General features: G+C 38.1%; 16 protein-coding genes, 2 long non-coding RNA genes and 2 other non-coding genes across 37 annotated transcripts; 10 read left to right on the top strand and 10 right to left on the bottom strand.

Moving 5' to 3' along the window:
* The first annotated feature begins 109,685 nt into the window (after window positions 1-109,685).
* LOC134531752 (ribosomal protein S6 kinase alpha-5-like) lies at window positions 109,686-127,651 on the top strand. Of its 2 annotated transcripts, none has more exons than XM_063367628.1 (3): window positions 109,686-109,976; window positions 125,051-125,380; window positions 127,046-127,651. In XM_063367628.1, exons 1-3 carry the CDS (start codon window positions 109,776-109,778, stop codon window positions 127,547-127,549), a joined length of 1,035 nt encoding a protein of 344 aa, XP_063223698.1. In that variant the 5' UTR covers window positions 109,686-109,775; the 3' UTR covers window positions 127,550-127,651. The 2 variants fall into 2 exon arrangements, with proteins under 2 accessions (XP_063223698.1, XP_063223699.1); XM_063367629.1 differs by having other exon boundaries at window positions 109,724-109,976; window positions 125,096-125,380.
* A 3,749-nt stretch (window positions 127,652-131,400) lies between these two features.
* LOC134531753 (carboxylic ester hydrolase-like) lies at window positions 131,401-175,489 on the bottom strand. The gene is made up of 10 exons (XM_063367630.1): window positions 175,057-175,489; window positions 163,090-163,233; window positions 161,774-161,936; window positions 159,837-160,022; window positions 157,360-157,556; window positions 152,714-152,888; window positions 139,695-139,873; window positions 136,520-136,673; window positions 134,356-134,488; window positions 131,401-132,101 (listed from the first exon to the last, which is right to left on the bottom strand). Exons 1-10 carry the CDS (start codon window positions 175,261-175,263, stop codon window positions 131,912-131,914), a joined length of 1,728 nt encoding a protein of 575 aa, XP_063223700.1. The 5' UTR covers window positions 175,264-175,489; the 3' UTR covers window positions 131,401-131,911.
* A 21,906-nt stretch (window positions 175,490-197,395) lies between these two features.
* On the top strand, window positions 197,396-199,356 carry LOC134531757 (uncharacterized). Its single transcript, XM_063367632.1, has 2 exons — window positions 197,396-197,897; window positions 198,282-199,356. Exons 1-2 carry the CDS (start codon window positions 197,715-197,717, stop codon window positions 198,969-198,971), a joined length of 873 nt encoding a protein of 290 aa, XP_063223702.1. The 5' UTR covers window positions 197,396-197,714; the 3' UTR covers window positions 198,972-199,356.
* A 1,719-nt stretch (window positions 199,357-201,075) lies between these two features.
* On the bottom strand, window positions 201,076-204,555 carry LOC134531755 (putative nuclease HARBI1). The gene is made up of 4 exons (XM_063367631.1): window positions 203,779-204,555; window positions 203,423-203,479; window positions 202,659-202,874; window positions 201,076-202,511 (listed from the first exon to the last, which is right to left on the bottom strand). The coding sequence occupies exons 1-4, from the start codon at window positions 204,061-204,063 to the stop codon at window positions 202,008-202,010; spliced, it is 1,062 nt and encodes a 353-aa protein (XP_063223701.1). The 5' UTR covers window positions 204,064-204,555; the 3' UTR covers window positions 201,076-202,007.
* A 24,379-nt stretch (window positions 204,556-228,934) lies between these two features.
* LOC134531754 (uncharacterized) lies at window positions 228,935-231,192 on the top strand. The gene is made up of 2 exons (XR_010075082.1): window positions 228,935-229,262; window positions 230,334-231,192. It is a non-coding gene; the product is annotated as an uncharacterized LOC134531754 (long non-coding RNA).
* A 6,142-nt stretch (window positions 231,193-237,334) lies between these two features.
* LOC134531759 (uncharacterized) lies at window positions 237,335-242,960 on the top strand. The gene is made up of 2 exons (XR_010075084.1): window positions 237,335-240,610; window positions 241,213-242,960. It is a non-coding gene; the product is annotated as an uncharacterized LOC134531759 (long non-coding RNA).
* On the bottom strand, window positions 242,958-276,465 carry LOC134531758 (uncharacterized). Of its 2 annotated transcripts, none has more exons than XR_010075083.1 (8): window positions 276,359-276,465; window positions 272,964-273,116; window positions 266,739-266,806; window positions 260,857-261,034; window positions 257,415-257,521; window positions 255,262-255,457; window positions 248,201-248,521; window positions 242,958-244,072 (listed from the first exon to the last, which is right to left on the bottom strand). XR_010075083.1 is itself a non-coding variant. In XM_063367633.1 (8 exons), the coding sequence occupies exons 1-8, from the start codon at window positions 276,363-276,365 to the stop codon at window positions 243,929-243,931; spliced, it is 1,170 nt and encodes a 389-aa protein (XP_063223703.1). In that variant the 5' UTR covers window positions 276,366-276,465; the 3' UTR covers window positions 242,958-243,928. The 2 variants fall into 2 exon arrangements, 1 of the variants encoding a protein (XP_063223703.1); XM_063367633.1 differs by having other exon boundaries at window positions 255,266-255,457.
* A 37,230-nt stretch (window positions 276,466-313,695) lies between these two features.
* On the top strand, window positions 313,696-366,780 carry LOC134532250 (uncharacterized). The gene is made up of 19 exons (XM_063368672.1): window positions 313,696-313,774; window positions 315,318-315,485; window positions 318,191-318,408; window positions 323,747-323,955; window positions 327,547-327,821; window positions 329,440-329,637; window positions 341,779-341,920; window positions 346,165-346,473; window positions 355,323-355,378; window positions 355,414-355,629; window positions 355,676-355,726; window positions 356,040-356,090; window positions 356,222-356,272; window positions 356,404-356,454; window positions 356,586-356,753; window positions 362,043-362,266; window positions 364,189-364,397; window positions 364,797-365,071; window positions 366,531-366,780. The coding sequence occupies exons 1-19, from the start codon at window positions 313,761-313,763 to the stop codon at window positions 366,778-366,780; spliced, it is 3,135 nt and encodes a 1,044-aa protein (XP_063224742.1). The 5' UTR covers window positions 313,696-313,760.
* On the bottom strand, window positions 324,279-324,360 carry Trnas-cga (transfer RNA serine (anticodon CGA)). The gene has a single exon. It is a non-coding gene; the product is annotated as a tRNA-Ser (tRNA).
* Trnas-cga (transfer RNA serine (anticodon CGA)) lies at window positions 330,713-330,794 on the bottom strand. The gene has a single exon. It is a non-coding gene; the product is annotated as a tRNA-Ser (tRNA).
* Window positions 366,781-384,983: 18,203 nt separating the features above from the next.
* Window positions 384,984-406,009, top strand: LOC134532251 (putative ankyrin repeat protein PA3287). Its single transcript, XM_063368673.1, has 5 exons — window positions 384,984-385,026; window positions 389,984-390,074; window positions 396,049-396,108; window positions 398,587-398,922; window positions 405,734-406,009. The coding sequence occupies exons 2-5, from the start codon at window positions 390,006-390,008 to the stop codon at window positions 406,007-406,009; spliced, it is 741 nt and encodes a 246-aa protein (XP_063224743.1). The 5' UTR covers window positions 384,984-385,026; window positions 389,984-390,005.
* Window positions 406,010-429,763: 23,754 nt separating this feature from the next.
* LOC134531761 (macrophage mannose receptor 1) lies at window positions 429,764-501,796 on the top strand. 2 transcript variants are annotated; one of them, XM_063367643.1, is made up of 14 exons: window positions 429,764-429,853; window positions 432,570-432,728; window positions 443,049-443,127; window positions 448,916-449,158; window positions 453,136-453,320; window positions 457,549-457,627; window positions 463,408-463,650; window positions 467,626-467,810; window positions 473,724-473,817; window positions 478,375-478,617; window positions 480,755-480,939; window positions 495,421-495,514; window positions 499,600-499,842; window positions 501,452-501,796. In XM_063367643.1, exons 2-14 carry the CDS (start codon window positions 432,594-432,596, stop codon window positions 501,646-501,648), a joined length of 2,205 nt encoding a protein of 734 aa, XP_063223713.1. In that variant the 5' UTR covers window positions 429,764-429,853; window positions 432,570-432,593; the 3' UTR covers window positions 501,649-501,796. The 2 variants fall into 2 exon arrangements, with proteins under 2 accessions (XP_063223713.1, XP_063223715.1); XM_063367645.1 differs by having other exon boundaries at window positions 480,755-480,912.
* LOC134531760 (uncharacterized) lies at window positions 467,171-631,958 on the bottom strand. Of its 8 annotated transcripts, none has more exons than XM_063367640.1 (5): window positions 631,102-631,958; window positions 629,709-629,828; window positions 628,917-629,343; window positions 627,957-628,130; window positions 467,171-467,451 (listed from the first exon to the last, which is right to left on the bottom strand). In XM_063367640.1, the coding sequence occupies exons 1-5, from the start codon at window positions 631,188-631,190 to the stop codon at window positions 467,344-467,346; spliced, it is 918 nt and encodes a 305-aa protein (XP_063223710.1). In that variant the 5' UTR covers window positions 631,191-631,958; the 3' UTR covers window positions 467,171-467,343. The 8 variants fall into 8 exon arrangements, with proteins under 8 accessions (XP_063223710.1, XP_063223707.1, XP_063223711.1 ...); XM_063367637.1 differs by lacking the exon at window positions 467,171-467,451 and adding exons at window positions 579,541-591,765; window positions 593,726-593,831; window positions 596,160-596,261 and having other exon boundaries at window positions 628,917-631,925; XM_063367635.1 differs by lacking the exon at window positions 467,171-467,451 and adding an exon at window positions 615,865-625,203 and having other exon boundaries at window positions 631,102-631,804.
* Window positions 548,587-616,726, top strand: LOC134531762 (Y-box-binding protein 1). 4 transcript variants are annotated; one of them, XM_063367646.1, is made up of 9 exons: window positions 548,587-548,759; window positions 559,399-559,462; window positions 577,293-577,326; window positions 579,377-579,638; window positions 597,146-597,309; window positions 601,178-601,321; window positions 611,413-611,553; window positions 613,947-613,979; window positions 615,143-616,726. In XM_063367646.1, exons 1-9 carry the CDS (start codon window positions 548,699-548,701, stop codon window positions 615,188-615,190), a joined length of 951 nt encoding a protein of 316 aa, XP_063223716.1. In that variant the 5' UTR covers window positions 548,587-548,698; the 3' UTR covers window positions 615,191-616,726. The 4 variants fall into 4 exon arrangements, with proteins under 4 accessions (XP_063223716.1, XP_063223720.1, XP_063223718.1 ...); XM_063367647.1 differs by having other exon boundaries at window positions 548,597-548,759; window positions 597,155-597,309; XM_063367650.1 differs by lacking the exon at window positions 611,413-611,553 and having other exon boundaries at window positions 548,595-548,759; window positions 597,155-597,309.
* A 487-nt stretch (window positions 631,959-632,445) lies between the features above and the next one.
* On the bottom strand, window positions 632,446-966,971 carry LOC134531766 (SET and MYND domain-containing protein 4-like). Of its 2 annotated transcripts, XM_063367658.1 has the most exons (12): window positions 966,957-966,971; window positions 679,674-679,946; window positions 676,876-677,105; window positions 674,445-674,616; window positions 669,622-669,766; window positions 664,907-665,127; window positions 658,357-658,534; window positions 653,053-653,276; window positions 650,688-650,849; window positions 644,061-644,268; window positions 633,731-633,946; window positions 632,446-633,481 (listed from the first exon to the last, which is right to left on the bottom strand). In XM_063367658.1, exons 2-12 carry the CDS (start codon window positions 679,816-679,818, stop codon window positions 633,160-633,162), a joined length of 2,223 nt encoding a protein of 740 aa, XP_063223728.1. In that variant the 5' UTR covers window positions 679,819-679,946; window positions 966,957-966,971; the 3' UTR covers window positions 632,446-633,159. The 2 variants fall into 2 exon arrangements, with proteins under 2 accessions (XP_063223728.1, XP_063223729.1); XM_063367659.1 differs by lacking the exon at window positions 966,957-966,971 and having other exon boundaries at window positions 676,945-677,105; window positions 679,674-679,834.
* LOC134531764 (mucin-2-like) lies at window positions 689,352-705,110 on the bottom strand. Of its 2 annotated transcripts, XM_063367652.1 has the most exons (3): window positions 703,097-705,110; window positions 700,705-700,855; window positions 689,352-694,876 (listed from the first exon to the last, which is right to left on the bottom strand). In XM_063367652.1, exons 2-3 carry the CDS (start codon window positions 700,729-700,731, stop codon window positions 689,447-689,449), a joined length of 5,457 nt encoding a protein of 1,818 aa, XP_063223722.1. In that variant the 5' UTR covers window positions 700,732-700,855; window positions 703,097-705,110; the 3' UTR covers window positions 689,352-689,446. The 2 variants fall into 2 exon arrangements, with proteins under 2 accessions (XP_063223722.1, XP_063223723.1); XM_063367653.1 differs by lacking the exon at window positions 703,097-705,110 and having other exon boundaries at window positions 700,705-700,895.
* LOC134531767 (mucin-2-like) lies at window positions 716,794-726,922 on the bottom strand. Its single transcript, XM_063367660.1, has 2 exons — window positions 726,805-726,922; window positions 716,794-718,793 (listed from the first exon to the last, which is right to left on the bottom strand). The coding sequence occupies exons 1-2, from the start codon at window positions 726,841-726,843 to the stop codon at window positions 717,177-717,179; spliced, it is 1,656 nt and encodes a 551-aa protein (XP_063223730.1). The 5' UTR covers window positions 726,844-726,922; the 3' UTR covers window positions 716,794-717,176.
* On the bottom strand, window positions 734,721-744,557 carry LOC134531768 (uncharacterized). The gene is made up of 2 exons (XM_063367661.1): window positions 744,443-744,557; window positions 734,721-735,469 (listed from the first exon to the last, which is right to left on the bottom strand). The coding sequence occupies exons 1-2, from the start codon at window positions 744,479-744,481 to the stop codon at window positions 734,822-734,824; spliced, it is 687 nt and encodes a 228-aa protein (XP_063223731.1). The 5' UTR covers window positions 744,482-744,557; the 3' UTR covers window positions 734,721-734,821.
* LOC134531765 (chaoptin-like) lies at window positions 751,167-782,434 on the top strand. 3 transcript variants are annotated; one of them, XM_063367655.1, is made up of 2 exons: window positions 751,167-751,294; window positions 776,729-782,434. In XM_063367655.1, the coding sequence occupies exon 2, from the start codon at window positions 776,737-776,739 to the stop codon at window positions 780,367-780,369; it is 3,633 nt and encodes a 1,210-aa protein (XP_063223725.1). In that variant the 5' UTR covers window positions 751,167-751,294; window positions 776,729-776,736; the 3' UTR covers window positions 780,370-782,434. The 3 variants fall into 3 exon arrangements, with proteins under 3 accessions (XP_063223725.1, XP_063223726.1, XP_063223727.1); XM_063367656.1 differs by having other exon boundaries at window positions 751,172-751,213; XM_063367657.1 differs by lacking the exon at window positions 751,167-751,294 and adding an exon at window positions 774,493-774,772.
* LOC134531763 (protein grindelwald) lies at window positions 810,982-904,314 on the top strand. The gene is made up of 4 exons (XM_063367651.1): window positions 810,982-811,316; window positions 883,437-883,469; window positions 888,775-888,920; window positions 892,758-904,314. The coding sequence occupies exons 1-4, from the start codon at window positions 811,073-811,075 to the stop codon at window positions 893,055-893,057; spliced, it is 723 nt and encodes a 240-aa protein (XP_063223721.1). The 5' UTR covers window positions 810,982-811,072; the 3' UTR covers window positions 893,058-904,314.
* Window positions 966,972-975,175: the final 8,204 nt, after the last annotated feature.

Here is a 975,175-nt window from a genome sequence, read left to right on the forward strand (position 1 = left end):
ATTCCAGGTGCATGTCTACTCTCTGCACACCAGTCATAGCCGCCATCCAGTGCGGAAGCAAACGCTTCCTGAATGGCCTGGTCAAATAGGCAAACGGATTCTCTCACATACGATCACCACTACCAGGGGCATACATCATTGCAGTCTAATGAGCTATCTGAATATTTCGCAAAAAAAAAAAAAAAAAAAACACACACACACGCCTGTCAATTGATATTGGCTAGTTCTCCGGGTGTCCAAGCTCTGCATTCGTGTCTGTTGTCCGTTATTGAAGTGTTTTGCGTGGCAACCAGTGTAAGCCAGTAATGCCGCACGTCACTAACATAATTAAGAACGAGATGTTATTATTATTAATGATTTCGTTTTTTTTTTCTTTTTTAGCGGGGCAGCCCTCGGGTCTGTGTAGGGTTTTCTTGGTGAGCGCTGTACGCGCGCCTGTGTGCCAGTGGCTCGCGGCCAGCACTGTACGGGCGCAGCCTCTGGTCCTAGCACCTATCACCGGGAGATGAGCCAAACTAATGTCCGGCGCAGTCCACAGCAGGTGTTGTCCCTAGACAGGGCCCACGATGCGCTTATTGCACACTAACGATTCGTCTCTGCCAACGTCAGAATGTCATTCATATTCAGAACTAAATTATAAATACCCTATATATAGTTACGTTCATCACTGACTCACTGAATCTGTAACGCCAAAGATGAGTGTGTGTGTGTGTGTACCTTGGAGACTAAGCGTATCATGAAGCACAAATATGAGCCTACTTCATAGAGATGTGCATAAAATAGAGTAAACATTTGAAATAGAGCTAAATACGTACGTAGAACACACTTTCATTATTAAAATAAAGTGTTTTTTGCATTCATAATTTTTCAACGCGCGCCTCGGGCGCATTACAGCCTGCTAGTTATTTTCTAATAATGTTATTTGTGGAAAAACTGAAAATGTTATGTTCTTAATATGATTTTTTGACTCGTACAACATTTTAGTGCTCAGGAAAACGTTTTAAAAATTATTATTTTTTAAAATATAGGCGCGAATAAACAAAGGTTACATCTTCAGATTGAAGTTTTTTTTTTTAATCGTGCTCGTAAAAAGATCGTGGTGTTTTTCACATGCTTGTCTGACGTATAAAAATAATATAAAGAAACGTACGTATTGGTAATGTGTAACGCCTCAAATGTAAAAGACGCGGGAGACCTTGGCAAACGTTTATGTTTAAATAGCAACATTTAGGTTATTTTATGTGTGCCCATCTGTTTTTTCTAATTTAATGGTAGATTCTTTGACGGCACTGACTGTATATTCCTATTTTCGTATTTGTGTTATTCATAGCTACCACTTAAAATAAAGCCAATTTGTATGTATTGCATTAGATGAGCATTTATGTAAATTAACATACCGATTTTAGGAGCCAAAAGATGGTTATGAATTGTGAAACAACTAGGTTAACCTAACATTCTTTAAGACCATCAACGAACACAACCTTTAGTCTGTAATAAAAATCTTATGAATACTTTCAAATTTTTGTTATGAATATCAAGAAACGGAATGACAAATTAAACTGCGTTTTATTAAAATGTATATTTATTAAAATGTTTCAACATATTGATAATACCTAGTTCCTGAACCCGCCTTTCGGGAAAAAAATTAAATTTATTTGGTTTTATGCAGTTGTGGTTGTGTAGTGACAGAATCGTTAGCAACCGATTTCAGGGAGAAAAAAAAGGGAATAATGTTCAACATGAAGTGAAATCTCTGTTTACTTGTGTGCTCCTTCGTTCGTAGTGGCCTAGATCCTGATGTATTTCGGGATAAAAATTAAATTTCTTTGGTTTTATGCTGTTGTGGTTGTGTATTGCCAGAATCGTTAGCAACCTATTTCAGAGAAAAAAAGGGAGGGGGTTGTCTGTAAAGTCGGTTTACGGACGATAATTTTACGCGATAACGTCATAAGAAAACATTGATGAAAAATTGCATACTTTTTTTAATTTTCAAATATTATTTACAGTTTTTGCAAATTTAATTGAAATAATTTGTTTAAATATAATCACGAGCAATTAGTTAAAAAGCCCGCCTTAACCTGTTTGATATTATAGAAGATTTTCTCGCACGGTGGTTGGCCGGTACTTGCACGCTCGGCTCAGGTGGAACGTGACAATTTTTCTCGCGTGCAGCCGGCGTTCATCGATTTATAAGACGTTATCATGTCAAAAATAGGGAATAATGTTTAACATGGGAGTTGTTTTCTTGTGTGCTCCTTGGTCCGCAGCGCAGAGGACAGTGTCTCCAGCGAGCCAGAGAGGCAGTGCTTTCTTGTCCAGGGGTTGTGGAGGGGGGGGGGGGGGGGGGCATTCCGCAGGACACAGCACGAATACAGGCCGGCTTTGTGGGGCTGCTTCACTTGTTTCACTGACAGACAGTGTGCCTGGTCAGTGACTCTATGCAACCAAGCCACGTACATTCATATAAATTGGTATCGAGATCAATACTGCTGTTCGTATTTTCTAAATTATGCTTGCAACTTGTTTATTTATTAATTTATTTATTTAACAGTTGTAACATGTCTACCTACAGCAGAGAAACTAAGTGGTGTACACCATACAGAAACAAACCAGGAATAAAGTGAAAAAAAAATTATAAAATAGAAAACACATAGACAAAACCATAAAAACAAAGACAAAAATTGGATACAACACAAAGTAAATGATTAAGACAATATGAAATACTATCCAATGCAATATAAAATATCTAATTTTACAACAGTAAACAACTACGAAGAATAAATACTGGACAGTAAACAATGAATTACAGATACCATGGAGTTTAAAAGAAAAAAAACTTACTATTTTGCAATATGTAAAATATTAAATTAATTGAAATTTAATTATTTGTTTAAAATAAATCATTTTTATTTACATTCAATTTTTATATTTAAATATATATTTACGTAGTTTAATATCTAAAGAAGATTAATATAAATATGTTGACTTCTTTTTATAGATAAAATAAAAAATTCTATCAGGTTTGTTAAAATGATTTACTAATATTTAAAACATATAGTTAGTTTTTGAGATTTATTGAAGAAAGATACCTAGATTTGGGGTATTTTATTTGAAAATAAGAATAGGTATCGTTACATCGTTGTGCAACATATTTACACCGTACAATACCTACATCGAACAAGTTGGATATGACTACAGAGAGAGAGAGAGAGAGAGAGAGAGAGAGAGAGAGAGCTGCAAGGATAGTTATATATAGAGACCGGAAAATTTCGCGGATTCATTTCGCGATAGGTTAAAACCAATATAAGAATATCTTTATACCACTTCTGAGATTGGCTCACATCTTATCCAGAGAACTACGAGCCGATGATAACCCCTAAAGCCAGAGTTACGGATAACCCGGTTAATTCGTCTCACAAGACAGCAGCCAATAAACAGGGGACATTTGCCCGAGTAAGCAAAGGATTGTGGGGTTTATCCAAGAGGTCAACGAACCCGCAAAATATTTTGGTCCCTAGTTTGTAAAGAATTCATGTTTGAACCGCGTTGAGTTGACGTCCCGCCCGCACCCCCGTGAGTGCCTGCCGGCGGAGCTGAAGTGTCGGAGCGAGCGGCCAGGGTTCGATGCTCGGCAGCCATCTTGCTCGGCAGCCATCTTTCTCGGCAGCCATCTTGCTCGGCAGCCATCATGCTCGGCAGCCATCTTGCTCGGCAGCCATCATGCTCGGCAGCCATCTTGCTCGGCAGCCATCATGCTCGGCAGCCATCTTGCTCGGCAGCCATCATGCTCGGCAGCCATCTTGCTCGGCAGCCCTCATGCTCGACAGCCATCTTTCTCGGCAGCCATCTTGCTCTGCAGCCATCATGCTCGGCAGCCATCTTGCTCGGCAGCCATCTTGCGACCCGGGCGATGGCGGCGGGCGGACGTCCAGGAGTGGAGGCCGCTGTCTCCTGGTTCCTCTTGTTGCAACCTCGAGGAGAGAGTGGCTTACTGCCCGGCTGCTCTGGCGACACACTCCGCCGAGTGGCACAGTCTCCCTGCAAGTGGCCCGCACCTCGGCTGCTCACTGCGGCGTAAGCCACTCGCAACTCTCCGGAACGGACTGTCGGCCTGCCGGGCGACAAGCCAATCGGAAAACTGAGCTGCCTCCATGCACCCGGCTTACCCGCTGCACGGATAAACGAGTGAATGAGTGTGGCTGGTCTGGATCTAGTGCCAGTTCTTTTTTAATTAGTTTTGGTATTGGATTAGGTAATGTATAGACAGGCTTAACTCTTGTTTTTTTATATATTATTTAACGAGTGCTTAAGTTTTTTTATTGTCAGTTCCAACTTGTTCATATAATTGTTTTTATTTTCAATACCAATGTAGTTAATAAAAAATGTTGTTTAGTGTAATAAAAGACATATTACCTTAAATTTTCTACATACTAACACGTAAAATAAATAAATAAATAAATAAATGAGTGTGCCGCACTAGATTTGTTTCGAATTAGTTGTTTTTTTTTTGCTTTCACTCCGGACCTCCCAATCAAAATTACTCCTGAGATTGCTGCCAGAATGTCACAAGGTTTGTAAATCTTGCACACTTTTGCTTAATCGCTCACAGATAAGTCCTCTGTGTTTTATATTTACCATGTCAAATAAATATTTCTGTTTTAATTGTGAAGTCATATAATTTGGAGATGTTCAGTATAAATAATTTGTAAGTTTAAATGTGAAAAATAGTAAAAATAAGTCCAATATGTCATTTAAAAAAATTGGTGAAAACAAAAAGGGTTCAAAATTCTTTAAAAACAAGTAAGTATAGAATGTTTTATCTGTCAGTGTTATTTATGTGGGATGAGAAAACGAATCTACTTGCATTAAGTAAATAAAACGAAATCCAAAGTAAAATACATTTTTATTATTGTTCTACGTTTTATGTTTCATGCTTATTTAAAACAAACGCATAAAAAAACTTAGTGAAAGGTTTTTCCAATAATTATTCAATTTTTCGTAACAAATTATCACATTACATTATTGTATCAAACTTAGTTGCTAATGATAATTAATTAATTTTCGATATTTGTTTTTAGAACGTTATTTTGAGTAATTTTTTTTATGACTCGAGGAGTCAATATACGATAAACAATTTTAGCGTACACCCATTTCTAAGCCTCCAATTTATTTCGAACTCGACGAGACCAAGTGTCTAAATAAGATTACTTTTTAATGACTTTACTAGGTAGGATATACATGCTTCAGGACTATTGTTTTTGGTGAACGGATTTGCTTGCACATTACGATAAATAACATTTATGTATCTAAGAATATTTGAAGATTCAAGCGATTTTTATGCTTGGTAGTTCCACACAATCGATGAGCGAAAATATAATGTGCGGTCAGCTCTGGTGAAATTCTCTTCATCACTTACGAAATCATCGGATTACTAGAACATAACACAAAAATAATGAAAATTAATTAATTATTGTTCCTAAAATTAGACTAATTTTTTCAATTAATTTTAAAAAATAGATGGCACGTAGAGGTGACGGTAAATGTGCCATATTGAGAAGTTTAGGTTAACGTGAATTTGTTGCGAACTCTTACTTATATGTGGTTAAAATTGTTAGCACGTTACTTAGTCGTTAAAAATTTAACGCATTGCGAAATAAAAATTTTTTACCTGAAATTTAGATATTTTTTCTTTCAATTTAAAATATTTCTGTCAACTCGCAGCTTACATCTATATATATAAAAATTTAGCTTCCGTATGTATTTGGCCGCAAAACTCGGAAAGTATACGATGGTTTGGATTGAAATTTTTACAGAACATTGCATCTTAACAGAAGAGTGTTTATATGAAATAAAAGTTTGGGAAAATCCACCGGAAAAGTCGGAAAAAAAAGTTTCTATAACTAAATATCATGGTCACCCAACTTAGTTGTGACCACGCTCGACGAAGCTGTACCATATTGTCGAAATTCAAGCACATCAGGCTACTCGACCATTGTGCCTTGACGACTATTATTAACACAAATATGTATATATATATATATATATATATATATATATTTCAAGAAAGAATAAAAAACTTTATTTAATTTGAAAGTATATTCTTTCGACTCTATTGATAAAAATACGTTTAAATTAAAAAATATTCAAATTTTTGGAGCACAGTAAAAAAAAATGCATTTAACCACGAATATGCGAGTTAAACTTCAGAACGATCCAACAGCAGTCATATTTTCAAGACAATTAATTGAAGTTGGTAACGGCACTGTACCTACAAATCCAGAAACAGGAAAAATCAGCTTATCATCTGATTTATGCAACATCGTAGATTCAAAAGAGGAATTAGTAGACAAGGTATTCCAAAACATCGAAACAAAATTCAAAAATCATGCATGGTTGAGCGAAAGAGCCATTCTAGCGGCTAAAAATGTTGACGTACACGATATGAACAATAGTATTATAAACAGAATCGAAGGTGAAACAATGACATACAAATCTATTGATTCAGTAGTGCACCAAAATGAAGCAGTGAACTTTCCAACGGAATTTCTCAATTCACTCGATGTTCCAGGATTACCACCACATATTTTGAATTTGAAAATTGGTGTGCCAATTATATTGCTTCGAAATATCTGTCAGCCTAAATTATGTAATGGTACACGATTAGTAGTTAAAAAATTAATGGATAATCTTATTGAAGCAACAATTTTGATTGGACTTCATAAAGGTGAAGACGTATTACTTCCACGAATGCCACTTATTCCGACAGATATGGCGTTCGAGTTCAAACGACTTCAATTTCCAATACGCCTTGCGTTCGCTATGACCATCAATAAAGCACAAGGACAATCTTTGCAAGTGTGCGGTTTGAATTTAGAAAATGAATGCTTCTCTCATGGACAGTTATATGTCGGGTGCTCCAGAGTCGGTAAATCATCTGATCTATATGTTTATGCAAAAAATGGGAAAACAAGGAATGTAGTCCTTCCATTAGCTTTACAATAAAAATATTTAAGCTAAACACATTTTTATTTCTTCTATTACATTCCACAGCCATGCACAGTAAAATATTAAATTAAACAATGAATTAATATTAAACTGTGCCACAGCAAAGCGTGGCCGGGTTTAGCTAGTACATTATAAAACGGGCTGAAAAAGACTTTTTGGAGCACCTGCTTATCATGATCACTGCGCGGTGTATCTACTGCATGAATATGTGTGTGAATGGTATTAATTCAATGCCATTACTTTTATTTTTTGCATTGATCACAAGTGATGTTTTGCCCTTAACTTAATTGCAGCAGGTTTATTCCCCTAATTCATTTAGAGAAACATGTAAATTAAATCTTGGTTGGATTTTGTAAAGTTTAACTCTTGCTTTTGTGCAATTAACAAGTTCTTAAGTCTGTTTTCCAGGATATTATCCTTCTTACTGTCAAATCTATTTTGATTAATTTATTTTAATTTTATTTTCAATAGCTAATGCAAGTTTAAGGTAATTACCTACAAATAATGTGATTAAGTGTAAGTACTTTTTAAACAATGACGAAAAATAAATAGATAAATATTAAAGAACCTGATTTAGCTTTAGAAGATTAAAGGAGACAGAAAGACCGCCTTTAGTAATAAGCTAGATAATTTCGCGAGCCGCACCGTCCCAGAGGAGACTGAGATTCACACAACTTCAGCTACGCGCTCCAGTAATTCACGTTCGTGCAACTTTGTAATTTTGCTTTTGGCAAGCGTAAAGATTATTTAAAAGGTATCTCTGTTAGTTACCAAACATAACCAAACCTTCACCAGAGTTCAGATCACCAGGATTCGCGAGAAAGAACAAATATAAGCCATTCCAAAATTTCAAAATTCTGGCGTGTAACTGAGAATGTGTGGATCTTAGGCTGGCTGCCACGTCGTCCCACCACCGCCCAAGGTCGCCTTGTCCGCGGGCGACTGTAGTTCGGCGAGCCGCCGCTGCCGGCGTTCGGCGCCACCGGTCAGCCGCGCGCTCTCCGACACCATAGAACAATGCTGGATATAGAACAGCGCACGCAAGCTGCGCAGTGGAAACAGTTTGCGGCCCGAAACACTTTCGGCCCGTTCTGCGGAAGTGGAGAAGGATCACGTAAAGGAAGAAGGATCTCACAGAATGGAGTATCTAAAATGGCACGCATGAGGATACAGACCTGTACGGATTAGCTTGACAATGCTAGGCTCTTCCGTAGCCATATTTGATTACGTTTTAAATGCATTAATAAGTTCAATAATATCTAGTGTTATATAATTGATTTCGGGTATATTTTTATTAAACCATGCTTAAATGTAAATCCTGAGTTAACGTGATATGTTTCCGTACCTCAAGTTATTTTATTTTAAATAATTTTTGTAACCCTTGAATACAATCTCATTGGTTATCATTTTACGTTTCCACGCCATTGTGGAACGAGCCTTTACGGCTTGTTTGCTAACAGAATGGTCGGAAACGCGTGTCACAGAGAACGCAGCTAATGATTGGTTTGGGTTGTGACATCTCATAGAATTTCGTAGATATAAGTTATGCGAATTTAAAAGCAATAAGTGTTTCAAATCTCTATATTAGTGCACTTAATTATGATCCGCGTCAAATTACCACTGATTGAGTACCATTTGTAAACAAATACAGATTACAAAGTTTACATCAGCCGAATTGTTATCTTAATTTATCGTCCTTATTGGTGGCGAAGTTAAGGCGATATGCCTTTTCTTTCCCTTAAAAATATTCTTTACACTAACATTGAAGATTAAATAATAATAAAACATAACGAATAATATGTTATTGATGATAAATTACTGCCTACTTATGACAGAAAACCAAATGTTCAAAGATAAAATCAAAACAGAAAACTAATTCAAACGTTTCGTAAATCGAGAGACAATATTGGCCACGTGGGTATAGAACAAGTATCAGTCTAAATCTATCATTACTCTATGAAGCAGACACCAAAAAACCAATAAGCTTGCTTCTTTGCCTGTTTCCAAAACTACTCCGCAAAATTATCACTGCTTAGGTTTAAAACATTTACATTTGATTTGTTTGAAAATATTTCTGTACAATTCAATTACCGCAGAATAAGCTGCAGAGTCTTAAGAAAAAATATTAATTATTGCTAGTAATACATTTATTGCAATTATACTTCTCTAGGCGTATTAAGGAAAAAAGATGATAGTGAATTTTTACGATGCGCGTGCACCATGAAACGAAATCTTCACAGGAAGATGGCGGACCCACGTGTATGAACATAAACCCATATAGTTATGGTAACTTTCATAAAAATTAGAGGGCATACCAAACGTATTGGTGTGCAAAATGAAACATTATGATAGTGAAAAAACTACCCTGCAATAGATTTGGTAAACTAAAATAGTCATACTAAAAAGTAATTTCGAGTTTCAAAAAAAACCTAAGAATACTGGTATTAAACTATTATAAAACATAATTACCTTACAATCTTCTGTCAGGCTTCGCAGCGCAATAGTTTTAGTTTGCGGTTAATAAGCTAAAAAAACGTGGTTTACCTCAGTAGAGGATTTTTTTTTAAACTTTTTTTAAATAACGGATTACTGGATTATACAAATTGTGCTTTAAGTACATGTGTATATATATATATATATATATATATATATATATACACACTTACACACATTTTATTTGTTCATCGTATTGCTATAATATTGTTAAATATTTAGATCAGTCCATTGGATTGATTATTTCATGCTAGGTAGGCCTATATCCTCTAATTTTACTGAAATTAATTACGTTTGTTAGGAAATGAATTTCCATCAATTCTCACGAGTAATAAAAATTAAAATTCGTAATAGAGTAAATATCATTTTATAGGTACTTAATAATTTATAGTCATCTAACATGTGGGGAAATTATATAGTACTAGATGCGCCCCGAGGTATCAACCGCGGCTTAACAGTTAAATTTAACTAAAAAAACAAAAAAAAACAGTCAAGTGCAGTTGGACTCGCACCAAGGGTTCCGCACCACACAATATGCAACGCTTAGCTCGAGTCCGACCCGCAACTAGCCAAATTTTGTTATTTGTTGTTATACTTTAGAGTTTGGACTATAATCTCACCAAATTTTACTATTGCATTTATTAACTTTTTTACGATAAAACTAAAAACAAAGATGTTGAAAAAATTTCCGTTGTCAAAACCGCTTTATTGGAAGACATTTCTCACACATTATCAAGATATACTAATGTTACTGTATGAGAAGGATGGGAAGTTGCCAGAACCTTACTATGTGTATGACCGTGTGGCGGACATACAGCAATGACACACACTCACTCACTGTTTGTATGTCTATGTTCTATGATTTATCTGTTATAAAAATGAATTCACCCCTTTTTCACTCCATTAGAGATTAATTTGCGTAGTAATGTGTGGCCTATGTGTTAATCCCGGTTATGAGCTAGATGTATGCCAAATCTCATCCAAATCAGTTTAGCGGTTCGGGCATCAAAGAGTATAAACACAAACTTTCACAATTTATTATAATATTAGTGTGATTAACTTTTTAATGAATTTTAACAAGGTAAGCAGTATTTTAATAAAATTACTTGTCAAAAATCAGGTTCAAGCCAGGGTTTAGTATATTTTCAAGTAGTTTTCGTTGTTATCGGAGACGTTTCATTCATTATATCGTTTAACCTTTCGCTCTGCAACCTTTCAGCCGCTTCGGTAGCGAATTATAGTGGCGGTGGAACTACGTGTGAGTCACGTTCAGAAATTTAGTGATTGATATTGATTAGTGGTCCATATAATTAAAAAACATTTAGTAATTGTAAATATTAGTAATTGAAATCGTGTTTATAAACTATTTCAAGTCTTTTTTCAAGTGTATTTATATAAGTGAGGTTTGTTCCCGTATGGATTTAATTTATTTCTATTATGAATTTGTCATTATTATTTAATAAATAATTAAAGTTAATAAATTTAAATAAATTTTAGAATATTTATTGATTTTCATTACTAATTAAAATATATACTATTATTTTACTAAATTAAATAATTAATATTATAGACATGTTTATATTAATATTGAATACTGAGTATTTAATTAATAGATTTTTGTTACCATAAAAATCCAAATAGTTTAATGTATTAAATTAAAATGAAGCATAACTTCTAACGTGCGTATATAAGTACAGACTCCTTTTTTTTCTGTGGGAGGCGTCAGAGAAGTTAATACATATCTAATTATATTCTTACCAACAATTTGACAAATATATATGTACGTGCATAGGATTGTTCCAGGTTAAATAAATTGCTAACAATATTCTATGACTACACATATAGACATTAATTTATCATTAATTTATTTATTTACCAATAAACATCATAATGCAAATTATCTTTCACTTTAAGTTAGTATTCAAACATTAATTTGTCTAATTAGTGCATAGTACAAATAAATTGATTTGAACAACAATTTAATAGGTTTCCTAGGTAGTTACTAATTAGACATGAATATTTTTCAAAATCGGATGTTCAGCTACGGCAATGGCGCTTATTTTCAATATGTCAAACTCTGTTTCAAAACCTCTGCTGTTATAAATATTGCTTGATAATTTGAACAATAATTGTCAGTTTTTGCATGTGATACTTAAGATAATTAATTCATACACTTTTGTAAACAATATAATCATGAAGTGTTGATAAGTTACTGTACATAGGTAGTTTATTTACCTCTACAAAAATTACTACCCAACAAGTTTCTTTACGTCTATTTGGGTTATCAAGTTCATACTTAAGGACTTATTTAACTAGTGATTTGAGACAAGGCCTACAGTTAGAAAGCTTGCAAATAAATTTTCATACAGACTGAATGAAAATTTAGAATGACAAACACGGCCCATTTTAAAAAATTATAAAAATATTAAAACTTTCTGTTGAATCGCCGTCAAAATCTAGGAAGATCATAGTTAACTATATCAATTTTTTATAAAATTTAGATCAAAGAAATTTTATAAATTAATTGTACCGAAATATAAGAAGTATTAGCTTTGCTTTTACATCATTACATAAATATCAAATTGTCCACACGTTTTGCTGCATCTTAAAACCTTCAGATACAAAAATACAATATATTAACTCATAGAAAATCAAAAATACAATTAACACACTTATTGAAATAAATTTTTTTTATTATTTTTTTAGTTTATGAGTATTAAGGGCTAACGTAACTACTGGCGTTAACATTAATTTCGTCTTTTATCCCGAGAGCCTGTACCTGAAAGTTAAAATGTGAGGTAGAAAATGAAAATCAGTAGCATTAGGAAGATAATTTGATGTTGAAAAGTTAGTTTTAACTTATTTTAACCAGATAGTTATTTTTTCTAAATTAGCCATATATCATAACTCACGCAACATTTTAATTAAGTGTTTATGTAATATTATTTTGTATGTTAAGTTAGATATCAAAATATGTTTTATCTTCATTCCTAAATTTATGCCCTAACAATGACTGCAAGCTATTTATTTTCTCGATGTCCTTTTAGTGTTATCAAGTTTAGAAGAATATTTTCTTAGACGTTAGTATTTTTGTGTTTCAATTAAATTTATAGCATCACATAAAAAAGCAGTTGGAACGTTCCTTTTTACCTTTTCTTTTCAGTATAAGTACCTACACCTGCCCTGTATTCTCCCTCTCTCTCTCTCTGTCATTTTCTCTTTCGCTCTTCTTCGCCAGTTCCCCGCCTGCAGGAAGTAACCGGTTCATGAACAGTATCGAATGACCAGGCTACTCATAAAACCCCCAGAGAAAAGGGGAATAATAAATAAACGTGCATTGTGACAGTTTGGCAAGGTGTTACAAACAGATAATGTTTAATCCACTTCAAACATTTCCCGTCACTTATTACACATTCAAGCTTATTTGAAACATAAGTTTGCAAACTGTATTTATGTGTATATTAACAGAGTAAATTACTCCACTTGCAAACCACTAAGGAAAAACAGCCATTTTATAGCGTTATTCGCTCAGAAAGTTTAGACTAAAGAGAACTGATCCGATACAAAAGTTCGTTGATTTTGTTTTAAAATTCTCAGTGTCTTGGGTGATTCTCGTGTAGTTGTTATTATTATTTGTCAGATCACCTATTACTACACCTAAGTTAAAAAAAAAAAAAAAAAAATACTGAGTAGCCAATTTATGATAAATGGCAAGCGTAATCACCAATTAATTTTCGTTGAACTGATTCTACATTTGTATATAAATATATTTAGAATTAAATATTTATTTATTTTATTTAAACAGATTAATATAGTTGTCTTCGGTACAAAACTTATTTTTATTATTTGGTTTAAATACTTATGCACAATTTATAGCTGTCTATTTTCACTTTGTTATAAATATTTTGATTTTTATTAATTATTATAATTTGCAGCTGCTGGAAATTTATTTTTTTATTAACGCAATCTTTAGCTGATTTTACACTAAATATAAAAATAAAATACAATATGATAAATAAAAGTTTACTTACCAAATTATTTATATTGCTACTGTGATTTTTAAACAAAAGAATGACGTAGATAACGTTTAACGAGCAGTTCTAAAAAAATTCTAAACACATTGAACAAAACTATAAATAATTTAAATATAAAGAAAACCACAGATGTCACATCAAAAATTATTTTCTCATTATTCTACGTTTATTAGCCTATATACAGCTAAAATTTATTTATGGCATTTTTTATAATGAATGTATTCGTGTCATCAAATTAGGATATAATTTACCGTACTTATAATTATTTTAGTCGTAATGTCAAAATGATTGTTGCAGGAAAAAAAACCATGACATAAGTCCTCCAGTTGTCTTGAAAATAAGATTTCAATTGAACAAGTTAAGTTTCTTCGCTGTAAATCAATGTTTTATGTGTGTACATCATGTTTTTATGGTATTAAATACGCTTAAATTGGCGAAACTGTTTATTACAGGGTAAATTACGTAAGACACAGTTACATTATAATTTTTTTCTAAAATATTTAAATTATATATACCGATATATGTTGCTGGAATTAAAATTGCCTGGGTAAAAAAAAATTACCGTTCAATAATTATATTTTCAACTATAGTGTTTCCCTGTTCAGTTATCATTATACCTTTAGTATTGAAGAAGTGGTCCGATGGAAAAAAAAAGGTAACAAATCTAGATACCAATTCGTCGCGTGGAACTTCCCGCGTGTGTACTTTGCATGCGTCCCGGGCAAGCGACGGGTCTGTCTTCCGAGGCAGCCTGTACTTTCATCAACATTCCTCCCTGCGCCAGGGAGCGTCCATGTTGGATCCCCGGAGCCGGGGGTTCAGAAAAGACTTATGACACCCTTAACTCCCCCTCCCGCCTGTTCACCCCCTGCGCAACACCGCTGCCCCTTTTCATTTCACCCCCGGAGCCCGGCCCGAGCTGATTGGTCGAGTCGCAGGGCAGCCATCGCTGCGAGGGGCGGGAATGAGGGTTGCTCGCTCGCCCGCCCTTTTTTTTCTCTCCCTTTTCTTCCCTTCGTTTATTTTTTTTTTCTGCTGGCGAGGGTTGGGGGAGGGAAAAAAAATTCCCCTCGCTCCGCTATGCCGCGCGTCCGGCCTCACTAGCGCTAGATAGCTCAGCGGCACGAAGTGGTAGCAGCGACGCGCGGGTAAATGCACTCGGAATGCGCAATGAGTTAAGTTGGCAGCCCGCATGATACCACCCCTTCCCGAAAAAAATACCTAAATTATTTATTTATTTCTAGATTTTTTTTTCCTTGTGTAAAATTTGGCGACGGATAGTCCAAGATTTCCTCCACCCCTCCCCCCCTTTTTTTTAACTCACTATAAATGTTAAACTGTAAATAATACCACTGAACAATACAAATTTGCATGCTAAAACAAAACTTCCTATATGAATCAATTTGGAAAAGTCGTAACATATTTTCATGTGGAGTTATCCACTGATTTGGAGTTATTCTCAGTTCGTTATACAAGAGAGCACTAAATCAGGATATAAATCAACGCATTCACACAGAAGCTCAAAACAAAGAATTTAAAAAAAAAAAAATGAAGGTTCATGTGCACATCTACGTTTACATACACGTTTATAACTGCCATTAAAAATACGGCTAGATCCCTAGTTCGAAGAGTATTGGACGTTCACAGTGACTTAATGCAATGTAGACCCGTGAGCCGGTGAGCGCATCGTCTTCCATGGTCAGAGATAAAACACGTGATCCTCTGCAGGTTGAGAACTCAGTTTTCTATACGTTTCAAGAAGGCGGATATTCCCAGAGTGATGAAGAAGAAAAAGTAACTTCAAATCGTAATTCATGAACGGGCAAACTGTTACAGACTAAAAGAAGCAGTTTTCTCTCATGCCTATGCTCATTACTTTTTTGTCATATAAAGTCCGGCTATAAATTCATTCTGTGAAATTATCGACCTTAAATTATTTTTGTAGCCTATTGAGTAGTTAAATTTCTCAAAACTTTAATATTTTAAAACCCATACAACAGCTTATAAAATTGAAAGACATGTTATAAATGTGAATGTATGAGATAATTTTTTACATAATATGTGCGGTAACCAAAAACTAAATATTTTAGTCAGCGACTTAACGTTAGAAAGTGAACACTATTAGAAATACAAACTTTAAATAATTTAAATTTAAGTATAATATTATTTTGTTTTAAAAATATATAGCTACAGGCCTACCTAACTTCCGTAACTTCAGTAGTAAAGATAAGTCATTGTTTGCTTATGAGCGACATTTTCAACTTGTTATCTAAGTGTTTTACAATAGGTAAACAGCTACATACTGGGAGAAGTTTCGTCAAGTAGTGACAAGGTATGACTACAAAATAAAAATTGCAGCCACCATAAAAAAAATTATTCGTTTTTATGGCTGAGGAATTAAATTGGTGAACATAACATGAGGTTAGATAAATACCATACTCACAAAATAACTGCTGCAAACAAAATATTTGATTTAGTTGTTAAGAAAGATTGCGTTATCATTAAAATAGTGCAACTGTCTTTTTCCTATGAAGATAAGTTCGTCTTACAAGCTTAGTTATTGTAACCAAGAATAAATATTATTGTTCAAATAAAATAAATAACTGTATCAAAGATACTAAATACTATAGCAAAAGCCATATAAAGATTTAATATTATCGTCAATAAATGTTACATTATTTTTATATATGTCTCCTTTGTCAATTAAAAAAGAAGGTATTTTACAGTGTACACACGGTGAAGGATCAAGACAGGGGCGCCCAGACATTGAAGGTGTTCCTTTGAGTGACGAGCTTGAAAGATAAGTAAGTACATAAACTAACTGTCTGCAACACTGTACATGCAAAATTCGCGTTATTTTCTGGTTCAGTGTGTGTGTGTGTGTGTTTGTGTAGTTTATCCTGAACTTCACACACACGTAAAAATGTCGATGTCTTCCGTTCATTGGTGGCTGTCTTCTGTCCGGATTGCTTATGATTTATTCGTATGATACTTGACCCTTAAAAATTTCCTGTGGTTGACACCCTAGTTATATGCACGAGGAATAAATACAAAATAATAATACATGGATATTATTTAGTAGTAATCGACGATTTTATTAACCCTATCATTCTGATTGTCCTCTGCAAAAGTGTACGTATGTACGTATGTATGTGTGTGTATTTGTGTGTAGAGAGAGAGAGAGAGTTTATACAATCTTTGAATTTGTGTACAATTTTGTGATGGACAGCGTCCTTTATGGTACATTGAAGCATGCATATTTCGCGATAAGATTCCGAGACTAGTTGAAATTCAAAACACTGTAGCATCGTCAGTGTTTCGTGACTGGATGAGTTTCTTTCAGGTACATGTCGATTGTTACAACACCAATCACAGTGAGATTCACTGAGGAAGCGAACGCGTCCTGAGTGGCTCGATCAAATAAGGACAAACGACTTCTCTCGCAGACGGCCGCCAATCACAAGGCGAGATACCGCTGGTGTGGGGTAAACCTTGTTGCAGTCTAATAAGCTTTCATATTTTAGAATCTTTATAATTAGTATCATTTAAAAAATTGTTTGAAAGAGCTGTATTTAAACTAAGATTTCTGGAATTCTCAGAACAAAATCATCGTGGCTAAACTTTACCCGGAAACACAGCGTCATTCACGACGACGACCCCTTATCCTGCAGCGAAGCGCGCTTCGAATTCCACGGTGCGACTTTTCGCTCGTTCGCACAAGGCCGCGTCGGTGGCGCTAGTGCTTCGGTGCTTCGCCGCTGTCACCGTCGTCACCGCGGCGTTGACGTGCGCGTGAAATTTAATTTTTCATCTTTGCTCTCTTCCCTCTTCTGTTAAAGCCTTGTCCTGTTACACCCAATCTACGTGACACTTTCCTTCTAAAAAAAATAAAAAATAAAAAAATATATAAGAAAGTGATTAAAAGTCTGTGTCACGTAACTTGTCTCAAATTTGACAGTTTTCAAAAATTAATACTAGTGGTACCTACCCATTTCCCAAGAAGATTTTTTTTACAAAACAAGAACAACAGTGGTGGAAGGATACATTGACCATTGGTACTTAATTCCAAAACTGTCAAATTCGAAAGTTATACGTCACAGTCGTAGATCCAAATAGTTAATCTCTTTAGAAAAATCACCATCGACACCAATTTTCAATCGGTGTTTACTTATAAGAATATTGATCACGGGCTTGTGGCAAATGGTGTTCACGAAATTGTACGTAGTTAGTTTTCCACGCGACCCATTGGCTGGCATAAGCTCAGCGACGGAATGGCAGCCCGAAATACAGTCGTTTCAAGTTACCATTCAGCGTAGATTGTGAGCTAGATATCTGCGGGCCTTGACGCCACAACGCATGCTTTGTCACCGCATTGCCACGGCTTCCTGTTCTTATATAGTCACATATAGAGTGGAAAAACCAATTTGTGGTCGCTTGAATACTAACTGTGACAACATATAGGGACGAGATGATCTTTCCTTACACACTTAGAAACTAGAGATCTTTAAACTAACGATTAATATTCAATTTAAAGATACTAACAATTTGTTTTGATGTGTAACACCTTAGCTCTCGGTATACGGCATTTGGTGGGAGTAATTTCGTGAATGCGACAGAAGTCAAGGAACGGAAATATGTAACAAACACGATGCTGGCATCTGTGGTGGATGACGCAAACCAAAGTTCACAATAACAAAGGGAAACATTATAGTAAATAACGGTTTAATGAATTTTTACAAGATGTATAGTATTTTAATAATAAATTTCCTTGTTGAAAATCATGTCCAAAGCCGGGGTTTAATATTTTTTCAAGTCTTTTTCGCTTTTATTGGAGCCGTTTCATTATATAGTTTAAAAATTATTTCTGCTAATCCTAAGATTAGTTAGTCAACGTAGTTGCTCTGACAGATAATTTTATCAGCGGTTGCGGAAACTACGAAATTTTCGCGTCCAGAAATGTAGTTGCAAACACATAATTTCTTCTATTTATCATGCTAGGCATTATGTTAACGAAATACTGTATTAAATATCGTTTCGGAGTTTCGTATTATAAGTGTATTTGCAACAAGCGAACACATGAATTTGCTCGTTTCAGAGTTATTTTTTAAATGACAAAAACATTTTAACATGCACATTTATGTGCATTATTTTTTGTTAAATTGGACATCCTTTTTTTATGTGAAACCTTAGCAGAAATATTGTTTATAAATAAAACCACGTAAAAATCTGGTACAGTAACAGCATTGAAGTTTGTTAAATTCACATAAAAGTATTGATAAGTTTCGCGCGAAAACCCGCCCAGCCGAAACTTCATTCAGGACACTCCGTGGTCAAATCAGCTTGACCTTGAACACTAAAACAATGTTAAGGGTCCCACCTACCCGGGTACACAACAGCGGTGTGCAGAGCATCAGAATAATACCATGCGACTTGAAAACTTATCGAGATATCCGTGTGATGTTGGTTTACGAAAAACATTTAAGAATGCGCTAAGGGCGAATAGCTAGTTTTTTTTTTCGTATTTATTTTTTAAACTGTATTTTTAAGATACTGAAAAATAATCTTCAGAATAATCTTTAGGCATGAAATTCCTGGTATTTGAAAGCACCCAAGGAACTTACATTACACCTTTATCTTCAAATCTCCGTCATATGCTCTTATGGTTACCAGTACAATCTCCTAGTTGTCCTATGAATGACGAGATGACTGCGCGCCAGTCCACAGCCTAGCGCTTAGAGGCGATACCGCGCAATTAACACCAGCAAGCGTCGCACTTATCATCCCACCTCACTATCACAGATACCCATGAAACACACATGCAATTTTATTTTATTTTTCCTTTTCTCGTCATTACTATTATTTAAGGGCTCGTTCTGAAAATATGACAAAAGGAATTTTTTGTCATTGATATTTTTAAATACGTATACCTAATGATATACGTAGATGTAAAATGTCTCGTAAGTGATTATAATTACGAACACTAGTGCAACTGTTTACACCTATTATGTTACAGTTACACTTAGTTAATATCAGTGGGAGATATTTGTGACCGGACAAGAAATGCAAGGGCAGCTTTTAAATAATAGTAAAAACGGTGGGAGGGGGGTACAAAACCAATTGGTGTGTAAGACCAAGCCTTCAGAGGGAGGGATAGCAATAGAGAGATAACATTCTGTTTTCGTCAGTTTTTTACGTAAAAAGTGTTTTTTTTTCATTTGAATTTCATATTTTCCTTTTCTTTAAAGCACAGCATTCAATTTTATATGGACTGGCTGTTGCAAATAGTTTGCCCTCTGAAGTCATCAGCGTACAGTTTTAAATTCATCCATGGTAATTACTAAAAAATGTTATACTTAGATATGTAATACTGTCAATTAGACATCATGTCGCAGTCTTTCAGTATCATTAGAACTCTGCCTCAAAGAAGGAAAATTGCCATTTTAAAAGAAAAATATCTTTTGAAATAATAAAAAAATGTTACACAAATATGGCATAATTTGGTTCCTAACTCTCCCCGTAAACATGCAGTTTTAGTATTTAAACGGCTTGGTTACTCTCTAACTCTCTCACACAATATTTTTCACTTTCTCTCTCTACACCGGCTCAATCACCCGACTCCACCGCTACGCAAAGGAAGGGGCCAGAGCTTCATGTCTCTTCAACATGCAAGGAGTCAGATTTGTGTGAGGGGTGCGACGCGTTGACGATCGATAATAATTGAAGATGACTGATGATAATTAATGATGATTGATGATGATTTATGATCATTTATGATGATTGATAGTGATTTTTGATGATGACCGATAATGAATTAATGATAATTGATGATGATTGATAATGACTAATGATAGCTGATGATGATTTATATTTTTTGATAATAATTGATGTGGTTTATGATGCATGATAATTATTCAATATTGACGATGATTGATGATGACTCGCTTCTCTCAATTGCAAGTGTTTTGTAATCATTTGTCAGTGACGAAACAGGAGCAACTGGAGGACTGAACCACTCCCGCGCGCGGGACAGTGTTCCCGCCGGGTATCGAGACCGTGTCTCCTCGTCGGACGACGCTACCCGCGCACCCACAAGTGCTCTGCTACAGCGACTTCAACTGTCTTGTCACACGCCCGCGCCTGGTGCTGCGCACGACCACCCGAGAGGCGTGCAGGCAGCAAAGAAAATATCTTTCTGTACTTTTACAAAATATTTCTTTGGAAACCAGTTACCAAGAAATAGTTTGTTGTACCTACTACAAGAAAGATATTGTAACTTTGTACAACACAAGACTACGATTATTTTCGCATAATTGAATTACGTTTTCCGAGATAACACTGAGATTTCTTACGAACATTGACCCATCATTTTATATCATAATTTTACTAACCCACGGAAAAGATAAAGGATATTGACCATTTTCACTTTATTTTGTTTTACCGTGCATATTAATGTGCGCAGTTAATACTGGTAAGCTCATTGGAGGTAGGCTATACTGGGCCAACACAAATCATAAATTCCCGGCTAAGAATCCGCACAAGTTATTACAGCAAACGCTAATTTTGTAGTGATAAAGTTGTTTTCACGTGAATGTAAAAATTTAAAATATCTGTAATTTTAAAATTAATATTTCTGTTCAATTTGCAAAAAAAAAAAATGTTATGAGTGTCCCACGGACCCTTGTGCACACGTGGGAATGGTTCAGGGCTATCGTTAGTCCAGTTCGTACAGCAGCTGAAGCGTCCAGTCTCCCAGGACTCGTCTCTGCATTCGAAAAGGCACCTTGATCACTCTCAGGACCTCCCCCGACCCACGGACCCAGGCTTAACATTCCGGGATCCTATTAGGGCGGTGTTCCTGGACGTTCGGGTAAGGTTATCGAATAAGCACTTTCTTGTTGGGATACAACCGAAACTCAACTCACGGACCGCGTATTCCAGAACGTGTCCAAACCGAATCCCTAGTCCAAAACGAATCGGCGATCGCTTTAATAAACGACGCCCTGCGCGATGCTAGAAAATTGTTCCAACGCACTCTAGCGGACGTTTCGCATACATCGAAACAATATTTTTTACGGCAAAAATCCATATATATTGCAGCACCATCGCAAAAAAAAAAATGAAAACGCTTTTTCTAATTTTCTCAAGTACTTTAAGGGTTGCGATTATTTCTTGTTATGTCTATTAAAGTTTACAAAACGTATTCCAGGATAGTTCCACTACCATGGCACACCGATACGCTTGGTACGTCCCGCGATGTCCACGGAAGTGACTACATACGAGTTCATGGCACCAGATGCGGATCCGCCATTTGGACGAAATCGACGAAAGCGTGAGTTATGCTCATGCGCAGAAGTTTGGATCAACAGGTAGGCCATGAAATAGTATACCAAAATCTGTTCCTTAAAAATTAGGGACTGGCCGTCTCCTATCTACGGGTTATATATATATAGCGGTGTTGTGCACTTGGCATACGGTTAGGGTACAGGCGTAGCATAGTCAACACCATAACCCTTATTTTTGTGTCTTGGAATACCGATTTTTTCTCGCGGCCCTTACAGACGGTATATCGGTATGTACTGGAAAAATTCGCGGTTTCAATACGTTTTAGGATGGACTCCATAGTCCTGTGCACGCTTGAGGAAAAGTTTCCCGCGCTTTAGATGCTTACTTTAGAGTTTTATAACCTAGTTTGCCGGTGATTCGATACCTACTTTTTATGAGAGTGTCCCATTGGCTCAGAGTTCTTCACATAAACTGCGAGCCAATCATAGAAGCAGGTCAAATGTAAAGCTGTTTTAATTATAAACTTACCGCTGAATGAATCCGCGAAATGTTTCTGGTTCATAGACATAAGTAGGGGCAGGCATTTTTCGCGAATAAATTTTAACGGCTATTAGACTGCAACAAGGTATACCCGCACCAGTGGTTTCTCCCTTGTGATTGGCGGCCGTCTGCGAGAGAAGTCGTTGCCTTTTTTGACCGAGCCACTCAGGACGTGTTTGCTTTCGCACCTGAATTACTGTGATTGGTGTTAAAACAATCGACATGTACCTGAAAGAAATTCACCCAATCACGAAACACAGACGATACTACAGTGTTTTAACTTCTAAATAATCTCGGAATCTTTTCGCGAAATATGCATGGCCCTAGCTAAACATAAGGCGTGTTCTGCGCTCCGACCCACCGTCACGGAACAGCGCGCGATGAACAGGCTGGAGACCCGGCACCGAGTAGGGAGGGGGGTAGCCCAACCAGCATGCGTGCCAACACATGGGCACTCGTCGACGGAGCCCAGAACCCCGGACAGCCTCAGCTAGCCAGCCTTTGCTCCAGCCGAGGGCATGGACTCCTTAGTAATTTTCGTGCGCGGGAAAAGGCCTCCTTTCCTTTATAGCTATTAGTAGAGACATGTAAAATTCGCGGATTCATTTCGCGATAGGATAGAGTCCAAATACTTTTGACATTATTTTGCTTCAGTGATTGGGCCACAGTTTATCTGAAGGACTCTGGGCTAATGAAAAATCTTTAACAAGCGAATCACGATCATCCCAGTCAACAGGTGTTAAGAGTCGGTAACCAATCAGCAGATGTAATTTGCACGAGTGCATAGAGGATCATGGAGTCTATCCTTTAGGGATTTGAAATCGCGAATTTTACATGTCTCTAGCAATTGGTTTACGATGCGTCTCAACCGGCTGGTCTGTGATACGACACTTTCCTGGTCGAGGGTTTCTCTTTGGCCGAAAGTGACCCCCCCCCCCCCTCAACCCCAACTAACGGCTAGCCAATAGTAGAAGCAGCAGTACGGTATAAGTATTTAAAATTTAACGTATCGCGAAAAGAATCCGCGTAATTTTTCGGTTTCCATCCACGGGTTAGTGGTCATCTTTGAGACATGATGTCCAGAGGGCATATGACTCCAAACACCTCCAAGAGACTAGGTAGGGACAGGAAAAATTCGCGGGTTCAATGACCTCTAGGATGAACTTTATAGTTCTACGTACACTCGGTCAAATGTCACCCTCTCTAATTTTGCTGCTGTCTTGTGAAGGTGTCCCGATGTAGCGGCCTGTGATTTGACACAGCTTCGGTTGAGTGTTTCTTACTGGCCCAGAGTCATCCGGGTGACTTGTGAGCCAATATAAGAGGCAGCACTGGGGTATGTATGACTATATGAATTTTAGGCTGTCGTGAAATGAATCCGCGAATTTCTCCGGTCTCTAAGACTAGGCATGTATTTAATATATATATATATATAATTTAACAACAAACCAAATCCGAACCCAATATAGGATATACATGGGATTATTGTTAGAGACTGAATAATTTCGCGATTTCTATGACCTATAGATTAAGTATACTCCATGATACTTTCCGCACTCGGGCATATTACATCTGCTCATTGGCTACTGACTCGTGACACCTGTTAACTGGGATGCTCGTGATTCAATACTTCTTTTGTTTGAAGGTTTTTCATTGTCCCAGAGGCCTTCAGGTATGCTTTGGCCCAATCACAAAAACCAGCAAAAAGTCAAACGTATTTGGCATCCAGCCTATCGTGGAATGAATCTTCGAATTTTTCAGGTCTCTCGTTATTAGCTTCCCGTTTAATCTTGTTTAAATCATATATCCTTGAGCTTTCGTGTTTTAAATTCTAGTTTTACGGGTTTTATTTATTTCTGATGTATTGGCAGCTTTGTGTCCTGTGTTACTTTAATTAATTTTACATTCCGTAATTAAATTTGTTCTTGAACAGGCAACAACCAGGCATCTGAGCAGCTGATCACCGTAGCGCAGCTTGAATCACTCTAGCTCTCTGCGCGAGGGCGTCCTGGGTTCGAGTCCCGGGTACAGCTTGTTCTCACGATAGTGTTTAATGAATTTTACATGTGGTTTATTATGATAATTTTATGTGAGATCACTTTGTAGAAAACTCAGAGTTCTTTGGATGCTAAGGTCGGGAGGTGTGCGAAAAACTCGGTCGACACGACAATTTTTATTGGTTTTCTATTCCGACTTCAGTCACAAATTGTTTATTTTTCCTGACTTAACTAAAACTAAGTGTATCTAGGTTAGGGAAGACTCAAAGTTCGTATCAGGCCGAAGCCTATATATGCCTTATCATGCTGGGTTTCAGCCAGGCTGAAAAGGGTAGCATACATCATGAGTTGTGTTTGGGAATTGGTCAGCCATGGCAACAACTGATGCTACCGCTACCTTAACTCTAGACTGTAACTTGTTAAGTTGGGCCCAGGTAACTTGTTAAGTTGGGCCCAGGTAAAACCTACATAGCCAAAGGGAAAACCCTGGGCTCGTTCGTGTGGGGTTAAATATTTGCCAGCACTAAGCAGGCAGGTTCAATACAGGACAAGAAGAATGATCCAGGAAGAAGAGTTGGTCAAGGGCAGAAAGATTCAACCATGTTGGGCTAGAGAGTTTGAGTCTAGCGGTCCGCATTGGTGTTTGTGCGCGTCTGGGTTGGTACCAGTGGCGCATGCGCCCCTGGCGGCGGGCGACAGTACTCATCGTCCTCCAGGCTGCCAGTCAGCGCGTGTGCTTATGACTATGGAAAGACTTCAGTCACACTCAACTCTCGGAAAAGAACTTAAGGTCCTGTCACACTGTCAAATATTTGTCTCCAATGTATTTGACTATAGAGTTGAAGGGGAATTACTGGACTTGAAATGGCTTCCAATTCTCTCCATAAAATAAATTTGGACAGATCACCTCAAATATGTTTTAAATCATGTCACAATATATTGTTTTGAGCTATCCCAAACTATTCAATTTTAATTTTATTTTATTTAAATAAGGAATCACACTGCCGAATGGAATTTTTTAGCTTTTTATAATATTTTGGAATTTAAAATTTTTAAAAACATGTATAAATTTAACCCAAAATAATATCCGTTACATAATAAAATTAATGATCAATGATTTTTGAAAGTTATAGACACATAAGTTTTTATTTAACATAAAATTATTTCGTATACGACTTTCACGTGAATAAATAATAGTGACTTCGCTTTTATAACCTATAGATTCGCCCATGTGTTCTTCGCCATTTTGAAGATTTGTTGTGACGTAAACGGACATTTGCCCGTTTTCGTTTATATGATTTTAATTGACTGATTGATGATTGCAACTTATATCCAAAATATTTTTGAACCCATCCTATGTGTAAAATATTTGATGGAAACTTAGTTGTCAAACAAACATGGCTGCGCTAGTGACGTTTTTGGTGACGTCATTCATAACCCTCCAACATTATTCGACACAACATATCAAAGGTGATTTAATACAATTTTTTGGACATAGGCCTACGCCATTGCAGTTTTGCACTGTTTGACATGGAAAAAAAATTCATTATGCAAAATAAAAAAAAATTTAATTCATCTGTGATGAATTCTTATGCCGTCTGATATTTAAAGTTTGAATGTGTTCGTCTGTGCTATTGTCGTTGTGCTGTTTTCCATAATACATGCTAGGTTTCTTCGTTGGGTCCATCTATTTGACATCAGTTGATTGACGCTTGTTCTCTGTGGTTTTATGTTTTTATTTTTATTTCTTATTTTACATTCTTAATTTTTTTTTCATTGCAAACAGTGCAAAACTACAATGGCGTTTATCCGAAAAATTGTATTAAATCAAAATTCCCAAATTTCATGAATCATTTATAGAACCTATATTGGAAGGTATTGGAAGCGAATCTTTGACAGTGTGACAGAGCTTTTAAGGCCCAGCTACAAAAGTCCGAACCTGTGGGTGGTCCGTGTCATCCGAATGCGAATGAAGTCCCATTGTCGCACGGAAAACTGCCTTGTCTACAATTGCGATGTTCGATGTTTGTATCCACTGATTTCTAAAGTAAGCCATAGAGCCGAGTAAATATAAAGCGGAATAATAGGCGTTTTTTTTATTTTTGCTTATTTTTATGCATTGTAAATGCATGCCTAGTTAAGAACATTGAGTTAACTTGCGAGAGTAGTAAGAGTTCAATAATATTTGGTTATTCGGTAAGGCAAAAGTGAATGCTAATAAATAAATTCTAACCGCACAGCCCTGTCTTTGATAAACGCCGGTCGCAAACGGACAATACTAATCAATGTTTCGTCTCGGTCTTCTTGGCTTCCTGTTCCTACCACATCATCCGTTATTTTCTGTTTACCATTTTTTGAAACGGGAACCGGAAACAACAGGTACCATGAATGTTCTTCTTCTATGTTACCAAAGGATACAGATTGGTATACCTGAAGTTCAAGTTGACCAATTGTTTTCGGACCATCGCCCCAAGCAACCCATGACGTCAGAGGATCACGCGGGCCGATCAGCGATCAGTAGAGACCTGCAAAATTCGCGGTTTCGATGGCCTTCAGGATAGACTGCACATATCTACCCCTGTACACTCGGGCAAATAACGCAAGTTCATTGGCTGCCGACTTGTTTGTTTGTTTGTTTGTTTATCGTCTTTATTGGTGGCGAAGTTAAGGCGGCACGCCTTCTCTTACACTTAACCACTTTTCTGCAATTACATCAAAGATTTGAATATTAAAAACTAAGCATGATATAGACTAAATATTAAGAGAACAAATTAACATTTTAACTTAATGTTCAAATATTAACTATTACAAAAGATTCAACCATAACTAATTATAAAGTAATTAAAAACTAAGCATAGACATACATAAAAAGGAAAGTAATTAAACATACAGCAAAAAGTATCAAAACCGAAAAAAAAAGAAAAAAAACATTAGGTGCTACTACATTAAAACCAGTCACTCGCACATTCACACACAGAATCAAGCAGTAGGGTAGCAGTGAAGTGGTCATGGTAAGCAGTTGTTACAAAGATGTTTTTTCAGCCTGTACTTAAAGGATGCTAGATTTTTTGTTTGCCTTGTCGCTTGGTCTAATTTATTCCAGAGCCTGCTACTCACGGTTGCAAAAGATCCCGACAGACATTTGGATGAGTGCACTGGGATAGATAGCATTGGGTTGCGTGTGGATCGCGTGTCATGGCTATGGTAACTATGTAGGTAATTAATACCGGCTGACATATAATGAGGTGATACCTGCTGCAGCACCTTATAAGCAAGGATAAGTATGTGCATTTTGCGTCTTTGTGCGAGAGTGAGCCATTTTAACTGCTGGTAGTATTGGGTTAGATGATCACGTAATTTAAGGTTAAAATGTATCTTACGCAGCAGTTTTGGAGCTTCTGTAGTCGCTTAGCTAGTTTATCTGTTAGATCAGGAAAGAGGACATCGCAGTAATCAAAGTGGGGCATTATTAATGTTTGAACAAGCATGGTTTTAATACTAAGTGGAAGCAAATTTTTTAACCGTCGTAAGCAGTGAAGGGAAAAATGTACCTTCTTACAAATTTGCATTATCTGCTCCCTCCAGGTTAAGGTTGTGTTTATCAGGACTCCCAGATTTCTTACGACGTTAGAGAACTGAATATCAACTCCTTGGAGCGTTAAGTTACAGTATTTGTTAGGAATTAATTCAGTGAGCTTTTGAGGGGAACCAATTAATATTGCTTGGGTTTTATTTGCATTCAGCCTGAGTTTATTAACTTTTGCCCACTTAGAGACAGAATCGAGATCATCATTGACAGAACAAATTGACTGATTAATATTGGTTGCTTTTGCGTGAATATATATTTGCACATCATCGGCATACATGTGGTATTGGCAATGTTTTAAGCATTTAGGTAGATCATTTATGAATATAGTAAATAAAAGTGGCCCAAGAATTGAACCCTGAGGGACACCTGCTACTATTGGGAGCCACGTGGATACTTCGGTATTGAGAATGACACGTTGGTAACGACCACCTAGGTAGGAATTGAACCATGTACAAACACTATGAGAAAAATTATATTGAATTGACATTTTTCGTACAATAAGATTGTGATCTACTGAATCAAATGCTTTACTAAAGTCAAGCAACGTTAGGATCGTTATTTCACGCCTATCAATAGCATGACGTATGCTATCAGTAACATTAATGAGGGCAGTAGTGGTACTGTGGCCGGGTCTAAATCCTGATTGGAAGGTATCTAAAAAATTTCTCTGTAACAGGTAAGCATAGGTTTGTTTGTGCACCAGATGTTCAAAGGCTTTGGAGACAGTTGGCAAGATGCTTATAGGGCGAAAATCTTTAGCTGTCTCAGGAGACTTAATTTTTGGTATGGGCTTTATGTGTGAATACTTCCACTCTGTCGGGTATTTACCTATTGTAAGGGATACGTTAAAAATATGTTCTAATGCAGGGACTACAAATGGTAAAATAATTTCCAGCATTTTAATTGATATTTGGTCGTTACCAATTGCATTACTTTTGATGCGACGCAAGGCTTTCGCGACATCTAGACATGACACAGGAGAGAAGAAAAACTTATCTTCAGAATACTCAAAGTTGTTAGGTACGAATGTGTCAGACGATTTGGTTGTGGACGGGATTGACGTATCTGTATGCTGGCTAACGAAAAATGAATTTAACTGGTTTGCTGTTAAATTATGATTTTTAAGATCAGAATCTTTCTGTGATGAGTTAATACCCGCTGTTCTAAGACTAGCCCACAATTTCTTAGGCTCAGAACGAAACTCGTAGAGACCGTACAAATGTTTTCGTTTGGCTGTTCTGACAGCTTGAGTACACTGGTTCCTGAGTTTTCTGTAAATTTCAAACATTTCACCTTTAAGAGACGAGTTGTAAGTCGTCTCAGCTGGTTTGTCTGTGATTCGATCCTTCTTTGGTTGAGGGTTTATAACTGGTTGAGATTCGTCCAGATGAACAGTAAGAAAATAGCAAAATTATCTAAGAGGTATATGTGTTTGAATTCTAGCCTATCACCGAATGAATCCGTGAATTTTGCAGGTCTCTAGCGATCAGTGTCCGTCGTACACAATTTAGGACACTGCAAATGAAGACGGGCCTTTCTGAACGTCACTAGTTACATGTTTCGCCGCCTCGACTTCCAGCAGCACATCCGCTCTGGGCGCTGTCTTCCCTGGACAAGGGCCCGTGGGATTCTCCCCCATTGTTACGGGTGAAGAGGGGAGGGGGCGCCTCTTGGACAAAGGAAAGTCTGCTACAAAGCCTCGGAACATCGGCCCACGCACAGCACTGACCAAAACTACACGTTCACGCTAAATGTTTAGGCTCTACATTGAGCGAGAGATGAAATACAAAACAAACAAAATTTTTTAGAGAATAAGTCAGGATTCGACCACGAAATTTCGGCTGCGGGTTCATCACGAAAAAAAAAAAACTTCAAAACATATGATTTCTGTTTGAAAGTGCTTCCCAAGGCTGGAGCTAAGATAATTACATTTTTTTTTGTTGTTGCAAATATTAGAAAAAGGCGGTACCTAAGATTGAACACCGAGCGTATGGATAATGTTTAATTGAAAACATGTCTGAAACCAAACAAAAAAAAATGTTGCTGCCGTAAAATGATAACTGTGAATTAATTTTTAATAACATTACGCCAGAAAACAAAATATGCGGTAAATTATGTGTGTTACCCCTATTATTAAAATGAAAATCTGTTTACGACAGCGACAAATTTTTGGCTGTTGTAGAACTTAGTTAAACTAATCGTATCCAGACGTTCCACGTACCATATATAAAACTTTATCGTTTGCAATAAAAGTGTGTTAAGCTCCAAACAAAAATATGTACGCCCGCGTTGGGAAGGACATCAGGTAAAGATGTTATTTTTTTTTTTGCGATGGACCTGCAGTCGAATAAATTTATAATTTTTACTAAACATATTGCTCTCAAACATATCGATAAGAATAACTGTAAACATTCATGACTGCCGTATTTTAAGAGCATATGCAATTCGATCAGACGCGCGTGTGAAAAGCCACACGTTCACAATAACGCCGTGTTTTCCCGTAAAATTGCGTCCTTTGTGAAAATAATGTGAGCTAGTAATTCAGTACTCGCCTTGGTAACGAGCCAATTCAGGTATTCTCATGTTGTAAATAAACTTATAACACGAAATTCGGGTACGAAAGTTAACGTAGAATTCTTTAAAATAATGCCGAACGAGATAAATATATCCAAATTGTGTTTTAAAACTACATTTCTGGACGCGAATAGGTAGTTTCTGACTAGCCGCTAGAATTCGCTGCCGGAGAAACTACGTCGACTATTGAATTATTCATTTGCAGAGCAAAATTTTAAAATATACAAAAGCGGAAAAGACTTGAAAAAATAACAAACCCTGGCTTTATTAAAATGTTTCCCATCCTGTTAAAATTAATTACAAAGTTAATACTATAAAAAATGTCACTGTCTTTGTGAATTTTGGTTTGCGCCATCCGCCACAGATGGACGCACCGTGGAGGTTACAGATTTATGTTCCTTGACTTACATAGCATTTACGAAATTATTCCCACAAAATATCCGTATACCAAAAGCTGTAAGATGTTACACATAAAAAATAAAATATGCGTGTAGTAACGGAACGGTTTGTGCAGGTAAGCGCGCCCGTGACTTCGAATCAGTCACGGAACACAATCCATAAAGCGGACTTCATGCCACAGCACCTGACTGGCCACCTCTAATCTCTCGACTTCTTGCAATGATTAAATCCTGATCGAATTGTTTCCAGAGTGTCACTTGCTGCTTCGCGACACAACATGCATGGTGACACAGCATGCATGGTGACACAGCATGCATGGTGGCGCCCCGGTGCGCTTTTAACTCGTGAGCGAACATCTCCACAAGAATTTCCTGGATGATGCCCGGCGCAGAGGCCCCTAAAGAAAAAAAAAGATGGATTAAAGTGAAAAAAAGTGGGAAGCAAAATTGCCCGGACCTCGGACACCTCTGGACACCCCCCCCCCCCCCCGCCTCTCCTCTACGGTTAGAATTTAGGGTTTTTGATGTTTTACCATCTTAGGTCTCGGTACACGGCATTTGGTAAGAGTAATTTCGTGCCTCCATGAATCACATGTTCTGTTCCCCGGCTACTGCAGTGTCTGATGCAGAGTTCAAACACCTGTACAGACTTGATCTTGTTCTTTCCCTCATTCCCCCTCCGTCGAACAATGACATGGGATAGGGACTTGGATTTTTTGCAACGTGAAACTATAATTTACCTTTATTAATAGCAGAACTAAGTCAATGGCCTTGCCCCTCTGGGAACACGTAGAAAGCCTTGTTTATGTCACACCTGTCATGAGAGAAAGAACTTAAAGTTTGCATATTTTGACCTGTCTTAAATTTTACCGTTTTCTAAATAAGTAGGTACTTACCAATGGGCTAGGTATCCTTCTGCCATTGTAATTCTGCCAACAGTGTTTGTTAATGACTTCCATGCGATTGTCACTGCTCGTACAAACATCATGTGATTCTGTGAAAGTGATAGTTAAGCAATGGGTACCACTGGTACTACTACTGTTTAAATGGTTTGGTGGAGAGACGAGAAGAATGGAACAGAGTGAAGGAGGTCGCAATGTCGGGGGGACGAATGTAGGGGAGGCATTTTATCTTTATATTTTAATTTATGTTTCATTCAAGCATCATTTTTAAACCATGGGAAAGGTAATCAAATATCCAAAACTTTGGCTCTACTTTGTTGTATCAAGGTTATAATGTGAGCAGTTAATACTGGAAAGCTATTCAGGGAACGGTTTACAAATAACTTTACCTTATTGAAGGTACTGGGACCACACAAAGCATAAATGCCCGAGTAAGAATCTGAACCTAGTATTACTGCGAATACTATTTAGTAGTGATGCAGTTGTTTTCATGTTAATTTATAAATATACAAATATCTGTAAATTTGAAGTAAATATTTCTGTTCTATTAACGAAAAATTAACACAATGGGGAAAAAGAACATTACGCCCATTTATTGGCACGAAATAATTTCATGACAGTGACAAGTACTGCGTTGGTTATAAACATCTGTTCAATTTATCTTGATCAATACCCGTGATTTTTTCATCTTGAAAACTTTTTCTATTATTTGTAAGACACCAGTTGCTCAGCTGCGATTCCAAAAGCATATACCAGCCCTGGGGAAACTTTAGACAATAAGTCGTATAAATATGTTTTTTAACTATTTTTTTCTCTCGAGTAAACCTGCTAGCCGATATTTGTCTGTTTAATTTAGACTCTACTTGTATAAGCTTTGCATATTATTTTTTTGCTGCAAATTTCTTCTATCCTTTTTTTGTAACACTAATTACGTTACCGCCATTCTATTGGATATTTTTTTCTTACTACAGTTAAAAAAACGCATACAATTTAACCTTTTATGGGTTAGTAACATATTTAAAATAATTCTTCGTGAAAATCTGAATTCTCCAAGCTTTAGCGTCATTTATTCTTCTTCTCCTACACACTCATTCATTCTCTTTTTCGTTCTCTCTTCTACACCATTCGTAACTGATTTCATGCATTTCAGCATTTCATTTGTCGTCTTTCTCTAGGAATCGCGATTCCCTTCTTTGTGAGTTTGACTACCTATTATTATTCGCTGACAGGATATACTATTGCTCTCTTCTTTTAGAACCCCTTTCCTTTTTTTCTTCATTTATTCGTTTTCTCATGACCTATCCTCCACGAATATTTCGTTTGGTTTTTTAAAGGAGGGAAAATCCACACCTTCTTTCATTCTGCACATATTTATTCTTAGCTAGAATTAATGTTTCCATGTTACATATTATTGTATTGGTCAACAAGTACAGGTATTATGATAGTTGAAAAAATCGTGGCATGGTGTAGTTATCATACGGGTAGAGATGCTAGTTTTCCATAAAATTTAATAACACAAATTTCCAACGAGTTATACTCTCACAGAAATACACAAATATTTTTTTGGTGGTTTTATATAAACAGAATCAACTAAATAAAATTGAACATACTTTTTTTTGTTCATTATCACCTAATGGCTAACTTAATATCTGAGATTTGGGTAGGACTTATGCTACCCTGAACATCTGATAGGAACAAAAAAATTTGGTTGAAACAGTACCTACCAATCTGCAGAAAAGGTATTATTGTATGGCGTATATTAACCTATATTAAATTATGTAACTCTATTTTGGTAATAGAAAAAAAATTAATTATTCCAGAAAATTTTTCGAGCCGAAGTTTTTTCCACCCACATCCAACCATTCAGGTGTAGTTTCTCCCGTGAAGTCATCAGTTATTGCCTCCCCGTGGTCATTGCCTGGACCCTGTTAATAAACGTTGGACTTCAAGTACGTATGGAAGCTTGGAAAATGAAATTTTTACCATATCATGCCAAATATTTAGATTAAATAACTCAAAATTGATATTATAGCAACGAAATGTGTTACTTAAATTAAATTTTCATTTTGGTTAATAGATTACTCAACTAAATGTCGAATTTTGGTGTGTGTTTTGTAACACACAAAACACTATTTCACACGGATTGCACATTTGTTTCACCGCATATACGAATAAATTATTGTTTACGTTGAAAAAATTTGTTTTTGAATTGTAACATCTTAGCTATAGGTATATGGGATTTGATAGGAGTAACTTCTTGAATGGAAAGGACGTCGCATGGAACGGAAATGTGTAACCACGGTGCTGCCTCTGTGGCGGATGACGCAAACCAAAGTTCACGAAAACATAGGGAAACGTTTTAGTATTAACTGTGTAATGGATTTCAACAAAATGGGCAGTACCTATTTTAATAAAAATTTCTTCTCGGAAATCACGCCTAAATCCGGGGTTTAGTATTTTCAAGTATTTTTGCTTTTATACTAGCCGTTTAATTCTATAATATAAAATTTCGCTCTGCAAATCGAATGATTTGAAGTCAACGTAACTGCTCCGGTGACGAATTTTAGCGGCGGGTCCAGAAACTACGTGTGATTCGAGTCCAGAAATTTAGTTGGAAAAACAGTTTTCTTGTATTTATCACGCTCGGCATTATGTTAAAGAAATACTATGTTAACTTACGTGACCGAGTTTCGTATTATAGTGTATTTGCAACATTAGAACACATGAATTTGCTCGTTACCAATGTTGGTTGTTTATGTACTGAAAGACTCTCTCACTGCTTTTTTTCTCGGCGTAGTAATGATTGGGAAAGCCTGAGAATCGCTAACGCTGTTAGAAATTACAGTAAATTTACGGGTGTTACAGGAAGAGTGCTCCTCAAATATACTGAGAGTTGTTTGTAGTTATAAATAACGGATCTTCCTAGACAACACTCCGTATTCCGACTTCCTAGTGTTCTGTGTAAATTTTTTAACATGGCAAACATGTACGTGGAAGCGAGAGATTTTTTATTTTGCTTGCACTTCACAATTCAAGGAGTGAGTGTCTGTGCTTAAGTTGAAGTCAACTGGTTATCAATTGGATAGATAAACAAATCGTAGCAGTATAAAGACTAATATATATATATATAATTGGATGTTGGTATGTATGACATTGATAAACTCCGACACCGTTTACCGATCGCCATGAAAGTTGACAACACTGAATGTTTTTTCATGGATAAGGATTTTAGGCTATCATTTTTTTTTTGTAGCTCGCCACTCAATGGCGCAGCAGAGCATCAACTTCTTAACAGTTCAACTGATCGCCATAAAAAATTGACGTTCAGTCTACAGTTGATTTCGAAAAAAAAAAAGATTAGCAACTGAACAGCCTGTGTTAAGCCTGGACAACGCCGGATACTGCAGCTAGTAAACTATAAATTAGTTTAATAGCTTGAAAAGAAGTCTCTATGGGAAGAATTGTACAGATGCCATCTGTAGTGAATATTGTTAAAAAATAATAATAAAATACCTATACATCTGCAAGAAATTAGCGTTAACCGTCATTGTCACTTCAATGGCAAAGATTGTGCTCACCAACACCCCTTACTTCTTACCTCCATGGTAGATGCAGTGATTTTTTACAAAAAAATCTCTCTGCTTACAATTTTGCAATATGGTGTGTCTGCGCCAGCAATTTCTGCTTTGTGATTGGTAGATATCCGGAAATTTCGCGGATTCATTTGGTGGCAAGCTAAAATTCACAGTCAAATACATACGCTACCCAGTTATAGGCTACTTCCATTTCGGCTCATTTCTTACTGCAGGAACTTTCCTTTTTTTAAGTGGGTTGGAGTGATTCTGCCACACTGCTGATAGTCGATTTACACACAGTCGTAAAGAAGAGGTTCAAGTGAATTGTGATCCAATCAACAAGTAATTCAAAAGTGTAAATGTTTTCAGTCTACCTTGCGTCCAAAACAATCGGTGAAATTTTCATGTCTCAAGTGATAGGCGGCCGTCTGCATTAGAGGCTCTTTACCTTATTCGGCCGGGCCATTCAGAAAGCGTTTTCCTTCCTCACGTAATGACCGTGGCTCGTGTGCCGACAGCGAGAGTCTACCTTAAAGAAAGCAATCACATCACGAAACACAGACGATGCTACAGTGTTTAAATGAACAGTTAGCGTGAAAGTTTTATCATCAAAATCACTGGTCCCATAAATAGGCTACTACTAATTAGTCTCTTGAGTTAATGTACAATGTTAGTTAATCAAACAAACGTTCGTAAGTTTACGAAGAAACCTGGATGTTTCTTAAGGCTACTTACTTGGGCACAAATATACTAAGGTACAATCTGCAGAGCTTCAAAAGAACCCATGCGAACTGAAAACGGTTGAAGACATCCAAGTGGCTTCTGTTTACGAAAAGTATTTATGGATACGTTGAGGGCATATATTTCCGAATTTTGTTAAATTGTAATTTAAGAATGATGAAAATGACTCGAATTTTCGTTTTTAGAATAATGTTTTAGGCCTGAAACACCCGGAACATATTCTTGAAAGCACTCAAGGGACTTGCATTACACATTTAGGTACCTATATCTATTTCTCCGCTGTAATGCTGTGGTTACCGTTCATGTCTCACAGTTGTCGTATGCACGACGAGAAAACTACGCTCCAGTTCAGAGGCGACACCGCGCTAGAAGCACCAACGAAATTACCTCGCCTCACGAACACAAACACACCTCGTGGTTGTGCGGGACCCCCTAACCTATGTTCTTTCTAAATTTAAGGTGAAAATGTTTAACAGTGTACTTATTTCGTGCTCGGGTTTTGGTTGCGGGAGGAGAGAGAGAGGTGTGGTGTTTCTTCCTAAAACCTTCCGCGCCGATGAGTTAGTGCCCCTGGGAACGAGGCGTAGGTCCCTGCCTGCGGCCAATGGCCTTGTTTACTGGAGCCGGGCGCTAGGAGCAGGATGATGCGTGACCTTGGAGCGGCGGGGTTTCCGGGAAGAACATAGGGCGGAGGAGGAGAAGAGGGTAATTGACTCTGGGATGAACCTCCACGACCTGTTCCCGGTGACGCAGGTAATTACGTTTCATTGAGCATTTTTCACAGTTGGTATGAACACCCGTTCGCTCATTCCCTAACCACTCATTTTTCCGCGAACTGAATTCCAGGAGGTTTGGTCACGCGCGCATTACCGCACGGATACCGCGCGAATTCGCTTCGGACGCGAAAGCGTCTATTCGCCAGTTACAGTGCTACACTGTTAGAAATTACAGTAAATTTTCGGATATTTCGAGGAAGAATTGAACCCAAATAAACGAAGATTTCTTCGTAATCTCAAATAACTGAACCTTCTTGAAACTTCACCGTATTTCGACTTCTGAGTTGTGTGTTTCGATTTAAACAAAGGTGAACACACACTTGGATAAAAAATGTTCTTTCTGTAGACTTATCCAGTTTTTTAATGTTTTGCTAATATAAAAAGAATATTCTTTTGGTTTAATGTTCAAAGTAATTTAACTCAGTGTCAGTAAATTTACAAAGATAACTGCAAATTTACGAAGATCCCTGCATATTTTGTAACCAGCGTTCTTCGTAAATTTAAGGTGAAAATTGTTGACAGTGTAGTCGTTCGAATTTTCTTGTGTGACAAAATACCGTCAGATTTGAATCGCTAATAACTACGAGACTAACAATGCGTAGAGACCGGAAAAATTCGCGGGTTCAATGACCTTCAGGATAGACTCCAATATCCACTACACACTCGGGAAAATGCCAACTGTTCATTACCTGCTGACTTGTGAGTCGTCTCGACTGGGTGGCCTGTGATTCGACACTTCTATGAGTGAGGGTCTCTAATTGGCCCTCAGTCCTCCAGATTAACAGTGAACCAATGGCAGAAGCAGCTCTAAGGTATAATTATTTGAATTTTAGCATAACACGAAATGAATCCGCGAATTTTTCAGGTCTCTAACAATGCGTCAATATTGGTTGAGCTCACAACAGATAAATCATGTCTGTGCGTGTTTGTCGCGTGCAGTAATGTTTTGCCTGTGACGTCATCGTACCAGTATAGGCGAATGCGCGTGACAGTTGCAAGATAATATAATATGGCGTCTCATATGACTCGTAAATATGCTCGTAATTAAAAAAAAACAATCAAGTTGTATTAAAAAGAGATTGATAATTAAATTACATATTAATATGAAACACTTGATTTGATTTTATCCCAGAGTTTTCACGGAAATTCTACGGAGCGCAACCGAACTGCGCCTTTATCGGTTTTTTTTTTTGACTAGCTGTCTGTCTGCGCCATTTTGGCTTAATAGCCAAGCAATCTTTGAAGCGCGGTGTTTGCATTGTGGAAACACGTTTAAAGCACTGTGATTTGTGGAAGTGACTGTATTTAACTAATGGAATCTAGATCACATCTATCAACCATCAAGCACCATTTCCGCAGTGTGTGAGTTTTGTTATGTTCCAATGATGAGGTAAAAAAGTGACCTCAACTACGTCACAGCATGCCAATTTCTGACTATTCCTAACTCGACGCTCCAGTGGAATCAGCGAAATCCTACTGCACTGTAATTTTTTTTTTGTAAATGGAACAGATATATTAATTATTTTACACTGTTTGTAATTGTATACATTTTCATGAAAATAACTGTATCAGTACAAAATAGTGTTCACGTAATATTGATTTCGGATTCTTTACCGGGTCATTTACGCTTTGTGTTGTTCCAGTACCTCCAATAGTCAAAGTTATTGTTAACCGTTTCCTGAAAGCTTTCCATCAACTGCACAAATTAATACGTACAATAAAACAAAATAAAGTCCAATATTTGAATATTCGATTACCTCTTACACGGGTCAGACAAATTATGGTTAAAAAAAACCACCAATTAAAATATTAAATGATGCACCAATTTTTGTAAGAAATACTTGGTATTATCAACAAAAAAAAACATATTTCATATTTGTGAAAATAACCATAGTCATGTGTTGTTCAAAAGTTACAGTACCTTTCTTGTAGTATTATAAACTATTTCTTGGCAAATCGTTTCCAAAGGAATCTTTTGTAAAAGTAAGTACAAGAATTTTCTGTGTACATAAAACAGTAAAGAATTTCTCGTTAAACATAAAGGCCTACCAAACTTGAACGTTCTTTGAATGATTCTTGTCGTTTTTCGCGCCAAGAGATAGGGTCAAACACATATAAATGCCTGTTCTTTTTTTTTTCGGTGTCCGCTATCAGTCTGTTCGTGCCTGACGACGGGAAAATATATCAGTTCCCGAAACGCTGCAACTGTTTTGTCTTATGAAGCCTGCTGTGTTCGTCTTGCTGTCGTCATTGTGTTGTCCAGATTATCTGTTTTGTATCATCGTTTAGTACGTCTGTTTGTCGCCATTTTGTCCAAGGTTATATTTTACTTGTATCTTCTGTTATTGTCAAAATGTCCCGACATTGTCAGTTCACTGTGCTCGTCTGTGCCGTGACAATATTTCCCGCCTAATTTCTTCCACGGAATCCTTTATGCTGTCTGTGCATCTAAAATTTGACATCGGCTGATTTTGACGTGTTTTTCTGTGCGTTTGTGCATTTACATTGCTTGTCCATTCTCTATGACTAGAGACCAGAAAAATTCGCATATTCATTCGGCGATAGGCTAGAAATCTAACACATATACCTTTTAGATGATTTTGCTATTGGCTTACTGTTCATCTGGACGAATCTCATCCAGTTATAAACTCTCGACCAAAGAAGCATCGAATCACGGACAAACCAGATTGGACGACTTACAATTCGGCAGCCAATGAACTTGCGTTGTTTGCCCAAGTGTACAGGGGAATGCGCAGTCTATCCTGAAGGCCATCGAAACCGCGAATTTTTCCTGTCCCTATCTATGACAAATAGTGAAAACCAGCAATGGCATATGTCCATAAAATGTTTTTAAATAACTAACTTCTTATCAAGTGTCGTGAACAGTACGCTGCTCTCTAGGAATGTTGATGGAGTGACAAACGAATAAAACACACGTCGCGGGTGTTTATCCCCGCGGGGGGGGGGGAGGGGGTGGATTTAAGAAGCTCCTCACTGAGGGGGTCTTGCACTTGCACAATCGTGTCTGTGAAACGGGGTTGATAAACTTTAACGTCAGAACCATGTTTTATGGATAACATCCCTGTACATTTTAAAGTTTTCTGCTTATTACATGCATATATGCCAAAATACGAGTGTACAACATACGAGCACCCTACCCAGAGATTACATTTGACGGTTAAAACCCGGGCCACGCTTCACCCCCTCCCCCCCTTTTTCCTTCCTCAGGATTCCAACATATTTGTGCCCCTGCATGAAAGTGTTGTTATTCTTCTACAAATATTATTTACAGATATTCACTAATTGTAATATCATGGGTGTAAAAAGTTGCAGAAGTGATAATAATTTCGGAGACATTCACGACTTGACATGATATTACACTAAGTGAATAAGTATCTGTTGAAAATATTTGTAGCAGAGCAACAGTTGTAAGGGAGGTATGGAGTTAACATTTTAGAAATATCTCTTAAATAAAAGAAATGAAAAAAAAATTACCATCGATGTGAGATCGAGCCTTAAAGAGCCATTGAAACGCTAGCGCCGTGTACGAGGGCATAGCGAATGTCATCAAATCTAAATACATAGAAACAGATGACTTCAAAAGCAGCAAATACCTACTCATTGCTCTCAAACCATGGCCACCTGCTAGCCAAAGAAAAAAAAAACAAGAGCTGAAACAAACTTTATTTTGTTAAAATAAATTCCATTAATATTTCGCAACCAGAATACGGGGAACTGAAAGTTTTTTTCTGAGCATGTGGCATATAACTGCATTCTAAGCGCGGTATTCCAAGACGTTCGGGTAAAGTAGGGAATAAGCACTGCCTTGTTTGGGATACGACCGTAACCTAACTCGCGGGCAGTATTCCAGGACGTGTCCAAACCGAATACCCGAATCGGCAACCGTTTTAATAAACTGTGCCCTGCGCGATGCTATAAACTGGTTTCAACGCATTTTAGCGGACGTTTCGCAACCAGTGATGGAGTTGTTGCTCGAAACATACTAGAGATAGCAGCAAAATCGCATTAAAAAATAGAAATGGCTTTCTAATATTTTCAAATACGTTTGAAGTGGCAATTATTTCTTATTAGAAAGTACTATTTCTTGTTATGTCTATTAAAGTTTACAAAACGTATTCCAAGATAGTTTCACTACCATGGCACACCGATACTTTTGGTGCGTCCCCCGATGTCCACGGAAGTGACTACATACGAGTTCATGGCGCCAGACAGGGATCCGCCATCTGGACGAAATCAACTAAAGAGTGAGCTCTGCGCATGCGCGGAATTTGGGCAACAGATATGTCATGGATAGGACACAAAAAATCCGTGCCCTAAAAACAAGGAACTGGGCGTGTCCTATCGCGCACCAGGAATACAGTTAGGATACAGGTTTTGTGTTTTGGAATACTGGCCTAAATCACATATGTCACTAGGGGTAAAGGAATAACTTCAAAGCAAAAACGGAAACAAATAAAAAACTAAAATCAAGACCACCTGTTTACCCGATATTCTTAACTTTCCATTAGAATAAATTCACGAAATTTCTACGTATTTACTTCCGACGCAGTTTTTATCATAGTATGGCGAAGAGAAGAGGACATAATTAACAGAGAGAAATAAGTTTGAACAAATATTTTACGATCATAAATTAAAATTCTTTGTTATCCAGGGTTGTGTGTCAGAAATTTCTTTGAGATGCCAACAATCCACCCAAACACAAAAAAAAATTACTCGATAAAAATATTTATTATGCCCTCTTAAAGTTTGGCTTCACCTGTGGTGTTACGTTGGGTTGTCCATTTGTCACTGTGTTGTATAAGTTTATTGTTTGTCTGTATTTAATGATCTTGTTTCAAATTTCTCGTCGCTGTCAGACCACTATATTAATCTGTGGTATAATGTATTTATGTTTACGACTAAATTCATTTTACTAAATTCTCGATGTTCTGTCCAGGAATTCAGAATTTGGCATTTTGGCGCTTGTTCTCAGCGTGTTTTCGTATGGGTAAAAGTATTTTTACGAATGTGGGAGTATAGGTAAGAAGGATAGCCAATTAATAAGATAGTTTTATTTGTTTGTAATTATACTATTTATTAAATTATAAAAATCTAAATGTCTGTCTACCGGTTGATCACTATTGACTCTCCGCACTGCAGCTACGCTCGACAGTGGCTCTCTCTACTGAGTTTCTTACCACGCTCCTCGGTCTCCACACTACGCCGTCTCCGATGCTCTGAGCCTCGATGATCCGATCTTCGCGCAGGAAGCCAGTCGCTCGTCGCCCGCTATTGCTCGCCAAGGGGTCACTGACAGGCCACTCCCAGGATCCACCGGTGTCACTACCAGCCTCTGTCGCTCGGTCGGAGGTCGGTTTCGTTATATCCTATCTGTGGACTCCCACCCTGGTAAGTTCCTGTAGCCTTCCAAGTGTCACGTCATCAGAATCCCCGACTTAACATTCGAATCTTCGAGAACAGTGACGTACTAGTTACGCCAGACGGGGCTCTGGAAATGTGCCAATCCCTCGAGGAAATTAGCGAGAGAAAGAGGCGCCGCTGCTAATTGGATTAGAAGAAGGGCGGTATTTGGTGTCTGGCTAGCCTCGTACGTAGCCGCGTCGTAACAGTACCGACTATAAGTATCGACCACAAAAATCATCAGTATCGATACTGTTACGAACTGAGAGAGAAATGTTCGAAAGGTTACACTGTTAGAAATTACAGTAAATTTTTTTTTTTTTAACGAAGTATTTAAACTCAAATGAACGAAGAGTTCATCATTTCAAATAACTGGATCTTCGGAAAAACTTTGCCGTATTTCTATTTCCAAGTTGCATGTTTCGTTCCAAACAAAGATAAACTAAATTTTGGGCAAGAGAAGAAGAGTGTTCTTAACATATTTTTGAAAGGTTTTTTAATACACCAAAAATATTATTTTGGATTCATGTTCAAAGTAAGAGAACTCAGTGCCCGTAAATTCACGAAGATAGAAGCAAATTTACGAATATCCCTGGATAGTTTGTAACTAGCGTTCTTGGTACCTACATTTGAAGGTAAAAATTTTTAACAGTGAAGTCCTATTATTTGATTAGTGTGTCTTTATTAATTATGCTAAAATTTACAACAATTTCCGCCTGCGAAATCGTAACACCTAAGTTACTTAATGCAGAAGCATATTGTTCTCCACGTCCGCCCATCACCGCACCCCCCCCCCCCCCTCCCAGTCCGCCGATGCCACCTCGGGTCTCTGCACCCCGGAGAACCCGCCTGCTGCCGCCGCCACAAGTCGCTGGTAGCGCCACCCCGACGGTGACGCACCACAACGCCGAAATACCACAACGCCGAATTACCACAACGCCGAAATACACTAACGCCGAAAAATGTCACTGCAGGACTGCCACAAAGGTTAGGTTAGGTTAGACTAGGTTAGGTTAGACTAGGTTAGGTTAGGTTAGGTTAGGTTAGGCTAGGTTAGGTTAGGCTAGACTAGGATAGGCTAGGTTAAGTTAGGTTAGGTTATATTACGCTAGGTTAGGTTAGGTTAGATAAGGTTAGATTTGATTGTGGTATTTCGGCGTTAAGGTACATTTAACAAACACACACAAATTCATTCAGTTGTTATTTCGGCGTTGTGGTACACCGCAGTTTTCTGGCTGTCGGCGTTGTGGTAAATTTTGACATTCGGCGTCATGGTATTTCGGCGATGTGGTAACGACCCGCCACCGACTCTCTCCAAGTCCCTCTCGCCCGGACGCCTCGCATACCCTGCCGCGGAACCCCGCCGAGTCATCTGCCAGCCTGCCGACTGCACGACGCGAGAACCGCATACCACAGGTCCGGCGTGGTGGCGCATGAAGTAGGTATCTTCTGACGCTCCCGCCTGGAGTGGTTGACTGACAGGCCGCGGGCGGTGACGCATGCCGTAGAGTCTGCCTGCGCCGTTGTTGCAGTATCTACTCCCCCCCCCCCCCCCCCCCCACACACAGTCTCGAGCTGAAGGCAAGCGAGACGCCGTCATCGCCACTTGTCGGCGGGAACACGTGTACGTCGTCGCGGCCAGGGAAACCGGATCCCGCCCGCCGCTCCGGGTTTATGGTCCGGTGTTGGTTTAGGGTCAGCCCCGCGCTGCCGCTGTTTGTAGTGAGGATGCCCGCACGGGAAGTCTTTGATGAAGGAAGGAGGTGGGGGGGGGGGAGAGGGGAAACCTTTCTGTCGTGTTTCTTTGCCGCAAACTCGAGGCGCATTGCGGTGATCACTACCAATATGTGCGCAGCCCTCCGCGGGAATAACAAACACGTCGCGCACGGGCAAAACAACCGAATTACGTGGTTCGTGGAAACTCGAGAAAGGCACAGGCAGACATAGGCAGTCGAAAAAAAAAAAAAAAATAAACTCAGCTGCCTTCAAACACATATGCTGAAAAAGCATCTTCGGAACACATGCTCTGTATGATTACATCGCAGCTTACCTCCTGCATGAATCTGCGTGTGAAGGTGTGAGTGATTGGTAGTAGTTAATAATACCATTTTTTTTCTCTTAAATTGGCAATATGTGATTTTTTTTTCCTCTAATTTAATTTCAGTATATGTATGACTTTAATAAATTTAGAATAATATGTGTGATTTTATAATGTTTAACGTAGCATATTACAATGGCAAATGATTTGAAAAAGTGGTTTAGTGTACCTAATTTAGAAGGTGTTGCTTACAATGACAAAGAATAAATATTAAGAAAATACATAATACGACAGCTCGATTACACTATACTTAGAGATTCGAGGGTGACCTCTCTGTGACATTATCTGACGAGTGAAATATCACTCATTTATGCCAGCTATCCCCACATTAACAGTGAAAATTCTAACTTATTTTGAAGCTATCGGAATTTAAAAGCTATTCGTGACTTCAATGTTTCGTGTGAAAAAGTGATCCTTGTATGTTCCGAGCCTAACACATTGGAATTATCTTGAATTCAGTGTTACTGATATCTGTCGGTATTTAAAGCTTCTGGGTCCTGTATTGTCATGAATAAACCACAGCATTAACTTTTTTTAAATTTTGGCTGTTGACGTTCATGTCACTGTATCAACTATAACCTGTATGAAACGACCAGTTTCTGTATACGAAATAAATCGAGAATTTGCGCTTGGATTTCACCACAAACCTAACATTAAAAATATTTTACTAATCCTCTGTGTTTGTTTAGGCGTGTGTTTTTATGTTTTCTAGCAAAGTTTTCAGACCTATCCTCACACAATTATTTCCATTATATATATATGTGTGTGTGTGTGTGTGCGTGTGTGTGTGTGTGCGTGTGTATGTATACTGTGGTTTAGAGTTGGAAACAGATAATATACTTTAAAAGTTTTTTTTAACCATCCGAGGCTCCGAAAGAAGCTAACGTAACGGAAAGCGTCATGTTGGATCTGCAATACTTTTGAAACTCCCGCCAAGTTGCAATCACCATCTGCGCGGAGCCTTTTTGTCAGTGAACTCCAACATGGCGTCTCGAGACTGGGTCGGAAAGTGCGTCATCTGCCTCGCTTCGGGTCTGTATGCTGATCGTACTGCTAAAAATTATCACCTTAATTTTACGAAGAACGCTGGTTACAAATTATCCAGGGATCTTCGTTAATTAAACGGGCAACGGTTTCACTTACGTTGAGCACGAATTTACAAGAATAATCTTAGAGAACCACAAAAAAAATCAAAAAACTTGTTCGGCAAGAACGCCCTTCTTGTTGGAATACGAGGTAGTAGTAGTTTTTTTTTTTTTTTTTTTTTTTTTTTTTTTACGAATATTCGGTTATCTGAAATCCAGAAGAACTCGTCGTTTATTTCAGGAAGGTTCTTCGTAAACAAAATACGGCATTGATTCGTAGAAGATTCAGTTAACGAAATAAAGAAAAATTCTACGCTTTTTTCTTGGTTAAAACTCTTCGTTGGAAAGTCCGTAAATTTACTGTAAATTATAACACTGATGAAGACGCGCTTGATAATCGACACGTGGGTACTGGAGAGTAGCATTTCTCGAAAGAATTTAATATTAATTATCATGTGGTAATTGGCATACATAACAAACACGGTACTGTTACAAGCTAAAACTGAATAAGTTATGATATTCCTAAACTGAAACTTCAGCCAACAAGGTAGTGGACTTCAATAAGTAAATCAGTGGCAAGGTTTGAGAAAATCACTGCCAATTCATTAAAAAAAAGAACACGTAGGTATAGGGGCAGCCTTTTTTCGCGAATAAAGCTGAACGCCTACTAGACTGCAACAAGGTATACGCGCAACATCGGTTTCTTCCTTGTGATTGGCGGCCGTATGCAAGAGAAGTAGTTGCCTTGTTTGGCTGAGCCACTCAGGACAGCGTTCGCTTCCAACGAATTACTGTGATTGGTGTTTTAACAATCGTCATGTACCTGAAAGAAACTCGTCCAATCACGAAACACAGACGATGTTACGCTGTTTTAACTTTTAGCTAGTCTGAAAATCTTTTCGCGAAATATGCATGGCCCTACGTAGGTACAATAATAGTTGACTCCCCAGATTAGGTACAAATAGCTGGTCGCAGGAAGATCATTACGATATCAGTGAAATTCACTGTAAAAATCAGTGGGGGAAACAAAATTCTGGTAGATGAGTGATCATCACTCACTGAAATGACAGTCAGCAATGACTACGCGTGGCGCAGTCCCGACAGGATTGCTACGTGACTGTTTAGGACGCGGCATGCTAGCGCCCGGGGCCGCGCGAGGGACTGGCTGCGCGCGCATCGTTACGAATGTGCATATCAACGGCCACCCGTCTGCATGGATTTGAATGTAAAACACCGGAGGGCCTTGCGCGCGGCGTCGCCGCGTGCACTGGAGGAGAAAATTCCTTCGGAAACCAGTTGCCGAGAAACAGTTTGTAGTACATACCTGAAGAAAGATATTGTAACTTCGTACATCACATGGCTAAGGTTGTATTTAACGCAGTACATATTATATTTTAATTAAAATGTATCCAAGCATGATAATCTTAAACCGTGGTAAAGACAACCGAATATTCAATAATTTGAATTTATTTTGTTTTACTGTGCTTATTATTGAGCGCCGTTAATACTGGAAAGCTGTTCAGGGAACGATTTATAAATAAGTTTAACTTTTGGAGGTACTGGGACAACACAAAACATAAATTCGCGGGTAAAGAATCCGAACCCAGTATAACGGCGAACACTATTTTGCAGTTTTACGGTTGTTTCATGTAAATGTACAAATTTACAAATGTCTGTAAATGGAGTGGAACACTGCCAGGAAACGGCCCACTGTGACGTAGTAGAAGTCACCTTATACTGCGCCATCGGCTCATTGAAAAACCCACAACATTGTGGGAATGGTGCATGACCACATAGTGTTGTGGTCAATAGGTGTGGGTTACCATTTACGTCGTTAAACGCAGTCACAGTCAAACACAGTCAAAAACTATGTCCGCGATGCAAACACCATATTTCAACCAATGCTTTTGGCGTGCCGCAAACATGGTGCGGGCCGTCGGCTGGACAAAAAACCGACTTCATGCACAGTGTTCGTGCAGTAGTTCATGCATGGCTAGTGTCCGTGAAGTATTTCATGCACAGTGTTCATGTAGTATTTCATGCGCAGTGCCCGTGAAGTAGTTCATGCATGGCTAGTTTCCGTGCAGTAGTTCATGCAGTGTCCGTGAAGTAGTTCATGCATTGCTAGGGACATGAAAAATTGATTGGTTCATTGGCCTCTAAGATAGATTCCACAGGAGCAAGGAGGTTTAGTTAAAAAATAATTTTAACTAAGCTTCATAAAATTTTGTTTAAAATATTTTTTAGAGTAAATTGTGTTCTTGATTTTGTATTTTCTCATTTTATGATTGAATGGCAGCATGGACAGTTTCCTACTCCATGAAAGAGGTCGAATTCCGTAAAACACCCCTAGCACCCTTCTGCCGAATTCCGAAAAAAAATGCCCCCTCTATCCCCCCCCCCACCCCCCCAAGCCTCACACAATTCCTTTTTCTGATTTCAGCTGGATACGCTCTTTCGCTCCAATGCATGGGGGTTCATTTTCCCGCCAACAGGTGTCGTGCTGCAAGAATGTGGTTTTCCTCAAAAGTCGTCATCGACCATCCACTCGGTCGAGCGCAGAGCGAGCAACAGGTCGCCAGCCGGCCTGGCAGTCCGTCGCCACGCTGAACAATTTTTCTTGTAAACGGATGAGATATATTCATGTAAAATTACTTATAGCTATTTGTAAATTTGTACATTTACATTAAAACAAATGTATCACTGAAAAAAAAAACTGTGTTCAAGTAATACCGAGTTCGGATTCTTACCAGGGCATTTGTGCCCTACTATGTTGTCCCAGTAAGTACATCCAATAGTTCAATTTGTTCGTAAACCGTTCCTTGAATAGCTTCCCAGTATTAACTGCGCACATAATAAAGTCAAAATGTTCAATATTCCATCATCTTCTCCGTAGTTAAAAAAAAAAATGCTTGAATGAAACACCAATCAAAATATAAAATTATGCGCACATTTTTCGTAAGAAATACTCAGTAATATCTCTAGAAACGTATTTAGTTCATGCAAAATTAACCATAGCCATGTGTTGTACAAATGTTACAATATTTTTCTGGTGGTAGGTGTTACAAGATATCGCTTGGCGACTGGTTCCCAAAGGATTCCTTTCTGTAAGTACAGAATATTTATGATCTTTTTTTCTTTCCCCAGTGCAGACAGGTCCTGGCGTGCCCGAGCGCCGGCGGGAGCGGGCAGGACGACGCCAGCGCCGACGAGTCCTGCGGCGGGCGTCGTCGAGAAGAGGACGAGCGAGGACTCCGTCCGGACCTTTGAATATATATATATATATATATATATATATATATATATACTGTATAGAAGTCGCCAGCCCAGGTTGAAATTTCTAACACGGTTTTGAGGTAGTTGGTTAATTCACCTGCCGCAATCGCCAACATCTCTAGGGCATCGACTTGTGGTGGTCCCTGGCGGACAAGTGTCGAACTCTTCAAACACCCCTTCCCCCCTCCCGTTGAACGACCTTGAGCTGCAGTGAATGATAGGTGGGGGGGGGGGGGGGTGCGGGGAATGACAGCGGGCGACAGTGCTGCGCTCTAACGTGTAAATAACAACTAAGACGATACAGGGCGTTACGGCAGCGCACTGCAGCGGTGAAGTTCCCAAGCTGCTCATCATACGCGTCTGAAAAACGTAGAGTAAATCCTATCCACTCGCGACTTCTATAGAGTATATATTATATTCAAAGGTCCGGACGGAGCGCAACGCGAAGCAAGGAAGACAAAGAGTCGCAACTCAGTGCTACAACTAACGATCTCAGTTCCTTTGGGAATCAGCGAACTGTGCGGTTTTCATAAGCAATCTAACAACCTAAACGTAGTTAAATATCCGAAAAAAATTGTCGGCAACCTTGGTTTTTTTTCTCGTAGTAGTTCGTAGCTGGGAATATTCGCCATAAATGTTTAAGATTATAATTTGTTTTTTGCATTACGGAACAATAAAAAAAACTATTTTAAAAAGATATATCTTTTGTTGCAAAAATTAATACTGCATAGCCGCAAAGTTTAAGTGTTGAAAATCATATATTAAGTTTTTTATTGCAAATAAAATAACACAAGTGCACACTTATGCACATGCGCACAAATCAGCCATACTGATTTCATTGCTGCCAAGATAATTCAACATTGTCAAAAATTATTAAAAAGTATGATATTTCGGAATTGTAATTAATGCGCCATTCCATAAATTCTGAGCTAAGTGTGTGTGTGTGAAGTTACTTTCCTATTAAAGTTATTATGTTTAAGAAATGTCTATGTTTGATTAATATTAAAAACTTAATTTTTAATGTTGGTATTTCTCGGGAGCACGGTTTTTTTTAGTGGCCATGTTCCGCCTGTAGTAATGCGCCCCCTGGAGCTCGCCGAGTGACGCACCTCCGAGCGGGCAGAGGCGGCCGTCAAGCTAGCCAGCGAGTGCACCCTGTCGCCTGCCTGGCACCGGGGGGCGAGTTGACCGCCTGCCTGGCACCGGGGGGCGAGTTGACCGCCTGCCTGGCACCGGGGGGCGAGTTGACCGCCTGCCTGGCACCGGGGGGCGAGTTGACCGCCTGCCTGGCACCGGGGGGCGAGTTGACCGCCTGCCTGGCACCGGGGGGCGAGTTGACCGCCTGCCTGCCACACACACACAGCGCAGAGCTTCAGAAGAAACCACGCCATTTGACGAAAAGCTTCTAAGAATGCGATTAGGGCGGATCAGTGGTTCTGTTTTCGTGTTTCGTTTCAAACTTAATTTTTAATAGACAAATACGACAGTGATTTCTCTTGCAGACGGCCGCCAATTACAAGATAACAATCACTACCGCAGGCATACCTTATCGCAGTCTAATGAGCGATTAGATATTTTTTTTTTCCGCGAAAAATTACTTGTCCCTAATCATGGGCAACTCGACTCGGCCGGAAGTCTAGAAGTTAATAACGAACTTACGAAAAACACGGGACCAAAGCTTGGGAGAAGGCAAACTGTGGAATCAACCAATGAACCAATGATTTGGACTTGATGGGTAGAGATTGTGGAGTTATACCCTGGTGAGAAAAAATAGCGCGATTTTCGCAATTCCTTAATGATGGTTTATAGAGAAAGTGTGTTCTGCTAAGATAGTTCAATCTTAAAAATACAGATTTTTTTTATCGCTCTCGGTTTATAGAATTTTTCATCATCAGGCTACCCTACAAGCCTCTGTGCGTTTCATCGTCTTGTGTGATTGCACCATCAGTGTCTTTGAACGCGCTAGACGATTCCCGACACTATAAGTAGAGACCGGTTTCATTTCTCAACAGGCTAGAATTCAAATGCGTATAACTTTGGGCTGATTTCGTGATTGACGAACGGTTGATTAGTAGGACTCTGAATAAATGTATACCTACCCCTCGACAAAAGAAGCATTGAATCACAAGCATCCCAATTAACAGGTGTCACTAGTCAACAGCCAGTGAGCAGGTGTAATTTTCCTTAATACATAGGGTAAAGTAAGGTAATTTCGTGATAAAATTAATTTTTCGCTAATAAATATTGTTTTATTCAACAATTACTGTCGTATTTGGGCAAAATTGTTTAACATTTGTGTAATACTAACATTATAAGTAATATACTTACCATTATATACATCTTTTCAACACAAAATTTAATTTCAAATTTTAAATGGTTTGACAGGTAATTTCGTGATATGGGTATCTAATTTCGTGATAGGGGTTAGGCAATTTCGTGATACAATAACAATACAAATATTTTCAAACAATTACCAACTATAATAACAAATAATATAATTTTAACTTGTAACATGCATTCTAATTGCTTTTTTCTTCATTTCATCATAAAAAAAAATTCAAATAACCTTCGAAAAATTAGGTTTAGTCTAGTTTATTTAGATGCTTACATCGCTCAACTCACTTTCAGCATTAGCACAATTATCATACATGAAAACTAGTTCCCCAGAATCAGCAGGTTGGCACTCTTCGTGATAAGGCATCAAGCAATAACAGCATTGTAGCCATTTAGCGCCATTTCTTATTTGAACGTCTCTGAAATAACTGTTCCCGCACATACCACAGATCCAATCTTCATCAAGAATTTGGACTTCCTTTGATTTTGTCTTGCATTCGCGAAGTTCTGGACCAGATATGGACGGTTCTAATGTTGGTGTCGAAGCTTTTGAAGTTGATGGGACAATCTTGGAAGTTGATGGAACAGCCTTGGAAGTTGATGGGACAATCTTGGAAGTTGATGGGACAGCCTTGGAAGTTGATGGGATATTCTTGGAAATTGATGGAACATTCTTGGAAGTTCATGGAACAGCCTTGGAAGTTGATGGGACAATCTTGGAAGTTGATGGGACAGCCTTGGAAGTTGATGGGACAATCTTGGAAGTTGATGGGACAATCTTGGAATTTGATGGAACAGCCTTGGAAGTTGATGGGACAATCTTGGAAGTTGATGGGTCAGCCTTGGAAGTTGATGGTGTAGCCTTAGTAGTTGATGGGACAGCCTTGGAAGTTGATGGGGTAGCCTTGGACGTTGATGGGGTAGCCTTTGTGGTTGATAAGATATCCTTCGATGATGACATTACAGGATTCGATGTTAGTAGGGCAGCATCTAAAGTTGAAGTGGCAGGTCTACTGGAGTAAGGCATCTTGCACTTGAGTCTCGCTTTCTCTTTCCTTTGTTAATGAGTGTGTCTCTTGACATTGATGGCAGGACCAAGATCTTGTCAGCTACCAATATCTGATCCTTTTCCAGCTGTTCTTGAGGTAGAGGCTTGTTTGTTAGTTTGGAGGGTTCAAAAGCTTCCTTAGGAATAGCACACTTGTTGAATGGATAAATTCCCATTTTCTTGAAAGAATTTGTAATGTTCTTAGTGCAGAAGCTCCCAATAAAGGCAGTATTCATAATCGTATGAAAATTTGTTCTATTTGGTTTTTCCATTGGATTTTCCTTCATGTAGGAGTTAAGACGTTGACCCAATGTGATTTTAAGGATTTGTAAACTCCTACATCTAACGGTTGCAAAAAATGAGTTGTATGGGCTGGGAAAGTAAATAAAAAAAATCTGATTTTCTTTCGCAAACGAAATAACTTCAGGGTTAATATGCGATGCGTGTGAATCCATGAAGAGGATGACTGGTCGAGCAGGAGGAATGGAGGCTACAAAGAACTGGAACCATTCAAAGAACAGATCACTGTTAATCCACCCTTTTGGAGAGAACTTCACTATTGCATTAGGCAAACAATCTCTCTTATAGGTTACCTATCGTTCCACCTGACACCTTTGAAAATAATCATAGGCGGAATCCATGTCCCATTTGCGCACACACATCCCAAAAGTGTATGTGATTCTCCCCTGTATGCATAAACTCTCTTATAAACATATCGCTTTCCCACTGCTGTTACAACTTTGTTTGCTTTCACGACATACGAAAGACCTGTTTCGTCACAGTTCCATAGCCTATCAGGTGCTTCTTTGATAACCAATCGGTCCAGTAATTCCTCTAATTTAATATAAAAATCCCAAATGATTTCTTCATTTGCCATAGAAGCCTTGTATGCTGCAAGGTTTTCTGGAGCTCTTAATGAGAGGTTGTACCTACTCTTGAAATTTGTCCACCACCATTTGCTAGCACTTTCACAGTCAGAATTTAATAAATTTTCACGGCCGGCACTTTTTGCGAGTTCATGTGCTACTTTCCTTACTGTAGAAACAGTTAAACCAAATCCTAACTCTTGCATCTCTATGATGTAATTATACAGACTAATTTCTAGGTTTGAAGTGAGAGCGAATGGTCTTCCTAGTTTTGGCAGAGGTTCATTTCTGTTTTCACAGGGGATATTTTTTAAATAGTCTCTTAGTGTACTCCATGGCACACCCATTTCCTCGGAGGCTTTATAAAGTGAACAATTTTGTTGTTTAACTAATTCAGCAGCTGCAATTAACTGTCTGGAGTCATATTTGCTGTATTTACTTCTTGCTTTATTCATCATTCAACTTTAAAATAAAAAAATAGCCAATGTATTTTTGTGATAGCATATAGGTAATTTCGTGATATAGGTAATTTCGTGATATAGGTAATTTCGTGACACACTATAATTAGCTTTCTAAGTGAAACTAAGTTATTGTAAACTTAATTTACAACACAAACTCTCATAATAATTTTGTTCTAACAAGCTTAGAAAACTTACAAGATCAATTCATATTAAAGGCTTTGAAAATTTATCTTTAGCAAGGACAAAAATGCTAAGAAACGCCATGAACAACATAAGCAATAACAACTGTATGCAGAAGCACAAAATCATACAATTATTCACACTTTAAGAGGTTTATATTCTCTACAAAACTGTGTATTAAATGCTAACATACCATGTACATGGATCCTTTTATGAATATTCGAAGTTAAACCTGCAAAAGAGTACTCATATTTAACGAAACTTTGCTCACTTTTACGAAAACTTTTGTTTTGTGACGTTGACGCATTCCAAGACACGAACGATACATACCACACTATTTAGCAGAGAACGCTGAAACTACCAGACCAAAATTCAGCTCCAAAAAACCGCTGGTATTTTCGTTACAAACGTCATAAAAAATGTCACGAAATTACCTGTGTCACGAAATTACCTTACTTTACCCTATGTCTTCATGGAGTCTATCCTAGAGATAATTGAAACCACGAATTTTTCCAGTTCTTTACTGTAAGTAATCATCTGGTGTTATCGGTAGAGACCCGGAAATTTCGCGGATTCATCTGGCCTCAGGTAACACTGTTAGAAATTGCAGTTTTACTGAATTTTAAACTAAGTATTTAACTCAAATAAACGAAGAGTTCGTAATTTCAATTAACAGAACCTTTGTAGAAACTACCCGGTTTTTTCGATTTCAGAGTTGTGATCCTGGATAATTTGTAACTCGTGTTCTTCATATTGTTACGAACGTGAGCAAGGCCGGGACACGTGCAAGTGCAGAGCTGGCTGGCGGCTGCTGTAACATGATAAGATGCACCGCGCGCGCCTGGAAGATAACAAGGATTGTCGCTTTCCCCCCTCCTTCACAATACTCCCCGCGCGGTGCCCTGCCTTTGACACATAACTGACACCGGACAGCTGCGGAGTTACGCGAGCTGCCGACACGTGTTTCAAGAGATTTCTGCCGTCGGGTCGGCGCGTAATGACGCGACTGGCCCCGGCCGCGCTCGCGAGTTCTGAAAATTGCGGCTGATAGATAAAGCGAGGACGACGGCCTCGAGTGAGCAGTGAGAGTTCAGTGGGAAGTTCTCCCGCGGCGGAGTCTCCGGGGTGATAGTGCCGCGGGTGCAACAGAGTGGCGAAGTCCTTGGACGAAGGTTCCAGGGCGAAGAGTTCAGTTCCGGGCGATAGTGTCGCGGGCGCAGCGAAGTTCCGAGCGAGGCGTCGAGTGGATCCTCGGCGAAGGCGAGTGCGTCGGCGGCGGCGGAGTGCGGCGACGGAGTCCCACGGCGGAGATCCACAAGGGGCGCTGCGACGAGAGTTGCGCCAGAGGTGGGCCCAGCGAGGTGTGCGGTGTGTAAGAACGAGTGACTGGGGAAGCAACATTATTTTTAAGTGCAATTGATTATTTGTTAATTTTATAAGATTAATTTTAAGTGTAGTGGCCATCAATAAAACTGTTTAGTGTAATAAAATCTTTAATTGGGATATCCTTTTACGAACCCCGCGAATCGCAACAATATAGTGAGGGAGAAATTTTTTAACAGTGTATAATTCAAAGTAATATTGTGCTTCCCCGATGGTTGATTTTGTAGCGAGATAATTTTTATCCTTGTCAATTGGCACTACCTGATTCCCTTACATCTCTCTCAGCTGGGTATCGTTGGCTCACGGTCGTAGAAGGGCATGTCCAAATAACTGCTTTCCAGTATCATGAACACAGTGCGAGAGTGTGAAGATTTGCATTCTAACTTGCGACTAAATGAAATGCGTGAGATTTCTGTATCTCTACTTATTGGTCGTGCAACATCCTTGCGTGGATTGGTAAAAGACGAAGATGGTGTTTAGGACTAGAGGCGGTCATTGAACAGTTCGCCATCTCCCGAGTATGAGTGGGGCTGTATATTCCAGCGTGGTGGTCAAATATACCACGAAATGATTGGGTCTTGTTTTAACTATTTACTGGATCAGTGTAACCACTCAGCGAGAGTGTCAGGAGCATAGCTGTGGTTGCTACTTGAACTTGTTGACACGAGCCGAACCTCGTTCATATTATATCCACCTCCACCTCGTTACCGACAATTCGCAGTGATAAAGTTCCAACACATATGTAGTGGGCTCAAGACCCTAGTGCTACCCGTTTTAGTTCAACTTAAATCAATAATATCTCATAAAATCCCTGCGTTAATACCGCAATATCTCATTAATGATAGAGGCAGTGATACTTCGTGACACAATCTGTTCGCTTACTTTACTGCGTGCAGTGCGGTGCGTCTACGCCAGAAATTTCTGCTTCGTGATTGGCGGCCGTCTGCAAAAGGCCATGCCTTTCGGAAACGCGTTTGCTTCTGCGCAGGGATTGGCCGTGATTCGTGCGCCGACGACGGGAGCGCACCTCAAGGAACCTCGACCAATCATGAAACGCAGACGATGCTACAGTGTTTCAATGCACCGCGGTTCGATTCCCGGCAAGGCGCCCGACCCATGTGACAATCTGCGGCTATTCTGGCACGGCGCTGTGTGGATATCCAGGGTGCTGTCATAACTCACAGACACACAGCTTAGAAATACACAAGACTATGTTATGCCTGTTCTTATTTGTGTCGTTTCATCAACTTGTTATGGTTTTTAAGTTATGTGGTTTCGAATTGTATTTGTTTCTAGTTCAAAGCGTGTCTTAGTTACTAGCTGAATTATTCTTGCGTTTTCCGGAATAAATGCTCGCGGAAAACCTCATTTTCAGTTTATGGCTATGAAATGCAAGGAACATCACTGCCAAGTTTCATATCTGTAGGACATATACTTGAAAGACGGGAATTTTGTTTATCTTTAACGCCCACGCAACTCGGGTTAGCAGATTATTACGATATGACAGTGAGTATATAATATAAATGTAAAAGACTTCGCCAGGAGACGCAATAAGGCATAAACAATGCAATACCCGTTGCCATGGAGACGAAGAAAGCACTAACAATGCATAACTATTGAAAAATAAAGAAATTTTGACCCTTGACGCCCCTGCAATCATCCCTGGGAGCTGATTTTCCTAAAATATTTTCTTAGCGGATATGTACGTAGCAAAATTAATACACATGCCAAATTCCAAGCCTGTAGGTCTTACAGTTCTTGAGAATTCGTGAGGAGTGTGTCTTTGCGTGGTATTTCGCTTTATACAAACTTTACCACCCCTTTGGGATGAAATTTCAAAAAATTCTTACTTAGTGCACCCCTATTTATTTATTTAGTTATTTATCGACTTTATTGGCGGTGAAGTTAAGGCGATACACCTTTTCTTACTCAAAGGAATATTCCTACAAATTTCAAGTCGGTATGTCCACCGGTTTAGGCTGTGCATTGTCTGTTTATTAAGTAGAATAAAACAGTTATACGTTGTGTTTCTAAATTTTGATAGTTCTAAGTTATGATTTTTTAAGTTACAACCTTTCTCAGTTGTGGGTTTCTAATTTATAATAGTTCTAAGTTGTGTGTTCCTAAGTTATGATATTACAAAGTGGCATGTTTCTAAGTTGCGACGTTTCTGAGTTGTGTGGTTCGGTGTTGTGTGTTTCTAAGTTACTTTTTTATAAGTTATGGCAGTTATAATTAGTGTGATTTTAAGAAATGATAGTTTATAATTTGTGTGTATCTAAGTTGACGTTTCTAAGATGTGTGGCTTCGTGTTGTGTGTTTCTAAGTTATATGTATTTTTTTTCGATAATTCTAATTATGATTGATCTAAGTTGTGTGTCTCTAAGTTATATGTGGCAACTAGTCCGAGCAGCTGGAATGCTATGCCAAGAAGGTTGATGCACATGAATGTGATGGAAATTCATTTTTTTTTATCTTATCTTCTCCAGACCTTCGCGTTCTGGGACGGGTAAATTCCCCCCCCCCCCCCCCCCCCCGCCACTCCCGCCGCGCCAGGCCATCGCAAAAACACGCTTCCCAGTACGAACATCTATCATAGTTCCTGACAAGAATCTGCAGGGCAGGAAGGTCCCTTCTTGTCCAGTCTGCGGGGCCTCATGTCGTCGCCCTGCTGAAGAAGGGACCGCTTCGCGATATTGGCGGGTAACGCGCTCCCTTTGTGCGGCCAGCCAACCAGAAACCCCCGAGTCGTAGGCTTGTTTACCTGGCGAGCCCCATCTCGCCCGAGCTGGGACGACCCCGCAGGTAAGTTGGGGGGGTTCCCTTCACAATCCGCGTCCCTGGCCGCCTTTAGATCCTATCCAACCATTCCCCTTTTTCAATGAGAAAAAGGTCCGTTTCTGGAACCCCTCGAGGTACCAACACCACGACCTCTTCCTCCACCCCCCCCCCCCCCCCCATCAACTCCACCACTTTCCCAAGACAATTCTAAAAGAGAACTGCCATCATTTACAGACCGTCAAGGCAGCCGCACCCCCTCTCGGGCTCTCGCCTGACGCCGCTCGAAGGTGTAGGCCGACGTTTCTAAATGGAAATTCTTAGAATTCCTCGCAAGCCGGCGGTCGATGTTTTGTGAGCTTGGTTGTGGGAATGGGGGAGGGGGGCGGGCGGAAGCGAACTTCTTATCTGGTGAGCCATTTTTTTTTTAAATATAACTCGGGCGTCTAACGGTCTCCTCGTTAAGGTTCGTTAGCGAAACATTTCCGTGATAAGGTTTTCCTCTTAAACGTTTTGTTTTAGTAGACTATAAATACCCGTATGTCGGGGAGGGGGTGGTAACTATGTCTTAATATAGGGGGGTGGAGGTTTCCAAGTTATTTTCAAGCGAATCGTAGACGTTCATCATGTCCTGCATTTCAGACATCTCTCACACGTGATTTTGGAATTTTTTTCTTTTTACAGATATTTATGCAGTATATATAGAGACTGGAAAAATTCGCGCATTGGATGACCTCTAGGTTAGACTCCACAATCCCCTACACACTCGGGCAAATGCCACCTGCTCATTGGCTACTGACTCGTGACACCTGTCAACTGGGACGCTTGCGATTCGATACCTGTTTGGCTGAAGGTTTTTCATTGGCTCAAAGTCCTTCAGATAAACTGTGAGCCAATCAGAGAAGCAATATAAAGGTACAGTTGTTTGGATTCTATCATATCGTGAAATTAATCCGTGAATTTTTCCGGTCTCTAAGTATATATTGTATAAATATAATATATAATTAAAGTTATATAAAGAGGGTACAAATTTTAATGGATGACAGAGTATGCCAAAACAGGTAACGTTTGTTAAGGAACATGTGTCCGGAAGAGCAACCTTGCATGAATACAGGCGCCGACAGCAGAGCGGAAATTTGTATTCCGCGCGCATCAGGGCATCACTCCACTGGCTGAGAGAACGCGCGATCGCAGCGCGGTGGCGTTCAGACGCTCCGCAGGAGACGAGTCGCCTCTGACGTGTAGAGTTAGCCACATGCACCAGTAACCAGCAGTCTGGTGTGCAGGACAGTGGATGGTTGGCTGCGGTACGTTCACACGTTTGACTTTGGGCGATTAGCGCAGTGTCCACTGTTAGTGAGTACACAGAAAAAAACATTCTGTACTTTTCAAAAGATTAATTTGGAAACCAGTTGCCAAGAAATAGTTTTTGATACTGTAACTTCGTACAACACATGACTACGGTTATTTTTGCAAATATCAAATTCGTTTTTCGAGATAATTCTGAGTATTTTTTTAAAATGAAATTGGCGTTAGTTTTATATTTTAATTGATGTTTCATTCAAGCATATTGTTTTTAAACCATGGAAAAGATAATCGGATATTCAAAACTTTGACCTTAATTTGTTGTATTAAGCTTATTATGTGCAATTAAGACTGGACAACTGTTAAACTATTGGAGGACTGGGACAAAATAAAGCACAAATACCGGGTTAAGAATGCGAACCCAGTATTACTGCGAACGCTGTTTTGAAATGACACAGGTGTTTTCATGTAAACGTACAAATTTACAAACTTCTGTAATTTTACAAGAACACTTCTGTTCCATTTACAAAAAATACAGTGTACGACGCGACGCTGCGATTACAGATTTGACAGACAGCAATAACACGGCAGACTTAACTTTCACAGGGATGGCTGATATGATCATGTTTTAGAGGGGAAGACGAGAGGAGCTGCACCAGGATCCGTGCGTATTTACCAATGACGCTTTCACAGCAGACGCGTGCCTTCACAGCGACTGCTAGGAACCAAGAGTTTCAAACCACGGAGGGTTGCCAAGCGTCAGAGCCCGGCTCGTGGCGGAGAGTTTGAACGCCACTGCGCTGCGATTGCGTGCCCTCTCAGCCAATGGAGTATAGTGCCCTGATGCGCGCGGAATTCAAATATGCGCGCTACAGTTCGCGCCTGTATCTTTGCAGGGTTGCAAAAGACAAAATGGTTACTTTTTGCATTCATTACCACTCAGGAGTGCCAATCTGTAGGATTCGCAAGGGCGGCCCGAGAGTTTTGCGTGTGTGTTTTAACCGAGACAAGTCATCTCTTGATAGGCTGCTCGTATGTTGTACATACTCAGCCACATTTCTGCCTACATGCATGTCATAAGCAGAAAACTTTAAAATATACAGAAAGTTTTCCATAAAACATAGTTTGGCCGTTTACGTTTATCAACCAGTCTCGTTGTTACAGGAACAAGTGGGCCCCCTCAGTGGAGGGCTGCTTAGTTCCAGGGGGGGGGGGGGGAAGCTCGCCCCCCCCCCCCCGCACCCTTCCAGCCAGATATACGCCTATGCTACCACCAATTAAATATTTTCCCCCATGATTTCCAAACAGTCTGCATAGGCCTATTGCCCAGTTTAAAAACATATAACGAATGTCTAGATAATTACCATGACGCAATCAAATTATAAAATACAATTTGTTTATGTTCCATAACATGAAGGGTGGTCACCTACTCACGTATAGCATGAGATATTTACACAGATAAAAACGGATGATTTTATACCTAGGTTATTTAATTCGTTTCCAAACCAAATGAATGAGAGACAACATTGATTTAATGGGTAGTATTATTGTTTTCACAATTGTTCTGATGGATCGCGGTGGAACAGATGTAAGGTACTGGACTCGCATTCCAGAGGGCGCTGGGCTGGAATTCCGGTCCAGCTATCCTCGTTTCGGTTCTCATAATGGGTTCACAGAAACCACTCCAGGCAACTCCTGGGATCACGGCACAACTCTGGAGGATTCGCAAGGAGGACCCGCGGAAATTCGCGCGGCTTTAGAGTTTTCCGCTTGGGTTTGAACCGACACTCCATCTCTGGATAATGTGCTTGTATGTTGTCTAATACCCATGTTTTGACTTCTATGCGAATAATAAGCTCAGAAAATTAAAAATATAAAGAAAAGTTTCCATAAGTAGGGACCTAAAAAATTCGCACCAGGATAGACTCCAGAGTCCTCTGCACACTCGGGCGAATGTCACGTGTTCATTTGCTACTGATTTCTGAGACGTCTCAAATGGGTTTTCCGTAATATGTAAATTTCTTGGTTTAGGGTTTCTCATTGGCCCAAAGTTCTCCGTATATAATGTGGGCGAGTCGCAGACGTGGTACGAAGGTATACTATATTGGATTTTAGCCGAATTAAATCAGCAATTTTTTTTGTCTCTATCCATAATATATAGTTTTGACATTATTATGTTTATTGTCCCTTTTTATAGTCACAATTATACAAGCACAATCGGGCTAGTGGACCTCTTCAGAGAAGCCAAGCCCACCCTACTCCCCCCCCCCCCTCTTCTTCTGAGATCTACACCAATGGCTAAGATGGTTCCTACATACAACCCATGGCTGATTCCTTCCTTAAGAATCAGGGCCCTTCAAAATCCGTGTTATTTCCAAGCACCACGCTAGTCTACACATAGCCTAATTAGTTGTAAATAATTAAGATGGTAGCATATGTTCATTAACTAAATTAAATTTGACATTCGTCTTTTTTTTTAATTTTCAGGGCGTGTCAAGTCTGCCTTAAGGATTAATACGCAAGTGTGCTATAGGCTAAATGTACCTTATACCTACAAATAGAAATGCCAACAGAAGCCCCATTACCGGTCCTTACAATTAGCGTTGCTTTCCAAGCGTTACATTTAACGTTATGTTCCGATGACGTCACCACCTCGTCATAACCCTACCGTATGTAAATATGTTACAATTCAATGAAAACAACAAAGAAAAGAAATGTGAGTGAATCTTTCAGTACTCGCCAGTGATGTGTAACATCTAACCTCGGTAACGAGCAAATTAATATGTTCTCATGTTGCAAATACGCTTATAATACGAAACTCAGACACGACATTTAACGTAGACTTTTTTAAATAATGTCGAGCGTGGTAAATGTATACGCCAATTGTGTTTTTAACTACATTTCTTGACGCAAAACACACGTAGTTTCCGCACACGCCGCTAGAATTCGCTGCCGGAGCAGCTACGTCGACTATCGAATCATTCGGCTCCGATAAAAACGGAAAAGACTTTAAAAAAATATACTAAACTCCGAGCTTTGGAGCCGTTTTTAGACGAAGAATTTTATTAAAACACTTCCCATTAAAAAAAATATTTTAATCAGTTAATACTATGAAGTTTCCCTTTGTCTTTGCGAACTTTGGTTCGCGCCATCTGCCACAGATGGCAGCGCCGCGGTTGTTAGACATTTTCGTTCATTGACCTCCGTTCCATTCACGAAATTACTCCCCCCCGAATGCCGCAACTTATACCGAGAGCCGAATTGTTACGACAAGAAGGGAAAAAGAAATGAAATGTCCTAACAATATCTGGACAGTGTGCATTCCACCGGCGCGCGCAGACGATGCAGACGATGCAGACGATCCTCGTGACGGCCGCGCAGCTCGAGACAATGGACAATGGCGTCGCGGAGACTGCAGCCGGAAGACGGCGGCGACTCCGGGGTCGCAGCATCCCTGCAGGGGTCGTCCTCCTGGCGCGGGGGTGCTGTCATAACTTAGAAACACACAACTTAGAAACACATAACTTTGAATTTTCTAAGTTATGACGGTACTAAGTTATGACTTTCTAAGTTATGACGTTTCTAAGTTGTGTGGTTCTGATTTGCGTGTTTCTAAGTTACGTGTTTCTAAGTTATGATCGTTCTAAGTTGTGTGTTTCTAAGTTGTGATAGTTCTAAGTTGTTACTTTCTACGTTACGACCTTTGTAAGTTGTGTGGTTCTGCGTTGCGTTTTTCTAAGTTATGACAGTTCAAAGTTGTGTGTTTCTAAGTTGTGACTTTCTACGTTATGACGTTTCTAAGTTGTGTGGTTCTGCGTTGCGTGTTTCTAAGTTATGACAGTTCAAAGTTGTGTGTTTCTAAGTTGTGACTTTCTACGTTATGACGTTTCTAAGTTGTGTGGTTCTGCGTTGCGTGTTTCTAAGTTACGTGTTTCTAAGTTATGATCGTCCTAAGTTGTGTGTTTCTAAGTTGTGATAGTTCTAAGTTGTGACTTTCTACGTTATGACGTTTCCAAGTTGCGTGGTTCTGCGTTGCGTGTTTCTAAGTTATGTGTTTCTAAGTTATGACAGTTCTAAGTTGTGTGTTTCTAAGTTATGATAGTTCTAAGTTGTGACTTTCTACGTTATGACGTTTCTAAGTTGTGTGGTTTTGCGTTGTGTGTTTCTAAGTTATGATCTTTCTAAGTTGTGTATTTCTCAGTTATGTGGATTTTTCCAAGTTTTCTAAGTTATGAAAGTTCTAAGTTGTGACTTTCTAAGTTATGTGTGGTTCCCCCTGGCGCGAGGAGGGGCGAGCGGCGCGAGGCGACACGCGTGCACGTGTGAGTGCGTGCGTGCGCGTCGGAATCTCGGCCCAACCGGAAACTCGCGCGACCTCGTGTCCCGGACGCTTTTAAAAAAAGAATTCCAATTGAAATTTATCAACTTTACTGGTTACAGATGCACCCACGGGTATATACCTACCTATCCGGCGGTTTGGGAAAGGAAAAAAAAAAGAGGGATTAAGCTTCCCCTCACTGAGGAGGCCCTCTTTCGCTTGCAAAATCTTGCAAAATCGGGGCAAAACGTAAACGAGAAAAAAAAAAAACAAAGCTGTACGAAAAATTTCTCTATATTTAAATTTCCCAGCTTACTGCATGCATATAGGCCAAAATATGAGCAGTGTACAACATACGAGCACCCTATCCTGAAATGACTTGTGTTGGTTGAAATCCACGCGCAAAACTCTCAGGTCGCGTGTGTTCCCCCCCCCCCCCCCCCCCCCCCCTCAACAGCGAATTTCCGCGGGCACTCCCTTGCAAATCCTACAGATTTGCGCCACTGAATGCACCCATCCTTAAGTTGGCCGATTCATTGGGTAGAAGATCAGAATTGAAGCAAATGGACGTTTATGACTGAACTGCTGGGGTCTAGACACGCCCTGGGTGAGCGACAGTCAGTTATTCAAGCACAGGTGGTTCCTCGAAAACCAGGCAAAGCATACATTTTTCAATAGGCTGGGAATTATTAACTTTTACACCTCTACCCTGCTAATTTACCTATTTGTCAACAGTTTATCTGGATAACTCTGGAGGACTCTGGGCCAATGAAAGACCCTGAACCAAAACAAAACGTATTGGATCACAGGTTACTAAGTTCAGACGTTTCACAAGTCAGCAGCCAATAAAAAGGTCACATTTTCTCGAGTATGCAGATGGCAATGGCGTCTATCCTGGAGGTCACTAAACCTTTGTCTCTATGTATCGACCAATGAGCACTCTAAAGAATGCTTGATTATATAGCTGAATGCAAGTTTTCTCTAGCCTGGAGTGAAGTGAGTCCGCGAAATGAGCGTGTTTCATCTATCCACATACGTAAATTTACAGGTACCGAGTTAACTGACTAAGTATAATCTCACAAGAAACTTTCTAAATTCTAAGAATTGTTAATTCCACGACTTAAACAATTTTCCTCCTCCAATATTTATTTCATTTTCAAAAGAACACAGCACTAATGATTCGGAATCTGAAAATGAGTTCTACAAAGATCCTGAAACAGGGATGTCGAATTCCACCGGTGACATAGTGTATAGGTAGGCAATTTATTTATATATTAGACTGTTTATTACCCCCTTTACGGAGAAGTTAACGTGCTCAACCTCTCATTACACTCATCCAATGGGCGTTTATCCCGTAGGGGAAAGACAAACCCGCCCTGGAATTAAGAACCCCTCACTAAGGGGGTCTGCCTGCACTTGCAAAAGCGTGACTGTGAAACGAGTTTGATGTCAAAAGTATGTTTTATGGAAAACTTTCTGTACATTTTAAAGATTTCTGGTTATTGCATGCATGTAGTCCAAAATATGGACTGTGTACAACATGCAAGAACCGTATCCAGAGATTATGTGTCGGTTAACCTCGCGTGCAAACTCTCGACCCCATCCCCCTTCCTACCCAGTAATGTCAGCGCCAATGAGCCCTTTGCGAAATCAACAGATTTGCACCCCTGCACTCAAATATTTGGCTTTCTCCCAAAATATAATTTCATCGACGGGCTTATTACTGCCCTCCCACCAAGATAATACGGGTTCGATTACGAATGGGGTCGAATCATATAATTTTTTTTTTCGCAAGTGGGAATACTCGGGAAACGTGACGTTGAACCGTTGTGTTTCTCCCGAAATTCTTTTTTTTTTTTCCTCCCCGCCTGTTCTTTCCGTCAGCGCTCCATTCCAATCTCACAACTCCTCTTCGTTTCTTATGACGAGAGACCGGAAAAATTCGCCGATTAATTTACCTACTTCTTTGATTGACCCGCAGTTTATGTGAAGAACTCTGAGCCAATGAGAAACTTTCATAAAAATAAGGTATCGTATCACCGGCAAACTAGGTTAGAAAACTCTGAAGTAAGCGACCAATGAGCGAGGAGCTTGTTCTCAGGTGTGCACAGGACTATGGAGTCTATCCTAAAACAAAAATTGAAATAGCGAATTTTCCCAGTTCCTACTAATGACCTCTACGTTGGCAGACGTTACAACCAATCATTCAAAGAAAGGTTCGTGATATCTACGTCGGTAGAGGCCAGGAAATTTAACTGATGCATTTGGGTCACCAGTTTGACTGCAAACATCAGTACATTAGAATTGCATTTCCGAAAGGAAGGAGCATGCATTTTTCGCGATATAGTCAGCTAAGTCGTTAGACTGCAATAATGTATGCTCGCGCTAGCGACTGTTTCCTTGTGATTGGCTGCCGTCTGCAAGAGAAGCCATTGCCCTATTCGGCCGGGCCATTCAGGGCGCGTTTGCTTCCGCGCTGGATGGCTGCGATTGGTGTGCTGGACAGTAGACATGAACCAATCATGAAAGTGTTATAAAACACAGCTTGTCTCGAAATCCTTTCGTGCAAAATCACTGGCCCTAGGAATTATTCGTCCACAATAAATTTATCTGGAGAGCTCTCGGCCAATGAAAGTCAATGCATAAAAATAAATGAAACACGGGCTTCGAAGTTAAGACGTCTCAAGAGCCAGCAGACAATGATGAGGGGCAATTTTATTTTGAGTATGCAGATGAAATTGGAGTCCATCCTGAAGGAGGTACCGGGAGAAAATTTGTAGGATTCTTATAAGGGTGGGATGGGGTGAATAACTTTTGTCATTCTCGTTTCACAGTTACTATATTTTGCAAGCGCAAACGGGCCTTCACATTTGAGGTCATTTAAACTGCGAAATTTTCCAGTCTCTAGTTATTTTAACTTGACCTGAATGGATATAAATCACCGGAAAAAAAATCTAATAGGAAAAAAAAACCGACCAAATCACGTGCGATCCGTAGAGAAGGGAAAATATGGCAGCAGCCAATGAACACATGACATCGACTGTGGGGTTTAGCTTGGCGCCATAAAACACGAATTTTGCAGGTTTTTAATGATAGGTAGGGGCAGGCAAATTTGCGGAAAAAATTCTGTGCACCTAATAAACTGCAAAAAGGTGTACCGCACCAGCGGTTTCTTACTTGTGATTGGCGGCCGTCTACGAGAGAAGTCGCCATATTTGATAGAGCCACTCAGGACGCGTTTGCTTCCGCACTGATGGCTATGAAACGATCGAGATAAATCGGAAAGAAACTCACCCAATCACTAAACACAGACGATGCTACAGTGTTTGAACTTTCAATTGGTGTCGGAATCTTTTCGCGAAATATGCATGCCCCTAATGATAGACTAAGTGTGTAGAGACCGGAAAAATTCGCGTATTCATTTCGCGATAGGCTAGAATCCGAATATGTTTACCTACATACTGCTACAGTGATTGGACTCACAGTTGACAGGAAGGTCGCTTGAGCCAATGGACATACCTCAACAAAAGAAGTATCGTATCACAAGCATCACATTTAACAAATCTCACGAGTCAGTAGCCAATGAGCAGGTGTAATTTGCCTGAGTGTATAGAGGATCATGGCGTTTATCCTATAGGTAAATGAAATCACGAATTTTTCCGGTCCCTGATAATACAAGATAAGATTTTATTTAATTTTTTCTGTATGAATAGGATAAAATGAAAATTGTCAAAATGTGCTTTGTTACATTTTACTCTTAAATTAGAGAAATTTTGGTGCTGTAGAATGTGCTGTTTGTGGATTGATAAAAAGTATTTGAAAGTTCTAGGCGTGCATGGAGATTCTGGAGCGTAGGCAGAATTTAAATTCCGGGGGGGGGGGGGGGGGGGGGGGGGATAATAGAACCACTTTTCCAGCTGTTTGTTTTCAAATTCTTTTCTTTTGTTGGTGAGAATGATAGAATTGTATGGATCGCTTATGCCCCTGTGTTAGTTTCGTCGATCTTGTCCAAGGGTTGATGACTTGAACACACAAAAGCACTGTAACGTATTGTTATTATTTATCTTGATCATTGCAGGTGAAGCACTGCCAACTTATCACCTTAGTTGCTTTTCGCGCACGCCTGGCGTATTTTCAATGCTTTTAAGCTAAATATACGAAGATCGCTGGTTACAAATTATCCAGGGATCTTCGAAAAATTACAGCTTTCTTCGTAAATACACGGACACCGAGTTCACTTAACTTTTGAAATGAATCCCAAAAAATATTCTTGGAATATTAACAAAACATTCAAAAACTGGTTAAGTCCACACCAAAAACCATTCTTATTTTCTGCATGCATGTGTTTTGCCTTCGTTTAGGGCGAAACACGCAACTCAGAAGTCGAAATAAGGAGCAGTTTCTACGAAGATTCAGTAATTTTAAATTACGAAGAGCTGTTCGTTTGAGTTGAATACTTCGTTGGAAAGTCCGTTGAGTTTCCAACAGTGCGAGGACCCGGCGCGTGAACAGTAGGAAAGCCTTTCCTTCCGTCTTCCGCCGCCGTCAAGGTCATCGGCGCGGGTCATCGACCTCCGGGAGTAAGGCCGGGTTCATAAACCACGCAAGGGACGCAACTCCGCATCAACGCAACACGCAACCGACGCAGGATCACCACGGTCGTTTATACAGCACAGAAGTTGCAAGAAATCACCAACCTGAAATTTTACAACTGTAGAAAAGCAAATTTATCTCCCTGGACTTCTTGTTATAATTTTTATTTATTTATCATTAAAAAGTATGAAATTGCTAATAATTTGATTTTAAAGGGGCTTTTTGAAGTGAAACGTCTTTGGACGCGATGAGAGTCCTATACCTAATTTCAAGGCCTAATTTTAATGCGACGTTTTTGTGAAACATCGTTGTGAAACGTTTCTGACGCTAAAAGGGCAGAGAGAGAAAAGGTACTTGGCCAAAGAGATATAAAGAGAGCATTATGCTATATACGTTATTGGGCTAGTTTTCGTTCTCCTCTTTGTGCGATGATTCATTCTCCGCCCCCCCAAAAAAATAGAACCGAGAGAGATAGATTATTAAGACAGAAAGTGTACTCATGCGTAGATACCCGGAAAATTCGCGGGTTCATTTCGTGTTATGCTAAAATTCAAATAATTATACCTTAGTGCTGCTTCTGTCATTGGTTCACTGTTAATCTGGAGGACTGAAGGCCAATTAGAGACCCTCACTCATAGAAGTGTCGAATCACAGGCCACCCAGTCGAGACGACTCACAAGTCAGCAGCCAATGAACAGTTGGCATTTGCCCGAGTGTGTAGAGGACATTGAACCCGCGAATTTTCCGGGTCTCTACTCATGCGTTTGTTTCAGAAAATAGATAGCTATAGGTATGTATCCTGTAGAGTCAACTGTAACTACCTTGAATATTATATTTGCTACCAGCGCGCTCGCGTTCCTCCTTGTTCAACCAGCAGCGTAGAGAGCGCTGATGAGACAGTACCTACATTTACCGCACATAAAGCGCTACCGTTATGGATTTCATATTTATTTCAGAGTTTTGGCGTGTTACAAATGGTAGAATAGGTAATTGTTTTACCCATTTCGATACACTTACGAGTCGAAGATTCATGTCTACAACGTGTTGGCCCACTGAGTTACAAGCGTTTTTTTATATTATTTCACTGTGCGAAAGTTTATCAAGTGAAAACGTAATTTGGGCCTTTTTAATGGAAAATAAAACCATCGTTGCCTTCTACGCACATTTCGAATGCGTCTTTAAAAGTTTTTTTCGAAACACTTTATACACTAACATGAAAGGCGAAAAACGAAAAGCCTAAACGCACTAAGTTAAAAGTTTGGACGATTCGTGCGTGGCGGTATAGCGCCGTGCGTATTTTACAAATTGGTATATTTTATAAACGCTCTTAGTTGACCTTTTTGCGTCTTGCGTTTCTTGCGTTTCTTGCGTTTCTTGCGCAGCTTGTAAACTGCGGCTAAGGCGCGCGGGCCTCTTCCTCCAGCTCAGAGAGCTACGACCTTACGCTGTAATGTCCACATTCCAAGCGGAGTCACGTGGTTAAGGTTAGACACGTAAAAACAATCGTAATCAACATACTAAAAATATTATATCACAAATACAACGGTTGTATGCTGTGCAATCAATCACGTATGCACGATAGTCAAGAAGTAACGAATAGGGATGGGCCAGCTAAATCCTCAAATCCTTAGTAGGTATTTGATATTCGAAGAAAAATATTCAAAGAAAAATATAAGAGGAAATAAAGTTAATTAATAATTTAAACACTTGAAGTTTTCTAAGTCTTTTTTTTCTTCATCCTGTTACTTTTCCCCAAGTTATTTTAATTTGAAGAACTAATATATAAATAAAAAAAAACAATATACATTTCTTCTGAAAACTTAGTTCGTAAAATAAACATTCGAATGGTTGAAGGTTTCTGCACCGTAGTTGATATTTTTAATTTCTAGCATGTTTTTTAAATTTTTTTTTTACCCTTGATAGCCTACCTAGATTTGAATTTGAGGGGAATATTTTATTTACTGTTTGTGATTCGAATTCGAGATTTGAATTCGAGAAAATGGGATCTGGCTCATCACTAGTAAAGACGTTAGTTTAATAGGTACAAGTTTTTGTATAGTGATAATTTAGTGATAAAAATTTAACTAGCTTCAAGGGCACAACCTACCTTCAACAGTCCTATTTTCGGAATAATTCATAGTAAGAAAGGGAATGAGCAAAAATAAATAAATACATAAATAAAAATGATCATAAAACAAACATGGTGGTAAAGGTTGAGACTATGGTTTATGTTTATGTGGCGTTTGGATTCCATTTTCTTACTGTTCCCTGCTAAAGCAACATTAGAAAATAATTATACTTTGAAAAATTTTGTGCAATTATGTAAATAATTATTGCCTTTATTTTTGGCGTCTCTACGGTGTAAGTTAGGGTGTTGCATCCTCAATGGGCTTCCAGCTACGCGGCAATGTTTGAAACTTTTTATATATATATTGGGCCTACATATATATAAATACCTATATTTTTTCAAGATAAATGCTGATAACTAGGCTAAGCTTAAGATAAAGCACTTTCTCAATTTTTAAATCCCACAAAATAGAGTTTAACCTGTCGTTTGTATCGAATCCTCACGTTTAAGAAAACTAAAGTAAATTTAAATTAACGTTTAATATACATAATATATTAATAAACTTTTATTATATAATTTTCATGCCATTTAGAATTCAGTTCAGATTATTTTATTTAGATTTCATAAGAATTCAAGGAAAATATATTTCAGTCTGGTAATTTCAAATTATAAGTTAGGTAATAATGACTTGTTAAAGTAAAAGAAACCATTTTTGTAGTCACTTGCTACTCATTAATCTATGTTAGTTAATATATATTTTTTACTAGCTATAATAAATGATTTTATTACAAATTCGAGACAGAAAAGTTAGTCCTGTTCTCTTCCCACCCTCCGCCCTGCAGAAAGGCTACGCCCCTGTATGTGGCTGACGTGTCATCGAGATCTATTTTCTTGGCGCGCACGAATCTCCCGCGACCGTGTGAAGCGGTCGACACGGCGTCGCCACGTCGCCACATCAGCCGCCTCGTTCGGCCGCAGCGCTGCCATCTACCGGCGCGCGCGCGAACCCGCGCCGTTCAAACCCCGGCCGAGTCTGCGAATCTTTCCCCCCTCCTCTCCTCCTCAGCACAACGCAATTCGCCCTGTCCCCTCGCACGCCGCGGTCAGCCAATGGACGCGTTTTCGCGAGTGTGCGAATACCGCGGCGCGTTTGCGAACTAGGCCCCGCCCCGCGCGCACGCTCATTGGCTTCGCGCGCGAGCCGCACTGCGAATTGCGTAGCCTCGCCTCGCCCCTCTCCTTTCGCCAGCTTTCGCACGGGGCCGGCTGCGGAAAACCGCCGTTGCCAAACGTACGAGAATTCTCGCACGCACGTTGGTTTTGGGACTGTGTACGATGAACAAATGAAAAACTAGCAAACTGAAGGTTTTTTCGAAAGAAAATTTCCATATAAAGTAGATAAGTATTGAACATAATCATTTTGAAGCTACTATTTAACACCAGTTAAATTATAACTATGCCATTTTAATGTAATTATTTGCCTTGCTATTTTTATTACTTGAATTAAAACTTGTTTTTGTCGTATAATTTTGGCTTAATGCATTTATTGTATGCTGGGTTTATAAAAAAAAAAAAAAAAAGAAGTAGGTTATGGGCACACGTGAAACGGAATATTTCCTAGTTAGTTCATCATCATGCCATTTTTTGAGATTTTATAACTACAGGCCACGTATTTAATTCGCGGTTTTATTACAGCCAATAAAACGATTATGATGTGGAACTCGCTGTTCTAATGAGTTCCCAACTACAAGCGGTTTATGGGTGGCTATTTTGAAGTAAAATATTTTGCGTTTTTGGGCACGAATGTTTTCCGAAATTTGATTTTGTGTTTTCTCATTGGTGGGATTGGCATATAGGAAGAATACTCTTTTGGAACAAGAACCATTCTACAGACAGGCATGCCTGTAGCCTACTTAGCTAGGTACCTACACATTAGTGGTTGGCATCTACGTCAATACAAGCTTTGATTTGTATCTTTATAGCTAGGTACCTACTTTAGAATGTGATAGTTTATTAATTTAACATTTATTTTTTTTTCGGTGTTCATCAGTAATAATGATCTGAATAAAACGACAAGAATCTTAAAAGTGGAGCTACTCAAAACAAATAGGCGTTTAATGTCCTAGGTAGGTCTATATGCTTCTCAACAAAGGAATGCAAAATTAACAAGTTGGTGGTTCTGGTACCTGAGCCAACATGCTATCTGGAAAAAACACAATTCAAAATGAAGAGCTTAATCTGTAGGCCTATTCCAAGTCGGGTGCTGCCATATGTGGCACAAAGACAAAGGGAATCTTTATACCATTAACGGTTTCATAAATTTTAATCAGATGGGCAATATTTTCATTTAAAAAATGGTGGAAAATCAGGTCCAAAGCCGGGGTTTAGTATTTTTTCAAGTTTTTATTTTTTATTTTAGCGGAGCCGTTTCATTATATAAATTTAAATCTTCCTCTGCAAATAGAGTGAGTCGATAGTTAACGTAGCTGCCCCAGCAACGAATTCTAGCGGCGGGTGTGCAAACTACGTGTGATTCGCGTCCAGAAATGTAGTTGAAAACACAATTTGCGTACTTATATTTATCACGCTCGGCATTATTTAAAAAAAAAATTCTAAGTTAAATTTCGTGTCCGAGTATGACATTACAATTGTATTTGCAACATGAGAACACATGAATTTGCTGATTACCGAGTTTGGATGCTACACATCGCTGACGAACACTGAGACACTTGCTCACTTTTGTTATATATTTTATTTAGGTCTTCGTCGTTGTCTTCTTGTCCTTTAGGGCGTGTTTAATATCCCGTGAGCCAATGAAAAGGATCACCTTGCCATCTGGACTGTATCTGAATAATAACACGAATTTTGCAAGTCTCCACTAATTAGGAGCAACTATTATTCGCCCAAAAATGTTGGGTCATAGTATAGGTAACTACTAAGCGGTGTGTTAAAACACTGAATAGCATGTGATTCGTGATCGGTCGGGCTTCTTTCGGATGCATGTTTGCTGTCGTCGCACGCTAAACACAGCCGTTCAGAGCGGAAGGAAATGAGTTCTGATTGGCCCAGGAAAATAAGGTAATTGCTTTCCTCGCAGACAGACGCAAGTTAACAGGGAGAAACTGTTGGAGCGCGTATTGGTACCTTTCTGCGGTCTAGTGAGTGTCCAGAATGTTTCACTAACAAATACCTGCCCCTACTAACAGATACTTGCCCCTACTAAAAAGTTCTGTGTTTCGAAACGTAGATCCCATGTTCAGCAATCGTTTGCAGTTTTTTTTGGGAAGAGATTAGATCCGAACGACACCATCTTGGTTTCAACAGTTTTTTTGGGCCATAACAGTATTCTATAGTTTAATTTTCTAAAATTTTTAACTTCGTTAAATCAAAGTAATTATACGGTAGACTTATAATTTTATAGAATGCCTGAAGTAAATGGTGACTGATTACACAAATAGTTGAAAAAGTGATTCTCTGTTCCAAAGCATTATAGGTAGAGACCGGAAAAAAATCGCGATTTCAATTACCTACAGGATGGACTCCATGATCCTCTAGGCACTCGGGCAAATTACATCTGCTTATTGGCTACTGAATCGTGACGCTTGTTAACTGGGATGCTCATGATTCGATAGTTATTTTGTTGAAGGTTTTTCATTTGGCCCAGAGTCCTTCCAATAAGTACTGTATTTTTAGAAGAGTTAAAATGGCTAAAATGGGTATTTTTGGAGTAATTTTTAGGCATAAAACAACCGGTACAGATTCTTGAAAGCACTTAAGGGACTTGCATTACACCTTGATCTTAATTTCTTTGTCATATAATGTTACGGTCACCGCACAAATTTCATAGTTGTCCTATGACGACGAGAAGACTGCGCGCCAGTTCAGAACCTTGCGCATAGAGGCGATACGGTGCTAGAAATACCAGCGAGCATCGCGCTTATCATCCTGCCCAACTAACACATATGCACCCCTGACGAGACTGACCCCTTAAGTAGTGCCATGCTCTATTTTTTTGCGAAAAGATTTTGAGACAAGCTATACGTTAAAACACTGTAGCATCATCCGTGCTTCGTGATTGGCTGAGTTTCTCTCAGACACACGTCTGCTGTCAGCAAACCAATCACTGCCATCCCGTGCGGAAGCGAACAGGTTCTGAGTGGCACATCCAAACAGGCGATGGCTTCTCTCGCAGACGGCTGGCCAATCACACGGAAGGAACCTCTAGCACGGGCATACCTTGTTGCAGTCTAATTTGTGTTCAAACGGTTTCACGAAATTTTCCTGCCCCTGCCCTCAAGGACTTGAAACCAATTATAAACACCTTTTTTTAAAAAAAAAAAAAAAAAAAAGGAAAGGTGAAACGTTACAGCAACCACTGAACACATGGCATCGACTTGATTTTGCACGAGTCTGTGACGTGTAGTCTGGAGCCAAATAAATAAATTAATGCGTATTTCGCAGTTTTATACTGATCTTTAGTGGGGTTGTATTTTTCGCGAAGTAGTCAGATCACTCACTAAACTGCAATAAGGTATACCTACCCGCGCTAGCGATTGTTCCCTTGTGATTGGCGGCCGTCTGCAAGAGAAGCCATTGCCCTGTTTGACCGGGCCATTCAGGACCAGTTTGCTTCCGCACTGGATGGCTATTAGGTATTGGTGGACTGACATTAGACATACCTATATTTTAAATATCGCCAGCTAACTACGAAACAAGACAATGCTACAAATTTTTAACACACAGCTGGTCTGAAAATCTATTCGCGAATAGTACTTGGCCCTACTGATATTGCGTGAGGAAATGTGAGAAGCTGTCGTGAGGGCTTGCACGTGAGTCTGGCCTCAGGGGCTCTATGTCAGTTCCCCGACCTCGTCATAACCCCGACCGTTTCCCCTGCACTGCTTCGACCTCCCTCCACGATACCTCCTGGCAGCCCTTGGTCCGCCCCGCAGAAACATCACTGTTCCCATTGGCAGTGGCCAAATACTCTCCCATTGGCTGAGGGGTGGTGGTGGACCCGAAGGGGGGGGGGGGGGGGTCCCAAGGGGTGGGTGGGACCCGCACGGTGGTTGGGACTCGAATGCGGAGTGCTCGGGCGAACTGGGTATTAGGCGCTTATAACTGTGTGGGAGGTGAAGGAAACTTCCTGCGGCATTACAAATGCATTCATATGGTCTTTGATCATTGGTCTTTTATTTGAAATATTTACTGCATTCCACTTAAATTATAATGCAGTATGAAACATAATATCTGCGTAATTCGCATTTTTTTGTATCAAATACTAGTGTTCTCTCACCATTCAATTATATATGTGCTTACGTGCTTGATTTTTCATGAAAATTATTATTTTTTAAGTGCCGCAACTATTGGTGAAAACTAACGGGTAAATAAGTTACGAGATAATACAGTAACATACATACTTAAAAGTGTTCAGGTTATTTATTCCCCGCAATTTTTTTTGCGTGAAATTGTTTTGGTTATATTTTGTAACAATTAAATACAAATCATTCTTTTACTTGTCAACAAGCTCTATTTTTATCATATCAATATCTTCTAAATCCAAATAAACATCTCTAATATGATCAAAAATTCTAATGAAGGCAACTATTTTGTTTACTGCATGAATTAGTTTCATAAAAATTGTAAATCTACTCTGTGGTTGATCATTCTATTTAGGAAAAGAGCTTAACACGTTTTGGAAATGTATTAGCTAAAATAATTAAACTTTGTATTAGTGTTTATGAAATATTTTTTTTCAAATTTATCAGTTTTCAAATTTATTTCGTGTATGATCACGACGATAAAAATTATTTAAAGTAAAGCGCTAAGATTTAAATACATGATTCCTTTTTAAAGTTTTCTCTGTTTGCTCTACTATTAAGAAATTTTTAACAAATTCCCCTAAAGATTTGAAACCACAAATTTAGAAGTATTACACAACACTCAGAACTGGACAATTAATAAGCTGCTGTATTGACAATGAAAATTATGTTTGTGACATCGATTCTTTCCAACTGAACAAAACTGAACCATTAAAATATCAAGTCATAGTTACAAAAAGAAAAAAAACTGTTTGCATTATTTTAACATTTAATGAAATATATGTTTATTTTAAGTAATGATTAGCGTCTTTTTGTGGTAGGCCTACGTGTTTTTTTTTGTTGCCTTGTTAGGTAGATCTCAAAGAAATACTACCTATTGTAGCCGTTAGCATGGTGCGACTTCCGGAAAATTTTTGTAATGCTTTTCGTTTTAGGGTCCATAGACCCCAAAACAATAGTCATCTCAAAAGTTTATATAGCCTTTATATTTATATATATATATCTACTATATATATATACAATTCAAACTTTTATAGTCACGATAGACTAACTGTCGTAATTTTGCACAAATAACTTTCAAACTGATAAATGAAATCTCGGTCGAGTTCGTTAATGGGCGATATCCGACCAAATGGGCAGAGATGGCTAAGGTTTTAAGAAATACAGAAAAATCGAAATAACTCCCAAAATATGATTAGTATCACATCCGTTTGAACGTTTAATAAATGTTATGAGTAATACCAAAAAATTTTATCTTAGATAACATTTTGTACAACCAATCATAACTGCAAGAAGTGAAAAAATCTGGGTTGTCAAAATAAATCATAACTCCCACAGTAGGAATAATATCAATTCCATTCAAATTGTGTATAAATCCTTTAATTTTTATCTAAAACTTTTGTCAAAAACAATTATTGATGAGACGAACCATTGGTAAAAGGTGTGGAAAAAACAGGGTTTGAATATTTAAAGATAATAATAATTTCCGTACTATGTACGTTATTGATTCCTAATCTTTTTTATTGAAAGAGTATTAATTTTATTTACAATTTTTGTCTGAAATAATTTTTTATACGACGAACCATTATTGCAAGGGGTGGAAAAAATTGGGGGGTTGAAAAACCAAAAATTCCATATCTTCCTCAGTAGGCACACTATCAATTCCGTTAGAATTGTGTATAAATCCTTATATTTTATCTAAAACCTTTGGTCGAAAATAATTTTTTTATAAGATGAACTCGGTGCAATGGGATAAAAAATGTTGTGCGATTAAAAACAAATTAATAATTTCTGTACTATAATCACTATTCAAACTGTTCTTATTCATTTAAATATAGTAAATATTAGATACAAGATACCTCTAAAAAAATTTTAATTAATAAACCATTGTTAAAATTTAAAATGTCTCTAAGCGGATATTGATGATTTTTCTGGTAATGTTGTTTAAATGAATATAAGTCACTTTTCTTCCAGCATAAAGAAATATAAACGTCGAAATCTACCTGCTCTTGTAGGCTGCGCCGAAAGGGATTTTTTTCATGTGTTATGTGTCAACCTTGTTCAAACAACTAGGCTTATATATATATATATATATATATATATATATATATATATATAGGTATATAAATCACAGCCAATGAAGCAAATTGTCACAGTTTAAAAAATCTGGATAGTTTTATAAGTCACTATAGGCAAAACAAATGGTTGTTTTCACTTGCAGGTCATGACATATCTTTTAACCCACCTGATTGTTATTGATGAGTTTTTCCGTCTCGTATGACCTCATTTTGACGAAACGTTACCCACCCAGATTAAACATTTAGTTGGCCTATATAAAAATAGAAGTTCAACGAAATTTGTTTTTTAGTAATTGGAATATTGATTTTATTAAAACTGTAATCGGTAAGTCACAATATTCGCATTTTAAATCATATATAAAGAGGATATGGACATTAAAAGGGATTAAAAATAGAAACGGTAAAAAACCCAATGAAATGTGATGGGTGTGAAAGAGGTCTGAAAGGATAATCCAATTAATTGAATACAGTTTTATGTAGATATTGAATAAAGACTAGCTATTGTAGCCGTTATCACTGTACTTCTTTCGAAAAATGTTTATGTAGTTTTTCTTTTATTTGTCCGTCGACTGTTGTTGCCACCATATAAATTAATTGTTTACCCAAGTCATTGCTTATAATTTACTCAAATACAATAAAATATTTAAAACCCCATATACTTTCACAACGAGCCTTCGGCAAAATTTTCATGGAAAGTATTAATGAATATAAAATTTTTTTTCGAAACGACGGCACTTTTATTAGCGAAATGTACTGCAAACTTAGTTTATTTTTTTGGTTCTTCAAACGTCATACTTCTACGCCAAAAAGAAAATAAAATCACTACCTACAGTATTATTACTAAATAATGTGGAGAGAATCTTCTGGATCTCAGAGAAAAAAATTAAGAATGAAAACCAGCAATTTGAGTTACAAATTTTATTATTTAATTTTTTTCTTATTTCGTCTTTTAAGCGTGGGGAAAAGGGTTCGGTTATGTTTAATCATAAAACGTTATCTATATATATAAAAATGAAACCCGTTTTCCTTGGTCACGGCATCACGCGTGAACGGCTGGACCGATTTCACTAATTTTTTTTTTGTTGTGTTTGCTATGGTCAGGAGAAGGTTCTTATGAAAGAAAAAATTAAGAAAATTGTGCGGAAAATTAGAAAATTTAAGAATAATGAATTCCTATTTCCCTTGGCCACGCCATCACGCGTAAATGACTGAACCGATTTCACTAATTCTTTTTTTTGTTGTGTTTGTTATTGTCACGAGAAGGTTCTTATGAAAGAAAAAATTTAACGGAAAATTAGAAAATTTAAGAATACTAAACCACCATACATAAAATTATTTCCAAACTAACCCTACACTTTGTACAATATAAATATTTTTAAAGTAACCTTATGACGTTTGACATAGAATTGACAGAATGTTTGCTGCAAATATCTTCAAAGAGGATGTAAAGAAACTGTATCGTTTAGGAAATATTTATCAGCATTAGTGTTTTACTACATATTGTACCGGTACATTCGGTACAGAGCTGCTGGCGCAGGCTATTCTGGCTGTGTACATTCTGCCTAGGCCATTGTCATGCCATAATTCGTTATTACTGTGTTGCAGTTTAAAAATAGAAAAACAAATCAATACATTATGTAAACATTTTCTATGTTTGTTTTTGTGTGATATACTTACTTATAAAGAAGAATACAACCGTTTTCTTTAATTTACAGTTGAATTTTCATTTTTGAACTTTTTTAATGTAAATTTATGTCGTTTGACATATAATTGTTTTAAAGACTAAGAAGATTTTTGTTTGCTAATAAGTGTTTGTTAATCATGGTAAGTTCACAGCTTCATATTGATTTTTAGAACTTTTTGGTGACTACACAATACTATAATTTGGTATACATGGTTATACAGAAAATGTATGAGAGCTTTTTATTTTCAGTTGGATTTTCGTTTTTAACAATCCCACCAACCAGACGTACAAGCTTAGGCCGCAGAACTCGAAATACGGCAAGTCAAAGAAATATACGAGCAAATCAAAGTGATGAGCAACGCGAAGCGCGAAATGAACTTGAACGGAATCGATATCAAGATAGGAATGTTGTGTTTAATCCCCACAGAGCTGCATTCAGTTATAATGTGGCAATTGATTACAGTTCAGAGCAAATTGTTGCTATTGGACTAATGAATATTGTGTGCCCACATTGCAAGGCATTGAAATTTAAAAATGAAGCCCCTGGATTGTGTTGCGCCAGCGGCCAAGTCAAATTCACGCCATTTGTACCGCCTCCAGAGCCACTACATTCATTGGTTTCTGGAATTTGCCAAGATTCTTATCATTTTTTGTCTCATATCCAGCAGTACAATAATTGCTTTCAAATGACATCATTTGGAGCAACAAAAGTTATTCGAGACAATTTTATGCCTACTTTCAAAGTAAGTAAGTATAATGGTAAACAATTTTTTTAGTTTTACAACCATGTAGCTGGTGCAAAATATGTTGAGCCAGTGATGTGTTTATTTTGTAAGCAATAAGTCAAATACTTAATAATAGTCTATAATCAAATGACTTAATCAGCAACATTTTATAACATGTTGTATTTCATAGTGGCATGAGCAAGGTGTTCCAATACTTGGTAAAGACTATTACCTAAAGCTGCCATTGAAGGCTGCTCAATGTCGAGGTTTAAAGTAGTTTTAATTTGAAAAAATGATGTAAAGTATTGTGGCAATATTTTTCCAGCCACATGGTGTTACAATTTGCTATACAATAACCTATATACATATTTATATTTTTGCAGATTCAGGGTCAAATATATCATCGAACAGGTTCCTTATTGCCAATGCCTGATGAAGACTATAAATTTTTGCAAATATATTTTATGGGCAATTCAGCTAGAGAAGTCGATCAGCGTTGCGCACACAACAACTCAGTGAAAAGATCCATTGTGGAACAACTTCAAACATTTTTCCATCAACACAATGAATTAGTTGCATTATTCACAACTGCATTAGACCGCATGCCATCAGATAATCACAAAATTGTCATCAGAGCCGATAAGGTGCCTGCAGGACAACATGCTGGACGTTTTAATGCGCCAACAATTGATGAAGTGGCTATTGTTGTCGTGGGTGAAAATTTAGAAAACCGAGACATTGTTTTACATCGGCGGAACAATCAGCTTCAGCGTGTGTCTGAAACACATCGATCATATGATGCCTTACAATATCCTATCTTATTTTGGCAAGGTGAAGACGGCTATCATATTTCAATGAAGATGATAAATCCAGTTACAGGTAAATTGTTAACAATATGTTTACTACATTAAAATATATGTTTACTAACTTAAAATTTATATAATTAACACAAAAAATTGTTTACAGGTGCTGACACGAACAAAAAAGTTAGTTCAATGAATTATTATTCATACAGAATGATGGTTCGGGAAAATGAGGACAATCACATCTTAAAATGTCGGCGTCTATTTCACCAATACGCTGTGGATATGTATGTGAAAGTTGAAACTGAACGATTGACATTTATCAGGTTGAACCAGGCAAAACTCCGTTCCGAGGAATACATTCATCTTCGGGATGCCATTAATGCTGATGGAAATGCACAGAATGTTGGCAGAACAACTATTCTCCCAGCAACATACGTCGGAAGTCCGCGTCATATGCATGAATATGCTCAAGATGCTATGTGCTATGTACGACATTATGGCACACCAGATTTGTTTATCACATTCACATGCAATCCAAAGTGGACAGAAATTCAACAAGAATTATTTACTAGCCAATCACCCATTGATCGCCACGATATCACTGCAAGGGTGTTCAAAATGAAATTAAAATCACTCATGGATTTTATTGTTAAGCATCGCGTGTTCGGCGAGACGCGCTGTTGGATGTACTCAGTTGAGTGGCAAAAACGCGGATTACCACATGCACATATCCTCATTTGGTTGGTTGAGAGGATAAGACCGAATGAAATTGATCATGTTATATCAGCAGAAATTCCCGATTATAATGAAGACCCACTGTTACATGAGGTTATTACAAAAAATATGATACATGGTCCATGTGGAATATTAAATCCCAACTCTCCATGTATGGTTGAAGGAAAATGTTCAAAACGCTACCCAAGACAATTAGTAGCAGAAACTATTACTGGAAATGATGGATATCCACTTTATCGCCGCCGATCCATTGATGACAATGGAAAGTCAACAATAGTCAAATTAAATCGACAGGACATTGAAGTTGATAATCGTTGGGTTGTTCCGTTTTCGCCATTACTCTGCAAGGCATATAAAGCACACATAAACGTCGAATTTTGCCATTCCGTAAAATCTATTAAATACATTTGCAAGTATGTGAACAAAGGTAGTGATATGGCTGTCTTCGGAGTTGCTGCCGAAAATTCAAATGATGAAGTCACTCAATATCAAATGGGTCGCTATGTTAGTAGTAACGAAGGCATGTGGCGTATATTTTCGTTTCCTATACATGAACGACACCCTACTGTTGTTCACTTGGCCGTACATTTGGAAAATGGTCAACGGGTGTATTTTACAGATGCAAACGTATTACAACGAGTTGACAGGCCACCATCGACAACATTAACCAGCTTCATTGAAATGTGCCAGAATGATGATTTTGCCTGAACGCTACTTTACTCCGAAATGCCAAGATATTATACCTGGAATCAATCATCAAAAAAATTTCAACGACGTAAACGAGGACAGCCAGTTCCAGGTTATCCACAAGTATTTTCCACCGATGCACTAGGCCGTCTTTATGCTGTCCATCCCAGTCAAGACGAGTGTTTTTATTTGCGTTTACTGTTAGTAAATGTTCGTGGTCCAACATCATTCCAACATCTGCGAACTGTTAATGGTCTATTGTGTGGCACATACAGAGAAGCCTGTCAACATTTGGGATTGTTAGAAAATGACACTCATTGGGACCACACTCTCGAAGATGCTGTGATTTTGTCAAATGCTAAACAAATACGAACATTATTTTCTATAATTTTGTCTACATGCTTCCCATCAACACCGACTGATTTATGGCATAAATACAAAGATCATATGGCGGAAGATATATTGCATCAGATGCGTCTTAGAACATCGAATGCAGATTTACAAATGAACGAAGAAATTCACAATGAAGCATTAATTTTAATTGAGGACATGTGCTTGATGCTTACCAACAAAGTATTAACACAAATAGGAATGATAGCACCCAATCGCCCAATGCACGACACATTTGATCAAAAATTGAGACGCGAAGCTCAATACGATTCTGAAACATTACGAGAAATGGTTGATATAACAGTTCCCCTTTTAACAACAAAAATATGCCTACGATACGCTCATGAAAGTAGTGAACGATGGAACTGGTGGATTTTATTTTTTAGATGCTCCTGGTGGAACTGGAAAAACGTTTTTGTTATCATTGATTTTGGCCACGATTCGATCGCAAAATGGAATTGCACTAGCCCTAGCTTCATCAGGTATTGCAGCTACGTTGTTGGAAGGCGGTCGAACAGTTCATTCAGCTCTCAAGTTGCCGTTAAACCTTCAAATAAATGAAACTCCAACTTGCAACCTTTCGAGGAATTCTGCCATGGCCAAAGTGCTGCAGCAAACCAGATTGATCATTTGGGATGAATGCACGATGGCACACAAAAAATCTTTGGAGGCATTAGATCGCTCAATGCAAGATTTACGAAATAACAAAAACCGGTTTGGTGGTGCAATGATACTATTGGCAGGTGATTTTCGACAAATATTGCCAGTTGTTCCACGCTCAACGCCAGCTGATGAACTAAATGCATGTTTGAAGTCGTCCATTTTATGGAAATACATTAAAACACTTAAATTGAGTATAAACATGAGAGTCGAATTGCAAGGAGACCAGCCTGGAGAACTTTTTTCCAAACAACTGCTCGATATTGGTAATGGTAATATTGCTGTTGATACATCATCTGGATACATTACATTCCCTACCAATTTTTGTAACTTTTGTGAATCAAAGACCGAACTCATGGAGATGGTTTTCCCAAACATTGCTCAAAATTACGTAAATCACGTTTGGTTAAGCGAACGTGTTATATTGGCTGCAAAAAATGTTGATGTGAACGAAATGAATTTTCTGATTCAAGAGAAAATAGCTGGCGAATTGAAGAATTACAAATCAGTTGATTCCGTTACTAATGAAGATGAAGTTGTGAATTATCCAACAGAATTTTTAAATTCGCTTGAATTACCTGGCTTACCACCTCATAATCTGCAATTAAAAATCGGATCAGTAATTATTATGTTACGGAACATAAACCAGCCACGTCTGTGTAATGGCACCCAGCTTGCGGTGAAGAAATTATTGAACAATGTCATCGAAGCCACAATTTTGAAAGGGAAGTACAAAGGCGAAGATGTTTTAATCCCACGCATCCCTATGATACCGAACGACATGCCATTCAGCTTTAAGCGTTTACAGTTTCCAGTGCGGCTAGCATTTGCAATGTCAATAAATAAATCGCAAGGGCAGTCGCTAAGTGTATGTGGCATCAACCTAGAAAATCCATGTTTTTCACATGGCCAATTATATGTCGCCTGTTCCCGTGTCGGAAAACCATCAACATTATTTATTTACGCGCCAGAACATAAAACTAAAAATATAGTTTATCAAAAAGCATTAGAGTAGAGAGAAGCAGTGAGGGGTACAGAGACTATTAGTTGATTTATAGAGCGCGCGTGGTATTGAGCTCATTGTTTACTTAAAAATGCCAAGTTGTTCAATAGCAATTTGTAAAAACATTAGTGGAATTATTGAATCCTATGGAATAAACACTATTTTGACAATATATATTTTGTTTTTTATTTAATTAAATTAGTAAGGTCCTTTTCAGTTATAGTGATACCAGGGAATTATGGATTCATTTTTATATGGAGGATATTATAGATTTCAGTTCAAATTAAATAGGTACTCATACCTAAGATAGGTCAGCTATACAAAATAAAGTAGTGCATCATTGCTACGCTAAGGCGGTACGAAGTTCGCCGGGTCAGCTAGTATCTCTATAAAAATAATGCTGGATGTAAGCTTTTTAATAGTATGATTTTATTAATACTCAGAAAATGTGCTATCGAAGACGCGGGTTATTAGCTAGTCCCTGAATAATACCAAAAATAATAATGAGTCTCGCAATGTCGCGCTGGCCGTGAGAGCTTAGAACCGTTGCAGTGTAAACCCTCTGCGAAACTCGGTCCACTCTAGTGAACCAACCTGTTTAGATAGACTCTCAATCAATACACTGTCTTAGAGCTTAAAGAATACGCAAAAATATTTATACCGAAATTTTTCACATTGGGCTCTTCAGTTCGATGCAAATCTTATTTTTAGCTGTTCGGGTGGTAGAGATTAAATATAAAACTTACTTTATAAATAATTTGAATTAAATCCTATCCTTAATCTTAACACACGAAATATTTTTAACATAAATATGTTAAATAGCGTTTTTACATTATTCCGATTGGTTATTGGAAAAATTCTTTTAAAACTGCATAATTGGGAAGCATTTTAAGGGACTGCTTTAAGTCGCTGTTATATAGAACTTAATTGCATGTTTTCGGTGATACGCACAAGGTCTATAACAGTAACTAACGGTATGTTATTAAGCATAGTCAACTGTACCAATGTATAAAATTTCGTATTTGCACAAATTTTTCACAGATATGTCCTTTTTATTTCTTTGTTTCCTGGGCTAATAGCTGTTTTGAGCGGCAGGAAATAGGCGCAGCGCTGGATGGTTTATTTCTTGGATTCCCTGTAAATCTAAACATGACATTAGTGACCATGACCTGTCCGTGTATTTTTGTTCAGATATTCGTTCCCTTGCCGAGAGTTAGGCTAATCCCATCCTTGCCTTCATTGTTCGGCTACTTGGGGCTGCCACTGTCGATTTCTACCTCACCTCGCAGAGCAATTTTTTTTCTCTCTTCAATGACTCATTTGCATTAATTGATGTTGGATGTTCTGATGTGTAACATGTTAGCTCTCAGTATAAGTTACGGCTGTGTTGGCCTGTGGAATGTTTAGAGGCAGGTCATTAATATAGACCAAAATGTTAATAACTTTACTAGTGAAATTATGTATAGCATTTAATGTTGATTTATGTTATTGAAAACCATATTGATTATTGTTCAAAATATTGCAGTCTCTGAAGAAAAGTGATAGTCTATTGTAAAGTACTTTTTAAAAGATTTTGGCAAAAATTGGTAGTAAACTAATAGGCCTATAGTTTGCTGCATCTGTTGTAATTCCTTTTTTATAGACAGGGAGTATTATTTGTTTTTTTCTAACAGTATGGTACAATACCTTCCAGAAAAACTTCATTCATTAGTTTTGATAGTTGCTTAGAAATGTGATGTCCAGAAACTTTTATCATTTTGTTTGATATGCCATAGATATCTGAAGAATTTGAGTTTTTTAATTGTTTTATAAATTTTATTATTTCTTTTGCTGATGTTGGGTATAAGTAAATGGTCTTATTGTTAAAGGGACAATGATGTTTCAGACTTTGAATAGATTCTGTTATTTGTCTGTTTTGTGTTGAATTTAGTGTACAGCAATATTAGTGAAAAACATATTGAATTCTGAAGCAATCTGCTCACTGTCCTGTATTACTTTGCCATTTATTTCTAGTTTATTGATTTATTTTGCCAGTTTAGTGTCCCTACCTAGTTCAGAATTGATTATTTTCCATGTTGTGGTCATTTTATTTTCACTTAGATTTATCCTGTTCTGTAAATACATCCTCTTACCCTGTCGTATTACACTCCTATAATTTTTTTTTTTGTAGTTCTTGTAATACTGCTGAAAATGTGTGGTCTGACTATAGGTTTTACTTAATAAATATAAGCTCTTTAGCTTTTTACTGGATGAAATTATTCCCTTGGTTAGCCATTGTTTGGGTTTTTGGTCAGTTGTAACGTGTTTTAACGGAAATGTGGCATTTATGATGATTGTTAATTTTTCTGTTATGCATTTAAATTTTTGTTCAATGGCTGTCATTTCATCGATATCCATCGAGTTTCCTTATCCAAAATATTTAAGAAAATTGTTTTATTGTGCCTATAAATGCGCCTATATTTTATTTTATTTTTCCTATCAGGTACATGTCATTGATGCACTTTAACTATCTGAGCCATATGATCTGAGAGTCCATAGTCCATTACATTATTTGTAAGGTATTTTGGGTCAAGGTTGGTAATGAAATAGTCTATTACAGAACTGGATTGTTTAGTGATTCTGGTGTGCTTATTAATTATGTTATTTAAGTTATATGAATTAAGGATGTGCACTATTTTCTTTTTGCATTAGTCTCTTTTAAGAAGTCAATGTTTAGGTCACCACAGAGTATTAATGTGTTTTCCATGCTTTGTTTATTATTTTATCGAGTTGTTTAAAAAATGAATCAATGTCTCTGTCAGGTGGCCTATAAATACATAATATAATTCATCTGTCAAATACAAGTTTGATTTGAATATAGATACAACTACCTCCATTTATAGGTTCAGTTCGACAATAATTGGAAATCATAGTGTAATTTGGTATTGAGTAAAACGCAATTTCTTCATTATTTAACCAATGTTTAGTAAAGCATGTAATATTTGGAGTAGTTGCTTCACTTTTTAACAGTGTAGTGTTAAATAACAAATCGAGATCAGTGAGTTTGTTTCTCAGTGACTGCATATTCTGGTGCAATATGAGACGCATAGGTTTGTTAGAAGCATTGTGTTTGTCTTGTTTATTGAGAATATTATCTTTAGTTTGTGTACCATATGTATTGCTATTCCTAGATATTAAATTCCGGGACTTTACATTAATACTTCTGTTGACTTGATGTAGGCTACATCAAGCCTACATAAAGTCATGCACTCCAATTGCACAAATCTTTCAAATATATAGTACTTCTGTTATTCGGAAAAAAAAATTACCATTGTCAGTACTTATAGGTAGTGTGAATACATTCTCACCAAAATCAACTTTAAAAGTACTTGTGTTTGAGTTTGAGAACCGAGCTTTACTGTATTTATTATTTATTAGTTCAGTTCCATTCTCTAGTTCCCCTGTACAGTAAAGCTTAAAGGAATAATCTCGGATATGCACTCCCCACCTGACATTGTTTTGGTAGAGCTATGGATTAGAGTAGTCAGTTTCTGTTTACCTTCGCGGCTCAAGTGCAATCCATGCCTGGTAAATAATTTCCTAGCTAATGTACTAGTTTCTATAACTTGAACATTTTTAAACAAATTACAAACATTGTTGATACTCCTATTTATGTCCTTTACTACTACATTAACACACGACCAAGTTGGTTGATCGGGACGGGACGGGAGGGGGGGGGGGTCGTTCTGTAACAATATCACATTTGTTTCACTAAAAAGTTTCTGTTTTTGTTTCAGCACATTAATCACTTTATCACCTTCATTTTTGAAACATCATTGGATCCACCAATGATTACAGCTGAATCGTTGTGACCAAGTTTTTCACTTTTTACCAGGACGGTTTGTATACTTGCACCTGGTTTAATCATACCAAATACACATTTTTCAGGCATTACATTACTCAACACGCCAGCTATGCCTCTGCCATGACTGGCAGCAAGGATAACTATGTTACCTGACTTTTTGTGTTTCACTGAATCGCGTTTGATTGTGTGGTCTTGTTTGGTAGCCTCTTCTGCCCTGTTTTTCAGAGCATCAAACTTATTTGATACACGAATGGAAAAATCACACGGTAAAGTTGTCTTGCTGAACTTCCGCTTACGCACCACTTGCGACCGCAATCACGGAGAAGGAAGACTCACTGCAGTTTCTTTACCTTTGTCAGACAGATTTAAGCTCAATTTTCAGTACATTTATGACTTCTCGTAGTGAACTCACCTCTTCCAGAAGTTGGATGACAAGGACCACCTGCGTTTTCGTAGCACTATCGTCTGAGACAGTTGCACAAATGTTATGCGTTGTGTTGTACTCCCTCTACAGTGATGCCGTGTAGTTTTCTTCATCATCCATTAATTTGTATTACACAAGTGGCACACGTGGCACAGGCCCACTCATTTTCTGGAATATTTCTTTCCTCTATATTGCTACACTTATTGAAGTGATACCATTTGTCACAGTTTTCACATAGAATACCATTTCTTACTACTTTAGTACATTTCCCGAGTTTGTTATCTCTTAAAACACAGTTTTTTGGCGGTATTAACGAACAACACTTCCGAGTCGGATGCAGTGACATCATGTTTGGATTGACCCCTAAGGGTACCTTTGTGATAAAAAATATGGACTAAAAATGCCCCCATCTTGGGCAGAAAAAGAAACAGCAGGAGTGGACTGGTTGTGTGGATTTTTGAAAAGACATCCAGAGCTATCAATAAGACAACCGGAAGAAACTAGCTAAGCCAGGATGACAAGTTTTAAAAAGCATAATATGAATGAATTTTACAAGAAACTCTCTGATGTTTACTCACGTCACCCATCAGGGCTACTTCCTTCAAAAATTTGGAACTGTTATGAAACTGGAGCAACTACTGTGCTGAAACCAAATAAAATTGTCGCAGGAAAAGGAGTCAAACAAGTGGGAACAGTCACATCAGCAGAACGTGGTGAACTCGTAACTGTTTCTGCAGCGGTGATTGCACAGGGAACCTTTATTCCTCCTATGATTATCTTGCCAAGAAATAAATTCAAAGACCACTTCATACTAGATGGACCAGCTGGTTGCATTGGTGCTGCTACAGGATCTGGATGGATGGCAGAGGACAGTTTTGTGCAATTTATGAAACATTTTATTGCCTAAACCAAACCGAACAAAGACGATCCACTTCTATTGTTGTTACTAGACAACCATTCCTCTCACCTTAGTGTTACAGTTTTGGATTTGTGTAAAGACAATGGTGTAGTACTCTTGTCATTTCCACCACACTGTTCACACCGGCTCCAGCCCCTTGACATTCGTGTTTACAGACCATTCGAGAAACTATAGCAGGGGAGTCGATTCCTGGATAAAAATAAATCCAGGAAAAACTCTTAATATCTACGACTTGCCAAGTATGATTAAAGAAGAATTCATGACATCATTCACACCTTGTAATATTACTTCAGGATTTTCAGCTGCAGGCATTTTCCTACTGAATGTTGATAAGTTTCAAGACAGTGATTTTGCAGCTTCTTTTGTAACAGATCGTACTCTGCCCGAGGAAGGCATACAAAAAATATATAAGTCAAATAAAGGAAGTGAATGAAGTGTTTTCGGGCAGTGATAACCAACTAGATATCGTCCCTGGGCCCAGCGGTGTCCAAATATCAGACTATGGAGATTTAACGCAAACATTTTCACCTCAAGCTGTTTGCCCGTATCCTAAAGCAGGGCCACGGCAAGTATGCAGTCGAAATAGGAAAAAAATGAAATGTGCAATTCTCACAGATAGCTACACCAGAGAAAACATTGCTGGAAATGGAAAAAGCCGCAAGAGAGAGTAAGAAGAAAAACAAACAAAAAAGTAAAACCTGCCCATCAAAATATCTAAGAAGAAAACAAGAATCAAAAGGAAACTTGAATTCAGTGATGATTCTTCGGAGAATCATCACAACACACTCACTGTCTGAACTGTGGAGAAATATATAAGAATAATGAAGAATGAGTACAATGTAAGGTGAAAAATGTGGTCACATTGGTCCTGTGCTAAAAACAATCCTTTTTTTTGTGTGTATTGACTGTGCAGATAATGACACAGAAGATTTAGAATCTGGAAATTCCGAATTAGATAATGTTTCAATGTGGCCCTTCCAATGGTGCAATATGCCCCGCATGTCGGGCAAAGTGCAACATGTGCAAGTGCTTTTTAAATAGATTATGTCAATGATAAATATTTTTATGCAATCATTATATTATATTGAATACTGTGGATAAAAAATCATAGTATTCATAGGATGTTAAATATTTTAAATATTCATAATACAAAACAAGAAAAAAAAATTATAACTAATTCCTCTATGTATTCAGCTATAGTTTTTGTTCTGAACTCTTTCCAAATGAAAAAATATTCATGATGGAAATTTGTTTTTTTTTTACTTATTATATAGTTATAGTAATTTGGTTTCTAGTAGAACTATTACTTGGTACCTAAAACCACAGTTTCACTCCGCAACGCCCCACCGACACTTTATTTTCAGTGTTGTGCAAGTCTTCCGCTGCTGTTCTTTCTTAGGATAATACTTTATGGTTATTGCTGAACATTAAACTGAAACTTAGTTTAAAAAACGCACGATCGCAACAGATTTTATTTTGTACAAATACGTTAATTTCAGCTATGTTTCTTTCAAATATTAGATTCTTAGCCAGCGTAGCAAAATGCAGTGCAGCTTCACTGGCAACACCGGCCGGTGTATGTATACTAGCATGTTCGAATGAAATGTGTAGCTTGGCTTAGATTCAGTGCAAAATTATTGATGAGATCCACAAACAACTGTTTTGTATTAAGATTGTGTACCATGGAAACGTACAAAGCATGTCATACATCGAATTAATACGGCATGACTACAATGTTTACACTTATAAAAAATACCTCTAAATTACTGTAGATTACTGTCGTTATATAAAAACAATATTCTTGATAACCGTAGGATATTTAAAAAAATTAGATATTTTTTGTAAAAATGCCTTCTCTACATTTTCACTATCAAAAATACATACTAGTTTATTTATTATTTTCACCTAAAATTGTAAATTTAAGTAACAAATTAGTAAACAGTTTTTATTTAGAAGATTACGATTAATTGTATATTTAGGTCATACAACACACAAAAAAGATGGTGAATTAGCTTTTCAAAATAACATTTTCTCTACATTATATTAAACGCAACTTGTTGGAATAGAAGCTGCATGTTATATTAAAAATGTTTTTCTATTTAAATAAATATTATTTCGATGTTTCTCTGGTGCTCAGCCACACTTAAATTGTTGTGTTTTTAAATATTTTGGTAGAGAGCTGCGTGAGTTACCCTATAACCGTGTTTGTAATTAGTGTTCATTTCTGTATACAATTAAAATAATAATAAATAATATAGGTTTAAGTAAAACCACTTTATATTGCGATTTTACCACGAACAGCGAATACCATACCATATCACAACTTAAAACATATAAAGTCCCGTTTTTCTCTTACAAAATATTATAGTTATTAGTCATTTAATGTGCTTTGTAATCGCCTTCAATCCTCTTGGAAGATTTTGGGCGACGTTATAAAAGCGACTAGGCTATAAGGTTATACTTTACTATAAAATTACAACTATGAGAAGGAACCGTTCACTTCAACTTTTGGCATACAGTACTATTTTTTGTGGGCGTTTTGCATCGATATGTATATGCGCTATCAAAATATTGGCTACATACAAACTAGAAAAACATCAATCCAAGCCCAAATTCATGTTGAATTATTGTTATATTGTTCGTCTGCTGTTATATGAACACTTTTCAAATTTACAAGAAATTCATTTATTTTATGAAAAAAAATTTTTTTGTACTCATAGTGATCTTTGCAGATATTCAGTTAAAATTGGTCATTATTAAAAGTAGGTAATTATATTTTCAGCCAGTTCCATGTCTTATTAGGAGAGAAGTAAGAATAAATTGATCATATTTATAGTTCTAACAGTTCTACGTGACTTTATTCAATCGTTCATATTAGAAAGTATTATTTACATACGCCAGTGAAAGAAGGCACTGTAATGTGGCCATCTATGTAAATTGATATCGCGATTTTACGAGCTAATATAGTTTTATACCACCAACGAACGCCACCTCCCGTCTCTAAAATAATCTTTAAAAAATACTTCATATTTATGTCATGTTTATCAAGATACGGAAATACAAAGTAGATGATATTTTATTGAAAAGTATGAAATTTACTAACGAGCCATAAAAACTGGACCCGAATAATTCTAAATACTTTAGATCCTGATATCGTTCCAGACAAAACTACATTTCTTTGTGCTCATTGGTGCCCTATTTCAGGAAAAGAGAAGAAATTATATTTAGCCTGGGAGTGAAATCTCTGATAACTTCTATACTCCAGACAGCATTGTTGTAGCTTCCAGTCAGACAGGATTATTTGCTGCCACTATGTCTTGTGTGTAAGAAGTTGAGTCGGAAGCAGCTTGTCGCAGAAGACAAAAACCTCAGCCAGATGCAGGTGCGCCTTCAATCCGTTATCGCTGCTAAGTACCCTGCCGGGACAAGACGATGCCTTTCACCCCATCCCCATTCCTTACATATTTTGACCAGCTTTGTTGGGAATGGGAAAGATACCTGGTTGTTCCAACATTACTGAGAATGCAAAGCTCCTCCAACCCCAAACCCCGACTAAATGCACGTGTCTGGCAAACCTATCTGACGTTCCTAAACAACCAAATGTATGTTGCTGGCCACTGATTCTACATTGCTTCTTAATCGACTGTCATATAGAACTGCCTTGAAAATACATGTCAGTGCATGCAAAGAATCCGATCCACCTTCCAAGAAGACTGAAGAGTTCGAGAAATGCTAGTAATCCTTGTTTGTACTGGTGGAAATAATATAATAAATTTTCTCATTTGTAATTTTGTTGCATTTTCCCTTGGACATTGTAATTCAATATTAAGTTTAAATAGAGAAATATATTTTAACCTAAAATTATCTGCGCCTTACTGGTGGTTGGTGTATGATGAATATATACCTTAGGATTTTTTTTTTTTTTGTAATTTATTAGATCTTTTTTCCCCTGATATTACCATTTGCGAATAAGGCAAGGATCGAATAGTGCAGGAATCACTCGAATTAATCAGTAAAATAACAAGCGAATTTTTTGATTATTTTTGGTCTTTTCCCCGAAGTTTTTGGTCAAAATTAAAGAATTTCAATCTTACAGTCCATGTCGAGGCAGCTCAGAGTGGCTTGCTTTCAGGAGTTTTAAGCCATGTTTAGGACATAAGGTTCTTTCAAATAGAAAAACCTTTTTGGTTTTTAGATTTTAGAATTTTTAGTTTTTTTTATTTATTAATAAACAGGAAATTTTCTCTTGAAACGGAAATTTTTCCCTCGAAATATGAAAATTGTTAGGAATTTTGAGTCATTTATAAAGAATTCAGATAGCGCACACGCCCAAACATAGCTGAACTCGTACTATCGCTGAAATGGTTTTACTTGTGATGAAAGTTTATTCAAGCAATGATATGGGTAAAATTTTAATTTATATGGTGGCTGCAACCTCTTACAGACGAAAACAAGTTGGTAGATTCAAGATGGCTGCCATAAAATCATACTGGCTGACCAGACTGTTCTGGCATTAGAAGTAGAATGTCTATCTGCTGGATAAAATGATTTTAACTTAAAACTTAATCAAGCACAATAAAAAAATTGGGAACGAATAATAATAATACAAAAACCACCAAACTCAACATTACCATTTTGCGCAATTCAAACCCTAGGTTTGATAAAAGGATAGGGTTGTTTTTAAATAAAAAACAAAAGCTTCCAAATGAATAAGTAATAGACGTAAGATACTAAAAAAAATTGCATCTGAAGTTACGTATTACTTTTTGTCGTTTATTAAAATACATCTTGTAATGACGTGGAAAATGAGGTAGTATGTTTTTAAACATCAAATTTCGGTAACTAAGTAAGATGTAAATAAAATGGTAAGGTAATAAATTAAAAATTGTTATTTTACTTATTTGTATGATTCCGTCCTTACGTGGAAGGGGCGACGTTTCATGTAAAGACAAAAATTAATACTTATGAAATTAATAAATAAAAGAATTAGAAATTAAGAATCAACAACAAGCACATAAAGGTAAGCACTAAGCATATGATTTTTTCTTTAGTTTTTTTTTTTGCCTTCATTTTTAATGGTGCGAATAGGGAGTAAGTTATGTTTATTATATAGAAAAATTCATATATCCTTAGCAAATACAGCTGGCTGTAAGCAACTTCACATGAATTACTTTATTAAATTATTATCTGGAATACTTTAAACATATTTAGATATTCGACCTCAAAGGCAGTGCGTGAAACGGGGCACGTTAGTTTTAATAGTAGTCTACTAAATCATATATTCAAGCAAATTAAGATGTTAAAATTTGAGCAAGAATAACATTCAAATGAGTTATTATGATTTTATATCGGTTTAAACGTTTATCATTTTCCCACATTCTACCACTAAAGGGGTGAAAAACCATTTGAATTTGTTTTTATTATAAAAGTCGTATCCCTAAAGATAATGAAGCGGAATGTAAGTTATGTGGTAGGATTTACAAGCATGCAAAAACTATCAACCCTTTTCTACAAATTACAGAAGTTAACTTTTTAAGAGGTTAAATATTTCAATTACTGTTTTAATATTAAAAATATATATTATGAACAAATCCCACAAATTTGTGCCTAAGGAAATGATAAATGAACATACCTACGCTACCTTAGTTATTCAACATTCTCCGAATTATCACTTGTCAGTCTTAACAGAGGTTAATATTATTTTTAAAAAGTAATAAATTTATTTAATCTAATAAATAAGCTGGGTTTGGTTTTTTTTTCTGGTTAACCAATATTGCTACATTTACTTAATTCTTAATATTTACATCAGTATCCTAGTGGGAAAGAAGAGATTGGTAAAAATTTGGATATAGGCCTACTGCTTAGTTAATAACAAAAAAAAAAACCAAGATTCAACTAATAAGTTCGATAATAAACTTTATACATGTACTCTACATTTAAAAGAAAAATGCGATTGCATCAAATATTCTTAAAAACGGGATGTATTTGTCTAAATGTCAGATCCTTTGATTATTCTGAGCTTAGGTCCAACCATAGAAAATGAATGTGACATTGAAAAAGATTCGTAAACGTAATTGAAAAAGTATAGATGTAAGTTTAATAAATATATGTTTTAATTAACTACCGCATAAAATGGCAGGAAGTGTAATATCATCAAGGTAAACTATATCCTCGATCAGTCTAAAAAATAAGTTTTCAAATTCGATACCTAATCTTTACTAAAAATTAAAAATAGCATACCCATAACTACTTCGAAAACGGTTATTTTACAAAATATATTTTTATGCACCTGACGATTTATTGTGTCTGTTTATTTAGTCCAAATATTGGGAATTAATCATATATACACTTTTTTAAATTGTAAGATTTTAGCAACCCTCTTAAAATTGCAAGAGCGAAGACGCGAGTTATTAGCTATTCATTTAATAAGATTCTTCTGAGCGAAGCTTGGTCATCCAGATATTGTAAGGAAAATTTAGGTCTCGCTTGACACCTCGAATGTTACAAATTTATTTACTTCCAGTTGTTATAACATTTTGAAGTCTTGTTCATGTAATTTTTAGACGAAATAAGTTATGCTTAAATTTACTGTCCATGCCAAACATTTCAAGTGGATATTATTGTAACAAACAATAGTCAGCTGAGTCGTCACTAATCTCAGCTCCAATGATATTGTCAAACTTAAGTTATTATGAACATAAATAATTGCACATAATAAAACGTAAGTTTACAAAATTAAAATAATCTAGTTTTGTTCTGAACTATAAAATTTTATTTGCAAATTAAAGCTTTTTATGAACTCAATACAAACAAAAAAGAATGGCCACTACTTTGTAATTGAGTTTCTAACGAACCTTAATAACGATAAACCATTTTATCTACCTGAGGAAAGTTAAACACAAGAAAAGTGTGGTGAAATGAAAAAGATTAATCGTTGTTTAAAACGGAGAGGTAACATTTAACAGTCGTTAATAAAACATTGTTTAACGACTGTGGTTCAATTGGTCCTTAGCCTTTTTTCATACACAACCGTTATATATATTTATAAACTGCTAGTGTGGTTAATTTATATTTTAATTTTAAAATATATCAAACGTAAATTGTTTCACCAATGAAGTCTCGTAGGCACGATCAAGCAGTATACGTCCATGCAATTTCTAAGCGCCGGATACTTCTGTTGGTTCGGCTCCTCTGCTGGAAAAAAAAAAGGTCTTGCGGGAACGATCATGGCAAGCAAACGTTCCTGCTACCTCCATCTGCCTTGTGGTTCCCGGATACTTTAATTAAGAAAATTAGCATTATTTCCATTATTTACAGTTAAGAAAACATAAAAGTTTCATTAAGTTTTTCTATTGGCTTAAACATTTCGCTACCCGCCATTTTACGAGTCTTTGCCGCCGCGCGGGGGGTCCCACCCCATAAGCTGGGCAGACAAAGGGCTGGCAGGATGTCTCTTGGAGGGGGTGCGGGGGGGTCCCACCCCTTCTGCGGGGCGGACCAAGGGCTGGCAGGATGTCTCGTGGAGGGAGGTCAAAGCAGTGCAGGGGAAACGGTCGGGGTTATGACGAGGTCGGGGAACTGTCCACTGGCCGCCTCAGGCGTGGTTCGTGTTAGAATATTACATCGCATGGTTCCAGCTTTACACATTTAGTTAGGCCATGTTTCATGTGCCTTTTAATCTGGTTTTACTTTAAATTAAAGGCCTTACAGAAGCGGTCGCAAACCCAAGTTATGAAAAAAAAAAATAGTGAGATTTCGAAAAAGGCGATTTTTTTTTATTTTGAGTGGTTGATGAGAGGTAAGCTGTTATATCACCTGGAAATGAACATTGCATACTTAGGAAATGATGCGTGTTGAGAATGCTAACGTAACAGTCCAAACTCATTGCTGTTGAAGCAAGTTTTTGAAGTGAAACGTCTTTGTTGAGGGGGCTACAATTTTCGAGCGTTAAGAAAATTCCGATTGCGTGAGGGCAATAATGAAGTACGTGGTGTGGGAACCAGGTGAGGAGGAGTCTGCAGGGATGATGGAGAAATGACGCAGCATATTTGCACACTTGCATACTTGCGCAATAGCATAATTTAGCGCTTACATACTTACATATAGATACTATATTTTATTAGAGACATGCAAAATTCGCGGATTTATTTCGCGATAGGCTAGCATCAAAACAACTTTACCGTCGTACCGCTTCTGCGATTGGCCCACATTTTATCCGGGGAACTGTGAGTCAATGGGAAACACTAAACCAAGAAAGTGCCAAATTACGGACAGCCTAGTTGAGACGTCTCACGCGTCAGTAGCCAATGAACAGGTGTCATTTCCGCGAGTATTTAAAGGACTGTGGAGTCTATCCTAGAGGTCAATGAATCCGCGAATTTTGTAGGTCTCTACTAATTATATATATTTGACCTGCAACCTCAGTCAAAGAGAATTATGTTTCCTACACCAAATATTATAAATAAGCAAGAAGTTTCACTTCTGTCGCGCGTGGAATTCACGCACACTATATTTTTAATTAAAAAATTCTAATTTAATACTCCTCTCTGAAAATTAATTCCTGCATCCGCAATCAATGCCCTGCCCCGACAATTTGCAGACTTTATTTTTGCTGCCCAGTAGATCCTGCTACAGAAAGCCTACTTCACAGTCTTAGAGGTCTTCTGTGACAAGGTTCGTTGGTTCGATTGCAACCCCCCGTTAAAGCAGTAAAACTCATGAGCCCCGATTCCGTGGTCAACTGACGCGGAGATGATAGTGAGTTCCGCTGTACCGAAGTCTTTCTGCGTGGCCTACATACGTGATATCACGGCGTGAAATCAATTTCTTTTTCCTTAATACTCTTTTCTCGAAGTTATCCAACCTTTTTTATATCTGTTTTATCCACAACTTTTTTTGCTACTTTTATTTTCATTCACAATATCGTTTGATTTTAAATGTCGCTCTACAGCGGAAAATATGATTGTTTGAAATTCACTAAATTTTCCCATATTTTCAAGTAGTTTTTTTTAATCATTGGCTCCTATCGACTAAAGAAACTCGCTCCGCATTTAACTCAGCCAATAAGAAGCCACATACCACAACCAAAAACACCGCGATCCAACCAAAAGTAAATACGTTGCGTAAAACATATTCCTGCCAGTCACAAGATTAAGAAGTTTGCAGACTATCTTGAAGCAAAACATTTTTGCAATTAACCATCATAATCGCTCATTTATCACATAGTTACTAAATCAATTTTTTTTGCATACATTTACAATTTTGAACAAAATTCGTGGTGTGTAACACGGTATACGGCATATGGTAGAAGTGATTTCGTGAATGAAATGGAAGTCGCTAGAACGGAATATTTTTAACCACGGTGTTGCCATCCGCAGTGGATGGCGCGAACCAAAATTAACAAAGCCAAAGGGAAACTTTGAAATATTAACTGTTTAATGAATTTTAACAAAACAAGATGGACAGTATGTTAACAAAATTTCTTGTCCAAAATCAGGTCCAAATCGGCTTTTAGTATTTATCGCTTTTATCGGAGATGGTTGTTATATAGTTTAAAATTTCGGTCTGATAATCAAATTATTCAAGCTAATAAAAGTGCGCGTCAATAAATGTAGTTGAGAACACAATTTTCGTATAACTATCAAGTTCGGCATTATTTTAAAGAATTCTACATTAATTAGCGTGTCCGAGTTTCGTATCATAAGTGTTTTTGAAAACACGATGACGCATTAATTTGCTAGTTACCAAGGTTAGATGTTGCACATTTCTGGCGAGTAATGGAACTCGCTCACATTTTTTTTTTTAAATTTTAATTTTTTTAAACAATATTTTTGTAGTTATTCAGTTTTCCTTCAGTCCCGCATTCCGATATTCTTCCGACATTCCCAAATTAAACCAGCGTACGAGTATTACGGCGTCACGCGCTAGGATTTCGGGGTCGCGCACGATAGTGGACGGGTTCCCGGGCGGCCGGCACGAGAAGCGGAGCTCTGGCAACACCGCCCAGACCGCCAACCCCCCCCCCCCCCTCCCCTCCCTCGGGTGAAACCGACTGAGCGCTCAGGTCTGCTCTATTCCTGCGGCGGCCGGCGCAGAACAAACACTCCTCGCTTCTGCCCCCGGAAGGACGCTATTCATAGCGCCGCCCGGTCGGCGCACGGGCGAAAATACAGAACTGCATCGGCGCCCAGAATGTGCCCTCTCTCCCCTCTCCCCCTCCCACATCCGTGCGGCACCCGTTGGAGCGCGCGCGATCAGTGTTGCCAACTGTTCAGCAGATAACCGCAACGTTGTAATGACTGTACTTTCGCAAAAAAAAAAAAAAATCAAATACTGCAATTAGAACATAAATATTCATGTAAAATTACAGATATTTGTAAATTTGTACATTTTCATGAAAACAACTTTATCGCTAAAAAAAATAGTGTTCGTACCTCCAACAGTAAAAGTTATCCGTTCTCTGAACATCTGTCCAGTTTTAACAGCATACATTAACAAGCATAATAAAACAAAATTTAGTCAAACTATTCGATGGTTTTAAAAAAAATATATGTTTGAATGAACCATCAATTAAAATATTAAAATATGCGCCAATTTTCGTAAATAATACTTGGTATTATCTCAAAAAAAGGAATTTCATATAAGTAAAATAGCCATGTGTTGTATAAAGTTACGATATATTTCTTGTAGTAGGTATTACAAATTATTTTCTTGGCAACTGGTTTCCAAAGGAATCTTTTGTAAAAATACAGAAAATATTTTTTTTGCGTAGGGACAGGAACAATTCGCAAGTTAATTTCGCGATAGCTTCGAATCCAAACAAGCATGCCTTTGCACCGCTTCTGCCATTGGCCCGCATTTTATTTGGAGAACTGTGAGCCAATGAAGTCAACCAAGCAAGTGCCGAATAATATGCAACCCTGATTTAATACCTACAATTTCTTAGACATACGCCATTGAGGTTTTGCACTATTAACTATGGAAAAAAATTCATCAATGCAAAATAAGAATTAAAAATTACAACATAAAGCCACAGAAAACAAGCCTAAATCAGCTGATGTCAAACAGATAGACCCAACGATGTACCTAAACAGGAGAACAACAATATGACGACAGCACAGACGAACACATTTAAACTTTAATATTAGACAGCACAATAATTCCGAGGAAAATAATATTAATGACAACACATACGAACACAGTGGGCTAACAACGGTGGGACAGCTTCAACAATGACAGTAAATGCAGACAGTCAACAAAACCTGGACAACGCAGCAATTATACGAACACAGCGATGAACAGGGCAGCAACTAGAGTCTCTGGCACCCGGGGCATGAATGGATTCATGCGCCCCCCCCCCCCCCCCTCTTTTTTATCACATACCACACCAATAAAGCGGGGGGTCCGGGGGCCCTCCCACGGAAAAATGGTGCTATTTAAGCATTTTCCATACCTACATGTAACAGTTTCTGTGCTACTGTAACTTCCATGCATGAACCCACTATGTCCGTAAAGTAGTCCGTATATTCACTAGACTTGTTCATTAAATATGTTGAGACTTTATATTGAAAATCAGATTAGACATTCCTGGCATGCAAGTTAAAAAAACCTTTTTACCAGTTACCAGTTGTCGTAGGAATTACAATGCAAGCCGGCGATTTCGGCGCCCCCACAGCTTTGCGCCCGGGGCGTATGTCCCGCTTGCCCCCCCCCCCCCCCTTAGTTGCGGCCCTGGCGATGGAGATAAACGCATATTATGGACAATACAACGACGACAAACACCGACGAACACAGAAGGTTCCCCGTGGCGATGTTTCGGGAACTGGCGTCTGTTCCCGTCACCGGGCACAGACAACCCCGTTAAGTATCCTCACGGTTCAGCAGCCAATGACGAGGTAACGCTTGCCCGAGCGCGCAGAGACTGTGGCAGTCATCGCAGAGATCAATGAACTCGTGAATGTTCCCGGTCTCTATCTATCGCACAAAAAAAAAAAAAACAAAAAAAAACACCTACTTTGGGATAGCGACATATGAAAATTTTAATTTGCATTTGTAAGTAATTAAATTTTTTTTAACAATAAAATAATCTCCACAATGTAACGCAGCCACAAATAAAAACGTGGCATGTGTTTTAAAATAGGCTGATACACATTGCAAAGTGCCTCACCAAAAGGATGTGACATGTTGTGAAACATTAACCATGTAAAACTGACACATTTATACGTGGCAGTCTTGTATCAATGGGTAACCGTACCATTGCCGACAGTCTGTTCAGTAGAACCATAATACACAATGCGACACTATTGCTACCCAACTACTTACTTCGAAAATATGCCTAAGTGACACATTTAAAAAAACAATTGATTTTATATGTAGGCCTAATTCTTCTAAAAACTTTTGTTTGCAAGGTAACAGATCACTTTGAAACGTTACAAATTTGTTTATCTAAAATACCTTTACAATTTTTTGGATTTGTAGTGGTATTGTTTTGAGTAGTCTATGCGTTATATGACTACTAAAAATAGCTAACTGAAAACAAGCAGTACCTTCCTAGCATATGCCTCACTATGTGAAAAATGTGAAACAAATAAATATAAAAGGAAAAACAAATTTCCTTGAAAACTTAAACGTTACTTCCGCTAGGAAAAAAATTTATTTTAATATTTTATGCTGTAGTTTAAACATATTTTGATGTCCACCAACAATGTCACATTAATTTTATTACAGAATACGAAATACACATTATTATTTCATAAATCATAACTAAAGATGATAAGAGACCCTGTGATTAGAGGCAGTGATTTTTCGCGAAAGACATGTTCGCTTACTAGACTGCAATACGGTATTTCTGCGTCGGTAGTTTCTGCTTTGCGATTGGCGGCCGTTTGCAAGAGAAGCAATTGCCTTATTTTTGGCCAGGTCATTTAAGACGCTTTTTCTTCTGCACGGACTTGCTGTGATTCGAGTGCCGACGGTGGAGATGCACCTGAAAGCATTACTGGCCCTACCTATGATTCAGCGGGATATTTTACCGCCAGGTTCGGATTCACAATCTTATATCTACATTTAAAAGTTAAAAGCTTTACCTAAACGCTGGAATCTTAACTGCAATACCTCATCAACAGCCTTCTGCCAACATAAATACTATTAATTTAGTATATTTTTCAACGAAAATTCAATTTCGGTTGGCCTACTTATATTGCGTGCAGTCACGTGACGTCATTCGCCTATTTATTGACGTGATATCAAGGGTGGGATCAGGAATACTTTCCGGAGGGGCTACCGTATAAAGAAATGATTTAGTAGCAAAAAATGACATCAAATAAGTCAGATATTGGCCTTATAATATTTACAAATTCATAGTCTCAAGTATTGAACTTTAATTGTTTATAATATGAATTTAAGTAGGATATTTGAGTAGGTACCTAATTTACCGAGTTTGTATCGTGTTTTTCTATTTTCAAAAGTAATAGTAGCTCTAGACTACATTGCGTGTTAAAAAATTATGCACCAATTAAACTGAATGTGCTGTAGCACAGAAACCATAAAATCAAGTAGTGGGTATTATTTAACTACAGCTGGTGTAATTTTGCCGCAGTTGGCAACACGTCCCGGCCCGTACAGGAGCAGGCCCGATGACGTCGGCAACGACGCCATCAGCTTTAATTCCGTCCGCCCCGCGTCACGAACGAACTTCCTACCCCCTCCTCTTTCCCAAAACAACCCGCATGGCCCTCCCCCCTGCGCGCGGGGACCAGCAGCGTCCACGAGTCCAGTCCGCGGTCGAGTCTCGACCTGTTTCCGTCGGCCCGCTTGGATTCGGAGAACTGCCGGGTCGGAGAGATGGTAGCTCTCCCCACCACACCACTCCATTTGCCGCCCGACTGGGCTGAAGTCACGTAGCGGCATGTCGCCCAGTTGGTGGTTGGCATTTTGCGTTTCGTTTTTTTGCAAAGCTTACAAACTTTGGTGTACTTCAGTCTTGCACAAAATGGTCAGAAATACGGCACCTACCTGTCGACAAACACGAGAGCAATACACTGCAAAATAACCAATGTTAAAAGACAACACTGTAACTTCTTTCGTAAATAGGACCGTGCATTTTCGCGAAAAGATTTGGATACCAGCTGTTTTGCGTTTGATTGAATTTCTTTCCACTGTCTACACACGAAACACAATATTCTGTGCAGAAGCAATATCATCATGAATGGCCCGGCTAAATAAGGAAATGACTTCTCTTGCAGACTGCCGGCAATTAAAGGGAAGACACCGCTGGTGCGGTTAGGCCTGTACTTCTTTTACAGTCCAGATTTGTTTTGCTAAAAACACCTGCCCGTATTCATTAATCATTATTTTTTATTGAACCATTGAAAATTTTTATGTTTAATTTACGATGAACGCTGGTTAAAAATTTTACAAGCGTCTTCGTGAACATACGGATATCTTCGTTAGTTTACGGAAACTATAAGTCTAGAGCAAAAACACACTCTCCTCCTTCCCTCGTGTTTTTTTTACCCTGTTTATGGAATATAGAACCAGACAGTAGGACAGAGATGAATATTGTTGGGAACTAGGAAGACCGCTTTCGTTTATTTGAGGTTTGTTATCGTTTCAAAAGCATATGAGTTTATTTACTGTATTATCTCACAGCCACAACTAATTCATATTGTTTCGAGGCTGCTAGAGACGAGGCAGGCCAGCCAGCCCGGTATGCCTGCCTGGGAAACTCCTCGCGGACACAGATAACGCCCGTCCCCTTTCCCATTTAGACTAAAACGACCTTACATTATTGGTGGCCTCTCACTGAGTTCTGGCGTATCTCTGGCTCTCTTTCGAGGACTCGCCAGGTTCCTAGAGCCCCGTCGCGGGAAGTGGCGTAACTATGACGCCATTGTTCTCGCAGCTTCAAGGTTTGATGCCGCGACATTTCTGAGGACTAAAAGGTATAAAAGGAGGAAGCCAACCTGCAAGCTGCAGTGAAGTGAAGAGGATGAGTGACCCCTTGGCGAGCGATAGCGGGCGACGAGAGGCGGTTTTCGTGTATGAAGATCGGGACTTTGCGGGGCAATGTGTTGGGACCGAGGTGTGTGGTAATAGGCAAACAGTAGAGAAAGAGAGAGAGAGAGAGAGAGAGAGAGAGAGCTACTGTCGCGTCAAGCTCTAGTGGGGGAAGTAAATAATGGACTTATGAAAGTTTAATTGATTCGTGGATAGTAATTTATATTGTAATTTAAAAAGTGTAGGTAATTATTAGTTAATAAATATAACTCTAGTTAATTATTTGAGCCATTCTTTCAGATCTGTATTTCCCAATCGTAACAATATTAGCTACCTACCTATCATATTGTTACAAGTCGGGAAAATGTGTTCGTAAGAATAGCCCAATTAATTTTTATACATTTTTATTTACTACGAATATTTAAATTACTAATTAAATCAACACACTTAATGTATGTTCACAAATCACACGCACTTAAAAATGTATGTTCATAAATAACTTAATATTGTTAAGTCCATAGTTCACACTCCTCACTGGAGCTAGGCTGAACAGTGTTTCGCCCCTTACCCCGCACCTGTCCGCACGCACAGTCTATAGCGCCACTCGGTCACACACGCAAGGTCCCACCGCTCCGCGTCGCGCCGCTCGCAAAATATGCGGTCTCCCGTCCTCGCCGAATTAGCACTTCACTCCACTCGACTGTTGGAACTCTCGGAACTCCCGCGAAGGGGCCAGCGTCGCCATTTTTATACCCTTGGCAGTCTTTCTGGAACCGACTGGAGTGGTTGCGACATGCCACGTCATACCGGGCCGATCCGACGCTCGAAGCATCCAGAATAACAACGCTTATTCATGTCACTCCATTCGGTTTTCCCAGGCCGCCAGGAGATGTAAAACAGAGCCGAGGAAGGTGGAGAGGCCGGGCAGCTCTATTCCCCGAAGGAATGCATGCGTGACGTCAGTGGCCATGCGGGTCCGCCAGGCACCCGGTTATCTGGCGCGCACCGTGTCCTTGTCTGCCGCGTTCGTAACAATATCAACAACAATGATCAACGTGTCAATATAATTAATTAATAAGAACTTTATTTAAAGAAAAAATATAGCTATCTATTTTTATTAATTATGAAATAATCTTAATGTCTGTACCATAAATTTTTTTAATTTAGGCCTATACTAATAAATTTGTATGGTACACATGCTATGCATTTTACTTTTACCTAAACAAATTTATAATAAATACAATAAAGTAGTGGTAAATTCTCCAGACGATTGTAGTATAGGTTTGTAACTACAACTTATTAGCCTACGCCTATATAATCATGTAGTAAATGTCCTAGTATGTCTTACACTGTGACTTTATGTAAAATTTTCATGGAACCGTAGCTATACTTTTTATTTAATCGAGGCTTTGTCTTTCCTAGCATAGTAACACTTCTTAAATTTTATTATACAGAATAAGATGAGCCTAACAGGTAACTACATTGTTTGGTTTTAAGAAAAAAAAAACATACTTCCAAATTTTGTTAGTCTAAGGATAAGAAATTAAGAATGAACAACAAACATAACTTATAGAGTTACGAATTTTTTTTTTCAGTTTTCTGGAATTCACCTTTTAAGGACTGGTAGTCTTTTCCCCCTAAAGTAACTAAAACTAAGTGTATTTGTAGAAGTAGTCCGGGTTAGGGAAGGGAAGGGTTGCAAGCATCGTGTGCTTTGTTCGGTTATTGGCCAGCCGTGGCAGCGATTGAAGCCGTGACTTACTCACCTCACTCTTAACTCTACACTAAACTACTAGATAAGTTGGGCCCAGGTAAAACCTGCATATACACAGGGAAAACCCTGGGCACTGCCATGCGGGGTGCAAGTTTGCATGCATTCAGTGTAGGGGCATACAGGATACAGAGAATGATATACATATATGCAGAGTTAGACAGAGTAGAAGAGAGTCTACCATGAGTGGGGAAGGGGGTGTTGGGAGCTTGGACGCGTAATCCGCTTTCATATTTTTATCCACTGCTGGACATGCATGAAAGTTGGGGGAAAACATATTTTTCACCGACCCCCGACTTGTCCCGACAATATATTACGTTAGAAGCTCGCTCGGGAATCAATGAGGTCGTAATTAAAAGAATATTGCAGGCTTTTCATGCATGTTCAATATTTTATAGTGTTTTAAACGTCGCTTACCTAACCTAATAAGATTTTATTTTAGTTAAGGTCACCTAGAGGAGCGAAACCCTACACCAAAAAAAAAATTATGAATAAAGAATTTTGCTAGAATTTTAACCAACGTAATTTTAGGCATTATTTATTTCACTCATCTGAACTTACTAACATCTTACCCAGGTGCAAGAAAAATCGACCATCACAAAGAAAATATTATTAAGAACGAATTTTTTGTGAGATGTTATTTTCGCAAAACACTTAGACTACCCTAACATACATTTTACCATAGGAAAAAAAAATCGAAGACGCATGAAGAGATGTATGAGTCGGGTGTTTAGCTCGGATTAAGGAAAAAAGTAATTTTCCGGAAGTTAGGTAACTAATACCGTGCCTATGGACATATTTTATGTTGTCTTTTCTCTGCCGATTTTCCCCGGTGAAATCGTATGCGGGTAGCCTAATTTTCACAGGGATGAGAGCCACACCCGAACAGTTCCGAAGTTCTTCGAAAATTGTCGATCGCTCGTAAAAAAATTTTTTTTGCAGTGATTTATAAATTTCAAGGTCAAAGAGTATTTTAAATAACGATAACTTAACCTAACCAACCTTTCATTTTAATTACGATAACATATCCTAAAATACAGTTCCAAAAAAAACTATTATCTATTAAGATCCTGTCACATGGTCAAATTTTAGCATCCAACACCTTCCAGTATACTGTGTCAAATAAAGTTGGAGGGTTATGACGTTACCGAAAACGTCACTACCGCAGCCTTGTATGATTATATGTATGATGGTTTGAGTTTCCATAAAACATTTTGCATAAAGAACGGGTTCTAAAATAGCTGGGATGTTCTATGTATCTGGTCAAACAAAATCGTGTGCAGCGAAAACGGAAATTACATTTATTTCCGCCACGACGTATACTTTAAATGGCGAAGAACACATGGACGATTAAAGATGTTATGAAAGTGAAATAACAAAAATTTATGTTGTGAATATTATTGTGAAATAAAAATTAAGGTACTTACATTAAAAAAAAATAAAACCACACAAATGGCATAAAAAGGGTTTTAAAAAGATTTTATCCAGGACTACAAGTGATGCATTATTTAATTTCAAAATTGAAATTAAAACTGTAATTTTAGAGATACCTCTGACCAAAAATAAAACTTTGATAGTGTGGCATGATTAAAACCATAATTTGAGGTTATCTGTACGACTATAACTTGATAGAGAAAATTGGAAGCCATTTCCCGTCCAGTGCTATCCCTCCAACTCTGTTGTCAGATATCACCATGGAGGTAATAGTCTATGGAGTGGAAGCAGGCGTACTTTTCAAGGGTAATCAATGAAGTCTGTACCCGAAATAAAATCTTCGGACTGCGCATGCGCACGACGATTGTTTACATGTACCACCATACAACGGGTGGCAAAAGAATAGCAGACAGCAATGTAATTTGTATGACGCTTTAGGTAATGTGCGTGCAAAAAATTTAAATATGAAACTATTATTTTTATAAGTGCTTAATTAGGAACGATTTAATTACAGTATAAGAGTGAAGGAACTGCCAATACCACATTGAAGTATTTACGATTCTGCATGTTTGTTTAATATAATGAGCACCTATAATACTTGGTTTTTAACATTGTCTTGATATGTTTTTTACTGTGAATATTATTATTGATGTACTGCGACGACTGATGCGAAGTGTTATGAAATCGACACTTTATACTTTGGATTACAATTAACGAATGTTAAATTCAAACGAGTTTTTGGATTCCACGAAATGCTATGCTGCAAACAGTAGTCGAATAAAACATTTTTTTAAAAACAGTTAATGAGAAAATTGTACAAAGGTTGCGAAAGTGTAGAGTAAGTCACAGTGTGTGTTGCTGTTTACATGTAGATACTTCTCAAGATTCTTGCATCGTGAATAAAAAAAAACATGCTGTTTTAATATTCCTTAAAATTTAATTTAAATCAACAGTTGAAAGGGCCTAGGGTAGGCCAAAATGATTTTATGCATAATTAACATTGTTCATGCGCACATTTTTTTGCTAATCAACTTACCTAGTCCAAATGTTTTATTTATGAAGCCACTGAATTCAATTCAATTCTTTGTTTTCCTGGATACTACACTTTTACACAAATATGGTACAAGTAGTATAGGACTCGTCAGCAAAGTTATATTTCAAAATATAAGTTACCTATTTGATTATATATAAACACTTGACAAGTGACAATAAACAAAGGGTAAAATTCTTGGGTCGCAGCTTTTCCGTAAATAAAATAAAATTCTGATAATACATTTTTAAACACTATATGACGTTCCTCTACTTACCCTGAAAACGGCGTTTCTAAATTTCCACTGGTTTCCGAGATATTGTAGTTATATATTACAGGATAATGCCATCAGGACCAAGATATTAACTTGGATACGTGATTATGGAAATTTTACTACATTATCAATTGGTGGACAAAACAATGACAAGCTTGTAGTCAACAGAATAAAATTTATGTGAAATATTAAGTTTAGGTGCATCTGCCTTGCATCGTACGTGTGTGCTCCGTTTACTCGCTATATTTCAAGTAACGGCCGTTCAAAGCACATTAAATTAACATGTTCATGAATATAATATCTAACATATAGGTACATTTACTATTTACAACACTATTTACGTCGTCCATCAGAACTTAAAATTGAAAAGCCAAATTTTTCTCTCGCTGTATGAATGCACATTAAACATTTACAAAAAGAAAATAACAGATTCTTACTTGTGGAAACTTAATCCATCACAATTGCTGAATCTATTAGTGCAACCAAAAGCTACACAAGCTTTCACCATCACGTGTATTCAGCGAAAAATTAAAACGGCGACATTCAAAACACTGTAAGCATTGGCGTTTTTGCCACCTCTAGCTCGATCCTTGTCTTTCGGCATCGTCTGCTTGGTTACTTCATGTTTGCTTCCACGCTTCCACTCCATAGACTATTACCTCCATGGATATCACTGATCGAACCTAACCTAACTTTTCTCTTCGGTGAACTTCGGAACTGTCCGGGTTGTGGTTGTGCCTGTGAAATGTAGGCTGTGCGTCGAGTGCAGTGTTTGAGCTCACGTCTCCGGGCAACAAGGGGCGCTCCGCCACGGCGGGCCACCGCAGTAAATCCAAATAAATAAATAAACAAAAATGTGATCGGAAGCCGCCATGTCGCGCGCGCGCGCCGTGGGCAAGGGCAGCTTCGAGCGCGTCAGGCTGGCGGGCGTGGGCGCCTTCGGGCTGGTGCTGGAGGTGCGCAAGAAGGACGGGGCGGACGCCGGCGCCGTGTACGCGATGAAGAGGATGAGGAAGAAGGATTTCCGCGGTGCCAGGGAGGACCTGGTGCGCGAGCGGGACATCCTGTGTCAGGTAGGCGCCAAGGACCTCGCCTGCCCCCCCCCCCCCCCCCCCCCCGTGCAGAGCCTCAAGGGTAAACAACGCGATTTAAAACCTAATATATCCGATTGGGGCATGTTTAGGAAAAGCATTTAAGAATTCCCTGACGGCCGATAAGTATAGTTTGTTTTCCGGAATAAGTTTTTAAACCGTATTTTTAGAAGAGTTAAAATGGACAAAAGCGTGTGGCATGACAAAACCGGTACAGATTCTTGAAAGCACTTAAGGGACTTGCATTACACCTTTATCTTCATTTCTCCGCCATATGATGTTAACGGTCACCGCTCAAATTTAAGTGTTGTCCTATGTGCGCATATACACCCACAGCCTTGTGCTTACAGGCGATACCGCGCTAGAAGCACCAGCGAGCGTCGCGCTTATCATCCCGCTTCACTGACACAGATCCACCCCTGACGAGGCGGGCCCATTAAGCTGGACTCTCAATGATCCGTCAAAGTCCGTCCGTCACCCGTCCGTCCGCCGTCCATCCGTCAACAGGCCGAGATCTTCGCAACGATCCACACGTCCATCAAATACTTTTTATTTTTATTTTGGTGCTGCCAAATGACTGGAAGGTTTAAATACTGTTGAAAATTAATCTTGTGTATCTATGTTAAAAAACATTAAGTTAGGCACTTTTAAATCATTAAAAAAATATTTTTTTTCGCATCATTATTTATTAATATATTTTAAGATTTACATACGTACCTAATTTTTTGCAATTCCATGCCTCGGGAAATTTTTGTATGAAACATAAAACTTAAAAATGTGCTCAAACGTAAGTAAATAACATTTAATGGAAGCAGCTAAAAAAAAAAAAAAACAAAATTAAAACCTTATAATATAACCAAGGTTGCCGGTAATAGTTATTATCTTGCTAACATTTTTGACGTTATTTCATCCGTACGTCCGTCTAAAGTTGAAGCTGGGTAAGGTTTTGACGGACGGACAGATGGAATTCTCCGATCCATTTGATTGGCTGCTGGTTACGTGATTGACGGATGGAGGGGTGATCATTGTGAGTCCATATTTACTGTAGGCCATGAAAAAAATGCAATTAAAACATTAATTTTGTGAGGTATCTACGTTTTAACTTTGCCTCCGTCATCTATGGACAAGTTCCATGATAAAAGCAATGAAGGAAGCTCTGCTGTTGTTGTTGTTGTCGTTGACTCAAGAGAAGGAGTAAGGCTAGGGCCATGCATATTTCACGAAAAGATTCAGAGACTAGTTATACCTAAGTTAAAACACTGTAACATCGTCTGTGTTTCGTGATTGGGCGAGTTTCTTTTAGGTACGCGTCGATTGTTACAACACCAATAACAGTAATTCAGCGCGGAAGTAAACGTATCCTGAGTGGCTCGGTCAAACAAGGCAACGACTTCTCTCGCAGACGGTCGCCAATCACAAGGAAGAAGCCGCTGTTGTGGGTATACCGTGTTGCAGTCTAATAGGAGTTCAGATTTATTCGCGAAAAATGCCTGCCCCTAAGTAAGGCAATAACACGATGGTCATTAGAATGGCTTTTCAAACTAGTGCATGGCCACATCTTCGTGTGAAGCCTTTTTAAGCTTTTTTTTTTCCTTCAGCTAAAAATTCCGCCATAGAGGTTAGATCTTAGATGCTCAAAACATTGGCTGCACTCTGGAAACAGTTTTAAATGACATTTAAAAAATCAAAGTTGTGGTTTTTAACAACAGTGATGCTGATTCCTACTTATTGATCACTATCAGACATTATCAAGCATCATTGACGCAATGTTTTTGGCGGGACAATAAATGACATGGCGAGGTTAAAAAGTGACTTCAACTACGTCACTGAAGCCCGTATCCTGGCAATTCATAACTACATGTTTCAAACGAAAACTATTTTTGCACATAGATTTATTAAAATAACTGTGGAGCCAACCCGACGACTGACGCAATTTTCTACTGATGAATTGCAGTGTGGATAGCCAATTATAAGAGCTGGAAATGCCATATATAAAAATGAAGACAGGCGCATTTGTCCTACCAGTTCTCGGAAAATAATGCGTCGTTGTTCAGTCATTCGATTTGTCTGTGATTTTAGTTCCGTTTCTGTAAGACGTCCACATGCTCCTTCTTACCTGATATGATTTATCCAATACGGTAAAACGTAAAATAATTCATTGTATGTAAACCACCCTTTAGATTCTTGGAGAGTTGTACCCAAAGTCTGTTAGGTCACTTACCCACGGGCGACTTTCTGTCGCAGCGACTGAGCGCCAGAATATCGCGGCTTCGGGAGACAGTCACTTGCCCTTGCAAACCAGCGACATTCTGTCGCAGTATCAGAATGTAGCCTATTTAGCTTGTTCGGAACGCACGTGCTAAAAGAAAAAAAAAATGAAGACCGCAATGGGTGCTAAAGCTAGTAAGTCAGCGAATTATTAAAATCTTTTGGCAAATAAATTTTTCCGCCTTTCTCTTTCTTATCTTCTACATCCAGGTCATCCCAGTTTGTGATAACACTCTTTACATACATCTAGCCACAACTTCGTTTTCAAATTTCTATCGCTTTAATTTAATTTTTTAACGAGCAATTATAAAGTTCAGGTCATTTTTCTACCTCTGAAGTTAACAGTTCCGATGCTATATTCAGTGCTGAATGCCGTGTCGATGCTCTAGGAGGCGATCACGGCTCGAGGCAGTCGCTGCGACAGTTGTGTCGCCCGTGTGAAGAGACACGTGTTTCATTGTCCTTAGCGATCGCTCAGCGACTGTCTGGACGCGGCGACTAGCAACAGAAATGGAACCAGTTGTGTCTTTTTAAGTCACGGCGACAAAAAAGTCGCTTCGTGTGCATGGATCAATTACAAAGCTCTGGTTCCATCAAGAGTGGCTATTAAGTCGCTGCGACAGAGCGACAGAAAGTCGTCCGTGTGTGAGGGCCCTTACACTCGCCATATTGTAACACCCAAAACATTGCGAAAATGGTGTTTGAACATGCTTGATGAAGGTTAATACGAAGTACCTATATGTTATAATTTCCTTCGTTAAACGCATTGATTTCCATAAAACACAGTGCTTTAAAACTGTGAAAACAACGCAAAACACCGCACTTCAGCCAATGTTCTGGTTGTCTCGAAATATGGCGCATAATATGCATGATTAACCCATGATTACAAACATTTTACCTTCAAATAAATCATAATCTGGTTAAAATCTAGGATGTAAGGGGGATTTGGCCTCGCCATCTTGCTATTTGCAAAAAATTTATACAGCTTGCAATAAAGCTTCTGTACTTTTTTTTATATAGCGTTGGACTTAGCTTTGGCTACTTGAAGTCAACACTTGTGAACTGGTGTGATTATCATGACAGTTGTAGTCGCCCGCGTGAAGTAATAAGTTATTTCCTCGCGGCACTTACACACTAGAGTTTGTAAGAAAATACGTGGTTGCAACAAGATATAGAAGACCTTGACTTGCCAAAAATTGGGGTAAATAGTTTCAAATTAGAATTATAAACTAATAGTGAGTCCAATGTCTAGGAATAACGAGGACTTAAGTAACTTTTTTGTGAAAATTGCCTCGTTGAGGATTTTTAAGTCCATTAATTTTAAGAAACAAAATTATGGGTTTCGAGGGAATAAATATCACAGCTATCAAAAATGTTTTTTCCTCTCCCACGATAGTCGTGCATTAAAAATTGGAACTTTTATTCTCGTAACAGGTGGTATATTAAACTTTAATTAATTAATTAAATCCTATGGAGGGGCTCGGGCCTCCTCTGCAACCTTCTCGTCAGTTAGAATTACTCGGCGTGACCCGTGAGCCCGAACAGTGGCGGATTTACAAATTTTCAAGGTATAGGCTGTAAAGTTTTGGCCGCCCTTGCCACTACAATTTGCATGTCCTATATTATTTTTACAATTCAACAATTTCGTTGAAATTGCACGTAAAATAATTTTCGGGTATATTTTTGAGCTAATCAAAGCTCAATCATGTACGATTAATAAGGCGGGGTAATGCATGCTACTTAAACAATAATGTACATTTGGTAAACGTGAATAAATAATCTTTATTGCGCTTACAAACAATTAAAAATAATCAACTCAGTCAAGTTATAAAAGTTCATTACAATACCTTTTTTGCGCGATTTTTTGTTGGCAAAATCATCGATGATATCGTCGTTAGTAATCTTGTTCATTATATAAGTTACAAACCATCCAGTTTGCAGACTCCAACCAGTAGTAGGACTGGCATGTATGGGTTGATAGTGGGAAGAGAGAAATACATTTTCTTTAATTTCGCTCTTTTCACTCATTCAAAGTGTGGGCAGAGGGCGCAGAGGCCGATTAATGTTGTTTTTTTTTTTTGGGGGGGGGGGGGGAGGGAGGCGGCAAACTAGCTGTTTTACACTAGAATATGGAAGTTTGCTACACGGATTCACGGAATGTACAATGACAAAGGAGAGGGGAAAGTCATCGGCAAAATTTGTTGCAGACTTCTATCTGTAAAACATCAGAAAACAGAAAACCGTCATGCAGAAACCTTTTTGATTTCAGAGGTAGAAAAAAAAATCGTTCCCCAAAAATCTGCCGCCCTAGGCTTAAGCCTACTCAGCCTGCTGGTAAATCCGCCACTGAGCCCGAACGATACATGTTATTCAACAATACATTTTTTTGAAACAAACAAAAAATATTGTTTATTTATTGTTTGACTTCTTTATTCTCAGTAAAAAGCAGACTGGCGTTATAATGTCGTTTTTGAACGAAATTAGCTTAGTTATACTTATATCAAGGAAAGTTTTTATTAGTAGCCAAACAATTAGTATAACCTCAAAGTAATTAATATGAATGTCGACATAAACCAAATACAGCAAAGAAAAATTATGCTAGGACTTATCATACATTTCTTTATTACTAATCGTTGATTTAGTGTTTGTTTCATTTTAATGTAATTTTTTATTTGCCATAAAGAAAATTGTTTTACATTGTGGACTGAAAGGCGATTCACGTAGTGGCATAGGTAATCATATTATGACCCATTAAAGTGAAGGGCATACAATTATTTACTGTGACCATTTATTCCTTGATATTTATTGTGCTATTACAAAGTCAATCAATAAAATTTACTGTCCTTTCCTCATAGTTACATTACAATTATCCTGTGGGTTGCTTCTATATTTACCTTATTGGGTGTTCGTCTAGTTTCGTTAATAATTTAAAACTTCAAACCTTTCAGCAGATAAAATTTCTACACTACATTTTATGCTTGCATATACTTGATGTGGAATTTTTAGAGTTTGTAAAAATATTTTGATAAATATTTCAAAGTGCATCTTGTAAATACGAACACTTATAACATAGAGAGGCCTACATAACTTCAAAATACACGAGCTCTTAATATATGCATACATTTCACTTACACTACACAAAATTTTGTGCTTTTACATATCTCTAATTAAAGTTCCTTTTACAATTCTTATACACCTATTTTTATTGTTTATCATAAAAATATTCACAGAAAACAAAAGCATGCTCTGATTTGATTGGCTGTTGTGGCGTTATGTTTAAGTTAAATCTACTTTCACGTTACAATAACCAATGTGTGTCCTTTTTTTGATGAATGTGCCTCTACATATGCATTTTTTCTTGTGTAAACATCTTAGCTCTCTGTGTACGTCATTTGGTGGTAGTCATTTCGTAAAGGGAACGGAATTCGCATGGAACGGGAATTGGAACCACGGCACTCTTTTTTTATATTATTTCCGCGCTCCCCACCCCTTCAACTCTTCCACACCGTCCTCGCTTCACCTTTCCCTCCGACACTAGGCCTGTCGCGCATGCGCAGAAAGATTCTGGCGCATAGTACGAGCCTGTATTTAGGTGATAGTCATCAAATAAGTTAGCGATCTAATTGGTGGGGAGCTTCCTTCACGGCTGTACACCAAAACATATTTTGTAAATCATTATTCAACATACACCATTGTTAGGCACACTAAAGGACCGTGTACCAACTCATCCAACAAGACACGCACCCCACCCATTGATCCAAACGATATGAATAAATATGTGGGGTGCACCTGATTTACAAGCACCAGCTAGTTATAGAAACTTCTGTAATTGGTTTCGCACACACGTAAATGCCCCGGATGTCAATATGATGAATTGGCGGTGACAGTTGTCCTTAGTTCGCCTGTGGCTTTAATAGGGTTAAGTATCCTAAGATTTTCTTTCTTTCTTTTTCAATGTCTTCATTGGAAGGTGTACCATCGTGAGCAGGGATCCAGATGGTAGCGACGTCAACGACTACCGCGGGGATACCGATGGAATACGTACCCTAGTCAACTGAGATCTTGATGGCAGTGACACCAATGGCTGCAGAGATCACGACCTAAGGTGTACTGTCGTCACTGACAAAGCTAAAGGAGACTTTAACACTTTGCAGTGATGTCTGCAAAGGTAACTTCTATGAATGTCATTTCATCAGCGGAGGAGACTTCGATGCTTGTAGCACCACTAACATCAATGATGGTCACTGAGATGCAGCGACGGCTTCTGAGCATCAATGTCATCATTGTGGAAATATATTTACAAACAATAATGTTTGTTGACATGAGATGAGAGAATGTTCAATGAATCCATCGTTCAAGAAATTTAGCTGTGAAAAATGCCATAAGCATTTTGCTAGAAAAGATTACATGAAAATACACTTGAAGACATGCCCGGCGACAGAAACTAAAGATTTTATTGCAACAGCGTTGCATCAATACGCATTAGAGCGCATGCATTAGAGTACTAGCAGCAACACCATCATCATCTGGCTTGGGCCAGAAAGGTTAATTGACAATGACTAGGCATCGTTGCAACTACTGTGATATGTCGTTCACATTTTATTATGATGCATGAAACACGTGAAGAGAAAATGTGCGAAGAATCATTTTTGTATAAAGTTTTGTTGTGCTAAATGCCAAATGTGGTTTACTTAACGAGGAATTAACTGCATACATTTCGACTTCTCAGCTTAAGTTGAAGACTTCCATGCGTACAAGCTCTAGTAGTAAAGTAGATGCACAGCAACCGAATGCGATGACGCCTGGACACGGATTTTTTTTAAATACCTTTGGTGCAAAAAAGGCATTTTTACTTACTGACAATATTGAGCCAGATTTAATAAATTGCTTACGGATGATGTAGCAACACAATGACCTTTAAAATATAATTTATACTTAGTTGAACTGCATATATGGTAAACCAGAGCACTTGAGGACCAATCGAAGAAGTGTGCTTTCAAGACTATGAGTACTGCCATCACAATTCTTACAATACAGAGCAGTATGTGATGCAAAGTATCAATAAACTCTGCAAAAAAGAAAAAATTACATAGGAAAGTGTATTGAAATTTGGGAAGTATGTTTTTTTTATTTATATATTTTGTATAAGTATTTTATATTTTTAAAATTTTATTTTTATTTTTATGTAAAAAAGGAATTAAGTTGTCGAATTTCTCTCGAGGTATTATATTTCAGTCATCATGAGGGCCAATACTTCAGGATTAAGAATCAGCGGCTTGAATTTATATTTTGAAGAAATCTTTTGTCACTTTTAGGACTTTTGAAACCTCCAACATTTTTTGGAATCAAACGGAAAATTTTCATTTAAAAAGTACTATAGGAACATTTGTAGTCATTTTGTTGATTTTTGATTCGTTTTTGTGGACTTTTATGGGAAATTTTGCCACTGTGACTTCTTAAGTCCAAGATGGCAACACCGGTTACTACCCGCACCTTGCACCTCACCCTGAATCCTGTGCCCGACTTCATTTTCTACTACATGACTATATATTATTGAGAGTCCAGCTTTAGTCTCATGCACAGAAGACAATAATTGTTCTATATCATACATTTAGTCTGATGACGGATGGAATTGATGGACTATGTGAAAATCAGCTTTCGTGGAATTCATGTTCCTGTCTCGAGATGTTGCTTCAGATGAGCTTGACCATTGCCATCTTATTTCTCAAATTAGCATTTTGCAACTATATGTTTCATAGCTAGCGATGAAGACAAGCTTTGTGAAAGCAGCAAGCTTTGAGATCAGCTTGTTTCTTTCCTACTTCTGCAAAGCTGATGTTCTAGACGGAGAAACTGAAGATTCGTTGACCCCGAGTCAGAAACATTACTAATCCACATGTTGCACCTTAGCATTTATTTTTCAGCAGTAAAAGTAAAATTTTGGTTATTTTTAAGTTTGTCACCTAACTAGATTAAAAATTAGTCAAATATAACCTAACCTACTTAACATAATGTAACATAATGTAATATAATGTAACCTAATCCAACTAGATTCTCCAGAAGAATAGGTATTTTTACTTCTATCTTATTGCAACTGCATGAAAGGTTGGTTGTGATAGGTCAGCAACATTTAAAATACTACTAAAGAAGGGCAGAACACTCTCAAAAATGTAAACGGGAATGGGGATTGTTTTAACTGGAACTCAACTTTTTTCAGGGTTCACAAGGCCATACAATAATAAAAAATAACAAAATAAAAATATGTATTAAAAATCTTTTTTGATTGTGAGGATTAGTTACAAATGTTCTCTATCTACTAGTACAGGGACTCGATCCTTGTTTTATGTATTTTTTACTCTTCAGTTAGGAAGAAGGGGGTGGGGGTAGCTGGCTACGGCCATACTCTGAAATAATCAGTGTTATACATCTGCCTTGCTGGTGATGGTTGGCATCACTGATAACAGGTGAATGTCAGTTCCGGTTATGGCGCCTGTATATGTAACACGGTCAGGGGCGTAGCCAGGGGGGGGTTTTAGGGGTTCAAACCCCCCCCTTAGCACCAAATATTTAATTAATTTCTTATTCATCACTCAAACAAATTTCATATTAAAATTAATAACATTTTTACCATTACAATATTTAAATTTAAGTACCAAAAACTGCTAAAATAGCACTATTTTACACCTTAAAATCCAAATTTTCCCGGGGGAGGACCCCCGGACCACCCGCTTTAATACGGGGGGGGGGGCATGCTTTTTAACACCCCCCATATACAAATCCTGGCTACGCCACTGAACACGGTGAACGGACAATAAAGAATATTAAGTGCTAACTACATGTACTTGCTTATCTACAACTTTATACCTATGAATGCAAGTAAAACATGGCGCAGTCGTGTGGAATTGTGTTTATATTTCAGTTCGTCCATGTTCGTTTGATTTGTCAGCTATGGTTGATATAACCTGTAGGTGTGCGTTTGTTTGTCGACACGTGTTTGTCGGACGTCGGTGGTAGATAGTGGCTATCGAACAATGTTGTGGACAGACTGCATCGTATAGTTGTTTTTCTGTTTGTGCCATGGCAGGCCTCAATCTTGTAAAGCTCCCCGACTCTGTCGACTTGGAGAGTCCCACGGCCCGAAAAGACTGGGAAGTGTTTGAAGGAGATTTTGAAAATTATTTAATCGCAACGGGCCAGGATGAGGGCCCAGATAAGGAAAAGATCGTCCTACTCAAAAACATGTTAGGCTCCCAAGGACGAGCCCTTTTCGAAACATTCGACATCCCACCGGAGAACAAGCTAGTGTATTTTAAAGTAAAGGAAGCGTATCGCGTGTTCGTGGCACCAAAAACAAATCCTTTGTATGAACGGTTTGTTTTTAACCAGCGTGTGCAACTTGAGGGTGAGACTTTTGATAATTTCTTGACTGATTGCCGCCGCCTGATTAAAACATGTGGCTATGAGCGCCCAGTTTCGCAGGAAGAGAATATGCTGGTTGACCGCATCGTCCAGGGCATCGGAGATTCGTCCATTCGGGAGAGTCTGCTGAGATTAGACAATGCTACTCTTACTAAAGTTGCTGCACACTGCCGTCTGATGGAACAAAGTCAACAACAAGAAAAGGAGATTCAAGCTCGGAGTTCTACTTACGATAGTGTAAGTTGTGACTTTGTGTCCACTAAGGATAGGAAGTCGTCACGCCCAAGGCAAAACAGCAAGTTTGGTGATAACGGTGAGTACAACTGCTCAAGGTGCCAGACACAGCACAAGGCCAGACAATGCCCAGCATATGGGAACAAATGTGCCAAATGTGGCATTATGAATCACTTTGCTGCCTCATGCAGAGTTCGGAAAGTTCGGGAGGTACAAGCAAAGCATTCTTCTAGTGAGAGTCTATACTGTGATGCGGTGACAGTCAATTCTGTGTATCCTAGAGGGACTAGAACAACCCACATCAATGAGTGGAGGGAGCGTATACTGATTGAGGATAAAGTAGTAAACATAACATTGGATCCCGGTTCTGAAATAAATATTTTGCCAATCAGTTTGTTCAGGACTGTTGACAAACAGTTAAAGGTCAGGCCAACATCCCTAAAAATTGAGGTTTGGGGTGGGACCATTCTTGCAGCAAAAGGAGTACCTAGTTAATTTGTGTTGTTCTGTCAAAGGCTTATGTTGAATTTGTTATAGTTGACTCTGACAGCACTCCTTTGTTAGGGCTACAGTCTTGTGTTGACTTCAATCTTGTGAAAAGGGTTCACTCAGCTTGCCACGAGGCAAAGGACAGATTCATTAAAGAACACAATGAAGTATTCACGGGTTTTGGCTGTTTCCCCCAAGTATGTAGAATTAACATTCGCGACCATAGCAACCCTGTTTGTAAGCCTCCAAGAAGGGTCACTAGAGCAATCAGACCTGCATTAAAACAAGAACTGGACAGACTCGAACAGAAAGGCATTATATGTAAAGTTGACAAGCTCAGTGCTAGCGCTTGGGTGAGCAACCTAGTTGTTGTGGACAAGTCAAGTGGGAAGTTGAGGTTATGTCTTGATCCGACTGACCTCAATAAGGTGGTGATTCGAGACTACCATGAAATACCGACATTGGAAGAAATGCCCGAGAAGCTCACAGGAAAAATTTTTTATTCAGTGTTTGATCTTAAGGAAGGGTTCCACCAAGTGCAACTAGATGAATACTCGTCTCACAAGTGCTGCTTCTCGACACCATTTGGGTGCTATCGCTATCTACGCATGACATATGGCATTGCCAATGCCCCAGAAAATTTCCAGAAGTTTATCGAGGAGAACTTTGCCTGTATTCCTGGAGTGGTGACGTTCTTCGATGACATCCTCTGCACAGGCGAAACAGAAGGTGACCATGATATGTGTGCTCAGCAAGTGGTGGAGCGTGCAGCCAGCCTTGGCATCAAGTTCAACCCAGATAAGCTTCAATATAAGGTTTCCGAAGTGAGGTATTTGGGCCAGATCTTCTCCGCCGCAGGCATGTCACCTGATCCTGAGCGAATCCGAGCTCTGACTAGTCTACAGGCTCCCAGAAATCGCAAAGAACTTCAATGTACGTTGGGGATGTTCAATTTTGTTCGCTGTTATATTCCAGGTATGTCTAGTGTGTGTTCCCCATTGTATGAACTTCGTAAAGCGGATGTAGACTGGTTGTGGCTCCCATGTCATGAAGAGGCTTTTTGTAAACTCAAGTCACTCATCACAAGTGCCCCTGTCCTGGCAACTTTTGATCCCACAAACCCACTTGTTATACAGTGTGATGCGTCACAGAGTGGGCTTGGTGCTACTTTGTTTCAGGAGGGTCCAAAGGGTCTCCACCCCGTGCACATTGCCTCCAGGTCCCTTACAGCAGCAGAAAAGAGCTACTCCCAGATTGAGAAGGAGCTCTTAGCAGTTTCTTTTGCCTCAGCTAAATTTCACTACTATATTTATGGTAAGCAGGTCCTGGTGCAATCTGATCATAAGCCACTTGTGAATGTTATGGTCAAACCAGTTCATCATATAGGCTCAGCACGCCTTCAGAGGTTACGTCTTAAATTGTTGAAGTATGACCTAAACGTTACTTACCTACCTGGTAAACTCATGTATTTCGCAGACCACCTGTCGCGGTCATATCTTACAGACAAGGTAATCCACGATCCTGCAATGGTTGAGGTAGTACATTCCGTCAGTAAGCACTTGGCTATGTCAAACAAACGCTTGCTTCAGTTCCAGTTGGAAACAGCTAAGGATGCAGCTCTCTGTCAAGTGTCCCAATTTTGTCAGTCAGATTGGCCCCCCTACAGTAGAGTTCCTCAAGTATGCAAACCTTATTACAAAATGCGGGACGACTTGTTTGCTGAAAGTGGTTTAGTCTTCCTCGGCGATAAGGTCGTTGTTCCTGAGGCTCTAAGACCATATGTTCTACAGCTGCTTCATGAAGGCCACTGTGGAGAATCGAAGACCAAGTCCAAGGGCCGTCAGTTGTTTTACTGGCCATCTATCGATATTGTGCAGTTCATATAAAATGCTCTGTGTGTTGAGAAGTTTCGCCCAGCCAACTACAGACAGCCCCTCTGCCCACATCCCATTCCAAAGCTGCCATATGACACAGTAGGTGCAGAAATTTTTGACTTCTCTGGGAAAGATTATTTGGTTCTTGTGGACAAATATTCCAAATGGATAGATGTGTGTGAACTTCCCAAAAAGACTTCCTCTGCCGTCATCAGTGCCATGCAACAAGTATTCAGCACTCATGGTCTCCCACGAGTGCTGATGGCTGATAACATGCCATTCAATTCTCATGAATGCCGTCAGTATTATGCCCTGAGTGAAATTGAGCTACGAACTAGTAGTCCTCATTATCCACACAGTAATGGGTTGGCAGAAATGGCAGTAAAGATTAGCAAAATGCTGCTACGCAAAAGTCAGGGCACTGATTTTAGAAACTTACTTCGTGAATATAGAAACACCCCTCTTCCTGGCTTAGACTGGTCCCCCTCTCAGTTACTATTTAATAGGAGACTTCGGAGTAAACTGCCTGTCTCATATAACACCCTCAGACCTAGGGTCATCTCCCCAGAACACGTGGTTAGAGCATTAATGTCAAAGGAGAAGCAGATGAAAGACGTATACAACAAAACGGCCAGGCGACAGGAGATAACATTCGTTAAGGGGGAAACTGTGGTTGTCAAAACTCACAAACATGACAAGTGGGAGCCGGGAGTCATTGTGGGCAAACACTCATCACCTCGCTCCTATTGGGTGCGAGGATCAGGTGATAGGATAGTGCGTCGCAATGTGATCCATCTGAAAAAAAAAACCACGACCTCGCAGAAGCCCCACCAGTCAGCTCCACGCCTGCTCGAGGTTCCCAACACCAAGACTGATGGCGAGGAGGGTAACCGTCTGAAGCAGACTCCACGCACCTCATCATTGGAGCCTGACTTCCGGGGGTTTGAGCCTGAAACTTCTACGAATGCAGTGACTGATGTGTCTACTGTGCAGGGTGATGAATCTCAGGAAGCAACAGACAGCAGTGGCCATACCTTGGCTACCAAAAGTGGAAGGGAGGTGAAACCTGTGAAGCGCTTAAATTTGTAATGTTGTCTGCTTGTCAATTAGTATGTTGATAGTGAGTTGTGAATTGCACATGTGTGTTTCATGCAGTATACTTGTTTTCTGAATTATAGTGTGTACTGTTAAAAAGCAATTGCACAACTTTGTATGTAAGTTTGGTCTCAACAAGTAAACCTTAGAACCCTAGCAAGTGGTCACATGTCTCGCAGTATAAAGGGGAAGGTGTTGTACATCTGCCTTGCTGGTGATAGTTGGCATCACTGATAACAGGTGAATGTCAGTTCCAGTTATGGCGCCTGCATATGTAACACGGTGAACGGACAATAAAGAATATTAAGTGCTAACTACATGTACTTGCTTATCTACAACTTTATACCTATGAACGCAAGTAAAACAATCAGCATGAATGTATTATCGCTAAACGTTGTTGGGTATAGGCTATACAAGGGCGTACGCAGGGAGGGATGATATTTCCACTCCCTCTCCCCACTAGCTAGCAAACTGCTATAATTATAAAGCAACCAAAAAGCAAAGTGTTTCACCCCCCCCCCCCCCCCAAGAAATTAATAATATTTACACTCCTCTGTGTCTGTGTGTGTGTGTATTTGGCCGTGAAAATGCCCGAGGACTGATTGGGTATGAATGAATGTTGATCTACCCGCTGCTGGAGGCTGGTATAGCGCATCTCATCCTTAGATTGCAGTGTGTGTTTTAAATACAATGCTGTAATGTAACAAAAATTTATCAAAATGTATTTGAACCATTGTATTTTGCAAAGTAAAATTTGGAATGAGTTTTTCTGAAATACATATTTTTGTTGTATTTCAAGAGCATCATTTATAATAAGTTGTACTCAAAAGACACCATCTTATTTTCAATTGTTTTCGTCAACAATTTTTTTATAACTATTAATATAATTTTTTTTGCTCTTTTGAGCATAGCACGTAATTTTATGGTATGCCTTATTATTAATAGTGACTGACTAATATAAATAATTTTTTTTATGAAATAATAATTGGTGTTTAGCTTTGAATTGTTATTACTATTTTTTGTCAGAATTATTAAAAGGTTGAGAATATAAGAATACTGTCATTAGACACTAGTTTATGGTATTAAAATAATCAACAAACAGTAATATAAAATAAATATTAAAACTTATTATAATTAAATATTGTAAACAAAAAAGTCTGCTGTTTTTTCAGTACTCACTGTTATTGTGTAAACACCACCTCAGTAACGAGCAAATTCATGTCTTCTAATGTTGCACATAAACTTATAATTCAAAAGTTTAAACATAATTATTAAAAATAACGCAGAGCATAGTAAATATACGAAAATAAGTGATTTCAACTACATTTCTTGAAACGAATCATACGTAGTTTCTGCACCCACTGCTAGAATTCGTTGCCGGAGCAGCTACGTCAACTATTGAATCATTAAATTTGCAGAGCTACAGGTTAAACTACATATATAATGAAACGGATCCGTTAAAAAGCGAAAAGGTAACAAGAATATTGTTAATAGAGTGTCAGTCTTGTTAAAATTCATAAACCATTAACGTTAATACTTACTATAAATTATGAATATTGTACGTGTCACCTGCCACAGATGGCAGCACCGTGGTTTTGATGAAATGACTCCCACCAAATGCAGTACACGGAGAGCTAAGATGTTGCAGTGGAAAAGGGCACCCGGGTGCCGCGGCAGGTGGTGGGCAAGCCGTACCTCGCGCAGCTCCACTACGCCTTCCAGTCGCGGCGCCACCTGTACCTGGTGATGGAGCTGGCGGCGGGAGGCGAGCTGCGCGCACACGCCGGGGCGGGAATGGGTGCGACGAGCGTGCAGCTGTGCGTCGCGCAGCTCGTGGTGGCCGTGGACGCGCTGCACGCACTCGGCTACGTGCACCGCGACATCAAGCCCGACAACATCCTGGTGGACGCGCGCGGCCACCTCGTGCTGGTCGACTTTGGCCTGTGTGGTGACGCGCGGCGGCCCATGGTCACCCAGTGCGGCACGCTCGACTACACGGCGCCCGAGGTACGGGTCCATATATTCACATATCGATATTTTTGTAACATCGATACCTAATATTGAACTGAATAAAAAAATAAATTTTTACTTCCACCCCCATCCCCCCCACACACATTTAGTAAAACTACAGAGCTTCTGATACATGGTAAGTGTGTGGAGCCGTGTTTTTCCTTCAGTTAATTGTTTCGCCATGTTGGTTGAAGTGTTGTTTCTGCATTGTAAATCAATTTTAAATTACCTTTTTTTTTAATAATAGTATTGTTTATTAACTTAATAACCATCATCTACGTCATCACACACCAACGGAACAATGTAGCAACGAAGAGGGTAAAAAGTGATTTCAACTACATCACAGCATGTCGTCTCCTGTCATTTCCTAATTCCACACCTATAACTCAATGTCAAGCCGAGTACAGTTGATAGGCCAATTAATCACCATTATTTATCAAACAACGAAAATGACAAAAGAAATTTCATTTTTGAGTTATGTAATAACAATTTTTAATTGGGTAGGAAAAGATTACTTAGCTAACTTAGCAATTTATTTGCTTTAATTAGCCATATTTGTTCAGAACCAAGATTTATTGGTCTGTCAGCTGTTCTCGGCTTGACATTGAATTATGGGACAACCTGTATATAATTGCATGTCGATTCTACACACAATATAAATACTCTGTAATACGCAATGAAATGGAAATTGACTGTGTCTGAAGCACTTCTTAAAAAAATTATATATATTTTTTGTGATGATTAACCAACTTACGTTTCACTTTTATTAGTTTGTAAACATTTGAAAGTAAAATCCAATTTGGCCTTTGTAAAAGCTAAACTTTTTTTCAAGAAATTTATTTTAGAGCCAAAACATATCAAGAACACTATATTATACTTACTTATATATTAGTTTAATGATAAGCAACTTAAGGGTAACAGTTTCGATATTTCAACAGTCTGACATACCATCTATATTATCAGTGGTGGATGCAAGGGGAGGGGTGATAAGGGTAAATATCCACCCTGAAGTTATGAAAAATTACGAGAAATGTTGATGAAGACATTGTTATTTTGGGTGATGTAAGGTGGGCTGTTGCAACTCTCGAACCACAAACTACACAGTACACGATGCATATTGAAAATGATACTGTAACTGTGTTCAAAGCCCTTATTTTCATATAACTTTTTCTTATTACAAAAATTCTTATATTAATTTTATTTCAAAACCCCCCTGCGAGATAAATTCCTGTATCGAGGGGTGTAGGTCTGTGGGATTCTCAAGCAGGGCCTGAAGAAATTCCCCGGGGGGAAGGGGAAAAAAAAGGGGAGGGGGCATGGCCCAAGTGTTATGCGTGGTTATTAACTGAAACAAGAGTCACCTCTGGATAGCGTGCTTGTTTGTTGTATACTGCCCATATGTTGGCCTACATGTATGCAATACTAAACATTAAAATATACAAAAATTATTCCATAGAACATAGTTTTGAGGTTTAAGTTTATCAACACTGTTTCACAGTCACGATTTTGAAAGCGCAAGTGGGGCCCCTCAGCGAGAGATCTATGCCCATGCCTGTATCTACCACTGGATATCATCACGTCAATGTTTATTACCATCGATATCCTTCAAGCAATATATCGATAGAGCGGTATGTGAGGGAATGTTGGAAATGGTGACGGGAGGTGCTGGACTCGAGCCTGTGGGAGGATGCCACTGGATACAGCCCCGCCGCCGACTGGTGGAGCGTCGGCGTGGTGGCCTTTGAGCTGCTGACGGGCGCGCTGCCGTTCACGCCCTCCTCCAGCTGGCGCGCCACGAGCCTCGTGCAGCGCCGCATCCTCCATGCAGACCCGCGCATCCCGACGGGCGCCGCCGTTTCTCCCTGCGCCGGGGACTTCCTCGCGAGCATGCTCGCCAAGGACCCGGAGCAGCGCCTGGGCGGTCGCGAGGGCCGTGCCGACCCCATCAAGGCACACCCCTTCTTCCGCGGCCTCAGCTGGACGGCGGTGGCCAGCAAGAGCACGGCGGCGCCCTTCGAGCCCGGCGAGCACCGCGCGAGGCTGCCCTTCACCAGGTGGCTGCTCCGGGTCGCCCTCAGGTCGCTGGGCGCCTGCTGCGATTGCCTGTGCCAGCCCGGGGACTGCACCGGCTTCAGCTACTGCCGCCCGGCGCTGGGGACGGCGTGAAGGTTGCCGTAGTGTCTTCACTGCTTCAGCCTTACAACTATACTGATCCTTTATTTTACTTAAATCAAAGATGAAGACATTTAATACAGGATGACCATAAAAGAATGACTCACTTTCAATGGTATATTATAACAGTTTCATTTACACTATCTACAACACATATTTACAACTAACCTACTTTTTCTCACAAATGTTCAATATGTGCACCTTTAGTTATACAGAACACAGCCAACCTAAGTCCAATTCTTCCCACACTTTCGTTAACAAGTCCGGAGTAATGGAAGCAATAGCCTCTTCAATTCTGTGTCTCAACTCTGGCAAATCATTAGGTAGCGGCGGAACATAGGCACAATCTTCTATAAAGCCCCAAAGTAAAAATAAATTGCATGGCGTTATGTCAGGTGAACGTGGAGGCCAGAGAAAAAGAGCTCTGTCGTCTCGTCTCTTTCTGCTCAAACACTTGAAGTGCAAAGTTACAATGTAAACCATAGTCATCTGGCTTTAAAGCATGTAGCCACTGTAGCCGGTATGGGCGCATGTGTAAACGTGTTCTTAAAACCTTCCACATGATCAGGAGTCGCGTAGGTGGTGCTGCAAGCGAGAAAACAACTAAGCGGTACTCGTGCATGCGCTCATCTAAAACTGTTTGAGTTACTCTTTGTGACATTGAACCAACACTCTACATTTCAGTTGATACTACATATTAAAATTTTTAATTGGGGTATTCTTTTATGGACATTGACACATTGTATTACCACATTAGTAGTTCATGAACTTAAAAGCAGAGATAAATCACCTACAGTCTTTGACTACATCTACCCATAAAAATGCAACAGCCACCTTAACGTGCAAATGCCAAGGTATCAGCATCACTCACTCCTTATACGGCACTGAGGTTGTGGTGAATTGTTGGATTTGTGGAGGGGGGGGGATGAGAGTGTAGTGAATAGGAAGGAATCAGGCTCAGGAACGCCCCCTGACAGGAAATGACGTCATCGGGAATGGCCGACAGTAGGGGCTGGCGTACAATTTCCTTTACCATTCTTTAAATGAATTCTGAATGATGTTCAAAGTGCCTCCTCGACACCTAACAGAAGGGAAGCCTCTGATAGGTTTAAGCCTGTAAAGTAACAACTAAGATACCTCAGAGAGTTGTCGAACTTTCCAGGATAGGCCACCCAGAACTAATTGAACTACAATCTTTATGTGGCCAAACAGTTCTATTTCAGGCCAGAGAGAGAGAAGTTCCATTCAAAATGTGCAGAGTTGCAGGATAATGTGTAGGCCCTACATTCAGGAAGAGAAATTGAACTGGTGTGACGACACGGTGAGTAATTTTGGAGAAGTTCGTAACACCCGAATAGTGTAGACCCGTGTTAGTTAATTCAATGAAAACAGTAGTATATTAAGAAAGGCGAGAAGAATTTTAGTTGAAAAATTATTACACACAAGTTGATAGTAAACGTTTATGGTGACAATTTTATATAGTAAATTATGTTTTATTAATAAATGTGTAGAAACACAAATAAAAAAATATTTTTATACGTTTTTATAATGCTTATTTTTAATCAATTAAACAATTTAATTCCCACCAGGAATGTCCTTTAGAGATCAGAATCTGTTTCCCATGATAATTGTGTTCAAGTATTTTAAATCTTCTCACTTGAGTATTGAGTGCTTGAATGATAATAATTGTTGAATCTTTGTGAGCTTAGTTAATGTTCCTCCAAATAATATTTTTGAGTTGGTAATTTATGAGTCCCAAAATAAGACACTCATACTTCTAGACACTTTTAATTTTTCTCTGTAATGATTTGGATGGAGTCGCAGAATAAGTTATAAGTTTATTTATCCAGCCAGCCTGTTTCTTTATTCTACACACACTTTCAGTAATTTTATGTTGGGAATAATATTACATTAATTAAATTATGCCTCATCTGGACAAGTTTGGCTGCCCTTCAGGAGTGCTTGTGTCCATAATTGCTATACGTGCAAAGTTACAAAGTTTCATTAAATGTCTTCTGAAAGAAAACATGACTTTTGGGAAAACAAGACTTTCGGGAAAACAAATAAATTACACGATTATGATTAATAAGGTTCAAAGAACCATCTTGCTGGCTCTACTTCCTATCTCTGGGTTGCTGACACATTGTTCAAACAACACACATGTAGTTCCAGCAAAAGAACAGAGGGGTGGGCTGGGGAGATGGGGTGTCACATAGAGATCCACGAAGGGCACAACCCCTGGATGACGTCGAATAAGGAAGGTGGAAACAGTAAACAATCCTTGAATCACTTTCTCCTGTGGCACAAAAAGTAACACACACCTCAATGTTTATATTTAAGTTTATTTCTGTCAGTATTGGGAACTGAATATTTCCCCACATGAGTGGGATGCATTAGCATTATCGGCCATCAAGAACTCTGCGTATTAAAATAAATATATTCATGAACATGTAATTCTGATGACAAATTATGTTAAGTAATACATCTGGTCTGCAACACAGTAGCAGGTACACCGGGTGGGCCCAGGCCTACCCAACATTTAAAAAATTGAAAATTGGGAATAAGACTTTGTACAAATTTACACAATTCATATTAAATGTTAGGTTTATTTAGAAAATTATAAGAAAAGTAAATCTTATTTTCATTACAAACTGTAATCATTTACCCTTCTGAGAAGGGAAGTTTGCAATGGAATGAAACTATGTATACGTTCGCCTTCAAATTTGTAACATTTTACATTAACGTACGAGTGGTGTTCTAATATTCACTTTATATTAACACAGGTTTAATCCTAACAATTAATTTCGTGACCTTTTTAGGTATTAAAGTGTATTTTGTTGACGTACAATTATACATTTATAATAATTCTTATAATTAATATATTACACGTACTGGACTCCAGAAAGAAATAAATTACCCTCAAAAAGCCACAAAACTTACAATTTTGCAACTGAATTTTAAAAATTTCACGGTCCACCCTCTGATATGCAGGGGGGGGGGGGCAAACCCCTGGTACGGCCCGGACTACCAAAACTTTGCATACACCCATGCGGTACAGTCTTGGCTTCACAAAAATAAATCCTGGAGCCGCCCTGCTGCAACACTATATGTGTTCATACCTTTGAAAAAGAATGTGACTGCAAGTAGTTGTAGTCAAGTCACATATATTCCCACATGAAAAACTTTATAAAGGAAAGAAAGAATACCATAAAGTGTCAAAAATTTCACTAAAAAAGCCTTTGAAAGCACAATATGTATTTATACGTTAATTGGTAGTTTACCAGAGTAAACAGCATAATGTGAAAACAATATTTTTAGTTGCATTTTATCTATTCAAAAGACTTTTACTTCCAGATTGCTTGCAAGGTTCAGGTCACATTTTAGCTTACTTAGTGTAGTATGTTAGCATCTATATTTCTTCCAGCCCATTCATAAATCCAGTGTCCTGCCAACCCCTAGCACAGTTGCTACTAAGCACGGAATGTTGCCAGACGTCAGCAAACCGCTTACCGCTTGGCCATTACGAAAGCTTCCCAGCGCTCAGTGCTGAACAATCAAAAGTCAGACTTTTAATACAAAGAAAATAACTAAGCTTTTTGTATATCAGGATGAATATTATTTGACAGAAATAAAAAGGTAAAGTGATGCTTTCAGTGCTTCCATATACTCTTCACCCCCCGTATCATCATCTTATAATAAAGTCATAAGAGATAAAAAAAGGCTGAAAATATTTCATATACTTTCTCCATCAATGTTTATATTTTACAAATGGTAAGTAAGCAACATTTTCAATTATAAAAGCACATGGTCTGTGTTCAAAGTCAAATAACTTAAGAAAACACGAGTTTTAATGCATTAGTAAATTTATTTTGACAATTCGGTAGCAATGATGTTTCAATCATGCTGGAAAAAAAGAAGTTATCAACAATTATGCTTAGCATGGTTTGATCAATCACAGTTGAGTATTACAGAATTCTAATGACCTCACAGTACATTAGTCATTAATCATTCTGCATGAGACTCATTTTCAGGGACATGCAGTACACTTCTATCAGGTAAATACATAGTTTAGTGTAGTTTTGTCTACATTTTATTATATGCAGCTAAGAATGCACAAAAGCATTTTTATAAAAAATGAAAAAAAAAAAAAAGTTTGAATGTTTTTGAGGCACTTATGCCATGAAATAACTTCGATCCCTAAGGAATCAATCATATTTGTTGACACGACCTGCTTGCTGCAAGGTTTTCTTCGTGGTGAACAGATTAATCAATTCATAAAATCCAAAGCTTGTTTGATTCCTACTCCCCAAGTCTCGTTACATGATATGTTTTACCCTCCCACCCTGCGAGATGCTGTCACAGCTCATCCTTGACTGCAGTGAGGTACTTGTCCCTGATGGGGAGAGAGGCCCAGAACTCTGCCCGCTCTCTGAGCAGGTCGGTGCTCGCGAACACTTCGGAGCTGATGTGGAAGTAGTTCTGCTCCCCGGTCGTAGCCGGCTGCCACTGCTCGGGTATCAGGTCCGTGGCTTCGGGTGTCGGGTTCCTTGAGAAGAAAACAGATGAAACATTACTTTTACCTTTCTTCTATACCAGTGATGACCAATCACTTACTCTTTTAGAGGGACATATATCATTTTTGAAACTAACCCGAGGGCCAGACAATGTGAATCAATATTGCATTAGCTATATAAAAAATTTTGGGTATTATATTTTTTTCTACAGTGACTAATAAAAAAAATATATAGCATGTGACGAAGAAACTAACAATAAATGCTTTGAATATAGTATTTACAAAAAAAAAAAAAAAACAACTAAAAATTTATATATATATATATAATTGAACAAAATTATAGGTTTCATGAATATAAACAATATTTTTGAGTATATTTTCAAGGATACTGAGGCTTCAAAACATTTTATTCTACATGTATTAAACAAAGATGACTAATACTGTGGAGAAATATCTACACAGAAATATTACAAATTTTGATCTTTTATTTAACTACAACCATAATAATGTAAATACTTTACTCGTAAGGCATTTTGTCTTTGCAAAATGATTATTTTTGGTAGTGTAATGTATTGCTCTATGAGCATTGTTATGTTAGGAATATATTAGCATGGAAAAAAAGACAATGTACTGAAAGATTTTAGTTTGGAACAGAGGGTCTTGCTTTAGCTTTTGACATAAGTGGAAGCGTTTGGTCTTGAATGAGCTTCACTACTACAATATATTCAATTGAACTACTAAGAAGCTGTCTATGAAACGACAGAAATTATAATTAAGCATTGTGTGTTGTTGGAAAATAAATTTATTTTGTGTATGTGCAAGAATATATGTGGGGAAATGAACTTTGAGTCACAATAAATGAACTATTTTAACTGACCTCGATCAGAACCGTTGTGAGTGTTCACCTTTAAGTGCACTTGAAGTGGAAACCAGTTACAAGAACTATATTTGCACAAACATATGACTTCACTGGTTCGTTTAGTATTTGACTTATCAAGATCAATACGGACAATGTCGAAACCCAGCTGTTATGGGTTTGCTATAAGATTTAAGGATTGACTTCGACTAGTCAACAATTGGAGGACGGTGTTACTTTGGTGAATCATCGACAGCCTCAGAACAGAGTTCCGGAGCCGAAGTGATCTACCGCTACTGTAGAAGGATTTCGGCGCTCCGACAGTCATCGTGTCCTGTTGGTAGTTTTTTTTCATTAATATAAATCCTTGAAAAGGAGGGGGGAGGGGGTGGCAGCAGTGGCAAGTGGCCCCCGTGCTGTTATGTATGGGGGGGCGAGAGTAGCATTTCACCCCCCTCCTTTTCCCAGAATAAAAGTTTGGTCTTAGTAGTATTTTTCTCAACCAGTAGTTACAAACATTGCATTGGTAATCACATTGATTAGAAAATCAATTTTATGATTGTCAATATACTGTAAAATGATTGCAAATTCCTAGATGGTATTTTATTTAAATTGTACTACATCTACTGTCAGAGTAGTATTTAATACATACTATGTCATCAAATTCTTGGAATGGTATATTTAATATTTTGGTTCGGAAACTCATTAAAAAGCACAATTTTGCATCTAAAATTCCAAATTTTTCCGGGGGAGGACCCCCGGATCCCCCGCTTTAGGACTGAGGTAAGTGTGATACATCTTTTCGCCCCCCCACTCATGAAAACGTTCCGACGTCCCTGGGGTGCGGAACCCTCGGACTTCCCCTTGGCTATATACCTGGCATGGATATGGATGAAGGACCTTATTTACCAAAAAGCAGCACAAACACGTGAGGAACTACTTGTTTGTATGATGCTTGAAGCAGTGTGCAGTCACGTATAGCAACACGTGCGGTACATGAGCGAGCAGCCAAGTGTGAGGAAGTAAACAGAAACAATTTCTAATATTTTTTGTAAGCTTGTTATACATAATTGTGATGTTCAACTGTAAACAACACTCTGATCAAACATCGCTGTATTTACTTTTGAAGGGGTTACTATCATGTTTCTAACTTTATTAATGATTAAAATTACTGTGTAAATATTGGGTAAAGGCCCCACAATTAGCAGGCATATTTTGCTCCAAGTGATATAAGGGATGATCTCTATGAGTGGTGTTTATCTGCTTGTGAATTATCCTGTATTCTAGCACTTTCTCTCCAGCACTTATTTCACAAAGACTTTATCAAATACTATTTGAACAAGTACCAATTTACTTACTTTAAATGTATGTGATTTATTTTTTTAAATTTCACAAATGAAGTAATTATGTACAATGCTTTCTTTAACTTACCCAGATCTGGCAAAGTTTGACCACAAAGTTGTCAGAATATCAACCACTTTTTCATCATCTTCAGTTGGTATTATTCCAGGGAAAAAGTGACCAAATGGAAACAGATATAAAAGATCATCACCATGGCACACACCTACAACAAATAAAAACATACATACAACATAAAAACTTCCTATAAACCTAGATTAAATTAAGATATATTTTGCATATCTAAGTAACCTTCTGTTTAACTGAAAACAATGTTACTTTACAAATGTTAAAAAACTAAAAGCAAATATGTTCTTGAAGATATTGCAACGACCCTTGATTCGTTGCCGCCTAGTTCTATGTATCTGCTACTATTGGACATTCTTCCCCCTCCCTTTCCTGAACCTCCCCTCCTTTTTCCACTTTTACCACCCTTCCCTTTACAGGGAACTATTTCATGTTCGTGAAGTAATTATTGTAAAGCCTTTTTAAGCTTGCGCCCCGCACGCCTCTTTCTTATTTTCTGCTGGTCCTGGAACGAGTGATACACTAATGGATGACAGTGCTGCAGGACCAATCATGGGTGTAAGTAAATGTTTACTTTGTAACTTTGCTGTAACGTATGATTTCTACTGGCATTAAAGACATTTCTTAATCTTTTAGTTCCTATGTTGTTAAATTACCTTGTAATCGCCAACAGTCCAAATTTTGTTTTTTCCTAAATTTTTATAGTCTATCTTTGTTAAACTGTTAGTTCTGCTTTGTGTTGCTTTTACACCCATGATCAGTACCCTGTTAGGCACGTGTAGATTCCTTATCGTTGCCTTATAAGACTCTATATTTTCCTATGGAAACTTACAATTTGCATAGGTTTTGCGAGCTGTAAGATGCCATTTTAATATTATTACTTTTCCCATGTTTGACTCATTCACCTGACGCAAAGAAAAAAATAACTCATGTGGATCATAGATTGTATATGATTGATGTTCCTTATTTTATTATTTCTTGTACTACTACATTATTAAGTAGATTTTGAAGAAAGACTACCTATTGTAGCTGTTACCATTTTGCACTTCTGGAAAATTTTTATATAGTTTTTCTTTTCAAGGTCCAAAGACCCCAAAACCATCATCAACTTAAAAGTTCACACACACACACACCTACACCCCTGCACACACAAATGCACGCACACACTTCACATTTTTATGGACATGATAACTTCCTTAAATCACTTCCAAACTAAAACATAAAATCTAGTAATAGAAAATCTCGTTTGAGTTCATCAGTGGGCAAAATCTGACATAGGGGTAGAAATGGGGGAAAATTTTTGAAAAACAGAATCGTTATAACTCCCATAATATGACGAATGTACTTCCGTTTGAACATAATTAACTCAGAGTAATGCCAAAAACTTTTGACTAAATACATTTTTGAAACAACCAATCATAGCTACTAGGGGTGAAAAAATCAAGGGTTGTAGGACATAAAAATTCATAACTCCGTTAGTTGGTACACAATTGAATCCGTTTGAACTGTTCGTAAATCTCATAATTTTTATCTAAAACTTTTGTCTGAAAAAATTTTGATAAGATGAATCACTGCTGCAAAGGGTTAAAAAGAAAAAGAGGGGGGAGGGTTATAAATATAAAAAAATCATAAAATCCGTACCATGTACACTATTAAATTTGTTATTGTTTATTGTAAAACCTTAAAATATAATTTACAACTTTTGTCTAAAATAATTTTTTATACAACCAACCATTACTGTAAAGGGTAGAAAAAAACAGGGGTTGAAAGATAAAAAAATTAATAACTCTCTTAGTGAGTAAACTATCAAATTCGTTCAAACTGTTTGTAAACCTTATAAATATTATCTAAAAATTTTACAAGAGAATTTTTCTCCAAAATTCAAGACTTCTCATCAGTTGGCTGCAACAAAATGCAAATCATGACGGGCATGCAGAGTGTTATGAATCGCTCAGCAGGTTATGAATCACTCGGCAGGTTGAAGGATGAAATGATGGTGGTTGGAGGGGTAATGGACAGATTCTTCAGAGTCCACCTTAACTTGTATGCAGACAAGTTTCTGGATTCAAAATTAACTTTTTCTGCATTTACTCCAAGCCTCTTTTTTTTTCTTTTTTTTTTTCTTGGATAGTAAGTACATAGACACTGATAACTCCAAAAGGCTACATACCATAGTCATTAAGGGTAGCATCACCAACAAAAGATGCGTACGTATGCGTGCCACGGTAGTCAAAGACATAGTAATACACAGGAGCCACATTAGCTGTAGCATGTGCCTTCACCGCCTCGTCCAAGCCAGCCGTAAAGAAGCCATCGGTGAACATCTACGCAAGATAAGGGAAAAATGTACTCGGATTAACAGCAGAACAGTATCCTAAATGTAGGTAGGTACCAGTTTCCACAAAGTTTTTCAACATCTAGCATAAAAAAGGCAATCATAAGGGATCAACATGTTGAACTGATAGCATGTAAAGACAAAAATAGTTTCACCGAAAATATAAAAATTGTTTAACATTCACAACAACAGAACAGAGTTCCAAAATGTTCGCATGTTCACATGGGTTGCATTGTTTGCAACTTCTGTACCCAATGGTGTTAGTGGATGTAGAGGGGAAAACGTGGGTGTTTCAAGTACAAAGGGTATAATTTAAACTCGCATACATAACGACAACTAAAAGCAATTATTATTGTTAAAAATGTTTAAAGTAACAATAATTTATAATCCTTCATTTAATTTTATACATAAACCAACAATTATAAGGCATTATTATTTTTTTTTTTAATATTTATTATAAAATTATGTACATAAACCTAAAAATTTGCTTTAAGGTGTAACAATGTTTTCCTACTTTGTTTTCCCATTGTTTTGGTATGCATAACCTAAGTTCAGGTAGAACAACTTGGTTGCAGTAAATTGAGTACTAATTCCAGTAATAAGAACACCAAGTCACTGTTAGGTTGCAGTTAGGGTGCAGAAGTTGCAAAACGTACTGCCCACACAATCAGCCTGTGTACATAACCCTTTACTGCAGTCTCTTAACATTGACCATGCTGGGATTACAATAGCCCGACGCATCCATCCGTTGCCCGTCCATTGTCAGTCAGTTCACCGAGCTATTTACACTTCAAACGCCTGTGTTAATGTTTTTAAATTTCAACGTTAATAACCGATGAGAAAAATAAAATTTCAAAAAAATTATTTTGAGTTAGTAAATTAATTTGATGATCACGTAAGCTATCAAAGTATAATTCATTCCGTCATCAGGCTCCAATTTTTTTTTTCTCTGGTATTTATTTTAACATTTACTGAGTTACCACATTTTGTTAATAACATTCTGTTACTCGTACAGCTTTTTGTTTAAAAAATAAAATTGTAATAAATTTTTCAAATGTAAGTTAAGAAAAGTAACACACCACAACCTTGCAGACATTGGGAGGTTATAATTTCATCTATCCATCCAACAAAAGTATGAGATTGCCATGCTTTTGGCAGGCGGTCTAAATTTTTCTGGCCATCTTATTGGCTGCAGATCACGTGATTAAGGGACGAATAATAAACGGGCAGAGGAAATGGACTATTGTAATTTTGGTATAAAGTTTTCAAAGATTGATTACACACAAGTCTGTTAGAAAATTTCTGTGAAACAATTTATGATAACAAGAAAAATGTTTTTTTACACAACCTATTTTATTTAGCTTTACTTAGCATAGTTATTTACTAAAAAATTACTATATTTGATTGTATTGTTACGTGCAGACAACACCATGACACACGCCAAGTTCGGAGCTGGCTGGCGGCCCTGCACGGCCATTGAAGTCACGCACCATCCACTGGTGTAAGGCATGCCACGCATGCCTGGTTGGAATACAAGGGTCCTGCTACCCCCTTGCCCCCTTTCGCTCCCCTCGTACCGTCCCGCTTCAGGCCACTGTCAATAACCCTATTAGTGGCCTAAGAATTCTGCTGATTTCCCGAGGCCGCAGTGCGGAGTGGCGCTAATAAACACAGCATTTCTCGATGTTTCGGGCGTCGGGTTGGCCCAGGATGACGCGACTCATCACAGCCGCTCTCGTCGGTCCGAGAAGAGCACCTTGGATATATAAGCAGCGACGCTGGCCTCCGCGGGAATTCCGAGAGTTCGGAGGGTTCCACGAGTGAAGGGAAGTGAGACATCGGCGAAGAGGGTGAGAGACCCCCCCCCCCCCCCCCCCCTCAAGGGCGACGCGATGTGGAGTGACGGAATTGAGAGAGTGCGACTGAGTGGCGTGAGACTGTGCGCGGACAGGCGCGAGGTAAGGGGTGAACCATTGTTGAGCATAGCTCCAGCGAAGAGTGCGAACTGAGGATCTTGAAATTGAGTGACTTGCGAATAAAAATTTTTAAGTTCGAGTGATTGGTGATTATTAGACATTTTTAAGTACAATTGTTTATTAGTAATGTAAATATTAGTAATTAGTAAAACTGTAATAGAATTTAATAGGGCTATCCCTTACGAACCCATTTCTCTTCATATTAGTTGGTAACAGTATTAATTACCAAATATTCGTTTATTTACTTGGAACATACTCAGCTTGAAACGTACCATATATGCTCAGGAGATTGGCTGCATCACTAGACCAGGCTTCTTTCCTAGTGTGCATTTCCAAGCTGCAAGCACCTCAAATGGCAACTGCCAACAATGACCTACCTGATTACGTAAATACAACCTCATAACTATTCAGTAAGAAATAATGCTTTATTTAGGTAAAACTTTAAAAGAAAGTAAACACAAACATAAATAATTCTTTAAAATTCAGCATTTCTGAACCCTGGTCACATAGATAGGTTTGGCAACTTATCACATTCTCAGTCGACTCAGTGAAGCTCGCAGCAGCCTGCGAACTAACGGCGCTAAGAGTAGTTGAACCCATCATTAACATTGTGTTAAATGAGAGTTTCGTATAAAATATAACAGTATTCCTAATTTTGTCTCAATTTTTTAATTTTTTTTCCCCAGATTACTGTTTTTTTTTCATTTGTTTGGGTGCTTGGTAAATGCCTAATCTGTACCAATGCCTTAAATTTTTTCTGAATTTGTTAGTTAAGTTGAAGTGATGTTTCAGGAAAATATTTTTTTTAAGTATTGTCAAGTCAGGGGTGTAGCACAGTGGTCAAGCACATGGCTTGGCAATCTGCTGGCTCAAGTTCGATACCTACTGATACTATATGTATATGTGTAAGTATATATATATATACACACATATACATATACATACATACATACATATTATTTATATATATATATATAGAGAGAGAGAGAGCGCAAAAAAATACTTTATAGACACACGTAATAAACAACACTTACATCAACTACTTCGTAAACAGCATTGCTGTCAATAGGCTGTTCTCCCAAATAGAATTCCCGCACTTTCTTGGTGATCTCATCAACACTGTTAGAAGTGTTTCTGTAAAATAGGATGATTGGTGCAATACGATCAAAGTCATCGTTCAATTCTTTAAGAAGCTTCTCATCTTGGAAAATTCCTTACAAAAGAAAAAAAAGATCTAATTAATATTAACACCGTAACATGAAAACAAAGTTTGAATTCAATCATTAAAACACTGAAGTGACAACAAATTAATCCAAATGTTAAAAAGGTTCAATAACAACCCCAGTCATGATTTTTCTTTAAAGTTTGTAACTTACAGAGTGAACTACAATAGGTAGTTTATTGAATAGATTTATTACAATTGCACTACATAATAATTTATAAGATGACTGTATTTTACTTAGTCTAGGACATTTGTTATCTAATAAATTATTGCTCTTAGTATAATAATCATGAACATTTTAATTAAGACTCAACTGATTTAATTTTTAACATACAATGTGAGATTATTGATCGAAAAATATAGTTTTATGAAGAATACAAAAGAAAAATTATTATACAGTATGGACAATGGTAGGGATTTAAAACAAGTTGTAATAAGCTATTACAGAAAGAAAAAAGAAAAACAAACGAGTGTTGTGCTATCTAATAACTGTTTATAAAGTCTGTCTATATATATATAAAAATCAAATTCCCGTGAAAATATCCACATATTCTCAAATATGAGTATTGCATTTACGTAGCAAGAAAGGGGGAAATTTTTAAAAACATTATTATGGTACTTCATTAGTCATATTTTCACAAATACTTGTACATGGCTTCCTGCAATGGCAATGAATATTTCACTTAATGGTTATAAATACAAAAAAAAAAATTATTGTTTCCAATTTTTAGGGATCTTTCTGCAGTAGTTGTAAACTGTGTAACGTTTGCTTATTGCAACTTATAAAAATAATCCCAGATTGAGATTGTTCAGCTATCTGAACTTATGCCATTCTGCTTTCAAATTTGCACATGTTTAAATATTTTATGGCTACTTATATAATACCACTTAATATATTTTAATTCAGTATATACACATTCATAATGTACAATGACTCAATCTCAATGTCGATAGTTACACGATGTGATATGTAACAATTTCACTACAATTAAAATACAATCAAAAATTCGTTATTTTAATGTGTAAGTATTTGAAATAAAAAATGAATAATAAATCATTTGCTTTAATATTTGAAATTTCAAATATTTCCACAGGCCTAGGCCCTACACACTTCACTCAAAACTCAATACGTCTAGCTAAGGTTGAAATAACTTATTGTTACCCATGCTGGACTAGAATAGAAAATAAAAGAAGGAAAAAAATTGTACATATAAAATTTAAAATAAGAAAGGTCTGATTTAAAAAAAAAAAAAAAACTATATATTTTGGTACTAAAAATTCTTTTGGTTAGTAAAAATAGTAGCTTGGCTTCTGGGTTGTAGCCGTGTCCTTGGCGAATAATTCGCCGACGTTTCGGGCGACTGCAATGTCGACCGAAATGTTGGTGAATTATTCGCCAAGGATGCGGCTAAAACCCAGAAGCCAAGCTACTTCAGACAATGGCCGTGAAAGCCTGCAAACATTATTAGTAAAAATAGTGTTAAATTTCTAACAGTTATTTTCAATTGTTTTTACTAGGTACATCTTGAAAGCAGTGCCAAACAACTAAAAGTGTTAGAATGTAATGCACATTTTCTTATAAAGCATATACCACCCACTAATGCAAAAAAAAATTTTCAAAATGTGAGTGAGACTTTCAGTACTTGCCAGCGATGTGTAAACATCTAATCAAATTCATGTTTTCATATTGCAAATAAATTTATAATATGAAACTCAGACACCAAAATTTAATGCAAAGTTCTTTAAAATAAAGTAGAGCAGAATAAATATACGGAAAGTATTTAGTGTAGGGAAAAATTATTATGACTTGATGTAAGTTTTTGGATATACGCCATTGCTAAAAACTTTTTCTGTTGAAGGAAAACTAAAAAATAAACATAAAGAAATATATAAATAAAACCCAAAAAAAGGCAAAAAAACACAAAATTAAGCAAAAAATTGCTGTTGTCAACAAGAATATAAACACCACAAAATATCCTTGTTGACAACAGCAATTTTTTGCTTAATTTTGTGTTTTTTTGCCTTTTTTTTGGGTTTTATTTATATATTTCTTTATTTTTATTTTTTAGTTTTCCTTCAACAGAAAAAGTTTTTAGCAATGGCGTATGTCCAAAAACTTACATCAAGTCATGCACTCCCATTGCACAAATCTTTCAAAGATAATAAAAATTATTATTATTTTTTTTTAGCTCTTTTGAAACCTAACTATAATTCTTTAACAAGAATGGTACTACATATTGATTTCTCCTCAGGGCTAGCTAAATTACAGGAGTACTGAATGTGTCGCATGCAAATGCCTCAATGCAGAAATTTTGACATTTTACACTAGACCGTAATTATCATCGCCTGCACTTTTGATGTTATTCATTCTTTAGGCGCATTGACAGTGAAATTTATAATGCACCAGAAATGTGATGAAATAAACACCCATTTAACAACTGAAAATTTACGGGGTGAAAGTCCAATGCACATGCCTGCAGAAACTGCTACAGCCATGAGCCGAAGTCGTCAAGGTGAAAATATCCTGGAATACATTTTGTAAACTTGAAAAGTTATAAAACCTTGACGTCCCTCGGCTTCAGGTCCCCGTTTTCCCGTTGAAATAAATGTCCTGTTATGCCCGTACTGCCCTCGTCGGAGAGGTGTGGGTCCAGGCCAACGTGGCCGGGACCGGGAAAGGCGGGACCTGGAGGGAGAGTGAAGTGATTGCGAGGAATGTTGGAAGGTTGTCGCAAGCAGAACACGGCATTAACGAATTTCACGAGCCGTCTTTTATTAACGCTTATAAGGTCCTGCCGCAGCCTGGCGGAACCGTCGCGGAACAAGTGCCCTACCACGGCGACACGGACTCCCTGATGACGGGGCGGTTCTCAAATACGTTTCGGCGCGAATCGTAAAGTTTATCAATGCTAGGCTGACCCAGTGAGAAAGGGCCCGAAGACGGAACGCTGTACATACGCGGCCCGTTACGTAATGTGCCGTGGACGGCGAAAAGTTCAGAGACTCGTAGCACCACGTTCGCGTTGTAGAAACTGCCCGCTAGACACGTCTCCCGATGACTCGTAAGTTAACAATGCTAAGCTGATTCGCGGTGGCAGCTCAGCTGCCGTGACCGACTGCGGACTGAGCGAACGTTCAATCCCGAGCGCAACGTGCGCGGCTCGCGGAGCAACGAACACGTCTGTCTCCGCTCGAGACCAGGACGCGACTGCCTCTCCCCGCTCGCCCGCGGGCCGGCGCCCGCGGGTGGCGGGGAGGGAGGGGAAAATCGGCCGGCGTGGGAGAGAGCTCCGTCCCGCGGCGCGCCAGGCTGCAATTACATACTACGGCGAAACACTTCAGAAAAAGTTATTGAATTATTTACAAAGACATACACGAGACATTAATTACACAGCGAACTTGCACAATGAATAATAAATAAAATAAGTTAATTACACACATTCAAATCCCTTAATCGTTTACAAATATATACACACTGAAATAAAAGATAAAGTCACATAGAAAAAACACTCGTTGGCATGCTAGGGCGCACGCGGGTGCGTCCCTGGCCGTCGCACACACTGGGGTTCACTGGGGGGGAAAATAGGCCCCCTCAGGCCCGCGTCGGTGGCCAGGTACGGCCTCTGTATCTGGGAGGGTACGACGACTGTCGTCATATGCCCCCCCTCTCCCGAGGCCGTCCTGGCCCCCGACGCCGACCTAGACCGGCAGCTGCGTCCGCGTCCGGCCACTTGTCTGGTCGTCGGAGCTCGTCACGTCATCCCGTCCGGGTCGGGCAAACTGGGGCAGGAGCTGCATCACGCTGCAGCGTAACCCCCCGTCGGTCGTTTGTCTTACGTCGCGGGGTTTGCGCTGACTCCCCCACTCGTAGTCCCGGAGGTAGTGGGGGGCCGTCTTCTCACGCGTGGACCGGCGCAACGCCGGTCCCCTCCCCGCGTGAGCGGTCATCCTCGGCTCCCCGGAAGGCAAGTCCAGGACCACCTGCTGGGCCCTGTCGACATCGCCCTCCCCACTGAGGAGCCGGACCGTTACCCCGTCTGTCACGTCCTTGCTCACGTCCGTCCCCGTCACCCGCCGTTCCCAGGAGTGGACGTACCTCCGTCCACGTCTCTGGGTAGGCTCCGGCAACGTCACCACTGGTTCACTCAGGTCGACCAGGTCGCCCTGAGCAGTGTTGTCATGTGTTACGTCCTCGATGAGCGGTCCATCAGTGTCGTTGGCGTAGGCGCTGACGTCATCAGGCGGGAGCACCCGGTCCACGAAGCGCTCCAGCTCTGCCATGCTTGCGCCACGCGGACCCCTTCCGCCCCTTCTGACGGGCGTCCGTTCCCCGCCCCCTCTTGCCAGTTGCCAACCACCGTTCCCCTTTTGCTGTCCCCCCGTAGGAGGCTGAGTCGGTGTCGTCGTGGGGGCCCGTCCATGTGTCGTGCCCCAGGTGTCGTCGTCCCTGTCAACGTTCCTGCCAACCCCCCGCAGTGACTTGGGGTGGGCGTGTCCTCGTCGACGTCCCTGATCCGGCTCCGGTGGCGTCACCACGGGGTCACCGAGGTCGACCAGGACTCCTACTGCGACGTTGTCATCGGTCCTGTCCCGTGTGTCACCGTCCCCGTCAGCGTTCTCGCCTGCCCCTCGCCGTGACCCGGGGTAGGCGTGTCCCCGTCGACGTCCCTGATCCGGTTCCGGTGGCGTCACCACGGGGTCATCGAGGTCGACCAGGACTCCTACTGCGACGTTGTCATCGGTCCCGTCCCGTGTGTCGTCGTCCCTGTCAACGTCCCTGCCAACCCCCCGCAGTGACCTGGGGTGGGCGTGTCCCCGTCGACGTCCCAGGTCCGGCTCCGGCGGTACCACCACAGGGGCGCCGAGGTCGGCCAGTACACCTTCGGTGACGTCATCCTCGGCCTCGTCACCGTCCACTGGTCCGCTGTCGTCGTGGTCGTACTCGTCGTGCGGGTCGCCTATCAGTCGAATGTCGTCCCTGTGCACCTTAGTTGTCCGTCCGTCGGCGCGACGCACGAGGTACGAGGTGGTGCCCAGTCTGTCTACGATCTCCTGTGGCCCCGCCCACTTAGGAGCCAGACTGGCGCAAAAGCCCCGCTCGCCAGCCGACAGGTGATGACACTTAACAAACACCTGCTGGCCAGGCTCTAGTCGTGCTGGGGGCTGGTGCGTCTGCGGCGTACGTCTAGTCAGGTAGTCAGCTTGGCGACGTCGGGCGTCTTCGCGCAGATCGTCCGTGGTCATGTTGTGCAAGTCGGGGGTTGCGCGCGCTTCCCCGGGCAGGGCGAGGTTCCGGCCCTGCACCAGTTCAGCGGGGGAATGGCCCGTGACCGCGTTCGTCCGACGGCGCAGGCAAAACAGCAGCGTCGGCAGGTGCAGGTCCCACTTGGTGTGGTCCTCGTCCAACCGGATGCGCAGCTGAGTTTTAATGTCCTGATTCCGCCTTTCGGTCGGATTCGCGCGCGGATGGTAGGTGGGCGTCGTGTGATGCTCCACCCCCCAACCCGCGCAGGACACTCGCCAGCTTCTCCCCGTGAACTGCACCCCGTTGTCCGTCAGCAGGACCGCGGGGTACCCGTATCGCGGGAAGAACTCGCGCTCGAGCAGGGCAATCACGGTGCCGGCCTTCACGTTTGGTACTGCGAACGCCTCCGCCCAGCGGGTGAAGACATCCGTGACCACAACAATGAATCGCCGACCACGGGACGTGCGAGGATACGGCCCCATAATATCCACCGCCACAGTGTGGAAGGGATTCCGGGGCCGTCGTGGGACCTGCTGCTCCTTGCCGTCGGGTCGCCTGGACTTCCGCTCCTGGCAACGCAGGCAGGCCCGCACGTAGCGTCTTACTTCTGCCGCGTCGCCAGGCCAGCGGAACGTCCGTCTGACCTCACGCAGCGTCTGCTCCGCGCCCGGGTGTCCCGCCAGGGGGTGGTCATGCAGGTAGCTCAGGACCCAGCGCCTGGCCTCGGGCGGCACGTGGGTCCGCCACCCGCTCGACCTGTGAGCCCCCCTGGTCTGGAGCACCCCGTTCAGGCTCCGGCAGCCCGGTATCACCCCCTCCCCACACTCTGTCAGTCGGGTCCGGGTGTCGGGGTCCCGGAGTTGCGCCGCGTGGACCCACGCCAGCAGGTCAGTCATAGTCTCGGGTCGCGCGTCAGGTGCAGGAGCAGTGGGGCTTGTCAGCGCGTACAACGCGCACGGTCGCGGCACCGAGTCCTCTACCCCGCGCTCACGCTCAGGGAGGAGCACTTCCTCCCAGCCCTGGTCGTCGTGGAACTCATTCTCAGGGTCCGGATTCCGGGACAACTCGTCGGCCAACTGATTTTCACGTCCAGGAATGTGCTCGACCGTGAACGAGAATTCCTGGATCAGCATGGCCCACCGAGTGAACTTAGACTTCCGGCCCTGAGCGGAGTCCAACCAGCGGAGGCATTGGCTGTCGGTTCTCAGCGTGAATGAGCGGCCCTCGACGTGGTGACGGTACCTCTGTAGGGCCCAGACCACCGCAAGGCACTCTTGCTCATTCACGTGATACTTCCGCTCAGCCTGCCCAAACTTGGCGCTGGCGTACTCGATCACGCGCCTCTCGCCCCGGTCATCCATCTGGTACAACACCGCCCCCATCCCCTCCTGACTCGCATCCGTCTGGATGAAGATGGGGCGGCTGGGCACCAGGCGTGAGAGCGTGTGACAGTTCCTGAACCGGCGCTTCACCTGTCGCAAGGCCTCGTCCGCGGCGGGGGTCCACCGGAACTTAGTCTTCGGCGACAGTAGGTCCGTCATCGGGGCCGTCACCGTGGCGAAGTCGGGGACGAAGGACCGCAGCCAGTTGAGCAGCCCCAGCAGCTTCTGGAGCTGCTTCCTGGTCTTCGGTGCCCCCTTTCCCTCTATTAGCTCCAACTGCTCAGGTCGGGGGCGGCACCCCTCCGCCGTCACTATGTGTCCTAGGAACTCTATTTCCGTGGCCCCAATGTGGCATTTCTTTGGGGCGCACGTCAGTCCGTGTCTGGCCATACGTTCTAGCACCAATGCCAGATGGTGCGCGTGTTCCTCCCACGTCCTGGACCAGATGATAACGTCGTCCAGATAGGCACTGGCGAACTCACCAATGTACCCATCCAGAACACGTACCATCAGGGCCTGGAACGTGGCAGGGGCGTCCATGAGACCAAACGGCATGGCGCAGAACTGGTAACGTCGACCGTCTGGTGCCGTAAATGCCGTCTTAGGGCGGTCCTCCAGACATACCGGCACCTGCCAGTAGCCTGATTTTAAGTCTAGTGTCGTGAAAATAGTGGCGTCCCCCAGTCCTGCCAGTGCGTCTGTGATATTGATCTGCGGGGGCGGGGCGGGAATGGTCAGTTTGTTTATCGCCTTGAAGTTTACGCAAAAGCGTAGACTTCCGTCTTTCTTGGTGGCCAGCACCACCCGTGAGTTATACGGGGAGGTGCTGGGTTCCACTACCCCGTCACGTAACATCTCGTCAATTTGAGTCTGTATGGCCTCCCGTTCCCGGATGCCAAATCCGTATACCTTCTCAAAGGGAGGGCGGTGCGGTACCATCGGTATCCGGTGCTCCGTCACGTTTGTCCGTCGTAGCCGGTCCGCGGCCGCAAATACCTGTGCCTGAGAGGTGAGGACATGGTTGATGACATCGACGTACTCCTCTGGAACACCGTGCTGAAGGTCTTCTAGGCGAATGACTGACTGAGGGGGACTGGGGGGAACCTGGTGCACGCCGTACACCGTCCAGCGCCCCTGGGTGCCGAAGTGCATCCGGCCAGCTCGTACTTCCACGGTGGCGTCGACCTCGTGCAGCCATGGGACCCCCAGAATCAGCCCCTCGCGGAGCTCGGGGACCACCCAGGCCTCGACGTGGCTAACGTGACCAACGATACTCATTGTTACCTGAGTGATGCCCCCTGCTGCAACGACGGCATCCCTGGTGGCCAGCTGCACCAGCTCCCTCCACGGTGTCACTGCCTCCGCTCCCACCAGGTGGGCCGCGATGTAGGTTCGGCTGGCGGCGGTGTCCACCAGGGCCAGCATCTCCCGCCCGTTAGCGCGGACAGGAATTCGCAGCAGCTCCGGCTCCTCGGGGCCGACCTGCCCCAGCTGTGCAGTCGTCTGTCCCCCCCCGCCCCCGGCCACCTGGCCGTCCGGGCGTGGGGAACTCGCGGCGAGGTCCGCGGCTCGCTCCGGCGCCGACGTGTTGACGTTCCGGTGGTCCACCTCGTCGACGACAGGTCGACGAGGCGGCTGGTCCGGCCCTGGTATAACCGGCCTCAGGGCCGCGGCGGTGGCGCCGGCAGTCAGCTGTCCCTGCACGGAGATGGCCGGCGGGATGCCTGCGCTGATGCTCTGGTTGTCCGCCCCGTCGACGGCGTATCGACGAGGCGGCTGGTCCGGCCCTGGTATACCCGGCCTCAGGGCCGCGGTGGTGGCGCCGGCAGTCAGCTGTCCCTGCCCGGAGATGGTCGGCGGGATGCCTGCGCTGATGCTCTGATTGTCCACCCCGTCGACGGCGTGTCGACGAGGCGGCTGGTCCGGCCCTGGTACACCCGGCCTCAGGGCCGCGGTGGTGGCGCCGGCAGTCAGCTGTCCCTGCCCGGAGATGGCCGGCGGGACGCCTGCGCTGATGCTCTGATTGTCCACCCCGTCGACGGCGTGTCGACGAGGCGGCTGGTCCGGCCCTGGTATAACCGGCCTCAGGGCCGCGGTGGTGGCGCCGGCAGTCAGCTGTCCCTGCACGGAGATGGCCGGCGGGATGCCTGCGCTGACGCTCTGGTTGTCCACCCCGTCGACGGCGTGTCGACGAGGCGGCTGGTCCGGCCCTGGTATACCCGGCCTCAGGGCCGCGGTGGTGGCGCCGGCAGTCAGCTGTCCCCGCAGTTGCCTCGGCATGGGGACAGCTGATGAGGAGTAGTCCCGTTGTCCCCTGCTTCCCGGCGGCATACAGGACGTTAGTGCGGTAGGCGCCGGTGGTGGTCGACGTGTTCTGTCAGTTACTGGGACTGCCGGTGGCTGGCGGGCCGGGGAGCGGCACCCAGTTGTCCCTCCGCCCCCGGTCCTGCGTTTCCCGCCTGCGACGTGTTGCCTTCGCGCGCCTCCTCCCACGCGGCTCTGGTGGGGCAGAGGCGATGCCAATGGTACGCGTCCGGGCAAAAACGGCATCGCGGCGGACGTTCGTCCCTCTCTCTCGTATCTGTCCGCTCGTGACGTCCTCCTCCTGTCGCAGCTGGTTCCGGGCGTTCCCTGGTGCCACCGCGGTCTGTTGTCCTGCGCGGTCCCGCGCCGCCGGCGTAGCTCACCACGGTCAAGTCACTGTCCGTGACCTCTGTGACGGTGACCCCTCGCGGCCCCGAGCGAGCACGGGGAGCTCTCGCGCCCCTGAGTGCCGTCCTCCACTGCGACATGTCACGTTCGATCACGCGGGCGAGGGCCACGAACTCCTCCGTGTCACGACCAGCAGCCGTCCTCATGAAGGGGCGAAACTCTGGCAGCAATTGTTCGACAATGGTTGGCAACGCCGCACTCACGTCCCCACTTGTCCCCAATCGGCGGAACATGCGTAACTTCTCGTAAATGAACTGCTCTGCACTCTCGTCCTCCTCCTGGTTTCGGCAATAAAATGTCCGCAAACACATTGCCCGCGCCTGATCGTTATCAAACCTAGTTTTGACTTGGCGCACAAAATGTCCCCACTCGGTATCAAAACTCCCGGCCATTGACCACCAGTTCCTTGCCTCGCCGCGGAGCTGTCCCGCCACTCGCGGCGTCCACTCCGCCCGTCGCACTTCGTACAGTTTTAGGAGGTGTTCACACTCCCGCAAAAACTCCCGCGGGTCCTCGTTGTCTTTCCCCGCAAACTCTGGCAACTCAAACTGCGTGCTCACGTACCGCACTACCGGCCCATCTGCGTCCGCGTGCCTGTCCCCCTGTTCCCGTTTACTGTCCTCAACTGTGCTGTCCGTGCTGTTTGCGCCCTCGGCCGCGCCGCCGGGCCCGCAAACCTCGTTTTTTACGTCCATTTTCGCGGAGTCTCCCTCCTCACACAAGTCCGTTTCGAAACTGATTAGATCGTATCTTTCTTGTCCCGCCTGTTTCCACGCCATCCTGTCCTCCTGTGCTACTGATCCGCGGATCGTGAACACAATCTCCCCCAGTAATACAATACGATCCTCCCCAGCGCGTTATCTTCAGTCCGGGATACCGCTGCACCGCCGTCTTGTATTTCTGTCCCCCACGACGCGCTATCTCTCGCCGAAACGTCTCGTGTTCGCGCCGTTCCCGCGCTGCGTTATCTCCCGCCGGCGCGCCGGCGCGACGTCTCGAATTCGAGCCGCTCCCACGCCGCGCAGCCGCACCTGCTTCCGTTCTGTCCTGCACCTGCGCGCTTGCGTGCGCTTGCGTGCGCTTGCGTGCGCTTGCGTATGCTTACGGCCCCACGTTGGGCGCCAAATGACGTCCCTCGGCTTCAGGTCCCCGTTTTCCCGTTGAAATAAATGTCCTGTTATGCCCGTACTGCCCTCGTCGGAGAGGTGTGGGTCCAGGCCAACGTGGCCGGGACCGGGAAAGGCGGGACCTGGAGGGAGAGTGAAGTGATTGCGAGGAATGTTGGAAGGTTGTCGCAAGCAGAACACGGCATTAACGAATTTCACGAGCCGTCTTTTATTAACGCTTATAAGGTCCTGCCGCAGCCTGGCGGAACCGTCGCGGAACAAGTGCCCTACCACGGCGACACGGACTCCCTGATGACGGGGCGGTTCTCAAATACGTTTCGGCGCGAATCGTAAAGTTTATCAATGCTAGGCTGACCCAGTGAGAAAGGGCCCGAAGACGGAACGCTGTACATACGCGGCCCGTTACGTAATGTGCCGTGGACGGCGAAAAGTTCAGAGACTCGTAGCACCACGTTCGCGTTGTAGAAACTGCCCGCTAGACACGTCTCCCGATGACTCGTAAGTTAACAATGCTAAGCTGATTCGCGGTGGCAGCTCAGCTGCCGTGACCGACTGCGGACTGAGCGAACGTTCAATCCCGAGCGCAACGTGCGCGGCTCGCGGAGCAACGAACACGTCTGTCTCCGCTCGAGACCAGGACGCGACTGCCTCTCCCCGCTCGCCCGCGGGCCGGCGCCCGCGGGTGGCGGGGAGGGAGGGGAAAATCGGCCGGCGTGGGAGAGAGCTCCGTCCCGCGGCGCGCCAGGCTGCAATTACATACTACGGCGAAACACTTCAGAAAAAGTTATTGAATTATTTACAAAGACATACACGAGACATTAATTACACAGCGAACTTGCACAATGAATAATAAATAAAATAAGTTAATTACACACATTCAAATCCCTTAATCGTTTACAAATATATACACACTGAAATAAAAGATAAAGTCACATAGAAAAAACACTCGTTGGCATGCTAGGGCGCACGCGGGTGCGTCCCTGGCCGTCGCACACACTGGGGTTCACTGGGGGGGAAAATAGGCCCCCTCAGGCCCGCGTCGGTGGCCAGGTACGGCCTCTGTATCTGGGAGGGTACGACGACTGTCGTCAACCTTATAATCGCAACTTAAAAAATATCTACCGATAATTTATTAACCAGGAAAATTATGCTCTAACAAATATAGCTTTACATATATTTAAAAAAATTTTGGTTCTCTAAAGCATTACAAACGTGGCACTATAGTTTAGGTATTTTTCAAACTAAAAGTTTCAGTCCAATAGATGCATTGAAAAAAATTAACCTGAAAATTTTTAAAAAACACATTATAAAACAAAATATATGTATGTATATTTGTTTTTGCTTAAATGACAGAAATTGGTCTGTAAATATTTCCTACAAACAAACCTTAACCCATTTGCATCCACTCACTTTAATGTTAGACATATCATGGAATCCATAAACATTTTTTTATACATCATCATTATTAAAGTTATTTTCTATTTTCATTATATTTTTATTCTTTAAAAAAATTTTTAAAAATAGTTCAAGTTTCACGATAATATACCTTTGCCATAGCTACTCTGAGGGTTTATTTTCATTCTAAAGGGATTTTTTTCAAGTTTTTCGGGCAGATTAGCCATTTTGCGTACCAGTACGCCTATGGTGTTATCAGCCAGAAAAACAGCTGCGTACTAGTACGCTTGTAGATGCAAATGGGTTAACCTTACTGAGCTTATTCAAAATTCAAGACTTAACAGTAAACATTTTTTCACAAAGTTTCTTATTCAACATGGCGTTGAATATATGTAGGCTAATGAATTTTTGTGTCTATACCTATACAGTATGACGAACACTGCCCTATCTCTACATTTTAAATTTAAATATGGATTGTCAAAATTTAGATGCATATTTTTTAATTTATTAATTTTTTTATAACTACTATAATATATAAAAATTATTGAAGGTTAATATTACTATTATAACATTTTAGTTTTTAATGCCTTTGTGAGGTGTAAATTCTGCGATGTTCATGAAAGCATTAAAGATTTATGAGACTTTCATAAATGGCAGCACTGTGTTCCAATCGACTTCCTTTTCATGTGAAATTACTCTTACCAAATACAGTCTACCAAGAGCTAAGATGTTTACACATAAAAAAAAAACAGAAACAAGGAAATAAATTATTAAAGATTTACCCTATTAGAATATCCAGATCATGAGACATGATATCTATTAACAGTTATCATTTAACATGTTCAGCAACTAAATAAACCTGCCATATTCATTCAAAGCTCATTTCTTGCTTCCACAAAAAAGTAACTGCAGAAGGTCTGCATCGCAAACGTAATATTTGCTCACGACCGTAAACGATGACCAGACGTACCGACAGCCAAGAGCGCCCCGTCTGCGGACGTGAGTCCTGTCATCCAAGGCACGGGTGCTATGTCCTTCTGTGCCACTGCAACTCTGGGGTCCTTGGCTAGGAACGCTTCCTCTCCGTCAGGCACCTCTGACTCTATGACTGGCCGGAACGGAACATGCGGGTGCCAGTCCCATTCCTACAGAACACAACTGAATGATAATCGGGTCATCATAGGTTGTTGCTATTATTTCAAACAAGATTCTCAACACTTCCACTATAGTATGTCTGTTCATTGAAGAATTCAGAGGATAATACTTTCAACCTATTGCCACGGGCATGATTACTTAATACAAACATACACACAGAAAACCTCCAAGAGGGTGAACACGGGACAGGTGGTTAAAATGGAGAAGAAAATGCAAGGAAAGAGGTGAAGACTGAAAGAAAAGTGAAGACCAAGAGAGAGGGGAAGACAGGCGGCTGGGAACTGCAAAAAGATGATAATGATGGTAATTATAAGTTAAGACAAAATGGGATGGTAAAATTATTACAAATATAATAACCTAACTGAAAATACCGGATGTCTACAAATGAATGGAGCAATAATAAACATTATTTCCATGTAGGGGAAAGGCGTACAAAATGACATAGGCGGGTAAAATGGCACACTCCCTTTTCTTTGAAACCAAAGACAAATTATTTCAGAAAATAATGTTTAGATGGCCGTTTAGTTATTTGTCGCGACCTGTCGCATCGCCAGTAGTGGCCGTTCGGCCGCGTGAGGTGGACACTTGTTTGTTTGATTTTTGCAATCACGAGTTTTACTCAGATGGATTTTGTTTCTCCATAAAAGTTAGTATTTTTCCACTTTAATTTGTTTTTATTGTCTTCAGTTCATTTTAAACTTACTAAATAACTGAAAATGTGTTGAAATCTCAAAATTCATATAATATTTTTAGTTATTATTTTCTAATTTTAAAGGTTACAAGTCGGACAAAATGGCATACCTCTTGTTCGGGTAAAATGGCATACCATGTTGTTTGACCCACCTATTTATTTCTTTTTTCAGATAATTGAACAACATGCCTCACAACTATTGAAAGACAGACCGACAGGGTTAGGATAAATCTTCCATGGAAAAGGCTATTGAAGCTGTGAAAAAAAAATGATATGGGCTGGTTGATGGCTTCCAAAATGTTGAAAGTCCCACAATCGACTCTTAGAAGACATTCACTGGAACAAAATAAAGTCTTAGTAAAAAAAATGTATGGGTATCTACCTACTTAATATTTTCTAGACTTTCGTGGCTTGTTAGCATGATAAAAGCACATTTAATCGTGTACCTTATTGTTTTAGGCATGGGTAGGTACAAGAGTGTTTTCACATATAAGATGGAACGAGAGCTGGTTGATCATATTAAGCTACTGGAAACGAGGTTGTTTGGATCTACACGGAAGGAAGTTCTGGAATTAGCCAACCAATTTGCAGATGTGAATAATATTCCTAATAATTTTAATGAAGAAAAGAAAATGGCAGGCAAAGAATGGTTAGCTGGATTTCGACGCAGACACCCGGACATAACTTTAAGAAAACCAGAAGCTACTTCAGCTGCGAGAGCCCAAGCCTTCAACAAGCCGCAAGTAGCACTGTATTTTAACACCTACCAAGACATAATTCAGAACAATAACATTTCTCCGCATAGGTTCTACAACGTCGATGAGTCAGCTTTATCAACAGTTCAGAGACCTCAAAACGTGTTTGCTACTACTGGGCATAAGCAAGTTGAGGCTTTAACTAGTGCTGAAAAGGGATCTAATGTGACTGTTGCATGAGTGTAAATGGCCATTTTATCCTGCCGTGCTTTATTCATCCAAGAAAAATCATGAAACGGGAGTTGATAGATGAAGCTCCAACCGGTAGTTTCGACATTGCAAAGGAATCAGGTTGGATGACAACAGCTGTATTAAATAAATGGTTGGTGCACTTTCAGTCGCATGTGCAGATGTGCCAAAACAGAACGAAAAGATTAATTTGTGAACTCTGCATAGCGAAATAATTCCTGACTGATTTCTCGTACAAATATGGTATGCCATTTTGTCCGCACCACGTATGTCATTTTACACGCCTAGGGTGGACAAAATGGTTTCTATCCAAGTTTCTAAAAATTATTCATTATTCTTTTGCTATTGATATAAGTTGATTGATATATACATATATAATTTTAATTAAGCATGAACCAAATAATATAAAGCCGTATAAAGTGTTCAAAATTAATAGTAAATAAATATTTTATGACTGATTTTACAACTAACTAGTACTATGTCATTTTGTACGCCCTTCCCCTATAAGTATATAGTTTTAACATGTCAGATATGATGTAAGACAAGCCAAAGTTTTGTTTTTTGTTGTAGGTGTTGCACGTTTCCACCCCTTGCCGCTGGAGTGCAGCAGTAATCAGGGGGCAACCAGGACCGTCAAGAAGGCGGCCGGAGGAGCACAGAGGCCAAACTCCTGGGGCACAAGCACTAAGTGGGGGAGGGGGGTGAATTGATTTTTGAGATGTTTTAATGCATGACATACAAGTCTATTGCTAATATAATTCAATAGCTATCTTACAAGTTATGCTATATGTGCAGGTTATATTTACATTTATAGCTGAGAATGTTTACAGTCTTTAGAATGTTTTTAAATTCTAGCATTTGAAACTTTGTACATTAAGTACTGGGGACAGAGCCCAACAAGATTATTTGCACCCGATCCCTTAATTTCTCTCACTGGACCTGGTGGCGAAGAACAAAAAAATACACATTCACTGACATTGTATGCAATCCCAATTTGTACAGTAATGTATGGGAAATTCAAATGAGAAAGACAGAGAAACCATCACTTTGCCTCATCGGTTGAGCATAGGGCGTTTAGCTGCCTCTGATGTGTGGTTGTTAACTAATAGAACAACACAGTTAGTCATTAGTTAGAGTAAAAGATCTTGCATGTAGATATAAGCTGTTACACACGAGCCCAAATTCAAGGGAGAGGCACAAACTGCCTGAATGAAAAAAAAGTATTTACAGTAGGTGCAGTATATCTGAAAGCTTGTAGAAATATGAAACCACTTTCAAATAAGGCCAAATTTTAATTTTTCATTTACAAAGAATTATTTATCAAATGCTCAAAGTTCCATAGCTATTATGCAGAAAATACTAACCTGGAATAGTGTTTGTCCTTGTTCGAGAGTAAATTTAACCGTCACCAGTCTGTCAGAAGATAACCTGCTTCTATCAAATGTGCTGGTACACATTTTTTTTTCTTAACTCACCAACTACCTATATGTATGTGTACACCCCACTCTCTGTCTGATTTGTGCCATATCACAGGTTATGAAAACCTCTTTCTCTTTTCTTGCTGCCAAAACACTATATTTGAGTGTGTATGGGCTAGAAGGGTGAAGGAAAAAATGCTTCCAATTCCATCATTCCTCCTTTTCTTGGTTACATTCTGTGCTATAAGTGGAGTAACCAGTTACAGTGCTAAGACACTAAAAAGCGGTACTAATATGAAAACTCTAGGATTATAGTGTGCTACGAGTCACTTAAATACCAAATCAGTGCTCATAAATTGAACAGTGCTGAGGGTCTGGATACATTAAATTTATACAAACTCTTCTAGATGTCATGCATCATACGTATCTGTAAAGCAAGAATAATAAGGAAGAAGATAGAGTGAAGCAAGGTCCACAAGTTGTATTATCAGCACAAAAAAATTGTCAAAAAAAATACAGATATAAATAATGTGAGCCAAAACTTGCTGGCAAAAATTAGCAGTATTATCTAATGATAGGCAAATTCCCTATTTTCTCGAATTTGAATCTCGAATTGGAATCCCAAAGAGTACCTTGATTATACTTCTTGAATCCAAATCTAGGTCTCACGAGTGAAAAATAAAATAATGCACAAGAAATAAAAATGTTAGCTATGGTGTTGAAATATTCAACCCTTCAAATGCTTGTTTCACAAACTAAGTTTCCAGAATGAATATGCACTGTTATTTAATTTATATAACTATATTTCATAATACTCATACGTAATACAATATCTTGGTGAATGCTAACAGGATAGGTATGAAGAAAAAAATTGATCCAGTAAACTTCAGAGGTTATCACTGTTGAATTCTTTAATTTAATTTATTTCCTCTGATATTTTTCTTTAAATATTTTCCTTAATTATGGAAGCTTAAAAATGCTAAGGATTTGATGTTTTTTTTTAGGATTTGAGGATTAGATTGGCCCAACCATAGTATTATTTACAGCTGAACTTGTGGTGATAATGGCATATTAAATATTCTGATTTCACAATCCTTCCTCCACAGCACTTCCACTTCTCAGTCAATAACAAAGAGGACTATCACATGATTTAAAAAACCAAGTCAAACATACATATCTAATAGGATTGTGAAACCATTTTTCCTGCTTTACAAATAACTTGACAGGACATTTCTGTATCTCAGAATGGTATATATCACCGGCCGTCAATGATACTTCATCGCTCTACGTATTGCCAAACCACAAAAGAATTTGCAGTAGACCACTGGAACTGGAAATGATGCATCACTTTGCATTATTGTGAAACACACTTTAGGATAATTAAAAAGTACAGGTGGTGCCTATTTACCGTAAATGCTAAATCTGTCCCTATGATGTCATAGGCATCTTTCTTCTCCAAGCAGGCCATAAGGCTCTCGCTGGAGTCGGTGGGGCAGCTCAGTAAGGCAGCCAGTTTCTCTGTCTGATGCTTCGAGGTGCCACCGGGCGCAAACGACCACGGGCAGAAAGCCGAACCACTCATGGAAATGGCTCGATGGAACAAGCCTTAACAAAAAAAAAAAAAAAAGGCACTCCCACATTACCAAAGAGAATGTACAACATAGTAACAAAATAACTAGGAGCCTTCTAACTTCTACAGAATTACGATACTCAAAGATTTACAAAAATTTAAACATATCTAATTCTCATGAAGTAACCTTGAGATTTAATGCATATATAACACTTCTTGGTTCCTGACAAAATTAGACATTATGTTTGGCATATTATGAGGAGAAAAAAAAACATAGGTAATTTACAAATAAATAATACGAAGTACTTTAGCTATGGCCCCCACAAGGGTGGGGCTGAGAAGCCCCTGGGTCAAGGGCCCTGTTTATTGTTAAATGTTTAACTATTATAATTTTTACAAACTAGAAGAACATATTGAATATTTTATAAATAAAGCTTAATTTGGACTCATTAAATAGTACCCATAATTATACTCTATATTTTTCAGATTAAATAACAATCTAAAAAGAGTGAAGGTAAGAAATTTCCATGCAATTACAATGTAGCACGTGACTGTAAAATTGGAAAGGGTGGAGGGGGGGGGGAGGAGGTGGGGGTGTTTGTCACCGATCCTGGGTCCAGGGTCTGTAATCGAATGTGGGGGGCCATGTCTTTAGCCATTTGTTTATCAGCTGCGAGTGAACAAATAGATTAACTAAATGACTGTGAAAAAGTCCCTTTCCTGAAGAAGCAATGGTGGTTGAGTGGATAGATCATTCACCTTCCACCAAACCCACCAAGACAATTCGTCATAAAATACATTGACAAATTTTTTTTTTCATAAAGCAGCACAACCGTCAACAATTGTACAAAACATCAGCAAACATAACCTCACCAGACCACACCCACACAAACTCATCCCTCACTACCACCCCAGCCGGTCACCCTGACTGGGCAGAAATAAAGTGCAACAAAAGAGAAACAAAATCAATAAATAGTTCAAATAATTCATAAAAGTGAAAAATTTAACCAATGTACTTAACTGTTTTGTATGCAAATATGTACAATGTAATATAAGAGAATATAATCATGTCAGTAGTGTACACATAGCATAAGGTAAACACTGACGTCGTCCAGGGCTATGCCTTCAAACATGATGTGCCTCGCCACTTCAGACCCCTTCTCCACCCACCATCACCCTCTATTCAAACCTCCCGCCAACTATATTTGTGTGTGCATGCGTGTGTTTGTCCAACCCGCAAGAGGCGAGTGGAGTATGTGCCATGCACCCCTAATATAATATTTTAATTAATATAAATTGTAATTGTACTTGTATTTTTTAACCCCCCCCCCCGTGTCTTTGTTTCTTTCAGTTTCAAAAACAACAGGGCAGCGTAATCCTCAAACACTTTCTGAATGCACCCTTACATGGGCAGTTTATTTTTTAACTTAAAAATAATTACTAATACAAGTAAATGTTAATAATTAATTGTAATTTATCATTCAGTGCTTGAGAGGTTGTTTGTGTTATTTGCTCCTTCACGTAACAGCCTAACGGCAGTTCAACTGCTTCCTGGCACCATGAAACTTTGACTGCAGCCCAGTCTCTTTGATCAGATGCCCGAGATTGGACGCAACTTTCACACCTCATCGACTTCACTGTTTTGTTCCAACTGATCCCTTAAACTCTGCCGTCATAAATATTGTTTTAAAACTTCTTCTTTATCTTCGAGGCATATCCGAGGTGGTACTGTTTAATTATTAATTTAAGTCCTGGAAGACATTACAAATCAAACGGCATGACTTACTTCTAGCCAGGCCACGCTTTGTCTTAGTCCGCCCCCAAACCAGTTCAATTGCTGTCGGCAACTTTTGCAGCATTAATACATAAAGTTCTTTTCAATAATAATTGCGTACACTCGCGTACGACTTGACCAGAATAAAACCCTTCAACCAGACCTGTGAGTACTTGATTAGTGTGACCACGTGTGCTTCCTGCATAGGGACCGGGGTGTGTAGGATGCCACCGACAACCATCACTCGGAAGTGCAATAGTGTGCCTGTCACTCAGAGGGGCTGGTAGGGTAGACTTCAACACGGTATATGGGGAGTCGAGCCTAGCACCCACACAGGCCACGTCAAAACCCAGAGACAGAGTCAAGCCAGGTTCACGTACCCAACTAGGTGCAAATTCCCCATGATGTCAACACTAACGTTTAAACAAACTGCCACAAGGACATTGAGCAAATCACCGCACCACAAGAGATTCATCATACACTTATGAGGGTAGTAACTCTGGTCAGGAAATGTCAGAATATAATATTAATTACATTTTACCTCGACTCATTGGCGATATAACGTGGTAATGGACACTTGCCCCTCCGGCGCTCTGGCCGAATATAGTAACGCTGTTAGGGTCGCCTCCGAATGCTGCTATATTGTCACGCACCCACCGAAGGGCCGTCACTTGGTCCTTCATGCCGTTGTTTCCAGGACAAACTTTGTCTCCAGTGCTGATGAAGCCTGGACACACAAGCGAAACAGCAGATATGCACATATGCTTGGAATATTTACAATATGTTGAATAATACATACATGACCACCAACTACAAAAACCTACCTCAAGATAGCATGCATAATTTTGATTAATAATTCAAATCACAAAATTTGTCATGTTAGCCATATATTTATGGCTAAATAGCAGAACTCAAGCCAGGAAAATGGCGGAAAGGCTTCTAGGATGAATAAGCAATAGTCTTCATGGCTATCAGCATAGTGTATCTTACAAGTGACCATTATGATGAAAGTGAATTAAAAAAAGAGAAGGTGTGTAACTCCGTGCATGTGATAGAAGTGAAACTTCTTTGGTAATCAAAACTTCAACTCGTAAGTACATCGTAACGGGTAAAACGGTAGAGGGTGAGAAAGAGAGAAATGAAACAGTTTTCTAAATAAATAAGAATTACTAACAAAATTATTACTCACTTCAAAATAAGCTCATAATAACCGTGTCATCTCTAAGGATTCACCAGGCATTACTGAACCCTCTCAATCCTAAGAGGCAATTGTCTAACCTGACATTTCTGTATATTTTTAAGGAGAGTAATCTAATTTTTTCCACTACGCCATGAGAAAAAGTGATTCATTAAGTAGCCTTTGAATAAGACACATACTCTGATTTCCACTGGATTTATAATTCACACATGATGACTTCTTTCCTGTTCTCTCAACATGAACAAGACTAGGACTCTACAGTGTTAATTGAACTACGGACACTAGGCTACAGACAGCAAGTTCCTGAATTTCTTGCGCATAGTAACATTTTTTCCAAAGTACATTAAGTGAATAATTTCACTTAGTTCATGGTCCCACTTAATAAACAGCTTAAGATTTGTAGTTAAAATCCTAAGGTGAGAAACCCCAAGAAATGGAAAAAAATAAATCATGTGTGATGAACTCCAGCACCTTACTTCTTGAGGTCAAATAGTAATAACTCAATAAATTAGAGAAAATCACAGACAAAAAGATGAAATTATCCAACCAGCATGTGCAAATTGTATTGCCTGTCTTCCTCCCTCCTCACTAGTAGCAAGGACTACTTTAACATATATACCTATGCAATTCTTTAGAATGAGGCCTCGTTCAAATCCAATTAAAATGAGGCGACATGTGAATAAAAAAAGAAAGAATTTAATGGAGCATAATTATAGAAGTAAGCACTTTTTTAATGGTGCATTCCAAATACTAAAGTGTTTTTTTTGCCAGTGAGTAGCTTATTTTGAACGGTTTTAATATAATTGCACTGCGTATTTAATTCTTCTTTGGTAAACCATTTAAATTTATACTGATGTTCGATAATTCGGCAAAATAGCTAATTCAGCAAAGCCGCAGTTAAAGACCTTTAACTGATTATACATGGAAATTTCGGGTAGTCAAAATTAAATAAAAATCTAATAACAACTGAGAAAGTATATTAATTTAAGATATATAGATAGTCATTTTGTAGATTTTTATGAGTGCTCGTACACTAAGAACTACCCTTTTCTAAGTGATTCCTGTACATAATTTGTACCACACAACTGGCCTCCAAAGCCACTTCAATGCATTAGTATAAACAAAATTGTAATGGTGCAATTCAGTTTAATCCCTAATCTTCAATAGTATGCCACACATCTAATTTCAACTCATACTTTATCTAGGGTGGGACTCCAACCTCCTCACAAGTGACATCCCGCTACATGAATACAAACCAGGATGTCGGACAGATGACGTACCTAAAAAGCCAAGCCGATAGTTGAAAGTGACGAGAACCACGTCTCTGTCCATGAGGTGGGCCGGGCTGTAGAAGCCCAAGATCCCTCCTCCGCTCAGCCAACCACCTCCGTGGATCCACACCATCACCGGCCGCGGTCGCGCCTCGCCTCCCCCGCCCGGCAACTGTTAACAACATTACCTGTTGCCGTAACTGCTACAAGCACAAACAACACACTGTCCCTCAGCCTCGAATGTGTGTGCACATCACCATCATGAAATTTTACTAATATAAAGTATTGAAGACACTCTCCTGTACGTACTTAGTCCATTACAAACACATTGGTGGTTCACCAGGTATTAGTTATGGCACCAAATTAAGGCTAGGTAACTATCTTTAATGTTCACTACTGCGAATGAGTTTATAATATTTATGTAACTATTGCAATGAGAATCATACTGTTGATGCAACTACTGAAACTAAGGTTATATTACAGGTTATCTATTGCAACCCAGGCATAGGCGTGCCCAGACATTTCCATTATGGGGGGCCCTGCTAAATTTTTAAATCAGAAGCTGAATTTATAATGTTAAATAGCCTAAATACATTCACTCATTGCCCTGTTTATATTTTTGTGCAGTATCAAGGAGATATGTTTACTAGTTAATATTTATATCCGTATAATTTTAACAATCTTGAAAATATGTTTTTTTTTTCATAGACAATGTTTAAAGGGTACTATTTACACATTTCCCCCCCCTCGAATTTTCCAATAGCTTGGTCCAGATCTACCTTGAAAAGTACTTCTTTTTAGTGAATGCAAACACAGCAATTCAAACAACAGAACTTTAACAAACCTCTTAATTTTTTTTTTGCTTGGCCATTTTAAGGGACGTCGTGTTTTAAATAAACTAAGGCGGCTGTATTTCAAGAACGATAAAATGTTTAAAAATATTGTTAATTAGCACGCTGCAACACTGAAACACAGTTTGAGTGTCACAGTGCCAGGAATATACGAATATTAAAGAACACATTAGAGAAAATGCTGATCTGAGTGATTACATTAGGGGGGGCCATGGCCCACCTGGCCCCCCCTGTAGGCATGCCTATGAACCCAGGTTATAATACTGGTTTATCTAATGCAATCAAGGTTCTAATATTAATGTACCTTTTGCAAACCAAGTTTATAATTAATATTACTTAATGTAACTATTGCAGCAAAATTATATTGCGGAGGTTACTATTGCAACCAAGGTTATAATATAATTGTAAGTATTGTATCACCATCACCTTCACATTCACTTCATATCATCACCTTTAAACAAGCCTGTACATTACCTCCGGAGTGTAAACATTCAGGTAGAGGCAGTCCTCTTGACCTTCAACGTCAGTTCCCCCCATGTAGATGTTCCTTTGCACGCATATGCTGGAATCCTGGGTGGCGTTCAAGACGCCCTCCCATGGCTCCGCAGGCTGCGGTGGCTGCAACACACGGACACACTCAGTTGTTTTCTGTTCGTACGAAGAAAGAACTTCACCACTGGAATAAACCTTAGTAGAGTTAGTAGCTACTCTAATCTGGCATTCTTCGGTTCGATACATTCTGTAACACTGTACCAATTGAACCGCTCGCGTTAGAATTTTTTTCCCGGAAGATTTCTGTGTTTAGGTGGTTGCACCTTGTAGGGTCTTGGACACTCCCCCCCAGCTATCAGGGAAAGGAAAAAAAAAACATAGTGTAGTCAGAAGTTTTTCTTTCAAGAAAATGATTTAAAAGTCGGTATTATGTAGAAGTGGTTCAACACTAAAATATTTTTATTACATAATGTTTAACATTTATAATATACTTCATTTTCTATGGCTATTTACAAGTCTTCATTCGTCTTCCAAAAATTAAAAATATTCCATTCCCCGGGTCTAGCACCCCCCCCCCCCCCCCCCCCCCCCCCCCCACCTCAAACCACACACACAAAAATTATCATATGGTCGCCCTTGGCCTTGGGCGATGTACTTTTGCGGGGCCCTAATATTTTCTAGAGGGGCCTTACCAAGGTGTAGCCTGCAGAAAAACATAGTTTTTAAGCCAAACGGGATTAAATCTCTGCCCATTTATCTCAAGGAATGTTGAAGCTTTTGGTGCGTCAGTAATAAAAGTGCCAGCACGGAGCAATGGGGTGGTCGCCTGGCTTGCTGGCCCTGTAGCCACACCTGAGTTCGCACATCCCAACTGTGTACATACTGTTGACAGCTATAGAGCAGCTTACTAAAACTTGTTTTAAATACTTTACTGTCTATTAATTTTTTGTACCTATTCCTGTTAAAATTATAGGTACCTACTGAAGTTAGATTAAACCTACAAAATCAATTACCTGGCACAGCCATGTCCTGGAATGTGTCGGAATATAGAGCTTTTAGTATGATAACTGACACTGCTGATAAAGAACAAAAAGCTTAAAATAATCTAATATGCACAAAACATTTTTTAAGGCATTACAGGCTTTGATGATAAAGTTAACTTTTTTTTTGCTATGATCAGTCTAGATATTGTTCAACAATGTGAAAAATGTTAAATTATAATTAAAAAGACAGTCATAAGTGCATAAAGTGATCTGCAGTAATAATTAAATAGTTTGCAGAAAATCAACACCTACTGTGGAACAATTGAAGAAGTTAATTGTTCACAGGGGAATACTTAGAAAGGGGGATGGAGATTATATTTCTTCGCACCCCTTTCCACAATCCTAAAAAAATTATAACTATCATTCTTGCCAATAAAAGTAAAGAGCTTAAAAGCAAAATACTATGCAAGCGGTTCGTTCTAACCCCCCTTCCCTCCAAAAAAAAATAATAAATCCTGCATACACTCCTGACATTACATTTTGTACTTTAAGAGTAACAGGGAAGAAATGAAGAGTAGCCAGGAGAAAATGGAAAATAGGCTGGACGAGATGAAGAGTGGCCAGGAAGAAATGAAGAATAAAATTGATAACTGCCGAGAGGAGATGAAGAATGCTATGAAGACCGAGATCAAAGACATCAAGAAAAACCAAGAAGAGATGCGAAACGAAATAGATGTTGCACAAGAAGAAATGAAAAAGAAGATCGATGAAACCAGCATTCATTTGGAAGGCCAAGTGCAGTGTTTGGAGCAGCATCTTGCAGAACAAGAGCAACAGCTAGCTGAACATGAAGAAATTATGGCACAACAGCTAGTTCAGCTCAAGAAGACTACTGGTACCGAACAGCAAGTAGCAGCTGTAACTGAAGAGTGCCATCGGATGATCAAGGAAGCTGCATCGGCTACGAAAAGGAGCAGTTATTCTGGAGATTTGAAGGTGGAAGGCACAACCGGTCACCCAAAATTCAAGCCACCCACCTTTGATAGGCTATCGTCGAGGGCTGTCTACAGGCGACAGTTTGAGGCAGCAGCTGAAGTGAATGGCTGGGACGATGAAGAAAAGGCTACGGCACTCGTCTTGACCCTGCGAGGAACTCCACTAGAGCTGCTGCAGACCATACCAGTTACAAACCAGAAATAATATGGGGTATTAGTGGAGGCCCTTGAGCTGAGGTATGGCGACCAACACATGGGCGAGGTGTACGGAACAGCCCTGAAGACACTTCAGCAGAGATCTTCGGAAACCCTCCAAGAGTTCGAAGCCGACATCGAGCGACTCGTGCACCTCGCCTACCCAGAAGCACCAACGGAGTTCAGCCAGCAGCTAGCCACTAGTGCTTTTATAGACGGGCTCAGAGATGCGGAGGTTCAACAAACTCTTCGTTTAGCCCGCCATAAAAACATTCGCGATGCTCTTGTTCACGCCCTAGAAATCGAAGGTGCCTGCATTGCCTCAAGAAACATAAGTATCAGAGCGAGATGGGTCGTGATAGAACCTTACCACTAAAGCGAATAGCCGCTCAGATACTAACGAAGAGATTATACTTGGAACACTGAGGAATCTGTTGATTGGATCGCAGTTTCGGAAAACAAGGGGAAAACAGCAGTGCTTCGTCTGCAATGAACTAGGAGACATCCGACGCGAGTGTCCGAATCGTGGTAGGAAGCCCAAGGGAGAAGTACAATGTTGTGAAACAACGATCGAACAGGAGAAGAGTCTACCGGTACGACAGACAAGAGGTCGCCCACGATGTTACGTGTGTCGAGAAAGAGGGCACGGGCACGTCAAACATGACTGCCCGAATTGTGTGAAGAAACCAAAGGAGGAAGGACATCGATGTGACAGCGGGATTAGGGAGGGTGGTAACTCACTGGTTAAAGGAATGGGAAGTCACCTACGGTGTTTTGTTTCTGCGTGCCGACAAGGGCATTCTTAAGGGAGGTGCCCGGGATGGGAACGTGTTCAACGGGGTTGTCTGATGGAAAGGGAAGCGCCACAGCAGCAGGGGCGGAAGAACGAAACCCATAGTCACCGCAAAGCTGGTCTATGGACCCGAAAAGTCGGAGGATGGCCGCGATGTTACATCTGTCAGGAAGTGGCCATATTCAGTACACCTGCCCGCTGCGTAGGGTGGCTTCGCCGCATGGCTCACAACAGCGCAGTGTTACCTGTTTGGGACCCACAGGTTTAAGGAGGGGGCAATTTTACGAACGTGAGCTAGGCCGGGACACGTGCAGGTGCAGAGCTGACTGGCGACCGCCGCAACATGAGATGCGCCGCGCGCGCCTGGAAGATTACAAGGATTGTCTCTTTCCCCCCTCCTTCCCGCCACTTCCGGCGCGGCGCCCTGCCTTTGACACGTAACTGATACCTGACAGCTGCGGAGTTACGCGAGCCGCCGACACGTGTTTCGATAGATTTCTGTCGTCGGGTCGGCGCGGAATGAAGCGACTGGCCCCAGCCGCACTCGAGAATTCGAGAAGGCTATATATATGCCTGGGACGCCGGCCTTCACGAGAGTTCAGAGAGAGATAGAGAGTTCAGTGGAGAGACAGTGAGAGTTCAGTCAGGAGCTTTCCCGCGGAGGAGTTTCCGGGGCGATAGTGCCGCGGGTGCGGCGGAGTCCCGAGCGAAGTTCCGAGTGAGGCGTCGAGTGGGTCCTCGGCGAAGAGTAGTACGACGGCGGCGGCGGCGGCGGCGAAGTGCGGCGACGGAGTCCCGCGAGGGGTGCTGCGGCGAGAGTTGCGCCAGAGGTGCGGCCCAGCGAGGTGTGTGGTGTGTGGAAACGGAGTGACTGGGGAAGCAACATTTTTAAGTGCGATTCATTATTTGCTATTTTAGAAGATTATTTGTGACATAAGTAGTGACCATCAATAAAACTGTGTCGTGATAAAATCTTTAATTGGGCTATCCTTTACGAACCCGCAGTAAATCGTAACAATATTAAGCGGACCTATAACATCGTCTATGGACATCTAGGGTAAATGTTATGTGTATCAAGGAGTATAATGATGTATGATGAATTTGTCAAGATGGACAAGACCCAAAACCATTTATGTGAACATGAAATGTAAACAATAAGTAAAGTTTTAAGTTAATGTTAATATATATACTTATGACTAACTGCTTAGCAAAAGTGAATTTTTAATGTGAGAAATACACTTAGTGCTGCTTTGTAATAAAAAAATCATGTTATAAATAAATGAGTAGGAGATGCAAATATTTCTGGTATGCAACATCACAAAATAAGTGGCTACCAAATTATAATGATTAATTTTTACTGGTTTGTTTCCCTAACAATAGCTTATGCATTACTTCTCATAATCAATGTAGATATGTTAGTAATACATTATGAAAGATATTATCTAGTGGGTGGGCCCAAACCTACTTCAAAAAACTAGGTCTTAGTCTTGGCAAAGCGAGTTTGTCCCCCATGGGGGCTTGTATTCTTACTGTGTTTCAGTTAAAGCTATTGCAGTTCTTAGAAAATTGTTATAGTGTTTGTGTAACTTTACGGACAGTGACTTGCCTTGTTGGATCCAAACCTGTCTCAGTGAGAGGAGGGCCTGGCTGAAGTCTGGGGCAAGTGTTGCACATTCATCCTTCGGTCGCTAGGCGAGCGAACCACTTGCCACTCGCCAACGTACCATCGCCACCGGGACTCGCTGGGCGAGTTACTTTGCTACAATGAGTTCAGACGCCAACTCGTCAAAGCAACGACAGCCGTTCAGCTGCGGCGCGCAAGACAGCCCGCCATCCGCTATCCGCGAGTGCTGCCGATCTGTGGGTGTTCCGAAGAGCGGTTGCCCGAGGATGGCGAATCAACCAGGAAGATGATATATGGATAATTCAAATGCGGGTAAAAAAACTCCTTACGAGCCACTTGAGTAGGTGGCGAATATTTTCAATAGTCAAGAAAAGTAAAGACTCGTTCCGAAGTGCCAGATGCGCCCCAGTTAGAGTAACTGTATATAAACAGGGCGAGTTCAAGTTAGTTACACTTATAAATTTAATATTTTTAAGTGCCAGTGATTGGTGATCGGACATTTTTAAGTACAATTATTTATTAGTAATGTAAATATTAGTAATTAATAAAAATAATAAAACTTAATTGTGCTATCCCTTACGAACCCAGTTCTCCCCACATAAGTTCGTAACAGGTTTTAATATTATTCCATGGGAGTGAATTTGTTTTGTTTCCTGAGACCGAAAAATTATTTGTTTGACAGCTGTAGTACCTACTGTAGAGACAAGTCATTATTTTTGAAGTTGGGTAACGAAGTTGAAATGCTGTTATTGCAGAAATAAATGTCTAATGTTTGGTCTGATTCACAACTCATTGGTCATGATAAACCTCCTTAAATGCTAAAGGAATCGGAAGATGATTTTTACAGTCTGATTTCTGATTATTTTTTTTGTAAAGAGCTGTGTTTGGTTGAGTAATAATAATTCACGGTAAAACTAAACTGTGTTGTCGATGGTTACTGTTCCCTGGCAAACCTTATGTTTTCATAAGGAATCACCTTCCGAGCTTGACTGAAAAATTCAGACATTTTCCTTTTTCGCGATATATTATTTTTAATCAAATCACGAAACTGAGCTGGGCACACACACGGTGTGCAGAGCTTCAGAGAAAACCAAGCAATTTGTAAACTGCTCAAGAAACCTGAGTGGGGTCTGCTAACGAAAAGTATTCAAGAACGTGCTGAGGGAAGATAAGTAAGGTAAGTAGTTGTTTCCGTATTTAGTTTTGATCCTTTTTTATTTATTTTTATTTAGGTTTTATGAAAATATTTTTAGGCATGGAACTCCCGGTACAGATACTCAAAAGCACTCAATAGCCTTCCATTATAGATTTCTCTGCCATATAATGTTATGGTTACCACTCAAAACCTTGTAGTTTCCCTATGAAAGATGATACGACTGCGAGCTAGTCCACAGCCTTGCGCTTGGAGGCGACACCGCGCTAGTAGCGTCGGGTTCCGTATCCTTCACCTCACCAACACACATCCATCCCCGACTAGGCGGCCCCTCAAGGAAGGGTGGGTCCAGAATGTAGAACAGGGGAGGGCCAAATTAAATTTTTTGACACAATTGTAGTACATTTAGAATTGAAATATTTAGTAAATTTGTTTGTGATTCAAAAAGTCCTATTATGTATATCCCCGCAGTATAATAATACTTAAGTTTGATAAAGAATTAGAAGAAAAATATAAATTACTAGCTGCCCGACCCGGCTTCGCACGGCTATACTAATGGAAAAAGAATTATGCCACATCTCCCATTTACAGTAATGGTAAATAATAAAAAATTCCGTGAAAATTTATTACAATGCTGTATAATGTACCGATGGTTTCCCGACTCGTGCACGCAACGTACAACTGATGTACCCGTACTTCGCTACGGCAGTCTACAGGCAGATCACTCTTGCGCCGCTCATAATACATGCCCCTCGTTGTGGGTACGCCACTGCCGCGCGATGCCTGTTGCCATGGAGACGCAGAAGGCATGAACAATGCAAAATACTGTTCTCATGCAGACAAAGTACCCACTGTTGCCTGGTTTTAACCACCTATGCTATGGGATCTAATTTTCGGAAAATGTCATCCTGCGTAACATAAGGAACATTACTGTGAAGTTTCAAGTCTGTAAAATATATATACTTGAAAAAAAAGGGCAATTTTTGATATTTAAAGTACTTGCAAAATTTCAACGGTGATGAGGACTGCACTAACAATGAAATAGCCGTTGCCATAGAGACGAATGAAGCATCAACAAAGCAACAGCCGTTGCCATGGTGATTTCCTACCAAAAACTGGAAATAAAAAAAAATTTAGGGGTGGACTACCCCTAACATTTAGGGGGATGAAAAATAGATGTTGGCCGATTCTCATAGATACCGGATAAGCACAAAAAATTTCATCAAAATCGGTCAAGCCGTTTCGGAGGAGTATGGCAACGAAAACTGCGACACGAGAATTTTATATATTAGACTAGCTGACCCGGCAAACGTTGTTTTGCCATATAAATTATTTCTAGGGAATTTCTAGCTGCAGTTCCCGGAGTTGCCCGGGCTAAACACAGGGCGAAGGGTACCTTTTTCGAAATCAGATGTATTTAGTAAATTGTCTTCTTAATTTGAATGTCAAGTGTGCAAAATAATTTATATCACTTTCAGATCCCGACAGACGTTATTCTTCCAGTGTATAGTTATTTACCTGTATATATCTAAAAATTGGTGGTCTGTATGTAGTCTAGACTCTATAAAGCACTATAGAAAAAAGCTGAAAAATAAGAGATTACTAATATTGAAAAGATTCCATTATCTAGCTAATGCTCGGCATGCATTGCAATGCCTCATTCAGTTTTGTTTTGTAATATGTTTGAAGTAGTTAGACATATACAAATCATATATCCATCTCTCTAAACATATATTTATCTCTATCTACATATTTATATATCTATGTATCTCTCTATCACTATTTATCTCTTTATATCTACATATTTACATATATACCTCACACTATCTCTATCTCTTCTATATATAAATCTCTATATAGCTCTATACATCTATGTATCTCTTTATCTAACCCATTTCATTCTCTATACCTCGCTCTATCTCAACTTATCTCTGTCTCTTTCTCTATCTCACTATATATATCACTCTATCTCTGTCTCTCTTTTATATTTAAATAAATTGTCTCGTGCGTGCGTACTTAAACAACAAAAACAGACGAAGTGCCGCTATATAATATGAAAAAAAAAAATACATTTTTTGAAACGATTTGTGCTCCAACTATTGCAAAATAGTTATAGCATCTCAGAAACCTTCACGGGCATGCGCATAACAACTCACCAAAATTTCATAGCAATCGGATGCATGGTATAGGAATGCATACGGCACAAACAAACGAAAATTAAAGACATGACAAACGCATCAAACGATGATGCGTTTAAAATTCAAGGCAACTAACTCTATCTATTGACGAAGTTAAGAACTAAACTGTTATGAGCACCTTTATTTTGCTAGCCGCTGCGAGCTCCACTAAGCGGGCTGGTCTCACCAAGGAGAAAAATATGAATTTGCCAGACCTACTTATGTGTATGATTGTGTGGCAGACAGAGAAATGACACTCACTCACTATTTGTATATCTATGACCTATGATTTTTTCTGTTATAAAATGAAATTATCACTTTTTCACTCCCTTAGGGATGGAATTTCATATTAATATGTGGTCTATGTGTTAATCCAGGTAATGAGCTCGCTGTAGGCGGGGAAAGTTGATCAAGTGTTAATTGATCAGCTATCGAACGGGGTTGAAAAATATAAAATTCTATTAAAAATTAGGGGTTGGTGATAGAAGGGTGAAAATTTAGGGTTGTATGCATATTTTTATGCCACATTATAAAATAATAAAATAATAAAATTTTGTCCAAAAAATAAAACAAAAAATGTTAGGGGTGGACAACCCTTATCACTTAGGGGTATGAAAAATAGATAGTAGCCGATTCTCAGACCTACTGAATATGCATACAAAATTTCATAAAAATAGGTCAAGCCGTTTCGGAGGAGTATGGCAACGAAAACTGTGACACGAGAATTTTATATATAAGATTCATTGTTGTGGAGGGGGGGGGGGGGGGTTGGTGTTTCCTGCTTTGCCCCCCTCCCCTCTTCTAGATCCACCAAGGCCATCAAGAATTCATTTTCATTGCAGCGGAACATAGAAATGTTGTGAAACTGAATATGATTAATAATAAATGTTTCTACACGACTCTTTTAAAACGTAAATAATAATAATAATAATAAAAGCACCGTCGATTAAAAAAAAAAGTTATGAAAATAAACTGGAAAGTAAAACTCATTTGGTGACATGGCATTCCTCTTTCTCCTAAAAAATAGGAAAAATATATCTCGATAAATTTTTATTTGATTTTAAAAATTCTAAAGGCCTCTGGCGAAAAAACTTACCTTTAAAAAAAATACCACTCAAGTGCAGAAAAGTATACACACCAGCAATAAAAAAAATCACATTTTATTGTTTGTCTTTGGTGGTGTATTATAATGATGTTCTTGAATTTTTAGGGTTCTGTATTACTAATTTATTGTCAAATAACATTTCCCAAATATCTCAAAAAAATTAACATTATTTAGGTTTGTTGCTTGGTTTCAGATATGGCGTGTTATTATTTATTATGACGTTTTCTGGATGATGATTGATACGACCTTGGGAATAAGAACTTGTTAGGTACGTACGCAGATTAAGCTGATGACCTTAAGCGCAAAGGCAATCGTTATAGATGCAGGCTGCCACAGTCACGTGGCGTAGTAAGTGTAGATATCGATGCCAACACTACAAAAGACTCGGTACTCTAGTCATAAACCGAGACGGTAGCGCAGTGGTTAGGAATCAACTATCCTAAGCAGGGCAAGCCGGGCAACTGCCAAGGGCCCCGCGTCGACCTCTTTTCTCTTCATTTTAATTTTTTTGTCAAGTTTTCTGTGAAAAATAACAGAAATTAATGAGGAAACGAACAATTAAATTGTAACCAGCATGTGATTTAAAGTGCTGGTCAATACCTTTCGATTTCAATCGGGTTTTCATGATTGTGTGTTAGAAAAATAAATGTGTGCCTGCAGTCCACGCTACAGAAGTGAAACTTCTTGTTTGTTACATTATTAGATATAGGAAACATAATTCTCTTTGGCTGAGGTCGAAGATAAAATAGACATAATATATATTATAAGAATGCGAGCGCTAAATTATGCTATTGCGCAAGTATGCGAGTGTGCAAGTATGCACGTGTGCAAGTATGGTGCGTCATTTCTGCATCTCCCCTGCCATCTCCTCCTCTCGCGGTTCCCCCACCACGTACCTAACTATTCGCCTCACGCAATTGGAATTTTAGTAACGCTCGAAAACTCGAAACCTTAGCAAAGAAGTTTCACTTCAAGAAACTTTCAAATATTTTATTGCTTCATTTAATGAAGCAATTTGAACAGTTTGATCAGTAGCATTTTGAATAACTAATCTGAGTTAATTTATCAAATATTATTATTTTTTAAATTTCTTAAGACAAATCCGCAAATCCATAAACGAAATTCAAGTTACAGCTTGGCTTAAAAATGTTGTTACAACGAGTTTAATTTTAAAATTTTTTAGGGTGTAGACACCAAACGTCCCTTTTCTCTGGGGACTATTCCTTTCCCCCTCCCAGGCCAATGATAAGGCCACGACTGGTAAATATTAGGGCTCCTCAAACGTGAATGTCCCAGGGCCCCACAAAGTTTAGTACACCACTAACAGCTATCCTGGAAGTCTCATTGTTTTTAGCGTCTGTGTGTAACCATGAGACGCAGAAATCCATCTGTTACCTTCTTTTAGATAGTTTGGTGCTTGAGTAATGCCTAAGTGAAAACAGCGGGAAACCACCATAAAATAAAAATAGGAGATCTACTCTTCATATCGTTCATTTAAATTCCCAAAATTGGCTCTTGAAATGCCAGATGAATATCTAAATAAAGAAACGTAAACAATGACGAATGCGTTGGTTTACACTTGGCAACTTAATTCACCTTCCATTTTATACACTCTTTTTTTTAGAGTATCACAGATTTAAAGCCCATAAACGATATTAAATTTAAAAATTTGGTAACTTCTACTGAATAAGTTTCTGTCTCAAGTATGAAAAACAACTTATAAAGAGTTTTTGGATGAATTTCTACGAAGTGAGAATTAGAATTAAGACAAGACATAAATACGTATATATTAATGTTAATAAATACATGACACACTTCTTTAAGTTTGTATGAAAGACATTCTTACAGCAACACATGTGCAAACTGGCTTCAGATACACACTGTACTTGGAAAAACAGTTCCTGCCGCTTCTGTGTATGAGGGCTGTATTATGGAGGAAATACACTATTGCTGTCCACTATGGATTACAATATTATTTACAAAGTGATGTATTTTTAACCTTATGTAGCTAAACAGCTGTTATTTTTTAATTCTGTAAATCCTTTTAAATTCCGGAAGGGATGAGTCCGGACTCCAGGAACCTCCCCCCTGGTTTGGTTCATTACTGGAGTGAAGTACTTGTTTATTTTGCCCCGCTTCGTTGAATAAAATCGTAGGGTTATCACAATTATTTACGTTATTTAATGATAGTATAAAGCATGAAATTTGTAACAAATGTTTCAACTCAGTTAATAAGTGACAAAGAATTGCAAAAATGTTACGTAGCTAAATTTGACCGATTTCTTATGTATTAAAATTAGCTTTGTTATATCTCGTTTTAGTTGGTTGCATTAAATTTCAAAGTTCGTTGAAAAGTAAAGTTTGATTAAATAAAAAAAAGAAGTAAAAGAAAAACCTCCCTAGTGTCCGTAAGGAGAAACCGAACTATAATTGCGTCCTATCTAATTGATAAGTCAGTCTTCCAAGAATTGTATTTAAGGGGATACGAAAGTGTGTCCATCCCAATTACTCCCTTACAAAATCCCTAAAAAAAATTATCAAACTATAATTTATTTTTGTTTTGAATGATTATTGCCATTTCATATTTCAAAAGGTTAAAACATTTTTATGAATCTAAAGAAAAAATACTTGATTGTTAAGATGGAACTGAAAAGTTAAATGTTTAAGTGTTATCCGAAGTGGCAATACCATTTATCAGAAAGTTTGAGTTAGAAAAAATCAGCAATTTAATGAAATGTTCTTATTTGGCACGGAAGAGTTGAAATAATGTCAAGTAATAGATAAATTAAATTGAAAGTATACATTTTTGTGCCTCACATCCTTAACAGATCCTATTTTTTCACGATGTTCACCATTACTTGTTCTTTCCCTACAACTGGTATTTGGTTTTTCTGTCTAACAAAACCTTAAAAACTATTACTTACCTTAAATCGTAATTTCCCTAAAGGCGGTTTGGCGTACGGAATTCCTTGGAATGCGACGAATTCCTTCCCGCCTCTTGAATTCAAATAATGACCCTGCACCACGCCTTTGCCGGTTGCAACTTGTAGTTTTTCATTTTCGGCGTTGCACAGGTGACTGGCCGCGAAAACCAACAGAGCTCCTAAAAAAAACTGGCTTCTCACGTCCATGACGGAGGCAGCGCGTCGCCTCGTTCACGCAGCGAGTGTTATTAGAATTCTGCACTGTTTACTTGGAATCCCGCGTTCGGAAAAAATTACAAGGCCACTGTTATCTGCGCGTGCGTGTTACTCGCTCGTTGCTATGCACCGCGCTCTGTCGGCTCGGCATCCGCAGAGATCTTTCTGAGTCGCGAAAGCGATTACCGGTTCTCGAGAGATGACGTAGACCAGGGGCGAACAAAATCGCAGATGCGGGATATTTATCGGACGCGCGTACCATAGGTACCATTTTTTGGACGTCACGGTCAAGGACGTATCGTGATGGAGACGGGTCGTGGGGAGAGGTCAGCTGCTCCCTTCCGAAGTGAATACACACACACACACACACACATAAATACATAGACACACACATAAATACATACACGCACACACAAACTCAAATTTACAGGTTCAAAATTTAACTTTTTATCAAACAAATGGCATTCTTCCGTGTTTGTTGTGTACTGTGTATTAAAACCTGGCTTGGATGCACTATTGGTTGAAAACATGTTAAATTTACCGTTAATAGATTTTCAAACAAGGTGCAAGGGGATGTAGATAGAAAATTGTAACTAGTCCTCACAAACTGTTGTTCAAAACATATTTTATAATAAACTATGTTTTTTGTTGTTGTTGTGGAAAGGTTATTATTAAAAAAAAAGCCTTCCCTTACGTCGCCAACCGAGGCCGATAAATACAGTGCTGCCTTCTGTCATAATGAATGGCATTTGTTTCCCTTGATTTCTAAACACACCATTTATTTGTATCATAATTTAATCTGTACTTTCGAAAATGCCATATCACCTCAAATAAAATCTGCTAGGGGATTAAAATAACACAGTTCATTTCTCCGAAAATGTGGCCATTTCAAATAAACCGTGATCTGGCTGCTGCGTATGGGAGCGATAAACATAGAAGCTTTGTATACAAGAAGAGTCTAGCGACAGCAACTACCTTCCTGCAACTGCCGCACCGCTTACGCTCGTTCCGGGGCCGGCTGCCGCATCGCTCACGCTCGTTCCGGGGCCGGCGGCACGATCATATATGTCATCTGAAACTTCTATTCGTCAAAAATGGCCTCGTGGCTGAGCGCTTAGCGGCGCTATTATTTAATCGTAAGGTTGCCGGCTCGAATCCCGGCAGGTGCGAATTTTTTTTGTACTTGTAAAAATAAATACGAGCACGTATAATTTCAAAAGTAATAAATATATTTGAATAATGAATGCAAATAAAAGTAAATTTATTAATTAAATTGTAATTTTCAGATAAGGACATAACTAATGGTCAATTAGGTTAGGTTAGCTACATTATAAATACTTTAAAACTTTGTGGACGGTTGATTTGGTTAGGATAGTTACATTAAAGATACTTGGAAATCAAACATCCAGGGGGTAGGCGCTCCCGATCGGCCAACTTCGGAGAGGATCGGCATTTGCTGCCAGTTGCAGGACGGTAGCATTGCTGTCGCTAGACTCTTGTGTATATACATTGTATTTTCACAAGGAACATGATTTGGCGTCACTAGAGTACATCCATACCTGTGTAGTACCTAAAAGGAGTTAGTAAAAAAATAGAATACAGATCTGGCTTTTTCCAACAAATCGATTCAATTGAAGTATTAATGTTACGCGTTTTATCAACCAGAGTGCTGAGGACAGTTTGGCGTTAAAATAAGACTTCATTTACAGAAAGGTATGTACGACTTAGTGCTCAGCTCAACTGAAGCTACATGTAAAATCTGTTGTTACACAACTGTGTGAAGAAGTGAACACACATCAGTTAACCAGGAGGGAACGCAGAATTTATTTTCAAGGGGTTAAAGAAGAGGGGGGGGGGGGGGATGATGAGGAGAAGGAGAAGGGAAAGAACCACTTTCACCGATATTAGATTTCAATAATGTTTAAGGATGTTTATAGATTTTTATGATTTCAGGTGGGGGAGATCTCCCTCTCTACTTATGCCCTTGACACGGACTGAAGTACCATTTCGTTGAGGGGGGGGGGGGGGGAGGAGGAATTGCTGAATAAGAGTTTCAGAACAAACGTTCGAACGAAATTCGCCAAAGGAAAAAGTAAACACAGCAATATATTTTTAATACTTACGGGGAAATAAACCGATTAAAAAAACAACTTTAAACTCAAAAATGTTTGCTAGAAAATTTTTTCTAATTTTATTTTGAAAACTTTTCAAATATTAAAAATATTAAATAACACTTTAATAAATGTAAATAAACGCATAGTTTGGTAATCTCTTTTTTTTCTGTTCACTACATTAATATAATTTTTTACCTTAAATTTACTCTTGTTGAAAATTATCCAAGGATCTTCTCAAATTTACTGCTATATTCATAAATATACAGGTGTATAGTTCACTTACTTTGAACATGAACCAACACTCATAATCTTATTATATTAACAAAACATTAACAAATTTTCCGAGTCTACAGCAAATTTTTTTTCCTTCCACCTGCATGACTCCTTGTTTTCAACATAAAACAGAAACTCGGGAGTTGGAATACGGCGTATTTTCTACGATGATTCCGTTATATGACATGAAGAAAAAACTCTTCGTGAATTCTTTTGTGGAAAAAAAAAAAATTGTAAATTGACTGTAATTTGTAACAGTGTAGAAGCAGTATCAGCCGTAGTAGCATTTTTTTTATATTGTTACGAACGTGAGCAAGGCCGCGACACGTGCAGGTGCAGAGCTGGCTGGCGACCGCCGCAACATGAGACGCGCCGCGCGCGCCTGGAAGATAACAAGGATTGTCGCTTTCCACCCTCCTCCCATCCGCTCCCCGCGCGGCACTGTTAGCTAGACACCTGACACCTCGCAGCTGGAGAGTCCCACGCGCTACCTGGCAGCTGCCGACGTTTTACGAGAGATTTCTGCTGTCGGGTCGGCGCGAAATGACGCGACTGGCCCCAGCCGCGCTCGTGAATTCTAGAAGGCGCCTGGGCTGATATATAAGCCAAGGACGCCGGCCTCAGGGGAGAGTTCAGTCGGGAGTTTTCCCGCGGCGGAGTTTCCGGGCGATAGAGCTGCGAAGTCCCTGGACGAAGGTTCCAGCGGGCTGATTACGAGCACACACTTTGCGTTATAAGTTGCGATAAATAACGAAGGTTTGCGAAGAATATCGCAGGAACCAGCAACGTGATTACGAACACATCGTGTTTCGTTAAACTTCGAATATTGATGACGTTGTGGCGGTATATATCGCAAACTTTGATTACGAGCACACTTTTCAAGTGATATTTATCGCACCGGAGCTACGTTATATATCACGGGCATTTCAAGTGGTGATACGAAGCGATTGTGAGGTAAGTGATATAATTACTGGTAAGTGATATAATTACTCTTAAAAATAATGTCCTCCCGTCCTAAAAACGGCATTATAATCGCACATTATTGTTTTAAATATAGTCGAGTACGATGTAAAGCGATGAAGTTAAACGAAAACAATTGTTTTAGGTTAGCGTGTGTATATTTAACACGCGAACATTATTTTTAACATGCTATTTATGTTTATTAATTGTACCATGAAATCATTGTTTTCAATGCATAGTTTGTGTGGAATAATTATGAAGTGGTTTAAATACGATCAAAGTAGGTAAGAAGAATAAATAAATGCCGTGTCATAGCTTATCAAATTAATCCTAACCTAAAGAGCGATATTATTTACACGCACATTATGAACATAACATAGCTATAAATAGTTCAAATAGGCTGCTTATGCATATTTTGTGTTTGAGTATTTGCTCAACCGTTGCCTACGAACGGCTCAACATGCATTTTTGTTTAATCTGTGCGCTTGTAGACTTCAGACAGTAAATGGTATATTTCTCTATTTAGTTTCAGAAAGCTATTTCCGGCCTCCTTGTGTGTTCAATTGTGCAAGAAATTTTTAATTTGTGCTCATTCATTTACATATTGGCTCTATTACCTAAGTGTGTTAACATAGGTAATTGTTAACAAGTGGGGCTGATCATAAAACAAATAACTTGATGAATAATTTATTTAGGAATTCCCCTCCTTAAGCAGGATGATTCTATTAAATAACATTTCGAGCTTTTATGTAGGGGAGGCGAGGCTTTATTATAAAAATAAGTTTATGAAAACGGTAATTTTGAGTTCCTATTATTAACCTTGATACTTATTTCTGTTGAGATATTTCAAGTTGTTTACTGTTTAAATTGTTGGTTATGTGTGGTTAGCTACACTTCAAATACTGCAAATCTATTCATGTCTACATTTGGTTAGGTTAGCTGCATTTTAAATATTGTATAATGAGGTAAATCTGGTGAAAAGCTACTTTTCCATATGTTTTTTTTTAAATTTATTTATTAGTTTTCAGACATTGATTCCAATAATTAACATAGGCTATCAATACTGTAACATTGTTTTACTAATAGAAAATTAAGCTTACCTCACCTAACCAACCATCCACACATATTTTGTAGTACAATTAATGTAACTAACCTATCTTAACTAACCATTCACACAGATCCACACTATTTTTTTGTTATTTTTAATTCATCTAACTTAATGGTGGGAATGGCTGGTTTGATTAGGTTAACTACAAATACAGTACTTGAAAGTAGTGTAGACAGTTTATTAGGTTATGGTAGTTATATTAAATATACTGACGCCGTCCCCGCTACCTCTGAGTATTTAGACGTGATTTTGTTCAGTTCGTGATCTCAGGGAAGGTTCGGCCTTGTGGCTAGAGGTAGGGGTCAACGCAGTAGGGCCCCCCGAGCTGTTGAGGCCACTCGGGACGCCTGAATAATAACACAAAACCTCTTCAGATAGTTGGTGAATTTAATACAGCACAGCCCAATACATGGTGCTGCCCGTTCTGGCCGTAACGGTTTGCCCGACGCGACTAGTCACACGCGCAGCTCACTTCCTCAGTGGCGGCTCACGATTCTTATGCGCGTGAGGGGCAGACTCGTATACGTGACGCGAAAGTTACAAAAGACACTCTGACATGGCACACGATATTTTGAACCACAATACACTACACTAATACCTAGCTCTGGATAAACTGGGCTAGCAACACGTAGGCCCGTGTCTCCGGCGACTCTACGTGGTGACTAGGTGTGTCCCAGGGACTGAATCGTTATTAAGTTGGATGGCACGTGTCGCCTGCTGGCTGCCCCGTGCGGGCCAAAACTAAGTAGCCTGTAGGCTAGGTTGGGCGTGAAGCGCCGACGTAAAAACACATACTCTCCCCACAGTACTTACGTATGACGTAAACACTCATCTCGGAGCACTGATTGAATTAAGTTAAGTACCTCATGGTAAATTTAGGCCGACCGCGGAACTGTACAAAAGGTTGAAAAGAAATTACACTATGGAAAACTACATGTCGGTGAATGCAAAGGTTGAAGGTTCCGCGTTGCGCGCAGGCTGCCGGCCTGGTTGAGCTCTCGAAGGACACTAGCGGTGTCGCCGCGCGCGACCCCCCTCCCCCGCCAGCCCTCCCGCGGAAACGTGTGAATTTCGCGGGAAACTGAACCGGCCAGGTTCGGGACAAATCGCACATTGAAACATGATTTTGCAAAGACTTTATTATTAATTAATAAAAAATAATGTTTAATAAAATCCTGTGGAAAAACATAATTATAACAATTTGTTGTAGTGCGGCGGAAGGATATGCCACACCCGGCCGGATCCTTGCGCCGGTGTAGCACTCGTTGTATGGCGTTCGCCTCGTCGCACGAACTGCACTTTGCTGCGCGCACGGGCGCGTTCGGTGCACACGCTTTTGCGAGACGTTGATGAGGCATAGCGGTCTATGCGACAGAGGAGCATTGGCGGTCGGCGTCAAATGCCCCCCCTTCTCTGAGACCGCCATGTGCATCAACGCCTCGCTTCACACGCTGAGCACTTCACTGACGTTCGCCGCACTGCGAGCCCTACACTACGCGGCGGAGTGGTGGTGTGTTGTGATGTAAACATTCTGCCCTGAATACCTCTCCCACTCAATGAATGATAAGGGGTTACGCCCTGACCCGTGTCCTTTCCCCCCCTGGGACTGGGCAGCGACGTGCGCCTCTTCTAGCTCAATATGGTGACAAGTGGGTGGGGGGGTCAGTGTGGTCGGGGTGTGGCAGGGTGGTGGAATGGATGACGTGGGCGGGGGGAATGATAGGGGTCCGGCCACGAGTGTTGGCACACCTGGATCGCCCCTTACGGGCCGCGCCCGGGTGGAGTAGCTCGACGGGGACCTGGACCACTCGTAATCCGCCAGGTAGGCCGGGGGTCGGCGGGCCCTCTGTGGTCGTGTGGTGGGGACTGTGCTGGTAGGGGTCTCCACTGTGCAGAGTGTGGTAGGTCCCCTCGTGTCCGGTTGGGTGGTCGGGCAGCTCGCCTCCACGGCGGGGACAGGAGCGAACTCTACCGGCTCGCTGTCGTCCGCGCAGTACGTCCTGACCGGGGCCCGACGTCTGCGGGTGGGGCGCCTATCCCTACTGTCCGGCTCCTCCTCCCCCTCCTCGGGCTCGTCCACGGATACCCGGAACGTGGCGTCCGCCAGGCTGAGGTCCAGTGGCCACAGTGGCTCGACGTCCTCCTCCTCACAGACCTCCTCCCCCTCCTCGTCAGGAAACCAGACCAACGGATTCCCCACCTCCTCGGGGACGTGCGGAACTGTGGCCAGCGGCACCGGGGACCTGCTCGGGGTGTCCCGGAGGTCGGGTTGGTTGCACTCATGTGCCTGATCAGGGCTACCCACGTCTGTGTCGCCCGTGTGCATGTCCCCCCGGGTGGTGGGTTCAGGTGCTGCTCCTTCCCGCGGCGTATCTGTGGTTTCCTGGAGTGTGGGGGATGGTGAAGAGGGGGTCGTTGGGCCAACTCTGACCCCGTGCGCGACTACGCGCAGGTCGTCCCGGTGCACTTTAGCGGGCCGTCCCCTTGGCGTCCGGACCGCATAGGATGAGGGGCCCGTCCTCCACAGGACCTCCCGCGGCTCCGACCATCGAGGCGCCAACCCCGCACAAAAGTTACGCGCCCCGGACGACAAGTGGTGCTGCCTGACATATACCAGCTGACCTGGCTGGATGGGGGGTGGGGGGTGACTAGTCATGGGCGTGTGGGCCGCCAGGAATTGGGCCTGCCGTTGTCTGGCGTGCTCCCTCCCCTCCTCATGATTGGGGCGCGCCACCGTGCCCATGGCAACATCGGCCACCCTGCTTTCCCCGGGCAAAGCCAAGTTCTTCCCGTACAGAAGCTCGGCAGGGGAATGACCGGTGACAGCGTTGGTGCGGCGCCGGAGGCAATACAACAGCTTCGGCAGGTGGACGTCCCATTTGGAGTGGTCGTCCCCCAACCTCAGCCGCAGCTGCGCCTTGACCTCCTGGTTCCGCCTCTCAGTGGGGTTGGCCTGGGGATGGTAAATGGGGGTTGTGTGGTGGTCGAGACCCCAACGGCGACAGTCAGCTCTCCAGCGCCTCCCGCTGAACTGACAGCCGTTGTCCGTCAACAGCACGCGCGCGAAACCATACCGCGGGAATATCTCGTGGTCCAGCAGGGCGGCTATGGTTCCGGCGCGCACGTTGGACACCGGGAAGGCCTCGACCCACCGGGTGAAAATGTCTGTGATGACGACCAAGAACCTCCTTCCCCGGGTGGTCCGCGGGTAGGGCCCCATTATGTCCAGGGCCAGCGTGTGAAACGGGTCGCGGGGCCGTCGGGGGCGCTGCTGCTCCACCCCGTCAGACCGCCTCGTCTTCCTCTGCTGGCACTGCTGGCAGCGCCGCACCAGGTCCCGTACGTCCCGCGTCACCCCCGGCCAATGGAAGGTCTTACGGATGTCTAACTGGGTTTGGTGCGCACCTGGGTGTCCCGCCAGCTCGTGCGTGTGGTGGAAGCCCATGACCTGCTCGCGGGCACCGAGCGGCACATGAAGGCGCCAGGCGTCCATGTCCCCTGGTACCCGGGTCTCCAACACCCCGTCCACGCACCTGTGGTAGGGGTGAACCTGCTCCCCACATGACCGCACCTCGGCCTGTGTGGGGTCGTCTGTCCGCTGGGCCTGTTTCACGAATTCCACTAATCCGCTCAGGGTCTCCACAGGCAAGACGGCGGGATAATCGGGGGCCCTTGGGATGTGGAATAAAGTTGCGGGCGCCTCCCCTGGAGTGACCGGCGGCGCGACTCCCCCTGGCGGCAACAGCCCCTCCCAGTCCTGGTCATCCTGAAACGTGTTGTGTGGGTCGGGATGGCGCGACAACTCGTCGGCGAACAGGTTGTCCCGTCCAGGGACGTGCTCGACCGCGAAGTCGAAGTTCTGGAGCATCAACGCCCACCTCGTGAACTTCGACTTGCGGCCCTGGGCGGAGTCCAGCCAGCGGAGACACTGGCTGTCCGTCCGCAGCGTGAACCGGCGGCCCTCCAGGTGGTGGCGGTAGCGGCGCATAGCCCAAACGACGGCCATGCACTCCTGCTCGTTCACATGGTACCGCCGTTCGGGCTGGCCGAACTTGGCGCTGGCGTACTCCACCACCCGGCGCACGCCTTTGTCCCCCACCTGGTATAGGACGGCCCCCATCCCCTCCTGACTGGCGTCTGTCTGAAGGAACAGGGGAAGGTCAGGCTGCAGACGGGCGAGCTGGTGGCACTCGCGGAACTGCCGTTTCACCGCATCCAGGGCGGCGTCCGCTTCGCTGGTCCACTGAAACCGGAGCTTGGGTGACAGCAAGTCCGTCATCGGGGCGGTGACGCTGGCAAAATGCGGAATGAACGAGCGCAGCCAGTTGAGAAGGCCCATCAACTTCTGCAGCTGCTTGAGGGTTCGAGGGGCGGGTTTGGACTCAATAAGGTTCAGGTGCTTTGGCAGAGGGCGGCAACCCTCCGCGTCCACCATGTGCCCTAGGTACTCCAGTTCAGCCGCGCCCACGTGGCATTTCTGGGGGGCACACGTGAGGCCGTGTCTGGCCAGCCGCTCAAGGACCAGGCCGAGGTGCCGGGCGTGGTCCTCCCACGACCGTGACCAGATGATGACGTCATCCAGGTACGCGGCGGCGAACTCGCCCGCGTACCCGTCTAACACACGCACCATCATGGCCTGGAAGGTCGCGGGGGCGTCCATCAGCCCGAACGGCATGGCACAGAACTGGAAACGCCGGCCGTCAGGGGCAGTGAACGCGGTCTTCGGGCGGTCCTCTGGACGTACCGGCACCTGCCAGTACCCGGACTTGAGGTCCAGGGACGTGAAGATGCGGGCGTCGCCCAGCCCCGCCAAAGCGTCTGTTATGTTGATGAGCGGTGGTGGGGCGGGTATGGTTACTGAATTGACTGGTTTGAAATTCACACAAAAACGCATGGAGCCATCTTTCTTGTTCGCCATGACAATCTGGCAGTTGTATGGCGACTCACTGGGTTCGATGACTCCATCGCGTAACATTTCCGTGATCTGGGTCTGGATGACGTGCCTTTCAGTGGGTCCGAACCCGTATGGTTTTACGAACTGGGGTTGGTGAGGTCGGGTGGGGATGGTGTGTTCCGTGGTTGTGGTACGGCGGAGCATATCTGTGGCCGCAAACACCTGTGGCTGTTGAGACAAGACATTGTTTATGAGCTCTACATGGGCAGCGGGCACACCGTTCCTCAAGTCCGCGAGCGTGATGGGTGTCCCCTGCTCGGCGGGTGGCCGATAGCCCAGGCTGTAAACTGTGCGCCGCTCGTGGTGGCCAATGTGCAACCTCCCCTCCCTGACTTCCACAGTGGCGTCCTCCTGCGCCAGCCAAGGCAGACCTAGGATCAGCATCTCCCGTAGTCCCTCTACTACTAGTGCTGTTGTGTGACTAACATGGTCCCTGATGGAGAGGGTGATGTTCGAGCGGCCAACAATACGCGCTGTCGCCCCCTGCGTCGCTAACTGTACCTCCTCCACATCTGAGACAATGTCCCGTACGCTCGAGCATTGAGCCGACACATACGTGTGGCTGGCGGCCGTGTCGACAAGAGCATGCACCGGCTGTCCATCCATCCTGACGGGAATCCGGAGTAAATGCCCCGCCCCAGGTCCCAACTGCCCTAATTGGAACGACTCACCACACTGCTCCCGGGGCGCTGCCGCTGCCGTCAGGCGGTCCGCAGGTGCTGCCGGTGTCGCCAGGGTCACCTGGTGTCCGGTACTGCTCGCCGACGACCCGGTGCAGGCCGCTGACGAGTCGGGTGCGCCGCGCCCGTCCGTCCTGACGGGGCGTGCCGGTGTATCAGCGGACACCGCAGGTGCTTCCGGTGTCGCCGGGGCCACCTGGTGTCCGGTGCGGCTCGCCGACGACCCGGTGCAGGCCGCTGACGAGTCGGGTGCGCCGCGCCCGTCCGTCCTGACGGGGCGTGCCGGTGTGTCAGCGGACACCGCAGGTGCTGCCGGTGTCGCCGGGGCCACCTGGTGTCCGGTGCGGCTCGCCGACGACCCGGTGCAGGCCGCTGACGAGTCGGGTGCGCCGCGCCCGTCCGTCCTGACGGGGCGTGCCGGTGTGTCAGCGGACACCGCAGGTGCTGCCGGTGTCGCCGGGGCCACCTGGTGTCCGGTGCGGCTCGCCGACGACCCGGTGCAGGCCGCTGACGAGTCGGATGCGCCGCGCCCGTCCGTCCTGACGGGGCGTGCCGGTGTGTCAGCGGACACCGCAGGTGCTGCCGGTGTCGCCGGGGCCACCTGGTGTCCGGTGCGGCTCGCCGACGACCAGGTGCAGGCCGCTGACGAGTCGGGTGCGCCGCGCCTGTCCGTCCTGACGGGGCGTGCCGGTGTGTCAGCGGACACCGCAGGTGCTGCCGGTGTCGCCGGGGCCACCTGGTGTACGGTGCGGCTCGCCGACGACCCGGTGCAGGCCGCTGACGAGTCGGGTGCGCCGCGCCCGTCCGTCCTGACGGGGCGTGCCGGTGTGTCAGCGGACACCGCAGGTGCTGCCGGTGTCGCTGGGGCCACCTGGTGTCCGGTGCGGCTCGCCGACGACCTGGTGCAGGCCGTTGACGAGTCGGGTGCGCCGCGCCCATCCGTCCTGACGGGGCGTGCCGGTGTGTCAGCGGACACCGCAGGTGCTGCCGGTGTCGCCGGGGCCACCTGGTGTCCGGTGCGGCTCGCCGACGACCCGGTGCAGGCCGCTGACGAGTCGGGTGCACCGCGCCCGTCCGTCCTGACGGGGCGTGCCGGTGTGTCAGCGGACACCGCAGGTGCTGCCGGTGTCGCCGGGGCCACCTGGTGTCCGGTGCGGCTCGCCGACGACCCGGTGCAGGCCGCTGACGAGTCGGGTGCGCCGCGCCCGTCCGTCCTGACGGGGCGTGCCGGTGTGTCCGCGGACACCGCAGGTGCTGCCGGTGTCGCCGGGGCCACCTGGTGTCCGGTGCGGCTCGCCGACGACCCGGTGCAGGCCGCTGACGAGTCGAGTGCGCCGCGCCCGTCCGTCCTGACGGGGCGCTTGGGTGACAGTGGAGGCCGGGCTAGGGTTCCAGGGACAGTGGCCAGCCATGGCACTACCCCATAGCGGGCGTTTCCCGACGTAAGGCCGCCCGCCCCACGGGCTTGCCAGACAGCTGCCCGCGTGGGACAGACGTCGTGCCAGTGGTACCGCTCCTCACGGCAGTACTTGCAGCGCGGAGCCCCCTGGTTTGGTGCCCCGGTGTTCTCCCTGGGTGCGGTACGTCGGGACGGCTGCTCCCCCTGTTGCCTCGGCACTGGCTCCACGTACGGTACCAGAGCCCTGGAGACCTCGGGGGCCGCCAACATCGGTGGCGACGCACCTGGCCGTCGGGTGGGCGGCTCGCGGCTGCGACGGACAGCTTGCACGTCGCGCTCCACCTCGTTCGCCAACCGCACGAACGTCTCCAGTCCCTTGTCGGTGGCGGCCCTAAGGAATGGCCGCAGTTCGGGCAGCATCAGCTGGACGACTACCCCTAGCATGCTGCTGTCGTCCTCCCCTTCCGCCAGCCGTCGGTGGAGCCGCGCCTTAGACCTGATGAAGGCCTCCGCGCTCTCCCCCGCCTCCTGAGGCCGGCAGAACAGTGACTGTTGACACCGGGCCCGGGCACGGGCGTCGTTGAAACGCTCCTCCAGTCCGTTGGCGAAGTCACCCCACTCCATGCCGTATTCTCCGGCTGTGGTCCACCAGTCAAGGGCACACCCCCTCAGCTGATCGCACGCCTTCTCCGTCCACTCATCTGTAGGCACCGCGTATCGTGCCAGCCTGTCTCGGCATGTCCGCAGGAACTTTGCGGGGTCCTCGTGCTCCTGCCCTCCGAATTCCGGCAGCTTGAGGGTGCCGCCGGGGCGCGGTGCGACAGGGGCCGCCGGCGTCGCTGACGGTCTGTCCAGCGCGAGCTCGCACGCGCGGCACATGAATAGCCCATTCCGGAAGTTAAGGAACTCCCGGGCCTCGGTGCACGAGCGGTGCCTCACGGTGCCGCACTGGTGGCAGAACGCCACCTCATCGGGCCGCCGATGACATCCCCTCGCGCCGCACTGAATTGTAGACGTCGGCCCTGATTTTCTGTCGTCAAAGTCTGTTTTGTGCTTCCTATCTGTGTCGCAGGTACAGGTGGCGAAAACCCCTGCCGCGGCATGATTTATTGGCAACCCTGGCAGAAGGCATGCGTGGCATACCCCTTCCATGTCTATCTTTACCGCTCCGTCACGGCTCATGTTCGTGCTCCTGTTCGGCGCGTAGCAGCTGCGCAGCTGCGCCACCTGATCCGTGTGCGAGGCGCGCGGACTTCCGCTCCCACAGCCGTTATCTCGCCTGACGCGTAACTTGATGCGCGTCTGGCGTGTAACTTGACGCGCGCCTATCGCCAGGTGCCCGCTCCTTTGGCTGTCTGCGCGTCGCGTCCGTTTCCGCGCGATTCCCGACTTCCTACGCGAGCCCTTACTGGTACACTAATTTGAAGTATAAAATTTGAAAAATTTGAGAAAAAATTTGAAAAATTTGAAACAAAATTTGGAAATTAATTTTTAGAAAATTAAAGCCACACTAGTCGGGCGCCAATTTGACGCCGTCCCCGCTACCTCTGAGTATTTAGACGTGATTTTGTTCAGTTCGTGATCTCAGGGAAGGTTCGGCCTTGTGGCTAGAGGTAGGGGTCAACGCAGTAGGGCCCCCCGAGCTGTTGAGGCCACTCGGGACGCCTGAATAATAACACAAAACCTCTTCAGATAGTTGGTGAATTTAATACAGCACAGCCCAATACATGGTGCTGCCCGTTCTGGCCGTAACGGTTTGCCCGACGCGACTAGTCACACGCGCAGCTCACTTCCTCAGTGGCGGCTCACGATTCTTATGCGCGTGAGGGGCAGACTCGTATACGTGACGCGAAAGTTACAAAAGACACTCTGACATGGCACACGATATTTTGAAGCACAATACACTACACTAATACCTAGCTCTGGATAAACTGGGCTAGCAACACGTAGGCCCGTGTCTCCGGCGACTCTACGTGGTGACTAGGTGTGTCCCAGGGACTGAATCGTTATTAAGTTGGATGGCACGTGTCGCCTGCTGGCTGCCCCGTGCGGGCCAAAACTAAGTAGCCTGTAGGCTAGGTTGGGCGTGAAGCGCCGACGTAAAAACACATACTCTCCCCACAGTACTTACGTATGACGTAAACACTCATCTCGGAGCACTGATTGAATTAAGTTAAGTACCTCATGGTAAATTTAGGCCGACCGCGGAACTGTACAAAAGGTTGAAAAGAAATTACACTATGGAAAACTACATGTCGGTGAATGCAAAGGTTGAAGGTTCCGCGTTGCGCGCAGGCTGCCGGCCTGGTTGAGCTCTCGAAGGACACTAGCGGTGTCGCCGCGCGCGACCCCCCTCCCCCGCCAGCCCTCCCGCGGAAACGTGTGAATTTCGCGGGAAACTGAACCGGCCAGGTTCGGGACAAATCGCACATTGAAACATGATTTTGCAAAGACTTTATTATTAATTAATAAAAAATAATGTTTAATAAAATCCTGTGGAAAAACATAATTATAACAATTTGTTGTAGTGCGGCGGAAGGATATGCCACACCCGGCCGGATCCTTGCGCCGGTGTAGCACTCGTTGTATGGCGTTCGCCTCGTCGCACGAACTGCACTTTGCTGCGCGCACGGGCGCGTTCGGTGCACACGCTTTTGCGAGACGTTGATGAGGCATAGCGGTCTATGCGACAGAGGAGCATTGGCGGTCGGCGTCAATACTGTGAACTCATTTTAACAGTTTTTAAGAATTATATATTGTAACACAGCTAACTCTAACCTAACCAACCACACTACAGTTTATACCTATTATTTTTGTTGGTAACATAACTTAAGAAACAGTTCACAAAATCACACAGTATTTTTAATGTAGCTTACTTAAGCCAACCAATCATTCTCATGTATTAAATTTTTTGATTTACCTAACCTAACAAGCTATTAAAATGGCATATTTCTAGTTTAACTGCTTGAAGAATTACAACACACTCATGGAGAATTGTTGGAAAAGAAGTAAAAAAGTTAAAATTGTTTTTAGAAATTAAAGAAAAATGAATGCAGTTATGCATTACATCGAGGAATATTAGCTCAATAATACCATATTAAAAATTATTTCTATTAATCAGGCCCTCTTGTTAACAATTAGTAGCCTACCAAACTATATTACACTAATTTAGTTAATGTTTGAAAATATTTCAGGTTCTACACAATGGCCTTTGCTGCCTTTCTGCTAAATATCGAACTGGAGGAGAAGGCAGAGAAGATTGTTAAGAAACCATCAAAATCCCTTCGAATTGCCAGATTGCACCCTCATAGCAGTTGGAAAACCTTAGAAACATGAAGAAACAAGCTATGCAATTTAATAAATACTTTGTTATCAAGTTTGTTGCATTTATTAAAGAAATTGTGAAATGAAAATAGTGTTCACTCATTTCCATGTTACTTTTGAGTATAACTTGGATATTATATTAAACACATGTTAAATTTTTGTTTTCTGGTTTCAGCAGATCTCATTGTCCTGAGAGAGTTGGCAGTGGCTTTTTTGAACCATTGTTTTTTTTTTGTGTGTAAAAAATAGATACTATGAATCATTTAATGATAGGTTGTTATTTAAAGTAAATCTCATACATACATGTGCTGCTTCATGTTTACAGGTTTTTTATTTAAAAATTTTGCAATTTCAGACTTTGTTTTGGTTTTAAACGAAAAATATTTACAAAGAGTGTATTATTTAATAGCTCAATTATTTCCATGGATGGTTATAATTAAACAATTATTAATATTAACTATTAATAGCCTGTCCAATAAAAAAAATCAATGCACATGTCTGTAAGGATACAAAAAATGATTTCTTAACACAATATTTTCTCATAATTGGCAATTTTAGCACATGCTTCCAGCATGCCTTTTAACTTTTCTTTAACCCTTATCCGGAGACGTGGGGTCTCCGTGACCCCAGCAAAACTTTAACTTGCTGCCATCTATGTGCTGTTCAAGGCACTTGCTTGTGGTACCATCTACCTATCGCTTGGATATCACATAGGCCCGAATGCACAGATTCCACTAGAAATTTAGTAGTAACTTGTACTGCATTTAGTGAAGGATTCGAACGACACTAAATTTCGTATGTTAAGAATAATTTAGTAATAGCCTCGCTAGGCTTAAACAAGTATAGTGTTGAGGCTTACTAACTCACGAAGATAGTCGAGTTTAATCGAATATGGCCTGATTTTAATGACGTCAAGTCTGACGTCACGAACTCGGCCAATAGGGAAAGGGTGTTTTTGTTTATATTTAATTTACTGTGTTCAAATAACAAGCATTGAGTTTTTGGGTTATCCACGTTGTTGTCATGTAATGCATCGTGCTCCCAGACAGTTTTCAGAGAGATTCTATTAGTAGATCCTAAGCAACCATTCAGATTATTAAGGAAAACGTTTTTTATGGCTGACTTAATTACCTGCAAATAATCCATTTTATTTTGAAGTATGTTGTATTTAGTTCATAACACCATTTTTAATTAGCTAACCTTACTGTACCTTTATAGTCTCGTTTTAAAAGATAAACCTACCTAAATGCTTATTAAAAAAAGGTAAACTACTGGCAAACTATATTTTTCTGTTAAGATTATGTTTGGTTATGTGACTGAAAATATAAACTTTTAAGAGATGGTGTATACTTCCTTAATAATGTTATGAGTAATTTTTCAGATGTTAAGCAAAGAATCAGAAAATGTTAACAAATGGTGATTTTTAGATGATTGACTATGTTTAGGTAAAAATCATTGAATTTTGTGTTGTAACATGTTCTTAACAAATGTTTTACTAGTGATCTGAAAATATTGAAATAAAATTCTTAAAATTGTATTAAGAGTTTCTCTGTATCAATTCAATGAATATATTCTCTAACATTGAGATATTTATAAAACAAATACTGGCTTAACTATTTCGAACAGTTGTTTTAAAATACTTTACTGTATCTGTTGGGACAAAGAATACCAATTTGTTGTTGTTCCCTAAGTTTACTACTTTTAAAAATTACTGAATCTATTAGCTGTATTTTTTTTCACATCTTAAAGTAGTTTGAGAACCCTTTAGACTAGCTGATTCTGAGAAATACAGTTATAACATATGAGAAAAGACTGTTTAGGTTAGGTAGGAAATATAAATTACCATTTTAACAAAATTATACATTAATATAGCTGACTAAGAAGATGCACGAAGATGATAGTCTCCAGAATTACTAGTTCAGTCTTCATGACACAAAGCTTTATTTGGTTTAGTTTAACCAAGGTGAAGAACCAGAAGAATTTTCACAAACTGCTATAAAAGGTTTATTTGTGTCTAAAAATATAATATAGAGGTATAAGTAAGTTACTAAAATATCTCTTAGAAGAAGGGGTTGAGTAGAGAGCACTTTTTAAAACAAAATCATAAATTTTGTACATAGTGGCAGCTGGGGTAAAAAAAACATGTACATAACAACATAAGTAGAAGGTCTTAAAGGGGATTAAGAATATACATTTTTACAAATATATAAACAGTCTAGCACAGATTTCACGTATTATTAAAACCAACTTTTCACTTGAGTTATTATAGCCTATACATTCCAAACAGTTTTAAATTATATGATATTTGTTTATTACAGTAAATAACTATTCACAAGGTTGTGCAGTTTGAAATGTTAATATAATTAAAACATGCATACAATTTTAAGAATAAAAAATACGCCAAGCTAAAAAAAAAAATATTTCATCTTCCTTTATCCATATGTTTAGGTATTACCAACACTGGTTAGTTTTGCACTGGTCCAATGTGATTTTCTGTTGAAACCCAACCTGGCAATATGTTTGTTATCTTGCTACGTAATTCAGATTCCCCAGCTAAGAGCTATTATATAGCGTAGTCTCAAAATTGCAATGAATCTGTAATGTAAACGGCCAAATGTACAACTAAACAATCATAACACCTTAAAGCTTGGCTAATTTTTAATCGCATAAAGAGCATACTTAAACATTACACGATAATGGAACTGAATTTAACATTATTCACAAAAACACAGCTATTATGCCTTTGTTTTGTCCACCAATCTCTCTGTCTGTCTCCCTCCCTCACATTGCATTTTCTGTTTGCCTTCTAAAGCAGTAAATGGTGCTGAAAGCAGGGTTGATAATATTCAGTTTTTTTTTTCAAACCATGATATTCACTACGTTCACTTTTTCTTTCATTATTTTGGAAATAAGGTTTCAAGGACACTAAAAATGTTGAACTTTCTACCAAAGGACTGGAAACCGGGCAGTTATACTGTCATACACTCTTACCATAGTGATCATATAGATATTACCCTTCTCTGTGTTCCTCTTGTCCCTATGGACCTTGTAGCAGTGATCCATCTATAGCTTGTCTTAACATAACACCCTACCCCACACATCACACCTACTTGGCAGAAGGAAAGAGGAGAAAAGGGGGGGGGGGAAAGAAAAGAAACACAGACTTTTGTATTAAAATCTTGAAGCCTTTATTCATTCCATTTATAATTTTATGTTGTGGTATCTACTGTGCAACTATTTGCCATTAAGCTTATTAATGATTTATAAATGTCAGCAATTCTCTAAAATTAGGTTTGATAGATTTTATATTTAAAACTGGCAATAATTAAGCTTGAGAAATGAAGGTTCTTAAATGTGGGTGTGTTCTGCCAAGGCTTGAACATAATGGACAATAACAAATGAAAAAATTCTATGCATCAACTATTTTTATACCACTATTTCTCTGATTCGCACAAGCCTCAATCCTACTTTATAAAATGCTACAATTCTATAACATCCTTAATTTAACAATAAAAAGTAAATTTAATAAAAAAGACTGCTGACTGCCACCTTAAAAATCTATATTTTTATGTGTGTAAAAGAAACAAACATGATTATATAAACATTGCACAAAACTTACCCATTTACTTACATGTTGACTTATTGCACCAGTTTCCACATCACCTTAGAGGAAGCCCTCTGGAGGTATAGTGCTCAATGCGTTATCTCCTATTTTTTTATACATGGCGAGATTCCCCAAGAGGCCTATTGCATTCCATGTTCTGGACTGCACCTGGAAAAGAAAAAAAGTTGTGAATTCACCAGTCAAACTGTTATTAATTATACAATGATAATTTGAAACTGTTATATACATTCACAGAAAACCACAAAATCTAACCTATTCAGGTGAAATGACGTTCAATGAACATTGCCCTCATTGCAGCTCCTCTGTTGTTGCGTGGATGCAAATTTGCAATGGGAACTACAGGTAAGACACGAAGCTCATCAACTGGAGGTGGTAATGGCTCTTCATGCTGAACCGCAATGTTGTGCAGCACAGCACATGCAAGAATCACCTTGTTTGAAGTTGCCAGTTTTGTTCGCAGCTTTTGTCCAAGGCATGCGAACCGTCTCTTCCACACGCCAAATAATCGTTCCACAACGTTTCTCGTCCTTCTGTGAGCAACATTGTAACGAATATCCGCTGCTGTTGTTGGAACCAGTACTGGGGTGTACAGGAATGTCAACTGTGGATACCCATTATCTCCTAGAAGTATTCCTGGTAGTCCTTGATTTTCAAACCTAACCATTACCCTACTGTTACTAAATATCCGGGCATCATGGGCCATCGTGTTACAATGTCCATGATCTCAAGGTTCGGACCTGCAACAACCTGATGTGCATACATTTTTTAAATCATCCAAACACTTCCATCTAGTAATTTTTCATCTAGTATGAGTGTCACTTTTAGATAATGTTTTTCCGTCAGAAAAAATAAAATACTAAAGAATCAATGATAACTGTTTAATTTTATTTAAAATTTGTTTTACGTTGTTAATACAGAAGTAGAATATTAAAAATTAATTCTTAATTTAGATAGTGTGTGTGTGTGTGTGTGTGTATATATATATATATATATCAACACACCAATGAATTATTTTGATGACACAAAAATAAGTACCAACACAAACCTGAACATTCAAAGACATGTACTGTTTCCTGTTACGGTACAACTCTGCAAACTGGCCACCAGGATTACTAATGCATATGTGTGTGCAGTCAATGCAACCAGTTACTCCAGGAAATTCACCCAAATCGTAGAACTTCCTCTGGTTACTGCGAATACCTTCTGCTCCTGGGAAGTGTGCATACTGCAGCAAATGTCCTGCCAGCTCATTTGAGGTTACCTGTACAAATGTTTCACATTTAATTCAAATATAAATTACTAACTCACTCCAAACTTCTAAGTGTAGGTAAATGCTTCATAATTTAAATGATTTAAACTGCTCTATTTATAACTTTCTATTTATTGCAGTCATTACAAACATCGTAAGGGCAGCACCATGCATTGTCAGTTGTGTTGACCACTAATTTACCAGTTACCTTTGCATGTAAACAAACATCCACCTACAATTTTTCCAGAAAACTTAATACCAAACTGTTATCAGACAGACAATTTGGCAACTGCAGATATTAAAAACTCTGTAATTATGCTCTTATCATTTATCCAAGTTTATAACTTGGTCCTGATGAATATTGAAAAATTTTGCTCATAACAAAGAATTTTGGAGGTAAATGTAACACAATGCTGCTTTTCCATAAAGTAAAAAGAAAATGTCATAAATACCATCTTCCAAAACAAAAAACATTCCTGTATTTACCCTGAATACAGCATTTCTTAATTCCTACTGTTACTGAGAAATTTCAGTTTATAGCTCACATTTAAATCATGTGCATTAACGCTGTCACAGACATTAATTGTTTACCAGTGTTGGTTTGTGTTTGTTTTGAAGAACTTTATCCCAATATAGTAAATGGTTGATTAGGCAAGATTGGCAAAATACAGTAGGTACTTCCAAAAATTGTGGATGGTCATTTTGATATAGCTTCATTAAAAATACTATAAAATATTTCATACGACTGATAAGGAATAACCAATTTAAGAGGTAGCTACTCTGATCTAATCAACTGTTCACATGATTACACTGTAATTTTAATGTAGCTATATACCAATCCAACAAACTGTCCACAATATTTTTTAAGTATTTTCAACATCACTAACATTACATAACATAATTCCACAGTATTTAAATTTTTAATGTCGCTACTTATTCTCCCCAACTAACTGTCCAGAGTATTTTCAAGCATTGTTTATGTTGATAATGTAACCATAACCCAAATTTTTTAAAGTAACACATAACGTATTACATAACTCTGATAATAAAACAATTACATCCATTGACTGAAGTTCTCTAAAACAAACAAATTGATGCTAGTAAAATAATTTCGGTGGCAGCAACAATGCACAGGTACTGTAATATACGTTAAAGGCGGCTATGGCAGCAGCAAAATACAAGTATTATAAACTTAAGTTTTGACGTGTTATTTCTCATAAACTATTACGTATTTATGGACGCTGTTTTCAGGGTAAGTACAGAAATGGTATTTTTGAAATTTTACTTTGTGGAGGTAAAAGTTCTGTATTGCTTATCCAAGTTAACCATGTAATCCTGATGATATGATCCTGATGGCATGATCTTGTACACCTGATGCGCGAAACCTGACGTAAGTTAACTTATACGTAGGTAATTTATTTTTTACATCAGGTTTCACACTGTAGCGCAAAACGCATCGGCGCTACGCGCCTTCCCCCTGCATAACAAAATAAGCATCATGTACACAGGATCAGGTGTACAGGATCATGCCATCAGGATCAAAAGTATATCTGGATACACCTGGATACACAATAGTAATACGGAACCTGTACCATTTTCCCCCCTCAAATATGACCTGCTTCCGTTTTTTTATTAAAATTAATATGTCAAATAAAGGGCACAAAACTACTGATGATGTACAGAACCTAAACTTAAAGCAACTCTAACCTTGATAATCTTGCTTACTGTTGCTTGATTCAAGTGAATAAGGTCACTACAAACAATCTGAAAAATAAAAAACACAGGACACAGGTTAACGGACAATAAATAAATATAATAAAGGGATGTTCATGACAGTGTTACGAAGAAAACCGACAGTAAATAAATTTTATTTCTAACAGTTGTTTACAACTACAACCAACATAGGTATCGTCAAACTTAGTTCACACTTTAAATTTTATTCTCACATACCTGAAAACTGTTACTGCCATAAAAGCGTAATGCAGTGGTAACTTTAACAATTGCTGGCACCGGCAAACCACGTTTATCTCCTTTATCAGCCGCAACAAGCGGAACGATGGTGCCAATTACAGTTTCTTTAGTAAAACGAAAACGTTTCACAAACTCCTCATCACTAAAAAATTCCAACGGATTATCCCCATCTCGAAGATATTTTCTAGGCGGCGGATTGTAGGGATCATCCCTAGCATATCGCATAAATTCCACAAACTCGTCACCCACAATGCGTCGTACAGCTTCCATGATGCGAAAAGTAGCACTAAATAGCAATTTAGTGAGGTCAACCGGCGACTAAATATTCGCTGCACGAAAACACTTAAAAAATAAGCACCACTAATACTTCACAACCTGTGCATACCGAAATTGCAATTTAGTACAACTTAATACTCAAATTTAGTAATAGTATGGTCTGTGCATTCGGCCCATACAGCCATATGCAGAGGTCATCCTTTACTTTAACTTTAAGGGATACTTCATGAAGGGAGGCGCCGTCCTTATAGTTTAAGTATCGTGCAGAGTCGCTTGAAGTACAGCCCGTTCCTTTACTTTATAAAGTGAAGGTTCGCCTCTTACTAAATTGCGAGTGAGGCCGATCGTGTCCGAAGTTAACCGAACTTCCGTGACGTCACGAATACGTCATGGTTAACAGCCAATAGGAACTGACCCACGATTGACTTGTTTACTTTTTTGATAACACGTTGATTGTAGTTGGTTTGTATTTGTTAGATTTATATTCAAATCTACCTTGAGAATACATCATGACGTCCTCTCAAAAATCCGAGCGATTTTCATCTATCGAACGAAGCATTTTGTTAGGGCTTGTTCGTTCCTGGGCACATGTCATCGAATGTAAGAAGACAGACTTCAGCAACTTGGCTGCCAAGAAAGATGCCTGGGCGCGAATTGAATGCGAGTTCAATTCCCAACCTGATGTCATCAAGGTACGTTATTTGCATTATCATATTGAAGTAAATCCATGTGATAGTTATTCTTATATATATATTACAATATAATTTGGTTTAGATATATATTAGGAAAAAAAAGATCGCTAAATGATTGTTCTTAACCATCAGTGACAGGTTATTTGTTATACAAAATAAGTAGTTTTCTCTATTGGTGTGCAGAACAAACTATGGACTCAACAGCTGGCTGAGCACCTAAATAAATACAAGTTGTTTTAATTTTGATTATTTTCTTACCACCAAACATTGATTTATACTTTATAGACAGAACTATCTTTTTAACTTAATGTGTGTACATTTAGCACTACATTTGTAATTCGCATATAATAATTATATCACAGCTAAATTAATTTTAACTTGCAGCGCTCCAGTGCCCAGCTGAAGAAATGCTGGGAAAATGTCAAGACCAAGCAGAAGAAAGCCCTTGCTCTTGCCACAAGACAGCGAATGGCAACTGGTGGAGGACCTTTTGTTAAAGATCCTCCCACAGATCCTGAGCTGGAAATAGCATTGGGCGGTGTGTTGCATTGTGTGGATGATGCTGTAGACTGTGACATGACTTTTCCTTCAGAAGCTTCAGCTTCTGTAGAAATTGTGATGCCACAGTCTAACAATACTGGCTCTGGTGCACTCAGTACTGGCAGCTTACTTGTGAATGCATCACAAGAAGAACCTCATAGTATTGTTCTACCAACACCTGTTTCTGGTTTTCGTGCTAGAAATAAACCAGCAATTGATGTGGAGGTGGAGCGCAGGTTTTTAAACCTTGAGCGAGCCGACAAGCGTGCACGGAGAGTTCTCGCAATGCAACAGGCTGAGCACAGGCTTAAGTTGAGAGCAAGTAAGGCAATGGCAGAGGCAGAAGAGCAGCGCCTTGCAAACGAGCAGGCAGAAGCGGCTCGAGCAGTGGAAGCTGAGAAACGAGCTATTAAATTTGAGCTCATGGCAGAACAGCGTAGGGCTGAGCTGCACGCACAGCAAATGCGACACGCTGACGAGCTACATAAGCTGCGCATCAAGATCCTCACGGAAGCAAATGATGTAGTGTTTTAAAAACAATTTTTTTTTTTTGTTTTTAAGATACTGCATTGTTTGCTTCGCATTAACATGGTAATAGGCCTCCTGGGGAACTCGCCATTTAAAATAAAGAGTAACGAGTTGAGTGTTATACCTCCAGATGTTTACCACACGTGGTAGACATCTAAGGTGATTTGGAAACTGGCACAGTCAGGTAAGTATCGTCTTGTTCCAATTATGCTAAATGTGCATGCCAATATTTTTTAATGGTAAAAAAGTGTCCTTTAGCTTCTCTTACTGATCTATTTCAATTAAAGTTATCTGTGACACTACTTGCAATGTGTGGTTGCAAATGTCTCCTGTACACCTTATAAATTGGGTATTGTTCTTATTTATTACAAAGTGAAATTTTTGGTGTCTATATAATTCATTTTATTTACCAAATTAGGTCAATTTGTAGCATCATTGCTACTAAATATTAATCTGGGGTAAATCTGGGTCATATTCTTTATTCCAGAAATGATTTCCAATTATATTCTAAGCACACTACTTATTTTTAATAAAGATAATCAAATATAACTAACCATCAATACAAATTGTTTATGCATAAATAAACTTAGTTTTTACTTTCTCTCCAATTACGTAGCATTTAGTGTGTAGTCAAAATCACCCTTGCAACAATTTACCTAAGTGATGACTGCATAATATCCAAAAACATCCTTACAATTGTTTTTCTACAGTAAAACAAGGTTGCTGGTAAAACAATAAGCTATTCACAATAACTGGTTATACAGTTAAGACATATCCTATTAAAATTCATAACACAGTTTACAAGGAATAGTAAACCTAGCCATACAGAAAATGTAGTACTCATAGGTGAACTTATGGGCATTGAATTAGGATTCATAAATGGTTCACAAGGAGTATGAAGCTAAATTGGATGACATAATTTAGGACTGGTTCACAATATGGTAATTTTTGTAGAGAAGCAGCTTCTGGGAAATAAGGGTAATACCTACTTATGTAAAAGGTTTATAAAGTTAAGTCAGAAACATTAATAATAAGTATTTAATATGTAAGTAATACTTTAATATGTAATAATATGAGTAACCTAATCAACCTTTCACTTATTACTTGTCTTACTTCCCAGAAGCCACTTTTCTGTAAATTTCATTTAAAACATTGTGATGTGGCATATGGAATGTTTTGAAAAATGTTAATTTTAAATGCATACTAGTGAGAACTTATTAGACATTATAAATACACAACAAAATACTCTACTCTGGGTTAAGAACTCATCTGATGTGTAGAAGGAATTAAATTATTATTTTTTTTATAATTTATCATCAGCTGAATTACTTGATGGTACTGTATGCATTAATGTCAGTAAATATTCTGCATGTTCAGTTTCATAACTAAACAAAGGCTTTAGCTCATTCCAATTTTATTAAAAGTTTAAACACAAAAAACAACAAAATACATAATAGTTCCAAATTTTATTTAAGAATTTTACTTTCTACACATTACTCTTTGTAAAAGTGAATGATTTAAAATGAAATTTTAATTCCTGAATATATCTTGTGAGACAATAAGCTAATACAGAGAAGTATCGAAAGATAATCATGTAACTTCCATATTCAGGTATTATTGTGTAAATGTAGGAATTAACAAGACTGATCATGTTTTAAAGCATCTTTGAATGTATAATGCAGCAAGGTTAAAATTCCTTGTGCTACAAACACATTCATTCTAGGAATACCTTTAAGAAGCATAGATACACAATAAGTAGCAAAAATGAAACAAAAAAGGCACTACTTACCTGTCTGTGCCAGTTTCCAAATCACCTTGGATATCTACCACAAGTGTTAGACCCTAGAGGTCTACCATGGGTGGTAAACATCCGGAGGTACAGCACTCAACTCGTTACTCTTTATTTTACATGGCGAGTTCCCCAGGAGGCCTATTACCATGTCACTACAAAGCAAACAACGCATTATATTAAAAATAACTTAAGGAATTATGTTTAAAACTAGCTGCCCGACCCGGCTTCGCACGGCTATACTAATGGAAAAAAATTAAGCCACAGCTCCCATTTACAGTAATTGTAAAAAAAATTCAGTGAAAATTTATTACAATGCTGTATAATGTACCGGAGAGAAAATGAATAGCACCGATGGTTTCCCGACTCGTGCACGCAACGTACAACTGATGTACCCGTACTTCGCTACGGCAGTCTACAGGCAGATCACTCTTGCGCCACTCATTATACATGCCCCTCCTTGTGGGTACACCACTGCCGCGCGATGCCCGTTGCCATGGAGATGCAGAAGGCATCAACAATGCAAAATCTTGTTCTCATGCAGACAAAGTACCCACTGTTTCCTGGTTTTAACCACCCATGGGATCTAATTTTCGGAAAATGTCATCCTGCGTAACATAAGGAACATTACTGTGAAGTTTCAAGTCTGTAAAATGTATATACTTGAAAAAAAAATGTTAATAAAAAAATCAAATTAAACACAGAGAGAGGAAAAAAAACAATAGTTTAGGTTTGTGATTTAAAGTGATAAAAAGTATTTAAATACTAAAAAACTCTTATGACGGTACTGATTGCTTCGTTGTTAATATCACACGGGTGTTTTTTACTTGTATGGGAAAATTAAGAATGATAAGGCATCTAGTGCGTGGCAACAATGTTAATATGCAATAGGAAATAAACTTCTAGCGCCTGCGGCATTGTCAACACACACTTCGTACGTGTACTGCATGTTGTATCTAACCCCCTCCAACACATTTGATTCTAAATTGGACTTTTAGTAAGAATCCCTAATGTTATTGATAATATAATATAGCCTATAGCCTTCCTCAATAAATGTACTATCCAACACTGAAATAATTTTTCAATTCGGACCAGTGGTTCCTGAGATTAGCGCGTCCAAACAAACAAACTCTTCAGTTTTATAATATTAGTATAGATTCTACGCCGTTTGCTTTTGTGATTACATGTTGATTAAAAAATAACATTGGTGGTAAGACAGGGTTTTCAATCTACTCAAAATAAATCAACGAAATTCAGAAAAAGTTTCGCTGAATAAAATCTGCACGCACTTCAACTCCACGATTATTTCGTGGTGCCGCATTTGCAACAGGAACAGCAGGCATGAAGTGCTCCTCGTCAGCTGGAGGAGGTGGCAGTGGCTCACCACGTGCAACAGCTATATTATGCAAAACAGCACATGCAGCGATGACCCTGCTGGTAGTATGGAGACTTGAGCGTAGCTTGTGTCCCAAGCATGAGAACCTCCGCTTCCATACTCCAAACAGTCTTTCTACTGTATTCCGGGTCCGCTTGTGGGCTACATTGTAGCGAGTTTCCTCAACTGTATTTGGCACCAGTATTGGAGTAAAAAGAAAATGCAGTTGAGGATAGCCATTGTCTCCCAGCAGTACTCCTGGCAGAACTCTATTTTCAAAACGAGTCATCACCCGGCTGTTGCTGAAAATCCTTGAGTCATGTGTACTGCCAGGCCACCTTGTCACAATATCAAGAATCTCAAGGTTAGGACCTGAGACAACCTATAAAAAAAATGGACAAACACCATATTTGCATACTGTTAAAATTGCAAGTAAATACCAGTTTCAAAAAACTGTCATAGATATTTATTATCATCGTTCCATCTTTTTTCAATAACAGTACTATAATAAATATCTCAGAAAACATACCTGAACATTGAGAGACATGTAACCCTTCCTATTACGGTAGAGTTCTGCAAACTGGCCACCAGGGCTTCTAATGCCAATGTGAGTGCAGTCTATGCACCCAGTTACACCAGGAAAGCCACCATTTACATAGAACTGCCTATGGTATTCTTGAAGTTGCTGCCGTCCAGGAAAATAAACATACTCCAAAAGGTGCTCGGCCAATTGTGCAGAAACAACCTATTACAAAGTTACCAGATTAGTCAGTTTTTTTTCAAAAAGTAGGTATATATATTCCACTACTTAAATATAGGTAAAACTTAAGTCCCTGCAAAAATAAAATAATAAAATAAAGGCTGAGTAAGAAACTAACTTAGGTTAGGTACGATATGTTACAAATGCTTTGAAATTGAAATAAGAGATAATGGCAGTCTAGGCTAGGTAGGCTTTATTATAAATACAATTAGTAGGTTAGGTTAGCTAATTTAAATATACTATAAACTACTGAGGATGGTTATTTAAGTCTAGCAAGATATTGTTTAAATCAGTAATCAACTAGGCTTTCTAATGTAAACAATTAACGGTAATTTCTCTGAAACTATTAGGTATTTCTTATGTCAGGATTTTGAAAAATATAGAGGAGTTTTAATAGCACTAAATTACATTTGTTTGACATTTTAATCTTTTTTTTTTTTTTTTTTAAAGAAAACGGGGTTAAACTAGAATTTTACCAAAATTCATTAAACTACTCACATAAAATTATCTTACATGTGTTAACATTGCATTACCTTTACAATCCTTGACACTGTTGCTTGATTGACATGGCATAGGTCACCACATACATTCTGCAAGGGAAACACATGAGATTACTCATACTGTACATAAAAAAAAAGTAATTGTACAAAGTAGTGGCTTCAGGAAAACTAGATGAACAATAAGGTTTTTTGGAATTAATAAATCACATCGATTAAATTAATATATCTTTCACTACTTTTTAAAAATATTATTACAATAGCTGACACAACCTACCTTTTATTAATATACATAATTATTATCCAGCAAATCTACTCCGCCAAATTACCCATTGAGTTAAAATTTAATTGGGCAATTAAACACACACTAAAATAATGTTGTATGTACATACCTGAAAACTATTGCTGCCATAAAATCGCAAGGCTATTACAACTTTAAGAACTGGTGGCAATGGCAATCCTCTCCTATCATTGTTGTCGGCAGCAACAAGAGGCACAATAGTGTCCATCACAATCTGTTTAGAAAATCGAAAACGTTTGACGAATTCGATGTCGGAGAAGAATTCGCAAGGATTTTGACCATCACGTAAATACCGTCGGGGATGATGGTTTTCTCTATTTTCGACCCGTTGAATAAAATCTAAATATTCTTCGTCAAACAATCTCGGGTCATCCATCAGAGCAAATATAAACTCACACAGTACTTTATTTACTCTAAGAACACACAATAATGTTTAGAAATCACTTACGAAACGGCTATTTTCTAGTAAATAAAGTAAGCACTTCAAAATGTAAACAAAGATGGTCTGGGTGGATATGGGATAAGTTGTTTTAACACTAGAATATTTAAAAGAGTCGCATATGCAACAAAACTCTTCCTACACATTCATTTTAAATAATTATCATTATTTACAAGCAGCGCAAGCCCAATTCCTCTTTATATTACAGTAGAAGTTTAATTAAATGAGTTATTTTTTTCAAATAATGACCGCCATCTTAATTTAGGGTCCCTTAAGGCTCGGATCGGGCGGCCTAAAGTATGACAGCTTCCTTCACTTGAAATCTAGGGTGCCGTGATGAAGTGAAGTAGAAGGGAGGTTCTTGCACGGTACTTAGGGCCACTTTTTGCGTTTGAGGGACCCTTAAAGATAAAGTGAGATCTCTGCATATGGCTGATAGTCTCCTCCTGCAGTGTCAGATTTGTTTACGCTGTCTGGCGCTAGATATCAGGTCGCAAAGATAACTTGGGGTCGTAGTGGCACCACGTCACCAGTTATGTTTCTATCTCAGAAGTGATAAAAAGGCTTCTAAACGAACATGTGTACGTGTGGGCGATCCAGATTATGACGAAACTATTACTAAGTGGTTGAAAGATATTTTTAGTGACTTAAGTGTTCAAAGTGTGTGTGGAAAAGCAATGTGTGATGATTGCAGAGCAAACAAATACTCTACTACAGAGTGACTTTTCGTACAAATTTAATTTTTTCAAACAATGTTCGGCTAATATATTTTATGTAAAAATGCCATTTTCAAAATATATAAGTATGCATGTGCTTTCTAGTTAGCGAGATTATATATTTTGTTGTGGTTTAAGCATTGGTTATGCAAGGAAAATATTTGGAGGGGAAAAAAGTAATTTCTTTTTTTGGGAAAATTTATCTGTTGTAGATTTTATGAAAAAGTCTTATTATTCATATAAGTTTTCTAGATTTTGTTTTGTCACATATCTATATTGAATAGCAAATAAAACTTTTAGGCTACCATCTGCTTATTTTTTTAAAAAAAAGCAATTATTACAAATAGGCATTTTTAGATTTATTTGAGCAAGCACCAATAGAAAAAATTGTATTTTATAATTGGTAAATAATTATTTACTAATTTATTTTTTAATTTAATTAATAAGTATAAAAATGCATTAAATAATTTTACATGGAACAAAAATAATTTCTAATCAGTTAACTTCTACAAAACATTTTGGGGTCTGAGGGGCACCACGTCACCAGATATGTCAAATATTTTCACGTCTCCGGCTAAGGGTTAAGTTCTTTGATGCATTTTTAATCAAATTGCTTGTTACCATTTCAGAAGCACATATTCCCAATGCTTCTCATCAGCTGCCAGCTGTCTTTCTTGAATGTTGTTTATCAGCTGCCAGCTATCTTTCTTGAATGCTGCTCTTTTTTTTTATTATTTTTAAATTGTACTATTAATCATTACCAGTATGAATTGTATAGGTTACACTAGGTATTATAGAGGCAGAGTTATAATAAAGGAGGTGCTAATAACAAAGCACACATTCTATAAAGTATGCTGACTAAAAGTATTATCAAGGTTTTTCCAGTCAAAGATTTCACAATGCTTGTATATAACCATTCTTTACTTTTTTTTTTGTGTAAACAAGATATAACATGGAAGAATTTCATTAGGCTAGCTGACTATCAATGCAAGTTCCAGCAGGTACAACTGCTAGTTGTTGCCAGTGAGCCCATTTGTATACAGTATAGACATTGTTTCATGTGGATGAATATAAAAAAAATATTTTGAACTAATTTTTATTATTGTAAGTTTAGAATCAATGTAGGTATGTTTATTGAGACCGAGACAAGTACAAACAAATTAAATGGCACACATTGCATTTAGTTAGATAATTCAGGAACAAATATTGACTTAGTATGATTCATCTTGCGATAAAGTTTGGTACAGCTCCATTCCTTGCACCTCCCCAGTCAACACTCTGCATCTTATGAATTATTATCATCACTCACTGTTCTTATCTTTCTATTTATCATCAGAATAACCAATAACCATTAAATCTGTGCTTAGATGTGTGTGAATATTAAAATAAGCAATTTTTGAGCTAGTATTTAGAGATCAAATCAAATGTTTCTTAAAATATGTGATGAAGCCTTTGAACAGCTTATTTAACTATATTAAGTAAAATTTAACTTAAATAAAAGACTAATACAGTAAATTAATATGTAACTGATTGTGACTGATGGCTATTATAACAAATATGCATAAAAAAACTCTTAGGTTTCTTGGCTATCTTATGAAAACACAAGGATTGTAAGAGGTCTTGTTTTAATAATGAACCTACCAGGGGTATATGTAGGGGCAAGAGGAATATATGCCTCTCCCAAAATCCTAAAAGAAAAATCTATATTCCCCCCCCCCCCCCCAAAAAAAAAATAAAGCCAACAGCAGGCTAAGTGCTTCTATACCACTTTCCTCCTCCCCATCCCCCTTCCTCCCTCATAATAAATTCTGCATACACTTCTGAGTAGAACAACTTCAATTTTAATTTTTTTTAATATGAACTATTAACACTTCCATGTTCATGCAAGTCATTTTTTTGTGTTTCATTTTAAATGTAGCACACCTCCAATTTCTCTCTGTCAACTTTCAGGTATCTTAACTACTTAATTTTCACCACTCTTATTTTAAACCCACTACACCAATCTCAAACCAAATTGGAAGCATACCAGTATTGAAAAAAATATATATTTAATTTTCAAATAAATATTTGGAAAAGTATAGGATAAACAAAATGCATGACTACCACAATATAATGTCTACCAGAGGTTGAGGGACAAAACCACCTTCTAGAATCTACATCATTCCAAATGATGATGCTGTACCGAAGATTTGGATAATTCTCTGGTCAAGGCTGCTCAGAAATATAACTTGGATAATATTGCCAGCTGTTATCTTAGCAGCTATTGCTTAAGCTGCTCTTTTTATTACAGCATATATCATGTTGATCCATTACTGAATTTAAAAAAAAATGGATTAAATAATTGGTATGCATGTACATCAGAAATTGTTCAAACTGAATATTATTTTACATATTAAACCATCAATTTCTAAACTTGCTGAGAAAAAGTAATCTATTAATTTATCTTAATGGGAAAAAGGGGGGGCGGAGAATTAAAATTATTGAATATTTCAATACAGTTTTTAAAATAATTGCAGCATATTAATAATTTACATACATGTTGGATCATTAACCAACTTGAATGCCATCTTGAAAACAAAGTTGTTTACTCAGTACTTATTCAGTACTTACTCTAATTACTCAGTACTTATTCAGTACTTACTCTAATTACTCAGTACTTAGTTTCACTTTTTTAAGTCATTGGTGAGATTAAATTAAACAGCAATTAAAAAAACATAGCAATGAACTTTCATATCCTCAGATTATAAAAAAAATACTGTTCTTACACTGAAAATTTTCAAGAACTGTTCCATAATAACTGTTTAAAATGTCAATCTTTTTAAATTGAAACATTATGGGCCTAATTTTATCCTTAGAATATGCAACCTAACACACTGAAGAGTTTAAAACAGACTTCAAAAAATGAAAATACAAAAAGTAGCCCATATCTTCTCCATTGTAATTGAAGGCTGCTGCTTACATAAAAATTGTAACGCTATATTCACTAAAGAAAAAAATAATAAGAAAACTAATATTTTGCCAATGGTAATGGTTTTTAATGTCCCTAAACGTTTGTTAAGCCTCTTTGCCAGTTAAATCCACAGATACATGCAAGCTTCACATTCATTATTTGAAGAAAAATTGGCTGCAAACTCTCTGTGGCTCTTAATAAACCACACCATGATTTCTGTTGGGCAGCAGTAACTTTACCAGTGCCACTCTAAGGCTTATTTTAACTGAGAACACAAATATTCAACACAGTGTCCTCTTTAATAGCGGCATGTGCACTCTAATCAAGAAAACCACAAATTTAAATAATTTACTGTAATTAAACTTTACCAAGTGTACGAAGGGAGTAAAAAATGTTTGAGTGACCTATGATATAAATATTAGCAAAATTATTTTTATTTACGAATGGTACTATCATCTTGGAAACATTGTTTCAAAACACTTGTATATAAAATCCACGAAAGCACATGAGTATTAAAATATATTTATAAAATTTTAACTGATTAGATTACATAAACTAGAAAGCTCACCTCTGGAAATATGTTAAAAAGTGTTGTTTTTATTAGGTATGCTAATAACCACATATATGTATAACTTTGAAGTATAAGGTTATGATTTTACACAAGCACACCAAACTTGACTAAATATTTGTTAAATTCCATTCTTCATATCATATCAATAATAGGTAAAATAAAAACAGACACGGGTTCGTGGTAATTAGTTGTTCCTTTAATTTTGTAACCTGTAGAGTGGCCTCATTTTCATTCTATTGAAGTTTAAACATGCTTCTCGTTCGATGTTTATGTTTACATGGCAAGACGCAGTTAGCCACAATGACGATGCGAAATCTTTAACTGCATTTTTAATTTAAACTTCTACGAAAAAGGCAGCAAGAAAGCTTTAAATACTTTATTTAAGAAATTAGTGCATTAAAAAAGATTATTTTGTTCTCAGTAACACTAAGTATTCATGATTCACTTACAAAATAGTCTGTTCGACGAACATATTAATTGTTCAATTGTTGCTTGTCCTCTGACGTCATGGATTCGTATCGCAGGTTAGCGTTACCGTGGAAAATAACGAAACGCATATCGCAAGGTGGGTCGTAATCACCAAATGCGATACACCGTGGTCAAGTAAATGCGCTGGACAGCAACAGCAAAACATGGCGCCATACTGTATGGGAGGGAATTCTACTACACACGCTGAAAACATCACTTTTTTAACATAATTTAACGAAAATAAAAGCATATAAAAAAAAGAAAAATGTATTAAATATACAACATAACAACATATATGTACCATAATATTAACAAAAAAAGTTTTAAACAATAAAAAAATTAAATTGTTGAAATATCAAGATAAACACAGCCCATATATTTTACAAATTTCTTTATATATAAACGTCTCCAGGACTCACACCATGTATTGGCCGAACATCAGCCATGTACCAAATGAAAGCTGTCACCTTACTTAACAAAATATACTCATCAGAATTTTAGTCTGGGCCGACACTTTTAATGCCGACGGACAGCAACAAGATCGCGCGCCCAGTTTTACTTGCAGGCAATAGCTTCACCCGCCCATTACAGGCCTTGAAAAAACCATTTTACTTCTCCGTTAAAAAGTGAAATATGAAAATTCAACAACGAGGTCCTAAGCACAAGATATAAGGCTTTTTATTTAAACTAAAAAATTTGTAATTTAAAAACATTTTTTAAAATTATTTAAGGTCAAACAAAGTTCATATTTCAGAAAATGGCATTATATTATAACGACTCCAGGACTCATACCATGTATTGGCCGAACATCAGCCATATACCAACTGAAAGCTGTCACCTTACTTAACAAAATATACTGTTCAGAATTTTTGTCTGGGCCGACACTTTTAATGCCGACGGACAGCAACAAGATCGCGCGCCCAGTTTTACTTGCAGGCAATAGCTTCACCCGCCCATTACAGGCCTTGAAAAAACCATTTTACTTCTCTGTTAAAATGTGAAAAATGAAAATCCAACAACGAGGTCCTAAACACAAGATGTGAGGCTTTTTATTTAAACTAAAAAATTTGTATTTTTAAAAACATTATTTAAAGTTATTTAAGGTAAAACAAAGTACATATTTCAAAAACTTGCATTATATTAAAACGACTCCAGGACTCATACCAAGTATTGGCCGAACATCAGCCATATACCAAATGAAAGCTGTCACCTTACTTAACAAAATATACTGTTCAGAATTTTTGTCTGGGCCGACACTTTTAATGCCGACGGACAGCAACAAGATCGCGCGCCCAGTTTCACTTGCAGGCAATAGCTTCACCCGCCCATTACAGGCCTTGAAAAAACCATTTTACTTCTCCGTTAAAAAGTGAAATATGAAAATTCAACAACGAGGTCCTAAACACAAGATATAAGGCTTTTTATTTTACCTAAAAAATTTGTAATTTAAAAACATTTTTTAAAATTATTTAAGGTCAAACAAAGTTCATATTTCAGAAAATGGCATTATATTATAACGACTCCAGGACTCATTCCATGTATTGGCCGAACATCAGCCATATACCAACTGAAAGCTGTCACCCTACTTAACATAATATACTGTTCAGAATTTTTGTCTGGGCCGACACTTTTAATGCAGACGGACAGCAACAAGATCGCGCGCCCAGTTTTACTTGCAGGCAATAGCTTCACGCGCCCATTGCAGGACCTGAAAAAACCATTTTATTTCTCTGTTTTAAATTGATATATAAAAATCCACCTACAAACCCTAAACGCAAGATATGGCGCTTTGTATTTAATTTAAAAACTAAGTATTTGTTAATAGTATTATTAAAATTATTTAAGGTAAAAAAAGGTACATATTTCAAAAACTTGCATTATATTAAAACTACTCCAGTACTCATACCAAGTATTGGCCGAACATCAGCCATATACCAAATGAAAGCTGTCACCTTACTTAACAAAATATACTGTTCAGAATTTTTGTCTGGGCCGACAGTTTTAATGCCGACGGACAGCAACAAGATCGCGCGCCCAGTTTTACTTGCAGGCAATAGCTTCACTCGCCCATTACAGGACCTGAAAAAACCATTTTATTTCTCCGTTCAGAAACTGAAATAAAAAATTCCAACTACGGGATCCTAAACTAAATGTGTAAGGCTTGTTATTTAATTAATTAAATTAGTATTCTTAAAAGTATTTTTATATATATTTAAGGTCTAACAAGGTACATATTTCAAAAACTGGCATTATATGTTAACGAGTCTAGGACTGATAGCAAGTATTGGTCGAACATCAGCCATGTATCAAATGAATGCTGAAATCTTTCTTAACAAAATATTCATATCATAATTTTTTACTGGGCCGACACTTTTAATGCCGACGGTCCTCAACAAGTTCTTACGCCCTGTTTTCCTTGCAGGCAATAGCTTCACCCGACAAATATGTTGATATTTTTATTTATTTCATTATATTTGAACCACTATTATAGATTTTATTATTTATTGCATACTTAATTATTGTATATAAGTTTTTGATATGTCTTACTAATACTGCAAGGGGTGGAAAATTTTCAATCTGCGCTGCCATCGGAAGAGGACGTGTTGTGGAGCTGCTCCAAGGGTTTATGACGAGCGCAAGGACCCGACCTTTCAAAGTATAAAGAAAGGTTTCCTTTCTGCTAAGACGCTCAGGCTATAAAAGTGTCAACTCATCTATAAACTTATAGTCACCCGACTTGGCTACACCCGGGAAGCTAACATCCCTATAGCCTTCTTGTCGTCGGGCGTACATTCGCTAGCTCCGCTCGCGCGTGCTGTCGGCCGGGAGTGCCCTGCGTCCTTTGGGAATCACCTGAGGCGGGCAGTTCACCGAAGGGGAGTTGATGCGGGAACCGTAGCGTTTACTCACGGCATGCGCGGGGTGTGTCGCCCTGCCCAGGCCCTTGTCTAGGAAATACAAAAAGAATCACAAATCTGTGAAAAATTTGTCCATAGCTGAATTTCTGCCAATTGTTAGAGTTGACTATGCTTAATAACATACCTGAAGTTTACCGTTGTAGACCTTATGCGTATCACCGAAAACGTGCAGTTAAGTCCTAGAAGTTAGAGTCTTACAGCAGTCCATTAAAATGATTCCCGTTTACGCAGTTAATAACGTAGACTCTCTGTAAGTGCATAAAAATAATCCAGAAACACTATTCAACACGATCACGTTAAAAAAAAATTCAATGTTGAATAAAAAGTTGAAACAAAGTCGATAACGTTATTGATTATGTTTTTTTTTTAAACATTCATTGAAATAAAAGTATGATTTACATACAAAACAAGGGTCGGCGTGTGTGCCGTCCTGCGGCGGTGCTTTGGTCGCAGCAAGCCGGCGCGACGAGCGTTGCACGCGACCTTCATGGCCATGTTTCAAAGTTCCGAAGATTTAGTTTAGGGATTGCTGCAGATATGTTACGTTTATTCGATTTAACAAAAAATCAGTTAAATTATCGCAAATAAGACAATAATCTAATATTTTTTCTTAAGTTATGATGGCTCCATAAAGTTGCAATAAACAATTTTGTTAGAACTTGTCAACAGGAACACCCAAAAATACCAAGTTTAACAATTATGTATACAAATATCTAAAAAAAATTGGGAAAGCTTTCCTTCTCATAAAGAACGATTTAAGCTTTTATTTTTTATTTGACTAAATCTGTTTGAAATGGGAAAATCGAAACACTAATGAACTTTAAAGTAATAACTCTAGGCATCGGACGCATGACGTCACATTGGAGATGAGGCACAATATCAATATTTGAGAGCATGTTTTCAGTTCGTAAACTTAAAAAAAAAATGCTTTAGTAAAGACTGAAAAACCAGATTAGAAAAACTAAGTAAAGAATTTAAAATTAATACCAATACTAATCAACAAATAAATATATTGACGTCCCTCGGCTTCAGGTCCCCGTTTTCCCGTTGAAATAAATGTCCTGTTATGCCCGTACTGCCCTCGTCGGAGAGGTGTGGGTCCAGGCCAACGTGGCCGGGACCGGGAAAGGCGGGACCTGGAGGGAGAGTGAAGTGATTGCGAGGAATGTTGGTAGGTTGTCGCAAGCAGAACACGGCATTAACGAATTTCACGAGCCGTCTTTTATTAACGCTTATAAAGTCCTGCCGCAGCCTGGCGGAACCGTCGCGGAACAAGTGTCCTACCACGGCGACACGGACTCCCTGATGACGGGGCGGTTCTCAAATACGTTTCGGCGCGAATCGTAAAGTTTATTAATGCTAGGCTGACCCAGTGAGAAAGGGCCCGAAGACGGAACGCTGTACATACGCGGCCCGTTACGTAATGTTCCGTGGACGGCGAAAAGTTCAGAGACTCGTAGCACCACGTTCGCGTTGTAGAAACTGCCCGCTAGACACGTCTCCCGATGACTCGTAAGTTAACAATGCTAAGCTGATTCGCGGTGGCAGCTCAGCTGCCGTGACCGACTGCGGACTGAGCGAACGTTCAATCCCGAGCGCAACGTGCGCGGCTCGCGGAGCAACGAACACGTCTGTCTCCGCTCGAGACCAGGACGCGACTGCCTCTCCCCGCTCGCCCGCGGGCCGGCGCCCGCGGGTGGCGGGGAGGGAGGGGAAAATCGGCCGGCGTGGGAGAGAGCTCCGTCCCGCGGCGCGCCAGGCTGCAATTACATACTACGGCGAAACACTTCAGAAAAAGTTATTGAATTATTTACAAAGACATACACGAGACATTAATTACACAGCGAACTTGCACAATGAATAATAAATAAAATAAGTTAATTACACACATTCAAATCCCTTAATCGTTTACAAATATATACACACTGAAATAAAAGATAAAGTCACATAGAAAAACACTCGTTGGCATGCTAGGGCGCACGCGGGTGCGTCCCTGGCCGTCGCACACACTGGGGTTCACTGGGGGGGAAAATAGGCCCCCTCAGGCCCGCGTCGGTGGCCAGGTACGGCCTCTGTATCTGGGAGGGTACGACGACTGTCGTCATATGCCCCCCCTCTCCCGAGGCCGTCCTGGCCCCCGACGCCGACCTAGACCGGCAGCTGCGTCCGCGTCCGGCCACTTGTCTGGTCGTCGGAGCTCGTCACGTCATTCCGTCCGGGTCGGGCAAACTGGGGCAGGAGCTGCATCACGCTGCAGCGTAACCCCCCGTCGGTCGTTTGTCTTACGTCGCGGGGTTTGCGCTGACTCCCCCACTCGTAGTCCCGGAGGTAGTGGGGGGCCGTCTTCTCACGCGTGGACCGGCGCAACGCCGGTCCCCTCCCCGCGTGAGCGGTCATCCTCGGCTCCCCGGAAGGCAAGTCCAGGACCACCTGCTGGGCCCTGTCGACATCGCCCTCCCCACTGAGGAGCCGGACCGTTACCCCGTCTGTCACGTCCTTGCTCACGTCCGTCCCCGTCACCCGCCGTTCCCAGGAGTGGACGTACCTCCGTCCACGTCTCTGGGTAGGCTCCGGCAACGTCACCACTGGTTCACTCAGGTCGACCAGGTCGCCCTGAGCAGTATTGTCATGTGTTACGTCCTCGATGAGCGGTCCATCAGTGTCGTTGGCGTAGGCGCTGACGTCATCAGGCGGGAGCACCCGGTCCACAAAGCGCTCCAGCTCTGCCATGCTTGCGCCACGCGGACCCCTTCCGCCCCTTCTGACGGGCGTCCGTTCCCCGCCCCCTCTTGCCAGTTGCCAACCACCGTTCCCCTTTTGCTGTCCCCCCGTAGGAGGCTGAGTCGGTGTCGTCGTGGGGGCCCGTCCATGTGTCGTGCCCCAGGTGTCGTCGTCCCTGTCAACGTTCCTGCCAACCCCCCGCAGTGACTTGGGGTGGGCGTGTCCTCGTCGACGTCCCTGATCCGGCTCCGGTGGCGTCACCACGGGGTCACCGAGGTCGACCAGGACTCCTACTGCGACGTTGTCATCGGTCCTGTCCCGTGTGTCACCGTCCCCGTCAGCGTTCTCGCCTGCCACTCGCCGTGACCCGGGGTAGGCGTGTCCCCGTCGACGTCCCTGATCCGGTTCCGGTGGCGTCACCACGGGGTCATCGAGGTCGACCAGGACTCCTACTGCGACGTTGTCATCGGTCCCGTCCCGTGTGTCGTCGTCCCTGTCAACGTCCCTGCCAACCCCCCGCAGTGACCTGGGGTGGGCGTGTCCCCGTCGACGTCCCTGATCCGGCTCCGGTGGCGTCACCACGGGGTCACCGAGGTCGACCAGGACTCCTACTGCGACGTTGTCATCGGTCCCGTCCCGTGTGTCGTCGTCCCTGTCAACGTCCCTGCCAACCCCCCGCAGTGACCTGGGGTGGGCGTGTCCCCGTCGACGTCCCAGGTCCGGCTCCGGCGGTACCACCACAGGGGCGCCGAGGTCGGCCAGTACACCTTCGGTGACGTCATCCTCGGCCTCGTCACCGTCCACTGGTCCGCTGTCGTCGTGGTCGTACTCGTCGTGCGGGTCGCCTATCAGTCGAATGTCGTCCCTGTGCACCTTAGTTGTCCGTCCGTCGGCGCGACGCACGAGGTACGAGGTGGTGCCCAGTCTGTCTACGATCTCCTGTGGCCCCGCCCACTTAGGAGCCAGACTGGCGCAAAAGCCCCGCTCGCCAGCCGACAGGTGATGACACTTAACAAACACCTGCTGGCCAGGCTCTAGTCGTGCTGGGGGCTGGTGCGTCTGCGGCGTACGTCTAGTCAGGTAGTCAGCTTGGCGACGTCGGGCGTCTTCGCGCAGATCGTCCGTGGTCATGTTGTGCAAGTCGGGGGTTGCGCGCGCTTCCCCGGGCAGGGCGAGGTTCCGGCCCTGCACCAGTTCAGCGGGGGAATGGCCCGTGACCGCGTTCGTCCGACGGCGCAGGCAAAACAGCAGCGTCGGCAGGTGCAGGTCCCACTTGGTGTGGTCCTCGTCCAACCGGATGCGCAGCTGAGTTTTAATGTCCTGATTCCGCCTTTCGGTCGGATTCGCGCGCGGATGGTAGGTGGGCGTCGTGTGATGCTCCACCCCCCAACCCGCGCAGGACACTCGCCAGCTTCTCCCCGTGAACTGCACCCCGTTGTCCGTCAGCAGGACCGCGGGGTACCCGTATCGCGGGAAGAACTCGCGCTCGAGCAGGGCAATCACGGTGCCGGCCTTCACGTTTGGTACTGCGAACGCCTCCGCCCAGCGGGTGAAGACATCCGTGACCACAACAATGAATCGCCGACCACGGGACGTGCGAGGATACGGCCCCATAATATCCACCGCCACAGTGTGGAAGGGATTCCGGGGCCGTCGTGGGACCTGCTGCTCCTTGCCGTCGGGTCGCCTGGACTTCCGCTCCTGGCAACGCAGGCAGGCCCGCACGTAGCGTCTTACTTCTGCCGCGTCGCCAGGCCAGCGGAACGTCCGTCTGACCTCACGCAGCGTCTGCTCCGCGCCCGGGTGTCCCGCCAGGGGGTGGTCATGCAGGTAGCTCAGGACCCAGCGCCTGGCCTCGGGCGGCACGTGGGTCCGCCACCCGCTCGACCTGTGAGCCCCCCCGGTCTGGAGCACCCCGTTCAGGCTCCGGCAGCCCGGTATCACCCCCTCCCCACACTCTGTCAGTCGGGTCCGGGTGTCGGGGTCCCGGAGTTGCGCCGCGTGGACCCACGCCAGCAGGTCAGTCATAGTCTCGGGTCGCGCGTCAGGTGCAGGAGCAGTGGGGCTTGTCAGCGCGTACAACGCGCACGGTCGCGGCACCGAGTCCTCTACCCCGCGCTCACGCTCAGGGAGGAGCACTTCCTCCCAGCCCTGGTCGTCGTGGAACTCATTCTCAGGGTCCGGATTCCGGGACAACTCGTCGGCCAACTGATTTTCACGTCCAGGAATGTGCTCGACCGTGAACGAGAATTCCTGGATCAGCATGGCCCACCGAGTGAACTTAGACTTCCGGCCCTGAGCGGAGTCCAACCAGCGGAGGCATTGGCTGTCGGTTCTCAGCGTGAATGAGCGGCCCTCGACGTGGTGACGGTACCTCTGTAGGGCCCAGACCACCGCAAGGCACTCTTGCTCATTCACGTGATACTTCCGCTCAGCCTGCCCAAACTTGGCGCTGGCGTACTCGATCACGCGCCTCTCGCCCCGGTCATCCATCTGGTACAACACCGCCCCCATCCCCTCCTGACTCGCATCCGTCTGGATGAAGATGGGGCGGCTGGGCACCAGGCGTGAGAGCGTGTGACAGTTCCTGAACCGGCGCTTCACCTGTCGCAAGGCCTCGTCCGCGGCGGGGGTCCACCGGAACTTAGTCTTCGGCGACAGTAGGTCCGTCATCGGGGCCGTCACCGTGGCGAAGTCGGGGACGAAGGACCGCAGCCAGTTGAGCAGCCCCAGCAGCTTCTGGAGCTGCTTCCTGGTCTTCGGTGCCCCCTTTCCCTCTATTAGCTCCAACTGCTCAGGTCGGGGGCGGCACCCCTCCGCCGTCACTATGTGTCCTAGGAACTCTATTTCCGTGGCCCCAATGTGGCATTTCTTTGGGGCGCACGTCAGTCCGTGTCTGGCCATACGTTCTAGCACCAATGCCAGATGGTGCGCGTGTTCCTCCCACGTCCTGGACCAGATGATAACGTCGTCCAGATAGGCACTGGCGAACTCACCAATGTACCCATCCAGAACACGTACCATCAGGGCCTGGAACGTGGCAGGGGCGTCCATGAGACCAAACGGCATGGCGCAGAACTGGTAACGTCGACCGTCTGGTGCCGTAAATGCCGTCTTAGGGCGGTCCTCCAGACATACCGGCACCTGCCAGTAGCCTGATTTTAAGTCTAGTGTCGTGAAAATAGTGGCGTCCCCCAGTCCTGCCAGTGCGTCTGTGATATTGATCTGCGGGGGCGGGGCGGGAATGGTCAGTTTGTTTATCGCCTTGAAATTTACGCAAAAGCGTAGACTTCCGTCTTTCTTGGTGGCCAGCACCACCCGTGAGTTATACGGGGAGGTGCTGGGTTCCACTACCCCGTCACGTAACATCTCGTCAATTTGAGTCTGTATGGCCTCCCGTTCCCGGATGCCAAATCCGTATACCTTCTCAAAGGGAGGGCGGTGCGGTACCATCGGTATCCGGTGTTCCGTCACGTTTGTCCGTCGTAGCCGGTCCGCGGCCGCAAATACCTGTGCCTGAGAGGTGAGGACATGGTTGATGACATCGACGTACTCCTCTGGAACACCGTGCTGAAGGTCTTCTAGGCGAATGACTGACTGAGGGGGACTGGGGGGAACCTGGTGCACGCCGTACACCGTCCAGCGCCCCTGGGTGCCGAAGTGCATCCGGCCAGCTCGTACTTCCACGGTGGCGTCGACCTCGTGCAGCCATGGGACCCCCAGAATCAGCCCCTCGCGGAGCTCGGGGACCACCCAGGCCTCGACGTGGCTAACGTGACCAACGATGCTCATTGTTACCTGAGTGATGCCCCCTGCTGCAACGACGGCATCCCTGGTGGCCAGCTGCACCAGCTCCCTCCGCGGTGTCACTGCCTCCGCTCCCACCAGGTGGGCCGCGATGTAGGTTCGGCTGGCGGCGGTGTCCACCAGGGCCAGCATCTCCCGCCCGTTAGCGCGGACAGGAATTCGCAGCAGCTCCGGCTCCTCGGGGCCGACCTGCCCCAGCTGTGCAGTCGTCTGTCCCCCACCGCCCCCGGCCACCTGGCCGTCCGGGCGTGGGGAACTCGCGGCGAGGTCCGCGGCTCGCTCCGGCGCCGACGTGTTGACGTTCCGGTGGTCCACCTCGTCGACGACAGGTCGACGAGGCGGCTGGTCCGGCCCTGGTATAACCGGCCTCAGGGCCGCGGCGGTGGCGCCGGCAGTCAGCTGTCCCTGCACGGAGATGGCCGGCGGGATGCCTGCGCTGATGCTCTGGTTGTCCGCCCCGTCGACGGCGTATCGACGAGGCGGCTGGTCCGGCCCTGGTATACCCGGCCTCAGGGCCGCGGTGGTGGCGCCGGCAGTCAGCTGTCCTTGCCCGGAGATGGTCGGCGGGATGCCTGCGCTGATGCTCTGATTGTCCACCCCGTCGACGGCGTGTCGACGAGGCGGCTGGTCCGGCCCTGGTACACCCGGCCTCAGGGCCGCGGTGGTGGCGCCGGCAGTCAGCTGTCCCTGCACGGAGATGGCCGGCGGGATGCCTGCGCTGACGCTCTGGTTGTCCACCCCGTCGACGGCGTGTCGACGAGGCGGCTGGTCCGGCCCTGGTATAACCGGCCTCAGGGCCGCGGTGGTGGCGCCGGCAGTCAGCTGTCCCTGCACGGAGATGGCCGGCGGGATGCCTGCGCTGACGCTCTGGTTGTCCACCCCGTCGACGGCGTGTCGACGAGGCGGCTGGTCCGGCCCTGGTATACCCGGCCTCAGGGCCGCGGTGGTGGCGCCGGCAGTCAGCTGTCCCCGCAGTTGCCTCGGCATGGGGACAGCTGATGAGGAGTAGTCCCGTTGTCCCCTGCTTCCCGGCGGCATACAGGACGTTAGTGCGGTAGGCGCCGGTGGTGGTCGACGTGTTCTGTCAGTTACTGGGACTGCCGGTGGCTGGCGGGCCGGGGAGCGGCACCCAGTTGTCCCTCCGCCCCCGGTCCTGCGTTTCCCGCCTGCGACGTGTTGCCTTCGCGCGCCTCCTCCCACGCGGCTCTGGTGGGGCAGAGGCGATGCCAATGGTACGCGTCCGGGCAAAACGGCATCGCGGCGGACGTTCGTCCCTCTCTCTCGTATCTGTCCGCTCGTGACGTCCTCCTCCTGTCGCAGCTGGTTCCGGGCGTTCCCTGGTGCCACCGCGGTCTGTTGTCCTGCGCGGTCCCGCGCCGCCGGCGTAGCTCACCACGGTCAAGTCACTGTCCGTGACCTCTGTGACGGTGACCCCTCGCGGCCCCGAGCGAGCACGGGGAGCTCTCGCGCCCCTGAGTGCCGTCCTCCACTGCGACATGTCACGTTCGATCACGCGGGCGAGGGCCACGAACTCCTCCGCGTCACGACCAGCAGCCGTCCTCATGAAGGGGCGAAACTCTGGCAGCAATTGTTCGACAATGGTTGGCAACGCCGCACTCACGTCCCCACTTGTCCCCAATCGGCGGAACATGCGTAACTTCTCGTAAATGAACTGCTCTGCACTCTCGTCCTCCTCCTGGTTTCGGCAATAAAATGTCCGCAAACACATTGCCCGCGCCTGATCGTTATCAAACCTAGTTTTGACTTGGCGCACAAAATGTCCCCACTCGGTATCAAAACTCCCGGCCATTGACCACCAGTTCCTTGCCTCGCCGCGGAGCTGTCCCGCCACTCGCGGCGTCCACTCCGCCCGTCGCACTTCGTACAGTTTTAGGAGGTGTTCACACTCCCGCAAAAACTCCCGCGGGTCCTCGTTGTCTTTCCCCGCAAACTCTGGCAACTCAAACTGCGTGCTCACGTACCGCACTACCGGCCCATCTGCGTCCGCGTGCCTGTCCCCCTGTTCCCGTTTACTGTCCTCAACTGTGCTGTCCGTGCTGTTTGCGCCCTCGGCCGCGCCGCCGGACCCGCAAACCTCGTTTTTTACGTCCATTTTCGCGGAGTCTCCCTCCTCACACAAGTCCGTTTCGAAACTGATTAGATCGTATCTTTCTTGTCCCGCCTGTTTCCACGCCATCCTGTCCTCCTGTGCTACTGATCCGCGGATCGTGAACACAATCTCCCCCAGTAATACAATACGATCCTCCCCAGCGCGTTATCTTCCGTCCGGGATACCGCTGCACCGCCGTCTTGTATTTCTGTCCCCCACGACGCGCTATCTCTCGCCGAAACGTCTCGTGTTCGCGCCGTTCCCGCGCTGCGTTATCTCCCGCCGGCGCGCCGGCGCGACGTCTCGAATTCGAGCCGCTCCCACGCCGCGCAGCCGCACCTGCTTCCGTTCTGTCCTGCACCTGCGCGCTTGCGTGCGCTTGCGTGCGCTTGCGTGCGCTTGCGTATGCTTACGGCCACACTAGTTGGGCGCCAAATGACGTCCCTCGGCTTCAGGTCCCCGTTTTCCCGTTGAAATAAATGTCCTGTTATGCCCGTACTGCCCTCGTCGGAGAGGTGTGGGTCCAGGCCAACGTGGCCGGGACCGGGAAAGGCGGGACCTGGAGGGAGAGTGAAGTGATTGCGAGGAATGTTGGTAGGTTGTCGCAAGCAGAACACGGCATTAACGAATTTCACGAGCCGTCTTTTATTAACGCTTATAAAGTCCTGCCGCAGCCTGGCGGAACCGTCGCGGAACAAGTGTCCTACCACGGCGACACGGACTCCCTGATGACGGGGCGGTTCTCAAATACGTTTCGGCGCGAATCGTAAAGTTTATTAATGCTAGGCTGACCCAGTGAGAAAGGGCCCGAAGACGGAACGCTGTACATACGCGGCCCGTTACGTAATGTTCCGTGGACGGCGAAAAGTTCAGAGACTCGTAGCACCACGTTCGCGTTGTAGAAACTGCCCGCTAGACACGTCTCCCGATGACTCGTAAGTTAACAATGCTAAGCTGATTCGCGGTGGCAGCTCAGCTGCCGTGACCGACTGCGGACTGAGCGAACGTTCAATCCCGAGCGCAACGTGCGCGGCTCGCGGAGCAACGAACACGTCTGTCTCCGCTCGAGACCAGGACGCGACTGCCTCTCCCCGCTCGCCCGCGGGCCGGCGCCCGCGGGTGGCGGGGAGGGAGGGGAAAATCGGCCGGCGTGGGAGAGAGCTCCGTCCCGCGGCGCGCCAGGCTGCAATTACATACTACGGCGAAACACTTCAGAAAAAGTTATTGAATTATTTACAAAGACATACACGAGACATTAATTACACAGCGAACTTGCACAATGAATAATAAATAAAATAAGTTAATTACACACATTCAAATCCCTTAATCGTTTACAAATATATACACACTGAAATAAAAGATAAAGTCACATAGAAAAACACTCGTTGGCATGCTAGGGCGCACGCGGGTGCGTCCCTGGCCGTCGCACACACTGGGGTTCACTGGGGGGGAAAATAGGCCCCCTCAGGCCCGCGTCGGTGGCCAGGTACGGCCTCTGTATCTGGGAGGGTACGACGACTGTCGTCAATATGATAGTTATTGTCTTATTCTATTACTTCAGTAACGTAATCTATTTTTTATCCAGGCTTCATGGTCTATTAGAAACAAAACATTTACAGTTTTCATAGCGCCCATAAAGGTTTGTGGTTTTTATCTTAGGTAAATATTTTCATTCTGATGTATTGTAATAAAATCAAATAAACTTTTGCATCTACTTACATTAGTTAATTGGAGGAATTTACTAGCGATTTTTATCTTTATTTTTAATATCTTTGTTGCCTGTGACTAAAACACTCCAACACAAACGACTTTAGCATGAAGCCTAGAGCAGTACACATTGCGACGCTCTAACGGCTCTAGCGACCCAATAGGTTATTGTAGACAACTAAATATATACCATTTAAAAACTAATAAATATCAAGAAACTTAATTTAAAAGACTTTCAAGTTCCTGTAGTTTATATATATACCTATATATTAATTCCTGCGATTTTGTAAAAAAAAAACATTTCGCAAAATTTTGTTGATACAACTTTCTTATTTTGCATTATATATATATTAATTCCTGCGATTTTGTAAAAAATATAATGCAAAATAAGAAAGTTGTATCAACAAAATTTTGCGAAATGTTTTTTTTTACAAAATCGCAGGAATATATATATATATATATATATATATATATATATATATATATATATATATATATATATATATATATATACACACACACACACTTCTAAACTTTCAAAAGTATAAAAGATTTTGAAAACTAATTTTATTTGATAACTGAGAAGATACAATAATAAAAACGTTTGTAGAATTCATATTTGTAGAGCGCAACAAGGAGCTAAGATTTAGGACATAACCGCTAGTTTTCTGAGTGATGCACAAGGTATGGGGCGATAAACTGTTGATATGTTACTACAGAACGTTGATTCTAACTCTACTAAATAAATTCAGCGTTTATGTTTTTTTTATATTAAAAGTGTTAGTTTCCTAAGAGCTAAATTCACCGCAGCCCAAGTGACTTCAGCACCTCCCGCAGTAGAATAGGCCTACACATTACGCCGCTCGGAACGCTTCAGCGCCAGCGGGCAGATCAATGGAGTCACACTCTTAAGCAATATACCATTTGTTAAAGCTTAAAAAATATGCAACTTCGTTGGTTTAAATGAATTTTACGTGGGGCCTTTCATGTTTATGTAATTGTATTTTTATTTTCTTAAATTAAAAAAAAAAAATTGGTTGTCTGTAAAGTCGGTTTATGGACGATAGTTTAACGTGACGTCATAACAAAATATTGATGAAATGATTGCATACTTTTATGAATAAAATTGAATCAATTTTATTGAATTATCACTATTTTGTATTGATACAAAGAAGGAGTGAAATGAAATCTACTACCTATTTAATGAAAATATATTTAATCTTTATAAATGTGTTTGTTTTTAACAATTGAAGTTAAGTTCCTAGAACATTTTGGGCTTCATTATGAGATTATACTATAGAAATTGCATTTACAAAATTTATTTTTGTGGGTCAATGCAAGAAATTGTAACTTAGGCCTCAACTGCACGATTTTGGTACAACGCACAGGGTTTGCAGCGGTAAACTTTTGATATGTTACTAAGAAATATTGATACTGCTGCTGTACAAAATTTCAGGTTTTATGTAATTTTCCATATGTTAAAAAACTTTGTTTCCTAAGACCAAAATTTGTTCCAACCCGAGCGACTTAAGTACCCACACGGTAGGATACACACTACGACGCTCGGAACCTTTCAGAGGCCCGGTCAATTGAGTCAGAGAATTAACCAATATACCATTTTAAAGCTTTAAAAATATGCAACAACGTTTGTAAAAGTGATTATTACGGCGGACCATATATCTTTATGTTAATCGTGTTTTTAATTCTTTCGTTGTGAATAAAAGACACTTCTTATTACTTCATCGATTAATATCGTACCTTTAGTATTAACATTTTGAAAATGTTTTAACATAAATGTGTAAAATGGTGTTTCTAGATTATTTGGATGCATTTACGGAGAGTCTACGTTAATAACTGCGTATACGCGAATCATTTTAATGAACTGCTGTAAGTCGCTGCCATCTAGGACTTAACTGCACGTTTTCGGTGATACGTACAAGGTCTACAGCAGTAAACTTTCGGTATGTTATTAAGCATAGTAGGCTCTACCACTGTGCAAAAATTCAGCTTTGGGCAAATTTTTCACAGATTGAAAGCTTTGTTTCGTGGACGACTCGGGGTGCTCGCCTCGCAACAAGAACCGGGGGCGACAGCTGCAGGCACTCTGGAGCCGGGGCGCCCGCCCGGGCTGTGTGCCTGCGGGGAGGGCGTAGAGGCAGTCAGTCACGCCCTGGAGGTTTCCAATACAGGAGCTCTTTGTTGGGAATATAGTGAATACCAACTCGCGGACAATTCGGCGGAAGTCGCTGTTGTATCGTCGGCCCTGAGAAGATCAGTGGAAGCCGATTTTTCAAGTCGATAATGGGAAAGGAACGAGAATATTATAATAATACAAATTTGACAAAAAGTTGCGTGTAAAACGTTACACTACCAAAGCGTTGTGCTCTTATTTATGACAACTTGGTATTGTTCCACGTGGTGAGAACAAAACATGCAACACGCTTTGTTGCTGGTAAGACGAGAGTCGTAGCGCAAGGTGCCATCCTTAAGGACGCGGTTCAGGTGTATAAAACATTTTCTGCCATTGCAATACTTCACTGTTATTCTATTTGAAAACGGGAAAACTTCTATTTCTGCCTATTCGAAGACTTAACTTTGCTATTGCAATTAAAGCTAACGATAATTAGATAAAATAACTTTTAACTCTAAAAATAGGAGCTAGAGTATGAGTCAAAATGCTGTCAATCAGTGTTGTTATGTAACAGATACCTAACATTTTATTCATACATGATAATCAAAATATGTAGTTTCATTGTTTTTTCTAAAGTATTATCCCTAAAGTCTCCTACAGATACAATTGGATCATAGTGCTCCATTAATGAGGAAATAATTATTTTCTTTATTTTGGTGAATACATGTGATGGCAAAATTAAAATTTTTAAGTGAAATAAGTATAAATACTGCTAAGAGTAAAAGAAGTTTTATGGATTACTTAGATGCTTTGTGCGTTTCCTTTTTTTTCTTAACCTAACTAAAACCAAATGTATTTGGGAGGGTCTGGGTTAGGGAGAGACCTAGGTCCGTCTCAGGCCGAAGCCTATACGCTCTAATCATGCAGGGGTTAGCCATGCAGGAGAGGTCGCATGCATCATGTGCTAGGAGGGAATTGGTCAGCCATGGCCACCATTAGTGCCATGACAAACTCCCCTCACTGACTACTCTAGACTAACACTAGATAAGGTGGGCCCAGGTGAAGCCTCTATTGACAGAGGGAAAACCCTGGGCTCATTCATGCTGGATGCAAAATTAATGTATTAATTAACAAGCAGGTTGGTTACGGGAACAGAAGGGTTGTTCTGGAAGAAGAGTTGGACAGAGTAAAAAAGCACTACTAAGCGAAGGTGGTGAGCTTGGACTGTTTGGTCCGTGTTCCCGCCATGATGCCAGCCAGCACACATTCTTAAACTAGAAATATCAGTATGAATGTGTACATGTGTATGGGATTATTCTTGGGCGCTTCGCCATTCAAGGTCTCAGGAGACCAAAAAAGTGGAAAATCAGACGATAATTCGAGCCCTGCTGGGCCGAAACACGACAGTATTTTTCGCCTACACGGAAGGACCTACAGGGAGGGCTGCGTCGGTGTTGGGCGTTGTATGTCAATTAGAACCATATTATACTTAATAATACTTAATACTATGAGCTGCCAGCTTAGGATTGCAAGAACTGTGCTTTTTCGCTCCGCGCGCATTGGCCGGCAGTCTGCGCGGCCAATCACGCGCGACTATGGCGGCCGGTGGGCAAGGAGCGATTTCGGCCGCTTATATTTTTGTCTTACGTCCGGATCAAAATTTCCGAGCGATAAAACATGTGGGTTTTAACTATTTACGCATTTATCGTAAAATGTTTCTGGGGTTCGAATGTAAAAGTCTTGCAAAGTTTCCGTGTCCGTTTCACAATGCAAGGCTTCTGTAGGGTAATACATTGGAGCGTCTGTAGCTATTCGAATACATTTATTCTGAATTCGCTGCAGCTTTAATAAATGTGTTTTCGCAGTGGTTGCCCAGACTGGGGCTGCGTACGTAATAATAGGGTGAATCAGTGTTTTGTAGAGCACAGTAAACCGTTCGTTACTGTGCCTCCACATCGCCTGCTCATTACTGGATATAGTGAGCTTAGTCTAACCTCAGTTTGAATTCTCTAGGCATCTATATGATGGTGCCAGAGAAGCTTCCTGTCCATGTGGATGCCTAGATATTTTACGACGTCCTTGTGTGGGATTTGTTCGCCAAACAAACGTATTTATGGCCTGTGTTCTACAGGTGGAAGATTTCCGCGAGTAAACACAATAGCTTCGGACATCGTTGTGTTCACTTTGCTAAGCCAGGTCGTACACCATTGCTAGCACACAGCTAATGCATCCGTTTTTTTCCTAGCCTAATTTAATCTAAGCTAATGCAGTCTGGTAGTGGCTAGGTGAAGTGTGTATGATCTGCTATACAGAAACGTGTCGTTTGCATAGCACATAGCAGCCTAACTTCACTAGGCGGTGTTCGGGGCGTGGCAAATCTCTAGAAGGCTATATATGTTAAATAGAACAGGGCCTAGAATACTGCCCTGTGGTACGCCTGCTCTTATTTGTTTGATGTCAGACATAGTTCTTTAAGTTGATACTGTAAACGTTCTGTCTTCTAGGTAGGACGCGACTAGCTTGGTATAGCAGACCAGGAAATTAGTTTGATATAGTTTGTATAGATTAGCCCCGCGTGATAAACTCTGTCGAAGGCTTTTTCTACGTCTAAAAACGTCGCAACTACATAATCTTTTACGTTGAAGGCGCTTGTTATCTCTTCAGTGAGGCGTATGAGTTGGTGCACTGTCGAGTGATTACTGCGAAAAATCGAATGGCCTAAGTGTACAGGCCTGCCCGATCCGCGGACGAATATTTTCACGTTCTGCGCGCATACTTTTCGTTGGTGATACTGCCGACGAGCGCGGGTTTGAATGGTAGTTTGATGATATGAATTGACAAACTGCTAGACTGTGTGTAATATAGTTACCCAAATAACACTAAAACAACAAAAATGAATTAAATAATAAATAACCATCTCTTTTAAAACTATAACGTGTCAGAACTGAGTGTTATTGTGCAAACAAAGACTAATTTTAGCAAAGATTATTGCACGAAGTAAGGGAGGTAGGGTTATATGAATGGTCAAAATAAGTTTTTATAGCAACTGATCTTGAGAAAATGATTTTTTTTGTTTGTGTAGGCCTCAACTTTGACAGCTGAGTAAAGATTATTTAAACAAAGGCACAGCATTTCAATAAGTGTTTTATTTTTTAATGAATTTCTGAATTATAACCTTGTCACAAATTTTTATGTAGGATACATACAGATGCAAGTTTATTATAAACTGAACTATTAGTATTAATGTTTATACGTTTCATTTAGAAAATAAATTTAGCTCATATTGTTACATGAATTAATATATCTGATACGCTTACTTGCGTTATTAAAATAACTTGCATTAACTTCGGAACAATTGTAACGTGTCCCAAATTTTCGGTTGTAAACGCAAACCAAATATTTTCATTTAATTATATTATTAATTGATGTCATGTTATGTTGATAGAACTAACAAAAAACGGCGAAATATAAATTCAAATTTTTGATATTCGTGCTTTATTGTTTGGCTATTTATTTTGGCAATTTTTCATAGTTTAAGCACTTATGAAAATATTTACATAAAATTCTTATAAATGTTTTTTGAGATTCTTTAATTATGTGTGATGATTATGCTAATAGTTGTTGAGATAATTGAGGTAGATTACCGGTATTTTACCATTGGTTTTGTATTTTGTATTACGTTAGCTACTTTTAAAATACTTTTAAGTCATTTGGATGGTTGGTTAAGTTTTGTTAGCTTAATTTAAAACATTGTTTAATCGTGTGAATGGCTGGAGGGATAAGGTAATTTAATTTCGAACACTGTTCAATTATTTGAATGATTGGTTGTATACAATATTCATTTAAAATACTGTATATTGGTGTAAATGTTTGGGTAAGTTACGTTAGCCACATTAAAAATACTTAACGGCGTTCTTCGGGATAGGTGTTATTCAAAAAACCATTAAATGTTCTTAATGGAGAACCTTCTCTAGAAAATTAGCATTACTTGAAATAGGGATAACAATCTGCAGGTAGAGAAGTAAAGATTGTGTTAGGTAAGTTCCGGGAAGAGGAGTGGCAGATTTTGCATTTAAAACTGCAGAATAAAAAGTACGAATTTTTGAAAAATTTAAATATTTAAGCTTTGTGAAACGATTAATAACCATGCAACATTTTTAAATAATCAATATTAATATTACAAGAGTGACATATTTTTAATTATATAATCTTGATTTTTGAAATAAATGCTTTTTTTTTCGGATGAGGTTGTACTAACCAGCGAAATGATTTTATTTCCGTATCTAAACTACCGCGTTATTATTTTCCTGCCTAGTATTTTGTTAGTACAATATATAGTACACAATATATAGTGCACAAAATAATTTATTACGGTTGTGGCAAACAACAGTTAACTGGTGTCACTGCTACAAAAGTTTAACATTATTTAGCCAAACTTGTGTTGTGAATGTATTACACTGAAATAAATAATAAAATCACTTCAGGCTATATAAAAAAAGATTGTCAAAATTAAATGATATCGTAGCTTTCGTCCATTCGAAACCTAAATTGGGCGGAGACAAAACAAAATACAGAAAAAAACTTATTTTGTAATAAATGAGGCAATAAAATTAGTTATAGGTATCTAATTTCTTAATTTATTTACTTGAATGGAAATAAATTTGCCATTAGAATCATCATTTGTTGATAACCGCAGTTCTAACAAAATGTAAAACTCAGATTAACGTATATTTCCGTATGCATAGCCTACTTTAGCAAAATATCTCCAGAGTGACGTCACAAATTGCTAGCCAGTGAAAGAGAAAGGTGCGCAAAAGGATACATATATAACTTCACGATGATTCACCCGTTATGTTCACAGTTGACAGAACAGAAGAACGAATGAATATCAAGCAATGATTTGTGTAACATTTTCTTAAGTGTTATGAGTACGTAATAAATATTCTCGCAGAAACTGTATGGTGTTATGTAGGCTGAAGTATCTATTTATTCGATTTTTTATTTATTAGAAAACAATTTGATCCGATTTCCGCATAGGTAGTTGAGAAGTGTAATTAGGATAAGAAATTTTAAGCTCAATATTGTGCTAAAACAGATTAAGATAAATTGTAATTGGAACCGAATTAGGGGTTCATATGTAAAAATACAAATGTTTGTTAAGTGACACAATATTTCTGTAAACCTTTGTGTTCTGTACCATTACAAGAAGGAACAACCATATTTCTATACATCTGAGAATAATAACAGTAGTATTACAGAATTATTTTTATTTGGTTTCATATAGAACTTCTATAAGCACTCGAACTATGGTCAATGGACTGGGAATGTTGCGTTTAATGCCGATTATAATTTGTTGTGTTTGTTGCCAGCCAAACTTGTTTAACTATATGATAGAACCTTACACTTAGTACGTGTGGTTTCCAAGTGATGTTATGTTCTCTGGATTATGTAATTACAGTTTCCCTTATACGAATGTACCGAACAAATATAAAGTGTTGTGGTGTATACCACCATTGAAATATAAGAAACCTCTTAGTTAACACTAGGAAAATAACAAATGCAAGTGACAAGTAGCTCATTTGACATTGAACAAGAGGATCGTTCCAAAGAGAGGTTGCACCCTCCTTCCTGAGCGAGCCTTTTGTGACGTTGCAAGTTGTTTCTTGTTTCATTACAAAGAAAAATTGAAAAAGTAAGCCATAAATTGCACCATTTTAAAACATATTTGCAACATTGCAAATAATTGCTTGAATATCTTTCACACTTGGGGTTGGCTAATGACTAAATTTCGAATAAAATTTTCTATTTACTCATTGATATAACGTTGCGTTAACCATGCAAGCACATTTGTTGAAATGCAGCATGTACTTTGTATGGTGTACAATTAACAGTATCTTTCATGTACTTTATTTTAATAATTCTTGGGAATTTTTTTTCCAGAACTAATTGATATGTTCTCGCCCCTTAAATACAGGTAACGAGATGCTGGCCCGTTACCATCACATGCAAGGTCTCAATAGTATATAAACAACATTATTCTAATGTATTGTTATTGTGGTGACTAGCGAATGAATGCAGCAGATTCCAACTCTTCAGAATTGTTTCCAGTAGACGCAGCGTCGCACTGCGTGGCTGCGACTGGTTGATAATCGCTGGCTCCTCTGTGACATTGTGGGCATTGGTGAATCAAGCTTGTCGTGAATGTCAGTGCGCTTGCAAACTGACTCCCCTGCTGCAGCTCATACACCGGTCGTCACTGGATTCTGATGTACTTTGTAATAATTAAGATAGTTTCTGAACCAGAACAGTTGATAAGCTACGGTCCTGAATCAAAAAAGGTAAATTTAAAATGTGTCGTAACTTTATCTTTGAGCCTCATTTAGAAAATGTTAACATACTCACCTTTCATTGTTAGGTACATATTTTTTTACACAATCCCGCATAACCCTGCAAGTTATAAAAATTCTTCCAATGTATGAATTTCCCAATTACATACATATTGATAATGCCGAATGTGGACTTTATATATATACACACATGCATACTTACACATATATGTATAATAATTGAAAGAAAATGTTTGCTTCAATGTCTCCCCCATAAATAATAAATGAATTACCTATATGATTAAATATCCGTGTTCTTAGTGGATATAACTAGGAAAATCTGCATAATTTGTATGTATTTTGGTAGTTATTAAAAAAGTACAATTAAACTTACAATATTATGAATTGTCATACCTCTAATGTTAAATTTTACTCTTGTACAGATAGCACACTGTATCTAAGTAACATAATTAAGATGTCACAGATATAATAATTAATACTTACTAATTTTATTCGACAATGTGTTTCCGATTCATTTGACTTCTTGCAAATGGGTTATAAATTAAGTATAACTCCAGAGACGTACCAAATTAGGTTACCTTGAGAAACTCATGACGTCAGCGTGTATGGTTTATGTGTTACGGAAAATTTATTCAAATACTGTGTATTAAAAAAGTGCATGACATGGTATATTATTGTTTTATTTTGAAATAATTAACCCCAATTATTGCGAACACCATGGTAATATGCTTAAAAAATGTGTGAACTCTGGAGTGTATGAGAAGTTATTTCCAGGCCGGCCGTCGAATCGTCCGGTTTTAGGATCGAGTATAAATGACAGAACTTCGACTATCATCCCTTTTCTACGTGTGTCTAAAGCCAGCCAGAAGCGTGGAGAAATCCCCCTGAAAAGCCTGACTCGAATGACAATTGAAATGTTTTCCTAACTTAAATTAAACTAAGCTAAAGTGTGTGGGAAAGGGGCCAGTTTAAGGTAGGACCTAGGCGTGTCTCAGGGCAAACCCTATACACTAGAATAAATACCAATTATTTAAGTTAAATACAAATCGTCATATCTTGCGTTTAGGACCTTGTAGTTGGATTTTTATATTTCAGTTTTAAACGGAGAAATAAAATGGTTTTTTCAGGTCCTGAAATGGGCGGGTGAAGCTATTGCCTGCAAGGAAAACAGGGCACGCGATCTTGTTGCTGTCCGTCGGCATTAAAAGTGTCGGCCCAGACAAAAATTCTGAAAAGTATATTTTGTTAGGAAAAATTACAGCTTTCATTTGGTACATGGCTGATATTCGGCCAATACTTGGTATGAGTCCTGGAGTCGTTTTTATAAAATGCAAGTTTTTGAAATATGTACCTTCTTTGACCTTATATATTTTAAAGAATACTATTAATAAATACTATTTTTTTAGTTAAATACAAAGCGTCATATCTTGCGTTTAGGACCTTGTAGTTGGATTTTTATATTTCAGTTTTAAACGGAGAAATAAAATGGTTTTTTTAGGTCCTGTAATGGGCGGGTAAAGCTATTGCCTGCAAGGAAAACAGGGCACGCGATCTTGTTGCTGTCCGTCGGCATTAAAAGTGTCGGCCCAGACAAAAATTCTGAAACGTATATTTAGTTAAGAAACGTTACAGCTTTCATTTGGTACATGGTTGATATTCGGCCAATACTTGGTATGAGTCCTGGAGTCGTTTTAATATAATGCACGTTTTTGAAATATGTATATTTTTTGACCTTATTTAATTTAAAGAATACTATTAATAAATAATATTTATTTAGTTAAATACAAAGCGTCATATCTTGCGTTTAGGACCTTGTAGTTGGATTTTTATACTTCAGGTTTAATCGAAGAAATAAAATGGTTTTTTCAGGGCCTGTAATGGGCGGGTAAATCTATTGCCTACAAGGAAAACTGGGCGCGCGATCTTGTTGCTGTCCGTCGGCATTAAAAGTGTCGGCCCAGACAAAAATTATGATTAGTATATTTTGTTAAGAAATGTTACAGTTTTCATTTGGTACATGGCTTATGTTCGGCCAATACTTGGTATGAGTCCTGGAGTCGTTTTTATAAAATGCAAGTTTTTTAAATATGTACCTTTTTTGACCTTATATAATTTTTAGAATACTATTAATAAATATTCTTTTTTTAGTTTAATACAAAGCGTCATGTCTTGCGTTTAGGACCTTGTAGTTGTATTTTTATATTTCAGTTTTAAACGGAGAAATAAAATGGTTTTTTCAGGGCCTGTAATGGGCGGGTAAATCTATTGCCTGCAAAGAAAACTGGGCGCGCGATCTTGTTGCTGTCCGTCGGCATTAAAAGTGTCGGCCCAGACAAAAATTATGATTAGTATATTTTGTTAAGAAATGTTACAGCTTTCATTTGGTACATGGCTGATGTTCGGCCAATACTTGGTATGAGTCCTGGAGTCGTTTTTATAAAATGCAAGATTTTGAAATATGTACCTTCTTGACCTTATATAATTTAAGGAATACTATTAAAAAATACAATTTTTTTAGTTAATTACAAAGCATCATATCTTGCGTTTAGGACCTTGTAGTTGGATTTTCATATTTCAGTTTTAAACTGAGAAATAAAATGGTTTTTTCAGGTCCTGTAATGGGCGGGTGAAGCTATTGCCTGCAAGTAAAACAGGGCGCGAGATCTTGTTGCTGTCCGTCGGCATTAAAAGTGTCGGCCCAGACAAAAATTCTGAAAAGTATATTTTGTTAAGAAATGTTACAGCTTTCATTTGGTACATGGCTGATGTTCGGCCAATACTTGGTATGAGTCCTGGAGTCGTTTAAATATAATGCATGTTTTTGAAATATGTACTTTTTTTGAATTTAAATAATTTAAAAAATACTATTAATAAATACTATTTTTTTTGTTAAATACAAAGCGTCATATCTTGCGTTTAGGACCTTGCAGTTGGATTTTTATATTAACTGAGAAATAAAATTGTTTTTTTAGGTCCTGTAATGGCCGGGTGAAGCTATTGCCTGCAAGGAAAACAGGGCGCGCGATCTTGTTGCTGTCCGTCGGCATTAAAAGTGTCGGCCCAGACATAAATTCTGAAAAGTATATTTTGTTAAGAAATGTTACAGGTTTCATGTGGTACATGGCTGATGTTCGGCCAGTACTTGGTATGAGTCCTGGAGTCGTTTTTATAAAATGCAAGTTTTTGAAATATGTACCTTTTTTGACCTTATATAATTTATAGAATACTATTAATAAATATTCTTGGTTTTAGTTTAGTACAAAGCGTCATATCTTGCGTTTAGGACCTTGTAGTTGGATTTAAGTTTTAAACGGAGAAATAAAATGTTTTTCAGGTCCTGTAATGGGCGGGTGAAGCTATTGCTAGCAAGGAAAACAGGGCGCGCGATCTTGTTGCTGTCCGTCGGCATTAAAAGTGTCGGCCCAGACAAAAATTCTGAACAGTATATTTTGTTAAGAAACGTTACAGCTTTCATTTGGTACATGGCTGATATTCGGCCAATACTTGGTATGAGTCCTGGAGTCGTTTTAATATAATGCACGTTTTTGAAATATGTATATTTTTTGACCTTATTTAATTTAAAGAATACTATTAATAAATAATATTTATTTAGTTAAATACAAAGCGTCATATCTTGCGTTTAGGACCTTGTAGTTGGATTTTTATATTTCAGTTTTAATCGAAGAAATAAAATGGTTTTTTCAGGGCCTGTAATGGGCGGGTAAATCTATTGCCTACAAGGAAAACTGGGCGCGCGATCTTGTTGCTGTCCGTCGGCATTAAACGTGTCGGCCCAGACAAAAATTATGATTAGTATATTTTGTTAAGAAATGTTACAGGTTTTATTTGGTACATGGCTGATATTCGGCCAATACTTGGTATGAGTCCTGGAGTCGTTTTTATAAAATGCAAGTTTTTGAAATATGTACCTTTTTTGACCTTATATAATTTAAAGAATACTATTAAATAATACAATTTTTTTAGTTAAATACAAACCGTCATAACTTGCGTTTAAGACCTTGTAGTTGTATTTTTATATTTCAGTTTTTAACGGAGAAATAAAATGGTTTTTTCAGGTCCTGTAATGGGCGGGTGAAGCTATTGCCTGCAAGGAAAACAGGGCGCGCGATCTTGTTGCTGTCCGTCGGCATTAAAAGTGTCGGCCCAGAATAAAATTCTGAAAAGTATAATGTGTTAAGAAATGTTACAGCTTTCATTTGGTACATGCCTGATGTTCGGCCAATACTTGGTATGAGTCCTGGAGTCGTTTTTATAAAATGCAAGTTTTTGAAATATGTACCTTCTTTGACCTTAAATAATTTAAAGAATACTATTAATAAATAATATTTATTTAGTTAAATACAAAGCGTCATATCTTGCGTTTAGGACCTTTTAGTTGGATTTTTATATTTCAGTTTTAAACGGAGAAATAAAATGGTTTTTTCAGGGCCTGTAATGGGCGGGTAAATCTATTGGCTGCAAGGAAAACTGGGCGCGCGATCTTGTTGCTGTCCGTCGGCATTAAATGTGTTGGCCCAGAAAAAAATTCTGAAATGTATATTTTGTTAAGAAATGTTATAGCTTTCATTTGGTTCATGGCTGATGTTCGGCCAATACTTGGTATGAGTCCTGGAGTCGTTTTTATAAAATGCAAGTTTTTGAAATATGTACCTTTTTTGACCTTATATAATTTAAAGAATACTATTAAATAATACAATTTTTTTAGTTAAATACAAACCGTCATATCTTGCGTTTAAGACCTTGTAGTTGTATTTTTATATTTCAGTTTTAAACGGAGAAATAAAATGGTTTTTTCAGGGCCTGTAATGGGCGGGTAAATCTATTGGCTGCAAGGAAAACTGGGCGCGCGATCTTGTTGCTGACCGTCGGCATTAAATGTGTCGGCCCAGAATAAAATTCTGAAAAGTCTACTTTGTTAAGAAATGTTACAGCTTTCATTTGGTACATGACTGATGTTCGGCCAATACTTGGTATGAGTCCTGGAGTCGTTTTAATATAATGCACGTTTTTGAAATATGTATATTTTTTGACCTTATTTAATTTAAAGAAGACTATTAATAAATACTATTTTTTTTAGTTAAATACAAAGCGTCATATCTTGCGTTTAGGACCTTGTAGTTGGATTTTTATACTTCAGGTTTAATCGAAGAAATAAAATGGTTTTTTCAGGGCCTGTAATGGGCGGGTAAATCTATTGCCTACAAGGAAAACTGGGCGCGCGATCTTGTTGCTGTCCGTCGGCATTAAAAGTGTCGGCCCAGACAAAAATTATGATTAGTATATTTTGTTAAGAAATGTTACAGTTTTCATTTGGTACATGGCTTATGTTCGGCCAATACTTGGTATGAGTCCTGGAGTCGTTTTTATAAAATGCAAGTTTTTTAAATATGTACCTTTTTTGACCTTATATAATTTTTAGAATACTATTAATAAATATTCTTTTTTTAGTTTAATACAAAGCGTCATGTCTTGCGTTTAGGACCTTGTAGTTGTATTTTTATATTTCAGTTTTAAACGGAGAAATAAAATGGTTTTTTCAGGGCCTGTAATGGGCGGGTAAATCTATTGCCTGCAAAGAAAACTGGGCGCGCGATCTTGTTGCTGTCCGTCGGCATTAAAAGTGTCGGCCCAGACAAAAATTATGATTAGTATATTTTGTTAAGAAATGTTACAGCTTTCATTTGGTACATGGCTGATGTTCGGCCAATACTTGGTATGAGTCCTGGAGTCGTTTTAATATAATGCAAGTTTTTGAAATATGTACTTTATTTGAATTTAAATAATTTAAAGAATACTATTAATAAATACTATTTTTTTTGTTAAATACAAAGCGTCATATCTTGCGTTTAGGACCTTGTAGTTGGATTTTTATATTTCAGTTTTAAACTGAGAAATAAAATGGTTTTTTCAGGTCCTTTAATGGGCGGGTGAAGCTATTGCCTGCAAGTAAAACAGGGCGCGAGATCTTGTTGCTGTCCGTCGGCATTAAAAGTGTCGGCCCAGACAAAAATTCTGAAAAGTATATTTTGTTAAGAAATGTTACAGCTTTCATTTGGTACATGGCTGATGTTCGGCCAATACTTAGTATGAGTCCTGGAGTCGTTCTAATATAATGCAAGTTTTTGAAATATGTACTTTTTTTGAATTTAAATAATTTTAAGAATACTATTAATAAATACTATTTTTTTGTTAAACACAAAGCGTCATATCTTGGGTTTATGACTTTGTAGTTAGATTTATATATTTCAGTTTTAAATGGAGAAATAAAATGGTTTTTTTCAGGGCCTGTATTGGGCGGGTAAATCTATTGCCTGCAAGGAAAACTGGGCGCGCGATCCTGTTGCTGTCCGTCGGCATTAAAAGTGTCGGCCCAGACAAAAATTCTGAAAACTATTATTTGTTAAGAAATGTTACAGCTTTCATTTGGTACATGGCTGATATTCGGCCAATACTTGGTATGAGTCCTGGAGTTGTTATAATATAATACCATATTTTGAAATATATATCATATTTGACTTTTAAATAATTTTAACATTACGTATAAAAATTCACTTTTTTTTAATATTATTAACTAGCCTTAAGTTTTGCCTTTATGACTTCGTAGTTGTATTTTGGCTTACATTTTGTCTATTTTATGTTTGGGTAAATGTTTTTGAAACGCGAAAACTGTCATGGCCGCAATGTATGTGTGCGTCTGTTGCTGTTGCTGTTCAAATGCATAATTTTGACTCCGGTATGCGATACGTGTTTCGTTACCGCGTGAAGAATAACGCTAGTCGTCGATGGTGTTCGTAATCAGCCCGCAGGGCGGAGAGTTCAGTTCCGAGCGATAGTATCGCGGGCGCGGTGGAGTTCCAAGCGAAGCATCGAGTGGGTCCTTGGCGAAGGGAAGTGTGCGGCGGCGGAGTCCCGCGACGGAGGTCCACGAGGGGTGCTGCGGCGAGAGTTGCGCCAGAGGTGCGGCCCCGCGAGTTGTGCGGTGTGTAAAAACGAGTGATTGGGGAAGCAACATTTTAAACTGCAATTGATAATTTGGCATTTTTAGATTATTTGTTAGTGAAGTAAATAGTGGCAATAAATAAAACTGTGTGGTAGTAAAATCTTTAATTGGCCTATCCTTTACGAACCCGCGATCGTAACAATGTTTCATTTCAAATTTTCTCAACAGATCATATTGTTACGATTGGGAAGAAACTGGGTTCGTAAGGATAGCCCAATTGATTTAACGCAGGTTTATTTGTTACTAATATTTATATTACTAATTAAATCAACACTCTTAATGTTTGTTCACAAATTACTAAATATCTACTGAGTCCACTGTTCGCCCTCCTCACTGGAGCTAGGCTCGACAGTGGTTCGCCCCTTACTTCGCACCTGTCCACACACAGTCTCGCGCCACTCGGTCACACTAGCACGGTCCTGTCGCTCCGCGCCTGCGCCGCTCGCAAAGGTTGGTCTCTCACCCTCTTCGCTGAACTCGCACTTCACTTCCCCCTGCCGTAAGCCGGCTTCGCCGCTTTTATACCCTCTTACCGTCTTTCTGAAACTGACTGTAGTGGTTGTAACGTGTCGCGTCACTCCGGGCCGACCCGACACTCGAAGCCTCGAGAACGGCGGCTCGTTATTCTCGCCACTCCACGCGGCTGCCTCAGTAAGCCCGCGGAATTCTCAGCGTCGAGGAAGGAAGGCGCTGGGACAGGCGGGTGCTGAGGCCGGGCCGCTTTAAAACCCCAAAGATATGCGCGCGTGACGTCAGTGGCCGTGCGGGGCCTAGCCTTCCACGTTTGTTAGAATATCTTTGATATTATCCAATAGCGCTGATACATCACGCAAGTATTCATAGTTATAATCATTTGGGTGACTTCCAAAGATCAAAATTAACCTTTGGTAAATATATATTGGTAAGAAAACATGACCCAACAACAACTGCAATAAGTTATCGGAATAAACTTACTCCCTTCAGAAATAGCAATGACAAGACGAATATAATCTGCTAAGCGTGTAGGACCGAACCTTAAAATCTAATATTTAATGTATGCGAAACTCTCCACGGTTAGAAAATACAGTAAATTTATGGGCATTTTTAAAAAAGAAACTCCCTGAAAACGACGAGTACCTACTTAGTAATTTAAGATAAGTGGTACTTCGTAAAAGCATGCAGCATGTTGATTCGTGTTCAATGCAAGTGAAATCATTACCCGTTAATTTATGAAGATAAACGTATATTAACAAAGTTCCCTGAATAATTTGTAACAAGTGGACTTCGTAAAATTAAGGTGAAAATTTTTAACAGTGTTGAAGCAACTAGGGTGCCGCGAAAATAAGTTTCAGCCCTAAGGTATTGTGATTCACAACACTTGATAAAACTGTTGGACGAGTGCTATGGCTGCAACGTCGAGGAAATTCTAGAAAACCGGAAGACTGGTAGAGAAATGTAGGGTTCATGACTCACCTCCTGTAGTGAACTCTGAACAACTCGGGACCGGACTTTATGCTCACGAGTCGTCACGTTGGAGGTGGACTAGAACCCATGGCCCTACCCCAATAAGAACGGAGTCTCAGGAAGCATGGTGACAGGGTTTTGTGAAGGGCGAAGGATTACAATGAAACGTATGCTAATGCTGCACACAGCGCGAGTTTTCTTTCAGGGGGGAAAACACCCTGAAATTTATAAACAGTCTATGAAAGAATGTCCCAGTTTCAATGGTATATTATAACAATTTAATTTAGATTATTTACAACAAATCATAGGTACCTACATTGAATTGAAAGTAAATTAACTTAGTTTTTATTACAAATGTTCAACATGTACACCTTTATAATAGTTATAGGGCACACAACCAACCTGAAGTCCAATTTTTGGAAGATAGATGTTCGGAGTAATGGAAGAAATAGCCTCTACAATTCTTAGTCTCAACTCTGACAAATCATTAGGTAGCGGCGGAACGAAAACACGATCTATTATAAACCCCCAAAGGGGGAAAAAAAAAAATCGCATGGCAGGTAAACGTAAGAGGCCCGCGAAAAATAGCTCTGTCGTCTCGACCATTATGACCAATTCGATGGTCTGGGACTTCAACAGTTAAACTTTAAACGAAACGCACGTTGAACTGGAATACAGATTCACTCTTAGCAAATTGCAGAACCAAAAACGCTTTACGTTCAGGAGTCACCATTTTGCATAAGTTGCGCTGCAAGCTAGAAAAAAAAACAGAGCAGTACTCACACAAGTGCTGAACTAAAACTGTTTTAGTTACTCTGTAATTGTGACCTTGATCCAAAAATCTACAACGCTTAAAGTTGATGCTATTAGAATTTATAACTGGGACATTCTTTTCCAGACATACTATATTTTACATATGTGTGGGGGGAAGGTTTAGATACTCCAAAATATTGTTATATGAATGCTAGGAGGCAAGGCTTGGATGCATGCCAGGTACCTGAGCGGGCCTATCAGCGAGTCTGGCTGCGGCCCCGCACGGGCGCTGACTTCACGCATGCCAGGCGTGTCCGGCCGGATTACAAGGGTCTGGCTAATCATCCTCCTCCGCTTCCCGCTCCACACTGACCTGCCTCCGACTACTGTCACTGACACTTTAATTGACCTGGGAATTCCGCTGGTTTTTCGTGACAGCTACTCGGAGTGGCGCGAATAAACGCCGCCTTTCTGGACTTTTAGGGCGTCGGGTCGGCCCGGAATGACGCGACTCGTCACAGCCGCTCTCGTCCCTTCGAGGACACAGTGGGGACATAAGCGACGACGCCAGCCTCCGCGGGAGTTCCGCCCGCGAGTTGAAGGGAAGTGCGACATGGGCGAAGAGGGTGAGAGACCGCCTCGAGGGCGGCGCGACGAGGAGCGACGGGACCGTGAGTGCGACTGAGTGGCGCGAGACTGTGTGTGTGTGGACAGGCCGTGGTAAGGAGTGCATCACTGTCGAGCCTAGCTAGCTCCAGTGAGGAGTGCGAACTGTGGAACTTGACAGACATCGAGGGACTTGCGAATAAACAATTTTAAGTGTAAGTGAATGGTGATCAGAAATATTTAAGTAAAATTATTTATTAGTAATGTAAATATTAGTAATTAATAAAACTGTAATATAACTTAATTGTGCTATCCCTTACGAACCCAGCTTATCCCACTTTATTTGTAATATTTTGACATCAGAAGTGGGATAGCCTCTAATTAAAGGATTTAGGATTAATTTATAGTTAATTAAATAAATAGAATTTAGATTTTCGAGATTGCAATTAGTTTTAGGAACTGTAATTAGTTTTTAGTGTAGTTTTAGTGAAGTTAGTTGAAGGTTATATTAGGATGTAGGTCACATTATAGCATAGTTCATAGAACAGTAGTTATAGTGACAGGCAAGAAAGATGGCTGCCGACGAACTTAATGAGGTGTTTTATTGCAGTGTTATTGTTGAGTGGTTACGTTGATCTTCCTCGGAAGAGTATGTAATGAGAAACAAGTATGGACACTCACAATGAACTAGTGACAAATGTATTTACAAGAGACCGATTATAATTTATAATGGCAAATCTTCATTTATGTGACAATGACAACATTGATAAAAAAGACAAGTTTGCAAAAGTTAATTCTTTTTTTTTTTCATTTTCAGAACTCAACAACAATTTCACACAGAATGCACCACATTCTGAAAATCACAATGTTGATGAAACAGTGGTGCCATATTTTGGGAAGAATGGATGCAAGCAGTTTATAAAAGGCAAACTTAGACAATATGGGGTATAAGCTTTGGTCAGGGGCTACCATGACAGGTTACACTGTGTGGATGGATCCTTACCAAGGTGCTAAATCTAGTACATCTACAGAATACAAACATATGGGCTTGGGAGCTAGTGTTGTCCTTAAGTATGTTGATGTGTTGAGAACCACAGGACAGTACAAGTTTCACATATTCAGTGATGTTTTTACCTCAGTTCCATTACTTTCAGAACTACGTAAGATAAATATTTGTGCTACTGGCACAATAAGAGAAAATAGAGTCAGAAACAGCCCTCTTACACATTCTAACATCCTGAAGAAAACACCCCTAGCCGAAACAAAAATGGAACGAAGTGAAGATATCGTAACTAAATGTATGACAATAGAGTTGTAACAGTTGCCTCAAATTCTCTTTCAGCCAACCCTATTCACACAGTAAGCAGGTATTCCCAAAGAGAGAAGAGTCAGAATCATTAACCCCACACACACATTTACAATAAAAATATGGGTGGTGTTGACAGAGTTGATCAGAATATCAGTCGGTACAGAATACAGAATTCGAACACGAGGGAAAAAAAAAAAGGCATTTGTAGCCTGATCTCTCACTGCATTGATGCAGATGAGAAAAATGCCTGGCAACTCCATCGACATGCCAAGAGTGAACTTGATCATTTGGCATTCCGGAGGAGGTTAGCTGTTTCCATTATTGAGAAGAATGCCAAACCAACAAAGTAAGAGGGAGGCCTTCCAGGACTGAACATGAAGATTCATGATTGGATAGGAAAAATCATCACTGGGTAGTCCCTCAAGAGAAGCAAACACGCTGTAGACTGTGCCAGATGAGAGCAACTACACAATGTGTGAAATGTGTTGTTTGTATTTACGTTAAATAGTTTTCAAAACTATCATACTGTAAAATAATTTTCAGAATTTATCACCTTTTTTTTTTATAGAAACATGATAACATTGTTTATCTTTGATATGGATTGTTAAAAAAATTCATTTGTTTACAACACCTATTGGACTAGTGTACTAAATATAGTACAGCATGTGTATGTGTGAGACTGGTTTACTAAATTTAGTACAGCTAAGAACACCTAAATAGGTGCTATTTTATTATTTCAACAACAAATATAACATTGCCATTGCATAAACATTCATTCAATAGATATGATTTGTTTGAATAAACATAAAATATTTTATAGTCCAATCTGGGTTAATTTTCTTTTCTAAATATTAGTTTAAACTTAAGATCTCGTCTGCAGTGTGGTATTTAGAGGTAAACACACAACATAAATCAGGGAAATCGGGGAACCAATCTACAAAGAATGTAAGCTTGTAGCAAACCTGTAAAAATACTTGAATTAGGCTTGCAGTGTAAGCTTGACACACCAAGCTTAATTCAAGCCTGCTTTGAACCATGAACCATTACTGCAAGCTTGATGCAAACTTGTCGTGGCCCAGGGCCAGGCATGTACGCCAATTCGAAACCCCCCATCCACGACAATATTATAAACAAGTCTTAAGCATGAAAATAATTGTAGTTACTATGTTTTGTACTTCTTATTATGCAGTAATTTGTTTGCAGTGTGCTGGTTTTTATAGTACTCTAACAAATATTTCATTAAATGGTTTCAATTTTATGGATCAGTCATGTTATTACCATAAATAAGTTGTACAAATTAAGTAAATGAATTAACATGTAAAAGGAACACAGCATTACACTAAAAAATCATTGTTGCAGACTTCATAATAAAAGAAGCTTTTACAAAAGTTTTATTTTTGTAGCTATAAAATAATACTTTAATGCAAATGGTACAGCTTTTATTGGTACATATATGTAAATATTCTTGTTAAACAACAGAAAAGAAAATGTATTTCTGACAAAATTTCAAGCAAAATATGTTTAAACATAAAAATCTGCTTGTAGGCAGAGAGTATGGTAAGAAACTATTGAAATTTATTTAGTCATAATTGAATTTACAATTTTTAAATTTTATAACATTTAAAATTACAGCCACCTTTGTTAGTTCAGACATCAGTTGGATAGATGTTGCATTCTAATATGAACGTTTAAATAAATTTGGTGGAAATATTAGCTTGTTTTCCTTATTCAAGGAATTTGCTTCATCATTGTTATGTGAAAGTTTTATTGCTTATGCAATATACCCAACTGGCCATGGTGGTCTTCCATTTATTTTATTTTATGACAAGAGTTAATCAGTTGTAAAATTGAAGGCAGGTATATGAACTGATAGTAGTATTTTTAAAAAAAGCTTAAACTTATTAATGGTTAACATTTTGTTTCTTGCTAATACAATATGTAAGCAGCATACAAGAGGATCTCAAAGATGGACTAAAAAATTGGTACACTGAACATTGATATTCAATTCTTATTTTTTTTTACCTTACAAAAAGTCAACCTTAATTATTTTCTAAATTGCCTAATATATAAAATTAGTTTGAATTCGACCATTATCATATCAAAATTTTAGCAACATACTACCTGTAAAATGATTCACTTACAGCATGTAAATAAAGAATAATAAAACAAACAATAAGTTAACAGACAAAGCCACACAAAAAAAACTGAAAAGAACTGATAGGCATTATTTATCATTTTTATATAATTTCAATAAATTACGAAAACGTAGTATCTTCTGACGGACAGTTGTTACATCTTCCGACTTGTAATTTTCACGTATAGAAACTAACATGTATTCCAAGTATTTTACTATATTCTCTTGAACATCCTGGAAAAAAAAATTAAAGGCTGACAAACAATTCTTGCACATTATACATAGCACAGTGAAAGATTCCTTTGGGTGGATAACTGGCCACCAGGTCATATTACTGCGCTGCCAGTAATTTCAGTTTGCTCATAACTTACTGTTACTGTTGGTTTTCATTTCAGATAGTGCTTATCCTATTTTATAGCGGGTTATCATTTCACACTTCGCGGGCGCATTACTGTGATCGAGATTATGAATTTGTGCAATTTTTTTTTATTTGTATTTATTATGGATGGGCTAATTATATCCTCAAAGCCTCAAATATCATCAAACCCTTAGTATTCAAATAAAAATAATAAAAGAAATAAAATAAATTAAAGCATTCAACACTCATAACTCTGAAGGTTACAAGGTCAGTATATTTCATCATACCTGTTACCATTCCCCAAGTATTGTACTTTCAGAATGTAATTATATAAATAAAATTTACAATATTGATTCTGGAAACTTTTTTCATGAATATACAGTAAAAGGGTTAAATGTTTCAACACCAAAGTTAATATTTTTAATTTATTATACATTATTTTATTTTGAACTCTTGAGACTTAGATTCGGATTCAAGGGGTATATTCAAAGAACTCTTTGGGATTAAAATTCAAGAAAATTGGGATTCGACCCAACATTAATATCCATATAGAGAAGCTTATTAAATTTTTAAAAATATCACTGGGCCGTATGTTATTCTACTTTGGCATTCCTGATAAAACGAAACTGACATTAGATAGTCCGGTAAAATTGCTGATTCGGCATAGCAGTGGTCCTGAATACGCCACAATAAAGAATTTGCACTGTAATACTGTTCAAAACTGGAAATAATACACAACAGTGCACCGTGTGCAGGATATCTGAAAGCTTGGTGACTTGAGAATGAATGTGTTAGAGATGTAAAGTCTCGTCAACCATGAGGGGTGAAGGGGTGTGGATGGAGCACTGATGGACTGCATGGGTGGGGTAAATTGGAGTACCCTGAGAAAACCAATTGGTTCACGATATGTATAATTTACCACACGCGAAAAACCATCCGTTTGATCCCGCCGGGAATTGAACCCAGATCACCTTAGAGGGAGGCAAAAGATCTAACCACTCATCAAAGTAACGAGCATATGCATAATTTCATTTTTTTTGTGGCGGGAGATGGAATAAAACTACATTCTTGCTTTTCTTTAGCTTGTATGTCGAAAATGTGAAGCCAAAGTGGTATTAGCTGCCCTTGTTTAAGGACATATCCAACAGTCACAAAAAGTACAGATACCCTACATGGAGAGAAATTGCAGTATGACCCCTTCCCTTACTCACACCACTCTCATCCCCTCCTTATCACACTCTTGAGATAACTGACAGTGTCCATATGTCCAGATCTTTAAACTTTTAATTATTAGCAGAGTGCAAGGTCAGTTTGTTTTGTTTCGGAGTGCACACTCCATTGAAGTAAAATACTATGTAGTATGTTACGAACATTCTTTGAAATCTCAAACTCGAATACACATTAAACTCGCCTAATGTAAAACGATTTATCTGGGACTTCAATATTGACAGAATACCCAGATTTTCGAAGTTTTATCATATGTTGTTCAAGATTCAAAATACTGACAGTTCCTTACACATATTAAAAACCCAGTCAGTCCTTTCCTTTAGAACAATAATAGAAAAAAAAGGCCATTGATAAAGAAGGAGCATAGGAGGAGAGAAAGCAGTACTTTCCAAGTACCTGAGTAAAATTACGACATGTGTTGTGAACTCTGATCTTAATAGTATTCCTTTGATCAAACTCAACTCAACTCAACTTGGACAAATAGGCACGTCTACTCTTGGCCCACAAGTGCTCCCATTTGGGCAGCACTACATTTCCAGTTACTGGACTATTCCTTCGTCACACTGGCTATCTAGACACTGTTGGTGCTATTGATGGTGATAGATGAAACAAGAACAACTTCCAGATATTCCTGGCTCATGTAAATGCTTTTATGATTTAAACTTACTAAAAACTGGGGCATTGAAATATAAGGAAATACATACAGAGCCAAACAAAGCTACCGCTTAAAACAGGACTGAATTAAAAAAAAAAAGTGAGAGAGTATTTCAGTACTCCCCACGATGTGTAACATTTAAACTCAGCATCTATCAATTTAATGTGTTCTCAGGTTGCAAATAAATATAAAATACAAAACTCGGACATGAAATTTAACGTAGAATTGTTCAAAATGATGCAGTGTGTGATAAATATATGAAAATTGTGTTTTCAATTACCGTGTTTTATAGCATAATCGTCGCACATTTTATACTAAAAACTAATTTGAAAAGTAGGGGTGCGACGTTTATGTGAGAAAAAAAATTTTTGTTAGGGAAAGTTATTCATAAAAACAAAACCCATTCATGGAAAGTACGTTTATTTCAAAAGTAAAATATAAAAGAGCACGCCAAACAATTTAAATTAATAAGTCATGCAACAAAAACCTTTCTTCAACTTTAAATAGAAAAACAAAAACCTTGACCCAAATGCGAGCCCGAACGAATGCATAACTATCGTCGTAGTAGACAAATACCACGAAAGAGTGCGGGCCATCAGATGTAGTTAACTCGGCACTCGAGAGAGAGTGCGCGTTGCATGCAATCGGCGAGAGATCGATATTGGACTACGTGTGCGCGCTCTATACGGGAAGCAACATAACCAAACATGAATGATGCCATCTAGCGCTGGCTACATTTTTATAAGTGGTACACCGTGGCGAAGCAGACGAACAGATAGAGGTTAAAACGTTTAAAAAGTCTTAAAAAAAATTTACACATCAGACAACTTCGTATTTCCATTAATTAAATAAGTAAGTGGTAATGTCCGAATAAATATTAGATTTCTACTGTAAAATACATTGTTTTATACAGAAAAAAAAACACCCACACAAAGCGCTCGGAATTTAATAGCGGGACCAAAAACATCATGCGACATTTACGCGAGAGGTTTTTTAATCCAAATTTTGACGCCCTAAAATATAGGTGTGACAATTATGCGCAAGCGACGATTATGCGATAAAAGAGGGTATATTTTTTGACGCAATTCACTTGTAGTTTCCACACCTGTCACTAGAATTCGCTGCTTGTGCAGCTACGTCGACTATCAAATCATTCAATTTGCAGAGTGAAAGGTCAAATTAGGTAATGAAACGGCTCTGATAAAAGTGAAAGAAAAGAAAAAAAAAAAAAAAACCAACTAAACCCCTGTTTTGGACCCTGATTTTATTAAAATACTGCTCAAGTTGTTAAAATTAATTAGATAATATGTACTATACAGTTTCCCTATCTATAAACTTTGGTTCATGCCATCCACCAAAGATGGCAGCACTGTGGTTACACATTTCCGTTCCATGCAACTTCCATTCCATTCATGAAATTACTACTGCCAAATGCCGTACACAGAGAGCTAAGATGTTTACACATCATAAAATATAAAATTAAAAAGTAGCGGATGAATCAGCTCAAAGTAAGTGATAAATCATTGGAATGTGCGTTTATTAATGGCAGAATTAAATTATTCATTTGGTTAATAATACTAAAAATCTAATAAAGCCTTGAGAAAAACATTAATATAGCATTATATTCAAACAAACAAAACATTAATCAAGTAAAAAATAACAATGAAAAAAAAAAGAAGGAAAAAAGATGGATAAATCTCTCAGATGTTAACTTTTGGTCATTTCTGAGGTCAATTTATTAAAGATAGATGAGGGGTTAATCTGTGAGATAAAGATGCAAGAAAATATATTTTGTGGAGGAAATGGGAATACACAGAATAAATTCCTTGGCACCTGCAACTTCTGCCACATGCAAAATATGGGTTTGACACCACTGGGGATCAAACATGAGTAACATCACAAGAGGGGGGAACAACCAACATGGTCTCAAACAAAAATTTTTTAAAGAAATAATTAAATAAGGTTTGGCAATGATGACAAACTACTTCTTAAATGCCTAATACAAGCATTAAGCTTAAAAATATGAGCATTACATTCTTTAAATACATTACCATTAAGAAATAAGTATTTGTCAATCAGAACTCAGTTTTGTGTAACAACCTAACAACTGCTGTACATTTACCTGCGTGACAGAATTCTTCACGATAACGGTGTACATCATATCCACCATAACATTAAAACTGAACAAACACATCTCCTGGGTGCGGTGACTGTTGGCAAGAATCAGTTGCACAATGTCCGAAACAGTGACGGGTAGTTCAGGCGCATCAACTTCCTGCCTGTGCTCTAACGTCCGGAAGCACTGGCAGACAATTCGGTACGCAAGGTGAAGGCCAACCTGACAACACCTGTCGCACAGAGTGAACAGCTTCTTGCAGAGGACCGCGAGGTCCTGAATTTGATCTTCTAATCCTTCAAAGGCAAGCTCACTCACGTGCCACGCCTGTGAACAATACATCAATTACTATTTCAGATGTTTTTGTGGACACACACCATTGCTGATTACACCGTACGTCATACAAAATCTAAAGAACAGACAAAAAAAAAAGAATAAACACACAGAAAAAAGAATAAACACACACAAAAAAAAGTCAAAATCAGCTAATGTCAAAAAATTAAAAGACATAGACAGATCAGAAAATTCAGTGGAAGGAATTAGACAAAAATAATAAAACACAGATGGTGACATTGGGCCAGAGCTTGTACTACACAGTGACCAACAGACGAACCCAACCATGATACTTAACAGAATGTGGCCAACACAACGACAGGTTGGGAACAGATCTCAGTTCCTGAAATTTAACAACTGTTATCTTAGGAAGCCAACTGTGTTTGTTTGTGCAGTCATAGTTGTAGTGTCTAGAATACCGTATTTACTCGCATATAGGTCGCGGCAATTTTACCAGATTTGATGGGAGAAAAATGAAGTGTAACCTATATGTGAAGAAATTTTTTTTTAAATTTTTGAGGAATTTTTTTTGCAATACAGTAGAATCCCGCCGATGCGACCCCCCTCTGATGCGTCCATTCCGTTTATACAACCGTTTTTTGAGAAACAGTGAAAAATTTGAGCAGAGAAAGTCGAAAATTTGAGTAAAATCGGTTGAAAAATAAGTCTGTTACACTTTGTTGGGCGCTATGTGTTCACGTTTATCTTGGTGAGAGCTGTACTGTAAGCAGGCAAGCATACAAAAGACGGCTAAAAATATACACCACCCCTCTAGACTGTCCACGCGGCAGTGTCTAGCCGAGCTCGGCGTGTCCACTATCGCACGAAAAGCCGTCTCAGCTGTCATGTTATCTTACCCGCCCGCACGAAAAGCCGCTGTGGTAACTTCTGCGAGAGCGTAAGAAACTCGTCACGCCAGGCGTCATACGTGACGTGACGCTTACCTCTCCCATCCCCTGCTAATTCTTCAAGAGCCACAAGCCATTTAAAAACACCCCCCCCCCTTTTACAACTAACATTTCAACACATTCCCTCCCTTATTTCAACCTTCTGCGTGAGAAACTGTCAGCATCCTCCTCCCCTACCACACCGCGTGCGGCAAAAGCCAGGTTGTATAGTCCATTCTCGGTAAAATAAATATTTTTATGGGCTTATACGACTGTCCTTCGCCGTTAATAAGTGTTTTTTTCTTTTTTTTTTTACGCTGTGAAGGGTCGTGGAAAAGATAATTGCTTGAGCTATCAAAATAAACATCGCTGATGGCAAGGGCGGAAGCGCATCCTGTCGGTCTGTCGCTGTGATTATCTACTCCAAAAACTAACTTGACTTCAATTTTCTATATTCGGTTATTACGAGTACTTGTTACAACAATTTATCACGCCATTATCAGCTCTCGTAGTAGCGGAGTTTTACAAGACCCGTTAACTCTTTCGTGCACTGCGCGCCGGCCGTTCGCATCATTAAATTACTGGTGCGACCTATATGGGGGGAATCTTAAATACCAAATTCAAGACCTCAAATTATGGGTGCGACCTATATGCGAGTAAATACGGTTTCTGTTTTGTTACATTGCTGGATTCACCTGTGCTTCTGTGTGTTGTGTGTGTGACATATAAGCTGTAAGGTTAATTGAAATCTGTGTCGCAGATGTTAAAAGTATAAGACACAAACCCTTTACAAAAGTCAAGACATATTATTAAATTATATTAACTTTTTACATTAGTTGTATCAGTAGTTTGTGGGACTAGTGGCATGCTTTTTAAATACACATCACTCACAAGTAAGTAAAGTACGGTGTAAGGTAAAAATATGCCATGGTAGGAGGAAGGGATAGGGTTACAATGGAGTAGCATCGCATAGCCCCCGGACGTCAGTTTTATAAAGTAAATGGACATCGGGTAAACTTGATAAGGACACCTAGTGGTGCAGTGTTAAAAGTGATTCCAAAACTGAACAAACTAAAGTGATCCTATACTCAAAAAAATATAGCTAGGAGATACAACTAGCAAGTTAATTAAATGCAACAGAAAGAGTTCCTAGAAAATTTAATTAATTACCTATAGCAAGTGTTATCAAAATAATCACATTGTACTTACAGACATGAAAAATGTTATTTCCACGAAGACTTTAGTTTTTGTTATATTAAGCATTAAAAAATGTAAAAATTTTGAACTGCTGTAAACAATGAATATAAGTGTTTATTGCCGGAAAGTTTGTGATGACATAGAACTTCTACCATTGTTTTATCATAAGCAACAGAAGTGTGAATATGTATTGCTCAGAATAAAGTGAAAGTAAGCTGTAAAAACTGATTGTTTGTGAATCTTAAACTAAAAGCATGCTTTGGTAATATACTTTTCGTATACAAGATCTTCACACAAATCTGCAAAAACATTACCCTGACTCAATATACCATAACCAAAATTACAAATTTACCGACAAATCTTTAAACTGTATGCACTAAAACACTATCTGGAAAAAAAATGTGTTGAAAGTCTGGGTGATGACATACTGGAGCATGACATTTACTATCATTGAGGAATTTTCATGACTTTTCCAGGTTTAAAAGTAAGTTTCTTAACCATTTTCAATTTCCCTGACTTTCCAGTATGTGGACATCCTGTGTAAACACATGTAGTTATTACTTCAAAAATACCCACACCAGTTTTAAACTGAAAGTAGAGTTAGGTCAAAAGTGAAATCAAGCATTTTTGTATATACTCCTTAAGAGTGCCATTGTAATTAGTGTTGTAATTAAGATTCAGTTCCTCAGTTGTCTTTTACAACTGGAGGGTCTACATATTTTTAATCTTTGCAAATTATTTTATTGCATAGTAAAAGATAAGTGAAACATAGAATAATGTAAGTTAAAATTGTAAAGAACATGTAATTTGTTCAAATAGATGCTTAAATTTGAAAACCAACATATAACTAGCATTATGCTGCTACCTAGAATGAAATATAGAAACTATCAGCTCTTGTGCTGCTGCCAAGACTAAAGCTAATTTGCTGCATTGCTGTTTCTGTGATAAAATTATTTTTATGTTGTACATATTTTATACATATTTTAGGCTTTTTTTTTTTTTTTTAAGTGACTGAACATATAATGAAGTGCTAAAACATAGCGCAAGTCTTTAAAATATTATTTTCAGCTTAACACAAAAATAGTTTTTTTGTATATCCTTCACTATTTGTGTCCATCTAAGTTATTTCCACCGCTAATTGTCGCAGCATGGTGCAAGTCTCATTATAATATTTACGTACTCACTTTCTAGTATTATTTTGAAAAATTTTGCAGACTGGTATAAAATTATGTGTATATGTATATTATTTGTGTACTTGAATATAATACAATTTTTTTTATACCAAAACTGCAATATAATTGCAAACTTGTCTCTTGCTCGCTGGGAAATGTGAATTTATAGCAATGTGAACAGCTTTGTTGAAAAACCATACACTATGCCTCATAACTGCGTCACTTTAGACCGTTGTTCATTACTGCCTCCTGAACCTCCACTTAGTTGAAAAACTACATGATCTGCCGGTGAATTGCGTCACTAATACCACATTAGTCCGCTCTTATTTAGGGCTTTTTGAACCTCTTTCTTGGAAATGGGGCGTCAACAGGCACGGGACATGAGACAGGATAACACTTTGGAGTGCCTTGAAGGAAAGGAGTGTTTCACGTTGGCTACTAGCTAAGGCATCCCTCCACTTCCTGCCTCTCCCACATAACCCTCATTTATCTTTTAATTGCCCCGTGCTGTTTCAAAAAAGGCCATGTAAATCACTCTACTGACAGAAAGTGGCGCCAGAAAAGCTGTTAGTAAATATGATATAAATTTACTAATATTTGTGTGTATGAATTGTGATTTATTGAACTCATAATCAAAATGTTTGGGGTCTCATTATATTCAGTCATATTAATTTAGGGTAAATAAGGTACACCATTTAGGGCAATACCATAAATTACAGAAACAAATGGCTTTTGTTACACTCCTCAGTTACAACAGAGTAAACCTAAGTTATGTTATAACTTTGTTACAATGACTGGGGTAACTAGCGGATCTTTTGGTTTCAGAAGGCAAAATAATGATTTCGTTTAGATATTAGTACCTCTTGTTTTTTATTTTACTTTTGATAATTTCACATGATAATTTATAAGTTGATTAACAAAAATATATATATAACATGGATTTATAATCACATTATCAAAAGAATGGGCCGGCCCTTATTAGACAATTATATAGATCATTAACACAATTTAAATAAAACGTGTAACAATAAACTGAGTCGTAGTCCCAGAAATTAGTTCATCTTTTAAGTCCTAAAGGAAAATTTCTGGCTGTGTGATCTGTTCAACATCGTGAAACATCAGTCCAAAAAGGTTAAAAGACTCTGAAGGGCTGGCGGTTTGAAGATTGCTGGAAGAAGTGAAACAGCTGAATGGTCGTCAGAGGGGCTTAGTCATCCGGCCCTTGGAAACTGATCTGGTCCTTGGAATGTGTCCGGTTCTTGTACCCTGTCTGTGAACAGATCTGAAATACATATGTTCAGGACTGATTACAGACAGTTGGCAAAATAGGCAGAAAAATGCCTTCTAATCACGATGATGGTCGGGGAGTAAAAGTTGTCAAAATTCACCAAACGGAGATGGCTTCCAGGATCAGCCCGGATGTGCGGTTGTTGTAGACGTTTCCATGATTAAAAAAAATAAATTAATAAATTATGCTGAATAAAACATGACTACTCCTTCGAGGTAGAGCTACATGGACTAACTAAAGTCTAATCACTACAGTTGTGGGAATCATATCCCTTGTCTAGCTGATTACATCTTAAAAGAAAAACGGAGAGGCGTGCTGATGACAGAGATACGAAGTGATCAGTCCAGAGCCGCGGCGCGCAGTAAATTTGGGACGGCAGCGACTCGTAATTAAAAGGCGAAGTTAAAGAAAATAAAGGGGGGAGGCTTCAGCTTCCGGATCGAAAGGTTCCGAAGGTTACCGAGGGGCTTGTTGAGAAATCCTGAATTCAATATCCTGAAGTTGTTGGTACTGGCCGATGTCAGCGCGACCTATAGAGGTGTGTCTGAACCAAGTAGAGGCCGACTCACACGAGGCGACTGCTAGCAGCATGGGGCTTATGGGGCGGACTAGGCCAGCGCTCTGGTTGCCTGGGAAGGAATGACGGGGTACTGGTCACTGCGGGACACGCCAGAGGGCAGGCGTTTAGCAGGCGTTCAAACACACAGGGGAAGTGATTCGCAAAACTACCGCTAGGTGGCATAAGCATGTACTTTTTTGAGGTTGGAGTCGTGGCCTTGGGACAGGCCGACCCTGGCCGGGGTTAGTGGCCGGTCAATGCTCTGGGCCGTGTTCCCAGAAAAACTTGAAGGGGGGGGGGGGGGGTGGAGACTGTTGTGGCAGTGGGAAAGAGGCTCTACAGAGGGGAGGGGGGGGGGGTGGAGACTGCTGTGGCAGTGGGAAAGAGGCTCTACTGAGCTCGGAGGCATGACTGTACGTTGGTGAAAATGATTCGAGAACATGTCCAGAAGTGCTCGCGTCAGGAGAGGTCTTAGAAGTAGCCTGCCCTAAGAGCTTGCAGGACACAGGAGTTCTTGTCAGGGCTCGGAGGCGAATTACAGGCGACGTTCGTGCGCCAAGGCGGGAATAAACGGATACACAGTCTGACTCGCAAAAGACCCTGCAAAAATCGGATATAGGGCTGGGAAAACTTGGGGAGACAGGCCTGGCAAAGATTAAACTGGAGTGTACAGTAGGAGGAACAAGTTTAAGTTCTTGCAGCAAAAGAATGACTGGTGACATTATTTTTTAAAAATACAAATTTAAAATAGTGCCAAAAATACTAGTTGGTGGCACACTTCAATTAGACAAACTACTTAATATTCCTGCTAAAACTACATGTGTGCAAGTTTTCTATCACTGCCAAAAATCACACGGGCGTCCATTTTTTCGGTACAAAATAACTTTCTTTCTTTAGATGTTTTTTTTCTCATGTTCTATTCACAACTATTTTGCATGTGACGTTTCGTCTCAAAATATATGTATTAAATATTATCTAATAGTGGCAAAAATATATATATGCTTTCATAGTAAATTATGATCATTAGAGTCACCTTTTAAAGTTCAAAAATAAAATTTAGTAACATCAAATGGATGGGAGATATTGGAATAAATTGATAGGAAAACCAAATAATAAATATAAATTTGGGATGGGCCAATCAAATCCTCAAATATCACCAATCCTTGGTATTCAAAGGATTTGATATTCGAGAAAAAAAAAATTAAGTAAATTACAAAATTGATCATTAATAACCTCTGAAGTTTACTAGGTTATTTTTTATCCATCATAGCTATCCTGTTACCATTCCCCAAGATATTGTACTTTTAAGCATGTAATTATATAAATAAAATTACAAAATGTATTAATTCTGGAAGTTAAGTTCATGGATAAACCGTTTAAAAGGTTAAATGTTTGAAAAGCATGGTTTATATTTTTAATTTATTGTACATTATTTTATTTTGGATCATTGAGAAATAAATTTGGATTCAAGGAGTATTTTCTAAGTACTTTTTGGGATTCGAATTTCAGATTTGGAGTCGAGAAAATTGGGATTAGACCCACCACTAATACGAATGACGAGAAAATGAAACAAACAACTCAGCTATGTGAGCCCGAGTCTTAATTATCACTAAATAAGTGTTAACACATACATGCCTTCTCCTGGTTCCAACATCTGTCGGGAATCTGATCGACCAATGTAGACAGACAATGTAGTAGATAACGTCTAGTGAATGTGGTGACAAAAATTTTTTCCATGAATAGCAAGAAAAATGTCCTGATGAGTACATCAACAGTGGCATCTTCTTTCAATGTGTGTGGTAGTGCCGACTCCATGTGGTGCAACACCTGTAAATATTAACATTGTTTGAGTTTGTTGTTTGCATGCCACTGCAAAAATAATTTTGGTCAATAAAAATACTGTAGTTTTGAATAAACAATTTTATTATTAACTTTAATATCATGCTGTTTCATATCTACATTTCATTAGAACCATTATTATAAATAATATATGTTACTTTTGAATGTAAAAAAAATGCAGCTCAGTGTAGCAGTATAACAAATAGCTGATAGTAATAATGATACTAAACTTATTTTAAAAACTTTAGTACTTGCTCTAGTATGTTAAATTTTTAATTCAATAATGAATTTAAAAAAAAATACAACCTGCCATCTATTTCTTTAAAGAACCAGTACAGTGACATTCTGTCTTGCTTAAGGTTTCTGAGTGGTGTTTGACTAAGAAACCCTTTCACATGGGCAACTGAGTTGCCAGCGATCGGTCACTCACAAGTTGCCAAGACCTGGCAACTGCAGTTGCCGCGCCGGAAACTTTTCAACAATAGTTGCCTGATTGCTCAGGAGATCAAAGACAATATTACCCAGTGTTCATCTGTTCGCTGAAGTGAGTGCTGCGCTCTTGTGCTATGGGTGTTAAATCCATTTTAAATGCATTGATAATGGGAGAATGTGCCCATAGGAAGAAAACAAAATGTGAGCGAGTCTTTCGGCATTGCCAGAGATGTGCAACGTCTAACCTCTGTAAGAAGCAAATTCATATGTTCTCATGTGGTATATACACTTATAAAACGAAACTCGGGCACAAAATTTAACGTAGAATTCTTTAAAATTATGCCGAGGATGATAAATAAACAAAAATTGTTTTAAAATACATTTCTGGATGCGAATCACACGTAGTTTCCGCACCTGTTGCTAGAATTTGTTGCTTGAGCAGCTACGTTGACTACAGAATCAATTGATTTGCAGAGTGAAATGTTAAACTAAATAATGAAACTGCTCTGGTTAAAGCGAAAAAGACCTGGAAAAATACTAAACTCAATTTTGTACCTGATTTTAGACAAGGAATTTTATAATATACTGCTCATCTTGTTCAAATGCACTAAACAGTTGATTCTATAAAGTTTCCCTTTGTTTCTATGAACTCGAGTTGCAGTCATAATCAGGTAATTAATTGAATGAATGACATGACACAATAAAATGACTACACAAATTAAAAAAAACTCAATGAACAATAGTTCTTTAAAAATATATATTATCATGAGCTAAATATATCAAGAATAATTATTTCTGATTATTATTGCTTTATAATAACCAATTAATAATAAGTTGATAGCTTGATAGTATAGTACTAAGTTCGTAAATTTCGTGCCACATATTTTTTTCCCACTAGTTTATTAGTGTAATCAACATTAGAAATTTCTCACAGGGCTGACCACTCATGGTCATGGCCAACTCAATGAATGTCTCGGTATCAAATGTAGAGCACATTTTTTGTAGTAAAAAAGAGGGAAATTTGATGTGACACAGTTGCCCGTGTGAAAGCTCTCACTTAACTGAACGGAACAGTAGTTGACGTCGGTGGCGGGCGATTTCTGGGCGACTGATAGGGAGAGCAACTGCGAGCAACCATTGCTGGAGAGTTGCCTGACCTTGACCAGACAGTTGCTCGTGTGAACGCTCGCTGGAAATTCCTATCAAGACAATGATTCTGCAGTTGATAGAGACTCGCCCGCCACTCAGTTGCCAGCATGAAAGGGCTCTAAGAATAAAATGTAAGAACCTTTGCCCAAGTTCCATTTACTTATTAATTTTTCGACAGTGTAAATGCCTAAACCGTGCATTTTCCCAACCATATTTAGGAATGCAAATTCAGGATACTATCTTAAAAATTTTAAGAAATACTGGCTCACAAAAAAGGAATGTAATATCCATCTTATTCTTAAATTTTTATTACTACTATCAATAATGTGATAGCTGTATGACTCTACAACCTACAGAGACTCACCAATTTTATGTTGTGTGAAGTGATTCTGGGATTGCCATCTTGGTGAATGGAACTGGGCTGCCATGACAGTTTACATGTCTTGTCACACAGCAAACAGATTGGTGCACCTACGAGCAACGTTATGTAACATAACATAATACTGGGTTTAATCGCTTACTTGATACGTTTGAAATTCATACTGGGCATATTCTGCAAATTGGATTTTTAAGTAAGACTAATGTTGCTTAATTATCCTGCACAACACTTTAAAATTCCTACTGGAATCTCAAAGTATAACAGTGGAAAGGTTGATAAGAGAAACTGTGAGGTACGTAATTAAAAACCAGAAATTATAATTTTGAAATTATAAGAATAAAATAAAATAATTTTAATACTCAACTAAAAATATTTACATGTTTTTAACTTATGAAACCACACAATTTCAGCTTATTTTAAAGATCTTCACAACTAGTGAATTGTACAGAATTAAGTAGGAATAAAAACACTTTTTTTTTTGTGGATAATATATACATTATTAATATAATTATATATGTATATGATTGATGTACTTGGCTAACCTTTTACTTTAATTGTGATCATCTAGGCATTAAAAAAATTTAGCCTCCACGAAAAACCACACCAATAACATAGTTTACCAAAAAAACAATACAGCCAACATCAAAAACCAAAATTTCACAAAACCACACATAATCACTCGACCATCGTGAGATACATAGACATATTACATAGATTGGCAACTGCCCCGATGACAAATGAGGTTGTGTTTAGTGCTCCAAGTGGGAGCGCACACAACTTCAGTCAGCATGTCACAAATCGACAGTTGAAAATAACAGATATTTACAACCATTCATACTTCACTTGCAAAGAAATAATACAAATTCGCCAAACTCTAAAAATATATGTTTGTTATAAAACAAAGTAAACATTTAACTAGGTCAATATCGCTCACAAAGCTAGATGTGAGAGCGGGTAGCATAACAGAGCCTTGAAATGCTAGCTTAAAAATCCTACCCCAGGTGAAACTGACAATATACATAAAAATTAGGAAGCCTCACCAGATGAAGAGCCAGAACGTAGTACCATACTTAAATTTCTACACTGGCAATCAAGCACTGAAAAAAAGACTTTATGTACCTCAAACTTTATGAAAACAAAGATTGACGTCCAGGCATGGTCATAAACATGGTGGAAATAGAAGGAGGAGACAAAAAAAAAAGAAAATAAAATAAATTACATCAATCCCTCACTCACTTAGCATGTCTTCAAATTGTGTGAATTCATTTAGCACTATGTTAATATTACTGCCCCAGTCTTGAATAGCACGTCTCTAAATTTCAGCTAGCACAAAATTGCCACAGGAAAAAAAAAAAAAGGGGGGGGGGCATGATACCACGAAGTCTTCTTCAACTCGGTAAACAACATATGTACCATGGCACACAGTTAGCTACACAAGAATGGATGCTATGCGCACATAGGTCTGACAAAGCTATCGGTTGTTGTACAAACATCAGCTATGGCAAGTTCAATTGCGACTATGGAGTGTAAAGTACCAAATAATTTTATGTATGCGCGTATACCGCCGAGCCATGGTGAACTTCAGTCTAGTCAGTGGCACGGAACTCGCATGCACGAACACAAAGCGTCTGCCCATTGGTCTGCGAGTAACTGACAACTGTACATGTGCAAGCACCTGCAGTTTGAATCATATTGAAATCATGGCTTCCAAGTGAGAATGTAATGCATTATGTTCAAGTATTTGAGACAAAACTAGAAGTATTACAACGTGCAGAATGTCATGAAGACCACATTTATGTTGGTCACACTTTAGTTTTAAGCAAGTCAACTGTGCATACAATTGTACGAAATAAGGACTCTAGCAAAAGTTTATATAAGTCTGTTGCTGTTGGTTGTACTAGCGGGAATATATTTAACATTAGATACCAGAACAAAAATGAATAGATGATTCACATGGTAAAGGTTGTTAAATGAATCGTGCAATGAAAAAAAATCACGGGCCTGACAGGTTTGGTATGAACCAAGTGGTGATACACGAATAAACACTTGAATTTTTGAAAAATTAAAATGTAAATATTCAGACAGTAATATTGGTTTCACTGCCAGTAAAGAATGGTTTAGAAAGTTTGTGGAAAGGTACGTGATGTGAGTTGGTGATGCCCAGTGGACAAGCCAACCAGCCGACTGACGATAAGTACATAACCACCTGTCTCCCGATATGCGGTGTTGTATTTGTCATACGAAGAATTCAATGGTAGGCTCATAAAGATAAATGGTGTGAAGTATTTATCGTTGTGTGTTATTCTACGCATTTTATGTAAAGAATATTGCCCTATAGATTTTGTAACACATTAAGTTAGTTAGCCTTGCTATTTATGGAGACTAATGCTTCAGAATACGAGATTTCGAATAACACTAAAATTTTTAGGAAAGCATTAATCATGCTAAGTGAGGGTTTGGTGTACAGGTAATGAAATTGTAGATGCTGAAAAAATTTACTTTGTTGGTTGAGTCATCTTATTTCAACTTTTATCAAAATAAGTAACACACATTACAATAAGTCTTTGATGAAACTTACCACCTAATGGTTGGTTAAACAGTTAAAAAAAAATGTAATACATAAATTGAGTAACAGTAACATGCACAATTTTACCAAACTATCCTATACTTCAAATTATCCTAGCAAACAAATTTTATTTAACACAGAATTGTATATGGTTTTCCTGACTACAAACATAATATCAAGAGATATTGTTCATAAAATTTGTTATTATAATGCTTCATTTTCAAATTTCTCAACATTTCTGACAGTGGTGTTTGTTAAAGATAATGTTTATAAATATTTTGAATAAAATAAAAACATCTTGTTACTATACCATATAAAGGCAATAACAGAAAAGAAAAAAAATAGCCTTATCCACACTACATGCAAATAAAAATAGTTACACTACAAGTACTAAACATAACTTGAAACTGGAAGTGCAATTACAGCAAGTCAGGTTAAAATTTATTTAGCCACAACCAGGGCTCTTTGATTCAGAATTCTTTGGTTTGGTACACACTGCAATCCGGCACCAATCAAGTTGCACACATTTTGACTTTTTTTTTTGTGGATTTAGATATTTGTTTATCGTGGAAGTAATGTGACATCAGAATTTTTCTTTGGTATTCCCATTAAAACTATATTGACGTTTGTGGCAAAATTGTTAATCTAGTACAACCATGGTCCCAAACGTGCCCAATTAAAAACTTACAGTACCTATTTAAAAAAAATTTTGTTTAACCTGGCTTTCGTAGAACTTAATATCACAGGAACCAAAACCATTCAAAAAAAGTTATCTACATCTCCACAGATAAAAGTATAGCTAGTTACAGGGGTAAAATAATAATAAAATGGGGCAAATATAATTCATTAATGTAAACATACCCCAATTGAAAAAGACTGTCAGTAAATCTTTGATACTTGGTCGCCAGCCCAAGTCGTATAGAGGCGTGCACTTCGTCAGTGCAAAGAGAAGTTCCTCGTCATGAGTTAGAGACATCAGGATAAAAAGATACTGACACAACTTGTGCCTCTCGGTTGCTTGTTGACGTAGAATGAAGAGCTAAAACCCACATAATGCAAAACAATAATGATTGCTTGGCACACAGTTTCTGACTAATAACATACCTACTAAGGTTTAAGGCTCTGCTTCATCCATCATGATGGAATTTTTGACGTGAAAATGTCTATTCACTTGTTACAGTGATAGTCGGTCGAACTTCCTTGTGTGACAAAATATAGTCAGATTTGAATTGGTAAGAACTAAGAGACTAATAAAGCGTCAACAATGGTTGAGCCCACAAAGGATAGATCATATCTGAACATTGTAACTTTGCAAGAGCCTGCCCTCCCCGGCTTTTACAAGCATTTGTTGAATAAAGATTTAGTTTTACTCATTCCGAGGAATCAGCTGATTATAGTAGTTTCAAGGCCATAATGAACTATTTTTTATACTTGTCTGTTATCATTTTTATAATTATTAATATTATTGTAAATAAATTCTGTATTACGATGTTTCATTTAGAAAAGCCATTCAACTATATTTTTACTGGTTCTCATTTTTCTTGGATAGACAAAACAATTCCTGTTAAACCACCTAAGGTAAATAAGAATACAAATCCTATAGCTCATATTATATGTGTAAATGTATTTTTTCAGTATGTTAATTACTTTAAATTTTGTTTTAATGCCTGTATTTTACATTCAAAGTTATTTAGAAGCTTTACTAATGATTCTAGAATGTTTGAGTAAATGAAAGGACAAGAGACAGGTTGCGTGACTTGGCAGCTCCATGGTTTTGTCAGACTTTTTTCAGCTGCCAAGGCTTTCTGGAAATTTCTGTAGGTATGTATTCTTATGATGGGAAAGTTGACTTTGTGTGTTTCTCATGGAGCTTATCATTTGATTAGAATAAAAACATAGTAAAGCAGGCATGGACTTCTGGAATTGTTTCTGTAGTGAAATGTGTTGTGATTGGTTGTTTTGTGAAAACTGTGTGGTGATTGGGCAGTGAGGTCACGTTACTCCCTCCTCCCTGTTGGCTCGAGGTAGTGGCGTCATCCCGCCAGTTCTCTGCTTGATGTCGTCGTAATAAGTCGCGTTTGGCAGGTGCTCACGCCATTAATTAAAATGTATTACGTAACGTATTTCACAGTTGTGGTCGAGGCTGTGCCGGTAACCAAACTAGTTTCGGACATTTATTTTGAATTTTCACCGACCAAAGTCGTTGGCACTCAGCCCACGATGGACTTATTGTAAAATGGAATGTGTATGTGGTTATTACTTACGGCATCATAAAAATTAAAAAAAAAAAAAATTTTTGAGCAGTGATATATATAAACATATATAAAAATATATACATAAAAATACATATAAAAATAAAACTACGTAAAAATTCTTTTCTTCAGTAAAGACTGCCAAATTCATACTTAACCTCCAAATTAAAAACATCAACAGACACATTATCGGCGAACATCATTATTTATTATTTCTGAAGTGTTTACGAATGTTGCAAGTCAGGACATCTTTTAGCCGGGCCGATATGAGTTGTTAAAACATGTTTATCACGCAGTAATTGTTTTGCCTGTGATGTCATCGGACCAATGTAGGCGCATGCGTGATTGTTATTTATAATTAAATTACCTTATAATACCAAAGACTTGTTATGATTTTATCCTGATGTTTTCAAAAAAATCTATGATACGGACTAGAACTGCGCCTATTTTCATTCCAGGCAATTTATGAGGAAAATTTTTTGAGAATGGAATTACAAAAGTAATTACCAAAAAAACATAAAAAATAAATTAAATGGGAGGCCTTGATGCTATCAGTCCGGCAAAAGTTTTAATCATAAACGGTGGAGCAGAGTCTTAAGTATGAATACTTCATGAGCAAGTAACATGGTTTCTGTTCCTGCAGTACACATGATGTTTATACACAAGTTACTTTACAAATAGAAGGTAACCAAACTTACTCTCCAACGCAGTGTATGACTTAGCTTCCCTTTCGTTACACATGCAAAAGCAGAGACATCATACGAAATGACCAACTGAGCTAAAGTACTTTGCTGGAGTAAGTGAGTGATATTGCCTAATAGCATGTGGCTTGCTCAGGGTCTTCCATTTTTCCTGTCCAAAAGAAAAACTTTAGATGCAAAGTTTGTGAGTGACTGCTTGAAACACACTTTACATTGAATTTATTTGATTACAAATTTTGGCTTCTAAGTTCTTATTTTCAATAGATGCTTTCATCTTTTATTATGTACAATTAGTAAAAATAATGGTATTTGACATAAATAAGTAATTTTAACAGAATCAACAGCATTATTCCAATAGTAGAAAAAGAAGATAGGGTTCGTACCTTACAAGCTTATATTAATCTACATTAGTTATTATTTTTTTTTTTAAATTATAAATGCCAACACAACCCCAATGTATCTGCTTGTTATATAATGTGATTTGTCCAGTAATCTTAGTTATTAACTTTGTAAAGGTAGCTATAGTATATTGTATTATGTATTTTTTTTATGTTATACATATATAAATTTTTTACTTTATGTTTTTTTCTCCTTTTTTTCTTTTTTTCCTGTTCCGTTTAAGTTGTTTATTGTATATTGTTTAAAATGAGAACTTTTAAATAAAAATCCCCCCCCCCTTCCCGTTTCATCATTGTTCCTGGCAAAGATAATAGTTTATATATATATATATATATATATATACACACACACACACACACACACACACACACATATATACACACACACATATATATATAAACACATTTCAATATATGTACTGAAGAGGCCCAGAGAACCTCTTCGTTTATTAGGCCTAAACGTCACGCCTCGCGCATAAACCCCCCCCCCCCCCCCCTCTGCACCTCTTCCCCTCCCTCCTTTCCACTCCTGGGTCTGTGACGCAGCGTTTCTTTTCCCCTTCTCCCCGCGCTGCGATGGTGGCACCTCCAGTGGCAAGTCGATGTGCGACCGAGGCTCATCGCCTCTGGGCCTTTTTCACCTCTAGCTTTCGTTGGGGTCGGTTGTGCGTTCGGTGGTGGTCGTCCACTCTCTCGTCTGGTCGGTAATGTATTTGGATGCTTTGATTGTCCGCGAGGTGACCGTGGAACTAGCGTAAAGTAAATTGTGTGTTTCCATAATCTAACTATAACGTTCTTTTGGCTGTCACCTTCTGAAATTGTCTTTCGCTCCTTTCATGGAAACACACATCGCTTGCCGACCTGGGTGTTGGAGGATGGTTTTGCATTGCTATTCTTTCTGCCTTTTTTTCCCGTGCCCTTTGTAAAGTGTGGTTTTCATAAGCCTCCTGGCTGGCCACCCCTTCCCCTATTTGAATACCCGGTATGGGGTTTTGATTGCAGACTCTACTGGTTGTCGCACGTGTACGAGACGTCTGTGTGCACGTCTTAAAACCCGGGTTTTCTTGTTTTCGTGCAGCGTGCTTAATTTCTGGATACGTTTCCTTCCCTGACAGTCTCAAATTACGTTGGGCCATGCCATGCTGATTCCAACATTCTAGAGGAGGAATTGGTCCGAGCGTAGGTGCTCACTTTAACTTAGTTCATTTATGCTCGCATTTAACTCGCTCAGTAGTACCGCTTGTGGCGCACAATGTACCTTCATAATCAGTAACTTGTTTTTTTTTGTACTTGTGCACTTTAACCTGTACTTATTATTCAAAAGAATATATATATATAATATATATATATAATATATATAATATATATAATATATATAATATATATATATAATATATAAATAATATATATAATATATATATAATATATAAATAATATATATAATATATATATAATATATATACATTTGTGTGTATAAGGATACTTAATAATACACTAGTCTCATGTTCCTTATGATCCCGTCTATTTGTATACTCTTTTATGTACACCTATAAACTAGCTGCAACAGGTTCTACTAGAAGAACCCCCCCTATCATATATTGATTAGCAGGTTGAAGTATCCTTCAGTACAAACAAAACATGCAGAATTCACCAAAGAACGAACATTTTCCTACACAATACACAGTCTGGTCTGTACTGTTATTATTTTCATTAATACTATTTAATCATCAATGCCCATCTGAACAAGAAAATGAATATAATTGTTTCAAACGATACAATGTTCATGATCAGGCTTCAAATGATTACACAGTGGCTTGTAGGCCTATAACTTATGTTTAAATAATGTGATACAGATTATTAACATAAAATAATTGTGATAAGTCATATTAGTCATAATGCGAGAGAAGTTTTTCTATTCTGCACGTAGCCAAATGACTGTACTAGAGGCACACAGTTCATAACCCTTAAGACGAGGACTACAGATTGTGTGTGTGCCCATACTGCCGACCAGTGTAATTTAAACACACAAACAAGGTAGCGTCCTTAATCTTCAATTACTCTGTGGCATGGTTAGTTATATAACAGGCTGTCCACATAAATCTGAAATAAAATTTCCCTGACTGTTCATAAAAAATTATGAATTTCCCTGACTAACTAAAAACAAAATGATTTACAGATTTTTCAATTTTATGAAATAAAAAAAGAAAATCCAGCTTTAACCTTCCCCATAGCTGATCTAGCTCAAACAGTATTTGCATACACCATTTTATAGTGAGTAAGACAATGCATTAAAACACCATTATAAAAAAGAAATGTTTTCACAGTCTTGAGTGATGGCATACCTAAGCATGACATTTTCCCCTCAATGAGGGAATTTCCATTACTTTTCCAGGATTTGCAGTGGATTTTCTGACCCATTTTGACTTCCCCCACTTTTAGGTCTGTGCGAAGTTTCGACTAAGCGAATCAATTGAAGCTCTTTTTAATATTCCATTTGACTTCACCAGGAAATTTGCTGCAAGTTTAATTTTAAGCTTCAGTTTTTATGCAAAGATTTGCATCTGATGTGCATCTTCTCGCTTCTTGCAAAGCTTTAAAAATTGGACGTCTAAAATTCACTTATGAAATTTAGTTTTTTTGTGTTGAATATGTTTTGGATAAATAAAGTTGGTTACCTACTTAAAAAAAAAAACCAAAGGTTCCAATCGGGTTGATTTTGTGAATGTTCTATATTAATTGTATGCAGTGTTATTTAAGACTTTTTATTAAATGGTGTTATAATTAGGGCCCAATTGGTTAATCACTTAAGCAGATCAAACATTGCAAACATTTAATCATTATTATTATTTTATTTTACTTCAATCCTGTATTTTATATCATAACTGCAATACAGCTTTGCGAAGAACAATATCCAAAATTTGATTCAACTTCGCAAACATTCTGAACATATTTAATTTGATATTCCCTTCACATCAAAAAACTAGTGTATGCACAGGCCTACTAACTTTTCCCTGATTTTTCCCCGACTTTCCAGAATGGAATAACCCTGTAATAACATTTAATTTAGTCTGGCCATTTGGTTTTTCCAAGTTGTCAGGATTCCTTGAATGGAGGGTCAATATTCCTGGGTTAGATTCCCAGGCTGATAAGAGGATTTTCACTTGTGGAATATTTCCTCATAGGGTTCAGGATTGGTCATTGGAAGTATCACCTCCACACAGTAAATGAAAGGAAATGGTGTCACCCCACGGTGAAGGCTGGGAAATCAAACCACTCTTCGAGCTCCATTATGATCAATTAATTTACATACATTATGAAGAAATTTATTTACAATCAAGTTTTAAAACAATTATGAAAACACTACAAACGTAAAAGAACTTCTAAGTTCATACCTCTAATAACGGAATGTCATGTACATCTGATACGCCAACCATGGATTCAATAGACGAAACCACCAAATCTAAACAACAAACATAAAATAAACATGTAATGTTAACAAATCCAGCAGTTAAAGAGTCAGGCACAACAAACCAATCAGCATTAGGGCTAATTTAAAGATACAATAGAGACCCACTAATCCACACTACATGGGATTTACCACCTTCCTAAACATCTTGTGACCAGTGCTGCTCACTGCCACAAGTTTAATACACTCTTTATTTTTCCCGACATTTATTTCTTGACCTACTTTGTGACACAAGCAGCCAGTTACTGGCATTTCACCTTGCTGTCGCAAAGGATGTTCATATTTTCGGATATATGTACTTGGCTTTATACCTAGGGCGCCACCACATGTGTTACGGGCATGTGGACCCGGCGACTCTATTCTCAGGGCCGTGATGTTTCCCGTGTGTAGCGAGGCCCGTTTCCCCCGGCATAAATAAAAAACACGTATTACATCCCTTCTCCACAGGGTTACGCTATTAACTAAAACACACAATAAGGCAGGCTCTTGAAGGCGGCCCACACGCCTCAGTATTCTCCCCGTGTGGCCACGCGCATAAAAGACACTGTAAAGTTAATTAAATAAAACATAAATAAAACAGTCTACTGCCCAAGGTAATTCCCAAAGCTAAAGAAAATGATTTATATAAATTATATAGACAGATGGATGCGGATCAGTAATAGTCGAGAGTTGCAGACGACGGGTGCGAGAAGCTCCTTCCCTCAGGCAGCGACGGCGACAGACTCCCTTCCAGCGTGCCTTCGAGGCGGGTCCACCAATCACATCCGGCCAACGGCTGTTAACATGTATTTAAATAAAACGTGCCATCGGAAAAGGAATGAACATACATGAACCCTTAATTAAATTAGCCTACTGGCTGAAAACAATAAAATTACATAACTAATTTGATATTAAAAAAAAGTCTGCCTCTGGAATGTTCGTCCTCGCTTGGCATCGTTCGGGAGCGAAGCACTGACGTCACACTGGTGGGCGCGGGCCGAGACACGCACACAAACACACACTACGGTGAGTGGTTTGAAACACCAGGGTCATAGAGGGTGGTGGTGCAAGGGTGAGACGTGAGGCACATTGGGCTTAGGGAGGGCGTAGCCCCGGTCGACGTCAACCTACATTAAAGATGGTCTGAATGGCTTGCCATCTCTCGCACGTCAGTCAGTTTCAATAATACTGACCGCTGATTCTACTGCCTTCCGAAAGGTGTTTAGTTTCTCAAAGCGTGTGACATTGTCTGCTGCTAAGACACAGTTATTTTTAGAGATTTCAAATTATAAGCTTCTTTGCATGCAGTATCAGACAAAATAAATTCCAAAGGCTTTCCAGAAATATACAGTTTTGCGACAGCTTAAGTTTCTTAATCAGTCCAGTTACAAATTTCTGATGCTTGCTCGAGTTTAGTGAGAAATGCAAAAATATTATCAACACGGCCATGAAATATAGAAATGCTTGAAATCAAAGAAAATTTCTGAATACTAACAGGCGGTGGATGTGTCAAAGAATCATCTTGATCACGTTTTGAATTAACTAACTGCATTTTTGACTGTTCTAGCAAAACAATCCTCACATCCTGCACTGGTGCCAAAAAGTATTCAAAGCAGTTTGAAGGTCCATTACTTCCCCTGCTGACGTAACTGATGTCTAAATAATTACCTTATATTACCATAGCTGGTGCACATATACTAGCTGGTGGGTTGCTCATCACTTGAAAATCACATATGGTTATTCTTTCAGAAAGAGTAACATTCACTCTTAATTTTGCGGCTCCTCAGAAACATATGCACGCGGCACCTTGCGAACTCAGTGTAACATTTGTAATCAAACTGCTCAGCTGGCTTTGTGTGCAGTGCTCGTCATAGACTTTTCCCGCCAGGCTGTACAAACATTCGGTCACATATCTTCGTCAGACTCTTGCAAAAATCACACTCCCAACTTTTCGCCTATCCTTACTTCTGATACCAAATTATGAGATCCCTTGCATGAAATGCATGGATCTTTCATAAGGGCAAAAAACACAGTCAACAGGACATAAAGGTTTTAAATTAGTTTATTTATTTTGATTTCAGTAACAAACAAGCTCTTGGAAAGCACTTACAAAAGCCACCAGATACATGCTTTGCAAATCCGACTCACAACACAACTGCTCTTATCGGTCGTCAGACACTTTCTCTTCTAGCCTGGGCCAGTGGGGTCCACTGGTCAGTCATTGGGTCCCCCCCCCCCCCCCCCATGGCACAAGGGTGCTTGGACATAAGGCTATGCTACTTACTGGCCACTGACCTGGCCTAAATTCCTGTCACACGGACCCACATACAGCACTCACAACTGGACGCTGGCACCAAACATTTAGGTTTTACTAAGCAACAAATAATAATGTAACTCTTTAAATGTGTACTATAGGTTTTTGGCTGAACAAATTAGAGTAAAAGTACTGTATCACGTATACATTGACACTGTAGTATATGATTCTTGCCGTTTCAATTTAGTACATTGAAAGATCCCGGACGTAACAAAAATGTGTGATAACGTTCCTACAAACTATTATTTTATAATTTTTCAAAAATTTATAGATCAAAAATGAAAGATAAAAAAAATTTAAACTTTTTTTTTTGGTCATACTGATAAGTAGAACACAATCACCAAATTTTATATATTTTGAAAACCTCAAGGTTTAAAATAATTATTTTATTGGTTGATTTTATATGGAATGCCCCTGATAACCATGAATTCTGATTATAAGTTGAATATGTATGAAACAATTTCCACCTGACATAACTTTTTGTATTTGATCAAGGAATTAAATTGTAAATGTGATACGGAACAAACACCCAAATTACCTCCAGAATATTTTTGCCCATGCAAGGTAAGCTAATATGAAAAATTGCCCCTATACCGCATGATTTTGATATCCCTGTTTTATGACCACAACAGAATCCTGTCTTGAAAATGTAATTACTAATTGTCATCAAACTTTAATAATGTTAACAAATTCACAATAAATAATGTGAGGCAATGTTTGTAAAAATTAAATTAAAATTATCTGTGTGAAGAACCTGAAAAACAAAGATTAATGCATTTTACAAGCAGAACAGATATACTGAAAATTTAGTTCCTGCTTGTTTGTTTGTTTGTGTGTGTGTGTGTGTGTGTGTGTGTGTGTGTGTGTGTGAGAGAGAGAGAGAGAGAGAGAGAGAGAGAGAGAGAGAGAGAGAGAGAGAGAGAGAGAGAGAGAGAGAGAGAGAGAGAGAGAGAGAGAGAGAGAGAGAGAGAGAGAGAGAGAGAGAGAGAGAGAGAGAGAGACGGGGGGTGATATGGCAGAGGGGAAGGGAATATATGTAGTATTTTTTTAAAATTCAATCCTACTTTTAACCATTTTTAAAATGAAAAAGTTAGTTAGTACTCACTTGTTTTCAGATTTCAATTTTCTTTTGAGTTTTTGATATATGTACAGTATATACTAAATTTTACTCTTGCTTATGAAAGTAAAACATAAATAAAAAAAACAACTCAATCACTCAAATAACACATGTTAAAATAAGTAAAAAAAAATAGGTACTGAAAATCAATTTTTTTAAAATATATCTTCACATATATACATTCCTTACATGCATTCTATGTATGTATGTATGAATAAATGCATGCAAACATACATGCACATGTTATAGCTCTTAAGTCCCTATTTAATAAACATAAAAAAATTAACATAAAAAATTATACAATACTTACCACCCATTTACCCCCACATTACATAATATTACATAAAAGTAATATTTTTTTTGCCACCAAAAATGTGCAAATATGTAGTGAAAATAAGAGGTTGATATCATGGGGGTTATATGTGTGTGTTTTAAATAGTTACGGATGTTTGTAGTTAAATCTTGGGCGCCACCATACGAATAGGCATGTGGACACAGCTGATACTCTGAATCACAGGACTGTGATGTGATCTTTGTGGATGCTAGGTCCATTCCCCCCCCCCCCCCCCCCCCCCCCCCCCCGCCGGGTATCAGGCCACGGAAACTACCCGTTCTCAGCGGCAGGTATGCTACTTACAGTAATTGTAGATGGTAATTACACGAGTTCTTTATAAGACCCAGACGCCTTAGTTTCTCAGTGATACACACATGGTTGCTCGAAAGTAGATGGCAGATATTCTGGTAAGATTAGATTTATTTGTTACAGTCACTATACAGAAGTATTAAAACTTGAGTATAAAAATTACTACGAACAACAAGCCAAAGGCACGTAATTGATTGAAGTGCGGTCCAGGAAACCACGTGATCTGGACAAGAAAAACCAAGATAGTCGATGGTTTAAAAAATTTGCATGAAAAATTATAAATACATCAATCCCTCACTTAGCACGTCTTCAAATTGCACAAATTCAATTAGCACGATGTTAATTTTACTGCCCGTCTTGAATAGCACATCAGTAAAAATCAGTTAACACGAAATCGCCACAGGCAAAAAAAAAGTTGGGTATGTCACCAAAAAGTCCGCTTCAACTTAATAAACAACAGATGTACTATGGCATACAGTTAGCTATACGAGGGGAAAGAGATGCACTCGCAAGTGACTATGCTATCGGATGTTGTATAAATATCAACTATGGCAAATTCAGTTGCAGCTACTGGGTGTAAAGGACCAAATGTTTTTACATCCGCGCGTATGCCATGGGCTGTACCGTTGTTGCCCAGCCACAGACTGGGCCGTGATGAACTTCGGTCTAGCCAGTGGCAGGGAACTTAAGAGCGTAATGCATCATGTTCAACAATTTTAAGACAAAACTAGAAGTATTACGATATGCAGAATGTCACGAAAGCCACAGTTATGTTGGACGCACTTTAGTTTTAAGCAAGTTAACGGTGCACACAACTGTACATATCGTAAATAAGGACTCTATAAAATAATTATATAGTCTAATGCTGTTGGTTGTATTAGTGGAAAATATATGACATTAGATACCAGAACAGAAATAAATAGATGATTCACATGGAAAAGGTTGTTAAATGAATGGTGTAATGAAAAAAAATTATGGCCTTACAGAATTGGTGTGAACCAAGCGGTGATACGTGAATAAGAATTTTAATTTTGAAGTACATAACCACATATCTCCCATTACGTGGTGGTGTATTTGTCATACAAAGTATTCAATGGTAAGCTTACAAAGATAAATGATGTGACATATTTATCGTTGAGTGTTATTCTACGCATTTTATGTAAAGAATATTGCCCTATAGATTTTGGAACACATTAAGTAAATTAACCTTGCTATTTATGGAGACTAATGATTCAGAATATGCAATTTTGAATAACACGAACTTTATTAGGAACATGTTAGTCATGCTAAGTGAGGGATTGGTGTATTATGGTGATAAGGTCTACCACCTGTAGTAAGCCTCAAGAAAAAAGAGAAAGGTTTAAAAATACTTAAGCAGACGGCAGATGTTACTTGATCAGTTCAGCAAACCGTGAAGTACTCAAGAGGCAAACATTCATGCATTTTACTCTGGATGACAATCTAGTGAGACTGGGCAGTGGTCATGATGTCATGGTCACAAGCCAAGTGTACCAAATGACCGTTAGGTCTTGTTCGATAAAGTGCCGATGGTTAACAATGTAATACTTTAAACACTTTGCTAATTGTATCACAAATAAATGGAGTTAATATTATTACATAATTACATACATATGCATGTGTTTAGTTTTAAAGATCAAAATTAAACTGCTCAAACAAGGGTGCATTTCAAAATGTTTTCGTGTAGCACCGCTCCACTCTAGATTACTATACCAACTTGAAAAACATGGGACACTTGGGGCGTGAAATAAAAAGCGAAATTGATAATTATAATATCAAAGAGTCAATTAAATATTATTGGGGAAAGTGGCACAGGGTCTACATATGTCTCATGCTGTTGTGGAGAGATACACGTGTGCACACACTTCACGCGGGAGGTTTAAAAATGTGTGGCAAACCAAAGAGGGTGTTGGCGGACCACCATGAGGAGGCGAAGGGGGGGGGGGGGAAGCGAGGTAAGGTACATCGGGCTTAAGGGAGGACATAGCCCTGGTTGACATCAAGGTCACGGGCACAATCAAAGATTTTAATTTCTGATATAATTCAAGGCAAACATATCAAAACCCTGCGAACCACATACCTTCATCAAACATACAGCCATACAAGTATGCATCGAAAATAACTTTCCCATCTGGATCACGCCGTATTTTTGGCTCTTCTGGTTTTGCAGCTTTCCACGATGAGCATGAATCATCATCATCCTCTAACCACTCCAGACTTTCATCATCTAAATCTGACAAAAACAATAACCACCGGCTCAATTTCCTCACATGTTCATACAACTATGCAGCTTCAGGTAAGTGTCTAGAATAATGATAGGATAGTAAAAGCATGACACCATTCTATAAGCATGTAGACACTTTTCTAAATGTGTTTAACAAACTAAATATTTATTTTCTAGCATCAACAAGTAATTAACATTGTGTTATTCTCTGTTAAATGATGTGACAATGCTTTTTTTCCCCCTAACATTACATAATTCTGAAAGATGTATCAAATAATATTTAAACAAAAAATTACAACAATTATTGTTTTCTTCATTAGTAACTTTAATAATAAATTCTAATTTATAAAAACTACAGATACAATTTTGATATGAAACTATAGAAAAAACTATGTAAACCTAAAGATAGCAAAAATCTTTTACTGTGATTAAAAATTTTGCTGCCATCAGTCAGTATTCCAGACAATTAATCAATCCCACATAAGACATAGGCTAAATATGTAAAAAGAATATTTTTGCCCTAAGGAGGGCAGGTATTTAAGAACATTATATATATATATATATATATATATATATATATATATATATATATATATATATATATATATATATTTACAAATTATACATAATTCAGTTTTGTAATTTTCTAACAAATATTGGTTTCAAAACTTAAGGAGAAGTAGTTCAAATATTATATATATATTATATATATATTATATATTATATATACACATATATTATATATTATGTATATATATAATATATGTATTATATTATATATAATATATTGACGTCAATCAGGTCTGCGCCCCAGAAGCCTGGTCAGCCTCCGCCACCTTTCCCCTCGCCCCCCGTCCCACTTTCCATACTGGCAGCCGCTCCGTCACGAGTACGTAGTCGTGTGTGTGTGTTTGAATAGCGCGCCACGAACTACCTCAAGAGGGCGCTGTAGCGGCAGTGCGACGTCCCCCTAAAATTGTAATAATTATATTGTATAGTTTTTTATTTTTTCCCTATTATTTGTGTCACCACTGACGGGCAGGAGGGTTTTTGTTTTGTTTAGAATATAAGTTTTAGTGTGTAAGTTAAAGACGTTGCCAGTCGGACCCGAGCAAACCTGAACACGAAATGAATTGCATTAAAATTTAATTAATAACTCTATGTTAAATAGTAATAGAGCCATGGGAGAACGTGTCTTAATTTTAGGAGTGTTTTTTGTATTTCTTTATGTAAGATTACAAGATTTAATCAGAATGGTGTAACGGTAATCTGGCAAGGTGGGAAGGCGCCATGCTGCTTCGAGGGAGCTCTACGCTCGGTCAGTTCTACACCGCCGACAGAGGTAAGACACTGCCTTCCGCACCCGGGGACTTCACTCTTTATTGGCTGACTATTAATTCTGTTTTTATTTAATTACTTAATCTCTTTCACGTATCACCGGGGCTTGCCTCGGTCGGGGGACTGTTTAAAGTAATCATTGTTTAACTCTTAACGAGACTTTTAAAGTTCCAAGTAATCGCTCGTGCAGGCCACGTGCGTGGGTCTTATTCCTGTGTTCTGATTAGGTGCCTGGGATCTTGGAGACGCACCTTCGTGAGGCCATGTATGGTAGTACGCGCATGTATTAAGCATCTTAATTATTATTGTCTTGTATTTTATTTGCACCGACCACGTGGCGACCTATACCTCGTGAGCAGGCATGTGGGACGCCTGGAGAGCTCACTATTACTTGTTATAACATAAACGTGTCTGACGCTTAGAGCGGGCCAGGTCTGAGCGTACTACGGGAGTTAAGCAAGGGTCCAGTCTTGCCTCACACGGGTGACGTCACGCCCTGAGACGGATCTTAGCCGGGTCCACGCGCGCTTTCACGTGGTGGTGCACTTTACTAATCAACACCGTAGCGACCCTCTTGAAACCCAAACCACGACACTTGTAACCTATTTTAGTACCTTTAATGCCAAGTTGAAGGTCAATTGTCATTACTTTTATCAAACATCTTAATTCCATTTTTTACTTAAGGTTACATGCTATCGCACATAACAAGCCAGTGCTTCTTCGCCCATCCATACTGATAAAAAAAAATCTGTGTCAAGGGATTGGATTTGGAAGCAGAGTAAAGGACTCAAGTATTTTTATTAAAATTATTATTTACGTTCCACTGAGTCACAATATCCCAAAAAAAATATACACATTCTTATATACAGAAAACCAAAGTATTGGCAAGGTAATTAACGCACAACATGGCGACGGCCACTTCACCACATAATTTATCTAATTGACCTATAAAGGGTAATTTTTCAGAAACCAATGGGAAATTCTGTTTTCAGGGTATATGAGGAAAACCTTTCGGATGCAAAAAAAAATTATTTCCAAATGTTATTTTATTATGGAAAAGCCACCACTAAGAATATTATCCATTAGATATACCTACTTTTAAATTATGTGAATGGTTAGTTAGCTAAATTAAAAATACTACTATAAAATAGTAATTACGGTTGGTTAGGTTAAATTAGCTACATTTAATATTGGTAATTCCTAATCAATAGTTTAAACAATTTTACTGTATTTTTAATGTGGCTAACCTAACCAAACCAACCATTCTCAAAATATCACAGCCAACCTCTGTAGCATAGTCGGATGAACACCGGCTTACGATGTGAGGGGTTCTGAGTTTCAGTCCCGGGTAAGGCATGGGTGTTAATCTATATACGGATATTTGATTGACGGTATGATAGTAAAAGGCTTCCACTACGAAAAGGCATATATTGCTGATTGTGGGGGGAAAGCATTAACTATTCATCAAATTACATTTTTTTTCACAATATCACAGTATTTGAAATGTGTACCTAACCTTACCACTAATTAAAAAGGAAAATTATTGATGTATTACTTAAAGTATCACAATGCTCTCTTAGGAAATAGTTCCAAATATTGTAAGGATTACAAAAAAAATTGGAGAAATTTAAAATTATATATTTCCAGAAAAGAGGTTATTCGTTAAAATAACACTTTTTTTTTTTAATTTTAACTTGTTTTCCAATTAATCTCTACAAGGGCGTTGTGATAACTTCACGTAGTTTACCAAGTGTTTATCATTTTAAATGGTGGTGAGGTTAGGTTACGCATTACACATACTATGTGACACTGTTAGAATAGTAAGTTTATTGGATTAGATTAGCGATATACTTAATAGTTCAACACGATGCCAAGATACTACAACTTAAATTCTAAAAAAATATTTATACTACCTTTCATTATGCTTTGAATAATTCCCGCCAGCCAGATTAAATGAAATTGATATAACAACACCTAGAGTATATAACAATGTAAAAAAAGAAGCACGCCGAATAATAAAACATAGAAAAATATCAATACTCTCCATAGACAAAGTATAAATTAAAGCTATCAAATAGGCAAAAGCTAGACGCCGTATTGGTTTCAACGTATTTAGGTTATTACTTTGTTTTATCATTCAGTATTGAAAATTTGCCTTCGTTAAGGCAGAGATTTTCAAAAACCTCATGGATCTAATAGGCGATATTTTTTATTACAGTTTTAGAGACCCATATAATTATTTGCCATCACCCGCGGTCTCGTGGCTGAGACTCGGAATGAACTAACGGGATTTTAGGCGTTGAACAGTTGAAATATATCAGAGAGGGTGTCAGGCTAGCTTGGAACTAACTGAAGTCGGTTGCATGAGTCGTTTGCCCCAGCGTGGTCCACTAGACCCTCAGGCTGTTGGTGTTGAATGAAAAGATCTAACTATGAAAATTATGTGAAGTCCCTACACAGCATAGGTTAATCATTACTGTTTGAATTGCCAACTACCAAATAAATGCAAGCGATTGGAGAATGCGGTTTTAATTCACACTTGGTATTGGCACTTACTAATTACACTTACCCTGAAACCATGATCACATTATGTTAGTTATGATGTAAATCTGTTAGGCCTAACAGCAGTCCTGCTGGATGGGTGCTTTGAGATTGGAGGCAGTAAATTCATAAGTTTATTGGTTAAAATGAAACCCGAAAGTGACTACATGAGTCGTAAATCTACAATATAGAATCAACTAAAACATTTGAAGTCAGCTAGTTTCATACAAAGATGACCCTACGGTGTGGTCCCATGGCAGGGTGGAGATTAAGGTAGGCTGAATAGTCCCAGAAACATCAAATGATCCGGGGACATGTGGGGAGCAACTAGAGAAAATATTTTGCTTGTAGAATTATATTAACTCAGAATTATGAATCAATGCTGCAAAGTTGAAGGCTCCCCACAGAATGGTGAATCTGTCACAGACAGCGAGATAATCAAGACTGCTGGAAGGGGGTGGTGCGAGAGAAGGAGAGAGCATCACCTAGCCCCTAAACCACAAAAAAAAAGTATATAGAATAGGAAAAAATTACTTAATATACAGTGCACATTTGCCTTAGTAAAACATTAAAATTTATCATTTCGAATTAAGTTCTTATAATAACTCAAGTTTACATTTGTATTTTACACAACGGTTCAAGATGGCGACTGTAGGAAGGGTTGTTTATATGGACCATGGCTGCTGGCCGGTGGGTGCATTCTGCTAGCAGGGGCGACTACTGTTAGCAGGTTGGGACCGAGCTTCAGGCCTCGTGAGAGGTACGGCATCAGATTTGAATCCTGAATGCCAATAGATTCACAAAAAATAATTACTCATAGGAGTCAATTACATCACACATTATGCAAAATTATGAAATAAACTTTAATAGAGCAAAATAATAAAAATAAAATTTGTTATAGCCTAAAAGCTGTAAATCCAAATGATGCATTGGGCACCTACATTGCCCCTTAACTTTAATAATATGACATCATACCTCCTGTAAGAGTGACATCTGATCCCCACCCATCAGTAGCAGCCCCTGCTAGTGGAATTTACCTGCTCATTGAGCTCATGCAAGTAAAGTGTAAGCCCCAGAACAAATATGCAAATAGCATAACCTTGTGATTTTGTGACCACCCTTAAGTTTTTTCGATCAAATAATTCAGTGAACATAAAATCAAATTAATCTAAACCAAATCTTGGACACTAGGTAATGTGCGACATAAGATGTATGTGTTTGCCCCTTAAAGCTGACAAAGTCTGTCGGTGCTTCTTCAATCCGCACAGACCACTATGGTAGATCGGCATCTCGCTTCACCAGGTGCATTGTGGTGCGCGAATGGAATTCACAATCAACGTAACATAGTTAAGGGAGTGCAATGCTACGAACGACTGCCACAGCCAGGTTATCGATTGTCGCCGTAGCACCAATCGACCAGTGTTTTTCTCTTTTCATAAAGTTGTTCAATTAATTAATAAATAATTAGAAGACAATGTTTTTAAGGGGACAAACTATAATTAACAAATAACTAATTATGACATAGCATGACTAGGCTCAAAACATAGCTTTACTTTTTCCCTTTGCACACAGCATGTTTCCATGGGAACCGAGCCTGTGGTGGCACGTGGAAACACGGCCTTGGTCAGTTCACCATCACCGCTTGTCAGGGATAGTCGCGTCCGCACTAAGGAGTCCTTAAACCTTTGTTTCATCACTGACCACACTTGTTTAATAGTGTAAGTTATTCAAATCATTTTTCATCGGCTCCGTGGCTAGCCCTCCATGGCTGGCTAGAATGCACCAGCTGCATAACTTAATAACTGTACCCACATGAGGGAGGTATTTTTCCCTGTCATTTTGTGATTCTAGTGTTGCCCCTGGGTAGGGGAAACAAGGGAGTTAGTGAGAGCGACACAAGAAAACAGTGTTGTGAGAGTATCAAATTTTATTAACTTGAAGCAATAATGCAATAGAAAAATAAACATGTTAATAAGATGCACTCGGCTTGTCTGGTAATGGGATTATTCTTTCTTGGACTTGTCACAGTTGAATATGACTTCTAGCGGTTAACACAAAAAATAAGACCTATGTTATTGATTAATATCATACATAACATGACAGCATATTTAACTGTTACAAAGAATAGAAAATCTGTGAATTTCTTTAGCTCGCTTTCCTCTAAGCACCAATAGTGAGTCACAAAGTACATTATATAAAAAAAATTACAAAAGAGTATTAAGTCTTGGTTTTCTCAAAATATTATTATGTTTAAACAGTCTTTAGTTCAATGCTACCTTGTGACTTACAACATATTTTACGTGCAAATGACCCCTCGTTTTGTCGGGTCCAATACGGCCGGACACTCGCCTCAACACTCGTTGGGTCGTCCTTCCCCAGGCGTCGCTCGCCGAGTCGCCACTGTAGGTTGCGCACCGGCCATCCAGCGCCCTGCTTCCTTTACGACACCGTGGGTGGACTTCGCTGGCGTGCCACTGTTCCTGAACCGGAAGCTCCCTTGATGACTGCGAAGAGAGTTGCGAAGGACAGGCCACGAATCCCCTGAGCTGGGTTGTCGTGTTATCCGCCCCTGGCAGAAACCTTCCAGTGGTTCGTAAATTCAAAGTGCACACACCTATATGATGTGTGTGTGATTACTGATGCACTCCAGACAAAATCTGCAGTTGTCTCTCACTGCCCTTGCCCTCTGTCCATGGGCGTCGCAAGGATATATTTAGGGAGGGGGGGGGGAAACTGCAATTGATTTAGTTGTTGAGGAATATGCATCCCCTGGGGAAAAAGCGGGGGGTCGGGGGGTCCTCCCCCGGGAAAATTTGGGGTTTGAAGGTGCAAAACGGTGGTTTTTAGGCATTTTCTTTCCTAAATATTCTAATTATAGTTTATTGCAATATATAATTTATTTTTTATAAAAAATATTTTCAGAGAACAAATTTGTAAAAACACACTGCTCACATTACCACGATTAGACTAAATGCACTATGCGCAACATATGGGTTATATCACAGAAATCATATTTTTAATATAACTACGAAACTAAATATATTATTGGAGGGGACGAAATTGAAAACTTCTATTATTGGGGGGGGGGGGGGGGACGTGTCCCCCCCGTCCCCCCCGGTTGCGACGCCCATGCTCTGTCTGACCACACTGTCATCTACATGCACTTGCGCTTATCCTTCCCCAATACTATTGTCCGACTCTGTCTCGGACACGCGAATACAAAGTCCCCTCCTCAACAATTTTTCCGAGTCTCTTCATTGCAATACAGGCGACACTGTACTCGTTGTTGTGGTACATCTCCATTTAGTCGCCGACTGTCTCGTTGCTCCTCCCGAACTGGGCTAAGTCCGACTGAAGACGAAAAATGACTAAGTCCAGCTTATCCTTCGTGGAGGCTAAGTCCCATACCGGACTTCGGTGTTCGTTCGGGCAGAGTGACGGTCTTCTAGGTGATCCAGGCAGGGCGGCAGTAGTTCTTCTTGCGGAGGTGCAGCGCTTCCGCTGGTCGCTGTTGTAGTCAGCTGATGATCTGTGCCTTAAGCGCCGAGGTCGGGGGTTTATATACCCCTCAAGTCGCCTTCCGCTATGTTCTCCGACCATTCAGAACCTCGTGGTCACTCCTACTTCACTCTGGACGGTCGGAGCGTAGATAGTTCATGTGATCAGTCACGTGACTGTTTCTCAGACACGTGGTTACCCCCTCCACTGTGCGGCTATGGCTGGGACGCGAGCGCCTAGGATACAACTTGGAGCGCCTGTTGGGTTGTACACCTGCTACACAAGAGTGTAGCGCCGGTGGCAGTCACTCCAGGTGCAAGCGTTACTTAATGTGTGACCATTTCTTAGCTACAACACTAGTCAGGTGTGGGTCACGACCCAAACCTCACCTAACAGACGCTAGTTATAAAGGTTTTCTCAACTTCACCCTCACAGGGCTGCCGGTTGGACGAAATGTGTAACTAACTCTTTTCGGTTAATAAGAAACCGAGGACTTTCGGGGCCCACCATTAATCCAGCCCGTTCTGCATCCTAATTAAACGAAAAACAATATGAAATTTTTCCGGAAGTCGCACTATGGTAACGGCTACACTAGGTAGTACTTCTTTGAAATCTCTGTAATAAAGCTATATGTCCTTTGGCATGATAAAACAATGTAAGCAAAATGTTCAAATTTCACATGAAATTGGACTGTGTATTATTGCCCGGGATCAACACGAAAAGGAAATTATTAGCACCTACAAACATTTAAATGTTACCGCGTACGAAAACACGAACTAGATCCTCCAACTGTAACTGCCTCAAGGAGGCGAGAGACATGAACCATGCCTAGCGTCAAACCAGTGGAAATGAGCCTTAATGAAATTGCAATAAGTGCCTCTTTAAGCGTCGCGTGGAGGATTATCATTGCAAATTCGAAAACGTAACACAAAACAAGTTGACTAACCATTAAAACAGACAAAATTTAGAAGGTGACTGGCCAAAACACACAATTTATAAGAAAAGCAATTTAAACAAGTTAAGCTTACATGACAGGGTATGGTCGGGCTTCAATTTACAAATGGGCAAACTGCGTATTTTCCCAGATCGCCAGTTGTTGAGGGGCGGGAGAATTTGAGGTTTGAAAAAATAGGACGGAAAAATTGAGGAATGGAAAAAAATAAGTTTTTTAACTTACGACAATAATTTGATTTTCAAAAATACGTGTCAAGAGGAAATGTTAGTTTATACTAACTATTGCAGTGTGCTTAAAAATATTAGGCCTTAAACCAAATACTTAAGAAATATATTTAAAACTCATTTAGCAATATGCAGTATACTATAACTCATGTTATAACAGCCGTATAAAACTGCAACAACCATTTATTAAATTTAAATAAAACAAGAAAAACGCATTATGTTCTTGAGAAACTTTAGGGCGGTATTCCAAGACGTTTGAGTAAGGTAGCGAATATGCACTGCCTTGTTGGGCAACTGCCGTACCCTAACTCTCGGGTCATAGTCCAAAACGTGCCCTAACTGAATCCCTGTAAGGTATCAGATCGGCAGCCGTTTTAATAAACCAGGACTTCTGCGAGGCTATAAACAGTTGTACTTCGTGGAATCCATCGTAATTTTAGCTTATTTTTTAAAACTATGGAATTATAATGTGAAATAAAATAATTAATTTTGGTTGTACAAGAATAAACGATGCATTTTTGGCCGTATTTATGTTTGCTGTTTTTTAAGATATTAGGGGGAAATTGTAATCGTAAAAGTTCCGTTAAAGTTCATTAAAAAGGAAAAAAAATATATATATATACAGTTATAGATCAAATCGGCAACAGATAGGACACCAAAAATCAGTGCCCTAAAAATAAGGGACTGGCCGTGTCCTATCGTGCACTTGGAATATGGTTAGGGTACAGGTATTGCATATTCAACACCTAAACCCTTATTTTTGTGCTGTTTTAAAAATGGTAATAAAAAAGCTTGAATTTGTAAAATAGGTACTGCAAAAGAAGATGAAGGGGGGGATGCTAAAGATTACCTTCCCAGAGCACTAGCTACCTGAAATCGGGGATTGGGTATGGCCACCGCATACCACATTGAACCACAAGCTAAAGACAACTTTGCCATGACCATCTTAACTCACGCACATTTCCACACCGATATTTGATAACACCACTAAAAACGACACAATAATGAGGCAGAGGCCAGCACGGGGGAGAAACTCTAAGGGCCGTATTCCAAGACTCTCGGAACTCCAGCGGAGGCCAGTTTCGTTGCTTTTATACCATTGGCAGACTTTCTGGAACTGACTGGAGTGGTTGTGACGTTTTGTATCATCCCGGGCTGACCTAATGCTCGAAGCATCCAGAATAACGAAACTTATTTACGCCACTCTAGGCGGAATTACCAGGCCACCAGGGGATAGATAACAGCGCCGAGAAAGGAGGGTGCGGGAGCAGGAAAAAAAGGGGGGGAATTTGGCGAGGCTGGGCCGCTATAATACCCTAAGGTATGCGTATAATATCAGTGGCCGTGCGGGGTGCCAAGCCCTGGTACCTGGCGCGTGTCGCAGAATTGTGCCCCGCGTTCGTAACAATATTGTTGAGAAAGTTTTATTTTTTTTAGTTATTTAATAAACAATTTAACTAACTTTTATTGAATTATTTATTAAGATCAACATGGATGTGTTTGGAATTTTCTAAGCTCCAAGATAGCAACCATAATGTCATACAATACGATGGTTTCTTGAATTTACTAGAATCAATATTACAAAATCATTTATATGTTTGATGTGTAAACATATTAGCTCTCTGTATACAGCATTTGGTAGGAGTAATTTTGTGACTGAAACGAAGTCGTATGAACGGAAATGTGTAACCACGGAGCCGAAGTCGTCAAGATGGTGGACGCACGTGTAGCAACATAAACCCATATATATATATTATATATATTCACTTTCGTAAACTTATTGGTGTGGCAAATAAAACTTATGATAGTGACACTACCATGATATATATTTGGTAAATTAAATATTCAAAGCGAAAAAGGCGAAAAAGTAGGTAATCACAAGTTTTAAAATACTTAAGAAAATTGGTTGTACCCTGATTATAATATATATTATTCAGTTTAAGTCCCATTAGGCTCGAAAGAACAGCGGTAGAGCGTACTCTTGTTAAGCTCAGGGGCGAGATTTTAATATGTTCGAACCCTGTTACTGGGAATAAAAATATTTTATGCTTTTTCATAACATCATAATATAATAATATTGTATATGAATAATGTTGAATCTGCTCAAGAAGATTAAGGTTTGTTTTAGGTAGTATTTACAGACTGATTTAATTCGTTTAAGCAACAACAAATATACAAACATATACTTAGTGTTATAATGCGTGTTTTAAAATTTTTAATGTTAGTATTTTAGTAATACCATAGAAGTATAACTTACAATGTGTGTGGAAAATTTAAATTATTGACTGTTTAATGAATTTTAACAAGATGGGCTGTATTGTAATAAAATTCCTTGTCAAAAATCATGTCCAAACCCAGAGTTTAGGATTTTCTTTTTCAATTTTTTTTTTTATCGGAGCCGTTTCGAATAATTTAACATTTCCGTCGGTTTCGTGCTACTATCTGCACGTGATGGTGACAAGCAACGTTTAGGTTTCAGGCAGCGAATTTCAGTGGTGGATGCAGAAAATGTGAGATTCGCGTCTAGATATGTTTGGTATGTACTTTAAAAGCGAATATTTTACTCATCAGTATATTTATCAAAATCCGCATTATTTAAAAAATTCTACTTAAAATTTACAGTCACAGTTCCGTATTATAAGTTTATTTGTAGCGTGAACAATATTAAAACACACGAATTTACTCGTTACCGAGGTTAGATGTTCACACATCACTGGTGAGCAGGGGCGCAACAACAGGGGGGGCAAGGGTATTTTGCCCCCCCTCTGAAACCTTGAAGTGGGGGCAAACGGGGGCAAAGAAAGTGCTGTGTAATCAATTTTTAGATAATAAAACTGCTTAAATAGCACCATTTTCCACCTTGAAATACAAATTTTCCCGGGGGAGGACCCCCGGACCCCCCGCTTCAATAGGGGGGATCGATGATTCTTTATAAAAAGGTATATTGCCCCCCCCCTCCTTTGGAAATTTATTTGTTGCGCCCCTGCTGGTGAGTACTGAAAGACTAGTTCATTATTATTTTTTTAATTTAACGGTGGCGTTAAATTTGACTCTAGGTCAGGGTCATATTTCAGCTATTATATCACAAATCCCAGAAAAACAACTTAATAGTTGTAAGGTGAGTTAACTTAAAAAAGAATTAAATAAAATTAATTATAAGACATTAAAACAGCGCTGAATGTAACTTGGGAATATTGCGATTGTGGACGTGGCATTATGGTTAAGGTCCCAAACTTTACAGTCATAATTGTGGTTTCAAGAGTATTTTGGAAAACATTTTCGAACTCACCACATGCCTGGAAATGTACACATTTATAGTAGGTATATAGTGGCAAGGAATTAGAAGCAAAAAAAAAAAAAAACCTCTTCATATTTGAGGACTATATCAACACTTTTATCACCACGAGATTTTGGAGTTTTTTTTAAATAAAGTCGTGTATTCTTTAATCCTGATTATTACTTTAATCCTAAATATTATTATTGGCCTGATATTTTGATATCAATTTAAATAAATATCTAATATTCTGTTCACACACTATCTCCCAATACTTAAAATCCATTGGAGTATAAAGTTCACGATAATCCATTGTTATTTTCTTAAAACTAAAAATTTCTTCTCATGTAATTAGCTCAGCATCTGGAAATGCAGATAATATACAAGTGCTAGACTATTTATATATATTTTATATTTCTTAGTATCTTTCTAACATAATACAATTAATGAATTTGTCACACAATAAATAATTTTTCTTTATGCTATAACTGGAGGGAGCTGCCTTTATTTTGCATACAGTTTTTTTTACGGATGGGAATATTAAAAGCTTCTTAGAAGCAATATATTAACCGGGAACCAAAATACAAAAGACGTACTGCACCTGACCGAAACTCACTTGTGATTTACCCTTTTTTCTTTCATCTCTCTTCTCGTTGATGATAGGGCACTGAGAACCGTATACGGTGTGTAAATAAGTTATGTCTCGTTTCCTTCTCTTTAAAGAGCCTGGAGGAAAAAAAAACTACTCGAATGCCTTCCAGTCATAATACATGAAACATTTCTTGAGATTCTTTCCAGATATCCCTGCCTTAGAACTCCATATCTTAAATCAGACTTGAATATAGTATAAAGTGTTACAGGCGCGTTAAGATTTTTTTTTTGTTGGCGGAAGGGAAAAAAGAATGGAGGTAAAGTTGAGAGCAAGCGCTTTGCCCCCATTATTTTCCGAGAACTCCCTTTAATTATTACATCGGCGTAATTATCTCATTCGGCAAGTGCTGTTAAATGTGGGTAGTTCATGAACAATTCAGTTTATCACTGCAGGTCAAACAATGAGTTGATAAGTGCATGTTAATATCTATTTTATGCCAATTAAATGAATGAAAGAGAAAACTGAACATCTATTTATCAATGAAAGTTTTCGCAAGAGGGGTGGTCGTATAATGAAGGGCGCAGTTGCAAAAGTTTTTATTTTTAAATGTTCTATGATTCATTATATACATTTATACTCCCAGCAGGTGCAGGAGAATTTCATGACCTACTCTAGTTTTTCTTGATTAGTATAAAAGGGTGTATAAATATACATACATGAAGGTGTGCTTGATTGCTAAAGACACCGACATAATTTGCTTGAGGTAGGATTCGTTGTCAATCTAAGCATGCTAACTCCTTCAATCTTCAACCACCCTCCCCCCCCCCCCTCAAAAAAAACCTTTTACTAATTGGTTACATACTCTCTCACGCTAATAAATTAAAATAACCTCATACACAGAACTAAAATTTCTGTACTTTTACAAAAGATTCCTTTGGGAACTAGTTGTCAAAAAATAGTTTGTAATAAATATGTTGTAATTTTGTACAACACACAACTATGGTTATTTCTGCATGTAATGAAATACGTTTTTCAAGATAAAACTGAGTATCTCTTACAAATATTGGTGCATAATTTATATTTTAATTGATGTTTCATTCAAGCATAATTTTTTCCTGAACCATGAAAAATAATAATCGAATTTTAAACAATTTCACTTCATCTTGTTGTATCATGCTTATTATGTGCGCAGTTAATACTGTAAATATATTGAGGGAACGGTTTACAAATAACTTTAACTATTGGAGGTACTGGGCTAACACAAAGCATAAATGCCCGGGTAAGAATCCGAACGCAATATTACCGCGAACACTAATTTGTAGTGATACAGTTTTTTCGCATGCAAATGTACAAATTTAATTAACTGGAACAAACATAACAAAGTTGCGGAAGCATTAAGTTATTTAATTACAGTAAAGTGCCACTAATCAGGGGCCAGAAACGCTTACCTAGACATCCCGTTAATCCGAAAGGGATTTAAAAATGCAGGATTAGTTAATTTTTGTAAGTTAAAAACTTAGAATTACGTTAACGGCGATGTTAAAACTAAAATTAAGTTGAAGTAAAAGTTGTATTTATAAAAAAAAAAAATCTTTTTTTTTTATAGTTTTACCCATCTAAACTGCATTAAGCGCATCTTAATTCAAAATCCTTTTAAATCCTGTAATTCAGACAAGTCCGGTGACATCTAGTACATATCAGCGGACTATGCAGCGTGTAAAAAATTTGAGTTGATAATGACTGTCTACTCAGTTTTCAATGATTATGACGTTGAACAACATATAAACGCTCATGCTTTGAGTCGGGATTCGCACCTATGAACCACGATTCACTTTCCTATGTTTTAAAAGCATGCATACTCCCACATCGCCTAAAATTTTCTTTGGTCATACACAGAAAAACATGAAAATACTAGTAACGAATTTTTAATTTTAACTAACGCGACATTAAGAAGTTATCTACATGGATGGAGTTAGTCGGAATAAACTTAAGAATAATGTTTGTAAAATAAATTTGAAGTGAGTGAGAGAGAAATTCATTCTCTTTACATTTCCTTGTTTAAGGACATTTCTTGTTGGCATCATTGTATTTTGCAAGTATTTATGAATTATTTTATTGGTATTGTCTTTTGAGGTTTTAAGAGTTCCAAAGTTTTGAATTTCTGAGAAATAAAACGGAAAATTATCCCTCAAAAAGGGATATTTTCCCTCGAAGTAAAATTAAAAAAAAAAAAAATATTTTTCAAATTTTTTGAGAACGTTTTTTCCAAAAAGGAGCGACTGAATTGTGGCCCATTGGAAGGGCAGCCCTTCAGGATTTTTCTGACAGTGGTTTATTTGTACAGAGACTGGAAGGGCAGCCCATCCAATTTCTGAAAAAACTTGCCCCTCGGATGGGCAGCCCATCAGGATTTTTCTAACAGTAGTGTTTTTGAAAGGTTGTCTGAATGGTTGCCCCTTGGAAGGGCAGCCCATCAGGATTTTTCTGACAGTAGTGTTTTTGAAAGATTGTCTGAATTGTTGCCCCTTGGATGGGCAGCCCTTCAGGATTTTTCTGACAGTGGTGTTTTTGAAAGCTTGTCTGAATTGTTGCCCCTTGGATGGGCAGCCCTTCAGGATTTTTCTGACAGTGGTTAGTTTGTAAAGTGACCTAACCTAACCTAACATAATCTAAACTAATCTAACCTAAACTAACCTAACCTAACCTAACCTAACCTAACCTAAACTAACCACTGTCAGAAAAATCCTGAAGGGCTGCCCATCCAAGGGGCAACAATTCAGACAAGCTTTCAAAAACACCACTGTCAGAAAAATCCTGATGGGCTGCCCATCCAATGGGCAACAATTCAGACAACTTTTCAAAAACACTACTGTAAGAAAAATCCTGAAGGGCTGCCCATCCAACGGGCAACAATTCAGACAACCTTTCAAAAACACCACTGTCAGAAAAATCCTGATGGGCTGCCCATCCAATGGGCAACAATTCAGACAACTTTTCAAAAACACTACGGTAAGAAAAATCCTGATGGGCTGCCCTTCCAAGGGGCAAGTTTTCAGGATTATTAAAACACTTAAAGAAACATGTTTTCAGAAATTGGATGGGCTGCCCTTCTAGTCGCTGTAGAAACAAACCATTGCCAGAAAAATCCTGAAGGGCTGCCCATCCAACGGGCAACAATTCAGCTCCCCCTCCAAAAACCTGGACATTTTGGCGGATTTTGGGCAAAATTTTGATTAATTTTTGGCAAATTTTGAAGGTGAAGTTCAAGTTCAAGGTTAAAGGTCAAGGTTATCCAAGTTGACCACCGTAACGTCACAATCCAATATGGTGGTCGGCACCTCGGCCGCTCAGCCTTGAAGCCTGGGCCCGTTAATACTTTTATATTCTACTTCGATGCAAGAAAATATAATTTTAACTTATAATACTTATTTTATTAAATATCACCTCTCTTTATGTAAAATAAATGTTTTGCCATTAAAGTATAGGTGACATAAGCAAGAAAATAAACAACGCGTTTTTACAAATGAATATGTATGACGTAAATTCTTCTCTACTACATGTACAACACGTATTTAACATTTCCTCGATTCCCGCATTTGCTATCCAAAATTAAAGCGAAGTGAGAAACCCCCTTTATATGACGTAGTGACATTAATTGCTTCGTTTTAGAGATGCATCGTAGATTTAATCTCTTCGTCATAGAAGTTGCCACGAATAGGCGTTTGGTACAAATTTTCGACGTAGTTGGTCCTGGATTCTGATTCGCGAACGTGGGTTACACTGATCAGTTCGGGGCTCCAATTCGTTGTGAAACATTTCTTGAAGACTCCTTTATGCTTAAGGATCCACGCGATGTAACCGACTTTAACTTTCTGCTTTCGTCAACATTTTATCTTCGTGCTGGGAAACGCTGTCCGAAGCTGACGATCATGCTTTAAATATTTGATCTTAATTTTCATAGTAGAATGCACCGGGGAATTGTTCACAGGTTCTCCAACTAACTCCAATTGCATTTGGCGCCAACTGGTTTCAACAGCTCCAGTTAATTAGATTGCCTCAACTGCTCCAACTGGTTTCAATCACATTCGGTTCCAACTAGCTTAAAATGCTCCATTCTAATTTGGCTCCAACTGGTTACAATGGCTCGAATGGGTTTTTCAGTCCTCTTTATTGGGTAAGTATTTGACGACGGTTTTGGTGTTATTTCTTTTTCATCGCAAATCATAATATAATATCGTCCCTACCTATTGTAATGGGCCAATGACCAGTAGTAAGGGACCAGTTACCTGTAGAAAGGGGCCAGTGTCCCGTAGTAAGGGGCCAATGATCCGTAGAAAGGGACCAGTGACCTATAGTAAGGGGCCAATGACTCGTAGCAAGGGGCCAGACACCTGAAGTAAGGGGCCAATGATCTGCAGTAAGGGGCCAATGACCTGTAGTAAGGGGCCATCCCACCTTGCTGTGGTCTCCAGAAACCACGGGACTTCAGCATGGTCCTCTTGTATGTCTCACCAGGACGTCGCCGCGCTGCTAGGGGTGCATATGATAAGTTTCTGGCTGACAATGAGCGACTAGAGAAGCTGTCTGTGGTTTGTTGAACTACAGCGTGAGTACTACGGTAGTCACAGAAATAAAATATTTACTAATATTGTATCATTGCCCACCCTTAACCACACTAAATCACTCAAGAAAAACTTACTGGTAATTTACACGTTAATTAAAACCGGTAGAAGCCATATTAAAAAAGAATTCAAGTTTGCAATGTGTCATGAAAGAGTTTAAAGACAAGAGGAAATGGGAATAGCTGATGCGCAATATTAAAGACATCGGCCTTTTTGCCAATAAGATAGCATTGGGTAGTGGGCTAATTATGGCCGCCATATTGGAAAGAGAAATGGCCCTGTCATTGCCTGACAACAATCCGGGTTGTTTGGCTTTACTTTCGCTAACATCTGCTCCATCTAGACTCTACCAATATATTTAAATTTATTGTACAAACATAACAGTGAACAAACTTTTACACTTCAAAGAGAGCAATAACATGGAAGTGCTAAATTAATAACGAGAATTTTTATATCGTGTTATTATTGCAGACGGAAACAAAGCTACATTCCTAACAATTATAAGTTGTAGGGTTGACGATGTCTTGCACCAGCATGGTTTATAAACTACCCTAATTTTATTGCGTTTTATTTTTGAGTGTAGTGACCTGGCACCCTTGCAAAGTTTATAAATCTAGCTTAATTCCGATCGTAACTACCAGGAGATGTGTCTTAAATGTGAAATCTGTGTAACATAGTTTTTTCTCCGTCAATTTATTGTTAGTAAGGGGCCAATTAAATGTAGTCAAGGTAAAGGTTTAGAAAAAAATAAGTAAATTGTGCTCATTATTTATAAACAAATATCACGAAAGTAACTCACGGTATTGGCTTTGTTTCAGAAAGTGTTATCTAGTGTCTTCTTACACGCGTATTCTGAACGTGAGCGTAATTCGTACCATGAAATATGCAAAATCGACGAACAACTTACAACTTCAATAATTATTTTAGGCGTATGGTGGCCTGATAAAATATTTTAATTTAATTTACATGATTTAAGTTTATCATCATAATTAATCACATATTTTATTAACTAATTCTTAAGTACAGATGTGTGTAAATTTTAAATGTCTTACGCCACTTATGATTCTTCAGATACGAAAACACGGTAACGTGCTTTTTTTGTTGGTGCGGTGAGATTTGCGAGTAACGCCCATAATTTGGCAGTGATTTGCTATTCCTTGTGAGTAGCCTATAATTTTATTTTTGCTTTTATATCTTACGGAACTGATGTTCTCTCACACACTTTCTCCCTCTACGCTTTGATTTGAATTCGTCACTTATTCACAAACAGAAAAGAAAATGACCAAGTTTATTACCCTGCAGAAACGAATAACATTTTTCGTACACCAAGAACAATAGGACAATATCGTGCAAAACTAGTTCGAACATGTTCGTCAGAGATTGCAAAGTTTCTGAGCTTGAACTGGAATACTTGTCCAGTTAAACTTTGGCATTATAACTGCGTCATGTTTAAGTAAGAATGATTCTAAAACTTAAAGTATGCTTAAATTGTGCTCATAGCCGAGTGTAAGCCGATATAATTTTAATAATTTCTTTACCTTCTCAAAACACTATCTGAAATAAAATGTATCTTAGGAGTGTACGCCTATTTCTTCTCGCGGCTGTACTAAATCTGCAAGTTGGACTTCGAACAGCTATGGAGCACGATCAATCGATTGCTTTCATAACCGATTTCTGGAAGTTCAGCAGAAAGGCCACGCCGTCTCCAAAAGTTACAGCTTACCTTTGTTGGCCTGATGGTGAGTTTACAAAATTTTTACATGATTTATTTGCTGCTTGCATCTACACAAAGTTCGATATCAAATAAATAAATTATATGTTTTACGTCTAGTTTGAACGGATGTTAACCATATAAGCGTTGCTGTAATCTTTTGTTGAAATTTGTTCAGGTATATACCCTTCTTACTTCTTGTAAAAAAGCAGTGCAACTATTCGTGACTAAAACTTTTCTATTACTTTGTGCGTTAATTTTTTTTTAACAGCTGGGTAACGCAAACAACGAAACTTATAAGTCGCATTTAAAAATAATTTCTTGAAAAATTCTTCAAATTGCACACACACACACACACGACTAGTTATCCAATGAGCTAAAATGCAATCATCAAACAGTTGTGTCCTTAAAATGCGTTTCTTCTCAAATTCAAGGGTGCGGAATAGGAACTGAAATACACCTTCTTGGTCTCTACAGTAATTTTTTTTGCCATAATGATTATCCATCGTTTGATATCCAAAATTTGTCTTCGTTAAAGCATACTAATTTTTCATGATGAACCTGCAGACGAAGTTCTTCAGTCAAATTCAGACAAACTGTATATTGGATTATTGCTTTTTAACGGCTCTCATACCTGTTGTTCCAGTCAATCCGTCCAAAAAAAACAACATAATTTTAAAAAGAAAAAAAATGTGATCGAGTCTTTTAGAACTCGTCAGAGATGTGCAATTTAACCGCGGCAACGAACAGTTCATGTTTTCTCATGTTTCAATCATACTTATAATATGAAACTCGATCACCAAATTTAACGTACAATTATTAAAAATAATACCGATCGTGATAAACATATACGCAAATTGTGTTTTCGACTACATTTCTTGACGCGAATCACACTTAGTTTCCGCATCCACCGCTAGAATTCTTTGTCGGAGCAGCTACGTTGACTATTGAATCATTTGATTAGCAGACAAAAAATTTAAACAATAGAAAGAAACGACTCCGATAAAAGCAAAAAAGACTTGAAAAATAATAAACCCCTGGTTTAGACCTGATTTTAGACTAGGAATTTTATTAAAATACTGCTAATCTCGTTAAAATTCTCTAAACAGTAAATACTACAAAGTTTCCCTTTGACTTTGTGAACTTTGGTTCGCAACATCCGCCACAGATGGTAACACCGTTCCTTGGGACTTACGTTCCATTCACGAAATTACTCCTACCAAATACAGTACACCAAGAGCTAAGAAGTTACGCATAATAGAAACCCCCTTCGGCTACAGGCGGAGGTAGATTTCGAAGTATCTATTTCTTCTGGAAATGTTCTGGAAACTTCTATATACTTGTGGTGCATTTTGAGAACTTAAAGTACGTTCTCCAATGTTCTAAAAGGATCGATAAAACATTTCCTCATATTCCATGAAGCTTATTTTGTTTCGAATGTTTTTGACTCAATGCATCCAGCATTGAATAGCTTAGAACGAATATCATATTATGCCTACCAAGGTGGTTATACATTTTTGATCTTCAAACACTACTATTCATTCCTTGCACTAATACGTGGTCGTATATTTAGCGTAGGACCAAGTTTTAAGAGAACATTCAGATGGTTCATAATAAATTCAATTTTTGTAGTGAGGATATTTGATTTTCTTAAAATTTCAACCCCTGTTTTTAAAGTAATAGTTCGTATCGTCAAAACAAATGACAGTTAGTAAACTCTCGCGCGCATGTTTGCAGTGTACGCAGTGCGCCTGCACACGTCTCTGTCCGCCGCCGGGGCGCTGACGTCAGTCCACACAGCGTGCCGGTGGCCGAGCATGAGGACACCGCTTCCAGAGGAGACTGTGCTCTTCGTGCTGGACACCGAGTGCAGCTGTGCTCTGTCGCTCTTGCGCCAGGTACCGCATATATACTGAGCCAGGGTACCGTATCCTTAGGGCCATTAAAAAATTTCGCGAAAAGATCCCGAGAGTAGCTGGAAGTTAAAACAATGTAGCATCGTCTGTGTTTCGTGATTGGGTGAGTTACTTTGAGGTGCATGTCGATTGTCACAACAACCAATCTCAGTAATTCAGTGTGGAAGCAAACTCGTCCTTAGTGGCTCGTGCAAACAAGGCAACGACTTCTCTCGCAGACGGCCGCCAATCACAAGGAAGAAACCGCTGGTGCGGGTAAACCTTGTTGCAGTCTAGTAGGCGTTCAGATTTTTGCGCGAGAAATGCCTGCCCCTACGTATCCTGCATCAGATATAATTAATCCTGACAGGTATCGTACATCCTAGCCAGGCACCGTGCATCCTGCGTCAGGTAACATACATACTTTACCAGGTTACTGTATTCTGTACCAGATACCATTATTCTTGTGCCAGGTACCGTACATCCTGCGCTAGGTACCATTCATCCTGCACCAGGTAGCTACCATAAATCCTGCTCCAGGTACAGTACATTATGCGCCAGGCACTCTTCATCCTGCGCCAGGTACTGTATATCTTGTTTAAGGTACCATAAATCTTTCACCAGGTACCATATATCCTGCACCAAGTACCACAAATCCTATGCCAGGTTCCGTACATCCTGCGTAACATACATCCTGTATCAGGTTCCATATATCTTGCGCTAGGTACCGTACATCCTGAACCAGGTACCGTACCTCCTGCACCAAGTACCATAAATCCTGTGCCAGATACCGTAAATTTACGCCAGGTACCATAAATTCTGTGCCAGGTACCGTAATCTTGCACCAGGTACCGTGCATTATGCATAATGTACTATAGATCCTGCGCCAGGTATCATATATCCTACACCAGGTACCTGAAATCATGTTCCAAGTACGATAAATGCGGTACGATAAATGCTGCACCAGGTACCGTACATCTTGCATCAGGTACTATATAAACTGATTTATACCCTTCCTTAAAAAAACTCGCATGTTCCAGTAAATTGCAATAATCCAGATCAGACGAAAGGGCATTAGTCCACCTCTATCTATGGTGCAGTACGGATCAGCAAGTTTGTCTAGACTGGTGCATAAACAGCATAATTGCCTAGTCCTGTGAACTCGATGGCATTAATACCATCATTATCATCGACCTGAATGGAAGGCCTGCCATCAGCAATGACGTCGAAAGCCACAGAGATACCAACGTCATCGGTGCCGCTAACTGCAGAGGTCCTGTTGGCGGCTGTGATACCGGCTGCAGAGGAGACATCGGCAGGTGCTGTTCCATCAGTTGAAGGATCACCAGCAACCTCGGAGACTTAAACGGACGACGACGAGTGGTTATCACGTCAGTGAAATCTCTGTGATACATTATTCACGAAACCATCCAATGTTTCAGGCATGAAAGAATCGGATGTACAAATAATGTACTGCAAAGAATACTGTTTCAGTAAAAGTGTAACTGACAAATTTCACAAATATATAATCGGCATTACGAAAACTGCACTGTGTCAGATAAGCGCAAGCAACAACCTGTTTGCAAATTCTGTTGTTAAACCTTTATGCTAGCTCAGCTTGCTAGACGTCATGAAAATTGGAACTAATAACTAAACACGTCATTACGTTCGTCACACTGCGATAAGTGTGGTGTGATATACCGACACCCTGACTCTTTGGTGGTCCATTTGAAATACTGTGAAGGTAGTGACTATTTTTTTTCTTGTAGTAGTGTAGAAATTATTAATTAAATAATTTTTTATTTGTACTTGTGTTGTTTAATTTCTCTAAACTTTATTTTTTTGTGTAATTATAATTAAATTACCTTTTTCGTATTGATTAAGAATCGAACTAAGCACTGGTTGTGATCGAATCAAACACTAAATGTACAAGTAATTTTTTTTATGAATGTTCCAATTTTTTCGAATTTATGACTTAAAAATTACAAAAACTAGAGATGGCGGACGATAAATGAATCCTGAACCTTAGCGGACAAAAATTAAACTAATATGGCGGTAACGCACTCTGGCAAATGTTGTGTAAGCTAGTGCTCCTGGTATAGATTACTGAAAACAAGATGGCGGTGAAGCCCTCTAGCAGGCGATGTGTGTTAAACAGCGCATTGAAAAAAATAAATATGGCTGCTTGGTCTCGAACCAGTGATGCTATTATTCCTTCAAATTAAAAAATTACATGTTCGAATGTGTGTTATTTTTTACATACTTTAATTAATTCTCAATCTGGCAAATTTATCGATGATTGTGCTGCCAAAGGCGTGTCTTTTCCAGCCCAGAGTGCAAGCTATCATGGTTCGAATCACAGCACTTCCAATAAATTTTGTAAATAAATATATATATAGTGTACATAAGGACCACCACTACATTAGAAGGTAATGGAACATCGACCTTATGTGCATGAGACAGAGCGATGCTGGTGCTCTCTAGGAACAAACTCAAGAAACAAATATGACGGTATCCAATATGGTGGCATCAGCAGAACAATCAAAACTAAGATGTTGGTCGGTCATCATCCAAGATGGCGGCCTACAGCAGACGAAAACAAGATGGCGGACACGCCATCAGCAAAGAGAAAAAAGTGGATGTGACATTATATCTAAGATAGTAGGCAAGCTCTTAGAATTAAAAATGGCGACCGTAACGAAAATTGAAACATTTAGGGATTGGGGTGCTCGATATCAAGATGGCGACTGAGGTAAAATATCAAGGTCAAGTTCAAAGGTGTAGGTCAAGGTCATCCAATGTGGCCGCCGTGATGTCAGAGTGGTCGGTCATTGACCCACTCCTTGGGCTCCTGACCCTAGAACCTGCACAAGGACATATTTTTATGTACTTCTTTTTAATAATTCGTCAGCGAGTGTTAATGTATCTTATACAAGAAATTTATTGCAAGTAGTTCCTAATCCTGCCAACAGAAGACGCCACGTGTTGTGTTAAGGTGAATATTATTTATATTTTATGTGGAATGTGGGATGTTCTCTCACGGTCGCAAGAGGAGGGCTGCGCTAGACATCAATGACAAGGAAGTTCGTCTTGCATGATAGTGTTTCTCAGACGTATCAAGGAATAATAATCTACTCAGTAAACCGACAGACGTCATGAAAATCCAGCTCAGCGAATACATTTAGATCTATGCTTGCATATTTAATATAATAATATGCCTAGCATACTTATATATTTTTTACACATATGCGTATTTTAAACATATATATGCTAAGCATATTATATTAAAGGCATACTATATTTAATATACAGGATGTCCGTGAAGACCGCCGCTTTTTTTTATCAGATAGAGAATAAATTTCTGAGACAGGAAGTCTTTGCCGATTTTTGATCTGACCCATAGGTAATTAGTAATTAATTAAAATAGTTAACCAATGATGAGCGCGCTCTAAGAGAAAGAAGAAGAGTGGGGGGACTGTGCTTACCGGAGAGAGAGAGAGAGAGAGAGAGAGAGAGAGAGAGAGAGAGAGAGAGAGAGAGATGGGGCCTTACTTAAGGCGCTCGAGTTTGAAGTCGGAGATCGCAGAAGGGAGTACCAACTAAATGCAGTGAGAAGTACGGTCCCTAGGCAAAAGAAAATGAACTGAATAATAATTGAAAGCATCACCGCCTGTTTACTATTTAATTTTCCCGCTTGGCATTGCCTTGGTACATTGAATACAGAACCATTTACACACATCTGCAGATCTAGATCTCGCATTAAAAAACAATACATCTAATGTAATCCCTCATTACAACCACCATATTACGGGTAATTTTACAAACATTAAGAAAGTATTAGTTTTCCCTAACAGGTCCGTTGATTACAATCTTGGATGACGTAATTGTCTATAAGAGTTGTTTAGGCACACTCCCAATATTTTGGTCAAACCGGTCTCTAGTTATGACGTTATTATGCGAGTCTGACATCCCGCACCACAGCAACGTGTTAAGTCTGGCTTGCAGTTTACGTAATTTCTCACGTAGCGTAAAAGAAAAAGTAGTAGAGTTTAATTCGCCACATTACGATTCAAGATGCTAGTAAGATATGAATTTAAGTTTATGATCACTCAAGTCTCTCTGCTTATTGTTTCCTTGAAAAACCAACCCGGTCTCTGGTTGTTAATAACGGTTGCGTCGAGGCTTACTTGTAGTCGCGCAGCATGTTGGACGATAACCCGGGCTGGCCACTGGTCGATGCGTAGGTGAATGGAACAGCCTTTCCATTTTAGCAGCGGCGCAACCCGCCTGCACCCGTGAGCCGAAGTCGACTCCACCAGCCGCCACCACCGTCTCCCCGCTCTCCAGCCGCAGACCGTCGCAGGTTAACGCCTCACCATGACGTCATAAGGCTCAGCGCGCCGCGCGGTGTTGGCTCGCGGAAACACACACAAGCGCAGCGCCACGAATGTCCGTAATGCTTTTGTTTTAATCAAGCTTCAGGGCGAGATATGTTTCCTTGAAAAACCAACCCGGTCTCTGGTTGTTAATAACGGTTGCGTCGAGGCTTACTTGTAGTCGCGCAGCATGTTGGACGATAACCCGGGCTGGCCACTGGTCGATGCGTAGGTGAATGGAACAGCCTTTCCATTTTAGCAGCGGCGCAACCCGCCTGCACCCGTGAGCCGAAGTCGACTCCACCAGCCGCCACCACCGTCTCCCCGCTCTCCAGCCGCAGACCGTCGCAGGTTAACGCCTCACCATGACGTCATAAGGCTCAGCGCGCCGCACGGTGTTGGCTCGCGGAAACACACACACGCGCAGCGCCGCGAATGTCCGTAATGCTTTTGTTTTAATCAAGCTTCAGGGCGAGAATGAACCAAGTGCCAAACAATCTATCATAATTAATACCAAATCAATTTAAAACGACGTTACTGTTACAAAAGGAGGTTAAAACAAACAAATAATAAAAGTGAAGTTAATGGAGGCGTGGCAAACGCCTCAATATCCTCCCCTTAAAAAAAACTAATTTAACACCAAAAACCAAAAAAAATTTAGGTAGCTTCGAACCACTATAAGGCGAGAAAATGGGGAAGCACTCAAAACACGCCATTCAAACAACTAACCTCAAGGAAAAGCAAGAAGAAAAAGCACACAGTGGGAAAAAACACGCGAAGAAAAACACTTGAGAGAGACAAAGAAAAACAAAAATTAAGACCAAACAATGCTTTGTGCCACTTTCCCGTTTACTCGTTAACAAACAGCAACATACTTCTTAATAGGGGGTAGTAACAGTAATCCACCTCTGAGACACGTAAGGCGCAATAAGAAACCTACTCAGCAGCATTAGACCTATACTTAAGACGAGCAGCCACCCAAAAACAAAACAAAAAATTTAAACCCCAAAAAAAAACTAACCAATACAACGATAAAAAAACTTCTAGACCTCAAGTCAAACCCGACAGTCACGAGCGAAGTGCCCTAAACGCCCACACCTAAAACACGTACCTCCCTTCTTAACTTTATTTGGCCCTCGCGAACTTTCACTGCTTTTGCCCACCGCGCCTTGCCTTAATTGCTTTTTGAACTGAAAGCTGGTAAAACAAACGTTTTCCACCGCCACTGCCCACTCTAATAAATCTGACAACTTATGTGGCTTGTTCACGTAACACGACTCATGACGCACCTGTGGACAAACATTTTCAAGAACAAGACTAACCCATTCCTCCTCAGTCTTACTCACTCCTAGTGCCTTTGCATAATCCAAAATCTCCTGCACAAAATGCAAGACGGTTTCATTTAGCTCCTGAAATCTATAAACTTTACTCATAATTAATTGCTCACGAATCCGCCGAGGACAAAGCTTATTTCAAAGCGCCTCCTTACAATCAACCCATGACATATGACTCTTATAACCCGCAATGAGTATATCGTAAGCTAAACCTGTACAACGCGAAGCAACAGCCAAAATTAAATCACTCTCAATGGAAAAATAATTTGCGTTAGCTAGCTTGTCCACGGCCATGCAAAACTCTAATATATCCTCTACATTTGCTGACTGCAGTTTCGGAACATTTTCTAGTGATCGCAAAGCAAACTTATCTTTTAGGAAATTTGTACTAAACGAGCCAGACCCACTCGCTTCTGCCTGTTCCGTTTGCCACGAAACTCTTTCTCCTTTCAAATGCGCCACAAACTTCTGTCTTAAAGCTCGACTGACGCAGCCCTTAAATTAGTCATTATCTCCTCTTTATGTAATTTATATATCCAAGCCAATGCCATACTGGTGATATAAAAAATCAATAAGTATCTTAAACACCGAAAACTACCGCGTCTGCGACTCTGACTAGCAGAGTAGCGCAGTTGTGGGGCCTTACTTAAGGCGCTCGAGTTTGAAGTCGGAGATCGCAGAAGGGAGTACCAACTAAATGCAGTGAGAAGTACGGTCCCTAGGCAAAAGAAAATGAACTGAATAATAATTGAAAGCATCACCGCCTGTTTACTATTTAATTTTCCCGCTTGGCATTGCCTTGGTACATTGAATACAGAACCATTTACACACATCTGCAGATCTAGATCTCGCATTAAAAAACAATACATCTAATGTAATCCCTCATTACAACCACCATATTACGGGTAATTTTACAAACATTAAGAAAGTATTAGTTTTCCCTAACAGGTCCGTTGATTACAATCTTGGATGACGTAATTGTCTATAAGAGTTGTTTAGGCACACTCCCAATATTTTGGTCAAACCGGTCTCTAGTTATGACGTTATTATGCGAGTCTGACATCCCGCACCACAGCAACGTGTTAAGTCTGGCTTGCAGTTTACGTAATTTCTCACGTAGCGTAAAAGAAAAAGTAGTAGAGTTTAATTCGCCACATTACGATTCAAGATGCTAGCAAGATATGAATTTAAGTTTATGATCACTCAAGTCTCTCTGCTTATTGTTTCCTTGAAAAACCAACCCGGTCTCTGGTTGTTAATAACGGTTGCGTCGAGGCTTACTTGTAGTCGCGCAGCATGTTGGACGATAACCCGGGCTGGCCACTGGTCGATGCGTAGGTGAATGGAACAGCCTTTCCATTTTAGCAGCGGCGCAACCCGCCTGCACCCATGAGCCGAAGTCGACTCCACCAGCCGCCACCACCGTCTCCCCGCTCTCCAGCCGCAGACCGTCGCAGGTTAACGCCTCACCATGACGTCATAAGGCTCAGCGCGCCGCGCGGTGTTGGCTCGCGGAAACACACACACACACGCGCAGCGCCGCGAATGTCCGTAATGCTTTTGTTTTAATCAAGCTTCAGGGCGAGAATGAACCAAGTGCCAAACAATCTATCATAATTAATACCAAATCAATTTAAAACGACGTTACTGTTACAAAACGAGGTTAAAACAAACAAATAATAAAAGTGAAGTTAATGGAGGCGTGGCAAACGCCTCAGAGAGAGAGAGAGAGAGAGAGAGAGAGAGAAGCGCGAGGTACTACATACTGCTTACTGTCTCTCACGGCGCGCCAAGAGTATAAAGGGGGCAAACAGCAGTAAGCGAGCATGTGCGCGCTCATCATTGGTTAACTATTTTAATTAATTACTGATTACCTATGGGTCAGATCAAAAATCGGCAAAGACTTCCTGTCTCAGAAATTTATTATCTATCTGATCCCAAAAAAAAAGTGCGGTCTTTCACGGACACCATATATATATATATTTATTAATATTAATAGTGTTTAAACGTGCGTCTTTCATTTGGGGTTAGTTATCTATGTAAAAAAAAGGTTGAATAAAAGGATGTTTCATGTGGTGTTGGTCATTCCTTAAAAGATACAGATATATATATTTGAATCCAAGATGGCGAGTGCTGGCGGTGCCCGCAGGCGAACCGGTCGGGGCTGCTGGAGCCGCCGACCAGCTGGCTGCTGCTGCACCCGCAGCGAGGGGCGGAGTCCCCGTGGCAGGGCGCTCGCGGCCTGGACGGCTGGCTGGCCTCGCTGGAGGGGCTGCGCGCGCACGTCAGCAGCCAGGTGTCCGTGGCCACCCCGGCGAGCTTACAAGTAAACTGATTTGTTTTTCCTAATATAACTAAAACTAAAGGTGGGTTTACGATTGAAAATTAAGAATTAAGACTTAAGACTTAGTCGTGTACTTACCATATGACTCTATGTAAACTAGTGGAATGGTTTATGATTGTCGTGTGTGAATTTTGACGGGTCGTGTGCGAACCATATGATGACTTAAGACTTAACATAAATGGTTACATTTTATATTTTTCGTTAAGACTTAAGGGAAGCGACCAATCACAACAAACCGGAACCTTTCAACCGGAAGTTTATGTCTTATTATTGGACCGAGCGAGGCAGTATTTTGGGTTAGAATTCGTATATTTGACATTTGTAATCATCATCCATTTAGGAAAATAGATATCCTATTTAACAATAACCTATTTCAAACCTGCTTCTCCGTTTCGAAAAATGGCCGACCATGTGTTTTGTGCTGTGATTGGTTAGAATTAACGACTTCTGTCAATCATAAACTGGAAAATGTAGTTTTGACTTAATCGTGTGCTCGATGTTAAGTATAATTCTTAAGGAAATCAATCGTAAACCCAGCTTAAGTGTGTTAGGGAGGGTTCCGTGGTTAGGGAGGGAGACAGAGTGTGTCTCAGGCCGAAGCCCATACGCTCTAATCATGCAGGGTGTTAGCCATGCAGGAGAGGGTAGCATGCATCGTGTGCTAGGAGGGGGATTGGCCAGCCATGGCAGCGATTGGTGCCATGAATAACTCCCCTCACTGACTATTCTAGACTAAAACTAGATAAGTTGAGCCCAGGTAAAACCTGCATAGGCACAAGGAAAACCCTGGGCTCTGACAGGCGGAATACAAAAAATGCATGCATTTATATCAAGCAGGATGCTTACGGGAAACAGAAGGATGGATCTGGAAGAAGAGATGGACAGAGTAGAAAAGAATCTACCATGCGGGAGGTTGAGGGCTTGGACATTGCTGTCCGCATTTATTTGGGTGGCACTGGTTGTTCCGGGGGGAGATTTCACTCCTAGCTTATTGTTCTTCATTTCCTCCCATCCACCTTCTGAAATCGGTCAGTAAAGGTGGGTTTACGATTGAAAATTAAGAATTAAGACTTAAGACTTAGTCGTGTACTTACCATATGACTCTATGTAAACTAGTGGTTTGGTTTATGATTGTCGTGTGTGAATTTTGACGGGTCGTGTGCGAACCATATTATGAATTAAGACTTAACATAAATGGTTACATTTTATATTTTTCGTTAAGACTTAAGGGGACCGGGAATGCCCTATCCTGACAGTGTTAAAATTAGCATCTTAATGTCCCATTTTCTCAGGATCCATTTGTCACAGCATGTTGAAATTTTTTTTACGTATTCATGAAGCCTTATTTATGGAACAGACATAAGGAAATTGTATTGTGTTGTGGTATACTTGGGGGAGGGGGGGGGGGGAAATATTTAGCATTTTAAAATTTTTTTACAAAATTTTATCAAAATTTTTTGCTTAACATTTTTTCTAATTAATTTAGAAAAATAATCTTGTGTTAAAAGTCGCATAATCATACTAGCAATTTATGTTCCAAGTTTCATTATTCTATCTCGAATAGTTCCTGAGAAAAAGGGGCATTTGCAGAGAAAATTTTTATTTTGAGCAAAATGCATTTAAAGTAAATACTGTATACAATACAATCTCACTTAACATTCGAATACATTCCAGCTCAATATGATGTCTCATCCGGGTCTTCTTGCTGCTCATACAGATCCTCCAACTTCCGTTTTGCTGCATTCCTCTTCTGCCTGGCTTTCATTTGAATATTTTTCACCACACGCTTTGCTTCGTCTATTCTGTAGCTGTCTAGTCTCTTCATTGCTTCCACACAATTTTTACCAGGAGGGAAACCCAATCTTTCATACACATGACAAACCACCAAATTTCCATCATTGAATGATGCAACAGCATCCCACACTCCAAAATGCAAGGTACGGAAACCAACAAATGTAGTTTTGGGACTGTTCCAGATAACACTGTTTACACTCTCATTTGGATTTTGTGTCCTTCCATGTAAACATTTCTTCAGCAACTCGGGCTCACTTAGGTCTCTAAATATGGGTTTCATTTCTTCAACCACGACACAAGGAAGGTGAAAGTGATCAGCATGTTTATAACATTCTCCTTAACTCTTTGCACGCTGATATTTACACCAACTTTCTGAACCCTTAGGACAGAGTCCATGCTGGGGGTCTTCATCCGATGATAGTAAATGGAAATACTCTGCCCATACACTCTCTCTCATTCCTTGAAGATTATTTGAATTTCTTCTTATTGCCAAACCATAATATTTTTGAATGTCCGCTATGGCTGAATCAGTAACTCGTCCTCGGCCACCAAAAACTTTGCCATCTTCTAGTTTCTTTCATTGTAATTTGATTTTCAAATTTTTCAACCTAGTACCCATCCTCTTTTGTACATGCCCTAAGCATTCTAATTTTGATACTGTTTTATCGCCATAAGGGGCAGCCTGAAGAACAGCTTTGTGTCCCTTGCAATCACCATCACCTAAATAGTTTGTATATCGTACATTGTACTGTGATATGGATCGATTGAAAATGTTTACAACACCAGAAACCTCCATGCCACCACTAGTGCCTTTGTAGTTTGCAGTGCATGCTTCTTCATGCTGACCTTTTAGTTTATCCTTGCATGTACAGTGCTTTGATAAAATGTCTACATCTATAACTTTACCAGTATCAACACTCGTACATGTTACAACACCATGCAGTGAAACATGCCCTCTACGAGCTGGAAAAATACCAACATCGAAAGAGGGAAAAAATATCTTTCTCACTATAAAAGTCCCAATATAATAGCATTTTAAAATAATAAGTTATTGAACATTGCATTTTGTAATTGTTTTCGTACTTTGATGGTTTTTCCTGAAAATCACAACTTTTAAATTATTATTTTTAACTAAATTATTTTAGTATTTACCCTTAGTGTAAAATGTCAATTTAAAGCTAACATTCTGAAGAAAAATAATCTGCAAAAACATAAAAAATGTTTTTTTTTTTAAACAATTTCATAATTCCCAGTCCCCTTAAGGGAAGCGACCAATCACAACAAACCGGAACCTTTCAACCGGAAGTTTATGTCTTATTATTGGACCGAGCGAGGCAGTATTTTGGGTTAGAATTCGTACCTATATTTGTCATTTGTAATCATCATCCATTTAGAAAAATAGATATCCCATTTATCAACAACCTATTTCAAACCTGATTCTCCGTTTCGAACAATGGCCGACCATGTGTTTTGTGCTGTGATTGGTTAGAATTAACTACTTCTATGTCAATCATAAACTGGAAAATGTAGTTTTCACTTAATCGTGTGCTCGATGTTAAGTATAATTCTTAAGGAAATCAATCGTAAACCCAGCTTAAGTGTGTTAGGGAGGGTTCCGTGGTTAGGGAGGGAGACTGAGTGCGTCTCAGGCCGAAGCCCATACGCTCTAATCATGCAGGGTGTTAGCCATGCAGGAGAGGGTAGCATGCATCATGCGCTAGGAGGGGGATTGGCCAGCCATGGCAGCGATTGGCGCCATGAATAACTCCCCTCACTGACTATTCTAGACTATAAACTAGATAAGTTGAGCCCAGGTAAAACCTGCACAGTTACAAGGAAAACCCTGGGCTCTGACAAGTGGGATACAAAAATTACATGCATTTATATCAAGCAGGATGCTTACGGGAAACAGAAGGATGGATCTGGAAGAAGAGATGGACAGAGTAGAAAAGAATCTACCATGCGGGAGGTTGAGGGCTTGGACATTGCTGTCCGCATTTATTTGGGTGGCACTGGTTGTTCCGGGGGGAGATTTCACTCCTAGCTTATTGTTCTTCATTTCCCCCCATCCACCTTCTGAAATCGGTCAGTAACCATTCCGACACTACCAACATCAGAATATCATTCACATTAAGAGCTAAATTATAAGAAATTTTTAATAGTGCGACTTTGAAAAAAAAAGTAATTTTATTTTCTGAATGTGTTTATTTTGACTATTACATTTTCATGTTTAGAAAATCATTTGACACTTAAAAAAAAAAATAATGGGGCGAATCAACAAATGTTAAACTGTCAAGTTGGAGACCTTGAATTTTTAAATCACGCTCGTCGAAAGAATGTTTTTTTTATGCATATGCCTGTCGGAAGTACTTAAAATAACACATGGGGTGTGTAACTTTTAAATAATGTGTAGCGCTTCAAGTGTAAAGATATCGGGAGACCTCGGTAGATCTTTATGTTTAAATACCGACATAAAACAAAATAAATTTTCTTTTGTCCCGGATCATATCATTTAGATTATTTACCGAATTCCTCAAGTTCAGGATCTTGGCCTTAATAATAATCTATTTTCGTGTTTTGATATTCATGACATAAATTAAGAGATGAACGGTGGTGTTCGGTGGTGATATAAAATAATTTTAGATTAACCTAGATGTTTCAAAATACATTCTCTCTTTGACTTATAAAATGGCAATATTAATTTACGTAAATGCCCATCTAATGCAAAACACACAGATTGACTTCATTGAAAGTGGTAGCTAAAAAAACCGCAAACACGCAAACAAGGAAAGTACCATTAACTAGTGTCATAAAGAACGAGCTGATAAAATCAAAAATAAATGGCCAAATAAATCAACATAAATGTTTCGTGGTTATGTGCTGGGGATCTTAAAGGTTTCACTGGTTTATTAGAAATGAACAGAATTAAGGTGTGATTCCGTCTGAAATATAATTACTCCATACTGAGGAAACTTATAACAGATACAAGAAAATATTAACGTACAATATTAATTACATTCTTAAACAGCTCTCAGGTATATTCAGAAGAAAAAAATTATGGGCCGGCCGTACATGAAATTATTAAAAGGTTTCATTAAAAAAATACATAAACCAATAACAAGAATACAAATATGTTTAAACTATCCCAGTATATATATTATTAACGTCCAGAAATTATGTTTATTTGATGCACTGCGTCTGACGGCGTAATTAAGGGAAGTTCAGAAAAGTTTAAAAGATACAGTAGCACCAGAGATCGGGGCTTCGTTTCCCGGAGATCACCCTAGAACATGATGCCAGGGCGCCTGTGTGTTGTTGAGGAAGGGTGGTGAAAATGCCAATTCGGCGTCCGGCTCTCGGACCCTGTCTGGAACAGTCCGAATCAAAACTGATCAGAACATGTACACAGACAGTATAAACTGGGCAGAGAATGCCCGCGAAAGTTAAGGGGAGGTTGGGGGATGTCGCGGATCGTAACTCACCAGACAGGGAAGTCGGCTTCTATTTTCCGATGTGTCGCCAGCCAGGAATTGGAATCCGCGAATACTCGGCTGGCGCGGACGTTGCTACCATTTCAAAAAAAAAAAATTAAAAGAAATAACTACTATGTTTATTACTGTGCAGACGGACTAAACTACACAAAGAAGATTACAGGGATAGCATCCCTTATTTAAGAGACTACATCTTCGGTTGCGGCCGAATGGAAGTCTTGCAGTGCGATGATCCGCCGATAATCACAAACGATCCGTCTGCAGTCACGACACGAAGTGTGTCGCGAAGAATCGCGTCTCGTAATTAAAAGTAAATGTTCAACCAAAAGTGGAGGGGGAGGCTGGGGCGTCCGGACCGAAAGGTTCCGAAGTTCCCCGAGTGGGCATCATTAAAACTCTGACTTGGATGTCTCGAAGTTGGTAGCACTGGCCAACTTTAGCGCTACCTGTTGAGGGGTGTCTGAAATAAGAAAGAATCGACTCGCTCAAGACGTCTGCTATACACAGTGGCTAAAGGGGCAGTCTGGTGCAGCACTCTGGCGGCCAAGATAATAAGTTACTGTTTCTGCCGCTAGATGTCGTGGGGTGGTCCATTTTTGCACACACATTTTTTATGCAAGTCGTCCTTGACGCCAGCAAACGCTTGGCGGGGTTAACGGCAGGGCAATGCTCCGGAGCGAGATTCTTAAAATCCAGGTGGGGTGTAGGTGGAGTAAGGGGGGGGGGGGGGCAGAAAACACAACCGGGCTGGGAACGGGCCTCCTAGCCGAGACTTTCAGGGAGTGAAGCTAAGACATATTCGTGACAGGAAAGGCTATGGTAAGCTCGTCTCTGAGAAGTGGTAACGACTCGTCCAGAAATGCTGTATGCAGTTTAAGTCATGAAGGGAAGTAACGTTACAGGCCTGGGACGTGCCTGCAGGCGAGAGAAATATCAAACGGGTGGCCAACAAAGTCTTAGATCTGCAAAAGTTCCGATAGGTCTCTGGGAAAAGTGCTTCAGACTCCTGGTACAAAGTTTAACTAAGGAGAGTACACCAGCCTAACAAAGTGTAAATCACCCTATAGTAACCATATTATAAAGCAAATAAAATTTCCAAAAATAATTTAAAATTATAATAACAAGTTTAAAAAAAACTTGTCGAAATACCAAATTTCCAGCACAGTTAAAATGGGCAACTAAAATTTGTGTATAACCCATATTTATTTATTGAAATCTGAGCTCACAATTTGCTGGTCAGATGTCACGGGATAATAATTTGGTAGTTAATACAGTTACTTACACTGCCAACACACGTGGGATGCATCGAGAAATTCCATTGGCTGAAATTAACAGCAATATATCAATCATTAACCAACTTCACACAGGTCGTGTGCATATACATGCATATGGTATACTATGCACTCGCATGTTTTTTTTTTTTTTTAAATTGTGAAGCCAGTCTTCAGGTGGGATTCCTATGCAGCGGCTGACGCAAGAGTCTAACAGCTGCAAGGGAGTGTCAAGGACGTTTTTCCCATGATGCGTCAGATGCACGCAGCAGCCGCTGGGGCATTGGAGCCGCGCGGTCACGCCGCTAGAGAGTAGTGTACTCGCAGTCACGCTCCGACACGGCCTGAGGAAAGACACTATCCACAGCTGGGCAACGTGATAAACCATCAGTAGTCTACTTGCAACTCTACGAGACAATGGTTTTCAGCATTGTTTCAGCATCCCCCTCTCTCGTAGTCGCAGTGAATTTCTTGAACGCGATGTAAAACAGCAGTTCAGCACCAGAGCCGGGCGGCTACGGGTACGAGGTGTGTTGGGCGGTCCCCAGGGGCTGGTGGTCTCCGAGGTGTACGTGCGGGGGCGGGGCCAGCGCGCCGTGCGCCGCGTGACTGCCACCTGGCGTCCCGACGGCGCCGGCCTGCGCGCGACGCTGGACCTGGCGGTGGCGCGGCGCCGCGCCGACCTGCACGGCGCCCCCATCAGGGTCGTCGTCGTGGTGAGCGCGCCCTCGCGGACGGAGCATTAGCCGTCACACGTGAACCGCCATTTCCCACCCCCCCCCCCCCCTGATTGTTCACATGGCGGACGTTTGTTCATATTTTGTATCAGCTGATCCTTCTACTGATATTACCTTGCATGACACTTATTATGTAGTAGCCCATTTACACTATGTACTATCTATTTGCTATTATAGCAGGATTCATTCAATGATTCCCTTTTATTTACAGGACTATCTATGAATCCATTATGATTAAAAATCCTATTTATTACAATATTTTTTGGAGTAAATTTAACATTTTTTTTTCCTGTTGGGAAGAAAATTAGATCATAATTTTATTGGTTAGTATGTTTATATAAATATTAAAAGTCCAAAACGAACCTTCATGACAGAGTTGACATTTGTGCTAAAACGGTGTATCACATATGGTGTTTATTGACTTTTGTTTCCAGTATCTTACGTTTTTTTCCTTTTGGCATAATAAACATTATTGTGTATTTGAATCCAAACCGTACCTACGACACTCCGGATTCTATGCATATTGTTGTTCCAACGCTAACACAAATCCAAAAACCCTCATGACAGTTTACAACTATATTATTGTTATTTTATGAAATATGACACTTCAGTGCGATTTTATTATTTTAACTGTGAATTTCCTTACTAAACTCCTTTTTTTGACAGTTTCAGTTGTGTGATTACTATCTGGACGGCCTTCAAGCCAATCAGGAACCTGTATTATAAATTGAAGTAATTTTTAAAATTAACTGAAAAAGAACTTTAAGGCATCTAAAATGTTGTAGCAGGACTTAGTGACGCGGTGTTAAGACCATTGAATTTTAAGTGTGACCAAGTGAATTAACTGTTTACAACAATACCAAATGTTTAATAATTGGTTTTAAGTGTGTTTGAATAAAATACAGCGCAATTTTCATCGAGATATTCACGTGAGAAGTGTTTGAGTAAATTTTTCGACTGACTTATTTGTCACTTACACATAGGCTTAAAACCATTTTGGTAAACATAATAACATGTTATTATTTCCATGAAAGGATAAAAACACTGATTTTATGTGATCAAGGAACGGGCGTAATTACCACACACGATAACAAGTTAAATAACAAACATTCATTGCACTAATTTTCAATTAGTTGATTCTCATACTCAGTGGTACTGATTAAACATTTCTTATTGCCTACCAAATAGTTAAGCTAGCCGCAGCGAACCCCATTTTTAAATACATCGATAAAGAGATAAGTGTTGTGCTATAAGTATAAGACTTTTGAACTACGAATACGGAAATAACTTTTGTTTCTATACGTGTCCAATGTTATCTCCTGAATTTTACTTAAACAAACAGTAGTTAAACCATAAAAGTTCCTTATTTTTTTTGGTGTATTAATTATTATAAATTTATTACATTGGTAGTATATTTAAGCTAGTTAAAGAGAGAAATAAAGTAACATACTTGTATAATTAATGGTATTGAAATTTATTCTTACACAAACTGTGGATTTTATTTTGTGTTCACATTGAAAGCAATTCATAAAACCTATTTTTCTATATGTATGTTTTCATTTTTTCTTTTAATAAGCGTATTATTTCCCTGATACAAGATAGTTATAATTGCACTACATTTGCCTTCATAGCACAAACCACCATTCTATTTATCTGTGTTGAATTGTGTGTACTCCAAGGAAGCTTAGCTCTCTCAATAGTAACAAGTCAAGTACTAAGACTAGAAGTAACACAGTATAGGCACAGGTAGACATTTTTCTCCAAATTAACCTCCAATACAGGTACAGCTGATACATTTGTAAACAAACGATCGCCATATTGGTACGTGCAGTACACTGAAATCCCGTTCCCCTTCGACTTAACCCCCCTCGTCCAGAATTGGACATTATGCTCCATCTGTATATTTCCCTAATCTCTGTCCTATATATAATTACGCTCATCACTGACACACTGACTCTGTAACGCCAACGAGATGTGTATATGTTGAAGACAAGCGTATCATGAATCACAAATATGATGCTACTACATAGAGATGTGTATAAAATAGACAATGGAAGTTTAAGAATAGAGTAACATTTAAAATACAGCTACATAAGTGGAACATGCCTTAAATTAAAGTTTATTTTATATTTTTTATTCATAATTTTTCAATGGACACCTTAAGCACCTTACAACTTCCCAGTTCCAATTATTGTAATTCCGCTTCTAGTAAAGCTTCCGTGCTATTTTTTGACGTGGCATTGGATTCAGCTTTGGCTACGTGTTGAAGTCAACACTTGTGAACTGGTGTGATTATCAATACAGTTGTAGTCGCCCGCGTGAAATAATAAGTAGATTGCTCGCGGTGCTCACTGACTAGAGCCTGTTAGTAAATATGTGGTTGCAACAATGTACATAAAGTCTGGGAGAGATTATTAATGCCTTGACATGCCAAACATTGGGATAAATTGTTCAAAATAAGAGTTAAAGCAAAAAATGGAAAAAAAAAACTCAATCTCCCCTTTATTGACTAAGTTTTAGAATACCCGTATTTAAAACACGCAAGACGCGAAAGGACGACGCAAGCATTGGCTAGCTTTCAACGTCTTGCGTTTCAACTCAGGGATGGATCCAGACTTTCCTTCACCCGGGGAAGAAGTTTTGATCAGCACCCCTCTCCTCCCACCCCTTTCCACAACCAACAGCCATTAACGTACCATGTATATTTTGTTTTGCATTTGAGTAAATTATATGTAAAATTTTTAGTTAAATGCTTTTAAAATCCCGCGTACTTAGTTATCAGTGTTTAATTTTACGTAATTCATTAATAGAAATAAGTTTTCAAGGTTCAATGGATAAAACACACATTAATTTAATAGAGTTATGTTGTTAAATTACAATATTGAACAATTATTTGACAAACCACAGAAACTAAACTTCCTTTTAATATGCTATACATATCCAAGTCCCAATAAAAAAAAGTTATGATAAGAATGTATAACATATAAAAATAGGTAACTCGGACATTTATACATGATTTAAAGTATCGTTTTCTGTCACATAGTATAGGTAATTTTTACTGATAACTTTTTATTTCACACTTTTGGCAGTCTACAAAAAATGTCGACACATCCTTTGCCCCTCTCACCCGGCAAACTGCTCCCCCTCCCCATTTTTTCCCTCCACTATATCCGACACTTTTTCAACTTGCGTTACCATCCTCTATATTTGAAGTAAAATTTTCCAAAACATATTTTTGTTAATTGTAGACGTAATGTGTATAGAAGGTAGGTACGATTTTATTTTTTATCGCATGCATCATGGTTTTACCGAATAAAACATCGCAAAATAAATCCAAAAAGTTCTTTTAAATCAAACATTTTTGGAATGTAACATGTTTTGACGTGACAACGTCTAATAAATCGATGAACGCTGGCTGCACACACGAAAAAGTGTCCCACTACGGATGTCCCACTACGGATGTGTAATGTTTGCTCATTGTACGCATGCGTGGCATCTCTCTTGCACTCGATTGGAACAACCATCGATTTGACTTTTCAATCATATTTTCGTCGTTTGAATTATTAATATTATGTAATTTAACGATTGTCCACCGATTTTCAGCACAATCGGTACGGTTATTTAAAAGTAATGTTGAATATTCAAATACGTTTTGAACCAACAATGGTGTTTTACAGTTACACATAATAATTCAAATTACAACCGGGCGGGATATTTTGCACAATGTTTTAAAAAATATTGTAACACATTATAAAATAGGTTGGTGTATTTGGGATGCGTATTTGTTATAAAATCGAGTTATAAAAACGAAATAATATTATTCCCCTACCGTGAACAAATTTTTTATAAATGTATATATAACATCTGAAACTATTAATTATCGAATATGGCCTCGTGCCTAAATGGTTTGGTTGCAAAAACCTATTACGGCTCAGTCTCAGGCCGAATATGATATTTCCTTTTCTTCTGGATCAATCATTTCATCAATGTTTTGTTATGACGTTGTCACGTTAAACTATCGTCCGTAAACCGTCTTTACAGACAACCAATTTTTTGTAGAAAAGAAAAGAAACATTGTTTGTGACAAAAGTCCGCAAAGGACATTTTTTCTACATTTTTACAGTTTCATGTTTAGTGTTGGTGATATCTTGCGACTTGTGTGTTTTAAACTCGGTAGTTTTCCTGCATTAATTGATTGTTCTTGAGTTTCTGGCGAAGTTTAGTCTTTGCGCTAAAGAAAAAGTCTAAAATGTGTTAAATTTACGTGAATATTTCCAAAACACTTAGCATTTGAAAAATTAAAATTTTCAAGGAGGATTAAATTCAGTATAATTTTTTGAAAGTAAACTCACCTATAAAACCTAAAATAAAAATAAAATAAAATTAATATTTTAATTTTGTAAGTAGAATCATATTTTAAGTAATACCTGGAATGTTGATTACCGTTTGCTATAATTATTATCTCGAAAACAAAATACAAACAATAAAATTGCCACTCTTATGTAATTTCTTCTATCACTTGAAACGCACGTCATTTAAAAATTTTTGTTCCAGATAACAAACAACGTCACCATCAACCATCTGACCGACCTGGAAAACAAGCACATCGACACCATTAGTAAACTTGGATACGCGTTGGCTGTCCATGCTGTCGAAATGATGAACGCCACGTAAGCTATGTTGTGAAAAAACAAAATAAATACAATCATAACCTATTTTATCCTCCATGATTGTATCTATGTAATCACCACCAGTACAGAAATAAATAAACTAATGATTATTGACAGTTCCCTACTAGGAAAGTGGAATAACTACGAAAATAATTAAAATATTAAAAAAAAGTGCTGAAATGTAACAGTTGACAATTTCCCACAGAAAAAAAAAAAGATCTTCAGCTATAGAGTAACGCATATTCTTCAATAGTCTAAAACAGTGTTGGGTCTGGGGAAAAGTATGGTGGTTATGGGCTTGGTAGTCAGGTCCGGGTCAAATCCGGTTTCACAAGTGGGAAACTTGGCGGACGTTGCCACAAGACTGTGGGTTTCCTCAGAACTCTACCTTCACCCCACTAATGCATTTCATCGGTTATCCGTATCATGAACTCAAAGTTAAACATTACATTCAAACATTTTGTGTGTCAAGATTGTCAGTTTGTGATTATTTCAGTCTTATGATAAAATGTTGAAAACTATTGCATTAATACTGTTTGTGTGCAACGTAATACATTTGAAACTGGGTGGAATTCCAGTGAATTCCTGATCTAGACCCAGTGGTATAGGTTTAAGTAGTTTTATTTTACCCAAAGAAGTCTTGGACTCAATGGACAAGTAACAAGTAGATAGGTAACTTAATGTGTCCGCGTCTTGTCTTGTGTTTTGCACTGTGTTTTATTAGATGTTCAGTTGTGGTCTCCTATTGTTTTTTTTTTTTTTGCTTATCATGCTGGAATCAACAAAAACGCGATGGACGCGATGCGATAGCAAAATATCCCATGATTGTAAACATTTGGTTTTTACCCACACGACCAACCAAAATGAACGATTATAGAAATAATATTTCTGACATACATGTACAACATACATACAAAAACCACCAATGGTAATATATTTTAAAAAAAATCATAATAGTTGACGAAAAATGTTTAGTCAAAATTTAACTTTCATTAGGAAAATCAAGTGTGCTTAAAAATTTCAAAAATTTCATAGATAAATTAAGAAAAAAGATTTAATAATAATAATAATAATAATAATAATAATAATACCAAAACTCCAGTCAAACCATCTTCCGAAAACAAAATTTTGACTCACATTTCAACAACGACATGCCAGCGATGCGATGGAGTTATAAATTCCTTCTAATCGTGATGTCTTATTATGCCCCAGAATTTGGTCGTGCTGATGTAACGGATGTATCGAACGTGTTTGGCAAAGAAATTATTTTATTCGCAGCAGGTCCACTGCATCGTCTTGACCACGTCGCGTCCATCGCATTGTGTCCATCGCGTCGTCACCACCGCACCGCCTTTGTCGCGTCGCGTCCATAGATTCACCTCCATCGCGTCGCCTCCTCTGCGACGTCTCCATCGTGTCGCATCCATCGCATCGTCAGCACCGCGACGCCTTCGTGTCGCGTCCATCGCGATCCCAGCGTGACGCTGGGCAGTGGGAAGTGTCCCTGTGAATCCTACACGGCAGTCTCGACCTCTGTGCGCAGCATGCTGCTGAGACACGACCCTTCGTGGGGGTACCTGGTGAACGGCTCGTGGGACGGCATCGTCGGCTACCTGGAGAGGGACGAGGCCGACATGGGCAGCACCGCGGTGCTCTACACGGAGGAGCGAGCCAAGGTGGTGCACTACCTCATCATGACGACGCCGACCAAGTAAGGGACAGCGGCCGACTTCTTTCCCGAGCATTTTCACTCCTTTAGTATACTCCTTGATGCCAGGTAACTGTACATTATGTTCGTTGATTGAATTTGGTAGGTATTTTATTTTCTAATAGAAATTTAAAAATATCAGTAACAAAGTATACATGGAAATTGATTCCCTCCATGATGGTTTTTTTAATACCAACCATAACTTGCACTAATCTCGGTGTTTAGCTTCGGACACTGGTTGAAGCCAATATTTTTGTGTCTAGTGTTACCATTGCCTATTTTATGATTCATTTTATTCAAGATGTTTTGTGCTGTGTCATATTATTTTTTATAGACTATAAACACAAACCAAACACTTAAATATGAATACTTGGATTAACATGTTCATGTCCACCATTTGCGAGGTAAACATTCTTTGAATTTTCAACAATCTGCCTTTAAGTTCTATCGATAGATACACGATTATTCCGCGCATTATTTTGGCTCCAGGCTAGACTCAGGTATATAGCATACCTACTCAAGACTTTTAGTATGAGTATTAGCCGATACCAAGGTTAGAGGGTTTTCATCATTTAGACTGGAGCCGATTTGATTACGCCTCACTGCATCTTCAACCAGGGTCTCCAAGGTATATCAAGAACAATACATGACTTACATATAAGTAAAGCAGATGTTTCCTACAAGTAAAATTTTCTTCTGCAAAATACTCGGGAAATGTGCTGCGCAGGCTTGCTGTGGGCCCTGGTTATAAGTGTTGCTGTCACCCGACCTCTGATTAAGGCCCGGAAAGTACCTGACTAGCGCTACGGGCGTCGTGCTGCTGCTGATGTCTGGGGGGCGCCAGGCTAGTGCGATACTAGGCCATTGATGGTGGGTCGTGGGTACTCTGCCCCCGCGTGCCCCGCCAGATACGCAGCTTGAAACCTATCCTGAGTTGCGGCGCTCGGCCGTGTGGAGGACTGAACGGTGCAGAATGACGGTAGACGACACAGTTTGTATCAAACGGTGTTTAATTCACGGTCTTTCCGGTGGTACGCGTGGGTACCTTGTACGCCCTACACGTACAATACGCGGTACAAAGTCGCTACAAAAACTATATGCTGATGTGCTGTGCGGCATCTACACCGTATTACATTTACACTTTAAAACAAAACACGACACTAAAACAACCCGGCAGTCTCGCGGTAACATGATTAATGTTTGCTAGAGACGGCCAGTGCCGAAGGTTAACGATTCTGGGAGGGCTCGAAGAGCGTGAATCTGAATTAGCTGTAACATTCATGTGACGTTGGAGCCGGCAGGCGTATGTGCGGCGAATTAACTAAAAACACTGTGGCTGGAGTCGGCCAGTACCGTAAGTGGCGTGATCCGCGACGCGGTGCGGAATCACTAAAAAGATGGTCGGGATAGGCCCGGCTCCGAGGAATACACGCCGAGTCGACGTGAGCAGCAGCGAATTAGAAGGTTACGTGATTACATTACTTACAGAAGGAGTGGTCGGTGAGCACAATGGTGAAGGCTGCTCACGGACGAACACTTCTTGACCCGGCGCGGAGTGGTTGGAGACTGCCGAACATGGCCGCCTCGCAAGGGGGGGGGGGAACTTTCCCTTCCCTTGTGAGACGGCGCCAAAAACTTATATTATATTAATTGGTTGAATTATAACAAAAAACACATTTCAGGAGCTTAAATAAAATCTATCACCTGGTAATTGGGTGCTTAAGGCTTAACAGCTGTTTTGTATTATTTAATGATTTGAAATGTCGCACCAAGTTGGCGACTGTCAATATAGAGACAAATTGTCTCCGTGTAAATTGTTTAAGTTGGATTTCTCCTAACCTGACTTGATCAGGTTCACGGGCACTGTAATTAAGGCTAGTGGCCGTGGCGACTGGGAATGAGGTTCGTTGCCCACTCCGTGCATGCGGTGCTCGCACGGATTACCTATGATGCACTTGCTTAATGCTTATGAATAATAATTATTGCTCTAGTGTCTCATTTATTGATAGTTTTATGAAATCGAGTCCCCGGGGTTTCATGTCCTGAAGTTTATTCGAGTTTATTGAGGCCATGCCTGGGGCGCTCGTTTGACTCATTATGGCTGTGCTAGGGGTGTGCTCCGAAAACGGGATCCGGTACTGGCGGTGCGGAGCACGGGATTAGACGTCAGTGTCTCAAAGAGGTAAAGCACGTATCAAAAAATTTCAATAATGCACATTTTCAATTGTGCCTGCATTATAAGAAACTTTTTTTAACATATGGCAGGAATGGCAGGGAGAGATCTCAGACCAAGTTTGCCCACCTATTGCGTAGACTCTTCTGCCGTCCATTTACCTGGATGCACTATCTTGGGGGGGTGTCCTCACTTCGCACCGGTGAAGATGAGAGTGGTTTAAGTTACAGACACTGGTAGTTTATGAAACTGGGAAACTTGGGGAATAGGGAGAAAAGAACAACCAATAAGTGTTTTATTCTTTAATGCAAGGCGTTAATAAATTGGAGTACTTGTCAGATGGAAGAAGTGTAAGACAGGCTAGGACGATTGGTTTAAATTTTGTGAAGTTTTCGACGGAAAAGATCATCAGAAGTCACATGAAATATTTTCGGATGACCTGGAAGGCGCCGTTTACATTTAAACAAAAATGACGTTAACTCACCGACCCTTGTGTGGGAAGGTTTACGAACTTGAGCGGCGCTCGTGCCCGCAGGCTGGGGTTCGTGTTCCGGCAGCCGCCGCTGTCGTCGGTGCGCAACGTGTTCGTGATGCCGTTCACGAGGGGTGTGTGGCTGGGCGGCGCGGCGCTGCTGGTGCTGTGCGGCGCGCTGCTGCTGGCCGCGCTGCGCTGGGAGCGGCGCCGGCGGCCCGGCGAGCAGGTCGCCTGGAGCGACGTGGTGCTGCTGTCTCTGGGGGCGCTCTGCCAGCAAGGTGCGTGCGGCAGCCTGCTACTTCCTTTTATAGAGCGCTAACACTTAAGAGTTCAGTAATCACTGAAATGTGTATGACAGTATTTAATACATGAGCTAAAGTATTCAAAAACATTCATTATCATTCAATATTTTGCTTTTGTCAAATGTGGTGATGTGTTACAAGCTGATCGCTTCTATAATAACTGAAGAAATTTAAATTAGCATGCCGTCACCCGACCTCTGTGAAAGGCCCGGGGGGTACCTGATGGGCGCTACGGGCGTCGCGGTGCTCTTGTTGTCCGGAGGGGCGCCAGGCTAGCGTGCTGCTAGGCCGTTGGTGTTGGGTCGTGGGTACTCTGCTCCCACGTGCCCCGCCAGGTACACGGCTTGAATCTACCCTGAATGGCTCTCCCTTGACTGTGAAGGCCGCTCGGCCGTGTGGAGGACGGGAGACTCCGGAAAATTACTGTACACGAGTTGGTGAGAATTACCTTTAATCTAGTCCCGCTACAAAACACTCTCACCAACACTTGGCGACGTCTAGCCGTTACACAATTAACACAGAAAAAACATAACACTACGCGACAGTCTCGCGGGACGCGGGTCGATGCTCGCTGGAGACGGCCAGCGCCGAAAGTTAACGGGTGCAGGGGGGGGGGGGGGTCGATGAGCGGGCTCCGAAGTTCGGTGAAACACTTACGTGAGTGATACGATCTGCAGCGCGGTATCACGATGAAGACGGTCGGGATAGGCCCGGTTCCGTAAAATACGCGCCGAGTCGACGTGGGCAGCTATGAATTAATAAGAGGTTTAAATTTAAAGATTTAGTTCAGAATAAAATAATCAAAAAAAGAAAACTTGGATGCTGCCCACGGACACACGTCTGTTCCCGGCGCGGAGTGGTTCGAGACTGCCGAACATGGCCGCCTCGCAAGGAAGAGAAACTTTCTCTTCTTTGTGAGTCGGCGTCAAAAAACTTATATTAATTGAATTTGCTATATTACCAGTTAAAACATGTTCCATGTGCCCAATTAAAATGTAGCACCTGGTAATTGGGTGCTTAAGGCTTAGCAATAGTTTTAATGTATTTAATTATTTAAATTGTGACATCAAGTTGGCGACTGTAAATTTACTAACATGTTGTCCCACTGTGAATTGTTTTAGAGGGACTTCTCCTATTCCGACTTGATCATAGTCACGGGCATTTTAATTAAGGCCAGTGGCCGTGGTGACTGTTAATGAGGTTTGTTGTCTATTGGGGTCACGCCCGAGGCGCTCGCCTGACTCAATCCGGCTGGGCAAGGGGCGCGCTCCGAAAACGGGATACGGTACTGGCGGTGCGGAGCACGGGCTTAAAGGCCATGGTCGGTACGACGTCAAGCAGGTATAACATAGTTCATAAAGTAAAGAATTACTTTTTTTATGACGAATAAAAACCCTTTTCGGCTTTCTGAAAATTTATCGAGCATCCTGACAATAAATAACACTTGAGGTGTTTATTACTGTTAATACGCCATTCGAGTTTAAAAAACTCGTTGTCATTAGATTTTTCAATAATTTTTAATAATTGTCACGCTCTTTCGATCACGTTACTTTATTTGTAAATTCATAGATGGCATTGCAGTCGATGATTGTATGCGGGTACAGATAACGTTGAGTTTCCAGTCTTCCAGGTATATAGTCGTTGCACTACAGTGTCCATGGGGGAAGCCTACAACGCACGTAGTTTCGGTTCCCTGCAAGAATTTCCGAAGATTTCCGAAGTTTTGCGTTTTGGTATTAACGCCACTTCAGCCGCAAAATCAGAAGTTTCCAATGAAAACAAGCATGTTGTGACTGACCTAACCTAACCTAACCCTTCGATTTTTTTAATTTCAATTTTTGAGAGAAATCCGAAGTTGCACGAACGTGGTAGGGAACCGAAACTACGTGAGTTGTAGGCTTCCCGTCCATGGAGCAAATAAGGCCTGGGGGTCCGGACCAGAGATTGGAAAAGGATTCATATGAAGCATTAGACATCAGACGTGAAGCCGTTTTTCTCCCAATTTTTTTCTGATTTCACATACCAATATGGCGGATGTTTGTTTTTATTTGTGTCAGCTTTTCTAGACTGCTTTTATTATCGACTGTGGTTAAGCTGTTCAGAAGAAAATGAGATCAAAATAATACTGGTTAATATGTTTATATACATAAAAAGTCAAAAATAATAATCTTCTTAATACAAATGTAATGATATGAGTTGACATTTACCCCCAATTTAACCTCCAATACAGTTAAAGCTGAAACATTCTTAAACAAACGGCCACCATATAGGTAGGTGTAGTACACTCAAATCCCCCTCTCCTTTTGGCTTCACCCTCCTCGTCCAGAATTGGACGTTAGGCTGCATTACAGAATAAGAAAATCAAAACAATTTACAATTATTGCAATCCTTAGTAGGCTGCAATTTTTTATTCGTGAACGTTGGAGTTTTAAAAGTCTACTATTCCCTGAGATTTTTGTGTGGCAATCAATACTTATTTTAAAATTCAACTGTAAGGAACTCTTGCTCGTAAAAATGATATAATGGTTATACTCCACCCCCGCCTTCACAAAATCTTGGCTACAGGATTTGTCCGCACACCAAAAACTTTTAAGACACGTTTCTATGACGTTGTACTAATATTACAACGCTCCAGTAATCGTGAGATGTAGCTGAAACATTGAGAAGCAGCTGCAACCATTCAATAATGCGATACAGCGAAATAATTTAAACTGTGATGATGTACAAACAATACAATGTTTCAATTTAGAGTTACCAGACGCTAATTTTACACAGGCATATCTTCGTTGATAATACGGACGGGTTTTCTAAAAAAATAAAAGAATTACAAAGTAAATATTTTTATTATATGCCCGAAAACCTTTTTTCTGAAAGCAATTTTCTATGAAAGAATTGTGTCAGATTTTTATACGTATTAAGATTTTAACTACAGTTTGGTATTTGCCGGTCAGTTGGTTTAATTAGGTACCTTATAGCTGTGTCCTCTCTATATATACAGCAAATGTATTTTTAAAAGAAATTTACCAAATGTTTTACGTATAACAAATGATAGTCAATTACTAAGTATATTTTCGCTAATACGATAAACGTTATGCATAGCGTAAGTCACTTAAACTAACATAAAACTAACAAAAATTGCCTTTCATCTTTGTTAATATCAGTTGCTTTATGGATGTGTGCTATTCACATGGTAATCCTAACTCATTGAGGTTCTGTAAAATTCCTGAAATGTATCGGTTGCATCATGTACTGTATGGGTATGCTGTATGGGCATCCAAGCTACGCAGCGGAACCTTTGTTGCTCCAACAACGGAATCTTATTTGCCTGAGGGTCTGTCCAAACTTGAAATAATGTGTCACGGTGAACGTAAATGGCACATTGTTGCGATGGTTAACTCTCACGGCGCGTTGTACCTCCCGGTCTCAATGCAACAAGTGTCTGACATCTGCAAATTATAATTAAATATTGGTACTGTGACAATTACGATTTTATAGAATAGCATCCTCAACCAGGAAATGATTTTGAATCGAAATTTGTAAAAAAACAAAATTTACGTAGATGTACTTAGGAGGCAGAAGACACTATGTCACATAAGTCATAATTTCATGGTAGCAGTTTAAAGAATTTTAAATAGTACCTCACTAATTTACTCAATTATTTTATACCCAAAATATATGAAATTTTAACATATCGTAGATCTTAGGTTTGTTTACCACTAGTAAAAAAGTTAAACGGTGGCCCAGTTTATGGCTAAAAGAGCATTTCCCCCAAAAGTGGACATAGTGTCTTATGCTTCCGAGGTACAGGCGTAATGTTTACATTAGCTGATTTTGACAGTTCTCTTGACAAATCGTGATTCAAAAGTAGACGTGAGAAGTACCCTGACAAAACCCATTGGCCATCTTCAACGACTGCCACGTTTACCCCACGATGTGATTTTTAGTTTGACGTTGCTGGGTATCGACCCCAGATAAATTTTAATGGGAAGCGATTAGGTAACTTGATAACCTCACCGTCAGCGAAAAACAATTAACCAATAAATGTATTTTCTAACTGAACTAAATTTAGTGTATTTATAGGAGGGGTCTGGGTTATGGAGGGACCTAGGTGAGTATCATGCTGAAGCCTATACGCCTAGTCATGCTGGGATTAGCCATACAGGGAAGGGTCGCATGCACTGTGTGCTTTGTGCGGGGATTGGCCAGCCATGGCAGCGGTTGAAGCCGTGGCTAACTATACTATCTTAACTCTAGACTATAACCATATTAATTTGTTCCCAGGTTAATAAAACCTGCATGACGCAGCGAAAACTCTGGGCATGGACATGCATTATCCATTACATATTATATTTCTTGAGAGTATAACTTTTTAACATTTGATTTTGAATTTCTTTTGTTCTTAATGTCATTAGATAATAATATATTACGATAAATCTAATTATTATAATACCGCTTTGGTGTGCTGCTCTGCAGCTCCTCAGCCAGTGACCTCTTGAAGACCATTTAGTTTGTGTTTTTTTTTTTTTTGCGTTTGCGAGCACACACTGTTGGATGGAAATTTTCTATTTTAAGCACATTACTTAACTATAGGGTAGAGCACTCATTTTTTGAATCAAAGGAGAATGGAGACTTAAATGCATTCGTATCATAATATTATTGGTTTTTAGTTGCAGTTCCAAATCATACCATGCCTCCAGAAACACCTCTTTTCCGAGAACACACATCACTGTACTTCACGGCTGCACACAAGTCCATTTTCCTCTGCACCTGCAGCTAATATGTAGAACCAAGGGGGGGGGGGGGGTTTACGCTGTTCGTCTGATGGATAGCGCCAGATATCTTCGACCGGCGCTGGGATCGCAAGCCAGGCACTGTAAGTATGCTGACAGGTGTGGTCCGAACTTGGGGAGACCAATCCTCCAACCGACCACAGACATATTAATAACAACAGGAATCGAGAGCTCGCAAATAATAAAAATACTACCTGTGGTACCTCCTAGTAACTTAATACACCTCAAAGTACACGTGTCTGTATGATTTACGACATATCATCTTCATGACGACAATATATAGTTTCGTCACATGATGATGGCCATTGTCTGGAGATGCTCGGTTTCTGGGTTTTTAGCCGCGCTGCAAGGCGAAAACGTCACCGACGTTTCGGCCGGCGTTGTGATCTCCGTCATCAGGATAGTAGTCACCTAAGTAGGTTACTGTGTCGAGACGCGGCCGCGACCCGGAAGCCCGAGCAAGTGTGTGGCTGTGTGGCGTCGCGCGAAGTGAGACGCGGCACATGGTATTGTTCTCGTCGCAGGCTCACCGCTGGAGTCTCGCGGCACGCCGGGCAGGATCGTCAGCCTGCAGATGTTCATATTCGTGATATTCGTGTACACGTCGTACTCGGCGTGCATCGTGGCTCTGCTGCAGTCGTCCACCAACACCATCAATACCCTGAGGGACCTGCTGGACAGCCGCCTGAAGCTGGCCGTGCACGACATCGTCTACAACAGATACTTCTTCGAGGTACTGGCCTCTCCGCAGAGAGAGAGAGAGAGAGAGAGAGAGAGAGAGAGAGAGAGAGAGAGAGAGAGAGAGAGAGAGCACGACTGCAAATGTTTAGTGTAAATGGAAATGAAATACTCATGTAAAATTACAAAATAGTGTTATCAGTAACGCTGGGTTTGGATTCTTACCCTGAAATTATTTTCGTTTTGTGTTGTCCCAGTACATCCAATAACTAAAATGTTGTTAGTAAATCGATTGCATTGATAATTTTATAAATAATTTGCAATTAAAAATTTAATTTTAGTTCAGTAGAATCAGTTAAATAATAGATAAAAAGAAATCGCTGCGGACAGGATTCGAACCTGTGCGGGTAGAACCCATTGGATTTCGAGTCCAACTCCTTAACCACTCGGACACCGCAGCTCTGTACAATAATTGTATTAGTGATTTTGTTAATGAATCATATTTAAAAGTTCTAACAGTTAATATGAAAATGAGAGAAAAATAAGTTTCGCTATAAAGAATGTGTAAAAATATTTCGCCTACTTCTTCAGGCATTATACTATCTTGTTTTGACGTTCTTTACATTAAATATATCCCTTCTCTCACCCCCAAAATTAAGAAATTTACATAATGAATATTAACCAGCAACGCTATTCAGAATGTTACTATGTAGGTCTTCCTAAGCTATACTATGCATTACGGATCACTAAAAGACCAAATTAATCAATCACTACCATGAAGTCCTGAAGTCATTGTTTTAAAGTTAAAGAACATTTTGGACGCATCGATGAGTTGATCACATGTTTATCTCGACGTCACTTTTCTGGGTGCGAAATGCTTGGTTATGAAATGTCGAGGCTTATATTTATCGAGGCCGTTGTCTTAGACCGTGTCCGAACTCAGAGAACTCTATTTACTAAACTAAATGTAACGGACGCTAATATGCAAGGTGCGCATGAAACACAACACAAGAGATTAATATATATATACATATATAATAGTCACAACCTCTACAAGGGGACAGTTAGATACAGTTCATTCAAAACACAAATGACTATTCGAGTAGTGTGGATTATAAATGCCGAATTCACTATGTCAGGGTTCTTTAAGTGGTTTGCTGTGAACATTAATGCAATATGGGATTAAAATAAAGTTTATAAAGAAACTTTGCAATTAAAACAGATTATAAGTAATAAAATAAACAGTGCTCATCAACAAGGGGCGCTGGGTACTTAATCCAATGTATGTAACACAGCAAATTTACTTATTACAAAATGTCTCCGCTAGAACTGATATTACTACTAATCAGCCAAAAGGAAAAAGAAATCTCTGCATTACAGTTTGTAAGTGAATATGTACCTGCATTCATTTCAAACTGAGCTTAGCAAAATATCAAAATAAATAGTCAAACAGTTATAGAATATGTGACCAGCGTCCGTAACTTTTAGTTTAAGAATTTAAATAACCACCGCCGACCACATGTGTGCTGGCGACACAAATACTCGCATCATTCTTGTCGAGGCGTCTGGTGTTCCCCATCTGACGACTTCTCCAGCGAGGAGAGTTCTTACAACCTCGAGATATAATCATACGTATAATCTACCTCGAGAGATAGCACATTTCATAGTTCTTGCATCGTGAGATTCAAATCTCTCGTATTTGAGATGATCCATTTTTTCAAAGCACGGGCGAGCCATTATGAGTTGGATATTCCCCCATAAGTGACCCAAATTTCTCCAAGAAAATGCCAGAGTGGTTCCTGGGAGTGAGCAGGGTCAATCATTGAAACCCAATCCTACGAAACTCACTCCAGATGATGCAAAACCCTCAGACCTTGGTATTGACCATCGAACAAGCTATAGGTTCATGGACGATTCCTTACTAAACTAACCTAATTCATTCCGAAATGTATCTGCATCGTGTTGGTTTTTTGTGTTCATCTGTGGACGAATTACATTTTCTAAAGCCAGCAGCGAGGTTGCTGGCCAGTAGGAAATCATTTGTAAATGTCAATACTCAGTAACACAGAACTCTTTTTCTATCGCCATTATCACTGTGTCCAAAAACCACCTTCTGCCGAGACTGACTGATCCCGCTCACTTCAGATGCCAAACACACTTCAGCAGTTCTCGGAGATACAAAGGGAACGCTCGTCGTGGACCACAGCTGCTGACAACAACAACAACAACAAAAATCCCTTTCGGCACAGCCTACAGGCGTAGGTAGATTTAGAAGAACCTATTTATTCTGGAAATATTTTGCAAACATCTATAAACTCCTGGAACATTTTAAGAACTTAATGTAGCCTACATTATATCCTATATGTTCGCCACTATCCAACATAGGAAGATTCAACATTTATCATATTCCATGCGGCGAAAATATTTGGAATGTTTTAAACTCAATGCATGCAGCATTAAATCTTAACGAATTTCATATGATGCCTACTAAGAAAGTTATGCAATAATTTTTGACCTCCAAATATTGTTTTTCATCCCTTGCAATAATATGTGTTCGTTTATTTTTTTTTTGAAAAAAAAAGTTAAAAATAATATTAAGATGGTTATTAATAAATTCCAACGAATCTAGTAGTAAGTTTTTTTTAATTCAACCCCTGTTTTTACGGTAACAATTCGTTTCATTAAAATATGTTTCAGCCAAAGGTTTTAGATAAAATTTATTATATTTACAAACAATTCTTATGAATTTGAAGATGTGCCTACGAAGGGAGTAATGATTTTATTTTGTCCTCCAACACTTGTTTATTCCACCCCTTGGAGAAATAGTTGGTCATAGAAATATGAGTTTCAGACGATGGTGTACATAATAAAATTAAATTTTTACAATAAAAAAACCTGTACAATAGTCTGATGTGCCACAGAGACCCGAGGAGCATACATGGAAGGCCATCTACCAAAGGAAGAAGCCAGATGAGTGTTTGTGATGTGCCACAGTGAGCCAAAAAGCCGACGTGGAGGGCCATCTACCAGAGGAAGAAGTCAGATGAGTGTTTGTGATGTGCCACAGTGAGCCGAGGAGCCGACGTGGAGGGCCATCTACCAGAGGAAGAAGTCAGATGAGTGTTTGTGATGTGCCACAGTGAGCCGAGGAGCCGACGTGGAGGGCAATCTACCAGAGGAAGAAGCCAGATGAGTGTTTGTGATGTGCCACAGTGAGCCGAGGAGCTGACGTGGAGGGCCATCTACCAGAGGAAGAAGTCAGATGAGTGTTTGTGATGTGCTACAGAGAGCCGAGAAGCCGACGTGGAGGGCCATCTACCAGAGGAATAAGCCAGATGAGTGTTTTTGATGTGCCACAGTGAGCCAAAAAGCCGATGTGGGGGGCCATCTACCAGAGGAAGAAGTCAGATGAGTGTTTGTGAAGTGCCACAGTGAGCCGAGGAGCCGACGTGGAGGGCCATCTACAAGAAAGCCAAATGAGTGTTTGTGATGTGCCACAGAGAGCCGAGAAGCTAGTGCGGAGGGCCATCTACCAGAGGAAGAAGCCAGATGAGTGTTTGTGATGTGCCACAGTGAGCCGAAAAGCCGACGTGGGGGGTCATCTACCAGAGGAAGAAGTCAGATGAGTGTTTGTGATGTGCCACAGAGAGCCGAGGAGCCAGTGCGGAAGGCCATCTACCAGAGGAAGATCGCGCCGCCGGGGGTACCCCCTCGCTTCATCGGGCTGGCGGACGGCGTGGAGCGCATGCGCAAGGGCATGTTCGCCTTCCACTTCGAGGTCGGCACGGGCTACAAGCTGGTGCTCGACTCCTTCGACGAGGACGAGAAGTGCGGTCTCACGCGCATCCCATACATCCAGGTGGTGGACGCCTACCAGGTCATCCAGAAGAACTCTGTCTACAAGGAGATCATGGCCGTGGCGTGAGTTCCATCTCACCTTCCCGAGTCGGGGCACATCCCAAAGTCCGAGCGATGGTCCCTGGTGGCCGAGGGCGAATGTAGTTGCTTCGATTTCTGACTGACTCTAGTTCACTTATTTTGGAACCTACTATGATCTTGGCGGCCTTTTAACTACAGGATTAAAATCCAACCAAACCAAAACAATAATGATACATTATAAGGAAATAGTCATGGCTCCTCTAAAGAGACTCATAAATCATCTTAATTTAACTAATTGATGGCCAACTTAAGGCAACTTAATACCAAAATTATATCCCTTTGAACGCACATTAAGGTCTCAACCATAACCAGTAGTACATATTTTGTAAGTGTCTAGTTTTATTTAAAAATATCATGTTTTGAAATATAAATAACATCAAATAGTCAAAAATGTGTTTAAAGTGTCATCTTTTGAAAACTTTTCTGGGAGAGGAGAACCGAACCAGCTGCCTTTTTCTGAATAGTGGAAGGGGAGGAGATTATTATTTTCATACCACCCAAAAAAAATCAGGTCTATAAAAATATATATAATTGTTTTATCTTATTTTGGCCCCCTCTCCCACTAACCATAGCTACACCCATGATACATTCGGTACAGGCGCTGAGTGGCCCAGCCAAATAGGGAAATGGCTTCTCTTACTTCATGGCCTCTAATTACTGGACGCGGCCATAAATTATTGCGTTTCTATGAGTCTTCAGATATTTTTCTTGAAAAATACCCGCTGCTTGTAATAAGTTGTGAAGAATTAAAATGTTCGGTAATATTATGATAAACTGTGTGATAAATATGTTAGAGGTGTGTGTTGCTGTCAGATCTTTATTGATAACACAGCAACACAGTATAAAATGTTTGAAGTTTTTAAGCCCACAAATACTATGATATGTGAAATTATTACATTCAAAAATGGAGAGATGAGGACATACAAGCCCCAACATAATGATATAATAGGTACATGTAGATAAAAAATTCTTAGATCTCAATAAATCCATTTAACAATTTTCTAATGATTTTTTTTATTTATGTTGATTTATTTTTGATGTTAAATTGTTTCTGTGCAGTTCAGATACTGAGAAATTTTTGAAAAGAGTCACTTGAAAAGTTTCCCACGCATTTTTATACACTTAAGACACGGTTGCACGGAACGCCGAACAACTTCAAGTGAGCAAGTCTAAGTAAACATGTTTACAAACGGGAAAGTGCACGGTTACACTGCAGTTGGTATATAGGATGTTCAACTCCAAGACCGACTGTTTAACGTAGGAATGAATGTGTTGAATTCAATGAATGAATGTGTTGGGGATACTATTTATTTGAGCAATTACCATCAGAATTAATTTTAAAACAATAAATTATTTACTAGTTAATAGTTTTTGGGATCGTTTAAGGGATAGTTCATACTCTCAACACTCAACAGCCAATCATAATCTTATGTAGAAGAGATGTCGTTTTGAACTACCTTAGTTTAGGTTAAATTAGAAATGGCCTCGAACTGTGTGTAACCGCTCTCAAAAGTTGAACATGTCTACCAGAGTCCCGTGTGACCAGACAGTCGGGGTTTCGGGGAATGGGTTCGACGCGAGCGCTGGTGTCGGCCGGCAGGTACAACAAGCTGCTGGAGCGAGGCTTCCAGAAACGCAACTGGAACCGCTACTACACGAGCAAGCCCGAGTGCAACTCGCGCGGCTCCAGCTTCATGAGCGTCGGCCTCATCGACTGCTACCCGGTGCTGGTGGTGCTGCTGGCGGGGCTGGTCGCCGCCGTCGCCGTGCTGCTGCTGGAGGTGCTGGCGCACAGGAGGTGCGCATCTCGGCAGCTGGATCCTTGTTTCTTCAAATGTTTTAAGCACCTTCCACTAGATGGCAGCAGCTTCTTTGATCGTGTCACGCAAGACTGTTAATGTAGCAGCGCATACTTCTGTAGTGCATGCGTATATAAGGTGGATGTTGACGCTATGAACCATCCCGACAGCTGAAACCTTGTTTCCTCAAACACTTTAAGCACCTCCTGCAAGATGGTATCAGCTTCTTTCATGGTGTCACGCAAGACTCTGAATGTAGCAGCGCATACTTCTGTAGTGCATGCATATATAAGGTGGATGTTGACGCTATGAACCATCCCGACAGCTGAAACCTTGTTTCCTCAAACACTTTAAGCATCTCCTGCTAGATGGTATCAGCTTCTTTCATCGTGTCAAGCAAAACTCTGAATGTAGCAGCGCATACTTCTGTAGTGCATGCATGTTTAAGGTGGATGTTGATGCTCCAGACCATCCCGACAACTGAATCCTTGTTTCTTCAAAAGTTTTAAGCACCTTCCGCTAGATGGTAGCAGCACATACTTCTATAGTGCAGGTGGATGTCGATGCGCCATATCATTGCGACAACTGAAAATCATGTTACACAAGACTTTAAGTACCTTCTGGTAGATGGCAGCCATTTATTTCATAGTGTCACGCAAGACTGTAAATGCAGTTGCAGATACTTTTGTAGTTCATACATATACAAGGTGAATGTCTACGCTCTGGACCATCCCAATAGCTAGAACCTTGTTTCTTCAAACGTTTCAAGTACCTGCGGCTAGATGGCAGAAGCTTCTTTCATAGTGTCACACAATACTGTGAATACATGCCTCTGTAGTGCATTTATATATACGGTAGATGTCGACGCTTTGTACCATCCTGACAGTTGAAAGCTTGTTTCTTTAAACTATTATGTAGGTACCTTCCACTAGATGGTAGTAGCTTCTTTCATGGCAGCATCGTGGTTACATATTTACGTTCCATGTGACTTCCGTGCCATTCACCAAATCACTCCTACTAATGCCGCATACAGAGAGCTAAGATGTTACACATAAAAAATTGTAAAAAACACAACGCTGCGGACAGGATTAGAACCTGTGCGGGCCAAGCCCATTGGATTTCGAATCCAACTCCTTAACCGCTCGGACACCGCAGCTTTGAATAGGAGTAACCATTAGTATGTAGAAGAACCGTAAATGTTTTTATGTGACAACATGTTTGATTGAAAATTTAAAGTAGAAAAGGATTTGTTACACAAAATTGCGTAAAAATTTGACTGCCCTCTGTGATCTATCCATTATCATTTTCACATGATTTATCTAAAAAGTGATACTATATTTCTAATTTTTTTAAACGTTTTAGTAAATATAGTGAAAAATTTAAGAACATAATACAAGTTAAACTAAAAATTCCCGGCCTGGACCTTGAACTTTGACCTTTAAATACGACACATATAATTAAATTTATTTTTTCAGATTTCTTAAAATTTATAAATAATATTTAAAACATGTATTTCTTACGTCATGGACTTTAAAGTCCCCCTTTTGAACTCGCCGAGGTCAATTTAATAAAATATAAGTAAAATTTGGAAATTTTTTATAACACATAAAATTTATATGATAAAAAAGTACTTAAGCCATGGACTTCTAAGTCACTCGCTCGGTTTGATTCCACACGGATGCACTTGATACAACTCATACTACCTTCGCAATATTATCCAACAAACTAACCCTTTACTACTACTTCTAAGACATATATTAATTCTGACAATGAGATGTCAAAGCAGTCATATTGGTCATCATATTAGCTGCAATTCTGGATTTTATTTTCGTCGGGTAGATTGTACTATCATCTCGCTTACTAGTGTCCGTTACCAGATCGTTGGGCATCATTGCGTCCACCGTCTTGTCAGCCATGCTGGCCGCCATTTGAAAATCCTTCAAAATCGCCCAAGTAATTCCAAAAATCTAAAACAAATGGACTTGTATGTTTATATTTATTAATTTGATCGACTGAGATCCACGTTTCATTTTCAAGTAAAAGCAAAAAAATAATTATTTAGGCCTAAATTATCATTAGCCTCCATTTTCTATTACATTTTCGACAAGCATACTAATCATCATTACGAATAAGTAGCTACTGTATAAAAGTAAACTGCCGGCTGAGTAAATATATAATTAATTCTCATTTATTTCACAACTATACAGGACAACCTCCTCCAAACCACGAGCATACTCTCTATCCATATATATTCTGCATGAGTAGAGCTATATTATACGGCGCGCTTTGCGCCTGCAGGTACAGTAGTCCATGGACATTAGGACATTGACTGTCCACAAAGGTAGGCATCATGCTTACTAAAGGGCCAATTAAAAGTATTTTAGATGAGGTCTCTAAATCACAAGGACTGCTGTAGTTTTATGAAAAGCATGTTTTCAAACCTTATATAGGACCTATTAAAACACGATAAAAGGTCTCTGAGCCACGAAAGACACATAACTTATTATACCTTTGATTTTATCATTGTATCTCAGTGATAGAAGGATTGTGTTATCTTATCACACCAACCCTCCTAAATTAGAATCCCACCACCAATACTTATACTGTTATACCATCGTATCCCATTGGTCCTTCTATCATCGTTTTTCCGCCAATAATTCTATCATTGTATATCACTAAATATTTTATAATCATGTCCCCCCTAATTATTATATCATCATGTCCAAACAATAATCATATCATCATATTAGTCTACTACCAATAATTTTATCATAGTATCCCACAAACACTTATACTATACTATTGTATCCCATAAATATCTACCAAGAAATAAACCACACTGATTTTCTATCATTGTATTCCATCGATCCTTCTATAGTAATCATCGATGTACAACTCAACATACATTTACTATCATGACACACAATTCAGTGCACATTAATAATCGTGCACATCGACATGCATATTTGCACTCAAACAAATACACATTGGCACCCTAAACTCTAATAAGGTAAAAAAAAAGGGAGTCATTAAAGTAAGTCATAGTTATTTCATTTTTAAATGCTTTTATATTATTTTTTGATAATACAAAAATACTTTATACGATTCATTCATAGTATGCGATTCCTTTAATTCTCTGAGTATTTTCATGTTTGTTTGGTGGCAGATAATTTTTCAGCATTTTACGAAGCAAGTAGAAGTCTCAGCCTGTCCACTAATATGTTTAGATCGTTCCCCTATGTGTAATGAATATCTTCTACTAGTACCACATTATTTAAACATTAACTGTAAATGTTATGAAAATCGCTATAATCTTCATCTTCATCACCAACCTCATAGTCTTTAATTGCGTCATCACCAACATACACACTATACTATAAAAATGTTTTTGTACCTTTACAAGGATAGTATTTAGAGACTCAGTTGCCAACGATATCACCTGTAAAACAAGGCAGAGCTTTGTACCATTTGCTATTATACAGAGCTCTACCTAACAGTTTTGTTTTACAATTAATATCGTTTGAAGCTCAGTTTCCAAGGATTTTATTTTTTAGAAAGTATAAACAATTTTTACAGTTAAACATTTGATCTAGATTATTGCACGATTTTGACGTCTTTGACGTAGAGCACTCCATAATTATTTTCGAGCATTCCTGTTAGATGTCTATTATTTTTATGGATTTCAGGGAGTCTACTGGAAATCATATATTCTCACTTTTAATGCAGATGTACTTCCATAATCTTCTGTCTTTATAAAACATTTGACATTATTCGATTCAAGTTCCTTGCCAAGATCAAGATAGCTGTTGATGGTCATGTGTTTTTCGCGAAAGTATCAGATTGTTCATTATAATGCAACAACGTATGCATGCACAGAAAAAAATCTCTACTTTTAGAAAAGATTCCTTTGGAAACCAGTTGCCAAGTTATAGTTTGTAATACTACAGGAAATATATTGTATCTTTGTACAACACTTCGCTATGGTTATTTTTGCATATATGAAATACATTTTCAAGATAATACTGAGTATTTATTACGAAAATTGGCGCATAGTTTTATATTTTGATTGATGTTTCATTACAGTTTAATTTTTTTAACCATTGAAAAGTTAATCGAATATTCAATAATTTGATTTTGTCTTGTTTTTCAGCGATTATTTATGTGCGCAGTTAATACTGGAAAGCTATTCAGGGAACGGTTTACACATAACTTTAACTATTGGAGGTACTGGGACAAAACAAAACATAAATGCCACGGTAATAATAATCCGAACCCAGTATTATTGCGAACACTATTTTGTAGTGATACAGTTGTTTTCATGTAAATGAACAAATGTAAAAATATATAATTTTACATTAATATTTTTGTTCTATTTACCAAAACCAATTACAGTCTGAGCTAGCTATTGTTTCCCTGTGAATGGCAAATGAAGCCGGCCCTCCAGGATAAATCTGCTTCAGTTGGATGGACATGATTGGTGTGTTGACAGGAGATCACATCCGACACTCTTGCTCAGAGGGGATGGTGTTTCGCAGTCTCAGATTTCTTAATGTTTTTCGCTCTTGCAGGCAAAAATTTCATCAACGTATGTTGCGCGCTGTCTCCAAGACTACATAGAATGTCCGGTGAACGAGACAAGAGAAGCTGCTAGTATGCTTAGACTGCACTTGCAAACAGCTAGGTGTTTGGCACAGACTACTTCAAGCACTTGGCACAAGAGAATCATTTTTCAATTTTATTTTATTTTTTTCTTATATTAGATAAAGATGTAAAATTAATACAAAGCTATAAGATAAATACTAAACTGTACTGTTGTTTATACATGGTTATATTAAAACATACCCTGTACAAATTTACTGTAATTCATGGAATAAAGGTATGAAAAATCGTGAATTTTATGGATATATTTTTTGATTCCATACCTGTTCGTCAAGACGTAAAAGAGTTTTTTACAGTACATTTTTAAAATGAAGCCTGTGATACTACTGAAATATACATAATGTCTATAAGAGTATATTAAGATTTGATGATAACCGTGTAAAAATTATAGTTTAATATTTAAGGATCATTACGCGCTTTTTTCCCCAATAAATACTTAAACTTATTCATGTTTAAGTAAAATAAAGTTGGTACATATTTCTTATGAAAACCAGAAAGGGATCACGCAGTTGTGCGTTAACTATGTTACTTAAAAATTCCAAGCAACATCATTTTAAAATGAGAATATATTTTGATTCGTGGGTGTGTTTATTTGACTACACGAATGTTTTTCAGTAGTATTACTATTAGAAAAATAAATTTAAAAGTTTTGTTCTCTCTTTGCTTAAATCCACACTAATTTTTTTTTTTTTTTAAGTGGGCTGGTTTTGAGTAAGCTAAAGAACATCCTTGTATTTTGGGTTACAAAGTGAGTCAAAGTTACGCAATTTGAGTTCTTATCCGGTTGTTTTGCTGGGAGCTCTTTCATCGGGAGATCCTACCAGTTAGTAATCGCGGCCCCTCCTTTGTGATCATGGCTTCTTTATTGAAGGACTTCCTCGAGTATCCCGCCGCGTCTCGGCCAGTCTAACTCGCATGCATTTTCTGAGAAGAAATTTAAGTTATAAAAGCGATTCTTTTCCAAAATTTCCCCCATTTCACGCTGTTCCGGGACTTACTATCATTGAATTTAAAAAATATATATTTTTTTACTCTCATATATTTTCTGGGTAAAAAAAGTGTTTTATTTTCTTTCGGAGGTTATGACAAAAAACTAAATTAAGAATAGTTGAAAAATAAATTAGTTCTTTTATATTTACGTAAAGAAATGTACACACCATCCGCATTCGCAATACTATTTTTTATTAATATTTTAAATGGAGCATACACATACGAAGCGAAAACGGTGCATTATCATCAGACCCGGCGGCTAATAAAAGACTTTGTGAACTACATCAAGAGAATATTACCAACACCAATGGTGACCGCATTTCTTTGCTGGCCGGAAGGTTGGTTATCGCTTCTTTTTAATATATTTTTATTATGTCATGCATGTGTGTATGCAATAAAAGTAACTATTTACCTACTTGTTGCTCACTCATGATCGAAAGATATCAAAGTGAAGGAAGTTCGTTAAGTGTTTCTCAGCCATCTTAAGGCATTTTATTTGCCTAAGTTATGATTTTTTTTAAATTTCACTCGTTGGTCCGTCAATCACGTGACATACAACCAATCAGATGACCCAAAAATTTCCATCCGCCCGTCCGTCAAAACCTTGACAAAGCTTAAACTTTCAACGGACGGATGGATGAAATCATAACAAAAAAAATGTATGTAAGGTATTGTCTTTATTTTAAAGTGTTTTTTAGTTTGTTTATTTGCTAAGCTGCTTCCGTATAATGTTTTTATCTTGCCTATGAACACGTTTTAAGTTTTATATTTGAAAAAATATGCCTGAAACACTAAAGTAATTAATAATGTACGGTTATTCGAAAAATAAACATTTAAATAAATATTTTGAAGTCATTTTCATTATTTAAAGTGCTTAGCGTACATGATAATCAAAACGGTAAACCTTTACAAAATAAATTTCCTCAAAAATATAAGCTTTAATAGCTAGTTGGAAGCATCCAAGTGGAAGAATACAGAATCGGACGGGTGGATCTTTGTGTGTCCACTTAATGCTAAAATTAATTACGTGTTGTCAGTGTCGTAAAGTCTGAAATATTACAGGCTTGTAAGTGTGCTGGTAATCAAGTGACGTATTAAATTCGGGTGCGGTGTGTAGTGTGAAGCTACATGACCGCACGCGATAGCCTAGTGACCCAACAAACAGGTACGAGCCTGGCCGGTGGCACTCGGAGACGTATCATCTTGTAGAGTAAAATCGTTCTCCTATACGGGAGGTGAATTGTAGGAGGAAGGCGCGCTACACTCGGCCTTGCTGGTTCACAGCCAGAGCAAGACCCTGTGTGGCTTCGTTCCTCTTGCCCTTGCTGGAGATCCATGGTGCAATGCAGAGCGAAACGTCGAAAACCGATATAGTTAATGAAGTGAGAAGCTAAACCTTAAGGGGGCCGTCTAGTCAGGGCGTACATGTGTTGCTGAGGCCAGGTGATAAGCGCGACGTCTGTTGGCGTTTCTAGTGCGATATCGCCTCTGAGCACAATGCTCTGAACTGGCGCGCAGTCTTCTCGTCACGCATAGGACAACTATGATATTTGAGCGTTCACCGTAATATTATACGTTGGAGAAATAAAAGTAAAGGTGTAATGCAAGTCCATTAAGTGCTTTCAAAAATATGTATAGGTTGTTTTATGCCTAAACAATTACTCTAAAAACACACCTTTTAGCCATTTTCACTCTTCCAAAAACACAGTTTAAAAACTTAATCGGGGAAAAAAAACTATTTCGGTCCTCGGTGAACTCTTACATGCTTTTCGTAAACAGGCCCCACTCGGATATTTTGAGTAGTTTTCAAATCGCGTGGTTTTTCCGGCAGCTCTGCGCACCGTATGTATATCCAGGTAGACGGGGCCTTTAAGTAAGCAAATCATACGGGTTACATTTAAGTATGCCTCGCACTAGCACCCACGGTCAAATGAAGGAAGACCTAGCTGGGAACGGCTTACAAACAAACTGGTACCGAACACGCGCATGTCCAAAGTGGGACTTGAACTCACGAACTGGCAAACACTCATTAAGGCCACACTGATCGTTGAACTCGGTCCCCTTAGAACAGAAGAAAGCGAACCAGGGAAAAAAAAGACCAACTTCATTTGGAACTCAACGACGTATGTGTTTTTTTTTCGAGGTTATCTGACCGTTGTAAGGACCTACGAGGCAAGAATAGGCAAATGCAATGAGGAAGATAGAAAGCTGTCTGTCAAGTGAAATAGAAAAGAATTGTTTTTAATACCTTTAGGAATATGTATGTAAGTATGCAAATGTTCAAGAAATTTGAATACCCGGGATAGTGCTAGAATTAAACCAGCTTACTTAACCGGGGAATACAGACATAATTAACAATCAATAAATAGTTTAAATTCACCCAAATCATGAATAGTGAACCCTTATACAGTTTATGCTATTATTCTAGAACAGTTTAATATATTTTATTAATTAATGACATAATTTTATGGATGGAAAAGAAAACCACGTATTAGACGTGGTGATTTCAAAGTCGTTCATGTAACTGCTCGTGGGTTTATGTTATAATTTTTTTTTGAGTAGCGATAAAGTACTTCATTCTGGCCAAAAACTTTTAACTGGACAATGATTAACTCTGCTGTTGACTTGCACTGATATGTACAGACGATCAATAAGACGAAGTCTCCATGATTATATGAGCTCACAACCCATTTAGTACCAAATAAGTGCACACATATGAAGTACCCTTAGGTTGGAATATAACGCCAGTTTCTCGTAACACATAAGGTAAAGGCACCTATTATGGGACTCCTTTTAAATAAAATTCATATGTTTTTATTAAATGAACATAAATTAACATTTGACGTCTAATAAATCACTTGATATGTTTAACTATAAAATGCAATATATACATATTGTTTTAAACTAATAAATTTATGTCCTATGCAAAAAAAGGAAGACACTGCACTTTTCCAAAGGAAAAAAAAGGTTTCCTAGTATGGGACACATTATTTCTTTATCCTCTTTTGGCACTGAGGACACACAAAGTGACTGTCAGTGGCACCACAATGTTCATGAGCCCAACGACAGCAGACACTACACTGTATCCACTGTTCGCCATGTTTGTCATCTGAAAATATGCATCCACAGAAGAGGCACTCAGCATCGTTGTCTTCTTCACCAGAGTTATCTGATAAGATGTCGAAATCATCATCCGACTCGTCGCTGCTGGATTGTTCCATTAATCTTCTTGTACAACTTCGTGATCTTGTCTTTTGTGTGTTGGCAGAAGGTTTTTTCGTCAGGGTTTTATGACATTTCCATGCAGCTTCTTTTTTTAATTTTTGCTGTTGTAGCTCTTTCCAAACTCTTCAGGAGATCAGATTTGTAAGGCGATGAGGTTATTACAGATGCTTTGCCACATCTTCGGCTTTGTAAATTTGCTGAAAGACTAGGAAGTGGCTTAATGTCTTTAGGAGAGATAGGTGTGATGTCCATAGTTTGAGCAGGACTAGCATCAGAAGGCCCTGTGCCAGAAAAATGTGGGCGATCCATAGGCAGAACAGGGTGAGAATTAGATGGTCCTGCACCAGTTGATGTGTCATTCGAAGTGGCGATGATAGTTGCACTGGTATGAACATCTCTATCAAGAATTTCTTGACAACTGTGAATTACAAAGTCACATTCACGAAACACATCACTGTTGAATGGGTACAATCCTGTTTTGCGGAATGCATTGACAGCTATTTCCATTGTTGCAGCTCGTTGATATGCTGCACTGAACAACTTTGAAACCAAGAGTGGTGTTACAATACGGTTAGGGTTGTTTCTTAAAAAAGACTGTATTTCTGAGGCATAATAGGTTTTCAGTGGCTTCATGAAGCCTACATCCAGTGGCTGCATTTTGTGTGAACTGTGAGGAGGGATACAAATGATTGATACGTGGTTCTCTCTAGCCAATCGTATCACATCAACATTTCTGGTGTGTGAGTAGTGGCCATCGAGAACAAGAAGAACAGGGTCTTAAAGTGATGGCTTTGTATATTCAATAAAATGATCAAACCACTTTGTGAACAAATCCCCCTGAATCCATCCAGAAGGGTGGCATCCCCAAATAGAACCAGCTGGTGCCCCATCCATGAGTTCTATTTTCATATTCTTCCTTGGCCACACTATCAATGGAGGGACAAAAGAACCAACTGCATTCATGCAAGTAACGACTGTTATGAGGGACCCTCTCTCAGATGATGTCAGTGCAGCTACTTCTCGTTTTACTTTCAGGGATATTACCTTCTCAGCTCTGTGCTGTACCACAGTTACCCCAGTCTCGTCAACATTGTACAACCTGTGAGGACGGCCTTTAATTTTGTCAAATTCAGTTACATAGAGCTCAAAATTTTTTTTTACATTTTCAGGACTGAAACCTTTTACTCTGGCGTGAGAAATGCCTTGGGGAACTCTTAATGACAACTGTGGATGACGCTTTAAGAAAGAACCCATCCACTTCTTACCAGCTGATTTATTTTTTTCTGAGAATGGATGTTTGATACCATTAGCAATGGCGAGTTGGAAGGCCATCCTTTTAATATCACATTTCCTCAACCCATAAAACCTTTTATCCATCTCAATGCAGTACGTTACAAGTTCATTTTCTAGTTTACAGCTTAATGTAGGCCTTCTTCCTAATGGCACATTTACCAAATCATCAGAACGCAATTCAGTATTTTTCACATACCTTTCCACTGTGCTTTTTGGTACCCCAAAATGTTTCGCTTCTGACTTGTAACCCATAGTACCTGTTTGTACAGCTTTGACAGCTAGGATCATCTGCTCCTTGTCCCATTTCTTCCTTTTCGAATTTCGGCTAGGATCCATCTAAAAGAAAAACATTAATATGAAAGGTAATAATAAAGTTCAAATCAATGTCATTTTAGGCAAAGAAAACTGTTAATTTATGACTATGAATTTATATTCTAAGACCAGCATTACTTATGATATATGTCATTACAGTTTGTTAATAACGAGAACTATATTACTATATACTAGATATGAAGCAATTTAATTACATTATAACATAATAAATAATCATTGTATTGTAACAAGGTGATAGTTAAATGATATTCTGATGTTTAAATGCATAACACTTTATTTAGCAGGAAGCTCTTAATATGAGACCCGGTTCCTAATATGAGATAGTATCCCATAAAAGGGTACTCTGTAGGTCTCATAATAGGAGCCATCAATATGCAACAAAAGACATTGTGTTGCGGATACAAAAAGTGCACAAAACACAATCTCACTAGCATGCACATAACCACTCATATATATAGCAATCATCGTGTATGAATGTTATAACAAGTAACCATAGGTTGTCAATATCACGGATAGAACACCATGTTACAGTCGATATTGTCTGAAAATCGTTTGGCTCAAAACTGGAAATCAAATTACAAGCTAGGTAAATCCAAATTACACGCGTCGTAATCAACTACAAAATGTTTTTTAAATTTAACTTCATAATTACACCACAATGATTATCTTTAACTGGAAGGAATGCAATTATTTAATTACTAGCTGAGCCAGCAAGTTCGTTTATTTTCATATAGAAAATATGGACAGTACATATAGCTTAAGATAGCTTAAGATGTAGTGAAGTTATTAATCTCCATTGTAATAGTTTACGGAAATAAAATTTAATGTATTATTATATCTTTTAAATAGTTTGAGATATCAAATAATTACAGAGTGAATTTATCCTGTGGCTATTATCTAAAAATTATTTGAATTTTTATAATAGCATCAGTAGTTTTAGAATAAATTATTTCTTACAGCTAGACAAATAAAACATCTTTAACGATATATTTAGTTTGAGTATCTAACTAGCTGACAGGAAAACGTATATTATACGCAATAATTTGAAAATCACAGACACTTCGATTTTGTTTGTTTATATTGATTAGGTTACTAGTGTTAGTGTTTAGAGCTCTGGACTACAAGGTCAAAGGTTAGGGAACTAAGGCTTACCTCGAGCACTGGAGATGCATACGCAAGCATTGCGCCAATTCAGGTTACAAGCCGCCTCCTTCTTATAATTTCAAACTCCAATGGGAAATATTATCATGCATATACAATTCACGTAATATCATTTGCTTGGACGTCATTCCTTTAAACTGCTTAGCTAGGTCATGTTACAATAAACTAAACAAATACTGTCGATAAACGTAAATCTATTTAGTCGTAAGATATTTTAATTATCTAAGTTTTACAAGGTTTGTATATGTAAATCATTTTAATTTTATTGCAACTGTTAACACACATCTGAACCTACTAAAGCTATTATTTGTAAGATACTTTAATTTTTTTAATGAAAAAACATGAATTTATAAACTATTCCAGGAAATAATATTTCTTGCTGTGGAGAAAAGTGCTGCAGAGGTAAAATATTTCCGCACACGAGCCATTTGTCACTTAGTTTTTCCTTCCAATCCAGTTGAAGCAGTTAAGCTCTCCAGAGAGATGTCGTCGCACGGCATCCCGACAACCACGCACAACGGATGCGAGAACTTCCCATCCCTCACGACCATACCAAGCCAAGCATGCACTCTGAATGTACTGGACGCAGAGTGTGGCTGCGCCTTCTCCGTTTTGAAGCAGGTAACGGAATGTTATTGAGAGAATTCTGAAAGTTTAAAAAGGGATAGTTTACGATTGAGTACTTAAGGCTGAAAGTTTTTTTTTCATCGTTACTTTTACTAAGGGTTATTTCTAAAATCATAACTCGATACTTCCATTGAATTTGTTGTTATGCCAAAAATATTTCCAGCACATATTCACTTTATGTAATATAATGGGTGTAAAAAAAGTCGCGCTAAGTCATAGTAATTTATTAAAATCACTTATTACATCGATGATACGTATTACACTAAGTGAATGATTGTTGAAAACATTTGTGGCAGAACATCGAATGCAAGAGAGGCATTGAGTTAAAAATTTTTGAAATAGCTTTGACAAAAAGAGACGAAAAAGAAAAATAACATGGCGGTGACACATAGCCTTAAGAATTAATAGTAACAATAAGTTCTGTACTTATGACTCTATGTATTCAAACATAACGGGTTGTGATTGTTAATTAACGACTATCTTATAGTCGTGTGCACAGAGTAATTTTTAAATTACAGGACTAATTCTAACTAATAATTCTAAATGGTTGTTGATTAAAACTAACACGAAACTAATAACCTTTAAGGCTTATTCCTATATTATATTTCCCGTGGCAGTTTGTGTACGGAAAGTGATGCGATCTCGAATTTAACGTAATTACTTAATTTTAAGGTGATTGTGGAAGCTGGATAATTTGAAAAATTATAAATATAAAATTCTGAATATCTAGTTTCTGTATCTACTTTATCATCCCACAAAATCATGTTTGTAAATTCTTAGTATTTCTGTCTTCTCCCGTTCCCCATTCAAACCGAAACCAATTAAAATCATTAATCAGCGTCAATTATCTAAATTATACATTTTATTCGTCTTTTATTTCAAAAGGATAAAACACTCCAGGTAGGAATTAATTAAAGAGTTCAAAGTTGTTAAACTGAAATTTTTAATACAACATAGACAGAGGTGCTATTAATTTTAACCTATAATACAAAATGTAGCAAAACAACAGTAATACCTTACGATATATGATAAAATTATATATTGGCGCCTACTCTTTGCTTTAAAATGTAAGCTTAATAGTAAAGTAGTATATAAATTATTTTTTTTGTGATGACGTGTTCCTTATATACTTAATAAATGTAGCTATAACTAAAATATTAAAATATAACGTAGAACTTCCCCTAATAATATTGTACTTAAGAAAAATACTGTCACCATGCTGTTATCGTAAAAATTATTTTCAAATGATTCACCGCACTAAACTTAGATAAGCAACAAACATTTAAGTAAACAGTGATGTGTGGTCTGTCCAATTTCTATGTTTGTTATTGAAATATTGATAAATATGTAGAGTAGCGGTATATGCGGGAAAAAATGCTAAAAATCCGAAAATACTTTTATTATATGTTCTTTCACTTCCTCTTTTCAAATCAACCGGCGGAGATAAGAAATTACCAATACTTTAAGAGATATCGAATTTTTTTAATTTGGAACATGTAGAGTAGCGGTATTTGCGAAAAGAAAATTCTAAAAATCTGAAATTACTTTTATTATATGCTCTTTCACTTCCTCTTTTCATTAAAACCGGCGGAGATAAGAAATTCTAAATACTTTAGGAGATATAGAATTTTTTAATTTTGCAATACAACACCTGTACAACCATTCGAACGTCGCCATGTTTGTTATTTTGCCGTGTGTTCGTGAATGCGTAATAAATTAAATGGTCGATTAGGTCAGGTCAGTTACATTATGAATACTTTCAAACTAAGCGGACATAAAAAATAATGTGAATTAATTTTAATGGCTGTTTAGTTTTAAAATATTTATAATGTAACTGACCTGACCGAACAAACCGGGACAAAGGATGAACAGTAGGAAATAAAATGGTCGATTAGGTCAGGTCAGTTACATTATGAATACTTTCAAACTAAGTGTACATTAAAAATAATATGATTTAATTTCAGCGATTCTTTAGTTTTAAAGTATTTATAATGTAACTTACCTGACCTAACAAACCCCGACAAATGATGAACATTAACAACTCACGTAAAATTTTTTTGTTACTTATTACTTGCGCAACAATATCCAAATAAAAAATAAGACTTTAAAATTAGAAACGTTAATAACCCACCTAAGTTGGAGGCGGGTACATTTCCTTTGCCATTAGAAGGAAATGATGTAGTCGTTCACCTACGTCGCGATACCTCCGACGGAACATAAATAAATAAATAAATAATCACGTATTGGTTCATTTGAATACTGGCCAATCATGGAACTGTCACGTGACAAAATTGTCCAATAAGAAACATAATAGATACTCGTAAACCAGAAACAATGGTGATCGCCGCATGAATACCCAGGTATTGTGATGAAAATTAAAAAATTCGATATCTCCAAAAGTATTTGGAATTTCTTATCTCCGCCGGTTGATTTGAAAAGAGGAAGCGAAACAGCATAGAATGAAAGTATTTTCGGATTTTTAGCATTTGTTTCGCATGTACCGCGACTCTACATATTTACCGAAATATTTGCTCTGAATTTACTGACAGTTATACTTCACCTTGATTAGAAACATTGGTATCCATTATATTTTCATAGTTCGAGGCCTGACTGCAATTTAATGAACCTCGAAGACTTGCATTAAAAACCAAATGCGAACTCTATCCTGCGCGAATAACATACATGCAGTGAAAGTTTTTCACAGACACTATTCAAACTGAATTTAACATCACAGGAATAACTATCACTTCAAAACCAACAAAGCTAGTCATCATTTGTGAGTTACAATTTTTCACTAAAATTTTTCTGTTTTGCTGATTAAGTATTCAGTTAAATGCATCACATAAATGTTTTAATTACTGTACCCCAGCCCAAATTGACTAGCACCAAATATTTTAATAGGGACACTATAGGATACTCGTAAGAAATCGAAAGGCAAGTGATGTCAGCGAACCTGGCGGCGTTGAATGTAACTACGTTTTTTTACAATGTGTTTTAAGTGCGCGAGAGTTATGGCATCTAGCGGCGTAGAGTGGAAATATCTTTAAAGTAATGCAGTAAACTGTTTCACGCTTCTCAAAACGATAATTGGCCAAAGTTTCCCATATTGTCGTATTACGATATCTGCTAGCACGACAGACATAAAACTTTGAGTATAACACTCCAATGATAAAATTCTTTCAATACAAATCTTCCCCACGTTGCATTGTTTTCTTCCCTTAGCTGTCAAAATATGTTTCTCTCTCATTCAAAGCCGCAAGGTGTAGTTCTCTAGTCTGCCTTCGATAGTAATGAATGGTGCTGAGTGTGCAGACATCCACCGTGTATATACCTCTAGATCGCTGGTAAAAAAAAATTGTCTGAGTTTCCATAGTTAGGTAGATCCAACAAATTTACTGCTATAGTTTCAGTTAAAAAATATACTTCTTAAAAATCTATAGTAGTCTATAACTTCAATATTCATCACGAAAAGTTGATAACATTATTTATATGGTATTCCTTTGCTCTAACAGTTACTTATTTATGTAAATTATAACACTATAAATCTCCTGTTACAATTTATTATTTGCAACATATATTCACTAACAGTAATAACTATAATTGGTGTAAATAGTCGTTCATATGATAATAATTACCAACACTTGCGTGACTATTTACACACATTACACTACACTTAATGAATATCCGTTGAAAAAAATTGGAAAGAAAACAACAAATAATATAATAAAGGTATCGTGTTACAGTTAGAGAAACAGCTCTTAAATAAAATTAATGAGGAGGAAATAAAAAAAAATAATTGTGTGGCGTCCTCGCGCGACAGATGTGAATCGTCTTGCTTATTAGGTATAGATAGAGATAAATTATTATTATCTTTTTATTGAACAAAAGATAATAATCGAGAATAGTAAGGATGCGGGTATGATTTCAAATAATATAAATAATTGACATAACACTGTTGAACAATAGTACTGATTTACCTCGAGGGGTGGCTGGAAGCAATATGGTATTTATCATAGTCCTTCGAAGGCTTTCAAGAATCTTGTCCGGGTGTTTCACGTCTAAATTGTATTCTGGAAACACGCATTTTAACCTTTTCAATATTCTAAAAAGATACAGGTTAAAAACAGATGTATGGAAACAGAACTACTCTTGCGTGTGTGTGTGTGTGTGTGTGTGTGTGTGTGTGTGTGTGTGGCCCTCGAGGAGCGCGCAGCAGTGCGAGGGGTGGCTGCTGGCAGGCCCACGACCAGGGGCGGTCCAAGCACCGCACACGCTGGCTGCTGACGGACGCGCCGCGCGAGGCGCTGGACCTGCTGGACTCGCTGGACGCGGCGCTGGACAGCGAGCTGACGGTGGCCTCGGTGCGGCGCGGCGAGGAGGAGGGGGTCTCGCTGCTCGAGGTGTACCGCACCGCGGCGGGCAGCAGCGCCACGCGGGCCCCGGTCGGCGAGTGGAGCGCCGAGCGCGGGCTGGCGGCCCCAGCGCCGCGGGCCACCGCCGCCAGGCGCGCCAACCTGCACCGCGCCGTCATCGGCGCCGCGACCGCGGTGCGTGCCTGCGACCCGCGCACTCGAGGGAGGACCCCGCCCAGGAAAACCTGGAAACAGGGGCGCAACAACAGGGGGGCAAGGGTATTTTGCCCCCCCCCCCCCTCTGAAACATTGAAGTGGGGGCAAACGGAGGCAAAGAAAGTGCTATGTAATCCATTTTTAGATAATAAAACTGCTTAAATAGCACCATTTTCCACCTTGAAATACAAATTTTCCCGGGGGACCCCCTACTTCAATAGGGGGGGATCGATGATTCTTTATAAAAAGGTATATTGCCCCCCCCCTCCTTTTGGAAAAATTGTTGTTGCGCCCCTTCCTGGAAAGGAAATGATTGGAAAGAAAACAGCGGGCAAAGTGGTTCTATCTCTCCCCTACTCCTTCCGAAATGAAATTTTGCGTAGGTACGCTCCTGGATCCCGGGGAAATGGTAGATACATGATCAACTTCTGAAAGGAACATAGTACTACTACTAACCTATTTTAGACACTATAAATAAAATCAAAATATTGAAAAATTTAGCCCACTTCAGAAGTCGTTTTATCTAATTCAACTTAGTAGTACAAAACAGTCGGTTCTGTGCCAGGATTACAGTCTGAGGAGCCGGGAGCTGACAGCCATCTTGGATTGTGACGTCACGGCGGCCATCTTGTATGACATTTACCTTCAAAACTTGCCAAAAATGACTCATAATTTGCCAAATTATTCAAAAGTCTCCGAAATAAAACAAATTTTCCAAGTTATTTGGAAAAAATTCCGCCAACAAATTAAAAAAAAATTAGAAAAATTAAAATTACCTCTATTTTGAGGGAAAAATTCCCGTTTTGAGAGAAAATTTTCCGTTTTAGTCCACAACATTGCCAATTGTTTGAAAATTTCCCAAAGTGGCTTCAATTCCTCAGAGACAGCAGCTCTAAGCCGTCGAGGTCATGACCTTGACAATTAGGATGCAATAGCCGCAATCTTGAATTATGACGTAACTGTTGCAATCATCGTTACGACCACCAACTTGAAAATCCGTATTTTTTATGCTAGAAAATCGATACTCGACAAACATTTTAAACAGGTCATTTTCAATTTCAGGCGTATAGACCAGTTGTCTACGAACCACGATGTAAATAATGTCCTCAGTACAGACTTTTCGATGCTCAATTGTCAAAAAGAATGCACATTCTAAAAAGAAAGCACATTCGTCAAAAAGGAAGTACAATCAAAATAAGGAAGCTTTTTTGGAAGCACATTTAATAAAAGGAATCTGTATTACGAGATTTCAGTCTTAGTTAGAAAACAGATTTCAAGAAATATAACATTTATTTATGAAATAAAAAATACAATTAATCTTTAAATTTTATAAACAGGCAGGTAAAGCAAGTCATTATTGTATGTAGCCTGCATTTCTTAGTTCACTGAACATACTTCTGGGCTACTGACTGGATGTTTCTGACCACCTACTGGGTGCGCCAGGTCACCAACTGGATGTGATTGTTCGCCACCTGGTTGTGAGTTCCTGGCCCCCAACTGGATGTTGCTGGCCACAAACTGGAAGTGCCTCTCCACCAACTGGTCGTGTTTGCCTAACCAAGCTGCTGGTTGGATCTGGTCATCTAACTGGACGTGTCTTATTGCTGACTGGACTTGCCTGTTTAATCGACTGATGTAGAACTGTCCTGAAACCTCATGCCAAGGCATGCAAAAATTTTGCTTCGCCTTCTAAGAAGACTGAAGAAATCGAGATACGCTAGTAATTTTGTTATACTTGTATAATATAGGTAATGATTATTTATTTGTAAATTTTGTTGTGTTATTTCTTGAACCTTTATTAATGGTATTTTTGATTAAATTATATTTTTTGCAGTGATAACGGATCAAACCGAGGACGGATATCGATCGAAACAATCATTATTTTAATTAGTGATTTTTTGATGAATTTTGATATTTTTCCCGAATTTCTAGCTAAATAGTTACTAAATTTCAAGATGGCAGCCACGCTGGTCAACAAGATGGCGGACTCCACGGTAGTAAATAGCACTGCTTTTATCGGGTAAAAATTAAACTAATGTGGAGGCAACACAATCTAGCATACAGCATGTGTACTACGTGACTCTAGTGCTCCTTGTATCGATTATTGAAAACAAAATGGCGGCAGCGCTGTCTAGCAGGTGGTGTGTGTTAATTAGCACTCCTGCTAGAAAGTATTGAAAATAAAGATGGCGGCAATACCTTCTAGCAAGCGATGCTATTATTACTTCAAATAAAAAAAATACCAATCCGAATGTATGTATTTTATTATATATATACATACCTTATTTCATTCTGGGGCTGGTAAATATCTCGTTGGCCTTGCGGTCAAAGTCATATGTTTTCCAACCCGAAGGTCCGAGCTTTCATGGTTCGAATCACCTCGGTTTCATAGTATTTTGTATAAAAAATTTAATTTTTTTTGTCGTTAAGGACCACAACAAAGTTGGCAGGTAATGAAACATCGACCTTATGTTCATGAGCCAGAACGATCCTGGTACTCTCTAGGAACAAACATCAGAAACAAAGATGTCAGTATCCAAGATGGCGGCCTCCAGCAGAACAGAAAAAAATCCAAGATGGTGACTGTGAAATTATTCAAGATGGTGGCCTCCAGCAGATGACAATAAGATGGCGGCTATGTCATCAGACTCTAAAAAAATGGTTGTTACATTAGTGCAGAGATGGCGGACTTAACATTATAATTCAAGATGGCGCTTGGCGATTGTAACGAAAAGTGCAATGTTCTGGGGATTGGGGCGATCGATGTCAAGATGGTGGTCGAAACAAAAATTGCAAAGTTTTGTGGAGTGGATGTTCGATTAAAAGATGGTGGAATTCAAGATTGCGATTAAGGTAAGGTTAGGTCAAATTTAAAGGTCAAATGTCAAAGGTCATTTTATAAAGTCAAGGGAAAGGTCAAGGTCTATTGTCAAAGTCAAAGGTCAAAGCCAAGGGTCACCTAAGATGGCCACCGTGATGTCACAATCCAAGATTGCGGCCGGCACCAAGCAACACACTTCTACTCCTGTTCCAGTAGCCCCCAATATATACTAATCAATAATTGGTGTGGTATGGAGTTTAGATTAACCGTTCGTATGTAGCCTTCATCTTGAAACTATTTTTATATACCATTCAAAATTAAACCAGAATCAGGTTTACTCAAATCTATACATACCTGAGGTTTACTAGGGTTTGGGGAAACCTAATTATTATTTTTTTATTAATGATGTAGGCTTACTAAAAATAAAGAGTTTCAAGACACGAAGACTACCTACGAACGGTGAATCCAAAACTGTATAGGTACTAGATGATTTCGTGCTTTCAGAACGTGCTAAGTCCAATATAACACATTTTTGTTCATAAAAAATTAAATAAGGATTATTATATTATAAAAATACTTTCATAAACTGCTAGCTGCAGTACCTGGCGTTGCCCGGGCTGAATAGAGTATGACGGGGATTTTTTTTCGAAATCAGATGTAGAAAGTAATTGTCTCCATCGGGCCTCACCTAGACAATACACTTATACATATTAGTAAAGATTAGTATAAAACCATGATTTATGCACGTTTTTGAAGAAAGGGGCTTTGATAAGAGCATCGTTGTCTTACGTATCAAGCAAGCATCATTTCGAAATCTATATTAGTTAATTAGTTATAAGCAAAATGAAAATAACATTGAATCTTATGAGGTTAACGCGGGTTGCGTAGTGCCCCTGAAACACTGGAGTGGCCTCTTAAGATCACTTGTTTTTCAATAAGAAACAACCAAAAAACACTATGTTAAGATTCCTTATCTTTTGTTTCAAAAATTAAAAACTGCATACACACAAAGTTTGGAGTGCTGGAAATCATTAGGTAGTACAGATTCTACTGCAGAACAAATGAATAATGATTTAATTAATACACACGAGCACAAGCAAAGAAAAGCACCCACAAGATTTTATTTTGCAGTCAGGTTTATTTCATTGCTACCAAAGTAATTTAACATCGGATAAAAATATTCCAAAGTATATTTAGCCAAAATAATCAATACGCCACTTCATTAACACACCATTTCATAAATACTGAACAAAGAACTTAAATATTCTCTTTTATTTATGTTATGTTAAGAAATTGCTATGTTTTACCCATATTTAAAACTTAATTTTTGATGTTGGCAATTCTCAACCTCACGGTGTTTTGTGTGGCCATATTCCGCCCAAAGGGTTGCGCCCCCGTGTGCATGGCTAGGAGGGGAAGGGCCGTCCAGCGAGAACACAGCAAACAAGAGAGACATGGAAGAAGATACTGCATCCACGGTGCCGGGTGGTTTCCAAAGTTGCAGGGTTCGTAGTGACCCGCACAGCAGCACCGGCGCAAAAAGATGAAACAGATTTTTATTTTTTAAAAACGTAAACGGAAAATAATTGTATTTTATGATACGGAATATTTGTAGTAGTAAGCTGTTTCTGCTTGCAGAAAGCTTTCATTGATCCTTTTCCAAGTGTAGATCATTTACTATGGACGTGTGTGTTGTTCTTAGAAGTAGATTTAGGTCTCACAGTGTTAAGCCATCTTATTTCCGCCCCCTACAAAAAAAAGCAGACCTGCTTAAAGTGTGCATTTATGAGCAAAAACCGATTCATTGACTACTTTCAGTGTCATTTATTTCTAACTAGCTAAATTTCACTTTTTCTTTCCTTAGGTGACCAACAACCTAACACTGGAGCACATGACGGATATATACGAGAAGCACGTAGACTCCATCACGAGATTCAATTACGCACTCCTAGAGACAGCCATTGAAGTTATGAACGCTACGTAAGTGTTTAATATTTATTCCACTTATTAATTAATACTAGACAAGAACCTTCACTACATGAATTCCACAGTAAACTGTTCGTATATATTCATGCGCAATTTGGAATACATTTAAAAAAAAAATGTTTGTGCTCTTTTTTGTGAGTAGTTAAAAATATGTTACAAAAATATTCCTTTCTCGTTGGCCTACAGGTGAAAGTAGATTTTAAAGTTCATATTTATTCTGGAACATTCAAAAACTTCTACGAAAATCTGGAATATTTATTTACAAAGCACAATTTTGTCGAATAATCGAAAAGATGCGATCTAATATTTTCGCATATTCCATGCAGTCAACATTTTTCTAAAGTTTTCTTTTGTTTCAAATACTTTCGAAGATTTTCTATGATATTCTCGATGAAAATGTGATGGCCATGAGCTTGGCATTGTCCTTATGCACTTACGTAAATACAGTAAATAACAAGTTTACACCCCTTAAAGAAAGGGTTGGTGGCATAAATAATTGTTTCAAGCGAATAGTTTTAACAACACTATTTAGGTTTATAAAAACTTTGAACGGTTTTGATACTGTCACTAATATAGGAGTTATATTTTTGTTCTTCAACCCCTATTTTTTCTACCCCTTTCAGTAATGTTTGCTACTCTCAAGAAGTATAATAATTTTAAAAAGACGAAGTATTTTTTCACATTGACCCATCTGTATAATTTTTATGTGTCGGTCTGGAAGTTATTTGTGTAAAATATTCAGTTATTGTCACCATAAATATGTATTTATATATGGTTATATCTAAACATATACATAATTTTGATTAAGCGATGGTTTTGGGGTTTATGATCATGAAACAAAATAATTAAGTAGAAATTTTCTGGATGTCGTTCTATGGTTATGACTGCAACAGGTAGCATTTCTTCCAAAACGACCTAATATTGCCTCTTAAACTGATTATATTGAAAGACTTCTAGCGAATAAGCTAGATAAAAATACTTTTCTGAACAAGAAATAAATCAACTCAGTGTATGCTATATATGTTAAGGAATAAATCTCATTGCTTTAACTGATATTAATCTATTTCCTTTTATTCAACGAAAACGCCAATACGTACATAAAGTTGCTACCAGTGCAGCAACGTTACAATAATATGTACAGAGATTAACCTATGACTTAGTGTATGGTAACAATTAAATCCAGATTTAACTTGGATTGGAACCGAAGAATCCTGATTGAAAGATTACCCTGAACACACTTGGCCAGATTCAAACATGCCTGGAGTGAGGCTAATCCAATCGAGTCGCTGAGGTGGACTGGAGTGAAGCATCCAGATGGAAGTTCTTTCTAAGAGTGACCCGAAAAAAGAAAACTTGAAAAGTGTCTAGTGTAAACAATTGGTTTGAAGTTGTCGGTGATGACTATTCATATGTACAAAAATGAGGAAACTGCAAAACCGTACGAAACTTGGCGAAATAAATAAAAATATATAACCCTTCATTACCCACCACTGTGTTGGGGTTGGATGCCAAGGAACTAAAAATAAACATAATCATCATCTCTTTTCCAGTTCAGGGTCGCTACGACTGCGCTCTTGTTTACACCTCGGTCCTCAACGAAGACTTTTCATAAACGCACCGATCAATACGGACTGGAGAAATTTGCGTTTTCAATCACCTCTAGGATAGACTCCACGATCTTGTATATACTTGTGTGAATTACACCTGTTCATTGGCTACTTACTCGAGACACATGCTAATCGGAATGCCTGTGGATTCGATAATTCTTTTGTTCGGGATTTTTCATCGGCACAGAGTCCTTCAGGCGTATCTCGAAAAGAATCCGCGAATTTTTCCGGTCTCTCCCGATCATTACATGTTTGTTTCACTCCAAGTTCGATACAGTAGAAAAAATTACCGTTAAAAAAGTAACATACGTATGATCTGATGTATGAAAATCTAACGTGTTACCTAAAAATATAATACGACCCTCGGACACGAATTTAAATTAGAATTCTTAAAAATAATATCGGGCGTGATAAATATACGAAAACTGTGTTTTCAAATACATTTCGTGACGTGAATCACAGTAGTTACCACATACGTCACTAGAATTCGCTGCTGGAGCAGCCACGTTGAATCATTTGATTGGTAGACCTAAATTATAAACTAACCAATGAAAGCGAAAAAAATAGGAAAATATACCAGTCCCCGGTTTGAACCTGATTTTCGACAGGGAATTTTCTTGGAATACTTCCCATTTTGTTAACATTCATTAACCAGTTTGCGAACTTCGGTTCACGCCATCCGCCACAGTTGGCAGCACCGTGGTTACACATTTCCGTTCCATGTGACTTCCGTTATATTCACAAAATTATTCCTACCAAAAGCTTACACCGAGAGCTAAGATGATACACATAAAATAAATCACGCAGTTGAACACGTTTGATATTGAAATGAAAATCCATTTATGACGGATAAAAATAGATGTGAATAAGGTCGTGTCTCTCTCTCGTTCTATACATACTCTCCTTCTAAACCACACTGACACACACACACAAAACCAACTGGGCTCTCTCCCCTCAGCTATGGCTACGGCATACTTCATGCTTACACACAATCTGTTTGCTATACTTTAGTAATATGTTATCAGTGCTGAAACATCGTCCAAGTCTCGAACTATATTTACACTTGAAAGTTGATCTTTTTCAATTCGTTCCTAAAATATTTTACTCCACAGTACTGGAAATAAGAATTTCTAAATTAAATTTTTTCCCGGGCTGTCTGCATCACATTTAAAATTAGCTACCGGACACGTCTTTTTGAGATAATATTTCTTTAACTACACATGTACTTAAACCTATAATCTAGACTACCAACGTTAGTTTGCAGTTGAAGAACAAAAATTGCTAATGAAAAGTGTGCCCCCGAGTCTGGAGTTTAATCAACTCACATTCTATCGACCTCCGACTGTAGTTTGGTAAGCCAAAGAAAATGCTCTATGAAGTTGAGAGTGGGCTAAGTGAACGACAAGCCACTTACAAGCCAGAATTGAGAGAAAATGGGAGAGTGCACAGGAGTCAAAAGGTCACATCTTCATATAGACACTCTAATATGGTTTTTGCATATGGAATCGAATATTTAGGATAAGGTAGCGACCAAAGAGAAAGAGATTTCATAGCGGTACCGCATTATGTAAGGGGCGAGGGGGAATACACTAAGATAAATTATGAATATGGATCCTGTTCCCAGTATTGACGGAGTAATTCGAAAAATTATAAATTCCTTTTAATGAGCAGCTTATTAAGTATGAGGACGGATGAAGAATATTGTTTGGAAAAGCACTGCACAAACACGTATCACGTATGCCGCTAACAAGTAATCAAAGGCAGCTGTGTGTAGCTACGTAGAGTAACTCGGAGATAAGTATAAGCTTTTTACACACAATCCCAATGCTCAAATGTAAATAATAACACGTTCTGATAATAAGCCACTGTATTTACATCTATGGGTCAGTTTTGCATTTATCATTTATAGTTATAACATTTATAATTACTCTGTAAATATTGAGAATAGTGTCCTCATTTATAAAACATTTATTGGTAAAATAATATAAGCACTAATCTATTTAATGGCATTAATTTAAAGTAAATCATCCTGAAAATGAGATACAAAATAAAAACGAAACTAACATTATGCTTAGCTACCCTAAATAATTAACATTGTGCCTTTCATTTTGCAAATTTCTTAATTCGTGCTTGTACATGTTAAATCTACGCCATGAAATTTGTTTCGAACTTGACACTTTTCAAAAGTAGTAACAGTGATACCCATTTACTAAATGTCACTTGCAAATAAAAAATTATGACAACCACAGTAGTGTACACACACTGTTTAAAGAACAATAGTTGCAGAGTTATTTATGCGAAGACCACTGGTACTAATAATGAGAAATGCAAAATTTGAGACAAGTGACATGTACCAGACCACACCTAACTTGTTTAGAGGAAACATAAACGTGACCGGTTGCAGGTGCTTTCAGAATAAAGCTGATCATCAAGACGACGTGAAGCTACAAGATGGACTGGTCGTGAGACAGTGTGTTGAGCGAGGCTTGTTGTTGGTGGTTTCAGCCTGAAGCTGATCATGAAACCCATGTGGGGTTACAAGGTGAATGGGTCGTGCGACGGTATGATGAATGAGGCTTGTCCTTGTAGTTTCAGCCTGAAGTTGATCACCAAGCGCACGTGGGGCTACAAGGTGAACTGGTCATGGGATGACATGGTGAGCGAGGTTTTGTTGTTAGTGAAGCTGATCATCAATCACATGTGGGGCTACAAGGTGAACAGGTCGCGAGACAGTGTGTTGAGAGAGTCTTGTTGTTGGTGGTTTCAGCCTGAAGCTGATCATAAAACTCATGTGGGGCTACAAGGGGAATGAGTCGTGGTACAGCATGATGAGTGAGGCTTGTCTCTGATGATTTCAGTCTGAAGCTGATCATCAATCACATGTGGAGCTACAAGGTGAACAGGTCGCGAGACAGTGTGTTGAGAGAGGCTTGTTGTTGGTGGGTTCAGCCTGAAGCTGATCATAAAACTCATGTGGGGCTACAAGGGGAATGGGTCGTGGTACAGCATGATGAGTGAGGCTTGTCTCTGATGATTTCAGTCTGAAGCTGATCATCAATCACATGTGGAGCTACAAGGTGAACAGGTCGCGAGACAGTGTGTTGAGAGAGTCTTGTTGTTGGTGGTTTCAGCCAGAAGCTGATCATAAAACTCATGTGGGGCTACAAGGGGAATGGGTCGTGGTACGGCATGATGAGTGAGGCTTGTCTCTGATGATTTCAGCCTGAAGCTGATCATCAATCACATGTGGAGCTACAAGGTGAACAGGTCGCGAGACAGTGTGTTGAGAGAGTCTTGTTGTTGGTGGTTTCAGCCTGAAGCTGATCATAAAACTCATGTGGGGCTACAAGGGGAATGGGTCGTGGTACGGCATGATGAGTGAGGCTTGTCTCTGATGATTTCAGCCTGAAGCTGATCATCAATCACATGTGGAGTTACAAGGTGAACAGGTCGCGATACAGTGTGTTGAGAGAGGCTTGTTGTTGGTGGTTTCAGCCTGAAGCTGATCATAAAACTCATGTGGGGCTACAAGGGGAATGGGTCGTGGTACGGCATGATGAGTGAGGCTTGTCTCTGATGATTTCAGCCTGAAGCTGATCATCAATCACATGTGGAGTTACAAGGTGAACAGGTCGCGATACAGTGTGTTGAGAGAGGCTTGTTGTTGGTGGTTTCAGCCTTAAGCTGATCATCAAGCCCACGTGGGGCTACAAGGTGAACGGGTCGTGGGATGGCGTGGTGAGCGAGGTGGTCGCCGGGAACGTGGAGATAGCTGCCGCCGGGATGCTGCTTTACCGAGAGAGGCAGGAGGTTATGGACTACGCCGTCATGACCACGCCTACCAAGTGAGAACGCGCGTGGTTGACACATGTGTCATGTACACCAGGCAATGGTGGACCCAGCATCTAATTTTAGGGAAGGTTTATATCAGGAGGGTTTTAGGTGGTATGGAATACTTGATTGTTAATTGGGAAATTGATAATATTAGCATAGTTATAGACACTTGAAAGTCTATTTTTATATATTTCTGAAGCCTTGAAAATAATTTTCTTATGTATGGTTTTACATTTTTTTATAGCAATAAGAATTTTTCAAAAATAATAGCTAGTACAGAGAAATAATAAATAATGAATCATGGAATCAATTAAAAACTGTTTAATTTAAACTGTTTACCAATAACATATCTTGTATTGATTTAATATTAAAAATCTTTGAATCATACGTAATAAATAAATCAACATACCATACAATTAGGAATTTTAATTCTACGTAATATGTATTTATATTAATTTGTGTTTTTATATTTAGTATTTAATAGTATTAATTTAATAGGATTCCAGTACTTATTTCAAATGTTAGTGTTCAGTTATGTCAGATATTTCGAAAATATTATAAAAAAGTTACATAACTTTAAAAAGAAATATATATTTATTTAATTTTTCACTTAAAATACAGCAAGGGAATGTAAACGAGGCTTTAAGGAATCTTTGGCAGCTACAAAACCACTAGAATAAAGATAAAAACTAGGGTAAGCTAGGCACGATGATTCTTCAATGTTTTCTCTTGTCTTTCGAAGCATAGAGTCGAAGGCGCTGATACAGACAGGATTCGAATCCGCACAGAAAAAAATCTATATATTTACAAAAGATTCCTATTCCTTTGGAAACCAGTTGCCAACAAATAGTTTCTAATACAAAATGAAAGATATGGTAACTTTGTACAACACATTACGAGGGTTAGTTTTACACATACAAATTCCGTTTTTCAAGATAAAATTGAGTATTTGTTTCGAAAATAGACGCATAATTAAATATTTTAATTGATGCATCATTTAAACTTAATTTTTTTTCTACGATGGTATAAAATAATAAAATATTCAATAATTTGACTCAATTTTGTTTTATCATGCTTATTAGTGTGCGCAGATAATATTGGAAAGCTATACAGGGACCGGTTTACGAATAACTTTAACTATGAGAAGTATTGGGACAACACAAAGCATAAATGCCCGGGTATGAACGCGAACACTTTTTGTAGTGACACGGTTGTTTTCATGTAAATGTACAAATGTACAAATATCTGTAACTTTACATTAGTATTTCTGGTCCAATTACAAAAAAAAGTTACAGTTTATAACTTTTTACAAACAAACTGACAATAATTATTATAACACTAATAACAGTGTTTGTATAGGGCGAGGTTGCTCAGCGGAAAGATAATGGAAGCATCGCGGTCTAATAATTCTAATTGTTTGTTTCTGTGGTTTACCGAAATGACTCTGGGAAATTGCTGGGATAACTTCTCCACTGTAGGCAATGTGATCATTCGCTGTATACCTAGCATGTGTCCATGTGCGTAACTATCTCAATGACCTCGCTGTCGAAGAACAGCATATAATTATAACAGTACCTCGGAGGCATAACACATTTTGTCCACTTTTAGGCAAAAAACACTTTTAACCATAAACTTGACCACCGTTTACCGTTCTTTCTAGTAGCATTCAACACTAAGATCTGCAATATGTCAAAAATTAAGATATTTTAAGCAGAAAATAGTTGAGGAAATAAGTGAAGTTTTTTTTTTAAATTAATTAAAACGCTCTCATGAAAAATTTTGGTCTTTGTGACATAGTGTATTGGGGAACTCTGAAGGAAGGCCTCCAACAATCTTCAAAAAAATACTAGCGAGGGTGTGAATTGACAGTAACAACGGCTTTTATTCAACATAAACTAAATGGAGCTTGACGTGCAGCACCAAATAGTTACACTTCTGATGATCTGACAGCATTCTGTAAGCTCCGCTAGGATGGCTCACTCCTGCCGGGAGCCAGACTCCTCAGTGTGCCGCGAACAAACAATATGAAACTTCAAAGCAATTATGCGGGAAACAATGCAATGGCTAACAACAAACTTTTAAAAAGGGACCCTTCAAAATGCTCGGCGCTAAACATAATGTAGGATAAACCACATATAAACAACCAGCACCTGGGTATAAATTACGATTAAGTAAATTGCATTAAACATTGCTTATAAGAATAAAGAGAGTCCCTTTGCCAAACAATTAACCAACCATTTACACATTCTATTTACTTGAGTCACGAACAATCACTAGTAAATATTTGCTCTATGACGGCACAACAGTCTTAAATTTACTTTAAGTGCAAACCAAAATTAAACAACAAGAACTATCAGCAAGGTCTTCACAATATTTACAAGTTCCTACGCGGAAGTGAATCCTGTCCGGCTTGTGGACGCGAAATGTGTAACTCCGCTCGCCTTGTCGGTGTTAGTAGTTCAGCTGGTCGTCCTCTGGTGACCCGATTCAAGGCGGCTTACATCCACTGCCCGATGTCCGTCAAAGGACTAATGGCAGCTGCGACAGATCCAACCCCTGACACCAGGTGTGGCAACGTCCGCTCCGTCTTCGCACCGCTGCTCTTCGTTGACGTCCGCTCCAGCAGGCAGCTCGGACGGTTCGCCCACTCGTCCGCGATGATTTCTCAAACAGCAACTGGAGTCTCTATGACAACTCGTCGACAACAAACAGCAGGGTGTCCCCCACTATCTGCTCATAGCGCTTTCGTAGTTCGTCAAATCCCATCCCGTCCGTCACACTTCTGGTAATGTCCACCACACCTCGCCTCTCAGTAACTACCAGCTGTAATACAACAGAAGCAATTCATCTTCTCCCCAGCATAACCAATCACTAGAGATGGTGATTTATAGCATTTAAAATAATGACATTTAGCATTTTGAATTTGAAATTTAGCATTTTGTAGCATTTAAAAAACACAACTTAGCCGATTCTCTCATTTTACATTGCTGAAGAAAAGTATATTTTTAACAAAGAAACCGTTGCTTGCCGTTTTACCGACTTTTTTTCTTCAACCAACTTCTCGGTGAATCTTTTTTTTTTTTTTTTTCAGTCTGATGTCCCTCAGATTTAATGTGCTTTTCAAGTAAATCTTTTTTTTTCCATTCCAGATGGCGATTACATAAATTAAAATTGCGCATTAAAATATTTGTATCACTTTCCTATAACATTTATGCGATTGCGAATGGAAATGATGTTTCGTCCCATTTTTACCACGAGAAATAACAGTATACAACACATTCACGAGTATGCACGTATTTGCAAAAACGCAACATTCCACAGACTACACAAAAACGCGGCTTTCACGTGAAACACAGCCAGAAAATGGGACTTACAATTGTTAGCGCAACGAAGCAGAGATGTCGCAATATGGTGGCCTAAAAACTTGTACTCTGCAAGATGACGGACAATCTTCCAGCTTGTTGTTCTTTGCTTTGTTTACAATCGCGAGGCACGGATGGCCATTCTACATTCAATATTTACGAACAATAGTAGTTGTGAATGACGTGACAATAAGATACTTGTGCTGAATACGCCATAAAATGATGGTTTCTTTTGATACTGAACTGAAAAAAAAATACAATCGGTAAATAAATTGTGTAGAGTGAAGACGAATCTACGTTTTTTTTTACCTTGATTTCGCATTTATCTCGGAATAGTCTAGATTTAGCATTTTATAGCGGAAAAAATATAATTTAGCATATTTTAGCATCTATTTAGCAAAAACTAAAAATCACCATCCCTACCAATCACTCGTACGGCTCACTTGCATACTACACGACGAAAGTGTTCCAGTGAGGGAGCGCAGTACTTTATCGCTACATCTTCCAGAGTCCGTTCTTGCATGTCTGCTTCTTCCAGCAGCTTGACGTATTATAGGTGGTGACGACGGCAGATCAGTTCAGTGACGATCCCAAGTAGTCATCGAGTGAAGTGAAGGCATAGACTGTAATATATGGCGCCGACGAACCCCTTATATACCCGAAAAGAACCGCTCAGGAAATCAGTTCGTACTTACGGATCACCGCTAATGATACGGTTCTCTTCTCGGCGTTTCACTGATGGTCTCGGCAACGATTGTTGGTGACCCGGGTTTAGGGTAAATTTAATAGGATCCCGGGACCGTAGACGGGAGTCACGTGGTTAGGATGGCCCTGTTCATGGGTCACGAGGTCACCGTGTCTCTTCCAGTCAATTCGATTCGGCTCTCGTCCTGACCGACTGGATTACGGGTCAAAGGTCTTCGTTATCAGGACACGGGTCACTTCCAGTATTTGATTCAGAAAACGATTTTTAGTTATAATCAAACCGGTGGAATGACAGCGGTAACAAGTGTCTTATGCCTCTGAAGTACAATTAAATAGGATCTCTTATTTCCTAATGACTGAAATCTGAGAATCAGTTGTACAATTCAAAAGCAACATTATGACTTGTAAAAATTTTCTTCAAGTCCTTAGTTCAGGATATATATTTCACATTTTGTTTATACCTAATTTACTATACTTTACCAGATAAAAAGTTATTTATTTAAAATTACTGAGGCTACACTCAATCCAGTACCTTAAAAAATGTAAGAATTACTTTCAGAAAACGTTTTCAATCTTCAGAGTTACTTAAAACGTTGGCCAATAGATGTTACAAAATTAAAAAAATATAAAATAAAAAATTTAAATAGTGAAATAGAATAAATCTTGGTTTAATTTAATGTAGAGTAGTTATTAATTTTCAACTCTACGTAAATAATTTCAATTAATATAACAGCTTCTAACATTTAACCATAATTTTTCAACCTTACTTTTCATGTCTCGGCAAACTAAAGTAAAGTCCATTATATGAATTTTTTTAAATTAAATTAAAGACTAACTATTTAATAAACACTAATAATATAGTAAGATATTCTTTTTTAAAATTAAAAATTATTTGAACTCATAAAAGCGAATTTAAATCACTGATGATAAAAATAACATGACCAGAAATCTCACGCTACTTGGAATGGCGTGGTTGAATTTTTTGTGGTATGTTAACGGTGAGGTAGTTTAAAGTAGAAAAAACATAAAATGTGAAATATCTTATAACATTATGAATTATATATAACTTTTAACAGTCATTTTTGTTGATTTATGATCATACATTTCCATAGCAAAGATTTTAAGAATTGAGACCTACTATGTTAGTGATTAAAATATGAATCTTGATGTAAATTACTGACTACATGGGAAATCCAGAGAAAGTGTAGGCACTGTGTCTGTGTGTCCCCGCAGGCTGGGGTTTGTGTTCCGCCAGCCCCCGCTGTCCTCAGTGAGAAACGTGTTCACGATGCCATTCAGCCGCGCAGTTTGGGGGTGCGCCGCGGGCGTGGTGGCGCTGTGCGCGCTCATGCTGTATGCCGCCCTCACGTGGGAGCGCCGGTGGCGCCTCGAGGAGGAGCCCGCTGTCTCCTGGAGCGACGTGGTGCTGCTGTCTCTGGGCGCTGTCTGCCAACAAGGTAGGAGCTCATCATCACCCTTTCCATCCAGTCACCTGCTGTCTCCTGGAGTGACGTGGTGCTGCTGTCTCTGGGCGCTGTTTGCCAACAAGGTAGGAGCTCATCATCACCCTTTCCATCCAGTCACCTGCTGTCTCCTGGAGTGACGTGGTGCTGCTGTCTCTGGGCGCTGTCTGCCAACAAGGTAGGAGCTCATCATCACCCTTTCCATTCAGTCACCTGCTGTCTCCTGGAGTGACGTGGTGCTGCTGTCTCTGGGCGCTGTCTGCCAACAAGGTAGGAGCTCATCATCACCCTTTCCATTCAGTCACCTGCTGTCTCCTGGAGTGACGTGGTGCTGCTGTCTCTGGGCGCTGTCTGCCAACAAGGTAGGAGCTCATCATCACCCTTTCCATTCAGTCACCTGCTGTCTCCTGGAGTGACGTGGTGCTGCTGTCTCTGGGCGCTGTCTGCCAACAAGGTAGGAGCTCATCATCACCCTTTCCATTCAGTCACCTGCTGTCTCCTGGAGTGACGTGGTGCTGCTGTCTCTGGGCGCTGTCTGCCAACAAGGTAGGAGCTCATCATCACCCTTTCCATCCAGTCACCTGCTGTCTCCTGGAGTGACGTGGTGCTGCTGTCTCTGGGCGCTGTCTGCCAACAAGGTAGGAGCTCATCATCACCCTTTCCATTCAGTCACCTGCTGTCTCCTGGAGTGACGTGGTGCTGCTGTCTCTGGGCGCTGTCTGCCAACAAGGTAGGAGCTCATCATCACCCTTTCCATCCAGTCACCTGCTGTCTCTTGGAGTGCTGTGGTGCTGCTGTCTCTGGGCGCTGTCTGCCAACAAGGTAGGAGCTCATCATCACCCTTTCCATTCAGTCACCTGCTGTCTCCTGGAGTGACGTGGTGCTGCTGTCTCTGGGCGCTGTCTGCCAACAAGGTAGAAGCTCATCATCACCCTTTCCATCCAGTCACCTGCTGTCTCCTGGAGTGATGTGGTGCTGCTGTCTCTGGGCACTGTCTGCCAACAAGGTAGGAGCTCATCATCACCCTTTCCATCCAGTCACCTGCTGTCTCCTGGAGTGACGTGGTGCTGCTGTCTCTGGGCGCTGTCTGCCAACAAGGTAGGAGCTCATCATCACCCTTTCCATTCAGTCACCTGCTGTCTCCTGGAGTGACGTGGTGCTGCTGTCTCTGGGCGCTGTCTGCCAACAAGGTAGGAGCTCATCATCACCCTTTCCATCCAGTCACCTGCTGTCTCTTGGAGTGCTGTGGTGCTGCTGTCTCTGGGCGCTGTCTGCCAACAAGGTAGGAGCTCATCATCACCCTTTCCATTCAGTCACCTGCTGTCTCCTGGAGTGTTGTGGTGCTGCTGTCTCTGGGCGCTGTCTGCCAACAAGGTAGGAGCTCATCATCACCCTTTCCATCCAGTCACCTGCTGTCTCCTGGAGTGACGTGGTGCTGCTGTCTCTGGGCGCTGTCTGCCAACAAGGTAGAAGCTCATCATCACCCTTTCCATCCAGTCACCTGCTGTCTCTTGGAGTGTTGTGGTGCTGCTGTCTCTGGGCGCTGTCTGCCAACAAGGTAGGAGCTCATCATCACCCTTTCCATTCAGTCACCTGCTGTCTCCTGGAGTGACGTGGTGCTGCTGTCTCTGGGCGCTGTCTGCCAACAAGGTAGGAGCTCATCATCACCCTTTCCATTCAGTCACCTGCTGTCTCCTGGAGTGACGTGGTGCTGCTGTCTCTGGGCGCTGTCTGCCAACAAGGTAGGAGCTCATCATCACCCTTTCCATCCAGTCACCAGCTGTCTCCTGGAGTGACGTGGTGCTGCTGTCTCTTCTGCCTGCGATCTTTATTAATGCAATAAACAGATGTTGTTTTTTTTCGTTACGTGATGTATACAAGCGATCAAGTGGCGTGGGCTGGCAACACTGTCGCAGGCTCGCCGCTGGAGTCGCGCGGCACGCCGGGCAGGATCGTCAGCCTGCTGCTGTTCGTGGCCGTCATCTTCCTGTACACGTCGTACTCGGCCTACATCGTGGCGCTGCTGCAGTCCACCACCAACTCCATACGGACCCTCGGGGACCTGCTGCACAGCCGGCTCGACCTGGCCGTCGAGAACATCGTCTACAACAGGTACTACTTCGAGGTACGTTGACTTCGCTGCCGGGTCCTGCAGCGGCGAGGCCCGCTCCGCGTCGACAGGCAGACGGAGACGGAACTCACGGCATAGAGAAACGGCACAAACTCACTGTTTTGCTGTAGGTGACGCCTCTGTCCGGCCCATTTGCAAAAAAAAAAAAAAAAAAAACATGTCGATCCGTTGCTCCTTTGCTGTGTGGAAGAAAGGAATGGACCAAAACGTTTTTCGCATTTATTATATGAGCTAACGAATAAATGATAGACCTATTCGATCAGAGCTCTATAAACTTGTGGTAAAAGTCATTATCTTCCAGCTTCAATGAAGTTGAATTCTCGTTCGGAAGCGTGTTGCCTGGACCGGCTTGGCGTGACGGAAGCGACTGGCGGACGCGACCGGGGGTTGCAGGCCGAGAAGGAGCCGGTGCGTCGGGAGCTGTACCGCCGCAAGATCGCGCCGCCGGGCCAGCCGCCCAGGTTCATCGACCTGGAGGAGGGCATCCGGCGCATGCGCCGGGGGTTCTTCGCCTTCCACTTCGAGACGGGCAAGGGCTTCAAGCTGGTGCAGGAGACCTTCACGGAGGAGGAGAAGTGCGGCCTCAGCGTCATCTCCTACATCCAGGTGGTGGACGCCTACATGGCGCTGCAGCGGGGCACGCCCTACCGGGAGGTCATCGTGCTGGCGTCAGTGGCCCTCATTCACCTGCTCGTCCGACCACTCACTGGCTGAAGGACCACCCGTGCCTCGCTGCGGCAGGCTGCGGGCAGAACTCGTCAAACTTTGCAAAAATCTGCTTCAAGGGGTGATTTTCTAGTAATATCACTTAGGCATTGACCTTCCTCGTGTTTCGAGAGTCAAGTATGCAAAATTTCATCGAGATCGAAGTAAAACTGCTCGATAGTGTGGGATTTAAAATATCATGTGTGCGTGGCCAACACTCACAAAGAAGTGAAACTTCACTGGTAAGATTGATAGAAAATATTTAGGGTACACTAATAATTGAAACAAGCATAACCATGCGTTCAATACATACCTTTGTGTATTAGGGTCTAACCATATTTTCAATGGAAGTAAAGAATGAATTAATGGATTTATGATAGCTAAAATATGATTCCTAACCCTATTGGAAATGTCCATTAAGATAGTCGCAATTCTAATCATAACACAGGCTCCAATCGCATAGGTTAGAGTTGCAAATTTAGAGTTACGAAATTATGTATAAGAGTACCAAAGAATTCCAAAGTATACCAACGTATACCAAAGTATACAGAAGTATGTAAAGGAATATCCAATTATTCAAAAGTTTGAAAAAGTATGAAATTAAGCAAAAATATGCAAAAGATTGATAATGATTTAAAGTTTCAAAAGTATTGGAAAGTATATGAAATGAAACTTTTTTACAGCCAGTAGAGTAATATCATAGTCTGGGTGACAGAAGTGAGTAGGTAACAGAGTTAAAGTGTGTAACTTACGTAACAAATATTGCTCGATGGTGTGGGGTTAAAAAAAAAAATAATTTTAATTGAATATTTTTTTCATTTGGTCACGGATGGCAAAAGCAGCATCGCATGATTTCGTATACTCTAAAATACTTTTGTAAACGTTTACATAATTCGCATACTTTCGCAACTCGAAATTCGCAACTCTGAACTCCAAAATCTGCGGTTGTATCCAGTGTTATTATTAGAATAGCGACAATTTGTATAGACATTTCCAATAGGGTTAGCAATCATATTTTTATCTATCATAAACCCATTAATTCATTCTTAGCTTCCATTGAAGATATGGGAAGACCCAATACCTAATGGTATGTTTTCAACGCATGAATACATTAAAATATTAAGAGTAGGTACTACCCTAATCATTTCCTAACCCTCATATGAGTGAAGTTTCACTTCTAAAGAGTGCTGGAGGTTCGCACAAATATTATTTGTTTTAACTAAGTATCAAGTATGGAAACAATTTAAGACACTGAAAGTTTTTAGTCGGAATTATGGTGACAATTCATTCCCTTCTTCATTGCAGTCGCGTCGCCCGCAGCAGCGAAGCACGGGTGCATCGGCCAGTTTTAAAAGTTACAGATGATTATGTACATGCAGCGGCCCGCTCGGCTGTTGAGCAGCACCCGCCACGTGGGCGCAGGTACCGCAAGCTGATGGAGCGCGGGTTCCAGAAGCGCGCGTGGAGGCGCTACTACACCGACAAGCCCGAGTGCACCGTGCGCGGCTCCAGCTTCGTGCACGTGGGCCTGCTGGACTGCTACCCGGCCGCGCTGGTGCTGCTGCTGGGGGCGCTGTGCTCGCTGGGCGCGCTGCTGCTGGAGGTGGCCGCGTCCCGGCGCGCCGGCCGCCATCTCGCGCCCCCGCCGAACACCGCACCCGCCGACGACTAACGGCGAAATTAGATACTTATCACATATATTACATAATCTATAATTCTATATTCTATAATCTAATCTATATATTTATAAAATGCTTTGTTAGAAAGTAAATACACAGTTTTCTCAATCACCACCAACCCCAATCAACTTCCCATTGGGGTGGTAAATACCCCTTGGTCTCCAGGTGGCAGTAAGGGCATTTTGGTCACGGTGGGTGGTTGTGGGCGGTTGTGGGTGGCGAAAATGTTAAAACACATATTTCTGTCCTTTTCTAACGCATGAGGACTTCTGAAAATATCTCAAAATTTCTTGAATGGTCTAGAATGTTCCAAAATGTGTAAAACGGTTATAATTGATCTGGGATGTTCTAGAAATATCTGGAACGATCTAGAAAATTCTAGAATGAGTGCAAACTATTATAATCTATATAGAATGTTTCAGAAAGTTCTATAAATCTCTGGCTTCATCTAGAAAGTTCCAAAATGTCCAAAACTGTTATTATCGAGTTAGAACGTTCGAGAACGTTCTAGAAATTTTCCGAATGATCTGAAATGTTCCAAAATGAGTGCAATTTATTACGATCGATTTAGAATGATCGAGAAAGTTCTAGAAATTTTCCTGTTGATCTGGAAAGTTCCAAAATGAGTGCAATTGATTGTGATCGATTTATAATGTCATTACCTATTAGTAGGGACCATGGGCGTCGCAAGCGAAGGGGGGGTTGACAGGGGGAAAAGTCCCCCCCCCCAATAATAAAATTCTTCAATTTCGTCCCCTCCAATAATATATTTAGTTTCGTAGTTATATTAAAAATATGATTCCTATGATATAACCCATATGTTGCGAATGGTGCATTTAGTCCAATCGTGGTAATGTGAGCACTGTGTTTTTACAAATTTGTTCTCTGAAAATATTTTTTTATAAAAAATAAATTATATATTGCAACCCACTATAATTAGAATGTTTAGGAAAGAAAAATGCCTAAAAACCACCTTTTTGCACCTTCAAACACCAAATTTTCCCGGGGGAGGCCCCCCGGACCCCCCGCTTTATTTCTAGGCGATGGATATTCCTCAACAACTAAATCAATTGCAGCCCCCCCCCCCCAAAAAAAAAATATTTCCTTGCGACGCCTATGGTAGCGACAGGCATTTTTCACGAATAAATCTGAACGCCTATTAGACTGCAACAAGATACACCCGCACCAGTGGTTTCTTCCCTGTGAATGGCGGCCGTCTGCGGGAGAAGTCGTTACCTTTTTTTGACTGAACCACTCAGGACGCGTTTGCTTCCGCAATGAATTACTATGATTCTAGCTGTATCAATGGACATGAACCAGAAAGAAATTCACCCAATCACGAAACACAGACGGCGCTACAGTGTTTTAACTTATAACCATTCTAGGAATCTTTTCGCGAAATATGAATGTCCCTACCTATTACATATATATTACATAATTTATAAATAAAAATTACAAAAATTAATTTTCATAACGCGCGCACACCGTGCAACGAAATTTTCACAGGATGAAAAAATAAGGCTACATAACAAATAAAAAAAATTATGTGCTTTTTAATCTTAGGGTAGTTCCGGGAGAGATGGACCATTTTTGTTTTGTTTTACATAATATTATTCTGAATACTTGTATTGAATTGTTATTAGTCCAGATGATGCGCAGAGATGTTTCCTTTAATCTGAATTGATTCTTTACCTTTTACTTTATTTTTTTGAAATTTTTGTATGGTCCATCCTATCCCGTAGTCCTGTGGGTGAGAAGAGCCACGTGGTATGGGATGGTTGGACCAACAATTGTAAAATAATATTAGAAAGTCATGTTTTCCAAAATTAAATATTTATCTTTTTTAAATAACATAAATTCAATAAAGAATTGCTGGGAACAGTAAAAAAGCTTCAATTTGATTTTAGAACAATAGGAGAAATATTGATATTTTAGTAAACTTATTTGACCTGAAAATGATAACGGCATTAAAAATTACAGTTAGGTAACTATCAAAGCAAATATCAAACCATTGTGTTTCCCAGTGCAATATTCACTCTGCCACATGCCTTTCTTTCAGCAATTTTTTTTCCACATACGTAACACACATTATCACAATGACTGCAATCTTCGTGAAGTCAATCCTTACTAATATTACAAATGCGAAAGTAACTCTGTCTGTCTGTCTGTCGCGCTTTCACGCCAAAACTACTGAACCGATTTAAATTAAATTTGGTACAGAGATAGTCTAGACCCTGAGAAAGAACATAGGCTACTTTTTAATGCGAAAAAAGTGTTGTAAGGGGTTTAAAAGGGGGGGGGGGATGAAAAGTTGTATGGAAGTATCGTCATTTTTAGAGCTAGAAGCTTGAAACTTATTTTTTAGGCTGCTGATTCGATATAAATAAATATGACATTCAAAGTTGGTAAAAGTTTTACCCACAAGAGTGTAAAATAACAATAGGGAATAGGGGATGAAAGTTTGTATGAAAATATGTAAGGTTTATGTGAATGTTATATAAGTTTGCGACAAGAGACAAAATATCAGAGCTATTCTGATGTAACATTTACGGAGTCATTACAAAATGTGAAACTGAAGTTAACGCGAGTAAGAAACTTGTCAAGCACCGCGCCGTACACAATGAGCGCTGTGCAGCCGCGATTGTTTTGGGGGGGGGGGGGGGGGGGGGGGAGTGGTGCGCGGCGTGGTACGGTGCGGTGTAGGTGGGGAAATATGCCTAAGTGTGCTTACCCGAACGGGCAGATACATGAGGACAGACGACTGGACCACACGCATGCGATTATAAATAACAATAAATAATAAATAAATAAAAATAATAATAAATAAAGCAGCATTTGCAATAACAATTAATAAAGCTCAAGGACAGACGCTTAAAGTTGCAGGAGTTCATTTAGAAAAAAAAATGCTTTTCCCATGGGCAACTCTATGTGGCATGCTCACGTGTATCAAATCCGCAAAATCTTTATGTTTTGGCAAAAGATGGGAAAACAAAAAAAAACGTAGTTTATAAAAATGTACTTCAATAAACTCATATTAATATTGTATACCTTATTTACTTATATACTTAAATAATTTAATAAGCTCTTTGCAGTTAAACACTGCAAATAGCTCATTAAAGTATTTATACGTATGTGTCTTATTTGCAAAATAATTAGCCTAAATAATTAAAAATGCTACCCGAAGACACTATTTCACGCGATCGAAGTCGCGGGCACAGCTAGTAATGACATAAAACACACTGAAACCATTGGTTAGTAGGTACATTATTTGGTTTCGTTATAGTCTGCTCCGCAACAAACACTCTCATTCTTATTCCATTCTTCTGGTGGACCGTTGTAACTTTCCTGATTTCAGTGAATAAGGCAGGCTTGAAATTCTTTTAGTTTCACTTATTTCCTCGTAAAAATATTGGTTTTCCTCTTCTTTTGCATTATGTGTCCTCCTGCTGTCAAATTTGACTATTTTCCCCCTCGTTTTGTTTTCGTTCTTTTTTTATTAAAATTTTTGTCTTTCTGCTCTATTTTTCAATTTCTTAATTTGTATTTTTTTCTTCTTCTTTAGCACTGCTACATTTTCAGAAAAGTTAAGATTTTTTCTAGATGTGCTGGTTTACCCCCTTCGTCGTACTGATTTAGCTTTCGTTACCAGGGGCACTGGTGAATTATCACACAGAATTTTACTGTTTATAAACTGTTAATGCGAAACTTCTTGCGATATATTTTCAGGTGAAGCAACTTTACGTCTTTTTAACGTAAGCTGTCTCATTTTCTAAAATTCCAAGGGACGGTGAAATAAATGTACTCTGTTGATGCCCCTGGAATATAAGTTGACAAGTCCCAGGAAAAGGCGAGATGTTCTCTGTCAAAGTTGCTGGAAAAGAACTTCATTAAATTCCTTGGGAATAAGAAATATTCTCACCAGAATTTTCTGCACGACAGATTCTAGAATTAATGATAGGCCTACTTTGTTCACTAGTAGGCGTATCAAAATATTCAGTTTCTAGATGAAGCTAGGTTATTTCCAATAGCGTTTGTAAGAAAAGCTTATTTTGGGATGACATTAGGGTTGAAAGGTATAACTCAAGTAGATTTGTATTAATATATGCAATATTCAACTGATGCTTATTTTTTTCAGACAGTGGTCAGTCTTTCTCCGAACTGTAGCCTTGTCAGTTTTCTTGAAGGGTGGTTTGCCATGAAGTTGTTGCATGCCTTAAAGTAGAAGGACTTCAGAGACCTGAAAAATACCCAGTCAGAATAAGAAAATAATAAAAACGACAAATATTTCATTGTTAGTTATAGTTTATGTATTTAGGCTTAAGGTAGGCCTACTTAAATATAAAAAAACCTCCTGCCACAATCTAACACAACACTAACTTTAAAATATTTATAGACCATTATTTTAATCAACCTTACCTAAAATACCTTGTTTACCCAACTCATGTACAAGTATACCATGTACACCACTAAAATAAGTGGTTCATCCAGCCATAAATGTGTCTGGTTCGTCTGTCTCAAAACAATGGGAGAGATGTACCGCTCAATTATTACAAACTTCTCTGGTTAACAAAGATCCATGTTAGCTACAGCGATGCAGAAATTTAAAATATACGTACCCTTAACAATGTGAATAAAACAAAATCCTGCATCACAACAGTCAAAACATTTAATGAACTTTTAAGACATTTAAGAGTTACTTATTTGTTTACCTAACTCGTTACAATATATACGTTTTGCACGTTAACTGTGTTACATAACACCAAAAACGAAATCACGGCATTTACGCGTCACCCATCATCAAGCAAACTGGTTACAGATGCGTTCTAGCGACTGGTTTATTAACTATTAGCAGTGGTCCGTCTCTCCCGGTGATCCATCTCTCCCGAAACTACAGTATACTCTAGTGATCTATATTAAATTATGGTACACATAGTACATGTAATCAGAACATTTATTTATCAAAAATATTAGTGACAGTAATTGCGTTCATAAGTTTCAAGTGGATTTTCAAGTGAGTATAATTGAATAAGTGAGGTTATATTCCAGTATATATAATTTATTTTCATTGTAAATGATATAATTTAACATAATTATTTAATGAATAACTAACAGGTATGAATTAGAATAAACACTCAGCATTTTTTTGATCATCAATATTAAATAAAATACATCTCGATTGTTTTAATCAATCAATAGATTATATACATATTTTAATACTGAATATTAATTTAAATTTGTTAATTTGATTGGATTTATACTTTACCAATCGTGTTTATAATATCACTATTTTCCTTTTATTATTCTATTTCTAATCGATGTTTGCATGCAAAGTTAGAGTTAGTATTAAATTACGCAAGTAAGGATAACTTCTAACGTGCGTTCGTAAGTACACGCACCCATTTTTGTATTTATTAATTAATTGAGTGTCTGCAAACAGTTATAACCTTTAGTAGGCAGGCACTTAACAAATATTACATAAAGTACATCTGATAAACACAAACATAAAGTACAGAGACAGTGGCAATAATGAACACAGGACCAAACAAACATAAAAAATTTTTAAGGATAAACATATGACATAGACACTAAAAGTAGTATATCTTGGTAGGTACTGGCGATGGAGCTAAAATTAGGATAGGGTATATGACCGATATTCTCTGACTTCACGACAGCCATATTGGACTCAAAATTACTCAAAAATAACACAAAATTATTCAAAAATTATAAAAAAAATTCCTATTTTGAAGTAAAATGTCCCTTTTTTAAGGGAAAAATTCCCATTTTTCCCAAAAAAAAACAAACAAACCAGAAAGGGCAAATTTCAATTGAGAGGGTAAATTTTCCACGAAAACCCTATTAAAAGTCATGACCTTGACCTTGAACATTGACAGTGACCTTTTTCTTTGGCCTTGACCATTAAATTTGACATTGAAATTTGACTTTGACATTGACCCTTATCCTTGACATTGACATTGACCTTTGATCCCAGCCACCAATATGGATTCCACCATATTGATATTGAGCACCCCAATCCCCGAATATTTTAATTCTCGTTATGGTCGCCATCTTAAATTCTTAATGCTTAATGTCAAGAATACGGAATCCAAGATGGTGGTCGGGATCAAAAGTCTAGGTCAAGGTCAAAGTCATGATAAGTTACAGGTCAAAGTCAATGGTCAAGTTCAAGGTCAAAGTAAAATGTAAAGGTCGAAGTTCAAGGTTAAGGTCGATCTTTGATGGGGCTTTCGGGGAAACTTGCCTCGTTACATGTAACATTGTCCCTCTCAATGGAAACTTTGACCCTCTCGGCGGAAATTTTACCCCTCTGGATTGTTTGCGGGAAAAGTGAAAAATTTCCCCTAACGAAAGGAATTTCCCTCGAAATAGGAAATTTTTTTAAGAATTTTGAGTCATTTAGATTTTTTTGTGAGTAAATTTGAGTTCAAGATGGCCACCGTGACGTCATAGATCGTCGGTCATTAACCCCATCCTAATCCTAGCTACAGCGCCAGTACCTACCAATATATACTGCTACAACTAAAAAAAAAAAAAAAAAAAAAAAGGAAACTGAAAAATATAGCATTAGCATTATTTAATAAATATAAATTAATAAAATAATTATTATTGAAATATAAAATTTTTAATAGTTACTTAACTTCACTAAAATTTATAATTCAAAAAGTATTTAATTCAAATTTTTAATTTAAAAAACGGGTCCAGATCTTTTAAGCAATCTTTGCAACGTTTGTACCACTCATTGTTTCTGTAAGTTGTTCGAAATGATTGCCTTGTTCTGCGTTTATTACAAAAATTATCTGCCATTTCGTAACTGCAACGTATGCGTTTATTAATGTAGCCTATTTGTAATATAACATTTCCAATATATTATTTGAATGTTAAAATATTAAAACATGAATTTATAACTGATAAAAATTAATACATATATTCAATTTCATGTCTTACCAAAGCTAAGTTGTCTGCACAGGCAGAAAGAGCGAAGTCCAGTGTTACAGGCACTCCAGATCTAAGGCTTCCTAAAGGGCCAGGTGCTGATAGAGTACGCAGAGTAAAGTTCAGTGGATCTTATACTAAAAGATTATTCAAGAGAGTTGAAAAAAAGAGCTTGTAAAAAAATGTATGTATTCATGTAGTATATTACTTATGATTAATTAATATAAAAAAACATCCAAAACATTATTGTTGTACCTAAATATCAGTAATTTTAATGTAATTTAGAACTGCCAAAATATAATTTAACAAATAATGTATATGATAAACACTAACAATAGTCTTTATTATTTAATGAAATGTAAATTTGTAACTCAATAATCCAAACACTAAGCACGGTGTGTTTATTAAGAAACTCAAATTTTAATAAATATTATAGACTAAGATACATTTAGTAGTTCAAAACTTAGTCGTGTATACAAATAGTAATTAACGTGTTATTTCCTTTGTTCGCAGATTTTGGATTGCAAATTGAAAGTTTTCAATGTAAACCAGTAATAAACATATTATATTACCAAATGTACGTTTGCTATAATAAGTAGCCTACTAATTGTCCTAGATTAGGTAAAATCACGGTTTAAGTAATAGTTATTGATGAAAATTAATAAATATATTACAAAATAAACTGCTGGACTGAATAAACTTTGTGTGATTAGTTCGTATTTTTTGTGTAAGGCAAGAATGAACAATCTTCGAGACGTTCTTTGAATGGTTTCTGCATTGGGAAGATTGATTTAAGATATATTGTTATCATACGCTACTGCGCGTTACACCGTATATCATAAGAAACCTCAGCAACGGACAAAAAGACGAATATTAAAAAAAAAAAAGAATACGCAAAATCCCACTAAATAAGCCAAAATCAGCCTACGTCAAAAAATTAAAAACAGACAGCACAGAAAATTCTGTGGACAGAATTAGGCGAAGTATGATGCAACCCGTTTTTTCTAAGGAAAGCCGGCAGTTACGTCATTTGATATTCTTTACTTTATGCTCCGGTTAAACAGGTTAAAACAAGACTGGTTGCGAGCTCAGAAAAATCTAAAACAACTATTCAATTCAAAAATGGCCGTTCGTAAAACTAGTTTTGCTAGAGTCCAATTTATGACGAATTTAATATAATATTTACTCATTTACTTTAGGATTCTACCGTAAATCACGCACGGGCATTTGATCCAATAATAAACTGTCTCGTGCTCACCCAAAGGCCAATAGGCAGCTCCCGGGGTCGGCTTTTACGCTTCAGGACCCAGAAATGAATCAAATACCGAACGGTGCCGTGACCCTCCGAAGGCCGGACGCGTCAGTACGCCCTCGAGGCTGTATCGAGACTCCCGTTTCTACTCCCCACGTCGTCACTCGAGGGGGCCAGTTCAGTGTCCCTGACCCCTCCCGGCCCACCAACCAGCAACCCTCCAGAATCCTAGGTACCGCCCCCCGCAGCCCAATTACATCATCGTGAGAAGACTTCTAATGTTATCTATTTGAAAGTTTATGTTTGTTACATTTGTATACTGGTACATGGGTTTATTTCATTAAAATTATTATTTGCATGGTATTCTGAAAAAAAAAATATTTTGAATTTATTTTTCCACTGGCCTTGAAATACATATTCCCCATTGGCCAGGAGGAAAGAAAGAGTAACCAGCAGGACGTCTGTAGACAATGGATGCTAATACCGCCGCTGCCTATTTAGAAATGCGCCTTTAGGCATAGTTTTATTACTGAATATTTAAAATTGAAACTTTAGTTAAAATATCTATCATGTATTCACTGATAACTTTAATGCAGTTATAACAAATGAAATAGGCCTAGTACAATTATTGTTACAGCACAGACGGACACGGTAGGTTACAAATGACAAGTTAATACTTAGTTACATGGACAATAGATTAAGACAAAAAAACTACCTTCGACCATACAGCGACGAACGGACGAACCCAACGGATTCCTAAACATAAATAACAGAGACGCAAAGGTGAACCAAGCGTTGTGACAAAACAGATATTCTGGAGACACAGTTTTATTGAGCTGGGCAAGTTTTCTTGTAAAGAGTTATTATTTGTGGCTTGTCGATAGTTAATGGAAAATAAATGAATTTTAATAATCAAGAGAATCCATTTTTGCAACAACCAAGGAGGATTGTGCCGAGAAGACGAATAATTGAATTCATTAATATATTGATAAATACATTTTGAATTGATTTTTAAATTTTTTTTTCCAAATTTTTGTTGATTACAATTTTTAACATGGCGTCAATACTACATTGGCGGCTTACTGGAGGCTGGTATACATATTATTTGGGGACATTTCGAATATTTGATTGAATAAGTATTGTACGCAAAATAACATCGAAAAAGAATCGAACTAATGGAAATCTATCAAATAAATCAATGTATTAATGAATAATATTTTTGATGATTATTTGGAATTTTTTTCAAAATGTTTGGCTGATAATTACAAAATTTCAAAATGGTAGCCAAGATGGCGGATACTATGACAGCTGACGGTTTACTCATCGATATTTCTGTACTTTAGTGGTTATAAATCAAACAAATATGATGACAGAAAATCCAAGATAGTGACAGTGCACTCTTGCAGATGATTTGTACATTATGTGACACTAGCGCTTCTTGTAGTAAGTATTCAATAAAATATGGTGGTTCGGCCTCCAACAGGTGCTGCTAGTATTCCTTCATATTAAAATAAATATAGTCCGAATACGTGTTATCCCACTAGTAATATAAATGTGAAAGTTTGGATGGATGGATGGATGGATGTTTGTTACTCAATCACGCCAGAATGGCTGAACGGATCTGGATGAAATTTGGCCTACAGTGAGCTCATAATCTGGATTAACACAGATACTACATATTAATATGAAATTCCATCCCTAAGGGAGTGAAAAAGTGAAAATTTCATTTTATAACAGAAAAAATCATAGGTCATAGACATACAAATAGTGAGTGGGTGTCATTTCTTTATGTCTGCCACACGATCATACACATAGTAAGGTCTTGCAAATTCATATTTTTCTCCTTGGTGAGACCAGCCCGTTTAGTGGAACTCGCAGCGGCTAGCAAAATAAAGGTGCTAATAACAGATTTGTTCTTAACTTCGTCAATAGATAGAGTTGCCTTTAATTTTAAACGCACCTTCGTTCGATGCGTTTGTCATGTCTTTAATTTTCGTTTGTTTGTGCCGTATGCGTTCCTATACCATTCATCCGATTGCGATGAAATTTTGGTGATTTGTTAAGCGCATGCTCGTGAAGGTTTCTGAGATAGTATACCTATTTTTCAATAGTTGGAGCACGAATCGTTTCAAAAAATGTGTTTATTTCATATTATATAGCGGCATTTCGTCTGTTTTTGTTGTATAAGTGCGCACGCATGACATAATTTATTTAAATATAAAAGAGAGACAGAGATAGAGTGATATATATAGAGTGAGATAGAGAGACAGAGAGATAAGTTTAGATAGAGCGAGGTATAGAGAATGAAATGGGTTAGATAAATATATATATATATATATATATATATATATATATATATATATATATATCTAACCCATATATATATATATATAGAGATTTATATATAGAAGAGATAGAAATAGTGGGAGGAATATATGTATATACGTAGATATAAAGAGATAAATAGAGATAGCGAGATACATAGATATATATAGATGTAGATAGAGATAAATATATATTTAGAGAGATTAATAGATGATTTGTATATGTGTAACTACTTAAAACATAATATAAAACAAAACTGAATGAGGCATTGCAATGCACGCCGATCATTAGCTATATAATGGAATCTTTTAAATATTAGTAATATCTTAATTTTCAGATTTTTTCTATAGTGCTTTATAGAGTCTATATTACATACAGACCAAAATTTTTAGTTATATATAGGTAAATAACTATACACTGGCAGAACAACGTCTGTCGGGATCTGAAAGTGAAATAAATTATTTTGCATACTTGACATTCAAATTAAGAAGACAATTACTAACTACATCTGATTTCGAAAAAGGTTCCCTTCACCCTGTGTTCAGCCCGGGCAACGCCGGGTACTGCAGCTAGTTTTTACATAAATCTTATTTAATTCTTGGTCTGGTATACATCTCGATGGTCAAAGGCGTTAGTTTTCCAAACTAGAAGTCCGATCTGTCATGATTCGTTTCACCTCGCTTCCAATGTATTTTTTATGAAAAAATCTAATATGAATGTAAGGGTCATAACAACACTGGTAGGTAATAGAACACTGATGTTAAGTGCATGAGACAGAGCGATGCTGGCGCTCTCTACGGATAAATAGCATAAACAAAGATTGCGACGCGACATAAAAACAAGGAGGCGGAAAATTCTAGAAAAGAGATGGTGAAATCTGATATCGAAGAAGGTTCTAAAATCCAACATGGCCGAATTAAAGATGACGGAATCTCCAAGATGACGAAAATTTCTAGTAAACAAAATCGTGGCTATGGCATTGTAATTCTTAATGGTGCTTCAAACGGCGGCTATCAAAATGGTGGCAGGGGTCAAGATTAAGAATCAAGGTCATTAAAGATGGCGGCCGAGGTCAAGGCTATCGAAGATGGCGGCAGTGATGTTACAATCCAAGATGGCGCAACACCAATCGTAATCTTCATCCCGTCTCCAGCCATCAGACACACCAATCTATAGTATCCTAATTATTTTGACCAGTGTATTTCATTAAGGAGGAAAAAAAAATCTTTTTCGAACACATTAGGTACTAGATATTTTTGTATTATTTGTTCTATAATTTTTTTTTTTTTTAAGAAAAGGGTTTGTAGAGATCTCTAGGGTAGAAAAGGCTGAACCCTGAAGTGTTTACGTCAATCGCCGGCACCGGCAGTTTTCAACCCATTTCCAGCGGCCACAACAAAATTGTCTCTGGGCTCGTTCGTCTTCATCCTGCGCGGCACTCAATATCGGCGGAGGCGCCGGGCGGCCAGGGCCGTTGATCCGGGGGGGCGGCTAACCCCGGAGAGGCGACACGGTGAGAAACGACCGCGCACCCACGCGGGGGTTAGCGCCGGGCGGTATATAAGGCCGGCGGCGGGGAGACGCCGCCAGCAGACACAGGACGAACATGGCGCTCGCTCACCGCCTGCTCGTGGCCTGCGCGGTCCTCGTGTTCCTCGCGCACCCCGGTCTCGCGGCCGGCAAGAGGAGCAGGCCGGCCAAGGAGCAGCAGGCGCTGTGGTTCGGCCCTCGCATCGGCCGGCGCTCCGGCGGCGAAGACGTCAACGACGACAGCAGCAGACGGTCCGCGTACTGGATGGGCCCCCGGATAGGTCGGGGCTCCGAGGTCGGGAAGTCCACCGGGGGCGAAGAGAACTCCAACACGCAGTCCGCGTTCTGGTTCGGCCCCCGGTTGGGTCGTCGCTCCGAAGACGTCGTCGACGACGACAGCAGCAGACGGTCCGCGTACTGGATGGGCCCCCGGATAGGTCGAGGCTCCGAGGTCGGGAAGTCCACCGGGGGCGAAGAGGACTCCAACACGCAGTCCGCGTTCTGGTTCGGCCCCCGGTTGGGTCGTCGCTCGGTCAGGACCGAGGGTCGCCACCCGGCGCTGTGGTTCGGACCGCGGCCTGGTCACCACGTCTTCCCAGACGCCGAGGTCAAAAGGAACAGCTCCAGCGACCGTGAACAAGAACAGAAGACAGCGGACCAGCAAGCTTTCGTGGACGAAGCACTTTCAAACTAATATAACTGAGCTCCGAAACAACATAGAATTATTGGAGACACAAATGTTTGTTCACGCAGGAAATTGTGATGGTGTTTTAAGTTGCTCTTTATACGTACTATTTAAACTTTCTTTCTTCCAGTCTGAACATTGAACTTTTTTTTTAAATATGTATATTTTTTCCCAATGTGAACTCTTTTATTTTTTTATTTCACTGTATCATTATATACCCTAATAAATTAAGAATGTTAAAATATTTTATCTAGTAAGGCTGTGTTCTTTTACTCAAATTTACACTGATTTTGACTCTAATTGTTTACACTGGAAATACGTATAACCATTATTCCTCACACTAAACAAAATCAGCAAGCGCGTTATCAAGACAAAAACAGTCCCGGCAGAGAATGGAGTTTTCGCCAATAGTTCTGTACAGTTATGGCATGAAGTGCATCTCAAGCATCACGAATACTCTTTGATTTACAAGTACTACCAAAATTTTCTCGTACAAATAACATGGTCAAGGTTAAAGCTTAGGTTAAAGATGGCCAATTCCGTAACTATTGATATATACTCTGAATTACAGTTATATTTTTTACAGTTTGGTCTTATCAAGTGAATTATGTATGGTTACTTTATCTCGCAAGTATATAGATTATAATATATTTTTATAACTTTAGCTCTCACTTCATTAAATATGATATATATTTTATTAAAAGTCAACAAAAAGGCGAAAGTGTTTCACAAACTTTTAAAAAAAATTATTACTTAAAAAAATGAAAGATTAAAAAAATAAATCTATGATTATAGTCAAGTGTAATAAAACTTTTAATTTATAATTGAACATTAATGACATTTAAAAAAAATTGGCGGATGACTAAGTATAAAAATCAATCCTACTAAAATTATAAACGCGAAAGTTTGTAAGTATGGATGGATGTTTGTTACTCTTTCACGTAAAAACTACTTAATGGATTTTAATGAAACTTTACAATAATATAGCTTATACATTAGAATAACACATAGGCTACATATTAATATGATATTCCATCCTTAAGGGAGTGAAAAAGTGAAAATTTCATTTTATAACAGAAAAAATCATAGGTCATAGACATACAAATAGTGAGTGAGTGTCATTTCTCTATGTCTGCCACACGATCATACACATAGTAAGGTCTTGCAAATTCATATTTTTCTCCTTGGTGAGACCAGCCCGCTTAGTGGAGCTCGCAGCGGCTAGCAAAATAAAGGTGCTAATAACAGTTTGGTTCTTAACTTCGTCAATAGATAGAGTTGCCTTGAATTTTAAACGCACCTTCGTTCGATGCGTTTGTCATGTCTTTAATTTTTGTTTGTTTGTGCCGTATGCGTTCCTATACGATTTATCCGATTGCGATTAAATTTTGGTGATTTGTTATGTGGATGCCCGTGAAGGTTTCTGAGACGGTATAACTATTTTGCAATAGTTGGAGCACAAAGGTTTAAAAAAAAATTGTTTATTTCAGATTATATAGCGGCACTTCGTCTTTTTTGTTGTCTAAGTGCGCACGCATGAGACAATTTATTTAAATATAAAAGAGAGACAGAGATAGAGTGATTTATATACAGAGTGAGATTGAGAGAGACAGAGAGATAAGATAGAGCGAGGTATAGAGAATAAAATGGGTTAGATAAAGAGATATATTGATGTATAGCACTATATAGAGATTTATATATAGAAGAGATAGAGATAGTGGGAGCTATATATGTATATACGTAGATATAAAGAAATAAATAGAGATAGAGAGATACATATATATAGATGTAAATAGAGATAAATATATATTTAGAGAGATGGATGGATGATTTGTATATGTGTAACTACATTAAACATATTACAAAACAAAACTGATTGAGGCATTGCAATGCATGCTGAGCATTAGCTAGATAATGGAATCATTTCAATATTAGTAATCTCTTATTTTTCAGCTTTTTTCTTAAGTGCTTTATAAAGTCTAGATGGATTACATACAGACCACCAATTTTTCGATATATACAGGTAAATAACTATACACTGGCAGAACGTCTGTCGGGATCTGAAAGTGATGTAAATTATTTTGCACACTTGACATTCAAATTAAGAATACAATTACTAACTACATCTGATTTTGAAAAAGGTCCCCTTCACCCTGTTTTCAGCCCGGGCAACGCCGGGTACTGCAGCTAGTATGCTTATAAAATTACAATTTTCAAAATTCTTACATTGAATGATTTTGTAATGAATAAAATCTGAGAGTTCATTGCGCATATTGCTTTACAAAAGGATGTTTGGAATCCATGTCATACCTTTCAAACAATGTTACAAATTTACGCGAGCGAAATCGTGTATGATAAGCTGGTTATAAATATAACCAGCCTTCATATACAAGGTCAGTGGTTTTTTTCCAAACGAAGCATTCTACTGCACTCAGCAACGAATTGTGTTAATATTAATTAGCATTATTATAGCCTGCCATTTCACGTCTGAATTTTTTTTCTATTATTTAAATCATATTATAGAACAATATTCCCTTACATCTTAATTGTATTAACTTAATTCCTGAATATTTTAATATGTTTAATACAATTATATGTGATGCAACTATATTACATTTTCTTGCCTAATATATTTCATTTAGTGCTACCATTTATTATAAACAGTGAACGGTTTCCTGAATTTTCATGTACTAGTTATGAAATTGTCAGTAACAATAACAAACATATTCTTTGAAAAATATAGAAGATTATAGTAGTATAGAAAAGGGCCTCCGGGGACAGCTGGATTGTACCGCCATAGCGGCCATCTTGACTTAAAATGATCAATATGAACCAAAATTTCTAAAAATGTCCTTATTTCTACGGAAAAATTCTCGTTATGAGGAAATATTTTCCATTTTATTCCTCAAAAATTCAAAAATTCAAAATTCGAAAAACCTCACAAGACTTTCGTCATAGAAAGAACCAAAAATCCCTAAAGAGGCTTAAATTTCCCAACGACAAGCCACGCTAAACATCTGACGGCTATTTTGGATGACCTCGACCTTGACCGTAAAATTCTAAATCTTATATTTTTGACCAAAAAATACCGAAAATTAAAAAAAATATATAAAAATTACGCCTAGCTCAAATTTTTTGTTACTTAATCGATTTCGGTCCTTTGTTAGATTCCCAGATATATTTTATTAATAATAAACTAAAAAAATTCTTAGTTACAATTTTTTAAAATTAAAATTTTTTCTTACATCACACTCGCCATCTGGAAGTATGATGTAATCGCTGCAATTTTCGTTTCACCGCCATCTTGAAAATCCATGTTTTATGCTAGAAAACAAAGAAAAACTTTAAAATTAATAAAAAATAATAAAAATTGTAAATAAAAACACTTTTCCATCTTGGATTATGTCGTCAAGACCGCCATCTTGACACATATTGAGTCAACCTGAGTGTTTTTTGAATCCAATATGGCCGCTATGACGTCACAATTCCAAGATGGCCTGTCGGCTTATTCGGCTCCAAGCCTTGAAGTCTGTCCCCGGAGACCCTTTTCCATACTACTGATAATTTTTTGAATATGAAAGCTTAAGTTTAAAAATGGTCTTCCAATAATTCACGCCTATTCATAATTTTTTACATCAGCTTTGTTAATTTGGTGCTCGTACAGTTAGTATAAAAAAACTCATTTTACAATTATTTCATATAAATCGCACTAAAAAAAAAAAGGAAATTAAATCCTATACGTGAAGCAGCGTATGCTTCCCCAGCGAAATGCAGATGAAAAACCTTGTGCAATAAACCCACAACTTTGACATAATGCACAGGCCTACGCATGCACACAGACGAAGTTGTTTTCACATTTGGAAAAGTTTACATTTTTACTTTAAAAATGGTAGCAAAATGTGTTACTTCCTACGAGTAAAAGACATGGACAAAATTTGAGGTGGGCTAGTGTCGAACGTAAAATTATCGTTCTACTCTTCTTGAAAGAAATCATTTGACAGTTATTTGTAAACACTGAAAAGTTATTTTTTTTGTTATGTAATGATAATTTGCGTATTTGTATATGCAAACGTAGCCATTGTAAATATAAAGTATTTTAAAATATATTTAATGAAAAAAATATATATATATCAGAGAGCGAATGCGTTAAAAAAAAAAATCTGAATTGTTACAATGTGCCTCTGTGTGTGTAACAACATGCCACATAGTGGGGTAAATTGTTACATTTTGCAAGGGATTGGTTAGCTTTAGTTTAAAAAAAAAATTAATCAATTTCTACAAATCATACAAAAAATTGGATTATTAACTTTCCCACAAATGATTTTAGATACATACTGACAAGAAAAAATATTTATAATAATTATAATAAAATTATAATAAAATAATTATTATACCTTTTAAAAATATTGAAAAAAATTGTAACAATTACCCCGGTATCCCCCTAATACATGATGTCACAAACAGGAAAAAAAGCCTCATTGTCTTCAACGCACGAGTTCATTATCACTAATTTGTTTTCTCCTTACTTTGTTTTTAGAATGGCATTCAGCATAGCGCGGGTTCGAGCCCCGAACGCAACTCCGCCTATTTATTCAGTTCAGCACTGCACTCCTTTTATCAATGCCGCAACCACCAGGGACGTTCGCAGGAGAAAGATTTAGGGGGAGGAGGGGGGGATGTGGCATATACCTGTCCCCGATTTCCTTAAAAAGAAAATTCAATCATTCCCACCAATCAAGGAAAGAATTTGAAAGAAAAAAAAGCGGGGAAAATGGTTCTACCCTCTCCTCCCTTTCTAGAAATGAAATTCTACGTGCGCCCCTGATTTCCATCAGCCCATGATCTCCGCGTCTCGCACCCCTGGAGGCTCCATCACCGTGGGCTCTCCGAGGGTCCGCGGCTCGATGCCCGGAGCACGGGGCCGCCTTCTGCCGTGACGGCGACGCGGTCTGTGGCACGCCCTGTGGCGCGGTGCTGTCTGACCAAGCGACGCTGCGCACAGACCAGCCGTCCTGCCCAGGGTCTCCACAGTTAGTACTTTCGTACTAGATCCAGTACTTTTATAACCTTTTTTAGAGGTTCAGTACAGATCTAGTACATTTTTCTTTAATATAATGATATTATTGTAACTCCAATATGTTTTATTATTAAGCGTAATTATTTTTAAAAAAACTATGGAATGTATGTGTGTGTGGTGTGATATTTAAGTTCGAGCATTGCAATGTCATAATAACTTCCTAAATTGTTAAAAACCATAACAAATTATAATTTAGTACTTTTTTTTTCTAATCTAGTACTTTTTTCTCGCCTAAGTTGGTACGAAATATTTTTTTTCCCTTGTGGACACCCTGGTCCTGCCCCGTCTCTGTTTGGTCGCCGTATCGCTGGCGCGCGTGACCTCGCCAGAGGTCACCTCCGACGTCGCGGAGACCATAATCCAGACGACTCCGCAGTCATCAACACAGCGGCCGCGGCGGCCACGGCAAGCGCAGGCAGGTAATGCGATGATTTAGCTTATGGCCACCGGACAGCCTAAAAAACTGTTCAACTAGTATGGAATGAGAAACACGAATTAATCAATAAATTCGCTAATCAAGAACGCATGTCACTTAATTTCGTAACTCTATCGTGTTAATTTTTGATGTGTAAACATCTTGGCTCTCGGTATGCGGCGCTTGGTGGGATTAATTATCGTGAGTGGGAACGGATGTCGCATGGAACGGAAATGTGTAACCACGGTGCTGCCATCTGTGGCGGATTGCGCAAATCAAAAGTTCACAAAGGTATAGCAATGCTTTATAGTATTAACTGTTTAGTGAATTTCAATAATATTCATTTTCTAAAATCAAGTCCAAAGCCGGGGTTTATTATTTTCCAAGTTTTTTTTTATTTTTTTTATTTTCGCTTTTATCGGAGCCGTTTCATATATAGTTTAACCTTTCGGTCTGCACATCAAATAATTCAATAGTTGACGTAGCTGCTCCGGCAATGAATCCTAGGTGCGGAATTTCGCGTCCCGAAATGTTGTTGAAAACACCATTTTCGCTTAATTTTGTGTCCAAGTTTCGTATTATAATAATGTACTTGCAACTGAAAACACAAGAATTTGTTCGTTACCAAGGTTAAATGTTTGTTACACATCATTGGCGAGTACTGAAATACTCGCTCAAATTATTTATTGAAATGGGTGTTACTAAATACCTCCTTTCCAAGGATTTCTTAAGGATTTTTTTAAAGTGCATTTTAATGAATGTAACCATTATTGTTGACCTTCAAAGAAGTAGTAACGAGTCGCTCACGTCGTTTCATTCACACTCGGTCTTTGAGGGGTGTGCGACTGTGTGACATATTTGAGTAAAAATTTAACGATAGTACCTAGGTTGCGTGAACAGCCAACTGATAACTACACCTTTTTATGTACATCTATAACTAACAAAAATGATAAACTTGACAGTGTATAAATTAAACATTCATAACTGCATACAAATTATTGCCATAAAAGTAGTTGATTTTATGCAGATTTCGAAGAAATACTATCTATTGTAGCCGTTACCATGATACGACTACCGGAAATTTTTTTTATATTCTTTTTAGTTTCATTGTCCATAGACCCAAAAACAATCGTCAACTGCAAAGTTATATATATATTTGAAAAACAGAAAAATCTCTTATAATATGGAAAATATCAAATCCGTTTTAAAGTATTATAACTCGTAGGAGTAAAACCTCCTACTTTTGTCCGAAACAATTTTTGATACGACCAACCATAACTGCAAGGGGTGGAAAATACAAGGGTTGGAAGACAAAAAAAATTCATAACTCCCTTAGTAAGGACACAATCAAATCCTTTCAAATCGTTTGAAATAATCGTCTGAAATAATTGTTGATATGATGTGTCATTACTGCAAGGGTTGAAAAAAAGGAGGTTTGTCTGTAAAGTCGGTTTACGGACGATAATTTTACGTGATAACGTCATAAGAAAACATTGATGAAAAATTGCATATTTTTTAATTTTCAAATATTATTTACAGTTTTTGCAAATTTAATTTAAATAATTTTTTTAGAATATAATCACGAATAATTTGTTCAAAAGCCCTCCTTAACCTGTTTGATATTATAGAAGATTTTCTCGCACGGTGGTTGGCCGGTTCTTGCACGCTCGGCTCAGGCGGAACGTGACAATTTTTCGTACATGCAGCTGGCGTTCATCGATTTATAAGACGTTATCACGTCAAAAACAAAGGTAGAATTTTCAAAAATTTATAATTTCCGAACAATGTACACGATAAAATTCGTTCTAATTTATTGTAAAACCTTGAATTATCATCAATAACTATTGTCTGAAATAATTTATATACGCTCTACAATGATTTTATAAAAATAGGTTTACTATCATAACCGTTATAATTTATTGTATAAACCCTTAACTTTGTCTAAAACTTTGGCTAAACCAATTTTTGATGAAATATCACCTAAAAACAGGAGTTGAAATTTAACAAATTTAAAACTTTTTTAAGTGTCAAAATCGTTCGATTTTATTTTAAACCATCTTAATATTATCTTAAAACTTGGTGCAAATCAAAATTTTATACGACCACGTTATTAGTGCAAGGAATGAAAAGTAGTGTTTGAAGGTTTAAACAAATTACCTTATTTGGCATATAATACGAAATTCGTTCCAAGTTATTCAATAGTGGATATATTGAGTTAAAAATAGTCGTAATATTTTCACTGCATGGAAAATAAGCAAATGTTTAGTTGAACATTTTGTAAAATTGGAGAACATAAATATGTTATGTACATTAAGTTCTTAAAATGTTCCAGAAGTTAATAATAGTTTCGAAAATAATTCCAGGAGAAATAGGTATTTCGAAATCTACCAACGCTTGTAGGCTGTGCTAAAATTGATTTTTTTTTTTAAATTTAGAACAGGGTGTTTCAGCGTTAAAAGGAATCTTTATTTTGAAACTGTAACATAAGTATGTCTAGCTGTTTGTTCGAGCATCACGCAAAGACTATTGGACCTAAATTGATGAAACCTTTTGTGTTTCAAAGCTTATAATTAGACTTAAAAACTGGTACACATTTTATCTTGCTAATATGACGAAAGCCGGAGATATAACAACAAAACTAATTTTTCCATAACTATGTGCAATCAATACAAGGTGAGCGTCCATTTCAAGTACATTCATATTAAAGAAGTGTCAGTTTTGAGTACATATGGTCCACAAGGACGAAAGTTGTATTTAAGAAAAGTCTTGATTTATAAATGATCAACTTACTCTCAACAGTAATATTTTTCAGTTTATTTTTTTCCTATTTCGTCTCGCTGCAATGATCCGTAAAGCATTTTTTTACATGCGAACGAAGTTGCGGGTAAAAGCTAGTGATGTATATTTTCATGGCAGCCTCGAAATTAAAGGATCCATCGGTAAAGACATAGATAATGGAGTCATACTTGCTGTTCGGGAACAGCATTCATGACAGTTGCTAGACTTCGTACTGTAAACTTTACGTAATGTATGCATGAGATGATGTACTCTTGATCTGTTAACTGATACGATACATTATATACAATGACGACTCCGCGGAGCATTTAGACGCATTGCAAATTTTCGCGCTTCTGTCATTGCTTGTAACTGTGCATGCGTACCTTAACAAGAATTGCTTGTTTTGGCATTCCCTGCCACCCATTTATTTATGACTGGCAATTTGCGTACATTTGTGTACTAATATTATATAAAGTGTGTGTGTTATAAGTAAACTAGAACACTACTGATCCAATTTCAAAATATATTTTTTTTACTGTAATAAAGCTACATTAGTATACATAATAAAAGCATTTACTTATTTTTAAAATACATTTTTCCGTAAGATGTATCAATACTTGTTTATTCTTGCATGTTTATTTGTATGTTTCGGTATCTCACGAAAACTACTGAACAGATTTTGGTTAAACATTTGTATAATAAGGACATTTGCTAACTTGCACAATTGTCTGAATACAATTACATATACCTCCTCCTAAGGATTTAAGGGGGGAGGGGTCAAAATGGTTTTATATTAATTAATCAAATATTTGCAAAACTAATCCAAGATAAGTAAAGATATTGGGTATAAATAATAAGCATACCAAAACTAACAACAAATTTTTACCTCTGAGGTGGTGGATTAGGAGTAATTTTTCTTTTTATAAAGGAAAAAAATTCATATCCGGATCTATTAGAGCGGAAGGCAAGATTTTGTAATTTGGAGTTAAAGAACTGCGATTTTCCATTTTTCAAAATTCGTCAGCTAAGGGGTTGAAATTTTGCCATTAATTTAGATATCAATTTTTTATTGTGCTCCGTTAAAAATATTTAGGTACACAGAAAAAATTCTCTATACTTTTATAAAAGATCCCTTTGGAAACCAGTTGCTAAAACAAAGTTTTTAATACTCAAGAAAGATATTGTGACTTTATATAACACCTGGCTATGGTTAATTTTGCATACATGAAATAAATTTTTCAAGAAAACACGAAATATTTATTACGAAAATTGGCGCATAATTTGATATCTTAATTGATGTTTCGTTCAAGCATAATTTTCTTAACCCATGGAAAAGAAAATCGAATATTCAATAATTTGGCTTTATTTTGTTGTATCATTTTTATTAATGTGCTCAGATAATACTGGAAAGCTATTGAGGGAACGGTTTGCGAATAAATTTAACTACTAAAGGTATTGGGATAACACAAATTATAAATGCCCGGATAAGAATCCAATCCCATCATTACTGCAAACACTATTTTATTGTGATACAGTTGTATTAATGTAAATGTACAAATTTAGACATCTGTAATTTTTCATTAATATTTTTGTTTCATTTACAAAAAATATATATATTACAGTGTGCCCGAGTGAATCAAATTGCTAAGCTAGAAATGAAAGTAATATTTTTGGCTGTGCACTCCGCAGATAATAAGTGATTTATATTAGTGACTTTGTTTTAACTAGAATATCTTTAACAATATAATTTTTACGAGATTAACAGTGAAATTTGGTGGGAGCACAATGGGCTTTAATTAGCAGATTCACTAGGAAACCAGTGGAAATCACCCGTCAGTTAGAATAAACTACTTTCGAAGTTCATAGCTTTTATTCGATATATTTCAACAGATTAGCAACCAAAATACCACTTTTTGGAGCAAATTACACTATCTAAAATTTAGAGTGTGTTATCTGGAGCCACTATGCCAACCTACTCTGGTGTCATTGACTTTAGGCCACGCGTCTGTATTACATACACACACATCAATTGCGCACGATTTGTCTCCCATGTATATGGACGGACTATGCTTTGTTTTCAATCAGTAGGTTCAAAATCACAGTGGTCAAATCTGGTGCACACGACCCATGTTCAATTTTTTTTTAAATTGTGAATCCGCTTTTATACATTTGTTTTTCTACAGTTCTGTTTCTGGAGTCAGCAAGATGAGTTCTCGCCACGCCATATGTGGTTGTCTCGGGCTGATCCTTGTCCTGGTGATCTTCGCCTGCCAGGTAAGTTCTGTCATCAAGTTCTGAATTATATATTCTGCCATAGAGTACAGCATAGAGTAGCAACGTTCTAATACTTTTTGGAGGGTCTGGGTAGCCTTACAATTAACACGCTGACGTCCTATTACAGTTTAAATTAATGGGGAATTTATGTTCGGATATTCGCTGTGTGTCTATTAGTTTTTTAATTTTTTTTACTTCAGCTGATTTTGGCTAGTATTTTCTGCCCTTTATGGAGGGTTTTTTTTAGTAAATTCAGTGGCTGTCAACCCCAGCAGTTATTTAGATTAACGTAAAAGACAACAGAGAGCACTTCTGAAGATGCACGTGTGTAGTTGCACGCATAATTTCACTCAACAGATTGTGTGCGAGAATAAACAAATATGTTTTAGGCACCACCGAGGTTTATAAATATGAATTAACTAGCTGCAGTGCCCGGCGTTGCCCGGGCTGAAAACAGGGTGAAGGGGACATTTTTCGAAATCAGATGTAGTTAGTAATTGTATTCTTAATTTGAATGTCAAGTGTGCAAAATAATTTATATCACTTTCAGATCCCGACAGACGTTGTTCTGCCAGTGTATAGTTATTTACCTGTATATATCTAAAAATTGTGGTCTGTATGTAATCTAGACTCTATAAAGCACTATAGAAAAAAGCTTAAAAATAAGAGATTACTAATATTGAAATGATTCCATTATCTAGCTAATTCTCAGCATGCATTGCAATGCCTCACTCAGTTTTGTTTTGTAATATGTTTAAAGTAGTTACACATATACAAATCATCCATATCTCTAAATATATATTTATCTCTTTTTACATCTATGTATATGTATCTTTCTATCGCTATTTATCCCTTTTTTAAATCTACGTATATACATATATAGCTCCCACTATCTCTATCTCTTCTATATATAAATCTCTATATACCTCAATACATATATATTTATCTAACCCATTTCATTCTCTTTACCTCACTTTATCTCAACTTATCTCTCTCTGTCTCTCTATCTCACTATATATATCACTATCTCTGTCTCTCTTTTATATTTAAATATACTGTGTCATGCATGCGCACTTATACAACAAAAACAGACGAAGTGCCGCTATATAACATGAAATACACATTTTTTGAAACGATCTCAAACTATTGCAAAATAGTTATACCGTCTCTGAAACCTTCACGGGCATGCGCATAACATCTCACCAAAATTTCATCGCAATCGGATGAATGGTATAGGAACGCATACGGCACAAACAACCGAAAATTAAAGACATCAAACGATGGTGCGTTTAAAATTCAAGGCAACTCTATCTACTGACGAAGTTAAGAACAAAACTGTTATTAGCGCCTTTATTTTGCTAGTCGCTGCGAGCTCCACTAAGTGGGCTGTCTCACCAAGGAGAAAAATATGAATTTTCCAGACCTTATAATATGTGCATGATCGTGTGGCAGATATAGAGAAATGACACTCACTCTTTTTATGTCTATGACCTATGATTTTTTCTGTTATAAAATTATATTATCACTTTTCCACTCCCTTAGGGATGGAATTTCATATTAATATATGGCCTATGTGTTAATCCATGTTATGAGCTCGCTTTAGGCCAAATTTCATACAGATCCGTTCAGCCGTTCTGGCGTGATTGAGTAACAAACATCCATCCATCCATCCATCCATACAAACTTTCACATTTATAATATTAGTGGGATAAACATTTCCATCATACATTACATATGTGTAACTCTAGCGGTTTTGCCAGCGCACGCCAGAATAGCTCGCAGATGGTAGATTTTTTCGACTTACTTGACACTTATCGTCATATTTTGGACAATTCACACAATTTCTTTATAAATTGTAGCCTATGTGTTATTCTGATGTATAAGCTATATTATTGTAAAGTTTCATTAAAATCAATTCAGTAGTTTCTACGTGAAAGAGTAACAAATATCCATCCATACTTACAAACATTCGCGTTTATAATATTAGTAGGGTATAATACACATTAACATAATATGCAATGACGTGCCATTAATTCCATCATTTAAAGCAAACGTTGTTTTGTTTACAGCTATTCAACTTCACAGTTTGTTTTTTATACTTGACATATTCATGATAGATTTATTTAAACTGAATGCAAGTGCAAATCATGATCCCAGAATGAGACGAAATTACAGAATCTACCCTTAAGACATTAACTTGTTTTCAAAAACTTTTCACCATTTTTACTTTCGCCATCTTGTTTTCTAAAACTTTCCGCTATTTTGAACTATGACGCAAAAAAGGACAATATTTCTGATGGGTTCCCCACCGATGTCTCTAAAAAAAGAAAAAAAAATCCTCATTTCACATCAGCTTCAGGAATCTTAAACATCTGGGATTCATTAATATAGAACATACATCTTATTGGGTTAAATGCCTTCCCTTGTCCAAGTTTTGGTATTTACGTCTCAATCAATTTGAACATAAGTTCTGATGGAAACTTGCCGGTGTTACTCTATGCAGTTAAACCAGAGTGGTTGCCAGTTTATACTTGGTGATTGCTTCTATGTCAGTTGTTTACACGTTCGATTTTGATAAATTTACTTAGTACATTCTTGAGGGACTTGTATTTGGCTCTCTTAAAAAAAAAAAAAAAAAACGGTCGAAAGAATATTCAGTTAATAAACGCTGCGGAAGTTTTAGGCCGGGGTTTATAAACTACGCAAGAAACTAAAGAACGCAAAAATCACAATACGCAGTAATTTTAGTCACGAATTTTTCAAATTCCCGTTTATAAACTTAACGAGAAGCAAAAACGCACCACAAGCATCAACAAACATTCCAATTCTTGCATTTTGGCTTGCGTTTCCATCTCCCATATCTGAAGTGAAGTGTTCCGAAAACTTTTTAAGTCCAGTACATTATGAGCATAGACGGCCAAGAAGTTGTTTTTATTATATGTATCACACTTTTACTTGTTAAACAAACGCACAGCAAAAATTAATAATACTTTTCAATCAAAATATTGACATTTTTATGTTGTTTCAATGTACACACAAAAAAGCCACGGGAGGAATTTATTTTCTTTTGTTTTACAAATAAATTGCTTTATAAATGACCGTGAATTTCTTGCGTTGGTTTCATGATGCGTCGTTGCGTTTCTTGCGTAGTTTATAAACCTGGCCTTAGCCGCAGTGGCAGAAACGCAAAATGTGACACCAGGCTACAAAGGCTTTGGATGTCCCGTCATCCCAAGCTTGTCAGTGCGTAGTTGATGTGGATTGAAAACATTTATTTTCTTTGACTTTCAATATTTTTTTTTCTGTATATACACGCGATTAAAGATTACAAGTTCTAATATCTGCACCTTAGAGCCAAACGTGTCCAAGTCAAAATTTAGTTTTTTATATTTTATTGCAGACTAGCTTATGCACCCGTGCTTTGCTACGGCAGTCGAAACGCAGAATACTCTCGCACTGGTCATTACACTTGCCCCTCCTCATGGGTACGCCACTGCCATCCGTGCCTTCAACGAAAAAAAAAAAGTACTGTAACAAATTTTGAAAATCAACTTATTAAAAAAAATAGCTATAACTAAGATAAACGGGAAGGAATACGTATAAACCATATACGCTATCTTTGATTCAAAAGTTTTAAAAGGCTTCAATACGTATTTATTTAACTAGTACTGTGTCAGTATGATAGCAAAGAAAGACTGTATCAAGATCCGAAAGTGAATAAGGCGTCAATAATGTAATATCCATTGCCAAGGAGATCATCGGTAAAACGTGGTCAAATAAAGCTAAAATATATATTAAATTAAAAAACACTAGGATTAATTTTTAAAAATTCCCCCCCGAAAAGATTAACGTATCAAATTTTACTGCTCTAGCCCTCACCTTCTCCGTGCTTGCGAACTACAGACAATGAAGACAGACCGACTCTCGCTGGTTTTTATATAAATTTTTTCTTAAAACTTTATTTTATATTGAGCCATAACATCGTAACTTACTAATCATTTATTTTCCTAAAGCATTTAGCGAGAGTTCTAAGAGACTAAGTCCAAAGGTTTATTTGAGTCAGAAAAATATAAGTCCAGTTACAATGATGTGTGCCTAATGTTGTTGGAATGATGTTACCCATTTGGAAGATTTTAACTAAAAGTTTTTTTCTCTCTATAGGCCACACGCATTTTACGGTTGATGGAAATCGCAGTACTAATAACAGTTTTATTTTACAAAAAAGTTCCTCAATATTAACTTAGACTCAGTTGGTTCACGTGTGGGTGTGTATGTATGTATGTATGTATGTATGTATGTATGTATGTATGTATGTATGTATGTATGTATGTATGTATGTATGTATATATAATACAATAATTAAGTAAATTGATATTTTAAGGAAACAAGTAATCTGCCTGGAAATATGAGGTTTTCGGGCATTCGCGGCGATTTTGTGAGTTGGCTAGACTCATTAATTTGTTGCAAGGAAGGCCCTAATTCCTTGCTAGAACGATTAACTAGAAGAGTAAAGGCCCTAAGTACAACTCTTTGTGGATTTAGGGTGTTTTCAGTATTTGTATGTTATATAGGGCCTTCTATTATCGAAAATGACCTCAAACTGGAGTTAGGACCAAAAATAATTTCAGTATAACTAATAACTCTACTGGATTTACGGCTTTATAATGTCATAAAAATGGGGAATATTTTTAGACCGAATCGGTAATACTACAAAAAAAAATTATAAATAAGTTAAGGCCTTTTAACTTATCAGGGCAGTGCAGTCACTTCAATAACTAAGACCATTTCATGAAATGTATATATATATATACAGCGCATACTTTTTGCGTAATGAGCTGTCAAAGTTACATTTTTAACGTTTTTGGGATTGTACAAATAAGGAGAGTTTAGTTTATTGCAGAACTGAAACTTTTTAGGTTTAACTTCAATGCCACTGGCTACTGCACGATAAAGTTTGCATTTATATCACAAAAACCCATTTCATGTGTCTTGACTGTCAAAATTGTAACAAATTTGAGAATTTAGAAATGCCAAGTAAAATTAGTTAATATTTTCTGAAAGAAATTCAAACCATTTCTTGTAGTAGCAAGTAGCAGTTGCAATTAAACCTAAAAAGTTTCAGTTATGCAATAAATTTAATTCTCCTTATTTGAATAACCCAAAAACGTTAAAAATGTCACTTTGGAAGCTAATTATGCAAACAGTATGCGCTGTATATATTTTTCATTTCGTGAAAGTGAAACAATTGAAAAAGTCTAAAAGTTTATCTGTACCTAATTACTGTAAATATTAAATCTTGACCTAAAATGGGAGGCACCCCCTTAACGCATTTACATTACCATAGTCCTAGCCGATATCTGCATGTGATTTTGTGTATCTATTTTCATCAACATGTGTCTGAACAACTTACATTACGGAAAAAGTAATAGACTTTTTGCGAGTCTTTAGATACATTCCATTTCTCACAAGTTGACATAGTTAAGTTTTAATACATATTAATGAGTATTAAAATGATAACCAACTAATTTGATTTAACATTTTTTTTTACTTTGTATAAATACGGTTGGTTAAAACGACTGACGAAAATGAGATAATTCATGGGAAAATACAATATTTCAGAATTATTGATTTTTTGTTACTAATGAAAAATGGAGAGATAATTTCAGGTAGTTTCGATTAATACAACTATTACAATTTATTAGCAAAACGTTTATTACATTAAGAGAAACATGTTGAGTGTTAAAAAGCTAATGCAATAAGAAGACCCTTTAAAAAGCTTTTTTTTAGTTGCACAAATAGAACATTTCTTTCTTGAAGCTTTACGTCTTATGTTAAAATAATGTTATTTTTAATTAAAACAATGTTACTTTTAGGTATCACAGAATCATAGTTTGTGCAAAATTACATCTCGATTTTAATGTAACTTATAATATTTTGTGTTTGTGTGATATAATACTGTTTTCAATTTTGTCAGGTGGATTCTGCGATACCATTTCAGAACAACTCGAATAACATCACTGCGATTAAAAAACTTGTAAGTACACTTCGACGATTTATAATCATCGTACCATGTCTTTTTTTCTAATCGATGGCGACATTTATTAATGTTGATATTATGCATGGAATGGGGAATGTGAAGGTGTAAGGGAAAAGTTACCTGACAGATATTTACTTCAATTTATTATAAAATAAGCATTATATTCTTATTGTTTAAACTAAATATTGCCTTACAGTTAGTGAAAACAATATTTAAGAGAGTAAAAATATTTGTAAACTGCAAAAACCAAAGTATGCTTGAATGTAAATATTAAAATACATATGCTTCCAATTTGTTATAAAAAAATTACATCACAAATTCGTTCAAGTTATTATAGATATCTTTAACTACATTACAATTATGCAAGCAAGTTATAGGCATACGCAAAGAACACCAGATGCAAGCAGAATATTTATGAGTTTTTTAATCATGTACTAATTTTAATTAATTGAAACAACTGTATGAAATCAAACTAATTTAAAAAATACGTTTATTATGTATGGACCATGACACGTATTTCTAGAAATATATCTAACTTTGACAGAAATACATTTAAATAATTAATTAAAAACAATGTTTATTCAATAAAAAAATATGAAACATTTGATTAGTTTTTTAACAAAATGTTAAAAGGGCGACACTTTTTAAACTTCTTTAATGATTCGTTTGTTTAATAAAAACCAAGATTATATAATGTATTTTGCAAAAAAAAAAAGTCTTTCTAAATATATGTTGGCTTTTAACCAAGTACTTTTGAAGTATTTTCAACAAAAAAGGGATGGTTTATGTTAATACTCCAGATCTCTTAGTTATAAAATTAACATGTGCTTGGAAATTGTCTCATACTCACTATAGCATGTGAACCAGCCGATTTGATACTCAATAAATGTTTTGTACTTTGTTTTGTAGACAGAAGACCGTAAAGTAACTTTGATTGTATTTCTTGACAAAGTATGGTGTGTTGGAATTTTCTAGATTTCATGTGGCTAACAAAGATCTTCTAAATAATGATTGGTTACAAAAATGAATAGGTTATGAGCAATTTACATTTCTTCACATAGGAAAGAAGGAAAAAAGGGGAAGTAATTTGTAAGGGATACTGCAGGGAACAATTGTTTATAATAAAGTAATAATTTGAAGGAAATTAAAGGCAGAAATCTTTCTTACAAAATATATTTCTGGACTTGGAACATTAGTTGGACTGCTGAGCCATTCCATTCATTTAATAAAAACCACAATCGGAATTAGTAACAAAATCATTTAGGATTCATTCATATAAGTCAGAAATAATGAAACAGAGACATGAACATTGTTTCATGGTTATTCTTCTTTCATTTAATGTTTTACTTTTATTTATAAATACAATATATAATGCTTTTAAGATAATTATTTTTAGTTTCTTTACCACATGCCACATACTGTATTTATTGGATTTTTAACAAAATAAAATGACATTAAAATTTTTATAAGATAGTTATGTTTAATATAAATGTATGTGTGCCAAAAAACAAATGGTCGTCAAAAACAGCGAGGTTGACCATCAATGATTTAGATTACACATTCCTGATCGATGGAATGGAAAGTGGTGGTTGTACAATATTAACCTGAAGGGTTTTTAAACACATATTAATTTATTAAGTATATGTATGCATTTTTTTTGCTTAAATGACAGATATCAGTGTGTAAATATTTTCTACAACTAAACTTAAACTTATTGAGCTGATTCGATATTTAAGATTTAACAGTGAAAATTAAACCACGAAATTCTTTTATTGAATATGGCACGACGAATGTTGCCATCTCTACACTTCATTTTTAATCAACGATTGCATTTTTTTTTAAGTTGTAATTATTTCTATTTATGACTCTAAATTGTTACACAAAGCATTAAAGCGTATTATAAAGTAAAGTTTTGGCACACCAATACATTTTGTATGTTCCTAATGTTCCTGATGTTTACTAAAGTGACTATTTACGAGTTCATGTTTTTACATTCAGTCCACCATCTTTGTTTCACTTTTTCGTTCCTCGAATTCCGTTAAATTTTCACGAAGAGCTAAGACTTTCACACAAAAAAAACTGACTGATGGGTATGTGGCAGAGGGGGAGAGAAAGGGGCAATAGTGATAATTTATCCTGATTTTTCTCACTCTTTATGTGGGGCAGAACCAACATGCTTACCCTACTAGGAGTCGTGCAGTCATGTACCAGTTTCCACGGTCGCAAGCCCTGTCCCAGAACCAACATGCTAACCCCTACTAGGAGTCGTGCGGTCGTGTGTCAGTTCCAACGGCCGCAAGCCCTGTCCCAGAACCAACATGCTCCCCCTACTAGGAGTCGTGCGGTCATGTACCAGTTCCCACGGCCGCAAGCCCTGTCCCAGAACCAACAAGCTCCCCCTACTAGGAGTCGTGCGGTCAGAAGTAACATGTAGTCTGCGCCAGACGGAAAGGTCAGAGAGGGGCGGGGCCGCAGGTGGAGAGGTACAACGCGGACAGGAGCTGGGCGACCCTGAGGGCCGGCCTCACGCCGCTGCTCGCCGCCGGGAGCCCGGCGCGCCGGCAGCTGCTGCGCGTGCCGGACGACGAGCCGTGGCCGCTGAAGAAGCTCAGCTTCGTGCCGGGCCACCTGGAGCTGCTGACGCTGCTGCTGGACGCCGGGCTGGATGCGGACCTGCCCGCCGGGACGCACGGCTCAACAGCGCTGCACTGGGCGGCGCTGGGCGGCGTGGCCGAGGTGGCCGAGCTGCTGCTGGCGCGCGGCGCCGCGCCGGATCGCCGCACCTCGGGCGGCGTCACGCCGCTCTTGCTGGTGAGCTCGCACGTGCGCATCTTCCTCCGGTGCAGTGGCGTAGCCAGGATTTGTGTATGGGGGGTGTTAAGAAGCATGCCCCCCACCCCCCCCCCCCCCCGTATAAAGCGGTGGGTCCAGGGGCCCTTCCCCGGGAAAATTTGGATTTAAAGGTGTAAAATAGTGCTACTTTAGCAGTTTTCGATACTTAAATTTAAATATTTTAACGGTTAAAATTTTATTAATTTTAATATGAAATTTGTTTGAGTGATGAATAAGAAATTAATTAAAGATTTGGTGCTAAGGGGGGGGGGGGGTTTAACCCCTAAACCCCCCCCCCCCTGGCTAGGCCCCTGCCTCCCGACACCGACACTGCACTCTCCAGCATGGCTTCCGGTAGGAGCGATTTCGTAAATGGAACAGAAGTCTTATGGAACGGAAATGTACAATGGCCATGGCGGATGGCGCGTGCCAAAACTCACAAAGCCAATGGAAAACTTTATAGTTATAACTGTTTAATGAATTTTTGTAAGGAGGCGTTATTTTAATAAAATTCCTTTTTGAAATCCAGTTTCAAATATGGGAGTTGTTTTATGACATAGTTTAAAACTTCGCCCTTCAATTAGAATGATTCTGAAAGCAAACATAGCAGCTCGAGAAACATGTTACAAGGCGGATTTCAAAACTAAGTGCGATTCGCAACCGCCCATGACAGTTCACACAGACAAACAGAAACGTCACTTTTTTAACTGTTTAAACGAATTATGACAAGATGGACAGTATTTTAATAAAATTTCATGTCGAAAATCATTTCCAAAGCTGAGGTTTAGTATTTTTTTTCCAAGTCTTTTTTCGCTTATATCGGAGCTGTTACATTTCATAGTTTAAAATTTGGTATTCTAATCAAATGTTTTAATAATCGACGCTCTGGCAGAGCATTATAGAGGTGAGTCCAGAAACTACAAGTGTTTGGCGTCTATAAATGTACTCGGAAACACCATTTTATTATATTTATCACGCTCAGCTTTATTTTAAAGAAACCTACTTTAAAATTGGTGACCAAATTTGGTATTATAAGTTTATTTGCACCATGAGAACACATGAATTTGCTCATTACAGAGGTTAGATGTTACACATCTCTAGCGAGTTCGCAAGCCATGCGCACATTTTTAAAAATAATTTTTAGTAGTTTCAAGTTCAAGCATATATAGTGTTGTATTTTTATTTTAGGGTTTATTTTTATTATATATGCAAATTCTGCGCATGTTATGATCTTAAAGTGTATATATATAGTTAAATTAACATTTCATAACTGTAGTCGCGAGGCTACTGATTATTCTGGAGGGGCAGGTAGGCTATGCTTGAATAAACGATATGTCTACTGTTGCACACTATTTATTTGTGCCATAGAGTGTGCTAGCAAATTTACATCTGTGTACAGTGCACAACAGCCTACTAGTGCTAAGAGACAGACTGGAACTGTCTCTTCTTTCCTCCTCGCCAGCCTGCTAGCCCGCACAGAGGAGGGGTGATAATCCCCTTGGCATCCGGGCTAACAGGACTCCTGGAGGGTGCGCTGCATTCTGGCCCAGGGGTGCACAAACACCGACGGGATAGCCGGTGCTGATAGCCGCATAGTTGGCGTAGCGCGGTAGATTTCTTCGCGATGTACCGCCACAGTACCCCCCTGCCAGTGACTTGCGCACAAGTTACGAGAAACCACCTTGGAGGCGGTTAGGAAAGCGGACTAGGCGGTCAGATCGACGTGTTGCAGTTTGGGGAGGCACGTTGTTGACATCCAGATGATTCGTTGGAGCGGCCATCCTAGCAGCAGGACGTGGTATGTCGTGGTCCTCTGGAACGATGTCACGGATGGTGTATGCAGGTTTGAGGCGATCGATGGAAACAGTAGCCTGCCTACCATGCCTTTGGATAGTCGCAGTTTTTCCTGAGCGACTAACAAGGAAAGGCCCCTCATAAGGAGGTTGCAAGCACCCTTTTGGACCATCGTGCCGAACAAAGACCTCAGTAGATGTGGCAAGATCCTTGAAAACAAATGTTCTCGTCTTATCGTGTCTTGTGCCACCAACTGGTCGGAGTTCACGAATGTGCTGCCGAAGCTCTTGGATAAGGCCCGGGGCTTCCAGTTATCCTGCATCAGGATGGGCGACAAGAAACTCGCCGGGTAGGCGTAGTGGTTGGCCATATACCAAATCTGCTGCAGAAGCACGGAGATCCTCGTGTCATGCTGCTCTGATGCCTAAGAGTATGGTGGGTAATTGTCCACCCAGTGCTCTGTCATATGGCAATGTATGGCAGCCTTAAACAGTCTGTGCATTCGCTCCACCATACCATTGGAAGCAGGATGAAATGCAGTGGTCCGAAAGCGAGTCATTCCCGTCAGGTTACTGAGTTCCCTGAAAAGGCAGGACTCGAACTGGCGCCCTTGGTCGGTAGTGATTTGTAGGGGAGTTCCAAAGCGTACAACCCAGTTGGCATAAAATGTTCGAGCTATGGTGTTAGCCTCAATGTTCTCCATTGGAACTACCTCTGGCCAGCGGGTGAAGCGGTCTATGATGGTCACACAATAACGGTAGCCTTGTGAGACAGGCAAGGGTCCCACAATGTCGATGTGGACATGGTCAAAGCGGGAGGATGGTGGAATGAAGGAGCCAACAGGGGAAGAAACATGGCGAGAAGTTTTGGAGTGCTGGCAGCGTAGACAGGCACGTGCCTATCTTGGACAGTCTGATTTGACAGAGGGCCATACAAATCTTTGGGTGACCAACCGTACAGAAGTATTAATGCCTGGGTGAGCCAGCTGGTGTATCAAGTTGAATGCATCCTGGCGAAATGGGGCTGTGACGAAGGGTCGTGCTGTTGGTGTGGAGAGATCGCAGTAGATCTCTATTGGGGAATCTGGCAAGCATATCTTCTACAGCTGCAGGCCAGAATCTAGTTGTAGAAACCTTCGTAGCTCTTCATCCTCAGCCTGTGAGCCCGCAAGGGCTTGGTAATCGAGGGTTGCAGCGACAGCATCCACTCTAGACAAGGCATCTGCCATGATGTTATGGGACCCCGTGATATGCCTAATGTCTGTGGTGAACTGGCTAATAAAATCAAGATGTTGGGATCTCCGAGGTGAGCACTTATCGGGGTTTTGCTGGAAGGCATAAACGAGAGGCTTGTGGTCGGTATAAAATGTCTGCCTTCGACCATATGGCAAAATTGATGGATCCCTAAATAAATGGCTAGTAGCTCCCAATCATAGGCACCATATTTTTGCTGAGCAGGGTTGAATTTCTTGGAGAAGAATGCTAATGGCTGCCAGGATCCCTGCACAAGCTGTTGGAGAACTGCTCCCATTGCAAAATCTGAAGCATCTGCCATTATTGCTAAGGGTGCGGATGAACTTGAATGTGCGAGCAGGGTGGCTTCAGCAAGGCTAGTTTTGCACTTCTCAAAGGCAATGTCACTGTCAGGTGTCCATGTTAACAGGGCTTTGCCTTTCACATCACCCTTTAGAAGTTCATGAAGGGGAGCCTGCAACTGGGCAGCCTTGGGAATGAAGCGCTGGTAGAAGTTTAGCATTCCTGTAAACTGGCATAGCTGCTTCGCCGTAACTGGCATTTTGTATTGGAGTATAGCATCAGCCTTCTCTGGAATGGGTGTGGTCCTGTCTGCTGAGATATTATGTCCTAAGAATGTCACTTGTGGTTTGCCAAATATGTACTTGGATGGGTTAATAAGTAGCCCATACTGAGCAAGGCGTCGGAAGAACTCCTCGAGGTGCTGTCTATGTTCTACCTCATTTATGGAAGCTACCAAGATATCAAGGTAAGAGACACAAAATTCAAGTCCTCCGAGAACTTCGTCTATGAACCTCTGAAAAGTCTGAGCAGCATTACGAAGGCCGAAAGACATGAATGGGAATTCATAAAGTCCAAAGGGAGTTGTAATGGCAGTTTTTGGAATATCAGCTGGTGCAACTGGGATTTGGCTGTAGTCCCTCACAAGGTCAATAGTTGAGAAGATTGCTTTTCTACAAAGAGTGTGAAAGAAGTCTTGTATGTGGGGAATTGGATATCTGTCTGGAATTGTGCTTGCATTGAGCAACCGATAGTCCCCACATGGCCTCCATTCCTCCCCTTTTTTGGATACCATGTGCAGAGGTGAAGACCAGGAGCTGCCAGACGGGCGAGCAGTGCCAAGTTTGAGCATTGATTCAAACTCCCTCTTTGCAATTGTGAGTTTGTCCGGTGCTAAACGACGTGGTTTGCTGAACACAGGATGCCCAGCTGTAGTGCGGATATGGTGTACTGCAGAATGTTGGACAAGATGTGGTGTACCAGATGGGCGGGTAAGACATACATACCTTTGGAGGAGTTCGAGGTAGTGAGATGATTGAGGCAGAGTCCTGACACTACTGATGTCACTTGTAGCCCTGTGGCTGACAGAGTCAAAAGATGTGGTACTTTCTACTAGGCACTGATTCCGAATGTCTACCAACAGGTCATAATGGTGGAGGAAATCAGCACCAATGATCGGTTTGGTAACATCGGCCACCACAAAACGCCAGACAAAATCACGCCTCTGTCCTAAGTTTAAAGTTAGGGTGAGAAAGCCATAAATCGAAATATTTGAGCGATTGGCTGCGAAAAAAACATAATTAGACTTGGACCGCCTTCCAGGCAGTCTAGCACAAGGAAACACACAAATGTCAGCACCCGTGTCAACCAAAAACTGTACTTTTGTGCCCTTGTCCGAGATGAAGAGGCGGGTGCTTGAAGTCGGAGTTGGATCACTGGCCACCATCAGCGAGTCCCCTGCATGTTTCCCGAGCTGTATTCGCTGGGCTGAACACACTTTCGCGCCCCATCTCCAAAGCAACGATGGTACCAGCAGATCCCCTGGAAACTCCTGCTGCGGGAGCATTGCCGGCGTGATGTAGATGGGGAGCGGTCGCGGCGACTGTCGTGCTGGCCAAGACGAGTCTGGGATGCTACAGCTGCGATCTCCCGTCGCAGTGTTGTGGCCATCTCACCTATTTTGGCAGTCATCAGGATTGACATTTTCTCGAACATGGATTCTAATAAGGCTACTTTTGCCATCTGTGGTCTCGAATTTGTATCCGCGATGGCGTCTGCAAGCTCGGCTAACGAGTATAATGAAGAATTTGTCTGTGTTGCCAAGATCGCTTGCGTTGGTGGTGGTAACCGACCCAGCAACAATGACTTCAGAAGGTCATCTGGAACGACTGTTCCTGCCAAACTGCTGAGGTGCCGTAGAGACTGCGAAGGCCTTCGGTCACCGACTTCCTCGTGTTCCAGTAGTTGTTTCGTCTTCCATTCCTGTGAAGCACTTAACCTCTTTATAAGTTCTGATTTGAGTCGGCCATACTTGTCCTCAGTCGGGGAATGGACAAGTATATCGCGCACTTCGATCCCGTATTTACAGTCCAAATGACCTGCCACATAGTTGAACTTGGTTTCGTCGGATTTTAACCCTGGTAAGGCAAACTGGTTATCCACTTGAACGAACCACATTTCCGGGTCTGGAGCCCATAAGGGTGGAATGCATACTGCAACACGCTCGATGAAGACGGTTGATGATGTGGGTTCAGCCATAACTGTGAAAGTGTTATAGAGTAATAATGACACACTAAAAAAATGAGGTGCGATTATGTGCTGGAGCACGATGCAACTGCCTGGACTTTGTCGCCGAACATCAACTTGACTCCTACTTGCATGTCACAACGAGTCTCGGAAGTCCAAAGTATGTGCTGGAAGTGTCACAGAACTCGTTCATTTCCTCTACTTCCGCAGCAGCGCGGATGACGTACGACGAGGACAACTTGCGGTGCGGGTGATGTACGACGCAGATGACACGCAACGCGGATGACATGCAACGTGGATGACGTACGGCACGAGCGATTTGCCTTGTGGGCGATGTGAGATGCGCGAAACGTGCGGTGCGACAGGTTGCTTATTTTACGCAAAACATTAATATCGCATGACACTTATTTCGGAACGCATACTAGCCTTGCCCCGATCACGTCGGGGTCACCACTGTAGCCACGAGGCTACTGATTATTCGGGAGGGGCAGGTAGGCTATGCTAGAATAAACGATATGTCTACTGTTACACACTATTTATTTGCGCCGTAGAGAGCGCTAGCAAATTTACATCTGTGTACAGTGCACAACAGCCTACTCGTGCTAAGAGACCGACTGGAACTGTCTCTTCTTTCCTCCTCGCCAGCCTGCTAGCCCGCACGGAGGAGGGGTGATAATCCCCTTGGCATCCGGGCTAACGGGACTCCTGGAGGGTGCGCTGCATTCTGGCCCAGGGGTGTACAAACACCGACGGGACAGCCGGTGCTGTTAACCGCATGGTTGGCGTAGCGCAGTAGATGTCTTCGCGATGTACCGCCACAATAACCTTAAAATGCAATCCTATTGGTTTCCATTTGTTATATCTCCATGCATTGTGGAAGCAGCAGACGCGATAGCGAAATGTTCCGGATATCCGTCTCTTTTTCCATCGTGCCATTGTAGAACGGGGACAAGGAAAAGTATCGTAACCTCAAAGTAACGGTACTGTACGAGTAAAATATCGATACTACTCGTGAGTGAACTGTAGTAGAGTGGTTGTAACACCGCCTTCCAACCAAGGCGACCGAGGTTCGGGTTTCCGGGAGAGGTCGAACCCCGGATTTCCGAAAGTGGGGGAACGTGGCGTGGTCTGTGGGTTTTCTCGGGGTTCTCCCATTTCCCCTAGGAACGACAGGTAACGGGCGGGGAACGAGTGCTGTTACGGTGCTGTCCGTGCAGGCGGCGCGCAATGGCCACACGGCGCTGGCGGAGCGGCTGCTGCGGGGCGGCGCCGACGCCACTGTGGCGGCGCACGACGGCTGGACGGCGCTGCACTGCGCCGCGGCGCGCGGGGACGCCGGGCTGGCGCGCGCGCTGGTCGCCGCCGGCGCGAATCCCGACGCGCAGGCGCGCAGTCGCTGGGGCAGCGTCACGCCGCTCGACGTGGCCAGGGCCCTGGGCCAGCGGCAGGTCGAGGACTACCTGCGGGAGCTGGAGCAAGCCGACAACCCCTGAGGCCTCCACTCTAGTTGGCGGTTGCACTTTTTTTTGTAGCACCGTGTTTAAAATCTGGAGCATGATTTATAATTTAATGCACTATCTAATACTGACTAGCTGCTACCAGGGCCGTAGAGAGAGAGAGAGAGAGAGAGAGAGAGAGAGAGAGAGAGAGAGTTTTCGGGGGGAAAGGATTTTTTTTTGGGGGAGGGGGGGAAATAAATTCTCGGAGTCCGTTCCACCAGTTGGCATTTGGTGGGCCGGGGGGGGGGGAAGTCGGCCTGTTTTATTTTTCAAGATTTTGAAATGCTTAAATTTACCGTGGAAACCTTAAGCTCATATCAAATTTACAGCCGTGACCACGGTAGCTTTGCACGAGTAAATGGAATAAGGGAGCGTTCAAGTATTACGTAACGCAATTTTTTGATATTTTTGACCCCCCTCCCCCCATGTAACGCGCCGTAACGTTTTTCTGTACCCCCCTCCCCCCTAGTAAAATGTTACGTAACCCCAAGTGACCATTTTTACCTAAAAGTCACAATTATGTGGCGTAACGTACCGGAATAAGTCACTAAAATACCTTTGTTATTGTTTTAATTGCGTTAGTGTTATTTATTAACATTTGAAATGTCTTGTTTTTAAAAGCAAGAGCTTTCTAATGTTTTTTTTTTGTCCTAATAAATTTTTACTACTCAATCATACATTTAGCAATCATACATTTAATTACGTCGTTTTCCTGACTTGGCTCTGTCCTGACTCACTTTTTGCTTTATCCGCCATTGTTCTTCTCATGCATTCTCCTATTTTAGCGTTTTACTAATAAAGCTATTAAAATTAAATAACAAATTTTATTTCTAATAATTATTTTTACCTTTGGCAATGCAATTACAAACATAAAACTAACTGCAATAAAATATATTTGTCAAAATATAATCGTATTTAAGAATACGATCGAACGAAAACGATAAACATTTAAAATAAAATTAGCCATAATTAAAATAAGTAGATTGTAAAAAAACAATTCAAATGGAGTTTTACTGCTCCTCTGTCCATGGGTTTGCCAGCCACTCAGATTCTTTCATTACTGGCATCCGGAGAGCAGACGAAAAGGGTTCCGGAATTGTTAACCCGCTTGCATCAACTTCGTCTTCGTCGAACCAATCGGCATCTTCAGACGGTGTTTCACAGCGACGCACAATGCAGAGAAGCTCATTTGCCCTTCTTGCAGCAAGTCGCTGTGGCCGTACTCAACTTTCACGAAGGTCTTGGGCAGTCTTGCCATGCATGTAACGATTGTGCATTTGCCCACTCGTGGGATGTAAAAAAAAAACCCACAGGTTGAACATACTTGGTTCTTTAGGTCGGATTGTACTGATGGTCAAAATAAATCGTAAGGCATCTGCTTTAACCCTTCTAGAGGAGGCGACACATCAACAGACAATCTCACAAGAAGTGGCGAAAACTTGAATGATCCTCTGTCTATCTGACTAGGTACCACGAACTTGTTTGCGGTTTGAAGGATTGGGCAGGGTGGCGGCAGGAAAGTTTCTGGAAAGACAGATTTTAATGCACTCCTCAAGCGGGAACAGAAGGATTCATCCGCGCATTTAATAACTTGCAAGAAATATTGCGATTCACGGACGTGAGCGCTATACCACGCCATATTAGGGTCTGCTAGATCCTGCAAGCTATCTTCAGGGTTTCTATATTCCGCCGAAACATCGTAGTTGTCAATTTTCATACAGTCGGTCGAGTGCTTGGAGCACATAAACGAAAAGGGTTGCCATCTTGGGAGAACAAAATACGAACAATTCAATCGGGAATCCTCCATAAAAAATAAACGAAAAGGGTTTGCCAACTTGGGAGATTTTAATTCACTAGTTTTTTTATTAACCTTTCAGACCAATCGTATTTCGTACCACAACATTACTGTTGTGATGAGAGAAAATCTCACACATAGAAAACAGTGTATTTTGAATATCAATACCTATATAATTTCTAATATGTCGATTGGAGTCTACGTTGACAACCGAAGTATAAGGAAGCCATCCGAATAGCGGTAATTTTTGTTTTAACTACTTTACTGGAGTGACGAGAAAAACTATCACAGCTGTTGATAAATATATATATATATTGCTTTACATTTGGAGTTAAAAAAAACAATATTCACTAATCCTGTAAAGCAAGCAGAAGCAATTTTGTGAAGGTAAAAAAAAAATTTTAATCTATCAAGCCATTTGAAATTTTGAGAAAAAAAAGTTTTAAAAAAATGCGTAAAAGAATCTGTCTCTACGCGACCGTTCTGAAGGGTTTAAAAAAAAATAATAATAATGTGACGTAACGCGTAGGTCAAACCCCCCTCCCTTCCCTGTAACGCATCGTAACGTTTTACAAGACCCCCCCCCTCCCCCCAAATTCGTTACGTAATACTTGAACGCTCCCTAAGGTTGTGATAACAGACACTAAAAGGAGAGACACGAAAAATACATCTCTGTAAGATATTTAGTTTCATCTTTAATGAGGAGGAGGCTTTTTTTTTTCTCTTGGCGGTGGAATGTTAGAAAACCTGAGAAGGCAATGAAAAAAAAAATCTGCCCGCCACGACAGATGGATGTTGTGTGTGTGAGAGGTATTATTTCAGATAATTAGCGGGCTTCTGTTGCAGCCAGTAACTCGTATTGAAACAGTGATGTGTATCACTGAACCCTGCAGATAATAAATAAGGTAGCTCAAAAAATATTTATTACATGACATATTAAATACACACAGACTTTTGCACAGACTTAACACAAGAAGTCAAGTAACTTGAAATAATTCACAAGCCAAATATTAAGTGGTATTAGGTAGATAATTTAAGTTGTTCAGTATTACTCAAATTGTTAAGTTTTAAATAGAAAAATTTCGTTATTTTATGGAAAAGATATACAGAGATAAAAATTATGTTTCATTGGGAGAAAATATTAAATTATTTTTTAATACTGTTAAAACTCACTTACTATTGTCCTATTTATACAGAATTGAAATCTTTAAAGGCTTGAATTCTTTTTATCTTTTTTTAGAATAGTGTATTAAGCAATAGGAAGGGCGACTGACAAAATTATTTGCCCCCTGGCCCTTAATTTCTCTAGATGACCCTGGCTGCTACTAATAGTTTATTTACTCTGTGAAGTCATTGGCGTTTGGTATTGAATTTTTTTTAATGTGTAATTCCTTAGCTCTCGGTGTACGGCATTTGGTGGGAGTAATTTTGTGAATGAAACGGAAGTTGCTTGGAACGGAAATGTGTTACCACGGTGTTGCCATCTGTGGTGGATGGCGCGAACCAAAGTCCATAGAGATAAAGGGAAATGTTATAACATTAACTGTTTAATGGATTTTAAACCAAAAGGGCAATATTATAATAAAATACATTTTCGAAAATCAGGCAAAAGATCGAGCTTGAGTATTTTTTTTCAAGTATTTTTCGCTTTTATCGGAGCCGTTTTACTATACAGTTTAAAATTTCGCTCTGAAAATCGAATGATTTAATATTCAACGTTAGCTACTGCAGCAGCGAATTCTAGCGGCGGGTGCAGAAACTACGTGTGATTCGGATCGTGATATGTAATTAAAATATACAACATGCGGATTTTTATCACTCTCGCATTATTTTTAATTATTCAACGCAAAATTCCGTGGCCTAATTTCATATAATAAGTGTATTTTCAATGTGAATAAAACATAAATTCTATCGTTACCGACGTTAGATGTAATTCCGGGATTTTCTGATCACATCTCATTCTCACTTGTTACAGTGGGAACTTATCTTTTTGACGTGAATACTAAAATACTAGCTCACGTTTTTTTAATGACTACAACTGTTATAACACTCCCAATAGTTTATTTTGTGGCTAGATCTCAATATTGAGTAAAGGAGAGGAAAATCTTTGAAAGTTAGCAGTTTGCTGAGAGAGGACATTTGGCAAGGTCGAAGAAAGTGTAAGGTAAACAGCACGATGGAAGCGCATTACGCGAAGGAACGTAAAATGTGCCAAATATAACAACAGGTAATAGAAAAGAAAGGGGTGATATTTTAAGTGGTGTTATGCTGGCTTACAAAAATGGAAATAAATATATATTCGTATACTTTTGAAGTGAAACTTCTTTGGGAGCAATGGGAGTCAAATTTCAAGGCCGGATTTTAATGCAACGTTTACGTGAAACATATTGTGAAATATTTCTGACGCGAAAATAACGGATAAATAGGTTGCGGACGGTGCAGAGAACTCGGCGGGCCGCGGGCTCCACGTGGTGGCGTGCGGCTCAGGTTGAACCCTGCCATGCTGCAGGGATAGGCGGGTCGCGGTGGTAGGGACCCGCCTGCGCCTGACGCCACCCAGACTTGCTGGCATACGTTTTGGCACCCAGTAAGGGAGTATTCTGGCAGAGGGAAAAACAACATGGTTTGAGCTTATTGTTATACACCACGCCACGGACCATATCTGCAAGAAAATGATGTTATTTCCAGTACGTATTATTTTAATTACTTGTGTAAATCAGTGTTGTTAAACAGTGTTACGTGTGATTTTTTTTGCTGTGAAACTAAATTTTTTTTGCTGGTATAATGCTTTTCACGCCTTAGTTTGACAGGATAGTTATTTCTTACTAATTCTTGATATCTTGGCAGTTATTTTTAAGTGAATAATAACTTATTAAATTTTTTATTTAGAAAATTGTCTTCTCTCTCTCTCTGTCGTTTCAATTCTTACGAGTCAAGGTTTGAATTGCCAAAGAAGTTTCACTTATATCACGTGTTAGAATTGAAAAATAATCGTAATTTACTTACCATGTGCACTATTAAATCCTTTCTGTTTTATTATAAAACCTTAAATATTTATATACAATTTTTGTCTGAAACCATTGTTATACTATCAACCATTACTGCAAGGGGTAGAATAAACAAGGGTCAGAGCACAAAAAAAAAATCATACATCTCTTCGAAGGAACATTAAATTCTTACGAATCGTGTAATAAATTTATAGTTTTTTTCTAAAACTTTTGTCTGAAACAATTTTTGATAATACAAACCATTACTGCAAGGGGTGGAAATAACAAGGGTGGAAAAACCAAAAGTCAATACTTTTTTAATACATTCACTTTTATTTCCATTCTTATTTATTGTTAAACGCCTAAACTTAATCTAAAACCTTTGGCAGGAAATATATTAATATTACCGTACTTCGTGTCCAAAAAGAAAAAAAATTATGCGATCGCGTATAAGTACAAGGGATGAAAAATAGTGTTTGAAGATCAAAAATAATTGCTTGACTATCTTAATAGGCATATTATGAAATACGTCTTAACGTATTTCATAATATACCTAGTAGGTAAGGTAGTCATGCAATTATTTTTGATCTTCAAACACTATTTTTCATACTGGATGCATAAAGTTAAAAAAACATTCAAAATATTTTCGCTCAATGGAATATGAGAAAATGTTAAATCGCTCTTTTTTGAATATTGACGAACAATTAGAATGTTATATCGGCTACATTAAGTTCTTAAAATGTTCCAAGAATTTATAGAAGTTTCCAAAATATTTCCAATGAAATAGGTACTTCGAAATCTACCTACGCTTATAGGCTGTGCCGAAATAAAATTTTATTAATCGTGGTACGCATTTACTGACTGTTCCACAAAGGATGCATTTTTAGAAAAAATGCAGAGTTCTCAGGAAAGACATACGACTGGATCTTCGTGGAAACTATCTTTACACCATATTCAAACTTCCTAATTGTGTGTTCCATTGTAAACAGGGCGAACAGTCATGTGGAAGGGAGAAGGGTGCTTATGTTCTAGACTTAATTAGTTTTATGAAATTTATATCAGTGTAATTCTTGTGAGTTAATGTTCTATGTTATAGGCACGTAAACTCAGTCCCGCAAATTCAATCAGATTTATGGATGATTAATAACCAATGTTCATCGTAAACATTAAGTGAAAACTTTTAACAGTGTAGCGCTTCAGCATGGGGGCTGCTTCTTCTCGTTTAGAGCATCAAAGCGTGAATCTAAACTGCTGGTAATTAATATAGACAAGATTTTATGGTTTTATTTTCAAGACAAATTAATTTTAAAATAATGGGATTTTGGTGTAATTGTTTATACTTGTATGATTATAACTATAAACTAAGAATTCAAATGATTAAAAATATACTAAATGTTTCTTAGTACTTATTTCACCATCAAAAATGTTTAATGTTCATTGTGATGCATGATGTATATTTATCACACACACATTCATACATTTGTATAAATAAATAAATAAATAAATAAATAAATAAATATATATATATATATATATATATAGCCAGAGAGTCTGTAAATGTTTTTTATATATAAAAATGTATGTTGGTGAAATGTTGCACTCTTGACCTTCAAAACAAGAAAAAGGCCGCTGTCTTTGTTATATTATAAAAAATCTCCTTCCCCACCCCTTAAAGGAGAGTTATGGAACTACTTGAGTGAGGAAGTTTTGCCACTTGACGTTTAAATAAAAATACAAATTACTGTCTAAATTTAATTTAAAAAAAAACTACCGCATGCTCTTTTCCTAACCTTTAACTATCGCATCAATGGCTGTTCTAAAAACGACACGTTTGACATATTAACGGGATGATCCAGAACATTTTTTCTGGCAACTCTTTCACCTTTTACTGCATTGATTCAGTAATGGATACGGAGCAGGCTGTGTGTTATACAATTTAATTTTTAAATGCTCTTAAGCCCCCCACTAATGAAACCATACATGCTCATTAAAAAAAAAAGATCCTCTTTAATTTTAGTACGTAACGTTGACCCGCTAAAGCTGTGAAACTGAAAAAGGCTTACCGTTAAGAATCTATTACCGAACATAATAGAGGCCACCAACATTACGGGGAATGGCCCAGGTGAATACGTATTTATTCCTCGCAGTTCCGTTGGTACCCAGTGATTCATATACGCCCTTAGATTTCAATAGACTGCAGTTCCCCACCCGGCTCACATTTACTATGAGTATCAACAAGCACATGGACAATTACGTTAAAAAAGGTAAGTATACTGTTACGAATATAATGTGGGCCTGGAAAAAAAGGGGGGTGGGGTGGTTTTGTAAGAGATAGCCCAATTAAGATTTTTTACAGTTTTATTTATTACTAATATTCACATTAATAATTAATATTTATACTAAAAAAGACCGATCATCAATCACTGTTACTTAAAAATGTTTATTCGCATGTCACTCAGTGTCTGTCAAGTTCCACAGATTTCACTCCTCACTGTAGCTAGGGTCAACAGTGGTTCGCTCCTTATCTCGCTCCTATCCACACACACACGGGTTTGCGCCACTCGGTCGCACACTTTCGACCTCGTCGCTCCACGTCGCGCCACTGTCGAGGGAGTCTCTCACCCTTTTCGCCGATATCGCACTTCCCTTCACTAGCGGAGAACTCGCCCGGAACTTGCTCGGAACTCCCGCTAAAGGCCGGCGTCATCCTTTTATACTAGTGGGTTGTCTTTCCAGAACCGACGAGAGCGTGTGACGAGTCGCGTCATTTTGGGCAGACCCGACGCCCGAAAAGTCCAGAAAGGCGACGCCCATTCGCGCCACTCCGCGCGGCGGCCCGCGGAATTCCCAAGGCCACTCAGCAATAGATAAAAGCGCCGAGGAAGGACAATGTGCGGGGAGAGGAGGAGAGGGGGGTAGTGACGACCCTTGTAATCCGTCCAAGCGCGCGTGGCATGCCTTACGTCACGTGACACGGCGCGTGACGCCGGTGGCCGTGCAGGGCTGCCAGCCAGCTCCGAACCTGGCATCGAGGGCTGGTCTCTCGCATTCGTAACAATACTTTAGAATTCAGAAAACTAGTCAGCTGATTTACTGATATTTTAGTAAGATTTCGAAGAAAGACTATCTATTATAGCAGTTACCCTTTATATATATAATATATACATCACATTTTTATGTACACGATAATTGCCGTAATTTTGTACTATTAACTTCCAAACCGAAAATCTCAGTCGAGTTCTTTAATGGGCGTAATCCTACCAAAGAGCTTTAAACAGGGAATGTTGTTTTTAATAAGGAAAAGTCGCTATTACTCCCATTCGTTTGAATGTATTATAGTTAAAAACGTTTGTCTAAATAAATTTTTGAAACGACCAACTATAACCAAGGGTGAAAAAAAAAAAAAAACAACGGTTGGAGGACAATAGAATGCGTAACTCCCTTGGTAGAGATACCACCGAATCCATTCAAATTGTTTTTAAATCTTGTGTATTTTATATCAAAATTTTGTCTGAAATTTTTTTTGATAAGTCGAACAAACCATTGCTATAAGGAGTTTAAAAAACAGGGGTAGAATTTTAAAAATAATTAATAATTACCGTACTATTTACAGTATTGAATCCGCTATTGTTTACTGTAAAACATTAAAATATTTTCTACAACTTTCTAATGAAATATTTTTTACGACAAACCATTAATTTTTGGAATTAAAAAAATAGGGCCGAAGCACAAAAACAATTCTAATTTCCCTTAGCAGAGACACTATCAAATCAGTTCAAATGGTTTGTAAACCTTTTTAATATTATCTAAAAACCTTTGCCTGAAACCATTTTTATACAAACAATCATTACTGTAAAAGGGGGAGCAAACCGGGGTTTAGTTACAAAAAATTCATAATTCTGTTAGTAAGCACACCATAAAATCCGTTCAAATTGTTTGTCAATCTTATAATTATTATCCAAACCTTCATTCTGAAAAAAAAAAAATTATAATACAAACTATTACTTCAAGGGGTTGAAAAAAAGGATATAAATATAAAAAAACTAATAATTTTTTAACCATGTGGTTACACTATTTAATCCTATCTTATTTATTGTGAAACCTTAAAATATTATCTACAATTTTCGTCTGCAATATTTTTTTATACAACCCACAATTCCTAGAAAGGGTGGAAAAAAATAGAGGCTAAAGGACAAAATCAAACTCACAAGTCCCTTATTAGGTAACCTATAAAAACTATAACAATAAAATTAAATCTTCTAAAAACGTTTGCAATAGGATGAATAAACCAGGGGCTGGAACAAAAAAAATATATATATATATATATATATATATATATAACTTCCGTGCCATGTACGCTATTGGATCCGTTTTTATTTTTAACTTTCTAAATATTGTCTAAAACTTTTGTCTAAATTGAATTTTCATACATCCAACCATTACTGCACGGGCTTAAAATAACAAAAATGAGTGATAAAAGAATTATAATTTTTATAGTAAGCATTCTATCAAATTTATATATTTATATAATTTATTGTAAAAAAGTCTAAACATTATTGAAAAAACTTTCACTGTAACAATTTTTAATGAGACGAACTATCACCGTTAAAACAGGGGTTGAAATTTAAAAAATCTAACCTTCTTTATCATCAAATTTGATCGAATTTATTATAAACCCCCTAAATATTATCTTAAACCTTGATCCAAAGCAAATTTTTATACAACCACATATTAGTGCAAAGGATGAAAAATAGTGTTTGAATTTCAAAATTTTATAACAATCTTAATAAGCATAATATGAAATTCTGTCCAAGCTATTCCATAATGAATGCATTTAGCTAAAATCATTCGGAACATTTTCACTGCATGGAATGTGAGAAAATTTTCAATCGATCATTTTGGAATATTGTTGAACATATAAAATGGTATCCATATTAAAATCTTAAAATGTTCTAGAAGTTTATAGAAGTTTCCAGAACTTTTACAGAATAAATATGCTGTAGGCTGTGCCTAAAGGGATTATTTAACATTGAATGAATTACATACTTTACGCTCAGCGCGAGTCACTCTAGCGAGAGTTGATATTGTCGAGTGCTATAGCCACAATCAAAAATGAATCTGTGGAAATGCTAAGCGCAGTAGTACAGTGTAGGAAAGATATAGGTTGATATGATTAATATATCAATTTATGTCCATTTTAATGGTTTAACTGGTATATAAATATATTTAATTTTGATATTTCACATATTTAACTATACGGTCATTCAACAGTGTATGTACTATGAGAAACTCTGGTTTAGTTAGGAAATTCTAAGCACAAAATATAAGTTTTTAGATTTTTGACAACTATACAAAAATATATATTTATCAGAGAAGAACTAATAAATTTATTTTTTAGAGTAGCCAGTTTCATTGAATTTTGACCTGGAAATTCTGTAATTTATTTAGTTCTCCTACGTTAAAATATGAATTTGACAGCTAAGTAGCCTACTTAAAAAACATAATGAGACGGGTATAATAAAAAATAACATAAAAATTAAGTCACTTATAAATGTATAATTTTAACATGAAATGTTGAGCCGGTGAGTGTTGAGCAGTGTGAAAAGATTTATTTTTCTTTACTTGGAAGATGAATCGACCATGGGCTAATTATATAATAATTAAATTAAGTAAATATTTTTATAGGTTTGAAAATTTTTCTCGATTTTTGGATAATAATACCGGATGATAATGATAGTGATCAAAATTCAAAATGGCGGAATCTGTTTTATCAGATAAATTTATTGTCATCAGAACTGAACAAGTATGTAAAATTTCAGCTTAGTTCAATGGGAAGCAGTTTGAATTTATCTTGCAAGATTTGATCTAAACCGACAAACAAACATGCGAAGTTAAACAAATGCCTGTAAAAACCAACCCGACGGTCGCCTGTGGTGATTTCAGGAAAACTCACGGCAAAACCGAAACCAGCATGGCCGGACCGCGAGAATCCATTTCATTTGGATAGAGAGTTCAGTGGATGGGAACTATGCCAGCTTCGCTCCGTGTAGGTACTGAACTGTTACTGAGAATTTTTTTTTTTTACTGGCCTAGCCGTGGCCAATAAGGACAGGGAGCATGCATGATGAAGACACTTCCGGGAAACACGTCATACCGGAAAGTTGGCACGGGGGAGACCTAAGATGCACATTATGTTCTGCCATTTCCGATTACACAATTCACCTTCGGCCAACTTCGGGATTTGTTTTATTTTTGCGCAGGAAAAATGAATTCAAATAAAAGTGGTCGGTTAGGTTAGCTACATTAAAACAATATGGACGGTTAGTTAGGTTAGTATAGCTACATTAAAATAAACAGAGAAATATAAATATACATAAATAAACCCGAGGTTGGCCGGAGGTGAATATTCGGGCGTGTTCGGGCAGGGACAGAACTTGATGGACATCTTAGGCTTCCCTTGGCACGGTGCTACCACTTCTTCTGGTTAGGGTGGGGGATGAGAAGGTCTGATCACTTTCCCCATGTATGTCTGTCATCGCCTTGTGGTCAGGATAACTCATCCATGAAATGCTAAGGCACGTACACTGTAAACTTATCATTAAACAACGTATACAAATGTTTAACGATTATAAAATCTCGCCATTTACTTATTTTTTAAAACAGTATTATAGTAACTTATTCAAAATAAAGTTTATACTTGAGTCCTCGGTTGAATTACACGAAAGTATATATTATGCTACAACTAAAGTGTTAAATTGATCATTTGGTACAGTAGCAATTAAGGTTTTTTTTTAAATTTTAAATGCAGGTTTTTAAACATATACTTACGTAATATTTAAAGTGCGTAGTATTCTTTAGAGTAAATATGCAAACACTAAAAATCTGCAAAAATACATATGAATAGTGACATAATCTAAATAAACTAACGTATGCTTACTATTATATAACAAAAGTAAACATACCGTTACACTAGTGGTATTCCCATTAGTTTATGATTTATCAGTTTTCACGATAGTCAAGAGGTTAAAATGAAAGTACAAAGGTCGTGAGTCCATACAATCCATATATTAATTCCGTATAATTGAAGTGATCAAATGAAATACAGCTTTTATAGTACATAACATTGTTTAATATGCTTGAAATACAACATTTAGGTATAATTCTATTATACACCTTCATAGTTTCTGTAGACTTAATCAATATTGTAAGTAAGATTAACTGGTATAAGTGGTAAATTTACACCTAATTGCACAATGTGTTCATTTACATGCCATAATTTTTAATCACAATGGGCCTGCAGTTATAATTTTTTAAAACAATGCCAAAAATTATATTTAAATAAAGGGCTTAAAAACGTTCCTACTACATTTAAGGACTTTTTGTATTATTAAACATTCGTAACTTCACTAATTATTAATCATGTTAAATATCATGTTTCCGTAATTCAATTTAAAGGCTTTCTCACAATTTTTTTGTAGTGCGCCGTATTGCCCGTAATGTGTCATTTCACTAGAATTTGCGGGTAAAACGACACATTGTGGTAAGTCTAGGTTTTGTACATCAATTGCAGTACTAATGGTAAAATCCGCGCCAGTTTCATATACAAGAATAATAGTAATAAGTGGAGTGTCCGAATTGCAATTGCATATCAGTATGTCGTTATTTAACCATATTGTAGGCTTTCACTTTAAGGTGCGCCCTAGTGTCCCTAAACAGTAGTGCGGAACGATATCCTTGCTTGTATTGCTGGCCGCCTCGCGCCTCTTTGCCACGCGGCAGTGAGTGGACCACCCTGTCCGCGGCGCTTCGCTTCGCCTCTCCTCGCCTCGCTTCGCGCCAGAGGGCGCGCATCCTCAAGTGTATTTGCAACACGAGAACACGGGAATTTGCTCGTTACCGGAGGTTTGATGTTTACACATCTCTGGCGAGTACTGAAAGATTCGCTCACATATAATTTTTATATTCCAAGGATTAACTTTCAGCATAACTTCTCGTAGAAAGGGAGGTCTTTAGAGACGGACAAACAAGACGACTTCACACAACAGGCGCATTGGGGAGGAGTCAGTAGGAAACCACCGAGTGATGGAGAGATTTCTGGAAACTACGGAAATCCAAAATGAGGATGGTCGTACCGATGTTCGTGATGCACTTTTGAAACACAAAATGTATTAAATAAACAGTTTATGGTGCACGAATAAACAGTACAACGTCTTACATGTATTATAGAGTAAGTGTTATTAGCATTGTAATGCAATATGCACTATCGTTGTGCTATAAATATAAACCAGCTAGGTAGGCCTCACTGGCACGTGAGACGCAAAATCTCAAAGCTGGCCCAAAACGACTCTGGCGGCATGAAACGGGCCGGACGCTTACAACATTTCAAACAATGCAATTGTCGGAAATTTTGAAACGCCCACTGCTGAGGCGGCGGCCAATCACATGTTGCCATTCAGAATCGTTGCCAGAGACACAAAAATCTTATAATTACATAAACCTCGTTTATGTAACTACACAAAATGGTCTCTGTGACGTAATCACCAATAAATATAAGGTCCAGAACAAAAGCAAGTAAAAAAATATGTTTTTTCAACACATGTAAACAAATATCATACATAGTTCGTTGTAGGGTAGCTCAGCAACTGTAAATGAGCATAATTACACTGTTGAGTTGACAGTACTCTGTACTGGTGTACCAGTATACCAGTTGGCATTCAATACGCGTATGTTAAGGCGGAAATACAATATCCCGCCGCCTCCATCCGTCACTTTTTCATCTGTCAAAGCCACACAGCTAGCAAAGCGATTTACAACACGACTTCATTCGTCCGTCCGTCAAATTTTTTCTCATGTAAGTGCTACCAACAATCAGTGTTTTTCTCTCAGAAAACTAATAGGTGTGTCACATTTCACCTAATATATCAAGTTTTAGTCATGGTATTATATTTCAAGCTCACTGTTCAGGACAATGTTGAAGTCAAGGACACCTACACCACGCACCACATCCATCACTGCACCAGAATCGCCATTTTCACACTACTCTACCCCATTGGTCAGATTTTTCCCTAAAAAAAAAGTCGATTGAAATTTTCTGTCACTTTATTTTATGTATCAGCCAGGAAATTATTTTCGCATAAAAATTTATTCATATATGCATATACGTACGTATATACCCAAACGTTTTGAGTCAACAATAGTTTTGGGGTCTAGGGACCATGGAAAAAAAAACTAGATAGAAGTTTTCCGGGATTCGCACCATAGCAAAGACTGCAATGTGTGTTATTCCTTCAAAATTTTCATTTTAATCAAACCGGGATGAAGGAACTGATGGTTTTTAAAGGAATGTTATGATTACTGTATTTACTTTCTTTAATTAAATGTAAGCGTATCAAAAAATCGCATGCTGCAAACGGCTGGAGATGTACTTCGTACTTCGAACTGATGTTGGACTGTGCCTTAATGAGTGGACGTACAAAGTTGCTCAACACAGCTGATCAAAATATCTTGGGTTCGAGGACACGTTCACATAAACAGGAAAATGTGTGCGCAAGATAAGCCGCACAAAAACTGTCCCATAATGATAAATAATATAACATGTTCTCTTTTTCTTTTCAGCCATGTTGAGTTTAACAATGCCCGTGGATCACATTATTAAGCCCATTGTAAAATGGCAGTTGTTTTGTATTTTACCACGTTTTTATTAGCTTGCTTTGGGCAATGTCTGTTCGGGTGGAATTTTGTAATTAAATTTTTACTAACTTCCTGATGAGTTATAGTCTTGAAATTTTGAAAATAGCTCAGGACTGGATGGCAAACTAAGAAAATGAAAGACAACGTGAAAACCGCGAATACAAGTAGAAACGCAAAACACTACCTAAATCATTATTGAAAACATGGAGTAAATAATTAATAAACTTAACAGTCCCTTGACAACAGCCGCCCGCTAATTCAAAAGAGCAGTCCATACATGTTTCCAATGAAAACATACAGTGGTAGCATGAATGAGACGCCATGCTGTGACGTAATTGAAGTCACATTTTCACCTCGCCATCGTAGTGTTGTTTCGACCAAAGATAATCCGTTCCACCCAGAACATTGCGGAAACGGTGATTTATAACGTCTGATGATGGTTGTTATGTAGGAATTAGAAACTTCATTGTAAAAAATGTATTTATTTTTACTGTAAACACAATACAAACCCTACACTTCAGACCAATGTCGGTACAAATTTTATAATCGTTTTGAAAGTAACTTCTCAATAAGCTAGAAACTTTAATATGGCTTACTTCTTGTTGACGGATAAATAAACATAAGAAAGTGATTTTTTTATCCTTTGAAACATGCTTTTGATAATTGACATACATTTATAATATTTGTCTTGAATAGAAAACTATTTACCATATTCAAAAATGTAAGTAAACCGGATTGTTCTGTTGATTTCTTAAATATAAATTTTATAAAATATATAAAGTTATATTGCTTGCTTCTTAATTTTAGTAAAAAATTAATATTGCAAAAGCTCTATATATTATTAGAAGCTATGTAGACATAACAATTTTCTATTTAAAATATGCTGAAATGAAAATAAACTGAACACCTAAACCTAAACATTTTCTCATGTCTTTGTCATTTTCTCATAAAAGTGTTCAATACTGTTTGCAAAACAAGACTAAAAAGTAGAAAATAATAATATTTTTTTTAATATACATAGTTTTTAAGACGAACTAAAAAGCATAAAATAATTTCTTTTAGTCTCATTAATATTCAAAACCCCATTGTTAAATTTAAACTCGTACAAATTTTCCCGAAAGATTTTGACTGAATTTCCAATAGGTATATTAACACTGGTAATTTTAAAACGAAAAACGTCAAGCGCATGCAACAAATAATTGATGTAATAATATTTTTACTAAAACTTTATCAGATTTTTCAGTCGAACTATCGTAATTGTTAAACATTTAGAGAGTACGTATTAATTAGAACACTAATAAATGAGTCCATATCATTTGCAGTTCAATAAAATTATTAGTTGAACTTTTATACATTAATTAATTGTTTCTCAACTACCTAAGGCGTAATAATCGATTTATGTATCAAGAGTTCGACTATTATTTTTTTTTCGCTGTACATGATATGGACTGATTTATGAGCTTTCTCATTAATACCTACTCTCTAAAAGTGTAACATTTATGTATTAATAATTTGACTGAAAATTTTATTGCTCTGCAAACGAAATGGATTGATTCATGAGTTTTCTCATTAATACAGATTATCTACATGATTAATAAATATGCATTGCATGCGTCTCACATTTCTCATTTTGAATATTACCAGTATTATCATCGATATTAAATATTCACAATCACAAATTTTCAGCGAATTAAAAAATTTAATGGGTTTTTGAATATTTATGAGACTAAGAGAAAAAAAGATTTTACACTTTTTAGTGCGTTTTAAAAACGTGTCATATAAAAAAATATTAGTAATTATTTGTATCTTTTTTCTATGCACACCAACTGTCATAAATTGTTTGATGAAGAGCTAATATTCGCGCGCGTGCGTGCGCGTGTGTGTGTAGTTTGCAAACTAATGTAAATTAAGTAAATTTATGGAAAAGAAACGTTTAAAATTTTCAAAATACCATTCCTGTTCTTTACTCTTTTTTAAAATAATTAAGATATTTGTTTATTTTTTTCAATTTAATAACGCATTACTAAATTTAATTGTTAAATGACTACAGCCACAATTTTCAAAGCATTCAAGGTTGAAATAGCCCAAGCCCTTGTAGGAATCTATCCCGGCACTTGCCAGAAGAAATTTGAGGAAGCTACGGCAATCGAAAATACGGATGGCCGATCCATTGCTCGAACCAGGGATCTATGGAAAATGGGTGCAGTGGTATGAAACTAAATTAAACATTATTTTCATTTATGGCTGCATCGACCTACTAAATTATTTCATCATTTAATGCTGTTAAACTAATAGTTTTATTTTGTGGACAAAGTACTTTGAGGAAGAGACATGGAACCACAGATATAATCTTTGATTAAATTGTTTTTAGTCATAATAAATACCATGGCTTATAGCTAACAATTTTTTTCTTTGTTAAGGAATAGTATGCAACTACACTTATATCTAAAGTGAGCAGTGATCAGAAGCTACATATATAATCACCTAGCAAATTTTGGGTTTAGAAGATATTTGTATATAGAATTTTAATACCAACTATCCTTTTTTAATGTTCCTAGGAGCAGTGTGTGACAGTAGGGGAAGCGTGAGGGTTCTGGGACACTGTAAACAAATAGGCGCCATCTTTGTTATGGCATTGTGGGACCATGTGGTCAAGCCACGAGGCAAGGGTGGTTTTTGTCATCTCTGCTAGTGACATAACAGGCGGCCATCTTGGTTCGTTTTTTCCAAAGCTAGGGAGCACTGGTGTAAAGTTAATTTTAAGAATACAAATCTTCTTTCGCAGCAACCGCGCCCAAAACCCAGAGAAAAGTGATCGGCAGTTAACGATGCTAGCCACTAGAACAGAGCTCTGTTGAGGTAAAAAGACTTAAATAAGAAACATATATGTGCTTTTAGTTGGGCGGTAGTACACCCAGCACACAAAACTACTTATGTTTGAATTTCAAAACTCTGCTTTCTTTATTATTGGTACCTAATTTTAAAATATCTGCTTTAGGCTGCCATCTTTATTACTGCACTAGGTTTACACTTATAGTCATTTACACCAGATGTACATAAGTCAGCTGATAGGGAACACATTTTATTACAGTGCCACCAACTTTGAAAAATTTAATCATCATTTATTATACTGGTGCCACATTCAAAAATTATAGTCGTGGTTATGCAGAGGTCTGCTACATTTGAAAATACCGACATCTTTTTATAGTCATTGGCACCACATGCCGAACATTTGACAAGAATGCCATCTTTATTACTGTGTTGTGATAGCTAAGCATACCCAAATGAAGTGACACTTGAATCTGTAGTAACTACCACCCGCACTACGAACCTGTGTAGCGGGTGTACAACCAAACAGGCACTCCACCTTGAACAAGCACACTCGCGCCCCACCCAGAGTCGCGTAGTGGAGGGGGTAACCACATAACTGAGGAGTGGTCACGTGACTGATCACACAACCTACCTCCCCTCTGGCTGTCCAGACCGAAGAATGGGTAACCACATAACTGAGTGGTCACGTGACTGATCACACAACCTACCTCCCCTCTGGCTGTCCAGACCGAAGAATGAGTAACCACGAGTTTCTGGTTGGTCGAAGAACATAGGGTCTGGTGAGCCGAGGGATATATACACCCCTGACCTCGGGCAGACCATCAGCCGACGATCAGAAGCACTGCACCACTGCAAGAAGAACTGCCACCACCCTGCCTGGATCACCTAGAAGACCATCACTCGGCTCGAACAAACACCGAAGTCCGGTCGGACTTAGCCCCTGCGAAGGGTAAGCTGGACTTAGTTATTTTTCGTCGTCAGTCGGACTTAGCCCAATTCACAAGGAGCAATGCCGGAGCGCAACGAGATAGTCAGGACTAAATGTCATTCGACAACGAGTAGAGTAATGCCTGTGTGGCAACCAAGAGAATCGGAAAAGTTGTTCAGGAGGGCGCTTTATATCCGCGTATCCGAGACAGAGTCGGACAATGACAGTGGGCAACGATACGGGCAAGTGCATGTAGATGACAGTGTGGTCAAACAGAGTCAGGCAAACCAAGGGCAGTGAGGGACAAATACCAATTTAGACTCCAGTACACCAGCCTTGACACGCACATCATATAGGAGTGGGCACTCGGAGGTTACAAGACACTAGAGTGATTGTGCCAGTTGCAGACAGCGCGACAGTCCAGCCAAGGGGATTCGTGGCCTGTCCTTCGCACTCTCTTTGCGGTCGTCAAGGGAACTTCAGGTTCCAGGACAACAGCGCACCAACGAAGTCCATCCACGACGTCGTAAGGGAAGCAGGGTGCTGGATGGCCGGTGCACAGCCTACAGTGGCAAGTCGTGGAGCCACGCCCGGGTCAGGACAACACAGAGAGTGTTGAGGCGAGTATCCATCCATATTGCACCCGATAACACGAGGGGTCTATTACACATAAATTTTTTTGTAAGCCACAAGTCGGCTTTGAACTTGACTTTTAACACACAATAATAATTTTGGAAAACAAAGACTTAATATTATTTTGTAATGTGTCTTATATATATTTATATTTAATGTACTTTGTAACTCTCTATTGTTTCTTAGAGGAAAACGAGTTTAAGAACTTCAGAGAGTTTTTATATTCTTTTGGTACAGTTGAATACACTGTCATTTTATGTGTAATACTAATTGTTGAGATATGCCTTGTGTGTTGACAGCCAGAACGTATATTCTAGCAGGACAAGCTAAAGAAAGAATAATAATATTAGAAGACAACTTAAGTGTATCATATTAACATGTTTTTGTTCTCTTGCATTATTTCTTCATGTTAATAAAATCTGCTATTCTAACAACAGTTTTCTTGTATCGCTCTAACTCCATTGTTTCCCCTACCCGGGGGCAACAACTGGTGCATTATATAAAAAATATATATTGTCTGCTGTAGACTGCCATCTTTTTGTCTATTGGCATCAAGTTTAAATTATAATAGTAGTTATGTTTAATATTTTTAAGTCAAACTTCTTTTTTATAGTACAAAGTGAAGACGGGATATTCAAATTCAAAAAGAAGATATTTTAAATACTAAAGATGTCATCTTGGATTGACACATGTGCTGACTACAACTATAACAAATCTATAGATATATTTATTAGAAGTATGCTTATAGTGCCAACTTACAGCCATATTTTTACTGAGTAGTATGTATTCCTTTAAACATAAGTATTAATATTTCTGTACGTATAGTATTTAAAATATATAAGTAAATTATTTTGACGTGTCAACGTCTAATAAGTATAATAAGTCGATGAACGCCGGCTGCACGCATGAAAAAGTGTCCCGTAACGCACATTGTCCCACTACGGATGTGTCCTATCATGCTCATTGTATGCATTGGTGGCATCTCTCTTCCACTCAATTGGAACAACCATCGATTTGACTTATCAATCATATTTACGTCATTTGAATTATAATAATATTATGTAATTTAACGATCGTCCACCGATTTTCAGCACAATCGGCACGGTTATTTAAAAACAATGTTAAATATTCAAATACATTTTTAACGAACAATGGTGTTTTACAGTTACACATAATAATTCAAATTACACCCGGGATCTTCTGCACAATGTTTTAAAAAATATTGTAACACATTATAAATAAGTTTTGTGTATTTGGGATGTGTATTTGTTATAAAATCTTCTTATAAAAATGGGCGGACTACATACGTTTTTAAAACTTCCACAACACAAAACAAGGTTTTATATATATATATATATATATATATATATATATATATATATATATATATATATATATATATAACATCTGAAACAATTGTTTCCAATATGGCCTCGTGGCCGTGCGGTTAGCATCGCTGATTACCAATCTAAAGGTTGACGGATCGAATCCCGGCCACGGCGATACTTTATTTGTACTTGTAAAAATAAATACGGCGCGCGCGACATTACAAAAGTAATAAAAATATTTGAATTAATGAATGCAAATAAAAGTAAATTTATCAATTAAATTGTAGATTTCATTTCACTTCTTTGTATCCATAAAAAATAGTGATAATTCTATAAAAATGATTCAATTTTATTCATAACAGTATGCAGTGGTAGATTTTATCATACAAAAAAATAGAAAAAAATTTCTTCCTCAAAGAATATCATATTTTTAATGCCTAAATGGTTTGGTTGCAAAAACCTATTACGGCTCAGTCTCAGGCCGAATATGATATTTCCTTTTCTTCTGGATCAATCATTTCATCAATGTTTTGTTATGACGTTGTCACGTTAAACTATCGTCCGTAAACCGACTTTACAGACAACCAATTTTTTTTTCTAAGTATTTCACTTACTAAAGTTTTAATACCGATAGTAATAAAGGTCTTCATTCATTTTATACCTCTTATTATGTGTAATGTGTTTGCTTTTAAATCATAATAATTTGTTAAATTGCTGTAGCAAATAGGCATAAGATGTTCAGTATGTTATAGGCATATGTTTAGATATATTTCTTTAGTGTTTTTAAAAGTTATATTTATCTTGTGGTAAGTAATAATAAAATTATGTGTTGATAAGCATAAAGTAATTTTATTAAATAATAAGTATTTACATGTTCAATAAAAAGACATATAGCTTAATATTAAATATATATGTGCTATATATGCATATATAGTGTTAACTTCATAACCAGGACCATACTAGAATATCTCTGCAGCTGTAGTCAAAATGTTTTATCTGCATCCCGAAACATCTTCCTGAATTCGCCACTGGTACAGCTAAGGTGTCTCTATCTGGCCACACCCTTGAGGAAGCTAGCTCTCCCATGATCGCCACACGCGCCAGAAATGCCTCGTTTCTCGCCAGCAGGCTCTGTCGAGGCATGGTGGGATGTGCTACGTGCAGGTGCGCCACTAACACATCTCATTAGGGTGACCTCCCTCATGGTCACATCTGGAATGCAACCCTCAATCCTGCTGGCCGGCTCTGTCGAGACGATTATACTTTGTCTGTTCCAGACTCTTTCTGTACAAATAAATATTCTCGAAACACACTCCGTTAGGATTCTGGGCAAGCGATAGTAAAATAAAGGTCTTTCCAATATTTGAGGGTCCGGCAATTATACATCTTATATATTTGGCAACGAATAGCCATGACACTGATTCCGTTTATTTATCAAATCAACGTGAATAATTTCAATCAGTAGACTAGCATGTTTCGGGACTACTTCCATTTTTACGAATAAAGCACGGAAACTATAAAACAGTGTATTTATACATCACAAAGTCATTATGCTGATATGTGTCGTGCAGGAAGGAAGGTAAAAGGTAAAGTACTTTTTAACTTAGTCATAAATAAATTGCCTTTCGAGTTACATTTGCCATCTTATCAGTACTGCAGACCCAGTACCAAACTTGCGAAAAGTCTATCTCGTGAAGACCCAGGCATACATATTTTAGACAGAGTGTGCGAAGAGCATGATATTTCATATTCAAAAAAAATCCATTTGGATGACAGACATTAAGCGGACCATACTTTAGCCGAAAAATTGTCGCAAATTGCACAAAACCCGCAAACTTAGCCAGGAGAGAAGATCGCGTCTTGGAGCGTTAGTAAAATAATGGCTGTTGAACGTAATACGTTAAATAATAGTTTTAAAAAAAACAACCATCCTTGGTTTTTGTTCAGACACATTTCGGTGCACATTTCAGTCCAGGCACATTTCCAAAAAATTGTCGGTTTTATCACTCCATTGATAAGCTTCGGTATTTCCATTGCGTAATCCTTGACTTATAGGCCTACGCAAGTCGTTGGTATATTGTAATTTCACTTCGTGTGTATCATTATTGGAGACATGTGGAATTCGCGTTTTTTTTTGCAGCAGTTCAGAATGCATATCGTTGTACCCTTGAACAGCCCTTGTCATTGGATCACTGGGGTTTTTAAAAGCCCGGAAAAATTATGAACCAATGACAAATACCTAAAAAAAACTCTAATAATGCGTATGCTTCCTGGATATAAGTTTAAAAGTAGAGCAGCCATAAACATATGCAAGTCAGCTATTTGATTGTGCACACGTTTTTGGAGGCAAACCTGGCACCAGAAAAAAATATGCGAATTTTGCAAGTCTCTATTCCATATGACATTACAAAAATCTTCCCCTTCTCTTCCTTAACCATGGGCTTTTATCTAGAGTAGGATATGTTTTACCTTTGAATTGGGTTTTCTAGCAATTTAGTGTTAACATGACAACCAACTGCCATGGTTCATTCACCAATTTTGGCTGAAGATATTTTATACCCGTTTATATTAAGCAAGCTGACAACGCTGCGCGGAGGCGATAGGCACTCATGGATGGGGGGAGAAGGGAGTTTTCCCAGAGCTCGCGCGCTCCGGTTTCAAGGCCAAATAGAGAAGCGACACGAACCTCCCCGCTAGACGACTCTCTCGCGACTGAACCGCGCTAGGACCGGCCCTAGCCTAAATACAAGCGCGCGGAGTAGTGGGGGACATCGCTTTGAGACCCCTAATGACATCACGATTGCAAAATAATGTTTCGGAACACAAAATAATGTTTCGACTTTAACCGCGCCCTTAAGGGGCCCGCCTACCTGGTCACACACACGGTGTGCAGAGCTTCAGGAAAAACAACGCGATTTCAAAACTACTCAAGATATCCGAGTGGGGTATGTTTACGAAAAGCATTTAAGAGTTAGCTGAGGCCCGAAAAGTACTTTTAATTTTGGATCATGTTTTTAAACTGTATTTCTAGAAGAGTTAAAATGGCTGAAACGCATGTTTTCAGAGTAATTTTTAGGTGTAAAACAAGTGGTACAGATTCTTGAAAGCACTTAAGGGACTTGCATTACACCTTTATCTTAATTTCCCCGCAATTTAATGTTACGGTCAACGCTCAAATTTCACAGTTATCCTGTGGCGACTAGAAGACTGCGCGGCAGTTCAGAGCCTTGCGCTTAGAGGCTATACCGCGCTAGAAGCACCAGCGAGAGTCGCGCTTATTATCCCGCCTCACTAACACACATACACCCCTGACGAGGCGGGCCCCTTAACTACCACAACAGCGATCGGAACAAACAAACTTCTCAGCTCTGAGAATTAAAGACTGCCGCAGATATTTTCCGCGGAATGTTTTCCGACATAGCGTTCCAGATAAAACCCACAGATTTTCCTCAAGTCTAAACACGTGTTTCGTCAATGTGATTCTCAACTTGCGCAGAGCAAGGCGAAAATGACCTTTGAAAAGGTTATCACAGTTGAACGATAACATGCACAAGCCAACGATCTTTATAAATACAACGACACGCCTCGCTTTTGGGTAATGTTAGTGTGAACCGGGTTCAGAACATCAGAGTTTAGAATTATAAGGTGAGTGGCTTTCATACACTGAAAACATACTTTATTAAGATGTTAGTGCATTTGTCTTTATACAATTTTGTTTTGAGTTAATTACAACGCCAATGAATGCTTAACTAAACAAAGCAGAATCAAATCTTCTTTGCTCAAAACTAAGTAGTTGTTGATAAATATAAATACATAAAAATTAAAATTTGCATTGAGTCCAAACAAAATAAGTTTCTCCAAAACAATTTGGTGACTGTATCGGTAAAATAAATCTGCTTATAAATTTCATTCTAATGGTTTCGATTAAATATTTGACAAACAGCAAAATCACGAAGCAGTACGCATTTACGCAGGTGCGCTTTAACAATCGACGTGTATCGAATAGGAAAACCTTAATAAACCAGCGACTGACTGAAACTGGGAATTTCACCACGAAGGTTGTTATTGACCAGGATAACTCTAAACGTCAGAGACCGGCTCGTCGCTGCTTCCCACAAAGAGTTTGAACGTCACTGCGCTAGCCAGCCAGTGTAGTAGTGCCTCGATGCGCGCAAAATTCAAATTTGCGCGCTACAGTTAGCGTCTGTAACTTTGCACGGTTTCGGTTTACGAGCATTTTGTATACGTCTAGAGAGCCCAGTAAGGTAGGTGACGTGTTGGTTACTAGAGCTGTACCGATACGATTCGGCAGGGGCCGATTTGGCCGATATTTAGTTCAATCGGCGTTTCTGCCGATTCACGATACGCTCGTTAATTTTCGGCCGATATTATTGAAAAATGAAAGTTCCTGTCATAAAATAAAAATATACAAGTACCTACAATATTCACTTTTAGTACTACTATATATTTTGAAATCGCATCATTTCTTAGCTACGTATGCCAGCATGCATATCAAACTTAAAAATCCTATCTTTTAATAACGTTCTTGAATATATTGCATTGTAAATAAATATATCACCAGTACGGTAAAGTTATATAGTACAATAACGTGCTTTATTTAGAGCATGGCTATCACTACAAAAACTGGAAATACCAATAGCTTGGACTGCAAAGAAATGTTCGTAATATCGTGACGGAGACTTTTTATAAGTAACTTACGTATAGATTTAAAAATTGAATAAAAATAATAACTAAATAATATAGAACTTCACATAATGTAAGTTAATTTTTCTGTTTTCCATGCAAAGCGACCACATGAAACGCATTTACATATAGGCCTAAATGTTTGGTACAGTAAATTTTCGCCGCCGCACGCGTTAAAATGGTATTGGAATTCCCGTTCTTGAATTGTAAACAAGTACAAAGTCTCGTTTCACATTTTAAATTCATTTTTTTTAACTTTGAATTTTGTGAATCAATATATTTCAGTTACCTATTATTAAATAATCTTATTTTATGAAATTATTTATTTCATAACTAAATTTTCCAGCCTCCATTAGTAAATTAATGTTCCACTAAACAACTAACGGGTCATCAACAATGAAAACAAGCTAAAAATACGAGTTAAAAGGAGAGGTTAAGTTCCGTTTATAAACTAAAATACCTATGCATTTGCATTGCATGCTTTTCTTAGAATGAGTTATTAGGGGTAATCTAACAAAAGTATAAAAAATGTTTAAACAAAATCTGTTTTTTTTTACTGTATCAGTTCGGAATCCGTGAATCGGCAACAGTTTTATCGGCATATCGGAAAAATTTGTGAATCGGTACAGCTGTATTGGTTACCTCACGCGCAATACTCTTGGGAAGCCGAATCCTACAGATTTTCGCCCTTGCCTATGTTACCATTAGTGATGTGTAAACATCTTAGCTCTCGGTATATGGCATTTGGCAGGAGTAACTTCGTGAAAATGGAACTGAAGTCGACGAACGGAAATGTATACAAAGATGGCGGAGCCACTTGTAGCAACATAAACCGGTTTATAGTCACTTTCGTAAACATAAGGGTACATAACAAAACGTATTTGTGTGCCAAATAAAACTTTATGATAGTGAAATTACCCAGGAATATGTCTGGTAAACACAAATAGTCATAGTAATATCAAGTATTAAAATACCTAAAAAAATTAGCATTAGGGTTTTAGTAATTATTTACAGACTGATTTCAGTCATTTAAGCAAAATAAAATATACAAATATATACGTAGTTTTAAATTATGTGATTTAAAAAGTTTCGGGTTAATATTTTAGTAATGCCAGTGAAGTATAACTTCTAACGTGAGCGGGAACTTTAAAGTATTGACGGTTTGATGAATTTTAGCAAGTTGGGCAATATTTTAATAAAATTACTTGTCGAAAACCTGGTCCAAAGCCGGAGTTTAGGGTTCTCCAAGTCCTTTTTCACTTTTATCGGAGCCGTTTCTAAGAGTTTGAAATTTCTTGTTTGTTTCGTTCTCTCATCTGTGGGTGATGGTGTCAAGCAACGTTTACGATTAAGGCAGCGAATTTTAGCGGCGCACGCAGATAGTACGTGTGTGATTCGCGTCTAGATATTTTGTTGTGTACTTGACAAACGAATATTTTATTTATCAGTATATTTATTACGCTCTGTTTTAAATAAAAAAACTCTACTTTAAATTTATTGTCCTAATTTCATATTGTAAGTTTATTTGCAAAATGAACAACATGAAAAAAATAAACATGAATTTGCGCCTTGCCGAGGTTAAAAGTATAATCATCAGCGATGATTACTGAAAGACTTAACTTTTTTTTTTTTTTTTTTACGTGAACTATCGTAATAGACACACTGGGACTGTCGCGGAGGAATGCTGGGACACGGCGTTTTGCTCCTCGGCGCACTGGTCTGCGCGAGCGGCTACATCATTGGCAGCTTCACGCACCTGCAGCTGGAGATGTCCAATGAGAACAGCCTTCTCAGATCCATCACGCAAGACCTCTGGGTGAGTAGAGGCTCAGTTCTCCTCGCCCATGTCACCATCGTCTTTCAATCAAGGGTGGATCCAGAATGCGGGCCAGGGGGGGAAGGGCCAAATTAAATTTTCTAATACAATTTTAGTAAATTTATAATATAAATATTTAGTACGTATTATTTGTGGTTCAAACAGTCATGTTATATATAGCACTGCAGCAAAATAATACTTAATTAAGTTTGGTGAACTATGATAAGGAATTAGGAGAACAATAAAAAAAAATTCAGTGTTCAGGGGGGGGGGGGGCATGCTCCTATGGCCCTCCCCCCCCCCCCTCGATCCACGAGTGCCTTAAATCACGTACTTGCCGCCAATCGGATGGCCCGAAAAATTACATTCGCCCGTCCACCCTACGAAAGTTGGGCAAGCTCATACTTTCAACGGACGGGTGGATGGATCATATCTGTGGTTGGTTGCGCCAGTCGATTGTTAGCAGGATGAAACCCTAAGCTCGTTCATGTTCGTTCAACTGTTTGGTGTTTACGTTTTGCATAACGTCACTGCGGTCGTTAAAACTCACAACTAAACAATTCAGTCATAACTTCCAAGACTTGCTAATATATTACATAGCCTAATGGCAAACAGCGTCGAGATAAGTCTCTGGTATATTAAGGCTTTTAAGTCACACTTGTTGGCTAAATTATTTGTCATAACATTGTTCAAAATCACGAAATATTATAATTTACAAAGTTTTATCATATTAACCAATTTTTTTTTCTCTAGCGAAGCCTGCCCTGTGTTGAATGCAACGGTACAGTGCCGTCTGAAAAGTGCATTAATATATATTTATTCTGCGACCAACATCTATGGTACCTACCATAGAATAAATAAAGTTTGGTGCCTACACTTTCCTACATGAAACGTTGGTTAGGCCAATCAACACGTAGCGAAAGAATGCATACAAGTACAAAATATTTAAACGATTTTTTAATGTAAACATAAATATTATGAAACATGACGATGCACTGCGGTAATGTTTTCGTACGTAAGACTTAAAACATTAAGTATATTTTATGGAACATCTATAGAGAAATGTTACAATTACTTCTGTGCGAAATTTTACAATAAATTCCTTCTCTAGAACATTGTTTTGCACGATTTACAGCACAATCTGTAAAATAATTTTGTCTATAGACATGAAATTCTATATCTCAGCAACTTCAACTTAAACCTAGGAAGACTGCAGCTGCAAACATAGAATATCTATGATTTTAATCTTATCTTAGGTAATATTTTAATCTTAAAATAACTTTTAAAGATGAAACAACCTACCCAAAATCCTGCACATTATAAGGGGTTTAGAATAATATCTTGGTATTAAAAATATATACTTATAGTTTAGCCTTAAGTAAATTATTTCAATAAGAATATTTATACTTAATATAATAATTAATATGTGATTTTTAATGTATAAGATTTTTTTTTGTGTTAGGCAATAGGATAAAAGTTAAATTTATTGGGAGGGAGCAAATGATTTATGTTAAAGTTTTTTTAATATTAAAGTAAAATAATTATTTCATGTCCAAACTATATTTTTTGGAAATTCTAGTTAACGGTTGAAATTACATGGAAGTGTTAACAACTGAGTGTGCACGCGTACCACCTCTGGTGTGGTCGCGTTTCGAAAAACAAGACCTTGTCAGAAGAAAGATCTAGAATAGTGTTGGCTAGTAAGTTGTCAACCTGCTAGGCATTCGATTTTCACATACAAATATCGTCACTGCACATCAAGCAGGATGTAAGTCAGCAGGACATTACAGGCACCTCATAACGTTAAATCGTCTACATTTTGTAATTTCTACCGTATTGAAGATACTTCAACCCCACTAAGTTTCCTACTGTCAAAGAACCAAGGCAGAAGGGATTCATGTCCAACCCTCCAACACCGAGGGCATGCTCTTTAATCAACTTAGGGCAGATTGTTGTGAGGCGAAGTAGACGGTTGTGTTAGGACCGGTTCAGACACGTAGAGCCCGCGCGTTTGAAAACCATGCTGTTTGAACAGCAAAATGGCAGCCTATCTGTCCGACCGCGGTTAGTAAGCGACTGGCGTGCGCGGTGTGTGGCGAATAATGTCAGCTTCGAAATGGAAGTCGAATAATAAATACTATTTTTACTCCGGTAGCTGATAAAAAGAGAGAGAAAGAAAATGACAGTATTAGATGCATACAATATTAAGTGCTCGACTCGTTCATTGCCAACTCGTAATGGTATATTATAAATTAAGAATACATTTAGAAAAATTCTTTGGATATTTTAGAAACTCAATAATGTTATTCCACCAACTTCTGCCAATCTCGGTTTCTTTGCAACTTTTATTGAAATAATCATCTCTCCGAAGATCCCACCATGCAGGTCTTTCCTACAATTCATTACTAAATAATTCAGTGTCGAAGCGATCTATTGCGAACTCGTGGTGTTGAGACGTCTGAACCACGTGGTGCCCGCAACGCAACTGAACGCTCTCGTAGGATTCCATAGCAGACAGATGTCCATAAAAGAATGTCCCAGTTTCAAAGTATATGTAAACAATTTAATTTAGATATTTACAAGAAATAATACATCAAATTTAAGGTACAATAACCTATTTTTTTATTAAATATGTTAATATGCGCACCTTAAGTTACACTGCACAAATCCAACCTAAAGTCTAATTCTTCCCACACTTTAGTTAACATGTTTGAAGTAATGGCAGCAATAGCTTCTTCAAATCTGTGATTGAACTATGGCAAATCATTAAGTAGCGGAGGAACGTAGACATGATCTTTTATAAAGCCCCAAAGGATAAATCGCATGCCGTTATGTCAGGTTAATGTAGAGGCCAGAGAAAAAAAAAGCTCTATAATATCGACCATTTTGACCGATCCAATAGTCAGGGACTTCAATGTTCAACCACTCTCGTGCAAAGAGATTCAAATAAAGAGTGCCCCCAACCTGTTGCCAAATAAAGTTTACCGGTTCACCCTCTATTAATTGGGAAAAGAGCCTTTATTTTGTGTTGCAAGCGAGAAAACGACAAAGCAGTATCCACTGTTAAGAAACTCTTTAAACGTGACCTTGAACCAACATTCTACAATGCTTACAGTTGATACTATTAAATAATATAACTGGGTTACTATTTTATGAACATACTGTATTTTATGGCGGTTGAGATGCAGTAACTGCATGTTTGACTAACCACACGGTTATGTCTAAATGAGCATGAAGATGCTCGTGTAACTAAGACCCGTGCGGGAAACCGCGTGATTTATCGCCGTGTCGGAACTAGGTTTCAAGCCTCGCACATGCGGGCCGCGGAAGACGATGCGTCTTCAGCGAAGTCCTCAGGGAAGTGCTCGGAGCCCCAGGCCTAACCGCCGCTGCGCCAGCGAGGGAACTGGCTGCGTAAGCATTGACCCTGGCCGCATGCCCGAGTTGTTTAGGGGGAGATAAGCAACCGAAAGATGCCATGTTGTTTCAAAGGTTTTCCTACCAAAACAATTTTTTTAACATTTGATATTGGGAATGTACTTTTGTCAAGGCATAATCCACGAATTAAGAGATTAAAAACTGCTACTATGTATATTAATAGTATTATCACAGTTATGTGATTACCTGATTTAAATTCAGTAACAAATGGTAATAACTTCACAGGGAAAACCATTTGAAGCAGGCAGTCACTATTGACTTCAGGCAATCAACTAAATTATATACTATGCTTTAATGGAGCCACATTTTTTTCCTTATGTCTGTGACCCTGGGCTCTGCATTTCAGTGGGAGAGTATGTGCCGCAAATTAGTTTATTGGTAAAGTTAAACATTTTTTTATCAAGTAAATTGTAAAAAAGAGAATCGTATTACGCTTTTCATAATATAAAACAACTTGATTATTGTTCGGTTTGGCCTTCCAACTATAACATTCCGCAGGCAGTTCGACTGCCGCTAATTTTTTAGGACTTGACGGCTGTATACCAGTTAGGCTCTTATTCCCGGCACACTTCACGTTTTCCCCGCCTGCCAGCACATACCATGTCAAGTGCCCCGTGCAGGCACTACACTTTAAGACATGCCTCCATGACTTATGCCAGCTACATATTTGGCATGTGCGATAAGACACCGGCGCAGTGTTTCTACTCAGCTTTCGTACTGGACTCACCATTAAAATTGTCCTACCCCAGCTTTTGTTACCCACGCCTACGCCTTTTTTTTTGCTCTTCTACGAACTATCATAGCAAAAATTACCTCCCTCCCTAATTTCTTATGATGTAAGATTTGTATTGGGCCCTCTCCAACCTTTCTGCAATGTCACATTACATGTTAGTCAATATAAGTACTAAGTATTACTTACTTATCGACCATATAACTTTCTATTACATACCATCTGTAGCACACGTGGCTCCAAGCTGCCACTGTACTCCACTCTTTTTGTCGGTCAAAGTTGAAACTATTTGGCTTAACCACTATGCTTACTTTCACACCATTTGCACTATCTCGCGGCCACTTCGGCAACTAATGTCAGGCCCTTATGCTTCTATGTTGAACTCAGCACAACATCTATCCATTTTCTTACTAACTTCTTCAGCCACCAAAATCTTCTTGAATCTATGACCGACTTTAACTATGCGATTCATAAACCATCTCCAGGCAGTTTCTCAGTAACCTCGTGTAAAGTCTGACCTACAGTTCTTGTATATTTTTGTTTAGTTGGAAGTCTCTCTTAAGAGAACAAGAGATGTAGTTATTATAAAAAGGAAGTAAGTGTCCCTATATTTTCGTTCATATCAACATGCAGTGCTTTAGTGTATTTTTCGGTGTCTTTGTCCTCACCTTGTCATCTACCATTTTTGCTTCCTCGGCCCACCAGGGATGTTAATTCGAGATATTTCCTACATCAGTAAGTGGACCTCACTACTTGAGCTAAATTCTCATTTCTAGTTTTTTTAAAACTTTTTTGCCTACCCTGTTCATTCTTTAATTCTTCGGTGTTTACAATGCTTTAATTAAATTCATAAAGGTTTCAAACATTAAGTTATTAAAGGGTAACAGACAAACTATGAGATAACTGTTTTTTATCTATCTGATGTTGTACCTCCTGTGGCGGTAAAGCCCAGTCTCCACCCGTTAACAATGCATCCCGCTGGTGGAACGCACCCCTCGCGCAGCTCGCAGGGAGGAAGGTATCGACGCCGCCGTCAGGCAGTAGACAACAGAACGCGACCTACGTCAGATGCTCCACCCCACGAAAAAAAAACAAATGGTGTGTCCTGATTAGGCTGTCTACTACATTCGCGATTGTGCTCTACAGCACATGTTAACGGCAACTAACGTAGATAAGTGTGGGTGGTTAAGAAATATGTGAAGTGTGTGGTGGCATCAACCCAAGGTTCCCGCTAATACAACAAGCAACAGATAATTCTCCGGGAGAAGAATTATGCTTACCGGGCAAGAACAGCGCACATTAACAGGCTTATTTGGAAACTCTGGTAAACCCATAAAATTGTTTCACTGCCAGAAGTTAATAAATTAATGATCGCCGCGAGTCCAGTGATCCAAACTGGGGCCGACGATCCATTCAACCACAACGGCTAGACTGGTACCCTCTCATAATGCAATGCACTAAATAATCCCGCCAGCAATCACTGGGCTCATCGCGGGTCTCGAACCCGAAACTGCGGGTGACGGCAAATGGCGCCCCTGCGTGTGGCAAAAATTCAAGGACAAAATCAAGCAAATTTACGGAAATTCAACGAAAGATGGCCATTTTAGACAACCTAGGAAATCAAGGGCGGATGAAGCGGCGACAAAACGAGACCACAAAAAATCCCCCCTCTCCACTTGTGGTTTCTCACATTTTCTCTCCCTCCTCCATTTAGCAAACCCCTCCCCTAATGTGCATTGCACGCCCCCCCCTTCACTAATCACCCCTTCCTTCTCCACGTGCTTCATCTCTCTGAAATACTTTGGGACCCTCCTTCCCCCTTTTCAAGGTCACTTTATCACAAATCACCCTCCTTCCCCACTCCTCATTTTCCCAGCTCACGAGGCTGAGACTCGGCGTGTGAACAGCTGAGCGACGTCACCAGAGCAACCGCGCACAACCTAATTCCCTGAATAAACATACACAATGCTGCCACGTAAGATACCAATGGTGTGTCAGCAATGCTCAGACCACAGAACATAGATATACTGATGGGCCCCTTGCAAAGTCAGGACACATTCATGTGCCCATTGAATTCAATCCTCGTGCAAGGTAAAAGTGAACCAGTAACATAACAGTGCGAGATTAACTGGGACAACATCTGGAGAGGAAAACTAGGAACCGAACTAACATGACCCCTACAACCCGAAACAAAAATGCAACCCATGGACACCATGAAGCGCGAAATCGGAACACAGACGAACAGCGAAGTAGACTCAACCACCAACCTCGCCTGCCAGGTCATGGAGAGGACGACACACTTGAGGGAGTTGCCGACATCGGCCCACCCACTGGACAATCCCACCCCCAACCCGATCCTAATGAGCTGGCTAACACTACCAGAGTTTAGCGGAGCCCCACATGAGGACCCGGAGGCATGCTTGCAACAGAGTGAAACTCGACTGGCACACTGCCGGTTACCACAGGTGAGTGGGCGGAGAGGACCAGTGAACCACTGCACAGTACCAACTGGAACAGGTGGAACATGTAGGGAAGGTTCGACATCACGTGGCAGGAGTTCACAGAGATGTTCAAATGCTGGTTAAACACCGGAGCACCTCTAGAACAATGCGCATCACAGTTTTACGGCACCAAACAGAGAGATGGAGAACCGGTCGAGAACTTAATTGCAAGCTAACTGCAACTGTTCAGACGAATTTCACCAGATATTGACCTCATTCAAGTACTACCCATGGTAAACAAGTTACTATGGGATCAGTTACAGCCCCTTCCTACGAGTAAGCCACATGCCGACAGTAAAGGACTTTGTCCAACAGGTGGTAGCAACTGAACACAACCTTCAATAAATCTGGTACCGACAAGCACCTAAAGCACATGGGACAGAACATGGACCACCCAGCAGCTGGAGACAACTTCCCAACCACGATGCACCCGGGCAATAATTGATGAGGTGCCAAAACTACCGGTGGCCCAATGCGTGTCAGGATTCTCACCCCGGGTTAGCATACTTCAATCGGTCCCCTCCCTGCCTTCGAGGTTGCCCCCAAGGAACAAGTCACTGGCATAGTGACTCCCCTGCCAACCAACAAACTCTGAGACCATCGATCTCGACATCATGGGGCCATATTCATGTTTGCTGCAGAGAAAGAACTTCTTGGTAGTTGTAACAGAGATGTTTACCAGGTGGACAATAGCCTACACCTGCAGAAATGCGCGAGCATTGACCATCATAGATATCCTAACCCACGAGTTTCTCCCTCGGTGAGGCTACCTAGAACCTAGAATCCGCCCTTATGCACAATGGTAACCAGGTCCTGGAGGCCCGATGGAAGAACATGTCTAGCACGATGCACATCGCCCACCACACCACACCTGCCTACTACCCAAGGGCGAACCACACCAAGAGCAGGAACCAGGGGCTGAAGGTACAGCTATGGCTATAGCTCGGTGACGACCACGCTAAGTGGGACCGCCATGTTGCCGACGCACTATTATGGGTCCGGAGATGCTTGAACGCAGCCACTGGTATGACCCTGGTGGAAATGGTCCAGGTCCATAATCTCCCATTGCCTGGCTAGTGGGCTACCCACAGCATACTGCACTCAGGAAAAGGGGCAGAGGAGTGCAACCAGAGGAATGAAACCGAACACACAGTTGCATGGCAGCAACAGACCAGCTATGCACAGGAGCTAACCCCCCAGACCACGCGACCTCTAGCCGCATAACGAGCTGGCAGTCGAGTGTTCGTGTGAGTCCACTCCTTGTTGGCAACTCCGTGCAACTACTGCGCCAGACTCACTGCCCAACGTCGTTTGGGGGCCATGTCCTACCTGGTGAACCTGTGTGGCCGACGAATCCACAATATACACTGGGATGACCTATGGCTAGTGATGCTACTGGGGGAGCATTCTCCAGACAAAAAAGGAGACAGTGACCCTGCTGATGACCCGATGCCCGATGAGGATTACCAGCCACAGAGATCGCGATCAAGGAGAGGGAACGATCGGTGAAGACTCTTCGCCAAGAAGGGAGGAAGATACAAGCCCCAACACCACACCACACCAGCATCGAAGAGGTGGGGCCCTACACTCCCGGCTCACAATAACAGAAATGGCTACACGGGAGCTCCAGGAACAGGGCTAACAACTACCCGAAATTGTCCCCAGTGTAATGGAACGAGATGGACCAGAAGTATAACCGAGTCTGATACCAACCCAAAGAGAATGGGGCCACCATGCAACACTCGCAGATGCGACATTTCGCATCCGAGTGGAGGAGCCAGACGAGCAGCGAGCGGGCAGGTCCAAGTGAAAGGGCCGCTGCCCGATGCGACTGCGGTACTGTAATGGACTACAACACCCTGATGGCGTCCATGCCACCAAGTGGTCCAGAGAGGGAAAGACATCCCTATCAACTACGACGCACGGGCAACAGGGCATCCACATCTAGGCACCCTCAACTCTGTCCTGCTGCAAGTGCTAGATATGCAACCCCGCCGTGGGGTACCAACCGCGGGGTAAGCCTGGGCTTCTCTAGGGAGGGGTTTTTGTAGTCGTACCTCCTGCGGTGGTAAAGCCTGGTCCCACCCTGTCAGCACTGGATCATGCTGGCGGAATGCACCCCTCGCTCTGTCTGCACAGAGGAAGTTTGCGACACCGCCACCAGGCAGTGGACAACAGGATGCGACCTAGGGCGTATGATCCGTCCCACAAAAAAATGGTGTGTTCTGATTAGGCTGACTACATTCGCGATTGTGCCCACAAACATTGATAGTATGGGTGTTTAAGAATATGTGAAGTGTGTGGTGGCATCAACCCAAGGTTCCAGCTAGTACAACAAGCAACAGATAATTCTCCGGGAGAAGAATTATGTTTGCCGTATAAGAACAGTACACATTAACAAGGTTATTTGGAAACTCTGGTAAACCTGTAAAATTGATTCACTGCCCGATTGTTTCGATCCACGCTGGGGCCGACGACCCATTCAACACCAACAGCTAGCCTGGCGCCCTCTCATAACGTAATTCACTAAATAATCCTGCTAGCAATCACTGGGCTCATCCTGGTTCGCGAATTCGAGACCGCAGGTGATGGCATATCATCTATTCATTTCACCTTCCCATTTAACGATCTACAAGTTGCTGACCTGATTAAGAGTCAGTATTTCTCAATTTTACCTTCTTTCACTACTTACACATTGAAGATGTTCTTAATAAAGATAAGTTTTAATTTCTAATTATATTCAGCATGCATTTATGAGTTTTATAAATATATATTTGGAAGGAGTGTCACAAGAATGTTAGCAGTGTGAGGTAATGATCCACAGACCTCTGAATTATGGCCCCAGCAAACATGTTGCTAATGCTTTAAAAACTTTTGGATCCAAGTTGGCACCTTTCAGTTCATATTCCTCCCCATTGAACACAAGAGATGCGCCTAGGAACAGAGCCACCAGGAAAGTGAACCAGTGGCGTAGCAAGCTGGTGGCAGGGATGGCCGCCGCGACGGTTTCGCGTTACTGAACCCTGCTCCCCATCTATTTTAATCCAAGAGGGGGCGCCATTTTAAATTCTGGCCAGGGGCGCTAGTCACCCTAGTTAAACCACTGCAGTGAATGGCTTCCCGATGGCCGGGCCATGTCTCGGGCCCAGGTAGATGCTGCAGTCCACCCACGACGGTCTCGGTCGATATATCGCCACTCAGCTGTTACTAGATTCAGACAGTACGTTCCCCATCGAATTTGATTCAACACAGATGCAAAGAATTCATGATTCATATTTAATACAAGAAATTTAGTTCTATGATGCTCCCCTCGCAATTAAGATTCTTTAAAATCATTAGATAAATGGTCATTTGTAAGTGTTACTTGCTAAACAGAATGTATATATAAATAATAATGATATTCTACTGAATTTTTAAATGATAAACACACAACACTTAAATAAATTATTCATTTATTATAATCGAAACATAAAGAGGTATATAGATTTCTCCAAAATAAAAGTTTAACAATATTGTTATTATTCTTGTATTGTTGTTTTAATGCCAGGTGATATATGTATATTTTTTTTATTTATGACAACTTACAATAACTAATATAATTTACTCATGGATTTATGGTGCTTACTTGTTTTACTGTCTGTGGTCAAACAGTACATTCGCGAGAGTGTCATGAAGGATAAAGAAGACCGTGTATATCACCCACAACACGATGAGCTTGATTCTATCAAAGGTAAGCTGCAGCAATTTAGCAATAAGACTTTAATAGTTTACTCAGTCAGTTATAAGTAACAGTAATTTTATCGATTATGTGTTTGACAAAAAATGCAACTACAATTGAAGTGGTTGCTTCTCCGCCCGTCGACGACCTCTAACAAAGGTGAAATCCCTCCTTCGTAGGCCTTCCTTCCTTTTCCTCCCTCCCTGTGATGTCATGTGTTTTTTTATAGCATCTGAAACTTCCCCTTCTGATATTTCTGCGCAGGCGAAGTGAGGATTCCTTAGGGTGTTTAAGCGAGTGTTTACATTGATAAGTTAGGTTAAGAAATATAATTGCATCGCTCTTACTCATACAGCAGCTCATAACTTGATTAACTTGGGTAGTCACCCATGCGACGATAGCGACCGACATGACATGGACAGTGTATATAGTAATTAGGTTCTACAGTGATGCGTTTTGAGCATCGTAGCTGCGCTCTTAACTTTTAGCCATTCATGCTTATGTCCAATGTCATCTTTCTAAATTTTGTTTCGACTGCTACCTTCCAAATTTAAGTTTCTGTTTTCTGTTGAAATTTTGATGCACATTGCCTATCAAATTTTTGTCGTGCTACTGAAAAAGAGTTAAGTAACCGTGCTAACATGGGAATGTCCCGTGCGCCTTTTACCAGCTTGTTGATGAATTTTCTAATTTGTTTGTAACGTTTATTAACTGGCCGCCTAGCGTCAGTAAGAATTCCTGTTGGAATATTTAGGCCAAGTAATATTATTTGCACTGATTATGACCTCATTCTCAATTAAATGGGTTCGCGGTCACGCCCTGTTTCATGTGCTCTTGTCTGTTTCACGCTTTGTGTAAAGCAGCAGGAATGCTATTTAAAAAATCTTTTACGCGTTATAATGTATGACTGAAGTCATGTTCATATTTCTGAAAGATTTCATCCTTGTTAATTGCACGACTCGTGAAATCGTTGTTGCTTATGCTGAGTGCGATAATGTGTTTGATATTGTCCACTATTTAGCTGAATTTGCATTATACGCCTTTTTTCTGCTCTATATGTTTTGCGTATTTAGTGTGTTTCTTCATTTCTAGTATAACCTTCGTGTTGGTTAAAATCCTTTAGCGTGTCGTAACATCTCTGTATATATGTTTGCCCTAAAGCCTAGAATGTTACCACAAGCTTTCCTTCCCTTGATTAGACTTTTTGCATATGTAGTCTGTGTGGCTAATTGTTTTTGATAATCTTACAAAGCCTGCTTTAAAGTCAAATATTGCTAGCGCACCTCTAATATCATTGTTTTGCGATTATTATCGGTTGGTATGCATAAGATTTATATATTGCTATGCTATTTATCGTGTTAAAGTGCTTTATAGTCATTTGTTTAGGTCTAAAACCAAAATATATGTCCATATACATTTATACGTTTGTAACAGACCAGACAGACGGGTTTGCCTTAAATTATAATTTAGTTTTTATGCATTATAAATTATTTTTATTCTTTGTAATACTGTCAATCCGAAAGAAATTATTGCAATTGAATTACCGACCTAGGCTCATGTTAAATTTGAACAAATGCCACCTTGTTATTGAGTTACTTGTGAACCCAACAGTTTTCTTTTGACTTAACTTAGCATCGCCAGTGTCGCCCTGACTGCTCTACCAAGCTATAGCTCCCTCCTTGTGTTTACTTATATTATTTTGTGCACACGATTGTAGACAGCTGGGGAGTTGGGCCCCTGGCAGCTGCAAAATAATCGAAAGTTTCTTCCTAGTTCCAGGTAAATGGATGTTCGTAGGAACTATGCGTCAGATTCCAACTTCCTACAAATAATTAAACTCATCACTTATAAATTTACGAAGATCTCGGGATAATTCGTAACCAATGTTCTTCGTACATTAAAGGCGACAAATTTTAACAATATAGTAGCTAGTAGTATATAAATTTATGTCTGAGGACATGGTGCCGGCGCGTGGTGTCGGTGAAGGAGCCCACCATCTTGGATTATGACGTCATGGCGTTCATCTTGAATGACCTTTGACCTTTGACCTTGATATATTACATTTTTTTAATTAGCCCAAAATAACACAAAAATGCATACAAAATTCGCCAAAATCTGCCCAAAATTTCCAGTTTTTTTGTAAAAAAAAAAAAAAAAACAATCCATCACAAATTCTCGCAAAAATCGAAAAAATAAAAATTTCTTACTTCGAGGGAAAAATTGCCTTTCCGTTTTAGTCCTCAAAAATACCAACGGCTAGAAATGTCCATATTGAGGCTTAAGTTCCATATCGACAAGCCTCCGATAAGCCTGTGACGAAATATTGGATTATGACATAACAGTTGCAACTTTTCTTCACGTCACACCATCTTGAAAATCCGTAATTTTTATGCTAGAAAATAGGGAAAAAATTTAAAATATATAAAAAATTATTACAAAAATTATAATAAATATATTTAAAAACAATGTTGCACATTTCGTTACGGTTGACATCTTAGATTCTAGAAACATTTCACATTATTTGTGCCCGACATCTTGGACGTGTATGACATAATCGTTGATTTTTGGAACTTTTTCTCGAATTTCTAGCTACATAATTCTAGCTACGAATTTCCAAAATGTCGCCCACACTAATAATAAATTATAACTGCACTCTAGCAGGTAAATTAAAATTAACATGGTAGTAGCGCACTCTAGCAGACGAAAACAAGATGTTGGACTTCAGCAGATGAAATCAATATATTGTACATGACGTTATACTAGCTAGGGATTTTTATATATATACCTTGGCATTAGTGGAGGAATGGCAGTCTGCGGGCGGCTTCCGTGGAGGAAGGATCTGTCATTATTGTTTTATTTTTGGACCATGCCGGGTTCGAACCGAGGATGTATTTGTGTGTTTTAATTTTACTTTATTAAAATTAAATTAATTATTTTGTTATAAAAATAAAACATACACAATTTCTGATAATAATTACATATCTTAAATTTATGTAGGCCGTGACGTCATAATCCAAGACAGCAGAGGGTTTTTATATTAATTTTTATTAATTTTTTTTATCAATTTTATTTTTTTTCATTTATAGATTATACTAATTACGGATTATCTAGATGGTAGGCATAACGAAAACTGCAACGAAATAGAAGTAAAGATGGTGTCCGTAACGAAACGCACAACAATTGTCTCATACACGTCCAAGATGTCAGCGTAACAAAATGTGCAACCGTGTTTTTAAATACTTTTTTAAATAAAATTCTATTAAATAAATTTTCTTATGAATTAAAAAACTTTTTTTAATATTTTCTAGCTTAACAATTACGGATATTCAAGATGGCGGGACGTAACGAAAAATTGCAATGGTTTCATCATAATCCAAGATGTCGTCAGAAACGTATCAGAGGCTTGTCGTAAGGCTCACTATGGACATTTCAAGCCGTTGGCATTTTTGAGGACTAAAACGGGAAATTTTCCCTCAAAACGGGGATTTTGCCCTCGAAGAAGAGAAATTTTTTATTTTCTAAATTTTTTGAGATTTTGGGTCAGGAATTTTTTATAGATAACTTGTAATTTTTGTGGATTTTGGGTCATTTTGGGGAAATTTTGACAAATTTTGGAGGTCAAGGTCGAGATAATCCAAGATAGCCACCATGACGTCACAATCAAAGATGGTGGACACCACCTTCGACACCATGCGCCGGCGCCATGTCCCCGGACATACACATAAATACTAATGTAGCTCCCTCGTATCTTTGTGACGTGGCAAGCTAGAGTTTTCTTGGACATTTGCATTCGCAAAACATCTTTCCAAAATTAATTTATATATATTTTTTTCATATCAGAAAAATTCTTTCATAGAAAGTTTCAGATAGCGTGAAGTAACCAAACACTGAAATATAATAGTTGAGAAGATTTGTAGAAGGAAAAATTAATCTGTCGCTTCTTTCGAGATAGATTTTGTTTACACGGTAAAACTCATATTTTCTGTAAAAACCTTTGGTGGCTCTGCGTGTGTATTTTGAGTTATTCGTCACCCATTCGAAATTTTTTTGCTTATAATGTCTCAAAAGATGGAAGTATATACTTAAAGCAAATTGGTTATAATATAAAACCTTAGTACTATCAACCATTTCACTTCAGCGTAACTTTGGGTTTATTAAAGTTTTATTTACTTTTCAACTCCAGTTATATTACTCAAACGTAAAAAAGTTCGTACTACATGTAATAAATATGTTTTTATAAAATATTATTTTATATTTAAAGAATTATAAAAGGTTTGCACAAAATATTAAATTATATTTAAAGTATTTCCCAAAAATTTTCATGCTATCTTTGTTATGAAGAAGAAAGCATCAGTAAATGACTAGCTAGTAAATTCTATTTTACAAATCTTTCAGTAGCAGACCTAAAGTAACATTTTTAATGGAAACAAAGCAAGAAGTTCAAAAAGTAGCTAATTAATTCAATTTAAGCAATGAAGAACAAAATCTACACATGTTTGTTATATGAATTATTACATGGAATTCATGTTTTCGGAGGCATTGGCAACTTATAATTTAGGTCCATAGTTAAACTGTTAACAGATTTAAAGCATATTCTTATTTATTAAGACAATAATGGTAAATCATAAATATAGAATTTCTAATATTAAATGAGTTTGAAAAGTAGAGTAAAATATTGAAGCCCTGGTAATGGATGTTAATTTAAAAGGTTAGTCAAAAACATTTAAATGAAATAAAAGTAAAAATTGTAAAATGTAAAATTAAAATAGACATCTATTCACATTTACACACAATCATACAGACACAGAGAGGAAGAATATCCAAAGGAATAATGACCTCGGCATGATATCCTAACTTTTTATACTTATGCGTGATGCCACTGAGGTAAACATTCTGGAGGCTGGCCATCGCATGGCCAGGGAAGACCGGGTGAGGTGAATCTTCCGTGGGTTAACTTTGGAATCCGCATTGAAGGGACAACACAACAACAAGTGTTTGACCAGGGAAGGAAATCACACACTAGTGAATAATTCTTGATACAACCGGGAAACGAACCCGTGGGCTTTGTTTAATCAACCTGAAGCACAGGCTCTGTCACACCGTCGAATTTGCGTTGGTAACACTGGACAAAATATTTATTCCCATTTCTTTTTTCAAATAAACTTGGACTAGTAAGCTTCAAAATATTTCAAATACTGACTCACCATCAAAATTTTCTTTTTTTCAATTTTAATCACATTGTACAATTAAAATAATACATCACTATGCTGGATGAAAGATTTGAACTCATGATTTTTGTGCATATCTTAACCATTAAATTTATGTAAAATCGTTTCGAAATATAACTAATGTTCCGAAATATTTAACCATTATAAACTCGTCAATTGTATTTTAGAGATCAAATTATTATTATAGGTACATGGAATTCGAAATAACAATATTTTGTTTATTTTACCTGCTTAATCTTAAAAGTGTCCTTCGTCACATTGATTGCAAATCATTCCGGTTTTTTTTTCTTGTCACAATTCTGATTTGCTTTTTCAGGAAAATATTAAAGATATTTTAAAAACAGTACTATACAAAATATCTTATATATCTCTCGTTCATCCACTTAATTAAATTAGAAGACATGACTGCGCTTAAAACTTTTCGATGTCATAATAACTCTACAACTTATTATGACAAATTTTCTTGGAAGACTTTTGAAAGTAAAGTTTGATAGTGTGACAGGAACTTAACCACTGAGATATTGTCACCTAAATTATAATACTAAATCACGTGTTATGTTTACTTCTCCCAGGTTACAGGATGTTCGACGGCCACTACTACAAGCTAGTGAAATCACCGGGACGTAACTGGGCAGAAGCTCGTGAGTCTTGCCAAGAAGACGGCGGTGACTTGGCGGTCATCGACTCCCAAGAAGAAGCAGACTTCCTTTTACAGCTCTTCAGTAAAGATCCTTCAAGATGGGATCAGTATGTGTACGAAGCTTTCGTGGGTGTCACCGACCAGGCTTCGGAAGGAAACTTTTTAACAGTCAACGGTAAGTTCCACGTTATAATCGCAATTTATTTAATTAAATGAAATTAAAAAGAGGTCAAATAAATTTTTAATTGTTCCCCAGACGGTTTGTGTAGTTACGTTTGACTATAATTTTCTTGTAAGCATACTCAGAGTGAGTAATGTAAACAAGCGAAGTAACAGACTATTTGATGTAAAGGAACATCTTGATGTTATGCAACTCTTCGTGCCAAGCCTGTCAGATAATAATGTTATTTTGTCACTAATATTAAACATTTAAGGCCGAGAAATGAATAAGCCAACATGCGAAGAAAAAAATTAGTACGTTTTTTTGTACTTGTGTGATGCATTTAGAATTGTTAAGAAACTGTTTTCTTGCGTTCTCAGTGAAAATAATAAGCATTGGCCTTCAAGACGGTAATTGTAAATAAATGGCTTCATAAATATTGGTTATAGAAAATAACGGTATCAAACATCGGTTACCGTTTAAACTAGTGTTTTCGTGATACAGTTTCAAGTGTATAACACAACTAAGCACCCACTCAAGATTGTTTTCACATCTCCCTAAATACAATCAGGAATTCATTAATGCGGTTGAGAGAGTGAGGACCTTCGTAGCGCAGTATGACGCACGTCGACTCTCGGTCAGAAGGGTTCTTGGTACGTGTCCCGAGTAAAGACTTGAGTGTGAATATGTAATATCTATGTGGGGTAATACGTATGTCACTCATCATATGGATGTGCCAAAATGTCAATTACACATTCTAGAATAAGTCAACAAAGTAGGGATGGTTAACTCGTTGGTATAAAACATTACGAGCAAGCAATATATTTTTGTAAATATTTAAAAAAATTGAGAGAGATGATATTCATTGGTATTGCTTCTCAGAGGACACAGGTTCTAATCCCGGACCAGTAATCCTTATTTTGTTTTTCCATTATTTACCAAAATCACTCCAGGCATTTGAATCACTGCTTTACCGAGTCGATAGTCAACAAAACAGCCGCAGTCAATTGCTAAACTTGAACGATCAGTTTTGTTTCAAATGAAGTATTTTGGCAAGATTTGACGGGGGAAGTCATCAAAACCGTGTTTATAAGATGTATTATGCTTTGGTACGACTTTGATGGTCTTTACTACCCACTACCATTAAATCAGATAAATATTTTTGAGAAAAATTATCTCGAAGTATCAGTTAAAAGTGTATGCGCTAAATGAGGATTATAAGGTGTGTCCTATTCGGGTAATCAAACAGGAAAGACAAGATAATTTCGATTTGTTTATTGCTTGTGACAAATAAAAGCAATGCTGCAAACTACTGTTACATCAAAAACTTCTCCCGACTTATGCGACCTCAGGTTACAAAATATCAGCGCAAGATTTATGTGTGTAAGACGTGCTATAAGTATTTCGCTAATCACTCTCGAAAATCTGGGTTAACAGCTTTACAGTATCTTGAACGACAAAAAAATTAATGTAAAAATATATCTTGATCAGAATTTGGTAAGGTAATCTACTTTTTAAATAATCTGTTTGCTTTTTTTGTACTAGTAGTAGTGTAGAATTTATGTAATATATTTTATGTTTGTAAAAGAACTTGTGTTATATTTCTCGAATCTGTCACTTTTGTGGTATTTTAAATTAAATTACCTTTATTTGCATTGAACAATTATCAAACCAAGTATCGATTCAATCAGTAAATTAATAAGTGATTTTTTGATGGTTTTTGGAATTTTTCCCGAAATTCTAGGTTAATTATTACCAATTTTCACGATGGCGGACATATAGGCTTACTGGTGGCTGGTATATAAAAAAACTTAAGCCACTTCTAGAATTTGTAACTTGATTTATTGATATTGTTATTTTTTACATATTTTTTTTTGCATCACCATCCCCCAGGCATTGAACCAAGGACAGGAATCTGTCAATTCAATAAGTAAATCAGCGAGTAATTTACACAATTCCAAGATGGCACCCAAAAATCAAGATGGCGGGCGCCTCAGTAATAATAAATTAATACTCCACTCTAGTGGACAAATATTAAACTAACATAATGGTATCGCACTAAAGCAGACGAAAACAAGATGGCAGCCTCGAATAGTTACAGATGTTCAAGATGGCGGAATGATTTCATACTAGTTGGCGATATTTATACCTTGGCATAAGTGGTGGGAGGTCAGTCTGCTGGTGGCTTCCATGGAGAAAGGATCGGTCGCCATTTTTTTATTTTGCCCACAATGGGTTGGAACCGAGGATGTAAGTGCGTTTTATACTAAAATTTTATCATATTTTTTATTAATTTTTTATTAAAATTTGATTAATTGAATTTTTTTAAATAATTTGAATTTTTTTCCAAACATCTAGCATAAAAATTACGGATTTTCAAGATGGCAGCCGTAACGAAAATTGCAAAAGTGACATCATAATTCAAAATGGCAAAAAGTTCTAGAAAACATAATGGCGGAATTCAAAATTGCTGACATTTCGAGAAAACAAAATGGTGGATACAAGATGGCGGGACCAAGATGTCGGGCAAAAATTGCCACCGGGGTCAAGGTCAAGGTCATCCAAGATGGCCGCCGTGACGTCAGATGGCGGTCGTCACCAGGCACCTCAGACTAGAGCCAGTCCCCGGAGAAACTATTCTACACTACAGGTACATACTGACCTCTCTGTCAACGATTGGCATACACTGGGCAGTGTATAGCACACTGGGCAATGTATGGCACACTGGGCAGCATATGGCACACTGGACAATATATGGCACACTGAATAGTATGGCACACTAGGCAGTTTAAAACTTTCGACGGAAGAGTTTCTAGTTTGATTTCCGGTGGAGCCGAAACTAAATTTTTTGTAAGTGTGGGAAACCTGGCGAATGCTTCATTAAATCGGTAGATTCTCTCGAGGTCCTTCCATTTACCTCACCCGTTCTTTCCACTAATGCTCCATTCTAATTTTATCGCCACTCGCCTACTCTGATGACACCGTCAAGTAGGGCTGTTTTAGAAATACGTGAGAGAAATAAAATCAATATTATGGTTACTTCAGATGTCCAAACAATTTTTTAGATTCAAATGACATACTTACACTTATGTGTTCATTAAATTAACAAAACATTCTGACAAGAATGCAAATTACTACCATCAGATTTTAACTTATGGCAACGTTATAAATAAAATTAAGATAACAATTGAATAAACAAATACGTAATGTTTAAAAATCCACAAATCAGTCACAATGAAAACTAAATATCTAGTGCAAAATTTAAGAAAATCAGTTCACTTTATTTTATTTTCAAATTATTTTATTGTATACGTGGACTTTGGTTTGCCCCATATACAGCCACCTCCTATTAGGCCAGTTTAATATATTAGTCAATCTTTAAGAATAAGTCACGCATAGAACACATTATTTTAATTTCTTGTAATTAATATTATTTAAGGGCTATAACTGTTCAATTATTATGATATAACTCTTGCAAGTTTTTTTTTTTCCGAATTTTCGCAACAGAAATTTACTAAATATTTTATACCTAAATATTTTATACTAGCAATAAGAACACACGCCGTTGCTCATAATTATACTTGATTATATTAAAAGCTTAAAAATAACATATAAATTTTACGAGAAAATAGTTTTTGGCCGAACAACGTACTTGCAGGAATATACCCTAAATAACAGTTATTATAGGAAAATGACATAACCGCCACTCGTCACGACGTGTGAGGCCAAGCCTTCAGTGGTGCTGAAGTGTAGATAACCGATAGCCAGAAGCGTTGGTTACGCAGAGGAGAGGGCACGAGGATATACACCATCTCAACCTGAAAACATAAAAAACAAAAGATAATAATAATAAATATTATTCCACCAACAAATTAAAATTATTTGAAAGTGAACAGAAGACAGAGAAGTACTGTCTCCCCGCTGCAGTCGATAGCGTATTGTTAATACGAGCGGAGGATGTTCCTGAAGGACAGCTTGTGTGTGGTTCGCAGGCAGGACTCTCAACAGCACGGGGTTCGATCACTGGCTGCCGAACGAGCCGAACAACGGAGACGGAGTCCGCAGCTCGGAGGAAGACTGCGTGACCTTCCACAAGGGCAGAGCGTACAACGACGTGGACTGCGACCGAGAAATGCCATACTTCTGCGAGGTAGCAGAACGGAACTTACGAAAAGATGTAATGAAATGAATTTTTATTCAAACTACATGTAAACACTGCACAATGTTGTATTAAGAAGTTTAATTTCTGGTATAACATTTTTCTGTGGGGGAAAAAACGTTATACTACATATATTACATATATTACATATCTTTGTAAAATTATTTAATGGCAATTTAATTTGGCTTTAGCTCATTACATTATCTCTAATATTAAGCTACATCCTCAATAGCGCGCACTGTTGCACAACCACGTTATACTACATATATTACATTTATTACATATATTACATATCTTTGTAAAATTATTTAATGGCAATTTAAATTGGCTTTAGCTCATTACATTATCTCCGATATTAAGCTACATCCTCAATAGCGCGCACTGTTGCACAACCATAACACTTATGATTCGAAGCTACCTCACACTAAACACAGCTGTTTGAAAAATTTCAAAATTTTGTTTCTTCAAATTTACTTGTTTTGAATTTTCAGTTTAAACATTTGAAATATATAAACGTATTGTTACGAGGCGGCCAGAGATGGTAGGAGCGGCGCGCTGGCAGTGCTTATCTCCAAGGAAACCCCGCTGAGACCTAGGTAATTCCCGTCTCTAGCCCTCCTTTTTTCGACCAGTGACTGTCCAAATAGTCTTGGTACCTTCTGCATCCGTTCGCTTGGTACGTTCTGCGCGTCCTAAGAGCTCCATCGTGAGAAATGGCGTAACTATAACGCAATTGTTCTTGCAGCTTTGAGTATTAGGTCGGAGATTCCGATGACGCGGCACTTCGGAAGAATAAAAAAACATTTCCAGGACGTCTCAGGTATTTAAGACTACGGCGACCTCCGGCGAGGGAGTGACAGGCTGGTGTGACATGGCGACACCGGCGCGTGTGTACTGGAGGCTGGTGACGACACTAGCAGATCTTCGGAGCGATCTGTGAAAGTAGTGAAGAGTTAAGGGTGAGTGACCCCTTGGCAAGCAATAGCAGGCGACAAGCAACGGATTCGTGTGTAAAAATAACATCATCGGTGACTGGAGCATATTATAGTACGGAGTTGTGTGTGCGGCGGACAACAGAGTAGCTCGAAGCATTGTTTTGGGACCAAGGTTTGCGGTTAAAGACGATCAGGAGAGAGAGCCACTGTCAAGCCGAACGCCATCGGTACAGTAAATAGTGGTCTTGCGACAATGCGATTAATTTATATACTGACAATTAAATGTTGTAATTTAAATAATAATGTAAATAAAGGTACAGAATTAAACAACTTTTAATTGATTGAGATATATCTTTTCCGGATATTGGTTTTTTCCCGATAGACACACACACTTTATACTAGCTGAAGTACCAGGGGTGGCCCGGGCTGTAAACAGGGTGAAGGGGGTTTGTTTAAAAATAGGATGTAGATACCTAGTAATTTTCTTCTTTATTTGAAAGTCATGTGTGCAAAATTTCATCTTGAGTTGCAATAATAATTATTTAAGTGTTAGAATAGGATTATGTATATGGGAGAGGGGTTGGAGGATGTATCGAGTGAAAAGTATTGATTCAAAATCTCAAGTATTCAATTATCTTTTTGTTAAAATCAGATGTAAATAGTAAGTAATGTTCTCATTTTTCATGCAAAGTGTGAAAAATCTTAATCTAGGAGTGTCAAAATAATGCTTTAAGTGGTAGGAAAGGTAAACAGGTTTTATTTCTTCGTGATATCATGTTTTCCTTGAATTTATTGTACTTAAATTGGATGTGGAAAATAATTTTCCTTTTATTTTTTGTGCGTGAACAGTTCATAATTTCACCGTGAGCCCAAACCTGTTTTAAGGGGACAGAATTATTAAAAAATAATTGCAGAATATCAATCCGTCAAAACTAAATGTTATTTTGGGTGATGCAAGGTGAGCTGGTACAACACCTGAAATTTAAGCTATGTGAGAATCCGTGTCACTTAAATCCCTCCCTTCACACTCTTTTTGAAAAAAATTGCTGTGTCTGCCCCTAAATGCTGGCATTCCCAAGGGTTCAGTGCCCTCTTCATTAGACTGCTTCAGGCCTTTCCACCTTTTATTTATTTGTTCGCCCCTCTACAATTAGGCGTCTGACACCACAGACATAATGTGTTTGTGGTATTTGTAACCTTGTTTGTTGGCATTTTTGTAATTTAAGTATTAAGCCAGAGAAACTTGTGCTTTTTGTGGCTAACGCCATTATGTTTAGCTAAATTTTGTATTTTCAACGAGAGAACGAAGCTCATTGAGAATAGCAATGCTTAAATGTAGCCGCTATTGGGTACTGACAATTATTATTAATTTTTTTAGTAATTTTATTCATTTACTTACTTATTTCATAATTTGAGTGTTACTGTAGCTTTATACCTTTCAATTGTTTATTAAAGAATATATTGAATAAAACCTAATGTGATTCATAACTAGCCTAGAATTTAAAAAAAAGCTGGCGAAATGGGTTAGTCGTCACCAATTCTAGAATGGGATCTTAATTAGCTAGATTTTCATTGTGTGTAGGTTTCCAGTACGTTTCCTCACTTTAAAACATAAAATAAGACAAGTTCTATAATAGATATTGGCATCCATTTATAAACAAACCCCAAGCCACTTTTGTGTTGCTACGTACATTGCAGAGAGCATTTATTATTAAGCTGATGCCATACATCAAATTATATTAAAGTATATAAAATTGAAAAATAAAATATAAAAAAAATTACTTACGAATTTTGATCGTTATGTTAAAAATATATAATAACTACCTCATAAATCCTAGGGATGAAAGGACACTCCCTCCTTTCAAATGGATAACAGTTTTTTTTTTGTTCAGGCAACAGGCTAAAAGTTAAATTTATTGCAAGAGAGCATATTATTTATGTATGGGTGTTTAAGAATATGTGAAGTGTGTGGTGGCATCAACCCAAGGTTCCAGCTAATACAACAAGCAACAGATAATTCTCCCGGAGAAGAATTATGTTTGCCGGGTAAGAACAGTGCACATTAACAAGGTTATTTGGAAACTCTGGTAAACCTGTAAAATTGTTTCACTGCCCGATTGTTTCGATCCACGCTGGGGCCGTCGACCCATTCAACACCAACGGCTAGCCTGGCATCCTCTCATAACATAATCCACTAAATAATCCTGCTAGCAATCACTGGGCTCATCCTGGTTCGCGAATTCGAGACTGCAGGTGATGGCATATCATCTATTCATTTCACATCCCATTTAACGATCTACAAGTTGCTGACCTGATCAAGAGAGTCAGAATTTCTAAATTTTACCTTCTTTCACTACTTACACATTGAAGATTTTCTTAATAAAAATAAGTTTTAATTTCTAATTATATTCAGCATGCATTTATGAGTTTTATGAATATATATTTGGAAGGAGTGTCACAAGAATGGTAGCAGTGTGAGGTAATGATCCACAGACCTCTGAATTATGGCCCCAGCAAACATGTTGCTAATGCTTTAAAAACTTTTGGATCCAAGTTGGCACCTTTCAGTTCATATTCCTCCCCATTGAACACAAGAGATGCGCCTAAGAACAGAGCCACCAGGAAAGTGAACCAGTGGCATAACAAGCTGGTGGCAGGGATGGCCGCCGCGACGGTTTCGCGTTACTGAACCCTGCTCCCCATCTCTTTTAATCCAAGAGGGGGCGCCATTTTAAATTCTGGCCAGGGGCGCTAGTCACCTTAGTTAAGCCACTGCAGTGAATGGCTTCCCGATGGCCGGGCCATGTCGCGGGCCCAGGTAGATGCTGCAGTCCACCCACGATGGTCTCGGTCGATATATCGCCACTCAGCTGTTACTAGATTCAGACAGTACGTTCCCCATCGAATTTGATTCAACACAGATGCAAAGAATTCATGATTCATATTTAATACAAGAAATTTAGTTCTATGATCGCAATTAAGATTCTTTAAAATCATTAGATAAATGGTCATTTGTAAGTGTTACTTGCTAAACAGAATGTATATATAAATAATAATGATATTCTACTGAATTTTTAAATGATGAACACACAACACTTAAATAAATTATTCATTTATTATAATCGAAACATAAAGAGGTATATAGATTCCTCCAAAATAAAAGTTTAACAATATTGTTATTATTCTTGTATTGTTGTTTTAATGCCAGGTGATATATGTATATTTTTTTATTTATGACAACTTACAATAACTAATATAATTTACTCATGGATTTATGGTGCTTACTTGTTTTACTGTCTGTGGTCAAACAGTACATTCGAGAGAGTGTCATGAAGGATAAAGAAGACCGTGTACATCACCCACAACACGATGAGCTTGATTCTATCAAAGGTAAGCTGCAGCAATTTAGCAATAAGACTTTAATAGTTTACTCAGTCAGTTATAAGTAACAGTAATTTTATCGATTATGTGTTTGACAAAAAATGCAACTACAATTGAAGTGGTTGCTTCTCCGCCCGTCGACGACCTCTAACAAAGGTGAAATCCCTCCTTCGTAGGCCTTCCTTCCTTTTCCTCCCTCCCTGTGATGTCATGTGTTTTTTTATAGCATCTGAAACTTCCCCTTATGATATTTCTGCGCAGGCGAAGTGAGGATTCCTTAGGGTGTTTAAGCGAGTGTTTACATTAATAAGTTAGGTTAAGAAATATAATTGCATCGCTCTTACTCATACAGCAGCTCATAACTTGATTAACTTGGGTGGTCACCCATGCGACGATAGCGACCGACATGACATGGACAGTGTATATAGTAATTAGGTTCTACAGTGATGCGTTTTGAGCATCGTAGCTGCGCTCTTAACTTTTAGCCATTCATGCTTATGTCCAATGTCATCTTTCTAAATTTTGTTTCGACTGCTACCTTCCAAATTTAAGTTTCTGTTTTCTGTTGAAATTTTGATGCACATTGCCTATCAAATTTTTGTCGTGCTACTGAAAAAGAGTTAAGTAACCGTGCTAACATGGGAATGTCCCGTGCGCCTTTTACCAGCTTGTTGATGAATTTTCTAATTTGTTTGTAACGTTTATTAACTGGCCGCCTAGCGTCAGTAAGAATTCCTGTTGGAATATTTAGGCCAAGTAATATTATTTGCACTGATTATGACCTCATTCTCAATTAAATGGGTTCGCGGTCACGCCCTGTTTCATGTGCTCTTGTCTGTTTCACGCTTTGTGTAAAGCAGCAGGAATGCTATTTAAAAAATCTTTTACGCGTTATAATGTATGACTGAAGTCATGTTCATATTTCTGAAAGATTTCATCCTTGTTAATTGCACGACTCGTGAAATCGTTGTTGCTTATGCTGAGTGCGATAATGTGTTTGATATTGTCCACTATTTAGCTGAATTTGCATTATACGCCTTTTTTCTGCTCTATATGTTTTGCGTATTTAGTGTGTTTATTCATTTCTAGTATAACCTTCGTGTTGGTTAAAATCCTTTAGCGTGTCGTAACATCTCTGTATATATGTTTGCCCTAAAGCCTAGAATGTTACCACAAGCTTTCCTTCCCTTGATTAGACTTTTTGCATATGTAGTCTGTGTGGCTAATTGTTTTTGATAATCTTACAAAGCCTGCTTTAAAGTCAAATATTGCTAGCGCACCTGTTTTGCGATTATTATCGGTTGGTATGCATAAGATTTATATATTGCTATGCTATTTATCGTGTTAAAGTGCTTTATAGTCATTTGTTTAGGTCTAAAACCAAAATATATGTCCATATACATTTATACGTTTGTAACAGACCAGACAGACGGGTTTGCCTTAAATTATAATTTAGTTTTTATGCATTATAAATTATTTTTATTCTTTGTAATACTGTCAATCCGAAAGAAATTATTGCAATTGAATTACCGACCTAGGCTCATGTTAAATTTGAACAAATGCCACCTTGTTATTGAGTTACTTGTGAACCCAACAGTTTTCTTTTGACTTAACTTAGCATCGCCAGTGTACCGCCCTGACTGCTCTACCAAGCTATAGCTCCCTCCTTGTGTTTACTTATATTATTTTGTGCACACGATTGTATACAGCTGGGGAGTTGGGCCCCTGGCAGCTGCAAAATAATCGAAAGTTTATTCCTAGTTCCAGGTAAATGGATGTTCGTAGGAACTACGCGTCAGATTCCAACTTCCTACAAATAAGTAAACTCATCACTTATAAATTTACGAAGATCTCGAGATAATTCGTAACCAATGTTCTTCGTACATTAAAGGCGACAGATTTTAACAATATAGTAGCTAGTAGTATATAAATTTATGTCTGAGGACATGGTGCCGGCGCGTGGTGTCGGTGGCGGAGCCCACCATCTTGGATTATAACGTCATGGCGTTCATCTTGAATGACCTTTGACCTTTGATCTTGATATATTACATTTTTCTAAATTAGCCCAAAATAACACAAAAATGCATACAAAATTCGCCAAAATCTGCCCAAAATTTCCAGTTTTTTGTAAAAAAAAAAAAAACAATCCATCACAAATTCTCGCAAAAATCGAAAAAATAAAAATTTCTTACTTCGAGGGAAAAATTCCCTTTCCGTTTTAGTCCTCAAAAATACCAACGGCTAGAAATGTCCATATTGAGGCTTAAGTTCCATATCGACAAGCCTCCGATAAGCCTGTGACGAAATATTGGATTATGACATAACAGTTGCAACTTTTCTTCACGTCACACCATCTTGAAAATCCGTAATTTTTATGCTAGAAAATAGGGAAAAAATTTAAAATATATAAAAAATTATTACAAAAATTATAATAAATATATTTAAAAACAATGTTGCACATTTCGTTACGGTTGACATCTTAGATTCTAGAAACATTTCACATTATTTGTGCCCGACATCTTGGACGTGTATGACATAATCGTTGATTATTGGAACTTTTTCTCGAATTTCTAGCTACATAATTCTAGCTACGAATTTCCAAAATGTCGCCCACACTAATAATAAATTATAACTGCACTCTAGCAGGCAAATTAAAATTAACATGGTAGTAGCGCACTCTAGCAGACGAAAACAAGATGTTGGACTTCAGCAGATGAAATCAATATATTGTACATGACGTTATACTAGCTAGGGATTTTTATATTTATACCTTGGCATTAGTGGAGGAATGTCAGTCTGCGGGCGGCTTCCGTGGAGGAAGGATCTGTCATTATTGTTTTATTTTTGGACCATGCCGGGTTCGAACCGAGGATGTATTTGTGTGTTTTAATTTAACTTTATTAAAATTAAATTAATTATTTTGTTATAAAAATAAAACATACACAATTTCTGATAATAATTACATATCTTAAATTTATGTAGGCCGTGACGTCATAATCCAAGACAGCAGAGGGTTTTTATATAAATTTTTATTAATTTTTTTTATCAATTTTAATTTTTTTTTAATTTATAGCTTATACTAATTACGGATTATCTAGATGGTAGGCATAACGAAAACTGCAACGAAATATAAGTAAAGATGGTGTCCGTAACGAAACGCACAACAATTGTCTCATACACGTCCAAGATGTCAGCGTAACAAAATGTGCAACCGTGTTTTTAAATACTTTTTTAAATAAAATTCAATTAAATAAATTTTCTTATGAATTAAAAAAAAATTTTTTAATATTTTCTAGCTTAACAATTACGGATATTCAAGATGGCGGGACGTAACGAAAAATTGCAATGGTTTCATCATAATCCAAGATGTCGTCAGAAACGTATCAGAGGCTTGTCGTAAGGCTCACTATGGACATTTCAAGCCGTTGGCATTTTTGAGGACTAAAACGGGAAATTTTCCCTCAAAACGGGGATTTTGCCCTCGAAGAAGAGAAATTTTTTATTTTCTAAATTTTTTGAGATTTTGGGTCAGGAATTTTTTATAAATAACTTGTAATTTTTGTGGATTTTGGGTCATTTTGGGGAAATTTTGACAAATTTTGGAGGTCAAGGTCGAGATAATCCAAGATAGCCACCATGACGTCACAATCAAAGATGGTGGACACCACCTTCGACACCATGCGCCGGCGCCATGTCCCCGGACATACACATAAATACTAATGTAGCTCCCTCGTATCTTTGTGACGTGGCAAGCTAGAGTTTTCTTGGACATTTGCATTCGCAAAACATCTTTCCAAAATTAATTTATATATATTTTTTTTCATATCAGAAAATTTCTTTCATAGAAAGTTTCAGATAGCGTGAAGTAACCAAACACTGAAATATAATAGTTGAGAAGATTTGTAGAAGGAAAAATTAATCTGTCGCTTCTTTCGAGATTGATTTTGTTTACACGGTAAAACTCATATTTTCTGTAAAAACCTTTGGTGGCTCTGCGTGTATATTTTGAGTTATTCGTCACCCATTCGAAATTTTTTTGCTTATAATGTCTCAAAAGATGGAAGTATATACTTAAAGCAAATTGGTTATAATATAAAACCTTAGTACTATCAACCATTTCACCTCAGCGTAACTTTGGGTTTATTAAAGTTTTATTTACTTTTCAACTCCAGTAATATTACTCAAACGTAAAAAAGTTCGTACTACATGTAATAAATATGTTTTTATAAAATATTATTTTATATTTAAAGAATTATAAAAGGTTTGCACAAAATATTAAATTATATTTAAAGTATTTCCCAAAAATTTTCATGCTATCTTTGTTATGAAGAAGAAAGCATCAGTAAATGACTAGCTAGTAAATTCTATTTTACAAATCTTTCAGTAGCAGACATAAAGTAACATTTTTAATGGAAACAAAGCAAGAAGTTCAAAAAGTAGCTAATTAATTCAATTTAAGTAATGAAGAACAAAATCTACACATGTTTGTTATATGAAATATTACATGGAATTCATGTTTTCGGAGGCATTGGCAACTTATAATTTAGGTCCATAGTTAAACTGTTAACAGATTTAAAGCATATTCTTATTTATGAAGACAATAATGGTAAATCATAAATATAGAATTTCTAATATTAAATGAGTTTGAAAAGTAGAGTAAAATATTGAAGCCCTGGTAATGGATGTTAATTTAAAAGGTTAGTCAAAAACATTTAAATGAAATAAAAGTAAAAATTGTAAAATGTAAAATTAAAATAGACATCTATTCACATTTACACACAATCATACAGACACAGAGAGGAAGAATATCCAAAGGAATAATGACCTCGGCATGATATCCTAACTTTTTATACTTATGCGTGATGCCACTGAGGTAAACATTCTGGAGGCTGGCCATCGCATGGCCAGGGAAGACCGGGTGAGGTGAATCTTCCGTGGGTTAACTTTGGAATCCGCATTGAAGGGACAACACAACAACAAGTGTTTGACCAGGGAAGGAAATCACACACTAGTGAATAATTCTTGATACAACCGGGAAACGAACCCGTGGGCTTTGTTTAATCAACCTGAAGCACAGGCTCTGACACACCGTCGAATTTGCGTTGGTAACACTGGACAAAATATTTATTCCCATTTCTTTTTTCAAATAAACTTGGACTAGTAAGCTTCAAAATATTTCAAATACTGACTCACCATCAAAATTTTCTTTTTTTCAATTTTAATCACATTGTACAATTAAAATAATACATCACTATGCTGGATGAAAGATTTGAACTCATGATTTTTGTGCATATCTTAACCATTAAATTTATGTAAAATCGTTTCGAAATATAACTAATGTTCCGAAATATTTAACCATTATAAACTCGTCAATTGTATTTTAGAGATCAAATTATTATTATAGGTACATGGAATTCGAAATAACAATATTTTGTTTATTTTACCTGCTTAATCTTAAAAGTGTCCTTCGTCACATTGATTGCAAATCATTCCGGGTTTTTTTTCTTGTCACAATTCTGATTTGCTTTTTCAGGAAAATATTTGAGATATTTTAAAAACAGTACTATACAAAATATCTGATATATCTCTCGTTCATCCACTTAATTAAATTAGAAGACATGACTGCGCTTAAAACTTTTCGATGTCATAATAACTCTACAACTTATTATGACAAATTTTCTTGGAAGACTTTTGAAAGTAAAGTTTGATAGTGTGACAGGAACTTAACCACTGAGATATTGTCACCTAAATTATAATACTAAATCACGTGTTTTGTTTACTTCTCCCAGGTTACAGGATGTTCGACGGCCACTACTACAAGCTAGTGAAATCACCGGGACGTAACTGGGCAGAAGCTCGCGAGTCTTGCCAAGAAGACGGCGGTGACTTGGCGGTCATCGACTCCCAAGAAGAAGCAGACTTCCTTTTACAGCTCTTCAGTAAAGATCCTTCAAGATGGGATCAGTATGTGTACGAAGCTTTCGTGGGTGTCACCGACCAGGCTTCGGAAGGAAACTTTTTAACAGTCAACGGTAAGTTCACGTTATAATCGCAATTTATTTAATTAAATGAAATTAAAAAGAGGTCAAATAAATTTTTAATTGTTCCCCAGACGGTTTGTGTAGTTACGTTTGACTATAATTTTCTTGTAAGCATACTCAGAGTGAGTAATGTAAACAAGCGAAGTAACAGACTATTTGATGTAAAGGAACATCTTGATGTTATGCAACTCTTCGTGCCAAGCCTGTCAGATAATAATGTTATTTTGTCACTAATATTAAACATTTAAGGCCGAGAAATGAATAAGCCAACATGCGAAGAAAAAAATTAGTACGTTTTTTTGTACTTGTGTGATGCATTTAGAATTGTTAAGAAACTGTTTTCTTGCGTTCTCAGTGAAAATAATAAGCATTGGCCTTCAAGACGGTAATTGTAAATAAATGGCTTCATAAATATTGGTTATAGAAAATAACGGTATCAAACATCGGTTACCGTTTAAACTAGTGTTTTCGTGATACAGTTTCAAGTGTATAACACAACTAAGCACCCACTCAAGATTGTTTTCACATCTCCCTAAATACAATCAGGAATTCATTAATGCGGTTGAGAGAGTGAGGACCTTCGTAGCGCAGTATGACGCACGTCGACTCTCGGTCAGAAGGGTTCTTGGTACGTGTCCCGAGTAAAGACTTGAGTGTGAATATGTAATATCTATGTGGGGTAATACGTATGTCACTCATCATATGGATGTGCCAAAATGTCAATTACACATTCTAGAATAAGTCAACAAAGTAGGGATGGTTAACTCGTTGGTATAAAACATTACGAGCAAGCAATATATTTTTGTAAATATTTAAAAAAATTGAGAGAGATGATATTCATTGGTATTGCTTCTCAGAGGACACAGGTTCTAATCCCGGACCAGTAATCCTTATTTTGTTTTTCCATTATTTACCAAAATCACTCCAGGCATTTGAATCACTGCTTTACCGAGTCGATAGTCAACAAAACAGCCGCAGTCAATTGCTAAACTTGAACGATCAGTTTTGTTTCAAATGAAGTATTTTGGCAAGATTTGACGGGGGAAGTCATCAAAACCGTGTTGATAAGATGTATTATGCTTTGGTACGACTTTGATGGTCTTTACTACCCACTACCATTAAATCAGATAAATATTTTTGAGAAAAATTATCTCGAAGTATCAGTTAAAAGTGTATGCGCTAAATGAGGATTATAAGGTGTGTCCTATTCGGGTAATCAAACAGGAAAGACAAGATAATTTCGATTTGTTTATTGCTTGTGACAAATAAAAGCAATGCTGCAAACTACTGTTACATCAAAAACTTCTCCCGACTTATGCGACCTCAGGTTACAAAATATCAGCGCAAGATTTATGTGTGTAAGACGTGCTATAAGTATTTCGCTAATCACTCTCGAAAATCTGGGTTAACAGCTTTACAGTATCTTGAACGACAAAAAAATTAATGTAAAAATATATCTTGATCAGAATTTGGTAAGGTAATCTACTTTTTAAATAATCTGTTTGCTTTTTTTGTACTAGTAGTAGTGTAGAATTTATGTAATATATTTTATGTTTGTAAAAGAACTTGTGTTATATTTCTCGAATCTGTCACTTTTGTGGTATTTTAAATTAAATTACCTTTATTTGCATTGAACAATTATCAAACCAAGTATCGATTCAATCAGTAAATTAATAAGTGATTTTTTGATGGTTTTTGGAATTTTTCCCGAAATTCTAGGTTAATTATTACCAATTTTCACGATGGCGGACATATAGGCTTACTGGTGGCTGGTATATAAAAAAACTTAAGCCACTTCTAGAATTTGTAACTTGATTTATTGATATTGTTATTTTTTACATATTTTTTTTTGCATCACCATCCCCCAGGCATTGAACCAAGGACAGGAATCTGTCAATTCAATAAGTAAATCAGCGAGTAATTTACACAATTCCAAGATGGCACCCAAAAATCAAGATGGCGGGCGCCTCAGTAATAATAAATTAATACTCCACTCTAGTGGACAAATATTAAACTAACATAATGGTATCGCACTAAAGCAGACGAAAACAAGATGGCAGCCTCGAATAGTTACAGATGTTCAAGATGGCGGAATGATTTCATACTAGTTGGCGATATTTATACCTTGGCATAAGTGGTGGGAGGTCAGTCTGCTGGTGGCTTCCATGGAGAAAGGATCGGTCGCCATTTTTTTATTTTGCCCACAATGGGTTGGAACCGAGGATGTAAGTGCGTTTTATACTAAAATTTTATCATATTTTTTATTAATTTTTTATTAAAATTTGATTAATTGAATTTTTTTAAATAATTTGAATTTTTTTCCAAACATCTAGCATAAAAATTACGGATTTTCAAGATGGCAGCCGTAACGAAAATTGCAAAAGTGACATCATAATTCAAAATGGCAAAAAGTTCTAGAAAACATAATGGCGGAATTCAAAATTGCTGACATTTCGAGAAAACAAAATGGTGGATACAAGATGGCGGGACCAAGATGTCGGGCAAAAATTGCCACCGGGGTCAAGGTCAAGGTCATCCAAGATGGCCGCCGTGACGTCAGATGGCGGTCGTCACCAGGCACCTCAGACTAGAGCCAGTCCCCGGAGAAACTATTCTACACTACAGGTACATACTGACCTCTCTGTCAACGATTGGCATACACTGGGCAGTGTATAGCACACTGGGCAATGTATGGCACACTGGGCAGCATATGGCACACTGGACAATATATGGCACACTGAATAGTATGGCACACTAGGCAGTTTAAAACTTTCGACAGAAGAGTTTCTAGTTTGATTTCCGGTGGAGCCGAAACTAAATTTTTTGTAAGTGTGGGAAACCTGGCGAATGCTTCATTAAATCGGTAGATTCTCTCGAGGTCCTTCCATTTACCTCACCCGTTCTTTCCACTAATGCTCCATTCTAATTTTATCGCCACTCGCCTACTCTGATGACACCGTCAAGTAGGGCTGTTTTAGAAATACGTGAGAGAAATAAAATCAATATTATGGTTACTTCAGATGTCCAAACAATTTTTTAGATTCAAATGACATACTTACACTTATGTGTTCATTAAATTAACAAAACATTCTGACAAGAATGCAAATTACTACCATCAGATTTTAACTTATGGCAACGTTATAAATAAAATTAAGATAACAATTGAATAAACAAATACGTAATGTTTAAAAATCCACAAATCAGTCACAATGAAAACTAAATATCTAGTGCAAAATTTAAGAAAATCAGTTCACTTTATTTTATTTTCAAATTATTTTATTGTATACGTGGACTTTGGTTTGCCCCATATACAGCCACCTCCTATTAGGCCAGTTTAATATATTAGTCAATCTTTAAGAATAAGTCACGCATAGAACACATTATTTTAATTTCTTGTAATTAATATTATTTAAGGGCTATAACTGTTCAATTATTATGATATAACTCTTGCAAGTTTTTTTTTTCCGAATTTTCGCAACAGAAATTTACTAAATATTTTATACCTAAATATTTTATACTAGCAATAAGAACACACGCCGTTGCTCATAATTATACTTGATTATATTAAAAGCTTAAAAATAACATATAAATTTTACGAGAAAATAGTTTTTGGCCGAACAACGTACTTGCAGGAATATACCCTAAATAACAGTTATTATAGGAAAATGACATAACCGCCACTCGTCACGACGTGTGAGGCCAAGCCTTCAGTGGTGCTGAAGTGTAGATAACCGATAGCCAGAAGCGTTGGTTACGCAGAGGAGAGGGCACGAGGATATACACCATCTCAACCTGAAAACATAAAAAACAAAAGATAATAATAATAAATATTATTCCACCAACAAATTAAAATTATTTGAAAGTAAACAGAAGACAGAGAAGTACTGTCTCCCCGCTGCAGTCGATAGCGTATTGTTAATACGAGCGGAGGATGTTCCTGAAGGACAGCTTGTGTGTGGTTCGCAGGCAGGACTCTCAACAGCACGGGGTTCGATCACTGGCTGCCGAACGAGCCGAACAACGGAGACGGAGTCCGCAGCTCGGAGGAAGACTGCGTGACCTTCCACAAGGGCAGAGCGTACAACGACGTGGACTGCGACCGAGAAATGCCATACTTCTGCGAGGTAGCAGAACGGAACTTACGAAAAGATGTAATGAAATGAATTTTTATTCAAACTACATGTAAACACTGCACAATGTTGTATTAAGAAGTTTAATTTCTGGTATAACATTTTTCTGTGGGGGAAAAAACGTTATACTACATATATTACATATATTACATATCTTTGTAAAATTATTTAATGGCAATTTAATTTGGCTTTAGCTCATTACATTATCTCTGATATTAAGCTACATCCTCAATAGCGCGCACTGTTGCACAACCACGTTATACTACATATATTACATTTATTACATATATTACATATCTTTGTAAAATTATTTAATGGCAATTTAAATTGGCTTTAGCTCATTACATTATCTCCGATATTAAGCTACATCCTCAATAGCGCGCACTGTTGCACAACCATAACACTCATGATTCGAAGCTACCTCACACTAAACACAGCTGTTTGAAAAATTTCAAAATTTTGTTTCTTCAAATTTACTTGTTTTGAATTTTCAGTTTAAACATTTGAAATATATAAACGTATTGTTACGAGGCGGCCAGAGATGGTAGGAGCGGCGCGCTGGCAGTGCTTATCTCCAAGGAAACCCCGCTGAGACCTAGGTAATTCCCGTCTCTAGCCCTCCTTTTTTCGACCAGTGACTGTCCAAATAGTCTTGGTACCTTCTGCATCCGTTCGCTTGGTACGTTCTGCGCGTCCTAAGAGCTCCATCGTGAGAAATGGCGTAACTATAACGCAATTGTTCTTGCAGCTTTGAGTATTAGGTCGGAGATTCCGATGACGCGGCACTTCGGAAGAATAAAAAAACATTTCCAGGACGTCTCAGGTATTTAAGACTACGGCGACCTCCGGCGAGGGAGTGACAGGCTGGTGTGACATGGCGACACCGGCGCGTGTGTACTGGAGGCTGGTGACGACACTAGCAGATCTTCGGAGCGATCTGTGAAAGTAGTGAAGAGTTAAGGGTGAGTGACCCCTTGGCAAGCAATAGCAGGCGACAAGCAACGGATTCGTGTGTAAAAATAACATCATCGGTGACTGGAGCATATTATAGTACGGAGTTGTGTGTGCGGCGGACAACAGAGTAGCTCGAAGCATTGTTTTGGGACCAAGGTTTGCGGTTAAAGACGATCAGGAGAGAGAGCCACTGTCAAGCCGAACGCCATCGGTACAGTAAATAGTGGTCTTGCGACAATGCGATTAATTTATATACTGACAATTAAATGTTGTAATTTAAATAATAATGTAAATAAAGGTACAGAATTAAACAACTTTTAATTGATTGAGATATATCTTTTCCGGATATTGGTTTTTTCCCGATAGACACACACACTTTATACTAGCTGAAGTACCAGGGGTGGCCCGGGCTGTAAACAGGGTGAAGGGGGTTTGTTTAAAAATAGGATGTAGATACCTAGTAATTTTCTTCTTTATTTGAAAGTCATGTGTGCAAAATTTCATCTTGAGTTGCAATAATAATTATTTAAGTGTTAGAATAGGATTATGTATATGGGAGAGGGGTTGGAGGATGTATCGAGTGAAAAGTATTGATTCAAAATCTCAAGTATTCAATTATCTTTTTGTTAAAATCAGATGTAAATAGTAAGTAATGTTCTCATTTTTCATGCAAAGTGTGGAAAATCTTAATCTAGGAGTGTCAAAATAATGCTTTAAGTGGTAGGAAAGGTAAACAGGTTTTATTTCTTCGTGATATCATGTTTTCCTTGAATTTATTGTACTTAAATTGGATGTGGAAAATAATTTTCCTTTTTATTTGTTGTGCGTGAACAGTTCATAATTTCACCGTGAGCCCAAACCTGTTTTAAGGGGACAGAATTATTAAAAAATAATTGCAGAATATCAATCCGTCAAAACTAAATGTTATTTTGGGTGATGCAAGGTGAGCTGGTACAACACCTGAAATTTAAGCTATGTGAGAATCCGTGTCACTTAAATCCCTCCCTTCACACTCTTTTTGAAAAAAATTGCTGTGTCTGCCCCTAAATGCTGGCATTCCCAAGGGTTCAGTGCCCTCTTCATTAGACTGCTTCAGGCCTTTCCACCTTTTATTTATTTGTTCGCCCCTCTACAATTAGGCGTCTGACACCACAGACATAATGTGTTTGTGGTATTTGTAACCTTGTTTGTTGGCATTTTTGTAATTTAAGTATTAAGCCAGAGAAACTTGTGCTTTTTGTGGCTAACGCCATTATGTTTAGCTAAATTTTGTATTTTCAACGAGAGAACGAAGCTCATTGAGAATAGCAATGCTTAAATGTAGCCGCTATTGGGTACTGACAATTATTATTAATTTTTTTAGTAATTTTATTCATTTACTTACTTATTTCATAATTTGAGTGTTACTGTAGCTTTATACCTTTCAATTGTTTATTAAAGAATATATTGAATAAAACCTAATGTGATTCATAACTAGCCTAGAATTTAAAAAAAAGCTGGCGAAATGGGTTAGTCGTCACCAATTCTAGAATGGGATCTTAATTAGCTAGATTTTCATTGTGTGTAGGTTTCCAGTACGTTTCCTCACTTTAAAACATAAAATAAGACAAGTTCTATAATAGATATTGGCATCCATTTATAAACAAACCCCAAGCCACTTTTGTGTTGCTACGTACATTGCAGAGAGCATTTATTATTAAGCTGATGCCATACATCAAATTATATTAAAGTATATAAAATTGAAAAATAAAATATAAAAAAAATTACTTACGAATTTTGATCGTTATGTTAAAAATATATAATAACTACCTCATAAATCCTAGGGATGAAAGGACACTCCCTCCTTTCAAATGGATAACAGTTTTTTTTTTGTTCAGGCAACAGGCTAAAAGTTAAATTTATTGCAAGAGAGCATATTATTTATGTTAAAGCATTTTTACCAGAAAAGTTAAATTATTATATCACATCCTGAACTATATTTTTGGAAGTTCTAGTCTAAGACATTTGATATTACATGGCAGGAAATGTTCGAAGGACGTAGTGTAAACAGCTACGTGTGCGTGGTTACCAATTATGATGAAATCACATTTCGAAAAAAAAGACCTTATTAGAAGAAATAGGTACCTAAGACAGTGTTTCTAGGAAGCTGTTTTCATGTCCAACCTACCTTCAACGCAAAGGAAAGGCTATGGAATCAACTTAGGAGAGATGGTCGTGAGGCGAAGTAGACAGTTGTGTCAGGACAGGTTCAGACACGTAGGAACCGCGCGGTTGCAAACCGTGCCGTTTGAACCGCAAAATGGCGGACTGTGTGTTCAGACATTGCTGTCCGACCGCGGTTAGTAAGCGACTGGCGCTCAGTTTCAAAATGGAAGTAGAATAAAAAATACTTACTCTATTTACTCTGGTAATTGAAAAAAGAGAGCAAGAGAAGATGAAGAAGATATATTAGACGCATCCAATATTAATTTCTCGACTCGTTCATGGCCAATACGTAACATATCCTAAATTAATAATGCATTGAGAAAAATTATTTGAATACTTTAGAGAGTCAATAATGTTATTCAAAATATACCCACTCACTCCTGCTAATATCGGATTTTTGCACATTTTATTGAAATAATCATCACTCTGAAGATCTCACAATGCAAATATTTCCTTTAATACTTTAATTAATAATAAGTGTCGAAGGAATCCATAGCAAGCTCGTGGCATCGAGACTTTGAACCGGGCGGTGCCTGCAACGCAACTGAACACTCTCGTAGGATTCCATAGCAACAGAATGGCACGGACTCCACGCTATTCTACCGGATGTCCATAAAAGACTGTTCCAGATTTAAAATGTATCATAACAGTAAAATTTAGACTATATTCAACAAATAATATGTCGATTAAAAGTAAACTTACCCATATTTTATTACAAGTGTCCATATGTGCACCTTTAGTCATACGAGTCACATCCAACCTAAAGTGAAATTCTCCCAACACCTTTTATCACGTATCAAGTAATAAAATAAAAAGCTTCTTCAATTGTGTTTCTCGTATCTATCAAATCCTTGAGAAGTGGTGGAACAAAGAGACAATTTAATAATGCTCCAAGGAAAAATTCGCATGGATTATGTCGGGTGAACGTAGATGCCAGAGAAAATAGCTGTGTCGTCTCGACCATTATAAAAAAATCAATCGTTCTGGGACTTCGACGTTCAACCACTCTCTTGCAAAGTGATTCATATGGAGAATGCCCCCATGTTGCCAAATAATGTTTACAGGTTCACCCTCCAATAATTGGGGAAAGAGCCATCCTTTCGCGTTGTAAGCGAGAAAACAAAAAAGCAAAATTCACTCATGTGCTTATCTAAGACTGTTTCAGATACTCTTTAATTGTGACCTTGAACAAACACTCTACAATGCTTACAGTTGATACTATTAAATATTATAACTGGGACATTCTTTTATGTACAGACTGTAGTTTCCGGCAGTTGAAAACCAGTAACCACACAGTTTGACTAACCATACGGTTATGTCTTAATGGTATTGAAGATGTTCCTGTAAATAAAACCCGCAAGGGAACCGCGCAAATACAGAACCGCATGATTATCGCCATATCTATTATCTTTGAAAGATTTGTGCAATGGGAGTGCATGACTTGATGTAAGCTTTTGGACATGTGCCATTGCTAATCACGTGTATGTCTGTAGAAGAAAACTACAAAAAACCAAAAGACAAAAAATACAAATTAAGCATAAAATTGCTGTTGTCAACATGATATATACACCACATAATATTCCATAACAGGAATATGGTCAACAAACAAAGAAAAACAAAGAAAATTTGACTAAGAGAACGAAGAAAAAACCCACAAATGATGAATTGAACCCCAAAAAATTCAGCACAACAGTTGAAACGAGACAAAAACAAAACAAAAAACGAAAAGACGAAACAAAACACAATAGTTTTAAAACAGAAACAAGCCAGCACAACAGTTGAAACGAGACAAAAACACAACAAAACGAAAAGACGAAACAAACACAATAGTTTTCAAAACAGAAACAAGCGGCGTTTCAGGAACTGCTATCTGTTCCCGTCCTCAGGCAGAGACGCACATGGTACGAAAACACAGGTGCGACTGAGTAGGGGCTGGAAAAATCGCCATATTTGTACGAGGCCTAAGCTTGCCTTAAGCACATTCGAGTTGTATAGGGGGAATAATCAACCAATAGATGGCATATTATTATAACAGTTTATCTTCAATAAAAATTGTGTGCTTTTAATATTGGAAATGTTCCTTTTCAAGGCATAATTCACGAATCAAGAGATTAAAAGATCTACTTTGCACATTGCCATTATAACAACAGTTGAAGTCAGTGCCTAAATTAAATTTAATACCAAAGATCAATAACTTCACAGGGAAAAATATTTGTAGCAGCCTGTTGCTATTAACTTAAGTCATTCAACTAAATTATATATTATGCTTTAGAGGAGCCAAATTTGTGTCCTCATTTCTCTGACCCTATGCTCTGCCTTTCAGCGGAGGAGTATTTGCTGCAAATTATATTTTTATTGCTACATTTAAACTTTTATTTTGTTTTTTTATCAAGTAAATTGTAAAGAGTGTCGCATTATGATATTCAGGGTCTTATAAATCAGTTTTATTATATCTTTCGGCGTGGCCATTCCAAATATAACTTACCGCAATTGGTTCGAGTGGATAATTATAAGTAGTGCTTGTCAAACTGTATCTATTTATTTATATATAAACCTAATAATGCCATTATACGGACTCATTAAAACTATTTTTTAATAAATTATACATTCACTTTATTTTAAAACATAAATTCCTCCAAAGAAAAAACCTATTCTTTTATTCATGTATTGTCATTTTAATGCCAGGTATAATATGTAATTTATGAAAATTATGACAGCTTGCATTATTTAATGTAATTGTAATGCATGGAATAATTTTTCTTACTTCTTTTACAGAAACTGGACAAACATAACAGTGGCGAGAGTGCACAGACGGATAAAGAAGTCCGTGAACATCACGAACCACTGGAAGATCTTAATACTATCGGAGGTAATTCAGCAGAAATTTAGCAATAAGTACACTCGGTCAGTCATAAATTGCAGTAAGTTTATAGAGTTTTTTCGATAAAAAATCCAACTACAATTAAAGTTATTGCTTGTCCGCACGTCAACAACCTCTAAATCATTCGTAATTCTTCCTTCTTACCCCTTCCTCTTTTTTACCTTCCTCCTATGACATAATGTGTTTTTTCATAGCTCCTGAGACTTCCTTTCCTGACATTTTCTGCGCAGGCGAAGTGAGGATTACTCAGTGCGTAAAAGTGAGTTTTTCCATTGATACGTAATATTAAGAATTAAAATTACATCGCTCGTAGTCATCCAGCAGCTCTTAACTTGAATAACTTGGGTGGTTACCCTATGCGACTGAAGTGTCTGACATGGCATGGCCAGTGTTTTGACTAAGAAGGTTCATCGGTGATACGTTTTGTGCAACGTAACTGCGCTCTTAACTTTTAGCAATTTTCATTTTTGTTCACAGTAATCTTTCTAAATTTTGTTTGACTGCTACCTTCCACATTTAAGTTTCTGTTTACTGTTGAAGTGCTGCGGCACTTTGCACGTAAAATGTTTGTAGTGATTCTGACTAACGCGATAAGTGGCCATGCCAACACTGACGTATCCTGTGAACCTTTTACCAGCTTGTGATGTTTGTGCTGATTTGTTGTAAACGTTTATTAAATTTATGTTTAGCCTCAGTGTGAATCCCTGTTGTACTAATGTTTGCACTGATTACTTTCCTACGTGCAATTAAAAGCGTCCGCGGCCACACCCTGTATTATACGATTTAGTCCGTTTCACGCTACGTCTAAAGCAGTAGTGCTGCTATTTAAAATATGTTTAATGCGTTATAATATTTGACTGAAATCATATTCGTATTTCTAAAAGATTTCATCCTTGTAAGTTGCAAGACTTGTGTAATCGTTGAAGCTTATTCTATGTAAGATTATGTGTTTGATATCGCACACTATTTAGCTTAATTTGTACTATGTACTTTTTTTTCTGCTCTACAAAATTTGCGCATTTAGTGTGTTTCCTAACTTCTAGTATGAGCTTCGTGTTAGTTAAAATCTTGTAGCGTGACGTTACATTATCTGTGTATATAATTAGTTTGCCCTTGAGCCTAGAATGTTACCTCAGGCTTTCCTTTCCTTGTTTAGAGTTTTTGCATTGTAGTCTGTGTGGTTAATTGTTTTTGTTAATCTTAAAAAGCCTGCTTTAAAGTCAAGTTTTGCTAGCACACATCTAATATTATTGTTTTGCTATTATTATCGAGCGGTATTCATTGGTTATATATATTTCTATGCTATTTATAGTGTTAAAGTCAATTCTAGCCATTTGTGTAAGTCTAAAACCAAAATATATGTCTATAAATGTATGCGTTTGTACAGCCCAGTCAGACGGACTCGCCTTAATTCTAATTTTTTATGCATTATAATTTATTTTTCTCCTTTGTAATATTGTCAATCCGAGAGAAATTGTTGCAAATGAACTATCGACATTGGCTAATATTAAATTTAAATAAATGCCACCTTGTTATTGAGTTGTTTATGAACCAAACAGTTTTCTTTTGACTTAACATAGCATCGCCAGTGTACCGCCCTGACTGCTCTACCAAATTATATTCTTATGTGCACACGATTGTAGACAGCTGGGGAGTTGGACCCCTGGCAGCTGCAAAATAATCGAAAGTTTCTTCCTAGTTCCAGGTAAATGGATGTTCGTATAGGAACTACGCGCCAGATTCCAACTTCCTACAAATAAGTAAACTCATCACTCGTAAATTTACGAAGATAACGGGATAATTCGTAACCAGTGTTCTTCGATATTTAAGGCGTCAATTTTTAACAATGTAGTCCCTTGTATCTTTGTGGCGTGGCAAGCTGGAGTTTTCTTGGAAATTTTCATTCGCCAACCCCTTTTCCTTAATTTATTTTAATTTCCTACCAGGATGTTTATTTCATATAAATTTTCAGATAGCTTTAAGTGACATAGTTGAAAAGTTTTGTTAAAGGAAAAATAAATCGTTCGCATCTTTTGAGACTGATTTTTTTTTCTGTGGTAAAACTCAGATTTACTCTAAAAACCTTTGGTGGCTCTGCATGTATATTAGTGGAGTTATTCGTTGCCCATTTGAAATTGTGGCATTTAATGTTTCAAAAGATGGAAATATATACACAAAGCAGAATTCTTCTAATATAAAAACTTACTACTATCTTACATTTTACCCTAGCGTAACTTTGAGTTTATTGATTAATGTTTTATTTTTTTAAGTCCCGTAATAAGACTTATATATTATTTATGGTTGAAGTCAAGTTAACGTGTTTGTGAACCAATATTTACCAACTTTGTTTTGAAGACGAAAGCATCAGTAAATGACAAGCTGATTAATTTTATTTTCCAAATCATTAAACACCAGCTGTAGCTAAAGTAAAATTTAAAATTAAAACAAAGCAATCAATTCAAAAATAGCTAATTAATTCAATTTCAGTCATTAAGTATAAACCTTATACATGTTTTTCATGTGAATTCTTTGATGGTATTCATGTTTTCGGAGGCATTGAACATATTAGTTAAACTGTTAGCTCTTGTCAACGGATTGTAGCATATTCTTATTTATTGAGACAATAATTGTAAATCATAAATATTGTTTTTATAATATCAAATGAATATGAAAATTATTATTTAAGAAGAGTAAAATATTGAAGTACTAGTAATGGATTTTAATGTAAAAGGTTAGTCAAAATAATTTAATATAAACAAAAGTAAAAATTGGAAAATGTAAACTTAAAATACAAATCCATTTGCATTTAAAACAATTATACAGACACACAGACGAAGAAGATCCAAAGGAATAATGACCTCGGCATCATCATGTAACTTTTTATACTTATGCGTGATGACACTGAGGTAAACATTCTGGAGGCTGGCCCAGGTCCCCGGCCATCGCATGGCCAGGGAAGACCGGGTGAGGTGAATCTTCCGTGGGATAACTTTGCCATCCGCATTGAAGGGACAACACAACAACAAGTGTTTGACCGGGGAAGAAAATCACACACTAGTGAATAATTCTTGATACAACCGGGAAATGAACCCGTGACATTTGTCTAACCAACCCGGAGCAAAGGCCATGTCACACCGTCGAATTTTCGTCTGAAACAATAAACAAATTATTTATTCGTATTACTTTTCAAAAAAAGTTGGATGGATTAGTTTCAAAATGTTGTGGCGCAAATTTAAAATATTTGGCACAAATTAATTCTTCACCTAAATTCCCTAACATAAACTTTGTTAGCTCATGGTACATCCTGATAATATCGTTCCTACTAGAGTCCCACGATGGTTTTCTCAGTGCCAAAGCTGATACCCTGATGTAATTTCACCAGGCTAGTACTAGCCCACATTTTTCTTCTCGCCTCGGGCCACGAACGCGACCAGTAACAGTGTCCGACTTTGTGACCGGGAGCGCATTATATGCATTCTCCAAGGGCAGCCCACCTCCTAGAGCTCAGCTTAGGTTAGAAGCTACTGTCATTCCCTATTCTAGTGTTCCAGTGCTGTCGGGCAAGTATCGGCGCCCAACCTAAGACTTTTCTAACGAGCCAGCAGACCCCACCTTATCCATCTTTCGAGGAACCATGCCCAGATCAACGACTTATTCGCAATTTATTTTCTATTCTTGACCACTGGATCCAGTTTTTGGTTCCAGTGGAGTCCAAGAATTATTGTAAGATATGTGCAAGTATCATTTCAAGAATAAGTTCAACATATGGTGCAAGAGCGCAGAGTTTTCTCCGGCCTAAGCTCATACCTGAAGCCTACTAAATTTACGCCTATCCCTCTGGAATGAATAATGCGAGTATCTCCCTTTTCTAGTCACCACCAGTGAACGCAGTCAACGATTAAATATTGTGAAATCAAATTATATATAGTCCCGCACTGGTTGGGCTAACAAATGTTTCAACTACTTACTTAAATTTATTCAAGTCATTTTTTTTTGTGAAAAAACACGATTGTTAAATTTTTAAAAATATTTTATGTATTTGTAATTAATAACTTCTAACGGCATTGAATCTGATCAATGAAAAAGACTCATCAATTGTATTTTACAGATTAAATTATTATTATTTTACATGGAATTCCAAGTAACAATATTTTATTTATTTTACCTGCTTAATTTGTAATGCGTCCTTCGTCACATTAATTGCAAGTCATTCCTGTTTGTATTCTTGGCACGATTCTGATTGGCTCAATCAGAAATTTTTCAATATTTTTTTTTAAAACAGTCCTAAACTAAATATCAGATAATAACTCACGTTCATCCACCTACTTAAAAAACAAAACATGACTGCACTTAAAATGTTTCGATGTAATCATAACTCTTTAACTTTATTTGACAAATTTTCTTGGAAGAGTGCTGAAAGTGAAAGTTTTAATGCGTGACAGGGTACAATGGCCCATTGGTGCCTAGATTATAATACTAAACCACGTATTTGTTTGTTTTTTGTTCCCAGACTAAACCACGTATTTGTTTGTTTACTTCTCCCAGGTTACAGGATGTTCGACGGCCACTACTACAAGCTAGTGAAATCACCGGGACGTAACTGGGCAGAAGCTCGTGAGTCTTGCCAAGAAGAAGGCGGTGACTTGGCGGTCATCGACTCCCAAGAAGAAGCAGACTTCCTTTTACAGCTCTTCAGTAAAGATCCTTCAAGATGGGATCAGTATGTGTACGAAGCTTTCGTGGGTGTCACCGACCAGGCTTCGGAAGGAAACTTTTTAACATTCAACGGTAGGTTCAACGTTCTAATCGCAATTTCTTTAATTTAATGAAATAAAAAAGAGTTCAAAAAATGCTTTATTGTTCTCCAGGGGGTTTGTGTAATTACGTTTGTTTAGAATTTTGTGTAAGCATACACAGGTTGAGTAATGTAAACATACGAAGTAACAGACTTTAGTTGAAGTAAAGGTACGTTCTAAAGTTATGCAACTCTTCGTACCAAACCTGTGAGATAATATATAATATTTTTTAACTGATACTAACATTTAATTCCGAGAAATGAATAACCATCAAACGAGAAAAAAAATAGTAGGTACGTTTCATGTGTACCTGTTTGATGCATTTAGAACTGTTAAAAAAAACTTTTTCTGGCGTTCTTAGTGAAAATAATAAGCCTTCAAGACGAAAATTATAGCTAAATTGTTTTGAAAATATTGGATATAGAAAATAACAGTATAAATTTTCGGTTATAGTTTCGAGTGTATCACACAACTAAGCACCCACTCAAAATGGTTATCATATCTCTTCCTAAAGACAATCAGGATTTCATTAAGGTGTTAGAGAGAGTGACTACCTTCGTAGCGCAGTATGACGCACGTCGACTCTCGGTCCGAGGGGTTCTGGGTACGTGTCCCGAGTAAGACTTGACTGTGAATATGTAATATCTATATGTATAAAAACGTCAATTACATATTGTACAATAAGTCAAGAAAGTAGGCATGGTTTCCTCGATGATAAAAATCATTACGTGCGAGCAAAACATTTTTGTAAAAAAGAACTGAGATGGGGAAATTGGAAAACCAATAGTGTTTATTGGTCATGTATCTCAGAGGACAGGGGTTATAATCCCGAACCAAAAGTCCTCATTTTGTTTTTCCATTATTTCCATAAATTACTCCAGGCATTTGCTTCACTGTAGGCCATTGTCATTTACTTTCCCAATAGCTCTAATCTTTTCCTGACAAATTTTACTGCTTGTACTGTCCATGTAAACGACTGCCATACAATGGGCAGTATATAGTACACTAGGAAGTGTATGGCACACTGGACAGTGTGTGGTTCACTGGGGAGTTACATGTTTCGTTATTGGTGGAGCCAAAACCGTATTTTTCGTAAGTGTAGGAAACCTGGCGAACGCTTCATTTATTCGGTAGTTTTTCCGGGGTACTATCATTTTCCCCTCTCCCTTTCATTCCACGAATGCTTCATTCTCATTTTATCGTCCCTCACCGGCACGAATGACACCTTCAAGCAGGGCTGTTTTAGAACTATGTGAGAGAAATAAAAATCAATAATGAGGTTCCTTAAGTTGACCACCATTTTTAGTTTTACATGACATTAAAATAAAATGTAAAATATGACAAGAATACAAATGACTACAATCATAGTTTAAATTATGGCATAGTTATAACTAAAATTAATATTTTAATTGAATATACAAATAAATAATGTTTTATATTCACAAATCAGTCGCAATGAATACTCTAACGTAAAATGCAAAAGTTTCGATAATCAGTTCAATCTATTTAATTTCAAATTATTATCTTGTATATGTGGCCCTTGGAATTCTCCATTTAACGCCGCCTCCTCTATGGCTGTAAAAATCCTAATTTAAATCATTAAGACTAGTCTCACAGTGTTCTGGTTATTTTACTTTCTTGCAAACACAATTTTTTTTTTTAAGTTTCTCAACAGATATATACTAAAAATTTTATACTAGCGGTAAGACGTTAAGTCGTTGTTTATAATTAGTATAAACATTAACAGTTTGAAAAAAATATATATAAAGAGAGAATATTTTTTGGCCCAACAACATAATTGCAGAAATATCTCTTAACAACAGCAATTATAGGAAAATGATTTAAACACCATGGATTGCGACATGTGAGGCAGAGCCTTTAGTGGTGCTGAAGTGTATATGACCGATATCCAAGGGCGTTGATTACGAAGGGGGAAGGAGAGGAGGATATACACAACCTCAACCTGAAATACTTAAAAAATCTAATAAATCTATTATTCTAAAAACAAATTTGTAGAATTTGAGAGTAAACTGAAGACAAAGAAGTTCTGTTTCCCCGCTCCACTCAATAGCGTGTTGTTAATACGACCGGAGGATGTTCCTGAAGGACAGCTTGTGTGTGGTTCGCAGGCAGTTCTCTCAACAGCACGGGGTTCGATGACTGGATGCCGAACGAACCGAACAACGGAGACGGGGTCCGCAGCTTGGAGGAAGACTGCGTGACCTACCACAAGGGCAGAGCGTACAACGACGTGGACTGCGACCGAGAAATGCCATACTTCTGCGAGGTAGAAGAACGGAACTTACGAAAAGATGTAATGAAACGATTTTTTATTTAATCTACATGTAAAAACTGCACAATGCTGTATTTAGAAGTTTAAATTCATGTATAAAACTTTTCTGTGGGCAAAAAAATTATACCAGACTACATATCTCTGTAAAATGATTACATGGCAGCTTTAATTTGACTTTCGCTCATTACGTTTTCTTTGATATTAAGCTTAGGCTACATCCGCAGTAGCACGCAGTGATGCACGCGCACAACTCCTGATTCGAAGCTACCTTCACACAAAACACTGCTCTTTGAAAAATTCGAACGTTTTGTTTCATCAAATTTACTTCGGTTGAATTTTCAGTCTAAACCATTAAAATTAATAAATTATTGTTACGAGGCGGCCAGCGAAAACTAGAGCGGCGCACTGGCAGTGCTTATTTCTAGTGAAACCCCGCTGCGACCAAGGTAATTCCCGTCTCTAGCCCCTCTTCTTTGACCAGTACCTGTCAAAATAGTCTTGGTACCTTCTGGATACGTTCGCCTGGTACGTTCTGCGCGTCTTAAGAGCTCAATCGTGAGAAGTGGCGTAACTATAATGCAATTGTTCTTGAAGCTTCGAGTGTTAAGTCAGGGATTCCGAAGACACCACACTTCGAAAGGTTACAAGACCTTTCCTGAAAGACTCAGGTATGTAAGACTACGGCGACCTCCGGCGAGGAAGTGACAGGCTGGTGTGACATGGCGACACCGGCGCGTGTGTACTTGAAGCTGGTGGCGACACTAGCTGATCTTCAGAGCGACTAGTGAAAGAAGTGAAGCGCATTGGATGAGTGATCCCTTGGGAAGTGATACCAGGCGACAAGCCAAGGCTTCGTGTGTGAAATAAGATCATTTGTTACTGGAGCATATAGTACGGTATCTTGTTTGCGACGGACAAAAGAGTAGTGCGAGGCATTGTTTTGGGACCAAGGTTTGCGGTTAAAGACGATCAGGAGACAGAGCCACTGTCAAGCCGAACTCCATCGGTACAGTAAATAGGGGTCTTGCTACAATGCGATTAATTTATACACAGTCAATTAATTGTACTAATTTAAATATTAATGTAAATATTAGGTACTTGAAACCACATTTAATTGATTGAGATATATCTTTTCCGGATAAATTTTTTTCCCTATAGACATACATATTTTATACTAGCTGAAGTACTTGGCGTGGCCCTGGCTGAGGGTGAAGGGGATTTGTTTAAAAATAGGATGTAGATAGTAAATTTCTTCTTCATTTGAAAGTAAAGTGTGCAAAATTTCATCTTGAGTTGCCCAAATAGTGATTTAAGAGTTAGAATATAATGATGTCTGTGGGAGACGGGTTGGGGAGTTGATCGGGTGACTAGTATTGATTCAAAATCTTACGTATTCAATTATCTTTTTATTAAAATAAGATGTAAATAGTTAGTAATGATTTTATTTTTCATGCAAAGTGTGCACAATTTTAATATAAGAGTGTCAAAATAATGCTTTAAGTGGTAGGAAAGGTAAATAGTTTTTTTTTTTTCGTAATATGTTTTCCTCGAATTTTTTTTTTTTTAATTAGATATGGACGATAGATTTACTTTTATTTTTTGTACGTAAACTTTTCACTATTTTACTGAGAGCCAAAAATCTGTTTTAAGGTGTAGTAAAGTGTAATGGAAGTAACTATCTCTAAACTTCATTTAAATAGGTAAAATTGTAGTTTTAGCAGTAATATAATTTTTGTTTTTAACATCAATAGTGAAAATTTTCATTATGGAGCAAAAAAAGCTAGATGGGATGAGGTAATTTTTAGAAATATAATGTATTTAATTAACCTTTTTTCATTAATACATGATGTAGACAGAAATTTTCAGCCTCATATGAACGTCAAGTTTACAAGATGTTATCGAGGTGTACCAGTACCAGTACCATACTTTAAGTGATGGGAAAGGTTAACAGAGGGCGGTATTTTCTATTCTCAAATAAATCATATAAAGGGGGGGGGGATTTTAATTATATTAAGATTTTTAATTTTCTCTTAACTTAAACGTCGAGTTTGTAAAATTTCATAAATAAAACCATAATACTTCTTTAAATGTGGCTGAGCATGCTGCATACAGATTAGTAGACAAAATACACACTCTGCCTACAAACTGCAGCACATATACCACTTCCAACCACTGTTGTTTACGGCCAATCCACCCCACCACGCGCGACTAGATGTTCAATTGATAAGAACATATTTCAATGAAAAAAGATATAATTTTTAACCTTTTCTTTGGTTTTATAGGAATTAAAAATCTGAATTTGAAATTGTCATTAGAGTAGCAAAAATGACACATATATACTTACATTTGTTACATCCAACATACAGTTACATACAACTTTCTCATATTTAGAAAGTATTTAATTATGACATTACAGTGAAACCCACAATTTACACTTTTCAAGGGCCCGATTAAAATAAACGCAAACAACAGGAAAGTGTAACTACGGGAAAGTATTTGTTACAGCTCCAAATCCTGGTGTATGCTTGCAGCTTGAGTTACTGATGCAATCAAAATATTTTCCTTTACATAATTTAAATTTTGTAACGTTTAAATTTTTTGTATCTTTTGGACCCTATTTTTAACACTTTTATCAGACATGCAAAAAATAATAAGGCAAAGCCTCGAGCCCGTATGTGTTTAGATGTCGTTAGTTTGTTTACCATTATGTATTAACTAACGTCAAGTCTATAAATTATATTTAGTTTTATCGAACAAATTTGTTCACTTGTTGGACTTTTTATTCTTTGCGCTGGCCAGTGTAAGTCGTCCGGCATAACTCAGTGGTCACAAACCCTGGTAGTAGCCTACCTCTAAGCGCTCGCGATGTGAGGAGAAGCGTAGACCGCAAGAGGAGGACCACGTGACGTCACTGAACGAGTGAACCAAGTGGGTGTTGGACCGGACTGTTGGATGGTGTGTGTTGGTTGCTGACGGCTGCAGTCAGTGGTAGTCGCTGGCAGTGTGAGCGAGTTGTAACCATTCTTCCTGCTAACTTGGAAGAGGGGTTGCGTCCCCGACCCACTCTGGGCGCGAAGGGAAATTCCAAAAATTATGAAAAGGTATGAAAGGCTACACCATAAAAAATTCCCCATACCAATGCCCAGGGGTCAGGCCAAAAACTTTAAAACATACAAAGCAAAGCAAACATAATTCCAAATAAAGGCAAGACTTTGGGTAATTACTATTAAAAAAAAATAATTTTTGAAAATTAACATTTACAACAATATAGAGTGCCGAAACGGGACGCACAGGACGTGTCACGAGTTGGTCGGGAGAACGAGCTAGTGAACTGCGATGAGTGAGTTGTCGACGAGAAAAGTTAACGAGCGATTTACTGCTTCAATGCGCCCGTGGTCGTGCGCAGCGAAAATCCATTGTGACACCAAGCGTAGCTTCGCACTGTCTCTTTAAAGTTATACAAAACGTTGTGCGCCCTGTATCTACAGTGGTCGTCGACCGTCAACCGATGCACAAATTATGGTGAGCGTAGTACACAAACAAAACAATTACGTGATCAGCGGCATACCGAAGTACGTGATCTACAGTACGTCAGCACCACACCAACCACTTTAAATGTAATCTTGTTAATCAAAACTTAACGAAGCGATCAAGCTACGACATACCGAGTTCACGAATGAAGTACGACCAAGACAAACACAACTGCTATCTAGTCATTAAGATGTGTATCATGATTGTTAAACACTTAGAATAAGCATGCCTATGAGCTTTTAAATGTTAATTTTTTTAATTTATCTTAATTAATATGGTGCTCCTTACTTATCTAATAAAATTCTCACAATATTATTATTTTTTTAAATTGTAGGTACAGTCAAAATAAGTGTCTAGGCATAAATCCAGACGGAATACTTACTTCCATTACACCCCAAATCCCATGGAATATCCTAACTATGCTGCGTTCGAGAATTGTTAAATGTTTAGTTAGTGTGGTGTTTAAAACCGCTAAATGTCGACATAATTCATAAAAAAAATTAGTGTCATCACAAATGCGGATCTGAACATGACAACCCACCATTTTAAATATATTGAAAAGAAATACTACCTATTGTAGCTGTTACCACGGTGAGACTTACGAAAAAGGTTTATTTATATATTTATAAAAATAGATATATATCACTTTTTTATAGACACTATAACTGTTGCACAATTTTTCTCAAGTCACTTGCAAACTAATACATAAAATCTGTTAGTGGAAAATCTCGGACGAGTTTGTTAATGGGCAATGTCCCTTTAAGGGGTAGAATTCCTGGTTCATTCTTAGTCTGAAAGCATACGATTACTAGTTATTTAGTATTCAGGACCTCCGTGGGTGCAGCAAGAATATCAATGCCATAGTATTCGATGTGATTTTTCCCGTTTATGCCGAATCGATGATCCTTTTATCCCCCACCTACGAATTACAGTTTTCGATGTAGTGTTTTGTTTTCGATCGCGTGGTTTTTTTTTTTTTTTTTTTTTTGTGTGAAATCAACATGGTTCTTCCTTACTGGTAGTGACGATCGCCAGGGAGAAGGGTGAAGGGGTGATATATCCTCCCTCCCAAGAATGTATTTTAAAAAATTGCAGAAAATCTTTCCGTGAAGACAGTATGTTATTTTGGGTGATGCAAGATGAGCTAGTACAACACCTGAAATTTCGACTATGTGAGAATCCGCGTCACCTAAATCCCTACCTTCTAACCCTTTTATGAAAAAATTCCTGTATTCGCCCCTACATGCTAGCATTCCCAAGGGTTCAGTGCCCGTGTTATTAAAATGCTTAAGGCGTTTACACTTTGTATTTATTTGAAAGCCCCTCTTCAATTAGGCGGCTGACACCACAGACATAATGTGTTAGTAATCATGTGTGACCTAGTTTGTTGGCATTCTTTTGAATTTAAGTATTTGGCCAGCGAAACTTGATCTTTTTGTGATTTCGTCCTACTGCCTCTGCCACTCGAAATGGTTCTTCAAGGGCGCCAACTGACCTTGATTTCGTGTCTGGGGGCTAGTTCACAGGGCGAGCATAGACTCTTTTCAGGGTGTGATGTCGCCGCATGGCTCCAACAGATGGCAGGAATGGTCCCTAGCTCTCTGAAGGTTAAAGCCCGAGGGAACAAGGTTGGCGGATCCCGCGACGCACACACGCTGGTAAAACCCGGGTTGTTTCCTCCGCACTGCGTGCACACAACATGCCGTGTCGATCGCTGATGATCCGAACATCGCATAGCTTCGTAGTGTCACACAGTCGATTGTCGCGCGGACGACAATCAGTCGAATGTCGCGCGGACGACAATCGACTCGCCAGCAGAGGCTGGTGTTCGTCGCGTTGCCTACCCTCCAGAGAGAAGGTGTCGAGGTGACATAACGGACTACGCGACTGAGGTGAGCCCTTGGGCGACGTCAAATTACCCCCCCCCCCCTTGTCCCTCAGAAAGGCAGTTATGCCCCTCGAAGCTCCCTACCACACGAAATGCCTCAGGGTCAGTTTCTCCCCCGATATTTGAAGTGTCTCCTGGGGATTCTGTGATTGGAGCCGAGATGGTGACGATGGAGGGTTGAGTTGGATGTATCAAGGGAGGACGGCCATCACACTCAGGTAGGGGTGCGTTGTGTTTTGGTGTTCAATTTGCCTTCCAATGTGGGCGTCGCACTTGTAGTCCACAAGGTGGCGTGGTGCTAAATGGGTTCGGGCGGAGCATCTTAGCCCTTCGGGCTGGCCTGCCCTCGGGCGCTGATCAGGTTTGCCTGATGTGGTTCGGTTTCGTCCATGAGTCCATCCTCCTTAGATTGTTCGGTCTCGCGTTGCTCTGGTTCCTCCACACTCATTTTAAACGACAAGGCATCCAGGCTCAGGTCAAATGGCCACTGTGGTTGGTTCCCAGCCTGGCCACCCTGGCGAGCTGGACCAGGAGTTGTCGTCTGTCTCGCCAGGGAATGTGATCAGGGGGTCAACCTGGAATCAGGCGTATTGGGGTCGTCCCCATCGTATGGCCCTACTGACACCTCCACAGGGTCCAGCCGGTCCATCAGGCTCTTGAACTCGCGCAGCGTCGCGCTACCTGGACGAGACGTGGGGTGAGTGTTGGGTGTCTGACGGTCAGATAGAGACATGGGACGAGTATCAGGGGGTGAGTGATCTGAGTGAGGTGTGGGGTGATCACTGACTGGATACTGGTCAGCCTGGGGTGTGGGGCGAATGGCGGTGGGTTGACGGGCATTTTCATTGCCTTCCATTGGGGTAGCATAGGTGCCTGGGGGTGGGACAAGACGCAGATCATCCCGGTGGATCTTTGTCGGCCTACCATTTGGAAGCCTGATCAAGTATGACATGGGTCCCATCAGTTGTAGTACCTCCCGGGGGGGCTGCCCACTTGGGGCTCAAACCCGCACAGTATTTATTGTTGCCGGATGATAGTTGGTGCAATTGGGCATACACCATTTGTCCGGGTTCCAGTGGTGCTGGGAGGTTTGGTGACTGGAATGTATGTGTGGCAAGGAATTTGGCCCGGCGTTCCCGTGTCTCCTCCCTAAGGTCAATAGTAGGGGGCTGGGTGATAGCTCCGGTCACCCCCGCAACTCTGAGTTCCCCAGGCAGGGCGAGGTTCTGACCATGGAGTAACTCAACGGGGGTATGGCCAATAACCACGTTGGTCCACCACTGTAGGCAGTACAGAGGCTTGGGAAGATGGCAATAGGCTGAAAAAAAATTATTACAAGGGAGAATATTATTTATGTTAAAGTGTTTTTAACAGTAAAGTAAAATAATTATTTCACATCCTGAAATTTATATTTTTGGAATTTCTAGTCGAAGACAGTTGATATTACATGGCAGGAAATGTTTAAAGGACGCAGTGTAAACAGCTGTGTGTGTGCTGTTTGCGCTTACCACTTCTGGTGTAAATTCATTTCGAAAAACAAGAGCTTGTCAGAAGAAAGGCTTAAAACAGTGTTGGCTAGTAAGCTGTTTTCATGTCCAATCTACATTCAACGCCGAGGACAGGATCTTAAATCAACTTAGGAGAGATTGTTGTGAGGTGAAGAAGACAGTTGTGTCAGGACAGGTTCAGACTCATAGGAACCATGAGGTTGTAAACCATTCCATTTGAACCGTAAAAAGGCGGGCTGTGTGTGCAGACATTGCTGTCCGACCACGATTAGTAAGCGACTTGCGTTCGCGGCGTGTGGCGAATATTGTCAGTTTCAAATGGAAGTCGAAAAAATAATACTCTATTTACTATTATAGTTGAAAAAAGAGAGCAAGAGGATAAGATGAAGGCAGTATTAGACACATCCAATATAAATTTCTCGACTCGTTCATGGCCAATTCGTAAAATTATATCCTAAATTAAGAATGCATTGAGAAAAATTCTATGGATATTTTAGAAATTCAATAATTTTATTCAAAATATACCTACCAACTCCTGCCAATCTAGGTTTTTGCCAATTTTATTGAAATAATAATCTCTCTGAAGATCACACAATGCAAGTCTTTCCTTCGATTCATAAATTAATAATTAAGTGCCGAAGCAATCCCTAGCGAGCTCGTGGCATCGAGACTTTCGAACCGCGCGGTGCCCGTAACTCAACAAAAACACTCTTGTATGATTCCATTGCAACATATGTGCATGGGCACCACACGATTCAACTGGATGTTCATAAAAGACTGTTCCAGTTTCAATTGTGTATTATAACAGTATAATTTAGACTATATACAACAAATAATATATCAAATTGAAGGTAAACTAACCTATATTTTATTACAAATGTTCATATGTGCACCTTTAGTTATACGACATACATCCAACCTAAAGTCTAATTCTTCCCACACTTTTACTATCGCATCTCGAGTAATGGAAGCAAAAGCTTTTTCAATTATGTTTCTCGTCTCTGGAAAATCTTTAAGAAGTTGTGGAACAAAGACACAATTTTTATAATGCTCCAAAGGAAAAATTGCATGGATTATGTCCAGTGAACTTAGAGGCAAGCGGAAAAGAGCTGTGCTGTCTCGACCAGCGTTCTGGGACTTTGATGTACATCCAGTCAATTGCAAAGAGATTTAAATGGGGACTGCCCCTAAACCTGTTGCCAAATAAAGTTTACAGGGTCACCCTCAACGAATTGGGGAAAGAGCCATTATTACGCGTTGCAAGCTAATCTAAAACTGTTTCATTACCTTCATTAATCGTGACCTTGAACCAATACTCTACAATGCTTATTGTTGATACTATTAAATTTTATAACTGGGACATTCTTTTAAGGACATACTGTATTTTCATCAATTTAGTTGCAATAGCCGCATGGTTTGACTACCCACACGGTACCTAGTGTCTTAATGGTATTGAAGATTAGATTTAAATAATACCCGCAAGGGAAACACGCAATTACAGACCCGCATGATTATCGCCATATCTGAACGAAGCCTCGAGCTTACTTTAGGCATGCCCGAGTTTTGGGAGATATAAGTATGCAAGTGATGCCATATTGTTTCAACATTTGATGTTGTAAAGTTACATTTTCAAGACATAATTCACTAATCAAGAGATTAAAAGAGCAACTGTGTATATTGACAGTATTATAAAAGTTGAAGTCATTGCCTAAATTAAATTCAGTACCAAAGACGAATGACCTTACAGGCAAAAATATTTGTAGCAGCCAGTCACTATTGACTTCAGACATGCAACTAAGTTATATACTATGCTGAAGTAGCTTGGCTTCTGGGTTGTAGCAGTGTCCTAGGCAAATAATTCACAAATAATTCAAATAATTCATATTTTCCAAGGACACGGCTACAACCCAAAAGGCAAGCTACTTCAGACAATGGCCGTGAAAGCCTGCGAACATTATATACTATGCTCTAGAGGAGCCAAATTTGTGTCCTCATTTCGCTGACCCTATGTTCTGCCTTTCAGCGCAGGAGCATGTGCTGCATATTAGTTTGTTAATGTCAAATTTAAACTTTTATTTTTGTTTTATATCAAGTAAATTGTAAAGTATATCGGATTATGAAATTCAGGGGTTCATAAAAAATATTTATTATTTCTTTCACCGTGGCCATTCCAAACATAACTTTCTGCAGTTGGCTCGAGTTACCACTAATTGTTTAGCACTTAACAGCTGTGTGCCACTCAGTTTCTTATTGCCACGATGATTAAGCCATTTTCACTAATTTCCCACTTGCCAGCACATACGGTTTCAAGTGTCATGTGCAGGGACTATATATTCAGACATGTGCCTTTCGCCGGCACGATTTTGCACTTCTGAAATTACATGGGCCATGCTTTTCTTACACAGCTTCCATGCTGGGCTGACAGTTGACATTGTCCTGCCCTAGCTTAACTCACCCTCATCTACACCCTTTATTTAGCTCTTCTTTGAACTGTTGTACCGAAAATTATACCCCTTAATTTTTATGTATGCCTTGGACTGGGCACTGTCCCACCTTTCTGCATTGTCACAACACATGGTGGTCAATATAAGTAATAAGTATATCCCCCTATCACCCTGAGCAATGAGCATATAACTTCCCCTTAGATACCATCTGTAGTACACATGGCTCCATGCTGCTGCTGTACTCTCTAAGTCGGCCTAAGTAAAAACTATATGGCTCCAATACTAAGCTTACTTTCGCGCCACGTACACCATCTTCCAGTCACTTCGGCAACTAATGACTGTCCAGAATGATTCTATGTAGCACTGCATGCGACTCTACACATTTTCTAAAGAACTTCTTCAGCCACCACCCTCTTCTCGGCTCTAAGTCCAAATTTAACTATGTCTATCATCAACCCCGTTCAGGCAGTCTCACGGCAACCTCACAAAGGGTTTGACCTACCGTTCTCGTATATTTTTGTTTCGTTGGAAGTCACTCTGAAGAGATCAAGAGATGTAGGTAGTTATTTAAAATAATATGAAGTTAGTATCCTTATATTTGATTTATATCAATATGTTGTGTTTCATTGTAATTTTTTGTGGCTTTGTCTTCATTGTTTCATCTAATATTCTGTGCTTTCTTGGCCCACAAGAAATAAAAATTCAAAAATTTTTCCCACAGCAGTAAGTGGAACTCACCATTTGAAGCAAACCCAAGTTTCTAGTTTCAAAAAACATTTTTTTGCCATTCCTGTTCATTCTTTAATTGGATTATGTTTACAGTGCCCTAATTAACTTTCATATGTTTTAAACATTAAGTTATTAAAGGGTAAAAGACACACAATTAGATAAATGTTTGTTATTTATCATTTATTCATTTTACCTTATTTAACTATTTACAATTCTAACATGTTCTAAATAAATATATGTGAATTGTTTATTATATTCTGAATACATTCATGAAGTTTTATAAATATAAAAATTTGGAAATAGTGTCACACAAATGGTAGCAGAGCATGGTAATGATCCACAGACCTCCGGATTATGGCTCCCCTATGCTTGTTGCTAATGCTTTTGAAACATATAAAACCAAGTTGGCACATTTCAATTCCTTACCATCTACCATTATCATGGGATATGCGGGTAGGAACAGAGTCTTCAGAAAAGTGAAGGGCAGCGCAAGGCCAGACCAATTTGTGAGCAAGCTGTAACACAGGTAGATGCAGCAATCCACCTCGATGTGGGACTGTTGGTCGATATATCGACTCTCAGCTGCTGCGATATTGAGACAGTGAGTTCATTATCGAAATTGAACCAACACAGGTGCAAGGAATTTATGATTTGAATTTTCTTAAAAAAAAAAAGGTTCGTAATGCTCCCCTCGCAATTAAAATATTTAAAAAAACATTAAATAATTGGTTAATTGTAAGTAATGTTTCTGTTTAATATTTTAACCTTATGCCAATAAACTGGCTCCTTTAACCCTTTCCCTAGTATTAACGTTAATAAACGTGCGTATTTTAACTGTGCCCGATAGAGTATTCACGTAAATAAACGTTTCTAGCTTTGTACAAACTAGTATGCTCGTCAATGAACGGAGATGCGCATCCGGCTTTGTTGTAGTTGTTGTGCTATCTAGTGAGCCTTATAGTAACTAGCTGACAGTGTTTTCTGGTGCCGCATAGATAGCAGCACTAATTCCAATTTGCTGTGGTCTGGAATATCACTGTTTGTTTTATCTCTTGCTAGATTCCGTGGTTGTGACTTTCGCTTCGCGCGCATTTTCTAGCAAGATACTTTCGCGAGTATTTTTTGATAGTTTATTTATTGTTGTTAGTGTCGTAATGTTTATAAATGGCATCGTCACGTAAACGAAAAGCGCTTTCGGAAAAAGAACTTTCAGAAATAATCACGAATTGGGAGTCGGCAAGTGACATCAGTTCGGTAAGTGAAAGTGAAAATGATACTGAAATAGAAATTGATTTTGCAGATAACGAAACAGTATATATACAATCAAATCCAGATGTTACCGCGTGTGTTCACGACTTATTTATGTGGGAAAAAAACGATAATTTTATGCCACGTGACTTACCATTTGACAACACACGTTCGGGACTTACAGGAGAATTAGTGCTACTCGAAAACCCAAGTGAATCGGACGTGTTCAAATTTATGTTTGACAGTGATCTTGTTGAACATATTGCGACAGAATCTGACAAATATCACTCGTACGTAACTCACATATCTGAGGTGAAAAAAAAATCCAAACTGAACCTATGGACAAAACCAACAGTTTCTGAGCTGTATACTTTCCTAGCTGTAATACTATTGATGCCTCACACTGCAAAAAACCGCATAAATGATTACTGGTCCACCGATCCCATTTTGGCTACACCCATATTTAGCAAATTATTTTCACAAGACAGATTTTTGCTTTTGCTCCGTCTTCTACATTTTTGTGATCCTTACAGCCAGTTAGCAGGAGACCGACTATGCAAAATCAGCTCCATCCTGGAAACAATAAGGATGAAATTCAAATCTGTGTTCCAGCCGAAACAAAACTTATGCATTGATGAATCTATATTGGTATGGAAGGGCCGCTTGAAATTCAAGCAGTATATCCCATCCAAGCGCCACAGATTTGGTGTCAAGCTATTCGTTTTGTGTGATTGTGCAACAGGGTTTATTCTTGATTTCCTCATCTACACCGGTGCACAGACCAACATTGAAATTATTGATGACCTTGGTATTTCTGGATCTGTTGTTACAACATTGTTAGAGCCATATCTTCATTTAGGGCATGTAGTGTTTACCGATAACTGGTATTCTAGCCCTAAGCTATTTGAATACCTGCTTGCAAAACAAACTGGTGCATGTGGTACGGTGCGGCCAAACAGAAAAAAAATGCCTAAATTCCCTCAAAAACTGAAGAAAGGGGAAAGTGCAGTTTTTCACACTAATAACATTCTCGCAGAAAAATGGCATGATAAAAGAGACGTATGCATGCTAAGCACAGTTCACGAACATAAATGGGTTGAAACTGGAAAAAAGGACAGAACTACTGGCGAAAATGTCAAAAAGCCCCTGTCTGTCATTGAATACAACAAAAATATGGGCCTCGTAGACAAAGCCGATATGCAGATAAGTTTCCTTGACAGCACCAGAAAGTCTATCAAGTGGTACAAGAAACTTTTTTTTCACATTATAGATATGGCAGTCTTGAATGCACACATTCTATATAATGTGCACACTGGCAAGAAAATTACACTGCTTCAGTTTCGGCTGAACCTTGTACGGCAGTTGTTAGAGGAGTTCAGCCCTACTCGCAACCCCTCGAAAGGAGGACGACGCTCTGCAGACGTTACTCCATCTCCTCTTCGGCTGTCAGCAAGACATTTCCCATCTCCTGTGCCATCAACCGCAGCTAAGGTCAAACCGCAGAGGCAATGCTACGTTTGTAAACAGAATCGGCGAAAAGATTCTAAGTGGATGTGTGCTGAATGTGATGTGGGTCTTTGCATTTTTCCTTTTTTCACTGCATTTCATACAGTCAAGAATTTTTAGTCCTTTATAACATCGCTTTTTTTGAGTCCAAAAAACATGATGAAGTAATTTGTTTGTAATAATGTGTATCTGTATATACAGTATTTTCAACGATATTGTAAGTGAATATGTTCAGCGACATATTTTTTCAAAAATGTAGAAAAAAAAATGTTGGTTATTTGTATATACAAGTTGATTGTAATGGTGAAGGCTTTTTTTTTACCAGTGAATTTTATTCATTTATATTTTTCATGAACATTTTGTAGTGTTTTCGTTGACTTGTAATTGCACAAAATTTGCCAACTTGTATAAGTGTGTTTATATACGGTGGAATCAATGACATTGACAGTGAATACATTCAGTTACACAACTGATCAAAAGTAAAATGTAAAACAAATGGATTTGGAAATGTATTACTTTGTGCATTTTCTACCAGTGCAGTTTATGTTCCAATTTATTTTATAAATATTTGTAGTTTTAGAGTTTTTTTATTATGATTGTAATGCGTTTCTTGAAATGAATGGTATAAACAATACAGTATTTAAAAATTGCAAGAGATAAAATTGTTGATAGTGTAGCAATGATGTGAGAGTGTGTCTCGTATTTCTTCAAAATAAAAATTTTTTTATTTATGAATATAATTTCATAGACTACTGATAGTAGAAAACTGATGTTTATAAAAATTACACAAAATAAATTTTTTGCAGTGTAGCATTGAAATGTGTGTGTGTCTTCATATTTCTTCAACTAAAAATTTAAACTTTGGTTAATTTATCTACGTAATTTTGATTATGATACTAGGAAATAAAACATATTTTTAAAATTTTCAGAAAAATTACCATTTTTTGCAGTGTAGCAATGCTGTGAGATGTGCCCTAAAATTCTTCAATACAAAAAAAGAAAATGTATAAGTTTATTTGCAAGTATAATTTTGATATTGATGGTTCGAAATAATAGAACATTTAATATAAAAATTGCAAAATGTTATCGATTTTTTACAGTGTAACATCAAAAACCAAAATGATACGACAAAATAATATGTGATAAATAGCTCATCCATATTTTTTTTTATTTTAGAATAATAAGGCTATGTGCAACAAGCATTGATATATATACACATATGTATATATATGTGAGTGTGTGTAAATTTATGCACACATACATAACTTATACATGCATGTATATTTCTCTAAATAACTCACTGAAAAAAATTCCAACAAAAAATTTGCATACTACAATACATATCACTACTTTAAAAATTAATTTAAAAAAAAAATTTTTTTGTAAAAAAAACTTCACTCCACAGGGTTAGAGAATCCATTATTAACCTCCCTGGCCAAAGGGTTAATTATTATTTTTTTAATAGATTATACATTTACTTAAAATAAGAACATATTAATTCCTTCAAAGTAAAAGTTTACCAATTGTTATTATTCATGTATTGTCATTTTAATGTAAGGTATAATATGTATTAAATGAAAATTATGACAGCTTGCACTAATTAATGTAATTGTAATGCATGGATTTATGTTGCTTACTTCTTTTACAGAAAGTGGACAAACTGAACAGTGGCGAGAGTGCAGAGATGGATAAAGAAGTCCGTGAACATCAACCACAACTGGAAGAGCTTAATACTATAGAAGGTAATGCAGCAGAAATTTAGCAATAAGTTCACTAATTCATTTATAAATTGCAGTAAGTTTATAGATTTTTTCGATAAAAAAATCCAACTCTAATTAAAGTTATTGCATGTCAGCCCGTCGAAGATCTCTAAAGCATTCGCAATTCTTCCTTCTTACCCCTCCCCTATCTTTTCCCTCCGTGCCTTGTGACATCTTTTTTTTATATATAGCTCTGAGACTTCCCTTTCTGACATTTTCTGCAGAGGTGAAGTCAGAATTCCTCAGTGTTTAAAAGTAAGTTTTTGCATTGATAAGTAAGGTTAAATAATTAAAATTGCATTGCTATTATTCATCCAGCAGCTCTTAACTTGAATAACTTGGGTGGTTACCCTATGCGACTGAAGTGACCAACATGGCATGGCCAGTGTTTTGACTAAGAAGGTTCATATGGTGATGCATTTTGTGATTCGTATCTGCGCTCTTAACTTTTAGCCATTTACATTTTTGTTCACAATCATTGTTCTAAATTTTGTTTCGACTACTACCTTCTACATTTAAGTTTCTGTTTACTGTTGAAGTGCTACGGCACTTTGCACGTAAAATGTTTGTAGTGCTTCTGACTAACGCGATAAGTGACCATGCCGACACTGGCGTATCCTGTGCACCTTTTACCAGCTTGGTGATGTTTGTGCTGATTTTATGTAAACGTTTATTAAATTTATGTTTAGCCTCAGTGTGAATCCCTGTTGTAATATTTAGCCCAAGTACTAATGTTTGTACTGATGAATTTCCTAAGTGCAATTAATAGGGTCCCCGGCTACACTCTGTTGTATTCTGCTTTACGCTTCGTCTAAAACAGTAGTGCTGCTATTTAAAATATGTTTAATGCGTTATAATATTTGACTGAAATCATATTCGTATTTCTAAAAGATTTCATCCTTGTTAGTTCACGACTTGTGTAATCGTTGAAGCTTATTCTATGTAAGATTATGTGTTTGATATCGCACACTATTTAACTTAATTTGTATTATGTACTTTTTTATGCTCTACATAATTTGCGTATTTAGTGTGTTTCCTAACTTCTAGTATGAGCTTCGTGTTGGTTAAAATCCTGTAGCGTGACGTAACATTATGTGTATATAATATGTTTGCCCTTGAGCCTAGAATGTTACCTCAGGCTTTCCTTTCCTTGTTTAGAGTTTTTGCATTGTAGTCTGTGTTGTTAATTGTTTTTGTTAATCTTACAAAGCCTGCTTTAAAGTCAAGTTTTGCTAGCGCACATCTAACATTATTGTTTTGCGATTATTATCGAGCGGTATTCATTGGTTTTATATATTGCTATGCTATTTATAGTGTTAAAGTCAATTCTGGTCATTTGTGTAAGTCTAAAACTAAAATATATGTCTATAAATGTATGCGTTTTTACAGCTCAGTCAAACGGACTCGCCTTAATTCTAATTTTTTTTATGCATTATATATTTTTTTCTCCTTTGTAATATTGTCAATCCGAGAGAAATTGTTGCAATTGAACTACCGACCTAAGCTCATGTTAAATTTGAACAAATATCACATTGTTATTGAGTTACTTATGAACCCAACAGTTTTCTTTTGACTTAACTTAGCATCGCCAGTGTACCGCCCTGACTGCTCTACCAAGCTAAAGCTCCTTCCTTGTGTTTACTTATATTATTTTGTGCGCACGATTGTAAACAGCTGGGGAGTTGGGCTCCAGGAAGCTGCAAAATAATCGAAAGTTTTTTCGTAATTCAAGGTATATGAATGTTCGTAGGAACTACGCGTCAGATTCCAACTTCCTACAAATAAGTACACTCATCACTCGTAAATTTAAGAAGATCTCGGGATAATTCGTAACCTATGTGCTTAGTCCATTTAAGGCGACAATTTTTAACAATGTAGTAGCTCTTTCGTATCTTTGTGGCGTGGCAACCTGGAGTTTTCTTAGACATTTGCATTCACCAACCCTCATTCCTTAATTTTTTTTCTACCAGGAAGTTTCTTTGATACAAATTTTCAGATAGCGTGAAGTAACAAAACACTGAACTAATCTAGTTGAGAATATTTGTCGAAGGAAAAATTAATCCGTCGCATCTTTTGAGATGGATTTTTTCACGTGGTAAAACACAGATTTTTGCTGGAACTATAAAAACTCTAATTATTTTCTGTAAAAACGTTTAGTGGCTCTGCGTGTTTATGTTGAGTTATTAGTCGCCCATTTGAAATTGTTTGGCATTTAATGTCTCAAAAAGATAGAAAAATATACACAAAGCAAATTTGCTATTGTATAAAATATTAGTACCACCATAAACTTTACCTCAGCGTAACTTCGGGTTCATTGATTAATGTTTTACTTTTCAACTCTGGTAATATTACTCAAACGTAAAAAGTTTGTACTTCAGTGATTAAATATGTTTTTTATAAAATATTTATCTATATTTTATAAATTATAAAGGGTTTGTACAAAGTATTAATTTACTTTTAAGAATTTACTAAAAACATTTCTTGCTATCTATGGCAAGAAGTAAAAACAAAAATGTACGGTGCATAAATTTGTAGATGTCCGTTTTATTTAACTTATATATTTTTTATGGCAAAAGTCTCGTTTACGTGTTTGTAGACCAATATTTACTAACTTTGTTTTGAAGACGAAAGCATCAGTAAATGACTAGCTGATAAATTTTATTCTCTGAATCATTCAACAGCAGCCGTAAAGTAAAATTTTGATTGGAAACAAAAAATCAGTTCAAAATTTAGCTAATTAATGCAATTTCAGTCATGAAGTACAACATCTATACATGTTTTTAATATGAATTATTTGATGGAATTCGTGTTTTCGGGGGCATTGAACAATTTATAATTTTGGTCCATAGTTAAACTGTCAACCTATTTAACGCATATTCGTATTTATTGAGACAATATTGGAACACTTATAAAATATAATTTAATTTATTAGATGAATATGAAAAGTTTTAACTAAGAAGAGTAAAATAATGAAACCCGGATAATGGACTTTATTGTTAAAGGTTAGTCAATAAAATTTAAATGAAACTGTAAACTTAAAATACATATCTATTCACATTTACACACAAACATACAGACACAGACACAGTGAGAGAGCAGATCAAAAGGTATAATAAACTTGACATAATCTCGCAAATATTTATACTTATGCGTGAAAACGTTGAGGTAACATTCTAGAGGCTGGCCCGGGTTCCCAGCCAGGCAAGGTGAATCTGCCGTGGGTTATATTTGCCTTCCGCAGTGAAGGAACAACACAACGATTGTTTAACCAGGGAATAAAATTATCCACTAGTGAAAAATCTTGTTCAAGCCGGGAAACGAGCCCGTTAACTTTGTTTAACCAGCCAGGAGAACAGGCCCTGTCACACCGTGGAATTTTCATCGATAACATTGGGAAAAATATTTATTCTCGTTTCTTTTTACAAATTAAGTTGGACTGGTAAGCTCCAAAATTATTCAAATACTGCCACACTATCAAACTTTTTTTTTTAAATTTTATTATTATGTAAAATTAAAATAATATATCACAATCCTGGAATAAAGATTTGAAATCGTTGTTTTTTTTATATCCTGACCTTGGAAATATATGTAGCATCGTTTCGAAATTAAAATATATATATATATATATATATTCTGCAATCTTAAAGCATTATTAACATATCAATTGTTTTTTACAGATCAAATTTTTTACACATGACATTTAAAATAACAATATTTTAGGTATTTTACCTTTCTTTTATGTGTTCTTAGTCACACAAATTGCAAGCCAATTCCTGTTTTTTTTTTTTCTCGGCACGATTCTGATTGGCTAATTCCGGAAGATATTCAAAATATTTTGGAAAAAGTCCTATACAAAATATATTTTGGACACTCTCGTTCATCCAAGTTATAAAAAAACTGTGCGAAAAAACCTTTTACGATGTCATTATAACTCTACAATTTTATTTGACAAATTTTCTTGGGAGAGTTTTGGAAGCAAAGTTTGATAGTGTGACAGGAACTTAACCACTGAGATATTGTCACCTAGATTATAATACTAAATCACGTGTTTTGTTTACTTCTCCCAGGTTACAGGATGTTCGACGGCCACTACTACAAGCTAGTGAAATCACCGGGACGTAACTGGATAGACGCTCGTGAGTCTTGCCAAGAAGACGGCGGTGACTTGGCGGTCATCGACTCCCAAGAAGAAGCAGACTTCCTTTTACAGCTCTTCAGTAAAGATCCTTCACGATGGGATCGGTATGTGTACGAAGCTTTCGTGGGTGTCACCGACCAGGCTTCGGAAGGAAACTTTTTAACAATAAACGGTAAGTTCAACTTTCTAATATATTTTTTTTTAGTAAATGAATTTAAAAAGAGTTCATCTGTTTATTTATTTGTTCCCAGGGGGGTTTGTGGAATTAAGTTGGAATATAAATTTCTTTGTAAGCATGCACGGGGTTAAAAATATAAACCACCAGAGTTACAGACTTCAGATGATGTACAGGAACATCTTGAAGTTATGAAACTCTTCATGCCACACCTGTAAAATAAGATATATTATGTTGTCACTGATGTTGTACATTCAAGGTGAGAAATGAATAAGACAGCATGCGAAAAAAAAAACTTTTAATGTGTACCTGCGTCATGCAATTAGAACTGTTAAGAGACTGTTGCTGTAATTCTCAGGGAAAATATTAAGCATTAGCCCTTGAGATGAAAAAATAAATTTAATGTGTTCGCTGTAGCATATTAAACTGCATAAAACGTTGGCGCCATAAATTGTAAATAAATATTTTTATAAATACTGGTTAAATAAAATAACACTAACAAAAGTCAGTTACAGTTTAAACTAGTGTTTTTATGATACTGTTTCAAGTCTATCACACAACTAAGCACCCACTCAAAATGGTTATCATATCTCTTCCTAAAGATAATCAGGAATTCATTAATGCGGTTGAGAGAGTGAGGACCTTCGTAGCGCAGTATGACGCATGTCGACTCTCGGGGTCCGAGGGGTTCTGGGTACGTGTCCCGAGTAAGACTTGAGTGTGAATATGTAATATCTATTTGTGGTCAAACGTATGTCACTCGTCAAAGGATGTGTTAAAAACATAATTTACATATTCTACAATAAGTCAACAAAGTAGGGATCTCTGACTCGTTGGAAACTAACATTACGAGCATGCAAAATATTTTTGTAAAACTTAAAAAAAAAAAAAAATAGCGACTGCGACATAGCTTAATGGAAAGACTGGTATTCATTGATCTTGCATTTCAGAGGACAGAGGTTCCAATCCCAGTCCAATTGTCCTCATTTTGTTTTCCCATTAATTTTCTAAATCACTCCAGGCATTTGGATCACTGTAGGCCATTGTCAGTTACTTCCCCAAAAGCTCTTATCTTTTACTGAGGAATTTTAATGCTTGTACTGACCTCGCTGTCAACGATTGGCATACACTGGGCAGTATATGACACACTGGGAAATGTATGGTTTACTGGGCAATGTTGGCACACTGGGTAGAGTATGGCACACTGGGCAATGTATGGCACACTGGGCAGTTCACTCACCTTCCACACATGAATATCCCCTAATAATAGTAATTACAGGAAAATCTATTAACCACCACGGGTTGCGACGTGTGAGGCAGAGCCTTCAGTGGTGCTGAAGTGTAGATGACCGATAGCCAGGATCGTTGGTTACTAAGAGGGAGGAGAGGGGGATATACCCTACACCACCTCAACCTGAAATCCTAAAAGAAAATTTAATAAATCTATCATTCCCACCAATAAATTGAAAGAATTTGAGAGCAAACAGTAGACAAGGAAGTTCTATCTCGATCTCTCCCCCCCACTCCCTCCTTTGCATACGGCGATAGCGTGTTGTTAATACGAGCGGAGGATGTTCCTGAAGGAGAGCTTGTGTGTGGTTCGCAGGCAGTACTCTCAACAGCACGGGGTTCGATCACTGGCTGCCGAACGAGCCGAACAACGGAGACGGGGTCCGCAGCTCGGAGGAAGACTGCGTGACCTTCCACAAGGGCAGAGCGTACAACGACGTGGACTGCGACCGAGAAATACCATACTTCTGCGAGGTAGCAGAACGGAACCTGCGAAGAGATGAAATTAAATGATTATTTTTTTAAGTGGACATACAATCAGTGACAATTTTTTTAGATAAAGTTTAATTTTGCGTGTAAAGTTATTTTTGTGGGGGGAAAAAACTACGTTGTATTAGACTAGATATCTCTGTAAAATTATTAAATGGCAGCTTTAATTTGACTTTCGCTCATTACGTTTTCATTAATCTTAAGCTTACTATACATCTGCAATATCGCGTACTGTAACACACGCACAACACATATTAATAATTCGAATTTACCTTCATATTATTCACAGCTGTTTGAAACATTCCAACACTTTGTTTCCTCAGATTTACTAATGTTGAATTTAAGGTTTATAACGCATTGTCACGATACGGCCAGCGAAGGCAGGAGCGGCGCGCTGGCAGTGCTTATCTCTGGGGCAACACCCGCTGTGACCCAGGTAATTCCTGTCTCTACCACTCCTTCTTCGACCAGTGTGCCTGTCCAAATAGTCTTGGTACGTTCTGCGCGTCCCGAGAGCACCGTCTTGAGAAGTGGCATAACGAGGGCTCCAATGTTCTGGCACCTTCGAGTGTTAAGTCGGGGATTCCGATGACGTGGCACTTAGGAGGGCTTCGAGCCTTTCCGGAACGTTCCAGGTATTTTAAGACGACGGCGACCTCCGGCGAGGGAGTAACAGGCTGGTGTGACATGGCGACACCGGCGCGTGTGTACTGGAGGCTGGTGGCGACACTAGCAGATCTTCGGAGCGACCTGTGAAAGTAGTGAAGAGTTAAGGGTGAATGACCCCTTGGCAAGCAATAGCAGGCGACAAGCAACGGCTTTGGGGAGTGGAGTATATAGCATAAATACTGTTTTAAGTAGTAGTAAATGGAAGAAAAAAAAAGTTGTTTTTCGTAATCTCATGTTTTAATTGAACTTCTTTTTCTTAAATTGGATGTTGACGATGTATTCCCCCCCCCCTTTTTTTTTGTATGTAATCTGTTCAAAATTTCACCAGGGAGAGCCCAAAATCTCTTTTTACGGGGTATTAAAGTGGAATGATGGTAGTTATTTAGAAACTTAATGTAGCCTGGAAAACGGTTTGGTTTAACAGTAATTGTATTTTTATTTTAATCATGAAGTATACAATATTTCCTTAAGGAGGCAGGAAAGAAGGATGGGGTAGTTTTTAGAAATATAATGTATTTAATAAACCTTTATTTTAATGAAAATCATAATGTAGATACTAATTTTCCTCCTCTTTTGAACATCAAATGTGCAAGATGTTATCAAGTTGTACGAGTACTATACTTAAAGTGGTGGTAAAAGTAGACGGGATTTGGTTTTTCGAAATCTCACATAGATAGTTTGATGAAAGTAAATTTTTATTAAAATGTAGACATATATTTTTCTCGTAATTTGAACGTCGAATTTGCCCAAGTTCATCAAGAAGTACCATAACTCTGCTTCAAGTGTGGCCAAGCATGCTGAAAACAGCTTATTTAAAAACTACATGCTCTATATACAAACTGCAGCACTTTTCTCACTTCAAACTACTGACACTCCACCCAACCAGACATGACTAGAGGTTTAACTAATAAGCACCAATTTCGATGAAAAAAGATAAAATTTTATTTCTTTTTGTTTTAAAGGAAATTAAATCTCATAATTTCAAATCGTCATGAGAATAGAAAAATTACACACATATATACTTAATTTTGCTACATACATCATTCATTTAAACAAAAGTAATATGTAAATACCGATGCTACGGCTGGCTTCTGGCTGTGGATTGTAAATTCCTTAAAATTCCTCAAAATTCATAAAAATTTCATTATTCCGAAGGGAAAATTCCAGTTTTGAGGGAACAATTCCCGTTTGGAAAGTTCCCTGTTTTTTCCTCAAAAATTCCAAAATTTGGTATTCGAAAGAGACATTTGGCTTTGAAAGACCCCAATACCTAAAAGCAGCACAAAAGTCCTGTGCCGCCAATAAGTATTTTCGACACAATTCTAAATTTGAATTTTGAAAAAATAATTTTGCCAATCATTTTTACAGCTAAAAAAATTAAACTTTTTCCGCCTCCTGTACACTCACATTAAATATTTGATGTGCCAGTCTCCCCAATCTGTTCCCAGCACCAGGTCTGATTTTTACCGAGCCTTTGCAAGTCAGCAAGTGTCTCGCCTTTTCACCGCTAGGAGGCACGGCCGTCGCCTGTAATTCTCCTCCAAGCCGTGATTTGCCAAAATTAATTTAATGTCTGTAGGGTATTTTTGAGGCTATCACGTTGGCAACACGATTCCCGTACAAACTAGAACGTTCTAAAAACTTGGAGATTTTTAATGTTTATTTTTTGTTAAGTTTGAGCTATATTTTAATTGTTCTATATTTTAATTGTGTCGGCGTTCTCCTAGGGCACTGTTTTCTCGGAGCTCTTCTGAGAGCCAGCCTTACGCGAGCGATTTCAGACACGATCGCGAGTCGTCTTAACCTTCGTTTCGTCAACCCTCCGGACTCAGTAGAGACTCGTTCCCACTGTCATCGCAGTTTCCACCATCCCCCCCCCCCCCTTCTGCCTTTCCAGGGAAACATGCCCAGTTCACTGACCGGCCATCAACCCCAGCCCGCCTCAAGGTCTCAACACTAGTCTGCGAATGTACTGCCTCTGCCCTCTAGCAGCGGATTTTCGAGTTATTTCCCCTGGGTGTTTGAACACCTGCTGAACGCCTGCCCCCTGGCGCCTCACGCAACAAGCAGTGCCTCGTAGTTTGTTTCCAAGCCACCAGAGTGCTGCACTAGTCCCCTCCATAAGCCCCCATGCTTCCGAAGTCGCCTCGTGCAAGTTGATCTTTTCTTGTTTCGGATATCCCTCAGTAGGTTGCGCTGACATCGGCCAGTACTGCCAACTTCGAGTTATCGAAGTCAGTATTTATCGACCACCTCCTCGGAAATCTTCGGAACCTTTCGGTCCGGAAGTCTGCCCCCTTTCTTTAGATTGATTGGGCCTTTTTAATTATGAGTCGCTGCCACCCCAAAAATACTTCGCGCCACGAGAGCAGACTGACAACATTGTATCGTCGGCGAGCAGCACTGGAAAACTTCAGTCCGGTCATATTTTCAAATATGTAGTCAGCTAGGCAATGGATGTTGTCTATATATCTCTTATCTTACTCAGTAGTTAGCCAGTCTGCATGCCTCGTAGAAATATTCATACTTCGCTAAATTTTATTGATTTTTTTTTAATTATGGAAATGTCCGCGACAACCACATGTTCGCGAGCTTGGCATCCTGGCGGACTGCTTGGCTGACACCAGAAGCCAACTCCCTGTCTGACATGGTCAAAGGGCCGGATGTGTACCTAACTACACCACCCTCGACTCCTTTCTCCAGCAAACAGGTGGACTTTTGTGCCCTGACACCATGTACCAGCCTACCTTCGCCCAGCGAACATCAAATATACAGTCCTCCAGATTTTTTGGTTATGTCTTCGGTGTAACCATTTGATCACGGCGTTGAAAAGATTGGAACATTCAAAAATTTTCTTTATGGGACTTTAATCCCTTTAAGTGCGAACTCTGGGATTGTGTTTTCAACCTTTTTATTGTTTTTTTGAGTCTGTTTAGCTATGTCAAATGATACCTAATGAGGGCCGGCCAACACTTTAAATTATGTGATTTTAATATATTTTAATATAATTTATTATATTTGTTAACTATTTCATTGAAGGTTATAATTTTAATCTATTTGTCAGTACGTGTACATAAATTAAGTAACCATTTTAACATATCTGTGGTATTTATGTTTTGTTGTTATATATTTACTGAACTAAGAGTTAAATAAACACAAAGGCACTTATATTTAGACGGAATCACATTTGTATTATTTTACCTTTTAAAACTAAAAGATCCACCAGTCTCCCAAAGTCATTTCAAGGGGACATTTAAGTTACACAAGTGAGCAAGAGAGAGGATGTGTAACAGTCCTAAAAGCAAGCCATTCTATGCCACCGAGATCATGACCTTGACCATCACTGTAAACTCACAATCTTTAATTTTTGACAAAAAAATTCCAAAAAATATATTTAAAAAATCTTGTTTGTCACACCCGCCATCTTAGATTCTAGAAATGTTGCACTTTTCGTTACGCCCGCCATCTTGAAAAACCGTAAATATTGTCGCAAGGACCCTCGGTCTCCGTCAAGATCTACACAAATGTCACTCAAAATAAAAAAATAAGATAACATCTTAGGATTTCAAAATAAACATTAGGGGGGGGGGGTGGCTGGGTAGCAGTAGAGCTGGTACAGGGATTGTCTAACCTCCTTAAGACAGGGGGTGTAGGGTGTTGACTGAAAGAAAAAAAAAGTATTATTTATCCCACATCGTTTCAGGTTAATTTCCGGTAAACTATGACCAACACATAAGTAAATAATTAACAAATTAAATAAATAAATAAATAAAGTCAATAATGTCAACATACTCTGGTAACAAACAAAAAAAATAAATACTCCTTTGAAATAAATAAATAATTCATCTTCTTCTTAGAACGAGTATTACTTTTTTTTTAAAAATAACATGATTATTCTTAACGCACACCTCGACCCATCCTTAAGCTAAAATTAACGAAAGAAATTTTACATTACTGAATACTTCAAACTGCCTGCAATCCTGGAAAGAAATAACAAGGTTAAGTCATCCTAACACAAGTTTAAAATACGCCCACAGATGTTACAAGAGGTGAAAGAAAATTACGAGTTCGCCATTACTTACAACACCTTAAACGGCAGCACGCAGCCACCCGCCAGGCCGGGGCTCCGACAGACCTCCAGCACCTCACCGAGAAGAACCACCCCGGGCGCACCCAGGGTGGCCCCCTTTATTAAATTCACTTCACATCGTCATCATGTCGAGAACACTCCACGCGAAAACAAAAATCCCGGCCGCGATTTCACAAACACGCCATTCCGCCAACAGACGCTATCTCCCCCCTCCACCGGTCATGCCAGACTCGCACTTCTGCCACCTGGTAGCGACACAAACACCAGCGCGTCAGGCCTGCGCGAGAAACAACAACGCAGCGAAACCAACCAGGGCAGCCAACACTCCCGGAGATTCCAGGACAGGATGACGCAACCGCCCGCGCAGCTGGCCAGGCTCTCGGGCGGCGAACCACGTCACCGTCCCAGAAAAACAGAGAGCGCTAGCAATCTACCGCGCCAGGAAAACAACCGTCAAAGCCCGAGTGTCGCAAACAAGTGTCAGGAACTCACGCGGGCTCACAAAGCACTACATGCGCAAAGCCAAGTTCAAAAAAACCTACACGTAAAATTTTACCGCGTGACATCACATCGGACGACGAGGGCTTGTGCCCCACAAGCCAAGAACCACAACTTTAAATTTACAAACAAAGGATTGAAAGAAAATTTTACAATCTTAACTATTAAGATTACAAAAGAAGCCTGAGAGGCACGAGCCAATTCCTAAAAGTCATAGCAAGACCGGCCAGAGGAGAATCAATAACATAACAAACAGAGCTAAACTTAAAGACGGGTTCGAGGTATCCAAAAATTGATCCGATTGCTTACATCATAAAATTACAATTTCATATCTCCAATTATGAGTGTACATAGTTGTATTGAGCTAAATAAAGTAATCTTGAGGTACAAGCACATTTAAGCCTAACTTGACTGGCCTACAGCCGAGAGAGGCGGAGTATGGTGACAGAACAGCTCGAAGGGGCGGCGGGAACCATGATCCCGGAGGACGATCTGCAGCTCGTCCCCAAGTCCAGGGCTCCACCATGTGGAGTAGCACCCCTCAGCTCCAGCCATCTCTGCTGCATGTTGCCAGCAGTGCCATCCGTCAATACTGTGAAACTTCCATACCCAGCATCAGATTCATCAACAAAATAAACAATAACATCAAAAAAATAATCTTAGGTGATTCAGAAACACAAATTTACATAGGGGTAGCAACATACTTCAACAATAGAAAATGACATACTCAATAAATTCAACCTTTCATTAATGTCATTTAACAACAGTGTCTAGCATAGGCAAATATCAAACAAGGTAGGTATGGGAATCCAAAAAATGCCTAACCATTGATGAACCCAGGTGCCTGTTTACCCCGCAGATTCAATAATTAGGATACAAAACTTATAACCTACAAATAAAGGTTATCCCGAGCAAAACAAGAAATTTGCAACAAAATATCCCTCCCCTTTTAAGAGGACCGAGGGCAAAAGAGGATATGCTTCTAGGTAGGAACCAGAAGGAAGTTCAAAAGTTTCAAAGGTTAGTTGAAGTCCAAAATCTTCACAGAGTCGTAATGGCAGCAACCCGCTGCGGGATAGAACGTTCACCAAAATCACTAGTACAGAAATGTAGCACTGGCTTCTCAACGTAGCAATGCCATGATAGCGGCGAACCCCACTGCGACCAAGCAGTCTCGTCTCTTCTCTTCTAGAAACTGAGAATCCACACAACCATGTCGCAATCAACTGGGGTCATCCGACGAATGCACTTCCACAGGAGTCACACACAGCCCACGACAATTCCTGGAAGGGATAACAGTTACTTTTTCCCACCACCAGGTACAGGATGTATAGTCCCAGATCCTCGGTAATGAGGATGGACACGATGATTGATGCTATAACAGTTCATCTTCTACACTAGCACCACATGTCGAGTTTAAAGTTGGTCCTGGCTCTCCGAGTCCATGGAAATCTGGTTCAAACGCACAGTACATGACACTGGAAGGAGTATGGAAGGAAGGTAAGGAGATAAGGAACTCCTTCTTGGCTTAACCTCCAATCCAGCATAACCTATCAAAATATCAGACACCTAGGGTCATCTCTGGTTAACAAACAAAATCTAAATCTTTATAATCAATACACCAATGTGCCCAAATAATTAGTCGTAACTTACTTTGTTTTAAAAACATGGCTAATTCTTCATTAAACAACAAATACCATTTTGAAATAATTACAAACCGCGATAATAATAAACAATTAGGATGAGTCCATCAATCAAAGAAAATTTACCTCATGGTTCGATAAGTGTGATGTTTACAAGAAAATCATCACCAGTGTTACTGGACAATTTGGCGTTTATTACATTTTCATTACGTAATCGTTCTCGTAAGTCCATAGCCTCTCCACTCGTGGATGCCTCAACAGGCGTGTCTGGGGACGATATCTTCAAATTTTTCTGCGCACTTCGTTTAAGTAGAATACACTTCCAGATAAGAAAAGCCAACATACCAATTATAATTCCCAATATAAAAACCATAACAGTAAGTTCAGCATTTAACATAGTGGTCTCATCCAGTGCAGCTACACGTGGGAACGTTCCAATACCCACAAGGTATGGATTTCTAATAATAATCAAAAATAGGGTACCCCCTATCACAAATAATGCAATACTCTGAACATGTCTGACCATGAAACTCAATACTTCGACCGGTTTATTCAAAGAAATGGGGTCCAATCTAGTGAACCGATAAACCGTGAAATTCAAATGAGGAATGGCAGAGGGCCAGTCCTCATCTAAACAATCCTCCAACGAGGGGAAAACTGTGTGGCTGGAAGCAGTCCGTGGAAAAATCTTTAATTTCCTTAACCTGGTCCAGGCTGCTGGGATCACATGAAGTAGTTGAAACTTAGACTTAGCTCTATAGTCACAAGGGTACAATTCATTAATTTTCAATTCACTATTCAAATACAATCGACAGTCACACGGAACTTCTATGTCCACAGCACCTGGTCGTTCTTCATCATCTATAAACAAAGTTTGGTTAGGATTCTTGGCACACTGTTACTCCACCTTGCCCCTAAGGTGAGTCAAAAAATAGCGTTCCGGCCCAGCCTGCGTGATCATGAGGTGAGTTCCGGAACGGCATTGAAAAGTACAAAGTTCTGCAAGTCTTTCAATTGTAACCCCCTGAAACAAAGCTTTGGGGCACAATGCACTTCCCATGGTGTCTCCTGAAAATCTAGGCACAAAACACAAATTCTCCTCCAAAGGCCGGCAGTCCAACAAATTACGTCCTTGGATCGTCACTAGGTGGTTACCATCCACCGCTAAAAAGTTTGGTTCATGTTCTAGGTGACCTGTATTATTCTTCCAATGAAAGGGTATACCAACAAACTGAAACAACTTCCAATTAGAGCTATAGCGTACAATAGGGATTTTAACTGACACATACAGACTTTCTTTAAATGCATTACATTGACGTCCCTCGGCTTCAGGTCCCCGTTTTCCCGTTGAAATAAATGTCCTGTTATGCCCGTACTGCCCTCGTCGGAGAGGTGTGGGTCCAGGCCAACGTGGCCGGGACCGGGAAAGGCGGGACCTGGAGGGAGAGTGAAGTGATTGCGAGGAATGTTGGTAGGTTGTCGCAAGCAGAACACGGCATTAACGAATTTCACGAGCCGTCTTTTATTAACGCTTATAAAGTCCTGCCGCAGCCTGGCGGAACCGTCGCGGAACAAGTGCCCTACCACGGCGACACGGACTCCCTGATGACGGGGCGGTTCTCAAATACGTTTCGGCGCGAATCGTAAAGTTTATTAATGCTAGGCTGACCCAGTGAGAGAGGGCCCGAAGACGGAGCGCTGTACATACGCGGCCCGTTACGTAATGTTCCGTGGACGGTGAAAAGTTCAGAGACTCGTAGCACCACGTTCGCGTTGTAGAAACTGCCCGCTAGACACGTCTCCCGATGACTCGTAAGTTAACAATGCTAAGCTGATTCGCGGTGGCAGCTCAGCTGCCGTGACCGACTGCGGACTGAGCGAACGTTCAATCCCGAGCGCAACGTGCGCGGCTCGCGGAGCAACGAACACGTCTGTCTCCGCTCGAGACCAGGACGCGACTGCCTCTCCCCGCTCGCCCGCGGGCCGGCGCCCGCGGGTGGCGGGGAGGGAGGGGAAAATCGGCCGGCGTGGGAGAGAGCTCCGTCCCGCGGCGCGCCAGGCTGCAATTACATACTATGGCGAAACACTTCAGAAAAAGTTATTGAATTATTTACAAAGACATACACGAGACATTAATTACACAGCGAACTTGCACAATGAATAATAAATAAAATAAGTTAATTACACACATTCAAATCCCTTAATCGTTTACAAATATATACACACTGAAATAAAAGATAAAGTCACATAGAAAAACACTCGTTGGCATGCTAGGGCGCACGCGGGTGCGTCCCTGGCCGTCGCACACACTGGGGTTCACTGGGGGGGGAAAGCAGGCCCCCTCAGGCCCGCGTCGGTGGCCAGGTACGGCCTCTGTATCTGGGAGGGTACGACGACTGTCGTCAACATCTACAAATAGGCAAATGGAAATAAGCCTGAACTTGGGTACTACTAATTGCTAATTTATAACCATCTTTAACAAGGATAGTTTCCAAATCCTGCAATTTTTCCTGTAAAAGTGCCGGCGTAATCAAAACAGACGGAATCTTATGTGAGCGGCATTGATCCAAATCTTCAATACGAGTTAGAGTGTGAGCTTGCTTAGCTAACTGAGCCGCTAATAATAATTGTAACTGAAAAGAGTGACCTATTTCTTTTACCATCCCGGAAAAACGAACTGTCATTGCTTCTCTAAAAGTTCTCAGGTAATCAGTAAGGTTAGTGAATTTCGTTTGAACTCTTTTCAAAACACTCGTCATGGCTTCATTAACAACACTAATAGAATTACTCAAATTGGCAAGCGCCACATGGTCATCTATGATTTGTGCTTCCATCTGATCAATATGCAGAGAAATCTGTTGCTGATTTAGAAATAAACTTTCTACTTGACTGGTCACTGCCACATCACAACACCATCTTACAAAATCGCCAATAAAAGATAAGCCTCGCTTTTCTCTATTAACCACACTGTCATACTCCAAATTCTCACCAGCTGCATCATTTAGTTTATTCAACAGCATATCAGAATAAAACATAACCTGTTTTAATTCCCGGAAAACTGAACACCAGTCAGAGGATGCATTAGAGGGGCAAGAACTCAAAAGTGTTATACCTTCATGAATTTCTGATAATTGTAATGGCCAGGGGGCCTTAAAATTTAAAGGTACCGATGAGGTATACAACATCACCTTTGGTAGAGGTTCGAAATGGGCACCAGCGATGACCCCCACTGTCTCAGGTTGGAACGGCGAATGAGGCGCGTCATCCCCTCGAGACAGCACCAGCATACCCATCAGTAGCCACCAGCAAGTTGTCTTCATTATGAGGGCCCGAGTGGCTTTGAGGGTACCTGAAACACTCTTACGGGCGACTTAAAAAAAACAAATCTTAAATTGCCAAGTCACTATTAAACAAAATACCCAGGACCGAAATGAAATGTATCACAGGTTACAATACACAACAAACGAACACCAAAAACAAATACTTGATGGCCTTACAAAGAATCTAGACACAATACAAACAGGGCTCACAATTGACATCACCATAAAAAAAAATAAAAATAAATAAATAAATAAACTCAGGCAGCAAAGAATGGTTTCATTCTTTCCACATTAGCTACCTCATAGCTAACTTTCCCACGTTGACACTTTTTTAACCGATACAGATTATCAGATATTTTTTTCTCAACAACAAAAGGACCAAAACAGCGATGCAACAACTTCTCCGAAAGCCCCTTTTTCCGGATCGGAGTAAACACTAACACTTCCTGCCCCACCTTATAACTCACCGCTCGTCTTCGTTTGTCGTACCTGCATTGGTCTACACTATCTGGCTTGGGATTGTTATAGCAAAACACATCATTAAGCAAAGAAACATTTTTGGCCCATCTACGTAATTTTGTCTTAGGTCCTGAAGGCATTAACCTGGGGTCAGACTGTTGCTTCTTAGTCACATCAATATCTTGCACAACAAAAACAGGTAATTCTAACGTTTTCTCTTTGCCCCTTAGGGTTCTACTACTAACTTCCTCTGCTAAATCATTACCTGCAAAACACACTGAAATTCGTTGATGCATCCTAGCCTCGTTGTGTGAATGCTCTTTTATCCTGACACAACCTAACCTCAAAGTAGGTTCTGATTCAATTTTGTTTACTTTAGGAGGATCATCTTGGGTTCCTGACTTCTGAACTTGGTTATCACCAGGTGGTGCATTAATATTATCATGTTTTCTGTGTCTGTCCTTAGCCTCCCTCACCTCTGCTCCTTGAACTGGAATGCCTGCAGTGGGATGGTTTATTGTAAATAAAGTATTTCTGTTTCCCTTACATGAAATTACTGCCTCAAACTTAGTAAGAAAATCACATCCTAAAATAAGACCACGGATTGGTGTCTCTACCAGTCCTACTGGGTGATGATAAAAAAATTGGCCTAATTTAAAACCCAGCATAACCATGTGATTCAAGTGGTGGGTTTGTGCAGACACCCCTGCAACAACTCTGTGTTCTGCTGGTTTCCAAAAACGTTTAGGAATTAACTTACAATACTAAAGATACAGCAGCGCCGCTATCTATAAAAACGGGGATCTCTGTCCCAAAAATCTTAGTTTTTAGACTGAACACCCCATCGCACTTAAAAAGGGACATTGTGTTTTTACAGAATGCATTCCTAGTCTGTGCATAACTTTTCCTGCCTAGTTTCCCTGTTTTCTGCATATTTGGCTGTGAGCGACAGTTCCACTGAATGTGTCCCGGCTTGTTGCATTTAAAACAGATGGGTCTGCCATCAAAGGTCCTCTGAGGTCTAGCAAAGGTTCTAGAACCGAGCTTTTGGGTTGTGTCTCGAGGTGTACTGTTGTGTTTCTGTTGGTTAGGTTGTTGGAAGTGTTTATTAGACTTATTTCTATTTTCTCCACTAGGTCTGAAGTTTTGTAAGTGTATGGGCTGAACTCTTAAAATTTCCATTTTTTCACGCAGTTGCTTTAACTGTTTCCCCAACTCCATTAGTCTATTTTCTATTTTTTAATCCATTGTGTCTGCCTCCCTGATATTTCGAACAGGAACTTGTTCTGGTTTTACAGCCCCACTTCCCTTTAACCTATCATGACTCTTCGCATAGTATAGACTTGCCTCAATGTTTCTTAAATTTCCTAGCAACTGGTCTACTGTGTTGTTAGGAAACAGCATAACTTTCTCCACAATATCCGGTCGTAAGCCTCTTAATAAATATCTCACTTTATTGGCTTCTGGCATTTTGGGGTCAAGCCGATTACAAAGGTGAAGAACGTCGTAAATAAAAGATTCAAATGGTTCCTCCCCACCCTGTACTCTTGATTGAAGTCTTATTTCCAGGTCTTCTACCTGACCTACCCGAACAAAAGCAGCCTTTAAAGCAGTGGCTAATTCATCAAAAGTTTTCGCATTTTCCAATGTTGACTCATAACTGTCATACCAGCGGCTAGCTGGTCCCCTGAGAAATGTGGGTAAATACGCAATACATTTTTGGTCATTCCAGCCATTGACCTTGGCTGCTCTCCTAAACTGTTTTATAAACTCATCGACATCTTCTATTTGTCTCCCCCAAAAATAGCTAGGTTCCACAAAAAAATTTCCTGCCTCCATTGTGTCGTGGTGGTCTCCTCTAGGTGCTGAGTTTAACAAATGCAATTTTTCTTGTATCTTTACCAGGGGCTCCTCATCTGAAGTACTATTTCCACAAATATCAGGTATCCCTGTCTTGTCGTCAGTACATAGGCTAAGAGTGTATTGATAAGACATGCCTAAACATAAAAAAAATAAACAGAATACTCAGTGTGTGGACATACTGAAACTAAAAATATAATCATGCTGCTGATAAACATTCAGCCTCCTACCTAACCTGGCTTAAAAAAAAAAAAATCTTAAATCAACTGCTTACAATTACACACACAATACCAAAAAAAAAATCAATTGAAATACTAAAGTGCAATGTTAAAAAAAAATTACTTAACTTAATGAAAATTTAAAATACTTAACTCTATAACAAGACCATTTCATTTTTACACTTATTCAGAGAACATGTAAGTAGGCATTCTGTCTCCACTCCTCTAATTAAAACCTGAAAATGGAAGGTATGCAAATTAAAACTCCTGAATATGTTGTTCCTTGCTGATAAACATAAACACTTATCTCAAACACTGGCTGCAAAAAAAGAAAATGATTACCATTACAGAATAGGCCATTACTAAAACCAAATTAAAAAATAAATAAATAATAATCACTCATGCTTAAAACATTTATAAATAACCTGGCTGTACCTCGTGACCCCTGAAACAGATATGGTTAAAACCAAACATTACCATTACACCAAACAAATTTAAAAAAATAACACACACCCTACAATTAGACATACCCTAGCCTCACACCATTTGTCGCAAGGACCCTCGGTCTCCGTCAAGATCTACACAAATGTCACTCAAAATAAAAAAATAAGATAACATCTTAGGATTTCAAAATAAACATTAGGGGGGGGGGGTGGCTGGGTAGCAGTAGAGCTGGTACAGGGATTGTCTAACCTTCTTAAGACAGGGGGTGTAGGGTGTTGACTGAAAGAAAAAAAAAGTATTATTTATCCCACATCGTTTCAGGTTTTATTTCCGGTAAACTATGACCAACACATAAGTAAATAATTAACAAATTAAATAAATAAATAAAGTCAATAATGTCAACATACTCTGGTAACAAACAAAAAAAATAAATACTCCTTTGAAATAAATAAATAATTCATCTTCTTCTTAGAACGAGTATTACTTTTTTTTTAAAATAACATGATTATTATTAACGCACACCTCGACCCATCCTTAAGCTAAAATTAACGAAAGCAATTTTACATTACTGAATACTTCAAACTGCCTGCACTCCTGGAAAGAAATAACAAGGTTAAGTCATCCTAACACAAGTTTAAAATATGCCCACAGATGTTACAAGAGGTGAAAGAAAATTACGAGTTCGCCATTACTTACAACACCTTAAACGGCAGCACGCAGCCACCCGCCAGGCCGGGGCTCCGACAGACCTCCAGCACCTCACCGAGAAGAACCACCCCGGGCGCACCCAGGGTGGCCCCCTTTATTAAATTCACTTCACATCGTCATCACGTCGAGAACACTCCACGCGAAAACAAAAATCCCGGCCGCGATTTCACAAACACGCCATTCCGCCAACCGACGCTATCTCCCCCCTCCACCGGTCATGCCAGACTCACACTTCTGCCACCTGGTAGCGACACAAACACCAGCGCGTCAGGCCTGCGCGAGAAACAACAACGCAGCGAAACCAACCAGGGCAGCCAACACTCCCGGAGATTCCAGGACAGGATGACGCAACCGCCCGCGCAGCTGGCCAGGCTCTCGGGCGGCGAACCACGTCACCGTCCCAGAAAAACAGAGAGCGCTAGCAATCTACCGCGCCAGGAAAACAACCGTCAAAGCCCGAGTGTCGCAAACAAGTGTCAGGAACTCACGCGGGCTCACAAAGCACTACATGCGCAAAGCCAAGTTCAAAAAAACCTACACGTAAAATTTTACCGCGTGACAATATTATACAATTTTAATGGTCAAAGATTTAAATTTATAAAACATTATTTAAATACGATTTTATTAATTTCACAGGTGACATTTGACTTAATATTTGACCTTGATATTGGCCTTTGACCTTATCGCCATCTTGGATTCTGCTATCTTGGATTTCCCATTTTGGATCCACCATATTGGTTCCTGGAATATTCCACCATTTTGTTTTCCAGAATTTTGAATTCTAGTAATTTCGACCATCCAACACCTCACTCCCTAGAAATGCAATTTTCATTATGGCCACCATCTTTAAAATCCATTCATACTATTCGATTTTAATGGAATTTTTGTAAAAAATTATAAACAAATTAATTAATAAAATTAAATTTTTAAATGTCCACCATTCTCAAAATTGTCCACCATCTTGAAAATTCATAATTATATTCAAGATAATTGAGAAAATTTTAAAATTTATTAAAAATTTTATTTAAAAATCGGACTTACATATTGGAGTCCTCGGTTTGATCTCAGTGAGGGCAAAATAATAATCTTAACGGATCCTCCCTTCACGGAAGCCAACGGCAGACTGACCTCCCACCACTAATTCCAAAGCAGTTATTATGTCAGCCAAATCAAGCTGAAAACCGCCATATTTAATTTGTCTGCTAGATGGTGCTGCCGCCATATTAGTTTATGTTTTACCCACTAGAGTCAGTCAGTGTTCATTTATTACCAGGAAGCCCCACCATCGAGAAATTTGGGTGCCATTTTGAATTTTTTTTTCCATTATTAAGCTAGGAATTTAAAAAAATTCCATAAAAAACAATCACCTTAGTTTGATCCTTGACGAATGCAAAAAAAAAAAAAGTAAACTTACCAAAAAAGATTGGTTCGAGAAGACAGTAAAAACAACAAAATTACAAATAAATTTTATTACATAAATGCCACAAGTACAATAAACAAGCAAATTACTAGTGTTTCTCAAATTCTACAGTCTTCTAAGAAGGCAAAACCAGTCCTTCGTATGAGTTTCCAGGGCAGTTATACATGACAATCGATTAACCAGGCACATCCAGTTTTTGGCGACACCTCCAGTCAGTGGCCAGACACATCCAGTCTTTGACCAGCTACGCCTTGATGTAAGATAGACATGTACATTCAGTGGTCAGGAATGCATGTCCAGTAGGTGGTCAAACACATCCAATCAGTAGCCCAGAGGTTCCTTTTTTCGATACTTGGCGAGCATTTTAAACAGTTCAAGTTAAATATCAGGCTTATAGGCTCTCTGAACCACGAGGCCTATCATACCGTGACTACTATCGTGTCGATGCAGATTCAAAAAAAAAAGAAGGAAGCACATACAACAAAAGTTAAAAGAAAATACACAATACACGCAATTAACATGCAATGAACACGCAATACACACTGGACATGCAATTAACACACAGAACACGCAATGCACTCACCGAACACGCAATGTACACACTAAACACGCAATGGACATGCAATGTACTCACCGAACACGTAATGAATATGCAATGGACAGGCAATGTACACACTGGACACACAATGAACACGTAATGCACACATTGAACACTAAGTTGCAAGAACTCAGTCTTAGAAATCAGATTTCGTAAAATAAAAGTCACTTTTAAAATCCAATATATATATATATATTAATTGTATACAAATGCAGATAAACCAATTCATTATTGTAAGTAGTCAGCTTCCCCCAGTTATTTGAGTATGGTGGCTACTTCGTTGATGTGCTAATAGTTTTCTGCACTAAGCGAAGCCACCAGTAGTGTCAGGCGATCGACCAATATGTTACGATCTTTCCCATGATGTGTACTCGAACTCTTTTGCTGCTACCATTTTTGTATGTTTTAAATAAATATTTTTAATATCACTACCGTGATCATCATATGCTTTGTCAGAATAATTTCTTTTATCACGATGTTTCCATCGTTTTGGTCTCAGAGCCTCATCGCAGTCTTCGATCTTGCTAGGTTTAGGTGTTTCATCATATTATTTTATCTTGTCACCAGCCTCAAAGTCATTATCCTCATCGTAGTAGAAGTCAGCATCTTCACCAAGATTACTGAAATAATTCTAAATCGATGACATCGGAGCTTCTTCTTCGTCTAAAAGCTTCCTTTTTAATTGTCCATCATTATTCCAAAGTATGGTAGAGCTAGTTGAGATGGGCTTGAATGTATTCTCATTTTTCATGGTGACGATACTTCCATTGGTTTCAGTCTTCCTTAAACAGTAAGCATCCTTAAATTTAAGTTCTTTGTAGAGATAAGGAGAGCTATGAACATAATCACGTACAATACTAAGGCAATTATTTACATCATACAGCCTTGTTTGTAAAGTGACCTAACCTAACCTAACCTAACCTAACCTAAACTAACCACTGTCAGAAAAATCCTGAAGGGCTGCCCATCCAAGGGCAACAATTCAGACAACCTTTCAAAAACACCACTGTCAGAAAAATTCTGATGGGCTGCCCATCCAATGGGCAACAATTCAGACAACCTTTCAAAAACACCACTGTCAGAAAAATCCTGATGGGCTGCCCATCCAATGGGCAACAATTCAGACAACCTTTCAAAAAACACCACTGTCAGAAAAATCCTGATGGGCTGCCCATCCAAGGGGCAACAATTCAGACAACCTTTCAAAAACACCACTGTAAGAAAAATCCTGATGGGCTGCCCATCCAAGGGGCAAGTTTTCGGGATTATTTATAATCTTAAAGAAACATGTTTTCAGAAATTGGATGGGCTGCCCTTCCAGTCGCTGTATAAACAAACCATTGGCAGAAAAATCCTGAAGGGTTGCCCATTCAACGGGCAACAATTCAGCTCCCCCATTTTATCAACCCCCTGCAACAATGGTTCATCTTATCCAAAACTTGTTTCAGACAAAATATTTAGATAAAAATTATAAGATTTAAAAACACTTTGAACGAATTCTTTGGTGTGCCTAAAAACAGTTATGATTTTTTTTTGTCCTAAACCCTTGTTTGTTTTACCCCTTGCAGCTATGGTTGGTGTCATCAAAAATGTTTTTAGACAAACGTTTTTCATATTACTCCTACAAGTTATAAAACATTCAAAGGGATTTGATGTTCCATCATATCATTCTTTTTTTTCAAAAAAAAACCTTCCCCATTTTTACCTCTTTGCGACGGATATTGCCCATTAACGAAATCATTCGAGATAATCTACTACTAGATTTTATGTATCAGTTTGGAAGTGATTTGTGAATAAATTACTGCAGTTATCGTGTTCACAAAAGTATTATGTGATATATATATATATACATATATATATATATATATATATATATATATACACACTTTGAGTTGATGGTTTTGGAGTCTATGGACCATGAAACGAAAACCTATATAAAAAATTGGTTGTCTGTAAAGTCGGTTTACAGACGATAGTTTAACATGACGTCATAACAAAACATTGGTGAATTTATTGCATACTTTTATGAATAAAATTGAATCATTTTTATTGAATTATCACTATTTTGAATGGATACAAAGGAGTGAAATTAAATCTACAATTTAATTGATGAATTTACTTTTATTTGCACTCATTAATTCAAATATGTTTATTACTTTAACGAAGAGATAATTTTAACTATAACTTTTATACATGTTTGCTATTTAACTTCAAGATCGTCGAGAATGTTTTACGCCTTTTCGCAATTACACATTTAACGACGAAGTTTGTTGGTCGTGAAATTGAACGTAGAATATAATAAAAATGCCCTTGCAGTTAATAAAATAAGTATTAGTAAGTTTAAGAAAGAATTTCGGCTTTAATCTCAAACCCAGACGCTAGTGGTGCGCTGGGGCCGAGATTAAAATTCGTCGAGTATATTTTACGTTTTTATGTCTTCAAGTGCTCAAAATGATATGCAATTGTGGCCCCGGGCACGAAATTTTATTTATAATTCATTAATAGTAACGCCCCTCGCGATAAACAAAGGAAAATATGTATTAACGAGTGCCTGGTTGCCGCGGAAGCGGCTAGATAGCACGATTCGTTCGGTTCGCGTCCGTCACCGTAGATGGCAGCACCATAGGGGAATAATATTATTTCGTATTATAATACGATTTTATAACAAATACGCATCCAAAATACACCAAACTTATTTATAATGTGTTACAATATATTTTAAAACATTGTGCAAAAGATCCCTGGTGTAATTTGAATTATTATGTGTTTGTACAAAAACGTATTTGAATATTCAACATTACTTTTAAATAACTGTACCGATTGTGCTGAAAATCGGTGGACGATCGTTAAATGACATAATATTAATAATTCAAATGACGAAAACATGATTGAAAAGTCAAATCGAAGGTTGTTCCAATCGAGTGGAAGAGAGATAGATGCGGCACAAGCGTACAATGAGCGTAACGGGTCACATCGTAGTGGGACAATGTGCGTTATGGGACACTTTTTCGTGCGTGCAGCCGGCATTCATCGATTTATTAGACGTTGTGTACCGATACACGGCCCACATATAAATATATATGGTCAGTAGGGCGTATTTAAGTAAATATAAACTGTGTTTGAAGGGACCTAGTCAACAATGGTCCGCAGCATTGGTAAATATTCGACTTTTGAAGTGCTAGTGTGACGGCGCATGCGCGCCAGCGCCAGGAGAATTAGCGGCAATCGGCAACCGACTGAACTTAAAAACGGGCCAATATGAGAGGCCGCTGGGGACGCTCGGCGGAGGTATAAAAGAGCCTCCTGGCGTTTTCTCGAGGAGTCGGTCCGCTGCAAAGAGTCGGAGCACGTATCGCTTCGCGTAAGAAGTTTTCGCTACCCGCGATTCCGGGCTGCGGAATCGCGACCTGAAGTTGAACTTTCGGTATTATCAACATTTGGGACGGTAATTATCGAATTCATCAACGCGTCCGTGGTCCGGGAAACGACTACGCGCGCGCCGGAACTTGCCTGTGTGAGTGCTCTGGTGACTAAAAGTGTGTGGTGCCTACTGGTGCATCTCAATGCACTTCCTGGGACAGCCTTCACACAGACTGGAGACTGTGGAGCCAGCGCAGCATTCGCAAGGTAAGGCGCGGTCGCCTTGAGTCGGCGCCAGCGCATTGTTGGACTGCAAACTCCCTTCATCTTACACAGTGATTCCAGCTACAAGACGTTATCGCAGAGACTGTGCCTCCTAATAGTAAATGTACGCGGTCCCCCTAGAGGTCCTGGGGGTAGAAATAGCCTACCGACAGAGTTTTAGCCCGGAGCAAACCCCACACTTATTTAATGTGTAGACGGCATCTACGTGTTGTGTAGGATACCAACAATAGAGACTGAACGTGAATTGGACTTTTGTCGAGCCGGGTGCCCTTCGTAACGTCCTGCAGTTTCAATAACATTCTTGTTTTTTTGCTAGTCACATTGTGCCTCAGAGAACTTTAGTCATTGTCAAGTATAAGTCCAATGTTATGTTATTGTTTTTGCCTCAAATTCATTAATATTATTAAAATTTCTTGGAAAATCATATATTGTTTATTTGTACTACAGGTTAGTCTCCTTGATAACATTTTAAAGTTATGGCAAACAGGGCTAAGTAAGGTTAGGCACTCGTGTATTGACAAATATCATCTACCATTCAGGCAGTCCGGTGTTTGTAAACAAACGAGGTGTTTGTTTACGTTTGGGTCACTCCAGTCCAGCATAACGAGTGTCTGTCGTCATATTGTCACGCGGTAAAATTTTACGTGTAGGGTTTTTTTTAATTTGGCTTTGCGCATGTAGTGCTTTGTGAGCCCGCGTGAGTTCCTGACACTTGTTTGCGACACTCGAGCATTGACTTGTTTTCCTGGCGCGGTAGATTGCTAGCGCTCTCTGTTTTTCTGGGACGGTGGCGTGATTCGCCGCCCGAGAGCCTGGCCAGCTGCGCGGGCAGTTGCGTCATCCTGTCCTGGAATCTCCGGGAGTGTTGGCTGCCCTGGTTGGTTTCGCTGCGTTGTTGTTCCTCGCGCAGGCGCGCGCCTGACGCGCTGGTGTTTGTGTCGCTACCAGGTGGCAGAAGTGCGAGTCTGGCATGACCGGTGGAGGGGGGGGATAGCGTCGGTTGGCGGAATGGCGTTGTGTTTGTGAAATCGCGGCCGGGATTTTTGTTTTCGCGTGGAGTGTTCTCGACGTGATGACGATGTGAAGTGAATTTAATAAAAGGGGCCACCCTGGGTGCGCTCGGGGTGGTTCTTCTCGGTGAGATGCTGGAGGTCGGTCGGAGCCCCAGCCTGGCGGGTAGCTGCGTGCTGCCTTTCGAAGGTGTTTGTAAGTAATGGCGAACTCGTAATTTTCCTTCACCTCTTGTAACATCTGTGGGCGTATTTTAAAATTTGTGTTAGGATGACTTAACGTTTTGATTCTTTCCAGGATTGCAGGCAGTTTGTGGTATCCAGTAATGTAAACTTTCTTTCGTTAATTTTAGCTTAAGGATGGGTCGAGGTGTGCGTTAAGAATAATCATGCTATTTTAAAAAAAGTAATACTCGTTCTAAGAAGAGGATGAATTATTGTTTATTTATTTTTTTTTGTTTGTTACCAGAGTATTTTGACATTATTGACTTTATTTATTTATTTAATTAGTTAATTATTTACTTATTTGTTGGTCATAGTTTACCGGAAATAAAACCTGAAACGATGTGGGATAAATAATACTTTTTTTTCTTTCAGTCAACACCCTACACCCCCTGTCCTAAGGAGGTTAGACAATCCCTGTACCAGCTCTACTGCTACCACCGCCCCCCCCCCCCTAATGTTTATTTTGAAATCCTAAGATGTTATCTTATTTTTTTTTATTTTGAGTGACATTTGTGTAGATCTTGATGGAGACCGAGGGCCCTTGCGACAAATGGTGGAGGCGCCGGGTATGTCTAATTGTAGGGTGTGTTATTTTTTTAAATTTGTTTGGTGTAATGGTGATGTTTGCTTTTAACCATATCTGTTTCAGGGGTCACGAGGTACAGCCAGGTTATTTATAAATGTTTTAAGCATGAGTGATTATTATTTTTTTTTTAAATTTGGTTTTAGTAATGGCCTGTTCTGTAATGGTAATCATTTTTTTTTCCAGCCAGTGTTTGAGAGAAGTGTTTATGTTTATCAGCAAGGAACAACATATTCAGGAGTTTTAATTTGCATACCTTTCATTTTCAGGTTTTAATTAGAGGAGTGGAGACAGAATGCCTACTTACATGTTCTCTGAATAAGTGTAAAAATGAAATGGTCTTGTTATAGAGTTAAGTATGTTCAATTTTCATTAAGTTAAGTAATTTTTTTTATAAACATTGCACTTTAGTATTTCAATTGATTTTTTTTTTGGTATTGTGTGTGTAATTGTAAGCAGTTGATTTAAGTTTTTTTTATTTTTTTTTAAAGCCAGGTTAGGTAGGAGGCTGAATGTTTATCAGGAGCATGATTATTTTTTTTAGTTTGAGTATGTCCACACACTGAGTATTCTGTTTATTTTTTTATGTTTGGGCATGTCTTACCAATACACTCTTAGCCTATGTACTGACGACAAGACAGGGATACCTGAAATAGTAGTTCAGATGAGGAGCCCCTGGTAAAGATACAAGAAAAATTGCATTTGTTAAACTCAGCACCTAGAGGAGACCACCACGACACAATGGAGGCAGGAAAATTTTTTGTGGAACCTAGCTATTTTTGGGGGAGACAAATAGAAGATGTCGATGAGTTTATTAAACAGTTAAGGAGAGCAGCCAAGGTCAATGGCTGGAATGACCAAAAATGTATTGCGTACTTACCCACATTTCTCAGGGGACTAGCTAGCCGCTGGTATGACAGTTATGAGTCAACATTGGAAAATTTGAAAACTTTTGATGAATTAGCCACTGCTTTAAAGGCTACTTTTGTTCGTGTAGGTCAGGTAGAAGACCTGGAAATAAGACTTCAATCAAGAGTACAGGGTGGGGAGGAACCATTTGAATCTTTTATTTACGACGTTCTTCACCTTTGTAATCGGCTTGACCCCAAAATGCCAGAAGCCAATAAAGTGAGATATTTATTAAGAGGCTTACGACCGGATATTGTGGAGAAAGTTATGCTGTTTCCTAACAACACAGTAGACCAGTTGCTAGGAAATTTAAGAAACATTGAGGCAGGTCTATACTATGCGAAGAGTCATGATAGGTTAAAGGGAAGTGGGGCTGTAAAACCAGAACAAGTTCCTGTTCGAAATATCAGGGAGGCAGACACAATGGATTCAAAAATAGAAAATAGACTAATGGAGTTGGGGAAACAGTTAAAGCAACTGCGTGAAGAAATGGAAATTTTAAGAGTTCAGCCCATACACTTACAAAACTTCAGACCTAGTGGAGAAAATAGAAATAAGTTTAATAAACACTTCCAACAACCTAACCAACAGAAACACAACAGTACACCTAGAGACACCACCCAAGAGCCCAGTTCTAGAACCTTTGCTAGACCCCAGAGGACCTTTGATGGGAGACCCATCTGTTTTAAATGCAACAAGCCAGGACACATTCAGTGGAACTGTCGCTCACAGCCAAATATGCAGAAAACAGGGAAACTAGGCAGGAAAAGTTATGCACAGACTAGGAATGCATTCTGTAAAAACACAATGTCCCTTTTTAAGTGCGATGGGGTGTTCAGTCTAAAAACTAAGATTTTTGGGACAGAGATCCCCGTTTTTATAGATAGCGGCGCTGCTGTATCTTTAGTGGATAGTAGGTTAATTCCTAAACGTTTTTGGAAACCAGCAGAACACAGAGTTGTAGCAGGGGTGTCTGCACAAACCCACCACTTGAATCACATGGTTATGCTGGGTTTTAAATTAGGCCAATTTTTTTATCAGCACCCAGTAGGACTGGTAGAGACACCAATCCGTGGTCTTATTTTAGGATGTGATTTTCTTACTAAGTTTGAGGCAGTAATTTCATGTAAGGGAAACAGAAATACTTTATTTACAATAAACCATCCCACTGCGGGCATTCCAGTACAAGGAGCAGAGGTGAGGGAGGCTAAGGACAGACACAGAAAACATGATAATATTAATGCACCACCTGGTGATAACCAAGTTCAGAAGTCAGGAACCCAAGATGATCCTCCTAAAGTAAACAAAATTGAATCAGAACCTACTTTGAGGTTAGGTTGTGTCAGGATAAAAGAGCATTCACACAACGAGGCTAGGATGCATCAACGAATTTCAGTGTGTTTTGCAGGTAATGATTTAGCAGAGAAAGTTAGTAGTAGAACCCTAAGGGGCAAAGAGAAAACGTTAGAATTACCTGTTTTTGTTGTGCAAGATATTGATGTGACTAAGAAGCAAAAGTCTGACCCCAGGTTAATGCCTTCAGGACCTAAGACAAAATTACGTACATGTACCAAAAATGTTTCTTTGCTTAATGATGTGTTTTGCTATAACGATCCCAAGCCAGATAGAGTAGACAAACGCACGTACGACAAACGAAGACGAGCGGTGAGTTATAAGGTGGGGCAGGAAGTGTTAGTGTTTACTCCGATCTGGAAAAAGGGGCTTTCGGAGAAGTTGTTGCATCGCTGGTTTGGTCCTTTTGTTGTTAAGAAAAAAATATCTGATAATCTGTATCGGTTAAAAAAGTGTCAACGTGGGAAAGTTAGCTATGAGGTAGCTAATGTGGAAAGAATGAAACCATTCTTTGCTGCCTGAGTTTATTTAATTTTTTTTTTTTATTTTTTTTTATGGTGATGTCAATTGTGAGCCCTGTTTGTATTGTGTCTAGATTCTTTGTAAGGCCATCAAGTATTTGTTTTTGGTGTTCGTTTGTTGTGTATTGTAACCTGTGATACATTTCATTTCGGTCCTGGGTAATTTTGTTTAATAGTGACTTGGCAATTTAAGATTTGTTTTTTTTAAGTCGCCCATAAGAGTGTTTCAGGTACCCTCAAAGCCACTCGGGCCCTCATAATGAAGACAACTTGCTGGTGGCTACTGATGGGTATGCTGGTGCCAGTGGCGTAGCCAGGATTTGTGTATGGGGGGTGTTAAGAAGCCTGCAACCCCCCCCCCCCCCCCCGTATTAAAGCGGGTGGGTCCGGGGCTCCCCCCCCCGGGAAAATTTGGATTTTAAGGTGTAAAATAGTGGTATTTAGCTGTTTTCGGTACTTAAATTTAAATATTGTAATGGTAAATTTTTATTAATTGTTAATATGAAATTTGTTTGAGTGATGAATAAGAAATTTAATTAAAATTTGCTGCTAAGGGGGGGGTTTGAACCCCTAAAACCCCCCCCTGGCTACGCCCCTGGCTGGTGCTGTCTCGAGGGGATGACGCGCCTCATTCGCCGTTCCAACCTGAGACAGTGGGGGTCATCGCTGGTGCCCATTTCGAACCTCTACCAAAGGTGACGTTGTATACCTCATCGGTACCTTTAAATTTTAAGGCCCCCTGGCCATTACAATTATCAGAAATTCATGAAGGTATAACACTTTTGAGTTCTTGCCCCTCTAATGCATCCTCTGACTGGTGTTCAGTTTTCCGGGAATTAAAACAGGTTATGTTTTATTCTGATATGCTGTTGAATAAACTAAATGATGCAGCTGGTGAGAATTTGGAGTATGACAGTGTGGTTAATAGAGAAAAGCGAGGCTTATCTTTTATTGGCGATTTTGTAAGATGGTGTTGTGATGTGGCAGTGACCAGTCAAGTAGAAAGTATATTTCTAAATCAGCAACAGATTTCTCTGCATATTGATCAGATGGAAGCACATATCATAGATGACCATGTGGCGCTTGCCAATTTGAGTAATTCTATTAGTGTTGTTAATGAAGCCATGACGAGTGTTTTGAAAAGAGTTCAAACGAAATTCACTAACCTTACTGATTACCTGAGAACTTTTAGAGAAGCAATGACAGTTCGTTTTTCCGGGATGGTAAAAGAAATAGGTCACTCTTTTCAGTTACAATTATTATTAGCGGCTCAGTTAGCTAAGCAAGCTCACACTCTAACTCGTATTGAAGTTTTGGATCAATGCCGCTCACATAAGATTCCTTCTGTTTTGATTACGCCGGCACTTTTACAGGAAAAATTGCAGGATTTGGAAACTATCCTTGTTAAAGATGGTTATAAATTAGCAATTAGTAGTACCCAAGTTCAGGCTTATTTCCATTTGCCTATTTGTAGATGTAATGCATTTAAAGAAAGTCTGTATGTGTCAGTTAAAATCCCTATTGTACGCTATAGCTCTAATTGGAAGTTGTTTCAGTTTGTTGGTATACCTTTTCATTGAAAGAATAATACATGTCACCTAGAACATGAACCAAACTTTTTAGCGGTGGATGGTAACCACCTAGTGACGATCCAAGGACGTAATTTGTTGGACTGCCGGCCTTTGGAGGAGAATTTGTGTTTTGTGCCTAGATTTTCAGGAGACACCATGGGAAGTGCATTGTGCCCCAAAGCTTTGTTTCAGGGGGTTACAATCGAAAGACTTGCAGAACTTTGTACTTTTCAATGCCGTTCTGGAACTCACCTCATGATCACGCAGGCTGGGCCGGAACGCTATTTTTTGACTCACCTTAGGGGCAAGGTGGAGTAACAGTGTGCCAAGAATCCTAACCAAACTTTGTTTATAGATGATGAAGAACGACCAGGTGCTGTGGACATAGAAGTTCCGTGTGACTGTCGATTGTATTTGAATAGTGAATTGAAAATTAATGAATTGTACCCTTGTGACTATAGAGCTAAGTCTAAGTTTCAACTACTTCATGTGATCCCAGCAGCCTGGACCAGGTTAAAGAAATTAAAGATTTTTCCACGGACTGCTTCCAGCCACACAGTTTTCCCCTCGTTGGAGGATTGTTTAGATGAGGACTGGCCCTCTGCCATTCCTCATTTGAATTTCACGGTTTCTCGGTTCAATAGATTGGACCCCATTTCTTTGAATATACCGGTTGAAGTATTGAGTTTCATGGTCAGACATGTTCAGAATATTGCATTATTTGTGATAGGGGGTACCCTATTTTTGATTATTATTAGAAATCCATACCTTGTGGGTATTGGAACATTCCCACGTTTAGCTGCACTGGATGAGACCACTATGTTAAATGCTGAACTTACTGTTATGGTTTTTATATTGGGAATTGTAATTGGTATGTTGGCTTTTCTTATCTGGAAGTGTATTCAACTTAAACGAAGTGCACAGAAAGATTTGAAGATATCGTCCCCAGTCACGCCTGTTGAGGCCTCCACGAGTGGAGAGGCTATGTACTTACGAGAACGATTACGTAATGAAAATGTAATAAAGGCCAAATTGTCTAGTTACACTGGTGATGAATTTCTTGTAAACATCACACTTATCGAACCATGAGGTAAATTTTCTTTGATTGATGGACTGAACCTAATTGTTTATTATTATCGCGGTTTGTAATTATTTCAAAATGGTATTTGTTGTTTAATGAAGAATTAGCCATGTTTTTAAAACAAAGTAAGTTACGACTAATTATTTGGGCACATTGGTGTATTGATTATAAAGATTTAGATTTTGTTTGTTAACCAGAGATGACCCTAGGTGTCTGATATTTTGATAGGTTATGCTGGATTGGAGGTTAAGCCAAGAAAGAGTTCTTTATCTCCTTTACCTCCCTTCCATACTCCTTCCAGTGTCATGTACTGTGCGTTTGAACCAGATTTCCATGGACTCGGAGAGCCAGGACCAACTTTAAACTCGACATGTGGTGCTAGTGTAGAAGATGAACTGTTATAGCATCAATCATCGTGTCCATCCTCATTACCGAGGATCTGGGACTATACATCCTGTACCTGGTGGTGGGAAAAAGTAACTGTTATCCCTTCCAGGAATTGTCGTGGGCTGTGTGTGACTCCTGTGGAAGTGCATTCGTCGGATGACCCCAGTTGATTGCGACATGGTTGTGTGGATTCTCAGTTTCTAGAAGAGAAGAGACGAGACTGCTTGGTCGCAGTGGGGTTCGCCGCTATCATGGCATTGCTATGTTGAGAAGCCAGTGCTACATTTCTGTACTAGTGATTTTGGTGAACGTTCTATCCCGCAGCGGGTTGCTGCCATTACGACTCTGTGAAGATTTTGGACTTCAACTAACCTTTGAAACTTTTGAACTACCTTCTGGTTCCTACCTAGAAGCATATCCTCTTTTGCCCTCGGTCCTCTTAAAAGGGGAAGGATATTTTGTTGCAAATTTCTTGTTTTGCTCGGGTTAACCTTTATTTGTAGGTTATAAGTTTTGTATTCTAATTATTGAATCTGCAGGGTAAACAGGCACCTGGGTTCATCAATGGTTAGGCGTTTTTGGATTCCCATACCTACCTTGTTTGAGATTTGCCTATGTGAGACACTGTTGTTAAATGACATTAATGAAAGGTTAAATTATTGAGCATGTCATTTTCTATTGTTGAAGTATGTTGCTACCCCTATGTAAATTTGTGTTTCTGAATCACCTAAGATTATTTTTTTGATGTTATTGTTTATTTTGTTGATGAATCTGATGCTGGGTATGAAAGTTTCACAGTATTGACGGATGGCACTGCTGGCAACATGCAGCAGAGATGGCTGGAGCTGAGGGGTGCTACTCCAAATGGTGGAGCCCTGGACTTGGGGACGAACTGCAGATCGTCCTCCGGGATCATGGTTCCCGCCGCCCCTTCGAGCTGTTCTGTCACCATACTCCGCCTCTCTCGGCTGTAGGCCAGTCAAGTTAGGCTTAAATGTGCTTGTACCTCAAGATTACTTTATTTAGCTCAATACAACTATGTACACTCATAATTGGAGATATGAAATTGTAATTTTATGATGTAAGCAATCGGATCAATTTTTGGATACCTCGAACCCGTCTTTAAGTTTAGCTCTGTTTGTTATGTTATCGATTCTCCTCTGGCCGGTCGTGCTATGACTTTTCGGAATTGGCTCGTGCCTTTCAGGCTTCTTTTGTAATCTTAATAGTTAACATTGTAAAATTTTCTTTTAATCCTTTGTTTGTAAATTTAAAGTTGTGGTTCTTGGCTTGTGGGGCACAAGCCCTCGTCGTCCGATGTGATGTCACCCGGTAAAATTTTACGTGTAGAGTTTTTTTTAATTTGGCTTTGCGCATGTAGTGCTTTGTGAGCCCGCGTGAGTTCCTGACACTTGTTTGCGACACTCGAGCATTGACTTGTTTTCCTGGCGCGGTAGATTGCTAGCGCTCTCTGTTTTTCTGGGACGGTGACGTGATTCGCCGCCCGAGAGCCTGGCCAGCTGCGCGGGCGGTTGCGTCATCCTGTCCTGGAATCTCCGGGAGTGTTGGCTGCCCTGGTTGGTTTCGCTGCGTTGTTGTTTCTCGCGCAGGCGCGCGCCTGACGCGCTGGTGTTTGTGTCGCTACCAGGTGGCAGAAGTGCGAGTCTGGCATGACCGGTGGAGGGGGGTATAGCGTCGGTTGGCGGAATGGCGTTGTGTTTGTGAAATCGCGGCCGGGATTTTTGTTTTCGCGTGGAGTGTTCTCGACGTGATGACGATGTGAAGTGAATTTAATAAAAGGGGCCACCCTGGGTGCGCCCGGGGTGGTTCTTCTCGGTGAGGTGCTAAAGGTCGGTCGGAGCCCCGGCCTGGCGGTTAGCTGCGTGCTGCCTTTCGAAGGTGTTTGTAAGTAATGGCGAACTCGTAATTTTCCTTCACCTCTTGTAACATCTGTGGGCGTATTTTAAAATTTGTGTTAGGATGACTTAACGTTTTGATTCTTTCCAGGATTGCAGGCAGTTTGTGGTATCCAGTAATGTAAACTTTCTTTCGTTAATTTTAGCTTAAGGATGGGTCGAGGTGTGCGTTAAGAATAATCATGTTATTTTAAAAAAAGTAATACTCGTTCTAAGAAGAGGATGAATTATTGTTTATTTTTTTTTTTTTGTTTGTTACCAGAGTATTTTGACATTATTGACTTTATTTATTTATTTAATTTGTTAATTATTTACTTATGTGTTGGTCATAGTTTACCGGAAATAAAACCTGAAACGATGTGGGATAAATAATACTTTTTTTTCTTTCAGTCAACACCCTACACCCCCTGTCCTAAGGAGGTTAGACAATCCCTGTACCAGCTCTACTGCTACCACCCCCCCCCCCCTAATGTTTATTTTGAAATCCTAAGATGTTATCTTATTTTTTTTATTTTGAGTGACATTAGTGTAGATCTTGATGGAGACCGAGGGCCCTTGCGACAATATTATTAAAGTGTACACACCATACAGTTGTCACGTCAAAATTTTCCGAAAGTCGCACCATGATAACGGCTACAATAGGTAGTATTTATTCGAAATCTTCCTAATATATGGTGCCAAGAGGAGAACAGCGAAGAGAACAGTGAAGAGAACAGCGAAGAGGAAATTAGCCAAGAAGAGGAGAACAGCCAGGGCATGAAGATGAAAGAAGAGTTGAAGAAAAGCACAGAAGTAGTGAAGATGAGTTACAAAGTGAGGAATATTGAACAAGAAGAAATGAAGATAAACCAAAGAGAGAGGGGAAAATGCCAAGAAGAGCTGAAGAAAAGCCGAGAAGAGATGAACATGAGTCAAGAAGAGATAGAGAAGCACAAAGAAGAAACGAAGAAAGATCATGGAGAGACGAAGAAAGACCAAGAAGAGGTGAAGAAAGACCAAGACGATTTGAAGGAAGACCGAGAAGAGACAATCAGTACACAAGAAGTCATGAAGAGAGTACAAGGAGAAACTAAGTGCAGTCCAGACGAGATTCAGGAGAATCAAGAAGGAAAGAGGAACCAAGAAGAGGCAAAGAAGAGCCGGGAAGAAATGCTGTGTGAACAAGTAGCTGCGAGAGAGGGTTATCTGGTGAGACTGTACAGCCCGCGATGGAGCAAAGGCAGGAGGCCTAAAATTCGAGTAAGATGGGGACACCCAGGAGGAGATGCGTTACCTGTTCGGGACGAACAGGTTTAAGGAGGGGGCAATGTTACGAATGTGAGCAAGGCCGCGACACGCGCAGGTGCACAGCTAGCTGACATCACATGTGGCCGCGGCAACATGATACGCGCGGTAGATTACAAGGAGCGCTGCTTCCCCTCCCTCCAGCTCCAGCCCTCCGCTCACCGCGCGGCGCTGATAAGACACCTGACACCTCGCAGCTGGGGAGTCCCGCGCGCCACCTGGCAGCCGCCGACACGTGTTTCGAGAGATTTATGCTGTCGGGTCCTCAACCTCTCGACCTAGCCGGGCGCTCTCCGGTAACATGCCGCGATTGGAAATGGCGAATCTATTTCCCGGTTCAAGGAACCCATGTTAGGCTCTGGTAACATTGTCTGGCATGTAAAAGACCCATCTTTCTCCTAACCAGGACTATGCCCTAACGGGATTACCTGCCTGGGGGAGTATTGATGCAAATTTGAGGTGTGAACCTAATGTACATGTCGGGTCGGCACGGAATAACGCGACTGGCCCCAGCCGCGCTGGTGAATTCTAGAAGGCGCCTGGGCCTATGTATATGCCCGGGACGCCGACCTCCAGAGAGAGTTCAGGCGGGAGCTTTCCCGCGGCGGATTTTCCGGGGCGATAGTGCCGCGGGCGCAGCAGAGTGGCGAAGTCTTTGGACGAAGGTTCCAGGGCAGGGAGTGAGTGAGTTCAGTGGAGTCGGGAGTTTTCCCGTGGCGGAGTTTCCGGGCGATAGAGCGGCGAAGCCCCTGAACGAAGGTGGGACGGTGAGATTGAGAGGGCGCGGTATTTGCAGTAGCTCTAGACTTTGCCGTACGGAAGTGTTTTCAGCCTGGCAGTCGAGTTTGTTACTATGTCATTCAATCGCGTGCTCTCATCTTGTCATTTTGTCTCACGTGTGTTCTCCTAGTTTTTTGCGAGTCGTGGTTTATTTTGCAAACTGGACATTCGCAGTCGTATGTTCTGTACTTTTTACATTTCTCCCCGGTCAATGTAGTGTACAGTCGGACAGACATCCTATTGCGCGCGAGTCATAGAGAATTCTATTCCTTACAGTGTGGGTAATACTCGTCATGGGCGGGACGTCCCGTATTTTCATTACCATATTAGTGCGCAGAACCAGGGTCGTCCCATATAGAAATAGTCACAGGCGGAAAGCGGCAGACCCATGTAATGTGTTCATCGTCTTGAGTATAAAGGACCAGCAAACTTTATTCGAGTTGTTCTCATTTCAATTCTGGAGACTAAGTCCTACAGCCACGCGGCCCGGACCCCCCTCTACCGAATCCTGAGTAGCCGGCAGGATAGCAGCATATTCAGGGACTAGTCGACCAGCCTACAATATATTTTATTATTTGAAAACTATCTGTATTTAATATGTCTGTCTATGTAATTGAAACTCTATGACCAAACACGAACGTTTGAAACGGACAAATGCAAGGACCCCTCATGGAGCAATTGTTATTAAACGGTAAAATTCCTAAATTCAAACCGTGTTTATTAATGTTAAAATGTTATTCCTATGTGTATTGGTTCAAATTTAAAGTGAGATTTTGTGTTCCGCGCTATTGTTGCGCGCCTTATTGGTGTGTTTGATTTAAAATGATATAACTATCAATAGTTCTCGGCCAATCAGGAGCCATATTTTAAATGTGGCACACATTGTTAGATGATTTAAATTAAGAAGGTTTTTAGGAAGAATGTAATGGCTTATTAATGGACGAACGCATATAAGACGTCGTCGGACTTTTAACCTGAAAAATAACTATCCGAAATAAGCATCCGCACTAAAGGATGTAATAAATGTATTGTTAAATCGTCAGTGAATATTTTTAGGGCTTTATCCAAAAGGATAAACTTACTAGGAGTGTATAATGTTAGTAAGAAATGACTGTATGTTACTAGTAGTATGTAAATGGGGCTCCTAAAACAGACGCCAGGCGGTGGTTGTGGTTTCGGTCCGCCATCTAGGATTTGTGACGTCATGGCGGCCATCTTTGACTCAAACATTCCTCAAAATTCCTCAAAAATGGCTCAAAATGACTCAAAAATTCTCGTTTTCGAGGGGAAAATTCCCGTTTCGAGGGAAACATTCCCGTTTTAGTCCTTGAAAATACCAGCAACTAGAAATGTCCATATGTAGGCTTAAGCATCCATGTCTACTGCCTCTGATAAGCCTCTGACGTCATCATGGATAATGACGTCACCATTGCAGTTTCCGTTATGCCCGCCATCTTTAAATTTATTATCCGATTTAAATGAAAAAATATTAAAATTTATAATATAATTCAATTAATAAAAAATTAATAAAAATATTTAAAAAACATACTTTTATGGCACGGAGCTCGGAGTCCTCGGTTCGAACCCTGTGAGGGCAAAAAAAATGGCAAATATCCTTCCTCCACAGAAGCCACCTACAGACTGACCTATCACCAATAACAAGGTATATATAATCAATTAGTATGATGTAATGTTCGCCATCTTGTCTTCATCTGCTGGAAGACACCATCTTGTTATCGCCTGCTTGAGTGCGCTGACGACATGTTAGTTGAATTCTTACCCGCTAGAGTGTAGTAATCATTTATTATTACGGAGGCATCCGCCATCTTGGAATTTGGATGCCATCTTTGAATTGTGTAATTATTTAGCTAGAAATTCGGCAAAAATTCCAAAATTCACCAAAAAAAATTGGCAATCATTTTACAGAATGATTCGATTAGTTCCAGTCCTTGGTTCGATACTCTATCAATGTAATAATGTTTAATGTTATGTAAAAAATAATAATTTCAATAAACCATGTTCAAAATTCTTAAAGAGACTTTTAATCCTCTACTACCATCATCCTATAAGCCATCAAGACAACCATCTTAGAAATTCGTAATAATTAACCTAGAAATTCAGGAAAAAGTTCAGAATTCATTAAATTTCCAATCAATATACTGATTAATTAGATCGAATAAGGTCCTTAGTAAGATCTTGGATGATGCAAAAAAATTAAATATAACATCAATTTAACATAATAGTGACAGGTTCGAAAATAAAACACTGCAAGTTCTTTCACAAACATAATATTTATTACATAATTTCTATTTTACTACAGTTTCACTTGCGAAAGCCATTAATCTTATAAATATTTAGCCCTGCATAGGCGTGAAATAACTAATTGTTAGCTCCAATCGGTTTATATTAGACAGAGACCAACCAGAACCTTTACAGACATAGTCTTCCTCTTCTTGACAGATTTTCTGGATACCGTTTTTAACAGTTTGCTTCACATCGTCAGAACTGTAAATTACTGCAGCCCAGTGGCGAGGCGTGAGGTTTACATGAGGGAAAGCAACAACTCCATTCACCCCAAAACACGGTGTAAGGGAGGGGGGGGGGTCCGGGGGCCCTCCCCCGGGAAAATATGGATTTCAAGGTACAAAAGGGTGCTATTTAAGTAGTTTTCTTAACTGAAAATTGACTATTCCACAGGTAGAAAAATTGACATTTTTTAAAAATTATAAACTATTTTTGAAAAATAATGTTTGGCATACATTATCCTGATAATAAAATACCTACTCTACATTATTTATATACTAAGTGGGAGTGTAGTATCATCGATATCTATTACAAAATATATAAACAGACAACATAGGGCAAAGTAAGTTCTTAAATAAAGAGAAGAAGCTCATAAAAATGTACTAGAATAGTAAAAATTAAATGTTGGTATTTTTTGTACCAACACAAAAGAAACTATCTTCATACGTGATCAGAAACTCTGTTAACTGGTACGTGGTTATTCACAGTCACTCCAGCGAGATTGCAACTCTCGGGCTAGGATCCCGTATCCGCTACCCGCGGGACGCGGTCGGTAGCAGTTGGCACTGCTAGGCCGCCTCCCGTACGCCCACAAATCCCCCACGCACTGCCAGCCTTTGGTAACCCAATAGGGCGCAGGGAACTCCCAGCCAACAGCCCGCGAGAGAGATGTGCGCGCCCCGAGAGACGACCGCCGACTGAAACGCCACATCACCACCTGCCCTGCCGAACTGTAGCGGACATAGCCGAAGCAGTCGGCGGAAGAATTCCACCGTCTGTGAACCTGTTGTGTTAGGGCTGACTCCCTATGCACGATGGGCATGGCCCGCCTGGCAGGCTTCACCTCCAGTGCCGGTTGTGTTTCTGAAATACCTACATGGGATTTTGAATTACAAGCTTGCAACAATGCCAGAATGCGAATAGGTCTTGACTTAATTCACCTGTAACTTTATACACCGACAGTTCCTCTATATTTAACTAGTAGTATAGTAGTAGATATTAGAGATTTGTAAATTAGTAATAAGTCCTAGATACTTAGTAATAGTCATCAAAAATATATATTTCTAAAATAATAATAAAAAATCTAAAAAAAATTTTAAAAAAATTTAAAAAAATATATTTTTAGTTCTTATTTTAGTTTTATCTTAAGCACTGCACGTCCATCCCTGAGTTGGGTGTTTGCATATTTCGTAACGAAATGCCTAGTTTGTAAGTCATTTATCTTTTTTCTGTTTTAGTGTCTTAGTTTTTTAGGTGCTGACTGGCGGCGGAGTGAGTGGTCAGTGCAACCACTCACCACCAGGGGCGCTTGCGTCCCTGGTCACTAAATCCAGTACTGAACAACTGGAAAAGCGGACCACGAGTCCAAGTGCCCAACCCCCGCATGGTAGACTCTTTTCTACTCTGTCCAACACTTCATCCAGACCATCCTCTGTCTCCTGTAAATTCCTACACGTAATGCATGCCAATTTGCATCCCGCATGAATGTACCCAGGGTTTTCCCTGTGTCTATGCAGGTTTTACCTGGGCCCAACCTATCTCTAGTAATAGTCTAGATTTAAGAGTGAGGGGAGTTAGTCGTGGCGCCAATCGCTGCCATGGCTGGCCAATCCCCTCCTAGCACATGATGCATGCGACCCTCTCCTTGCATGGCTAATCCCAGCATGACTAGGCGTATAGGCTTCGGCCTGAGACGCACCTAGGTCCCTCCCTAACCCGGACCCCTCCAAAATACACTTAGTTTTAGTTAGGTTAGGAAAAAAAAAATAAATAAATAAATCCACCGTCTGCTTCGGCCATGTTCGCTTGAGTTCGGCAAGAAAGCGCTACCTTCGTAGCTTCTACCACGTGTTTTTACAGCCAATCCCCTCCTCGAACCTTTGTACCATGGCACCCCCCTTCCGAAAGGTAACTACTGCGGCAGCCTTCCTGCTGAAAGCGGTCCTACCAGCGCTTCTAAACCTAGGAATGCTTCTAAAACAGCATGTTTTGTGTGTCAACGAGTTCTTTTCTTATAGCGCACAGCACACAGTATTGGGTCCCAAGAAGATAATGTAAAAAATACATACACCTAACTGCACGAGCCAAAGTAAAATACTATTCTGAATAAAATATTTCTTTAAAAAATACAATGTCTGGAAACTGCCTGGGCAAGCACTGCTTGTCTTGCTTGCCCTGACCAGATGCCACTGCTGCAGCCGATGTCTTGAATGTACACATCTTCACTTTGTCATCGAACGGATATGGCTTTCCATATAAATAGTCCAACCACAAGTTATACTTCAAAGGTCCGTTTGTTGCTACGTCATCAGTAAGCTGATTGATTATGTTCTGTCTGATATCGTCAAGAAAATTACAAATGTCTTTCGTCTCACTAAACGTATTTAGATAATAGTAGTCTTTCAGCATTCCACGAAATGCAGACTGCGCCAAGAAGAAACCATTATCGTTCACTTGTAATGCTCCGAACACAGTCTTAGGTTTAGTTCCATGTTCAGACGTCATAGCAATCGGTTGCTGCGCATCTGTTTTTTTTTTTTTTTTTTTTGGTTGTACGTTCTGTGTCGCCAAACTAAAGCGAGTTGTCGAAATGTCGGCAGGTAGTTCAGCAGTAGGAGCACAGACTCCACCTTTACATTTTTTTGCATGATGTCGCAAACTTCAATTCGAGTAAACCATTTAAGGCACTCATCACAGCGAAACTTCATGCGAGAAGGATTCTTCATGCATTTTCTCCGCTCATATCTTCGTGCATCATGGGAAAATGCGAACGACGTATAACAGTAGCTGCAAGGATACCGTGGTGATGAAGACGAGCCTTTCAGACCTGATCCAGATACTGGCATTGCAACAGTAGTACCATTTCCAGGCATACTCTTATGCACATCGATGCATCGTTGTTGCACCGAAACCTTTACTTTCTGCCGCACAGCAGGACATTTGCATGTATTCATGTGCATTTTCATAATATCTTTTCTGGCAAACTGCTTATGACATTTCTCACAAACAAACATTTTACGATATAGGTTCTTGGCACATTCGCTCTTCTCGTGTCGTCGAGCATTGCTGTTGTTTGAGAAAATCTTGTCGCAGTAACAGCACCGATGTTCGTTAGTTGTTGTCAAATCAGCATCCATTGAAGTCTCCATCAAGGTCGTATCGTCGATCGTCGTGGTTTCCTGCACAACCAGCTCTGTAGTCATTAAGCTCTCTTCTGCTGGTGGTATCACATCTGTTGAAATCTCCTCCAATGTTGACGTCGTCGTTGCCAACGGGATCTGCTCCTCCATCGTCGTCGCTGACGTCAAGGTTCCCGTAGACAATGGTACTGACGTCGTCCGACCGAAGGCCACCCTAAAGCCCGACCTGCAACCGCCAGTATCCGACCCCCCTAACGGAACGCGCCCCTAGCCATGGCCCACCCGAGTCAGACGAGCGCCGCGGAACTTAGGTATTATCAACGCCCTTAACTTAATCGGCAAGACAAACCAAGGCACGTACACGGTAGATTCAATACACTTTAAAGAATACGCCACTTTAAATTAACAACACCGTGCAACACAAGTGCGACGTAGGAGTGCCCGGGTCACTCACGTGTAGTTTTATAATAAAACAGCTGTGAGTGCTCCCCTTGCGGCCTTCAGCCTGATTTGAATAGTGTAATATGTGACTTAATTAAAACCGCCCAAAATTAGCATTTATTATTCGCCACTGGAGCAGTCATCAAGCGACAAACAGTCTCCAGTGTGACTCTGATAATTCAAACTTAATTATACAAACTTGTTACATGTATTTTCTAAAACATATATATATATTGAGTTAATTATTAAGTTTTATTGAGTGAATTTAGACCCACTTACATTTTGTTATTAATATAATTTTTTACGAATAACGGAACTTTATAAACTCTGGTGCGACAGGAAGCTCAACCCTCCCCTCGCGCCAGGGTCAGACGCCAGTACAGCGCGACTCGCGGACCGGGACGGACGCACGTCCCACGGGGAGCCATCATCTCTTTGTCTTCGCTGAACTTCCATCTGGTAACTATAGTCAAACTCCGAAACCTTTTTTAATTACTCCGCATGTTCACCCGGTCCTTTTCCGGTGTAGGGCCTATCCCAACCGCGTAAACTTAACACGCCCCGCACAACGCATTACGCGGGGCCGTGCAATATACGGCACGGGCCAACTTACGCCATATCAGACTTTCAACTAACTGCCGAGTGCACAGGCACTGGCTACATCTAATCGAAGACTTCACTTAATTTAATAGCGAGCCGCGGTCCACACAGGTGGGCCCGCGCGTCGCCGTTCACAAATTACGGGATTGGCCGACTCCAATCAAACTCTCTCCCTCAACCTTGACTGGCGTGAGAACGTAACTTTAGTGACGGCGCGTCAGAGCGCCCAGTGTTTAATGACAGTGTACTTTATGTAGGGAAATCGTGTGAATGTAATTGCAAGTGTAATTTGCCAGCGTAATTAAACATCCACTCCGCACACTCCGTGCGCGACGTGTAAATGACAGTGCAAAACCGTGTACGTTATTTCTGAACCTCACCAATCCAGTTAGGGATCAGCGTCCTATGCTGTGTAGGGCCAGTGGTACAGCAGGCATTACGGACCCCTAACATCATCACCACTGCCACCATTCCTAGTGGGCCACGCAGGGGCTTTCGGACCTCACGACCCCCCTCGTGGCTAACGCGTTAGCCTGGCGCCCTCCCGGACACGTTTCCCCGCAAGAAAACAGCCTTCCTGCTAGGAACACCGCCGAGTCTCGAACACGAGAACCCGGGCGACGGCAGTACAACATCCATCGAGTTCGACGTTAAAGGTGGTAAAGATGCCATCGAGTTCGCAAGGACAGGTAATTACGTGACTTATGCACCAGATGAAATAACCTAGGTGATCCTTACACCGTCGACGACAGTAACAAACTGAGCGACCTGCTGTCTAGGACTCGCTTATATACATGCACCAGGTGGAATAATACGCTAGTCAAATCAAAAACATATTACTATAATAATAGAGTCAAAAAACATTAAAAATAGAAGCAACATCAAAAAGGCACCACATTTTGAACGCACCATCAACAAAAAGGCAGCACATTTGGAAGCACTGCCAACGTAAAGGCAGCACATTTGGAAGCACCGACAACGAAAAGGCAGCACATTTGGAAGCACCGACAACGAAAAGGCAGCTCATTTGGAAGCACCGACAACGAAAAGACAGCACATTTGGAAGCACCGACAAGGAAAAGGCAGCACATTTGGAAGCACCATCATCGAAAAGGCAGCACATTTGGAAGCACCGTCATCGAAAAGGCCGCACATTTGGAAGCACCGACAACGAAAAGGCAGCACATTTGGAAGCACCGACAACGAAAAGGCAGCACCATCATCGAAAAAGCAGCACATTTGGAAGCACCGACAACGAAAAGGCAGCACATTTGGAAGCACCGCCAACGAAAAGGCAGCACATTTGGAAGCACCGACAACATAAAGGCAGCACATTTGGAAGCACCGACATCGAAAAGGCAGCACCATCATCGAAAAGGTAGCACATTTGTCATTGGCTCCAATATTCATTTGGTTCCAATATTCATTGGCTCCAATATTCATTGGTTCCATCAGTCTATTGATTCCATCAGTTTAGTGACTCCATCAGTCATTTGTTCCTACAGTCATTGGCTCCAACTGTCTTTTGTTTCATCAACTCCAAATATATTTGGCTAGAATTCTACGAGTATAAGAGACTATGAGGCCACAAGGCTAAAGTCTAAAAGGATCTAGCTGGTTACGAGTTATACATTGCTACGAGACTGCATGGCTAAAAGAACGCGTGGCGACGAAACTACATGTATTTGAAGCTACAATAATACAAGTATACTCGGCTCCAACTACTCCAGCAGCATTATGTTATTAGATTGCATGACTACTTGTTTACGTAGCTACAAGTCTACGAGGTCCCAAGACATCATGACTACGCGACTACGAGCCATGAGGTTACGAGACTACGCGACTACGTATCTTCAAGTTTACGAGACTGCAAGGCTACAGAGCTACGAAACTTCTAGATCACAAGTTTACATGACTGCGAGGATACAGGACTTCAAGTATGCATGAGTTCTTGACTACGAAGCTACTCGTCTACAAGGCTCCAATTGCCGTATCTTTCTTCGACAGAATTTTCTCTTTTGCTCCAACTGTACCATCAGCTTTATGTTATAAGATTACAAGGCTACTTGTTTGCATAGCTTCAAGTCTACGAGACTCTAATGCATCATGACTACGAGACTACGAGCCATGAGGTTACGAGACTATGCGATTGCAAATCTTCCAGGTTACGTGATCGCGAGGCTATAGGACTATGAAGCTTACAGAACACATGGTTACGAGACTGCTTGACTAATTGGCCACGTGGCTACGAAACTTTATGTCTCTAACTGACTAAAATAGCACCATTCAGTGGTGAGAGTTAATTTATCTCATGCAAAGGTACTTGTTGCAAGTAGTTCCGCTTTTCAACAACAGATAACACCACATGTTGCTCGCAGGTAAATATTATTTATTTCTTTTATGCGGGATGCGGGATGCTCACTATCTATCGCATAAGAAGGATGGCTTCGCTAGTCTCCAAGGAGAAGGAAGTTCGTCCTTCCTGTTAGTGCTTCTCAGATTTTCTCATGGTCCGCCATCTTGTATTGTGATGTCACGGCGGCCATCTTGGATGGGTGTGACCTTGACCTTTGACCGAAACCACGGGTATGATCGCAAGCACACGGAAAAAAACATCAAAATATTGATAAGAATAATCAGGAGCACTCGGAGAAAACCATCAGAAGTCTAGCCAAGAATAAACAGAAGCATTTGGAGAAAACTATCAAAATATTAACAAGAATAATCGGGAGCACACGGAGAAAACCACCATAATATTGACCAGGTTAATCAGAAGCACTCGGAGAAAACCGCCACACGTTTACTTTGATATCATAAAATTTAAACAAAATTAAAAATAAAAATAATTTAATAAAAAATTTAAAACAAAGAAATCACAAAAATACATAAATAGATTCTGGCTTGTACTAGAACTCTATCTTTGCTCAACAATGAGAAGATGACAAAAAAACAGGGAGGCAATATTTACGTTAACACAACACTATAATTAATTAAGGCTGAAGGCCGCAAAGGAGGCACTCACAAAATTATTAAGGTAAGTTCACACGTGAGTAACTCGGTCACTCCTGCTTCGCACTTTCCTTGGGCGGGGTTTTTAAATAATTGTGGAGTTACTATTAAATTATGTTTGATTATTAATGAGCTGGGGTCGAGGTGTCTAATTAATTAGGCACGGCCCTTGATTCTACCTTGGCATTGGAGGCTCGCCTGACACGGGTGAGCCATGGCTAGGGGTGCGTTCCTTTAGCGGAGTAGGATACTGGCGGGTGCAGGTCGGGCTTTGGGGTGGCCTTCGGCTGGACGACATCAACCTAATATTGACGCCAACCGCCGGTGCTCCCTCTGGTCCGCAAAGGTCGTTATGCCACAACAACACTTGCCCCTAAGTGCATCGAACACGCCCGAGCGTGAGTGTGTGAAAGTGCGCCGCGACGAACACCAAAGCGACGTCAGCGCTCGGCCGGGTGTGGCAATGCGCCTAACTAAGTATATATAATTATTTGTCAAATTAAAACAACTAAATTAATAACAATTTAAAAGAGGATTCATGTAAGGGAAATTATGTCTAATGGTTTTATAAGCATATATTTTGTAACTTGTCTTTAAGTCCAAAACTGGCCGGGTCGGTGATCCCGCGTTTCACGTGGTTAGGCGCGAGCCCGCAAGGCGGTCTCGCGCTCAGTTACCGTTTGGAGCTCGAAGGGGTCGGGCGCTCCGCGAACGTCGGGTCATCAACTCTAGCATCTCTTCAACATTTCAGCAATAGTGTAAGTTTTCGGAAACCTTTCAATTAACTCGGCGCCGACCCCAACCCAGTCGCACGATATTTCGTGCGGCTCTTAATTTATTAAATTCTCCCCATCGGGGAACTTTATTTTCATACGTAATTACATGTCCAGTTTAAGGACCGCGTAGTAGTGGTTCACAATTTTCGGCTGATTAGCCAATTAATCATTATCGTCGTAGATCCTCCGTAATAAGTGTTGAGAATAACACTGACTAACTTTTGTCTTGTAACTCTCTCCGTTTTTATTGTGCAAAGTGTAACGTGTATTTTAAGTGACTAAGGGCCTTTTACGTGTACGTCTCCAGTCGGCGTGTCCACGTAACTTCTGTAACGTTAATATTTCGTAGCAGGCTAGACTGCAAACCATCCTGAACAAAGGAACTTTTCTACGTATTTACCAGCCCGCCTAAGTTGGGGCAGTACCAGTTTCATTTACATACTAAACCTTTCGCAGGAACGTGAACCCACCGTTTCAGTTTGTCGATATAACTTTGCAATCCATCTTGGTCGCGCAAACCGTCACGTATAGAGATACGCGTGTCATAGCGGTCCGACAACGGATGCGGCCAGTATCGGAACGAATGAGTGTATCAATACTGAATAAAGTGCAGTGTCCGGTAACTCGTTTACTATTCATTTACAAGGTGTCCTGGGTGGCCTGAACAGCCCAGGTAATTTTCGAAACGAGACGCGCCCCTGCCTGCAGCCACGAGGCTGAACCCCCGTTAAAACCCCTGAGATATTTTACAATGCTAATAGTTAATTAAAAGCTAAAACAGGCAGCGGGAGTGGCGTCATTTGGCGCGCAACTAGTGTGGCTTTCGAAAAACGAACTTTTGAACGTTTTTAAAAATTTATAAAGTATATCAAAATTAATTCAACACGAGTGAGTTTAAGGCCGGCAAGTGGCATTCAGTTTTTGTGACATTTTATCATTTCGGGACTATTCAATAAGAAACATTTGTATTTTAAAAAAAATTTTAATTTTATTTTCACTACTCCGACGCGACGGTCTCACGCCAGGGCGACAGCGGAAGCCGGCGTGCCAGGACACGGGAGACGGCGCCGCGAGATAGCGACGGGAGACGGCGCGGCGAGATAGTAACGGGAGACAAGAAGATCGGTTTCGCCGCGACGCGATAACGCCGGCACCGCGAGATACGGCCGGGATCAGTTACACGGCGTCTCACCGCGATCGGTTACGACTCGGAACCGCGGGAACGGCGCGCCGCAACCGCGGGACACCTGCACGGCGCAGAGTGACGTCACCGAGACACAGCCGTGCACAGCCGCGCACGTATCACCGGGCTTCCGCGGGACAGGAGGCATGCGAGCACGGGACACCGACTCGGGGGTGAGGGGAGGCGGTCCTCCCTACCTGCTCGCGCCCTGTCATCGGCGTCCTGATCCGTCGACCGGACAGTCTGCCGCGAACGCGTGTCACACGTCATCATGAACGGGGGCGACCCATGGGAGACGTGCTTGCGGGCGGTAAAGCACACCACGGGGACAGACGACGCGGAACGTCCCGGGGACTAGAGTGACCAACCTGCGAAACAGGAGCCGCAGAAACCGGACGTTCGAGGGGGCGAGTGCGGAGCCGCACAGTGCCGCGGACAGTCATACGAGTTAGCCACTTGCTACCAGTGCGGCACGCTGCGCCACCAAACATGTACAGTCGCGCGAGAATTCCTAGTTTTCCGGGACGGACTATTCATGTGCCAGGAGTGCGAATATAAAGCGACCGCGCCGACGCAAGTAGCGGTCATGGCCGGCCCAGCCCGCGCAGGCGCCGGGATTAGGCTTCCCGAGTTCGCCGGGCAGGAACACGAAGACCCAGGAGCATTCGGCCCCACCTGCCAAGACTGTCTGGCCCGTTACGGCGTTCCACTCGATGAGTGGACAGAGCGGGTGAGTGACCAGCTTAGAGGAGCCACCCGGGACTGGTGGACCATGGTCGGGGAAGGCGAAATGGCCTGGGACGACTTCATTTCACGGCTGGAAAGCCGATTCGACGACGCGCGGGCACGAGCACAGTGCCGACGCTCCCTGTTTTGCACCCCACAAGGCGACGACAAACACGTGGAGGCGTTCATAAGGGCCAAGGTGCGGCTCCATCGCCGCCTAGCCACGGGGGGCTATTTGAGCGAGGCCCTAGGACTAGTGGTCGAGCTGATGAGGCGGGAGCTGCGGCCCCACCTGAGGAAGGCCACCGGACGTGACCTGGAGGACTTCGTGCAGCTGGCCAGAGAGATCGAGCGGGACGTACAGGCACTGACGACAAGGACCGGTCAACAGGGGACGGCGCGGCCACAGCCCGTAGCGCCGGAAGATCGACTGGCGGTAGTGCCCTACAGAACCCCGGCACCTTCGAACGCTACACCGGCGGGCGAGAGGCGGGGCCGCGCCCCTCCGACGGCCGCACGCCAGCCCGAGCAAGCAGCGCAACAGAACCGACCCCTAGACGAGCAGCAAACACGGCCACCTAGGTGCAGATACTGCCAAGGGGTGGTATATCACTGGCACGGAAATTGCCCTACCCGCGCTGTGCTGGAGAGAATTCAATGGTCAGGGACTTCGCCGGCGGGAAACGCCAAGTAGGGGGCAGCGTACCAGCGGGCTACTGCCCCCAGCTCGCGGCCTGGTCACCGAAAACCAGGCCCGTCCGCACCGACTCGTCCACCGCTGCGACAGGCGGGGGTGCCACGCACCACGTGCCGCCGCCCCGCCCCGGGTCGCCGCCGCACCACGCTGACTCGTCAGTGCACTCGGTGACTCCGGCACCACCTGCGGGGCGCGACCACGCACCACCGCCACCTGTCACGTCAGGCGGTGGTGTTACGCACCACGTGACGCCGCCCCACCCCGGGTCGCCGCCGCGCCACGCTGACTCGTCAGTGCATTCGGCGACTCCGGCACCACCTTCGGGGCGCGGCCACGCACCACCGCCACCTGTCACGTCAGGCGGTGGTGCCACGCACCACGTGTCGCCCCCCGCCCCGGGTCGCCGCCGCGCCACGCTGACTCGTCAGCGCACTCGGCGACTCCGGCACCACCTGCAGGGCACGACCACGCACCACCGCCACCTGTCATGTCAGGCGGTGGTGTTACGCACCACGTGACGCCGCCCCGCCCCGGGTCGCCGCCGTGCCACGCTGACTCGTCAGTGCATTCGGCGACTCCGGCACCACCTTCGGGGCGCGGCCACGCACCACCGCCACCTGTCACGTCAGGCGGTGGTGCCAGGCACCACGTGTCGCCGCCCCGCCCCGGGTCGCCGCCGCGCCACGCTGACTCGTCAGCGCACTCGGCGACTCCGGCACCACCTGCGGGGCGCGACCACGCACCACCACCACCTGTCACGTCAGGCAGTGGTGCCACGCACCACGTGCCGCCGCCCCGCCCCGGGTCGCCGCCGCACCGTGCTGACTCGTCGGCGCACCCGGCAACGCGGACGGCAACACCAAACCGGCTGGGGCGAGCAGGTGACAACACGGGGGGCCTGATCCGTGTGCCGGTCCTGGTTAACGGGCGATCTGTCCACGCCCTGGTGGACACTGCGGCTAGCCACTCCTACATCGCCGCCCACCTGGTACCTGAGGCGGAGCTGGAGCCGGGGGAGGAGAACGTCCTCCTGGCCACTCGTGGGACCCGCGCGCTCACGTCTGAGCGCGCTCAGGTAACGATCACCATAAGAGATATGAGCAGTCAGACCACCGCTCTGGTGCTACGGGAGTTGAGGGACGACCTCTTCCTGGGGCTCCCATGGCTCGTCCAGGAGGACACGTCCATCGACGTAAGAGACGCTAAGGTGCACGTGGGACGTGCGAGTCGCAGAACGATGTACAGCATCGGCGGGGACAGGCCACCCGTGACCGCGCCGGCCATCACCGTAGGGGTGTTGCGCAATGAGGTACCTGCGGAACACGTGGACCGGTTCAACGAGGTCCTAGCACAGCACCCCCAGGTGTTCGCGGCCGCGGACATGTTACGCCGCACCACGGTGACGCAGCACATGATTCCTACACGTCCTCATGAACCTAAATTTGTAAAACCTTTCAGTTTCGGACCCAAAGAACGTGAGGCCATTCAGGTACAAATAGCAGAAATGCTACGTGACGGGGTAATTGAGCCGAGCGAGTCGCCCTACAACTGTCTAGTGGTGATGGCGAAAAAGAAGGATGGCTCGCTCAGGTTTTGTGTTAACTTCAAACCCGTCATTTCCGTCACCATACCAGCACCCCCACCTCTCATCAACATAACGGACGCTCTGGCAGGGCTGGGGGACGCCCGTGTTTTCACCTCACTAGACCTCAAGTCGGGATATTGGCAAGTCCCAGTATGCCCGGAGGACAGACCCAAAACAGCATTCACCGCCCACGATGGCCACAGATTTCAGTTCTGCGCCATGCCGTTCGGGCTGATGGACGCCCCCGCGACCGTCCAGACCAGTGTCCTGGATGGGTACGTGGGCAAGTTTGCCGCGGCCTACCTGGACGACGTGATTGTCTGGTCGCGAACGTGGGAGGAACATGCGCAGCACCTTGCCATGGTCCTCGAACGGCTGGCCAGACATGGGCTGACCTGCGCGCCCCACAAATGTCACGTCGGCGCGACGGAACTAGAGTACCTGGGCCACATTGTGAGCGCGGACGGATGCCGAACCCTGCCAGCGCAACTCGACCTAATTGAGTCCAAGACCGCACCACGTACCCGCAAACAGTTGCAGCAACTCATAGGCCTACTCAATTGGCGGAGGGGTTGAGGAAGCTGGGAGAAAGATTGCAGTGAGATTTTTTTCTAAGAGAGGAAAGATCATAAATGGAAAATCCGAAGGTAGTGGAGTGAACAGAAAGGAAGAAGCAATAATTCCTGGTGAGAACAGGGTGGGAGTTTAGCGAGCTCGAAAGGGATATGTTGGCTGTGGGAAGTGGAAAGGACTTACAGAAGCTATAGGAAATAAATGAGTAGTTTTAGGGAAGAATTCCTTGCCACACGATGGAAATCCATTTGGAAGTGTATTCTTAAATTGAATTGAAATGGAATGATTATTCCGTTTTGAATGTTTTTAAAGAGTTCTTTATGTATATATTTTTATCATCAATATTGTGTAATTTGTTTTTCTTTTTCTTTAGCTATATATTAAAATATACTTTAGACATATTTCTAACTATTTTAATGAATTAAAAATTTACCTTTGACTTCTTTGGAATGCTTCAATGTAAGTGCTTCCTCTACAAGAGTAATATTTTCAACCAATCAGCGTATTTCATTACAATATTTTTTCTGAGCTGCTTAGCGCCATGTTGAGAAGGAAATTAACAAAGCGAAAGGAAGGCGGAACATCGGTTCGGCGTGTGTTAACACCTTTACACCACCACCCGGAAAGTCATGGCTGACCCGGAGAAACAGCCTGAACAACCTAAGGCTGTCCAGCAAAAGCAGGTCATCGGTAAGGTTGAATAGGAAGACAGTTAATACAGTTTTTTTATTGATTTCAATTCAGCCGGTTTAACCGCATCGTCCATGTTTCTTTCTACCATGGATAATGGCCAATCCTACAACCTAAAGAAATTACTTCTGAACAATTCTGTTTATCATTATAAGATACGTCTATTATGACAGTCCCAGTACTGCAATCCTTATATTTATTTGGTCAAAAACATGATGTTCAGTGGTACCTTTGTTGGATGAATTTAGACGAGCCCTTGTGAGCTATTATGGTATTCTTTACTTTAAAATTAATGTTGGATAACTTTTTTTTATGCTTTATAATCGAACGGGAACATGAGAAAGATAATTATTTGCCCTCTACCACTTTTTCTTGATATATACTTTTAAATTGAAGTAGCCTTGAATACGGTATGTAGTATTTTTAATCATGTTTGTAAGGCCATAAATCTGCCACACCGGTTTGAAAATCACGTATTCACACTAAGCTTTTGGTGTAGTCACCGTTATAGAAAAAATAAATGTTACCAGAATTGTGTTTTTACTGTTAATATTCCCTGACTATCCTGCAAAACATTGTTTTAAAATTCACAGTAGTAGTATAGATCCTGATACCATATTTCATTTTCACCCCTACTGTCTTACAGCACAAGCTTGGGAATATGGGGGTTTTGGGTGGGGATAATTCTAGTATATAACACTATACCAGTCAAAGAATATGAACGCAGTAATTATCGGACATTGTGGCTTCTTAGAACGGAAATACAAAGAAATTGGAAAACATGGTTTTCACACACTACACACGACCTTAAATTTACTCCGAAGGTATGGTTTTGTAATTCTTACTAGTTCGTTAAAAAATTAAAATTTTATATCTTACATGATAACACCTGTGCTTTTATGCTGCCGCCGCCTTTATTGTTTCCCTGTGATAAATAGGAATATTATGTTTTCCATACACTAGTGACGTTACTGAATAAACCCTGAAAGGAAGGTTTCTTAATTCCTACTGGTTTGTGAAAAATAACATTTTACAGCTTACATTTCAGTACCTGTGTATTCACACAATCACAAACATTCATTTTTATCCGTGTGGGTTTTCTAAATTTTTTTTTTGAAGAACTTTCGTTGGTAAATATGTAGATGGCTGTATTTGCGAAAAAAAAACATGTTTAAAATCCGAAAATACTCTTATTATAGGTATGCTGTTTAACTTCCTCTTTTCATTAAACCCGGCGGAGATAAGAAATTCCAAATACTTTAGGAGATATAGAATTTTTTAATTTTCATCACAATACCTGTGCATTCATGCGGCATTCACCATTGTTTCATGTTTACGATATGAATTTTTTTTTTCGCGACGCAGGTGAACGATTACATCATTTTCTACTAATGGCAAAGGATTTGTACCCGCCTCGTATCTTAGGTGAGTTATTAATGTTTCAAATTTTAATGTATTATTTGTTATTTGGATATTATTGCGCAAGTAATAAGTAAAAAAATAATTACGTGAGTTCCTACTGTTCATCATTTGTCCCGGTTTGTTTGGTCAGGTCAGTTACATTATAAAAATCCTTTAAAACTAAACAACCATTAAAATTAATTCACATTATTTTTAATGTCTGCTTAGTTTGAAAGTATTTATAATGTAACTGACCTGACCTAATCGACCATTTTAATTAATTAAGCATTCACGAACACATGGCAAAAAAAAAATTTCAGCGGTCGAATGATTGCACAGGTCTTGTATTGCAAAATAAGAACAGTGATATCTCCTAAAGTATTTGAAATTTCTTATCTCTGCCAGGTTTAATGAAAAGAGGAAGTTAAAGAGCATATAATAAAAGTATTTTCGGATTTTTAACATTTTTTTCGCAAATACCGCTCAACTACATATTTACCCTAGTAGGTGTGTTTTTAATAATGAGTCTTATAGGAACCAAAAATTAGAATTAATTGTTAATGTTAATTTTCTGTGCACTAAAGTAGCTGACACATTGAATTTTGTAGTTTTTCCAGGGAATCCTTTGATTTCAGCTGTCGTATATTCTATGTTTTGATGTGGCTGGTGTTTCATTTATTCAAGTTTATCCCTGGATCCTAGGCTTTATCCTGATGGCATGATCCTGTGGTACATGATGCTTGCTGTTTTAATTCAGTTCATCTAAAGATCCTGAAGGCATGATCCTTTTGGCTCGATTCTGTGGTACATGATTCTTACTGTTTTATTTCGGTATGTTAGAAGATTCTACATATGAAAGAAATTGTGAAATAAGAAAGAATTATGATTGTAGATTGAAAAAAAAATTTTATTCAACTTAACGATCATAATTAATTATATGACAATTTTTTTTTACGTGCAGGATCTTCTGACATAGGTACTGAATTAAAACAGCAAGCATCATGTACCACAGGATTATGCCGTCACTATCTTTCGATGTACTGGATTACAACAGCAATATTCATGTATCACAGGATCATGCCTTCTGGATCCAGGGATAAACTTCAATATATGAAATGGAAAAATTAGCATACATTTAATTATCAATATTTGGCTACAGTTGTAAACAGAGATGCGCAATCACAGGTAAGCAATGACTGGTGGCAGCAGTATGTAACACAGGTATTGTAATGTAAGCATTAAACTATTATTCTTCACAACCTAGTAGGAATTGAGTAACCATCCCTTCAGGGTAAATTTATGGATGTGTGTAGTATGTGAAAACCATGTTTTATGATACATTTTTTTACTTTCCGGTCTAAAAAGTAGTGACATCCGATACATGGATAATGGCATAATTTGGAATGCATATTTTGAAAATGTTTATTTCTAGGGCGTTTAGATTTTGCTTGCACTATTTTTTAATATATATGCATGCATTTTTTATATAATAGTTTAATTTTTTGTGTATGAAAAAATACTTATCTGCATATTTTATTTGTAATTTATTATTGAATTTTTGTATAATGACTTATCTAACATTTTTGTAGAGTCTCTTATTTTCACTTACAAGATATAATGTAGACATGCTACATTCTAGGTTGGCTCGGCAACACAACCCATAAAAATAACAAAGACATTTTAAACAATTGAAAATTTTGTTTATATACAATGATTTGGACGTTCGTTTTTTAAGTTCTTACATTTGCCAACATCGATGATAAATTTATTCCCTTAGGTATTATGTAGTTGCATTTAAAAAGTGAGTGTTCAAGGTGGTCTTTTATTATTATTATTATTCCTCAAAACAAAAACAAAAAAAAATTGTAACTTAACAGTTCCAGACAATTAATCACATATTCAATGCAGCACGTCTCTTGATTAACAAAAAAAAATTCAAGTCTGTGGGTTAAGTTCACATAACCAGTACGTTCTCCTGCGGAAACGTTTTCCGGATGGGTGACGACGGTCACCCTGGACCGATGCCAACGCCTGTAGTCAAATTTCAAGTTTAACGTCCAAAACAATTGATAAAAAAAAGCTGCTGACGACGCAGCTGCATGTAGCGACGATCGAGCGACAACTAACTTGCACAACACAGTTACCTTACTTCTACAAAACTAGAAACAAAGGGATACAACCCCGTGGGCCAACCGACCAGTTACAACATGTAGAATCCAGTGCCTTACCATATAGGGAAAATTACTGAAAAGGCTTGCTCTGATTGGCTGGTGAGGCATTGCACAGCGTAAGTTTGTCTATTGCTGTGCAATCATGCATCCACATGCTGTGTTTTTCCAACAATGCACTAACTTAAGGTGTGAAAAATATCTTGCGGGCGACAGTGTCACACCTGTCTTTCTTTATTTTGAACCTTTCTAGAATGTTCTTGGGTTTTGCATCTCTTTAAGCCAAAATTACAATCAAAAATATAATTAAAATGTGCAACACTATAAACCCTCTCTTTCGGGTGCAGGCAAAAAGGAAATTAAACTTACTGGGCATTTAAAAATACAAAACATTTATTGTTAAATTTAAAGGTAGTATTTTGGAGTAGCATTTCAAAAATATTTATGAAACTTTTAAACAACTTTATTTTTTACTGACCTAGTACTTGCAAATTCCGAACGCAAAGATTCTTACTGGAGTCATAAGAATTGACCATGGAATGGGTATTTGTAAAACTAAACTTTATAGAAAAATTAATAAAAATATTTCTAAACAATTTACAACAAAAAAATACTCTGATAGCTAGTTTACAATATTACTTCCTGATCCTTCACGCGATCTTTATTACAATTTCTTGCCAGGCTTTTAGACTTAATTTAAAATTAAAATAAATACAATAAAGATATTGATAAACATTTTACTGTTACGATAGCCATATATTAACAAAACGGGAACTCCTAAATTTATTTATGCAAGATATCTTACACAAACTATGCCTACACATTGTTTTGAAAAATTAAATACAAAAAAATATACAGTTTTCCCTCAACAGTCCACACTGGGGGGCAAAGTCTCTAAATTGAATTTAATGGAGAAGCCTCGCTATTTGCTTCACAACTGTTGTGTGCCGATGCAAACCAGTCTCGTAGCCATACTTTCAGCAGTTTATAAACAGTGAATAAGCTTCTTACGTGTGCTTATTTTTTTTTTTTTACCGCTAACTATTACACGCAATATTCAGTCTCCGTCAAAGGTTCGTTTTTATTTGTTACTGCCACATGCTGAGTTCGAGATCCGTTCGAGATCCCAAAATTAATGATTAAATAAACCATCTAAAATAAATTTAGTAACAATAAAGTAACAGTGTTCCTACTATCTGGAATGTCAGGGAAAGTCGGGGAAAAATGAAGGTGTCAGGGAAAGTCAGTGAGATAGCAATAATGTCAGGGAAAGTCAGGGAGATAGCTATAAACTATAAAGTCAGTGCAATGTAGTGGAAAGTAAATTTTTGAATAATAACTGAAAGAAATATATCTAATCAAAAAACATCATACAGGGTGGCCAGTCAACCGGGAAATCGGGAAATACGGGAAATAGCCAGAATTTCTTAAAAAAAAAAACCAGGAATACCTGGAATCAACCAGGAATTTTTATTAGAGCCGGGAATTTTTTTTATGAAGTAACGATCGCAATAACATACGGCTGTTAAATGAGCACGTTCACCACCCGTCAAAGCACGACAGTATGCTCGTGAGCTATATTTTGTGAAAGTTAATTTGTTCATATTGCATTTAAAAACTTTTGTAGTACGTAAGAAACCTTTCACAATTCAGACTTCCATACTTATTATGTTTCTGTATTCAAAAGCAACAGCATTTTGGCTGAAAATGTTGTAGGGTGGTTGTAATTTCTCGCACGGCATGTTGGTAGCACTAGTTTTGTATGTATATTTGTTTTTACTTTGCGCTCATGTTGTTGCGTCACGGTATCACTGATACTTTTCTCGAGTTTTTTTAAAAGTTTAGTTGTGCGGGACGTTGTTTTGAATTTTTTAATCTAACATGTAATTGGCGCAGACTATCAAAATGTCAACGAGTTCGGTCACCACATACAATGACAAATATACGGAAGAGTTTGAATGGGTGGAGAAAGATCCAAAATGCAGGACAAACGCTATTTGCAATTTGTGTAATGTTAAAATTAATATCGGTAGCATGGATGGATGGGAAGAACAGCATTAGCCAGCCACGCAAGAGGGGCAAAACACGTGCGTTTGGTGTCAAGTAATTTTTGTGACGTGAGATTATAAATTTTTTTGTTGGTGGTAGGTTTTGTTTTAAGCAAGTTCATTGATTGAATTTTTAAGCCTATAGTTAAGTTGTCTATTGTTTAACGCCAATAAAACATCATATTGTGTGTGCTTTGTGTAACAAAAATACAAATTGTATGCAAATATTGATAAAAACCCCCTTGAAAACACCTGGAAAAAACCAGGAATTTTATTATCCCAGAAGAGTGGCCACCCTGTCATAGGTCTGGCTATTAGCTATGTACATACATCATCTCTAGTTGCAATAAATTCTGTTCCGCTCACTTTATCTTTTGAAGGTTACTGCAGTCTTCTGCATGCAGTGGTTAATGAAGATGTGAAAGTAGTAAAGAAGTTCACTAACTCAGCTTGTATGTCTTAAGTTTTGACATATATTAAGTATTACACTGTATTTGCCATTAATAGTGTTTTGCCAACACACTTACTAGTTTGTTTCAAAATACAGTGGAACCCCTGAATTACACTTTTCAAAGGGAAAACTGAAGAATGTGTAATTTGGAGGAAAGTGTAATTGAGGGGAAAGTATAATTTTACTAAAAAAAAACTCCATGATGATAGTTATAATTATTCTTCAAGTCAACGGTTGATGTAATAAAGTTTTACAACAATAACTATATTATTTTTGTTTGCAATTAACTTTAGTATTTAATGGCAATCCTAAAACTTAAGTAAAAATATGTTATAGGCCTAACATAAACAACACAATATTTATAAATTTTTTTTGCCATTGGTCCACATTGTTCTGCGGCATTTTCGATGGACGTTCGATTATGAACAATAGTGATTAATGTAGACACGAGAAATTCTCAATGCCTTGGCTAAGGCCACACGTGATCCAACGTGGTTGTCAACTACCTCAAAATATTCCATTTTTGCTTAACTGTTACAGCGTTTCTTTCACGACCACTCGCCATTGCATGAATATCGCGAAAATTAGTCATAAACGTGAATAAATTATCTGTAGAACGTGTCAATAAAGCACGAAAATTACGTCAAGTTAAACAAAAACAAAGCCCAAAATCACTGGTACCAAACCAACACAGCGGTGCGTAGTATGTGTTGCCAAGGATTTATATATTTTACGGTGATATAGTATTTTAAATAACGCGAACCTAACCTAACCTCCTAGAAAATAAAAATAGAACCGAACCTAACTTAACCTTTCACTTTGGTAAACTTCGGAACTGTTTGGGTTGTGGCTGTGGCTCTCTTGCCTGTGAAAAGAAGGCTACCTGTTTGTTGCATGTGGAGTAGTAAGCTTTTGTGTGTAACCATCCACCTACTTTGTTTTGTTCCAGATTGATTATGTAAAGACTGGTACAGTTCATTATGTCTGACAAAAAAACTGTATTTAATCAGCTGTGGCTGAACCCAGCTCTGTTTACAGATTTTTCAGCATGGGTGCATCCTGTAGATGGGCATAATACTGAAGCATTTTGTAGCGTGTGTAAAAAGACTTTGAACTTGAGCAATATGGGAAAGTAAGCATTAGTTTTTTCATGGGAAAGGACCAACCCATTTGAAAATGGTTAGAGGTGCAACAAGTCAGACTTCTTTGTCTTCTTTTTTCATAAAGATGCCAGGTAATACTGCAAGTTGTTATGGATCAACAGCGATTTCAGACGTTAACCTAGACAAGGGACAGAGTAGTGATTCTTCTTGCTCAAATAGTGTCTTCACGTCACAATGCACTCAGCTTCAGATAAACACGGTCACTATTCTACAGAATGTAGTGCCTCAAAGAAATCTCAACAAATACGTTTTAAAAGAAGATGCAATGAAAGCAGAGATTACTTGGAGTCTACAGGTTGTGTGCAAGAAAATGTCTTTTAATTCTTGCAGTTACATAAGTATGTACTGTATTTAAAATGATGTTTCCCGATAGTGCAGTTGCCAATGCATTTACTTTAGGAGGAGATAAAGTTGCGTATGTTCTTGTTTACGTGCTAGCACCATACTTCCAGCAGAATATGCTAGATCGCCTGAAGTTGTGCGATAATTTTGTATTATGTTTTGATGAAGCATTGAACAAAGTAATTCAGCGAGGACAAATGTACATAGTAATCAGGTTTTCGGATGAATGGTTATTACCAGATACTTGAATAGTGTGTTTCTTGATAGAAGCACAGCTGAACATTTGCTTAGGCATTTTTTGGATGGAATTGCTCCTCTGTCACCTTCCAAAATAATACAGGTGTCTATGGATGGTCCCAATGTCAATTTGAAATTTTTCAAATGTCTCCAAGAACACATCAGATCCACCACAAGCAATGAAACTTTCACATTACTGAATCTGGAACGTGTAGTTTGCATGTGGTTCATGGTGCTTTGAAAACTGGCATTGAATCTGTTGGATGGGACGTTAGTACCTTGTTGTTACACTCATATTTTCTTTTCCATGATTCTCCAGCTCGGCGAGCATTATTTACAGAGCTGACGGAATGCACAATATTTCCTTTGAAGTTCTGTAATGTAAGTTGGCTAGACAATGCCAAGTGCCTTAAAAGAGCATTAGAGATATGGGATCATGTTGCAAAATTTGTTAATGTAGCCAAGCTTCCGAAGACAAAAGTTGCAAAAACCTTGATTGAAGCTGCTCGTGATCCATTTGTAAAATGTAAATTGGCATTCTGCAAGACAATTGCAAAGAGCCCTTTCTTAAGAAGTTTCAAACTTCAAAACCCATGAGTCCATTTATTTTTGAAGCAGTGGAGAAACTTCTGAGAGAAATTATGAACCGCTGTGTAAAGCCTGATGTGAAGAAGTGTACTAGCACAAATCTGCTCTCTATTGATGTAAAAAAAAATCAGACAGTTTGATCCTAAGCAATAAAGTTGATTTTGGATTTGCAGCAGAACGCTTTTTTTTGCAGAAATATCAACCTCTGTAACGGAAAGAGAAAAGCTTGAGTTTATGCATGAATGTCGTGGTATGTTGACAGCCATGACTGCCAAACTTCAAGATAGATGTCATTTGAAGTACAAAGCAGTTAGAGGATTGTCTTCTCTAGATACCTCAATTATTCAATACTCACCTTTGCTTGGTCAGAAAAGGTTTTCTTTTCTTTTAGAAGAGCTACTTGCTTCAAACAAAATAGATGATAAAGTTGCAGAAAAGGCTAAAAAAGAATACTGTAACTTTTGTGATGTGAAGAAAACTGTACTTAGGGAAATGTTTCAAGAACACTGCGAAACTAATGAGGAGGCAAGACTCGATAGCACCTATGGAAACTTCATGAGAGGAAGTGAAGTGTACAAAAACCTGTGGGAAGTAATATGTCTTGTGCTTTCCCATGGTAATGCAACTGTGGAAGGGGGTTTTTCAATTAATAAGTCACTATTGGTTGAAAACATGCTAGAAAAGATAGTGATAGCACAACGCCATATTCAAGATGAAGTGCAACAGGCAGGAGGGATTGAGAATGTGAAAATAGATAAAAGGATATTAGATTATGTGAAAAGTGCTCGAAAACGATATCAAGATTATTTGGAACTAAGAAAACAGAAAACAAGTGAGGAAACAACAAGAAAGGGAAAACAGAGATTGTTAGAAAAACAAGTGAAAGAGTTAGTAGAAGAAAGAAAAAAAAATTGAGGGAAATAGATGAGAAAAAGGAAGCAATGGAAAGGGAATTAAAAGAACTTGAAAAAAAAAAGAGCTTTGCTGTAACTAGTATTTTAATTTTTTTGAATTTATTTGTTACATGTTAACATTTTGTTTTGTAATTGAATTACGTATTTATTGAACCACAGTGTTTTGAATTTTTTTAATATTCATGTTAAAAATGGAAGTTTTAGTAAAGTTTGTGTCTGCTTTCTGATATTTATGTTTAAGGGGCCCGCCTCGTCAGGGGTGTATGTGTGTTAGTGAGGCGGGATGATAAGTGCGACGCTCGATGGTATTTCTAGAGCGGTATCGCCTCTAAGCGCAAGGCTCTGAATTGACGCGTAGTCTACTCGTCGTCACAGGATAACTGTGAAATTTGAGCGGTGACCGCAACATTATATGGCCGATAAATGAAGATAAAGATGTAGTGCAAGTCCCTTAAGTGCTTTCAAGAATCTGTACTGGTTGTTTTACGCCTAAAATTTACTCTGAAAACATGCGTTTTAGCCATTTTAACTCTTCTAGAAATACAGTTTAAAAACATGATCCAAAATTAAAAGTACTTTTCGGGCCTCAGCGAACTCTTAAATGCTTTTCGTAAACATACCCCACTCGGATATCTTGAGTAGTTTTGAAATCGCGTTGTTTTTCCTGAAGCTCTGCGCACCGTCTGTGTGACCAGGTAGGCGGAGCCCTTAAGGTGTGGTACGGTTAGCTGAAGGGGGGGAGGAGGCCAATATAATTAGGGCACAGTTAAAACCTCAATATTTTTTGTAACACTGAATTTTTTTTTGTAATTGGTTAGGGAAGTTTCAATGAATGGTCAGGGAAAAGTCAGGGAAATAAATTTGACTCTGGCTGTAGGAACCCTGAAGTAGTAATAATAGTAAATTTAGTAATAATGAAAGTTAACATAACCTTTCTTAATTTTTTGCAAACAAGTACACATTTGTAAAGAAGTGAATTAAAACTGTTTCCGTAATTAATAAATTACTACATTTGACACCACTTCAGCACCAAATCAACCCACATGCACTGAGTTAACATGGCTCTAATGAAGTACTTACATGAATACACCACCATAAACCTTTTACATGTAATTAAAATCTCACAATCTTACACTTATTATTGAATACAACCACCACAATGATTAGTAGAAGTGTAATATAAGATATTGAAATGTTAAATTTTTTTCCCCAGTGAAAGCTGCTTATCTATATATTTACAGAAATTTTATATACAAGTTGGAAAATAAAAGTAATTGTGGGATTATTTTTTGTTGTACCATATTTTTGACATATTTTCTCTTTACAGCTACAAAGGTAACTGGAACGGTGAAGTGGTTCAACGTCAAGAGTGGGTACGGGTTCATAAACAGGTAAGCATGCATTGTGCACATTAATGTGGTTGAATGATTGGGCTTTAACCCTTTGGCTAGTATGAACGTACATGTACGGGCATATTTTTAATGGTATTAGAGAGTATGAACGTAAGTGTACGTTTTTAACATAAATTTAATAGTATGACCATAATTTTACGTTTTGGCAGCAGTATAATGTTTTGCTATGTCCTACATTCTTTTTACAGTTTACTAAATGATTCCCAGTGATTTTTAAATGTTATTGCGTATTTTACAAGGTGGTGAAACACAATGCAACAGATAGCGGCGTAGTCAAGTCCTTATATGTGGGGTTTTTGAACGATAGCAACAGTCGCACACCTATAGAATTGCAGAGTCATTCTTTTATCTGCTGTTATCTCCCAGTAACGCGAACAGGGGTGTATTTATTTGAGAGTGCTTTTATTTTCACGGTCACAGATACTGAACTATAGGCTCTTCACAATAGCCAGAAATCTGTGCGAAAAAAGAAAGGGATTTAAAATAAAGTTTGTAAATATTATGAATCAAATGTCTGTTTTCTATACAATATACTATTTTAGTAAACGTATTGATGAAGGAATTGTTTGAGCAGCAAGTACAAAATTTTTTCCACTGGGAACTTACTAAGATGGATAGCCTATAGCTATCATTTTCAGAAATTTACAACACAATATTTTTGCGGAGGTATAAATCACTTTTCTATTGCAATTACTTTTCAGTCGGATACGTACTCCATCGCTATGCTTGTGTCATTCAATGTGTATTACTAAGATATACAAGTGGCTTGTTCGTGCAAACGATGTTCAGTCCCGGGGTTTATCTATTGGCCATAAATTCGTAGAAGTAGAAATATAGTGCTACTGTTTTACCAAATGTTTTTATGACTGTTATTCGTATGTGATATTTTTTTTTGAAACTCTATTTGTAATAATGGCCACATATTGCAAAAGAAAAATACTTTCTGAAAAAGAATTACAAGAAATTATCGCTAACTGGGAATCAGGAAGTGATGAAAGTGTAAGTGACATAGACTCTGAAAGTGATGCAGTTTCCAGTCTAGGTGCCATGAATGCAACTACAGGAACAGAGGTGAGCATAGATGTTCCAACTAATACAGAAAACTCTTGCCATTGGGAAAACAATGAAAATTTCCAACCAAGGACATTAAATTTTGACAATACTTTTTCGGGGCTCACAGATGAATTCAATTTTCCTGAAAATTTCAGTGAATTGGATGTATTCAAATATTGTTTGATCGAGATTTGGTCCAGCACATAGTTGATGAATTGGATAAGTACCACTCATACATAACAGAAAGATTTGAAGTCAAAGAAAAATCAAAACTCAAACAATGGGTGAAATCTAATGATTCAGAATTTTATACATTTTTGGCTGTAGTTATACTCATGCCCCACACAGCTAAAAACCGTATAAATGATTATTGGTCCACCGACCCAATTCTGTCTACTCCTATTTTTGGAAAAATATTTTCACAGGATCGTTTTTTGCTCTTACTTCGTCTATTACATTTTTCTGATAGCAACAGTCAGCCACACGGAGATCGTCTGTACAAAATAAGTACTGTTTTGGAAACGACCAAAATGAAATTCAAGACATTGTTCAAGCCGCATCATAATTTATGTATTGACGAGAGCATTATGGTGTGGAAGGGTCGTTTGGTCTTCAAGCAATACATTACATCCAAGCAGCACAGATTTGGTGTTATTTCAGGTGTGCCGGAAATTAGGCATTTCGTCACTTTTTTTAAATTTATTCTATAATTTTAAAATTTTTTGGGGTTTCTATTTTTTTAAATTTATCTGGTTGTTAATGGGGGTGATTTACTTTTTGTTAGGCCGGTGTACGCCACGGATTTAAACTTTGTGCCAGTGGACCGAAGCCCCTTAACAGGGGGCCAATCTGATATTTTGCTGTCTAATGTGGACATGGTCAGCCCGGTTGAAATTTCTCTCGCCTGCAGTCACGTCCCGAGTTTGTAATTTTAATTCCCTGCACGACCAAAACTGCATAGAGCAGCTTCTGGGCTGCAAGCTGCTACTTCTCAGAGAGCTGCTGAGAGAAGTAAGTCTGGTCACGAATACGTATTAGGTTCTCTCCTCGAAAAGCACGTCATGGACGCTTGTTCTCAGCGTCGTTGCACTTTTGCTCCCCCCCTCCTCTTTCGGTTCTAAGAATTCGCCTAAGGCCAATGACAGGTCAGAAACCCCAGCAGACAGCGACCGTCTCCCAGGATGCCTTGCATAAAAAAAATGTGTGTGCCAAGATGGACCACCCCGCGACACCTAGCGGCAAACTCGCTAACCACCCAGCCAACTTACCCTGTAGGCCGCCAGAGTGTAGCACTAGACTGCGCCCTTTAACCCTTGGTTTAAGCAGACGCCTTGGGCGAGTCGATTCTTTTTTATTTCAGACAGCCCCCAACAGGTAGCGCTAAAGTCGACGCAATGCTACCAGCTTCGAGACTTCAATCAGAGTTTTTTTTTATGGCCCTCACTCTGGGAACTTCGGGACCTTTCGGTCCGGACTCCCAGTCCTCCCCTCCACTTTTGATTCAAGTTTTACTTTTAATTACGAAACACGTTTCTCCGCGGGACACTTCGCGCCGCGACTGCCGACGGACCGTTTGATTATCGGCGAGTCGACGAGACTCTGCAAAACTTCCATCCGGCCGCAACCGACTATGTAGTCGCCTTAATGAAGGATGCTATCCCTATAATCTTTTTCAAGTAGTTTAGTCCGTCTGCGTAGTATAAAATGTAATAGTTATTTTTTATCTTTTAATTTTTTTTTGAAATTAGAAAACGACCGCGCCCAGCCACGTATTCGCGGGATCCAGTTCCTGGCTGGCGACGCATCTGTAAATAGAAGTCTACTTCCCTGTCTGGTGAGTGACAATCCGGCCTTTTCCCCCCCATTCCAGTTTGTTGGCCTTTTGCGCCGACGGTGTAGGACTGTCTGGAAGCAAGTCTAATTCGTTTTGAATTTGATTTGGGTTTCAGACAGGGTCGAAGTGCTGGAGAGACAAATTGCTCCCAGCTCGTGATCCTGCACCTCCACTGCGGGTCACGTTAGAAGAGATGTTTCCGCGACCCGACGTTATTTTTTGAAGACCCGGGTGGTAATGTGAAATCAACATCCCCCCCCCCCCCCCCCCCCACTTTCTAGCTACGAACTACATTAATCGAATGAATAGCCTACCAGCGAACAGTGCTTTCCTCAAGAATATGTAGAATCAATGAAACTAATCATCGATGTAATAATTGGACAAATCAAATTTTGGTGTGATACTAATAAATTTTTGATTATGTAATTGTTTGTTGGTAAAGTTGAGTATGTGTTGTTATACTTAATTAGGGCCGGCCCTTTCTCGAAAAACTAAAGCATATTGTTAATATCATTAATTGGGAAACTTATAAATGCCAAATCAAATGAAAACAGAATTCATTAGTTACATTTTTAAATAAAACAGGGAACCTATAGACCAAGCTACTTGTGTAGTGTTAATTTATTTATGATATACCTTCTTTCCTTAAACGATCCACCAGCTCCCCAGTTGCTTGTGTCAGGGAGTTCTAAATTGTCTTGTTCTCCACCTCGTGCCACCTCTGGTCAATAAACTTATTTTCATATTATTCTTACCCAGCAAGTTTCCAAGGCTCTTTTTAATTAATTTAAAATAATTCAATTTTGAGGCACGAGGGGCGTTACACAGGTTCTATCGTAATTACACTTTTGGAGCCCTACCTAGACAAAGGTCACATTTTGTTTACAGATAATTGGTACACAAGCCCAAAACTGTTCGGATTTCTTTTTGAACATCAGATTGGTGCATGCGGAACAGTGCGCCCAAACAGGAAAGAAATACTGAGATTTCCACAAAAAGTAAAAAAAGGTCAGTGTGCAGTCTCTCAAACAGAAAACATTCTAGCTGAAAAGTGGCATGACAAAAGGGAGGTTTGCATGCTTACTACTGTTCATAACCACGAGTTTGTCGAAAACGACAAAAATGACCGAACATCGGGTGAAAGCATAATGAAGCCTCGGTCCGTGGTTGACTACATTCGAAACATAGGGTTAGTGGATAAGGCTGACATGCAGATAAGTTTTGTTGATAGTACTAAGAAGACAATAAAATGGTTCAAAAAATTGTTTTTCCATATATTGGACATAATTTTGAATGCCTGTATTATGTACAATATCAGACATAACAAGAAAATTAGGCTGGTGCAGTTCAGACTCAATTTGGTTCGACAACTACTGCAGGAGTTTTGCTCTACGCGCAAGCCTTCAAAAGGTGGGCGGCATTCAGCTGTCATCACCCCAACACCATTGCGGCTAACTGCTCGACACTTCCCAACTCCAGTGCCATCAACAGCAGCGAATGCCAAACCACAAAGGCAGTGTTACGTGTGCAAGCTCAGCACAAAGACAAAATCAAGGCGAAAAGAAACAAGGTGGATGTGTGCAGAATGTGATGTAGGACTCTGCGTACATCCATGCTTCACCACATTCCACACAATAAATACTTTTAAATTTGTTAACAGATTTTGTTTATTATATATGTATAATATTGTAGGTACCGAAATAATTTCATCCTGAAACTTGAAATACAAATCTTTCATAGGCATTCTTTTTCGAGTCAAAATGGATTGCGTTGTAATAAACTGTGTATGTAAATAATTTAAATTTTTATTAAAATATTAAAATATTTATTCAAAATATTAAAAGTACATTTGATCACTGAAATATTGATTTTTTTTTTTTTAATATCTGTTCAGTGTGTACAATGTGTATATGTTCTTTTTATATGTATATTTTAAAAATATATTTGAAAATGTCAGTTATTAAAATGTTTTGAAGGTTCTTAAAACTAAAGTTAATAATTGTTTTTGCAAAAAAATAAGATTTTGTAGTTTTCTCAAGAATCTTAAGATTTCTGTAAGAAATAAAAGTTTAGAAAAAAAAATTTTTTCTTGAAAACCTCCCTCTAGAGGGTAGACAAAAATTAATTTTTACCTCACTAACCAAAGGGTTAAATGTCTACAAAAAAATTGTTAATATTTCTTTCCTAAAATACAAAAAAAAAAAGTCTTTAGAAAATTTTTCATTAATTTGGTTAATAAATAATAAAGCTTATACAGTATGATAGGTCTGAGTGAAGCTATGTTTAGCAGGAGGCATTTTCATTTTCACTTCTGAATGACTAACGTATTTTAGAAGAAAGTTTTTTAATAATAATAAGATGCTAACATTGTATAAACCATTTATGTTTCATAATGAAAAGAGTTTGGCAAATATATTTAAATTTACTCAAAATAAAAATTAGGAACCAGTCAAGAGTGCATAATATAAGAGTTTCAGTGATGTATTTCACAAGCATTGCTTTTTTATATGTTACTAGTTGCAGTACCCGGCACCAGGCCGAACACAAGGTGATATATTGTCCACGAGTTAAAACAAAATTTGATAGTGCTACATAAAAGTGTGGTTGACATGGAGAAAGGACACACAATTACTGTTTGTATGTCTGTGACCTATGATTTTCTGTTTACCCAATGCGATCGGTTGGATGGTTTAGATGTTTATGCGCTGCAGCACCATCGAGTTATAGCAAAATGGATATTGTGAAAATATTCTTAGTGTTTAAATACCTATGTATACCAATTTTCATAGCGATCTGTAGAATGGTTTAGAAATCGTTGAGCTGCAGCGCCATCTAGCAGCGAGTTACAAAACAATGGATAGCATAAAAACTTTCTCCATGAAAAAACATATGCTAACTTTCATGGCAATTGGTCAAACGGTGTCTTGAGTTTATCAACGCCGTACATACCAACATTCTATATATATATATATATATATATATATATATATATATATATATATATATATATATATATGATAATGTGTACTGCATTTCTAGTGGCAAAACTAAAATTGACATATTTGTGTTCATTTTACATTATTTTCCTTTATAACACAACCAATTTTCATTTTGCATAGGATTATTTTAATTCTTGCAACTATATGTAGTGTGCGCAAATTTTCAAGTGCAAAAAACTGCTAAGGCCCAAAAGTGACACAAACAAGCTAAATATATATAATATATATATAAAACTTGATATTTTGCAACAATTTAAAGACATTCAAGTGTTTGAGCAGGGTGTAAAAAATTTAAGAAAATAATTATTTACTTATTTCACTCTCTAGGCTATAACATGAGTACAGAATCATTCTTCCTCTAAGGAGAAGTAACTGAAAACAATGTTGGCTATTCAATGTCCTCTACTGTAGGGTAGGGTGACTGTGTAATATCTGTGGAAGGAAATTTAATCTGCAAAAATAATAATTTAAAGAGAATAAATAATTGTTCATCAGCACCTTTATTAATAACCTAACTTTGTAACAACAAAATTTATAATCATCTTAACGTCATAATACTATTAAAAACGAAGAAACTTTTACTGTCTGTTTTCTATGTGATGTATGTGGTATTGCAGCATGCGTCTACATGTGCAATGTGCGATATAACTTGGTTTTAAAAAATGTGATTCCGACACATGTGATGTTTGCTGACAAGAGAAGCACACATTCAGTTTTTTCTTGGATAATTGTCCCCGCAAAATTCTTTTGTCGCCTCTGCAAATGGTTTCATGACTTCAACTCTACCACTAGCAAGCTTTCATTCTGGAGGCAAAAGAGAGTCAACATCTGATGAACTTAACACAGCAGCTACAGCTTCTCTCAGAGAAGTCAATCTGTCGAACATTGCAAATTCGCTCGACCAACGAATTTCCAATTCTTGTATTAACTTAAGCTGTGGTAGGTCCATACTTTGTTGTACCTTCAGCAGCCTTCTTCTAGCAGCACTTATTCCATTTTAAGGAGCAACAATACTTGTGGACTTGGAAAGCAGTTGATTTACATTAGGTTTCTGATCTTTCGCACCATGTATTGCCAGCTGCAATGTATGAGCAAAGCAGCATCTTTGAATCCACTGTGTTCCATCAAGAGCAGATCGTAGATTTGCAATGTTGTCGTTAACCATAAATAGTTTATGGAACTCACTTTCGTGGGCGATGGGACCCCAGCTTTCACTTAACTCAAATAATGATTTTCTCAAGTTTTCACCATGATGTGAATTTTCCATAACAATATTGTCTAGTCATGGATTTTTACTCAAAATTTACTAGGTAGTGACAAGTTAGTGACATGTACCCATCTCCAACTTACCTTGTCCAATTATGTGTAGTGAGTGACAGACTTTTAGATGGTTTTTCAACCAAATCAAAAACATCTTTCTTCAACTTATCTTGTAACCTTTCCCTTTCTGTAGTGTACAGTTCAGGTATGATGTTACGTGAAAAAGTTGTACTGCTGGGAACACAGTAATTTGGCTTTAAGAACTCGAAAACCTCGCTCTTCAACAAATCTGTAGGGTAAATGACAATTTTATCATTGATAGCTTTGGCTTCATTTCCTTGTGGTGACAATGTCTTCTTTTGCTTGAAGGTGTCAAAAAGGGTTTGTTGTTTCGTGCAAACTAAACTACCTGGTGAAGTACCTTGGCCAACACCTTCCATTTCATCATTATCTTCTGCATCAAGTTTCAAATATTCTTCATACTAAACTATGTGATGGCATGACAGATAATTCTTCAACGTGGAAGTTGTTCCCGTCAGTGTTTTCAAACGTTTTGAACCATGCAAACATTCTGCACCGTCATTTTGTTGTTTAAAATATAACCAAAGTTGGCTGCAATTTTTTCTCAGGTTTGTCTCATTTGCATTCGCCAATCGCAAAACAGCACCAATGTTCAATAAATAATTATTTAACTCGCAATAAACAGCAACATAACTATTAAACAGGCCTTAACGGTAAGTAATAAAATACACTGCCATCACTTTGTGGATTTTCGGGCCCGTTTTTCTTTTCTGATAACAACTAGTAAAGCCAGCAACAAATCTCTTTACTTGGAAAATAGAGTCTAACTAATAAAACTTTGAAATTTGATTATTTTATTAATGCCAAAATCGACATACATGTTTGTTTCCAGTTTTCTGTTATTCCACTGTTTCGTGTTTAAAAAATATTGGTCAGTCAGTGGTACCAAATTTCATTTTGTTTGGCACAAAGCAAAATAAAATCAGTATATGTATGCGCTGATGAAAATAATTTTAAATATGATCACCTTTGTTAGAATCGTTGATGCTCTCTACATATTTAAACATAATTTATAACGTGATATTAGGAACGTCACGTGATTGCGTCATTTGAACCCCAGTGTTGAGATAATGGAACACATACTGCTGCAGATAACTTGGGATGGTATTGATAATCCTGAAAGCCAAAGCTTTTGTTTTATTTTTACGTTTTAATGGCCCTTACGTTTACGTTTGCTATCGTTCGCTAGCAATAACATGATACTAAAGTCAGAATGATGATTAAATAATCACGAGAATGTGCAATAATGTTTCACTAGTTCTCGTTTTAAAATACATTGGTGAATTGGTGTATTATTTTCACGTATTTGAGTCTTGGTGCTTGATTGTAATTAAAAATATTTTAGTGGTTGAAAACATAACTTCAAAATTTGGATGTTTCAATATTTTTCATTTGTGATTCGATTCAATATTTCGAAGCGAATTTTTTAATATTCAATTTGTATTCGTAAATTCCGAAGCTTCGCAGATGCCTACGTACCAGCAAGAAAATCATATTTTGCAGCCGCCGTCAGATAATTTAGAAAGCTTCTCTTTGTTTCACACACCATGTTGATTTTTTTTTCCCTTTTTTTATCATTATTTAAGAGCTTTCTCTGAGATTTTATGACGCTACCTCCCTTGCATTTCTGTCACTAAAATTTTTAATAGATATTTACAAAGTGTTATATAATGGGTGTAGAGAGTTGCACAAGTGATAATTACTAACACTTACATGAAGTTACTACCATTATATTACACTTAGTGAATAGCTTGTTTAATGTGGAATTTCTAATAAATTTATAATGAATCAAGTTAAAGACCTCAAGAAAGAAAACATGGTGTTGTGGGCTATGTTTTAAATTATCTTATCTGTGGTTTCAGATAAGATTGTTTTCAAAGCAAATCCTCAAAGAAACAAATATGTATCAGGTGCAGTGCTGTCTGGCAATAACATTAAAAAAAACCCTATCCTTTGTAAGTAATGGTAACCATAAAGCTTGCCAAAAGGCAGCCCTCTGCAGACAAAACACTGAAACAGCAGACTATTTCATAAGTCAGCTGCTGATGCTGAGGGATTTGTTGAAGTGCATGGTTGGGTTGAACTCATCTGCGGAATTTGTGTCGCAGCTTTCAAGCAAAGTATCATCAAGAATTAAGTGCAACTTTGTCAGCCTTAGAACTGTGTCCAATACTATCAGGCCCTGCACAAAATATATTTTTGTTTCCGATTTAGTACCCTATATGAAAGATATTGACATTGTGTCATTCAAAAAGGAACTTTGTGACAAGATTAAAGATGGTCAAACTAAAAACCTGGTAGGCCTATGATAGTTACTCCTCATTTTACGTAACAGCTGCTCATGAGCGTATGTACATTTAATACAGTCTTCTGGCCCTGTCCGCTCAAGAACTTCCTTTACCTTTCGCCATAGTCTCGCAGTGATATGTTTTAACCCTTGGCATCTGTAAATAAGCTTGATAGTTTATTAAAAGCTTTCTTTCATGTTACCGAGAGTATTTTACATTTTATGATGCTTTGAAATACAGCAGTGTGGTTAGGGAAAATAAAATTCATGACAACATAAATAGAGAGAATAAGGGGCAGATGTAGTTAGCCATGTGTAGAGATAAGATTTTAAGATTGAATTGCTATAAAACCAAACTAACACTGAAGTATGTGTTACTAAACCATAAAGTAACAATGAAATTCACATTAATACATAATTTAACACCGAAGTGCTGGTTAATTTGCTAAATAAAACAAAATTTGTCCCTAAGTTTACTTAAAACACTAACAGTTTTATTCTTTAACATCCTAGTTTTAATTTATGTTGTTATTTTGGCATATTTATTGTTTGTAACAATATTCAGACCATGCAGATACTAAATACAAATGATGTTCCTCAATTGATTATGTACCTTTTCTACCTCATTTTTTTTTCCTTTGCAGTTTCTGAATGTACTGAAACACACAAATTGTTTCCAATTAATTTTTTGTACTTTCCAATTAGTTTTTTTTTTTTCAAAGTAAAATGGGGCTTGTAGCACTGTCAAAAGACACTATTTTGTGTGAAAAATGTACTAACTAACATTATAACATCTTGTGCATTGAATATTGTACTACCTTCACAAAAAAAAACCATAACACCAAAATAATCAATTTAAAAAACTAAATTGAGCAATAAGTAAAATCATAAAATCTTGTCTCTAGCCACTACTATTCTAGTATTCACCAGGAATGATTTGGGGAAGACATTGAAAACCAAAATAAGTGTACCATTATTCAAACCCTGGTTTTCCTATTGTCTAATCATGAACCACCTCTGTGGGCTGGGTACTGATGATTTAAATTTTATGGTATTTCTGTTGCTAGCTGCAGTAATTAGTATTCTTACAACCTTTGTCTGGTGCATCTGTTTGCTGTTGTTAGATTATGAACAGTAAATGCTTACCAAGCACAAAGGAAAAGTTCTTCATGCAAAGAGGTTAAACTGATTAGATAATGATGTTAAATCTCTTTTTGTTTAAACAACTAACAGACTATAGAGGATGCTGCAATTTTGCAAATTTTTGTCTTGGATGCATGCTCTGTTGTGTATAACTTGGGTGAGCAGCTGGTAAGATTCTGGACTTTTTTTTTTGCAAGTGTTCAAGAAACAGAAAACTAAATATTACAATTTTAATTTTAAGCATCTCCAAAAATCTTTCAGAGTTATTTTAGTTAGTATTTAAATAAAATTGAGCTCTGCTTGAAAGTGCAACTCTGGAAATAAAATAAAAAATAGAATTTTGTTTTAATTTCAAACCACATTTAAAACAAATCAGTGATCTACAGGTAGTAACTTAATTGCTCCCTCACAGCCTCGTGTCTTTTCGTTGTAATGATCTTCCTATATTGTACCTCCCCTTTTTGTTTCCGGTAACATTCACATTTTTTATTCTGATTTATTTATACATCAAACAGGTTACAAGAAAGCTTTTATGCACTTACAATTTTCATTTTATTTGTCTAGCTCATAGAGTGTATTAGTACAGTTAAGCAATTGGTAAATATTCAAAATTTTATACGTAGGAAAGTTTTCATGGAAACGTTAAAAGGAAAGTAAAGAGACTCGTTAACTGGAAGCATTTTATGTTAGCCATAAAACAGTTAGTGTGGGAGTAGATTACAGAAGAATGAGCGTGTTTGGAATTAGTTGGTAATAGGATCTGTAGAATGAGGAGGAAAAGTGTGATGCAAATGCAGGTCTACTACTGTAGGCCAGAATGATCCTTTTTTTAATAGTGTTTTCCCTGAGAGTTTATATAAATACTTAACAGCAGTAATTATTGGGAGCTGGAATTGTGCTGAGGTCAGCCAGGCTGTGATGTGTGTTCCATGCACGTGTGTTGGGCTATTCCTTTATTTGCTTACTTTTCCTAGATCTTTTAATAGTATAAAAAAAAGTAGCTTTCTGTTCACTTATGTCTTTTAAACTACTCAATGAATTTTGATGCAGTTTTCAACATCATTTAGAGAATTTCTTACAGAAAGTTTGTGTGTATAATACATTCATATTAAATTTAAAGATGGTAAGAGAAATTTTGATGTTTTGAAATCAAGTCGTAGAAAGATGCATTTCGGATCTTGCATGTCTTAACAGGAATGTTCAATCTTTTTGTCAGCGAGTTTCAATTATTTACAAAAACATAAATTTATACACTGTTACTGAAAAGCAACTTCCTAGGTTTCAGCCGCATCACGATTTCCTTGTGTTTATTGTCATCTTAACATTTAAGTCTTCATTTTTTTCCAACATGCTTCTTCTGTGTAGACATTCAGGTTCGAAACCTGTAGACAGGCTGGCAGAATGTTGGATAAGCGAAAATTTGGGACAATAGAGAGGTGTTAAGAGAAAACCTAGTAAAAGTCTAACTATGTTATGTTACACATTAAAAATCAAGTAATCATATTTTACAACAAAACAACAGGTTAAAATAACTGGAAAAACAGTTTGGGCAACAAATTAGTATTAATTAGTTGCAGTTGAATTGGGAGCAAAAAAAATGGACTTAACTCACACTATCAGTTCTTATTGTGTGATGCACAGTTAAAATGCCTTGGCATGCGTGCGTGCGCGCGCACACACACAGAGCTGTCTAGATAATCAAAGGGGCTAGAGGCAGATAATTTTGTTGGTCTTCTCCTTCTCATTACTTAGTGTACAAAATCCTCAATTTAAAAATAATCTAAAGACTAATAGTTACCAGCCATAATTGTAAATGTGATCTGCATGTATCAAATAACTTGTAAGGTTACCAGTAAATTCTATTAGCATTAGACGTGTAATTTACATTCCTATGAAGGTACACTCGAGCATTTAGAAATATCTCAACACTCAACTGGGCCCCAAGGTTCTTGGGTTCCCCTCTTTTGATGGCTCTGTTCTCACAAATACAAAATAGGCATTAACTGTTACATTTGGCTCAGGAGCACTGGGTGCAGTCAAATTCTGGTCAAACAATTCTGTGGCTTGATTCTTAAAGGGCCAATGTCAAAAATAACAGTTCCGAGATATTAAGCTCTGAATATATGGTTTATTCTTAAAATATTAATGGCAAAGAAACTATGCACACCAATGTTATGATACTTCCCCAAAACAAACTAGAGTCCATGACGAGTATAGTACACCAATTCCAACTTCTCTAGACACATTAAAAAAAAAAAATTTTGATGACATTGGCACTAATTAATATTCTTCTCCACCATGTTTATTCTCTCACATTATGCTCAGTAAAAAACAGAAATAAATACATGTATTACATTTTAGCACAATAAAACAACAAACAAAATAAGCACATCCATTGTATCCACAAGGTTTTGGTTAGTATTAAACAGGTCTAACTTTCACTTTATTCAGTGTCTGTTTCATCTTCTTCACTGTCATCGGGGAGATACCCACCGGTAAGCTCAGAGGATGGTGTGAGTCCCTTCAGGAATGACTCATAAAATTGAGGACTGTTGGGATGAATGTAAGGTAAGAGAGACTTCAAATCATTTACCTTCTCTACCGGAAGTGGTAATGGCATACTTGAAATAGGACTTAAGGTTGGAAGCGTATTCCTTTTCTTTTGCCTTCGTGACAGATCAAGTGTCTTGAATTGTTCATCTTCTTGGAAAGAATATTCTACATTTACTGTTGTGTTTTTCTTTGTTTTCTCAATTACCGCATATATTGTATCAGCCTCCATATGAGTATGGCCAGGCTCTAGGAATTTATGATTGATGATCAGTGTTCTACCTTGAATGTTTACAGTTTTCACATGAGTCAGTAACATTACGGCCACGTAAATGTTGCGATTTTGTCCAGGACAGGAATCGCTATACTTATTCACTTCTTTTTTGCATCAGGTATACTCTGCAGATACTTGTATAAACAGGATGAAATTTCTTGTCCACCTCTTGCAACAGCTACGTCATCTACAAAAAATATTACGAAACCACAAACCTACATCGATTTGACTTTATATCCAAATTAGGGCTGTCACTGACAACAACCCATCTTCATCGACGGCTTACCATTCAGAATTATCCATATGGTCTAACAACACTAATAAAAAACTGCCTGACAACCATTCATCCTGAAGATGCCGATGCTTCTTCATCGAATAAATCAAGGACGGATCGTCTTGAAAAAAGAAAAACATGCCGTTATTGCCCATACCAGAGGGAGAGGAAGACTAATTACAAGTGCGTGCAGTGCAACACTCCTAATTGCTTGGAATGCTCAATGAAAATATGCAAGAGATGTATCACATTTGTAATATTATTTAAACATTCATTTACTTTGTGTATTTTTGTGACATGAATTTGTCATCTAAATTTTATATTTCATATGTTTATAATTAGAAAAGTTTTTTTCTATTTAATTTTGTTTTATAAATATGTTCCTGACTTACTTCATAAAATATCGTGAAATATATACATATTATATATGAATGCACAAGAAAATACATTCAATTGTAAATGTTTCTTTAAAAACCTGGTAATTCACATATATTTTAAAGTATGAAAATACCTAAAAAAATTATACTGGTCTGACGGACCGGTGTTCCGCTTAACTGATAAAAAAGCGATGTTCCGTGCAGAGGGTTAAATTGTTCCTTCCTCTGTAAACAACTTACCAACCTTCCACAGTAAAAAAAAAATAAAGTTTAAGAAGGGGGTTGATAAAGCGATATGTAGTATTGCCAGGCACACATGATCTGGAAAAAGGGGGGGGGGGGGGGGTAAAAAGAAAGTCTCCAACTTCTGTGCCCAATAGAGCACCCTGTGTTTTTGGGTCATAGTATATTTTAATTGGTGTGGAGCTTATGCAGGTAAATAAACAAGGTGTTCAAAAATCCAGTTAATCAGAAAAAATCAATTTTTTTCTAATTTCAGTAAATAATTTTTCAGTCTTTTTTTTTTCCCATCTAAATTTAGTGAAAGAAAGGTTAAGTAAGATAAATCAATACCTACATATGGGCATGAATGTGATGCCTTGATTTTTGAGTGTTAGTATGTTTTGTAGGAAATTATTATTTTTAGTCATCTTTATTTCCTATTTTGTTAACTTCAAAATTTGATTCAAACACAAAATTTATTGATTCACAAATACCTTGCTGCAATTATCTGATGTTATACACATCCTTATACATATCATACACACACATACATATCATACACACACACTAACTAGCTGGAGTACTCACGCTTCGCTACATCAGTCTACAGGCAGAATACACTCGCATTGCACATTATACATGCCCCTTTTCATGTGGGTGCCCGTAGACATGGAAACGAAGAAAGCATTTTAATGAAAGAATGTAATTTCATCAAATCTTGCTCATCTTTTGTGGTATATTACAGCACCGCTCATGTGTTATCTAGTGCAAGGGCCACTAAACTTTTATACGAATGAACTTGAAATGGTAGCTCACCTTATATTTGTTACACATGGTTGTGAAAAAAGTGGTTTTATTGATATAAAGTGAATTGTTTTTGCATATGTTGGTTAAAAAAAAATGCACAGATAATGAATGGTTGCCTGTCAACAAATCTTTGATTGGTTTAAGCGGTTCCTGTATATAAGGGAGAACTACTTTGCCTGCAGCACAACACATACCATTTGCTTCATCACTCCATTTTTGGCATAGCACATAGGGCACATTATATTCATCTCTCGAATTTTAACAGTACTTGAGCATAATCTATATTTGGATCGTAAATGAAAGCTGATCTATTCCCATGAGCTTCAATTCAATTACACACTCTAGTTGTAGATATTCGTTGTCTTTCTGCCGCTAGGCGCTGCGATAGCTCAGCATTAGTCTCTTTAGTTTGGGCCCGTGATGTCCTCATGTTCTGGCCAGCAAGCCTCTGTGGACATTCGGTGCTAGTCTGCCTATCACGTGCTTCATAGACATGCTGTCTAAAGCTAACGAGTTGCTGTGAGCGTTCAAAGCTAGATTCCCTAGCATGGACCTGTGATCATATGTTTTTGCTGACAAGCCATTGCGAACATTTGGTGATGGTCTCCCCAGCACGAGCTTGCGAAATGTAATCTCTGCAATTCCCCAAATGCTGTGTGGTTTCAGAAGACTCTTCGTTTGCTGCTCTCATCTGAGATGTAATTCATGAGATTTGTGATTTTCTTTTAGGCATGTTGTCATTATTATACAGTTGCAATAACTATAACTTTACACAAAAATTGACACAACTCTTTACAGAAAACTTTACACAAAGCTTCAATAAGGTTAGAACTAACCTAAATCACTTAGGGATAATGTAGCTTCCTATTAGTGAAAGAATTGTTGTAATAGGCTCATAGTTTCAGAGATTACCCCCTACATCCAAACTAAAATTTACAGAGAGGTACACCCCCCACAAACAAGTACGATATGCATAAAGCTATGTTTATTTGTCAAACTTTAATAATTTATTGTCTTTTTTTTAGGATTAGTATTTGAAACAAAATTTTTAAAGGAAATTTTAAAAGTTATTAACTTAATCACTTTTTAACTACAAGTAAACAGAAATGAATATGTTTACTTGGTAAATAGCAGTGCATAATGTTTCAATAAACTTGCTTTGAATTTATATTTATAATGATATTTCCCAAAATATTTATGATAGTAAATGTTTTCATTATTTATTCATATAGTGTGGCCAGTAATTGTAAATGTTGATTGCAGTATAAAGTATTGGTATTATCGGGATATCGGAAAAGAAGGTAACGGAACAGCTCTAATTTTCACACAGGTGAGAGTGTTAGTGAACTCTTGAAAATGTTAACAGACTTGCAAGCTTGTGGTGCAGCTGTTTAAATAGTGATGTGTCATGCTGTGTGGCAGTGCGGAACTGGTTTGGGGCAGCATTTGTTTGTGTAGCCTGTGTGCTGTTTAAAACTGGCTATTGTTTCTTTTCCTTCGTTAATTCCCTATCTTCTTGAATAGCCAATGTTTCCTGGTTGAAACATTAGTCTATTAGTGCAGTTTCTTCTTGGTTTAGTAGTGCAGTATTTCTGAATGCTGAAATTGTACTGTAATGAAATATCATTCTTGCTATATCTAGAAGACTAAAAGATATTTATTTATATTTCATAACCACAATAAACATTTTATAAGATACAATTTGCGAAGGTCATTAATAGTACATACTAATATCTGTAGCAGACTTTTTTTTGTTGTGCTTGGTAAATCACTGTTTCTCATATCAAATACAATATTTCAAACAGTTGCTTAACAATGACATACTGATTGACCCTAGAAGCTATCAAAACATGAATAATGTACAATGTTTTTACTTAACTCATTGGCAGACTTCTTATTTTAAATCTCAGTACCACTGCCGTATGTTTTAAGTCATGAGGCTTTTGTAGCATAATATTAATGGCTAATAGGTTGTTTGTTCATTGCTGAGTTTCGGGCTACTGAAAATTCTGGGAAATGTATATTGTTTTAGATGTTATATGTATAAATTAAATGCTACATACATACAAACATACACAAGGTGAATCTGAATTTGGCAAGCTTCGGCTACAAGTTCATCATTTAAAAATAAGTTGAAACATACAAGTTATAATTTAAAATACTTCAAGACTGGTAAATGTTTTTATTGTGAATGTTTGAGATTGAATTTAATGTGGCATACTGTCTGAATGATATTTAATTTAGCAAAATTTTACAACCACAGCATTATTTGTTCCTGTCATAAAATTATTTCACTCATTTTTCGAGAGTTAAAAGTTTTGTAGTTGTAGTAGAACTTTGCTCAGTTAAACATCCAGATTAGTGTTACTTATTTATTCAATACTTTCTCTATTCAAAGGTGTATAGATACCAGGCTTGTGAAGCACTTTGGACAATGTTTTGTATATGTTTTCAACATTTTACAAAATGATCCTGTACCTAATATTTTTTTTGTTGAATTCAGATTCATCCTATATACTGTCTATGGATAACTGAAAAAATGTTAAATATAGGTACTGCATATGTATTTATTTCTTTGAAGTGATAAGTTTGGGATCTTGTCTCCTAAATAAATGGTGAAAGTTATTATTGTTTTCTTTAATTTTCAGGAATGACACCAAAGATGACGTTTTTGTCCATCAAGTAAGTATTACTTAATTTTATTTAAATGATAAAGTTTGTTAAATAAATTATTATATAAACTCTAGGCGTTCTAGGGGAAATATAATGTAGCATAGGTAAGAGATAACAAAATGTGTTGCTAAGGGATGTCACTATGGTCTGCAATGCTTAATGGTGCACCTTAAGTGCAACACCTCATACTTTAGTACCACCAAATCGGTGCACAGAGCCTTGGGATACGATTGAAATCAAAAACTGTAGTCACCGGTTCCTTGAACTTATTGATTTCATTGCTACACTATTTGAACTAGTCACCTTCCGGATATTAAACAAGCAAATGAATGAATTAGATTGTGTAACATTTCGTCATCGGGGTCATTGTACAAGTCAAGGGGTGATATCCGGTTTAACCCTGCCGGGATCAAGTCCGGACCGCTTCGATGGGAGGCCAGTGATGTGGCCACTAGCCGCAAAAGTCCCGAAGTGACTTATAAAAGTTTATTTATCCAGTGCACATTGATCTTTGGTCTTAAATATGCTGGGATTTCATTTAACAATAATATCAAATTTTCATGTTTATCTGTATATATATATTTTTTACTCAGTGAGGTGTGGCAGTGGTCATGGCCATTGAGAGAAATCAAGGCCCGGGGTCAAATAATTTTGTCGGACCCTCTCCCTGTTTAATGTACAACTTTTCAAACCTCAAAATTAAAAAAAAAATAGAACGAAGACTAAACGTAATTGTGGCCATAACTTAAAATTTAATCTGTGGGTATCACATAACTTGTAAAGTTTCCTATGAATTATATAACAACAGACAAATTTTTGTCCTATCAGGGTAAACCTAAGCATTAAAAAAAATCTCAAACTCAACTGGGGGTCCTGTGGTGTCTAGGCCCCGGGCATTTTGCCCTGTCTCCCTTCCCCCCTGTCTCGACAACCCTGGCAGTGGTAGAACACCGGATTCAAGTTTAGTACGACCTTGGTTCGAGCCTTGGACAAACCATTCTGATTCTGTTTTTGTGTGTGTGTGTGTGCGCACATGATCTTCTGAGCTCAGTTTAGGCTGATGCTGGATAGTCCCTCACCATGGACAATGGAGACTTGCTTCCTCAATTGCTGTGTATATAAAGCACATACTTTAAAAAAATTAACCCACTTTAGGCCACACTATAAGAAAACACACTGTACCATTTATCTGGTGCGGTTGTGATGGTGTCAGCATTTTTTAGCTTAGCTGTCATTGCTGGTGTAACATGTAACAAATGTTCAAGGTATGGCATCTGATACTTAGTATATCATTGCCTAGTTTCTAACGGAGGATATGGTAAAAAAGAAGTATACTAATTGTAATGCTAATTCTTTCTCTCCCTTCCCCTCCCCCTTTTCTTGTCCCAGCACTTTGCATAACTTTAACTAAATCATTCAGCTGTTCTAGAAAATTGTTTCATCAGAATTATTCTTTACTGTGCAGGTATATAATTGACTCTTTAATCTATGTATTATTTTTGTACATAACTGCATAAACTTAATTTTGGGCATTCTTGCATTCATTTATTTAATTTTTATAAATTTAGATAAACTTTTTTTTTTGTTAGAAATATAAATTATTACTTCCTTGGTAATGTCTGGCCCATGCAAAGCCAATTTTTTTTTATAACTTTCTAAGGTAAGATGAGCTGCTTGATTAATGTTTTAGCTACGTGGATATTTCTCTGAAGTGCATGATTTGTTACAATCTCTCTGTAAAGGCCAGAAAAATTCTCTGATTAATTTCACGATCGGTTGAAATTGAAACCCTTTTACCTTTATGACTGGCCCATAGCTGGTCTGGAGGACTGTGAGCTAATGAGTAACTCAAAGAAGCAAGGAATTCCTTTCACTCCAGCTGATAACGGCTTATGAAACAGGAGCCATTCATCATGTGATGTTTGCCTGCATGTTGAGGACTGTGAAGTCTATCCTGGAGGTCGCTGAAACTGCTAATTTCCAGCCCCTGTCTTTGTTGTGTGGTTGTTGGGATAATTAACATATGGTGCATGTATTCTTGTTTCTTGTGTTTCAACAGTCTGCCATTACGAAAAACAACCCCAAGAAGGCAGTCCGCAGCGTTGGCGACGGGGAAGTGGTGGAGTTCGACGTGGTCGTCGGGGAGAAGGGCAACGAGGCTGCCAACGTAACAGGCCCCAACGGGGAGGCGGTGAGGGGTTCTCCGTATGCCGCAGACAAGCGACGCGGCTACCGCCAGTGGTACTATCCTCGCCGTGGTGGTGGTGTTGGTCCCGGTATGCGCGGGCCTCCTCCTCGCAGGCCGCGGGACAACGGGGAAGGTATGTGCAGAACTCTGTGCGTGATTGGATGGTTATTTCTTAATATGTATTGTTCAGATCCCAACAATACTTTATCAGCTCATGACTTTTACATACAGATCAACACTTGAAACATTATGCTGAATGCCAAAATATTGTTTTAAGTTTTATAAATATTTACGCTCTTTGATTTAAGAAAGAAATAAACACTCTCAATATTGTTTTAAGTTTTAAAAATATTTTATGCTCTTTGATTTAACAAAGAAATAAACACTCTCAAAAAATATTCACTGGTTTTAACTGTTCTTATTCTTCCTGGCCGAAATTTCACAGAGCACAATGGCAGCCACTATCCACCCCAAACACTTATATGCGTCCTTCACAATCACCATTATCAAGTTCTTCACTAATAAAACAATTAACTTTACAGGGTACGTGTGTACAGGCGGTAATGTGGTTATGTTCGAATGAATATTAGATTTCTACTTTAAAATACATTGTTTTATACGGAAAAGATACCTACACAAAGCTCTCGGAATCCAATAGCGGGACCAAAAATATCATGCGACGTTTACGCGAGAGGTTTTTCATCCAAATTTTTACGCCCTAAAATATAGGTGCGACGATATGTGATAAAACAGGGTATTTCAGTTCAGCACAGACAGTAAAGAACACACACCTACTGTACATATGTTTATAAACAGTGTTTATCAATTACTATTAGTTTTCAGATAATTTTTTTCTACAGCAAGTATTAGAGTGATTTTAGAATAAGTTAATAAAAATAAATAAAGAATTTACGAGTAGGGAGGTAGGTTTGCAACTCAAAATTCATAATGTGTAGATTACTGTGATTGAAAGTGTCTCTTATAAAGAATTTAAAGCTATGAACATAGATCAGTTAACAAAGATGAGAATTTTGTTTATGTTAATAATTATTATTGTCATTTGTAAACCTTTTTTTATCTTAGGCTGCTGTTAAAGTAATTTTAGTTGTGTCCTTATACAGTCCATTATTTATACAGATGCTGTCTTTTCTTAAAATTTGACTGTTGATTGCGACTCACATAGTTTAAACAACATACAAGAACTACTAATTATATTAAGGAAAAAATACTTTTATAACAGAAGTAATATAGTCTTACAGAAATTTATTTTTATTTAAATGTTCCTTTTAGTTTTATAAAATATTTTAAGGTTGATGTTTATTATTCCATTTATACCTTAATAGAACCAGACTTCAAAGTGAGGCTGACCCCTACTTTCGGATGTCACCTCCGCCAAAAATAAAAAATTAAAAAAAAATTCATCTACATCAGAATCATTTTCACTAACTTGTTTTTCTATATCCTTTGCCACTCGCATGTTTCTGAATTTTTGAAGTCAAGAGGTTTACCGGTCAAAGCAGTGCTTTTCTTAGATAATGCACCGTCTCATCCAAATGAAAACGAGTTGAAATCAGCAGATGGAAACATTTTTGTATCCTATTTGCCTCCAAATGTGACTGCGCTCATTCAGCCAATGAATCAAGGTGTAATTGTAACATTAAAGAGGCATTACCGACGAGAACTATCAAAATTACTGCTGGAGGAAGATAGGGCAATGGTTCAGTTTTGGAAAAACATGAACTTAATGGAAGCAATTTATCTTGTTTTTAAGGCGTGGGGAATGGTCTCGAAAGTAAACATAGTCAGATCTTGGAGGAAGTTGTATTGTGACATTGAAGGTTCAGCTGATAACTTTCACAGCTTTTAAAAAGAAGACATTGAGACGGAAAGCTTTGCTGAGTCGCTTCAATCGACTATAAAAAACAATGAGCAATTTGCTCATGTTCATAAAGAAAACATAGAGGAATGGCTACAAACTGACGTCTTGCTTCCTGGGTATGAAATTAAAAGTGATGATGACATTGTCAGTTCGAACACATGCGCGGCCGCCGATGTCAGTTCAAGTGATGAGGGTGACTGGGAAGATTTGACTCCAGCAAAACGTGTGAATCTGCAAACTGCATTAGTCAACAGAAACACTTTTACAGTTTATGGAACAGGAAGAAGATACAGTGAAACCTCTATTTAACAAATCTCAAGGGACCAAAATTTGTTGTGTTTGTTGTAAAGGGGTTTGTTAAATGGAGGTTTCGCACAATATATTTCTAGTCATCATAAAGGTTCACATAAATGGCTAGAACTGTCTTTCTGACTTTAATACGATATGAGGAATTAACCATGAAAAAGTACATAGAATACACTTGTTTAATGGCCAACCATTTGATGCTTGGAAATTATTTATTCCCATCCCCAGTGCTTACTGGCGTGCCTTTTCTTGTAAAATCGGCCCAGAGACGTTGACGTTGGATGCCCTAGCCTCTATTAACCAGTCAAAAAGTATCTTGTCCAAATCATCATTCTTACATACTCACACGTTTTCGATTTGTCCTTACCAGAGAAGCGTTGTTTTCGATCTGTTCCTGGTTGGATAATATGGTCGAAAGTGTAGACGCCGGGATGTTGAAACGTTTAGCTATATCACTTTTTTTCCCACCTTCATCAACTGCATTTAACATTTCTAATTTTATTTTAACGTCAATCTGTCGCCACTTTTTAGGATTAGAATTCATTTTACAGTAGTAACGTGTTGATATCCGTAACTATGTTTGGAAATAAATAAACAGTGAAAGCTAAAAAAACGGAAATTTAACTACACCATAGTTAAAAATATTTGCGTGTGCGCATCTTTAACCATAGAAACGCAAAATATACTAGTTCGTTTTGCCAGAGCGATGGTACGAGAGGTTTCCGCCACTAGCGCTAAATGTTCCCGCCATTTTGAACAAAGTGTAGCATGTATACACGACGTCTGTTATCCATGATGCTTTGTTTATTTATTTTCTTCCGCGATGGTGCATATTATTTTAAGGTTATACACACGTATTTTTAAGCAGTGAATGCAAAAAAATTAGTGGATGTCTTGTAGGAGATGTTTAGTTTTGTGTGTTTTTCAAAAGCGGCAGTTCGTTGTAAAGGGAATTTCACTATTTCGGAACAAATAAAATTCGGTATTTAGAGGTTAAAACAGCATTGATCTTATGGCGGTTCGGCGGGACCAAAATTTTATTTCGTTGCATGGGGTTTTTGTTAAATAAAATATTCGTTAATGGAGGTTTTACTGTAGTGAGTTCTCAGATATTCAAACATTAAGAAAAGTAAGTTTAAACATCAAACGAAAAATAAACAAGTCACGACAGAAAAAAGTAACAGACTTCTTTAAAAAAACTGTACGAGACTTAACATATTTTCCTTAAAATGCTTAAAATGTGTTCAAAGTTCTAAACATCTAGTTTTATAATGTTCTTAAGATAACTTTTGTAAAAGTTTGTACCGAATTCCTTTGTTTTAAATTGCAAACCACTCCACTTCAACTCCGCACTGTGAATGTGAGTCACGCTGTAGGCGCCAGTAAATCATTCTTCTTGGTGACAGTGACGACAGTAGTGACAAAAATAGTGATTCAAGTCTGGAAGGGATAGCACCACTGCCAGATAGTGATTAGGTGAGTATCAAATCGTAACACTATCATATTGTTGTCTTACGTTACGGTGCTATTTTATCGATTATTCAAAAAATAAACATGGTTAGCTTTTGTGTCCTGAACGGTAACGGCACCATTTTCTTGTTATATTACTTCTCCCTTATTTTATTAGCACCGACTGTACTGAAGTGTGTGTTTTGCAACGAGTGCTTGACACGCAAGATAAATTCAGCCTCTCACTTGCTGACGCGGCGCAGTGATACGACGGTATTTGTTTATTTCAAAACTCGGCTAAGAGTGAACAGAGAATAGATGTAATGACCCCTCACGGTTCCAGAGATTAGGGTCGTTATAGAGAGGTGGTCGTTATACGATTTCCGACCCATCTGCAACCCTATTTCATAATAGGCCGTTTTTGCACCAATTCCACGTTCAGCAATCTAAAAATAAAAAAATCTAACATTTAAAATTCATATAAATAAAGGGGGATAAAAACACAGTGAATTATACGAGACAGAGACACCGTTTCAAAACCATATCTCGAAAAAAATTTTAAAGGCAGTCGTTCTGTAAAACAATAACCTGCCCGAAGGTGTTACTGACAACAGAGCAATGAGTGAAGTGTGGCAGCGTCGCTTACGAGCGATGAAAAGTATGCGTGACCTTGGCAGCTATCAGCTGTCTTGGGCCCTCGGACTGGCCGGGCGGCTAGCCACACACCTCAGTGCAAAAACGACTCGCTACCCACGTCTCCGCACATGAAAGACTTAAAAACCACTTCTGTCCAGCACTAAGCAGCCCGCTTATATGTCAACAATGCACACGCACACAAAGCATGTGTATATTTATATGTAATCTCCGAATGTCTACAGATGGCTGTCTGTGGGCTAATGACCTTTGAGGCAAGCATGACTCGGCTAACTGCGATTTTCGATTATCCGACTCACTCGTCCCCTTCATTAACACGGATAATCGGGGTTCTACTGTATTTAGATGTTACATGTGACAGGGCAACATACAATTGGCTGTATGAAAAGCATTGAGTGGTTAAGTTAATTCCAGCAACTTTTAAAGTTTGATCTTGTGCTTTATTAATATTCATCCCAAATTCTAATTTAATTGTAAATTGGAGCAGTTTGAACTGAGAAGGAAATTCTGAGGGTATCATCTGTATTCTTGGTATCAGAACAGTTTCACCAGTTTCGTAGCCAGTTATTATTTCACATTCAATCAAAACATTTCTTAAATTAACTATTTTGAGTCTTGTACTGTTGCTTAGTTTAGGTGGGTTAAAATTTTGTAGTAATATAATAGGTGAACATACTTTTAATATTAATTTGTGAGGAGGAATTTCGTGAGGCATCAAAGAATTAAAAAATTCAAATGTATAATGTACTGCCTCCCTATCCACGACTGTGTCAACTGAGTAGTATATTTGTGATGATGCTTTAATATTTAAAAGAATCAAATCATTTTACTAACTTGCTCATTTGTAGGTGATAGTATAGCCCAGGGTTGCCGTTTTTACGAATTTTATCCGTTTTCACTGATATGTATTTTGGAGTTACACCGGATTAACGAATAAGCACTTCGAATCACTGATATTTTAATTGACGAACGCACAAACATAAATATTTACTTACTGCTCCCGCTTCACTTCATAGATAACATGTCATCAAGAGACACTTCACTTTGCTACGTCGTTTCAGTTTTTCTAAGATAAACAATTCACGCTCTACCTTTTATGTCTGGAAGCATTTTTTTATTTCACGGATGAAAGTATACCGTGCATCGTAATATCTATGACAGTTGTTTTAGACACCGTATTCTGTTTCTCTCTTCTGCGTGATGGTGCGTTCGTGCGTGTAACGGAACACGCCCAGTAATATTTGTGCGAAGTGATATCTGTGACGGTGTTTTTACAGTCTGTGTTGTTATACCATGCAATCATGATTTCTATGATGGAAACAGTTTGTTGTTAATTTTAAAGAAATTGTTACGTACAAAAAATTCGGCTTGCATCTTTGTGGGGATTGTAATTGAAAGAAATGGAAAGAAAATGCAAGGCATCTCCAGATCAAACGCTGTATAAACAACGATATAAACGTGAGTGGGAAGAATGAAAGTGGCTGAAACCCGGTAAAACGGTCGCTGTTGTTTAGAAATGCCAATGTTGAATGCATTGTTGCACTGCCACAATAGAACAAAAAATTTGGGGCTAGAATTCAAACCCACTGAGCTGAGAAAAAAAGCTAGGAACCTGAAGAAGTCAAGCAGTTGGAGTGTTCAGGCAAGAAATGCCTGCAAATATGTCATAGTCTGTGTGTATATTTTTAAAGTGATTTTTGTGAGAACCTCATACTGGTACTTAACTCTTCACATGTAAACTTATCCGTTTTTGAAGTGACAACGTCTAATAAATCGATGAACGCTGGCTGCACGCACGAAAAAGTGTCCCACTACGGATGTCCCACTACGTATGTGTCCTGTTTGCTCATTGTACGCATGCGTGGCATCTCTCTTCCACTCGATTGGAACAACCATCGATTTGACTTTTCAATCATATTTTCGTCATTTGAATTATTAATATTATGTAATTTAACGATTGTCCACCAATTTTCAGCCCAATAGGTACAGTTATTTAAAAGTAATGTTGAATATTCAAATACGTTTTGAACCAACAATGGTGTTGTACAGTTACACATAATAATTCAAATTACACCCGTGATATTTTGCACAATGTTTTAAAAAATATTGTAACACATTATAAATAAGTTTGGTGTATTTGGCATGCGTATTTGTTATAAAATTGTGTTATAAAAACGAAATAATATTATTCCCCTACTGTGAACAAAATTTTTATAAACTGTATATACCATCTGAAACTATATTTCAAGCATGACCTCGTGGCCTGGCGGTCAGCACCGCTAACTTCCAATCAAAAGGTTGTCGGTTCGAAACCCGGCAGCTGCGGAATTTTTTTTTGTACTTGTAAAAATAAATACAGCGCACGCAACATTTCAAAAGTAATAAATATATTTGAATTAATGAATGCAAATAAAAGTAAATTTATTAATTAAATTGTACATTTCATTTCACTCCTTTGTATCCATACAAAATAGTGATAATTCAATAAAAATGATTTAATGTTATTCATAAAAGTATGCAGAGGTAGATTTTATCATACAAAAGATAGAAAAATTAAAAAAAAAATTTCTTCCTCAAAGAATATAATATTTTTAATGCCTAACTGGTTTGGTTGCAAAAACCTATTACGGCTCAGTCTCAGACCGAATATATTTCCTTTTCTTCTGGATCAATCATTTCATCAATGTTTTGTTATGACGTTGTCACGTTAAACTATCGTCCGTAAACCGACTTTACAGACAACCAATTTTTTATCTACATTCATTATTATTATTATTATTTTAATTAGGTTTATGCAACTGGAATGAAGGAAAAGCTATTTTTGAAGAAATATGCTTATAATACTTTGTTTTCTCCTGTGTCTTAGCTGTAAAAAAAATTTGGCGTGAATGAAAAACCTGTTTACAGATATTTTCTTCTTACAGGATTTTTTATAGTCTAATACAGGATTTTAACCATTCTTGGTGGCATCCCTGGGTCAGAGGTTATTTTTTATTTTTGGCCAATACAGATTACATGTCATTGTAATAAAGAGGCCAGGTTTTCCATAATTTGTCACGTATGTCATTGCATCTTGTATCTTTTCTTGTATATACCTTGGTCCTCCAGTAAACGATGATGGCAGTATTATAATTTGCCCAAGAATATCGCTATGTTCATTGAATGCAAAGCGTCCTCTAAATGAACATAATTTTCAGCACGTAATTTTGTTTGTAACGTATAAATGCCAAATATTCCAATACAATTTTAGCATATTGAGCTACCACATATTAAGAGGCCGTGTCAGTAAATGTTTATTTCCAATATTCTGCCCTAGAAGTTCTCTCTTTTAACAGTGAGATTTAGTGGCTTATTCAACCGAAGGAACTGTAGCCGCAGCGCGTGATAAAACTACTATACCCTTATCACAGGATTAGTGGGAAGGTTGACAGCTCCACTTACTCGACGAAAAATGTATCTGGTTCCTCGACAATCTGAGAGGATGACAATCTGACCGGCGGCTCACTAGGAAATTGCGGATGCAGGGATTCAGAATCAAGAAACCTCACTTATACAACTATAGTATGAGTCAAATCTAAAAATTTTAATACTTTAAACGTATCGGAATACAATTAATCTTCAAACATATGGTAATTATTCTTTATCTGGATGTAATATTCCGTGAAAAATAATGTTAGTTGACATTAAAAAGTATACGAAATTCATCATGTAACGTTTTAAAAGGATAACATAAATTCATATGCTTAGATATTGCATATGCATTACACACAATCCAAATACAATCTCACTTAAGTCAGGCTAATTTTTTACAATGCACCATCATACAGTTTAACAGAGGTAGGAGAACCTCTTATCGACTTTGTTTCAAAGAATTTAAATTTACAAATATTACTATTTATCTTATTACGATATGTACCTTTATGAATACAATTTTACAAAAAAAATATTGAATTGATTACATTACACTTTAACATTACACAAAACTAAAACACAAACAAAACCTAATTTTATATATTGCTGTAGCATATTAGAAAGACGAAATAACTTACAAGACTAACATTAAGAGGGCTGCATTACAAATTTACTTTACAGAGGAGAAAATATCCTTTTAAGATATGTCATTACCTCATTGATTACATAATACTGCCGTTGATGTGATCGTAGATATAAAGTATTGAAAAAATATATTCCATTATGTTTATTTAGAAAACGTTATTGCTTATAGATGCTCATTATTTAAATAATAAAGATTCTTTTACTTTTATGTACTGAACAAACAAACTACTTATAAGTTAATAAGAATAAGCTTAGTTGAGTAACATCTTCCATTTGTATTGAATTCAATGTACATATCGAAAATCATGCACAATGAATGCAACTGATTGAATTCAATAAATATTTGATATTGTGAAACGGCCATAATGGTGATGTAGATAATTATAGATGCTCACATGCATCGTGAGAGTCCGTATAAAGCCTATTACAATTCTATAAGTATACATTAAAATACTTTTAAAATATACATGTGTAATATAATTAAAACTTGTTTAAGTAAGATCATCACAAAAAATGAAAATCATTCAACAGTAAGTTATGTTTTATAAGATTTTAACAAAACACACATACCATAATAGAATATTAATCATGCCACATAATTCAACACAAAATACTCATTCCAGTAGGTGCTACGTAAAAATTACTTCTATTTTTATGCTAATAACTTTGCATTGTTTTATATACCTATATCATTATTTCTAACTTTTAATATTCTCTACACATTAACTGAAATTAATTATTTACAGAGTCTTAGCGAATGTTGGTCTGTACCACATACAGTTCGTACGATATCTCTACGTGAAACACATACAGTTCATTATTAGTAATTTCAATTATATTTCCATCAAAATAATGAAATTAGTATAGGGCCTAGGTTGTTCACTGTTAATTGAGTACTTCTGAATTATTTTCATTGTGAGTTAACATACATACCAAATGCCATTATTCCAGTAAAGTTACAAAGAAGACAACAAGATAATATAAGTATGTAGGTATGTAGTACCATATTTTAAACCCCTATTAAATGAATAATAACTCAATCTCTATTCTGGACTATTAAGTAATAATTTTTATTACTGTTATTTGTAACTTAAATAAAATCGCAACTAACAAATTAGTAAAATATATAATTACGTGCGATATAGTGTGACGTTTGTACTTGGACGGCAAACGAATATAATAAAATGTCTATGACAATGTTAACTTTACTCATTATTATGGAAGAAACAAAATGGGCAGATAAGCATATTCTACGCTGACATTTAAAAATGCTCAATTCAAAATGAACATTCCCTAGCAAGAAAATTTATTTTATATCACCACAAAAAATCAAACTGTGGCGTAGCCTAATTCATAACATCCTTCGTACAGATTTCTTGGTCTGCTTTTCTGCGCAAGAAGTTTTCCTTTTCTCCTCTTTTTCTTTAATAGCTTGAAGGATGTAAATTGGGTTCCTAATGGGCATCGAGCGGGTATGCCTGGGGTCTACTAATTCTGGAAGCATACAATCCATATAAAAAGACATAAGTTTTTCTTTCATCTGAAAATTCCAGAAATTATCGTCTCGATAAATTTTTTCTATTTTTGAGCCCAATGGAGTCCACAGACAAAAAATACAGTACAATTTCCTGGTAACATGAAGCTGACCCTGAACTTGATAGTAATAAGCATGCTTCTTGTTGATAACACAACATGTGTTTTATCCTTTACATTCCAGAATGTGAATTTTCTAGATAGTATAGCATCGTCAGGAGAAATTTCTTTTGCTGACGATGGACACTTAACTTCAACAAGGCCATCAGAGTCAACAGTTCCATCCGGGGTTGCACCTAAAAATGAATGTTCTGGGTCTACAAATAGTCCACATGGTTTGATTTTGACTGAAAGTATTTTCTCAACTTCTTGAATGGCGTTCATTTCATTTTCTCTTCCCCACAACATGGCATCGGTGTCGAAATTTCCATACAACATACTGACAACAAGTTTGTCGCATGGTGTATAAGGAAGTCGTCTGCAAACTGATCCAAAATTAGAAGCTGTAAGCAATTTCCGACGCACTTCTTTCCATCGCCCACTGTCTCTTTGTAGTAGAGTACCTCTTTCCAACTCTTCACGTTGCTCTGCAGTTGCAGGTAGATTCTTTAGAAACATTGACTTTGCCTCTTCGTAGTCGTCAACTGTCAAGTCAGGCTTCTGCGCACATGGTCCGTAATGCTTATCTTGTGAAGAAATAACTTTTAAGCTAATTGTCTTTCTTTTCTTTGCATTATTTCGGGGTATTTCCAATACTGCTTTCCTTTTGTTTTCAAGTCTTTTCACGTACTTTCCAGGGCTTCTTTCATACATTGTTTTGTGAAGTTTGTAGATAGGAGTATTTGTGTTGTAAGATACGACTGCAGCGTAATTTCTTGCAGAGTAAGCTCTCTTCAGGCAAAAATTCACACGTTTGCCGCCGATGAATTTTGCAACAATCGAGTTAAATTGTTCAACAGAATTGCTGTCCACATCTTTCAAGAGACTTCGTGCATTTCGCAGTATACAGTGACTTACAACATCTTCTATGGTATGCAAAATTCCGCTTTCTTCTAAAAGTGGAACAAAATTGATTTCATTATTCTTGGCTCCATTACAAAAATATTCTGAGCACTCGGAATGTTCACCAAATACATGCTTGGGTCCGTTTTTGAGGTCTTTTCGCAGGCCTACTATTTTTTCGTATTCACTGACATTTTCATTCTGCCAATGACGTACAGCTCCTTTCACGGCACCTCTCATTCTTAAAATATTTGACCCCAGTGCTTTTCTCAGAGATATGTTTTTCAAAGAACTGTTTGTTGTGATGTCTTTTAGTTTGTTACAGTAATTTCTTAAAATATGGTTGCGACACTCTATTTTGTTAACAGTCAAATTTCCATAAGGTCTTGCAGTCACAATGCTATTATAAACACTGCAGTCACCATCTGCAATAAGCGTCCCATATTTCACTCCATACATTTCCACACTTGCTTTAAAACCCTCCAATATAATATCTGCTTCCATACTGCTGGAGCTTCCTGACCAATTTTTGTAACAAATGTGTTCTTTAACTTCTACGCCCATAGCTGCTGCTCGAGCGCACATTGTACAATATTTGTTTCACACACTGATAAACAAAACTTTTCGTGTGTAAAATCCGATGATGGCAGCAACTCCTGAGAGCGAACTATAATTGCTGTTTTTGTATGACCTTTTAGACCACTGACCATCGGCAATGACTGTCAAAACTGGGAATCCATCTTCGTCGACATCGCCTCGTTCCACAGCTAACTGTGCTTCTCGTTGAACTGCAATTCCCATTTCTTTTATTGCAGTTTTTTCCCAGCCATCACTCACTTTGTCATGATATTTAGCATACGTGTTTGCGGACATTGTTGGTATATCCATGGCAGCAGTGAGTTCTTCCAACTGCCTGTGTCCAATGCCAATACAGACTGATCCCGTTACAGCAGCTGTATTTATGTCCATAGAATCACTTTTTGGGTTTTCTGTGTGTAGAGTATCTTGAAAGTTGCACATGTTACATTTCACACTGAAAATTGAATTGAGACCTCTTCTTGCTTCATTTGTGATAACTAAGTTTTGTATGCCACATCCTAGTGGTCCATGATTACACAAAACTTTTAGTCTGTTAAAAAAATAATCAATGTCAGTTATCCTTCTTCCAGATATTACAAACGACGCTTCAGTATCCACATTGCTACCATCTGGGGTAACTTGTTGCTGTTCCGACTGACACTTATTAGTGGAACACGATGCTGCTAGAACTTTCTGTTGTTCAGGTGTTTTTTCAGAAAAATTAGTTGACTGCTGATACTTTTCTGGTGACTTTCGTAAAATACCAGAGAAGCAAGTCTCGGTGCTGTCCCTTTCTTGGAGTCTGAAAAACAAACAGACATGACTCTTCAAAAGCAAAAAAAAAAATAATAATAATAAAGGAACAATGTATTTAGACATAACATTTCTGCTGCACATAAATCTGTAAATTAGGCATCGATATACTTTAAAGCCTGTAATATAAAAAACAATTAAAATTACTGCTAGCACAAGAAGTTATTGCTAGTGAAATATAAAATATCCTAAGCCCGATTTTTCAAACTAATTAATTTTCGCATTTATGCTGGCAGGTTGTTGCAATAGTTTACTTCTGAACTAAACCTGAACCTATGTCTTAGAAACAATGTGTCTAAGGGTAATTTTTAACTGTCCCAGATAGTCACACACGTCAGATGGCATATCAATGTAAAAAAACTGTTTTATACATGCAATAATGCTGTCGCAAAACCATTAGCCAAGTTTCTATATAAAAATTATTTTTACTTTTCTTTTTGTAGAGTGATATAAGTAGACCGTCTCTTCAGTATCATGCACATCAGTTTATGTATTTTTCATTTTTAAAATTGAATTTGACATTTCTTATAAATTATGCTTGACGTAACATAATTTTTTTGTTTAGTATTTAAGTACCTGCTGTTAACATAATTCTTGTAAAAAATATATCCAATTTATTCTTTGATATTTTAGATATTTGGGATGCAGATTGTTTCAATAGAATTTTGCAATTTACACTGTAAATATATATATTTTTAATATAGTTATTTTGTCAAACATCCTTTTACCTATATGTGTTATTCAGGATTCCCACTACATTTCATAAAGAAAGACAGTGATTAATTATGAAAACACTGACTACTCGATAATATAAACTCAGTATTTACAAATGTTATATTTTATTTTCGTAATTGACTGTTGTGCTGAATGTGACTAATTCATTCGCCATGCCACTGCAATATTATTGAAAACACACGATTTGCCTTCAAACAAAATAGTCTTCACGAATGCTTCTGCAGACGTAGCATGACAATCAGCATTTTGGAAGCTGTCGGATGTAATTTAGCAATATACCAGTCATAATCTTACAATAAATAAATTTTGTATCTTATATTTCATCATATCGTTTAGTTGAGATACGATGTGGCGTTACAAAATCATTGAAACTGTTACAGGACTAGCACTTTTTGCTGTCAATGATTCAGTTTCCTCAGTTTTAGGATTTTGTTAATATAATTAGGAAAATGTATGGCACACATCATATCTATTCATTTCGATGTACAACAAAACTTTTGTGATATATATGTTGAAAGTAAAAGACAAAATGAGTGGGGAACAAGGTGGCACATTCGCATTTTGGATGTGATAGTGATCTCAACATAGAAATTTTGAAGCTATTCACCACGTAGTGTTTTATTGTTTCAATGTAATGAACTATAATAAATGAGATGTCGGAATTCATCCATTAAAATAATTACACCATGTCATCATTTGGCCAAATAAAATTTTCAATTTGATCATTCAGTATGGTGGTGCTATGCATGTTCAACAAAATAAATGCTAAATTAACGAAATAACAAAATTAACGCTCACTTCAAACACTCACACACTAGGATGGAACTCCGAATTGTGTCAGTGACAATAAAATAAGAGGCAGTATACATATTATATTTTATTTGTTGCCTGTCGTTCCTAACCTTGTTTCTTAGCCATTTCATTATCTTCAAATATAACATGATAAAACTGCAATTATAACACCAACAGAGCCTAAACTAATTGAACGTTGGATTATTGTGGTCAAGGGAAGATGTAAAGCAATTTCTCATGATAATAAACCTAGAGGGTAAAACTGTTCTCAGCACTGGCATTCTGCACACGACGTTACTTTATGGATATAGCTTTTAATTTAATTTGTACAAGTTTTGTGCGATCTCTTGATTATCTTTAATGTTCTTAGCTGATGTTGACAATTTACTATCTATTAATGTTAATATGGTAAAAAAACTTACTTAAATTTTTCCTTGCTTCTCCATTTCTGCAAACTTTCCCCTTTGTTTTTCTTTCTTCTAGTTGAAATAAACACCCCACTCTTGCTTGATAAACAACGGTTTTTCCCTGTATAAAAAAACACCATGATTTTATTTCTTCCCGATGACAAACAAAAATGTTGTATGGTCGCGAATAATACATTCGTATGGCGTCACATCAGCGGAATATTCTCTTGACATAAATGTGTGAAGACTGTGGCACTTGTGGAGAAGTAAACCTTCGCTCTAACACAAAAACAAATGAACGAACAGCTTTTTTTTTTATGGGATGTGCAATCGGAGACCCCTGGGGTGGTTGAAGAGTGTCAGGTTGTCGCCAGACCAGATAGTAAAAGCTCAGGGGCTGAGGATGAAAAAGGCCTTTCTCCAAATTATAAAGTATAAATGTTGTCATGTAATAGTTAAAGACTTGATTACACCCAGGTTTTTAAACCCATCATGATCATGAAGACACTGATCGGAAGGTAATGTGCAATACATTTGAATGGTCTTTTCAGTTTTTGCTAAATAATTATAAATATAAGCAAAATTTTATTGTATCTGGACAAATCAAAATATGGATAATATTATTTTCATCACAGAAATAATATATGATATGATAACTAAATTTTAAAAAAGCGGTTATGTTAAATGTATTGTATACTTTCAGTAGGCAAAATTTCCGGCCCCTACCTCTTATAGAATTTGAGAAAAACTGACTTTTAAAATAACATTGATATAGATAGGAGCGCAAATTTGTGACACGGCCTCTTAAGTAACATGCCATGCCTCAGTAATACGTTATTATGGTTGTAGCGTTCCATTATACCTTATACGATAGCAATACTAGTTTATGCATGAAACTTTCTTTTTTCTGGATCTCCAGTAACAAGATTAACTTGTGGAATATCAATTGAATATCCATCTTTGCCTCGACAAAACATCAAGGGATATTGTAGGCTGTCATATGAGCGATGTAGTTCAGAAATTTTGTGGAGATTCTCGTCGTGACTTTTGTAGTACAATATCCCTTTTGTTAAATTTTTGTCCAGTAATCACAACAGCTACTTCGTTTGTAGTGGGGGCATTATATTGTCCACGGTACTCACCAGTAGGCATATTGTTGGCGTGAATCACTACATTGTACCCTGGGACATCAGGAGGAACACTTTCCATGGCAGTTTTAAAAGATTGTACATACCTGTTTTGCGAATGCAACATGTTTTTCAATGACCTGACTATCAAGTGGTGCTCTTGAATTAATATTATTTATATTACAATGTGTAGCTGTTTGAATCTCAGAATCAGCAATAACATAAATCTAAAAAAAATCTATGGTCATGGGGTCAGTGCGGAAGAAAACTACCTGCAAGGTGGTAAACCTGTCTCTGAACTTAAACTGTGGGCATAAAGCAGTTTTCAACCACCCGTTGGCTTTTGAATGGAGTCATCTGATGAGCATTATTGTACAGACAAATATTACGTATGAATTCTGTATGTTGTGTGTGACTTCCGTCGAGAGAATTTAAAGGATCTGGTGGCACAACTATTTTGTTTAGTTTAACCTTACCATTGGAACAACACATAACTTTAGACTCATCTTGGACTCATCTTTCTCAAAGTGAGCAGTATTGACAAACAATATGAGAGCCTATAGATATACATAGTCGGATCGTTTCTGTAATCTATTTTTGAATTGTAATTTATTGCAGAATAATCTTTATTGGACAATATATTAGTATTTTGCGTAGTATCCCTAGTAGTTTGTATATTATATCTTACATTTCTCTGCTGAATACTGTCGTTAAGTAATCGGAGTTGTCTTATTTTCTGACGTTTCTGTTTCTCTTAGAGCATTACGCCTATCATGGTCTAAGGATAAACGGACGTCAAGTTCCAGACGACTCTCGAACTCTTTGGGAAGCATGTCTCTTATGGTCCAACGGATGTAACGTTCCACCAACAACTCTCGTGCTCTTTGGGAAACATGCTTTACCGCTCGGCTAAAAATTAAACTAGTGGTCCCAGTCAAGCATCTTTTTTTTTTAAATTAGGAAGTGGAGGTCATATTTTTTGTGTGTTGTCTTTAGGTGGGTACTTATTTTCAGATTAAAATTTATAATAATTGTAAACATACTTTTGAGTGAATTTTATGTGATTTTGTTTTGTAATATTTTTAGGTTCACACGAAGTAATCATGCCTCGACAAAGTTCGAATATAGGAATGGAAACTAATATTGAAATATATGAACAAGTGAAAAAGTAGAATTATAAGTAAAATAAGTAACATGATAAACTATCACTCAAAGAAAAAAAGGAACCTTATAAACTTAAAACTTAATACAATTACAATATTATTAAGTTAGAAATAAACAAGTATAATAACAGTAATAAATTAATGTTTTTAAGGAATTACCTGAACCACAGGTCCCTTTTTTTCTTTACTCCAGGCATCATTTCAGTAGGCTGAGTTGGTGGCCATAGAAAATGACACTTCCAGTTTGTATGTCCGGTGGCCCTAGAGAAATGACACTCGCAGGTTGTAGGTCTGTTTACTAGATGGCAGTCTTGCATTCAAAACATTTCCACATTAACAGCCTATTTACACAAAACCTTAATGAATTATACACGTAAACCTTCCTCATGAATTACACCCATCCATTGGTGAAAACCGTATGAAAATCCAATCAGAAGTTTTTGAGTTTATCGCTTTCAGACAGAAAGATGCGGCAGTAGGTAGGTGCGTGTGTGAGTGGGCGCGCGCGTGCATATTTAATTATTTATTTCTATTAAAAATTTTCACTGGGCTTCAAGTTTTGACAATTTAAAAGTAGTCTTATGCATAATGCAAAAAACAAAATCAAATTATTTTGAATTGTATACCAAAATTTTTTTTACTTGTATTTACAGTAAAACTTTTAACTGCCAATTCTGTTGTCCATCATCGTCTTAAGAAAATGAGTGTCAACAAACAGATGTTTGTGAACAATTTATTTTCACACCCTACTGTATATAGCTAGAAGTGACCAATCATCGGTGCACCAAAATCTCTTCAGCCATCACAAACCAGTCATTATCGTGTTTGCATACATTACTACTCTTATCTGTATTGATTTTTATTATTAAGCTTATGTAAAATTAAATGCAAAATGTGTGTTTTATTTTCTTTTAAATTATTTTATTTTCATCCCATGCTCGCCGTGAAATCTTGTTACTGTTAAAGAGATTTCTGTTGTCATTCTGTTCGGTTTTCCGGACAGTGACAGTTGATTGAAATTTTCTTCTATAAGGAGAAAAAATTTTGAGCCCTGCCTGAAATAATTACTGGAATTGTTCTTTGTGAAATTGTTTTCTCTTTTACGCTAGGGTTTGGACTTTTTTTTTTTTTTCTGATTATTTTAGATGTTGCAGAATACGAGAGTGGCGACGGGAAGGGAGACGATGGTGCGGTGGGGGAGGGGCGTGATCAGCGGCGGTTCAGACCCAGGCGTCGCTTCGAGCCCAACAACTACTACAACAGTCGTCCCAGGAGACCACCTCCTAACAGAGACATCCAACAGGATGGAGTAAGTGTGGCTGATATGAAGGCTTGGTCTCGCTCATCGAGCTGGTTATTCAATATTGTTTATATCTAACCGTTCAAACAATTTTACAGTATGTATTTTTAAAACATGGCTAACCTAACCCAACCAATCATTTTCACAATTGACCTAACCTAACCAAACCACTCTTTAAAAAGATGTACTACTGGTAAACTACTTGTTGTATCAGAACTAGGCCTGTGCGAATATTCAAATTTTCAATTATTGAAACTAGTTATTTATTATTCGGATCTGATTTCAAATCCTAACACTTAGAAAAAACAATATTCAGTCATTTACGAATAGGGCTGTGCAGGATCCTGAAAATCTAGAAAAAATTCAGGATCATGGAAGATTTTCTCATTTAATATTTTTTTTTAGATCTAGAGCTAAACCTCTGTATAACAAACTTGAAGGGACTGATTTTGGGTGTGTTTGTTATTGTAAGGTTTCTTTATAATGAGGTGAATTCAAAACTAACAAATGATATGTACTACAAAAATAAATAGCTGTGTAGTTAAACAGTTGAATTTGGGATTCTAAGGACCGCTTTCAGAGTCAAGTAATTAAAATCTAAGCAAAAACTTCACAGGTTAATCAAATGGACAAATACTTTACTTTGCCTCAAGTCAAGACTGTCCAAAGTGGACAATTCCGTAGTTTTTCGCGAATTTCGCGCTTAACCATTTTCGGAAGTCCATAGTAATATGTACGTGGTCCGCATATAAGGTAATGAATTTGTTGTCTTTTTACAAGCCTGTGCTTTCTCATTCTAACAATTTGAATTCACTGTTGGTTTTCGAGATTAATTTGATTTATATATTTAATTTAAACTAAAAAAAAAGAAACTATATTTGCACAGGCCTCTTAGAAATCAATTCAAAAAAAATTTAGAATTAAAATTTGCAGAATCCAATGGGAATAAGATCGTAAATTTTATAAGAAATCATAAATAGGTATGCTTAATAGTTATATTTAACATATTCTTGTGACAAAAATGACTCCCTTGTTGAAGATACACACAAACTTTAATTTATTCTAATGGTATATTAACATAAACACCAGCAACGTGAAATTATCCTCTAAAATTTCTGTACTTCAATAACTCTGCTAAAAAATTATCGTATTTAGACTCGACTCGATGGTATTACTACTGAACTCTGCTTGACTCTACTTTACCCAAAAATTTGGAGTCTCATCCATCTCTAATATTAATACAGTAGAATCCCGCTGATGCGACCCCTCACGGTTCCCGGAAAAAACCTGATTTATAAACGGAATGGTCGCAATAGAGAATTCGGGCCAATTATAACCCCCCCCCCCCCCTCCAAATATATCCACATACATAAAATATTGCCTTTGTTCGCATAGATTTCATAATATTGAAATAGCCTATGGTGTAAAAAAGACAACTTTTTAAATTCATATTACAGTATGTAAATAGCATGTCACCCGAAAAAAACTAGGGGTGAGCCAATGCCGATTGCCAATTATTAAGATCGGCCGATTTTGGTCATTTTGCCATTTGCATGATCGGCTTCATGCATGCGGATCCTTTTTTTCCGATTACCGCTTTCTGAAGACAAAAAAAAAATTTCTTTACGTGACACAAAGGCGCCGACATATTTTTTTGCTTCAGAACTGTTGCTTGACGTTTTTAAGTAACATTTACGTTACTTACATGTTTTAATCTTTTCTGCAGAAAAAAAATTAAGTAAAGTTATTCTTAAAAAATAAACATATTCATGAAAAGTACGTTTGTTTAAAAAGAGTAAACAAAAGCACACCAAACCATTTAATAAGTCATGCAACAAAAACATTTTGTTCAACTTAAAATAGAAAAAAGAAATGCATTTCGTCGTCGTGTTGTCCATACTACTTGTATATTTTCATCGTTGTGTTTCTATGTTTGCTACGTTGTCCAGGTTTGTTTTCTGAACTATCATCGTAGTACACACTTACCACGAAAAAGTGCGGGTTATTAAATTTAGTTATCTCGACAAGAGAATGAGCGCGCACGTTGCATGCGTACAGCGAGCTATCGATATCGATATTGATATTCAAAGACGTGCACTCGCTCTAAATTGGAATCAACATAATTAAACATGAATAATGCCAACCAGCTACATTTTTATATGCGATCGATACGTAGCGGCGACGAAGACGAACAGATACAGGTTAAAACGTTTGGAAACATCTTTAAAAGAAAATTTACACATCAGACAACTTCGTATTTCTGTAAATTTAATACGTAAACGGTAAAATCCAAATAAATAATAGATTTCAACTATAAAATACATTGTTTTATATGGGAAAACTACATACACAAAGCAGTTAGAATCTAACAGCGGGACCAAAACATATTGCGACGTTTTTTTCCCTCCAAATTTGGACGTCTTAAAATAACGGTGCAATGATTATGCGATAAAATACAGGTATGTATATGGACGACTTGATTGAAAACAATCCATTACTAATCGATTGTGTAACAAACTGCGATAGTTGACCTCGACTGTCTGGCGTGTTTACAACGGTATTTTCATCACGTTTTTCATTTAGTCATTTTGTTAATGTTTTGAAAGTCACAGTTAATAATTGGAGTTTATATTTTCCAGTTAAATATTGCATTTTGATTGTAAATGTCAATTGAAAAGCAGCTTTGTTTGGAAACATTTTACCGTTGTTGTAGGTGATGAGGGGAAAGCAAGATGCATTGCAAAGCCGAAATTTCACGTGGTGGAAATTCGACACATGGCTTAAACACCACAAATTTGTCGAGACATTTAATATCATTTCATGACCGTGAAATAAATGCAGATATATTGAAAATGGAAACAATGACAGACAGCGATGCAAGTCATGAAAGTATGTCGGATGCAACTACTTCTGGTGCCAGAATTAAAATACACAGTACGACTGCCAAGCTACACAAGTCAGACGGACTGAAACAAACTTCAGTGTTAGAACTCTTCGCAAAGAAAACACCACTTCCACAAACTAGCCCAAAAGCGGTTAAAATTACGCGACTTATAACCGAAATGGTGTGCAAGGACTTACAGCCCTTCAGTTTCGTTGAAGATCCCGGTAAGAATAGTTTTTCTATTAATTTTGTTTATGCAATACAATAAAATTTAGCCTAAGTTGTATAAAAAAGTGCATATTTTTTTTTAGCAACAGTGATCACGTTTGTATCTTTATGCAATACTTTTCAAGTAATTTGGAGCATATTTTACAACCAACTTAAAAAACCAGTATTCGGTCAAAAAAATCTGCATTTCTGGCCTCAGCATGATCTGCAAATTAGGTGATTGGCTCACCCCTAAAAAAAAAAAAACGATACCCTAGAAAGCAATATTGGAGCTCCCGTTGCCGAGGAGAAAAAATTTCAACACAGTGCAACGTATCCATTAACTTTAACAGAGCTTAAATGCGGATAGTGGTGAAACTATGTAAATTTATTGACTAGTCACAAAGTTAAAAGTCCATTTAAAACAGGTCAAAGTGTTTCCGATAGCATGACAGTGTACAGGGTTACAAATTTAAAAATATGTATATTTATATCCTTATTTTCTGCTGCAAATTCCTATAAAAAACACAAAACACCGAAATTGTTTACTTTTGGAAACGAAAGTGGCTAAGTTATAAAACCATAATTTCACACCCCTAAATCAAGAAAACTAAACAGGGGTGTGGGTATATAGCATGATTTTTGTGTGTAAAACTTTTTTATGGTGGGAAATTCTTGAAAGAGCTTACTGTATATACTTATGTGATTTATAATACATTGAGGTGGTAAACATATTCAAGTGATGTGCTTTTGTAATGAGGTTTCCACGGTATTGCATCTGTGCAGGTGGATCAGAAGGAGGGTGAGTACGAGAGCATCGACGCCCGGGGCGGCGGTCGGGGCCGCGGCGGTGCCCCGCGTCGCTTCTTCCGGAGGAATTTCCGCGGCGGCCGCCCGCCCCCCAGGCGCCCTCGCAGTCAGGACGGCCAGGTGAGTCGTGCCTGTCTGGAGCGGTGAGCCCCTCTTGATAGGCCGGCAACATTTTGGCAAGTACGAAACCCCTACAACTTCTCAAAAGACAGTATTACAGTAGAACTCTATCATAACGAATCTGAAGGAGTAGTTTATATGTTCACTATAGAGGGGAAACTTTATATCTGGGAAAACTTTTATATTGGCAATACATACTCAAAAGCAAAATCTTAACTACACATAGGCCTAAGCCAAGAAAAGAACGAATGAAAATACTCAAAGCAACAGTTTTATGAGCAAATGCAGATATTATTTTTAATGAACTACACATGTACAGACTTTCTATTACCTGATGGATCTTGGACATTGGCGTATTATCCTTTTTTCAGGCATTTAATACTCTGTGATGTTTTCGCAGCTTGAGAAAGAAGATTGTTCAGCTTGTTTAATATTGTACTTAATGTGGATGTTGCAATTCCCAGTTCCTTTGCTATTAACACGTGCGGGACAGTGGGGTTGGAGTCTACCTTTTCAATAATGTCCAGTTTATCTCGCACAGATAATGCCTTACGTTTTTTACCGCGTTTTTCACCCTTTTATTATGTACGTATTTCTTATTGAAGCACATTTGCAGCTTAATAACACGAAATTCTTTTTACCGTCAAAAGTAAATAAACAAAAAATAACGAGTCTGGTGCATCAAAGATCACTACGTGTCATTTAATATCGCAGTTGCTAAAGCTGGAACGAAATTTTCTCACTTTCTATGGAAAAATTTAGTCCACAGAGTTCTATCTAGTGGTAGTCTTACGAACCTTACTCGATCAAAATGTCCGAAACGTGAACGATAAAAATGAGACGTAAAATATATTGAATTTACTGCTATAATGTACATACGAAGTTGTGTGGCGGTAATTTATGTTTAATTTTGATAACATATTAAAAGTACACGTGTTCGCCCATTCTTTAACTATGCAGGGAAAACTATATTTTATTTTCACCAAACTGTTCACCATTTTTGGCTACACGTAACCTACCGAGGCCACTCAATACGACTTGTTTATAATATGAACAGTGGACAATCTAATAGCGTATTGTGGAGAAAAACTTCAATATGATCCAGAATAGACGTTTTGTGAGAAAACTTGTAATTAAATGAAAATACCGTATTTACTCGCATATAGGTCGCGGCAATTTTACCAGATTTGATGGGGGGAAAATGAAGTGCGACCTATATGTGAAGAAAAAATTTTTAAAATTTTTGAGGAATTTTTTTTGCAATATTTTGCTTTAAAATGCGAAAAAGAAGTTTATATAGGTATAGGCAAATTTATTTACAATGTACACATACAGCGAAACCCCTTATTTACGTTACCGTTATTTACGTTTTCCCGTTATTTGCACTATATTCTTCAGGTCCCGTTTAGTTCCCATTTAGTCCAATACAATACTTTCACGCGAATTACGTCTCAAAAATCAAATCCATCCCGCTATTTACGTCACGTAACAACTATAAACAACCAGAAAATACAGTGGGTACTTTAAGAGTAGATAATATTAGCTAGTAGGCCTAAAAACATAGTGAAAAACGTAACGTTTATAATCGGCAATGAACATTTTAAATCGCAAAATATACATATTTTATAACATGAAAAGTTGCTTTTATTTCTAAACATGTAATAATTTAAGCCTAGGCATGTAAAAGTCCGAGTAATTATAGCAGGAGACAATCTAAAATGCACGAGGGAAAAACGTAAACTTACGAATGTATAAAAGTGGCAGATTGTTGAGTTCTGATACTGTTACTGTATTTATGTCACAACTTAGCCGAAATACTGGTACAAGACAAACTTCACAAGATAAAATGAGCGGAGTCTTGGTAACTGTTTTATGCGTATTTTATAATTTCGGAAGTATTGTACAGCATATTTTTTAAACTAACAATTTATTCCTGGGGATCCTAATTAATTAATTATTGGTATCAAGACATCAAGATGAACGTAAACTTGAACATGTCATGGCAGCGAGAAAACTGGTGCGTATACCAACAAACTGGTATTAGAACTGGACAAAACTGGTACACGGGAGGTGGAGCTTATATTTTTTTCCGCTAAGCTCGCGTCTATTGGCTGGCTGCTGATGGGCGGAGCATAGAGTGAGTTATACTGCGCATGCGCAGCTCAGTGAACAAAGAGAGCCAGCCGGCGCACCGTAACAGCAGCTGACCGAGTACAATGACCTTTCTCCGCGCACGGCGCGCTATTGACGGTAAATTTATGGCCTTTTTTTTTAAATATTTTTACTGTGGTGCAATGCGTATGTGTAATGAATTACCGGTGCGACCTATATGGGGGGAATCTTAAATACCAAATTCAAGACCTCAAATTATGGGTGCGACCTATCTGCGATGGCGACCTATATGCAAGTAAATACGGTATTTGAGATAAATGTGCATTATGTCAGCAAAATTTGTTCGTGGTACACTGGAAAACGTATCAACATTGACAAAAGTTGTGCGCTATATCCAATAAATTAATACATAACCTCACATCATTTTGCTGGGACTGAGACGGAAATTCACAATAAACGGGAATTCATTATAGGCGGTTTCACTATAAACGGGTTCTACTGTACGTTCATACTGTAAAAGGAAAACTAAAGTGTGTCACCAAAACTAAGCAAAGTAATGGCATGTTTAATGATGTCTTTTTTTTTTTTTTTTTAACTTAATGTGAGAATTGTGTAGCAGTTAATAACATGTCATTAATTAGTTGCTATAGTAGAATAAAATTATTTTCAATTTATAAATGTTCCAATAATTGAACCACAAGAAAAAAATGTAAAAGAAAGTTGCAGACCATTTTTTTGGTTGTTATGGTGCCGTGACTCTGACAACCAGGTTAGGAAATGCTGGTTAGTGTGAGCTCTCTGTACTGTTACAAATGTGTGGTGGGATGATGTGAAGTACTTATGGTGCTTTCCAGCTACCCTGTTTTATCGCATAATCGTTACACGTGCATAATCTTCACACCAATATTTTAGGGCATCAAAATTGGGATAAAAAAAAACTCTCGCCTAAATGTCGCGTGATGGTTTTGGTCCCGCTATAGATTCCGAGCCTTTTGTGTAGGTATTTTTTCTGAATAAAGCAATGTTTTTTAAAGTAGAAATCTAATATTTATTCGGACATTACCGCTTACTTATTTAATTAACAGAAATATGAAGCTGTCGGATGTTTAAATTTTCTTTCAAAGACGTTTTTAAACGTTATAACCTTTATATGTTCGTCTGCGTCGCCGAAATGTACCGTTTATGAAAATGTATCCAGTGCTAGTTGGCATCATTTATTTTTGGTTATGTTGCTTCCCGTATCGAGCGCGCGCACGTTATCGAATATCGATATTGATATCTCGCCAATTGCATGCAATGCGCGCTCTCTGTCAAGTGCCAAGTTAACTACATTTGATGGCCCGCACTCTTTCGTGGTATTTGTCTACTACGACGATAGTTAATACGTTAGTTCAGGCTCGCATTCGGGTCACAGATTTAATTTTTCTATTCAAAGTTGAAGAAAGTTTTTTGTTGCATGACTTATTAATTTAAATTGTTTGGTGTACTCTTGTATACTCCACTTTTTAAATAAACGTACTCTCCATGGATGGGTTTTGTTTTTATGATCTAACAAAAAAAATTCTCTCAGAAAAGTCGCACCCTTACTTTTCAAACTTGATTTTAGCATAAAATGTGCTACGATTATTTTGATAAAAACTCAGTAATCTGAACATTTCGGAATAGATTTTTGAAAACCCTTCTTTTCGAAGGAAACTATGAAATTCTACTGAAACATTCTGGCTTTCGGTTTTTCCAACTGACAATGTACAAGAGCAAATAGTTTTGTATTTAAACACCATCTTGACTGAAGGAAAACACCTAGCAAGAATGTGAGTAAAATCAATATGTTCTGGTGATACAACCCCTCTTGTAGTTCCTTTATTTCTTAACATTTTCTTTCCCAGTTTCATTTTATGGTAGCTGTAAAAATAATTGCAATATTTCAGAATTGCAAGGGTAAGTCAAGGTACTTTAAGCATGGCATTCTGTTCAATTTACTTATTTAGAGGAAATTTAATGTTACTAGTATTTGTATATTATTTTTGATTTTTAAAATTAATACTTTTACTAAATTGTTAATGAAAGCAATTTTAAGTTTCACTTTGACACATCTATGTTCCCACTTTCACTTTGCCTTCTGGCGGCAGCTAAGTTCATTTATAAGCCATTTTAATTCTCTATATTCCCTCCCTTCTCGAGTAAGTTGTTTCAGGAAAATGTTGCCACCACGAATCTGCACAAAATTCTGGTTTCTCTGTGTATGTTTATATTCAAGTACCAGCCTATGTTGCTTGTGTTTCTGTCAATTTTTCTCATAACTAACCATTATTTACATTAAAGGGGATGTCTGGTTGGGCTTTTTTTTCTTTCTTTGGTGATAGATAATAATCAGTGTCAGTTAAAGTTAAGTTCATTGATGATGATTAGTTCAGTGATCATGTTCACACTTATGATCAATCAGTGAGCTTCAAAGAGTGAATGTGCATCTCTTGCAGTTACAGTCAAACCTCATTAATACGAATCCGCTTAGTACGAAATTCCCGTTTATGCGAAGTACTTTCACAGTCCCAGAAAATAAAGTATGCTTTCCTATGTTATTCAGTACTTTTAATACGAAATACGGTTAATATGAATTACAAAGTTATTTTGATCCCTCAAGTAGCTGTTAATGTGTATAAGTAAACGGTTAATACGAATTTCACCGCCGAAGTCTAAAGTAAATCACGTCTTCATAACCGTCATGTAAACAAACGTTTCTCCAAAGATAGATTTTTTATCCTACAGCGCAAAATGGTCGAAAAACAATATGAAAAGTTCAACTCTAGTGGCGATGTTAGTAACTAAACTAGAAAAGATGCCATGTTGTAAACGGAAAACGAATATAAAGTATTCTATCCATTATTAATATTAGTCGTCGGAAGTGTACATACGTACAAGTTTAAACAATCTATGGAAAAAAGTTCTGATATTTTCCATTGTTTACGCACGTGTGTCTTAACCTCAATTTTGAGTGTAAGTTGTTTTGTAATATGATTGCGAAACGTAAACGCAACGACCTTACATTGCAAGTTAAAATTAAAATTATCGAAGAAGTAGACAATGGAGAGAGAACGAAAACTGAAATTGCGAGAGAATTTAACATCCCGCAATCGTCGTTGTCGACAATACTAAAAAATTGTGAAAAGATTGAATCAGCTTTTGTGAGTTTGTGCAGATTATCAACAAGAAAAAGAAGGCTGTAAATATGTAGTTGGGCAGTATTTGCGGGGGAAAAATGCTAAAAATCCGAAAATACTTTTATTATATGCTCTTTCACTTCCTCTTTTCAAAACAACCGGCGTAGATAAGAAATTCCAAATACTTTAGGAGATATAGAATTTTTTAATTTTGCAATACAAGACCTGTGCAACCATTCGACCGCGCACTTTTTTTTATTTTGCCGTGTGTTCGTGAATGCGTAATTAATAAAATGGTTGATTAGGACAGGTCAGTTACTTTATTAATACTTTCAAACTAAGCCGACATTAAAAATAATGTGAATTAACTTGCCAATTTGTGGACCTATGATTCAGAAGAAGGCAGACTACCTAGCATTGAGGTTAGGAATTTCATACTTCAAGTTCAGCAATGGTTGGCTACAACGGTTTAAGGATCGCATCAATCATGTTGTCAACAGTTCTGTAACCACATTGGAAAATGTTCTCTCAAATGTTGTTGATGTTGGCACTGAAACACTTCTGGCCTTAGATAAACTTTGTAATGTGGTAAACAATGCCTATAAGAAAAAAATAGTGCAAACCAGAATTGATGCTTTTTTTAAACCAAATGTTTGAATAGAAAATGTGTCATAAATGCAAGTTTATTGAAGTTTTTATCATGATTTATTCTGTAATTGTTGCATTGTGTTTGTTTTCTTCAGTGTTTACAAATTGTTATGCATGTAGTGAAGCCAAGCTTACTACCATCTACCAACAGTGTATATACCTAATTTTCTTTATGGTTGTAAATACATATAGGCATTTAAAGATCAATCAATTTTTTTTGTCATGATATATCCCAAAAGTTTGGTAAATACAAACCCTCGTTATTACAAAGTGCTAAAATTATGGTCCCTTCAGGTTTGTAATAATGAGGTTTGACTGTATCTCCAACTCTGGTGGCCTTGTGTGTTGAAATGGAGGTATAAGTATGCGGTATGAGTCTGTCAATAGGCCACAGCCAGATCGTTCCTACCTTACTAGGCAGGTGATGGACCTGGGCACAAGTTTTGTGAACCACCGTAGTTTCAAGTTAACAAATGATTTATTTATTTAATTAATTTTTATATATTTAAACATAATAGGTGTAATTACATTAATTACATTTAAGTATGACCACACGACCGGGAAAATAGGGAAACCTTGAATTAGCAGTGAATTTTTTAGTCATTGGAAGTTTGTCCAGCAAGTTGAAAAGAGTTTGGTTTAAAAACTGCCCAATCCTACAAACTGAATCATTTGTACCATTTTTGAACTCCTTTTTACAGCTTAGTTGAAAAACTACTCACTGTACCTATAAACTATGTAACTTATACAATTTTTGAATGTTGTGTACTGGCAAACCTCCGCAGCATATGTGACATGTGACACATTTGTTTGTCCTTGCCGGCAAATTTCCACTGTGGTGAGAGGGAGGGGAAGTCAGTTGCCCAATTTCTTTCTCTTCTCTCTCTTTTTTTTTCTGAAGATTTTCACTCATGATAATAGTAAACAGAAGCCACAACCGACCTTAAATTAATACTGTGATTTGACCCATGATAGACTAGAGGATCTTTTGCAAGGTAAAAAAAACAATTGTACATGATAGAAACAAGGCTAGCAGATGGTGTCAGTTCTTTTTTATTATTATTATTTTTATGCAGTGCATAGCTATTCCAATACAGCACAGTCTGAAAAGAACATATACAGTTTATAAAGAGTTAACCATTACAGTTAGTATTCAGATTTGTTTGTTATACAGGAATCATTAAAGTGATTTTATGATAATAGAAAAAAGATAATAAAATAGATAATAAAAATAAAGGATGAACAATAGTTAGTGAGGTACTTTTACAACTCAAAATTTAGAATGTGCAGATAACCGTGATTTATAGGCTGTCTATGAAGAATTTAAATTTAGGAACATGAGTTATCAAGCTCAGCTAATAAAAATACTAATTGGCAGTAGTGATGTGTCTGTTTTACTTTTTTCTTCTGTTTCGGTTCTTTAAAATTTGTTCTCAGTTCTCAGTTTTTGGTTAACTTCCACACAATTTCAAGTCACACCAAAGATAAGGTGTGCCCTAATAAAAATAGTGTGTCTAACATGACTCATCAGCACCCAACTTTACTATAATTAGACCACAAACAAGCCTCCTAGCCCCAAGTAACACAGTAGTTTCTCATGTCACTAGATGCAATATTTAAAAAAAAAAATTAATCCCAATAATACTGTACTTACAACAAAATATTCTCAGAGAAACTAATTTTAATACTTATTTAATCTGTTGGGATTTAATAAAAGTCACTAGATGCAATATTTTAAAAAAAAAAATTAATCCCAATCATACTGTACTTACAACAAAATATTCTCAGAGAAACTAATTTTAATACTTATTTAATCTGTAGGTATTTAATAAAATTGAGTAAAAATTAATATCCATGAAATAATTAAAGAATGTCTTGTCTTGCAAAACCTAACCCCTCTGAATACTGGAATTATTGTCACTGGGTTGTTTGGCTTGAAAATCTGTAGCTGAGAAAAATTTTGTTTACAGGCATTTCAGAGGGCATATGATTGAAAAAACATCCTATTGGAGTAGGAAATGGGAGTGATGAAAAATCTAGGTCAGATAGCGCTGGAGGAATATAAGAGATGTTGATGTAAATTACCGTATCGTTGATGTAGTTTGCTGGTCTTGTGGCCTTGAAGGCTTGAGGGCAAGTGGACAGAACAGAAAGTTTTTGTTTTGAATGCTGAATCAGCACAGAGCCTCGCAAGTTTTTCTTCCTGTTTGAAGGCTGCTTCTGCCGTACACAAGTGAAGGTAGTTCATTTTGATAGGCGTTAAAAATGTCTTGTTGATAATCTTAACAGGCTTAATAATAATAAAATACAGTGACCAAGTAAATTTATAACTTTTCAAATGCTAGTTGTTTGAAACCGAAATAAATATATCATTTCTGCATCCCAATGCCGAAACAGTGGTATGGTAATAATCTGTCGTCCAGTATCATATTTTGGGTATAGCATACAATAATTTGTAACACTGAATTCCTATAGGGTACCATATTATCTGATGCAATGTACTATATTTATATGGTTTAGCATATAGTTTTTATCATTCACATCTGTTTTATGATTAAAGAAAAAAATTAAATAACTAGTTAAAAGACCTTTTAAATCATATTTAACTTTGATTAAAACAAATTCCTACTGTTAGATGATTTTTTTGCAAATTCATGAGTTGTGATATTTCCGGGTCTGTAGTAAAGCTGCAAACATAGATAATCCTATAGTTAATTATTATTGGATAACTTTAAATCTTTTTTTTTTTTTTTGATAATTTTTAAAAAAATATTGAGCCTGTGTTATTTTTCTATAGGTCTACTTATATTTTAAATGATCATCCCTGCTACTAGTGATCTTGGCACAAAGAACTCTTTATGTTCTGACACTTCCTGGCTTTATCTTTCTATCTGGATGGGCTAGCAGCTAGAGGGAGGCTGCCAAGGCTGGCGGTAAAGGAAGGGAAGAAGAGACTGCTGTTTGTCAGTGTTGCCTGCAATTTTCAAAGATTTGCTAACCATTCCTTTGTCACATGGGCTTTAAAGTGAAGTAAAAAAGACTTGGACGGATTGGGTCACTGGCGATATACTGCGGCATTTTACCGGTAGTCTATTGTATTTTCACTGGAAAAAATGTAGTCATTATGCTTTCCATGGTACCCTTACCGGTACCGACACCGATATTATACTTACTGTTGTCGGTGCCGGTTAATTTTCTGAAAACTGGCGGAACTCAGAACCAAAAACCTGAGACCCACCCATCACTAATTGGCAGCTGTTGAAATAATTTTAGTTGTGCCCTTATGCTTTGTATTATTTATACTAATGTGGTCTTATCTTAATATTTTCTGTTTTTATTGCTACTCAACATAGTTTACACAAAATAATAAAAGAGGTACTAAATTATGGTTAAAAAAACACCCTTATCACAGAAGTAATATAGTGTTCCAGGAATATTTTTATTTTGATGTTACTTTTTATTTTAAATACGTAATATTAAATGGTCTATCTAATATTAAATTATTCGTTTTGGTTTTTTACCTGTGATGTAATCAAAATAAGTAGCTCCATAATTTTGTTCATGTACGTATTAACATTTCCTGAAAATTCTTAGAAAATCCTTTTTAAAATATTTTAAAAAAATCCGGGAAAGACCTGAAATTTGATTTTGCTAAAATATTGGCAATTCAGTAAAAATATTTTTTATTCCATTTTAATTTCGTCTATTTTGAGATTTCTCTAGAAAAATTATCTTATTACATTCTACTGTAGCTGCCGTGGTTAAGCAATAGTTTAGAATCCACTTGTAGATAATAAAGAGTTAACTTTTTTTATTTATGGCCATTAGTCATTTTAAAAAAATTTATCTTAAGTTTTATATTTAAAACTGCTTGAACTAAAATAAAGTAATAAAAATAGTTCTTAAATTAAGTTAATATTTTGTGCAGTATGGAAAAAAAATTACCCAGAATATTTTAGTTTTAGGAATCCCATGCACAACCATAATTTTTGCTGCATTTTCTCTCATGAACAAGTTGTTTTGATTAATTCGTAATTTGGGCCTCCAGCTAAAATACTTCATTGCTGGTATGTATTGTATGTAGGTGCTGATTAATAATGGTTTTACCCAACATGAGTTGTTCAGTCAGATTCAAAACCTAAGTTTATCCCTTTTATGCAATGCTGTTTACAGAATGTCAGCGAAAGTGAAAATCTTGAACGTGAATCGTCTACGCAAGGACGTCCCCCACGCCCACGTTACCGCCGCCGTGTTCCTCGTAACACGCGGGGACCACCTCGTAACAGCCAGAGTGAGGGGGAAGGAAAGGCGAAGGTATGCTTGTGGATCTGTAGACGTACATTCTTGGTAGTGTGTTGAGTTTGATATTAGAATTGGACGGAAATACTAGTAGTCACTGGCTGGTACTTGTAGATGGAGAGAGAGAAAGATAGAGGAAAAACAATTTTTTAATTTCCTCACAAGAAGTACATGGTGCTGGTTTCTTGTTTGTCTTTTTTCATCTGGTTGCGTAAAGTGGGTGGCAATTGCAGGTTGGTGATTTTGGGTTTTTCCTGATAGTCCAGTCCTGAGTAGTGATGGCTATTCTGGATTATGACATTTTATCTGATGATAGGAATGACATGAGAGTGTCCTTCATTCCTAGAGGCTGGCTGTATTGTGAGACAAACCTTTGCTAATTGCGCCTTGTTCCGTTCTGTCTGTCCACCAATCCGATGATGGCCACTGATAACCTCCAAAGTTTACCCATTAATTATTGTTGTCTTCCATCTATCCTGATACCATTCTTCAATATAGTGTACTTTTAAAATGTAATTGTGTGAATAAAATTGCAATATATATTGATTCTGGAAACTTAGTTTGTGAAACAACCATTTAAAGGGAAGAATATTTCAACATCACAGATAATATATTTCATGTATTGTACATTATTTTATTTTTGAATTTGAAATTTGCATTAAAGAAAATTTGGATTGGACCCATTACTATAGAATACTTCAAATTGTATCATGTCATCAATTTAAGACTGTATACACGAATCCCTAACTTATCACAGCTAATGTGTTCATAAAAATGTTTGTATTATTCAAAATCTCATATTCTGAAGCATGTCTCCATAAATAACATTGTTAATTTACTTAATAGGTTCCAAAATGTGTAGGGAAATATTTTTCACTTAATATAAATGCGTAGAATAACACTCAACATAAATATGTCACACATTTATCTTTATAAAACTACCACTGAATCCTTTGTTTGACAAATACGACACCCGTAACGGGAGATAGGTGGTTATGTTCTTCAAAATTAAAGTGCTTATTCGCATATCACCACTTGGTTCACACCAATCATGTGACAACATGATTTTTTTTGACGTGACAACGTCTAATAAATCAATGAATGCCGGCTGCACGCACAAAAGTGTCCCGTTACGCTGTGTCCCGTTACACTTATTGTATGTATGCGCCGCATCTCTCTCTCTTCCACTCAATTGGAACAACCATCGATTTGACTTTTCAATCATGTTTTCGTTGTTTGAATTATTATTATTATGTAATTTAACGATCGTCCACTGATTTTCAGCACAATCTGTAGGGTTATTTAAAAGTAATGTTGAATTTTCAAATATGTTTTTTTGTACGAAAAATGGTGTTTTACAGTTACACATAATAATCCAAATTACACCCGGGATCTTTTGCACAATGTTTTAAAAAGTATTGTAACACATTATAAATAAGTTTGGTGTATTTTGGATGCGTATTTGTTATAAAATCGTATTATAAAAACTAAATAATATTATTCCACTACGGTGCTGCCATCTAATCTTTCCATTTAATTTTTAACCAATTTTCGACATCCAAATGTGTTGAAATTTTCATACATTAAAAGAATCTCTGGTAATACAATATTTTGATAACTTAAGACAGTGTTAAGGATGAATTGGAAAAAAAGGGGGCAAGGGGGGGGGGGGGGTCAGAGGGTCAAAAAACCACTAACTTCGAGCTATGAGTAATCAGAGTTTGTGTGTATTCATGAGACCAGGGCATGGTGAGAATTTGTCCAGGGGTCAACTGTTACCTGAGGGTTAACCCAAAATTTTTAAAATTTTAAAACTCATATGCTTGTTCAATTTGGAGTGTTTCCGATCCAAAAGGTTTTGGTTAGGGTGGAAAATGTGCCCGGGTTTCATTTTTCTCCTCGTAGAGGGGGAGGGGGGGGGGGTCAGGGAGGCCCATTAAGAAGCCCCTGCACTTGCAAAAGCTTGACTGTGAAACGTGTTTGTTGTCAAAACTATGTCTTACGGAAAACTTTCTGTATGTTTTAAAGTTTTCTTCTTATTGCATGCATGGGATGGGGCCAAAATTTGGGCAGTGTACAGCATACACGCACCGCATCCAGATATGACATGTTGGTTAACGTCATGTGCAAAATTCTCAGGCTGCCCCCCCCCCCCCCCCCCCCCCCCCCCCCCCCCCCAATGTAAATTTCCACGAGCCCCATTTAAATTTAATTTTTAGTTCATTGAACAATAAAATCAGGTTATTTAATTTTTTTTCAAACCGTAAGTTTATTTTACTTTCTGTTTTTGATAAGCTGGTAGCAAAATGAACAACAGTTCATTAGTTCTCGACTTTAAGAAAACTATGAAATTTTATGACTACCTTTGTCTTGTCATTTTCATGGAATCAATTTTTTTTTTCTTTTAGTCGGACCAGTCAGATGCTCCACCACCAAGCCAGGTAAGTTTGTAATTTTTTTTTTTTACATATTAGTCTTAATACAGCCTAGCCATCCATTTTTGGTGGGGTTTTTAAATTGCATGTTTGATGACTGGGCGATGGGGTGGGAATGTAAGTAACTTGCTCCGGAACAGATGTGAAGAATAACTTTACTTAATTCACTTTCTGTCAAGTCAATCAGATAGCCACATTCAGTTCGCAATTGAGTAATATGTTAATATGAAGTGATCTCAATTCTGGCAATGAGTGTTGACAAACGACCACTGCACCACTTGGTTTAACCCAAATAAAGGAATTTTTTTTTTTTACAACTCTGGTCCTTGTAAGCTGTCAGAATTTTGTTTTGTTTTTGAAATGCTACCTATTCTTTAGTGCTCTGTGTTGATGTTTTGTTCATATTTTCTTTACATTTTGCTATCAGGAATTTGTTTGTTGCTTGCTTGCTTTAACTATTTCACCACACAATCAAAGACTTCAAATATACTGGTTCCCAATTTTATTAATTATATCTTCCCTACTTAAATTTACTGTGTTAAAAATTTTATTTTCATTATTCAGGTAAGTAGTTTGTGATAAAACTTTAAATTAAAAAGAAAACAAGCCGAGTTGAACTCTTTAAGTTTTGGTACAGAAAGCACAAAAGGTCTGAGCCAAGAATTTTTGAATACTGATGAGGTAAAAACTATGTGAACAGGCCTTACTGAATGCATCCAAGGTGATCCGAGTGTAAACCGTGTGTTAAAGTAAACAGACAGTGAGGGATTAGGACAGCCCATAACTGGACATACCCCACTGGCGATCACTAGAACCAGGCAATTGGCAGGTTATCATAGACAAAGAGATGACAAGTTTGGAAACTTTTATTGGCTGAGAGTCTCTTTTCCTCTTGTGTAAAAAGAATTTGTTGCTTCCACAGAAATTCAGTGTTTTTTACATTCAACTATTTTACTTTGAACAATTCAAATAAAATTGAACTACAGATTTTTTTTCCCTTCATTTACTCAATAGGAAATTCAAGGGACCAGCAAAAATTTTAAACTAACTGTTTTTGTAATATAGAAGTTTGAATGAGGTCTTACTTTTTTTTTTAATTTGTAGTTTCGGTAGAAGTTAATGAATTTAGTTTGACAGTATTTTTTGATTTAGTTTACACTTTGTTGCAGGAAACCACCCAGTCTGTGCAGAATACCACTTCGGAGAGTACTGCTTAAAGTCATCACATGAAGCTGTACTATATTGCCATTTAGTAGATCCAGGGCAAATTTTTATTCAATTTAACATCTTATTTGTGTTAGTGCATGAGGTTTTAAAGCAAGCAGATCTGCTGAATTTCTTAGAGTGAAGACACCTCCTTGATTTAACCGCATCCTTGACAACTGGACACGTAACTTCCACCTAACCATCAGAAATAAGGCTCAAAATAAAACCTTGGGGTATTTATCATGATCGGGTAGATACTATAATTGTGTGTATTTGAATATCTTACTCAATGTGTGTGGCTTTAAGAATAATACATCATTGTTTGCAATTTTGATTTGTTTGTTAAAAGTATAAATTTTTATGTAGGTTATTCATTTGTGATGTTTTACAAGTTCTGATCAACTGAAGGCTTTAATTTGTGATGTTTATTGTTGTGGTTTTTAAGTTCATTGAATTGTATAATTACATTGATTATTTGGAATGACAAATAGAATTGTAGTGAAATGACAGGAGTCAGTGATTATTTTTGGTTAACGTTATGGTTACGGGTCATTTTTCTTGAGTTGCAAAATGGTTTGATTTTGAGTCTTGGGCAATAATAAGTTGTACTGAAATCATAGGAGGAGTGTCCATAGCACATAGCAAATGGAGGAAGAAGTTGATGCAAGTGTTAAATGTTTCATCATCAAGTTTGAATGCTAAGACATGTACTGCAAATGTTATGAAATACTTTTGACATCTTAAGCGAATAAAAATCATAAATGCCAACGGCAAACTCCCTTTATCTCCGGGTCAGACATGAAAAAAAAACACTTTTAAACAGTGTGGGGGTTTCACAGAGTTGGAATTAGCGTAATTTAAAGGAGTAACGAACAGCTTCTTTCTCGAGTGTAACAGTCCACCTGCTTTCCATCTAGTTATAATGTCCGTAATGGGTTATGGTAATATCTTGTGTGTGTGTGTGTTTTTCGATCTTAATAATAGGCAGGTGGAATCATTTTTGCTATGTGCTACATCGACTTCCTGTTTTCTGTAGGATCAAGTAACCAACAAAGAATCCATGCTTGTCCAACAATGCATGTGTTTGATGAAATAAAAAAATGCTACATAATATAAGAATGTATGTAGATTTTGGATGAAGGTAATGAAAACATCAGAATTATAAGTGTAAAAACTTAAGATACGTGGAATATTTAATGGCCAGAAGAAATGGATTTAACATCACAGTTTCTCATGTTGACAGCAATTCAAGCGTTGCTGGGTCCATTTGCCAGTTTTTGTGTGCTAGATTCACCTGGCCGGCAAGCGTCTTTTGTTTACGAAAGAGGCTCTACATTATTAAAGTGTTCATCAAAAAATATCTCATGTGAAGCAAAACCAGCTTTAATTACTCGGAGCAACTCACCAAGTGTGTTTAGTTTTCCGTGTAAGAGATCAATTTGTGTTTTTGAAACAAAGTAACTAAAAATGGCATGACTTGCCACATATGTACAAAAGATAATTTTTCACGAAACATGTGCATTTTGAATAAACAAGCCAAAAAAGTCTTATGGTGTTTTATTATTCCCTTGTAGCTTGAGATCACATTTCCCATCATGCTATATTTATGATTCTACTGATACTTTGGTGTAGGCACGAGACATTGAGTTGTACAGAACCAATTATTTTAGAACGAACTTAGTTGAAGCTAATGAAGAAGTTTTCAAAATATTAATGTTTTAAGTATTTCCAAATTAAGCATTGACTAGGACCAAGTAAATCTTTACAAATTACAAAACAGAAAAAGAAATGTATGTTCATGTTTGTGAAGTTCTAAATTTGTAACAGTTCATTCAATATTTGGTTTTTTTGAGATAATTAACATTTAATTCTGTACTCCCATTATAACTGTCTTCTAGTGTTTGTTTTTTGTGACAGTGTTGGATGTAGTTCAACAGTCATTTAATGATTTATAGTTATAAAAATTATGACTGCTTGATTTTTGTATGCAGAAAAAAATTCTAAAGTTAAAAATTGAATTTCATTGTAGTCATGGAAAAAAAATTATTTTTGGGGGATATTTTAATAACTTTATTTAATCCCAAACAGCCTAAAATTAAAAACTGAAACTTTATAAATTGTATCCAAATATAAATAAATTTTGCTAATAAACAACCACGTTTTTACAGATCTCCATTATTACCTACTGTAGAACCCTGTTACAAAATTATTCAAGGGGGTGTAAGGGAAAAAAAAAAACAAGCAGGAGAGATAAAATTAGCACTTGTCAGTGATTGAACCTTTTACCAATGGACACAGGAAGATGTAAACAAATGTCATGTTAAAACCACTGATGGGTATACTCGATGCTCACATTTTCTTAACCAAGCCAACAATTTTTCAACTTCATCGTGCGTCCAGCATCTATTTTATTTGTCTTCAAAGAGACGCACTTTGTTGTAAATTTGTCTCATTAGTTATAATTCCTTCACCACTTGAAAATGTGTAATTTTATAATTCCTACCTATGAATGAAATAGTCATTGAAATGCACCTGCAAATGTTATATACTTTCATTAAGGGGATTGGTGCAGGACAAAAAACAGTCATTCGTCAGAATTTGTTGGAAATGAGCTTAAGTGTTTCATAAATGCTTGTTTATTACTACTGTAAGGCCAGCCAGCACGTATATAAGCTAGCGGGTGAGATTTGGCAAGTTAGTGGCGAGAGAGCTTCTGTGAGGGGAGGTTGTCGAATGTTGCAGCTCTGAGGCCTGCCATCTAGCGGGAATCTTTCGAAGGTCTTCCAAAATATCGCCTTTCTCTCTCTCTTTCTCTCTCCAACACGGACACCCGACAGGTTTTCTTGGAAGGAAAGCGAACCGCGATAACCAGCTCTTATCTTCTCCTCCCATCTCACCCTATCCTTCATTCTCGGATCAGGTAGCCGCCCTTCCCCGCGTAGACTTTCATGTGTCTGAACCATGGAGCTAATATACAGTAATACATCTGGAGAGGACAAGGGAAGGCTAGCAGAGGATGCAGTTCCCACAAGAATTATTAATGAAATATTACAAGCTTTCTTTAAAATTCGAGGAGTTGTAATATATTTCCAGACGCGCGAGAAATATTTGCCTTAGTTAACTTTATTTTATTGTAAAGTTCTGAGATGTTGATATTGAATCGAATGTTATTGTGGCGTTGAATTACCTAATAGCGATAGGCAATTCTGTTTTCCAACCAGGCTTGTTCTACACCCTTCCAATATTTTCCCCCTGCACTTCGCATATAAGAGCTATCATGAAAAACTATAAAGCATTTGCAAGTGTTGTGACAATTTTTTTGCTGTAAAATGACATCAAAACTGGTCAGTTATTGTTACTCAAATACTATGCATTAACACACTAACATTCGTGTTTACTTGGCAAAATATGTTATGTAATCAATGCAAATAAATATAATTCCTTAACAATTATTATGCTATTTTTATCTACCAAGCATATGTCCTACTTAATGTTATATCTTTTGCAAAACACTTTATTTTATTTTATACTACATAATATATTTCATAAATGTAGTTACTTTTTTTTACAAAAAAACATTGGATCGAGTAATTTTTTTTCATGCCAAATGAGGTCATGTATTTAGATTGCTTGACACAGATTTCCACAATCCATACATTAAAAAAAAATCACTATTTACGTAGACATAAACTCTAAAAATTTTATTCTCTCCTATCCTTCGAGCAGTGGCGTAGCGTGGGTGGGGCGGAGGGGGCGGCCCGCCCCGGGCGGCAGCCCGCGGGGGCGGGTCGCCGGTGAAGCGGGTTGAGATCTGATCTATGATTCATTCATTACATGTGTCAGACACACTATAATGTTCCATTTTTATCTAAAATTTTGCGCACCAACTATTTTTTAATATTTATTTAAAAAAAAAACTGTGAAATCACTGACAGAGCTCTTTATAACGTTTGTTTGTTGACATACGAACGGCAACATCGCATCACGCCGCGCGCGAGCCGAGTTGAGCGGCACTCCTTATTAAGTTAATTACTCATACAAAATCTTTTGTTTCACGCGTCGGCCCGTGTCGATGCCTCTCTTTCGCACTCATTGAATTTAGTACTACGCATTGTACTGTAAAGTTTGACCTTAACCCAGGGCAAACCAAACAACTTCCGCAAACCGGGACACAGTAAAACTCCTATATTGCCCCGTACCGCGAGCGCAGGTAAACCCAAAAAAATATTAAAACCCAAACTAATAGCAGGCTTAAAAAATACTAATAAGGTTGCGAACAGTGAGAGGAGGCAGCAAGTTAAAAAGACGCAAAATTTATATGACAACATTTAATAAATATATATATATATATCATAAAATCGTTTCATCACAAATCGGCGCATCCATCATAAAATACATACCCTATTACTACTTATAAAAAATAGCTATATAATAATACTAAAAAAAATACTTTAACAAATCCCCCAAAAAATTATAATTTGATCATATACTTCGGAGCTACGAAAATTAAATATAATTACCAAAAAGGCATTAAAAATATATAATAACATATTAATACAAATACAGATACAAATATAGATACGCACCGGGCGTATCACCGCTGTAAATACCAATTAACATAGGCGAAATCTAGCAAAAAATTGACACACCTTAACATGTAAATAAATATACCAAAAATTTAGCAATTTACAAATTATGGTTTTACAAGCCCTTCTCAGTTAAGTCATTTTCTAACGGTCGACGCCTTTTTTCTTCTAGGTCTGGCAGATCTACTATGAGCTCCGCTAGACTATCAAACTTGGCTATATTGTCGATTGAACAAGAATTGGCTGCTAATATTGATTTTGACAAAGTTATTTCTGACTTCGCTGCTCATAAGGCCCGTAGAATCCGCTTGTAAAACCGCTCATCCTATTTTAACTTCAATAAAAGGTACTTCATTGCATGTGAAATTTAATTTTAATTAAGCACCTATAGAATGGGGGCGGCAAAATGGGTCTCCCGCCCCAGGCGCCGAGATGGCACGCTACGCCACTGCCTTCGAGTTATAAAATGAGGTACCCAGTTAACACAGAACAATATCGAAGTCTTAATACATTTTTGAACCAATATGACACAACTATATGAAACAATTTAGGTTGTTATTAATATCATTTTTATTTGTATTTTCAAATCATTCACAATTCAACAGACAGTTATAAACATTAATTTTGCTATATATATATATATATATACACACACACACACACACACATACATATCCAAACCGATGAAATTATCATTAGCGTGCATGCAAAAAATAGTTATCAAATCACTGCTCATTTAGTTTATCATAGGCTAACCTGTTAGGCTTGGCCTACAGGCGCCGGTAGATTCCGAAGTGTGTTTATATACATACATATGTAACACATACACACAAAATTTGTATATAAAGCATTATAAATACTTTCATATTTTTCCAAAAAATAAAAGTTCAATAATTTTCCCCATATTAGGACCAAAATTTTAGTTGTATTCACAAGATTTACAAAAATTTTGAAATGTACGATATTGTATTGACTAAGTGTGTAATAAATGTGTTGTTCTGCGAGCGTATTTTGGTCACCCATAGCAATAATCAGGGGAGGAAGAAGAGGGATGGGGAAAAAATCCCCCCCCCCCCCCCCCCCCAAATAAGAGCCAAACCTTACAGAAAAAATGCAATACTGTTTATTCATATCAAAACAAAAATATTTGCAAAAGGATCTACCGGAAGGATATTTTGTACCACTAATAAGAATTTTATACATTTTTCGAGGAATTTATCACTATGAAGTTGGCAACTTTGTTTGGTTTTTTTTCTATTTATGGTTGAGTGGATCTTACTTTCCAAATTTATTCTTTTTTTGGAAGAATTTTTCAATATGAAGTTGGTAAATGCTTGGCAACTGTAGTGTCCGAGGTACCCTACTTTAGTTACCAAAAACCTTTCATTGAAGTCAACACAAGATCCTCTTCCCCCAAATCTCAAGACCGATTCCTCCTCCCTAAAAACTCATCTCTGGATCCGCCCCTGGCAATGAGTTTTTGTTTGTCGTATCACAATTTTTGGATGATATTTAGAAAGTTTTAGATAATATTTGGAAAGTTTTAAATAATAATAAAGGGTTTTAACACTATACGCACTAAGAGCATACATGTTTGTTGTCCCTTAAACCCTATTTTTCACCCTTTGCAGCAATGATTGGTATCAAAAATTTAGTCAGCCAAACTTTTTACATAATATTTAGAATGGTTAAAACCACTTTGATTTTATAGCAAGTCTACTAACGGATTAATGATTGTTCCCCCCTAACATCGTGCTGCAACAGTCGTATCAAAAATAATTTAGACAAAAGTGTTAAATAATAAATTAAAATAACTTGGAATATAGATTTTATACTGTATATACTAAACGACGTATTAATTACAGCAGCTATATTATCCGTTGACGTTATATGTATAGGCAACATAAAAGTTTATATACATATAAACGTTTTTGTTGACTATGATTTTGGGTTACAGCCACCATGAAACGAAAAACTGTGCATACATTTACCGTAAGGCATACCATGGTCACTGCAATAGGTAGACTCTTCGAAATATACTTCAACGTATTATTGTAGAGTTAAATCTGAAATTAGGTTTCCAAAACCACTGTTAAACAAAAAGCTATTTTAATTTTTACAGAGATGTAACATGTGTGTTTTTAAAAGAAAGTTTATTAATATAATCGCCCTAAAATAAACAGTTCCCAATCTTTTATAATATTACAACACCATCAAATTTAACAATTTATTTTACAAATAACAAACAAAATTGCAAAATTAAAATTGTTTGTTGAAGTTCATGAATGAGTATAATTAAGAGTTACAAAACATCGTTCTAAAATATTTAACCAAACAGTTTACGTACAATGAAATACCAATGTTCACATGTCTATACTTCACCACAAAATAAACATGTCTAGGAAACAACACTGTAACTTAATAATACCCAAATCATTACAAATCAGAGGCTGAATAAAAATATGGTCAATTATACATTACCAATAACCCTGAAAATGTATTATGATAAAATAGACACAGAAAGAGCACGAAAAAATAAGCTTTAAAAATTATTTTGCGCCGCATGAAAACATGAAAACAAAAGACTTTTATACAAATTGAATGTTATTTCAACCAATGTTTAATCGTGTGAAAGTGCCCTTCACTAGATTTATTGGAACAACATACAAATCAATAATAGTATGCACGGAGATATCTTACACCATTACATTAAGGCAGCAACCAGGGACTGGAAGTAACGCGCTACTAGTAACGACGTTATTTGTAACAGTTACTTTTTATGGTAACGATCGTGGTAACGCAATAAATTAAGTTTTCAGTAACTGTAACTGTAACTGAATTACATTTTTCTGCCTTAAAGTAACGATAATTGTCGTTACTTCTTACGTTACATTTTTTTTAATGTATTTCTTATTGAGCAACAACGATTTGTTATTTTTTTCAAACCCAGAACGAAAATCCCGACAAGCATATTATTTGCGATGGTATTGCTTGTACTTGTAAAACTGCTGTTGGCTAGCCTGCGCTCGTATTTTGATTGTCATTTATTTAATATTTGCGACATGCGGATTTACTGCTGTGATGTTTAATTAATTAACCTACCTGTGCACATGCACGAAAGCAATGACAGAATCTAATGAAGCGAGAAGCCGAGAAAGCAGTCCAGAATTTTCGTTGCAGTGGCCTTCATATTCTAATTTTTTTTCGAATTTCGGTCGAGTGATAAAAATAACCTTATTGTGAAGTGCTTATGTGGTTCTGCGAACAATTTTTTACTGTAAACTAATTACTCAATGTAATTTAAGACCTATTTAAAAATTTTCAGTTTAAACAAACATATATCTTTACTAAACACAATATGTTTTATTAGCTTTTAATTATAACAATATTACGTATCACATTTTTAGTTTTTCACAAAGTAACTGTTAAAGTAACTTACAGTTACTTTTCTCAGAACTGTAACTGTAACTGGTTTATTTTCAGTAGTGTAACTTGTAGTTGTAACAGGGTTACATTTCCAATGGAGTATTTGTAACTGTAACTGAGTTACTTTTTAAAAGTAACTTTCCGGTCCCTGGCAGCAACGTCGTATTGCAATCTCTAGTTGATGCTGAATTTTTTCCCTTGGTAATTTTCTTTCTTTCTTGTGCTTCTCTGATGTAATCTGGATCTCTGCACCTCAGACCACGGCTGTGCCTGGGATCAGCTATTTCAGGCAGTACGCATTCAAGATAAAACCTTTTTAGCTTCGGAAGCATTTCGTTTGACCAAAAATTTACATCTCGTTCCACAGAAATAAATTCTGTGTCGAAATCACAAAACAAAACAAGAGTAGCGTACCTTACTCTACAAATGTTGAGTTGCCCCTGCAGCTGATAGTAATACGAACTTTTCTTGTCCAAAATGATTTCGCCTTTGCTGTTTAAGTGTACTGCCATCTTTTTGATCTTACATGCATCCCGGATAGTGGTTACTGAGGGATTTTTTAGTTTAAGCTGGTTAAGAGAAGGAAGACATTTTATTTCAATAATTCTATCTGAACTTATAATACCATCAGGGCTAGCTCCAAGATATGGGTGCTCAGGATCAACAAACAGCCCGCATGGCGCTACTCTGTCACCAAACTTACTTTCGTAAATTTTAATGGCAGTTGGCTCATTAATCCTTCCATATTTCACAGCATCCGTGTTAATTTCCCGGGGATTTACAACAGCTACAACGTTGTTATGACACGATGTGTCATCACGCATTTTACACACTTTCATAAAAAGTGATGCAGTGAGACGATCAAGCCTCGCTTCTCTCCACGCGATGTTGCCATGTTGACCCACCGTTTTTTTCTCCAATACGGAGCACAGTTCAGGAGTACCTGCTTCGTTTTCAAGCCTATCAAGAACAGCTCTTTTCCTACTCTCCATTTCTCCTGGTTCTATGTCAGGTTGAGCTGCCTGAGGACCATAGTTACAATCTGCTCCGGCAGATAGACGTTTTTGTTTTCTGGGAGGCTCGTCTTTAAATAAACTCTGACGTGCTGATTTTCTCTTTATGCCCCTTTCTGAAGCTCTAGCTCGTGTATTGAACACTTTTTTACATATAGCTCCTGGGCTTCGACCAAACATTTTTTTTAGTGGTGAAGCATGCCAATGTGGCCCTTTAACGTGAGACAAGCCTGACGCCAAGCAACACCGTTTGTAACGTCCCTTCTTGCCTACGTCTGTACGTTTACCACCAGAGAACTTTGATACAAGGCTCATGAAGCGTTCTGCTTGATTTGTGGTGTAGTTTCCAACTAATCTATCAGCTTTTTGTACCAATGGATCTAGTGCCATCTGAAGAGCCGGCCATAAAGTAGTTGGCAATAGCAAGGCCACTTTATCTTCCTCATTGTAATCCTTACGGCTACAGTAAGTATCGCGACAGTTACTGTGGTCCCCAAACACGTGGTGAGGTCCATTTCTGAGATCTGCACGAAGTATTTCACTGTTGCTGTTGCTGCGACCAGCACTTGAAATTGCTGATCTCGCTGCTCGTGTAAGGCGTGGAATTAATTGAGACAGACACTTTCGTCCCGATATAGGATGAACTGTATCCTTTGCAATTTTATGCAGTTTTCCTGTGTAGTTTTTTACAGCGTGATTTGCACATTCCATTTTCACAACATGCCTCCCGTAGCTTACGTTTTGTTGAATTTTTACGTAGGTACTTGAATCACCATCTCCTACTATGAATTTATATCGTAACCCATGCATATTTTCACTCTCACAAAATCCTTGCACTAAAATTTCCTGTTCCATCGCAGTAGAAGCACCAGAGAAGTTCTTATAACACAAATGTTGTTTACTTTCTTCTCCTGGTTTAGTCTGATTACATACGTAGCAATATTTATTTTTTATTCCAATGAATAGCAATCCATTGGTTTCAACTCCGATTATGCATGCCTGAAATTGAAAAGAATAACCGATGATTTAATAAAATATTAAATCACTTAGTTACAATTATATAAACTGTTTACTTCGTAAACGCAACCTTCTCCCATACTACAATATATATTTTAACACAGGCATAAATAACTAGCTGCCAATATGATAGTTAAAACATTGAAATGTTAAAAAATGTCAATATACAATACAATATTTGACAGAAATATTTATGTCAAATAACACTTATTTTGTGTTTGAAAAATTATTATTTTTTGGTAAAGACATGAAAAAATAATATTGTATATACACACACACAAAATCTAAAGCTTTCAAGTTCCACTGGAACCAAACGTGACGGATATTGATTATGTTATTTGTGAATGTATAAATAGATTTATATTTGTTTGAATGGAGTGAAGCTACAAAATTAACATGTAGTGTTGGTTATCTAACGGGGTAAAATTCAATGTTTTAGCTTTGTTTAGAAATGCAGCAATTATCTTCTTACAAGCATTATGGGGGAAAAGAACAGAACGTCACTCTTCACTGAGATAATGAGAACGCAACTTCTGTAAACAAAGGTGATTGTATACGTTATTTAAATATGACAATTGTCAAGTTGTACATATATGGCGTTGAAAAATATTATTGGACCTACTGAATTTACACTAAGCAATAGGAAAACATAGACAATACAATTATAATTCTTTATTACTTATTAGAAATTAAATGTTAGATGTACTACCAGGTTCTTGGTATCGGCCTTGAAAATTACGTCTGGCCCAATTGATACTATACCTAGTTGGTGGTCAAACTTTCCTTAGTTAAGAACCTACATGGATCTGTAACATTACGTGTCCTACGTGTGATACAAATATTTGTTGCACTATGGAGAATGCTTTCAAATTTGATGTAGGTATTTATTCATATATGTCCGTCTAGTTAGACTTAGCGTGTCACAAGAGCCCTGATCCCTGAACTACTGGGGAGGAAATCCAAACTAAACAGTCAAAATTAAGTTTTTTCCTCATTAAGTCATTACGTAGCATCCATGCCAAAGTTTAAAGTCTATGAACACAGATTACTGCGCTTCAATTAATGTAAACAATACGTAGGTGTTCGTGCTATTACTGTTTAACACAATAAATGTATTGCAGTGAAGGTTTACGTAGTAATTACTATTTCAGTAAAAGCCAACACTTATTGCGTATTTTATATCGATGTCATTTCACTCATAATACACAATTACTTGTGGAATTGACCTAGGCTTTATAGGTCAGAAAATCCTCCATAAATAGGATGGATGCTAAACATTACTAATACCTACTATTCACTGATTTTTCTTTATACAAACACACTAATTTTTCATTACATGGCTGAGAGTCTCAGAAGAACAATAAATTAAAATTTTTATAATTAAGTCTATTACTTGAAAGCTGCCTCCTGATTGGTCGGCTGTTGCACAAAACAACATATATTCTTAAAATTCAAAACAAACATATTTGAATATGTAACTATATTTAGTTAAATGTTTTGTTAAAAATAACATATTAAAATACCGCGTTGTAATTAGCTGTCAAATGTAATCTTAGAAGGCATAGTCATATGTTCCAGAGAACTGAGCAATCCCAAGAAAAATATGTTAATGGTAGAAATAATTTTGTCAAAAAAGATATTAATAATTACAAATTAGCGGTGTGATTGTCGCGTCAAATAAATATTTTTTTCCCAACTATAAACGTAATAAGGAACTGAATTTAATATTTTTGTGTGCAAAGTTTTGTTATACATCACTATCTCTGATTGAGATTATTAATAAAAATAAAGTTTTTTCTGTGTATGATTTGTCACAAGACTACATGTCAACACTTTATATAAACAATTACCATTGATATACGATACTTTGCTAATAAATAAACTAGAAAGATAAACTAATTTTAAATTTACATCGTTTTCCAAACATTCACTAACCATGTTATGTGCTTTGGACACTATGGGTGAATAGCACACTTTTGTTGCATATGTAACTACATTTCAAGCGTTTGTTGCATATTTAATTACATTTTAAAACTAATGGGCTTTTTGTCATGAATTTTGAAGTAATTGAGCACCGTTGTAAATAACATAAACCTTCTCGATTACACATAGCCCTATAATGATTCTACAATAAATTTTTAGATATTGCAACTATACCACACGAAAACTGTTGAATGAAGAATCTCTATATTTATCACGCACGCGTACTAAAGCACAGAAGATAGTTTAGTTTCGACTGTTAAATAAAAACACTTTTATTAACCTGTACATATTTATATACTGCAATTTTCTACTTGCAATGTCTATACCTACAGGTGATTTCCAATGATCCACTTGAAGAAAATTTCAAAAGCAATTATATCACGTCACAAAATTACTTACTAAACATTCCTGAACCCATGTAAAATCAAATAAAGTTAATTGTATGAAGTCTATGTATTTAACTCCTTGTCTTCGGCTTATGTCTTTAATTACTACAAAAGCTCACAATTTTCTAGTTTTATGTCAGGATAAAGTGATTCCAAAAATATAACTTGAATTAAAATAACTCAAAAAAAATACGTAGACATATTTTGTAAAATGGTATGTATGAAATATTTTGAAATAAATCAAAACGAAGAATTTACAAAATAATTGTACGATCTAGAGTTGTGTTCGGCAACATTCCCATCCACTCAAATCCTGGAGCCAAATTAGTGCTAACATTAGGTGCAGTACTTCTTAAAAATACTTACAACCCCTGATGCTGCGTTGAAAGCATGTCCGTATGTTCGCTTACACCATGCACCGTCTACATAAACAGAGATGTACGGAACGCCATCGTTGTCTACGTGGCCTCTTTCCAAGGCCTTCTTTCTCTCTACTGTTCCATTTTTTTGCATGTATGTCTCCAGTTTTTCTTCCCAGACCTTATGAGAAACATATTAGAGTTACATTTAGCTATTTATCCATTTAGGCTAATGCATTTATTTGTATGGTAAAAATTTAAAATTAGTTCTAACATTATATCATAAGTTAGCATTTTCACTGTAGGAGTGAAAAGATATTAAATTTCGTGATTTATATAAAATATTATGGGAATTATATGTTGGAAATAAAAATGAATGTAGCTTTATTAAAGATTAAAATTATAAATTACATTTTAAGGGATTATCTATAGTTACTAAAATTAAAATTATTACTAACTATTTGATTCATAAATAGACCCTGGTCTACTATAATTCTTTTTATAATTTTCTCTTACTTGAATTTATATTATATTATTTATTGTACAGAAAACTTCTCATGTTTTTTTTATTTGATACCATTTTCAAAAAGTTTGGAAAGATTTAGGTTAGTTTTGTTATTTTGTGGCGGCTTTATAGGTTTAGTGGCTATTTGTAAATTGAATTAGTTTAACGAAGGCATCTCAATAATACTTTCAATTACTACTTAAATACGTTAAAATTATCAATACTTTCGTCAAATATTAACTGTTATCTCACGTAAAATAACAGTAATTCGATTACGCATGTTATCAGCCAACCTTTGATCACTAATCGTGGGCAAATAATGGTATTTGCATTTCTGTTTGAGAATATATTGACTGATGATTTCGATAGGTTCAGCTAAAATATAACTTATGTACCTACTAAATGCGTGTCAAATCCAATTTCAATTTTTTGAACCATAAAGTGATTTTAAAAATTCCTTACCTCTTCAATACGAATTTCATGTCTTTGCCATTTTCGCTTATCCATGATGGGAACGTCCAAGATGGCCATCATCTCTTGACTTTGATAATGGCCAATTCCAACTGACAATGCACCCCACACGAAAGCGTCGTTGACTTCTTCTTTTCTCGTATCTTCTTCTGTTGTTACAGTCACAGTTTTCTCACACATTATACACTCGTAATATAAGTAACTCATCACGCCAACCCTCCTTTCTGAAGTAATCTTGTATTGTCCCTGAGTGCAAACATTGCCATGTTTTGCCAGCTCTGTTAGTTGTTTTAGTAAGTGACTAATATTTACTATTCGTCGACCAGTGATTTCAACAACCGCGGGTTCTGTTGTAACTGTTAGTTGTGGCAACCATTCATCACTATCTGGAATTGTTTCTTCTCCAGACTCGTACTCACTGCAAAGTAATAAACACAGTATGAGGTGATATCAAAATGCAGTTACATTAAATTTATGTAATACCCTACCTTTTCATAAAAAAATTACAAAATAAAATGTACAATCACGCACCACCCTGGCATTTACCAATGACGTATCGCCACTCGCAGCATTCTGACATGCCTGGGATCAGCTATTTCAGGCAGTACGCATTCAAGATAAAACCTTTTTAGCTTCTGGTATTTGGATTTTGAAGCTACTTAATGATTAGCTTTCAATGTCTATTAAAATATACCTAATGCTAATTGCAGGAATATTTCTACTCGATTTCAAAATTATAATTTCTGAACATTTGTAGCGGAAACATTTCAATGTAACACTTACTGAGTTTCGAGTTGTGTTGAGGTTTCACATGTCACTTCGTGTACACGAGATGGCCCCTGCTCTGGTAACAATGAGTCATCACAACCGGTGCCGTCTGTACGAGATTCTTCACAAGTTATCCTGAAATATGTTCTTAAATATTAATTCAAGTGAATTCTTAAAATCCTACACACCTTATCTAAAGTGTCGTAAATGAATCGTTATATTTTGTAAATCCATATATTATAGGAGCTAACATGGCGCGAAGCAATGGACGCGATACGAATAATATTTTTTTTTACCAACCACTACATCAGTAAATATTTGTGGTTTCGATTCGCTATGAATTCAAGCATGTAACATTTGTACTGTTTCTTCAATTCGGCCACAGTTAAATGGGGGGCTCTGAATCACTGAAAACTCCTCAACAAAATCAACAATGAATAGAGACCTGCAAAATTATGACCTCCAGGATAGACTCTACTACACTCTACACACTCGGGCAAATGCCACCTGTTCATTGGCTGCTGACTTGTGAGTGGTCTCGACTGAGTGTCTGTGATTCGACACTTCTTTGAGCGAGGGTCTCTAATTGGCCGTCATTACTCCAGATTAACAGTGAACCAGTGGTAGAAGCAGCGCTAAGGTATAATTATTTGATTTGTAGCATATCACGAAATGAATCCGCGAATTTTGCAGGTCTCTAACAATGAATCACAGGTATTACAACAAACCGTTGTCACAAGTCAAGTAGCCAATGAGCAGGTGACATTTTTCGAGTCCGTAGAGGATTGTTGAGACTATCCTACAGGTCATTGGCAACGCGCCCTTACGCGCATGGTTAATACCCCGCATGAGTAGAGTGTAAAGGCGTAAGCCTGAGACACATCTATGTCCTCATCTAACCGCACACACTTAGATTTAACTTAGGATAGGGTGAAAAATGTTTACTAATTTTCCAGTCCTAACAGTTGCCAACGAAACGCCAGCAAAATAAATAAATAAGCTCACGAATATTGTTCGTGAATGAAGGCAAAGCTGATACTTTGGAAACGTTACCAGCAGATATTAAATAATGTTTAAATATTATTTACGTAGCTTACTTCTTAAAACTGCATTCATGTAAACTGATTTTGTGTGAGACTATGTTGAGTGTTTTCTGCTACACTTATTTTTCTGAAAAAAGTCTAATGTGGCTTAATAACATTGATGCCTGTCATAAAAAAAATTCAAACGTAATTATACGTATACATGTTGAGTATAGTTTATGAATGGTTCACGCATTGCTGGAAAAAAAACATGTTTACACTTTAACACATCTTTTTGTTGTCGCATCGCGTCCATCGCGTCGTACATACGCAACTCTGAAAAATAAATATATGGTAAAAAAAGCTATAATAAAATAATCTCTTACCTTTCTTTATTCTTTTTTCTAAGCGCTCTAATGGCTTTCGATAGTTTTGTTCTTTTGTGTACTCTGCTTGGTGGAGGTTTCTTTGGCATTTTATTCCTGAATAAATCTCACGCTTACAACAAAAAACATCTAGCTAAATCACTGTGCTAAATAATAACAGAGAATTACCAATTACACGCCGAGCTAGACCAAACACGTTCTCTTATCTACTGAAAATGAGTACGTTGACATTCATATCAGTTTCCCGCGAAATCCCGTCTCCCCTTCGTAAACAGCAGACAGCTGAGGCAGGGTGGGAACGGGAGAAAGAACTGGCTACAAAAAGTTTGGGAAACTGTCGCAAGGTGTCACTACTGTCCAGCGCGCTTCATAATTCCTCGTATCCGAGCTTGCACGCTGCTCAAACTTCTACAGCTACGTTTTTACTTTAGGTCCGACTGCAATAAGCCAAAGACTAAAATAAAGTCAATCATTCAGCCGACAGATATGTAGGCGTTTGAATTACAAATGAAAACGCGAATATTATTAAATTCGTAAATGAATATCACGCAATTTCGTAGCAGCTCATTTATTAAAATTCAAATTGTAAATACGTTAAATAAATAATGATTACAGATAAAATAATGGTCACAGTCATATCTCCCGTGTCTGAAGATTTATCTGCAAAAGTTTTACCACTGAATTCTTTATAGTTATTTTAGTAAAGCTTGAATTAAAAAAATTCCCGAAAATCAGCAATAACTTAATTAAAATAGAAAAATAAAAAATAAATTTTACACTAGAATGGTTCAAATCTTCTCTAGCAGCTGAATCATTAACAAATATATTGTTTTTTTTAATACGATGCTGGTGCACCAATCCCCTTAAATTGAATATGTGGTATTTACCCTTAATTATGGGCAAAAAAACCTAACATTTTCACATAAGGTTCACTTTCGAATATGGGTTGTCCCATTTAACTGTCTCCAGTAGAATACAAGTGAAGTCTTTTATCAACCACAACAGTGCAATGTTATTGCCCCCCCCCCCCCCCCCCCCCCCCCCCCCCCCGCCATAGGAAATAATTCTATTTGGGTTGAAGTATGTTATATTAAATTAAAAATCTGCAATCCATATGCGGGTAAATACAGTACAGCTTAGCCAGCACTAATGTGTATTGCTTGTGTTCTGCACATCTAAATTTTATTTTGACATACAATCCTATTTGATCAATTTTCATCTATGGTATAACGGTGATTGTAAACAACAATGTATGTGAAGTGTAAAGTAAACCTTTTAACATAAACACAGATGGGATAGTTAGGTTAATTGTTTTTTTTTTTTTTTTTTTTTTTTTGCATTTATTGAATTTTAGAAAGCATATGTTATTAACACTACTTGTGAAACATATATTCAGGAAACAAATATATTGCCTTTATGGGTTAAATGTGATGTTATAAGCAGAAACATAACAGGGTTCTACTGTACTAACATTCTGTGAGCTGTTAACTACCGGTATTTGTAAATAAAGTACATATATTTTTAAAACAAAGTATTCACAATTTTTACATAAGGAGAGATTGGTAATTACTGTTGTAAAATTGAAATAATAATTGTAAATATATTTTTCTGTATATTCATGTAAGGAATCTCCTGCTAGGTGCAGTCGTTTTTCTAAAGAAATAAATCAAAAAATTTGTGCTCAAAGGAAATAAATTTTTATGGGGCTGCATATTGCATCCCTCAAAAAATTAAGAATAAAATGAAAATATATATCTAAAACCATGGAGTTTATGAGTATATTCTATATTAAAATAATTTATAAAATTTTAAAAATATTAATATAGAATGAAAATTTATATATACTTACTAGACTTCTCTATCTCTATTGTTCCTCACAACTGTGTATCTTCTTTCCCATTTTAAATACCAAACAAAAATCATGTGTTCACAACCTCACTCTGTCATGAATGAAATTTAAGATGAAAATTCTTTGTTCTATAATTGATGGTTACTGTTGCAAAAAATAAATCTATAGTGACAATATTACAGGATAATTTAATTCTGGTACTAAATGTATCATGTCTTCTGTAGTCCCGAAATCCAAACGTTGCCTTTGTCAGCCATACATATTCGGAGTGCTTCTTGACAAAGCATAGTGTCTTTGTGCGGTGGAACACAAATTTTGTGCATAGCATCGAGGTATGAGCAAAATAAGGGAATAGCTTTTTCAGGGAATCCGTCTTCCATTTCTTGGAGTCCACGTGCGTACATTTCTTCACATTCTGCTATGTTACAGAGTGATTCTTTTGTAGAAATAATCTTATTGCAGGCAGGACATTTGTAACTTTCCTTATTCTTTGTAATGTTTTGCAGCCTAGTGCACCGAGGTGTGGAGCATCTGCAAAAATAAATGTACATCAGTTGTTAAAACAAATTTGGAATAACTCTGTACCTAACCAACCTTTGTTTTTCATTATGATCACCTGTGTAAGTGAACATCTACACATTTATGCAAGAATTTTATTTCTGTAACACTCCTAACTTCATCTACCTGTTACTTTTAAAATTGCAAAAAAAATCTGAAAATGTGAAAACATGGATTATTCTGGTGTCTGACTTGGGTTTGGTGAATCTTGAGGTCTCTCACCTCAGCCTGTAGACGTTCCTCTCCAGTTTCTCAATAAGAGGCCAGTCCTCCTTGCAAGCGGTGCAAGCACAGTGGAACCAGTAGCGCGAGGAGAGAGCCCGCTGCCGAGCGACCAGGGGTCGCTTCGTGAACACCGGCCCGTAGTTCTCCGCGACCACGTCTCCGGGTTCCAGCGGCCTTACGGCCCTCACGACGATGCTACGACCTCGGAAGTACCTGCAAGCATGGGCGTGCACAACAGTGTGCTACAGGTACCTTGATACCTCCACTAGACTGAAATAAGTAGTTTTTTTTTAATTGGTTCTGTAGATGGGGTAAGAAGTTATGGAGTTGGTGTTTGCAGTCTTTGACATGTTAATGATTGAAGTTAAAATGAGAAAAAACTCCACCCCATTTTTACCGTATGGATAACAAAACATTTTTTGTTGTACTCAAGTGTAGTACTAATTCCTTGCTGATATATTTTTAATATATGTACTTGTTTGACTATAGTCGATTTATGATCGTCTTTATGCAAATATGGTTTTGCTAACCAGAGTGTTTTCAACTGTAGAACAAATACCCACTTCAGAGACTAAAACCTACATGGTTTCATATTGAGGGCGTACGGTGTTATGGAGGAAATACCGGAGCGAATTAGTGGGCGCCACCACGTGAGTGGGCACGTGGACCCGGCGAGAGACTCTAACCCAGTGTGTTACGTGGCCCGTGTGCGGCGAGATATTTGGCCCTCTGGATATTGCACATGCCGCTCTCGTCCCTACCTAAGCCCGCTCTCAGCGTCGGGCACGCTTCTAACACGCCGTGGGTTCTCAGGGCGTCCCACACGCCGCTGACCAGGTTGGGGTCCCACGTGGTTCCCCGAACACAAAGACACGTAACACAGTTAATTAGTTTATTGTACTCACGATTTATTTCCGTACACGTTCTTTCACTGGTACAACTGGTAAAATGCCCGGGGCACGAATCGGCTTAGATGAAGAGGCGGACCACGCACGTGGCCGCCCCAAGTCGTTACGTATTACGATGGTGATATTAAAAACTCCGAGAAGTTAATATTAATTATTTAAACAGTCTCTCCGACCGAGAGAGGCCCCGAGGATGAAGAAAGAGATTCGGATAAATTAAACTATGGAATTATTACTCAGTGACTCAACGGTGATGTCCTCGGGGTGTCGACAGAGACGTCCGCTCTCGGCCAGCTGTAGAAGGAGACTGGGATGAGATCATGGTTTGCAGGTGGCAACATGGCGCCCTTCGCGCCGAACACAATGACCGTTACACACTCTGCGATTCCGTGCCCCGGCGAAAGTTAAGTAAATAGTAGATTACCTTAATAATTATATAGAAATTACTGGTAATTTAAAATACATTAATGTTTACGTAGTTATTAAGAATTATTCTAAAACATTTCTACCCTCGTTCAAGTCCGTGCCTGTTCGGGTCCGCCCGGGCAACGTCTATAGTTTTATATTTAATTGTAATATTTAAATTGGAGAAACACATGATTCAACTGCACAAGGCACTGGGGCAAAAGAATAAAAGAAAAAAGGTTACAATGTGAATTAATATATTTAGGGGTGCGGCGCACTGCATCTAAGCGCCCTCTTGCTGTAGTTCGTGGCGCGCAGTTTGAATCGCACACGGCTACGTAGGTTACGACACAAATGCCGGGTAGGGAAGGTGTTGGGGAAGGGAACGGAGGATGAGCAGGCTCGTGGGGCGAAGGCCCGGCTGACGTCAATATTTTAAATGAACAATAATTTGACAAGTTGAAAATTAAAAGAAAACCATTAGATTGTTTAAAATTTTGTGTATGATGCACATAAAATTTTCTCAGAGGGAATAGGGGTGATGTGGGGGTGGCTAGGGACATAGGTACCCCACCAATAACGTCCTGTGAACGCATATGGCTGTGCTTGACAATTGCTGGAATCAGTCAGAAATTTTGGAACAAAGATTAGTTACCCAAATTGGTTCATAGCTCACTGTAATATCGTAAGTCCTGTCGCCTTGAACAGGGTCGTCGGGGTGGGGATGGAGGATATAGAAGATGCTCCCATTAATTTTCTAAAAAATTTTAATGATAGGAATTACCTTCATAGTATGAAAATTAAAAGTCTATTACTATAATTAGATTTCAAATGAAACCTTATAATTTATGTCATATGCAGATCCTGGTCACAATAACATTTACAGATTTACAGTCTAAATTTAATTATTTATTGAACTAAAACTTTTTTCGTGAGAGGGTAACAATTTTGTAGCATTACGAAAATTACGATCGCATGAGGGGAAATAGCTTGGTTAGAGGAGGGAGAACTGGAAGGGGAGGGAATAGTTAGGTATGTGGTGGAGGAATCGGCAGTGGACGAGATGGCATGGCACACGCTGTCAGGGCTGCCCTCAAGCGAGGAGGGGAGGGGCAGTAGGGGCAGATTGCCCCAGGCAAAAATAAAAAAAATAAAATAAAAAAAAGGAAGACAAACTGTTGATTAACTGAAACTAACACTATTGTGGTATGCTATTATTTAATTTTAAGAGCTATCAAATGTAAATTTGAATATAATTGTTTAGTTTTAAAAGAATTTTTTTCAATTCTAAGGTTAGTGATATCAATTTTTTTTATTTGAAACATTGTCAACTTTCTAATTCATCCTGAAATAGTAAACATATATTCACTCCAATAAATTTTTATAAACTAACTACATACAGTTCTGGTGGTGTAATCCTATTTGAAAGGTAGAAACTAGGTTCCAGGTTTCTCTTATTCAGTTTCAGGTGAATAGTGTATAAATGGAAAATTTGGGCCGATGGAGTACAAAAACTAGTTTTTTAAGGGGAGGGGGAAACAAACCCAAACTTTGCCCCGGGCCACAAAACGTCTGTTTGCGGCCCTGCACTTAGTTACACACACTTGCACACACTTGCATACACTTTTGCACAGACTGAAACACACTTGAACACACCTGAATGCACCTAAACAAACACTTGAACACATGGAAACAAACCTGAACACTTGAACACACATTAACATACTTGAACACACTTGAACACACTTGGATACACACTTGAACACACTTTGAAGCCAACCGTCGGTACTCCTCTGGTCCGCACAGGCCGCCATCATGGCACATCGCCGCCTCGCCAAAGCGTGTGCGGCCCGAACGCGCCCCAGCTCAGTGTAGGGCAGGCAAGTGCAGTGCTGCGGACGCCAACCGCCCCGACAGTCGACTAGTAGATTTACCGTTACTTTGTCGCTCATTAACACTGTTCGACTAGTAGACAATAATAATAGTCCAGTAATCAAGTAATAACTAATATCCACTGTCTTAGCGCGACTAGGCTACGAGCATGGTTTGCACATGGGTACATGGCATATTTCCGCGGGAACCGAGCTGGGGAAGCGCGCCGAGTCCACAGCCTCGGCCAGTTCGTCATCATCCTTGAAGCAGATCAGTCGTGTATCACCTCGGGGCCCATCAACCTTTGTTTCACTGCATTCATCACAGAAATAGTGAAAGATCTAAATCCTTCTGCATCCAGCCCCACAGACGGTCTGTACAGCCGGCCTGGAATCACCGGCCGCTTAACTCAAACAGAAGTGCCCTCGTGAGGGAATTTTAACATTTTATGTAAATTTTGTATTTTGTCTGGGCGCATGTTGCGACACAGTCTTCAATGAGTAGTATTCCGTCGCCGAGACATTCACAGCTTCGCTCGTGCAGGGCCGCCGGTTAGGCGAAACAACAAATGACTTTTTTTAGTTAATACTGACATTGTACCTCCGTGGGCAGTAAAGCCCGGTCCCCACCCCGCCAGCACCAGCCCCCGCTGGCGGAACGCACTCTCACACCCCTCCTCTGCACAGTCACCATCACTAGTCAGTCTTTGCCCGCGCGCGACCAAGGACGGAAGTGTAACCCTGTGATACTCCAGGAGACGTGAGACCGCGAGACGTGAGACGCGAGTAGTGAGATATGTGAGTGTTTTCCGGACGCGAACTCCGCACCGCCGGCGAGCCTAGTGAGTTGCACAGGGGCTGATGACCCACACCCACCGTGGCCTAGCTGCAAGCTAGCCTGGCGCCCATCCGGACCGAACAGTATACCGGCCGACTTCCCTACTAGGCTCACCCGCTAACGCAGCCTCCGTTACCGGGACGACGGCATTACGACACGAGGATTTTCGGGGTCCACAATAAGTCCAGCCCATGTGGCGTTAGTAAAGTTAAGGCCGAATGCTAAGTAACTAAGTTTAAAATTTAATCTTCTCCCCTGTGCCAGATGGCTTGTAGTGCTTTTGTAGTGCATGTATTAGGGCTTTTGTATTTGTTGTTAGCATGACTGTTGTGGTGGCCGCTACGTGAAAATTATAATGTGCTTCGTAATTGTTTCTCGGTTATGATTAGGGTTGATGCATCATGTGTGTGGACACTCGCGTTTCTATTTAACACAGGGCGCCGAGAGCACCTGTCCGAATAATTTGTGCACGAAGGCTAGAGAGCCTTAGTATCATACGTAACTCTGTGACGTCACATCAGTGTGACTAGTAAAGTGTTCCGCGTCGTGCTCCAGCTCCGAAGTTACCAGGCCATGCACTGAGCAGCGCATGTAAGTGCGCCTCTGCTCAGTAAAAACACTTATCAGAATGCCGAGTGCCTGATTTGTAACACACCCGATCATCATTTAGTATAGCGTCCCTGATGGCTACAATAGCTGGGGGGATTTCTGTTGGGCCAATACCTGCGGCAGATCAACAACTTGAACACACACACTTGATCACACATTTTGACACACTTGAACACACTTGAACATCACTGGACATCACTGAACACACTTTGACACACTTGGACACACACTTGAACACACTCGAACACACTTGAACACACAGGAACACACTTGAACACAGACTTAAACACACACATGTACACACTTATACACAATTTGTTAACACACTTGAACACACCTTTGCACACATGTTTGCACATACATTGGCACATACTTTTGCCCACACTTTTGCACACACTTGCACACAAACGTTTGTACACACCCGTACACACTCGCACACACTTGCGCTCACTTTTGCACACTTTCGCACAGTTGCGCACACTTTTGCACCCTTTGCATACTTGCAAACTTTTACACGTTGCACTTATGTATACACACACATATTTTTGCACACTTTTGCACACATACTCAATTTTACACACTTGCACACTTTTGTAAATTTGCACATTTATTGCACACCTGCATACTTTTGCATACTTGCACACAATTTTGCACAATTTTACACCCACTGTGCACACTTTTGCACACCTTTGGGAAACTTCGCACACTTGCACATACTTTTTTAAACACTTGCATGCACACTTGTGCTTTTGCAATCTTGTGCACTCGTGCTCTTTTGCACCTGCCCAATCGCACATTTGAACATTCGTGCACTCTTACTCTTAGGCTCTTGTGCTCTCGCGTACTCGCGCACTTGCATATGCGCGGTTGTTTCTTGGGGGTGGCGTGTCGAGCTATCCCCACTTCGAGGTCGTTGGTGCGGTCGGTGATCGCTGGATCAGCCTTGAGTGGACTCCTCGTGGTAGCGTGCACTCAGGTTTAACCATACCACGCTACAGGGATAGGCGGGTCGCGGCGGTAGGAACCCGCCTGTGCCTGACACCACCCCGACTTGGGCATAGGGGAACAAAATGGGGTTTGAGATTATTATTGTGCACCGCGCCACGGGCCTTCTTCACATGAAAATATTGTTCTTTCATGTACGTATTATTATTGAGTGGAACTTCTTTACTAAGGGGGCAACAATTTTCAGCATTACGAAAATTCCGATTGCATGAGAGGAATAGTTAGTTACGTGGGTATCCGATAGAGCAGAAGAGTGCATTAGCGACGACACCACTCCAACGCATGCGCTAGTGGTCGAATGGGAAGATGGCAAAAAGGAAGGAGAATAGGTACATAGCGGAGCATACTATATGCTAGTTGTAACTGCTGGATGGGGAGATGGTAGGGGAGAGGTATAAATGACGCAGCAGTGATATTATGGAATTATAGTAATGCTGCTTGTGTTTGTCTACTCAGTTTTCGTAACGGCTGACGATTGGCGCTGCCATATTAATTTTATTTTACTTAAAGAATCTACAATTTATTTCTTCATGTGGAAAATAGTTATTGGTTTGTGTAATTGAGTTTATTATTACACAGGCAATAAAAAAAAATTGGTGCATAGGATTTAGGAACTGATTTTAGCTATATTTGGGGTGTTGAATCTAAATAATATGAAAATAGATTGTTTTTCCTATCAGCTCTTCGTTTTGCGATAAGTGTGAAAAAAGAAGTAAAACCACCTGCTTGACTCAAGCCACTTCGTCACAGGGAAACCCCAGACTGGGAATCCCCACTTCGTCACTGGGATACCCCAGGATGGGAATCCAATCCTTCATTTCAACACTTCAACTCAATTTGAGGTCAGTTTGTGAATTTTTGCCATACAGGATTAGATCGAAGTTGGTAAAATAAATGAGTTCCAGTAGAAGAAGTTGTGTAAATCATCCTGATGTGTTTTGAAACATAGACGGAGAATACACGTTAAAAGATAACAGAAAGGCTGTTAGTGACTTTGTAAAGAGAGCTTATCAAGCTTATCATATTTTGGTGTTAAGCTTGGTGATCAGAATAAATCCTGGGCACCGCATCAGTTTTGTAAAACTTGTACATAATTTGCAGGAAAAAAAAGTTTCAAATTCGGTGTAACTATGGTTTTGGAGACCACCCAAAAAACACATCGATTATTGATATTTCTGACTAGTAATATTACTGGAATCAATTGAAACAACCATAATAAGTGGACTTATCCTGAATATAAAAAAATTAACAAGGTTTTTAGAGGGATTATTATTTTACTATATCTTAGACTCGCCATTTAAATATAAAATATTCCAATGCACCAGAATCATTCGGTAATTCGCCGTCCCCTAATTCTAAGTCTAGCACACCACTAGCTGGTCGTTCCTCGTGCACCCAGCACGAATGAATGAAGCGTTCTTGAAAATGTGCGCCATAATTGCGAACTCTGTCTATTTTCCACATTGATTTATTATTTTTCTGACCTGACTAAAAACAAAATGTTGTTGTAGGAGAGGTCCGGGTTAGGGAAGTAAAGGGTCACGTGCATCGTGTGCTTTGTGCGGGGATAGGCCAACCATGGCAGCGATTGGTGCCATGGCTATCTCCCCTATCTTAAAACTAGCTTAAAACTATACCAAGTGGGCCTAGGTAAAACCTGCATAGACACAGGGAAAACCTTGGGCATAGACATGAAGGATGCAAGGGCATGCATTATGCAGTATACAGGATACAGATAATGATATAGATGAAGAGTTGGACAGAGTAGAAAAGAGTCTACCATGCGGGGAGTTGGGAACTTGGACGCGTAGTCCTCTTTCATATTTGTATCCATTGCTGTATTTATGATCAGGGGCGCTCGCATCCCTGTAGGTGAGCGGCTACACTGACCACTCACTCTGCTGTATATTTCACAGGAATGAGAGCCACATCCGAACAGTTCCAAACGTCCCCTAAGTTTGTCAATCGCTCGTGAAAAAACACCACGTAGGTGCATAATTTAATTCGTAGCAAAACTCCTTAGGAATGACATTTTTTACAGTGGTTATTCGTATGCTCCATTTTTTTTTTTTTTTTGTAGATTTAGATTTAGTACCTAAATGATTTTATAACATGCTTTTGCTCACGACTTTGTCTGCGTAGACTTCTTCAGGATTGGACGACTCAGAGGGGAATGAATAAAGAGGAAAAATGAATTACATAAAAATGATAGATGAGAGTAATTTGTGTATTTTTGTACTTCATTAACATGCCAGAGTCGTGGAATTTATACTGTCTCTCACTCCTAATTTAATGCAATATATTTCTGTAGACACCAAAAAATGATTTGTTATTTTCAACCAGTATGTATAAGTTTTGGGCATACAATTAATACTCTCGAACAACCAACATATAAGTAACTGACTATGTAAGAAGCATGGAGTGTCCAAATGAATTTCTGCCAATTTCAATGTTTGGCACTGGGACTTACTGTCATTGCAAATGCAATTGCAGCCTCTTAAATTGTAGGCAAATTATTGAGAATTATTGGGATGCGGGTAGTCAATACTCTATCTCTCTCCTTTAGCTACTCGGATGAGAATAGGTTTCTCTCCAGCTCTGTGATGAACAGCCTGGTACTGTTGCACAAACTCGGTGTATCAAGGTTACACAGCAGCAAAACCGGGACTCCAACCTTCAGCTCTGGTTTTTGGAAAGGCAGGTAACTTCTACGCAAGATGTGACAGACGCACCAAACAGTAGCACATTTCAAATTCAAGGGAAATGCCATCTAGCCTATTGGGGAATTTCAAAACTAAACTGTTATTAGTGCCGTTAGCTCGCTAGCCGAAGCGAGCCCCTTTAAGCGGACAGGTCTCACCAAGGAGAAGAATAAGAAGTCGCCAGACCTTATTATTTGACCATGCTGACATAGAGAAATATTCCCTGTATTGCACTTGGTTCAGCCATTTTGGCATGAAGAGGTAATTACAGAATTACATCCTAGATATATCCCACAAGAACCGTGCATTTCTCCGGTATGAAAAGTAGCCTATGTCACTCTCCGGCCCATAAACTTGACGCCGACCACTGGTGCTCCCTCTGGTCGTGCAGATTGTTTTGCCCCGTCGATGCCTCTATAAGGTGTGTGTAGCAGGTGTAGGGACACTAGCAAGTGCAGCGTAGTGGCTGTGACAGCCTCGAACACTGTGCTGGCTATCGCCCATGCGATAGTCACTGCCGGAACTATTTTCTTGAGTTACAATTTTACAATTTGTAGTTACAAAAAACAGTTAAAAGAGAGCAGCACACCATCCGGCTTTGAAAGTTATTTGTAAATTAATGAGAAGGATTATGTGTTTACGCAAATGTGACCTAGACCGGCCGCCGATTTATGCGCGTCTCCTGCATAAGCCGCCCCGAGCGATGGTCTTACTTTGCCAGGGGAGGCAGTCCCAGCTTCTCTCGGGTAAGGACGCATCTCACAACCACGGCTGCACCCAGTAGCAGCATTAGTGAGTTTCTCAATTAATCATCTTGTTGGCTTCACCCACACTATCCATTTCATAAGGGCGTGACAGTGCGTCATCGAACCCATCTGTGATTTTACGCCGGGAAACGAGATTGTCCCTGGCCTCTTTGCAGTGTACTTGGGCCTCTTAGGTGGTGTGCTCCCCAGCCAGCCTGCGGGCGTTTAACAGAAATTGACTGTATATGGTGTTAGGGTAATTGTATTCAAGATCCCCTGTGTCACGCGTTATGTACATCATTGTACTCATTCATTCGTAAGCCGGATTCTCTATGTCTTTCCGCATAAATAATGTGCTACTAGCATAGCTTTCACAAGTACTCACTGTATGTACTCTCTTTGTGCTCCGAGTGCCTAGACATGCATCCCATGTGATTCAGTGACCAGGTCACCGAACAGCTGTGGTTCGCGTCAGAAGTTTCCGCAATGGTGTACGAACCCGGTTTTCTTCCGAAGATCCCACAATGGTTTAGGGACTTGGTTGCCTTCTGCCCACCATAACGAGATGTGTAACTGGAGGTACACGGACTTCGCGCAGAGGGACAGGTCACGGACAAGAATAGTTGCTGTAAAGGACGTGCAACAATTAATCATTTATACCAGTGTTCCGAGTGTTATTCAGTAGTGTTAGTACTGTCCTTGGGGACTGTAACACCTGGGAGTAATTCTGTCTGGCAAAATACGCTGCTGCCTTCATGTCATGTGGTGACGTCCCGCCCAGAGTTCCCAGAGTCGTATTGCTCCGTGGGTTGGCGAATGGGCACACCACCCGCCAACTGGCACCCGGAATTTTCACCCTTACATAAAGTTTAGGTAGGTTCGTAGGTAGCATGTGTCAAGCTATCTTCATGCAGAATTAATGTCAATCAATTTCTCTGTTATTGAGTGAAAGAAGGACACACCAAAAAACACTCTTTCTCATTTATAAAATTATTAGTACGGATGGTAATAAAGTATTTTAACTCCAACTTAACCTAACCAACCTTTAATTTTCGTTACGATAACCTAACCTAGACTAAATTAACCTACCCTCCCGAAAAAAAAATATAAAGATATAATTTTATTACACTGACCTAACATACCTAACCTAACCATTACTTCGGTAAGATTCGGAACTGTTCGGGTTGTGGTCGCGACTTCCACCCCTGTGAACTGTATGTTATCACACGCGCGGTCAGGTCCGCACCTCGTGACCGCAGGGTAGCAGTCGTGGTTGAACAGTGCCGCGGTGGGGTAGATGCCGACGCCGATGTACACGACGCGGCCCGTGCGGAAGTTCTGTGGCGTCTCCACATGAGTCTCGTACACCTCGTGCGCGTTGAACTGCAGCAGCTGGAGGTGGCGCAGCAGGACGGAGCCGACCAGCAGCTCGTCGTCGCTGGGAAGTGGCGTCGCTGCAAGCAAGCCGACGCATGACCACACATGGCCGTCAAGTGGAAGGTGTTGGAGGGGGGAGGGAAGAATCCTGGGGGCCTGGTTGAGGATGTGTCCGAATTCAAGTACGCAGTTGTGTACTTGCAACCTTGCGTACTTCATTTTTCCCTTGTGGTGTAGTTGATGAATCCAGATGGGTTCAATGTTCGATGAAAGTTCTGTTTAAACATGTTTGAATATTTATTTTGATATATGATTATATATTTATGTTTTATTAATTTTATTAATAACAGTAAAATATGTGCAAGTGAAAATGATATTAGAAGTCGTATAATTTCTTAAATATATCAAATATTAACTACAAATATTTTTTTAATAGCGAAGTTGTACCTACAGAGATTATCCATTTACTTACACACTTCACTTTTATTTCGGACAGCCCTCATGATGTCACATCCATGGAAAAGTAAATACATGCAAGAATAAACTTGAGGCGAATTATACATGGTCGAAAACCCTTCTTGAGTGCTTTTATTTTTATCTGGTAACAGGTTGAATACCGAGGTCAACCTAACCGTCATATTTGTCACAGTCGGATGCACACGATGGCTCGCATACAATAGTTTGTAGGTAGCCATAAAATAGTTTCAGTTCTGACCCTATTAAAAACTTTGTCCTGTTACTAAAATACTAGGCCACACATCTGACTACACTAGTATATTTTTTTCCCCTTTCCCTGAGGGCTAGAGGGGAGGGTGTCTCCCCCTTGCGACTTGGCATGGGCACCCCAGATTCACACTGGCCCGGCCTTTTGGTGCGAGGTGTTCCGAGTTCAAGTCCCGGATAAGGCATGGCGTGTATCTGTTTTTGATTTGTTTAGTAACTTCGTGTAACATACACAATAACTTTACAAACTAAAAATATATGTAAAGTTTATTTATAATAAATGAAAAATTATCAACGAGCCAAAAAATTTATATAAAAAAAAGTGGTTATAACTGTTTGCAGGTGATTCCTGTGGCGGATAAAAGAAACTTCGCGAGGAGATTTAAAAATTAAATGAAATAAGGAGTATTTATGTTTTAATAAAACTTACTTCAAAAACAATGGGTTTGGACAGTTACATTATCATTCTCAACATGTATCACTTGCCTTCGTGGTTTGTGATTCCAGTGAGGTAACAACTCATCTTGCATCGCCCAATATAACACTCTGTCATCACCGAGTTCGCGCATTTTTTTCATAAAACTCCCCCCCCCCCCCCCCCCCCCCCAATTCCTCCACCCTATGTCCGCCACTGGACGAGTCAAAGGCTCCGGGTTCGATTATCGGGTCCAGGACTGGGTCATGTGTTGTCTGCGCCTCCTTATTTCTTACTTATTCGGAAGGCAACGGCGAGCCACCGCAGGATTCCCTTGCCACGACAGCCTCGGGTGCTCCATGGCTTCCCACTGCGCGGTCTTATATGGGCCATTTTTCTCAGAGCTGAGCACCAGGTGACATCACCACCACATTTCAATGAAAAGTGTTTATGTTAACGTGGTTTTCAGCTATGACTTATAGTTTGAGTTATTTATTCAAATTATTGGATCAATATTGCACAAAGACAAACAAAATCGAAGTGTCTGTAATTTTCGAATTATGGCATATTAAATATTCATGTTCCTGTTTCCTGTTGGTTCCTGCTAGAAAATTAGATACTACCTAAACTAATTCTTACGTTAAAAAAATATTGCATGTATGTACGAAAAGATTTAACTCACCAACTGCTGAACTGCTGACAAGGACGTAAATAGAAAAAAAGGGAGGGGGACTAAACTGGCAAGGTAATTTTTACTATAGATATTTACTTGAATATCTTAGTGTTAGAACACAATAAATGTTGGAATGTTGGAGTGTAGTAGATTTGTATTGAAAGATACTTACGTGTATTTTTCGGGTACCAACTTGCGATGGTACGGTGCCACACAAAACTGAATTTTGGCACAAATGCCATCTAAGATTGCACGTCTGGCAACCCTGCCGTGGGAACCTTGGAGGGAACTCCCCACCCGACATTGGAAAGTCGCGACAGTTCTCACACCCACCCCAGACATGCACCACGAGTCTCATCTATCTTCAGCTTATTCTAACCATAACCCAGTAGGGTCATTCGCTCGGGAATATATTTTCAAGTTTTGTATTTATCTGTTGTCAGTTAAGTCAGTTTTGCTGTTTGCAATTTGGCCTATATTATCTCGTGAACTGTTTAAATTGTAACTGATATTCAATTGTAATCATAAGTAGTTAAAAACCCGTCTGGTGCATAGTTATAAATAGCTTAAGAACGAGAAGAAACCCACGAGTATTCGTCCTTGTTATCATCTGGGCTTAATGTCAAAGAAGTGTAGAAATAAGGTAAGCTATAAACTAATTTAAATACTTAATGTAACCATAATTTTGTTAAATGCTACCTTTTAATTTTATCGTTTTAGAAAAGTATTGCACTATAAATTAACTATGGGCACATTTAGGTCTAATACTTAATTTTATACAACATTTTTTATGGCCTGTAGGCAAACAAAGGACATTTATAGTTTGCTGCGCGTGTCTATCTGTCCGTCTGTTAGTAATATAATTTTAATCCAATGCTCTGTTTTGCTATTAGGATGAAACTTGACATTTTTGTGTACACACTTATTGTTCTATTTTTCGTAATATATATTCATGGATATTTCCTAATAACATCCTTGAAGAAGCGGTACATCAATTGTTGCTGTAGACTAATTTCATAGCGATCAAGGTTTGCTATTAAAATTCAAAACTACTAGATAGTTGGTGGGAAAGCTGCTAGCTTGTCACCGGAGGCAAGTCATACTTTGGCTAACTTAGTTGCCTGAACAATATTTTTGCTTCCTCCACCAAAATATGAGAGGTTCTAGTGGAACATATTACCATATCTCTCAAACTGTAAAGCAATACCAGACATTCGTCTAAGAGGGAAGCTGTAGCTATAATATATAAGCACCTAGAAAATATAATAGACGCTTTAAATTATCTCAGGACTAGCCAATAACAACAGCTGAAACAAAAACGGAAGCAACTTCTCTTCTAAGTAATGTCAAAATGTTTGAATTAATTGTCCTCTACCGTTCTTGGTATAGATAATTTAGCGAATCAAGCCGCATTTACGTCGTCAATAAACTATTCCTAACAGAGAACATCACTACCGATCGATAAGCCAAACATATTAACCGTCGGATCTCGGGATTAGAATAAGAAACGTCAAACCATTCCATTAATACAATGGAATATGTTTGTTGAGAGGGGCGAAGATTAAAGCTATGACTTGTCAGTTCCGGGTGTTGATTCTACAAATAATATAACGAATTCTTACTAAACTGGGGGAAATGTTTCAAGCCATTCAAAACATTACTAGTTTATTTGGTTTACTCATTGGAGCTCGGTTTGAAACAATGAATGGTCAAGAATTCAAGAACCAGGCACTTTATTTAGCTACCACATACAAAGAAAAATTAGACGGCGATAGAAGTGGATAGTTTTAAGTAGGTATCGTCCTTAGATTTAAGCCCTAATATGAAAACGGCTATACCAGCAGATCTTCTGTGGTTAATGTATAAGAACAGACTTGACGATGCGCACCACAGCATAACGACAGCATTTAAAATTCTACCAGTCTCAATTATCTCCAATCAAAGGATTTTTAGCAAACTAAAGATATAAAAAGTTTCCTCAGAATTTATTAGGACAGTAATGACTAATCAACCTGAGCATCATATCACTAGAGCACAGGTTAATTTCAAAGATGTCGTTTGAAGACATTGTAAAACGTTTGCAGCCAAAAAAGCCCTTAAAGTTTAATTTTAGTTCAAGCTTTCTGTGTAAAAATTATTTTTTTCCACACTTTTTCAATAGATCAAGAAATTGTGTAAAACTTCTTCAGTATAGTACTAAAAAAAACTTAAATAAAATCTGTTATTCCTAATATTAGTGCTATTTATCATAGTTAAATATCCTGTTCTATCTGTTGATTTAGTCACCATATATTCAAATATTATTTGATAAACCATTTCATTTAATTTTCAGCATTTATAATAAAGTGAAAGAATACACCAAACATGGTAATCTAAGATTTTTTTCTTCAATTAAATAGCTTAGAATTAATTTGGTATTTTATGTTGTACTAAAAATTAAATGACTACAAATAAATCTATTTATTTATCATAGTTGAAAAAAAATATTTGGAATAGTGGAATTAATATGTGGGGGCGATATGAGGTGTTATCAGGAAGGGTTTTGGTTTGGTTGGTTTGGAAACATAAGGGTGGGAGGTGGGTGGTGGGTGACGGGTGACGGTCAGCCGGGGAGGGGGGAGGGTGGGGGGTCCAAGGATGAGTTCTTGTCCCAGGTGTAAACTAGTCTAGTTACGTCCCTGACAGCTGATTATATTGACTTGAAATTAAAAAAAAAAATCATTTTGTATAACAATCTCAGGATTAATATGGAGTTTATTTTATTGTGATATTTCAAACTGATCCAAAGATCTGATGATAAATACCAACTTCTCTGCGAAAGAAGGAAAAGTTAACATACACACAAAATACCCATTTAGGTCCAAAAGATCAAAATTCCCAAATATTTATTTACATAGGCCTAACCTTTATAAATTTTTACATACAAGCGAACAAATTAGGGGACACGGGTTGTAAATAATATATTTTTATTTTTATAATTCACAAAATTAAATAATAAATGTGTAGTGCAAGCTGCCGGTTGATATAATGACGGCGTATCATTCTCCATTAGGTGACGCGGCCTTTCAGGTTATAGTGAGCTTCGTGTCACTAGGGTTACAACTCGGTGCTACGGTGTTGGGATTGAACCCATGATCCTCGTCACGTAATTATTTAATGACCGGGTAAAAGTCACCGTATTCATTTCTCGAATGGCTGAGATATGCTTTATTGTGGAATTGAATTAATTTTGCGAACTGGCTCACAGTTTACCTAACAGACTCTAGGTTAGTGAAAAGCCCTCAACCAAAGAAGTACCGAATCACAGACTCCCCAGTTGAGGCGTTCTCACTAGTCAGTCAGTAGGCCATATTCATAGTACTGTAAAGTTTATTCCAGAAGTTATTGAACCCTCGAATTTTCAGTGAGCGATTTCGGCCAATGAGGTTCCTTTATTTTTAAGTTCGCTGTTGATTCAATCAGTTCAAAAACAGGTAAGCATACCTACTTTGCAACAACAATTAAAAACCAAAAAAATTTATTTTTTTAAAAGCCAATCTCCAGTCTGAGTTCGATTCGATTGAAATGCTTAGCCGTTACACTGGAGAATTGAGGTTTTAATTCAATGTGGATGTAAAAAAATATTTTCATAGTCTGTTTCCGAATCTGTTAGGTTATATTTAGTAAGTTACTATTCAAACCGTCTCCTATTAAGTAAAATCGGTGAAAAGGTTCTACAAATTAAGTAATTTTTACCAACATAAACAAAATATAAAAATTTAAACATTCCTTATATATTTATATCAGTACCTATTGGCTTAACGTTGTATATATTTTGAAACACATTTTTCACCAAATTACGTTGTAATGTATTGATATAATGTATGTTGGTAATTGCTTCGTACTAACTAACTTAACTAACTTTTTATGACGGTTATTTGTATAGAATAATTATTTAGAATAATGGTTTTAGAAATTTAATTTAAAAATTATTCTACACTATAGCATGTAGAGTAAAATTATTAAGAAACAGCAGTAGGTACTTTAAACAAGTTTCACCATAAATACTATATCAGAACCTAAAGAAAAACTTAGTATGTCAGTGTCACTGTGGTAGGACCAGCTTCACATGTGCAACGAGTTATTATTCGTTTTCTCGCTAACTAAGGTATGAAACTGAGTGAAATTTTGAAGAGACTCCAAGCACAGTTCGGTGATGCTACTCTGAGCAAAACCCAAGTGTTCGATTGGGTCCAGAAGTTTTGAAATGGTCGTGATAAAGTGGAACATAAAAGCCATAAACAGTATCCGGCAACCTCTTGGACATACACCATACAGTCCAGACTTGTCCCCGTGTGACTGACGTATGTTTTTTGTCCACTGAAGGAGGCATCAGGAGGGGGAAGGTTTGAAGACGACGCTGCGGTCGAAACAGTACGTGCGCAAATGGCTGCTGGGGCAGTCGTCTTAATTTTTTCACGAGGGGATCATAAGTTTTCCTATCCGAATGAAAAAAAAAAAAATTCTGTCGAAGGAAACTATGTTGAAAAATAATACATTACATTTGTATTTTCATCAATCACCAATAAATCTGTATAAAGGAATTCCGGCTTTTATTTGAATAACTCTCGTATTCACACATACAAAGTCTCATACGCAAATGCACACGCACACATTGAAATTTAATATTGTATAGATGTACTTACATGATTTGGCGGTAGTAGAAGGAAAGAAGCCTGCCTTCTGAAGATACGTCAGTAAGAAGATAGCCATCAGAGTTCTCTGGAAAAAATCTATCGCTGATCTTTTGTCCGAATGTGTAACGAGATTAAATACTTCCATGTATTTGTCATCCTTTGACGTGGGCCCTAAGGAATAAGAACAAAACATCAGTTGAATGTGAAATATCAGCCTTTTAACTGGACTAGTTTTTTTTTTACTTTTTCTATTCAAACAGTGGTATTATTTTTGTTATAGAATACACACAACGAAAACTCAAAACGTAGAATTTCCTGATATTAAATAACCTTTGTTTGTATTACATTACATTTTAAAAATTTATAATATGAGAAGTATTCAGATTCTTTTAAATAGGACCCTTCAATTTATACTACAAATACAAGTCAACATACAAGCCTTTTTTTATTTTAAAATGTCTTTTTAGCTCTTAGTAATAAATATTCCTATTTTTTTAATTCGCCTTTAAAAGTACTTACCTATTTACAATTTATAATATAAGTGTGATATTACTTCCCAGAGAAAAAGGTTTTCATTTCAGTGTACAACAATGAATACCTCGTAAAATTGGAACCCAACAGGATACGTTTAGCTAAAAGAGGATGCTGTGAATAATATAATTAGAGTTTACTTCAGGAGAGCCACAAACTTGGGGGAAATGGAAAGAGTTGGTCAAAAATGGCTGAATTAATTTTCTTTATACTTCCATCTCAACCACGCATAAAAAAATGATAAGAACCATTTGACACTGAAGGCGAGATAGCCCACCAATCTGGCCATGTTGTAACTAACAAAAAAAAATTGGTTGTCTATAAAGTCGGTTCACGGACGATAGTTCAACGTGACAACGTCATAAAAAAAAACATTGCTGAAATGATTGCATACGTTTATGAATAAAATTGAATTATTTTTATTTTAATAATAAAAGAATAAATACTTGAAATTATACTAGTATGTAATCAGATTTTTTTAAATGCAAGAATAATTAACCTTTATTGCCGAAATTGTTGTTGTAATAAGCAATGAAAACCAGATTAACTTTTCACTTCACTTTATAAACAGTCGACGAAACAGTTGACGTGTAGATGACTTGTAATTAATTTTAAAAACTGGCGTTTAGCTATAAAGTTTAAATATAATTGTGAACAAGTTTTCATATAAATCAACTGTAATCAAATATCTATCATCAATTATATGAATCACCATAATTTTTTAGTCAAATGTAACATAACCTGTTATTACTGCACTCGCCGACAGCGTAACGGAACACAGCGTAACGGGACACTTTTTTCGTGCCTGCAGCCGGCGTTCATCGTTTTATTAAACGTTGTCACGTCAAAAACTGTATTGTAGCGTAACTTGCCCGAGAGTGAGGAATAGGACGTACCATATATTCACCCACATCAATCTCCAACCATCGATTGCTCCAGTCCTGACCGTTGCATTTCTCGTTACGCTACGGTGAGTCATCGCCTCACCTTTTTTAAAATGGGTAAGGAAGTCTCACTTCGATCAATTACAGGGACAACCATTAGCTTATATCCCGGAGGGCCAAGGGTATAGCCCACCCTCTCCCCCTGGTTCGGAATTGAAATACTCCTCACTGTGGGGGCCCGCTTGCGCCTACGGTATAGTGACTGTGGGACGGGAATTACTAATGTAATAATTAACGGCAAAACAATGTTTTAGGGCAAGCTTTTCCAATACTACATAGTTCTCCGCTTATTGCACGCACAGAGAAGTCGGAACGTTTTCATGAGTTGGGGGGGGGGGGGGGGAAATATGTATTACACTTACCTCAGTCCTAGAGCGGGGGGTCTGGGGGCACTCCCCCAGAAAAATTTTGAAGTTTAGATGCAAAATTGTGCTATTTAATGAGTTTCCGAACCAAAATATTAAATATACCATTCTAAGAATTTGATGACGTAGTATGTATTAAATACGACTCTGACAGTAGATGTAGTACAATTTAAATAAAAAAAACCATCTAGGAATGTGCAATAATTTTACAGTATATTGACAATCATAAATTTGATTTTCTAATCAATGTGATCACCAATGCAACATTTGTAACTACTGGTTGAGAAAAATACTACTAGGACCAAACATTTATTCTGGGAAAAAGAGGGCGGCGAAATTCTACTCTCGCCCCCCCCCCCCCATGAATAACAGCACGGGGGCGACTCGCCCCTGCTGCCCCCCCCTGTTCCGACGTCCCTGTGCACGCATACAGGCCTAGACCGCCTGATGAGACGACTTGTGTCGGTTACCCCCGCGCGTGGTTCCCTGGCAATCGGAGAGAGGGGGAGAGAGAGAAAGAGAGAGAGGACTCACCGGCGTGTTGTCGGATCTGCTCGCGGCGCTGGGCGAAGAACTCGAGTCCGGACTGCGTGACCAGCCGGAGCGCGACGTGGCAGAGGATGCTCATGCCCGAGCCGATCAGCAGGTCCATGAACCGGCACTCGAGCTTGTGGTAGGAGCGGCAGGCCTCGTCCCGGCAGGTCGTCGAGCAGAACGCCAGGCCGCTGCAGTGCGGACACGCCACGGGGGCCTTCAGCCTGGAGGACAGCGAGGACCCTCGTCAGACAAGCGCGGCTCCAGATTATCGGGGGAGGGGGGGGGGGGTGACTGAATTGTTGCCCATTGGAAGGGCAGCTCTTCAGGATTTTTCTGACAGTGGACACTTAAAGAAACATGTTTTCAGAAATTGGATGGGCTGCCCTTCCAGTCGCTGTACAAACAAACCATTGCCAGACAAATCCTAAAGGGCTGCCCATCCAACGGGCAACAATTCAGCTCCCCCATTAAGGGGATAGCCCCTCATGAGCCCATATTTTATTTTTTAAGTGAAACATCTTTGGGTGCATGAGAGTAAAATTTAAAGTTTGAATTTTACAGTGTGTGTGTGTGTGTGTGTGTGTGCTCTCTCTTGTTTCAGAAAAATAGATACCTATAAGTATCCTGTACAGTCAGCTGTGAGTGCCTTGAATTTTATATCTGCTACCTTCGTGCTCACGTTCCTTTCCTGTTCAACCAGCAGCGTAGAGAGCGCTGTTGATGCAGTCTCTGCATTCTCCGCATAGATAGCGCGTTATATAACCGTGTAGATAAGCTGTTATTTATTTCACATTTCGTTTCAGAGATTTGGTGTGTTCCAAATAGCAGAATTGTTTGAAGGAACAGTAAAATTCACAGTTTGAATTGCCAAAGAACTTTCACTTATATCACGTGTACTGAGTTACGTGCACTCTTTTTTTTTCTAGGGTGAACTTATGTTAACATAAATACTTCAGTTAACATTTTAAACTTGTGTTTCATCAAATGTTGTTTGAAACTATTAAATAGCAGTATTTGAGGCCATAAATATGTAAATATTCCAAGCATATCTCTGAGTTATTTAGACTCCTTTTCACTGAACCACTCAAAATGTGTCAGAGTGCGGTGGCGTGGCTTGTTAGGAAAACACGCAAGAATTGTCTTGAGCCTCAGCGAACTCGCCTCCCTGCCAAATTTCCACTCGCCGGTGTAAACATGTAGCTGGAGGAAGCAGAGAAAGAAATTCCATCAAAACACAAGGTATTGGATTCATTGATTCTTTGCTGAGCAATAATAACATAACGATTTCTTACCAACCTTTTTTTTTAATTCTCCCTGAGTATTCATTTGCAGGCATGTCCCAGACTGCGATTGATTACCTCCTGCCCTTCTAAAATATACCTTGATCCCGCCAACACTCGAAGAACAGCTATGTTGCAGGAAGTGGTTTGATTGTAAACGCACCAGCGTGTGCGCGACCCCCGGCCATTGCCCATGTGAATAGTTGTGTTTGGCTTCATTTCACCATGGTGCGTTTCTACTGGCGCTCTCGCAGTGGCCCAGTGTGAAGGGAGCCTCCATATTATGTTTTGTAACTGCATCCTTTCTTTGTGTGATAGCCCCTTCCCGAAAAGTCTTCCTGGAGACGCCCCTGTCGTCAGGCCTACTTCACACCTACTCGACAGCCGGGTGAACGACGCCGGGCACACGTTTGTGGGAAACAGAAGCAAAGAAGACATTTCGTACCTGGCCGACCAATAATGTGATGGTCGGGTGAACGACACCCGACTCTCGCGCTGTCGCCGAGGGAAGCCTACAGCTTCCACTGTCGTCGGTGTAGGGGAGAGAAGCTGCGTGTAGCGTGTGGTGCGAGGTATAAGAGGCGATTACACCAAGACGTCACATATCACTTATTGTAGTTCTCGCCTTGTTTTTTTTCCTTATTTCGTGCTTTTTTTCAGGGTTGGCTGAAGCCCGGGCTTTAGTGATAAAAACCCTACCCATGCGAGGTTTAAAACACGTGTTTCTGCACATCACTTTTTTCTTCAAAACGTCAGCATATTGGGAGGGTTTTCTAAAAAAAAAAATATTTCAAACAATTAACTTGAAAATTTCAAGCCTATCTAAAACCTTCTGTTTAGTTTTATACACTTTTAGTTTTTTCACATGAATATTATTTATCTTATTATTTACACGAATTTCTAAGGGGTTAGTTATAATAAGCTGACATCAGCCGGTGTTTTGTACTTTTGTGTGCATCTGTAATGTAAGTATGTGTTATTTATGTTGAATTCTATGAAAATATTAATATTTGTAACTGAATTTAAATTTATATTAATATTTAAAAAAAAAAAAAAAAAAAGCACATTTGGTGAAGACGCACTGCTCCTGCTGAATCTTTTTTTTTTTTTTTCGTATGTCATATCGGACACCTCTATGAATGATAAAGTCTGTCGTGCTGTTGCTGTTTTACAAATATATAATCGCAGCACCGTACTCACTGACAGTCAACACTGCGTTAATCGCCAAAAGCCAAATGTGTAAACGTACCACACCCAATAATCCACTCTGCTGTAGACACACCTTAATCTGAACTTCTGCGCCCGGCTCGTCACCTGCTTCTCGCGGAGTATTTACGTATATGTCACAGTCACTGCGCTGCGATCGCAGGTCCTCTCAGCAGTGGAGCGGTGCCCTGATGCGCGCGAATTCAAATCTGCGCGCTATTGTTTGCGCCTGTAGCTTTGCAGTGTTTCGTTTCCGGAAATTTGTCCGTTAATAAAAAAAATTGCCTATTTTTATTAGGCATTCCGTGCCACCTATTAAATTCATGCCCCGCAATTTGCGAATAGCCTGTATATATTTCGGCAAATTCGGAGTTGACTTCTCCCAAACGGGAGCGCGCACAACTAACCGTGTCAACTTGCCTCAATCAATAGACAGTTGAAAATAATATATTATTTCAAGAAAAAAATAGAGGGGGGGGGGGGTTTCATGAATTTACTTGCATGTCAGAAAAATAAGATCTTTAACTTTTAAATATAGGTATATTTTTTGTTAAGAAAAATATATCAAATAAACCGCTACTAAAATTGTGCGCTACAGAAGCGCACTTCAAAACAGTGCCTCAAAACACCCATTTTTGCATGGAGTTAGGAATTGTCAGGATATGGCATGATGTGACGTAGTTGAAGTCACTTTTTTAACCTCGCCATCGCCACATTGTTCTGCCCAAAACATTGTGTAAATGGTGCTTGATGACGTCTGGTGATGGTTAGGAAGTATGGATTACAATCTGTGGCGTTAAAAAAAAAGATTCTTTCATAAAATAAAGTCATTGAAAACTGTTTCCACAATGCAAAGATTACACTTCAGTCAATGTTTTGGGCATCTAACCAACATGGCGTAGATCCTGACCTGAAAAAAAAAAAAAGGCTGCGTGTGGTTACCATGTAGCCATGCAGACTTGGCCACCCGCTGGCTTGCATTGCCATGCCGTGGTCAGGACTTTGTGAAGGAGGGGGTCCAGTATAAACTTTATATAATTTTTTATGAGTAAGTTAGCTTCATAACCGAATTTTAAAAGAAAATCAGGTGTCTCACTAAAATCTCAGTGAACAGACTTTTAGAACTCCAAAGTTTACACACAGACATTTAAGTAATGATTTTGTTCAAGAAAAGAAAACTGAATATTTTATATTTTTGATATTTATCTAATTATTTTTAAAAATTTGTTCTGGAGTCAATTTGTTTGATGATTTTATAAAAAAAAACAGTCATAATTACATACACACATATGTATATAAATTCAATTAAATACATGAAACACACATTTCAAGTTTGTATGAAAAACATGCTAACCGTGTGCAAACTGGGATTAATAATAGACTACTTGGAAACACAATTCCTGCAGTTTCTGTGCGTGAGACATGTCGGGCTATTAATGGGGAGGAAATACATTATTGTAACCCACTAATAATTACAACAATACTTTCAAAATAACCCCTCTGTAACCTTACGTATAATTTTTTACATTTTCTTTCTGCATTTGTGTTTTTTATGTGTAACATCTTAGCTCTCGGTACACGACATTTGGCAGGGGTAATTTCGTGAATGTAACAGAAGTCGCGGAAACGTAACGGAAATGTGTAACCACGATGCTGTCATCTGTGGCGGATAGTGCGAACTAATGTTCTCAAAGGCAAGGAGAAATTTTGAAGTATTAACTGTTAAACGTGTTTTTAACACGATGGGTGGACACTTTAATAAAAACTCCTTGTCGAATATCAGGTTTAAAGCCGGGGTCTAGTAAATTTTCTAGAGTTTTTTTTTTGTTCGCTTTTATCGGAGTCATTTCGTTATATAGTTTAACAATTCGCTATGCAAATAAAATGATTCGATAGTGGACCTAGCTTGCTCCAGCATAAATGTAATTGGAAACACAATTTTCGTATATTTATCACGCTCGGCATTATTTTTAAGAAAATCTTCATTAAATAACGTGCCCGAGTTTCGCATTGTAAGTGTATTTGCAACACGAGAACACACGAAATTTGCTCGTTACCGAGGTGAGATGTTACCCATCTGTGGCGAGTACTGAAACGGGAGGGGTCCGGAAACCTGTTGAAACCGAGATGGCGTCATTAGGCTCAAATCCCTCCCCGTGGAGGAGGGGAAGCCTACGATTCACTCAACCATCTGGACATACCCGAATACTCACGTTGGCAAGCCTTCTTTCAACAGACGAGAGAGCCAAACGCCCGATCGTGCATCTTCGGTTTTTTTTTTTGTTCACTGTAACTCATGATCACTAATGGTCAGTTAGGTTAGGTTAGCTACATTATAAATACTTTAAAACATTGTGGACGGTTGATTTGGTTAGGATAGCTACATTAAAGATACTGTGAAATCATGTAAACGGTTTCCTAGCCCTGGATAACTACATATTAAAAAGTTTATTTGCTAAGCAACCATAAAATTATTTTACAGTATTTTTAATGTAGCTATACTTAGGCCCTACCTAATATAACCAACCATCCACAATGTTTTAAAGTATTTATAATTACTTCTTGCTAATTTTTTAGAATGACATATTATAAGTTAAACCCGCGCAATTGGAGAATAAATGCCCGCCAATTTCCCCCCCCCCCCCCCCAAATAAATACACCTGTTGTGGTAAGAAAAAAAAAGCTAGCATGAACTTGGGGAACATCGGGTTTGGCTCTCTCGTCTGTGAAAAGCGGGCTTGCCGACGTGAGTATTCGGGTATGTCCGGAAACCTGATCTGAAACCAAGATGGCGGAGGAGGAGGGCGCGCCGCACCTGGCGAAGCAGTGGTGGCAGTTGGAGCCGAACTTGTCGGGCAGCAGGCAGGCCGCCAGGGCGTCCTCTGCCACGAGAGTGTCGCCGGCGTGCACGCTGCCCAGCGCCACGGCGAACCTGCCGCAGTCCTCGCTGCTCGCCACGCCCATCAGCCCGCAGGCGGCCGGCCGGTCCTCCCCTGGGGCGACAACAGTGCCACGCTCATCGTCCGCGTGTTAACATCCTAGCTCTCGGTAGGGGCGCAACAACTAAATTTCCAAAAGGGGGGCAATATACCTTTTAATAAAGAATCATCGATCCCCCTGTTGTATATGTTACAGTTGGTATGTGTGTTTTTAGTATTGTACAGTTGGTGTAATTTCCATGTTGTGTATTTGTTGTCTTGTAAAAGAATGGCCTGCTTGGCGTTCAGTCATATTGTGGTGTTCACGCAGTAAAGTTATGGAAACGTCTACCGTCTTATTTCTTAACAGTCACAACACCCCCCTATTGAAGCGGGGGGTCCGGGGGTCCTCCCCCGGGAAAATTTGTATTTCAAGGTGGAAAATGGTGCTATTTAAGCAGTTTTATTATCTAAAAATCGATTACACAGCACTTTCTTTGCCCCCGTTTGCTCCCACTTCAAGGTTTCAGAGGGGGGGGGGGGGGGGCATAATGCCCCTAGCTCTTGGTACACGGCTTATGGTGCGAGTGATTTCGTGAATGGAATGGTAATGTGTGACCATGTCGCTGCCATCTGTGGCGGATGGCGCGAACCGAAGTCCGCAACGCCATAGGAAAACTACATGTATTAACTGTTTAGTTAACAGCCCTTTCATTACATTGTTTAAAATTTCGGTCTGCTAATCACATGATCCAATAGCCGACATAGCTGCTCCAGAAATGGATTCTAGTGGTGGATGCGGATACTACGCTGTTTCGCGTTCAGAAATGTAGTTGAAAAACACATTTTTTCCTACATTTATCACGCTCGGCATTATTTTAAATAATTCTACGTTAAATTTCTTCATCAGCTGTAGCTAATTATCATGAAATGGCGGACACAGTAGCTTGCCAATTAGTTCCAGCGCCAACATGGCTGGCTGTTGCACACCAAAATTCAACATTCCCTTTCGATGAAAACTCCAAGATGTCTGTGTAAAATCACAGCAAAAATAATCTATGGACTATGATTAAAACAGCCCATTCTGTATTATTCCTGGACGCAGTGCTTATCACTGCTTCCTCCGAAGCTCACTCGAAGACAAACCACTTCACACTCCCCGCAGCTAGCCGCGTCAAAGCACATCAGGCGCGAGTCAAAACATGGAGAGCGCTCTAGCGTTCGACAGGAATACTACCAGAAAAAAACTTACACACCATCACGTAGAGGTGGGTTGTTACAGCAATTTTCGGTATCTGTTCCAACCTGATACTGATACAGTAATGTACTAGTTACAAGTAGCTGATACTTCTGTATCAGTTAGAGCAGTAGCGGTCCCAGGACCGTGCGACCGGAAGGAGAATCTGATACATTATTTATCACGCCCGGTAATTCTCTACCTCTGTTAGTCTCATGCCCGCCTAATACAGCACAGCCAGTATCAAATCAGTTCAACATTCACTGCAGTTCGTCCTGGCCGTGTTTACCATGTACATTGTTGCGGGCTGTCATGCTTTGTAGTTAGTATCTTTATAGTGAAATAAGGAATGGATAAGTGCAGGAAAAAGACTTCATTTGTGTGTAATTTTTTCACGGAAAATAATGAGTTTGCTAATTGTAATTTGTGTAAACAAAAACTGAGTTATAAATCACCATCGACTAATCTGAAGAAACATTTGAAACGTAAACATCCAACTGTACAGTTACCTGATCAGAATCAAGATAGTTTAACATCACTATCACTGTCCAGAAGTAGGAGCTATGATCCAGACATCGCAAATACGACACCGTACCTCAGCCGAAAAAAGATTCGTCCAGATATAGGAATTCCTTCTACAAGCAGTTTGTCGGTTCCCAAACAAGCTGTGTTGGAAAGAACCAATGTGCATGACTGTAAAGTAAGTGATTTTGTTGTAAGAAAACTTTCTGTTTCTGCTAACAAGAAAATTGATGACCAACTGTTAAATTTATTTACTGTAGATTTTCAACCATTCTCAGTTGTTGAGGACAAAGGGTTTCTAGGATTTGTTTATGCACTAGCACTAAATCCGTCGTATACATTGCCAAGTAGAAAAACTATAACAAACACATTGTTACCAGCTGCTTATGAAACTGTGTACAATAGCATTCAATAAATATTAACAACCACTGAAATTAGTTCTGTCACACTAACAACAGATTGTTGGACTTCTGTTAATACTGAAAGTTTCATGGCAGTGACATGTCATTTCATAGACTGCAATTTCAGATTGATTTCTTTGGTGCTAGATTGTTGTTCATTTGATGTGGGACAATAAACAAAACGACTCTTAACAATTTCGCTCTGCGCCTCTCGTTCAACGCCTTCCCCTGCGCTTCCTCCCCTACATTATTTCTCTTATTTATCCCTTATTCGTCGTGCCGCTCCCTCCCCTTTCACAAGCTCCGCCCAAGTGACCGTCATCTGCGATCGGGTTCTGTGCACGCGCACATTGGCCGTGGTGTTGTTCCAGGAGAATTCTAAACTGATACTAAGTACTTGATACTTGAATAGTGTACTCGTTTGCAGTACCTGATACACGCGTGTATCAGTTACAAAGTAGCAGGTTGATACTTTGCGACCCACCTCTACCATCACGTTACTCATTCCGCGGCAGTCAGCTCAATTACCAGGGCTACGCTAGACCAGGCACGTTCAAAAAATTAATTCACACACTGCCCACGCCAGGCGTAGCACCTCGGGACACGAAACAATTTTTGGCGATCACTACATGATCGTCACAGTTGTTAACGTTTAGGAGTGATAAATTACAAAAGATTTTCCTCACAAATAAACATATATTCGGATAAGTTTCAGTATTTATCTTTGAAATGCACATATCAAAACAACTGAGGCGTGCCCCGCTTGTCTTTTAGCTTTTTTAATTAATAATATTTGGTGCACTTTTATCTGGTCGCGTCTCTAGGCGCTATCATCAGACGCGGATTAGATTTATAATTTGAATTATTTTTAAACTTCTGTGTTTGATGGTTTTCATTTAGCATATTTTAATTATGTTATTTATCACTGGTCCAGTTTATGTCTGTAAATGTGTAAACATTAAAGTTTTTGAATAGCATTGTTTTTATTTAACGTTCACGCACGTACCAGGAGAGTACCATTATAAGTTAATTAATGGCTGGTGAGCCTACTATAACTTTGGCGACAATTGTGCTACAACCAAGGAACTAACGCGTCAATTTGTGTATGTTGTTTCGTCCGGCACCATCTTAATTCTTACTTATTTAGTAAGGCAGTGAGTGAACTTTCGCGAGTTTTCCCACAGGGGACCTTTATTTTGCCACAGACGAGTTACGTAAACGTAAGACTCATTTAACTTTTGGTTCAGTGAACAGACACTTCACTGTGAAGACTTTATGCTTATCAATTCTTAATCGCTCTACTTATTTGTGTTTAGATTGTGAGAATCCCCGCTACCTGCTGGCGAGACTGACTTTCCGTTTATGCAAATCATTACGCCCCGCATGAAGTTTGAGCAAGTTCAATCGCGCAAGGTAAGCGCGCCTCTTCCTCGCGTGTGCTCATAGTTCTCCGCTCGCGCCAGCATTTGACACTAGTAAAGGCATTGCTAGTGCAAGTGTAACTTGGTAAACACCGCGGAGCTGCGGCCGTGACCTTGCGGAATGTGACGTCATAAAATCACCGTAGTATTCAGTTCCATAGACGTTTGGTCATGTCCGAGCGCAAAGTGCATTTCACTCGACTTGACTAGCTGTTGAAAGAGATTTTCGCCAAGGACTTGCGGAAACGTCACTCCTGCAAATAACGGACATTTACTTAAGTTTAGTCAACTGCGTGGGAACATTGCCATTTTCTGTTTAGTGTCCAGGAAACCTATATCACAGGCTAGAATACCCGGACATGTTTTGTTGCATTTTCTCCGCAACATCCAGCTTCAGTTATTTTGCGACGAGTTCGCAAGACGCGATAATTCTTTCATTAAAATGGTACTCCCCACGGCCTAAATAAAGAGAAAATTTGTATAGAGACTTTAGACAAATATTTTAGTTTAAGTCATTTGTATTTCTGCTAAACGAATTTAATTTGAGAATTTCTTTTTACTACAGCTGCACTTTGTCTAATATAATTTGTTGTATAAAGTCGTGATGTGGAAATAGAACGAAGCTGTGGAACTCATTTGTGGAAGCCCTAAGAAATGTCTTTTCCTGTTACCTTTCAACGTAACCCGAGTAGTTTTTGTAGAATATTTCTCAAATATTTAAGATTTTTGCTACTTTGAATTTTGTATAATTATGTTTTTCTACTCACAGTAGGGGTTACACAACTCTCAAGTAGTCTACATCCCGGACGTAGAATACGCTGATTGGCCGAAAACAGAAATTGGCGCACAGTACAGAGAAAAGTCTGAAATTCGCCAATTTTATGTACGCGTGCGCGTTGCTGTGCATGTGCTATTTTCGAGCAGCTGATATATTGTTCTTGTACATTAAACTTCTGTGCGTTGTGCTGTGCGCGTGATGTCCTGAAACCAAACATTTTAAAGGAAACCTTTCCGCATTCGTCTTCTTTCTTGTTGTAGGCTGAGACATATACCAAATTATTATAAAGTATTTTCCCTTGACACATGCAATATCTGATAAGCAATTTTTGCACAGCTAGTGAACTGCGAAACTTTTCAGATATTAAAATTTGCCTTAAAGCTCGAGTCACAATGCCACGACGGACGCGACACGACACGACAGGCCCGACATGCTCAGTAGCCAATGAAAGACTAGGTAGCCGTGACGTCAACACGACAAAATACGTGCTCCGACGGCCCCCGCAAGAAGAAGATTCTATCTCTAATTTCTTCGTGTCGTGAAGCACGACGGAAAGCAAAACGGAAAACTTACAAAACTAAACTTCAAAATTATTTACCTACTCGGTTAATCTTTATGCTGAAATACGAGATTTAAATTTCGTGTGGTGTGCCTTCAACTGTTTATGGTCAACATTATTGTTCTCCATTTGGTCAATATTTAATTTTAGAATGAACCAGCTCGGTGAAGAACTTTTAATTAATAAAGTTCAGGCTCATGGTATTCTGTATGGCATTGGGGTGAAAAAGGGCTACAGAAATCATCCGGAAAAAAAAAAAGAAATCACTGTATTTGCCGACCGCCGTGTTAGAGTTGGTTGTGTTAATGTTGTTGTGGTATTGTGACCCTGCGCTGTCGTGCTGGAGCTATGTGCGACGTCTGATCTGAATTGTCGTGTGTTTTCCGTCGTGGCATTGCGACTCCAGCTTTCCTGGAACACGGATGCCTGCAGTAGGAAAAGTTGGGAAGGGAGGGAGGTAGGGTGGGAGGGAGTGATTAACTCATGGGCGTCGCAAGGATATATATTTGGGGGGGGGGGGGGGAGACTTCAATTGATTTAGTTGTTTGAGAAATATCCATCCCCTGGAAAAAAAAAAAAAAAAGCGGGGGGCCCGGGGGTCCCCCCCCCCCCGGGAAAATTTGGGGGTTGAAGGTGCAAAAAAGGTGGCTTTTAGGAAATTTTTTTTCCTAAATATTCTAATTATAGTTGGTTGCACTATATAATTTTTTTTTATAAAAAAAATATTTTCAGAGAACAAATTTGTAAAAACACAGTTAACATATCTGCTGGTGCTGTATCCACACAAAATCATTAATTTAAACATCAGGAGAAACTACGAAACTACAAAAACTAGATATATTATTGGAGGGGACGAAATTGAAGACTTTTATTATTGGGGGGGACGTTAGTAAAATTTCTTTTTTTTACCTACGTCATTATGTTTAAGAAATATCTATGTTTTCTTTATATTTAAAAATTAATTTTCGTTTTTGATGTTGGCATTTTTCAACCACAGCTTTTTTTTTAGTGACCATATTTCGCCTATAGAGTCCCCCCCCCCCCTTCCCTCTACATGACGTTACACACTCTGGCGAGTCCTGCAAGAACGGCTCGGGTCGTTACCACAACGCCGAAATAAAATTTTATTACCTAGTTTATAAAAAAATTAATAATCCAATAAACTTATAATGGTCAAGCTCTTTTAGGTGTTCAGTAACGTAGCTTATAGCACAAATTAAATTTTAATTTATGTTTTAGTTCAATCCGCGTGATATTGGCATTTTATCCGAAATGTAAAATACCTGGTTTAGTTATTAAAATTAAAATTCTATTTATTCCAAAGGATATTGAAAATTTTATTTGTTAAAAAAAAATATTTTTATTTTTAAAACCGATATGTATATCTAATACAACAGCTTCAATTTAAGTTAGGCACAGCTTGGCTAGACCAACAATTTTCTTCGAGCAAATATAGTTACTATTTTCAGCTTCCAATACAATAATAATAATAATTCCGGTCGCGACGCCCACGGCATTAACTGACTGACCTCTGACGTCTCCTGAAGGCTCGATGGCCCTGGCGGGGCCCTCGCGTCCCTCCAGCTGCGCCAGTTCCTCGTCCATCTTGACGAGCAGGAGCACAGCCTCGGTTCCGACCCCGGCGGCGTGCTGGGTCAGCAGCCTCGACGCCAGCTGGAGCGAGATGCGCGCCTTGAGCGTCTGGCCCGTGGGCCGGTAGCAGCGCGCCATCCGCCAGTACAGCTGGTACCTGCCACCAGTGGCGTAGCCAGGATTTGTGTATGGGGGGTGTTAAGAAGCATGCCCCCCCCCCCCCCCCCGCTTTAATATGTGGGGTCCGGGGGTCCTCCCCCGGGAAAATTTGGATTTTAAGGTTTAAAATAGTGCTATTTTAGCAGTTTTCGGTTCTTAAATTTAAATATTGTAATGGTAAAATTTTTATTATTTTTAATATGAAATTTATTTTGAGTGATGAATAAGAAATTAATTAAAGATTTGGTGCTAAGGGGGGGGGGGTTGAACCCCTAAACACCTCCCCCCCCCTGGCTACGCCCCTGCCTGCCACACGGCGTTAAGAGGGGCCCGTTCTGCAGCGGCGCGACATTCTAAGGCGGATCTCCCGGAACATTTCACTAGCGCGCCTGCTGCTTCCACGATGCACGGAGACTTCATAACGAACGGCAACCGATAAGAAGATTGCATTTCAATATTAATAAAAATTTGAAAATAATTTAAAAAAGCGGAGCACACTGAGAAAATCCACAAAAGATTGACAAAAAAGTTTTAAAATTTTTTTTGTCTACTTCTCTTTAAAAATGCTCCCCGTCTCAATCTTACAGAATATATTTAATTAAAATTTAGATTTCTTGAATTTTTTATACTAAAAAATGTTGAAATTTAATATTTTAATTTTGATTTCTTTTGATGATTGGTTTTCCCAGAGTGTTAAAAAATTTATTTGCATAAACATGTAAGAGATTTTCTCAATGTGTTCCAGGTTATTTGTCAAAATTAAAAAAAAAAAGATATGCAGAGAGTCCATAAAAGAATGTCCCAATTTTAATGGTTTATTTTAACATTTTAATTTTGACTATTTCCAAAAAATCATACATCCAATTGATTGTAAACTAACCTAGTTTACCTTACATTTTTAAATAGCGCACACATCCAACCTAAAGTACAATTCTTCCACACACACACTTTGGTTAACTAGTCCGGAGTAATGGAAGCAATAGCCTCTTCTATTTAGTGTCTCAATGTCTTAACTCTAGGAAACCATTAGGTAGCGGCGGAATGTAAACACGATCTTTCATAAAGCCCCAAAAGAAAAAAAAATATGGCATGGCTTTATGTCAGGTGAACGTGGTGGAGGCCAGCGAAAAAGAGATCTTTCCTCTCGACCATTACGACCAATCCAACGGTCATTGACTTTGACGTTCAACCACTCTCTTACAAAGAGATTCCAATATGGAGGGTCTCCATCCTGCTGCCAAATAATTTTTTTGGTTCACCCTCTTGTGCCAGAAATTTGGTATTTCGACACTTTTTTTAAATTTTATTATAATTTTAAATTATTTTTGGAAATTTTATTTTTCTTTATAATTTGGTTACTTTGGGTGATTTACTCTTTGTTAGGCTGGTGTACTCTCCTTAGTTAAACTTTGTGCCAGTAGACTGAAACACATTTCTCAGAGACCTATCTGAGCTTTTGCAATTCTAAGACTTTGTTGGCAGCCCGTTTAACATTTCCCTCGCTTGCAGGTACGTCCCAGCTCTGCAATATTACTTCACTTCATGACTAAAACTGCATACAACAGCTCTGGACGAGCTGTTACCATTTCTCAGAGACGAGCTGAGCATAGCCTTTACCGTCACGCATAGGTCTTAGGTTCACACCCCAAAAGTCACAACTAGGACGTTCGTTCCCAGCCTCGTTGCACCCCCACCCCTCCCAGCTCACTCTCGGTTCTAAGAATTCAGCTCCAGATCATTGACCGGTCATACACCTCGCCAGGCAGTGACCGCCTCCAAGGACGACTGGCATAAAAAATGTTTGTGCAAAGATGGACCACACACAACATCTAGCGGCAGAAACTGTAACGTCTTCTCTTGACGCCAGCTCGTGGAGCTGACCACCGCAACATTTGGTGACAAACTTACTAACCTCCCAACTAACTTCCCCGGTAGGCCGCCAGAGTGCAGCACTAGACTTCGCCCTTATCCCCTTGTTATAGCAGACACCCCTCAACAGGTAGCGCTAAAGTCGGCCAGTGCTACCAACTTCGAGACATCAAAGTCAGAGTTTTTTATGATGCCCACTCGGGGAACTTCGGAACCTTTCGGTCCGGACCTCCCAGTCCCTCCCCCCACTTTTGATTGAACATTTACTTTTAATTACGAGACGCGGTTCTTTGCGTGACACTTCGCGTCGTGACTGCAGATGGACCGTTTGTGATTATCGGCGAGTCGACGAGACACTGCAAGACTTCCATCCGGCCGCAACCGACGATGTAGTCCATTAACTAAGGGATGCTATCCCTGTAATCTTTTTTAAGTAGTTTAGTCCGTCTGCACAGAACAAAGAGTAATAGTTAGTTTTCTTTTAAATAATATCTTTTGAAATGGTATAAACTTCCACGCACAGCCGCGTATTCGCGGACTCCAGTTCCTGTCTGGCGACGCATCGGAAAACAGAAGCCAACTCCCCTGTCTGGTGAGTGACGATCCGCGACTTTCCTCAACCTCCCCTTAACTTTTGCGGGCTTTCTCTGCCCAGTTTATACTGTCTGTGTACATGTTCTGATCAGTTTTGATTCGGACTGTTCGCAGACAGGGTCCGAGAGCCGGATGCCGAATTGGCATTTTCACCACCCTTCCTCTACAACACACAGGCGCCCTGGCATCATGTTCCCGATTTATCTCCAGGAAACGCAGCCCCGACCTCCGGTGCTACTGTATGTTGTAACCTTTTTGGAACTTTCTTAAACTACGCCGTCAGACGAAGTTCATCAGATAAACGTCATTTCTGGACTTTGAGAATACTGGGATGGTTTAAACATATTTGTATTTTTTGTATTGGTTTATGTATTTTTTTAAATGAAACCTTTTTATAATTTATTTTAGGGCCGGCCCGTATTTTTTTTATTTCTGAATATACCTGAGATCTGTTTAAGTACGTAACTGATATTGTATGTTTATATTTTTTTTAATACCTGTTATAAATTTTCCTTTAATAAATTTGACGTAATTATATTCAGACAGAATCACACCTTGTTTCTGTTCATTTTATTTTAACATTGTGAAACCTTAAAGATCCCCAGTTCACTCTACTAATTGGGGAAAGAGCCATTATTTCAACATAAGTAGTGCTTCAAGCGAGAAAACAACAAAGTAATATTCGCGCATGCACTAATCTAAAACTGTTTCGTTTACTGTTTAATTGTGGACTTGAATCGACACTCCACAACGCTTACAGTTGATATTATTAAAACAAATAACTGGGGGCATTCTTTTATAGCCATACATACTGAATATTAGGCTTAGAAATCATAGCACGGGCATTATTTACATGTATGTATAATAAAAAAAACTAATTAGTAATAGAACACTAGATAATCTTGAACTTGAAATAATATTACAACTTATTTAGAACATAAACAAACATGGCTACCACCGCAGCCAAATATTAGGCTTCTGTTGGTCGCACGGAGCAACGTACAAGGAAGAGCTCAACTCAGTATTACCGAGATAATCGGCGCAGGATGTGTCTCCGTCTGCGTGCTATTGTAGAAACTTTGTTCCGTGTGATCCGTCTCTGTTTACTTGATCCGTCTCTTGTTCCGTGTTATTTTAGAAAGGGCCTTAACCACTTCAGAAATGCATACATAAAACGTTAAATAACGACTTTGAAAATACACCCTTTTATAAACTATGCAAAACGAAAAAAACATAATGCAACCACAGGCAAACTTTTAGCTTCTTGCAACTAGGGGTTCCCGCCTTCCATATTTTAATTGGAGTATTCCTAAAGCTTTTAAAGATGCAGGAGTTACGTGTGTTGTAGGCCTCGATGCATCCCGTTCTCGCTTGTTGAAACTGTCAAATTATTGGACAGTCTCTTGTGTTTTAATTATAAACATGAATTATTGAAAGGAGCATGGGGCAGAAATTTAGTTTAATATGGTTTTACAATTTCAAGTCGTAGGGTGGTGACGTTGACTTTCATGCTTCATAAACGACCGTGACTTTCTTGCGTTTGTTGCTAGTTTCGTTGTTGCGTCGTTGCGTTCCTTGCAGGGTTTATAAACCCGACCTATGTCTGAACTGGTTGTTGTCTGTTCATTATACGTCAAATGTGGGAAAGGGTTGGGGAGGGGGGGGGGGGGTGGCTACAAAAAGTGTCATCTTTTTTTTTTTGCCGGATCAGCTACTTAAACTATCGTATTAATCCATTTGCAGAGCGAAATCTTAAACTATTAAATGTAACGGCTCCGATAAAAAAAAAACGAAAAAAATACTTGGGAAAAATACCAAACCTCGGCTTTGGACCACATTTGCGACAAGAATTTTTTTTAAGCTTTGTGAACTTTTGGCGCCGCAGATGGCAGTACCGCGGTTACACATTTCCGTTTCATTCCCGGAAATTACTCCTGCCAAATGCGGAATACCGAAAGAAAGGGACGGCATGTTTACCAGCGCTGCGCGGGACGTGAAACAGCTCCACTGTTGACATTGGTTTCCTGACCTGAGCTCCATGGGGAAGCCTTCCTTCACGGCCATCTGCGCGTCGGCGACGCTGAGCTCGTAGTCCTCCAGAGTGAGGAGCGCCTCCGAGCGGGCGGCCAGGGCGAGGGCGAGGGACAGCCCGTCGTCGACCGTCATGTCGCTGCCTGGAACACGATCACTGGTGCGGCTGACGGGGCCAGTGGCACGCCCGCCCGCTTTCCACGGGGACAGCGACTTGAATATGCCATGCTGGTTACGACATCCAAATGGGGCCCGCCTACCTGGTCACACAGACGGTGTGCAGAGCTTCAGGAAAAACAACGCGATTTCAAAACTACTCAAGATATCCGAGTGGGGTATGTCTACGAAAAGCATTTAAGAGTTCGCTGAGGCCCGAAAAGTACTTTTAATTTTGGATCATGTTTTTAAACTGTATTTCTAGACGAGTTAAAATGGCTAAAACGCATGTTTTGAGAGTAATTTTTAGGCGTAAAACAACCAGTACAGATTATTAAAAGCACTTAAGGGACTTGCATTACACCTTTATCTTCATTTATCGGCCATATAATGTTGCGGTCACTGCTCAAATTTCACAGTTATCCTGTGACGACGAGAAGACTACGCGTCAATTCAGAGCCTTGCGCTTAGAAACGATACCGCGCTATAAATACCATCGAACGTCGCACTTATCATCCCGCCCCACTAACACACATACACTCCCGACGAGGCGGGGCCCATTAAGGAATACATAGGCATCGCCATCTTGCAATTACCCAAATATTGTTGATCCACTCTTGCAATATAGTTTCCTTGCTATTTTTTTTTTTGTTTATCATGGACACAGGACATAGCTTTGGCACACACTTGCGAACTGGTGTGATTACCGTGATAGTTGTTGTCGCCCGCGTGAAATAAACTATTTCCTCGCGGCGATTACAGACTAGAGTTCGTTGCAACAAGGCATAGAAGGTCTGAGAGATATGATTTATGCCTTGTCTTGCCAACAATTGGGATGAATAATCAAAAATTATAATTACAGCAAAAATTAAAAAAAATACAAGATATCGGTGCCTAATCCACATTAATATTGGAAATTTCCCTATGTCATGGCAGGGATGGCACACACACTAACATATTTTTTAAGGCAATTGCATAGTGTAATATGTCAGTATTATTAAAAGCTGTAGTCATTACTAATATTTAATTCAATTGCCTATAAATATGCGCAGTTAATTCTGGAAAGCTATTCAGGAAACGGTTTACAGATAACTTTTAACTACTCGGGGTACTGGGACAACACAAAGCATAAATGACCGGGTAGTAATCCGAGCCCAGTATTACTACAAACACTATTTTGTAGTGACACAGTTGTTTTCACGTAAATGTTCAAATTTACGAATATCTATAAGTTTTCATCTATCAGTTTTCCAAATTCAGCGCGAATAAAAAATAAATGCGTGACACATGGCCCAAGCTCCCCACCCTTTTCATGGTGGATCTATTCCGCCGGTCCAACTCTTCTATCGGACCATGCTCTTGCTCCTGTTGTGGCCCCCGGGCCACATTAATGATATTTTTTTATGTTATTGATTTTACGATTTGTTTTTATTTTAAAGAATTCTTTTAAATTGTGTAAAATCTTAGTTACGGTATTTTTGGTTGATTATTTAATTATTGTGATTATTTTCTTTTATAGTTATATTTTGGTTTGGTTTCGTTCTAGTTTTATTGCTATTCAATATATATATATCGATTGTGTTTCAATGGCCGGCTACTGGGAGCGCGAGTTCGATTCGCCGATGACGTCATGAGCGCCCGAGTGCCGGCGGTGCCGAGGTGAACTGTGGGCCGCGGGACTGTTGGTTTTGGAGTCGCCGCGACCGGACGTGTGTCGCGAGGCAAGCTGAACGGCTTTTCGACTCTGCACCGGCCAGTCCTCGCCGGGGCCTGCTGAGATGGGGCCTTGCCTTACCCGGAGGCGTGTTCAGCGGCGAGATATTCAAGATTTACGCTAAGGTAAAGAGGCGACACGTAGCATTGGATGTAGCGGTTGTGGATGAAGAATATATTATTCAAAAGAAGCATAGCTTTGCCAGTTGAACTTATTTACGAAGCATGTATCACAGTGGAAGCTTACTGATTAGACCCTCCCATTTGTTAAAATGGGTCAATGCTACTTTGCTTAACTTTGATTAATGTTGAGTGCATCAAAAGTTTTGTAGGAATTCACGTCATTACCTCAAGAGATTTATAATTTAAATTTGGTTTCCCTGCGTGTTTTGCCCTCGGAACTAAAACACTTTCATTGAAGCCCCCCGCCCACACTAAGTGACATTTTTCACGGCACATTTGACGGAACTATATAAATGCATTTTCTTAAGGTCACGGTTAACAGCTGTTCGATTCTAAGAAACAAGAAGTGCAAGTATTGATGGACGTGCGCGAGTATAAATCCGGCTCCCAGTAGGACTTTTTTTTTGAACTTTCATAATTAATCCTTTTTTTAATAGTATATTTTATGGTATTAGTATTATCTGATTTTTATGATAGTTTCATATTTACATTTTATAATATCCAAGTAGGTTGAGGTAAATGCCATGTATGTTTGTTTAATATTTTTGTGTATGAATCCTACGAAAGATGTTGTTGATATTAATATTTTGGATAGTCTTAATCTGCGTTGTGTTTTTAATGAGCCAAAGTCTTGCTATGTACGTTTGTTATCATTCTCCCTTTCATAGCTCAACCGCCCGGGGGCAACTTTTGGAGAGCAATACCTATTTCAGATTTTGCCTTTTTTTTATGTTGATAGTTACCCAGGGTGAGTCGGGGACGGGACCCCCCTTCCAATTTGAACGGAAGGCGGGTTTCACTGTATTCTCCTATACTGTTAATGTATGCACATTGCAGTCCACATGTCTGCGTCCAGGGTTTTCCCTGTGTCTGTGTAAGTTTTACCTGGATCCAACTTTGCATGCAGAAGCTTAGAGTTAATTCAGGGGAGTTGGTCATGACGAGGATCGCTTTCACGGCTGGCAAGTCCCCAAACGAAAGAACACGATTACATGTGACCCTTTCTGCATGATTGATGCTTAGCATTGTAGGCTATATGCTTAGGCTTGAGACGGACTTAGGTTCCTCCCTAACACATAACACTTTAGCTTTCGGTTATATCAGGATAAAATGGTCGATTTGCAAGTTTTTTTTATGGGGTATTGCAGCATGAATACAATGAGTTTCCACAAATCCGAAATGTTGAAAACTCTTCGTAATAGTGTTGCAACCAGATAAATATAAACGTTACAATAGAAGCTCTATAGTTTTGTTACAATATGACTTTATTAGAATTCAATCTACATAGTGAAAAAGCAGAGAGAAGAAAGATCAATCGACCAAATTAGTGCTATAGTGATTAGCAATCCTTCCCAACATATTAGATTTAGAAGAACGTTTTATCTTGTGATCATGGTGAAAATGCAATGGGGTGCTCCTTGAGTGTCTAATAATTTATGGTGTAACCCTTGGGCTATTTTGCTTGTGTAGATAATATAGAAAAATAAACGTTAAACTGTGTTCGTATTATATTTAAAATGACACGTGTTAGAATCCCAGACCGGCCATCTTGACATCGGTTGTTCCTGGTTTCGCGGAGTCACCGGCAAATGCTGTAATCGTTCCTTGGGCTAAGTCATGGCTCATTTCTCTTAAGATGTTACTTGTCTGGTCTGTGTCTAACGTCCACGCTGCTGACGAGACACAAAAGTCTTGGTCTCAAACCACCCAGTTATTTCATTTTATTGCCACTGCTACTAATAAAGGGATAATAGAGGGATAAAGCCCTCTTACTATTGTTGTTGGGTCAAAATTTGTCTCACCAGATTTTCACCAAACGTTATTTTAGACATGTAACAGGTCATGCGAATGATCAAACTAATAAACACTTGCGTTATTCGACTGCATTTGGATAAACTTTAGTAAATGTTTTTTTTTATTTATTTTTTTTATGAAATTCCAAACGAAAATAATATGCAAGAGCTCTATTATGATATATTTCCAGGAAATAGACGCAGTGCATAATAAGGTTTAGTCTCAGTAACAATGTTGATTTTTTTCTTTTCCGCCCTTACAATTTTAACTTGACATCAGCTATGCATTTGTTGTTCTGCACAGATATTTTCAACATATACACACCAAGTCTAATATCACGAGTGTAAACAGAGGCGCGCCAGACACAAAATTATTATCATTTGGGCGACTTTTGATACTTATGATATTACAATATTACACCAAGTAAATATATATTGAAAATATTAGTGGCGAAACAACAAATGCAAGGGAAGTATCAAGTTGAAATTTATATAATTAACCTTTAAATAATAGTAATGATGAAAAACCAAACACATGGTGTAAACGCAGGACCGGCGCGTCCATATAGACGAACTAGGCGACCGCCTAGGGCGCCAAGTGGCTGGGGGCGGCGCAGCACGACTCATAACAGCTGATATAATATATTTAACGATTATTGAAACTAGATGAAAATGGATTTTTGTAGCAGTTTGGAATGTTTATATTGATAAAAGTAATTATTTAAAGTCCACGGTGACCTGTTTATGATTTGTAATACGTAAAGAAGTAAAAAAAAAAAAAAACACAAGCCTGCTTACATTTGATTGTTGACAAAAATCTTAGGCTTACGTGATGTATTTTACGGCAAGGGAAATTTTTTTGGTGGTGTCCGGCCGGATTGGGGGGGGGGGGGATATTTAAAGTTTTTCGCCTAGGGCGCCAATTTACCTTGCACCGGCCCTGCGTGAAGGACGGAGCCTCAAGGCCAGCTCTCACCTGCGGGCGGAGCGCGCACCACGGCCTGGCTGTAGAGCAGCAGAGCGCGCTGCGGGTGGCCCGCGTGCAGGAGCAGGTCCCCGTCTGCCCTGCGCTGCCGCGACACGGCAGCCGACTTGGCCCGGTGCAGGCTCTGCACGTGACTCAGCGGCTCCACCACGGCCTGCCTCACCTGCGGGAGTGACATGTACCAAATTTAAAACTGTTCTTCAAAGGAATCTACGTATCACCCTTGCACTGTTGCTCTGTAAACACAGTTTTTAAAAACCTTCATGTGGTTGCCAGTGTTAGTGAACAAACATCATTTAAGAGTATTTTCAAGTGAAATTTGAGGAATGGATACCAGTGGTGTTGCTTTCGATAACTGTCAGACTTGACACAAGTTAAATCACACAGACCTGTTTCAACTGACAATAATACTTCGGACGAGTAGTCGCCTCTTTGAATGAAAGGGAACACTAACGAACAAATAAAAATTGTTCAGATTAGTTAGAATGAATTCTATTTTTTTTACCTGTACGACAGTAAAATCGCATTACAATAATAATAATAATAATGTGAGCGAGTCTTTTAGTACTCGCCAGAGATGTGCAACATCTGACCTCGGTAAGCGAGCATACTCATGTGTTCTCATGATGCAAATACGAAAATCGGACACGAAATTTAATGTATTTTTTTTTAAATAGTTGGTATGTCCCTGAATTATACAGATGTTACATACTCAAACATTTTCTACATTACTAATTTAAAATAAATATTGAAAGTATGTGTTAAAATTGAACTATTTCATATACAAAAAAAAGTGTGCACTCAAGTACACACTACTAAAATATTAAACTAAAACATTTTTAAACACATATTTTAATAGTAAGTATATGTTTCTACATTTGTTGTTTGTTGCTTAAACGACTGAAATCAGTCTGTAAAAACTTCCTTCAAACAAACTTTAACTTTGTTTAGCGGATACGACTTTTAGATTTAACAGTAAACATTTAATAAAGAAATTATTTTATTCACCATGGCGTCGAATATATTTAGGCTAACAAATTGATTTTTTCCCCTGCAGTATGACGAACGCTGCGCTATCTCTACATTTTAATGTTAACAAAGAATTGTCAAAATTTTAATGCGTATTTTTTTAAGTTGTAATTATTTCCTTTTTATGACTATCAATTATAACATAAAGTATTAAAGTATAATTGTACTGTTATAATTTTTAATTTATTAATACCTTTGCGCTGTGAAAATTCTGCGATGTTCACGAGTGAATCACGCAGTTCCGCCATATTTTCGGTATTTCTGAGACTTCTACAGATGGCAGCAACGTGTTTACACATCTCCGTTCCAATAAACTCCAGTTCCGTTCACGAAATTACTCCAACCAAATGCCGTATACCAAGAGCTAAGATGTTACACATAAAAATACATTTGTATCATTGAAGCAACGAGTAGGAGTTCTCTCTTCTACTTCGCGGAAATTCATTTGGACGAAGGATGGAGGGGTGGCGTCGCGTCGTGACAAGGTCCGTTTACAATATTGCGGTGTCCTAAACTGTGACCGACGGACAGTGATCGCTGATTAGCCCACGTGACCCTCTGACATCATGCGTGGTGTGGGCGATGGTCCGAATCTCCCGAATACACTGGTCAACTCGAACTTTTGTCCCAATCTGTGTCCTTTGGTATTTGAGTTTCCTGGTTCCCGTTTGGAAAAAAAAACATGCATGTAAACAATAAACAAAAGCAATCGAAAAAAAATGGTTGTCTGTAAAGTCTGTTTACGGACGATAGTTTAACGTGACAACGTCATAACAAAACATTGATGAAATGATTGCATAGTTTTATGAATAAAATTGAATCATTTTTATTGAATTATAACTATTTTGTATACAAAGAAGGAGTGAAATGAAATCTATAATTTAACTGATAAATTTACTTTTATTTGAACTCATTAATTCAAATATGTTTATTACTTAAACGAAGAGATTATTTTAATTATAACTTTTATACGTGTTTGCTATTTAACTTATTCCAATCTGTGTTATTCTGTTAAGGATAGGACGATGATGGGAAAAGTAGGAAACGAATGGGAGTGTTTCGAGTTTAATGTGCCTCGAAAAAGTCAAATCGATGGTTGTTCCAATCGAGTGGAAGAGAGATAGATGCGGCGCAAGCGTACAATGAACGTAACGGGACACAGAGTAACGGTACAATGTGCGTAACGGGACAATGTGCGTAACGGGACACTTGTGCGTGCAGCCGGCGTTCATCGATTTATTAGACGTCGTCACGTCAAAAATTACTGCGCTCTAGTGGCTACTTTAGAATATGAGGAGCATATCGGACACCGCGATGTGACGTCCTGCACATCGGGATAAGGACACGGACCTCCCACAAGCTCGGGACTGTTGTGGACGTGACGTGACGTCACCTCGCGGTGCTCGTAGCACGCCCTGATCCTGTCCTCGTCGGAGGCGAAGCGGCCGAAGACGTCGCGCACCCAGGCTTCGCCCACGGCCTCCGTGGCGCGGCGCGCGTACTCCATGAAGAAGCCTTTCTGGCCGGGCTGCAGGGTCCTCTCGCTGCACAGCGACGTGAAGAGGGGGTCGGGGTCCTCCTCCGCCCGCATGGCCGCTCGCTGGACACTCCTCTCTTCCCTTTCTGCAGCCGGCACACGGGAAAACCAGCTTTGTAACACCGCAAGAAAGACAACGTGACTTTGTACAACACATGGCTCTGGTTCACTGGCGGATCCAGAGAGAGAGGGGGGGGGGGGGCATAGCGGCATGGCCCTCCCCTGAACCCGGAATATATATATATATATATATATATATATATATATATATATATATATATATATAATTTTCTTCTGATTGCTTACCATAGTTTCTCCAAACTTACATAAGTGTTATTTTGCTGCAGTGCTATAGATAACAAGACGTTTTTGAACTACAAGAAAAAAAAACCAACTAAATATTTAAATTCTACATGTGCGAATATTGTATTAGAAAATTTAATTTGGCCCTCCCCTGACCTTCATCATGGATCCGCCCTTGCAGTCTGGTTACGTTTGCGTATATGAAATACATACTGAATATTCCTCGCGACAGTTCGCGCATTATTTCTCATTGAAGCATAAATAATATTCAAAACACGGAAAAAGATAATCGAATAGTAAATGTTTGAACTTTTTTTTTTTAATTTATTGTGCTCATTAACGTGCACAGTTCATACTGGGAAGCTATTCAGGGAACGGTTTACTGGGACCACTCAAGAAATAATTTATTCCTGGGTGAGAAACCGATCCCAGTAAAACTTCGAACAGTATTTTGTAGTGCTAAAGTTGTGTTCACGTAAAAGTACAACTTCACACATTTCTGTAATATTACATTGATATTTCTGTTCCGCTAAAAAAAAAAAAAAAAAAAAAAAAAAAAAGTTTAGGGTAAGTCGATATCACAGAGTACGAAAATTCGAAATGTGCAAAGCTCAGGAGTTTTAAAAACTAGTTTTCACTGCATGTCATAAAAAATTCTCAAAACTGACAACACAAAAACATGGGTATCAAGCCAAAATCAGCTGATGTCAAATTTTAAACGTCTAGATAGCCCAGAAAATTCCCGCCGATTAAATTAGTTGGCAAAATATTTCAACTAAGACGAACACAGTGGAATGACAACAATGATACAGTTCCAACAAGAACAGTAAATACAGACGAACAACAACCTCGGACAACACAGCGACAAACAGACGAACCAAACGATGATACTAAACATATAGTCTTGAAAACACGATGACGATAGCGCAGACGACAACAGTAGTTTTCCTAAGACAAAATAGTTGCGACGTTTCAGGAACTGGCATCTGCTACCCGATACTGATAGCGGACACTGGAAAACAGGGTTTGTACGTGTAAAAACACCTTTTTGCCCAGTGAATTTAGTTACGAGTGCCTGGTGAAAAGGCATGTTTTATTTTTGGCCTGATTTTTAAATGTGTTTTTGCACTGTTTGTAACGACTATAATTAAAATTAGTTAGTATTAAAATGAACCAGATTATATATATTTTAATAAAATTTAAGTATACTACATTTAGCTAAGAAATTTATGCTGCTGTAAAGTTGTACGCATTATCTTAACATTTTTTTCTACATAAACGAAAGCAAGTTAATACTTGGAATGAACAAAATATTAATTTATCTCCATATTTATATAAAATTTAAATATTTTACTCTATCAAGGCTTAACTTACCAACCGACGAAGACTTCACATTATCCCTCTACGTGTGAAATTATTAATTTAATTTCCATAAGCCCATTTCTCGCATCTGAAAATCATTTACGCCGTGATAAAAAAAATGAATAACTTATTCAAGAGATTAATTTTTTATCAAGTATTATTTAAACACATTCATTAAATAATCAAATTTCTATAACTGAAGAATAGAACCGAGTTACAAACACGAAACCTTTGCAAATTTATCCGGCAACATTTTAAACTCCAAGCACATGTAATTTTAACTAATTATGCAGTTGGACCCTTATGGCCTTTACACCAATTGTAAACCAGAAGACTTTATAAAGAGCCGCTTTACTGGGAACCTATTCGGCACGCCTCAATCCCAGTAAATATTGAGCAAAATATGTTTGTTGTCTACGTTGTGTACTATATATATATATATATATATATATATATATATATACGGATAATATTATTTTGAAAAATAGTGCCAGTAAATTTCCTTATAAATCTAAACATTTAACGTGTAAAAAGTTTAATATATATATACATCTACAGTTTTGTCTGAATAAGCAAGTACTGTAGGGTCCCAAATTATGACAAACAACGAGTTAAATCCTTCATTTTTATATTCCACAGAAATGTGTTTAAAATATAATAATTTTTTAACTGAAGCATTACAAAAAACGTTTAGCAATTAATTTTCCGATTATTTTAATATATATTTTACACAAAATCTCGCTAAAGTTAGTTTATGTGTGAGTGCTACTAGCCTACTTTTAATATAGTTTTACTATATAACATTATACAATATAATAAATGAAATTAATTGTTATGTAAGATTAAGTACTATGTTAATCGAGGATATATAAAATTTAAAATAATGTTTAAATGGTAAATAAATCTATCAGATGTCTGCTATGAGAACTAAAACCCCACGTGAGCATACATGCACGGGTGTTTGGGGCTTGGAGGCACAGCCGTGTTACCTGGGTCAGCCGGGCGCAGCGCTGGCGGCAGTCCGCTCTCTCCTCGTGGCAGCCGCGAATAGACTCGCTCTCCGACCTCCGTCCACCGCCGGCGCTGGCCAATTATAGCGCGGGCTCCCCTGGCCCCCCTCGCTTCCCCCGCCATCCAGCGGCGCGGTGACGGACACACGTCTCACGGATCTGAGTCTCTACACGTAGCCGGAGAGACGGACCCGAGCGGATCAGCTCGTCGCTTACGTCGCTCCTTGCTACCAACAGAAGCCGAGCACTTGGCTGCGGCGGCAGTCATGTTTGTTTATGTTCAAAATACGTACGTTAAAAATTGTTTCCGTTACAAGAATATCCAGTGTTCTATTATTGCTTTGTCGTTTATTTTTATCATGTATGTAAATTCTGCCCGTGCTATGATTTCGGAGCATAGTATACAATTTTTTTAAATTAAATAAATATTTTGTCACCGTGAAATGCAATCTCATTGGTGGATATTTTTGTTAAGTTCCCGCGCACTGTGGAAGCAGCAGACGCGACGGCGAAATGTTCCGGGGGATCCGTCTCCGTTTCCGTGCCGTTGCAGAACGGGCTTCAAGGGCGAAGCTGGCTCACGCATCGCGCGCCTCTTCGCCTCTACGGGCTTGTTTGTTCTTCCTCGCCTGACTAGAACCAAGTGTGTTTGTGGCAGGGGTCCGGGTTATGGAGTGGCAAAAGTGTGTCACAAGCCGGAACCTGTACGCCTAGTCATGCAGGGAATTGGACATTTAGAGAGAGGGAGCTTCGGGTAGCAAATGTCGCCATCTCAACTATGGACGTACGCTAGCTAAGGTGGGCAGAGAAAATAACTTGCGCAGACACAGGGAAATTCCTTGACTAGGTCCTGCGGGGTGCAGTATTGCAAGCATTAAGGTGGCCGCCTGGCTGATACAAGAGTTTTAAAAGCTACTTACATCAAGGAAAAAAAAAAGGGGGGGGGGGGGGCACCAAGGACGACACTGGCTAGCGCATCACACACCTCTTAGCCTCTACGTGCTAGACAACAAACTAGCTTACAATACAATACTAAAAACGAAGGTGAAAAACACCCGTTTTAGCCTTTTTCACTGTCCCAAAAAATATGTTTAAGACGAAACAATGGAACAAAACTTGCATAGTCAAGTGCAATGGATCTTAAATGCTATTTGCAATCAAACAAAATATCTTGAGCTGTTTGTAAATGTGCGTACAGGTTGGCGGGCCAGACTTTAAGGTTTTATGACCCAAAAATTTCTATTCCTGATTGTAATGGGCAAATAATGTTTACATGTTTACGAATTTTAGTGAGAGACAAATAGTCTTTAAAACTGATAGTTTGTGAGCTACACGAGTTCAAAGAGTAGTTTCGTAGCAATTTTGCAGTATGGTTCTAAAAAAAAATACTTAATAAAATTTCCTTAGTTTTGGTATACTGTAAGTCTTATACATGAACTGCTGAATTATATAATTGGAATTTTTAAAAAATTGAGTAGTAATATTTGTACACGGTCATAAAGTCTGATAATTACACTTTAATATAGGGAAAGCTGTGCCGTGACCGGGGTTTTAATTTGAGGACAGAATGTTATTGGTTTTGTGCATCTATATTGATTGTGCTGCTACATTTTCTTGGTTTATGATGGTCGTTAGGTGATTCGTTTGTGTACCCTCGTTGTTTGTGGTGCTACTTTGTCTTGGATGGTTGGTAGTAGTGGTTGTAGGGTTGTTTGTTTCTGCTTTCTGCACCCTCGTTGTTTGTGTAGCTACGTTTTCTTGTATGGTTGGTGGTGGTGTTTGGGAGGTTAGTTTATGAACCCTCGTTGTTTGTGGTGCTACGTTATCTTGGATGGTTGGTGGTGGTAGTTGTTGGGTGGTTAGTTTCTGCACCCTCGTTATATTGTGTTGCTACGTTTTCTTGGTTGGTGAGTGGTGGTGTTTATTCGGTGGTTCATTTTTGCACCCTCGTTGTTTGTGGAGCTACGTTTTCTTGGATGGTTGGTGGTGGCAGTGTTTGGGTGGTTCGTTTTTGCATCCTCGTTTGTTTGTGGAGCTACGTTTTGTTGAATGGTTGGTGGTAGTAGTTTATCACCTTAGTTTTGTTGTGCTACGTTTTCTGGATGGTTAGTGGTGGTGGTGGTGGTGGTGGTGGTGGTTGGGTAGTTTGTTTGTGCATTATTGTATTTTGTGGTGCTATTTTTTTTTCGTCAATGGGTTTTTACACCGATGGGTTTTACCTTTTCTTTTTTAATCAAATCGGTTTTTCACCAATCTGTTTTTACACCGTTTAGTTTTAATCGATGGGTTTATACACCGATGGGTTTTCATCGATATGTTTTTAGACAGTTTTTTTATCAATGGGTTTTCCAGTCGATGATACTCATGATTTAGGAGTTTGTTTTTTTATTTCATTGATATGCAAGATTTCAGTGTTGTTTCATAGTTGACATGCAAGATTTCAACTTTTTTTTATTGTTGTTGCGCAATTTCAGCGTTGTCTTGTGTCAATGTATCATATGTTAATCTAAACAATAATTTTTTTTCCTGGTAAGCTTGCATCCTTGTAATGCGACCTTTAATGCTAGAGTAGCTCATGTATGGCTTACTCTAATATTACTGATGGTCCATTGGTCCCACGCCCATATAAACGCAGAGGGCAACGATGTAAGTATTTTGTTTCAGTTTGTGGCCTGCTGTTTAAATGTCTTATAGGAGATGGAGTAGTGGCTGAGATGGCTACTTGGCGTGATGGAGAGACAGGTGGACGAGCGCGTTCGTATTGGGAGGAAGAGATACTACCTGTATTTCTACACGTGGAACTTAAATATATGAAGTGTAGTATATTAAAAATCACAATATGTGTATAACATTTTTGAACAACTAGTTTTTATTTCTAAATTAATACCATGGTCATTTAAAAGGTTTTTTGAACATAATTTTCAAAAATGCTTTACTGATTTTTTCTGGATAAGCGTAGTTATAAAATAATTAAAATATTTTAATATGCATACTTAAAAAGAGTAAATATTAATAAATTTCACATTACTGAAATAGTAAAATAATAAACTTAAAAAAACAAAAAAAAAAATTAGTATACTTTTTGCTTACATCATATCATCTCACACCAGCCATTTACAGAGGAAACAATATTTATGAACATGTAACACATACACATTAGTTTAGTAATAAGGGTTTTCGTAAAGCCACGTTAGTAACAATTTGGTGTTGGAATGTGCACAGTGTAAACCTTTATAAAATGTATCACTCTTTACAATATGGTTTCCTTGTCTTTATAAGTCTGTTGAAAGAGGGACAGTTTCCATGTTTACGTAGATAAGTTATTTTGGCATGGCACAGTTCACTCACGATAAATTTCTGTTGGCCTTCGAGGACGTACAAAACATCGTCTCCATGGTCGACAAGGATTTCTATTGTCACTTTGTGATCGTCTGTCTGGATCAGACCACTCGCACGGTGGTTTAAAGATGTATTCGCAAGTCTTGGTTTCGTCGCCACCGACGACAGATGTCACTGCAAGTTGTTTAACTACGTAGCTCTCTTGGGACGCAAGGCACTGGACGGTGCACAGAAACAGTGTCTTTGTCGGTACTCACTCAACAATGTCACTGACTTGTGGAACTGGGCTAAGTGGCTGAAGTGATGGCTGGAGTGCTGACTCTGTGAGGCCGGGGAGCCGTTGTGGTACGGCACCCAGAAGCTGACCTGCTGTAAGCTTCTCGCCGCTTCCTCCACCACGACCTCATGTGTGGTGTGTCGGGCACGGAAGACAGGCCTCTTTCGCACACGGTGCTTGGCAGTCAAGGTAGGCAGGCAAGCAGTCAAGGTATACTCTGGCAGGGTTTTAGACGTACCTATCTTATTTTATGCGGCGGAAAAAACGAGCAGAAAGTCCTTCGGTAAATAGGCCAACTCCGTCTCCTTGTCCAGAGCTGCTAACGAGCGCACTTTACCGAACGCCACTATCGCCGATGTGATCTTTACCCGGCTCGCGCAACAAGCACACATTGCCTCCTCGGCAGACGGCTGGTGTGGGGTGAGGAACTGCTGCGAACTGAAGAGTCCCGCGGCAGCGATTGCATATTTATAGCCTAAAATTAAGGTGGGAGGTTGAGGGTAGCAGCTGCAGCCAATAAGACATGGGGAGGCTATAGCAATTAATAAAGTGGCTAGCCAATAATTAATTAGTATAGTGTGGGTGGTAGCCAATAGCATTGAAATTAATAAGAGGGTGGGGGTGCTAACCATTCAGGGATGAACATAGTGGAGGGGTAGAGCCAATAAGATTAAAACTGGAGTGATGAGAGTTGCGAGATCCGGGTATTTTCTGGGAAAAGGGGTGGGGGGTATAGCGAGAAATGTGTAATTTCTGACAAATGGGGGGATGGTCAGTTCGTATGTTCAGTTGGAAAAATAGTGAGGGTTAGTAGTATGCCATCTGCCACCACAGTGGAAAGAATATTAATTGCCCTCACCGAGTTCGAACCAAAAACTCCATGGCATAAGTACTTTTTTTTTGTCAAAATGTTATGTCATTTTTTTTTGAATTTTAAATTGTTCCCAACATTTATAGCTTAAAAATTACATATTTTTAAAATGGAGAAAGTTATATTTATTAAAATTTTATTAATGTTTTTTTTATAAGTTTTAAGATTATTCCCAAATTTCTAGCATAAAAATTACAGATATTCAATATGGCGGTCGTAACGAAAAGTGCAACGTCAAAAGTGGGGAATTCGATCCCAAGATGGCTAAGAGTTATAGAATCCGAAATGGTGGAAATACAAAATTGCGGAAAAAAATAGTGGAATCCAAGATGGTGGATCCACAATTGCTGCCGGGGTTGAGGTCAAGGTTCTAGGTCACGGTCATCCACGATGGCCGACGTGATGTCAGAATACAATATGGCGGACGTAATGTCAGAAGTTGGTCGGCTCCTTGGCTCCTCAACCAGAACCCAGTAGCCGGACCGGCCAATATATACAACTGATAGTGTACATGGTACGGAAATTATCTATTTGTTTAACTACCTCTATTTTCCAACCCCTGGCAGCAATGGTTCGTCTTATCAAAAATTGTATTAGAGAAAAGTTTTAGATAATAAATATAAGAGTTACAAACAATTTGAACGGATTCGATGGTGTGTTTACTAAGGCAGTTATGAATAATTTTGTTCTCTAACTCTTGTTTTTATATCAAAAAAATATTTTAACAGACTTTTTTGTATTACTCCTACGAGTTATAATATGTTCAAACGGATGTGATATTTGTTTTATTATGGAGCATTGCAGCGATTTTTGTGTTTTCTTCTTTAGTCGGTTTTTGTACAAAAACGAACTCGACCGAGTTTTTCCATTGGCTTATTTTATGTATAGGTTTGATAGTGATTTGTGCAAAAATATGGCAATTATCGTGCCCATAAAACTGTGATATATAAACACATATTGTTACAAACTGGGAAGCAGAGCCGCGTGGCGTGCCATGTACCTGAGCGGGCCTTCCAGAGGTAGTCTGGCCCGGGGACCCCGCACGGCGCCACTGACGTCATGCGCGCATACCACTGGGGGAGGGGGGGGGGGAACATAGTGTGGCCGGGTCTCACCAACCCTTGCCCCCGCACCATCATTCATCGGTGTTGTTATCTATTCCTGAGTGGCATGGGAATCCTGTGGGCTTACATTGGCTGCCGCGTGGAGTGGCGTGAATAATGCGCCGCTATTCTGGATGCTTCGAGCGTCAGGTCGGCCCGGGATGACGCGACACATCACAAACACTCCAGTTGGTTCTAGAAAGACGGCCAACGGGTATGAAAGCGCCGACGCCGGCCTCTGTGGGAGTTCGAACAGGCGAGTAGAAAAGTGCGAATTTCCTTTGCGGGTGGCTCGACGCGGAGCTACAGTATCGTGCGAGTGCGACCGAGTGGCGCGAGACGGTGTGTGGACAGGTGCGAGGTAAGAGGTGAACCACTGTTGAGTCTAGCTCCAGTGAGGAGTGTGAACTGTAGACTGGACAGATACTTAGTTAATTTGCAAACAGACATTAAATATAATGATTTAATTAGAAGTGAAATATTCGTAATATTAGTATCAAATAAAACTGAAAAAAAATTAATTGGGCCATCTCTACGAACCGGTTTACTCTTCTCGTAACTACATACATACACAAACTTTTGAGACGATTTTGGTTTTGGGTTTTTATGGACCAGTCTATGGACCATGAAATGAAAAAAATCTATATAAAATGTTTCCTGCTGTTGCACCATGGTAATGGTTACATTAGGGTAGTCGTTCTTCGAAATCTACCTAAAAGGTAATTTAAACTTATTACAAACTAATTCAGGTTAATAAAAAAAATAAAAATATTTTAATATAATTACATTTTTTTGAAAATATAAAATACATAATATCATAAAGTTATTTGACAGTCAAGTTATCCCTAATAAAAATTATATGTTTATAATGAACTTAGTTTTTTAACATATTTATATCAGCAACAAAAAATAACCAACACTAATAGATGCAACTTAAACTATATTATAAAAATCAAAATACTTTAATTGTTATATCTTATGACTTCACCTAGATAAGCAAAAAAGTATAAATATTGAGACATACGAATACGAATTTGCTTCAAGTAGTAGCAGCGCTAGTACAAAGAGCAGTGAAATTAGTAAATAAACTATAACTACAAGTATAATATAGACGCAAATATTCAAATTTAAGCAGCAGACTCATTATAAGTTTTAGTCAAGTAACATAAAGGTTGGATATATTACAGTCAACATTTGCTATAAATAAAAAACTATATTTGTTATACATCTTGTGAAAAGTAAAATTATTAATGAATGTGTAGTGTTTAATAAGCTGGAGTAGTTGAAAAAGTTGTGGGGCTCGTTGGAGAAGAAGTGGTTCATGGAGTAATATTTGATGGAGGGGATGTAATTAATAGAGTAGAAATACTTAATTAAGTAGTGGTGGTTGAAGGCGTGGTAGTGGATTATGGATTGAAAATACTTTATATACTTAAAGTGGTTGATGGTGTGGTAGTAGTTAGGGAAATAGAAGTTGAATGAGTAAAAGAAATACATGATGTGGTAGTAGGCGATGGAGTGGTAGTGGTTGATATTATTAAAGAAGTTCTAGAAGTAGTTGTAGTTGATGAATCAGTGGTACATGTGTTGCAGTGTTTTATTAATTGATGAAGCAGTCGTGGTTAATGAAGTGGTAAATGTTGGAGAAATAGTAGTTGAGATTTAGTAGTATTGAATGAAGAAACTGAAAAAAATATATTGTAGAGTGGTAGCAGCTGAAAAAATGTGAATTTTTTTAATGCTAGTAGTTAAATAAGTGTTAGTGGTTAATCCCGAGGCAGTAGTTAAGGGAGAATATGTGGAGAATATAGTACTGGTGTTTCATGGAGTACTAGATGTTGATAGAATGGTAGTTGTTGATACAGTAGTAAATATTAATAAAATAAATTTGTTGATAGATTGGTTTGTGTTAATTGTTAAAGAAGTGGTAGCATGGTATGGTTGAAAAATTGGTAGTAATTGATATAGTGGTAGATTTCGATGGAGTAGTAGTGGATGGTAAATAAGTAATGGTTAATGAATTAGTAGTCATGTTTGGAATGGAAGTGATTGTTGTATAAATAGTGGTTGTTGGAGAAGTAGAGGTTGAGAGAGTGTAAGTGGTTGATGAATTAGTAGTATTTGGATTTATAGGTTTTAATGATGTGGTAGTGCTTGTTGGAGAAGTAATAGTTGACGAGTGTTAGTAGTTGATAGTAGTTGATAGAGTGTTAGTGGTTGATGAAGTAGTAGTATTTGGATATATAGATGATGATAATGTGGTAGTGTTTGATTAAACAGTAGTTGATAATGAAGTGGTAGTAGTTGATTGTCAGTAGTTGATGGAGTGATATAAGTAGATGTAGTGGTAGTAGTTAAATAAAGCAATAGAGTTTGATGTACTGTTAGTCACTGAAATACATTGAAAGAAGTTTAAGAAGTTGTCGAAGTATTTGGAGTAGTAGAAGTTGATGGTGTGGTATTCAATAGACTGGTAGTAGTTGATGGATTTTTGGGATATTATGCAGGTGTTGTGGTTGATGTAATAGTGGTCGTTGAAGTATTGTTAAAATTATGTAGTTGTTGATGGAGTTGATAGGGTTGTAGTCAATGGATTTGTAGCAGTTAATACAGTCGTAGACAATGATAAAGTAATAGTGGTTGTTGGAGTAGTGTTAGATGATGTAGTGGTTAATGAAATGGCAGTAGATGAATGAATGGTAGTGGTTGTTGGATTGGCAGTGGTCCATGGACTTGAAGTGGTTGATGGAATGTTAGTCGATGATGGAGTGACAGTGGCGGATGAGGTCGTGGATTTTGGAGTAGTAGTTGATGGACTGGAAAGTGTCAATATAGTAGTTTTAATAACTGGATTCGTAGATATTGTTGAGGTAGATGTGGTTGATGGTAAAATAGTTGATAATGGTTAAGTAGAGGTTGATGTTAAAGTAGTGGTTGATGAGTAATACTGGTAGATTGCTTAGTACTGGTTAATTGGATCGTACTGATAGATTTGGTAGTACTAGTTGATGGAGTAGTTGTGGTACTTAGGGTAGTTGTTGGGTTCGTAGTGATTCATGGAGAACTGGTAGACAATAAAGTAGTAGTGGTTGATGGAGTGGTAGTGGTTGATTGAGTAGTATTGGTTGATGGAGTAGTAGTGGTTAATGGAGTGGTAGTGGTTGATTGATCGTGGTTGAAGAAGTTATAGATGTTTTTCGAATGGTATTGATTGTTGGTGTAGAAGTTATTGATAATATGGTAATTGTTGATGGATTTGAATATGATTATGTAGTAGTATTTGGATTTATATAGGTTGATGATAAGAGAGTGGTTGATGAAGTGGTAGTGGTTGATGGTATTTTAGTAGTGGGTTGAATGGTAGTAGTTGATGGAGAGGTAGATAAAGTGGTAGTAGATGAGAAAAATTTGATTGACGGACTGGTAGTGTTTGATAGAGTAGTAGTTGGTAGAGTTGATAGTGTGGTAGTGGATAGACTGATAGTAGTTAATGCAATCGTTGAATATGATGGAGAATTAGTCGTTGATGGTATAGTGTTAGATGATGAAATGGCAGATTTATTAGTGATAGATAATGTAGTTGTAGTGTTTGATGGAGTGGTAGAGGTTGATACTGTGGTAGTGGTTGATGCAGTGGTAGTGGTTGATCCCATTGTAGTGGTAAATGCAATGGTCGTGGTTGATTGAGTAGTATTAGGGGATGGAGTAGTGGTAATTGATAGAGTTGTTGTGGTTAATGGAATGGTGGTAGTGTTTGACTGGTAGTGAATGATGGTATAGTTTTTGATGTAATTTTAGAGGTAGATGTAATAGTAATGGTAGAGGTACTGATGGTGGTTGATGGAGAAGTAGTAATTGATTAGGTGCAAGTGGTTGATGGATTGGTAGACATATATGTGGTAACAGTTGATGAAACAATAGTGGTCGATGGAGTGGTAGTGGTCGATGGAGTGGTAGTGGTCGATGGATTGGTAGTGGTCGATGGAGTGGTAGTTGTCGATGGAGTGGTATTTGTCGATGCAGTGGCAGTGGTCGATGGAATGGTATTGGTCGATGGAGTGGCAGTGGTCGATGGAGTGGCAGTGGTCGATGGAGTGGCAGTGGTCGATGGAGTGGTATTGGTCGATGGAATGGTAGTGGTTGATGGAGTGGAAGTAGTCGATTAAGTGGCAGTGATCGATGGAGTGATAGTGGTTGATGGAGAGCCAGTGGTTGATGGAGTGGTATTGGTTGATGGAGTGGTAGTGGTTGATGGAGTGGTAGTGGTTGATGGAGTGGTAGTAGTTGATTGAGTGGCATTGGTCGAGGTAGTGGTCGATGGAGCGATAGTGGTCGATGTAGTGGTAGTGGTCGATGGAGTAGTAGTGGTCGATGCAGTGGCAGTGGTCGATGGAATGGTATTGGTCGATGGAGTGGCAGTGGTCATTGGAGTGGTATTGGTCGATAGAGTGGTAGTGGTCGATGGAGTGGTAGTGGTCGATGGAGTAAAAGTGGTCGATTTAATGGTAGTGGTCGATTGAGTTGCAGTGGTCGATTGAGGGGCAGTGGTCGATGGAGTGGTAGTGGTTGATGGAGAGGAAGTGGTCGATAGAGTGGTAGTGGTCGATGGAGTGGTAGTGGTCGATGGAGTGGTAGTTGTCGATCCTGTGGCAGTGGTCGATGGAATGGTATTGGTCGATGGAGTGGCAGTGGTCAATGGAGGGATATTGGTCGATAGAGTGGTAGTGGTCGATGGAGTGGAAGTGGTCGAAGGAGTGAAACTGGTCGATTTAGTGGTAGTGGTCAAAGGATTGTCAGTGTTTGATGTAGTGGAAGTGGTTGATTGAGTGGCAGTGGTCGATGGAGTGATAGTGGTTGATGGAGTGGAAGTGGTTGATGGAGTGGAAGTGGTTGATGGAATGGAAGTGGCCGATTGAGTGGCAGTGGTCGATTGAGTGGCCGTGGCCGATAGAGTGGTAGTGTTCGATGGAGTGGTAGTGGTCGATGTAGTGGTAGTGGTCGATGGAATGGTAGTGGTCGATGGAGTGGTAGTGGTCGATGGAGTGGTAGTGGTCGATGGAATGGTAGTGGTCGATGCAGTGGCAGTGGTCGATGGAATGGTATTGGTCGATGGAGTGGCAGTGTTCAATGGAGTGGTATTGGTCGATAGAGTGGTAGTGGTCAATGGAGTGGTAGTGGTCGATGGAGTAAATGTGGTCGATTTAATGGTAGTGGTCGATTGAATTGCAGTGGTCGATTGAGTGATAGTGATTGATGGAGTGAAAGTGGTTGATGGAGTGAAAGTGGTTGATGGAGTGTAAGTGGTTGATGGAGTGTAAGTGGTTGATGGAGTGTAAGTGGTTGATGGAGTGTAAGTGGTTGATGGAGTATAAGTGGTTAATGGAGTGGAAGTGGTCGATTGAGTGGCAGTGGTCGATGGAGTGGTAGTGGTTGATGGAGTGGTAGTGGTTGATGGAGTGGTAGTGGTAGATGGAGAGGTGGTGGTCGAATAAGTGGAAGTGGTCGAAGGAGTGGAAGTGGTGGATATAGTGGAAGTGGTCGATTTAGAGGTAGTGGTCAAAGGAGTGTTAGTGGTTGATGGAGTGGAAGTGGTCGATTGAGTGGAAGTGGTCGATTGAGTGGCAGTGGTCGATGGAGTGGCAGTGGTCGATTGAGTTATATAGTTCGATTGAGTGGCAGTAGTCGATTGAGTGGCAGTGGTCGATTGAGGGGCAGTGGTCGATGGAGTGGTAGTGGTTGATGGAGAGGAAGTGGTTGATAGAGTGGCATTGGTCGAGGTAGTGGTCGATGGAGTGGTATTGGTCGAGGTAGTGGTCGATAGAGTGATAGTGATTGATGGAGTGGAAGTGGTTGATGGAGTGGAAGTGTTTGATGGAGTTGAAGTGGTCGATTGAGGGGCAGTGGTCGATTGAGTTGAAGTGGTCGATGGAGTGGTAGTGGTTGATGGAATGGTAATGGTCGATGGAATGGTAGTGGTCGATGGAGTGGTAGTGGTAGATGCAGTAGTAGTGGTCGATGAAGTGGTATTGGTCGATGGAGTGGCAGTGGTTGATGGAGTGGTATTGGTCAATAGAGTGGTAGTGGTAGATGGAGTATAAGTAGTCGATGGAGTGGAAGTGGTCGATGGAGTGGAAGTGGTCGATTTAGTAATGGTGGTCAAATGAGTGTTAGTTGTTGATGGAGTGGAAGTGGTCGATTGAGTGGAAGTGGTCGATTGAGTGATAGTGGTCGATGGAGTAGAAGTGGTCGATTGAGTGGCAGTGGTCGATTGAGGGGCAGTGTTCGATGTAGTAGTAGTGGTTGAGGGAGAGGTAGTGGTTGATAGAGTGACATTGGTCGAGGTAGTGGTCGATGGAGTGGTATTGGTCGATGGAGTGGTATTGGTCGATGGAGTGGCAGTGGTCGATGGAGTGGCAGTGGTCGATGGAATGGTAGTGGTCGATGCAGTGGCAGTGGTCGATGGAATGGTATTGGTCGATGGAGTGGCAGTGTTCAATGGAGTGGTATTGGTCGATAGAGTGGTAGTGGTCAATGGAGTGGTAGTGGTCAATGGAGTGGTAGTGGTCGATGGAGTAAATGTGGTCGATTTAATGGTAGTGGTCGATTGAATTGCAGTGGTCGATTGAGTGATAGTGATTGATGGAGTGGAAGTGTTTGATGGAGTGAAAGTGGTTGATGGTGTGGAAGTGGTTGATGGAGTGTAAGTGGTTGATGGAGTGTAAGTGGTTGATGGAGTGTAAGTGGTTGATGGAGTGTAAGTGGTTGATGGAGTATAAGTGGTTAATGGAGTGGAAGTGGTCGATTGAGTGGCAGTGGTCGATGGAGTGGTAGTGGTTGATGGAGTGGTAGTGGTTGATGGAGTGGTAGTGGTAGATGGAGAGGTGGTGGTCGAATAAGTGGAAGTGGTCGAAGGAGTGGAAGTGGTGGATGTAGTGGAAGTGGTCGATTTAGTGGTAGTGGTCAAAGGAGTGTTAGTGGTTGATGGAGTGGAAGTGGTCGATTGAGTGGAAGTGGTCGATTGAGTGGCAGTGGTCGATGGAGTGGCAGTGGTCGATTGAGTTATATAGTTAGATTGAGTGGCAGTAGTCGATTGAGTGGCAGTGGTCGATTGAGGGGCAGTGGTCGATGGAGTGGTAGTGGTTGATGGAGAGGAAGTGGTTGATAGAGTGGCATTGGTCGAGGTAGTGGTCGATGGAGTGGTATTGGTCGAGGTAGTGGTCGATAGAGTGATAGTGATTGATGGAGTGGAAGTGGTTGATGGAGTGGAAGTGTTTGATGGAGTTGAAGTGGTCGATTGAGGGGCAGTGGTCGATTGAGTTGAAGTGGTCGATGGAGTGGTAGTGGTTGATGGAATGGTAATGGTCGATGGAATGGTAGTGGTCGATGGAGTGGTAGTGGTAGATGCAGTAGTAGTGGTCGATGAAGTGGTATTGGTCGATGGAGTGGCAGTGGTTGATGGAGTGGTATTGGTCAATAGAGTGGTAGTGGTAGATGGAGTATAAGTAGTCGATGGAGTGGAAGTGGTCGATGGAGTGGAAGTGGTCGATTTAGTAATGGTGGTCAAATGAGTGTTAGTTGTTGATGGAGTGGAAGTGGTCGATTGAGTGGAAGTGGTCGATTGAGTGGCAGTGGTCGATGGAGTGGTAGTGGTTGATGGAGTGGTAGTGGTTGATGGAGTGGTAGTGGTAGATGGAGAGGTGGTGGTCGAATAAGTGGAAGTGGTCGAAGGAGTGGAAGTGGTGGATGTAGTGGAAGTGGTCGATTTAGTGGTAGTGGTCAAAGGAGTGTTAGTGGTTGATGGAGTGGAAGTGGTCGATTGAGTGGAAGTGGTCGATTGAGTGGCAGTGGTCGATTGAGTTATATAGTTAGATTGAGTGGCAGTAGTCGATTGAGTGGCAGTGGTCGATTGAGGGGCAGTGGTCGATGGAGTGGTAGTGGTTGATGGAGAGGAAGTGGTTGATAGAGTGGCATTGGTCGAGGTAGTGGTCGATGGAGTGGTATTGGTCGAGGTAGTGGTCGATAGAGTGATAGTGATTGATGGAGTGGAAGTGGTTGATGGAGTGGAAGTGTTTGATGGAGTTGAAGTGGTCGATTGAGGGGCAGTGGTCGATTGAGTTGAAGTGGTCGATGGAGTGGTAGTGGTTGATGGAATGGTAATGGTCGATGGAATGGTAGTGGTCGATGGAGTGGTAGTGGTAGATGCAGTAGTAGTGGTCGATGAAGTGGTATTGGTCGATGGAGTGGCAGTGGTTGATGGAGTGGTATTGGTCAATAGAGTGGTAGTGGTAGATGGAGTATAAGTAGTCGATGGAGTGGAAGTGGTCGATGGAGTGGAAGTGGTCGATTTAGTGGTGGTGGTCAAATGAGTGTTAGTTGTTGATGGAGTGGAAGTGGTCGATTGAGTGGCAGTGGTCGATTGAGTGATAGTGGTCGATGGAGTAGAAGTGGTCGATTGAGTGGCAGTGGTCGATTGAGGGGCAGTGTTCGATGGAGTAGTAGTGGTTGAGGGAGAGGTAGTGGTTGATAGAGTGACATTGGTCGAGGTAGTGGTCGATGGAGTGGTATTGGTCGATAGAGTGGTATTGGTCGATGGAGTGGCAGTGGTCGATGGAGTGGCAGTGGTCGATGGAGTGGTATTGGTCGATAGAGTGACAGTTGTTGATGGAGTGGTAGTGGTTGATCGAGTGGTAGTGGTTGTTGGAGTGGTAGTGGTCGACGCAGTGGTAGTGGACGATGGAGGAGCAGTGGTCGATGGAGTGATAGTGGTTGATGGAGTGGTAGTGGATGATGGGGTTGTAGTGGATGATGTGGGTGTAGTGGTTCTTAGAGTAGTTGTAGTTGTTGGGGAAGTGGTAGTTAATGGGTTAGTTGTTGATGAAGAAGTAGTGTTTGATTGTGTGGTAGTGGAAGTTATCTTTGTTGTAGTACTAGTTGAATAGCTAGATGTAGATGTTGTGTAACATGAACTGTTTGAAAAAGAACACATTCCGAGAACAGTACTAAAGTATGAGTTTGAAGGACACGTATACAAGTATGCTGAATATCCACTCGTTGTCTTTACGCAGAGGTAGTATTGAGAACAGTTGGAGTCCACAGCATATCGTCCTGAAGCACTACACTGGAATGGTTGAGTGACAGTTGAAGTGGCCATTGTTGTGGAGGTTGTGGTCGTACTTGCGGAACATGTAATATTCTTGGCCGTGCACTGGCCGGTAGCAGAGTTGAATTTCGTGTTAGCAGGACATGTGTAGAGAAAGGCAGAGTATCCACTTGTAGTCTCAACACACAGATAGTACAAAGAACAGTTTGACGGGACAGCGTATCTTCCAGAGCTGGTACACGTATAACCTTCTGTCGTAGAAGTTGACTCAGTTGTTGTAGAAGTGGTTGAAGTGGCGCAATCCACTGAGGCATAGGTACACTTTCCAGTTTCAGAGTTGAATTTAGAGCTTCCGGGGCAAGAATAAATATATGCAGAGTATCCAGTAGATGTTTCAACGCACAAATAATAGTTCGCACAGTTGGAAGCGGCAAATCGTCCACTTGCAGTGCACGTGTATGACTGAACAGCATGGTTCGCCAATATGAAGATCTGAAAACACAAATAATTTTAATGTTTTTCAATATTTTTATTATTTACATGTGTTGCATCATTATTGGTAATTTCGTATTTAAAAATTTGTAATATATTTATTATAATCCTTAGTAATTGTTACTTAAAGCATCCATTAAAATTGATCATTTCTATTTAAAATATGTAATTCAACATGTAGGAATTAAGTTTGAATATATATTATGAAAAAACATATCTTTTCAAGGTCTCAGATTTTGCTACCTGATATTTTATGTTTACATAACTTTTGTATTTTTAAAATTGTTTGGTGGGGAATACAGGCAAACACAAGTTTAGAAATATTTTCCTTTAAACATATTTTTTATTTGAATGTAGTATGATATTACATGTCAAGTACCTAAATTTAAAACAAATTTTTATTTATTTCATTGTTACAGTAGTTTATGGTTTTGTTTATTTAACTTGCGAAAAATGAAATAACTCAATAAGTGCGTACTTTGGTTTATAAATATGCATAATCATTTTCAAACTGTTGTCCTATTTCTTCTGGCGCTAAAGCTTAATGCTTTACATATATTTTTTTATATTTAAATGCCATAATTCAGTAGAAACCAAAAAAATTCTTACTGGGCTGAGTTATTTTCGAAAATGGCAAATTATTTGTAAAATAAATCAAATACTTAGATCGTTATCTAAATACTGACTGGGTAAATGATTGCTGAAATAATATTCAAAAAACGGAGAAAAAAATGTTAATATTGATATTCTCTTTAGATCATTTTTACAAATCCAATAACCAGCAATTTTTTTTTGTTTAGGTTGGTTGGTTGTTGTATGAGTCACGCTGTTATTAAGTAGTATTGTTCCTGGGCTCAGCGGGGGTTCTAAAAGATAGCCAAATCAATAATAAGACAATGTATATTTATTTGTTAAATTAAAAGTTTACAAACTTTTATCTTAATTTGTAACAGTCGAATGTCCAGCTACAAAATGATTTAAAAACCTATTTAATCTACTTGATGCACAAGGATTTGTCGGTCCGTGTCCTCAAGGTACTACTGTTCGCAAACACCTGTCCCTCGCACGCACCACGTCGCTTCTTCGCCTAGCCGTTGTCGCCTCGGGTCTTCATCTAGACGCAGTCGCTCGTTCGCCGTTCATCGCCCACCACAGACTCGCTGGCGCTACAACCAACAGGACTGAACTCTGGTGCGCTGTTGTCAGTCAGAGGCTTTGATGCCCTCCGCGGAAGCCCGCGGCAGCATCTCGTAGCCTGTAGAGGACGATGATGGCCGAAACCCTTCTGAACGAATAATGGCGTTGCCAGCGAGCCGACGACGCACGCGTGGCTCGCCACGGGCTTTGGATATAAATATATACTGTATAGAAGTCGCGAGTGGATAGGATTTACTCTACGTTTTTCAGGAGCGTATGTTGAGCAGCTTGGGAACTTCACCGCTGCAGTGCGCTGCCGTGACGCCCTGTATCGTCTTAGTTGTTATTTACACGTTAGAGCGCAGCACTGTCGCCCGCTGTCATTCCCCGCTCCCCCCATCCAACATTCACTGCAGCTCAAGTTCGTTTAGCGGGAAGGGGAAGGGGTGTTTGAAGAGTTCGACACTTCTCCGCTAGGGACCACCACAAGTCGATGCCCTAGAGATGGTGGCGATTGCGGCGGTGAATTAACCAACTACCTCAAACCGTATTAGAAATTTTAACCTGGGCTGGCGACTTCTATACAGTAGGCTATATATATTCAAAGCCACGGGGGAGAAAATCTAATGGCTGAGACCGAGACCTAGTTTTTGAAGTAGTTTTGGGCCCACCCGCTAGATAGTAGCTTTCATAATATATTACTAGCGTAGCTACACTGAATATGATAAGTAGTGCATCAGATGTTATCAGGCAAACAAGCCAGTGAGAAATTAATTCACTTTAGTTTGGTAGTCACATATTGTGGCATACTAGAAATACTGCATCTCCAGCTCATTTACAAAGAAAATGCTTTTTTATTACAAAAATACATTATTAAGTGTTTTTGCACAGTTATAGTCTTCTACTAAGCAATTAGTCGCCAAGTATTAAAATTATCATTATAAAGCTAAAGTTTTCGTTCTGAACCTCCCGCCAGATTTTTTTTTTTTTTTGCTAATAGTTATGGGCCCACACAACAGTTAGAGTCACATGTCGCACAAAATATGGTCCACTGTAAGGGACACTTGCACAGTCAGGTAAGTTACATCTAAGCAAAAACTTTGCAGGTTAATCAAATTGAGAAATATGTACTTAACTTTGCCTCAAGTTACGACTGTGCAAGCTGGCCTATAGCCTGGCCAAGTTAGCCCAAAAAAATAGGGGTAAGAATAAAAAAATTCGCAATAGAGCTGAAACTTTGTACGAATGTTCGAAACACCATTATAAATGAAATGTTAAAAGTCCCATCGATCCTACATTTGCGAAAAAAAAAATATTAAAGGTCAAAGTTCGCAAATATAGGTTTTGTTTTGCGTTTTGCAGCCAAACAGTAAGTTTTATCATAAAAATAGATCAGACTAAAATTATATATCATGAAATTATCTATAAACATTGTCTTTATACTTTGTCATCAAAGAGTCACCATTTCTGAGATATAACGATTTAAAAAGTTGAAATGTTGTGTTCTTCATAATATGCACAAGTTCGCCGCGTATATTGTCACGATCCACCTTCAGAGGGGGGGGGGGGGCGAGAATCGTAGCTCTTTACATAGAAACAACTCGCTTGGCATCAACTAGTCTTAACTTCATAAAATACTTTACTGTACCTAGGATCATAGGTTCGTCATCCCGTACAGGATGTCTGGTGAGAGCTGAACTAAGGAGATTTTGCAAAATAACATAATACTTAATTAAAATTATTTTATTCTTAAAGTCAAATACTCAACATCATTTTAAAGAACATTTAAATAGCAGGATTACAATTTAAAACAATAATCTCTTTACTTCCTTAACGATTGAACGACCTTACAAGAGAGAGAATGAGAGAACTTCACTAAACACTTCCCTAGTCCTTCCGAATACCTCAAATCATAATTAATACTTAAAATTAAAACAAAGATAAGTCCATACTCACATTTTCCGAAAAGCCTTTCTTGATCGATTACTTTAAAAAAATAACGTAGGGGCCTCTCCTGCCCTTGAAATCCCGAACGAACATTACATTTTAAAAACTATGACGCGTGACCCCTGACGAGGGCCATAGCCTCCGCCCGAAAGCTTGACGACTACATTATGACCTAACTTAAATTAAACGACTCGTGGCCTCTGGCGTCGACCATAGCTTCCGCCCGAAAGCTTGAATTCCTACATCACGAACGAACTAACAACTCGTGACCACAGGTGAGACGCATAGCCTCCGCCTGAGTGAGCCTGAATTCCTACATCACGAACGAACTAACAACTCGTGACCACAGGTGAGACGCATAGCCTCCGCCTGAGTGAGCCCCGAGTCACCAATCACTTGCGCTTAAATTCGCGCGCCCTGCCGCGCCTACCATAACAAAAGCTCGTTATTGAAGTCAAATTTACTAAACAACTAACTAGAACATCTGGGAAGACTACCCCCCCTCTACCCCAATGTGCAGGCCACACCGCGCGGCTTGTTACGACAGCGCGCCCCAGTAACTGCGGCCCGTGGCTGCGCCAGCGTGCGGCCAAACAAACAAACAAAATTCTGCAAGCCCGCAGCGCGCCGCGCCGGCCCCGTGCCCCAATTACTTGGTCACGCCACTTGCGCTGACGAGTGAACAGAGCAGCCAGCCCAGAGTCCCGTCAGTAAAGTCCCTAAATTTGATTTCAACAACCCTGCAAAATTTCAACCCGCGACATAACCCTCCCCTCACAGAGCTCGAGCCCCATCGAGCTACCTCAAAATTACAAATTGTCTTTTTCCATTAAACCATAACTATAAATTCCTCATTTCACAAAAATAATAATTTTCTTAGTTCCTTGCTGTCTGAACATACATCTAGATTCTGCATAAGATTTATTTTAAAACAACAAGTATTCATAAAATTAAATGTAAAACTTTTATCTGGTTTGTTCTCACAGGAACCTTCAGAGGCTCGAGTTCTCAATTCTAAAAAAATTGTTCTGTTAGTGAAGCTCTCTTTACAAATTAAATTACTGTTCTTAGTTTCTCAGTATTCGTTAAACAATGTGCAAATTCTTGATAATTATTATTATTTTTTTTTTTCGGTTTCCGTTTAATACCATACTTCTTTCGTTCTTCAAAAAAAATTAAGTGTCCTTACAGTGTTTCAATTAATTAAACTCTTATCTCGTGAAGGTTGGTGCAACTCCTCGAAGTCAGTGTTGTCGAGAAGAGTAGCTCCCTGGGCTGGCCATCAGCAAACACCACTCAACTCCAACAGCTACTGGACTGGCTTCCAGGGCAGCTCACAACTTCTCCCCACATCTGCTTCGGAGTTGTGCCATCCTCATCACGAACAGATTACAATTCTGAAACATCATCAACAGGCATTACCATCACGCCTGACAAATACAAAACTAACTACTAAACTGCAATCGATGGGCAAGGATGCAAACACACAAAAAAATAAAATTAATTAATTCAACTGCTAACATAAAGTATCCCACCCTTAGCATAATCTAATCAGGCAAATAATTTGATAGGAAAAACTTAAGGAAGGGAAACATGACCTCCAATGATTTTCCCTAACTCTTGAGTCTTGATCTTCTCTATACAGCAAATAGTCCCCACGAAGTAACTGGGTTGAAGGTCAGTTCACATGACCCACCCATAACCTCTTCTACTCTTCTTTTCTTCTGGGGGCAACCACAATGCCCACCAATCTCTCTCCATGGTGCCGAACCAGCTATCCCATGAGAGTAAACAACGTAGTCAATAGAAGCGCAGAGGGGAAACACCAATCTCTGGCTTGTCGAGTCATAAAACTGCTTTATCTTCTTCTTCTTCTTCTTCTGAGTAAAACATCTGATTAATCTTGCTTCTATTCTTCCAAACAGTAAAAGTTCATCAGGTATCTTCATGAAAGAAACATTCTAACTAATAATTCTTCATTTTTCTTCTTCTTTATTTCTGTTAGTTGTAATAGAAGGCCATGTTAGGGAGGTTATAGGGAAAAAGAGTGGCCAATTCCCACCCCATCACCCACCTAGATCATGACTAATTAACTTTTAAACTTTCTATTTCAAACAAATAAAAAAAAACATTTTTTTTTTATTCAAACTTTTAAACTATAATTACTTTTACTTCATAACCTCAAAAGCTAATCAATAATTCTAAATGAAATTGTGATTTACTGCATCCTTGTTCCATCCGATCTGTTTGTTTATAACCTTTCTTGTAAAGTATAAAATTTTCAAACATTACTAATTCAAAAAAAAAATTAAATTCTGGTGTCCTTTGAGTTACAATTAACTTTACTATTTCTTAGCTTGAAATAATTTAAGTTTTCAGAACTATTTCATTGTCTAATTCACAACACTTAAAAATCAACTCAAAACAACAAATCATCAAAATCAATAAGATCATCTGACCTACCTATCAGTACTGTGAACTTGAACTGTTCGTACACATTTATAATAAGCTATTGTATTTAAATTCCAACCTAAATAAGGTTTAAAAAAAACTACTAATCCCTCTGTAAATTAAGAAAATTAACTTTAAAAATTAAACTTAAGGTATTAGTTCTTTTTGACAGCTACCACAACTCACTAGTTCCATTACATTACTATAACCTAAAAAGTTCTGTAAATAATGTTTATAACAAAAAAAAACTCCAGTTACTGTCTTCCATAAAAAAAAATAAAACTTTACATGACCTTATTAATCTCCACTTGTAAGTCCATGGCTGCCAGCTTTCTCTTCTCTTGAATCTTCAGTCTTGGCTCTTGTTTCAGTGATCTTGTATCTTGTCTCTCGAACTCTTGTCATCTTGTAAACTGGACTGCTGCTCAGCTCATCTTAAGGAATCTGTAACAGTTTCAAAAATACATGTTAATTTAAATTACATAATTCCTGTTCTTTGGTCCTAAAAAAAAAATTGTATTATTAGTACACATTACCCTGAAACAACATTATTATTCATTGTTTATTACTTAAAAAAAATGCTTTACCATAAAATCCTTTTTTGTTCTTTTCATTAGGCCTATTTATTTTCCTTCTTCTTAATTAAATTCTGCTTCAAATGTTAATCCTAACTTAAGACCTACCATCTATTTATTATTCATTACCTACATTATTTATGTTACCCTAAAATTCCCATAAGTTTCTAATACTTCCTATCAAAGACATTCTCTCTAAAAAAAAATTTACTTGTGACTCTTAACTTAACAAACTTAAAAAAAACTTTTACACTAGACTTAACTTATTATTCATTCTTAGTTACTAAATTTCTATATGTAAACTTTAGTACTTACAAACAAAAACTGCCTATTTCTCTCTACCTCTTAATCTCTTTCAATTATTACAATAATAATGTTACCTTGCATCTTTAAACTTTCTTCTTTTCAATTAAATTAGACATCTCATAACAATAAAAATTCTGCCTATACTCTTCTTATGGGTGTACAAACCAACAACAAAATTTCAAATTCTCAAGTTTCCTTATATTTAAATTATGCAATACAAATAACCTCTGTGGTGCCTGTACCCTTTTAGGCCTACCACCTTCTCCTCTCACAGCATGACAACTCTTATTCCTCGGGGTCTGTATTCACTGTTCCAAATCAAATATCTCAAAAAAATTAAAAACAAATTTATTATTTTAAGAAAACAAAAATTTACATTGAATTTACTATGGAGCCTGGAAATCTTAATGTCTCACAGCAGCTAACATGACTAAATCCCATGGAACCCCAGGTTTACATAACCTGTGCCCAAAAATTTAAGCATACCAGGCTTTCCCTGCACTGGTTTTACAGCATCACACACTATTTAGGGCCCCTGATCTGCCATCAGTCCCAAGGAGTTTTCCCACAACCCCTCTCTACACAAGCGCCTACCGCATTCCTCTCAAATGGCTATCGGTTTTACGGCATTCTTTTGGGATCCGACCATCAAGTTAGGGCTAATCGAACACTAAACCTCCATACTTCCAAACTAATGTAAATCAATTAAATTTTCTCTGTAAATTCTAAAAATCAAAAAAAATTATTCCAACATGCCAAAGAAACTTCCAAAAAAAATTCATAATCTTATCTTCAAACCATTAAAATAAAAATAAATAGATTACTCTGTTTTCTCCTTAATAACTGTAAACTGTCAACAAATATCATGTCGTAAATTTTAACTATGCTTACTGACTCTTAATCATAAAATCTCATTTGTCCTAATTAATAAACAACCGATTTCCTTAAAATCTCACTGTATCTCTCACACTCAAACTTCACTGGTTGAATATCTCAATAAATTCAAAAACAATTATCTAAACTCTTAAAGAAACTCCTCCCCAATTATTCAAATTACTTCACCTTATTTTATTTCATTACTTAAAACACCTTACTCAAAAAAAATTAATTAATTATCTAGCTATCTTCCATTATTATTTAATTACCGAACAAAACTTTCTCCTAAATTAATTTAGTAAAATTCAATTTCACATTAGGCAAGTACACTAACTCTCTACAGCAATGTTTCTCATTTCCCTCCTTCCTAACTGAATCCAATCTTACTTAACCTCCATGGAATTTACCTCACAAAATAACCAAAAATTTCACTGTAGTGCCTATCTGCTATAGGCCCACTACACAGGGGGCTCTAACCCCACCAACAAACTTCATTGAAATGGTACCCTATCCCATACAGGATAGCCACTTCGGTACTACCATGGGGAACTCCTGCCCCAAACTACTCACAACTCTCAGGATTCTCCTGACCCTTAATTCCGTAGTCAGCCCATCTCCTATGGTCTGCGCTACAATTCCCTTTCTTCCCAGGGACACAACGCCTCACCTTAGGGTCCCTCGCCCTAATGAAAACATTAATTTTGTCTCTCTGTTCTTTTGGAGTAAATTCCCTCTACACACAAAATCTAGCCTTCCCATTTTTCTCAATGCTTATCGATTTTATAGTGTACCTCCTTATTACTGTTTACAAATCCCAAAAAAAATATTTTTAAAACCGAGGTAGAATTTAACTAACAAAAACATAAACAACTTACAACGAAACACTTCTAGCCTATACATCATACACTTCTTAAAATAAATTACTTACATACTGAAAGTTCCTCTTCTCCTAAAACACACTTAAATTTAAATTTATTTAACCAATAGTCTATTTTCTTATCGCTAAGTTACCGTACAGCTGATCAAAACAAGGTCACGGCCTGTCCACGTCTCCGTATGAGCCCGTGACGTCACCGAATTCCATCAGGTGCGCCAACCCTCGCTTGCGGTTCCTCCGTTCTCCGCTAGGTCTCAGCACCTCCCCGTCACGTGTTCACTCTGCCACGTCCACTGACGTGTCGTTCTGAAACAACTCTCAACATTTTTCTAATTAAAACAAAACATCACTATAAATTCTATAACTCTCTTTTACATAAACTCTCGTTTTCTCTTTAATTCCTTTCTAACGTTTATCCTTCCCTCGACTGATTTAATTCGTACGTCTCGTCTCCTACGCGCACGAAAACAAAACAAACTTCTCTTGAAAATAATTCCTATTTACGAAAAAAACTTTATTTTAAATTTTAACTCTCTTAACCTACAATCTTAAAATTAATTTCAATTAAATTAAACCACTTGCATTATCTCTATTAATCATTTAAATTATAACGTATTCTCCTCACGTAAAAATCCCTGATAAACTCAACGACTTAAAACAACTTATCACTATAAACTTTATCCTTACAAGTATACTCAAATAAACATCTGTTACGTCAAAAAAAAAATCTCAAAGACTTCCTCCACTATAGACTAAAATTCCGTAATCCTCTCCTCAAGTAAACTCTTAATAACCTGCTATCAGAAGCTGAAACTAACTTAATAATAAACATAAAAATCTACCTCTCTCTCTCTCCAGAAATAGAACCTATCCGGCGAACTCTACCATTTCTGTCACGATCCACCTTCAGAGGGGGGGGGGGGGCGAGAATCGTAGCTCTTTACATAGAAACAACTCGCTTGGCATCAACTAGTCTTAACTTCATAAAATACTTTACTGTACCTAGGATCATAGGTTCGTCATCCCGTACAGGATGTCTGGTGAGAGCTGAACTAAGGAGATTTTGCAAAATAACATAATACTTAATTAAAATTATTTTATTCTTAAAGTCAAATACTCAACATCATTTTAAAGAACATTTAAATAGCAGGATTACAATTTAAAACAATAATCTCTTTACTTCCTTAACGATTGAACGACCTTACAAGAGAGAGAATGAGAGAACTTCACTAAACACTTCCCTAGTCCTTCCGAATACCTCAAATCATAATTAATACTTAAAATTAAAACAAAGATAAGTCCATACTCACATTTTCCGAAAAGCCTTTCTTGATCGATTACTTTAAAAAAATAACGTAGGGGCCTCTCCTGCCCTTGAAATCCCGAACGAACATTACATTTTAAAAACTATGACGCGTGACCCCTGACGAGGGCCATAGCCTCCGCCCGAAAGCTTGACGACTACATTATGACCTAACTTAAATTAAACGACTCGTGGCCTCTGGCGTCGACCATAGCTTCCGCCCGAAAGCTTGAATTCCTACATCACGAACGAACTAACAACTCGTGACCACAGGTGAGACGCATAGCCTCCGCCTGAGTGAGCCTGAATTCCTACATCACGAACGAACTAACAACTCGTGACCACAGGTGAGACGCATAGCCTCCGCCTGAGTGAGCCCCGAGTCACCAATCACTTGCGCTTAAATTCGCGCGCCCTGCCGCGCCTACCATAACAAAAGCTCGTTATTGAAGTCAAATTTACTAAACAACTAACTAGAACATCTGGGAAGACTACCCCCCCTCTACCCCAATGTGCAGGCCACACCGCGCGGCTTGTTACGACAGCGCGCCCCAGTAACTGCGGCCCGTGGCTGCGCCAGCGTGCGGCCAAACAAACAAACAAAATTCTGCAAGCCCGCAGCGCGCCGCGCCGGCCCCGTGCCCCAATTACTTGGTCACGCCACTTGCGCTGACGAGTGAACAGAGCAGCCAGCCCAGAGTCCCGTCAGTAAAGTCCCTAAATTTGATTTCAACAACCCTGCAAAATTTCAACCCGCGACAATATACATCATTGGAGCTATAATTCAAGTAAAAATATTTTCTTATCGGTCTGTATAACTTATACATACAAAATAGTAAAATTATGAGAATATCAACTCGAAAGAAACCCAGTCCCTCATTTTATACGCCAGTGTAACCTTGAGCAACATCTGTCTCCTATTAAATTGTCCGCGTGGCAGGAGTCGTATACCTGCTCTTTTTTTTCTATGGCCTATTAGACGAAATACTAGTCCCCAACGTTCCTTCATAGTGAAAACACCGAATTTGTGTTGTTTTTAGTTTTTTTAAAAAAAAATAGCAATTTTGTTTTATCTGTAGTAAACCTTTAACTGAAAGTGAAATTGTTACTGTTGATCGTGGCATGAAGACATTAATTGATGCAAGTACTGAAAGAGGTGATGAATTTTCGGAATATCTGAAAAACCAGAAATCTATGACTATTAATGTGCAGTGTCATAAAAACTACACTCGAAAGACTTCTATTGCTGCAGCTAAAAGACAACACGAACAAGAAGAACCCAGTACATCTTATATTAATAATTCCTCCTCGTACTAGAGCACGCATAAGTGAATCAGCATTTTGTTTTAAAGCTTTGTGTTTTTGTTTAAATTTTTGCTTATTTTGCGGCCATGCATTTAATGAAGGTCATAAGTAAAAAAAATGCCACTGGATTTTCTCCGTAAAATCTTTTAAGTAACTACTATTTCATTCAAAGAATCTTTTCTGTAAGTAGCTCGGACTCATTCTGATTATGTGGCAAAAGCTGTTATTGCTAGAAATGAATTTTAATATGATTTAGTTGCTGCTGAGGCTAAGTATCATAATGGCTGTTATAATTCCTTCTTGAGACCGACTACTGGGGGTAAAGTCAGTCGTCCTCAAGATGAAGCTACGAATCTTGCAATGGAGGAAATATTTACATACATTGAAAATAACGATGACTGTCAGTTTACATTAAACGAATTAAAAAAAGTATTTGTAAAAATGTAGCTGTAGGTAACAGTACCATTAAGATACGATTAAAGCTGAGGTATGGCAATAAAATTATTATTACTGAAAAATCAGGAACATCAACATTAATATGTTTTTTATTGACAATCATCATGATATTTTTAATCAAGTTTGGTACGACAAAAAAATGTAAAAGAACGATTTAGGATCCTGGAAGCTGCTGCAGCAATTATTCGAGAAGATATTCAATCTGCAGTATTCGATAATTCTAATTACCCCCTGCCAGGCTGTATGTTTGAAGATTTAAACAGCGAAATTCCAGAGTCGCTGACGCATTTTTTGTAGCAATTAATTCTAAAAAAAATAAATGATTAAATTTAGATCATTTAAAATTAATATGCGTGAGTATTAGTCATAGTATTATGACTGCTGTTCGGCTGAGGTTAACACCGCTTTCATCATTTCCAATAGTACCATTTTTTATTATTAAATACAGGATCACAATATATCGTGGAATGGGCCTACCGGGGAAACCACGTTTAAAAAAACGCTACCTCAAAGGTGGCGTGGAAACGTGTGCATATTATGAAGAATACGACTTTTTCAACTTTTTGAATCTTTATAACTCAGAAACGATGACTCTTCGGAGAAAAGGTGAAAAGAACATTTTTATTGCTGTAGAACGTGGTATATTTAATTATTGCAATTGGGCGCCTAATTATATATATATTTTAAAAGTAATGCCAAAGGTTAGGAATTTTGACGTAACTAGTTATACCTTCCAAAATATTAGTTTTTTTTTATTATTACCTTGACTTAACAGAACAAGCGAACATAAATGACATCTATTTAGGTAATCAAATAGTCTCATATATACTATATCAGTGATAGTTATCTGTATGCGGACATATATTCCTAGAGAGCCAAAATCTAAGTAAAGGTATTTGCATACTAGTAATGTCTCGATTCACGTAACCTTACGTCTAGTTCAGTTGTTCGGAGACACTGCGAACTCTGCAGCACTGGACATCTGGGTAGCGGTAACTAGAGACAAGGACATTTTCGACCAGCTGAAAACTACGAATACTACTGTTCTAGTTGTAAAATTAGATGACGACAGTTCAGCATCCTCCTCTGATCCTGAAAAGTCTTTATAATTAATTTGAAACGATCTCACCGACGTAGACCACATGGAACCTTGGATGTATGGTTGTCATGGTTGTAACGGGAACTCAGGCCTCAGAATTCTTGTGACAGCGACTGACGGCTCCGACCATCGTCCTTCATGGATGGAAAGTACGAAGATTCGAACCCAGGATGTTCATGAATGTAGATATCAACCGAAAAGTCAGTTCATTCTTGAAGTTCGGAAAATCCATAATTCTTTCAAATTAATGCAGAATTTCATGAACCCAACTTGACGTCTACCAAAATAACGGAACTCCGCTGTAGTCTCTTCTTGTGAGCTGAACGGAAATGTAAAGAGAAGTACGACCCTCACTCAGTACGTATCTTCTTATCCAGATAATTTTTTCTTATTTTATTTGTTTTTTTACACCTCCATATTCCAAAAACCACTATCGAACGAATACCTGTTTATAGCAACCATAGATGAACTAACCAAAGCTGGAATTGAAAATCCACAGACTTATGCAAGTAGGAATAACGAGAATTTAAACCGCGCTAAAATATAGTAATGGTTTTATAAATGCATAGATAAAATAGCTTTGCAATAGCATCATTAATTAGATTTGAGGCTCTCTATTCACATCTTTCTCCTACTGTTTTTAACATAAAACCTTTTAAATAAATTACATCAATTTTGCACTCATAATCTCATAAAAAAAAGGAAAAAGAAAAACTGTAAACATAGTGACGGTTTACAGAGCCGCTCCAGATGATTGAATGTTAATTACATTGGAATTCTTGAAATCATCTTAATTTTTTTTCTCAAATGGAATAATATATGTACAATATTTCCTCCTAGTCTATGATAAGGTCTTTTTAACAGAAATCCATTTAGATGCAATAAACAAATAACTACGATCATAATGTTGCTCTTAGCTGTGAAGGTACAATGTAACATTTACCAATTAAATTACGTTTTCACATAGAATTACAAATAATTAACCAAACAAACAACATAATCCTTCAAACAAACTTAAACATATAAACAGATACATTAATATATGACATAAATCATTATTCATTTCAATCAAAGCTTGAAGTTGGTTAGTACCCATTTTGTAATGTTGCTTAAAGTTTTTGTCTTTCAACTGGATATATATCATATAATCTTGATGTTTAATCACTTCACAACTATCTTAATATAATAGTGTCCACTTCTTATTTTCTGAAGGTATCGTGTGTCACTTTACACCAAAAATAGTTTATAAGTATTATAGTTTAGATAGTCTTTTCTTTTTAGCTTTATCTTTCAACTTGAAGACTAAACTACCTATTTGGCTCTCTCTAACTAAAATGCTTGTAGTCAACATATGACATGACAGTTAATTAACTATTACATATTAATACGTGTTTCAATTTACTATATAATAATTGATACATACAGAGTCCCCTCTTAATTGTTAATAATGTTCTCAAAATTATTACATCACAATTCATACTAAAAGGTAACTATATTTATCGGAATTCATGAAATAATTTCACATGTACGCAAATATTATGAATTGGTTTGTATAAGTGAAGTTCAACAAAGTAATGTTATATTGTAAGAATATGCATTCATTTTGTGGTACTCTCAGGAAAATAAGGAATTATAATAATAGAAAAAATGTTATATAGAAAAAAAATGTGTAAGATCAACAGGTGGGAACCAAAATCAAGAAACTATGGACAGAGACGTACATGTTTGTTAAGCGGAAGACAAATTTAACGTGCTAACCTTCTTCGTGATATTCGTGATACTACTATTGGCGTATGTTCTTCTTCCAATGGAATTTCTTACTAATTTGTTATCTTCATTTATGCAATTCTTCTTTGTGACATAGGGCCACTATACGTACAAGGCTACAAAACAAAAACAACTATATATATATATATATCCTCACTACAACTTCTCTGTGGTGGGACTAAATAATCGACGGCGAATGCCTACGTTACAACGAATGTCTGCACTGGACGTTGCGCAGTGGACTTAAATCGTCGATATGCTCAATAGAAAAAGTAAACTGCCCTCATTGGTATTCATACTCAATGGACAATAAATTATTTAGCCTGTTAAACATACGTATTAGCTTTACTAAATAACATATTAGCATTGCTTATAAACGAAGCATTTGATAGTCAAAAAGAATACTTCCATGTTTCCTTCTTCTGCGAGGTAATTACCGCCAATAAGTAAGTATCTATCATTTATATGATAATTCACGAGGTTGCTGGTCGATAAGGCCTTAACTGAGTTATATTGTACTTCCCAATGGTCTCGTCACTGTTTAACTTCTGTAGCACATAACAGTTCTCGTTTATCTTTCCCTTATTTTGATGTTACAGACTTGTAATTTTAATTTTGTCAAATTTACCCCTTTGTTGTAACTAGTGACCGGTGTTCGGGGTATCGTATCACCGATCTCTACTAGTTTAACTGCATTGGGTTATTGGTAATGGTGGTAGGTATTTCCCGCGTAACCATTGAGTCCGATATCGCTTCTATGCCCTGCGGATTAGCATAGTAGACTGCAGTATTAATAGGTTCTTTCTTCTGAAACTGTGTAGAAAACTGCGTAGCTGACCGATCTGGTTTAGTATAGGCATTTACATGATTTCCTGGTATGGGGTTGTTATATATGTCATTTCTCGACTGATTAATCTGTAGTGAGTTACAGTGATTTCTGTTTAGAGCTTGTGTGTTTTGTGTAGGCTGAGGTATGTCGACCGAACGATTTTCAACAGTTCCTTCATAATATTTGAACACGCCTGCTTCGTTCCTATGTGCATGTTTATTTTCTCGCTGTCGAGGTGATCTAGAATGTTTATTCGGCGATGTCGGTGGAGTATTGTACGAACATTCGCCGCTCCAATTCCTTTGTGGTGTTGATTGTGGTCTATCATGACTTTGACGATATTGATTTTTTTCGGGTCTAGTGTACCAAGAATCATCCTGTTGTTTTCCAGAATCTTTTGAATACCGTTCTCGCTGTCGGTGATAATGTTTGTGGTTATTATACCACTCATTCTGATTACGTTTGGGCTTGTTATTACGCCATACTAACGTATTAACTTGAGGTGTGTGACGAGTGTTATTTTGTTTATCGCCCTCATTGCGACGCTGATTCCAAGGCTGGTATACAGGGTTAGGTTTGGTATATATAGGTCGTTGGTTCTCCTCGCGATCGATGTTGTTCGTTCGATTCTGACGATCTAAACGTTCGTAAGCTAACAATTGTTCTCTAAAATCCGAAATATTCTCGAAATTTCGTCCGGACAAATGAAGCTGGTATCTCATTGGTAATTGTCCTAAAACCATTGCTACAAATTCCCCGTCGTCCATTTCTACATCTAAATATCTCGTTCGTTCGAACATATCACTCAAGTGTCCCTCTAATGATCTATTTCTCTTTGGATCAAATTTTTCCCCGTGTAACATCGCACGTAGATTTCCCTGTAGTTTCAAACTCCAATATTGATTTAGAAATAATTTCTTAAACTGTTCGTAAGATGATATGACATGATGATGCACTTCCCACCAATAGTAAGCTGTGCTCTTCAAACTGCTACTTAAACATTTTAATTTTTCACTTTCGGTAAGGTTAAAATGGGATGAATACTCTTCGAACGTTTTCAAAAATTTTCGTGGATTTTCGTGAGATTTAGCCGAGAATGTGGGCTTATCCTCCACCCAATGACGTGAAGGATGGTTCAAAACTGATGTAGGATCAATCATCACAATAGGTTGTCCGTCAACTGTATGCACTGTTTTCCCTCGCGTTTCATTGCCCGTGATATTACTGTGCACAGGTATAGATGAAAATGTAGCACGTGTTTCTAATGGAATTGTAGTGTCTGAACTCGCAGTTGGTAGGTCTGCGCGTTGTAGTGAACTTCCTTGAACTCGACTCTCTAATTGCGCGATTCGGTGAGTTACTATTTGAATTTCGTCTGATGTATCTGTTTTGTGTTGATTTAGTTCCGTACGAACCTCTGCAAACTGATTTTCCGTAGTCCGAACATACTGCGAAATCTGTTCCTCTGTTGTACGTTTTGCAGTTTCTTGACACGTTGCCTCGGTGTTGACTAGGCGTTGATTTATGTCGGATATCTGTTCATCTACCGTTGTGAATTTAACCTTTACCGACTCGTTAAAAGTCCGTACTTCCTTACGGGTTTCGTGTATTTGCGAAGCGAAATGTTGCACGACTTCTGTCATTCTATCATTTACTTTATCAATATTATCAGCTAGCTTACGCGTTAACTCTTCCGACTGTCTACGCGACTCTTCCAATTGTCTACGCGACTCTTCCGACTGTCTACGCGACTCTTCCGACTGTCTACGCGACATCTCCTCCAACTGTGTACGTGACTCTTCCGACTGTCTACGCGACATCTCCTCCAACTGTGTACGTGACTCTTCCGACTGTCTACGTGACATCTCCTCCAACTGTGTAGTTAATAGTTGTGCGATTCGTGTCCAGTCGTCTGCATTAAGTGTGCTAGTAACATTACTCTGTGTATTAGCTGTGGGCCTAGAAATATTTACATGTTCCGTGTCAGTTTCAACTCTTTCGACCTGTGGTTCTATGACAATCCCTTCACTAACCTCCATGTTGGCGATAGTGTTCTTGTCTGCCATGTCGTTTGTTTTGATAGTTTCCTGATGGGTGGGCCCTTCTCTACCGTTTTCTCCGTTATGTTTACGCCTCAAGAAATAAGTGGTTTCATCCATAGACATTATCTTTACCTATCCTTGCCTGCTAGTTATCCTGTTTCGTGGCCCCACGTTGTGGCGAAACTTTATTATCTCTGTAGAACGTGGTATATTTAATTATTGCAATTGGGCGCCTAATTATATATATATTTTAAAAGTAATGCCAAAGGTTAGGAATTTTGACGTAACTAGTTATACCTTCCAAAATATTAGTTTTTTTTTATTATTACCTTGACTTAACAGAACAAGCGAACATAAATGACATCTATTTAGGTAATCAAATAGTCTCATATATACTATATCAGTGATAGTTATCTGTATGCGGACATATATTCCTAGAGAGCCAAAATCTAAGTAAAGGTATTTGCATACTAGTAATGTCTCGATTCACGTAACCTTACGTCTAGTTCAGTTGTTCGGAGACACTGCGAACTCTGCAGCACTGGACATCTGGGTAGCGGTAACTAGAGACAAGGACATTTTCGACCAGCTGAAAACTACGAATACTACTGTTCTAGTTGTAAAATTAGATGACGACAGTTCAGCATCCTCCTCTGATCCTGAAAAGTCTTTATAATTAATTTGAAACGATCTCACCGACGTAGACCACATGGAACCTTGGATGTATGGTTGTCATGGTTGTAACGGGAACTCAGGCCTCAGAATTCTTGTGACAGCGACTGACGGCTCCGACCATCGTCCTTCATGGATGGAAAGTACGAAGATTCGAACCCAGGATGTTCATGAATGTAGATATCAACCGAAAAGTCAGTTCATTCTTGAAGTTCGGAAAATCCATAATTCTTTCAAATTAATGCAGAATTTCATGAACCCAACTTGACGTCTACCAAAATAACGGAACTCCGCTGTAGTCTCTTCTTGTGAGCTGAACGGAAATGTAAAGAGAAGTACGACCCTCACTCAGTACGTATCTTCTTATCCAGATAATTTTTTCTTATTTTATTTGTTTTTTTACACCTCCATATTCCAAAAACCACTATCGAACGAATACCTGTTTATAGCAACCATAGATGAACTAACCAAAGCTGGAATTGAAAATCCACAGACTTATGCAAGTAGGAATAACGAGAATTTAAACCGCGCTAAAATATAGTAATGGTTTTATAAATGCATAGATAAAATAGCTTTGCAATAGCATCATTAATTAGATTTGAGGCTCTCTATTCACATCTTTCTCCTACTGTTTTTAACATAAAACCTTTTAAATAAATTACATCAATTTTGCACTCATAATCTCATAAAAAAAAGGAAAAAGAAAACTGTAAACATAGTGACGGTTTACAATATACAATTTTATTCTGACCTATTTTTATGATAAAACTTACCGTTTGGCTGAAAAACGCAAAAAAAAAAAAAAAACATATTTGCGAACTTTGACCTTGAATAAATTTTTTTTCAAATGTTGGAAGGATGGGAACTTTTCCCATTTCATTTATAATGGTGTTCCGAACATCCGTACAAATTTTCAGCTCTATGCAAATTTTTGTAACCTAGTATGTCTAATGTGACCGGGCTGCTAAGAGTCCAACCTATATACGAGTAGGGACACAAAAAATGGACAGAGAGCACGCTGCCATTCGTAGACGTAGTACAGAGTTCTCCCGCTAGATGGGGTTAATAGATACCTTCACTAAACAGCGGCCCAGACGGCGTCCTCTTGTGCCGCCTGCGAAATCGTTATGGTAGATTTAAAAGAACAAAGAGTGTATTTGGAATTTTGTTTCCTTTACCAAATACTTCAACAGGTTTTTCAAGGTGGAAGATATGCGCCGTACACAAGTTTTCGAGTTGTTTGGGCGCTTTAAATGTGGTGAGATGAGTGTTGACGACCATGCTCGTTTTGGGCGTCCTTCAACATCTGGAAACGATGAATGTTCAAGCACATACATCAACATTCGAACCGACGCCATGATGATGCCGTAACTGTCCGTTTAGTCCGAAGATCGCAGCACTGTCCCAAGGTCCATAGGGTGGTGCAAGAAGGCACCAAGTCGCACAAAAAAAAAAGTACACAGCAACCCTCAACAATGAAGAAGTTGAAAAAATCAGCGAGGAGCGTTGTTTCATGATCGAAGAAATTTTAGAAGAGATAGTGCCAGCGAATTTTGACTTAGGATTTGCAAATGAGACGTAGTTGCCAATAAATTTGTTTCTCGCCTTCTCAAACAGGATAAAAAAAAACATTCGATTGGTCTGTCGTTCCCCACTCTCCATATTCGCCAGACCTAGCCCCGTGCGACTTTTTCCTGTTCCCGAGAATGAAGAAAAATCTAAAAAGGAAGCGTTTTGATAATGTGGAGGCGGTAAAAATAGCTTCAAAAGAGTACTGGAGGATATCAAAGTTGAAGAGTTCCAAAGGTGCTTCAAACAGTGGGGAAAAAGACTTGACAAGTGCTACGCATCTAATGGAGAGTACTTTGAAGGCGACTGAAGGAATTTTGTAAATAACTAAATAAATTTTTTATGACAATAATCCGGTTTTTTTTTTGTTTGTTATATGATGCACGCGTGACTGTTGGTTCTCACGCACGCGCTTACGGGTGTTTCTGGGGATGGGCCGGGGGATGGGGGGTTAATTGACAGGCAATTATATTTTACAAATCAAGGATTTTTTTTCGGTTAGTTGCTGAAAAGTGTTTGTGTCTGTTGGAAAGAGTGCGTAGGAGATACGCTGATGGCCTTCAGGTACTAAGATGGGTGAGATAAGACATCACATGGAAGGTGTGCATAATTTTTTGAATTGGTGGGGTTCAAAAAGCTTTTAAAATTGAATTGAACATATTGCCGTGTCTCTGACTGTTTCTTTCAAAAGTTTTAGTTCAAATGGATATAATTTTAATTTTTCCATGCTACATTTTTTTTGTTAACTAATTATTCGCAAGTGATATGAATCCATTTAGCGATAATTTAAATATGAAATCAGTGATTTTCCAAATGTGTTTAAGCATTGGAGTAGTGAGTTTGGAGAGGAAAAAAGTTACGGGGGTTAAGTGAATTGTGAAGCTTGCAGAAGCAAAGTCTCCAATTTAAATTTTTGTCGCTTGCTTAATGATGTAAACTGATTTTGTACTATAATTTAGTATTCACTCTACTTCATATTAACTAATTATCACACTATCTATTTCTCCCACCCTCAGCATTGGAGGGTTTGTTGGTTGTAAATGATAGGTTAAAAGATGTTGTGACTTTTTATTAATAAAGCGACTTTTCCTGTTTTATTTTTTGTTTGTTTCTGTATTCTCGTGTGAGGAAGATAAGTCTATTAAAGTGTGGATAGTGGCTACGGGGTGTTGGTGCACGTAATCTCTGGCATTTTCTATTGTGGATAGATGTAGTAAGTGTACAAACATATTACAGGTTAGCGGCTTCATTATAAATACAATAGCCCCATGTAAGATATTAATTCAATTTTTTTGTTTAAAATTAAAATGAAAAGTACCGCTATATATTTTTTTGTTCAATCCGTGAATGACTGAAGTATTTTCTCAATTTTTCTATTGAAGTGGTTAAGAAGAATTGAAGTTAATAAGATGGAGCATTTGGGTGAGCAGGACAGTTTGACTAGGAGCAAAACAAGTAGGAAAACAAAAAAAAAAGTTTAACTTTCTAGTGGAATAAGCGAGAAGTTCTAAAATGTCATGATTTTTTTGTACAATAATATGGTTATTGAATGTACCCTAACACAATTTTACTAAAAAACTTAGATGTATTTTTGAGATTTTGAGCTTATTTGGAGGGGTGGATAATTAATTCAGACAAAATACTTGAGATCTTGCAGCAAAAAATGTATAGTTAAAATTTTTTGTATATTTTAAACATAAATTTATTCAGTATGTGTATAGTCATTGGGGGATTATGTTATACATGATTATCTGATATACAAATTACATGCACTAGGATGTCTTTCACTCTCAAGATGTTATCTATGAAACTATATTCTCAACTATATGTGACTTAAACCTATTTTATACACGTTCATAGCTCTACGCGCTATCTCCGGCAAATTAATCATCGTCTATTTTTATAAATACCAAGTCAGGTATTTAATTATCAGGTAATTATGCCATCGTGACTTTGTAATTGTCATAAATAGTTTGCACAAACAAATGTTTTATGGCTGAACAATAATTTTGCAATAAATCCCCACATTTTCTCCCTTGAAGCTTACAATTTTGCATCTTCTTTTGTTGTAAAATCGTGATTAGTAAAATATCTCAATGCATGTTAGCCAAAAATTTTGGAATACTTTCTTCTGTTTCTTGAATAACAAGCATATATATATAAAAGCAGAACCCTGCAGACGTTGTCCTTTCAGTGTTTATTTACCTAAATATATGTCTCAAATGGATGGTTTGTATGTAAAAATGGTATTCCATTTTAAACTCATTCATCAAATACTGATCAGTTACAATCACTATTTGTTCTTATTGAGGATTAAGGACAGTAAAAATCACAATACACCAATTTTCAAGGCGAACGTTTAAACGGAATAGAAGTTCATGCGCTGCAGTGCTCTCTAGTGGCGAATTATAGAAAAATTAATATTGTGAAAATATTCTCCGGTTCAAATATATATGAATACCAATTTCACGGTGATCGGTTGAACGGCGTAAAATTTGCTGCGCTGCAGCGCCATCTAATGGTGAGTTATAGTAAAATATATTTGTATAATTCATGTCCACCAATCGAAATTATGTTGAATATCTGCATTAAACGTTTTAAATCATCTATTACTATTTTTATAAAATATGTTATCATATAATACATAAGTAATACTAGTCTTATATATGAATATGAATAATACGATAGGGTAAAAAGACCAATCCATAAAATTCTCATTTTTATTTCTGGTTTTATCATGCTTTATTACACTACGTATTTTAACAAATAAGTAAACAAAACAAAATATTTTTAACATTGCTAAATATGCAATTCATTATCGTTTCAGACTACAAAGAACAATAGCAACTTTATAGAGATTGTACATTAAAATGTTCACATAATTTTTTTTTTATTCTGCTAATCACATTTCTTGGGCACACTTAATGTTTTCAATATTGTTCTCTTTCGGATAAATAAAACAACCAATTATTATATAATGTAATTTGAAAGCTAGTGAAGACTAAACAAGTATATTTGACATGTTTTATAGTATAATAATTGGAGCCTATAGAAATAACAGATTTTTAGTTATTTTTTTTAAAATATAATTAGCAGTACAAAGATGTCCAACACTGGTAGCCGCAGCTTATACTACAGTATAAACCATCAGGACAACTTTCGTCGTCATGAGATGCGACACCATCTACACAATCAGCAAAAGTAGAGTTATTTACACAAATGAATCCAAATTCGTTACAAGAATTTGCAGTGGTGGTGGAAATAGAAGTGGTAGTGGTGGTTGACAGTGTTACAGTAGTTGATGGAATGGTGGTTGATGAAATCGTGGTTGATGGGGTGGTGGTTGATTGGGTGGTGGTTGATGGAGTTGTGGTTGATGGTTTGGTGGTTGATAGAGAGGTGGTTGATGGAGTGGTGGTTGATGAAACATTTGTTGATGGAGTGATAGTAGTTGAGGAAGAAATAGTGCTTGATGTGGTAGTAGTAGTTGTTGGGGTAGTGATGGTCGTTGGAGTAGTGGTTGATGGGATAATTTTGGTTGATAGAGTAGATAAGGTTGTTGGGATAGTAGTGGTTGTTGTGGTAGTAGTGGTTGTTGCGGTAGTAGAGGTTGTTGGGGTGGTCGTGGTTGATAGGGTTGTCGTGGTTGATGGGGTACTAGTGGATGTTGGGGTAGTAGTGGATGTTGGGGTAGTAGTGGATGTTGGGGTAGTGGTGGATGTTGGGGTAGTAGTGGTTGTGGTAGTAGTGGTTGTGGTTGTTGGGGTAGTAGTGGTTGTGGTTGATGGGGTAGAAGTGGTTGTGGTTGATGGGGTACTGGTGGTTGTTGGGCTAGTGGTGGTTATTGAGGTAGTAGAGGTAGTTGGGGTAGTTGTGGTTGTTAGGGTAGTTGTAGTTGATGAGGTAGTTTTAGTCGATGGGGTAGTAGTAGTTGTTGGGGTAGTAGAGGTTGTTGGGATTGTTGTGGATGTTGGGGTAGTAGTAAATGTTGGGATAGTTGTAAATGTTGGGGTAGTTGTGGATGTTGGGGTAGTTGTGGTACTAGTTGACAAGCTAGATGTAGATGTTGTGTAACATGAACTGTTTGAAAAAGAACACATTCCGAGAACAGTACTAAAGTATGAGTTTGAAGGACACGTATACAAGTATGCTGAATATCCACTCGTCATCTTTACGCAGAGATAGTATTGAGAACAGTTGGAGTCCACAGCATATCGTCCTGAAGCACTACACTGGAATGATTGAGTGACAGTTGAAGTGGCCATTGTTGTAGAGGTTGTGGTCGTACTTGCGGAACATGTAATATTCTTGGCTGTGCACTGGCCGGTAGCAGAGTTGAATTTCGTGTTAGCAGGACATGTGTAGAGAAAGGCAGAGTATCCACTTGTAGTCTCAACACACAGATAGTACAAAGAACAGTTTGACGGGACAGCGTGTCTTCCAGAGCTGGTACACGTATAACCTTCTGTCGTAGAAGTTGACTCAGTTGTTGTAGTAGTGGTTGAAGTGGCGCAATCCACTGAGGCATAGGTACACTCTCCAGTTTCAGAGTTGAATTTAGAACTTCCGGGGCATGAATAAAGATATGCAGAGTATCCAGTCGATGTTTCGACGCACAAATAATATTGCGTACAGTTGGAAGCGGCAAATCGTCCACTTGCAGAGCACGTGTATGACTGAACAGCATGGTTCGCCAGTATGAAGATCTAAACACAAATAATAATAACTTAATTCTTAAATTACTCGACACTCAAACCAATATTTAAATTCTCCATTTTACACAATTTTTTTCTAGTCAAGTTTTAGTAGTAATTTAGTTTAAATGGTGTTTATATATATATATCAACCATTTCATTTATTTAATGTTTGATATTGTCTTAAAATATATGCCTATCAGATATCCTAGTTGTTACCTCAACCTAATTCTTAAATTTGTGGAGCTTCTATGTATTTTAAAAAAAGTAAGCCAATATTTCAGTATTTGCTAGAGATGTGTAAACAGCCGCCTCGTTAACGAGCATATTCATTTGTTGTCATCAAGTGTCAAATTTACTTATAATTCGTAACTCAGACACTAAATTTACCTCAGAAAACATTGAAATAACGCCGAGCATAATAAATATACAAAAAGTATTAATTTTAAGGAAAAACGCTACAATTTTTTCCGCTTTTAAAACCTATTTATAATTCTGTTTAACATGATGTTACTATTTATTTCTCAGGGTTATCCAAACAACAGGAGTTACGTACGCGTCACATTTAAATGCCTGATCGCCGAACCTGTGACATTTCCTCCAAGACAGGAATTATCATTGCCTGATTTTAAATTTTTGTATATGTATACAACACTTTACAAAATTTACCTCAAGGATAATTTATTTATAATTTTTTTCTTATCTAATTACTGTAATAACTTTTAATACATAACTAAGGCTGTTGGGTCAGTTATTTCATACTACGTAGCGTAAACTTGTTACTTAAAGTAAAAATAAATAATGTAAGTACAACATTTAATAAAAATGTTAACTATAGTTGAACACACCTATTTTTGTAAGTAAATAAGTTTCCATATAGTATTTATGGATAAACGAATTATTTAAAGGTAATGCACCCCTGTTAAATAAAAAAAAGATTTTTTTATTTCACTATGAATTTAAGAAAGATGGGCATTACTATTACGTTAAAATATGTGCTGTTTCCTTTGTCTCAGTTGGTAAGATTTTTTTCTCTCCATTTTTAAAGCTAGTCTAATAAGTTTAATAACAAATTAAATTTAAATAATCGGTAGAATTTTAAACTTGTGAAGCTAAATGTAAAACTATAACTGTGAGTTATATCGATGAAGCGACTTATTGCATACCTATAATGTTATAATTATATGGTAAAGAACCTACATTATCTCAGACTCCATTTCCATTATATTCTTTGCGCTTAATATTACTGGATTTTCACAATAGCATAGAAGGAAAATTAAATTTTTATTAAGATAAAAAGTGCACAGAATATTTTTATATACATTATACTAAGACACGTTTGTTGCATTTTAGGAAATTGAGCCATAGAAGAAAAAATAACAAATAACATTCCCCCAGGTTATACTGCTGAAATGTTTGTATTGCAGTTTTTGGTCAGATTAAAGCACTATTTTTATTACTACTCATATATGTGGCTGCTTTGGTCAGCAACTACGGAGACTGTTTTTTATCTGTTGGAACATTATGTATCGTGTGTGTGAAGAACCGAAATCATTCTTCTCTATTGATTTACAAATTGTCATTCTTATTTTATACCTATGCGGATGACAGACGATATGGCAGAAATAAACATCGTGTAAGGCGAGCTTAATCGCAACCTTAAGTGTCTCTGATGGTTGATGAGTCAGAAAATTTATTTAAATACAAATATTATTCTGTAAACTGAGCTTATGGAAACTGGTCAGTAATTTCTATTATGTATTATACTTATTTTAATTTTTTCTTAGGTGGTAAATCACAGAATTAATACTAGAAATAAAAAATCTTATTAGTTTGAATTTCAAAATATTTAGTAAGGTTTCTTTAAGCTTCCTTGTTCTTAAAACCATGAAGACTTCGCTGCTGAATTGTTCACTGCAACATTTCATTCATTGATGTTGTACTACTAATAGAGCTTCAGAAGGATAAAATGTGTTAATACATTTTTTTTTACTTAAAACCACATTTTTGAAACAGCAATAATACTTTTACCTACACAAGTAAGTTATTGTGCAGCCAAAGCAGAAGTGAGAAAAAGTATTGATTAATTTTCATATAAGTTTATTTTCTTCGTTGATAAATTTGATATTGTATATTGGCTGTATGTCTGGTTAAAATTTTCTGTAAATGTAACCAAATATCTAAACTAGACAGAAATTGTAAGCTATTGATTCTAAAAGAATGTTAACAATGAAATAGATTTTTTTAATAATTTTATTCTACACGTCACTTGAAAAAAATAATGCTACTTGATGTGTCATCGATTGAAAAGAAATTCTACGAGCTCTTGACTAAATGAGATAAATATTTTCTTCTTGATGGTCTAATTGAGAAATGTATTAATGTAATATTAACTTATCATACAAAATAAATAATGTTTTATTTAACGCAGGAAACTTGTAATATAGGTAGGTACACCTAATCGTAAAATAACATGCATTTAATTTATACGGTTATTCCACGTACACAGTAAAAAAATGTGTTCATCTTAATAGTTCATTGACAACGAGTCATGCCTTTTTAATAGGTTATTTTGTGTTAGTTTATTACTGTGATGTATAACTTATAAAACTTTTTGGGACTTGTAATAAACAACTTTTTTAAGTAATAACCTAGAAACAAGCAAATTTAAAGATAGGCTAATTCCTCATCATCAACTAAAATCCTAAGTTTAAGAAAACCACCTCGCATTCCTATAAATTGTTCGTTTACATTTCATTAATATAAGTACATTTATTTTCTTGTAAATTTATTTCCGTGACAAAGTTAATATAAACATATAGTTACTTTTGTTTTTATTTTAAATGTTTACTTAAAAATTTCTGTAGGCCTAACTAGTATAAAATTCCAAAACGAATGTGCAGAAATTTGTATTTAAAGGTATTAGAGAAAGTAGATGAATAAATACTATTAATAATAACAGCATTTTTGCATATGGTAAAGTATGTATAATGTAATAATGAAGTATATACTTTATTAAAATATAAAATGCAATGAGAGCGTCTAAAACAGGTCTTGGCCTTCATGTTTCGTTCATTGGCACCACGCACTTTAGCATTGTCGTACAGACACACATAACCTACAACCTTGAGACGTTAATAAATATAATAAAAATAGTTTAATCACGATTTTTTTAAGATATGTTTATTTCATATTAAAATAACTTAAGTAATCAAAAGACATTCATTTTTGGTAAGGTTCTCGATGTCCAGAAACGCAAACATATTTAAAAGTTGCATGCAGCCACACGCGCGAGTCCGCCATCTTGACAGCTTCGGCTCATGGGTATAGCAGAAAATGATAACGCTATTGCCCAGCATTCAACACTCGTGGCACCGCCTAGTGGTCTGCAGTGCTTGGAGGCTACAAGTAGGCGGAAGTATTAATGTCACCTACCCTTTTTACATGCTTTATATTAGCTTCACCTGTATGTTTGTCTGTCCGTCTGTAACTCTGTCTGTCCGTCTGTAACTCTTTCGACTAAGAGTGAGTGACTCATCACAGTAAAATGTCCCACCAATTACATTACGTTCGTTAGCCGAGCGGTCTAAGACGCGCGACTTCTGTGACGTCAGCTTTCGGATTCAGCGATCGTGGGTTCTACTCCCGGCCACGCCGAAAAAAAAAATTTTTTTTTCCCCCCGGTAAATTCTAATATTATATCCATACATCTAACTGCAAATGATTCGTAGAGACTTTACCATTTCTTTGTGACGTTGCAACTCCAAATAGTTATCTCAGATGGTAATAGGTAGTGTCGGTAACTCATTTCCCTATGATAATTATACATAAATATAGTTTAAAAAACTAAAAAAACATGCTTTTAAAGAGCATCAAACTAAAAAGTTAAAAATAAATATAGTTTAAAAAACTAAAAAACATGCTTTTAAAGAATATCAAACTAAAAAGTTAAAAATAAATATAGTTTAAAAAACTAAAGAAACATGCTTTTAAAGATTATCAAACTAAAAAGTAAAAAATAATTTTAAAATTTAATTTATGACAATAGTATATAAGCAATACTAGTATAAATGAGAAAAAAGCATGGGGCGCTTAGTATACAAAAAATATGGCACAAAGCGCCTCAAGCTTTTTTCTCATTTATACTAGTATTGCTTATATACTATTGTCATAAATTAAATTTTAAAATTATTTTTTACTTTATAGTTTGATAATCTTTAAAAGCATGTTTCTTTAGTTTTTTAAACTATATTTATTTTTTACATGCTTTATATTAGCTTCACCTGTATGTTTGTCTGTCCGTCTGTAACTCTGTCTGTAACTCTGTCTGTCCGTCTGTAACTCTTTCGACTAAGAGTGAGTGACTCATCACTGTAAAATGTCCCACCCATTTCATTACGTTCGTTAGCCGAGCGCGCGACTTCTGTGACGTCAGCTTACGGATTCAGCGATCGTGGGTTCTACTCCCGGCCACGCCGAAAAAAAATTTTTTTTTTTCCCCCGGTAAATTCTAATATTATATCCATACATCTAACTGCAAATGATTCGTAGAGACTTTACCATTTCTTTGTGACGTTGCAACTCCAAATAGTTATCTCAGATGGTAATAGGTAGTGTCGGTAACTCATTTCCCTATGATAATTATACATAAATATAGTTTAAAAAACTAAAAAAACATGCTTTTAAAGAATATCAAACTAAAAAGTTAAAAAAAAATATAGTTTAAAAAACTAAAGAAACATGCTTTTAAAGATTATCAAACTAAAAAGTAAAAAATAATTTTAAAATTTAATTTATGACAATAGTATATAAGCAATACTAGTATAAATGAGAAAAAAGCATGGGGCGCTTAGTATACAAAAAATATGCCACAAAGCGCCTCAATCTTTTTTCTCATTTATACTAGTATTGCTTATATACTATTGTCATAAATTAAATTTTAAAATTATTTTTTACTTTTTAGTTTGATAATCTTTAAAAGCATGTTTCTTTAGTTTTTTAAACTATATTTATTATATTTGAAAATACCGATACTGGCGGAAGACGGGTTGTCGTGAGCGGGAGACACGACAAGAAGAGGCTAATGCATTTCAGAATCGAGCCCTAGAGTAGGTACCCGTAAGGGGGAGAGGGGTTGTGTTCATTAGGACGATATCCCCTCCCCCCCACTCAAAAAATTCCTTTAAATAAATATCGTTCCCGCCTACAAAACGAAAGAATTTGAAAGCAAACAGCGGACAAAGTGGTTATATATCCCCACTCCCCGCCCCCTCTTCTGAAATGAAATTATGCGTACGCTCTTGAATGTGACAGGACCATTTTTTTTATATGTACGCTTTAGTGCAATGGGTGTCAACTGAAGAAAGTAACATAATACTAGACGGGATTAATAAATGCAGCCATTCCGGTGAATGAGCTAGAAACCACGTTCTTTCGTCAAATCCGTGTAACTTTTTGGCTATAATGGCATTGGGATAGAGAACTATCTTACCAGTTTTATGTAAGCTGAATCAGATGGGCAGGTACTAATATTTTTGAAAATAAATATTATGTGATTTTAATAATAATTTTTAAAGTTAAGATGGATAAATAGGAAGTAAATAACTTAATATTAATTTCAACCTATTTCAGGCCATCAAAATTTTGTATGGTGTCAAATTGAAAATTTTTTTGTCTACGTTAAGGTAGAGATAACACTAAGATATTGTCCAAGAGCATAACATACTATTTATTCATATTATTATGTAGTCATGCCCAAAAAATGAATTCACTAATAAAAACCAACATACTTCACTATTAAATCTAGACATTTCATTAAATTGGATGCAATGCTTTAACACAACCAAATTTTGAAAATTAATAACGGTAAATTGTCCTAGCCATAAAACTGTTGAAACCAAGATGGTGTATTTTTGTTCCTATCTATTTTCCTTAAATTTAAAAAGTTGCATACCGAAATAACATTAAGGTCAGGGGCGCAACAACTAAATTTCCAAAAGGGGAGGGGGCAATATACCTTTTTATAAATAATCATCGATCCCCCCTATTGAAGCGGGGGGGGTCCGGGGGTCCTCCCCCGGGAAAATTTGTATTTCAAGGTGGAAAATGGTGCTATTTAAGTATTTTTATTATCAAAAAATTGATCTTTGCCCCCGTTTGTCACCACTTCAAGGTTTCAGAGGGGAGGCAAAATACCCTTGCCCCCCCCCTGTTGTTGCGCTCCTGATTAAGGTTATGTGTTATTGTTTCTCTAGGTTCTTGTTTTTATTTTTTTTTTAATTTACTAACATACGACTTATAATCTCCTGCGGACATTCTACGCTGGCTAAATTAATTGATAGCTAATTAAATGTTATGATTATTCTTAAATATAGTTACAAAAGTATGATGTATGATATAATGTGTTAAAACTAATAATTACAATGTTGTATTAAACTAAAGAATGAGGACACATAGTTTAACTGTAAGAAAATAATACGACTTAATTTTTCAATTTTGTTATACATTTAAACTACTGTTGCAGTCATTTGCAAGGGTAAAATACGATATTGGTGTCCTGGAGTTTAGAAAATATGTAAATGAGAATAATATGGCATCATCTATCTAGACGATAACATCATAAGTAGGTTTTATGGAATAGATTTGGTTTTCATATTTCTATTGTGTGTTAATGTTGCAGGCGCTATCTCAATTTATTACCTTTCACGGTAAATGTGTTACTTTAAAATGTTATAACGTGTTCTTATGGAACCGCGTATTGCTGCAGAAGGTGTCATCATTGTTGCATTTATTTATTTTTTATATCTCGACTTTATTAATAATAAAATTGTCCAGGAAATTAAAGCCGTAATTTGCATGAATTTATTTTTAAAAAACTAAATAAAAATGATGTATACATTATCTTCCACTCAAAAAAAATTTTTTTTGTCTCTTAGTCTGTTCCAATAATTGTTCTTCCTTTACGCAAAATATATTAGACGTATTTCGATGAAATTTACTTCGTTAGTAAGGTCTCTGACTAAGTTTGACACTCATTATGAAATTCCACCCCTAAAGAAGCGAAACAAGATAAAAAATAGTTTATACGATATAAAATAATTCCTCCAATAATAAAGCAAACGTTATGATACTGGATTGTGTATAGAAGCCTAAACAAGCTAAAATATCGATTCCCTTTCTACTATTTCCCGAAAATTCCCAAACAAAAAACAATTACCTAGTTTTTACCATTTTCAGAAATAAAAACCTCTATGGTAATAAAAATGGGAAGTTTTGTTTTGTTAAGAACAAATAATATTTTCGACAAATTAATTAACGTAGCACGAATAAAGTGCTTTAAGATTAACGTATTCTGTTGGGATATTGACGAAACGCACAAAAATATAAAATAAAGTACTCACAATTAGAATTTCGAAGTTATTAATTTAGGAAGCAATCATTTGAGTGTATGAAGGAATGCATTTTAATAATCTCCTTTTAAGGGCAAGGCATAATTACATAGCTAAGTTAATGTTTTTTATTCCGTTAAAGTTATCTTAAGTTATCCATTTTTAAAATGCCGTTAGTGAAAGATGCCTTAGTTTACAAAATTGCTTGTGTATGCAGTGCGGACATTTTTGATGAAAATTGTAATTCTGTTGGATCATTGCTTAATAAAGTGTGATGGCATAAGTTATGAGTTACTCCAAAAGAGTATATAATAAAATCATGACCTTGGTTTATTAAATTTTTAAAATAGTCTCAAATGTATATAATAATTATGAAGTACTTGGATTTTGACGAACTGTGTTATTTTATGAACCTAACGTTTTTCATTGTCATTAACATTCATCTATCTTGCAACAGGTCATTCAAACGGCAGATGAATTTCACTAGGAAAATATAGCATAACTGTCCATTGTAAGGAAGCACATAACCTACACTTTATGAGAGTCGACTGATTATTATATATGAAGATAATTTATTTATGAGGGTCGACTGATTATGAAAAGATAATTTATATAAACTCTATGTAAAAACTCACCAGGTAGGCCAATAGACAAGTTTCGCACCGCAGTGACATCGTTCTGCAATTGCAGTTCGCTATCTCTGGATGTCCTGACGCGTTTGCCCTTTAAGGCTGCCGACTCCGGCAGCGAGGCTTTTGTTCTCGCCGCAGCAGAAGCCTCGCGGCATCGCTGACTGAGACTTAAGCCCCTTCGGAGGGATAAGGCGCGTGCATCGGCAACACAAATATTGATCGCGCGCACCGACGCTGGCATTGTGCGTGGTCGCGGCGGTGGCTTGGTGTTGCGCATCTGCATTTCAAAACTTAACGACTTGGCAAACATTATCCTCAGAAACGTTATTATTGCACACACCTGATAAAGTACCAGCGATTCTCAGTGCACAAGTGCGTATGCTTTCGGGTATTTCCATAGCTTCTCGCTCAGAAAACTCCACACCATGCCCTTTGTAACTTTCTACATGTAAACTTTATATTAAGTTAACATTTAAATAACTGTTTTTTTTCATTAAGTACATTTTAAATTGAATTTTTTAAATATTTCTTCACATTTTATAAATTCTGATGTTATTTTTGTTGCGATATTGTAAGTATATATCTTTTAAAATGTTTGTACCTAACTGCAAAAAAAAAATTAAATAATAAAAAAAATATCTATCCGAAAATGGATTAATTTGGATAAAATATGTAACTCGCGTTTATAACCAGTCTATAATAATATGCTTGTGTACCTACATCAACACAAACCTTTGAAGCAAAAACTACATGAATGAAATTTTTTCAAATTTAAAAATATATATAGCTTAAACACGTTTTTAAAAATAAATTTGAAACACCCCTTTTATCTTACTAGTATTTTTTTTAAATTTAAATTAATCTAGTTACGATCATTTTAAAGGAAATAATAAAAATAGCTCTATAGTATTTACAAGTATACGCATCGTTAAAAATTACACTATACCGTTTTATTATTTGTTAACTAAACTTCTGATATCACAATAAAAACAAAATAAATTTTACTAAATTTAATTAAAATGTATTAAAAAGTAAAATTGAAGCGTCTTGAAACAATTACTGACATTGATGAAATTTAAATGTCAGGTTTATGAAACTAAAGTAAAAAAAGACTGTCTAACAAGCTCTAAACATTAAAATTATAAATTTAGGGGTGAGTTTTACGTCCAATGGTTGAGTACGGGGCCTTAAAGCAAGTGTGGTTTTTTTATGATAATATTTATATTGTACGCATGTGCAGAAAATGTTCAAAATTGGGTTTTGTATGGCTGTATAGGCATAAAAGTAAAAAAAATAATTGTGAATTTGTAAATGGGAATGTGATCACCATGTTTTCCCAGTAATTTTTATAATGGCCTGCAATACAAACAGATTATATCAAATTAATGGTACATCCTGATAAACCATCTATATCTAATGCATATTGATGTATATTTGGAGTCACGAGTTATAATCTTCAAATTATCGGATTCTCTTGTGTCATTCGTACTATGTGGGGTCTTATTTAATTACTTCTAGTATCCTTGTTTTTGTTTCTTGTTCTTGGATCATGCTTCTTAGATTGAAATTTCGTCCAATTCCGTTCTTACTTCATTTCCATGATGTATAGATTAAAATAAAATTGGAATTATCGTAATCATGTTTATGTCCATAGCAGTGTAGTTATCGTTAAGTCACATTTATTCTCATCGAACAGGATGTACTCCAACTAGTAGTACATTTATTCCTTTTTTTAAATAATTTATTCAACTCTTTCTTAATCTATATCCTTCTTTTATCTTGTTTCTTTCTTCCTTATACAGTTATTTTACATATCTTCATTTTTATATGCTTCTCCTTATTTATATTTTCTTAGATCCTCCTCTACTTCAGTTATCATCTTCAATCATCCTCCACCTTATATAATCTTCCCCTATTCTCTCTCAGTCTTATTTCTTTCTTTTTTGTATTCTAGTCTCTGCCTATACCTTAAATTATTATCACGTTCTCAGTCTTTCCACGCACTTCTTCATTAATCTATAATCTTCATTTCTCCTATACCTCTGTCTCCATCCTTGGGAATCAACCATTATCATCTTCATTTTCTTCATATTGTTTTTCTTCATTATCCGCCCATATATCGAATCGTCTTTTTCAAGTTTTAAGGCTTCACTTGCACTTCTTATTTCTTCTATAATCTGTGTATCTCTTCTACTTCTGTCTCCATTCTCGATGATTTGACTTCTTCATATTTTTCATATGCATCTTGTCTTTCTTCAATACACCAACGATTAAACTCCTTCAGTCTGTTTCCCATTTCTCTTGTCATATTCTTCCAAATATCAAAGGTTTCTTTGTCCGGAAATATACATTTTATATCGTTATACTCATTATTTTTCCTCCTGAATTCTTCAGTATATTGGTACATGATATATTATATCTTCAAATATTAAAATAAGTTATACAAAGCATTTTATGCTGTATCACAAGTTTCACAAAGTTGTATCTCTACTAAGTTCATGGAAAGTAAGTTAGCTTTAAAATTACAATGGCCTGTAAGATATTGGTAACTGTAATTATCATTTTCTAGCCACCTACATATTTCAAATTTCTCATACATCTGGCATAAATTAATATGAAATCTTAACATCGTAGAGCTATCCCACAGATTTTGCCACTCATTAAGTATAGAGTTTCTAGATTGCCTTTTATCATTATTGTTCATTTTGAATGTTTCCCTTATTATAGAAAGGTCTAAAACCTCTTTTATGTGCATGTTAATTTTTAGTAGTCCATTTAATGCCTGTAGGGGCTCTGTAGATGATGTACTGTATGTTTTTCTTTATTTCAATCATGGCCGTTCTCTGTGAAAATATTAATACTCTTGATGTATGTACACATTGCACTACCCCAACCGAGACTGAATCAGCATAGGTCACTATGCTTACATAGACACCACTATACATTTTATTCAGTTATTTGTATCTAGGCTCCAATCTCAGCAATGGCTTTGTAGAGCTTATGAAACAATATAAGTGATTTCCTGGATACATACTCTACATGTTCATAAAAGTTAAATTTATATTAGATATTAAACTTGTTGAACAATTTTTATGAATCTCCCTTTGTACCTTACTGTAGGGAATCTGTTTGAACTCAGTCATACCTTAAAAAGTATACCCTCCATTTATCTGGAGGAATCTTCAGTTTACTTGATTCTGTCAAATCCTCGACCACATTTAGAGCTTTTCTGCCTTGATTTACATGTCAGTACGGGATGTAGCAGGTATCAGCAAAAGTCCATCGCCAGCATATACAAACACAATACATACATCCTTCAGGTAGTTCCTGCCTCAGTAACTCGTCAAATAATTTCGATACTGATACCGAAAATTAAAGATATCCTATAGTTAAAATATTCTGTTGAGACCATGTACATATTCTGTTGGTAACGTATCCTAAGATTGATGCATAAATATTTCGTACGCATTGCAGCATCTTCAATGTCCACATTATCTGGAGCCACCAGGCATTGTCAAAGACCCCATTATGTCCAGAGTAATTCCCAGATGTATCCATCCTAATAAGTATTGATAATTTGTATCATTTAATAAACTGTAAGTAAGTTGTGCTTTAACCCCTTCTGAAGCTATACTGCCGATTATTTAAACCCTGTGTGGTCTCTAAGAATTTACAAAGGTGTTTATTGATTACCCTTTGATAAATTTTCCCAAGTAATGGGAATATAGTTAATGATATGTTAGATTATATGTTACATGGATCTTTACCATTTCCTTTATAGATGATTTTCAGAATACCAATTTTCCAGATTTCTGGAAATATTACATCTTCCAGCAATTCATTGTATAATTTAAGTGTTCCTGCAAACGATTGGCTACCCTCCAAACCATATGTGTGATTATATATTGTCATATCCTGATGCTTTCTTGGGTTTAACCTAGTTATTTCATTCACCAATATTTCATTGGGTAACTTATCAGAATAGTGACATTTGTGTCTCCTGATTTATCTTATATAGTTCATTATCTTCCTGGTTTGTTGGCATCAGGCAGTAAACCATATAAAGTAGTCTTAAGATTGTTTTCAATCATAAAGTTCTGAAAGCTATCAACTACCATTCCTGGCTTCTCCATGGTGGTCAAGTCTTTTCTGAATAAAATTTACTAACTAATCTCCATGGCTCATTGTGACTTCTGTTTTAGAAATAAATGCTTGTTAAGAAGACTTACGAGTCCTCTTCGTTAGCTTCTTATAAAATCTTCTCTCTTGACAATATCTTGCTAACATATCCGTATTTACATCAGTAATGTGTTCTCCTTGAGAGTTTTTGGCTTTTATTTTAGACTCCTACCCTTTGTGTCCAATCCAATATACCACCATGGATATTCCTTAGTTTTCGCATTAAGCATTCTCATGTACCATTCACACAGTTCCACAATGATATTGGTAATGATTCTAGGTTTTTATTAAATATTTTATCTTATTTGTTTACAAGATTTTCCATTTGTAAACAAAGATAATAATCAAACCTTCTCCAATAAACTCCCTCGTGATTTAATTTTTTCCGAACTGGTGTCCTAGGTTTTTTTCCAGTACCAAGGTTTATATGAAAAGTTATGAGTCTATGGTCACTGCTAGTGGGTTCTGTTACTGCCCAATATTGCATTCTATTAGCTTTTCTTCGATCTGCGGTTGAAACATCAAGAAACGTTACCGAGTCCCATGCAATACAAACAGAAAGCAGATGATTGTGAGCAACGATTACATGTTTTGCTGCAAAGGAAAATCTGTTAAAGAAGAATCACTGACCAGAAACATGATCTCCTGATTACCTGTGTTTTTATTATTTACGTATGTTTATGGGTTATAATTATCTTAAATGAGTGAACAAATGTAGCGGATGGTGGATTGAAGAAATTGGAATTTTTTTCTCTAGTCGCTTTATTGTAGTAAATTTGAATCTTATAACTTAAAAAACTATGTAAATTAAAAATAATATAGGTTAACTTACAACCATGCGTCGTTCTGACAAATAAAAATATTTTGTAAATTTTTAATATTAAAAAAATTACGAACGATAAGCCATAAATTGCTATGCTCATTTTTGGATCAAGTAATTAAATAAATAGAAATATAATTTATATTTGAACAAAACTTGATCGGGTGATGTAAACAGATTTTTAATTTTTTACGTCATTTTCTTTTTTTTTTTTGTTACGGGATGGCACTTTTCCGCACTAAAGCGGTTAAAAAAAATTTTGACCCGCCCTAATAGAAGCCTTTAGTTTATGATGTCATGTTGGGTCTAATATTAGTTGGTTTGACGAATTGGGCAGGAATTTGCTGGAGTTACCACGTTTCCACATTCTACACACCTTTGGTAATTTTCTCTATAGAATATATTTTATTATATAGCATGGACTTCAATATAATTTTTTTCTATCACCTGTTATAAATCTGTTAAGAAATAGATTTTTTCATAATTTTGAAGACAATGAAGTATATAATACTTTAGTTTATGATATTTGGTTATTGTTTCGCTATTCCAATCCTATAGATAGATTTTTTCCCTCACAAAAACTTCATTATTAATTCATTAGATAATTCTCTGTCTAGTAATTCACAAAAAATGTGGTGTACAGTGTTCACTATGCTTTTTATTTTGCATAAGCCTTGAAATCAGTTTTTATGTGTCATTTGGTTCAAGTCCTTTGAACTACAGATATATGCAGCTACATACGTATTATCGTATAAGGCGAGACCCTATATCATTTTGTATTCGAGTAAATTCATGAGTTGCGTGTATATGTTATTAAATGTTACTGAGTATAATTTTTGCTTGATACAGTATTAATTGCAGTGTATAAACTAATTAAAACACAATTGACTAAACTACACGGTTTACGTAGTGTTACTGAAATAAAACTAGATATTAGCTCCAATAATTCAATTAAAATATACATATGTCTTCAACTATATAAGAACATATTGTATGGACTATTTTTTTCATTTAATTCAATAAGTTGGCAACGATGGTCATTAAAGACGGCAACACACAACTTCACAGCACAGAGATAATGGGGAAGGACTAGTCCGTGGCCTACAGGAATGAAACATCCCAGCATTTGGCTGAAGTGATTTTGGGAGATCGCTGACTTCGAGTCAAGTGTGTTACCACTACGCCAACTAGCTTCATGTTGGATGTGTCTACATTTGTAATATACCTATTTCATCACTGCATAAATTGTTATTCACAGTTTAAAAAAACATTTCCAAATGTTTCAAGAAGTTTGTAAATTCAAAATTCTAAACTTTAAATTCATTTTTAGCATTAATAAGTCACTTTTGTTTTGTTCTTAGGTGATTTTATATCATATAAAAATATTTTTATATTTTAATTGCCAAAAATAAAAAAAACTTCTTATATTTTGCTATGCATTTAGGACTACCAAAGACATTCTCAGGAGGGTGTTTCGATCGACTGGAAAATACAAAACATCATAACTCACGAGTGGTACACCGAACAATTGTCTCCCTCAACAAAATACTATTGTTTAAATATAAGCAAAAAATTGCAAAAATGCTAATTAGTTGATGTTGAATCAATTGTCTTGGTAAACGGCACATAATAATAAAAATATAGCAGTATATTACTTTTAAAAAAACTTTCAGTATTAAATTACTGCGTCAACTATCTGTGGTGTCTGAAAATTTTCATGTTTTATTTGTTTTTACATTGAAAATGGTAGGGCTAAGTCTTTTTCGCAACAAATATCCAGGCCGACTGTGTGTTATAACTTTGTAGCTTTGTCTGTGCTTTGTGGTTGGCTGGATTTATTTCAGGCACGTGACTACTGTCAGCACACCAATCACAGCCATCCAGTACAGAAGCAAACGCGTCCTGAATGGCCCGGTCAAATATGGCAATGACTTCTCTTGCATTCTGCCGCCAATTACAAGGGAAAAATCGCAGTCTAATGAGCAATCAGATTTTTTTTCTTCGCAAAAACGACATGCCTCTAGCAAATGCCAAACTACAGGCAAATGTGTGTGAATAGGTGAGGTAGCATGCACTCCACCGTCACCTAGGTCTTTTGGCTGCCCTCTTCCTCTGCTCTCACCACTTGCATACCGTCGAGAAGCAAGGAACTTCTATAATAGGGAATTTGCAACATGGTCACATAAAGTAAAGTGACTAAGGCTATTGGGGAGGGGGAGAGGGTTGAGCAAGTTAGGGCGGAGGAAATGGAGTAAGAGCACCTATAAAGGCGTATTCTCTCACCTCCTGGCGCTCATCCGTGATCAGTAAACAACAAGCTCTCCTTCTTCGAAACCAGTGAACTTTGCTCAGTTGCCATTTGCACTCAGTTCAAACACAGCTTTACTGCTGGCACACCATTGGAGAGGCTGCACTGTGAACGTCATAATCCATATCACAGTTGAGGGAGACTCTTCCTACTCATTTTCCGTAGCTACGACGTCTCATTCTGTCATTTACTAGGACTTTTTTTTAACTCCTCGGCTCTTCCGTCAGTACGTTATGTAATGCTGTGAAAACCTCATTTCCTACCAATGGCATTTTTCGGAGGGGGGGAGAGGTGGGGGAGGAGGGGGCTTTCAAGGGGGCAGTATTTACCTCCTTCTGAAAAGAAAAATTAAATTCGACAAAACCATAATTTTTCTTATATTTTACTTACATGTTGGTTGTTGGTATCTAAACACAGAAAGAAACTAAATTACGAAATTGTTTGATGTCGTAAGTCCTTGTTCCCTATAAAAAAAAAGTTTGCATTCTGAAAAATGCCCCCCCCCCCCCCTTTTTTTCCCAAATTTTAAGCTGGATAAGCCTTTTTTCCCTACATCGTTAAGGTTTTAAAGTGAATCCAGCAATGCATTACCACAGAGACAGAACGAGGACATCAGTGCATATGTTTTTTATTCCCTTAACCGCCAGATTACAGGTTACACATCAGTTGGTTCGGCTCCAGAGAACAAATGCGGTATCTGGCCAGAGTAGAGCTCAGCAGCTGACCGAGGAGGAGCACTCGTAGCTGCAGCTGTTGCTGCAGTAGAGCCCCGTGGCGCAGCTCTCCGCGTCGCCGGACGGCGTGCCGTCCACGCACGCGTAGAAGGTCGAGTTGCTGGCGCAGGTGAAGCCCGAGCTGGTGCAGGCGGCGGTCGTGGTGGACGGAGTCGTGGTGGAGGTGGTGGTGGAAGTTGTGGTGGAGGTGGTGGAGGTGGTTGAGGTGGTTGAGGTGGAGCACGAGACGGCGGCCGTGGTGCACAGCCCGGTGGCCGAGTTGAACCTGGAGCTGCCGGGGCAGGTGTACAGGTATGCGGTGTAGCCGCTGGTCGTTGCCACGCACAGGTAGTACTGGCGGCAGTTGCCCGAGACGGCGTAGCGGCCGGACGCGGTGCACGTGTAGGCCGCCGCGGTCGTCGTGGTCGTGGCCGCGGTGGTCGAGGCGGTGCTGGCGGTGGAGCAGGTGGTGCTGGCGGTGGAGCAGAGGCTGGTGGCGGTGTTGAAGGTGGAGCTGCCGGGGCAGGTGTACAGGTATGCGGTGTAGCCACTGGTCGTGGCCACGCACAGGTAGTACTGGCGGCAGCTGGTGGCGGCGAACCGCCCGGCGGCCGTGCAGGTGTACGCCTCGGCGCAGCACACACACGCCTGGACAAGCGTCACGAGTGAAACTTCACAGACACAATACTTTTAAAAAGGTCTACACATTTGCATGTGTGCCGTTTATCATAATATTTGGGCACAAATGTTGAATTTTCAAATTTAATTTTCAATTTTTAAACAAGGAAACAAAATAATAAAGTTTGTATTTTTAATTTCATTTAATTTTGTTTCCATTACTCTACACTCCGACGTAATCTTGTGCAACCCAGTGCACCTACACTTGTTCGCAGGCTTCAATTAGATACTGTTTGCTGACGATTTGTGATCGCAGCATCCCAACCGCGGTTTGAATCATGTTTTCCCCCTGTAACAGTATGACTTTTCGTGCTAGCGAACGCTACCCCAAGCCCACTGCTAGCAACTTTCATTTCTCGGAGACTAGCATAGGTAAGCCTTTTGTCAGCACGCCTCTGGACCATGTTACAGCCCCCGGCGACGCCTCGGAACGGTCCACATGACGCCTTTCCCAGGCGACTTAGCAAGTTTAAACCCCCTCCCCTCATCGCCCACCTGTGGCTTCACGAAAACTTCAACTCGGAGCATCGACCCCCCAGTGAACCCAGGCGGGGACATTGTCTCTTCAAGGACATTCGCCCTTGTCAAACAGAGCCCTCAGCGAAGCCTAGCGGCGGAAAAAATCCCTAACCTTGCTCTGTGCGCTGGTCGCGAGTGCGCCCACTGCACTCCAACGGACGTTTCTGTGACCCTCCGGGCAGGTTCTCATCTTGGCCACCAGAGCGCACTACTCATCCCTCCAATAAGAGACAGCTTGTCGCAATCGACTTTGGCAGCAGTCGCGCTGCGATAGCGACCTTAGTCCACATGTGACTCGGGTGAGAGCGCTGCGAGCGTTTTGTCGTCTGCTTCGCCCCTTCGGGCATCTTCGGATTCCTTCGGGCCATCACCACCCCCCTTTCTTTGGATTGGCGCATTAACTTTCTTTAATTAGGCGCCACGACGCCATTTTTGAACATTCGGCGGGCAGCATCTGGTCAGTAAGGACCACGCGTCGCGATTCGCGAGAGTCAATCTCAGTCGTACTTCAAAGAATCGACACTAATAGGCGTGCCTACAGGGGGGGCCAGGTGGGCCATGGCCCCCCCTAATGTAATCTTTCAGATCGGCATTTTCTCTAATGCGTTCGTTAATATTCGTATATTCCTGGCACTGTGACACTCAAACTGTGTTTCAGCATGCTAATTAACAATATTTTTAAACATGTTATCGTTCTGGAAATACAGCCGCCTTAGTTTATTTAAAACATGAGGTCTCTTAAAATGGCCAAGCAAAAAAAAAATATTTTAAGAAGTTTGTTAAAGTTCTGTTAACTGAATTGCTGTGTTTGCATTCACTAAAAAGAAGTTCATTTCAAGGTGGATCTGTACCTAGCTATTGGAAATTAGAGGGGGGGAAATGTGTAAGTACACTTTAAACATTGTCTATTGAAAAAAAAAACATATTTTCAAGATTGTTAAAATTATACTGATATAAATATTAACTAGTAAACATATCTCGTTGATACTGCACAAAAATATAAACAAGTCAATGAGTGAATGTATTTAGGCTATTTAACATTCTAAATTCAGCTTCTGATTTAAAAATTTAGCAGGGCCCCCCCTAATGGAAATGTCTGGGCACACCTATGTCGACACTACGTCATTTAGTCGCGAACGGCAAGGCATAGATGCCTTATTTCTCTAATTTGTATTTTTGGCTGCCCGTATTAGTTTTTTTTTTTAATCTGGCTTCTGCGAATTTCCGCGCCGGGAGTAAGCTACTCGACTCCTGGAACCAGCTAACGTGACTTCTCCCCGCAGTTTGGGTAAGTGATCGTCATATCCCCCCCCCCCCCCCCCCCCCCCCGGGCCTTTTGCCTTTCCCTGGGCGTAGTTTTGCCCAGCCTTAGCCGCCTGTTAACCAGTCCAAGCAATTTGGGACTTTGGTTGCAGGCGGGGTCCAAGAACTAAGTAGAAGATTTAGAATGAAACTTCACTGCCAAACTAGCAGTCCGTGATTGGGCTCATGCAGTGAGAAGTTTTCTCCCCACTCCGGTCGACATCCATTTTCTACATAAAACGTTTTCTTCAGGACTTTAATCTACCGAAATCTCCATGCCAGGACCACCATTTTTCAGGACATAAATTTTTAGTTAAAGTAATTTCAAAAGCCAACTAAAAACAAAAATGTAATTGTCTTGCCTTTGAGCCTGCGAGCTCGCTTAAAACCAGGGTAAAGTTTGAGGTAGATGCAGTGGCGGATTTACAAATTTTCCAGGTATAGGCTGCAAAGTTTTTGCCGCCCTTGCCTCTACAATTTTCATGTCCTAGATTAAGTTCGTTACAATCCCTTTTTGCGCGATTTTTTGTTGGCAAAATCATCGATTATATCGTCGTAAGTAATATTGTTCATTAATTCCGACTCTATGCACAAAAGTGCTAAAGCGTTTAATTTTTCTTGGCTCAAGGTCGATCTCAGATAATTTTTTACCCTTTTTAGACAAGAAAAACTTCTCTCACCCGAACAATTTGTCGCTGGTGTACATAAGGCCATACGAAGGGCTATGTCCAAGTTCGGATAAACGTTCTGCAAACTTTGTTTTCGCAGAAACGAAGATAGACTCTGTAATGATGTAAAATCTGGTTTTACCAGAATGCTTTGCGAAGATATGTGGCTTTGAAAATGTATGCATTCTTGAACCAACTCAGTCTCTAAATCATTAGGATACATTTTTTCTAAGGACAGAGCCTTTTTCGTAAGGGTTGATAATGATAACTCGCTCATTTTGGTCAGAAATGAAAATTTTTCATTGAAATTGTCGTATGCCTTCTTCCTTTTTTCTAATTCGGATACGAGTCTATCAATGATGACGAGAAATGTATTAACCCTGAAATTATCGCTAGTATCACTCGCTGTCATACTCATTTCTTCATCGGGTGTTTCATCAGCAAATTTTTTTCTTTTCAGTTGTCTTTTTCCCAAGTCTTTTGTGTACTGCTTCGACGCACTTAATTCCATTGCCATTTCTTCGAAATACTTGAAGTTTTCTCGTTGCTCTACGAAAAACTTGCGAAGAGATTCATAAAGATCGGCTACAGTAATCAAATCTACGGTAGAAGCCTGGATTTGAACATTTACTTTGTTTATTCTTTCCAAAAAAACATTCCACACAACAACCATTAACGCTGTTTCCAGTTTTTTTAATTTTGAAAGAATTCCCATTGCTTCATTTCTTGTGACAGGCTTTTCGGTGCAGTCATTCCTGATTGTTTCCAAAGCTTTAATGACTTCGTGCCACGAATCTCTCAAACTTCTGCATGCATCCTCTCTAGCTGACCAACGTGTGAGGTTTACTCTCTTGACTGTTTTGCCTTCTCCGACTTCAGTCATCAATATCTTCCAGCGTTGTGTTGAACTTGAAAAAAAAAACGTATATTTCTTGGAGCAACATGAAGAATCGACAAGCTTCTGTGCAAGATTCAGCAGTCGCAGTTGCCACTAAATTTAAAGAATGGGCAGAGCAAGGAACGAAAAAAGCAAACGGTGCTTGACTTTGAATTTTAGCCTGTAAGCCATTGTATATGCCAGACATATTTGCGGCATTGTCATACGATTGTCCACGGCAGTCTTAAATGTTCAAACCCAAGGTTTTTAGTTCCGAAGTAATGGCAGCAAACATTTCTTCAGCTTTATGTCCCACTGAGGGCAAAAACTTGAGGAATCTTTCACAGGGTTCTCCTGTTTCTAAAACATACCGAATCACGAAGGTGAGCTGGTCCACATGTGCTATATCCGGTGTTGAATCGATGATTAAGGAAAAGTATTTCTCCCTTCTTATCTCGTCTCCAATTTGCTTCAAGACTTTATGGCACATCAAAAGTATAAATTCATCACAAACGGTCTTCGATAAGTAACTGGTACTTCCGGATCCTTGATTCCCAAATCGTTCAATATGACTGGCTAAGAAAGGATCAAACTCAGCTAACAGTTCCAGAATCATAAAATAATTTCCGTTGTGTGGATCACAGAACTTTTCACTTTTTCCTCTAAAAGCGAGACCTCTTGAACACAGCCGCTTCACTACAGCAACAACCCTTTTCAGAACATTTCTCCAATAAGTAATTTCTTCATCAATTTGCAAATGCAGTAAATTGTCGATTCGACCATCAATCGCACTTCTAGCTTTCAGACTAAGGATACTGGATTTATGACGCGCAGAGTTTTCATGCTGAGCTACTCGGTGTTCTGCATTTTTCCAGTCATTAAATACTTCGTTCTCGAACTGAGTTTTATTCTCCAATGGACCGAATGCTAAACATGGTCCGCAATATACGGAACTCTTACTTTCAGAGTAAACCAGCCAATTTCGGTCCTTCACTTCATTGTTTTTCATTTTTCTTTGAAAGATACTCACTGGCAATAAACGACGTTGATCAGCATATAGTTTTCCACTTTTAGAGAAGTCAGAAGACTTGTTTTGATAAAAGCCGCATCTTGCAATAATTTCCCTTAAAGTATCGTTAATTTCCCATAAAGCTGGATCTTTGTTTTGATCTACAGTTGTTTGCTTTTGGTCATCATTTAACGATTCGGTCTGAGAGGCATCTTCAATTTTGGAGCACTCGTCGTCAAGAACATAATCATCAGTTTTTTCTTTAGTCGATAGTTCAACAGATGACAGTTGGGCAGCAGAATTAAAGTCCGTTTCATCCTTTCCAGATTGCATTGTTGAAGTTCCCGTTTTTTCGACCCAATTTTCATTTTTAAAAAAACTGTCAATTTTTGTGGTTTTTCGTATAATTTGCTCTTGTTCTTCTTTTTTTATTTTGGCCTTCTTTTTGTACTCCGCTCCACTAAGTCGCTTTCTCCCATCACTCATTTTCACAATTTTTTCTTCAGGAACTGAAATGGAAAGGATTAAATTAACAAGTTTATTTTTCGTACACAAGCAGCGATAGGGGAGGGCAGGGTAACGTAGCCAGAGCGAGCAAAGTGGCCATTGGCTGTTACTCAGCTGGAGAGTGATGAAGTTTGGTAGCGAGGATGTGAAACATTTGTAAGAGACGCCATTAGTGTTCTGAGAGCACCCGGTCTGTTTGCAGTGAAAGTTATTTGTTTTATTAAGGTTTTACTGGTTTTACTATTTCTGATGTAACATGTAAGGTAAGTAATAATTACTGTTGATCATTATTAAATACACAGTAATGCCATAATTATTTAATATAGCCTATCCAAATTAGCATGTTTTAAACTTTAATACCACATATTAATAACTGTAGAAGATGTCTTTTTTTTTTGCTAGTTTTTTTGTAATGGCGTCTCAGAGGGCAAAGTGGCCAGCCACCACCGCATGTTCACTTTGCCCGAACTGTATATACTTAGCTCTATTTATGTATTACTAAATAATAAAACAAACTATTGAACATTTTACATTTTTTTTAATCTACACTGTAAATTTCTAACGTGTTTTGCAATGTGTGTGTTGTTTTCGTGTGGGAAACGACCTTACACAAAAATTTACCAGCAGGAGAGGCTTGGCAGATAAGGTGGCAGTATCTCAAGGACGGCTCATATTTCACAAACAAGTGCAGGTGGCCGGAAATGGTATCCCGTGATTTAGTTTCCTTAAGATAAAAGAAAAATGAAAAAAAAAAAGTCATATCATTTACCCGATTAGTGCGACGGGCAAACAAAAAACAAACGAGTCGCTCCAATATTTACATTTTAATGGTGTTTTGATTGTACGAAAACTATATTATTGAAGGGTTATTTTATATTTTGATTTTAATTACAATATACAATTTATGTATCGTTTTATCTTAGGATGGCCACGTTACCCTGCTCACCCCTATCCTTCATTCAGAATTCACATAATAAATAGTTAACGTAAAAACGTATTTTTTTAATGCTATCACGAAAAAATTAAAATTTCTTTGCATGGTTTCCGATGAATTGTTAATTGTGAATTATTATTTCTATTTTTTGATGTTTGCTTCATTGAAAAAGACAAAATGACAAGATAACCATGAGCAATCTTTTAGAATACTATTTATAGTTAATATGAAAATGTTCTAAATATAACGTGACCATGTTCCAAGCTTCAAAATGAAAAATATTATTGCAGGGCTTTTTCAATAAATTTATTCGTTATCGTTACAGATGCTTTATTATAATGTATTATGATTATAAAAAGTTTTTACTTACCGGTGCTGTGAAAATATTCATACAATGATACAATTCACGAAACACTTCGAAAAATAACAGTCCACACGACACACCTACGTAGAAATATCAATTCGTTATGCAATACACGCGTAAGACAACTGTGGTCCCGACTCCCGAGGTAACAGCTCTAATTGCCGCCCCACCCGCGACATGACGCGGTTCGACCCTTGAGGCGGACTAGGAGAAGGGAGGGGACAGTCTGGCGGAAGGGATAGCGGCGGAGGGAGGGCGGAGGGGCCCTTCTGACCTTGGGTAGTCACATTTTTCCCGGGACCATAGTTGTCTTGGGCGTGTAGTGCCAACCGAGGCCTTGTCCATTAAAATTCGCATTTACTGACTAGCGAACTAGCTGTTTTACTCTGGAATATGGAAGTTTGCTACACGGATTCACGGAACGTACAATGACAAGGGAGAGTGGAAAGTCATCGGCAAAATTTGTTGCAGACTTCTATTTGTAAAACATCAGAAAACAGAAAACCGTCATGCAGAAATATTTTTGATTTCTATGAGGTAGCAAAAAAAAAAAATCGGTCCCCAAATTTGCCGCCCCAAAAATCTGCCGCCCTAGGCTCAAGCCTACTCAGCCTACTGGTAAATCCGCCACTGGGTAGATGGTTGTTTTACTTTTATATGTATTTTGTTGCCCTGGGGCTCCCTCCTGTTTGTAATTTAATTATATTTCAATACATGTGTACTTAAATGTTAAAGATAACAGAAAAGAAAAAGTTTAGCAAATAAATTTAGTAAAAAGGGAAGTTACATAAATCAAACCAGCAGCCTTGTTATTTCATTATTATTCATCCTCGATCCACATAGCCTCCTAGAGTTTCTAGTAGATTATAAGTAAATTCCTTTGTATGACGTCTGGGCACCTCTGTGGTAATTGTTTTTGTTGTGTTGTTTTCTGGCTCGACGCTTTCCAAGGCCTTATTTTTAATTATTCTTTTTTGAGTGTTTACCTGCAGCCCAGCGTACGTAACACATTTTTACGAGCGTACATACGAGTGTATAAGAATGTGTAAAAGCATCCTAGTGTGGAAGTACGCCCGTGCGCAAATAAGCAAGCGTGTTATAATGAAAATACGCCAGTGAGTATTTATACTGCCATGTGTGAATTCAAAAAAATAATTTGATAGCTAGTAAATGTCACGCTGGAGGTTCACACTGGAGGATCCCACTGGAGGTTCACACTGGAGGTTTCAACTGGAGGTTCACACCGGTTTTTCTCACTGGAGTTTCCCTCGACAACGTTGCCATTTTTTACATCATTCTTTTACGTTGCGATCTGATGACATCACTGCCTCACTTCAAAAAAATATGTACTGTCACAAAACTGTGAAAAGTCATTTTGCGAAAAGTAAGTAGGAAGAAGAGGTATGACGCGCAAATTAGTTTCATCTTAGAACCAGAACTTGAAACAAATGTTTTCTCTTGATCCTGTATGACGATTACAGTAATGTGAAATTATTTTCACCAAAAATAAAAATAGTTTAAATGCTACTTAAAAATCAGTAGTCTCACATTCACATACAAATAATTATATGCAATTGCAGCTACACGCATGTTAAAGCTTTCCAGCATCTATTAACTAGCTTATTTCACCCGTTTGTACACACTCCCTTGAAGGTTTTCCCAGCATGGTGTGAAACTGCCCGACTTCCTTCTAGAAATTGTTAGCTTTCGCTAATTTGCATATACAGCGTGAATCACTTCTGGCTAACACAAAAGTGTAACGTACACTAACGATCCAGGCTGTGTGGTTACTTTTCACAGCGCACTAAGATCTATAAACAACAGTAATCTCCTGAAGTATGTCTGTCTACTACCCTCGCCACTTACGTCTTTTCAGGGCGACGCTGGGGTAGTGGCTCTGCTCTCCACTATCCTATCATAGCTGCGAGCAATGTGCTCAGAGAACAGTTTTCTTTACTTTTACAAAAATATTCCTTTGGATAACATTTGCCAATAAATGGTTTGTAATACTGCAAGAAAGATATCATAACTTTTTACAACACATGACTATGGTTATTTTTGCCTGTATGAAATATGGTTTTCGAGATAAAACTGAGTGTTTCTTACAAAAATTGTCGCATAATATTATATTTTATTTGATGTTTCATTCAAAAATATTTTTTTAAACCATGGAAAAGATAACTGATAATTCAACAATTTGACCTTTTTTGTTCTATCATGATTATTATCACGTGCGCAGTTAATACTGTAAAGCTATTCAAGGAACGGTTTACAAATAACTTTAACTATTGGAAGTATTGTGACATCAGAAAGCATATACGCCTATGTAAGAATCTGAACCCAGTAGGCTATTACTGCGAATACTATTTTGTATTGATACAGTTGTTCTCATGTTAACGTACAAATGTACCAATATATGTAATATAAGCCTACAAGAAAATTTCTGCTTTATTTACAAAATAAATTACAGTTTTTGTGTGGCACTGGCAACAAATATACATATTTTTTCGTTTCGCTTCATGTTAATTATTACCGCTAGGTGTCATGATGTCTGTGAAGTTATGAATATTCTTTTATGTTTGTTTTTAGTAAAATTGTATGTTGAAGATTAAAAGTGTGATTATTTGACTTTGGCGGCGTGGAGTGTAACTATACGTTTGTTTACAATGTGTTTTGCGTGCTTAAGTTTTATTCAAGTATGGGTAACCATTGATATAATTAACCATTTAATGCTTTGAACTAAATAAATCCTATAAAACTTACCAAGATTATGAACAAGGATATTCGGTAGCGCAAATCCATCGTTCACGTCGCCACTTGCACTTCCAATAAGATCACTTAGTGTTCTGTCTGAGTTGTCCGTGGAGGGTGGTTTCACACGAGCCTCTTATACCTCCAGTGGCAAGGTAAACTCTGAAAGAAGGACTTGTTCCCCTATGGTTCGGCTTTAGCGATGCAGTAGATTAAGCGAGCATATTGAAACAGCATACATCAAGAGCGTAACAACCACCTGCGAATTACCGTAGGCTTTGCAAAGTTGGTTTGTTTACCGGCACTCGAGTGCAAGTGAACGAATTGTGAGCGAGTGTTATCTTAGCCGATGGTAAATACGACGCGGCTGCAGAAGCGAACACACAGCAAAGAACACACAGCAGAGAGTTTATAATGAAATCAAAAGCCTTGTTGTGAAGGTTTAGTTATATGCATTCGAGAATTCATGTTCAAGGTTAGATCAACGTAAAATAATGCCTCATAAAAGACTAGCTGATCTCTAGTGCAAGCAGAAGCTCTGCAAGTTGTTTTCGAGAACGAAGTACAATATGAAATGAAATATTAATTACCTGCAAGATACAGTTTTTATAGCTTAATATCACAGAAAGAGAATATTGAAGGCGTTGAAAAACAATAACAACATAGACGGCTTGATTATCGCTAATAGTAGGTCACTCCAAAAATAGCCATAAAGCAAAATAAATCTTTTATAACTTTTTATTAAATAAAACTAATTATTACATAATTAATAAATTTTCTGTAATAAAATAGATACCTTCACCAAATATAACATTTAGAAACATTGTTTTCCCGTGTATACGTAATAATTTTACAACAAAAATGCACATGCTTTAAACTTTAAATTCAAATATATATTAAATGGTAACACAAAGATTAATTTAGCAATAACGAGCCTTGCCACGGTTTGCGTGCACTGGCTTCGTCATTTTACGTAACATGCACGGGCAAGCACACTTCTTGCTTGATGACTTGCATTGTACAGGCGAAATAGTATAAAAACAAACATATACTTTCGGCTCATTTGTGCGTAATGACTCGAAAAGGTAAGAACAACAAAAACATCGGTGCAGGACTATTGAACTAGCTGATAAATAATCTGCCTTTCGAGATGCACATTCCCGGCTACAGATTCTGTGGTCCAGGAACGAAACTAGCCGAACGACTAGCTCGCGGTGACGTGGGCATTAATTCTCTTGAAGAAAAATGCAAGCAGCACGATATTGCCTATTCCCTCAGTAAGGATCTGGAATCAAGGTACTGAGATGACAAGATAATGACACAGGAAGCCGAAGATATAAGTAAATCGCCAGACGCAGGAATAGGAGAAAAAATCATGGTGTGGGACGTATCCTAAATCATGAAGGCCGAAACTAAATTAGGAATGGGTGCTCGTGGAGTGAGCTCCAACAAGAGAAAGACTAATTCAGGCAAAACCAAGCGCAAGACTGGTGCAGGCGTGCAAAAAGCCAAGCGGGAAAAATTATTTCCTTGACGGCAAATTTCCCCTAAAAGCAGCATAAAACTTCTAAAAACAAGCCGTCCTAAGCAGCTGATCTCATGACATTGACCCCCAGCCGCCATTTGTGTGTGATGCCATGTCCACTATTTTGTTTTCCGACATTTTTAAATTATGACTTCACTTTTACCATTTTTAAGTAATGTGATTATTAATGTAGAAGATTGAAAAGTTTTAAATTTATTTTAAAAAAATTAAATAATTACAAAACAATTTAATAAAAATTAAAGCACTTATTTAATGGAGCTCGAAGACCTAGGTGAGCGCAAATTATTTTTAAAATAATCCTTGGACGGTGGTGGCAGCTGCAGACTGACCCCCACCACCTTCGTTAAGGCAGATATTAAACCAACCAGTATGATGTTACGTCCATTTTTTCGTAAGCTAGAAAGCTCTGCCACCATCTGGTTTTCAATACTCGATACAAGGAGTGCTAGTGTCACATAGTATACACAACTTCTGCTAGAGTGTGCTGCCACCATATTGTTTTAATTTTTACGCCCTAGAAAGAAGTTATATTCATTACAATGGCGTTCGCTATCTTTTCGGTTATATTGACTGCCTCTTGAAATTATGTAAATATAAACCTAGAAATTAGAGAAAAATTAAAAAAATATTACCTATTAGTTTAATTTTTTACTCGATCGATTTTGCTCCTTCCATGTCAGTAAACATTCAATTTTAGGTTAAAATATTTATTTAATATAATATTACCTCAGTTTAGAAGGCGAAGCGAGTCCTCTGCATCCTTTGGAATGTGTTTTCAGGGCAGTTCCACATTACAGGCGATTAACCAGCCACGTACAGACAGTGGCCAAACACAGTCAATTTTTGGCCACGCATGTCCAGGTGGAGGTAAGGTACGACCATGCACATCGAGTTACTAATAAGACACATTCAGTTGTTGGACAGGCAGGACAGTTGGTGGCCAGACACGTTCAGTTGGTGGTCCGACACATCTTGTCGGTAGCCACGCATGTCCAGTCGATGGCCAGGCACGTAATCGGTGGCCAGGCCCATTCAGTTTGTGGCGAGGCATGTCCGTCAATGGCCAGGCGAATCCAGCCTATTATTGCCAGCACATCCTCTTGTAAGTTATGCATGCCAATTTGTTTCCATGCATGTCAAGTAGGTGGCCAAGTGCCTCATGCACGGGCCAGGCTCGTAAATTCGGTGGGCCAGATATATCCAGTTGGTATTCAGACTTTTCCAGTTTGCGTCCAGGACATTCATTTGTTTGCCAGGAACATCCAGATGGTTGTCTAGGAACGTCAGATAGGATAGCCAGACACATCTAGTAAGTTGGCCAGGCACAACTAGTAGGCTGGCCAAGCATGGAGGACTCCTAGGTCTATGATGAGCGGTTTTTTTTATTAAAAAGGGAATTTTATCTCAAAGACGAAACTTTTTATTTTTATAATTTTAAAAGTTTTTTTTAAAGAATGTGTTATTTTAAAGACTAGATATTTTGAGTCATTTGGGCGAACTTTCGGCAAATTTGGCCGTTTAGAGTAATTTTTTGGCAAGTTTTTGGCGAATTTTTAGGTCAGGTTATAGGTCAAGGTCATACAAGATGGCCGCCGTGACGTCAGATGGTGGTCGGTCACTGACCCCCATCCACAATCCACTCCCACGACCCAGTCCCCAGACCGCTTATTGCATGCATCCATGCATTTTGAACAAAGTTTTATATCGCATACATGTGGGATTATTAATCACAATAGAGTAGGCCTATTTCTGAAAGGAAACAATCTGCCGCCGCCAGAGAATTTTTTTTTTGTCATATCTGTACAGTCTCACGCATGAGTTCCTACTCTTCGGTGACTTTAGTGAGGAGTTTTCCCAGTAAGAACTTCGTAGTAAGAATTAAAAAAATAAAAATTAAGCCTAAGTATATAACAATACGAATTCATGTTTTAATTTTTTGTTGACACTGTTTATTTTAGCTATCATAATAACGTAGTTAATGTTTGCTTCCAAACTGTAGATTTCGAATATTACATCTCATCTTAATAAAGCATACCGTATGCCATAAGTATTTTACTTTGTCAAGGCCTAAATTACGCTGCTTCAACGGGAGCGCCTTATGCACGGAATGTCAATATTCCATTCCCTGAAAGTGTAGTGGAGTCAACAGAGCAGCGGTGAGCAACATGACCAACGTCCGCCCAGGGGCGGATCCAGCATTTGATGTCAGGGGGGCGAATGTAGGTTTCAAAAGTATTTAAAATGGGAGAGTCCGGGGGTCCACCCCACGGAAAAATTATAGATTTTCGTATGCAAAATGGTGTTTTTATAGCAATTTTGTGCTTAAAATGTCAAATACACTTTTGGTATAATCAGTAAAATATTTCACAGAAAATTAGTTTTGGTAAATGATAAAGTTATCAGAAAATAATAAATAAAATACAATAATTAAAGAATGGGCATAACGTTTGTAGTAATAACTAAAATTAAAATGTCTTGTACATATAATCATTGTGCATAACTAGAAGTTGCAAAAAAAACTGTTTTTATCCATAATAAAATGAATTCCATCCTGTAGGTTCTCTTGCTTGCAAAGCGATCAATGACTTTTTCTTTATCAATCTCGCAGCCATTATGGATATGCAATAATGCAAGTCCGGTTAGTCTGTCTTCCTTTGTGGTAGATCTGAACCATGTCTTAAGTCTTCTCAATGTCTAAAATGTTCTCTCTGCCGAAGCGACACTTACGGGTAAGGTGACTAAGATTTCCAGGAGAATGTAGATGCCTGGATACAGCTCCTCGTCACACGAAGCGAGAACATCAAGAGCTGTGGAGGGTATTGTATTGTTAATTTCTTTCTCATGGGTCCACTTCACCTCCCATGATCGAACCTCGGCATTAAGTTGTCTTTCCACATATTCTAGCCCATTCACTCCAATGAGAGAGCCATACTTTGTAGAAATGTTTTTGACATTTACTTGACTAGAAGAGGAAGTTGGTAACAAAGCTGACAGGCTGTGAAGCTGTTGCGTTTCTACCGAAAACCGATGTTTTAAATCTTCGACAATGCCCTCCAGAATGGGAATGAATACAGCTGTTCAGAAATATTCAACAGGGTTCGTTGATGGGTAATTTTGTCTGTGTGTTTGCATTTTCACAAGTTAAATATACACCAAGCTCCTGAGCAAGACCATCAGCTTCGTTGAAAAGTTGAGAAAATAGCTCTTCGCACTGTGTACGTTTTGTATTTAGAACAGAAAGAGTATCTGCCAGAATATCTTGGGCAACCTTAAGGTCTATGGAAGTCTTCTGATATAGTCTACTCAAAGGAAGAGTGTCTCCCAGCATATCAGATAAGCAGATGACTGTGACAATAAATTCACTCTCACAAAGTGCAGTCAAAAAAGTCTTTGCTTTTGCAGCACTTTCAGCATCTTTCCAAGATTCGACACACTCTGAAGCCTGAGCTACTTTCAGAAAAGATGTTCGGAACTGCAAAACGCCATCGTGTCTTTCGATCCAACAAGTTTCACACAGTCCAGAGAGTTGGTGACATAAAACTTTCTTGAGTAAAGCTGAGCGTTTTGATGATGCAGTGAAGAACGAGATTATCGTTTTCATTGTTGCAATAGTATTTCGAACTGCTTGGACGCTGGAAGATTTTGATATCACCAAATTAAGTGCATGGTTGTGACATGGACAGTGAACAGCATTCACAGCTTCACGTCTGACATCAGCCACAGCACCACGAATTTCTGACACCATGACACTGCACCCATCTGTGGATATGCCAACCAATGGCTTAGGTCAAGACAGTGATGCTTTAGAGCAGAAAGTACTACTTGCCCAATATCTTTGCCACTTACAGTTGGTTCATATAATTCATCTTGATCCTTGTCCTCACTGTTCACAAATTGTCGAACATTTAAAAATGGTAACAAATCTTCGTGCACTGAATCTTTGTGTACATACCTCAAAACAAGTGTTAACTGGGACTCATGTGAAGCATCAGTAGTTTCGTCGAACAAGATGCAATAAAATTTGGAATCCTGCACACATTTGATAATTTGTGAAATAATCTCTTCCCCACAACTACCAATCAACTCATTCTGCATGGTTTTTCTGATAAAAGTTGCTCTAGATGATGCTGTTTGTAGATGGTCTTTTAGTTCGTTGTCACCACACTGGATACGGTATCGAAGAAGGGCGCGGAAGTAACCTTCATTTGCAGTAATACTCTCTGTTAGTAAACCGTCATCACGATGTTCTTTGAATGTAATATTTTGCCTTCCAAGAAAGATAATAGTGCCAATTATAGGTAATAATCTACAACAGTTTTCTGAAATTTTTTTCAGACGGTGACTGTTGATCTGATTTGCCACATTTTTTTCAGGATTTTCCATGCACTGGAGGAATTGCTTTCCTGACTCAACAGCAAAAATGTGGTATTCATTTCTTTTGTGGGACTCCAGAACACCATCCTTTCCTAAGATTTTGGCAAAGTTCTTGAGAGGCTGAGTCACCATGGTTTTTAGTTAAACAGTTTTGTCGAAGCCACCTATATTGTTCGTGATAAACAAAGGACAAAATTTGCAGTAATAACCTTTTTGGACATCAGAAAGTACAAGCCAGGGATTGTTGTCGAGGTTGGTCACACTGCAACTCTCCTCACTCCACCCTCCACTCCAGTAACGGGACAGCCCAGCCTGTCGCCCGCCACCCCCTTCCAACATTCCAAGCCATGCTTTTCCCTTGAGCTCAGGACAGCTGAAAAGTTGAAGAATGAAGGAAACATGCCCATAGTGAAGTTATTCTGTGTCAATGTGGCACACAGCTATCAATATTTCGGTTTCATGTAAGACATTGCACGGGTCCTTATGTATTTGGCTACATCATAGATTTTTCTTCCCTGGGTGAAGGGGGGGCGATCGCCCCTATCGCACCCCCTTGGATCCGCGCCTGCGTCCGCCACGTTTCCCGCTCGCGTTTCCTTTCGTACTGACAGCACCAAGGTTACGGGCAATCAGTTGAATTCCAGCTGGGTACATGTTTTTCATCCGCCCAAGGCCACCGCAGTGTCCAGGACGCGGCGGTCGGGCAGGAAGTCAAATGTTTCCTTTTGTTGTGGAGGCTTCCGAGGGAGAGACGCAACTGACGTCATGTCCCCCCCCCCCTTCCCTCCTTATCTAGTCATGTGATCGTCAGTTGCATTGTTGACGTCCGCCCGACGCGGTGCGAGCAGCTGATGTTATGTGAAGTGAGTGCGTGTCTCTATGTTCCGGCCAAACCGATAAATTTTCTTTTTCAATCTCGGCCATCACCAGAAGCCGTGTTCCAGGTAATTAAGGGCTTACTCTGCGCGGGTTAGTCCAGCCCACTCCAGGAAAGAGGATGTGTACACTGGCAAGGAACTTTCTGGAAGGCCTGGTGGGGAGTTACACTTCCTTTTCCTTTTTATGATAGCTTTCTTTGGATAAAGGGGCGTTTTCGGGGGGTGGGGGGGGATCCGGTTAAAAGTTAAGTTTCTGAACACGAATTTCCCCTGTCTACTTCACTTTTAATCTCTCTCTCGCTCTCTTTGATAACTTCTAGATTCGATACTGCAGGTTTTTGAGATCTCGTCACCTAAAGCCTCGAGCAAGTAAAAATTTAAAGGATCTATTCATAAAATGTTGTTCAGAAATGACATGGTTTTTTAATTTCTTACATTTTTTATTTGGTAACAATGGACGAAAAGATACCCGCCCTCTGACGTCACGGTGTCACGTGATCCACGTGGAGAGGGGATGAACTGTGGGAATCAAAGCAAGCAGACGCTTCCTAAAACTTGGCTGAAGTTGGCTTTATTTCAGACTTATTTCAGACTCATTTTTCTACCTCTCATTTCCCGCAACCAGCAATGCGGGCAGAGCCTTAGCGTACAATACTATCCATAAAAAAGGGCACAAGACTGAAGGTACAGCACTAGCCATAAAATGCTCAGGCCAAAAGTACAGCACTGGCCATTAAGTGGTCAGTGAGGGAAGTTAGTCATGGCGCCAATTGCTGCCATGGCTGGCCAATCCCCCTCCTAGCACATGATGCATGCTACCTCTCCTGCATGGCTCCTGTATGATTAGAGCGTATAGGCTTCGGCCTGAGACGCACTTAGAGTCTCTCCCTAACCCAGACCCCTCCCAAATACACTTAGTTTTAATTTAGGTTAGGAAAAAAAATTTAATCGTCTTGATCTAGCCTCCAAGGCAGATTAACGTGTCCGACCTTCAAAAGGTCTCGGCACAGTTCGATATTTAAGAGTTCTGGGGCCTGAAGCGTAAACGCCGGTTCCAGGAAATTGTATCTGCTAAGGGCACGGTATAGTCGATGATTAAAATATACGCAAGCCAGATATTGAGATGGAATAACAAACGTATGTAAAAACGAGCCATAGCGACCAAGTTACAAGAGAGGCCATTTAAAATACAATTTTTTTTTTATTGCATCTGACTTCGCAACCAGTCTCGTGTTTACCCAGTACTAGCCGGAGCAAAGGAGAGACGGAGTTTGTCGTAGGGCGGGTTACAGTTTAGAGTGGTACAAGAACAATTACAGTTAAAGTATTCTAATAGTATTTGCCTAAATAGTTCTTTAAAATGATAAATTATACTGTGTGTTTTTCTTTTGTAAATAAAAGATTATAAAAAATTAATTAAACAGTTAACCAGATTTGTTCATTTACATTGTGCGTGTTAGTATAGTGGCTGTTTGAAATTTATACCTAAATGAAAATAAATATCTCCCATTGCTTTATGTGCAGCAGTGGACAAATAGTTTTACAAATTCCTTGTTACATTAATATTTAATTGAGGAAGAGTCTTGCTGTTGGTGATCGCCAGTTGTGATAAATTTTCAATTGAGATAATGTCAGTGATTTCTGAACAGAAGCATCTGGCAAAAGACAGTATACAAAAATTAAAACGCTGTTTGAAGACTTCCATATACTGTATTCTCAATATTAGGGTTTCAATACCAAAATGCCAGTTGACATATGTATATTTTTTAATACAGACGTTTTTAGTGTATACTTACCTCGCCTAGTGCTACAAAGTTTTGTAGTTATATTACATATGTTATATTGCATATGTATAATAGCCTCATTTAAATGACTCAGATTTGCATTTAGATATGTTTGATTATTTTTAAAAAAATGTAATATAACTACAAAACTTTGTAGCACTAGGCGAGGTAAGTATACACTAAAAACGTCTGTATTAAAAAATATACAAATGTTTGGAAATTCCAAAGCAAAACTGGGATTCCAAACAAGTTGTTGATCAACAGCATATTTCTTGATGGATTTTTTTATTCAAAGATATACTTATTTTTTATATTGGTATTGAATACCATATATGATAATTAACTGTATGTTCCCTTCCATAGAGTATTTTAATGTTAAAGATACTTTATCATTAAAAATTAGTACACATTTCGTATTAAATGTGACAAGATACAACGTTTGAGCCATGCACTATTTCTTATGTAGTAAGTAAACTGTTACGAATGCAATTTAGATCACGTACAATCTCAAAGAAAACTGTTTGCGATATTACTTGAAAATCGCGTGTTTTATTTGATTTTACGTAACATTGTATAGTAACAACTCAGTGCTCATGAATTGAGTCAAAAAGAGGTTTGGGATAGAATACACGACCCATGTCGCATGAGAGTGTCATCTAAGCGACATCATTTATTTAGAATATAATATTGACTGAACACTATGTTTGTATAGGTGTTTATTTTAAAAATCCAGTACCTAAATCGTTGTTTTCTATGTAGTGGTTTTTATAATTCTAAATTCATTTATACTAACTGCATACAAAAGAACGGCGCAATCATGTGTTTGCTGGTGGTTCGTAGCCATTAGCCAGTGCTGTACGGCACGTACCACGAATATTCAAATTTCAGTATGAAGTAGAGACTTCACATAACACAAGGTAATATCCGCTCTATAGGTGCATCGCTTCTTTATTCATTAAAAAAAAATTAGTTAATAAACAAGTAAGCAAACTTGTGTGGGCTGGTGGTTCTTAGCCTTTAGCCAGTGCTGTACGGTGCAATCCAAGATTATAAAAATTGCTGTGTGTAGCAGAGACTTCGCACAACACAAGGGAGTATCAGCTCTATAGGTGCACAACTTATGGTTACCTTAAAAAATGGGGTTTGTCTGTAAAGTCGGTTTACGGACGATAATTTTACGTCATAACGTCATACGAAAACATTGATGGAAAATTATATACTTTTATGAATTGAATTGAATTATTATCACTGAATTATCATTATTTTGTATAATACAAAGAAGGAGTTAATTAAATATTACAATTTTTTTCTTTAAATACTAAATAAAAGCAGTTGATTTTTTATGCGATCGTTTATATGAGATATAAATTTTTTAGTCAAAATTGTAACGTAGCCTATTTTTACTGCACTCGCCGACCGATGCTATTTTTTTTTAATAATCAAAGAACAAATATATGAGATTATATCGCTAATCAAATTCTTAAAATGCGAGAATTATTTACCTTTCTTGCAGCAATTTTTGTTGTGATAAACAATGGAAAGCACATTAACTTTTCACTTCACTTTATAAACAGTTGACAAAACAGTTCACGTGTAGGTTGTGTGCTGCCGCTGTCTCTCTTCTACTCGGACGCATCGGCCGACGGAGTGGAAGAGAGATAGATGCGTCACAAGACGATCGTGCGCCTCTATCGCTTGTTCCGCGCTCTCGCTTGCACGCTCGGCTCAGGCGGAACGTGACAAAGAGTCATGCTTTTTCGTGCGTGCAGCCGGCGTTCATCGATTTATAAGACGTTATCACGTCAAAAAATGGTATATGCCACTAGTGCGCAATCATGTGTTAGTTGGTGGTTCGTAGCCTTTAACCAGTGCTGTAGGGCGCGAACCACGATTATTAAAATTTAAGTGTCTAGCCGAGACATCAGTCAACACAAGGGAATGTCAGCTTTATAGGTACACCGCTTCTTTATACCTTAAAAAATTGTTTATATTACTTGTGCGAAATCATGTTTTTGCACATTGTTCGGAGACATTTTACCAGTGCTGTACTGCGTGTACCACGAATATTTAAATTTGTGTGTGTAGAAGAATTTTGACTACAGGGGAGCATATCACCTTTATACGTATGCCGTTTTTTTAAAACATAATTGCAAATTAACGGCGATTGCTGTATGCTCTCCACCATTTTTATGTTAAGTTCTGTACACTTTTTATTACAAAATTTAAATATCTAGTGTTTTCTTTTTCTACCATGCACGTGTATGGCTTTTTCTGTACAAGTTTCATTACAAATTTATTGTTAGTGCTGTCAATTTTTTACAAATTTTTAATTTTATTTTGTTGCGTGGAATTTTTTTATGGCCATTGCTATAATATTTGGATAGTGTAATTTTTAATGTACAGTACTGTACTTTTTGTCTTTGTCATTATTTATGGTTAGTGCTGCACTTTTGGCCCGAGCAATTTTATGGCCCGTGCTGTACCTTTTGTCATTATATATAGCTAGTGCTGTACTTTTGGCCTGAGCATTTTTATATCTAGTGCTGTACCTTTGGTCTTGTGCCCTTTTTTATGGATAGTATTGTACGCTTAGGCTCCGCCCACATCGCTGGTTGCGGGAAATGAGGGGTAGAAAAATAAGTCTGAAATAAAGCCTACTTCAGCCAAGTTTCCTAAAGCTACAATTGGCCGCTAGGAAGCATGAAGTATTTCTTCGTTCAAGCGTTCAAATAATGATAAAATTTTATTTCGCACCTTGTTGTAAGAGGTCATTTTTTACGCCTTAAATAAAAATTCACACCTTAAAAAAGTTTTAATAATGCAAATTAAAGTTTGTAGTGACGATCGCACAAGTACAATTCTCAGCGCACGTGCATGTGTGCTCTAAAACTTCGTGGCTGCAGATTATTGATTGCTACGTTAAATTCTTAAAGAAGAATGGATACCATTCCTAGTACTGTACGTTCACATCGCCTAGGAAACTAAATCCCTCAACGCAGAAAACGTAATTACATATCAAATGTAAGTAGGCCTAGAACATGATAAGAAAAATGCTCATGTCCGAGAACTATTTACTAAACAGACAGTTTCATGTTTTTACAGGCTATTAAAATTTAGATTAATGAAAATTAAACATTGTAAGTAAGATTATAACTATGTGTTTATACAAGCATCATAAAGGGCCTCCTAACATCCGCGCAGTCGCGTCTGTGTCTACTATCTAATTAGATATAACAAAACTCGGCAATGAACAAAACCAGTGTAGCAAATACGTTTGCAAAATTGTTAGGTATTCGTTTTTCTAGATCTTATAATTATATAGAGCATAAGCCCTATAAAAACACAGCTAAATCGTAAAAATTGTACACGTAGACACCTGCAGCGCGGCCAAGAAATGGTAATTATGGAGGGTAACGGCTTTTCCGTAAAACTAGAGATAAGTGCGAAAATGATATTTCTGAGTTCAACGCTAGAAAATCAAGTTCATTTACTGAGATTTCTAGCAGTGCAGTTCCAACAATGCTGGTAATAAAAGATTCCAATAGAAAGCAGTATGCTGTTTACATCTTACCGCGGAAAAGAAAACATCACCGCTCGTCAAACTAAAGCACAAAAAAAAAAAACAGCGCTCCTGTTATAGGTCTACGCCCATGGGAAAGTCACAGCTCAAGAAATCTCGAAAATCGTTTGTATCATCTTTGTCATCGATGACAGTACATTTACTATGGCTCACAGCGAAGAATAAAATTGAGTGTGCTGAATGCTTGTAGGTATGCATGAAAACAACGTCGACAGCATACTATTCTTCAAAACATGCTTTCAGTATGATGCAGAATCATAAAAAATCTCTCTTTCGGCCAGCTGTAGGAAGATTTCGAAGTACCAATTTCTTCTAAAAATGTTTTGTAAACTTCTATTAACATCTGGAACATTTTATGAATTTAATGTACAAAACCTTACATATGTTTTCTAATATTCCAAAATGATCGTTTATACATATGCTTATGTTCCATACAGTAAAAATACTTTTAATGTTTTTAACTGAATGCCTCCAGCATTAAAATTTTAGAACCTAATTCATATTATGCCTACTAATGTAGTTACGCATTTTTTTTTTTTTGACTTTCAAAACTGTTTGTAACCCTTGCATAAAGACGTGGTAGTATGAAGATAATATTTATATTGGTTAAAATAATTTCCAACACATGTGATATTAATAAAGTTTTGAATTGTGTATACATTTAAAATCCTGTTTTTTTACGGGAATAGTACTTTTCATATAAATTGTTTCAGCCTGGTTTTATATAATATTTAGGATTTTAACAATAAAATTTAAAAGGATTTGATAGCATATCTATTACAAAGTATTTTTTTTTTTGTTTTAACTCTTTGTTGTTTCCACCCCTTGCAGTAATAATTGCTTACATAAAAAATAATTTGGACAAAATAATTTAGGGAAAACTTAGAAATTTAAAAAAACAATTTTTTTATATTGAACATGGTAAGGTATTTATATTTATTATTTCTATTTCAACGCTAGGTTTTTTAAACCTCTTACAGTAGTAGTGTATATTGGGGGCTCCGTTTACAGGTTCAGGCTCGAGGAACCAGAGCCGATGTCCGATATCTTAGATTATGAATTCATGGCGGCCAACTTGGTGTCGAGATTCCTCAAAATTCCTCAAAATTGAATTAAAAAACCTCAATATTCCTAGAAATCTCCCTATTTCAGGAAAAAAATGTCCATGTTTAGGGAAATGTTCCTTTTTTACCTCAAAATCTGGAGAGTAGGTACAAAATTCCTCGGGGAGGAGCATTTTTCATTAAATAAAAAAAAACACCAGAGGTCATGACATTGACCATAAATATGACCAAAATATTACAAAAATATTAAAAAAAAATTGTTTACTTCAAATGTTTAGTTACTTAATCCATCTCTGTCCTCGGTTCGATTCCCGACGAAAGTAAACAGGTACCTAATTTATTAATAAAAATAATTAATTACTATTTTAATAAAACTTTGAATATAAAAGCTAACGTTACACACGTTTATTAGATTCTAGAATCTTCCACAATTGTTTAATTATATCAAGTCCGCCATCTTGAAAATCCGTAATTATTAAGCTAGGAAATGTGGAAAATTTTAAAATTTATAAAAAATTAATTAAAAAAATTAATAAAAAACGCACTTAAAACATCGAGTTTCTGGTTCGAACAAAATAAAAAAATATGGGTCCTTCCTCCACGGAGGCTACTAACAGACTGACCTTCCACCACTTTCGACAAGGCAGATATTACGGCAGCCAGTATGTATTCACTGCGGCCATCTAGTATCCGCCATCTTGTTTTCATTTGCTAAAGGTTATGACCGTCATATTGATCTAATTTTTACCCGCTAGTGTGCAGTATTACCAGATAGTCAACTTCTGCCTTTTTTTCGGTCATCTTAGCCACAATCTTGAAAATTGTGTAGTTATTTTGCTAGAAATTTTGGGGAAAATTCCCAAAGTCATCAAAAATTCAGCTATTAATTTACTGATTGATTCGCTCGATTCCTATCCTTTATTCAATCCCTGAACTATGCAAAAAATGTAATTTAATTAAATATCTCATCAATTTAACATAAAAATTGCAACTTCAAGAAATTAAAACAACATATTTTAATCAATAAAATTTATTACATACATTTTTCTCTACTACAAGTACACAGATACGAACAAATTATTATTTTTTACTTTTCAGTAAGCAGAGTATTTGTTCTCAGTTGCAATCGACCCACATGGCTAAGTGTCCATCCGCTAACTTTTCCCTTGCATTCTTCCTCTTCGCGACAGATTTCGAAAATATTTTATTACCTGCGTCCACATGTTAATATCTTTCTAACTGATGCCAAGAAGGATTTGAACGATGGTATACATCTGTGGATACAAACAGCGATGAGGAATAATTGTAAGATAGTTTAGAAGAAATTCTGTTCAGTTGATTTATGTGAATTACTTTATGGAGATAAACTCTTAATATAGGTGAAGAAAACTTAGTACTGGTTACATAAGGTTTGAAGAAAGAAGAAAAACTTGTTCCCTATTATGATCTGACATAAATAAAATGAAGTTAAAACCCCTTAAATTTAGGTGAAGAAAATAATTATCATAATTATTGGTGATGATATATATTTAGAAGGTTCTGAAGAAAGAAGAAAATTTTTGTTTAATATTATTAACTTTTACTTTAACATTTATTTCTTTGGGTAGAATAAATTAATTTTACTTGAAAATATATAATATGAATATAACAACAATATATCTATATGGGGACAAGGCAATATAACCTCTTACTAACCCCGAAAAACCAAATAATTGAAAATAATTTAAATGAAGATTACATGATTTGAAGATAAAATTATTATTATTGTTAATTGATTAATCTCCTATTAGCTATACCCTAAAAAGGGATTACACATAGGAATGAAGCAATTGAAATATGCCTTTATTATTTATTGGAGAAATCTGATGCCAAGAAGGACATTATTAAACAACTTTAAGAAGTATTGGAACATGATCGGTCAGTGAAGTATAATTTGTGTCTGAAATGTACTCAGGTAAACCTGAATCATTTCAAGACAATACATCCAAGACAATAAATACTGCTCATTACCTATCATATGACATAGAAGAGTTTGAAAACGATTTTGTTGAAAAACTCTGTCGCGAAGCTAGCGATTGACACTAATTCATGTGGATCAATTGCAATTGAGAACAGTGAGAATCTGCTTCCTGAAAATATAACATTCATTTTTCTCACATTTGTGTACTTGTAGTAGAGTAGACTTTACATTGATATTTAATTAAATTACTTTTTTTTATATTTTTGCAATGGGATTTTACAACCCCTTTGTTTTTCAACCCCTTTGTACTATTAAATTTTGTTTCAGACAAATTTTTTAGACAAAAATTAAAATATTTACAAATAATTTGAACGGATTCAGTGGTGTGCCTACTACTGTAGTTACGAAAAATGTTTCCCCTCCAACCGTTGTTATTTCCAACTCTTGCAGATATGGTAGGTCGTATCAAAAAATGAATTCAGACAAACGTTTTTGGCATTACTCTTACAAGTTATTGTACGTTTAGTGGATACGATATTTGTCATATTATGGGAGGTATAGCGATTTTCCTGTTTTTTTCTAAAAAATCTTCCTTCTTTTTACGTCTTTAGTCGGATTATGTCCATTAACGAACCTGAGACCGAGAATTTCCATTAATATATTTTATGTACCAATTTGGTAGTGATTTCTGCACAATCACGACCGTTATCGTGTCCATAAAAATGTGATATGCATATATTGTTCCGAGTGTACTGGGAGGCAAGGACATGAAGCAGTGGCGGATACAGAAAAATCTCAAGGGGGAGGCGCAGGTCTACCTCTTCAACACACTCCCTTGTTACGTCACCTTGGTTGCTTGGATGCAGCCAGAGATATTTTTCCAAGCTCTATCCGTTTCATTTACGTCTCGCCCGAATATTTGCTGTTGTTGGTGCATAATTGTGTGCTATATGTAGTTAAAATGGCCAATTGTGTAGTATACAAATGTCAAAATCACTACCGAGAAACTAAAGATTCTAATCACATGCAAAGCTTAATAAAACTTTATTCAGACTGTTTCCAAGACATGAAGTCGTTAAAGGTAAGTGTATGAAAGTGTATTGTATAACATCGGCGGCCGTGTGCGCGCCCTCCCCTTGCCAAGAACCATGCTTGGTGCTGGGCTGCCCTGGTCAAGGGAGGAGCACGCGCCCCCTGCGCCCCCCCTATGAATACGCCACTGACATGAAGCGTGCCAGGTGCTTGAGCCGCCCCGGCCTACTGATGTCATGCATATCCTTGCAGATTAGCGCGGTCCGAAATCGCCACCCGCTTCCCCTCTCCATCCTTCCTCGGTGTTATCATCGACCCTGATGCATCCACACGGAGAATTCTGCAAGCTCCCAGAGGCCGCCTCGTGGAGTGACGTAAATAGCATGCCACTGTTCTGGGTGCTTCGGGCGTCGGGTTGACCCTGATGACGCGACACATCAAAGCGGGGCGAGGCCATTGGAGATGGATGGCCGAGTGCTATAAAAGTGGTGACCCCAGCCTCCGAGCAGTGAAGAGGGCGAGTGAACCCCCCCCCCTTACCCTCTTTCGATTTCTTTGTGCACGAACGCGGACGACGAGCGACGGTGTGCCGGAAATTAGGCATTTCGACACCTTTTTAAATTTTTATTATAATTTTAAATTAATTTTTGGATATTTATTTTTTCAATTTATTTGGTTTATTTGGGTGATTTACTTTTTGTTAGGCCGGTGTACGCCACGTGTTTAAACTTTGTGCCAGTGGACCGAAACCCCTTTCTCAGGGGGCCAATCTGATATTTTGCTGTCTAATGTGGACGTGGGCAGCCCGGTTGATTTTCTCTCGCCTGCGGTCACGTCCCGAGTTGGTTATATTATTTCTCTTCATGACCAAAATTACATAGAGCAGCTTCTGGGCTGCAAGCTGCTACTTCTGAGAGGCCTGCTGAGAATAGCAAGTCTCGTCACGAATGGGTATCCAGTGGACCTGCGTTCCCACCTTAGTGGCAGTTTCTGCCCACCCTCCCCTCTCTCTTCACCATACCTTAGTTCTGAGAAATCAAGTCGGGAGCAGTGACCTGACGTGAACTTAGCCAAGACGATGGCCTAATTCAAGGACCTTCTCCCTGGTCCGACAGAGACGTCCACGACATCTAGCGTAAAAAAAAGTAACCGCGGGCCTAGTCGCCAGCGTGCAGAGCTCACCCTCGTGACACCTGGTGGCAAGTCAGCTCACCGCCTCAGTTAGTTGCCATTTACGCCGCTAGAGAGCAGCGCCGCGGCGCCTATGGCACTATGCTTTCTTCTCGCTGCCTGTAGAAGTCGATTGCTTGTTGCCTTCTGTTCTGGCCGGTAGAGAGCGCGCATGTCGTGTTCTTGTCACGCCCGCCTCGGACCCCTTCGGAAATTTTCGGCTTAGAACCGAAACTTCCCCCTCCTCCCTAGGGCTTTAGCACCCGTTTTAATTAGAAGCCTTGTCCGCCATAGCGGGCACTCAGTACTCTGACCTCGGCTGCTGACCACGTCTTCTCGGCGTCCTCTGCGCTAAGAGGCTTTTCGCGGGAACTGCGATTTTCGGTTGCATAAAAGATGTAGTCAGTTGCTTAAGGAATGTGATCCCATTTGTACAGTAGCCAGGCAGATGTAGTTTTTAGTAAAAAGTCATGCGTAGTTAAATTTTTTTATTTATATTTAATTCTTTAAATCTGGTTTCCTTCGCGCATCCGCGAATTCTCGGTACGCGCCATGCTCATGTCGGCGCGAGACACCTCGCGAGCCCTGTTTCCACACCCTGTTTGGTGAGTAATCCGTTGTTTTTTTCTCCCCAAATTCCCGTTTGTTGGCCTTTCGCGCCGACTGTGTATGACTGTCTGGACGCAGGTCTAATTCGTTTTGAATTTGGCTTGTGTTTCAGACAGGGTCAAAGTTTCCGGGGAGAGAAATTGCTCCCTGCATGATCTTCGGGACCTCCAGCTGATTTCCCCCTTTAGAAGAGTTTTCCTCTCGGTCCGACGTCATCCTGGGAAGACCCGGGTGATATGAGCTATATATATATTCCACTTGCATAGAAGGAACTAAATTCATTAACAAGATACCAGCGAGCAGTGCTTTAAGTATGTAATCCTCAGGAACATGTAAAATCAAGGAAACTCATATATATGTAATCGTTGGGAGAATCAAATTTTGGTGCTATACTTGAAATTTTGCTAATGTAATCATTTGTTTGTTAAGGTGTAATATGTATTGTTTTAAATAATGTAGGGGCGCCCCCTTAACTTTGTTATTTACTAAGATCTTTATTATCATGTCGAAATAATGCTAAAACAAAACCTCTTAAAAATAAACCAGGAAAACCTATAGACCAAGCTATTTATATAGCGTTTTTATTTATCATATACCTTCTTCTACATAATGATCCACGAACTCCCAAGTTACTAGTGTGCAGGGAGTGTAAATTTGGTCTTGTTCACCGCCTCGTGTCCCCTCTGGTAATTAACTTTAATTTTTCTTAATATTTTGCCCAGCTGTTTCCAAGGTGTTTTTAATTAATTTAAAATAATATAATTTTTGGGCACGAGGGGCGTTACAACGGGTATAACGGGACTGTCCGTGTGCGACGGAGTACTGAGTGACGTTATACTGCATGATGGGCAGAGTTAGGAGGTAAGAGGCTAGCAGTAGTGAGAGCAACTTTAGGCAAAGTTCCAGCGGAGAGTGTAATCTTTGGACTGGACCAGATATTTATTAATTTGTGAACACACATTTTTGTACTGTAGTTTAATTAGTTACACATAAAACATAATATAATTAATTTGGCTATCCTTTACGAACCCATTTACCTACATGTACCAATATATAAATATTGTTACGAAGGCAGACAGGACCGCGACAAATGCCAGGTTCGGAGTTGGCTGGCGACCCTGCATGGCCACTGGCGTCACAATCCGTGTAACGTGCCCTCCACTGACCTGCCAGACCATGTGCCTAGTCGGATTACAAGGGTCGTCGCTATCCCCCTCCCTCCTCCACACACCATGCATCATCCTTCCTCTGCGCTGTTTTCTATCACTGAGCGGCCTTGGGAATCCCGCGGGCCGCCACGCGTAGTGGCGCGAATAAACCTCCTTCTCGATGTTTCGGGCGTTGGGTCGGCCCAGGATGACACGACTCATCAAAGCCGCTCTCGTCGGTTCGAGAAGGGCGCCTCAAGTACTTAAGTAGCGACGCCGGCCTCCGGAGTAGTTCCGAGTGAGTAGTTCCGTGAGTGAAAGGAAGTGCTACTGGCGAAGAGGGGGAAGGAGTGGCGCGAGACTGCGTGTGTGAGGACAGGTGCGAAGTAAGGGGCGAATCACTGTCGAGCCTAGCTCTAGTGAGGAGTGCGGACTGTGGAACTTGACAGACATTGAGTTACTTGCATTATAAACATTATAAAGTGTAGGTGATTGGTGACCAGAATTTAAGTACAATTATTTATTAGTAATGTAAATAATAGTGATTAATAAAACTGTGATAAACGTAATTCGAAAACCTAATTGGGTTATCCCTTACGAACCCAGTTCTCCCCACATAGGTCGTAATAATATATATATAGGCATATATATATACACACTTTTCAGTTGATGATTGTTTTGTGATCTATAGACCATGAAATGAAAAACTAAATAATAAAATTCTTTAAGTGCACCGTGATAACGGTTACAATATGTAAAATTAGTTCGAAATCTAACAAAAAATTAATTCTTAGCGGCTAAGAGAATTTCAGTAGTTTTCAATAAGACATTTCTCTTTCCACCCCCCCCCCCCCCCCCCAAATTCCAATCCTGCTTTGACACCATACACATCCTGATGGGAGGGGTGGGTAAGTGTATTGATTTAGGAAGAATTCGAAAATAGACTATCTATTGCAGTTGTTACAATGGTGCAAATGTCGGTGTATCCATATAACGTTTTTCGTTTCATGGTCCCTAACCAAAAAACCATCGTCATTTCCATAGTTTATAAATGCATTTATATAGCTACACATGTGAATATATTACTTTTTAAGGACACGATAAGTGCCTTTTAACTGATTAAATTACTTCCATGATAGTACATAAAATATTAAAACAAAACATGTAGGTAACATTGGTTAATATGCAAAATCTGACAAAGGAGATGTAAGTAAGGAAGGTTTTTAAAAACAAAACACTTTTAATTCCTTTAACATCAAACATATGGTAACATTTTAAATCTAATTAAAATTCACATAGAAAGATAAAAAAAAACATTTGACAAATCAATTTTAATACTATTTTTGATATGCCTGACAATTATTGCAAGGGGTGAATACATGTTTGATTGAAGGAGAACAAATGTAACCCGCCCTTAAGTAGGCCTTAGTAGGCTCAATATCAGTTCCGTCTAAAGATATTGTAAACCTCTGCGCCTCGGTGATTGCAGCCACAAGCAGAAGGAAGACCCGCACTACATCTGAATCAACTAGCAATGGAAAAAAAAAAAAAACATACAAAATTCCTTTTGAGGCGCGCAATTAGATGTTTACTTCTGACGAAATACGTGCAGACGGGAACCTCGGTGTGGCGTTATGCACGCGACACCACCGGACCGGTGGTGGTTCACACCAACTCGTCGGCTTGATGCCTGTCACGAGCGCCTAGTTTTAAAACCGACTCTTGGATACGCGTCATCGTTTTGTGATACCTAGTGCGATGCAAAAACTTTTGAATAGGCTTGTGTCTATATATTTCACAGATTGCACGTTATGTTCTAAATATTATTACACGAATGATATAATTATCAAAAGTGGGATTTATATGAACTTAATCCGTGAAGAGGATATTCACATCCTGATCCCTGCTTTCTCTGAAAAAAGTTTATATGGTCTTTGAATAACGATTATAATATGTACTCATCTCCCACGGCCTCGTGGCTGAAAGGCGGATAGGGCCTAGTGAATGCTGGCGTGCATTGAAGGTGTTAATTATATGGGAGGGGGCCAGACTAGCTCGTGTGTCTAACTAGTGATTTTTCGTGTCTTCGGCCCCAACATGGTCCACTAGGCTCATAAACTACAAATTCACATGGATAAAACTAGCTGATACAATGCTGCACAATCCCTAGCCAGCATGGTGCACTGATTCCTAACTACAGCAGTTGAATGAAAACTGGTAAATAATCAACATTTTGAAATTTATATTTTAATGACACGTAGAACTGATTTACGTAGCAGGGGTTTGCGTCGAGAAATTACACTGGATACTCGCTGCTCTTACATTACACGCTGCGATACAATACTATTTAATCCTAGCGACAGTATTAGTTGGAGAGTTGTTAAAGTGTATAAAGTTGTTAAAGTTGTTGAAGTGTAACTGCTGATCAGGCTTTACTGCACGAACCGTGAATCTACGTTAACTGCGCGGCATGGTCACACGGCGAGTCGAAGGTAAAGATGGCCGGCTTATGCCTTGAATCGTAAAGATGTCCCTGGGACATGTGGGGGTTAACGAAGAAAGGTTTTGAGCTGATACGTTATAGTTACTAGAGAGTTACTATGTCAGTCGAACCCAGGTAATATCTCCCCAAGTAACAGTGCGTCAGAATTAGACCGTGTGCCGATGAAAACTGCCGGATGGTAATTACATGTGAAAAAGGAAGAGGGTGTGGGGGATATGGACCTCACACCAAAAAGCAAAAGGAAAACTATTAATATATTACGGGACAACTTACAGACTAAACATATCAAAAACCTCTTCTATAAAATACTTAAAATCAAAACAAGTGGCTGAAGACATAGAAGTGCTGTAGTTGATTGCTATTTAAATAATTAGTTTTAAAAATATGAATTAAACTGTAGACAATGGGTTGCTTCCTTTAAATACTCCATTTATTACTTACTGTAAGGCTTTCTATACATTAATTGACACACTCCAATGATAGTAAGAATTAATTAGGGCACAAGCATTTAAGGGATTTAAGGGGCTTTATGAATAGTTCTGGTAAGGGAGCATCTCATATGTCTTGTATCGCACTTTTCCTTGGGGGCAATATTAGGGTAAGATTAATTCAATTACACAATCATTGAATTGTTTGAAGACTCATTATTAGGGCAACTAAATAAGGCACTGAAGTCGTATAGTATGGTATTGCCTGGCACTGGCGCTGGCGCGTGGTGCTGATGGGTGCCGGTCCACCATCTCGGATTTTGACGTCATGGCGGCCATCTTGGATGACCTTGACCTTGAACTATGACCTTGACCTTGACCTTCAAATTTGCCAAAATTAGCCAAATATGGCCAAAATTCACCAAAAATTAAAATTCTTGCTTTAGAAAGAACACTAATTCCTAAAAATTTCTTAAGCATCCATGTCCAAAGCCTCCCATAAGCCATTGATAGGAATTTGGATACCATGACCGTCATTTTGAATTATTACGTCACCGTTGCAATTTCCGTTTCGGCAGCCATATTGAAAATCCGTAGTTTTTTTGTTAGAAAATCGGGGAAAATTTTAAAATGTATAACAATTAAATAATCGAATTTAATAATAAAAATTTAATAAAAACTATTTTTTTTTAATTATAAAAAAATCTTACATACGTCATGGAGATCAGAGACCTCAGTTCGAACCCGACGAGTTCAAAACTAAAAATTTACGTCAGGTCATTCCTCCACGGAAGCCACCGGCAGAATAACCTCCCACTACTTATGTCAAGATATATATATCGTCATCTAGTATGACGTCATGTCCGCCATCAAAAAATCTATATTTATTGTACGATTTTAATGTAAAATGTTTTAAAATTTATAACAAAATAATTAAAATTTGATTTAAAATATTTTAAAAAACGCTGCATTTTTCTTTACGGCCACCATCTTGAAAATCCGTGATTTAAATGCTAGAAATTCCGAAAAAAATTCCAAAAAAATATTTTAAAATTGCCTTCTTAAAATGTTTAGTTATTTAAACGATTTGCTGCTCGGTTCGATTCCCAGAGAGAGGAACCAGTTATTTTAATATATTTAAAAAAATCTCAATAAAAAGTAATAATTTATTACTATTTATTGAGAATTTTTTAAATAATTACTAATAAAACATCTTACACCACACCCGATAATTTAATTATGTCACCACTGCATCAATCATCGTTATGGGCGCCATCTTCAAAATATTTATTTATTATCTTATTTTAATGAACAAAAAGTTCAAAAATTCATTAAAAAACAACTTATTACAACATTGAATGTTTAGATCGATTCACGTCCTTAGTTCAAAACCACTAAGAGCCAATAATAAAAAAAAGATCCTGCCTCCACAGAAGGCGCCTAGACTAACCTCTCACCACCAATAACAAGGTATAGCTGAAATGACGTCATGTTCATCTTGTCTTCGTTTGCTGGAGACCATCATCTTGTTTTCATTTGCTAGAGTGTGCTGATGTCATGTTAGTATGATTTTCTGTTCACCATACCTATTAACCTCGACTGTTGGCATAGAACATTGACTTTAAACTTTGACCATGACCTTGAACTTTAAACTTGACCTTGGACTTATACCTTGACCTTGAAATTTGTCTTTGACCTTGAAATTTGACCTTGACGACCATCATGGATCCGACATTATGTGTTCAGTAGATGCTATCAGTAGCTACCACCTGCTAGAGGACATTGCCACCATCTTGTTTTCGTCTGCTGGAGGACACAATGTTGTGTGTACTCGTCTTATAGAGTGCGTTACCATCATGCTAGATTTATTCTAACCCGCTAGAGTGCAGTAATCATTTATTATTACTGAGTTGCCCGCCATATTGAAATTTGGGTGCCATCTTGGAATCGTGTAATTATTTAGCTACATTTCGGGAAAAATTCCAAAATTCACCAAAAAATTTACAATCAATTTACAAATTGATTCGATCAGTTCTTGTCCTTGGTTCGATACTTGACCAGTGATAAGTGTAACTTAATATTAAATAAATTTTACATTCTGGTTTCCATTACCTTTCACGGAGTTTATTAATCATTAATCTACAAAAACAACTCAAGACAATATAACTGACCAACGAATTAAATATGCTATCGATAAGCCTTAACGTGATAGTCTAGTTTCTGATACTTAGAATAACCTTTAAAATGTTCATGTACAAAGCCATCCATACATATACACCAAGTGTCTTCGAACCGCAGACCGGGTTATTAACAATGTCAGACATATAGACCATGACCACACAGTACACACAGGAAACGGAATGAACACACAGTACACACAGGAAACGCAATGAACACACAGTGCACACAGGAAAACGGAATGAGCATACAGTACACACAGGGAACGGCATGAACACACAGTACACACAGGAAACCAAATTAACACACGGTACACACAGGAAACGGAATAAACACACAGTACACACAGGAAAATGAATGAACAAACATTACACAAGGGAAACGGAATGAACGTACAGTACACACAGGAAATGAAATGAACACACAGTACACACAGGAAAACGGGATGTACTCACAGTATACACAGAAAATTTTTAATAAATAAAAATTAATTAATAAAAAATTTAAAATAAAAAATAAATACAAAATAAACAGATTCTGATAGCTTATGACCTTCTCATTGTTAAGCAAAGATAGAGTTCTACGACAAGACAGAAGTTTATGGATTTTTTGTAATTTTTTCATTTTAAATTTGTTATTGACTAATTTTTATTTATTATTTTTTCTTTAATTTTATGATATCAAAGAAAGTGTGATGATTTTCTCAGTGTGCTTGCGATTATTTTTTTCAATACATTTGCTCCTGAATATTCTTGTCAATATGTTTATGGTTTTCTCCGTGTGCTCCTGATTATTCCTGTGGTTTCTTGAAGTGCTTCTGTCTATTAAGAAAAACCGCTGTCTGCATGAAGGATTTTTTACCTAATGAGTTATGACATTGTATTTGGAGTTACATTTAATTCGTGAATTTCTGCTACTAAATCAGCACTTGAAATATTTTACCAGGTGGAATTCTAAAAAAAATAAACAATCATTACTCAGTCAAATAATATACCATGAGACATCTGTGAAGCACTAACATACAATACGAACTTCCTTCTCCTTGGTGTCTAGAGAAGCTATCCTTCTTTTGCGATCGTTAGTGAGCATCCCGCATCCCACATAAAATAAATAAATTATGACTCACCACAACACGTGACGACATCTCAAGTCAATAATCGGGACTACTTACAACATGTTCTTTTGTATGAGATAAATTAACTCTCGCTGCTGAATGGAGCTATTGTAGCCAGTTGAAGCCATGAATCTTCGAAGCCACGTATAAATAAAATCATGACTTAGTCAAATAATATGTCCTGAAACATCTGAGAAGCACTAACATGCAAGGTGAATTTCGTTCTCCTTGTTGTCTAGCGAAGCCTTCCTTCTTTTGCGATCGTTAGTGAGCATTCCGCATCCCACATAAAATAAATAATATTTACCTGCAAGCAAAATGTGACGTAATCTGTTGTTGACAAGCAGAACTACTTTCAACAAGTTGTTTTGCATAAGATAACTTCACTCTCGCTGATAAAATACAAAAAAATTAAGTAATGGTTCTAATTATTGGAAAACTGCCAGTTTGCATCTAACATTAGTCACAGAAGCTACCATGGATCATGGTTTTTTATCTGAAGCTGAATCGGAAGGAAGCCGCTGTAGATACTGTAGCAAGGATTTTGTCATGAGAAGGAATGCTAGACGTCATGAGAAGAATGATTGTGTTAAAAACCCACTACGCAAAATGTTAAGCTGTAATCGGTGTAGCAGTTTGTTAATATGAATTGACAGCTTAAAAAGGCATGATAGAACATGTAAAGCCAAGTCTACTTACGACATAGAGGACATCGATGGATCTACTAGACTAAAGAAGAGTGATCTGCTTTACGACAATAATTTTCCTTGTTTTGGGAGAGATTATGTGCGTGGCTCTTCCGATCTCGACAAAGAACTTAATTTGAAGGACGTTGCTGATTTATGGAAGAATGAAGACAATGGAAGAATTCTTAACGTGAAAAGTGAGAATACATTCAAGCCGAATTCAAGTAGATCTTTCCTACTTTGTAAAAATAATGGACTCCTAAAAAGGAAGCATGAAGATGATGAAGACACTAAGACATCATCGATATCGAATTTTTACGGTAATCTGGGTGAAGACGATGCCTTCTACGGTGATTGCTACAGTGATTCTGATGCTGTTGACAAAGGCATAGACTGTGATGAAGCACCTAAAGCTGACAAGATCGAAAAATTGTGGCGGTGTCCAGAGATCGAAACTATGGAATTACGTGTTATAATAAATAAATCATGATAAAGCTTATTATGATCACTGGGACGTTTGTGATATTAAAAGTATTTATAATTAACATGCAAGGAAGATGGTGGTAGAACAGATTGATTACACATAATGGAAAGATCCAAACATATTGGTTGACCGGCTAAGACATCTACATGGCTCGCTTTATGCAGGAAACTATTCGTGCATCAAAGAAATATCCATCATACTCGAAGAACTGAGGGAAGCTGGTTACATATAATAATGGCATGTTATATTTGTATTTGTATAATGTTGAGAAATTAATAATGAAAGTAAAAATTTAATGTTTCATTTCGTGTATTCTGATTTCTAACTAAGCCTGTGTTTCCGCTACTGTGTGTGTTCATTCCGTTTACTGTGTGCACTGTGTGTTCATTACGTTTCCTGTGTGTACCGTGAGTTCATTCCGTTTCCTGTGTGTACTTTGTGTTCATTCCGTTTCCTGTGTGTACATTCCATTTTCCAGTGTAAATTGTGCCTAAATTCCGTTTTCCTGTGTGTACTGTGAGTACATTCCGTTTTCCTGTGTGTACTGTGTGTTCATTTCATTTCCTGTGTACTGTACGTTCATTCCGTTTCCTGTGTGTACTGTTTGTTCATTCCGTTTCCTGTGTGTACTGTGTGTTTATTCCGTTTCTTTTGTGTACCGTGTGTTAATTTCGTTTCCTGTGTGTACTGTGTGTTCATTCCGTTTTCCTGTGTGTACTGTGCGTTCATTACGTTTCCTGTGTGTACTGTGTGTTCATTCCGTTTCCTGCGTGTACTGTGTGTACTGTGTAGTCATTGTCTATATGTCTGACATTGTTAATAACCCGGTCTGCGATTCGAAGACACTTGGTGTATATGTATGGATGGCTTTGTACATGAACATTTTAAAGGTTATTCTAAGTATCAGAAACTAGACTATCATGTTAAGGCTTATCGATAACATATTTAATTTATTGGTGAGGTATATTGTCTAGAGTTGTTTTTGTAGATTAATGATTAATAAACTCCGTGAAAGGTAATGGAAACCAGAATATAAAATTTATTTAATAATAAGTTACACTTATCACTGGTTAAGTATCGATCCAAGGACAGGAACTGATCGAATCAATTTGTAAATTGAATGTAATTTTTTTTTGTAAAATTTGGAATTTTTCCCGAAATGTAGCTAAATAATTACACGATTCCAAGATGGCACCCAAATTTCAATATGGCGGGCACCTCAGTAATAATAAATGATTACTGCACTCTAGCGGGTTAGAATAAAACTATTATGATGGTAATGCACTCTATAAGACGTGTACACACACAACATTGTGTCCTCCAGCAGACGTAAACAAGATGTTGGCAATGTCCTCTAGCAGGTGGTAGCTACTGGTAGCATCTACTGAACACATAATGTCGGATCCATGATGGTTTCAAAGTCAAAGTCAAACTTTAAGGCCAAGTTCAAATTTCATGGTCAATGTCAAAGTTCAAGATCAAGGTCAATGTTCTAGGGCAAGGTCAATGTTCAAGGTCAAGGTCAAAGTTTAATGCCAACAGTAGAGATCAAAGGTATGGTAAACAGAAAATCATACTAACATGACATCAGCACACTCTAGCAAATGAAAACAAGATGGTAATCTCCAGCAAACGAAGACAAGATGGACATGATGTCATACCAGCTGACGAAATATATACCTTGTGATTGGTGGTGAGAGGTCGTTCTAGACGGCTTCCGTGGAGGTAGGATCTTTTTATTTTATTTTTTGTTCTTAGTTGTTTCGATCCAAAGACAGGAATCGATCTAATCAATCAGTATTCTAATAAGTTATTTTTTAATGAATTTTGAAATTTTTTTCATTAAAATCGGATAATAAATAAAGATTTCGAGGTGGCGCCTTTAATGATGTTTGATATAGTGGTGACATAATTAAAAATGTCGGGTGTCGTGTAAGATTTTTTAGTACTTTTTATTCATAATTTTTTAATACATTAATAAATTACTTGTTTACCCTCTCTGGGAATCTAACCGAGGAGAATATCGTTTAAATAACTATACATTTGAAGTAGGCAATTTTTTAAATATAGTATTTTGGAATTTTTTCGGAATTTCTAGCATTGAAATTACGGATTTTCAATATGGTGTCCGTAACAAAAAATGCAAGGTTTTTAAAAGTATTTTTTATTAAAATTTTGATTTTTTTTATATAAATTTTAAATTTTTTTCATTAGAATCGGATAATAAATATAGTTTTTTTGATGGCGGACATGACGTCATACTTGATGACGCGATATATACCTTGACATAAGTGGTGGGAGGTCAGTCTGCCGGTGGCTTCCATGGAGGAAGGACCTGAAGTTTTATTTTTTTTTTTGACCTCGTCGGGTTCGAACCGAGGACTCCGAACTTCATGATGTAAATGTACATTTTTTATAATTTTTTTAAAACAATTTTTTATTAAATTTTTATTATTAAGTTTGATTATGAATTTTTTTATAAATTTTAAAATTTTTCCCGATTTTCTAACATAAAAACTATGGATTTTCAAGATGGCGGCCATAACGGAAATTGCAACGTTGACGTAATAATTCAAAATGACGGTCATGGTACCCTAATTCCTATAAATGGCTGTGCCGGAAATTAGGCATTTCGTCACCTTTTTTTAATTTTTGTTCTATAATTTTAAAATTTTGGGATTTCTTATTTTTTTAATTTATCTGGTTGTTAATGGGGGTGATTTACTTTTTGTTAGGCCGGTGTACGCCACGGATTTAAACTTTGTGCCAGTGGACCGAAGCCCCTTCCCAGGGGGCCAATCTGATATTTTGCTGTCTAATGTGGACATGGTCAGCCCGGTTGAAATTTCTCTCGCCTGCAGTCACGTCCCGAGTTTGTAAGTTTAATTCCCTGCATGACCAAAACTGCTTTGAGCAGCTCCTGGGCTGCAAGCTGCTACCTTGTAGAGGCCTGCTGAGAAAAGCATGTCTCGTCACGAAGCAGTCTCCAGTGGAGCTGCGTTCCCACCTTAGTGGCTATTTCTGCCCCCCCCCCCCCCCTTCCTCTCTCTCCTCCTCACTTTAGTTCTGAGAAATTAAGCTAGGAGCAGTGACCGGACGGGACGATGACCTGATGCAAAAACCTTCTCCCGGGTCCGACAGACACATCCCCGACATCTAGCGGAGGAAAAAGTAACCGCGGGCCTGGTCGCCAGCGTGCAGAGCTTACCCTCATGACACCTGGTGGCAAGTCTGCTCACCACCTCAAGTAGTTCCCCCTTACGCCGCTAGAAAGCAGCGTCGCGGTGCCATAAGGCACTATGCTTTCCTCTCGCGGCCCGGAGAAGTCGATTGTTCGTTGCTTTCGTTTCGGTCCGGTAGAGAGCGCGCATGTCGTGTTGTTGTCACGCCCGCCTCGGACTCCTTCGGAAATTTTCGGCTTAGAACCGAACCTACCCCCTCCTTTGACTCGGGGCCTTACCGCCCGATTTAATTAGGTGCTTTGTCCGATTGCGGGGACTCAGCCCTCTGACCTCGGCTACTGACCACGTCTCCTCTACGTCCTCTGCGCTAAGAAGCTTTTTGCAGGAACGGTGATTTTCGTGTGCACGAGAATGTAGTCAGCTTGCTTAAGGGATGTGATCCCGTTTGTACAGTAGCCAGGCAGAGGTAGTTTTTAGAAAAGTCATGCGTAGTTAAATTGTTATTTATTCTTTTTTAATTCTAAAAATTCTGGTTTCGTCCGCGCATCCTGACTTCTCGGTCCGCGGCATCCTGATGTCGGCGCGAGACACTTAGTGAGCTGCGAACTCTACACCCTGGTTGGTGAGTAATCCGGCCTTTTCCTCCCCAAATTCCCGTTGTTGGCTTTCGTGCCAACTGTGTATGACTGTCTGGATGCAGGTCTAATTCGTTTAGAATTTGGGCTGTGTTTCAGACAGGGTCGAAGTTACGGAGGGAAAAATTGCCCCCGCATGATTTTCGGGACCTCCAGCTGATCCCCCCCCCCCTGGTTAGAAGAGTTTGGCCCGCAGTCCGAGGTCATCCTGGAAAGACCCGGGTGATATGATATATATATATATTTTTTTCACTTAAATAGAAGGAACTAAAACAAAGATACCAGCGAGCAGTGCTTTAAGGACGTCATCCTCAAGAATCTGTAAAATCGAGGAAACTCATATATATATGTAATTGTTGGGACATTCAAATTTGGTGCAATTTTTAAATTTTTGATTATGTAATAATTTTTTGTTAAGGTGTAATATGTATTATTTTAAATAATCCTGGGGCGCCCCCCTTTTAACTTTGTTAATTACTAAGATTTTTATTGTCAGGTTTGTATAATACGAACACAAAATTCCTTAATAATAAACCAGGGAACCTATAGACCAAGCTACTTGTGTAGTGTTAATTTATTTATGATATACCTTCTTCCCTTAAAAGATCCACCAGCTTTCAAGTTGCTTGTGTCAGGGAGATCCAAATTATCTTGTTCTCCACCTCGTGCCACCTCTGGTCAATAACTTAATTTTTCTTATTTTTCTTGCCCAGCAGTTTCCAAGGCTCTTTTTAATTAATTTAAAATAATTTAATTTTGAGGCACGAGGGGAGTTACAATTGGTAGCAGAGCATGGTTTGGTCTATAGGCATACCTAAATCGAGTAGGCATACCTAAAATAAAAAAATAATCGCTGGTACACCCGGTAGTTATATTGCTTTTTCTATTTTAAAATTTATTTTGAGTTTTACGTGCCACTGTGATTGTGTTTGCGCGCGGTCAGACACCGCGCGGCCCCGTCGCGTCGGTGCGACGGCCCTCAGGCAGCGTGCTTTATCAGGCGCGCGTGTCATTCTCCCTGTCATCCTCTTCACCCCTCCCCTCACGCCTCACCGGCTGGAGGAGGCAAGGTCATGTCGTTGCCCCCGTGTCCGGCAGCGAAACAATGCGTTGCAATCTAGTTTGTTCCTCACGGCCGACAGTGCCCTGAGTTGGTTTAAATTCCTCCTTTTATCTGTGTTTTTTTTTATAACACATCCGCCTTCAAACCAGGCCATCTTTGTGAAAAACCGATAATAGAAGTCCTTTCGGACATCGTGGTATTTTTTGTTTTGTCTCCCGGCGCCTTGCGCGCGCCGATATGTTATCTCTCCACATGGCAGGGCCGCCAACCGCGCCGAACTCTTCTCTACTCCACCCACGTACCACGTGTTTTGTAAACAAACTACCCATGCTTTGTATGTCCTAATAATATAATTTGTATGTCACAAAACAAGCACTATAAATAATCTATACTACCTTAAATTTAGCAGCAAAGAATTTACGAGGGGCGTTACATGGCTTATCGGAGGCATTATACATGGATGCTTAAGCCATTTGTAAAGATTTTGGTATTTTCTAAGGCAAAAATGTTTTTGTGGTTTTCGATATCCTAATTTTTGAATAGTAGAATTTTTTGGCGGAAATGTTTTCCAAAAAATTGAAATTTGGGCAATTTTTGGTGATTTTTGGTGGTATTTGGCTAATTTGGGCAAAATTTGGCAAATTTGAAGGTCAAAGGTCAAGGTCAAGGTCATCCAAGATGGCCGTCGTGACGTCAAAATCCGAGATGGCGGACCGGCATCCGGCACCACGCGCCAGCGCCAGTGCTAGGCCATACCAAACTATACTACTCACTGATAGGTTATTTGCGTATTGGAACTATTGTGCACTTGACTCATGTTATATCTGTGGCTAGCACATAACAAACAAAATTACATTTGTATTTTGTTCTATTGTTTCAGGCTTAGAAATGCTACTCGCCATATTCTTGATTGTATTTCTGCAGCCACAAGTTCCTGCTCAATCATGGCCTGGCTGTAATGTGACTAGAGTGAATGACAACACCCTCGCTGCATGTAGTCGGGACGTACCACCAGACCAGCCCAGAAGATTCACTGCGTTGAGTTTCAGCATCAATCAGCCCACGATTTTTAAAGGCGGAATTATAGCAAACAACTGTAGTCTGAACAACAATGCTTCAAATTGGTGTGGCCTGTTTCCATACTTAGTTGTCATAAATTTATCTAACAGGGGCATTAAGATTATTTCAAATTATTCTCTCTTTGGCTTGGGGCATTTGAGGACTATTGACCTCAAAAACAATAAGCTGAAGAATCTTCCATCACACACATTCAGTAGTAACAGGATTTTGTTTTACATTAATATTTCAGGAAACAAAATCAAGTTCATACACCCAGAAGTGTTCAAAAACTTGCGATATTTACATGTGCTCTACATAGCCAATAACCACATCGTTGACCTTCACCCCGAGAGTTTTGATGGTCTCGTGAGCTTGGGCATTCTGTGGCTGAACAATAACACGATTGCAAGACTCAGTCCCGAGCTCTTCAAGAATCTTAGTAACTTGATGCACTTCAGAGTGGACCACAATCGTTTGGAATGCATCGCACAAGAAATTTTGGAGAAGATGCCGCATTTAGAATCTTTCGACGCATCACACAATCAGATAAAATTTTTAAGTCCAGCAATATTTTCAAATAATAATAATCTGCAATATGTAGACTTAAGTCATAACTTGATATGGGAACTATCAAAATACACAATGTTACATTTGATTAAAATGAAAACAATTATTTTCTCTTCCAATCGTATCGAGTCGTTGTACCTGAGCTATCTACCTGTTTCATTTACAAGTCGTAATAAAATCGTACGACTTGACATGGATTACGATTATTATCGAGACTCGATTGGAGTAGAACACGCATGCAATACCACCCGGGAAGCAAATAAATTAATTTTTCATTCGATTGATTTTTCTCAAAATAATATTAAAACTATAAAATATAGTGATACTAAAACTGGTAGCTCATTAATGCTTGCAAACATTTCACTTGCAGATAACTACGCGCTTAATCTTGAAGTGTCGTTTTTCAGAAAAGAAAGGTTATGTACAATTTTAAATCTGGATAGAACTAACTTTAATTGGAAGAACTTAACACTCATAAATGAAATGTTAGGACTACCACATTTAAAGATTCTAAGTTTTGTAGGTTCTGGTGTTTGTGAGTTTTATACAAAACAGTTGCTGACCTCTATATTCAACCCTAACAAGCGTGTCAATGTTATATGTGATGGACCTATGACTGAAGATTTATACACAAATACACGAATGCAAAGAAACATAAGTAGTTCGATAAGTATTGAGGAAAGGGTCAATGTGGGCGTTATAGATTCTTCAGAGAATTATGATAATACACAATGTTTGGAAGAAAGTTCTTCCTATAATGCAAGTAGTTTTTGTAGTTTTGAATGTGAATGCTATTCGAATAGCTACGTGACACTGCAAAAATTTTCATCCCTTACAACAGGAATTTCATGTGCCTACATACTAGACTGTTCATATTATTCATTTACTGACCTACCAGAAATAAAGTCGAATTTTCCATGCGTATTGCTCTCGCACAATAATGTCAAAAAGATTGAGGATGAGTACTTTCAGTTATTTTATGATATACATTTTGTGGATTTGTCTTACAACTGCTTAAATGATTTATCGGATGACGTTTTTAATTCTTTGATCAGTTTAAAGACTCTTCTACTCGATAACAATAAGTTAACGAGTCTAAAACCGGGTGTTTTCAAACATTTGAGTGCGCTGGAATCGCTCACCCTCCATGGTAATAGTATAACATCTTACAACGCACGTTCCTTTGCAGTATCTTCACATCTACATGCGATTTCAATAGAATTTGCTGATCTGGACAATCTTCATGACGATACTTTTCAAAACCGTTCTAATCTTATGGTTTTGCACATGCTTGCAAACACGAGAACGTCAGGTCAAAAGAACAAAGTCACTACGGAAATTCTAAAAAATCAATGTGAACTTCAATCATTGCGTTTGGTTGGATTTAATTTAAGTGAAAGTTTAAATGGTTCAATATTATGTTCAAAATATTTGATACTTTTTGAACTCCAAAGTAACTATTTACCAATTCTTACTGACGAAATTTTCAGGGGTACTGGTAACATATTAAGGATTATGTTGCCAGATAACGGCATCCAAAGTCTGAGACATAATGCATTTAGAAATTTGACAAAGGTCACACATATTGATCTTTCTGTTAACTCGATTGAGGTTCTTCACATCTCTATGTTTTCCGATATGCAACAACTAGAGTCTCTCAATGTATCTCATAACAAAATATCTTGTATTTCCGCGGCAATGTTTCAAAACTCATCGATGCTGCACACCCTTGACATTAGTTACAATAGAATTGTGTTAATGGATTTAAATTTGTTTAGTATGCTTTATAATTTAATATTTTTATTTTTAAATGATAATAATATAACAGTGGCAAGTGAAACACATTGGTTCAATGAATACAAAAATACATGCATTCATTTAGATGGATTAGATAACAGCAAAGAAATCAATTTCAATGATACTGACATTGAATCTGTACTTCAGAGGAAACAAAGCATTGAGGTCATAAATTTGTCAAACAATGCTTTTAAAATTTTGGACGATTCCATGTTTAAACATAATCGATTTTTAAAGCTCATCACAGCCTCCCATAACTCAATTCATCAAATTAAAAATGACACTTTTAAAAATACCAGATTGGTTGTATCAATAGAACTGAACCACAATGAACTAGTTGTAATATATGCGAGTCTATTTAAAAATCTAACACGCTTACAAAATTTAGTATTGGAAAGGAATCATATAGAATTTATTGAACATGGCTCGTTTCAAGATCTTAATGCATTGAAGGTTCTTCACCTTTCACATAACAGACTCAAAACATTTGACCCTATTTCTTTGCCCCGATCTTTGAAAAGGCTGGCATTGTTCGATAATAATATTATAATATACAACTCAAGTGCACTTAAACATAATAGTTTGGAAGAACTTTATTTAGGTTATAATCCACTGAAGAATTTTATTGTAGACGATTTCTTTCATTTGCCATCTCTTGTTGTTTTGGAACTAGGTCACACAAATATACACGAGTTCAGCACAGAGGCATTCAAGAACACTACAAAGCTTGCATATCTTGAGCTAGCACAAAGCTGTGTCCACTCGCTGTCCGGCTGCCATTTTTATAACATGAGAGATCTTATCTCACTAGACATCGGCAACCCAAGAACTTACGGCTGTTCTCCGGGAACAAACAATGTTCTGAGCTGGAAGAACATCACCCTTATAAACTTTTGGTTTGAACATCCATATCTTCAGCTCCTGAACCTCGAAGGTCATGACATATGCAAGGACCTGTATTGGAACCAAGTAATAGAAAACATATTTTTATCTGAAACATGGAAAATCGTCATATGCTCAAAAGAAGAAAACATTTACTCAAGTATTTTAAGTCCAGATGCCAATTCGTATTTGTACGCACATAAATTGAAAATGTAGTAATAATTGACTTTGGAAGACAGTTTTTCCCCCCTTCGTATATATTGATTATCGCAGCAATGAATTTATGGCCTGATGTTAGGGACTTACACGGCAAAAATAATATTTGTTTTTTTACGAAGATTTTTCTTGGAAACTCAGCTGCCAAAGTTATCTCTTGCAAAACTTCAAGGCAGAGTTTTGTATCATTATTAATTTTACAAAGCTCTGTCTTGCGGTTTTATAAGTGATGATGGCAACTAAGTTTCCAAGGATTTTTCTTGAAAATGTACAATTAATTTTTATAGTTTACATTCAAGTGTAATTTATGTTATGAAGTTTTTAACATTATCCTCTAATGCTTTAGAAATTAGCAAAGGATTCCCCCGGAAGTAATACCATTTGTGAGTTGGCAACATTCATACAAACCTGAGCTTCTTCAACTACCTATTTAACTGTTTTACTAATATGTGTTATTCTAGAATCCTTCATGTTCTTTAGTCGAGTTTCCGAGTTCAATCACATTTTATATTAGTGTTCTGTTATAGCCTATACTTATTTGAAACTGTTGCAAGACAATATTTATGTACATTGTAAATTTTAATAAATACTAATTGAATTATATTCTCCCTTATGTCAAACACCAAACTATAAGCAGCCATGGGAATATTTTCCTTTAAACTTTCTTCGCGATAACTTAATCACATTGAAATTCCAGCTAAATTTTGAATATATTAGCTAAATGTTTTTTTCTCCTTTAACTGCATTTTCCAGAGATGTTTACCTGAAGAGATATCAAACGATTAATACCCCATTTAAAATTGTCACTGAAAATTTTGACGAAACCCATTGGTACTACCTTTGCTCGCACAGGCCGTCGTGCCATCTCGCTGCCTCGCAGGGGCGTGTGCGCCGAGTGATGGGTGGTACGAACGGGTTCAGCGTGGCGCAAGTGTAGCTTGGTGCAGCGTCACGAAAGGCCGACACCGCCGAAGGGTGAATTACCGCCCGAACTGTAATCGAACTGTACTAGTTTATTATTATGACATGTAATCAAGTAATGTTAGACATTGTTTGTATAACATAAATCATGTATTAAAGTTTAACAACTTTCTGGATTAGCGCGAACACACCTAAAACGTGGCTTGGCCTAACCATTTGCACACGGCATGTTTCTGCGCGAAGCCGGCTCCTAGTGGCGCGCTGTGACTAGGAGCTAGAGCAGTTCAACAGGTCTAGACTTGTTTACGCACCGCGGGGCCCTTCAGTCTTTGTTCGCCATGGACCAAAACTTCTAGAATAGAGCAAGTTATTATATATTCTCTTCCATCGGCTCTGCGGCTAGCCCTCTCCGGCTGGCTTGAATTCGCCAGCCACTCAGCCTTACCATGCGTGCCCGAGAGGGACTTCTTTTATTGTCATATGTGAATTCTTAATTTCTAGACTGCGTGCGGGCTTCGTTCCAGGCATCTCGTATTCGACTCTAGTCTTCAGACGTTTTAATGTTTCGCCCGCACTGGACCGCCGCGTTAGGTGAACAGTGTCATGAGAAGTGGTTTTAATGTAAGATGTTCGAGGACTTTCGAGGACTTTCGAGGACTTTCGGGACGTTCCCACTTTGCACCTCAAACGGCGTTAGATTTAAATTAGAGCCAGGCACCCTGGTAATAGATATGCACTTTATGTAGTTACTATCCACTTTGGAGTATATTTCTAGTGTTCCAGTTAGAATGTCCTTAAAATTTTGTGTGTAACCGTGATAGGCAACTGTGGAATTAGTTATTGCGTTTAAATGTTTGTCGTTTCATTGTCCCATCAAGCCACATGTAGGTAAAGCCTCTGTGTCATGACTTATTTACGCTTTTACAATCAAGGCAGGATGTCGCAGGCATCCATTCAATTATTATTGTGAACTAAGGCCGGAGGGCCTTCGCATAATATCTGCTTTAATTCGCTAACGTCGGTTACTATCACGTAACCCTGATCGCGTGCCGTGTAGAACTCCGGTTCCAGACGTTAAGACAAGCCATGTCTACGGTAGCGCCGTGTACGAGAGATGATTGGAAATAAAGACAGTCGTAGCAGATTCCTTTGCAATTAGTATATCACTAGCCCAGCATCCCCGGTGGCTACAACCGCCGGGAGATCCCTGCCCAAGCAATACCTGCTTCCTGCCAGTCACGTGGCGAATTCAAGCCGATTCTCTGATCTACCTGTGGACAAGCTCACAGGGTCTATCACTTGAAGGTATTTGGCACCCTCAGCAACCACACAGTAGTAATTTCATGTTAGGAAATGGCAGGATATCATATTTACGTAGAACTCTGGTCACAAATAAACCAGTGACATTCGTGAATCTACGGGTATCTACGTAAATTTAAGAGTGCTGAGAACAAGTGTTTTGTATACGATTCTAAAATAATTATCATATTATGCAAACATATAACATTCAAAAATACGTTTAGTCTACAAATAAACACAGATCTTTGAATTTGGAACTTGGCATAGTTCCACAAAGACCCACTTATCTGAGATTACGAACAACTCTTAATTTAATTGAGGCAAATTTTTCGTTGTAAATTCCGTATATTTTCTATAATTTCTAGCACAGGTATCCCTGGAAGTTTGAAGTTGCGATCATACTATTTTGAGCTGTATTTTACAATTGGTATGGCCTTTAAACTTTGTGTGTTTCATTTTATTGAGCAATACGACCACCGAATTTTACATACGCCAAAATATGTTTAACTATAGTTGTATGTATTTAATGTGGAAAATGGTCAATCCAAGAGTACGTAGGCGCGTAAAGCATACGATAGCTAATGGACAGTTAAACAATTCTTAATTGAGTGTAGCTATAGAGTGTAATCTGATAGTAAAATATCCACGAAATTGTAAAGTATTAAATTTTATGTGCTTTATATTTTAAAATATCTTAAAAATTAAGTTCCTTAAAAAATTGCAATGTAATCTAAGAATTTGTTTTCTACTTTTGATAATAGTTTAGCCCAGGGTGGTTTCCAGACCATACATACTAGCACATACAAAATTATTACTTTGTTTTAAAGTAAATTTTCACATTTATTGACGCATACTTCAGCAAACAATCAAACTTTTGCAGCTGAATATTCTTATAGACTATTTTTATAGCACGCATGATTCGCTAGTGTGGTGCTACAGGGAACGAGGGAAATGTAATTGTTTGGTTCACTGTGTTTTATTACTCAGCTGTCGAATACTGAATGTTGTATGTACTTAAGCATTATGAAAAAAAAAGTGTATTTAACAGGGTTTTTCAGTACGCTTCGTTCGAATGAAGTCTGTGCACATGCTAAAAATCGCTCACCTGAAAACACGTCAGTATTTGCAATGCCCTCTCCCAGCCTGTGTTTTCCTGATTGTATCTGTGCCTCCTTCTGTGGTTCTGAAAGCGCCTTTCGCAATCGCCGGAGGCAGCACCGCGAATCACGCAGGGACCACTGCCCGACCCGAACAGACATTTCTTTAAATTCTGCTATAACATTTTCTAATCAACTGTAGGACAATTATTCAAGTAATTTATCTGTAAGTAGTGTTACTTATGTTAGAATTGTTCAAATTAATAGATATATTTCAAAATAATTAAAAAACAGGTTTGAAACAACTTTCTTTTTAGTAGTGTAGTTTAAAACTATTAAAATTAAAGACTATAAATCACGCGAATATGTTGCATGAAGATTATATTAAAACTTTTAATTTGTTTTCACTTTTTCAAGTAAAATATGTCTTCTTTATAACGTGTCTCCTCAAAGACATGGCAGGATAGTACTTGTTTCATCTTAAGGCAACTATTACTGCACAGTAATAAGGGAGAAATTCGAAAAGTTGTTGGTTGAAAAGATGTGGCCATGGATTGAAGAACCTGTGGTAATGACCATGGATTTACAAAATCATTTTAAGGAAATGAGGGACGTAAATCCCCTCAATATCACAGTGAGCAGGTACACAAATTCACATGGATTTGTTAGATTCATCAGCTTAGAGTTAAGAGGAAATATAGACTTTACACTTAGCATTAATACAAACATTATAAATTCACATTGGGGAAAGAAACATCTTAAGCGGAAAGATAGACATGCCATTAAAATAAATTTAGCTGTGAAAGATTTAGTGAATTGATACGAAATTGATAGTTTGTTACTCCGGCGCCAAGGTCCAGGGTCTGGAATTATGTTTGTCACCGCCATCTTGGATTCTGACATCACGGTGGCCATCTTGAATTATGATACCATTTCACTTTTCATTCTGGCATCACAGTAGCCATCTTCGATGACTTTTACCATGACATTTAACATTGACCTTGGCTATTTTGGATTCACCATTTTGTTTTGCCGCCATCTTGGATTCTAGAATGTTGCACTTTTCGTTACTGCCGCTTTCTTGGATGTATATTATGTCCCCATTGCACTATTCGTTATGGCCACCATCTTGAAATTATTTTCATCCGATTTCAATAAGGAAAATTTTTAAATTAATAACAAAAGTAATTTTAAAAATGTTTTAATAAAAAATCATTCCGTCATTTCGAAATTTGTCCGCCAAATTGAAAATCCATATACTTTGTTACACTCCTCAATCATAACAGAGAAAACTTAAATTGTGTTATAACTTTGTTACAATTCACTCTCCTGATGACTGGTGGGCAACTAGTGGATCTTTAACACAATTTAAATAAAATTCGTAACAATAAACATCTTAAGGAGTCGCAGTCCCAGAAACGTTGGATCAACGTCGTGGTTGTATGCTAGTCCGAAAAGGTTTTAAAAAAAACTTAAGGGCTGGTGGTTTGACGATTGCTGGACGAAGTGGAACAGCTGACTGGACGTCAGAGGGCCTTAGTCATCCGGCCCTTGGAAACTGATCTGGTCCTTGGAATGTGTCCGGTTCTCGTAATATGTCGGTTCTTGTACCCTGTCTGTGAACAGATCCGAAACACATATGTTCAGGACTGATTCACAGACAGTTGTCAAACTAGGCAGAAAATGCCTTCTAATCACGATGATGGTTGGGATGTAAACGTTGTCAAAACTCACCAAACAGGGAAATGGCTTCCAGGATCAGCCCGGATGTGCTGAGCTCGTGAACTCGTGGTTGTCGCGGAAGTTTCCATGATTAAAAAAAAATTAATTAATAACTGATGATGAATAAAACATTCCTACTCCTACGAGGTAGAGCTACATGGACTGACTAAAGGCTAATCACTACAGTTGTGGGATTCATATCCCTTGTCTAGCTGATTACATATTAAAAGAAAAACGGAGAGGAGTCCTGATGACGAAGATACGAAGCGGTCAGTCCAGAGCCGCGGCGCGCAGTAAGTTTGGGGCGGCAGTGCCTCGTAATTAAAATGCTAAAATAAAGGGGGGATGCTTCGGCTTCCAGACCGGAAGGTTCCGAAGATTACCGAGGGGCTTGTCGAGAAGTACTGACTTCGATATCTCGAAGTTAGTGGTACTGCCCAATGTCAGCTGCGACCTACTGAGGTGTGTCTGAACTAAGTAGAGGTCGACTCTCACGAGGCGACTGCTAGCAGCATGGGGCTTATGGAGCGGACTAAGCCAGCGCTCTGGTGACCGGGGAAGGAACTATGGGGTACTGGTTACTGCGGGAGACGCCAGAGGGCAGGCGTTCAGCGGGCGTTCAAACTCCCAGGGGAAGTGATTCGCAAAACTACCGCCAGGTGGCATAAGCATGTAATTTTTGGGACTAGTGTCGTGGTCTTGGGACAGGCCGACCCTGGCCGGGGTTAGTGGCCAGTCAACGCTCTGGGCAGTGTTCCCAGGAAAACTTGGAGAGCTGAGGTGTGTGGAGACTGCTGATGACAGTGGGAAAGAGAGACTCTACTGGACCTGGAGGCGTGACTGTACCATGGTGAAAATGGCTCACATCAGACGAGGTCTTAGAAGTAGCCTGCCCTGAGAGCTTGCAGGATATAGCAGTTCTCGTCACGGATCGGAGGCGGATTACAGGCGACGTTCGTGCGCCAAGGCGGGAATAAATGGATACACAGTCTGACTCGCAAAAGACTCGGCAAAAATCGGATCTATGGCTGGGAAATTTGGGGAGACATGTCTGACAAAGATTGAATGGGAGTTTACAGGAGGAGGAAAAAGTTTAAGTTCTTGCAGCAAAAGAATGACTGGAGTCATTATTTTTTAAAAATTCAAATCTAAAATTGTGTCAAAATACTAGTTGGTAGCACAACTTAACACTGGAAAGTCTTGAAAATTTTTAAAATTAATAAAAAATAAAATAAATACGATTGTATTTATTTTGACATTTAACTTTGTCCTTGACTTTGACATAGGACCTTAAATTGGTTCTTGACTGTGACCTTGGCCTTGACAATGACTTTGACATTTTGCCTTGATCCCGACCTTTGACCTTGACTTTGACCTTGACCTCAGTCACCATTTTGTATTCCGCCATATTGGCATAGAGTTCCCCAATCCCCAAATGTTGCAATTTTCGTCATCTTGAAATTGGTGGCCATATGGAAAATCCGTAATAATTAACCTAGAAGTTTAGAAACTATTCTAAAAAATCATATCAAAATCGCTTATTAAAATAGTAATTGATTCGATCACCTGGGTTCAATTTTCGACCAGTGATAAGAGTAATTAAACTTAAAAAAAGACAAATTTATTTTTACCATTTCCTTTCGTGGAGTTTATGAAACATTCTCTCTACGAAAAGCGTCTCAATATAAGATACCTGACCGACAAAATTAATATGTCGTCGCTGAGCCTACTACGGAAGTATAAATTATCGGTGTATGGAATACAACCAGGACCTGTACAACGATAAACGTAAACGCCAAGCATCTCCGAACTAAGACGTATATTTCCTCAATACTCAAACAAATTTAAAAAAAGATCATGTTAAATGTCAGGCGTATAGACCAGGCATCTCTGAACCACGAGGCCAATCATGACCTGACTGCAGTCTTGAATACATACATTCAACGAAATGACACACATTCAATAAAAGAAAAAGCACACAATCAATGCAATGAACATGCAATACACACACTTGACATGCAATGAACACACAATGCGTTCATCGAACACCCATGAACACTCAATAAACGCAATGAACATGCAATTAGCACACACAATGAACACACAATGAGCACTTAATGAACACAAAACAAACATGCACTGCACATGCCGAACACACAATGATCACGCAATACACATACTGGACACACAATGGGCACGCAAAACACACACTGGACACACAATACACATGCTGGACATGCATTACACATACACGCAATGAACACACAACACATGCACTAAAAACGCAAAGAATACACAATGTACACACCGAATATGCAATGGACAGGCAATACACACACTGGACACATAATGGCCATGCAATACACACGCTGGACACGCAATGAACACACAATACACAAAATGAGCATGCAATGAACATGCAATGTACACTCCGAACACTCAATTAACACATAATGTGCGAGAACATGCAGTCGCGAGAACACAGTCTTAGTTAGAAATCAGATTTCGTGAAATTAAAAAAAAAATTAAAAGTTAAAATATAATTTATTTATTTTTAATTGTATAAAAATCCACGTAAAAACAAGTCATTATTGTATGTATGAGTATGGTGGCTACTTAGTTGAGGTGCGAATAGTTTCCTGCCCTAAGCGAAGCCATCAGTAGTTTCATACGATCGACCAGTATGTTAGAATATTCCCATGATATGTAATCGATATCTTCTGCTGCTTTCATCTTCCGTGCATGTTTTTTATAAATATTTTTAAGAACATTATCATCCCAGTGATCATCGTAAGCTTTATCAGAAAAATTTATTTTATCACGATGTTTCCATCGGTTTGGTCTCGGGGCTTCATCACAGTCTTCGATCTTGCCTGCTTTAGGTGCTTTATCACAGTCTTCTATCGTGTCACCAGCTTCAGAGTCACTGTCGCAATTATCGTAGAAGTCAGCGTCTACACCAAAATTACTCTAAGAACTCGAAATATTTGGCATCGAAGCTTCTTCATCGTCTAAAAGCTTCCTTTTTAAGTGTCCATCTTTATTCCAAAGTATGGATTATCTACTCATTATGGGCTTGAATGAAATCTCACTTTTCATAGTGATGATACTTCCACACTTCTGTCTCGGGAGCACAAGTGGTGCATTTTTCGTGCGATTTCGTCTAAACTCGGCAACTGTCGGGATCAGCTTTCTCCCTCTCCCTCTCCCTCTCTCTCGCTCTCTTTCTAACCACTTCGCGTAGTGCACGTGGCGCAAGAATTTCAAACCCTTGCTTTCGAACGACGAACGAATAGAGTTAACAATTAAACTCTAACTTTACCCTATAAAAATATAGCTTAGACAAACAGACGTGATAATATTTGCAGAAGAGGCTTTTGAAAATATGTAGATGGCAATTACAAATTAATTTTAGAATTAGGTTTTTTGAACACACAACAATATCTTCAATAATGCGCATTTATAGAGATAGTGATTATCCTGGGAAAAAATTACTGTTGGCCTTGCGTATATTTAATTTATGTCGACATAATTTCTTTATTTTTGAAAAGTAAATCGTTTCGCACTTTTATGGGCCAACGAGAATTAAGTTGTTATGATACATTATGTTCAGTATTCGACTACAGATAGTTATGAGTGATAAAAATATTTATTTCAGCCATTTGATTGATAAGTTGCATTTTTGAAAACTATTTAGGTTTGATAAACTATCGGGATAAATCACCATCGCTATAAATCAAATTCAATTCAGTTTTAAATCTTTATCATCATACTTACCAATAATTATTCTCATGAATTGCGTGCACACATTGGAAAAACCTCTTCTTGATGTAACTTTTGCCAGTTACACAAACAAATTATCTTTGTTCATTATTTCTTGAATACTTTTTCTAGATATAAATATTATTTAAATAAACGAATATAAAATTCTTTTTCATTGCATATTACTTGTCTATTTCTTCTAGATGTATCTATTATCAACTATACAAACTAAAAAAAAGCTTGTACATTATTAGGTGCTTGTCTACTTAAGTAGCAAATTTATAGCAATATTTCGTTGTTCACTAGAACTTGGCTTTGTTATTGTTGATGATGTTTTCTTGCGAGATTTTTTGATAGAAAATAGCTTCCTTTGAGGTTCAAATTTTGCGGTTTTTGATGCTGGTGCTGACTGGTGTCGTAATGTTGACTTCATTTTACGAGCCTGAATTGTTGGTAGTATCGGATTAAGCTGATTGTCTATTATTTAAAAATCCTCATCAGATTCTGCTTTTTCTAGAATGTGCATAAATTTTTTTAGCATTTGAGCTCTTCTCTCCTTTTTATTTAGATGCTTCTCGGTTTATTTTTTCAATTCTCTGATTATAACATCCTGATTATCCATTCGTTGAGGTTCTACAATTACAAGGTCATTGAGATGGTTATCAGTTGCATCATTAAGCGTTTCTTCTACTGCTGTCATCATATTGGATTTTACTTTTATAGCCAGGTGGATATGCTTGCACATATTGAATTTTATACTTGAATCAGGACAAGAACAACAAAATGAATGAATGCATGTGTTACATTCAATGCATTTGAGGTCACAATGACAGTTTAGTTCCACCTGCATCATAGATTTCACTGCTGTTTTGGGATGGTACCTTCCATACTCCCTGTTCGCATATAACATTATCCGAGGGAAGTGTTAGTGAAGTGCAGTGTCTTTGCCGAATTACTGAGAGCTTTGACGTAACTTTTCCTTTGTATATATTAATTAATCTTTCAAAAAGTTTGTCTCTTACGAAGCGCATTATGGTGTGGATTGCAATGTCAAGCCTCTTCGGTTTCTTCCCCTTCAAATACATGTGCTTGATGATCCCATGCATTCTTTCTATGTGCATGTTCGTGTTTAAACCGGCGTGAAGGCGATAGCAGTAGGCCCAGCTTTCAACACGTGACTTATACTCATGTTCAAAGTACACTCCAAAATTTTCCATATCTGGGTCTTCCTTTAGCTGTTTTATTGCTTCTTCCAGCATTTTTAAAAATGCTCTTTCATCCCTCTCTTCCATTATCGTTCTCAGAATTTTGTAGGCTTCTGTCTGCTTTTCATGTCCTTTAATCTTTGACAGATTTTTCCTCCACGCTCTGTCTACATGCCATGTACAAAATAAGTGAAAATTTGGGGTAGGCATTATTTTTATCCACGCATTGTAAAATGTAGGCGCCATATCTGACATGAACACTTTGCAATGAATTGATTGTCCTAAAGACTCTCGAATTGTAGTAACAAATATTTCTATCACATGAAGATCTACCCTACTCGAAAACATCAAAGCACAGGGAAAGCCCTCACAAAGATTGTCCAACACAAGCAAAGTAGTAAGTTTAAATCCAGAAGGATTTAGGTCATGTGTCCCATCCATACATATGCAGTTGGTGCCAAAGTTTTTCAGGATGTCTTTCTGTGCATCATTCATAATAATGAGTATAAAATCTTCAGATTGAAATTGAGGATGTGTTTTCAGTGTTACAGACTGAGGTTTGTAGAACTGTATAACACCACCTGTTTTTTTTCATTTCACTGATCCAGGATTCCACACTTACACAATCATTACTGTGTCTTATAGCTTCAGCTTTTAGATTATAATCACGTGCTATATTGTGCAGGTCTTTCCGCGTAAGAAGTTCAGCGCGTTGCACGTTGCACCTCATCATTACAGACTGAAACACGAATAGAATCCAGAATGTCATCAAATGGGATTTTCAGTGCGACTTTAGCAGCAATATCATCCCTCTCCCCTCTAGATAGTCTTAAACGACCCAGTTCTCCCTGATGACCTACATGAGCCTTGCAGAATGAAACTTTCACACTTCCTGATGTGTTATAAGTTACATCCATTTTCGCAGGACAGTGCCCATTTATTTTATTTGTTCCTAATATTTTACAGTGCCGCATTGCTTTGCTTCGTGTTTTGAAAAAGCCATCGCGGTGACACCTGTATATCACTCTGGTTTCTTCACTTTTTTTCTATTATATTTGTTCTTACAAACATATTCACACAATTATTTTTTTCAATTCCTTTCTTCCACTTGCGAAATTCATTTTCATTAGGAAACTCGATTTCTTCATTACTAATTGCAATGTCATGTTCGGCGACTTAATGTTGTAAAATATCCGTAGTTTTTGATTTCTTTTCCCCACAGAGAGAACACTGAACCACGAATGCCACATTGTTTTGTGTCGATCGGTGTTGAGTGTTCATGTGTCTCACTAGCGCAGACTTTGTTGTAGTTTCTGCACTGCGAACATCACAAGTTATTTTAAAATTGTCGTGTTTTGTTCGTGTGTGGCGTTTTAGGCTTCGATAAAACTTAAAAGTTTTGCTACACAAATTACAGCTGTACTCGTTCATGTTTTTAGTGGTATATTTATATCAGAACTCGCTCCTAACTTTATTATAAAGTTTCGTACCACTGTCTAATTCAAACAGAAACACTCTCTGAAATTGCGATAGTCATTGTTTCAGAGATATATCAACTAAAATATTATTTTACATGCTTTTGATTCCTTAATTAAAAACGATGCATAACTCTAGAAAATTAATTTCCTTGTTGTGACTAGCCAAACAATAAGTTTTTATTAATCACACGAAAAAATAAACAGGTAGGCTAGAAAAGTCTAAAATAAAAATTAAAACCTGTTAAAATAAAATTTGGGATGATCTAACTGAACAGAAGTTAGATAAAACTGAAAACAAACAAAAAATTAAAAACGCATTTATTTCCGAAGTAGCCTTTTTTGCAGGGCAAGATCGTAAAAAGCACAAACACGGGAGCACAAAAGAATAACATACTTCTTAAAACGTATTTTTTTACCACTCTAACTTTCTTTCGCGCGCGGTAACAACAGGCGAAAACACGAGACTGAAATGTAAGAAAGGCATGTCTGCCGCATAATATTCTTTTGCCAGTGCGGCACCACAATCGTAGTGGAGTATCTGCCACATTAATACTCTTTGCGCTAGCGCTTGCACCCCTTTTGTGCTCCCGAGACACAAGTTACTTCCACTGGTTTCAGTCTTCTTTAAACCGTCAGCATCCTTCAATTGAAGTTTTTTTGTCAAGATCAGGAGAGATATGAACATAATCATGTTCAAGACCAGGAAAATTATTTACATCATGCATCACACTCTTCCTTAGTATAGTGGCTTTATCGATGTCCTCTATCTTGTAAGTGAGCTTGGCTTTACATGTCTTTTTAAGCTATCAATTCGTGTAAACAACTTGCTACACCAATCACAGCTTAATATTTTGCGTAGTGGGTTTTTAGCATTATCATTTTTCTCGTGATGCTCGTATTCCTTCTCAGGACAATCTCCTTGCTGCAGTAACTACGGCAAATGTCCATACAATACATCTATAAACATGCAACCAGTATCCATGTTAGCTTCTGCCACTAATACCAGATGCAAACTGGGAGTTTTAATATGGAAAATTTACTTAAATAGAATTTTTAATATTTTGTCAGTAAGAGTTAATTTGACACTTTGAAATACTCGTGACCAATTAGTTGTGCTTTTCGACAACATATGTCATCATATGTTGCATGGAGGTAAATATTATTTATTTTTCATGTGGGATGCTTACGATCGCAAGAGGAGGGCGGGCTTCGCTAGACATCAGGGAGAAGAAAATTCGTCTCGCCTGTCAATGTTTCTCAGCTGTTTCAAGTCATAGTAATCGTCTAAGTAATGAATCACTTTGTTTGACATGTTGTACAGACACGCGCTCTTTCGTGTGGGATGTGGATGTGGGATGCTCACTCACGATCCAAGAGAAGGAGAGCTTCACTAGACACCAAGAAGAAGGAAGTTCGTCTTGCATGATAGTAATTCTTAACTATCTTAAGGCACATTATTTTACTGAGTAATAATATTTTGTTTGAATTCCACCTGATAAAATTATTGAAAATGCTGCTTTAGTAACTAACATTCACTAATTAAATGTAATTCTGAATAATATTCCATGACTCTTTAAGTAAAAACTTTTTCATGCGGAGATATATTTCTGAGAAATAACCAGAAGCACTCAGAGAACAACAACAGAAGTCTCACCAGGAATAATCAGGAGCACATGGAGAAAACCAACAAAATATTGAGATAAATAATCAGGAGCACACAGAGAAAACCATCAAAATATTTGCAGGTATAATCAGAAGCACACTAAGAAAACTATTGCAGTTTTTTTCCAAAACCAAGATTTAATTACGAAATACGGTGAGGTTTGAGATGATAAGCATTCATAAATTATCATTAAAGTTAATTTATTAACCATTTTTATTTTAATTGTATTCCTTTGCAATGCTCATTGTGTCACGATTGAAACAATTTAATTGAATGTACACATTTTAATCACATTGCAATGCCGCCAATAAGACGGAGCAATTTATATCGCAGAACTAGCAATGCTGCAAACCAAACGAAATTTTGATCTAATCTAACTGCAGAGCAGCACGTACACAAGAAGAAAGATAAAATGCAAAAGAAGCTGATATGCATAGAATGAGACATCATCGGTCAGTAGAAACCAAACTCGAGACAATGAATTTGAATAATCGTGCACGTAGACAAATAAATGTTGCGTTGAATACACATCGAGCTGCATTCTGTTACAACGTGACAATTGATTACAGTGCAGATCAGTCCGTTGCTATTGGATCGATGAGCGTTGTGTGCCCACATTTTAAGGCATTGAAACACAGAAATGAACCTCCTGGATTGTCAAATTGGCGCCATTGGTCCCACCACTAGAGCCATTGCGCTCACTGGTTTCTGGGACAACATCAGATTCCACACATTTCCTGACACAAATACAGAAATACAACAGTTGCTTCCAAATGACTTCATTTGGTAGAACAAATGTGCTTAGTGACAATTTCATGCCCACTTTCAAAGTAATTGTAAAACTACTATAATTATTACTAATGTTATTATTATTAATTATTTATTCACCTTTGCAAATTCAAGGTCAAATATATCATCGATCAATTTCGATATAGTCACTGATGGGTACAGACTATACATTTTTACAGATTTATTTTATGGGAAATTCACCACAAGAAGTAGATCACCTATCTACATTGCTTGCTGTAGCCCCTATAATCTTTGTGGTACGTTGATTTTGTAACACGTATTCTAATTTAATGCAGCCTATACGTTTTCCTCTTTGTAATGCTAACGCTGGAGAGAAATTTAGCTTGTTTATTTGATCATGCACATCATAAGTGGCTGCTTTAAATTTCATGTAACGTATTTTATTATGCTTATGACGTTTTAGTTATCTACTTCTGGGAGTGCTTTAGCGTGTTCTCTGATAACGTATATTAGTCAAGACATTTTTGAGTTGTAGTAAGATTGTAGTGTCAAATATTATATGTTTCATATGCGTAGAGGTTACCATGATGCATTATACAATGTTTTTACAATAAGCAAATAGTGTATAGTGTTGTTTAAAAGTTGAGGTATTTCGAATTTCGATTTTTTTAGGAACAAAATGGGAATTTTCCCCTCGAGATAGGGGAAAAAAATTCCTATTTTTTTATAGATATTTGGCAGGATTTTTTTCTAAAAAACTGGAATTTTTTGTGGATTTTGGTAAATTTTAGGCAAATTTTGAGTAACTTTTGAAGGACAAGGTCAACCAATATGACCACCATGACGTCATAATCCAAGATGGCGGTCGGATCCACTGGCTCAACCTATTAAACTCTGCCGCAGAACAGCCATTTCTACTCGTTATGTATTTTTTTAGTTTATTATCACTCGCAACTTTATCTTCGGAGATATTATTTTTTGTTATAAAACAGACATAATTTTTTCACTCCCTTAGGGGGGCAATTTTAGGAAATTGCGTAAAGAAGTTCAGTTCTTTAAGTAGTTCGCCTGTGGGGTTGGACACCCACCACACAAGTACGTAGCACTGGTGCCAGTCACTTCAGGGGCAAGTCTCTTCTCTAGGTGTTGGACGCGAAACAACCACAATCATTTGTTCAACAGCGATAGAATGAACTACAACTATGTATCAAGTATTTTTTTTGTAATATTAAAATAAGAATCAATTAATAAACAAAACAATTTATTTAAATGAAACAAAGTGGGTATTCTCTCGTGTTTCATTTTCATAACGACTCAGTTTTAAAGAATAGCCAATAGTGGTAGAAAATTTCAACACCTGATATCAAGCGGGTGTTGTTTATTCTTTCATTTTCATTGTATTTTTTATTACTTGATTCTTATTTTAATCTTATTATAAGAACACTATTTGATACAAAGTTGTAGTTAATTCTGTCACTGTTGAACAAATTACTTACATTAAAGATTATTTTTTTGCCTTTCTTCTCATAAAAAATTAAAATATGTATTATAGTTATTTAAAATACTAGTTTATAATCCGCGGCTTCGCTCGTAGCAACTTCAGGATATTGCTGATATTGCATCACTGACAGATATTTTTGTGAATAATCCGAATACTGTTAACTAAAAAAGATCACATTGAATATCAGATATATTTATGATTTCATTCATAAAAAAACTATATAACGTTGAAATTTGTAATGTAAAAATTACCTCGAGAATCGACACAGTGTCTACCTGAGAGAGGGTCTGCATGCATGGAGTGGGGCTGACACTTATAGAAGCCGGCTGCCCTATTCGAGGGAGAATGCATGAGGGGAGATGAGATGGGGTGTTAATTGGTGCGGGTATCGGGATTACCTCGAGAAAACCCACAGGTAGAGACCGGAAAAATTCGCGGGTTAAATGATCTTCAGGGTAGACTCCAATATCCTCTAGACACTCGGGCAAATGCCAACTGTTCATTGGCTGCTAACTTGTGAGACGTCTCGACTGGGTGGTCTGTGATTCGACACTTCTATGAGTGAGGGTCTCTAATTGGCCCTCAGTCCTCCAGATTAACAGTAAACTAATTGCAGAAGCAGCACTAAGGTATAATTATTTGAATTTTAGCAAAACACGAAATGAACCCGCGAATTTTTCAGGTCTCTACCCACAGGCCATGGCATCGTCCACCACATTTCCCACTTGCGAAAATCCGGGTTCGACTCCGCCGGGAATCGAACCACAGTCGCTTCAAGAGGGTGGGGACAGGGGAGGGAATGTTCTAACTACTCGACCACTGAGCCTTTTACTGTTGTAAAAAGTAATATTGATTAATTATAAATATATTTTAAGCACGCCGATTTTATAACTCTTGTTTTAGTGTGTTCAGAGATATATTACTTTGATAGGGGTAATAGTGATAATGAAATAGGGGCGCTGCTGAGCGGACTACTCTTGATGACGTCACGCACTCGAAAAGGCTTGCGGGCTGATTATGAACATGAACACATATTCTGCGATGCAAGACACAGTAAACATCGGAGGTTGAGGAGATTACCGCAGGAAGAAGCTGCGTTCATTACGAACACAATTTTTTTTTCCATTAAACTCTGACCATTGATGACGTTCTGGCGGTAATTACGGTAACCTTTGAGTATGACAACAACATTGCGCACAGTATTTATCGCACCTGTACTACATTATATACCACGTGTGTATCAGTTGGAGGTGTGAAACGAATAAAAGGTAAACGATGCCATTTATCTATAATAAGTATTGAATAATGTGAAATTATAGTGGCTCGAATTTTCTTTTTTATCATACCTGGGACTGTTGAGGAGCCAAACCTATTAACAATAAAGTTTAACGTAAACAATATTTCAGTTCAGGAACTGTAACGGTTTGTAATTTTATGTGTAGTTTTATGTTTGCTATGGTAATACACAGGTATTGCAACATTGACGACACAAATTAACTTTACTTCATCTTTATGTTAAATGATTATAAAACAAATCACCGATGGTTTAAATGCCCGAAATAAAAATAAAATCTAAAAACAATTATGTTTAGTTAACCAGTGAAACAAATTGTTCATATTTTACTGACCCAATAGTTTATTTAACGCACACGTTAGTTTACTCAGTGATTTACCCCGCGGCTCAAAAGTCCCTCGGATCATAACGAAACACACCGCGTGTTGGCTCGTGATCACCGAATGCCGGTGTGTGCTCGTGATTGGCCCGCCGGAGACCAGTGACTCGCAAAGTCCATGGCCGACCCTGGTTGGAAGATTTCTCGTGGGATAAAAACGATCTCTCATTGAGCTGCTTCTCTAAGCCTGCTAGACGTCCAGGCCCACGAAGATTAGGATGCACTTGAGTAGGTACAGGTATATTATCTCCATAGATGAATATGTATTTTTTTTTTTTAACCAGTTTTTATTTCTTCAACTCTATTTAGCAATAGTGATTTCCCCAGTAAAAATCTACTAAAATAATGATTATCTCCCTTCTCCGGTGTACCAGGAAACGTATGATAAATACGTTCTAGATTATATTTCATGTGTCCTTTTAATTCTGTTCTTCCAATCCTTTGCGTATCCCAGTAATCAGCAGATTTTTTTAGCTTGTCTTAAAAAAGAGAGAATTATTTCTTCCCTACGATTTGATACTTTAATATCAGAGGTAGGAGATGAATTATCAATATTTACACCAACACATAAAATGTTATCTGCAGTAGTTAGAACACGCTGAAAATTTGGTTGTAAACCTCGTGCATACTTTTCTGCTTGCTGAAAAGCCTTATCTGGAGTAGTATTAGGATCTTCCCCTGTTTTTAACTCAATAATAATGGGAATATAATCTAATTTACAATCAGTACCACGGGCTAACAAGATAATATATGCATAACCCATTCCTGCAAATTGCTCTGGATAGACTCTAAGGTTGTACCTATAATGGAAATTCGTGAAAACGCCTACCACGAACCCCATGTGGTGCTGCTTCACGTGCACTACTGTCATAGATTAATGAGTTCTCACGAATTACAGCGATGTTGAGGAATCAGGGTCGCACTCTCGTTATCGAGTGGCGCGCGGCGCTGACTGGTGCCCCGTGAACGAGTCTCCGAGGGGAGCTCGGCAAACCATGTTGCGAAACGTGAAGCTGCAAACACGGCTTTATTGCGCCTTCGCACACGGCGAAGGCAGCCGTCCAAGACAATGGGGTTTACACCGGCGCTGATAAGAAACAGCAAACTGAGTCGCGCAGATATGAGATAGCGGCGTCCAGGACCGGATGTGTACGCTCAAGTTGTGCTAGCTTCTTCTTAGAAACGAGAGTTTTACTTTTTTTTATAATTGTAAGTTACTTTATTTTTTGCAACTCCCGCAAAAAAAATGTTATCAAAGGTAACATTGCAGTAGCCTGTATAGAGAATGTGTCTGAATACGATCGACAAACAATGTCGAAAGTTCATCAAAAAATGAAATATAAAACATCAAATACGTACATTTTCCAGAATAATTTGGGAACCCGACACACATAATTGGGGGATCAGGCCAAAATAATTCGGGTTTTCAGCAGCAGTATGAGCTACAAGCATCGGAACAGGGGGCATAATACAAGCTACTGCCACGTGCCTTGCAAACAGGCCGTCAGGGTGTCACCTCGAACTGTCAGTAATGGTCTTCGTGCAGGTGGTCTGTATGCACGTAGACCCAGGGTGAGTGTCCCGTCAACAGAGAGTCAGCACAGCCCGTAGCCACTGGGTGGAGGAGCATCGTAGTTGGAGGCGCTCCGAATGGAGATAGGTTCTGTTCTCCGAGTAACGATTCAGTGAGGAACCTGACAACCAACGTGTTCTCAAACGAAACAACCCAGCAAATAAAAATAAAAAGATTCTGTCACAAGAACAAAACACGTGGTTTCTGGAAGCTAATTTGCCCCGGAGACCAGTTCTTCATAATTTCTGTATCTTCCTCAATTTTCACTTGAATGCAGTTTCTGTAAATGCATACGCTAGCATTTATATACATTATATTGTTACGAACGTGGGAGACAAGGCCGCGACACGCGCCAGATACCTGAGTGGCCTGGTGGCCCCAAGCGACCACTGACGTCACGCGCGCATACCTTTGGGGATTAGGAGGGCCCGGCCTCGCCACTCCCTGCCCCCGGCTCTACTTCCACAGCGCTGTCATCCATCCCTTCATGGCTCGGGAATACCGTTAAACATGTTAAATATTTAAACATATAAATATCATACAGCACAAGATGTTAAACTTTTTTTTGTCCGTGCTGTCGTCGTTGTTTTGTCCATATCATTGTTTAGTTTCATTGTTGGTTCCGTTTGTCCGTCATCAGTTGATTCAGTCTTGTTTCCTGTGAATTTTTTATCTTCATAATTTTATTAATTTTTTGATTTTCGGAATTTTTCCATGACAAACACTGCAAAACTTCAATGGTTTATGTCCGAAAAAACTGCATTGAATTAAAAATACTAGATTTAATAAAATATAAATATTATATGAAAAAATTATACGCGTAAATACCCATAATATACTACTATAAAAATTATTGGCTACTGCTGCAGTCTATAAAGTTTGTATTGGGAGGCAAGCTTATTATACTCAACATTACTACAGCTACTAAAAAAAGTGTCGCATTAATTCGTAAGAAGCAGCTACGCAGATATTTGTCCGGACGAGTGTCTGCAGCACAGACACAGCACTATGGCACAGTTAAATGGTAGCGGTTGCTCGTATACCTCGGCGTAACGCCTTTTGCCACGTCTTTAAGCAGAAACTTTTTAAACAAATAAATCATGTCCTCTGGCTCAATTACGCAACATACCTTTGATGGATGCGTCTATACAGTATGCGTGAATAGACGAAATCACCAATATGACGAATCGGAAAAGGGCATGATGTTGTAGGCATTTAAGTTTACCACTGACTGTATTCGGCTTATCTATTTCAAAATTCATAATTGATAAACCCATAGTTTTTTTATGTGTGTACGGCACTTAGTAGGGGTAATTTCGTGAATTGAACGGAAGTCGTTGGAACGGAAATGTGTAAACATGGTGCTGCCATCTGTGGTGGATAACAGTAAATGCAGGCAGACAAAAAAACTTTTTTTAAACTTTCTTGTTGTTCTTAACCTACTGTGTTCGTCTGTGCTGTTATTATTTTTTTCATGACTAAATTCTTCCACGGAATTCTTGTACTGTCTGATATTTAAGTTTGAATGTGTTCATCTGTGCTGGCGTCGTTGTGTTGTCCGTAACATTTGTTTAGGTACATTTTGGGTTCATCTGTTTGACATTAGCTGATTTAGGCTTGTTCTCTGTGGGTTCATGTTTTCATTTTTAATTCTTATTTTGGATTTAAGAAATTTTTCCCATGACAAACAGTGCAAAACTGCAATCGCGTATGTCAGAGAAATTGTATTAGATCAAAATTCCCCATTGCATGAATCATTTAAAGAACTTTTTTGGTGGGTGGGGGTGGGTTTATTATCCGAAATAATAATAAATGATGCCAATGGAAATGAAATAAATCAAATTATAACGAAATGAGTCGGGAAACTAATAGGTACATCAAACAAAATCACTCCATACAATATAGACGAAATGATTTCTACCCAAATGTATTTAAATAAGTAAAATGAAGTAGAAAAAGATCAAAAAGCATAAAAAGAACTCATTTATAACGAAATAAGTGAACTTTAATAGAAACGAATTTCAATGATTAAAAGCATGAACTGTAATGTAATAAAACATTGGAAATGTCTCAAATGTGTGGAAATGCTGTCTGCTTGAACATATTAATGTGAAATAAACGAAATAATCTAAAACGATACAAATAGAAAAGAAATAAATCCAATTATAACGAAATGAGTCGGAAAACTAATACATGAAACAAAATCACTCCATACAATATAAATGAAATGATTTCTCCCCAAATGTACTTAATTAAGTAAAATTAAGTAGAAAAATATCAAAAAGCATCAAAAGAACTCATTTATAACGAAATAAGAATACTCACGACCTAAGGTAGCGGCAGTCGTCTAGGAGCACAGGAGCTTATGTATGTCTGGAAATAAATAAAATAAAGCACGTTTGGAGGTTGATCCAGGTCCAACATCAGGGAGAACAGGATAAAGCCGGTAATTGTCAGGGCGTTATTAACATGAAGAAAAACCATGGAATAGTCCGGAAAATTATAAAATTAGGTCCGGGGTTGAAACGAAATGGTTAGACATGCTCTGCTCTTGTATTATCGCCGATTTACGAACTTCATCACGCGCATTGTATTTGGGTATGGTCTTTGTTGGTTGCAATGGTGGTTTGCCGAGTATTTTTTTAACGGAGCTGTATTATTGTTATGCTTGAGGCTAGGTTCCATCTTGGCTTTCTGTTACTGTGCAAGCGCGTACGCAGGGTGTAGGAAGACGGTTGGGGGGGGGGGGAGGGGGGTAATTGAAGATTTATCCCCTCACCGTCTGAAATCCTAAAAATTTTATAACAATATAAAATTCTCACCAACAAAAGGAAAAAAATTTGAAAGCAAACAGCAAACAAAATTGTTATATCCCCCCCCCCCCCTAAAATTAAAATCAGTGTACGCTCTTGTTTCTGTGCCAATATTTTTGTCACGAGAAGAATCCGTAAGTACATTGCAACTAGGGCAGTTTTAGGAAATAGTTGCGAAATTTATACTGTGATTATAGAAATTTGGCAAGTTTTTGGTAATTTAAAAATTATTCAGGGCCAGATTATATCAGGGAAAAGAAATATTTATTTATTTATCGTCTTTATTGGTGGAGAAGTTAGGGCAATACGTCTTTTCTTACACTTAATCACATTAAACATGTACATTTCTCTTTTGTAACATTGCGTATTAAAAAATAAAATAATAAAGCATAGTAAAATATTACTTGATAAAAGAAAACTTGAATGTAAACTTAATATACAAAGATAAAAGATAAACAGAAAACTTATTTGTTTTTAACGCGAGATTGGCGTACACACCCGCTGAAATGTAATTAAAAGTTAAGTGTCATCTGTTCCAATATGATATAGTATAACATTAATGCCATATTCCCACACATTTACGGACACATTCTTACAGCAGGTAAGCCGTGAAGTGAACATGCTGAGTAGGTGTTCCAGAGATGTTTTTTCAGCCTGTGTTTGAAGGTTGCTAGGTTATTAGATTGCCTTGTCACCTTTGTGTGCGCGCGTGAATGTGCGCGTGTGCATATGCGTGTGCTTATGTGTCTTTGTGTGTGCTTGTGTGTTGTGTTTATGTGTGTGTTTGAGTGTGTGTGTTTTTTTGTAGGTTTGTGTGGTAAGGGAAAAGGTCAGTGTTCAGAAACTAGCGTTATTTTTTTCTCCGCAGTTGCAGTTTACCCCTTTTCGTCCAGTGTAGGTTGGCATCAGAAAAAGACTTAGAAAAAGCAGGTGGAGCGGCAGTACACCTTCACCCGTCAAGCCTCTACCCTCCCTTGGCCAATCAACAGGTTATGGTAGAAAAAAAAAGGGAAGGAAAAAAAAATCACGGCTTTAGACGGAGCTGGCCACAAAGAAGAGGGAGCGGGAATGACTTCACAAACAGCCGCCGCCGCCAGCTTTTCTTCTTGACTTCGAAGGTTGTCTCCCCCCCCCCCTCGACTTACCCTCCCCTCACCCCCTCCGTTTTCTGCCGGAACAGGTTCCGTGGCTGGAAACACGCAGCGCGCCTAGTGCAACAAGGGCGTACAGACCACTGAGCGAACACTCGCGGAGACATGCGCCACTCACCTCGCTCTACCGCAACAGCGATCCAAACATATTTGAAACACACAGCTTAGAACAATCATAATTTAAAATCCTCGGAAAAAAAATCCACGTAACTTATAACTGTCGTAAGTTAGAACGACCATAACTTAGAAACATGTACGTAACTTAGGAAGTTATAACACCAAAACATACAGCTTAGAAACGTTACCCAGTTTAGATTTTACACATCTCTGGCGAGTACTGAAATACGCGCTATTTTTTTCCTCATTACTATCACTGGATACTCTTGCATAAAAAAGGATTTTATCAACTGTGGCATGCTATCACCAAATTGAGATCGACAATGACAAAGCAGCGTCATTTTGAAATTCTAGTGTATCCCTACATCAAGCATCGGTTTGCACACGTTGTCCAAGTGCGAGATGTCACTGAGAGATTCAAAACTAAGATAACATTCCTCATAGTCAGCTTTTAAACGTTTACATTACCTGTAAATGTAGAAATTTCCATAAAACCTTTTTATAAGGTTCCCGGTGACATAAACCAAATACTACATATATATTTTAACTGTTGAACCTTTAACCAGATGCAACTCAATATTGAACCATGTTACTAAATATATAACGCAAAAATTAAAAGAATATATATAAAACCCAAAACACTCTCAGCTGCTGGAGCCTAAACTCAAACGGCGGTGCTGGTAGCATAGAGAAGACGATACACAAGCTTGCGCCTACCAGGGCGCCGGGGAACACAGCAATCCGCCCAATACCCGTGCTGAGGTAGTAGCCGCCCGGGCAGGAGACCTCGCTACACTGCAGATACCAGTTATGCTGGAGTCACAGTAGCATATCTAATCTATCACGTTCAAATCAGCGCAATGAATATGGCGGCTGCGACAGACTTCCCGATTAGAAATATTTCCTATTTCCATCGCGTCTCTTGAGCAGCGTTACAGAAGTTGGCTGTAAGAATTTTTTTTAATGGTTTTACTGGTGCATTGGTAATTATTTTTTGTTTACTAAATGTATGTGTGAAAATTCTGAAATGGTTTGCGCTTTGTGAATTTTACAATTGTCTATTAAATTTAACTGTAAAAATTTCTTTCAAAAACATTGTTTCAAAATAACTGCAAGCATTGATGGCTGTCGTATGATTGGTGCGAATGTATCAGCAAAAAAGGTTTTTATACACAATAGTTTATTTTTGGTCGTCACGCGGGTAAAAATCGTATGATCACAATAACGCGATATTCTGCTGTTTCATCGTCATCTTCGCACTCTTTCCGTTTGTGCTCGTAGACACATGGCTCGGTTGATTTTTTTTTTTTACTTAACCTAACCTTAACTAATAATACTGGGTTGGAAGCGTTCTGGGTTTGGGAAGACTAATTGTGCCTCACACCTAAACCTGTACGGCTAGTCATGCTTGATATCAACTTTGCAGGAAGGGTCGCATGCATCATGGCTTTGCTCAGGGATTGGCCAGCCATGGCAGCGATTGACGCCGTCACCAACTCCCCTATCCTAGATCCAAATTATAACTAGTTAAGTTTGGCCCAGGTAAAACCTGCATGGACACAAGAAAACATTTATGCAAGGTGTAGTAAGAAAGCGGGGAAAATACAGGACAAAAAATGGTACTGGAGAAGAATTAGGTTGGGAAGAAATACAATTGCTAATGCTTAGAAAATGGTTGTGGTGGTGCAAAAACACATAAGTTATTTTAAATGTCCGAGGGACGAGAAAAAGTGAATTTTCTTTGGAAAATAATCAAATTAATTCTCTGGTCAGTGAAACGGAGTGTGGGTATAAATATGTTGCCTAATCTTCAGCAATAAAAGTACAAGGCACCAGAGAAAGGTTAATCTAAGAATGATTCGACAAGTACGTAACTATCTATTCATTAATTTAAAATACAGATTAGTGTTTCAGAATTAAAAGCTGAAAATGGTGGCAAACTCCGATTTGTTGATATTGCCAACTAACCTTATCAGAACAATATTTCATGCCATAATTTGAACGCCATTCACTTTGTAAAGAAATGAAGAGGGTAATCAAATAAAGAGGCAAGCAAAAGAAGAGAGCAAAAATGAAATGATAATGTAACCATATAACAAAATAACCTGCCGAAGTTTATCATTGTCGTTTGGAAACTCCTCTGATCTGTTTATACTCTACGGATGGTAAACAGTTCGTTGGCTGCCGCTTGTACTACACGTTAAATCCGTATTTCATTGATCCACGCGGGATTCAATTTACCGACGGTTAAATGTTTTTTCACTGGCTCGAGGTCTTCCAGGGCGTGTAAGGTATTCGATGGTGCGGCACAGCCAATCAGAACACTCGGAACATCCATCGGCAAGCAGGGACTGAAAACATGGACATTGATTTCTTGACAAAACAAATGGCAAATGATTTGTTGGTTTATGCTGCTTCTACAATGAACTATGTGTTACATGTCACGCCTTCAGTAATCTGAGCCAATGGCAGACCTTCAACTAACAAAGTGTCTGATTTACTTCTGGTCGTCAGATAAAAGACCCGTGAGGCTTGTGACATCTAACCTACAGGTCATTCAGACAGACACCTACTAAATAAACGTTATCTCCTGGTGCCACGTCAAACCACACAATCGCGCGCATAATCAAACTTTGGCCACGCGTTCAATGGCAGCTACCACATTTTATCTTCTCTCCAGGCGGCGTATGATTCGGTCAAATGTTATCTCTTTGGTTGTTTTTCATTGGCTGATAGACCTTCAGGGAGTGTCAGTTATACAATTACGAGGGTCATTCAGGTGAGGTGAGAAACATTTGTTATCTAGACTGTCACCCAATAATATCGTGAATTTTGCCATAAATGAGTGTCCTATCTCCACAACGGCACAAAAAAAATACCCAAACTTCGCCAATGGGATGCGATCACTGAAGTTGTGAGCCTAATAGCAGACATGTTTTGATATTTTAACGTAAAATCGACTGAAAAAAATTATTAAAGGGATTTTAAAGTAGTAAGGCTATGTATAACGGGATAAAGGCAGAGACCCTTAAAATTTTCGCAGCTTTAATTTACTGCAAGCGATACTCAAAACTTTAATATTCTGCATTGATTTTACAACTATGCTGCCTTTTTTTAATGTGTAAACATCCTACCTCTTGGTATACGGCATTTTGTGGGACAAATTTCGTGTAAATTGAAACGGAAATGTGGCACAAAGATGGTGGGCCCACATGTAGCAATGCGTGTAGCAACATAAATCCGTATATAATACCTTTCGCAAACATTAGGGTACATACCAAATGTATTGGTGTGCCAAATGAAACTTTATGAAAGTGAAAATACCCCTGGAATATATCTGATAAACTTAAATAGTCACAGTAAAAAGTAATCTTCAGTTTATACCTTAGAAGACAATTATTATAATACATATTCTCCTTGCAATATGTAAATGTTCTCGGTAGCACAGCGATAGAGCGAACGCTTGTTAATCTTGAGGAACTTTTTCAATGGATTTTTTACGTTTTTAATAAAATTATAATATAATATAATAATAATGTTGAACCGGCTCAATAAGGTTAAGGGTTGTTTGTAGTAATTATTTACAGACTAATTTCAGTCGTTTAAGTAAAAACAATCATAAAACATATACTTAGTGTTATAATATGTGTTTTAAAATGTTTCAGTGAAATATTTTAGTAATGACATAGAAGTATAACGTCTAACGTGTGCGTAAACTTCAAAGTAATTACTTTTTAATGAATTAAAAAAGGTGGACAGTGTTTTATATAATTCCTTTTCGAAAAGTTTATTTGCGAAATGAACAAAATGAAAACATGAGAATTTACTCGTTACCGAGGTTAGATGTTTACATATCACTGGCGAGTACTGAAAAACTCGCTCACATTTTTTTTTCCTTCCTGGAACGTTTCTCAACGATCGTGAGCAAATACATTGCCCTTATCATGACTGCCATGTTGCTGCGGTTTCAGCATTAACTAACAGTCAAATGTATATTAAATAAGAGCCAACGTGTAGCTAATTGATGCATAAGGACAACTACATCACCAGGCGACTATCGATATGATGAAAAGAACATCATAAAATAAACATCGCAAGTGCAACGTGTCACTGGGTAATTTTCACGTGTGTGTTTCTCCACGTTGAATTCAAGCTCCTTTGATTCTGATCACAACACCCTGGCAAGACTTAAATTTATAAATAAACGAAAGAAAAAAAACATTTTCCTATATTTACAAAAGATTCCTTTGGAAACCAGTTGCCAATAAATAGTTCATAATACTACACGAAAGATATTGTACAACAAATGGCATACGTTATGTTTGCATATATGGAAAACGTTTTTTCGAGATGATACTGAGTATTTCTTATGAAAATTTGAGCAAAATTTTATATTTTCATCGATGTTTCATTTAAGAATAATTTATTTTTAAAATATGAGGAAGATAATCGATTTTTTCAACAATTTGACTTTATTTTGTTTTATTGTGCTTATTGATGTGCGCGATTAATACTGGGAAGCTATTCAGGGAACGGATTACTAATAACTTAAACTATTGGAGGTACTGGGACCACACAAAGCATAAATTCCCGGGTAAGAATCCGAACCCATTATTATTTTGAACTCTATTTTGCAGTGACATATACAGCTTGTTTATTAAAATGTACAATTTTACATGACTATTTCCGTTCAAATCAATATATATATATATATATATATATATATATATATATATATATATATATATATATATATATAGAAATTTCGTAAATTCATTTTGTGTCAGGCTAAAATTCACGGTCCTATGTATCCTGTACACTCATATGTTTTCATGTTGGCTGATTACTTCTGTAGACACTCCCCTGTTTTTTAGTGGGTCGGTGGTTGTGTGGTTTTGGTCACTTTATAGCTAGCTGGTAGTTGACAGGCCCGCAGTCGTAGAGGGGAGTGGATGAACCAATGCGATCCAATGAAAACTATCCTGAGGTATGGATGTTTGCAGTCTAACTGGTTACCAAAAAGGATCCGCGGAATGCCCGGGTCTCGACTCGTGAGCACCGAGTCGGCAGCCAGAAGGATCGGTAGTCCAGGAAGTCTGGAACCTGAAGAGAGAGAGAGAGCGAGTGAGATCTGTGAGCGAGTTCTGGGTGCGCTGAGAGTGTCGAGTTCTCGGAGTGACGGGTTCCCACTGAGAGTTCCGAGTCTGGAGAGTTTGGAGTCGGGAGTAAGGGAGTTCGGATTGAAGAGAGTGTGTGGGCTCTGAGAGTGTGATGAGTTCGGAGAGGTAGTCCCGAGAGTGCGTGCGACCCGGTGCCTTCTCGACCACCTGTGCGTGTCGCGTCGGCGAACTGATCGCGTGAACGCACATTTTAATGAAGTCGTGACTATCGATGTATTACGTGTAGAGTAATAGAGATTTTTTTTAAGTTAAAGAAATTTAACCAATCTATAATGACTATATTGATGTAATGTTAAATGATTTTTTAATAGCAGAGCTTTAAATTTCATAGACATTTCCGTGTGTGATGTATTTTTAGTTTTAACAAACAACCGAGTTGAATCGAGTACATTAAAAAAAACTTAATTGCATAATTACTTTTTTAACATTAAAATCTCTTTGGCCGTGAAACTACTTATTGTTGGAGTGTCCCGTCGCCCTGTCTCTGCGCATAGCAGCGTGACGTGAAGCCCTATCATCATAAATACGTGGATAGCCAAACGCCCGTCCGAACGAGTATTCCGTTACTCGCCGCAAGTGTGACGTGACGCATGTACTTCAGTACCTCGTGCTGGAATCACAACAACGTGACGGGTGCGATGTGTCGGACGCGAACAATTATTTTTCACCAATCACGTTCCACGCATCCGTGAAGTCAGCGTGACATGAATGGCGAACGCAACAGACCTCCCGATTAGAAAGTTTTTTTTTTAATTTCCATTGCCTAGCAGGCGCGACGGTAGTGATAGGAGGGACAAAAATTCCGTTTACGAAAGATGGTTAGACTGATGAATAGGTAACACTTTTACTATTCCTTTTTTTTAAGTTTTGTTTACTAAATTTATTTGTAAAATCTTGGAAATGTGTTAAGGCAACTAAAAGCTAAATTTTAACATAACACATTTATCTCAAACATGTCAATTATAAAAAAAAACCTGCATGCATTAATGGCCGTTGTATGATATTTTACGTACGTATAGGCAAAAAAACACTTGAATTTATTTTATCTTCATGTTCACATTAAAGCGACATTTGGCTGACGTATATTGTTGCCAGACATACCCGAATTCAGTTACAAGTACCCAAATTACTACGTCTGTACCCGGTGCCCGAGAATATCCGCTCGGGTACGCAAATGTACCCGAATTTACGGGAAAAGAAATATTAATAGTAAAAAGTTAAAAGTAAAGAAAAAAAAAATATTGAACAATATTTACTTGGAATTGAAAACCAGTTAGGGCGGAAAACAGTCTGCTCTGGCCGTAACGTACTGACATTAAACATCCCTGCCTGTTTGAAAATCCTCGACTACACTATATTCCTAAGGCTCTCTGGAGAACCACAGGATCAAGTTTAAGCTGGCATCGAGTAAATATGATAAACAAAGCTTTCGCTCCGCATGTTTATGACGCGCGAGTTCCTAAACCCTTGCGGGGCGGAATCCCCCGGAACAAGTCGTGGCCCCATGCGACGAGGGAAGCGGATACGCCCTCTTTCATCGCGGCCCAGAGGCGTCGGAGGAGGCCATGTCGATAGGCCAGGGCTACCCATGCCAGCAACAACACCAGCCAACCAGCGGCGTCCTCCGTGACAAGCCCATCTGGCGCCTGCCTGAGCCCGATCACGTTCTGCAAGCCCCCCACCGGCATGCCGATCGGTGCTTGTCGATGGCCTGTTATCCAGCCGAGCCCCCCACTAGCTCTCCGGGCCTGTGCCAAAGCAGATCCACAAGCTTCTCCTAGCGACCACTTACTTGACTTCACCAGCCGACCAGCCTGGATCAGGGTGCCAGTGCGAACCCAGTAATATTAAAAATAATTTTGCACGAATCCTTATCCTGAAAATACCTTTTTTTTCTTTACATGTGTCTGGAATAGTAGTATTCAATTTTAACATTAAACTTCCCCCCCCCCCCCCAAACCAATCCCTCGACCCACCAAAAAAAAACCGACGAATTTGAAAATCCTACACACTGTCCTTAGCAGTAGAACCAATATTGCATTCAAACTATAAATCTGTATTTTCCAGGCTGTTACGAGGTTTAACAGAACAGTGTATATTATATTTGTACCTATTATTAGGGACCGGAAAAATTCGCGGGTTCAATGACCTCTAGGATGAACTCCACAGTTCTACGTATACTCGGTCAAATGTCACCCACTCATTGGCTGCTGTATTGTGAGACGTCCCAACGTAGCAGCCTGTGATTCGATAAAGCTTTGGTCGGGTGTTTCTCATTGGCCCAGAGTCACCCAGGTGAGTTGTGAGCCAATAGCAGAGGCAGCACTGAGGTATAACTATTTGTATTTTAGCCTATCGCGAAATGAACCCGCGAATTTTTCCTGTCTCTACCTATTATTGAAGAAGACAGCGATATTTTGTTTTCATACTTATATTTTTTTTTTATGTGTGTGTGCCTGAATGACACCACACGAACCGAGAACTTCTGTGTGCCGGAACGTGGAGGCGAGCTTGCAGCGCGACTGGCAACACTGCTGTCCTCCGCGCGGCGCGGGTTTTGGCTCTGGCGTGATTCTCGCTCGGTGGCAGCGGCTTGGTGGGTGAGGGTACTGGAGGGGGGCGGGGTGGAGGGGTTCGGAATGGCGCGGGAAAGCAGGAGGAGGAGGAGGGGAGGGGAGGGGACAGGTAGGCGCGCGGACAGGTAGTGCCGGTCCCAACAGTTGGAGCCGCGGCGAAGGAAACACAGGGTGCGACCATGTCTGCGGGCGACGAGGCGGGAGCCTAGCCGCCCCCACGCGATGCGGCGGCGCCTCGTGCTGGCGCTGCTGGCTCTGGCGGCGGCGGCGGCGGCGGCGGCGGCGGCGGGCGTCGACGTGGCGGCACCCGGGGGGCTCGGCGTGGCAGCCAAGAAGTGCCGCGAGAGGTCGTGCCCCGCCGACAACTACTGCAGCGAGTTCGAGTCCGTGTGCAAGCCGTGCGCCGACATCTGCGAGACCGCGTCGCACAACTTCCAGGAGCTGACCTGCGTGCGCGACTGCCAAGGTGAGCGACCCCGGACCTCCATGGGCGACCCGTGCGCTTATCCTGACGTCAGTGGCGGATCCAGGATTTTAGTTTGGGAGGGGCTTGACCCAGCTGAGGCTAGGCTTTATCAAGGTAAACACTAAAACAATAGTGGACCCAGATGCTTTTGGAGGGGGCTTGAGCCCCTTAGCCCCCCCTCTGGATCCGCTACTACCTGACGTGGATGAAGACACGTCGCACGGAAAACTGTCCCGTCCAAAATTGCGATGACCAAAACTACACTGTAATTTTTTTTTTTTGGTAAATATTCACGTAAAATTACAGATATTTGTAAATACACGAAAACAACTAGTGGTCGCAGTGATACTGGTTTCGGATTCTTACCTGGACATTTATTCTTTGTGTATTCCCATTGCCTCCAATAGTTAAAATTATGTGTAAACCGTTCCCTGAATAGCTTTCCAGTATTAACTGCGCACATTAATAAACATGAAAAAAAAAAAATATTCCAAATATTGAATATTCGATTATATTTTCCATGGTTAAAAAAAATTACGCTTGAATGAAACATCAATTAAAATATCAAATTACTTTTCGCAAGTAATACACGAAAAACGTATTTCATAGACGCAAAGTTACAATATCATTCTTGTAGTATCAAACGCTATATATTGGGAACTGATTTCCAAAGAATTGTTTCGGCAAAGAACTGAAAATTTTTTGTGCGACTTTTTCTGTAGTCGGTAGTCACTAGAGCGAAGTAAATTTAGAGCTCCAAAAAGTGTTTTTAGAGATTGTTTCATGATGATTTCGTCTTGGTATATTTGTCATTCTATCACACCACCAATTCCTTTCTGTTTGAGTATATTTTTGAAACAGAAATCGGAAAATGCGAATATGAATGTTGTTATTCAATTCTACCAAATGACACAATGTTCAAGTTGACCCAGTGTATTCGTACCAGGGGAATTCGTACCACTGCCCAAATCATCTATGACGTCAGAGGGTCACGTGGACCAACCAGTGCTTAGTGTCCTTCGAACACCATTTGGGACATTGTACGTAGACGGAGAAGGATCTCCCAAAACATTTCACTATCGCGGAATGTGCATTGTGGAACAAATTATATTGGCAACCAATGATATTTCATTTACAAAGTTACTAAATAATAATTTAATTTAATAATTATATTGTGCTTTGAGGTCATGGCACGGGCAGAATTTACATGTATAATAAAAATTAACCACAAAGCATAATATAGCACTAGATATTTTTGTAATTGAAACTATTTTAAACGTTTTCTGAACATACACAAACATTACTACCACCGCAGTCAAGTACTTGACTCCTCTTGCTCGAACGGAGCGACGTAAACGGAAGATTGCCGAGCCAATCCTTGCGGGTCCGTCTCCGCCTCTGTGCTATTGTAGAAACTCTGTCCCGCGATATCCGTCTTCTTTTACGCGATCCGAGCCTATGGGCAGTGTCGTATCCTAATGTTAATGACGTCACGTTGTTGCACGAAAAACTTCCTTGTCCACAATAATTGCGATACACGAATATACTGATTTCTAAAGAAGTCACCAGAGCGCAGTAAATTTATAGCACCAAAATAAATGTTTTTTTTTTTCTCGATTGTTTTAATGTTTATTGTTTTTCGTACATTAATCATGCATAAACGAAAATTTCGACTTGGTATTAATGGCTTCCTGTCACACCGCCCAATCCTTTGTGTTTAAGAGTACATTTTTGAAACGAGAACCGGAAACCTGTAGATTGAGAGATAGAGTTTAAGTTGACCCATGTAATGGGACCACTGCCCGCACCATGTATGACATCAGATGGTCACGTGGACCAAACAGTCCTTCGCTATTGTATTGCTATTGTAGACGGGCCTTAACTAAACAAAAAATTAAACAACGCAGCATGCAACCAATGCATGTAAATCACAGACGTTTATAAAGCACGGACGTTGCAAAACGTCACCTACCGCACAACTTGAAACTGTATAACACTGTAGAAAACCAATTTCTTCACCAGACTTCATTTGAAAAATACATGTTTATCACGAAAACATATGAAATATTCAGTAATATAATCAAATGTATCATTTTCTTCCATTTTGCGGAAGTTAAACATGTGAAAAACTCATGTATATATTAAAAAGCACCGTCGTTGCCTTCGTTGTGTATTTAAAAGTTCTTGGAACACTTCAAAAATGAAAGGCAGAAATGCAAGAAGTTGTCATTTGGTCGAGGCTTGCTTTGTTTTTTTTTTTTTTTTTTTTTTTTTTGCGTCTTGCGTGGTTTATAAACGGATATTTGAATAAGTACGTCGTTATTTTACTTTTTTTGGTCTTGCTTTTCTTGCCAGCTAAGACAGAGTTTATAAAAGCAATAAAACAAGATACGCAAGCGACAAATTGTTAAATACAGATGTTTTCAAATATCCGACTATAAATTACGCAAGAAGCAATAACGTAATGCAAGCAGTAGCCAATTGTCAACTTTTTGCGTTTCCTCCTATAATTTTAAGGGAAGTGTTAAATTATTTTTCTCGTGCTGGCCAAGGAAAATTGCTGTGGCGTCAGGTAAAACCTTGAAAATAACAGGGAATTAAATTTCCCGTTTAAGTGTGGCCTCCTTGTCTGCAGCGGACAATTGAACGTCAGTTGGTAGCAGGTAGGAGCTTGGGTGTTTCCTCTGGTTAGGTTTGCCGCACTGGCTGTGTTCTGTTTGCTATTCCTGTGCTATGTAAGCTTGTTTGCAACGCCAGAAGTCAACGGGGAACTACAGAATGCATGTTTCCTCAGTATGGGACCTTTTTCGAAGGTTGGTGCGTCCAGCCAATCGATTTCCTCGTCGGCAAGTGAGAGCAGGGATATGGGAGCGGTCAAATTGCATAGTTAGCGCATGTGCCGAAAAGACCTTGGCAGATACAAGCCTTTTTTTGCGTAATGTTATCGCAACGTACGTGATCTCCGTGGTCAACAACGTGTCGAAAGGAAATAACACGCAAGTGACGTAGCCACTAACGTTTGTGTCACGTACTGAAAATACTGATGACTACTTTTGTTTCTTCCTTTAGTATAAGTACCGAGAAAGAGTACAATTTTAAAAGGTAGAGGATCTTCCTAAATTATTATTATTTTATTATTTCATGAACTTGCGCATAATATATAATTCATTCATAACATAAACATCATTAATTGTTTATAATATAACAATTCAATTAAATAAGTGTCGATTTAATAGTTTTGAGGACCTTATACGGAAAGTTATACTTAAATCCTAGTGATATCATATGGTATACAATTTAAATTAACTTTTTATGTGTAGCCTTTTGTCAAACATTTGTTTATTTTTATGAAATCATTCATAAGTCGATAAAAAAAGTGGTCATCTTTAAAACCCTATAGAAATAGGTTTCTGTATTAGAAAAACCATTTTATTTATCAATGGTTTATAAAAAAAAATAGTTTTAGTTTCGATAAAGACACTTGGTTAAAAATTGTAAACCACACACGTACATGCTCTTCGTACTAGTGTTAAAATAAGAATGGTATTTAAAATACTAAATACTATTAAATACTTATTACATACTTAAAGTACTTTTATAAACAATAAATGAAATTTTTTTATCAATCTATTTAAACATGATTAAACTCTCTGAATTTTAGACGTAATATTATTCAGGGTACTACTCTAAAGAAGCTCATATCCGAGTTTATGTCGAGTTTTACGTCTCGGTGACAAAAAGATTATGGAGACGGACAAGTACGTCGCAAATCGGGTAAATTGCACTTTTTTTTTTGCAAATGGAAAAACTATTCATATACAATTACAGGTATTTTTAATTTATATGAAAAAAACCGTATCACTACAAAATAGTTTACGCAACAATACTGGGTTCGGATTCTTACCCAGTCATTTATGCTTTGTGTTGTCCCAGTAACTCTAATTGTTAAAGTTATTTGCAAACTGTTCCCTGAATAGGTTTCCAGTATTAACTGCGCACATAATAAGCATGATAAAACAAAATAAAAGTACTTTTATTTCAATATTCGATTATATTTTCCATGATTTATAAAACACGCTTGAATGAAACATCAAATAAAATATATAAAAAGCGCCAATTTTCGTAAGAAATACACAGTATTAACTCGAGAAACGCATTTCATAGATGAAAAATTAACCATATGCATGTGTTGTACAATAAATAGCTTTCTTGTTATATTACAATCTATTTCTTGGCAATTGGTTTCCAAAGGCATCTTCTGCAAAAGTACAGATAATTATTGTTTTCGCGTGTATTGTGAGGGAGGGACCTCCCAGCATGTGTCTGGAGTGTTTCGGGAAACCACCGGAATGGGGATATAATGGACGGTGATTTCAACCCTAGTCCTCTGGTATGTACGTCCTAACGTTATGCTTTTACCGGTCCAACATTTTAACGTTAAAGGAAAAACAAAGAAATGAGGTTATATTTGCAGATAAGACCCGGGCTACATTCGCAACAGCACTCGCGGGGCACAGACGCTCGTAAGTGTAATGCGCACAGACAGGAAGCAGTTGCTATATAGGAAAACAGCACATGCGCTGAACAACAGCACGCAAACGGCGCACAGAAAGTTATCAAACTCCTGACTTTTCACCGTGCCGTGTGCCGAATTTCTGCGCGTGACCAATCAGCATGCAGTACGTCATAGCTAAACGCCACGTCAGCGGCATGGAGTCTCTAGCAATGTTTTGACATGTGCATTTCAAAGATAACAAGTAATAACATGTAATATATGTAATCAATTGTAATAATATATGACAAATTGTAAACATTTAAAAATGGAAAATTCCATAAAAATAAAAGCTGAAAAAACGTTGGAATTTTTCGTACCTCAGCTTTATGTTCGAATGTAGCTTCGAATTATTTTCTGAGCGTTTAACACAAGGCAAAGAAAATTTAAAAGTTCGTCCAATTTATATGTTTATCGTGTGCTATTTATCCATGATAACAGGTGCTATATAGTTTCTTTACATCCAACTTCCGTACCTACGTCTGCTCAGGGAGTATAGAAGTAAACAGAGATTTCTCTCCCAGCTTAAACTTTATTTATTAGGCCTATTATTCTCTCTGAAGGTCGAACGATCTGGCACCACCAACCACACAGCATAAAACCAAACAAAATTAGTTCTATCCCGACCTATATCAGAATCTGGATTGTTTCAAATTATTCGGGTTCAAGATCTAGGTAGTTTTGTTACATTCATACGTTTTGATAAAATAGAGTTTATTTGGTATTTACTTGCCTTGATATTCTTGACCAAACAATTAAGGATTTTCATAGGATTTTATTAGTGACTGAAGGTAGTGTTTGTTGAAGGTCTTAAAGAATGTTAGTTTAACATAGTTGTTTCACAATAGATTACAATATTTTGCTCTTAAAATTTGCGATGTATCTAATGCAATACATACAAATTGGCTTTCGTGGTAGCTATAAATACCGCAAATACGCAAATAGGAATGTACCATTAAGAATGAACTGATACATTAAAACACACATGGTCACAAAAATCTACATTAATGTTCGTATATAACTATTAACGTTTACCGAGCTCTCCTGATTCTTTTACATTTTAATTTTACACTCTAATTAATAGTCATGCATCCTATTTATTATTTTTAATACATCAGACAGGCATTCAAAACACAACGATCATTTGACAAGCACGATTTAAATAAAACAAGCATCCAACTTGGTGGTGTAATAGTTTTTTGATTCGCACCTTTATTTAAAAAAGAAAAAAATATATTTTGTTATATTTTTTAATCAACATTAAAATTTTGTAGGAGTCAAAATAATCTTATTGAGCAAGTAAAATTACAGTATGTTAAAAAAATATTAAAAATTCGTTCACTGTAGAGAAGGGATCCTAGGTTAAAAGCTAGGTTCACAATTGAAAACAGCTTCTCCTTGTGCGCGATAAGCGACCGTCTTGATTTAGAACCTAATGTTTTCACAACGGTGCCTTATGGACAATTGTGTAACAAAAGGTTTGCGATAATGTAGTCAATTTTCTTAATGCACACTACTAGCATACTAGGCTGTAGAATTTTCATCGACTAATAATTTTCAATCATTGTGAATCCACGCCAGTACTCTTGAAAACAACACCAGACAGCTCTTTGCTATGAACATAGGTGAGCGTGCGACAAATATGACCTGATGTCTTTGAGTATCACTAGAATATGTTTTTATTAGTTAATAGTTGAATAGTTTATACTTATCTGCCAAAATCTTTTTATAAACAACCCCTTTTTCTAAACGAAATTATTTGATTTTTTTTTCTTTTAAATTAATGTTGGAACCGTAAATTATAGACAAATACAATGTTAATACTGCACAAAAATACATATTCTGCCATCACAGTGGGAGACATGCAAAATTCGCTTTATTTTACTGTTAGATTCCACAAAGTGTGCATAATTTAGTTGATGTCACGTGTTCATTGGCTGCTGGCACGGTTCGCCCTCTCTGAGAGTTGCACGTGAATCGATAGTATATTTTTAAAAGTTGTTTTCATTGGTTTCTAGTCTTTCAGGATGAGTCGTGATCTAACGAGGGGCATCAAAGTGTATCGATACACATTTTAAATCTAGACTGTCACCAAAATAATAACGCGGATTTTGCATGCCTCCCACGAATAAGTTACTTAGTGATCAAAATCATATAAACCAGGCAAAGCATGCTTTCAATTGTGTGTCTGATTATATACACGCATGAAATTCGTGTACCAAGAGATAACAGAAATGAAGTTTTGTTGCCGCTCGTTTTGCATGTCATTGTTCGCCCAGGACTTGTCCAGTCGCCGCGTTGACTGATGACAGTTATCTGCCGGTCGCGCAGAGGTGTACGGTGTCTCGACTGCAGGATAACGGGACATCCTTCCACTGTGTGCACAGTCGCTGAGCGAAGAAAGTGGCACACGGCGCGTCTGTGTAGAACGAGCCCGGCGCCTAGCTTCGCGATGTTACTGAAGGCAAAGAGTGAGTGCTGGGGGCAAATAACACTAGCGACCAGCACGTTGCAGCTTCGAGCTGGAAATCACAATGGCGCAGCACCGGACGCGATGCGTTGGGAGCGAATATATATATTTTTTTTTTTTGTTTTTTTTTTTGCCATTTCTGCTCGACACATCTGTGGCGTCGGTGCGACGTAAATGGTGGACGCGACAAACCTCCCCATTAGACATACTTTCTACTTCCATCACGTCAAGGGATCGACGTCACAGTAAAGAGCATCAGAACTGTGCGTTCGAAAGAAGGCTATACTGGTGGATTAATAATACAATCATCATTCGTGTGCTTTCAAGGTGAATACTAAATTTTTCTGTGCAAGCTCTGAAATTTGTTCACACACGATGAACTAACCAACTGAATGTTAAATTTGTACTACGCATATTTCTCTCAAACATGTCTATTTAACGAATAAAAACCCACAAACATTGACGGTTGTCGTAATGACAAGAAACCATTTTCATTTAACCATTCATATTTGTTTGCCGCGCGGGTGAAAACGTATCTTCACATTAATGCGACATTTGACTTTCACATCGCATCCTTCGCGTCACGCCGTCGCGATATTCTGACTCTAGCATCGTGATGTTTGCACGACGTATCTACAATACGTACCTACAATACAATAATACAATGCAGTATGGCATTTCGTGCCGAGAACAGCTAATGAAAATAGGTAAGAGATGTTGATGAAGTTAAAGATATTGCAATCTAGCGTTTTCTCAGAGTTTTTCTAGAAAAATCACTGGCAGTATGGTTACTGCAAATAAAGATTTATAAAATTAGTGCCACAGAATAAGCAGCCGGCACAATGGAGGTTTTGGTGTATGGAGTGGGTGTAAGATACAAGTGGTGAAAGGATTCTGGTTCACAATTGGTTTGCAAAACAAACGATGGAAATTTCTTAAATAACTGGTAAGGAACTCGCTGGGAATAATCGTAAAAATGACATCCTCGTGTGGGAGTTTGTTATAACAAACACAACAGCTCAACTATGAGTTAGCTTAAAAGTCCAATTTAACTGCCAGGTGATGTCGTTAGTGATATTTCCCATTCTGACGTCAAATATTATCACGACAAAGACTGTACACAGCCACACCCCAACTCTTTACCTTCATGGCGGGTACGTTGTTGAGGTTATCAGACAACGTTTTTTGAACACATCGCACTGTAAAATATTTTTGAAAATGGAACAGAAATAATCATATAAAATTCCAGATATTTTATAATTTTTACATTTACATGAAAACAACTGTTTTACTTCAAAATAGTGTTTGCAGTAATACTGCGTTTTGATTCGTACCCGAGCATTTATGCTTTGTGTTGTCCTTATACCTCCCTGAGTAGCTTTCCGGTATTAACTGCTCACATAAATAAGCATAATAAAACAACGTAGAGTCAAATTATTAAATATTTGATTATCTTGTCCATAGTTGAAAAAAAAATTGTATGCTTTTAATGAAACATCAACTAAAATATAAAACTGTATGCGCCAATTTTCTTAATAAATACTTGGTATTTAATCGAAAAACGTATTTTATACATGCAAAAATAAACGTAGCCATGCGTTGTACAAAGTTACAATTTATATATCTTGTAGTATTACTTAGCAAGCTATTTCTTGGCAACTGGTTTCCAGAGGAATCTTTTGTATAAGCGGAGAACACTTTGTCCGTGTGCGCCACGCTAAGTCTGCACCATAGAGACCACAGTGACGTGTTGGTCTGGAGGACAGGTCGTCCTTCAAGGCGCACATCTCGTCATCGAACACGTACAGTGGATGACCATGGTCGGCGGCGTCATCCCCAAATTTAGCGCTCTGCCCCCGCGCTCAATTCCTTGCTTGCCGCTCTCCTGTGATTTTTTTTTCTTCCATCCAACGACTTTAACTTGTAATCTTGGCAGGGAAGTTGATTGTTAAAAAAAAATAAATAATAAAGTACAGCATGGAAATTTAAATAAAATACTATAACGCCAAGTTTCGGAGATATTTTCAACTCCAGACTACACTGACATGTTCTCAAGCATAAGAATGTCTTAGTATGCATAAAAATGATGATTTTGGTTCCAAGATAGCCTGCAACCCACTGTGACTGTAATTCACTCTGATTGATAGAAGAAATATTTGTAGGGACAGGAAAAAAAATCACGTATCCATTTCGAAATATGATAAATTTAAAATGTGTGTACATCTAAATGAATTCCGCTATTGGCACACAGTTCGCAGGGAATACTCCTGACCAATGATAAATCCTCGACTAAAGAATTACCGCATCACAAGCCATCAAGTTGAGGCGACTTTTCGTATTCGGCAGCCAATAAACAGTTGACACTTGCCCGACTGTTGAGTCTGTACTAGAGGTAATTGAAAACGCGAATATTTCTGGTCTCTGAATATTTGCTTGAACATGAAGTACCTACACGGTAGACAGTGACTTTATTCTTATTTTGGTTCAAGGTAAATTATGATAAATGTTACCAAGCTCTAATTAAAACTGTAGATTTTATTTAGATGGAAAATAAGCAACCAAACAAACATATATTTTTTAAATTTAGAGTATAGTTTTTTATTGCAAGCCAGAGGATGTACAATGTTCCTCGTTTATCCGTCCGGTTGGTTCGGAAATGAGGACAGTAATTTTTCTCTAATTTTTTACGTCAAGGGTGTAACATTTCATCACGATGTACCAAAATTCTGCTTTAAGGAATGAAACAGAGGGATGGCGGTGGTTTATCGATTCCTCTTGTTTTGAAGATCAAGAGTGCATAATTTCATTATGCTCAAAGTAAACTGTAGATTTGTATTTAAAAAAAATATAATGATTACATATTATGTAGTTATTTGATGATGAATCTCGAACATTCTGTATTCCAGTGTGATTATGCTTCCGTACTGAATAATTTAGGTGCGCCACGATTTTCTTCCGCACATCAGAGTCAATAAGAAGATAAGTATTGCGAAATGGATAAACTGTATCGAAAGTGTGCCAAATATTCATTCACACGATAAAAAATACATTCTCTAAGTATGCAGTCGAGATAATTGGTGAAGGAAAAGATGGGGCTGTTGAAAGTTATTCATTTTCATGGTCAATCATTAAAGTGTGGCATATGCAGCCCATAAGGGATTCGAGATTACTATGCTAACGTCTAAATACTCTATATCTGGATAGCTGGACTAACAATCATCCGTCTCATCCGTCCGTCAAAACCTTACCAAGATTTAACTTTCGACGGACGGGCGGATGAAATAACCTCCAAAATGTTAGCAAGATACCTATTGCCGCCGACCTTTGCTATCTTATACAGTTTTTAAGTATATTTATATGTTTAGCTGCTTCCATTAAATGTTATTAACATACATTTGAACATATTTTTAACGTTTGAAATTTTGTAAATAAATACTTGAGCGAAAAATAGTTTAATTTAATTATCTATTAAGTGCTTAACTTTCATGATCGTCAGTATGATGTATCTATTCAAGGTCAAAATTCGCCAGTATTTAAGATTTTTGGTCTCATGGCAGCATTAAAATTTAAAAAAAAAGTATTTGACGGACGTGCGGATGATAGTGAATCGCTCAGCTCGTCGACGGACGGACAGACAGCTGACGGACGGGTGACGGACGGATGGCGGACTGATGCGACAGCTCATTGTGAGTCCAGCTTAATATCTAAATTTATTTTCACATCACGAATTTTTGTGCTCTCGCTTGAAAAATAAAACATTCACCACCTTATGTAAAAATACTAATATGATTATATATAAGTAATCTAGTTTCACCCTTTGAACATTTTGAAGTTTCTAAGCTGATAAACTCAAAACGCCTAAAAAAATAGTTATAGGGATAGGTATATTTTGCAATACTATCTGCAAATCCACTGGGTTGCAGTACCTTCCTTGTAATTGGCGGCCGTCTGCAAGACAAGCTGTTGCCTTATTAGGCCGGGCCACTCAGGACGCGTTTGGTTACGGATAAAGTTGCTGTGATTCGTGTGCCGATAAGAGTGTATGATATAATCTCAGCCAATCACGAAACACAGACGACGGACGCTACAGTGTTTTAACACGCAACTATTAACGAAATATTTTCGCGAAAAATACAGTCTCTATAGTCATAGGTAAAGACTTGCTAAATTCGTGTTTTTTTTTATTTGGCCACAGTATAGTTTGCAAATGTTTGAACACTGAATGTCCTTTGTCTCATCGAATCAATTTTTTTTAAAACGCCCTTATGATCTATGTACAGACACTGGAAAAAAAAATCGCGATTTCAATGACCGATAGGATAAACTCGATGATTTTCTATGCACTCAGGCAAATTACATTTGCTCATTGGCTACTGACTCGTGACACCTGTTTAACTGGGATGCTAGTGATTCGATACTTATTTGGTTGAAGGTTTTTCATTGGCCCAGAGTCCTTCAGATAAACTGTGGCCCAATCACTGAGGTAGCAAAAAGGCAAACGTATTTGGATTCTAGCCTATCGCGAAATTAATCTGCGAATTTTTTAGGTCTCTGTACCAATGAAAAACACCTATAAACATCTTACCTATTCATTTGCGACTTGGAGAGAAAGTGAAATGAGGCAATACTCCAATGAACACGTGGCATCTATTGGATTATGCAAACTTGTGTGAGTTCCAATCTGGCACCAGAAAATAAAAACACGTAAATTTTTGGTTTTTCATTTCTCCAGTTTCATTTCTCCAGACGTTATATTTTGGTGTCCGAAACTAGCCGACTGAAGCTTGAACTTGTGGAACAGACCATGGTTTCTCTCACCGAAGAGTGAATGGAAGGAAGACAGCGTGACCTTGCACACCTGGCGTCTGCTTGCGTGTGGACATTCCAAGAAAATGCTTGGGAATAAAAAAACTCTACTCTTCCAACTGGCTTAGGTCAGCGCTGGGTCAGGTGGCATTCTCGCCGATGATTCGTCCGCTTCCCACCGAGTAATGCATGAGCGTAGAGATACCCTCCCCCGGAATTTAAATGCCCGTCACAGTGTAGGTGAAACGGGGTTATAAACTTAATAAAAACATCGCTAAAACTATGATATAAGAAAAAAAATATTTTTTTTGTATATTGCATGAATATATGACTGGAAAACTGGTGATTTTGAACTTAAATGTATAACTACAAGCGCAAAACCTTTGGTCTGCTGCTCTCCCCTCCTCCCCCTTTACCCTGGCCTCTCTTGTTAATCCGACAGATATGCTTCCCGCGGGGTAATTACTGTCGATGTTTCAGCGACTCCGACCATCGAGCCAGCAGGCGAGACACGTGTTGCATTGGAATTTATTTACTAACTAAATTTCGGGAGCAGTTTATGGATATTTTTAAGCCATTTCCTTGTGTGCAACTGTTAAAATTCTCATCATTTTGAGATACTTGTTTATAAGAAAGGTAAAATTATTTTTTTTTGAAAATGAATCAAAAATCTAATAATGTAGCCACTACTATTGCATTGGAACCTAAAAAAAAAAAAGAAGTTCAGAAATTCATTTCATTTTGCTTATGGCGACTTTACAAAATCATAAAAAATTTAACTTTGACAGATAATCTTGCAAAAAGCACGTGTATATATACATATATATATAACTCTGAAAGTCTACAAGATTAACTGTGTTCAACGTAAATATAAAATAAACATCTGAAACTGGACTTACTCTCATTTGAAACACTTATCCAGGAGTTAATGTATGAATTCATTCAGCCTTAAAAATGTCGTTGTAATCGTTGCCATAAAGACAATGAGCTGTTATGAGATGATGATGGAGCATAAGCGGGATGTCATCCTGATCTCAACCAATGAGAATTCTAAAAAGGCGTGTGTGCCATGGGTGCCAATCCCAGGTTGGCCAAGGGGAGCATTGTCTCTCCACCCTCCCCCTCCCAAGAATCAAAAAATCTTTCACTGAGGGTGCCTGCTTTTTTTGCAAAAATCGTAATTGTTAAACAGGAATGATAAACGTGATTTCGCCACCCCCTCCTCACGACACTGCGAATCCTAAATTTTCGCCCCTTAGCGTGTGTATGTGTGAATGTATATGTATGTACGTGTATATGTATGTGCGTGTGTGTGTGTGGCATTTGAGTCCAGCCTGTAGTGAAATGAATTCGCGAGATCATTATGGCTCTACTTATGCCCTGTTAAATCATGACGTAAATCATAGCGTGGGAACCGTACTGCAAGCCGGCAAGCTGCGGCTAAATATTAAAAAAAAAGTATTCACTGTCTTGAGGACTAATCCGCATTAACAAAAAAAAAAATGAGCCGAGTATGTAACTACTCGCGAGTGATGTGTAACAGCTGACCTCAGTAGCGGGCAAATTCATGTGTTCTCACGTTGCAAATACACTTATAATACGAAACTCGGACACGGAATTTAACGTAGAATACTTTAAAATAATGCGAAGCACTATCACTATACGCAGATTGTGTTTTTAAGTACCTTTATTGACAGGGATCACGTAGTTTCCGCACCCGCCGCTAGAATTCTCTGCCGGAGCAGTTACGTCGACTATCGAATCTTTTCCATTTGCAGTCCAAAATTTTAAACTTTATAATGAAACTGCTCCGATAAAAGTTAAAAAAAGGACTCGGAAGAACTCCAAACCCCGGCTTTGGGCCTTAATCATCGACAAGGAATTTTATGAAAATTACTGCCCATGTTAAAATTCACTGAACAGTTAAAAACTGCTACGTTTCCCTTTTTTTCTTTGTGGTGTTCGGTACGCGCCATATGCCACAGATAGCAAGCAGCACCGTCCGTTGCACGTTTCCGTTCCTTGACTTCCGTCGCATTCACGGAACGACTCCCGCCAAATGCCGTACACCGAGAGCCAGGATGCTACACATCAAAAAGGTGTCGTATTAACCCGGAACTTCGCGTCCGGACTGGGTCGTCACCTTGACGGCCGAGCCACAGCGACTCCGTGTTTACTTGTTCACGGACGCACGGCGTCAGCATTACGTCGTGCTTCGACCTTCCTCCTCGCGAAGCGGCAGAAACGTCGCGCGAATCGCACGGGTGACCTGGATTCCTCCCGTCTCCATGCCCGCGAGCCCGACTGTACGAGAACACAAAATATTATTATACAATAGTTGACGCGCCCGTGGCTTCGCTACGGCAGTCTAAATGCAGGACAATTCTCGCATTGCTCATTGTACTTGACCCTCCTCGCGGTCACACCACTGTCACGCCTCGAATAAAAATAAATAAACTGTATAGAATTTCGATAATGAACTCAATAAGCAAAAAATAAATGGGGTGTGGCTGTGTCATGGACACGGCCGTGTGTTGTACGTGAATACGCGTACGTAACAGGTAATATTTTCTATACAAAATATAAAATACGCTAATTTTTGTATGTTATAATAATTGTTTTTAACACCATATATATTTACTTTAACTACTTTGCACTAATGTTTTATATATGCAATCGATAGATTTTGACGAGAGCTGACTATTGAAACTCAAACGAACGTCGTAGCTTCTCCAAGTCAAAAGTTATAGATACTAAATGGAAATCTCTAAACGCAGCAAAATGACCTCAAAATGGCGATACTTCAAACCCCCCCCCCCCCCCCCTCCCCACCACCCCGCTCTATGCGTCACAGTCCTCACATAGCGTAACGAATTCTTTGATCCTTTAGCTTTCTAGTGGCGTAATTAAATTTTGGATGGAGATAATATATATGTACTGTATCCCCCGATTTTGTTATGATTCGTTTTTTGAATTGCCTCCCACTATGGAAGCAATTTTAAAGACGTATTTACGTCAAAAAATCTTTAAAACTTACATAGCCGGAAAGAAATATAAACAAAAACGCCATATTGGACTCGATACTTTTCCAAGGGCCTTAAAAATCGCATTTATTTAACCTACATGCCGTGTCGACATGATGACGGAGATATTAATTACGGCAATACTGGATTAAAATCCTTACATGGATGAGGCGTCAACAATGCAGTAGCCGTTGCCAGTGGAGATCATCGGGAAAACATGGTACAAAATCGCTAACAAAATAAAAATTGATAAAATAAGAAGGAACTTCTCCCCCTTCCCTCCCCTCCTACCCTTGTAGACCCCACATGTCTACCGTCTCCATGCTGCGCGAACTACAGATGGACAAACTATCCCTTTTATTAATACAGATTTCCCTGCTTGACCGTGAGTATAGATAGCATCGTGCAACATGTACCAAGTTTTGACAGTTGACAAGAGTAGTACCAACGGTCTGTGTATCTTCCTGCCACTGTTGTACCAAAATTTTTTTTGATGTATAACATCTTAGCTCACGTTATATGGCATTTGATAGACATTTTTTGAATGGAACAGAAATGTAGATATAACCGCCGTGCTGCCATCTGTGGCGTATGGCACGAACCAAAGTTCATAAAGCCAAAGAGAAACGTCATAGTATTAACTGTTTATTGTATTTTAATCAAATTCCTTGTAGAAAATTGGATTCTAGAGCCGGGGTTTAGTTACATTCCAAGTCTTTTTTCGCTTTCATCGGAGCCTTTTCATTGTATAGTTTAATCTTTCGCTCTACAAATCGAATGTTTCGATAGTCGACGTAGTTTCTCCGGCAGCGAATTCTAGTGGCGTGTGCGAAAACTACCCATGATTTGCGTCAAGAAATAATGTAGTTGAAAACAAAATTTGCCTACGTATATATTTAACACACTCGGAATTGTTTTTAAAGAGTTTTGATTTATAAGTGTTTTTGCAACATGAGAACACATGAATTTGCTTGTTACCTGGGTTAGTACTGGCAAGTACTGAAAGCGATACCCCCATACCCCTTTTTTTTAAAGACACTCCCAACGCCTGATGTGGCCGGGTGCTGTTTCATTCATTGCCTTATCTGGTATTTTACATTCCGTCTCCAAGTGATAACCGAGCCTACCCGGGCTCACATACGGTGTGCGGAGCTTCAGGAAAAACGTGATTTCAAAACTAATCAAGATATCCGAGTGGGGTATGATTACGAAAAACATTTAAGAGTTCGTTGAGGGCTGAAAAGTAGTTTTGATTTCGGATTAAGTTTTTAAACTGTATTTTTAGAAGAGTTAAAATGGCTAAAACTCATGTTTTCACAGTAATTTTAAGACGTAAAACTATCAGTACAGATTCTTGAAAGAACTGAAGGGACGTGCATTACCCCTTTATCTTCATTTCTCGGTCATATAATGTTACGGTCACTGCTCAAATTTCACAGTTATCCTATGACGACGAGAAGACTGCGCGTCAGTTCAGAGCCTTGCGCTTAGAGGCTATACCGCGCTAGAAGCACCAGCGAGCGTCGCGCTTATCATCCCGCCTCACTAACACACATACATCCCTGACGAGGCGGGCCCCTTTAGAGTAAAGAAAATATCTTTTAGATTAAAATCCATTAGTTTTTTTTTTTCCTTTCGTAGAGGCTAGAGTAAAGTTACCGCGTCCATAAACTGTAAGCGAGACCTGCTTGTATCGCATAACTTGTAAGGTTTACAGTCAACTCTATTAGACTTCTAATCTTCCTACCACCGCATATTATTTGTAATATGACCAATCTAGAGGAACAAACCTATCATACGCTTGAGTTTTGAATTGTATCCCTCTAAATTGCCCATATTATACACTAGGTACAGTGTTAACTCATAAAAATAAAAAAAATAAATCTCGAGACTTAACTAGGGCCCGAAGATTTCCCCCCTCCCCCACTCGCTGCCATGTAATGCTTTGCAAGTGACAGTTGGGAAATGGGTATCGCTTGCTCCTTTGAGAAACTGTCAATCATGAGAGAAGTTGAACGACACACAGATAAAGGTGAAGCCAGGGAAAGTGAAGGAGATCAGGAAAAATCCTCCCTTAAATTTCCTCTAGAAGGATTTACTTCGCTTTGCTTTTGAATTACTCACCTCCCCGTCCTTTCTCTCTCTCACACACACACACACACACACACACACACACACACACACACACATATATATATATATATGTATAAATATGTATAAGTCTTGTTCAAGTGCATACGTGATACAACACTTTGTCAGGTTGCAAAAAGTTTTTTTAATATGTCTAAATAACCGTTGAACGCAACTTTTGATTTCTTGTAGACAGTGTCATAATAATAAAAAATCTCACCTACTTGCTTCGCAGCCCGACACAAAATCCTCGATATTCCCCTAGTTATGACTGTCTGACTTTTAGCGTCAAAAAGGACCTATTTGGCGTGATTACGGGAAACAAAGGTAAACCGAAATGAGGATGACAGTACCGGGAGTCAAAATGGAACCTTCAAGAACACAAGTGCGACATTTTATGTATATATGTTAATTGCTATACTCGTGATTCGATACTTCTTTTGTTTGAAGGTTTTTAATTGGCCCAGAGTCCTTCAGATAAACTGTGACCCAATCACTGACGTGGCAAATAAGCAAACGTATTTGGATTCTAGCGTATCACGAAATGAATCCGCAAAATTTTTCGGTCTCTAGTTATTGCCAATAATTTTAGCCTGCTAAACAGAATTTTTTTTGTGCAAACAAAAATTAACAAAGTATATTTAAACGATCACCAGTATTGTGTCAAATAGTTTTGTGAACGACCTTAAAATCTAGGTATTATCTGTGTGGATCCCACCAAACACATTGACGTGACACAAAATCGTCCAAATTGTGCTGTCACTAATGAGACGAGATAAACAAAATTCGCGTTATTATTTTATGCCACTTTTGAACGACGTTCTCATTAGATCATGTGTCCTGAAGGAGAAGAAACCGACAACAGCGTGATCCATTAGCACGCAGTACGGACAGACGGCAGCTAGAAATGAACAGAAGACACCGACCTATGCATGTGAAAGTGAAAGGAGTTTACTCTGGTACCATAAGAAAAAAGCGAATATTGCACGTTCATATTAACAAGCCACTTCGTCGACACTCCATTATTATTCAGTATTATTTTTGTTGCCAACACAAAATATTTTGTGGGGTCTATATTGACAAAATATTTGTGTAGTGGTAGCCACAAAACTATTTACATTTTGCTTAACATCTTAGTTCTCGGTATACGGCATTTGGTGGGAGTAATTGCGTGAATGGAACGGAAGTCAAGTAACGGAAATATGTAACAACTACGGCGATGCCCTCTGTGGTGGATGGTGTGAACCATGAACCAAAGTTCACAAAGCCAAAGGAAAACTTTGTATTATTAACGGTTTAATGAATTTTAACAGGTTGGGCATCTACACTAATATTATAAAGCTCAAGAGTTTGTTTGTTTGTTTGTTTGTTTGTTTGAACGCGCTAATCTCAGGAACCACTGGTCCGATTTGAAAAATTATTTCAGTGTTGGATAGTACATTTATCGAGGAAGGCTATAGGCTATATTATATTATCAATAACATTAGGGATCCTTACTAAAAGTCCAATTTAGAATCAAATGCGTTGGAGGGGGTTAGATACAACATACAGTATACGTACGAAGTGTGTGTTGACAATGCCGCAGGCGCTAGAAGTTTATTTCCTATTGCCTATTAACATTGTTGCCACGCACTAGATGCCTTATCATTCTTAATTTTCCCATTCAAGTAAAAAAACACCCGTGTGATATTAACAACGAAGCAATCAGTACCCTCATATAGAATACATAGAGATAGTGTGAGGTATTTATGTAGATATAAAGAGATAAATACAGATAGAGAGATACATAGATATATAGGACTGTAGATGTAGATAGAGATAAATATATATTTAGAGACATGGATAGATTATTTGTATATGTGTAACTACTTCAAACATATTACAAAACAAAACTGAATGAGGCATTGCAATGCATGCCGAGCATTAGCTATATAATGGAATCTTTTCAATATTAGTAATCCCTTATTTTTAATTTTTTTTCTATATTGCTTTATAGAGTCTAGATTACATACAGACCAGGTAAATAACTATAAACTGACAGAACAACGTCTGTCGGGATCTGAAAGTGATATAAATTATTTTGCACACTTGACATTCAAATTAAGAAGACAATAATTACTAACTACATCTGATCTCTAAACAGTTCCCCTTCACCCTGTGTTTAGCCCGGGCAACGCTGGGTACTGCAGCTAGTTATTTTAATAGAATTCCTTGACGAAGATCAGGTTAAAAGTCGTGTTTTAGTACTTTTTCAAGTCTTTTTCGCTTTTTATAGTTAAAAATTTCGGTCTGCAAATGGTATGATTCGATAGTCGACGTAGCTGCTCCGGCAGCGAATTCTGGTGGAGGTTGCGGGAACTACGTGTGATTCGCGTCAAGAAATTTAGTTGAACACAATTTGCTCGTTACCGAGGTTAGCTGTTAACACCACTACCGAGTACTGAAAGACTCGCTAAAAATATTATATATATATTTTTTCTGGATAGTATTCCCAAACAGAAAATTGAGCGCGGGTCTACGTCTTCGCAGCAAGGAATCGGGTCTTTCGTTTGTTGTGGCGCTGTGCTCATGGTAACGCCAGCCGTATACAAGGACTGCGCGGGGCGCCAGCTCGATAGCTCCGCGATCGATTCGCAAGTTGGCCGCAGAGAGAGAGTCAATCCGCGCCTCGGCGAGCTACTTGGTGCGTAAAGGTAAGTCCTTTGGGAAAAAATTTGATAACGATGAAAAGTTGGTTATGTCTGTCCGGAGCCATGGGATATGACCATTGGGCGACTGGGGCTTACTAAGAGAGATGATACCATAGTGGGTGACTATTGCCTTCCGCAATATTCAGATGAAGGTCCAACACAGCACTCAGTGCTGAACCCTGGAAGAAAATGTTCCACAAGTGACTGATCTTCCGCGGGAATCAAACTCAGGACACTTGGTTCGCCTGCCAGGGACTCCAACCTCTTTTATTTTTCTCCAATGTTAAACTCGTTCCTCACCGTCATCAACAACGTTCATTTATTAAATTTTATCGGTTTTATCGGCTCTGTGACTAATTAAGGACGATACAAATTTAAACCCGTATCTTAACCGAGCCTCGAACCCTCAATTCCTCGTGATGAAGGCGGGTGTGCTGAGCTTCAGAAAAAAAAAATCACGCGATTCGAAAACTACTCAATATATCCGAGTGGTATCTGTTTACGAAAAACGTTTAAAGATACGCTGAGGTCAGATAAGTAGTTCTGTTTCCGGTTTTCATTATAAAACTGTATTTTTGGAATGGTGAAAAATGGCTAAAAAAAAAACTCAAAAAAAAAAGTTTGTTTTCAGCATAATTTAGGTATAGAAACACCTTATAGAGATTCTTGAAAGCACTCAAGGCACTTGAAATTACACCTTTACCTTCATTTCTCCACCGTACAATGGTATGGTTTTCGCACAAACTTCAGAGTTGTCGTTTGCACGACGAGAAGACTGCGCGCCAGTTCAGAGCCAGTGCCGCGCTAGAAGCACCAGCGAGCGTCGAACTTATCATCCCACTTTACCAACACAAATACACTCCTGCAGACGGTATAATTTTATCTGGTTGGGATTTTTAAACTCAAATTGTATCTAGATAAAATAATTGCGCGTGTTTCGTTACGACCTATCCTTAAACCAAGAATTTCTAAAATTAATTTCGTCAAACACTTAAAAAAATATATATTTGTGCCCTGAAGTAACAACTGCAGTTGATGAGCGACAGTAAATTATTTGACATCATATTAAGTTTAAATAATCATTTCTTGGGTTTACTAAAAAGGTTGGTAACAAAAAGGTTCACGTACAAGAATTTTGCTGTCTGGAATTAGACAAAATTTTACTAACCAGATATATTTTATATGAGAAACATCACTTGGCTTTTTTATGGCACTATAAACCATTATCTCACCTTGGTTATCAAAAAACACCAGATTTCCAAAACTGGAAACACCAAATTTTTCCAATAACCCCAAATATATTCAGAGATATTTGTTTATGAACTATTTTTTTATTCCGATAAAAAACTGAGCTACCCAATAGATTCTAAGCGTGAAAATCCTTGGTAAGGTCTAATAAGCACACTGTACTGACTTGAGTATGAACAAGAAGGTTGAGGCTTGCCTAGTGCGAAATTGATTCGCGGGATAATGGAGTTTTCTATCTCAAAAATGTTTCAAATTCTTGTGGTTCGTGTCAAAGAAGAAGAAAAGGTACTCAACGAATAGTTCACCGTTTCCTTAGTTCGTGTGGGACTATAGGGTCTAGGCTGACAGTAAATTTAGTGACGAAATTGTGGCGTTTTTAGTAGGGACTGAAAATTCACCGACCTTAAATAATAAATTTTAATTCATAATCCATACTCCATTGGTTTTGTTATTGTATACAAGGTAAGCCTATGGCAGTAATGTTTTTTCTTATAAAAAATGTAAGCGAGTCTTAGTACTCCTCGGTGATATGTAAAATATCTAACCTCGTTAAAGAGCAAATAAATTTATTCTCTTGTTGCAAATTAACTTAGATGTGCGTTACGTGCGTTATTGCATTTCTTGCTTAGTTAATAAAACCGGCCTTAAAAAAAAACACATGACAATGCATCGCGCTGTTCAATACCATGCGTGGTAAATATTCGCTTTTCAAATACTTATTTTCTCTACCAGCCACTAGAATACGCTGCCTGAATCGTAAACGTAGATTGCCATTATCACGCGCAGATAACAGCACGAAACAGGAGGAAACAAAAGGAAATTGTAAACTATTAGAAACGGCTCCGATAACAGCGAGAAAAAACAAAACAAAAACATTAAAACTAAACCCTAGATTTGGACCTGATTTGCCCATATTTCAAAAATTCATTAAACATTTAATACTGTAAAGATTCCACACAGATGACTATAAATTATAAAATGTATGAAATGATAGCTGTACTGTTAATAAGTTTTTAATACCTATGTGAATTCATGGACATTAATATCTTAATAAACGTAAATAATTTAATTTTAATCAAAAATAAAGGATATAGGCCTGCATAGTATGAAGTAGTAAATCAAATGGTCTGATGTATGTATTTAATAATATTATAGCAAAAACCTAAACAAATAAAATTTATTAATATATGTTTGCTTAAAGCGCAATTTGTTTAGTCATTAATCTGTTATTAAAAAAAATTGGTTGTCTGTAAAGTCGGTTTACGGACGATAGTTTAACGTGACAACGTCATAACAAAACATTGATGAAATAATTTCATACTTTTATGAATAAAATTGAATCATTTTTATTGAGTTATCACTATTTTGTATGGATACAAGGAAGGAGTGAAATAAAATCTACAATTTAATTGATTAATTTACTTTTATTTGCACTCATTAATTAAAATATGTTTATTACTTTAACGAAGAGATTATTTTAACTATAACTTTTATACATGTTTGCTATTTAACTTCTTCCAATCTGTGTTATTCTGTTAAGGATAGGACGATGATAGGAAAAATAGGAAACGAATGGGAGTGTTTCAAGTTTAATGTGCCTCGAAAAAGTCAAATCGATGGTTGTTCCAATCGAGTGTAAGAGAGATAGATGCGGCGAAAGCGTACAATGAGCGTAACGGGACACAGCGTAACGGGACAAAGTACGTTACGAGACACTTTATCGTGCGTGCAGCTGGCGTTCATCGATTTATTAGACGTCACGTCAAAAAAGCAAAAAAAAAATTCCAGTTATGAGGTTTGAATCACGTCAAAAAATTACTCCTGGAGCACACCATTCACACGTCCTTCCACTGCGCTATCGGTACGATAGACTTCGGGCATGTGACTCGACAATTATTGTTCGGGCATGTGACTCTACTTTATCAACATTGTGATGCAATTTTTCTTGCGTATTTACAACATGGGATTACTTATTATTACGACTATTTTAATTTACTAAATACATTCCAGATTAATTTCACTATGATAAATTTTGATTTGGCATACTAATACGTTTGTTATGTACTATAATGTTTACGAATGAATCTTGAAATTGCGTATTAGCTCGTAACCTAGAATTCGTACACAAATATTTAATTTTAATGTATATAAATTTTAATTTAATGCCACAATTATCTGTTTTGAGCCAACAATATATGGCTGTACAGTTAAAAAAGACATTTATTATGAATACATCTTAAAGATTCACTCAGTAGCAAATAAAGACCAGAAAGCTTTCGAATAATAATTCCCAAAATCATAAAAAAATTAAGATTCTGATAAGAGGCTTTTTTAAACATTTCGTGCAAATTTCTTCTAATAATATCATCGTTTCTTGATATTATAATAATTATTTATATCCTACTTTTTCGTACTGTATCAAACTCCTTTTCCCGATGAAACACTATTTCGCACCAAAAACACATTCTATTGCTGTGCTCTGATTGGTGCTTTCCTTTATTCTGAAGGAAAAATACAAAATATAACCATCTCTGAAGTATTACGTCAATGTATGATTCGTACACGACCCGTCAAAAATCCTACAAGAGAATCATAACCCGTCCCACTGGTGTACATAGAGTCATGTCGTAAGTTACACTACTAATTCTTAATTGTTAATGTTCAATCGTAAGCCCACTTTTATTCCGTGAACGAGAGGGTCTTGAGGAGGGACGAACAGGCTCTTTTTTTTTTGTGGCCAGAGGGAAGGGCGATGGATGCGGGGGCCCCGGCGAGGAATGCGGTTCTGTCGTGGCCGCTGGACGGTTCACTGCCTCTCGGGTCGATGGCGTATGTACCTACACACACACACACTCACACTAATCACACACATGGGCGTCGCAACCGGGGGGGGGGGGGGGACGGAGGAGACACGTCCCCCCCCCCCCCCCCAATAATAAAAGTCTTCAATTTCGTCTCCTCCAATAATATATTTAGTTTCGTATTTTCGTAGTTTCTCCTGATGTTTAAATTAATGAAATTGTGTGGATATAGCACCAGCATATATGTTAACTGTTTTTTTTACAAATTTGTTCTCTGAAAATATTTTTTATAAAAAATAAATTATATATTGCAACCAACTATAATTAGAATATTTAGGAAAGAAAAATGCCTAAAAACAACCTTTTTGCACCTTCAAACCCCAAATTTTCCCGGGGGATGACACCCGGACCCCCCGCTTTTTTTTTCCAGGGGATGGATATTCCTCAAACAACTAAATCAATTGAAGTCCCCCCCATAAAATATATCCTTGCGACGCCCATGATCACACACATAGGCGTGCGCAGGACTTCAGTATTGGTGGTGCCAGATTACACAACAGCCCTGTCATTCACGGACCCCGAGCCTAAAGCGGGGGGTTCGGGGGTCCTCCCCCGGAAAAATTTGGATTTGAAAGCGCAAAATGGTGCTATTTAAGGTGTTTCCGAACAAAAACATTAAATACACAGATGTAAAATTTGTAACATTTTAAATGACAAATTATGGCTTTGAACGTTATAATCACCAGGATAACTACTAAACTATTTACAGTTTTAAGCTTTGTTGAGCCATAAAGTAAAATGCACAAATTGTTTCCACGGAATTCATGCTGGTGGCTTTGAAAAACCGTACTTACATGTTTTCTGAAGACGCCAAATAAATGCTAGAAAAAATATTCTCAAATGTTAAGTTTTAAAATCAACAAATCAAGGGAGTTTTTGTAACATATCTTAAATATGTAAAATATTAAAATAATAAAAATACACAAATAAGAGTGGGCAAAAGTTTTAACTTTTGGAATACAACAAAAATGTTTGTCGGCGACTGCATAGAAGTCATCGAGTAAGCCTATCCTTTTAACTAACTAAAATCTCTCTCTTTTTTCAAATAAACCCTGGAGGACGGCGGCTATTATTCCATGCGCCTGCCGAGTGGAGTGAACAGTGGACTCCGAGCGCGCATTCTATGTAATTCGAGGAGAACTAGGAGAAGTATTTACATTTCAGAAGTTTCGTAGCCGCGGCCCGCGTGTACAACACAAGTAATTGCAATTGGCTTGTTTCCGTGTGTATAGTTGGTTCGATTGATAATTGATATACTGATCAGGGGCGCAACAACAGGTGGGGGGGGGCAAGGGTATTTTGCCCCCCCCCCCCCCCCGAAACCTTGAAGTGGGGGCAAACGGGGACAAAGAAAGTGCTGTGTAATCAATTTTTAGATAATAAAACTGCTTAAATAGCACAATTTTCCACCTTGAAATAAAAATTTTCCCGGGGGAGAACCAAAAGTGGGGATCGATGATTCTTTATAAAAAGGTATATTGCCCCCCCCCCCCCCTTTTGGAAATTTAGTTGTTGCGCCCCTGATACTGACAGTGTTATGAGCACATATCTGTAACTCGACACGATTGGAAAACATTTTTTTTTTGGAAATAATACGGATTTTTTTAAGTATGTATTATTTCTGCTTGTAAAAAATAAAATAACGTTAACCCTAATGGTGGTGCCAAGGCACCTGTGGCACCTACCGTGCGCACGCCTATGATCACACATACCCACACTAACCACATACACACCCCCACTTTAATCACACACACCAAACACACACACGCACAAACCACACACACGCACATCAACCACACACACCAAACCAACCACATACACCAACCAACTACACACACAACACACACCAAATACACCAACCACATATACACACACCAACCACACACACACACACCAATCACACACAAAAAAAATCACATACACACGTCTTTTTGTACGGGCAAAGGTATTTTACGAGCCAAACAATCATCGTTGTCGGATGATAATGTTAATATGCTAATTAATGCTATCTGTTTTTATTATTGTTTTATTCCAGCCCAAAAGCAGAATAAGTTTTGGGTTGTTAACTTTTAACGGTTAACTTTAACGCTTTAACGATTATCGAAGTTTTAACTTTTTAACTAACGAATTAATGACTAACGAAGTTAACTTTTGGATTAACTGTGCCCACCCATGAAGACGACCCTGGGTATTTGTCACAAATTTTCCTACTGCCAAGGGAATATAAAACACGTTTTATATCACACGTTAGTCATCTTCTGTGGTACTACTTTTAGAGAACGACCAATTGTGAGACTAATTAAAATAAAACCTAGACCATAAGCTGTTAGTTGGCTAACGGCTGGGTTAGAAAATGTCGTCTCTTTCCCAGGCCTGAACCACACAGTACCTGTACAATCACCATTTGCTAAGCTGTTCTGGGGCATGTCAGATTAACCACAGTTCAACCTCTCAACAAAAGAAACGCGTTGGCGTTAGAAGGCCAGCCGGTTATTTTTATTTTTTATTTATACTGTGGTATAACATAGTTTCGATAATAAGGTCATAAAAGGATTTGAGACACAGTGCTACAGAGCATATATTTGGAAATGAATCATATATGACATATTGCAAGGATTTAGTCAGGTAGGGGCAGGGAGGGGTCATGCCCGCCACCCCCAAACAAAAAAAAAACATCCAGCTTAAAATTCATGGCCATGAGTATGGAAAATTATAGAGTAATAGCCTTCTCTTTGAACACTTAAAGGTCATCAGATAGTCAAAAATGCGTACTTAGACTTCATTTTCTGAAAACTTTTCTGTGGGAGGTATGTACTTCGGATCAGTAGCTTTTCTGTGAACTGGGAAGTTGTTGGAGGGTGAGGGGGGCATCCCTCTCCACTCCCTTCAGATTCCTGAAAACAGGCCTACCAAAAATGTATTATTATTATCACTTAATTTGCCCCTCTCTCTCTCTCTCTCTCTCTCTCTCTCCCTCCCTCCTCCCTTCCATTTTAAATGCGAGTTCAGTGTCGCTGTGACATGGCCTATGTGGTGAAACACAGTCTAAAAGATAGGGATTCTCTGCAGTCTCGTAAAAATGAATGCTATGTGTTATCGGGAGACCGGCCTTAGTCATCGGCCGTTGCAAAAGGTGAAAGGGCCTCGGTGCGAGTGATAACGGAACAGCGCGCAAGCCGTGAGTCACCTACCCAGCAGCAGGCTTCAAGCGGCGCGCAGCTGGTGTCGAGTGGACGTCAGCGTTTCGCGTAACTGTTGTTTCCGGTTCGGTTTCAAAAAACTTTTATTCAAGAAACGGTACTTCAAGATTGCACATGGCAACACCGGAGTACAACTGTGAATACCAAAAACACCAACAACAGTAGTACAACGCGGCAAACAATATTGAACTGTTGCTTCCTCAGGTCGTTAAGCGCGGGAAACGCTATCAAGGCGGGGGTAAGAGTGGAAAATAATCTATACTGTCATAAAACTGTAACTTGTCTGTTTGTTTTTGTTCGAGCATCCGCAAAATCTAATAGACCGATTTTGATGAAACCTTTTATGTTTTAAAGCTTATGATCTGACTTTAAAAACTAGTATATATTTTATTTCCCTACGGTGAAGGGAGCCGGATTTTTTGACACTTCTTGGCGAGACCCGTGCGCTTAGTGATGCTCGCGACGGCTAGCAAACTAACGGCTCTAATGACAGTTTAGTTATGAATCTCCTCAGTAGATGGCGTTGCCTGGAATTTGAAACGCGCTATCGCTTGGTGTGTCCGTCACATCTTTGCTTGTTCTAACACCACGCAAAAACTACCGATTTCTATGAAACTTTTTGTGTGACTTTGACTTAAAAATTATATATCTAGAACACGAGTCGCTTGAAAGAGATGAAAGATTAGAAGGAAAATTGTGCGGAAACAAACAAACGAGGCGCTTTTATTAGCTTCACTGTAATAAAAATTTGAAAGTCTATTTTAACCTACTTATAAGTGTCGTATCGATTTGAAACTTTGCAAGGTTCTTACCCGGGCAAAAAACTACTACTTTCGAGCTATTAGCAAAAAAACACTTCTTTTTTTAAAGTCGAGAATTTTAATTACATTTATCTTTGAAAATTGATTTTTGGAATTTAAAAATTTATACAGTCAATATTAACTAAAAAGTAAAATTATATTTCAAACAACTAAAAAATATGCTTTCATTTTTGTATGTAATAAAAGGTAAACAATAATAATCTTTAAATTTAAGTAATTTGTTCAACAGCAACAGATTGAACTACGACGCTCTGTATGACGTAATTTTTTAATAAGCTTAAAATAAGAGTCAAGTTGTAAACAAAACAATTTTAACGAAATAAAAGTGTAGGGTGCTCTCTGCTTTCATTTTCATAATTAGTCTGTTCTAAAGAATAGCCTTTTGTGTTAGAAAATTTGAGACAACTGATAGATATTAAGCGTGTGTTCTCTTCTTTCATTTGCATAATGACTATCCTAACGAATGGACATTAGTGATTGATTTCTTTTCACATTTTTATCATTAACATTAATAGTTTTGCTTATTATTTGATTCTTATTTTAAGCTTAAGAAAAGCTGGTAAACAAATTACTAAAATGTAAAGATTTTTTTTCTTCATACAACAATGAAATAGTGTTTTTAGGTTTTTTAAATATATATTTTTTATATTTTTCAAAATAAAAGGCACTTTAATAGATAGCTGTTTAGTTTTTCGGATAAGTTCTAATAAGTAGCAGTGGTTTTTACGGCACATATCACCTAGAAGTGAAAACAGTAAAAACCTGGCAAAAAATTACTACGAGATTTATTGAACATACATTTCGACTGGCTATAATTGGATAGTGGCTAATGTTGTAAGGTAAATACGATTTCAACTCGATTATATATATCTAACCTCAGTAACGTTCTCATATTGCAAATAAGTTGGTTAATTAATAAAAATCTAATCTCGTAAGCAAATCAAGAGGGAGGTAATAATTTAGAACTGAGAAAAAAAGGGAGAAAAGTTTGATTTGTAAAAAAATCACATAAACTAATGTAATCAAGTTGGAGGGTGAATATTTTTTGGGGAGATTTTATTTATTAGTACTAAGCAGAACTGTTAATCTACTTACACGAGCGATAAGAAAAATGATACCTGTTTTATACATACATTTCAAATTAAGGTGCAATTGTTTCAGAAATATTAAAATATTGCATGTGTCTGTAATCATTTTGTGCATATAATCAAATTAAATGAAAGTTTAAATGTCAGAGATGAAAAAATATAAATTAAAGTTGAATTTGTGCTATCTCAGAAAATTAAATTAAACAAAAGACACTATAACGAGAATTATAAAATAGATTTTTAATTAATCAATATTACTCTTTTTACAACAGTAAGAGGCTCGGTGGTCGAGTGTTTAGAATCTCCCCCTCCCCTTTGCCCCAAGGTGACCGGACCGGGGTTTGATTCCCGGAGGAGTCGAACCCGGATTTTCGCAAGTGGGAAATGTGGTGGACGATGCCATGGCCTGTGGATTTTCTCGGGGTACTCCCCTTTCCCGCACCAATTCACACTCCATCTCATCTCCCCTCATGCATTCTGCCTCGAATAGGGCAGCCGGCTCCTATAAGTGTTAGCCCCACTCCATCCATGCAGACCCTGCCTCAGGCGGGACAATGCGTGTCAATTCTCGATATTGATGTGATATTTAACGTGATGTTTTGTTTAGTTAAAAGTTAGTTTAGTTTAAAGTAATTATTCTAGTTTTATTGAGCTTTATTTATAACTTGGAATGATAACTAACAAATATTTTTTTCCAAAACTCCACGGCCCCGGAGAAACTCCCGGATGGCCTCCTCAAGATGGGGAAACTGACTCCCCATTTTAAAGCCATTCTAGAAAGTTTTTTTTTTCCACCCACCGCGTCTTTGGTAGCCTGACATGTTGCAAGGGAATGTATTCCTAGCAGACAAATGCCACCATTTGTCTGAGAAAATCAGCCTTGGAGAAGCCGAGCCGCGAACCCGGTCTTAAAACGATTTAAATCAATCTAAATTATTAATGGGCCAGCCAAATCCTCAAATACCATAAAATCCTTAGTATTCGAAGGATTCAATATTCGAGGAAAACGGTTTTAAGAAAAACATGAGAGGAAACAAAGTAAATTAAAAATTTTTAACTGATAACCTTTGAAGTTTACTAGGTAAATTTTTTCTTCATTTGTATCCTGTTGTTATGGTATTATGGTATTTTTAACAGGTAATTATATAAATAAATTACCATTTGTATTTATTAGAAAGGTTATAGGTTAATATTTTTCATTTCTTGTACATTATTTTATTTTGGACCCTTGAAAACTACATTCGGATTAGAGGGGTATACGTACGCTAAGTTCTATTTGGGATTCAGATTCGAGATTAGGATTTGAGAAAATTGGGATTTGACCCATCACTAGTCTAGTTACTTCCTACGTATACGTATATGTATATGTGTGTGTATTTGCGTGTGCGTGAATGTGTACTTAAAAAAAAGATTCCTTTGAAAACCAGTTTTGTAATATTACAAAAAAAGGTAGGTATTGTAAATAACACATGACTAAGGACATTTTAGCATTTATGAATTTTTTTTCGTGATAATACTGAGTATTTGGCGCCTTATTTTATATTTTCAATTAATGTTTCATTAAAGCATAACCATTTTAAACCATGGAAAAGTTTATCGAATATTGACTTTATTTGGTTGTATCATGCGTATTATGTGTTTAATTAACACTGGAAAGCTATTCATAGAATGGTTTGCAAATAACTTTAACTATTGGAGGTACCGATACAGCACAAATCACAAATTCCTGGGTAATAATCTGAACCCAGTATTACTGCAAACATTATTTTGTAGTGATACAGCTGTTTTCATGTCAATGTACAAATTTACAAACATCTGTAATTTTTCAATTGAAAAATATACAGTGTATAGTACAATGTTATGTCATACCAGTTGTAATAATCTGATATATAAAGAAAACAATAACGTGAAAATGAAATAATCAAAATGGCGTCTTAAACCGAGCCATCTTTCACGTGTTATTACTAAATTAGCCAGGAATTGGGATGGAATAGCACGCGGGAGAAATAATTCTTAATAGATTCGGCCAAGACGTGATTAGATCCTAAAGCTCCTAAATTAATGTCATTATTTTTTGTAGCATATTTACATGATTACATATGGTGTGTCATTTGAATTTCTGAAATTTTATATTTCTTTAACCTAGTTCCAGTGGTACCAAAAACGCAGCTGTTACGAAAAAAATTGTAATTTTACGAAAGATTTATTTGGAAACCAGTAGCCAAGAAACAGTTTGTAATATTACAAGAAATATATTTTAATTTTGTACAACACAAAATGTCTATGGTTATTTTTACATTTATTAAATACTTTTATTTGAGATAATGCTGAATATTTCTTACAAAAATTGGCTCATAAATCTATATTTTAATTGATGTTTCATTCCAGCATTATTTTTTTAACCATTGAAAAGATAATCGAATATTCAATAATTTGACTTTTTTTTGTTTTTATGCTTATTAATATGCGCATTTAATACTGGAAAGCTATTCAGGCAATGGTTTTAAAATAACTTTAACTTTTGGGGTACTGTGATAGCAAAAAACATAAATTTCCGGGTAATAATTAGTGATTTTGTTGTTTTCATGTAACTGTAGAAAATTACAAATACTGTAAGTTTACATGCATATTTCTGTTCCAATTACAAATAAAATTACAATTAAAGCGTTTCATTTTTGTTGACGAACACTGTTTTGCATAAAGTTATCGCACATGTGATTATTATAGTAATTTTTGCACCTGACTCCCGGTAGTATTAAATAATGTATATGTTATTGTGAAATATGTTGTTGGAGCTTTAAAATATTTAATATTTTTGGATACGAAATGGAGTGCATTACACGACCAAGAAATTAAGAATTGTAACTTAGAATTTCTACTCCAGCTGTAAGACGCTATCTTGATAAAACACCACTGAAATGTTACCTTTTGCTTTCTTCTTAATATTTTGTAAAAGGAATGATTTGAATGTTAAATATTTTTACAGTTTTATCAACTAAAGACACTGAGAGACTTTAAATGTACCTATTTTTATTATAGATCAATTTTTTTTTCTTTCACGCGGGTTGAGTGAGATGAGGTGATATTTTAATATGAATGCTTATATTTGTACTTATTGGACATTTAATATTTTCGGTTATTTATGTGTGTTTTTATTATATTTATTATAATTGTTTATGTATGAAATGAAATTAGCAGGCAGGTATAATAAATGGCTGTTTACTCGGCACGAATTCTTATTGAGTGAATTTTTAATTTTCTGATTTTTTTTTGTTCTTAAAAATATACCTGTACCTAGGAATACACAATACACAATAATACACTTCTTACGTCATTTAAACCATATTTTTTTTGAGAGCACGTTAATTTAATGCAGTTTTTTGAACATACACCATTGCAGTTTTGCACTGTTTGTCATGAAAAAATTCCTAAAAAAAAATTATGAAGATAAATTTATAGAAAACAAGACTGAATCAGCTGATGTCGGACAACGATGAAAATGAACAAATATTATGAACATCACAACACGGAGGAACGTACAAAAAATGTTCAACCTCTAAATATCAGACTGCACAAGAATTCCATTGAAGGAACTTAGTCATGAAAAATAAAATAACAACACAGACGAACACAGTGGGCTAACAACGACGAGGCAGATTAAATTCAGGCAGACAACAAACCTGGACAACGCAGCAAACACACAAACACAACGATGAAGATAAACAAGTGCTATGGACAATACAACGACGATAGCACTGCCGAACACAGAAGGTTTCCAGTGACAACAATTGAGTCGTTTCGGGAACTTACATATGTTCCCGTCATCAGGCACAAACAGACTGATATTGGACACTGGGAAACTATGGGTTTATATTTGCTAGAGCTAATAATTAATTAATTGTAAATAGTACCTCTCTTATTCACTCAACTATTTTCTACCCAGAATATGTTAATTTTCAACATATCGCAGATCTTAGTGTTGTATGCCACTAGAAAGAACGTCAAACGGTTGACAAGTTATGGTTAAAAGTACATTTTGCCCAAGAGTGCACATAGTGTCTTATGCCTCCGAGGTACAGATATTAACTGTGTGCTGATGTAAAAAAGGAAACTGTCTTTGAGCTCCGGGCAAACACTTCCGTGGTACACGAGAACTCGTCTCGCAGCCGGTTCCGTGTCGACGTCGAAAATCGCGGCCGGGACACTTAAGGGGATTGGTGCAGGACAAAAAACAGTCATTCGTCAGAATTTGTTGGAAATGAGCTTAAGTGTTTCATAAATGCTCGTTTATTACTACTGTATGGCCAGCCAGCACGTATATAAGCTAGCGGGTGAGATTTGGCAAGTTAGTGGCGAGAGAGCTTCTGTGAGGGGAGGTTGTCGAATGTTGCAGCTCTGAGGCCTGCCATCTAGCGGGAATCTTTCGAAGGTCTTCCACAATATCGCCTTTCTCTCTTTCTCTCTCTCTCTCTCTCCAACACGGACACCCAACCAGCTCTTATCTTCGCTTCCCATCTCGCCCTATCCTTCATTCTCGGATCAGGTAGCCGCCCTTCCCCGCGTAGACTTTCATGTTACTCCAGGAAACCAAGACAACCTGTGAAAAATTTGTCCAAAGCTGAATTTTTGTACTGTGGTAGAGTTGACTATGCTTAATAACATACCGAAAGTTTACCGCTGTAGACCTTGTGCGTTATCACCGAAAATTTGTATTTAAGTCCTAGGTGACAGCAACTTGCATCAGTCCATTAAAATGCTACCCATTTATACAGTTTTTAATTTAGACTGTCCGTAAACTTACCAAAATAATCTAGAAACTTTAATACACCCATTAATGTTAGAAAAAATTTAAATTTTTAATATATATGATATAAAGCGATTAATTCACGACATATTTTTTTTTTATCTTTGCCACCCAGATAAAAATACGATTTACACCGATTTGAAGAGCCCAATGCGAAAAAATGTCTAAATAAATGTTTTTAATTATACTTTTAGCTTTAATATAGCATATTTATAAAGAGTCTAGCATAATTAGTTGCCTCATTAAAGCTGCCCGAGCGTTGCAGTGTACTGCGGCCGTACTGATCTTTCACGGCCGGCGGGCTTTGAAACACGCTGCGTACTGCGACACTCAATAAACTTGGTATTATTTAGGGATTACTTAAAATATATTTAATGCATATGATAGGGTGTATTCATGTTACATCTTTTGAGATATACATATTATTTTTTTTATATATGAATGATTTTTGATACAATAAAATTAACAATAAACAATTTCTGCTTGGAACTTGTAAATCAAAATTCTAGAGGACCTCTGGTTTTGTATATGTGTGTTCGTATTTTGTTACAAAAATTTTATTATTAAAAATTATTTTAATACCAAAAAATATAATTATTTTTTATTTCTAATACATTATATTATTTTAGATCAGAACTGTGCAAAATTTTAATGTAGCCTATATTATAAAATATATATATATATATATTTAATTGTATGAAATTATTTTACTATATAACAATTGAAGAAAACGATACACCGTTAATGTGCTTATTGAGTTTTGTCACTTTTATAACATAATTCGGATGATAATATTATTTTTTTCCAGAAAATAAATAATACATAAGTTGTGTTGTAAAATGTATTGATAGAATTACATATTTAGTAATTTTTTTTTCTAAGTTAATTCATTGGAGTGCTGCGCCTAGCTTACTTCGTTGAATTGCTAGTGGCAAAGAGCGGTGGTGGATGTTTTGCAAGAGTTTGACCGTATTTTATGACCCCAGCTGTGAGAGGGTGTTCGTCCCAGAAATCCTAACGGTCAAGGAAAATAGCCTTTCTCTGTAGTCACGTACGGGTCTGCTACTCGCGCAATATCGTCAGTTTATCACAACTTTCCGGGAAGTTCTATTGTTGTTATTTATAATTTAGAAATTAAAGAGTCGATCATACTAACATTTTTACCTAAGCAAATTGCATCCTGGAAGATTTTTATCTACGTTTGCAGCAAAAATCACTTGCAGTTAGGAAACTTTTATTCTTTCAGAGTAAAATTCAGTCTGGAATTACCATACATTAAAAACCTTAGTTTTCTGGAGCAAAAAACGTCCCAGCACGAGCGACTTTAACACTGCTGCACCACACACTACGCAGCTTGAAATACATCAGTGATCAGACTATTGTACCAGACACTCAAAATATACACATTTAAACCTTAAAAAAAAAAAAAAAACACAGACAATATTTATGAAGTGATTTTGACGTTACGCTCAACATATTTATGTAACATGTAGTCAAATTTCTATTAAAAAATATATATTTTTTTCTTACCTTTTATGATTAAAATTACCAATTTAATAATAGGACGTTTTAACTTTGAGGTGTTTATCACAGTTACCATGTAGGGCATTATTTTATATTACTTTGGTGCCATAATGAGAACCGACTTAAAAAAGTATTAAAGTTATTAAATTTACGAAACATTTTTGTGGATCATTGTAGAAATTATCATTAAGGACTCAACTGCTCATTTATTGGTGTGATCACAAGGTTTCATCGGTAAACTTTTGACGTGTTACAAAGAAATGTTCATTCTACTACTGTACAAAAATTTTCCTTTGGGATAATTTTCCATGTATTAAAAATTTTTGTTTCTTAACAGCGAAATTCGTCTCGACCCGAACCTACTTCGACAACCTTGCAGTAGTATACACTACGCGGCTCGGATCGCTTTAGTGGTCAGACTAATTGTATGAGACACTTAAAAAATATACCAATTTAAAGATGAATAAATATGCAAGAACGATTACTTTAAGCGATTTCCACGTTGGGCTCTTTAAGTTTATGTAAGATGTATTTATATTTCCTTAAAATTGAATGAAAGTGAATTCGTTAACTTTAATGATTTAAAAGGTCTATTTTATAGAAACATGTTAAACTTTGTGCTTTTTATCACTATCCTTAGATAGGGCAATGTTTCTAGATTATTTTGGGTTCCATACTGAGGTCTACTCCATAAACTGCATTTGCAATATCCATTATTGTGGATCGTTGCAAAAAAATTTAATTTTGGACTTAACTACTCGTTTTCGGTGTGACACACAAGGTTTGCGGCAGTACTTACACTTTTGACGTGTTACTAAGAAATTTTCATTCTACTACTGTACAAATTTCGGCTTTGGGATAATTTTCTATGTATTAAAAACCTTTGTTTCTTCACAGCGAAATTCGTCCCGACCCGAGCCTACTTCTGCAACCTCGCAGTAGTATACACTACGCGGCTCGGATCGCTTTAGTGGTCAGATACATTGTACCAGGCTCTCAACAAATAAACTAATTTAAAATTTAAGAACTAAATCGTGATCGTAAATTGGCCGCCATGGTGATTTGCGAATTTATGGAGAAATAAAAGCAGTTAAAATCTTATGTAGTTTCCAAGAGACATTATTACATCACCAATCATCTTAAGTAACAGGTTTACAAAATTTCAACATATTCATTAACTAGTCAGTTTTTTTTCAAATGTGTTAGTATTAACAATCTGGACCATATCTAGTCGGTGAGGTCTGTATTGTTACAGACTATCTGTATTCCGGTATTTGGATTTTGAAGCTACTTAATGATTCGCTTTCAATGTCTATTAAAATATACCTAATGCTAATTGCAGGAATATTTCTACTCGATTTAAAAATTATAATTCCTGAACATTTGTAGCGGACACATTTCAATGTAACACTCACTGATTTTCGAGTTGTGTTGAGGTTTCGCATGCCACTTCGTGTACACGAGATGGCCCCTGCTCTGGTAACAATGAGTAGGGACACCTGTATTTCGCGAATACATTTCGTGTCAAGGTATTTCACAAAATACTGTAGCTTTTTATAAGAGGAAAGGCAAATTGTGAGGGTGCAGCAGTACTGTGACCACATTCTCATTGGCCTCGTCAAGAGCGGGACGACACCTCTCACCGCTCTCAGCCAATAACCACAAGAGAAAAGCTACAGTATTTTGTGAAATACCTTGACACGAAATGTATTCTCGAAATACAGGTGTCCCTAACAATGAGTCATCACAACCGGTGCCGTCTGTACGAGCGTCTTCACAAGTTATCCTGAAATATGTTCTTAAATATTAATTCAAGTGAATTCTTAAAATCCTACACACCTTATCTTAAGTGTCGTAAATGAATCGTTATATTTTGTAAATCCATATAATATAGGAGCCACCATGGCGCGAAGCGATGGACGCGATACGAATAATATTTTTTTTTTACCAACCACTACATCAGTAAATATTTGTGGTTTCCATTCGCTATGAATTCAAGCATGTAACATTTGTACTGCTTCTTCAATTCGGCCACAGTTAAATGGGAGGCTCTGAATCACTGAAAACTCCTCAACAAAATCAACGATGAATCACAGGCATTATAACAAACAGTTGTCACAAGTCAAGTAGCCAATGAGCAGGTGACATTTTTCGAGTCCGTAGAGGATTGACTATCGTACAGGTCATTGGCAACACGCCCTTACGCGCATGGTTAATACCCGCATGAGTAGAGCAGAGGTGCCCCCCCCCCCCCCAAACACTATGACTCACCCCCCCTAAACTAATTATGCCCCCCCCCCCCCCCGAATTTTTTTATGCCATGTTCTAAATGATTTACTCAATTATTTTATAATATTATACTTTTTTAGTATTATATTTTATCACATTTTTCATTAATTAAAACTGATTTTCTAATAATAATTTTGGTAATATCAGGTAATATTTCCATCCTGAACCGACAGATGCCAAACTGCTTTTGTTGAGGAAAGTGCGGGGTTGCCAATTTGATTTACAAGATCCCTTTCATTTATCAAAGCACCAGAATCGTATTTTCACATTAGAAGCTATAATTATGTAAATAATATATACATTTTTCTCGTCTTTTAACCACCCCCCCCCCCCTGAAATTTTAATGACGCAGTCTGCGTCGTTACCCCCCCTTGTGGGCACCCCTGAGTAGAGTGTAAAGGCGTAAGCATGATACACATCTGGTCCTCATCTAACCGCGCACACTTAGATTTAACTCAGGATAGGGTGAAAAATGTTTACTAATTTTGCAGTCCTAACAGTCACCAACGAAACGCCAGCAAAATAAATAAATAAGGCCACGAATATTGTTCGTGAATGAAGGCGAAGCTGATACTTTGGAAACGTTACCAGCATATATTAAATAATGTTTAACTATTATTTACGTAGCTTACTTCTTAAAACTGCATTCATGTAAACTGATTTTGTGTGAGACTATGTTGAGTGTTTTCTGCTACACTTATTTTTCTGAAAAAAAGTATATTGTGGCTTAATAAACTTGTTAACATTGATGCCTGTCATAAAAAAAATTCAAACGTAATCATACGGATACATGTTGAGTATAGTTTATGAATGGTTCACGCATTGCTAGAAAAAAAAAGCATGTTTACAATTTTACACATCTTTATGTTGTCGCATCGCGTCCATCGCGTTGTACATACGCAACTCTGAAAAATAAATGTATGGTAAAAAAGCTATAATAAAATAATCTCTTATCTTTCTTTATTCTTTTTTCTAAGTGCTCTAATGGCTTTCGATAGTTTTGTTCTTTTGTGTACTATGCTTGGTGGAGGTTTCTTCGGCATTTTATTCCTGAATAAATCTCACGCTTACAACAAAAAACATCTAGCTAAATCACTGTGTTAAATAATAACAGAGAATAACCATTCAATTATACGCCGAGCTAGACCAAACACGTTCTCTTATCTACTGAAAATGAGTACGTTGACCTTCATATCAGTTTCGCGCGAAATCCCGTCTCCCCTTCGTAAACAGCAGACAGCTGAGGCAGGGTGGGAACGAGAGAAAACACTGGCTGCAAACAGTTCGGGAAACTGTCGCAAGGTGTCACTACTGTCCAGCGCGCTCCATAATTTCTCGTATCCGAGCTTGCACGCTGCTCAAACTTCTACAGCTACGTTTTTACTTTAGGTCCGACTGCAATAAGCTAAAGACTAAAATAAAGTCAATCATTCAGCCGACAGATATATTGGCGTTTGAATTACAAATGAAAACGCGAATGTTATTAAATTCGCAAATGAATATCACGCAATTTCGTAGCAGCTCATTTATTAAAATTCAAATTGTAAATACGTTAAATTAATAATAATTACAGATAAAATAATGGTCACAGTCATATCTCCCGTGTCTGAAAATTTATCTGCGAAAGTTTTACCACTGAATTCTTTATAGTTTATTAATAAAGCTTGAATTTAAAAAAATCCCGAAAATCAGCAATAACTTAATTAAAATAAAAAAATTAAAAAAATAATTTTACACCAGAATGGTTCAAATCTTCTCTAGTAGCTGAATCATTAACAAATATATTGTTTTTTTTAATACGATGCTGGTGCACCAATCCCCTTAACACGAGTCTTCAACCTGCCGCGGTCGCCCGCTCTGGCTTCGAAGGCGACGAAGATGCATTGCGACAAATTATAGGTCTCGGTCTCGTTTTAAGTTCAGCTCAGAGCTAGCCCAGGGTTTTTAATGGAGGTCGGAGGAGCTCTCAGGAATCCAGCTTTCTTTGTGGCCCAAGAGGTTGGGACATTTTTTTTCTTTTCTTTCCCTCTTCCGTGTTCTCCTTTCTTCGTCGGTCAAGTTCTCACAAACCGGCTTCCCAAACCGGTCTAAACCATGAAAGACGTATACGTCAAGAAATAAGGAGGGAAAAAAATGTAAAAGAACATTCTATAGCTATTTTTACCTCTTGACAACGTGTTTCAATCTTACCTACTTCATATGGAGAGGCATGGACGTCGTTCCACCTTCCCCTTCCGAAATTAAAAAGCCCCTCACTGAGAATGTAAGAGTATATATTAAATAGGGACGATAAAGATAGTAATAACGCCAAATCTATGTTCAAAGGAAAACATATGGAATATTGTACAGTTTTTTTTCGCTTATTCCATGCCTTGGCCGCCAGAGGACTTGTGTTGGGTACCCTCACGTGCAAAGACCTTGGACCGCAAATTACAACAATTTTTTATAAATACCAGTTACCCTGTTCGATGATACTTTTATTTTCAGCGCATTCTAAATAGTACGTTTATAAAGGTATTGTTTCTTTCCTTTGATGGAAATGATTTTTGGTTTATGGATGAGTTCTCATACGTGGAAATTTGTGAAGTGAGTTCTGCTGAGTGTCATGTTTAGTGTTTATTTAATATTGTCAATGTCAGTTAAAAGGCCTATAAATATTGAAAAGAAACAAAACAAAGTTTAACTTAAACTTAATTTAGGCTTCATTTCAGTTCTGACGCAACACTCTCAAAAAAATATTTTCTTTTAAGCTCTTCGGTTAGTCATTCCACAGCTTGCTGGCTGAGTGCTTAAAGAAACGTTTGGCCTCCAGTACTTCTGTGCGCTGGAACTCTGAAATTGGTTACTTTGCCTGGTGAGATTACCGCGATAGTGGGTCTGCTGCAACAGCTTATTGAATAGCTCTTCAGGAGTCATGAATTTTATTTTTTTTCTACCCGCCTAGTCCCGTGTCTGTATAACCGGTTAATTGTTCTACTGTTCGACTCAGGAATGTCCGGCAGTATCAAATAACTAGTGATTTTCTTATGCTCGGAAATATATGTGTGGTTCGCGTGAACGAATAAGCGACTAGAAAGAGCGTGTAGAAAATCCTAATAAAGCAACATGGCCATGAAGGGGAACGTGAGATGGGAAAGGGGAGGGAGAGCAGGAAAAAAGTTAGAAAGAGAGAAAGAGAGAGTCGAAAGAGAAGAATAACTTAAGAATAAAAAGAAGATGGAGGAAGGGGCTTTTGTTGCTCCACGCTGTCCAGACAGGATGTGGAGAACGTCTGTTCAAGAAAAGAAAAAAAGTGTGAAGTGTGACGCACTTAGTGGGGGGACTGCAAGTGCTTGAAAAAGCTGTCGTCAGCGTCTGTGCGTCTGTGCGTCTGTGCGTGTGTGTGCGTCTATCCATCGGCATCGCAAGGATATATTATTTGGGGGGGGACTTAAATTGATTTAGTTGTTGAGGAATATCCATCCCTTGTAAGAAAAAAAAGCGGGTGGTCCGGGGGTCCTCCCGCGGGAAAATTTGGGGTTTGAAGATACAAAAAAAGTGGTTTTTAGGCATTTTTCTTTCCTAAATATTCTAATTATAGTTGGTTGCAATGGAAGGCCGCGCACTTGATCGGATCGGCTCGACTCGTCTCGGCTTTCTGCTATCGGTGCGCTTCGGTATTGGACCTGATTTTGATTTTACACGAAGATCGACTTAAAAAGTGCTCACATTACCACGATAGACTAAATGCACCATGCGCAACATATGGGTTGTATCACAGAACTCATATTTTTAATATAACTACGAAACTAAATATATTATTGGAGGGGACGAAATTGAAGACTTTTATTATTGGGGGGGGGGGGCGTGTCCCCCCCCGTCCCCCCCGTCCCCCCGGTTGCGACGCCCATGGTCTATCTAGCGAACTATGTGCAGAGTTAAAGGATAGCCCTTAACCGCCATGTTGGATATCTGTCTAACTCCAAATGTGTATTTTTTTTATTTATTTTATGTAATGAACTTAGTTTGCTTGGCGAAGTTCGGACGTGCCGCCTTATCCACTTCTTAACCACACTAATGTTTTCAAAGTATGGGCAGATGATAGCCTAAAATATAACAAAATGTTACTAAGACAACCTGAACAAAAAATCAATTTAATATAATGGACTGATGTTATATGTAAGGAAGTTATTTTTTTTACAAATGAAATAAATTAAAAAATACAAGCAATTACAAAAAAAATTTTTTACAAAGACTACAGTTAGTAGTAGCTACGATACGAACAAAATAAAAACACAATTATAAAATTTTTAGAAAACGAGACATTAGAAGTTAATTTTGTGTGTAGTACCAAGGGGCGAAAACACTTAGAAACCAATGTATTTTTATTCGATTACCATAACGCAATTAGTCGACGAAAACTTTATCATTATGAATACTTTCCTGGTTTTCTTACGAGTAGAATATAACTTATAGTGTGTATCGGGGGATCAAATTCGCAACAAAACATTACATGAAATGTTTGTGTAGTGAAAAATCGTTCAGATAGCTCGAAAATGCAATAACTCCACATGAAAGGAGAAACCAAACATTAAGAAAAAAATACATTCAATAACTTGTAATGATTCCTGAATAATGTCTTCTTACAATTTGCATTCAAGAAAAAATTTCTCGCCTGTATAATCTTTAAGTAGTATATTATATTTTCCAAATTTAATGTTTTTAACGTCGAACAATTAGAACGGGAATATTCACAATCTTTTTCGTTATAAAATTACCCTTCACTAAACATTCAACGTTTTACAGTGATTTGCAAAACGTATTTTACTAGCAGACAAATTCTTTAGTAGTCAAAATTTTCTTTTGTATGAGCATACAGAATTGCAAGCATAGCGTAAAATAATAGTTTACAAATTAAAACTTTAAGGTAGAAAATCTATAGTCCTGCCCAATTCACGAAAAAATAACTTTTTGAAATTTCGGCATCCAAGATTTAACAATAAATACATATAAAAACACAAAACATAATAAATTCACCTGAATTACCTAATTTCGTGTATTAAAATGTAAAATTTAACTCATAAATTTTTGGTTTAAGTTTTAATTGAAAAAGTTATTTATTTATACTCACAAACATTTTATTTGGTTTTTTAGTGCAAGGTTTTTATAAGTATATTAGTTAGTAGAGAAATAAAGGATCTATTTATCAAAAATTTAATAAACAGTTAAATAAATAAAAGTCATCATTATCTGATATAGTGATATCATAATATGTTGCTTAAAAATACAGGAACTTTTAATATCGATTTTCAGATTTATATTAATAATATTTTTAATAGAACAGAGACCAAACATTATGTTCTAAATTTTAAACTATGTTAGCAACAGAAAAAAATTCACTGAAACCACGCGATTAGTAAAAACTTTTTTTTTTTCACATTTAAATGAAGGTAATGTTGTTAAGTAGTTCCAAAAATATCGCGTCTAGTTTTGATACATAAAATACGTTTGCATACCACCATTTGAGTATACATTTATACACAATGCTAGTGACGTATAAAGCTTTCATATAAATAAAATTTATAATGTTATCTCAAAATTTTTTACAATACAATTGGTCAAAATATAACAAACATAGAACCGAGGCTCTGCGTATGTTTTGGTGTCCAGGCGTGCACGAAAAAAAAAAAGGCATTCATAGAACGCATGCATTTATTTGTTTCTCGTGTTTTGTCTTTGTTTCTTCCGGCGTTCCAGGAAATGTGTTCCCGGAGCGCGCGCCGGCGTGCTGGGAATACGTAATCTAGGCGGGAGGGAGTCTCCAACCGACCCATGGAGGTATTAGTCCATGGAGTGGACATCTCTTATAAAACTGAAGTCGCTTGGTTAGCCAAACAAGCCAGAGCGGTATAAAGCCTAACGATAGTAGCTTAAAAGCCACTCGTTAGAAGGAAATTTTTAAAACTCCCATCATGGATTGTGAATTGTTAAGCAAACGCCATTTCGTCTATTTAATTTTCGTTGTTGCTGTTTGAGGGCTTTCTTATAAATTCATTCCGAATACTTCCTTGTACTTGTTGTTGGGTCATAAATTTTCTCGACGAATGTTTTTTAAAAATTTATTTAAGACCGGTAAAGTTCACGCGAGATTTCGTAATTACCATCACTTGCATGACGTTTTACCGGTGTAAAGTAACGATGAAATAATATCTGCTGAGAAAATTTATGACCCAACAACAAATGCAAAAGAGTTATAGGAATATTTAAAAAAAAAAAATATGCCTAAATTATTAGTAATGAAAATAAAATTAATCAACCAGCACAACGGGTAAAACGCAGCCTTAACATTATTTCAGCAGGGAATCAGCCTTTGAGCTTCATTATTCATTACGAGTATGATTCCTTGCTTTGTTTTGCAGGTTTTGAAGGACTGTATATTTCCACCACCCTCCACATTTCACTTTTTTATTATGATTCATTTTGTTCGAAAAAAAATTAATCTAAGAATGGCACAATATAAATGACAAAATTTAAATTAATTTTTCTTGTTAAAAGTTTAAGCTGAACACAGCAACTGTCAGCTTAAATTAATTATGTAAAAAAAATTTTTTTTTTCACAATTTAAAAATAAGTGTATTTTAGGAATACTCCTTACCAAATATTCGATACTAATGTCTTACCCAAAAATGCAAACGTTTGTAGCTAACCTTATTTATCTTGAAATATTATTCATTATAAAAAAAATTTGCTGTCCAGATAGGAAGGGTCAGGTGGGCGGTCGTTCTCATTTTGACTTGAATTATTTACATGGCAAAAACTGCGTGCAGCCACTCCCCTAACTTCTAACCATTTGACATCCGGCGATCCGTGGAACAAAGAACGCGGCGTCAGCTGCTTCGTTCCGTGTAGGGAGCTTGTTTCTGACGCGCAGCTTCTACGTCACTGCCGACGTCAACTCTACCCAGCTTTGCTGACGCGACGTCTGGGTATCAGACGAATGGTACCGATGGGAAGACGGCTGACGCAGTGCATTTGGCCACCTTTCAACTAGGGTAATACAGATTTTACACTAAGAACAACTGTTTTGTCAGTGCAGACATGGTAATTTTTTTGTGGTAACCATTTTATTGGTGTCGATGCAAAATTACTTTAAATGCAAAGAGCTTTTAGTGAGCAAAAAATATTTATTATACATCTGCATAAGCATTTATAAGGTCCTTAAAAGAGACCGTCGAAAAAACGCAGATTTATTTCGTGATATGCTAGAATACAAAATCCTCCGCCTTTAGGCTGCTTCAGTGGTTGGAACACATTTTACCTGAAGGACTCTGAGCCAATGAAAAATCCCCAACTCAAGAAATATCGAATCACAAGCGTCCCGGTAGACAGGTGTCATGAAGCAAGAAGCTAATGAGTGGGGGCATGCATATTTCACGAAACGTTTCCGAGACTAGCTGGAAGTTAAAACCCCGTAGCATCGTCTGTGTTTCGTGATTGGGCCAGATACATGTCGACTATTACAGCACCAATCACAGTAATTCAGTGCGTATGCAAACGCTTCCTGAGTGGCTCGGTCAAGTAATGCAACGACTTCTCTCGCAGACGGCCGCCAATCACAAAGAGAAAACAGCTGGTGCGGGTATACCTTGTTGCAGTCTAATAGGCATGCAAATTGTTTCGCGAAAAATTCCTGCCTCCTACTAATGAGCAAGTGTAATTTTCCCAAGTATGTATAGAATCGTAGAGTCTTTCCTAAGAAGTCATGGAAATAGCGAATTTTTCTCTTGCCTAGTCGTTAATAATACAATTTTTGTAGTCACTGCTACACAGTAAATAATTTTCACCGAAAAAAAGTAAAATAAAAAGACCAAATAATATATTTGTTGTTACTGAATTACAAATTATTATGATTTTTGCTGTGAATAAATAATTAGGACATGAGTCGATGCGTTTTCTGTGCCATGTAACAATAATTAGTCTATAATGTACGTCAAAAACACTTAATCTATTTGAAAAAAAAATATTTTCGTTAATCAATAAAACAATAACTTTTGTTGATTATTTTTTGAATTTAGGCCGTGTCCAAATTTAATTTACTATTTCTATTTGACAGAGGTTACACGTTACTTTGCGTAATTTTCTAAACATCACATGTTTTTTCAGCACTCCATATCTACATTGATAAAAGGTGTTAAGGAATTTCACAACAACAAATATTTCGGGGCTTAATTAAATTAATTTTGCAGTTCACAACGAAAATATTCGCGGATGAAAAGTAAATCTGGAGGCTGCTAGAATTTCTGAAGATATTAATTTTTTTGTTATTCAATATCTGAAAAGGTGAATACCTCAAAACTATTTTTAACTGCCATAAATCTGTGTTCATGCAATTTTTAATAGCTTATAATGACAATAATCGCCTTCGAATAGGTATTATATACATACTTTTTTTCAGTTAATATCCTCTACCTTTCAATCATTCGCAAAATTGACCAACTATTCTGAACACATTCAAATTTAACTAACATTACTTGTTTTACCTTCGTGAAACATCCTCACTGCCATTAAGCAATAAAATAACGAACTTTTATAAGAAGTACAATTTTTTTGATTGCTTGTGTTGGTTGGTTTTTCTTGTAATACAGCAACTTCGTCCGCTACGCGGTACCAGTTATGCAATATTAACCAGCCAGAAAACATTAAGGGGCCCGTCTAGTCAGGGGTGTTTGTTTTTTAGTGAGGCGGGATTATAGGCACCACGTTCGCTGGTGCTTCCAGCGCGGTGTCGCCTCCAAGCGCAAGGCTGTGAACTGGCACGCATTATTCTCGTCGTCCATAGGAAAAGTGCGAAATTTTAGCGGTAACCGTAACATCATAGTATGTATAGACCGCAAAAATTCTCGAGTTGAATGACCTATAGGATGGACTCTATGATCCTCTATGCACTCGGCCGAATTGCATCTTCTCATTGGTTACTGACTCGCAGCACCTGTTAACTGGGATGCTCGTGATTCGCTACTTCTTTTGTTTACATTTTTTTCATTGGCCCAAAGTCCTTCAGATATACTGTGGGCCAAACACCGAAGCAGCAAAAATGCAAACTTTTTGGATTCTAGCCTATCGTGAAATGAACGCGCGAATTTTTCAGGTCTCTAATTATATGGCATAGAAATGAAGGTAAATGTGTAAGGCAAGTCCCGTAAGTTTTACCAATAATCTGTACCGGTTGTTTTAAGCCAAAATATTACTCTGAAAACATGCCTATTAGTCATTTTAACTCTTCTAAAAATAGAGTTTAAAAACTTAATCCGAAATCAAAAGTACTTTTCGGCTCTCAGCGAATTCTTAAATGCTTTTCTTAAACATACCTCACTCGGATATATTGATTAGTTTTGAAATCGCGTTGTTTTTCCTGAAGCTCCGCTCACCGTGTGTGTGTCCGGGTAGGCGGGGCCCTTAATGATGGGTTAGTGATGGGACGTCACACACGAATAAGTTCGCCAAGAACCTTCGTCCAAAATGTTCACGCAACAAACACTTTTAACTTATTTTATAGATTATTTTATTCTCTACCGTTCCGAAGGTCAGTCATTTTGACGCCAGAACTAGAACGGCCCAAATTGGTTTTTAAGGAATAAGTAGGTATATGCTACTTCAAATCAGAAAGAAAAATAATTTCTATACTTATTAGTTGAGCCGTACGAAAATATCTTGAATATGTATGGATCTGTATGCTGTAACATATTGATGGCCAAACACGCATCGGAATTTTTACCTTTCTTATGTTGGAATGTTCAACATCGCGTAATCAGACAAAATGTCACATTTGAAGCCTGGAAACGCGGATTCCTTTTTTTAAATTTCATTATTGGGAAATGTAATGCACAAATTTCTAACGCTTTGAATATTTCCGTTGAAATAGCAAACATTTACCTTTCGTCACTTACTCAAACGTTTAAATCTCTTACTATTTATAGTAAATAAAGCCTAGTAGCATCTATAGTAACAAATTCATACATTAAAAATTAACCTCCTTCTAATTCAACTCTGGTAAATTGGTTCATAGAGTTTTTAATGTTTCTGAAAATGAAAAAAAAAAAAAAAAACCCTTGAACACACAAAAAAACTTCATGCACCGCCAAAAGTGAACGGATGATATTTCCTTAAATCTTATATTGGTTAGTATACCAAACTAAAATTACTGAGATAGTATGAGCTATATAATTTTTCGGATATCTTTCGCATTATTTTTTTGATAGTTTTTATTGGGAAAAAAGAGGCCTTCTTTAAGTAAGAGAAACAAGTAAGCGAAGTAATTAACGGTGTGCTTCAAGTAAGTGTTAACTACGAGCTGTAATAATTTATCTAAGTCCAACAATACCGAAAAACGTAAAATTATTCCAATTTTAAAAGTAATTGTTTACCAACGATTTCATTAGCTCCATCACACGAGCGAAACAAGATATATAAACATTGAACCTAAATTAAGTCTACAGCTGCAACCAATTACTGCACCCGTTCGTGCACGCGACTACACTTAATGCACTGTTAATGGCGTTAAGTAGTTGTTGAGTCGATCCTATCGTACTTGGACTAGCGAGTGAACAGAACGAATGAACAATGGGTTGCCTTTGCCTCGGCTGGAAAGTAAATGAAATTAGCGGAAGGATAAACAAAGTCATTTCGTAACGGCGCTACGTCGGTTCAAAATAAAATTTTGCGTGACGAATGTAATTTTAAGTATATTGAATATTTACAAATGAAATTACAGATAATTTTGATATTTCTATACAGATAATCAAAACGTTACGGACCTATACATCAAAAGACTGAAAACAAATAGATTCTGTTTTCCTCACCCCTCTTTTTTTTTTTCGCTTACTTTTGAAGTCGTCAATAATTAGCAAATTATAATTCGTACCTACACATGAAGTAACGTACTTGAAAATATTTATTTACGAGCTACAAGTATTTTTATGTCAATCTTAAAATCAGCTGCCATTGCAGCATCATTATAGGACGGGACCTCAGAGTGTTAGAAAATATTTTATTAGGACAATATAGGAAACTGAAGCCTTTTAACGTGGCGAGCGCTGGCGACACCTGGCTGCTGGGATCCTAGTGGCTAGGCCTGAAGAACGCCCGCGAAATTCAAATTTCCGTTTATTATAATGTGCGATCTTGATAAAGATTTTCTCTCTTCGTTTGAAATATTGTTGTCGTACAGTAATGAATTTATGCGCCATACATGAACACAATGTATTCATAATCGAAACAAGTTTCAGCAATGTACAAAAATAAATTACTTAAAGATAATGAAAAATGACTTAACTTTAAACATGACGACAAAAGGACAGAGCTCATACTACTTTTAACGATGAAACATACTTAAATTTAAAACTGAATTTTTGTAAATAGTTTATTTAGTAAATTATCTCGTGAGGCAATGATCAAATGATTAATTTCCTAGTATAGGTAAGCCCTACTCATCTAAAAAAACAACTCCGCACTTTTTTTATACTTGTTTCCTAAAATTAACGCTTAGTGTTTTTAATGTCGTTAACATAACTAATAAGCCATGTACAACAATTTACAGCATTTTAAATGTAGCTAACTCAACTATATCAACTGTTCAAAACAATGAACTATTGGTAATCTACTTGAAATATCACAATGCTGTTCAGCAGTCGTCAAACAGAATGAGAGGAACTCAAAAATACGGTATTAGAATTTTATATAATTTTTTACAAGAGCGCGTACTCTAAAAAATTAACATTTAATATTTACAAAAATGCATAAAAATATAAACATTTAAAAGCATTAAATATTGCAGATATGTAATTGAGATTTGTTTCCAGAAAGGTTGTAGATACACTTTTTTCACAATCAGATAATGACAGTAAAATTCATCTTATTTTAAACGGCAGTTCTGCAAATTTTCACCAAGAAGAACCAAAATTTCGTGTGGTGGTGGTGGGGGTTAATGGGAATGTTTTTTTAGAAATCTTATGTAGGTTGAAACATTTCATCAAGTCGCAATAAAACTTTAAATTTGTATAAAAAACATGCAAACAAACATAAACTTTCTTTATATTTATCCATCTACACATATTCCGTATACCCAAACAAATATTTCTAATATGTTTATAAGATTTATTTTAATTGTAAGTAAAAAATAAATATTATATGTCGACCTAGTGTAAAATCACCAAACCAACGCACTGGGGTGTGTAATTAAAGTTATTATCATAACACGTACTTAAACAATAACAAGTAATAATAATAAAAAGTGTTAAACAATGATGACTCATATAAGGAAATGTAAAAATTAAAATTATATTGGACGGGATTTGAATCAGGGTACTTTCGATCATTAACATCATAGTACCGCATTGCTATTTTTTTGTAAAATATTGTGTTATTAACTTGTAATACTAAAATTATAACGTATTTTTTAAGTTGTGATTATTTCTATTAAAATTTATAAAATGTATTCTGAACGGTTTTGCTATCACAGTCCCTCGGTGTTCATGTAAGCGAATATATACAGGTTAATGCCGCCACACGAGAACCACTTCGACAGCCACGGGCCTAAGGGCCAATTTTAACTTCAAAAATTACTTCGGGCAGTTAGCAATATTGTAAATGTTGCAATCAAACATTAAACGAACTTTTCCTGCCATAATAAATAACTACAACTACAGAAAACTTGGAAAAAAACGTACATTTAAAACAGCTAATTAACCTTGTCTCAAATGCGCTTACGGTGTAGGATGAGGCCTTGCCACTAGAATGCGCTGTACAACTTGTCTCCCGTTTTTTTTTTTGACGACTTTCCTGTATTGTTCTACTACAATATTCGGTGGTAGGCTGGGTGGTAAGATCACACGCTACCCATCAAAGCCATCGTGTTTTGTTTTCCGGCGAGGGTAAAATTCCAGTTTCCCCTGCCTAAGCATTTATCTAAGGGCCTCCGTCCGAGTTATTTTTTGGGGTAAAAGCAGACTCATTTACAAGTCCCAAGTTTAAAAAGTCTGCAAATTAATGGTGATGATCCACCCTCAAACTCACATCCATTAATAATTTTAAATTAAACTTTCGAGACTAGAAAAATTTGCTGTTTTAGTGACGTCAAGGATGGACTCCACAGCCATATGCATAATCGGGCAAAAGTCCCCTGCCCATTGGTTGCTGGCTTGAGAGATTTCTAGCCTGGGTTGCCTCTGATTCGATATTTCTTTTGATGAAGGTTTCTGGTTGTCTCAGAGACATTCACACAAACCGTATGCCAATTATTGAAGCAGGTCAAAAGTAAAACTGTTCGAATTCTAGCCTACCGCGAGATGAATCAGCGAATATTCCTGGTCTCTATTTAACATTAATTGCTTTTTTCTTGACATTTCTGCAGTTTCGTTACACAGTTCTTGGAAATCAAATGTAGTTTTAATTGTAAAGGTTTAATTTAATCAGCGGGACAACGTTTAAAAGCTTCGTTTACCAGATGTGAAACATCTAAAGGTTTTGAATCTTATTAGTCTAAAGTATGTTTTCGTTCAGTGCGAAAACAGATTAAAAATAGTTTTGATGATTTCATGTAAAATAAAAGTTTTCTTAAAACGCTCTCGGCTCTCATACACAAAAATTTTTTGGGCCTTGTGGATTATGAACGTTCAGAAGCACGTAGATCTTATGGCTACCAGGATTGGCTTAGAAGTGCATAAATTCTGGTACCGTCATGTCCTTTAGCCGTGGTGTATTTCGTGTGGTTGGCAACACTGAGCCAAGGTCGTGAAGGGAGGCAATGGCCGACGGTTCCATGATTGCCTATAGAGATAGCTGAAAACCGAGGTGACCGGAAACGGAAGTTTTTCCACGGCCAATGACGCCTGATACTGTAGCTACACCAGGTACTAGTCACAATGGTTGCAACGGAAATGGATTAGAATAACGTTATCCTGACACGTGGTTTTTTTGTTTCATTATGACTTAGCCTACTTGAAAACGTTTCTATGTATAGTAAAATGATATGCGAATTTCGCGTTATTATTTGCAAAGTCTAGATTACAGACGTGTGTCCCCTGAATGACCTTGGTCTTATTAAATCACTGTTTTTTTCGACGCGCCCTGAAGTATTTATACAGCAATGGAATAAACAAAACTAACACCTGGTTGAATCATTGCCACTCGGAGAGAAATGTGGCATCAGCCAATGAACGCTTAACACTTTCTTGATTGTGCACACGATTGTGGTTTTCAACTTAGCGTCAGAAAATATCGAGAATTTTGCACGTTTCTACCTGTAAGGCCGGAGCCATTTTGTATAGGCCTTACGAGGACATGCACTATACAAATATTTTGTATTTTTACACAGTTTAGTCCTTGGCAACTCAGTTGCCAACGATATCACTTGTAAAATTTCAAAGTAGAACTTTTACAAAGCTCTGCCTTGCAATTTTACAAGTGATAACGTTGGCAAATGTGTTTCAAAGAATTTCCCTTATAAAAAGTACACTTTTTTTTTTACAGTGTATGAGTTTACAGCTAGAGACAGTAATTTGACTGAATTTAGATTTGTTCTTTATAGTGTGATTTGAGATTTAGTACCTATGTGACTTATTGCGTACTCGTATAAATCCTGTGTATTCGATCTCACACGCCTGATTGGTTATTTTAATTTCTTGTTGTTTCTATTATGTAAGGGTTATTTATTTAAATTTGACATGATAACTCTTTTGGGTGTGTTATTTAGCAACAAATGTTTTTTAAACATTTATTTACTGTGTGTTATTTAATGGTAGTAAAATTTCACGCGATTGTTCATAATTATTAACGCACTTTCATTTCAATGATAGCATTGCATTACGTATGACGTGTGAGTCCGAGCATTAAGTGGAAAATTATTTTTCTTCTGATATTTCGCGTTTGTGCGTGATTTTAAATATATTCAAAACGTAACCTCGTTTATATAATTCTTTTTTGTATACTGAACAAGTCCTTATTTAATGGTTTTTATGAATTTAAATACAAATTTTTATGTCGGTCTTAGCATTCCACGTGAAGTTAAAAAAAAAAACTAAAAAAAAACAAGTAACACGAAGGCAAGTATTCGAGCGTGATGGGAAGGCGTTGTGGTCGGTAGTTTCCCGTGTGGGGTCGCTCGGAGCGCGCCGCCATCTGCTCCTTTCACGCGCGCGCATGCGCACAAGTGGTGTATTCGCGGCGAAGGTGGGGAAATAAATGGGGGGGGGGGGGGGGGGGGGGAATAGTGTTTGCGTTAAAGAGAGGGATGGTGAGATAAAGGAAAGTAAGGATGACAGGCACGCGCGAGCTAGGAGCAGGTGGCGCTGCGAGCTGCTACTGCAGGTGGTAAGGAAAAAAAAAAACACCGAAGCCGGGCACACACGAACACAATTTTTTTTACGATAGCAGATAAATTCTAATCTGAATACTTTCTATATGAACTTCGAACCTTCACACACATAACAGATTTACTGTTGCAGAATACACACGAGTCGAGTTGACTGCCGATTTGAAGGGAAAGAAATAAACAACGACGTATGTAAAATTTATACCGGTGTTATTTAAGTTGCGGCAAGAGTAACCCATATATATTTGTAACAAATTCACTCTTTTGTGTGGTTGACTCCGGGCTCATTGCATTACATACGTCATTAGCTTTACGCTTTTGAAATCAACTGTACAAAAAATAAATTATGTGCGTGTAAACTGGAAGTAATTTAATGTGTCCCGTATCCCGTTAGGTTGGTAGTACCTCAGAAAAACTGGTACTTTGTCTCAAGTCTTAAAAAAACAGTGCCGCTTCTTAAATTAGTCGTCAGTAAAATCATATATTTATGTTTAGGCCCCCAAGAATTATCTCTGACGGGATGTAAATTTTTTCTTTTACGTTTATAACAGACAGAAAATATTAACATTGCTAGGCGCATGCATACAAAACACCCATATTTACACAGGGCAAACAAGTCACCCATATTTACACAGAGAAGCCTAAAATTCACTGTAATGGAGTCACGCCCAAAAGGTTCCGAACAAAGCCGAAGATCACCTCTGATCCACCCTAAACCCCCCTACCCCGCGGAGTGTTAGCCACTGCGCTTATATTTGGTATCTATTATATTTTACTGAATAGGTACGGAGCTGCGTTCGTGTGTACCAGACCTCAGTCTCTCAGAGCCACCTGTCGTCTTTGTTTGCGTGTTCACACGCGACACACAAGCCATCCACACTTTTCCGTAATGTTGGTAACAATGCAGGCACAAAGAGGAATTCACGGTTACCAGCAAAATGTCTTTCCAGAATTTTCCCTTCCCTTTTATTAAGTTTTATACAGCTTTTTTTTTTCTTTTTTTTTCTGAAAGCAATTAGAGCTTTGTCTTTCAATAAAAAGTTCTATAATCCATTTAATTCTTATTAGTACCGCACAAAATGTTAACAATGAAACTTTGGCAGTTAATTATATAACTAGCATTATAATTTTGTATTTTTTTTTAAATCTGATATAGGCAAAGCTAATCAAAAGTGTACAGATATAACAGAGTAGTTAACAACATTGTTGTAACGAAATTTCAAAATAATTTTGGGACTTGTGTTACAAAACACCTTCATATTTGATTTTGAATTTTACGCCGTTAAGTATCAGGGAGACTGTTTGAAATTTCAGGGTTGCACAATACACGACGAAAAGACTGTACAACAGTTGAGACCCTGGAGCTTAACGACGATACCTCATTTTGTATTCACCATCGAGCATAGCAATTAGTGGCAGGACAGGTAACACTGATGAATCTGTTTCCACAAGGATTCAAACCCATACTCTCGAGTCTCATTCATTTCATTTTCGCCCCACTTAGAACGATTTGCAGTGATATATTTTTAACAAACATAGCAATAAACATAGCAACAAACTGAACTCAATCATATGTAACATATTGGTACGAGTATACTATAGAAGAGGTCACGAGGCAGCCCAACGGCCCGGCTTCCCAACCAGCTGGCTTGTTAGCCCGTGGATGGGGCACGTTCCATTAGCGCTACAAGCCTAATCGGATTAGCAACGGCGCCTCGCTACCTCCCCTCCCTCTCCCCTTCCCCGCCCCACTTCCCCCTTCCTCGAAGCTTTCTCATTGAACTATTGGTGGCTCTGGAGGGTTCGGCACGCTCCCAGAGTCATGTATGCATGTTGTGGCGTAACTAGAATGCCATTGTTCTGGGAGCTTCGAGTACCAAGTCGATCCCGGTGAAGCGACGCTTCGAAGGGGTGCGAGACCATTCTAGAAGGGGGCTGAGGAGCATATAAACGGCGACCCCAATCTCCGAGGCAGTGAAGTGAGGAGGGCGAGTGACCCCTTGGTGAGTGGAAGCAGACGACGGGCGACGGGCGACGGGCGACGGGCGACGGGCTTCGTGTGCGGAGTCTGGTGCGCCGGGACTGTGCTGTGTGCGACGGACGAGTGAATAGCGAGGCAGAGAGTTGGGAAAGAGATACGAGGTAAGAAACGAACAGTAGGGAAAGCCACTATCGAGTCGATCTCCAGTGGGGAGAGTAAACTGTGGATTTAATGAACGAGCGGTTACTTTTTGGACTAATATTTTCAGTGTTGTAATTTTATTAATAGGGTAAATATTACTAATAAATAAAACTGTATTTAATTAATTGGGATATCCTTTTCGAAACTTTTTTTCTCACGTTTAACAATATCATACATGCTTTGCCTTTTTTTTTTTCGTAGTTATAACTAACTTCAAATCTATACAAGGTGAATAGAAGTACTGGGTGGCATTCTGTTGTTTGGAACTCCTCACGGGTCCCTGTTTTGATGCACGGACCACGAAGCCGTTATCACTATGGTGACAATACAATATGTGGCATACCCTGCTATGGTATTATCTGAACAAGCAACTGGTCTGAGAACTTATAATTTCTCCTTACTATAAAACAAGTACACCCTTGTCTAAGAGCCTCCCCACCTCCACTCTCGGACGCCGCCATAACGGTTTCTCCATTAAGACCGGTGGCAACACTGTCCTTTTGAACCGGAGTGATCGTCAGTTTCCACTCGGTGATTTATTATTTATCTGTTGTTTACATGAACGCTTTTGATAAGTTTACTGTGTTCATTCTTGAGATAACTGCATTGTGCACTCTGAGAAAAAGAGGGAAAAAGATAATTTTCAGCAAAAAAAAGAACATGTAAGCTAGTCTTTCAGTACTCGCCAGAAGGTGTAACATCTAACCTTGGTAACGAGCAAATACACGTGTTGACAGTAAACTTATAATACGAAACTCGGACATGAAATTTAACGTAGAATTTTTTTTTCAAATTAATGCCTAGCGTGATAAATACTCGAAAATAGTGTTTTCGGCGACATTTTTTGGCGCAAATAAACACGTAGTTTCCGCACCCACGGCATTATACACTATACAATGAAACGGCTCCAATAAAAGTGAAGAAGACTTGAAAAAAAGAAAAAAAACAAACCCTGGCTTTCGAGCTGATTTTCGAAAAGTAATTTTAATAAAATACTGCCCATTTTGTTAAAAATCAGTTAATAATACGAAGTTTCCCTTTGGATTTTTTTATCTTTGGTTCGCGGCATCCACCACAGATGGCAGCACCGTGGTTACACATTTCCATTCACGAAATTACTCCTGACCGAATTCCGTATACCGAGAAATAAGATGGGGGGGGGGGGGGGGGATAAGCCGCGGAAGTATAAGCCGCGGCGGCAGAAACGCCGAGTGTGACACCGCCCTAATTGACATTCCAGTCCCAGATCGTCGCCGCGGGGATACGCAGTCCGCGTCGCAATGCGGCGAAAAGAGAAGAGAAGACGAAGACAAGCCCGCGGCAACAGACAGACCGGTCCGAGTCTGTTGCAACCTCGCAGCTGGTTTTCCCCCGCCTGGTGGCGAGGCCCAGCTACGCAGCCTGCGCGGTGTTGCCTAACTTGTCCAGAACCCCGTCCGGCCAACGATCCCCAATCCTGTGTTTCTGACTTACCCAATGAATTACAATTTATGGCACGACACGTCCAAGCAACAACGATTATATTGAATGTCAATTTAGTGGAAACATATCGTCAACAAAATCATGTTAGCATGTTTTTCGTACAGTCTTTTTTTCTTTTCTGTGAGGAACGAAATAAATTAAAAATATACAGTTAAAGTAGATAAGTTTCATAATTCAGTTTATGTGACTATTTTTTTACGTAGCTAGAACATTCGGGACAGCTATTCATATTTAATTACTGTTATAAAATTTTTACAATACATATGATCCAATTATAGTTATTACATTGTAAACCTTTGGAATAAATATAGTTAAAATCAATAATTTTGGTTATTTTTTTATTTGCTTCTCTTTTATTGAAGCAGTTTTTATGCCCTTCTATTTTTTTTTTCTTTATACACGCCATCCATTAGTCATATAGATTATGTACAGCTCTAAAACGACATTTTAAGTTACCCACAGTTGGAGTATTGAAAAACTAGCACTCTGAATTTTAATCATGTGGATTTCACTACAAATTATAACATTATGTAGTATTACGTTTGTTTTCAAACTCCTATTTAATTAAAAAAAATTAGTAGTCTTCGAGTACATGCCTAATCCTGAAAAATGTGCGTGAAGAGCTAGGAAAGTTTTTCTAGCATGTTTTTCATTTACTTAGCCTACAATACAATACATTTGACTGTCATATTTCTGCGTCATTAAAATATTTCAAAGTGTAAGAAAATGTTCATAATTCTTTAAAGTGGGATGGTCAAGCAACGTTTGAGAACCTAAAAACAAATTTTATTTTCTAAATTATTAAAAGGTACTTCATTTATAAAACAACCTATAATATTTTTCAGTTAGCTTTACCATTTACTAAAAAAAAAAATCTTGTAATAAAATGAATAATTTATTTTCAATTCTGCACATATGTTTTTATTGTAAAAATTCTTTGACACTCGTGGTGTGTGAAAGTCACTTTACTACTTTAAAATAAGCCCACAGAAAGTAAATAAGTACACTTCTGAAGTAGATGAATAACAAAATCTCAAACGACAAATTATTGAATTTTTTTTTATCTTATTCACTATCGGAAAGGCTTATAATAAGCCTACAAGTAATATGTACTCATATATAAAAAAAAAAGTTTAAAACACCAATTAAAAAACGAAAAGAGCAACGTGTTTTCTTTCATTTGAAAAACCTTCATGAGAAACCAGCAAGCTATCGCTTTATTACATTTGTAGATCTTCAGCAATTGCCACACAGATTTGATGAGGAAGTTAAAACTATTTTAACTAGAAATACATCGAATAAATAATTATATGATAGCTTTCTGAGACGCAGTTCCGTTATTACTCTGACGAGCCACATTAAATTATAAAGATTAATCAATGCATAGTTTTATTTATGTTTGTACATAATCACAGATTGCTTACAATCCAAAGAAAAACATATATTTTTTGCACCGAATGGTAATTTTTATGATAAAACTGCTTTACACATTTAGTCTATCCCGCTCTCGTCTTCCATTTTGACGTATTCGTATTCGCTGCTTCGCTCCGGTGGAGCTAATACTGCGAAGCTGCACGAGCGACCTGCGGATATGTTCCGGAAACAGTCGGGTGCCAGTTTCTTAGGCGGCAACACAAGCTAGAGTATGAGATGCAACCTAGCGGCAAAGTGTGTTATTGCAATGATATTTTAGAAATCAATGGTTAAACCCATGTATTTTATTATCAGGTAACCAAGCTTTTTTTTTTTTTACTTCTACTAAGAAATTTGAAGCACTTAAGGGTTATTTTACAAATTTTTGTACCGATAAAAAAAATATTTTTCTACAGAAAGAAAGCTGTCTTTGTAGTTATAATGTTGTTTTTATAAAACACTAAAAAAAAGTACGTAAATACTGAGCATTATTGCCATCTACCATTGAATATATTATATCTATATATTATATATATTCAATGCATCTACTAAAATCACGAGCGTACGTAAAATCTCATAATGAAGGGGGTGGGGGATTAATAAATTTGCCTGGTGCTTGCTTTCAAATTCTTTCGAATTGTTGTTGGGAATGATATATATATATATATATATATATATATATGTGTGTGGGTGTGTGTGTGTATATATATACATAAAGATTTACGGTATTATATGGTTCAACTGTTTTCAGATTGACTCTACGCTGCTTTTTATCAGTAAAATTCTTTATTTGTATTCCATGTTAATAATTAGTGTCAGTATTAATATATATATATATATGTGTGTGTGTGTTTGTTGATTTTATAAGACTATAAAATATTGTCTGTTGACAGTATTATTGCCGCCGTTCGGGAAGGAAAAAAAGTTAAACACAAATTAGTATTTCACAGAAAAAAAAACTATTTGTAGCAGTCAGTAACTATCAATAACAATGCATTCCATCAAATTATGTGATTTGCTCAGAGACAAAAATTTTAGCATGAAATTATACAAAAAAAAATTGTATGCAAAAATGGTTGAAATCAAAATTTTGTATTTTAGTTACGTCTCTTTAGAAGTAAAAATTGAATATTATCATATTATGTTCTTGATGAAATACAACAAGAAAATGTATTTCCAAATTTCTCATTCCAAATTGTCCTTTACAAATTACAATATTTAAGGTGCGTTAAAAAAAAAAAAAATTACAGTTTAAAGTTGTGTGTGCTCAGTTGCGTACATTTGGCAACAGAGCACACCGAAACAATGTCAGCGCTACTAAGGATGAGAAGTGGTGGATGCATTGGGGAATATGGGGGAGGTTATGAAAACAAATTTTGCAAAATATCAGTAAACAGCATGTAATTGTGTGAGAAGCCACGTCACTAAGGGGTAGTGATGTAAGTTTTTTTAAAAAAAAATGTATATCCCCCACCCCCATACATAAATATTCTGTAGCGTGTCCGACGCAGCGGCGCGCGCTGACGGGCGGGAAAGCACGGCGGCTGAAGTTGGCAACGCCGGACCGCGCGCGCGGGAGCGTGCCAGACACGGAGCGGGTTGTCCTTGGTGACTCACCGCGCGTGTCGCCGCCCACTCGTGTGTCTCCGGCACAGCAGCGCCGGCAGTCGCTGGCCGAGGCTTACGTACAGTACAGTACACATGCATGTGCATGCGGTCCCAGTCCCAACCGTGAGCTGACAACTGACTGACTGGATTCCGTTCCAAAAGTTAAAATTATACTTGGAGTAATTTTCGCAGCCAGTAGTTGTGTTGTGTATCTTCTATGGAATAGCAAGCAGAGTATACCTGGTAACAAATGTTAGTCAAAAACTATTAAATAATAATTACGTACCTGAAAATTTGGCGTTATTTATTGACGCCACATCCAACTCCACCCCCCCCCCCCCCCCCCCTTCACTATTCCCCTCACACACACGCCCTTGATCTCGTTAGTATCTTTAAAAGTAGGTTAAGTGAGAATAACATATAATTTGAATTGTATTACCTTTACCCAACATCCAGTCCTACAATAGATGGAGTGTGAACGAATGCACAGCAGTGGAACTCGGCTATGCCTGCGGGGTTGTTCTGTGGGCAAGTTGGCACTTCCGTGTCGGGGCCGCAGCTAGCGCGTGCGGTCATTTCAAAACGTCATTTGGACCATTGTTTCTATAAAGTGGGAATTAATACATGCAACCGCAGTGGCATATTTGTACACGTTTCATAACTAGTAGTTCCCCCCGAATGAGACCTCGTGATGTTCCGTTTTTAGCGACTTTGTAAATTTTAACCCCATAACTTACACACACACACACACACACACACACACACACACACACACACACACACACACACACACACACACACACACACAGGGTGAGTCTGAATTCGATCCTCAAACTTCGGCTGCAGACTCATGAGAATAAACTTAAGTTTAGAACATATATACTACATGTGGTCTAAATTGCTTCCCGAGACTGGTATACGCTTTGAAGTTGAAGCTTGAGCCGATTATTTTTGTTTTGAAAATAACAAAGAAACTAGAATGAAACGCCAAGCGTCTGCGCAATGTATAATTGAACCAAGTTGTAAAAATACTGCAAATCTTGTTGCTGAAGTGAAATTATTTAATGGAAATAATTTGGAGTAACACCCTTATTCCCCACACATTTTTGTGATGCGGAGGAAAAATTTTGTTTTTGAAAGATAATTATTAATCTACATATCAAAAGTAACATAAAGGTCGCCTTGTTTTACTGCCCTATAACCCAACGTTTTCGTGAGTAACTAAAATAAAATTTAGAACAAAATACTTGGACGCTTAGGAGGTGTGCAACATTCACAACATAGTTTGAAAGAGCTGCCTAAAATCAGGGGCACTGGCTGTTATTGATGCACACGCAAATGAAGTCATTTCAAAGAAAACATTAAACTAATAATTAAACTAAAACAAATGCAGACATATTATTAAACACATAAACATGAATTCTGAAGAAAAAAAACAACCATATGTCATCAAACATCGCAAGAGAAAAAATATGGTCGCAGCTTTATTTGTGAGGAAAGATTTTGTCATAAAACATAACTTCTTTATTGAAGGATTTTTTACCTTATGTTCCACAGTTCATCAAATTTATCACTTAAAATCTGGAGATTAAAATTTAAATGTGGAAGTCTTTAACAACTGCACGCACTTACATCAACATAAACACAACCACTTAGTTTCCGTCAGTGCTATGATAGATGCATGTATTCCAGCAGTAAATGGGACATCCGGTTTCCAGCGGCTGTATCTTGAGCCTAGTAACTTCCAGAATTGGAATGCATTCATCACACTTTACCTGCTAAATTATATGAACTGCGATACCTAAAGTAAAATAAACATTAATTCACAAGTTATATTTTATGACAAGATATTTACTCACAAATAAAGGTGTGACTTTCTCTCTTGTGGTGTTTGATGTCGCATGTGGTTTGTTTAACATTCACGTTTATGTACTTTACGTTACGTCTGCAGTTGATTAATTTTAATTATTACTTCAATTTTTTCTTCGAAATACAGTAAAAGCTTCTTAAGAAAATATTGGAAAATCCAAACAAAATGTGCTTCTTAAGCAGAAAAAATTATTAAAAGGGGAGAAAATAAAAATAATTTTTCATGGGTTAAATAATTTGCTATGTTCATAAAATTTACAGTATTAAAGTCTAAATTGAATTGCATAGCGGAAAACAATTACATTAGTAAAACCTCACTGATACAAACCTGAAGAAATCTAGGAATATATATACTTTGTAATTGTGATAAAAACTTATTAACCGTTTAGAAAATGTATTTAGTTGATGCATAAATGATTTAATAGGCATTTGTTACTTCAGCATGTGATGCTAATTAATTCTACCCTTTCATATTACTTAATTAAAACATGTGGCTGGGATGTGATTCACAGGGGTAGAACTGCTAAGGCTGGTTGAACAGGTGTTACAGAGGGGCGTATGAAGTGAAATGCGTCCTACCAAGAAAAGGGCTAAGAGTGATGAAAATATCCCAAGAACAACTCAAGAATGAGAGAGATAACATAACGGTTATCAACTCTAACCTCGCCGTGCTCTTGAAGGCTTGGGAGCGATGACGAGTTGATAGAACAAAGGAAGTTTTTGTATTGAGTGCTGAATGCCTGAATCAGCACGGGCCACCGAGGTATCTGGTTATCTATCCGTCCTTCCTGGCAGTGTCTGCCAAGAACAGCCATGCGTGTTCGGTTTAATCACATTTTAAATTTTACGTTCCTTTTCTAATAATTTTTTATAACCACAGTTATTTTCTTAAATATTAAAAGGGGGGAGGGGGGTGATTTGTCTGTAAAGTCGGTTTACGGACGATAAATTTACGTGATAACGTCATAAGAAAACGTTGATGAAAAATTGTATACTTTTATGAATTGAATTGAATTATTATCACTGAATTATTATTTTGTATAATACAAAGAAGGAGTTAATTGAATTTTACAATTTTTTTCTTTAAATACTAATTAAAAGCAGTTGACTTTTTATGCGATCGTTTATATGAGATATTAATATTTTAGTCAAAATTGTAACGTAACCTATTTTTACTGCACTCGCCCTCCGATGCTATTTTTTTTAATAATCAAAGAACAAATATATGAGATTATATCGCTAATCAAATTCTTAAAATGCGAGAATTATTTACCTTTCTTGCAGCAATTGTTGTAATAAACAATGGAAAGCACGTTAACTTTTCACTTCACTTTATAAACAGTTGACAAAACAGTTCACGTGTAGGTTGTGTGCTGCTGCTGTCTCTCTTCTACTCGGACGCATCGGCCGATGGAGTGGAAGAGAGATAGATGCGTCACAAGCCGAACGCTTAGGCCGATCGTGCCTCTCTATCGCTTGTTCCGCGCTCTCGCTTGCACGCTCGGCTCAGGCGGAACGTGACAATTAGTCATGCTTTTTCGTGCGTGCAGCCGGATATAATCGATTTATAAAACGTTATCACGTCAAAAAACATGTTTCAACAAGAGTGAGATTATTTTTTAAATACTGCCACTGAAATCAGGCTGATACTCTACGGTAATAATCTGCCGTCCCGCTGCGTTCTCGATTATCTATTTAATAATTACAAAAAAAAACTCCCTGAAATAAATGAAAATTAGTGAATATTTTTGAATGGATACAGACATTCGCAAGTTTAGATTTTCCTGAAATATTTAACTTGCATTAAAAATCGTTTCCCACTGTGAAATAGTGTACAGTAATTTTTCTTGAATTCGCGAGACATGATATTTACGGTAGAGGTCATTGTTTACGTTAATATTGGTCAACATAAAAAAAATTATAAGGCTGTAAGTTTGCACACAACTGTTTCTCAAAATGGGGTACAAATATCCTAAACAGTAAAACACGTACGAAATATACGTATATTATTTACCGCCAACCTAGCTGAAAATGGTGCATGACCCGTGAAGTGAAAACAAATGAACAGCAAGTGACGAATAAACGCGGATTAAGTTCCATAGTTTTGTGCAAGTTATATGTTACGGTACAATAAACTCTAATGCAGTACCATAGTTACCGCACATGGTCTGATGCATATTGGGAACCCAAACCTAAATTTAGCGTGCAAAATAAGTAGTCACTATGCTCAGAATGTGTTAGGGCATGTGATGGGTTAAGATTTATGATAGAAAACAAGATTTTGTTTTGTGTTGAGTTAGTGCTTTTTAAGCGGGAAAATGTAATAACCCCAAAACATATTAAACGAAGGATTTTAAGGTTAATGGTATGGGAAACCTTTGGTGCTATATTAGTCTGACGTTTTAGGCGGGGAAAAAACTTATGCCATGTCGTCTTAAAACGGGTTTTACTGTACCTTCATTTGCAAGTGCATCACTTAACAATCAGTGTCCCTGATTTTAGGCAACTGTTTCAAACTGAGTGACAGGCGTTGATGCATTTCGTTCTAATTTTTATTTTACATTCTCGCGAAAACTGTGGGTTATAGGGTAGTATAACAAGGCGATATTTTTCGTTTCTTTTGACAGGTAGGTTTATAATTAATGTTTAAAAACAACATTATTTATCCTTAATATGGGACATGGGAAATAAGGTTGTTGCTCTAAATTATTTCCATTCAATAAATTTTTTTAGCGACAATATTGCAGTGTTTGTAGAACTTTGTTTCAATTAGACGTTGCGCAGACGCTTGTCATTTCATCATAAAATGTTTCTTTATTATTTTCAAAAAACAAATACTGGTCAGCTGCAACTGCAAAGACGTATTCTAGTCTTGGGAAGCAATTTAGACCATATGTCATACCTATTTTTCAACTTTTTTTACGTGATAAATCTGCAGTTGAAGTTTGTCAGTCGAATTAAGATATATATATACATACACACACATAAACACATATATGCGAAATACCATCCACTGGTTCACCGACTCACTCATCACCAATTCTACGGAACTATAAGATCTGTAGATTTGAAATTTGACATGTGTATTCCTTTTGCTACATAGCATTCATCAAAGAAGAGATTTAACGAAAATCAGTTCTCAAGTGGGGTTGTGGGGGCGTTAAAGATCAAAATTCGCATTATTTCCAGTACCTATATGTCCTACATACTTAAAACTCGGCAGTAATGTTCCTTATATTACATAGACATCAAATTAGAACGTAGTGTTTTTTAAAATAAGCTCCCAAGGGTACTTCAGCTTTAATAAATTAATATTTTCAATGTAATCGACAACTTAACACCTAAATCATACGATTTATGCAAAAGTTTTAAAAGTTAACGCAACTTTAACTTTCAAAAGTAGTAGATATAATTTGCAAAGTTACATTAAATTGCTGGTTGTTTTCTTTACTTCACGTTGAGGCATGCAGTATCATGATCTCTATGGACACTATCCTTTTTGGAATCCAGATCAGAAGTTAAAGTAATGCATTTTACTTTGAAAGCTAAATATGATGTACTTATTAAATATAGCAAAAACCCCAAGACCGTTTTTGCTCATACACGGGATTAACAATTCCATAGGACATACCTGCCTAACTACCAAAATTTATAAAAATATAATTAATGGTTCAAAATTTATCGTTGGACAAAGTCACATACAAATATACATACATACATACATACATACAAACGCCGATACACAGACATACAGATAGATAGATGGCTAGACAAGTTTTATTTTCAGAAAATTACATATGTACCTCCATTTCTTGAGGCTGTTACATAAATTTGATTCGTTGACAATTTCCGCCATTTTGGCCTTTAGTCCTGCTAAAATAGAAAAACATATTGGGCACTGATTTGGGTGGTTTGTTTGTTATTTGGGTGTGAGGTTGTAAGGTAAAGAAATACATGTGAATACCCGTATAAATGGGGTGGGTGTATGTGTGTGTATATATATATATAAAACCGGAAAATAATAAAAACACATGAATTTGTTATTAATTCTTTTGAAGTTTGGTGATGAAAATCATTTTGTGTTGATGGTGGTGACAGTCTTTTGTGGTGATTTTCGGCAGAGAAAAGGTCTTCACGTCTTCCGGTATACGGAGTGTAGGTCGATGTTGGTGGTTGAAGAGATCACGAACAGGTGCATCATGCTGTTACGGGGGATCATTCGGTCAATAAACTTTGTGTGACTGTGAAAGTTATTTCGTCATTATTAGCAGACGGCACCGGTAATAGGTAGTGCGATCTAATCGATTTGTTTTTTTTTATCGAATCTAATTTGTGATTTTTTTTTGCAATAGGCTTTTGAAAAGTAGTTTACTGTGAACCTCTTCTGTAGTCGTGCAATTATTCTTTTATGTTCACGACCGTGAAAATACGTGAGGATATTTGCACGTCTTCCGTGTACGTTCCTGACTGCGTGGACATATTTGTCTTCGTAGACCTTGAACACCTTAAACAATGGGCTGACTGGGCTGATGAATCGTCTCATTGTTTACTATCTGCACAATTCCATTTGCTAGAATTACATCAATCTGGTCTTATCACCGTACTTCACAAGCACAGCTTTCGAAAAATTGATTAAATTAATTTTACGCCTAGTAAACATACGTAACTTAACATTTTGTGGAAAGAATACTGTGTAAAATTCTAACACGCAAACCTGAATAGAGTGTTTCTTATTTGAAGTAAAACTTCTTTAAATCCGGTAGGTTAAGTGAAGGCGATTACGCCATCAGAGCGCCACGAAAGTGTAACTCTCAGAGGGCAACGAAAAGTGCAACGATAAGGAGTGGGGCCTCGATGGCATGTTTGCAGTTACACAGAAAAAAATGTTCAATAAATTTACAAAGGATTTCTTTGGAAACCATTTGGCAAGAAAGAGTTTGTAATACTACAAGAAAGTAGTTGTAACTTTGTATGGTTATGTTTATTTTTAATTTTTTCACATATGAAATACGTTTTTCAAGATAATACTGAATATTTCTTACGAAAATTGGCGTATAATTTTATATTTTTAGTTTTCATTGAAGCATAAATAATTAAACCACCAAAAATTTATCGAATATTCAATAATTATACTTTATTTGGTTTTATTATGCTTATTAATGAACGCAGTTAACGCTGGATAGTTATTCAGGAACAGTTTACAAATTACTTTAAATATTCTGACAACACAAAGCATAAATTCCCGGGTAAGAATCTGAACCCAGTATTACTGCGAACACTATTTTTAGTAATACAGTTGTTTTTTCATGTAAATTTAAAAATTTACAAACATTTGTAATTTAACATGAATATTTCTGTTCCAGTTACAAAACAAATTACAGTGTACATTACATGCTTGCGCACTTGCACACTAGCGCTGGTAGAGCTGTTAAATATTTGCGCACTCTTTTAATTTACAATTTTTAATTATGTTAAAGCATGCCCAGTAACTAATTTAACGGAATGCTTGAAGTTAGTAAGTGACTGACTGATACAAATATTTACCTATGTGAAGTCATTAGTCATTGACGTGCAGTACTTAATAAATTATTTCTTTTGGAAATGACTTCATAAATAATATTGCCAAGGCCTTCGAAAATCTCTTAATGAAGGTCAATTTCCAATGTTTAACTATGCAAAATCTTTCATGGCATAATAACTGTTGGAACCAATATGGCGCACTTCGCTTCCTACCTCTTTCCATTAACGCAGTGCCACGGAATCTTTTGACTCCCTCCTCGTTTTCTACTTCGAATAAATTTTTTTCCACAGAATTGCGGCAAGACGACGTCAAGAGCGAAGCCAGGGAAATAACCTTTGGCATTTTCTGCTAAAGATGTGTAATAGCACTTAGTATTGGTTTAGACCAATTTATTTTTTACTTGACAGCTTAAATGTGCTATTTTATACATAATCTAAGGCAACGTTGATTTTTTTTAAAATGAGTAATTGAAGTGTGACTGTAAAAACTAAAATACATAGTGTCATCCATCATCATTAGGGCCCGGAAAAAAATCGCGGATTCACTTGGCGATGGGATAACTTTCCAATATGTGTACCACTAAGCAGCTTCCACTTTTGGCACACAGTTGATAGAGAAAACTCTTGGCTAATGAGAAACACCCATTTAAAGAAGAACCTAATAACAGGCTACCCAGATGAGATGTATCACCAGTCAAAATCCAATGAAAAGGTGACTTTTACCCGAATATGTACAATTAGAGGACTCTGGAGTCTATCCTAGAGGTCATTGAAAACGCGAATTCTTCCGATCCCTAATCATCAGAGAAAACAGAGAATTAAGAATTTCTGAAGAAAAATATCGGGAATATGAAAATATATGTAAGATTCTATAATTTACATGAACTTGCAATCCAAAGGCTATTCTTGTAATGCTAAACCATCATTAGAGACTGAAAAAATTCTTCAATGACCTGTAGGATATATTCCAGAATCCTATATGTACTCGGGCAACTTATCACCTACTTATTGGATACTAACTCGTAAAATATTTTAACTGGGGTTCTTGCGATTTGATACTTATTCTGCGGAGGGTTTTTCTTTGCCCTCATAGTCCTTCAGGTAAACGGTGGTCTAATTACTTAAGCAGCATGAAGGTGAAAGATTTTGGAGTCAATCATTTCACGGAATGAATCCGCGAATTTTTCCGGTCTCTACCCATCAACTATACAATGCGTATTGTACAGTATGTCCATATAATGTCCCAGTTATATATTTTAATAGTATCAACTGAAGCTTTGTAGAGTGTAAGTCCAAGGTCACACTTAAAGAGTAACCCAAACAGTTTTAGATAAGCGCATGCGCGAGAACTGCTTTGTTGTTTTTTCGCTTGCAGCGCCACCTACGCAAAATGTTGACTCCTGAGAATAAAGCGTTTTATGTTCTGCAATTTGCTAAGAGTGAATCTATAATTTCAGTTCAATATGTGTTTCGTTTATAGTCCATACCGGTTACAGTTGCTACAGGCTTGCAAGCCAGATGACTGTTGGATTGGTCGTAGCAGTCGAGACGACAGAACTCTTTTTTCGCTGGCCTCCACGTTCACTTGACACAACGCCTTTCATTTCTTTTTTCTTTTGGAGCTTTATAGATCGTGTCTACGTTAGGCCGCTACCTAATTATTTTTCAGTGTCGAGACACATAATTGAAGAAGTTATTGCTTCCATTACTCCGGACTTGTTAACCATGTGGGAAGAATTGGACTTTAGGTCGTAAGTGTGCCGTATAACTAAAGGGGCACATATTGGAAATTTTTAACAATTTAAAAAAAAAATTGGTTAGTTTACCATCAATTTAATGTATGATTTGTTGTAAATAGTCTAAATTAAACTGTTATATACCACTGAAACGGGAACATTCTTTTATAGACATTGTGTATTTCGGTTCAGGCTTTGTTTATTGCTTTGCTAGTTTGCCAAGATTTATTTTGGCATGTGAGGCTGAATTCTGTCTCTGATGGTTCCTCGGACTGACATGAAAAACAAAACTTTGTACATACTTTCTAGACTCTTTGTTATTGTGTTAACAGTTTTGTCACGGCATTGAGAATTCTGTTAGTGACTATGAAAATGTCAGGAAGTATGGTAATAAAAAAAAATTTCATTGGTGGTTGTCCATACAAAATATAACAGGTTTTAGTCGGCAAAATATTAATAAAAAGTTACGGATAACAGGGAATGATCCTGGAATTCTGTTTGTGGGGTTTGCTGGACATCCTGAACAGTGTCTCTTCACAGCATTTCGGGGAGAAATACATCTTAGCAGTGTCTACATGTCAGAGAAAGCACGAAAAATGTAAAGAAAAAATAAACAAAATTGAAGGACTGATCACGAAAGTCACGATGAAGTCCTGAAATAAACAGTAAGGGTGTCGGTAGTCACTTTAATTTCTAGCAGCCGTTTGTTAATATTAATTTCTTTGACGCCTCACTACAGTAAACAGTTACACATTTTAGGAGATTAGGTCCTGCCAGCTTTAATTTTCCCATATGTTTGCTATAATTATAATTTTGAACTATTTATCCCAATTTTTGTCATGTCAAGGTATAAATCATATTTCTCAGATCATCTACACTTTGTTACGGCCATATATTTCTTAACAGGCTCTAGTCTGTAAGTGCCGCGAGGAAACTACTTATTACTTCACGCGGGCGACTACAACTGTCATGTAATCACACCAGTTCACAAGTGTTGACTTTAGTAAAGACGGAATCTTTATTGCAAGCAATATTAAAATATTTGAAATTGAAAGATGGCGAGACGTAATCCCCTTTTGTGGGGGTTGTCTTCTTAACTCATGTGCAAATTATCTCTGAAAAGGTTTTAGCTTTCTAACACAAAAATCGGCACGTTGAACTGTAATGTTTTTTTTTTTTTTTTTTTTTACTTTTTTACTTTTTACAAGAAAAATCCTTGGAAACTCTGTTGTAAACAATATCACTTGTAAAACTACAAGGTAGAGCTTTGTAAAATTGCATAGAGTACAAATCCTTGCCTTGCTATTTTTGCAAGCAATATCGTTGGCAACAAGGTTTTCCAAGGACTATACTTGTAAAAGTACAAAAACAATTTCTAAAGTGTACTGGGAAAAGTGTATAAATATCTTACTATACTTAATTTTGCTAATTATAAATATAAAAAAATGACCATGTGTTATAAATAAGTGGTAAGGAAACTTTACAAAATTAAATGTTCTTGAGAAGTCCTGGCATTGTTTCACCGGGTTTTTGTAGACACTCTGAACCAGATATCAGTCGCCTTGACCGACACCACGTTCCTTCTAGACTGTGAAAGCTAATCTCAGGCTACTATTTTTGTGTGCCGAGACGGAAACTTGTTTTTAAATGCGGTATTCTGTAGTTATCTATCGGGCGGAGATAAACCGGACCGCCGTATCATTTTCCTTTCGGCTCGTCGTTGGTAGAGCTGTTAGTGCCTTGATGACCTTCACCGGGAAACCTTAGTTTTGTTTCCCAATGACTCGACGCCCGCGGTATACTGTTGCCACGTCAGCCCCGGTCCCGCGTCACGGCTGTGGAGAAACTCCGCTCCTTCGTCGTGGAAAAAAAAAACAACAGCAATGAGAAGCAGAAAGTGGAAGATGACTCGTCAAGCACGTGATGGCGATTTAGGCAGTACGAAAAAAATTTACACGGATATACTCTCAGTGCTAGGCCTGGCCCACACGATGCCACACTAATCTGTAACTTAGCATATACATAGCACAGATTTAAAAACAAAAACATTATGGATCTCGCTGATATTATGTGCTGGATAAAACTATGCAAAGTTTTAGCCCATTAGCTAAGTACTAAGAGTGATGAATATGAACCGAAGAAGACCATATTAGTTTCAAAAGTTTTAATTTCATAAAAATGTTTTTATTTATTGTTTAATATTGAAAATTTGATCTTCGTTAAGAGAGAGATTACACATTAAGAGATTTGCAAAGAGCCTGACATAGTGACTATCTGCAGTAGTATTGCAGTTGTAATAATTTCCAAAAATGAATTCTGCATTAGACACCAATGACCTCACGCAGGGCTGTAGCCATGATTTTGTGAAGGAGAGGGTCCAATATAACCATTATATCAGTTTTTATTAGCAATTTTTCTTTATAATAGAGTTTTAAAAGAAAATTGATTGTCACGCTAAAATCTCCCGGAATAGTAGACTTTAATAAAGTCTAATGCTTACTCATTGAAATTTAAGAAATGATTTTGCTTAAGAAAAGAAAAATTAATATATTTTATACTGTGACTTTTATTTAAATGTTTTAATAATTTAATGCAGTATCACGTGTGTGTAAACCGTCGTTAAGTACAGGCTACTTGGAAAAACAATTCCTGCCGCTTCCGTGTATGAGGCAATTCGTGCTATAATGAGGAGGAAATACATTATTGTAGTCCACTAAGAGTTACAGTAAATCTTCCAAGATAATACATATTTAATCTTATGTATGTACGTTGCTGTAATTTTATTATGTTTTCGCTTGTTTCTTTTTTTAATCTTTGAAAGGACGGGTCCGGACCACATTGACCTCCCGCCTGGCTACGCCACTGCCTCACGGGGAAATTACTTGTAACAGCCAGTCATTACTAACTTTAGGCATCCTTTATATTGTATACTATTCTCCAACGACAGTAAATGGTTATAGCCTAAAAAAAACTGTTGAAACCAAGATGGTGTCTTTCTGTTCCTATCTTTCCCCCCATATGTTCTTATTGTCAGTAAACCAGTCTCACTCTCAACTTTGTAAATAAAATAAAGCCACGCCTTAAATATAGCATTATATGCATAGTGAAGTTCTTAGATCGTAAATGAAGTAGGCGTTGTGACAAATTTTAAAATATCTACAGTCATATATTGCAATGCTCTTAAAAATTGACAAAATGGTACATATTATGTTGATAAATTAATTTTTAAATGTGTGCTAGTTCTTATGCGTTCATCACTTAATGAAAATAAGTACTTAAAAGGCGTAGTTAGCAATAAATGTATTTTTTAGATACATTCTTTATATTATCATGTTATCCGTTTGTACCAATCATTGCAATATTGTATTGCAGTAATGAAGTTATAATTATAATGATATAATTTAAAATGTAATTGATTTAGACATACAAATATGACTGATCTTCTTTCTTTGTTTCAGATTATATCCATGATCGGCGGTACGCAAGCAAAAGTAAGTTAGTTTTGGCATTTTATCAAGATAAGGCATCTATGTGGGTGGTGGACAAAAAATTTTAAGTCAGAGGCTATCTCGAGTTACCTTGAATTAAGTATCTAATCTTCTTACTCTGACTTGAGCACAAAAACAATGAAATGCTTAAAATGTTGTTCAGTGTTCTCTTTACTTCACAAAAATTGATAATTATGGCCTGGGCGATCACACAATGGTATTCTATACTTCCTACCGGGGTGCTCCTTCAGATTACCAAATTTTTTATAAAACATTAAGCATGAAAATACAATAATACTGATAAAAATAATTAAAATGCGCTGATGATTTGATTTGTAGTTCATTACCGCGTATCAAAATGCGCTTACCCATGCTTGCAGCTCATGGCAATTATAGTCTTTTAACTTTGCCGTAAGCGTTAACGTTAATACTGATACGTAACATAATTCTCATGCTAAATACAACAAGAAAGACACACTTAATTTTACAAAGTTTCACAAAAACTTTGGAGAAAATTTTTACGTAACTACGTGCGATGGCAAACTTTCTTATATCGCTTGACAGCGAATTAATTGTATAAAATCTCATGTAAGAGACACTTTCTTTTCTTCGCAACGCCCTGGCGTTTTCAACAGGCCTGCGCGTAAACCTCGAACACGCAGCATGCTCGCACTTGTTTTTGCGTCGCAAGCTACTTATAGTCTGACCCAAACATACAGACCACGTTCACTTCTCGTTTGAACTGCATGTAATCGGTTGGACTAGCAAATAAATTTCCAGAAATGCACGTGAGGTTAAAAAAAAGTCTTGGATCATCAATCGGCATTGCATTCGTGCATTCGTGCATTCTACCGCACTTATTTCACAGAAAAAAAATAACAGCCTTATCAGTCGAGACGAAGTTGAGCTATGGCTGTTAGTCCGAGTTTGACACCGCTACTACTTGGTAGCCGCTTAAACATGCAAAACGCTGCTGTCTCGATACCAGAAAAGTTTCCACATGAGCTCTTCTGCAATTAATTTAGTAATGCAATTGCTTTAGCAAAATGTGTCGTTAAGCACAGCCAAACCCAAACTGCGTTTGCGAAGCAAAGACTGGGGCAGCAAAAATTATTCAAGCAATTACCGTTCATACCGTTGTTCATACCATCAACTCCATCACCACTAGTCGTAATGCGGCATGCACTAACGGAAATAACCAGCCCGAATGTCTAGCTCACTATATACCCATGCACCTCTCTTACTTGTGCTACCGGCGTGGTGAAACGGGAGCGCATATTTGACCTAAATGTCATATCTCCTAAACGTCACTTGACCTAAAATTTAAAATAATCCTTCAGTCATTTGACCTAAAAGTCATTTGACCTAAAAGTCATTTGACCTAAAAGTCATTTGCCCTAAAAGTCATATCTCCTAAACGTCACTTGACCTAAAAGGCAGTTGCCCTAAAAGTCATATCTCCTAAACGTCACTTGACCTAAAAGTCACTTTCCCTAAAAGTCAATTGCCCTAAAAGTCATATCTCCTAAACGTCACTTGACCTAAAAGTCACTTGGCCTAAACGTCAGTTGCCCTAAAAGTCACTTGGCCTAAAAGTCAGTTGCCCTAAAAGTCATTTGCCCTAAAAGTCATTCGAACTAACAGGCATTCAGACGAAATTCATTTTAGGTCCAATGACTTTAGGGCAAGTGGAGTGTACTCGGTGAAACGCCTACTGCCAGGGCGCGTGAAAGACGGGTCTCGTGGGAAGTGGACACAGTGCTGGTGGGAACGACAAGTCCCGTGCACGAGAGCGGTCAGCAGCCCCAGCAGCGCCGATCGTCGCGCCGCGCAGTGGTCAGCTCGCGTACCAACACAAAACGACGAAAGTTATGGTACGACCCGTCACACAAACCTGGTTCGTCAAAACACAGAAGCTATGGCGCGCGCACCAGAAAAGAGTCTGTAATCATGTCCTGCTAAAAGTCTTCATCGTGGTGTAACAAACAAATTAAGATTAAGCGTAGTTACAAAAAAGCGAATGACGGCCTTAATTACTTAATTTATTAAAATTACATGTAAAAATATACTTCAGACGCAAGGCGTCTCAAAGTTAAAGGTAAGATCATAAACTAGCGAGTTTACTACTATAGCCCGTCCCACTCTTAGATTGCAGTACACGGCTTATGGCCCGCGCTGTTGCCAAATCTCTAACACATTACGAATTTCAGGAGATCAGTGTCTTTGTAATTTGGATCGAACAAGAAGCATTTTAAGAAATCATATCGTAATTTATAATATTTTATACTATTACACATATAAATTTGTAATAATGCCACTTTTATGTAAATTTCAAATAAAAACTACCTATTGTAGACGAAAATTTCTTATAGTTTTCTTTTCTGTTCTAAAAATCCCATATATATATATATATATATATATATATATATATATATATATATATATATATATATATATATATATATATATATATATATATATAATCACATTTTCATGGGCCCGATAAATGCCGTATTTTTGGACAAGTCGTGTCCAAAATGATAAATAAAATACGGTAATGGAAATTCTCGGTCGAGTAAGTTATGGGAAAAATCCGAACAATTGGTTCGAAATGGGGAAGATTTTTTGAAAAACAGAAAAATCGCAACAACTCCCATAATATGAATAACATCGCATCCGTTTTAACGTATGATAACTCGGATTACCTAATGCCGAAAAATGTTTTCTAAATACATTTTTGATACGACCAGCCATAACTGCATGGGTTCGAAAAAAATTTTCACCGGACAAAAAAACGTAACTGCCTTAGTAGACACCTTATCAAATCTGTTTAAATTGTTTGTAATAATATCATAATTTTTTTTCCAAAACTTTGTCTAAAACAATGTTTGATAAGATGCTTGGTGTTGAGAAGGATAGAAAAATAATTCAAAATTTTGTACCATGATCGCTATTGAATTCCTTCGTATTTATTTCATACATTTTACATATTATGTTCAAGAATCGATTATAATATTTTTTGTTGACTAAGGAAGCCATGTATTTGAAATTCCTTGTAGGACAGAACCCCACTTATCTAAACGCACGACCCTGTTTCCTCTTACGACGGCAGCGCGCGCTCTTGTACTGATAAGACACATCTTTAACAGCTATTTCCACGGAAACTGTAGAAGCAATTGAGATGGGGCTGCTTTTAAAAACTAATTCAATTCATTGTGAACATTTTTCTCGCTTTCGTCCCCCATCTATCTTTAATAGAAAAAAAATTTTCCGCGGGTCAACTTTTTGATGTGTCAGTTTGTGAGAAAATGCATTTCAATATATTAAAAAAAATATTTAAGTGAAACCTGTACAGTTTTTGTCTTAACATTTGTTCGGTGGCGTCCTAAGGCATTAATTTACTAATAAAAAAAATCTGAATGAAATACACATGTAGGTTTTCTTTTTTTGATGTGAAACATATCGGAATACTTCAAAACAGTTTGCAGCGAATAAGTTATGTTTTTTAATTTTTTCGGACACTTAAAATATTGTTAAGTATTCAAAATAAGCATTGCCTGATGCGTATTTTGATTCTATACAATAGAAAAAAAGCTTGGTCCAAAAATTAAAATTTTTAATTTCGTTTGATATTTGGCAACAACGCACGAAGAAACAAGGACAGTGCTAACGGCAATCTGCGTGTGTTAGAGAGAGAGAGAATGCGCCCATTTACTTCCACACTGCAATCTAAGAGTGGGATCCTCTATAGATATGTTAAAACTTTGTGTCTGAAAATTAACTAATTACACAAATAGCATGCTTGTGTTTCTTGTGAAATTTGTTTTCGGGAACCAAAAATATTACATTAAAAATGGTATTAGTTTAGCATATTTTTGTAATCATTCTGCTAAATTTCTATAAAATTAGTTCTAAAAAATATTTTTAAGTAAGTCTTTTCATGCCTTAGTTTTAGAATCACTGACTAGTATGATTCTTGAATGTATATCATTTTTAACCGAAGTGGGCATTTGAACCAACTGTGTTACAGAGATCGGATGTGTTACAGTCATTGTGAATTTTACTTGTGACTGATTCCTCCACGCAATCTCAGTAATTTACTAAGGACGCAGTTCTACTAAATGATTCGCCCATCTCAAAATCGTTCAGTTTCCTTCCAAACAATGTTCTCTTTATAGTATTTTTTTATACTTTTGGAGAAATACTTTGGGGGATTATAAACCAAATATTTGTTGGTCGATCATAATTATTTTAGTTTGAGGTTGTAGATTATGATAATTTGTAGTGTTTTGATGAACAATTGAATGCATCTGAATTTTTTACTATATCGTGGTATATGAGTGCATGCAGCTCCTGGGTACTTGGTTGCTGAGTTTTTCTCAAACGAAATTCGAAAATAAAACATACTAAACGATACTGTGCACTTTGAGGATGTATGAGGAACCTTTAGCGCTTTGGTCAGAACTTCAAATTCTTAAATAAAAAGTGACTTATGAAAGGAAGTTTTACAATACCACTGCTTGTGGTTATGTCTTGATGCGTGTTTAAAGAGAAAGCTAATCTATAATTTTGCATAAAAAGTGACCATAAATTGAACCATACACCAGTCATTTTAAGATGGTTTAGGAGTTTCATTATTATTGATAACTGATTTCGCCCTTGATTTAATGGCGCGTGTGTGTGTATAGTTTTTTTGGGGGGTAATAATTAGAGACGGAAAAAATTCACTGGTTCATTGACCTTTAGGATGGACTCCAAAGTACTTGACACACTCGGGCAAATGTCACCTGTTTATCGGCTGCTGACTTGTGAAACGTCTCAACTGAGTTGTCCGTAACTCGGCAATTTCTTTGTTTGCGAGTTCTCATTTGCTCGCAGTTCTCTGGATAAAATGTTGGCCAATTGCAGAAGTGATACAAAAGTGTAAATTTTAGCCTATTGCGAGATGCATCCCAGTATTTCCCAGGTCTCTTAGTGATAATAAATAGAGTCCCGGAAATTTCGCGGATTCCTCTGGCCTCAGGATAGAAAACAAAGTTATAGGTGTGCTCGACCCATGTTTACTTTCCCATTGGTTGATTTCTCAGCGAGAACATTTTTATCCTGGTTATTTGGCACTACCTGATTCGCTTACTTCTCTCCTAGCTGGACATCGTTGGCTCACGGTCGTAGAGGGGCGTGTCCAGATAACTGCGGTCCAATCATGAACACAGTGCGACAGTGTGGAGGTTTGCATTCTAGCTTGCGACTGAATGAATGCGCGAAAATTCCGTGGCTCTAATAATAAATGTACAAATATTAATTTCAGATGACATCAACAAGCTCTACGTCATGGTCATCATATGCTTCGTCCTGCTCGGAACCATACTGGCCGCGCTCGTCGGGGGCCTGCTGTTCTGGTTCCTGAGGTGCCGCACGGATAAAATTCTGTTCTGTCACTTCAAGAAGAAAGAGGTTGGTGGAGTATTGCTATGCCTAGGGACAGGACAATTTCGCGGGTTCAATGACCTCCCAGGATGAACTCCATAGTTCTACGTACACTCGGTCAAATGCCACCCACTCATTGGCTGCTGTCTTGTGAAACGTCCCAACGTAGCAGCCTGTGATTCGATAAAGCTTCGGTTGGGTGTTTCTCATTGGGCCAGAGTCATCCAGGTGAGTTGTGAGCCAATAACAGAGGCAGCACTGAGGCATAACTATTTGTATTTTAGCCTATCGCGAAATCAATTCGCGAATGTTTCTGGTCTCTTTATGCCTAGCGCTGCCCATTTTCACGAGCATGAACAAACACAAACTTTTAATTTATTTTCACCCGTTGACGTCATTTTTTTTTTTAAATTTTAGAGGTAAGGCAAAACTTTACTTTTATTGAAACGTAACATCAGTGTTTAAGCCATTATTGATCTTAAGGGATTCAAGAATTTTCAATCAAAAGCAGAACCTTTTAGATGACTTCAACAAAAAAAATACCTACATTGACTTTTTTTTAGTGACTTCTGTAGCTTTGTCTACAATCGTAATTTTTTTTAGGGGGTTTGCCCGGGGGGGGGGGGGGGGGGGTTCGTTATGTCGATGGTACATGGATATGTGCCTGCTCTCGTGGGGGAAATAAGTAAGGGAGTTGGAGTGTGTAATGCTCGCCATCTTAAGGGGGATTAGGCCTCACAAATTTGAAATGTAAAATAATTTTATACCACTTGCAATAAAGCTTCTGAATTATTTTTTTTTTTTTTTTTTTTTTTTTTGGGTCTACATGGCATAGGACTTAGTCTTGGTTACTTTTTGAAGAAAACACTTGTGAACTGGTGTAATTACCATGATAGTTTTAGTCATCTGCGATGAATAATAAGTTATTTCCTCGATTGTATAGGGGTTTTTCATTGTTTTAGTCACTAAATAATGGCATTTTTACGATTCTTCCTTGTTAGTTCCTTTCAAGCTATTCCATAAATTTTCATTTATTAGCTACTGTTTGTTTTGCTGCCCAAATGCTAAACAGTTGGCTTCAACTTCGGGACAGGCACCCACTCCACAGACTAAGGACGGGTTTATAAAACACGCAAGGGACGCAACGTCGCAACAACGCAACACGCAACCAACGCAAGAAAATTACAGTCTTTTTATAAAGCACCAAGTGGCAAGACGTCACCAACCGTTCAACTTGAAATTGTAAATCAGCGGAAAATTAATCTTTTTCTGTCCTCTTTTGATCATTCATATTTATCACGAAAACAAAACAAATTGTCAATAATTTAGTTTTAAAGTTTTATTTTCTTCTACTGAGTGAAAGATAAACAAGTTTTAACATGATGTGGGCCATATATAATAAATAATAAGAACATCGTGAATTTCTGTGCACATAAAGTCTGTATCTTTAAAAGTGTTTGGAAAACTTCTCTTCAAATACGGCCGCCGGAAACGCAAGCCAAAATGCAAGAAAGTTAAAAGTTGACCAAAACTTGCGTAGCGTTATTGCGCCTTACGTGGTTTACAAACAGGTACCTACTGTACTATATTATGTGGCTGCTGAACATTTTGCGTCTTACGTTCTTGCGTAGCTTGAAAACATGGCCAAAGGTGGGTTTACGATTGAAAAACTTAATAATTTTAAACTTAACCCGTACGCCTGTTCGGTTATACCGCGAATATCCAATATATGTGTGAATTAGTGATCATTTTTGCAGTCAATGAAAACGAGCAATATGCAGCCATGTTATTCAAGCTGAATATTTGTATTTGTAGGTATCATCCGCATTTGGAAATCCATTTCAGCTATGAATCTTTGACGATCGATCATTTGTTAATTAAGGTAAAATTGGTTATGTACCTATTTGAAATACCAAACATATGGCTAGGATTGAGCCAAAAAATTTAGACATTTTAACCCGTAGGCCTAATCTATAATTCGTACACAATTTACAATTACAAATACTTAACTTTATATATAAATACAATTTCATATAATGCTAATAAAATCTATTCCAAGCTTCATAAAATGTCTGTACAGTTAAAAAAATATATTCAAAAACTGTAAATACATTTTATAGACTCGTGTGATAGGAAAAATTAACCCGAATAATTTCCAAAATTAATTATAAAACAAAGTAAAGATTCTTATTAAATCTCATTGTTAAATCTTTAATGCAGTTTATTATAAGTATTGTATCGTTTCTTGAAAAGATTTTCATAATTCAGTATTGTCTACTCCTACCATAAACGGCTTTCCCCAAGGAAACAATATTTCGCGATAACAACACACTCTACTGTACTCTCATTGATGCTATCCATAATTCTTAAGGTCAACATATGATTCGCACACGACCCGCAACAACTCCAACATCACAGTCATAAACCATCCAAATAGTTTAAATACAGTCATATGTTAAGTACGGCACTAATTCTTAATTCTTGATACCAAGGAGTGGCTACATTTGCATGATTACATAGTAAATGCGTGAGGCCGTTAGTTTCTTCAGCTAATTGTAGCGCCATATTGGTCAGACGCCCAAAACCTTGGCTGAAGTGTTATGTTTTGCACTGTGGAACAGTTAAAATTACTTTTTGATGTGTAAACATCTTAACTCTCGGTGTACGGCATTTGGTGGGAGTAATTTCGAGCAAATGGAACGGAAGTCGGTGAACGGAAATGAGACACAAAGATGACGGGACACACGTGTAGCAACATAAACCCGTATATAGTCACTTTCGTAAACATTAGGGTACATGCCAAACGTATTAGTAAGCTAGCCAAATGAAACGTTTTGATAGTGAAACTATCCTGCGATATATTTTGTAAACTAAAATAGTTAACGTAAAAAGTAATCTTAAGTTTTAAAATACGTAAGAAAACTGGTATTATAATGATTACAATGCACAGTCTCCTCATCTAACCCCAATTAGCTCGATAGGGCAGTAGTAGAACACGTGCTTGTAAATCTCAAAGAACGTAATTTTAATGTCATAAGTGGAAATGTTTATTCAGCTCAATAAGGTTAAAGTTCGTTTGCAGGAAGTATTTACAGAATGATTACAACTGTTTAAACAAAAAAAAACTAATATATAAACATATTTAGTGCTACAACACGTGTTTTAAAACGTAAAGGTTAATATTTTAATAATTACATATAATTAGGCTATAACTTCTAATGCGTTCGGAAACTTTAAAGTATTAAATGTTTAGTGAATTTTATCAATATGAGCAGTTCTTAATAAATCTCGTCAAAAATCAGGTTCAAAGAAGTGATCAAGTATTTTTCAAGTGTTTAATCGAAGCCGTGTTGCTATCTTTGCCTTATAGTGGGCAAGCAACCTTCACGATTCAGGCAGCGAATTTTAGCGGCGGGCGCATAATGTGTACGATTCGTGTCTTAGGAATTTTTGCATGTAATTGAAAAGCGAATATTTTATTGATCACTATATTTATTACGCTCGGCATTATTTCAAAAAGAATTCTAATCTAAATTTCGTGTCCGAATTTCGTGTCCGAATTTCGTATTACCTACAAGTATATTTGCAACATGACCAACATGAGATCACATGAATTTGGTAGTTACCGAGGTTAGATGTTTACACATCACTAGCAGTGCTGAAAGACTCTCTCACAATTTTATTTTTCGATGAAAAAATGTGTTTTTATCGACGGATAGTTCAATTTATTCTTTGTAACCAATATCAGACGTTATCAAGTATCCATTTTCGCAATGTTTTGGGCGGAACAATATGGCGACGGCAAGGTTAAAAAGTGACTGCAACTACGTCTCCTAACCGTGCCCAACTCTATGCTGCTTCCAGGCGTCGCAGAACAACAACAAGGGCGCCGAGGAAGGAGCGCGAGGCGGGTACAACAAGTCGGAGGCGCTGAAGCTGGAGATGCCCGCGCCGGCCGCCACGAGCGCTGCGGGCAGCGTCAGCCCGTCCTACGCCGGCCCCGTGTCGCCCACCACCACGTCGACGCCGCTCAGCCGCAACAGGCACCCGTCGGAGGACGCGACGCTCGACTACGCGTACGACAACCCGGTCATGACGCCGTCGCCCGTGCTGGAGCAGCAGAACGTGTCCGGCGGCCACCAGAACAGGGAGAGCTCGTTCTGACGATCCCCTGTCTACAACTCAGTACTACACGTGCCACGTGCTGTCCAGCGGCAGCGTTGGTTTGCAGACAGTTGAAACAGAAAAACTTCACGGGTGTTTTAGATAGGAAAAGTTTCTTGGGTTAGCGATAAAAATTGAAAGACGCCATCTTGCTTTCAGTCAGTATTACACGTGTGATATACTGTCCAATGGCAGTGTTCTTTTTAGAGAGAATTGAAACAGAAAAATGCCAATTTGATTGTTTTAGATCGGAGACTTTCTTGAAACTGAAAGACGCCATCTTGGTTTCTGTCAATTTAGCTCATAAGTTAATTTTTTTAATCGCTTTCATTGAAACATTTTACTTTGTTAAGAAATAGCCAAGGGTGCGTCCATTAATTACGTGAGGCTAATTTGGCGATGTTTCGGCCGTCCTCCACCATTGGGGAGATCTCGTGAGATTTTGCTCACCCCCTCCCCCATAATCCTACATGAGATTTTTCAAAATGCGTATTTTTAGTTTAAATACGTTAATCTGTGCTTGATTACATTGTATTTATTAAATAAAACATAATTTGCTTGATTATTTTTATTTAAGACTAGTTAAGACTACTATTTAGGACAAAACATTTTCAAGAATCACAGTGAGAAAATCAAACAATAAAATACTTAAATAGGAACTACTAAAATTCGTAAAAGAAGATTAATTCTAATTCAGTCCACGGGGACTCAAGTGTGGTCTCAAGAGGCATTCACATAAACGCAATAAATATTATAGTGTAGGATTTAGTTATATTTTAGTGGAGAACGTGTTTTACTTAATTTAACCCAGTTTTCTCGCAATTTTACACTGTTTCTTGCAGCAAAAAAATTACGTGATATATGCTGAGACCCTTCCTCCACCCTGGTGATATGTCGTGGGATTCGGATTGACCCCCTCCCCCCTAAACTCTGCACATAATAAATGGACGCCCACCAAAATATATTAGGCATAATGAATAAAGTTTATAGTGATTGGCTGGATATATTTTCCCCCAAACATTTTAGAAACTTTTATGTAAATATTGCAGTAACATTATAACTTTATTGATTTAGTGTTAATATGTTATTGTAAAGTATCTGGAAAAGTGTGATGAATGGGAATGATTTACTAATGAATTTATTTAACAACGAATATAGCTAATATTGTTAGCAGTCACTCTGTTTTATATTTCCAGGAAATGTCAGTGTGGCCTTTTTGCATTAAAAATGGCAAATTTTCAATAATAAACAATGGTAAATGTAGTCGACGTCAGTTTGTCGACCGTAACCAGTATTCCAGTAATGATATTGGTAATGTGCAGATGTTTAAATATTTTGTGTATATTTAAGGGACTGTGTGTTGGTTTTAAAGCAATGAAATTGTGTGAAATCAATAACTTGTTGCATTCACCTGCTCGAGGAAACTTGACTGAATTATATGCTAGTAAAATGCATCACAATAATAAAAATTATTTAGTACATGTAAAGGTAGGGTAGTTCTCAGTTTTAATGTCAACTAATTAATGTTACATGAGTGTTTAATAAATAAAAAATGCATTTCTGCTTTGTGCAGCCAGTTTGTAAATAAAGCATGTAACTTATACAGTTTAAATACCTATTTAAAGTACCTATCAATATTATTTTACTAAACTATTTAGGAAGTTAGAGAATTTTAATTGGTATTGAACAAACCAGTTTTCTAACAATGCTAATCAGTTTTAGGTAGGTACTTAAGAAAAACTCCTTAATTTATGAGCAACTTACTGTCTGAGAATGAAGTAGATACTAGGTACTAGGTACCAAATAAATATATTTACATTTCTTAATGTATGACATACTTACTGAAAATAAAATTAGTATCGACTTATTAATATTGCTCCACAGTGTTTGAAGTAATGGCATATGAGAACCTTAAAACAGCTGATCACCAACTTCATGGGTTCATTACAATTTACCATGATGTATATTTTGAACAGTTCATCCCAATTATTAGAATTACAGAGTGTAAAAATTATCTCTCATAGCTTTTTTATTACATTTTTTATACCTAACTTAAATATATAGTAAATCAGTGTATGGAATCAGTCCGGGGGTAAGGAAGGAATCTAAATGCACCTAATTGTTGTATTCTGGTTTTGACATGTATGCTCCAGCTTGTAGGCTAAACAGCAGGGGAAAAACAACTGATTATTTTATAAGTGAAACTGCAGATGTAATATTTACTCGAAGTCACGAATTTTGGTTTTTACAAGTGTCCACATATAGATACTGTTGTTTATCATTCCATTATGTTAATAATTCATTCGTAATGAAAGTGTAACTAAAATATTTTGAAGCCAAGATTTCGGAAATAAATTAAGGTCATGTATAAAGATTATCTACCAACGAAAATTATGATATGTAGTCCATATTAATGATGAATATCTACGTTGGCCAAATACCAATTACTAGACTTTATGGGGCAGGAATAAATACTAGAACATTTCTCTGTGTTCATTTAAAACAATTTGTTCACATCCGGAACCATATTCTATTCCATGGCTTACAATAAAAAAAATTTCATACTTTTTGGGGATCCTTAAATCTCCCATTATTCATTTGTAAAAATATAAATACTAGAAAGCTGATTTCCATAACATTGTATCCCCTACACCCCCCACAAACATTACATGCATTAGGACGTAACTGTAAATTTAATATCTATTTATGTGTTCTCTGTGTTCTGTGGATTCATCATCTCCAGAGGGTGGCCACGTGTGAAGCTGTATTTTTTTCTCTAGCTAATTGTTGCGCCATGTTGGTTAGACGTCCAAAACAGAAGTATAGTTTTTGCATTGTAGATTATATGAAAGTGACTGATTTTAACATTAAAGATTCTTATTCATACATATTAACCATCATCAGACATTTTCAAACACCATTTCCGCAATGTTTTAGGCGGAACAGTATGACGATGGTGAGGCTAAAAAGTGATTTAAATTACGTCACAGCTTGCCATCTCCTGACAATTCCTAATTCCATGGTTATCTCACAGAAGTACGGGTATAAACAATTAAAAAACAGTATTGGGTTGCCGATAAATTAAACATATAGGTACTATACATTTTGCAAACATACAGGTGGTTTTTTTTGGTGTCTTGGGTTGTGTTCACACACCAGTTTACATGGTGTGTGTGAACGCAAATCAACACAAAAAAAAAGTACAATCGGATAATAACTCTACTAACTATGCTAGAATAAAATAAAGATGAAATTGAATTACTTTTGATGTAACTATTGACTGTAAAATCTCCCTCAAAAAATTTAGTTGAATATCAAGAAATAAGTAAGAAAAATCTGACAACTACAGTATAATGTAGCTCACTAGCTGCTGTTACACTATGTTACTGCAGAAGTGTGTGAGTGCTGATGAGGTACAATTTAAAAATTTGTTCAGATTTTTTTATTAAATTTTTAAGTATACGTATATATAGTTATTAAAATAAATATTTTGTAGAGATACTGATACTAACACTAAACATTCCATTTTTATGTTAAGAATATTGTGATAGTATTGCATATTTAACAGAATTTAAAAAAAAAAATAAGTTACAGAATTTATTCTACTATATTTTAATATATAAAAAATATTGAATTTGGCAATATATTTAAAAATATGTAATGCTATTTTGAAGTGGAAGTTTTTTTTCGTTAGGATTGTGTTCTTTGAATTTAAATGTGTTTTGTACTTGAAAACCCAGAAAATATAAGTACCTATAAAAATATATAAGTGGGTATAATTTTTAACTTAATAGGCTATATTGTTCAGTTAAAGTATAAATAAAATTTAAAATATGAGTTACTTATAAATTCAATGTATTCTTGAGTAACTATAGTTACAAACCATGTTAGTTTCTGTATAACATTTAGTATATTTACATTTATATTCACACCAAAATTAAACTTAACAGTCACATATTTTACAGACAAAAAATAGGCACCTTCTGATAACAGTTTCCAAAAAACTTTTTTTGATTGAAATAATATCTCCCAGACAAGACATTAAAAAATTGTGGATACATAATATTACTCTGAAAAATGAGTCATTTTTAGTACTGTGTGTCATGTTTAGATTTTGAAGAAGTTGGATTCTGATTCTTCACATTAATTTGTACCTATTTAAATAAAAATAAATCAATTTTTATACATTATTATAAAAAAATAACATTATACCTATCAGTAGCATAAATATTCATAAAAAAAATTCAGGGAAGTGAAACCTAATAAGATTAAAATCAGCAAAAATATAAGTAGAGTCGTATAGTAAAACTGGAAGCAGTTTTATGAACATGTCATTCTGCTAATACCAAAATATGAAGCATTAAACTATAACATCAAATAAGCCAGAATGTTCAAATTTCCTACTTTAACATTCAAATTTAAATTTTGTAGGATATGTGTTCTGACTGATTTTTTCTTACATATGACTATATCACAAGTTGCAGTATCACAACCAGGGCCACAACTAGGGGGGAGCAAGTGGGGCATACGCCCCGGGCGCAAAGCTCTGGGGGCGCCGAAATCGCTTGCATTGTAATCCCTACTACAACTGGTAACTGGTAAAAATTTTTTTAACTTGCATGCCAGGAATGTCTAATCTGATTTACAATATAACGTCTCAACATATTTATTTTAAAATACTCTGAGAAAAATGTTGAGTTCATCATTAACATAAAAAAATTGTAAAGGGAGAAGTTAGAAAGTTTTAATGCGTCCTCTATACGAATACAGTACAATGTTGTCAGAGAGGGTGGTACCACTGGCTGTGAGGAAGCAGTGGCGATGGAATAGTGAATGCCTTAAAATCCCGGTTTCAGGCTCTTCAAGCAATTAATGACAAGTTTAGCTTTTTAAATGGGGATAACATCTACAAAATGGAAGTTAAAGATTTGAAGACTGCAGCCAAATGGTTGTCTGAAACATACAAAGATGACAACAATGGAGAAGAAATAGTTCAAGAAATGGAAAGTTTTAAACATCACGCCTTGGAAGTTGATGACACTATGAAAACAGCATCTGCAGCGACCCCCTTGAAGCTTATTCACGAACACAGAATTGAAGAAGGATATCCAAACCTGACCACAGCCCTTAAGATATTTCTTACTCTTCCTGTAACAGTTTCTTCAGGCGAAAGAAGTTTCAGCAAATTGAAAATTTTAAAAAAATATTTAAGAAATAGTTTGAGGCAAGACAGACTGTCGAATTTGAGCATTTTTTCCATAGAACACAAGAGAGCATCCACTATTTGCTAAGATGATATCAAAATCTTTGCTGCAAAAAGGTCTCGCAATTTGAATTTGAATCTTTAAAAAACATTTATGACGACAATTTAATGAACAAGTCTAGTGATTATACGGACTCCTTTATGGACATAGTGGGTTCATGCATGGAAGGTACAGTAGCACAGAAACTGTTACATGTATAGGTATGGAAAATGCTTAAATAGCACCATTTTTCCGTGGGAGGCCCCCGGATCACCGCTTTATTGGTGTGGTATGAGCTAAAAAGAGGGGGGGGGGGGGGGGGGGGGGGGGCGCATGAATCCATTCATGCCCCGGGTGCCAGAGACTCTAGTTGCGGCCCTGATCACAACTCATTTATACCTACCTATAAGTTTGAAATGTAGGAAAGCAATTTAAACATTGCCAGTGAGTCGGAAGAAAAAAAAAATTGTTGATGAAAAAGTGTAAATGAATAAATGTAACCATGAGATAGTCTTATAAATTTTTTAACAAAAATAAAAAAAATCACATTTTTGTGTTAGCCTTTTACTGCATTTCAGCAAACCAAAATTACAGATAAAATGTTAAGAAAATACTACAGGAGGGAGAGATATATATATTTAGGTATAGCTACTATTATGCACATGCACTTCTCTTTATACACATCAGTCTTAATGAAGTAAAAGTATTGTCTATTATTTTTTAAATTAAAATAAATGTAATGCTTGTGAATATTAATCTAATGAACTTAAAAGCGGTTAGCAAGTTAGTGATTCTAAAATAATCAACTTTTATTAAAAATTAAATAATGTATGTAGGCCTAAGTATACTTATATGTTTTTCTTTGATGATGTGTTTTTTTGTACAGGATAGAAATGTAATGAGAGAAGTAATGTATGTTTATTAGTGCCTTAAAAATTATTTTTAAAATGGACAAATGATTCCCTTAAAAAATTATTTGAATAGAAAATAAACTTTAAACACAGTATAACTCAGTTTAACACACATGACCATGATGTAAACAAACAACTTTCTGAGAATACAAGGATTCAGTAGTAGTATTGGAAGATTGGTATTTGTATTACCCATAATCTTAGTCAATATATATATTTGTTGTATTTGACTGCATTTAAGGTTATGTATTTGTTACTCATAAATATGAGTATTCGAGACTAGTTTCAAGGACTACATAGTGAGTTGTGTAGGTTCAGTAAGTTAGTTCATATTGCTGTGAAAATATTTAACTTGAGATGTTCAATCTGAAAGGCTAGCCGCTGTACTGCCTCATGCCAGTTTATAACAGTACGGTATTCATACTTAAAGAGATTAAGTATGAATTTTCTTTATTTTGTAAAATTAGTTATGCATTTGGGTATGAACCCCACTTAGAATTTGATTGCTTCTTGTAGCCAGGGGCATAGCCAGGGAGGGGGTTTTAGGGGTTCAAACCCCCCCCCCCCACTTAGCACCAAATCATTAATTAATTTCTTATTCATCACTCAAAAAATTTCATATTAAAATTAATAAAAATTTGTACCATTACAATATTTAAATTTAAGAACCGAAAACTGCTAAAATAGCACTATTTTACACCTTAAAATCCAAATTTTCCCGGGGGAGGACCCCCAGACCCCCCGCTGTAATACGGGGGGGGGGGGGGGGGAATGCTTCTTAACACCCCCCATACACAAATCCTGGCTACGCCACTGCTTGTAGCTAACTATGTTATAAATCAAAACTATAAGAAGGTTTGTTTAACATTTCCATCTGCCTATACAAAATTTGACTAACTAACACAAATACAGCATAATACCTACTCCACTATCACACATGACTATAAATCAATTTCTGAAATGCAATAATAACGTTTATCAAATCTGCTGGTTAAATATTTTTTTCTAAACAATTTGTTAACCAAAACCACTCTGGTGTACTTACTTTCATGGAAAAAAAATCTGCCTTCTGGCAATTACTTTATAAATAATTGCTATAAACATGCTAACGAAAAGAAACAAGTATTAGAGTGATGGTAAGTTGTAATGTGAGTGAAATTATAAAATGTGATAGAAATATTTTAAGTAGGTAGTGTTATTTTATGCTTATAACTAACAAACTTAAATTTCTAAAGAAGCATGAAGTTAGTGGGTTAGCAAAATTATTTTCAGTGGGAAAAAAAGCATGTTATCTTTTTATTAATCAGCACAGTTAAATAAGCACTGTTGTAATTCATATTGGTGTTGGGGTAAGGTAGAATGTCATTATGTGCCTATTTCACTTTGTGAATAGCTCATTTTTTAACCTTGTCAGTTTGACTCCGTCCACATGTTGTACAGTATTTAAAATAACATATTCTATAAAATATAAATCACTATGTGTATTATTGAGTGCAATTTGAGATTTGTATTGTTAGTTACTTTTAAACCTGCATGTAAGATAATTTTCATTGCATTAAATTGCATTTAGTTGAACTAATGTTGAACTAGTAGTTTGCTTTATATTATGTTATGTACTTAATAAGCACATATTTAGCAGCTTTGAAAACACATATCAACATATTATATTAAATTTAAGAATGGTTTTATGATAATATAACCTGTAGTTATTATTGTCAACTAAACCAAATGTGTAAAGTAAATGTTTTGCTATAATAATTATGTACTAGATGAGTACCTAACTGTGTAACTAAGCAATATGCATGTATATAGAATAAACTAACACATTGAGAACCAAACAAATACAATTGCAATGAAATATGTAGGTACATATTCATTAAGAAGTATTGAAATTGTTACTGATAACAAACCTACTGAAATCTTTAGACTTTAAATTTCAGGCAGTGTTTCAATGGGTTGAATTTTGTATAAAACTTGGCTATTTGACCCAATTTAGTCTATAGAATTAATGACGTACCTACTTATTTTTTGTCGACGTTGAAGCTGTCAAATTACAAAATACAAATCACTAACTTATGCTCTCATATAATGTTTTTCATATCTTCTTCATGGAGGCTTATCATTTTTATGCAAGATTTTGCCAATGAAATTGTCAAAATCAGCTGATGTAAACCACAGTGTAGGATATATTTTTTTCATTTGGCATCACAATGGATGTAGTATGGTTTAAAATATTGTATTTGTTATTTAATGCAGTACTTTTTTTTATTAATGTGTGGTAACTAGTGACAAGCGGTCAAACACTTACTGCAGTTAAACTCTGACCGGCAAAGTGTAACTGGAGGTTATGACTTCAGCAGCAACATGCTGAAAGCATGCACCATGTCACACATTTTGGACAATCTGTTGGAAAAAATAAGTGATTCAATTTTTAGACCAAGAATATTTTACGGTACATCCTTTTATTGAAATAAAGGACTATCAATATTGTCATAATAATTTGACCTAACTACAGCATCACAGAAATGGTTAAATTTAGGAATATACACTCAAACTGTGAATAATATATATTAATATTTACTAAAATAAAACTAGGTATGTTAAATATTATTTTAATTTCAGTTTTATGTTTATTATGAAATTTTGGCCCGAATTTGCGGTAGTTCGAGACACCAACTACTGTGCATTTTACTAAATGATTGCTCTTTCGATTTCACTAACATTTTTTGTGTCTTAAATAGGTAGTAAAATTTGAACAAGAAACAATGAGAAAATTCCACGCGAATTGAAGCCTGGCTTCAGAGTCATACTTTTTCAAATATACATTTGTGGTAGTTTTTTTTTAAAATTTTCTTTTTTGAAGTAAAGGTGCCTGATTTTTCCAAAAGTGCGCATCAGCAAAAGCACGTGTGAGTAATGTACGTATTATATAAAATGTTTTTTAAATTACCCATTAGAATTGCATCGAAAAATCTCCAGACATTTGTTTCTATAAGTGCTGCAAATTACTATTATATTTCTTGTTCTGTTTATTTAGTGAAACACTAACATGTATATTTACTACATATTTTATGTTTTAATGGAAAATAAAGTAGGGAGGTTGTGTCTTATTTTCTGTTGTATAGTAACAGGGATGTGTCAGAACTGTAAATAAATTAGAAAGCAAAAATACTGCAATACTGTGATTGTAGGTTGCTATGTTGGAGCACAAATAGGCCTAATACTACGAATATGAACTTGTAGTTGTTTGCACATATATATGTGATAAAAAGTGTTTTTATTCTTGTTGATAATAATTTATATGCTGTTATTTTCAATTTGAATGGATTCAGTACACATATTTATTTCTAAAATGATACTCATCCTCATGATCAGCATTCAAGCATGTTTGATGCTAAGGTGAGGAAACTGCCAGCTATGTCTAGCCAAGAAAATTTTTTAATGTGTTGGTATTATAATTGTATTCCACGGTGGTCTCATAGTTTATCGAATTCACCCAGATAAACGTTTGGTGGTGCTCAGTGGCGTACAGTTTAAATTGTTCATTTGTGGTTTTATCCTCACAAAAGTTTTGAAGCTTACATTATTAGAGGTGCACTTACCTGAAGCAAGTCAGCAAGTAGGGTGGCAGTTACGAGAGCATTAGCGCACATACCAAGTGCCTCAACACGTTTAGACGCAGTATACCCCGAACTGATGTGCAGTCTTTTTATTGTGCTGCATCATCTATGGAGCTTTAAGCAGTGAAACATTGACCTTATAAGTTAATTTCACACGATAAACAAAAAGTGTCTTATGTACATAACTTACATTATATGTATTAAATTCTAATTTATTTATGATTAAATAATATTATTATCAAGTTATCTTTTTTGGGCTGCTTTCATTATGACTATTCAGTTTTTGTGTCATGACGTGATCTATAAATGACAAACAATTTGTAATAAAAAACATATATCTACACAAAATCCATACAGCAAAAGAGTTTCAGGCATATTTATGAAATGTTCTAGAAACACTGTAAATATATTGTTCTGAAATAGATCGGAAAAATTGTATACTGTTTATAAAACTTAAGTGCCTAGCATTCTGAAACAACAGATATAAAGTGTGCTGACAGTTTAGATCAACACTTATTCTAAAAGCTGTTACAGAAAAAAAAATTGTTTTTGAAATTGAGAACATTACCAAAAACCTTAATCTTATCCAGTTACTGCGTGAAAAATCCTGATTACAGTATTTATTGCATTTACAATTAATTTTTAAATCACAAAACAAAGATTATTACTTTGCAGTTGATATTTATTTTTCAAGTGAAACCTAGTGATTGAGTGGTCACATCACTCTTCTCCAACCCAAGCAACGGGGTTAGATTCCAGGGAGAGACAAACCTGGAGTTTTCGCAAGTGAAAAGCTTTGTGGAAGTTGGCATGGCCTTGTGGGTTTTCGCGGAGTACTCCAATTCCCACCGTTCATTCATTGTGTCGATACTCCATACCCATCTCATGACCTAGATGACCACGAGACAAACTCATTTATTTAATTCAAGTAAAACCAGTTAACATCACTTGTCTATTAAATATATGTAGGCCTATATATATAGTTAAATTAATATTGATTTTTTGATTTTTACATGTTTAACATTTGAATACAGGCCTAAGTAGGGATAAAGTTTTAACCCAGTTATAAAGAATTTTCTTGGCTTTAAATGTTGTATCAATATGTGCCTTTTTACCCATACTGAACAGCTGGCATAATCTAGCATAGACTATATTTTGCAGCTACATACTAGTTTTTAAGTACAAGTGCTCAAGAATAATATTCTTGTAACTATTAAACATCATGTAAAATTGTTTTTACTTTTAAAATTAGTACTGATGTATATTAATAGCTATAAATATCATGTTGGTATTTTTAAAGGTTTTGTGTTATATATAATGTGTGAGAGGTGTACTTTAGTAATCTTTGATATATATCAATGTATTCAGCCCTTCTGTGCAGCTAAAAGACAACAGGAATAAGGGAATGTTTTGTGTGCCCAATACACTTGTTATTTTAAGAATTACCTAATATATTAGTTTTATAAAATAAAATGTATAAAAATATCTGCTAGTTTTATTTAGATTACACTGGTAATAGGAACCCATAACATAAAAATGTTGATAGGTACGTAAATAAAAATATAATTTTTTACTGTAGCAAATATCTCTCTTAAAAACAAGCCTACACCAAAGCCATCAGAATAATGTGTAAAGTATGCAATGTGGTACTACATGCTTTTGCCTCCTACTGCAATTGTTTTAATCCAGAAATAGCATCCTTATATGCAGCCATATGAGCCAGGAGTGGATGCAATAGCACCCACATTTTGTAGTGTTTTGTTGTACTATCTCAATAGTCAAAGAGTTTTTAGCTCCTACCAAACATTTGTATTTTTATATTGCATAGTTACAGTTCATCAAGATTAATTAATAAATTTTGAAGTCATAGTTCCATTAAAGAGTACATCATCACAGTGGTTCTGTACCAACAATAAGCCAATTAAAAACTCAATAATAATTAGTGCACCTTCTCCACACCCACAAGTCACTTGTAAACTAAAAATCCAAGTTAAAATCTAACTTAAATTAAGTGTGCACATGTCCAATTACCCACCGCCTTCCCCCTCCCCCTTATGACTCATCTTCTGCACTGACACCCTCCCAACCCTGTCACATAATGTTAATTGATAATCCCATTTGTGTTAGTTGTGTATGACTAATCTTTACTTAGTGTGCTTCTCATTGGACCCAAGTGGTGGGTACCTTCTCCCCCTCCCCCTCTTGCCAACACGGGCGAGTATTGATTTTTTTTGGTGATGGATGTCTTGACTATTGATTGTAGGGATGCTCCCTCTCCTCTTAGCGGCCATGTTGGTTCTAGAGTCCACAGGCAGTCAGCGCTAGCATTGCTGATGAAGTCATAGTTCCAGTAGTTGCTTTTGGGGAGTGCTACCATCACTGATTGTTATTGTTTTTTATATTTTTTACTAAAGTGTTTGTGAGTGGGATTGGAACCACGAGAGCAAAATTATCTCATGGTCATGGGGCATGGTCATGGTCATGCTAACCACAAGACAACTGTCATGAGACGGATAAATGAGGTATATATATGATGAGTGTGGACCAACGTCGAATACATGTATGGATGTAGGAAGGCCATATTGACCAATATCTTGGAAAAAGTTTAAGTAAGACAAAACAGTAATGGGAAAGTATGCTAGTGGCCATCATGACAGATGTCAAAGACAATAATGTATTCGTGATGCATGGAGAAGATGGCCATCTTGGCCAATGTCTTGGCCTATAGGCACCGTGCGCGCCACTCTAGCGGCCAACAGTGTAACTAACTGTGGGACGGCAGGAATTGAGTAACTGCGCATCGCTAGTGTGTCACTTCTAAACAGTTCAAAACGACTAGCAATATGAATGTATTTTAAAAGCGGAAAGGTAACACAAATTGCTGTGTGGTTGGGTGAAGTAATGCGTACAGAAACACATCATCTGATATAGTGTTTTATTCATTTCCAAAGCGGAAAACTGAAGAACAACGACGAAAGTTGTGGGTTGAAGCGGTAGGTACGCAGACAAAAGTAAGTAGGTGTACACTGCTTATAAACTATTATATGCCAAAGTTAAACAATATGTAGGCATATAATGTTATAAAAGCAGTTAATTTCTGCACAAAGTATGCTAAAATTATGTTAAGTATCACGGTAATCACATGGTTTATTTACATTTATGCCTAGCATCTGTAGCTGCGACAGTAAATGTAAGCTCTGTGAAACACATTTGAAAATATTATTCCGAGTTTTGCATAAAAGTGGTCAAATTTATGTGCTTTGAACATTTTTTTCTAAATAAATAAACATTTATATAAAATAAAACAACCAAATAATGTTTGCTTTTACAGTTTTATATTTTTTGCATACGATTCGTGAACTTGCGGAGGTTTTAAGAAAAATATTCGCCATCACTACTCTATCATTTTACTTTTATTTTAGTACATTTACTAATGTGTTATTTATATAGAGGCTATTAGTGTATTATTTGGTAAAAGTTACATTTTTATTTCAGTGTTGATAATTCACCTTGGGAACCAACAACCACCTCAAGAATATGCAGTCTTCACTTTATTGGAAACAAAAGGTCAGGACACCCCAACAATCCTGCATACGTCCCCAGTTTATTTCCAAAAAACTATAAAAAGACAGCTGCCTCATCACACACTTCCGAGAGGTATGAAAGATCCGCGAAAAGGTTAAAAAAAACAGTAGCTATGTATATATTATAGATTATGAATGTTCAACGAGTGCTGCTATTAAGAAACATGAAGTTGCAATACAGACGGATGTAAATGAAACAATTGTCTGCGATGTTGTTTTTTCTTGTACAACTGATGGGGATGAATTGTCGACTCAAGCTTCTATTCCATTGCAAGTCTGCCTTAATTCGTATAAGAAACTTTATGACAAGAGCTCAGGAACAAGTGATATGTGTAATGAAATACAAGGTTTTCAAGGATACCCCTCAATAAGAGATGAGACACTGCGAGACTTAACGGGCGTGACATTTGCTGTTTTTAATCTATTGTTAACATTGTTACTTAATCAAACACAATCTTACAGCAAGATTAGTAAAGAAAATCGTTTGCTAATATTTTTAATGAAGATGAAAACTGGCTTGTCATATGCTGCTATGATTGTGATGTTCGGAGTTCACCGTACAACTATATCACGTATTTTCACCACTACTCTAATGTTGCTAGCATCTACAATGGCTAATTATGTGTTTTGGCCTAGCAGGGAAAGTATAATGGAAACAATGCCTGCAATTTTCAAAAGAAAGTACCCTAATTGCAGAGTAATAATTGATTGTACGAAAATTAAAGTAGAACAGCCACCTATTGTTGATCAAAGAATTTTTCTTTATTCTAATTACAAGGGTACATATACAATAAAATTCCTGGTAGGCATTTCACCTAGTGGAATGGTGACCTTCAAATCAAAATGCTATGGTCGCAGATCGAGTGACACATTCATTACAATTCTGCCTGCTTCCGTGTTGCTACAGAAATATTGAATGCCTTCTCATTACTAACACTCACATAGTTTTCGTAGAATGACTGTTCGCCCTCATTCAATGGTCTAAACGCTAACTTTGTTGTCAAACTATTGCACTGATTTTGTATGATTTCTTTAGTTATATTTTTACACTCATCTAGCACTACTGAGCTTTCCACTGATTCTAATAAATAATTAATTGCACTATTACAGTCACGTTCCTCTTCTGTTCTGTTTTATGCTTGTAACATTTGAAGAGGTGGATTCCAAAAGGGGTTAAGTCACATTTTAGCGATTTTGTGTTTATATGTGGAATAACTAACTTTTTACTATTCGCATCTATGGCTGTAACAGGTATTCCAAAAGCGCTTAAGTTATAGCTGTTATGCGGTAGTGAAATCTGGGTTTCTTTCCAAAACGTCCTAAGTCAGCAGTGTTTTCCAAACAAGCCTTGGTTAGTCATGCACCGATATTCGCATGCATAAACAGGTATTAGTTACTCTATGGTGAAAGTATTGTCATGGTTTTGTACTGCATAGAGGTTATGTCTGTTTATTATTGTTATTGTGGTGGTTTGTCTTGTCAATAGTTAATGTATAAGTAAATGCCAAAATGAATGTAAGTGAACTACAAGATAGCACATGTTCTGTAACAGATATAAGTAGTACACGAAGTAGAAAACGAGCAAGAAATGAAGATAAGTGGGTTAAAAACCGTAAAAAGTTTGCCAGAAACAGCAGTGAGGCCCATGGTTGCATGCACGCATAAAGAAGGTGGTAATAGTTGTAAGGCTGCTTTGCTGTCTACAGCAGATATAAGTGCATTTTATGACAAAATTTATAAACACAAAACAGCTGCTGAACAGAATAGCTTTGTTTTCAAGTATATTGTCGCACAAGAGCCCATACAGCGTAGGCCCAGAAACAAAAATAAGCCTAGAAGCCGTACCGTTACTAAATATTTCATACGATAGACAAGCGGTCGTATTCTAAATGTATGTAACAAAACGTTTTTGTCTGTAACGAGATTTTCTCGTAAAAGAATAAACACCTTAAGCAAACACATGGAAGTATATAGGGAATGCCCACATGAAAGGCGTGGTGGGGCTAGGTTAAATCCCAAACACACTGCGATAAAAGACTCAATGATTGCATACATTAAAACGTTTGGATGCAATGAAAGCCATTATGGCCGAGGAAAAAGTGTTCGTGGTTATCTTAATCCTGAATTTTCTATCAAAAAGTTGTGGCGAATGTGGAAAGATAACCAAAAAATAGAAAACAAACCAATTGCTTCATTATCTAAGTTTTTCAAGGTGTTTCAAAACAACTTCAATCTCAGCTTCGGAAGCCCAAAGACGGGTGTGTGCTCATTTTGTTACAAGACTAAGAACCAAATCAAGACGTCACGTGACCTTGCTGAAAAGGCTCGATTAATGACTCAGTGTAGGCTACATACTCTTAGAGCTAAAATTTTTTATGAAATCATGAAGAAACAAGAAAACAATATAATAAGTGTTTCATTTGACATGGAACAAAACCAACCACTGCCCAAATTAAGCATTGGTGAGGTCTTTTATGCCAGACAAATCTGGCTGTACAATTTGACGTTTGTTTTGATGGAAAACCAACAAAACACTTCCAACACATCTGTGTACACTTGTCTGAAGACCAAAGTGGTCGAGGTTCTAATGAAGTATGTTCGGCATTGAGTCATTTTTTTGGAAAATCTTGAGAAAAAATTGGCAAATACCAAAAATCTTTTTGACTCTGAGATTATTTTCAGATGCCTGCAGTGGGCAAAATAAAAACACCAATGTTATGATGTTCTTACTCAACTACGTTGCCAAATCAAGAACCTTTGCAAAAGTGGAACATTACTTTCCAATCAGAGGTCATAGCTATATGCCCCCTGACCAAGTATTTGGAAGATTTGAAAAGGAGTTACGGAAAAAAGAAACAATATTAGAGCCTAGTGAATATTACAAGGTATTTGCGACGGGTGCTACAGTAAATGTGTTAGGCATAGATTGGGTGGTCTCAAACTTTATGGAAGCTTCAAAGAAGGCCATAGTAAAAAGACTTCCCTTTAAAATGCGTGATCAACGTGTTCTCATCTACTCAAGAATGCATGACACTACTATTGACATTCAAAACACATATTGTGGTCTGCCAACAACAGTCAAGGTGACTAAATCACGTACAGTATTGAAAGAAGCGTACACAAACGTTCCTGTTTCGCCAGCAGAAAACCATATTAGTGAAAAGAAGCGACAAGATGTGAAGAAACTTCTGCAGTTTGTTTCACTCAGTCAATGTGCAAGACAGTTTTACCAAACTGCTCTGACTAACAATGTAGAAGGAGATAACGACAACAATATTGTACTATATGATGAAGAAGATCCATTCCTTTAAACATTGTAACCTTAATGTTCACTCAAAAGACTTGACACATTTTAAAGATCATATTGTTGCTTTTGTTTTGTACTATGCATAAGTCTACATACATATTTTTTCAGTATTATGTAAACATCACACTTAGGCCTGTCAATCTGGTAGGACTAATATTCTTCAATTACATGTTTTTCAAAAAGTCCTCAGTCACTGACAAGTTTTACAAAAAGCTCTTAGTCACTGACAAGTTTTCCAAAAAGCTCTTAGTCACTGACAAGTTTTCCAAATAGCTCTATGTCACTGATGTTCCGTTTTCTTAACCTAATTACAGGTAATATATTGAACTCATAATCACAATAACTGCCTGAGAACATGTTCTTAATGTAAAACATTAGCATTATGTGGATTTTGTGCTTGACATTATCAAAATACACATTCACACAAAAAAAATTGTTTCCTGGAAAAAGTACATTTTTGACTTAGCCCCTTTTGGAATCCACCTCTTCATTTGATACAGAGGACAAGCGATATTAACAAGAGTATCCAATTCTAAAGGAGAAGTGGCTACAGAATATTTTAGTTCTTTTTTAGGAAATATTTCACTTATTCGTTTTCCCTTTGAATACTTTTCTTTCGCAGCTCGGTAAAGTTCTATATTGTATATACCAACACCAACACCGGAAACAAGATGGCGCAGGGTGATGGGCAGAGAAAAATACTACCGCAACCAAAAACATCATAGCAAAATGATAAAAAAAATAAAAAAAACAATGGCAAATCATTTAATAAGCACGTAGTATAATTACTAAAACCCGCAACCATTTTTTTATTAAAATAATTAAGAAATAATGGTCAAACTAAAAAAAAAATCTTGAAAATGAAATCATATAAATATATTAATTCATGGGAATAAAATTACCTAAGGATTGTCCGAACATAACACATGATTCCAATGTTAGCTAAAGGTATCCTTTACAATTTGTACCATCCACAATTTTAAGCTGGGCCGTGAGATCTTCTGTATATACTTTTACCAACAAAAAATTGCGCCGAATGACTGAAGTAGCCTGCGCGAAATGTGCTCGAATTAAATATTTTTTTCCTTCATTCGCTATCTAAAAAAAAAAAAAAATGTTTCAAATAAGCATACGAAAGTGAAGGTTCTACTCAGCAATAAATCAGAAAATATTTAAGCTTCTAAATAAGTACTTAAAAAAACTCTAGCTAAACATCGACCATTCCCTTCCAAATTTTTATGATAAATTTTAATTCATAGGGATCAAACTAAGGATTGTCCGAACATGACACATTATTCCAATGTAAGCTAAAGGTATCCTTTACAATTTGTAGCATCCACAATTTTAAGCTGGGCCGTGAGATCTTCTGTATATACTTTTACCAACAAAAAAGTGTGCCGAATGACTGAAGTAGCCTGCGCGAAATGTGCTCGAATTGAATACTTTTTTTCTTCATTCTCAATCTAAAAAAAAAATTTTTCAAATAAGCATACGAAAGTGAAGGTTCTACTCAGCAATAAACAAGAAAATATTTAAGTTTGAAAAATAAGTACTTAAAAAAAACTCTAGCTAAACATCGACCATTCCCTTCCAAATTTTTATGATAAATTTTAATTCATAGGGATCAAACTAAGGATTGTCCGAACATGACACATTATTCCAATGTAAGCTAAAGGTATCCTTTACAATTTGTACCATCCACAATTTTAAGCTGGGCCGTGAGATCTTCTGTATATACTTTTACCAACAAAAAAGTGTGCCGAATAACTGAAGTAGCCTGCGCGAAATGTGTTTAAAAAATAATTTTTTTCTTCATTCTCAACCGAGAAAGAAATGTTTTACAATACGTATACAAATTTGAAAGTTCTGCTCAACAATAAACAAGATAATATTTTAGTTTTAAAAATAAGTACTTAAAAAAAAACCCTTATTGGACATGGACCACTGCAGCGAGATTTTTATTATACATTTTAATTCATAGGGATCAAACTACGGATTGTCCGAACATAACACATAATTGCAATGTTAGCTAAAGGTATCCTTTACAATTTGTACCATCCACAATTTTAAGCTGGGCCGTGAGATCTTCTGTATATACTTTTACCAACAAAAAAGTGCGCCGAATGACTGAAGTAGCCTGCGCGAAATGGGCTTGAATAAAATAATTTTTTTCTTCATTCTCAATCGAGAAAAAAATGTTTTACAATAAGTATACAAAATTGAAAGTTCTACTCAGCAATAAATCAGAAAATATTTATGTTTGAAAAATAAGTTCTTAAAAAAAAAACTAGTTAAACATGGACCACGACAGCCAAATATTTATGATTAATTTTAATTCATAGGTAACAAACTAAGGATTGTCCGAACATAACACATGATTCCAATGTTAGCTAAAGGTATACTTTACAATATGTACCATCCACAATTTTAAGCTGGGCCGTGAGATCTTCTGTATATACTTTTACCAACAAAAAAGTGCGCCGAATGACTGAAGTAGCCTGCGCGAAATGTGTTCCAATAAAATAATTTTTTTCTTCATTCTCAACAGAGAAAGAAATGTTTTACAATACGTTTACAAATATGAAAGTTCTACTCATCAATAAACAAGATAATATTTTAGTTTTAAAAATAAGTACTTAAAAAAACACTTATTGAACATGGACCACTGCAGTGAGATTTTTATTATAAATTTTAATTCATAGGGATCAAACTAAGGATTGTCCGAACATAACACATGATTCCAATGTTAGCCAAAGGCTTTCTTTACAATTTGTACCAGCCACAATTTGTAGCTAGGCCGTGAGATCTTCTGTATATACTTTTACCAACAAAAAAGTGTGCCGAATGACTGAAGTAGCCTGCGCGAAATGTGTTCGAATAAAATAATTTTTTTCTTCATTCTCAACCGAGAAAGAAATGTTTTACAATGCGTTTACAAATTTGAAAGTTCTACTCAACAATAAACTAGATAATATTTTTGTTTTAAAAATATGTACTTAAAAAAAACACTTATTGAACATGGACCACTGCAGCGAGATTTTTATTATACATTTTAATTCATAGGGATCAAACTAAGGATTGTCCGAACATCACACATGATTCCAATGTTAGCTAGAGGTATCCTTTACAATTTGTACCATCCACAATTTTAAGCTGGGCCGTGAGATCTTCTGTATATACTTTTACCAACAAAAAAGTGCGCCGAATGACTGATGTATCCTGCGCGAACAGTGCTCGAATTAAATATTTTTTTCCTTCATTCTCAATCTAAAAAAAAAATATTTCAAATAAGCATACGAAAGTGAAGCTTCTACTCAGCAATAAACCAGAAAATATTTATGTTTGAAAAATAAGTTCTTAAAAAAACACTAGCTAAACATGGACCACGACAGTCAAATATTTATGATAAATTTTAAATCATAGGGATCAAACTAAGGATTGTCCGAACATAACACATGATTCCAATGTTAGCTAGAGGTATCCTTTACAATTTTTACCATCCACAATTTTAAGCTGGGCCGTGAGATCTTCTGTATATACTTTTACCAACAAAAAAGTGTGCCGAATGACTGAAGTAGCCTGCGCGAAATGTGTTCGAATAAAATAATATTTTTCTTCATTCTCAACCGAGAAAGAAATGTTTTACAATGCGTTTAAAAATTTGAAAGTTCTACTCAACAATAAACTAGATAATATTTTTGTTTTAAAAATATGTACTTAAAAAAAACACTTATTGAACATTGACCACTGCAGCGAGATTTTTATTATACATTTTAATTCATAGGGATCAAACTAAGGATTGTCCGAACATAACACATGATTCCAATGTTAGCTAGAGGTATCCTTTACAATTTGTACCATCCACAATTTTAAGCTGGGCCGTGAGATCTTCTGTATATACTTTTACCAACAAAAAAGTGCGCCGAATGACTGATGTATCCTGCGCGAACAGTGCTCGAATTAAATATTTTTTTCCTTCATTCTCAATCTAAAAAAAAAATATTTCAAATAAGCATACGAAAGTGAAGGTTCTACTCAGCAATAAACCAGAAAATATTTATGTTTGAAAAATAAGTTCTTAAAAAAACACTAGCTAAACATGGACCACGACAGTCAAATATTTATGATAAATTTTAAATCATAGGGATCAAACTAAGGATTGTCCGAACATAACACATGATTCCAATGTTAGCTAAAGGTATCCTTTACAATTTGTACCATCCACAATTTTAAGCTGGGCCGTGAGATCTTCTGTATATACTTTTACCAACAAAAAAGTGCGCGGAATGACTGAAGTAGCCTGCGCGAAATGTGTTCGAATAAAATAATATTTTTCTTCATTCTCAACCGAGAAAGAAATGTTTTACAATGCGTTTACAAATTTGAAAGTTCTACTCAACAATAAACTAGATAATATTTTTGTTTTAAAAATATGTACTTAAAAAAAACACTTATTGAACATGGACCACTGCAGCGAGATTTTTATTATACATTTTAATTCATAGGGATCAAACTAAGGATTGTCCACACATTACTTATTATTCCAGCGTTATCCCAAGTCTTTCTTTACAATTTTTACCATCCACAATTTTAAGCTGGGCCGTGAGATCTTCTGTATATACTTTTACCAACAAAAAAGTGCGCCGAATGACTGAAGTAGCCTGCGCGAAATGTGTTCCAATAAAATAATATTTTTCTTCATTCTCAACCGAGAAAGAAATGTTTTACAATGCGTTTACAAATTTGAAAGTTCTACTCAACAATAATCTAGATAATATTTTAGTTTTAAAAATAAGTACTTAAAAATACACTTATTGAACATGGACCACTGCCGCGAGATATTTATTATAAATTTTAATTCATAGGGATCAAACTAAGGATTGTCCGAACATAACACATGATTCCAATATTAGCTAAAGGTATCCTTTACAATTTTTACCAGCCACAATTTGTAGCTAGGCCGTGAGATCTTCTGTATATACTTTTACCAACAAAAAAGTGTGCCGAATGACTGAAGTAGCCTGCGCGAAATGTGTTCGAATAAAATAATTTTTTTCTTCATTCTCAACCGAGAAAGAAATGTTTTACAATGCGTTTAAAAATTTGAAAGTTCTACTCAACAATAAACTAGATAATATTTTTGTTTTAAAAATATGTACTTAAAAAAAACACTTATTGAACATGGACCACTGCAGCGAGATTTTTATTATACATTTTAATTCATAGGGATCAAACTAAGGATTGTCCGAACATAACACATGATTCCAATGTTAGCTAGAGGTATCCTTTACAATTTGTACCATCCACAATTTTAAGCTGGGCCGTGAGATCTTCTGTATATACTTTTACCAACAAAAAAGTGCGCCGAATGACTGATGTAGCCTGCGCGAACAGTGCTCGAATTAAATATTTTTTTCCTTCATTCTCAATCTAAAAAAAAAAAAAAAATATTTTAAATAAGCATACGAAAGTGAAGGTTTTACTCAGCAATAAACAAGAAAATATTTAAGTTTGAAAAATAAGTACTTAAAAAAAACTCTAGCTAAACATCGACCATTCCCTTCCAAATTTTTATGATAAATTTTAATTCATAGGGATCAAACTAAGGATTGTCCGAACATGACACATTATTCCAATGTAAGCTAAAGGTATCCTTTACAATTTGTACCATCCACAATTTTAAGCTGGGCCGTGAGATCTTCTGTATATACTTTTACCAACAAAAAAGTGTGCCGAATAACTGAAGTAGCCTGCGCGAAATGTGTTTAAAAAATAATTTTTTTCTTCATTCTCAACCGAGAAAGAAATGTTTTACAATACGTATACAAATTTGAAAGTTCTGCTCAACAATAAACAAGATAATATTTTAGTTTTAAAAATAAGTACTTAAAAAAAAACCCTTATTGGACATGGACCACTGCAGCGAGATTTTTATTATACATTTTAATTCATAGGGATCAAACTACGGATTGTCCGAACATAACACATAATTGCAATGTTAGCTAAAGGTATCCTTTACAATTTGTACCATCCACAATTTTAAGCTGGGCCGTGAGATCTTCTGTATATACTTTTACCAACAAAAAAGTGCGCCGAATGACTGAAGTAGCCTGCGCGAAATGGGCTTGAATAAAATAATTTTTTTCTTCATTCTCAATCGAGAAAAAAATGTTTTACAATAAGTATACAAAATTGAAAGTTCTACTCAGCAATAAATCAGAAAATATTTATGTTTGAAAAATAAGTTCTTAAAAAAAAACTAGTTAAACATGGACCACGACAGCCAAATATTTATGATTAATTTTAATTCATAGGTAACAAACTAAGGATTGTCCGAACATAACACATGATTCCAATGTTAGCTAAAGGTATACTTTACAATATGTACCATCCACAATTTTAAGCTGGGCCGTGAGATCTTCTGTATATACTTTTACCAACAAAAAAGTGCGCCGAATGACTGAAGTAGCCTGCGCGAAATGTGTTCCAATAAAATAATTTTTTTCTTCATTCTCAACCGAGAAAGAAATGTTTTACAATACGTTTACAAATATGAAAGTTCTACTCATCAATAAACAAGATAATATTTTAGTTTTAAAAATAAGTACTTAAAAAAACCCTTATTGAACATGGACCACTGCAGTGAGATTTTTATTATAAATTTTAATTCATAGGGATCAAACTAAGGATTGTCCGAACATAACACATGATTCCAATGTTAGCCAAAGGCTTTCTTTACAATTTGTACCAGCCACAATTTGTAGCTAGGCCGTGAGATCTTCTGTATATACTTTTACCAACAAAAAAGTGTGCCGAATGACTGAAGTAGCCTGCGCGAAATGTGTTCGAATAAAATAATTTTTTTCTTCATTCTCAACCGAGAAAGAAATGTTTTACAATGCGTTTACAAATTTGAAAGTTCTACTCAACAATAAACTAGATAATATTTTTGTTTTAAAAATATGTACTTAAAAAAAACACTTATTGAACATGGACCACTGCAGCGAGATTTTTATTATACATTTTAATTCATAGGGATCAAACTAAGGATTGTCCGAACATCACACATGATTCCAATGTTAGCTAGAGGTATCCTTTACAATTTGTACCATCCACAATTTTAAGCTGGGCCGTGAGATCTTCTGTATATACTTTTACCAACAAAAAAGTGCGCCGAATGACTGATGTATCCTGCGCGAACAGTGCTCGAATTAAATATTTTTTTCCTTCATTCTCAATCTAAAAAAAAAATATTTCAAATAAGCATACGAAAGTGAAGCTTCTACTCAGCAATAAACCAGAAAATATTTATGTTTGAAAAATAAGTTCTTAAAAAAACACTAGCTAAACATGGACCACGACAGTCAAATATTTATGATAAATTTTAAATCATAGGGATCAAACTAAGGATTGTCCGAACATAACACATGATTCCAATGTTAGCTAGAGGTATCCTTTACAATTTTTACCATCCACAATTTTAAGCTGGGCCGTGAGATCTTCTGTATATACTTTTACCAACAAAAAAGTGTGCCGAATGACTGAAGTAGCCTGCGCGAAATGTGTTCGAATAAAATAATATTTTTCTTCATTCTCAACCGAGAAAGAAATGTTTTACAATGCGTTTAAAAATTTGAAAGTTCTACTCAACAATAAACTAGATAATATTTTTGTTTTAAAAATATGTACTTAAAAAAAACACTTATTGAACATTGACCACTGCAGCGAGATTTTTATTATACATTTTAATTCATAGGGATCAAACTAAGGATTGTCCGAACATAACACATGATTCCAATGTTAGCTAGAGGTATCCTTTACAATTTGTACCATCCACAATTTTAAGCTGGGCCGTGAGATCTTCTGTATATACTTTTACCAACAAAAAAGTGCGCCGAATGACTGATGTATCCTGCGCGAACAGTGCTCGAATTAAATATTTTTTTCCTTCATTCTCAATCTAAAAAAAAAATATTTCAAATAAGCATACGAAAGTGAAGGTTCTACTCAGCAATAAACCAGAAAATATTTATGTTTGAAAAATAAGTTCTTAAAAAAACACTAGCTAAACATGGACCACGACAGTCAAATATTTATGATAAATTTTAAATCATAGGGATCAAACTAAGGATTGTCCGAACATAACACATGATTCCAATGTTAGCTAAAGGTATCCTTTACAATTTGTACCATCCACAATTTTAAGCTGGGCCGTGAGATCTTCTGTATATACTTTTACCAACAAAAAAGTGCGCGGAATGACTGAAGTAGCCTGCGCGAAATGTGTTCGAATAAAATAATATTTTTCTTCATTCTCAACCGAGAAAGAAATGTTTTACAATGCGTTTACAAATTTGAAAGTTCTACTCAACAATAAACTAGATAATATTTTTGTTTTAAAAATATGTACTTAAAAAAAACACTTATTGAACATGGACCACTGCAGCGAGATTTTTATTATACATTTTAATTCATAGGGATCAAACTAAGGATTGTCCACACATTACTTATTATTCCAGCGTTATCCCAAGTCTTTCTTTACAATTTTTACCATCCACAATTTTAAGCTGGGCCGTGAGATCTTCTGTATATACTTTTACCAACAAAAAAGTGCGCCGAATGACTGAAGTAGCCTGCGCGAAATGTGTTCCAATAAAATAATATTTTTCTTCATTCTCAACCGAGAAAGAAATGTTTTACAATGCGTTTACAAATTTGAAAGTTCTACTCAACAATAATCTAGATAATATTTTAGTTTTAAAAATAAGTACTTAAAAATACACTTATTGAACATGGACCACTGCCGCGAGATATTTATTATAAATTTTAATTCATAGGGATCAAACTAAGGATTGTCCGAACATAACACATGATTCCAATATTAGCTAAAGGTATCCTTTACAATTTTTACCAGCCACAATTTGTAGCTAGGCCGTGAGATCTTCTGTATATACTTTTACCAACAAAAAAGTGTGCCGAATGACTGAAGTAGCCTGCGCGAAATGTGTTCGAATAAAATAATTTTTTTCTTCATTCTCAACCGAGAAAGAAATGTTTTACAATGCGTTTAAAAATTTGAAAGTTCTACTCAACAATAAACTAGATAATATTTTTGTTTTAAAAATATGTACTTAAAAAAAACACTTATTGAACATGGACCACTGCAGCGAGATTTTTATTATACATTTTAATTCATAGGGATCAAACTAAGGATTGTCCGAACATAACACATGATTCCAATGTTAGCTAGAGGTATCCTTTACAATTTGTACCATCCACAATTTTAAGCTGGGCCGTGAGATCTTCTGTATATACTTTTACCAACAAAAAAGTGCGCCGAATGACTGATGTAGCCTGCGCGAACAGTGCTCGAATTAAATATTTTTTTCCTTCATTCTCAATCTAAAAAAAAAAAAAAATATTTCAAATAAGCATACGAAAGTGAAGGTTTTACTCAGCAATAAACCAGAAAATATTTATGTTTGAAAAATAAGTTCTTAAAAAAACACTAGCTAAACATGGACCACGACAGTCAAATATTTATGATAAATTTTAAATCATAGGGATCAAACTAAGGATTGTCCGAACATAACACATGATTCCAATGTTAGCTAAAGGTATCCTTTACAATTTGTACCATCCACAATTTTAAGCTGGGCCGTGAGATTTTCTGTATATACTTTTACCAACAAAAAAGTGCGCGGAATGACTGAAGACAGCTGCGCAAATTTGAGCTTGAATTGAATATTTTTTTTCTTCAATGTCAGTCAAGAAAAAAATTGTTTTACAATAAGCATACAAAAGTGAAGGGTCTACTCAGCAATAACCAGAAAATATTTATGTTTGAAAAATAAGTACTTGAAAAAAACACTCACTAATCATGAACCACTGCAGCCATATTTTTATTATAAATTTTAATTCATAGGGATCAAACTAAGGATTGTCCACACATTACTTATTATTCCAGCGTTATCCCAAGTCTTTCTTTACAATTTGTACCATCCACAATTTTAAGCTGGGCCGTGAGATCTTCTGTATATACTTTTACCAACAAAAAAGTGCGCCGAAAGACTGAAGTAGCCTGCGCGAAATGTGTTCCAATAAAATAATTTTTTTCTTCATTCTCAACCGAGAAAGAAATGTTTTACAATACGTTTACAAATATGTAAAAGTTCTACTCATCAATAAGCAAGATAATATTTTAGTTTTAAAAATAAGTACTTAAAAATACACTTATTGAACATGGACCACTGCCGCGAGATATTTATTATAAATTTTAATTCATAGGGATCAAACTAAGGATTGTCCGAACATAACACATGATTCCAATATTAGCTAAAGGTATCCTTTACAATTTTTACCAGCCACAATTTGTAGCTAGGCCGTGAGATCTTCTGTATATACTTTTACCAACAAAAAAGTGTGCCGAATGACTGAAGTAGCCTGCGCGAAATGTGTTCGAATAAAATAATTTTTTTCTTCATTCTCAACCGAGAAAGAAATGTTTTACAATGCGTTTACAAATTTGAAAGTTCTACTCAACAATAAACTAGATAATATTTTTGTTTTAAAAATATGTACTTAAAAAAAACACTTATTGAACATGGACCACTGCAGCGAGATTTTTATTATACATTTTAATTCATAGGGATCAAACTAAGGATTGTCCGAACATAACACATGATTCCAATGTTAGCTAGAGGTATCCTTTACAATTTGTACCATCCACAATTTTAAGCTGGGCCGTGAGATCTTCTGTATATACTTTTACCAACAAAAAAGTGCGCCGAATGACTGATGTAGCCTGCGCGAACAGTGCTCGAATTAAATATTTTTTTCCTTCATTCTCAACCTAAAAAAAAAAAAATATTTCAAATAAGCATACGAAAGTGAAGGTTTTACTCAGCAATAAACCAGAAAATATTTATGTTTGAAAAATAAGTTCTTAAAAAAACACTAGCTAAACATGGACCACGACAGTCAAATATTTATGATAAATTTTAAATCATAGGGATCAAACTAAGGATTGTCCGAACATAACACATGATTCCAATGTTAGCTAAAGGTATCCTTTACAATTTGTACCATCCACAATTTTAAGCTGGGCCGTGAGATCTTCTGTATATACTTTTACCAACAAAAAAGTGCGCGGAATGACTGAAGACAGCTGCGCAAATTTGAGCTTGAATTGAATATTTTTTTTCTTCAATGTCAGTCAAGAAAAAAATTGTTTTACAATAAGCATACAAAAGTGAAGGGTCTACTCAGCAATAACCAGAAAATATTTATGTTTGAAAAATAAGTACTTGAAAAAAACACTCACTAATCATGAACCACTGCAGCCATATTTTTATTATAAATTTTAATTCATAGGGATCAAACTAAGGATTGTCCACACATTACTTATTATTCCAGCGTTATCCCAAGTCTTTCTTTACAATTTGTACCATCCACAATTTTAAGCTGGGCCGTGAGATCTTCTGTATATACTTTTACCAACAAAAAAGTGCGCCGAAAGACTGAAGTAGCCTGCGCGAAATGTGTTCCAATAAAATAATTTTTTTCTTCATTCTCAACCGAGAAAGAAATGTTTTACAATACGTTTACAAATATGTAAAAGTTCTACTCATCAATAAGCAAGATAATATTTTAGTTTTAAAAACAAGTACTTAAAAATACACTTATTGAACATGGACCACTGCCGCGAGATATTTATTATAAATTTTAATTCATAGGGATCAAACTAAGGATTGTCCGAACATAACACATGATTCCAATATTAGCTAAAGGTATCCTTTACAATTTTTACCAGCCACAATTTGTAGCTAGGCCGTGAGATCTTCTGTATATACTTTTACCAACAAAAAAGTGTGCCGAATGACTGAAGTAGCCTGCGCGAAATGTGTTCGAATAAAATAATTTTTTTCTTCATTCTCAACCGAGAAAGAAATGTTTTACAATGCGTTTACAAATTTGAAAGTTCTACTCAACAATAAACTAGATAATATTTTTGTTTTAAAAATATGTACTTAAAAAAAACACTTATTGAACATGGACCACTGCAGCGAGATTTTTATTATACATTTTAATTCATAGGGATCAAACTAAGGATTGTCCGAACATAACACATGATTCCAATGTTAGCTAGAGGTATCCTTTACAATTTGTACCATCCACAATTTTAAGCTGGGCCGTGAGATCTTCTGTATATACTTTTACCAACAAAAAAGTGCGCCGAATGACTGATGTAGCCTGCGCGAACAGTGCTCGAATTAAATATTTTTTTCCTTCATTCTCAATCTAAAAAAAAAAAATATTTCAAATAAGCATACGAAAGTGAAGGTTTTACTCAGCAATAAACCAGAAAATATTTATGTTTGAAAAATAAGTTCTTAAAAAAACACTAGCTAAACATGGACCACGACAGTCAAATATTTATGATAAATTTTAAATCATAGGGATCAAACTAAGGATTGTCCGAACATAACACATGATTCCAATGTTAGCTAAAGGTATCCTTTACAATTTGTACCATCCACAATTTTAAGCTGGGCCGTGAGATCTTCTGTATATACTTTTACCAACAAAAAAGTGCGCGGAATGACTGAAGACAGCTGCGCAAATTTGAGCTTGAATTGAATATTTTTTTTCTTCAATGTCAGTCAAGAAAAAAATTGTTTTACAATAAGCATACAAAAGTGAAGGGTCTACTCAGCAATAACCAGAAAATATTTATGTTTGAAAAATAAGTACTTGAAAAAAACACTCACTAATCATGAACCACTGCAGCCATATTTTTATTATAAATTTTAATTCATAGGGATCAAACTAAGGATTGTCCACACATTACTTATTATTCCAGCGTTATCCCAAGTCTTTCTTTACAATTTGTACCATCCACAATTTTAAGCTGGGCCGTGAGATCTTCTGTATATACTTTTACCAACAAAAAAGTGCGCCGAATGACTGATGTAGCGTGCGCGAAAAGTGCTTGAATTGAATAATTTTTTTCTTCAATGTCAGTCAAGAAAAAAATTGTTTTACAATAAGCATACAAAAGTGTAGGGTCTACTCAGTAATAAACCAGAAAATATTTAAGTTAGAAAAATAAGTACTTAATAAAAACACTAACTAATCATGGACCACTGCAGCCATATATATTATAAATTTTAATTCATAGGGATCAAAATAAGGATTGTTTACACATTACTTATTATTCCAGCGTTATCCCAAGTCTTTCTTTACAATTTGTGCCATCCACAATTTTAAGCTGGGCCGTGAGATATTCTGTATATACTTTTACCAACAAAAAAGTGCGCGGAATGACTGTAGTGGTGTCATTTTATATTGATATAGGTGGGGTCGCAGTCTTACGCTCCCAGACGACGATATTTTAATGCAGATTTAAGGCATTATAATATTCTTTTAATCACTAGCATCTTTCTTTTCAACAAGCATAAAGTTTTTAATTATTATTTTATCATATATATTAATGAGTGTAAAAGTTTTTATGAATGGCTGAAAATTGTAATTTGTTAATAGTTGTAGACACTTAGAAGATTCTTATAAATTCATGGGTTTACAATTGAGTGTACAATTTTACTATCTTCAAACATATATGTGCTAACGTTAAAAATTAAGTTTTGGAAATATAGAGATTTAATTACTTTGTAGCTGGCTAGTTGTGTAGAGGCTTAAAATTAATCCCTTCCGTATTATTCAAGTACTCCATATGGGCAAATTTAGTTTAGCGAGGACACATTTACATTACTGCCTACTTGAATTTGGATACGGCCTTAAATGGAATGGATGAAAATGAATCTACAAAAAATCTACAATAAAAGCATATTTACATGTATCAAATAATAAATCATAGTTGTGCATACACCTACTGAAATGTAACAAAGGATATGAAATCACTCGTAGCCTAAATAAGCTAATAAGAGTTAGTTATCACTCGCACATTCATACACATATTCACGTTGTAAGGAGCCCACAAAATAATAATACATATTTTGTATACTTCATTTCCAGTTCGGACGGCACTTGTGATATGACTTCCGGGGGAAAATACATACAAGCATAAATTTAAGGCGAATAGCTAAGTTTTCCGAATGCATTGACGTCTGGTCCAGAGCCTGATTCTCGTGGCTGCATTATGGGGATAAACATTTGGAAGAATACACGGGGATTGCTAGCATAGAGTTACGCGTGGCTCGTGTGAAATTACTATGATAACTGTGTAGGTAATTTATATTGTCGACACACAATAAGGTTATCCGGGCTGCAGTTCCATAAAGGGAGAACTGTAATTATGCTAATTTGCAATATCTGCTCCTTCCAGGTGAAGACTGTTTTTATCAGAACTTAATGTTTTTCTCAATGCTGTAGATAAATTAATTTTAACTCATTCAAGCGATAGCCTTTATTTATCATATAAGCGGAACCAATTCATATAGCCTGGGGTTTCTCTGTTTACAGCATAAGTTTATTTTCATTTGTTCGTTTAGAAATGGAAGCAAGACTTTAACATTACTAATTGAGTAATCAATATGAATTGATTAAGTATTAAAATATACATGTACATCACCTTGATTGTAGTATTGGAATTAATATAAATCATTAATTAATAAAGAAAATAACAGTTTGACAAGATTCGAAACCTATTGGATACGAGCTATTATTGGTAGCCATCAATGTGGTTAAGTGTTGTTTAATGTGGTTAAGTGTAAGAAAAGGCATATCGCCGTAACTTCGCCACCAACAAAGTCGACAAACAAAATAAAATAAATCGCCATCAAAGACCTCATTTTGATAAGGACCTCTCTGATAGAATTTACACCAAATACTAACTAATGATGGCCCGTTATCGGTTATCGTAATGATCGGCAATTTTTCAGATATTGCCTATTGGTAAAATATACCTTATCGTTTAAACATTTCTTTACAAACTGGCTTGCTTTTGAGGCTGCTACAAGGACAAAAGCAGCAGAAAAGCTGTTCTTTCGTAAATGGGAGAAATATTTGGGAAGTAAGTTTATGGTGCTCAATATGGTTAACTGGCCGTTTTTAATTTACAGCGATTTTACGGCAAGAGCCTCTCTCATACACCCGGCTTGCTCCTAGAGCAATAAATCTAACCCGCCGTCAGTTCCAGTTGCCGTTACCCTAGGGAGATCCCAGCGGGTGCGGCACACATTTCTTTTTCACGCCTTGACAGCTGCCAGGAAGTAGCGGGTTTGCTTGTCCCTTCCCCGCCCCCTGCTGACAAACCTTCCGCCAACACTGTTGCGACCTTCCACGCATGTTTTATAACCCGAATGGTAGAGTGACAAAAACACAAGCGACCGAAATCGTTCCTCGCCCACCGGCCGCCTAGTCGCGCGTGATTGGCCGCGCAGTCTGTCGGCCAATGAAAACTGGTTCTCCGCCTAGCGCGTCCACGCGGAGCGCAAAAACACAGTCCTTGCAATTCTAAGCTGGCAGTTCGTACTATTAATTTTAATTAAGTATAATCATAGTTTTAAGTGACTCATGCAACGCCCAACACCGACGCAGCCCTCTAAAATTATTGTCGTGTTTTGGCCCAGCGGGGCTCTAATTATAGTCTGATTTTTTTTTCTTTCCTTTTTTGGTCTCCCGAGACCCTAATTGGTGAAGCGCCCAAGAATAATCCTCTGCACATTTACACATTCTTACTGATATTTCTAGTTTAAGTATGTGTGCTGGCTGGCAGCATGGCGGGAAACGGCGCAAGCCACCCCCTAAAAATCAGTGCCATCCAAAATAAATGTGGACCATATATATATATATATATATATATATATATATATATATATATATACACACATACATACACGCACACACTTGATCACGCAACATTTCCAAATTCGCCACTATTTCTCGCTCGTCCATCTGCTCGATGTGGTTGTTTTGGCAGCGTGTGTTTATTTGTTCCTCCTCGTCGCCAATGAAATAGATCTGCAAAACCTGTGGATGGCCATCAGGCATTGAGAACAAAAAAACAATTTTATGATACACTTAGTCCTTAATCTTAAATGTCGATTCAATATTACGACCATCCTCATTCTGAACGATTTATGTTGCTCTAAATGATGTCATTTGGAAGCAAGAATTGAATTAACGAATTTTCATTGAGATTTGGCTCCAGCCAATAGCGTTATCGATGGTTCTGGTGGCGAATGGTGGTGCGCAGCAACGACTGGCCGATTCACCTTTGTATTTAAATGCATGGCAGTGTTGGCATTATTTGTCTGTATTGTCGATGACAATTAGTGCATGTGACGATTAGCCTATTTCCAGCACATATTCGAACGCAAGGTGGTGAAGTGGCTCAGATCAGTTGCTTAATAAACACACAACATATAAATATAAGGTTCTTATATTTAAATTTTTTGGATGTTATAATTTGTTGGTCTAACTCACATGTTGTTTATTTTCGATGCGTTGTTTAACACTCAGTAAATTTTATAGAATCATCGACACTAATAATAACTGAAAATAAAAAGTTGCACGTTTGATTGATTGTCATTAAATGCACAAATTTATAAAATTTAAATTCTTGGAATATAATGTAATATATTCACTTAAAAACATACATTGTGAAAATGTGTAAGGTTCTGCGTTAAAGGTCACTTCATTTATGATTTAAAATGTAATTTTAATGTGTTTTGTCGATGAATAATACACTCCATATGCACCCAATGTTGATACATGGAACATGGAAACAAAGAGAACAGAAATCGAAATGTCTAAACAACGCCAAGCTACGACGCAAGTAACACAAACAAAACTATGTATAATACTTTACAGAAGGTTTTACGATCAATTATTCTTTATATTATCATAATTTTTAGTCAATAAATATTGTGTGGTGGTGGAGATGTGAAATTTTAGTTCTCATATGCAAAAAATAAAAAATTAATATAAAAAATCCGAAAATAAAGAGTTTTCTTCCTAGAACTCGATCACAGCGCTACATATCGGGTCCAATTGTGAATCCAAACCATCCAGAGACCCACTTAAACACACGCAAAAATTTCATCGAAATCTGTCCAGCCATTTAGGAGGAGTTTAGCCACATACACACGGCCGGAAATATATATATATATATATATATATATATATATATATATATATATAAAGATTAGTAAACTAAACTATGTCAACTGAATTTAATTAAATAAGCACAATAATTAAAAAAAACACTATACAAAAAAAGTAACGTTTACTGTTTTAAAAAATACTGGGTCAGAGTTGTTGTTTCAATACATTTTCTGATTGATACATAAGCTTTCTCTCACACTATCTGGAACACAAATACAAGCAGATTATTGGTCAAAAATACACTTGTAACAACGTGTGGCGTGCGGCAAAGGTTTCAGAGGTTTACGCAGTTCTAATTGCACTAGAACTCCGATTAGCAAACCCCGCATTTTACGTAACATCGATTTTACGAATGTATTCTCAGGAACAGTCGAAAAATTGGATATTTTCACACCAAAATATAAGTAATTAGAAACAAATTGAAAAAATCACAAAGAAGGGCTATAAAAACATATTTAATGCACAGCAAATATGTTCTGTGGGCTTTAATACTCGTAATTATATTCCTATAAGAAGACCAAAATAATCGGACATTCCGTTTCCGCAGTTCATATGGATGTGTTAATATCATGGTAACACATTAAACAAACAAGTCCTCGCTTACAGTCAGAAAATGCAAGGTCATAGGATTGCAGGGTTAATACTAAAGTGTTTTAGAAGCTGAAGGTATGCAGAAATATTTACGTCCTCAGTTACAGCGGCTATAGGCAAAGTGTGTGTTCAGAGAAGTGTGTAACCAAGTCCTCGAATTGTGTCTACTAGCTTATAAACGGACACTCGGTGTATTAATAATTTCGACTACAGTACTTCCTACCGGTAAAACGCTGAAATATGAATTTGTCGCTCTACAGTGTAACCGAGGACTCGGCCAGATTTCGTTGAAAACTTGCAAGAAGGCATAAAAGGACAGGATATAACTTACGAGAAAATAAGGTTTTTACAATCCGAGGACCTGGGTCAGGTCCTTGGATCCACATCTGGTCCTCGGAAGCCCGGTGAGAAATCACGCGCAAGTCCTCACATCATGCCTTATGCCAAATCAGACTTGCTTCAAACTTCTAACACTCCTATATTTGTTTCGGAGGTTAAAATCTTATTTACAAACCTTTTAAACAATCTATTTATTCTCTGCGCATTTAAGAATGATTTTACTAATTTTCTTCTAACCTAATATGTAATTAACTCGTATGTAGCTTGGTGTTACTCACAAAAATTGGAATAACAAATGCATTGATTTTTTTATGCATTTAAACACGCGGAATGCCAAATATTAAAATCATGTTCTAAGAAATGAAAAAAAAAATTGAAGAGTTACACTATCCACCTACCGGCTACATTATCAGACCTTCGTCTCCAATTTTTATGGAAGTCGTCAAACAAAACCAAATGAGCCCAAACTCGTGGGTTCAAATACTACACACTTAAGATACAATGAATATTTTCAGTTATTTTATAAATTATATCAAGCCTATCCTACATTTAACCAGTCTGTTAACGTGTCTTGCCCGGATGAGGTTACACCACACTGTAAAGTTAAACATAACAATATTTTTGAAATACCTTTATCACGCTAAGATTGACGTGTTACACAGGGCAAATACAGTTTTAACTAAATATATTTTTCTCGGTGTGCCAAGCGGAAGGGCGGCAGTTGCACATACACAATCTATACTAATATTATATAACTGAAGAGTTTGTTTGTTTGTTTGTTTGTTTGTTTGAACGCGCTAATCTCAGGAACCACTGGTCCGATTTGAAAAATTCTTTCAGTGTTGGATAGTACATTTATCGAGGAAGGCTATAGGCTATATTATATTATCAATAACACTAGAGATCCTTACTAAAAGTCCAATTTAGAATCAAATGCGTTCGAGGGGGTTAGATACAACATGCAGTACACGTACGAAGTGTGTGTTGACAATGCCGTAGGCGCTAGAAGTTTATTTCCTATTGCCTATTAACATTGTTGCCACGCACTAGATGCCCTATCATTCTTAATTTTCCCATACAAGTAAAAAACACCCGTGTGATATTAACAACGAAGCAATCAGTACCCTCATAAGAGTTCAATTAGTATTTAAATACTCTTTATCACTTTTAATCGCAAACCTAAACTATTGTTTTTTTCCTCTCTCTGTGTTTAATTTGTTTTTTACTGCCCTTTTTTTTCAAGTATAATATACTTATATATTTTACAGACTTGAAACTTCACAGTAATGTTCCTTATGTTACGCAGGATGACATTTTCCGAAAATTAGATCCCATGGGTGCTTAAAACCAGGCAGCAGTGGGTACTTTGTCTGCATGAGAACAGGATTTTGCATTGTTCATGCCTTCTGCGTCTCCATGGCAACGGGCATCGCGCGGCAGTGGCGTACCCACAATGAGGGGCATGTATAATGAGCGGCGCAAGAGTGATCTGCCTGTAGACTGCCGTAGCGAAGTACGGGTACATCAGTTGTACGAGTCGGGAAACCATCGGTGCTATTCATTTTCTCTCCGGTGCATTATACAGCATTGTAATAAATTTTCACTGAATTTTTATTTATTTACTATTATTGTCAATGGGAGATGTGGCGTAATTTTTTTCCATTAGTATAGCCGTGCGAAGCCGGGTCGGGCAGCTAGTGTCTATATATAAGACAAACACCAATAAGATTTGTCTTCATGTTATTTTGAATTTTAATAACGTCTAATATTACACACGTCTCAGATTAATGCAAATTTAACTGAACATAAACGTGTAGGTATTTATTAATAGTTATAATACCACCAGTAATGTACTTGCGATGTCTGCATGGACTGTGTAGAGCCGGGTGAACTGCTTACTACATGGTTTGCAAGTCCCGTCCATGAAATACTGCTCGTGAGTCTGTTTTATACATAGCCTACACGCAGACACCAATTTATTGTATTGTCATTCGGATTACGGATACTTGCAAATTTTACGATACGACAATTAGAAGAAGGTTAAAATTGCCTTGCAAGATATGATTACATAGCTAGTTACTAATTTAATTACAAGCGAAGCTAATAAAAGCGTATTGATAAAGAAAGCACGGAAACTGTATTGCGCGATGGCGAGGCCTAGTTCCCGCATTCCTGAGCCCACGTGACGCGGGTGCGCTGCTCCTGTCGCCCCTTTGTCACTTGTCAGCCACCTCCCTCCACATCTAGAACGGCAACCTTTTTCAAAGTTCTCAAATAAGTTTACAGTCAGTGGTCAGTTCCCCCCCCCCCCCCCCCCCCCATGTACACACACACACAAGGGCCCACATGAATTCCTTGCAGTACTTTGTTAAGAGGACAGATGTTTCTGCTTTATCTTTTAATTTTTTTTTGGGATCTTTTCGGACTGCGAGGATGAGTTGTAAACCACGGGAGGGCTACAAAGAAAGAAGGTTGGACAGGGTGTAGACAGTCTGACAATGGCTAAGGGTGAAGAAGGGTAAATTGTTATGGAGAAGGGGAAGAAGTGGACAGATTTTTTTCCCTGGAAAATGAAGTGAAGTTTTTTTTTTTAATTTGTTATTAATTCAGTTTTGCTAAGCACGTATATGTCAGTGTGGTTCAAATTATAAATTTAATTGCACTAATAAATGAATAGAGATAATTGCTGTGTACACTATGTAGCAAAAAAGTTTTTAAATATTTTTTTAAAATATTTTATGACAATTTATATATTTTATTAACAACATACTATCTATACATAACGTTTTTGTTTTTAATTTTTTGCACGTTTGACCACATTTTAAAAGTCAGCAAAGTAAAGGGGAAACTATCATAACAATATTTGGCCGATAATTATACATAGAGTGGATTAGAGTGTACCAAACCAAAATAAATGATTTTACCTTCCCATAAAATAAATGTAACACAAATGAAATGGTACAATTTTCTCTGTTTGCAGTCACTTACTCAAAAATTTAAAAAATAGATAAATAATTATGGTATATTTAATTTCCTGGTGTTTTGTAATAGTTCTTCCCAGTAAATTCTACTGAGCCGGCCTGGAAATTATATAGTCACGTGCCTGCTCGTAACGTGTGCAATTCGCTGTCGCACCAAAAATGGAACATGATCCAATAAAAGTGCAAAATTTGGGATAATTCTTTTAATAGTTATGTGTTGTGTGATTTTTTTTTTTTTTTTTTTTTTCATTGTAAGCAATGCTATTGGTTGGGAAAACACAAAATCTCCAATTTTAAACTTTGATTCCACGGTAACAGCAGCTTATGTGTGCGTAGTGTTTGTAACCATATATTTAAGTTTTAATTTTTTCTTTAATTTTAATGATATTAACTTAAGTTTATGTTTATACTTTAGTTGTGCGAAATGTTTAGGAATATAAGTTTATGAATTTATATTTTTGTATGGTGTTGTAGTACTGTGGTTAAGTGTAAGAGAAGGCTAAGAAACTTAACTTCGCCACTCAGACAATAAATTAAATATATATATGTATATAAAATATGAACTGATATGAATCACACTGTCAATTGACATTTGCATTTGTAGTCTTTTTTTTCGCGTGTGCATGGTGACAAAAAACGTCAACGATATAAACAATTAGATTGAATATATTTGTACTGTTTGAATTACTACAGAAAAGCATACCTATTATATTTCTCTTGGTATTGGCTGCTAGATTACTAAATGTATTGCCATCATTTTTAAGGGTTTTTCATATATTTATGAACATTTGTGCTGAAAAAGGTTATCGATGGAATCAGCAATAACATACAAATTATGTCAATGTGAATAAAACAGTGAAACTTCCATTTTGTCGCAACACAGTTTCATAACAATGTATTTCTATTTCTGCAGTATTCAGGGGTGGATCCAGAACTCTCGCGAAGTAAGGACTATTATAGTTCAGAAATAATGTTTTTCTCCCTCTCTCCTTAGAAAACGTAATTTAGATCCTGTGTAATTTACCATTGCGAGGGAGGGGCTTTATCTTGCTCCTCCTCTGCTTTAATTTGTCACTGCTTACTGGTTGTATTACCAAACACAACACACGTCCTGTCATCAAAATAACAAAGCATCCTGAATACATGTTTATGAGTAATCTTTAACTTGAAGTCCCGTGATAAGATGCTTAGCTGGTTACGAATACACGATACACAGATTTTAAATCGCTAAACCCTTGTTTACAAAATCTTGACAAATTCTATCCCAGACTATTTGTACAACTGAAGGTAGAAAGTAAGTGCTATCCATATATTTAATACACGCTCTAAATCGGACTTACAACTATGCATTTCCAATCACAAAAATAATGTATGTATTCCAACTATCCTCTCACTGTGTATGCTGCGCACGGCTGAGACAGGCTCCTTGCTGTGTTGTGAGACTCGGAAACATTTTCAAAGTTTAACGTGAGGTTGCTAAATGCATCGTTTCATGTCGCAAATGATTCCAGAAAAACCTTTTGCACACGTTCGTGCGTATATGTATAGCCTAATGCGTCTAACTACATTTCTTTACATTGCATACTTATTACTACATTCAAGGTTTTTATTTTAACTACGTTTATTACTTACATTACTCAATTTTCTTTTATTCTTAATATTTTTGGAATTTTAGTAATTTATTACTTTAGATAAGTGAAGTCTAGAAAATTCGTAATAAGTCACGTTATTTTTTTTTGTAGTAGGCCAAATGTTAAGAGAAGGCTAGAAGCCATAACACCACTATAAAGTTAAAAAAAAAAAAGATAATGAGATAAAAAAAATAATTTACTTAACTTTTCTCCAAATTTATTTAGTCGCGAAAAAAATGAAAATAGTAAACACTTGAGCAACTTCATGCTGCTATTAGGTAATCGTTCTAAATATATGCTTTAAGACTACTTGCAAAGTAATATTGATTGGTGTTTTTGTATTATTTTTAAGAATCGTATTTTTTTCAGATAAGATACTTATTTCGATCAACTTGAAAAGTAAAGTGTTAACTAAAGCTAAATTTTCACCCCAATCGTTTGAAAGGTTTCCGAGATACGAGATATATAGTGAGACTTAAGATGCCCACTGCTGAACACAGGACTCCCTCAAAAACAACAACCAAGGGCGACTCTGAGCAGTTAGTATAGAAATATTTATTTATGAGAGCAATGTGAAGTTTCATGGTTTTCTCAAAGGTTTCCTAGTCATTTGGGAGTGCCCAGGTTGACTACAAATACAGATTTGAAATAAACAGTATGAGTTCCTTGGTCTAACCCAAAATATATATATATATATATATATATATATATATATATATATATATATATATAACATTGCCAGAAGAATTAACCTGCAAATTTATACCAGGACATTCAGACTGCATGAATGTGCGAAGTTCGGAAATTTGAATTATTTTGTCTTAGTGGACGTACTCTAAGCATGTTCATTTAAACGATTTGTTTAAACATTCACACCTCGTTAAAGAAAAACAAAACTAATTGGTGATATTGTTATTGCCTTCAGTCCGTTCTTAAAAGAAAAACTTGGAAACAGTAAACAAATATGATGGCAAAGATCAACTTACATACATAAACAGTGGCGGCAGATAAAGGTATGCTCAGTTTGTATAGCTGTATTTAAGTTGCCACTCTATGGTTAAGGTGACACAAAAACCATCTAATTAAATCCGAACATCTCATACCTATTTGGAATTACATTTGTTTCTCTAAGATACACACATCTCTTTGAATTTTTGTTTACTGGTGTGTTTGTACAATTTAAATTTAAAATGTTACCTGAAAATGAATTTTCATGCATTTTGGGCCAATTCTCGCCTCTGAGCACATCAATTCTGTAAATTTAAACGAAATCGTTGGAGCAGTTTCCGAGATACACGAAATAAATTTACATATATATATATATATACATATATATATACATATATATGTATATGAATTGCTGGTGTAAGTTACTACATTCAACTGATATTTCCTTTACTAATGGCAAAGGACTAGGTAGAAGCATAAAATACTCTATGAAAGAATCATTACTAAGAGAATGTAAAATGCATACATTTATATACTACTGTGCGGGAAAGGGTAGATTATCGAATAAACTCTCCGTCTCATGGCAACGTCCGCCACACTTATCACTTACCAAAAATCTGGACGAAACTCTACTGGCAATAAAATCAGGATCGCTTCAGGGGAAGTTATTTGTCCTTTGATTTTCGTCACCCCACCAAACTTAAATAAAATCCCAAATAAATTAATTTCGTAAAGTAATTTCATATTAGATATTATTTAAATTTCAGGGAAATGAACAGCTGTTTTGTACCAAAATATTTTATGGGACATTATAAAGTTTGTAGTAATAAACTGCAATATTTTAAAAATAGCACTTACTTAAAAGTGTTAATGGATAAATTAGTCTCCATCAAACGGATTAGACGACTGTATTAATATTAACAAACGAAAGAGCTATAGAAAACTAGAAAATTTAATTTTTATTTTAAAGTGCGGAGAGAGATCATTTCAAATATACATAAAAATCATTATTTTTATAATAGTACCTCAGACTTTCTGTATGTATACAGCACAGTAAATAGATAATTAAATATGTTCCAACCATAGTGATGTAGTCTTGGAATATTAAAAGTTAAATTGGAAACACAATGAATTTACTGTCGTAGTAGTTTTATGAGAGACAGTGATGCCAATTTATTTTGGACTTTTGACTTATTTTTACTTATCAAAATTGGTTCAAACCATATAGGCTACACCTAAATTTGAGATGTACGAGAAGTGAATCTGTCTTTCGACCTTGTAGAACCAATATTAATTGATTGTAATGGCACATTGATTGTTCCGGTTTGAGGTTGTTAGATTTTTCACGCATAGCCTACCAAAATAACCCCAAGAAAAATTAAAACAAATGAAAACTACTTATGCGAGAAGTAACTGCCCACTTAATTGTAACGAGCCTTAAACAAGTTTTTGAATTAATGGTAAGTATATAACGTAGATGAAACATGAGATATCGAAAATGTAGGCCAAACGAAATGACCTGCTATATATATGTGTATATATATACACATATGTATATATATATATATATATATATATATATATATATATATATATATAACTAAGGGTACAAATTTGACATTCATGTCAAACCACATAGACTTAGTCAATTTTGGAACTATGTTTTCAATTGACGTTAACGTATATTCAAAGTGGATCTGTTAACATAGCAATTTTGAAAAGGTTCATTTGTAAAAATGTGCCTATTTTTCATAATTTTATTACTGATAAAATCTGATGTAAAGATGATGAAACCAATGACGATATAAATAAATGATTTCAACTTCAATAATGGATATTCTGAAATGGGGGTGCTAACTTTACACTATTTTTATAACTTTTTCAGTTTTATATTTGATCCAACTTATTTTACTGCCTATAATATCTAGTCCAACGATGACCTAACGAATGACGAACAAAAAGTTTTTGAAGGAAAAAAAAAAGGGAAGGGGGAAGTGGTACTAACTTCGCACCGATAAAAAAAGGAGAGAACTTTTTTTTTCCAAGTGAAAGGGTCGAAAGAGTGGGCACGCAACAACAATTTCACCCATTAAAAAAAAAACCCAAGGGCCTTCGGCGCATCTCGGATCTCGGGTGGTCATCTTCGGAAACACTCGGCGCTTGGAGAATAGTTGGTCTTTACGAGTCACTGTGAGTGAGTACTTCGTGATGGTAAGTGGTCCTGTTTGCATGGTTTGTGCACTTGTAGCTGCATGATATAGTTTTTTTCTTACTGTGTCGATTAAAGTGCGTGATTTTTCAGCCAAGTTAATTAAGTTCATACAAGCGTAAAAATTTTTAATTTTTTTTTAAATTTTGCATTTTGCCAAACTTAGTTGATTTTGTGTAAAACCTTTTTTTCCGGTCTCGCCAAAATGAAACCTAAAAGTACTGGAGGGAAAAATAATTTTGTTAATTTACCAATTCGCGAATTATCTTCCGAAAAGAACCGCAGTATTTTGCTTGATGATCAGCTGTTGTCAGATCATATAAATGATTTCTCTGAAGTTTTTAACAAGACTGCTGGCAAGCCAATGTTACCTGTCGAGAGGATCTTCGCCTTGGGCTCGGCCATAGCGCTTCCACAGACTGAAAAACACATTCAAATCCTATTTAATTCCGACAGTATTAGTTCCGGTCATTATATTACTGTCTGTTTCCAGGCTAATGTTCTTCATGTTTATGACAGCGTAAATGAAAAGAAATTAAGTAAAGCAGCAACGGAATGTATTTCTCTTTTGTACCCTAGCTACACGACATTAGAATTCCATACCGTTCAGGAGCAACAGAATACAATTGACTGCGGTGTCTATGCTGCCGCTTTCGCCACTTCTTTGGCATTCGGTATCAATCCTGAAAAGGAGAGGTACATTATTTCAAATAAAGTCATGAGACATCATCTGCTCAAAATCTTGGAAACAAAGCAGCTTTTCCCATTTCCTTCGGTGTTGATTTCCCAATCACCATGTGGAGATTTATTTTCTAACGTAGTAAAGACCCCGCCGCGCAATGCAGAGATCATTTCTGATAATGCTTTCAGATATGAATCGCGTGGTCACAAAAAACAACAAATCGTCCCTGCTAGTAATTCTGATCATACATATTACCGCAAAAAGCAGGCCCATAGCAAGGTGTCAGTTCCCACAGGCGCCAAAACTCGCCACCAAATGCCGAAAAAGGAAGACATTCGTAAACGTGTCAGCTATTCTACGAGCGGAAGTGAAGATATGGTTGTAATACCGGAACACGAGTCACTGTATAATGTAAAGGTAGAAAATAAATTTAACCCACTTTCAACTACTGACGATGTAACTCGCAATGTATCAAAAGACAGTACAGAATTTGTTGAATTCAAAACAGCAGGCAAGAAATCCCGTTTATCCGTGCGTAGTGAAGATGTTAGAATTTGGCTTGTAAATCATGAGGAAAGTTTTGAATCATTTTCAAACAATAAACGTGATATCGTTGGAAATATTTTACGGGACATGAAAATTAAAGCGACAGCTAACAACTACAGGTACGTTGTGAACATATGTTCAAAGCTTTTCGAACTTAACGGGTCCTTTGATGTTAAAACGTTTACCTCGCCGTGTCAGCTACGTGCCGACATTGGTTATTCCTCTACTAGCACAGATAACCTACCTCCATTATCGCATGGAAAAGTAGCGACGAGTGTCATCAACGATAGCAATAACCGAACAAATGGTTTAGTACGTAAGCCTAAACTATCATCGAAAAACGATGTGTCCTTAGACGTGAAAGGCAGAGAGCCCTGTATTTGCAGTAATGTTTCCACAGACCTAGATGATACGTGTGTAGTGGTAACTTCATCTTCACTGCATGAATTTTCTCTTCATTTAGAATCCGCTATAACTATTTCTCAAAAGGTTTTGCGCGCGAAAATCCGTGCATATTTCAAAGACACTTTGCATATACAGTGCTCCATTGATCTAGCAGTAGTCCGCCGGCTAAACAATAATGAATTTAATATTTACGGATACTGTGTGCGTTCCCGACATTCAGCAAATCGCAAGACTTTTAAGGTTTACGTAACCATCAATGACTGTATTGTTACATTGAAAAGTAGTATCGAAGGTAAATGCATCTGTTATGATAGTGCGTCTGTATGTTCGCAAAGAAAACACAATTTTACTACTTACGAGGGCCAGTTGGTGTTACTTAAAGACAAAGTAAAAGACGAAAAAAAAGAGGTGGGGTTAAACAAAGAATTGCTTCGAGACGAGATCAGAACTGAAATGTGTAATACACTTAATAAAAATTGTGTTCTCCAGTTTAAGAGCTTCCAAGACCGTAATAGCTCCCATTGCGTAGGGTATGCTGTGTGTAAGTATTCTACCGAACAGAGTATATGCAAGACATTCAGATTCGATGTACATACATCCGACCTAAATGTTAACGTAGAAATACATAGCTCGGGCAGTGACACAGAGCATCATGCCGAGAACTATGTCGCGTTTACCCAACTACGCGGAAGGAAAAGGAAACTAGTTAAGGAAACATTGCAGCATGCAACACCAAAACAATTAATGTCACAACAAGTACTTTCCGCAAGGAGCACCGGGCTTGAAGGTCGGAATATGCAGGATATCAAAACACTTAATGTTTTGAAACAAGCGCGGTGGGAAAAACTGAAGGAAGGCGATTGCGACCGTGACGACGAAGTGGACGTAATTTTACATTACCGCCTTCAAGCTAAAGACGATACGTATTATATTCAACATGTCGGGATTCCTTTTCGGGTTTACTTAATGAGCAATGCTCAGTTAAATATCTTAAAAAATGTATTTAGAAAATCAGTGCTAGTTAATTTACATTTCGATTCCACAGGTTCTGTTGTACGAGATACGCCTTCAGGTCAAAAAATATATTATTATGCAGGTGCCATAAACGTAAAAGGTTATATTCTACCGGTTTTTGAAATGCTCACATGTCAACATGATACCAACAATATTTCCAATTTTTTGCTATTCGTCAAGTTTGAATTGAACAAACATGCACGCAGATGGCCTGTTTTCGGACGAGTAGTTGTCGATTGGAGTTGGGCCTTGATAAAAAGTTTCTTGAGAGCGTGGAACAAAATGGAACTAATAAAATATTTAGAATTTACTTACGCTTACTTGCATGATAATATCAGTAAGGATGAAATAAAAGACATTACGTTTGTTTATTTGTGTTGCAGTCATTTTATGAAAATGATTTCTCGAGCATACCATCGCATATCAAAAAAAAAAGGAGCTTAAGTTATTCGTAATGAAAGGTATGGCTACTTTAGTTACGAGTCCAGATATCAACTGCATGCTCGCTCGCTACCATGACTTTGTTTTGGTTTTGAAATCCGAATTCGTGACCGTGAATGTGCATGTTGCTACACAAAAAATTTCAGGCAATGTTTCTTATAGCACTGACGAGAGCGAAACAACAGACACGGAGCTCTACGAAGATACAGACACCGAAGCGAATACAGGAACTGTTTATTTGGACAGTCCGTATTACAAATATTTCAAAAGCGAATCAGAAAAAATTGAAGCAGCGCTGAATTGTAACAGTAATTTTTCATGCGTACCAAATAAACTATTTTGTCCAGATTTTGCAGATTACATTTTAAAAAGGTACATGCCTTTTGCTCCTCTGTGGTCAGGTGTTATTGCGAGCACCCAAGATACGAGTACCCTTCGGTTTAGCAATGCGATCGTAGAAAACTGGATGGGCGAAGTTAAAGGAGACATACTCGATCACAAGATGCAGAACAAGCCAGCCCGATTTATTAACAAAGTGAAAAGGCGCATAATGGCAAAATGTAAGGCTCTGAAATACGAAATACCAAAGAATTCTGTAAAACGTAAACGAGATGTAAAGTGTGTTTTAGAGTTAGAGGAAGACGCAGATGACCCTAATGTTGAAGAACAATGGTCACGAAGAGTTCAACGCACCAAAACGTATTTTGATAGAACATTCACGAACATACAGATATGCCCCAATTTATTAAATGAAAAGAACGACACTTACATGGTTCAATTTGAACACTCGAAAATTACGGCACCTGTAGTACACGAGGAACTAGTTGATAGTATTTCGCACATCCATGCTGAAATGCCAGGTCATGTAGGTAACCATACCGAAACATGCGTCGATAAACGAGCGGATATTGTCTGTCCCTTACAGATTTCGTCACCCAAAGTAACCCAGGAATTAGTTTATAGTGTACCAAGCATTCACTTAGACAAACAATCTTGCGAAAATATCCGGACCAACAACAGCGTGGCCAAGCAGGTAATATTACAAACACCAGCAAATATCTTCGAAAATCTCGATATTCAATATTCTTGTGAAGTTGCAACCGAACCAATGCTAACTTCGAACGTAAGTGAACTTAACATTGTAGAAGAAAAAACCCAAATTGTAATCGGAACTGCGTTATCACCAACTGAAACTACAACAGATATTAAACAAGGTTCACCAATGCGTAACGAAACATTAAACGCTACTCCAGAGACATCAGAAAGTAAAATTATTTTACAATCGCAAGTGGCCCCTCCGCCACGCGATATTCCGCTGGAATTTTCCATTATATTACCCAATGGCCTACTTCTTGATCCTGAACATTATGTTAAAAACATAGGTAGAGAATACCTGGTTGCCCATTTAAAAACACGCTGCACAGGTTACAGTGTTCATCATAAATTATGGAGTAATGCATACAAGACGCTTTTTGGCGAATTGTGGTTATCAAATTACGTTATAGAAATAATACTGTATGCAATGTTGCATCTATCAAACAGAATGGATGTGCTAATATTGGATTGTGACGTAACAAGTGATATATTTGGTAGAAAACCCAGGGATCCGAAACATAAATCAATTCAGACAACTATTGTCAGTGCACTGGATTTAATTATTATGCCTTTTAACCTAGAAGGAAATCACTGGATACTTATAGTTGCAAACGTAGGAAAAAAAATATTGCAGATTTTTGATTCGCTTCAGTCGCGCGTTGATACAAGGGCTATGCTAAATTCGTTTTTGTCTTTTATGCGACATATAGATAAAAAAAACATGACATTTGACACCACTAAATGGAGGGTGATCTTAGAGACGGAACACCCTAAACAACAAGATGGCTACAACTGTGGCGTGTTTATTATCTATTACGCCGAGTGTTTAATAACCGAACAACCTTTTACAGATAATCTGAACGTACAAAAGTATAGAGAATACTTACAACAATACATCCTCAAAGAATCACAAAGTGTTGTTGATCTTTGCATGTTTTGTGGCCGTGAATCTGGTTTGGATTGGGTAATGTGCGACAAATGTTTGAGATGGATTCACATGCCGGAATGCTTGAACGGTGCAATGGTTAATAAAAATTGTGATTTCATATGTCAGTTATGTGAAACTAATTAAATAAAAATGTTGCGTGTGGAAGTGCATTTCTTCACGGTATATATTTAACGCAGAATTATAACAGAACTTATTGTCGTCCTTAGAATGATACTTGCAGTAGGGAAGATAGATCTAAAAGATTTTCATGGAGTACGCCATTCCTGGTTTTAAATGCATGTCATAGAAATTCCACTGAATTAACAAGAAAGATGACTTCAAAGGCACACAAAAACCACCTGAAATCAACCGATGTCAAATGTTAAACACACATACAACACAGAGAATTCAGTGGAAGGAAATAGTAGGCAAAAATATCACAGCAAAAGCAAATAATGGTCTGACAACAATAAGGCATAACCCGAACGGAATAGAGAAACAACGACCTTTAATAAACAGCAACAAACTGACCACATCTGTTTCCCTCATCAGATTATCTGTTTTTATCATCGTTTTGTTCGTTTGTATGTCGCTCAGTTATCCAACATAAAAAACTTCAATCTAAAACTCAGCCAGTCGTGTTCTGGCCCAGCAGGGCTCTAATACTGTAGCATAATTAACAAAATGAATTTACAACATTGAAATTGGTCATCAAAGTCTTTCATAGGTAACATTGAAAACTTCAATCGAAAACATAGCCAGTCGTGTTTTGGCCCAGCGGGGCTCTAATACTGTAGCATAATTAACAAAATGAATTTACAACATTGAAATTGGTCATCAAAGTCTTTCATAGGTAACATTGAAAACTTCAATCGAAAACATAGCCAGTCGTGTTTTGGCCCAGCGGGGCTCTAATACTGTAGCATAATTCACAAAATGAATTTATAACATTGAAATTGGTCATCAAAGTCTTTAATAGGTAACATTGAAAACTTCAATCGAAAACATAGCCAGTCGTGTTTTGGCCCAGCGGGGCTCTAATACTGTAGCATTATTATCAAAATGAATTTATAACATTGAAATTGGTCATCAAAGTCTTTCATAGGTAACATTGAAAACTTCAATCGAAAACGTATCCAGCGGGGCTCTAATACTGTAGCATAATAACAATATGAATTTACAACATTGAAATTGGTCATCAAAGTCTTTCATAGGTAACATTGAAAACTTCAATCGAAAACATAGCCAGTCGTGTTTTGGCCCAGCGGGGCTCTAATACTGTAGCATAATTAACAATATGAATTTACAACATTGAAATTGGTCATCAAAGTCTTTCATAGGTAACATTGAAAACTTCAGTCGAAAACATAGCCAGTCGTGTTTTGGCCCAGCGGGGCTCTAATACTGTAGCATTATTATCAAAATGAATTTATAACATTGAAATTGGTCATCAAAGTCTTTCATAGGTAACATTGAAAACTTCAATCGAAAACGTATCCAGCGGGGCTCTAATACTGTAGCATAATAACAATATGAATTTACAACATTGAAATTGGTCATCAAAGTCTTTCATAGGTAACATTGAAAACTTCAATCGAAAACATAGCCAGTCGTGTTTTGGCCCAGCGGGGCTCTAATACTGTAGCATAATAAACAATATGAATTTACAACATTGAAATTGGTCATCAAAGTCTTTCATAGGTAACATTGAAAACTTCAGTCGAAAACATAGCCAGTCGTGTTTTGGCCCAGCGGGGCTCTAATACTGTAGCATTATTATCAAAATGAATTTATAACATTGAAATTGGTCATCAAAGTCTTTCATAGGTAACATTGAAAACTTCAATCGAAAACGTATCCAGCGGGGCTCTAATACTGTAGCATAATAACAATATGAATTTACAACATTGAAATTGGTCATCAAAGTCTTTCATAGGTAACATTGAAAACTTCAATCGAAAACATAGCCAGTCGTGTTTTGGCCCAGCGGGGTTCTAATACTGTAGCATAATTAACAAATTCAAATTATAATTTGAAATTGGTCGTCAAAGTATTTCATAGGTAACATTGAAAACTTCAATCGAAAACATAGCCAGTCGTGTTCTGGCCCAGCGGGGCTCTAATACTGTAGCATAATTAACAAATTCAAATTATAATATTGAAAATGGTCATCAAAGTCTTTCATAGGTAACATTGAAAACTTCAATCTAAAACACAGCCAGTCGTGTTCTGGCCCACCGGAACTCTCAATAAAGTATGATTTTCAATAAATTCATATGACTCTGATATAGAAATTCGTAGCCCAGTATTTTTCTTCCTTAAGGTAACTTTTAAAATTATAAGAAATAAGAAACATTGCTTGTTGCCTTGGAGCCCAGCAAATGCAAATGATTGCTGATTTGTGATAATTATAAGGGATATTTTTTTGTGTTAGTGATTAGTGTGTAATATTTGATGATCTGTGTGAATGTTGGCGTTTCAGCAAATAAAATGTAGTGTTAATAACTCTCATTTTAGATATTATTTATAGGTATATATTTTATGTAATTTATTTGCATGTTGAATCTGTAAATGAAATTGTTAATATTGTAATATTTTAAATATATTTACTAATAATAATAAGCAGAATAACTTCTCTTACCGAAAACAACGGGTGCGGATGTGGTTTTGAGTAACCAAAATTTCGGATAGTAATTAATACATTATTTTTTAAACATTCAGTTTATAAATGAACGTGTTTCCGGTTTTAAAAATTGTAGTATCATTTTATGCACTTTATTATATAAAATACCTGTTTAACCTATGTATTCGAATTAATTTTAAATACAATAGTGTGATTTGTTTTACTGTTCAAACTGGCTGCCTACGAATTATTTATTCCGACACAATCAGTAACGGTATAAATACCAACACAAATATACTGCTTCTTTTTCAACTTCTTCATCGCATAATGTTAAAATAATATGTATACAACCAAGGAAATATCTAGGACATTTTATGTATACTGAATGTTTCAAGCTTCAGCAAACAACTTTTAAATGTATAACTTTGTGCATAGATGAAACACGTTTACATTGAAAGCGAATTATTTTTTGTCTCCATATGGGAACGCGTGCGGCCCCAGAGTTTTGCGCGTGGTTTAAGGGGGTGCCTCCCATTTCAGGTCATGATTTTATATTTATATTAATCACTGATAAACTTTAAGACTTTTTCAGTTGTTTAGCTTTCATGAAATTAAAAATATATACAGCGCGTACTTTTTGCATAATTAGCTGCCAAAGTTACAGTTTTAACATTTTTGGGTTGTACAAATAAGGAGAATTTAATTTATTGCACAACTGAAACTTTTTAGGTTTAACTGCAATGCCACTGGCTACTTCATGATATGGTTTACATTTCTATCACAATAACTCATTTCATGTTTTTTGTCTGTCAAAATCGTAACAAATTTGAGAATTTAGTAATGCCAGGTAAAATTAATTTATATTATTTGAAAGAAATTCAAACCATTTCTTGAAGTAGCCAGTGGCATTGCAGTTAAACCTAAAAAGTTTCAGTTGTGCAATAAATTAAATTCTCCTTATTTGTACAACCCAAAAATGTTAAAAATGTAACTTTGGCATCTAATTATGCAAAAAGTATGCGCTGTATATATTTTTCATTTCGTGAAAGTTAAACAATTAAAAAAGTCTACAAGTTTATCTATAATTTCTATAAATATAAAATCTTGACCTCAAATGGGAGGCACCCCCTTAACCGGCACAATTATCTCTGGATAGACTGCTTGCATATTGTATACAGCCCATAGCTTGGCATATATGCATGCAATAAGCAGAAAACTTTATAATACACACAAAGTTTTCCATGACACACAGTTTTCACGTTTACGTTTATCAACTCCGTTTCACAGTCACGATTTTGCAAGTGCAAGTGGACTTCCTCAGTCAGGGGCTTCTTAATTCCCCCTATCACCCCCCCCCCCCGGGTTCTACATACAATGCATATAGACCTGCTGTTTTTTTTTCTCACAGGAAATCCTAAGAAAGCCAACGTAAACTATTCAATGTAAGCTCGTTTCATAGCATGCTACTTTGGTTGCTGGTTCTCAACACTGGGGCTATATAAGACGGTATTATTTAAGTAACTACATCTAAACTAAGTTATGCTGAGCATATTATATTGTAAAAATTTTTTTAATATATTGCTTAAATTAGGATAATTATTACTAAAATTAAGGTCTATTTAAGTATAATATAAAAATGTCATTGGGGAAAAAGTGACTCGAGTCATTTGCGGCTTAAGGCCCTTTTCGTGATTTCATTCACGTAGATTCTGCCAGTTCTTTGATTAAATGTTGATGTGCTATACAGTTTTGTCAGTGAAAATGGCATTATTGATTATTTAAAAGTTTTCGGATACGCAATTTTCTACTTCAATATGAATGCAGAAGATCGTAACTTACTTTTTTTTTCTTAAGACATGTAAGCGGTGGTTTGAATGCTAGCAATACTAGCAGCCGGTATGACGTACTTCATTGGTGTGGTTTCTCCGGCACGTTACACGATTTGCCCAGCTATTGTAACGTGTCCCTCTTTTTCACACCAATTTGGTTTTTCATTCATTATTTTATTAATCTTTATCAAAATTAAAGAGGACTCCGTCTATGGTTGAGACTTTGGCGACAGTGATGGAGCTTTTAAACAAACGTCAACCGCTAGGCTTATGCTATTCGTATATTGTTGAATTCATGAATTGTTGTGTGATCTGAGCTGTGATAAGTATAAAATGAATATCGATTTCAGCATTATCATGTACATTGTGTCAAACTTTGCGCCAGTTGGATTTTTTGGCTAATATTTTTAATTTTGTAAATACAGTTGTTAAAGTCTGGGACGTAAGAAAAATTCAATTTGGGGCAAGGTCGAGTGCGGCGTCTCACTCCAACTCATTCTTCACCAAGACCCTCCTGCATTAATTACTTTTTAAAATCTCATTGGTTGTAAATGAATAGGCCTACATGTTGTTTGGTATACTAAGAGTTTAATGGATTTAATTTAATGAAACATTTTTTTTTTCCACGGAAGGGAACCAGATTTTATACTAAAGCTAATCTGAATGTAATTGTTTGAAATATCAATTCGTAAAATATCATTGTGTGTCATTGCGAATTACATTACCTACAGTGTTAGATCGAAAAAAAACCACGTCAAAAAAAAAACGAAGGCCTCAAGGTATCTCCCCTAGATAAAAGTTGAAAACTATTTTGCTGTAAATGTGACAAATAAAGCACATTTTCCACATAATAAGTAAGGTTATTTCGGCTTGAAATTGTTTCAAAGTTAATCCCTTACACAGCAACAGTCGCATTCCGAGCAAGATAAGTGCATCCATCTGTGCGATTCTCATTGTTACTGTTCGTTTTATATTAAGATACATACACAACTATGAAAGGTTTTTGTAAAATCCAGTATATTTTTTTCTTCAGAACGAGACACCTTCATCTGTCTGCCTCGTCCTGACTTCTAGCATTGAAGCCTTATGTTCGCGTTACACTTTGACATGCATGTTTTAAGAATTTACCGTGCTGTTAATGAAACACTTTGTAGCACACTTTGTATGCACTATGTTTAGCTTCATGCATTGTGTCTTACAGTAAGATACTCCAAAATTTAATGCAGGTAGTTAATAAATGCACTCAATCATTGACTAAGCTGATGTTTCTGTTCTCCTTGACTAACTTCTCGCTCGCATGGTGATACAAAACCCAAAGCCAGGGACAATTTGGATGACAGTGTTTCAACTAGTGATGGGTTGGTATCAAAAGACGAAAACCAGAGTACTTCATCTTCGTGCAATAAGTTACGAAAAACCATTTCAGCGTTTTATAGTTTTCGCCGTTTATACTACGTACATATTTTGTTGGGCAAATTTTTGAGTAGTTTTTATACCTACCTATTCAAACATTTTAATAAATCCTTGCAATCACTCGCGAATATCCTTCACTGAAGCACACTAAAAATAAAATGAAGTTTCTTTATAATGCTGGAGTATCGAATGCGGTAATGTATAATATTATATTTTAATGACATTTCAGTTTTCGCCACTTTGTAATCTGATTAAACTTTGATGAAATCAAAATACCATTAAATCCGTATGGGAAATAATTTTAAAAAAAGTGTTACATTCCCAAGTAGGTCGCAGGTCGATGGTACTTCACACATATTTCATTTATGGACTGACATATTTGTTATATTTATTGATCTCGTGTATGCTCTGAATGTAAATAACACGATATGTAGGTTAATAGTTATGCAGGCTAAAATATGTATAATCAAAGTTAGTTTGGCAACCAGGCCTGTTTGCATGACAGTGCCACTAAAGTGAATGTAATGCAATAGTAAATTTTTTTTTTTTTTGCAAAACAAAGCTTGAAATGTTTTTTTTTTTTTTTTTTTTTTTTCAATTCATAAATTGTCTTAGAAGTTTATATATAATGCTGTACCATACATAATTGTGTATTTAAACGAAACAAGTAAACTAAGTGAAGAAGTATTATGTGTTATCATTTAATATTGCATTTGTATGATGAAATTTTCAGGAATCGAGAAGTTCCTTAAAATACAATTTTTTTGGAGGGTCAATGTTGGCACGCCTTGGCAAGCATATCGAGTCTCGCCAAGGCATAGTCGTCAAAAACGAAAGAAACAGTAAGTAACAGGCTTATAGTTATGGAGTTAGGAATTGTTAGGAGACGGCATGCAGTGGCAATTAAAGTAATTTTTTTTTACCTCGTCATTGTCATATTGTTCCGCCCAAAACATTGCGGAAATGTTGCTTGATAACATATTGTGATGATTACAAAGTATAAATTTTAATCTCCTTAGTTGGACAGTCACTTTTATAAAAAATATATATATGTCATTTGAAATAGTTTCCACAATGCAAGCACTTCACTTCAGCCGTTTTAGGCGTTTAAGCCTAACCAATAAGGCGCAACAATTAGCGGAAGAAAAAAAATGCCTTCACTCAGTTGCCATCAAATAGACTTGGCTACCCTCTGTTTAAACGAGGGACATTCCGAAAGTAAGTTTTGTCATTTTTTTTTGAATGAGCATATGCTACGCTAGGTGAAACAAGCAATCGCCATAAGAATCCACACCCGTTGCTGGTTCAACGACGTAAGTAGCGTCAACGGAGGAGGACTGTTGCATGCGCAGAGCGCCGAAGAAAAGAGTATAGCAGCAGCAGACCGGCGGGCCCTTACAAATCACGATGGAAGACAGACACTGACAACATAGTCGCCAATGGAAAAGCGTGCTCTTATACAATATGAATGGGCACGCGGGACTGGCGTGTCACTTCAAAAACAATGCTTAGGTGGAGCAGGCTATGCGACAATTCCTTGCATCGCAGGGCACCGTGTTTTACCAGAGTGGTTTCTTCAAACTGATTGCACGCTACGACAAATGTCTTAATGCCGGTGGCGACTATGTCGGAAAAAAGTGCAAGGTGTATTGTTCATGATGCCATGGTGCATTTTGTTTGGCAATAAAGTTTCTGTGTGAAAAAGTTACGAAACTTACTTTCGGAACGTCCCTCCTAGTATAATCATCACAATAACGCAAAATGTTTTACGTTACGGCTTTGTTTGCGTTCTCTGTACATACCGCAACTCCTGCACCCAAGGTATAGCATGTGTACAGCGAAAGAAGTAGCAAGTATGCAAGGCGTATCTATTCTCACCCGAGCGCACATGTGCCAGTGAAATAAATTGTTAAAAATAAATAAATAATTTTTAAGTCATCATTTATTTTAGGAAAATATTTTAATTTTATATGACAAAACATGTATAATTTTTATTTTAAAATTTATGAAGGTAAACAATTTTTTAGTAAAACATTTGCGTTATTTAACAATTTTTATATTTTAATTTATTAAAATTATACACCTTTATTTCTAAGCATAATTTAAAGTATATGAATATTTTTGAGGGGTTGAGCGTTATAAGAAATTAAAAGTTTCACTTTGTTTGCTTCTTACATGTAAGCCATCTCAAACCCACAAAATTGTGTGCTATGTGGGGTAACAGTCAATAAATTCAAACTTAAAATTGTACATTGTATTACTTTAAATTTCACGAGCTTACACCGAGCTGAATCATATGGGTGTATCTTATTTTCACTGTAAATTTCAGAAAAATTGCTATGTCTAAAAATGATATTTATTTGTTATTTCATTGTAGTATAATAGTACACGATTTATAGTAGCCTGCTCCACAACTACATTTGCCTAAACAAACGTTCATAAGACATTTCTATGTGCAATGACTGCTTGAAGCAATGGACAGCACTAACTCAAGTGTAATGTATCTATTGTATGTATTGTGAATCACCTACATCATGTTTATAACTGTTACAGGGAAAGGAAAACATATATACGGATTCTGCACCGGTGGAGCCACAGTGAAGGACTCTTTAAAGAGAATTAAAAAAAATCACTCAATGTTCCGAGCAGTGCCAGTGATGCTCATGCTCGGCACAAATGATATATTGGTAAATAAATTTATCAATACGTGGAATGTAATTTATTTACATATGGAAGTATGTCAAAATGCAAATTAATGTTGTAATACGTACTTTTTAATAGTTATCAAATTTATCATGAACTGCATTATGGGATGCAGAGTGGTCAAATCATCGGCCACACTGACCTGTAAAAGTCCTTACTCAGTTCCTCTTGTCAGTGCTGTGCTGATAGTGGATATAGTCATGTCACAGTGTGACTATGCACTTGATCAACAGAGGATGATTACAACATTTAATATTATTAAACAGCCCCTTGAAATGATGGCTGTACATACTTACACGTGTTAATATTACGAAAAAAAAAAAAAAGTTTTACAGGCCACACTAACTTTAACCATACAGAAATTTATGCTTAATTTATTTCGTCATATTTCTGGACAATTCTTGAGAAATGTATTTGGATACATTTGCCACTGCTTCGTATAACATAACTTCTCAAAAGTAGAATTAAACATGCATACTTTTAAAAGGAAAATATAATTTCATGTTTTTTTTAATACTATTGAAATATTGATATTGGTAGTTTCAATTGTATAGCTAAATATTCGGAAAGAAATATTTTGAGAAACTTGTTAAAACTTTTGTCAGGTAATTTATAAAAAAAAATATGTAGATTCTTCTTACTGGTCTGGCAAATTATGGACGTTTAGGATGATAAGAACTGCATTCTTATTATTAGTTCAGTGAAGCGTAATAAAACAAATTGTGTAAAGTATTAAAATAGTTTGTCAAAGGTGTAACACGCGTTCATTTGTTTTATATTGTTAAAGGTATATCTTTAAATGCTACTTTAAACCAATGGTGGTACACTGAATACAGTAGATCCCTGTTATAATTTTTTTAAAGGGACAAGATAAGGTAAATTTTAAAAGTCGGCAAATATAGTAACTTGGCATTCAATTGCAGAACATAATCTTCAAAAATTTAATATGATTGAATAAATTTAATTCATCTTTGGTTTAAAGTTTTTTTTTGTTTTCATTAAAAATATATAATTTCCATATTTATTGGTGTGGAACATTTAAGATACATTTATTCACTTTCACAGAGCCATCACTGACATAAGTGAAACTATTTCATGGGTTGTCTGTAAGAACGTGATTTTCAACCATAACTTACTGAATTATTGTTAAATTAGCCTACTGAAACTACCGAGGTTCATGAAAATCATTTGGAAAAATTATTTGGTAAAAGTTACAAAATCCAAATTAAAAAATTGCAAATCTGCAATTGCAAACTACTTTATACAAACTGTTAACATATCTAAGACATTGAGTTTAAGTAATAGATGACTGTAAGAAATACGCCAAACATGGCATTGATGAAAACATTAAAATAAAATATACCAAACTTGCTTATGCGCATTAACTTGTATGAAATGCAGTTCAGCCATGTGTCCTGTGAATGTGTAAATATATACTGTATTATCATATTTTATATCAAAACGCATGAACGTAATTTGTGGTACGGTATGTTGCTCTAGAAGGGCACGAGACTGCAGTACATGAAGCGAGATATCAGTAATATCATAACAGAACTGAGGCGAAGGAAGTGTAGGGTGGTTTTGGTTTTGTTGCCCCCTATACCCCGCCTACACCCGGGAAGCTCGCAGGACCACGTTCGGAAATTGTTTAACAATTATCTTCGCTGCAAAGCAGGTAACCTTTATTAGATACCATAATTCTCATGTTGGGACAATTGAATTGTTGTATTTCATTTTTGAAAAACTTTCAGGATATGAGGGAAATATTGATTACTTGGTTTAGGGCCATGTAGAACGTAGGAGAGGTTGTGTTCAATTAAAAAATACTCAGTGAAGATAAAACTGCACAGACATGTGTAAAAAAAGTTGTATTCAATCTAAAGTTTACATCCGTTTTTAATGGATATTTTCATTACAGTTAGTAAAGTATGAAACATTTAACATCAGAGAAAGTATAATTTCTTGTTACGTAAGTATTTCATTGTTCTTGCAAATGTGATGTAACACAATGCACGTAGATACATTGCAATGGTTTGGAGAAATTATATTGAGTTCGGGGGAAAAAATATAGATAGTTTTTGTAAAATTTTTCACAGTGCGTGCATTGTTGTGTTATATCACATTCCCAAGAACAATGAAATGCTAACGTCACAAGAAATTATACTTTCTCTGATGTGAAATATTTTATACTTTACTAACTATAATGGAAATAAACATTAAGAACGGTTGTAAACTTTAGACCAGGACAGCTTGTTGCCTTTCAACAGAACGTCCGGCAGACCAGAACACTGGACACCGGAGAGTATAGAGATGTGGAAAGTGGTTGAGTCTGTAAATCAGTCCCTCGTGACAGACTTTATTAACTGCCAAAGGTTAAGGTTATCTTAAGAAGTCGGCTTTTGAGGCTTCCAATACTGTTGGTGATTTTTTTTTGTCCCTGGGCTGTAACATGCTTCATCATATTGATTAATAATAATAAGTTCTCACTTAACTTTTTTTTGTTGTAGAAGGCAGAAACATCCAAGTCATTGATATGGAAGGAGTTTTCACCTGGGAAAATGGTGAAATAAAGCACCATTTGTATGAGAAGTAAGTAGTATTCAGATAAGAGGTATTATAAATTAATAATGAACAGTACGTTTTGTTTAACTGAGCACGATTCTGCAAGATGAGATGAAGTTTAGTTCTTCCTGTACTTGCTACTTTACACTGTTATCTCAGTCAATATTTTGATGTTACTCAATCAAACCTACAACACTCTAGCCTTTAAAAGTAACGTTGTTAAAATGCGAATGTAATGATTAATACCTTTCTAAACAAAATACTTTATTTATAATCGGAAAAATTACGTTCTTGCAATTTAAAAATATGAATACATGATTATCATATGCATGTATTTTCGACAATCTGTCTTGTAATATAGTTCGACATTTGCTTATGTTTGTTATGTGTAGTTTCTTTTTCCAAAAATAACTAACATTCTTGACATACTTGTGTTGATGTAAATGACAAAACTTTGACATGAGTTTATCTCTTTTAATGCATACAAAGCTTTCTTCTCCACAGCACATTCCAGCTTTCGTTATGAAAATCGCATTATCATTGCCATGATATATTCTTGACAAGAGATAGATAATGAATATTCTTGCCAATTTAATTTATCGTTATGCATGAAGACATATTTGGCAAGCTTACATTCATTGAAAAGGTTTTACATATTAAACTAAAAAATATAGTCAATTTCAGATGAAATTTTAAGTGTTAGACAATATTTGTAACGCTGACAATATATCCTTCAAATAAATTAAAAATTGTAATTAATATTATTATTAAAATTTACCATGTGACAAATGATTTTGGACACAGTATGTCTTGTAATTTCAGGGTGATGGGGACACGACCAGATGGCATCCACTGGAATGCGCAGGGAATGGATGCCGCAATTAGAGAGCTATGGTTTAAACTTAATTAATGACGGCTACTTATTAAATTAATCAGCCCACACAAGTGTCCACAAACTATATTATTGCACTGTTTCACATAAATTTCTCACAACAATAAAAAATTACAATATAATAATCCAGGTATGATAATAACCATATCGGTTTACACTATACAAATTGTGCAGTGCTAAGGATGTTGATATCGACAGGAACAGTCAATTATACGAGAAAAACCCACAAAACATTTTCTAGCAGTCACCGTGTATCATAGCCTACATATGACCCATATTCAGCAGTATTCTCCCCATCTCTCGGTTGTATGTTCTAGTAACTCGATGAAATTGTAGAACGAATAAGTTGAAATTATACCTTTTTAAAAGCAAAATAATATTTGCTTATGTAATGTATCTCTATTTTAAAGGGAATTGTGGTTTGTTGTGCTTGTGCGAGTTTTTTGCGGCAACGTATATGTATTGTAATAATGGAAATGTTTCTTCCTTTTGATTTAATTTTATTTCTAACACAATAAAATAACATTCCGCAAATTAATGCTTCTGTAGCGGTATATTACCCGACACTTGTTATAATGGACAACAATTTTGTTATTTAATAAAATATTTGTTTTCATCATAATTCACCTGATTTTCGATATTATAAGGCATTACTAGCTGCCCGACCCGGCTTCGCACGGCTATAATAATGGTAAAAAATTAAGCCACATCTGCCATTTACAGTAATGGGAAATAAAAAAATTCAGTGAAAATTTATTACAATGCTGTATAATGTACCGGAGAGAAAATGAATAGCACCGATGGTTTCCCGACTCGTGCACGCAACGTACAACTGATGTACCCGTACTTCGCTACGGCAGTCTACAGGCAGATCACTCTTGCGCCGCTCATACATGCCCCTCCTTGTGGGTACGCCACTGCCGCGCGATGCCCGTTGCCATGGAGACGCAGAAGGCATGAAAAATGCAAAATCCGGTTCTCATGCAAAGTACCCACTGTTGCCTGGTTTTAACCACCCATGGAATCTAATTTCCGGAAAATGTCATCCTGCATAACATAAGGAACATTACTGTGAAGTTTCAAGTCTGTAAAATATATATACTTGAAAAAAAGGGCAATAAAAAAACAAATTAAACACAGAGAGAGGAAAAAAAAACAATAGTTTAGGTTTGCGATTAAAAGTGATTTAAAGTATTTAAATACTGATTGAACTCTTATGAGGGTACTGATTGCTTCGTTGTTAATATCACCTGGGGTTTTTTTTCTTGTATGGGAAAATTAAGAATGATAAGGCATCTAGTGCGTGGCAACAATGTTAATAGGCAATAGTAAATAAACTTCTAGCGCCTACGGCATTGTCAACACACACTTCGTACGTGTACTGCATGTTGTATCTAACCCCCTCCAACGCATTTGATTCTAAATTGGACTTTTAGTAAGGATCTCTAGTGTTATTGATAATATAATATAGCATATAGCCTTCCTCGATAAATGTACTATCCAACACTGAAAGAATTTTTCAAATCGGACCAGTGGTTCCTTAGATTAGCGCGTTCAAACAAACAAACAAACAAACAAACAAACAAACTCTTCAGCTTTATAATATTAGTATAGATTAAGTGGAAGGATCCATGATGTAGTCTTTTCGTGGTTTTTTAATCAACTAATTCATACATTATACATATTGGCTGATACTAATTTTTTGCAGCATGTTATAAAAATTTTAATTGTTGATCAATAAACATTCCCAAGAATTTTGGTATAGAGAACTGTGAGAAATAATTTCCAGAATTTTCAATGTTAACATCAACATGTCCAAATACATCGGTTTTTCTTAGTTTAATATCTTAAGTTTTTGAGGCGTTGAAGAGAATTTGGTTTTTTGAAGAAAAAAAAAATTCCTTTCTGATCAAGTTGTATCCTGAATATATTCTGTGTTCTGTGACTTTTTCATTAAAAATAATTGGTGTGTCGCATGCAAACAGAATAGTTTACCTTGATCAATTTGTAGAGGAAAGTTTGTGATATTAAGACTCCAAGGACGGTGGTAGCCCTGAATTGCTCCCCTATGGTACTTTATTTCTGACAGCTGACCAGAGTAATAATTATCATAAGCAATGTTAAATTGTACCCTACGCTTAATTTCCTTAAAATGGAACTGAATTAAGGCATATACTGTACCACGTTTACCATAGTGGTAAAGTTTATATAAGAAGATTGTAATATTAACAGGATTGTATTATGTTAATGTATTTTATCAACCGCATTATGAACTGAACTTATGAAGTACGAAATAACAGTAATTTTTTTATTTATTTTTTTTAGAACTACATTGATGGCCGCTATATATTTATATATATTTTTTGAATATTATTTTAAAGTATTCAAAATAGTTTTGCCACCATATGTAATACAATTTAAGGTATTTTTTTGGGTTATCCGTTTAAAGAATTTTTTTTATATTTACCATTTTTAGACAAACTGACACCAATCCTTTCTATAAATGACAGTGTTTAACCCGGAAACGGAAAAGGGGGGGGGGGGGGGGGGCGGGCTGATATCGCCACAGTGCGATAAATAATACAAAAAGAACTTGGTAAATATATTTATTTAACTTAGTGATAAAACATTTAATATTAAAATTTTTCTTGTGTTCAAATTATCTTCGCCTTAGCGTACGTCTTAAAGAAATGTTTTTTAGTCATTAATAATAAATAAATAAAATTTATTTTTAATAACTATACCACGTTTGTCTTTGTTTCACCCCCGTATCTCCGTGATACAGTTTATAGTTCTAACTGAACTAGCATGATTTGTGCACTTAAATTATTTGGACCCAATAACGCATTAAGCTACTCAGTGAAATATTCAGGATGCCCTTAAAGGGCTGAAGCAATGACACTACCACGCACTTTCATTGTATTACGAAACACTTTCTCAAGTGAAATCTGACACGGCTAGTTTGATTATTGCTAAGCTCGCGGCCGGATGGAACTTCCACAGTAAAACCACAGAGGGAACAACTGCAAGATGAACACGGGGCCACACTTTGGTTTGGGCTGTTGAGGGCGGCTACTGATGAGGTGCTTAGAACCACCAGGAGACACGTCAATCTCAGCTGATACGTATAGACATTTGGATAAACACATATTTTATGTAATTGAAGTTAATATAAAGTGAGATATGTATGTTATGCTTGCCAAATCTATGATTGTCATATGTAAATCATAATTTATGGAAGTTTAAGAATGTATCTGTAAGTAGCATCATTTTGCATACTCAAAATATCTCCATAATACTATCATCTTATTTTTGTCTGAATTATTTGAACCTAATTAATATACAATTGCATGCTCATTATGAAACCAAGCGAACCATATTTAAAATTGTTTTAATGTGAAGGAAAAAATATTATTTATATTAAAATTAACAACACTAATATAAATTAGCATCTTGCATAGGTACCATACAAAATTGTTCTAGCACAAGTTTGAAATATTGCCGTGCTTAATGTGTTCTACGGTCTTCTGTGATTCACTGTACCTAACATACACAGATATAAGCACTGAAATTTGTGTGAGCGGCTATTGTTTTCAAATGACCATACAATTATAATGAATTACATTACATTACATCACATAACGTACATTGCATGCTTCCACTGTTGCACTAGACATACAGTCGGTGAAAAAAATTAAAGATGTTCTAAACCTGTAATATTTACAATGACAATATTAAATTGGAAGCCTTTTTTTTTTTACCCAAACATCATAAAGAGCAAGCATTTAAATATGATAGAGAATGAAGATGATGATATAAGATATTATGAGGTGATTAAACGGAATTGAATGCTAACAAAATTACGATTGTTGACCGTTGGCTGGGATGTTGTAAACAATGTGAATAATTAAAGAGTTTAAATTCAAAAGGAATTGAGTGAAAACCCCAGATCTTCACGATATTTATATCAAAATATCATATGCGCCATGACTAGTGCCTAGCCATATTTTAAAGAACTATTGCCAAACCATAATTGCTATTGTATTTCATTTCGAACATCAGGCATGGCACATATGTTATATTGATGGATTAATAATGAACAATTGAGCTTTAGCACTTAGTCCCTCTTAAATTTAAAAGAATACGAAAAATTTATGTTATGTTGTTTATATTAAACAAATTTAAAGTGTAGCAAAAACACTCAACCTGATTTAATACATCCTTAAATCCTATAGCGCCCCCTCCCCTTTTTTTACTTATATCAAACATTGAAGTTTTATATGTATATATATGTGCGTGTATTCATCTTTCTGCACTACTAAAAGTAATACATTTTGAAGCAATCAAGTTTCGCAAGTACTTTTCAGCTGCAGTGACATGGGTGAATAACATGATGAGTTTAACATACTTAATGAACATATACTGTGAAATAAGTTTTGAATGTATTTTTAAAATTCATCTAAATATTAATTTATAAACTTGTAAGCTTAATATTGCGAATGTTATGTGTTATGAATTAATTATTAAGTTTATATAAAACGTAATTATGCTGTAAACATTGGAATATTTTTGAGAAAAATGTGGTGTTTTGATTAAGGAACACGTTAAGTTAGTCGTTTTATCGTAGAAAAAGTGTTACTAGTTTTGCTCAATATTTCTTCTAAATGATTTCAAACAAACGTTACTTAAAAAGTTTTAAGTTGTATGAATAGTTTGGTTTGTGGTCTAAGCTAACTAATCTGTTCATTGTAATACTAAAGACAGCGTAATTGTAATAGTTCGCATTTAAATTCACATGTCTCAGATATTTGATCAAACGTATTCATCTTCCAAGTCTGCGAATGCTAAAACACTAATATGTTCCGAGGCATTGAATTCAATCTTGAAATACTTCACGACCAGTGTAGACTGTGTGTCACTGAAGGCATGGCTCTTTGGTTGTTTCATTTTCAAGAATTTAGTTATAATATTTCAAGGTAAAAATGAATCTTATTTTAAAAAGTATGGCTATTATTTGTATATTAATTATCTGTAATCATGCTGCTGAAATACATTAACTACCTAAAAGATATACAATATAAATATAATAGTATGTGTTATGTATGTAACTTGTTTACTTTATCTAACAGTTTGTTTCCGTGCAAATGTAAAACAAATAAGCAAAAAATATAATCATAATAATGTTCCAGTGTGTTTTCAAGTATTAAAATTAACGTTATAATAACAAATATTTAACTGTTTATTTTATTTATACCTTCCCGTTATCACTACAAGTTGAGAATTCTGCTATTATACGATGGAAGTGAACTAAAATACAAAATATGAAAAGAAATAACAAACAATGACACATACCTGACACAAAAAAAGGTTAGAATTATTTAATATAACAAACACCAATTCCAAGTTATACTTTCAACATATTTACAAAACATAGGGTCAAACAGGCCAACAAGGAACATCATATTTAATTAAAATAATTTCCAAACAAAAATTTTCTGGGATTTTAAAAGAAATAAAATAATTAATGAAGGTAGTTTGAACTTATACTTGCATACAAAAAATTTATTTTTCTTTCAGGTATTCAAACACCTCGCCTTTACTTATAATAAAGGTATAATCAGAAACTGTCTCAACAAACTGATTCATTCAAAACAAACCCAGTAATAGAACACAACACACTACATCACATTAAAAGCCAGAACTAAGAATGAAGAAGGTCGGTAAAATGAAATTAAAAATAAATCAACTAAAACATTTAGATAGTAAAGCAAATGTAATAAACATAAATGACACAACATAATTAGCATGGACCTTAACAGAAATTAGATTATTATCGGTGTTGCTTAAAGAATATACAGAAATATTGACGAACCAGAAAGAAAATATGGAAAGCATCGTTCGATAAGGAAGCTTAAGATATTGCTGAGTTTAGGTGTGATGTTCGTTTGATACGTAGTTTCATCCCTATTTACCTTTATCTATGTTTCGTTGTGTATTGCATCAAGGTTATTGTTTCTTATTTATTAGGGGCTGAAAAAACAATTTTATAATAATTTATCCCTAACCGAACTCCGGAGTCGCAGGCACAGCTAGTATAAATATTGTTACGAGTTCGTGGGGAAACAGGGTTCGTGAAGGATAGCCCAAATAATTATTTTATGGTTTTCTCTATTTACAGAACTGATTAAATATCCACACTTGATATCTGTCCACAAGTCACTAATTGCTCTTCAAGTCCGCAGTTCGCCTCTTCACAGGAGCAAGGCTCAACAGCGATTCGCCCCTAACCTCGCACCTGTCCACTCGCAGACTCGTCCGCCACTCAGCCGCGCACTAGGGTCCCGTCACTGTCTTCGCACAGTCTTCGTTACTGGAACGCCTCTTCACAATATTTAACTTTAAAGCTTAATAAATATACAACAACAACTTTGGTATAAAGATAAATCTGAACATCATCTGTGTACATGTGATATTGGCAAGTTTTGAGGCATTTAAGTAAGTCATTAATAAAAATTGCAAATAAAAGTGGACCAAGAATCGAACCCTGAGGAACTCCCGCTTTTACAAGGAGCCAACAGGAAAATTCACTATCAAGGGCGACACATCGGCAACGACCGCTAAGATAGAATTCGAACCAAGCCAAACTCTATGAGAGAAGTTGTAGAGAACTGAAATTTTACTTAGTAAAAGGGCATGGTCTACCGAATCAAAAGCTTTACTGAGGTCAAGCAGCATTAAAATCGTTAGTACCCGCTTATCAATAAAACAACGTATATTATCCATAGCATTAATTAGGGCAGTAGTGGTACTGTGACCAGGTCTGAAACCTGACTGGAAAGTATCTAAAAGATTTCCTTTTCATAGGTATGTACAGTTTGCTGATGCACCAGGTGTTCAAGAGCTTTGGAAACAGCAGGTAGGATGCTTATAGGGTGGAAGTCTTTGGATTATTCTGGAGACTTAATTTTTGGAATTGGTTTAATAAACGAGTACTTCCATATAGTTAGATATTGACCTGTAGTAAGTGTTGCATTAAAAATGTACTCCAACACAGGTACAACAAAAGGTTTGTCATTACCAACCGCATTACTTTTAATGCGACACAGGGCCTTCGCAACATCTAAGCACGACATAACCGCACGTTTTATGTGTGTTGCACAAGGTTTGCAGGAGAAAACTTTTGATATGTTACTAAAAAAATGTTGATTCTACCACTGTTGAAAAATACAGCGTTTATATATTTTTTCTTACATTAAAAACCTTAGTTCCCTAAGACCAAAATTTGCCCCAACCCGAGCAACTTTAGGCTCCCGCAGTACAATACACACTACGCCGCTCGGAACCTTTCACCGGTCATATCAATTGAGTCAGAGCAATATACCATTTTAATGCTTAAGAATCATGCAACAATCTTTTCTAACGTCTTTTAAGTCGGTCCATTCAGGTTTATGTTATCTGTATTTTCATTAATTTTATAATTAAATTTATATATATATTTCATAATATGAAACATTTTTCAATTATATCAAGTTGAATAATATATTTAGAATAATTTTGTTTGGTTTACTACAGTAATAACGTTTACGGAATGCAATATTGTGGAGCACTCAAGAAGCTATTATTCAAAGTTCACTTTACTTTTTTGGTGTAAAGCACAAGGTTTGCGGAGGTTAATTTCACATGTAACTAGAAAAAGATGATATTACAACTGTACCAAATCTCAGTTAGGGGTGAATATTTAATAGGTTACAAAACCTGGATTGCATGGGAGCGAAAGTCACCCCAGCCTTTGCAGCTGTAGCACTGTCGCAATACGTACACAACACTGCTACACTCGGATCGCTCTAGCGATTTAATAAATTACACAAGCCTCTTCAAATATATCACATTTCAGCTTACAAAATATGCAAAAACTTTTTTTCAGGCTAATTATTACATCGGACCATTAATTTTAATGTGATTAATATTTTTATGTCATTGGCTGAGATAAAAAAAAAACACTTTTTTATTACTTCATCAATTTCTATCACACCTTTTATACTAATATTTGGCACATGTTTTAATATAAATGTGTGAAATAGTGTTTCTAGATTATTTTGATGCATTTATGGAGAGGCTATGTTAAAAACTGCGTAAATGAGAAGCAATTTAATGGACTGTTGTGAGTCGCTGTCATATGGGACCTAACTGCACGTTTTCGGTGATACGCACAATGGCTACAGCGGTAAACATTCGGTATATTATTTAGCATAGTTGACTCTACCACTGTGAAAAAATTCATCTTTGGGCAAAATTTTCACAAAATATTGTTTCCTGGGATATAGCTTTCCTGTAGCCTAGTCTGAACCCAGTTAACTAGCCCCGGGGGGGGGGGGGAGGTCAGTGGGGGGCCCTGAGTGAATAGGCGACCGTCGCACGAACAATGAGTGACGCGACTACAATGACGGACTGCCAGGCCCCTTCAGGGCTGAGCACGAGCGAACAGCCGGTTGCCACGGTCGGGAGATCTCTACGACCGACAGCCCCCCTCCCTCCCTAGTGACGAGGGGCACCAGTACCCGCGGGTATTTCATGCGCTCAAAGGAGCACACGTGCCAAAACCGCGGCCGTCACGGCTCCATCGCCGAGTGTCACCGCGCGGTCAAGGCGCCCAACACTCGGGCCCCCTTCAGAGGGACGAGATCCCGCGCAGATTCGTGCTACGCGGCGTGAATAGACACACCCCGACCGACTTCCTCCAGGACTGTCTGTCTATAACTTGTGGTTTCTGGAAAACCGCGGGACCAGGCAGAAGAGCGATGGTGCCTCAGGCCTGCGATCATGAGCGCATCCACGCCTTACGCGAGCTCGCAGGCGGCTCATAAGACTGAACGCTACAGGCGTCCGGCGCCCCACGCAGTGCAGCAGGTGGCAGCGCTTTGGCCACTCACAACAGAATGGACTCGAGCTAGTTATTATTTCAATAATGACAATACAAATAATTTAAACATAATATCCAACATGGCCTGCGTTCCCTTTCTCTCGTTTTGCTGGCGACTCGTTGGCCACTACTCTGGTAACAAAATAAACTCAGTTCAGGCACGAGTAGGCAAAAACCATACACTGCTCCCAGTCCACGACAAATCTCTCTCATACCTCGGCCATAAGATAAACACAACAGGTCTTAAGGAACAATCATCCTCGGTGAGCTATTAATTAAACCTAACGTGTAGCTGGTATTAAAAAACCACATGAAAATTACATTTATAACTAATATATTATTACGACAGGCTGCCCTCTGAACACTAACAGTCCTAATAATACAGGCAGCCTCAGTCCTTTTTAACTTCGCTAGTTCACGAAGAGACCAGTCAGTCGACGCCAATATAGGTACTCGGGCAGGCAATGGGTACTACTGCCTCTCGGTCCGCGGCTCAGCGATATGGCCGCATCTCCAGGTGATTGTTCATCTCGTCCAGGAATGCCTGAGCTCCTCATCTGGGTCCTGGGCGCAACCCCAGGATCAGCCACGACCAGCGGCCTGGACTGCGACTCGCTCGCGGCTCTGCTACTCGCTGGTGACCCGGTACCAATCCCAAACTTCTCCCTGGACTCCGGGTGTAGGGTATCCACTTCTGATCAGCAAACGACGCTTTAAGTTGTGGTACTCGCCTTGGTCCTCAGGCGAGTAGGAACTCACTAGGCAGGTGGGTAGTTGGCAGACCTGGTTCCAATCTCCAACACTCGCTCAGTCTTCTTGGTCGCTTTATCACGGCCGTTAGGTGTCACATGAAACCAAGCCTCACGTAGCCAGACCCACCGACGCTCGTGCAATGTAACTTAGCCTCACACTAGAAACTGAGTGAATCACTCCGACGGCAAGTAACTGTCCAGGGTAATGATGTGACCGTAGTTCACATATTACAAGACTGTAGGAAGATGTAAGTTATAAAAAAAATATTTAATAGCACAATAATTGGTTAAATTCACTGTTTATTTTACAGTTTATTTTCAGTGGTTGTGCACAATAGTTTTCTCTCAAAACCGCTCACTTGAAAAGAGAGTTATTATTAAAGTAATTATTTATTTAGAATCGTTAACTTGCATTAATGACTTCGGTTGTTTCCTAAAAATAGTTACATATTAGTCCAACACTATAATGATTTTCAATATTACACTTTGTGTCATACAACTGTCGTTGCTTATATTGTGACGAAATATACTAAATAACAGCTGTAGGTATTTATTCAGGTAGTGTTTTTGAAACAGAATAAAAATAAATAAATAATTGAAAATATATTATTTGACAAAAGCTTTAACTTAAGTTATTTTATAAAAGTTATAATGCTAAATTATCTTCAAAAACTGAAAAATAATTGAAATTAGAACAAAATTCGTGCTGCCTACTTCAGTCATCGTCGCTGTCAGTTGTATGTACAAACATATAAAGTAAATGTAAAGACGAAGTTAAAAAAGGAGGATTAAGAGTTTTGTTAGAAAAGCATATGGGTATAAATGTGTGTATGTGTTATGTTCGGAAAATCATTTATTTGATCGTTTTCAGTGAATACATGTACAGAAATTTATTTAGCAATGTTGAATTAATTTTTTTTACAAACAAAATACATTTATGACAAGTTCTATGATAAAGTCAATGTTAAAGTCAATTATTTTTATAATATATATATTTTTTTAATATATCAGTGATTTTAAAATATTAAGAGAATACATAATATTTTTCACGAATGCTACTGCAGCCATTCAACGTACTCAGTTTATAGTAAAATTACAATAAAAACTCTAAAATAAACCATTTAAATAATACAGATATGCAATTTATAATGTAAGCCTTTGTGTTATCTACAAACAATCCTTGGTTTGATCTCTATGAATTAATAAATGCATTATACTTACTGGTTAAAGAGATTTATATTAAGTTAGTTATTTTAGTAGTACGTTTCTTTAAAACAAAAATATTTTCCGGTTTAGTATGTATATATTTAAAAGTTTTTAATTCATTAGATAATGATTAAAAATTCAATTTAAGCATATTATGCGCAGATTACTTCAGTCATTTGCCACACTTTAGTGTTGGTAAAAGCATATACAGAAAAACTAACGACGCTGTTGAAAAATTTGGATAGTGAAATTTGTTAAGGAAGCATTCAGCTAAAATCTGATCTGTGTGTAATATTCAGACCATCCTATGAATTAATAAATGCATAATAATTTCCGAATGCAGAGGATTATAATTACTAAATATTTTTTTTAAGTACGTTTCTTAAACAAATATATTTTCTGGTTTATAGATGAATAAAAATTTCCCAATAAAATATAATTATAAGTTAAATATTCAAATTAAAAGAGAATGATTTAAAACAAATATATAATATTCAAGCAGAAATTTGCGCAGTCTACATGAGTCGTTCGGCGCATTTTTTTGTTGGTAAAAGTATAAAAAGAAGATCTCACGGCCTAGCATAAAATTGTGGATGGTACCAATTATAATAAAAGCCTTAAACTAACGCAAGAATAAAAAGTTATTTGTCGCTAATCCTAAAATTCATCCCTATGAATTAACATTAATAATAATTTCTGACTGCAGTGGTTCATGTTTGGTAATTGTTTATTTTTAAGTACTTATCTTTCAAACCCAAATATTTTCTCGTTTATTGCTGAGTAGAACTTTCACTTTTGTATGCTTATTGTAAAACAATTTTTAATTTTTTATTGAGAATGAAGAAAAAAATTATTCAATTCAAGCACATTTCGCGCAAGCTACTTGTCATTCCGCGCACTTTTGTGGTGGTAAAAGTATATACAGAATTTCTCACGGCCCAGCTTAAAATTGTGAATGGTACAAATTGTTAAGAAAGCCTTGGTCTAACGCTGGAATAAAAAGTTATGTGTGGACAATCCTTAGTTTGATCCCTATGAATTAAAATTTATAATAACAATCTGGCTTCAGTGTTCCATGTTTAAATAGTGTTTTTTTTAAGTACTTATTTTTCAAACTTAAATATTTTCTGGTTTATTGCTCAGTAGAACCTTCACTTTTGTATATTTATTATAAATTTTTTTTTTTTTCGATTGAGCATGAAAGAAAAATTTTATTCAATTCAAGCACATTTTTTGCAGGCTACTTCAGTCATTCCGCGCACTTTTTTGTTGGTAAAAGTATATACAGAATTTCTCACGGCCCAGCTTAAAATTGTGAATGGTACAAATTGTTAAGAAAGTCTTGGTCTAACGCTGGAATAAAAAGTTATGTGTGGACAATCCTTAGTTTGATCCCTATGAATTAAAATTTATAATAACAATCTGGCTTCAGTGTTCCATGTTTAAATAGTGTTTTTTTTAAGTACTTATTTTTCAAACTTAAATATTTTCTGGTTTATTGCTCAGTAGAACCTTCACTTTTGTATATTTATTATATTTTTTTTTTTTTTCGATTGAGCATGAAAGAAAAATTTTATTCAATTCAAGCACATTTTTTGCAGGCTACTTCAGTCATTCCGCGCACTTTTTTGTTGGTAAAAGTATATACAGAATTTCTCACGGCCCAGCTTAAAATTGTGAATGGTACAAATTGTTAAGAAAGCCTTGGTCTAACGCTGGAATAAAAAGTTATGTGTGGACAATCCTTAGTTTGATCCCTATGAATTAAAATTTATAATAACAATCTGGCTTCAGTGTTCCATGTTTAAATAGTGTTTTTTTTAAGTACTTATTTTTCAAACTTAAATATTTTCTGGTTTATTGCTCAGTAGAACCTTCACTTTTGTATATTTATTATAAAAAATTTTTTTTTCGATTGAGCATGAAAGAAAAATTTTATTCAATTCAAGCACATTTTTTGCAGGCTACTTCAGTCATTCCGCGCACTTTTTTGTTGGTAAAAGTATATACAGAATTTCTCACGGCCCAGCTTAAAATTGTGGATGGTACAAATTGTAAAGAAAGCCTTGGTCTAACGCTGGAATAAAAAGTTATGTGTGGACAATCCTTAGTTTGATCCCTATGAATTAAAATTTATAATAACAATCTGGCTTCAGTGTTCCATGTTTAAATAGTGTTTTTTTTTTAAGTACTTATTTTTCAAACTTAAATATTTTCTGGTTTATTGCTCGTTAGAACCTTCACTTTTGTATATTTATTATAAAAAAATTTTTTTTCGATTGAGCATGAAGGAAAAAAATTATTCAATTCAAGCACATTTCGCGCAGGCAACTTGAGTCATTCGGCGCACTTTTTTGTTGGTAAAAGTATATACAGAATTTCTCACGGCCCAGATTTAAAATGTGAATGGTACAAATTGTAAAGAAAGCCTTGGTCTAACGCTGGAATAAAACGTTATGTGTGGACAATCCTTAGTTTGATCCCTATGAATTAAAATTTATAATAAAAATCTGGCAGCTGTGGTCCTAGTTTAGTTAGTGTTTTTTAAAATACTTACCTTTTAACCTTAAATATTTTCTGGTTTATTGCTGAGTAGAACCTTCACATTTGTATGTTTATTGTAAAACAATATTTTTTCTATTGAGCATGACGGAAAAAATTATTCAATTCAAGCACATTTCGCGCAGACTACTTCAGTCATTCCGCGCACTTTTTTGTTGGTAAAAGTATATACAGAATATCTCACGGCCCAGCTTAAAATTTTGGATGGTACAAATTGCTAAGAAAGCCTTGGGCTAACGCTGGAATTATGTTTTAATTTCGGACAATCCTTGGTTTGAGCCCTCTGAATTAATACATACTTATTGGTTGGTGAGGTTAATTTTTAGTTAGAAATTTTTTAAATTACGTTTATTTAAACAAAAAATATTTTCTGGTTAAATAATATTTTGGATATTGTTTTTTCCCCTCAAATTTAAGTTATTTTTATAGATTTCTGTCTTTTTAAATTTAAAAATGTGTCTCAATAATCTTGGGTTGATGTTTTTAAACAGAGGATTTTAGTGTAAAACCATCATGGATTCCTACAGTATGTATTTTGTTGGTGTTGGTCATATACATATGGAATATGACCAAGGTTTCTTTCGCAGCCCTAGTGGAACATGGTTTTCCCCATGTTTGTGGAATGTCAGTCTTCGAAGTAATTTGTTCATTATTAACATAGTAAATAACTGCAGCAATGTGTTTACAGTCGCATCCAAGTCCTGCCGGGCATGGGCAGTTTCTGTTTATAATATTTCTTCCACCGTCAACATACGAAAACAAATAAACGGTTAAATAAACATTAACATTAAACAATAGGCACTGAAGTATAAACGTAAGGAAATAAAATACTTACTTCAAGAGTGACAAGGTACGGTGGAAGATTAAGAGCCCGTCTACAATAGTCCGAACCTGTGCGTGGTCCGTGTCCTTATCCGAATGTGAGTGACGTCACATTGTCTCACCGAAAACTGCCCTGTCCACAATTGCGATGTCCGATGTCCGAATGTATTGATTTCTAAAGTTGTTACCAGAGCGCAGTAAATGTGCCAAACCAAATGCTTTTGTTTATTGTTTTGATGCTTTGTAATTTGAGATTGAACTTATGAAAGTTATGTAAGTTATAAGTGACTAACAACACCTTCCATTTCCTTCAATAACAAAAACAAACACCACGTTTTCAAACGGGAACCGGAAATTAAAATATCGTGAGTGTTCTGTTCTTTTTCTGTGTCCAAAGTACACAGGTTGGGACAAAAAGTTCAAATTGACGAATGTCTTCGCACCAGGTAGGTTCGGACCTTCACCCACTTGACGCATGACGTCAGACGGTCACGTGGACCAATCAGCGACGATTGTCCTTCGGACACAGTTTAGGACATTGCTATTGTAGACGGGCCTTAACAGACGTTTGCCGAATCACTTCTACTTTTAATAGAGAAACGTCACCTCTCTTTATTTCCTTTACATTATTCACATGGCCACTGATACAAATATTTTTCCCTTTCGATAATTTATTCTCACCGAGGTTACTATTTTTAATCGGTAGGAAACCACATGTAGTTTCTATATCACACATGATTACAAACTGGTTGTCAGCGCGCTGCGTGTCTCGGAGAGATGCAGACAGGTCGCGCGCGGCATTCCCTCAAGTTGTTTCGAAAAGAAACACTACGCAGCGCCACCAGTACGATTTCCAGACCCGTGCACGGTGCCTATATAGCAGATGTGGATGAAGAATGAGGAGGGGTGCAGGCGCTCATCTTGGTAGACAGAGAAAGCTGAAAAAAATAATTGTCGAAGACAAGACTAATTAAAAATGCGCTGGTGGCCATTTTGGCCGACTTAAATGCCGAAGACTGCAGATCTTGGTGTTCCCTAACCTTAATATCGATTTTTTTCTATTGTAACCTGAAGACAAAGGATTTTTTTAAGAAATAAAAAAGTAAATACTGGAGTACAAATTCGGCATATACTAACTTTTTTTTGTTGCACGCATCACATACTATCAACAGACTACAATAGTCTTTATTAAATATACACTGCCTTGAAGTCTGTTCTTTTACATATCACTTGTAAGTATAAAAATAATCAACATTTATTGATATACTTAGTTTTACAATAAGAGTGATTGCCAGGTATGTACACAAATAGCAATGAACAGTTTATGCCACTGAGGGGGAGGATTGAGGAGTGCTGGTGGTTTCCTACAACCCCCTCAGGAGACCACCGTCTTCAAGAGGTAGGTATTTGGTGACATAGTCCCCGGTAGATGCGGCAATCTATTAATGCACAGGTGTCAGGAGGGGGAGATTACAACATATAACCAAAGAAAATGAAGCTTTCTTTTCACATCAGATATGAATGGTGGTGAGGGAGAAGAATAGGAGTCACTACCCATACAGCACAAATGTTACAGATATGTTTCAGAAATATAACTTTTGAAACATTGTAACATGTTTGAAACATTTCGCAACCTACCTGAAACATCTCGGATGTATTTCAGAAACGTCAAAATGTCCGCCCTGTGAAATATTTCAATGAAACCTCCCTGCAACATCAAATGGTAATGTTTCTGAAATGTGTCCACTAATGTCCCGTCAATATTTCTGAAACATTTAACCGAAATATTTCCATAATGTTCTGAAATACGTATAAAATGTATCATGTGACCTAAACTACCTCTGGAAATTAGGATGACTGAGGGTATATTTATAATTTAAAAGAGTATTGCACTTTAACAGATACATTGCAGCTACATACAGCTGCATTGGTCAGCTAGTTGCAGTGAAGTGCAGTGACTGTGTTCCAATTCATCACAGCATGCCGTCGTACACTTCCTCTTGATCACTTTTTGCATAATGCCCCTTGACCACTCCCTTAGAAAGTGTTAATCGGTGGATTGATATGATCTTGTTCGTATCTTCTTGTTTTCGTCAAGTTTTGCTTGTCCTTAGTAATGTGTCATTTTTTGATTATATAAAACAATAAATATTGTAATATTATTTTGTTTGAAATTATTTTAAAGATGTGCTCTGGTAGGGCATAGAATGTAAATTTTTGTCATTTTTAATGTAATGATAATTGATTATATTACTTAATAATTTGGCTTGTACAATTGCTGAAAAACCAATTAAAAATCTACTTATAATTACTGATGTAAGATTAAAAAGGCCTGCCGACAAAATCCAACATTTCATGTAAATTAATGAAACCATATTCTTCTCCCTACTGAGCTAAATATATATATATATGAACCAAGTTAAAGAAATAATTTAATTAATCTAATTAGACATCAGATGTGTTCCCAGGTCAGCGTACCAGACTTGCCTAACATTAATTTTACAAACTATTTTATTATTCTAAAAACAAATTATGGTCATGAAAGTAAAATTTTAATAAGTCTTCAGTATGCTTGCAAAGTGAATGAAACTTACATGAATGTCATAGGAAGCCCAGCACTGGTGTCCATGGTTCCTGTCCATTGCATTTTATTTTAATGGGGAATTTGAATGTGATATAGTGGCAGGCAGGCATGCATCTACATCAGTACATGGGGAAAAAGGGACAAGCTAATGCACAAAGGTTCCATTATTAAATACAATGACAATGTCATCTTGTAATGAATAAATTAAATTGAGGCTCCCCAAGCTATCTTGATGTGATCTCCTTATGCTCAGCACAGAAAGTATGCTAATATTTACTTAATCCATAACAACCAAACCCCACTTGCATAGGAGACATGATTACTGAGCATTTTAAAATATAATTTTCACAACCCAATGTGTTATGGCCACTTCAAGTTTGTTTTTGAGTATCATAAATGAGCACTTGTCCATCGATGTCTTTATCTGTATTTGAACAATGTCTTGAGAATTTGGGTATGGTTTTCTATTGCATTCCAGATGTTGACATTCTCAAAAATCACGACACTGTTATTGTGTACGGTATCAGTGGTCTAGATAATCATGTGGTATTACATTAACTTAAAATACTTGATACACACAAGAAAAAAAACTGCATCAACCTCAAACAAATGTTATAGAAATAAAAAAACTAATATACCTATATACAATACACTAACATATTATAATAGAAAATTCCTACTTGTATGTTGCACAGGAAACCGGTATTAACATAATGAACAGCCATGAGACTTGACCTGTGCTCGTGTTGTGATGTACTTTTCTCCTTATTTAATGCTATAGTAAGTATATATGGCTGGTGCTTGTGATTTGGACATTTGCAAGACAAAAATGTGTGCTTGAAAACCCTCAAAAGACATGTAACAATTTTATGTTATAATTAATGTCTTTTTCTTCTTAAACACACATATACTAATTTACAGAGGTTCTAAATATGAAACAATGCAGTCTTAATACAAATTCATCATATAGCTTTATAATCGACATATTTTTTTTTCCATTTCACACAAGCTCAACATAAATGAGACTGGACTGGAATCGTCTGTCCTCACTAAACGAAAAACTTGTCTGACCAACCTAAATGAAGTGAGATGGTGGTGTAGTAGTGGAATATAAATGGGAATGAAACAAATGTGCAATGAGAAATACTCTTTAGCATTGCAATGTCACTTTCCCTAATTGAAAGACTTATTGTATCAGACAAGAGCTCAAATTGATCCAGCTTCCCTAACATTGAGTGGCCAGTGACTTGCTGAAGATACAATAGTGGCAGTCCATAAAAAAATCTGGTTTCCTTAATTTTTTCTATAGATGGCATGTTGATCTACCTAAAGTTCGTGGATTAAGCTAGGTTTTATATTTGTGTTTTAATACTACCAAATTGACGTAATAGCCTAAGGATAAAACAACAAATACAATATGGCAATAGTATATAGGGTCTCTAAAATCCAAATTTTCTAAGTAAATACACAAAATAATATTAACACAACAGTACTTCCACACAAACTATATTCAAAGGAGATCACAAATTTATTGTAAACAAATAATATAAATAATTTTGTAATATGCAGTACAAAATTTTAAAATAATATGCATGGCGAGTTATACTTTGTACAAAATAGAAGGTAGCTAGTTTGGCGTAACTCGTCAACAATGAAGTAATTAGAGATAGAGAAACTTATTCAAACAGACAATAGGGTTTTGGATTGTAATTTCTATGATCTATGTTATGAAACCAGCCAAGAATGCACCTGAAGTAAGTTAAGAACCATGTATAACCATAATTAGAAAGCCACACCAGGTCAAACCAGGTTCTTTCCATATGAATACTTAACAATAGAGGCAAAGATGAAAAGGGGTATTTTCAATAACAAATAACAATGTAGTCTGAGAAGTAGACTTTAATAAAAAAAACTATATATATATTATATATACAATACAAATTTTAAGTGACTCTCTATGCAGATGTTCTTGGAGATTTTTGCTGAAAAAAAAGAGAAGAAAAAACAATTATTTTTAACTTGTTTTAGGTCAATTATGACATGTATGTGAGATTTTTAAACATGTAGACACTAAGTTGTTACATTATTTATTTTTAAATTACCATGCAAACAGAAAAAAAAAGTTTCTGATGCCAATGATAAATTTCAAAACTGAAAGCATCTTAAAAGGGACAAATTGGTATTGCAACCTATGCATTTTTTTTTCAAACTTATTAAGCAGGAATACTTCTTCACTGGGAATTTCTTAACATGCTATTTACATTCCTAATAATCAATTTAATGGTGTCTGGTTAATGCAAAGAGGCCCATGACATTGTATAATAACACATTTTAAGCAAATTTTTAAAAGAAAACTTTGACGTCCCTCGGCTTCTGGTCCCTATTTCCCTGTTTGCTAGAAATGTCTGTTATGCCCGTACTGCTCTCGTCGGAGAGGTGTGGGTCCAGGCCGACGTGGCCGGGACCTGGAAATGCGGGACCTGGAGGGATGGTGAGGTAGAGTGACAGGTAGAGTGAAAGGACCACTCGCTGTTAATCGGTTCACGAGCTCTTTTATTGCGTTCAGAGAGCTTGCCGCGGCCTGGCGGATCCGTCGCGGGGTGTGCGCCCTGCCCACGATGACCCGGACTCCCGGAGACCGTCTCGTACGGCCCGCTCGTCCCGACGCGTAATGGCAGTTTTTCCCACGTAACAAAGTTCCTGATAATCAACTGCTTCGCAAAGGCACGTGACGTGTGCGCGGCACTTACGTACTGACTCGTAACGTCGGCGATGGTTCAGCAACGCGTAACTATGTCCCTCGCAAAGACACGTGATGCGTGCGCGGTTCTTACGTACTGACTCGTAATGTCGGCGAAAGTTCTGCAACGGGTAACTATGCTTACGCGTCCTATAATGACCGACTCGTGACGTAACACCCAACTCGTAACTCGGACACCCAATCGCGTGGGCGGCACAACGTAGGCAGCACGGCCGCTGCGAAATGCTCGTACTGTGGCGGTGTCGCAGTACCGTGAGCTTGATAGACCCGTCTCGCGATCAGCGCGGAGCGGAGCACACGTCCGCCGCTGCTCGAGTCCTGAGTTCAACTGCTCTCCCCCGCCCGTCCGCGGGCCGTCGCGCGCGGGCAGCGGGGGAGGGGAGGGGGAATCGGCCGGCGTGGGAGAGCGCCACCCCTCGCGACGCGGATGAGCGCCAGGCCGCGCTTACATATAGACACTGCGACACGTTTACAAGAATTACAAGATTATTACACGATAGTTAATACATTACAGTTACATTATTTACACACTTAAAACAAAGTCACGGTCATTTGGAAAGAAATATATACACACAGAAACATTTACACATTAACACTGGCTCACTGGCGTGCTAGGGCGCACGCGGGTGCGTCCCTGGCCGACGCACAACACTAAGGAGACACCGGGGAAACAAGGGAGGACGTTGACGAGGCATAACGGCCTGAAGGAGCCGAGGAGACACTTGGGTCGACGTCAACTTAAATTTAAATCCTAATGATTTCCTAATAAGTGTCTGTGTGAACAGTGCCTGTGATGTTACATCATTACGATTCAGCACATATTTTTTTGCAATAATACTCTAAAATTTCTAGTAATTTTTTGAGCAGATTCTCAATATTATCCTTTGTAGTGCACATTTAATGTTTATTTTCATTATTTAAATTGCTACCACTGCTACATAACTATACACATGTAATCTAATAAATCATCATTAAATTTGTTTCCTTTATTGTCATAAAATGGATGGAATTAGGTTTTGTCAAACTCTCCAAATCAAACATACTTGGTTACTACCATAATTTAGCATAAGAAAAACTAATTTAAATATAAATACCAATGATGCTAATGCTTAGTACAACACAACTCGAAGACTTGTACCTTCTCTGCGGTAAAGGACAAAATTTATTTAAATTATTTTGCGCTGCAATTCCAGCCCACCAATAAAATGAAAGCCAAATTGCAGAAATAACTTTGTTAAGCGAAATGGCAATTAATGAAACCGCTGTCTATTTATATGTGTAGGCCTAGTGCATTCACTTACAATAAATTACATTTATGACATGCCAGATATAATAGCAGGCTTTATTAAATTTCCGTTAATAGTAATACGTAGGCCTACAAAATACGATGAAAGTACTACAGAGTGCGGAACATAATAAAAATAATTACTTAACCAGTATAATTGTAAATTATTTCAAATTAAACACTTCAATATTTATATTAAAATAAACACAACATAATTAATTTATGTGTTGTGCACAGTAAATAAACATAAATTACCCTTAACTACATATTATAGGTTATGAAATACATTTACTTAAGTATATTATAAAAGCCCGAAGGTGATAACTCAATAAAATAAATTGGTTTAATCAAATGCTATTAAAACCAAAATATTTAGGAACCTATAAGCCTATATTTGTGATTTTTAACTAAAGATAACATTAAAGGGACTAACCCATACATTAGCATTCGTGTTCTACAGTCAACGACCATATAGCGGCATAGCTACAGTAAGTAGAAAACTTGTTAGATGCTTTAGCAATTTTATTAAATCGCGAATATCCTGTTAATGCATCACATAAATTAAAAATCAGACTGAAAACAGCGCACATATAAATATGGCACGGGAATGTTTGAGCATAATAAGCATACCGACAAAAAAAAGGCATTCCTTAACCTACAGCTTTACACATTTCGAAGACGCATAAAAGATTGTTTCTATACCGGTACTTGCTTAAGTGCGAAAGTAAAAACAAAAAATAGTAAACTAACATGAAATAAATAATGTTCAAACTTACAATTTATTCACCACATATAAAAATCCAAGTACCAAAATACTGCGCCAAAACAAAAAATAATACACAAAGACAAAGATTTCTAAACTTCAGTGCCAACAAGCATGATGGGAAGTTTCAATATAATGTCTCAGATACATTTCAGAATCAACCACAATGTAATATTGCCAAACGAATCTTGCTGAAATGTACCTGAAACTTCATTTATAGACATGAGTACTATGTGTCCAATGAAATGTTTATGAAATATTCCAGAAACATGACAGATGAAATGTAATCTATTCGAAACATAGTAATGTTACTGCAATATCACAGACATGTTACTGAAACATTGTGTGCTGTATGGGTAACACATAAAAATCTTACCAGATATTTTATTCTCCCAGGCACGACACTCAGGTGGAGCCAACATCAGCCCCCGTGGAGAGGGCAAGCACAGCGGTAGTGGTAGTATTGATGATGTGCGAAACATCAGCGGTAGTGGCAGTGAAGGTGATGCATCACATGCAGTTGCAGTTGCAGTAGTGGCCGGTGACCCATACGTGTTACAGACAACATATGACTTTTCGAGCGATGCAAGGTCTTAGGGAAGAAAAAGGCTAGTCGAAGAGGTGGTCGATATCTAGGTCGAAATAGATAAGAGGAAGCTGAGGGGAAGCAGATTCGGGGTGTGGTTTTAAACTTACCAAGTAAGCATGGTGATGCCATCATCATTGTACTTGGTCCCCCAAACCCTAGAATTTATCAAACAAGAGGTTCCGGAGAACGCTAGCCTTAATGCCCTTAGCTTTAAGCATATAGAAAACATTCTCCATCTTTCATGCGTAAA

This window comes from Bacillus rossius, chromosome 5 (genome assembly GCF_032445375.1).
Source record: "Bacillus rossius redtenbacheri isolate Brsri chromosome 5, Brsri_v3, whole genome shotgun sequence".
NCBI classification, from domain to species: Eukaryota; Metazoa; Arthropoda; class Insecta; order Phasmatodea; family Bacillidae; genus Bacillus; species Bacillus rossius.

Coding starts and splice junctions, on each gene's coding strand:
- LOC134531758 (XM_063367633.1), bottom strand. Junction 257,522..260,856: donor GACAGTCTTTTTCAATTGGG/GTATGTTTACAT, acceptor CGTTGCTCGTAG/GTGCACCAATCTGTTTGCTG. Junction 255,458..257,414: donor CTTCACACAACATAAAATTG/GTGAGTCTCTGT, acceptor TAATATTTACAG/GTGTTGCACCACATGGAGTC.
- LOC134531755 (XM_063367631.1), bottom strand. CDS start 204,063: ATGGATGACCCGAGATTGTTTGACGAAGAATATTTAGATTTTATTCAA. Junction 203,480..203,778: donor ATGGCAGCAATAGTTTTCAG/GTATGTACATAC, acceptor TTTCCCTTGCAG/AATGTATGTGGTGACCTATG. Junction 202,512..202,658: donor ACATGTCTCTCAATGTTCAG/GTATGTTTTCTG, acceptor TTTTTTTTATAG/GTTGTCTCAGGTCCTAACCT.
- LOC134531752 (XM_063367628.1), top strand. CDS start 109,776: ATGTCGCGCGCGCGCGCCGTGGGCAAGGGCAGCTTCGAGCGCGTCAGG. Junction 109,977..125,050: donor AGCGGGACATCCTGTGTCAG/GTAGGCGCCAAG, acceptor GTGCCGCGGCAG/GTGGTGGGCAAGCCGTACCT. Junction 125,381..127,045: donor TCGACTACACGGCGCCCGAG/GTACGGGTCCAT, acceptor TGGTGACGGGAG/GTGCTGGACTCGAGCCTGTG.
- LOC134531757 (XM_063367632.1), top strand. CDS start 197,715: ATGACGTCCTCTCAAAAATCCGAGCGATTTTCATCTATCGAACGAAGC. Junction 197,898..198,281: donor CCCAACCTGATGTCATCAAG/GTACGTTATTTG, acceptor TTTAACTTGCAG/CGCTCCAGTGCCCAGCTGAA.
- LOC134531768 (XM_063367661.1), bottom strand. CDS start 744,481: ATGGATTTGCGCTACCGAATATCCTTGTTCATAATCTTG. Junction 735,470..744,442: donor TATCCTTGTTCATAATCTTG/GTAAGTTTTATA, acceptor ACGCTTGTCCAG/GCGTGTGTGTGCTGCGCCGA.
- LOC134531765 (XM_063367655.1), top strand. CDS start 776,737: ATGCTACTCGCCATATTCTTGATTGTATTTCTGCAGCCACAAGTTCCT.
- LOC134531760 (XM_063367635.1), bottom strand. CDS start 631,190: ATGCCAAAGAAACCTCCACCAAGCAGAGTACACAAAAGAACAAAACTA. Junction 629,344..629,708: donor TCAACACAACTCGAAACTCA/GTAAGTGTTACA, acceptor ATTACTTTGCAG/TGAGTACGAGTCTGGAGAAG. Junction 628,131..628,916: donor ATGAAATTCGTATTGAAGAG/GTAAGGAATTTT, acceptor GTTTCTCATAAG/GTCTGGGAAGAAAAACTGGA.
- LOC134531766 (XM_063367658.1), bottom strand. CDS start 679,818: ATGGCGGGGGAAGCGAGGGGGGCCAGGGGAGCCCGCGCTATAATTGGC. Junction 650,850..653,052: donor GCAGATCCGACAACACGCCG/GTGAGTCCTCTC, acceptor CTTATTCCTTAG/GGCCCACGTCAAAGGATGAC. Junction 633,947..644,060: donor TGCTACCCTGCGGTCACGAG/GTGCGGACCTGA, acceptor CCATGCTTGCAG/GTACTTCCGAGGTCGTAGCA.
- LOC134531753 (XM_063367630.1), bottom strand. CDS start 175,263: ATGGACGTGAGAAGCCAGTTTTTTTTAGGAGCTCTGTTGGTTTTCGCG. Junction 163,234..175,056: donor TAGGGAAATTACGATTTAAG/GTAAGTAATAGT, acceptor CGTGTGTTGCAG/CCACCGCAGCCTGCGGAGCC. Junction 160,023..161,773: donor CTATCGGCTTGGCTTTTTAG/GTACGTCATCTG, acceptor TTGTGTGTCCAG/GCTTCATCAGCACTGGAGAC.
- LOC134531762 (XM_063367646.1), top strand. CDS start 548,699: ATGGCTGACCCGGAGAAACAGCCTGAACAACCTAAGGCTGTCCAGCAA. Junction 548,760..559,398: donor CCAGCAAAAGCAGGTCATCG/GTAAGGTTGAAT, acceptor TTCTCTTTACAG/CTACAAAGGTAACTGGAACG. Junction 601,322..611,412: donor CTCGCAGTCAGGACGGCCAG/GTGAGTCGTGCC, acceptor TGCTGTTTACAG/AATGTCAGCGAAAGTGAAAA.
- LOC134531764 (XM_063367652.1), bottom strand. CDS start 700,731: ATGGACTTACAAGTGGAGATTAATAAG. Junction 694,877..700,704: donor TACAAGTGGAGATTAATAAG/GTCATGTAAAGT, acceptor TTGTGTTTTCAG/ATCTTCATATTGGCGAACCA.
- LOC134531767 (XM_063367660.1), bottom strand. CDS start 726,843: ATGTCACTGCGGTGCGAAACTTGTCTATTGGCCTACCTG. Junction 718,794..726,804: donor CTTGTCTATTGGCCTACCTG/GTGAGTTTTTAC, acceptor ATTTGTGTTTAG/ATCTTCATACTGGCGAACCA.
- LOC134531763 (XM_063367651.1), top strand. CDS start 811,073: ATGCGGCGGCGCCTCGTGCTGGCGCTGCTGGCTCTGGCGGCGGCGGCG. Junction 811,317..883,436: donor CTGCGTGCGCGACTGCCAAG/GTGAGCGACCCC, acceptor TCTTTGTTTCAG/ATTATATCCATGATCGGCGG. Junction 883,470..888,774: donor TCGGCGGTACGCAAGCAAAA/GTAAGTTAGTTT, acceptor TATTAATTTCAG/ATGACATCAACAAGCTCTAC.
- LOC134532250 (XM_063368672.1), top strand. Junction 356,455..356,585: donor TACAAGGGGAATGGGTCGTG/GTACGGCATGAT, acceptor TGGTGGTTTCAG/CCTTAAGCTGATCATCAAGC. Junction 365,072..366,530: donor CGGGAGGTCATCGTGCTGGC/GTCAGTGGCCCT, acceptor ACGTGGGCGCAG/GTACCGCAAGCTGATGGAGC.
- LOC134531761 (XM_063367643.1), top strand. CDS start 432,594: ATGCTGGGACACGGCGTTTTGCTCCTCGGCGCACTGGTCTGCGCGAGC. Junction 449,159..453,135: donor AAACTTTTTAACAGTCAACG/GTAAGTTCCACG, acceptor TGTGGTTCGCAG/GCAGGACTCTCAACAGCACG. Junction 480,940..495,420: donor AACGGAACTTACGAAAAGAT/GTAATGAAACGA, acceptor CTTCTTTTACAG/AAAGTGGACAAACTGAACAG.
- LOC134532251 (XM_063368673.1), top strand. CDS start 390,006: ATGAGTTCTCGCCACGCCATATGTGGTTGTCTCGGGCTGATCCTTGTC. Junction 390,075..396,048: donor TGGTGATCTTCGCCTGCCAG/GTAAGTTCTGTC, acceptor CAATTTTGTCAG/GTGGATTCTGCGATACCATT. Junction 396,109..398,586: donor TCACTGCGATTAAAAAACTT/GTAAGTACACTT, acceptor GCGGGGCCGCAG/GTGGAGAGGTACAACGCGGA.